The sequence below is a fragment of the Typopeltis vanoorti genome, chromosome 12, assembly GCF_054136105.1.
Source record: "Typopeltis vanoorti isolate ZY-2024b chromosome 12, IOZ_Tvanoo_1.0, whole genome shotgun sequence".
NCBI classification, from domain to species: domain Eukaryota; kingdom Metazoa; phylum Arthropoda; class Arachnida; order Uropygi; family Thelyphonidae; genus Typopeltis; species Typopeltis vanoorti.
The window spans coordinates 53,914,090-55,067,522 of NC_143560.1; the positions used below are offsets into that span (position 1 = coordinate 53,914,090).

At 36.1% G+C, this 1,153,433-nt stretch overlaps 3 protein-coding genes across 3 annotated transcripts; 1 reads left to right on the top strand and 2 right to left on the bottom strand.

Annotated features, from left to right (window-relative positions):
- Positions 1-186,896: 186,896 nt before the first annotated feature.
- On the top strand, positions 186,897-944,340 carry fab1 (1-phosphatidylinositol 3-phosphate 5-kinase fab1). Its single transcript, XM_090401892.1, has 41 exons — positions 186,897-187,031; positions 210,898-211,042; positions 219,598-219,917; positions 255,478-255,667; positions 262,680-262,920; positions 293,219-293,306; positions 296,324-296,481; positions 324,380-324,491; positions 338,523-338,649; positions 363,687-363,902; positions 404,902-405,006; positions 418,390-418,522; positions 432,067-432,247; positions 441,784-441,858; positions 448,945-449,049; positions 460,627-460,767; positions 472,612-472,738; positions 516,106-516,200; positions 530,282-530,398; positions 530,543-531,265; positions 542,195-542,295; positions 556,067-556,138; positions 581,427-581,598; positions 588,249-588,427; positions 594,239-594,352; positions 602,517-602,622; positions 620,185-620,305; positions 628,057-628,144; positions 642,110-642,191; positions 649,809-650,226; positions 673,954-674,040; positions 680,147-680,278; positions 733,368-733,484; positions 771,179-771,327; positions 790,251-790,396; positions 807,185-807,204; positions 886,729-886,998; positions 891,794-891,897; positions 903,424-903,649; positions 922,009-922,170; positions 944,147-944,340. The coding sequence occupies exons 2-41, from the start codon at positions 210,901-210,903 to the stop codon at positions 944,338-944,340; spliced, it is 6,456 nt and encodes a 2,151-aa protein (XP_090258018.1). The 5' UTR covers positions 186,897-187,031; positions 210,898-210,900.
- A 49,803-nt stretch (positions 944,341-994,143) lies between these two features.
- Positions 994,144-1,033,070, bottom strand: LOC150100798 (uncharacterized). Its single transcript, XM_090401565.1, has 2 exons — positions 1,032,831-1,033,070; positions 994,144-994,843 (listed from the first exon to the last, which is right to left on the bottom strand). The coding sequence occupies exons 1-2, from the start codon at positions 1,032,888-1,032,890 to the stop codon at positions 994,154-994,156; spliced, it is 750 nt and encodes a 249-aa protein (XP_090257691.1). The 5' UTR covers positions 1,032,891-1,033,070; the 3' UTR covers positions 994,144-994,153.
- A 10,803-nt stretch (positions 1,033,071-1,043,873) lies between these two features.
- On the bottom strand, positions 1,043,874-1,045,918 carry LOC150100799 (uncharacterized). The gene has a single exon (XM_090401893.1). The coding sequence runs from the start codon at positions 1,045,916-1,045,918 to the stop codon at positions 1,044,302-1,044,304; it is 1,617 nt and encodes a 538-aa protein (XP_090258019.1). The 3' UTR covers positions 1,043,874-1,044,301.
- Between the last annotated feature and the right edge of the window lie 107,515 nt (positions 1,045,919-1,153,433).

Genomic DNA, 1,153,433 nt, shown 5'->3' on the forward strand with positions numbered 1-1,153,433 from the left:
ACAAGATAGTTTACTCTCTCTCTCTCTCTCTCTCTCTCTCTCACACACACACACACACACACACGCACTTTTATAGCTTAAGTCAAGGTAAAATATGGATGAAGAGAAAGATCTAATTTCTTATCAAGTATAATACACTCTTTAATCTCTGCGAAGAAGCTTACTATAACGATGACAACTAAGAACTCGGAAATAAATAAATAAATAAAATAAAACATCTGGAAACACTGGTGCTGTGATATCTTAATACTGTTCAGGAGAGGCATGTCAAGAAGAATAAGTAATGGTGAGCATCTAAATCTTCACTACGCTTCCATTAAGACTGTCATCTTGTCATTAATTTGTTTGTACTGTAGATAGATCAGTGTTTCCTAAAGATTAAAAAAAAGTGAGAGAAAGAAGAAATTCTAAAGGCCGATGGAAATCCAGAGAAATGCACAAATCACGTGAATAGAGGCGCCCTGTCATGTGCAAGACTCTCCGACTAGTAAATCAATTAAAACAGAAGTGTAAGGGGAAAACACTCCCCTGAAATAAAAACATTTAACATAAACATAATTATTTAAAAAAAAATAAAAACTTTAAATCGTATTTTATTACATTATTAAGGTTTAGATTTAAGTGTTTCTTTAGTAATGTGATATTTATAATATTTCTGCTGATTTCATTAAAAAAAAAATTGAAAACTGTCATTCTAATTCGCGGATGTAGGCCAAAATTAACTTACGTTTATATTTTGTCTTAAAATTTACTTCAAAAGAGAAACGTAATTAGAACACGGGCCTTCTTAATTAGCGGGAAGAAGGTCCAGTGTGAAGGAACCAAAAATGTCTCTAGAGGATCCAGCAGGAATGCACAAGGATCCAAAAATTATAGTTTTGCCACTGCTTTAAAAATAACCACCATTTTCTTCATCCATTGAAACTACCATTGGGAACGAAACCATTAACTGTGAAATTCATTGTAAGAAAAATCTCAAGGGAAAATTATGGCGGGGAAAGCGAAAAGTGCGTGATTAGATTTACAGCAATATTAGGGGGTTTGAATCTGTCCCAAGCGAATAACTACGAAAGTTCTTTTGTGGAAATCAAAATCACTGCACTGTTTGAGATGCAACTGTGTTTGCTTCCGGGATAGTTTTGCAATTGTGATATATCGTTTGTGGGTACTGAGGTAGGGGTGAAAGTATTTATTGCCATGGCAGGAGTTGCTTTTAATGCATTCAAAACCGAATGACATCGAAACACCATTATTTGAAAGTTTTTATTGTCACGTACAAGGCGTGTTTGTAACCGCAATAAATTATTTTTCGGAACTACTTATAATATTTCAAATCTCGATCTGCTGAGGTTACTTCAAGATGCCACAAGGAGGTCTAGAAAAGTGGTTAAAACACTATTCGATGAATTATTAAGAGCGACGGAAGAAGGGAGTAGGAACGAAAAAGAAGAACAACTCCAGAGCAACATGAAGAAGGTTCATGCGAGAGTGCAGAGTCTGAACTTCTCGTGCTGAATGTAAACATCGGACTGACAGTGGTGTGTCGTATATGTAGACGGCTGTCGAGAAGAAACGACGTGGATACAGTGATGCAATTCGTACTATCATCAGGCATGTCAAAATCTTTCAAGCAGTTCCCGATGTACGCACTCTATTTTTGAAGAGCACTCTGACATTTCCGTGGAATTTTACGGAGTTTATTGTACTTTCCTATCACGTTTTGACGAGTTGTTTCATATCCATATTTTCAACATGACACCTCAATGCCACGTACATTTTCAGGATTATCAATAAAACTGCATTTAAATAATAAATAGCATAAATCCACTAATGTGTTGTATTTCAAACAGTAACAGGCGGAGTTGGTGGACAGTTAGTCTCCATGTCAGCCACTAAAGGTAGCTTTACTTCCGGCTACCGATGATTCTTATGACATCGGGGAGAGAGCACGATCTCATCTCGTGATCCTATACCCTCTGTCCAAAAAGAAACCGAACTTTTCGAAACTAGAAGAAACTAGTAGCGCCACCTGTTGTATCTTTTTGTTGTAGAAAGCGGCAACCTTCATTAGTGTTGTGTCAACTGTTTATGACATTTGTTTCATTAGAAGCCGAGTTATAGTGTCAAGAGTGACAGGATGTTTTGATGTCATGCCGTACGCGACGAATTCTCGCTATCAATCGCTTCAAAAATTCGAGGTAAAACTCATCATTGACTGTTTGCCCAGGTGGAACGAATTCTTTGTGGATAATGCCCTTGGAATAGTAGAAACAAATCAGCATTTTTACTTTTGACTAGAACTTTTTTTCGACTTTTTTTCGGATGCCCCTCTTCTGGTGGTCTCCACTCAGCACTCTGTTTCGGGATCATACTCAAAACAGCACGTTTCGTCACCAGTAACGATCGTTTCGAGGAAGTCTGAGTCCTTACGAGCGGTTTTAATGAGGTCTTTGCAGTATTCAATTCGATACATTTTTTGGTCGTCGGTCAACTTCTGGGGAACAAATCGTGAATTCAATTTACGAAGGCCCAAACTCTCGGTCAAAATGTTGTGCACAGTTGATTTTGGAATCCCCAATTCATCTTCAATCAATCTCGCGGACGATTCAGGGTTTTCTTTGATGAAATCACGCACTTTTTGGATGCTAACTTTGCTCAGTCCAGTTTTTGGACGGCCCGGCTTTTCGTCGTTCTCAAGCGTCTCACGACCACTTTGAAATCGCTTGAACCATCGTAAACTTGAGTACGGGATAAACATTCATCACCGTATGCTTTTTGAAGCATTTGATGCGTTTCGGTAAAACTTTTACCAAGTTTAGCACAAAAGTCAATCGCAGCTTTCTGTTTGAAACTCATTTTCCGACCGTTTGTCAAAACACACTGTCACTCTTGGCACTAGAACTCGACTTCTAATGAAGCAAACATCACAAACAGTTGACACAACACTAATGAAGATTGCCGCTTTCGACAACAAGAAGATACAACAGGTGAGCCACTCGTTTCTTCTACAGTATTTTCGAAAATTTAGGTTTCTTTTTGGACAGAGGGTGTAAACTCTAACTATGTAAGTTCTAAAGTCACTTTTTCTGAGTTGCTGAATTAAAAGCCCGAGTTTCTGGGAGGAAGGACGTCTGTCCTAAAGGTCGACCAACACGGGAACGTCGTGAAAGCGTAGAAAAAGTTCTAGTCGGTGACTAGAATTAAACCTTTAAAGACCTTTCTTCTGCCAGTCTAATGGAAAAACAATGTTGTTACCACACACACACACACACACACACCGACTGTAATTCATTACAATAAAATTTAAATGTTTATTTTTAGTGATATTTCCTAAAATAAAGTAATCTTGAAATGACATCAGATCCTCTATTCGATCAAGCGGTATATTTTAAAATGAATTTAAAAAAAGAGTCATTTTCTTATTCTTATTATATATATCGTGAAAGAGATGAATGGAACGGCACGGAAACTAATTTTTATTTTATTTTATTTTTGAATTATAGAACAAAACCTCCGGCTGAAGTTGTAAATCGACAAAGAAAGTGTTATAGTCAACTGCGTGTTACTAAACTTTAAAGGTAAGGTAACCAAAGTTAAAATCCAGCGGTTCCCTTAGAATAACGATAGAGAGGTGGAAAGAAATCACTGTGAAGAATATTTGTGATCATGCTGAGGAAAAAACGTAAACAGAAATGCAAAGAAAGTGCAAAAAAAAAAAAAAAAAAAAGACGAAAGAGAAGCCTCACAAAAGTAATCAACAAAGAAAAGATTGAATAAAAGAAATAATTAAAGGAATTACTTTTATTCCTAATAAAAACTGGGTAATTCAGCTTTCTTTAACGTCTTAAGAAGTTTTTGTTCATCTAAAGGATATATTATTAAAAGAATAAGTGACAACGAATAAAAGAATCGGTGAAAAAGAGTAATTGCAGGATAGTGATCTTGTGTGTAGCGGATCACTTTCTTAATTCACAGTTTACGATATACTCCGACGAATACGCTAATCCACCCTTCTAATAACAGACTGAAATCTTCCTTCAGATTGGGAAGCGTCTGATGCAAGAAAAGAAAGGAAGCCAACTGTGCGATTCAACCCTGTGATTTAAATTCCTGTTATGCATTCGTCTAGACGTTTCTTCTTATACGTCTGGAAGGTTTTATTAAGAAGGTAATTTATCATCCAACATTCACTACAAACCACTTTTTTTTTTCAAGTGCCAATGATCGCATGTTTTCGGCCAATAGAAGACTTCTCTATTCATATCAGTTTTCTCTTTTGCTATTGGTTAAACAAATTAACAAAGATCCTACTGACAACTATCGAAGAGGGGGAAAAAATAAAGAAGAATTTAATGACGTCAACCAAATATTAGTCGAGTGCTACGGGAAAAACTCATTTGACGACTTTTGACGACTCATTTGATTACAACTCATGTAACTCAGTTGGTTCGGCGGAGAGTTTGGACTGTAAAGAACTGGGTTCGAATCCCGTATATGATGCGAAGAACCTTTATCAGAGCTTTTCAATCAAAAAGATGAATTCGCTGGTCTCATATGAAGGGAGCAGAGTTTTTCCCCTTCTGGAAACTCGGGATTTTCGTTCCTGAAAACAGACAAACCGGCCCCGTGAACGCACACATCTACAAACATAGAATATTATTGGACAAGGACGACAACCACTTCGTTCTATAATAATTTCCTATTAAAATAGCATTGCTACCCCACCAACTATTAAATTGGGGAGAAACACACACACACACACACACACACACACACACACACACACACACACACACACACACACACACACAATAAGATCATAAAGAAAACTTAGAAATCCTTTATACCTTTATTTCGGATTCTTTCTAATTTCTAATCTGTTTCTTTGATATTTCTTTTCTTCGGTCTCCACAAACAGCAAAACTAAACGCTGAAAAAATATTTTAAATCATACCAACAAGAAAAAATATCATTTATATTTCCATCATGGTTCTAGTTTCGTTAATATTGATTGATATACAAAAAAATATATATTTTATTTATTTGCGAGAAATGTACAGAATGTTCAATATGGTTAGGGGAAGCCTTCCTTTTGTTGCATTATACGCTCCTTCAGATCCACTTTGAGAAATGACGATATGGTCGAGTTGCGAATATCCCTCACGGAAGAATTCAACGCGTTCTCTCTTGTCTCTAAATTAAATTAGTTTGGAAGTTTTCTACGGCTAAATGGAAACCTATTGGTGTTTAGACCAACATGTTTCGAACGGTGGCGTCATTAAGTTTGGGCAGAGTAGTAGCGTGTCCTTCGCTGTGGGGTAATTCGTGCAGTTCCCATGAAATAAAGGAAAATCCTTTGCTTGGAGTGCGGACTTAACGTTAATCACCTTCCCTCCTCTCTCATATCTCATTTAATGTCAAGACGATATTAACTCCGAAGTTCGACGTAGCCACTGTCGCGAAAAGATTAAGGTATTATGACCAATAAACACCAGCGCCTCTCCAGGCAACTTTCGGAACTACTTAAGATTATAATCGGAGGAGACGGTCTAGAATACGGTGTAAGATTTCGATTTAGGTGGTATTAGCAAGCTGTTTGAGATCAATTAGCGAGATTCAATTTATGCATATTATCTTGCTTTCTTTCTGCTCATTAAAATGGAATAAATATTAGAACACAACCTCAGCGTGAATTAGAGAGAAGACTGAAAACAGTGCAACAGATTACGGATGTCTTATATACATCTTAGTTACTATTATTAAGATTTGTAAAATACGTTTTACTCTCGTTTCTCTTCTAAATTAATTTAAATAAGATTAATATTTACTTACATTAGTTTTCAACCAAAGTATACGCTCGGAAAAAAGAATTCCTGCTTCTTAGTTGAAGAGAATCTTTTGAGACATCCTTTACGCGTGGACACATCTTGATTTAGAGCACAACTCCTAACTGCAGGCCATCTATCCACGGCTGATATAGATCGTCCTTCTCACATCCGTTTAATGGAAGCCCAAGTATCATTTACTAGGAAGGATCGTCTCTCATATCAACGCCTTGGAGAGGTAGCACCAAGTACTCTATAGAAGACAGCATTATCGCCTCAGAGTTGGAGGTTAACGAAGCTCTCTTCGGAGCAATAGATCTTATAGAATGGGACGAACTGAGGTAGGAGAGAGACGCTGCTTAAACGACGCGTTTACAGGTCGGCTGTCTCGCAGGCCATTGAAACCATTTGAAGTAAAAACTCTGGCGCATGTATACTGAGTAGCAACATTATCAGGAACGGATCTGATATCGAGGACGCAGTAGTTTGAAAAACGATTTTAATAGTTCATGATAACTAACTCCTCCAAACGTTTTGAAAGCTATCAACGATCCCTCCGCCCCTTTATAAGTTCGAAAACGGGCTCTCCTGACAATTTTAGAACTTAAGTACACGCTTCTCATCTCTATTCGGTCAAAATTTCTTTTGTCTTGAAGCATTCCACAAACTCTCTCTCTCTCTCTCTCTCTGTGTGTCTCAGATTGTTTCAAGTTTTCTTAATTTAAAGAAAGTCATCAATCATTCCTGTCTCCACCGACAACCGAATCTTCTGTGGTTGAGAAAAGACGTTTTACCTGCTAGCACTTTTGCGGAGCAAATTCTTTAAGTTGAAATCCTCTTCCTACTTTTATTTCTTATTTGGTTAAAAAGAGCTTGAGAAGTTCGTGTGCCGTAGTTATTTGGCTACTGTCCAAGTAATTACTTGTGGAAACTTTAGAGAAGTCTGGTCTCGTTGGTGTTGTCTGCTTACAGTAGAGACGAAAGCAAGCAAAACAGAAAAGCAGCAGTAAAAGAAGGGATTCTTACTCTATTTTGGTAGTTGTGTAGAGTTAACTTTGTAGAAGCAAGTTGGAGTAACGTAAATGGCATAACGTAAGGTTTGAGCCGAGATAAATCAACTGACAAACAGATGAATGATTGGAGAGAGAGAGAGAGAGAGAGAGAGAGAGAGAGAGAGAGAGAGAGAGAGAGATGAAATAGCCGTCGGTGTTGTCGGTGTTATCTTTAGAAGATAACGAACAAAGGTGTTATTTTGTTTATCATAGTATATATTATATAATCCCTGAGCTGCAAATGTTAGTCTATTTCATTCTTGACAACGTCAGCAGAACTTCTTTGACAAGAAAACTTGAAATCCCTTCAAACAAAGGAAACGTTTTTATATCAAGAGTGATGCTTTTTGCCGAAATAAACTGATTTTCATTTTCTTTCATAATTCAAATAAACACTAAAGAAATTATGATAATCCGAAGAAGAATTATTTATCGAGGCGAAATGTAATCCGGACAAAGAAACATGAAAACTTCCAAACAATAATTGTTCAGAGTAGAAAAAAACGATGTTTTCCTATCTTATCGGAATACATTGCGATGTCAAAAGTATTGGAACACCCGAGAAATAGACAAATGTCAAACTACTGCCTTTTTTTAATAAGATGTAGATTCGTCTTTGGATTGAATGCCATAACCAAGCCATAATACAATTTGTTCCTTCACTGCATCATTCTGTGAGTGCAGTGCTATCTCGGACTTGGAGAACAAAATTAATATTGTTGAATGTTTACGTAAAGGCATTTAAAGTTCTAGGCAAAAGTATTTATGTCTGTTAATTGAGATTTCCGGTAGACTTTTATATATTTCTCCGGAGGAGGAGGGGCTTGGGAGTAATTCAAATTTCCCGACCTTTTATGGGGGATGATTAAATATCTAGATGAAGTTTGTATGCATTATTGATTATATTAGATGGTCGTCTTTTAGCCAAAAAAAAAACGCTAAAATATTTTACGATGGTCATCATAATATTTAGCCACGAACATAGCTTTCCTTTTATGAGCACGTCCATTAGGATGTGAAAAACAAGTAAAAATGTTGGAAGTCCAGTGTCTACTCTGCATTATATCCAGTTAGCGGACATATTTCACTTTTAATGTGAAGTACACCACATTTATGGGAAACGAACCCATTAATAGTGGAGATGAATTTTATAAAATGCAAGTTCAACGCGACATTAATCTTAACGTCACCAGTATGAAAGAAAAAAAAGTACTTCTGCCATTACGAAATCGAATTTTCACACCACGAGAATCAATGCCTATCTTAAAAACTATTTGCTTTTTATCATCAAATTATTTTAAACACTTTTAAAGGTGTACTCACACTAATTGCTCCCAATGGATCATTCTTGTGGATAATCAGCATTCAGACACTCCAGATGGACTCTAAAATTAATTTCAAAGACGAAGCTGCATTCAAGGGTGACCTTCATCCTTTACAATAAGAGCGTTAATTTACTGACGAAGTGTCGGCATGCTATCAACCGATAACGGAGGTCATGCGCCTTCTCTACAACAGCTCCTGGCCTCCAGTTCATTTCAACACTCTCTGAGATTATCGCTGAATAGAGTAAATGGAACTCGAGTCCATATTGGAGGGTTCAGATATCTGCAGTGTGCGTTGGAGAATTCCTCTCTGGAGAAATCCGAATAAAAGAGAGAATTAAGGGCAGCCAGCTGAAGTTGGTACTTTCGAAGTTTCTCTCGATAGGCTCATAATTCAGCGCAGATTGCGTTCCCTTGTCCGATATGTCTGCAAATTAAAAGTGTCGGATCATAGCGAATCCCTCACATACTCATACTATGAAGATGTCTTAGTTTTTGCCACCTATTCCTCGATAATGGTAATGCAAACAGTTGATCAGCGCGGCTTCGTTTATGAACTTGCTTTTCAATGTGCCCATTTCAAGTAGAGAGTAATAGCAGTAAAAGGACTTTTATTATTTAATAAAAAGTGCGCTGTTTATAATCTTCTTAAAGGGATTTTTATGTTGTGGGAAGATAACGTAAACTATTTAAATTCGATATATTCGTAGCCACACCAATCGGAAGATTATAAAAAAAACAAGAAATCATTAAGATGAGGAGACAGCATCTGGGCATAAAAAACACGATTTCGGATAGCAAAGTTGATATCCAGTAGACATTGTATATTTATGAACCTGCAAAATTGTTTTCTGGTTATTTTCTATTCCAGATGGGAAATATAATCTTGGCTGAGGACCTTGTTAATATCTTAGACACAATCAACGACGAAGACTGGATAAGAGTGAATGCAACGATTTTTTATTTTATTTTTTTATATATAAGATGAAATAAGTGAAGAAATGAGATATAATTTTAATCTTATATAAAATAAGATTGAAATTGAAAGATGGAGAGGAATAGAAGCCGATTACTTTATTTTTGTTATGGATATCAGCTGCTAGTAGATATTCTTGAAATATAATTTCTACGTACAGCGGAATGTTGAACTAGGAGGAGTCCACATTGATGCTTAAAAGCACACACGCAAACCTTCGTATACGTAGTAACATAAACAAGCAGTTTTTTTGAAGTTTGATATCTGTGAACTCCACACTTTAAATCAGTAAATAAGTAAAACGCACCGATAATGTAAAATTGACTTATAATGGATTAACAGTGAAACAAGAACAGTCGAAGATTGTTTGATCGAAGAAGATTTTCTTAGTTCTCTACTCATAAATGTCGACAAGCTTATTTTCGAATGTGTGATGGCCATTCATTTTAATTTAGATACACTTTAATTCATAAAAAAAAAGTTAGATGAAAGAACTTGAGTTCAAATTTCTCAATGTTCAGATGACAGTTTTGTTAAATTGGTTTTTAAAAAGAAGATCAATATAAACTTCCTTCGGATTGGCGAGCTAGTCTGTTATTTAATCCAGAATTAATTTTAATTCTGGATTAAAATTAAATAATTATGATCGTTCTGGATTAACGGCCGAGGAAACTAAGGCTCTGAGGTCAGTCTCATATGCCTGTTAATTGCGCGTGTTCTTCAGGCCAATTTGTCTGTTTTGTTGAATTTAAAAAAAATCAGTTTTTTTTTTCGAAAAATTTACTACTTCGGTACGAAACCGGCTACCTCAACTTCACAACTCAACGGTTTTTCCAATCTTGAAGGGACTCGAACCCCTTGTTTTATTTTATAGCCAGGCAATCGTATGCAGATTGAGGTGCGAAGGATCCTTAAAATTCAGGGCACCGTATTGCAAAAAAATTTAAACACAAACTTCAAATAACTCACTCTCACTTCAACACGTAATGAGATTACACACAGACAGGCCTTGGTAAGAAAGACCGATCATGTGACATTCAGCAGAATAGTTCTTTGTAAAGATTGTGTCCAAAGTATGCGCCGGTTTCTTTTATTGAAGCGTCGTTTATATGCGTTCCCAAGAGACAAAATGCTACAAAATAATAATAAAAGACATTTCTATTCTGGAGAATATTATCCATTTAATCAGCTCCGTTTGTCGAAGATAATCTCAACTCAATCCAGGATTCTAATCCGAAATCATCATTCCGTAAAAACGATTTTTTAGTTTTTACAAAAGGTTACTTTGGACATATTTTGATTGTGACGAATTTCGTTTATAATCGAACGAGTTGCGATTATTGCAAAAGGCGCTTCGTTATTTTCACCATTGGAATCTTTTTATAGACGAGGACAAAATGTGACGCATTAGAATTTATAAAAGGAAGCGGGCGACTTAAGACGTTAAAGAACAGTACTGAAAACGAAGAAGATATGTCGACAGTTCCAAGCAAGTCAGCAGATGACCAGAGGGAATACAGAAAAAAATGCAGCATTATTGTGATGGGAAAATTCTTCCCTCTTGATGTAAATGTTCTTTTATTCTTTATTTACTGTATTGATTTCAAAATGTGTTCTTTGTGATAAAGTTCTCATTTACTAGTTTTGCTATTTCTGAATTTGGAATCGTACGGAGTCCGAATTTCGTTCATTTCTACAAATAATCAACAATTTATTAATATTATTGTTATTATGTGACACCTCCAGGGAGTCCAAAGACTCATCGAGGGAGTGTGCCAACAGCATCAAACGATTGAAACCCCTTTCAACTACTAACCGCGCTCAAACTTGCTTAACTTTTTGCTTGAGCCATTAGTAGCAAAGCCTGTACCAATCTGTCCTCGAAGTAAATTTAAACTGGGCAAAGAATTATCAAGAGGAATTTTGTTCTGGACATGCATATCAAACGTGGACCAGATGGGTCATTTCCGACTTCTTTCTACGGAAAACCAACTGTTACAGGTCGCTATACTCATTACGCATCTCAAAAACACGGCATCGTGAAATCCTCGGTGTCTAGAGCAGTGTTTCTCAAATGGCGTACCGCAAAAGAGTCAACAGATGGGCAGCAAAAGTTTGATAGAAAAAAAATCATTTATATTTCTATAAAAACTTTAGCCAGCCTAATATTTATGTAACATTGATTTATTATGCTGTAAAAGTGCACTCAAAAACCAGTCGACCACCAGAAATACGACAATGATTACATCAAGTATCGCTGTCTTGTTCGAGTTTTCACAGCTCATAAGTATCTGGTTACCAGTGGATCAAACTGCCCAAGAACACTTGACTGAGACAAGTATGTATGATACACAATTGCTGAAGTTCAACGATCTAAATTTGGACAAATTTTACTTACGATTGGCAAGCAATATTTCTGAACGTGAAGAGTATATACAGCTTATCAGATCTAACAAATCTCTCCTATCACTACACTGAATCGATTAACACTAGCTATGAAATCCAATGGGGAAAACATCAAACTTTTGCATAGGTGTATGTGTAAATACGATGCCCAGAAAATATAGTGTTGATAGTATGATAACACTGGCCAACAAAATAAAAAAAAAATTTTTTCCCTGCTGATTATGATCTGACACTTGTTTTTTACTAATTTGAGTGTGCTGATTTCAAATATCAAACCCATTTTTCTCTATCGCGTCAGGTTTTTCCTCTATCGAATTTTCAGTTTGCTAATTTGTAAGTTTTTGATAGTTTTAAGGAGGCAGTACTATTTAGAGGATCAAAAAATCGATTTTTTAATATTATTTTCTGAAAGTATGTACTTTTAAAAATCTGTTCCTAACTTTTTATCAAGACATTCGAAAAATTCCCGAAGATATAGCCTATTATTCAAAGTGGTGCGCAGATCAGAATCGGAGCGCTCACCACTCTCGCTTGTTAGTAAACGAATAAATGCGTAAGAACCTGCAACGGCACGTACTGGCGCTTTGAATGCGAGAGAGGCCGATAACCGACCTAATACATTTAGGTGATGAAAAGTAGGCGATGACAACTGCCTAAAACAAATGAATGCTATATGCGTCATAGCGGACAAAGAACGATCGAAATCAGTCAATCGTTAATCGATCGTGAAAGTATGATGAGCGCTTATAACGTTTCAATAAAGTCTCTGGTTTTTATTGTCTTGTTAATTGCATGTTAGTCGGCAGTGAAGAAAATACATCATGTCTACTACTCGAAATTGTGTCAATAGAGTAGATTCCTTCTGCTACATTTGTGGCAGCTGTTAAGTTTGTTATGTTAAAGCAGTATGTTAAAGCTTTAGATTTACAAGGTGACTGTTTCCAATACATATGTGAAAAATTTCCACGACTTAGTTATGAAAAAATTAAAGCCGGTGTATTTGATGGACCGCAAATTAGAACTTTAATGAGAGACCCAAATTTCATCAACTCTATGAACGAAATTGAGAAAGAGGCCTGGACTTCATTTACGATGGTTGCGAATAATTTTCTTGGAAACAAAAAAGCGTGCAATTACAAAGATCTGGTAGAAACAATGCTTGAAAATTTCCAGCGCCTAGGTTGCAACATGAGCATAAAGCGACATTTCCTATACAGTCATCTTGATAGATTTCCCGAGAATTTAGGTGCTGTAAGCGATGAACAAGGCAAAAGATTTCATCAAGACTTAAAAACTATGGAAGATCGGTACCAAGGAAGATGGGATTCTCACATGATGGCCGACTACTGTTGGAGTATTCAAAAGGATTGCCAAAACAGAACACACAGCAGAAATTGCTACAAACAAAAATTTATTCCCTGAAACTCTCATGTGTAAATAAAATTGTTATTTTTTTATAAATATTCTTGTAATTTTAATTAATATTGTTAAGTAGTTATAATTATCGGCCTCTCTCGCATTCAAAGCGCCAGTACATGCCGTTGCAGGTTCTTACGCATTTATTCGTTTACTAACAAGCGAGAGCGGTGAGCAATTATAATTGCTCTCAATAGTCGAACACCAACTATGCAAAATACATTCAAATCACAATTTCCAAAAAGGGATTAAGTCACAGATATTAAAAGTATGCTAAGGATGTGTGTGTGTGTGTGTGTCACGCAGTCAAGTAGGTGAACTTATTAACTGAGAAAACATTGACATTTGGCAAACAATTCGATAAAATACTGTGCAGTTTCTGTGTAATGCTATAGAACTACATTCACAGGGGACATCAATTCTATCCACAACCACTTATCCTTGGAAATGGACAAAAATCAAAACTGAAACCAAATGGATTTAAAACGTATCAATTAATAGTAGTTTTTCTGCCTTATCTGACAGGCAAAGATGAATAAAATAAATAAAAAGTAAAGACGTAAAGCGTACAATTTTTATTTGCCGTGTTTGGGCTCTAAAGATAATTCCTACTTGTCTGAAATGAAGGCTTTATTAGCGCTTCGTCGATGCGGTGTTTCTAAAATGCATATTTGAATAATTACCACAGAAAAGGAAGTTGTCGTTTATTTGCTCAGCTAGTCCTCGAGACACAGTTTTAATATTCATGGACAAGCAAAGCAGTTTATCAGTCCATATTACACGCCTTGTGCACGGCTTATGAATTTTATTAAATCCGGGAGATTTACACTCGAGTAAAATGCAAAGCAACCAATCACCATAGAAACCTAATGAAATTTGGTGTCTAGGACGTCCCGTAACTCGGAACACTCGCTGTCTCCGAGGATAATAAAAAATTCAAATCGAGATGAAGTTATGAATAAGAAATGGACAAATCTCAAAATTTTATTTAAAATCCCTGTGAGAACAAATATCTTTTATTCATTTTGTCACATAAACAAAGCTGTCCGCTCTCGTTGCATGCACCGAATTTAAGACTTCATTCTAAGTAGACGAAATAGTATTTGGATATGAATAAAATAAAAAATAGGTACCCCACTTTGGGGGAAAAAAATGCAATTCTTGTGGTTTCGTTTCTCCACAATAGGGGGCGTGTTGAGTCTTACGTCAATCAGAGATATGACTTTGATTTCGATGTCTTACTCGTCTCTTAATGCATGCGTTGTCTTCGAGGATAAAACACTCGATTAATAGGATTTAAAAAATAGCGCCACCTCGTGTCATCGATGGAATCCGATAATCATAAGAATATTAATGATCCATATTTAGTCGTCAGGTTTGTTAATGATTACGAACTTTATCGATAGATGGCGTTTTGTCATTTATTATTTTATCTTTATGCCAGAATTTTAAGATGCTTTGTTACGGATAAGAGGAAGCTCAAGAGCTTATTAGATCTCTAAGGATTTTTACATTTTTATTTCAGGTATTTAGTTCTTCTGATCTCTCGCATAGATCTACAGGAAGTCTTCATAACACTTTTGACTTATTAAACTCTTTCTTTCCATTTAATAAACTTCTTTCAACAAGTTCAAAACATCCCTCTCAGATATCGATGGGATTGCTTCAAAAAGTCTTCCAACTGGCAGTGGCAATTCCAGGCAAGTATAATCGATACGAAGCAACGGAAAAGATTGATTGTTGTCTTGTTATCCTAGCAGTCCATTATGTAAAGATCTCCACCATCTTTTTATTATCATTGATGAGATGGGTGTTGAATATGGCGCTATCCTCGTGAAAGACTGATATATCGATTGAACAGGTCGATAGAGTTTCATTCATCATCCTGGCCCACAAATAAATTCTGCCTCTAAAATTCTTTGTGTAGTTGTATGTGCAAGAGCATGTGTGTGTGTATGAGAGAGAGAGAGAGAGAGAGAGAGAGAGGTGCATGCATTTGGTATTGCCCCATATTTTCCTATTCCAGTTTAACTTATTGCCAGATCAGTCATTTTTAACCATTTTCATTAGACCTTCCCGAAAATTTCTTGAATCTGCAGCTTGAAAAGTGAATTATTAGATATCATTCTATTTTTTTAAAGAATATGCCGATTTATAAGTTTGAATTATGCAGATGTCAGAATAAAAGGAAAAAAATATGCATTGCGCTAGATTAATGTTATTCTAGTAGTTTTCCATTTTCGTATCTCCATCAATAACATATCTGCACTTGTTATTAGGAGCGCGCCAGACAGTGGAGCTGATCAGCCCTCCATCATCAGTCAAGTAACAAGAAAAAATAGATAAGAAATCTATTTTTTTGTCTCATTCTACTATCTCCATGAATATCTCCATTAGCAGTATTCTACTTACGCTACGTAATAATTAACTTGAATACCCCCTTATAAAAACTTCACAATAGATATTTTCTTCATTGAACATTGAGGGCCAAAGTCAGTATACAGAATCTAAATTCAAAGTCCTTACTTTATCACTCTATTATAATGTAGCGTAGTCAGTAGTGATGACACCACTTGATTGGAAAATCTCTGGTTTGAATCTCTTCAAGGCTGGAGGAACACTTCTTAGAGATTTCCAGTGGAAGGTGTTAAGAAGGTAAGGGAGGGTTTATCTCCTGGAAATGTGGATGTGGTTCTTTCTAAGAATAAACCATCTAGAGAATTCAAAGAGAGAATGAAGAGAGAGAGAGCGATTACGTACAATACAACGACATTTGCAATAAAACTTTACAAACATCGTTATATAACAGCTTCAGCTGTTGGAGAAGTTGCAGTTGGATTTGCTAAACATGTCCCATCGATCTCCATCTTCACAAGTGATGAAAATATCTCTGGATTTAGCATTTGTCCATTGATGCGGTCCATGCAATCAGTTATTCTGTTTCGGTCTCAGATACCTGTCCCTGTCTTCAACGATAGCTTATTAATTCATTGTCTTCCTCTTGTAGTTATTTTCTCTAGTACCCGTTGTATTTTCCCAGACTATCTTGCGTTATCTAAGTTCTTCAATAATCATCTTTAACTTTAAAAGCCAATCTGGTTTTTTTCATCCTTAACATCCACAGAATAGCATGACGTTCACGGTCCACTACGGTATCATTCCAACAATATATGAACATTTTTTCTACTTCCATATATTCCTTGTCAGAATATCTTGCACGTGTTTAATAGGAGAAATTGTACTAGCCATGAAGTTGACGTTTCAAGTGATTGTATTCGGAATTAGTTGTTATGTTCTCTAAATCGTTTTTTCCAACGATTTTAGCTTCATTGATACTGATATTGACATCCTGAATGATCTATCATCATTATAGTCCGTGTATAACCGAAGTTGGAATTAAACAGCATTCAGAAAAAAGTCTTTGAGGTAAATGTATTATATCTATTAAGTGCGTGTGTTCTCTAGTCGGTTTTACTGTTTACGAATCATGTGTGAGTAGTTTCGATTCCTTAATCCTAAACGATTAACTTTCGTAAACGATTCTGTAAACCACATAATCCATCCTTTGTCATTTGTGATCAATCCGCATTTGTGGCACCAGCAAACTAACATCGATGTATCTTCGTCTTGAAATGAGCACTTGGAATTAAGTTGAAATCCAGCAATAACCTCTGCCGTAGTAATCCAGGGAAGAATAACTGACAAACCTCTCCAGGTGTGCTACCTTTTGGATATCCTAGATGGCGCCCGCTCTTTGTAATGCTTTTCATTTTCATTAAGATATTGCTTCTACAGAGATGCATTTGTATCCTGAATAATGTATGATAGTCAACGTCGGACTCTGTATATGGATCCTACGAGATGACTACCTCTCCAGTTTTGTTGCCTGTGTGCTGAATGTCACTAGATTAACAATTACAATGGCTCTTATGCTTCTCATTAATAGTTTAACCAAACTACCTGGTGATTTTTCGCATGAAATGAGTCCTGTTTATACCTGAGAGTATAAAAGGCAGTCTGGGAGGAAGCGATGAATAAAAACAACATCTTACGTGTCATATGTAATCAGATGAAAACCTCTAAACCAAAGATATATCACTCAAGATCGTTATCTAACTCACGTCCCTTCTTACTAACTCAATTACAAGAGTCTTCGATTTTTCTTTTATCAATACTCCCTCGTCTTTCTCCTCGGCAAGACATGTTAATTACTTCAGTGATCCACTAATAGGAAACAGCAAGATGCGATCCCATAGACTCATAATACGTTCCTGTTCTGCCAACGGTTATTTCCATGGCAACCACGATTTTATTGACAGAATAAATCACCACATGGCTTTATGGGTTTTCCGAGAGTGACTGCTGGACACGTTTACTAAGGAGTCAGCTCGGCATATCAAAGAGCATACTCGTGTCAGTACAATCTCACCTCAGAGACTTGCCATTACAAGAGTCACCGAATAGATTTGCCGTCGATGTTCACGCGCATGTCATACGTCAGCCAACAACTCTGCCAGTCATTACGGCGTGCGGTAAACCCAAAAGGATCATTTATTCCAGAACTATGCCGTGAACTATTTTTGAGAACAGCGACAACAAAATAACAATAAATCATAAGGTGCTCATTGACGATCTTATTCAGAGACGAACAATATCTTCCCGTTGGTGTTTGAAATTACCAAAGCAACTAAGTCTACTGTTTTTTAAATCACTATTTGCAAAGATGAAAAAAAAACATGAGGTCATTGTGTTGTCTGTTTGTCTATGTTCTCTTGTTAGTTTGCAGGATTATAACCTTTCACCTCCGTACTAGACCATCAAATTTCACTTGAAAAGCTCCGCATAGAGGTTCTTCATATCCCAAAAGGGATTTAATCTCAGTTGTTTCAAACCAAAGGGTATCGTCGTTACCGAGTGGGCTACTTAGGCTCGAAAGGATGCCCGCAACTCCGGTAAAAACTGTCAAGAAAGAACACAGCAATGCGAGAATAACAGCGGTTGCCAGGGCGGTAGGTTCAGATAGTGCTTCCATAAATCACATTTTATTTATTTCTTTTTATTATCAGCCCCCTTCTTCCCCTGTTTTTGCGTATCGGGATTATGTACCGCATCTTAATGCACATTTATGCGGTGTACATTACCATTCCATTAGCCTTTTTTCCAACTGCAGAGAATTTCAAATGATTCATACGACTGCCACTCTGAGATTTCTTAGCAAATGCATCTTAAGAGTTAATGTTTTTTTCCCCTAGAAAATACCCGTTAAAAGATAGGAATGTATATTTTCTTTATGATAACTTGGCCACCACTACAAGTCTCGAATAGTCAGTGCTATGGAAACCTGTGGATAGGATTAGGGGTTTCATAAACATGACAAGGAGATCCCAGCTTTAAAGTCCAAACCAGTGCCGGCCTGTACATAAGCACTGCGACACTGCAGCACTCCCAAGGAAAAAATAAAATAATTAAATTTCGTTTGTGTTTATAAATAATAGCAATGCTTACAACATTATATAAATGCAATACAACATGTTAAAGGTTACAGCTTATGTTTCGACATTGGTTGAATACTTAATAATTGGAATTGTTCGATTAACGCTTTAGATTACGAAACAAATGCACTGCAATCTAACTCAGTGTCGGAATTATCACGTTCGGTCAGTTCTGGCTAGACTCGCCAATATTCGTTTGCGCTTGTGATTGCAGTTACAAGTCATCCCGACACTGCTCAAACGAGCAGTGTATCGTACGCTTGCGCGCGTTATTTCTGTGAGATACGAAACTTATTATTGGTGTTTGTTCGGGGTGAGGGTGAAATATTTTTAATAAAGCAATTTTTTAATATGTAAATTCATTTATTGATAAATTGGTTACTGATTAGGAAAAAATCAATTTATTATTTTTTTGTATTTTTTTTTTTTTTTTTTTTTTTTAAATTTTGTATATGCAGTACCCCCACTTAAAATTTTCACCGGCCGCCACTGGTCCAAACATTATCTTTTTCTGTAAATCCAGAGATACTCAATTAGTATAAGCAGTATGAACATCCATTGAAAAGAATGCAGTTTCTTAAAGCTGTTTTATTTATTTATTTATTTATTTATTGGTATCGTGTCTAACAACAATAAATTTATACTAAGGATATTATAACAAATGAAGGAAGGAAAACTAACCAGAATGGTGATGGTTTCTGTGGTTGTGCCACGTACAAGTGATCGATAGTTCGGTTAATAGACCAAAAGAAAACTTATTTAGAATATGTAAGTAAACTGCGGGGTTGGTAGGTAGAGTGGTTAGCATACTGGCTTCGGGTTCAAATCCCGCCCTGAAGATAACATTTTTAAATGTCAGCTGTGTGACCGCTATCCCGCTAAATTGGAGGCATGAATGATTTGAATAAGTTTCTAGTTCTACGTTCTCTCTCTAGAGCGAGGTTTCCTGACTACGTAAAAATAAAAAATATCATAAAAATTGATTAATGTTGAGTGGAGTTATAATGACGTTTCTATTGAACTAAAACTTCTCTCTTGAACTAAATTTCAAGTAAAACTAGTAAGTTAAGACGTGATCAAAAGGCAAGGTAGTTAAGCTCGAGTTCCACTTGCGTCATATGATTCGATGAGCAGCAGTGAGGGAAGTACCTGTCTACACTTTCCAATGCTAACCCACATTCTGACAATACAACGCAGCCACCTGGATAATAATGTTTTGTCATATAAGAGGATTACGCTTGGGAGTCGCATTGTGAAAGAGAATGACTCAAAAGAGCGCAGTGTCGGCAAGCTAAGATTAATGTAAGGTGAAATCTATCTCAAGAAAAGATGCCGTGTTTTCTTGAGACCGTTAAAAGGATTTGCATTATATTCACACCAGCACCAAAACTATAATAATAATAACATGAAAAGTTTTGAAAACATTTTTCATAAGTTGTTAATCATCTTAATTAAAATACTACTTCATGAAAGATTCTCTGTGGAAATCAATAAATACTTTCCTTTATCTTGAGATAAAAGATTATGTCAAGATGCCGTTAATAGCGCTAATACGCATGTAATAAGGGTAAACTCTTTGTGGATGTGTCCAACCCACTGTGCTGAAGCAGGAAGCTGGTATCTCCTCGTCTGAAATGTGTCATGCAGGCTGGCTTCTTTATAGCACGTAGAACTGAACCTAATGGAAAAGCGTCAAACTTCCTACTTGCTCACGTAAATCCCAGTGCCACGTATTCTTTCATAGTCCCTGGAGGGAGTCCGAGTATGAATAAAGAACGCTGTAGATGTACACTCTCTACCAATAATTGTCGGACAGTTTAGCAATTTACAGTTGATACCAGCAGGCAAACCTTAATATCAAGTGTGTCCACCTTTGGCTTTGATCACCTCCTGCACCCGTTGAGGGATGCTTTCCACCAAGGAGCGGCAGACGTCAGGTGGAATTTTTCTCCATTCCTCGATCAAAGCAGCACTAAATTCAGCGAAAGATCAAGGACGTGTTGCTATGGATTCAATCGCAGCTCCGATTCGTCCTACAGGTGTTCGATGGGGTTGAGGTCAAGACTCTGCGCAGGCCAGGGCATTCGTTTAACACCCATCTCTTCCATAAAATCACCCATTCCATAACAGCTGCAGCTTTGTGGCATGGGGAATTGTCGTCTTGGTAGTAACACGGGTCCGTTCCATAGAAACTAGTTAGGCAGCAGCTGATTATCCAGAATATCAAGGTACTGAGCTACCTTCATGGAACCACACACAATGATCAGTCGTTCCGCTCCTGACCAGCTGAATGCACCCCACACATTACTCCTCCACCAAACCTTACTGTGGGTACAACTGTGGAACTTTACTGTGGGTACAACTGTGGAACTTTACTGTGGGTAAGTTCATATAACATGAATGTCCTGACAATTATTGGTAGACAGTGTATGAATGGATAGGAGAATAGACACTCCCGGCATGGAAATTATGTTCATGAGAGTCAAACATTTTATATTAAATTTGGAGAGAGGTTTACGTCATTGCTTTCAAAATTTCCAGTATTAATGACCACGAAAGACACAAACAAATATCTGTAGATGTCATCTCTCCTCTTGAAAAATTTGAATCACAACTTATTCATGTTCCCTTTTATTTAGGATCAACTTTCACTTAGCTAGCTTTAGCTCTGTTTCGTCTGGTACTTCATTATCAACAGATGACCACCCCAAGATTTCTAAATCCCCTTTACCATGATCTGATTACTTTTGCACTTTCGTGATTCAAATAACTGCTCCGATCTGATTGAATAAATGAAATAATATTTGCTGAAATGAGAGCTTTCATCCTTCACTCCACAAAAATCATCGAGGAATTTGGAGATTCCACTATTCAAGTTCTCCAACAAGTATATCACAGAATTCTTAAGATAAAAAATCATCATATTTCAAATGGAACTGGAATGAAAATAAATAATTTAATAACTAAATTAAATATTTCACTCCGACGTTTCTTCGGCAAAAGCTAGAATTATCAAAGGCTCACTTCTATGGTGATCTTCTTTGGGGCAGTGCGCTAAAATTGATCAAGGTTATAGTATTATTTCTGCTGTAGTTCACTGGGTTATGTAGAACACTTGCCGCTTCCAGAAGTAGTCGTCTGTGATTGAAAATGGGAGCGATGTGATAGCTTAGTTTTCCTCGGTTGAAATAGTCTCCCAAGACATGTTGTTCTAGTCTGCTTTGGCATGGGCAATCTTCTGTTGGTGAAAAATAAAGACGAAAAGAAAAATCTAATTTCTTGTCAACTATTTTTTTTTTACTTTTTGGCTTTGGCCATGATAATATGTTTGAATATTTGGCGACTATCCGAAAGGTTCACGATCTCGCAGGAGAGTAGAGGATTGCAAAATCATTCTAGGAAAGTACACCTTTCTCTTTCAGGAAGTGTCAGAAATTCTGAAAAATCATCGACACAGAGATCATTTCTGTGATCCAATGATCTTCTGATAGTTAAAATCATTTGCTTTTTCTTCCTTTCTCCATCCATTTTGAGATCAACACATTTTTGAAATTATTATACAACTAGTAACTCGTTTATTGTACAAAATAAACAACAACAACACACCACAGGTGAGCATCAATTTTCCATTTACCTTTATAAACTAAGTCAACGAATATGCTTTATGTTTTGTCTTGAATAAAAGTTAAACGAATTTTTTCAAGCATCGAGTATTAACTATTAGTAAGCATGGAAAAATCTGTCGTTGGATGAGAAACGGAAGATATTTTTTGTGGTAAAATTTCAGTATCAACTGAGACGACCTCCAACACTTCTAAATCCCATTTTCGTGTTCTGATTAATTTTCCACTCTCAGGATTCAAATAACCGCTCCGATCTTACTGAAAAATGAATTTTATTCAATTTAGTTGCGATCTGAAACAATACAAAACCTAAAATCATATCTTCCACTTCTATAAGCAAAGAAAGGTGACGAACATCTTTTAATATGCAATGAAATTCATAGACATTAAGCTGCAGAATCCCTAATAGTGAAAAGCGAAAGTCCCCATTAAGGATTATACAATTTCCATTAGTCAAGTTCAATGCGTCACTTCAACTACTCTTCGGTCCACACTTCATTAGCCAATGTTTTTTATGCATTTTTATAATGGAAATTAGAAACATTTATTATTCTAGCTTACATATCTATACATATTCATGAGAAGCATCTGATATTTAATCCAGAGGTTTAAGTATACGTTTCTTTTTTGTTTAATTCGTGTAAATTACATCTGGAAAATCCAGTAATCAGTAAAACTCTAGAGCGCATGCAATCTTTATTTCAGTCGTAATGTGTTAAGGCTTTTTATTTCTCGTTAGATCAGTGTAAGGGCCATTAAAAAAGAACAAAAAAAAATACAGGAAACAAGAGGGGCGACGCGAGTAGCGTTTGATAAAACCACTACCAGACTCCAAATGACCACCGTCGTATACCGTCAGATGCGATACGATGTGGCCTTCTTGTGTCCACAGTGCGGATAAGTATGACATCCCGTGGTAAATATTGATCTAAGATAGATCAATAGCTGTCATCGGCAAAGGAACATGTGAGCCGTGAAATCCTCCAGACGTGCCACGAATGATACGCCCCGTCAGTCCGAACTGCACACACACAACGCGCCCAAGATCAACTAAGATGAAAGTAATCCTCATGTATACTAATTCCCTTCGAATTATAAATACTGTGCAATGTTAGACGCATCGGGAAATGCATGCACGCTCAGTTTGAGCTGTACTTGGTAAACCTCCACGGGCTTCTATTTTGACTCTGCAACATGGACGACTTTACTTGTACAGTTGCCTGAAAATTTTCACGACAGATGCACATTAATTGAGGCATTGTGTACGCGTGGGAAAAGAGAAACCTCTAAATATGTACACTCCGTTGTCAAAAATAATGGTTCTGAAGTTTTTCTCGTACAAGGTTAGTTCGAGGCCGCACACGAACACATTCACTTTAATAGCCGTCGGAGAGAGTCCTGTTTGAAGTTGCGGAACAATCCCCCCCCCCCCTACATTCGAACTTGTGGTTCATCCGACTTCTGGTTATTTTCTAAATCAAAGACATATTTCACAGGTATCCGTCTTGATAATGCTGAGCAGATCTAAGCAGACGTTAGAAAATGGCTTCATGAAGAGAAGTGTCTTTCTATGATGGTTTAAAAACTTAGTGGCGAAATGTATTGAAAGGGAGGGAAATTATGTTGTAAAACATTGTTCGAACACACACAGGCTTCAAGGCTGCTTTTTGTTTTATATTTCCGTGGCAAATCTCTTTTGTTTCGGAAACTATCACAATGGAGACATTATATTGTATTCTGTTAATGCTCGCATCAAATAATGGTTACATTTAATAGTTTAAATGATGTCTGTCCAAAGAAAATATCACCCGTGATTCTGTCATTTATTTTAATCATATCTGCCTATAGTACTCCCCCCTTATGATGCGAATATTCTATTAAAACAATCATCCTCCCTTCCTTCTATCCCTCGTAAATCAAGACAGCAATGACATTAAAAGAATTGTTGATGCGGATTAAAGATTCAATGGAAAAGACAGCTAGCCAAAAAAAAAAAAAAAAAAAAAGAATGTTTCCAGTTATACAAGTATTTTTCAAAAATCAGTGTATTTTTATTAATTTTTTATCCTGAAACAGATACTTCTCGGACATCATAAGTTGACTTTAGTAATCATCCCTTTCTACATGATCGCCAAAGTTGATTACGAATGCGTCTCACTTCGCACCAGAGAAATCTACTCTGGACTCCGGTTTAAAACGAGTGCCATCCAAATGCTTCTTCAGTACTTTAAAGAGATGAAAACTATTGAATGTAAGATTCGGACCGTGACACGCGGCCGGTTCGGAACCTCATATTTCCCATAATCCTCAGACCCTCCATCATAATGGTCACCATATCAAACGAATTAAGGATACTGCAAGTGCGGTATCCTTAACATGCAGAAATCAGACCACGCACGATTAAATTTTCACTCATTCTACCACCATTACTTAAAGCTGAGATATCTGACATCCATGTGCTGCCATCTGCTGGATATATGATGAAACAGGCAACGTAAACACTCTTTTCATCTCTCAACTCGAGAACGATGCATTTGAAGTACAGGCGTGCTGTTCTGCTATTTTTAAAAACACCCCGGCATTATACAAAGTGCCATTAACATACCTAACACTGACAAACTTTGTAAGTGTGGTTTTAATGGGAGAAATGCAGATTATTATATTTTCAGAAGATAACAAACACGATTACAACGGACATTTTTCCAAATGTAATCTTATATTTAGAAAAAAAAGTAAAGTCAATGTGACACCACTCCTTTCATAACATTCTTTCTATTTACCTGTCTTTTGAAATGCGATATTCACTAAAGAAGTGAACTATTCCCATCACAGCCTTCGTTAGAACAAGAGAAAAAGACACCTTTAACTTTTGCAAATGTTTCTATTGTCCATTGCATGCATGTTTAATAAAGCGAGGGTTCCGGAAAATCGTGGGAATATACTCTGAGTATCTGTCACGGGTGGCTGGTTGTCTATCGATACATTTCTCATGATGACTTGTTTGATTTCTCGAAAATGAAACATTCATAAAACCTCAAAGACAAATACATTTTGCGGTTACTTTCATCCCACACAAACTGGCATTTTGACCTGCAGGAAATTTGCAGACACAATATAGTTTCAGACTAGCGGTGGAGATCAAGAAAAATACGATAGTATATCTTTACTTTCGTTGGTCTTCTAGATCTCATCTAAGAAAAGCCAATAAAGAAAGAAACCAATTATAGAGTGCTTTTATTTCTGCATATTATAAGTCTAGACATGCAAATGATGTTGTTTTTAAATGTGCAGTTTCTAATAAATAGACAAGTAATCATGTTTCTTCTATAATGAATTTTATTGGTGTCACTATTACCCTTATTCAAGTAATCAAGAATTTTAAGATTATTTGCGACTAATTGCCATAGCAACAACATTTATAAGGAACACCTATAGGGAATTAAAAAAAAATATATATACATAATAATAGGTTATTTTGGAACGGTATTTAATTATTAATTTTTGTTTATAATCGGATTAAAGCATCGTATTGTGTTTATTGTCATAACGCATCGTTCATCACTATGGCAACCAAAGGAAACAGGATACGAAGATAAAGTTTAGAAAGAATGCGCTACCTATGGGAGGTGATGAACGTGTTGCTTAAGAATTGCCATTAATTGGATCTTATGAATAGATCGTTCGCTCACGTGGAAGTAGATTTCACTCCGTTACTTGGAAGGTTTCAAGTGGACTCGACCCCAAACAATGAGGGGGTAGGAAATGAGGTGAGAAAAAGAAGCTAAACAGACTGCGATGCGATAATCTACAGAATGTTTCCATGCATATTTTTATTCATTAATGCACGAAATAGAATTGCTAATGCGATGGAAGGAGTAATGTTCGCCGTAGGAGGGGGTGGGGCGGAAAAAAGTTCGTGGGGCACGTATGAATAGAAATGCAGTATATTTTAATAATTTTATCTTTCTCTTGTAAAAGAATTACTTTACTCAGTAGTTCCAGAAATTATTGTTCAGGTTCATAACGAAATATCTTCTTGTTATGAGAGTGGAATGCATTGTGTGACTGAGTGGGTGGTTTGTTTCGAACTACGGTCGAAGCAACCAGGCGATGAGGTAAGTGTTGAAAAGATGAGAGAAAGCTTTGCATCATCATTTGCCTCTCTGAAATTGTAAACTCTGTTGTTCCCACACACTCGTAACATTTCACTTTTCCAATAATTTATTTTTCATCTACGCTGAATGTTTTTTTTTTTCCAGTTATGTTTTGTGATTATTTCGAATATGCTCTTTAGTTAAGTGACATTTTTATACCTCGTAGTTCTTTTCGATTAGCTTGATAAGAACAACAAACACCTGGTCATATCACTGCGAAAACGACTTATGTAGATAAATAAGCCGTTCGAAGGAGAAATTTATTCATAATAGGATTTTAATGTGTCACCTCATTTTGGTCACCGTCAACATCTGTTAACCGTGCATGTTCTTCGGCTGGTTTTCATGTTTTGTGGGACGAAACACTGGAGGTTTCTGGCAGCCAAAAACCCTGTCGCCGTCTTCATATAAAAGTGGAAAAACTCACTTTCAGATGAAAAGAAAAAAAACTTACAAAACGTTACTTGCGTTCTAGATGGAAGTGAACCATCTAGACCAGCGTCGATACCGATTGAGCTACGACAGCTGGATGTCTTTTTATTTGTTTCATTTTAAGTATATCAGGACCAAGAAAACATTTCGGAAACTTGTGTGAGTTGGTGAAGATGCAAAGCTAAGTCATTTTAGAAATTTTAAGGAACTCCGTTATCCTATGAATTTGAAATAATCCTTGAAGGTTTCCTTGATGGATCTATATACACGCCCCCCCCCCCCTTTCCAGTAATGATATCCTGCGCAATCTACAACTCATGTGTTTTCATTTCACATCGTCCTTTACAAATCTATCTTTCCTTCCTAATGCTGCTCCTGCAGAGGATATGCGATGTAGGTTCCAAAAGTTTCCGGCCCTGACATACAAAATTCACGCCAATTTTAAAGCGCCCTGTGTGACAGATAGCACCATCATCTATGGGGAGGTTAGTGTACCAGTTTCAACTCTCTACCTGCGTCATTCAGTTGGAGGCACTCATTTGACTAACACGTGGTATGCTAAGCGGTTGTAATGTTTAAAATTGAGTACTGCGCTGTGATAAAGTTTTTCACCCCCAAAAAAAAAACAAATGACCTTCTCCGAGTGCTATTAAACAACGATTGGTGCTTATGTGTTTATGGGGAAGAAAGAGGTTTATTCTATGTGGGTTTTGATCAACAGAAAAACGATCGCAGAATGACTAAAACGGTGTTTCTGCGCATATGCATAATTCCATCTTCGTGATTTATTTAACCAGTAAAAGAGTACATCTAGAAGTAAAGCAATATCAGTATAATAACTTTTTTATAATCAGAGTTAGCAATTACCAATTTATCCTAAGATGTGTTATAGCTTGAAAAGAAATGGAAATCTTGACGCATTCTCTGTTCAATGCTTTCTCTTCACTACGTTTTGCAAATTAACTGACGTGAACATAAAATCATTCCCGTTTAGACCATTCCCTGGAAACCATAAACAAGAATACCGAAATATCCTTCACGTTTGCCTTCTGTTAATTGGTTCCACTTTCTAAACGAAGACTTAATTACATTCCTGAAATTTCAGTTCCAGTTTATTGCATGCGTTTGGTGTCGCCAATAGTTAAGTCTTGGGACGGCCTCTTATTGTATCAGTTCCTTGTTCATAACTTTGTAACTGGCTGCTAATTACATCGAGGAATTTATTTGAGTTCATTTCCCTTAACATTAATGGGGTTAATGATGATAAATGACAGCATCGCTGGGGATTGGCTATTTATAATTAGCAGGCAGTAGTAGTCTTATTATAAGTCCTTTCCTAAGCAGTCGGGAATTTAAAATTCCAATCATAATTAGTGTGCAATAAAGCTAAGAGCGTTTGTGTGGACATAAAAACGGTGTCGACTTCCTGCTCGTGGCTGCATTGAGACATTTCGGATAAACCAATCACGTGTATCGCGGCTAGTAAAGAAAAATGAAACGCAAGGTGGTGCAGTTGTGGTGCTTTTACAACGTAATTGTTCTTTTGTTTCTTTATTCTTTGAACAACAAATAAAACTTGTCAACAGCAGTATTGATTGATTGTGTTCCCGCTAGTTAACTAGGACATCATCTATTTGTCCATGAAGACCAAAATTATGGGCATTTTCGCTGTTATGCTGCGTATTTCTTGGGAATGGCCTCAACTAATCGTTAAACTTGTTTATCCCTCTACAACCCAAATTCTTTTGTCGGTATAAAAGATTTTTATTCGTAAATAACTCGAAAATGAATGCATAACGTGAATGAATGTGAGCCTTAATGTAATCTTTCGGTAATATTGAGATCTAAATGGCTTTTCCTGTATGAAAATATACTGTTTGTATACACTCATGAGCCATATGAACCGTGCTTGCACAATGCGAGCCATGTAACATGTGCACTGTCTTGCTGAGTCCAGATCCATCGAACTACATCAGCGCGTAAAGCGGTACATGGTCAGAAACATCTCAGGTAAGAAACAGCTGTCGAGGTGTGTTCAATGGAGATGACCGAATCCAATAATGTCCATGAGAACAATTCTCATTCTAGGATACAGTCATCACCACCGAGTTGTTTCCAACCAACCAATTCGCGAAGATGGAGGTAGTCATGATGTTTTAGCTCATGAGTGTATTCAACTATTTGAAACAGACTACTGTCTGAAAACCCACCCACACAATCAAAAACTAACTTATGATAATTACAGTGAAAATGTATAGAATTTTATTGATAATCTATGCTCATAAAATTCTTCATGATGTATCATTCAGAAGGCTTCGGCACAAACGTGCTCATCACATAATAATGAATCTGCCTAAAAGATTGTCGCTAAGATGTTGTGGCACCGAAGCTTTGAACCATAAGACACTCATTTGTTCCTACTTACTCGTGTTCCAAGATTGGAAGTGTATTCGGTAGACAAGTCAATTACTTAACCAATAGCAAGTCCATCAAGTCTTATGCTGTGCAGTTCTTGGTGTTTTTTTGCTGAAAAACATGGATAAGTTCATAATATCAGTTCATTTGAGTTAAGAATAATATTGAACACCTACATGTGTTTGGTGTATTTTTTTATTTCACTTTAAAAGAATTATGACAGAAAACAAAGTTACAATCTGCTTGATTGTTGGACCAGCTCTCATGTGCTGGTCCAATCGTTTAGGCACGTATAGCTGTCCAATATTTCAGCTATACGTGCCATCTAGTGGTCGAAAACTGATTCTTATAGTCACCAAGCATAGAATTCAGTGCAGCCATACCATTATTTCAAAAAACACAACAGACTGTGTGACATTTTCAATTGGAGAGTGTATTCTCTTTCTATGTTTAATACGTGCTTCCATACGCTCCCACCAAATGTGCATTTCAATTAACGAATCGAGGTTAACCATTTGTGTATGTCACCCCACGAATCCGATCGAAAAGCAGAGTGACAAGATGTTTGCCATTCGAGAAACCAAAGATCATTTGAAAACTGGGATGGAAATCAATCTGTAACCGTGAGGCTTGGACTGCACAGATCGACAGAGACAGCTTTCTATGTCACGTACTGACACATATACACTCAATCAGGTAATGTTGTCGCTTCAGCACGTAACTAAAGAAAGTGCTTGCAATGACGAAGTACGATACTGTTCAGATTTTCTAAACAAACACTTGTTCAGATTTGTCTCTTAGTTCTTCGAAGATGCCCATAATGCTTGACGAATATTGAGCCTGTCATTTTCAGCAGGTTCACAGTCTGAGCACTTAAGTATCATCGCGTGTACATTTTTGATGGCTTACATCAGCAGATTCGTTCTTAAATAGTGATTAAAATAGTTTACGGATCCTCCAGTACATAAAATTCTTATTGTCACTGTCATAGTAATAAAAGATGCTAATAAATTCCTTGATGTGTTCCATTTTGTATAAAAACTTTATGTTAGGAACTTAAAGACGAAAAAAAAAAAAGAACAGTAAGTGATATGTTCATAGATTCAAACAGAAGAGTGTCGAAAATCACCCAGATTTCAATTTGAAATTCCATAGGGTTTCGCCCTTCCCATATTCACATCTACCACACTACTGCGTATATAAAGAAGAGTTTTCAATGGTTAGGAAAATGTTCATTACAACGAATAAACGATATTCTATTCCCAGGAAGTCATTAAAAAAAAATCAACCCACTCGGAAGAATAACCGCCAAACATTCTTTGAATTTTATTCTTTGCATTTGTTCATCCTGCGTTACCGAAATAATTATAATTCGGTATTATTGTGCCATTGTTAGCTGCCAATTTTAAAAGATGGCAGAATTAAAAAAGAATACAATAGATTTTTATTCTATGTCCTTGAGCGATTTTTATTATGATTTCACCCTTGAAATATTGTAAATCTTAATTGACAAAGCGCTAAGGAACTTTTAAGATCTCCTTTAAGTAGAGGAGTAGCAGCATTTAAATAGGGGACGAGAAAATCATGCACCCTCCTGAAGGCTGAAATCATGTTTCGTAACATAGCTCGATATTTTATTATCATTTTAAACTTTACATTGTAAACCGGAATGGACAAACATTTTCCCACTGGAAATGTGTATCTTTTTCCGTTTTGCATTTTAATTAAGATGTTCCATTGTTGCCCAATGGATTTCTTAATTAAAGAAATGATTTATTGCTGGTAGAAGCTCACAAAAGATTTGCCGTATGCTTAGTACGTTATCGCAACATCTGAAATATTCATACTTATCAATGTCTGGGAGCTGATTATAATGAAGCTGATAACGACCAACTATCACTAGGCTGTCGGTGTAGAAAGATAAAGTCACGTGAGTTCTTTCGGTGAGGTCATTTAAAATAACTTTTAATTTCAAATAAATAAAAATTAATTAAACTCATTTTAGAAAGAAAATTATGAGATAAATATTCACTTCACATTTTTTACCTCCGAAAGTAATTCTTACTTCATTTGTTTTATTTTTAGCTTCGACAGACTTAAGTTGATAAAGTTGCTGCTGTGATATCCCGACCATTTCTTCGACACTTCATTTGCAGTACTTCGCAAGGCATTTCGCGTATACATGCAGGTATAATGGAGAACAAAGATTTCTCATCCGAATCGCATCTTTTTCCCCCCCTGATGTTAATTATTTTTCGGTACCATCACTATTTCAGTGCTGACTGCGAACTCCATTATTAGCCAAGAGAGAGCCTCCCCCCCCCCCACAGACTGCACACAATTTATGAATTTTCAGTAATTTCCCATTCTTACACTTTACACACAACTCTTTCCTCTTCAAAATAAGCACATTCTAACAAACATAAAATCCTTGTCTTCAATGTTTACTTTGTATTACCGAAAATCACGATGCCACTCAAATGTTTACAATATGATAGGAAAAAAGTAAGCAATTTTAGCGATAGAGCACACTCTCTTTTAACAACAAAGCTTCAGAGTTCAATTTAACAAAGTTTAAAAGGAAAGAAAGTAAGAAAACTTAACAAAGACTTCATTGGGGCCAAAATGGTATTCAATTTAAAGTAGTGAGTACAAGATAGCGGCACGTGCGTATATAAAAAACTTATCTACAGAGCAAGATAGCAATATACTCCTGTATATAATGTACGTAATGCATATAATAAATTGCATATATAATATGTAATGCTAATAGAATATATAATGTAATACGAGGGTGGCCTGAAACGTTCTCGGCCTCGACCATAGATGGCAACATTATCGGCAACAGTTTTTTTTTAAGTTGGTACATCTGTCATAAGCATCCATGTGAAATTGCAAGTCATTCTATCAAGTAGTTTGTTTTATATAGCTGCCTGAAATAAAAGTGTTGTCTGTATCCCTTGAAATGGATATAATTGAGTATCGTGCAGTTATAAAACTTCTTTGTAAAAGAAGGTTTAATGGCAAAAGAAATTCATTCGAAGTTCATAAAAGTTTATGGGCACTCTTCTCCTTCGTTTTCGCCAATTAAGAAATGGGCTGCCGAGTTTAAATGTGGCTGTATTAGCCTTGAAAATGATCCACGAGAAGGACGTCCAAAAAGTAACAACACCAGAAATCACCGATCGAGCGCACGATATGGTATTGGATGACCATCAAGTCAAAGTGCGTGAAATTGCTAAGACTATAGGCATTTCAAAAAAACGTGTAGGATATATTTTGCATAAAGAATTGCAAATGAAAAAGCTTTGCGCAAGATGGATGCCGAGCTTGCTCACAGCAGATCAAAAACGCACTCGCATGAAAATCTCTGAACAGTGCTTGGAGCATTTTAACAAGAATAAAAACTGATTTTGTGCGTCGATTTATTAGTAAGATGAGACTTGGATTCACCAGTACACACCAGAATCCAAACAGCAGTCAAAACAGTGGACAGAAGCCGGTTGTTCAGCACCAAAGAAGACAAAATCATGGCATCGGTGTTTTTGGGGTGTTAATGGCATTTTGTTTATTAATTATCTTGAAAAGGATAAAACAATAACTGGGGAATATTATTCCAATCTCTTAACCAGATTAGACGAAAAAATTCGTGAGAAAAGACCTGGTTTGCAGAAAAAAAATTATCTTTCATCAGTGACAATGCACCTGCCCACAACGATGTTTTGGCAATGGGAAAATTAAGGGATCTGCACTATGGATTGTTGGAACATCCACCCTATTCCCCAGATTTGGCTCCCTCTGACTTTTATCTCTTCCCAAAACTAAAACTCTTCCTCGCTGGTCAGCATTTTTCTTCTAAAAAAAAAAAAGAGGTGATTGCAGCTGTAGAGGGGTATTTTGCAGATCTTACTGAGAACCACTACAGGGATAATGGTCGTGGAGCATCGCTGGAATAAATGTATTAGTCTTAAGGGAGATTATGTTAAAAAATAAAAATAATTTTGAAATTATAAATTCGTTTTTTCCTTGTTAGGCCGAGAACTTTTCAAACCACCCGCGTATGTAGAATTACAAATATAATACAGCAATGCATGAAAAAGGTTTTTTATTCTCAGTTCTTTCGATATGCGAAGTTTACAAATTCTTCTTTTCGGTTTTAATTTTATCGTCATTGGTTTTAAAATTCCTGTCTATCTTCATGTATTTTCTACACTTGTCGCTATCGCTTTAGATTGTATACCGTCTCGGCTCCAATCAAGTCTCTGCCAAGTTTTCACCATTCTTACCTTCACGATATGTTAATAAATATCCTTCTTTTGAAACCGTGTTAAATTCAACTGTTTTAGCTTAATCGATAAAAAGGGGTGTACTCCACTGCCAAAAAATATCTTACCTTATCCTTGTCTTATAATTTTATTATATTAATAATAATAGCAACAACAAGAATTATCAAAAATATTGTATGGACTCCGAATGGATCATTTCCCTTGGGTCCCCCAGATACTTTTGTACGGCTTGCTCTTACGGCTAATCGAATAAAACACTGTCCCTCCTATGTTTTTTTATCATAGTCTTTCGAAAAAATAATTTAGCTACAATCTTTTTGGATTTATTGATGGAACTGTTAAATAATGTTATGGGGGGGGGGTAGAATGAGCGCGGAAATGGAATATTCTCTGTATAAAGAGAAGTTCAAGAAATTTTGAGCACTTAATGGCTAAAAGTGAGTCCATTCCCTCGAAATTCGTCAGATGATTGAATGTGCTTCTTGTAGTCTGATATTTCAATCACTACGAGGTTTGCTGTTTTTATTTTATGCATTAGTAAATAATATTTTTGCGAAAACGCCAATGCTTCTAACCAATAATAATTGTACAAGAAGTCATCGATGGATGTTTTAAGATCAATAAGATCCAATATTGATCTTAATATTCCAACTTCTTCAAAGAATATTAAAAAAAAAAAACGGCAGAAATTCCATATTTGAACAGATAACACGCGATGTCATGGATCTTATGTAGATATTACTGCAAAATCGTAATACAAAGGGAGGAGGTGCTAGAATTAACTAGTGCATAGATGGCGAACCTATGGCATGCGTGCCAGAGGTGGCACGTTCGAGAATTTTGCTGGCACGTCAACGTCAATTATAAATTATTCAACTTTTGTTTTAATTATTACAATACGTACAAGTTAAATTTTGTTTTACACCAGAGAGCAGCTATGAAGATGTGCATATGATTGGTGGGGTATTAACAAAAGATCGCGGGACTTAAAAGATAAAAGCAAGCAGACAATTTTTTGAATCGAAATGCTAATTCTCTTCAATCGACGGGCTCAACTCATACAAAGTTTCAACCCTTGGTTGATTTTTTTGCGTTTGAGCTGGCAGGGGAACTCACACAAGCATTATATGGCATGTTTCAATTCGTGGTAGAATTTTATTTGAAGTTAGCCTTTGTGACCTGTCATTATGACATCGAGAATTTCAAATGCAATCAAACAAACACTTATTTCATATAATTGAAAAATTGGAGAATAGTTTTTAGTTAGATACTGTGTTTCGGTGTGCAACATATGGTTTTGCTTGAGTCTATACAGCACGATTTCTGTGAGAGGAGACATGTGATTCATTACTTAGCGTCCTTTTTATTCCAGCTGTCTCTAATTGCACTTTTGTTGAGAAATATATTACACAGACTGCAAAAGGCTCTGTATCTTATTCGGGGATACAATAAAACTACTTGTTTTTCTTGCATCTGCAGTATAATGGCTGTTGGGGAGGGCATGTTCTTACCACAGGGAGCGAGTTACTATCGCCTCGATATGAACATGTTTGAACATTTTTCATGTGAGATATATGCAAAACTATTTAATGTCTTTTTTTGTAAAGTAAATCAGGGGTGTGAGTTATATGCAAGGGCAAGTTATATTCGAGTAAATATGGTAAGCATTTCTCCGATAAGTTGACATCCTTCTGCTGCTCCCCATGCTCAGCTGACTTGTATGGTGAGCTACAATGCATAAACATTGTTCTCACTACCGTTTTTTTTTTTCTTTCAAACCATTATAAATTTATATATAAATAAATATTATAAATAAAATAAAAAAAAGAGACCTGCGATGTAAAAGTTGTCTGAGAAGTAATGTTTGATTCCTATATATTTTTAGGTGCTGGGTTCAGAAAAAATAGTAAAAAAAAGTCCATCTCTCACTAATTTTACCCAGTTTCTAATTTTATCGTTTTTAGTAGTAGTATTTGGGTTTAAATTCAGCGCATGTGTACTAATTTTCATTCTCCTTTATTTACAGCTAATTAGTTGTATACGTGCTTTTTTTTAAAGTGCCTTTTTATGGTAAATAAATTCGCCGAGATAACGACGACTTTCCTGTTGTCACAGACACATTTTCATGTGTGATTCTTTAGTTGAACTTTAGTCGTTGACTACTAAAGTTATCATATTTCTGAAAGGTGGCATATTTTCTAAGTTAGTGTGAAGATTTAATTTAACGTGTTTGCGGTTTTTTAATGTTTTTACGTAGTGTCGTATAATATTCGTGTTGATGTTATTCTTTAAAATTCGTTTAACTGTGTTTTAGGTGGTGTTTGTAACGGCTTCAAGAAGTTACAAAAATTCACCTGCCATTTTCTGCTGCATATGCGGGGAGTTAGTGATAGAAAACAACGAAGAAACATTACAGATTTCGTGTAAAAAAGTGTACTCTGCGTATTTTGGGATGAAACGTGATGACTTAGATAAGCCATGGGCGCCGCGTATAGTATGTTCCATTTGTGTAGAACTTAGAAGGTGGTCGAAGGGAGAACAAAAATCTTTACGTTTTAGAATTCTCATGGTATGACGGTGACCTCGCAACCATACCGATGACTGTTGCTTCTGTTCTACGAATGTTCGAGGTTTTAATGTGAAAAATTAAAAAAAAAAAGCCATTTCCCATCCTAAGTTACCATCTGCAATACGCCCAGTGAAACATGGTCCTGAAATACCCGTGCCAACACCTCCACAAATTTTAGAAGAATCACTCAGCAGCGATTCAAACGAAGAAGTTGAAGATTTCAATGATGACCAATACAAAGGCCCACCTGAACTTTTTTCACAGACCGATTTAAACGACTCGGTCAGATATTTGGGTCTTCCTAAGGAATCTGCAGAACTGCTAGGCTCGAGACTAAACGAAAAGAATTTGTTAGCTCCTGGCACTTCTTTCTCATGGTTTAGATACAGAGAAAGAGATTTTCTTCCTTAATTTTCAGAGGAAGGTGATTTAGTTTACTCTACTAATATTCCAGGACTGATAAGCAAATTCAACATAAAATATGAAGTCATCGATTGGAGTTGTTTATCGATTCCTCAAAAAGAAGCCTCAAAGCTGTGCTTCTCCATAATTACAATAAGTATGCTTCAGTATACCAATGTTGATGACATTCTTTAAAATTCGTTTAACTGTGTTTTAAGTTGTGTTTGTAATGGCTTCAAGAGGTTGCAAAAATTCATCTACCATTTGAATAGCACATTACGTGCATTTGAAAGAACGATAGGAAAATTTAGCCTTCATTCTTAGCAAACGTAAGTGCAATAATCAGGGATGGACAGTTTGCAGTGATCTTAAAGTCATCTATGATTTTGAGACAACAAAGGGGATACAACAAATACCCTTGCTTTTTGTGCGAGTGGGACAGCCGAGATCGAGAGCAACATTCGATCAAGAAGGAATGGCCAGAAAGAGTCACATTTGAACCTGGAAATAAAAATATGTCACACGAAACATTGGTTTTTCGGGAAAAAATCATTTTACCCCTGCTTCACATAAAGCTGGGATTGATAAAGCAATTTGTCAAGGCATTGTCGAAAGAAGGATAGTGTGTTAAATACATTTGTGCAAAATTTCCGAGATTATCTACAGCAAAATTGAAAGAAGGTATTTTTATCAGTCCAGACATCAGGAAACTTATGAAGGATAAACTGTTTGAAGAAAGAGGCGTGGAAAGCTTTGAAAAGGTGGTGACCAAATTTTTAGGAAATCACAAGGATCCCAACTATAAAATGATTGTGAAAGACATGCTACAGAAATTCAAGGATTTGGGATGCTCCAAGAGCTTAAAAGTGCACTTTCTCAACTCTCATTTAGACTACTTCCCTGAGAATCTGGGAACTGTCAGCGAACAGCAAGGAGAGCGATTCCACGAAGATATCAAGGAGATGGAAAGAAGGTATCAGGGCAGGTGGAATGCCAACACGATGGAGGACTATTGCTGGATGTTGCACAGAGACGACCCGGGAAAAGATTTTCACAGAAAAAGTACAAAAAGAAGCTTTGAAGGAAAAAGAAAAAGACACCACAACGAAATATAAAGTATGTACTCAATATGAATCTTTAATTACCGTAATTCATGTTTCTTTCAAATACTTTCATTCCAAAAATGTTTACGGAAAATGTTCAACACTGACATTTTACTTAATATAATGCGTTTTAAAGCTATTTTACTGTAATATTGGGATCCATTTTGTGAAAAACTCTTACGTAATAGAGAAAAATAAAATCGATATTTGAAATCAATATATATATATATATATATATATAATAGATTAATTAATTTTCTATTAATTTTTTCCCTATTAAAAACTGCCCGGCACGTCAGCAACTCGATTTGTAAACTTTTTGCACGCGCACATAAGAAAGGTTCGCCACCACTGTTACTAGTGTAATGTCTCAGAGTTCTGAATCCATAGCGAAGTGTTTAAGACAGAATGCCTCGGCATAATTTTCCTTCTGCTTTTCAAGATATTCAAATAAATTAAATATTTAGTTAATTTCAATGATTAGTGGTTTAAATTGCATTTCTTAGCAGATTTGTATCAAGACAGCCTTTGATTCTGCATTAGATTTGTATCATAGAGTAATTACCGAAATCAGTGCAACAACACAACTGAATTTGGTTGAAGCAAATAAAGAAACGATACTCCATTCATCTCCAGAAAATTCCCTCCTAGTCTAATGGTTGCCGCTAATGTTAGCCGCTCTCCTATGCCTTGTTTTTTCCCCGGTGTTATTTTGCCCATACGGTGGCCATTATCTTGGGTGATGATGCACTTAGAATTGTGTAGCACGATCTCTGATTGGCATTAAACGCCAGCTTCTCTTTTATACGTTCTCGTATTATTGTTCTGAATCTATCTTCGAGAAGTTACTTACTTCGCGAAGAAGGTATTGTAACTTGATGCATATACCCTTGAGAAATACTTCCAATATAGTGAAAATATCTGAAAGACTTCACGAATCCTCATTTCCCGGAATCTGTCCTTTGTTACAGGTGGAAGACTTTTATCATCTCACGAGGAGGCGAACTCGGTGACAGCGAAGCGCAATGTAAACTTGCATTGAGGATAAGATTTCTCTAGTCGCAGTGACGGTTTCTTCACTGATCTTAGGGGATATTGTTCAGCTTCAGAAGGAGTTCAATACCCATGTTAAGTTTTTAGGAATAAATACAGTGGTTTGCAAAATTAAAGAAACAAATTTCCGTTTACGATTGATTCGTATAAAACAAAGTTTATAGAAATCTAAAAAAAGCAGTCTTCACCAGGAAAGTGCGATATTCAAATGACTTAGGTGTACAAAAACATCATTATAGAGGGAGATATGCCTTTTCTTACATCAAGAAATCTTAATGGAAGAATATAAGAGTTGCATAAATTCTTTATTTTGTGTTTTAATGTTAACAAATGTAGATATAATTTCATACATAATTTGGTCTGCGCGGTTAGCGGAGTGGCTATGCGCTTCGCAACCATATGCCCCTGGGGAAGGAGTGTGAGGAGCTTAAGGATCTTCCTCAGCCATAGACAAGTTAGCCGGTCTTGGGCGTGGACAGCAGGATTTTTTCCCCAGTTTGTCCTGGGGTTTTCCCTCCCTCAAAGGAGGCAAACTGGCCCCGTGAACACACGCTTCGACATACATGGGATACTGAATGATTCATTCATTCATTTCGTGTGGTGATTCAATGGCCGTGAGCCCCTTTTACGGAGAGGTACGGCACCACCTCATTCTCTCCTATTTTTATCTGGGCTCGGGACCGGCATAGCAAAGCAGGCTTTGCGGGAGGAAAGTATGACTTTCGAGGTATGCATCAGCTATTGTTGAATGGAGTCATTGTGTGTGTGTGTGTGTGTGTGTGTGTGTGTGTGTGTGTGTGTGTGTGTGTGTGTGTGTGTGTGTGTGTGTGTGTGTGTGTGTGTGTGTGTGTGTGTGTGTGTGTGTGTGTGTGTGTGTGTGTGTGTGATTCATTTCGAAGTGTTAAGCAGTTACACAACATTACTATTAACGTTTGGAGCGTCAATGATCTGAAGAGAATTAAAACATCGTGCAATCGATTGTTGACTTCTGCTGTTGAACTATGATATCTGATTTCGCGTGAAAATAAACATTTTCGATGTTGTATAAGACTCAGAATTTGAAAAACAAAAAAAAAAAAAACAGCGCCTTGCACTTTCAGATCTTTCTGTACCCGCTGGAAGATCTTTGATGGAGAAGATATCGAAGTGATGGCGGATCATGGACTTTCCATTTTACTGAGGATAGATAGAAAGTCACTGTTATCAGATGCAAACATAAAGTTGTCAACAGACTTCATATGAATTAACAGAAAGAATTCAGAGATCTCCTTAGACTTCGGAACATCTATTTGAATTACTTGGATTTCGTCTTCACCAGTGGGGCTTATTAGCTCGGGTAAAGAACATTTCTTCTTCCTATTTTGTCATAAAACGGAATTTGATGCTTCCCTTTTTAGTGAAACCAAACAAGGTTAGAGTTTGTTTGAAAACTTTTTCCATAATGAGCTTAAAAGAAGGTTTCGTGAGTATTAGTAACAACAAACTTCTCCTGTCTTTTTGAATACGTAATAAGTATAAAAGAGAAGTAAGTTGATGGAAGCAATAAGGTACACGGACTACCATGGAATATCTGTGGGGATCTTAAAATAACCGCATTACTGTGGGTAGGAGAATTTACACAACCTTGCTCTTCTTTATGCAACAGCAGGGCAAAGACGGGATATTATGTTAGGAAAATGGGGCCTTCCGAAAAGATTTTACAGCAGAGAGAGAGAGAGAGAGAGAGAGAGAACGAAAGACAAAATCCCTATCGTTGATCCTAAGAAAACCCTTTTTGTCACCACTGCATATTAAACTACGTCTCGTAAAACACTTTGTTAAAGCACGGATGAACATGGACCTGCATCCATTACTTATTACCTGAAATTTCCTGTCTTTCATCCTTCTTACTTAAACTTTATTCTAGAAAGCTGTGATGCCATAATGAGCAGAGTGCAAGGTCTTCACTGATATGCGCTATTCTAATGGAGAAAATAAAAACCATATCAAGGAAAATGGTACGCTGCTATGATGAAGAACTATCGTTGATTTCTTCAAATATATGCCTTCCAATCATAAGAGTCAATTAAGTATTCTTATATCCACTTTTTGAATTCTAACCTGATAACTATAGCTTGAGACCTACTAATTCAATGCCACAGATTCAAAAAATAAAAATAAAAAAAAATAGATCAGCTACAGGTGGACTGTCTATGAGCTGTCGTCACTATAATCCTACACAAAGGATATACATAACACGATTAGTGCCTTCACAAAAAAAAAAAGGAAAAATTACCTTAAATAATAAATTGCCCTGCACTTACCCGCATCCACAACTACTCCTTCTCTTCCTGTTAGTCTCATTATTTTTTAATTTGAATTTCTTAAAAAGTGTGATTTTTTTTCATATACGCATGCCGTATTAACATTTTCATGAGTACCAGTCACATATTACGGAAACAAGTGATTTTCAATACTTAAAAAGCTGACGTTTTCTTGTTTGAGGAATTCAACGTGAAATACTTTTTTTTTTTAATCAACTGAGAACAAACGGCCGCTTAAAAGAATCTTTGTGGACATCGTGTTTGGTTTATTCTCTCTGAAATCTGTCAGGTACTAAAATTAGAAAATTTCTCTCCAGTGAAAAACACGAGTAATTTCACTTTTCCTCTTTATAAAAAAAGGATTTTGTCTCAAATAGCGATGCAGTAAGGAGTGAGGATTGACGCATTATAAGATCACTGAGAAGGAGCGTAGCAACAGGTGATGTCGGTTGTCAAGGTGATGCCCTGTGTTATTTAAGAACTATTATCGTTCTTTGTGTAACATGCGATACGGTTCATGCCTACAACATTTCGGCTACAACAATTGGATAAGAATTTACTACAGAATAATGCCCCCCCCCCATACATTTACTTACTCTTCTTACACCTTCTGCATATTTACTTAAACTAAAATTTATGTTCTTATAAGCAGTTAACCTTTCAGACAGAATAAACGAAACAGTGAAGGCGACAGTGAAAATAGGCTGTACGGTTAAGAAAATATGGCGTTCGGTGTTAAAGTAGCTAATCAAGGAATTGATCAAAATCCTTCGATCCAAAGAGGGGAAGGATTACAGGCAATAATAATCTCCCCTTAAATCGGAAGGGATTATTGAAAAACTAACAGTGAGATGATCTTCTTTGTGAAGGTCATCTCATCTCTTGAGTGTGGCTGGACAGTTTTTTTTTTTTTTTTTTCACAAATTTGACTACATCGATGACAATTATTTTGAGATGCTGTATATCTCTTTCTATGCGTAAAAACGAAACTCTCATCGTCACAGCTAACGCCTGAAGAGCGACACCTGGCTCCGATTATTCATTCCAGAGAGTTAACCTTTTAACCCCCGCTTAGTTGTTCATAACATTTTAACTTGCAAACATTTTTGCGGCTTCCCAACGGCTTTCATCGTGCACGATGAAAATATTATTATTACTATGAATGGTGATGCCAGTAGCCACTAATGTTCAGCTATAACGAGTAGTTGAACTGATAACAACATCGCTGTTTTCGTAAAATTCCCTCGGACTTAAAAAAAAAAAAAAAAAAAAAAAAAAAACTTATGAAAATTTAAACAGCTGGTTGGAATTACGGACACAGAGAAAAGCGACTAACGCTACGAAATCATTATTATGCCTGTTAATTCTTGTATTCTCTAACACATATTTTCCCACCACGTATACTATCCCCAGAGTACAAGACCTGCTAATCGCCTTTAAGCCTTAAAAGGTTTTTGGCATCCTAGATGGAATTCTATCTCGGGTGTTTTCACTGCCAGACAAATATGGCGTCGTCGTCCTCTCCACTGTATAACTTGATGGAAAATAAAACAGAAAAACCACTGAGTGCCAAGAAGGTGGACCTTTACCGATTTGAACATCTTTTCTAACAGTTATACGGTTTTGCATTTGAGCTATTGTACTAATGTTCCTTAGTCATGGCTGGAGCCTTTCTTGAAACAATGCCACAAAATGACTTACCACATTTAGAATAAGTGAATGACTCCATTTGGGAAGGGAATGCATTTTATTATCTCTCAACTAACCCTCGTAAATGAATTCCTCTAGAGAATAGTGCATGGAGGTTTCAAATGTCCTATGACGAGGCAACTCAGTGTACAAATAATTTCCATAACTCTCAGAATAATTTCAGAATAAATACCGTGGAGCTTTCCAACTGCAGTGTATTTTATTGGCTTCTGGCCCACACTCCTACCTTGAATAATTCCCAGTTTATTAACCAGCAAGCGATTTACGTGGAGAACCGCATCCAGACTTTAAAGGATGCTAATAAACTCGCAAAATAAAAGTCATCATACATGCAATTTACAGACTCGCGTTTGAGGACTGCTTCTTTTTGAATAATCCTGCCTTATATTAAATCAGTGGCGCACTCAGGATTTAATCTTGGGGCGGAGTGGGGGAGGGACTGAGTTGAGTAGACGATTTGAGAATACACACTACGCATTGCCTACAACCTATGACTGAGCATCTGCAGTGATCGCCCAATACATGATACCCGTGATCTCCTCTGGCCCGGCTCGGGCAAACGAAGTGGCGCTCGATCCGCTCGAGCACTACTTCGTTCGCCTTGCGTTCACAGCGACCGTGATTCCCGAGAGCTGTAGGGTATTCCCACCTTATAAATTGTAAAAAAAAAAAAAAAAATTAATTTTAAATAAAAAAAGATTTTTGGAAAATTTTCTAGTGTTTTTTGGTGGGGGAGAATTCCCCCCCGGTACACCACTGTGCATCGCGTGTTAAAGTGTCATCTATTTTGCTCTATTTTAATTCACTAAAATTTCGCTTAGATTGTTTACAATTCCTAATTTCTTTTCATCTTAAACTAATTGCAATTGAAAGTTTGATCCTCCTCAACTCAATTTTTGTCACATAAACATTAAGTTGTCATGGTTCCATGGCAACCATAAATTCTCCTTGCACATACGTCCACTGCTAGCGGGGATGCGATTCTTCCCATTACATTTCAGTCCACCTATGCATACACAGGTAGAATCTACTATTGACATAGTAACACGAAAGCATTACATCATATGCGGCACCATAAACGAACATATAATAATAACAACAATCATAATAATAATATAAAAAATAATTCAGAATAGTAAAACGATAAAGATATCATTACTAATTTAATACAATAAACGATTATTTATTTAATAGAATGAATATAAAACATTTTATTATCGAGACAGAAACTAGCAGTGTGGGAATTCAAATAAATGTAAAAAAAAAGTTTAAAAAAAAAATAAGCTCTGAAAAAATCCATATCTCAATATAAACAGATAAGATGGAATAGTGCATGCGCTTATAAGGGTGCAATTTTGGTAGTTTGCGCTCCCTTGCCTTCTAAAGCGCATGCGTACAGTTAAAAATAGCTAGCTGTGTAGACTGTGCATGTTTAATGATCTTGTTCAAGAGGAAGCAACGATATTCCTGCATTTTTCTCTCCGGAATCTGCATAGGTAGAGAAGGGCCATGATATATGAATGTATTGATATCTGTTAATATCGTGCGTTCTTAGGCTAGTTTGCCAATATTTCATGGACAAAACATTCTGCCTTTAAGACCAACTACGTGGAGAGATGTGCTAAAGCAACAGAAAAAAAGAAAAAAAAAATCCGAAAGTTTGAAGAAAATTGTGAAGATTTCTTTGAACTTATTTTGAGAATAAGCGAAAATCTTTTTCGTCTTTCTTCCTAAAGATAAGTCATGGAAAAACTGTTCATGCGAGTTTACTTTTCGCTTGTGTGCGCTTATTTCTGCAAGCAAGTTCTGTCAAGGATGGCGTGCTGCAACCAAGTGGACTAAGAGAGCTTTATCGTCAGGTAATGAGGACGCCACTGTGCAACAGAGTGCTTGCTTGTTGTCACGCACGGATTTATCTAATGATGGCCTCAATGGGAAAGTTAAGCGTTCACAAGCAGTCCGAGCGATGCTGATACTTAATAGAATATCTCATTTGTCCTAGTCAGAAAAAGGTCAAAGATCTTCCTTGAAAATTCCCAATTGTGTCGTGTAAATGCTCGCGATCTGATATTTGCTGTTACTGATGACAATCATCCACGTTCCGGTGCCACTCTTTCTGTTTCCTAAGTGACAACTCTATACAGGTTACGTCATTAACAAGGGTTGTTCCTCAGTGGTATCTGCAAGAAATATTTTTTTACCATATCACCTAACACGAAATAACCATTATGTGCAGCATCTACAAGGTCCAAGTGATGTTTTTTTTTTATTTTGCTTATGTTTCTTTTTAACTAATGTTCTGGAATGATTGAAATAAGAAATTTAATTGCTGCATTGTCTGAATCGTCTCGTTAAGGCTACAACCCTATGGAAATGGTTAATTTACACGTGTTCTTGAAGACCACTAAGCATGCATATTACTCGAATAGCTCTTTACAAGATCCACAATCTTATAAAGGTACTCGAGTGTTTTTTCTGATTATTATTTTCTTTCAAATGCTTGGAACAATCCTTTGGTGCATCATCCTGCTGGTTTATACTTTGGTTTTCTTCGATTTTAAATTAGGCCGAAGTAGCTGCGGCTATGAGACCTGTGTATTATGTCCGTTAATGTATGTGTGTGTCCATCTGGCTGATTTGTCTCTTTGTCGAGATGAGAGATACCTGTCCCTGAGCTTTTGGAAAGAAAAATTCTGCTACCTCAGCATGAGTCCGGATAAAGACGCGTGTTTTCAACAGAAGAGCAAATGGCGCAATACTCTTGCAAATGGGGGTACTCAGGGATGGATCAATCTACACAGAGATACCAACCAGACAAGAGAATTGCAGGGTTTTTTTTTTTTTTTTTGAGTGGTTCGTTTGGACATATAAACAGATGAGAAATAAGCGTTGTTATATGAATGGCTAAAATGGGTGTTTATTCGCTGTGTTATCCTCCTTTATCCTATGAATATTGTTTCATTATGTCATTCGAATGGTTTCCAAAAAAAAAAAAACTTTATTTTGCATTACAGCAGCACACATGTCAAGACTTCAAAAATGTTTAAGTTCGCCTAAAAGCATTCACGTAAGTTATGAAATCCTTTTGCAGTTTCAGTTGAACCCACTCGTCGTAAGAAGAGGTGTAATTGGTGTTACTCATTGCTATAATCACACCGACTTTCACGTGTCACGTGATAAAAGTCGGTGTGGAATTGTTGCCATAGCCGTGGAGAAAAGTTACGACACTGCATAAAAATTATCCGCCGCTATTTTTTTCTGTTTGTGTCACTGGCGTCATATTTTCCCATTTCTTTGAGATCCATTTCATACTGCGTGTAAATGTTCGTTTAAAAACTCCATTTTTATTTTAAAATAAGTCAAATGTCTCCCAAGGAAGATCTGTTCGGAAATCTTTTCTCGCATTTTTGCTGTTAAAAAAACGAAACTCGGGTTTTTTTTTTTTTTTTTTTTTTCCTTTTCAAAAAGTGCGCTGCCGAGTAGGTGATAATGCATGGTTCGTGAATCGAACTAGATGAGACTAGCTTCGTGAGAAATGTCGAGCTTGGTGAAAAAGATGCCGCAAGTTCAACTTAAAAAGAAAGAATGTTGAAGGTTTTTTTTTTTATATTTTGCTATTCTGATGCGCTGTTTTTGTGTGGCTAATAGCCAACGATGTCGCTGTTGATGTCCTTAGTAATACATCAATTGTAATCCTGTAAACGATTCAGAAAAATGTTTCGACCTTGTCACGTGATAAAAACGAATAAATTATCTCTATATGGTTTCAACTTTTTGGCAACTGGCCTAATACGCCATAAAAACACAATAAAAATAAAAAAAGCTCCAAATCTTTCCCCATCACCGAATCAGGTACAGCAAAGTATCATATTTTTAGTGCATAAGTGCTGCCATCTGGTTTCAAATAGCTTCATCTGTGAATAAAAAAAAAATAATATAATATTTAAATTAATTTTACAATGATAGAACATGAAAAGAGGGAATGATTAACGAATGTAAATAAGCTTGAGATTTAAAAAAAAACATTATCTGTGATAAAACCAAACATTATTTCGTAGTACCGCATACATTCTTTTGCAATGACACTTTCTCTTCTTCCTCTTTGAAACTATTCGCACGCGCAAAATAACAATTAACAGTAAAAGTAATTCAAGCAAGCATTTTACATACCTATGAGTCACAGCTCATTCCGTGGCAAAGTAACGAAAGAAGAGCGATCTTCTTCGCAATAATTAGGCCAAGAGGCACTTCGCAACACTCACATTCGACTGTGATTTCTACAGTTACTGTGGGTTTGTAAAAAAATAAGCAAATGCCATTACGCTCATTAATTGTATGAAGAAACGCTTGAGCAGTTGCGGTAAAGAAATAAACTCGATTTAATGTCAATAAAATGCGTATAAAAAAGTTCATCGCAGTTATTTTGATGTCAGAAACCGGAGATGCGTTGGAATGATAACGAGTGCATATTATTACATAACTGTTATTTATTATTCTACTAGTTCTGTTAGTACCGCGATCAGTTTCTTCAAGAAAATAAATTATTATTATTATTGTTATTATTGTTATTATTATTATTATTATTATTATTATTATTATTAGAAGTTACTATAAGCAAAATAATGGGTATATACAATCTGAGAAAAATCCACTATCAACTGTTAGTGCTGATCACCTGTCACAGTCACGTGCTATCAACTGCGAGGCTAATTGTTGATTGGTTGAATCAAATTATCATTTATAGAATACAAGAAGCGATCTTGTTTGTTATTTCTATATACCTTGTTTGTTCACATTGCTGTGAACAAACAAGGTTTATAGAAAAACCCAAACTAAAGTAGGAAAGAATCATGTTTTTATTGAAGGATTTGTCAGCATATAATTTGAATATATTATATGAACACTTCAAAAACCTGTCAAAATGCGAGCTGAAGTACTATTCACTCGCAAAGTTCGTCTCAAAAGCCAATAGAATACTTTCCTGTCCTCAAAGGTTGCGTACTATCGATTTACTTTAAAAAATACATCACTCAATTTTGGATGACGCCATCTAGCGGAAAGAAAATAACGATTTTTTTTTTTCACTTCTTTATCATACGCACAACCAGTTTGTAAATTTGTGTAGCTTTACGGGATAATAAGATTTGCTCGCGATCAAATAAACTACCTCCTCCTTCTCCTCCTACAGTTACATCGATCATGCTAGATGTTGAGTTTGGAAGAAAACACTCAATTATGCAAGCGACAAGAAGACCCAAGTACGGTTCTTCAGTCAATCTATTATTCCTGGAGGGAATGTTTTCACTCTTCTGTCTTATTCATGGAGACATGTTGACGGTAAAATATGAAACAACGCAGTAATTTCCGCCTTTGCCATGCTGTTTACCTCCCAGGTGATTATATTATAGTTTAAAACAGGGCGCAGCGCACCAGACACTCTAGGAATTTTATTCGAAAAGAAAAATAAACGACTACTTTCAGAAGCTAAAGATAAGTCGCAACAGTCATTAAAAAAAAAAAAAAAAACATCGCATGGTAATTTTTACTATATTGATTATAAAAGGTAAAATAAATTAATATTAAATAGCCTTTAGATATTAAATTAAATTAATATTAAATAGCATTTTTTATTATTATACAGTATATTAATGCAGCAAATAACACAATTTACTTAACTGCGTCACAAACTTTACACATGCGTGTGATTCTATTGTTACAAGAATTAATACCGACTGCACAATACACGAGCACTGATCACGTGATAACTTCTACTGCGCATTGCGATTTTATAATAAAGAATTACTTCCACTTTTGAGTTAGCCATTTGCAGGTGGCGCTTGTATATTTCTACCATAATTCACTTTGCTTTTCTTAGAAACCAATTACGAACGAGTTGTTTGTGTCGTCTGGTAATGTTACCTTTCATACAATTGACAGGATTTACAGAATGTGATGTCTTTTCTTTTATTTAGTTATTACTACTTCACCTTTTCGTCTCAATTTACATTTTTCTGATGAAACTGTGTTACTCATTTGCCTCTTTCAAATTCGTAAGTTTTAGTTTTTATATATTTTTTCATTTTATCTCAAATGTCGACTTCGTCTGTTATCTGGCAATCTTCCAAAAAAAAAAAAAAAAATTGCCATTAAAGCAGAGATGGCAGTTCATCGGCATATATTTTGGCACTCAGAAAATCTTTATTTACACAGACAAAAGTCGAATCTTATGGAGTAACGACAGCGAGAGTTGTTTTAATGGAAATATGCACGATCTCCAAAGAATTCACTGATGACTTTTCTCTCTGTAAATTCGCAGCATCATTTGCATAATAAAATAGTTCTACATCGTGTAGATATTTCCTGAATAAGATTTTAAAAATTAATTCAACTTTCGACGCTTCAATAGAGGAAAGAAAAGCGATGGAAGTGCATTTAAATGATTGCTTGATTAAATAATGAGCTGGTGTCTCAGGGCTGATATTTAATTCGCCTACGCAGCAGTCATTCTCGTATCTCATTGCAACAGTCAACAGTTAAGACTCTTCGAATCTCTTGAATTCTTTATTGTACACCTTTAACACACGTGCAGTTTTGAAGAAGAAAACTGATTTCTTAGTTTAATTTATTTATTTCTTATATCTCGTAGTCCCTAATCCTAACACTATATATTATTTTCTGAAATAGTGGGAATTAATGTTTTAAAATTCAGAAAAATACTGAATTAATAATTAAGAGTTTATTGTGTAGTAATAAACTTGTTGAATATATTTTCACTATTTGTTGCACAATATTTCCGAAATAATATGGTACAGCCCTCTGTTTTTATGTTCATTTATATGTACAGTAGCAGATAAATAAATTAAATTCCGTGTGATGATACAGCGTTCCCCATTTTTACGGGAGTTCACGGTACCATCTAGTCCCCTTAAATTTTATCCGGGCTCCCGAACCGGCATAGGGTGATGAATCAGACCTATGGCTGGGTCAATATTCCTTACTGTAATCCGTGTGTGTCCTCGGAACGGTTTGCCTGCTTGCGGGATGAAAAACACCAGATAAACTGTCGGAAAAACCCTGCTGTCTACCCCCAAGACCGGCTAACTTGGCTATGTCAGATAAGATAGAAAATAGCAATGTTTTAGCATACTTTTCTTAATATATATATACGAATATTAAGTTTCTGTGTGATGCATTTTTACATGCAGGTTTCCATTATCAATGGACGCACCCAGGTGGAGCACGTCTTGCTGACAATTTTAAGTACTTCATTAAATGTAAGTAATCTCCATCTACACATTGTTCTTAGATATACTTAAGAAATGAAATATTAACTTACTGGTTTGTTGTGCAGAAAAGACTATTACTTGTCCAGTGGTTGTAAATTGGGAGAATCAAGTTTTACCGAGCTTAATTTGGAGCAACTGTCCAGAAGGAAGACGTGTACTCATTGTTTTACAATTGTTAAGCAGCAGATTGCACATATGAGATGTGGTGTAAGCTCGAACCCAGAACGTACAGAACTGCAGTGCGAAAGGGAAGTGCTTAGTTTCACTAGACAACTGTGAAGGTCAAGACAAAATATTCTCGCGATAGTTTAATATAATATAGTACATACCGAATCAAAAACTAAAAAATTGCCAAAGAAAACATCATTCTGTGTGACACCAAGTTAGCGGTATCTTTGACAAGAACTATGCGCACGGCTTTCAACTACGGATTCGCATTAAAAACTAAAAATAAAATTCTGATTGATGATCGGTAGATAGCACTACTGCAGTCAGCACAGTTCGCTTCATTATTGAAGTGAAGTAGAATATAAATGGTTTGAATGGAACATGTGTACTAGACATATTTAAATAACTTTCCCGGCTTACGAATGTAACAAAAATATATAGAAATTTATTCGGAAACTTTAATATATTGCATCCAATGTTACGTGGACATCATCAGGGAGGAGACAGACAGTTAACTACATTTAAAAGATGAATCAAAATCCGAAGTCACGTCTTGGTCACAGATGAAATATATGATATTACACTATCATAGTTCAAAGGAACAATTGTAGAAAGTTGCGGAGATAAAAAATTTTTTTAAATAATTATTAATTAAAATATTTATGAACAGTTAATAGTGATCACTTCCCAAAACTTGGATATCGTTATACAGTCTGATTGGCTCAGATTCGGACGATTTCGTAGAGTTTCACATGTTTCGTAGAAAAGGCGATCGAATTTGAACTTGCTGGATTGAAGAAGTTTTGTTCTGGTTCTAAAGAATCTGTGGCTAACGTCAATAGCGCGAGAAGAAAGGTCGGACTTGGGTTCCAACAATGTAATATACGAGTGGGCTTGATGTTGGTCAATTCTAATCAAAGCAGAATGGCAAGTCTGTCCAAAATAGGAAATATGTCATGAGCAGGGTGTGTGATAGACACCCGGTAAGGGAAGAGGTGGCAATGTATCCTTTGTTGATGCTCGGGAGGAGGAGAACGACAGTTTCCGAGACGGTTTGAAGAAAGCACACAGAATGAATTTATGAAGAATCCTTGCTGTTTATTCCCAGGTTTCTTTAAGGAATTGAAATTCTTTTCACTTTGTAGTCTGGTAGAAGGATGATAATTATCAATATTTTGAATAGTAGTTTTGTTGTATTCATTACATATCAGATTGCTGTTCATTTTATTCAATTCATCTAACAAAAGGGAGTCAGATGAGTAGATGGTATGAGTTCTGTGTGCAAGACTCTTGATAATAGCCATCTTCTACGATGAATGATTACGGAATCCAAAAAGGGTAGTTGGTTATTGGACTCATGTTCAATAGTGAACTTGATACGGGAATACAAAGAGTTTCTCTAGGAACTGAAGTCATTCTGAATCAGTGTGGGACCAGATTGCGAATATACCATCATCAAAACGTAACCATTTTTCCCTAGATGTTCCGTAAAACAATCTGATAAGGCTGGCGAGATAGGACTAGCCATCGCTGTTCTTCCATGTTTGTTTGAACAACTTATTTGAAGAATTCTATATGATTTTTGTTACATGTGTAAGCCTTGAAAGTTATTTAAATATATAAAATATGTTGGATCTTTTGTAGTTTATTTAAAGACTTCGTTATCGACACAAAATGATTGTACAGTGTGATTATGTGTTGTTGATGCCTTTGCGATTTTAACCGCATTTAAAATGGCCAACTTTAAAGAATGGCGCATGCTCAACAAGTTCGGTTTTAAGCTGGGAAAAAAACCGCCTAGCAGCACATATTTCCGAGATGATAAAACTTACATTTTAACTACTTTACTTTGAAGGAACTAAGCATTGAATTGCGGGAAATGTCGTTTCTCAGATAACGGCATTTCGATAACGGATAACGGATGGAAAAATCATACAGTTCATAAATGTTATGTTCATCACATGACATAAATGTTATATAACGTAAATGTTATATTACATAACATAAATATTATGTTCACACCTTATACTGTAATATGCTAAAATTTGCTTGAAGTTTGCTTGTCCTCGATCACAAGCGCATCTCCGGATCTTCAAATCTGCAAACGAGACTGCACAGAGATGCGAAGTCTTGCAGATTCTTCTTCCCTGAACAGTAGGGACTGTAATAACGCCAAATAGTTCCGCGTGAGGAGCAAAGATAATCGAAGAAAACCACACAGTTTATTTTTTAGAAAGTGCTTCTGCATCACCTCGGAAAATATCAATCCCATCATTCCCCTGCGATTAGTTAGAAAACTTAAACTTGTCCCACTCAGACAGAACAGGCGTGACGTTGATTTATTGCTGGAACAACACATTACCAAGGAGATATGACAGATGAGAGAGAGAGAGAGAGAGAGAGAGAGAGAGAGAGAGAGAGAGAGAGATACAGTAAATGCAACACCATACCTTTACACGCCAGAGGGAAAAGAGAGTTGGGAAAAAACTGAGGGACGCAGACGTTTTAATTACCTTTTAATTAAAATGGTCCAAAAACAATTCATCCTCCCTCCTCTCCATCTCTCTCTCTCTTTCTCCGATTACTATGAAAACACGGAGATTAAGAGCGATGTGCTTTTAAAAGCAAAAACTGCTTCATTTTTTTCCATTGAGGGCAATTGGAGGTCGTTCATCGTAATCCTTTTAGAAATTCTAATCTCTCCCAAGAGGCAACGTGTTTAATCAGCTGTAATAAGCTTTTCGTGTGTAGTTAATTAAGCCTTGATTTACTGTCAACTAATCTCTAAGATGACAACGATCAAAGTGTAATTTTTACAAAAAAAAAAGGGGGGGGGTTAGGTCACAACTCCTTTCAAGACTCTATTTCTGATTTATCTACTTTTACCGATTGCCATTAACACTTCGTCAAGTGAACGTCAAAGCAACGAGAATGGAGGTGTTTGTAAGACGATGCCACACACCAATTTTATCTCCGCCTGCGAAGCGTGACATTCGATTGAATTACTGAACCCTGTGTAGCAGAACACTCGTTCGACGATACGGATACTCCGGTCATTTACGACGAACAATTAAGTCTATGTGTGCAGTTACCTACTCGACTTCTCATGCCTGCCTAATCCTCGGGGTCATTAGCGGAGCCATCTGTAATTATATTGTTGTCTCCGCTATCTCGCTCGGGTAATTCTTCAACACAATCGTGTGGATGGATCCGCTACCTTTGGTAGCGGGGGGGGGGGGGGGGAGGGAAACTTCCACGAGACAACATATCTTCCTGCTTTGTTTACCCGTCACTAGCTCGCATTGCGTACTGCTTTAGCAATGATCGCTGAAAACAATTAAGCGGATGGGGAGTGTTCAGACTTTGTTTCAATTCCGACGATATCCCTTTAAATGCGAACTGCCGGTTTCGATTTGCCTCCATACAGGAAAAGTCAATCAACAGGATTTCGTTCGCTTGATACATTTCATTCTCCGAACTGTTAAAAGCATTCCACTCAATAAGCAGCCCCACCTAGCGGAATTTATACTCCACGCTGCTTTCAGGACTGAAAATATTTTCGCAGTGGGTCAAAAATATCACTTACTTCTCTGAAAAAAATTTTTTTTTTTTTTGAAGCACATTTCTTACCGTAATCTTTCAAAATTGTCCGCATCAAGCAGCCCACTATCTTATTTCGACTGTACTTCGACATATCGAAGAATTACCTTTCGTATGTAGAATACCTTCAGGCGGTTGAATAAACTACACACAGAATGGAAAATCTATTTGCAAAAAAGTCAAAAACTCCGAATTCACTGAATATCTAAATTTTAACTTATTGGAATTTAGAAACAGTTCGTCACCAGCAGATCATTAATCGGTGGTTCTCTTTTCGATTCACAGCGAATTTCTTGCACCCAATGTAAGATTAACTGTTACAAAAAAATCGTATTCTCAAATCATTCGAGAGAGAGAGAGAATGTCAGTTCCTTTCCTCTTTCCTCCAACACAATCCCGAGAAGACATTAAACGTTCATTGTAAGAAAACACTTTCCATCCTAAAGCTGAAGCGATTTGCATCCCACTCTTGTTCAGATTACACCTCGGTCAACAGTCGCCCTCCATCTGCGCAATGCATGCCTTGTTGATTACAGACAGCGAGCCCTCTACTTTTCCTCTTTGCCCCTCTTCACTCGGCCATCTAATGGAGAGGAGTAAATGGAAGAAGTCTCGCCTTTGTTCGTCTGTTTAATTTTCTGGGAACATTTCGTAAGGCTTCCTTTTTTTCTTTTCCATCTCTCTCTCGTTTTCAAAGCAGTTTCCTACTTATAGCAAGAAGGGCTGTACTGTGTGCAGAGTGCCTAGTTTAATTCTGTGGTTCAGTATAAAACTTCTGCCAAAACTATTATTCCCGAAGGAATAATAGTTTTGTTTAATCTACATTCTATTAATGAAATTACAGTAGAAATAACACCACAATCGACTTGATTCAGATGATGTAATTGTGTTTAATTCATAGACAAATAGAAGCATCTTATCTCAAAACCTGTCAGGGGCATCTACGAAAGTATAACTGCAAAACTTATATTTCATAGAGTCTCACGAATATTGAAATATCCATCTCCTCTGAAACCAATGAGGGTATTACAGTTCACAAGAACATAACTAATTATGGATGGATCACGTTCAAGCGACCATCACGAGCAAAACAATCATAAATTCATAGCCTAAATTATATTCACACTAAATAAGATCTCTTTTATTTTTTTATGTGTTGAGGTTGCAGCCCATTTCATTTCATTTATGAAGAACAGAACTTAAAAATAAATCATCTGACGCCTTTTTTCTCCTCAAAGAGAGTACACGACGCATCTTTAGCCTGACTCCCTTTTTGAAGATAGACAAGTAGTCGGTCGTCATCTTTCAGCCTTCATCGATAGTGAGCTGAAGCTATTAATTAATCAAGGCTTTTCAAGAGAGAGAGGGGGGGAGTACAGCAGACAACTGCTGCCATCTAGGGAGAGAGAGGGTGAGAGGGAACTTACATGAATGAAAAATCAAAAAGTATCTTCTTCTTATTGTGCTATCTTCTATCGAAGGTCAGCGACCATCTTGGCGAACAAACTGCGCTCTTGTGCTAATCTGAGCAGTTGTGCACTGCTCTTTCCTGTCCACGTCTTGATGTTGTCAAACCATGATATTCTTTTTCTTCCTCTAGTTCCTTTGCCATCAATTCTTCCTACCAAAATAGTTTGTAGAAGTTGGTATTTGCTGTTTCTAATGATGTGGCCAAGATATGATGTTTTTCGTTTCTTAATTATTTGTACAAGATGTTTAGCTTTGCAAATGGATTTTAAGACCTCTTTATTGGTAATTTTGTCTGTCCATGATATCTTTAGCATTCTTCTGTATAGCCACATCTCAAAGGCTTCGATTTTCTTGATGGTTGTCGCCTTCAATGTCCGTGTTTCAACTCCATAGAGCAGAATAGACCACACGTAGCATTTCAGCATTAGGCATCTGACTTCCATGTTTAGGTCTTTATTGCAGAATAGTGTTCTCATTTTCATGAAGGACTGCCGTGCAACTTCAATCCTTGTCTTTATATCTATTTCTGGATCCCACCGTTCATTAAGCTAACAACCAAGATATTTATATCTTGACATTTGATCAATATTTTTCCCATTGAGTGTCAGTTTCATTGATGAGGCTGGATGTTTGCTGATGATCATGTATTTTGTCTTGTTGATGTTTATATTTATTCCCATTCTTTGGCTTTCTATGTATACTCTGTCAATGAGTTTTTGTAGATCCATAATGTTATCTGCAATTAGCACGGTGTCATCTGCATATCGTAGGTTGTTAACAATCATTCCATTTATTGTGATTCCCTCTGGATATTCTTCCAATGTTTTTTTAAAGATTACCTCTGCATATATGTTGAACAGGAGTGGTGAGAGCACACATCCTTGTCTCACTCCTCTTTTGATGTTAATATCACTGGTGGTAATGTTGTCTAATTGAACGGTAGCTGACTGATTCCAATACAGATTTGTTATTAGTCTTATGTCTTGTTCGTCTAGCCTTATTTGTTGAAGGATTTCTATTAAGTTGGTGTGTCTGACTTTGTCGAATGCTTTTTCAAAATCTATGAAACACATAAAGACAGATTTCTATTTTTCTATGCATTTTTGTATCAATATTTGGGTACAGAAAAGGGCTTCTCTAGTACCAAAACCATTCCGAAAGCCGAATTGTGTTTCACTTAGAGTTTCTTCACTTTTTCTATAAATGCGATTCTGAATTACTTTCAAAAATATTTTTAATGTTTGGCTCATTAGACTAATAAGTCGGAAGTCACTACAGGAATTCGCTTTGGGTTTCTTTAGGATAGTGATAAATGTATATTTAAGCCAATCAGATGGAAATTCATCACTTTCATATATTTTATTAAATAGTTTTTCAAGAAGTTTAATGTTATCTGGTTCTATTAATTTTTAAAAATTCTGTTTGCACACCATCTGGTCCACTGGCTTTTCCTGTTTTACTTGTTCGTATAGCATTCTCTATTTCGCATTTCATGATTGCTGGTCCTTGAATGTTATCTTTTATATTTATAGGCTTCTGTCTAGTATCATTGAAAAGTTCTGTTACATATTTTATCCAAATCTGTGCTTTATTCTCTTCTTCTAGAACTATTTTTCCATTTTCGTCTCTTAGAGACACTATTTGCTTTTTCCTCAGTTTTCCGGAAATTTCGTTGATTTTCTTATACAGATTGAAATTATCATGTTTCTTCTGAAGCAGTTCAATTTCAGTACATAAATTTTTCATCCAATTTTCCTTGGCTTCTTTTATTTTTTTCTTGATGATGTTATGTATTTCTGTATACCTGGCAAGGTCTTTGTTTTTGTACATTCTTCTTGTATCAGTAAGAGAAAGAATCTCATCTGTCATCTATTCCTGTTGTTTTATATTATTCACATAACCTACTTCTTCAATACTTGTTGTTACGATGGCATTCTTTAAGCTATTCCAAAGAGATTCCACACTTTTATTTTCTTCTATGTTCATTTGTTGTAATCGCAGGTTAAGCTGTGTCTTGGCACTTTTATTTATGTTCGGGTCTTTCAGTTTTTCTACATCAATTTTCTTTTTCTTCTTTTGTGATTTTTTAGCTGATTTTAATCTAAGACGTATTTCTGCAACTATGGGATTGTGGTCTGATGAGATATCTGCTCCAGGATAAGTCTTTGCACTCTTTATAATACTGTGGAATCTTTTATTTATCAGTATATAATCAATTTGATTTCTGACAATGTTATGTTGGTTATCTTGAGGCGATTTCCAAGTGTACAGTCTTCTGGGTGGAAGTTTAAACCAGGTATTTGCTATTGTTAGATCTTCTTCCTGACAGAATTGGACTAGGCGATCTCCTCTGTCATTTCTGGTACCTAAGCCATGTTCGCCAACAATTTCTCCATCACCCCCTCTTCCTACTTTTGTATTGAAGTCACCCATCACTATGTTTATATCATGTTTCTTTGTTAGCTTTTTAATCTCTTTTAGGTGTTCATAAAACTCTTCAACATCTTCTTCACTTTTGTCAGCTGTGGGTGCATAATCTTGGATGATATTTATGTTAACGGGGTTTCCCTTAAGTTGTAACAGCATTATCCTTTCAGAAAATGGAATCCAATTTAGTACTGATTTATTGATTTCTTCATCTACTATTACAGCTACACCATGTCGATGTTTGTTCTCATCATTCCCAGAGTAATACATTGTTGTATTATCTTGTTGACACTTTCCAGATCCTGGCCATCTTGTCTCGCAAATTCCCAAAATCCGGATGCCCAGCCTCTTCATTTCTCTTGTGGCATTTCTTAATTTGCCAGCTTCATACAGAGTTCTGACATTCCAAGTTGCAATTTTAAAAGTGGACACCATTTTGACCCCGGAGATTCTTCGCACCCCTGTCCCATTTAAGGGACGCCGGGAACTTGGGGCCAATTGTAGGGTTTGCTCGCCATAGTGGTTGTTCTGGAGCTAAGGTAGAGCAGTAGTTTCTCCGTTTGCTTTCTGCTCCGCAGTATTACAGACGTACACAATATAATCATATTGCCATCTGCAAATCTCTGATCACAAGCTTTTCCGTCATCATTTGGCTTCAACCTTGTGTCAGTACTGACAATGCTGCTTCCCAATGTCAGGGGCAGTGACCCCAGCAGGTACTTATTTAATGGCGGCACTACTCGCCATGTCACCGAGTTGTCATTGGGCTTTGTGAGGTTTTATGTGAGACAGAATTGCTACTTCTGCTCCCCCCACGCCCTGATAGCTCAGTCGCTGTTGGTCCACGGCTGCTTATTCGCCAGATTGCTCTGCTTATATCGCAGCTAGCCTCCATATCTGAAGGCTGTTCCCCGATCCGCCACCTGGGGACGCACCCGGTAGTAGTCAGCTCTTCCCCGGGTCAAAAAGTATAAAGACTCTTAAAAACAAGTTTCGAATATAGAAATCAAATATCTTTAAAATTGCTAAGAGATTATTCTTTTTTCTGAAAAAAACTCACTTTACCACTTTGTTTTCCACCTTGGATAGGAGAGAGAGAAATCTAGGTTCGGATCCCATTTATGATGAAGAAACTTAAGGCCTTCTTCAGGCAAAATTATATTTCAACCAACGTAGATGGCCAAGAGGACAACACCTCCGCTCTACAACCAACAGGCTGTAGGTTGGGTTCAAATGACATTGTGCGTGATGAATCTCTCTGAATGTTTTAAACGATAGATAATTGCATCAGCATTAACAAATTTTCACTTAAGTCGACAGACGATTTTATTTGTCCATTGTGAAAACAACCCTGCTTATTGAAATATTTACATCCTCTGAAATCGATGAGGGTATTAGAGTTCACGAGAACATAACTAATTATGAATGGATATGAGGTGGACGGAAACATTTAATGTTGTCTCTTGAGTAGGATTTCCAGATTATCCAACCTTTAGATAATCCTCGGATCACTGAAACGTGCTGAAAATCCATTCAATACTTTTGCACATCTTCTTCTAGCTTTACAATTATAAGAGTTTTAAGCCATTCTGTTCTTTTCTGTGTAATATTCTTCCAATTCTAAACTGTTAGAGTTGTAAGAGTTTTTTATACATCGTCAATCCACCTTCATCTGGGTCTACCTTTCTTACTTTTGTACATCGATTATCATAAAAACGTTAAGATAATAGAGACTATTTACAGATCTACCTTCTCCAAAGAGTACAACCCTTAGCTGATCAAGCAAAATGTGAACAGATTCCTCCTTTCTTCTATTCCTCTTGCCCACACGCAGCACTAACGTGCTGTAGGTCTGGTCTGTGACCTTTCGTGTGTGTATCAGATAAAAACAAATTTCCAGAACTTTGTTTGGGATTTCGGAAATCAAAACTGAGTTTGCAAATCATCTGAAAGCACAGACAGAGAGCATCCTCTCATGTGTCCATCTGATGCCCCATTCAGATGAGAAGAAATATCAGTGAACTTCCCACACACGTGATGTGTATATTACGACAATCTGATAAGAAGAGGAAATATTCCTTCACCGATAGGGAAATTCTGTTATTGGAGAGAAAGTTTTGCGCTTCAAGAAGAAATCCAATTCTTCTTGTTGTTCTGCGTACGAACACCCCTCTATTTGCTACGAAGATTAGTGACCGACTGCGTCGTCATGAAGTAGTGTTTCTTTTTCTTTTTTAGAAGAAGGGATCAGGAATAAACTGTTTATCATTTCTTTCTCGGAATCTGTTTATCCCTTCTTCTCACAAGAAATACCCGAAACTTTCGCTAGTAAAGCCTTTTAACTGGACGCCCAGTCTCCCGCTTTGTCCAAAATATTGATTCCTAGGAAGCGTACTTCAAGAGAGAGAGAAATTCTCGACAATATGAGCTTCCAGAACAAAGATTTGCATCCTTTCTAAGAATGTAGGAATAAATTTATGGTTTTCTTCGGATAAATCACAATTGCTGATTATATTTACACGTACCTTATATATCTGGTTAATTTTCTGCATTGTTAAACCGTAGTGAATCAACAATCACTTTGGTACGCATGCGTACTCTACCGCCCATCTGATTGTATTCAACCTATCATTTCATTAAGGATTGCGCTTTTCCTTCTTCGGTTATTACACAAATGCTGGTTCCCTTAACACAAAATGTGTCTGTCTTTCTTTTCTTCTTCTTCTTCGGTAATACTTTCAGCTTAATGGAGAACCCAACATCTCAAGGATCATTAGCGTCTGATTTTGTTCACTGATTGAGTTATCGATCCCCGCAATGTTTCCTTGCTCGAAGGAACACGATAGCAATCTTATTGTTTTGCTTCGATCTCCGGAGACCCTTTCGTTTCTTGCAATCGCCAATCTCCATGCGATCTAGACCTAATCGTATTTTGTTTCTCTTCTTTGGGTTGCCTTGAGCGCAACTGCCTGACGACGCAGATTCGTGGCGCTAGTGTTTATTATATTACGCACCAGGTGGCTCTGCATGCAACGAGTGGGAAGCACTCGTTCATCCAGACGACTTCAGAGCCATGAATTGTACTGTCGTATAAGCTGTGTATTGAATATCAATTATGTGCACTTCGACAGATATGTTTTTTATTTTTAATTTTTTAGGGGGACAGCAAGAGGTCCTGAATTAAAATCTTGTCATCGCCTTCATGTTCATCCGAAAAATCCTTTACGCAATGTTGTATCATACCCATTCCTAAAGTAAACAATGCAAACAAATGCGAAACCATCAAACAATAAGCTTAATATCACATACTTCGAAAATATTACTAAAAATTATACAAAAATGACTAGCAAAGAAGGTTGAAGAATATGTTGGCAATGACCAGTTTGGATTCAGAAAACAGCAAGGGACAAGAGAAGCAATCCTAGCTCTAAGAGTAGTTATCGAAAGAAGATTTGAGAAGAATCAAAGCACTCTGATAGTCTTTCTTGACTTGGAGAAAGCCTTCGATAGTATTGACTGGAACCAAATGTTTCACCTCCTAAAAACAATAAAGGTAGATTGGAGAGATAGAAGGCTCATATTTAATCTTTACAAGCACCAAGAAGCTCTAATAGAAGCAGCCAGCAATACAACAAAAACCGCAATAGCAAGAATACGTAGAGATGTAAGATAGGGGTGCTCTCTTTCACCAATCTCTACATTAAAGATGCAATAAATAAATTGATAGAACTAATAGAAACAGGAATTAAGATAAATGGAATTGAAATTAACTGGCTACAGTTTGCGGATGACAAAGCAGTTATAGCTGATAACGAAGATAAACTGAAATCCACTCTGACAAAGATGGAGGAAATTTTCACACACTACAGCCTAAGAATTAATTATAAGAAAATAAAACTCTTAATTAGAAGTAAAGCAAATTCAATGAAAATAAAACTGGAAATAAATAATAACCTACTCCAGCAGGTATCCTCTTTTAAATATCTTGGAAGTCTTGTCACAGAAGATGAAAGAAACCAATCAGATATTAAAGCACGAATAATCTTCGCCAAAGAGGCATTCTACAACAGAAGAAACATTTTCACCAGTAAAGGACTTTGCGTCCAGCTCAAAAAAGGCAAGTGAATACGGAGCATTGCATTATATGGTTGTGAGGCTTGGACGCTAACAAAACAAGACATTAAAAAGTTGGAGGTATTTGAACTTTGGTGCTGGAGAAAGATGATGAAAATTAGTTGAACAGAAAAGAAAAGTAATGAAGAAGTTCTGAATATAGTTCATGAAGAGCGGTCATTAATGAAACACATCAGTAAGAGGGGAAAATGCTAATTGGACACCATCTGAGGCATGGGGACTGATTACAGAAATAATGGAGGGGGGAACTGTAGAAAGAAAGAGGCCACGAGACAGACCAAGAATTTCATATGCGAACGACATAATGATGCTGACTGTCGCTAAGAGTTATAAAGAGATAAAAAGGAGGTCACAAGACAGGATGTTATGACGTGCTGCTATAACTAACCAATCTTCGGATTGATGCACCAGAGAAGAGAAGAGGGACAGCAAGAGGTCCTGGATTAAAACCTTTTCATCGCCTTCATGTTCATTTCATCCGAAAAATCCCTATATTTATACGTTTTTGACCAAAGGGCACGTGCTGATATGCAGAATATTTTTACGAGAAAGAGCATTCAACTTATTCTCTCAAAGTCGAGTAATCAAGGAGTCAGTCTTCAGTGAACACCGATATTGCATGCCCAATGAATATGTCGCTTTTTGTAGAACTGTTTCCCTCAAAGACAGTGAGTACAATGCAAGAAATCGGTAATTGGAAAATTATGCTCGAAAATTGATGATTCTCCCTGCAACCAAACAGTAGGATTGAATTCCTTATTCCCTATACAGAGTTGTCTCCTACAAAAGCTCTGAAGCAGTTCCCCCCCCCCCGATGTTATTTCTCTGCTGTTCTTTGTCAACGTCATTCATTTCATTTTGTTTTTTACAAAAGAGGAGTTAGTCGATCTCATACGGAGGAGGAGAAGGAAACTTTTCATCTCACAAAACAGGCAAATCGGCCAAAGAACACATGCAGTCATAGTCATATTATGCTGACTTTGTTCTTGGTCTTTTCCCCTTTCTTATTCTCTCTGAACTTTTCCCCTCCTTTGAAATGTATGAAGTTGCTAGAAGATCTCATAGTCGGAAAACTTTCAGCATGTGGAAGGAATCAATCCATTCTACGACACCAGCGACATCTGGGGATAAATAATTCACTTAACTCAGCACGGTCATTATTTATGGTGAGTTCATTGTAAAAGCAACAGGTGCTTCTGCATGACGCTATCACATTCGCAGAAGATTGGAGCAGTTACTGAGTGAACGGAAAATACTGTACAGGTTACGAAACCGAGGGAGATAAGAGCGCTCGAGACTGACACAAATGCATCGAGTTAGCCAACATCCCTTACGCACTGTGAATGGGATGAAGAGGGAAGATGCGAACTCCCATTCCATTTCATCGTTCATTTTACCGAACAGACCCTTCTATGGCTGGGAGCCACTATTTCCACTGGAAGCTTCTACTGCCTCCGAGAATGCTAATCTAAGCAAGGCGAAGCTGTGTGTGTGTGTGTGTGTGTGAGGGCATTCGACATTGCAACAAACACCGTGCGACTATTAACTCTAACCCCCACCTTTGCAAGAAGCACAACGCATCGATTTTAACCATCCGCGTGTTAGAACTCTCTCTCTCTCTCTCTCTCTCTCTCTCTCTCTCTCTCTCTCTCTGGAATGGTGTCACCTGGGAAATTGTGAGAAATGGGTAGATGTAGTATCTTGTGTTTTCCTTAAGTGATTTTTCTTTCTAGATAACACTGAGCTGTCTATAAAACACCCGGGGTTACCGCGTGATAGGGTCAGATGATGCCGCTGGTTTGACTGCTAACTCCTCTTTCGCTGGAAGACAGGTCTAAGAAGATTATAAGATGAATTTGAAGGAAAAGATGGTAACTTGTGTCAGCCATGTGGTGTTGTTCAGAAAAGTTTCTTAAAGAAACAGTTTGAAAATGAAAAAATTCAATTAATAAAAACAAATAAAGAGAAAAATTCTGTTTTAAATCAGTTTGAATAACCGATTAAATTAAAAATTAAATTGTATGATGAGAATAAAAATTAAATAAGGAAAAAGAAGTATTATTTTCATGCAAATAATGCTCTTGTAGCACCACGTGTTATAAGATCAGTTATAAATATTAAAGTTGTAGTCATGGTGATACATGAGTTAGTAACGCCATCTAGCGAACAGCAAAAACACTTTGTAATGTTAATAATTTTATGCATACAGAAATCAAACAAACACATTTCACGAATATACACCATTTAGACGGTGATGTGATTTTAGTGTTCTGTCACTCTTTATTTAATATTATTTTTAAATTAATCTTCGTTAAAAAAAAAGCTTAAGGACTAACATGTGGACGTTTCTTTAAAGTTTCGCTTAGAGGAATTAATTTGTTAGTACAGATCCTGTAAAACTATCAGTTTCAAAATTAGTTTTTTTTTTTTATATTGAAGGTCATCTGAATTCATAATCCAACCAAAGTTCCCTATACTCTCGATACAATCAAACTCTTCTTAATTCATTGTTTCATAAACCACGCAGTAAGCTCAGATGGTTAGTTCTCTCTTTCCACATCTGACGACGTTTAAATGAAAAGCCAGCACACCGTCATGACTGATTTACCCTGTATATAGCAGTTTTTCCCTTTTCTTTATTTTCAGTTCTTTTAAATTCATTTTTTTTTCGTTTATTGGTTTCATTCACTTTTTGTCGGCTATGTCATAAATATTTCCACGATCAATTAGCGGTTCTTTATGTTCAACATGTTTAATTATATATCGTCTCAGTTCTGATCAAGTCCTGTGCAGGACTTTAGCCACTTTACCTTCAATAATCCTTCCATTATTAAATAAATCTCATTTAATTGGATCTCTTGTTGCCTAATGGATTGTGATAGAGGGTTTGCTCCATTGCTTTTTAGTATATGAATTTATTATTTTTTTTTAAATTATATTCTTCAGTATGATCTAACACAAAAATTGTAAACATGGATATACTCTAAAATGTCCATATTTACAATTATTACGTGTTTTCGACCTTCGGAGTTCAAAAACAAGTAATTACTTGATCTGAAATGTTTGTAGAACATGTTAATGGAAGCGTACTATTCACAAATAGAGTGAAATTACTGACTGAACAGAGGTTTACTAAGTAACTCGACTCGAGTATTAAGAAACACTAAGCACTAATAATGCAGTTAAATCCATTTATTTACATTGGAGTTTAGGTATCGCATAAGAATTGTTACCAGCAAATTCTTTGTCATAAGAGTAACGTAACTGTTGTAATGAAAGTGATGTTCAATTGCTGAAAGAGCAATTTTTACGAGGTCTCTCTCTGACTGCATTTAGCTCAACTCAACTAAACTTCACTAAGTTCAATGCGGACTTAATAATTTGTGAGTTGACAATTGTCTAAAATAATGCGTTTCGTTATTTGTAAAATGAAGCCATTCTTAATGTTCAGCTGATTTCGCTCACAGATTGAACATTACTCATCACCAGTGTCTCTAATAGGCGCTAAAACGCCCACGACCTTTCAAGCATCCTTGGATTTCGTAACCATAATTCGAGGATAAAGTGGTTAGCCCTATCCCCGTTTTGTACGGTTTTGTCTGTGAGTTGCGTGTTCTACTCGCAAGTTTGTCTGGACGAAAAACTCGAGTTTCCTGGAGGGAAAACCCTACCACATGCATACGAGACAGGCTAACTTACCTCCAACTGAAAACCTTTCAATTCTTCGCGTTCTAGACGGGATTCTAACCCAGGTCTTTCCAAATAAAGGACTTGGTCTATACCGAATTAGCTAAGGAGGCTCTGAACAGTAATAGCCTGTTAAAGCAGTTCTGTTTGGCAAACGATAACAACACGATACCTCCATTATCTACAAAATATGGACCTTCCCTTACGGACTTCGGCCGCCAACCCAGTTATATTTCCTAAAGATAGTTATAACATGCTTTTTTTATTATTTTGATTCTTGCAGCATCCAGATTACGTACAAGAGTGTTGTACACTTTAATAAGATTGGTTTGGTGTACACAATAAACACAAGACCATGTGCAATCGGAGAATATATTAGTCAATCAATCATTCACTCAAAAGAATTTATTTTAATTATCACATTTATCAAGTGAAATAATTCTGCACGAATCCTATCTGTATCTCCTCTTGATGTGGAGGTAAACTAATGATGTACGCGAAGCATACCGGAAGTGTATGCTCCAGAAGGGCTACCCTAGGTAGGAAGGCTACCTGAATATATGCGGGCGACACAGGAGGATTTCTCTCGTCGGGTTAGCAGCTCTCCAGAGAATGTTAAGCATTGCTCAAAGAAATGAACGTTTGAAAGACCGGATGTCTATATCGAGGAAGAACGAAATAAGAAAAGCGATATCGAGGGAGGAAACACTGTGAACTGGTGACAGGAATATAAGATAACTGGAGTATAAACTGATAAGAAAATAAAATGTATTAAAGATCTTGAAAATTATTTCCCTTTATGGAAAGAATTAATGAGAATAGAATAAATCAGATCAGGTTTGTACGAACAATGAATTAATGATTCTTTTATCATAAAATAGAGCATCAAATAGCATGAGAGAATGCAAAATCTGTAATTAATTAAATTATAACTAATAGAGAAATCATGCCAGAAAAAATTATCGATATAAACGTGTTCTAACATCAGCAGATATAGAAAGTGACCATAAGTTAGTTCTTAGAAAAATGAAACTAGCAAAGACACCAGAAAGAATAAAACACAACGCAATATAGAGAGACGAACAAAATATAGGATCGAGTTACTCCAGAAAGAAAGTATAAGATACTTTCCTATGCTAGAAACGATCGTTTTGATAAACTAGAACCCATAAGACAAAAACCAACCAACCTTGGAACAAGAATGAACGGCTTTTAAAGATTTTGTATATCAAGTAGCAAAGGAAGCATTAAGAAATACAACAGTTATTATAAAACCTAGTCAAAGAAGAAGATCGCCATAGTAAGAAGAACAGATGAAAAGCTTAGCAAAAGAAAAGTAAGCCACATTTCTTTTGAATATCACGTGGTTCTTTTTGCTAAACCAAATAGCAAAATAGAACTACGCGATATTCTAAATGCAATATTCAAAGAAATTCCAACTATTTGGCGACTGAGCAATGGAGACAGGACAAATCTTGCGAATTGCAGAGGAATAAAATTTGCTTCGCTTAAGATTAAAATTTTGCACAAAAATATTAAATATAATTTGACTGAATTATGATGAACAACATCGATCTATTTTTCTAAATGTAAACGTATGTAAATTAAATACAACACACTTAAAGAGGTTTATTTATTGCGACCTAATGCTTTCTCTATTAAATCAAATATAAAAATGATTAGGTTACAACAAATAAACAATAGAAACAAATAGACAATAAATAATTGGATGCAGATTAAAATGAAGAATGCAGGATAACTGTCGGATAAAGAAGTGGATACCAAAAGGAAAGATACCAGAGACGAAGATGGAGGGATGGTCTTAAAAATAAACACTACAATTAGGCTTAATAGTGAAAGAAGAGGAAGACATTTATCACATTCATTTTATCATACTGAAAATGACAAAATTTGCAACTGCACCTCCAAATACTCTTCAAGGGAGTCCATCTTTTTTATATTTAAAAACTTCAACAACATTTCAACTTTAGTTGTAGGAGAAAAAAACCATTCTATCCTTATGAGAAAAGCTGCGACATCTACTTTGGGAATTATTGGAAAAGAGGGTCGTTATTTTACGTTAAGAAGAAAAGCTGCGTACTTAGAAACCGGTGACAGGAGTTAGGGAGTTGGTGTTCTTCCCATCATGTAGTTCTTCCCATTTATTCGGCGGGACAAATGGATTAGATCCAGAACACAGCAAAACTTGTTGTAAGTAGTTTCTCCTGTTTACTCCTTTAGGGACGTAACTCCCACTGCGAACATTTTGATCTTAGTGCAGAAGTAGTAGAGCACTACGGGAGGTGGTGTTCACGGAAATAAATCTGCGCCAAGAAATAAAAAAAAGGAAAGAAACACTTCCCAAGAGGAACGAAGTTCTCTAGGAAGCCACCCCCCTCATAGAAAGAAAAGAGATTAGCAACATCCGTGTGGGCGTCGAACTGTCAGCTGCCAGTGACGTGAAACCAGAGTCCTTATCGAGGAATGGTAAAGAAACTTGGCGTCATTCGACTGAAGCCATTGTGGCGGTGTCAGAAAGTGGATTACCGAGCACCTGCAGCTACAACTCGAAGAATGACCTCCGTAGATGTTGCTCTTTAACGCTGTTGCACTTCCTCTCTCACGCACTGATATTAGATTTTGGTGATCTGCTCCAATCTTTCCACCGACTCGACTCAATAAATAATTCAACTAGGAAAATATTCTATGGATATTATTTTACTGTTTTAATAGTCATTAATAGTGACAATATTTTCGCCGAGAGATGGCACTAAAAACAAACCGGACTTTTTCTAATATTTCGACCAACCGATGGTGCTGTTAATATTGAATGTTATATTTTAATAAGGGTTCTAATTATATAATTGTATGATGATGATGGGTTCTTTATCCGTCAGCAACTCAATAAATTTTATCAAATGAAACTTAAATTTCATTGAAAATATGGTAATCTAAATTGAATTTTGGATTTTCTATTTTCCCCCTATTTTTTGCGTCGTTTTTTCATATTCACTTTCTAGTCTTCTTCTTTATGGTGCGAAATATATTCTACGCTTAACTGCTATACGACTGTGTTTAACAAACATATAGAAAGGGAAAGAGTTGAGTTTATCGACTAGCTTATCGTTTTAAGCTGAGTGGTATCTGATATCAGCATTGATAAATTTGTAAAAGTGTATTGGCTAACTTTTTTACTGACAACAGTGTTGGTTTACGAAGTGCGTTTCACAAGGGCTGTTTCCTACGCTTTTATTTTTAATGCGCGAATTTGTTGGGTAGAGTGTTTACAACATATTTCTACAGATAAACGATCCTCTTGCACTTCTATCGAGAGATTCAACAATCCCACAAATGCGTGAAACTAATTGGATTAAAGACGAAGTCATCTTTCCAGGTTTGTACTTTATTCTAGTTTATGGTTTACACACGTATGTCAAGTGAAGGTCACTATTCCATAAAATGAAGTTTTCAGAATAAGCAGCTAAGACACCTGTGGTTCTTTTAGATTGAACTTATTTTAATATAATATCGCATACATCATTTTATATTTCAATAACAAGACATTCCTAGCAGTAAAGCTGGTCTCGTGTAGTTCCACGATATTCTCGCGATAGCTCTTTTTTCATGCTAACAGTAACAATAGGAAAGCCGATCTTTATCATTAAATAAATAGGAAAGCCGATCTTTATCATTAAATAAATACCCGCCTTTTAATCTAATGTTTTTCCTCGGGACCAAAGAAAAATTATTTAATTTTTATCGGAATAAAATTTAGATCCATTTATAGAAGTAAAAAGCAATAATAGAATTTAGATTTCTACAGGATTACCTACGAGATAGAAATTCGCAACACTAACAATACGCAATAATGATTTTCTTATTTATTATTTTTATATAATTCAAAAACACTTCTCTAGAAACACCACTTCAAGTAAGGGTAGTAATCTGACCCCCGAATGATGAAATTCTTCTCCCACTTAAACAAGGGTATGTTAATTACTACGCCAACCAGTACCTCGGTATCCGTGCGTACTTTCAATTAGTCTTGGTCACGTGTCGGTAATCAGATGAAAAGTTTTTACTTCTCAGACGATTTAACAACTGTTCCTTTCCCTTTTATCACGTGTTTATCTTCGCCCTCCCTCCCCGCTCATGCATTCGCTATCGTCTTGGCTGCTGTTCTGATAGCGTAGAAACGTGTCACTCGCTGCATGCGCTCACAGTGAATCCCGTGGAACGTTAATCTTTGATAATCATCAAATACTTCGGTTTGGAGATTTCTTTTTATCAGCAGTCCTTTACCTGCGATATTTACGTAGACGGCAAGCGCTTCATCCTCCCAATGAAATCAGTCGAAATAAATTAACTGAATATTTAATCATTGCAACGCGCAGTTTAATTTTTAGAAAAGATAATTAATTTTGGGAATCGGAAGGCTTCAAGGATTTGTTGAATCTTTATATTTAACTTAAGAAAACGAAAAAGATTTTCCTCGAGTCAAAGAAAACTTATTAAAGAGTCGCCCTCCCAAATGTTCAATAGCTGCACATCTTTATGCCCTTCTTGGCGACTGCACGAACTGATTAAAAATTTAATTGCCGATTCATCCTCTTCCTTCACCTTAATTATCACGTTATTAAGACATTCGTCTTCATTTTAAACTTCTAACGAATCTTTTGATTTGCGACTGACCCTTGAAACCCTCCCTCCTGTGGCAATTTATTCTCTTCCCTACCTTGCTCCCGTAAGAATCATTAGGCCTAAAAGGAAATGAGATCGAGTGACCTTATTTCCGAATTAGCTTTTCAATTCTCCTGGCCTAATTTTCCTTATTACATTAAACTGACTGTTCTAGTTAACGTAGATGTTATTTCGAGTCCGTATTCAATACCAATTCCGCTTGAAATACACCGTTTTTATTCTAAGAACCTCGAGTTTCTTTGTTTACATCAGTTGAAAATTTCCTTTGAAGTCCATTTTCTTCTCTTCCAAGTAATTCTTATTCTTGATTAAGGGACACTTTCTCCGATTAATGATGTTTGAAATCACTCCACCCAATATGCTTAACGTACACCATTACTTGTCAGCTGCCTCGGTTCATATTACTGGATTACAGTTCGCTATTTCCCCATTAGAGATTTTAAAAAGATGCTGGTTTGTCCTCCCCAGCTAATTACCTGTAATAATCACCTCCGGTAGACAACATAATACGCCTGCATTTGTCTTGAACCTTTGGCGAGCAATCATTTGTCAAAAACTTAAGCGCGAATATCAACTAAATGCCAAGTTATTTCCGTTTCTTTTGATTCTACGCTGCTCGCGGAAGAACAAGCAGTTGTTTAAGGGGTGGGTTGAACATTATTCATAGGGATTTAAATTGCCAACTAGAATTTATAAAAAAGAAAGCAGGTTGAACAGGAATCTTTCTTCGTAAAGGAAGACGATCGCGAGATAAACAACTACTGTTGCCAGGTTGGGATTAGCGCAATAAGTCATGTTTCTTCTGCGCTTAATGAGCTCCGAACAGGCCTTTAAATTGGTGCACTCACTTTTGGACGTCGCCATTTTCCTTGAATAAACGCAAGTCGATTCTCGTTTGGGAATTTTTTTTTTTTTTTTTTTTTTTTTGTGGTTTACGCGTCAGTATGAAACACGTCATTGTTACATTGCTATGGCAACGTTTCTTTGGTCATTTTCAACTTCTCATTTCATGCATTTTGTACTTTACTAATTACATATTCATTCATACTTGTCATCGGTTATTGTGAACTCGTTTATTAATCAACACTGTTGATTTTTTTTGCTCTTATTCTTTTTTTTTTTTTCGCTTTACCCCCCCCCCCCTCCCTTGTACATCATTGAAATGATAATTGTTTATGACCCCACCATCCATTCCCGCAAGCATTAAAACACGTGCAACTAATGACTTCAATCATTAATTTCATTGCCGATCCTTCGTTTGTCAAAATTTGTTTTACGCATGCGCACGGACAAAAGAAAACGTGAACGACGAAATCTCTCACAAAACTTTCCTCGACTTTCCTCAGTAGGTATGTGCAGAAGACAAGAAAAATATCTGAGATTCTTTCACAACTAGACGCCCCTTTCCTCTCTCCGACATCTCATTCCGGTCATGTCTTCACCTAAGGAATTCGATTTCTATTGTCACCTTATATGACGGAGTTCACAAAAGACGTTGGAGAAGCGTAAGAGGCACTGAAATGGGTTGCGAACTATTAATGGGAGCCTTTTCGAAATTAAAACTATTTTTGCAATTCATTTAGTATTGATGAAGAATCGTATTCTGCCGATGTGTGTGTGTGTGCGCGCGCGTCTCTCTAATAGATGATAGTCCATTGTAGTGCATTTATTTTCAAATTTTCCTCATTTTTTTTTTTTTTTTATATAATCGCGTGTTTTTTTTTTCCTTTAGGTTAAAGTGCATCGATGCTCCTTTAGGAGCACGTGCGTGATAGTTTGAAATCGATATCTCATTTTGCATCCTTGCATGGGAGATGAACATATGCGTACACGCACATACACACGCCTCTATTCTAGTAAGCCCTGTTGTGTGTGTAATATAATTATAAGTTATGTGGGAATATCGTCTTACGTCATTTTCAAAACGACGAATACAGACAGAGTAAGCAGTAAACGCTATTTCGTCTTTTAAGATTGCAATAACAGCAGTACGGTTAGCTTTCAAGGAGGAAGTGATTTGAAACGACAAATGCGAATCAATGAGATGACATAAAATTGATTCATCGAAAGAACTGATGAGGCGAAAAACGAAGTTAGATTTTTAAGACTGTGCTAATTATTCTTAAAATGATAGAGAATTAAGAACAATTCTTTCTGAATCCTATAATCATGTACTATGCCAAGACCTTCACAGTTTTAGATTTTCCGAAGGAACCAAGTTCGATCAATCAAATTTCAATTTGATATTCGTCGTTTAAATTTTGAAACTGTGAAAAATCTCCATAAATTCAGTGATATTTTTGTGTGTCCATTTGATACGTAGATCTGAGCAGTATTTTGATAAATCTTCAAGAAGTAATCCCGTACACACTCACACTCAATTTTGATTATTTTCAAAGAAATGAGCCGTGAAAAACTTCAAGTAGAAGCTGCAAAAACGTCAGCAGCATGGAAAACGAAAAGAAGCATCTCCGATTATATGTGATTACAAAACTTACCCTGTAGTTAACGGGATATTTAATACTGGCAGATCAAACTGCAGACAGAATCTCACGAGGCAGAATCAAATAGCAGTCTTAGAACTTTTCCTCATCCTCTTCCACTGCAAATGAGCTTCATTCTCACCATTTCCATTCTTCGTTCATTCTTTCAACATCGCCGCTGCTGTCACCAAGGGAGAGTCAACTAATAACAACTTTCGAACTGCAAACACAATTAAATTTTCACGAGACTCACTGAAGAGTAGATTGAAGATTTTTTAACATTTTTCTTTATAAGGGCGATCGCATTCCAAATGTTATTTTATAACGTTCTTTGACGTAATCTCTTTCTTATATTTCCATCTAAGAAATCTCATTCTCAGTCTACATTATAGGGAAGAGAATAATGAATATACTTTTCTTTAAACGCACGAGACCGTGCATTATACGCATACTAAGAAGCAGAATGACAGAATTAGCTTATTTTTAAGTCCACCGAATATAACGTAGCTTGAAAGAAGAGTATTTAACAGTAACGTTACTCCAGACCAGGGATCAGCAACCTTTGCGGACCCACATTCAACTTTTATTTTTAATAATCGGGCCGCAAGCGTTTAATTAAGAAAAAATAGAGAGTGAAAAAAAATATTTAAGTTATCAATTTTTATTATATCAATCTTAAAAAACACAAAAATATTTAAAGTACGAGATAAAGTAGGACATTCTTGTAATGACGTCTGATCTTATATTCTTTCATAACAGCAACACTTTTATGACAAGTAAGACAAAGAGGCTTATCCCCATTTCAACATAGAAGTACTTGCTCTTCCATTCATCATTAAACCTTCTTCCTTCATCTGCAATTTTACGTTTCCTTGAACCCATTTTTGAAATTATTTTTAACAAATATACATCCTCTGAAAATAATAGTTGATGTTATTGAATTATATTAAAAGGCAGACCAGGAAACGCGACTGCAAAAGTGCGCCAAAATCTTGGTTGTCGTCGGATGAAGTCGCTTTTGTCATCCCCACTCATGATGACTCACAAGGTTGACTCGCACCAAGTTGCACGGCGATATCAAGAAGTATAGTAACAACAGTCGGCAACCGCGGGTAGCCGGTTGCCAACCCCTGCTCCAGACAATGGATTTACACCTTCATCGTAGTCAGCTCAGAACTGACGATCCTTAATCATTCCGAAACAGTAATCGTCACCCAAGTTTGAAGTGTGCTTGTTAATAAGCAGAGGTTGATACTTGGAGCAAATTTGGTACATCTTTCTTTCAAACCAATGCATGATAGAAACAGCTTTCTAGAGGCACGCACTAATAATTCATGGTTATAAAATAGTCTCTCTCTCTCACTCACTGCCAACTTGTCATATCGGTACAGCTGAAACGCTAAATGATTCTTGTTGTTCATTCATTAACGTAGGCAAATTAGCATTTTTGCACGTCACAACTAACAAGTTAGCAAGCAATGAATGTGATGACAGCATAGCTATCTAATTCATTTCCCATATCATCGGTTCAACAGAATATAAGTTTGTTGCTCGCAATTTACACTGTCAGTTGCACTATGTATGTATTACATGCACGTACCCACGCCCACTCATCCATCAAAACAATGCCGGACTTTAGTTGGCTCTAATAAAGACATTGTATTATAGTAACGTGTCATACATGAGTGTAATGCTATTAAAATTAGTCGAAATTTTAGAAATAATATTGTAAACTTAACTGAGAAGTATTTAAAACCATAATATATAAATGAAGGAATTGGCTCCTCCTTTTTACGATTTATACTTAATTACTCTTTCTTTGAATTACATTTTGCTTTCGTAGATCTGATTACTTGTGATTCTTTTCCGAAGGCGTTACACGGTATACGAAAGTAAGTGTAGGTAACCTACGATTGTGATCAGTGTGACTCGAAATACTTCGAATTTTCACCGAAAGCGCCACTAAAATTTATTCTATCAAAACCTGTTAAGAGGACCACAAGATTAAGCGTGAGTAGAATGACGTGGTCATAGCGTGTATATTATTATTATTATTATTATTATTATTACGTGACGCCTCCAGGGAGTCCAAAGACTCATCGGGAGAGGGCACGTACTCTATAACTCTGTCTCCTCCATTCAATCCGCCAACTACAACTGCAACTACACCAACGCCATCTACCTCCCACCACCACTAGTGTTTCCATAGACCAGGGTTTCCCAAACTGTGTTCCGCGGAAGGTGAATAAGTGTTCAGAATAAGCGAGAAGTTCTCCTGGAATTTGTCATTTTAGTTTTCTAAGCATTTTTCATGAATAAATATTTTATAGTGGAAATATTCTGAGGAGAATAATATTTGTGAATATGTCGAAAAGCTCAGACCCAGAAGATCTAATAACATCTGTGTATGGTTAATTTTCACACATCGAAACCTTTCAACATTTGGGAAAGGGAATAACCTGTTTATGACCGGTCATAAAAATTGCCTGCAAGCCAATTACAACAAGGGACAGCGTATCCTCTGTTCTTAAAACTGAAGGAAATGACATCTGTGTAGCAAATGTCAGTGACCAAGCGGCATATTTTTAAATGCCGTTTGATCACTTGGTCATGAAATATTCATCATTTATCGTTAATTTTCACACATCGAAATCTTTCAACAATCGGGAAAGAGAATACCGCTGTTTATGACCAGTCATAAAAATTGCCTTATAACAATGGAAGGCGTATCCTCTGTTCTAAAAACTGAAAGAAATAACATCTGTGTTGCAAATGTTAGTGACCAATCAGCAAGGAAGTATAAAGAACATTTTCCCACTAAAATTGAACGTCAAGGTAGTCTATATCCGGTTCTCAAATCTAGTAATACTGAATACTTTCTCCGCATTGTAGGATGAAAGTTTCGAAACCGTAGTGCCGTGATTTTTTAAAAGTAATAGGCTTGCAGATTTAAACATTAATATGAATAAGAAACAAGGGACTTTGTTTAATTTTGGTATTAAGAAATCTCTTATTGAAGGTGTTTGAGACGCAACAGATAGTGAGTCGTCCACCACCAGCCTACAAAGCGATCTCCAGGATGTACAAAAGGAGGGAAAACTACCAGCACACAGGAGAAAAAGTCTGCGTTCACTCGTAAATACTTATAATATTATACATTTTTGGTGATCAGAATGGGATATGTCAATGAAAATCAGCACAAATTAATTTAATGATGTTTATAAAGATTCTTTATAAGAAAAAAAAAAAGAAAAAGAAGAATATTCTTCCGTGGAGCTTTATGTTCTTTCTTATTCACTTATCCAAACCGAATTCGAAACAGAATCAAAATTTTAACCCAGACAGCAGTGGCGCACTCAGGATTTAATCTTGAAGGGGGGAGAGTTGAGTAGACGATTTGAGAATAAATACTACGCATCGCATACGACCTATGATTGAGCATCTGCAATGATCGCTAATTCACAAGTAGTATAGAAATGGAAGACAGGACGCAACATAAATTAAAAAAAAATGAATTTAATTAGGAAAAGATTTTGGGAAAATTTTCTAGTGTTTTTTCCTTTTCTTTGTGGGGTGCCCGGGCCCCTTGCTCCCCCCCCCCCTCTGGGTGCGCCACTGCCAGACAGCCTTGTTTAGCTTCCATTTTTATCACCGTGAACAACGTGCATTCGCACTGTACACGATCGGGAAGGGTCGCATTATTCACGAAGCTTGCGCGAGCATCTTCCCGCTGATACTAAACTTTACTGATACCCACAAACAAGGTTAGCATCGCCAGAACTCTTTCTTGAATTAGCGATCTTAAACAGCTCTTCTGGTTATGCACGCGAAAGTTTCGCTGCGCCCTCTAGCGAGCTGGTCGATTCTGGAAATTGTTTGCCGCCACCCCCACCCCCCCAAACGAAACGAACGCTACGACAAGGCGGATGTTTTATGAGCGTGTTTTATGTGCCCTCCAATTACTCTTCCGATTAATAATGCCCCTCTTTATGACGTCACAAGTAATCAGTTTCCCCGAGTCTCATCGTAAACAAATTCGTTAATCTGTGTGATTACGTTTAAACCGAAACTTAATTAACGTTACAAGTTGTCGGAGGACATTCTTATGGTGGCTGACAGAAGCCCGCACGGAGCACGCGGCGGAAAATAATTTTCTTTATAATTAGGGTCAAAACTTCGTTTTAGTGTTCAAGTAGTTTGTTATCTTTTCACTCCCGGGAGGGCAACTAATTATATAACAACGGCCTTACGAAAAGAGAAAAGACAGTCTCACGATGCAGTTGTTGACGGTGTCCGTACGTGGTGTAATTAATTCCCTGGAGCTGCTAGGGAAGTGAAAATGACTCGTTCATCTTGGCCACAGAGAGAGAAATTTAGGAAAACAACAGGTCACGTGTGTAGTCTGGAAAAAAGTGTGTTGGAATATCGAGTCGAGTGATGATCACGTGATCAAGAGATCCAGGTTTGCGCGACGTCAAACTAGATGTGGATTGATTGGAGATAGCTTTAGAAAAATTGCTCAACGTACACTTTACTAAATGATTGTTGCACTGGATGAAAAAGCAAATGAAATACGGACTCTTCAAAGACACGATGTTTAAAATAATACAAACACGTTAATGGGAGATCAACTTTCACTCTAATTGGGCAGCCAAATAGCAATTGACAAGTTGAATATCTTTAGGCGGGGCACACATCTTTCAGTTGATGGGACTCCACTTAAAGAGTGGGTTTGTCTACTTCTCTCTCACACACACACATCTGATCGCACGGTGATTTCGCACAGTCCACCAGAGATGAAATCTGACACGTGACAGCTGGTTTGAACATCATTTCGAAGAAGTGGTCGTCTTTCGACGGCTCTAAGGCGCGAAAAGAAACGTGCTTGAGATGGCAAAAATGCGAGATTCGTTCCATCGAACAAACTTTGGATTTGTGAGACGAAAACTAATACATCGGGCGGGGGATGGGGGAAGAGTGTTTTGTAGATCGTTCTTTCCTTTTTGGAAAAGTTGGATGCGTGAATGCAGTATCGCGTAAGATAAGGAGGTGCAAAGTGTTCAGAACTACTTTGGGTATTTCGGAAGGAAAATGAACTCGTTGCCCAAGAAATCTAAGGCTGAGTATTCTGATACTTTATATCTTGAAGATGTTCGACTTTCTTCAGCCCTTAACTGATGTAAGGACATCTGCAGCTGCACCCAGAACGCAGTGTAGATGTCCGATTATTGTTGATTGTCGAAATCCTTTTTAATCTATCCGGGTCAAGTTTCATCGGATAAGTGTTAACTATTAGTTTTGGATTTTAAAAAAAGTATTTAAAATTAAAACGACTTCAAGCTCTGGAAATTAATATGTTAAAATTCGACGCTTCACTATTTTTGAAGCGAGCGTAATGATGACTGGAATATTCTCTTTCAATATTCAGGGAGCATCTCGCAGCCCAGGAGTCATCACTCACTATCAGGGACATTCCTGTTGCCACTGGTTACAATCTCTATCAAGCATGCGAGTGGTTCTCCACGCAATCCTATGATGTCCTTAGCACAAACTATCTTTAAAATTAGAGATTAGGATTAAAACTTGTAAAGCCATGTCATAAAATAAGAATCTGTTAATTAGTTGGATTCGGTTATTGGTTTTCAAAAGACCTTCAGATAATTTTTTGTCATTTCCTCAAATTGCGGGCAGAACAGTATCAAGTGTCGTTAACTTCCAGAGCCTCCGAAGTTAAGATGATTTTATGAATTCCTTTGGAAATACCTGGATTAGGATCCCGTCTAGAATGCGAAGACCCGTTCTCAGAAGTTTATCAAGTGAAGATGATTTAATTTGTCTCATACGGAGTTAGTATTTTTACTCCCAAACTCGAGTTTTTTTTCGACGAAATTATTATTCTATTATTAATTTTGAAATCTCCCCTCAACGAGTTAATCGCAATCGCCTGTTATGAACTTGACGCCATAGAAACCTAATTACAGTATAAAGCAGTTAACTGCGCCAATACAATAAGCTACGCTTGTATTCTCTGGCTGGTTTGGCTAGATTAAAAACTCCTTCCTTTTAGTATGAAACCAGTTAACTCATCTTCCATTTGAAAAGGGTTATAATAATTATTACTCGCGTCTAGACGGGATAAGATTCGAACCCGGGTTGAACCTTATCGTCACCAGCTGAGCTCTACTTTATGTGACACGCATGATTCATTTTTACCTTTTGACGTTTGTTTTTTTACTTCTTTATCCATCATATCAAAAGACTATTGAAACCATAGCAACAGTCAGCAAGCAAACTAAACAACAATTGAATGAATTTACAATCAAGATTTTATAACAATAATCGCAGTCAACAATTAATTATAATTAATTGTAAAAGCTAGGATTATTTATATGTTACAGAATTATCAATTAATAAAAATCTTTTTAATCCAATTATTTTTTTTACTCATCAAAGCTCAAATTACACACGGGAATAAATTGCACAGATAAGAAAGAATCTGTCGCAGTAATATTTTCCATTTGATTTCAGTAATCCTACAACGCAATGAATTACACAAAAAAAAATATTTAGTTTTTATGACGGTAGATATACATAACGTCACTGTACCCTCGTTTTCAATTCCTTAAGTTAAAAAAAAAGCAATAAAATATCCTTCATTATACTAAGCGCATAAAAAACGCGCAAGCGTTTTCCTTTGGTCTCCGCTTTAACAGCGGCAAAACATTCGGCCATAATTTCCCCTTTTCTACTTTTCGAAACGTGTTTTCTTTGGTTCGCTGGCTCCGAGTATTTGCTGACCCACTTGCAGATGTCGGTCGGCCTTTATTTCTCCCCGTGTCTAAGTGACATGTTTATGACGTCATCAAACCTCGGTTTTCTCCGGTTTAATTTACTCTTCGACCAACAAAACTGAAATTCCTGTGTGGAAGCCATTTCCTATAATGCCGAGCAGACTTATTTTACGACCCATGTTCAACTGTGCTGACCGCCGTTGGTCCATTTTTCATTCCCTCCTCATCTCCTTGCGGGATCTGTGAAGCCAGACCGTTCACTTGCAGTGCGTGTGTGTGTGTGTCATGTCTGTTTTAGTTTTTTATGTTCGCTGCTGGTTTGTCGATACATAAAATAGCGAACGGAATCCATTTTCAAATAAATTCGAGACGTAAAACTGTGGAGATTTCAGATATGTTGAACACTGTTGAGTTTATTCTGAGAAGGAGCTTTATTTATAGAATCATTCCTTCATTATACATCAATTCTTGGTGTTTATGGATGGGTATGCGGTTGGTGTAGGTTTTCAAACAGTGTACCACATTACTTATGCAAATTTTTCTTTATAATTGTTGGTCGAATGTCTCCTTTCTCCAACTAACAGACTGTGGATTCGATTCTCGCCACGGACTTGGATGTTGTGAATGGTTTTCGGTGGGTCTGAATTGGTTTGAAAAAATATTCATGTTTGGTTTTTTCTAAAAGAGGGTTTCTTAATTATGTTTTCTGTAACTCGCAAAGGCACTAATGAACTATGTGATGACAACCTTTTGTGGGTGTAACGTGCATTAAAAATAACATTCAAGTACATAAAAATCTAACTTTCCCAAGCTGAGTATTTTGCTTGCTTGTATAGCCTAAAACTCCCTTTAATCGATGTATATGACGAAAGATTTAATTTTAAATATGCGAATTCACTTGTTAGGGCATTTACTATCAAATTCGGTGAAATGTTATGGCCTTTGCACCCACAAATGGTAGAAAACGTATCAGGAAATTGACACTTTTGGTGGTTCTCGACATCGGTATTATAGCGATACGTCTTAAGCATGCGAACATCAAGGGAATCTTCAAAATCCTGACTTTCTAATCCCAACAACTTCTCCGTTACACAAGTTTTTTTTTTTTTTTTGCTTATGACTTCTAAATTTAAACCAAACCATAGCGTTTCAACATCACTCTGAAATTATTAACCTTACTAATGATTTCACAGTGCTTTAGAGAATTTATTATGAAATTCTGTAACTAAGTGCGTATTTGTTTAGCTCACCTAATGTCTTTAATTGTGTTTTTTGATTAAATAAGCAGAAATAGAAAGGGAATAAAAAGTCTTAGTTCTGTTGTCAGAGAGTATAATGTTTATTTATTTATATAAATCAAATAATTATATTACTAATTTAACCAGCGGATGAAAAACTGATGGTTCGAACCAGCCGTAGCATGGATGTTTGTGACTGCCCTTAGGTGAGAGATGATTTTCATCTCCCGGTGTGCGACCACCACCCTGCTTATTGGAAGTCTGAAATGGACTGAAAAGTTCCAAGTTTAGTCTCGATAGCAGGGTTTCCGGACGAGGTAAAATGAATCTTAAAACTGCAAAATATAAAATTAATAAAACGAGAAAAATCATTAGTTCACCCACGGAACTAATGTACTGTACGTTTACAACTTTTCATAGAGGGAAGTCTCATAAAAAAAAAAACTAAACTGCATGCTTCCCTTCCAAGTTCCCCCCTCTCGTTTCGTCATTTATCGACATGGATGTTGTATAACATTCTCGGTTGAGGTTTTTCGTATTTCAAATCGACGGAACCGTTCCAAGGCTTGTATCTCCGGTGCCAACTATTTTCGGTGTATTTCGGAAAACTTTTCTCCAATTTTAAAGCAACATTTGATACAAAACCCATCGCTCGGTACTTTCACGCATCGTCAAAATCGCCACGAAATAAAACGCATTTAACTTTATTGGTTCGCTGCGGCAGACTAACGCATCATTGGCGAGATCACGAGTGAACTTAACTCGTCTGAACTTGCACTGCTGTGAGTGCACAGCTGATATGAAAATACACGTGAGCGTAATTTTTTTTGAACCGATTTCGTCCGTCACTTGTCCCCAGAGGAGGAGGAAGAGAGAAAGATTTCTCCAAGCGTGTTTTCTAGTACGATAAGCCCGTCCTGTAACTTACAAATAAACTGCGGAGGAAATACTTCGTTGTGCATGGGACATTCCAAAAAAATTCTGTCTTTGTTTCAGTGATGCCGTCATTTATTCATTGTATGATTTAGACGACATCCTCCTAGAAATGATGTAACGTTTAGAAAAGTTTGGACACAACGATGATTGTTTAAATTAGAAATCCATCTGATTCTATACTTCTACGCCATCGGTAAATTCGATTTCTCTTCTGCATGAATAGTTTGGTAGCCTGAAGATCAACCCATCATTACCGAAATGAGATTTATTACAGCGGCTGATTTTTCAGACTTGTCACACTCATGACGCATCTGGTTGTTACCGAAACGGGTTGATTCAGACAGGATTTGGATCTCGACGGAAATTCAGTGCTTTGTCTTCCCCTCGACGACACATTAAGACGTCCTTTCAGTGACAATTACTTAAGGCTTCGTCTAACAGCGTCGATCCATCCGCACTTGACGCAGATTGGTCTTTGTCTTCTCTTTAATGGCCCCATGAACGTACGTTTTCTTCAAGTACCGCTTTAAGTGTCGCACGTCTTCCAAGAAGATAATCAACAGCCTCTTACGATGGGAGATAAGTGAAGAAGTGAAGATTATATAACCTTCGGGTCCACGATGTTTCGCAGAGAAAATGAACAAAGGAATGGATAGTTGGTCGATCCTATTGTACAGAATGTTATTAGGTCTGCCGGCTCTGTTGGTGAAAACAAGGCCTTCCACTAATATTAACGTATTTATTAGTAACCGGGGTACACTACCAGATCGACTTTCTTGTGGGAAATAATTTAAATTTAATCGACTCAATATTCTCAACAATAACGAACTTTTTTTTTTTATCGGAATGGTTTCTGTATGCATTTAAGTTACTCCCATGAGCAAGATTCCTTCAAATTTATGACTGATTATAAACGTTCTTATCTGTACAGCAACCTTAGAGCAGTAACAAATCAAACTTCGCATGGTTCAGGGAAGTATAATACTTTCTGCTAAAGAATCAACTCTCCTCCCAGCTGCAAACGGCGCAACATGAAAGTTAGAGGAGGGAAAAGAACCAACTTCTTAGTCTTCTACTCTCTGCCTACTTTGATTTTATTCGGGTGAAGATATGACATGGAATACTTGTTCATTTCAACGCTCCAGTGAGCACTTAATGAACGGAAAGAAGGCATTGGAGAAGTCAGAGCATCAGTTCAATGCTGGATATGTTACACTGAATACAAGGTGGATATTTGCGAAGTGTTGTTATTGTATCTTTGCGACTCTCAACACTGGAAATCAAAATTTGGCGCTTGTTCCCAATAAATGGTGTGCGATTGAAGAATGAAACACCCTGATATCTCTTTCACGCAGCTCGAGGAAAATGAATGAAATACGACCGGATTTCGTGGAAGAACAGAAAAATACAATACGATGGCGTCTTTGTTTGTGAAATTTAACCTTACGCAAACCAGTTTTCCAATTATTAAATTATCTTACTTTAAGCGCTTTGCATTTATTTATAACCCTTTGTTTTATTTGTGCGTCTGAGGTTTCATTGCAATCGCCTTTCCTACTTTTACGCATCACGAGGCCAGGCGATAACAGTGTCCGATTCAGGTGAAGCGGAAAAGCACAAAGATGCGTGATTTTGTTTTTAGCGATAAAATTTTAACCTTATTCAAAACAACCGTGATTTGCATACCCTGCAGCCACCCCCTTGTGACAGCCTAATTAGTTGATTGATAATTAATTACACATAAATGCGTACGACAACATTTATGTTTTAATAAAAGTGGAGTTTATTGATTCAGTTTAATGTGGCGCAACAGGAAAATGGGTCGAGAGAGGCATACAGAAATAATAATATCCCTGTGGTAGTAGAAGGAAAACGAAGATGCCATCGCTCTCGTTTATGTTAGTGAAGTAAACGCCTTATGTTGTACCTCAATAAGAAGCCAACCGTAAGAAAATAAATGTATTCTATCATCTACAGAATATTTTATACAGTCAGCATTTGTTTCGTATATTTACATTCACAAATGTCAGAAAATAGCATTCTCTGCATCATCGACGTCAGTAGAACGTTAGAGTGGATGAGAAGTTAGCATTTTATGTACGCCATGTTCACACAGATCAAGCTGTTATTGGATATTTAGTTGGGGACCTTCTGATCAACTTTGAGATCAGGGTACCACAAAAATCTCCGCCCGATGTGCTATTATCTCTTCTTCTTCAACACATCATTTCCTTCGGAACGGGGGTGGAGTCTCCTGATTAGGGCACGGCGAAGTAATGCAGCCACATGTCTCTCCACTGTTTCACCCCCCCTAAGAGCAAGTACTTATTCCAGTAGGTATGCGGCTTCATAGGGACAGTTTGCCTGTTTTGTGGGGGAAAAAAACTCGAATTTTCAGGAGAAAAATCTTCCTCCTCTTCTATAGGAGACTGGCTAATTCAGCATTCACTGCAAATGACCCGATAAAGGGTCATTTGTTTTAATCGAGCTCAGTGAAAATATCTGAAATCGAAATAAAAACGCGACTCAAAGCGCAACTTTTCAGAATTAATAAATTTCTGATATTTAGTCTAATACTGTCTGTCTTTGTTGTACGAAGAAATACACTTGAAAAAATCAGCGGTGACAGCAAATATAAATATCTTTGAGGGTACAGGAAGGATATGCCTTTCTGCTGAAGGGGGGGGGTAACCTTAAATGCCGAAAGGGTTTTACAAGCCATTTTAGTGCAAGTTGGAATGGGAGAAATTTTTACCCTCTAAATCTAGTTTGTCCTCCTAAGCTTGTTTACATTTTAATTCATGTTAAACGATTAATTTGTGTATGTGTGTGTGTGTGTGATCAAATACTTCCTGAACTGACCTCCAGATGGCACCACTGTATGTAGTAAAACGTTATTCCGGTGGATGTAAACAAAACAGAATCTTTTGGGTTTCCAAGCTTAAGTTCTGTTTTGAGGAATAATGTCTTGTAAAGTGTGAATATATTTCGCATTATTTTTAGCAATTTCCTCCGATTAAAAACCAGCTTGAAAACAAAGCTCATGTGCATTAATTTCTGGTTCAGACTCGATAAAACTGCTGTGGAGAATTCGAAGTGTTAAAATAGAAAGAAAATATTCAGTTAATCTGAACCAAAACTCTTGATTGGTAAAACTGGACCATCGAAATCGTCTTTTGATGGATTATATTTTGAGAAGTATTTGAGTAGTGCAAAATGGATAAAATTGTGATGCCTATTAATGAACTTATCCATGAAAACAAACACATCGCTATTCGCAAGTCAACTGATTAGTTCGGAAACTCCAGTTGAATTGAACAAAATAGCTTTTATCACAAGATTTGAACATGGAAACACTAATTTCAACAAACGTTGCTCACTTTCAGAAATTTCTGATAAACAAACCAATAAAATATTGGTTTTAAATTGCTGCACCCATAATTTATGCAGAGGAGTGTATTCACTTCGGTCATGTTGCGAAACTAAAGATTACTGCAGTTCTAGTGACAGTTTAGTCTCATCCCACGCTAGTAGTTCGATCCTTCTTACTAATGGCGACTACCACAATGACAGGCTTAGTCAATATAAAGCACGTGAAATAGATTTTTTTTTTTTTTTTTTTTTTTGCTCAGCGGTCCGTGATTTAAAGGTGCTCCCACTGTTTTTATTGGCACTGATAACACGCGTGTTGAATATGTCTGCTATCTCGTGCGGGCTGATATATCGATTGAGCCAATCAATACTCTTCAGTTCAGTTTTTTATTTCTTTACTTCAGTTCTACAAATGCGTTCTTTTAAGTTTCAGGTTTTTATTTCTCCATATATTCTCACTAAATCCTGATTACAACACCAAAAGCAACAGAGAAAGTTGTCGTTGGTTGCTAGGATACCCAGCACACCATTACAGGAAATGTTATTTGAGTGAAAATGTTTTTTTTTTTTTTTCTCACACACACAAAAAAGAGTCGTTTGATCTGATATACAGTGTGGTTGCTATAAAAACACATTCCACGCTGTATGTATTGAGAGTTCCGTGATAGCAGTTTCTGCTTGCTAAATAGGAAGCCTTATAGCAGGTTCAGGTGCAAAAATACGTGAACTGTGATAAAAGATCCACCGAATAGAGACGCTTAACATACAGCTCACGATTCAAGAGACTTATACACTCCCCATTCGGGTTTCTAAACGTTCAAGAAACTTAGTTTGTTATTTGAAAGAAAATGTAAAGTGCATTTCACCGAGTATTACTTGCCGATGTTGCACGCTTACAACTCTTGGAGAAAAGTCCCTCCCTGATCCAAGATAAGGGAAAACAAGTTTGTAGCATGTACGTGCCGATGGAGTAAGTGCATGGTCTTTATAAACGAACACCAATCATTTCTTTTTTCCATGGTTATCAGATATGAATGAAGAGATTAAAATGGGTTGAAGTGTAGTAATAAAGAAATTTTAAACTATATATGAAGGATGCAAAACCTACTTGGTGAGGATTGAATACTGCCATATCAACTATTAACAGATGCATATAATTAATTAGGAAACAGCAAATATCTGTCTTTTTCTCTATTGATACATTCTTACAAGAAATGAAGTTTTTCCATGTATAGAAGTTCGGGCTAAAGTGGATTTCTTGTAGCCGACTAGCATCGCTTCCTACTCAGAACCATTCATTAGAGACAAGTCCTTAAGCTGATATTAAACAACACTTAAAGACGCAGCTTTTTTTTAGAACAAATCATCTCTCCAAAGTAGATTAGCTTCTAATGAAGGCTTCAATGCTTCTAACCCAATTACAAGACCCTGAGAAAGCAGATTGTTTCCAGTCTACCACACTTATAGATCGCATGGGCAACATTTTATACAGAATAAACCAAGACTAGTACTCGTTTTCTTCTGCTGTCATGATCTGTACAAAAACTTTTTTATCCTAAAATCTAAAATTCATCAATATTTTTTACAATCAATTTTTTGTTACCATTTTCACATCTATTTCTAATTAGTGCATTAAAATATTAATAATACACCTTATACATATTATATTATTATATTATAACCATGTCCTTATAGTCCTTATAAGGACTGGCTTAGAGGGGCGAAGCAAGAATGCTTTTCATATTCCCCGTTATCTGTAGAGGACAGTGTGGGGATAAGGTCTTATTGAGCAATTAAAGCTCTGATCATGGCAGGAGGGTAACAGCAATAGCCGAGCCTCAGTTAGAACTTCATTATCTTTGTGCCATCCATTACCCTTGGAGGGTAATGGATGGCACAAAGCCATATATTTATTTAACCATATATTTAACCATATATATCACAAAGCCATATATTTTTATACCATCCATTACCCTCCAAGGGTAATGGATGGTATAAAAGTAATTAGTATATTAAAATATTTAAAATATAAAAATATGGATAAGGTGTATTAATGTTTGAATGAACATTATTTTATTTTTACTTTATTTATATTATTTATTATTTTTGTACTATATTTATTTATAATTGCAATCTGATTTTATAAGAATTAAGAAAAAGTAACAAAAATAAACGAGAGCTGTTGAAGGGTACGTATTCCAACTGAAATTCAACACTAGAACAGCTCTGGTTGTTCGACAATGGACGTTACCTGCGGGAAACAGCTGAACATGTCTGAAGAATTAACGATTTCAGTGCGAATAGCAGATGAATGGCTGCGATTACAACTTCCAGTTAGCAGGCCTAATAGCAATACGGATGATTGATTCTTAGTCGTATTTAATGAACGCAACTCCTCCAGACATGCACCTATCTCTTAGTGCTCACAGCGCAAATTGTCTTCAACAAGGCAAACGGTAATTAATTCCTTCAAGACCGGTAGCTTAGGGGGGTGTGTTTCTGTGATAATGAATGATTGTCTACGCGCACCGCTAATTTCACCTGGTCTCACACCTTGTTAAGTGGCCCTTCGAAGAGATCGCCGTGTTCCTTTGCGTAATGAGGGGCTTCATCGCTCTAAATTTTTATTTTCCACATTCTTTCAATCAGCCATGACAAGGGATAATTATATGGTTCCATAACTGATCACGAGGTGGCGCTGTCGGTAGCATAAAAACAACAAACTTTTTTTTTCTTCCACTCATTTAACATTAATCTAAATACAAGATGAAGCGACGTCATCTCTTGAATATTAATTTCGCTCGTGCTAAGGTCAGCCTATAATAGAGTCAGACAGTAGATGGAATTATTAGCGCCACACTGTATTTAAAAAGCAAATGAATATTTAAATAATTTGCTGATAAAAAGTAATTCATTCAGCTGCTTAAATAAAACATTTATTTATAGAGAAGAATGCTGTTTTGCCGGAGACAACGATAAAGTTGGAGTTTTGAAGAATGTCTTGATTCTTTAAGAACAAGACAGAGAGAGAGAGTAATATTGTATGCTATGACGGTTTCAAACATAAAAAAAATGTTGAATTTATATACATTCTAGTAGTGAGATTGAAATATCTGAGAATATAACTTTTTTTTAAAGTGTCTTTGAGTCTTCTCAGCTAGAATAACCAGAAACGTCTACAAGCGATTTGCAAGACTTAGTATATTATGCGGATAAGGATTAAGTAACTGCGCTATCAGAGTATTAGTTAGGTTACTATGAAGCAAAGTTCTTGCCTGTTGATCCTAAGACGTAAATGCAGGAGATGAAATAAATATATTCTAAAATCGGAACGCTGGATGGAAAAGACGAACAAATTTTAAGGAAATTCTGGAAAATGAGTCAGTAATTAAATCTCAGCGAATTACGAGAGAAATCAAACGATATATATATATATATATATATATATATATATATATATATATATATATATATATATATATAATAGATAATAGATACTGAACGAACAAGGTTGGGGTTGAAATTTGGGATTTAGCCGACCAAATTGTATTCTTATTGGTTAAACCAAAATAAAAAAATGATGGTACGACATGACAAAATTTCATGCCGGCTGGGGCGTCGCCAGTTTAAACAAGGCCCCCTGTTGTTTTCGCCAGGGAACCAGGGCAAACAGCAAAAGTCAGCTGTCGGAACAAATCCGAAAACACGCCCCGACTCAACATCACCAGAGTTAAAGATCGGTACTATAAACACAAGAAGCCTGAATGGCAAAGAAATGAATCTAGAGGAATTAAATAAGTACCAGATCGACATAATAGGGGTGACTGAAACAAAAAAGACCAAAACTGGTGAGATCTGTCTGAGCAATAAATACAAAATGTTATATTCAGGCAATGATAATCAAGAAAAAGAAGGAGTAGCCATAGTATTCAACACAAAATACGAGGCTAATCTTCTTGGCAGGCAGTCTCAAGTAGAGTAATGTGGGCAAATATCAGAATGGGGAACTGCACAATGAGACTTATTTGTGCCTATGGTCCCACAGAAGGTTCTACTAAAGTAGCAGTGGAGGAATTTTATGAGACTTTAGAGAAAGCAACTGACACAATGAAAAAGGAAAAGTTGGTCCTTGTTGGAGATCTAAATAGCACAGTAGGAAATGATTGTCAGACATACAAAAATATTTTCGAAAAATTTGGAGAAAAGAGCAAAGCTAATAATAATGGCAAATACCTGTTGGATTAATGCTCAAGACATGGACTGGTTATTACTAACACCATGTTCCAACATAAAAATGTGCACAAATTCACATGGAGAGAAGAGGCAAGGAATAAGAAGTCTCATTGACTGTTATTGTTGATAGTGATGTTTTCTCCCTGGTGCAGGACACCAGAGTGTACAGAGGATTTGAAATTGGAAGCGATCACTATTTAGTCTTGAGCAGGATAAAATTGAATTTCATATTGAAAAGAATAACATGTCAGAAAGTTTTAAAGCGAATAAAAGTTGAGCAGCTCTCAGATGTGAACTGTAGACTAAAATACACAAAGATTATTGAAGAAAAAATGAAAGAGGTTGAGAACAGGAACCAAACCTTGGAGATTCAGTGGCAAGCCGTGAAGAAAACCCTGATTGATTCAGGCAGAGAGGCATGTGGTGAGGTTGTCTGCAAGGATAGAAAAATCAGAACTCCCTGCTGGACACAGGAAGTTAAAGAGGCAGTGAAGGAAAATCAAAACGTTCGCTCTTAGAGAATATAGAGACAAATGCAAGAATGCTAAACACTGTGTAAAACTAGCTAAACAAAAGTCATGGGAGGACTTTGGCAAAAATATAGAAAATAAATATCAAGAAGGTGGCAAAATATTCTGGAGGTTGTTGAAGAAGCTTAGAAATGGAGGAAATTGCTGTAAAAGTAGTTAGAGATGATAAAGACGACATGAAAATAGGAGAAAAAGATATCCTTGAAGTATGGAGTAATTACTTCGAAAAATTGCTAAATGAAACAAGCAGTGATGACAGCACAGTGATAAAAAAAAACACTGACCAGGCAAGCGGTCAGGAATACATATCCATACTTGAAGTAGAAAAAGCCATCAAAGGCTTGAAATGTGGAAAGGCAGCGGAAGTAGATGATATTCGACCAGAAATACTGAAGTATAATGGTATAAAAGTCTTACAGTGGCTGCACTGCATAGTTCAGAAAGCCTGGACAGAGGAACGAATTCCGAACGATTGGAGTAGAGCTCTCATAGTACCCATATATAAAAAGGGAAATAAAACTGCATGTGAGAATTACAGAGGTATTTCCCTACTGAGTGTTCCTGGCAAGATCTATGCAAGTATACTTGAGAAACGGTTGAGAAGAATTGTGGAAGAAAAGCTGGGTGAAGAACATTTGTCGATTTGGAAAAGGCATATGACAAGGTGCCAAGAGAGAAGCTATTCAATACGCTACAGTTATATGGTGTCAATGGGGCATTATATCAAGCAATACTTAGTCTGTATTTGAGTTGTAACTCGGCAGTTAGAATTGAAGGATGTACAGGAAGATGGCTTAATGTTAAATCTGGTGTGAGACAAGGATGTACATTATCCCCTCTGTTATTCATTATCTATATGGATCACATTATGAAGGAAAGTGTTGTTAAACCTGTTATCAAAATTGGAGATGTTAATGTCACCTCTGCTTTATGCCGATGATGTTATACTTCTAAATAAATCTGCCAACAAGTCTGCAAGATTCCCTGACTAAATTGATTAACTGTTGTAATAGATATGGCATGACGGTCAGCAATAAAAAGAGAAAGACAATGAAAATAGGTAGAATTGGTGAAAATGTCAACTGTGTTGTGAACGGGGAACCTGTGGAACAAGTAAAACATTTCAGCTACTTAGGCACAATTTTTACTGAAGATGGTAAATTAAATATAGAAATAGACAACAGAATCAGCAAAGCTGGTATGGTAGGCAGTCAATTGAATAAATTCATATGGAATAAGAGAGAAATTAGTCGGAACACTAAATTAGCTGTATACAAGACAGTGTTCAAACCAGTTTTAGCTTATGGATCTGAGAGCTGGGTCAGAAGTAAAACACTTGACCAAAGACCAGAGACCACAGATACGAGAGTCCTGAGAAAGATTAGAGGCGTGAACAGATGGCATCAATGGCAATATCGTATTTACAACGAGGATATTAAGAAAGAACTTGACATTGTCAGCATCCAGGAATGCGTCAGCAGAGCTAATCTCAGGTGGTATGGTCATTTAAATAGAATGGGAGAGGAAAGATTAGCAAAACAAGTGTTCTCTGCCAGGTTGCAGGAAAACGATCCGAGGAAGACCAAGATATAGGTGGATTGATACGTCACAAAGTGCCTTAGACGATAGAAATATAAGATCTGATAATGTTGGAGTCTTGACAAGAAACAGACTGATTTGCAGGAAAATTGTAAGTAGGAAGTTAGTAATGAAGTAAATTTTTCATGTAGTACTATCATTTCCTGTACACCACTTGAGGGTACATGGCAGGAATTTGATGATGATGATATATCCGACAAATGCATTAAGGAGGATCAGTGCATGGACATACAGGGGCCCTAAAATAGTACAAAAAATAAAATAGATGCAGTACAATTAACAGAAACATCGCTTCAAAGATCGAAACAGTCTCAAAGTGTTTCAGAATTTTGTTTGTTCCACCGTAACGACTTTTATTTCTTTGTTTATATGTAAAATATGTAATTTGCTTCATAACAGAATAAGAATGAATAAAAATGTTGTGTCCATTATTGAAAAAAATTAAAAAAAGAAGAAAACTGTTGAACATCAAATACTTATCTGCAGCATGTGAACACATCAATTTTTCCTTCATGCTTCCAGAAAACAGTCACAGTCGAGCAGTTTGAATTTATTCCATGTTCACAGTTGAAATAAACTAGCAACTATTTGAAAAGAATCATGCAAAAAATAATTTTATTTTGTTTATTCCATTTTTCTGTTCTTGGATTAAAACATCCAAGCAGAAGACCACACGAACGCAAAGAACTTGACTTATTACAATTTCAAACGGCATAATAAGAGTTACTCGCCGAGATCGTAGCAAGAACTAAGCAATGATTGACTACTGTTTGAAAGGCAAAAAAAAAAAAAATGGACTCTGGAGTACTTATAAAAAATCCAATATTTTGGAGCGATTAATCTCTTTACACTCCGTTTTCATCAGATGGGTAAGCGTGAATTGCACAGCAACTCGGTGAACACGATGAGTAGAAATGAGATCATGCCCCCATCACACAACAGAGTCCATTACGCTGGCTTGGTTTCGGGGACAAGAACTTGCTCCTGATGGCCACCCCAGAGCCTAATGGAACTTTTGTGCAATGAAACAGAACGAAACTTGAGAAATCGTCTTTGAAGAACTTAAGACCTGTGAAGAATTCAGATCAATTTTCCACGTAGCTTGTCGGAACTACGTGAAAAGTTTACCTAAAATAAATACCGTCATAGACGCTAATGAGGTTCGACGCTTTTTTGTTAAAAAAATATTATTTTATCTTTTCTTTAATAAGTGCGTGTTAGATCCATGTTACGGTGAGTCGGTACCAAATATTTAATGATGTACGAAATGTTTTGAAATAATACGCGAGCGGTTCTATACTAAATAATTATGAATAAACTTTGGTACAGCCTTTGAAAAGCACGCGCATCTTATTTCATCTGTTGCTGGACCCTAAGCACGTTAATGTGTCCAGCTTCAGATAAGTGATAATTTGGAATGAAATAAAAAAAAAAAACCACATGATCTCCTAAACGATCCACTGCAAGGAAGACTAAGCCTAACCTCTTTCAGAATTCAGTTCGCGTTCAAATATATTGTGCCATAACACGCAACAGTATTTAGTGGGATATTTTAGTGCTCGTGACTGTCATTGCCATCAGAGAGTGTGTGCTGAGTAATGAAGACGTACGAAGAAATGAGGAGGAAGCGAATAATTAATTGAGAAAAGGATAGAAGAAATACATCGAGTAATAAGATCAAGACTCTTACGAAACATCGTCCTGCTATTTCGTCAAACACTGCAGGTTTGAATTCCCTACGGACTGCTCATAATGAATTTCAGTTATAAAATAATCAATGGAAAGTTTGACTTAAAACTCGATATTACGTCATCTGGAAAGCTCATTATGCATTCATACGTAGTTGACAGAAACTGAACTTGGATTTGGACAGTTACCTTCTTGAGGGCTTCACCCACTCAACTTCTGATTGGGTTATATAAAGGAATGATGCTCGTTCAAAAGAATGAGACGAAAATATCATTATTAAGATCATAACAAAGCTGCAGTTCTGTGTTTAAATTGATAGTAGTAAGATCTCAATGTTCGCATTCCTTCGGAGCTTGAAGTAGTAAACAAAATGACCTGTCAACTTAACCAATGTCAATGAGCGTGTGACTCGGTGCAGAAAAAGGTCATTATTAGAGCCATATGTTAAGAGGCGGCAAAGCATTTCTTCGAAATGACACGTGCTCGAACAAGGACACTGATAAACGTCATTGTTTAAGTACAAACAACGTACTTATTTACTTAATTTATTCACAAATGAGCAAATCCCCAGTAACTGATATAGAAACATCAGGATGCATTCGTCTTAGTTGACAATAAATACGAGAGTGGTCGGAAAGATTTGGGGTCTAACAATGAAAAAACGAATTTATAATTTCAAAATAATTTTTATTTTTCAAAATAATCTCCCTTAAGACTAATAGATTTATTCCAGCGATGCTCCAGCGTCATTATCCCATCCCTGTAGTAGTTGTCAGTAAGATCTGCAAAATACCCCTCTACAGCTGCAATCACCTCTTCTTTCGAAGAAAAACGCTGACCAGCAGGAACAGTTTTAGTTTTAGGAAGAGAAAGAAGTCATAGGGAGCCAGATCTGGGGAATAGGGTGGATGTTCCAACAATTCATAGTGCAGATCCCTTAATTTTCCCATTGCCAAAACACCTTTGTGGGCAGGTGCATTGTTCTGATGAAAGATGATTTTTTTCTTCTGAAAAACGGGTCTTTTCTCATGAATTTTTTGTCTAGTCTGGTTAAAAGATCGGAATAATATTCCCCGGTTATTGTTTTACCCTTTTCAAGATAATTAATAAACAAAATGCCTTTAGCATCGCAAAACACCGATGACATGACCTTTCCTGCTGATGGAACCGACTTTGTCTTCTTTGGCGCTGAACAACCGGCTTCTGTCCACTGTTTTGACTGCTATTTGGATTCTGGTGGGTAATGGTGAATCCAAGTCTCATCCATAGTAAAACATGGACGCACAAAATCAGTTTGTTATTCTTGTTAAAATGCTCCACGCACTGTTCAGAGATTTTCATGCGAGTGCGTTTTTGATCTGCTGTGAGCAAGCGTGGCACCCATCTTGCGCAAAGCTTTTTCATTTGCAATTCTTTATGCAAAATATATCCTACACGTTCTTTTGAAATGCCTATAGTCTCAGCAATTTCACGCACTTTGACTCGCCGGTCATCCAGTACCATATCGTCTACTTGATCAATGATTTCTGGTGTTGTTACACTTTTTGGATGTCCTTCACGATGATCATCTTCAAGGCTGGTACGGCTACGTTTAAACTCGGCAGCCCATTTCTTAATTGTCGAAAACGAAAGAGAAGAGTACTCATAAACTTTATGAATTTCGAATGGATTTCGTTTGGCATTAAGCCTTCTTTTACAAAGAATTTTATAGATGGACGATACTCAATTTTATCCATTTCAAAGGCTGACAACATTTTTGCTTCAGACAGCTGTATAAAACAAACTACTTGATAGAATGACTTGCAGTTCCACATGGGTGCTTATGACAGATGTACCAACTGAGAAAAAAAATCTTGCCTATAGTGTTGGCATCGATGGTCGAGACCTAGAACTTTCCAGACCACCCTCGTAAAACTCACCCATCATAATTAGAAACTGCGTGATCTCGTTAACTTTTGTTTTTAATTGTAGTTATTTATTTATGGTTAAGACGGTTATCATCTGGGCTGTTTGCTGTTGTTCCAAGATACGAATAAGCTGTAAATCTGTGTATATTCATGAAATTGGTTTGTCTGTTCTGAGGGACGAAAAACCTGAGTTTCCTGGCGAAAAAACCTTTTAATTTCGTATGAGACCGGCTAACTCACCTTTAAGCGAAAGCGTCCCAGATCACGCGCAACGTCTTGTTATTTCTTAATCTAAAGTTACGTTCCCAGTGTTTCAAAATGCGTTGGACAAATGTAAACATTAATCTGGTGTGATAATTAAGCTTTCTTAAGATGTTTTGACAAAAATCTTAGGAAAGTATAATTGGATCTTGTGTGCCCAATTTTAGTTCATTTAATTTGAGGTCACGAGAGATCCCCATCTTGTGCAAGCTTATTCAGTAGCAACATAATATATGCAAAGACAGTTCAGTTGTTCTTTCCCCTCAAATTCGTTCCCCCCCAAAAAAGAGACATTATTGTGATGGCGTCAGAGCTTTTACGACAACGACACATGTAGACATTCAGAAGAACAAATCAGGAAACGGTTGGCTTTGCCGTCCTTGCTTTGAAATCACCGACCACAATTTTCCCCCACCCTTATAACCCTCATGACGACTGGGCGAAAGAAATTCACTATTCGACTTCGTGTCTGGACCCGGGTTATTGATTATCGCATACGAAGCAATGGTTAAATGTTTGCATGATGTAAGTACTTTTTTTAGCAAAGCTTGCGTTGATAAAACGCAACTTTTATATTAGTATATTAATATCAGAAATATTGATGTGGAGACATACCCGATCATCTTTGATACGAAATAATTTTGTGCAATGTTCTCAATTACTAAGAAAGGATCTTTTAGTACGGAAACTTAAAATAAAGCAGAAATCAGTGGAAAGTTGAAGAGTTGAAAGCTGGAGAGAGTAAGGGAGATGCAATTATTTAATTGAATTGCCACGTGCGGAAATGATCGAGTGAGGTCTGTGGTATGTTTGTCAGTTTGCATTCTTAGAGTTTCTCAGCATCTCCTTTTCTTTTCAGGCTCTTGAAATTCTCTGCTCGTGACCTTTCCACTTTCCGAAGGTTGTTGAGATTGTATTGCATGCTACGCTCTTCGAGTAAGTAGGTTTTTATTAATATTGCTACAGTATTTATTCTTTTCTTTCTTTTTAAAAATAATTTTTGGTTTGCTGTGAATAGATGCAAACATCGCACTCACCGTAATGTTTATTGTAAGCATAAAAGTGCAATGTTTAGTTATGATTGACCGAGAGGTTAGCGTATCCACCCTCCAACCAACAAGCTGTGGGTTCGAATCCCGAAGTGGGCATGGGTGTTTGTGGATTGTCTTTAGATGGGAGATTCATCGTGAAACGATTGCCCTGATTCTTGGAGGCTTGAAGTGGTTGAAAAAGTTCCATGTTTGGTTTATAGAGCAGGGTTTACAGACTATTAAAAATTTAAAAATTAACAAAAAAAAAATCCTTTCCCCACCCACGGAACCAATGTAAAAACCTTTTGTGGGTGCAATCTACATAAAAAACGCGAAATTCGAAAGAACGGATAGCAGATCCAATGCATCTTGTATTGGATCTGCTATCCGTTATTTTTTATTATCTATGGTTATTTTTTGAAAAAAATCCTTGTTTTCTTAACAACCGAAATCCATCTTGTGTCTAATCATAAATAAATAAATAAAAAATAAAAAATAAACTCTTCAATAAAAATGGCCCATTTGTTGCTGCAATGAATAACTTAATTTTCTACAACAACGATGTGATGAAATTTATCTTTATGAGTTCCCCCTTGGCTGGTTTTCGTACGTGTTTTCTTAGCTTTACTGTTTCTGAGCATTCCTGTACCTCTTCCTGTTTTCTTCGTCTATTTCTGTATAATGCACGGATGTCTCCGTCGAAATCAGCGTAACAAACTGGCGACACTTTTATCAAACACATGATCTACAAGACCAGTGAAATTCTAAAGAAAATCTGCAAGTATTGCATTTGGTAAAAATACTAAGAATATGTTTCTGGAGAAAAACTGAATAAACGAAATGCTTTCACTCAAGCAAATGTGGTTGCCGCATTCCAAATGCGTGCGTGTGTGTGTGTGTGTGTGTGTGTGTGTGGTGTGGTGTGGACGCCACTCACGTATTCTTCTTACTACGATAGCTGACGAGCTGAAATAGATGGCTTAGTGATGTCTACCGGTAAGTGGTTGGCGATACGAAGTCTCCAAGAGACCCCGAAAGGACAAAACAGCACCAATAACAGCGAGCGATACACGACATATCAAGAAGAGGTGGCTGACAACTGCGGTATTGAAAAAATGCGGCGACAGATGTGGAGCCACAAGATGAATGATTCAGTTTCCGAAACAGATGGAATATTTTGTTTTCTGTTGACAAAGCAAAAGAGATATTTTTGCTACGTAAAATCCCTCAAGTTTAGAAAGTACCAAAAGAGATTATAAATAATGTAACAGTGTGAAAAAGGAAAGGTCAGAAGGAAACGCGTGATACGGGTCACAAAACAGATTTAGTTCTTAGAGAAAATGTTAGCATTATCCCAAACATCCGTGTATTCGCTTTCCATTACAGTTTTTAAAAGACATTTTTGCGTCTTTTAAAAAAGACATAAAGACCATTTTCCAGTTTCTATCGAAAGTCTATTGTCAGCTTTTATTCTAATAGTAATTGTTGATTTTACTCTAATTATTCTCGCATTTCATCATCCATTTACTTCTGCGCAAATTCAATTGTTTAAGTGCGTGCGCATCATCACGTAAATCTAGTAATAAACAATCACAATGAAGAAAGGATTCTATTGGCTTAAAAACAAATCATACAAACGTTTCTTGACAATTACATTAACTTCAGAGATTTCAGAAAGATTTTTTGTTGTTTTCTAACGCGTAATCAATATTTGCATTTACAATGAATCCTTTATTAACCTCGGCAAACCTAAAGCATATATTAGCAGTTTAAAACGATTCAAAAATATTCTCAATAATTTTTTTAACCGTTTCTATGGCTCATTGTGATTCAGTATTGGTAAGCAAGCCACCGTCCCCATGGAAACGGAAGTAAGGGAATATCATTAGCGTAGTTGAATAGGGAAAAGCCATTAAGGTAGTAGAGAATGTGTATAAAGAGAAATAAAAGGAATCGTACATGGCATTGTTTGCCTCGTTTCCAAGTATTGTTAGCTCAGCTGCCCGGGCTGCTGCTGCTGTAAAAACAGTGGGCTCGACTAGATCGCGTACTGCTTAGAAAATTGCTTTCATTAACTGGCTTAAAAATACAAATCGGAAATGGGATTTCGCGTAATGAAGCCACCACGACAGGGCACTTAATTATTCGTGAAAGTAATTTCTTCGCGAACTTTTTTTTTTTTTTTCGTAGAGACGTTCCGCTTATAATCGAGCATGCATACAGAAAACGTATAGGGAATAGTTGCTTTTCGAAATAATTTTTCAGTAAAAAAAAGAAAAGAAAAAAAGAATTGGTTTTAGCAGATGAATAAAAATGGGCTCTGTAAGCCAAGGATATATTTTTACTTGAAATTGATAATTAGAGGCAGAAGGAAATAAGAAATAAAAATATTTATTTTTTTTAAACTTATAAGCCCATCTAATAACAAACCATCATGAGACTAAGGAAAGTTAAACGCAATGTACAGATTTGTGTTACATATAAAGCAAATACTAACTCTTCCAATGGATTTTTATTCTAAAAAAGATCAAGCATCACCTATGAAGCGGAAAGTTATTTTGAAAAATGCTTATTGCGACCAGTCTTCATTCTTCACCATCGCAGCAGCTGAGTGCATTTCTACTAACGTGCTAGATGAGAGTCGACGAGATTACCAAACACCTGTTGATAAATAATCGTTCTGCTTTGTTTAATTAGTTATTATTATTTTTCCTGGTCTTCATCTGAAGTTAAAGTATTTAAAAAGTTGTAACGCTCAATATCAAGCCTGCATGTCTAAGGTCGCTGACACGTGGTACCCTTTGCCTGTACATTCGTCACTACATACACCTCTCATTCCTCGTTAAGTTTTCTGATTTCTTTTTTGATTTTATTTAATTTATTTAATTTTCCCTGACATCGTCTTCTCGCACTGCGCCATTTTCGCTGCTATAATTCGGAGGCCTCGAATCAACTCTGTATAAATCATGTGATTTGTGACGTCATCCTGCGTTTAATATTCTCTGACTGTATGTTTCCAAACGAACCCAGACGTTGGTGAAACTGCGTATATATTTGAGACGGGGTGGCTCTCGCCGTATCTGCCGCGACACTCATTCTCATAATCAGTAATTTCTAACAAACCACTGCGGCATTAATTATCTTCCGTCTGTTTGCTAATTATGTCTCTTTGAACTGAAACGAACTTCGCTAATTCATAAAAGGAAGGAAGGAATGAATGAACGCAGCCAAGCAGAGAATAGTGCGATAGGTGCAGAATGGCCTTCCCGGAGACTCCTCCGAAAATTTCTGCATCCGTCAGCCGCTGAGCAAGCGTGTAATAATTAAGCACCAGTCAGCTTCGGTTAGCGGGTTATCACCGTCGGACTATTCAACGGCATTTTTATCTTGGACAGAACATGAAAGGATGCTGTCGCTCGAAGATTAACGTCATTTCCGCTCGCAAAAACCGAGTTTATTAGCAAGAGGGCTGGAAATGACGTTAAATACTTCGAAACAAAGATTTTAAGAACGGTGGAGTTCGTATTGATATGATTCTAATACTCGTAAACCGCTCGCTTAAAGACGGGTTGAGAGACTGCTCCTGGAAACAAACCTTTACGTGTGTATTATCATCAATTTCAGTGTTTAAAACTGGAACTGTTATAATAAAGGGAAATTTTGAAACTTTTAAGATTGTGTCAAAAGATGGCGCCACCATACACCAATGGATATTGTCCAGACTTTGATAATTTTGTACCTCTTTTGTTTCCATCTTTTGTCCGATGTGAATATTCTCGTCATATGAAAAGATTCATTGCTTTTATTCTCGACGCCAGTGCTCACTAGATAAATGACTAAATACATTTACAGCTGTTACGAATGCTTGAATTGCAAGGCTGCTTCCCAACTTCATAATGTTCGCTAAACATTCTGAATTACGTTTGTAATTCAAAAGACAACTTTCGCTGAGGAATCTAATTAAATTTCAGTGTTGTAGCTAATGATGAGTTATTTTAGTTTATGCATTTTATAAGAATAATTACGTAGCCTAACTAGCGTAGTAATTACGGAGAAATAATCCAGAAATGCGAAAGCAGAGAAGGCAACAGCTTACAAGAGTCCATTGCATACGGGATTCGTTCTGAATTAGGCTTCAATTTTATATTTTTTTTTCGCTTTTCTTCATCTCAGCTTTGGCCCTTTCTTCAAGAAAGTCCACATTTTATATTTACATTCAAATTACAGTTTATTTTTCACTATCAGCACCGCACTTCAATAATGCAAAAATGTTATTAATATGTCTCCTCTTTTGTTAAAGATACATTGGTTTGTTTTCCCATTGTTGAGAATGACGTAACAATGAAATATCAAACAAACACGCAGCAATGTTACTATAGAAACGAAAAGGTATAGGAGCTAAAAGATTGTGTGTGTAGTTTTCTTCCAGTGTGGGAAATAAATCTAGTTTTAAAGAGGGCCAGTAGAATAAGGAATTTAAAAAAGAAAGAAAAAAAAAAGAAACTATCCTGTTAAACTGGACTGGATTTCAAAAAAAAAAAACTTTATATTTACCTCTATCGACACACTTCTTCAATGCACACATTTCTGTTCCTTATTTTTCATAGGCACATCCTACGATCGCTGCAGACTATGATAATAAGAAGCCTCCGTTGTTATGGCAACCGAATGTGCTTCTGTGCGTAAACATTGCGATAGTTGGAGTGAAAATAACGGCAACAAGTCAGGTGTGATGAAAGAGGTGTAGAACACTGGAATTAAAATTTATCGCGATTGCTAATTATGCAAATGAATCCAAACAAACTGAGTGCGAGATTATGAATTTCATGGATGAGTCACGCTCGTGTAAGTCGCTACGTGGCTCAACATAAAACGATGTAGTGAGAGAACCCGGTTTCACAATCGGGAGACGTGATAAGATAAGAAGAAGGATGGAGAACAAGCCGCAGAATTTACACCTAAGAGCTTTTGATCTTAGCTTGGAAACTTGTAGGAAGTACGTGAGAGATGAGATGGGTTGCTGAAAGAATATAACAAATATCCTTGCATCATTTCATTACAAATAAAGTAGTTCACTGCTTTCTTCACAACGATAACCTCTTCAGTTGGAGAAAATATCATTCAAACCTGAGCAAATGAGTCACGCTCTTGTGGTTACCACGTGACCTAACATGAAATGGTGTTGTGATTGAACAGATTTCACAGTCGTGATGAAGTGTAAACAACAAGCACGCTCTTATTCTGTACACTTCGTTATCTTTCATCGAAAGATGATTTTCATCACCGGGTGTAACACCAAATCCCAACTTAAACTAATTTAACCTTGAATGGAAACTAGAAATCAAAAAATCGCTGCGAAACAAACGTAACAAAATATAATCAAATAAAATTAAAACTTCTGCTTCCACTCAGCTAACCTTCCTCTTCGTGGTACATAAGGACGATATCCATCTTTTCCATTTAATTCAACTAGTTCTGCTGCTCCCCTAACCAGTAACCATCCTCATTTTTCCCAGCATTCTCTGCGAAGATATTTTAACCTTTACTCTCGGAATCTCTGCTGTCCAGTACACGTCCGGTCCATTTTTTCCGCTGATGATGTTTTTGTGTTTAGTCTGTTTTTATAAATCATCGTTTGTTATGCGTTGGGACCAAAAGGTTTTTAATATTTTAAGTAAAGGCTTGTTTGAAAACTAATTTATCTTCCTGTTTTTTTTTTGTCAGTTTATATCTCTGATCCATGTATTATAGCCTTGACATTACTACTGAAGATCTTTATTTTGATTTTTTTTCTTATGATATTTGGGTGATTTCCATATATTATTCAATTTCTGAAAATATCGGTATTGCATCCTTGTCAGTTCCACGTTCAGTATCTTCATATGCTCCCAAGTATGTAAAATTCTTACCTTCGTCTGCTGTATATTGACGATTTTTAATTTTCATTGCTGTTTAGTTTAAGAAATTTTGTTTCAATCATATTTATTTTAAATCCAACACTTTATAAAGCTCTCTTATACAACGCTTCTTAGTGTATCAGTGAGAGTCCATGATAATAAAACTAATATAACAATGAAAAAGATGTTTAAGCTAATCTGCATAATCCAGATCTTCTAGCTGCAATGTCAGATTCTATTTTATTCCTTTCCTTATATTCTGATCATTTTCATAATCCAATCAATGATGATGTTACATAATCCGGGACATTACGCAACAATCCTGTCTCATACCAGTCCTTATCTCAAACTATTCTGATTTTATTTGCTGGGCAATAAAATAACTTTTATTTCCTCTGTACATTTATTTTATTATTCTCACATATTTGCCAGGTGTTCCGTAGTTTTTAATAAAAGTAATCCATAATGTCCGTCTATCAATGCTGTCAACAGGTTTCGCGAAATCTATAAAATTTTCGTATAAGGAGATTCTAAATTCTCTACTTTGTTCAATGATATTTACTAAATTAAAAATTCTACCTCTAATTAGCAGTACTCAACGAATATTTACAGCGTAATTAGTCGTGCACTACTTAGAAACGATGACACGTGACTTCCTGTTTTAACTTAACCTCGACTGTATACAATAACTCGTGCCTATCCGAAGCATGATTCCTTCAGCCACAACTGTGGTTTGCGAACCTACGAGATCCCATAATATCACGACAGAGAACCAAATTTCTCTCTTTGTGATCTTCTTTGGCTGAAAATTTCAGTAACAGACCGATCTGGTTCTAACAGCAAGACGAACCTTATGATATTCTCTCATCAACTGTCTCTTGAGGTTGATACAACCACAGGTGAAAACATTTCCAGCTGGACTGTGCTAAGAAGTCTCACTTCAAGTGCAGTCTATTCAAGAAAAGTATCTTATAAACCACAGATCACTGAAGAGCTCTTTGAAATTGTCGTGAATAGGTGACTTGGAGGCCTGGCCAGTTAGGTACAGTTCTGTCCTCTGATGATCCCCATTGAACCCACAAACGAATTGTAGATATTGTTTGGCGTAGAGAGAGCAACTGTAGTGCCATCGCTTCAACATTACAGAAAGGGATATTATAACTACACAGGGGTACCGAGAACAGATCCTTGAACCCTCTGTGCTACATTATAAGAGTGCGGTTGGTCGACATTTTTTTCCATGAATGATGTTTCCACTGCTAACAGAGCTCAGGTGGTGGAGGAATATCTTGAAATTGAAGATATCCAACGACTGTGGTAGCCAGTACGATCGCCAGACTTAAATCCGATCAAACAGGTATGGAACGTCCTCGGACTTTGCATTGCACTCTGACAGCCACTACCTCTAATAAAAATGAGATGAAGAGACAGAGAGAAATGTAAGACAGTATAAGGGACAGTAAGGGTGTACAAGAATTACCAAAAAAAGCTCACATTGTAGAAGTGGACACAGTATGGTCACATAGCATCAGTGCTGCGTATGATCCCCCCTCTAACAGCTAAGCAGGACTTGACAGTGTTGGACCAAGCTCGACATACGAAGTTCATAAGATTATGTGGCAGCTAATCCCATTCTTCTACCAAAGCAGATTTTAGCTCACTTTGTTCTAATGCGCATTATTGTGTGCTTCTTGGCAAACAGAGTTACCCACATTTTCTAAGTCTTTGTTAATTTTGTCGAGCAGCGCACCTGTTGTGACCGTGTTGTAGGAATAATTTTTTGATGAAAGATTTCATTCTGAACTGCATTCAAAATTCCGATCCATTATCTAGTTTGAGCCAGGGATTTCTAACCATTTTACCAAAGAAGTTCAGAAGAATACCTTAGTGGCTTCAGCTTCATCTCAAGCCTACGCTTTCGCGAAAGACGTTAGACGCATCTGATGCCTTTACACAGTTTAAAGACAAACGAAAGATGACTAATTGTACTGGCATCTTTCCATTTGCACTCTCCTGAAGCATCCATCCAGATTATCCATATTGTTCTCTTTAGACTTCTCTGTTAATGCAAAACTCTGTTCTTTTCTTTTCTTTCTTTCTTTCTACCTGATCTGTAAATGATATTTTGCTGCTGTCCTCAAATCGTAACCATAGTTTCATTTCTTTTCGCTATTTGATAACTCTTGCAGCGGTCAAATATGATAAATTATAACACTCGTTTTTAAGCACTACCAAATGCTATCAAACCCAGTCAAGTGTTAGCATTTGGTAGAAAAAAAAACAATTCTTCTCGCCTTGCTTTCAAGACGATCATCCCTCCTCAGTTTCATAAACTTGGTGTACTCTTCCACTCGGTCGTCCATGTGTTGATTCTGCGTAAATATTCAATTCATCTCACGTTGTTCTCGCATTTATGATATTCAAAAATCTCTCAAAAAGTTTGAATACAATTTCCGGGTGGAACAACATCCTCGCCTCTTTCATTGGCTAAACTTTATCACCCATCTCGCAGACTGTGTTTCTGTGTTATGGCTTTTCTTCAGGCATTTTTGTAGGTGTTGCTCCATCGCAACGTCCATCTTCCTACTTCAATTCTTATATAAACTATTGTACGCCCACAGTTCATAGAACCGAGCTTGGCAATGTGCCAAGAAGAGTCACTTCATGTTGAAAGGGAGAAAGGAATAAGGCGATATACGAATTTGTCACCAACACGCGAAATCACGTGTTTTATACGTAAAACTTTCCAACTGTTATACAAGCAAAATAGTTAACACTTTAAAAACTACAATGGTCATAAAAAAAAGTTAATTTTCCGACGTGTAATAACAAACAACTCCTCCCATAAGACGGATTGATTATCCTATTATCGGAATGGATTCGCCTTCTTCTTCTGCCATGCGTAGAAGTGTCGAAGGGTCTCGCATCTGTGGGCCTACAGTACGTCGAAGTTATGCACTTTGTATCCGCCGTCTTCACAATGTTTTTCTCAACAACAGTTCTTCAGAAAACACATTAACAGGTTCCTATAAATTTCTGCATCCATTCTTGCTTGATATTCATATTTTTAAAAAAGTAAACTGTATTTTCGTATTGCATTTCGAAGTAAAAAAAAAAATTAGTTTTTTTTTTTTTTTTTTTTGCTATCGTGAAGTCCAACCCATTAAGAATAATCAGTTGCATCCGATGTATTAGTTAAATGCGATGGTTTTGACGTGAAAATGGCTAAATTGTAAGAAAAGATAGTTAGAACAAACCCAAGATTTAAATAAACGAAATTATCTGAAAAATACAATTTAAATACTTTACGAATCTAACCAAGCTGTTCCTAAATGTCACATTATTAGCAATTTCAGGTACTATTGCTTCAGTTCAACATCTTCCATACGTTTTATTTGTTTCCATTAAATGAATGAAATTTCATCTACAAAAACCTCCTTTCAGCTGAAATAAATGAAGGCTTTAAATTTGTTACGAATGAGCCACGTACAAACAAATCCAATATTTTTCAATCGTTTAAAAAATATGCAATAGTAGCATCATGAACTCCGTCAGCGACTGGCGCATCAAAAAGATAAAGAAAAAAATTTATTGATGTAAATTCAGCCAGGGGGAAAAGGTGACTACGAGAAACTCACGACTGAAATGTTTTCTTTTAGAAGTGCAAAATGGTTACCTGACTTCAGCTTGCGCCAGATGCAAAAGATTTTTGTGGGATTTGCCTTCACGTCGGCCAAACATCTGAACATTGGATGATTGGCCTACTTTTAAATTAAGTCACAAATTTTGATAATTTTGTGACTGGCAAATCACAAAGTTATCAAAATTGTCCGCGATTGAACATTTTCCAATCTGATATGGTTTAGATGGAATACGGTTGAAGCAACTAAAGTTAAAAGGCCAGAATATTATATCGGTTAATTGAGTGTGTTTATCTGTTCATTTTATCTGTTTGGTGGGTTGAGAAACCCTGTGATTCTTCGTTCGCCCTCAGATGAAAGAAAAAGAACCTTCGTGTTGTAGACGGGATTGGACGTCTATCCAAATGCATGGGCATCTTGACACCTCTAAGGAACCACTCCGTTAAAGATAATGTAAAGCAAAATATAATATTTTAAATTGAGAGAAGGAAGTTCTCGTTTGTCGTATTGTCATATTCTGTTCTTGCAAGGACTTCGTAATAGAATTTTGCAAACGAAAAACTAAAAAAAAACAACAACATTAAAATGGGAACAATAACCTACAAAATGTTACTAAAACTATTTTGTTGAAAAAGAAATTAAGCTTACAATAACTTCCAAATACAATAACTCTTTCGGCGCTATTATTTTTGACTTCTTCCATTTCTTGAGTAGCCTCTGTTATTGGCGCAAGTGGTACTTACAAGAATGCATCCACTTAAGGGGTAATCAGTATTCTACTTTTGCTGTTTGCGGACAGCAAATCTTACATGTAATCTCACCGCAATTCTCCAGAGAGTGATTGTGCAGTGAAACTCCGAAAAGACAGCAAACACGAGGTGATAAATGCAGTCGTTATTGTCTTTTCGTAGGTCTCTGACATTTCTTGCTTAGCTCATTCCAACATTCCCGGACAGTATGTGGTTTTCTACTGCTGTTGCTTTGAGCAAGGAATAAATTATGGTTTGGATGGTCCCCGGCAGCATATAAATATAACAACGGGGGTACAACCTCCGCGCAGTAAAACAAGTCGCAGAATAAGCTACGAAACCGAATTGTTCGCACGATGGTAAAGGAAGTGAGAAGTTATTTAATATGACAATCAGGAAAATGCACAATTCTGCAAGTGAATAGTTGTTAGGTATTATTTAATAAGGAAATATACCACTGATTGTGTTACGATAATATTTCAATGTCTTGGTATATTCCTGCTTTGATGTATGTTACTGAGATTTATAAAAACCATACGGTATGCAATATAAATATTCCCAACAGTTTTTTTTCTTCTTTAAGATAGCCACCTGTTATTCTATGATGTCCCCTTCGAAGATTGCTTGCTCGAGACTTTATACAGTGAATCGAGGGTAAGCACTGTTGTCGAAAACATCTGTAGGTGATGTGTTATGGACACAAAAAGTACACACTGTGGTTTTTTTCCAGTTTCAAAATGTCAAGAAATCGTTTCTCTTCGATGCTTACGTTAATGGTGGAAAAATGGTTGTTGGATGGCTGAGATATCTTGGAAGAAGGAGAGTGCATAACAATAGTAGTGTGCAGTTTTTGAGGGCAAGACGGAAAGATATTTGTACATAGATAAAGCAATATAATGAGCGGGAGCATTGTCATGTGAAGAAAACACTTTCCGTAGTACCACAGGTCATTTTCGCTGTGCATATATTCGCATAAACGTCGCAGAACATTTGAATAGAAATGTTACAATTTAATGGGAATGAATGAAATGAATTGTACCAACTGTATGGTACAATTAATGTCTCTTCATTTTTTTAACTTGAAAAGAAGTGGGCTGTTCAATTCTTCTCGTTATTTATTTTCTGAAGGCAAGTTTTAACATCTCGAATGTTTCTGATGCAGTTTTGTTTCTATTTCCAAGCAAAAACTGTGAATCCAGTTCTTTTCTAGTCTCAGTTTTATTTAGACAGGGAAGAAATCGTGTCATATCCTGTCCTTACTACAACATAAAACACGGAGTTATATTTCGCACGTTATTATCTTAGTTCTGTTGCTAGTTCCGAATAATGACTAGAAAATAAATAGTCAATTATCCAACAGATTTTATTCCACGTACCTCTAGTGACGGAGTTTTGTAACTGTGACAGTGTTCGTCTGAGTTATTCCCGAAACTTGATCGCACCTCCGACAATTCATAAACAACGTTAGCGTTTTTATTTTTCTAAAATATCAGCATTCATTTCTGTGTGCGTACGTGCAGGCATCTGTGCCTTTTAGATTTATTAGAAATATAATACTTTTCTGGATCATAAAATAAAAGTACTCGTCTCTTTACGAAACATCTACCTTTCTAAAAGTTATTTGATAGTTTTCTATCCGACAATACGTCCTTCAGTCAGATTTAGAGAAATATTTATCGTAAAACTAGAATAGCTACAATTTAAAAAACTCCATTAGTAAAATCTAATGTTGATGGTCTAAATAACACGTACTATACAGTAGCGACATCTACAAGGAAAACATCGAAACCATCAATGGTGTATCAATCCTGTACTCTTCTTATAGAATGCGCAATATGAATCATTACCTAACGAAGCACGTTTTATAACTATCTTGTTTCCTTGGAAACCGAAAAATCTTCAAATGTTGCGCCATATTTTTAAAAGGAAATTTATGCTGGGAAGCCTAAGCATCGGAATGGGAGTGGGAACTCTTCGATTGTGATTCGGCCTAGAAATATTGAACGGAATCGACCTGATCAATCGATATCAGTCTTTCACACACACACTACCGTATTGTAATACTCCAATGAACGTGCCATCGGTGATCAGAATAATAATATAATAAAAAAAGATGGTGGAGCGGCCTTTTACATAACGTACTGTTCGGATAACAAGACACACCGATAAATCTTTCGGTGCTTCTCTTTATTCCTATCGATTATGTATGTCTGGGGTTTTCAGCATCCCCCGATGGAAGGAGAAAGTTTTCAAGGAAAACCTATCTTTATGTCTCAGGCGAGTTTTTTTTTTTTTTTTTTTTTTTTTTTTGTCTTTCGCCGACATGTAGAACGAAGGTTATCGAATTCGGAGGCATTTAAGATAACGTTTTCCAATAACACGTGAGTGCATGTATACAGTAAGTCATAAATAAGGAACTGGCTTTGGCAATTCTTTACAATACGAATAAATGCAATGGAAAGTAGTTTAAAACCTAACACGCGTTTTAACAGATAAATCACGCATGAGTTATCACAGCGTGCAGATTTCGGACTTCTTTTAAGTAATTTTTTCTGCATTTTCAGTTTTTTTTCCACACAAAAAGAATAAAATATCATCCTTGGTACACAAATGATGGCTTTTAATCGGTAAAAATTGCTGTGTAAAGTATTTTTACTGATAACGTGTTAGAAACGTTTTTATTGTTACCCCTGTAGATGTCGTTTCTCTGTAATACACCGAAACATATTGAATCAGATACACTAAATATGATATGCAGCAAGAATGAATGATTCGGAGCAAGTTCAGTTCAACAATGAAATGAATTAAATTCCGAGCAGTAAGGAAGGATTGTTTTGTAGCACTGAAATTTACGCACTGCAAGGTTTATCAACTGAAGAAACATGGACATCAGAAACGTCATGCATAAGATCGGAGATTAGTGAAAGAAGGTAATTAATGTACGGAAGATATGGCGTGGAGCAAAATCCTCAGCTCTGCAGTACCGAATCATGATCAGAGAAATCCAATGAGAAGGAACCACCCACAACGTCATACAATTAATTATATTAATTGTATGACGGGATTCGAACCCGCGGCCAAAAGGCCGCGGGTTCGAATCCCGCAAATCGAAGTGAAGGTCATTTTAATTTGCGCCTATATCATATTAAACACGAGGCTGAGACTAGCTGGGAGTTGCCGATTATGAAGGAATGCTACTTAAAGAAAACTAACACATAATAAAAGTTATAATCTTCATCACTCTTCGAACTCAGTTTCTTATGTCTGGAGAATGATGAGAATTATCAGGAAGTAGAAAGGCGAACAAGATGTGTTAGATCATGACTGATAGCAAGTAATGCGGGCTCCTCCTTCCCAGCTTAGTCTCTTAAGTTAGAAAAGTTGAGCCAGTTTGAATTATTAGCATTAATTCCTCCTAGAAAACAGGTTTTACAATGTTGATTGCATTTTTGAAAATTTTAACTTTTTATTAATTTTGTTGGAGATTCTTTATTAGTCTCAGCGCCAGTATTATTCATTGTGTACCTTTCGTCATTGTGATATCGGAAGCGTACGGAACAGCAGCCCACAGTCGGAGTGAAAGACTTGTGAATGTTGCTCCCGCAAAGGGAGTACCCAGGCTTCAATCCAAGCATGACATCAACAGTATCCCTGCACATTGTTATACATGGACTCCTTCAGGAACGATCTGGAAGAATACGTAGAAGCAGAAGAACTGGTTGGGAAGCCTCTCTCCTGCATTATTCTTAGATTCAGTTCCTTGCGCTTTCTAGAGATCACCCTGGGAAGCCTCCTTAGTGTGGCTTCGAATGAAGGAGGTGTTGGCTCCCTAATTCATTACAGTGGGTTGAGCATATACAACAAGACAGCCACATACGCTGAATATTTGGAGGGAGGGAGAGAGAGAGAGAGAGAGAGAGAGAGCGGAAGCAGGGGGATGCCGAAGACACTTCTCTAGAGATCAAACATGGCAATAGCCAAGTCACCCCTCTGATAAACAGGGCAGTGGTGTTTCACCAAGCGGTGAATGTCATCTACCATCTTTAGGTCCGGTTTTCTTCACCGAGGGAAGATTAAGGCGGTAATACTCGCCTGTCCATAGCTGAGCTTCACTTGTGGAAATAGACGTACCACGGAAGATGTGGATGACTTTGGAGAGACTATACATTGAGCATTTCCAGTCCATTAATAGCACAGTTTGGTTGATAGATTTGTATCTTTTATTTTTTAAAAAAAGTCTTTATTTCACTAAGCTATGCACAAATTTCAAACTATACATGAAATGGAAGCATACGTTCTAGACCTATGCCTTTATCTGCTCCAAATACAGATAAAGGATACGATGAAAACTTAGTCAGGCTCTGACCTAACCCTTCGTTAGTAGTAATCATTGGAGGAAAAACACTTAAAAATTTGACTACATAATTCCACGGGATCCATGAGTTCCTCTCTTCAGAGACATCGTCCCCCTCTGGGAATATTTTCTTGTCGAAAAGCGGACAAAAACCAATACTTGTGCAATATTCTGCATATTACATGATTCATCCAAAGTCAGGGTATAAGAGACAGTCAACTTCGACTGCATTCTTTACATTCTTAAAATTCTTGGTATTTTTCATTATCGTTAGAAGATGAGAATATCACACGAGGAGGTTTCGGTTTCATCTTTTTTTTCAAATAAGGACCATACTTTCTTTTACTACTTCAGCGTCATAAAATGGTTTCATGTTTCGTAGGAATCCAAGAAATAGGTAAGGATGATGCTGAAGCACCTTTTTCTTGTACTTTTATTGAACAGTGACATAATACACTAATAATGTATTGATGTCACTGTCGATATCAAACGTGCTGTTTTGGACTTCCGCTGATCGCATTCATCGTGATACTGCACGGCAGTTTTTGTGCGTTGTATCGAAATATCGTTTGACGTTTCCGCTCGTAATAATGGCCGAGTCTATTGACAAATCAATCAAGGTAATGGAAAACAATAAAAACCAGCTCGCTACGAAGAAACGTGTCTTATTTTCTCAAATCAATCATCTTCGTTTCCGCTTCCATTCTTGCAAATAAGTAAGGTGAATCTAATAATGTCAAGAAAATATGGCATCTATTTGAAAATGTCCTTTCGGGGTGATTAACCTTCAACTTATGTTTATTACGAGGCATCAAATATAAACGTTCCCAGTGGAAATCTGGACAAGAATTTTGAATTGCAGACATAAACAAACCAAATTTGTAAAACCTTTCGCTGGATAAAGAGTTTAACCACTGTGGAATTAAGCATTTGGCAACAGAGTGACAGTGCAGTTTTATTTATTCTTTTTAATTTATAGCAATATGTGGAAAGTAAGAATGAGGACTAAGTTTATCATCTCATCACTATCATTTCTCTGCAATACGTGCAGTAGTTGCACGTGATAACTACAAAACAGGTCTCACTGAGCGTGAATAGATTAACATCAACGAACCAGTAGTTTTTGTTGCACTGGCAATAAGTCGAGGAACTGATTATCGTTCTGTGTTCTGTGTTTACATAATATTTAATGGTAAACACTTATTGATTACTTTATCCCAAGCGTAAACCGATGTTGTGATACCTAATGTTTAGAATTATAAATGCCATGATGACAATTTTGAACTATGAAATTGCTTTAGGAAAATAAAGAACAAAGCAAGAGTAACCTAAAAGAAGTTGTCCTGGAATCTATTATAAAAACTTTGGGTAAAATCATTCTAAAAGAGAGAACATTTTTTTCTGTCTTTTTAATTTTTAAATATATTTTCATGTTGCAAAAAAGTGTATTGCAACATTGATAGAATGTAATTCTATCATTAGTATTATAATTACGGCTATTTTGCCTGCTTCAGTTTAGGAGTGCCCCTGTTTAAATGTCTTTGGCTTTTTACTCACGGATTCTTAGGGCATTGTGAGTGTAAATGTACCAAAAAGTATATGTAGCATAAGGAACAGAAATTTACACATACCTTTTTCTGGGTGTTGTGGCTTTTCTTCTTTCTGCGATGTCCGAAAACTACTGAGTGTGTGGAGGGGGGGTAGGCAATTTGGGAGAATTAAATGAGAAAAACCCGGGTTTTTTTTCAGTAATATATATATATATAAACATATATATTATATTACTATATTATATAGGGCGGGGGAAAGGTGAAAGGGTTGATTATTTATATAGGAGGGGGAAAGGGGAAAGGGGGTTGACGGGGTGCGGTCCGTTTCGACTATTCTCGGTCGTCATCTGAACACATTGGGAAAGTGGATGCTATGTCAGGTCGGGTAGGTGCTTCTTGTTTTTGAAGTGTTTGTGTTATCGCCTATTGGTCGGGGTTGTGACCTCAATTTTATGTTGTGGAGCTTCCAAACCTCGGAGATTATGTAGGGCCTGTGTACGTTGATAGAGTTCGCGTCACATTTTATGGCTATTGTTTCCGATATTGTAAGCATTGTTTCATGTCTTGTCTGTCTACTATGATGGCCTTGTCGATCTGCGGGGTATGTTTTTGTTCAAGGGCGTGAACAGCTATTTCTGTTTTTCCTGTGCTTTGTATTCGATGTTTCTTTTTGATGTTGCATTTTTTTAGTATTTAAATGTTCTGGAATGGGGATGTTACAATCGCAGAAGTGTTCTTGTAGTCTTGCCCATAAAGACCTGATGGTGGAACCTGTGTAGGTGATATCACAGTCTTTTTGGCAGGGAAATTTATAGACTACATTGTGATGTTCAAATATTTCTTTCTGTGTGTGAGGTTTGGTGGATTTTAGGAGATTTGCCAGTTTTTGGTTTGTGGTGAATACCAATTTGTAGTCAGTATGTTTGAAGATGTATTTATAAGCTTTGCATGTGTTTTGGGTGTATGGTAGTTTAATAATTTTTCTGTGTTGGGAAGTTCGTTTTGGTACTTGGGTTGTTTTGGCGGTTTTTTGCCGTCTTGTTTGCGTAGTTAATCAGTTGTGTAGGATAGTTACGATTTATGAAGATCTGTGTTAGTTTTTTTTATTTCTGCGTTTAGATTATTCTGATTGGTTGAAAATTTGTAGGCATTTATGAATTGTGATAAGATGACAGATTTTTTAACAGAATATGGATGGTATGAGTGAAAATGGAGGTAGTTTCCGATATGCGAGGGTTTGTGGTATATTTTCGTGGCTATTTTATTGTGTGTTCTGGTTAATGTCAAGTTTAAGAAATTGATGGATTTGTTCTGTTCGGTTTCTGTGGTGAATTTCAGTCTGTTGCTGTAACCGTTTAGGGATGTTTTTAAGGTGGTGATGTGTGTGTGGGATTACCAATGCACAGAATATCGTCCACGTATCTGCCATAAAAGGTGATGCCTAAAAGGTGATACATAAAAGGTAATTCTATCAGTTATTATTACTGTAATATTGTAAAAGACATCTGCGTAATCGGAATCAAGAGATATATGAACGCACACACAAACAGCCTTCTCAAAGAATCTGTTCACTTTATTTATTTTCTCCAAATAATTACAAAATTAATTGTAAATTACCTGAAAAGAGTTTCATGTGAAATCCATTTGCACTGTGGCAAAAATCATGTGACGCAAACCATCTTGCTTTTTATAAAAAATATAATTACGCCTCATGTATAAAAGGTCACAAGAACGATAACGCATCAGCGCCGTTAATGTGTTTCTTGATGAGCTGAAGTTGTGGTCTTTCGGGAAGACAACAGAGTGATAAAATTGCTCCCGATTGCCGGCCGGGTTGGTCGAGTGGTTAGCATATCCGCTCTCCAGTCAAAAGACCGCGGGTTCGAATCCCGCCGTGGGCATGGATGTTTGTGAAAATACTAGTGGACAGTAGATGGCGTTGGTGTAGATGATGCGGATGGTGGATGAGGTTGAATGGTGGAGACGGAGATTTGTAGAGTAGATACCCTCCCTCGATGAGTCTTTGGACTCCTTGGAGGTGTCAAATAATAATAAAAGCTGCAACAAAGGAGAGAAACAGACGAAATAAAAGGAAGATGACTTAATTCCTTTAGTTTGGAGCTACACTGTAAATGGATGACTGGCGGCTGCTCTTGTTATTGCATCTTGGAAGAAGGACGGAAGAGGAGGAAGAAGAATGATGGTGGTGGCCAGTGTTGCAGAACATTGCAAAGAGCAATGTTCTGCAACACTGCAAGACATTCTTTCTCTAATAAGTATGGTCAGTTCTGCAGAACTGACCATACTTATTAGAGAAAGAATGTTTATGAGACGGGGAGAGAGAGAGAGAGAGAGAGAGAGAGCTTGGGCACTAGAAGGTTTGTCAAATGAAAAAGATGAATGGAATGTATTGTTATCATTGAAGTTATGGATAGAATTTGAAATCATTGAGAGAAAAACATCTCTTATATACAGAAAGGAGAGAATGGATGATAGAACAGCATCCTGTGGCTTCTGCGTTGATGATTAAATCTCAGAAAACGAAAAGGAAAGAAACCATCTACCATGATACGCAGTGGGAGACCGGTGAAGAGCTTGGGACCCAATGCAAAGAGTGGAAGGGGAAGGCAGACCATAGGGTAGCAGTTTACTGAGCAGGCTTTTCCCCTCACCCTAAGAAATGTTCCAAAATTTCAAGCAACTACTGCACGAATTCCTGCCAGTCTTTCCATGGCAATCAAGAAAGACTAGGGGATCGACTGAGGAAAATAGTTCATAATAATGTAGGCGATGGTTTTCTTGGTCATCCATGAAAGAATTGGAAAAGAATGGTGCTAGTAAATCATCTTTGTATTTTGGTGGTGTTACCTTCACTGGAGTGCGTTGTAAGTAGGAAGAGAGAAAAATTGCGCCCAATGTCTTGCCGTAGTGCCAGAAGGATCAATTCCTATTTGAACAACAGGTAAGTCTACGGCATTTGTAATTTTCTTTTTTGTAGATGTGAGCTGCAGTATAAGATGAGTGTGATGCTGGAAACTTGATCTTGATCCACTTGTGATACGCTGAATTTTTTTCTTGGATTGCCTTCGCACACTTGTAAAATCATGGCTTGGAGAAAGATCCAGAATTATGAATGGTATAAGGAATGAAGACCTTCATTTCATTAATGATTTTATCTGTTATTCTTAGCATCAGGAAGGAGGCAGCAAACGAATACCAAAAAGATGTTTAAATGTTGAACTAGAACAAATCAAACAGAGAGATTCAAGTTTTGCATGCTATGACATGGAATGTCAGTACTGATGAATGCGCATTTGTCGCCCTTGTAGCAGAGGGAATTATGTGAGTCATGGTTTGGGCAGCTGAGATGAACAGAAGTTATTGATGTTCCGTTAGGATTAATAAGTCTGGTTTGGATGAGTGTGGGTGATGTGTAGCGCACATTGTTCATGTTGCTAACTGTGAATGTTCATAAAGTGGGTGTAAAGAATTTTTGCAAGAATATTTTATAAAGTTTTAAACTATTTTAATATTTTAAAGAAATGTTTTTGTTTTTTGTTGCTTTTTATTTATTTTTGGGGTATTATTTTTTAATTATCTTCTTGTGGGAAATGTGATTATCAGTGAAGAGCTGTGTTTGGTTACAATATATTTTCCTTCCACTCATCTACTGTAACTGGAAGCTGAAGTTTTCCATTGGCTGGCTGTTTGGGAAGCTTTCCGATCCACTGCCATCAGCTTCGGTCCCGTGAAGTAGTCGGCAAGTGAAACACCGTGTTGACCGCCTAACTTCGAATGGCGATCGGCAGAGTTTTTTACTCTCTTGCTGAGTGTGCTCATTTTCATGTGTGGGGATGCATGAGACACGTGGACTATAAACGAAAGACGAATGAAAGCGATGAACTAATTCAGAGAACTTTCAATATCTTAAGATCCATCGCACTTGCTAAAATACACTTTTGACAGTCGGACGAATTCGGAATGTGCACACGAGCTAACAGCAGCCATTCTCAATGTTTATCATGCTGTGATAAACATTGAGAATGGCTGCTGAATAAAATGGGGACACTGATGAACGAACATCTTAATGCGCTTTTTGTTTGTTTACAGAGAGAGCGAGAGGAAGAGTATATTCTTTCTATTTACAGGGAATATAATTAATTACAGCCTCATCTGATAAATTGTATTACGTTGAATTAAATAACCAGGGTTTGTAATACTCATTAATCTGTGTCAGACCGACAAATAGTGCACTAAATCAGTGCGATGCATCACCTCCCCCACTTCAGAGATAAAGCACTTAAGCGCAAGATAATTATTCCGTTGGCTGCCTTAATACATTCCCCAGAGCACTTTTGTTCATCCGGGTTATTAAATGCAGAAGAGGAGGATGGCGCAGTAATGATGGATGAGCTATTTCTGCATTATTACACTCAATGGAAAAAAGAGTGAGAAAGATAAATAGAAAAAGGGACTACAGATATATTTGGTGGTGAGGGGGAAGCATCTAATGTCTTGGGGCAGGTGAAAGAAGGTATCAAAAACACACAAGTAGACCTGGAAGTTTGCCACCAAAAGAGTCAGAACCACAGAAACTCGTTACAATACGATGCTCCGTGAGATCTGTACAATATGCGGCGTAGTGAGGAGAGTTAATTTCGTCCTGCAAATACGGTGCACTGCCTGTGACTTAAAGTAGACTCGTTAGCTTGAAAGCATACGCAGCATCTTGATGGATGATGAAATTTAGGAAAATCAGCTGCCCAAGGTTGATTCTCTCATTGAGTGTATTATCGATTTTTTCACAGATTACACCACTTTGATGATCGCGAACTTCAAGGTATGACCTAAATGAATCCCTTTTACTGCTTCAACGTTTATATACATACACTCTGCAATTCTACTTACGAAAGTAGCATATAAGAAGTTTCTGTGAGTTACCATTTCATAATCTACCACAGCATGTGTGATATGTTAACACGATGGCTTACAATACTATAATTTTGCTGTTTTAACCAATAAAATGATTTAATTTTGTTCTTTGAAATTCATGTCTATTCGTATATCAGGTTATATATTTCTACTTTGAAGACAGGAGTTGACTCTTTCAGGGTTCTTGGAGGAGGCCGGAAGGCCTGGAAAGGCTAGAAATATGACTTACCATCTGTAGGCATTGTATTACTTCATTATCAATTAGTCTGATGGCGAAGTATCACTCTCAGTAATAACGAAGTTACGTGTTTGCACTTAAGGCGTTGCTTGGTTGTTTATTATTTATTGATTTCGAAACGAGTGTTTTTTTTTAAAAAAAAACATTCTCATAAACGCAACCTCGAAGAAGAGAGAGTAAGAGATGTTTCTAGCAGAGCAACAATGTTATGAACGTTTGAAAGCGATGGGTCCGCATTTTTGAAAGGAAAAACAACTAGAGGGCACTGAAGGATTATACACCAGTTTTTGAGGCTTTTCCTATGCGAATCAAATATGTAAAAAGTTTGCGTTTTGTGTGTGTGTGTGTGTGTGTGTGAGAGAGAGAGAGAGAGAGAGAGAGAGAGAGAGAGAGAGAGAGAGAGAGATCAATTTTGAATTTGTGAGAAACGTTACTTAATTATTGAAAATATTACAATTGATATTAACTAAAAGAAAAAGATGACGTAGTTGGAAGTCAAAGTGGCGCTGCTGTGAAATTAAAGGATCTGGGAAACAGTGTGGTGTCTTTTAATTTTTGCAACCCAGTGTAGGTGTACTTCTCAAACAAAATATCTTGGTCGCCATATAATTTTTAATAAAAGTGTTGGACTACGTCAATGACAATCACTGAGATGATTTTAATGATGGACGCATATAGGGATGGCGTCGCAATGAAAATGCGCCGAGAACTACGGAATTTGATTACTGCCAGGAAATATGAAAAGTTTAGAAAAGCGCACCAGAAGTACTAGAAATGACGTTGAAAATTGACATTTGAAGAGCAGAGATAAGAAGAATGCAATGCAAGGATAATCAAAGACAGCAGCTGAACAGCCATAAACTAACAGTCGAAGATACTTTCGTGCAAAGGAAATTCACTGAAAAGGAATGAAATAGTGCGAAATGCTGTTAGAACCGGACGTATAAAATACAGAAAATATCACGAGTAATGACACTTTCCATTTCTTTCAAGGACATATTGAATTTGAAAGAAAATAAGACTTGATCCTAGAGAAACTCTGATGACCGAAGTTAAAATAGGCTTAAAACAATACAGTTGAAGGAATGAGTAGTCTGAAAACAAAGAAAAAATCTAACAATTAAACCAATTAAACTAGTTAGTATGAATGCAAATGACTAGTTTCTGCTTGCGTTTAGAGACTAGAGGAAAAGCAGGAGAATTTATGGACGAATTCCAGTCTGGTTAGCCGAGTGGTTAGCGTATCCGCTCTGCAGCCAAAAGGCTGCGGGTTCGAATCCCGCCGTGGGCATGGATGTTTGTGATTGTCTGTGGAAATACAAGTGGTGGTCGGCGGTAGATGGCGTTGGTGTAGTTGGGGTCAGTTGGTGATTGAATGGTGGAGACGGAGTTGTAGAGATGGTGCCCTCCCTTGATGAGTCCTTGGACTCCCTGGAGGTGTCAAATAAAAAAAAATTAAATAACTTCATGTTAATGATTTCCACATGTTACAGGAGCAGAATTATTCGTGAAGGCAGTGATGGTTGGGGATCTTGCAAATCATTGAATGCGAGTAGGGAATCCGTTACTGGATTGGCATTTTGTGTTTCCTTACCGAATATCAATTATATATAAAAACTAAATTCTAAAAAGTATTGCTTTTTTATTCGAAACCCGCAGATGAGAGACCTATTTAATCCGTAGGTGGATTAGACAATTCAAAAACGCTCTTCTACAAGCTAACATAGAACTTTTGCAAGTCATTTCAGTTCCCACTAAGCAAGATGGTAGTCTCATACCACCTAATTAAATCATGTACTGCCTAAAGATTTACAAATCTTCAACGTTTAAGTAACGTTTTTCGACGACTACAAATTTAGGAACATTTTTTAAAAGAGGGTAGTACAGTCTTCAAATATCTGTATAAGTTGTTGTTCAGAAATACGCGTGTAGCTGGTTATTTTCTTTCTTTAACATCAGCGATAGTATTATGTTCGGTTGATGTGGATCAAATCTCGGTATCCCCCCCCTTGCGGCGAAATCTTGCAACTTCCATGTTGCTTTGTTTATTACAAGTACATTGTCGGTCTTCATAACCACTGTGGTCACGAAGACATGCCTGATTACAAATGTGCAAACTAAAATCTGAGCGAACCGCTGATACGTTAAATTGCACTGAATGATACACCTCTAAAAATCTATAGAGGATATTGTCAGCCATTTTATATTCTCCATTCTTCCCTAATCGGTATTGATAACGCTCACAGTTCTTCACGCTACTGAAATAAAGCCAAGCTTTCATAAGCTTTCCATCGAAAGTGAAATATTTCGTTCTTTTACATTCTTCTGACTGCTTTTAGAGTGTCGAGAGTGGAGATGTCACATTCAGTTTATCAAAATAACAAAGGATCTCTTTAAAAAATAAGAGCATCTCCAAGAAAGATTGTTACGAAATTCAAGAATAATTTTCACACGCAAGTAAGCAGGAAAAGGAAGTGATCCAAGCAAATAAGAACCAAGACAGACGCAGAATCTTTCGTAAATCTTACGTCTTATTCTTATAAATCAAAGAAGGCTAACAGTCTCTTCTCTTATTCAATACCATCTCAAAGGATGAGATCAGACAGGATAAATGCGAAGACGTAGAAAGCAAAAAGACTGCTTCACAGCTACTTTCAAGGTTATGTGTGAGGAAAATGATGGACACGCACTGAAAAGGTGAAGAAAGAATGTGTTAAGTAATGAGAACACCAAGCGATAAGACAGAATGTAAAAGAACAGTCAAGAATTAGCCACAGTTTGCATCTTGTTATGAGTTAAATCAACAATAACTCTTTGGCCCACTAATGAGTTGAATCTTTCTCCAAATTCATGAACGAACTCTTTATGGGTTTTGAAAAAGAGCGTGAAGGAGCAATAATCACCACTTAAGGTGAAAACAGTTTCCATCAGACTCACGGGAAAAAAAAAAAACATTGACAATTGAAATACACATTAAAAGTTGTGTCGTTATTTCGGTCGGTTGCGATGCATCCATGTTAATCTCCACATATTGAAAAGTCATTCTTCAATCAACAATGCAGATTATATGAAAAGTGGAAGGACATTTTTAGCAATGGTGAAGAGGACGGTGTTTATGATTAGTTGAGATAGATTTCGTCATGCGTGTACAGACCAGCACTCACATTCGACAATTTGGTTTGTTTTAAGTAACTATGGTAACACTGATGGGTCGTCCATGTTGCTATCAATTAAAATTCTGTCACTGAAAAGACTGCGTTCGTTCCAATACCATGTGGAAATGTTATTTTCACATAATTTAGACGATTTATGATATAGAAGGACATTACCACTTTATATATCTATTTATATATACATTTTTATTATAGTATTATAGTATTTTGTAAACATTTGTTTTATTATTTTCAAAGATACGAAACAGATATTTAAAGATTTCTCTCATACCGTTAAAGGGAAAGCACTTGGACTGATCATGTTTGACTCAATAGGCTTGAAGAAGTCATTGGTTGAAAAAGCTGAATCTTACTTCGCAACCGGAACATGGTCAAAAAACACCTTTGTTGAAAGATATCGTCACAAATGATGAGAAAAACGAAAGAAATGGGAATGGTAAAATAATTCTTGGAAATTTTCATGAAGGTTTGTAGCCAGTATAAATTGGAGGAATATGATGTTCCCAAGTCAGTGCAGCTGTGTCCGGGTGAAATGGCTGCGAGAAGGGAATTGATGGAGTTTGAAAAAGACGTTGTGATAGGATGCCGTGATGCAGAGCTATCTGTTCGGAAAATGTTTGTCAAATTGGACGACCAAACACACACACACACACACACACACACACACACACACACACACACACACACACACACACACACACACACACACACACACACACACACACACACACACACACACACACACACACACACACACACACACACACACACACACACACACAAAACATTCACGAGGCTCACAACATGGGTCTCCATGGTAGTACCGCAATGTGCAAGCCCTACATTACGCGAAATAACATGCAGCGTCGTCTTCACTCTGCAAAGAGCGCGTACAATGGGACGTAGAAGCTTGGAAAGCTGTGCTATGGAGCGACGAATCATGCTACACTCTCTACCGAGCAAATGGACGGGTATGGATGTGGCGGATACCCGATGAATATCTCTCACCAGAGCGCGTAATCACAACTATGAAATTCTGAGGGGCTGCAGTGTGAGTATGGTCCTGTTTTTCCTAGTTTGGCTATGCACTTTTGTTTGTGGTGTCACGAACAAACTCCGAAAGGTATCTGAACATTCTGTTATTGTGGGAAATGCAAGCTTCCTAGTTTGTGGCGTTTCTATGGAACCGACCATTGTCTCTTTCAGCAAGAAAATGCCCAGTGCCATAAGACTGCTGCTTTAACTGCGTGGTTTTTTGGACATGAATCTCATCATACGGGAGTGGCCTCCACAGAGCACTGATCTCAGTCCTATTGAACATCTGTGGGATGAATTGAAGAGTCGGGTGAGGTCAAGGGATATCCGCCACATATCAGTCCAGGGCCTCATACATGCCTACAGGAAAAATGGTCCAAAATTCGCATTGATTGTTGTGGTATGATTGTGGAAAGTATGCCCTGTAGGACTGCTGCAATCATCGCAGTGAAAGGAGTTTCTACATATTATTAAGGTGAACGCCATGGCTGTTTCTTCCTCACACTATGGTGTCCATTGACTTCGTTCCAAGCAGTGTATATAAGTACCGAAAGTTTTGGGGGAAAAAATACGCAACAACTAAAATTTTACGCCCTTTCTTGGGGAAGAAAAAAAGAAAATTAAACGCCATGTCACCCGAATCGGATTACATGCAAATTTTAATTTTCGTGTAGTATCATCGAGGCAAGTTTGCGTTCAAACAATGAATATTAAAAAGACAGAAAGAAAGAAAAGTAAAAGAAAAAAACAAGGGGAAATTTTTACATATTTATAACAAGTTCATTGGATCGATTACACACTGGAACGGATTAGATTGGCGGGAATAAAAAAGGAAACTAATCTCCAGATTTCAAAAATTATAATTTTTGGAATAATGTGGCGCCATCAAGAGGCAATCTTGTCAATCACTGGAGTAAAAAAGAAACCGGTTGGTGGTGTTATTAGCGAGTACAGAAAAGGCAATGCTAAGGGCGATTTGCTTGAACAACCGAGTTTTATTATTATTATTATTCTAAGTAATGTCAGTGGAAATTAAAGAACTTGTAAGATCCCCACCACAGGTTATTAGGGCTGTTTTGAATTACTGATAAACGACTATAACGTTAACTTTTTGGAATGATAGCAAACTGGCTGAAGAACACACATTGTATGTTTTACGAGGGGGGGGACTGTTTTGAGAGAGTAAAAAAATAAATAAATATACCTGCAATCTCCGTAACCAGCTTGCTTATCCTCGGTTGAAAAGTATCCTACATCGTCATTACGGACTGAGATTCTTTGCTATTAGAATATCGAACAAAATCATGATTTTGCAAATATGCAGAATTCTATGTAAATACGTCACACCGCCACTCCTTAGCAAGTTGGTCTCAAACTGCACGGTGAATTTCATCTCCCAACTAAAAGCATTCACAAAATACACATGTCCACGAGGGATTCGAGCCCACAGCCTGTTAATTAGAAATCAGAGACGCTAGCTGCTTCACCAACCAAGCCGTCAGTATGATGAAAATACTGCTGCTAACCAGACAGTAAGATACCTTCCATACTCGAATAAAAAGTGTAAATAGTTTTTTTTATTTTATTCTAAACATTATTTGAGTTTCTTTTATTTTGCGTAAAGAATGTACACTTGCAAGAAATAAAGCATTTCCAATATCCAACATCGTAAAAAGCGGAAACAAAAATTGCATCCGAAATGCATATGCTATCTCGCTTGTAGCGAAGTAACGATGACACAATGAAAGAGCGATGGTCTCATAACACGAATGATAAAGAATCTATTGAAATGGATGAAAATAATCGGTTTCGTTCCATTTGTGGTTTATTCGATTGCGACCATAAAAACGTGTTTCAGTATGCCGAGCTTCACTGAATAAAAACACTGGAAAAAAAAAACCTCAGTTCATCACGCAATTGAAGATAAACAGACAATAGTCGTTTACCAAAATCGATTTGTGAGGTTAAATAAATGGAAAGGAAGTAAGAATAGATTGGCGAAAGCAGATTGTAGGGCCTAAATATCTGAAAAGAAGAATATATTTTAATAGAATTGCATGCCCCGCTAATGCCACACATCTTGTGTGATTCACTCTAAAAGTAAGATCAAGGTGGCTGTTTCCGGATATTTGAGGCGGAAATTGATTCGTTCGTAGCACACACCTGCTCTCTCTGTTTCTTGACAAACTGCAACTGATTGACACCATGATGAATGAACTCCGTTTCTGTTTAACTAATTTATATTTTCTTGACTGCCATATCCGAAAGATGATCAATCATTCTTTATTGAATAGTGCGAGGCTCAAAACACGTCAAAATCCTTACGTTATGTTATTACTGTATAGAGTGGCCTCCGTAGCTCAGTCGGTATAGACCAGCGGTCGGCTACCTGCGGCTTTGTAGCAAATACAGCAGGATTTCCAATGTGTTTAATATGCCACGAAAAGCTTTCAAACAATAAAAAATCAAATATGCTAAGTCATTTTTAAATAAACACAATACATTTGACAAAGCATATACACGGGGAGATGAAATAAAAAAGGCAGTAGAAGAGTTGCAACGCAAAGTAAACCTAACTAAATGTTCATTTTCCAAATGGATAAAAGAATCAAGAAATACAACTATTGCTAGTTTTGTGGCCGTTCAAGAAGTTGTTAAACGAGGAAAACCTTTTACAGACGGCGAATGTGAAAGAATGGTTTATTAAAATGTCCGAATTTCTCTTTTGCGATTTTAAAAACAAAGCGGAAATAATTACAAAAATAAAAGACATGCCATTATCTGCTAAGATTGTAAGGACAGAACTATACGAATGACAGAATATATAACAAATCAGCAGGTTACAGATCTAAATTCAACACCAGGATTCTCCATTGCTGTGACGAATCGTGCGATGTGGATGACATTGCACAGATTGTACTTACTTGTAGATACACAAACGCTCAAGGACCTCAGGAAGAATTAACAAAAGTCGCACTAAGAAGATATTTTAAATTTAAAAACAATTAAAGAAATAGGTATGTTACTGGATTTTATGCATATTTTTTATTTAAATTAAGGAGATATTAAATCCCGCATAGTTTTAAAGCCGAATAAGAAACTCAAAGATCGGAATCAAAGAGTTTCATGCCGAATATAGTAACTATAAAAGTATCGGCGACTACTAGCGTAAGCTAAAGCACGTACTCCAAGTACGTAGTACAAACTAGGGCAACTCGTTGCAAAGGTGGAGAAAGTTCTGATCGCTATTCTTAGTATTTTCCATAATGTACAACCCACCTCCTAGGAGATGTATGATGTTATACATTATGGTAGGAGGTCACTACCCAAACCGGTTTCGATCTTTATTGAGATCTCATCACTGAGTAGCTAGACCAAAGTATAATGCCAAAGGGTATAGCGAAAAGAACTTATATACTCTGCTATACGAGTTGTCCAAAAGGTGCACCCATAAATTATTTAAAATACATCGCCGAAATGAAGTCTATTGGCTTTTTATTTTAAGTAACTTAATGGTTGCACCTTTTGGACAACTCGTATAGCAGAGTATATAAGTTCTTTTCGCTATACCCTTTGGCATTATACTTTGGTCTAGCTACTCAGTGATGAGATCTCAATAAAGATCGAAACCGGTTTGGGTAGTGACCTCCTACCATAATGTATAACATCATACATCTCCTAGGAGATGGGTTTTACATTATGGAAAATATGTGCTAAGAATAGCGATCAGAACTTTCTCCACCTTTGCAACGAGTTGCCCTAGTTTGTACTACATACTTTGGCTTACGCTAGTAGTCGCCGATACGTTTATACATTAGTTACTATATTCGGCATGAAACTCTTTGATTCCGATCTTTGAGTTTCTTATTCGGTTTTAAAACAATGTGGGATTTAATATCCCCTTAATTTGAATAATGTTTACATCGCCGAAATGAAGGCTATTTATTTTAAATAATTTTATGCATATGTTTTTGTAAGGAGGAGGATATCTTTGTTTTTTTATTTAATATTTAAAAATATCATATAATTTCGAGTGACATGTCACCCCTGTATTTTACAAGTATGATACCGTGTTACTGGGAAAAAAAAAAAAAAAAAAACTGAATAAATAATTTAATTATAATATTTTTCAATGTAGTTTCTAAATTTAAAGCAGTGATGAGCAATTAAATAGTAAATCAAATACTCGATTTGATCCGCATAAAGAACACACACCGATCTACAAAATATATACCTAATCTCTCATTAGGAGGGCTCAACCTCCTAAGGGGCGGTGGGAGGAGAGGGGGGACCTCATACGAAATAAATACTGTAATAATACGAACTTAAAGTCTGAGATTGCAATGGTGAAGAGGTTTTTCCCTTTCTGAAGTCTCATTTGTGACACTATTGTCACAAGTGAGCCTCCCTTAACTTCAGAAAGGACAAATGAGAAAAGACATAGAAACAGTTTTTTCTTAAAAATCTTCATGATTTGGAAAATCTGAACACTATCTACAAAATGTTGTGTAATTTAAGAAAGCATTAAGAAGTTCCAGGTCGTCATATTCTCCGACACCTCTTTAAAATTATGCTACGCAAGAGATGGTATTTATTCGTTTATAGAAATGTAGCGAAATAGAAAGGATTGAAACCGTTTCCGTTTCTAAGAGAGGGGGACGCCATTTCCTTTCAAATTACAAGAAAAAATTGTGATTTCTGGCCTCTTTTATAGAGGAAATTCTAGCTATTAATGCCCTACAAGAAATTTCTCCAGCTGTTATGACTGTGACATGACTGGATCGTTTACTTAATATCTAGGATAATGTCCAATTTACAAAAGAACCAGATGAGTATTCTGAATAGAATTAAAGACGGGGCGAGAATATTCCAATAAGAAGAAAAGCATTCACTGAAATGAGGAACGAAATAAACAGCCTACTGAGAGCGTTCTTTGGCTTCTGTCACGAAAATGTTCTAGCATTGCTACTGTGTTATCGTGTTGTAAATGATTTAAATGCCTCCACATCCTTGTATTTGTATTAAAGAAACTTGCCCATCAGTTATGAGTTATTAATATGGTTGATTGGGTTAAGTGTAATAACTTCCGAATAGGAAAATATTCATTGACTAAGTGATACTTTTGTGAATCTCTTTAATGAAGATTAAATTTATGTTGTTCGAGTGGGTTATAACAGCTTATTTTTACCGTTGTTGTTCTTTTTATTTTATTTTTATAATTCAAATTGCATTTCCATATATTCTGTTTCTATAAGATATTTTCTGTTTATCTAAATGAGTCTTAAGTAACAGATCGTAGAATATTAATTCTCTTTGGACCTCTTGCAATGTTTTGAGTCTATCGCACATTGCAGTACCATGGATGGACTAAGGGTATGCTATTCGGGAAATCCTGGTCTATAGACCAAACAGGAAACTTTTTCACGCCTCCAATAATCAGGATGGTGATCGTACACATCGGACAATGATCATGAAATCATTAAAAACATTGACAAATATCCCAACCTATGGCGGGATTCGAACCCACAACCTCTTAATCGGAGAATAGATACGCTATCCATTGGACCAAGTAGGATGAAAAATTGTGCGTCTACTCAGCCCCGTTTGCTTGTTTTACGGTACGAAAAGCCCTGCTTTTCGGGAGGGAAAATGTCCCCTGATATCTTCGGTAAGAAAACCGGCTAACTCAGTTGAAATCCCGTATAGTGATTCCTAGCGACTAAGCTGTGGACGCTTTTCCCGACGTACAACTCCTCCATGGTAATAATACTGTTGAATAACTTTGGCGAATGTCAGAATATTTTTCTGACATTTTTTTAAATATTTCTAACACACCTTTCAGAGACTTCCTGGTTATTAACTCTATAGAGATCGATTATGCAATTTTTTTTGTGGATTTAATCAATTTAATCATTGTCATCGCTTGAGACAGTTAGTTTCTGTTACTGAATTTTGTATGTGCCTCCCACCCACGAAATACCCCTATAAACCTATAGTACATTCATACGTGGATGGGCTAAGGGGTTTTCCACTTCTTTTTATTAATGTTTTAATTTTGTGTATTTTTTTATATAATCCGGAAACCTTCGTTATAATCTGATGACTAGTCAATCAACCTGAGAAATGAGAATGTGATCAAGAACTCGTATTATTGTGATATTTAAAAATTTTGAAGAATTAGTAAACTCTACTATACTTTAATATTTTTAATAATCTTCATTCTCGGACATGTTTGACACATTTCAGTCCTTCGATGCATTTCGACAATTCTAACCATTGTGTAGAAAATAAACTTAATCCCTTATCAGCATTCGTTTCTGATATTCATTTCCGCTAGAGGGCTAACAAAATCATCACTGCAGAAATAAATTAAAAACAAAAAAACTAAGAAAAGGTGAGAAAGAAACGACAGGATGAGACTTTTCACTGTGTCCTCAAGTATACAATAAAAAGAGGATAAAAAAAAAGTGATGGGAGGGGCGGAGGAAGAACTGAGGAATCAGCACTATTCTCACACCGAGCATCATCGGCCTGTGCCGGATTCATCGAACGCATCCTTCGAAAGAGAGCAATTTAAATCCCCTCTGTCTCCTGCCCTAATCTGAGCTCTCCAAGTCGAAGTGTGTCAACGTCATTTTTCTCCCACTGAAAGGATTTCCTGGAATCCCACCAGCACAAATCCTATCTGCCCTTCCAGCATATCACGCGTGCCTTCGAGATGCTCAAAAGAAAGTTGGGTTCGTGTTATCAGTTGCGGAGAGTGAGTGATTCTCTGCCGTCCTTTCCTATCACGTTTCCAACATAACTCTTAAGAATAACAAATAGAGCAAAACAGAGCAAATATTGCCGCTGGGCCGACAACTCGGAAATAAATAATGGTGTACGAATACTATCTTCCTTCTCTACATTTCTTAAAACAGAAAGAAAAAAAGAGTTTTGAAGTTTTCTTTGAAACTCTTCTACTTGCGATTTTTCTTTCTTCCACTGTGTTATAGGATTACTCCCTAACCCCACTCTAACTCTCTCTCTCTCTCTCTCTCTCTCTCTCTAACAACGGACTCCGTTTTTCTGTTACGTAACACAATGTTACAGGCAAATAAAAAAATATGGAATTAGTATTACTTTCAAATATCAGTTTTCATCCTTTAAATTGAACATTTCATTATAGGTATCAAGGCTTGTTGACACATTTTCATGACATTTTTTAAAAATTCTCAAAGCAAGTTGTTCAGAAAAAATTATATATGTTTAGAATATAAATAATTTCGTGCCGCCTCTCATTAAAAATGCCTATAAATTTATCAGGAACAGTACTTACGTAATAGTCCTATTTTTTTTTCCTTGTATTCGAGTGCAGTAAAAAGTTTTACACGTCAGCGAGTGGACATTAGTAGTTTTAGTTTTACCACAATGAGTGGCGCTGCAATCGATAACATAAGCGCACTACATACGTAGTTCAAAATCGCGGCTGTTGTAGATACGAAGACGATACTGTGGACGTGAGCAGCACTTTAAGAGTGGTGTTTCACCCATAGACAAGATGTGGCACCATCTGTCTACCTGTTTGATCCTCTGAAGAATGGATTCCGAAGATCACCATTTTACGCGAGTAAAGACTTTTACGGGGACGGCATACACAGCCTCACTCGACGATGGCAAACGTACAGAAAAAGTACATAAATCTATGTCTCTATAATCTCTGAAGATTATAGAGACATAGGCTTTGATGATGCACTTCGGTTGGAAAGATTTGGGTTCGAATCCCGTCTTGGCGCGAGAAACCGAAGGCTTCTCAAGTGGTGAATTAGCCGATCTCAAAGGGAGGCAGAGGGTTTTTTATCCCGCAAACAGGCCAGGAGAATGCTTGCAACTTACATAGAAAATATACTTATAGACGTTTTCTAGTAACCATGGTTACGAAATACAAGAATACATTGGACTGTTATAGGCACTCAAAGACTGCATTAATAAGAGGGAGGAAACGAAATATTCCTTTCCTACCTCCTCTCGTATTAGAACTGTTGAATGGTCACGGTTTGATAATCCAGAAATCCTGCTCTAGAGACCAAACATGGAAAATTTTCAAGCCACTTCAGTCCTCCAATAATCAGGGTCATTTTAGTTGTGATAGCCTCACACAGGGCGATGAAATTCATCTGTTGTCTAAAAGGCATTCCCAAAACATCCATTCCCGCTTAGAACCTACGACCAGTTGGATGGAAGTGGATTCCCTAACCACTCGACAAACTAGATGGACACAAGCTGGACTTGAAGCAGTCTTTTGGTCCTATTTTATGCACATTAATACATCAAATACGCATCATTTGTTAAAAAGATGTACTTCATGTTCTACCAACTTAAGTTAAAAAAAAAAAAAAGGACTTGAATTTATTTTCTCTTCTGTAAACGATTGGTGATTAACATTTTTAGGGAAACTCAGTTTACAGTTTTCTTTCCCCTTCCAGAATAAAGAAAGCAGTTGAAAACTCTTAAACTTCCTGAAGTGTTTTACACTCCGGAATATAATTAGTGACTAATTAGCGAGAAGATGCAATAAAAACATGCAGATGGCGCCTTAGTTAACAAAGAAAGGTCCTTGTATAACCGTTAATTAAATCGTGTCTTTTAATGTCCGCATCGAACCGCTAATCAAAGGAGAAACACCGAAATAAAACAGCTGGAATACGAAACTGGACCCATTCCTAGCTAATCTGTAGTAAAACTGCATTGTTTGTAGAAGGAAGAACAAACCAAATGAACACGATGCATTGTTTGATTCTGTACAGTGCATCGTGTCCATTTGGTTTGCTCTTCCTTTTACAAACAATGCAGTTTTCTAAACAGACCTTCCAGAAAGTAAGTAGGTTAATCTCAGTAGCAAAATACAGCAAGTGATGAAGCTTATTAAGCACGGAATTTAGGACAAAAGCCAAGAATATTCTTCTCTACTTTACATGTCACTGAGTATTCTAAAAGACATTCTGGCTGAAGGCAATTTGAATGTTATTTACTGTCCTTTAAGTATCCCAATTACTGAAATCGCGCGAAGAAGACGATAGCAGAATCAAATGGGAAATTACTGTTCTAGTTAACTGGTGAATATCCAGGAAATGACTTTCGCCTGCAATCTTCATTAGATTATTTTACTGCAGGAGAAAGTAACACGGAAGAACAGATTAATTGCTAAATATCCCCAGAATAAAACCGACTTCGCTGCGTATAGTATACACCCTCTGTACAAAAAGAAACCGAACTTTTCGAAAATAGAAGAAAATAGTGGCGCCACCTGTTGTATCTTTTTTTTTTTTTTTGTCGAAAGCGGCAACCCTCATTAGTGTTATGTCGACTGTTTATGACATTTGTTTCATTAGAAGCCGAGTTATAGTGCCAACAGTGACAGTGTATTTTGATCAACGGTCGGAAAATGAGTTTCAACAAGAGAGCTGCGATTGACTTTTATGTTAAACTTGGCAAATGTTTTACCGAAACGCATCAAATGCTTCAAAAAGCATACGGTGATGAATGCTTATCCCGTACTCAAGTTTACGAGTGGTTGAAGCGATTGGAAAGTGGTCGTGAGACGCTCGAAGACGACGAAAATCCGGGCCCTCCAAAAACTGGACTGAGCGAAGTTCACATCCAAAAAGTGCGTGATTTCATCAAAGAAAACCCGAAATCGTCCGTGAGATTGATTGAAGATGAATTGGGGATTCCACAATCAACTGTGCACAACATTTTGACCGAGAGTTTGGGCCTTCGTAAATTGAATTCGCGATTTGTTCTCCACAAGTTGACCGACGACCAAAAAATGTATCGAATTGCGAAACGTGCTGTTTTGAATATGATCCCGAAACAAAGTGCTGAGTGGAGACCACCAGAAGAGGGGCATTCGAAAAAAAGTCGCTTGGAGAAGTCAAAAGTAACGACAATGCTGATTTGTTTCTACGATTCCAAGGGCATTATCCACAAAGAATTCGTTCCGCCTGGAAGCGATTGATAGCGAGAATTCGTCGTGTACGGCATGAATATCGTGACGACCGACCGTTCGTCAAAACACACTGTCACTCTTGGCACTATAACTCGGCTTCTAATGAAACAAATGTCATAAACAGGTGACACAACTGTAATGAAGGTCGTCGCTTTCGACAACAAAAATATACGACAGGTGGCGCCACTAGTTTCTTCTATTTTCGAAAAAGTTCGGTTTCTTTTTGGACAGAGGGTGTAAGAATATACACTGCATATTAGTATAACAATTTTCATTCACGCACTTCTTCAAACAATAACTTTTATTTAATTTTGGAAATGGTTTATTTTTATTCATAAAACTTTGCCATTTGATATGCATTATACAACATCATATACAATACAGCTTTTCTGTGTAACACTTCATGTTATTTATTTTTCTATATTAACCATTGCAGGTTACCAAATATACATACTTCTCAAAGCAATGACGACTCTCTTATAAATCCTAGTGTTTTACTATTATAACTCCCTAGGAATCCTTTTAGATTTTGTTGGACAACAAGAACCGAAAACCTCTTAAGGCAACTACTACACGGAATCTGTTTTAATTATTACAGTGAGTCCACGTCCAGGTAAAAGAGAGAGGACGGTTTCCAGTGAGACTTACCATCATTCGGACACTAACATGTTGAAAAGATGGAGAATACCAAATAAGTATTGAAAGAATGTGAGTTGCCGTATCTTTGATGAATGTTATTATGGTCTCCAAAACATTTTAGAGAGAAGCAACTATCACAGCAAGAGACAGAGATGGTTCTAATTCCACTGTAGCAATAATGTTTGACTAAGTCTTTAGGAAGTAGATGATTTTTAGCATTTTATACGTCATTACCATGTTTATTGCTCGTCTGAAGTAACACAAAAGATACTTGCTGTCTATGAATGCCCTCATTACTGTGCTGTTCGTTTTCACCTTTCATGTCATTTAAACGATAAATAGAATACACGAGAAGTATTCTAAAAATATTCTCTTTCAATGGATACGAGACTGACTTTGAAAAGCTACCAGACAACAAAAAGATGAACAATTTTTAAAACGGATCAATGTGTCTGTAAAAGGTGCAAATATTTTCCCTGGGAGGCAACGATGACGCACGTGCATTTAATCGGCTGACGGCTCAAACCTGCGAGTACATTGTCGACTGATGCGTATTCCTTGATGGCTGCCGAAAGCCAAATCATCCGATTTATTATTAATTTTCTTGAAACGTTCTGCTGGAAAGATGAAGATGCAGATTACACACCACGACAACACAGAGAGGAAATTAAACCGCCCACCGTTATCCAAACTAATGTCGTGTTAAAGCTTAACTATGCAAAACGATTTTGTATACGCGACTCTTATTTTATGCACGCATCTCTCTCTCTCTCTCTCTCTCACGAGCCATGCTTTACAAAGCACATGTTTTCCCTTCAGTACCGAGAAGATTAGCATTCTTGTGAATATGTCTTTCCACAAGCGCTCACAATGACACCCAGTTAGAAGATATAAATCGCTATAAATGCCGCACCTTCACTACCGTCTGCCGTAATGTGCTCAGTCGAATTCTTTATTCCTTGTTCGAGACACCGAGAGACGTCTGAAGTGTTGCACGCTTTCTGTAACTGATACTCTTAATATCATTAAAGACACGAGCAGAGAAGTGTCGGTGTCACGCTTTAGATAAATGGCGGTCGTTAGATGCTCTTGTGGGCGAATTTTTCTTGATTCTCTTTCTTTTCTTCGAAATAAGATGTCTTAATGTTTTTATTTTCTTTTTTTTTAAGACAAAACCATCCCAATTAATAAGCTACTGATGTCAAGATACGGGAGTTGGTATCAACTAGTTAATGAGAAGTTCTTTGATGGCAATACTTCAATTAATTTGCTGTTTTTTCGATGAAACAGCGCACCTGGTGAAACAAAATGGAACTAGGTGTAATAAACTTGACTTGATGAGTATTCAGAAAATTGATATTAAGGAAATTCTCGTTCATACGTGGATAGTGTGAAGGTCCGAAGTATCAGACCACTAAATCATAGTTCAATTTTTTGAGAAAGTGACAGTGAAATTAAAATAACTAAAAGTAGTTAACTAAAATATTTGTTTTCCTAAAAATTGCAGTTCATATGGAAATAAATACAGCATGCAATAATTTTAAAAAGACTTATATTTCATCTCCAGGTGAATAATCGCACATTTCTCCTATCTGTATATTCCATATTTCCATGAGTCAGCAGTTCTTGAAAAGATCTGCGCACCTACTTTGTAAATATATATTTTTCGACAGAAAATATATTCGTCTAAGTTTTCTAGTACTGCATCCGTTTTATTTTTATTTTTCCTAGATGTCTCAAGTAATATATATCCAAACTCTGTGACTATCCGTTTCTTTTGATTGGAATACTTTTCTTCCATTACACCAACCGTTCCAGACATATTTCTTTATTTCTAATAAATCTTGCAACTTCGAAAATATATCTGAGTTGTAAATCCCTTTATACACGGCATGAACTCGCCGCTATCTATCATTAAAACAGTCCAAGTACTAAAGAAAATTCGATTACTGAAACTATGTGGTTGCCATGGCACTGTGCACTCAATGTATATAGGTTAGGCATACACGCACTGGAGGTGCTATAGAATGGCAACATTCATTCTAAGTATGCATCGAATTATTTGTGTAGATGCTTGTAGATGTTCTTAAGTATTTACGGATGGAAATATAAATATGAGTTCCAGATTATGTACAAAAGGACTCGTGCTTAGCTGATGCAACCAATCAGATTTCAGTAGCAACTTTAATTGCATTTTCTCCTCCTAAAAACGCAATCAAACGTGAGATCTTAAATTTGATGTCATGAACATTGATTTCCAATTCCACGCAACAAAAATAGCTTCAGTTTCGTGTATTCTTTGTTATTCTGAAATCTCCTCCCATTATTAATCCAATCCCATTAATTCACGCTAATTCACTTTATTATTAAATCCTTTCACTCATCTAGTCAATTAACTACTTCATGTCATGCATGCAATACATAGACTTCTTGTCCATTAAAGAAATCCTTTTTTTTTTTCATAATAAAGAGAATTAAAAAAAAAAAGAACCCCTTAACAAGCTTTACTCCCAGGGAATCTTTGACAATCTCTTATTTTAAGTGAAAACAAAATACACTGAAAAAAAAAAGTTTGCAACCATTAATCAAGTTGTCGAAGTCCACTTGTTACCATGGTGACGGATTATTATGAACGGAAAGTGAATAATTAGTCATTTATCATTTTTTATGTCCACTTTTTTTTTCTTTTTTTTTCTTTCCGTAATGTAATAAAAACTAACGACAGTCGCATTTCTTTAGTGGTTTTTTTTTTCTTCTTCAAGATGTAATGGAAGGAAGTAGTTAAAGGACTTTTGAAGGATTAGTCTCAAACTCTATAATGATGTTTATTGAATAACTGCGATGCCAAAGTAGTGGAAGAGTGTCAGATGATAAACATCATTAAATTAAAGCAGTGATTTAATTACTGCGATGCAAGGAAGTAAAATGTCTAGGAGATAATAAAAATGGAGAGAAAAATTAGATGGAGTTTATCCTTTCTTGCGCGTCTAGGAGATTAAATGGTTCGATGTTTAAAAGAAATATTTTGAAGCTCCCGATGATGGATATTTATTGAATAAATTGTAAAGTTCGTTTTAATAATTGTTTTGAAACTTTATCTTCCGTATATTTGTTTACGCACTGCATCACGGATAAATAGAAAGAAAAATCACTACTTTTATTACAATAATCATTCGACCCCTTCCATAACTGCAGTTCAGTAAAACTCGGCCCCTTTCATTCAGCAAAGGGAGGACATTGCCTTTCAAATAAGTCCTTTGTAGCAGAGTCGTCACGAGAAAAATCTAGGTTCGAATTCCCGCTTAGAACACGAAGAACTTTAATTACATACCTTAAAACCGACAAGAACACGCGCATTTAAGAAATAATACACTGTCCCCCTAATAACTTTACTTTCTTCACCCGTACATTAAACCAAACCACCAAAGAAAAAAGCGTTAGATCCAATTAACGAAAAAAAAAAAATCTTAAAAACAGTTGGAAGAATGACACAGATGATAAAATGAAAGATGAAAGTAAAAGAAAAGTATATTTTTATTTTTCCTTCTTTCTTCGTTTTCTCCTCATCTTCAGAGACCTCAATAGGTTACATTGTTCATTCGATTTCTATCATATTTGAAATATCATTGGCGTTTATGGTTGCATCTCACATTTGCAGACTGCTTCCTTCGACCGATTTCGACCAATCTCTAGATTGGTTTACCTATTTCATCTTTAAAAATAAATAGTATATCACAAAGATACTCCTCTTATCAATCTCTGGTGCTGTCCGAGAAGGAGAGAAGGAAGTTGTCATCATAATATGTGTACATGATAAGAAATAGATTTAGGTATGCCTGATCTTTATGAAGGATCCAGATGTTTGGAGTCCACTCTCAGGCATTGCCATAGATTTTTTCTTAATATTGCCAATATTTTGACACCCTCTGTTCAAAAAGAAACCGAAGTTTTCGAAAATAGAAGAAACTAGTGGCGCCACCTGTTTTCGAAAGCGGAAACCTTCATTACTGTTGTGTCAATTGTTTATAACATTTGTTTCATTAAAAGCCGAGTCATAGTGTCAAGAGTGACAGAGTGTTTGGACGAAAGGTCGTTCGTCACGATATTCCTGCCGTACGCGACGAATTCTCGCTATCAATTGCGTCAAAACTTCCAGATAAAACTCACCATTGACCATTTGGCCAGGCGGAACGAATTCTTTGGATAATGCCTTTGGAATCGTAGAAACAAATCAACATTGTCTTTACTTTTGACTTCTCCAAGCAACTTCTTTTCGGATGCTCCTCTTCTGGTGGTCTCCACTCAGCACTCTGGCGCTTTGTTTCGGGCTCATACTCAAAACACCAAGTTTCGTCACCAGTAACGATCAGTTCAAGGAAGTTTAGTCCTTACGAGCGGTTTTAATGAGGTCCTTGCAGTGTTCAATTCGATACATTTTTTTTTTTTTTTGGTCGTCGGTCAATTTGTGGGAAACAAATCGCGAATTCAATTTACGAAGGCCCAAACTCTTGGTCAAAATGTTGTGCACAGTTGATTTGGGAATCCCCAATTCATCTTCAATCAATCTTACGGACGATTTCGGGTTTTCTTCGATGAAATCACGCACTTTTTAAATGTTAACTTCGCTCAGTCCAGTTTTTGGAGGTCCCGGATTTTCGTCGTCCTCGAGGGTCTCACGACCACTTTGAAATCGCTTCAACCACTCGCAAACTTTAGTACGGGATAAGCATTCATCACCGTATGCTTTTTGAAGCATTTGATCACACTGTCATCTCGGCACTATAACTCAGCTTCTAATGAAAGAGATGTCATAAACAGTTGACACAACACTAATGAAGGTTGCCGCTTTCGACAACAAAAAGATACAACAGGTGGCTCCACTAGTTTCTTCTATTTTCGAAAAGTTCGGTTTCTTTTTGGACAGAGGGTGTAGAATGCGCGCTCTCTCTTTTATATAATCAACAACCACAAGATTCCTTCCCCATTACATTTTAGTTAGCTCTGCACATTACAAAATAACACAATTAGTTAATAGAATCATTCAAATCAAATTACCATTGCATGCCACAAACATATCCAGTTAGGCGTGCATAAAGAATGAAATTATTTGTTTCGCTGACACTATCTCAAGCAAGAGGTTAACTTCTCCGTTGCAGTTGCTTTATTTCTAGCAAGCAGCCGTGTTTGTGATTGATAGCGGGTGCCATTACCAAGGAAACCAGAGTGGCATGCTCTCAAACATTAATGGGTTTCGAAGCACCGTAATGAACTCTTTCTCTTAATATGGGTGTGCTGAAATCAAACAAAAAAAGTATGGAAACAAAGTTCGAAACATTCTAATAATAAGACATACTGGTTAACTGTGTATAGAAACTCGGCGTGACTTATCTCAGTAACGTTACACAGTTTATCGAGTATTTTGGGATCTAGTAACGTCTGAATGATTATTGTAACGTCTCTAGTAACATTACAATAATCATCAGAGTTCTAGTAACTTCTGAATGAAAATATTAGGGAAAATTGATAAGAATAATTAATAAAATAATAAAATTAATGGATTACAATTAATAAATAAAATAAAAATTAATATCGCTAATACGTCCGCACAGTTTTATAACAAAACGAAGATCAGCCACGATTTAATATAGTTTTAAAGTGATCTAAAGTGAGTAATAAAAATATGCAGTTTTGTGTGTATAAACGACGCCTTTTTATCCTAAAATAATATTTTTTTCTGACTCTCTCGAAGCGTCCTCTACCGAACAATCACGCAACAATGTAATATACAGTCATTTATGAAAATAATTTTAGCACCGTCCTTCAACAAATAACGTTCTATCTCGTGCAGATTCTATTAGTTTCTTTCACGTGAAATGAAGCAAATGAAGCAAGTCACGTCTAGATTAATTAACCGTGATAAACTAGTAAGGTGAAAATATTAATTTCGTCTCTGAGACAGAGTTAAATGAAACAACAAACCGTGACAGTTTGATTAAATATTTGCTTGTTGTGAAAAATGAAATGAGTGTCTTTTTTGTTGGTATTGCAAAACGTCACGATTTATTAAATGGGTGACATTACCAGCAGAAAATTCTAATTATGGCGACTCTTGTTTCCTATTCATTAATAATGGAAACAAAGGCAAATTAGAAGATATTATTAAAATGGAAGTGGAAAGCTCTGAGGAATAACCATGAATGTGTCCCAAGAAAAAAAAAAAAAAAAAGTAAAGTGAAAGGCAGTCGTTTGGCTACAGTTTTCGTATGTCATGTCACTAGAAACAAACAATTTAAAAAAAAAAAAAAAAAGAAGAAAGGCAAAGAAAACAGAAGCCATAGTAACTGTTTTTAAAGACGAACTCTCGCATCCTTTAAAACAAATAAATAAATCTGTTGATTCTTTTATTCCCTTAAGGAAACAGATGGCACTCATTCCCTATCCATCTTTTTTGAAGACAGAAGGGAAGTCAGTCCTTCATCCTTCAAGCCTTCCCTATAATAATCCCAGGCTATCAATGAGTCAAAGCTTCAAGGAAGTGAGAGAATACGACAGACAACTGTCGCCATCTCGTGGCCATAAATCCTAATACTTAATATTGCCTCCAGGAAACGGATTTCCGAGAGAAGAAATGCGTTTGCCCGTGCTAGAGATCGACTAACTCGGCAACCAGTCGAAGAAAAGATTTGAAAAACTCCTCTGGTTAGCGACTAGAATCTCACCTATGACGATGTAACGTTATGGATGCTAACGTCACTTCCACAGGACTCTCAATCATTAAGAGGACACAGGATCGTTGGTCGTGTCGTATTGTTATTATCGAACACGTGTGGAACCCGTATAATACGCAAGAATTGTCTTAAGGGAAGATTAATTCCGAACATCTCACAGTAGGCTGTCAACTGAGAAATGCATATCATACTCAATCATCTATACAATCATCAGAGTATTGCTTGCGGAGGTATTTGTCACTGATTAACTATACTAATACCACCAACAGTTTAGATAGGTTAACTCTAAGCTTCCTTCTATCAATGCATTATTTTTTCTCTTAAAAACTGGCAAGAAAATTGTATGATACATGGAATAAATTAGAGTGATCCTCTTGTTAAATCGTATTCGAACCATTTCTTAGTAAGTGTAAACTCGTCACTTACAGTTATACAAACGAACATTAATTAAATCTCCGCTAACGCCTTTTATCTCTCAAAAGGAGTACGTGAAGCGTTTAGCCCTAACTAGCTTTTGAAGAATAGTGGGCAGCCAATTACACATAACTGGCACAAGACTATCAGTGATTTTTATTGGAATCCCGGGAGGAGAACAAGGAAGACAACTGCCGCCATTTCGTGGTCCGTAACACTATGTACTATTATCTGACATAGTGTGAATTTTATCATCGGTTTTCTTGAGTTTCTTGAAAAATCCACTTGCCAGAGATCGAAATTATTATCGTAAAGAAATCGCGCATGCTTCATCTCTCTAAATTTTCCTTTTGCCGACAAGAAATTAAAACTACTTTGAACTATTTTTTTTGAACTTAGAACTACTATGCTGCTTCACTTTTCCGTAAATGGCGATAGTGGCGTGGTCTGTCTGTCTTCCAATGAAAAACTAAGCCGATATAAACTTTATCTTCAGTGTCAGTGAGTAGACATTTGCAAGATTTTACAACCCACGACCGGACAATCCCTAATCTTAAGTTCAGCTTAAGAAAAAAAAGTTTTTTTTTGGTGGGGGGGGGGGGACGCCTCAACCTCTGAATGAAATATTTTCAACTGAAAGCGCACTCGCCATCATTTGAAAATGTCCTTATAAAGACCTTCGCATCTTAGACGCCATTCAAACGTAGGGGTTTCCAGCCAGAGTGTCGATACCAAGAGAGCTATTGAGGCTCCTAATACGAACTTGCCTGGTTCAAAAACTGGAATTACAACAGCGTGTTGACTGCGGTGGTTTTTACATAGATGGCGTTTGCTCAAAGTAGTATGCTATAAACATTTCTCGCATTCCAGATCTAAATAACGGCAGTAAAGATCTACCCAAAGGACAGCAGTGTTTCCGTTACATATGGGGACCGCGTGTATGTAGACACACTTCTTCTTGGTCGCCATCTGTGGTAAGTTCAGGCAATTTTCGGCCATTCCAAGTAAGCATTCTGCACTTGGTGTAGGACTGCAAGTGACCATTTTTTCTTTTTTCTTTTTTTTCCCGAATTCAAACAAATTCTTTCAGAAACAGACACAGGCAAGTGGGGGGGGGGTAAGAGAAGAGGCAAACTCGTGGAGGGGTATTTAGTAGCACATCTAAATAGAAAGAGCTGGTGGGATTGCGATATCGGGATACAGATTTCTCTTATCCTAACTTCAATCTCATATGATTCTGGTTAAATTCCATGCAGACAAACATGAAATAATGGGTTACGTGAGCTAAAGTTTTCATTATTATGCCTGTTAGTAGTGTAGCATATTGTTAGTAACAAATCTGAGACTAATAAACAAACCATTGTTGCCTTACTCATCTTTCGTAACTGTAACGCTAAATCATAGGGAACACTTATCGGTAATAACTTGCCGTGGATCACGTGATACTCGCTCTTTTTTTTTTTTTTTTTTAGTTGGGTATGGGATCATGCACACAATTGTTTAAACAGTTAAACAATGAATTGTAAAAACTGGATTGGATTTAGAAAACAACACCGCAGTACAGAAACAGACAAGTACGTATTATGGGTCTGCAGAGCCATCTGGTGTGCAATAGGAGAAATAATTCGACACAGATTTTGATCTTTTAATATTCAATATATGTGATGTTCTTTTAAACTGTTTAAATGCAAACGATCGAGCAACGAAGTCTTAAAGAAATATAAAAATGCGCAGAAGATATTATCGAAATCTTTCTCTCTCCGTGTGTGTGTGTGTGTGTGTGTGTGTGTGTGTGTGTGTGTGTGTGTGTGTGTGTGTGTGTGTGTGTGTGTGTGTGTGTGTGTGTGTGTGTGTGTGTGTGTGTGTGTGAGAGAGAGAGAGAGAGAAAGAGAAAGAGCTCTTTATAACACCGAATTGGATCGGTGAGAAATATAAGCTGAGACAGAATTCAATTTATGTCTTCTGTTTCTCGAAATTTGGCAAGGGCAGCAGAAAATCTTTGTTTTTTTAGCTTCATCAGTCGTGTAACAAGATTAGTCTGACATCCGCTTTTCTGAGATAGCTCAAAGAAACGGAAGAGTTGCGCACTGCTTTTGTTTTCTTCAAATAAACTTTTATGGGGAAAAAATTACGAAGTTAATCGCTATATATAAAAAAAAAACCTTACTTATTAAGAGAAAACAAGAAGGTAAGATTAGCAGCTGAAGAAAGGAAAGAAAAGTTCTTGGAAAAGAAACAAAAGAACGAGGAGGCAAAACTAAAGAACTCACTGGTTGCCATGGAAACGGAAACGGATGCTTAGGAACCTAAAGAGGATTCAAATGAATTTGAATTCGGCCACATAATCTGCACGAAATTATGAAAATAATCGAAATATCAATATTACAAAGACTAAACGAAAACATTTTTCTTAAAACTACAACTTGATATATAATATTTTTTAATACCGCTTCAATTGTAAGGAATCTCACTATCAGCCTTCCTTCTGGTCAGTGTTTGTAAATTAGGGACGGCAAACGGAATTTTAACTTACGAGATTCAATGCTTTACGGGTTTTTTTTTTTTTTTTTTCACCGAGTAGAAATAACATCGAAAATACAAATGCTAAAATGTACACGAATAGATGTTATCTATATGAAGCATGACTTTGCACCGACTTCGAGAGAGGGATTCAAATTGTGAAAGGCTGCTAAAGTCGTCCATATAAACTTTGCATTGTCATTTAAGAAAGTGGCTATATATATTATTAATTAATTATTGTTATAAACTAAAGTAAATATAAATTATTTCATTTGTAGTTAGTTCTGATATTGAAAAGCTCAATAATCTTTCCTGTTGCACAAAATCTGGGGAAACTGCAAAAGTAGATCCACTTTTTTATGCTAATTTATATTGACGTATACTGATTTAGTGTTTAAACTAAAGAAGAGATGGCAGCACTGCGCACACTATGAACACGATGTAGTGGTTGTACTTGGACGAACGACTAAAATATTTTTTCGGTCAACTCGCAAAACTGGTTAAACCATATTTATAACAGTTTTAAAGAAGGTTAAACGTAGAGTTCTTTAAAGCATTATTATTAAATTTATAGTAAATAAAAACTAAAATTAGAAGAACTATCTTAACAACAAAGAGGTTGCAAATATTGAAGTTCATTTGGGTCACGACAATCTTCACCTAAGAAAGCAGTCACGGCTGCTTTAGACCAGCGCTTCCCAAACTGTGGGCCGCGGCCCCCTTGAGGGACGTAGGTTTTGTTGAGGGGGACCGTGAAATAATGAAAACAAATTTAAAATGTTTTAAGACTAAGTAGATTTTTTTTATTTTAAAAGAAACGTATTTAACTTTTATTATTTATTATTTCTTTTTTGTTATTTTTTATATTTTAATGGAAAAATTCACGCATTGGTGTTGGTTCACAAACTTTGCTTCCTGCGTATTTCGGCGCTTAATGAATATTAGTAAATATTGCTTATTCATATGTTTCATTTCAAAGCAGTGGTTAATTGTATTTACTTCGAATGCTCTCTAGGGAAGCTCCAAATCTTCCTGTCCCTTTCATCACGCGTTCGTAATTAGGGACTGTTGACATTGACTTTATATACATATCAAAACTCGTTTTATATTATCAGTCATCCGAGCTAGTTTTCTGTTACCAATAAAAGTTTCGCATATACTTCACACATGAATAAAAGCTTAAACAAGTTCATGTGGGGAGATAGTAACTCGCTTGCAGTGGTAAACAACACGCCCTCCCTAACAGCCACTATACTGCAGAGGCAATAAAAATAAGTACTTTTATTATGCCAGTGAATAAGGTATGAGGAGTCTGTGTAATATATTTCTCAACAAATAGTGCACTTAGAGACAACTGGGATAAAAACACACCAATTAATGAATCACATGTCCCCTCATACAGAAACTATGCTGTATAGACTGAAACAAAACCATATGTTGCATGGGAAAACACAGTATCTAACTAAAAACTATTGTTATTAATTAGATGTGTGTGAGTTCGATTTCCCAAGGCAGCAATAAAATTCAACCGAACGTGTTAAAATTCGTAAAAGTGTTAAAACTAAGTAATATATATATATATATTAAATGTTATGGCAGTTTCACATATGGAATTCGGTTGAAGAGAGTTAGCATTTCAACTCAATTGTCAGCTATGCTTTTATCTTTCGGTTGCGCGATCTTTTGTTAATACCGCACCAATCATATGCACGTTTTAATAAACAGACTGCCTTTGCTGTCTGTTTCGCGTTAGGCTTAATTACCGTAAAAGGAGAAAAGTCACAAAAGTGAAAAATGTTCCTGGTCCGGGGATTCCCTTATTCAGGTAATATTCACTAATTTCATGTTATCAGTCTGTGGTGTGCCAGTATCGGTAAGTGGTGATATTATTTTATCTATTCTACGTTAAAAAATGTAACCCTGAGATGGATAAGTGGTTGATAAAAAATAAAAAAAAAATCCCGCGAACAATCAGAAGAAGCAGAAACAGACTTAAAAAAAAAAGGACAGTATTTCATATTTTACCAGAACAGCCCGCATCGTCTTCAGAACCAAACGGTAAGAGGCAAAAAATGTAATATTTGCATTTGATTTTTGCAATATTCGCGGTCTATGTTTTGTATTGAATATAAATACAATAAATATTATAATAATATATCTCTCTATTACGATTTTTTTTCGAGGGGGGCCGTGAAATATTTTAATTTTTGCAAAGAGGGCCCTGACATCCAGAAGTTTGGGAAGCACTGCTTTAGACGATAGTAATGGATTCAAAATGTACTATAGTTCGCCCACCATTTCTAGATCCCTTCTTGGCTTTGTGCCAAGAATAGTCGATTCATGCTGAAGGGGAGAAAGAAATGAAGGATGTACGAATTGGTCGCCAACATGCGAAATCACGTGCTTTCTTGTCTGTCGCTGTACTAGTACTAGCTTGATTTTTGTTGTTCTCTTTTTGCATTATTTTTTTATTATTAATTTGTATGATGGATCCAGTACAGTCAACAAGTTCTATCGTTACACGTTTCAGTAACTCTTGCAAAAGAATATTGAATAATGTGCTGACATTCTGCGAAAAAGAATCGTCAGAAGGCCGTCTTCTTGTTCCCCTTTCTCAAGTCATAAAACGTGCAAGTGCAATTGCGGGCGTATCGGGATCGACTGTTAAAAGAATTCGTAGGGAATCAAAAGGTGAAGGTAAGCCAAAATTTAAATCTCCTAAAAAAAAAAAAAAGCGCCAGAGAAAGAAAACCACCGCAACCGTAGCTTTGAATGATTTTGATGTAGACGTTATAAGAAGAACTATTCACGAATTTTACGTATTCGAGAAAAGAGTGTCAACTGTTCCGAAATTGATTCCTGTGCTTAAAGAAAAAATTAATTTTCCTTGGAAAAGAGAAACTTTAAGGAAAATACTTAATGAAATCGGATTTTGTTTTAAAAAGTCCCGGAATAAAAGGAAACTTATCATGGAGCGAAGTGACATTGTTTTATGTAGAACGCAGTATTTGCACGTATTAACACTCTACGTACATTTTTCCAACTGTTATACAAGCAAAATAGTTACACTTTAAAAACAGCAATGTTCGTAAAAGAAAAGCTAAATTTTCCGACCTGTAATAATAAACAAACTCAGTTTGTTTATTATTACAGGTTTTTCTGACATGCGCAGTAGTTTCGAGGGACCTCAAATCGGTGGGCGAACTATACCAATCATGATACTTTTTGAAACCATTTCAAGCCTCTTATAAGTAGTAAATTCACTGCTCTTTTTTAAAAAAATCTTCGTATTGTTCGAATATGAAAAATGAAACAATGCTGTCCGATTGTTTCATTAGACACAATCGGACAGCATTCTTTTCGCCAATAATTAGCCAGGACTTTGATGTTTTAATCAGCTTATCACTGGCTATCTCACAGCTGAGGCCAAGATAAGTTAAACAAAAACATTTCGGTAGGGGAAACGGAAATGTCCAGTAGCAAATTCTTTTATGAAATAATAATAATAATAATAATAATAATAATAATAATAATAATAATAATAATAATAATAATATATCTATATATATTGCACTGCAGCTGTATCTTATCATTGTAACAAAAATGGCAGCATTCTAGTGCTAACTTTATAAATTCTTGCATAAAATGTCGTTCTTTTCTTATTAATTCTGAAAAGGTTCAAGAAAATGCGGTATTTGAACAGCCACCCACCAGTTTTTGTAATGCAAATTAGCCCGCCTCATGTCGTCGTGGTTGTTTTTACTCCACAAATTAATTAATTAGTGTTATCTTTCTTTCTCTAAAAAAAAAGGCTGTTTTATTATCGTGAACTAATGAATTCTATCAAATTTCAACACGTTTTTTTCACGAGTTCTTTTGTTTTTATCTTCTCTTTCCAAGGCTTGAAAAAAAAAAAAAAAGTAAAATGTTTATGCTTTTGTCTTTTCAGTGAATTAATAATGGATGATACCAGTAATGCTTTCCGTGTCTAATTAATAGTTTATGTAAGTTATTTAAATAGGCAAACAACCTTTAGGAATGTTTTATAGCCACGGTTCATCAAAGGTAAAATAAACATCCGACGCACACGATTTTCAATAATAGAAAAACTCCAAAGTCGTTTGCAATAATGAAATGTACAACACTCCATCATAATAAAGCCAAGTAAACAATGAAATTCTCAATAATAATATGGACATTTAAAAAACAAATAATGGAATTCTTGCTGATAAATATCACTTAATTCAACAATGGATTTCCGTCGCGTGATTTATTTGTTGATAACAACAGCATTATTGAAATATTATGATTGAAATATGATTGAAATATTATTCCGTAATTGGTTAATCATGTTAATATTGATTGAACAGGGCTGAAAATACATAAATTTACCTTTGACATCGCTGGATAAAGGCCAGAGACAAAAAAGTCAGTTCTTTAGAGAAAACAACAGACTTAAAGATTTTCCTTAGTTTTTTTTTTCTTCTTCAAAGCTAGATCAAACCTTTACTTTGAAAATAAGAGACTCCCAGGCACGTTCCAGAGTTCCCAATAGTAGCACATCACGTAGGTTTCTGTCAGAAACTTTGTCTCGTCTTCAGAGAGTAACAAGTTTATGATAATAAGTTTATATGAAGTACCAAAGCCAAGCACGGACTGCACTTCAACTTCTTTCCCTCATCAGAATACACCGCACCAGAATAAAAACATAATTTCACAAGAACCATGAGACGAAGCGGACTCAGCTTTAAAATCGCGCTAACAAAATCAGAAGGGTAATGCACAGTTTAAATAAATCAAAATTATTTCTAAGAATATCCTTCGACCCCGCTATTCTTCTTCACACACACACAAAGTTCTATTCGGCGGTCGAATATCGGAAAGATGGAAGATAAATGGCTGCTCTGCACACTCCGACAATAATAAATAAAGCCTTGCAGTAGTTCATCTTGAAAGTTCGGACATAATGACAAGTCTTAGGGTGACATAAATTAATGATGTAGAAGATCACTCGATTTGACTTCCTTGTGCATAAGAGTAATGTATTACAGTGATAAATGGCTATTTAAGATCGTGCAAGGCATTAACGTCAGCCTTATATTTCTCTATAGGGTATTCTCTATAGGGTATTCAAAAGGTAGCTCTACATAAAATAGCAAAATATTGTTGGCGTGCTTGAGCATCTGAGTTTTAATTAAAAGTTCCAGTAAGAGGAATTGTGACGTGTTATGAGTTTGGATTAAAATTAAAACAATAATCGTATTTATCATTTTTTTACTTGACCTATTCGCTATAGGAAGAATGCAATCAAACGTTTCATTGTTGGTAACCATAACAACCAGTGCAGGAATGTGACTTAGCAAAATTTGTTAGTTTTCCATTTTGCCACTAAGCGAATGGTTTCCATGCTTATGTTGCATTATCGAACTAAATTTGATTTCAAAATAGGAAAGCCATTAAGACAATCATTAATCACCAAGAGATCGAGCAACAGCAGTTCAAATAATAATAAAATATGAAAATCTAACAGACTGGTAAACCATGATTGTTACATGCGCCTTACGTGATTAACAGTTCAAATTCAAAAATAATTAAATTAATTAAAAAATACTGTTTTTCACTTAGTGGTATCGAGCACTTAAATTTGGGTATTTATTTTAATTTTACTGGCACTTTCATACCATCATTGCTTTTCAATGTTTTGATAACAGAAAAGTGTTGTTTTTTTTATTTCATTCTTGTATATTTAAGAGATTCACAGCATTGTTTCAGTATTAGCTCTATGACGTAATAATATTTTTTTTCAAACAAACAGAACTATGTTATTATGTGCAGAGAAACAAAAAATTATAAATAATTAAACAAAGAGCTAATCGGCTTCATTTCTAAGATGTAAATGATATAGAAATAGTGAATATTAAAGATCGAATTCTTATTTCAAAGCCGAATTTATGTAGAAAGTTCGGACGTTTTTAAACTTTGACCTCAGCGCTTACGAGAATCCTCGGCATCAAAGTTGCCTTGTTTTACACTACTTAAAAGACACGAGCACTGGCAAGACATCTGTCTTGCCAGTGCTCTTTTAAGAAAGTGTCTTTTAAGAAAGTGTCTTTTAAGTAGTGCAAACTAAGACCACAACTCGGATGCTGAGTATTATATTTTTGTAAGCTCTCTGGTCAAAATTTTGAAACTTCCGAACTTCCTACATATATTCGGCTTGAAAATAATATTTTCTCTTCGAAAAACATAAAACTTGACCAGGAACACATGCTTTACAGTAATGCTGCGTTTAAGTCCGTGTACAGTTGGAATTCAGCCTCAATATATATTCTTGTGTGTACACTGCATATGTTCTTGTCTGGTTGAGGGATAAAAAACCCGAGTTTCCAAGGGGAAAACCCATTATACCATCGTACGAGACGGACTAACTCACCTTCAACTGAAAAGTCCTTATAAAAGTTTCTTCGTGGGATTCGAACACAATTTCTTTCAATCTCAAGGGCTTCCTTGAAACAGACTGAGTTACGGCGGCTCTCAAAAAAATTTATTATAATTAATAACAAATAATGGAGGGTTTCCGTAGCTCATTTGGTATAGAGGCCAGCCCTTGGGTTGGAAAGATCCGGATTCGAATCCCATTTCTGACGTGAGTAACCTTTATCAGCTTTTCATTCAAATGGTGATCAAATTCCGTAATCAGGGAACTCTGTTCGTCTCCTAAGGGACAGACGTGTTGCAGTAGAAGAATGGCTCGATGACTACAAATCGATATCAGATAAGTGTTCGCTCGCCTTCATCCTGTCGCATTAAATTCCACTCAATCTTAATTGCAAGATAAATTATCATTTCATCAATGAATATCGCATGGATTAAGTTTTTATTTAAGTCCATCAGAGATAGCGAACGTTTCATTTTCATTTCTTATTCTTCGTGTTTGGTTCCATTGTTCTCTCTTCATCCTCGCATCTTAAGCAAGCACGTTTGTGCTTGTAGAGTCGATGGTTTACATCCCCACTAATGCTTTCCGACAGGTTGATGCGCCTTCCTTTTCTCACGATAAAGGAGAAATAGAAGTCTTACTAAGAGAAAATTTAATTTTCGGCGCGCATCTGCAAATTTATATCAAGACAGATTTAACCGCAGATTTCCCAGACCTTCTAAGAATTTGTCTACGATTCGTTTACAACGGTTCTGAGTTACCGAAGCGTATTGCAATCCATCTTCCTGCCACTTCCTGACGTAACTGGGAGTGATGCCGTATGGAAGAGAAAAGTTTGACGAATTCTAGACGACACTTATGTCCGCTAACGTTCGTTGAACTTGCAAGTGGTTTTTTTTTTTTTTTTTTTTAAAGGGAAAAAAAAGCGAGAAGAAATGACAAAAGAAGTAAAGTTTATCACCAGAGAAAGGCACGTAACATAAAAAAAAAAAAAAAAAAAAAAGAAAAGAAAGAAAAGTTTGGGAGAGTATTTTTTTTTAAATTACCGCTCGTGGAACTAAGAAAAAATTAAGTTAATCCCACGTTAGTGGCTACTTTCTTTAAAATAAGAAAATAAGCCCAGTTAACTGGAAAAATAAGTGTGTATTTTCATCAAAAGTAACGTTTAATTTTCCCGTTCGTTTGGTTGTTCGCCCCACCGTACTTCAAGTAATGAAACGTCATGGAAATCATCAATTTAATCGAGCCTAATGACGATAACGACTTGCTTCTATTAGTAGGCGCACGTCGTTACCATTAATCGCACTATTGAAGCATTTTAAGAAGCAAAGTTGGTTCGCAGCATCCTTCTTTAACGAGCAATACCTGGTAATTAGTTTCTCTCGTTTGTAGACGAAACGATTCTGTCATTGCAACGACAGTAAAAATTGCTTCGGTAACATTAACCGCTTCTTCGTCATGTCTTGTTTCAAGCCGCAACAGCTAAAGCATATATCACAATAAAATTTTTGCTATTTTATTCTCTTAGATGGCGCTCTGTTCTTTTCAAAAAAGAACGTTTCAATTGCCATGACAACTGAAATCCATTGTTATTAAGCTCAGCAACAATGAATGTAAGTTGTTCATTGTCTATTGGGTAAAAGAATGCGAACATACGGGATATCTCATAGCTAATTGAAAACATTAATTTATTTAATTATATAGGAACACATTGGTCAGGGAACTATTTCATGTATATAAATAAAAAAAGCAATTAAAACAACGGCATGCTTTTGTCTGTAACTTCATTTACTATTCGTCATTTGTTTGTTCTAATAAAGCAAGACATTCCGATTATTTTTCTGGGTATTTTGCGCTTTTTTTAAAAACTTTTCTTTTACATTATATATTCAGTGTTCATCTATCGATTATTTCGTGAGTCTGCTTTATTGTTTTCCCTCCTCTGATATCTTATTTTAGGCTTAAATGCACACACTTAGTTGTAAAGATGAATAATCGACCGCCTCACGGTTCACATGATTCTACAGTAGAGTAGGTGCCCTTATTAAAGTGCCCACGCGTTCTTGCACGTGGGCGCCCTTATCATAAATAACTAGTTTATAAAACACAAATAATGCTTTACAAATTCCAAGACATTTTGTTCTTCCGATATCATTTTACTTCGGAAATGCTATCGCATCTTATGCTGACAAGTCGTTTCTTAATGCTAACGTACGGTTTGTTTTGTTCCGACTTTCTTTTCCCTCGCTTGGATAGTTTACTCGATATTGGAGACGTCTGAAAACTCCAAAACAAACTTTCATCTTCTTCAAAAAGAGCTTAAACGATGTAAAGGTAAAAATGTTAGAAGGGTACACTTATTCAGACTTATCGCAATTCTGATATGTGCGATCCTTTGGGCTGTTTAAATATACTTATCAGACTTACGCACCACAAATATTATTTTTAATATTTGTGGTGCGTAATTTATTAATGCGTAACATTAATAAAATTAATGTTAAACTGTAAACATGTTTAACTTCAAAAACTAAATGAACACTATGAAAGCATTGCGATACAGTACTCCTAAAAAAGAAAAAGAAAAAAAAAAGAAATGGGCTAGAGAGAAAGAGAAACAATATGTATTGTCAAAAGTATTCTTGTAAAAATTGTATTGTTAAAAAAAAAATAATTATTTTAAATAAGGCAAGAATAGATGAAATTGGATACAATCATTAAAAAAAATCAAGTATTATGACGTCATTTATTTATCACAACAATAGAACTTATAGCCATTTTTGACTTATGCATATTGCTAATTTATTTCTTATAATTTGAAGCATTATGCCACAAGCATTCTTGCAAAAAATCATATTGTTAAAAAATAATTATCACAAATAAGTCAAATATAAATGTAATTGGATACAATCTTTAAACAAATCGTGTATTATGACGTCATTTATTTATCACAACAATTGAACCTATAGCCATTTTTGACTTATGCATTATTTGTACTTATTTGCAAATACCTTATGCACTAGTTATTTCTTATAATTTGAAGCATAATGCCACAAGCATTCTTGCAAAAATTATATTGTTAAAAAATAATTATCGCAAATAAGGCAAATACAAATGTAATTGGGTACAATCTTTAAAAAAAATCGTGTATTATGACGTCATTTATTTATCACAACAATTGAACTATAGCCGTTTTTGACTTATGCATATTGCTAGTTTATTTCTTATAATTTGAAGCATAATTTCATATCATTTTGTCACGAAAATAGATCCCAATGACACTAAACACGAGATGATTTTGACAGATTTGAACAGAAGTTATTTGAAATATCTAACCTTAGTTCATTTCGAATCGTTCTGCTACTAGAATTATCCACTTTAAGTCGACATTGAAATTACTCGACTACTTCAGTGAAGATCCTTTCAAATATCAAATTTCAATGGAATCCGTCCATAAAGAGGGAAGAAATCAGGCTTGTAATTGAACAAAATTATTCTAATAGGAATTAAGAATTTTGGGAAATGCACCTAAAAACAGCCCTTAGAAATTTTCTTTAAGTAGTTTGCAGTGACTGTTGCGAAGATTCGTTACGTACATTGCATTAGTCCACAGCCTGCCCTATCCCAGCATAAGGAAAAACTACAGATGGAGGATTGTTGAACGTGTCAAAGCATGGTTGGTTAGAAACAAATGGTGGATGGATGGATGGATGGATGGCGATTGCTTCATTATAATCGTTCTTAGATTTTCATCTAGTGGAAACGGTCAGTAGATTTGGTCCAACTAAGCTTATCGTGGATCTTTCTAATTATGTAGCATTCAATATATTTAAGGTGTTCCAACGGCTTTATGATGAATAAAAGCAACGCCTCAGATTTTTGTTTAGTTTTGCATGAAAAAAGATAGGATGAAAGATCTGGATTGACGTTTCTATGCCAATAGGAAGTTAGCATGTAAAGCTATCACATTCCTTCTAATCTTTCATGCCTAGATGCTAATTGAGCTGTAATTGGGTTGGGGTGAATTTATTTTTTATTTTTATTTTTATTTTTTTTATGTCATATGTGCTCTGACATTATAATTTTGCTTTTCCGAAGTTTCACTGCAAATGTCTACTTGAAACGAAAATTAAACCACGTAGACATTTAAATTGTTGGTACGGTCTTATCCATAGTTACTTCTATATCCACCAATCGGCCAAAATATTATGATCACATACCTAGTAGCCCATTGGGCTTCATTTGGTCATGATAACAGCTCTCATCCATCTTCTCATTGACTCCAACTGGGCATTCTAGGCAGAATGACGTCCAGGACGTCAGTAACCGAGAGAGAAAGACACTGGCGTCGACCAGTGGATGGCATGTTCTACATAATTCCAAAAATATTGGATAGGATTGATATCAGGAGAATTAGGTAGCCATGGAAGCATATGGAATTCTTGGGTATGCTCTAGAACCATGCTTGCCCAATGCGAGTCGTGCTGCCATCTGGATTCTTACTGAATGAATTAAGTTGGATTCTTATGGCCAGATCCATTGGGCCACATTATCACTATGCCATGCAATACCTGGTCCGAAACAATCCCCAAATAAGAATTAGTTCCCCAAGGATTGACTCTTGAGGGCATCACCTCTCTTCAAAAAGGCATCTAGAAGGTCCTTTGCTTTTTTCAGTGTCTTTCACGCATGTTACTGATAGTTTTAGTTCTGGGATGAACATTTCAATACTGGTTTTGAGTAACAAAGTAATTTATTATGATAAAACACTGAATTATAACCACCCTCATCCAGAGTGGAACACACTCAACCCAAACGCGTTTTAATCCATGTATGGGATACGTTTTGTAGGTCACATTCAGGATCCCTATCAGTGGTGTAGCTAGAGTTTTGGCCGCCCGGGGCAGTCCCTGAGTTTGCCGCCCCTCTCAATACACACCAAAAATACTACAAAAACTGAAAACGACGTATAGGGAAATAAATTAAAACACTATGTTTATTTTAGAAGTAAAACTTTAATTTCAACATTCTAAAATGTTATTTTTCTTGCTTTTCTGTTAGCAAAATCGTCGATGACATTGGCGAAGTCTATTTCATAGTAATGTAGGTAATTCGTAATCAATTTTATTTAGAAAAACTCCTCTCACACAGCAATTGTGAGGAAAATTCGCAGTAGTGTTACAATATTTGGAACTGAGTTCTCGAGACTGTATTTTAGAATTAACTGGAAAAGTTCAAAAAGGTTCAAAGTGCTACTGGGGCGGACCGTCCCCTCCGCTCCCGCTAGCTACGCCTCTTATTCCTATTGTGTCAGTTCATATCATACCACATACACTCTTCCATGCCACGATGCACCTGTTTTAGGTAGAGATGGAATCTTCAAAGAGGACAGTGCACCATTTCACTGTTTTCACCCCCTCTGCGCCGTCCTTCAATCAGATATTGTGCGATTTCTAGCAGACATCGTGGCTATAGATCTGCTCCGACAATATACCGAGAGCTCATCGCTGACATAGTTATCGATGTGATCTCAGTTTTGAAGAATGGGTTGATTTTATTTAATAGAGATCGATGGACATGATGTTTTTCGTGAAGAAAGTGGGAAAGAAAGCAAGGAGGAGTGCTGTTGATGATAGCAGAGAAGTTATCCTGAACTAAGGCGGAGATGAAAGGAAAATATAGTGGCAGTGATTTTGAAGCAATATGGCATGAGATGAATGTGAATAGAAAGAAATATCGAGTTGGTGTTGTTAGAAACCTGGTAATGCGGAAGGCGATGAAAAAGAATACGCAAATTGGAGTTGAAGGAATGCGGGACATGATGGACATGTATCAGTTGGTGATGGGTTATTGCTGGATTAATGTACATTGCATTTTTCATAGAATGGGTAAACACAGGGGAAGAGCAAGAGGCCATCCCTGGAAGCTGTATAAGAGGGAGTGTGAGTAAGAGGGTGGGGGAGTACGATGTTTCGTGGAGAGCGGTTGCATTGCCTGAAAGTGTTGTGGCTGTGTAGACGGTGACAGTATGATGAGCTGCGCGCATGTGTGTGTGTATTTGTGTGTGTGTGTGTGAGAGAGAGAGAGAGAGAGAGTTGGAACTCCTATATGTCTTGACTCCATGGAGGTCTGATGCTAATAATAATAATAATAAAATTCTTGTTAACTTGTTGTTATGTGCCATCCAGTCGTTTTCGATTCTTGGTGATCTTGGAAAAAAGCTCCTCACTCCACTCGTCCGCTCTTTCAGCAAATGTACGTTCAAATTGGTAAGTTTTTTATGTTGTCCATCCAATTCTTTTGTGGTCTCCCTCTTATTCTCACTCCCTCAATCTTCCCCAACATAACTGCCTTTTCCGATGATTCATCAGCTCGCATAATACATGTATATCCAAAGTACGTTAACTCTGGTTAGCGATCATCGCCTCCAAGGAATATTTTTGTCTTTATATTCTTTAAAATATAAAGAATATTGCATTCTTCGTCTTGCAGTACATGGGATTCTTAATAGTCTCCTCCACACCCATATTTCAAATGAATCAATTCGCATTCGGTCTTTCTTTTTAACGATCCAGCTTTCGCATCCATACATCACTACTGAAAATACCATTTGCTTTGACAATTCTAACTTTCGTGGCCTTACTCACATCTCTATCATTCATCATTTTTGTCAGGTTTAACATCGCTTTTTTTCCCCATGATTTTCCCTCTTTTAATTTCATCTTCAAATTTATCATCATTTCTGATTCTGAACCCCAGTAAATCATGACTTTCTACGATTTCTATTTTATTCCCCCTCTATGATAAATTCATTTAAATTGCCAGAAGCCATCATTTTTGTTTTGCTGATGTTTAAATTAAGCCCGCCTTTGTTACTTTCCCTCTTAACCAATAGAATCAACCGCTCCAGATCTTCCTTCGGTTTTGCTACGAGGGTTGTCTCTCATCTGCATATCTTCAATTATTTATTTTTCGCCCCAACTTTAATTCCAGCTGGATCATTGTCTAAATTAGCCATTCTAATAATATATTCACTATAAATATTAAATAAATAGGGTGACAGTATACAACCATGCCGTAACCCTTTTTACACTCGAACGCTGTCTGTTTCTTCAGACTGTTTTTACTGAAGCTTCTTGGTCGTCACATAGCTCTCTTATCAAGAGAATTAGATGTTCAGGTATTCCCATTGATCTCATTACAATCCACAGTCTGTTGTGATCCATGCAATCAAAAGCTTTCTTATAATCAATAAAACAGATGAATAATACTTCCTTCTGAAATTCTCTTGTTCTTTCCATAATCCATCTCATGTTTGCTATTTGGTCTCTAGTTCCTCTGTCTCTCCTAAAGCCTACCTGTTCTTGTGGCATTTCTCTCTTCACATATGGCTCCAGCCTTTCTCGTATCACTTTCAGCATAACTTTACTTGCATACGAAAGTAAAGCGATGGTTCTATAATTCTCACAATAAATAGCAATTAAAATAAATAGCCAAAAAATACCATTAATAGATGAAGATGACGTTTTTGCTATTTAGCCTTAGGCTGATTCTGAACTGGTGTACTTCTTGGACAGATATATGTTATCCTCGCACGTGAAGCATCCAGTTAAAACTGAGCCTGGAAAATGAGAAAATTCTTGTTTTAACTCGATAAACTACTTAGAAAAAAAAGTGTAAGGCACTTCTAATTTTACAGCCTACTTCAAACCCACCTCTTTTGGAACTTGTGCATTTTTTCCAAAAACAAATCATTATTGAACTTCTTTTTTTTTTTTTTTAATCTAGCTGACTTCTCCTTCAGTAATCTCCTCCCTGCAAGAATTGGTTCGCTTCAAAACTTCTCAGGCATATACAATACAAATAACCATATGCTTGGTTAGCAAATCTTAAGTCAATATATTCTTATGGTTAGACCCGCCAAAGACATTATCGATCAATTAGTTATGAGAGAAAAAAGAAACTAAGAGTAGTAAAAAATATTCAAACATTTTAACTTTATCTACCTACTAACCTGTTAAAAAAAACATCGTTTATTTTTAACTGCTTGAGAGCAAAAAGAATGAAAGATTTTTAAGAAAAGCAATAGCGTTTAAGCACCACAAATACTTCGATTAAAACATGTTTACCTTCGATGTTGACATAAACGCATTTAATGATGCTCGCCATTTTTAAATAATAGTAAAAAAATCAATAGAAAAAATAATATTAAAAAATTGTTCGTACTTGTTATGAAATAAAGCACACATCAAAATAATAAAATATGTATTGTTTTTATTTTAGACATGCAAATATAATTAAAGTTAAGACCACATTTTTCGACCTCATGCCGAGTGTCAAGATTTTCTTCGTGTGTAGGCGGCAACTGTCGTCATCAACAAACTAGCGAGTTAGGACGGAAGAAGTTACATTTTCTGAACGCTAGCAATCGAACGTTTTCTATCAGTTTAAATATTGACTAATAGATGGTAGCACTGTGCAATTGATTTCTACATATGCAAAAAACTACAGCATGGGAGATTTCGTACAGTTCTGATAATAACATTAATTCATGACAGGATAGTTTATTTATTTCGTTTGGATGCGTTTTATGCTATTTCCTAGATTAAATCACATTCAACTCTGATTCTACATAGCACTCATAACGGCCCAAGCTTTAATGACGTCATACCTTACTGGGTTAGAAAGGGCGATGTGTATCGAATATGTTGAAAATTTTCGGTGGCGATTTTGTTTTCGTGAAAATTAATAGGACCATCAATAATTGTTTATTTTATTATAGGACATAGCATTTTATTAATGTTAACACATGTCACGTTCATTAGCAATACTGTTAAACAAATACTACACGCTTACCTAACCCGAACTTAACTAAACTGATGTACATAGCAAACAAAACTGTAGTTTCCCAATATCAATGATTTAATATCTCACAAAATATTTATTTTTTTCTAAATTATGCTTGAATTTATTATTTTTGGGTGGTTGATAATGCTGTAATATTTGACTGCAAGCTTATTTGGTTGTAGCTAACAATTATGCAATAATTGTTTTGACAAGCATAACTCACATATCTCCTGACTTACCTCTGAACAGGTGGCGATTACCCATATCTAATCAATCATTTCAAGTTCAAACTTTGAAGGACAAAAAGACAATGGCCGTCGCTTACAAATCAGAATGTAAGATATAATTTTGGTGTCATGTACATGTCGCTTTTTATTTTATTATTGATTATTATGACTGTTTATATATATTGCAATTATCACAGTACACTGATGCCTTGATGTATCCAGTAAATAAAATCGAAGTCGTCACTTTTGGATACAACCGAAACTATCATTTTCAGGGACGACTCGTGCCCAGGCACTACAGCACCCTCAGTTTTTTTTTCAGTATATAAATATATTTATTAATTTATTTATATTGGCTTGTAATATTTAATTTTATCATCATCAATCCTATACAATTTTCTTATTTTGTATAAAAAATAATAAAAATCCATCTTGTAGCACTTAGGAAGGCGAAGGAAGCTAGCGGCACTGTGTTTTCCACAGTGTCATATTGCTACGCGTGCAAGCACATGGACGTCATAGTGAGATGCCAGCTATTAGCGTAATACGGCACTGTCCGTCACGCAGTTCCACTGTTGTTTATATGCAGTTTACACCAGTAGTAGTGTTCATAGTGCTAATCGTGTTTACTCCCGTCTCTTTAAATATTTGGACATTACAATTAAAGACATAACATTTCTTGTAGTTTTTATTTTAAAAAATTATTGGGGTTATGATAATGGATTTTATTTTTAAGTAATTTTGAATTATACTAAACTGTATAATTTTATGGAATATTTTTTCATGTTTAATTTTTTTTTTTAATTTTTACCATAATTTTGATATTTTATCCAAACACGTATACACTGTACTTACAGTGTGTGTGTATATATTTCTAAAGTTGCAGCACCCCACGTTTTCAAGCCACGAGCTTTCACTGATCATATTGAAATATAATTGTTCTTTTATTTTGAAGCGATAGTATCAGTTAAGTTATGATTTCGTTGCCTGTTATAGCCAGCGTTTAATATGCTTTACATGCAATAGATTAAATAAATAAACTATTTCAGAAACTAAGAATAATGATGACAAGTATATCCCTGCAAAAATAAAATGCGTGTTAAAAGCCAATATGTTTAGAAATATCTCCGCGTTTTAGAAGTGGAACTCTGAGATTGTCGCATACCCATCTGTTGATGAGTAACTTTCTCTCTGATCCTTATTGAATGACATCATAGATATTTATAACCAATAATATGATGGCTAATAAATGTCGCAAAATGTATTTCTTTTGTGGTGCACTGGTGAATATTTTTTCTCCGCTGCATCCAATACAATGTGGTTTTGATGCCATTCCATTACAAATTGTGATAAGGATCACACATTCTCTCTTTTTGAATTACTGTTAAGACTAGGCGAGTTTCCTTCTAATTAATCTCAGTTTATCTTTTTTCAATTCATCATATGTTTTGTATAACCTGACAACTTTTTTTCCCTCCAAAATATCGTTCCATGGGTAGAAATTTGATATAATTCAGATATCAAGAATCATACGCAGTGCAGAATGATAACTCGAAGAAAGACTACAGACTGCGTTTTAAACAGTTGCAAATGCAAAGACCTTAGATGTGTTGTATAAATTCACAAGGAAATTATTTCTTCTTCTTCTTCTTCTTCTTCTTCTTCTTCCTAGCATGGATTTTGTACCAGGTGCCTGTTCAGGTCCCACGCCATCTTTTTGTTGGTCTTCCAATTCCTCTTTTTCCACTTATTTTATATTTGTATAATATTTTTGATAGTCTGCTGTTGTTGTGCATTCGATTTAAATGTTCTATCCAGTTTTGTTTATACTGTCTTATCTAGTAATTAATTGGTTTTATATTTAGGGATTGTAAAATTTCTTCATTTGTTTTATGGTCCCGCTTGGTATATTCAGCTGTTTTCTGAGAAATTTCATTTCTGATGTGTGAATCTGTTTTTTATGATCCATGTTTCACTTGTGTATGGTAGAGTTGCTTTTGACAAGACATTGCATTTTTATACTAGGGCTGGCTTAAATATATTATTTATTATGCCATTTACTTTGACAAAGTTTGATATTTTAGTGTCTATGTCTTTTTCTTCTTCATATGGTAAATCACAACCCAAGTATTTGAAGGTATTTTCATGTTCTAATATTTTATTATCTATCACTATTTTACTTCTTATTTGGTTTGCTCCTTTGAATGCCATTATTTTTGTTTTTTTCTTTAGACATTGTCATATTATATTATTTTGAGATAGCATTTAAGGACTTTAATGATGTTTGTAAATCACTTTCTGATGTAACTAATATTATTTGATCATCTACAAATAGTAGTGTATCTATCTTTATTTGTAAGGTTATTTGTACACGTATACAAATGGGTTATACTGTTTCCAGGTTGTTATAATTTTATTTATATAAGTGGGTGGTCTGAAAAGTTCTCGGCCTCGACCATAGATGGTAACACTATTGGCAAGATTTTTTTTCTAAGTTCGTACATCTGTCATAAGTATCCATGTGAAATTGCAAGTCATTCTATCAAGTAGTTTGTTTTATACAGCTGTCCGAAGCAAAAGTGTTGTGTGTATCCCTTGAAATGGATAAAATTGAGTATAGTGCGGTTATAAAATTCTTTGTAAAAGAAGGCTTAATGCCAAAAGAAATTCATTTGAAGTTCATAAAAGTTTATGGGCACTCTTTTCCTTCGTTTTCGACAATTAAGAAATGGAATGCAGACTTTAAACGTGGCTGTACCAGCCTTGAAGATAATCCACGTCAAGGACGTCCAAAAAGTGTAACAACACCAGAAATCATTGATCAAGTGCACGATATGGTATTGGATGACCGGCGAGTCAAAGTGTAATTGCTGAAATTGCACTTTGACTCGCCGTGAAATTGCTGAGACTAGAGTCATTTCAAAAGAACGTGTAGGATATATTTTGCATGAAGAATTGCAAATGAAAAAGCTTTGCGCATGATAGGTGCCGTACTCGCATGAAAATCGCTGAACAGTGCTTGGAGTGTTTTAACAAGAATAAAACTGATTTTGTGCGTCGATTTATTACTATGGATGAGAGTTGAATTCACCATTACACACCAAAATCCAAACAGCAGTCAAAACAGTGGACAGAAGCTGGTTGTTCAGCGCCAAAGAAGACAAAGTCAGTTCCATCAGCAGGAAAGGTCATGGCATTGGTGTTTTGGGATGCTAAAGGCATTTTGTTTATTAATTATCTTGAAAAGGGTAAAAAAACAACCGGAAAATATTATTCCGATCTTTTAATCAGACTAGACTAAAAAATTCTTGAGAAAATATTCTATTTGCAGAAGAAAAAATCATCTTTCATCAGGACAATGCACCTGCCCACAAAGGCGTTTTGGCAATGGTGAAATTAAGGGATCTGCACTGTGAATTGTTGGAACATCCACCCTATTCCCCAGATTTGGTTCCCTTTGACTTCTATCTCTTCTCAAAACTAAAAATATTCCTCGCTGGTCAGCGTTTTTCTTCGAAAGAAGAGGTGATTGCAGCTGTAGAGGGGTATTTTGCAGATCTTACTGAGAACCACTAAATGGATGGGATAATGGCGCTGGAATAAATGTATTAGTCTTAAGGGCGATTATGTTGAAAAATAAAAATAATTTTGAAATTATAAATTTTTTCGTTGTTAGGCTGAGAAAGTTTCAGACTACCCACGTATATATTGAAAAGCAGAGTGAGAGGGTACATCCTTGTTGTACTCCTCTTGATATATCTTTCGATTCTGAGAAGTGTTCTAATTTAACTGCTATTTTATTTCCTGTATATATTTCTTGAATGGATTGTAAAAGTTGGTTTGATTTATTTAAATCGGTTAATGTTTTAAACAGTTTTTGTCTACTATTTTGTAAAAGGCTTTTTCATAATCAAAAAAAGATCACGTGTGTTTCTTTTTGAAATTCTCTTCTTTTCTCTATTAATAATTTTAGAGTAAAAATTGGATCGATGCAGGATCAGCCTTTTTAGAAACCGTTTTGTTCTTCTAGTAGTTTGTCCTCTACAATACTGCTTACTTTCTCTTTTAATATTCCTGCATATATCTTATATCCTGTATTTAGCAGACTAATTTCCCTATAATTATTTCAATCGTCTTTATTTCCTTTTTTATAGATTGGGATAACCAGTGCTTTTTCCCAAGAGCTAGGAGTTTTTCCAGACATTCAAACCATATTTAAAAAATATATTGAGAAGTCTTTCCTTAAATTTTTCTGCATTTTTGTGTAGTTCTATATTTATATTGTCTTCTCCTGGTGTTTTCCTATTTTTCATCTTCTTTATTGTTTTTTCATTTCTAACACTGTGATATTTTTTGTTAGGTTAATTCTTCGTTTTATAAAATTCTGTTTCATTATTCTCATTTGTCCAGAGATTTTGGAAATAGGTCACTCATTTTTCTAAATCTATTGTTTGTATTTTTATCTTTTCTTTTATTTCTTTATTCTATTTTGTTGCTGAAAATGGCTACCTGAACTTATATAAATTAACGTCTCTAAGATTAACCTAGAGTTTTTTTCTTGCTTGTCCGTAAAATTTCGATAGCTTCGATTTAATTACTTTCATAGTAATTAATTCTAAAAAGAAAGGTAATTTAAGAATTGTACAATCGAAAAAATTTAAAATTTATGGATTTTGATAAATTTTTCTTAATTCAAATTGAGTTAAATAGTTGCAAGGAGTTCCTCATCCCAGTTGTCGTGTTTCATCTCACAGAGCAGGCAAATCATCCTAAAGGTGTGCTTTAGGATTCAGTGCAGGTTGCCATAGAGTCATGAACCGAATCTCTGCATTTCAATTCCTGAGACCGCCTCTCCAATACCCTTTCATTATACCTGTTGACACTCGTCATCTGAGTTGTTCAGAAAGTCAATAATCACAATCTGGACGCTACGATATATTTTTCGATCTATCTACACATACTAGCCGCTGAATTCGAAATTTTTATTTTATGTATAGGCATGCGACTGCCAGTACCGATCGTTTTCAATTCCTTGCGCATAGTTCGGTGAGATGTGGACCGGGAACAACCTTCATTTAAAAAAAAAAAAAAAAAAACATTTCAATTATAAATGTTTTTCCCGTTGTGAGCAACACTATTAGCGATTACTGGCAAGCAACGGTATTCTGAAACAGTTACCTGGAACATGTAGTGACGCACGTGACCAAGTATTTTGCATATACACTAAGAAGTGACGTTTACATATAACTGCCTAACGGTTTCTATTGTGCAACAGTCGTTCCAAATAGTCCGATGAGTTCAAAAAGTAATGTTCTGTCAGAAAGCTCAGTTATGATGTACTCGATGAACTCCTCGTTTCAGCGAATCTACTGAGGTCCAACGGGAAGGACACACAAACGTCTCTGTATTTTTATGTCCTTTTTTGTGAGCAGTGCCGTCGACAGGGTGTAGCATAGAGGCAGCCTGCCTTTCGGAGCGGCTTAATAAGGGCGCTCGTTCAGCCATATTGAGGTAGGAGCGTCGCTATGCTAACAATTCCTGTTAGCGTAGCAAGTGCAGAAAGAAGTTTTTCCAAGCTTAAACTGATTAAAAATTATTTGCGAACAGCAATGACCCGAGAAAGATTGTTTGGTCTAGCAACTCTATCGATAGAGGCAGACATGGCTTAGAATTTAAATTTAGAAGAGCTTGTAAACAGTTTTATTGTGTGATATTCCCGTAGTTATTTCAAACATTTATTTAATATTATTATGTAATCGTTTTATGTGCAGGAGATGTACAGAAATGTGAAGACAAAAGTTTGGACCTGCCTGGGAGAGAGAGAGAGAGAGAAAGAGAGAGAGAGAGAGAGAGAGAGAGAGAGAGAGAGAGAGAGAGAGAGAGTTTTCAAGTGACAGTTGGCTTGAATCGAGGGTTAGCATTAAGTCCGTTCTTGTTTAATATTGTGATGGAGGTGGTAACATACAGGAGGTGAGAGAAGACGCGCCTTGGACTATGTTGTATGCGGATGACATCGTGCTGTGTGCATAATTAAGAGAGGAAGTGGCAGCTAGACTGGAAATTTGGAGGAAAGTACTGTATGAGACTGATCAGAAGTAAGACAGAGTATATGTGTTGCAAAGTGGATGACAGCCAGGAGACAGATCCGGAGCTGGAAGGAAATATCATCAGGAAGGTCAGTGACTTTAGATACTTAGGTTCAACAGTGAAAGAGAATGGAGAGGCTGAGAAGGAAGTGGGATGCAGGGTGGAGGAGAAAGAGAGATGGCGGGAGTGCTATGCGATAAGAGGCTGCAGATCAATCTAAAAGGCAAAATCTACAGGAGACAGTAGTGATACCAGCTATAACGTATGCTGTGGAAACTGTGGCCCTGAGGGAAAATAATATCAGTAGGATGGAGGTAGCCGAGATGAGAATGCTCAGGTCAATATGTGGTGTGACCAGAAAGGATCCTACGAGAAATGACCATGTAAGGGGAATGATGAAAGTTACGAACTTAGCAGCAAAGATACAGGAGCCAAGGTTGCGATGGTTTGGTCATGTGAAGAGGAGGGAGAACGAGTATGTGGAAAGAAAGGTCATGCAGATGGATATGCAAGGGAGGCGGAAGTGCGGGCGGCCAGAACTTGGATGTGGTTACAGCCTCCTGGATGTGGAGGAGACTCACTGCAAACAGCGACCCTACTTAATTGGAACAAGCTACAGAAGAAGAAGAAGAAATCGTTTTGCATTAATGCTTCTCCTGTAATAAAAACAAAGTAGCAATTAGAGATGTTCTTATATTTTTGTCTTAGGGGTGATATTTAATTGTTTGCCTCAGGACGCGATCTACTCTGGCGAGGGCCCAGTTTGTGAGTTTATGTGATGTATTTTACTCTCCCTTTGGCTGCTTTTTATCACTAAACGCCTATATTTTAATGACATTAGCCACAGCTTATCTGGAATCTCTTCGAGAACAGCCGTAGACATCCAAGATTGACACTTCATAAAAAAGTCCATCTTGGATGTTTCATTTTGCTTGAATCACATTAACCGATTGGGCGGTTCATTTGTGTGGGAGAGTTACTGGTTGGTTTGGTGCGTTGTTTACATTGTAGTTGGTAAAGCCAGAAACTAATTAACTGTTAGTAGTGAGGGAACTTAATAGCGGATGTAATAACAGATGAAGTTAATGAGAAGGATTATTATTCTATGATGTACTACTCAATACATCATAAACTTCTTTTAGTTCATTATTATCTTATTTTCCTATCTCAGTTTTAAAGTTAATCGAGAACCATTTTCTTTAGCTTTTTTCCATTTATGCAGTAAAACGCTTGGGCGACGCCTATGTTTTCTAAGCAGTTCGCTTTAAGGAAACTCGTGAATGCCAGAGAATGTATTCCAGAAAGCTCTCTGTTCAACTTACCTTACAAAACTTTCACAGTTTTTACAGTAAGATTTGAAATAATGCTGGAACTAGTATCCACTTTACTTATGTAATTTTGCATCGCTAAAATGAAGTCTTTTGGCTTTTTATTTTAGTAATTAATTCCTCTTTAAAGTTCATTTCATTATGTTCGTCTTTGATCGCCGCAAGGCCTATAGCAATAAGTACTAAGTGTTGGTTGGGGGTCAACAGTTTCAGCTCTAAAAGGATATCGAGCAGCTTTTGTTCGTATTAATGTAGATTAAGCAAAGATCGGAGAGAGCATATTCGGATGTCAGTTCTTCTGAACCTAACTCGTGGAAATGACTCGATGTGGAAACTGGCCATCACTGAGTCAGTGGCTAGAAAGATTATATAACAGAAAGAGAGAAAGGGGAGGGGGTCATCATTCAGCCGAACTCCCTAGCTGAACAGTATGAAAAATCCTAGCGGAGTTTCAAGTGCACTGCTCCGAATGTGGAAGGGTTTATTCCAGGATAGACGGATTTGGGACTCGTACACGTGAGCGATAAGGGATGACAGGTTTTTTAAAAGCCGTGGATGCTATTGAAGTAGGCTGACATATTTCCTTGAGACAAAAACGGGACATTGGGATGGCAAAAACAGGACGGGGTTATGTAAGATTCTGCATTAATGAAAAAGACGATAACGAAGTTTTATTACATAAACCTACTGAGCTTACCATTATTCTTCAGTGGCAGAACCTATACAAAAAATTTAGGTAGACGTAGAGGGGGACTGTATTTCACAACGATCGTACCATGAATATTTCTCCGATGAAGTGATCTTACGCAACAAATTTCGGTCTTTCAACACCTTATCATCAAACTTCTCACACTCCATGACATAATTTTGTCTTACATCTAACATAGCCCTCATTGACTCAACACTTAATCTAGATTTCTCCTTTGACCACATACTGTTCATAACAGAAAACATTCCCTTAACACGTGCTGTACTTCCTGGAAGAGAGAATAAACTCTACAATATTAAAAAAGTCTTGAAAGTCTAGGCGTTTTTCGCTCATTTCAGAAAAAATCTGTACCCATCTATCTTTCAGATTTTTTCAGATACATGAATGTTTTCTTTATTCCATGTATCCATTGAATAACAAAACCACCGGTTAGTATACAGGCAAAACAAAAAACAACACTACAGCAGAACAGTCGCCTCGTCTGAGACACGGAAGTGTTGCCAACATGTATCTTTTGCACTGCAGATATCGATATTTAGTATCTTCGAACAATGCGATTCTCTTTTTATACAAATTACTGGTATCCATGATATTAATATACGATTATAGGTTATGAATAATAATTTATGGTTGATCAATGTTAAAATATATTTATAGTTTTTATTAAAATCGGGACAAAATTGACATTTTTATTAAAACGACGGGAGTCCAGGGGATTATGAAAAAAAAAAAAAAATGGTACGTATGGTGCCTATATAGAAGTGATGTGATTATGCAAAGAATGGTTGGGGTTAACTCTTAAGTTGAGCATTTTGAAACGTAATAATAACTGCGGTCTTGTTTTCTTGCGAAAAAAAAAGGGCAAAACTAGTTTAGACGCATATGAAGGTGATGAGGTTGTTATTGCATTAAAGAACGATACTGATGTCTTTCGATGGCTAGAATGAATGAGCAAAGCAGTGGATGAGGTTTGAAGTCAGAGAGAGCGAGAGAGAGAGAGAGAGAGAGAGTGGATGAAACAACAGGGACAGAGGAACGTCTGCAGTAGTTGGAAAAGCTGCGCTTTTGCTCTGAAACCACTTATGGTAACGTTTCTTTTTATAAAGATTATCCAAGCACACTTCTTGGAAAATCATGGAACAGATATTAGTTGAGAATTTTGAACAAATTGGAGAATAAAGTACCCATTTTAACATGAATAGTCTCTAAAATAATGTCACAAACATCTGGATCTGAAGAATAAAAACAGCAGAAAGGAGGAGTAAAAGTCTCAATCTTCCCACTTGGCTTTTTATAGGACCAAAGTGATCATCTGAACAGTGTATCCGGAAGAAGAACTAGTTAAGGAAATTTCCAGAATTTTAGGTGAGTTGAGAGGATTGTGGGGTATTCTGATGGATGAATGAAAAGTTTGTTTGAAGTCATGGCTAAGAGTCAATGTCTTGACTTCTCTTCTAGATGGTTCAATGGAATGGAAAAGATGGGCCAGCTGGAGTTGTCGACATCAAAGTTATCTAAGAAGATGCCTCACTATTGCGATGGTTTGATTGCAGGAAATCAAGTTTCAAGAATAAGAAGTCAAAGAGGTCAGAATGATTTTCTGAATTGGGAAAATGATAAAGAACAAATGAAGGACACACAAAGGAACAAGGTATCTTTAAGATTTCCTTGTCTCTTTCCATTAAAAGAGGAGATTTTAGATTAAGCATCCTTTTGCAAGGAATGTCGAATCGTACAAACCAAAAGTACCACCGCCCTTCTGGTGGAAGGAAGGAACGATACAAAATGTAGCTTGGACTGTGGTTGTTTTGGCAGTAGTTCTGAGTTTGATCAAAAAGGTGACAAGTTTGGAAATCTGCAGGTGATGGTACACATAATCTATATTGGTGAAATGAATGTGGAAGAATATTACGTAAGATTTTTGTTTTCTTTTTTGGGTTTCTGGTGAGGATTTTGTGATGGATTTTTGCTTTTTATTTTAATCACAGTGACGTAATGTTCCGTTTGGGTTTCCTGTGATGTTAGTATTTCAGAGCGAAGAGAGTGGGACAACATATTGTCTCTCTTCCATAACGTGACATTGAAAGTATCCCATTCCTACCATTACATGGCATCTTCAATTACGATCTAACAGTGTAAATAGAGCAAGATTATGATCCAGCTAATTAGAAGGCTCTTAAATGCGTTGCCTTCAGGTTTTGTTGTATACGTTATCTGGTGGCTAAGTTGGGAACTGCTTTACAGCTGTACTCTTGAATATGGACAAGGTTCTGGATCCCTACAGTCTGTTTCATATACCTCACAGGGCATCATTCATACTACATGTTTGAAGACTGAGAAGGCAGAAATCGAAAATCTCTTCTCCCGGGAGAAATCATCGCTGCAACCCCCTACCCTCAGTAATAAAGGTTGGAGTGTTTCACAGGACAATAAAGGCCATTTACCTTGTAGGTCCAGTTGGCATTTTCTTCAACTAGGAAACTATCTTCTTACGTTCCCCCCAACTTTAGCGGAAAAAGGTCGGATCACGTGAAAGGGGAGTTCAATTGACCCTGAAAGGCTGTATAATATTATATTTAATAAAATAATGGCGGCTCGTCCATAAGGGCTGCAGCCCCTCCAAATGAAAGTGCCTGTTTTATTATCGCCGTTCTTAAATTTTTATATATTTATCTAAAAAAAAACATTATTTTTTTTGTTTGTAATACAATACCCCTCGATAGTATTTTATATAATTCATTTTGTAGCAATAGTTGTATTTTGCAATAGTCAATGTGTTATGCGGGCTAGGGCTAGTATCAGTACTGGCTAGTATGCTCAACGCTGAGCTACATTCAATGTAGACCTCACCAAACCGCTACCTAGTGGGGATAACGTACTGTGGGTAACCGGTGATTTACGTGCAGTTAGGCTGGTTGCATTGCAGCCCAAGATACGTTGCTACTACACGAGCACAAAGACCACAAATTAACGTCGTTGTCGTAGGACATAGGTAAATATTGTGCGGTTTTTCTTTTTTCTATTTAATTCTAGCATTTAATTTATTTCTTTTTAGAAATGAACGAAGAGGAATTCTGTTAATATTGTTAAATTCTGTTATATTTTAGTTTTTATTAATGATATAATTTTTCTCAATCCATATTGATTTTTTTTTTAACTTTTATTGCTACAGACCCTTTGCTGTTTTTTTTTTTTTTTTTTTTTTTTTTTGCTACAGCCCCACCACTACAAATTCTTACGAACCGCCACTGCTGTATATTGTGCATTGCCTGCGCATAGCGGCGCAATGGATTATCTGATATTATATAAAAAAAAAGATCTCTTTTATCAGCACTAGTTTGTTTTTCTTGACCATTATTTCGTTATAACATTATTGTGCAGGGTGGCCATAAAATATATTTCCCTGTTTGGAGGCATCTGTAAGTAAAACAAATAAACGGAATAAGACCAAATTTTATATTGAGACTTTTGAGGGCATGGGGAGGTGATTTCCCCGAAAAAAAAAAATTAGTACCAAAAGTCACCGATAGGGGAAATTTTGGCGCTGGCGGAGACGAAAACAAGCGGATAATTACATTAAAGGCAGATAAAATGGAATAATAACGTTTCGACGATGTCAGCTACAGCCGCGTCACTCATTCCAGCTGAATATGTTGCGCTTTCCAATGATAATAATAATTAAACTAAAACAACGACTTGCGCGAGACACAGAAATTAATGTAGTGATTGAACTCGCAGAAAATGTTTTATTCAACAGAATCAGGGTCCCCTGGACCACATACACGATTTTCAATGTGCTTTCCGTCCTCTACCAGGCAGTGCCGCGCCGTGGGTAGCAGGCGCCCTTGTGCAAAACATTTTTCAGTGCCCCCATAAAATAAGTTTCCATGAAACATTTTTGCGAAGAATTTTACTTTGTTAAAAGTACAAAACAGTTTATACGCATACATAAAAATAAATTTTATTTAACAGTAGTAGAACATTGTAATCACTGAAATTCATTAATAAGGAATTTTTAATAATTAAAATTTTCAAAAATGTTTATTCCTTGATATATAAATACAACAGAATTTGTGTGTGTGTGTGTGTGTGTGTGTGTGTGTGTGTGTGTGTGTGTGTGTGTGTGTGTGTGTGTGTGTGTGTGTGTGTGTGTGTGTGTGTGTGTGTGTGTGTGTGTGTGTCACCTTTCTCTTATCTTTAAACAAAATGGATATTCTGAAAAAAACGATTAAGAAATTTCTTCTGGATCCTCCTAGGCAGTGCACTATGGAAACTAATTTTAAAGGTAACATCTCCATCCCACACATTAGTTCAATCTCCAATAAATTGGCTAAAGTCCTTAAAAAATACAACATCAGGACTTTTTCACTACACTTCCTAAAGTCTGTTCTCTTATAAGCCATCCGAAGCCAGTTCATCACAACCTAAAATATCCAGGTGTATACAAATTATGATGCGATTGTAATATTCCTTATTTTGGACAGACTAACAGATCTATTGAACTACGTATAGAATAACATAAGAGAGACATCTCCTATAAAAGATCACATGCATCTGCGCTATCCAGTCATGTTCTTTTCTCAAACAATCCTCATGATGAGCTATAAAGTCACTCAGTTTGCTGCGATAAATCCGAAAACATTTTTCGCTGCAGTGATGAGTTTGAAAGGAAAATTATGGAATCCAGGGAAATCCTCCTTAATCTTGAACATTTGAACAGCAACTTAAGTTACAACATCCCTGATAGCCATGCTGCAGTTGTTCAATACTGCCGTTCACGAGAACGTACAAGCACGCACGCAATAAACAATGGCGCGTTGGATAGAACGACTTAAAAAATACAACGTTTTTTATGTCAATTATGTATTGCATTTTTGCCTGTAATTCTCAGTTTTTTGTAACTTCAATTTTTATTACTGTGTTCTACCTTTAGTGGATACCTGATGAAGGCTGTAAGGCTGAAACTAGTTGTATCATTCTCATTAAAACTTAATATTTTATCTCGGTTTAAAGTCATTAAATATCTGTTTAATATATATATATATATATATATAAACAAAAATTACCTTTATTTTAATATAAAAAGAAATATTACATAACAAAGATAATTTGGATATATGCTTTTAACTACATTTTACATATTTATCCGTCTTTCTTTAGCCGCCACAAAATTTTTAATAATATCTTTAATGTCTAATGAATCCATAATATTATTTTCAATTGATATAATTGATAAATCCGTTAGACGCTCTCCAGACATTGTTCACCGCAAATAATTTTTTATTCGTTTCAGTTTTGAAAGACTTCTTTCCCCTGATGCTACGGATATTGGTAATGTTAAATAAATACGCATCACAATCGTAGTATTCGGAAACGTGTCGGTCAATTTATTTTCGTATATATAATTTAAAACATCCTCAGGAGCCGACTCTTTTTTAATAAAACATTGCCAAGTTTTTAATTCCTCAAAAAAGTCGTCCCATCAATATCGCGATTGTCGGAATCTTGATTGTCGCTCAGTTTTAAGTGCAAATCTTTACAATGTTTCATTGAATCTTCATCGCTCCAATCTTTTAATTTGCTAATGTCGCTTATAACTTTCAAGTCGTCGCTATGTTGTTTTAAGAGGATGAATCTTTCCCTGATTAAAGTTATTGTCGTGTCTAAAATCTCGAAGAAAAAATTTATTTTAAAATTTTGTTTAGGATCATGCGTTGTCTCATTTTAGAGATTTTAGACACGACAATAACTTCAGTCAGGGAAAGATTCATACTCTTAAAACGATTTCGTACCAAACATGAACAGAGCAAATAAATTTAAACGAATAAATCTTTGAAATTAAGTTTTTCTGCCTGAACTCTAGAATCGATATCTTTAGTTTCATCTTCCGTAATATCGAAAAGAGCCTGGTAAATTTCCTTGATATTATTTTGAAGTGGCTTTATTGCTTCTACTCTACTTTCCTACCTAGTAGCAGAAAGTGGTTTCAAATTTAAAACACGAATATGTTTGTTTGTTTTTTTAATATAGCCCAACGCTTCACAGATGTTGAAAAATAATTATATGCTTCCTGTATTAGCCCCCCCCCCCAAAAAAAATCTAAGATATCCGGTTTCACAGGATATCTTAGCTGCATCATTAACTACCAAATTTAATGAATGAGCAGCACACGGAATAAAAAAAGCCCTTGAATTTATTTCAAGGATTTTTTCCTGCACCCCGTTATGTTTACCTCGCATATTTGAACAGTTAACCATAAGCTTGGCCGCGTAAATTCGAAATGTTAATATTCAATAATTTTAAATAATTTTTTATAAATTGAAATAATCCTTGCCCAGTGGTATTTTCTACAGATTGAAAACCCAAAAAATGTTTTCATTAATTTCTGCTATATTTGTATCTTTATTTTGATTAATAAATCTAATAACAATAGATAATTGTTCTGTGTGGCTTATATCCAGAGTAGTGTCAAGAATCAATGAATAATATTTCGCCTCTTTAACCATTTCTAAAATTTTTTGTTTTATAGCTTCAGAAATTATACGGATGATTTCATTTTGTATTTTATCACCTAAATAATGAGCAATGTTTCTTTTTTGTGATGTTTGAATGCGATGCAAGTGTTCTGCCATCATCGAATCAAATTTAGCGACAGTTTCTACTAACTTTAAAAAATTGCCATTATCATTTTCGAAAAGTTTTTGTGAAGAACCTCTAAAAGCTATACACAGTCCTGATAAATATTGTATTATGTAGATCAACCGTTCTATAACAGATTGGCAATATTTTTTCTCAGTTTCATATAATCTTTGTTGTGTGCAATCAATAATGCATTTCTTAATCAAGGACATTTTAAGTTCGCTGTATTTTGAACAGTTTTTAATGTGCATGGAACTTGTCTCATGTATTTTTAGTATATGACTGAAATGTTGCCAATCGTTACAACCGTATTCGTTAGTAAGTTGGGAATTTTGACTACCAAATATTTTGCAATAATAACAGAAAACCAAATTTCGCGATCCTGAATAAAGTAAATAACTTCGTAAAAGTTATTTACTCCATTTGCTAAAGTTCGATAATAGTATGAATCGGAAAACTTGCGACCAGATTCATCTTTGTGAATTCTTTATTAACTACTTGACGCGGGCAATGCTCAACTAAACAATCTCTAACTTTGGTAGTTATATGATTCGGCCAAGTACTTGGATCATTAACATTAAAATTTAAAGTAAAATTCGAAGTTTCGTGTTTCGCTGAATCGGAATCCAATATTTCTTCTGCTGCAATTTCTGCAGACAGTCCAGTCAGGCCAGTTTCATTTTCGCGTGTAACATTTGTTTCTTCAGAGTTATCTTGTGTCCTCTTTTTTCTGTAGTAGAGCTACACGGAGTGCCTTTGCTTCGTCAGAACTTTCTGTTCTTCGTTTTTTATGTGGTCCTGAAGTTAAAAATTTATTCAGCGATCTAGCCAGTTTATGTTCAAGTTGTACTCGTTGCAATTGTCTTTTCCTGTTTTGTGCACCAGATAACTTCTTTGGCTTTTTTTCCAACATCTGGGGGTTAACATACTTAGACTTTAAAATAAGAAGAGCGTTAAAAGTTGTCCACCAAAATAAATAATAATTGCTGAAAATTTCTCTTAAACTAATTTTTTAACCCCTATTATTTTTAAGGTGAATGGCCCAAAACTGATTTTTTTTTTTTTTTTTTACTACAGAATTTGCTTTTTCAGATGTTTTGAATAATAAATATGCTTACATTTTAGGTATTTTTGAAAATTACCATGTAGAGATATTAGCTACTGATTGATTTCTCAGTGATATTTATTTAATATTTTTTACATTCTGGTAATTGTTTAATAATTAAGAAATTTCTAGACTATTAAAATTATTTATTAAAGAAATTAGTAAAAGGACGCCAACCCCAATGTCTTCAAACCAGAACAAGAAGAAATAAATAAATCTCTTATTGAAAATTATTTATTTTCTAGACGTCTACCCAACATAAGATAAAAATCTTTTGTTTTCAAAATAAGATAATTAACTAAAATGAAATAATGAAACTGATTTTCAAACTTAGGAAAAATATAATAGACGTACATACTTTACGTGAATAAGAATCAAAATTCACAAAAACAAGTCAAAAATTGTCCAAAGTCACTGAAACACAGAATACACAATACACTCAATATGTTTCACATTCAAAATTGAAATAACGCTGAAAAAAATGTAAGTGCATATTTGGATAGACGCTATTCGTCTATCCAAATTCGAAGCTGAATTTAAGAAAACGAACATCGTACTATACACCTATGCTTCAGACTAAATATTTCGATAGATCAGTTTCTGAAACCTCAGATATCCTTGTATCCCTTCTTTAATTTTCATTATTACCAAGTACCTTTTCAAAATAATAATAATAATAAATAAAAATATATTTCATTCTAAATGTCTGTTTTATTTGAATTTAGATGTATACGTTTAAACACAAAAAATATGATTTATTTCTAATAGAACAAAATTTATAAAGATACTCTACATTTTTACTTAATATAAATAATATCATCAATGAGACAAGTGAAATTACCTATTTCTATATCTGCTATATTGTTCCTTTTTGTGCGTTTTATAAATCTAGTCTTTAACTAGTGATCCATACTTAACAATTTGAAAGCTAAAAAAATTACTATATTTATTCGAATATAACTCGCACTTTTTTCCCAAAATTAAAGCTAAAAAATCGTGGTGCGAGATATATATGCTGGGATTTTCGGAAACTAAAGTTTTCAGAAAAAAACAAACAAACTGAAAATGGGTATGACTTACCAAGAATCTTTTATTCTCCATCACATCTGTCCTGGAGAGCGGTTTCCTTGTGTGCAATCAAAGTTATCTACCCAAATAGAGTCATCTTCTTTCCCATTATATCAAGCAAAAATTACCAATAATTTAAGACTTGAGATACGTAATGAACAATCCTTGACAAATTACTAATGGGAAGTGAAAGATGTGCGCGATTGTAGGCCAAATAAGAGAAAAAGCAGTTATTAAGAAGTGCATATGATTGGTGCGGTATTAACAAAAGATCGCACGACCCAAACAAAACAAGCCGACAATTGAACTGAAATGCTAATTCTCTTAAACCGATTTCCATAATATCTGAAATGCATTCACTATATATTTCTTTTTTAACACGTTCATGACGGGGGGGTAGTATCAAACAAAACCATATGTTGCACCTGTACCATGTGGTTTGTTCCAGTCTATACAGCAGAGGAGATGTGATTATTAGTTAGTGTTTATATATTCCCAGTTGTCTGTAATTGCACTATTTGTTGAGAAATATATTACAGTCTGCAAATGTCTGTGAATTTTATTCAGTGACATGATAAAACTACAGTAATTGTTTTTCGTGTTTCTGCAGTATAGCTGCTGTTGTGGAGGGCGTATTGTTTATTGCACGGAGTAAAATGTGAAAGTCGGGGGCGATAGTGATTCGCAATTTGAGTAGGAGAATTCATACATAATTTAATATATATATATATATATATATATATATATTATTATTATAAAAAACTGGTGATGTATTAAGTTAAAAATGTTGTTAGATTATTTAGAATTCATAATAATTTGACTGATTTAAAATTTCATTTTTATTGCATTAACTATAATTTTTAATTGTAATATTTATATGGTACGATATAATTCAAGAATAAGAAAATGTATATATATATATATATATATTTATTTATTTATTTCCCGTCGTGAAATGGCGCCCCTATCTTCAGGCTCCCTTGTGCGGCGTACAATCTGCACAACAGCACGGCTCGGCCCTGTTGCCAGGTCTAACTCCTAGTGATCCATTTATGGGTGGATCACTAGGAGTTTCTTCAAACTTCTTAATCATAGCTCTCAGTGCTACAGCTGACATAGGACCTGTACGTAGGTTATGAAGCCTTCTAAATTCCCGAAGGGCCGCTACGGCATTGACTGTTTAAGGTTAAACAACTTAACAAGTAAAGCACACTGAGGCAAGGTAGGACGCATATTGCGCACAATTTGTCAGTCATTCGAATAACTGCCTGAACGTTCCCAATCCCTTTTTATGTGAAATTGGTGGCGCTGCTGTCACATACGCCCAGTAAAATTTGCATAAACCTTTTTACCTGCGCCTGCGTTTACTGCAAATATCTGGCTGCTTTCGGCTCAACTAGCACCAAAATTTCCCCTATCTGAGACTTTTGATACTAAATCTTTTTTTTTTGCAGAAATCGTCTCCCCCATGCCTTCAAAAGTCTCAATATAAAATTTGGTCTCATTCCGTTTATTGGTTTTAGCGTTTACTGCAAATATCTGGCTGCTTTCGGCTCCACCAGCACCAAAATTTCCCCTATCGGCGACTTTTGGTACTAAATCTTTTTTTCTCGGAAATCATCTCCCCATGCCTTCAAAAGTCTCAATATAAAATTTGGTCTCATTCCGTTTATTGGTTTTAGCTACAGATGCCTCCAAAGAGGGAAAGTTATTTTATGGCCACCCTATACTTATGACCTGTGGATAAATGAAGTATTTGCAAATCATTAAAATAATTATACTGCTGGTTAGAATGAATACACAGCAAATATCCATTTCCTGTGTATTTTATCCAATATTGGGATGAGATTCTCATCACGAGATATAAGTATTTGTATAACATGATTATTTTAAATTATGTTGTTTACGTGCATAATCATATTATAATATAATTACATGTTAGATAAGTTTTTAAAATTAATTTTATCGTTCCTTGCTAGCTCTAATTCAAATTTGATGTCCGGTAATGCCTTTTATTCCCTATAGGGAGTAGGCGAAGCTGTTTTAGCCCTGTCTAACTTTTGGAGACTGAGCGGGAAGTTCCATCTCCACGAGTAGCCAATTAGAGATAGCTACACTAGCTGATACACGCCATCCCGCAAAGAGAGGCAGAAAAGTGCCACCTTCTCATAGTCCTTAACACAGGACATTATTTGTTTGAAACAGTATGTGTTCCACGCTTGATTTTCTCCGGCATGGCAACCAATTCGGGAATCGGTTGAAGAGAGGGTTAGAATAATTTCTAGTAAAAAAAAAAATCAGTTAACGGCTTTTATTCCCGTATAGGGAGTAGGCGGGACAGGTTTAGCCCTATCTAACTTTCGGAGACTGAGGGGACAGTTCCATGTCCACCGGTAACCAATCAGAGAAGTTGGTCCAAGACTATCACTAATTATATATGGTCTCCGTAGAAGAGGCGGCTGAGAAGTGCCGCCATCTCGTAGATCCTAATCCCAACACTATATTTTTACTGTCTGAAAATACTTTGAGTTCTGCGGAGTTTTCAGGACCATGTCCCCACGTTGACTGTTGCTTGTGTCAATCATACTTAACAGTATGTCGTTTGTTAACAGTTAGTTAAATACGACGGACATAAGATTTTTTATGCTGTGTGTCAGGGCTGATTACAAATATCTGAGAAAGTACGTGCATGGTCTGAAAGATTCTTGGCCTAACAATGAAAAAACGATTATGTTGAAAAACAAAAAAAAAAAATTTTATGTTTTTCAACATAATCTCCGTTAAGGCTAATAGGGCCATTATCCCTGTAGTGGTTCTCAGTAAGATCTGCAAAATACTCCTCTACAGCTACAATCACTTCTTTTTTTTTTTTTAGAAGAAAAATGCTGACCAGCAAGGAAGAGTTTTAGATTAGGGAAGAGATAAAAGTGAGAGGGTGCCAAATTTGGAGAATATGGTGGATGACCTAATAATTCATAGTGCAGATCCCTTAATTTTCCCATTGTCAAAACACCTTTGTGGACAGGTGCATTGTCCTGAAGAAAGATGATTTTTTTCTTCTGCAAACCGAGTCTTTTCTCAAGAATTTTTTTCGTCTAGTCTGGTTAAAAGATCGGAGTAATATTTCCCGGTTATTGTTTTACCCTTTTCAAGATAAGTAATAAAAAAATGCCTTTAGTATCCCAAAACCGATGCCATTACCTTTCGTGCTGATGGAACCGATTTTGTCTTCTTTGGCTCTGAGCAACTGGGTTCTGTCCACTGTTTTGACTGCTGTTTGGATTCTGGTATGTACTGGTGAATCCAAGTCTCATCCTTAGTAATAATTCGACGCACAAAATCAGTTTTATTCTTGTTGAAACGCTTTAACCATTGTTCAGAGATTTTTATGCGAGTGCGTTTCTGATCATCATGGCACCCATCTTGCGCAAAGCATTTTCATTTGCAATTCTTCATGTAAAATATATCCTACACGTTCTCTTGAAATGCCTATACCCTTAGCAATTTTACGCACTTCGATTCCCCGGTCATCCAATGTGCACTTGATTTTTAGTGTGTATTCAGAGGGGTGGCAAACTCATAGACTGTTCCGGGCAGCAAAAGCTATAGCAAAGCCGCTGCTGGTACAGCCACGTTTAAACTCGGCAGCCCATTTCTTAATTGTCGAAAACAAAGGAGAAGAGTGCCCATAAACTTTTATGAACTTCGAATGAATTTCTTTTGGCGTTAAACCTTCTTTTACAAGAATTTTATAACCGCATGATACTCAATTTTATCCATTTCAAGGGATACAAACAATACTTTGGCTTTCGACAGCTATATAAAAAAATTACTTAATAGAATGATTTGCAATTTCACACCGATGCTTGTGACAGATGTACCAACTTAGAAAAAAGTATCTTGCCGATAGTGTTGCCATTTATGGTTGAGGCCGAGAACTTTTCAGACCACCCACGTATATTTTTATGGAGCAACTCCTAGCAGTATGGACGTAGCAATCATCTGAGGTTTTTCTGTAATACCTCATTGATCTACCAGAATAAAACAGAAAATCTTGAATTATTCGTGGGTCACTAACCTTAATATTTTTTTACGTTGCACGTTGAAATAATCATGCTGAAAATTTGGCAGGCGTGAATACTTCTTCCCAAGATTATCAACGTGAACAAATGATTTTATCGCAATTGTCTTGAGGCAAAGGGAATGATGCAGGCTCAGCTGTAGAAAGCGAGACAAATACAACAAAATGTCGAAGCAACACTAATCGCTTTATTTTACACTAAGAGTCAAGTACAGCAGAAATTTCTTCTTCAAAGACAGTCCATAAATCTAACTGTCTAAAACCTCGTTCTTCAACGCCTTCAAGATTCGACAATGAATTGCATATTGTATTTTGCCTTTCTGCGTTTTTGTTACACGATAGTTCGACATGACATGCAGGCTAGAGTGGGCAAGAGTTATCATAAGATTCGTTTCACATATCTTGATATAAAATTATTATTATTGTTATAATTGATACATAGTCAAAACAAGATATTAAATAAAAATTTGACTGGTGATTCAGAACAATTCAGAATGTTCTGAATTGTTCTGAATCTAAGAATAGTCTGTCAGGTAGCGTCGTAAAATATGGACTGTTCCAAGTAATGCTGTTTTTTGTAGTTCATATGGGGTCGCTTCATTGATTTTTAATTGCTGTAAATAGTTGGACAGATTCTTTGAAGTTGCAGCAAGTGCACCGATAACTATTGGAATGACTTTGGTGTGTTTAAGCCACAGTCAGCCAACTTCGATTGCCAGATCTCGATATTTAGTAATTTTTTCCAGTTCTTTGTTGTTAATGTTGTTATCACTGGGAACTGCAATATCGATTATCCAAACCTTTTTTTTGCTGTCGATGTTCGATAATTGTGATGTCAGGTCTATTGTGTTCCAAATGCCGATCAGTTTGTATTCTAAATTCCCAGAGAATTTTTGCTGTTTCGTTTTCCAATACAGTCTCTATTTTATGCTACACCAGTTATCAGAAGTAGGAAAGTCATATTTTTTGTATGCATGCCAATGAACTATTTTGGCCACTTGATCATGGCGGTATTTATAGTCAGTTTGAGCTATTTTGCTGCAGGCACTGATTAGATGTTCTACAGTCTCATCTTTCTGATCGCATAATTTGCAGTTGCTGTTATTATTGATGTTGAAAATTTTTGCTTTGATTGCATTAGTTTGTAATGCCTGTTCTTGAGCAGCTAGAATAAATCCTTCTGTTTCTTTTTTAATGTATCCGTGTTGAAGCCATTGCCGTGTCTTGTTCACGCCAATTTTGTCCTCAGTATCTCGAAGAAATTGGCCATGCAAGGGTATATTTTTCCAGCGCATATATCGGATATTTTGTTGTGTTTTTTTTGTAATCGGATTTGTTTCCTGTTGCATTTAGAAGGCCCTCTTGCGTAAATTCTTATTTGCAGCAGACCCCGTCCACCAGGTACAACCGGTCAACATCACTTCGTGGATGTAATGCATGATGCATACTCATTAGTGTTCTAGTTTTGCGGTCTAGTTTGTCTAGGTCTTCTTTTTTCCAATTTATTATGCCAGCTGTGCACCGGATCACTGGTATAGCCCAAGAATTCCTGGTCTAATTGTGTTTAATCCATTTAGTTTTATTTTCAGAATATTTTTAACTCTTTTAATGTATTCTGATGCTGCCTGTTGTTTAACTTTCGAGTGGAGAATTATTATTATTATTATTATTATTATTATTATTATTATTATTATTATTATTATTATTATTATTATAACGTTTTTCCAACGGTTCCTGAGTTACTCGTTCTCTGGTACAGGCAAGCGGTTATTTTCTCCTGCAAACTAGTTTTCCATTATGTAAGCTCAAGAAAATCGATCCTAGAATCCACATTATTTCATACAATAAATATAGTGTTGCGATTAGCGACCACGACATGGACTTGTCAGCCGCCTCTCTTCATCAGATGCCGTGTATAATTAGTAATATTTATAATTGGCTACTGGTAGAGATTAAATTGCCCACTCAGTCTCCAAAAGTTAGACAAGGCTTAAATGTTCTCGCATACGCTCTATATCCTACCCTATCCCTATGGCTTTAACAGGCCTTTTAGGCCCACAACCTTCCAAGCATGCTTGGATTTCGTAACCGAAGTGCGAGGATAGGATGGTCCCCCCCCCCTATGCCTCTAAATATTCCTGGCTGTATCGCTGTGTGTTCACGGGGTCGGTTTGCCTGCTTGTGGGATGAAACCCCTAGATAAACTGGTGGAAAAAAACCTGCTGTCCACACTCAAGACCGGCTAATTTGGCTATGGCTGAGGAAGATCCTTTAGCTCCTCTTCCCCAGGCACCTCTTCCCCAGGCATATGGTTGCAAAGCGCAAAGCCACTAGACTAATCGCGAGGACGCATACTCTCTATAGGGGAAATAAAAGTCATTAGAGTGTTTAATTTTATTATTTATGAAGTCTATGTAGCTCAGTGGAAGTGATGCTTGCATCCTGAGCTCTAGGTCTCCCGAAGAATCATCTACATTCGATTTTAGTCGCCGACGAGGAAGTTTCTCTAAGTCTTTTTTCAACCAATTCCTGAGTTAGTCTATCTGTCGCATTGACAAGCAAGATTTGTCTTCTGGAAATTCTGATTTTTTGTTCAGTAGACTCAAAAATTCGACCATATTGTCTTAGGGTTAAAGACCGAGAGATTGTAACGCTTGCATTCGTTTTCATCGATTGACGCTTATAATTAGTAATAGTCTTTACCCAGCGATCTCCGATTGGCTACCCATTAAGACTGAATTTCCCCCTTTCTCCAAAGGATAGATATAGATAGAATTAAAATGGTCTTACCTACTCCCTATAAGGAAATAAAAGACATCATTATTATTATTATTATACGAGTATCTCCATAGAGTTAAAGGACACATTATTCATACACTAGACTTTCACGGTATCATACCTCATAAGGATTTTTTTCATTTTTATGAAATTTATATTTTTTTATTTATTTTTACATAGTCCAGAAATCCTGCTCTAGAGACTAAACACAGAACTTTTTCATCAAGCCACTTCAGGCGGGTGGTAGTCTCTTCTCCCATCTAAAGACAATAACAAACTCCCATAGCCACGGCTGGATTCCAACCCGCGACTCATTGGTTGGAGAGCAAGTACGCTAACAATTTGGCTAACCAGCCTGGCAACTTGGAAGTAATGAAGATTACAATCTCTATTGAAGATAATTTCAAATATTTTTCGAATCCTTTCTAAGGATGGTCGTTGACTGTCATCCAATTTACAACAGTTTGGGATAAACAGCTGTGTCTACTCCTTTCGCGGAATAAAGCACATTAGTGGATTATTTATGATATATAGTGGTACTTATTGGCTCTTAAGTCTCACAACCTACACAGATTGACTTTTGATTTCATAACCAATCTGAGTATGTCTTAGTTTTCATTTTTTTTTTTTTTGTAAGGAGAGAGTGGTTAATGTATGTTTATAATTGAGTGATTTCAGGTGCCATCTTGTGGCCTTAAACCCAATCACTCCTATTTAGTAGTGTGAGTTCGACAAGTAGGTCCTATAGAAAAGCCTACCTTCCTGTCTCCAGCTATTGACTATGACAGGAACCAATCGAAGAAAGGATTAGAAAAATATGCGAAATTATCTTCAACATAGATTGTGATGCTCATGACTCTCATTGACATTCCTTTTCCAGCTGCACTTGATGTAGGCAGACAACCCAAAGCATTGGATCTCGTTGACTATCTCGCATAAACTGTTAGCACTTTAAATACTAGCCAAAACACTATCGACCACTTGTTACCCAACGATCATGGTAAGAAACTGTTCATGCTCCAAAAGCATTGTTCACATAGGTAATTCAGAACACAACCTGATCTTAATTCTTCTATGAGAAAAACTCACACGACCAAACTTTTTGTTAATAGACAAGCATTATAGGAACCAAGTAGAATGATCGTTATTTAGTTGCAATTCCTCTTCATGGCTTTCTGATCATCCACACTTTTTCATGAAACACATCCTTTAAACAATACATACTATTAAGCGCATCCATATCGCAATTGCAAGAACCCCGGTATGTTGCGCCCTTCTATTAGGAAAAGTCTAAGTTCGATTCTCGTAGTATTGAACGGAATCATTATATGTTTCTTTTTCAACTGGAGATGAGTTAGCTGATCTCATACGGGGTAGCAAGGTTTTTTCCTCCCAAAAACTCGTTTTTTTTATCCGCATGTAGATAAGTCGGCCTTGAGAACACACCCAATTTACAAACAATACTAGTGGTGGTGGCAGTGGATGGCGTTGGTGTAGATGATGATGCTAGTTGGTGATTTAAGTGGTGGAGATGGAGAGTTTTACAGTAGATGCCTTCTCTCAATGAGTTTTTGGACTCCATGGAGGTGTCACATAATAATAATAATAATAATAATAATAATAATAATAATAATAATCAGCTAATGCCTTTTTATTCCCGTATAGAGAGTAGGCAAGGCAGTTTTAGCCTTAACTTTTGGAGACTGAGAGGAAGTTCAATTTCTACCGGTAGCCAATTAGAGATAGCTGGCCCAAGACTGTCACTAATATCATGGCGCCCAGTGAGGAGAGGTTACTGATGGCTGCCGACGTGAGTATCCTAACAACCCAAATTAAAAAAGCTGCAGCAGCAGTCACCAAAACCACAGTCACACACAGGACCAGCTTGCTTCCAGAAAACATTATGGACCTAATCAGAACAAACAAAAAGCCACCAGGAAGAGTTGCCACAACACAAGAGCACCACATGACAAGAAAACCTTGAACAACTTGAACAACAAGTCAGAAAAGCACTTCAAAAACCACAGGAATAAGGAATTGGAAAACAAGCTGTCAACACTCGACCCAGAGGATCATATAATTTGGAAATTCCTGAAGACCTTTCGCTCTGAACGCAAACCGCTCTCCCATTCCATGCAAGCTGCGCACGGACCCGCGCACAATGATATGGAAAAAGACGAAGCGCTAGCAGACAACCTAGAAAAACAATGCAGCCCATCGTACGAAAACACTAACATAAACCACATTTATAAAATCCACCAACAGGTTAAGTGCATATTAAGGCCATCCACAGACAACCCGGAACGCATCACTCACACTACTCCAACAGAAATAACCAACATCATAAAGCATCTCAATAAAACAAAGCACCAGATCCAGATGGCATCACCAACAGAATCATCAAGCTGCTCCCACGAAAGGCTATAATTCACCTAATCAACACAATGAACGCAATACTATGAATACAGCACTTTCCCACAGCATGGTAAAACGCCGACATCATACCAATAATAAAGCCTGGAAACAGTTTTCAACTTCCCCAAAGTTACCGATCCATCAGCTTGCTATCCAACTTAGGAAATATCAACGAAAAAAGCATCATTTGAAGATGCAGGAAACAGCAGACAAACTAGGAATCACACCAGCGAACAATTCGGCTTCCAACAAGGACAAAGCGCAACTCAACAAATACACCGACTAGTGGAAAACACCACACAAGGATATAGCTGGAATCTGTACATTGCTGTGGTATTTTTGGACGTCGCCAAGGCCTTCGACAAGGTTTGGCATCAAAGCCTTCTCTACAAACTAACAAAAGCAAACATACCAATAAATCTCATAAGGTTAACAAAATCATTACCTAAACGAAAGAACCATGCAGGTAAAATATCAATGGCATAGTCTCAACCAGGCGCAAAGTCATGGTAGGTGTTCTGCAGGGCTCCCTGCTGGTCCCCCTACTTTTCATATTCTACGTCGCTGACATCCCACAGAACCCGAGGACAACCATCACAGCCCTGTGCGCGGACGACACCGCAGTACTGACAAGATCTCTCTCTCTGCTCACACCTCATGATCAGTCGACTCCAGGACAGTATCACAACACTGGAGAAACGGTTCTCGGACTGGAGGATCCAAGTAAAGCCACATAAAAGTGCAGCCATACCATCCTCCATATGTAAAGCTCTAATCCAAGATGGCATTCAACTCCGTGGAAAAAAGATACCTTGGCAGACAGAGATATTTCAGATATTTAAGAATAAAATATGTGAAAATAAATAAAATATCTTGGCAGACCAGGTATTTCAGAATAAAAGTAGACAAAAAACTCCACTTCAATAGCCACATCAAACTCATAGGTTCAAAGACATCCAAAGCTATAGCCTAACTCTACCCCTGATCAACCGCAACAGCAAACTGGACGCGCAATAAGCTGCTACTATATCAGATGGTAATACGACTTGTAATTGCTGTACATACACATCCCCAGCATGGAGGCACACTTCCAAATCAAACATCCTAAAGCTGCAGAGACTACAAAATAAGTGCCTGCAGATTATTATGGACGCCCCATGGTTCATCAGAAACACTCAGATCCCTCTAGAAACCAGAAGCGCATATACATCCCCCCCCTCTACGATCTAACGAAGGAGGGGGAAGAGATGTATGGGGTTCTTCAACAAGGCAAGTTCGCATCGCAACGTGATTGATGGCGGCACTCGTGGTCCCTAACCCTAACACAATATATTTAATGTCTGAAATAATGTGGGTTCTACGGTCGATTTTCTTGAGTTTACGGCGAAAAACGCGCTTGCCCGTGCCAGAGATCGACTAATTCGGGAACCGGTCGAAAAAAGGCTTAGGAAAATTTTCTCTAGTCGACGACTAAATTCGAAATAAAGTAGGTATAAAATTATTTTTAATTTATTATTCATATTATAAAATATATTATTTAAATAATTCAACATACAGACCACATGCCATGTAAGTGTATTCAACCTTTTATGGGCCGCCAAAAATGCACGTTTTGGCTGCATGCAGCGGGCCGGTTTCCGACCCCAGGCTTACATGATGCTAAGTGTTAACTGTAAATAACATTTATTATTATTATTATTATTATTATTATTATTATTATGTGACACCTCCATGGAGTCCAAAGACTCATCGACGGAAATTGTGCCAACAGTATCGAACCACTAACCCCTTCCGACTACTAACCGCGCTCAAACTTGCTTAACTTTTTTCGTTAGCCATTAGTAGCGGAGGCTCTACCAATCGACCAACCTTTGCTTTACTGAAATCTTAATTTAAAAAATTAGCATTTTCAAGTGTTTCTCAAAATACCTAATATACCCCTTAGATTAGTATTGCTCTTCAGGTTTTCATAAAATGTGGTGCTTAGAATCGTTACAAAAATATATCCGGCTGTTCCAATCAGACTCTTTGCAGTTGTACAAAAGAGGGAAATGTGGCAAAATTTTGTTGCAATTTTATTTATTTATTTTTTTTTGTTTATCTCGTTCCCACCGACAAAAGGATTTAACAAACTTATGGTATATTTGGTACCGTGGGTGGGCTAAGGATATTTTTTTTCTACTTTAAAAAAAAAAAAAAAAAATCAGCTAACGCCTTTTTATTCCCGTATACGGGAGTAGGCGAGGCCATTTAGCCCTATCTAACTTTTGGAGACTGAATGGGCAGTTCAATCTCCACTGGTACCCAATCAGAGATAAATGGCCCAAGGCTATCACTAATTAAGCGGTACTCAGTGAAGAGAGACGGCTCAAATGTGCCGCCATCTCGTGGTCCCTAACCCTAACACAATATATTTAATGTCTGAAATAATGTGGGTTCTACGGTCGATTTTCTTGAGCTTACAGGACGAAAAACCCGAGTTTCCGGGAGGAAAAACCTGCTTGCCCGTGCCAGAGATCGACTAACTCGGGAACCGGTCGAAAAAAGGCTAAGAAAAATTTCCTCTAGTCGCCGACTAGACTCGAAACCAAGTCGTCCTTCGTGCGGCCAAGCGCGGTGGTGTGCAAACGCCAGATCCACTGAGCTACACAGGCTCGGTTCAATTTTATATACTTTTTTCGTATTTTTAATTTATTTTTTACATAATCCGGAAACACTGCACTACAGATCAAACATGAAACTTTTTCAAGCCACTTCAGCTTTCCAACAATCGGGAAGATGGTCTCACATAGGGTGATGAAAGTCATCTCCCACCTAAAGACAATCGCAAACCTTCATTCCCATGGCGGAATCCGAACCCGCAGCCTGATGATTGTAGAGCAGGTACACTAACAACTCGGTCTACCAGGCCAACTAAGCTCGACAATCAGCATGCTTACCTCAGCAGTGGCTGGATTAAATTTTGTAAAATTTGAGAGTTAAGATAAACATGAGGGTTGTTCATGTGGTTTAATTTTGTTTTCTATTGAATCATTTGTGTTAACAAAATGAAAATAATTTTTTTTGTGAATTTTGCTTTATTGTTTTCATATCTCAACGATATTTACTTTCTTAGTAATAATAAAAATTATGCAATAAAACAGTAACAAGGATACTCACTAGGTTTCGCACGGTATCGGTTCTGTTTATACACTCTGTCATGTTGGTAGAATTTAATAATTAGGGTGGAAATGAAAATAATAAGTAATTGCAGTCCAGAGATCCAAATTATGATAATATAGGAAATATGTAATTCATGACATACATACGAAAACATGCATAACAAATTCGAGAAATTAAAATTATAGTACACAATATTGCTAATTTAGGTAAGTGAAGTTACTATATTCACGATTAGATATGGGTAGTCTATCTTTTTCGCTTTATCATTGATTATGACAAATTAGCAGAATTAATAAGTACATATATTCATTAATGTATCATATTAAACATAGTTATCGTCTTAAATTTATATCTCTTGAAATGGAAATGAGTTGTACGAATTTGTGCCTTCATCGACTACTAGCAGACGAATGTCAGTTGAAGTATTTCAGCTGTTATTCTTAGCAGCTGGAATACCGATTTTAACCATATCGGACTTGCGGGATTTTCCCTGAAGAATGTAGCTTAAGAGGTCTACAACGCTAAGAAACGTTTAATATGACAAAAATTCGAAAAAAAAAAAAGATGGTGTTTATTTTAGTGTTTCCAGACTTCATAATCTGCTTGAATAAGTTGAACTATTTTCCAGAATAATAAATTTTAAAAATATACGGACTTTTGTGTCAGCATGTGAAAATTTATATGAACACTTCGCATGTTTAATATCAGCAGAATTTGCAATGAATTGTCTTAATTTTCAACACTGACATCACTGCTTTCCCACAGAAATAAAATGAATAAATATATACGCACCAGAACTCACTATACAACTACTGATTTCTCCAACTGCAGCGCATCCCATTACAGTTAGCTTTCATTCATATACCTTTGCTAACAAGAAATAGTGCACAGTAGATACAGAAATCAGCTAAATGGGTAACAGGAAGAGATGAAATTCATTTCTAGTTTAGTTTTTTTAAGCTATATCCAAATGTAATTGTATGTACCAGATCCATTCCAGCATCCCTTTCTCTTTCATCTCCTCTACTGTTATTCTTTAGAGCATCCTTTCTTCTTCAGTTTGCTTTAAAGATAATCTATGGATAAAATAAAAATAACCAACCAGAAAGTTTCTTCCTTGTTTTCTCACCTAAACTGCCTAGTTGCAAACCATTCAACATACATACATACATACATATATACACACATATGTGGAATGCCAAGCCTGATTTATGCTTTCTTCTTTTTTATACATGTTTAACATGTTCAGACGTGTGTGGATCTCTCCCGCCTTCCTATCTGACCCACATAACAAATGCCACAAGAGCAATGAATCTCATAAATGCCTGATTTTTTCATGGGGTGGTGTGGAGGTTTTGATGGATGTAAGAATCTTGAGATTTTCTGTAAAGGTAAAAAAAGCCACTTTTACATTGTACTTGAGAGCAATGCAGCTACCTTGTCTATGATATTCTTGATGTAAAGCAGGAGATGTATTTTTGCTGATTGTCTTGGGTTCGTAACAATTAAGTGCGAGGTTCTGTTTCAGGCAGTGCAGTTCTTTATTAATTTTAATTGATGTATGTTAAAGATACCAAGCAATTTTAAACCTGGTTTTACTCCATTTTTCCCAAGTGAGCAAACAGACAAAATGTCAAGTTTGCGCCTGCAATTGATGCAAGACTAGCTGATCCCACAGGTAGTGCAAGACCAAGGCAACTCGTGGTAAAGGTGGAGCAAGAACTGATCACTAATCTTAATATTTACACTTAATGCCAAAACACATCTCCAAGAAGGGGATGTATGATGTTTTGTATTAAAGGCAAGGGGCCACTACCCAGACCGGTTTCGACCTTTATTGAGGTCTCATCAGTGGGAGCCAGGCTAGAAATATCAAAATTTAGTAATGCAGAGCTTATGCTCTGCATTACTAAATCTTGATATTTAGTAATGCAGAGCATAAGCTTTAGTAAGATTTAGTAATGCAGAGATTAAATTAAATCTTGGTATTTCTAGCCTGGCTCCCACTGATGAGACCTCAGTAAAGGTCGAAACCGGTCTAGGTAGTGGCCCCTTGCCTTTAATACAAAACATCATACATCCCCTTCTTGGAGATGTGTTTTGGCATTAAGGGTAAATATTAAGATTAGTGATCAGAGCTTGCTCCACCTTTACCATGAGTTGTCTTGGTCTTGCACTACTTGTGGGATCAGCTAGTCTTGCATCAATTGCAGGCGCAAACTTGACATTTTGTCTGTTTGCTCACTTGGGAAAAATGGAGTAAAACCAGGTTTAAAATTGCTTGGTATCTTTAACATAATTATACCCAAGTTAAAAATACTTTCTACATTTAATTGATGTACTTGATATATTCTATGCCATATCGTGTAAAGTCGTAATTATGCCTATCTTTTGTAATAGATACTCCTGGCCCATAGATAGTGTGGCTTGTAAATGGTGGATTACATAATGTAGTAGGCAGCACATGAATTGGTATAATGTGGATGGGATTAAGTAATGTAGACAGTGAAGCGTATGATGAAAAGTGACTTCTGACAGCACATCCTTGGATTTCATGGAGGTGTCATGTAATAATAATATTATTATTAATATCATTATTTCACTAACCCCAAATCTTGTCAATAGTTTTCTGGTGATACTACTACTACGCTTCATTCCTCTTTCTTCATTTGACACTCTTCATAGTACTCTAATGATTTAAGATTCAAGAACTTACTTAGCCAATTCTTTACCACTGATCACCTTACCATTTTCTGATGGGGTAAGGATGATCTAGTGTACTTCATTACTAAAACACATTCCTTTCTTGTTTCTTGATCTCACCTCAAGATGTCAGATGCCCCTTTACTCTCGACAGTATTCAGATTTCCACTCAAGATCATATTTCTCATTTTGGGCTGATTTATACTGTTAGCATTTCCCTGCCCAGACACATAAAATATAAATTCTTCTGCTCAAGAACACTACTTCTCACCTCTAAAACAATAAATAAAACTATACGAGAGTGGTCTGAAACATTCTCGGCCTCGATCATAGATGGCAACACTATCAGCACGATTTTTTTTTTCTAAGTTGGTTCATCTGTCATAAGCATCCATGTGAAATTGCAAATTATTCTATCAAGTAGTTTGTTTTATACAGCTGTCTGAAGCAAAAGTGTTTCTGTATCCCTTGAAATAAATAAAATTGAGTATCGTACGATTATAAAATTCTATGTAAAAGAAGGTTTAACTGCAAAAGAAATTCTTTCAAAGTTCATAAAAGTTTATTGACACTCTTCTCCTTCATTTTAGACAATTAAAAAATGGGTTGCTGAGTTTAAACATGGCTGTACCAGCCTTGAAATGATCCAAGTGAAGGATATCCAAAAAGTGTAACAACACTAGAAATTATTGATAAAGTGCACAATATGGTATTGGATGACTGGTGTGTCAAAGTGCATGAAATTGCTGAGATTATAGGCATTTCAAAAGTATGTGTAGGATATATTTTGCATGAAGAATTGCAAATGAAAAAGCTTGGCACAAGATTGGTGCCACACTTGCTTACAGCTGATCAAAAATGCACTCACATGAAAATCTCTGGACAGTGCTTGGAGCATTTTAACAAGAATAAAACTGATTTTGTGCATCGATTTATTACTATGGATGAAACTTGGATTCACCATTACACATCAGAACCAAACATCAGTCAAAACAGTGGACAGAAGCTGGTTGTTCAGCACCAAAGAAGACAAAGTCAATTCAATCAGCAGGAAAGAGATCATGGCATTGGTGTTTTGGGATGCTAAAGGCATTTTGTTTATTAATTATCTTGAAAAGGTTAAACTGTAACCAGGGAATATTATGCCGATCTTTTAACCAGAAGAAAAAATTTGTGAGAAAAGACCCGGTTTGCAGAAAAAAAATCATCTTTCATCAGGACAATGTACGTGCCCACAAAGCTGTTTTGACAATGGGAAAATTAAGGGATCTGCACTACGAATTGTTGGAACATCCATCCTATTCCCCAGATTTGGTTCCCTCTGACTTCTATCTCTTTCCAAAAAACTAAAACTCTTCCTTGCTTGTCGGTGTTTTTCTTCGAATCAAGAGGTGATTGCAACTGTAGAGGGATATTTTGCAGATCTTACTGAGAAACACTACAGGGACAGGATAATGGGGCTAGAGCATCACTGGAATAATGTATTAGTCTTAAGGCAGATTATGTTGAAAAATGAAAATAATTTTGAAATTATAAATTAGTTTTTTCATTGTTTGATTGAGAACTTTTCAGACCACCCTTGTAGAAAACTGCTAAATCCAGCAAATCTTGGAATACTGTTATCACATTTGGTGTGGTACAAGAACTCCCTAAGAATGTGTGATGCTATCCAGATGAGGACAGTCTGCTGAATAGATGACTGTCTCTCTCACTCACACACACACACACACACATACACACAGATTACCTGCAGTCAGTTTCTAATAGATGCTGTCATTCATCTAAACAGATAAATACCACAAACATCTACTGGTCACAATTCATCTTCAAACTTATTGAAGATGAATTGTGTGTGTGAACCACCTTTTTCTGCCCATGTTCTTTAGTACTATATTTCCGTACTTCTTCCGTACTATATTTTTACAGAACTAAGACTGCTAGTCTGGTCGAGAAACACATTAGCAAATTCCTTCTTTCCCTCTTTATCACTTACCCTCCTCACAGTATTTATGTGTTATAGGTTTTACATCTGGTTGTGGGGAGGCTGATGTTAAAAAAATAATAAATAAGGATGACGACATCAGCTGATGAAATGCATGCATTTTTGCTAACTACTGTATGATACATATTTGAAATATGTTGCTTTATATTGGCATCACTAAGTAGCTCTTCCAGTGTATTGTTAAAATCACTTGTATTCTAAATTAATAAATTTTCTTTCCTCCAATAATGTAATTCTCTGCTTTATGAGGCCCAATCATGAATAACTTTTTTATTTATTTTTATTTTTTGTCTTAAACAATTATCAGAGTTCCTCATGCATTTATTCACATTTAGATGAATTTATTTAGTTTAAACGTTTTTTTTTCCTCGTAGGTATTTCAAGAATTTGTAAGAACGTTATTAAATTAAACATTAAAAATCACAAAAAATATTATTAAAAAGTCATGTGACTCAAGTTTTTACTACTACTATTAGTTTTATTTGTTTAATAAATAATCTAGTACTTTCAAATGGCAAATAGCTGTGAAATGAAACACATTTTTGCTTTCTATTTCTTTGTTTTTTTAAATTCTTATTAAAACACTGCAGTTAAGTTTATGATTGGATATTATCATGTTATACTTTCCAGCTTTATTTTTTGATAACAGAGCTGATGATACACCTTGTATCATCAGACCTGTTGGTGTTTATTAGCTCAATGGAAATCTGTAAATACATATTATTCTATCCAGAGAGTAAGACAGAGGAAGATACTAAACAAAGTGGAATGGGAAAAGAACAAAGGTAGAATGAACATGAGTGAAGATATTAAAAATATTCGGTAAGGACAGGGAACAAATTGAGGCATATAGGGTAAGATAGGACATTAGAGAGGAGGTTAGTTGTTGGAGGCATAAGAAGGAATGTGCCAGTGGTAGATAAATCAGAGATGAATGATTGCAGTGGTATGATGGAAAGTATTTAGTGTGGTTCTGTATAAGGATGCTATGGTAAAAGATGTGAAAATGGAGTATATGTCAGAAGTATGTCTGTGAAGAGCAATGATACAAAGACTGAGACTATGAAGAGGAGAGGAAATGCAGAGAAATTGACTGTGCTGGTAGAAACAAATGATTTGTGAGGAAGTGTGAACGAGGTAGCAAGGAATTTGCAAGTGTTGCTAGAGACAGTGAAGCAGAAGAATGTATGTTACCAAGATATTATTATTATCATTATCCCAAGACCCTATGGAGTCAAAGACTCATCTAGGAGGTCCTTTTGTCATACACACAGCTCATCATACTGCTCCTTAAACATACTCAAATTCTCTGCAGAACCACAGTTTCAGGCAAGGCATTCCAATCATTCAATTCTGCATGCAAAAAACCTACATCTTAGTCCCTTGCTCATATCCGCCTTATACAGCTTCCAGGGATGACCTCTAGTTCTCCCCTGATCTCCCACCGTTTGCTGCAAAACCTTTCCAACATTGATCCTATAACAATCCCTTACTAACTTGCAGGTATTGTGACCCCTTAGCTTGGTCTGATAGGTCTCTTATCTGTCTAATTGTTATTTTCTGAAGGTAACTGACATTAATTTCTTGGGGAGTCTTGCAAGTTCTCAACTGGTATTTTTACTCTATCCTTAAAGCTATCGTCAAAATAAGTTGCAGTCACTACTTATTCAAGTGGAATAGTTCCTAACAGACATTAGTAGAAAGTACATCATATTATCTGTAATATTCTACAGGTTCTCATTAATCAATTCATTCCCTTATCAACATAGAGAATATTTATTTTTACCCTGCGCCACTCTATGTCTAGATGATATTAAATATAACTTCAAGGAATAATTTATTAATAAGCACAGTAACACTCAAAGAATGTTACTGTGCTTATAAGCAAAGAATCCCCTAAAATTCTTCATAAGTTTCTCTTACACAGAAGTGGCCATGGTTAATTAGTCACTCTCATTACTTTTGGTTTTCTCATTACTGCAAAGATCTGATTAGTTTAATGAATTGTACAGTGAGGTGAAATCAGACAAGCACGTGAGTTTTCACAATATAAAAAAAAAACACATTTATTATTCTTCTAAATTAATACAATACAAAGAATTATCTATACTGAGAATAAGTTAAATCATTCAATTTACTTTCTCCTTAGATTAAGTTATACAGTCACAATATTATTAGAATCAGTGCTATCCCTCATCTCAATTCTAAGTTGCACATATAAGGACAATATGAAACTCCAATTCAATCTCCCAGCACAATTATATGCTTAGAATATAATCTTCTACTTTACTCAGAGGCTATAACGTTCTTTAGGCATTAAGTAAAAAGCCTTGTCATAAGACAAAACTTATTGTATACGCTACATACTTCATATATCTATTGTTCAATTTAAACTCAGCACATTAATTTGAACATTTATACTCTGTATTACAAAAAACTCTTAAGGGCACTTATTTTCTCAGGATATTCACATACATAAACTTCTCAATATAATACATTTAATTCAGAACTAATATCCCGCTGGCATAACACATTTACTAGGAACAATCCTTTCTTAATCTACCCTTTTAAAACGAATTTTCTAGGAACAAATTATATCTCAAGATTAGACACAACATCCTTTATGGAATACATAATCTCTTATTTCTTATTTTCAAGGTAATTAATTTTACATCTAATGTTCTCTGGTTCTAGACACGTTCTTTAGGAACAAATTGATGCCTCGACTTCCTTTCATAATAGAGTCTATACAATAGTCACTGTTCATTCCCACAGTTAATATAATCACAGAATGGAATCAAATTTCTCTTACCGGATTCAGAAGACTTACGGAACATCTCGGTTGTGGATTACTTCAATCTTCTAGGGAGATTCCTCAGAAGAAAAATGAGTGTCCCTCAACAGTCGCTTTAGTTCTGGCATGCTCAGCAATTTCAGGATACGTTGCATGAGTGCTTCCTCGCTGTCAGCATGGCCTTTCATCACTACAGATTTCTGGATTATTAAGCTGCATGTCCTTGAATTTCTCGGAACGCTTCTCGGGCATCACTTACTTGGACCTAGTTTTCGGTCAAGTACAATTTCAGAAGTATCAACTTTGTGTCTTGGAGTACGATGACCGGAGCCTAGGACTCCGAGCTACGAACATCAGTGATTCATCTGGGACAACACATCTCGGACGAACGTCAGGAACAAGAGAGGGCTCCCAGGTCAGGTTTTATATCTTTTATATCTCCCGCCCGTCTCATTCATTCGATATGTTCACATATCAAATCAGCTATCGTACCGTCACTCACAAGTGCCAAATAGTACTGTGATGGCCGAGATCTTAATTTTGCACAAAGTGCAGTGCTGTCAATAAGTCTGACGGACAATCTACACACCACGAGCATGACTTGCAGTATTCGTTACACGTGTATTGCCGTAGGCAGCTTTACTGTTAATAGGATTAAGTTCCAAACTAAGTATCTAGATCCATTGACATTTGCTTAAGGTACAAAATATGTCAAATAATACACATTCTTAACTTTTAAGATGTAAGCGAAATTTATGGATTTAGAGTATAACACATTATTTAATTTAACAGCTTTCCTGATTAACACTTTGTCTTTGGGGAATGGTGAACTTGTTAAATCGAGAATGATAAGCAATCTATTTATGAATTCGTTTATTCATGATTTAACACATGTCTCTGTCATATCACCCTCCTCTTCCTCTTATCCACTAGAGTGTAAATTGGATCTTCTCAACCTTTTCTCATATTCTACATTCCAGAGATCAGAAACTACCTTAGTAAGTCACCTCTGGACCATTTCCAACATCTCTTCATCCTTTTGAAAACCAGGTGACCAAATTTGGGCACAGTAGTCTATGTGTATGGCCTAATCAAAGCCTTATACAATGGAACAAGAATCTTCTTACTTCTATAAGTCAGTGTCCTCCGTATCATTCCCAGAATTCTTTGTGCTGTCCTCACAATTTTGGCAATGTGTCTCATAAATTTCAGATCCTTATCCACTATTACCCCAAGATCTCATATTTCCTCCACCTCCAACAATATATCCCCACCAAGCATAAATTCTACATCCCATCTTTGTTTTCCAAATATTAAAACCTTACATTTTGCAACATTGAACTTGTATCCCATTTCCGTGCCCATTCACTCAATTTATTCAAGTACTCTCTACTCTTCATAGTTCGTCCCAACTTTGCATCATTTACAAACAACTGAATATCCCCATCCAAATCTTCAGCCAATATTATTAACATACAAGTTAAACAGCAATGACCCTAAAACAGACCCATGAGGCACATCACTGGTGATTTTCCACTTCCTGGATATTGTTCCTCCATACACAACTTACTAATATCTATCGAATAGCCAGTCTCCAATCCAATTCACTAATCTAATATCCAACCAGTGCCGGACCTAGGAATTTTGCCGCCCCTTTCCCCTAAAAAATCTTTTAATGATGTCTTTAAAGCCACGATGTTAAGCTAGGCTTCAACATGTCTGATCATAAATTCTAAATAGTAACATTAGCTAATGAAAATTCTTAAGTTAATGAAAAATTATCATAAACTATATTTCTTTACAGAAAGAGAGAGATAATTAACCCTTTAGCAGTGGAATTTTTTTCTGAAAATGTGCATCTGCATGGATAAATAAAATCATTTGCTACTAATATCGACATTACTGGGATGAGAAGTACTTGCCATGAGCTCAGAATTTTTGGTTTCGGTCCTTTCGCTTATTTTCTCTTGTACTACATTAGCTGTTTCAGTTTTGTTTTTAGATATTTATGCAAAGCCCTGCTTTGTTTCTGAATATCACGTTCTTTTTCCGATTTTCGTTTGTGATATTCTGTACCTGATAGTTTTTTTTTTTTAAATCAAAGGATCTCTTAAGTATGAATTAAAAAAATTTATACTGAATTTTATCAGACATATTGGAATGCTAAAATTATTTTCAAAGCCAAAATCCTAATAACTGTATAAAAAGTATTATTAACGATCACTGCACAACTGTATTATCAAAATACATAAATACAGTCTGTATTTATTTGTTTTGATTCTATTTCTTTAACTGGTTTACTCTTAACCAATTAACTCATTATGATCGTTTGGTCTCATTGGTTAAATGAGATTTACCCTCAGTGAAGGTCAACTCACGGCCAACAATGGAATCGGAAATAAATGCAAAATAGGTGTTCTACTATAGTCACATTGTCTGATATTAACACCGACAGTGCGATATTAAACGCAACATAATACTACATTATTATGATTATATTTTAAAAAAAAAATATGAAGTACAATGAAGTTTTATTATTTAAAAATTTAACTAACGACGTCCTGAAGTCTGGTTTCAACAGAGAAGGAATAAATAACTTTTTTTTATGATTTATTTTTTGTATACTGTATGCCGATTTTGCCGCTCCCATAAACTTGTCGCCCTGTGCAAATGCACATGTTGCACCGTCAGTAGAGCCGGCCCTGTATCCAACCCCATCCACTCTAGTTTGACTTCAACTTATCATGTAGTAATCTATCAAAAGCCTTTGTGAAATCTATATACTACTGTGTATCCATCTCCTCTGTTCAAAGAAGCTGTCACCTTATTGGAATAAGTAATTAGATTACTGAAACATGACATCGATTTAGCAAATCCATGCTGTCCATCAAAAATAATACCATTGTTGTCAACCCAATTCTGGATCCTAGTTCTCACCAGCTTCTCCAACTTAACTACAACACCTGACACACAGATAGGCCTATAATTTGATGCCTGAGTTCTGTCACTTCCCTTATGAAGTTGCACAGGCTTGCCCTTCTTTCACTCCTTTGGAACTCGATCCAGTGCAAGGCTCATATTAAAAAATATGCCAAGGCAGATGTCAACTCCCTGGCACATTCCTTCAGAATATGTGTTAATTATTATCAAGTCCGACAGCCTTATTGACATCAAGTTTGCTCAATTCCTCATACACCTCTTGCTCACTTACAGTCAGTCTCTTCTCCCCATCATCAACTGCTTTCACACTCTCCATGGTGTCACATTCATAAGAATGAAAGGCCTTTATGAACTGCTCATTAAGTTTCTCCACTATATCTTCCACAGTAGTTTTCCTTATATCATTTTCTCCAGTTGCTGTCATCTTTTCATAATCGTTTTTTTTTTTGCTAGCTACATATCGAAAGAATATGATAATAGATAACTGAGAGAAGAGCAAGTATTATGAATGCATGATAGCTAATGCACAGGAAGAGGGGACTTGAGTATGTTGAGTATGGGGTAAATCTGAAAGTAGGAGAGAGCTGTTTGCTGCAGATAGTCTGCATTTGAGTGAGTGAGACTGGTAGTGTTGAGCTAGATAGCTTGATCAGAGGAGGAGGAGAACGTAGCCAGTGAAGAAAATAAAAACTAGAAGGTGAAAGAGTCAGCATAAGATACCAGAATTAGTGTGAAATAAAGGTTGAAGGAACATTAGAATGCAGGGATGGCTTCAGTTAGAGCAACAGAGTCAAAGGACTTGAATAATACGGTAAGGAATTGTCAGAAGGGAGGGGGCGGGAGAAAGCTACTGTGCTTATACATCAATGCAAGGAGTATTAGGAATAAAGGTGTAGAGTTTGTGGCCTTGATATAGTCATCAGTCTACTAATAATTATTGGTGTCAGTAAGACGTAGTTAATGGAGGATGGTGACTCATGGGAATAGAATATGATGGTTATAACGTTTTCAAAAAAGATAGAAAAGATTAAAGATGAGGCGGGGTATTACTGATGATTTCAGAAGAGTTGTGTTCCCTTCGTGTGAAAGTAGTAGTGATAATGGCTTAGGCCATTTAGTGTGAGGTTGAGAGAAACATGAATTTTAGATATTTAGTGAGGTGTTGCTACAGGCCAGGAAATGTAGATGAAGATGATTCTGATGTGTTCAGACAGATGAGACTGGTGAGTGATAGGAGGGTGATAATAATGGGTGACTTTAACTACAGAAGCATTGACTGGAAGCAGGAAATAATGTGAATTTGAATTCCTTGCACTTTTTAAGGATAACCATCTTAAGTACATTTTATTATTATGTGGTATCTATATATCCAATTCAACACCTACACAGCACTGGGAAAGAATTAAACCAATGTTTAACGCTTTTAATATACTGCATATATACATATATCAGTGGTGTTGTGTGCCCATTTCAGTTGAGTGTGCTGTTGTGTGGCTTATGCAACCTATGCTACAAAATTCACATTAATTTGACTGTATGACTGCATTTTTATCGATGTATAAAAGTTTTAAGAGTGCATAGTACATCAGCGCTCATCTTAATTTGTCTAATTCAATTAATTGTAGGATAACTTTGAATACTTTAATTTATCAATTAATTGTAACCAAATCTGCATAGAGTGGGGAACAATGTGTTTATTTTAATATATATTAGAAAACAATAATGATGGAGAATGCTATATTTAGTTGGTATATTTGGTTGGTGAGAGAATGTGTAGGCAGGAAAGTAATGGGATAATCAGGGATCAAAAGGAAACAGATGGATTTGCAAAGGGTTCTAAAATGAAGAAGCAGAAAAGGAAATGGCCCCAGTCCAGCATGGAGAGATCACATCGAGTGAGTGGTATCAGTGGAACTAGCTGTAGATCCAGAAATGAGTTGTTGTGTTTGTATACCAATGCTAGAAGTATAAGAAACAAGGCAGATGAAATGGTTGCACTAATTGCGTCTGTGCACCCAGAGATTGTCGGAATAAGTGAGACATGGTTAGATGAGGATGACATCCTGACAGGAATAGAGATGGAAAGGTATGATGTGTTTCGTGAGGATAGAAGGGGTAAAAAGGGAGGGGGAGTGCTATTGATGATAGAGAAAGAGTTATATCCATACAAGGTAGAGATGCAAGAGGGAAATGGGGCCAGTGGTTTTGAGGCAGTATGGTGTGAGATAGAGGTGAATAGAATCAAATACTTGGTGGGATGTTGTTATAGACTTGGTAATGTGGATGGTGGTGATAGTGAAATATATAGTCAAATAAGCCAAGCAAATAAGAAAAGGGTGATTATTATGGGTGATTTTAATTATGGCAATATAGACTGGAATGAAGAGATAGCAACTGGAAGTAAAGAAAATGAGTTTCTTGAGTTTTTGAGGGATAACTACCTCAGACAGTATGTAACAGAGGGCACAAGAGGATTAAGGGTCTTAGATTTGGTCATCTCATCGGAGGATGTAATTATCAATGAGGTATCAAATCATCCACCAATTGGTGAAAGTGACCATGAGGTGATTACTTGGGTGGTTGCCAGCAGTGCAAGGACCCCTGTGAAAAAAGGGTATATGTGGAACTACAAGGGGGGTGACTATGAAGAGCTCAGGAGACAGCTTGCAGGTGTAGCATGGAATGAGGAGTTAGCTGGAAAAGAGATCAATGCAGCTTGGGAGATTTTCAAAAAATATTTAGTGGATGCAATGTCTAAATGTATACCACGGGTGAGAAGGTTAAATAAGTTAGGTGTGAGATGGATGAATAAAGAGATTAAGCATGCAATACAGAGAAAAAGGGCATTGTGGAGGCAGCATAAGAGAAGTGGAAGTAACCAATTTCATGAGTTCTACAAAGACCAGGCAAGGAGAGTGACTTGGTTGGTGAGAGTAGCTAAAGAGAGGTATGAACAGCAGTTAGCTAATGAAGCTAAAAAGAATCCTAGGGAGTTCTTTCGATATGTAGCCAACAAAAGAAAGAATGATTATGGAAGGATGACATTGATTGGAGGAAATGGTATAAAGACAGCTGTTGCAGAATGTGTGGTGGAGATACTTAATGAGCAGTTCATAAAGATCTTTCAATCTTGTGAATGTGACTTCATGGAGAGATTAAGAGCAGTTGATGATGGGGAGGAGAGACTGACTGTAAGTGAGCAAGAGGTGTTTGGGGAGTTGAGTAAACTAGATGTAAATAAGGCTGTGGGACTTGATAATATATCACCGCGTATTCTGAAGGAATGTGCCAGAGAGTTGACACCTGCCTTGACATATTTTTTTAATACGAGTCTTGCACTTGGTCAAGTCCCTAAAGAGTGGAAGGAGGGCAAGATTGTGCCACTTCATAAAGGAGGTGATCGAACTCAAGCATCAAACTATAGGCCTATCTTTGTGTCAGGTGTTGTGGTTAAGTTGTTGGAGAAGCTTGTGAGAACTAGGATCCAGAGGTGGGTTGACAACAATGGTATAATCTTTGATGGACAGCATGGATTTGCTAAAGGGAGGTCGTGTTTTAGTAATCTACTTACTTATTACAATAAAGTGACTGCTTCCTTGGACAGAGGAGAAGGATACACAGTAATATACTTGGATTTTGCAAAAGCTTTTGATAGAGTACCTCATGATAAGTTGACAGTCAAACTAGAGCAGATGGGGTTGGATATTAGATTAGTGCATTGGATTGGAGACTGGCTATCTGATAGGTATCAACAAGTTGTGTATGGGGGTGCAATATCCAGGAAAAGGAAAGTCACTAGTGGAGTGCCTCAGGGATCTGTTTTAGGGCCATTACTATTTAACTTGTATATTAATGATATTGGCGAAGATTTGGATGGAGATATTCAGTTGTTTGCAGATGATGCAAAGTTGGGACGAACCATAAAGAGTAGTGAAGATGTTGTGGCCTTGCAAGAAGACTTGAATAAATTGAGTGCTTGGGCAAGCAAATGGGGATGTGAGTTCAATGTTGCAAAATGTAAGGTTTTAAAATTTGGAAAACAAAGATGGGATGCAGAATTTATGCTTGGTGAGAATATATTGTTGGAAGTAGAGGAAATAAGAGATCTGGGAGTGATAGTGGATAAGGATCTAAAATTTAGGGGACATATCACCAAAATTGTGAAGACAACACAAAGACTTCTGGGAATGATGAGGAGGACACTGACATGTAGAAGTAGGGAGATTCTTGTTCCATTGTATAAGGCTTTGATTAGGCCACACATGGACCATTGTGCCCAGATTTGGTCACCTGGTTTTCAGAAGGATGAAGAGATGTTGGAAAGGGTCCAAAGGCGACTGACTAAGGTAGTCTCTGACCTCTGGAATGTCGAGTATGAGGAAAGATTGAAAAGATGTAACTTGCAGAGTCTAGTGGAGAGAAGGAAGAGGGGAGATATGATAGAGACCTCCAAGTTGGTAAGGGGTTGTTATAGGATCAATGGTGGAGAAGTTCTACAGAGAATAGTGGGAGATCAGGGGAGAACCAGAGGTCATACCTGGAAACTGTATAAAGAGGGTGTGAGTAGGGGAGTGAGAGGCAGGTTTTTTTCGTGCAGAGTTGTGAATGATTGGAATGCCTTGCCTGAGAGTGTGGTGTCTGCAGGGAGTTTGAATGTGTTTAAGACCCGGTATGATGAGATGTGTGTGAGATAAAAGGACCTCCTAGATGAGTCTTTGACTCCATGAGGTCTTGTTTAATAATAATAATAATAATAATAATAATATTTCAATTACTCAAAGGTATAAATATAATAGTAAATTTGAAGGAGGAGGACAAGGCTCACCATCAACTACATACAATCTACAAAAGCTCTGGCAGAAAACAGGACATTCATTAGATTGTCAACACTATATCCCATTGTAAATATGAGCAAAAAAAGTTATAAGAAAATTATATATTAAAAACTATATCAGTGTCCTAAACACGTCAGTTCACACTTCATACATGCAAAACATGAAACACAGAAATCAGAAACAGCAACTTGTGACAAATGACAACATTCAATTGGATTAGTTGACACAAGAACTAATTACAGCCACTGATTTTTGGTACTATTGTCTTCAATGCACCTGTCTCTGGGTTGTTTAAAACCATTGGAATGTTAAGAATTTGACCTGCTGCACCAATTACATCACTTCAAAGGGCCCAAAGGTGTTTGTATTGGTGACCACACACCTGGACTATTAACATGAATGTGATTCAATGTTTACCTGTCTAAAAGTGTCTTCTTCATGATGCATTAGTATATTATGCTTAATTTTAGGAATCATGCAAAGACAGGAAACAATTAGGGGAGCCTTTAACAGAATAAATACAAAAATGTAATATTGATGATATTGCTATTCCATAGATGTGCAGTGCACACCTAGCACACCCTGAATAATACATGCCCCTTATATATATATATATATACATCATATTTATATAGACATATATTGTACAAATATTTTGTTTGTAACCATTTATAGTAGTGGTGTCTGAACATGTATTGTATTGAAGTATTATAAAGCATATGCAAAAAGACTTGTCTTTTTAAACTTTTGTGACCTTATATTGATGTGATAAAATTTCCTAGCTCATCTTTTAAGCTCCCATGCTTCTATGAAGTTTTTTTTTCACAAAAATGAAAAGCCTAACACTTCAGCCTATAGACCTCATTGATTAGCTTTGATATCCAGTCCTTATTTACTAATGTATCTTTGGCTGACACTCTCGAACTGTTATCAGCTGATGTTTCCTCAAGACATAGTTGAACTGTTTGACTTTGTCATGCATTCGGGCTGTTTCATCTGCAGGAACCAATTGCATAAACAGATTGAAGGAATTGCTATGGGAAGCCCCTTGTCACCTGCACTTGCTAATTTCTGCTTAATAGCATCCTGAAGAATCCCTATTCTCTTCAGTATAACCCCCACCTTCCTTTTGGGTTTGATATGTAGAGGATGTGTTTGCCATTTGGCTAGACTCAGAAGAATCTCTACTTGCCTTTTTAACCAAAATCAGCAGCCTACAGACCTCATCAACTTCACTATGGCAAAAGAAAAGAATGGAAAATTAGCCTTCCTGGACATCCTCCTTTCCTGTATCCCTTCTAAAATTTGGTTTACAGTGCTATGTCTATTCACTGTAAACCTACCTTCACAGGCTGCTACATACATCAAGATCCATCATATCATCCATCTCAAAAAAATAGGCATCTTCAAATCTTTGCTCAACAGATCACATGTTATCTGCTTAATTCCCAAGCTCTCCAACAAGAATCGAGCACCATCCAATGCATCTTACTACAAATAGTTTCACCTCAAGGAAGTTGAAATGCATTTTAGACTCTTACAAGCCCATCACCAAAAATCCTGAACCTATACAGAAAGTCCCTGTCCCTTTTATCACAGGCAACTCTGAGATGATTGCTAAGATCTCGAAAAGATACAGTTTGGTTTCTACATTTTTCTCTATCAACCAAATCTCCTCTTGGCTACCATCCAAGATAGATAAACAGCTCCCCCCCTCTCTCTCTCTCCTTCCCAGTGTTTATCAAGTCCAGGATAAGTACCTTTGCTTGTACTTTGGACGTTCTGTTGAAAAAAATGACTACGAGAACACCAATCTTATATTAACTACAATAAACCAAATCTCCTCTTGGCTACCATCCAAGATAGATAAACAGCTCCCCCCCTCTCTCTCTCTCTCTCCTTCCCAGTGTTTATCAAATTCAGGGTAAGTACCTCTGCTTGTACTTTGGACGTTCTGTTGAAAAAAATGACTACAAGAACACCAATCTTATATTAACAACAATAAACCTGAAAAACCTGGGCTTCCTCAGCATGGAGTTGTCACTGACCACAATATCCTATGGTCTAGTACTCGCCTTTTACATCGGTGCATGTTTAAATTTGAGCAGTTATTTAAAGAGAGTGCTGAGGCACTTTACACTGTCCAAATTTAAATCAGAATGACTATTCTCTATTTCCAAGAGTTGGAAGAGTCTCATCTTCATAAATGGAAAGCAGTAGTGCATCCCTCCAATTAATCTTTTAAAACATTTAATTTAATATAATTATTAATATATAATTAATATATAATAATAATAATTTTATTATTATTATATATTCTATATATAATTAATATATAATAATAATAATTTTATTATTATTATATATTCTATATATAATTAATATATAATAATTATATATTATTATATATAGACTTGTGCATTCTCTGCTGCTTTCACCAATTTCACTTATCCATTTTCACTCCTACTTGATTTATTCAACGAGTCTTGGAAACAAAGTACATGATTTTGTCAGATGTGTTCTGTCAACTTCTTTTCCTACAGCTCATCATCCTACAATAATGATGTTTTTTATTTTATTTTATTTATTTATTTTTAATACGTTAACCCCACATGATAGGTAAGAATACCTATAATACAACAGTGGCATGTGTGGACAAATGGTTCGGAAGTAAGATGGAATTTCTTAAGATGTTTCTTAAAGAGCTGGGGCATAGTATTCATTGGGAAAAGGTTGTGCAAACGAACAGAAGTTGAATGAAGGAAGCAGATGAGAAATTGGTTCAGTATGTTATGAACTGAACTTTATGTTGACTGACACTCACTGTCACATTCCTTAAATAATTTAACATTAATAATGTAGGAATAAAAATTGATATTATTCTCTAGAAATATAAATGCAAAGTCTATTCCTTTGTTTTTTTTCTACTTGAGGAATCAAGATTTAATTCATGAATATAATTTGGAATGAATCGTACAGAGATTGCTAGATCTGCAATGTGATATGAAAAAAAATATCATTTAAGAAATTATGCTGTCATTAATTTCTTAGCATAATTTTCTGAGGACTATAGGTGGGGAGGAGCTATACATTTCCGGGAGGACACAGAAGCATATAAAGGTAAGAAGTGTTACTGATGATAGAAAAAGAAAAATTGCAGGCTAGTGAGAGAAGATATTTGTTAAAAATGGTTTATAGAGTCCAGAAGAATGAAATATGTAGTTGGTTGCTTTATAAGCTTGTGGATGCAAAGGAAAAGTAGATGGAATGTATGATAAGTTAAAGTATTGATCATAAGGTTTCATAATCATTATGGGAGACTTTAACTATAGAGATAGTTATCTAAAACAGCACATGATGGAAGAGACCTGGGATTCAAGACTATCATCATCATCATCATATTCCTGATATATACCCTTACGGGGTGTACAGGATATGATAGTACTACATGAAAAATTTACATCATTACTAACTTCCTATCTACAATTTTCCTCCAAATAATTCTGTTACCTGTCAAGACTCCAACATTATCAAATCTTACATTTCTATCTTCTAAGGCACTTTTTACTTTATCAATCCACCTATATCTTGATCTTCCTCTGAGTCTTTTTCCTGCCCGCCTGGCAGAGAACACTTGTTTTGCTAATCTTTCCTCTCCGATTCTGTTTACGTGACCATACCACCTGAGATTAGCTCTGCTAACACATTCTTGGATGCTGACAGGGGCAAGTTCTTTCTTAATATCCTCATTTTTAATATGATATTGCCATTGATGCCATCTGTTCATGCCTCTAATCTTTCTCAGGACTCTCATATCTGTGGTCTCTAGTCTTTGGTCAAGTGCTTTACTTCTGACCCAGCTTTCAGATCTATAAGTTAAAACTGGCTTGAATATTGTCTTGTATACAGCTAATTTAGTGTTTTGGCTAATTTCTCTCTTACTCCATATCAATTTATTCAGTTGACTTCCTACCATACCAGCTTTGTTGATTCTGTTGTCTAATTCCGTATTTAATTTTCCTTCTTCACTAAAAATCATGCCTAAGTAGTTGAAATGTTTTATTTGTTCTATAGGTTCTCCATTCACAATGCAGTTGATATTTTCAATGATTCTGCCTATTTTCATTGTCTTTGTCTTTTAATGCTGATCTTCACACCATATCTACTACAACAGCTATTCAATTTAGTCAGGGAATCTTGCAGACTTATAGCGGATTTATTTAGAAGTATAACATCATCCGTATAAAGCAAAGAGCTGAGATTAACATCTTCAATTTTGATATCATGTTTAATACCACTTTCCTTCATAATGTGATCCATATAGATAATGAATAACAGAGGAGATAATGTACGTTGTTGTCTGACACCAGATTTAACATTAAACCATCTTCCTGTACTTCCTTCAATTCTAACTGCTGACTTACAACTCAAATAAAGACTAAGTATTTCTTGATAAAATGTCCCATTGACACCATATAACTGTAGCGTTTTGAATAGCTTATCTCTTGGCACCTTTTAATATGCCTTTTCCAAATCTACAAAACTTAAATACAGATCTTTTTTATATTCCCATGATTTCTCAACTATCTGTCGTAAACTGAAAATCTGATCCTGACAATCTCTATTTAGCCTGAATCCAGCTTATTCTTCACCAAACTTTTCTTCTACAATTCTTCTCAATCGTTTCTCAAGTATACTTGCATATATCTTACCAGGAACACTCAGTAGGGAAATACCTCTGTAATTCGCACATTCCGTTTTATTTCCCTTTTTATATATGGGTACTATGAGAGCTCTACTCCAATCATCGGGAATTCGTCCCTCTGTCCAGGCCCTCTGAACTATGCAGTGCAGCCACTGTAAGACTTTCGTACCATCATACTTCAGTATTTCTGATCGAATATCATCTACTCCTGCTGCCTTTCCACATTTCAAGCCTTTGATGGCTTTTTCTACTTCAAGTATGGATATGTATTCTTGACTGAATGCCTGGTCAGTGTTTTTTACCACTGTGCTGTCATCACTGCTTATTTCATTTAGCAATTTTTTGAAGTAATTACTACTTACTTCAAGTATATCTTTTTCTTCCGATTTCATGTCACCTTTATCATTTCTAATTCCTTTTACAGCATTCTTTCCTCCATTTCTGAGCTTCTTTAACAATCTCCAGAATATCTTGTCACCTTCTTTATATTTATTTTCTATGTTCTTACCAAAGTCCTCTCATGACTTTTGTTTAGCTAGTTTTGCAGAGTGTTTAGCTTTCTTACATTTGTCTCTGTATTCTCTAAGAGCACAAGCTACTTATTTGCCAGGAACTTTTGATAAGCTTTCTTCTTTTCTTTTACTGCCTCTTTAACTTCCTTTATCATTTCTAATTCCTTTTACAGCACTCTTTCCTCCATTTCTGAGCTTCTTTAACAATCTCCAGAATATCTTGTCACCTTCTTGATATTTGTTTTCTATGTTCTTTCCAAAGTCCTCCCATGACTTTTGTTTAGCTAGTTTTGCAGAGTGTTTAGCTTTCTTAGATTTGTTTCTGTATTCTCTAAGAGCACAAGCTGACTTATTTGCCAGTAACTTTTAATATGCTTTCTTATTTTCCTTCACCACTTTAACTTCTGTCCACCATGGAGTTCTGATTTTTCTATATTTACAGACAACCTCACCACATGCCTCTGGCTGTATCAATCAATCAAGGTTTTCTTCACAGCTTGACACTGAATCTCCAAGGCTTGGTTCTTGTTCTCAAACTCTTTCATTTTTTCTTCAATAATCTTTGTGTATTTTAGTCTACAGTTCACATCTGAGAGCTGCTCAACTTTTATTCCCTTTAAAACTTTCTTACGTGTTATTCTTTTCAATATGAAATTCAATTTTATCCTGCTCAAGACTAAATGGTGATCACTTCCAATTTCAAAACCTCTGTACGTCTGGTGTTCTGCACCAGGGAGAAAACATCACTATCAACAATAACATAGTCAATGAGACTTTTCTTATTCATTGCCTCTTCTCTCCATGTGAATTTGTGCACATTTTTATGTTGGAACATAATGTTAGTAATAACCGGTCCATGTCCTGATCAGAAATCGAACATGTATTTGCCATTATTATTAATTTTTCTATTTTCTCCTAATTTTCCCAAAATATTTTTGTATGTCTGACAATCATTTCCTACTCTGCTATTTAGATCCCCAACAAGGACCAACTTTTCCTTTTTCTTTGTGTCAGTTGTTTTCTCTAAAGCCTCAAAAAATTCCTGCACTTCTACCTTAGTAGAACCTTCTATGGGTCCATAGGCACAAATAAGTCTCATTCTCATATTTGCCCACATCACTCTACTTGAGACTGCCCACCATTTAAGAAGATTAGCCTCGTATTTAGTGTTGAATACTATGACTACTCCTTCTTTTCTGTGAATGTCATTGTCTGAATATAACATTTTGTATTTATTTCTCAGAAAGATCTAACCAGTTTTTGTCTTTTTTTGTTTCAGTCACCTCTATTATGTTGATCTGGTACTCATCTAATTCCTCAGCTAGCTCCATTTCTTTGCCTTTCAGGCTTATTATATTAATGGTACTGATCTTTAACTCTGGTGATGTTGTGTTGCGGTGTGTTTTAAGATTTGTTCCAGTAGCTGACTTTTCTCTGTTTGCACTGGTTCCCTCGCTAGAACAGTGGGACCTTGTTTAACTGGGCAATGCCCCACCTAGCATGAAATTCTGCCATGTTGTACCATCATTTTTTATTTTGGTTTAAGCCAATAAAGAATACAATTTGGTCGGCTAAATCCCAAAATGCTAGCCCATTCTCATTTGTTCAGTATCCAAGTAGATACCTAACAGGGTGCACCACAAGAAGGTGAGGATTGGACGTTAGGTCAGAAGCCTTGATCGGTTCTCTGCATTCCTTTAAAGGCTATGTGGAGGTCTCCTCTCAGTTATATAGCTTTGACCCTTAAGCACCCCGATTCAAGACTATTGGATCTGATAATAGTGTCAGAGGATTTGACCATAACTGGAGTAGTCACCCCCCCCCCATCCCTACCAATTTGTGGTAGAGTGATTATGCAGCCTTGTTGTGGGATTAACCAAGGATGTGGAGTTTTCTGTTAAGACAAGCATATGTGAAACCACAAAGCAAGTGCTTGTAACAAATTTAAAAAATAGCTTGGCGTAGAACCATAGCAGAAACTGCAAAGGAGATGTTAGGAAAACGCTGTCAGACTGTATTGCCAGTGTCAATACATTAGGTCAGTTTCTACTAGGAGGATGAATCAGATGAGAGTTATGTAGATGAATAGCATCATTAAGCTATTGATATGAAGCCCAGAGAAGTCCTAGGATCGAGGTGGCAAATTATAAGCTGATCAGTGTCTCATGAGTGGTGGTTGTGGTTAAGACCTATGTTCAGGAATAAGTGGATCAGAATATGATATTGTGGTGAGAAGGATTGGTGGTCTTGCCATAATAATTTACTCACTGTGTATAATAAAGTGACATTTGAGTTTAAATAAGGAAAATGACTTTTACCACAATATTTCTAGTTTTGTGAAGGCATTCAACAGGATCTTGTGAAATAAATAAATAAATAAAATAAAAAATCATTCGCAAAAAAAAAAAAAATCAGTTATGCAAATCAGAGTAAATGAGGATGGACATGAAGCTGGTGACCTGAGTAAGAGGATGACTGTGATAGATAGCAAGAAAGCAGTAATTGTAGAGCAGAATCTAGGAGAAGGAAAAGGTGATCAGTGGTGTGTCATAAAAGACACATAAGTGTTGTGCTTGGAATATACAAATTACACTCCTTTTAATTTTATAGTAATGATAGCAAACAGGAAGTTGAAGTTCAGGGGATATATTGCAAAAGTGAAATAGCAAATAAAGGTTTGCTGGAATGTGAAAAACACTGATGAATAAGAAAGTTATTGTCCTTATTAAAAGGCCTTGAATCTACTAGATCTGGATCAACTATGATGCTCAGATTTGATTTCCTGGGTTTTGGTAGTGGGAAGAATAAGAAGTGTTGGAGAGGATTCAGAAGTAGGTGACCAAAATGGTAACAGGTCTCTGGGAAATTCTTGCTGTGAAGATTGATTACAAATTTGTGGGTTGTGAAATTTGGTAATTAGATGGAAAAGAGGAGAGATAATGCAAGATATGGTACTAAGTAGATTTTATATGATTGATGCTATGAAATTTTTCAGTACATGATAAAAGAAGAAATAATAAGGGATCAGATATCTCTTGTTGTTTCCACATTAATTATTTATATAAATTGAGTGTGTGATTAGCAAGAATATGAGCACAAAATATTTGTGCTTGGAGAATGAGTGATGAATGAGTGGAATGGGTTTTGGGGGAGTTTTAAGTGCATTGTAGGTGAACAAGTTTAAAGGTTTTCTTTTTTTTACTTGATTTCTCCCTCTTCACAAGAGCTTATAAACCTATTGTACATTAGTACTGGTACCATAGGTGGACTTTGGGATAGATAATCCAGGAACCATTTTGGAGACCAAATAGGGAACTTTTTTTTTTAATAAACCACTTCAAGTCTTCAATAGATGGGGGTGGTGATAGTCTCGCACTGGGAAGTAAACTTCATCTACCACCTAAAGACATCCACGATGCCTGGGGGCAGGGGATTTAAACCTATAGCCCTGTTGTTGGGGAGTGGGTACACAACCACTTGTATTATATATTATGGTACTGTGAACCTCTTGTGGAGATGTCCAGGAAATATTGCTATTATTAATAGTATATTGTTTCACTCTTACATGTCTCTTTAATTAGGAAATGCAGAAAGACGAGAGTCCTAAACTTTTGGCAAAGAATTTGGAGTCACCCACCTCACTGACAGAATTTGCTCCATTAAGTCCTGAAATCAAATCTCAGGGATCATCATTTTCTTTCATCAATTTTTTTAAAAGAAATAAAAGTAAGAAAATTTAATTTGTTTTTTTATTATAAATATTCACAATTATAAGAACACTATTACAAAATTTTAGTTAGTTTAAAATATATCTGTTGATAAACTGTGCATAAAAACAACAACTAGTTTTTCAAAAGTTTGAATAGTTTTAATATTTTCAATGCTAAGAAGTTAACCAGATAACCAGAAGGAGACCTCTATGTAGCTTTAGAATGCAGAGAACCAACTATTATTTCTGACATAAAGTCCAATACTCGTATTCAGATGGTACACTCCATCAGTCAGTATGTACTTTTTCATTTGTCATTTCTGCTGCCTGATTTACTTTGATCTTTTCAAACAGGAATGGGCTATAAATTTGGGACTTAAGCAACCAGATTGTTTTCTGTATTGGTTTAAACCAGATATAATTATGATGGTATCAAATGTCATCTAGCTGGGATGTTGGACTGTTAAACAAGGCTACTGTTTCATCATGAAACCAAGGCAAAAAGTCACAGTGAAAAGTCAACTACTGGACTAACTTCAAACTGAATGAAGGGAAGATAGACACCATTAACATATGGAATATCAGTTTGAAAAAAAGATGGAATTACAGAATATATCATATTAGCATATTGGCATTATTGAGATAAAGACAAAAACAAGTGAGATATTTCTATAAAATAACTATATGATATTATATTCAGGCAGGGACCATATACAGCATTGGGCAGATGAGGGTAATGTTATCTGTGAGAGTCAACATAGATTTGTGAAGGGGTGCTCTTGTTTTAGTAATATGCTAGCCTTTTATAATAAAGTTACAAGAACATTAGATGAGGAAAAGGCATATACTGCCATTTTCTTTGACTTAGCGAAGGCATTTGAGACGGTGCCACATGATAAGCTGATTTAAATTGCACCACACGGGTCTGGATGTCAGATTGGTCAACTGGATTCAGGATTGGCTGCCTGATAGGTATCAGAGAGTTGTGTATGGCGGGGCAGTTTCAAGGAGGAAGAGGATTACAAGTGGCATCCCACAGGGCTCAGTACTGGGACCTATATTGTTTAACCTTTATATCAATGACATTGTCAGTGTATTGCAAGGGGATATTCAGTTGTTTGTGGATGATGCGAAGCTGGGAAGGATTATTAGTAATAATGCAGATGTCGTAGCCCTGCAAGAGGATTTGAATAAGCTAGATAGATGGGCAAATGAATGGGGGGAGGTCGGTTTAATGCGGCAGAATGTAAGGTCAAGGTTTGGGAAACATCGATGGGACGCTGCATATTCTATGGGAGGAGTTATACTGGAGGAAGTAGGGAAGACAAGAGATCTGGGGTTGATGATTGATAGAAACCTGAAATTTAGGGAACATATTGCAAAGGCGGTGAAGGTAACACAGAGGATTGCTGCAATAATGAGAAGGACACTGACCTGCAGAGATAAAAGGGTTATCATTCCGTTGTATACGTCTCTGATCAGACCACACTTAGACTATTGTTCTCAGATTTGGTCCCCAGGATTTGAAGGGGATAAATTAACTGTGGAAAGGGTACAAAGGCAGATAACAAAGATAGTTTCAGGACTGTACAATGTTAGTTATGAGGATCAGCTGAGGGAATGTGGACTGCAGAGTTTGGTGGTTAGAAGGAGAGGTGATATGATTGAGACTTTTAAATTGTTGAGAGGTAGTTACAGGGTTGACACTGGGGAGTTCTTTTGCTTGGTTGAACAGTGGGAAGGAGTGATGACAAGAGGCCATCCCTGGAAGTTATGAAAAGAAACTGTGAGCAAGAGGGTGAAGAATGGTTTCTTTGCATGGAGGGTAGTTGAACCATGGAATGCATTGCCTGATGGAGTGGTGAGAGCGAGAACGGTCAATGAGTTTAAGGAGTGGTATGATAGACTTTGTGTTTTTTAGGGGGGACCTCCCCTCAATGAGTCTTGATAGACTTTGTGTTTCTTAGGAAGGATCTCCCACGATGAGTCTTTTGACTCCATGGAGGCCTGAATAATAAAAATAATAATAGTGATCAGGAATGGAAAGAGGATATTCAATACCAAATATAAAGATAAACTTTAATTGGCAGATGATTTCAAAATGGCAAATTGGACAGACTTATTTTTGCCTGTGACCACACAGAAAATGATAGCAGGGAAGTAGAAGAGGAATTTTCAAGTCAGGACATCTAACAAAGGAAAAGGAGATCAGGAGAGAAAATTAATGCTAGACATCAAGAACAGTAATAATGATAATAAGTATACTCTAGATTTCTGTTCTCATCATGGATTAGTAACTTCTAACACTGTGTTGAAACATAAAGATATCTATAAATTCACATGGAGAGAACACATAAGATACAAATCTTATAGCTACTTTTCCAGCAGAGGTTGATCGATTGGTAGAGCCTCTGCTACTAATGGCTCACGCAAAAAGTTAAGCAAGTTTTAGCGCAGTTAGTATTTGAAAGGGGAACAATCTTCCGATGCTATTGGCACACTCTCCCTCGATGAGTCTTTTGACTCCCTGGAGGTGTCACATAATAATAATAATAGATTGTTATTATTGCGATTCAAAGTAGGAAGTGATCACCATTTAGTTTTGAGCAGGATAAAAATAGTATTTATAGGTATTTGAGGAGGATAAATATATTAATAGTATTAAAAAGAAAATATATATGGTTGTTTTAAAAAGAATGAACATCAAGTTGCTTTCAGAGGTGAACTTGTAGACTCGAATATGCAAACTTATTCTCATCAAAGATTAGGCATTTGCCTATTCTGGCTTCACTAGTCTTCCTCTTTCTTGCTCCTTTCCTTTAGTCTATATTTATTCACATCTTTTAGTAGCTGATATCTTTCCATTTCTCTCTTCTAATGTCTTCTGTTTTATATGTTCTAATTTTGTGCATCGTTTAATTCTTAAAAATCTCATTTCTTCTGCCTGATTTACCTTGATCTTTTTTTAACAGTCCATATTTCTGAACATAATAATTGAAAGCAGGAGCTGCCATATTCATTATCCTTTAATTGTGCTACAGATTTTCAGACATTTTTTTTTTCATGTATATCTTTGTCTTGTAAATTATGCAACCCAAATAATTAAACTCTGTCACTTGTTCTATTATTTTATCTTCATGACTATTTTCATAATATGATCTCAACCTTTTAATACCATGTTTATTTTTCATTTCCAAAATCTTTAAATTGCATCGTTGCCTTATTTTATCTAATATATGAAATGACTTTTGAAGGTCATTTCATGTATTGTAATATAATCTGATTGTCTGCATGCTGCATTGTATTAAGAAGTCTTCCAGTTAACTGGATACCCAATATATTGGTGTTTTATATATTTTTATAATTTAATCAATATGTATCTTGAATAGAGTTGGAGAGCTAATTATATTCCCTTCTTACACCTTGATTAATTCCAGTCTCTTTTGTTAATATATTACCTAATTGTAACTTTATTTTCATGTATTTATATAAACTTTGTATAGCTTGTTCTAAATGTAATCCTTATTTTTTCTTTTTTTTCATTATACCGTATAAATTTTTTTTTTTGTGTGTGTATTTTATCAAAAGCTACCTCATAATCTTTAAAGGTTTTATGCATCTCCAAATTAAATTCTAGTCCTTTCAATAATTTGTTTTAAAACATAGTTGTTATCTATGTTTTAAAATTGTATGCCAGTCTGTGTGTGTGTGTGTCTGAAGTTGTTGTTAATATGTTAGAGAAGTTGGCAAGGATTAGGATTAAGAAATGGGTTGATAATAGCAGTATTCTTTATGATGGTCAGCATGGGGTTTGTTAAGGGAGGTCATGCTTTAGCAGTCTGCTTATATATTACAACAAGGTAACAAATTCACTGGATAACGGAGATGCATATATAGTATCTTTATATATACACTTTATCAAAGGCATTTTTCAAATGCTTTTGATAAAGTGACACATAACAAGCTGGTCGCTAAATTGAAACAGATGGAATTAGATAACAGAATGAGTTGGATAACTGATTGGATTTCAGATAGGTATCAACAGGTAGTGTGTGGAGGAGTGGTATCCCAAAAGAGGGAGGTCATTAGTAGAGTGCCACAGGGATCTGTTTTGAAACCATTATTGTTTAACTTGTATTAACATACAAGTTAAACAATACAAGTTAAACCAGTCCAAATGACATTTGGACTGATTTAATTGGAGATATGCACAGTGGTGTAGCTAGAGCTTTTGCCGCCCAGGGCGGTCCCTGAGTTTGCCACCCCTCTCAATACACACCAGAAATACTACAAAAAGTCAAAACTATGTACTGATATATGGAAATAAATTAAAACACCATGGTTATTTTTGAAGTAAAACTTTAATTTCAACATTCTAAAATGTTATTTTCTTGCTTTTCATTAGCAAAATCGTCGATGACATTGTCGAAGTCTGTTTCATCACTCAGTTTGCTGTTCTATGGATAGTATAGTAAGATTTCTTAAACGCAAAGTGTCACCTGCAGCAGTCCATCCCCTTTTCCCAAGCTACGCCACTGTATATGCAACTGTTTACTGGTGATGAAAAAGTGGGAAGACCTATGAGAAGTGGAGCAGATGTCTCCTTGCAGGAAAATCTCAGTAGATTGTGAGTTGACAAGTGAGTCGAGATATCAATTAAATGCTGCAAAGTGCAAGGTCTTGAAGTGTGGTAAGCAAGGTTGGACTGCAGAATATATAATTAATGGAGAAATTTCGAAGGTAGTGGAAGAGATGAGCAATCTAGGAGTGAATTTGGACGGAGACTTGAAGTGTCACATTGCAAAAATTGTAAGAACATCTAAATGGATTATAGCAGTAATGAGGAAGATATTGATATGCAGAAACAAAGATGTTATGATTCTCTTATATGAAGCTTTGATCAGACCACATATGGATTGCTGTTTGCAGATTTTGTTGCCTTGTTTTCAAGGGGATGTATTGGAGAGGATCCAGAGAAAGTTTACTAAGTTAGTGTCAGGTCTCTGGAATGACAAAGTGAGGAAATTCACCTTGCAGAACATTGTGAAGAGAAGGAATATCATTGAGAAATATAAGTTGGTGAGGGATGTTACCAGAGTAATGTGGAGGAGATTTTTCATAGAGTAGAGGGAGACAAAAGTAGAGCAAGGAACCATCCTCAGAAGTTGCATAAGGAGAGTGAGAAGCAGGTTCTTCATATGGAGAGTGTTTGGTGAGTGGAATGCATTGCCAGAGAATGTGGTGAGTGCAGAATCTGCTAATGGATTTAAAGCACAGTTTGAGGATCTTTTTGCATGAGAGAGTATGGACCTCCTGTGACGAGTCCTTTGACTTCATGAAGGTCAGATGTTAATAATAATAATAGCCATCTTCTATTTTATTAATAAATTTATCTCAAGAATCTTGGGTGGGTCTTCTTTACTATGGTTTTAGCTATGTATCTTTTGTTTTTGTATCCCCCCCCCCCCCCGATTGCTTTATTTTTGAAGGAACAATCCATATGCTATTTTTTTTTCTTTTTCTTTTATTGCATTTTCTATATCTTTGCTCCAGCTTGTCCAAACATTATTAATATGTTTCTTTTAATATTTTATTTTTATTTCCAAGTTCTTCAGAGACCACTTTATGAAATTATATTATTTTCCATTCTTCTTCATCTTCATTAATTTCAACTTCCTTTAAGTAATTTGTTAATTGTGATTGATATTCCTATGCTTTCTTCTTGTAATAGATATATTTTATATACTGTTCTATTTGTTGTTTTTTCATATTTACTTTTATCATTTAGTTAATATTTTTAATTTGAAACTACTAAATAATGATTTCAAAAGATTTCATTTTGTCTGTAAATATTCATCTCTTACACATGGAGATAGTTTATGATTAGTAATGATAGTCAATTATACATCTTTTTCCTGTACCTTGCAAGTATATTTATTTATAATTTTTTTTTTTTTCAAAAAAAGTATTAGTTCTTTTAAAATTATTGAAAATCAGAACTCTAAAAGTTGACCATTATTATTTATGCAAATTTCTCCCTATTGACCTAAAACATTTGGGATTGGATTATTTCTGATTAGCATTAATATATAGTTATTTATATAGTTATTTTTATTTCATTTATTTGACTGCTTTTGCAATTCATCAAAAAATTGTTCAGAATTCTCTTTTCTATTTTATTCAGGCTATATCGACTCCTATAATATTTAGGTAGCTTCTATTTGTTTTTATTTAACTGTTATACAGTAATTTGATCATTTACAAAAGTGTATTTTTTTATTCTATTTTTCTATTTATTATAATTTAAAATGGCCACTCCACTCAAAGCTCAGATATGTTGGTCCACTACAGTATATGACATAATATTGTATAACCATCTGTATCTTTTGTTCCAGAGAATCTTGCAGAGACTTGTATTGGATTTATTTAGAAGTATAACATCATCTGTATAAAGTCAAGAGCATTAACATCTCCAATTTTGATATCAGGTTTAATACCACTTTACTTCATAATGTGATCCATATAGATGATGAATAACAGCGGAGATAACATGCACCCTTATCTCACACCTTATCTGATTTAACATCAAACCATCTTCCTGTATGTCTTCAGTTTTAACTGAAGGATGTACAGGAACTAAGTATTGCTTGATATAATGTCCCATTTACACCGTATAATCAAACAAGTTTGCTTGCTCATGAAGTATCTTCATGACTAGGCTACTTGTATATAGAGGCTAATGACTTCATATTAATTGCCTTGGTATTCCATAATACAAGGCACACACACACACTCTACAGACATGCATAATTTATGCAAAGAGCTATCACCCAGGCCAGTTTCGACCTTTATTGAAATCTCATCAGTAGAGCCTGACCTAGAAGATATAGATACCAAGGGTGAAGTAATGCAGACGTTGTTGGAGGGTTCATGGAGTATTAACAGTACTGGGCAAAGATTAAAAACTATTTTAATTATTCCAATGTTTTGTCTCAATCACAGAGACATTTTCAGGGAGCATGTGCGTGCACACACACACACACACACACACAACAAAACTAAATGAACCACATGAATGTAAGAATCGAGCCCCCCCCCATTTGGTGGATGTCCTCTTTGGGCATCTGTTAAAAACCTAGCTTGTAAAATGGGATCTGGAATGATTAGTGTTTCCCAAATTTTGGAAAGTTTTTTGCATCTGTATGTATTTAAATAGGCTAATTTCCGAGTACACCTGCAAATTCCAAAAAAAGTCTTTCTTTTTTAAATTTACTGCAATGGAGCATGGTGTTTTTTTCCCCAGTTGATCCTATGGGTGGGTGGTATCCGATGCATGGTCTGCAAGACCAGACTGATCATAGTCATGATTGCAGATATTTTTTGTTGTTCTAAGTGGATGATCTACCGGTGGTGGATCTTCCACCACCGGTAGATCATCTTTTTACATATTAGATCATCTTTTTACACATTAGCTAGTGGCTGATCTAGCCACTAGTTAATGGGTTTGTCCATAGTATGCCAACTTGCTGGAACAGGGCGCCTTACATACATCAGGAACTGAGAGAGGAGGGAGCTTATCTTTAGTGGAGCAGATAAGGGTAGCTAGTTTTAAGTGGGGCTTAAAGGCTGTATTTCTTTAAGAACCTGGTTATTTTTTGGATGTACCCCAGACATAGTAGATGGCAATGGCATGCCTAAAAATTTTTTTGAAGATATAGTCATGGATTGGGGGATGGGTTGATTATTTTTTTTACTCTGTAGGAACTGATATGGTTGAGTTCTGTTGAGAGAGAGAATGGCTTCACTGGAACAAATACTGTAAGCTCTATTGGTTGTTTTAATTATTTCATATTCTTGAGAAGGGTGGTGATGAGCAAGTATGTGAATGTATCTGCTTGTGTGTGTGAGTTTCCTGTATACTGTGATGGAAAGATGACCATTAGGAAGATGTATTACTAAAGTTCTAGGAAAGGTAGACTGTTGTTAGTTTCCTTTTCCATCATAAACTGGATTCTTGGATGTAGACTATTGAGGTAACAGTAGAAGGAGTCTAATTCTGGGCCATGAGGCAAAGTGAATTTTTTTTACTTCTTTCCAACCTACAGGTTGTGGATTGATATCCCACCATAGCATGATTATTTTTGAATGTCTTTAGGATATGAAATGACTTTTATCATCCATTTGAAACCACTGCCTTGCTTGCACATTGGAGGCCTGAAGTGGTTTGCAAACATTCCCTATTTGGTTTTCAGAGTAGGATTCCTAGAAATACAAGAAAAAAAAAAGAGAGAGAGAGAGAAATTATTGCTATAAATTCTCTTTAAATGCAATAAATAAATGCAAATGTTTTAAGAACTGATTGCAGTTTATGATACAGAAAATGTGTTAATTTAAAAATAAAATAAAATAACCCTCATATCAACATGAATTTCACTTACAACAACCAAGACATAACTTCTATAATTCTGTCATTTATTAATCATTGAAATCATTCCTGCTATGTTTCTATATATATAAAAAAAGTATTCTTTATGAAGTTTAATTAATTTATATATATTTATTTGTCATGCAGAGGAAAGTTCTGCTTCATTTGATGGACTTGCATCTCCTCCTATTCCTTCTGTCCAGCCATCATTTGAAGAGCATTTAGGATATACGAGTCAAAAACAAGGCATAAAATTCCCTCGAGTTTTTTCACCTCATCATGAACATTATCAAGAGAATCCTTTAGAAAGAAAAGTGGAGTTATCTGATAGTAATTATCAAACACCTCAGTTACATTTGCCTCCTGATATCAGCATACATCAAGATCAAGATATAGATATTTTATATAGAAGAAGTATGACAAATGTATTAAAAAGAATAGCAAATCTTTTAGACAGAAAAGATTCTGTAAGTGTCAGTTGGTGTATCCATTATATTAATGATGTCTCATTTATATGTTCACATCTATTTATAATATGTTAAACTGGAAATTGAAATATTCTTATAATTATATAGGTATCTCTAGCTCCATGAAGTTAGAAGACTCATTGCAGGAGACCCATGTTAATCATTATCCACACAGCACTTATCCTACCTCTCCTTAGTTCATTCACTGTCAGGCATTCACAACTACCTATTCATTCACCAGTTTTCAAGAAAAGTAACTTTATAAGTTTCTATCATGTTGTCCCCCTCTCTTCCACCTGTTAACTCTGCAGCTCACATACATTCAATCTATCCTTCTATCTCTACCCAGTAGTGATAGAAGATGCAGCTGAATCATAACCTTATAAAGAGGGATATAACTTCCCTTTCTTTACTTGTCAATATGTTCTTCAACATCCAAGTAATCCTTTGAGCTATTTTGCCAAGTTTTGTATTCTGCCCTCTGAACTTCAACTCTCTGTCCATCATTACCACCAAGTCCCTAGCTTTATGAATTTCCTGTAATACAGTACCATCAGTATGATATTTTTCTCCTGAAGTGCATATCCTTAAATTTTTGCAATATTAAACTGATAACTATTATCCCTTGCCTACACTGCCAATCTATTTAAATTATAGTGCAGGATATCTATATCACCTTTATCAATTATTGCCTCTCCCTAGTTTTGCATCATCAGCCAGCAACTGAATACCCCCCCCCCTCCACCTACCAATAATTTCCTATATGATTAATATACAAGTTAAAGAGTACTGGTCCTAGACAGAGCCTTGAGGCACTTTACTAGTCATCCTCATTCACTTAGGTTCCAGTCCACTGTATACTACTCTCTGATGTTTGTCTGTCACTCCTCTCCCCTACCACATCACCAGCTTCATGTCCATTCCTGAAGCAAAGCAATGCTACACCACTATACATTATCATATCCTATCCATTCCATTCCTGAATTTTACTGTCAGCCAACTTTTTTTAATACTTACTTATCTACCACTTACCACTAGTTACCACTGGAGTGGTAACTAGTGGTAAGTGGTAGATAAGTAGGTATGAGGTGTTTGAGGTGAAAAAACTTCCAACATCTTTCTCTAATCCAGAGTAATTTAATAATAAGGTGTGATGCCTTTTGGCAACTTTTACATGGAAATATGACTTCTGCATTGCTTCAACCTTGGTATCACCTCTGGGTCTGGCTTCCACTAAAGAGACCTCGATAAAAGTTGAAACCGGTCTGGGTAGTGACCCTTCCCATAATGCATAGCATTATACATGTCCACAAGGATATGTGATTTGCATTATGAGATACTAAGGCAAGTGATGAAAAGTTAGCCCACCTTTGCCACGAGTTGCCCCAGTCCTGAAGATACTTCAGGCACAAACTTTGTTTGTTTACACTTGGATAAAGGAGTAAACTAAATATATAATTTATACTCCAGAGATACTAATTGGTCATATTTACATATTAACTTTAATGCATACATACATATTAAAGTTTGTATTTTCTGTAAATAAAAACACGATGATGTGACCATAAAAATTACACGTTACTTCTCGAACCCTATGTTATTAAACTTTTTGTTTTATACACATAACCATAACTAAAAAAATAAGTAAGAAAAGTATCCTAAATTGCCATTAGAAATGTGTGTCATAATCATGTTTCATATAGTTTAACATTCATTATCATAATGGCTGAATCTAGAGCCATTTTCTGCATATATGGAGTTAATTTTGTGTTTCTTAAAATTGCAATTAAAATACTCCATTTGAAATGACCTACCAAATTTTAATAGTCATCTTGAGTGGCAAATTTCAAAAAATTTAACCAGGCTAAGGAGGAATTATTATGATTTCATGTCATTTTTCCAATTAAAAGCATTTCAGTTATAGCAAAAAGTAATCTATCTATCTATCTATACACACACACATATACAGGGTGTCCCTGAATTCATGGCCCAAACGTGAGGGGGATGGTAGTACACACTGAAACCACCAATATTCGTCATAGAATATGTGGCTGCAAATGCAGTGAGGAGTTGGAAATGAAGGACAGACGCAGGTTTCCAGAGTGGCATTTATTGGAGATCATTACAACAAATGCTCAAATGTCCGCCCACCAACATTGATGCATGCGGCACAATGGCAGAGTAGTGATTAGCGTACCTGCTCGTAAACACCGGGCTTGTCACGCACATCGCCTGCTGCGACAGACAGTCGGGCTACCAGATCCTCCAAGGACTGCACGGGCATCTCATACACAACACTCTTCAAATGTCCCCACAGAAAGAAATCAAGACAAGAAAGATCGGGCGATCTGGGGGGCCACGGGATGGGACCACCACGACCAATCCATCGGTTCCCAAATGTGGCATTAAGATGCTAACACACATCCATGCTGAAATGTGAGGGTGACCCATCGTGCTTAAACCACATATGGGAGGGGATGGCGACTTGAACATCCTGAAGCAATTCCAGCAAAACCTGTTGCAAAATACGGTACGTTTGCCATCGAGGCAGTCCAGCAGTAGGTATGGTCCAATTAAGTAATCATGCACGATCCCCTCCCAGACATTGATGGCGAACCGTTGCTGGTTCAACTGTCAACGTGTACCATGGGGGTTCTGGCCCGCCTACAAATGCGCATTATGGACATTGACTACGCCTTCACGTGAGAAAGGTGACTCATCCGTAAGGAGCACATGAGCAGGGAAATCGGACTGTACAACACTTTGCTGGGCGAAATCCATGTGCAGGGGATAATCAACAGCTGTCAATGCCTGCTCTCGCTGCAAGTGATAGGGGTGTAGCCCTTCTTCATGCAGTACTTGCCAGACACTGTTCTGATGCACACCCAGGCTCCGGGCAGCAGATCACGTGCTTGTACCTGGGTTATCTGTCACCATACACAAGATGTCCTCGCTCATAGCTGGTGTTCTGACCATCCGTGCTCGTCCGGCATCATGTCGACTGACGTGCCTACCTCACACAGCTGACGGTGCAGTCGTGCAAACATTTTATGATCAGGCACATGGTACATAGGATATCGTTCACGGTACAGTCTTTGCACCTCTCTACCATTGCCCTTGACTACATCACACATCAGATGCATATTAGCTTTCTCTGCATTCGTAAACTGCTCCATCTCATTTCCAGTCGATGCTGAGAATGCTGGAGTTTTGCCGATCCAGCTCTTTTAAGTTGTGCCGCCTCGTCTGCGCCCCCTAGCCAGGTGCATTTGCGGCCGCATATTCTATGACAAATATTGGTGGTTTCGGTGTGTACTACCATCCCCTCACGTTTGGACCATGAATTCAGGGACACCCTGTATATATATCCATTAATGCCTTTTATTCCCTGGAGTAGGCAAGGCATCCCTAGTTTTTTTGAAGAATGGTGGGCACCTAATCTTCACCCTTAGCCATTACATATAGTTGGCTGGCTGTGTCATTGATTTTATTATTATTATTATTATTAAACAAGACCTCATGGAGTCAAAGACTCATCTAGGAGGTCCTTTTATCTCACACACATCTCATCATACCGGGTCTTAAACACATTCAAACTCCTTGCAGACACCACACCCTCAGGCAAGGCATTCCAATCATTCACAACTCTGCACGAAAAAAACCTGCCTCTCACTCCCCTACTCACACCCTCTTTATACAGTTTCCAGGGATGACCTCTGGTTCTCCCCTGATCTCCCACTATTCGCTGTAGAACTTCTCCACCATTGATCCTATAGCAACCCCTTACCAACTTGTAGGTCTCTATCATATCTCCTCTCTTCCTCCTGTCCACCAGACTCTGCAAATTACATCTTCTCAATCTTTCCTCATACTCGATATTCCAGAGGTTAGAAACTACCTTAGTCACTCTCCTTTGGACCCTTTCCAACATCTCTTCATCCTTCTGAAAACCCGGTGACCAAATCTGGGCACAATAGTCCATGTGTGGCCTAATCAAAGCCTTATACAATGGAACAAGAATCTCCCTACTTCTACACGTCAGTGTCCTCCTCATCATTCCCAGAAGTCTTTGTGTTGTCTTCACAATTTTGGCGATGTGACATCTAAATTTTAGATCCTTATCCACTATCACTCCCAGATCTCTTATTTCCTCTACTTCCAACAATATATTCTTACCAAGCATAAATTCTGCATCCCATCTTTGTTTTCCAAATTTTAAAACCTTACATTTTGCAACATTGAACTCACATCCCCATTTGCTTGCCCAAGCACTCAATTTATTCAAGTCTTCTTGCAAGGCCACAACATCTTCACTACTCTTTATGGTTCGTCCCAACTTTGCATCATCTGCAAACAACTGAATATCTCCATCCAAATCTTCGCCAATATCATTAATATACAAGTTAAATAGTAATGGCCCTAAAACAGATCCCTGAGGCACTCCACTAGTGACTTTCCTTTTCCTGGATATTGCACCCCCATACACAACTTGTTGATACCTATCAGATAGCCAGTCTCCAATCCAATGCACTAATCTAATATCCAACCCCATCTGCTCTAGTTTGACTGACAACTTATCATGAGGCACTCTATCAAAACCTTTTGCGAAATCCAAGTATATTACTGTGTATCCTTCTCCTCTGTCCAAGGAAGCAGTCACTTTATTGTAATAAGTAAGTAGATTACTAAAACACGACCTCCCTTTAGCAAATCCATGCTGTCCATCAAAGATTATACCATTGTTGTCAACCCAACTCTGGATTCTAGTTCTCACAAGCTTCTCCAACAACTTAACCACAACACCCGACACACAGATAGTCCTATAGTTTGATGCTTGAGTTCGATCACCTCCTTTATGAAGTGGCACAATCTTGCCCTCCTTCCACTCTTTAGGGACTTGACCAAGTGCAAGACTCATATTAAAAAAATATGTCAAGGCAGGTGTCAACTCTCTGGCACATTCCTTCAGAATACGCGGTGATATATTATCAAGTCCCACAGCCTTATTTACATCTAGTTTACTCAACTCCCCAAACACCTCTTGCTCACTTACAGTCAGTCTCTCCTCCCCATCATCAACTGCTCTTAATCTCTCCATGAAGTCACATTCACAAGATTGAAAGATCTTTATGAACTGCTCATTAAGTATTCCACCACACATTCTGCAACAGCTGTCTTTATACCATTTCCTCCAATCAATGTCATCCTTCCATAATCATTCTTTCTTTTGCTGGCTACATATCGAAAGAACTCCCTAGGATTCTTTTTAGCTTCATTAGCTAACTGCTGTTCATACCTCTCTTTAGCTGCTCTCACCAACCAAGTCACTCTCCTTGCCTGGTCTTTGTAGAACTCATGAAATTGGTTACTTCCACTTCTCTTATGCTGCCTCCACAATGCCCTTTTTCTCTGTATTGCATGCTTAATCTCTTTATTCATCCATCTCACACCTAACTTATTTAACCTTCTCACCCGTGGTATACATTTAGACATTGCATCCACTAAATATTTTTTGAAAATCCCCCAAGCTGCATTGATCTCTTTTCCAGCTAACTCCTCATTCCATGCTACACCTGCAAGCTGTCTCCTGAGCTCTTCATAATCACCCCCCTTGTAGTTCCACATATACCCTTTTTTCACAGAGGTCCTTGCACTGCTGGCAACCACCCAAGTAATCACCTCATGGTCACTTTCACCAATTGGTGGATGATTTGATACCTCATTGATAATTACATCCTCCGATGAGATGACCAAATCCAAGACCCTTAAACCTCTTGTGCCCTCTGTTACATACTGTCTGAGGTAGTTATCCCTCAAAAACTCAAGAAACTCATTTTCTTTACTTCCAGTTGCTATCTCTTCATTCCAGTCTATATTGCCATAATTAAAATCACCCATAATGATCACCCTTTTCTTATTTGCTTGGCTTATTTGACTATACATTTCACTATCACCACCATCCACATTACCAGGTCTATAACAACATCCCACCAAGTATTTGATTCTATTCACCTCTATCTCACACCATACTGCCTCAAAACCACTGGCCCCATTTCCCCCTTGCATCTCTACCTTGTATGGACATAACTCTTTCTCTATCATCAATAGCACTCCCCCTCCCTTTTTACACCTTCTATCCTCACGAAACACATCATACCTTTCCATCTCTATTCCTGTCAGGATGTCATCCTCATCTAACCATGTCTCACTTATTCCGACAATCTCTGGGTGCACAGACGCAATTAGTGCAACCATTTCATCCGCCTTGTTTCTTATACTTCTAGCATTGGTATACAAACACAACAACTCATTTCTGGATCTACAGCTAGTTCCGCTGATACCACTCACTCGATGTGATCTCTCCATGCTGGACCGGGCCATTTCCCTTTCTGCTTCTTCATTTTAGAACCCTTTGCAATTCCATCTGTTTCCTTTTGATCCCTGATCATCCCATTACTTTCCTGCCTACACATTCTCTCACCTCCTCTTGGAGCATCCACCTTTCTCACGCTGTGTATCCCTGTCCACCCTGAGCCTCCCCGTTTCCCTGCTCCTCTTGCACACCCATTCTCTCATTATCTATACTCATACCACTCACTTCCACATTCATTTCCACTCCTTCAATCTCTCCTGTCTTACTCTCCTGCTCTTCCACATCACTCCCCTCTTGATCTGATTCATTCTCTCTATTCACTTCTCTACCTTCCAGCAGCAGTCTCTCCAAGCGACTCACACCATAACCACTCAAATGCAGTCCATCTCTCCCATACAGCTCACTTCGTCCCTCAAACTCATTCCACACATTAACAAACTGTACTCCCATCTCCTCACACATTTCAGCCAGAATATCATTCATAATCCTTGCTCTCCGCCTCATTTCACCACAATCATACCTAGGCAACACACTGACCACCCTTCCTGTCACACTATTCTCCTTTATCTTTCCAAGCAGTCTCCTGACATTCATTTTGACATGCTCTTTGTTCTCTCTCAAATCATTTGTTCCAATTAATACAATTAACTCTTTTGCTCATTCCCGCCTCATGTTCAATGCCTCAATCACTCTACTCATTTTACCGCCTGGAAAACATACCTTGTGCATTTTATCCTCTAGCACACCTTTAATAATGGAGTCGCCATACAACGCCACTCGCTCATCTTTTGTTAACTCTTTCATGCCATCATGATTTATTTTAATAGTTTTGACCTGCATTCTCTTAATTTCATTCCGCATCCATTTCATTTCTTGCTTCATCCAATCCAATTCACCTTCTGAACCTCGCGACACATTCACTCTATCATTAAATCTTTCTAACTTTCTAACTCTCGACCCTCTCTTCTCACTTTCCCTCTCATTCATCCTTCTTTGTTTCCGTACTTTCGGTCCAACATACGTCCAACTTTCACTGTCATTCTTCTCACTTTCACTCTCACATATCTTTCTTTGTTTCCGTACTTTCGGACTAACATGCGTCCAACTTTCGCTATCATTCTTCTCACTTTTACTGTCATTCATCTTTCTTTGGTTCAGTACTTTCGTTCCAACATGCGTCCAACTTTCGCCATCAGTCATTCTTTTTTCGCTATCATTCATTCTTTCGATTTTTTTTACTTGCGGTTTCTGCACCACGCCATTTCTACTTTCATTCGTTCTCTCAATTTCGTTTCTTTCTGCCTCACTTTTGTCCCTTTTAACATCCGTTACGGTTGTCAAATCGCTCTTTTTCTTTTTTCCTGATTTTTTAACATTTTTTCACCTGTCTTTCTCGCCATTCTCTTTCAAACGTGCACTCACTACACAATCGGTACTAGCACTTTCTGTCATCAACTTCATATTCGCATTCATCAATTCCTCGTTCAGGTCACATTTCGCACACAACCTTCTTCCATCCGCACTAAACATCCACAAATCATTTATGTAATCGAAGGAATACATATAACAGACCTCACACTTAACGAACCTACTGAAATCCAAATTAAAATCATGGAATGACAATGCAGCCGCCATTTTTTTTCTCTGCAGGTTACTAGGTCTAATATTAACGTTTTCGTATTTAGTTTAAGCAAGAAAAAAAACCCCACACTAATAATATCGGTAGCGTACAACGTTTACAGCCGCTCTTACTTAAACAATTATGCATATATACTTAATTATTCCTAGTAAAACTTATCTGAATCAGGAGCTCTTCAAAGCACGTTCGTAGCGCTTGACCCACTAGCGCCCTCTCCCAATATTAATTTTAATAGATATTTAGAGAAAGAGAGCATGGTGGACATCTGCCACCATTCTCATAATCCCTAATCCTAATGCCGTATAAGTCTAATATTTAGACATATTTGCTGCTTTAAACTCATTATAAGTTTAAAGGAAATAATGCAGCACAGAGAACAATAAAATATAAGTTTATTGATCCTATTTTGGTCTCTTTCACGGAAATTCATCAGAGGGATAAAATCTCAAATATAAGCATGCACAAAAGAACTTAAAGCAGTAAGGAGAAGAAAATTCAGCTAAAAGCCTCAAGTCCTATGAAGGACACCCTTTTTAGGTACTATTGGCTAGTGTTAGCTGTTGGGTGGGAGACCTACGGATTAAAGATTCCAACTCTCGGGAAGTTTAACACATCCATATTAATTAATATTAAATTATTAATTAATATTTTAATTAATAGTTTATTAATTAACATATTAATTAATATTAAACTAGTTTATCTGCTGCTGATTCTAAGAAAAGCCTTTTGAGTTTGTATTTGTTGCAGTGAAGAACAGTATTTTTTTTTTCCGTTTGATTCTGTGCAAAGTATCCAAAGCATGGTCTGCTAGACCAGACTGATCTAGTTATGGTAGCAGATGTATTTCTTGTGTTCCTCTAGGTGGATGTTGGCAGATCTCCCAATTTGACCATAATAAGATAATCTGCAGGAACATGGAACCTTATAAACACCTGGAACAGAGAGGTAGCAGAAGCTGGCTTCCCTTATCCACTTTGCTAATGATCCGGTCCCTTCCTTCTCTGTTCCAGTTGTATACAAAGTTCCTTGTTTTTGCAGATTATCTTGTTATGGTCAAACTGGGAGATCTGCCTAGAAGAACACAAAAAATACATCCATCTTCATAACTGGTCAGTCTGGTCTTTGGATACTTTGCACAGAATCAAATTTAAAAAAAAAAAAAATACTATTCTTCACTGCAACAAATGCAAACTTGAAAGGTTTTTCTTAGAATCAGCAGCAGATTTGTTAAACCAGCCAATCTTAATCAATATGGATGTGTTAAACTTCCTAAGATTTGAGAAACCTTAATCCGTAGGTCTCTTGCTCAACAGTTAAGACTAGTCAGCAGCACCCAAAGAGGATGATTTCAGAACTTTTAAGTTTTAAGTTCTTTTGTGTATGCTTACACAAGTTTGAGGTTGTATCCTTGATGATGGCTCTGTGACAGAGATGAAAAAAGGATCTAATTAACTTATATTTTATTGTTCTTCCGTGCTGTATTCTTTCCATTAACCTTGTAAGGAGCTCTATATTATTGCCTGAAATAGTGTCAGTTCTTGCCCATGCCAGAGAACAATTAACTCAGGAGCTGGTTGAAGAAAGGCTTAGATAAAGTTCCTCTATCTGGTCATTAGAATTGAACTTACAACAGTCTTTCTTCAGGTGGCCTAGCATAATGAATGCACATGGCACTGACACAGGGATATATACAGGACTCCAGAAATACAGCTTAAATCTACTAGCCAGAAATAAAAAAATTTGCTCATCCAAGGTATTGGTTTACTTTATATAAATATGTTATAGGTGATGTAAAAAAAACACAAAAAAATTAAATGTTATGTTAACAAAACAAAGTAATACATTCTTTAATTCTCACTATACGTTATACGTAAATATAATTAAAGGAAAGCCTACAGAAATAGGCTTTCCTTTAATGTGTCCTTGAAATGTACACCACAACACAGCTCCTCACAACTGTTTGTGTTTTCTTTCGTTTATTGTTCATAATGAAGGATGAATTTATATAAATTATCCATGAATAATAATTTAATTGAAAAGACAATAAAATTCAAGAAAACAAGAAAGTAAGTAGCACTCAATGCGGAGCCAGACTTGATGATTATTGGTTTATTTTGTTGATGAAATTATACTGTAAGAAAAGTATATATGTGCATACTGTATATACACTGTCTACCAATGATCCAGACACCCCTGTTATTTGAAGTTATGGAACATTTCTGGTTTATTAATAATATAAAAACTGGTGTACAGGTAGTAAGAAGCAGTATTTCATTGTAGCAGTTGAATACAGGTGGTATTGCAACACAACTTGAATCAGTGACTTTGAGAGATGTGTCATCGTGGGCTGTCACATTGGTGGCATGTCCATATGTGCGATTACCACTCAACTAGAGCATCCATAATCAAATTTGGCGATGTGATCAATAAATAGAGACATTCTGGCATCACTAGTGCAGGAAAACACCCAGGGCAGCTGCCAAAATAACTGACAGGGACTGGAGGGTGTTAAACGGGTGGCATGTAAAAACTGGCTATAATCGGCACATACCATCTGTGATGAATTCCAGAGTGCCAGTAACACCATGACAAGCTCTAATACTATACAAAAAGAACTCCATTTACTTGGTTTCCATGGAAGAGCAGTGACACACAAGCGAAACATCACAACTATGAATAAGGCAGCTTGTCTAACCTGGTGCAAAGAGCATGTGAACTGAACAGTTGACCAGTGGAAAAACGATACTCTAGAGCATAGGTTCCCAAAGTGGGCAGTACCGCTCCCCAGCGGGTGCTGAAGCCTTCTGGGGGGGGGGGTATAGTGGGATCAGAAGCATTTGGGGGCATTCAGGCGGTCTAGGGGTCGGTGACTTTTTATAGAAGAAATTAATAATATATGTTTAAAAATTAATTATTTTCGTGATTTTGCAATTAGATAATCATTTAAAATTTAAATATTGAATTTTAATTCATCTTATTCCCGTCTTACATGATCAATTTTTTTATCAATTTTCTATTTCAATTATTTAATCATTTGAAAATTTACCATGTCAGATAGAAATAGATGTCAATTTTCTATGTCCATGAGAAAATGATCATGTATATATGTGTGTATAATAGGTTATGTTTACAGTAGCAAATATATTCGTTATATTTCATTTCAAAATATATATAAAATATATAAAACCACTTTTCTAATTGATTTGTACAAAAATAAACCCAATTTTATATAATTTAATATTACAAGTAAAAATAATAATGGCAAGAAAGAAATAAAATCGTAAATTTTAGTTAGCCTAGTTAGTACTAACTTATATTGCTAACTAGAGGGAAAAAACAAAGCAAATATTATTCGAAACTTATTATACTGTTTTCTGTGGTTATGTTTTGTAGGTTTATTGTTTATATCTTGTGTAATTATTTTATTTATTAATTATTATTTATAATTATTCAGACAATGTTGTGGTCGTATGAACAAAATGCACTTGTGTGCAAAATAAAAAATTCAACGTGCCATACAGGATATTTTAACTTCTATTTTTTATATACTTAAAAAAATGTATTTATTTTTTGCTATTGTAAAAATTGATCATGCCATACAGGCTTTAGTCTATCCACGCAGCAAACAAGTCTTAACTAGTAGTATATCGGTCAACTATTACGTAGGTAATTCACTCAATTCAGCATGTTTTGGCAACCTATGCTCTAGAGCATAGGTTGCCAAACTTTTTCGGGCCACCGCCAACTTTGCAAGACATCAATTTTGTAATGCCCCCCATTATAACAGTTTGAATAAAACCATATTTCAAATACTCAATACTGCACTGTCGACATTTCTTCTTATATTCAGACATAATGAAGTAATAAAATTTGCAAAAATATTCACAAAATAAAAGATTTAATTTACACTTTGTATTACTCCACTTATCTATCAGACTTTCGACTGATGATTGTTGGCAAAGCACACAAAAAATAATGAAACTTATTCCTAAACCACTGGTATTTATAGATTTGAAATCTAGCCTGAATCGACTTGCATGCATTGACTTGTTTGCGATACCATCGTACTCGTGCTTTGAACAAGTCACTGCAAGCATCCATATTCCTGTCAAAACATGCTGAATTGAGTGAATTACCTATGTAATAGTTGACCGACATACTACTAGTTAAGACTCGTCTGCTGCGTGGATAGACTAAAGCCTGTATGGCATGATCAATTTTTACAATAGCAAAAAATGAATAAATTTTTTAAGTATATAAAAAAATAGAAGTTAAAATATCTTGTATGACACGTTCAATTTTTTATTTTGCACGCAAGCGCATTTAGTTCGTCCGACCATGACATTGTCTGAATAATTATAAATAATAATTAATAAATAAAATAATTACACAAGATATAAACAACAAACCTACAAAACATAACCACAGAAAACAGTATAATAAGTTTCGAATAATATTTGCTTCGTTTTTTCCCTCTAGGCAATATAAGTTAGTACTAACTAGGCTAACTAAAATTTATGATTTTATTTCTTTCTTGCCATTATTATTTTTACTCGTAATATTAAATTATATAAAATTGGGTTTATTTTTGTACAAATCAATTAGAAAAGTGGTTTTATATATTTTATATATATTTTGAAATGAAATATAACGAATATATTTGCTACTGTAAACATAACCTATTATACACATATATATACATGCACTATTTTCTCATTGACAGAAAATTGACAGCTATTTCTATCTGACATGGTAATTTTAAAATGATTAATTAATTGAAATAGAAAATTGATAAAAAATTTGATCGTGTAAGACTGGCATAAGATGAATTAAAATTCAATATTTAAATTTTAAATAATTATCTAATTGCAAAATCACGAAAATAATTAATTTTTAAATATATATTATTAATTTCTTCTATAAAGATCCACTGACCGCCTGAACGCCCCCAAATGCTTCTGATCCCACTATACCCCCCCCCCCCCCCAGAAGGCTTCAGCACCCGCTGGGGGGCGGTACCGCCCACTTTGGGAACCTATGCTCTAGAGTGATGAATCAAGGTTCACTATTTCCAGTCTGATGGCAGAGTGTGGAGGCAGTCTGGTGAACGCTTGTTACCACAATGTGTTGTACCCATAGTAAAGTTTGGTGGTAGAAGAGTAACAGTGTGGGGTGCATTCAGCTGGTTTGGAGTGGGACCACTGGTCATTGTCCATGGTTCCATTAAGGCAGCTCAGTACCTTGATATTCTGGATAATCAGGTGGTGCCTACATTGTGGAATTTTTAGGAACAGAGCAATGTTACAATGTTACAGTGTCCAATGCCATAAAGTTGCAGCTGCTATGGAATTGTATGAAGAGATGAATGTTAAACGACTGCCCTGGCCTGTGCAGAGTTCTGACCTCAACCCCACCAAACACCTGTGGGGTGAATTGGAGCAACGATTGAGGTCTGTAGCATCCTCAATCTGTCACTGAACTCAGTGCTGCTTTGATGGAGGAATGAAGAAAAATTCCACCTGATGTCTGCCTCATTATTATTATTATTATTATTATTATTATGGGCAACTCCAAGGAGTCCTTAGACTCATCGAGGGTGGCCCCAAACTTCATGTAAAGAACAACTATTCAAGATCCACACAGTATCTATCATACTTTGCCTTGAACTCATTCACAGTCATGGCACCCACAACAGACTCAGGTAGCTTATTCCGCTCATTCACCACTCTCCAAGTAAAAAACCTAGTTCTAACACCCTTGCTAACCACACTCTTGCCCAGTTCCATGGATGGCCCCCTGGCCTTCCCACCACCAGTCCTGTTTTGAAAAATATCCTCTGAATTAATCTTATAGAAACCCTTTAGTAATTTGAATGTCTCAATCATATGATCCCTTTTCCACCTATCAACCAATTTCTGCAACCCACAAATCTTCAACCTGTTCTCATAAGGTTCATTCCATAGACCTGCTATCATCTTGGTCGCTGGCCTCTGGATCCTCTCCATCAAGAAGAAACCCAGGCAGCCCAGATCTGGGCACAGTATTCAAGATGGGGGTCTTATCAAGGCTCGATACAGAGGAACAATAACTTGCTTGTCTCTGCTCGTCAAAGTATTCTTCAGTAACTAAGTGATTTGATGAGCTGATTTAGCCCCTTTTGCAATGTGTCCCCTAAACTTCAACTCCCTATCCACCAACACTTCCAAATCTCTTGCTTGATCAATCTCCTGGAGTACATTTCCACCAATGTGGTGTACTGCTGCTAATCTTTTCATCAGCAAACAAATGAACTGTTCCTCTCAGATCCTTTCCTATATCATTAATGAACAAATTAAACAGCAGTGGTCCAAGAACAGATCCTTGTGGCACACCACTAGTTACAGACCATCTTTTTGACTCTAATCCTGAATAAACCACTCTCTGATATCTCTCCATCAACCACCCGCCTATCCATCTCACCAACCCTATATCCATCCCTATATGCTGCAATTTACTGATTAGAATTCCACGTGGTATCCTGTCAAAGGCCTTAGCAAGGTCCAGCAGTATCATTGTAAACCCATTACCCTTATCCAGTTCAGCCGTCACTGTGTTATAAAACGTGGGAAAGTTACTGAGGTATGATCCACTCTCCACAAAACCATGCTGTCCCCCATACAGTATCCCATTTTCATCTATCCATTCCTGTATTTTTCTCTTGACTACTTTCTCCAAAACTTTGATAACGACTCCTGATATGCTGATCGGTCGGTAATTTGCAACAGCAGTCTTGGAACCTCCTTTATGCAGTGGAACTATTTTCCCCTCTTTCCACCTCTCTCAGGACTAACCCAGACCCAAGACTCAAATTAAACAAAATGGTCAGGGGTACTGACAGTTCTTTAGCCGCTTCACGTAAGACCCGAGCTGGTATACCATCCAATCCCACAGATGTATTCACATTAAGGTTTTGTAATATACTATTAACAATGGTGGAAAGCCTCTCTCAAAGGGTGCAGGAGGTGATCAAAGACAAAGGTGGACATACCCAGTATTAATGTTTGCCTGCTGGTATCAGTTGTAAATTGCTAATGTGTCCCGACAACTATTGGTATATAGTGTATGTATAAGTTTATATTGAACTAAATGAATGCATTAATTTGATTAAAATTTATTTATTAGAAATGATAACTGCAGTTTAATTTAAATGCATATATGATATGAAAAATTTTCATGATTTCTCATACACTTCAAGCATGTGAGATTTACTGTTTTCAAGTAAAGCACCATAACTTTAACACACAGTGATGGCTGATTTTCATTATTTCATGACTGAAACAAAATGAGAGAATGCAATGAGAAAAATGAGATTTGTGGAACTTGAAAGCAGATATTTTAAAGTCTTCAGATAGAAAAAAAAAACGTTTAAAAGTGATTGGTTGTTATGTTATGATAATGATGATAGAACAACTTTTTTTGGGGGATGGGGTGGTTATGACAAGTTGAATTTTTAATTACTACAAAAAAAAAAAAAAATGAACAGTCTTTCAAATTAAAATAAAGTTCCGAACCTTAAAGGAGATAAAAGGAAGGAAGAAAGTAAAGATGATTGCTTACTTCATAACTTTTAGAAGAAACTAGCAAATAAAATTGCAACCGTTTCAGCGATTCTTTAAAAGTGGATGCTGTAGTGTTTGAATTAAGGATTTAAGATCCAGAAATTTTATTTCCAACTTTCTGGAAATAAAACTTTTCTAATGAATTTGTTTGCAGTTACCCATAAACACTAGATAACTTGTCAATGAATGTGACATTTTAAGGGGGAGAAGTGTATATTATGCAAAAAAAAAAACCCATTTTGAATGCATTCAGAACAAGGCTGAAAATTCACTTGCTACTTGTCTCTATTTAGTGAATTTCTAAAGCCCTGGATAGGTATATATATATATATATATGCATGTATGTATTCTCATGTTAGATTATTTTGCTAATAAAAAAAGAATGGTAACAAAACAAAAAATCAGTCATAAATGTATAACTTGTTTAAAACAGTAATTAACTGTTTTTTTGTTTTTTTTTATAATTATAGGGTGAATATTTCTTAAAATAAGAATAATCAAGTGGCCTTAAATTGAACTGGTTAAATAGCACAATTACTGTTCAGTGCGCTATTCCAAATAAGCCCTAATACTTATTTGGCATAGCTGTCTATGTGCACTACAGCTTAAAACTGTTCATAGTAGAATTTTTGATAGATGATATTTCTATTATTTTTATGAGGACTAATATGATGTCTACATAGTGACACTATTCAGAATTCAAGTATTGGTACTTTTATTATAAAAATCTAATGGGTGTGTCAGAAGTTATAATACATTTAGAAAAATTAAACTTGACCCATTTTTTACTTATGTACTTTTAGATATATGTATGTACACACTGCTTGGAAAGAAGTCAATGGACACCCCTCCCTTCCCCATGGGCAAGTGCACTGTGTCATGTAACTAGTCATGTATTTATAGCTGGTATAAATTGGAGGAATATGATGCTCCTAAGTCAGTGCAACTGTGTCTGGGTGAAATGGCTGTGGGAATGGAACTGACAGAGTGGTAAAGGAGTATTGTGATAGGATGTTGCAGGCCTATCTGTTCAGCAAATTGTTGACAAATTGGCCATCTTGGGTTAACAGTCAGTGATACCATACTGAAATGGAAGTGCAGGAAGTCAAGTGCTGCCAACAGTGGAAGATCCTCCACACTCACCAAACATAACTGTAGGGTGCTACGAAGGATAATATGTAAAAACTGCCATTTGTCAGAAGACATATTGAACCCAGAATTCCAGGCTGGAACACAAATCTGCACAAAAATGTTCAAAACCAAGGCTCACAGCATGAGTTTCCATAATAGAACTTTAATATGCAATCCTCACATTACCTAAACCAACATGCTGCATCATCTTCAGTGGTGCAAAGAGCATGTACAATGTGACGTGGAAACTTGGAAAGCTGTGTTATCAAGCAACAAATCATGCTCCACCCCCTGATGAGCAGATGGACAGGCATGTGAGTGGAAGATGCCTGGTGAATGTCTCTTACCAGAGTGCATACCTCAACTATTAAATTCAGAGTGGCAGAGTGATGGTATGGTCCTGTTTTTCCTGGTTTGACCTTAGACCTTTTTGGTGCCATGAATGTTGAACTCCGAGAGGTATCTGAACATTCTGGACATTGCAATGCCTCTTACTGTGTGGCTTTTTTATGGAACTGACCATTGTATCTTTCAGCAAGACAGTGCATATGTCATAAGGCTGATGCCATAACTACATGGTTTGTGGACATGAACATCACCACACTTGACTGGTCTCCAAAGAGTCACGATCTCAACTTTTATGCGCATCTGTGAGATGAACTGGAGCATCAGGTGAGGTCAAGGGACGTCTGTTCCACAACAGTCCAGGACCTCATTAAATTCCTACAGGAAGGATGAGCCAAAATTCCCATTGAATTATAAAAAATTTTAAAAAATCTTTTTTAAAAAGTGGTGCAGGCACATTTTTTGTGGAGATTGGTGAGAAGAGAGACATTGTGAAATGAAAAGGATAGTGAGAATCTTGACCATCAGAGTTTGGTACTTTAACAGTAAAGAATAAAAATAATGACAAGTATCGCCATCACAATTATACTACATAAGGGGTCAGCAACCTTTTTTAAGTGAAGAGCCATTTTTGATCTAAAAAAATAATCTGAAAAGCTTCAGCTCAAGCTGGATGGAGAAGGGGAGGGGGAACGATTGTTTAAGAAATGGAATAAGAGTAGAATAGGGAAGGTCGTGACGTTCTATTTTCATGTTATGTTCTAAATCCGCCATCTTGGTTCAAGTCACTCTTATGAATATAACAACTAATTGCAAATTGATCACCGATCCAAAAGTAGGGAAATTTATAATTATACTGCACCACCCTATTTTTAGATTAGTCTATATAAAATAGTAGGATCAATTCTTAATTAAGTTAGCAGTCTCCTCATTTATTTAGGCCGAATTATTTACTATTCCACTTGGGGTTCCTGCAAGATTCGAATATTTATGAACGGTGCAATAAAAGGGATTCAGGCAAACACAATATTCAGATTAACAAAATAAAACATTTAATATATGATATATATAACAAATACAAGAATTCTGCTTTAAAATGAAACAATATAATTAACTTAATACATCTTGCTAAGTCACTCATGCCAATTCAATGTTCTAAACTTTCACATACAATTCACAGCTTCAAAATCATAAGCTTTCTTAACTCAAGTTAATAAAATGAAACTTCCTATTTGATCAGTCTCCACATATCCATCAGCTGTACTTAATGTTTAAATTCACAAGAAGCACTAATCAAGGTAGACAGTATTCCAAGCAATCTTATTTTGGACTTTGAACTTCCAAGATATGTTAATGTTAGAATAAACAGACAAATATGACTACTCTTACCAGATACAATCTTCAATACATCAATTAATTGTGAGCACACTTATGAATTAACTTATTTACGTTAGCGGAACACATTAAAAATTCTCCAACGATTTGACTGAACTACTGTTAGTTGCGCTTCACTACTCAAAAAAAAACACATCAATAAGGCACTGATATCTTTCCTTGTTTACTTTTCTCAAACTAGTTAATTTCAATATGATTCTTCTCAGGGCAACATAGAATTAAGACGTAATCCTAGACTAACTGGAACTAATCAGAATTTTTCATTGAATGTCCAGTTCTTTATTTATCCGGATACGGCATTAATTTTCCTATACAACACAGCTGACTTCACTTGCAGCTAAGTATATGATTCACTATGTTTTGGCTCACTTCTAAGCACTATTCTCATGAATTTCTGCCCTAGAGAACTTATAATTTTCTTCCACTTCCCTTGCTTGTATCCTACCTTTCTTCCCGCTCCGCAAAAACTTCCCTTCTTCTCTCTAATTAAAATTCTTCTATTCTTTTTCTTCTCCTTTCAGACCGAAGGTCACGCTCTCTTCGACTCGTGCTTGTTTATTTCATGCGTCTCCATGACAACAAATGAACGCAAACATTTCGCTACTGTAATACAATGCTCTAATACTACGTGAGTGATTACATAACATTAAATTTTCGCAAATAAGAATAAACAGAATATTTGAGCTACTTAATCAGCTTTTTCATTACATATAAAATTAATTATAATAATACTTTTCGTTACATCTTATATATTTTAGTTATTATAAATTCTGCACATATTATTGCTTAATAAATTAATAGTAGGTTAAGTTTAGAATAAATATTTAAATAGTAATCCTAAATTAAGGAATAATAAATAATTTTTATACAAATCATGATTAATACATAATAAGAAACGTTAAATGTGAATGAAAAAAAATTAAATTACACAACGTAGTTTCATTCACAATCTAACAAAGGTGCTTTATTATATATATATATACACAAGAGGGTACCAAAAAATAACTGGAATTATTATTATTATTTTCTTAAATTTATTAACGTTTATATTACCATATTATAGTTTCCTGCAAAGTACTCACCATGTGAGTCCATGTGCTTGTCCCATCATTTTTTCCCACTGATGGAAACAGTTCTGGAACTGTTCATCAGGAATATTGTTTATGTAATCCAGTGGGACACAGTCAACTGGGCGATGGCCAAGTGGGCGTTGGACATCTGGGTAATAAAATAATAGATCAAATATGCAATGCTATTCTATTGATCTACTACTCGGTAAATTAAAATTTTTTTTTTTTTTTTGAGAAACGAGTTAAAAGAACGGTATAAACATAAAATTTGAAAAAACTCACATGTGATTAAGTTTATTTTTATTGTGTAGAATTACGAAATTGTATAGAAGTTATATTGAATTTCCCATGCAAAATTGAGTCAGCTACTTAATAAATATTTTTGTTTATATCATAATGAGAATATTAATTTTTGGTCATGAAAGTCATGCAGTGTGGAGAGAAAGAATGAATGAATTATTTGTGGGGGGCACATTTTTACTTTCTCTTCCTCTTTTGCTCAAATTTTTGTTATTTTGGCTAGAAAGGATGGAGGTCCTGTTTTCTGTATTTTATATTGTTTACTACCTAATAAGACTCTTGAAACATACACAACATTATTTATATGATACATGAAATGTGGCCATTACTAGATCCCGAAAATATAAGAAAAAATTAAAGCTTGATTATGAAATTGCCATTCATCAAGCTTTAAGTATAATATTTTCGCAAACTAACATAAATGTTTGCTTTTTTCATCTCATACAAAATTTTCATAAGCATTTAGCTTCATGCAAACTTTTAACCAGATACAATTCTGATGCACAATTCTCTTTAAATTCAAAAATGATCACTTCACTTGCTTTCATTCCAGAACAACATATAATTTGTGCTATTTCTGAACTTGAGAATCATTTATCCAATGAATTTGAACCAATTTTAGAATGGTTTATGAACACATACATACATAGGTTGTCTAAGGAACAATAGAACCAGGGCTCCATAATTTTGCGGAAGCCTGTCATCGAAAATTACAATTGAGCTTTGGCAGCAGCACAAGTCATCCAAATTTATGGATTTTTATAAATGGACTACAAAAAATTAAAAAAAAAATGATGTTGATTATGAAAGAGCAGTAGCAAGTTTTCAACAACACCAGCACAAACATAGACGTTACGATGAAGCTGACTTTATGATGAAAAATATATATTTCGAAAAAAGTTACGATAAAGAAAATATAACAGAATATTTACATGGTATTGCACATAACTAGAATCATCATCATCAAATTCCTGGTATATACCTTCAAAGGGTGTACAGGATATGACAGTACTACATGAAAAATTTACATCATTACTAACTTCCTATCTACAATTTTCCTCCAAATCAGTCTGTTAAATGTCAAGAATCCAATATTATCAGATCTTATATTCCTGTCTTTTAAGGCACTTTTTACTGTATCAATCCACCTATATCTTGATCTTCTTCTGGGTCTTTTTCCTGCCCGCCTGGCAGAGAACACTTGTTTTGCTAATCTTTCCTCTCCCATTCTGTTTAAGTGACCATACACCAGAGATTAGCTCTGCTAACACATTCCTGGATGCTGACAATGTTAAGTTCTTTCCTAATATCCTCGTTTTTAATATGATATTGCCATTGACGCCATCTGTTCATGCCCCTAATCCTTCTCAGGACTCTCATATCTGTGGTCTCTAGTTTTTCATCAAGTGTTTTACTTCTCACCCAGCTCTCAGATCCATAAGTTAAAATTGGTTTGACCACTGTCTTGTATACAACTAATTTAGTGTTTGGCTAATTTCTCTCTTATTCCATATAAATTTATTCAGTTGACTTCCTACCATACCAGCTTTATTGATTCTGTTGTCTATTTCCATATTTAATTTTCCATCTTCACTAAAAACCGTGCCTAAGTAGCTCAAATGTTTTATTCGTTCTATAGGTTCTCCCATCACAATGCAGTTGATATTTTCAATGTTTCTGCCTGTTTTCATTGTCTTTGTCTTTTTAATGCAGACCTCTGTACCATATCTATTACAACAGTTATTCAATTTAGTCAGGAAATCTTGCAGACTTGTAGCAGATTTACTTAGAAGCATAACATCATCTGCATAAAGCAAAGGGCAGAGATTAACATCTCCAATATTTTGATATCAAGTTTAATACCACTTTCCTTCATAATATAATCCATATCGATAATGAATAACAGAGGAGATAGTACATCCTTGTCTGACACCAGATTTAACATTAAGCCAACTTCCTGTACTTCCTTCAATTCTAATTGCTGACTTAAATAAAGACTAAGTATTGCTTGATCTAATGTTCCCATTGATGCCATATAACTGTAGCGTATTGAATAGCTTCTCTCTTGGCACCTTTTCATATGCCTTTTCTAGATCTACAAAACTCAAATACAGATCCTTCTCATATTCCCATGATTTCTCAACTATCTGTCGTAAAATGAAAATTTGATCCTGACAGCCTCTCTTTGGCCTGAATCCAGCTTGTTCTTCACCACACTTCTCTTCCACAATCCTTCTTAACCATTTCTAAAGTATACTTGCATATATCCTGCCAAGAACAATCAGTAATGAAATACTTCTGTAATTCTCACATTCAGTTTTATTTCCATTTTTATATATGGGTATTATGAGGTCTCTAATCCAATCATCTAGAATTCGTCCCTCTGTCCAGGCTTTCTGAACTATGCAGTGCAATGCAGCCACTGTAAGACGTTTATACCCCAATTTTCGAGCATTTTTGGTCGAATACTATCTACTCCAGCTGCCTTTTCACATTTCAGGCTTTTGTATGGATATGTATTTCTGACTGCTGCCTATTCAGTGTTTTTTACCAATGTGCTGTCATCTGCTATGATGTAACGTGTGTAAATATGTTTGTTCATTACAAAATAATATTGAATTAAATTAAATGATGATTTAAAAAACTGTATTTTTTCTTTATTTTAATATTGTGTGATTATACCTTTTCATTTCTAAATCATTTTCGGACCACTCTTTTCAACCATCTCTTCGAAAACGAATTCTTCAAAAGTTAGTTTTTCGAATGATCAATTTTTTTTAATTTATCGAAATTGGAATATCGGAGGCAAATTCACGCAAGTAAGCTTAGGTCGTAAGGTCTGGATTATTTTTAGTCTTTTTTTTTTTTCAATTATGTGGAGATAACTAATAATTCTTAACTTATAACTCATACCTCATAAGTCTTAACCATATTTATATTAATATATATTTTACCAATATTTACAAAAAACAACAAAAAAAAATCTGACAAATCATATTTTTTTTTTTCAATTATGTGGAGATAACTAATAATTCTTAACTTATAACTCATACCTCATAAGTCTTAACCATATTTATATTAATATATATTTTACCAATATTTACAAAAAACAACAAAAAAAATCTAACAAATCGTATGCCTGCAAAGCATGCAAAATTTTGAAGTTTCTGTTACCCACATGACAGTTGACCAATTAACCGTCGCTCACCTGGCTATCACCCAGTTGTCGTGTACCTATTCCAGTGACTTTTCTTTCACTTCATTCCACAAATCGTTGCCCTTTCATAGTTTTCTTTGTCCCTGGAAATTAAAAAAAAAGTTGCATCAAGAGAGGCAAACATTCACACAATTTGTTTTTTTTTTTTTGATTCTCTGTGCTCAAATGATGCACAAATTTGGCAGACAAATCTTCTGTTAAAATTTAAAATTATCGCTGGCATGAACTTAATGAAAAATTTGTCTCTTCAGAAACTTGTTCAATGGTCTTTAAATGATCTTCATTGATGGCAAACCATTTCAATTTTCATCATTTCTGCTTGTCAAAGGTTAACCAGATCGTGGTTGGTTGGTTTACAACTGACATGTTCCCATTTTTGAAATGGGAAAACCACTCGTAGATCTGTGTTTTACCTAAAGCTTATCCCTAAAGACTTGTTGAAGCATATCATTAGTTTCAGCTGCAGTTTTATCCAAAAGAAAATTTCATGCACATTCTCTGTTCCTTGTGGCCAACCATCACAAAATCATCAAACTTGCTTGTAAGCACTAACAAAAAAGCATCTAAAACAACAAACCAGTTCACTTAGGATGACACCACTTGCCAGGCTGGCATGGAAAACTGCACACTCACAATGCCTAGCGGCATCATCCATAACTAGAAAATGCACATGCACAAAGTTCAGATTCCGGTTATTTTGGGGTACCCCTCATATATATTTAAATATTATTTATGAATACTAAAAAAACGTAGCAAACATACAATTAGGTATGAATTAATGCGACTTTTGTTGCTGAATTTCTTGATTGAGTGAGTCTCTCAACATCAGGCGAGTAAGGTTCATCTTTAAACATGCTGAGAAACTCACATTATTCAGATAGTTTCTTAATTTCTTTTTAATATAGTTCATGTTCAAAAATATTTGCTCCCAGAAATATGTCAAACCAAAAACTGAAGAAGTCTAAACATAAACATTTTCAAATTTATATACCTGTCTGGTAAGCTACTCTATTCATCGAAGACTTTGTGGATTGCTTTGTTCCTGTTTTAGCTATTTTGTATTCACCACTGCTGCAATGATTAACCTGTAGTACTGTACTCTGCTTGTGATGCACAGCAAACTAAATTGAGAAGTTGTTGCAGTGTGTGTGTGTGTGCTTGTTGTACATGTAGGCTAAAAGTTAAAGAGCTGCAGTTACATGTTCAAAGAGCTACATGTTGTCAATCCCTATACTACATGCAAAAGTTACATCATTAACTTCCTATCATCATTTTGCTTTGTCAGTAAGACTTGATATATCATCAAGTCTTATTGACATTAGCTTACTTAACTGCTCATCAGATGTTACTTAACTCTTCCTCAAAGTTGTTCATCATTCCTCTTTGCAAGCTAAAGTGCATCTCAAAAAAAAAGTTCATTTCTTAAAAATGTGTTTTGATATGTTAGTTCATTGAACATAAATTTTAATGTTACATCAGCAATATACAAATTCACATTTATTCTACAGTAGTTTTTATTGGTTGCAGCGTTAATATTGGATGAGAGAGTAATTCCTGTTTGTTATTTGTAAAATTGATGTCTGATTTCCAATCTGTGAGACTGTTTCTGAAAGAGTTTTAAGCATTGAGAAGTTTTTTCAGCATAACCAGCAAGCTATTTCAGTGAGTTTTGGAATTCAATATTAATGCAAGCTTATTATCAAATCTTCCTTTACATGTTTTTTACATCCCAATCACTGAAATTAATTTTGTCTTTAATGTACAATGTCAAAATTAACACACTATGACTCACATTACTGTGAGTTGCTTGCTTTAATTTGTCAGAGTGGCCTATAATGATTTTTGCAATTTTGATCCTTTACCAGTTATTAGTTCTACAAAATATTCAAAGTAATAATGCAAGCAGTCGACTACTAACATAAGCATATGGGTATGAAGCCACAAGACAGTTATGATCCACATGGTTTATTGAAATGAGGAATTATATTTTACAAATTGGTCAGCAGTAAAAGTGTTACAACATGTGCATTAAAATTTTTTCATTTACTGAAATGCTAATATAAAACACTGAATTACCAGTAATTTTTAAAGGATTCTTGCTTCATTTACTGATAAACTGGTATTGCAAACATGGCGATATTGGTGTAGGATGCAAGATGTGGTTTGCTGAAACCACATCAGTCATCATGGTGCTGAAACTTTCTTAAATACTCTACAGTTAAACACCTGCAGAGTGTTTAACAAAGATCCTATAGTGCAGAAGGGCATTTTTACAAGTTTCATATGCTGTTTTGAGATTGGAAGTCTGTATAGTGGGAGAAAACACCAGGCAAGCCAAAGTGGGTGATAGAACAGTTACATGAGACATTAATTTATTGATAGTCAAAAGAAATCAAGAGAACATACCAGCCATGAGTTACAGTGGTTATAGTTTGCAGTGTATAACCAGAAGTTAGCATGAAAGTCATACAAGCTTCAAATATTAAAACATATTGCCAGTGGTGATATAATTAAATGGCAAATGTTATGCAGTTCATTATACTTTTTTAAGCCATTACTGGATATATGTGTGTGTGTGTGTGTATTTTACTGGATATGTATAGAGTTTTATAGATGAAGATGATACAGTTCTTCATAACTTGCCAAGTGGGTAATCTAAACCTTTGCACATTAGCTTTTTCTGGGACAGAGAGAGAGAGAGTATAAAGAAGGCATCGGTTGATGTGTTTCACAAACAGCTGAACATTGTTCAGCTATTTTGGGAAAGACAGAGTTAGGAAATCTGTTTCAAAGAAAAGCGTGAATTGAAAGAAAGGAGGAGGAAGATGATGATTCAGTAATTTTGAAGCTGGACAGTAAATGGATGTTGACCAGCAGCTGTTTGTATTCTTACATTTTTGGAAGAAAGGACAGGGGTGATTCAGCAGGACATCTGGATGAGAGTGATTAGAGTGAATCTTAGAGAGAGAGAGAGAGTGATCATCAGTTAATCAGATTGCTTCTCACTCCAAATGCAAAAACATTATTCCGAGATTTGGGACTTATAGTATTAGCAGTTGGAGGCTGAAGCAGCTGCAGATGCTATGCAATGTAGTTTTGTCAGGTATGAGTTGGCCCAAGAAGAGAAATCTGATCTGTGAGTATTATCAAATGTAAGGGAAAGTGAAGTTAGATCTTTCTTGTCAGATAGCACTGATAGCACTGAAATTCACCCTTCAACCATTGGAGAATGGTAAGGACATTTACATGTGTAATCTTGCTAATTAAAATAACATACAATGCATAGCAGTGCATAGTAGATGTACTGATTACAACAGGCTATCAAAAATTCCTTATTGCAGCATGTTATTTTGTGGCGCTAGTGTCCTTGGTAAATGTGGCGGTCGAGTTAAGCTAGTCTAGAAAACGTGTTTTTAAAGTTAAATATAGTGTGGCTTTTTGTCACAAATTGTGCTAAAATTGTGCATCGGTTAGAAACAAGTGTCCTTCAGTGGTATTATTGTTTAGAACTGTGTTGTATATATTGTGTTTTCACTGCCGTTTGTTTCACTATATCAACGTGTAAAGATGGCGTCCAACAAGAAACGTACGTCAGCGGCGCGCAGGACTTCTACTATTACACGAAAGGCTGGCTCAGCGTTAGATTTTTCGCAATGGATGCGTTGCGGAAACTGCTACATGTATGCACCGAAAAATGTGAAGGATCTGTGGTCGGTCTGGCAAAATGAAAAGAAAGAAAATGTCGACGTATGTGAGAAGTGTCGGGATAGGCTGGAGCGTTTAGGAATGGAAGCTGACATCGGGACCGTAGCGGAAGAACTTCGGCGGGAGTTTATGAAAATGAAAAATGACCTTCATCTTCTTCATGAGGAAGTGGAAGTGATCGGTAAGGAGATACTGGAAGTTAAAGCTGAGTTTAATGTGTTAAACAGAGAAATTAGGACTATAGAGATTACTTTAGCTGAAGTAACTAGAACAGGATTACATATGGGTGAGTCTTTGGTGAATGATTCAGTAATAAATAGTATGGGAGTGATTGGGAGTCAACATAATAAAACCACAAGTGGCCAAGAAGAAATGAGATGTAGTGAGAGTGGGGGGGTAAGTAATAGAGAGTTGAGTAATGAAGCTGGGAGAGTCATGCTGAATAGTGTAGAGAATGAGTCCATGAGTGTGAACTTGAATGAAGTTAATAGTGGTAAAATATATGGTGATTCTATGATTAAGGGTATGGAGAGTGGTATGCATGAGGAGTGCTTGGCTGATGGTACAATAGAAAGAGTGGCTTTAGCAATAAAGAGAGGGCATGAAACAGACAAGATGATAGTTCTGGTGGGTACGAATGACCTGAGAGGTAGTATAAATCGGGTAGGAAAAGATTTAAGAACATTATTAGATATTGTGAAGAGGAAAAGTGTCAATGGGAGAATAGTGTGTGTGCTGCCTCGTTTTGACAATTACGAGTTAAGTAGACGAGCAATGATAATGAATGATATGATTGCAAGAATGTGCAGAAAAAGAGGTCTGGAGTTTGTTGATGTTTGGAGTGTGTTTGAAGGAAAAAGGCAGTTGTATGCTAGAGATGGACTGCATCTTAACATGGAAGGACATAAGAGATTGAAGAAGTTATTGTTTTCTGAACAGGTTGAAGTTATTGGGCAGGGAAACTAATATTGAAAAGGTTGAGTGTAAGAGAGAGAAACTTTAGCACTGATTGTGTATTTATTGATCCTTACAGGCAGAATAAATTGCAGAAGAGAGGGGGAAAAAATCGGCATAGGACTACGGTAGTTAGTGACTTATATATCAGTTCTAAAGCCGGTACAAGATCTAGAGGGAATCTGCAATTTTTGTATACCAATGCTAGAAGCATTAGAAATAAGAGAGAAGAATTTTTGGCATTAGTCAGTGAAATTTCACCAAAAGTTGTAGGCATTAGTGAAACTTGGCTGTCAGCAGAAGATGTGGTCACTGGAATTGAATGTGATGGGTACAGTATTTTCAGGGAGGATAGAGAAGATAGAACAGGAGGAGGAGTACTGTTGATGATAGCTGATGTGTTGCAGCCAAAGAAAGTAGTATATCATGATGATAGACATGTGAATGAGAGTTCATTTGAGGCAGTCTGGTGCGAAATAGTGACCAACGCAACCAAATATACAGTTGGATGCTGCTATAGGCCAGGGAGTACAGGGGGAGATATTGAATTCATGCATCAGCAACTTAGTGCAATGAGTGAAGGCTTAGTGATTATTATGGGGGATTTTAATTATGGTGATATCAATTGGAAGGAGGAAATATCACGTAGCAAAAAGGAAATGGAGTTCATACATCTGCTACGAGATAATTACTTGAAACAGCACGTAACTGAAGGGACACGTGGTGTGAGAGTGTTGGACCTGGTTATTGGTTCAGAGGTTATGTGCATAAGTAAGGTGACCTCGTTACCTCCAGTTGGTGAAAGCGATCATGTGGTATTGACTTGGAAGGTTGCAAAATCTGTGGATTTTTCTACTAAGAAGGGGTATGTACGAAACTACAGGTTAGGCAATTATAACAAGCTTCGGAGTGAGCTTGCAGCCATCCCATGGCAGAACATATTGCAAGGGAAAGATGTTAGCAGTGCTTGGGATAAAATCAGTGGGTATCTGAGGAAAGCAATATCAGATTGTGTCCCCATGGTCAGGAGGTCAAACAAGGCAGGCATTAGATGGATGAGCAGTAGTATCAAGCTTGAACTACAAAAAAAGAAAATGTTATGGAGAATTTACAAGGAGAAGGGCGATCAGGATACCCATGAGCAGTACAAGGCTCAAGCTAGGAAGGTTACCAGCATAGTAAGAAAAGCTAAATCAGATTATGAGAAGACCTTAGCCAAAGAGATCAAGGGTAATCCCAAAGAGTTCTTCCGCTATGTGGCAAGTAAGAGGAAGAATGACTTCGGAAGGATAACCTTAGTGGGTGCTGATGGTATTGAGGTGACAAAATCAGATGTAATAGTCGAGTTACTGAGTGATCACTTCTCAAAAGTCTATCACCCAAGTGAGGATATCTCTATACCTATAGCAATACCTAATGTGAGAATTGAAGCTAAAGAATCAGAGGTATTAAATATATTGCGAAACTTAAATGCAAACACTGCGGTAGGCTTAGATGGAATATCAGCTCGGGTGTTGCGTGAATGTGCAAATGAATTGTCAACCCCTCTTACCTGGATATTTAATTTAAGTTTGAACTCTGGTATGGTCCCTAGGGAGTGGAAGTTAGGCAAAGTGGTTCCTTTGCATAAGGGTGGCTCTAAAACTGCAGTATTGAATTACAGACCAATCACCATCTCAGGAGTAGTGGTAAAAGTATTGGAAAAGTTGGTTAAAGACAAAATTCAAGAATGGGTGGATCAGGATATGATACTCTATAGAGGCCAACATGGTTTTGTTAAAGGTAGATCCTGCCTTAGCAATCTATTAACTATCCATAATAGAATAACATCAGAGTTGGACAAAGGAACTGGCTACACAGTGGTACTTCTGGATTTTGCTAAGGCTTTTGACAGGATACCCCATAGAACACTGTTACGCAAATTGGAGCAGATGGGAATGGATATTAAATTGGTGATATGGATAGGAGAATGGCTCAGGGAGAGATACCATAAGGTGGTGTATGGAGGAGCCGAGTCCAGAATGAGGCAGGTGACCAGTGGTGTGCCTCAGGGCTCTGTGCTTGGGCCAATGTTGTTTAATTTGTATATAAATGATATAGGAAACGGCTTAAAGGGAGATATTCAGTTGTTTGCTGATGATGCAAAGTTGTGTAGTGCAATAAAAAATCAAGCTGATGTTGAAAGTTTGCAGGAGGATTTAAATAAGCTGGTAAAATGGGCAAAAGAAAATGGATGTCAGTTCAATGTGGAAAAGTGTAAAGTCTTGCATTTTGGGATTAAAAGATTACCAGCTGTGTACTACATAGATGGAAAGGTACTCCAAGAGATTGATGAGGCTAGGGACTTAGGGGTATTGGTAGATAAGGAGATGAAGTTCAGAGGACACATTGCTAAGGTGTCCAAGATTGCACATAGGATTACTTGGTTGTTGAGGAACACACTGACATCCAGAGATAAAGAGGTTATTATTCCCCTTTATAAAGCATTGATACTTCCACATTTGGATTACTGTGCTCAGGTCTGGTCACCTGGATTCCTTGGAGATGAGGAGGCTGTGGAGAGGGTTCAGAGAAGAGTGACCAAGTTGGTGAGTGATATAAATAATGCTCCCTACATTGATAGATTGAGAGCTTGTGGATTGCAGAGATTGGCTGATAGGCGAAGAAGAGGGGATATGATAGAAACATTCAAATTACTAAAAGGTTTTTATAGGATTGATGCAGGGGAAATGTTTCAGCTGTGTGATAGTGATGGAAGAACAAGAGGTCATCTCTGGAAATTAAAGAAGAGTGTGGTTAACAAAGGTGTCAGAACAAGGTTTTTTGCCTGGAGGGTGGTGAATGAGTGGAATTCATTGCCTGACTTTGTTGTGAGCTCTTCATCTGTAAATGAATTCAAGAAGAGATATGACAGATATTGTTTTGCTAGTTTGGGTCTCCCGCGATGAGTCTACTGACTCCATGGAGATACCCGTAATAATAATAATAATAATAATAATAATAATATTTTAAAGGAAATTCTCATTACTTTTCTATTATAAACTATTCCCTGATGGAAGAAGATCTACAACAGATTTCTGAAAAATTAAAGAAAGAATGTATAAATTTGGATTAAAGCTGAATATAGACAAAACAAAAATTATACAAATAGAAAAAAGAAACAGCAATTTGAAAAATTGAAATTGATAGTAAGAATTTAGAGCAGGCAGAAAACTTCACTTACCCTGGAGGAGTAATTGAGTACAATGATGAAATTACAAAAGATATATACAGATGAATCAGTGAAGCATCTCAAACTTTTGGATGACTAAATAAAATATGGAAGTCAAGCAACATCAAACAAGCAATGAAAGTAAGAGTCTATGAGACAATGGTCCTCCCAATACTTCTCTATGGAAGCAAATGCTGGAATCTCAAAAAGCTGAAGAGAAAAATTCATTAACTACTGAATTGGGTTGGCTAAGAAGATTACTTGGAGTATCTCTGCTGGATAAACTAAGAAATAAATACACGAGGAAAACTAAAACAAGAAATAACAATAATAGACAAAATCCAAGAAAGAAGACTGCAATGGTTTGTCCATGTGACTAGAATGGACACAGAAAGGTTACCAACTAAAGCCCTATATACAACGATTGAAGGTAAAAGATCCAAAGGGCAGCCCCAGAATTAGATGGATAGACAAAATAAAAAAGAACCTGAAAACCAAATCACAACAAGTGATACCAAACTGAACAGAATTGTTTGGGCTTCCCAGAGACAAACAGAAGTGGAAAGAGTTCATTTGGCCTCATCATCATCCATATAGATGAGAAAAGAAGAAGAATAAACCATTTCTTTGGTCCTTATGAGTTGCCGTGATGAGTGTTGGCAGTATTATTATCAGAAAAAGAAAATCTTATCGCTAACATTAAAGTAATAAGTTTCATTCATTTACTGAAGTAAATGTTTTTGGTGTACATTGATCTTTTTCGGTTTTAGGAATAAATCTGAAAATAAATGAAATTTGTCATATTTTATATACAGTAATACCTTGCATAGTGGTTTTGAGCAGCATGGATTTCACTGTAGCACAGTTTATAATTTTTAAACAAAAAAAAACAATTAACAGTACTAACCTAGTGATTTGGCTTTTACCCCAATAACAGCTGAATCGATGCATGCTTAGTATTTTCAGCTTTTGTGCAACAAAGTCATGGTTGTCTACAATTTTTTAAAATTACAGATGAGTACTTTTTTATGTGCAGTTATAAACCTTTGCAAAACAATTCTCATTAAATGAGCTTTTGACTTATGTTGTAAAAATAGACAATGCTTCTGATTTTCTTATGGATGTCAATCCTAACGTTGAACAAAGCATTAAAGTAGCTCAGCAAGAAAGCGATGTTACAAATGCATGCAGACAAAATGAAGAAAAAACCTGTGCAAATTACATTGTTTAAATACAATTTTTCCAAATAAAAACTCATGTTCAATTATAAACAATAAAAATCTTTACTACATTTTGTTTTATTTTAATCCTTTTTAATTTTTCTGTACACATTAATTAGCATTTTTGGTGAGTTTGCAGTAAAAAAACAAAGCATAATTATTTAAATTAAGAGGATATTTAATCCCACATTATTAAAAGTTACACACGTATTAACCACAGTAAAAATTATTTAATTGTAAATATTTCATCCTAAGTATCTTAGGACATCATCAGTACAGTAGTTTAAACAATAATAGGAATAACATACAGTTAGGGTGCATGATTACAATAGTGCATAAAACGTGCGTAACGTGTTGCAGAAGTTAAAAAAAAAAAAAATAATAATAATTATTATTTTACACAATTTTGTATGACAATTTCTGTATGACAGTAGTGCTTCAGAACTTTCTTTATATAAACATTGATGTTTATATAAAAATCTATGTAAAAGTTTAGACTTTTTCCAATGGATCCTATGGCTTGGATTTTCAATTCGTTGTTGAGAAAGGCCAGATTTCTGTAGTTTAAAAAGATGAATGTGGTGTTAATGTTCCGAGATGCATTTCTGAACAGACCTACCTGTCTGTCCAAAGTAAGACAATTTGCATGAACATGGAATCTCATAAACGCCAGGCAACATCAAAGGTGAGAGTTTGTCCTTAGGAGATGGAAACAAGTTGTAAATTTAGTTGATAGGTTTGTAAGTAGTGGCAAAATTGTATTCATAATTTTAGAAAGGCGTTCAGAGATGCCTTTGACGTAAGGTATGGGAATCCTATGGACTTCTTCTTGTCTGGTTTGATGTGTGGGAAAGTGACTGATAATTTTTTGAGTTGTTTTAGGATTATATCCATTTAGGATGGCTGTAATTTTGATTACTTCTAATCCTTGGTTTAGAGATTCTTCAGACGAGCAGAATTTGTGTGCTCTGGAAATTAGTGATTTAATAATGCCAGATTTCTGAGATGGATGATGAGCGGAAGAATTCCATCTTGGAACATCAAGACCACATTCGTCTTTTTAAACTGAAGAAATCTGGCCTTTCTCAACATGGAATTGAAAATCCAAGCCATAGGATCCATTGGCAAAAGTCTAAACTTTTACATAAATCTTTATATAAACATGAACATTTATATAAAGAAAGTTCTGAAGAACTACACAGACCAAATTTAAACCACAATGACGTTCTTACTATTCCTAAATTATGGGAAATTGTCATACAAAATTGTGTAAAATAATTATTATTAGTTTTTTTTATTTTTATTTTTATTTATTTTATTTTTTTTTACTTCTGTAACACGTTACATACGTTTAATGAGATTCTATTGTTATCATGCACCCTAACTGTATGTTATTCCTATTATTGTTTAAACTACTGTACTGATTATGTTCTAAGATACTTAGGATGAAATATTTACAATTAAATAATTTTCACTGTGGTTAATAGGTGTGTTTCTTTTAATTATGATCTCACCACAGGTTTTGTTATTTAAAACAGTTAATCCCACATTATTTCAAAGCCGAATAAGAAAAATCTAAGATAGAAATCAAAGAGTTTCATGCCAAATATAGCAAACTATAAAATTTCGATTAGTCCAAGCGTGAGCAAACACCCAGGTGGTACAATACCGGGCAACACGTTGTAAAGGTGGATAAAGATACGATCGCTATTCCTAGTATTTGCCCTAATGTAAAACTCATTCTAGGAGATGTATGTTGTTTTACATTAAGGGAGATAGGTCACTACCCAGACCGGTTTCAACCTTTATTGAGGTCTCATCAGTGAGTAGGCAGACCAAATAATACCAAAATTACAGGGTGTTCGGGATAAATTTGACAGTTTCGTAAGGAAAAAGAAAATCTTCTTTGTATCTATTAAATTTAATGAATTGACAAAAAAACATTACAGGCAGAGTTAATTACAATACTATCAACAAGATTTACTCAAAATAACCACCATTAGCATCGATCACAGCTTCAATTCTGCTTCGGAACCTCGAACAAGCTGATGCTAAAGTCTCCCTGGGAAGGGCCGCAAAAACTGTTTTAATTTTATCCATTAACTGGGCTTTTGTATTACTGGAAGTGCGATTGGTGTCTTTTTCAACTGCGCCCCATACAAAATAATCCATGGGGTTAAGGTCTGGGGAGTTTGGAGGCCAAACATTTGGACTGGTGAAGTCGTAGAAATTTTCAGACAACCATTTTTGACTTTTCCCAGAGGTGTGGCAAGGGGCCGAATCCTGCTGCCATACATACGGCCTACCATTGGCTACCCTTGTTATCCAGGGCTTGACTACAGTTAGCAACTCCACGAACAAAGCCCGAATTCCAATGCCAGGGTTCTTCAACACCTGTTCCTGCAGATTTGCGAGGAATTCTGCTGTACGAACGCAATCAGATCGTCTGCTAGGGATCTTTCTTCTTGCTACATCCTCGTAGTCACCATTGCAAGTCTCTAGTTCATGCCTGATTGTTTTTACTGTATTCAGGGAGCAGTGGGCAGCAGTCGTAATATCCTTATTTTGATGGCGGGCACGAATCATCATGATACAAGTTATTCTCTTCCATGATTCAGGTGGGTTCCAGCTATCCATCCTTTCTGACATCTTGTATATGAATGAAGAAGGGTCCAAACTTTTAAATGAAGAGAAGTGTGTGTTAATACATGTAACTTACGGAAAAATATAATTAATTATAAATATGTCAAATTTATCCCGAACACCCTGTATAGTGATAATAGCTTTAATACTTTACAGTACGAGTTGTCAAAAAGGTGCACAGATAAATTAATGAAAAAAAGAGCCAAAAGGCTTCACTTCAGCGATGTTAAAATTATTTAAATTAAGGGGATATTTAATCCCACATTATTTCAAAGCCAAATAAGAAAACTCTAAGATATCAAAGAGTTTCATGCCGAATATAGCAAACTATAAAAGTTCGGCGAGTCTAAGCGTAAGAAACACCTGGGTGGTACAATACTGGGCAACCGATATTGTATAATTAATTGTTATACAAAGCATAATTATTATTTTTTTTCGCCAATATTGTAACTGTCTTCAAACACATTACTGTATAGTACGTTATAAGTTATTATAATTTAAATGAAATTATTATAATTTATAACATTAGTTTTAAATGCAGTTTTAAAACTAATTTAAAACTAATTTTAAATGTAGTTTAAAACTAATTAAATGCAGTTTAAAACTAAAATTGCAGTTCAAATCTGCACTGTTAGTTTTAAACAGTGCAGGTTTGCATAACACAGACATTTTTTTGGCACCTATTAACTACACAATGAAAGGTATTCTTGTACATGTAAGTCATCCTTTATATATTTTAAATACCATTTTCATTTTTAGCCACTGCAGAATTATAAAGATAGTGATTTTAAACAATATTGGATGCCAGATAGCAACTGCAAAGAATGCTATGACTGTGGTGATAAATTTACTACTTTTAGAAGACGTCATCATTGCAGAATTTGTGGCCAGATTTTCTGTAGAAGATGCTGTAAACAGGGTATTCCAGGAAAGGCAATGGGATACACAGGTAAATGCACTAATAACTTCCAATACAGATTTGCTTATATATATATATATATATATATATATATATTATATGTAAAACTAAAGCGAAAATTATGATGATGTCATCACAGTTTTCTGGATCAGCAAATTTATTAAGTATTGTTTTAAAGGATGCTTAAGCTAAATGCATAAATGTAAAATTATATGCTAGGTTAGTTGTATTTTTCTAATTATATGTGATATACCATACTCGGAATGCATACTCAGGTAGCACGTATGGAAAGGCTATGACCAAAACAGACTTGTTTACGTATAATTTTATTAAGCATTAATTTTTATGCTTATTATATACATTGTGTAGAATTTATGGAGACAAAATCACGTGTTGGAGTAATTACTTTACTTACAATCAATAAAATAACACTTGACAGTTTGACCTCTATACTGAGATCATCATCAGGAAAACATATAATAGGGTGGTCTGAAAAGTTCTCTGCCTCGACCATAGATGGCAACACTATCAGCAAGATTTTTTTTCTAAGTTTGGTACGTCATAAGCATTCACGTGTAATTGCAAGTTGTTCTATCAAGTAGTTTATTTTAAATAGCTATCTGAAGCAAAAGTGTTGTCTGTATCTCTTGAAATGGATAAACTTGAGTATCGTGCGGTTATAAAATTCTTTGTAAAAGAAGGTTTAACGGCAAAAGAAATTCATTTGAGGTTCATAAAAGTTTATGGGCACTCTTCTCCTTCGTTTTCGACAATTAAGAAATGGGCTGCCGAGTTTAAATGTGGCTGTACCAGCCTTGAAGGATGTCCTTCACGTGGCTGTTCCAAGTGAAGGACGTTTTAAAAAGTGTAACAATACCAGAAATCATTGATCAAGTGCACAATGTGGTATTGGATGACCAGCAAGTCAGTGTGTGAAATTGCTGAGACTATAGGCATTTCAAAAGAACGTGTAGGATATATTTTGCACGAAGAATTGAAAATGAAAAAGCTTTGTGCAAGATGGGTGCCGCGCTTGCTCACCACAGATCAAAAACTCACTCATATGAAAATCTCTGAACAGTGCTTGGAGCGTTTTAACAAGAATAAAACTGATTTTGTGCATCAATTTATTACTATGGATGAGAGTTGGATTCACCATTACACACCAGAATCCAAACAGCAGTCAAAACAGTGGACAGACGTCGGTTGTTTAGCACCAAAGAAGACAAAGTCAGTTCCATCAGCAGGAAAGGTCATGGCATCGGTGTTTTGGGATGCTAAAGGCATTTTGTTTATTAATTATCTTGTAAAGGGTAAAACAATAATTGTGGAGTATTATTCCGATCTTTTAACCAGACTAGATGAAAAATTCATGAGAAAAGACCCAGTTTGCAGAAGGAAAAAATCATCTTTCATCAGGACAATGCACTTGCCCAACAAAGCTGTTTTGCCAATGGAAAAATTAAGGGATCTGCACTATGAATTGTTGGAATATCCACCCTATTCCCCAGATTTGATTCCCTCTGACTTCTATCTCTTCCCAAAACTAAAAATATTCCTCTCTGGTCAGCGTTTTTCTTCAAATCAAGAGCTGATTGTAGCTGTAGAGGGGTATTTTGCAGATCTTACTCAGAACCACTAACCACTACAGGGATGTGATAAAGGTGCTGGAGCATCGTTGGAATAAATGTATTAGTCTTAAAAATAAAAATAAAAATAATTTTTAAATTATAAATTCGTTTTTTCATTGTTAGGCCAAGAACTTTTCAGACCACCCTCATATATGCACAGGATGCAAGCTACATGTCACCACACAGAAGTAAGCTAAATCTAAATGCTTTGTTAATCGTTTACACTAGCCTGACCTCTGATGAAAAAATGAAATGAAATTAATATATATACACACACATATATAAATAAATAAATTACTGATGTAATTAATTAATATAAATAAAATAATTTTTTTAGAGATAAGTATAATAATATACAGATGATTATAAAAAAAAAACCACAGTGGAACTAAACTACATCAAATACATCTCTACAATTCTCTTATCTTAAGGTTTTCTTGTGTTGGGATTCTGCCATTATGTTCTGGATATTATATAGGTTGCAGATGGGTTCTCTAGATTCTTGAAACTAATCCATCATTCTTGCTGAGATTAGGATGAGGTTTCAGCATCTCACAAGCTTCCTTGAATTTTCTTTCAAACCAGGTTTTAGTGCAGTGTATGGACTTGGTGCCTTTCCAGTTGATTCTGTGACATGTTTTGAAGTGCATGGTCTGACAGGCTTATTTTACCATAATTTAGGAATTTAATGTGGTGTTTGTGTTTATCTGCCCTTGTTGGAATGATTCACACTGTTTACCCTATATAGGTCAGGTTGCAGGTGCACTGAATTTTGTATACCCCTGGACAGGCAAGGTAGGGAAAGGGGATCTTTGGACGAGCTGAGTATACTTTTTAATTTTGTAGTAGGTTCGAAAGTTACCTTAATTTTTCCTCTTTGTGGTATTATTGTGTAGAATTTTGTGAACTGTTTTGTTGTAGCCTTTTTTTATGAACGTTTGGCTAATAATTTCAAATTCCTTCTTCAGTTCCTGCTCATTGGAGCAAATTGTTAGCACCACACATTAAATTCCTTCACTATGGTAAAACAGGCCTGTTAGACCATACACTTCAAGCATGTCACTTAGTCAATTGGAAAGGCACCAAATCCATACACTGCACCAAAACCTTGTTTAAAAGAAAATTCCAGGAAGCTTGTGAGATGCTAAAATATCATCCTAATCTCAACAAGGATAATGGATTAGTAATTCTTAAAATCTGGAGAACCCCAACACAAGAAAACTTTAAGATCAGAGGACTGTAAAGATATGTCTGATGTAGTTCCACTGTAATTTCTTTTATAGTCATGTGTATATTATTATACTTATTATGTCTAAAAAATTATTTTATTTATGTTAATTAAATCAATAATTTATATATATTATTTTTTTTTATTTTTTCAAAATTTTAATTTTTTTTTTTGTCAGAGGTCAGGCTAATGTAATCAATTAACAGTGTTTAGATTTAGTTTACTTTTGTGTAGTATCATTGACTTGAGTACTGTGCATGTGTATGTTGTCCTGATAATGGCCTTGGTATAGAATTTGAAATGTTGAGTGTTATTTTCTTAATTGTAGGTAAAGTAATTACTCCAACATGTATTTTCGTCTTCTTCATAAAATTCTACCCAATGAATGCTGACCACTGTATAACCTTGAAAGAAAGAATGGTTATTTTCTTGACATCCTGATTTCAATTTAAAAAAAATCAAAAAATCAAAATTAAAAAAAAATCTTTGTAAGGACTTACTGAGTAAATGAGTATTTAATTCACATAGAAGAAAGGAAAAAAAAAAAAAGTGTGATGGGAATTTTGATGATGTAACATTAAAAATTTAAAAAAAGAAAATGGAGTTCAGTACAAAAATGATACTGATTCCAAATAAATTCAAACAAAGAATAATACTATTATGATCAGCATTATAAATTAAAGATGCTAAAAAATTATATTCTTGGTTTAATCCTTTATCCAAGTATAAGCAAACAGAGTTTGCATGTGAAGTTACTTCACAACTCATATTAGAGGCTAATGACATGACTTCACATCAATTGCCTTAGTATATCCTGTAATGCAATGCACATATCCTCACATAACAAAGCTAAGCATTATTAGAAGGGTCACTACCCAGACCCCGACATTTATTGAGGTCTCATCAGTGGGAGCCAGACAGAATTGATACCAAAGTTGGAGTAATGTAAAAGTCATATTTCCATATACAAGTAACACAAAGTAACATCTTATTACTGAAATACTCTGGATTAGAGATAGACGTTGAAAGTTTTCCCACTTGGTTATACTATAAATTAAAGATGCCAAGAAGAAATTATATAGTATAAATTATTTATATTATAGTAAAGTATTAATTTATAGTATAACCAAGTGGAAAAACTTTTCAGCATCTATCTCTAATCCAGAGTATTTTAGTAATAAGGTGTGACTTCTTTTAGCTGCTTGTATATGGAAATATTTCTGCATTGCTTCAACCTTGGTATCACTTCCGGGTCTGTCTCCCACTGATGAGACCTCAAGATGGGCTTGACAGACCCATTACAGTATCTGAAGTTATCTTAGCATATAAACAATGCCAGATAAGAAAGTCCCCAGGACCTGATGGTCTAGGGATAAAACTTTACTGCAAGGCCTGGGATTTTATTCTTCCTATTTTAGTTATACTGTTTAATTCTTTTCTCTCGTCAAGATACATACCAAGTGAATTTGTAGCAAGCCATACCGTCTCATTCCAAAACCTAATAGAGATCATACCTTAATCAGTGGCTGGAGACCTATTTCTCTATCTAATATTGACTACAAGATATTTTTCCACATTATCAATAACAGGCCCAAAGTAGTAATGAGATACATAATTAAAAGCACACAGGTGTATGGAGTTTCAGGCTGAGCAGTAGAATTTAATCTGTTTCTGCTATGTGATCTATTCTGCTTAGTTAATACCAAAAAGCAGCTGATGGGCAGTACTATCAGTAGACCTTACTCAAGCATTTGATAATGTCTGGCATTCCTTTCTGTTCCATATCCTCCAGCAAATTGGTGTAGGCAAAAAGCTGCTATCCATTATCAAAGGAGCCTATGCCAATTCAGCTGCCCGCTTCCTAGTTAATGGAATCCCGTCCAAATTCAAAAAGGAGTCAAGCAAGGTTGTTCTCTTAGTCCATTGCTCTTTGCATTGGTTCTTAACCTTTCTTACAGGAAGTCAACAATACACATGCTGTGCAAAGAATAACAGTTCCTTCAGCTATGAAGGAAAATAAGATATTAGCATATGTGGATGATGTAGTGGGCACTTTGAAAAGGATAATGATTCCATATATATGTGTTTTGGTATTTTGGATAAATTCAGCAAGATCAGTGGATTAACTACTAATGTAGACAAAAAAAAATTAAAAGTTTTTGGAAAGTGGGATCTTGGAATTCCCGTCTCCGCTTACCATATATTACCAGTTCAAGAACTTATATACAAGAACTTTGAAAGCTTAGAAGACTGGAAAATTGGACTACTTTCCTTTTCTTCTAAAGCTATAGCACTCAAAATCCTAATCTTTCCTGCTCAGTTGTATGTAATAAATATTACAGACATCACAGAAGCTAAAGAAAAGCAATTATAAATTAAGCATGTGCAATTTTTTGGGTCCAGCTGATACCAAGAAGTTAAAAAGGAATTTCTTCAACTGTCAAAGGACCATGGAGGATTTGGACTTCCAGTCTTAAAATTCTGCTATTTAAGCAATACAGCTTCAAAAATCCATAAAATATTGCAAACCAATCACACATGTGTAGACCTCCTGTACTACCTGGGTTTTCATCTTCCCCTGTTTGGAGTAAATGATTATAAATGTCCAAAAGCTGAGATTGTTCCTGAATACTACAACACTCTGTGCATAACTCTAAGTCTGCTATAACACTCTGGCATTGACATTCTTTCCATTAAAAAAGAGTAAAATTTGATATAAAGAAATCTTTAATCTCTTTTGCTGCAAACTTCCACAGTTGGGTACTGACAACAACACTTGGAAGTTCCAAGGATACCCTAACAGGAGGAATCTTGCTTGGAGAATTGCATATAGCTGCCTTCCAGTTCAATACCATCAAATGGAGGTACTTCAACAACAGAGATCCAGTCTGTGTCATCTGTTACCAATTGGAAATGCTAGAACATGCATTCTACTGCTGTCCTTTTTGCCCTGCATATTTGGAACAGATTATGTAATGTGTTGGGCATTCCATTACTTACAACAGAACAGGTTATTTTTTTTACAATACCCACCACCTGTCAGCAATGGGAAGAGAATTTTTAATTTTATAATTAATGAATTAAAATACCATTTATGGAAGGTTAGAAAGAAACATGGATTTGAAAACCAGCAATATGACATCCAAATGCTTTATAATATTCTATTGTGGAAATTTTATTGTTCACTCAGATGCTTTTTGTATTTAAAAAATAAGCATTCTAGGAGATATTAAATTTTTGACTAGAAGGTGCAGACCACCCACATTATGCAATATTCACAGGAGGAGGGGAGATAAAATTCTGTCTATTTTTGCTATGAGAGGTTTTTTAAATAGCTCCATCCTCTTAATTCAATGTAGTCTTATAGTCAGTTGCAGGGATGACTGGAGAGCAATCTCAGAGAAGGCCAACTCAAGGCCACCTGGGTATCAGTCATCTTTGCGCTTTAGTTTCAATTGGTCTTTTAGTTGTTCATCTATATGAGATTGGTGAAATAGAAAACTGATAGCCTTTGGCTATATGATGACATAAAAGAGCTGAGGGCTTTTCTCTCTCTCTCTCTCTCTCTGTCTTTTCTTTCTCCTAATACCATCAAGCTCTCTTGCAACCCTATACTAACTACTCTGGGCCTCTGGTGATCACCTCGAAGGTTGAAACCAGTCTGGATAGTGACCCTTTCCATAATGCTTAGCATTATACATGTCTGTAGGATATGTGCTTTACATTATGTGATACTAAAGCAAATGATGTGAAGTCATTAGCCTCTATATACGAGTTGTACAGTCATGAAGTTACTTCACGTTCAAACTTTCTTTGCTTACACTTGGATAAAGGATTAAACTAAAAATATAATTTCTTGGCATCTTTAATATATATATATATATATATATTTTTTTTTTTTTTTTTCCAACCACAAAGGTAGAAAGGCAGATCACACATCTCATGCTAGAAAATATCAAACTTTGGATATAAATGAATGTATTCTCATCTAAATACATTCATTTATATTCATTTGCTGTCTCTATCACTTGTCAAATTCTAATAACTACTCTAATTTTTAATAATTTTAAATTATTTTCTTTTCAAGTTATTCTTGAGTTAAAATAAGTGCATTTCTTATAAATATATTTTTGAAGTTGTAATAAAGTATTGCAATTAGGTGACAATATGTTTTGGATTTCAGAGGACTTAAGAGTGTGCACTTATTGCTGTAAAGTGGTGCTGTCCTATATTCAGACCATTGATCCCAATTCAGAGCTGTCAAGTGATGTGCAGTTTGTACAGGAAGATCTGCAGCAGAAGTTGACTATTTTAACAGAGCAGGCAGAATTTAGTAGACTTACTCCAGAGAGTTGTGCTAGAAACAATGTACGTCGCAAAAGTTCAGTAATAGGATTTAGAGAAGAGGAGCTAGCAAAAGCAAAGTAAGATAAGTATGTGTGTATGTAGCAAAGTAAGATAAACATGTATTTGAACTAAATTACATGTTTTCAGGTCTGGCTTTTAAAAACTGAAAATTTGGATAGATGTATTTTCTTTTAATCAGCCTCATACACAAGAAGTTGCAAAACCTTTAACATAATGTTGTGTGGGTGAGTGATTAGTGAGAAAGAAAAAAATTCTTGATATGTTTCTTGAACACTAGGAGGTTATAGTCCTTGGGTAAGGATTGTTTTAGATAATAGAGGTCCAGGTAACGGAGAAATTGGTTTGATATTTTTCAGGCTGAATCATAGGGACCAACAGCTGCTTGAGTTTTTAAATGTTTAAAGGAAGGTGGAGGAATAGTGGTGAATAGTTCAGTGGAGTAGTATCAATTAAAATATCTATAAAGAAGGACCTTGGACACAATTCACAGAAATATTTCTGCCCAAAGGCTGGTCAAGTTGGCTAAGAAATTTGATGTGGAATGAGAGTGGAGGATTCTAATCACTAATTTAATTGGTGAATCTCCATGTAGTGAAGAAGTTGACTGTAATGATCTTCCCCATTATTTTCGAGAGGATTGAGGTGAGGGTACTGGAAAATAGCCTAATGGCCAACTTTTATCTCTTATTTTTAATAATTACTAAAACTCTATTTTTAGTAATTATTATTTTTTTACTAATTACTAAAACTCTCATAATAACTAACTTCCTACCAGGTTGGATAAAGGCTTGCTTCTGTACTGTTAAGTAGATTCCAGACATATATGTCAGTTTGAATAGATTGTATGGAATGGGTTTTCATTCTGGTGCATACATTTTGAGCACAGTTTGGAAGGAAGATGATATCTTTGGACCAGGAGATGCATTGATATCATCATCATCAAAGTCCTGCCATGTACCCTCAAGGCAGGACTTTGATGATGATGATAGTCCTGCCATGTACCCTCAAGGGGTGTACAGGATATGATAGTACTACATGAAAAATTTACATCATTACTAAACTTCCTATCTACAATTTTACTCCAAATCAGTCTGTTACTTGCCAAGACTAAAACATTATCAGATCTTATATTTCTATCGTCTAAGGCACTTTGTACAGTATCAATCCACCTATATCTTGATCTTCCTCTGGGTCGTTTTGCTGCCAACCTGGCAGAGAACACTTCTTTTGCTAATCTTTTCTTGCCAATTCTGTTTAAATGACCATACTACCTGAGATTAGCTCTGCTAATGCATTCCTGGATGCTGACAATGCCAAGTTCTTTACTAATATCCTTGTTTTTAATATGACATTGCCATCGATGCCATCTGTTCATGCCTCTAATCTTTCTCAAGACTCTCATATCTGCAGTCTCTAGTCTTTGGTCAAGTGTTTTACTTCTGACCCAGCTCTCAGATCCATAAGTTAAAATCGGTTTGAACACTGTCTTGTATACAGCTAATTTAGTGTTCCGACAAATTTCTCTTTTATTCCATATGAATTTATTCAATTGACTTCCTACCATTCCAGTTTGTTAATTCTGTTGTCTATTTCCATATTTAATTTACCATCTTCACTAAAAATCGTGCCTAAGTAGCTGAAATGTTTTACTTGTTCCACAGGTTCTCCGTTCAAAACACAGTTGACATTTTCAACAATTCTGCCTATTTTCATTGTCTTTGTTTTTTTATTGCTGACCTTCATACCATATCTATTACAACAGTTATTCAATTTAGTCAAGAAATTTTGCAGACTTGTAATGGGTTTATTTAGAAGTATAACATCGTCTGCATAAAGCAAAGAGCTGACATTAACATCTCCAATTTTGATATCATGTTTAATACCACTTTCTTTCATAATGTGATCCATATAGATAATGAATAACAGAGGGGATAATATACATCCTTGTCTCACACCAGATTTAACATTAAACCATCTTCCTGTATTTCCTTCAATTCTAACTGCTGACTTACAACTCAAATAAAGACTAAGTATTGCTTGATATAATGCCCCATTGACACCATATAACTGTAGCGTTTTGAATAGCTTCTCTCTTGACACCTTATCATATGCCATTTCCAGATCGACAAAACTTAAATGTAGATCTTTGTTATATTCCCATGTTTTCTCAACTATTTGTAGTAAAGAGTAAAGATCTGATCCTGACAGTCTCTATTTGGCCTGAATCCAGCTTACTCTTCACTGAGCTTTTCTTCCACAATTCTTCTCAACCGTTTCTCAAGTATACTTGCATAGATCATACCAGGAACACTCAGTAATGAAATGCCTCTGTAATTCTCACATTCAGTTTTACTTCCCTTTTTATATATGGGTAATGAGAGCTCTACTCCAATCATCGGGAATTCGTCCCTCTGTCCAGGCTTTCTGAACTGTGTAGTGCAGCCACTGTAGGACTTTTATACACCATACTTCAGCATTTCTGGCCAAATATCATCTACTCCTGTTGCCTTTCCACATTTCAGGCCTTTGATGGTCTTTTCTACTTCAAGTATGGATATGTATTCCTGACTGTATGCCTGTTGAGTGTTTTTTACAACTGTGCTATCACTGCTTGTTTCATTTAGCAATTTTTCAAAGTAATTACTCCATACTTCAAGGATATCTTTTTCTCCCATTTTCATGTCACCTTTATCATCTCTAACTCCTTTTACAACACTCTTTCCTCCATTTCTAAGCTTCTTCAACAACCTCCAGAATATCTTACCACCTTCTTGATATTTATTTTCTCTGTTCTTGCCAAAGTCCTCCCATGACTTTTATTTAGCAAGTTTTCCATAGTGTTTAGCTTTCTTACATTTGTCTCTGTATTCTCTAAGAGCACAAGCTGACTTATTTACCAGGAACTTTTGATATGCTTTCTTCTTTTCCTTCACTGCTTCTTTAACTTCTGTCCACCATGGTGTTCTGATTTTTCTATCCTTGCAGACAACCTCACCACATGCCTCTCTGGCTGAATCAATCAGTGTTTTCTTCAAGGTTTGACACTGAATCTCCAAGGTTTGGTTGCTGTTCTCAAACTCTTTCATTTTTTCTTCAATAGTTTTTGTGTATTTTAGTCTACAGTTCACATATGAGAGCTGCTGAACTTTTATTCGCTTTAAAACTTTCTTACATGTTATTCTTTTCCATATAAAATTCAATTTTATCATGCTCAAGACTAAATAGTGATCACTTCCAATTTCAAATCCTCTGTACACTCTGGTGTTCTGCACCAGGGAGAAAACATCACTATCAACAATAACATAGTCAATGAGACTTTTCTTATTCCTTGCCTCTTCTCTCCATGTGAATTTGTGGACATTTTTATGTTGGAACATGGTGTTAGTAATAACCAGTCCGTGTCCCGAGAAGAAACCCAACAGATATTTGCCATTATTATTAGCTTTGCTCTTTTCTCCAAATTTTCCCAAAATATTTTTGTATGTCTGACAATCATTTCTCATCTGCTATTTAGTTCCCCAACAATAACCAACTTTTCCTTTTTCATTGTATCAGTTGCTTTCTCTAAAGTATGAAAAAATTCCTCCACTTCTACCTTAGTAGAACCTTCTGTGGGACCATAGGCACAAATAAGTCTCATTGTCCAGTTCCCCATTTGCCCACACCACTCTACTTGAGACTGCCTGCCATTCAAGAAGATATGCCTCGTATTTAGTGTTAAATACCATGGCTGCTACTCCTTTTTTTTGATTGTCATTGCCTGAATATAACATTTTGTATTTATTGCTCAGAAAGATCTCACCAGTTTTTGTCTTTTTTGTTTCAGTCACCCTAATTAAGTCGATCTGTTACTTATCTAATTCCTCAGCTAGCTCCATTTCTTTGCCATTCAGGCTTCTTATGTTGATAGTACCGATCTTTAACTCTTGTGATTTTGATTTGGGGTGTGGTTTGAGATTTGCTCCAGTAGCTGACTTTTCGCTGTTCGCCATGGTTCCCTGGCAAAAACAACAGGGGCCTTGTTTAACCAGGCAGTGTCCCAGCTGGCATGAAATTTTGTCATGTACCAACATTTTGTATTTTGGTTGATGCATTGATATTCAGCGTAATTAGAATTTTTCCTGATGTCCTTCTCAAAAGATCAGAGAAAGCAAGAAGTGAGTTGTTTGTTTTATAGCAGAAATTGAGTTTCCTTGATCATGTATACAAGAATTGGAGGAGACTGATACCAAAAGATCAACTTTATATTTGGGTGGTGTTAAACTATGGCAGGAGCATGAAAAATCAGTTATGTCCGATATTCTGTATTCACTACTTTCAAAGTCTTATTTGGATTTCTTGGTAGTGTTTTTGCTAGTTGTGAACTGTAGTGTAGCCTAAGTGTGAAGCTGGGATTTTTGACAAGAGTCATGTGTGATTACTGAACTTTTAGCTTTGATTGCTTTGGTTCACTTGTTGTGGAGCCAGGACTTTGATAGTTAGATCAGGAATTTTTTTGTGGAGTGGGTGACGTAGTCTTATTTCAGAAAATATTATTTTTCTTCATTCAGAATTAGTATTTGGATCAGGAGAGTGGAAGCAATAATCAGAATCTTAAAAATCATGGAAGTCACCACATTTGATACTGTTGTGGCAGAAGCCATGGGACTGAGATATGCTGTATGAAGTTCAATCTATTGAAAAGCATGCATGGACAAAGTTATGGTCAGTATTAAAAAGAAGAGAGATAAAGCTGGTTAAGAAAAGATCCATGATGTAGATTATCATGAGAATTATCCATTATTCTTATCTGAACAATTTGTGTTAAATCATTATTGATCTAATTTTTCATCTTCTCTTCCATCTTGATCTGTGAAGGTAAGCCAGTCTGATTATGAACGCTGAAATCTCCCAGGAAGATGATGTTATTGTTTGGGGTAATGAGATGTAGAAAATCCATCTTCAGATATACATAATCAGAGAGAGAGAGAGAGAGAGATTGATCAATATAGTTATCATATTAGGAAAGTGTAACAAGGACGTTTTGAGCAAGATTAGATTATAAAGAGGGGAATTAAGGTTTAGGATTCTCTAATATATTGTCAGATCTGACAAATGTGTATGTTCCGCTTGTTTTAGAAGGAATCATGTAGAATGTAGGTTGGATAGTTGAGGTGTATCTGTAGTTTTTGTGGATGCATGTTTCATTTTTTTCACTGTATCTTTTTTTGCATTATTTAGCTTTAAATGATTTTTAATGTTTGAGATTTTTTTAAGATAGCATAAAATATTACTCTTCATTCAAGGATAAGGAATCTAAATGTTGTTGATTAGTCTGATCTGTTTTATATATATATATATATTTTTTTTTTTTTCTTTCTAAAATTAATATTTACCATATTAATCTAGGATGTTCAGATGTAGATTTTAGAAGATTGTTTGTACGGTTATAAAGTTCTCTTGTGGGATCACTTTCTAGAATAGAATGGGTATCAGAACTCAATAAGTTGTTAATCTTTGAACGATAGTCAGATTTGTCTAAGATTACAGTTGCATTCCCTTTATCAGCAGGTAAGATAATAATATCATTGTTGTTACGAAGTAGGTGGATTGCTTTTCTTTCTGTCGGAGATAGATTATCTGTAGGAAGGCAACTGTTGTCCTTTTAAGAGCTATTGTGGAAGGTATTGACTCACCTACATACAATCTGTCTAAATATCTTGCAGCTTCTTTAAAACATCTAGTTGGCAGTTCCTCCTCCTTCATCAAAAACTCTGAAGATTTCATCTCAAAAATAAAAAAATTAAATCTCAAAGACACCGACAGAATGGTGAGTTTTGACATTGTGTCTCTTTTCACAAATGTATCTACAGATGAAGTTCTGACTCTTCTCAAGGACAAGGTTTCTAAGAAAATATTTGCTCTACTAACACACTGCATTAATTCCGGTTATTTCTGCTACGAAGGTAAAATGTATAAACAAACAAGCGGGTTAGCTATGGGCAGTCCTCTATCTCCAGTCTTAGCTAACATTTTTTTACAAGATTTTGAAGAGAGAGCTATTTCTTTAGCTACTTTAAAACCTAAACTGTGGTTATGTTACATAGATGATATCTTCCTTATCTGGGAACATGGTTTAGAGGAACTACAAAACTTCCTGAACCATTTAAATAATCAGCATCAGAATATTAAATTCACATCAGAACTTGAGATTAACAGCATTCTCCCCTTCTTGGATCTAAAGATCAGTAGATTACCTGACTGTCTTCAATTCTCAATTTATGGAAAAACCACCCACACTGATAGATATTTGCATGCCTCTTCAAAAACTTGGCATCATCTCCACCCTTGCCCATCGTACAAGATGTCTTACTTCCACAGAAGAAGACCTTCAAACAGAACTTAACTTCCTGAAAAACACCTTCTTAAATAATGGATGTTCATCTCGTAACATCACTAAACGTTTGAGACCATGCCAAGAAGATGAATCCAACCCTATCACTCACATTTATTAGCTCTCTTACCCTAAAACTATCTAGGATTATGAAGAAATTCAACATAAAGACTGACTATACAACTCTGCCAAAACTTTGTTCTTTTCTGAGTTGACCAAAACACAACCAACTGCATTTTCCTGGTGTTTATAAAGTTATGTGCAACTGTGGCCGACCTTATTTTGGCCAGACAGATAAATCTATTTCACTACGTCTTGAGAAACATGACATCTCCTACAGTAGAACACGAGCGAGCACCCTTTCCAGTCATGTTCTTTTCTCTGCCAACTCTAACCTCGAAGAACGTCAACACCAAGTTGATTGGGACCGCACAACCAATTTATATATATGCAAGGATGAATTTGAAAGACAAATTGTAGAATCCAAAGAAATAGTTCTTGACCCTTCACACATGAACAACAATCTGAGCTACAATTTGCCTGATTCCCATAGCACAGTAATCCAGTACTGGTGCTCTAAAATTAGCTGTCACTCACTTTCAACTCATGCTAATAATAGCACACAGCCACCAATTCAAATATGACTGTTACTATTCTTCTTCTTTTTATTAAGCTGGAAAGTCCATGTTTTTTACCTTGTTAGTTTTATAAGTTTTGTGTTATTTCTTACTCACCTGAAGAAGTTGGGACACCGATGAAACTAGTCGTGATTTATTAAAGTTTTTTGTATTATACTTTCTCGGGTTCCAGTCAGTTAAATGTTAATTTTATAAATGTATACATCCCGAGTCAATCCTAATAACAATATATATATATATATATATATATATATTGTAGACAAGGAGTTGACGTTTTGAGAGCATTTTGCAAAGGTAGCCAAAACAAATCTTCAGGTTATGTGATTGTTGAAGAGCACACTGACAAGCAGGCATAGGGAGATATTCCTCTTTATAAAGCCACATTTGGACTACTTGCATACAAATCTGGTCACTCAGAGATTCCATGGGAATGAAGAAGTGGTGGAGAGTATCTAGAGGGTTAGTGACAGAGATTGTGGTAAGTCTATGGAATGCTCTCTATGAGAATAGATTGAAGATCCATAAGCTTCAAAACCTAGCTGATAGGTGAAAAAGCAGAGACATGATAGAAGTATATAAGCTATTAAAGGGGTTTTATAGGATGACACTGAAGAATTTTTTTTTCAGTACATGGCAGAAAGTAAGAAAATGATGGTCATTCATGGAAATTATGTAAGAGTATAGTTAGCAAGGGTGTTAGGACTAGATCGACTAGATCTTTTTTTGTTTGGCAGGTGGTGAATGGGTTGCCAGAAGTGGTTGTGAGTGCTTTGTCAGTGAATAAATTTAAGGTATTGTGTGTATTAATAATGGGTCTTCCACAATAGGTCTTCTGATTCCATGGGGGTCTGTATTCATATTATTATTATTATCATCATCTGAGACCTCCAGGGAGTCAAGGACTTATTGAAGGAGGCTGTAAATCACCCAAGGCAGAAGTCATACCTCTCTTAAATTCATTCACACTAGATGCACTCACTACCCCAAAAGGCAAACTATTCCACTCACTCACTGCTCTGTGAGAGAAAAATCTAGCTCTCACCATTTTCTTAACTGTGAATAAACTTAACTTCCATGAATGCCCCCATGTTCTCTCCCCACCTTCCATATAATGAAAAATTTCATTGATAAAGTTTATAAACCTTTATCATATCATCCCTCTTTCTCCTGTTAACTAGAGTGTATGATATACATACTTGCAGTCTTTCCTCGTAATCTAAACCCCATTATCTAGATATACCCTTTCTATAGCTTCTTTATCCGAATGGAACCCAGGATTGGAATCAAGGCCTTATAAAGAGGCAAAATGACTTCCTTATTCTTACATGTCAAGGTTCATTTCAACATTGCAATTATCCTCTGAGTTGAATTTGCAACTTTTGCTATGTGACCTTTGAACTTCAAATTCCTATCCACTATTATGTCAAGATCCCTAGCCTCATCAGTTTCTGGTAGCATAACCCCACTAATATAATATGCCTTGGGAAATCTCATCATGCCAACGTGCATAAATTTGCACTTAAAACCGACACATTAAACTGACAGCCATTTTCATTTACTCAAATTTCCAGCCTATTCAAATCATTTTGTAAGTGCTGGATATCAGTGGCATCCCTGATTGCCCTGCCTATCTTTGAATCATCATCTCCTGTTAGACTCGCTCTAATGTTATTAATGTATAGATTGAACAACAATGGCCCAAGGACTGAACCCTGAGGTACCACTGGTCACCTTAAATCTGGCAGATTCCCAACCACCGTATACCACTTTTTTGATATCTGTCAGTCAACTATCCCCTGATCCAAGTCAAGAGTTTATATTCCAATCCCATATTCTCCAGTTTATGCAACAGCCTTTTGTGTAGTATCCTATCAAATGCCTTAGAAAAATCCAATATTATCATAGTGTATCTATTCCCATAATCCATTCTGGCTGTAACATTGTTATAAATATGAACCAATTGCTAAAACATGATCTTCCTTTAGTAAACCCATGCTGCTCCTTGCAGAGTATAGTTTGTTTGTCTACCCATTTTTGTATACAAGTTCTTACCAACTTCTATAAAATCTTCACTACTACTACACCAGAAATACTGATAGGTCAGTAGTTAGACACATTAGTTTTTGCACCACCTTTGTACAATGGAACTATCATTCCTGAGCTGAGATTCAAGTTATATAAACATATGAAAGGCCTAGCCAATTTAACTGAACATTCCTTTAGCAAAAGTGCTGATATTCCATCTGTTCCTATAGACAAATTCTTATCCAGGTTATGCAACAGCTCTTCAACCTCATTTTCATGCACCTCTAACTCTTCATTCAATGTAACATATCATTGTGTACCATGTTAAATACATCTGGTTGATATATCTTAGGAAAGTGAGCACTGATTAATTGAACACTCTCATTAGCTTCTGACACTAAAGTATAAGTATCATCTGTATAGTAAATTTATTCTCCCTCATTCATTCTTTCTTTTGCTTGCGGTATAACAATAAAATACTTTTGAATTGCCTTTAACTTGCATAGCCAATTTCTTTTCATACTCCGATTTAGTTTTCTGCACAATTCTTGTTACTTTTCTGGCCTGCACTTTATATATTTCATAAATCATCTCACTTTTATTCTCACAATATTTTTTCCATATCATCATCTTTTTCTTCTTCTTGTGGATCTCCTGCTTAATAAGGTTGCACATCCATTTCACTCTGAACCTATTTATTCTTTGAACACTAAGGATACAATCAGATACTGCTCCATTTAAGAACTTTTTCAAAGATTCCCGTGCATTGCTGACATTTTTCCCATTCAGCAACTGATACTATAGGACCAAAGATATTATTCTCCTAAGAGGATTATAATTTCCAGCTTAGTAGTTCAGCATGTAACCTGTTCTAATGGGACCATCAATACAATTAGATACTTTCCATGACAGCATGATCACTGTCACCAACCAGTGGTAAAATAGTCATATTTTTAACAGAAACCCTTATGATGGTATGAACAAATCCAACACTATTTCACCTCAAGTTCCTTCTTTCACATGCTGCTTGAGAAAGTTGTTGGAAATTTTTCCACTTGGTTATACAATAAATTAAAGATACAAAGAAATTATATACTTGGTTTAATTTAATCCTTTATCCAAGTGTAAGCAAACAAGTTTGTGCCTGAACTATTTTCTGTTTTCTGAACTATTCTGCAAACTTGCAAAATAATTTCTTAATATCTTTAATTTATAATAAAACCAAGTGATAAAACTTCCAACAACTTTTTCTTATCCAGAGTATTTTAATAATAAGGTGTGATACCAGGGCAACTCGTTGCAAAGGTGGGGGAAGTTCAGATCGCTATTCTTAGGTATTTTCCATAATGTAAAAACACGTTTCCTAGGAAATGTGTTTTTACATTATGTTTTTACATTATGTAAAAACACATTAATAATAACATAATGTAAAAATAAATGTGTTTTTACATTATGTTTTAACATTATGGAAAATACCTAAGAATAGCGATCTGAACTTCCCCCACCTTTGCAACGAGTTGCCCTGGTATTGTACTACGTACTAGGATCACTTGCATTGGCTAACGCTAGTGCCGCCGATACTTTATAGTTTACTATATTCGGCAAGAAACTCTCTGATTTTAATCTTTGAGTTTCTTATTCGGTTTTAAAACTATGTGGGATTTAATATCCCCTTAATTTAAGTAGTGTTTTTTTTTTTTTTTTTCAGCTGTGTTGGGGTGTTTAGTTAATATGGCTTCTAAAAAGTGCATCAATGAAAATAAACAGAAAAAGAGAGCACCCAGGCCAACTATTGAACTCAAGAAAGAGCTTATAGCTAAATGGGAAAATGGAACTCGTATTTCTGAACTTTCTAAAGATGATAACATGGCAAAATCGACAATCTGTACTATTATTAAAAATAGAGATGTAATTAAAAAGGCTGATATGGTGAAAGGAGTGAAAACTTTGTATCCTAAAAGATCTCAGACTGTCAAGAAAATGGAGAAACTTTTGTTAGCATGGATTAACGATAAAAAAATGGCAGGTAACAGTATTTCAGAGGCAGTAATTTGTGAAAAAGCTAAGCAGCTACATAGTGATCTTAAGCGCTCAACCCTGGGACCTAGTGGCGACAGTGATGATTTTAAAGCTAGTAGGGGATGGTTTGAGCATTTTAAAATAGAACTGGGATCCATAGTGTAGTAAGGCATGGAGAGGCTGCTAATCAATTTGTGGATGAATTTAAAACTTATGTAGGGATGGAGGAATTTATTCCTCAGCAAGTGTTTAATTGTGATGAGACAGGACTTTTCTGGAAAAAGATGCCTAAGCAAACATATCACACAAGAAGAAAAAGCACTGCCAGGACACAAACCGATGAAGGAATGGTTAATTCTCTTATTTTGTGTGGTAATACTAGTGGTGACTATAAAATTAAACCTTTGTTAGTGTTTTACTCAGAAAATCCCAGAGTGTTTAAATCAAACAATGTAATAAAAAGTAAACTAGATATGTTGGAGATCTAACAGTAAGTCTTGGGTAACAAGGCAGTTTTTTATAGTGTGGATCTGAAAAGTGTTTGCCTCCAGTGTAAAAAACTACCTTGAAAAAGAAGCAGGAAGAAAAAAAAAAGGGGGGGGGGGAAGGAGCATATGATTTGGGCATGTGCAACTTTATAAAAGTCAAATTTCTACCTCCTAATACCACTCTTCTCATCCAATCTATGGATCAGCAGGTCATTTCCAATTTCAAAAAACTTTATACAAAGGCATTTCAAAGGTGCTTCGAAGTGATATCTGACACACAACTGACCTTCAGGGACTTTTGAAAAAAAAGCACTTTAACATCTTGCATTGTTTTAGGCTTATAAATAAAGCATGGAGGGAGGTTCTTTGAAAACTATGAACTCAGCCTGGAAAAAATTGTGGCCTGAGTGTGCGACAGGCACAGATTTTGAAAGTTTTCCTGCAGAGCCAGCAGAATCTGTGGTGGATGAAATTGTGTGTCTGGGCAGATCCATGAGATTAGAAGTGGACAATGCTGATGTAGAGGAGTTGGCGGAAGATCATCAAAGAGAGTTTACTAATGGGGAGCTGAAAGAACTGCAAAAGGAGTGGCATGAGGAAGTTGTTAAGGGACTTTTTTTTTTTCAGAGGAGGAGGGACCCATTAAGGGAGCCATTTCCACTGCTGAAATTAATGAACTGTGCTTCCATTGGGAAAAAATCCAAACCACTGTAGAAAAGTGGTACCCTGATGTATCCAAACCACTGTAGAAAAGTGAAACCCTGATTAATAACAGTGTTAACATGTTTAATGATAATATCATTGCACATTTTAGAAAACTTTTAAGAACAAGACAAACCCAAACAACTCTAGATAAGTTTGTAATCCAAGCTAAAGAATCACCATCTAGTCCACCCACAAAGAGATAGAAAAGAATAGCATAGCAACACCTGAGAGGCAGTTACCTGACATTTTTATGGAGGGTGACTCACCTTCAAAGCAATAATTTCCTCCCTCCTTTCCCCATATATCTTCAATAAAGATAAAGTTCATGTTATATTCTTATTTTGATTTTCTTTTTTTATTTTAATTATGATAACAGGTGGAAATTTTTCATGTGGAACGGATTAATTTATTTTCATTAATTACTATGGTAAAAATAGTTTCGCATTATAACTTTTCCTTATATGAACAGCCTCCTGGAACAAATTAAGTTCGTAAAATGAGGTTTTACTGTATGTATATATAAACACCTAGAACAAAAATTAATTGATTTTATGTCTTCTTATATACCTAAAAGAAAAAGAACAAATTATTACAGTTTGATGAAACATGGGAGTTAAAGAGTTTTAAGATATGTTCTTTCTTGTGGTTATATCAGTTACTTTAATATAATTTTTGTTCTAGGTGTTTATCAAAACTTTCTAGCCCCCCTCCCCATTGTAGAGATTAGTTGTACATAGGATATTATATAAAGAACTGCACAGTCTTGGTTTCTACCAAAGGCAGCTGCATAGTAAGCAAATTTTAGCAATGATAATCATTTACACAACAGAAAGAGTCATTCTGGTGAAAAAGAACATGATGACTGGTTTGTAGTGCACTGGAAGTCTTTAAGGTTGATGAAATGTTGAAATGATGTAGAAATGTTGAATTGGATTTAATCTTAGATTTATTGTAAATATGATAAAATAAACCACATCTTTTGATGGTTACTAATGGCTTCATCAGGAAGATAAACATACTAGATAATATATTTACTCTATGTATATAAAAAGATAAGCCGAAATTTGAAACGTTTTTATGTCACGTTTTTTGTCTTACCGGCTCTTACCAGCCTGGAACTTGGGGGGGGGGGATGGAGCTCCCCCCAAGTATAAAAAACACTTCTAACAACTATTGTTTTGAAACATCTAACATTAATAATAATGTAGATTAGTAACACACATCATTTAACATATCAAGCATGAAACATTCATTGTTATGCAAAGTCTTTAGATAGTTATTGGCAGAATGAGGTCTGATAGGTTATATAAACATGAGTTCCAGTTCCTGTTATAGGTGTCACTTCAGAGGATTCTTTTAAACATTCTTGCAAAAAGAAAGATTGGCCTCCTGGGGCAGAGGACCAATCCATTTCAAGATGTTCTAAGAAAATGTGTTGATCAAGGACATATTTTTCTTTCATATTATATTCAACTTCATCTTGTTGTGGTTTTTTACAGATTTCAAAACTTCTAGTCTGTCCGATGTACACTTTTGCCACAGATGGAATCTTGTTTATCCAAGGATGCTTTTCTTTTGGCATACAGGATTGCTATCTTTTGGCAAACAGAAAATTCTGTAGTGCGAATTTTACAAGTAAATTGTTTTAGAAATAATCTATTTTTATAATCATATGAGTTGATTTCTGAGAGAAGAATAATTTATTTAGTAACTTTTTTGATTAGCCATTTTGAAGGAATTAGTAGAATAGAGGATTAAGTTCATCTTTCTTTTTTGCTTCATCATCTTTAATTATACTTGTAGCATGGCTCTTTTTAAGGTTGCAATAATGATGAACTTTTGTTGAGGATGATAAAAGGAGTTGTCATGGAGATATATTCCCATTCATGATGTTTTGAGAAAACAAGTGTGCCAAGGACACTTTTTTCTTTCATGTTATGTTCAGCTTCATCCTGGTGTGGTTTGTTATGAATTTCAAAACTTCTTCTGTTCTGTCTGATGTACACTTTTGTTGTAGATGGAATCTTGTATACCCAAGGATGCTCTTCAAGAATGCTGTGAATTTCCCCATGCTATTGACTTGTAACAATATTCTTTCACCTGTTTTTATTATAACAACTGAAAAATGGAGGTTTGTTTTCCTTTTCTATTTTCAAAGTAAACTTAATTTTAGGATGTCAGTTGTTAAAGAAACCAACAAATCTTTCAGGTTCTCCTCCTCATCATCATTGCCTGAATAACTGCTGTCGTAGTAACCTGCCAAGTTACTATAACAGCAGTTCATGATTAAATTTACATTATTATTAATCTCCTATCAACAATTTTCCTCCAAATCAATCAATTACTTGTGAGCACTCCAATATTGTCATATCTAACATTTTGTGCTTCTAAGGCACTTCTGACTGAATCAATCTAACTAGACCTTGATCTTCCTCTGGGTCTCTTTCCTACTATCTTGGCATAAGATATCTGTTTTGCTAACCTTTCTTCAACCATTCTATTTAAGTGGCCATATACCCTTAGATTAACTCTACTTACACATTTTTGAATGCTTATAATGTCAAGTTCCTTTCTAATATCTTCATTTTTAATATGATTCTGCCATTGATGCACTTCCCTAATTTTTCTCAGAACCCCTATATCTGTGGTCTCTAGTCTTTGATCAAGTGCTTTATTTCCTAACCCCAACTCTCAGATCAATAACTCAGAACTGGTTTAAACACTGTCTTGTATACGGCTAATGTAGTGGTTTGGCTAATTTCTCTCTTTCCATATAAATTTATTCAGCTGGCTACCCACCATACCAACTTTGCTTATTCTATTGTCTGTTTCTAGATTTAACCTGCCATCTTCACTAAAAACTGTACCTAATAACTATTATCCTATAGAAGAAGTAAATATTTACTTGTTCTATAGGATCTCAATTCTGAATGCAGTTGAGGTTTTCTATGCTCCTATGAGGTGTTCTATAGGATCTCCATTCTGAATGCAGTTGAAGTTTTGTATGCTCCTGCCTATTTTCATAGTTTTGGTCTTTTTTATAGCTGATTTTCATGCCCAATTTGATACAGCTATTATTCAATTTAGTTAGTGAATCCTGGAGACTTCCACTAAATGTGTTTAAGAATTCAACATCATCTGCATAAAGCAAAGAGCTAAGTTTGACATCTCTAATATCAGGCTTGATGCCACTTGCTTGCATGATGTGATCCATATAGAGATGATGAATAAGAGTGGAGATAATGGACATCCTTGTCTTATCCCTGATTTTACATCAAACCATCTTCCTGGATTTCTTTCAATTCTAACTGCTGACTGACAACTTAAATATAGACTGTATTGCTCTGTATTCACTCCACATAATTGTAGTGTTTTGAAAAGCTTTTCTCTGGGCTTTTCAAAACACTACAATTATGTTTCTCAGCTATTTTAAGACAAATAGCTGAGAAATTGTGGATCTACAAAACTTAAGTACAAATCCTTGTCATATTTCCACAATTTTCAGCTATTTGTCTTAAAGTGAAAATCTGATCTTGACAACCTCTCTTTAGCCTGAACCAGGCTTGTTCTTCTCCAAGTTTCTCTTCCACAATCTTTTTCAACCTCTTTTCAAGTATGTTTGCATAAATGTTACCTGGAACACCTAGTGGAGAAATTCTTCTGTAATTTTCACATTCAGTTCTATGAGAGCTCTACTCCAAACATTGGAATTTCGAACTTCTGACCAGGCTCTCTGAATTATGCAGTGTAACCACTGCAAAACTTTTATACTTCTATACTTAAGCATTTCTGGTCAAATATCATCTACTTCAGCTATCTTTCTACATTTCAAGTTTTTGATAGCTTTTTCTACTTCAAGTATTGATATGTACTCTTTGCATTGCTCTTGAAAATGTTCTAGAATAGTTCTGTCACTGCTTGGCTCGTTTAACAGTCTTTCAAAGTAATTACTCCAGACATCTAGGATATCCTTATCTTCAGTTTTTCATGTCACTTTTATCATGATGATTCCTTTTACAGTACTCTTTCCTCCATTTCTAAGCTGCTTCAATAGCCTATAGAACATTTTGCCACCTTCCTGATATTTATTTTCTATATTCTTATATGCTAAACAAAAGTCTTCCCATGACTTTTGTTTCGCTACTGTTACACACAGCTTAGCTCTCTTCATTTTTCTCTGTATTCTTTTAGGGCAACTGCTGACTTATTTGCTAGGAACTTTTGGTATGCTTTCTTCTTTTCCAGGACTGCTTTTGTCCATCATGGTGTTCTTATTTTTCTATCCTTGCAAACAACTTTAGCACCTACCTCCTTAGCTGAATCAATCAGTCTTCTTCAGAGTTTGCCACTGGGACTTCAAGGTTTGGTTCTTGTTTTCTGTATTGTTGCTCTGTATTCGCCCCACATAATTATAGTGTTTTGAAAAGTTTTTCCTTTCAAAGAGGGGAAGAAAAGTTTTTTTTTTGAAAAGTTTTTCTTTTCTTTTGAGGTGGAGAAACTAAGCAAGCAACAGGATATGGGGAATTGAGCAAACTTGATGTTAATAAGGCTGTGGGGACTTGATAATTAATCATCACATATTTTGAAGGAATGTGACATAACATATTTATTTAATATGAGTCTTGTACTGGGTCAAGTTCCAAAGGAGTGGAAGGAAGGCAAGCTTGTGATACTTCATAAGGGAGGTGATAGAACTCAAGCATTAAATTATAGGTCTATCTGCATGTCAGTTGTTATGGTTCAAGTGTTGGAGAGGCTGGTGAGAACCAGAATCCAAAATTGAGTTGACAACAATGTATTATTTTTGAGGGACAGCATGGATTTGCTAAAGGGAGGTCATGTTTTAGTAATCTACTTATTACAATAAGGTGACTGCTTCATTGGACAAAGGAGATGGGGTACATAGTAGTATACTTAGATTTTGCAAAGGCTTTTGATATATTGCTACATAATAAGTTGATAGTGAAACTAGAGAAGATGGCGTTGGATATTAGACTATTGGATCAGAGATTGGCTATCTGATAGGTATCAGCAAGTAGTGTATGGGTGAGCAATATCCCAGAAGAGGAAAGTCACTAGTGGTATGCCTCAGGCATCTGTTTTAGGGCCATTGCTGTTTAGTCTGCATGTTAATGATATTGGGGAAGATTTGGATGGGGATATTCAGTTGTTTGTAGATGATGCAAAGTCGGGAAAAACTATGGAGCAGATTCTATGGCTTTACAAGAAGATTTGATTAGAATGAGTAAATGGGCATGAAATTAAGGATTTTCTTGTCAGAAAAAATTACTATTTTTCACTGATCAAGGGACTATTTGCATGCTCTTTGCACCAGTTACTCAGCCTATCTCATTTCTTTCTTTTTTTTTTTGGTTAACAAGGCTTCTTTTTAGAGTGCCTAGCTATCAGTCCCTATCAAACGAGTCTTCTCCTGACAGTTACAGAGCTTACCACAACTCCCGTTTTCTGTTCCCAGTCCCATTTCAGTTTTCCAAATGACACACTGCAATTTTTGAGGCAGAGCCACTTTAGAACTTGATCTTGACATGATGCAGACAGTGGCTTTCTTCCTGTCTCCTTTTTCTTTTCAGTAGATCCATTTTCCTTCTCTTTTGACAGCAGCTGTACCACAATAGATTGACTACAGGACACCCTTTTAGCTCTTTCATGAGAGGACTAGCCTTCCCTATTCAAAGCTTGAATCACCCTTTTCCTGTAATGTTAACTGCACATAACTAGCCATAGTGATCTCAGCACAAAAATGTGAAAACTAGCTCTTGCTGTCTATTTATAGCATAAAAAAATTTGATGCAATAGCAGCAACTATTACATTTTACAGAAACCTGTGGTGGGAATGATAGATGATGTTAATGATAAACCAATGAAAATGACCATTTAACTACTAAAAACTATATGTAAGGTGATGTAGTTTCTATGAATATGAGCATATATCTTATTCCAAAAAGAAAAAAAAAAGGGGGGGAGATAAAAGTGTGCCATCCAACTTCTGGCAAATCGTAATCACTTAATTCCTCTTCCCAATAACAGAGAAAGTCTCAACAGTCAACTTCTCCACTACCTTAAAGCCTGCCAGTTAATCACTGACTATCAGTGTGAATTCAACCAATCTAGATTCACAGTTTACCTCTTAGCTTACATCATTCACCACAGAACGCATGCCATGGAAATGTTCAGAGAAACATGCAGTGTCACTCTTAACATTTCCAGGATTTGATTATATTTGGTTTTGCTAAGTAAAGTGCCATCCTTGGGTCTGCCTACCACCCTCTATAATTTGGTGTTACGGTAGATGTCTCTCACTCTTCAAACTTTGCCATCAATGCATTAGTACCCCAGTGCTTTTTCCTGTACATAAATTACCTACCCTGCGTTACCACTAATCTGATTCATAGCTCTGCTGATGATAGTACACTCCATTCATCCTGCTCATTCAACAAACCATATAATGCTCAGACATCTCAAGCTTCAATATTATCTGCAACCATTGCCTTAAATGTTAATCTTCATACCATCCTTGAATGGAATAAGGATCACCTGCTCACCTTCAAATACATCCTTCCTAATTAAAATGAAAAGCCAAACGGCTAGTTTTCTGGCAACTTAATAGATATTAAAGGGATAAAAATCCTATGTTGTTATATAGCCAGTAAGTGAAACTCAAGATCGAGAACTACGATCTATGAGTTTCAATGCCGAAAAACTATTGGTGAAGGCAATTCGAAGCAAAGGTGAAGGAAGCTCCCTCACTATTCTTGATATTCTCTCATAATGTAAAACGCAGCTCCTAGGAGATGTAATACTGTCATTACATTATGAAGAGAGGTCACTACCCAGACCGGTTTCAACCTTTTTTGAGGTCTCATCAGTGAGTAGGTAGACCTGGAAGATATCAAAGCTTAGTGAAAAGAACTTACATACCTTCACTATACAAATGACATAAAGGTGTGCTTATATTTTGTAATTAAAATGAAAAACCAAACAGCTAGTTTTCTGGCAACTTAATAGATATTAAAGGTATAAAAATCCTATGTTGTTAAGTTGCCAGAAAACTATCCGTTTGGCTTTTCATTTTAATTACAAAATATAAGCACACCTTTATGGTTCATATAGTGAAGGTATGTAAGTTCTTTTCACTATCCCCCATCCCATATACACAGACTCATTTCAATCTCTATTTCTTTCTTTACTTCCATTGTCACTTGCTCTACTGAACTGGCAATCATCATTCCTTCAATTTCTGCTGGGCCTGTTAAACAAGAGCAGCAACTGTACAGTATCCCTCTTCAGTGTAATTACAAACATACTGAATCTGATTCTTCTCTTGCTCTTTTATTCCATCTACAACTTTCCTCAGGAACAGTCTTTGGGAACACTTCTCATGAAGTGTTCCCAAACAAGTACAATCTCCAACTCTTCAAGAAAAATATTAATAAACTTCCTTTTCAACCTTCACCTGTTGTACTTCACCCACCCATATACACACACACAGAAATGGGATAGTGTAGATTCTTCTATCTCTTGTTTATGGGATCAATATACAAAAAATAAATAAATAATAATAAATTAGGTTTTTATATAAAGCTAATAAATCATTAAACCTAAGGTTAAGAGAAGGTGAAGGTAAGGTAAATGTGTTTCTTATTATTATGTAGTTTTGAATTTAAATTTAGTCTCTATTTATCACTTTGCCATGTATTTTCCATTATTAAGTTATTAGGTGCATTTCACAATATAATAAGCACCTGTTAGATTCATATTCTCTCTCCATTCACTTGCCAGTTGAACATATTTTATTGAAATTTGACATTCAAATCCTTACCAAAATATATATAGTCACCACAATTTTTGCTTCATTTTGGCTCAATGGAATTGAATAAATTTTCGAAACTAGGATGTACACAAGTAATATGTCAGTTTTGTTCCAATTTGATTTCGCTCAGATCTAAATGATTCAAATTGATAACACAAATTACATATTGGCTGGATGGAATTTAATGAAGTCTGGTAGTAATTGTTGAATCATTTATGGATGCTTTTTATGACTAATTCAGTATGTCAAAAATTGAGGCTTTAAGTTTTACTGAAAATTAAGACTGTCAGTGTCAGTATTTTTTATGGGAGATTGGTAGATCTTGAAACAGGAGAGGAAATCTGTGCTAATTAGAATTCTCCCAGCAAAAATTGGAAGAGTTGATGGGTGTAATTTATTTATTTGATCAAACTTCACTTTAGATGACAGCCAAGTTACTATCTATTTCTGGTAGATAGGCTTATATGGTGGTTACTCATAACTATTAATTTCCCATGAAATAACAATGTATACTAAAATATTAATTATAAAAGATTTTACTTAATGCTTTCCTATGTTTTGGCAATGTTACATTGCCATCATCGGGGATCACAAAAAAAACAATGATATGTATATGCAGGCACTAACTCTGGGCAAATGAAGCTGAAGAAAGGCAACTGAAGTTAGACTTCACAGCTAAATTGGACAGTCTTGGCTGTTGGGCTGAAGATCTTAGGATATATCTATCCAAATTTGTTGAGGTTTTCAAAGTTTTTCAGGGCTGAGGCAGATTCAAAGAATAGTCTTTCATATTTGTATTTGCTACTCTGTAATCGAGTGGCCTTTTTTCCAGTGTATACTGTGGTGAGTGTCCAAAGCATAGTCAGCAAGTACTTCATGGTTGTATTGGTGGAATTGGATGTAGTCCTTGTGTTCAGATATTCTGATATTGGCTGTATTGGCTGTCCTGCCTGTTTGGCTGTAGTAGGACAGTTTGCAACTGCAAGGGACCTGGTAGGTGTAGGGATTGTGGCTTGTCTTTGGTGGAGCAGATAAAAGATGTCAATTTCTTATGTGGTCTGTAAGTGGCTGTAAGGTTGTATTTTCTCAGGATTTTTGTCAATTTTTCATATGTGCCCCGGATATATGGAATGGTGATAGATCTCGAGTAATCTCTGCTCTGAAGGGGAAGGGGGGGTTGTAGTTACAGGATTTTAATATTTTTTGAATTTTTTGAGGGTTGTAGCTATTGGCTAAGAAAGTGTTAAGGATATGGTCAAGTTCAGTAGTTAGTCCACTGTTATCAGAACTGATTAATTTTGCCCTGTTATATAGGGTTTTTATAATCCCATATTGTTGGGAGGGTGTGACTGCTAGTGAATGTATCTACTTGTATGTGTAGGTTTTCTGCAAATGGAGAATGCAGGGATCCATCAGGCTGGCGTGTAATCAGAGCGTCTAGGAATTGGATACTGTTGTTGTTTCCCTTTTCTAAGGTAAACTGGATCCTGGGGTGCTGATTGTTTAGATGTGTTAAGAAATTGTGGAGTGTATCCAGACCATGTGGCCAAATGGAGAACACAGTGGTTTTTTATGATCCCTGATGGTGGAATGTAATGTTGCCAAAATATAGTAAAATATTAATTTTTAATTAATAATTTAATTATATTTTAATTATCAATTTTTAATTAAAATATTAATTAAAGTACTTACACAATATATTGGCAACACACCTTCACACATAAAAAACTCAGCCCACTTTAAAGCCAGTATAGAAAACCTCTCACTCCAACACACTGACCTAATGGGTCAGTTTTGATGTCACCCAGGCCAAAGTTCCTCCTGAGGGGACTGCCATGGGTTCTCCACTCTCTCTCTCCACCCCTGGCCAACTTCTTTATGGCAACCTTTGAAGAAAAAGCCTTAATGCTGTCAACATAAACTCACTGTTTGGCTACATGGTCTAGATACACTGCACAACTTCTCAACACACTTAAACAATCAACACCCCAGGATCCAGTTTACCTTGGAAGAGGAAAACAACAACAGTCTTCCTTTCCTAGCCACTCTGATTACCTGCCACCCTGATGGAACCATGGCTTTATCTGTTTACAGAAAATCAAACATACAGGTAGATACATTCACCACAGCAGTCCCCCCCCCCCCAACAACAACAATATGGGATTATAAAAACCCTATAGATAATCAGTTCATATAATAATACTCTTAACTACTGAACTTAACCATATCCTTAACACCTTCTTAGTGAATAGCTACAACTCCCCAAAAAATATTAAAATCAATTAACCACAACCCCCACTCCCTCCCCCTAAATCTATCACCATTCCTTATATCCGGGGTACATCCGAAAAACTAACAAAAATCCCAAGAAAATATGACCTCACAACTTATTAACGAGAGAAAAAACCCTGCTACCTCCGTATGAGATCGGCTAACTCACCTTCGATTGAAATCGTCCAGATAATTTATATATATATATATATATTAAAAAGGAGAGGTGATAGGATATATCCTTGTTGCATTCCTCTTGATGTCTTTCCATTCTGATATTTGTTCTAAATTTACTGCTATTTTATTTCCTGTATGTATTTATTGAATAGACTGTAAGAGCTGGTTTCTTATATTTAGATCATTAATATTATAAATAACTTTTGTCTATTAATTTTATCAAAGGCTTTTTTAAAATCAATGAATTGCACGTTTTTTTTTTTTAATTCTCTTTGCTTTTCAATTAATATTTTTAGATTTAAAATTAAGCATGTGCAAGAGCAGTCTTTTCAGAATCATATATATATATATATATATATATATTGAAATAACCAGTTTTTTCTATGAGTTTGGAGTTTTTCCAGAAATCCAGACCATGTTAAAAAATTTCAAAAGTCTTGCATTAAAGTTTTCACCTGTATTTTTATACATGTTTACATTAGCTTCTCCTGGTGTTTTCCTATTTTTCATCTTCTTTATTGTATTTTTTACTTCTGACATCATAATATTTTCTGTTAGATCATTCTTTGTTGTATAAAATTTTACTTCTATATTATCATCAATCCAGAGATTTTGAAAATAAGTTTGAAAAACTTATTTTCAAAATCTTGTTTCATTTCTCTCTATTTTCCTGTTTCCTTACTTCTCATTTTGAAATTGCACTGTTTCTTTTGTACTCTGTTTTTGCTTCTTCTTCTCTCTTGGTATTGAGCCGTTTCTGGTAACTCTCTCTCTCTCTCTCTTTTTTTTTCTATTTCTTTGTCTCAGTTTTGTAGTCCTCTTTTTCCATTCCATTTACTCATTTATTCCGATACTTTCTGTTGATGCTTTTGTCAGGATTTATTCAGATTTTCATCTTTTATGTCATTTGATTCATGTATGGTTTCTGTTTTTAAATCAGTGCATTTCTGATATTGTTGTCTAGTATGGGGATCTTGCAATGAAAATTTGTAACTCAGTGGATAGTTATTTTCCATTTTGAAAGTTTATTTTCCACTTGGTTAGAGTATAATAAATTTAGTTTAATCCTTTATCCAAGTGTGAGCAAACAAAGTTTGCGCCTGAAAGTATCTTCAGGACTGGGTTAAGGTGGTACACACCAGGGCAACTCGTTGCAAAGGTGGAGCAAGCTACCAACACTCCTATCCTAGTATCTCCTATAATGCAAAACACATCTCCTTGCGGATATGTCTATTGTTTGCTCCACCTTTGCAACGAGTTGCCCTGGTGTGTACCACCTTAACCCAGTCCTGAAGATACTTTCAGGCGCAAACTTTGTTTGCTCACACTTGGATAAAGGATTAAACTAAATTTATTATACTCTAACCAAGTGGAAAATAAACTTTCAACATCTTTCTCTAAATCCAGAGTAATTTATTAAAAAAAGGGTGGCACACCAATTGGCAATTCCTATAGGTGGAGATGACCTGCAAATGCTTCTGCCTGATATCTCGACTTGGGCCTGGCTCCCACTGAAGAGACCTCAATAAAGGTCGAGAAACCGGTCTGGGTAGGTTGAGCCCTTCCCTTAATGCATAACAATAGACATATCCGCAAGGAGATGTGTTTTGCATTATAGGAGATACTAGGATAGGAGTGTTGGTAGCTTGCTCCACCTTTTGCAACGAGTTGCCCTGGTGTGTACCACCTTAACCCAGTCCTGAAGATACTTTCAGGCGCAAACTTTGTATTGCTCACACTTGGATAAAGGATTAAACTAAATTTATTATATTTTCCATTTTATTTATTTTTATTTATTTTGGATTAAATCAAATTTTTGCCAATACCATAAAATGATCAGGGTTTAATTCAAAGCCTCGATATACTCTTACATCTAGAAAATATTGACTAATTTAAAATTTGTGATAATGTAGTCAATAACTGACTTACATACTCTGGCTGACCATGTATATTTATGTATTTCTTTATATTTAAATACCGAGTTTTTCTATTAGTCTTTCAGTCCAGTAGTTATAATATACAATATTATTTTTCATAGATTTGTATATCATTATAATTATATCTTTATACCTTTCAGTATAATGTTGAAAACAAAAATATGTAAAAAAAAAAAATTAAAAAGAATTAAGGTTCAAGTGGCAAGTGGCTTTTAGATGTGAATTGCAGAACAAATATTATTGTATAGTTAAGTCTACAGTTGGTTTTAGATTGTCTTAAAAATAACCCCCCCTTTTTTTTTAAGACAACCTTACACTAGCAGTATTTCTACAATTATATTACTAAATTCACTAATCCACTAAAAAACTACAATCTGAGAAAACAATCAATAAATCAAAAAAAAAAAGATAAAAATATCATAAAGTTAAAAAATATCCAGAAAGGATTGCAATAACTTGCACTGTGATAAAATTTTTGCAATATATTTGCAATTCTGGTAGTAAGACTTATACGTTGGTTAGACATAACTGGTAATTAATTTACGGAATTAACAACGCATATGAAGTATTTAATTAAAGATAACTTTAATGAATCACTTCTATATTTCGGCAATGTCACATTGCCATCTTCAGGAACATAAAGATATGGTACGTGCACTAAGGAACTAACAAAGCAAATGAGGAAGAATGTAAGAAACTAATTTTGTTCCTAAAGTCCTAATGGTGCCCTCTTGTGGGCTAATTTGGTAGGCTTGGCAGTTGGGCTGAAGTTCTCATAATGAAAGTCTCCCCAAATTTGGGGCAGTTTCATGCACCCAAATTTGTTGAGGTTAGGAACGTTTTTTAGAGCTTCTGAAGATTCTTTGAATAATCTTTCGTATTTAAACTTGCTGCGATGGATTATTTTTGTTTTCTTCCAACGAATTTTATGGTGGGTATCTAAGGCATGGTCTGCCAACCCAGAGCGGCTGTACTGGTGAAACCGGATGTAGTCTTGGTGTTCTGAAATCCTGATATTTGTTGTTCTGCCTGTTTGGCCAAAGTAGGACAATTTGCAGCTGCAAGGGACCTGGTATACACCAGGTAGGTCTAGGGGAAGTGGTTGGTCTTTGGTAGAGCGGATAAAGGGATGCCAACTTTTTATATGGTCTGTAACAGGAAGTAAGGTCATATTTTTTGAGGATATTAGTTATTTTTTCAGAGGTGCCCTGGATGTAGGGGATAGTGATAGACTTGGTGTAGTCTTTATTGTGGAGGGGGGGAGGGGGGTTGTGGTTTACAGGTTTTAGTATTTTTTGGATTTTTTTGGGGTTATAGCCATTTGCTAAGAAAGTGTTGAGGATGTGGTTTAGTGCCATAGTCAGGGCCTTGTCATCTGAGCAGATTAATTTTGCCCTGTTATATAGTGTTTTTATCACCCCATATTGTTGTGAGGGGGTAGTGGTGGGATTGCTGGTGAATGTATCTGCCAGTGTGGGTGGGTTTTCTGTAAACAGAGAAAACCAAAGATCCATCAAGCTGGCGGGTGATTAAAGTGTCTAGGAAGGGGAGGGTGTTGTTTTCCTCTTTTTCTAAGGTGAAGTGGATTCTGGGATGTTGGTTGTTTAAGTGTGTTAGGAAGGAGTGGAGTGTGTTTGAGCCATGTGGCCAAATAGCAAACACATCATCCACATAAAGAAGCCAAATAGTGGGTTTTTGTGGGGCGGAGTTTAAGGCTTTCTCTTCAAATGTCTCCATAAAGAAATTGGCCAAGGGTGGGGAAAGTGGTGAACCCATGGCTGTCCCCTCTATCTGTTTGTAGAACTTTCCTTGCCAAATGAAATAGCCTGAGTTCTAACACACTCGGCCTTGATCTATGGTCGATACTTCATGACATCTCATGCACATCGGCAAGAAAGGAATTCGAAAAAATACGTAGTCGGCACGTGAAAAAATACGAAAACCTGACAAAGACTTCTACTTCTATACCCCAGCCACCACTTAACACAGTAATCAACCTCTCGTCGGCAGTTTTAAAGCCTGAAGCACTCGCCGCACTTTCACGTGGTCACAATTTCGCCCTAGCTCCAAAAAGGATACCTGCTGAAGAAATCATGATCCAAATAGAGCGTGGAATTCGCAACCTGCCTAACCATATCGCCAACAACGTGAGACTGGATGTAGTCGGTGTTCTCACTAAAGCCAAACCTCCGAAATCCAACTTATCCAAAAACGAATATACAGCCCTACAAGAATTAAAAAACAACAAAAAAATAGTAATCACCAAAGCTGATAAGGGAAGCGCCACTGTGGTACTCAATCAAAAAGACTACAAAGGTAAGCTAAATTCTTTAATACAAGACCGTACTACTTACCTCCCCATCGAATATAATCCGACCAACTCTCAGATTAGAACTATCCACAGACTCCTTAAGAAGGTCACTTCTTGGCCTGTGGAAGTCACCAACAAACTTAAACCTTATAACTCTAGACACCCCCCCCCCCCCCCCCCCCCCGATTATATGGACTCCCAAAAATACATAAACAAAATGTGCCATTGCGTCCCATAGTGGATGGCATTGATTCCCCCACATATAAATTAGCCAAACATTTAGCCAAAATGCTCACACACTACACTGGCAACACACCATCACACATAAAAAACTCAGCCCACTTTAAAGCCAGTATAGAAAACCTCACACTCCAACACACTGACATAATGGTCAGTTTTGACGTCTCCTCCCTATTCACTAATGTCCCACTCAAAGAAACCCTTGAGCTCATCCAAGCCAAGTTTCCTCCCGATATCTCAGCCCTATTTCAGTTCACAATGAACTCAGGCTATTTCGTTTGGCAAGGAAAGTTCTACAAACAGATAGAGGGGACAGCCATGGGTTCACCACTTTCCCCGCCCTTGGCCAATTTCTTTATGGAGACATTTGAAGAGAAAGCCTTAAACTCCGCCCCACAAAAACCCACTATTTGGCTTCGTTATGTGGATGATGTGTTTGCTATTTGGCCACATGGCTCAAACACACTCCACTCCTTCCTAACACACTTAAACAACCAACATCCCAGAATCCACTTCACCTTAGAAAAAGAGGAAAACAACACCCTCCCCTTCCTAGACACTTTAATCACCCGCCAGCTTGATGGATCTTTGGTTTTCTCTGTTTACAGAAAACCCACCCACACTGGCAGATACATTCACCAGCAATCCCCCCCCCCCTCACAACTATATGGGGTGATAAAAACACTATATAACAGGGCAAAATTAATCTGCTCAGATGACAAGGCCCTGACTATGGAACTAAACCACATCTTCAACACTTTCTTGGCCAATGGCTATAACCCCAAAAAAATCCAAAAAATACTAAAACATGTAAACCACAACCCCCCTCCCCCCCCCCTCCACAATAAAAACTACACCAAGTCTATCACTATCCCCTACATCCAGGGCACTTCTGAAAAAATAACTAATATCCTCAAAAAATATGACCTTACTGACCAAATTGTCCTACTTTGGCCAAACAGGCAGAACAACAAATATCAGGATTTCAGAACACCAGGACTACATCCGGTTTCACCAGTACAGCCGCTCTGGGTTGGCAGACCATGCCTTAGATACCCACCATAAAATTCGTTGGAAGAAAACAAAAATAATCCATCGCAGCAAGTTTAAATACGAAAGATTATTCAAAGAATCTTCAGAAGCTCTAAAAAACGTTCCTAACCTCAACAAATTTGGGTGCATGAAACTGCCCCAAATTTGGGAGACTTTCATTATGAGAACTTCAGCCCAACTGCCAAGCCTACCAAATTAGCCCGCAAGAGGGCACCATTAGGACTTTAGGAACAAAATTAGTTTCTTACATTCTTCCTCATTTGCTTTGTTAGTTCCTTAGTGCACGTACCATATCTTTATGTTCCTGAAAATGCAATGTGACATTGCCGAAATATAGAAGTGATTCATTAAAGTTATCTTTAATTAAATACTTCATATGCGTTGTTAATTCCGTAAATTAATTACCAGTTAATATATTTGCAAATATATATTGATGTACATAATTTATTTAATTCTTCCCCATTTTGAGAAGCACTTACACCTAATCCTTCTCAGTCTGTTACCAGTTTTGTTTGACTGGTAACTTGGTAGAACTAGATTGGTCTCAGTCTAATTCTACCAAGTAGTTAATAGCTAGTTTTGCTTTTAGAAGTTGTGTTCTTATGTATGTTTTCATTTGCTTTCTGTATACAGTAATCCCTCGATTAATGCGTTTTCGATTAGTGCATCATTTTTTTTCGATACCCAAATTCGATTAGTGCGCCTATATACATCTTAAAAATAAATATTACAGATTTTAAAAATTTTCTATTTATACATTTTTATGGCTAACTATTTTAAAAAAATCACACACCAGAATGAAATATTTTAGTTACCGATTTAAAACATTTTACGAAGTTATTTTTAATGGCATGCTACACTACTTCCATGTACATTATGTATACTATGTTTCAAAATTTTACCGCCAAAATTTATGTCATCTGCTATAGTACGCCCACAGATTTGAGACCCTTCGACACTTCTGCGCATGTCACAAAAAAGAGAATCCATTCCGATAATAGCGTAATCAATCTGTCTCCTGGGATGAGTTGTTTATTATTACGTTGAAATATTAACTTCTCTTTTATGATCATTGTAGTTTTTAAAGTGGTAACTATTTTGCTTGTATAACAGTTGGGAAATTTTATCTATAAAGCACGTGATTTCGCGTGTTGGCGATCAATTCGTACATCCTTCATTTCTTTCTCCCCTTCAATGATAATGTCCAAGAGTTAATTAAGAACCGAGTGATTCCAACCTGCTAAATTTAGATGCACAGCGGAAAGATCCCGAAGAATATGAAGAAAATTTAACCACTGATAGTCAGCCAAAAGAGATTTCAGAGAAACAGTTTGAAAATAGTTTTTGTACAATTGAAGTTTTTAAGCAGCAATGCTTAGAGGCTGACCCTGATGAAGAGAGAAGCGGTAAAATTTGCAGAAGAGTAGAAGAGGCAATAGGACCATACCGTCGGCTGTATGAAAAAAAGAAACAAAATGCCCTCCAAACTACGTGAGGTCAATTCTTTGTTAAAAAGTAGAATAATAAATTTATATTCTGAATATGTTTTATTGTCTTTCAGCTTCATGGTTTCCCTTTAACTAGACCCTGAGACATACCCTAATTCTTTTATAAAAAAAATTAAAGGTCAAAAAAGAAATCTGAGGAACAAATTATACATTTTCCCATAGGTTATCATATTTGATTAGTGCATTTTCGATTAATGCACCTGTTTTAAAGAATGCATTAGGCACACTAATCAAGGGATTGCTGTACTTTTGTCTGGAGCCTCCATAGCTCAGTATAGATGAAGAACTTTTCAGTCAGAAAAACCTGGGTGCAATTCCCATGAGGAACCTTTATCTGATCTTTTCAACTAAAGGTGAGTTAGCTGGTCTCATACAGGCCAACTAACCCTGTGAACACACACACACAGACTAACAGTCATGAATACTTACAATGGTATGTGGAAGAGATAGGGTCCTTACCACATGTTGTAATGCCTGTAGTTAATCATGATCACATCATGGTAGTCAACCTCCTAGATAGGAGATGGCACTTGAATGGGGAATATTTTTGTTTAATCTTGAGTAATTTTAATTCATATGGAAATTGTTTACCTTTGCTTGAAAACTTAATATTTTATTCAACTTATGTGTGTTTGAAAAGCCCTTTCTATTAAAAACCATCTGACTTTATGAACTAGATTTTTATGGTATCCAGACAGCCATTACATATAACTATATTAACTGATTTTACATTATTCTGGAATATATAATTGAATTGTATAAACTTATTTCTATATAGATGTAATAGAATTGATGTTGGAGATTATTCCTCGCCTAGTCTTTCTGCTCTTGGAGCAGTATCAACAGACAAAAGAGTTGCTGTTCAGGTATGCCTTGTTTTAATGCTTATAAAGTGGTTCATTTTTTGTTTTACTTGAAATTCAAATATTAGCCATTGTTCACTCTTCAGATTACCTGACCCTCAGCTCATATGACACTACAGTAAATGGGCTGGAAATCTATAGCACATTTACTCTAGTGCCACATGAATCCCACCTTTCATGGTGGGATTCACATTTTGCTAGCCTTGGCTTATTGGCCAGGTGAATGGCATGTCTGCTTTTCAACCAGTATATTGTGGGTTTGAATTCTACTGTGGGCATGAATGCTTGTGAAATAAGAAATATCCCCCAAGTTCAATATTATTATTATTATTATTATCATCGCACAGGCGCCTCCATGGAGTCCTGTGACTCATCTTGGGAAGACCAAACTGTGAACATAATATCTATTGTACCTCTCCTTGAAACCATTAATAAAGCACTCACAGCTGACTTGGACAGCCCATTCCATTCATTCACCACTCTCCATGCAAAAATTCTAGTCCTCATACCCCTGCTAACCACACTCCTGCCCAACATCCAGGGATGACCTCCTGTTCTTCCCCTCCCCTCTCCCAGCTAAGTGCTGAAACATTTCCCATACATCAGCCTTTAAGCAACTTAAATGTTTCTATCATATCCCCTCTTTTCTCACCTATCCACAAACTTTTGCAATCTACAAACCCTCAATCTATCATAAGGAGCATTCCACAGACCACTCGCCATCTTGGACACTTGCCTCTGGATACTCTCCACTTCCTCCTCTTCCCCAAGAAACCCAGGTGACCAGACCTGAGCACAGTAATCCAGATTTGGTCATATCAAGGCTTTATAAAGAGGAATAATAACTCTCTTATCTCTGCTTGTTAATTTGGTCTTCAATAACCAATAATCCTGTGAACTGCCCTGGCTACTTTAGCAGTATGCCCTCTAAACTTCAGCTCTATGTCTATCATTATCCATAAGTCTATTATTACTGATAAAATACTTTTCCAAAAGTATTGGAAAAGTTGCTCAAAAAGAGAATTCAGGAATGGGTGGATAAGAATATGATACTCTATGAGGGGCAGCATGGCTTTGTGAAGGGTCGGTCATGCCTTAGTAATCTACTAACTTTTTATAATACAGTGACAACTGAGTTGGATAAAAGGAATGGTTACATGATGATACTGCTGGATTTTGCAAAGGCATTTGACAGATACCACATGGAACTCTTTTATGCATTATGCAACAAATGAGGATGGATAGGATGCTGGTGATATGAATAAAAAGGTGGCTGATGGATAGATACATACCAAATAGTAGCATCTGGAGGAGTAGAATCCAGGAGAAGATAGGTGACTAGTGGTGTGCTGCAAGACTCTGTGCGTAGACCACTGCTGTTTAATTTGTATATAAATGATATAGGAAATAATGTGAAGCGAGATATTCAGTTGTTTGCTGATGATGCAAAGTTGGGTAGAGTAACAGTTAATCAAAACCAGTAGAGAGCTTACAGGATGATTTACATAGGCTGACAGTATGGGCAAAACATAATCGATCTTAATTTAATGTGAAAAAGCATAAAATAATGCATTTTTGAATACAAACATTACAAGTTGTATACAACATTGAGGAAACTGGCTTCATCAATTTTCTGGAGTACAGTTCCCTCAATGTTGTATACAATTATCCTCTTATAAGATGATCAAATTCAAGATGCTCAATCTTTATGTACCCTCTGTTATATAGGAATGAAGAATGGAATGAAGATATGACATCTTTGTCCCAGATGCCATATCTTCATTCCATTCTGTATTACCATAATTAAAATCATCCATAACGATTGCCCTTATTTTATTTACCAACTGATTGCCTATACATTTCCATCTCACTGCCCTCTACATTACCAGGTCTATAACAACACTCAACTAAATATTTCATCCTGTCCATCTCCATCTCACACTCTTCCTCAAAACCTGACACTCTTTTTTGTCCCTTTTCCTGTCAGGATGCATCCTCATCCAACCACATCTCACTTATTCCAACAATTTTTGGAAGTGAACTCGATCAATACAACAATTTCATTCCCCTTATTTCGAATACTTCTGGCAATTGTTTCTGGTTCTATAAGATGTCCCACCATACCATTTCTTGGATGTAACTCCTATATTCTTCCCCCAATCATTCCTCTCTGTCACTACTGATGCTACAACTTTCCCCAGACCCCTTTTCCCAATCTCAGGCCATCTCAATCATGTCTTATCTATTCAAACATTCATTTCTGCATCCAACATCCACACTTCTCATTCTTCGCCATTTACACCCTTGCTCATTTACTGGTCTGTCTCATGTTCCTCTCTCTCTCTCTTCACTCATGTGTCTTGCCTCTCCATTCACTATCTATCTTGCCCTACTTTTCTGTTTTTCCACGTTATCTCTTACTTCCTTAGTTCTTCTGTTTTCCTTCTGCTCCTCCAGCAAGTCTCTCTGGCTGACTTACAAAACCATATAAATGCAGTTTTCATCTTTCTCTCAAATTCATCCCTTATATTCCCAAAATGCACTCCTTTTTCCTCATGCAGCTATGGTAGCACATCATTTGTGATCTTCACTCATCATCTCAGCTCATTGCTTCCTCAATATACTTGACTACCTTTCCTACCACACTGTTATCTTTTACTCTTCTCAACAATCTCCATTACTACCATCACTACCATTTCCTTTGCTCGCTTACTCCTCATATATCCAGTCTCTATCACCCTGCTCTTTCTACCTACAGGATTGCATATATAGATAATTATAAAATTTCCAAAAGAATATATAGTTATAGGTGAAAAGATTTACAGTAACTGATATAACTTATTGTTTAAATATCAGTATTAAATGTGCTGCGCATCATTAGCCACATTAAACTGATCATGGTTATCTAGATTTTAGAAGTTTAGAAGATAATTCCATTCAGAAATTTGCATAAAATCTTAAATTTGTGAAATTTTGTGTAGTTGTTAATTTCTGTTTGACAAAACATTTTTGTATTCTAGGACAGAATTGCTTTGAGAGAATTATGGGCTCATATTCAGCATCCTACTGCCGGTGCTGATTTTCAAAGTCATAGGCACAGGCTAAGGACATATGCCAGATGTGTTGCAGGAAGTGAACTCGTTGACTGGCTAGTTACACAAAACAAAGCTTCTTCAAGGTAAAAATTCATATCTGAAAATGTGGGTTTAGAATTTAATTTTTATATTATACTATATTATCATTTTATTCTGAAGTTTAATGCTCATACTTTTTTTTGGACCACACACACACACACAGTTTAATATGATATAAAACTGCCCTCTAGCACATTTGGTAGGGGTTATACATAAACTAGTTAGGCAGAAAGGAGCAGTGAGTAATTTGGAACTCCTGTTGCTACTGGTGGTGGACTTGGGTTTCTGTTATTATGTAGCATAGTTATCTACCACTGTTATGTGGCTTTCATGTATTATATGAAGTTAAAAAATAAACAAGAAATTGTGTATAATGGTTTGATTGAAATACAGCAAAGACCATGTGGCCATCATACTACTTCTTCCTCTTTATAGTGCCTCTATCCAACTTAGATGCAGGGTCTGCCATGACCATACGATTGTGGGAAACCCCATCAGGCTTGTCGCATAGTCTGGCATTGAGGGGGGAGGAACAATTTTTTATAACTGTAGAAGTGTGTGTTTACAGGGCTGATTTGCCTGTTCTGGGGGATGAAAAATCCGAGTTTCCAGGTGAAAAAAACCCTACCTTTATATGAGACCAGCTAACTCACCTTTAGTTGAAAAAGACCAGATAAAGGTTCCTCACATCTTGGATGGGAATCAAACCTAGTTCTTTCCGATCGAAGGACTTCACCTATACTGACTGAGCTATGGATTCTCTGTGACCATTGTATTATGTCTAATTGTGTTCTTGTGCAAGCTTTGCCTCTTTTGTAGTGGTGGATGGGCACTAATGTTTCCAAAATGAGAATACTGCCACCGTCATATTCAAGTATTTAACTCATCCTCATTTAAAAAGTCCATATAAGGATTCCTTGCATTCTAGGCAAGATTTATACCCATATCTTTTCAGCTACTGGTCAGATGTCATATTTTAAAGATAAAAAGACTGTCATATGATAAAAAGTCTAAATAGACTGTCAGTGCTTGAGGACTCAGATTACAAAACTGCTTCAAGGGCAGAATAGGATTACAGTACTACAACTCTTCATTAAGTTGGTGCTTTAATTGAAAGTGAATTTTTTACCTCTCCCTCTCCCCCATTCTTTTTCCATCCACCATTGCAACAAGAGTCACTTCTGACACTTTTCTGTTGTCCAATGAGGATCTACTCTCAAGTATAATTCCTAAGTAACTTTATTTTCAGGAAACAGTTGTCCTTATTAAAATGCTCATCATTTTCTTTAAGTTCCTGACAAGAAGCGAGACTTCTTTTATTCTAAACCAAACATACCCAGACATGCATACCCTTTAAATTGGTTTATTGTTTAGCATGGTTAACCATATAAGAAACTGATGCATTGTCTATTGAATGCTTTCATTTTAGTTAACTTTTACATCTACTCTTAATATATTTATAGTACTTTACATTGCAATTTTAGATTTTACTACAGCATTTTTATATTATTATTATTATTATTATTATTATTATATTATTTTTATTATTATATAAAAACACTGCAGAAGTTCTTTTATTTCTAATTTGGCATTTGGTTCATATTTTATATTCCTGAGATGTGATTGAGTTATTTTGAAATGCTTTATACTTGACTGCTAGACAGTTATGATCATTTAAAATTATTTTAACTGAACTAAGTGCACATCTCCAAGATCTTAAAAGGACATGTTTGAGATCAATATTTTGCAGTACTCATAAGTTCCTATTTAAATTTTCCTTACCATTAGAAAATATCTAGAATTTTCACAGAAAAAATTTCTTCATTTCCTTTTACTGTGTATATATATATATATATATATATATACAGGGTGTTCGGGATAAATTTGACAGTTTCGTAAGGAAAAAGAAAATCTTCTTTGTATCTATTAAATTTAATAAATTGACAAAAAAACATTACAGGCAGAGTTAATTACAATACTATCAACAAGATTTACTCAAAATAACCACCATTAGCATCGATCACAGCTTCAATTCTGCTTCGGAACCTCGAACAAGCTGATGCTAAAGTCTCCCTGGGAAGGGCCGCAAAAACTGTTTTAATTTTATCCATTAACTGGGCTTTTGTATTACTGGAAGTGCGATTGGTGTCTTTTTCAACTGCGCCCCATACAAAATAATCCATGGGGTTAAGGTCTGGGGAGTTTGGAGGCCAAACATTTGGACTGGTGAAGTCGTAGAAATTTTCAGACAACCATTTTTGACTTTTCCCAGAGGTGTGGCAAGGGGCCGAATCCTGCTGCCATACATACGGCCTACCATTGGCTACCCTTGTTATCCAGGGCTTGACTACAGTTAGCAACTCCACGAACAAAGCCCGAATTCCAATGCCAGGGTTCTTCAACACCTGTTCCTGCAGATTTGCGAGGAATTCTGCTGTACGAACGCAATCAGATCGTCTGCTAGGGATCTTTCTTCTTGCTACATCCTCGTAGTCACCATTGCAAGTCTCTAGTTCATGCCTGATTGTTTTTACTGTATTCAGGGAGCATTGGGCAGCAGTCGTAATATCCTTATTTTGATGGCGGGCACGAATCATCATGATACAAGTTATTCTCTTCCATGATTCAGGTGGGTTCCAGCTATCCATCCTTTCTGACATCTTGTATATGAATGAAGAAGGGCCCAAACTTTTAAATGAAGAGAAGTGTGTGTTAATACATGTAACTTACGGAAAAATATAATTAATTATAAATATGTCAAATTTATCCCGAACACCCTGTATATAGAATAACAGTTTAACTGAATAAGTACTCATTTGAATCATTCTTCTGTTATACTCTACATATCAAAATTGTGTATTTAAATTACTTTATTTTTCATTAGGCAAGGAGCCTGTTTGGGTATAATTAAAAAATTATAGATAAAATATAGAATTGGACATGCCATACATTTTCATTAAACTTCTAACTAAAGAAATACTGTAAATTATACTATATTTCCTTAATTTATAATTTCAATAGAAAACATCTTAGGCCATCTATTCACCATTAGATCACTCTGTTCTCTGCAGGATTCATTTTAACATTTGGGAAGCCAATTTTTGCACACTAACTTTTAAAAAGTGCTGGCTGTCACTTTTCTCACCTTCTAGTCACTTGTGTCCCCCTCCTCCCCATATGTAGCTAGAAGCACCAGTTATAAAGTTCACTGGCTGCCAGAGTTTTCAAGTTGTTTTGGATTTTAATACAGTGCAGACAACACATTTAGTTCATTGTGAAGATTTCAGGCAAGCAACATTAAACTATCATAACATTTTGAAACTTAATAATAATTCTGGATTTTAGAACTTCTTACTCTTCTATTGTTTTTATTTCTCCCATTATTGTTTGAATTTGTGCTTTTCATGTTGTCTCTTTGTGTACTCTATATACAGTTCCTGCCTAATCGTTTGCTTTCAGCTGCCAATGCATGATTCCCTCCATTTCATTGGTTTACTTTATTATTATTATTATTATTATGTGACACCTCCAGGGAGTCCAAAGACTCATCAAGGGAGAGTGTGCCAACAGCATCAAATGATACCCGTCCAACTACTACCTACACTCAAACTTGCTTAACTTTTTGCGTGAGCCGTTAGTAGCAGGGACTCTACCAATCGACCAACCTTCCGATGGCACTTACCTCAGCTACTGTTTTTTCCTCAAATTTCTTAGTAGACATTCATGTTGTCTTGGCTATGGTACTGGATATTTTGTTGCCAAGGTTAACCTACTTACTATTCCAACCAACAGACTGCAGATTAAAATCAAGCCATGAGCATGGATGTTTTGTGAATGTGTAGGTGGGAAATGAATTTCATAGCCAGCTGTAAGAAGCATATGTCATTTCCCTGCTTACTTGGATGCCTGAAGCTTAAAAAAGTCATGTTTGGTCTCTAGAGCAAGGTTATGGAGTATGTTTTTTTTAATATATATATATATATATATATATATATATATATATAATAAAAATATAATAAATAATATATATTTATATAATAAAAACAGTCCATTCCATGGTACTAATGTATGGTGGGAAAGAATTTATAAGCTGTTTTCAGTATCAATTCAGGTAGCAGTATGCATTGTAAAATTGTAGCAATCAAAATTGTATGCTTTTACATGTTGGGTTACCATGACACCCCACTTTTTTTTTTACTCGCATTTTGCTATAGCTAACAAAATTTTGTGGTTTTCATTATGTTTTTAAAGTTGATTCTTGAATTTTATTTATCAGCAATTCCTGACTTGTACCCTCAGGAGGTATACAGGATATAATGATAGTCTTACATGAAAAAGTTGCATCATTACTAATGTCCTGTCGACAGTTTTCTTCCAAATTAATTTCTTATCTGTCAAGACTCCAATATTATCATATTATTAGAATTTGAGTCACTTCAAAGGCATTTTTTACTGTATCAATCTACAACACTTGTTTTGTTAACCTTTTGTCTCCCATTCTTTAAGTGAACATATCATCTGAGATTAGCTCTGCTAATACATTCCTGAATGCTAACAATGCTAAGTTCTTTCCTAATATCCACTTTTTAATACGATACTGCCATTGATACCATCTGTTAATATTTCTGAGGACTCTCATATATGTGGTTTCCAGTCTTTAATGAAGAGTTTTATTTCTAACCCATCTCTCAGATCTATAAGTTAAAATTGGTTTGAACATTGTCTTTTATACAGCTAGTTAAGTATTTTCACTAATCTCTCTCTCTCTTATTCCATATAAATTTATTCAGTTAACTTCCTGCCATACTAGCTTTGCTAATTCTTTTGTTTATTTCCATATTTAATTTGCTGTTCTTCACTGAAAATTATGCCTAAATAGCTGAATTGTTTTACTTGTTCTATAGGATCTCCATTCAGGATGCAGTCGATGTTTTCAATGTTTTTGCCTGTGTTTATTTGTGTTTGTTTTTTTATTGCTGATTCAGTCAGGGAGTCCTGCAGACTTATACTGGATTTATTCAGAAGTCAGAAGTATAACATCATCAGCATAAATTAAACAGTTCCTTACGATATGATGTAAGAAATCTATGATAAATAGATTTCTTACATATATTGATCTGCATAAATTAAACAGTTCCTTATGATGTAAGAAATCTATGATAAAAAATTCGTATTACATTGTTATTAGTCTTATTCACTAGCCATCCCTTACAAAAAAATGTGTGAGCACTACTCATCGAGGATTTTGATGTCATAAATTTTTCATCATCTTTGTTATTGTCATTTCTTATTATGTACCTTCAAAGGATTTTCAGCATACTGTGATGTTTATACATAATTAAGTACATTATTATTAGTTTCTTTACATTTTTTCTCCCAAATCCACTATTTTTCATGTCTTAGGTATTGTCAGATCTTACATTTCAATGCTTTTGTGGCCCAACTAATTGTATCAATTCACCTAAATTTTTGTCTTCATCTAGATCTTTATCCTGTCATTGTAGCAATGAATGCCCATTTTGCTAATCTTTTAATTTCTGTTTAAGTAACTATACCAACTCAAATAAGCTTTACTTACACAGTTTTCAATGCCAATGAAGAAGTCGAGTTTGTATCCAATATCTTTCTTTTTAATATGATTCTGCAGTTGATGCCATCTACCTCTCTCTTAATTTTCCTTTTATTTCCAAGTTGGAAATAAAACATGAATTACATGTTTTATTTCCAACTCGGCTATCATATCCACAAGTTGAAGTTTGAACACATTCTTGTATACTGCTAGTTTAGTATTTCAGTTAATTTCTTTCTTATTCCACATAGATTTATTCATGTGGCTCCCCACCATACTGGCTTCATTTGTCTGTTATGTAATTTCATATTTAATTGTTATTTTTCAATTAAAAATTGCATAAATAGCTAAAATCCATTAAAATTGCATTTGATCCAAATGCAGTTCTCATTGGGAAACCAGAACTTCTCCATTGAGAATGCAGTGATTTCCACATTGACAGTCTCCTTCTTCCTTTTTTATTTTAACAATAATATGCTAATGATATAAATATGTATAATCAAGGTGATTATGATGAAAGGATAATTCTGTACTTGTCGAGTTTGGAATTATGTTCCAGAATGTCTGCATAAGTGAAGCATTAGATATGAATAGAGAACTGCAAGTTGTCCAATTGGATCATGTAGACTACAGAGGTGTATATCCAAAAAAGCGAATTTATTATGCTCATGCACAAATGCCAGAAGCATCAGAAACAAAAGGGTAGACTTTGTTGCTTTGGTGATATGTTGTGGACTCAGATTATAGGCATGAGTGAGTACTGGCTCTCAGAGGCAGATATATTAACTAGTATCAAGTATTAAGGGTACAGTATTTAAGAAGAATATACAAGCTAGGAGAGGAGGAGTGGCCTGTAATGATGTTTGGTTGATTTTAGTCCAGTTAGGGTGGAAAGCTTTTTCAGTAACAATTTTCCATATTGCACCAAGTTTGAAGTTATCTGGTTTGAGGTGGAGTCAAATAAGATCAGATATATGGTGGTGTGTTGTTTTATAGACGTATTAGATCAAATAGGTCTATTAGATGTTGCTAGTGATGATTTCATCATCACTAAATCAACCTAATGGGTGCTGAATGAGTAATCATCATTTATTGAGCTGTTGCAAGACATCTTCCTTAAGCAGCACATAACAGAAGGAACTTGAGTGTGTTAGACACTGATTATAGTGTCGGAGAAAGTTTTTCTGTTCCATTCATATACTCATGGAACAGAAAAGTCAGGAGCAAGGAAGTCTTCAGTTATTGTTTCCAGGTGCTGAGATTGTTCATTTAATGAGCACTCACTTAGCTAAGATATATCAACCAGGTGTATGTATATAACATGGTGCATGCAACTACTACATTGAATGAAGAGATAGAGGTGCATGGGAATGAGGTTGAAGATCTGTTACATAACCTGGATAAGAATTTGACAATAAGGACAAATGGGATATCAGCGCATATCTAAAGGAATGTTCAGCTGAATTGGTTAGGCCCTTGACATGTTTGTATAACTTGAGTCTCAGCTCAGGATTGATATCACAGGAATGGAATGGAAAGAATGTATGATAGTTTCATTGTACGAGGGTGGTTCAAAAACTGATTTGTCTAATTACCAACCTATCAGCATCTATGGGTATTAGTGAAGATTTTAGAGAAGTTGGTAGGGGTATACAATTGGTATATTATGGGTTTATTATATACAATGGGTTTACCAAAGGAAGGTCATATTTTATACTATGTTGTGGCAGTTGGATAAAGGGATAAGATATACAATGATACTATGAACTTTCATGTGGCATTCTATCAAATGCTTTAGCATTCACATTCACTGTACACCACATGGTATACAGTGAACATGATCTATCAGATTTAAGGTAACCAGTGGTATACTTCAGGGATTGGTCCTTTGACCATTGTTTTTCAAACTATACCATTAATGATATTGAGAGAATCTCACAGGAGATTTTCAGTTGTTTGCTGATGATGCAAAGATAGGCAGGATAATCAAGGATGCCTTCTGATATCCAGTACTTACAGAATGATTTGAATAGACTGGAAATGTGGACAAATGATAATGTTGTCAATTCAATGTTAGTTCAGTTGAACTAACATTGAATTGACAGTGTAAGTATAAAGTTATGCACTTTGGCATGATGAAATTTCAAATGGAATATTATATTAGCAAAGTTATGCTACCAGAAAATGACGAGGCTAGGGATCTTGGAGTTATGGTAGATAAAAATTTGAAGTTCACAGGTCATGTATTCTCTAAATTGTATTTGCAATTTTTGATAATTGCAATGTTGAAATGTACATTGGCATATAAAGATAAGGAAGTCATTTTGACTCTTTGCCAAAGTGTTGATATGACTGCAACTAGACTACAATCTGCAGATTTAGGCTCTTAGGTTTAGAGGGAATAAGCTGTGGGAAGGGTGCAAAGAAGAATTTCAAAGATTATAAACTTCTGAATGGATGTTATAGGATATCGTCTGATGAAATTTTGTATTATATGGAGGGTAGGAAGAGAAGAGAACACATGAGCATCCATAGAAGTTAAGTTTGTGTGTGATTGAGACACAATCATACACAAACTTAAGCGCTGTTGAAGTGATGAGTGCATCTAGTGTGAATGAGTTTAAGAGAAGGCATGACAGCTGGTGAGTAATGTATAGCCTCTCTTAATGAGTCCAATTTTCTATCCTTGCAGATAACTTCACCATCGCCTTCTTTGGTATATTTAGTGTTAATTTCCCTCTTCAGTTTGTATGTTTTTTTTTCAGTAATATTTGCATGTTATTCTTTTGGATCATTCTGAAAATATCATTGCCAAAACAATTGCATAATTCATGAGACTTTTTTTTTTCTAAGTTTTCTACATTTATGCACATTTTTGTGTTGAAACATGGGAATAGTAATGACTAGTCTGTGTTCTGAGCAAAAATTTAGTAGGCAACGTAACCATTGTTATTAGTTTTGCACTTTTCTCCAGTTTCTCAAAACATTTTTGTATGTCCTGATTAATATCCTACTTGAAATTGACTCACATAGAAGTTTGTCTTCATGCTTAGCATTGAATACTATAGCTACTTCCTCCTTTTACCTGATTGCTGATGTGTGAGTCTGTCAGCTCATGTTTATTTAGTAAGATTTCATCTGTTATTTTATTTGACTTTGTAGTCTCAGTAATACTAATTATGTTGCCACGCTTTTTCTGTAATTCTGCTAGCTCCATCTTTATTCTTTTTATGCTACTTAATTTATGGTATGACTGTCTTCAGTTCTTTTATATCTGATATTGTAATGTTGTACAATCATTTGTATGCAATTTTGGCAATTTTAGAATAAAATTTGGTCTGAGTGCAATTTAAGTTCCTATTATTAACTCATCCTCATTTGTTCTGCATCCAGGTGGATACTTAGTGTAGCCATTTCTTGCTAGCAAACTCATGGGATCCATAGGAATAATTTATTATATTGGATAGCTTTCTGTAGCAAATTTTCTTCAGAAAATTAGTAAAAATATGGCACTCTCATCAGGACTTTTGGATAGTTTGTTATAATAAGCAAACTAGCTATAACCATTAAGTTAAGGAGGATAGTAAATCTTGCATTATTTTACAGCCGGGTACGAAACTCAGAGATCGAAATCCATCGAAATCTAAGAGTTTCATTCCGAAGAACTATCGGCGAGTCCAGGCGTAAGTGATCACCTGGGTAGTACACCACTAGGACAACTCGTTGCAAAGGTGGAGCAAGATCCGTCACTATAATTAATATTGTCTCATAATGTAAAGTGGTGTACTACCCAGGTGATCACTTATGCCTGGACTCAGCGATAGTTCTTCGGCACGAAACTCTTAGATTTCGATCTCCGAGTTTCGTACTCGACTGTAAAATAATACGGGATTTACTATCCCTCTTAACTTAATTTATGTCGCCGGAAAAATAGCCTCTTGGCTCTTTATCGTAGTAATAATAATATATGGGTATGCCAGTCTGCCAATTCATTAGTAGGGGTATATGTAAGTTCAGTTCACTTAAACCTTGGTATTCTAGGTCTACCTACTCACTGATGAGACCTCAAGAAAGGTCGAAACCGGTCTGGGTAGTGACCTCTCCTCATAATGTAAAACAGTAATACATCGCCTAGGAGCTGCGTTTTACATTATGAGAAAATATTAATTATAGTGACGAGTTGCCCTAGTGGTGTACTACCCAGGCGATCACTTACGCCTGGACTCACTGATAGTTCTTTGGTATGAAACTCTTAGATTTCGATATCCGAGTTTCGTACCCGGCTATAAAATAATATGGGATTTACTATCCCCCTTAACTTAATTTATGTTCCCAGAAAAATAGCCTCTTGGCTCTTTATCATAGTAGCTATAACACTGTATTTATCATTACAGTTGTCTCTCACTACAGTGAGAAGCAACTGTAATGATAAATAAAATAACTTATTTTCTTAGGTGTCTGTCTTCATGAGGTCACGGACTTATCTTGGGAGGACCACACTAACCATTTTTCATACAATACAATACAAAAGGTTTCCTTGAACTCGCAACCGATTCCAGTAACCCATTCTATTCATTCAGCACTGTCCAAGTAAAAAATCTAGTCATCATCCCACTCTTGCTGACCACTCTTACACAATTTCTATGGGTGTCCTGTTGTTCTCTTTCTCTCTCTCTCTCTCTTCCTTTTGCTGAAAAATTTCTTCTACTATGGGAGCTCTTGGTCACCTGCACTTGCCAGTTTCTACTTAGAGCATCTCGAAGGCTCTCTTTTCTCTTCAGCACAACCTCAATCTTCCTTTTGGGTAGGTTGAGTGTAATGATGATGAACACATCATACACTGTGCGGATGATGTGTTCACCATCTGGCCAGACTCAGAAGCACCTCAACTGACTTTCTTAACCAAAATCAACAGCCTATACCAACACATCAACTTCACCATGGAAAAATAAACACATGGAAAATTAGTTTTCCTAGACATCTTACTTTCCCATATCCTAAATCTAAATCTAAATCTAAAAAAAAATGCATCTTCAAATCTTTACTCAGTACATTTTTACTAAATAGCTTAAGGAAGATTCCCCCACATACAAACTAGCTAAACATTTGGCCAAAGCTCTCACACACTATACTGGCAACACATCTTCACACATTAAAAACTCAGCCTACTTCAAAGTCAGCATAGAAACCTTACACTCAAACACACTGATGTAATGGTCAGTTTTGATGTCTCCTCCTTATTCACAAATGTCCCACTCAAAGAATCCTTAGAGCTAATCCAAGTTAAATTTCCTCCCGATATCACAGCCCTATTTCAGTTCACAATGAACTCAGGCTATTTCGTTTGGCAGGGAAAATTCTACAAACAAATGGAGGGGACAGCCATGGGTTCACCACTCTCCCCACCCTTGTCCAATTTCTTTATGGAGACCTTTGAAGAAAAAGCTTTAGCCTCTGCCCCACAAAAACCAACCATATGGCTTCGCTATGTTGATGATGTGTTTGCTGTTTGGCCACGTGGCTCCGATGCACTCCTCTCCTTTCTAACACACTTAAATAACCAACACCCCAGAATCAAATTCACCCTGGAAGAAGAAAAAAACAACTGCCTTCCTTTCTTAGACACACTAGTCACCCGCCAGCCTGATGGAACCTTGGTTTTCTCAGTCTATAGAAAACCCACCCATACAGGCAGATACATTCACCAACAATCCTCCCCCCCCCCCCCCACACACACAACAATATGGAATCATTAAACACAACAGGGCTAAACTTATCTGTTCAAATGACAATGCCCTAACCACAGAACTAAACTACATTCTCAACACTTTCTCAGCCAATGGCTACCCCCCCCCCCCCAAAAAAAAAAAAAATCCAAAAAATATTGAAACCAATAAACCACAACCCCCCATCACAACAAGGATTACTCTAAATCCATCACCATACCCTATATCTGAGGCACCTCGGAAAAAATTACAAAAATCCTAAAAAAACATGACTTAATTTCTTGTTACAGACCATATAAAAAATTGGCATCCCTTATCTGCTCTACTAAAGACCCCCCCCCCCCAGACCTACCTGGTGTATACCAGGTCCCTTGCAGCTGTAAGCTGTCCTACTTTGGCAAAACAGGCAGGATAGCTAATATCAGAATTTCAGAACACAAGGACTACATCCGGTTTCATCAATACAGCCACTTTGATCATGCAGACCATGCGCTGGATACCCGCCATAGAATACGGTGGAAGAAAGCCATGATAATACACCATAGTAAATTCAAATACGAAAGGCTTTTCATGGAATAGCCTCAGCCCTAAGAAACAATTTAAACCTCAACAAATTTGGTTGCATGAGACTGCCCCAAATTTGGGAAACCTACATCAGAAGACCTTCAGCCCAATCACCCAAGAATACCAACATTGCCCGCTATGGGGTACCAACAGGACTTTTAGGAGAAAGAATAGCTTCCTGCTTTGTTAACTCTTAGGAAAAGATTATACTACCTGATCAACAGACTTGAATCCCAGCAATAGTGTAATAATCCCTAAAGTAAGTAAGGATTACTCCGCCAAACAAAATAAACCAGGACACAATGAGCAACTCAGTAAGCTTTCTCTCACTAAACACTAAAGGATGTGCCACACCACTGCAAAATGGGCTCATCCTGCAGCATATCCTTGCCCACCAGCCAGAAATAGTTATGCTGCAGGAAACTAACCTCCATTCCACCAGCAAAGTTTCAGATCTGCACTGGAAGAACTGGCCTTACACCATGCACCACTGTCCTGCCATACAACTTCATGGCTCAGGAATCAGCATTGGAATCCACAAAAAAAGTATCCTAAAATTAGGGATACCTTTCCTGGGCATTCAGTATATGCACTCATTGGAATGCAGACAGGAAATAAAATACATATAATTAATGTATACATACCACAAAATGAACAGCTTGCAGTGCAGTACTAGAGTTCATCCAAAACCACTTCAGAAAAGTCAATGAGGACTACCTCATACTGGCAGGGGATTTCAACTGCACTCTGGATCCTGCAAAAGACAGCCATTAATGCCAGGAACATTGACTCTCACTAGTTCAGCTTCTCCAGAATGTAATCAATGACTTAAAGCTCTAAAATCTCTTCAGACACCTGCACCCACATGAAAAAGTGTTCTCCCAGAGGGCCAAACATGGTCCTACCAGAGCCCTATACCAGGCACAACTCAATAGATACTGGGCATCCATGCACACAATACTGTTCGTACAGAGTGTCACATCTCATGCATCAGACCATGATTCCATCCTTCTGAGCATCTGCATCCCTGGCACAAAGGAGGAGCATATTGGATATTTAATAACAGTGCACTACAGGACACAATATTTCAAAACTTCCAAAAATTATATCACAACTCTCATCAGAGACATGCCTACTTCCCAACCAATTTCTGACTGGTGGTCATCACTCTTTAAGACTTAAAGTCAGGGTATTTACTCAAAAGTATAGTCACCAGAGGAATTTGAATAAACATTCAATCTTAAATAATCTTCAACAACAACAACCTCAATTACATCATCTGAAATCTGAGGAATACCAATCCCTAGAAGCCACCATGCGGCCACATCTAGAGCACTCTGTAAAAGGGGCAGTAATAAGAGCATGACGCAAGCATATTAACTTCTAATAAGAATGCACCACTATTTCTGCTATAACAACAGATAGTAGAAGCATTATAGAAGATCATGACGAAATCCTCTTATATGCCTTGCAATATTACAAAACCTATACCAAGCAAACCCAGCATCCATGGATGCCACTGGTATAATTCTTTCTGATGTGAAAAAACTCTCAGACTCTCACTAGCCATGCAGCATAAGACAGAACTCCCCATCATGCTACGGGATTTAACAACTGCCTGTACCTCTTTACTGAAAGATAAATCTTCTGGCATAGACGGGCTCACCACTGAATATTACCAGTCCTTCAGGGAACAACTTGGACCCTATCCTCTACAGAATATATGTTGAACCAATAACAATGACTTTCCACCCAATATAATGACATCTGTTATTAAGCTTATCTCAAAGAAAGGAGACGCTACAAAATTAGGAAACTGGAGACCCATCTCCATCATAAACACTGACTGTACAATAATATCAAAAGCCATTGGTAACAAACTTAAACCTGCCCTGAACGAAATAATAGACAGGCACCAGAGCTATTCTATCCCTAGATGATCTATCCATGAAAATCTACATTTCATAAGGGATCTGATAAGTATAGCTAACAACAAGTGAAACAGTAGTCTTGTAACATTAAACCAAGAAAAAGCTTTTAACTGCATTGAACATCACTACCTGAAATAGGGGCAGAAACTGCTTGAAAGCCTTCGGCTTTGGCTCAGGCATCATTCAATCGCTAAAGCACACTTTTGCATGAAAATAAGCAATAAGCTCTCCATATCTGTACCATAGTAGAGGTATTAAACACTATTTCACTAGGACCTACCATATTGCACAAGAGCCACCAAATCCAATGCAACTATTCAGTGGAGAATGTGGCAGAATGCACTACCAACTCCAACCGTATTATGGAAATTCAACCTGGATTTTTCAGATAACTGTCTGTTCTGCTACTAAGCAGTAACAGTCCAGCATATCTACTTAAAATGAAATGCCAACATCCAATTAATCCATTCGTCTCTCGGTGAAATGGTAGCCTTAACCTATGGTTGTTTTCATACAGCAGAGGAATATCTCTATCTTTTCCATGCAGAGTCAAAAAAAAAAAAAAATTAGATCTGCAACTACCTCTTCATTACTGCTAAAGCAGTAATATAGTTTCTGTCTTCGACACATAAGACAAGACAGCACAACAGTTTCACAGAGAAAGAGAGAAAGACAGTGACCGTCTATTTGCAGCCTTCAAACAAAAGGTGAGATGTTGTATCCTACATGAACATCATCACCACAGGCAAAACAACACCCTAGACCTTTTCCACCAAGACTGGAATCCAAGGAATCAACTCTTGGCTGAGGCAGGGCAACTGCATCACAGTCCACTTTCCAACATAGAAGTAACATAATATAATAAATTTAGTTTAATCCTTTATCCAAGTGTGAGCAAACAAAGCTTGTGCCTGAAAATATCTTCAGGACTGGGGTAAGGTAGCACAACACCGGGAAAATTGTAGCAAAGGTGGAGCAAGCTACCATCACTCCTATCCCAATATCTCCCATAATGCAAAACGCATCTTCTTGTGGATATGTATAATGTTATGCATTAAGGGAAGGGCCACTACCCAGACTAGTTTCGAACTTTATTGAGGTCTCTTCGGTGGGAGCTAGGCCCAGGGATGGAGATACCAGGCAGAAGCAATAGCGAGGTCATCTTTACCTATAGGAGTTGCCAAATATAATATCTGTATCTTTTCCATGCAGAGTCAAAAAACAATTCGATCTGCAACTACCTCTTCATTACTGCTGAAGCAGTAATATAGTTTCTGTCTTTGACACATAAGACAAGACAGCACAACAGTTTCAAACAGAGAGAGAGACAGTAACTTTCTACTTTCAGCCTTCAAACAAAAGGTGAGAAGTCGTATCCTATATGAACTTTTACATGAATCGTACATGAATTACTTAAATAGAAGTAACATCATTGCTCCCCCCCCCTCCTCCACTCCCAAAGAAAGGGAGAAGAAATAGATTTTCATGCTTAACAGTGTGAATGATGATCATCTGTTACTTTCATGAAAATATGCAATATTGTCTTATGGCAACTGTTATTTTTGTGTAAGCTGTAGTATCATGTTATAATAAATGTTATTGGTATGTAAAGTGTAATGTAATCCTATAACAACTGCATTATTCTTGTGTAATTTATCTCAACAATCAGATGAGCATGTAACCTGACTGCAGAGAACCAAAACCAATTAATCTTGTACATAAGATTATTATCTTTAAATAAATAAATACGTATATACATATATATATATATATTCATCTTGGTTGCAGCAAAATCGCACAAATTGAGTACTGTACAAGGCATGATAACATAGCTAAGATAATTCTCTAGCATTTATGTAAAAAGTGCGGGTTTAAAGTATCTAAAGACTATCAGAAGCATAAAGTTCACCAGAAGGTGATTGAGAATGAAAAATAAAATACTCTGGGATTTCACAATCCAGACTGACAAAAGCTTGGAATGTAATACACCTGATATAACAATGGTTGAAAAAAGTGAAAACAAGAGTGTTCAGTTTATCGAAATATCAGTACCAGGAGATAGTCAGATTGACGACAAAGAAACTGAAAAAATTATAAAGTATCGCAAATTGCAAGTCGAAGTTGAATGAATCTGGCAAAAGAAAATGAAAATTGTTCCCATAATAATAGGTGCTTTAATAAATTTAGTTTAATCCTTTAATCAAGTGTAAGCAAACAAAGTTTGTACTTGAAAATATCTTCAGGACTCAGGTAAGGTGGTACATCCCTTGGCAACTCGTAGGAAAGGTGGACCAAGCTCTCATCACTCCCTGATTCAGTATCTCCCATAATGCAAAGCACATCTCCTTGCAGACATGTATACTGCTATGCATTAAGGGAAGGGCCACTACCTAGACCGGTTTCGACCTTTATTGAGGTCTCGTCAGTGGAAGGCAGACCCAATGTGGTGATACTAAGGCAGAAGGAATGGAGAGGTCATATTTACCTATACGAGTTGCCAACCAGTGTACTACTACCTTATTATTAAATTACTCTGGATTTAGAGAAAGATGTTGGAAGTTTATTTTGCACTTTTTCAGATATTTTCAGGTGCAAACTTTGTTTGCTTACACTTGCTAAATTTATTAATAGTCTAACCAAGTGCAAAATAAACTTCCAATAGGTGCTTTAGGCACCATCCCTAAAACATTGAAAAAACATTTAGAAGCACTCAAGTTAGATGGATTAAAAATCGGGCAGCTGCAAAAGGGTGCTTTGTATGGTACAGCATTCATATTCAGAAAGTATTTCACAACTCATAGGCCCTTGGGTAGGGCTCAAATTAGTGGAATATAACCAGCCTTTTACTTAAGACTGAGGAAGCAAATCAAGCTTGGATGAATATTACACACACACACACATATATGTAATCAAGGACTTCTACTCGGTTGTTGTGATACATTTTAAAAAAATAGATTTAATGACTTAAACCGAGATAACTAATAAAGTTTTAATGAGAATAATACAACTAGTTTCGGCTTATAACAGCCTTCATCAGGTATTCATTAAAGGAAGAGAATAGTAATAAACATTGAAGTATCTAAAAAACTGGGAATTACAGGTAAAAATTGCAACACATAATTGAAACAAAAAACATATTTTTTAAGTTGTTCTAACTGGCGCGCTATTGTTTGTTATGTGTGTGCGTGTGTGTGTGCAGGCTCTCATGAACGCCAATATTGAATAACTGCAGTATGGCTATCTGGGATGTTATAACTTAAATTGCTGTTTAAGTGTTCAGGATTCAGATCAATTTCCCTGGATTCTACAATTTTTCTTTCGAATTCATCACCACAGCAAAAAATATTTTCTGATTTATCCCATTAAACAGAGTGACTTTGGAGATCATCATTAGGATTGTTTGAAAAAAGAACATGACTGGACAACGTAGTTGCACGTGATCTTTTATAGGAGATGTCTCTCTTATGCTCCTCTATGCATTGTTCAATAGATTTGTTGGTTTGTCCAAAATAAGGGATATTTGCAATCGCACCATAATTTATATACACCTGGATATTTTAGGTTGTAATGAATAGGTTTTGGATGGCTGATAAGAGAACGGATTTTTGGAAGTGTGGTGAAGAACATCCTGATGTATTTTTTAAGGACCTTAGCCAATTTGTTAGAGACTGTGCTAATGTATAGGATGGAGATGCTACCTTTAAAATTATTCTTAGTTTCTGTGGTGCACTGCCTAGGAGGAACCAGAAGAAATTTCTTAATCGTTTTTTCGGAGTATCCATTTTGTTTAAAGATAAGAGAGAGAGGTGATTTATTTCTTTTTGGAGTTCATCTGGTTCATTCAAAAGAGAGCGTGCTCTGTGTCCTAAGGTAGATATAGTTCCAAGCTTTTGTGGTGGGAAATGATGAGAATGACTATGTAGATATCTATTGGCATGAGTAAGTTTCCTGTATATAGAGATTTTTAATCTTTCAGAGCATCGTGTAATCATTACATTCAGGATGACTTCCCTGGATTCTACAATTTTTCCTAGAAGATTTTGAAACGAAAGCTATATCTTCCTTCTCATTTAAACCAAAACTTTGGAAACGTTATGTTAATGATATTTTCATTATATGGAGTCACGGACGCACATCTCTCATAGATTTTCTTCATTATCTTAACAACCAACATCCTAATATAAAATTTACTGCTGATCTAGAACAAAATAACTCCTTACCATTCCTGGATGTAATTCTTACGCGATGCTCTGAAAGATTAAAAATCTCTATATACAGGAAACCTACGCATGCCAATAGATATCTACATAGTCATTCTCATCATTTCCCACCACAAAAGCTTGGAACTATATTTACCTTAGGACACAGAGCACGCTCTCTTTTGAATGAACCAGATGAACTCCAAAAAGAAATAAATCACCTCTCTCTTATCTTTAAACAAAATGGATACTCCGAAAAAACGATTAAGAAATTTCTTCTCGTTCCTCCTAGGCAGTGCACAGAAACTAATAATAATTTTAAAGGTAGCATCTCCATCCCATACATTAGCACAGTCTCTAACAAATTGGCTAAGGTCCTTAAAAAATACAACATCAGAACGTTCTTCACCACACTTCCAAAAATCCGTTCTCTTATCAGCCATCCAAAACCTATTCATCACAACCTAAAATATCCAGGTGTATATAAATGATGGTGTGATTGCAATATCCCTTATTTTGGACAAACCAACAAATCTACTGAACAACGCATAGAGGAGCATAAGAGAGACATCTCCTATAAAAGATCACGTGCAACTGCATTGCCCAGTCATGTTCTTTTTTCAAACGATCCTAATGATGATCTCCAAAGTCACTCCATTTGCTGGAATAAATCAGAAAATATTTTTCGCTGTGGTGATGAATTCGAAAGAAAAATTGTAGAATCCAGTGAAAGTATTGGCATTCATGAGAGCCTGCACGCACACACACAATAAACAATAGCGCGCCAATTAGAACAACTTAAAAAAATACAACATTTTTTGTTTCTATTATGTGTTGCAATTTTTACCTGTAATTCCCAATTTTTTAGATACTTTAATGTTTATTACTATTCTCTTCCTTTAATGAATACCTGATGAAAACTGTTATAAGCCGAAACTAGTTGTATTATTCTCATTAAAACTTTATTAGTTATCTCGGTTTAAGTCATTAAATCTATTTTTTAAAAAAATATATATAGTAAAACCCCTCTTTCACACTTTCCAGGGGACTGATGGAAAACAGTGTAAAAAGTAGCAGGAAATGTAAAAAAACACTAAAAAAAGCTAAATGATGACTTACTGCTAAGTATGTGACTCTACATACTAGATTACAAAATTTAATAACTGAAAATAAATGAATTTGCAATTACTTACATTTATCTATTTAAAAAAATCTTTAATTGTTGATGGTTTTTGCTTTTTCTACACTCTTATAAGTTCCACCTGCCTCTCCACAGTGTATAAGGCATTAAATGCCCCATCGTCCGCTGATGCACTTGCAATATACTGCCTCAAAACAGAGATAGTTTCCATTGCTTCTTTACTAATAGGGATGGTAGGCTCTTGATCACAGTCTTCAACCACTTCTTCCGATTCTTCTTCATCAAGGTAGTTGGAAAGGATGTCTTCTACACTTGATATCATTGATATGATCACACCAGCATCAACATAGTCTTGAAATGAGGAAGACTCATCCATCACATACCAGATCTTGGGCTCTGACATATCTTCTTCCTCCTGTAGTTGTTCCTCCTCTTCCACAAATGTAACTTCTGTCTTCTGGATATAGTTTCATGAGTAACATGCAACCATGCTTTAGCCACAGCATCAAGGATTGATATGGTCATTTGTTTTGGGTCCATACCATTATCATTATCAAACACTGCTTTTTCAACAAGCATCTTTCTATATTTCCATTTAAATGCATGGATGATGCCCAGATCTAATGGCTGAAGCACACTTGTACAATTAGGGAGAAAGAACACTAATCTAATGTTTCTGAGATGCAGATCTTCAGGGTGTGCAGGACTTTTGTCTAGCAGTAGTAGTAATTTGCAGTGATTTGTCCCCATTTTAGCATGGTGGATGTGAAGATGCTGCTGGTCATCCAAATGCTGTGCTGTTGGCATCATACTTAGTAGGCAGATTTTTCACATTCTGAAAACACCTTGACTTTTTAAATTTACCAATTACCAGTGGAGATAATTTTTCTGATCCATCATCATTGGCCATGAGCAAAACAGTTACCCTCTGCTTGCTGAATTTTCCACCATGACACTTCTCTCCTTTAAAACACAATGTTTTACTTGGCAGAATGTTATAAAAGAGCCCAGTTTCATCAACATTGAAAATATTTTTTGGTTCGTAGTCCTGAATAATAGTCTTTAGTTCATGTTTCCCCTGGTTTACAGTTTCCCCTGCAACACTTACTTTCTCCACACACTTGATTGTACACAATATTGTGACAAGTCTTGAAATGATCGATCCATCCATTTGACGCAGTAAAACCATTAATCCCCAACCTCGCAGCAAATTCAAGGGCTTTCGCTCAGAGTATAGTACCATCGACAGGAATATCCGAAGCTCTCGTAGAAACAAACCACTCTGCCACAAGTTTATCCAATTCATCGTATGTCGATGTCCGGATATATTTTCGTTTTTTTGACATAGTGCCAGATTGCTTGCATTGAGTTAAATGCTTGACCTGTTTTTTTACTATCGTGTTCAAAGTGGACATGGAGAGTCCAAGATCTTTTGATGTTTGCACACGTGTTCCAGCATGCCAATCTACATGTCACAGAATTGCCATCTTTTCTTCTACTGAAATACATTTTCTGTCTTTTTTCTTCATGTTACTAACATGGATCATCCACCACTGCAACTTTAAAGCAACTATCACACGCTAAATACGTAGCAGAAATTCTGCAATATATCACGTGCTTCTGAATTGCCACTACGAACACCAACACTGCAAGCTAGTGAAGCGATATTTCATGAACTGTGATTTATTCACTAATATCTAATATTCACGAGTAACAACTGTTACTTGGTAGAAGTGTGAATGTGATTTCACAATTTGTGTATGATCCTTGTTCACGATTTCAGTACAGCACTGAAGGTGAAATCACATCACAACATGTTACGGGTGCCACGAGCTACTGACAGTTTAAAATTACTGATATGAAAACTTCACGGTATCAATTCGTACTGTGACTGAAAAATCATGGTATCACTCATCACTACATCACTGTTGCAAGCACGCAAGTCACCGTGATGGTGGAAATGAAACTATATTCGAAAGCAATGCCATCTGGGAACAGAAATGTGCAGAGGAAATCGATTCGAAAATCAGTGTTGCCACCCAAGAAAAAAACGCAAATCACATGAAATAATGTCCACATCGAGTTGTTAATAGTGGGAAAATAATATATTGTAAAAATAGGCCTTAAGACGGGACCAACAGAAAATGACATAAATGGTAGGAAAATGTAAATTGCGGGATGTAAATATATATATATATATATCATCTAGCCTCATCAGTTATAATCACCTAGTCTCTATAATCCCTGTTCTCATCAGTTTTCTGCAGTCAAGTTCTATAAGCATAGTATATTGGTCGTAATCTTTTTTTGTACCACAGTACATAATTTTGCACTTTACCACATTTTGCTGGCAATGTTCATTTCCCATACTGTCAGTCTGTTTATTATTATTTATGGCATCTCCATAGGGTCTGGAGACTCATTGCAGGAGACCCAAATCAACCATCATGGACACAAATCCATTCATCAGAGAACTCAACTAATTCTGGCAATCCATTCTACTCACTTACCACTGTCCACACAAAAAATTTGGTCCACACACACCCCTACTAACCACACTCTTACACAACTTCCATGGATGGCTCTAGTTCTCTGACTATTTGTCATATATTGAGAAATTTTGCTTGCATCAATTTTATATAAAATCAATTACATCAGTTATATATAAAATCCCTTTAATATCTGAAAAGTTTCTATCATGTCTCCCCTTTTCTACCGATCAACTAAACTGTGTAACCCACATACCTTCAGCCTATCCGTGTAGGGAGTATTTCACAGACCTGTCACCATCTTGGTCATTTGTCTCTGAATCTTTTGGACCACTTCCTGTCCTCAAGAAACCCAGGTGACCAAATCTGTGCGCAGTAGTCAAGATGCGCAGAATCAGAGGGATAATAACTTCCTTATCTTTACTTGTTAGCATGTTTTTCAACATCCAAGTAATTCATTGAACTATTTACCAACTTTTGCAATATGCCTTCTGAATTTTAACTCTTTGTCCACTATTATCCCCAAGTCCCTAGCCTCATCAATTTCCTGCAAACCAATACCATCAATATGATATATCTTATGCAACCTTTTCAACCTGAAATGTATAAACTTATATTTTGCAACATTAAATTGACAGTTATTATCTTTTGCCCATGATGCCAATTTATTTAAATCATCCTGCAGGATATCTACATCACTTTTATCAACTATTGCTCTCTCCAGCTTTGCATTATCAGCAAACAACTGAATATCCCCTCTTAAATCTTTCTCTATGTCATTGATATACAAATTAAAGAGTAGTGACCCTAGTAGCAAACTCTGAGGTACTCCACTAGTTGCCATCATTCTCCTAGACTTCGGTCCACCACATATTCTCTGGTGTCTATCTATTAGCCATCCCCTTATCCATGCTACTAGCCTCATATCCATTCCCATCCTCTCCAGTTTTTGTAATCGTTTTCCATGTGGTATTCTGTTAAATGCCTGGGCAAAGTCCAGCAATATCATGGTGTAGCCATTACCTTTATCCAATTCTGCTGTCACTTTATTATGAAATTATAATCATCTTTAATAGCAATTGCTCTACCATCAGCAAACGCCTGCATATTTCTCCCCCAAAATCATTCCTTTTATCACTAATATACAAATTAAATAGCAGTGGCTGAAGTCCTCCAGTTATACTGCTGGTTACCTGCTTTCTACTAAATTTTACTCCACCTTATATTACTCTCCATCTGTTACCATCTTATCTATATAACCAGTATCTTCATTTTTTTCCAGTTTATATATGCTGCAGTATCCTTTTGAATTTGCAAATTTAAGCAGTATCATTATATAGCAATTTCCTTAATCTGACTTATCTGTCACTTATTGTTAAAAAGTAAGTGAAATTATTAAGACTGGACTTACTCTTCACAAAACTGTCCCCACTTCCATAGAGTATCATATTCCCATCCACCTGTTTCTGAATTCTGCCTTTTACCATCCTTTGCAGTATACCGTCAACAAACAACTACAAGATCGCCTATCTTATATCAGAGGATTTGTCAACATTTAGGTAGACACATTCATCTCTGATTGGTGAAAGAGGGATCATACATTAACTCACCACATAGCAGAACTCTTGGCCATCTCGGCTAATTTCCTCGACTCGTGAACTTGCTGATCACCTCTTTTCATATTCACCACCAATTTTTTTGTAGCTCTTGCTTATGATACCACTCATCCATCCATTTCTGATTTATCCTCCTGACCTTAAGCATACCATCTAATACTTATTGCTTAAAATTTACCTTCCATATTTTTACCATAGTGCTTCTTCAAGCTACATGGGTGGTCTGAAAAGTTCTTGGCCTAACAATGAAAAAACGAATTTATAATTTCAAAATTATTTTTATTTTTCAACATAATCTCCCTTAAGACTAATACATTTATTCCAGCGATTCTCCGGCATTATTATTCCGTCCCTGTAGTTGTTCTCAGTAAGATCTGCAAAATACCCTTCTATAGCTGCAATTACCTCTTGATTCGAAGAAACATGCTGACCAGCAAGGAAGATTTTTAGTTTTGGGAAGAGATAGAAGTCGGAGGGAGCCAAATCTGGGGAATAGGGTAGATGTTCCAGCAATTCATAGTGCAGATCCCTTAATTTTCTCCATTGCCAAAACACCTTTGTGGACAGATGCATTCTAATGATGAAAGATGATTTTTTCTTCTGCAAACCAGGTTTTTTCTTATGAATTTTTTCATCTAGTCTGGTTAAAAGATCAGAATAATATTCCCTGGAATATTATTGAAAAGGGTTATTATTTTACCCTTTTCAAGATAATTAATAAACAAAATGCCTTTTTTAATCCCAAAACGCAGATGCCATGAACGTGTCTTTTTTGGTGCTGAACAACGATTTCTGTCCACTGTTTTGACTGCTTTTTGGATTCTGGTGTGTACTGGTGAATCCAAGTCTCATCCATAATAATAAATCTATGCACAAAATCAGTTTTATTCTTGTTAAAATGCTCCAAGCACTCTTCAGAGAGTTTCATGCGAGTGCGTTTTTGATCTGCGTGGCACCCATCTTGCGCAAAGCTTTTCATTTTCAATTCTTCATGCAAAATATATCCTATACATTCTTTTGAAATGCCTATAACCTTTAGCAATTTCACACACTTTGAAATTTTGATGATTTCTGGTGGTGTTACACTTTTTGGACATCCTTCACGTGAATCATCTTCAAGACTGGTATGGCCGCGTTTAAACTCAGCAGCCCATTTCTTAATCATCGAAAATGAAGGAGAAGAGTGCCTATAAACTTTTATGAACTTTGAATGAATTTCTTTTGGCATTAAACCTTCTTTTACAAAGAATTTTATAACTGCTCAATACTCAATTTTATCCATTTCAAAAGATACAGACAACACTTTGGCTTCTGATAGCTGTATAAAAGAAAACTACTTGATAGAATGACTTGTCAATTTTACATGGATGCTTAGGACAGATGTGCCAACTTAGAAAAAAAAAACCTTGCTGATAGTGTTGCCATTTATGGTTGAGGTCGAGAACTTTTCAGACCACCCACATATATCCTCAGTTTGACATAATTACTTGTTCTTATAATCCACATACACACATTCATAACTGAAAATTCCACATGTTTTTGCAACTTCCCAGGCCAAGACTGCATGATCTCTCTTTTCCCAATCAGAGATGAACATGTCCACTAATTGTTGACAAATCCTCTGATAGCAGACCCAGCCCTGTACCCTGAATTTCTTCCACTACATGCTGTCTCATGTAATTATCTCTTATCAGCTGTATAAATTCCGTTTGTTTCCCTTCCCTCCCTATGACCATTCCTCCTTCCAGTGTATGCCTGCATAGACATCCCCCATAATAATTACCTGTTCTGCACTCACTGTGTTAATTTGTTGTTGCATGCCATTCACATTCTACCAGGCAACCTCTGGCTGTGTCAGCAACTATATTTCATCCTGTTGGCCTCTATGTCTCACATCGCCTAGCCTCAGATGCATTGCCTTCTGTATCTTTACACTTCTGCTGAACTCCTACTCTTTTTTACTTCAATTCTTTTGCAGTCATTTGCATACTTTTCCCATTCCCTATCCTCCCTGAGAATATTATACCCTGTACATTTTGTCCCTATAAATGTGTACTCCTCCATCAGTTGTAGGCATTGGTGCAACTTGGTTGCACCAATGCCTACAACTTCCAGCCAAGTTCAACTAACCAGTGCTAAAAACTCCTTAATCCTGATACTTCTTTCATTAGAATGCATAAATTACAGAATCTTCTTGGGTATGCCACCCTTACATTGTATTGACTATGTCTCTCAGATTTTGGGTTTTTGGATCTGAGGAGCTATGTTCCTCATTTTTTGAACATTCCTTTATACACTTTATTTGAAGGAGAGGCTGCACCCACTTACCTGATTCTCCTCCACCCCCAGTAAAACCTCTAGTTTACCTTCCAAACACTTACTGAACAATTTTTCCAGACACCAAACTCCATATCCATTCAAGTACAATTCATATATAAATCCTTTGTTGATCATATTCGCTCCAGACATTCACAAACTATATTTTTATATACTGTGGGTGGGCCAAGAATTTTTTTTCTCTTTTTATCAGTTTTGTATATTTATTTATTTTTTTAATATTTTTAATTTACTTTTTTACATAGTCTGGAAACTCTGTCTATAGACCAAACATTGAACTTTTTCAAAGTGCTTCTCGCTTCCAATAAGGAGGACAGTGGTCTCACGCTCTGAGATGAAATTCATTCTGCGATGAAATTCCTGAAGACAATCGCAAAGATCTATGCCTACAGCAGGATTTGAACCCATAGTCTGGAAACTCTGTCTATAGACCAAACATTGAACTTTTTCAAAGCGCTTCTCGCTTCCAATAAGGAGGACAGTGGTCTCACGCTCTGAGATGAAATTCATTTGAAATTCATTCTGCGATGAAATTCCTGAAGACAATCACAAAGATCTATTCTATGCCTACAGCAGGATTTGAACCCACAGTCTGTTGATTGGAGAGTGGGTATGCTAACCATTTGATCAACCAGGCTGGCATGCAATTCTATTTGCATAACTTATGCATTGATTCCTTTGTAGTCATCCTTCACTCATTTCTATACTACCATAGCTGCAGAATCACAGTCTTAACTCTCATTCTTCCTTTTCACTTGTTTCAGCTAGCCTTTCAAATCTCCTCATTTACTACACATGTCACCCAAAACAGTCGTCACTTTCACTTTTCCTTTCTTCATCTTAACAGTCTTGCTAAGATCCTTAATCTTCACACCTGGAAATGCAATTTCGTTATACTTTCATCAAGCACTTTTTCTTGTCATGGAATTACATATAAAATTCTCTCCTTTCCTCCCTTTCACATTTTTTATACTCTGCTTTTTCTTCGTGCATCTATTCTCTTTTTTTGCTGTTACCAAGCCACTTTCCAGATGTTTCGCTAGTTATTGTAACTCTCGTTCATGTTCTATCATATGAATGACTCCATATAAGCATGCATATCATCTCTCTCTCATTGTTCTACTTATATTACACGATTTCAATACATTCCATTCAATACATTGTTTGCCTTTGCTAACTTCCACATGTACTTTCACTTACAGTCTTGTTAACACTAGCATTTTCCTGTATTTTGTCATTCACCGCTCCACTGCCTCACTTTCCACTCTCCACACTTCTGATATTCACTTTCAGTATTTGCCCACAATCTTTCTTTTCTTTCTACAAATCTTTTACTCTTCTTGGAAAATACATCCCTCTCTCTCTCTCTCACTCACACACACATGCTAAAATGAACTAAATCCCTTGTGTTAAATTCACTTGCTCTTAACCTGCTATGCATTGCCACTTTCTCAAGCAGTATAATATGATATAGGTAGGCATTCAAAAATCTGGCCATCGATAATCCGGTTCCTTCAGATCTCCGGCACGGATTTCAGAGCGCGCATTTTCAAATTTACTGCGTTGGCACGCCACTGTTTTCTGTTTATGTTTTGATGGCGCTGTAGTCGATAAGCATTGCGATAACCTGCTTATTCCTTCTCATTTTATCATTTATTTGCTACTGTATAGCCCCATTATGGATTCAGCAAAGAAAAGAGGTGAATATATAATATATGAAGCAGCAGACACTGCATGATATATTCAAGAAAATAGCTAGGAAGCAGGAAGAAGCAGCAATGGTGTCCACACTTGATAATCCACTGCCATTAACTTCAAGTCAACCAGATGTGCTGTCACCACCATCAACATTTTGTTAATTAAAATTCTGTAGAACCATTATATTTAGTTGGTGAACATTAAAATTTCATAAGTTTTTCATTTAGTGTTTAATTTTCTTTCTTTTAAGGACTGTACAGGTAGTCATTTTCTGTTAAAAATATACAGCATATATAATCATCCAAAATCCGGCACCCTTCAGGTCCGGAGGTTGCCAGATTTTTGAATACCTACCTGTATAAGTAAATAGCAATATATTAACTAAATTATCTGGATGGTTCCCTCTCCGAAACTTAGGTTTTTCAGACCATAAAACAGACAAACTGTCAGAAGAACATGCACACATTTGACAGCCATAATACACTATACAGATAGGATTAATCATCCCACCAGAGCACTAATTAGTCCAAGAAACAAATTACTTGGCCATGACAGACCATTAAGTCTAACATGGAAAAGAAAATGGGACACGCACACATATACTTAAAATTTTATGCTTAATGCTCTATAAAATAATTTGTTATATTTAATGTACTGACTTATTTTTTCTAGAGCACAAGCAGTTATAATTGGTCAAACTTTATTGGATTCACAGTTGCTAGAATGTGTCGTGTCAAGTGAAAAGTTATTTGTAGATGGATGTGTGTTATATAAACCTGGAAAGGTAAGTGTGGCTATTTTTATGAAATCTTATTTGGAAATGAGCAGCTATTTTATTTCATTAATGTCACATAAAATAAACTCTAAAATGCAATTAATTTATTAATAAATAAATAAACAAACTAATTAATAATACAATGGTAGCTAATCCTATCTGCGTTATTTGCTATGTCTATAAATTGTGTCTGTTCTTCTGTCCAGTTTGCCTTTTGTTTTTTTCCTTTTGATTCTGTTGTAAGGAATCCAAGGCTTGGTAAGCTAAACCTGACTGAGCATAGTTATGGTGGTAGATGTATTTCTTGTGTTTTTCTAGGTGAACATTCCAAGAAGAACAAGGAACCTTGTAAAGACCTGGAACAGAGAAAGGGGGAGTGAATTCTTAGGAGAGCAGATAAGGGTAGCTAGCTTCAGATTTGGTTTGAAAGCAGTGCAGAGATTATATTTTTTTAGAGTTCTGGCTATTTTTTCTGAAGTGCTCCAGCTATAGGGAATAGTAATGGTTGTATGTTGACAGGGATGTGAAGAAAAGGGAGGAACAACTAATTTGTTAATCTTTTTTGGCAGTGTAACCATTGGACAAGGATGGTCTAGTAAATAAATGATAGTTCAACTGTAAAGGGAAGCCTTGGTATAACAGAGGGGTTGGAGGCTCTTTTGACAAGAATTTTGATAATACCATATTCTTGAGAGGCGGGGGGATCTACATGTATGGGTAGGTTTTCTGTAAACTGAGAAAGAAAGGGTACCATTAGGAATATGCATGGTTAGAGTATCAAGAAAAAGCAGATTATTATTATTATTATTTTCTTTTCTAAAGTAAACTGAATTCTAGGGTATAATAAATTTAGTTTAATCCTTTATCCAAGTGTAAGCAAACAAAGTTTACACCTGAAGTATCTTCAGGACTGAGGCAACTCGTGGTAAAGGTGGACCAAGCTCTCTCATCACTACTTGTCTTAGTATCTCCCATAATGCAAAACACATCTCCTTGTGGACATGTATAATGCTATGCATTAAGGGAGGGGCCACTACCCAGACCGGTTTCGACCTTTATTGCGGTCTCGTCAGTGGGAGCCAGACCCAGAGGTGGTGATACTAAAGTCGAAGCAATGGAGAAGTCATCCTTACCTATACGAGTTTGTTTACACTTGGATAAAGGATTAAACTAAATTTATTATAGTCTAACCAAATGGAAAAAAAACTTCCAACATCTTTCTCTAAATCCAGAGTAATTTAATAATAAGGTGAGACACCTTTTGGCAACTCGTATAGGTAAAGTTGACTTCTCCATTACTTCCACCTTAGTATCAGAACCTCTGGGTCTGGCTCCCACCAACGAGACCTCAATAAAGGTTGAAACTGGTCTGGGGTAGTGGCCCTTCCCTTAATGCATAGCATTATACATGTCTGCAAGGAGATGTGCTTTGCATTATAGGAGATACTAAAGCAAGGAGTGATGAGAGCTTGGTCCACCTTTACTAAGAGTTGCCTCAGTCCTGAAGATACTTCAGGCGCAAACTTTGTTTGCTTACACTCGGATAAAGGATTAAACTAAATTTATTATAGTCTAACCAAATGGAAAAAAACTTCCAACATCTTTCTCTAAATCCAGAGTAATTTAATAATAAGGTGAGACACCTTTTGGAAACTCGTATAGGTAAAGTTGACTTCTTCATTACTTCCACCTTGGTATCACCACCTCTGGGTCTGGCTCCCACCAACGAGACCTCAATAAAGGTTGAAACCGGTCTGGGGTAGTGGCCCTTCCCTTAATGCATAGCATTATACATGTCTGCAAGGAGATGTGCTTTGCATTATAGGAGATACTAAAGCAAAGAGTGATGAGAGCTTGGTCCACCTTTACTAAGAGTTGCCTCAGTCCTGAAGATACTTCAGGTGCAAACTTTGTTTGCTTACACTTGGATAAAGGATTAAACTAAATTTATTATAGTCTAACCAAGTGGGAAAAAACTTCCAACATGAATTCTAGGATGCTGGCAGTTGAGATAGAGGAGGAGAGTCTAATGTGTCTGAGCTGTGTGTCTAAATATCACATCGTTGGTATATCTTAACCAGATAGCAGATTTGAGAATGGCAGTGTTTGCACATGTTTTTCAAAATGCCCTGTGTCAAAATTGGCTGGGGAGAGCCCATGCCTGTTTAAAGCCTCTATCTATTTAAATACTCAAATCAATTATATTGCTGGCATTAATCTTTTGCAACCAGTCACAGTACTCTTTTTTTACAGTGTTCTGGACTTTTGCTCTTTGCAGATGCTTTGAATTTCTTCATCTGTATTATACTCAGTTGGAAATGCTTAAAAAGTAGAAGTTCTTGAACTTCGGTCATTTGTTCTAACCAGTTAAATAATCACATAAGCATTAAACAAATAATTCATGTTTTATTTGGCATTTAAAATAATTAATTTAGTATGTAGAATCTATACTCCTTTAACACACATACAAGTGAAAAGGTAAAATAAATTCTTAAAACTTAAGTAACCTTTGTAGTTGTACAGACTAGATAAGTTTATGTGAATCCCACTTGCGAAAGGTTATAAATCCTTTTATATTAGCATTATGAATAATCCAAAAATCCTGCTCTACAGATCAGCAATGGAACTTTTTTTTTTTTCAAGTTACTTTTTAGTTGCTTCACTACTTACAAGTTTAACCATTTATTTTTGGAATTTAACACAAAAATAAATGTATTATGTAAACGTATAAAAAAAATTACTTCTCTAATTATTGATTAGTATCTGTTGCAAATATCACACTTTTTTTTGTTATTTGTTTTTATATACCAATCAAGTTTATATATATCTGGAGAGGGATGAGCCTTACAGTAAAAATGGTTACTTACTGCAAACATTAATTTATTATTATCGTTTTCTGACATGTATTCCCAAGGGATAGAGAAATTATTATCATGATATAATATAAAATACTTATAAGTCACAAACATCCTCACAAGTAACAGATAAATTTATTTTAATATATCTGTTATTTTTCAGATCTGCAGTAATATGTTATCATATATTTTTGTCATTTAAGGCACTACGACGTGGGGTGCTTAAGGCTCAAAGCTGTATAACTGAGAGGAGACCTCCACATAGCCTTTAAAGGAATGCGGAGAACCAACTAGGGATTCTGACCTAATGTCCATTCCTCACCTTCTCGTGGTGCACCATGTTGGGTATCTACCTGGATACTGAACGAATGAGGATGGACTGGCAATTTGGGATTATGACAACCAAATTGTATTCCTATTGGCTTAAACCAAAATACAAAATGATGGTACAACATGACAAAATTTCATGCAAGCTGGGGCGCCATCTGGTTAAACAAGGCCCCCCTTTGTTTTCGCCAGGGAACCAGGGTCAACAGCGAAAAGTCAGTTACTGGAACAAATCTGAAAACACACCCCAACTCAACATCACCAGAGTTAAAGATCAGTACCATTAACATAATAAGCCTGAAAGGCAAAGAAATGGAGCTAGCTGAGGAATTAGATAAGTACCAGATCGACATAATAGGGGTGACTGAAACAAAAAAGACAAAAACTGGTGCGATCCTTCTGAGCAATAAATACGAAATGTTATATTCAGTCAATGACAATCAAGGAAAAGAAGGAGTAGCCATAGTATTCAACACTAAATATGAGGCTAATCTTCTTGGCAGGCAGTCTAAAGTAGAGTAATGTGGGCAAATATCAGAATGGGGAACTGCACAATGAGACTTATTTGTGCCTATGGTCCCACAGAAGGTTCTACTAAGGTTGAAGTGGTGGAATTTTATGAGACTTAAGAGAAAGCAACTGACACAATGAAAAAGGAAAAGTTGGTCCTTGTTGGAGATCTAAATAGCAGAGTAGGAAATGATTGTCAGACATACAAAAATATTTTCGAAAAATTTGGAGAAAAGAGCAAAGCTAATAATAATGGCAAATACCTGTTGAATTAATGCTCAGGACATTGACTGGTTATTACTAACATCATGTTCCAACATAAAAATGTGCACAAATTCACATGGAGAGAAGAGGCAATGAATAAGAAAAGTTTCATTGACTATGTTATTGTTGATAGTGATGTTTTCTCCCTGGTGCAGAACACCAGATTGTACAGAGGATTTGAAATTGGAAGTGATCACTATTTAGTCTTGAGCAGGATAAAATTGAATTTCATATTGAAAAGAATGACATGTAAGAAAGTTTTAAAGAGAATAAAAGTTGAGCAGCTCTCAGATGTGAACTGTAGATTAAAATACACAATGATTATTGAAGAAATAATGAAAGGGTTTGAGAACAGGAACCCTGGAGATTCAGTGCCAAACCTTGAAGAAAACACTGATTGATTCAGCCAGAGAGGCATGTGGTGAGGTTGTCTGCAAGGATAGAAAAATCAGAACTTCATGGTGGACACAGGAAGTTAAAGAGGCAGTGAAAGAAAAGAAGAAAGTATATCAAAAGTTCCTGTCAAATAAGTTAGATTGTGCTCTTAGAGAATACAGAGACAAATGCAAGAATGCTAAACACTGTGTAAAACTAGCTAAACAAAAGTCATGGGAGGACTTGGGCAAGAACATAGAAAATAAATATCAAGAAGGTGGCAAAATATTCTGGAGGTTGTTGAAGAAGCTTAGTAATGGAGGAAAAAGTGCTGTAAAAGGAGTTAGAGATGATAAAGGTGACATGAAAATGGGAGAAAAAGATATCCTTGAAGTATGGAGTAATTAATTGTAAAAATTGCTAAATGAAACAAGCAGTGATAGCACAGTTGTAAGAAACACTCAACAGGCATACAGTTAGGAATACATATCCCTACTTGAAGTAGAAAAAGCCATCAAAGGCTTGCAATGTGGAAAGTTAGCAGGAGTAGATGATATTCGACCAGAAATGCTGAAGTATGGTGGTGGTATAAAAGTCTTACAGTGGCTGCACTGCATAGTTCAGATGGCCTGGACAGAGGGACGATTTTCCGATGATTGGAGTAGAGCTCTCATAGTACCCATATATATAAAAAAAGGAATTAAAACTGAATGTGAGAATTACAGACCTATTTCTCTACTGAATGTTCCTGATAAGATTTATGCAAGTATACTTGAGAAACAGTTGAGAAGGATTGTGGAATCAAAGCTTGGTGAAGAACAAGCTGGATTCAGGCCAAATAGAGGCTGTCAGGATCAGATTTTCACTTTATGACAAATAGTTGAGAAATCATGGGAGTATAACAAAGATCTGTATTTAAGTTTTGTTGATCTGGAAAAGTCATATGACAAGGTGCCAAGAGAGAAGCTATTCAATGCGCTACAGTTATATGGTGTCAATGGGGCATTATATCAAGAAATACTTAGTCTTTATTTCAGTTGTAAGTCAGCAGTTAGAATTGAAGGAAGTTCAGGAAGATGGTTTAATGTTAAATCTGGTGTGAGACAAGGATGTTCATTATCCCCTGTGTTATTCATTATTTATATGGATCACATTATGAAGGAAAGTGACATTAAACCCGATATCAAAACTGGAGATGTTAATGTCAGCTCTTTGCTTTATGCAGATGATGTTATACTTCTAAATAAATCTGCTACAAGTTCTGCAGATTCTCTGACTAAATTGAATAGCTGTTGTAATAGATATGGTACGAAGGTCAGAAATAAAAAGACAAGGACAATGAAAATGGGCAGAATCATTGAAAATGTCAACTGTGTTGTGAATGGAGAACCTGTGGAACAAGTAAAACGTTTCAGCTACTTAGGAACAATTTTTAGTGAAGATGGTAAATTAAATATGGAAATAGACAACAGAATCAACAAAGCTGGTATGTTAGGAAGTTAGTTGAATAAATTCATATGGAATGAGAGAGAAATTAGTCAGAAGAGTCACTAAATTAGCTGTATACAAGATGGTGTTCAAACCAGTTTTAACTTATGGATCTGAGAGTTGGGTCAGAAGTAAAACACTTGACCAAAGACTAGAGACCGCAGATATGAGAGCCCTGAGAAAGATTAGAGGCATGAACAGATGGCATCAATGGCAATGTCATATTAAGAATAAGGATATTAGGAAAGAACTTGACATTGTCAGCATCCAGGAATTCATTTGCAGATCTAATCTCAGGTGGTATGGTCACTTAAACAGAATGGGTGAGGAAAGATTAGCAAAAGTAATGTTCTCTGCCTGGTTGGCAGGAAAACAATCCAGAGGAAGACCAAGATATAGGTGGATTAATTTGGTACAAAGTGCCTTAGACTGTAGAAATATAAGATCTGATAATGTTGGATTCTTGACATTTAACAAACTGATTTGGAGGAAAATTGTAGATGGGAAGTTAGTAATGATGTAAATTTTTCATGTAGTATTATCATTTCCTGTAAACCCCCTCTTGTGGGTACATTGCAGGAATTTGATGATGATGATGGCATTACGACTGCAGTCATAATTCTATTTTACAAATCTTCTCTCCTCTATGCTCTTTAACTGACATGTCACCTTAGATTAGATCTGTTCATGCATACCTGAATGCTAGTAGAAACTACAAAAAAATTAATTAATCAATTTTTTTGTAGTCTGCTATCATATTTCTTAATTAATTTTTTGTAGTTTACTAAAATTAATATATATATATATATATATTTGTATATTCATATTTTAAAATTTTTGTTAATTTTTTCTCAAGTATAAAAAATATATCTGTTAAAGAAGAAGAAAATCATGGCCAACTTTGATATGGTCTTCCTCTTTACTAATGTTACTACAGATGAAGATCTCTTACTACTGAAAGAAAAATTATCAAAAGGGGTCATGTCATTATTAACTCACTGTATTCATTCTGGTTATTTCTAGTTTAAAGATACTATCTCCAAACAAAATTCTAGTCTAGCCATGGGCAACCCATTATCGCCTATTCTAGCAAACAGTTATCTAGAATATTTTGAAAAAAAGGCTATCTCCTCATTTCCTTTAAAACCAAGAATATGTAAAAGATATATGATGACATTTTTCTAATTTGGAGCCACGGCCATGAACCTCTTCAGAACTTCCTTGACCACCTGAATAGTCAACGCCCAAACATCAATTCACTGTTGAATTAGAAGTTAATGGTTTTCTTCCTTTTTTAGATGTTAAACTTATTCGCTTCTCTGAAAAATTAAAAATTTTGATTTACAGGACACCTGCTCACATGAACAGATATCTCCACGCTCAGTTCCACTATTATCCACCTCAAAAAGTTGGAATCATCTTGATGCTAGGAAATCATGCTTGCTCCCTTTGTGAAGAGGAGGAGATTAACAAAGAGCTTAAATTTCTTCATACTACTTTCCAACAGAATGATTATTCCAAGAAAACAATTAATAAATTACTTTTAACTCCTCTTCCATGCCATAGTGAAGACACCAATAGTATAAAAGGTCACATTTCTTTACCATATATATCAGCTCTGTGTCACACAAATTGGCCATAGTTCTTAAGAAATACAACATCAAGACGTTATTCACTCCCCTTCCTAAACTCCGTTCCTTACTGAGCCGATCCAAACCAAGGCATGACAACCTGAAATTCCCAGCGTCTACTAAATCTGGTGTAATTGTAAAAAAAACATATTTTGACCAGACTGAGAAGTCCATTGAGCTACGTATTGAAGAACACAAGAGGCCTGCTACTTATGGGAGAACATGGGCTAGTGCTATGTCTAACCACGTTCTGCTTTCTGCTAACACAAATGAAGAAAGCATCATCCATTCAGTTGTATGGAACAGATCAAATAATATCTTTCGTTGCTCCGACAAACTAGAAAGAAGGATAATGGAATCTAAAGAAGTCATCCTTAATCCTATACATCTTAATAATAACCTTAGTTATAACCTATCAGGCTGTCATTGTGTTGCTATCCAAATTCAGCGTTCACAAGATTCTGAACACATGCGTACGCCCAACAATGAGGTTATCCAGAGAACAGTTTTAAATGTCCAAATGGCAACGCTTTAATACTGAACTGTGTATGCTAACACTTTATTTGTTTAGAGTTTATTCCTTCATGTCTTTTGCTTGGCTGTCTCTTTTTTATGCACCTAAAGAAGTCTTTTAAAAGATGAAACTAGTTTTGATAATAAACTGTATTTTACTTTTATCCCTTGGTATCCAGTCATTTCATTTTTAAAAAACATCTCTCCACTGAGTAAACTCGCTATTCAGTATTTTTCTTTGAATCAAGAGTGATTGCAGCTGTAGAGGAGTATTTTGCAGATCTTATTGAGAACCACTACAGGGACAGGATAATGGTGCTGGAGCATCGCTGGAATAAATGTATTAGTCTTAAGGGAGATTATGTTGAAAAATAAAAGTAATTTTGAAATTATAAATTCGATTTTTCATTTTTAGGCCGAGAACTTTTCAGACCACCCAAATTTTAGTTTTAGTTTATTTATATATATATATATATATATAAACTAAAAGGGAAAAAAAAAATAGAGGAAGACACTTAAAAAGATAATGTGAGACTGGAACAGATTACAAACAAGGCCAATACTCTGAAAGGAAGATGGCCATAATTATCATTTAAATAAATAAAAAAAAAAAAGCTGAGTTTGATATCAGAGATGTTAAGAAGAAATATCAAAAATATTTTTATTTATTTATTTATTTATGTATTTATTTTTAAATTTTTAGTTAGTAGATCATTTTTATTGCCTAGTGTGAGATATTTACCCTGCTTACTAGTTGCTTCAGCCATCTAGTTCCATGGTTGCTCAAGAGCTGAGGTTCTTAGACTCATCCAAAACCCACCCACTGCTTTAATGCACTATAGGTTCACAACCTCTTGTGGGCTTTTATTCATATAAAAATAATATATATACACTATCTGATCAAAAGTTTCTGCTGGACCCCCCCCCCCTCTATAATTCGTAAACTGACATCTAGATATCACTACGACCTCACTTACTGGTATAAAAGGAGGCACGGAGCTGAGTGTTGTTCAGTGATAAGAAGTACGAGCAGAATGGGGGTCAAGGGAGCTCAGTGATTTCGAACGTGGAGGTTGCCACATCAGTAAGAAATCTGTCAGAGACATTTCAACCCTCTTCAAGTTGCCCAAGTCAACAGTTGGTGATGTGAATGTGAGTGGAAATGTGAAGGCACAACCACAACAAAACCATGGTCGGGTAGGGCGCGTTCAGTGACAGACAGAGACGTTCTGACACCTGATAAAAAGTCTCCCCCGGCAGAGTTTTATCTGTCATAGAAGCAAAGGGTGGACCCACCCCATATTAATATCAACTACTGAAAAGTGTGTCACAGGCAAAGTCTGATTACAGTTTCGAGTAGGTGTCCGGATACTTTTGATCAGATAGTGTGCATACACACGCACACACACACACACACACACACACACAATCTATCAATAATTGTCCACTCACTCCTGTTATTCAGAGTTATAGAACATTCAAGGTTTGTTAATAACATAAAAACCAGTGTATAGATAGTAGAAAGTAGTATTTCATCATAGCAGTTATATACAGGTGGTATGGCAACACCACACTGAACTCAGTGACTTCGAGAGGTGTCATCTTAGGCTGTCACATTAATGGCATGTGCCATTGCTGCTTAACTGGAGCATCCAAAATCAACAGTTGGCAATGTGATCAACAAATGGAGACATTCTGGCATCACTAATGCAGGAAAAGATCAAAATTGACTGACAGGAACTTGAGGGTGTTAAAATGGGTTGCATGCAAAACCAACTACAATTGGCACAGGCTATCTGTGATGAGTTTCAGAGCACCAGTAACACCATGTACTGATCATTAATACTGTACAAAAAGAGCTCCATTTCACAGAAGAGTATCACACAAGCTGAACATCACAATGAACAAGGCGTGTCGTCTGGCCTGGTGCAAAGAAGAACATGTGAACTGGACAATTGACCAGTGGAAAATGGTACTCTGGAGCGATGAATCAAGGTTCACATGTCAGATGGATGGGTGTGGAGGCATCCTGGTAAACACTTGTGGTAACAAGCATTCACTAGGCTGCCTCTACAAATAAAGTTTGGTGGTGGAAGAGTAATAGTGTGGGGTGCATTCAGCTGGTTTGGAGTGGGACCACTGGTGGTGGTGGTTGTCCATGGTTCCATGAAGACAGCTCAATACTTTTATATTCTGGATAATCAGGTGCTAACTACACTGTGGAGTTTTTATGGAATTGACCCATGTTACTATCAAGATGACAATGCCCCATGCCACAAAGCTACAACTGTTATGGAATGGTATGAAGAGATGAGGGTGTTAAATGACTGCCATGGCCTGCACAGAGTCTTGATCTCAACCACCCAGCAATTGAGGTCCAGAGCAGCATGTTCTTGATCTGTCCCTAAACTCAGTGATGCTTTGATGGAGGAAAGGAAACAAATTCCACCTGATGATGTCTTCTGAACATTGGTGGAAAGCCTCCCTTGAAGCGTACAGGAGGTAATCAGAGCCAGAGGTTGACATACCCGATATTAGGGTTCGCCTGCTGGTATCAATTGTAAATTGTTAAAGTGTCTGGACAATTATTGGTAGATAGTGTGTTTATATATATATATATATATATATATAGAGAGAGAGAGAGAGAGAGAGAGAGAGAGAGAGAGAGAGAGATGATGATGATGAAATCAACAAAGATTGCATGCCTGCACACACACCATTTGGATGGGTTCCTTGTGAATAAATACCATCAAAATTATGGCATTACTTTTCAAAGTTTTCAAAAAAAAATCTCTCTCTTATTCCACATAAATGTATTCAGATGAATCCATACCATACCAATATGGCTAATTTTGTGGTCTATTTCCATAGACAAAAATTACATCTAAACAAAGGAAATGTTCTATAAGTTCTCCATTCAGAATGAAGTTATTGTTTTTTTGCATTTCTGCTTATTTTCATACTTTTTGTCTTTTTTATTGCTGATTTAAATAGCAAATTTGTTATAGAGTTATTCAGTTTAATTTAGGAATCCTTCAGACTTGTACTGGATTTATTTAAGAATATAACATCATCTGCAGCTGATTTGAAGATCTCTAATTTTGATATCATGCCTGATGGGAAAAGACCAAACCCTAATGAGGGAGGAAAAAACACTGGAGTCCTGTATCCAACACGAATTTCATTCTGCATTTAAGCCTTAATTCAATTATTGATAATACCACTTTCCTTCATAATGTGATTCATATAAATGAAGAATAACAGTGGAGATTATATAATGTACACCCTTGTTTCACACCTGATTTAACATGAAACCATCTATAATAAATTTAGTTTAATCCTTTATCCAAGTGTGAGCAAACAAAGTTTGCGCCTGAAAGTATCTTCAGGACTGGGTTAAGGTGGTACACACCAGGGCAACTCGTTGCAAAGGTGGAGCAAGCTACCAACACTCCTATCCTAGTATCTCCTATAATGCAAAACACATCTCCTTGCGGATATGTCTATTGTTATGCATTAAGGGAAGGGCCACTACCCAGACCGGTTTCGACCTTTATTGAGGTCTCTTCAGTGGGAGCCAGGCCCAAGTCGAGATATCAGGCAGAAGCATTTGCAGGTCATCTCCACCTATAGGAATTGCCAATTGGTGTGCCACCCTTTTTTTTAATAAATTACTCTGGATTTAGAGAAAGATGTTGAAAGTTTATTTTCCACTTGGTTAGAGTATAATAAATTTAGTTTAATCCTTTATCCAAGTGTGAGCAAACAAAGTTTGCACCTGAAAGTATCTTCAGGACTGGGTTAAGGTAGTATCTCCACATCTGGGCCTGGCTCCCACTGAAGAGACCTCAATAAAGGTCGAAACTAGTCTGGGTAGTGGCCCTTCCCTTAATGCATAACAATAGACATATCCGCAAGGAGATGTGTTTTGCATTATAGGAGATACTAGGATAGGAGTGTTGGTAGCTTGCTCCACCTTTGCAACGAGTTGCCCTGGTGTGTACCACCTTAACCCAGTCCTGAAGATACTTTCAGGCGCAAACTTTGTTTGCTCACACTTGGATAAAGGATTAAACTAAATTTATTATACTCTAACCAAGTGGAAAATAAACTTTCAACATCTTTCTCTAAATCCAGAGTAATTTATTAAAAAAAGGGTGGCACACCAATTGGCAATTCCTATAGGTGGAGATGACCTGCAAATGCTTCTGCCTGATATCTCGACTTGGGCCTGGCTCCCACTGAAGAGACCTCAATAAAGGTCGAAACCGGTCTGGGTAGTGGCCCTTCCCTTAATGCATAACAATAGACATATCCGCAAGGAGATGTGTTTTGCATTATAGGAGATACTAGGATAGGAGTGTTGGTAGCTTGCTCCACCTTTGCAACGAGTTGCCCTGGTGTGTACCACCTTAACCCAGTCCTGAAGATACTTTCAGGCGCAAACTTTGTTTGCTCACACTTGGATAAAGGATTAAACTAAATTTATTATACTCTAACCAAGTGGAAAATAAACTTTCAACATGAAACCATCTGTCTATACTTCCTTCAATTCTAATGATTGACACTTCAAATATAGACTACATGTTGCTCAATATACTTACCATTAAAGCATATAATTGTAGAGTTTTGAACAGTTTTTTTCTTTTGGTACCTTGTTATCTGCTCTTTTCAGATCTACTGAAACTTAAGTATAGATCCCTGCTATACTCATATGATTTTTCTCTGCTTCATTTTAAGTGAAAATTTGATCCTGATGACTTCTTTTTAGCCTAAACTCAGCTTGTTCAAGTTTTCCTTCTAAAATTTTTAGCCTCTTCTCAAATATGCTTGATAAATCTTATCCAGAACAAACATTTAGTATGGAAATTCTTATGTAATTCTCACATTTAATTTTAATTCCCTTTTTATAGATGGTACTATAAGAGCTGTACTCCACTTTTGGAATTTCATCCTCTGACCAGGACTTCTGAGTTATTGATTCACTTCCCTAATTTTCCCCAAAATTTTCATATCTGCTGTCTATAATGTATGGTCTTCTCTGGGACTTTTTTCTTGCCATCTTGGCATCAAACTCCTGTTTTGCTAACTTTTCCTTTCTCATTCTGTTTAAGTGGCCATACCACCTAAGATTAGCTCTGGCCACACACACACTTTCCTGAATGCTAGCAAGTCAAGTTCCTTTCTAATATCTTCATTTTTATTATGATTCTGCCATTGCTGCCATCTGTTTACTCTCCTAATTTTTCTCTTGACTCTCATATTTGTTTTCACTAGTCTTTGATCAAGTGCTTTCTTTCTAACCCAACTCTCAAATCCATAACTTAAACTAGTTGGAACACTATCTTGTATACTCCTAGTTTTGTGTATTGGCTAATTTCTGTCTTATTCCATATAAATTTATTAACTTGACTCTCCATTATATCAGGTTTGCTTATTCCGATGTCTATTTCCTAATTTAATTTGCCATCTTCACTCAAAACTGTGCCCAAATAGCTGAAATATTTTACTTGTTCTGTAGATTACATCTGAAGTTTTCTGTGTTCTTGCCTATTTTTATAGTTTTTGTTTTCTCATTGCTGAAAAACCATGCCAGATTTGTTACAACTGTTATGCAATTTAGTTAGGAATCCTGGAGACTTGCACTGGATGTATTTAGGAATACATACACCACCATCATCATCATCATCTGCATAAAGATAAATCAAAGAGCTAAATTTAATATCTCCAATTCTTCTATCATGTTTAATGACGCCATACAAAGCATATGATAAATATATTACAAAACACTCAATGATAGATCAAGTGCCATCTTGATATTTGTTGATTCATATGTGGGATGCCTTTCTGTTTCAACATTTCACTTACAAATTTAGAAACTCTGCATCTGTGAGGGAAAGCTTGTGATTCTGCCTCCTTTAGTATGTGAAATGTATTATTATTATTGTAGTAGTTTGCTGGAAACTGTGCATTATATGTCTGTCTGGTCATGGCTCTAACAGTTATGAGATAATGACCAAATATTAAATATGATTTAGATTTCTCCATTGCAAGTACATTGATACATTGTTTTATAGGTAAGTGCATTAGATCACACAGTTTTACCTCTAACTAACACTACTTCAGGCAGTCAGGATGGACAGGAACCACTGTGGGTGAAAGAAATCCAGCCACTTGAAGATCCACTTGCAGTAACAGGAAATGGTATGGTTATTTATTTATTTATTTTCAAAGTCTTTTGCTATTAAAAAAATCTGTCAATAATAATAAAGAAGTAATAAAAAAATAAAGGCACATAAAAAAAGCAAAGCAAACAGAAATATTAGTCATGCAGCAATATCTTTTGTGTTTCTAATGATATTATTATTATCTGCTTAAACGAATACTGAAATTTCTATCATCTTGGACATTAACATAAGAATGCCATCTTTGTGCAACCCACTGAAATCTACATTTTCCTGCTCAGATAATTGAAGCTCAGTAAATAAATTGTTATTATTATTATTATAAATAGGTTAAATAGAGATTAAATAATTAAACAGATTTATTATTATAAATAGATGTGGGTAATTTTTTTAATCATAAAGAACTGTTATTATATTATATGGCTAGTAATCACTATCAGTTAATTAATTCAGTAAACAGCATGAGTGAGTGGCCAATCAATATCCAAATAAGATCTGCAATTATTGAAATTATCAGTATCTAAAATTATCATGTAGTCCTGGAGTAGGGAATAACTGGAAACCTTGAAATAGCAGTTATGTGGATTGAATGTGTGTCTATATTGAGATTTTTAAACTGTTATTATTGCTAAGATTAAGATGGTTGATCAGAATTTCACAGGCTTCTTTAAGTTTACATTTGTACCAAGTTCATACTAGTACAATGTAAACAACAGGTGCCTTTCTTTCAGGTCAATATAGAGTGTCCAGGGCATGATCAAAAAGGCTTATTTTCCATAATTATTAAATTTGATGCATCACTTGTGTTCCTGTTTCTTTATTAAAATTATGGATCCTGTTTTGCCTAAATATGCAAATTACAGTTGCATTGGATTCATTACATTCTGTTGTGGAGAGGAACCCTTTGAAGAGTTATATAAGTTATTTTATTTTATAAGGTTTTAAAGGTGGAATGGTTGTATTGATATAACATTTGGTTTATTTCTCCGATGTCACTTTAATGTATGGAATGACTATGTTTTTATTATAATCTATCTTTATTCTTAGGTGTAATCTTGAGAAGAAATTTATTGGTAGTAATTTACTATAGCCATTGTTTATAAAAGTAACATAGTAATGTTGATAATTTGTAATTCTGCTTTTAAGAGCTTGTTCATTGGAGCAAATTGTTATTGCTCTGTTTTTGAGGGTGTTAGTGACTCCAAGTTCTTGTTTTGGGTACACATATGCATTGGCCAGGATGCATAGGCTTACAATAGAACAGTGAAGGATAGACAGCCCGAGGGAAGATATATGACAAGTGCATCCAGAAATGGAAGTCTATTCTGGTTTTCAGTTTCAGTGGTAATATGCATTTGTATTATTTGCACACAACTGCCAAATATCATAAATATATCTCATCTTGACTTGGATTTAAAATAGAAGAATCTAGAGATTGTTGTTCAAAGCTTCTATATAAAAGTTAGCAGTTGGAGGAGTAATAGTGAGCCTATGGCTATAAAATTATTTTGCCACATAAAGTAACCAGAAATTAGTATGCAGCCAAAGAGGGATGTTATTACTGTGTGGGAGTATATTTTTGCACTGGCCTGGTTGGCCAGGTGGTTAGCGTATCTGCTCTCCAGCCAAAAGGCTGCTGGTTCGAATCCCGCCGTGGGGATGAATGTTTGTGATTGTCTGTGAAAATCTAGTCGTGTTGGTTGGTGGTAGATGGTGTTGGTGTAGATGATGTAAGTAGTTGTAGTTGGTGGATTGAGTGGTGGAGACGGAGAGTTGTAGAATAGGTGCTCTCCCTCGATGAGTCTTTGGACTCCCTGGAGGTGTCATGTAATAATAATAATAATCCTGACAATGCACAATTAGCAAAATACTTTCTCCTCCCCAAGTGGTTTAACCCTTAATCATAAAGGAAAGAAACATTTAACAACTTAGAAAATAATACTACTAATAAATAATACTTATGAGATATCAGAATTTTAATATATCCTACACTGTGATATCAGTTGGAAATTTATCCCAATATTAATTTGGTCACCACTAATGCTCTTTATTGAATTAACTGATAGTGATCTCTAGCCATATAAATAACGGGACCCAAGCTTTAGTGTAGTGTTTTGCCCCCACCAGAGGTCAGGGTAGTAGTGTTCATGGCTGACTAAATTAGTGATCCTTTGGTGGATCACTGATTTGGACTGTGTGAATAATGTAGCTTGTCTCTTTGTGTGCACAGGTGCTCCAAATGAAGACTTTAATATTAAAATATCCTTTATACATATTTGTAGATCATGAAAGACTACCTTCAGTTTGATTGACAGTGAATATCTGGATTGCACTTGAAAATGAAGAAATGTCATAAACCTCATAAAATAAGGTTATAATAAATTCCATTGCTGAATATTGCAAATGGATATTTGACACTCCTCCAGACTGTTTGGATTCTGAAGGGATATCTGTTATCTCCCTTATTATTTATACTTGTGCTCAGCCATGTTTTATTGATTTAAAAATTGTGACGCAAGTGGAAAACAATATAATAATAAATAACTACAGAAGTTACTTACATAAATGTTTATTGTTTTTACAGAAAATAATAATGTTTTCATTAATAATAATGAAAATAATAAAGAAAGTAATAATGTTTAGATGCTAGAATGACCTCATTCTCCATACTTCTGCTGTTAGGTTGTTAAAAAAAAAAAGGATGGGGGGGAGGAATGTGGGAGAAGTGTTTGACGCAAGGCAGAAAGAATATTTTTTTTTGAAAACTCAAGTCAGTTTTGGTTGTGTTGTTGTTATGACGGGTTTTTGCCATTCTGTTTGCGTAATTTATAAATTTATAAAATCACACAATTTATAAATGCTTACAAATTCTCAACTAACCGTAACTATCTTAACATGGAACTAAAGAATTTAACACAGATTTTTAAAAATCACAACTATCCCATACAACTAATAAATTACACAACCAAAACTGACTTCCCAACACGTTTTTTTAGAATATTTAGAAAGAATATTCAGAAAGAATATTTTTTTTGAAAACTCAAGTCAGTTTTGGTTGTGTTGTTGTTATGACTGGTTTTTGCCATTCTGTTTGCGTACTTTATAAATTTATAAAATCACACAATTTATAAATATCAAACTATCACAATTTATAAATGCTTACAAATTCTCAACTAACCGTAACTATCTTAACATGGAACTAAAGAATTTAACACAGATTTTTAAAAATCGCAACTATCCCATACAACTAATAAATTATACAACCAAAACTGACTTCCCAACACGTTTTTTTGAAAACTTGGGTTTTCAAAAAAAATATTCTTCCCGCCTTGCATCAAACACTCCTCCACATCCCCCCCCCCCTTTTTTTTTTTAACAACCTAACAGCAGAGGTATGGAGAATGAGGTCATCCTAGCATCTAAACAAGGCATGTACAAAATTTTCTTCCTAAATTATTCTGCTATATTTTCCTTTAAAATACACTTATAATGCCCTAAAAATTTCTTGAGGAAAAAAGCCAATATATTTAAAATAAGGGACACTCCTAAACAAAAACAGGTTATAATAGCTGTAAAAATAAGTTTTATTTTAAGCAGAGTAACATGGGAATTTTCCCAGAAAAAAATACCTATATTACATAAATGTATTATTATTTATTTCTGTAGAATTTTTGGATAAGTTTCATAGTCATTTTCAGTACACTGCAGCAGTGGCCTCAAACTTGAGCCACCCAAGGAACCCTTTTCAGTGTAAAAATCAGTTCTAAACTTGGCAAAAGTCATTAATAAATACATTTTTGTGTAATACATTTTATTTGAACAAAATTTTATAATTAATGTTGCAATAATACATTTAATACAGTGTAAACAAATTATTTATAAATGCATTAATGAATCCATCCATTTATTACTTAGTAACAAAATAATGAGAAATTTATGGAATACATACAAATAAATTATATTATAATATGATTAACAAATTATATGAAAAATCAGACTTCAATTTAATGACTTTAATGTGCTTGTTTTCTGCCACAAAGAAAATCAATGTTCAGTCTTATTGATGACAGTTGCAAGTACATTTCTGCTTCTGCATCCATTTTATTCCTGTATATTATTTTTGCTGCTGTATACATGAGAAAAAACTTTTCACATAAATAACTTTTGGCAAAAGCCCTAAGAATCTTTATTGTGCAGTCAGACACTTCAGGATACTTAGATCAAGTTCTTCCTGTTGTTACTTAATTTTTAAGGTCGAATCTGTAGATATATCAATTAATTGTTCCCTCTCTTTCACTGATAAATTTTCACTTTGACAATGATTAAATGGGTTTTTAATCCAGTTATATGATTCTGTTTGTGCTGGAAAATGTTCTCTAATAGTCGTTTGCAGATTCAACAAATACTCTATTATATATTCTTGAACAATTTTATAAAGATTCAGATCATTTTGTATTGAGAAGTCAATTAGCTTTTCAAAACAGTTTACATCATTTTTTCATATGTATGAAATCCATAAATCGAATTTCAGAATCACCACATTTATTTTATCATTTATTTTAAATATATGATCTTTAAATTCCTTGTAGGGATTTATTTACTTCATTTAAAATTGAAAATATATCTGTAAGGTATGCCATAATCTAAATCCATATGTTTTCACATAATTTTGAGCAATAATTTTTGAAATTCAAATTAATCCCATGGAACCCTGGAGTTCCAGAGAACACAGTTTGAATACCACTGCACTACAGTAAGAAGAGATAAACATAAAATGAAACAATTAAATTGAAATTGCATGACATTATATGCACTATCAATTATAGGAGTATAACTTCATCTGCATTTAATAGATATCAAAGAATAAATTAAAATAAAAAAAATTTAAAATTAAATATGTCTGTTTTGGCACTGGCCACTTGTCTCCAGTGCATTAGTTGACGGATGGAGTCGAGTAGCTGACATTGATATAGTACCCTCTTTTTGAAGGTGTGGACAACTAATACATACATGATAATTCCAGGATACGGAATCTGTGTAAGTAGTGTCTTAGTTTTCCACGTCCCATTAGAAGTGCGGTGAAATCTTCTTGTTTACGCCTCAGAGTAGATTTGACTACTTTTCGTAACTGGTTCCTAGCCGCGTCTGTAACCAGCTGATCCGCTCTCTCGTTTCCTGTTAACCGACCGAGTATGCGTGTTCACCAGGGCTGAACTTGCTTTCCCATCCCTCTAGAACAGTGTTTCTGAACGTTCAGATATCCGCGTACCCCTTCTTAAAAATTTTTCCTTATCACCAAGTACCCCCTAAACAATTAATTAATGAAAATAAAGAAATAAATTAATGTAAAACTAAATATCTATTTTATTTGAATTTATATGTTGAGGTAAGCACAAAATATGAACTGTTTTTAAAAGAAGAAAATTTGGAAAAGGTTCCTCTTCATTTCCCGTCCATGAAATGAAAATCCACAATCCTAGTGGGTCAAGCGGTACGGACGTGTTTTGAAGAGCTCCTGATTCAGATAAGTTTTACTAGGAATAATTAAGTATATATGCGTAATTGTTTAAGTAAGAGCGGCTGTAAACGTTGTACGCTACCGATATTATTAGTGTGTTTTTTTTTCTTGCTTAAACTAAATACGAAATCGTTAATATTAGACCTGGTAACCTGCAGAGAAAAAAAAAAAAATGGCGGCGGCATTGTCATTCCATGATTTTAATTTGGATTTCAGTCGTTTCGTTAAGTGTGAGGTCTGTTATATGTATTCCTTCGATTACATAAATGATTTGTGGATGTTTAGTGCGGATGGAAGAAGGGTGTGTACGAAATGTGACCTGCTAGTACCGATTGTGTCGCGAGTGCACGTTTGAAAGAGAAGGATGGTGAGGAAGACAGGTGAAAAAAATGTTAAAAAATCAGGAAAAAAGAAAAAGAGCGATTTGACAACCGTAACGGATGTTAAAAGGGACGAAAGTGAGGCAGAAAGAAACGAAATTGAGAGAACGAATGAAAGTAGAAATGGCGTGATGCAGAAATCGCAAGTAAAAAAAATCGAAAGAATGAATGATAGCAAAAAAAGAATGACTGATGGCAAAAGTTGGACACATGTTGGAACGAAAGTACTGAACCAAAGAAAGATGAATGACAGTAAAAGTGAGAAGAATGATAGCGAAAGTTGGACGCATGTTAGTCCAAAAGTACGGAAACAAAGAAAGATACGTGAGAGTGAAAGTGAGAAGAATGATAGTGAAAGTTGGACGTATGTTGGACCGAAAGTACAGAAACAAAGAAGGATGAATGAGAGGGAAAGTGAGAAGAGGGGGTCGAGAGTTAGAAAGTTAGAAAGATTTAACGATAGAGAGAATGTGTCGCGAGGTTCGGAAGGTGAATTGGATTGGATGAAGCAAGAAATGAAATGGATGCGGAATGAAATTAAGAGAATTCAGGTCAAAGCTATTAAAATAAATCATGATGGCATGAAAGAGTTAATAGAAGATGAGCAAGTGGCATTGTATGGCAACTCCATTATTAAAGGTGTGCTAGAGGATAAAATGCACAAGGTATGTTTTCCAGGCAGTAAAATTAGTAGAGTGATTGAGGCATTGAATATGAGGCGGGAACGAGCAAAAGAGTTAATTGTATTAATTGGTACAAATGATTTGAGAGAGAACAAAGAGCATGTCAAAATGAATGTCAGGAGACTGCTTGGAAAGATAAAGGAGAATAGTGTGACAGGAAGGGTAGTCAGTGTGTTGCCTAGGTATGATTGTGGTGAAATGAGGCAGAGAGCAAGGATTATGAATGATATTCTGGCTGAAATGTGTGAGGAGATGGGAGCACAGTTTGTTAATGTGTGGAATGAGTTTGAGGGATGAAGTGAGCTGTATGGGAGCGATGGACTACATTTGAGTGGTTATGGTGTGAGTCGCTTGGAGAGACTGCTGCTGGAAAGTGGAGAAGTGAATAGAGAGAATGAATCAGATCGAGAGGGGAGTGATGTGGAAGAGCAGGAGAGTAAGACAGGAGAGATTGAAGAAGTGGAAATGAATGGGGAAGTGAGTGGTATGAGTATAGAAAATGAGAGAATGGGTGTGCAAGAGGAGCAGAGGAACGGGGAGGCTCAGGGTGGACAGGGATACACAGCGTGAGAAAGGTGGATGCTTCAAGAGGAGGTGAGAGCATGTGTAGGCAGGAAAGTAATGGGATGATCAGGGATCAAAAGGAAACAGATGGAATTGCAAAGGGTTCTAAAATGAAGAAGCAGAAAGGGAAATGGCCCGGTCCAGCATGGAGAGATCACATCGAGTGAGTGGTATCAGCGGAACTAGCTGTAGATCCAGAAATGAGTTGTTGTGTTTGTATACCAATGCTAGAAGTATAAGAAACAAGGCGGATGAAATGGTTGCACTTATTGTGTCTGTGCACCCAGAGATTGTCGGAATAAGTGAGACATGGTTAGATGAAGATAACATCCTGACAGGAATAGAGATGGAAAGGTATGATGTGTTTCGTGAGGATAGAAGGGGTAAAAAGGGAAGGGGAGTGCTATTGATGATAGAGAAAGAGTTATGTCCATACAAGGTAGAGATGCAAGAGGGAAATGGGGCCAGTGGTTTTGAGGCAGTATAGTGTGAGATAGAGGTGAATAGAATCAAATACTTGGTGGGATGTTGTTATAGACCTGGTAATGTGGATGGTGGTGATAGTGAAATGTATAGTCAAATAAGCCAAGCAAATAAGAAAAGGGTGATCATTATGGGTGATTTTAATTATGGCAATATAGACTGGAATGAAGAGATAGCAACTGGAAGTAAAGAAAATGAGTTTCTTGAGTTTTTGAGGGATAACTACCTCAGACAGTATGTAACAGAGGGCACAAGAGGATTAAGGGTCTTGGATTTGGTCATCTCATCGGAGGATGTAATTATCAATGCGGTATCAAATCATCCACCAATTGGTGAAAGTGACCATGAGGTGATTACTTGGGTGGTTGCCAGCAGTGCAAGGACCCCTGTGAAAAGAGGGTATATGTGGAACTACAAGGGGGGTGATTATGAAGAGCTCAGGAGACAGCTTGCAAGGGTAGCATGGAATGAGGAGTTAGCTGGAAAACAGATCAATGCAGTTTGGGGGATTTTCAAAAAATATTTAGTAGATGCAATGTCTAAATGTATACCATGGGTGAGAAGGTTAAATAAGGTAGGTGTGAGATGGATGAATAAAGAGATTAAGCATGCAATACAGAGAAAAAGGGCATTGTGGAGGCAGCATAAGAGAAGTGGAAGTAACCAATTTCATGAGGTCTACAAAGACCAGGCAAGGAGGGTGACTTGGTTGGTGAGAGTAGCTAAAGAGAGGTATGAACAGCAGTTAGCTAATGAAACTAAAAAGAATCCTAGGGAGTTTTTTCGATATGTAGCCAGCAAAAGAAAGAATGATTATGGAAGGATGACATTGATTGGAGGAAATGGTATAAAGACAGCTGTTGCAGAATGTGTGGTGGAGATACTTAATGAGCAGTTCATAAAGATCTTTCAATCTTGTGAATGTGACTTCATGGAGAGATTAAGAGCAGTTGATGATGGGGAGGAGAGACTGACTGTAAGTGAGCAAGAGGTGTTTGGGGAGTTGAGTAAACTAGATGTAAATAAGGCTGTGGGACTTGATAATATATCACCGCATATTCTGAAGGAATGTGCCAGAGAGTTGACACCTGCCTTGACATATTTTTTTAATATGAGTCTTGCACTCAGTCAAGTCCCTAAAGAGTGGAAGGAGGGCAAGATTGTGCCACTTCATAAAGGAGGTGATCGAACTCAAGCATCAAACTATAGGCCTATCTGTGTGTCAGGTGTTGTGGTTAAGTTGTTGGAGAAGCTTGTGAGAACTAGGATCCAGAGTTGGGTTGACAACAATGGTATAATCTTTGATGGACAGCATGGATTTGCTAAAGGGAGGTCGTGTTTTAGTAATCTACTTACTTATTACAATAAAGTGACTGCTTCCTTGGACAGAGGAGAAGGATACACAGTAATATACTTGGATTTTGCAAAAGCTTTTGATAGAGTAACTCATGATAAGTTGACAGTCAAACTAGAGCAGATGGGGTTGGATATTAGATTAGTGCATTGGATTGGAGACTAGCTATCTGATAGGTATCAACAAGTTGTGTATGGGGGTGCAATATCCAGGAAAAGGAAAGTCACTAGTGGAGTGCCTCAGGGATCTGTTTTAGGGCCATTACTATTTAACTTGTATATTAATGATATTGGCAAAGATTTGGATGGAGATATTCAGTTGTTTGCAGATGATGCAAAGTTGGGACGAACCATAAAGAGTAGTGAAGATGTTGTGGTCTTGCAAGAAGACTTGAATAAATTGAGTGATTGGGCAAGCAAATGGAGATGTGAGTTCAATGTTGCAAAATGTGAGGTTTTAAAATTTGGAAAACAAAGATGGGATGCAGAATTTATGCTTGGTGAGAATATATTGTTGGAATTAGAGGAAATAAGAGATCTGGGAGTGATAGTGGATAAGGATCTAAAATTTAGGGGACACATTGCCAAAATTGTGAAGACAACACAAAGACTTCTGGGAATGATGAGGAGGACACTGACGTGTAGAAGTAGGGAGATTCTTGTTCCATTGTATAAGGCTTTGATTAGGCCACACATGGACTATTGTGCCCAGATTTGGTCACCTGGTTTTCAGAAGGATGAAGAGATGTTGGAAAGGGTCCAAAGGCGACTGACTAAGGTAGTTTCTGACCTCTGGAATGTCGAGTATGAGGAAAGATTGAAAAGATGTAATTTGCAGAGTCTAGCTGAGAGAAGGAAGAGGGGAGATATGATAGAGACCTACAAGTTGGTAAGGGGTTGTTATAGGATCAATGGTGGAGAAGTTCTACAGAGAATAGTGGGAGATCAGGGGAGAACCAGAGGTCATCCCTGGAAACTGTATAAAGAGGGTGTGAGTAGGGGAGTGAGAGGCAGGTTTTTTTCGTGCAGAGTTGTGAGTGATTGGAATGCCTTGCCTGAGAGTGTGGTGTTTGCAAGGAGTTTGAATGTGTTTAAGACGCGGTATGATGAGATGTGTGTGAGATAAAAGGACCTCCTAGATGAGTCTTTGACTCCATGAGGTCTTGTTTAATAATAATAATTAATTTATTAAAATTTTTATGAAGCACATAAATGGTTTATGTATTCTAACTGATGAGTATTAGTTAGAATAACTTCCCAAGATTGAGAAAGTTTAATGGAATCGTTTTTGTTAAGGTTAGGATTGTGAATGTGTGCTTTGCTGCTTTCTTTATACAATCTTTCCAGAAGAAAATAACTTTTGTGTAGAACTTCAATATTATTCCACTGAATTCTGTTTTATAGACAAGGCATGGTTCAATAAACCAGATTTATCAGACTTTTTACGTGAAACATATTCATGATGTTCTCTAAGACGAATTTGTGTGGAATTGACCAGTCTCTTCATAATAACATAGGCCACAAGAACAACAGCTTCTGTAAACTTGGGTCAAAGCTCATCATGTGAGAAGTCAGAATCAAAAACAATCTTGGATCCATTTTACATCGTCATTTAATCAAACAACCACTGCAAACTTTATATGGGATAAAATCTGGAAAATGAAAGGTTGATATCGAATGCACTGTTTGTCTACTTTGGAACATAATGGATGTGTTGTTGCTGATCTGAAAGCTACCCTTTGGGGTGATAATTTTGCTAGAATCTCAACAACAGCTTCCTGTTCTCCTGAATTTTCAATATTGAAAGAGCACACAGAGAAACAGCACCTAAACTTTTCTATCAGTGGACTCAAGCTTGTACAATCAGCCTTTCGTGAAGGAGGAACTGAAAAGAGCTCTTCTACTCTGTTATGCCTGTGCAGTAGATCCTGATGATATCCATTATGAGATGATAAAACATCCTTTATCATCTTCCATGGATTATGCAACAAAATACTTGTAGAGGAAGTTTTCAGATGCTTGGCATAGGTCAATTGTCAACTGCCATCCCAAAACCTGGAAAGGATCCAACACAAGCAAACAATTATCAACCTATTGCTCTTACCAGATGTCATTGTAATATATAGAAAAAATGGTAAATGCAAGGCCTCTCCAGTATTTAAAAAAAGCAACAAACTTCTTTTCTGCACACAATGCAGCTTTCGTTAACATTGATCAACACTGGATCATTTGGTCCACTTAGAAACATATATAAGAGACACTTTCCTGAAATGAGAACATCTGATTTCAGTCTTCTTTGACATGAAAAAAACTTATGACATAGCCTGGAGTTATGGCATATTAAAAGACTTCTTTAATCTTGGTCTGAAGAGACATCTTCCTGTTTTTATTACAAACTTTCTGTCCAGTGAAGTCTTCCAGGTCCAAGTGGGAAGCACGTTCTCTTGACCATATCATCAAGAAGATGTTCCTCAAGGTTCTGTCTTAAGTGTGACACTCTTTGCTATCAGAGTTAATTCAGTCACTGAGTTTAATCCTACAGTAAGCGATACTCTTTATGTTGATGACTTCAAAATTTACTGTCGCTCTTGCAATCTGAAGGTAATTGAAAGACAACTTCTACAGGCAGTTAATCATGTTTCTTTGTTGGCTGTTAGTAATGTTTAAATTTTCAGCAAAAAAAGCTGACACTTCTATCAAAAATGTATTCTTCACTCAGAATCTTGATTTAAGAATGGGACAAAGTATTATTCTAGTAGTACTAGAGGCCAAGTTCTTGGGACTCATCTTTGAGAAAGCTTACATTGTTTACATACACACACATTCATCAACTTGGACAAATGTAAAATAGCATTGAATTTTATCACCTTTGCACTATATCCTCCAGAATAAGGCACTGATCGATGTTGCTTGCTTGCTCCAGCTTTATCCTGCACTTGTATGGTCAAAGCTTGATTATGGGTTCCAGTTTACACTTCTGCAAGGGAAAGCATGCTCCAATGATTGAACCCTATCCATCTTCAAAATATATGAATAGCTACGGGTGCTTTAAACACATCACCCATTCAAAGTCATTGGTAGAAGCAAAAGAAGTTGCTCTATTGCTTAGATGAAAGCAGTTGTCTCTTAACTATGCTCTAAAATAAAGTCTCTTCCAGAGTATCCTTCGTAGACTAGTATCTTTTCTCTGCATTTGGAATCTCAGTATTACACGTGTCTGACTGCCACATGTCTCTTTGGTATGCCTGATAAAGAGATTATGGAAGTTTTTGGCATAAATATTGACAATATTAACTGCATTAAACATAACAGCATTCCTCCATGGCAGGTTTGCACTCCATTTTGTAACTTCACTTTGTCAGCTATAGTAGTCTCATACTCTATCATCTGTTTACCTGCACTTGTTTAATGTGCACAGAGCAGCCCACTTGGATTTCTGCTGATCTATACTGATGGTTCAAGATCTCAGTCCTCTGTTGGTTTTGCTGTTGTGTTTCCTGGCATTACTATATATCCCACTTAATTGCAGTAATTATACAGCAGAGGCACATCAAATTCAGCTTGCTCTTGTGCCTATAAAAGAAAAATGCTACCAAAAGTTTCTAATTTATACAGACTTGTTGAGTTCTTTACAGGCCATCCCATCTTCTGTGTATAATCCACATGTAGTGCTTTGTGGGGATTTTACAACTGTTGCACAAAATGAAATAATCTTAATTTTGATGTTTGGTTGTGCTGGATTTCCAGCCACTTTGGAATTAAAGGAAATGAGATTACAGTTAGATTGGCTCATACTTTTTTCCATATACAGACTTCAGACAACTTATGAGATCAAAGCTAATTACCCAATGGCAATTGTCATGGCAGGAAACATTGACAAACAAATTTCATGAGTAACAGAAGAAAGAACAATTTCCTTTCTTCTGTTACTCGTGCAATTTGTTTGTCGGTGCTTCCTGCCATGACAATTGCCATTGGGTAATTAGCTTTGATCTTATAAGCTGTCTGAAGTCTGTATATGGAACTGTCAAACAGTATATAGAAAAAAGTATGAGCCAATCTAACAGCTGCAATCTCATTTCCTTTAATTCCAATGTGACTGGGAATCCAGTACAACCAAACATCAAAATTAAGGGTATTAAGGGAATGTCTTGTAGATATTCTCTTTCACGGCCTATGCAGAGCATAGGTTGTGATCATCTTACACGACCTATGCATTTACTGAGGGCTGATGAACTCACCTGTGTGGGAGAAATTTGACATGTGTCTCACCATTTATCATATTCTGGTGGATTACCAGCACTTTACAAGAGAAAGGAATGAAATTTTTACTAATCCAACTGAATCATATACACTCAGGCAGATGTTATCAGACTTGGACAAACATTCTTGTAGACATTCTCTTTCTACCTTTTGCCTTTACTGTAAATATCTGTAGATTTTTTGGAGGTACTGTTCTTCTGAACTGACTTCCCATTCATTTTCCCATTTCCTCAAAGCATGTAAAAATATGCATTTGTAGATCAGCATTCTTTTTTTAATTTCATCTATTCAAGAAACCCATCAGCATATTTCTTCTTTCTTCTTAAGTTGTCTATGATGATGATTTATTTTTTTGTTCAAAACAATGTTATCTAGTTTCCAGAAAATATATGGAGGCTAAGTAGGTCTTGAATAATATTCATACTGTAGCAAGTGATTAATGGACAAGTTTCTGCATAAAATTTCTTACTGTGTGCAGTGTAAACATATCTCTCATCAAGGTGAGTAATATATTTTATTCATAGATTGACTTTCATATTTCTAATTCCTCTTCTGAATTTCTCTCCTATGAATAGTTTTGTTCTTTATACTAAATATAAAATAAATTCTAAAATATAGTGCAACCTGATAATATTAATAATTCTGCTAAAAAAACAATATTCTTTCATTAATTTTTAAAAAAAATTAATTATTATATGACTCATATTCAAAAAAAATTTGACATAACCAAAATATCATTATTATTAACACCAGCATACCTTTATGGAGTTACTCCTCTTGGAAGAAACATGCTGTCACACATACAAAGCTCATTAAACCATGCTTTAAACCCTTTTAAAGTTTCCACACTCCTAGGCAGTGTATTTTATTCACGTAGAAAGTATTTTTAACTTGGGTATAGTTATGTTAAAGATACCAAGCAATTTTAAACCTGGTTTTACTCCATTTTTCCCAAGTAAGCAAACAGACAAAAATGTCAAGTTTGCGCCTGCAATATATGCAAGACTAGCTGATCCCACAGGTAGTGCAAGACCAAGGCAACTCGTGTCTCCACTTCTACCACGAGTTGCCTTGGTCTTGCACTACCTGTGGGATCAGCTAGTCTTGCATATATTGCAGGCGCAAACTTGACATTTTTGTCTGTTTGCTTACTTGGGAAAAATGGAGTAAAACCAGGTTTAAAATTGCTTGGTATCTTTAACATAACTATACCCAAGTTAAAAATACTTTCTACATCTATATCTCCTCCTGAGATTTTTATTTAATAAGGTTATAACACCTTATGGTAACTCGTTTTGGTAAAATACTTACAAGCTCTGCATTACTAAATCTTGGTATTTCTAGCCTGGCTCCCACTGATGAGACCTCAATAAAGGTCAAAACCGGTCCGGGTAGTGGCCCCTTGCCTTTAATACAAAACATAATACATCCCCTTCTTGGAGATGTGTTTTGGAATTAAGGGTAAATATTAAGATTAGTGATCAGAGCTTGCTCCACTTCTACCACGAGTTGCCTTGGTCTTGCACTACCTGTGGGATCAGCTAGTCTTGCATATATTGCAGGTGCGAACTTGACATTTTGTCTGTTTGCTTACTTGGGAAAAATGGAGTAAAACCAGGTTTAAAATTGCTTGGTATCTTTAACGTATTTTATTCACGTCACACTCCATGCAAAGAACTGCTCTCTCTCTCTCTTTCTCTCTCTCTCTCTCTCTCTCTCTCTCTCACCCTCCTTATAGTTTCCAGTGATGGCCTCTTCTTCTAGCTGTGCCTCTCATTCTATGAAAAGTTTCTTCCACCACTAATCTGGTAACAATTCATTACAAACTTATGTCTCAATCATATCCCCTCTTGTCATCCTATTCACGAGGCTTTGTAAATTGCATTCCCTCGATATGTCTTCATAGCCCACATTCCAAAAAACCAGATATCTCCTTAGTCAATCTTCTTTGGACCCTTTTTCATATATTTTCATCTCCATGAAAACTAGGTGACCAAATCTATGCACAATAATCCAAATGAAACATGAACATTGCCTTATACAATGGAACCATAGCCTCTTAATTTCAACATGTCAAGTGTGATGACTTCACATGTGCAATGCAAACCCTAAACTTCGGGTTCCTCTCTGCATCTGCTAGATCTTTCATCTCATCTACCTCTTTTAAATTTTTCCCACCAAGCATATACTCTCCATCTCATACTTGCCTACCAAAATTCAGAAGACTTACCCTTTCGAACATTGATCCACTCACTTGCCTACTCATGAAATCTATTCAGATCATCTTCTAAAACCACAACACCTGTTGAACTCCTCATTATCCTCCCCAATTTTGCATCAACTGCAAAATGTTGCATACCTCAGGTGAAATCCATCCCAATATCATTAAACAGCAATGACCCTAAAATACACCCCTGTAGCACATCATCAATGACTTTCCTCGTTTAGGATGTTATGCCCCTATAAACAACTTATTGATGCCTATCTAACAGACAATCACTTATCCAACTTGCTAATATGGTATATCTAATCACATCCATTCCAATTTAGTTACCAACTTTTCCATTAAAAATTATTATTAACATCTAACCTCCATGGAATCAAAAGACTCATTGCACGAGGTCCATATTCTCTCATGAAAAAAAAAATGATGATCTTGAACCATTTCACAGTTTCTACATTCACCACATGCTCAGGCAATGCATTTCTGCTCACCAATCACTCTCCATGCAAAGAACCTGCTTCTCATTTTCCTACTCACACTCTTCTTATACAGCTTCTGGGGAATAGCCTTTTTTGTCTACCCTTTGCTTCTGCTATGAAAAATCTCCTCCACATTAACTGATAACAACCCCTCACCAATTTATATGCTTCAGTCATATCCTCTCTCTTTCTTCTATTTCCAAAGCTCTGCAACTTGCATTCCCTCAGTCTCTCCTCATATATGACATGCCATAAACCTGAAACTAACTTAGTAAATTTTCTCTGCACCTTCTCCAATACATCCTCATCCCCCTGGAAACCAGACAACCAGATCTGTACACAGTAGTCCATAATCAAATCAAGGTCTAATCAAAGCCTTATACAATGGAGCCATAACCTCTTGGCTTCTGTATGTCAGTGCCATCGCTATTGTCTTAATTCATTGGGATGTTCCATTATATCTCAATCTTGTTTGGACATAATTCCCCTTCTATCATCATCAGAACCCCCCCCCCCTCCCATTCCTCCATTTTCTTACCATTTCTGTCCTCACAAAAAAAACATATTCTTCCATTTCTATTTTGTCAAACTATATTTGGACAAATAAACTCAATCAACACAATCTTGGCATTTGTAAATAAGCATAACAATTCATTTCTTAGTCGGTAACTAGTCCCACCCACTTTGCCCTTTACCTGTGACTTCTCCACACTTGCTACTATCTGCTCACTCTTACCCTTTGTCTCATATATCCCCCACCCTGCAGACTTTAGCTTGCTCCCCATGTATCACAGGCCATTCCATTACTTTGCTGACCAACCTCATACATGCATTCATCACAAACTTTCAGGGGGGGGCACGGGAAGGCTGTCTCAATCCCCCCCCCCATTTAAAACATGGAGACCTGATTATGCACACTGCATCAGTTTACATGCTCAATAAATTATAAAATACCTATAAGTCTGATTCTGCAATGGGTTAGTGAGCTACAGTAGCAAACAAATTAATCCCAACACTCACATTTTAAATAAAAATTTTAATTTTGCAAGAAAATAAGTACAAAAATTAAACTCCAACTTTACCTAATAATTTATGTGCTCTTCTGTTCCTAATAAGCTCATTAATTTGTGGCATGGACTCTATCAACGTAAAACACATTTCTCTTATTTTTGCATCTTAAAATGATACTTTTAAAATGGATTGTATTAAGTTATCCTTTGTATCACAATTTAATTTTACAAGTTTCTTTTTCACTGTGGTCCACAAATTTTCTGTTGGATTAATGCCTGGAGAGTTACCTGGATACTGAAGCAATTGGATGTGATTTTTGAGGAACTATTTCACTTTTTTGAAGTGTGGCATGGAGTGAGATCCTGTTGGAAGATGAATTCTTTGCCTTTCTGGATCTGTGGGATGACTCTTTCTCCAATATTTTTTCTATGTATTGGTCACTTTTCATCATACCATCAACAGGTACAAGTGATCCTGGACCGTCATGTATAAAAAACCACAGGACATTTTAAGATGAGTGTTTAGGAGCTTGTTGAAGGTGGGCAGGAGAAGTCTTCTTAGCTGCTGATTTGCAAACATAAGGTACTTACTCTCCTTGGACAAAGAAATGGCTCTCATCTGAGAATATGACCTTCTACTTCTCAATAGTCCAATCTTTATACACTTTTGCCCACTGGGGGGGGGGGGCCTCCTTTTCTGCATAGCCTTCAGCAACAGTTGTTTCTATTTTGGTCTGTGGGCAGTCCTCCCTGCTTCAAGCAATCTTCAATGGACTGTCATCAGAAACATTAATCCCACTAGCTGACTTGGCAGCTAGTGAGATTAATTGCTTTTACTAAATAATAAATGATCTTCAGTAAGTGTGGTTTTCCTTTTTCACCCACACTTTCCTTTTCTGTCAGGAGAAAAGGCACCCATCTCCCTAAACCTCTTTAAAATCACATTAACAGTATCCAAACCAATCCCACACTCATTGTCAATTTGTCTTTGAGTCATTGATATGTGTTGAGAATGAGTACATATTTTTAATGCTTTCTTGGAAATGTATCCATTTTATAGCTATGCAAAATGAATAAAACATTATGAATATCATCTTGCTTATGCCATTAAAAATGCACAACACTATTAATAAAAATTGTAGAGACGGTTAAAACACATAGCGCTCAACCAAAACAGTTAATTAAAACTAAAATTACAGTGAACTGAAACAAAACAAAACCAGAAACTTGATAAAAATTCGGCTTGTTTAGATTAATTTGTTCGCTACTGTACTAGGAAAAAAGAATGCTTTTCAACTGCTCATTTTTTTTTTTTTTCAATGACTTAGTTTACCTTACTTAGACTTACATATATATGGAAGTAAAGTTTTCATATTTATGAATTTAGGGACACAAAACACACATGTTGAAAAGATTATTTACTGATTAATAATAAAATAATAACTTTACGTTTTGATCCCTATATTGAGGTCATCTTCAGAAGGATACACGTGTATAAGAAACAAGCTACATGCTGTTGCACTCTATACAGGTAAGGTACATCTACGTTGTTAACTAATCTTTTTTCTTATCCTGCCCTCTAGTGATTAAAAAAATTTTTTTTTTTTAAAATTTAAAATTTAAAAAATAATAATAATAATAAAAAATAAATAAATAAATAAAATTAAAAAAAAAAAAAACTACAATAAACTCTGATAAAGTCCTGGATTTGTACAGTACAGGTTGCTATGGAATGTTCAGAGGAAAAAAAAAACACTTCACCAAGTTTTCTTGTATTGAGATTTTTTTTCTTTCCTCGTGGTTGCTATGAAGGTTGTAGATGGGTTCTCCACATTCTTGGAATGGTTAGACCATCATTTTTATTCATATTCGGATCATGTTTGAGCATTTCACATGCTTCCTTGAATTTCTGCTTGAACCAGGTTTTGGTGCAGTGTAGGGACATGGTACCTTTCCAATCAATTCTGTAGCATGTTTGGAGTGCATGGTCAGAAAGGCTGGTTTTTCCAAAATGAAGGTATTTTATGTGATGTTTGTGTTCATCCTTTCTGATTGGGATGGTTCGCCCTGTTTCCCCCTATGCATGGTATGTTACATGTGCAATCTAGTTTGTAAACCCCTGGGTGGGCTAGGTGTGACAGGAGGGTCCTTGGTAGAACTGAGAAGGTGTCTTAATTTTGTCAGGGGTTTAAAGGTGGTGTTGATGTTGTATTTGTGTAAAAGAAAGAGTCATCATAATCCATGGAGATGTGACCCACAAGCAGGGCAGCCTCTACGGTAAGCTAAAGATACGTAGTACCATGTTAATTAATCGACTAGCCTTTTTGAAACGATGTAGAGAGAGCAACTTAATACCTAACTGCATTAAACTAAAGAAGAAATTTACATCAGCTAAACTGCTCCGTATCTATGCCAGGCTAGATAAAGCATTGTTAAGAGAACAGATCCACGTGGCACAAAAGAACTTAGCATCTACCCAAGCCAAAGTGTTACAACTAAAATTTGAGCTATCCAGTTACGTTAATTTAGAAATTTGGAATATTCTAGACAAGATCACAGACGGCGCCAAGCACCTATTACTCAAAAACAAAGAACAATTAATAACAAAGTTTCAAGCATTAACACTACAGGAAAGCACAAGACAATTACGATGCCATAACAGAAGGAGCAGCTGATCTTCCACAAACACAGTTAGAAGCAACCAACCACCATCGGACCACTGTCTGGTTATTAACCAATTGAATTACAACCCCACACAAGGTGAACTCTTGCTACTCGAGATAGGTTTAAATTACGCCATTGCTCCGAGGTCAGTAAATAAACTAGATATAATATATCATATCGAGAAAGGTTTAAGATCCCTCCCCACCAATTTAGCAGACAAAATGTGGATGGAAACTGCCTGTTTACTAAATTCAACCAAAAAATGAAGCAGCAACCTAAACAAAGCAGATACACTAACCCTCAAATCCCTAAAAAATAACCGTGACATTATTATCACAAAAGCAGATAAAGGGAATGCCACCATTTGGTATCGGGCCATAACACCTACCAAATGGTAAATTACAACCCCACGCAATGCAACAAAAAGAAAACTACTGAACTACTTAAATCAGTTAACACATGGCTGGAAGAAACAATTCAAAAATTAATACCGCAGTATGCCTGCTCGCCCAGAATTTATGACCTGCCAAAAGTACACAAAACAGACACCGTTACTTCCAGTTGTGGAAGGAATTGACAGTCCGAATTACTACTTAGCCAAAAAATTAGCGGCCACACTCGAGGAATTGGTTGGTCATTCCCCTTCCTACATAAAAAATACACAACAATTCGTAAACAAAATTAAAAACATTACACTCAACGACCAAGATCTATTAGTCAGCTTTGACATAACTTCCCTTTTCACCAATGTCCCAATCAATGATACTATCTTATTCTTACAGAACATATTTCCACACGACATCATGGCTCTCTTTGCCCACGTACTCCGCTCCGGATATTTCCTGTGGCAAAACAATTTTTACATTCAAAAAGAGGGTACAGCCATGGGCTCACAACTCTCCCTCCCCCAATAGCGAACTTTTATATGGAAGACTTTGAGCAACGAGCTCTAGAATCAGCGTGCCTAAAGCCCAAAATTTGGCTCAGATACGTTGACGATATTTTCGCCATTTGGCCCCACGGTCGCCAAGCACTAGATACATTCCTTAGCCACCTGAACAAACAACACAAACGCATCCAATTCACCATTGAAATGGAAAAAAACAAACTCTCTTCTGTTCCTAGACACACTTGTCACACGTCTTCCTTCAGACTGTCTCTCCTTCTCAGTTTACCGCAAACCTACACACACAGGCCAGTACATACACAAAACTTCTTATCACCACCCAACACAAAAACTAGGGATCATAAGCACCCTTAAACACAGAGAGCTCAAACCATTTGTTCAAATGAACAAGCTCTTAACAATGAATATGAGACCATCAAACAGACCTTTATAAAAAATGGATATAGTATAAAAACCATTCACAAAATCCTCCACAAAGACACCACTAACAACAAAAAAGATTTCATGAATGTTATTGACATTCCTTATGTTAGAGGCATTTCTGAGAAATTAGACAGAACACTATGCAAATACAACATTAAAACCACTTTTAAACCCCCAAACAAGTTAAGACACCTACTCAGTTCTTCTAAAGATCCTTTTCCACACCTAGCTCACCCAGGGGTTTACAAAATAGATTGTACAGGTTACATACCATACATAGGGGAAACAGGGCGAACCATCCCAATCAGAAGGGATGAACACAAACGTCGCATAAAATACCTTCATTTTGGAAAACCGGCCTTTCTGACCACACACTCCAAACATACCACAGAATTGATTGGAAAGGTACCAAGTCCCTACACTGCACCAAAACCTGGTTCGAGCAGAAATTCAAGGAAGCATGTGAAATGCTCAAACATGATCCGAATATGAATAAAAATGATGGTCTAACCATTCCAAGAATGTGGAGGATCCATCTACAACCTTTATAGCAACCACGAGGAAAGAAAAAAAATCTCAATACGAGAAAACTTGGTGAAGTGTTTTTTTTTTTTACTCTGAACATTCTATAGCAACCTGTACTGTACTGTACAAATCCAGAAGATAATCGTATTATAACAATATAAACTGTATAATTCAGAAGAATCCTTATTTATTTATTTAATTTTTTTTTATTATTTTTTTTAATTTAATTTTATTTATTTATTTATTTTATTTTATTTTTCAATCACTAGAGGACAGGCTAAAAAAAAAAAAAATTAGTTAACAACGTAGATGTACCTTACCTGTATAGAGTGCAACAGCATGTAGCTTGTTTCTTATACACATGTATCCTTCTGAAGATGACCTCAATACAGGGGTTGAAACGTAAAGTTATTATTTTCTTATTAATCAGTAAAATAATCTTTTCAACACGTGTGTTTTGTGTCCCTAAATTCATAAAGATGAATGCTGATCACCCTTGAAAGAAAGTAAAGTTTGATTTAAAAAGGAAAGGACTAAATCCTGATATCCAATAGAAGTAATATAATAGAAGTATTAGGCCTAAAGATCTATTATGGCAAAGCTGATTGGCCTGAAAAATCTAATTTTGTCATGATAACATGAGTTGCCCTGTTCTTCAAGCTGTTGTTTTAGATATAAAGCCTTCATAGTGCAATTGGAAGAACAGCGGAACATTGCACCCTTTGATTGAAAAGAACCTGTATTTGATTCTTGTTGTGATAAAAAGAATTTTTATATGGGATTTTTAGGAATTAACTAATCTCATGCAGACCGGGAAATGTGAGTTTTTCATCCTGTGTACAGGCAAATCGGCCATGAGAACACATGCAATTTAGACAAAAAATACTGTTATTGGTGGTAATTGACAGTAGTGTCATTGAGTATTGTTAGAGAATTAAGTAGTAGGGGAGATGGTTGAGATGTGTTATGCAGAATAGAATAGAGTGCCCTCCTGCAATGAGTCCTTGGAATCGACTTCATGGAGGTGCACATAATAAGGATATATTTGTTCGTAGACTGGTTTGCTTTTTCTTTGGGGAGGTAAAGTGTCCCCCCCCTCACCCAAAATTGCTGAAAAGATACAAACCTAGCTCACTTTTTGAGTCAAACTGTACACAGTAAAACTACTCCCCCCCATTCCCAAAAAAAAAGGCATTTTAATTACAGTGGTATCTCGGTAATCTGAACTAATAAAGACCATGCTCGTTCAGATTAACAAAAAGTTTGGATTAGCGAATTTTCGCCCAAGAGAGAACAGTAACTAGCATTTAAGACAAAAATAATCAGATTCTAATAGTACATCAATTGAATTCTGTAAATAAATGTAGTATCTGATAGAAAAAAGCTACTATACTGTAATGTCAAACTTAAAAAATAATACAGTACACAAGTTTATTTTAGTAAAAAATTTAGTTTATATGTACCTGTATTGTTGAGGATCCTGATTTAATAAAACTGCAATAAAAAACTATCAGTACATAATAACTTAATTTGTGTAAAAAATATTACTTTCTTGTACATAACCCACAAAAAAAAAGTTTCACAAAATAACACAAAAAAGTTTTTTTTTTTTATTTCTTTGTAAAAAAAAGTCACTGATTTTCTTTTGCTTCTTGGAAGCTAAACTTTTTTCAAATGCTTCTTCTCGGAGCTGCATTAGCAATAAAATTTTGTGGAATGGCGTATCATTCTGCTTATCCCATTCTATACACACATTAAAACTGTCAACTGCCTATGTGTTACTCTTTTTCCATTTCGTAACGTCTATTTGTGAAAATTCAACATCTGGATTTATATTTTTAACCAAATTATGCATGTTTTGAATTTCCTCATTTTGTGTACCATAGTTATCTTGGTAAATTCAAGAAGGCCACGGTTTTTTCCATGATGCTTGAATTGCTTCAGGTTCGACGGCTTCCCAGGCAAACGTGAACACACAATAAATCAAAATAGACCTACAGCATAACCGTACAATCGACAACATGAAAAAATACTCTACTGTAATAATAATAAAATAAACACTATAAGTTAAAATAATAATTATTAAATAAAAATAATAGTACACAATAAAATAATATGTAATAAATAAAACTTTTTTTCTTTCAAACCCCAGTTCGGATTACTGGAGGGTTCGGACTAAAGAGGTTCGGATTAGCAAGATACCACTTTATTTAGGAAAAAATATATGTTTAATATTATAGTTAGCTGTTTGCCAGCCTGGTTGGCCAAGTGTATCCACTCTCCAGCCAAAAGGCTGCTGGTTTGAATCACACCAATGGCATGGATGTCTATGAAAATACTAGTGACTAATTATATATCTGGTTTAATCCTTTATCCAAGTGTAAGCAAACAAAGTTTGCACATAAAGTATTTTCAGAACTAGGGCAACACATGGCAAAGGTGGTATAACTTCTCATCACTTGCCTTAGTATCTCCTAATGCAAAGCACACATCCTTATGGGTATGTATAATGCTGTGCATTATGGGAAGAGCCACAACCCATACCGGTTTCGACCTTTATTGAGGTCTCATCAGTGGGAGCCAGACTCAAAGGTGCTGATACTAAGGTGGAAGCAATGCAGAAGTTATTTCCATATACCAGTTGCCAAAAGGTGTCACACCTTATTATTAAAATTCTCTGGATTAGAGATAGTTGATTCACAAACTTTGTTTGCTTATACTTGGATAAAGGATTAAACCAAATATATAATTGGTAGCATAACCAAGTGAAAAAAACTTCCATCAACTATCCCTAATCCAGAGAATTTTAATAATAAGATGTGACACCTTTTGGCAACTGGTATATGGAAATATGACTTCTGCATTGCTTCTGCCTTAGTATCACCACCTTTGGGTCTGGCTCCCACTGATGAGACCTCAATAAAGGTCAAAACCAGTCTGGGTAGTGGCCCTTCCCATAATGCATAGCATTATACATACCCATAAGGATGTGTGCTTTGCATTAGGAGATACTAAGGCAAGTGATGAGAAGTTATACCACCTTTGCCATGTGTTGCCCTAGTTCTGAAAATACTTTATGTGCAAACTTTGTTTGCTTACACTTGGATAAAGGATTAAACCAGATATATAATATATAATAATTTACCAGAAATACATGCAAATATAAGATTTGCATTTATATAGCTGTATATTGTATTTGTGCTTTTTGCACACAAAAAATTAATATCTCATCTTCAGAGAAAACAAAAATGACTGAACATTTTTCAATATGAAAATTTTCATGTAATTACCACACATTTTGTTTTTATAGATGGGCTCATTAGTATGCCCTCTCTCTCTCACATACTTTCTATGCATATACATATCCAAGCTACCTGTATAGAACCAAAAAGCACAGCAACAATACCAACAACAAGAAAAAAAAAATCATTTTGGTGCATGCAACTGCTTAGCCATCCTTTTTTAAGTTAAAGTTGTATATACTCTAATAATAACACATTCAATTTCTGTCTTCATAAAGAAATCTGAAAGAAATGTATAATATATATATATATATATATAATCTTTCATTTAACTCCAGATGGTTCATCTGATGTAACAGAACATTTAAGCAGTCTTCATGAAGTCATGAAACAACCTCCAGACCTGAAGCGTATGTCATCTTCTAATTCTACATTCTCACTGGATCTAGATTTGAAGGAGTCAAGAGTTAGTGTGTCACGTTCACGACATCACATTACACCTGAAAAATCTCTTCCAGATTCTCCAACTGCTGAAGTTATCCTGAATAGTGGTGGTAATTTCCATATTACAATTTTTCCCCCCTCAGAAACTTGTCTTTGTGCAGTATACAGCAGTATGTAGTAAAATAAAGAAATATAGCTATTTAAACCTCATATTGATCAAAAACAGTAGTAAATATAATAGGGTAAAATGTCTTATCTCCAAATTTTTCAATCATTAAAAAGATAAATTTTTAATAATCAAGCCTAATGATCAGACATCTCTTTTAAATACTTAAGCAGTTACCATCCTCCAAGGACATTGCTATGACTATTCACTTTCTGAGAACATCAGCGCTGAAGATGAAATTATTCAAAATGGTGGCATGATTTTATCAACCAGAACATTTCCTTTTGAAGATGAATAAGTGATTTGTCTCTCTCTCTCTCTCTTTCAAAAGAGACTGCTTGCATAAATTATGCATTCTGGCTAGTTTTGGCTCTTTGGAAAATGAGTAAAGAGAAATCTCATCCTGAAACTTGACAAAATTATGTTAGTAGGCCACATAGGATGAGAAAAGTGCTAAATGAGAATAAAAGCAGATGAAATGGCTAAGAGTTTTACTCCCTTTCGTAGGTGCCATTGAAAATCTTCCATTTCAATTCTAGAAGATAATTACTCAAGCAGTTGTATTTCATTATTGCTGAAAGCTAAAATTGTTTATGCAACCTGGTTTTAACATTTGGAGATATATTAACCATCAGTAAAGAGCTGTAATAAACTTTACTGTTGAAAATAAACTTTCAACAGTAAAGAGCATTGTCTAATTTTTGGAAAAGTTAAATTCTTTTGTGGCAGCCAGATTACATTTTTATGATGCTGATCCCCAGGTCAATCTGCTATCACAAATATTAAACATCATAAAAATAAAATGATAAACAGAGGGGAAAGGAGTGAAAGAGAATATCCGAAGGTACAGGCATAAACAAAAATCTGTTTGCTACCTATCCTTCTCAGATGAAACTCAAGCTTTCATAATGCTAGACAGCCATACATGATAGATTTCAACATCCATTGTCTACCATTATAATTTATTCATGTGTATGTCAAAGAATTTCTTTATTTCATAATCATATGCTCCTATCAAACTGTTTAGCTAACTCTGAATCAAACTAAGTCACTCATTATTTCAGAATACTCAAAAGTTCTTACCAAAGCCTCAAAGCATTAATGTTATTCTAAAGGAAATTCACCCATTCTTTGAGTTTGCTAGTGAAAGTTGACTATCTCAAGTACAGCCATGAAAAATGAAACAGAAAAAAAATCATTAGTAAAAATTACACACTCCTCCCCCCCCTCCCCCCCACATATCAAACCTCACGTACTTTGAAACTCAATGAATTTGATTTCTGTAACACACTTCTCATCTTTCTTTTCCCAAAGATGGAATTTACTCTTTAATTTTTTTTAAAGGTTTACACGTTTCACTCAGGATTTCTCCATGAGTGCAGGTGCCTCCAATGATCTCGATCTTGAGCCTCTCTCTCTTCCATGTTATACCCATAAATTTCACTAGTGGATCTTCCTTGTAGGTGGTCTTCCTGGTTTTCTCTTTATTCTTGGTTGCCAGTTGAGTATTCTATATGTCTATCTGTTATCCCTGAGTCTGGCTATGTGATCTGCCCATCTCATCTTGCTTTCATATACTGCAGTTACCACATCTTTTATGCCTGATCTCTTTCTTAGTTCCGTGTTTCTAACATGTTCCATTTTGCTGATGTTACAAATTCTTGTAACATCAGTATTCATGTAAAAATATTCTATTTCTTGATTATCAGCTACAGATGTTGGAGCATAGCAGGATATTAATTTTATTGTTATATCGTTCTCTATTCTAATTACAAGTACACCTATTCTTTCAGATATGATGTGTCAAGAAGGGATCGATTTGGTGATTTAACAATGAAGCCCACTCTGCCTTGTTTGCCATTGTTTGAGGATGCTCCGAGGAGTATCTGTGAGGCATTGTACCATCTTGCTGTCAGTTCTTTCAATATCATATATTGTAATAAAGAGATTTTGAACTCTTTACTGTGCCTTGCCACTTAAACAGGTTATTTGCAGAATAATATTGCTTGCTATTTTGTTAAGTAGAATGTTTTAAAGTGAAGGAATAGTGTGTACATGTTCTTTAAGAATCGATCAAAATTTTTTACCAAAATCCAAATGAACCTACTTCACATCTTGTCCAACTGAAATTTCTTATTTGTTATTTTTTTTGTATCATCCAAATGCAAAAGTATAATGTGATTTAAATTTTTTGACATGCCACAATACATCTTATCTATAACATTTAGACGCCTACCGGAATTTCAGACACAGGTTCATCCAAAGATTCCATCTCTACATAGTGCATCAAGAAGTGCCTTTAATATAGTATGACTATAATTTATTGTACTATGGCCAGATAGGCCATGGTATTGCCTATCTGGGAACATGACAGTCAGTTTAAATATAAATAATAATAATAATTCAGAGATAGCAGATCATTCCTTCCAGATCAACTGTAGAATTGGTGTGAAAAGTTTATTTATTTAGTTTTATATATTGTTCCACTCATAAAAAACCCATATATATGGATTTAGGTCAACAATTTTTGTCTTTTTTCAAATAAAAAGTTATGCAATATATAGCTTTTACCAGCCAGGTCATCCCCACTTTGGTATGGTTTGTTTCCAGAAATAGGGCTCTGGCAAAGCAAGTATTAAAAGCATACTTTTCCACAGTTGGAGGAAATGCTAAACCTCTAGATTGTAGATATCTTTCATCGCCCAGTGAAATATCACCATATTGCTTATTGGCAGTGTAAAGTTATCTTTGTTATTTTTTTATCTCTAGGGTAGAGTTTCTGTTCATCCCCTTTTCTCCCTACATGCAATATGGATGAAGGCTTTCTTGTTCATGCTCTCTGCACCATAATTATTTGAGGATACAGTAGTAAAGCTGTTCTCACAGTCTGGCCACCAATTAACACATGGGACTGAACCTGTTTGTAACTCATCAGGAGGCTTCCTGATCAACTGGCGAATAATCCTACTGCTGCTTACTTTGCTAGGTTGTGCCTGGAGGATGTCTTAGTATGACAACTTGCAGGAGGCTACTGTCTGAGGCCATGCTTTGATTTGAGTCTGGCATTTCCTGTATGGGAGTGAGTGACCCTAGTCCCTAGACCCTTGCTGCATGTCCCTACACTTTAAACTTTCCCATGATAGCCAGCATAAAAAGTCTAGCGTCACTGCAGTTAAAAAAATTTCCCACAAAACCCACTAAAAACCTTTAAAAACTACCAAAAATGCACCTTAAAATTGCAAACAAACAAACAAAATATACCTCCGAAAAATTCAGCATTAACTTAAGAACCACATGCAATAAAAAAAAAAAAAAAAAAAAAAAAAAAAACCTTTCAGATTGACTTCATCAACATCAATGATATATACCACCATCTGCAAACAGTCAAACCTGATATATTGTTCATTACCAAACTACAACTGACATCTTCTGCAAGAATATCTCACCTCAGCTTTTCTCATTACATCTTCCATGATGCCTTTTGTAAGAAGGGTGAGAGTTGCACATTTGTGAGGTCTGATATTCCATGTCAAAGGTTATTGGGCCTGGAATTCCCTTTATATGATCTGCTTTAGCTCAAGATTTAAGTTGATCACATAAATCCAATAATCTTATAGCAAGATAATCATCCTTGGTGTTTTCAACATTCACAATTCAGAATGTAATGACGTAACATGAATTGTTCACCAAGTCATTAGAATTTCAGATAATCCCAACACCTTTGGCCTACCCATTCTTAACCAGTTCCCTCCAAATGAACCAGTGATGTTAGCTCTCCTCTGGGCAAGTTTGACCATAACACTGTCCATGTCTCCTTTTCTACATCTTGTCCTTCTCCTAGTTATTCTCAGCCTTGCATCCTGTGTGGTGCCAATTGAAATGACTGTAGGAACTTCTATGCTTCATTTCCATGGACTGATTACTGCTTCTACTCCTCTGATCCTTGCACCTGCTCTAATCTAATAATGGGAATTATTCTTGCTGGGATGGGTGTTTTAATTTCCCACTTCACTGAAACCCTTAATCCTTATCTAAACCCTGGTTCTCTAATAATAAGAATTGTATCCATGCAGTGGAAGCCAAAAATTCAGCACATGCTAAATAGCTCCTCCAGTCAAAACTCCAACCCCCTCTTAGCTTACATGATAACATGCAACAATTGCAAAAAAATTAACAGATCCAAAGCAGACTTTGTAAAGGTCAAATGCACTATGCTTATCTTCTATTCAAATGTCAGTTGAGTCATCTGGTCACTTGTCAAAGCCTTAGGATGCAACTTCTGTCCTTCAACATTTCCTCCTCTCATATCCTAATGGTACAATGGTGACATCTCTTAAAGATAAGGCATCAGTTTTTTTTCTTCCAGCTCTCATTTAGATGACTAGGCCTCTGCTCTCTCTACTATTATACAAACTATCCACAATATTCTTCTTCACAAATTTCTCCAGAAGCACATCATAAATGCTCAGTAGCCTTGATACCAGTAAGTCTCTTGACACTAATGGTATTTCTCCAGTCATCTAAAAACTTGTGATCCAGAATTTGCAGATATGTTCCAACTGCTTGGAAACAAGCCTTTATTCAGCTTATTCCCAAAAAGAGAGATAAAAGTTGATCATCAAACTATTGTCGTATTGTTCTGACCTCAGTATTTTGAGAAATAATGGAGACTTACTAATTACTTAGTAGAGCCTCTATAGCTCAGTCAGTATAGGTGAAGCCTTTTGGTCAGGAAGACCTGGGTTTGATTCCTGTCCATGACATGAGGAACCTTTATCAGGTCTCTTTCAATTAATGGTGAGTTAGCCAGTCTCATATGGAGGTAGAGGGTTTTCGTCCCTCAGAACAGACAAACCGGCCCCATGAATCCACACTGATTTACAGTAATAAGATACATATACCTAATCTCTCCTTAGGAGGGCTCAGCCCCTTCCCCCAAAGGAACTGGGGAGAAAGAGAGGAAGGAACTCCATGTGAATAAATGAATTACTTAGTGATCACCAGTATGGATTCTGCCATTCATTCACATTCCACAGTAGACCTCTTTCCAGTTTCATCCTAATTTGGAAAAGTTATGAGAAACTCATGGTTGCTTTCAACATTTCTAAGGCATTTCATCAAGTCAGGCATTATAGGTTTCTTATGAAGCTACCATTTTATAGTATTCCTCCTTCCTTTGTGAATGGATTTCCATCTTCCTCTCCAGTTGTTTATTGTCAGACATGGTGGATGGTTTCTTTTCATCAGAGTTCTTTGCTTTCTATACCCTCTTTCCTATACATTAATGATTTTCTCTCTCTCTGACATGCAATTCTATTCATAGCTTTGCTGATGACAGCACTCTCCACTTTCCTTTTTCTTTTTCAAAACCCTTGTATTACTCAGGTAATTAATGCTTTCAATATCTTCTCTAACCAATGCTGTTAAACACTGATCTCCTTTCCATTATCAGATGGGGTGAGAATAACCTAGTGATTTTTAGTGCTACTAAAATGCAATCCTGTCTTATCTCCATGAAGGAAGATAGACTAGCCTCACTCTCTCTCTCTCTCATTTTTTTTTACCATACTCTGCTTCCCAACCAAGATCAGTTATCTCTTTTTGGGTTAAATTTCATATCTAACCTATCCTGACATAAGCATATCAGGTCCATAGCCTTTGCAGCCTCCCAAAAAGCTTTGTATTCTTTTTCATTCCAAATTCATACTGGTCTCCTATTTAACTCCTGACACTTTATAAAACTCAAATTCACATCTATTAGAATACTGTTCCCCATTTGGTGTGGTGCTAAGAGGTCCCTCAGAATGCTTGATTGTATTCAGAAGCAAGTAGTTCACTTAATTGATGAACCTCCATCACTGGCTCCCTCCAGTGTGTTCATTACAAAAGAGTGAAAGAGTTGTAGAAGGAAGGCAAACTAGAATGAATATGTTGGAAGTATTTTGGGATTGAGTGCTAGTTGTGTGTATTGAGAACATTTGCAAGAAGCAGGAAAATATGTCAGCAAAAATTGTTGATGAACGTGCAGTAGTGAAAAGCCAGGAGAACCCGAGAACCTGATAGATTGCACTTGGATTTGGAGATAAATATTTATTGAAAGTGTTGTGCACTTTTACTAGACAGTGTGGAAGAGAAGTCAGGAAAACCATACCTTTTAGTGATGACGGTGGGGGGGGGAGATGCAGGTGAATGTGTGTAGATATCCTTGAGTTGATTGAATGTGAGAATGATCAAAAAATGTTGAACATAGTCTTTCAGGTAATAAATTCAATTGGATGCTTATTAAAAGATGTAAAAGTAATTACGGTCCCAGAAGAATTCTGCAGTTTATGTATAATAATGCTAGAAGCATCTGAAATAAGAGAGGAGTTTTGGGCATTTGGCATTGGTACAACTATATGGAAGTTGTGTGCAGAAGTTCCTTACCTCTGCTTCATGCCTCTATGAGTTTCCTGCACTAACTTATCCATGAAGATAGCCAAACAAATACTAATTTCGTAGGTTTCTGTGGTTTAGCAGTTCAAAAGAAAGATTCCGGTATTGCGACCACATGTTTATTAAGACAAATAAAAATAAACAAACCTGACAAGTTTTGTATGTCGTTTGACTTGCATCTTCAGGGGTTAAAGGTAACTAAAAGTTTAAACACAAGAAATAAGAAATTACTCAGAATAGTCCATTCTATGATGTTATGGCCGTCTAACTGTTCATTAAATTAAAAAAAAATCCAAATTCAGAATCTGTGTATGCTAAGTTTTGAACAATGCTGGATGTTGTCACATTCTGTTGTTCAGAACGTTAAGTCAGACCTTGGACAGTGTGAACATGAACAGAATGTGACAACATTCAGCATTGTTCAAACTTAGCATGCACAGATTCTGAATTCGGATTTTTTAATTTAATGAATAGATGGCCATAACATCATAGACTATTTTGAGTAATTTCTTATTTCTTGTGTTTAAACTTTTAGTTACCTTTAACACCTGAAGATGTAAGTCAAACGACATATGAAAATTGTTGGGTTTGTTTATTTTTATTTATCTTAATAAACATGTGGTTGCAATACCAGAATCTTTTTTTTTGAAATACTAATTTCACTGCACCAAAAATTGCACAAAAATCAAAAATACAACAAAAAATGCAAAAATAAATAAACAAACAAACAAATATATATATGTGTGCACACAAAAACAGCCAAAATAATACCAGAATTTTATCCAATAAAAGCACTTCCACATCCACTTCACTTCATCAAAATATTAAAATGTGAACTATCACTTAAAGTCATTGAAACCTGATATTCTATTCCTAAACAGACCTCAGTTGGCATTCTCCAAGAGAAGAACATGCATGTTTGTCAAGTCTGTTATTTCTTGTCGAAGGTTATCAAACTTGGAATCTCTGTTTTATCATCTGCTTTGGCTCAAGGTTTCTTTGCCTCACTTCATAGCTGTCATTTACTGTCTTTACTTAATTCAGAAAAACTTGCTTGCTGCTTTCTTTGACAACTTATTTCTAAAAATTAATTTCACATAGTCTAATTACCCAAATCATGAGATTAATTTCCTCAAAGACTTTCACATTCATAACACAAACTGACTCTCCTTCTCAAACTTCATAAATCAAAGAAAAACAGCCAAATCTGTTTCTGTCAGTTGGATCTAACTTAAATCGTTAACCTGCAAACCAGAATACTGAATAATCTACTTCATTCTTCCAACACTCTCAAGACCTTTTTTTAACAGTCCTCCCTCCAAATACACTGTAAATTTCCCTTCTCTTGGCAATTCCAAACATAACCTTATCCTATCTCCTTTTCCACAGATTAATTTCCTTCCAGCCAATCTTAGCCTTGTACCCTATGGCACTACAACAGGTCTAGGATTTCTAGGTCTCCTTTCCATGGTCTGATTACTGTTTCTGCTCTCCCAATCCAGATGCCTGCTTTAACCAAATAAATAACCCTTCTGGAATGCAAGCCTTCATTCCAAACTCTACTGCAAACCTCCCTATCCCCTAGCCTCTATCAAATTCTGGTTCTATCAAAAACATGCCATTACAGTCAATGGTAAAAATATAACATATATAATGGCCCAAGTCAGAAATGTCAGCTTCTCACTGAGTGTAGGCTACAGTCCAAAGCAAGTGTAAAAAATTCATCACCAAATCAAAACAATCAGCCTAGCTTCCAGTTCATCTGGCAGTCATGTCTTCAGTTTCCCCTCACTAAGGTTGTTAGGTGTAACTTCTACCCTTACTTGTTTCCATTTCTTGGCATGCTTTCTGGTATAACTGACAAAGGCAAATCTCCTCCTGCTGTTTCATGTGAACTGCTCACTGCATGCCTCATCTGATCTTTTACCAGAAGGACATTAGAAAAATTCTTATTAATCTTAACACTAATAAGTGTCCTGGTTCCAGATGATATCTCTCCAGTTGTGTTTAAAATTAGTGTTCCAGAATTAATGCCAATCCTCTATCATCTACAGGAGGAAGAGTTAAGTTGTCACAATCATCTGGCATCTACCCAACAGCATAAAAGCAAGCCTTAATCCAGACTGTCCCTAAATAAGGGAGTTAAAAGTCAGTCATCAAACTATCACCTCATTGTTCTCACTTGTACTCTTTAAATTGATGGAGCAGGTTATCAACAACTAGCTTCTTCACTACCTGGAGATCCATCAGTGATCACTAATATCACTGAAGATCCAGCAGTTATCACTAATATGTGAATTCTGCATACATATTCTACTGCAGACCTAAATGATAACCTTACCTATCTTAGGCCATAGAAAGATTTGGAGAAACACATGTGGTCACTTCATATTTCAAGACATTCGATTGTATTTGTCTTCAAAGTCTTTTCAACAAACTACCATCATGTCCATTTTTGACTGGATTGTGAGCTTCCTCTCATCAGTTTATTAGTACTGGAGTATTCTAGAGTTCTCTACTCTCACCTACACTCTTCCTCTTGTATATATCAATGTCATTCTCTCTCTAACTTCAAATTCTATTTATGTTCTGCTGATGACAGTACTTTTCATTCCTAATATTCATTCAAGAAATCCTGTAGCACTTAAATGATTCAAGCATCAAGATCTTCCATAACTTAATGAATTTCAGTGCTATCAAAATACAGTCATCTAATCCACCAATCAACCAACCTCTGCCAGCAAAGGTTGGTGGATTGGTAGAGCCTCTGCTACTAATACATGCAAAAAGTTAAGCAAGTTTGAGCGTGGTTAGTAGTTGGAAGGGATCAATCGTTTGATGCTGTTGGCACACTCTCCCTCGATGAGTCTTTGGACTCCCTGGAGGTGTCACATAATAATAATAATAATTACTCAGAAGAAAGATCCTACTTTCTTCAGTCATACTTTTGATAATATTCCAATTTCCATTCAGAATCTGTTTTCCCTCCTTAGGCTTACTTTCACAAGTAACTTATCCTGGCATAAACATATTACATTCGTAGCCTCTAAATGACTTGGAAAACACTCAAAATACTATTTCTCTCTCTCTCTCTTCCCAATACTTTATAGAGTCTAAAACCAATCAACCTTAGAATATTGTTCTCTCAATCAGTGAGGTAAACCCAAAACCTACCAGAGAATTCTTGATTGTATACCAAAGAGGGTACTCTCCCTAATAGGTGATCATTCTCACAGACACCTTCCGTTCACTTTCTCATGGGCATTGCTGTATGGAACTCTACTGTCAGCTGAAGATGCTGTACAGTCATTTTTAAATAGGTAGCAGAGTTTTTATGTAGAATTCTTTTTTTTTTCCTTCTGTTATTGTCTTTTTTATAAAACTGTTGAGTTTGGCTGATCAAAGTTTTCCATTTCTTTCTATCCTCCCAAATTCTTTCTTCATGAACACCGTTCTGATTCATATTTCGCTTTTCTAGATTTTCTTTTACTTCCATTTTTGCTGTAGCCTTTCTCTTGTCTCTTACTATCAGATTTAATTTCATTGATTCTTTTTTAGTATTCATTCTCATTACATGTCCAAACCACCTCAATCAAGAGTCGACAAACATTTTTTTTAACACTTTTCTAGTTCCAAAGCATTCCTAATGTCCACATTTCTTATTTTTCCTTGTTTTGCCACATTGTCTTTAAAAATTTCATTTTCATCGCCATGTATTCTTCTTATGTTTATTTATTACCAAAATTAAAACAAAAAGCACCACTTCCTAAACTTGATTATATGTACACCATCTCCCTATCTTATTATCAGTTGTTTTAAGGGAATGTTTGTACTAGACATATTTATAGATATTTATACTGCTTCAACATGTAAAAAAAAAAAATTGAATAAAATTCAATTTTTTTTTTACATGTTGAAGTTTTTTTGTTGAAGTTTACATGTTTTTACTCAATATATTTCATCAAATGCAAAATGAACATCATCAGAAAGAAGGACCAGTAACTTCATTCAAAACATGAATCTTTCTAGATGTTCCATAAAATAATCAGCTAACACAGGTGAGATATGACTGCTTATTGCTGTTTCTTCCATTTGTTTGAACAACAAATAGAAGAAATTTAAGAATGAGTCATGTAACATGGACTTACCATCTCATGTCTCGGTCACAGCTGAGTTGATTGGATCATACTATTAGAGTTCAAAGGAACAGTTGTAAAAGCTATATAGATTAAAAAAAAGTTATAAAAAATACTATCAGGAGGTTGCGATGGTAATTTTGCAGCATAGGAAGCGGTATATCTGAGAGATACATTCATTACTAGTATGTGCTAAAACGCAAAAAAAAAAAAAAAAGAACAAACACTGCAAATATAATTCATGATGGTCCAAATTAAGTGAATGTTGAATCTAACATTACTTCATAGCCGAATATAGAAACTACAAGAGTTTCATGCCGAATATATATATATATAGAAACTAAAAGTTTTGGCAGAGCAAGCATAAATAGTGCCATACTGGGCAACTCGTTGCAAAGGTGGAGAAAGCTCAAGAGCACTGTCCTCAGTATTTTCCATAAATGTAAAGCACATCTCCTAAAGGATATGTATGATAAATATTGAATCCAACATTATTTCAAGAGTTTCGTGCCGAAAATATAGAAACTAAGCAAGCATAAATACTGCCATACTGGGCAACTTGTTGCAAAGGTGGGGCATGCTCAAGAGCTCTCTCCTCAGTATTTTTCATAAATGTAAAGCACATCTCCTAGAGGATATGTATGATAAAAATAAGCCTTTGGCTCTCTGTTTCAGTAATACTATACTATACTGACATCGGAGGTCCCGTATCTCTCAGATAACATTTACTGTCAAACATCATAAATCTTTACATAACATGTATTAAACCAAATTGATGGCAAAAAAAGTACGGAATATCATTCGTAAAATATGAATGTGCACAGCTACTCATGATCTTCAACCTATACAATAGGTTAAAGAATATTCATGTTAACAATTAGCACGTATCTATCAGATGTGACCTCCCAAGTGTTAAAAGACATTCTTAGTCAAGAGCATTTTGAATTAATTTCTCGTATGTTGCTATCCTCAGCTAGATTAGCACGTTTAAATCATAAACATAGATTGATTCATCATCATCATGCGTATCAAGGATTTAGGCCTAGCATGGCCTGTTCCGACCTTAGAAGTCATCGTTGAATCATTTAAGAGGACATCCTGGTTTTCTTTTTCCTAATGGCTTGTACTTTAAGGCTTGTTTTGGTAATCTTTCTGTTTTCATTCTTTGAATGTGTTCCATCCATTTATGTTTATATTTTTTAATTTTTTCTGTTACTGGTTCTTGGTTTAATTCTTTCATAATTTTTTCGTTTCTTTTGTGATCAAATAGGGTATACTTTGCAGTTTTTCTCATAAACTTCATTTCTGCTGTTATTCATCTTTGTTTGTCTTTTTGTTTTATTGTCCAGATTTCGCTTCCATACATTAAAACTGGTAAGGCTAATGCATTGTATACTTTTAGTCTGGTTTGTTTTTGAACTAGATTTGATTTAAATATAGAGTTAATTACATCTGTTATTTTTAAATATTTTGCAATTTTTACGTTTATATCTTTTTCATTTTCATATGTGATCATACATCTTAGGTAGTTAAATGAATTTACCTGTTCTAAGATCTTGTTATCTATTACTATTTTAGTTCTTGCTGGATTTTATCCTTTAAAAGCCATAGTTTTTGATTTTTCTGTTGATATTATCATATCATAATTTTTGGCTATCTCATTTAGATCTGAAATAGCTTTCTGTAAGTTATCTTTAGAATTTGTAATTATTATTTGATCGTTGGCAAAAAGGAGAGTGTTTAAGTTCACTGTAGAAGAAGGTTTAATTCCTTGATGTAAATTTTTATTCGATTTTATTATTATTTCATTTAAGTAAATATTAAAAAGAGTTGCTGAGAGGGGCGGGGGGGGACATCCCTGTCGGACCCCTTGGTTTATCTCTCTCGTATATGATAACTCGTGATTTAATCTTATTTGTATTTGATTATTTTCATATATATACTTGTGATAGCTTTTAGGATATTATTTGGTATTTGTCTTTCTTTTAATATGTTAAATAATATGTTTCTTTTAACTTTGTCAAATGCTTTTTCAACGTCAATAAATGCAAAATGCGTTTCTAAATTATATTCTCTTCTTTTCTCTATTATTAATTTTAGGCAAAAGGCCGGGTCTATACATGATCGTTCTTTTCTAAGTCCATTCTGTACTTCTAAAATAAAGTTTTCGGAATATTTCATTAGTTTGCTATTTAAGATTATGCTGTATATTTTGTAACAAGAATTTAGTATATTGATACCTCTATAGTTTTTAGGGTCATCTCTATTACCTTTTTTAAAGATAGGAATCACAATTGCTTTTTTCCATTCTATTGGGGGGATACCAGTTGAATAAATTTTATTTAAAAATAATAACAGTCTTTCTTTGAATCTTGTTCTTGCATATTTATATAGTTCTGAACCTAGCTTATCTTCTCCAGGTGATTTTCCATTTCTTGTTTGAAAATTGGAAGTAAGAAACCACCACAATATTCAACCATTAACTGAGTCCATCCATGAGAGCTGGGTTATAAATTTAGCAAACAGACCACTTGCAAATGCTAAACTAAATGTTCTGTCTAAAGGTCCTGATTTTGCCTTGTCTCCTCAACAAAAAGTTTACTTAGAAATTATGGTAAATGGGGAAAAAGTATCAGAGAATTACACACAGATGAAGTGAATAAATGACATTTAGAGATTGCTCAAACTCTATACAAAGCAAAACCATCTCCTTTAAATATACCCTTCTCATAAGTGCAAGATCTTTGCTCCCTATGTCAGAATACCAATGAATGTTGGTGTTTGGCTGTGGTTTGTGATTGTCTGTGGAAATACTAGTGGTGGTAGCAGATGGTATTGGTGTAGTTGAGGTTAGTTGTAGAGTAGGTACCCTCCCTCAATGAGTCTTTGGACTTCCTGGAGGTGATACTTAATAATTATGTTATCATCACAAAGTTTGACAAAGGTAATGCCACTGTTGTCATGAATACCACCAAGTATAATTGTACAATTAACATCTTATTGAGAGATAGGTCAACCTACAGTGTGATTAGTAGAGATCCAACAAAGAGTCAAATCAATAAATTAAATAAATTGTTGGACAGTGTCAAATCGATAATTTACTGTTGAGAAATTACAAATCATCATGTCCATTCACCTCATCTCTGTGGTTAATCTAAGTCTACAAAGATGGCTACCCACTACACCCAATAATGGACTGTGTTGGCTCTCCCACTTGCCACCTTGCAGAACATCTTTCTTATCATCTTCAGAATCTCACTGTCCACACTAGTTCTTAAATTAAAAATAGCCTTGATTTTAAAGAGAAAATTTAAGATCTGTATGTCTAATAACAAGATCATGGTTTCATTTGATGTAAACTCCCTATTTACCAACATCCCCCTACAAGAGACTTCGATTTTTGCAGTTTGATTTCTGAGAAGATCTTGTTAGCTTATTTAAATTCACCATTAGTGCAGGCTATTTTGCATGCAGAACAAGTTGTTCAAACAAATAGAAGGAACAACAATAGGCAGTCCTATTTCACCAGTGTTAGCTGATTATTTTATGGAGCATCTAGAAAATCTCTTTCATGCTATTTTTCCTTGGATATGACTGTATTTTTTTTATGAGATTTTTCGCAGTCTGGTCCCACTCTGAGTCAGAATTACTTTATTTCCTGGAAAAAATAAACTCTGTACTCCTATATCAATTCACTATTTAACATGAATCAAAGTCATCTAAGTTTTTGGATACCTTAATAATCCAAAATCCTACAGGTCATGTTGAATTTTCAGTTTATCAAAAATCAACCATTACTGGCAGATACATTCACTTATCCTCTCACCATCATTGCTCAATGAACAATGCCGGTGTGATTATCAAGAATCTTGTACATAGAACTCATATGATTCACTTTTGTTAGATGAATTAAATGAAATTAAAAGCAATCTGATGTTTAATGGATACAACTATCATTCAAAAATTTGTTGATAATTATCATCTGTTTACCAAACTACAATCTGATTTGAAAAGAATTTCAATATACTACCTTAAAGGAACCTCTAAACAAATGGCATGGGTGATTCTTTTCAAATTCAGTCTATACAGCTCCTTTAAACTAGCTTGGAAACTGTCTTATTTCTTACCATCTACAAAGGATACAATACTGCTTCTTTACTTGCCAGGTGTTTATAAACTACCCAACTCATGTCACCTTTATAACATAGAATGCCGATAGTTTTTCTGTATGAAACTCATAGATCTTAGTCCTAGTTCTTAGAGTTTCGCTTACTGGCAGATAAACATCAAAGGATATGTATCCCCTTCATGTCACCTTTGTTATTTTGGACAGACAGGCTGCTCTGCTTTGATTAGAATCCAAGAACCTCAAGACTGCTTTGCATTTTTGGGGTCTGGTAAGTCTGGACTTATCATGCTGTTGACACTAGGCACAGATTTCTTTGGAGCCAGACGGTGATTCTTTATTCCAGCAGGTTTAAGTTTGGTCATCTTTTCCTAAAATGCTACAAAATCATCTGAACCTTAACTGCTCTGACTGAATGTCAGTCTCCAAGTTTTGGGAAGTGGTTACTTTTAACTGTTCATAATTTTATTTTTTTAGAACTGTTTTTTAAACTGTTCAGCTTTTACTATTGTTCCTTTGAGTACATACTAGGTGACTCATTCTTATGATTCATGTTTTGAATGTTGTTATCAGTCTTTATTGTTGATGATGTCCATGTTATATTGGATGAAATATATCCAATGAATAAAATCCTATTTGACTTCATGTGTAAGCCATATAAGTATCTATAAATATCCCTACTTTAATATTATGATATGTCACCTCCATAGAGTCTCAATACTCATTGCATAAGGCCAACTCTACACTGCATAAATTCTGGAAACTTACTCAAGTTCTACAAAACTCAATGTCACAACGAAAATGATGGATTAATATCAATTCCTAAATATTGTTGTTTTATTTGTTTGCCTTTTGTGTATTCAGTTTTGTCTTCTTCTTCTTCTTCCTTATACCCTCTTTTATCTTGCGGTGTCGAGGGTCCATTGATCATCGGACCTCACTCTGTTTACAGGATAAGGTGGTCAGCCTTATGCCCTGGTGTATCCTATGGCCTGTAGTGTTGAGTTCTCAAGGCCAGTTTGCCTGCTTTGCGGGATGAAAAACCCTGCTGTCCATGCCCAAGACTGGCTAACTTGGCTATGGCCGAGGAAGATCCTTCAGCTCCTCACGTCACCGACGGGAATCAAACCTAGGACACTCCTTCCCCAGGCATATGGTTGCGTGTCAATGAAAATTAATTAATGCAATCCGTCCTACATAATTTTATTTATTTATATTTTTCCTTTCATAAAAGTTTAGACATGAAATGTAAACAATATTTGCCAAGAAAGAATTCTCTGTTCACGCTATAAGGGCACTTCTTTCTCACAGAATGTCTGAAGAAAAATTAGACTGTACTTACAGATTCTGTATTTTGTATATGAGGACTTTGCAGAAAGCTACTCATGAACACCATCATCACAGTAGCATTTATTTCTTTAAGGACGTAACAGCGGATTTTAGGAAGCTCTTAAAAACTTCAGAGATATGTGGAATATGAAAGCTACTACTTTGTATGACCTCTAGAAAACTGCCAGTGCTGTCATAGGTGTCATTTTCATTTTATTAGGTGTTGGCTTCAAGTCATGCTTTGAAAAATGAAAAATATTCTGAAAAATGAAGTTCCAATCCAAAACTAAATAAATAAATAGATAACCATGGATATTCTAGCTTGCAAACAAGTATCTGCAGGAAAGTATATCAAGCCTAAAATATAATAAATGGTAGAAACTATAATGCCCAAGAAAGTTCATTAGCTTTGTAGTGTATATTTGATAGAGTAGCTAAGAAGAAAATCATTCTATATGAATTCTCAAAAGAAGTAAAGATCTACTATTTGTAGAATGAAAGAGAGACAAGTGAGCAAGCTTCTGTGCAATTCCTCTTGGATACTAATGGATCCATAAGTAACAGTTAGTTGCAATAAATTTAAATTGTTTAAATGATTGTTTCTTGGCCTCAGTGATTAATTTAAGAATTTTCTATTTCCAGTAGTTAAAAACCATTAAAACTTAGTTGAAAAGAGCAGTGCATGGCATATATTCTTAGTATTGAAATGTTAACAGTTCAGATTTAATTAAGACTATTCTCCTATGCAGAAGAGTACTTAAATCAAAAAATCTAAGAGGTTCATTTTACTCATCATGATAAAGTGTTATTTTGATAAATGAATTCTGAGATAGAATGCATTGCTACACAATGTTGAGTTATCCACCATTTTACATCTTCTTCTTCTTTCACTCTGTCTTATCCCATGTTAAACGGGGTCGGCACACCAATCTTTAACCTTCCTCTTCCAAGTTCTCCGGTCCAGGGCATCCTTCAGACTCTATCCTTTCTCCCTAAGATCCTCTGTCATCTTATCCCTCCACCTGAGCTTGGGCCTGCCTCTTTTCCTCCTTCCCTCCAACTCCATACACTCCACTCGTTTACCAACATACTCCTCACCCTTCCTCTCAACATGTCCAAACCACCTCAGCCTACTTTCTTGTATCTTCTTGCCAATTGGTCCCACCTTAACCGTCCCTCTGATGTAGTCATTCTTTATCCTGTCCTTCTTTGTCACACCACTCATCCATCTCAACACCCGCATCTTCGCTACCTCCATCTTCCTCTCCCGTGCCTTGGTTATAGGCCACGTCTCCGCACCACGGAGCATCGCCAGCCTCACCACCATCTTATAGAGCTTTCCTTTCCTCTTACAACTCACTCTCTTGTCGCACAGGACCCCGCTCATCCAACCGCATGTTATTTGGTGCTGTATTTCCTCATCCAAGTCACCATTCCTCTCGACAACCGACCCAAGGTACTTGAATTTCTTCCCTGAAATTAGCCTTTCACCCTGGAGTCGTATGACGATATCCTCGTCACTCCCCGTTGACATATATTCAGTCTTCACCCAGTTAATTCTCATGCCGCTCTCCTCCAATGCCTTTCTCCACTCTTCCAGGGTATTTTCAAGCTTCTCTCGGGATGATTCGCATAGAACAATGTCATCGGCAAACAGCATGCTCCATGGTGCCTCCTTCTTGACATCCTCCACTAGTACATCCATGACCAGGTCAAAGAGGTAGGGGCTCAGAGCTGACCCTTGGTGTAGCCCTAAGACAATAGGGAACCCTTCTGTCATGCTGACACTAGACCTGACATGAGTTTCTGTTCCCTCATACATCTCCTTCACCAACCTCGCGTACTTCTCCGACACCCCCCTTCTTCCTCATACATCTCCATACCTCCTGCCTGGCCACTCTGTCGTATGCCTTTTCCACGTCTATAAACACCATGTGCAGATCAACTTACATCTCTCTATATTTCTCCATCAGTCGCCTTAGCGCAAATATTGCATCCATTGTCCCTCTTCCTGGCATAAATCCAAACTGCTCCTCACCAATTTTCGTTTCCTGCCATAACCTTGCTTCAATTACTCTTTCCCATATTTTTAATGTGTGTGACAACAGCTTGATTCCTCTATAGTTGCCACAGTCTTGAACATCTCCTCTTCCTTTGTAGATTGGGACGAGAATACTTTTCCTCCATTCCTCTGGGTATCTTTTCCTGTTGGGCTATTTTACACATCAGATCCCACCATTTTACATATAGATAAATAATTTTTTTTCCATACCACACAAAAAATATATTTGCCTTTGAAACTTTCAAAAGTGATGGAGTGCTTACAGTAGTGCAGATTTGATTAAGACTCTATTCCCCTATGCAGGAGAGTAGTTAAAAAAATAAATCAAATAAAAAAAAAACAATTATTTCTCCTCTTCCTTTGTAGATTGGGACGAGAATACTTTTCCTCCATTCCTCTGGGTATCTTTTCCTGTTGGGCTATTTTACACATCAGATCCCACCATTTTACATAAATATAGATAAATAATTTTTTTTCCATACCACACAAAAAATATATTTGCCTTTGAAACTTTCAAAAGTGATGGAGTGCTTACAGTAGTGCAGATTTGATTAAGACTCTATTCCCCTATGCAGGAGAGTAGTTAAAAAAAATAAATAAAATAAAAAAAAAACAGATTATTTTACTGCCATAATAAAATGTCATTTTAGTAAACTAATTTTGACAAACAGATTATTTTACCACCATAATAAAATGTCATTTTAGTAAACTAATTTTGACATTAAATGCACTGCTATAAGACATTTCTCTAATAAAATATACATAAATAATTGTTTCTTTTTTTACATCTCATGTAACCAAAACAGATGCGTCTTTGAAACTGTTAAAAGTGATGGAGTGTTTATAAGCATATGAACCTTTGGCACAAATGCCTATATTTGGCACATCTTGTGAGTTACCATAGTTTCACTACTTAAAAAAAAAAAAGGCATTAACTGTATACAGGGATATATATATATATATATATATATATATATATATATATATATAAAAGACTAAAAGTACACATTTTTTGCATATTTGATATCAAAAATAAAACGAGTATACAGCTCTTTAGATAATAGATTTAAATGCAGTCTAGGACTATGAGGATTCTAAGAGATTTTCAGTCGAATTTGAGTTATTCAGTCCCATGTAGGGCTTTTTTCTTTCCTCCCAGAGAACACATTCAACTGATAGACATAGCAGAGTAGATATATGGGTTAACTCTCTTGTTATAACACAAATTAAGTTTATATGAAGCCAGTTTATTTTGATTATGACAGTTTTCTAAGCCTGACATTTGATAATTACTAAGAGATGATTATTATCCTTTCTTAATAATTTTCATCTGGACAGTTAATGGATTTTGACTGACAGTTGCTCATGTATTTACAGGCTTAAGGAAAAGTAGAGAAATGGAAGTAGCTAGTTCAACAGAATTGCATAATTGAAAATACCTATAGAAGAGTTATAAGGGGGGGGGGGTGAACAAAACATATGAGAAAGCAAGTGGAATGGGTCCATCAGAGAGGATTGCCCTCTTTTTGGATAGCATAAATTATTTTTAGGGTAGGAATATTTTTCTACACCACTTCAAACATGAGAGCAGTTTTCTAAGTAGGGCAGATTTGGGATACAGTGTAAGAAGTTGTAAGAAGTGAGAAGTAGTGTCTTCAGTGGAAACAAACATTTAGTATGTTTTTAAGTAGAGGAGAAGACTATGGAAGTGCTTATGCTAAGAAAGGCTATTAAATTGGTGGTTGTCCTTTCTATGTGGGAGTATGTCAAGGAGATCAGTGCTTTTAAGGTATTGATTATGTAAGAGCTTGTAGTTTGGAATATTTGAGTATTGCTAGCTTTGTCAATTGAAAAGAAAAAGAAATGCAGTGTACTCTGATCAGCAAAACTTTGAATAAGATTTGAGGTTAGCGAGAGAAATTCATTTATGAATAGAAGAAAGTGTGGATAAAAGTACAGCATTCTGAGATCTGCTTTGTCATTAGTAGGAGAATCTGAAGAAAGAATGGCCATTAACATATAAGGAATGATGAGAGAGGAAATTGAAAGTCCATTTGCAAAGGATGGACAATAGCCCATAAGAGGATAATTTGGAGTAGGTCTTTCTTCCCAGACCAAATCAAATGTCCCCGAAATGTCTAAAGCAACCATGTTAGTTTCATCAAACCTTTCCATAGCTTATGTCCTTAGATGAATGATGTTGGCATGGAGATCTGTAGATCATGCAAGCAAGGATCAAAGGTGTTGCAGTTAGTCTCCTTCCCTGTGGTTCAGGGACAGGGTCCAAGACTTGCTGTAGTGCTTATGTATTCCTTGATACATGAGTCCTTGTATTCCACTCTTGAGTGCAGTCATTGTTGCTGAGAGTGGGCATCTGTTTGTGATTCTGTGGCCCTTGTATTCTACTCCTGAGTGCATTCATTGCTTGCCAAGAGTGGGCATCTGTTTGTGACTCTGTGGCAGGTGAGGAGCTCTGGCACAGAAAACTAAACTCCTGCTGAGAATGAATACTTCTTCATCCTTTTGTTTAACAGGGCCTTCAACAAGCCCCACTCATCTCATGAAACCATAGAAACACCAACATAAAATCAGAATAAGAAGCAAACAAACATCAGAAGCTGCAATCAGAACACCACTTTTTTGATAATACAGGAACGTCCTCTTGTGAAATGTCACATTTCTTCATCCAGAAAAGTTTAGAAGGATCCCCAGAGTCCATAAAGACTCCATTTGGAGATATACTTCTTGTAGCATCAACTAAGTCACAGTCAGAAAAGTTACTTTGTGTGACATCTATTAGGGGAATAGCATTTCTAGTTATCCCTTCAAAATTTAAACTTTCCAGAGGCATAATATTGGAGTGGAATCTCCTCAGTGTACCAGATAAAGAGATTCTGCTCCAAAATGAAAGATCAGAAAGTGATAGTCATGAGCAGAATACTCATATTTAGGGATGGGCACCTGGTTCTCACCCAAAACATCACCCTTACATTCAACATACTAGAGCTACCATCTTTCAAAGCAGGCTATCCCATCTGACCAGTAAGGATCTACATCTCGAACACACTGTGCTGCTTTAAATGTCAGAAGTATGTTCATTCTCAAACTGCATGTCATGACTCTTCCATCTATGCCCGGTGCAGCATAAAAGACCACCATGAAAACAAAGATTGTAAGCACAAAACACCAAAATGCCCTAATTGTGAAGGAGACCATTCAGCTTACTCCTGAGTATGTCAAAGGTGGAAAGATGAGAAGGAGATCTAAAAAAATAAAAACAAATCAGCGTGTCGCTTAGCAGGAGACCAAGAAGCAATATAACACAAAAAGTGGAAGCAACATCTGGTAAACCCTCATTTGCCAAGAAGGTGGCTGTAAAAAAAAAAGTGTCAAATAGGGAATCCATACCTGTATGTCAATTCTGCCTTCTCACGATTAGAATATCTCTGAACAATATGACTTGCTTCCTTTGAGTGAATGAAGGAGACCAAATGGTATGGACTTGCTCCTGAGGACATGCCAAAGATGGTCCCACTACATGAAAATTTACTGATAAAAAAGATAATGGAATGTGCAACAAAGAAGTGAAAACCATGCCTCGGACCATGATGGACTATTTTCAGATGGCATGGATACCTCTGCTCACACTGAAGAAGATAAAATAATTCATGTACTTTGTGTTCTAGAGGGAGTACAATATGATGCAGCCATGGATATTTTCCTGATGAAAAAAAATTATCATTAGTGGCCATCTTCAATTCTCTAAAAATAAAAGAAAAATCCAAGGCTAATGAAAACAAAATTACTCAATACAGGAAGCCAGATAATACCTCTAAAAATAAATAAAGAAAACATTCCTACAATGGAATTATCCTGGATTCTCTCAAGCCATCAATGACATAAAGCCCCTCTTGTAGAAGTATAAACCAGTATACTTCTGTCTGCAGGAAACATACCTAAAACCAAGAGATTACCTGACATCACAAATCATTACGCATCCTTGTGGGCAACTATACATAGCAGCAGTTGCTATCCAACTTTCATTTGAAACCCTATTAATAGTGTATGCTGCATCTACAGTCTTTTTACCACAGATATTTCTCAGGATGATGTCATGTTGCTATTACTCCCCCTCCCCCCCCTGAATTTTTAACAGGAAATTTAAATGTGCCCAACACTCTTTGGGGTAGTTCTCAGACAAACATCAGAAGGAAGAGTTGTTGAGTTGTTGATTTTATTGTTGTATCAACAACAATAAAATCTCCCTCCTAAACACAGGAAGTGGCACAGTCTTCCATTTGCCTTCCTGAACATTAACTGCCATAGACATCTGTCTGCTCATCTTCCCTCCCTCCCTTTTCCTGCTCTTAAGTGGAACTGAACCTTGTGAGGTCTCCCTCCTCTTGGTTATATGGTTAGGAGAGAGAGCAGTTCCCACTCTGACATTGAAGACTCAGTTAGATAAGAAGTTCTTGATAAAAAAAGAGGAAGATTCCCTCTGAGACTAAAATTGGGGAATTGACGAGAACTCATTTGAGAGTAACTTTCATGTGATATCTGCTTTCCTGCATCAGCAACTATCCACTCCATCACTGATATCGTGATAGAAAATTGAGCAAGCTGACTGCCTCACCATCTCATCATTAGCAGAATTTTATTCTGCAGTGGTCAGCTCTTCTTCTATTAGCAGTGCAGTGAGTCATGTGACAGGGTGTATTACACAACTGCAATTCCTAAAACATCCAGTCGGTTTCTGTGTTTCCCTAAGCCATGGTGGCATGATGATTGCACAGCAGCCAAAGAAGGTTAGAAGAAAGTTTGGGGTTGTTTTACAAAGATACCCTACAACAACATGCCACATTGCTTTCACACATTCCTGAGCTCAAGCAAGACACAGCCAGTATCAGAGTCAAAATGAATCTTGGATCCAATATACATCCTCCATAACAAGAACACTAACACTAAAGAAATCTAGGACAAAATCTAGAAAATGATGGATAGATATACCACTCATCAGCTCTCTATCCTTGAACACAATGGTTTCACAGTTGCTGATCCAAAAGCAATTGCCAACATGTTTGGGAAGATTTTTGTTAAAACATCAGCAACACCTTCTTACTCCCGAATCCTTGCCCCCCCCCCCCCCCAAAAAAAAAGCAAAGCAGGAGAAACGACAAATCCATTTTTTTTCTAGACTGTTCACTAATGAAGAGATGAAATCTGCTTTGCTTAAATGCCATCCTACTGTTGTTGGACCAGCTGTTGAACCAAATGTTACAAGATGGTAAAACATCTGTCACCATCATCCATGGAATCGAATGTTGCACCTTTACAACATAGTTTTCTTTGCGAGTGCATTTCCAAATACCTGACAAAAGGCAATATTATTATTGCCTTTTGTAAGCCTGAGTAGGATCCAAAATCCCCAAAAACAAGTATCAGTATTCCTTGATATGGAAAAAGTATGATACTGCTTGGAGATTTGGAACATTTGAAAGACCTACATAATTTTTGTCTCAGAGGGAATCTTCCTCTTTTTATCAAGAACTTCTTATCTAACTGAATCTTCCATGTCAGAGTGGGAACCGCTCTCTCCTGACCATATAACCAAGAGGAGGGAGTCCCACATGTCACACTTTTTGCAATTGAGGTCAACTCGATAACAGAACTTCTGATAGTAATGTCTTCTGTGTGGATAACTTTGCTATCTTTTGTCATTCATATGAAGGTCACTACAGCAAGCCATTGACCATCTCTTAAAATGAGTGCCTGCAAATGAGTTCAGATTGTCACAGCAAGGCAGTTTGTGGGCATTTTTGCTGCATATGTGGTCTTCATTCTAATCCAGAACTCTGTCTAGGAGAAGCATTAATCCCAGTTGCACTAAAAGTAAAGCTCTTGGGGCTCATATTTGACAGCCAACTCGTTTCCTTCCCTTACATTTCAGTTATGTGACAAGCACCATGAAGCATTGAACATTCTATGCACTCTGTCTTCAACTTTTGGGGTGCTGACAGATGTTCTTTGCTTTGTTTGCACAGGATATATAAGATCAAAACTTGGGTCCCAGTTCTATGCTTCTGTCAGGGAGAGTACTCTGGGCTAGATCCAAGTCACCATCAAGCCATTAGGCTTTCATCTGGAACATTTTGAACATCACCTATTGCTAGCCTGTACGTGAGGGCAAATAAGCTCCCTTTGTCACTTTGATGTCAACAGAATCTGTTGACATCGTTATTCTGCTGTTTGTTGACAACAGAATTTTTCATCCATAGAAGACACCCAAACATACTTCCATTATTCATTTTAAAAATTTTATGGAATTTACAACTGTGTTAAAAAACTTTTTTATTATCCCGACACTTCAGTCTTCACATCAAGATCATCATCTGGAGCATATAAATATACAGGACAAGCTGAGTTACATCATTAACTGTAAGCTAGAGAAACAATGATTTGATCACATGTTATTCTACTGGCGTGACCTCTGGTGAAAAAAAAAAAAATTACATCAAGCTAATTTCTATTTTACGATGACAGGAATAAACATTCTTTCAGATGGTTTTCTTTCAGAAACAATTGGTGTCCTATTTTTAGTATTACAATTCTTATTTTTGATTTACAATACTGGATTTTCTATAGTCCTTTTTATATTTGTTCTTAGTGAGGAAGGTTCCGTGGATCGAATATATACCTTCCATATGTTTGGGATTTTTAGACCATCATTATTGTTCAAATTGGGGTGGTTGATAATAATCTCACAGGCTTCCTTGAATTTCCATTCATACCATGTTTTAGTGTGATGTAGGCAGCTAGTGGTTTTCCAGTCAATTCTGTGTAAGGTATTCAAGGGCATGATCAGAAAGGCCAGCTTCACCATAATTATTATATTTAATGTGTCATTTATGTTCCTTTCGTCTAATAGGAATTGTGTGTCCTGTTTCTCCTGTATATGGTATGTTGCAAGTACAATAAATCCGGTATACTCCAGGGTGGGCTAGTGGAGGGAGTGGGTCTTTGGATGAGTTGAGTAAGCTTTTGAATTTTGCAGGCAGTTTAAAGGTGGCTTTGAGGTTGTACTTTTGTAGTAATCTGTTTATTTTGTCTGATATTCCTTTAATGTAGGGAATGGTTATAGTTTTACTGTAGTCTGGTTTTTCTTTGTTTTTTATTGTAGTTTTGTAGAGAATTTTTTTGATAGTTCTTCAATGCTAATAGAATTGAATACTTTGATTTTGTGTTTGTGTGCACAGACAGTTCAGAATTAGAGGACCTAGTGGAAACTTCTGCCATCTTTCCAGACAGCATTCTATCTGCACAAATCCCACTAGAGTGTAACAGCTTGACAGCTGAGCTGTATGCAATAGGGCTTGCTATAACATTCGTCAGACTGCATCGCTATTAAAAGTGCACATGTTCAGATTCACAAAGTTCTCTTCGGGCAATAAAAAGCCTACAACTAAAAAAAAAACATCCATGCTCTCTCTCAAATTCAGCATTCCTCTTTTAATTATGAAAGCTATACTTAGATGTATACTTCTGTCGGATTCTGAGCCATGTTAGAATCAAAGGAAATGAGGCTGCAGATACTTAGCTGGGTCAGCTCGTTTCTCAAACATCCACCATTTGCCTGTATCATACAAAGATTCCAGCACATAATCAGACAAGAGCGTCTATCCCAGTAATAGTTATCTTGGAATAGAGAAATTAATAATAAGCTCTACCAATTGAAGTCTGAAATTAAATTATATCAGTCCAGTCTGCATAGGATTTGAACACAGGAAGTTGTTCTTTCTTGGTTCTGCAAAATCTTTTTATAGTCTTTTTACACACTCCTTGCTATTGATGGATGATGACATGCCTTTGTCTGAGTTTTGTTCTGCTGGACTATCCATCATGCGTATTTTAATTGATTGCCCTCATTTCACCAACCATTCATGCAGTCATTATTTTAGTCACTGTCATAATTTGTCTGAGCCCTTTATACACTCAGGCAGATTTTATTGGACTCATCAGTTATCATCTTGATTTTTAAATTTTTACAAATGCATTAATATTTGCCGTCTCATATAAATTATATACTTATTAATTTAACTTATTATATATATGCTTTGCCAGCTTGGTTGGCCGAATAGTTAGCGTATCTGCTCTCCAGCCAAGAGGCTGTGAGTTCGAATCCCACATAGGCATGGATGTTTGTGATTGTCTTTTCACCTTCATATATTCATTCATCCTGTCCTGTCAGGTGTCTTCTCCCTCCAGGAGATTGACTACCATGTGTCTCCACCATGTCCTATTCTGCACCTCTCTGCTGCATTCCTCATATGAGAGATAGGTCCAGTCTTCTATATTTTTCATCCACTCCAGTCTTTGTCTTCCTCTCTTTCTCTTTCCCTCAACAGTTCCTTCGAGAAGTGTCCTTTGTAGGCAGTTATGTCTCAATATGTCCAAAATATCTGACTTTTCTCTTTTTAATTTCTTTAATCAAGCTCCTGTTTACATCTGCCATCTCTAGTACCTCTTCATTTGTCTTTTTGTCTTTCCATGATATTCTCATAATTCTTCGCAGCATCCATATTTCAAAGGCCTCCAGTTTTTTCACACTCAGATTAGAGAGTGTCCATGTCTCTACTCCATATAATAATGTAAACCATATGTAGCATTTAGAGATTCTTAGTCTAGTCTTGTTTTCAGATTTAATTCTATTCTCTAGATGTTAGTAGATTTTTCATACTGTTGAAAGTTGACCTTGCAATTTCAATCCTTTTTCTAATTTCATCTTCTGTCCTGCCATTCTCTGTGATCAAGTGTCCGAGGTACATGTATTTTTGCACCTGTTCTAATTTATTTCCTTTTATATTGATGCACATTTTTGGTATTTTCTTTTCTCTTGAAATTATCATGATTTTTGTCTTTTTAAAGTTGAAACTGAGGCCATACTGTTCGCTATACTTGAGTGTTTCATCTATAAGAGTTTTGAGGTCATATTTGTTTTCAGCTAGAAGAACCGTGTCATCTGCATAGCTTAGGTTATTAATATTTCTGTCCCTTACAGTGATTCATTTGATGTTACTAATTTTATTAAATATTTCTTCTGTGTACAGGTTAAAGAGAATCAGAGAAAAGACACAGCCTTGTCTCACACCTTTGTGAACTGGGAATTCTTCTGAGGTCTCTCTATTTATTCTCAAAGATGCAGTCTGTTCCCAGTAAAGATTAGTTAATTAGCCTAATGTCTTTTCCATCCATGCCTATTCTTGAAAGGATTTCAATTAATTGTTCATGTTGGACATTGTCGAATGCCTTTTTGTAATCTATGAAGCAGAGGTACACACATCTTTTTGTTTTTCTAGATATCTTTTTATGATGGTTCAGACGTTGAAAATACCTTCTCTTGTACCTACATTTTCCTTGAAGCCACTTTGTGTATCATTTATTTCTGTGTTTATTTTTCTTTTATTTCTTTCAAGAATAACGTATAAGAGGACTTTTGATACTTGACTGATGAGGCTGATTGTCCTGAACTCTTCACATCTCGTAGCTTTTTTTTTTGGGAATTGGAACGAAAATTGAGTGATTAATATCTTAGGGTAGAAATCCAGTCTCGTATATTTTATTGCATAATTTTGTTAGATTTTTTTATTGCATACTTTGTTGTTCATATAATTTCCTTGTGTATTCAATCCATCTTTCCATGATTTCTTTTTTATCTATTAGAATATGGTCTCTAATGACCCTTGCATGGTTTGCTGTATTTGTCCTGCTTGTCATTTCTCTGATCTTTTCATGCATTTCTCTGCTTCTGTGTTTTCTATCAAGGTTTTCTATATCTATACATTTATATTTAATCCATTCTTATTTGGCTTTCCTGCATTCTTTTTTTGTTTCTTTCTTCATGCTTTTATATTCAGGTTTGTTCTTTAACTTTTTTCTTTGTTCCATCAACATCAGTATTTTTTCATTCATCCAAGGTTTATTCCTTTTCCTTTTTAATTGTGGGAGTGGATTTTTGAATGATATAATCACGTAATCATAAGAAAGATATTTATTTAACCAAATATTTCGGTCTGGAAATAGTGGATTTTTGGCTGCTTCATTGTTGCTGTTCTTGAATGTTTGCCAGTTCATGTTAATTTCATCAATTGGTGTTCTATTTTCAGTGTGAGTTGTGGTGTCAGACTTGTTAAGGGATTTTGTGAATTCTTTTATAAAGCAGTCTTTAACTTCTTGGTTGTTAAGTGAGTCTGAATTATGAGTTTCTCTTATGAATGGTTGGCTTGGTATCTTAAGTTTTATTTTGATTTTTGCAATCACTGGGTTGTGGTCTGATCCTATGTCTGCTCTAGGATATGTTTTTGTTTGTGTTATTGCATTTCGGAATCTTTTGCTTATTATTATATAGTCAATTTGGTTTCTATAGATGTCCCCAGGGCTTTTCCAGGTATATAGTCTTCTGGGAGGATGTTTAAACAGTGTATTGGCAATTATTAGGTCATTGGTTTCACAGAATTGAATTAATCTTTCACCTCTTTCATTTCTGATTCCAGGCCCTTGGTTTCCCATGCAAAATGAGATTTTTTCTGAGCCCACTTTTGCATTTAGGTTGCCCATTATTATAATAACATCATCTGACTTAGCACTGGAGATTGCAGTTTGGATGGCTTCATAAAATTGTTCCAACTCTTCATCTAGGTGATCTTGGGTTGGTGCATATGCTTGGATAATATACAGGTTGAATGGTTGTGCAGTTATTTTGGCTGTTATGATTCTGTCATTTATGGGCCAATATCCCTGTAGAGATTTTGTGATTCTATTATTACAAGCGCTACTCCATTAAGGTGTAGGTCACTGCCAGAGTAGATTATAGTGTGATTTTTTCTTATTATTATGCCTGTATCTGTTCATCTCACTTCACTGATACCTGCAATATCGGCCTTCATCACTTCTAATTCCTGGAGTAGGTTATCTAATTTGCCTGCCTTGTAGAATGTTCTGACGTTCCATGTTACTATTTTCAAGAGATTGCTCCTGGTTTTCAGACAAGGGACATCTGAGAATATCCTCCCTGGAGGGTTTGAGATATTATCTTCATACACTACTTTAGTAGTTTTTTTCTTACAATTCCCAGTTTCAAGCTCTTCTTCCCTGTAGCTATAAGAGCTGATGGTTGCAGGGATCTCAACCACATCTCTAACTTCATATTGTGACATAGTGTGTTTCATGGTTGACAATGGATAAATATGTGGTGAGGCTCCGATCTCTTCCACGACGGCTGGCCACAAGTCCCTTAGATGTCAGGAGCATGTCCTCGATGTGCCGCACATCTTGCTGTTATGCCATTGATCAGTCAGTGTTGATTCTTCTACCATCTTGGCTATTCCAAACTTCGTGCACATAAAGGGTGACATCCCCTATTTACAGCATTCTATATTGCTGATGCCCTCACTTAGTTTAGTCCGCCAGCCGAGGCGGTTTACCAGGGTGTGGCCGCTGGTGTGCACTACCAACTTCTTGGAGACATAAGTGAGAATTGAGTGTATGTGAAGACCAGAGCCCAACATCCTGACCCTGAGATCAGCTGCTGACATCGATACTAAGGTGCTACCTCTCCATACACCCCATATTCATTCATACAAGTGTATAAACACTCTCCCAAGATGGAGTGGATCACCATAGGATAAGCAGACCCCACCCACCCACAATGGGAGAGGCCTTTACTCCAGCATTGGGGAAGTTGCAGGTTAAAATTCATTCATTCATTTATGCTTTTAAACAACACTTTTATTTTATGAATTTTAATAATTTTTTTATACTTGTTTTTACATATGTTGTAAACCCATTTATATTTGTTTTTCCACACTGAATTTTATTTGTTTAGGTTGTTTTTACTTATTTATAACATGTGTTCTGGTATAGTATGACCATAGATGTCCTTGTATCATTAAATCAAAAAATAAATAAATAAAATAAAAATAAACAAAGAAATCCTTATTCAAGCAGTAATTGTGGACAAGGCAAAGTCTGTATTTAATGTAGTAAATGAAAAAGCTGGTGGAAAAGAGTCATTTGTGTTAGCAAGGGTTGTTTTTTCCCATTTCAAAAATTAGACAGAAATTTTAATATATTATACTATGTTGGAGGAGAGGAGGTAAAAGGCCAAACAGACATCCTTGTTGCGGTTCGTAACTAAGAAGGACAATTAGCCTGTCGATCCAGGTTACCATAAACCAGGCCCTTCTGATTAAGGCTTCTCCATTATGCCATTATACAGTATTTTTACTGTAATTTATTGTCTTTGACTTATTGTCTTATGGTATATATTTACTTTAACTTATTGTCTTATGGTATATATAACCTTATTTATGTAAAATAATTATAAAATAACTATAATTCTTTATAAAATTCCAAAATTATTAACCATGTAAAGGTTGCTTTTCATACTGACGGAATCAATCTCATTTAAATATATCATTTTACCTCAGTTTATGAATGATTCACTTTATGAACAGTGGGCTTGGAACTGACCCCCCCCCTTTTGTGTTGAGTCAGAGCAGATCAAATACAGGCAATTCTATGTGTGTTATTCTCTGACATGAGATGTCAGATTATATATATATATATATATAACTTGTATCCCAAACCTGTATATACAGGATGGCCATAATAAAAGAGGAGGTGTTTGTTGGGATTAATTAAATAGTAATGGCTAGAAGAGACACAGCAAATCAATTTTCATGTTCGTATAACTTCCAGATGTGGTTCAATATGTCCTCCTTTCAGATGTTCTAAGAACTGCATTCTGTGAATGACATTTTTTACGTGGAACACAAGAGAGATCTTCATTGATTTGCCTCACATGCTGAGTTATTCTATCTTTTGAGGTTGCTAAATCAGGAACATGTCTTTCATACACCACACGTTTCAGATTGCCCCACAACCAAAAGTCTCAGTGGTTGAGATCAGGTGTGTGGTAGCCATGCTGTGGGAAATGCACAACTAATCACTCTGTGTTCTGTGAAGTATTTTCATAACATTCACTGTACTGGCAATCCAATGTGAGGTGGTGCTGCATCCTGCATGAATATGGTAGAGTCAAGTTATCTTCGCTGCTGCAATTGTGAAACAACAAAGTTGCACAGCATCTCTCTATACTTAATGACAGACAGTAAATGTTACTAGTCCTGTTGGGTGAAGCTCTTCAAAACGTATGGACTGCTAATAAATGATGTAGTGAAACTACACCACACTGTGACTTTTGGTGAGTGTAAAGAGGTCTGATGGAAAACATGAGGATTATTCACAGCCTAAATGAGGCAGTTGTATGAGTTAACACTACCGTTCAGATGAAAATGTGCCTCATCACTCTACAAGATCTTCCACAGCCATGTATCCTACATTTCCATTCAAGCTAAGAACGTGATGGTAAACTGCTATCATTTGACTGCATGGTGATGCAGTCAAATTCCTGCATTGCCATGAAGCAAAGCTTGGGTATGGGAGATCGTGTAGGGGAAAAACCACAGCATTTGATGCAGGATTTTCCACACATTTGAGTATGACATGTCCAGTTGCCTTGATATTGCCCAAGCACTGCTGGACCCTTCTGCATTATTCAGTGTTCCATGACAGCAGTTGCAACTTTATCAACTTGTTGAGGAATTATCTGTTTGTACCCTCATCCTGGCCTCACTGCTAAAGATCTGCTATCTATTTTCAAAATCATAAAATCATTTTTCTAAGATTTGTTATTGTCATTGGACCTTAGCATGACATTAGTGTTACTGCATTGTCAATAATTCTTTTAGATAAACTTATGCATTGATTATACATAGCTTTTAATTTTTCAGGAAATGACAACATATACGCATATCAACTTAGAACACATTTTTCTTATTTCTGCATCTTGAAACCATACTTTTATAATGAATTGTATTAAGTTATCCTTTATATCGCAATTTAATTTTCCAAGTCTCATTTACACTGTGACTCACAAATTTTCTATTGTCAGAAAAGTTTCCTGGCTAAGGAAGCAATTGGATTTTTGTGATTTTTGAGTTCTTTCACTTTTTTTTTTTTTTTTTTTTTTTTTTTGAGGTGTGGCATGGAGCAAGATCCTGTTGTAAGATGAGGTCTTTGTCTTTCTGGATCTGTGGGACCACTCTTTTCTCCAACATTTTTATGTATTGGTCACTTTTCATCTTACCATCAACAGGCACAAGTGAATTCTGGGATTGTGTAAAACAACCGCAGAACATCTTTTTAGGTGGGTGGGAGAAGTCTTCTCAGCCACTGATTTGCAAACATAGGGTACTCACTTTACTTGGGCAAAGAAATGGCTCTTATCTGAGAATATGACTTACTTCCACTTTTCAACAGTCCAATCTTTGTACACTTTTGCCCACTGGAGCCTCATTTCTGCATAGCCTTTGTCATCAGTTGTTTTTTTCTTTCTTGGTCTGTGGGCAGTCCTCCCTGCTTCTTGTATTCTTTGATGATCTGTCATGCCAGAAACATTAATCTCACTAATTAATCTGCTGTAGACTTAAACAGAGAAGACAACAGTCTCTGTTTAAGTCTACAGCAGAGAATCTTGGATTCATTTTGCTTTTCTTAACTAGTAAACAACCTTGAGTAAGTGTAGTTTTCCTTTTTCACCCACATTTTTATTTTCTGCCAGGAGAAAAGGTACCAAACCAACACCACACTCATTGGCAATTTGTCTTTGAGTCAAAGACAAATGTGTGCTGAGTAAGAGTACATATTTTTTCCTGCTTTCTTGGAGATACATCCATTTTATACCTACACAAAATGAATGAAACATTATGAATTTCAGCTTGTTTACACTATTAAAAATGCTCAACACTATTAATAAATGAAACAAAAGTGAACTGAAACCAAACCTAAACCAAAAGCTTGAAAAAAATTTGGCTTGTTTGGATTAATTTGTTTGCTTCTGTGTGTGTGTGTGTGTGTGTGTGTACACACACACACACCACACACACACACGGGCAGTCCCTGGGTTACGGACGAGATACGTTCCTGAGATGTCTTTAGGTTGGATTTGTATGTAACTTGGATCCCTGATGAACAGCGCATATATGGTAATAATAATAATGACAATACTATAATGACTCATATGTGGCAATAAATAATACAGTGTAATACTTTAAATAATAATAATAATAATTTTTTTTTCCCAATAGAATAAGTTTGTCATTTATATATAAATATATAGAATATTTACAAATATATAATTCATATTAAGTACAAATATATAAACATATATAATTATAATAAGAATTCTGCATTTTTTTGCAATTTCACTAATGTATTTACAATGAAATATTTTTAGAGTACGTATGTTGATTTATAAAATGTTTACACAATTACAATAATCATCTTTAGTGACATTCCAACTTGTAAATTTTACAAAATTCAGCATTCAGTGCTGCATATGTGATCCTTTTTCTACATTGCATTTGAATTAAAATTTTGATAATAATACTTTTTTGCATCTATATTTACAACACGTGTTCTTCTAATATTAATGAAGATTGCACAGAATATTTGGATAATGGATAATAATAATAATATGATAATGCCTCAGATAAATTACATACATATATTAATAGTAATAATAATAATAATTTATATATATATATATATATATATATATAATATTTATAATACATTACATGGATACAATTGTTCATAACAGATACGTGCACGTTCATAGTATTTTTTAAATAATAATAATTGTCTACAACGTATGTTATTATAATATTAACATTGGTGATTATTACAGACATTTTTGCATGTTTACACATTATATAAAATAACAATTTTTCTATTTTCATTGTACAGAGTATTTACATATTTACAATTAATGTATATTACACTGATGCGCTGTACAATATTCTGTATGCAGTTTAAGGCACTTTATTTCTTTTCGATATTTATTTTTCTTTGGATACAAATTCATATACTACCTTTTTTTTTATATCAGTATCTTCATTATTATTATACGCTTCTAGTAGCAAGGCTTATACGTTCATACATAACTGGTAATTAGCTTATGGAATTAACAACATATAAAGGATATTAATTAAAGGCAACTTTAATGAATAACTTCAATATTTTAGCAACGTCACGTTGCCAAAATATTGGGAGAGGAGAAGTGATTTCTCTAATAATGGTTCGGTATCATCTATAAGATACTTTGAAGTGTCGCTCTACCAAAGACCAACCACTTTCCCTAGACCTACCTGCAAATTGTCCTACTTTGGCCAAACAGGCAGGACAGCAAATATCAGGATTTTAGAACACAATGACTACATCCGGTTTCACCAGTACGGCCACTCTGGGCTGGCAGACCATGCCTTAGATACCTGCCATAGAATTCGTTGGAAGAAAACTAAAATAATGCACCACAGCAAGTTCAAGTACGAAAGATTATTCAAGGAATCATCAGCAGCTCTAAAAAAAAAAAACATTCCAAACCTCAACAAATTTGGGTGCATGAAACTACCCCAAATTTGGGAGACTTACATTATGAGAACTTCAGCCCAACAGCCAAGACAATCTAATTAGCCTGCCAGTGGGCACCATTAGGACTTTAGGAACAGTATTAGTTTCTGGCCTTCTTCCTCATTTGCTTTTGTTAGTGCCTGCATGCACATACCATATTTTTATGTTCCTGAAGATGGCAACATGATGTTGTCGAAATATCGAAGTTATTCATTAAAGTTGCCTTTAATTAATATCCTTTATATACGTTGTTAATTCTGTAAGCTAATTACCAGTTATTATACACTGTACTGACTGTTTTGTTGCATAATTTGCAGTCTTTGATTATGAGGATTACGTGTAGATGAATGAGGCAGATTAATCCCACCTACTTTGAAGCTCTGATTAGCTTTTATGAAGAGAGTGAGATTAGCCTTCACTATTTATGTTGTTGTTACTGTTTATGGATGGGATGTAGGCATTGGATGCTGGTGATTTGTGATGTGTATATTAGTGTTAATCGTATATTAACTTTGTTGGTATATTTTCCAGAGTTCGTGTTTTAATGTTCTGTAGTTAGTTGTCTATGTGTTTTAAATTTCTTGGTAGGTTGTTGAATAGCTTGGGTATCTGATGTGATCTCACAAAAGAACTGTATGAGTTGTTGAAGGGTGTAGGGATGTAGAGAGTTGTTGTGGGTCGTGTTATACGATATGTGTCTCTGTTGTTTTGATAGGTGATGTTGAAGTAATTCCTTAGTAATATTAAGTAGTGGTTCAGATTTTTAATGCTCAAGATTCTGTGTAGCGCAATGTGCTGGTCGGATATTGGCTGTTGTGTATAGGATGTTCAAATCACTGTTGACACAATTTTTCTATGTAATATTTCTAGTTTTGTTAGGTGGCTGTTTGATGTGTTTTTATAGACTCTTATACTGTATCTGAGTAGGGATTTGCAGATACCGTGATAGGAGTTTTTTGTATATTAGATGGAATAATGTCTTTTACTTGGAAGAGTTTTGCTGCGATGATGCGGAGTCTGGTATGTAGGTATTCTATATGTTTTGTCCATTTGAGGTGGCAATCTATGTAAAGACCAAGGTATATTTTGCATGTGTTACAGGTTTGATTTCGGGACATTGGCAGGTTTTTTTTGTTGTTAATGCAGCAGTATCTGTGACAGTGTATCGATAGTGGTGCGGGGCGTTTCTCAGGTTGTGTATTATTAGCATCTGTGTTTTCGTCCCATTGATTACAATTGCATTTTAGTAGAAGTATGTCGTGATTTCATTTAGGTCTTGTTGTGCTTTGGAGAGAGCCATGTCGATGTCTGTGTGGATTGCTAGTAATGCGGTGTCATCTATTGAAATATTTGACTTCTTATGGCCAGGTTATGAACATCGTTAATGTATATGTTGAATAGAGTGGGTGATAATATGGTGCTTTGAGGGACACCGTGTTTTATTTGTATACCCCCGGCTGTGACGTACCTATTTTTGTTACTTGTGTTCTGTTTGTGAGATAGTCCCTGACCAGTGTTCCTCTTATACCTATTGAGCATAGTTTGGTGAGTAGTACGTCATGTTCAAGTGTATCAAATGATTTGGTTAAGTCAAGCAGTATAAGGACGGCATACTTGTTTTTCTCGAGAGCTTTGTTTATTGCGTCAGCGATGTCTTCTAATAAAGTAATGGTGCTTTTTGTTTTCTGAAAGCCATGTTGGTTTTGTGAGATGATGTTGTACTTCTGTAAATAGTTCTGTAGTCTGGTGTGTGTTATTTTTTCTAGAATTTTTGAAATGACTGGTAGGGTAGTTATTGGTCTGTAGTTCTCAGTGTTGTTTCTTTTACCATGTTTCTTAATTGGGGTAATTATTGCAGTTTTTAGTTGTTGTGAAATGATGCTAGTGTCGAATATTATGTTCACGAGTCTCAAAATGTTAATTATTGATAATGCATATGTGGATGGGAGCCTATACGTTGATATGATCAATGCATGATGTGTTAGTGAATTGTTGAGTATTTCTTCTCTTGTTGGGGAGTTAATGGTAGGGTTTATGTTGTACTGACTTAGTATATCAAGTTATGTGTTAATAATAATACCCCTGTACTGTAATAGTAAGTTACAGAAAATATTGTGCTCTTTCTTTTAATTCAAACAAGCAGAACATATGCTTTCATTGGAGCACTACTTTTCACATATTACGTTATTCTCACTTTATCCTTTATAATTGTTCCGATAGTCGAGCGACTGAAGCCTAATGCTTTCCCAATGAATGATGGTGTCTGGCCTCTCTCTGAATGCTTAGTTATTTCTACTTTTGTTTCCATTGTAATCAGCTTTCTCTTCACTGCAGACTCACCTGGACTTGCAGTGGACTTTTGCTTTGGAGGCATGGTCATAAGGGTAATCACACTCACAAAATCAAATTAAAAAAATTTATGATGAAAGTGATGCTGTGTGTAAACGGCCATATAAACAATGAGACTAGCTGCTAGCATAAAGATCCTGCACCAAAAACTTCTTATGCCATGCAGGTTTTACATGTGCAGAAGAAACTAGTTCCTGAATTATTAATTTAATTATTAAGTATTCTTATGGGGAGCCTTGGGAGTCCATTCATAAGTACAGAATGGCGTAAGTTGGATCATCTGTAACCCGGCGACCACCTATATACAGGGTGTTCGGGATAAATTTGACATATTTATAATTAATTATATTTTTCCGTAAGTTACATGTATTAACACACACTTCTCTTCATTTAAAAGTTTGGACCCTTCTTCATTCATATACAAGATGTCAGAAAGGATGGATAGCTGGAACCCACCTGAATCATGGAAGAGAATAACTTGTATCATGATGATTCGTGCCCGCCATCAAAATAAGGATATTACGACTGCTGCCCAATGCTCCCTGAATACAGTAAAAACAATCAGGCATGAACTAGAGACTTGCAATGGTGACTACGAGGATGTAGCAAGAAGAAAGATCCCTAGCAGACGATCTGATTGCGTTCGTACAGCAGAATTCCTCGCAAATCTGCAGGAACAGGTGTTGAAGAACCCTGGCATTGGAATTCGGGCTTTGTTCGTGGAGTTGCTAACTGTAGTCAAGCCCTGGATAACAAGGGTAGCCAATGGTAGGCCGTATGTATGGCAGCAGGATTCGGCCCCTTGCCACACCTCTGGGAAAAGTCAAAAATGGTTGTCTGAAAATTTCTACGACTTCACCAGTCCAAATGTTTGGCCTCCAAACTCCCCAGACCTTAACCCCATGGATTATTTTGTATGGGGCGCAGTTGAAAAAGACACCAATCGCACTTCCAGTAATACAAAAGCCCAGTTAATGGATAAAATTAAAACAGTTTTTGCGGCCCTTCCCAGGGAGACTGTAGCATCAGCTTGTTCGAGGTTCCGAAGCAGAATTGAAGCTGTGATCGATGCTAATGGTGGTTATTTTGAGTAAATCTTGTTGATAGTATTGTAATTAACTCTGCCTGTAATGTTTTTTTGTCAATTCATTAAATTTAATAGATACAAAGAAGATTTTCTTTTTCCTTATGAAACTGTCAAATTTATCCCGAACACCCTGTATATGTACACTATCTATGTGATGAAAGGAATTGTGTGAAGTGTAATTTTTTGTTGTTGAACTGAACAGTTGTTGGAATCACAGCCAAGGTTGCATTAAAAATAACAGGCCTGGATTTAAATGGCTGTAAATGATACCACACGTTGTCATCATTTGCATTATTGTGAAGGACGTAACTTTTGACAAAGTAGATGTGGAAAGTTCTTTTTTTAAAAAATTCATTATTGATTTTTTTTAAGATGGAGGTGTTATTGCAGATTTGATTTTTTTGGTTGGATATTTGATTTTTATGTTTTTTTATGGGAGATTTTTGAATCTGTAGTGAAACTGTATTTCATTGTGTTCTCCTTCATTGATTTTAAAAAGAGTTGTGTAAAGTAGAAACATGCAGTGGGTGAGTAGTTAACGATTTGTAGACATGCTGCTCACATAGTGGGAACCCATACTCCTGTCTATGCATGACCTTGACAGCATTCCCCTGCATACCACCATATTCAGACTTCCTGTTGTCACATTTGGGCTGAGTAAGTAGCAGCACAGTTATGTCCTAGCTGATTGGAAAGCTGCATGATTTGTTGGTTTGGGCCTGTGTACTATCAAGCAGCAAAATTGTTTTACTGCTCTTTCTCCTTAAATGAGAAAAGGGGAAAATCTAAATTACTACAGTGCATTTGACATGTCTCTGACAGGTAAATTGGGGTGACAGAGAAAACCTTACTGTGGAGACCAAATGCTGACTGATGAAAGTCATTTACTAGGAAAAGTTGGAATTTCCTCCAGCTGCAGAAGATATGCTTTTGCTGCAGCATGCCAGATTCATCAGAATCCCTTTTGTGGAAAAGAGGGTACACCACAAAAAGGTGGAGTTAGGCTGGTTGGAAAGGCTATATAATGTACATCATCATCCCTTTAATAACCTGAGGTTAAGGATTGGGATAAATTTACATTGGGACAAAGTATCTGACTTGTAATTTATTTGAAGACAGTGAAAACCATTTTTCATCCTGGTTTAAAATGTCATAAGTAAGCCAACTTTACTGAGAATTTCAACTATTATTTTTTTTTTAAATATATCATTGAAATGCACTATCTGTTTCAAAAATATCTTGATGCTTACTTGTCTCGACTCTCACTCTAATATGTAAAGCATATGGAATTGGTCCAACCTTTGCCTCTATAACAGCCATCAATCTTCTGGGAAAGTTTCCACTAGATTTTGATATATTAGTGTGGCAATTATCTTCCATTCTTCTAGAATAGCATTAGTGAGGTCAGTCACTGATGTTGGGCAGTTTGGCTGGCTCATGATCAGTGTTCCAATTCATCCCATATGTGTGGGGTTGAGATCAGGTCTCTGTGTAGGCCAGTAAGTTTTTCAATACCCTATCTTATCAAACCATTCTGCACAGATTTCAATTTGTGTCCCTGTCCACAAATCGAGGTCTGCGCAGAAAATATAGGAAAGGGTCTTTACCGAACTGTTGCCATAAAGTTGGAATTTTATTGTCTTCCAGCAGAATTTTCTAGAATGTCATTATAGGCAACAGTGTTAAAATTCCTCATCATTGGAACTAGGGGACCAAACCATGAAAAACAGCCCCAGATCATGATGCCTCCTCTACCAAACTTCACAGTTGGCACTTCACATATGAGCAGGTGTCATTCTGCTGGCATCCACTAAGCACAGACTCATCCATTGGACTTCTAGATGGCAATGTGCGATTCATCACTCGAGAGAACTTATTTCCACTGCTCCGAAGTTCAATACAGCTTGTTTTACACTATTTCATCTAGCACTTGGCATTGTTCCTGTCGATGTTAGACTTGTACATGGCCATGGAAACCCATGTTCTTCAGCTTCCAACAAGCAGTTGCAGTGCTGACATTGCTTGCAGAGGCATTTCAGAACTTGGTAGCAAGTGAGGACAGGCAATTTTTTTTCATGGCACATACTTCAGCATTTGACAGTCCTGCTCTTGTGATTTTTGTAGCCTACGGGGTCATGATTGTGCTGTTGTTGCTACTAGCTATTTTCATTTCACAATAACATCACTTAAGGCAGAAATTTCCTGAACTGAATTGTCACAAAGGGGCATCCTATGATAGTGCTTTGTTGAAAGTCACCAAGTTCTTCTACAGACCATTTTATTGTTAATATTTGTCTACAAAGATTACAAGACCATGTACTTCCTTTTATACCTGTATGAGCATGGTTGCGATGCATGTAGTCATATCCATTACTACTACAAAGGGATGTTTTTGGCTAGATAGTGTAGATTGCAATAAGTTTATGATTTTGATCATTTATTCATTTATACAATAAGATTTGTGATTATAACCATAACTAAGAAAAGTAACCATACTATTAAATTCTCATTCAAGAAAAACAAATGAGATGCAATTTGCAATTTTATGGAATTAGATATCACTCTCTGTAAAGAGAACGGAGACCATTTATCAAGTTATTATTAATGTTCACTCACTTGTTATGCAGTCGAATTTAGACTGGTTGCTTATAGATAAATTTTTGTGGAGAAAGATTGCTCTGCCAAAAAAAAATAAAAATAAATAAATTAATTAATTAATATAACTATTAACACTGGCCCTACTTTGTTAATGTCACCTACATGATTTTTCTTAAAGATTTGAATTATTACTTGATTTTCGCATTTCTTCCTGGACAACTTTTAGAACTTGTAAATTATTATTGTTATTGTTTCTGATATCTAAATTTAGTTGTTTTTATTTTATTTACAAAGCATTAGATTCAGTAAAAGACTTCAAAACAAATTCAACAGATCTGAATGCCATCCAGGACATCAGAGAAAATGCAAACCCATCTACAGCTGGAGACTTTCTAAAAGGTAAAGAGGAAGGAAGGAATCCTTCTACTGTTATCTTGCTGCACATCAAAGTGTGCAGCAAGATAACAGTATTAATTATACAATTAATTATATAATTGTATTAATGATTCTATAGTATATCCTAAGCTTATATTTTTGAGCACTCTCTCAAAACTAAGATATCTAGTGGTACTTTTTTTTTTTTTTTAACTTTAAATAAACATGATCTGGAAGAAGTAACAAATCAGATTTTCTTGAGTGAATATCATAGTTTAATTCACATACATTGTAAAATCCATGTTTATAGCAAATGCTGAAAAAGCTGACATTGAGACCAAAATTCTAATACCATAATTTAAAAATTATTCGATCTGACTCCTAAAAGATTTTGGCAAATCAGCTAAAATGTAAAGAAAGAACATTAAAAAAATAAATAAATAAATATCCTCATTATGCAGATTTAAACTTACATTAAGCTAGCTGTGTAAACATTTTGCAAACATATAAACCCATTCGATAAGCCAATATGTGGCAAATCTAACAACAGTCATCATATGAGTTGCCGTGGGATATGTTAATTGTAGATTTATTGCATGAAGATACTGTGTAATTTTTTAGATTGAGTGTTGTTGTGTGATATTTTTGATTGGAATGCAGTGTTTTATTAAATATTTTAGACAGTATTATTTTAAATTCTTTGTTTCTTGTTTAGTTCTGGAACAAAGTGGTGGCGAAAGGGAGATCTTTGTGTAGTTCGACACGAAAGACAAGTAAAATGAATGGCTTGAATTTTTCAAGAATGGTATGGTGTTCTGAGCATAATATATATATGTGTAGTGAGATGTTGCTGATATTTATTTGTAAAGGTTGAATAAAAGAAAGAAATGAATGTTGGGTATACAGGAAGTGTGATGTGCTGATGGACCATGAGGCTTGTTTGAATCAGAGTAGGGAACTTGGCATTGTAAGGGAAATAGATGTCAAGGAAGATTATGCGAATGTTAAAAAAAAAAGCATTTGAAACTGATGCTGAAAAGAGTGCAATTCAACATAAGAAAGCATGTGAAAATAACTTTTAGAAACAGAGTGCAAGTAATGGTAAGATGATCAGTAGGAGTGATGGCAAAAAAGCATGTGTGAATGACAGTAAAATAGCAAAAGGAATGATGATGGCAAAAAAAAAAAAAAAAAAAAAAGTACAAGATTTGAAAACCAAGTTGGTGAGGATGAGGCAAGAGATGAAGTAGATGTAGAGCAAATTGTAGAATGGAAAAGTGAAGAAGACTGAAATGAATGATGTCAGAAATTTAAATAAAGTAGGTATGAAGTGAATGAATGCAGAGATTAAGCATGCAATGCATAGGAAACAGGCATTATGTAGGCAACATAAGATGAGTAGTAATAATCAGTTCCATGAGGAGTACAAGAACAGACAAGGAGGGAGAGTCAGTAAGGGTAGCAAAGTTGCAGTATGGGCAACAGTTAGCTAATGAAGCAAAAAAAAAAAAAAAAAAAGGGAGTTCTTTTAATATGTAGCCAGCAGAAAAAAGAATGATTGTGGAAGGATGACATGATTGAAGAAAATGGTAAAAGGATAACTGCTGCAGAGGATATAGTTGAGATAGCAGTTCATAAAAGTATTTCATCTTTGTGAATGTGACATCATGTTGAGTTTGAGAACAGTGGAAGGGCAGGAGAAACTGACTGTGAGTGAACTAGAGATGTATAGGGAACTGAGTAAGGCTGAAAAAGGCTGGTTGATTGGCTGATTTGGATGTATAGCTGAAGCAATGGGGCTATTAGGCCAGTGCATACATACATACATCTTCAAGGCCCACTCTTCCTAATTGGGTTGTGAGGGCAAAAGCTGCAAGAGGAACTTCCAATGGTCACGATCCTCTGCCACCAAGTTCAGGTGTTCTGGTGGGATTCCCAAACATGTCCACCCAAGGTTTTGGATATAATCTATCCAGCGAGTCCTTGGCCTTCCACGTGGCCTCCCACCCTCTGGCTTGGCAAAGAGGGCCTGCTGAGGGAGCCTCTCTTGTGGCATTCTGACCAGGTGCCCGTACCAGCGTAACTGTGATCTCTCAACACGGAGAAGCAGCAGTTGAGTATTGAGGGTTTCCTGAATTGCAGAGCTTCTGACTCTGTCGAGTTTTGTCAGCCCCGCAACCCCTCGAAGGAACCTCATTTCAGCCGCTTGGATTCGTGTCCGCATTCTTTCGGTCATTACCCAACTCTCATGACTATAGGTGAGGATGGGGACATAGACTGTATTGACTGTATTGAGGCCAGTGCATTATGTCTGTTAATAGCATGTGTTCTGATGTTATGTGGAGAGCTGGGAGACTTGATGATATATTACCATGTGTTTTGAGAGAATGTGCCAGGAGTTGACATCTGTCTTGTCATGCTTGTTTAATATGCGTCTAAATTGCATTAAGCTCAAAAGTAGTCGAAAAAAAGGCAAGATTTTACCACTTCATAAGAGAGGTGATAAAACTCAGGCTTCAAATTATAGGCTAATCTGTGTGTCAGGTGTTGTGGTTAAAGTGTTTGAGAGGTTAGTGAGTATGAGAATCTGATCCAGAACTGGGTTGACAACAGTGGTATTCTCTTTGTTAGACAACATGGATTTACTAAAGGAAAGTCATGTTTTAGTAATCTGCTTACTTATTACAATAAGGCATTAGACAAGTGAGGTTGATGCACAGTAGTATACTTAGACTTTACAAATGCTTTTAATGGCTTACAACATGATAACTTGATATTGGAGATTACCTGTTTGATAGAAAATGAAGGAATGATGTTTGCAAGATGTGTATGGGTGAGCAATATCCTAGAGAAGAAAGTCATAAGTGGTGTGTCTCAAGAGTCTGCTTTAGGGCCATTGCTGAAGCATCTTCATGACAGGTGTACTTGTATATAGATCCCCCACATGCACTCACAAGAGGTACACAAACCTATAGCACTTAAGGGCACAGGTAAGGATTGAGAAAGAAAAAATCTATTCATATTTTTCTTGAAGAGGTGGAGGTTGCTTGGTAAACACATTTGAGGGAGGCTGTTCTAGAGGACAGTTGTATATGGAATAAATTAGAAGAAGTATGTTGCTGAAAAAGAATGTAGGGCAACTGGCTCTCTGGTGTTAAGTGGCCAAATAGAAAATGAAGGAATGATGTTTGCCATTTCACTGGAGCAGAACCACAGAACGTGAAAGTACATGTAGAAGAGACACAGAGCTGAAACAATGCATCTGTGAGGTCAAAATGAATTTATGAGGGGAGGGTAATCTATGAGCTGAATTCACTCCTCTGGACAGCATCGAGAATTTTTAGGGAGGTGTTAAGTGCACCACCCCTTTCTGATCCTGTTTGTTGATTGGTATATTACTGTGGATAAGTTAAGGTGAGCTGAGATCCCTTTTGCAAGAGAAAAGACAGGAGGACTGCATTTTGGTAGCATTGAAGGTCACTGTTATACTTGCCCCACCGAACAATGGTATGGTCATTGTTTAAGCCATTGGTTGCAGTTGAACTTGAAGCTTGGAGTGTCTGAGTGCTACATGATTTATTTAAAAAGTAGGAAGAATAGAGTGTACTATTGTCAGTAAATAAGATTAGTGGTAATTGAGAGTAGGTCATTTATGTATAGGAGAAAGAGGATAAGTAATATAACTGAGTCCTGAGGTGCTCCTGCATTGGGGCGAAGCTCAAAGAGAGAGTGTGCTGTCCACTATGACATGAAGTGAATGACCAGAGAGAAAGCTTGATATCCAATTACAGAGGGTGGTCGGTAGACTAGAAAAAGGAAGTTTGCTAAACAGGTGTCAATATCACACACAATCAGAAGTCCTGGAAATGTCAAGGGCAACAGCATGTTTCTCTTACTTTTTCATGGCATGTGCCAAGTTTGGCATGATGTTGGTTAAGAGCTCACCTGTAGATCTAGATTGGTGGAATCCATACTGGTGGGGCCTCTAGGTAATAGAGAAGTTGACAGTCGATAAGCTTCATCGTTATTTTACTATACAGTGGTATCTCGCTAATCTGAACCTCTTTAATCCGAACCCTCCAGTAATCCGAACTGGGGGTTTGAAAGAAAAAAGTTTTATTTATTACGTATTATTAATTTTATTTAATAATTATTATTTTAACTATTATTATTTATTTTATTATTATTACAGTAGAATATTTTTTCACGTTGTTGATTGTACGGTTATAGTTAGGTCTATTTTGATTTATTGTGTGTTCACGTTTGCCTGGGAAGCCTTCGAACCTGAAGCAATTCGAGCGTCATGGAAAAAACTGTGACCTTCTAGAATTTACCTTTAATATGTGTATAGAATGGGATAAGCAAAATGATACGCCATTCCACAAAATTTTATTGCTAATGCAGCTCCGAGAAGAAGCATTCGAAAAAAAGTTTAGCTTCCAAGAAGCAAAAGAAAATCAGTGATTTTTTTACAAAGAAATAAACAAAACTTTTATGTGTTATTTTGTGAAACTTTTTTTGTGGGTTATGTACAAGAAAGTAATATTTTTTACACAAATTAAGTTATGTACTGATAGCTTTTTTATTGCAGTTTTATTAAATCAGAATCCTCAACAATACAGGTACATACAAACTAAATTTTTTACTAAAATAAACTTGTGTACTGTATTATTTTTTAAGTTTTACATTGCAGTATAATAGCTTTTTTTCTATCAGATACTACATTTATTTACAGAACTAAATTGATGTACCATTAGAATCCGATTTTTTTTTGTCTTAAACGCTAGTTATTGTTCTCTCTTGGGCGAAAATTCGCTAATCCGAACTTTTCATTAATCCGAACGAGCACGGTTTTTATTAGTTCGGATTAGCGAGATACCACTGTATTTTACTGGAGGAGCTGGAGGAAAGAGAGAGAGAGAGAGAGAAAGAGAGAGAGAGAGACTGGAAGTGCAAGTGAATAGAAGTTGCATCCAATAACCTTTCCAAGGAACTGTACAGGAGGGGAAAGCTTCCTGCTAGTGGTCTTTGAAAAGTTAGATTAGAATTTGCTTATGGCTGTGTTACATTTATTGCATGTATCTGCATAGGCTGAGTATAAAGCTGGAAGCCACTCGTGGTAAGCTGAGTTTTTTCTTCACCTGATTTCATCTTCTGTTGAACCAGCATTTTGGAAATTGGCAAAGAATTTTGGGTGGAATGAGAGATGAAGTCCTTGCCAGTGACTTGTTGTGCAGATGTCTGGGTCAGAACAGCCAATGCAGTAGCAGACTATGGAAAGAAAAAGTAGTAGTTCCTGAGGTTATCCTGCTTGGTACCATTGTACTGCCAAAATAATTGATATGAATATGTGGTTGGAGGGAGGGCATTCTCTCTCTCTCTCTCTGAGTGGCAGCTTGCATAAGATTCTGATCTGAGTTGCTAAGAGGAGAGGTGACCTATACATCAGAACTTTACATACGAATTTTACATCAGAACTTCCAGCAAACTCTATAGTTTGCTGGAAGGAAAACTTTTAAAAAAAAAAAGATGAAAGCTATCGGGAGAGAGTGGAGAGGGTTATCAGGAATTCTAGTAGGTAACTTCCACATCATATCCAGCTTGATCTGTAGTGTTAGTAAAGGGAAGCCATTTGTGTACAGTAAGGTAACTTAGGAAGATGACTTTATTGTTTAAATAGCTGGATTACAGATGGTCAAGCTGCATGGAGAAGAAAGTGAGGATGTCAGAGTGATTTTGGAATTTGAGAAAACACTAAATATAATAGATAAATGCTGTATTTACTACTGAATGAATCAATTCTTTGGCAGGCAGGCAGGCACTGAGGCATAGGTGCTATCCTTGTGTCCTTGTGACAAACTGAATCATGAAGTTGTGATATGGACATTGAAGGCAGACTAGTTCATAGCTGCAGTTTGAATTTCTATCAGGATTAGAAATCTGGTCTTTGGAGTCTGGAAGTGGTGATGTATGTCATTTATAGTGGAGTTTATTCCATAGATGTTTGTTAAGTGGATGAAAGGGATTTTTTTTTTTTTTTTGGTAGGGATTCTAGTATGTTTTGAATATTGTGCATGGTTTGATTTGTTTGACAGAATTAGTTTATGAGAGAGAGATTTATTCTGGTTGTACTGTCACTGTCATTGTTTGTTTGTTTCACTTTTGGTTCATTGTTGAGTGAAAGGAAAGAATTGAGACATGCAGTGAGATGAATCCTTGAACAAATTACCCATACAGAGACCAACCATTTTCCTTGCCATGACTTGGCTTTGATGATGCTATCTCACATAACATTACTCAGACTTCCTCTACAGACATGACCTATCAGAGTATGTGGTATTGGGATTGTGCGTCAGCTAACAGGGAAGCCTCTTGACTCGTCCCAAGAAGTTCTGACCAGTGTACTACCTGGTAGCTGGCATGCAGTAACACAATTTTCACTAATGTATCCTCACATTGGGGGCAGGGGTTGAATCTCTAAGTATGTTTGTCATACCTTTGAAGGTATCACTGATGCTTCAGGGAGAAGAGGAGGCAGAAATCAGAATTTCTGTTCTGAAGGCCAAGCATAGCTTCACCCTTTCAGGCCTCCAGTAAGCAGGGTGGTATTGAAGGTCATCTAGTGGGTTTAATTGGCATTTTCTCCAAAAAAAGAAGGTATCTTTTTGCAGTGGAAGTGCCCATTGGATTGGAAAGAGGGAACAGGCCACACCATGGGAAGATGGGGTACAAATTTTACATCTAAATTGCTTTTTTACAAGTTTTAAATATCAAGAAGTTATTCATGACTCCATTTGGGTCTCAGTGCAATAGACTTTTGTATGAAAGAATGAACAAATCACTAAGTTGATTGTCTCAAGTCCATCTGACTTTAAGGCAAAGGATTGGGACTTGCATCTTCCTGCAGCTTTTTTTCTTTCTATCATTTCTATGAAACAGTATTTGAGAAAATCCATGTTTGCATTTTACAGATATGATTCTATAAATAAATAAATATTTATTTATTTAGCATATGGCATAATAAAAAAATTCACATGACATCAAAATATATAACATATATTTGTGTAGACAAGATAAATGAGACAGGTAATGTATATGTACAAATAACTAGTAAAGATATAAAATTCAGATAAAAAAAAATGTCACTAAAATTTTAAATCTAGTTCAGCTAGCCATGCAAGAGCTGAAGGATCTGCCTCAAAAAAGTCCCTCAGGTTACCAGGGTAGGCTCTTATTCTGCAGTCCTCAACAATGTGCCAGATGGTTTTGTTTGTGACCCCACAGTCACATTGGGGTGTGGTTGATCTTCCCGACTTGTATAAGCTGTCTGTGCAGATACCATGTCCTTTGCTTATCCTATTTCAGCTTTTCCATAGGTGACATGGAAGCTCAATCCCTTTTGGATTTTGGGATATTCTCATTTAAGCCCAGTGGCAATTTTTCCTTTCAAGCCATTTCGAACTATATCATCAGCGTGAGCAAATTTTCTTGACCTAGTTGTTGGTAGATCAGATGTATATAGATTGAATAAAATTGGCGCTAATACTGAGCCCTGTGGGAGACCGTTGTTTAGCTTTCTCTGTTTACTCATTTTGTTTCCCAGTACTTTCTGACAGGTTCTTTCATGTAGATGGATGACTTGTATAGCAACCCCTCTTTCCATTCTGTGTCATACATGGCAGTAAGGTCAACAAACACAACAGAAGTTTCAAACAACTCTGAAAGCCTGTCTTGGGGGTGTACTTGGTCCATACAACTACATTGAGCCCTAAAGCCTGCTTGCTCGATAGGGATAACTTCGGGTATTTTATGCACAATTCTGTTAAGGAGGAGACTTTCGAGGAGCTTATAACAGCAGCTGAGGAGCACAGTTGGGTGATAGTGCTCTACTTGATCTTAAGGCTTGTTGGGTTTTAATATGACTATTATTTTGGTTCTCTTAAAAGCTCTTACAAGGTTTCCCATCCTTGAAATATGAGAAAACAATCTTGTTAGCCGTTTTTTTCACAGTTAACCAAGAATTCAGGATGTATACCATCAAAGCTTGGTGGTTGGCTGGTTTTAACCTCCTTTAAAGCCACAGTTATTTCGTCTGTGGTAAATTATCTTGAAAATTAGGCACTATCAGCTATGCTTTGTCATAAGTTTCTGAATAATCTTTTAATCTCTCTCTCCCATGTGTGTGTGTGTGTTGATGATCTTGAGTGGGTCTAGACAGCAAGGTTATTCAACAGGCAATTTGATCTGGAGTCACCAAAGGATCTTTTCAGGTGACTGGGTTACTTCCACCTAACTTCTTTAATAGGCTCCATGCTTTTCTACTGATTTTTTAAAGTCTAAATTCTCTGTAGTTTTTATCCATTTTTCTCTGTGCTCATTATCAGGTTTCTGGAGTAATTTGTCAGCTGTGTCACATTCACCAGATTCTAAATAGACTTGGTGTAGCTGGAATGGTATAGGTCTTCACATTCTTTACTCCAACCAGATGTATATTCCTTTCAGGAAAACACCCTTGGAATATACTTCTTCAATGTTGATATGACCGCTGCAATGAATCTGTTGTAGTTTTCACACACAGACAGTACCCATTTTACTAATTTATCCAGTTCTTGTGAAAAATCCTGCCAGTTCACTTTCCTAAAATTCCATCTTGGTCGTGGAATGGACCGTATTATTGCTATTTGTATTCTTACTTTCACCAATACAGCAATGTATGTGGACAATCTTCAAGGACTCGTCTTGTTGTGTTTAGTGGCTGATTTTGCAAACTTTTGGTAACAAAAAGAGGTCTGAGTTGTATTCCCTATTCCATTGTTAAAAAGTTCTTTCTTATTATTATATCTATGTTCTATATTTATTTATCTCTTTATACTTAATTTTAATCTTAATTTTATATCTAGGATTGGTTCCTCTTCGGATACTGACAAATTTCTATTTTGCTGCGCCAGCCAGTATCCTATAGCAGAAAAGATCCTTGCTCAGGGAGACAATACTAGAGTCTGAAGATCACTTACACAATATCTTACTTAAACTGCCATATAGATTCAGATTATTGCAGTCATGACCTAAATCTATATTTATATTCACTCACTAAATCCTTCCCACCAAAATCAGGTTCTATTTTTATAAGTGGTAATTCGGAATTGTAATCAGGCATGACTCAGTTCAGGAAAATATGGCATGTTTATTGGAATATCTAAAACACAATACAAAATTCATACACTTAATTATGTTCAATACTAAATAAACTCGAACTAAGAGATTAACACATTCGAACTAATTAAAACTTATAAAGCATGCTAAACGCTGTAATTACACATTGGGATTATGCAAATCAAATGATAATAAATTAAGCTAAATTCCTTCTAGCAGTATTACTCGTAAGAACAAACTATCACCATTCTAATGTTACTGAGACTCTAAATTCCACCTTTCATATCGCATCAAGTTAATTCTATCTCATACAGGTTACAAATTCTCTCCTAAACAATTCTTTTTACTCACAAACGAGGTTAACTTTCTAAATAGTGACTGTCCACAGAGTTCCTTATTATAAAGTTCTTAATTTCATAATTGTAAACAATCTTCTTTCTTCTAATGAACATTCACACAAAATTAGAACAATAGCACCTTACCGACCTTTTTTCTCCGCATCGTTCTGCACCACGTGTTTGTCTGGATATTTCTCATCTATTTTGGCTGTCTATACGTAGGGGTTACGCTATCTTTATTCTTTCTGCCGGAAACGGACTCAAAATCCTTGCATTTCAGGAACAACTCGATGGGGCTTTCCAATGATGGCTTGATTCTGCTAGGACTGGAATTTTCTTGCTTCAGCTTTGCACAGAATCCAGCTTCATTTCTTTGCGAACGCTCGCTGCCTGACATCACAGACTTCATCTCCTCCCCCCCTTTACGCGAAACTGTCCGCTAACTTCCGAACCACCCAACAGTAAAACGATATGACAAGTGATCAAAAAAAGCCCTTTGTTCCAGGCTCAACCCCCTTTTATACTCCTGTCGAGTTCCCTCTTTTTTTAGCCCCTTTTTGCACACAAACCTTACTAATTTCACCCTTTGGCTCATCCTTCATTTCTACGACGCCTTTAGGCCTTCCAGGAATTAATACTTAACAGCTTTATGATGACTTACAATAGATTTTACATAGCTTAAGTAAGGCTTAAATTTAATTCACATTATCCCTCTTTTTAAAGACATACAAAATGAAATCTTAAATTAATCACAATAGCTTAAATATAAGGTGCTTCAATAAAGTATACACATTTTTACATAAAGTGAGGAAGTTTCACTTTTAATTACAACTGATGTGCAGATATTTCTCTATGTTTGCAATTTTTATATGTTAGACCAATGAATGATTTCTTTCCAAGATTCCTTCATTTAGGATCTAACACCATGCTGCAGCCTTAAAGGTTCGTTTGTCCTTTGCATCAAATATCAAGCTCAGACTGTTTTGCTCAGCCCAGTTCGTTAATGCTTCATCATTTCCATCATTATTATTGTAATTCCACTATGTAGATGCTAGGATGCGGAAGTGTGGGAATTACTTCAGATGCCCATTCTACCAGGGGAGACTTATAGATGTTAACCACTGTGAGATCTTCAATTCTTGCTATATAGTGTGTATATTCTGATTAATATATGCTGATATTAAGTGAGCATTCTCTACATTATTACATAAGTATACATTGCCCAGCCATATGAGCTTGATGATATGTAGTTCCTAGGCTTTAATATTCTAGGAACAATTCTTCCTCTAGATTTCAATTGTTGTTTATTATCTGTGTGTCTTGAATGACAGCTATGTTTATATCATTTTCTCAAAGGATTTTTGAGAGATATTGACTTTTAGCAAAGCTGATTCCTTCAATGTTGAGTTGGCAAATCTGGAAATTAGTACCCAGCTTTCTTGTCTTGAAAAGAACTGTTCGGTGATTGTATACCTTGTGATTTCGTGTGTCTATAGCCAGGAGATTGTTAAGATAGGGCTGGCTGCCAGCAATTGCTCTAGCTCATTTAGCATTACCCAGAGTGTATCATGTGGAGGTGAGCTAGAAATGCACGGCCTCAGAAAGGAATAAAACAGGATATCTGGCCTTCATATGAGACTAAGCTTATAAAAGAAAAAGAAACATTTTATGTGTTAAAGCCACAAGGTCGTACAGAGTTGTGGAAAGATTATCAAACACCTAGATAAATTTATTACTACTTATTGAGTTAGAATAAAGAAATATTATTGTGAAAATGATCATTATTATTATTACATAACACCTCCAGGGTGTCCAAAGACTCGTCGAGGGACGGCATCTATTGGACAAATTTCCATTTCCATCACTCTGCTAACTGCAACTACCTTCATCATCTACTGTCTACCGCCACTAGCATTTTCACAAGTAAACATCCATGCACATGGCGGGATTCGAACCTGCAGCCTTTTGGCTGAAGAGCGGATACACTGGCCACTCAGCCAACCAGGCTGCCATAGTAATACCTGGTGAAGAAGATGAAGGAAGTCAAAGACAAAAGTATGTTCTTTGCCTTCCAGTATAATAATATATTAAAAAAATTACTTTAAGAATACTTATATCCCTTAAGAATAAATCTGGTGTGTTGAAATTTTAACTGAAGTTGCTGAATTAGGAGATTCACAGTCATTAATCACATGCAACAGTTGGAGTCAGTTGATATGGATATTTTTCGATCATTCAGAAAGGGAGAACATATTTCAGTCATGATTAATCCTACAGTTAGATGACAAAAATTTTGTAAGTATTAAGGCCAAATAAAACTCATTCTGTGTAAGTGGCAATACCACCTAACACATTTCTGAATGCTAACAATGGAAATTTCTTTCCTGATATCCTCAATTTTAAATACGATACTGACATTGATGCCATCTCTTCATTCTCCTATTCTTTCTCAGAACTCACAATTTCCAGTTTTCAGTCTGTGATCAAGTTCTTTATTTCTAACCCAGCTCTCAGATCCCCAAGTTAAAATTGGTTTGAAAACCATCTTATATGCAGCTACTTAGTTTTTTCAGCAGGTCTGTAAATCTTGGGCGGTTTGAATTCTTCTCTTCCCCACACTGAATTGGTATTAATAATAAGATATTTAGTTTGTAATAATGCATCACATTGGTTGTTGAAGATTTACATGTATCACTTCTTACTGTTATTAGTATCTGCATAATAGTAATCATTACCACACAATTGTAACCCCCCCCCCCACACACACACAACTAACTGGCATTAATAATAAAATATTTAGTTTCTCTTTGTCTGTTATGATTCACCTTGGTTGTTGAACATTTACATGTATCACTTCTTATTGTTTTAATTATCTGAATAATTGCATAGTAATTATTATTACACAAGTGCTTTACAAAATAATCAAAAACCACATGTAAGACAGGGTGGTTAGTGATTTGAGTTTCTAAGTATTTTATAATTCTTGCAACTCACCATTGTGTTCTTCATTATACTGTAGTATTGCTTTTCATAATTACTTTGTAATATTAAGCAAACTGGGTATTACTGTAGGGTTTTTTTATGAATATTGTTCATATGATATTTTTGAGCATGCTTAGCAAAAATGCAAAATAAAAGGGGAAAAGTGAGAGAGAGAGAATATATTTAATTTTATCTTTAATTATAAAGTACTTCTTTTGACAACATCCATATAGCATTCTTTATGCTATCATTTTTTTTGGGACAACTTAAATAGTTTGAAGTATGAAACCCATTTTCTTGCATAAGTAATGGAATTCCTCAATAGAAACAACCGAGAAATTAATTAAAACAAGAATAAAAATCTGTTTCATGAAAAAATTCAGCCTACTTTTAATGGACTTTTTCGTCTAGTTCACACTAAAATCATTAAGGTAGATCACTTTCATTACCAAGTTTGAGACAACCATCCTGCGCATTTGGAAGACTAAAGTGGCTTGTAGAAAGTTTCATTGTTGGTCTTTAGAATAAGGGCTCCCAATTCATGGGTTGGATTCGTGTTTGGTAGGAAAAGGGAAGAAAAAGTGCATACTTGTTTTGTCATTTGAATCAGATATTTTAAATATCTTCATATATAACATTTAAAGTATACAATTGACTTTCACTATAGCAAATTCCTAGGGATTGAAGAAATTGGTTGTTATGAATTTCCTTTAGCATTCTACTAATATTCTGGAACTTTGTCTAGGAATTTATGATAGCTGTAGATTGAATTCTCTGTAACATTGTTCTCTATAGTAAGAGTTAAAAGTATCATATGTAAATCATTGTGAAATTAATTAGTAATATCATTTTAACTTAATAGAATTCAAAACATATTTCAGATATGAGTTATTTGTTTAGTAAGCTTGTAATAAATTTTCAATTTGTGTGATAGTTTTAGCAGCATTGAATGCTGCACCTGTAGATGGACAATTTCCTGAGCAGATTATCACATCTCAAGGAGGATGGCATGACATACAACAGTTAAGAGAAGATAATGGAGAAAAACTTGCTTTTGAACGACTGAAGTAAGTAAATTTATGAACTTTGTGAGCACGATGCAATCAGTAAATATGCTACAGTGTTATTAGTAATTAATAAATATCCACTTTAATAAACACAAAAAAGTTATGTGAGACAGCTTCAGGGCAAATCCGAATAACTTGGAGTAGTCTCTCTCTAGAGCCTACAAAGAATGCAAAGAATTAAGGATTCTGACTCACTGTCCAGTTCTCACTTTCCTGTAGTGTGCCATGTTACTATTGTCTATTTGTATGCTGAATCAGCGAGGATGTGCTAATAGTTTGGGACATGGCCAACCAAATGTATTCTGTATTGACTAAAACCTTGATACACATTGTAGCAATACAAAACACTTATATATCCCATCGGAAACATTTCCTAGTTACATGTTTCACCTGCTCTTTCCACTACCCATCTGTGCTTCCATCTGTAGAAACATAGATGGGCAGAAGCTACATCAAGTAGTCTTCACTTGTGATCAGAATGTACAGTTGCCTAGTTTACAGAAGGGAAGTTTTCTGCATGTAGCATTGTCGAAGTCAGATTTTTGGATTTCTGATGATTGTTTTCCTTTGTTACTGGCTTCAGTGTAAACTGAGAACGAAGCTAGAGCTTTGGTCCACTTTTTGATATGCTGAATATTTTTCTTACACTGAAAAACCAGTACATAAATATGCAAGACTTACTTTTGAATGGAATCAGTGATGTAGGCCTTCATTCTAACAGGAATAAATTCTGCAACTTGATAGACATAATTGTGTGAATCAGGAGAGTGGAAATAGTAATTTGATCATAGAAAAAAAGAAGTCCTGGTGATTATCCTGTTGATACCATTGTCATGCCAAATGATATTAGTTTTAGAGTAACCAAAGGAAAGATGTTCCATAGGAAAGGAAACTTGCACAAGTTTCCTGTCCTATGGCATGAGTTGGCTAGAAGACGCATGACCTTTATAGTATGTTTGAAAGTAGAAAAGAGAAGATAAAGAATATTCATTAGGATAGTAAAGAGGGTTATCAGTTATTCTGGTGGGTAAATAGGAAATTTGGGTTAGATCATTGTTTAAGCAAATACTTCATCATCTCTTCCAGCTGCACAGTGGAATTAGAAAAGAGTTATTTGTAGGTTGTAGACATTAAAGTTATCAATGAAAACAGCTTCACTGGTCTGGAGTATTTAGAATCCAGAAAATCTGACTTCAGGGTAAAATGTCAGAGTCAGCTGATTAGTTGATGAATGGTAGATAACAACATATGAAGGTTATAGAATGTGCCCAAGAAACTTTGAATTAGAAAAGAAACAAAGAACGAAGAGGTTCTAAATTTAGGCTCAGAATATCAATACAGTAGAGAAGAAATGAGAATATAGTTTGGGTAGTCAAGATGCACAGTAGTTGTAGCAACAATTAACTACTTCTTCTTCTTCCACTTAAGTGGGGTCACTGTTGATGATGAGTCTCCTCCACCTCCTCCTGTCTTGGGCTGTCACCACATCCAAGTTCTTCATCCTCAAGTCCTCTTCTACCAGCTCCCTCCATCTCTTCTTTGGCTGCCCACGCTTTCTCCTTCCTTACACATCCATCTTCATGACTCTTCTTCCCACATATTTGTCCTCCCTCCTCATCACATGACCAAACCATCTCAACCTTGCCTCCTGTATCTTTGCTCCTAAGTTCGTAACTTTCACTGTTCCCCTCACATAGTCATTTCTCAGAAGATCCTTTCTGGTCACACCACACATCCACCTAAGCATTCTCATCTCTGCTACTTTCATCCTGCTGATGTTATTTTTCCTCAGGGCCACAGTTTCTATAGCATATGTCATAGCTGACCTCACTACTGTCCTATAGATTTTGCCTTTCAGATTGATCGGCACCCTCTTATCACATAACACTCAAGCCATTTCCCTCCAACCCGCTTGCATCCCACTTCCTTCTCAGCTCCTCCATCTTCTTTCACTGTTGAACCTAAGTATCTAAAGTCCCTCCCCTTCCTGATGGCATTTCCTTCCAGCTCCAGATCTATCTCCTGGCCACCACCCACTGTGCAACACATATACTCTGTCTTACTTCTGTTCAGTCTCATATCTCTTTCTTTCAGTACTTTTCTCAATCTTTCCAGTTTAGTTCCCGCTTCTTCTCTTCAATCTGCACACAGCAAGATATCATCTGCATACAACATTGTCCAAGGCGCATCTTCTCTCACCTCCTCCATCACCACCTTCATCACAATGTGAAACATAAACGGACTTAATTCTGACCCTTGATACAAGCCAACTATTACTTGAAAACTTTCTGTCTGTCCCAGACAGGTCTCCGAACACTTGTCTTCACATTTCTGTACATCTCCCGCACCAACCTGACATATTTCTCCAGAACCTTCTTCTCCCTCAGACACCTCCAGACTTCTCAGCATCATATGCTTTCTCCAGATCAATAAATGCCAGATGTAGCTCCTGTTGTTTCTCTCGAAACTTTTCCATCATCTGCCGTAACCCAAAGATAGCATCTGTTGTTGATCTACCAGGCATGAAGCTAAATTGTTCCTTTGCGATCTCCATCTCCTTCCTCACTCTTCCATCAAGAACTTTTTCTAGAATTTTCATTGTGTGGGACATCAACTTTATTCCTCTGTAATTTTTACAGTCTTGTGCATCCCCTTTACCCTTGTAGATGGGGACAAAGTACTCTCCCTCCATTCCTCGGGTATATTTTCCTGTTGGCAAACTTTCATGGACAGGTCCCACAGCAGGTTAATTCCCTCTTTCCCCCAGTGCCTTCCATGCCTCCACTGGAATCCTGTCGGGGCCCACCGATTTTCCATTCCTCATCCTCTTCATGGCCTCCATTGCTTCCACTCTACTGATGTTCTGCACCATCCCCTCAGAAGGCTGCCCATCTTCTCTGTGAGTCCTTGCATTTTCCTCATTTAAAAGTCCCTCAAAGTATATTCTCCATCTGTTTCTTATGTCAACATCCCTCCATAATACTCTTCCTTCAGCATCTTTGATCTGCCTCACATGTAAGATGTCCTTTTCTGCTTTATTTCTACATTTCGCTAGTTGGTAAATTTTCCTCTGTCCTTCCTTTGTTTCTAATTGATCATACAGATCTTGATATGCCATGGCTTTTGCTCGTGCCACAACTCTCTTGGCTTCTTGTTTTCTCTTTCTGTACACCTCTCTGTCCTCTTCCACTCTTGACTCATCCCAATTCTGCTTTGCCTTCCTCTTAGCTGTCACTGCCACTTGTACATTATTATTCCACCACCAACCCATCTTCTCCTCTCTTATCTTTCCAGATGTCTCACCAAGCACCTCAATTGCACAGCTCAGGATTACTTCTGAATTATGTTTCCACCAATCTTGTACACTTTCCAGTCCATTCTGAAATCCTCTCTAACACTCTCTCCATAAAACGATTCCTCACACTCTCTTCTTTTAAGCAAAACCACTTAATTGTGTTCATCCCATGGCTTCCAGAGGTTCTTATCTTCGATCTTATTTTAAAGTCTGCGCACAGCAGTTGGTGTTGCTGTGCCACTTGATCTGTTGGAATTACTTTACAATTTGTCACAACATTAAGATGTTTTCTTCTAGTCAAAATATAGTCAATTTGTGAACTGTTGTTACCACTCCTAAATGTTATGAAATGTTCTTCCCTCTTGCAGAAAAAAACGAGTTCACAATTGCCAGATCAAACGCTACTGCAAAGTCCACAACCCTCTCTCATTCCTGGTTCATCATTTCCACTCCGTGGCCACCATGCACCCTTTCACAGTCTCTATTCTGTCTCCTTGTATGTCCGTTCAAGTCTCCTCCAACAATCACCATCTCGTTTTTTTCCAGTTCCATCATTTCTTCATCTAACACATTCCAGAACTCATCTTTCTCCTCTGCTGTACAGCCAACTTTCCGGGCATATACACATAATACGACCACCCGCTCTTCTCCAAGACCCAATTTCATTCGCATGATCCTGTTGTTCCTTCTACCCACTTCCAGTACTTCGCCCTTCATTCTGCCACACACCACAATTCCTACACCATTTCTTCCCTCGTTATTCGCTCCAGAGTAGAACAATTTATATCCATCTCCCAGTTCCTTTGCCTTTCCCCCCTTCCACCTTGTCTCCTGCACACATAAAATGTCCAACTTCCTCTTCCTCGTCATGTCTGTCACCTCTCTTCCCTTTCCAGTCATGCTTCCAACATTCAGTGTTCCTACTTGCAACATCCTCTTCACTTGCTGGGCTCGTTTCTTTAACCGCACCCACCCTTGATGCGGTAGCCCTCATCCACTTCTCGCAGCTGTAGGGCAATGTGGCTGTGCGTCGCTTAAGGGGTATGCCCTAGCCCTTATATCATTTTCTCTTTGACTCATATCATAGCTAGAGCTAGCAGTGAAGTTTTACGACCAGATGCCCTTCCTGACATCAACCCTCGCCATTTATTTGGGCTTGGGACCGGCACCTATTAAGGCTAGCTTGCCTCCTTTGTTGGCTGCATAAGACGAAATGACTTAGCAAGATAGGAAAGATTCACCCCTAGCCTTCAAATACTCTAATAGCATCAGGGGGAAGGAGCAAGGAGAGGAGAAAGAAGCAAAGAAAGAAGGGGAGGGACCAGTATACAGAATAATATAACAGATGTATATTACATGAAGTAAGACATGGTCCATAATCTGGTACCTCGGTTTTGCCATGCCCGTACTCACTGAAGTGAGCCCTTGAGGTTGTAGCAACAATTAACATTCACTTAAAATAATCAGTTAGATCTAATGTCTGTAATTGGTAGTATTCATCATTTATGTTTATGCCAAAACATGGTGAATTTGATATGCAAAGTGGCTTTTTGAGATGGGGAATTAGATGCGCTATTTTTTTTTTTTATTATTATTTTATTCTTCTTCTTATTTTCTGGTGCTGTTTTATGAGGCTTGCTTATTTATAACTGCAGTGATATGATGCTATGATTTGTTTTTCTTTTTATACTGGTATTTGAGAAGATTTAAGTGTATGGGGAATAATGCTACGAGAGTGAGAGAGAGACTTGATCATATCACCTATGCAAAGATCACTTGGTCTCTTTGTCATAATGGTGACCTCCCTCCATCTCTCCCTTCAGACATGGTCTGTTTGTTAATGATTGTGTGTTAAATTATCAGGAAGCATCCTAATGAATTTTCAGTTTCATTCTCATGTACTACTAGTGATTGGCCTGCATATTTGCTTACTGTTGTACATTTGAATGGAGAAATTTTTGGATCTCCACAGTATGTTTGGCTTGCTCTTAAAAGATATCACTCACACTGCATGTAATAATCAGCAATGGGGAGATAATAGTGAGAACCTCAGCTCTAGATTAAATATGGCATCACACCCCATTTCCCCATTAAGAAAAATGTTAGATTTTCACCAGGTGATGAAGCTTATCTACCACATATCTAATTGGCATTTCTTCCAGTTGGAGGAAATATCAATTAGACAATTGATAGATAACATTTTGAACTGAGAATACTTTGCCTTTTTTACCGGAGCTGTTTAATGCAAATAGACAGTACCCTGAGAAGGTGAGATTACCATATTGTGTTTTCACTATCCATAAAGGTTAAAGACATTAACAACCTATTTGTTAACAATGTGATGAAGAGTATTAAGAGCATCCCCCCTTCTTTTTGGCTTCAAATATTTGAATTAATTGCACTGGTTTTTCTGGAGGTGTTCTTGGCTATTGTGCTGATTCTAAAGACAAGTGCTTCCAGATTTGAGACGATTGTTATATGAGGTTTAATCATCATACAACCAAGTGTGAAGTGCTTGTCCTTAGTACTTTAGCCCAGCAGTGAAGAACACCAAAGTCATATATTTTTGATGTGCTAGGTGTGTACTGCATACTCAGAAATTAATGAAGAAATCATTTTTGAACAGTTATTTATTTGAAATAAATAATCACAAACTATTACAAATAGCAAGACATTCACAGTGTGACTGTAAATCAGATAAGGTGAGCGTTGCTGTCAAAGCACACCCTGACTAGGCATGTGAAGGGAAAGTAATGTAATCCCTAAACAGAGTCTGCACTGAGGCATCTGCATGCATTTTTAATGACTGAAGTTGAGCAGAGAATAAGTAGCACACTTGCTGGTACATTTGCATTGACTAATTGCATGGGAATTAAAGGAATGTGGCTGTCAATAGCACAATTAGCTTAGTTCTCCTCAGTAGAGTACCTGCAGCCAAGAAGGAAAGTGCAGTTAATTATTCCTTGTGGTTTCCTGTGAGGTAACTGTGTATTTTTTTTTAAAAAAACTGATATTTATTTTTATCCTTCTGGACAACTTGAAATGTTGAAGATGTTTTGTCTCCATCTTTTTTTAAACCAGGAATAATTAGAGTTCAAGTTAAAAATTGTTAAAGATGGAAATGTGTCTCCCTCTTCCAAATTGACATGACATTTACACCTCAGAAATGAAGGATTGAAATGATGTATAAATAGAGTGTTTTTTTTTGAGAAGGTGACTAAAATTTCTCTAAAAATGCTTGATACTATCCAGGACTGTCCAAGTCTACTTAATAGATAACTAACCTTGTCTATAAAGAAAGTTTTTTATCCTAATTTAATGATGTTTAATAATGTTGCCTTACCACAGTACACCCACCATAAACTACTGAAGAACACTCATCCTAACCCATAGACTTGCTTTTATTAGTTCTGTTTCGGTCATACTTACTTTATATAGTGGCTACATGCACGTATCAGTTTGTTCATTGTTCCCTGATGATGGCCATTTGACTTTACTGAAATATTGGAAATATTAATTAAAAGTTTGCTTACACTTGGATAAAGAATTAAACAAGAATATAATTTCTTGGAATTTTTTGTATTATTTTCAACAATAATCAAAAGTTTATTTTTTGAAATTATTATTTTTAGTTTATTATTAGAAATCTTTATTTCTAATAAGTGTAAAATGCATTGTTATTTTTTTAAATAATATTATTTTACTACATAGGTTAGTTTGTCTCAAAATGTTATTGGAGACGTTACATTATCATCATTATGTAACGTCTCCAAAGAGTCCGACTCATTGCAGGAAGGCACTCTACTCTACTCTACTCCACTACACCCATCTCACCATCTTCCCTACTGCTTAATTCTCCAAATACACACAACAAAAAATACTATCAACAGCATCTATTGCCCACCACCACCACAAACAACATTTTTTGTCTGTAAATTGCATGTGTTCTCATGGCCAATTTGTCTGTACACAGGATGAAAAATCTGAGTTTCCAGGATAAAAACTCTGCTGCCTCCATATGTGATTGGCTAACTCACCTTTAATTGAAAAAACCCATATAAAGATTCCACTCGTCATGATGAGAATCAAACCCAGTTTTTTTTTCTAGTCGAAGGGTGCAATGTTCCGCTGTTCTTCCAATTGCACTATGGAGGCACTAAACAAGTAGGATGATGATATGATACAATGTATAACAACTTCCATTCCCTCCATATATATATATATATACATACATACAAAAAATGAGAAATCATATAGTACATCAGTGCTATGCCCAAGTCATTAAGGAAAAAGAAAAAAATTATGCCAGATTGTAAAAAGATTTTTCCACTTAGTTACAAAGTAAATTATACTTGCCAAGAAATTATCTTCTTTTTCAATCCTTTATCCAAGTGTTAGTAAACAAGGTTTGCACATGAAGTAACTTACAGCTAGTCCACTTGCATATAGAGGCTGATGACCTCACATGAATAATTTATTTATATCATAATTGGTGTAATTTATTGTGTCTATGTTTCATGAATTACTGTAGGTATATTTTTAGAGAAAATCCTGAGGAAAAAGACTGCCCCAAAGAACAGGGATAGATGGAATAGAAGAGAATGAGGAATTAGTAGTTTGGCAGGATTCCTCTAATCGTATAGAAACATGCATTACTAAGTTGACCAATAGGTTGATCAAAATGCCTATAGAAAGGTCATAAAGAAGAAAAGCATCCATGAGAAAGTGATTGGACGAAGTCTGGTTATTGTGTGTGTGAGAGAGATAGAGGAGGTTATTTATTAATTAGACTTGACAGTCCTGGATAGTATCAAGCATTTTAAGGAGGTTTTAGTGCACCTGTCCCAAATGTGAGGAATGTGGCTCAAGGTTTGGTGGATTTACAATTTATATAATGTTAATACTTGTATAGATGAGAAGTAGTCTTGAGCAGTGTTTTGGAGTCTGAGGGAGTTGTGCATGTAATGTGTTTGTGAGGCATAATCCCTGTCATTGGTATAGATATGCTGCAGATACTTTCACTGTTCAATTACTCTCCCAACCTGAGGCTTATATATTCCTTGACAAGATAAATAGCAATTGCCAGTGAAATAAAGTTCACTGTAGAAAGAGAACTGAATAACGTGTGGCCATTTCTAAACCGTGATCACTAAACTCTGAGAATTTCTGATCTCTTCATTTTTTTATATGGGCAGGCTCTGGCAGATATATCCATAAGGGATCTTGCTAAGAGCTTGGCTTAATGAAAACTCCAATTTAGCAAGGCACCTTTCTGCCATCAGGCAATTCTGATATAGGAATTGGATTGCATAAAATTACAAACCTCTTCTCCCAGTGTGGTTTAATCTTTCTACTATGATGGAAATCCTTTACAAGTTGCATGACTGTTGACTTATGAAAATGGCCATTGTATTTCTGTACTAATTAATATACATTTTGTTTTTTTCTCCAGTGGCTATTTCTACAACAGATACTCAAGTGTAAACATACTCATTTTTCATTTCTGCTGCAGTTTACTTCATGAATTGAAATCTGATAATTTCTCTCATGTGTGGGATTGATATATATCATCATCAAATTCCTGACATGTTCCCTCAAGGGGTATTCAGGATATTATGATAGTACTACATGAAGAACTTACATCATTACTAACTTCCTATCAACAATTTTCCTCCAAATCAATCTGTTATCTGTCAAGACTCCAACATTATCAGATCTTATATTTATGTCTTCTAAGGCATCTTGGTTTTCCTGTGAGTCTTTATCCTGCCAACCTGGCAGAGAACACTTGTTTTGCTAATCTTTCCTCTCCCATTCTGTTTAAATGACCATACCACCTGAGATTAGCTCTCCTAACACATTCCTGGATGCTAGCAATGTTCGGTTCTTTCTAATATCCTCGTTTTTAATATGATATTGCTATTGAAGCCATCTGTTCATGCCCCTAATCTTTCTCAGGGCTCTCATATCTGTGGTCTCTGGTCAAGTGTTTTATTTCTAACCCAGCTCTCAGATCCATAAGTTAAAATTGGTTTAAACACCATCTTCTATATAGCTAATTTAGTGATTTCACTAATTTCTCTCTTATTCCATATAAATTTGTTCAGTTGACTTCCTACCATACCAGCTTTGTTGATTCTGTTGTCTGTGTCCATATTTAATTTACCATCTTCACTAAAAATTGTGCCTAAGTAGCCGAAATGTTTTACTTGTTCTGTAGGATCTCTAGTCACATTGGAGAACCTATAGAACTTCACTGCATAACGTAAAGAGCTGACATTAACATCTCCAATTTTGATATCAGGTTTAACACTGCTTTCCTTCATAATGTGATCCATATAGATAATGAATAACAGAAGGGATAATGTACATTGTTGTCTGACACTAGATTTAATATCAAGCCATCTTCCTGTACTTCCCTCAATTCTAACTGCTGACTTACAACTCAAATAAAGACAAAGTATGTCTTTATTTGCATGCTGTCTGATCCAATATATATATATATAATGGTGTTTCACAAGGCAATGGCTTAGCTTCCTTGTTGTTTAAAATAGCACTTAAAAAGGTTTTCAGAGATGCTGGCATTAATACAAGGGGAACTATTTTCTATCAGTACAAATCAGTACAAATTATGGTATATGTAGATGATATCGATATTATAGGAAGGAGGCAAGAAAGCAGTGGAAGAAACTGTACGACCTTGCCTCAGTCCTGAAGATATTTTCAGGCGCAACCTTTGTTTTCTTACAATTGGATAAAGGATTAAACTAAATTTATTATAGTCTAACCAAGTGCAAAATAAACTTCCAACATCTTTCTCTAAATCCAGAGTAATTCAATAATAAGGCAGTACACTTGTTGGCAACTCGTATAGGTAAATATGACCTCTCCTATTGCTTCTGCCTTAGTAGCTCAACGTTTGGGTCTGCCTCCCACTGACGAGACCTCAATAAAGGCCGAAACCAGTCTGGGTAGTGGCCCTTCCCTTAATGTATAGCAGTATACATGTCTGCAAGGAGATGTGCTTTGCATTATGGGAGATACTGAGACAAGGAGTGATATGAGTTTGGTTCACCTTTGCTGCGAGTTACACCACCTTACCTAAGTCCTGAAGATATTTTCAGGGGCTAACTTTGTTTGCTTACACTTGGATAAAGGATTAAACTAAATTTATTATAGAAACTTCATCAGTTTAGAACAGGTAGCAAAGAAGATGAATTTGCAGATTAACCAAGAAAAAACAAAGTTTATGCTAGTAACTAGAAAGATTTGTGATAATAATCCTTCTGAAATTGAAATTGGTTCCTATAAATTTGAAGTTTTACATAGTTTATATACTTGGATTAGAAGTTAATTGTAAAAATTATATCAATACTGAGATTCAGAGGCATATCCTTTCCACAAATAAATGCTTCTGTGGACTTAGGAAACACGTGAAGTCACATGTGATCTCAAGATAAACAATGATGTACTATGTACATCATTGTTTTTCTTGAGAATTGAATAAAGTAATGATGTACAAAGTACTTCTAAGACCAGTGTTAACTTATGCCTCTGAAAACTGGGTATTATCAATGGTTGATGAAGGATTGCTAGGTCTGTTTGAAAGAAGAGTTCTCAGATATATTTTTGGAGCAGTACAGGAGAATGGTGTGTGAAGGAAAAGATATAACCATGAACTATATAGATTATTTAATGAGCCACACATTATTAAGTACATGAAAATAAATAGATTAAGTTGGGCTGGACATATTATACGCATGGATAGTAATAGAATAGTTAAGATGTTTAATGCTAAGCCGGAAGGGAAAAGAAAAATTGGAAGACCTAAAATAAATTAAGATGGGAAGGTGGAGTGATGCAATATATTAAGGTTTTAGGAGTCAAAAATTGGAGGAGTTTGGCATTGAATAAGGAAGGCCGGCAGAAGAAGACCAAGGACCCACACAAGGCTGTTGAGCCAATGATGATGAAAGACAAAGTATTACTTGATATAATACGTGCCCTTGACCATTATGTTTAATTTGAGCCTCAGGACTGGGTCAGTCCCAAGGGGGTGGAAAGAGGGGAAAATAGTTCCACTGCACAAAGGTGGTTCCAAGGCTGCTGTTGAAAATTACCGGCCAATCAGCATAACAGGAATCATTATCAAGGTCTTAGAGAAAATAGTCAAGAGGAAAATACAAGATTGGATAGAAGAAAATGGGATACTGTATCGGGGACAGCATGGTTTTGTGAAGGGTAGGTCATGCCTCAGTAACTTGCTCACGTATTATAACACAGTGACGGCTGAACTGGATAAGGGTAATGGGTTTACAGTGATTCTGCTGGACCTTGCTAAGGCCTTTGACAGGATACCACATGGAATTCTAATCAGTAAATTGCAGCATATGGGAATGGACATAGGGTTGGTGAGATGGATAGGAGGGTGGTTGACGGAGAGATATCAGAGAGTGGTTTACTCAGGAGTAGAGTCCACAAGACGGCCTGTGACTAGTGGTGTACCACAAGGATCTGTTCTTGGACCACTGCTGTTTAATTTGTTCATAAATGATATAGGAAAGGATCTGAGAGGAACAGTTCATTTGTTTGCTGATGATGCGAAGTTGGGTAGGGCAATAGTGAATGCAGATGACGTCAAAATTTTGCAGGATGATTTGGATAGATTGGAGGTCTGGGCTAGGGAGAATGGATGTCAATTTAATGTGGCAAAATGTAAGGTTATGCATTTTGGGGTGAAAAGATGGGAGGCAGTTTACTGCATTGGTGGAACCGTGCTCCAGGAAATTGATGAGGCACGAGATTTAGGAGTGTTGGTGGATAAGGAATTGAAATTTAGGGGACACATTGCAAAAGTGGCCAAATCAGCTCATCAAATCACTTGGTTGCTGAAGAATACGTTGACAAGCAGAGACAAGCAGGTTATTGTTCCTCTGTATCGAGCCTTGATAAGACCTCATCTCGACTACTGTGCTCAGATTTGGTCACCTAGGTTTCTTCTTGATGGGGAGGAGGTGGAGAGGATCCAGAGGCGAGTGACCAAGATGATAGCAGGTCTGTGGAATGAACCGTATGAGAACAGGTTGAGGATTTGTGGGTTGCAAAAATTGGTTGATAGGCGGAGGAGGGGGGATATGATTGAGACATTCAAATTACTGAAGGGTTTCTATAAAATTAATTCAGAAGATATTTTTGAGAACAGGGCTGGTTGTGGGAGGACTAGGGGACATCCATGGAAACTGGGCAAAAGTGTGGTTAGTAAAGGTGTTAGAGCTGGGTTCTTTACTTTTAGAGTAGTGAATGAGTGGAATGCGCTCCCTGAGTCTGTGGTGGATGCTGTGACAGTGAATGAGTTTAAGGCGAGGTATGATAGATACTGTATGAATGTCGAATAGTTGTGATGAATATGATTTGGGGCCTCCCTCGATGAGTCTAATGACTCCCTGGAGTTGCCCGTAATAATAATAATAATAATAATAATAATGCCCCATTGACACCATACAACTGTAGCATTTTGAATAGCTTTCCTCTTGGCACCTTGTCATATATGTTAAAATCTACAATAGGATGTCATATTTCAGCTCTCACTTATACTCCTCCCCGCTTTATGATATAGTTGCTTCACAAATGAAATGCACATTTTACAGAAAATTTTTATTAAAATTTACATTAAACTAAGTGAATCAATTCTGTTTATAGCAGCTACAGTATCTTGCATAATTTCAGTTTTCACTAAACCATGACAGCATAATAAATTTTCCTATAAATTATCCTCAACAATTTTTTCATAATCTTTAAACAGTATGACATGTTCAGTGTCAGCTTACAAGATAATAAATATCATAATGTTTGCCTAAATTAAGCAGATGCCAGATTATGTAGCATTTATAATGCAAATTATGTATATATTATTTATATTGTAAAAGACTTATCAACTTCAATTAAAAATCAAATGATTTATTTTTGCATTTTATTTAGTCATTTCCATTATTTTTCCATTATTAATATCATTACTTGCTTTCAGTGCCATAGTTCATGTTCAGTGCAGCCAAAAATGTAAGAGTAAACTATTATATATATGTTAAATATTTTTGGTGTGTGAATTTTGTAAATTCTGATTTTAATAGAACCACACATTACACTTGAATATTTCTGTTTGAATATGCTAATATGTATACATAGCATGTGGTCTGCACTTGATAGCACATCTACACACATATCCATTTCTTTTTTTTCTCTCATAATATAGTGCTGCTTATGAGACACATGAACAATCCTTACTTTGTCAGCTCCTTAGCAATGAAGGTCTTTCTCTTTCTTGGTGTGATGTTATTTTGCCAATAATCCATAGAGTCACAAGCACTGTTCATCCAGATGTAAAAAATGATAATGATGATATGGATATCAGACAGTATGTTCAGTTCAAAAAGGTGAGGTACTGTTATTTATATGTAGATAAAAAAAATTCAATATTTTTTTTATTGTCACTGTTAAAATCATCTTGTAAAACTGTTCTATTCTTTCAGATTTTATGAATGAGATCTCTTCTATATCATTGTTTGTTAAGAGTTTTTTTTCCAAAAGTAAGCATTGTTGAAAAGAGATAAATGAAAATATAAAGAAAATATTAATAAATACAATACTTGGAAATTTGGGAAAGCATTGAAAAAAAGGAAGGAAAGAAAACAAAATGATTGAGATGAAAATATATTAGAAGAGACAGTAAATTTAAAAAAAAGTGTTGAAATGATGGGGAAAAACAAATCCTAAAATGGAAGACAAAATTGAGTACAAAGATTAAAAAAAAAAAAAAAAAAGAAGTATAGCAAAGGGAAAACAAAAATAAGAAAGAGAGAGCATTGTAATTTCAGAATTAGAAAGCATAGCAATAACTTAGATCAATAACCATTTATCTTCTAAAGCCATGCTTATGCTATAACTGTTTTAAACTGGACCGTAAATTAATTTACAGCTTTCATATGTATTAGGAGTTGAAGTATTATAGCTGTAGGACACAAGATTAAGTTAATGTTCTCATTGTATTGTTTTAATGCATTTTTTTTACATCAAGCACTATAATTACTAAAAATTTAGAATATTCTATATATTAGCATTAATTGTATTAATATTGCCTTCTCAGTTATGTACTCTTTATAAACTCCTGAGGAATCTCATTATGGAATTTGTGAAAAATTAAATCTCTTTAATTTTATAAAATGAATCTTTATTTCTTAATTTTTACTGTGAAGATTAGATACTGCTTAACATAAAGGATGGCATGGAAGTAGAAATACATATACAGCAATCCCTCAATTAATGCACCCCCGATTAGTGCATTTTTGATTAGTGCAACTTTTTTTTTCAATAAAATGCACCTATATACATCTTAAAAATAAATGTTACAGATTTTAAAAATTTTCGATCTATACATTTTTTATGGCTAACTATTTAAAAAATCACTCGCCAGGATGAAGTAATTTAGTTACCGATTTGAAACATTTTACCAAGTTATTTTTTAATGGCATACTACACTATTTCCATATACACTATGTTCCAAATTTACTGCCAAAATTTATGTTGTCTGCTTTACATAGCATTTTGCTGATCATATCACATGCAATTGTTTTCCTTACTTTTTTATTTTACATTTTTTTCCTAACTTTAATCAGGAGTAAAAGAATTAGTGAGCAAAAAATAGAACCGTGAAAATGATTCGAAAAGTAATCTCATTGGAAGAAAAACTTGAAATAATAAAGAAAAATGAACAAAGCGAGTCCAGAGTAGAGATAGGACAAGAACACAAAAATGGGTGAATCAACTGCTGAATACAAAGAGAATGGTAAGGCTGCTTCAAGTTCATTATGCATGCACTCGAAATCAAAGTATTATAATGATTGAATTAGAGAGACTTCTTTTTACATGGATCGAAGATTGTAACCAAAAACGGATCCTGCTAAACACTGGCTTTATTAAATCAAAAGTCTCTTTGTAACCTGGAAAAGAAAGGGCTATCAACGATGGAAAAGAAGAAGAATTCCATGTTAGTGCTGGGTGATTTGAGTGTTTCAAAAAGAGAAATAGCCTAAATAATGTTCTAATCACAGGAGAAGCTACAAGTGCAGATAATGAGATATCCAGAGATTTTGAAGAAAATTGTGTAAGAAGGAGACTATTGTGATCAACAAATATTTAATGTCGATGAAACCGGCCTTTTTTTGGAAGTGAATGCCTTCCAAGACTTTTCTAGTCAAATCAGAGAACTCTCAGCCTGGTTATAAAGTCGCAAAGTCGAATGAAATTACTGCTAGCAATATGTGAGCCATTTTGAAGCACATTCCTTCTACATTGTGCAAATGATTTTAGAGGCTTTTCAAATGAATCTAAGTTTATTAAATCTCATTGTGAGAAGTTGAGTGATTCCGACCTGCTAAATTTAGATACACACAGCAGGAAGATCCTGAAAAATATGAAGAAAATTTAATCACTGACAAGTCCGAAGAGGTTTCACAGAAACAATTTGAAAGTAGTTTTCGTACAATCGAAGTTTTTAAGCAGCAATGCTTAGAAACTGTGGTGAAGAGAGAACCAGTAAAATTTGCAGAAGAGCAATAGTGCCATAATGTCAGTTGTATGAAAAAAAGAACAGAATGCCTGCCAAACTACATTAGCTCAATTCTTTGTTAAGAAGCAGAATAATAAATTTATATTCTGAATATATTTTATTGTCTTTCAGCTTCATGGTTTTCCTTTAATTAGGCCCTGAGACATACCCTAATTCTTTTATAAAAAAAATTAAGGGTCAAAAAAGAAATCTGAGGAATGAATTATACATTTTCCCATAGGTTATTATATTCAATTAGTGCATTTTAGATTAATGCACCTGTTTTAAAGAATGCATTAGGCACACCAATCAAGGGATTGCTGTATAACACTCAATAGGTGTTCACTATAACAAACTTGTAAAGAAACTGTTATAGAATAGAGTTTACTACAATAATTTGGAACGAAAAATATCCTCACCCTCCCTTGGGAATTTTTTGGGGGAATAAATATAGGATAAAGTATTGGCATTTGATAAGGATAATAACTGTTTTGTAATCTCCTGCAACAATCTTTCAGTGGGTCTCTTGGAACCTTAACTTCCTCTGATCCCTGAGCACTTAAATTGATCTAAGTTCTTGAGGGATGCATTTGAATTTCATTATGTGGCTTTTAGCATTTGTGCATGTAGTATTTTAAGCCTGGAATATCATAGGGCTAAACTAGAATATCTCATTTACCTTTTAATTTCATATTGCTGGCCTGGTTGGCTGAGTGGTTAGTATATACACTCTCCAGCCAAAAGGCTGTGGGTTTGAATTCCTCCATGGGCATGGATGTTTCTGATTTTCTGTGAAAATGCTAGTGGTGATGATGGTGGTGGTGGTGGGCAGTAGATAGCATTTGTGTAGCTGATGCAGTTCGCTGTAGTTAGTGGATTGAGTGGTGTAGACAGAGGGTTGTAGAGTAGGTACCCTCCCTCGATGAGTCTTTGGACTCCTTGGAGGTGTCATGTCATAATAATAATATTTAGTATTATATCATTAAAAATTAAATATGAACTTGGCAACCTTAGTGATCTTTGTTTTGGACTTTTGTATTTACAGAAGTGTAAATGTAAATTGGAAACTAACTTGAAGACAATTGTCCATTGTTAAAATAATTAAAATTTTGTTAGCTTATAAACTATAGTGATGAAAGAGAAAAAAAATAGGAAGTAAGGGAAGATATCGTATAAATCTCAGTGATCATCATTGTATTAAATTCACTGTGACAGCATTAGTGTGAAGGAATATAATTCTGCATAGTAGAAAAACTCATGCTGGTCGATATGAGTTTGTACAATTCCATTTCATGACTTTGGAATAGATGTTTGTTGAGTGATTCCTCACTTTGAGAAGTGAGACATAAGAACACTGACATTTCCTTCACAAAATATATTATGTAAGAAGCAGTTAAGTTTTATAACATTATAATAGTCAACTCTCTGAATATATATCAAGCCTTGCAATGGTAAATTTGCTCCCTATAACAAACTGCTGAAAAATTCTAGTCAAAGTTCCATATCACTATAGGAAATTCACTATAGTAAAAGCTTCTACTTTAACAAACTATCTCTTTTGGCCAAAGGAATTTGCAATAGTGAAAGGTGACTTGAGGTTCAATGTTACTTATCTGAATTTTTTCTAAGTAATATACCGAATAGCAGTGATTTGTTCCATTAAAAAGGAAAATAAATTAGACTTGAAGCTGTATTTGTATTCTATATTCCCAAATACAACAATGGAAAAGTCCTCATTGCAATGGTGTGTGGTAAGTCAACTTCCTAATGGCAGCCTGATATTTCTCTCCTGAGGATAAGGAATGCAAATGATGAAAATTTCCTAATGTTGATCTATGACATTAGGTGCAAGTGATATTGGAGACTCATATATAAATATATAATGATATTTGGACTTTGTGAAGGCATTTGAAAGATTGTCGCAGAGCAAGTAGGTGTACACATTTAGGGAAATGGGGATGGATAATAGATTAGCCAGATGAATGAGATGATAGTCCAAAAGCTCTCAGCAGTTGTGTATGTATGTTGTTGGGGGGGTGGGATCAAAAATTTAATCCATGCATACATTGGGAGTTATATTCTTGAGTCACTATTTGATGTTTATGTGGCTTGAAAGGGAATGTTTTCACTGATGATGTAAAGTTCAAATCTGATAGCAGAATCAAATTTAATAGTGGTGTGTAGAAAAAATAGTAGCACAGTTTCACTGTTTTTACAAATTCGCCACTATGCTTGCATTTTACGTGAATTAATAATATATGCTGTATGTAAATTTCTTCTTATATACCACCCCGAGATATTTTTGAATCTTCACATCAGTCATAAAGGTTTTTCAATATTTTAAGATTTCTAATATAAACTACAAATACAGACATCAAGTAAAATACCTATAACAAATGCAAGGAGTGTTTGGTATACTGTAACATAAGGTATAAGGGAAAGCTCTTTCCAGTTTCATTGTGTTTGTTATGAATCATGTAACAAGAAATTTTTTGCTTCAGTAGGCTGAATATTAAATCTTTCCACTTATTTCAGACAAAATGGAATATATTTGCAAAACATGCCAAATCATTCAAATACTGAATCAAAATCAAATATTTGGCACATCCTTGCTATGAAGATATAGACTAGAAGGAGGAGAAAGCATGCAGGATGTGGTGGAAAAGAGTTTATAGAGTTACTAAGGGATAAACAGCATGTGATGGGACTCTCAGTACAAGAATATTAAATTTTGTAATAGGATCCAGAAACTTATATATAAATGAGGTATCTATCTACCTCCAGCTGAAGTCAAATGGTTGAGGTGGTCAGGCAATTTTAATATGCCATGTGGCAGATCATATGAATATTGAAGAGTTGTGAATTAAAAAAGGATATGTACACAATTATAAAATAGGTGATTATGACAGAATGAGAAGACATCATGAAAAATTGCATGGTAGAGATATCAGCAGTGCATGGGAAGTGGTCCAAGGATGTCTGATGGAAGATATATGTGACTACATTCCCAAAGTTGAAGAATATCTTGTATAGGATTTAAATGGATGAAATAAGACTTTAAAGCGAGATCTTTTGCTACTTGTCAAATAAAAGGAGAAATGACCATGTAAGGATAATTTTAGTGAATGCACATGGTAGGAAAAAGTGTCAAATATTTTTGAAATAACCGAGTTGTTAGGTGATCACTTAAATCAGATATATATTCCAGGCAGACCCATTAGCTATCTAGATATCAAAGTGAATCTAAATCATAGAGTAGAAGTAGATGTGTTGGAGATAATAAAGCTATTGCAAGAGCTTCAGATTGCATATTGGCAAAGGTGTTGAAGAAATGCTCAAGAGAATACTAGCAATATTCCTCACTTTCATCTTATGGTATGTGTGATAGCCTCATGAGTAATCTGAACACACTGTTGGTACCCCAAACCTCTACCCATTCCTGGGTACATCAGTAAATCAGTTCTGAAGGTTATTACCCACTTGATAGCATAGGGAATCACACTCAGTGATAATGAATCAAGAGGCTTCCTGATCAGCTAGCAAATAAATCTGCTGCTAGGTCATGCCTGAAGGGAGTCTGAACATAATGGTGTGGAAGGAGGGGGGGGGGGGGACAGGTAACTGTCAAAACCATTCATTGGACCAGAGACTGGGTGTTCTTTCTGTGTGAAAGAATGTAGATCCTTTGTCCCTATTCTGAACATTAAACCATGAAAGTCAACATAAAAAGTTTGTTAATAGCACTCTGTATCAAAAAAATCTTTCTCAAAAAAAGTATTTGCTCTAACCCAACTGTTGTTAATAATAATCAGGTATTATTAACAATTGATTTGTTAATAATTTGTTATTATTAGGTAAAATTATTATGAAAAACTGCATGAACCCAAACAGTTCATGCAGTTTTTCATAACAAAAATTAAACAACTGCAGAAATTTTCATAAAATATTTTATTCATTAAAATAAACACCTTCACAATCTACAACTCTTTCCCCATGAAATACAAGTTTGTAAATTCTGCTTTTATAAAACTTTTTGTCTTTAGAAGTAATAAACCTAGCAATTTCTGCTTCAATCTCTGTTTTAATCCGGAACTGTCTGTTTCGCATGTGATTGTCTAGTGCCAAAATAAGGTGATAATTGCTTGGAGAAATGTCATGAGAATATGGAGGATGAAGGCATATCTCTCATCCTAATGCAGAAATCTTCTCACTGGCATGTATGAGGTTTTGTGTTGTCCTGTAAGAATATCACTTTCTTCCGATTAACTAGTCCTGGCTGTTTCTGTGATAACACATTGTGCACACACTCAAGTTGCATCGAGTAGATCTCGGTTGTAATTGTTTGGCCTGCAGCGAGAAACTCATAGTGAACAATACCAGCTCCAGTTCACCACACATGCAAAACATAGTCTTCTGGGGATGAAGTGGTGCCTTTGAAGTGTGCAGTACTGGATCGTTTAATGACAACCAATGATAGATTCACTTTCTGTTAGAGTACAAGATTCTATTTTTCATCACAAGTGAGCAAGTAATCCAAAAAGGCTCGTTTTTATGACATGAAAGAAGTGAAGAACAAATTGATAGACTTTGAAGTTTATTGTCATCTAATAATGCATGTGGGACCCATTTGCTTAGCTTCCATGATTTTTCCAGTAGATGCAAGTGTGAACCAATTGCTTCACCACTCACGTTAAATATTTTTGAAAGTTTTGACATGTTAATCTTGAATTATTTTCAACAGTGGCACGTAATTCTTCATTATCAATAATGGAAGATCTTCCTAAACATGGTGCATCTTCAAGTGATTCATCACTAGAAACAAATTTTTTAAGCCATTTCTGCGCAGTATATTCTGCTACCACATCTTTTCCGAATGCCACACACATCTCTTATGGAATGCTACTGAAGACTTCAAACCAAGTTTAAATTCATAAAGCAAACAAGCCTGAATTACACCTGGTTCAACTGACATTTGAAAAGAGTTCAAAGTCACAAAAAGAGAGTACATGCCAAGTTAGAGCACACCGATTGACTGACAGACACATATCTGTACCTTATGACCCACATAAAAAATTGAGCTCTGCATACTACTACAAAATAAAACAAGTCATTGCAGCGAACTATACCAAAAACCATACTAACTTTTATGGTTACCTGATATTAACAAATAATTGTTAATATTATTTGTTAATTGTTATTATTAATATAATTAGATCAGGATAGATACTAGTTACCTGATCACTGTGCCTTATTAATTCTTCTTGGTACCTAGGTGTTTTTTCTAGTTACTTTATCTGATTCCACACTTTCATGATTAATTCTGAAGGATAAAGCATTACGTGCCAAAATATCCTTTACCACTAGTCATAATATATAGAGATGAGAACAGTGCATACTCTCTCATTAAATGTTCGATATTATCTGAGGTTGTTAAAGGTATGAAGTAATACGTAATGATGTTTATTACTTTCCTTCACAAAAAAGGCCCTTTCAATTCAACAAAAAAAAAAAAAAAAAAAAAATCAACTGTAACAAAAAAATTACTTGCATAAATCTTTCTACATGAAGCTAGATTCAGAATACAAATGAGCACATATTTAAAGAACGGCTGAAGGAACTAAAATGACTTAGGTACGATTTCATTATAAGTGCAGTTTAATGCCTGATATATAACTAATTTCTTAGTATATGTGAGACTGCTGTTTTCAGAGACTGAAGGTGTTACAGGTCCTGTCAAAGTAGAAACTTTTAAAGAACAAAAATTTCTTATCATGAACAAAAATGTGAATAATCTTAATGCATACACATGCACACACACACAAAGATAATCTCCAACTTAAGACATAAGAGTTATGTTCTGCAACCTTTACAAAACTTGAATTTTACATAAGTTGGATTTAATCTCTCACCCATTCATACCCTATTGCCTACATGTTTACAGTAGCATGTCTATGCAGTAGTGTCTCATCTCATCTCATTTTTATGCTTTCATGCAGGCCTACACATTTTACCACGTAAGCTTCCGTAACCGATAATCCCGCGGAATAGGTTGGTTACTTCTTATTCCTGGTGGTATCCCATCTCTGTTGAAGCATGTGTGTGTTCATGGGGGCGGTTTGCCTGCTTTGTGGGAGGGGAAAACCCTAGGATAAACTGGGGAAAAAACCCTGCTGTCTATGCCCAAGACCGGCTAACTTGGCCATGGCTGAGGAAGATCCTTCAGCTCCTCACGTCTCCGACAGGAATCGACCCTAGGACACTCCTTCCCCAGTCATTGGTTGTGAAGCGCACAGCCACTAGACCACATGGACAGTAGTGTATTCACTTGTTTTAAAGATGATTACTGTTAGTTTCATTCACAGGATGTGCCCCCAAATTAGATTTCAGGATGTAATTATTAATGCAAAGTAATATAATACAGGATAAGCAATATGAGAAAATAGAAAAAAATGTCTATTTTGGTTATTCAATCTTCCATATGAAATTATCAAGAGATGACTGCACAATGGCTTCTTTCTTCTCTTCGTAAAACTCTAGATAACAGGCTAAAAGTGTCAACTATTTCTCTTTGGACTTTTAAGACCATAAGACATTAGGAGCCACCTAATGTCTCTGTTCACCTTCATGTTGGCATTAATAACATCTTTACTGGAGTTATCAAAATTTTTCGCCATGAAAAATGTTATGTTACAGAAGCATCACATTCAAGAGTACTGCCTGCATGCATAGTAGGGGAAACATATGGTAAAGACGTTAAAGCCTGCTTACTATGAAACAAAAATCAACTTCAATAACTTTAAATATGTGGCAGGACATTTTATCCTTGCTATTTTATCTGTGACTGATTTTATATATATATATATATATGCGTGGGAGAATCTCTACTCGTCTAAAGTCTTGGTTTTCCTGTTCATGTGATTGTTTTGGAGGGGTTGACATAGGGTTTTTTCTTAATGTTCTATTGTAACCATTCTTTGGTAGGATTTATCAGGCAATGTAACTCTTGGTTCCTTTTATATGTATTAGTGTAAATTATGTTAGTTTTAATAGTAATTTCATTTTATTTTGTAACCACCTGTATTGTGTCATGGCTCAACTCTAAAAAAAGGAGGGGAAATAACATATTGCTTTGTTCTAGCTTTATCTTGCACTTATGCTGATGGCTTGTTAATTTCAAGCTGAAATATTTGTGAATATAAAATTATTATTCTTTATTCTTCTGAATACATGTTTCTAATAATGGTTACTATGTCACAACATATGCATTAAAAAAATGCTCATATAATTGTGCAAGTACTGTAATTATATATAAAAGAAAGCCTTCCCTCACACTTTATATGTTTCAATTAAATTATGTTCTAATAGATTCCAGGAGGCAGTAAATCCGAATGTACTATTATCAATGGAATTGTTTGTACGAAAAATGTAGCCCACAAGAAAGTAAGTTTATATGTATATTTTTCATTAGTATTATACAACTTTAACAGCTGTATCAAAGATTTGAATTAAACAATTTTTTATCCACTAGAATACCCTAAGCCACTAATTTTTATTTGAATATTGATTAGTTACAATCACACTGCATGTGGTATATGCTGAAAAAAAGTAGTAATAAGTTTTCAGTTCTCTTTAACACTTGCTTTTTTTTTCAAGTGCTATAGTTTGTGATAAGAGTTTATGGAAACATGATGATAATATTTTGTGCTTATTAAGATAAATTAACAATCAGATATGTGTATTTGTTAACTGTGCTTTACTAATTAGCTATTCTGGTATAGTTAAGAAATTAATTATCACACATGTTATTTAGAGGAAGAAATACATCATGGATAATAATTGACTAATTTTATTTAATTATTAAATTATTAGACCAGTATTTGCTTTCATAAAAGATCAATGCTAGTATGACAACAAATATGGAGTTTTGGAGACTTGTGCTTGATTTTAACACAGGTTTGTCTTATGCTTTAGCAGTGACAGCATTTGAGGAATGCTAGACAATTCAGAAGTCTCACTAATCTGAGATGACACATGTCAGCCAGATTGTCATATGCTTTGCATGCTGCATCAATATTCTGTGTAAGATCATTAATCTGTTAGGAATCTCAACAACAGTTTCATATTCTCCTGCATTTTAAATATTGAGAGAGCAGCAAGAGAAACAAAGGCTAAAGTTTTCTACCAATGGGCTTGAGCTATGCAATCATTCATTTATTAAGCAGGAACTAAAAAGAACTCTTTTGCTGTCTTACTAGTGTAGTAGGGCCTGATGATATCCGTTATGAAATGATAAAACATTTACCATCATCTTCTATGGATCTTCTTCTCTTAATATCGCTGTAGTGCAATTAGAAGAATAGCAGAATATTCAACCATGTTCAACTTCCCCACCCATATCCTGACTATTCCATTTCTATGCTGATCATCCCCATACATGCATTCACTACTACTCAACTCTCACTATGCCATGTTTCTCTGTCCACCCCAGCTCCCCCCCCCCATTTCCCTGTTCCTCTTCCATTCCTGTTCTCTCTTCATCTCTCACACTACTACTGTTTTCATTGCCAAGCATACCTGTCTCTTCAATACCACTCTCCTGATCTTTCACTTCATCTCTTCCATCTAGTAACATTTTCTCCAGTGCACTCACTCCAAAGCCATTCAGTTGCAGTACATTACATCTGTATAATTCCATTCTTTCCTCAAACACATGCCATGCATCCAAAACTGTACTCACTTTTCCTCACACAACTCTGCTACCTAGTCATTCATGATTCTGGCTCTCTGTCTCAACTCATCATTGTCATACTTCAGCAACACATTCTGACAACATTTCCAACTATACTGTTATCTTTCATTCTTCCCAATAACTTCCTGATATTTGACCTTACATTCTCCTTATGTATACTTAAATCATTTGTCCTCACAACCACTACTAATTCTCTTGCTCGTTTCCTTCTCATATCCAAAGCATCAATTATCTTGCTCATTTAATATTGACGATTTATGTGCTGCTGTGACCTTTGACCTTATGCATTGCTGTAACAATTGACTTTGGGTACTGCTGTGACTTTTGCTATGGTGCAGTATGATCTGTTCTTGTTCCCGTAAGTCATAAAACACATCAAACCAAGCATCTTTTATCAGTGTCACAAACATATGTCACTGATATGGCATCTTATGATAACAACTCTTTCATAGTCGATAAGATCTTCTCCATATGCCATTGACAATATTGGTTTGCATTGATACTAAGAGTATATCTCTTTGCTTCATATAGCAATGTAGAACATGGGTGATGAAAAAATATACATATCAGTCTATTTCATTCTGAAACAGTTGTCCCAATTCAATCTCTATCCCAGTGTGGGGACTGACTTTCCCAATTTTTTATTATTTTTATTTTTTTAATATTTATTCCATATAAGCAAGGTAGAATAACAACCTGTAGCACATCGATGTCTATGTGGAATGCAGGTGTGGATTGAAAAAGAAGAAATCAGTTGACATTTTTCTCAGGGAGTTGGAGGTTGTAGTTGTTTGGAAGCAGTTTATGAGGAAGGCTGTGACAGAGGTAGATGGAATAAATGAGGAGAATTAGAAGCAAGTTCAATGTTTGCAATTGTACTGAAAAGGGATGTTAGGCAGCTGCTCCTCTTGTTTTAACAGAAAATGGAGAAACGATGGTTGCCAATTCAATGTTGCAGTGACCATAGAAGGACCTGTAGAAGAGACACAGAGCTGAAACAGTGCATCTATGAGATAGAGGTTGAGTGAACCTGTAAGGGAGGGATTATATTTGAGCCAAATTGCTCTCATCTGGACAGCATTGAGAATCTTAGGGAAGTTTTTGATTCACCACCCAAAATATATGAGCAGCATTTTAAAGATGTGCAGATTTGGGATTTGAATAGAGTTAGTAACTGGGTGGGTGAAAAATAGCAATGAAAAAGAATGCTTACATTTTTAGAGGATGCGAAGCTGTCAGTGTGATGTGCATATATCACATAGATAAATGTTATTCCAAGGAGAGAGATCCTGTCTGGCAATTTGTCCATTACTGAGGATAAGGCTTGGTTGGCAGAGATCACTTTTGCAAGAGAACAGGAAAGACTGTTTTGGTGGTATTGAAGATGGTCCAGTTATCCTTGTATCATTGAACTGTGGTGTGGTGTGGAAATCAATGTTTAACACAGTGATTACAAATGATCTCAACAGAATCATTTGTGATGTCCAAGCACGACATGGTTTGTTGAAAGAGTAGGATGAATGAAGCTACTAATAATCAGTAAAGCTGACTAGATAGGATTAATGGTGGGTGAGAGTAGGTCTTTTGTGTATAGGGGATGGAACAGAGCTGGTATACTCCTCAGTTGATGGCAGAGCCTGAGTAGAGGAACTATTCATATAATACACAGTGAATGACTAAAGAGAAAAAGCTGGCTATCCAATGACAGAGGATAGCTGGTAGACCAAAGAACGGTAGATTGCTAAGTATAATCTGATGCCAAAACGATCAAAAGCCCTGACAATATCAAGAGTGATTGCATGTTTCTCTGAACCTGTTCGATGCACATTCAGTGGTAGGTGATGAAGAGGTCAGCTGTGAATCTAGATTGGTGGAATTCACTGGTGGTCATTGATTAACTGCTGGCCTCTTGGTAGTTGGAGGAGTTGACTGTTGATGATTTTCTCCATTATTATTTTGGAGAGGATTTGAAGTAATAGCAGTTGTCAATAGTGGAAGTCAGACTTTTATCTCCCTTTTTTTCAGAATAAGTGCTAGCTTGCTTCCATGTGTGTTTGGGATAATTGCCAACTTAGTATAGGTGATTGTAGACATGATGGAATGCTGGTATTAGCTTTGGATCACAATGTTTAAATACATTTGGAGATTTGCTATCAGAAGAGAAGTCTTTTTAATGTTCAAATATTTAGTAGTCTTTTGTTTAAAAATCACAGGTGACAGTGGTGCTGAGATGAAAATTGCCTCTTACAATGGCATTGTAAGAGTCAATTTGCTTTCGTCAACTATGGAGGATTTGGCAGAAAGGAGTGATACCAGGTCAGTTTCATCTTTGGGTGCTTTACTCATAACAGTCTGTCATCTGTATTAGATAGAGGTGGAGGTGCATGTAAACAGAAGTTGTGTCCTTCTAGTCCCTTACAAAGGGACTAGAAGGTAAGCTTTCTGCTATTAGCAGTTATGAAGTTGATTTGGATTTGCCGATGGTTGTTTTGCATTTATTGCATGATTTAGCTTAGGATGAGTACGAAGCTGGGGTTCTTGTTACAAGCCACCTGCAGTAAGCCAAGTTTTTTCCCCTTTGGTACATTGATCCTTGTGGGGAACGTTCCACAAACCACTTACCATCTTCTTCAAGTAACCACTTTCTCCATCCCCAAAGAATCGTGGTGACTAAATCTGTGCATAGTAATTTAGATGTGGCCATATCATAGTCTTATAAACAGGAATGATAACCTTCTTATCTTCATATTAGTGTTTTCTTCAATAACTAGGAAATTCTAATGAACAAGAGGTTAGAAAGTGGATGAGAATTTTGGGTAGAATGGGGAGATGAGGATAATTACTTGCTCTCTGAATAGGTGCTCGAGTCAGAAGAGGAAAAATATCTAAGGAATCCCATTACTAAGATTGCAAAGTTGTAGTTCTTGCAAACAAAACTTCAGTTTCGAAATTGTTATAATTCTTGACCACAGAAATTAATGAATAACTAATTCTTATTTAGAAGTATTGGTCAAGTGGTAATAAACTATTTAATAGCCAACTAGTTTTGCCGGCTATTGCTGTCGGCATCTTCAGGGTAAAAATAAGGTATGCAAAGTAAATTACAAGCTAGATGTTAACTGACAATTCTAATTCAATGACAAAATAGTACTGAGCATGAAACAATACATGTGTCGCGGATACATGATTTACTCGAATCTGGAAATAAATCTGCAAGTAAATCATGTATCTGCGACACGTGTATTGTTTCACGCTCAGTACTATTTTGTTATTGAATTAGAATTGTCAGTTAACATCTAGCTTGTAATTTACTTTGCCTACCTTATTTGTACTCTGAAGATGTTGACAGCAATACAGCAATGGCCGGTGAAAAGTTGGTTATTAAATAGTTTATTACCACTTGACCAATACTTCTAAATAAGAGTTAGTTATTCATTAAAACTTCAGTTTCGTCGTTTTGTATTATTAGTATTGCACGACATCCCCACAGAGTCTGCAATTTATTGCAGCAGGCTGACACTAACTCTATCCACACTATAACTGTCATATTTCTGTTTGAATATTACTGACAAGGCACTAATGATAGATTCTGGCACTACAAAAAATATAATCTTTGATGCCCTTGCTAACCACACTCTTGTTCAGTTTCCAGAGATGTTTCTTGTTCTTCCCCTTCTAGTCCAGAATACCAAAAAAATTTCTCTGCATTGATCCTATAAAACCCTTTTAAAGAACTTATTTGTTTCTGTCATATATCACCTATCAATCAATTTTCCTATATTTCGTCAGATACAGATAGGAGTCTGTAAATGTCTTCCATTACTTCCTTATCCTTGCTTCAATTCAATCTTAATACAGCGAAACTCTTTTTCTTCTCATATTATATTAAAATTGATATCCATCATGTATTTTTAGGACTACTGGATTTCTCTTTCCTCCTGTATTCTGGATTGTATGACAGATTTCATGATGATCTCTCCTAAGTGTATGCCCAATCCACCTGGATTTAGTGCAGCCCACAAACTGTCAATCTGTCATTGTGGGGGAGCATTGCACAGACCACTCACCATCTTCATCAATCTCCTCTGGATCCTTTCTAGCATTTCCTCCATCTCCAAAAACTCTGGTGACTAGTTCTGTGCATAGTAATTTAGATGTGACGATATCATAACCTTATGAAGAGGGATGATAACTTTCTCATCTCTTTGCTTTCTTCAATAACTAAGTAATCCTGTGAGTTGTTTTGGCCACTTTTGCAGTATATCTCTAGAACTTCAACTCCCTGTCTGGCATCATCCTCTAATTTCTAGCTTCATAAGTTTTCATACACTTCTGTCAATGTAGCACATAGCTTGTAATTTTTCATTCCAGAATACATAACTTTTCAACTTTAAACTGGCATCCATTAATCCCATGCTCATACTATCAACATGTTTTTTTGTTCTGTAAGCTGTGTAAATTGTTTTGATTAACTGTTATGCCATCTAATTTTGTATCATCAACAAACAACTGAATATTTCCCTTCATTTCTTATATCATTAATGTATAAATTAAATAGCAGCATGCCAAGTACAATTTGCAACATTTCTACATGGGTCGTACATCTTTGCAAAGTATCAACTCAATGACTCAATTATTTTCCTGATGTTGTCACCTCTGCTTTCTGTCCCATTAGCTTTCAGCAAAGTTATCCTTCCATAGTCATTCTTCCTATTACTCACCATGTAGAAAAATAATTCTTTGGAGTTTCCTTTGGCCTGCTCGGCTAATTTCTTTTCATAATATGATTTTACCTCTTTGCACGTACTTTGCATTATCCATGAGCTTGCTGAACACCTTTCTCTTTATATATCCTTCATAACATTTTTTTTCCCTGCTCCACATTTCCCACTTTATGATACAACAGTGTAGCTAGGCTTTTAGTGCCCTTAGCAAGTTCATAGCTAAGCACTGATAGCATCACCCTTGGCAGCTGACTCAGTACTAAAACTTTAATATGCATCTGCAATGATACTACTCCTCCATCAAACGTCTAACTGATTTATCCTCTGGACTTCGGGTATACCGTTTGATAATGCTTTCTTCAGACACTTCTTGGCCATTTCTGTATATTGCTAGCATTCTTCCTTTGCACATTCTTATCCATTGGCACTGCTTCAAGCTACTTCCTAAGCTTGTCATACTTACCTGCCATGCTGCTCTGCACGTACTCGTTTACTGAAAAATCTGCATGTTTCACAATCTCCCAAGGCAAGACTGCATGCCTCACCCCCCCTACCAGTTGAAGGCAATGTGGTTGCCTTGGTTATGCACCTATCCTCCAATGCTTAGCAGATTCTGCACTCCTAAACCTCGAGTCTTCTCTATCACATACTTTTCAAATGATTATTGTGTAGTAAGTATATAAATTCCATTTCCTTTTCATGCTTGATTTTTCCTGTTTCTAGTCTGTATCCATGTATTTGAAGTCCTCATAATAATTACTCTTCTGCAAAGTAATTAATATGGAGAGGCTATTTCATTAATAAGAGTGGATGTTGGGTGAGAAAACCCAAGGTTTACATTCTTCCAAAATTTTTTTTTTTAAGTTGTATTTGTTCTCAGAGCGAAACTTCAGCTTCACCGTGCAAAGTTTTATTTGTCTTTGGTTTATTAGCAAGACTTACCTATTCTTCTCTGCTAAAGTACTTAATTATTTACAATGCTTTTCAGGATCTTTCTAATTTCCAATTTTTGTCACGTGAAATTTTTATGCAATGTATACTTTTCATTTATAGATGAAGCAGAATATGTCCAAACCTACTATATTATTATTGAGTTCATCCATTGTTTATCAGAGAGTTGAGAGCAAGTTATCCTCTTTGGAGCCCATTATTATGCAGGTAGTATATATTTTTTAACTTGCGGTTTTATTAATTTCAAAATTTAAAAATAAAATAAATTTTTGTTTTCTAATTTAATATTCTATTCTAAAAGGAATGAAAGTGGAAGAATGGTATGCTTGTGTCTGAAGTAAAAGTGAAGTAAAAATTTGGCAATAGACACACACATGAGATATCAGCATGTATGCTAAAGAAATGATCAGCTAGGCCCTTGACCTGATTATGTACTTTCAGTATTAGCTTAGGAAACATCTCACCAAATGGAAAGAATGCACGATAGTCCTGTTGTTACCAGGGTGATGCAAAAACTGATGTTTCTGACTACTTATTCATACAGAAATGGGTTGATAGACAAATTATGCTTGACCAGGAACAGCATGGGTTTACTAAAGGTAGGTCATGTGTGAGCAGTTTGCTCATATTTTATAATAATGTTAATGGCTGACTTGGATAAACAAAATGGATGTATTATGATCCTGTTGAACTTTGCTAAGACATTTAGCAGGATTCCACATGAAAAGTTATTGCATAAATTAGGGGATATAGGATTGGAATATAAACTGTTAACTCGGATAAGAGATTAGTTGACAGATATCAGAAAGCAGTATACGGGACATGCAAATCTGCTTGATTTAAGTGACCAGTGTTGTTTCTCAAGGGATCAGTTCTTGGACCATTGTTGTTCACTCTGTGTATTAATGATATTGGGAAGAACCTGGCATGAGATCTTCAATTGTTTGCTGATAATGAAAGATGGGAAAGGCAGTTATATGCATCACTTACAGAATGACACAAACAGGCCGGAACACCGTGGAGCAAATGATAAGTGTTATCAATTCAATGTTGGTAAGTGTAAAGTTATGCACTTTGGTATGATGATATTTTCAATAGCATATTATATAGATGGGATTGTGCTTTCTAGTCTCATCAGTTTGAAAAAGCTGATGAGACTAGAGAACTTAGAGTTGCAGTAGATAAGGTTGAAGTTCAAAGGTCATATAGCAAAAAAATCAAATACAACTTTGAGGATAATTGTTATGCTGAAATGAACATTGACATGTAAGGAAAAGGAGGTGATTTTGCCTCTTAACCTACGGAGGTCATGGTCGAAAAAATTGCAGCATAGGTCGCATGTATCTGAGAGATACATTCATTACTAGTATGTGCCAAAATGCGATAAAACTTTAAAAAAAAACACTGCAAATATAATATATGATGGATTATTTATTTATAGTTACAATCTAGAAATTATTGAACAAAGAAACAAAGCAAAAAAAACTACAACTAAACCAATACTATACTGACATCGGAGTTTGCGGTAACTCTCAGATACAATTTACTATCAAATATCACTTTCGGCTCTATCATTCGTATCATCAGACTCGAGTAACAAAATCTCTAAATCTCTTCAACATCTGATGGATTATCCAATCGATATATTTTCAATGGTAAATAAAAAAACAACAACTAAACCAATATAAAACTGACATCGGAGGTCACGGTATCTCTCAGATACAATTTACTATGAACTATCACACACCTTTACATAACACGTGTTAAACCAAAACTGACTGCATAAACAGTGTGGAATATCACTCGTAATATATGCATGCACAGCGACTCATGACCTCCAAGCTATACACTGGATATGTGTAAGAATATTTATAATAAACAATTTGTTTGTGTCTGTCAGATCAGTCACAACCTCTGCAGGGTTAATAAGGTCCTGATACAAGTGCACCTTAACTGCTTTATGCAGATTTGGTTTCCTGAGTTCCAAGGGGATGAAGAAGCTGCAAAGAGGGTACAAAGAAAAGTTACAAGGATGATATCAAGATTATGGAATGTAGATTATGAGAACTGATTGAGAGTAAGTGGGCTGCAGACACTATCATTCCTCGTTCTCTACAGGAGAATGAGGAGTGATATGATAGAGAACTATAGACTTCTAATCGAGTGTTATCAATGCCGGTTGATGAGGGAAGAGAGGGAGAGGACAAGGAATATCCTGGATGCTGAATTTGTGTTCCATTAAGAAAGGGATGAAAGCTTGATTTTTTTCTCTTACAGAACAATGAGAAAGTAGAATATACCTTGCTTATTGAAGTGGCAAGTTATCCAACATGAATAAGTTGAAGAGAAAGCATAATAGCTGATGTTCGTGATGTGTGGCCTTCCTCAATGACTAATGAGTAAAGACTCATTAGGCTTTGATTCCCTGAAGGTCTAAATAATATCTGAAAGAAATGCATATATTGCTATTGCATAGTTTTCAAAAAATAAGCACATATTATATACCGTATTTATTAGAATCTACAATGATTTGTTTATGTTCTGTTTACCACAGATTTTTTACTCTGGGAATTTCCAGTTTTTTTTTTTTTTTTGTGTCTGAAAGGCAAATAACCTGAGATTATGTGCTATTCATAGACATAAATTCATGGCCTCCATCTCTATCGAATTTGGGTATTTGACTAGTATGGAGTGGATGGCCAACTATTAGCTGCCATCAAGTCCCTGTATGAATGCCCAGAGCTGTCAGGGTAAACAGCACAATGTCTGAACCTTTCACGGTCTCCATTGGTCTCCTCCAAGGGAGACCGTGAAACTTTCCATGAAAACCTCCCACCCCTCCTTTTCATAATATTTATGGACTGGAGATTGATAGGCACAGCGGAGTCAGTGAATGTGTCAGAATTGGAAGATGTAGCATTGGACGTCTGCTTTTTGCAGATGACCTAGTTCTGCTTAGCTCTTCCGCAGATGACCTCCGGAGGACCCTGGATAGGTTTGTAGCTGTTTGTGCAGAAGCCAGGATGAAGATCAGTGTGACCAAAACTGAAACATTTGTGGTCTCAATACAACCATCCCAGTGCACTCTACATGTGAGTGGAGTCTCATTGAGGCAGGTGGAGAAGTTTAAATACCTTGGGCCCATAATCAGGAGTGATGGAAAGTGGGACGTAGAGCTAGATACTCAAATTGACTCAGCAAGCACAATATTGCAGGAGCTTGGCCATTTGGTAGTATTGAAGTGGGAGTTAAGCCAGAAGGCAAAGGTGGTAATGACTGAAAGAATGCAGACACGAATCCAAGCGGCTGAAATGAGGTTCCTTCGGGGGGGGGGGCTGACAAGACTCGACAGAGTCAGAAGTTCTGCAATTCGGGGGAACCCTCAATACTCAACCGCTGTGTTAAAATAGTTGTTGTTTCTATATGATTTATACTTAATTTGTTGTTTACTTAAATCTATCCTTTCTTACCTAAACCCTTATACAATCAAAATCCTACCGGCTGCTCTATTGTTATATATTCACCTTTCATTATTTATTCTTTCTTCTCTTACTTTAATCTTATTCTTATATCTAGGATTATTTCCTCTTCGGATACTGACAAATTTATATTTTGCTGCGCCAGCCAGTATCCTATAGCAGAAAAGATCCTTACTCAGGGAGACAATACTAGATTCTTAGCTTTCTTACACAATATCTTATTTAAACTGCCGTATAGATTCAGATTATTGCAGTCGTGACCTAAATATATATTTATATTCACTCTCTAAATCCTTCCTGCCAAAATAGGTTCTATTTTTATAAGTGGTAAGTTGGAATCGTAATCAGGCATGACTCAGGTTCAGGTAAATATGACATGTTTATTGGAATATCTAAAACACAATACAAAATTCATACACTCAATTATGCTCAATACAAAATAAAACTCGAATTAAGAGGTTAACACTTTCTAAATTAATTAAATCTTATAAAGCATGCTAAACACAGTAACTGCCTATTGGGATAGATAGCAAATGATATGAAGTTAAGCTAAATACCTTTCAGTAGTATTACTCGCAAGAGAAAACTAACAAACATTCTGATGTTACTGAGATACTAAATTCTACTATTCTTTATCACATCAAGTTAATCCTATCACATACAAAATTACAAAAGATCTCTTCCTAACAATTCTTCTTACTCTCGAAGGAGGTTAACTTTCTAAATAGAGACTGTCCACAGAGTTCTTTTGAATACAGTTCTTAATTTCACATTTGTGAACAATCTTCTCTCTCTTTTAATGAACTTTCACACAAAATTCGAGTAATTGCACCTTACCGAGCTTTTTCCACGTCGTTCTGCACCGTATGTATGTCTGGATACTTCATCTATTGGCTGTCCATATGCCAATGTAGGAGTTACGCTGTCTTCATTCCTTCTGCCGAAAACGGACTCAAATCTTTGTGTTTCAGGAACAACTCGATGGAACTTTTCAGCGACAGCTTGATTCTGCTAGGACTGGAATTTTTACCTTCGGCTTTGCATAGAATCCTACTTCATTTTAAGAACGCTCGCAGTCCGACATCTTATCACAGACTTCACCCCCCCCCCCATGCAAAACTGCCCGCTAACTTCCAAAACAGGAAAATGTTATGACCAGAGAGAGTCTCACGATACGGGCTCAACCCGTTATATTCTTCTATAGAGCACCCTCTTTTCTCAGTCCCCTTTTTTGCACACGGCCCTTATCTTTTCACCCCTTTGGGTTCATACTTCGCTTTTACGATGCTGTTATACTTGGATTCACAGAATACATGGCAATGTAATTTTCCGAGTAAGGTATAGCCGCTAGCGTTACGCTGTACATGTGGCTTTATGCCTTCCAGGAATTATAACTTAGCAACTTTTTAGATGACTCACAGTAAATTTTACATAGCTTAAGTGAGGCTTAAATTTAAATCAGATTATCTCTCTTTTTAGACATACTTAAAAATGAAATCTTAATATAATCACATCTGCTTAAATATAAGGCACTTGAAATAAAGAATACAAATTTTACATAAAGTGAAGAAGTTTCACTTTTAATAACATATGATGTGCAGGTATTTCTCTTTGTCAGCAAGTTTTATATGTTAGATTCCAAATGAATGATTTCTTTCCAAGATTCCTTCATTTGGAATCTAACAGCTGCTTCTCCGTGTTGAGAGATCACAGTTATATTGGTACGGGCACCTGGTGAGAATGCCACAAGAGAGGCTCCCCCAGCAGGCCCTCTTTGCCAAGCCAGAGGGTGGGAGGCCACACGGAAGGTCAATGACTCGCTGGATAGATTATATCCAAAACCTTGGGTGAACACGTTTGGGAGTCCCACCAGAACACCTGAGCTTGGTGGCAGAGGATTGTGATCATTGGAAGATCCTCTTGCAGGTGCTTCCCCCACAACCCAATTAGGAAAGGTGGGCTGTGAAGTTGGTTGGTTAGGTTAGCATTAATTTTGTTTGCATATTCCTTATATATTTTGTTTACATATTAATCACCTTTCCGGTCATTATGGATCAAATACACATCTTCATACGCTTCGTATCCATCATATATTTCAATGTAATATCAATGGTATTACAATTTTAATATGCACTTTGCTTACTATTATAAACTTGACGTCTATAGACATCTTGGCCGGTGGCGTGGTTAATAAACATTGATATGTTATGAAAATATGCTGGTATTTTAAAGAGAATAACAATAGGTTATGTATTGATTCAAATTTGATTTATTTTGATTAATACTTCCAGTATTTTGCTAAAGTCAGATTGGCACCGTCAAGGAAGAAGTGCACAGATAGATACTTGCATGTTCTTTACTCCCTGATGACTTTTTGACTTATAATAAATAATTGGAAGCAGCCATGAACATCAGACTTGTGAAAATGCCATCTCTAAATCTGTACCACACTAAAAACTTAGAATAAATGTTGTGCATGAGATGTTGTTTAAAATTTTCCATGAAATAGTTGCCAAAAGAAAAAGAGGATATCCTATTGCTGACCATTTTATATGTACATATGATCACCGTCATCAAATTTCTAATATGTACCTTCTGAGGCTGTACTATGATAGTACTGCATGATTAAGTTTACATTATTACATTCTATCAAGAATTTTCTTGCCGATTAAGCGGGTCTTTGTCAAGTCTCAAGTATTGTCCCCAGCTATCGAATACTGTTTTCACATTTGGAGTGGGGCTCCTAAAAGTCCCTCAAAATGCCCGACCCAATACAGAGGAGAGCAATTAGACTGATAAATGATCCATCTCTTACCAACTCACTTCCCCTCACTTTCACATAAATGTTTAATCTCTGCAATTTGTATATTCTATAAATATTTCCATGGAAAATGTTCATCTGAAACAGCATCAATAATTCCCCCACTCTGTTCCCATTGGAACACATACAGCTGCCCCCAACATCCTTTCACAGTACACCTTGAAACCCACAGAACAAGTTTCTTTTTCTCTCTTCCTTCATCCCTGTAACTGCTTTACTGTGGAACAGTCTTCCCCCTGAAGTATTTCCCAAGGAATACAATATACAGGTTTTTAAATCGAATGTCAACAAGTTTCTCCTTTCCCAACCCACTACCCATATACTGTACTAAAGTACTATACCTTGATCAGCCAACCTCTCGTATATGACCCCAACATAAAAAAAAAAGATCTTAGTGTTCTAATGCACTAATAAGCTCCCAATTCATTTAATCTTGGTCTCCCACTGAATATTTTATCATGACTTCCCTAAGGATTTTTTTTTGTATTTTTAATTTCATTTTTTACATAGTCCATAAACCCTTCTCTAGAGTCCAAACATGGAACTTTTTTAAGCCACTTCAGGCTTCCAATAATCAAGACTGTGGTCTCACACTGAATTCATCTCCCACCTAAAGACAATCACAAACACTCATTCCCACAGCAGAATCTGTTCATATATTCTTGAATGCCCTGTCAGGTTGTTTTCTAACATCGTCAATTTTAACATGATTCTGCAATTTATGCCATCTGTTCATTCCACTAATTTTTTTAGAACTCTTCTATCTGTGATTTGTAGTCATTCCTACTCAAACTTTTATTATAGTTCATTAACACAAATAATTCTAATTGTCCCATTGGAAGAATTTTCATAAACTCTATTTCCAGAATAAAATCATGTGTTATTTAAACGTTTATTACTTGTTTTGGTCTTCAACCATAATTATGTCAACATGGTATTGTTTGTGATTCCTTTTCTAGCGCTACCTTTTTTCTGCTGATCTTTCATGTATTGATACGTCCTGCCTTTATTTCTGTAAATGTTCTTTCATTTGAATTTTTTGCTGTGTACTTCCTGTTTTCCTAATAAAAATAGGAAGGAGTAGGAGAGGGGTTCTTGTTTAACCAGGTGGTGACTCAGCCAATCTTGATTTCATTATGTTGTACCATGTTCATGTGTAATTTCAGTTAATCTTGAGTATGGTTTGATTAGCTTAGTCCAAAATTTCCAGTCTACTCATGTTCTTTTAGTATCCAAGGGTACCTATTTGATGCATCTTGTAAAGGTAAGAATTTGAATTTTGGGTCAGAAATCTCCACCAGTATCTGAATTCCTTCTAGATTGCATAGAGGTCCCCTACTAGTTGTCTCTTCTCGTAGACAGGCTTATACGTTGGTTATTTATTTCTAAATCACTTAGGGAATTGAAACAACGTAGATCCGAATATAAATTAAATTATACTTTAATAGATATTTCCGATATTTCGGCAATGTCACATTGCCATTTTCTAAAGGAACTTACAAAAAGGCAGGTGCACACAGGCACTAACAATACAGTAACTGAGAATGAAGATATGAAGCTATCGTTCTCCTAGAAGTCCTGATGGTGCCCTCTGGTGGGCTAAGTAGGCGTTCTTGGCCGTTGGGCTGAAGGTCTGCTGATGTATGCCTCCCAAATTTGGGGCGGTCGCATACAACCAAATTTGTTGAGGTTTGGAGAGTTTCTTAGGGCAGAGGCTGATTCCATAAATAATCTTTCGAATTTATATTTGCTCTGGTGTATTATTGTTGCTTTCTTCCACCGTATTCTGTAGCGTGTATCTAGAGCATGGTCTGCAAGACCAGAATGGCTATACTCGTAAAACCGGATGTAGTCCTTGTGTTCAGAAATTCTGATATTCGCTGTCCTGCCTGTTTGGCCAAAGTACGACAGTTTACAACTGCAAGGGACCTGGTATACACCAGGTAGGTCTAGGGGAAGTGGTTGGTCTTTGGTAGAGCGGATAAGGGATGCCAATTTTCTGTAAGGCCTGTAACAGGAGGTGAGGTCATGTTTTTTTAGAATTTTGGTAATTTTTTCTGAGGTGCCTCGGATGTAGGGAATGGTGATGGATTTAGAGTAATCTTTTTTGTGGAGGGGGGGCTGTGGTTTGTAGGTTTTAATATTTTTTGGATTTTTTTTTGAGGGGGGGGTTAGTTCAGTGTTAAGGGCTATGTCGTTAGAACAGATTAGTTTAGCCCTGTTGTATAGTGTTTTTGCCACTCCATATTGTTGTGAGGGGGGGGGGGGGGAATTGTTGGTGGAATAATACACAGGAGCAAATATAAATTCGAAAGATTATTTATGGAATCAGCCTCTGCCCTAAGAAACTCTCCAAACCTCAACAAATTTGGTTGTATGCGACTGCCCCAAATTTGGGAGGCATACATCATCAGACCTTCAGCCCAATGGCCAAGAACGCCTACTTAGCCCACCAGAGGGCACCATCAGGACTTCTAGGAAAACGATAGCTTCATATCTTCATTCTCAGTTACTGTATTGTTAGTGCCTGTGTGCACCTGCCTTTTTGTAAGTTCCTTTAGAAAATGGCAATGTGACATTGCCGAAATATCGGAAATATCTATTAAAGTATAATTTAATTTATATTCGGATCTACGTTGTTTCAATTCCCTAAGTGATTTAGAAATGCATAACCAACGTATAAGCCTGTCTTCGAGAATCAACATCATCCACGGAGATACGATCGCACGGAAGGCTCGCCAATATGGTCAAATGAAGTTGAAGCTGTCTAGACAATTAAATCGTCTGACTTTCCTGAAACGCTGCCGGGATAACAAGGTAATCCCTAACTGTGTAAAATTGAAGCACCATTTTGTTTCGCAAAAAGCGCTCCGTATATACGACCGCGCTAGCTACGCGTTACTTCGCGAACAAATCACCGCCACGCGGTTAGGCTTAGCCGAAATTAATGAAGCTATTCGTACCCTCGAAGATGAACTTTCGTGCACTTTGAATCATGAACTGTGGTCAATTTTACATGACATCTCATGTACCACTGCAGACAAAGAGTTTGAAAAGATACGAGGCCGACAGATGAAGAAATTCGATAAATTAAAAAAGAATTCTACCTTCAATCCAAAACCTGCTACCAACACCGTAATCAACCTTTCTTCAGTCACCCTAAAGCCTGAAGCTCTCAACGTGCTTTCACGTGGCCACAACTTCGCCATTGCTCCCAGAAAAATACCAAGTGAGGATATTATGATCCAGATTGAAAGAGGAATCTGCCACCTTCCACATCAAATCGCCAACATTGTAAGACTGGATGTAGCTTGTGTCCTTTCCATAGCAAAACCAACCAAAACCAATATATCCAACAAGGAATTTAAAGCCCTACAGGAATTGAGAAATAATAAAGAATTAGTTATCACCAAAGTGGATAAAGGAAATGCAACTGTAGTACTTAACCAAAAGGACTACAAAGGTAAGCTGAATGCTCTTCTATTAGATCGGGCTACTTACCTCCCTATCAATTACAATCCCACCAACTCACAAATCAGAAAACTTCACAGGCTCCTTAAGAAAGTCACTTCTTGGCCTGTAGAAGTTACCAACACATTAAAACCGTTTAACTCTATACCCCCCCCCCCCCCCGGATTTACGGACTCCCAAAAATACATAAAGAAAATGTGCCATTACGTCCCATAGTGGATGGCATTAATTCCCTCACATACAAATTAGCTAAACATTTGGCCAAAGAGCTCGCACACTATGCTGGCAACACACCATCACACATAAAAAACTCAGCCCACTTCAAAGCCAGCATAGACTTCTCCTCCTTATTCACAAATGTCCCACTCAAGGAAACTTTAGAGCTAATCCAAGCTAAATTTTCCCCCGATATCTCAGCCCTATTTCAGTTCACAATGAACTCAGGCTATTTCGTTTGGCAGGGAAAATTCTACAAACAAATAGAGGGGACAGCCATGGGCTCACCACTCTCCCCACCCTTGGCCAATTTCCGTATGGAGACCTTTGAGGAAAAAGCCTTAGCCTCTGCCCCACAAAAACCAACCATATGGCTTCGCTACGTTGATGATGTGTTCGCTATTTGGCCACATGGCTCTGAAACACTCCTCTCCTTCCTTACACACTTAAACAACCAACACGCCAGAATCAAGTTCACCCTGGAAAAAGAGGAAAACAACTGCCTCCCTTTCCTAGACACACTAGTCACCCGCCAGCCTGATGGAACTTTGGTTTTCTCAGTTTACAGAAAACCCACCCATACAGGCAGATACATCCACCAACAATCCCCCCCCCCCCCCCTCACAACAATATGGAGTGGTAAAAACACTATACAACAGGGCTAAACTAATCTGTTCTAACGACATAGCCCTTAACACTGAACTAAATCACATCCTCAACACTTTCTCAGCCAATGGCTACCCCCCCCCCCCCAAAAAATCCAAAAAATATTAAAACCTACAAACCACAGCCCCCCTCCTCCTCTTCCCTCCACAAAAAAGATTACTCTAAATCCATCACCATTCCCTATATCCGAGGCACCTCAGAAAAAATTACCAAAATTTTAAAAAAACATGACCTCACCTCCTGTTACAGGCCTTACAGAAAATTGGCATCCCTTATCCGCTCTACCAAAGACCAACCACTTCCCCTAGACCTACCTGGTGTATACCAGGTCCCTTGCAGTTGTAAACTGTCGTACTTTGGCCAAACAGGCAGGACAGCGAATATCAGAATTTCTGGACACAAGGACTACATCCGGTTTTACGAGTATAGCCATTCTGGTCTTGCTGACCATGCTCTGGATACTCGCCACAGAATACGGTGGAAGAAAGCAACAATAATACACCAGAGCAAATATAAATTCGAAAGATTATTTATGGAATCAGCCTCTGCCCTAAGAAACTCTCCAAACCTCAACAAATTTGGTTGTATGCGACTGCCCCAAATTTGGGAGGCATACATCAGCAGACCTTCAGCCCAACGCCAAGAACGCCTACTTAGCCCACCAGAGTGCACCATCAGGACTTCTAGGAGAACGATAGCTTCATATCTTCATTCTCAGTTACTGTATTGTTAGTGCCTGTGTGCACCTGCCTTTTTGTAAGTTCCTTTAGAAAATGGCAATGTGACATTGCCGAAATATCGGAAATATCTATTAAAGTATAATTTAATTTATATTCGGATCTACGTTGTTTCAATTCCCTAAGTGATTTAGAAATACTAGTTGTCTAGTTTCGTTCTCTAGTGTTAATACTTTGATTAACACTTTAATTCCAGTGACAATGTTCTGAGGTGCCTTTTCATTATCTTTTGTTAAAGTAAAATTTCTGCCTACTTAATTTCTAGATATGATCAATAAATGATGAATTATTATTGAAAAATATATCACAAATTTTACTAAATGATTATAATTTGTAAATTCTGGTTTTTAAAGATTACATTCTAAGTTTATAAATGTTTGTCTTTTATTTTCAGGAGTTTGAATACTTAAAGAATGCAGTAGCCAAGCTGACAGTTTACAAACCAGATGTACTTGTGGTAGAAAAGACTGTCTCACGTTTAGCCCAAGAAATGCTATTAGATATGGGAGTTGCTGTTGTTCTCAATGTAAAACCAGTAAGCATAACCTTTTTGTTTTCTTTGGTTTTTTAATCCAAGCCAAACATGTCAGTTTGTTTTAAAATTGTTCTCCACTTCTCCTAAAATAAATAATTTCAACTTGAAGGATGTGGTTTACAGTAAATTATATTATGCACCTGCTAATCTGTATTGTGTCTCATTGTAATATCTTCTGCTTGCTGTCTGCTGGTTGTAAATGTATATTATGTTTTCTGCCTAAATAGGTAATATCTCTTTATCTTTATTCTTTTCTATCTTTTGGTTCTATTCCTAATTCTTTATAGCTTTACTCTAATGCGCTTTTTATCTCTTATCCTTTCTCGTTTACTTTACTGTGTACTATGATTATCCACCTTCTGTATTTACTAGTCGAATGCCTATGAATACTGGAAATTTATTTATCAGACTGTTCCACCAATATATCATTTAATTGGCATAAGACTAATTAAAACTTCTGGTAGATTTCCCTCCCCCCTCCCTCTCTCTCTCATGAGCGAAGTTTCTTTTAGCAATGTTTACTTTAACAGCCGTGGTGCGTAAGTAACTGAACTGTGTTTTTATTGCCTTAAATTATTTTCCCGCTCACAAGTCTGATTTATTTAAGAACAGTGCAGTTGTAAAATAAAAGATCAGGCAGCATTCTTTTAACAAATAATTAAAACACATTTATTTACAAATTATACATGAATTAAACAATCGGGAGATTGCTTTCCCTATCCATTTATAACAATCTTAAGCATAAATTAGAACCTTTTTACTTTAACACTAAATACTTTCTTTAATTCAAAAACTTATTTACTCTCTGTTTACAATTTCCATTTATTAAACTCCTAGTTTACTTGCAAAGAGGTTAGCAAACTCTCTGTTAAGTTACTTTTACAAATTTGATGTCAACTTCCAACATGCCAAATGATTCTCTTAAGGACACTTCTTGTTACTGTTAATCTAAATCTTAATTGTCCAACTAAAACACATTACAAGAGCAATTGTACAAAAGTGTGTAACTTACAAAGGCAAGGCTCCGTATCGCACATGCAGTCAAAAGGTCTTGCGCAAAAAGTTCAAGGCAATTCTTTTATCTCAGATCTCGAGCTTCCTTCAGGAAATCTGGCATCAGCAGTTTCTCGTCAGGAAAATAGCAAGCTGTGGACTCATACAGCTCCGGCAAAAGGTTGCTCTCCCATGGCGAAAAGAAAAACTTCCAAGCGAAGCTGCTTCGGGAATTTACATCGCTTTTCTCCTCTGCATTGGCTCGCCGAAAATGCCTGGATGACTGGCTCTTTTTTTTTTTCTGCCATAGCTCGAACTGCCGCCTCCAAGAAACTGAAACTGCCACCAACTCTCAACCGGGATCCCTCTCTCTAGTGTCTGGAAACCTTCTCTTCTTCGGCATTTAGAACTTCTCCTTTCGGCAACTTGAAGCCCTCTCTCTGGCCTGGAAGCTCTGTCTCTACAACTGCTGGGGATCCATCCTATGGCGGCGACTGGAACCGGGAAGCCCTGTTTCTGGTGAAGCCTGGAAGCGGGGAAGCCTTTCCTTCTTTGGCAATGTCTGGAAGCCCTCTCTCTCTCTCTCTCTCTCTCTCTGGCCTGGAAGCTACTCTTTGGCAGTGACTGGAACCGGGAAGCCCCTTATGCTTGGCTTAGTCCCTTTTATTTTCCGATCTCGCGACCTTGCACTAAGGGTAGTAAACCCCAAAGAATTCAGCACGACCCTTTTATCTTCTTTTAAGCTTAACCCGCTCTTTGTTCTCCTCCGAAACTTGTCTCTAAAACTAGCAGACCTCTTTGATACTTTGCTTCTCCTTTCGGAGCCATGAAAACTTCTCTAAACCTAGCGGCACTCTTACATACTATCTTTAAAGGTGTTAGCGCAGTAAGCAACTCTTATATACAAAACTAGTAAACAACTTTTCCTGTGCTCTTACACATAACTATATACATATACAAAGTTACCCTGGGAAAGCATTGCCTTTGTATATGTTTGACGTTAAAACAGTAAATACATTCACTTCCCACAGGGTTAACTACATTAATATTTTGCAAAATATACATAGAAACAATCAAGGTTTTACAGTTCTTGTGGGACTTGACCTATGTTAAAAAATCGATGTAAAGCGCTTTGATATTTTTAAGCTACATCGAGTTTTTATCAACACATCCTTGACAACACAATACCAAACTGCTCCAAAATATTTTTTAAATTTCATTCGAAAGGAATTCAGAATTTTAACTCCAAAATAGTTCAGAATTATGCTAAACTAAATTTATTTATTTAGTGAATTAGATTTTTAATTGATGTTCCAAAGTTGGATAACTAAATTCTTTATTGTTATATAAAAATATAATACTATGAATTGAGATGGGTATCTCCAACAGTTCTGTAGGTGATATCTGAATTCATATGAACATTAATAATTTTATATAAAAATACCCACTTAAATATAATTATATAAGTGGAGATTTTCATTTCTTATTTTATTTTTGAATATCCCATGCTATTTTTTAATTAATTATGTGATTTCCCATTAATTATCTTTTAAACATCTGAGACTTTTTTACATATCTTATACCATTCCCAAATCCTAGCAGATATTTTTGTGTATTTATTTATTTTTTTACATAGCACATAAACTCTGCTCTAGAGACCAAACATTAAACTTTTCAAGCAACTCCAGGCTACAAATAAGCAAGGGTGAAAGTTTTTTCACTTGGTTATTCTATAAATTAAAGATGCCAAGAAATGATATTCTTGGTTTCATCCTTTATCCAAGTGTAAGCAAACAAAGTTTGAAGTGAAGTAACTTCACAACTGGGCAACTCATATATAGATGTTAATGACTTCACATCACTTTCCTTAGTATCCCATAATGCACTGTACATATCCCTATGGACATGTATAATGCTATGCATTATGGGAAGGGTCACTTAGCCCAGTTGTGAAGTGACTTCATGCACAAACTTTGTTTGCTTGGAGATAACCAAGGATGAAACCAAGAATATAATTTCTTGGCATCTTTAACTTATAGTAAAACCAAGTGAAAAAAAAATTCAACATCTATCTCTAATCCAAAGTATTTTAGTAATAAGATGTGGCACCTTCTGACTACTTGCATATGGGAAATTAGACCTGCATTATTTCAACCTTGGTATCTCTTCTGGGTTTGTCTCCCACTGATGAGACCTCAAAGGAGGACATCCCAGGAGTGGAAGAGGTGGGATATGCACAGTTAAAAACATGTCTTGACAATGCTCAACTAGTAGACATATGGAGAATTTGCAATCCTAATCTTGAGGTTTATACATATATGAATCAAGGTATTGGTACCCCATCTTGATTGAATTTATCTCTTCTTCCCTTATAAATAGGATAATTCAGATTAAAACATCTTGGCATCAACATGTCAGATCATAATCCAGTTTTACTTAAGTTCCACTGCGTGGAACAAGTAGAGATCAGTTCTGGACCATGGAGACTTCCACTAAATTTTCCATTGATCTTTTCAACCAAATTCCAGACCCCTCTGTTCATATTGGCATAATGTACCTAGGACTGCGACATGTGGTTAAAATTCAAACAAGTAGTAAAACAGAATACTATTGAATGTGGAAAGGAACAGGCTTTCCTCAAAAGAAAAAAAAAAAATGAAGGCCTGTATAAAGAGATAAGTTAGTTCATAGCAACTAATGCAATGGTACTGAATGTAGCAACATCATTAGAAACATTAACATAGAGATAGAACTGGAAAGGTAGAAACAAGTAGAAGAAAGAAATTTTAAAATAAGAATACAACAGCAGCACTTAGGAGATAACCCTTCAGCTGCATTCTTCAATAGGCAATTCACTAAATTGTACAGAGAAAGGACTATCACTCAAATCTGTGTTGATGGTAAAGACATGTCCACCACTCATGACATCCTTGACTCCTTTCAAAAACACTACAAAAATCTGTTTGAAGACAATAGTACTGGGAAATTATAACTCTTGGAACATTAATTAATGGCTTTCCTGTTCATATCCAAGATTGGCTTGATAGACCCATTACAGTAGCTAAAGTTATCACAGCCTGTAAATTATTCCAAACAAGAAAATCCCCAGGACTCGATGGTCTAGGGATATAACTTTACCACGAGGCCTGGGATTTTATTCTTCCCAATCTAGTTATATTGTATAATTCTTTTTTCTCATCAAGACACATACCAAGTGAATTTGTAGCAAGCCATACCATCCTCATTTCAAAACCTAATAGAGATCACACTCCAATCATCAGCTGGAAACCTATTTCTCAATCTTATACTGACCACAAGATATTTTTCTGCATTATCAATAACAGGATCAAAGTAGTAATGAGATACATAATTAAAAGCACACAGGTGTATAGAGTTCCAGGCTGAGCAGTAGAATATAATTTGTGTCTGCTATATGATCTACTCCACTTAGTTAATATGAAAAAGCAGCCAATGGTAGTGCTATCAGTAGGCCTTACTCAAGCATTTGATAATGTCCAGCATCCTTTTCTGTTCCACATCCTCCAGCAAATTGGTGTATTGTAGTAATGAGATACATAATTAAAAACAAAGTAGTAATGAGATACATAATTAAAAGCACACAGGTGTATAGAGTTCCAGGCTGAGCAGTAGAATATAATTTGTGTCTGCTATATGATCTACTCCACTTAGTTAATATGAAAAAGCAGCCAATGGTAGTGCTATCAGTAGGCCTTACTCAAGCATTTGATAATGTCCAGCATCCTTTTCTGTTCCACATCCTCCAGCAAATTGGTGTGGGTAAAAAGCTGCTGTTATTACATAGGCTCCTTCAACTACCCTCCTTCTAGTTAATGGGTTCTTATCAGACACCTGGTCAAAATTCAAAAAGGAGTCAAGCAAGGTTGCCCTCTTAGTCAATTGCTCTTTGCATTGGTTCTTGAATCTGTCTTACAGGAAGTCAACAATACACATGCTGTGCAAGGAATGATAGTTCCTTCAACTCTGAAGGAAAATAAGGTATTAGCATATGCCAATGGTGTAGTGGGCACTTTGAAGGATAATGATTCCATATGCATATTTTCTGGTATTTTGGAAAAATTCAATAAAATTAGTGGATTTACTGCTAATGCATACATAAGAAAAAATTAGAAGCTTTTGGAAAGTGGAATCTTGGAGGCATTCCTTTTGGACTAATCCCTAAGAGAAAACCCATCATTATACTTGGAATTCCCTTCTCCACTATCCCAGTATTACCAGTTCAAGAACTTATGTACAAGAACATTGAAACCTTAGAAGACTAGAAAATTGGACCACTTTTGTTTCCTTCTAAAGCCATAGTACTCAAAACCATAATCTTCTTTGCTCAGTTGTATATAATAAATATTACAGACATCACTGAAGCTAGCTCAGTTGAATGTAATAAATATTACAGACATCACAGATGCTGAAGGAAAGCAATTTTATAGTAAGCCTGTGCAAGTTTTTGGTCCAGCTGATCAAGAAGTTAGAAAGGAATTTTTTACTTGTAAAAAAATTGGCCCAAATCCTCCATGCTTCAACTATCAAAGAAACATGGAGGATTTGGACTTCCAGTCTTAAAATTATGTTATTTAAGCAATACAGCTTAATAAATCAATAAAAGTTTGCAGACCAATCACACATGTGCAGGCCTTCTCCGGTACTACCTGGGCATTTCCCCCATTTGGAATAAATTATAATAAAGGTCCAAAAGCTGAGATTGTTCCTGAATACTACAGCATTCTGGCATGGTTTCAGTTCTTTCCATTAAAAAAAAGTAAAATTTGGTATAAAGAAATCTTTAATCTCCTTCACCATGAACTTTTGCAATTGGGTATTGACAACAATACTTCATTTCATAACTTATTCAAGTTCCAAGGATACCCTAACAAGAGGGATCTTGCTTGGAGAATTGCATATGGCTGCCTTTCAGTCATTACCATCAAATGGCAGTACTTTATTGAGATATAATCTGGGACCAATTGGAAACAGTAGAACATGCATTCTACAGCTGCCCTCTTGCCCTGTGTATTTGGAACAGATTATGTAGTGTTGGGCATTCCATTACTTACAACAGAACAGGTGTTTTTTTTTTTGCAGTACCCACGACCTGTCAGCAATGGGAAGAGAATTTTGATTTTTATAATTAATGAATTAAAATACCATTTATGGAAGTTTAGAAAGAAGCATGGATTTGAAAACCAAATGATTTTTGTATTTAGAAAGAAGGATTCTAGGAGATATCAAATATTTAACTAGGTGTTGTAGACCACCCACATTATGCAATATTTACCAGGGGGGGGGGGGATAAAATTCTGTCTGTTTTTCCTATGAGAGGTCTTTTAAATGGTTCTATCCTCTTAGTTCAATGTGGTTATATGGTCAAGTGAGCAATGACTGGAGAGCAATCCCAGGCAGAAGAGGCCAACTCAAGGCAGTTAACTCAGATAAGTCTAACCACCTGGCTATCAGTCATCTTTACACTTTAGTTTCAATTGGTCTTTTGATTGTTCATGGTGAAAAAGGAAAACTAATGGCCTTTGGCTATGTGATGATATAAAAGAGATGAGGCCTTTTTTCTATCTCTCACATTATCTGTCTGTCTTTTCTTTCTCCTAATACTATCAGCTCTCTTGCACCTCTATGCTAATTATTCTTTACCTATGATGAGCACCCTCTTACTTTATCACCTCAATTAAAGTCAAAACCGGTCTGGGTAGTGGCCTTTCCTATAATGCATAACATTATACATGTCCATAAGGATATGTACCTCGCATTATGTGATACTAAGGCAGTTGATGTGAAGTCATTAGCCTCTATATACAAGTAGTCCAGTCGCGAATATACTTCACGCACAAACTTTGTTTGCCTACACTTGGATAAAGGATGAAACCAAGAATATAATTTTTTGGTTTCATCCTTTATTCCCTTATTTAATTTCTTGCAACTACAACCCATAAACACATGGGTTGTAGTTGCAAAAATAAAAAAGATCAGAAAGCAATGGATTGATTGCCTGCATCAGAGTTTTGAGGTGCATCAAGATCACAGATATGAGATTAGGGGGATGAAGAGATGACATCAATGAATCAGTGGCAGTATCATATTTAAAATTGAGGATATTAGGAGAGAACTTGCCATTGTTAGCATTCAAGAATGTGTTAACGGAGCTAATCTCAGGTAATATGGTCACTTAAAAAGAATGGGAGAGGAAACATTAGCAAAACAAGTGTTCTTTGCTTGGCAGTAAAAATACCTAGAAGACGACCAAGATATAGGTGGATTGATACAGTAAAAGTGCCTTAGAAGACAGAAATATAAGAATCTGATAATGTTTTAATCTCGACGGATAACATATTAATTCAGAGGCAAATTGTCAATCAGAGGTTGCTATTGATGTAAATTTTTCATGGGAGTGTACAAGATATCATATCTTGTACACTCCCTGAGTGAGGGTATCGATTAGTCTTATCCATCCCTTTAGGATGAGTAGAGTCCCCTAATGAGGGGTTCACAATGAATTGTAATGTGCCAGTTCATCACTCCTTGCTACATCCCTTAAGGACAATATTCATGACTGTAATCCGTATATGTTCACGGGACCAGTTTGCCTGTTCTGAGGGGACAAAAAACCTGAGTTTCCAGGTGAGAAAAACTGCTTACCTCCTTATGAAACCAACTAACTCACCTTTCAGTGAAAGAGACCAGATAAATGTTCCTCATGTGACTGACGGGAATCAAACCCAGGTCTTTCTAACCAAAGGGCTTCATCTGTACCAAATGAGCTACGGAGGCTCTTGCTGAGTGAGGGTACATATTTGGAATTTGATGATGAGGAGGAACATGAAAAATTTCATACATGTAATGGTTGTTAAGTGATAATAGAAGATGAAAAAACAAAATTAGATTAAAATTCAAATTTTAATCTCTGAAACCCTATTTTACTCAGTTGAAAATGATAGTTAGTTTTGTGTTGAAAGGCCTAAATTTGAATGCTGTCTAGGATGTGAAGAATGTTTATAAGATTTTTTTTTTTTTACCCCAAGGAAAGTTAAGTAGTGTAAGCCATAGGATTTTTCCTCCCTGAAAGTTAGGTTTTTCATCCTGCAAGTGAGACAGACTGGCCAGTGAAAATGAACGATTGACAGACTCTGAAGATAGGATTTTTTGGAAACTAAATTTCATTTTCTCTGCTGTAGTGAGTCTTTTGACTCCATAGAAATCTGGTGTTAGTGTTATTAGGTTCAATGACCTGTCACAGTCAAGTAATCCTATTATAGTTATGAATTATGTATTAAGTAACAACTGCAATAGTGTAGTTGTTAATTAATTAATATGTAATTAATAACTATAATAGGATTACTTGATTGTGGCAGTTTATTGAGCCTAATAACACTAACACCAGATCTCTTTGGAGTCAAAAGACTCACTGCAGCAGAGAAAATGAAATTTCATTTCCAAAACAGATAAATTTAGAAGTAATGTCTTTGAAAGTAGGTTCTCTTAAAATGAATGAAGAATGTTCATGGTGCATAATTGGCAATTAGAAATAAAAAATAAGCTAATGCCTTTTTATTATAGGAAGTAGGCGAGGCCTTTTAACCCTATGTAGCTTTTGGAGACTGGGTGGGCAGTTCAATCTCCACCAGCAGCCAATCAGAGATAGCTGCTTATGACTATCACTAATTATATGCTGCCACCGCTGAAGAGACCGGCAAGCAAGTGCTGCCATCTCTTGGTACCTAACCCTAATAGGATATGTTGCTGTCTGAATTAATGTGAGTTCTACGTTCGATTTTCTTGAGTTTATGGGATGAAAAATCCGAGTTTCCAGGAGGAAAAAATCCACTTGCCCATGCCAGAGATTGACTAACTCAGGAACTGGTCGAAGATAGGCTTAGAAAAAGTTCTTCCAGTCGGCAACTAGACATGAACTTCCAGTCGGCAACTGAAGCTTATCTTCGTGCAGTCTAGCGCAGAAGATGCCACTTCCACTGAGCTACACAAAGGCCTTTTTTAGAAATAATAGAAAAATAAATTTAAAAAAAAAAAAAATAGAAAAATAGCATCAAATTATTTGGTTTATACTTTCACATTGCCAGTGTAGAAGAAATCTTTCTTTTAACTATATGAATGATTGAAATAAAGAGAATTATGTTACTAGAAATAAATTTAGACTTTTGCATATCCAGATCCATTTGCACTGCAAATGAATCTGGATATTCAATTAATGTTCGTTTGCAGAAATATTTTGACTGTTACTTATTCCTATAGAATATTAAGTTATATAATTTCTTTAACTTCTCTTAATATTTTAACATTTCAACTTTTTATATAAAAGTTCTTTTTTTTTATTATATTATATTTTAGCATTCAAAAATTATACTTTGCTTATTGCATCATGAGTGTTTTTTGAGCTTTGTAGTGACTGCTTGGATTCTAGTTTACCGAAGAAAGAATTCTAGATTCAATTGTACTTATCACCCATTTTTTTGGGGTCTTTTCTCAATTGGTTGCTGAATTAGTTAGTCTTTAGTGAAGTACATGGAGTTTTTTCCTTTGCAATTCAGAAAAATTGATCATACAACACATGATTAATGTACACTAATAGCATTGCAATCATGAGAAGTGCAGTTTGTCTACCATGTTCTTGTGTCTTTTTCTACCACTGGATAGAAATGTGGCATTGAGCAAACTGCCTGAAACTGGACATCCATTAATCTGATTTCAGTAAGAAAGGGTTGTAGAAATAATTTCACCTATTCCTGCTACAGAACAACAACAAAAAAGATATTAGAAGATTTATTTTATATTGCATAAAAATTTAAACACTTAAAAAAAATTTCACATTGTGTTTTTCTGTAGTAAATTATATTTTAAAAACATGAGCTTTAAAATATAATTTACTCTAGAAAACATAAAGTGAAATGAATGAAAGTTGATCTCAAACATTATCCTTACAAATAGGATTTCTTACTTTTTCCCTTCTCAAATTGTTTTATTTATTTTTAGTCCATGTACTCTACCTCCATATTTAAAAAGTAATCAGATACATGTAACACAGTGTTTTCCTTCCTTTCACCAACAAAAAGATAGTAAAACTGCTGTAATGTAAAGAACCTAGTATATTTTGATTTCCCCACGGGAGTAGTAGGTGGAACTCCTATAGTCCTGCTTCGAAGTCAATCAGTAGATGGCTTGTCTCCACTCTTCATTATCTTCATGAGTAATAAGTTTATTTCCACTGATAATTTGCAGACATACAGGTGGTGGGAGTAACATACAACTTCTACTGTCCCATATTACTAACCTTTACCAATATTAATATATATAAAAAAAGCAATTCCTGGTTCTTTGAAATCTGAATAACGGAGTAGGAAATAAATTCCAGATATATAGAAATGTTTTGGGTACATTTGGAGAAAAAGAACAAAGCTTAATAATGATAGTAAATACTTGTTGGATTTCTTGTTGAGGACATAGATGAGCCATTGCTAACACTATGCTCCAGCATAAAGATGTGCATGAATATAAAAAACTTATTAGAAAATCGAATTAGAATTAAATTATTCTCTGGAATTAGAAATACTGGAAAATATTTAACGAAACTAGACAGGATAAGGAAAAAAAGATCAGAACAAGAAGAGGCAGAAAAGCACTGAACTTGGTAATCATAATAATAATAATAACAAGATATGGCAATTAAAATCTAAGAAAAAAAGAGGTGATATGTTACAGTGATTCAATCATAAAATTTGCGCTTGCCAGGGGAGTCACTACTACTAGTTTCCCTGGGGCAAAAAGTAAAGATATGACAAATGTAATTGAAAAACAGAAAAGAAAAGTAAAAGAGATGGTAGTTCTTGTAGGAACTAATAATTTAAGTAGTGACAAATATAGTGTGAGAGAGGATATGAAAGGTCTGTTGGAAGAAGCAAGAAAGAAATGTGAGCAAGCAAAAATTATAGGTTTGCTACTTAGGTATGATAGTACTGAAAAAATGAATAAGAGGGATGGCCTGCACTTGAATTCATTTGGCATCAGGAGCCTGACAGAATTACTTATTGAGATGAGACCTAATGCAAAGAGTCAGGAAAACTAGATTATCAAGGGAAAATCTGTGTGAAAGTTCAGCTATGTTATGCAAATATGATAAAGATATAAATGAACATGGTTATTCATCTGGTGAATGAGTGGAAATATACGCTTTGGGTTCAGACTTTTTGAGTATGTCTTGGGAGGGAAAAGAGAAAGTTCTACAACAAGGTCAAACAGATGGAAGATCTAATTATAAGAATAGGCTAGGTGGTAATTTGTTAGGTCTTTACACAAATGCCAGGAGCATCAGAAACAAAGGGATTGAGTTTATTTCTTTATTGAATACGATGTGGCCTAAGATTGTTGGCATTAGTGAAACCTGGTAAACTATTTTTAGGAATGACAGAAGAAAGACAGGAGAGGATGGGGGAGTACTACTAATAATATTAGGCAACTTCCTCCATGGAGGTCTGGAATAATAATAATTTTTAATAATTTCATTAACATATCCTGGTTTATGAGTAATAAATACTTATTACTGCATTGTATATTACACCCACCATTGGATTTTTCTTCAAGAACTGTAAGATCAGATATCGGTGAGTTGCATTTTTCAACTAGACTCAGATTAAGCCTTGTACTACCAAAATGAATTAATGTTTCTGAAATTCATTGTGTGTTTGATTTGAGGATGTTAAAATGTTTGCATTTCTGGAATTTTAGAATAGTATCCTGTGTTTTACTAAACATGAATTGTAAATTTTTAATGTTCATTTTTTATTTGCATATTAAAAGTCTGTAATGGAACGGATATCTCGATGCACCCAAGCAGCAATAGTGTCATCAATTGATGCTCACCTTGGCCGACCACATTTAGGATCATGTCATCACTTCAAAGTTCATACTTTCAATTTACCTGGATGTAAGTATTACATGCAACTATCTATATTAAAAATATGAAGTGATTTTTGCACTGGTAACTATCCAGAGCACAGAATAAATTTGAGCAAATAAAATATTTGAAGTTTTCATTTTCAGTTTTTTTTTATTGTTGTTTTTCTCCATATCAATTAGTTATTTGTTAGGTCTTCAGTATTGTTCAATTCAATTCAAGGTATTGCTAACTAAATTAGTCTATCTTGGTCTTCTTCCTACCAGCCATACATTAAATGCTTCTATTGCTAAACGTTTTTCTCCTATTCTGAATATTTAAGTAATATCCTTTTTTCTTTTCTTTTTTTTTTTATTATCCCATGGTATTATTACACCAGATCATTAGAGGTCAAATTCATGAATTTTATACAGCACCTTTTCTGGGTTGTTATAAAGTTCACATTTAGAAATATTCATACAAGTTAGTAAATGCAGTGGTGGTGCTTCCTCGATGCTACAGATTTTGCAGATGGAGTAGACTTTTATGCCATTGCTAAACTTGATTGATCTTGTGTGGCCAGTCTTGAGGCGAGAGATCATGGTAGTGGCACAGCGATTAAACTTGGAGTTAATGGTAGCTCTTGGTTTTTCTGCTGAATACCAGTAGTGAGTCATGTTCTGGAGAATCATTCCTTTTATGTTTTCTTTTTTTGAGTTGTTTTAAAAAGAAATATGTGGTATCATTTGATATTGCATTCATCTACAGTTTCATTTCCCTTTAATCCCACATGGGATGGAATCCACTGGAAAATTATTTCAGAATCCTTATGTGGTTTATGTTTTTGCTATGTCTCTAAGTATTTCTTAATGGCTAGTATAGCAATTCTTAATAGCTTGAAGGGCTGCTAAGAAATCTGTGAAAAATATAAATTCCTTTGGGTTTTGTTTATCCAAATGTTGCACTGCTGTGTTATTATGGCTATTAATTCTGTATGGTATGAACTGCATCCTATACTGTTGATTATTTTTAGTTCTATATTTTGAGAGCCATAAATGAGTATGGCACTCTCAGAATTGTCATTTGGATTTTTGGAGCCATTGTAGATCTTTATCGAGTCAGGTCCATATTTCATTATTTTTGAAAGAGCTAATGATCTCAAGATTTCAGGGTTTTCTAGGTTTTTTCTTATGTTTCCCTATTTCAAAATGAATAACTATATATTTCCTGTCTTGATTTAGAGGAAATGCTGGGTAGTTGGCTATTTTGTATTTGGACAATCCAAATTTTATTTTCTATGATTTCATGCATTGTTGATTTTTTTCTTTATTCTGTTTGTTGGTTACCACTTTTTAAAAAGTTCACTTTTTCTATGATGTACAAAGGTTGGCTCTTTTTTCTACAAATTTAGTAAGATTTTCCTGCCACCTAATTTTTAAAGGAACAAGGTTGGATTCGAATTCAGCTATTTTTCCAGAAGTTGTATTGCTTAGTCCACATATGATTCTAGCTGCATTTTTCTGAATTTTTATAAGCTTGTCTAAACTGGTTTGTGATGTTTGCATCCAGATGGGCAAAGCATATTCCATTATGGGTCGGATAATAGAGGTATATGTGACTTTTAAGGTTTTAGCATCTGCTCTCGCAATCTTTACCAGAGTTACCTTTATGATATTTAGTCTTCTTTTTGCTCTGACTGCAACATTGTTGATATGTTTATTGAAATTTAGTGATGGAGCCAGAGTAACTCCAAGGTGTTTGGGATTTCCATTAAATGTAATTAGTTTATTGTTTAGCTTGATCTTTGGTCTCCACTTTCTGAAGTGGTTATTAATGGTAAATACACAAATTTCTGATTTAGTAGTGTTATTTTGATTTTTTGGTTTTCACAGTATGTAGGTAAACTTTCAATGGCTTTGTTTAAGTGACCTACTGCTTCTAAGTTGTTATGAGCTGAGAATAGGACCAAATCATCAACAAACATAGCTATCTATGTTTCTTTATTTATATTTTTGTCTAAGTCATTTAAGTAGGTGGAAAAAAGGAGTGGGCTCAAAATTCTGCCTTGAGGGAATTCCTGTCTTATTTTCACTTTCTTGGAAAAGGTATTATTTATTCTAACTCCAATTGTTCTATTTCTTAGAAAGTCATAAATCCAGTTTAGAACTTTTCCTTCTATTCCAATATGACAAAGTTTGAAAAAAAGTTTCTGTCTCCACACCTTGTCAAAGGCATTGCTGTTGTGCCCCATTCTTGTTTATTTATACATTTCCCTTATACTTTACTTTCCTTTATATTTCTTATCCCTTTTCACCGCGTATCATCACCTCCGTACTAGAAATCTAAGTTCTTGCTCCTCTTAGTATCCTAAAACATTTATTTTTTAAAGCTGCGCCATTTAGAATATTTAGTTTAGAAAGAAATTTAAAACAAGAAGCAATTTCCTAAATAAGTTTAGAGGTGAAATAATCATACAGTCGTAACCTTGATCTCGTAACTTAACCCCCCCTTGTGCATAGGTTCATATGTTATAACAAGCGGTGCATTGAATGGCAATTCAATTTCAGACAACTGATTTGATAAGCAAAAGTTTATTAAACTCATAAATACAATACAATACATTAAATACTAAACACTACAATTCAGTACTAAGATGATACAATGTTAATAAGACTAGCAGAATACAAACAATGAAAACTTCACACTAGCATGTGGGATAAGACGAATTGGGGCCAGACGAATGGTTGTGTTTTCAGAGAGCTCCCGAAAGCTAAGTACAATTTTGAGTAAAAATTAGAATATAGGTTAAAATCATAACGTAATATTGTCTAATTTTGGTAGCTTGTTGTGTCTGTGGGATTTTGGTGTGAATTACGTTATTTAATTTAGTATATAACGTTACGTTTTCATAGATTTGAATATGGCAGCAATGCGACGTAAGATAATGGCGTCCAAAAATACGACGCCATTGTACAAAAACTATAATGTGAGAGAGTTTGTACAATGTGATGTGTGTGGAATGTATGCATTCCCGAATGAGGCTGGAATTTGGATTGAAAGTGATAGTGGTGGGAGAATGTGCAGAAAGTGTAAGCAAAGTGAGGAGTTGAAGTATGTGTCAGGTAGTGAGATAGTTATGGTTGAAGAAAGCCAGAATTGCCAGAATGTGAGTGAAAATAGTGGCTTGATAGAGAATTGCGATGTACAAGATGGCAATAAGAGCGGTGATCTAAGAAAGAGTGAAAGCAACCATTCTGAGAGAGAAAATGGTTTAAATGATAAAAATAATGAGGAATTATTTGTAGGAAGTGAGATCGCTAGGTTGCGCACAGTGATACAAAATGCGCAGCGGCAATTAGAACACCTGCAAAACTCTTTCCAGAGTGATTCAGCTAACGTAAAAAAACAGGTCAAGAATGAGAGAGTTTCTGAAATGAAGGAAAGAGTGTTGTATGGTGACTCGTTATTAAGAGGCGTGATAGATGGCAGTGTAACTAAATCGTACTTACCGGGTGCGAAATTTAAGGATGTAAGTGAGAGTATTAGAGTGCAAAAACAGAGGGTGAAAGAATTAATAATTGTGGCGGGTACGAATGAATTGAAAGGTGATAAATTTTTTATGAGAGAGGACTTGAAAGTATTGTTAAAGGTAGCGAAAGAAAAGAGTGACAGAGTTAGAATGGTTAGTCTGTTGCCGCGGTATGACAGAGAGGAGTTTAGGAGGAGGGCCATAATCACAAATGACATTATGCGTAGGTTATGCAGACGGTGTGGTGTGGAATTCGTGGATGTGTGGAATGAGTTTGAAGGGCGAAAGGACTTATACAAGATGGATGGCCTGCATTTGAATGGACTTGGTGTGCGGAGACTGGAAAGAGTGTTGCTGAATGAAGTGAAAATGGATGTGCAAAACCAGGGAAACTAGAACTACCAAGGAGGGGGGGGGAATGGATATGCAGACATCAGTGAGACAGATGAGTGTAAGAATGTATATAATGTACCCAAGCCAGCACTAAGGACAAAAAATGGGAATGGGTCATTTAGAATAACATATCAATATAGGGGTGGGACTAAGGGATTACTGCATTTCATGTATACTAATGCCAGGCGTATTAGGAACAAGAAGGAAGAATTTTTGGCCTTGATTGGCTCTTCCTGGCCACAGGTTATTGGCATTAGTGAAACATGGCTGATGGAAGAAGATATAGTTAGTGGGATAGAATGTGTAGGTTATAGTGTGTTTAGGATGGACAGAGAGAATAAAATGGGGAGAGGGATATTATTGATGATAGCTGATGAACTGCAGCCAAGGAGAATTGAAGTTGTATCGCAGGATAGTGAAAGGAGCTCATTTGAGGCTATTTGGTGTGAGATTGAGACTGGCAGAATAAAATATACAGTTGGGTGCTGCTATAGACCAGGTGATGGAATAGATGGTGGAGATAGTATGCATAGGGAAATTGATGAAATGAGTGGAAGAAGGGTAATTATTATGGGGGATTTCAACTATGGTAACATTGATTGGAAGGAGGAGAGGACACATGTGAGAAAGGAAATGGATTTTATTCAATTATTAAGGGATAACTATCTGAGACAGCATGTAATTGAAAATACTAGGGGTGTGAGAGTGCTTGACCTGGTAATAGCATCTGAGAATTTGACTGTAATGAATATGACCATGTTGCCACCTATTGGTGAGAGTGATCATAAGGTCTTGACCTGGGAGGTGGCTAAAGGTGTGGAATTTTCGATTAAGACAGGGTATATGTGGAATTACCGTGCTGGCAAGTATGACAAGCTTAGGAGATTACTTGGATCAGTGCCATGGCATGTACAACTGCAAGGGCTGGACATCGATGGAGCATGGGACATGGTCAAGGAGCATTTACAGGAGGTAATGGCTGATTGTATACCTAGGGTCCGAATAGTAAAACAAGTAGGGGTTAAATGGATGAATAACACCATTAAGCTTGAGCTGCAAAAAAAGAAACAACTGTGGAGGGAATTTAAAGAAAGGGGTGACCTGCAGGCACACGAACGGTATAAAGTGCAGGCCAGAAAGGTAACGAGTGTGATAAAAAAAGCAAAAGCAGATTATGAAAGGAAACTAGCTTTGCAAGCAAAAGAGAATCCAAAACAGTTCTTTCAATATGCTGCAAGCAAGGAAAAAACTGTACACGGCAAAATGATTTTAAGGAATGACGATGGTAAGGAGGTCACTAAATCAGTCGATATAGTGGAGTTACTGAGCGCGCACTTTGCAAAAGCATATCATCCAGGTGGTGACATTGAAAAAGTGAAGGAACCATTAGTTTATACGGGAATAGTGATGAATGAAGTGGAGGTGACTAGTTTATTACAGAACCTTAATGTGAACACATCTGTGGGATTGGATGGTATACCGGCACGGGTCTTGCATGAAGCGGCTAAAGAATTATCAATGCCCTTGACCATGTTGTTTAATCTGAGTCTCAGGTCTGGCTTAGTCCCAAAGGTGTGGAAAGAGGGGAAAATAGTTTCACTGCACAAAGGAGGATCCAAGACTACGGTTGCAAATTACCGACCGATCAGCATATCAGGAGTCGTTGTCAAGGTTTTAGAGAAAGTAGTCAAGGGAAAAATACAGGAATGGATTGATGAAAACGAGATACTGTACAGGGGACAGCATGGCTTTGTGAAGGGTAGATCATGCTTCAGTAACTTGCTCAAGTTTTATAACAAGGTGACGGCTGAACTGGATAAGGGAAATGGATTTACAGTGATACTGCTGGACCTGGCAAAGGCGTTTGACAGGATACCACATGGAATACTAATCCGTAAACTACAACATATGGGAATGGATATAGGGTTGGTGAGATGGATAGGTGGTTGGTTGATTGAGAGATATCAAAGAGTAGTTTATTCAGGAGTAGAGTCCAAAAGACGGCCTGTAACTAGTGGTGTGCCACAGGGTTCTGTTCTTGGACCACTGCTGTTTAATCTGTTCATTAATGATATAGGGAAAGGTCTAAGTGGAACAATTCATTTGTTCGCTGATGATGCAAAGTTGGGTAGGGCAATAGTGAATGCAGAAGATGTCAAAGTCTTGCAGGATGACTTAGATAGATTGGAGTTCTGGGCTAAGGATAATGGATGTCAATTTAATGTGACAAAATGTAAGGTTATGCATTTTCGGGTGAAAAGATTAGCAGCAGTATACGACATTGGTGGAACTGTACTTCAAGAGATTGATGAGGCCAGGGACTTGGGAGTGTTGGTGGATAAGGAGATGAAGTTTAGGGGGCTCACTGCAAAAGTAGCTAAATCAGCTCATCAACTCAGGTTGTTGAAAAATACCTTGACGAGCAGAGACAAGCAAGTTATTGTACCTCTGTACTGAGCCTTGATAAGACCTCATCTCGATTACTGTGCCCAGATTTGGTCACCTCAGTTCCTTCTTGATGGGGAGGAGGTGGAGAGGATCCAGAGGCGAGTGACTAAGATGATAACAGTTCTATGGAATGAACCATATGAGAACAGGTTGAAGATTTGTGGGTTACAAAACCTAGTTGATAGGCAGAAAAGGGGAGATATGATTGAGACATTCAAATTGCTTAAGGGATTCTATAGGATTAATTCAGAGGATATTTTTGAGATCAGGACTGGTGGTGGAAGAACTAGGGGACACCTATGGAAGCTGGGCAAGAGTGTGGTTAGCAGGGGTGTTAGAGCTGGGTTCTTTACTTTTAGTGTGGTAAATGAGTGGAATAAGCTGCCAGAGTCTGTTGTGGGTGCTATGACGGTGAACGAGTTCAAGACAAGGTATGATAGATACTGTGAGAATGTAATCGCATAGTTGTGTGGACATGATGTTTAGGGCCTCCCTCGATGAGTTTAAGGACTCCTGGAGTCGCCCGAAATAATAATAATAATAATAAACTGTTATGCCTCCACAAAGGACTCTACACACACACAAGATAAAAGGGCTTTCTCGTCAGTGATTAAGTTTGCTTAAATCTTTTAACCGCTTTAGGCACACTAATATGATACAATAATTCAATTAGACACAACTGGATTACACACATTAATTCACAAGCGTTATGTGGGTTTCGTAATTCTGTTGCTACAATGAACACCGCATTCAACCCATTTGACCTTTCTCAGTTAAGGGTAATTTACATATACTAGTATCTATACACACTATTGCTCGTTCAGTAATGCTGATAAATTAGTTCCCACTTTCTCTATACTATTAAGTGAGCTAAAGTCCTAGTTCAACTCTCATTCAAGTCCTTCAGTTGCTTAGTAATACGAATTACAATTACAGCCATAATAGATTAACAGAATTAACATAAAATCTTTCACAATACCGTTTGATGAAGCTCTTCTACTAGATGTTACTTGTCTGCGATTCCTGAAGAAAAACTCCTGTATTGGGACATATTTGGGGTACTTCGGATCATGAGGGCCATCTCAGTTGCAGCATATCAGGCGTCTTCTAAGGAAACACGATCTATCTGCTGTTCTGCAGTCATCATATTCCCCATGAGGATATCCACAATTTCTATTGATAGTCTCCTTCCTTTAGACCAGGGTTGGCTTAGTATACAGCAAATACCTTTCTTTCCGACCATGTGACATCCTTTGTTCTCGATGGTAGGAAAATGGGACCAAATCCCACTTACTAATATTCCATGTCGTGGCGGTTTTGGCGTCACTCAGGAAACCGCATAAGATAACCTCTAAACGAAAAACTGGCAAAAGACCTTTTGTGTGTGTGGGTGGGAGGTTCCTAACCCTTTTATAATACAACCCTACCACTACCTCCTGCAATTAATATCCCCCCCCTCCCGATGTTAGGATATGTTTCTCATAACCTGTTAGGGTGGCATCTTCCTGCTGAACTTTCCATCTTTGGTGGGCCGTGTGCACGCGACTGACCTGTGGCAGTGTCTAAATCAGGAACTGTGACCTTGGACTTTATTTCGGCTCTAGGTAACCCTATTAGTTAGCTTTATCAAACTGTATCAGATCACCTATTTTTTCTAAGAATAAGCATAACTTACAATCTCTTGTTTCAAGTGAATGAAAGCAGAAGTATGAAAGATAAGATTAGGAGAATGGAAGAGATAAATGCAAGGCGAATCAGAGTAGAGGAGAGAGAGAATTCTGGGAGTATGAGTGAGAGGTATAGGGTGCTAGAAGAGGAGAGAATGGAAACAGTAGAAGAGAGGGAATGAGAGAGGTATGAGAATGCTAGCAGACGAGAAGATGGAAACAGTAGGAGAGACGGAATGAGAGAGAGATATGGAAGTACTAGAAGAGGAGAGAATGGAAACAGTAGGAGAGAGGGAATGAGAGAGCTGTATGGGAGTGCTAGAATAGGAGAGAATGGAAACAATAGGAGAGAGAGGTATGGGAATGCTAGAAGAGAGAATAGCACTAGAGGAGACGGAATGAGAGAGACCTATGGGAATGAAAGAAGAGGAGAGAATGGAAACAACAAGTGAGAGGGAATGGTAAGAGGTATAATGTATGGTGACTCAATGATCCGTGGTGTTCAAGATAGGATGTGTGAGGAGTTTGCCAGGAGGAACAATAGAAAGGGTGGCTATGGCAATTAAGAGAGGTGAAAGGGTGGATGAGAAGATTGTGATGGTAGGAACAAATGACTTGAGTGGTAATATAAGTCGGGCAGTGAGAGATATGAGATTTTTGCTTGAGGCTGTACGGAAGAAGACAGAGAGAGGAAAAATAGTGTGCGTGTTGCCTAGGTATGATAATGATGAGCTGAGCAGAAGAACGGTGATATTGAATGGCATAATAGCGAGAATGTGTGATAAGAGAGGACTGGTATATGTGGATGCTTGGAGTGCGTTTGAGGAAAGAGAGGAATTGTATGTGAGAGACCGCTTACATTTGAATGAGGAAGGACGTAGGCATCTGGAGAGATTGCTGTTCTGAACGAGTCAGTGTGTGTCCCAGGGAGGATGATAGCAGGGGTGGCCTCTTGTGGGAATGGATACTTGAGAGAAGGGAGACGATGTCAGGTAACACTGAGCCCAGTGGAGTGTAGAAGGGATAATGCTGGGTATAGAAACAATGGCATTTATATGCTTTATACTAATGCCAGGAGTATCTGGAATAAGGGAGAGGAATTGGTGGCGCAGATAACATCATCCTGGCCAAAAATTATTGGGATCACTGAGATGTGGTTGACAGAAGGGGATATAATAACAGGAATAGAAGTCGCTGGGTATAGCATTTTTTGTCAGGATAGGAGGGGAAAGCGTGGTGGTGGTGGGGTACTGCTTATGATAAGTGATGACCTATGTCCTCTAAGAGTGGAGGCTTTGGAAGGAAGTAAGACAAATGATTTTGAGAGCATATGGTGTGAGGTAAAGGTAGGCAAGACAGGATATTTAGTGGGGTGTTGCTACAGACCCAGGAGCACAGAGGATGGGGATCAGGAGATGTTTAGACAGCTAAGTTTGGCAAGTACAAGAAGAATGATTGTTATGGGAGATTTTAACTACAGTAGTATAAAATGGAGAGAGGAAGATGCATGTAGCAATAGGGGAATGGAATTTCTAGAATTCTTGAGGGACAAATGTCTTAGGCAACATGTAACAGAGGGAACAAGAGGTTCAAGCGTTTTGGATTTGGTTATAGCATCAGAAGAGTTGATAATAACTGAGATGACATCTCTCCCACCAGTTGGAGAGAGTGACCATATGGTTTTGACTTGGAAAATGAATAGACATGCAGGAGTATCAAAGAGACGGGAACTCATGTGGAATTATAATGCAGGTGATTATAATAGTTTTAGACGTCAACTTCGGGAAGTTTCATGGAGAGAGGAATTGGAAGGCCGGGATATCATTTGTGCGTGGGAAATTGTGAAAGAATATTTGTTAGCAGCAATGGCAGGTTGTATACCACGAGTGAAGAAGAGGACACAATTTGGAGTAAAGTGGAGGACGAACAATATTAAACAGGAATTGCATGCAAAAAAGAGGCTATGGAAGAGATATAAGGAGACAGGTGAAGAGAAGATGCATGAAGAATGTAAGACACAGGCCAGAAGAGTAACTAGTGTGATAAGGAAAGCGAAACTGTAATATGAGAGGAGATTGGCCCTAAGATCCAAAGAAAATCCTAGGGAATTTTTTAGCTATGTGGCCAGTAGGAGGAGAAATGACTGTAGAAGAATGATATTGTGGGATAAAAATGGGAATAGAGTGACTGATGCAGAGGACATAGTGGAATTGTTCAATGAACACTTTATTAGAGTATTTCATCCTAGAGGAGTCAGTTTTAATGCTAGAGGGATAGGACTGGTTTGAGGTTTAGAGGTACAAGAAGAGAGTGTGTTTCAGATACTGAATACTCTGGATGTCAGTAAAGCTTTGGGACTGGATGGTATTTTACCATGAGTTTTGAGAGAATGTGCTAGGGAACTGACAGTGCCTTTAACCTGGCTTCGGCAAAGGTGCCCAGGGAATGGAAGGAAGGTAAGATAGCCATTGCATAAGGGTGGTAACAGACTGGAAGTGTCTAATTATAGGCCAGTCTGTGTGTCATCAGTAGTTGTTAAGATCTTAGAGAAAGTAGTGAGGGACCATATACAGCATTGGGCAGATGAGAGTAATGTTATCTGTGAGAGTCAACATGGATTTGTGAAAGGGCGCTCTTGTTTTAGCAATATGCTAGCCTTTTATAATAAAGTTACAAGAACATTAGATTAGAGAAAGGCATATACTGCAATTTTCTTAGACTTAGTGAAGGCATTTGACAGGGTGCCACATGATAAGCTGATATTTAAGTTGCAGCACATGGGTCTGGATGTCAGATTGGTCAACTGGATTCAGAATTGGCTGTCTGATAGGTATCAGAGAGTTGTGTATGGTTGAGCAGTTTCAAGGAGGCAGAGGGTTACAAATGGGGTCCCACAGGGCTCAGTACTAGGACCTATATTGTTTAACCTTTATATCAGTGACATTGCCAGTAGATTGCAAGGGGATATTCAGTTGTTTGCGGATGATGCGAAGCTGGGAAGGATTATTAGTAATAGTGCAGATGTGGTAGCCCTACAAGAGGATTTGAATAAGCTAGATAGATGGGCAAATGAATGGGGGTATCGGTTTAATGCAACAAAATGTAAGGTTCTTGAGTTTTTGGACACATTGATCGGACGGCGTATACTCTATGGGAGGAGTTATACTGGAGGAAGTAGAGGAGACAAGAGATCGGGAGTTGATGATTGATAGAAACCTGAAGTTTAGATGACATATTGCAAAGGTGGTTAAGATAACACATCGAGGGGACCTCCCCTCGATGAGTGTTGACAGACTTTATGTTCTTAAGAAGGACCTCCCATGATGAGTCTTTTGACTCCATGGAGGCCTGAATAATAATAATAATAATAATAATAATAATAACAAGCAAGCCTTTTACATGCAGAATTCTTATAACTAAATACTGTAAATTAATTATCTCATTATTCTAATATTATACAAGCAATGTTCTTATACGAGTTAACAATTATTCCTTTCAATATATTTATTTCATTTTATACTTAGATGCAAGCACGATTTTCTTATTATGGTTTCTACTTGTTAAATTATGATCAAGTAAATTCTCTTATGAAGTTTACAAAGATCACAAATTTAACATTGCCAAAATCTATAAAAGCTGCAATGGTAGATTTGGTAGGTTTGATCTGGAAGTTATCTTGAATTGACTTAGTTAAGTAGAAAAGTTGATAAGTTGTTGAGTGATTTTGTCTAAAGGCAGCTTTAAAATGTGCTAATATACTACTTTTGTTTAGATAGTAATTCAAATGTTGGAGTATCATTTTTTTCCATCAATTTGCCTGGAATTGAAGTTAGTGAAATTGGATTATAACAGTGGTTCTTAACCTTTTCGAAGTCACGGAACACTTTTGATTATAAGAAAAATTTGGGGAACACCAAAAGCATTAGGGTCATAAAGCTAACATTAACAATATGCATGGAGTTGCCTTTTATAAAAATGGAACTTATTTTAAAGCAGTACTTGAACATGTCGACTTTTGCAGATTTCAGCAATATCAGGTCTAATATGTGATATAGCTATCCTCATCTCTTTTGTATATTTGTAAGACTTGCATGCTTTTTAGTTTTTATACTGGTTAATTTGAGAAACCGAGCTCACACAAATATGATGTTAAAAACTGTAACAAAATTTTCAGTGCCCTTATGGAGGAGAGCTGGGTGTTCAGCTTGGACAAAAATCCAAAATTTCTCAAGAGTTATTTCAGAGAATTTTATTTTTAGAGTACGATCCATTGACAAGGTAACTAATTGTTCTTCTTGTAACGAAAATTTACAACTCGATGTATTAACTGTACCAAATGGATTTGGTATGCAGTCATAATTGTGTGTGTATTTAAGGAAGGAAAGTAACTTGAAATCTTTTTTTCCAATATTGTTAAATGTTCTGTTATAACAGAACTAATTCCCTTGACATTTTTATTATGAATCAAAGGAAACATATCTACTGTTTTTTTTGTTTTTTTTTCTGATTTGAGGTTTTTCCAAAGAGATACTATTTTCTGAAAAGTTGACAGTTTGTCAATGGATGTCAAAATATTTTCATTTTTCCCTTGGATACTAGTATTAATACTATTTAAGTAATTAAAAAAATATCGGCAAAATTTGCCATTTTAGCACATCAAATATCATTTTGAAGGCATTTTATAAAAGCATCTGTACCTTCATTTTGAAAAAAAGCCAATAATTCATTATTAAGTTCTGAAATTCGGAATAGCACTTTACCCCTGGTTAACCATCTTATTTCAGTGTGCAAAAGCAAAGATTTGTACTTGGCTTCCATAGATATGCAAAGTTTTTTAAAAAGACATGCTTTTAAAGATCTTGACTTGATGTAATTTACCATATTTACAACTTGGTCTAGTATAGGTTTTAATATTGCTGGTAATGTTTTTGAAACTAGGGATTCTCTGTGCAAAAAACAGTGCATAGATATCAGTGTCCACTCAGGATTTAGTCTTTGGTGGGGAGGGGGGTTGAGTAGACAATTTGAGAAACACTACGCATCACTTATGACCTATGACTGAGCATCTGCAATGATCGCTAATTCATAAATAGTAATAGAAATAGAAGACATGACACAACATAAATAAAAAAAGAATTTTAATTAGGAAAAGATTTTCTAGTGTTTTTTTTTTTTCCTTTTTCTTTGGGGACAAGAGTCCCTTGGCCTCCTCTCGGTGCGCCACTGGTAGATATAATATTTGGGTTCATTTTCTTTGCAAGGGTAACAAATCCTTTAATAGAGCCTACCATTGACTTATAACGATATTCTATTGGTTTAGAAGTCAATGCTCATAGCAGTCGGTTGCCAACTACATTCAGAACTGTGTCATCTGACATCTTTCACCGGTGGAACACAAGTGTGCCGGGGAACACTGGTTAAGAACCACTGTTCTATAACTTCCTGGTTGGTCTTGAGGTTTGTTAGGCTTTAAAATTGGTATGATTGTGACTGTCTTCCAGTATTTTAGAGCTTTTTTTTGTTTTAGCTGTTGTTGTATAGGCGAAGTAGCCAATCTAGGACTAGGGAAGGAAGATGCTTGATCATAATTCCTTGTATGTTATCTGGTTCACATGATTTATTTATATCTTAAATCTTTATATCTAGTCTCTCCAAGGTATCTCTGAATTCAGAAATTGTAAATGGATCCAATCATCATCATCATCAAATTCCTGCCATGTACCCTCAAGGGGTGTACAGGATATGACAGTACTACATGAAAAAATTATCATTACTAACTTCCTATCTACAATTTTCCTCCAAATCAGTCTGTTACTTGTCAAGACTCCAACATTATCAGATCTTATATTTCTATCGTCTAAGGCACTTTGTACCGTATCAATCCACCTATATCTTGGTCTTCCTCTGGGTCGTTTTCCTGCCAAACTGGCAGAGAACACTTGTTTTGCTAATCTTTCCTCGCCCATTCTGTTTAAGTGACCATACCACATGAGATTAGCTCTGCTAACACATTCCTGGATAACACATCTGTTCATGCCTCTAATCTTTCTCAGGACTCTCATATCTGCGGTGTCTAGTCTTCGGTCAAGTGTTTTACTTCTGACCCAGCTCTCAGATCCATAAGTTAAAACTGGTTTGAACACTATCTTGTATACAGCTAATTTAGTGTTCCGATTAATTTCTCTCTTATTCCATATGAATTTATTCAATTGACTTCCCACCATACCAGCTTTGCTGATTCTGTTGTCTATTTCTATATTTAATTTACCATCTTCAGTAAAAATCGTGCCTAAGTAGCTGAAATGTTTTACTTGTTCCACAGGTCATTTAGTCAGAGAATCTTGCAGACTTGTAGCGGATTTATTTAGAAGAATAACATCATCCACATAAAGCAAAGAGCTGACATTAACATCTCCAATTTTGATATCAGGTTTAATACCACTTTCCTTCATAATGTGATCCATATAGATAATGAATAACAGAGGGGATAATGTACATCCTTGTCTCACACCAGATTTAACATTAAACCATCTTCCTGTACTTCCTTCAATTCTAACTGCTGACTTACAACTCAAATAAAGAGTAAATATTGCTTGATATAATGCCCCATTGACACCATATAACTGCAGCGTATTGAATAGTTCTATCTTGGCACCTTGTCATATGCCTTTTCCAAATCGACAAAACTTAAATACAGATCTTTGTTATATTCCCATGCTTTCTCGACTATTTGTCGTAAAGTGACGATCTGATTCTGACAGCCTCTATTTGGCCTGAATCCAGCTTGTTCTTCACCAAGCTTTTCTTCCACAATTCTTCTCAACCGTTTCTCAAGTATACTTGCATAGATCTTGCCAGGAACACTCAGTAGGGAAATACCTCTGTAATTCTCAAATTCTGTTTTATTTCCCTTTTATTTATGTATGGGTACTATGAGAGCTCTACTCCAATCATCGGGAATTCGTCCCCCTGTCCAGGCTTTCTTAACTATGCAGTGCAGCCACTGTAAGACTTTTATACCACCATACTTCAGCATTTCTGGTCGCATATCAACTACTCCTGCTGCCTTTCCACATTTCAAGCCTTTGATGGCTTTTTCTACTTCAAGTATGGATATGTATTCCTGACTGCATGCCTGGTCTGTTTTTTATCACTGTGCTGTCATCACTGCTTGTTTCGTTTAGAAGTTTTTCAAAGTAATTACTCCATACTTCAAGGATATCTTTTTCTCCTGTTTTCATGTCACCTTTATCATCTCTAACTCCTTTTACAGCAATCTTTCCACCATTCCTAAGCTTCTTCAACAACCTCCAGAATATTTTGCCACCGTCTTGATATTTATTTTCTATATTCTTGCCAAAGTCCTCCGATGACTTTTGTTTAGCTAGTTTTACAAACTGTTTAGCTTTCTTACATTTGCATCTGTATTCTGTAAGAGTAAAAGCTGACTTATTTGCCAGGAACTTTTGATATGCTTTCTTCTTTTCCTTCACTGCCTGTTTAACTTCCTGTGTCCACCAGGGAGTTCTGATTTTTTTATCCTTACACACAACCTCACCACATGCCTCTTTGACAGAATCAATCAATGTTTTCTTCAGAGTTTGCCACTGAATCTCCAAGGTTTGATTCCTGTTCTCAAACTCTTTCATTTTCTTTTCAATAATCTTTGTGTATTTTAATCTACAGTTCACATCTGAGAGCTGCTCAACTTTTATTCGCTTTAAAACTTTCTTACATGTTATTCTTTTCAATATGAAATTCAATTTTATCCTGCTCAAGACTAAATAGTGATCACTTCCAATATTAATCCTCTGTACACTCTGGTGTCCTGCACCAGGGAGAAAACATCACTATCAACAATAACATAGTCAATGAGACTTTTCTTATTCCTAGCCTCTTCTCTCCATGTGAATTTGTGCACATTTTTATGTTGGAACATGGTGTTAGTAATAACCAGTCCATGTCCCGAGCAGAAATCCAACAGATATTTGTCATTATTATTAGCTTTGCTCTTTTCTCCAAATTTTCCCAAAATATTTTTGTATGTCTCACAATCATTTCCTACTCTGCTATTTAGAGCCCCAACAAGGACCAACTTTTCCTTTTTCATTGTGTCAGTTGCTTTTTCTAAAGCATCAAAAAGTTCCTCCACTTCTGCCTTAGTAGAACCTTCTGTGGGACCATAGGCACAAATAAGTCTCATTGTCCAGTTCCCCATTCTCATATTTGCCCACATTACTCTACTTGAGACTGACTGCCATTCAAGAAGATTAGCCTCGTATTTTGTGTTGAATACTATGGCTACTCCTTCTTTTCCTTGATTGTCATTGCCTGAATATAACATTTTGTATTTATTGCTCAGAAAGATCTCACCAGTTTTGGTCTTTTTTTGTTTCAGTCACCCCTATTATGGCGATCTGGTACTTATCTAATTCCTCAGCTAGCTCCATTTCTTTGCCATTCAGGCTTCTTACGTTGATAGTACCGATCTTTAACTCTGGTGATGTTGAGTTGGGGTTTGTTTTCAGATTTGTTCCAGTAGCTGACTTTTCGCTGTTTGCCCTGGTTCCCTGGCGAAAACAACGGGGGCCTTGTTTAACCGGGTGATGCCCCAGCCGGCATGAAGTTTTGTCATGTTGTACCATCATTTTTTATTTTGGTTTAAGCCAATAAGAATACAATTTGGTCGGCTAAATCCCAAATTGCCAGCCCATCCTCGTTCGTTCAGTATCCAAGTAGATACCCAACAGGGTACACCACGAGAAGGTGAGGATTGGACATTAGGTCAGAAGCCTTGGTCGGTTCTCCACATTCCTTGAAAGGCTATGTGGAGGTCTCCTCTCAGTTATACAGCTTTGACCCTTAAGCACCCCAAAATGGATCCCAGAATAATTTATTTTTATATTTTGGGGAATTTGCAGCGTTTTTCTGTTGTCGAGCTTGTTTTGATATTCGATGGTCTTTGCTGGTATTCATCTCTAGTTTGCTTATATTTTGAAAACGAAAGGCCAGGTATTTGCAATCTCCCTGTCTCCAAATTCGATATTTTCATCCAGGTCTTTTAGCGTGTTAGTTTCACTTGCCTTTGGTAGGTCTCTTTGCAAATTAACAGTCAGTTTCCAAAGTTTGGTATCTGAAGTGTTTGGATTTAATTTGTGGCAAAATTCTTGTCACCTAGTTCTTTGTAATATATTATGTTTTTATTTAATTTCAGCATTAGTCTTCTAGTCCTTGATCCTGGTTTCTGGAGAGCTTCCAATTTGTAAGGTGTTAAATAATTCATTTCTTTTTAGTTATTTTACTGGCAAGTTCCTGGTGAACCTTTGTGTAGTTTGAAATAACTTTTCTCCTGTAGCCCTTTGGGATACTTTTCTTTGCTGCATTTTGGATAGTGTTTTTCCAAGTTATGTAGTCTTTGTCTAAGTCATCATGGATCTTTCAGCATTTTGTTTACTTCAACTTGTATTTCTCCCAATTTGCCTTTTGGAAGTTCTAATGATATTTTCTTTTTTTGCGTGGATCTGGTCATTTTTGGGTTTCAGGTTAGTTAATATTGGGGTATGGTCACTTCCTACTGGTTCCAAAACAGACCAAATAGTTTTGTCATGAAGATCTGGAGACACTGCATAATATCTAGGGCATCTTTTGTACCATAAGATTAAGAGAGATAAGTGGGTTCTCCATGAGAGTTATTAGTCCTGTTTCATCTAAGAAATCACGCAGGTTTTCTCCTCTTGAGTTTATTTCCTCAGAACCCCATAACAGGTGTTTGCTATTTATGTCTCCTAAGATAATGGAGTTTTCTTCAATGAGATGGGATAGGCTGGAAAGATTTGTTCCAGATTTGTTAGGAAGATGCTAACAATTGAATATGTTTAATGGCCTTTTACCTGGTTCCAGTATTTGGATTTTCCTTGTATTTCAGTTTCTTCTTCTACTATATCTAGTTCAACAATTTTATATGGCAAGTTTCAGATTAGTGTCTGAAGCCCTCCTCCATTTTGGACTGTAGGCCTATTTTGTTGTATGATATAATAGTTTTTAATGTTTAGTCTGCTGATTTGTCGAAGTTTGGTTTCCTGGATACAGATAATAATATCAACATCATGTTTGCTACTAGTAATAGTTCATTTAGTTTTTCTTTGCTTGCTGGAGTAATGATACCATTTAATTACATTGGATGATATCAATATTTCTTGTAGTGGGCAGAATGATAATATATACTAATATATTTAAGTAATATACTACTTTAGATTAGCTGTTATTAAACATTCTCAAATGCAAAATAGTGTCAATTTCCTTTATAAGATCTTATTTTTAATATGATTTTGGCATTTGATAGCATTTGCTCACTTTCCTAATTTTCTTCAGCACTGGCAGTCTGTTCTCCAGTCTTAGATTAAATGTTTTATTTCTAATCTGTATTTCAGATCCATAAGTTAAAATAAACCAATCTTTAATGGTAAAGGTACTTGTGACATAACTATAAACTGCAAAATTACATAATAACCACAGTAATAAACTTTAATGAAAGTACGGATATTTCATACTGTAAAAATAACAGTACATCATAATGTGTAGAAACAACAAATAAATCAAAGAACATGAATACCAGGCATATACAATAATAGGTTTGCCAATTCAAAATTAAATGGCTGCCACATGCTAGAAATTAATATTAATAAATACAGCAATCCCTCGATTAATGCACCCCCAATTAGTGCGTTTTCGATTAGTGCATCATTTTTTTCGACACCCAAATTCAATTAGTGCTCCTCTAAAATTCGATTAGTGTGCCTATATACATCTTAAATATAAATGTTACAGATTTAAAAAATTTTAGGTCTATACATTTTTTATGGCTAACTATTTTAAAAAATCACTCACTAGGATGAAATAATTTAGTTACCAATTTGAAACATTTTACAGAGTTATTTTTTAATGGCATACTACACTATTTCCATGTATGCTATGTTCCAAATTTACTGCCCAAAATTTATGTTGTCTGCTTTACATAGCATTTTACTGATTATATCTCGTGCAATCGTTTTCCTTACTTTTTTTTTAAAATTATTTTCCTAATGTTTAAGCATGAGTAAAAGAATTAGTGAGCAAAAAAAGAGAAGTGTGAAAATGATTCGAAAAGTAACCTGAATGGAAGAAAAATTTGAAATAATAAAGAAAATGAACAAGGCAAGTCCAGAGCAAAGATAGGACAAGAACACAAAAATGGATGACTCAACTGCTGTATACAAAGAGAAAGGTAAGGCTGCTTGAAGTTCATCATGCATGCACTGAAAATCAAAGTATTATAATGATTGAATTAGAGAGACTTCTTTTTACATGGATTGAAGATTGTAACCAAAAACGGATTCCGCTAAACACTGGCCTTATTAAATCAAAAGCATTGTCTCTTTGTAACCTGGAAAGAAAGGGCTATCGATGATGGAAAAGAAGAAGAATTCCACGTTAGTACTGGGTGATTTGAGCGAAGAGAAATAGCCTACATAATGTTCTAATCACAAGAGAAGCTACAAGTGCAGATAAGGAGCTATCGAGAGATTTTGAAGAAAATTGTGTAAGAAGGGGACTATTGTGATCAACAAATATTTAATGTCGATGAAACCTGCCTTTTTTTTTTTTTTTGGAAGACTTTTCTAGTCAAACAGAGAAATCTCAGCCTGGTTATAAAGTCACAAAGTCGAATGAAATTATTATTATTAATATTATTCCTGACACCTCCAAGGAGTCCGAAGACTCATCGTGGGAGGACACCTACAACTGTCTCAACCACTACACCGAACCTCTACTACGAATCAATGCCATCTACCGCCCACCTCCACCACCACTACAACTAGTATTCTATGTCTGTAAATTGCGCATGTTCTGTAGGGCCGATTTGTCTGTATGCGGGATGAAAAACCCGAGTTTCCAGGAGAAAAAACCCTGCTACCTCCGTATGAGGTAGGTTAATTCACCTTCGATTGAAAATCGTCCAGATAAAGATTCCTCCCGTCATGATGAGAATCGAACTTAGGGGCCTATTCCAATCGAAGGGCGCAATGTACTGTCGTTCTCCCAATTGCGCTATGGAGGTGCTTAAATTACTGCTAGCAATCTGCAGGCCGTTTGGAAGCACATTCTTCCACATCGTGCAAATGATTTTAGAGGCTTTTCAAATGAATCTAAGTTAATTAAATCTCATTCTGAGAAGTTGAGTGAATCTGACATGCTAAATTTAGATGCACAGCGGGAAGATCCTGAAGAATATGAAGAAAATTTAATCACTGACAAGTCCAAAGAGGTTTCACAGAAACAATTTGAAAATAGTTTTCATACAATCGAAGTTTTTAAGCAGTAATGCTTAGAGATTGACCCTGTTGAAGAGAGAATCAGTAAAATTTGCAGAAGAGGCAATAGGGCCATACCGTTGTATGAAAAAAGAAACAGAATGCCGCCAAACTACGTTAGCTCAATTCTTTGTTAATAAGCAGAATAATAAATTTATATTCTGAATATGTTTTATTTGTCTTTCAGCTTCATGGTTTCTTTTAACTAGGCCCTGACACATACCCTAATTCTTTTATAAAAAAAAATTAAGAGTCAAAAAAGAAATCTGAGGAACGAATTATACATTTTCCCATATTCGATTAGTGTGTTTTTGATTAATGCGCCTGTTTTAAAGAACACATTAGGTGCATTAATCGAGGGATTACTGTAATATTAAAATTATTTTTGATTTTTACATAAAATGAGAATCTCCCAAACATTTGGAAAAGAAAAACAATTGTTCCAATTCAGGTTATGCCGATGTAAAAAGGGCTTCAAACTTTTTTTGAAAAGGTATTCCTATTTAAAACTGCTTTATGGAGAAGATGGGCTTCATCCAACAAGATACTATGTTTAGTGTCAATACTGTGCTGTGCTAGAACCAACTTGTATATATTGAATGCATGGACCTTTAAAGTTCTGGTCTGGCACAGCATAGCACGGACACTAAACACAGTATCCTGTGGGATTAAAGCTCATCTTCTCCAAAGAAGCAGTTTTAAATATGAATACCTTTTCATATTTAAAATTCAAAGTTGGGAACTCTTTTGCATTGGCCTAACCTGGTTCAGAATGATTGTATCTCTCTCTCTCTCTGTTCCCCAAAAGTTTAGGAGATTCTCATTTTATGTACATATCAGAAATAGTTTTAATATTATTTATTAATATTTAATATTAATTTCTAACATGTTGCAACCATTTTTAATTGGTAAACCTATTGTTTTATATACGTTGTATTCCTGTTCTTTGATTTGCTTGTTGTTTCTACACACTGATGATGTACTGTTATTTTATCTGTATATCTTTCAAAATATCTGTACTTTCATTAAAGTTTATTACTGTGGTTATCATGTAATTTTGTTATTTTTAAAATTAAAAATTGAGTTCAAACCAATTATGCTGCTAGTTTTGACATTTTGACCAGTTTGTCCATACAAAATTATTTGGCTGGCTTCCCAGCCACACTAGCTTTTTCTTCTTCTTTTCCATTTTAACCTCAGGTCATAAATCTGTTGTGACTGTGCTTATTGCAATCCATCATTCCTCTTTTTTCTTGTTCTTCCAACTGGTATTTTAATACTTAGTTTTCATTTTTCTGCTTTATTAATTCCATCCTTTTGCATTCTCTTAATATGCTTTTGTTCTTTGGAAGAAAACCACCATGCTCCACCACAGCAAATTCAAGAAAGAGAAACTTTTCTTAGAAGCAGCAGCAGCAGCTCTCAGAAACCAACCAAATCTTAATAAATATGGTTGCATTAAGCTTTCGAAGATTTGGGAAACACTCATCACCAGAGGTCCCACCCTACATTCCAGGCCACCTACTACCACCCTTAGAGGGTGCTCCACCTAGATAGACTTTAGTGTCACCCACGTGGTTGGGCTTAGTATTGTATGATATTTGTGCGCGTGTTACATTAGTTGTTTTTGTAATCCCTAGATGTCCTAGTGACTAGGACGAAATATAGGAAGTATTAAATTCTATTTTAATCCTTTTTGAGTGTTGTAAAAAATACATTAAGACTCCAACATGAAGCATCCAAAGTCCATTGGGCCAAATGGCAAGCACATCTTCAACAAAGCATAACCACATGACTACATGCCGCTTTGTGCTCTAAAGATGCTGATTTGAAATTCAGTGAAATATAAGCCAGTTAATAAACATCTTTTTTAAAAAATAGTTCATTTGTTATTGTTAATCCATTAAAATGAGTTATGAATAACATTCAACACTTAAGCTTATCTGTTAGATCTTGAGAAGTATAACATAAGGTATGAAATTAATAACTGACTTTTGATATCAGGATTAAAGCAACTTACCTTCATAATGTGATCTATATAAATGATGAATAATAGCTGGGATAGCAAGTACCCTTAGTTTATATGTGATTTAACAATATATGATCTTTCTAACTTATAACTTACATTCATACATGCTTACTATATATATATATATATATATATGTATAATATGCATTCACATTGTATAATTGTAGTATTTTTTTGAGCACCTTATTGTAAGCCTTTTCCCAAATCTACAAAACTTAAATACAAATCTTTGTTATATGATTTCTAGACTGTTTGTCTTAAAGTAAAAATCTGGTCTATGAATGCTAGATTGTAATGATTAGATTTTTATTTTATAGAGCAGTTCTGTTTGGCATGCACCTAGACTGTTCTTCCTCTGTTTCTTTCATAGCTTTACTCAGTCTGCATGCATAAATCTTAACCTAGAATATTTTAACCTGAGGACAACCCTCTGTAAATCTCGCAGTTAACCAACACACATCAAACTAGCATAATGTTTGATTATGTCGTACCAGGACTCCAGAAATACAACTTAAATCCACTAGTCACAAAAAAATTTTACTTGCCCAAAATATTGTTGGTCTGCTTAAATAAATATGTGATGTTTTAAAAATCTAAATATTATGATGGCGAAATGCAGTAATACAATCTTTAATTCTCACTACACATTACACATAATTATACAGAAAAATCCTTTCCTTTAATGTGGATTTAAAATGTAAGCCATAACATAACAGTGTGCCCCTTTTTAGTTGCAAAATACTGCCACTTACCAAGTGATTTATCCGGAATAAAGTCCTTTTTACTTTTTCCTATCATCAAAAAATCATTCAGGCTGGAGGAATTCATGGATGAACTCAACTTCCCTTTTATTAATTCATTTGATTAAATTCTCGTTGATGTGATGATGTACTTGCTGATATAATGGCTATAATTTCAAGCAGTTTTGAGAGAAATGGAACCCATGAATATTACTTAATGTTCTTTCAAAATGGTCTTGTATGTTTAAATGCTTTCCAAAACTTTGAACTCATACCACTCTTTCACCAAATTTATTGTAACTTTCTTCATTATTATCAAAATATTTCCTGAAAAGTTTACCCATCATCTTAATTTTTTGTTTCCTTCCCCAAAGTCTTCCAGGTCTTCAGGATAGGTAAATATATCAATTATTCAGAAAGCTTTGGTAATTTTTCATTGATTTTCATTAAATTTTTTTATCAAATACATTATTCCTTCATTTGTTGGTGTTTTTCCCCCACCCCCCATTCAATAACAGCTCTACATGTATTAGCTGAATACCATTATATACATCTCCACTTTATGTTATCTAAAACTTTCCTCAATTGCCGCTAGAGGGCCGTAAGTTGTGTAGTGTCAGAAAGAGTTTCGGAAAGATAAATGCTATTTTATTATTATTATTATTATTATGGGCAACTTAAGGAGTCCTCAGACTCATTGAGGGGAGGCCCTAAACATCATGTCAAGAACAACTATTCAGTATCCGCACAGTATCAATCACGCTTTGCTTTGCACTTATTTATAGTCATGGCACCCACAACAAACTCAGGCAGCTTATTCCACTCATTCACCACTCTCTGAGTAAAAATCTAGTTCTAACACCCTTGCTAACTACACTCTTGCTCAGTTTCCATGGATGGCCACTAGTTCTCCCACCACCAGACCTGTTCTGAAAAATTTCCTCTGAATTAATCTTGTAAAAACCCTTCAGTAATTTGAATGTCTCAATCATATCACCCCTTTTCTGCCTATCAACCAATTTCTGTAACCCACAGATCTTCAACCTATTCCATATACCTGCTATCATCTTGGTCACTTGCCTCTGGATCCTCTCTACCTCCTCCCTATCAAGAAGAAACCCTGGTGCCTAGATCTGGGCACAGTAGCAAGATGGGGTCTTATCAAGGCTTGATAAAGAGGAACAATAACTTGCTTGTCTCTGCTCGTCAACATATTCTTCAGTAACCAAATGATCTGATGAGCTGATTTAGCCACATTTGCAATGTGCCCCCCTAAACTTCAACTCCCTATCCAGCAACACTCCCAAATCCCTGGCCTCGTCAAGCTCCTGGAGTACAGTTCCACCAATGTGGTATACTGCTGCTAATCTTTTCACCCCAAAATGCATAACCTTACACTTCGCCACATTAAACTGACATCCATTCTCCTTAGCCCAGTCTTCCAATCAATCCAAATCATCCTGCAAAATTTTGACATCATGTGCATTCACTATTGCATCATCAGCAAACAAATGAACAGTCCCTCTCAGATCCTTTCCTATATCGTTAATGAACAAATTAAATAGCAGTGGTCCAAGAACAGAACCCTGTGTGCCGCAGGATTCACATGCCTTCTTTTGGACTCTACTCCTGAATAAACTACTCTCTGATATCTTTCCATCAACCACCCTCCTGTCCATCTCACCAACCCTATATCCATCCCCATATGCTGCAGTTAACTGATTAGAATTCCATGTGGTATCCTGTCAAAGGCCTTAGCAAGGTCCAGCAGTATCACTGTAAACCCATTACCCTTATCCAGTTCAGCCGTTACTGTGTTATAAAATGTGAGCAAGTTACTGAGGCATGATCTACCCTTCACAAAACCATGCTGTCCCCCATACAGTATCCCATTATCATCTACCCATTCCTGTGTTTTGCTCTTGACTACTTTCTCCAAAACCTTGACAATGACTCCTGATATGCTGATTGCTCAGTAATTTGCAACAGCAGTCTTGGAGCCTGCTTTAGCAATGAAACTATTCCACCCCTCTTTCTACCCCCTCAGGACTAATCCAGACCTGAGACTCAATTTAAAAAAATGGTCAAGGGCATTGATAATTCTTTTGTGCTTCACTTAAGACCCAAGCTGGTATACCATCCAGTCCTACAGATGTATTCACATTAAGGTTTGTAATATAACTATTCACCTCCATTTCATTCACCTCAATGGAACCAATAGTTTATACAGGATCCCTCATTCGTGCAGTATCACCACCTGGTTGATATACTTTTGCAAAGTGCTCGCTAGTAATTCTACTATTTCAATTGATTCAGTTACCTTCCTACCATCGGCATTCCTTAAAATCATTCTGCCATATACATTTTTCCTTTTACTTTTATTTAGAATAATAATTGGCAGTGTTTCATGAATTTTAGGGTTTCTTTATTTATTTTTGATAACGAAGTGTCTCTGAGTGATTTTTAGCATGAATTCTATCAGATTTATTAGTCTAAATTGCCATTTTAAATATCACACAATGGCTGTCACAAGTCAACCATGCGGATATTGACCGGTGCTACTAGGCGAGTGTCACGAAAGTCAAGTAGCATTGCCGACATATACTTTTCAAAACTGATTCGATGTCATGAGTGCAATATGTATGCATGGCGGAGTGTAAGAGATGTCTTTGTGGAAAGAGAGAATGAACGAAAGATGAGAGAAAGTTTAAATTTGTCGTAAGTGCGATATATTGTTGGACTACTATATACAGAATGCAAAACTGACTGAAAAGATAGATGGTGTACATGAAAGAAATGGAAATGAAATGAAAGATAGAGAAACTTAAAGAGTGAAAGAATGCAAGGATGTAGAAGTCAAAGTTACGGAAAAAGTTACAAAAAACTGAAATGAAACAAAAGCAGGAGGAACTGAGGGAGAAGGGATGCAAGGATGTAGAAGCGGAAGTTATGGAAAAAGTTGCGAAAAACAAAAGTAAAACGAAAGCAAGAGAAACTGACGGAGTAAAAGAATGCAAGGAAGCAGAAGCAAAAGTTATGGAAAAAAGTTACAAAAAACGGAAATGAAACGAAAGCTGGAGATTTCTTCAGCATTCCTTCACTCCTTCGATGAAGGAAAGCTTTGCATTCCTTCACTGAAGGAGTGAAGGAATGCAAAGATGTACAAGTGAAAGTTAGTGATAAAGGAGGGAAAGAAAGCATGAATGAGGAAAAGGAAGTAAAGTACAGCCGAACGAGAGGTAGCGAGATAGAGAGTGAAATTGTTGGAATGCAATTTAATGAAACAGTTATTGGAAATGAAAAATGAAATGAAGAATATGTTGAGTGATGTTAGACATCTAGTGGAAACTAATGAAAGTGTGCAAGAGAACAGAATGCAAGAAAAAAGAGTAAAAGAGGTGACGAGTGATTCGAAGATAGCAGTGTATGGTGACTCCATAATTAGAGGGCTAGTTACTGATAGAATCCATAAGGTCTGCTATCTGGATGGAGAATGAGTACAATAATTAAGGCGTTGGGCATAAGGAAGAAACGAGCAAGAGAGTTAGTCGTGTTTGTAGGGACGAATGATCTAACTGGAATAAGAAGGATGTGAGGACGAATATCAGGAGACTACTGCGAAGAGTGAAAGATAACAGTGTAGTAGGAAAGGTTGTCAGTGTGTTACCCAGGTATGATGATGAGTTGCGACGGAGAGCCAAAATCATGAATGGTATGCTAGCAGAGCTGTGTGAGGAGAAGGGAGTGGTGTTTGTGGATGTATGGCATGTGTTTGAGGGAAGAATAAAATTATACAGGCATAATGGGTTTCATTTAAATGACTTTGGGATGAGTGTGCTGGAAAAAGTGTTGCGGGATAAAAATATAGTATGTGATGCATGCCAAAGATCAGAAGGAAGAGATGAGGAAACAGTGGTAGTGTAAGAGAGGAAGACAGAACAGGAATACAAGAAGAACAGGGAAACGGGGAGGGCTGGGGTGGACAGGGAGACATGGCATAGAGAGAGTGAATGTTGAAAGTTGCAGTGAATGTGTGTGTATGAAGATGAAGTATATTGCAATGTGGGTGGAGAAATTGAGACTGAGTAATATATATGGTAAGTGGTGATAAAGGTGATTTAGCAGGTGTAGCGGGGAAATCACTACCAACGTATGACTTGGAGAGGACTGGCTATAGACCTAAAAATGAACTGTTGTGTTTGTTTACAAATGCCAAAAGTATCAGAAATAAAGGGAATTTAATAGTTTCAGTGATTGAGTTTATTCGTCCCCAAATCATTGGAATAAGGAAAATATGGTTGAATGAAGATGATATCGTAATGGGAATAGAAATGGAAGGGTACAGTATTTTTTGCGAGGATAGAAAGAGCAGGGATATTAAATCCACATAAGGTAGATATGAAAGAGAGAAATAGTGGCAATGGTTATGAGGCAGTGTGGTGTAACATGAAGGTTGAGAGGAAAGCATATTTAGTTGGATGTTGCTATAGTCCTGGGAATATGGTAGGTGGTGATGAAGAAATGTATAAACAACTTGGATTAGTGAACAAAGGAAGGGTAATTATTATGGGTGATTTTAATTATGGTGGTATAGATTGGAATGAAGAGATAGCATTTGGGAATAAGGAAATTTAATTTCTTGAGTTCTTGAGCAATAACTATCTCAGGCAGCACGTAAAGAAGGGCATGAGAGGATCAAGAGTTCTAGATCTCATCATTTCATTAGAGGATATAATTGTTAGAGGGGGTTTCACATTTTCCTCCAGTTGGTGAAAGTGACCATGAAGTAATCACCTGTGTTGTGGCTAGTCATATGCAGACTTTTGTGAGGAAAGAATATATTTATAAAGCTGGTGATTGTGACAAACTTAGGAGACAGCTTGGCTATAACATGGAATGAGGAGTTGAGCGGTAAGGAAATAAACGCTCCATGGATCTTACAAAGAAATACATAACAGTATCAATGTACGAATATATCCCAAAGGCCAAAAGGCTGAATAAGGTAGTGTAAAATGGATGACTGTGGAGCTTAAGCATGAAATGTGGAAAAAGAAAGTACTTTGGAGGAAGCACAAGATGAATAATGTTAATAATCGGTCACATGAAGAATATAAAAAAACAAGCCAGAAGAGCAACTCAGTTAGTAAGGAAAACAAAAGTAGAGTATGAGCAGAAATTGGCAAATCAGGCAAAGGAAAACTCTAGAGCTTTTTAGATATGTGGCAAGTAGAAGGGAAGGAAGAATGATCATGGTAAGATGAAGTTAAGTAATTTATTTGGGGTGAAAAGATTAGCAGCAGTATACCACATTGGTGGAACTGTACTCCAGGAGATTGATGAGGCCAGGAACTTGGGAGTGTTGGTGGATAGGGAGATGAAGTTTAGGGTAGAGATGATAGTCGAGATGACCTCTGTACTGAGCCTTGATAAGATCTCATCTCGACTACTGTGCCCAGATTTGGTCACCTAAGGTTTTTCTTGATGGGGAGGAGGTGGAGAGGATCCAGAGGCGAGTGACCAAGATGATAGCAGGTCTATGGAATGAACCATATGAGAACAGGTTGAAGATTTGTGGGTTACAAAACCTAGTTGATAGGCAGAAAAGGGGAGATATGATTGAGACATTCAAATTGCTAAAGGGTTTCTATAGGATTAATTCAGAGGATATTTTTGAGATCAGGACTGGTGGTGGGAGAACTAGGGGACACCTATGGAAGCTGGGCAAGAGTGTGGTTAGTAGGGGTGTTAGAGCTGGGTTCTTTACTTTTAGAGTGGTAAATGAGTGGAATAAGCTGCCAGAGTCTGTTGTGGGTGCTATGACGGTGAGCGAGTTCAAGGCAAGGTATGATAGATAATACTGTGAGAATGTCATATAGTTGTGTGGACATGATGTTTAGGGCCTCCCTCGATGAGTCTAAGGACTCCCTGGAGTCGCCCGTAGTATTAATAATAATAATAATTTATTTATTTATTCATATGGAGTTTCCTCCCTTTTTCTCCCCCATCCCTATTGGGGCGAGTTGATCCCCCCCTCATGGGGGGGTTAAGTTTTTATGGCTGTAGATCCATGTGTTCACAGGGCTGGTTTGCCTGCTTGCAGAATGAAAAATGTTCCAGATAAACTGGGTAGAAAAACCCTGTTGTCCATGCCCAAGACCGGCTAATTTGGCTATGGCTGAGGAAGATCCTTAAGCTTCTCACGTCGGTGACAGGAATCGAACCTAGGACACTCCTTCCTCAGGCATATGGTTGCGAAGTGCACAGCCACTAGGCTAACCGTGCAGACAAGTTAAGTAATGAAAGCAGTAGAATGGTAACTGCTGCAGAAGACCTTGCGGTATTCAGTGATCAATTTATAAGAGTATTTCATCCTGATCAGAGTGGAATCGTGAGGAACTTAAGTGTAGAGGACATAGGAGAGGATGGCTTAATTGTGAATGAGTAGGAGATATTTGAGGAAATAAATAAACTTCGTGTCAGTAAGGCAATAGGATTTGATGACATATCACCATGCATCTTAAGGGAATGTTCCAGGGAACTGGCATTAGCATTGACATGCCTTTAATAAGAGTCTTACAACAGCACAGGTTACAAGGGAGTGGAAGGAGGGTAAAATTGCTCCATTGCATAAAGGTGGTGATAAGGCTGTAGCTTCAAATTATAGGCCAGTCTGTATATCTGGAGTTGTGGTGAAGGTCCTGGAGAAATTGGTGAGAAGTAGGAAACAGAAATGGATTGATAACAGCAGTATTCTCTGTTCTTATCAGGATGGGTTTGTTAAAGGGAAAAATCACTAACTTATTTATGTACTATAACAAGGTGACAAATACCTTGGACAGGGGAGATGCATATACAGTGGTGTACTTGGATTTTGCAAAAGTTTTTGACAGACTGCCACACAACAAACTGTTAAATAAATTGAAACATGGGATTGGATAACAGACTTCCGAGTTGGATGAGTGACGGGCTGTTGGATAGGTATCAGAAAGTTGTATATTGGGGTGCAGTATCCCAAAAGAGAAAGGTCACCAGTGGTGTGCTGCAGGGGTTAGTTTTGGGGCCATTGTTGTTCAGTTTATATGTTAACGATATTGGTTTGGATTTAACTAGTGATATCCAGCTGTTTGCAGATGATGCAAAACTGGGGAGAGCAATGCACAGTCAAATGGATGTTAATGCCTTACAAGAGGACTTGAATGGATTGCATGAACGAGCAGGTAAGCGGAACTGTCAGTTCACTGTTGCCAAGTGTAAGGTTTTGAGATTTGGTAAGCAGCGATGGGATGCAAAGTATACACTTGTTGGGGAAACTTTAATGGAAGTACAGGAGATGAGAGATCTAGGAATGATTGTGGACAAGGACCTGAAATTCAGGGTTCACATTTCACAGGTTGTGAAGACATCACATCGGATAATGGCAATGATGCAATTATGATTCCATTGTATAAGGCCTTGATCAGGCCTCATATGGATTATTGTGCTCAGATTTGGTCACTGGGTTTTTCATGGTGACGAGGATATGGTGGAAAGGGTCCAGAGATTCACAAAGGTAGTCAGTGATCTTTGGAATGTGGAGTACGAGGACAGATTGAGAGAATGTAAGTTGCAGAGCCTTGTGAATAGGAGGAAGAGGGGATGAATATGATTGAGATATATAAGCTGGTCAGGGGTTGTTATCGGGTAGACATGGAAGAGATTTTTCATAGAATGGAGAGGGGAGTAGAGCAAGTGGCCATTGCTGGAAACTGTATAAGGAGGGTGTGAACAGAGGAGTGAGGAGCAGGTACTTTGCATGGAGGGTGGTTGGTGAGTGGAATGTGTTGGCTGAGTGTGTGTTAAGGGTGCGGACACATTGAATCAGTTTAAGGCACAGTTGGATGAGCATCATATGCAATAGTGTGTACCTCCCACAATGAGTCTCTGACTCCATGGGGATCAAATGTTAATAATAATAAAAGGTTGTGGAACTTTTCTCATTTCTTTCAGGGCATTCATGTTACAGTCGACATGGTATTTTGTTTGATAATTAGTAGATTTTATCTTTGAAAAATCAGTAACAGTTGCTTGAATAAAGTTGAAAAATCTAAAAGAAAATGGATTCTTCTAGCAAAGCACTATGTCTTCATTTTCTTTATTAAGCTTTTTTGATGTTGTGGCATCATCCCCTTTTTCATTGCCAATTTCTCTGTTCTTCCCGTCTTAATGTCCACTCTTATTATAATTATTTCTGTATTAATTGGTTAGAAACCCTTAACTAACTTGGTGGTCTCTATCATATCTCCTATTTTCCACTTATCCACCAAACTCATTAATCCACATTCCCTAACCCACTCTCCATACTTAGCACTCCAGAGTCCTGATATTGCCTTAGTCATTCATCTTTGGACCATCACTAGTGTTTCCACATCACAATGAAAACTAGGCAACCAAATTTTTGCACTATACTCCATGTGCAATTGGATCAATGACTTATATACTCCTTATCTCTACATGTCAGTGTAATTTATTATCATAACAGCAATATGATATGCAGTCTTTGCAGCACTTTCAATGTGCCCTTGGAACTTTAGTCTACTGTCTACTATCACCCCAAATTCCTGAATCTCATCCACTTCCTGAGGTACAGCTCCAGCAATACAGTATGTAGCCTTATATCTCCGTGCCCCAAAGTGTAACACCTTACATTTATTAATATCAAAACTATAATCCCACTCATCTGTCCAAGCTAAAAGGCTATTCAGATATCTTCCTATAGAGAATTAACATCAGCAATAGTCCTGATAATTCTGTCTAACTTTGCATTATCAACAAACATTTGAAGATCTCCAGTCAATCTGTATAAAATATCATTAAATTAACAAATAAGTTAAGCTGTAGGGATCCAAGAACAGACTCTTCCCTGTGGGGCACCTGTTCATGGATGGGGGGGGGGGACCTCCCAGTGATGGTACTAGCCCTTTTCATTCTCCCTCTTTTTCTTTACTTTTCTTGTATTTTTTGCTCTACTTCTCCTGAGTCTGTTTTACCATTCTTTTCTTTCAGCTGTGTTTGCTATGCAGTGCAGCCCATGGACTGCACTGCATAGCAAACACAGAAATGTGAATCCTAGTAGTCATCCACTGCTTTGGCAAGTTGAGAAGTACTGGATGACCCCATCCAGGATCAGTCGGCTAGTGGGCTTGCCTGCAAGGGTGAATGGTGTTCCAATAAGTCTCTCATCCCCCATGGTCCAGGATTTGGATCCAATGTTTGCTGTGATACTGGTATAGCATCCAGGGTAGCCCTGGCATTCTACTCCTAAACAGAGTCATTGTTTGCCAGACAAAGTGCCGAACCAAAAACCCCTTGAGCATGAATTCTTCATCTTCAAACTTTCAGGTGCCCTAACAAAGTCCCACTCAAGTACTGATACCATAGATACAGCTTTTGGTAACAGAAATAAGAAACAAAAGATATATGATACATATGATACTAGTATAAATGTACCAGTGTTTTTGATCGTCTGCACAACAGGTTAAAAGCCAGTAGAGAAAATGTCACCCTTCTCTATTTAAAAGGGTTTAGAAGGACTGGCAGGATCTCCCAAAACTATTAAGAAATTATATTCTGGTAATATCCTTGTGGAAATATCAGGTGAGAAACTACTGGGGGACTTAATTTATGTACTTCATACATCTGTTTACTAGAATTGTCTTATACCTCCTCCATGGCAACTTCTTTTGCCACATGGCTTGCTTGATTTCACTGTTCATCCATCTCATTCCTACTTTATTTATTTGCTTAACTCTTGGTTATGCAGTTATGCATTGCTTGTGTCAGATACTGCTTTATCGTTTCCCATGTACCGTAAACATCTTTTCTGCACAACTTATCAATCCAACATATTGATGCAAGTTGACCTTCTCATTTATTTATTTATTCATATGATCATATACAACAAAATGGGGCTATTTACATCTATTTCAAACCAAGTTTTAAATTGGACAACCATCACACTGCTCCCTTTGTAGCCTGATGTAATTCTGCTATTTCCTCCCCTGGGAAATGGAAAATTGGACAGAACATCTCTATATGAGACATGGTGTGAAGAGCATTCACAATATGGCTCATTGACAGTTTTCCATTTATGAAGTAGATGTTTACATCCTACATCCTAATCCTGTTTAGGGAGGACCATTATTTGCATGGCAAATCAAATCCAGGAGACTCAGAACAGGGATCTTCAATAAGTGATGAGTAATGCTAGAATTTTCCTTTTAACTTTCTTAACAAATAAAGGTGAGAAGATTAGGACATGTTCAGCGAATGGGGGATGATAGATCCGTAAAAAAGGTCTTCATGTCTGGACCAGGTGGATCTAGGCCCAGAGGACGACCAAAAAGGAGATGGCTTGACGATGTGGAGGATGATTTAAAGAAAATGAGAGTAAAGAACTGGAGGAGCAAGGCACAGAATTGTGAAGAATGGAAGGCTATCCTGAGACAGGCCCAGGTCCTAAATGGACTGTAATGCCAAGGAGTGGTAGTAGTAATGTTAGAATTGTTCCAATGATTCCTCCATTCACCCTCAGGAGTAAAGTTGTGAGTTTCCAATAACTGTCCCTCAGACCAAAAGGGAGTACATAATCTGAGTTTGGTTTCATGGTGGATTGTTTAGTATATTCGACGTTGGGTGTAGAGGATCCAATATGAGTTTTTTATATTTTTTCAAAGTTGAAGTCTATCTTCTAAGATCTGGTAGGGTGACATTTGCTAGGACAGGAAACCATGGTAGAGGAGTACCTGAGAAAATGCACAGGGTTGGGTTCAGTTTTATATCTATTAACCTAGTGTGAGTACATCTACTCCAGACCAGGGCACAGTACTTTGCTGTTGAGAAGACCAAAGCCAAGGCAGACACCCTAAGTGTGGAGGCTCTGCATTCCCAGCCAGTTCCAGTCAGTTTTGAGATAATATTGTTTCTAACTTCGATATTATTTCCCAGTTGTTGTGTATGCTTTTTGCAGGTGTGATTCTGTCTAGGATGATCCCTAGATATATTGGTGTTGACATTTTTTTTTCTCTTGGTTAGACTATAATAAAATTTAGTTTAATCCTTTATCCAAGTGTGAGCAAACGACTGGGGTAAGGTAGTACAACACCGGGCAACTCCTAGCAAAGGTGGACCAAGCTAACATCACTCCTATCTCAGTATCTCCCATAATGCAAAACACATCTCCTTGTGGATATGTATAATGTTATGCATTAAGGGAAGGGCCACTATCCAGACTAGTTTTGACCTTTATTGAGGTCTCTTCAGTGGGAGCCAGGCCCAGAAGTGGAGATACCAGGCAGAAGCAATGGCGAGGTCATCTTTACCTATAGGAGTTGCCAAAAGGTGTGCCACCTTTGTATTAAATTACTCTGGATTTAGACCTCGCCATTGCTTCTGCCTGGTATCTCCACTTCTGAGCCTGGCTCCCACTGAAGAGACCTCAATCACGTTCGAAACTAGTGTGGTAGTGGCCCTTCCCTTAATGCATAACATTATACATATCTACAAGGAGATATGTTTTGCATTATGGGAGATACTGAGATGGGAGTGATGTTAGCTTGGTCCACCTTTGCTACGAGTTGCCCGGTGTTGTTACTACCTTACTCCAGTCCTGAATATATTTTCAGGTGCAAACTTTGTTTGCTCACACTTGGATAAAGGATTAAACTAAATTTATTATAGATATATTGGATACGCTTCGTGGTTTATGACTTTATTATAGAAATTAAGATTTACTGTACAGTTAGCTTCAGAATTGAGCAGGTGGAACAGAAGAGACAGTTTTTGTTGGGTTAGGTCATAAATACCAGGAGTAAAATACTTTTCCAGTTGTACTAGTTCATTATCAAGGGATTTCTCCACTTCGCCATAATTAGGTTTTTGACTAATGATAGCTAGGTCATCAGCACACGTATGAACTTGTGGGTGTCTATGGAAGGAAAGTCTGTATATAAACATTGAGGAGAACTGGGGGCATGACTGATCCCTGTTGGAGGCCATTTTGGAAGACTCTTGTCCTGATTTTTCATGCACCAAGCTGCACCAAGCTGCACATGGAATTTACAATTTAAAAGCATTCAGTTTAAAATATTAATTATTTTTTTTGAATTGGAGGAATTTAAATAACAGTTTTTTTCCATACAGTATCATTCTGTATTTCTGGTTTTCCTGGAATGCTTTTTCAATATGTCTTGTAATTGAGAAGACTTGGTCACAGCAATCTCGTCAAGATCTGAAACCTGCCTGTTCGAGGGGTAAAATACTGTCCAAGATGGGGTAATTCTTCTGAGGATTCCTTCCTTTCTGATGTATGCTCACATGTAGACTCACATTTCACTGTGCAGGCTTTTGAAACCAAAATCCTACAGAATAGGTTGGTTACTCCTTATTCCTGGAGTATCTTATGGCTGTAGATCCATGTGTATTCACGGTGCCGGTTTGCCTCTTCTGAGGGATGAAAAACCTAAGTCTCCAGGTGAAAAAAATTCTGCCTCCATATGAGACTGGCTAACTCATCTTTAGTCAAAAGGGACCAGATAAAGGTTCCTCACTTTCGAATCCAGGTCTTTCCGACCAAAAGGCTTCTATACCAACTGAGCCAACCAATACCAACCAATAGGTTGGAAGGTCTTTGGATCATCAGAGTGTTTCCCAAGTTTTAAAATGGCCAGGATTTTTGATTCTTTCCACTGTTTGGGAAGTTGACCAGATTGAATTATTGTGGAGTGGTAGGAACTCTGGAAGGATATCATCAACACCAAGGTCACAGCTATTTTTAGTTAATTTTAATTGTTCTTTGATTTCTTCTGTTGTGATCTGATCAGCTGGGTAAGATGATTCCTGACATGAGACTAATATACTCCTCAGAGACTTATTTATTTCTCTTTTGGAGTTTTTATTGGACTTTATTTTTGAAGTTATCAGTAAGCACAAAACTATACTATTTGCTGTGACTTGGGATTTTTGAGGTGTAGTCATAGAGGCTGCCCCCAGTTTTTGAAAAAGGTTCCAGCTTTTCCTACTAGATGTTGTAAAATCTAAATTCTGCATAGTTTTCTTCCATCTTTGATTTCTTCTTGCATCAAGTGTTCTACCAACTGTTGCACTATATGAGAGTCTAGGCTTTTTTTCATATTGTTTAAGAAGATCATTACATTCTTTATTCCAACATGGGATGTATTCTCATGTTGGAATAAAGTTTCTTTCTATATTTTTCCCAATCTGCTTGTTCAAATTCCATCCAAGTAGAGGAGTGCTTTTGAAAGTAGAAACAACTCCTATTTCAAGTATAATGGGGCAGTTCTGATTTTTCAGAAACTGCTTCAAAACTGTTATAGTGGCAGGAATTGAAATATCCCGACTGTCCCTTGTTACAAAACACAAATCTGGAATGTAACTCCTATTCCATCTGGCTGAGTTGAAGGTACCTGGCTGTTTTGTATCAAAAACCAGATGCATTCCAGCTTTCTCTCTGCCCAAGTAGCTAATTTCTCTTCCTCATCATCATTTTGAGGGTATCCCCTCATAGTATAGTGTAAGTTGAAGTCACTAACTATGATGCTAGGGTGAGGTGGGATCAAGGAGCAAAGTGTTGTTCAGGTTTTAGAAAAGGGGGGGGGGGAATCGTACACATTATAGATTGTTATGTTTTCTAATTTTATGCCGATGTATAGTTCATTACTGTGATAGAGTTTTTTAGTCAGCGGTGTGCAAGTATAGCTATTTCATGCTTAGGATGATTTAGTGATGCTATTGAGTTGTATCCAGTAGCCCTGAGTCTCTTTGTTGCTGTTTTGGAGACATGCAATTCCTGCAATGCCTGAATGTCTATGGAATTATAATTATCAGTAGCCATTTTTCCACTATCTTGCCCTTAGCTCTCAATATTACCTCAGTATTAAGCTGGAAAATCTGAAGACCCTGCTGGTCAAGAGAAGGTATGCATTTTGTAGTCTGTTTCATCCTGATAGAGGTTAAAGTTTGAATACTGTAGCTTACTTATCGTGGACTGCCCTCTTCCTAAGCAGTCTATGCAACCCTTGTCTTGTGCAATGATTGAGCCAGCATGTAAACTTCTTGTATCCCTGTTCATTCTGAGTAACCAGGTAATGGCATTAGTTTCCCATAGTACGCACAGATGGGGGCCAACCAACATCAAGTCTGCCATTTTCCTCCCCTCCTCCCAAGATTCTCATAATCACCCAGCTTATAGTTCCACATATATACTTACTTGATTACAACCTTTTCCTGCTTGAATACTTTTCAAACCTATACCTTGTGATCACACCAACAGGTGGCATTGTTGATACTTCATTCACAACCACATCCTGTGAGGATATCACCAAATCCAACACCTGACAACATCATGTCGTTTCCATCACATGCTGCTTAAGATAGTTATCTCACAGAAACTCAACAAATTCACTCTCCTTGTTAATATACAATATCTCTTCTTTCCAATTCACATTCCTATAATTAAAATTTCCTATTACAATCACCTTCCTTTTACTTGCTCAACTAATTTGACTGAACATTTCACAGTCTCAACATTCCCTGACCCATGACAATATCCTGTTAGATATACTATTTATTGTATTATTACTATTTTCCACTTCCACTCTTGAAGGACCCAATTCCTCTGCTATCATTAACAGTACTTCCTCCTCTTCTCACCTTCCTATCCTTTCACAAAATTCTGTATTCTACCATTTCTAGTTCTGACAGAATAGCATCCTCAGTCAACTAAGTTTCACTTATACCAATTATCTTTGGATATACTTGCTCGATCAGTGCTACAAACTGTGAGCCCCTTTATTTCTGATTCTCCTTACAATAGTATACAACCATAACAGGTCCTCAGTCTTTGAGGCTATCCTATCAATACCATCACTCCATACTTTCTCTCTCTCTTTGATCTGACCATTCCCATGTCCCTGATCCTGACTCTGATTTTCGTTCATATCTTTATCATTCCCACCTTTTTGCATCACTCTGTCCTGCCATAATCACTTTTTCTTCTTGTTCATCCATAACTTGCTTCTCAGCCTCTCTCTGAACTATTGCTCTAACACCAGCATCAGTCCAACACTAAACCCATTCAAATGCAGTCCATCAACTTTAAACCAATCTGACTTCTCTGCAAATTTACTCCATACATTCACAAATTGAACACTCTTTGCTTGACACAATTCAGCATCTTTTCATTCAATAGCATTGCTCACCCTCTCAGGTCACTACTATTATATCTGGGCAGTGAACTAACCACTTTCCCAATAACATTGTAATCCTTCAACTCCTACAACAACTTCAAATCCCTTTTCACATCCAAGTCATTTATGCCCATTCTCCACCACTAATTCTGACACCCATTCCTTGGCTGTGCTAAGCATCTAATATTCATTTCATTTTACCATCTTTGGAAAACATGCTTTATGTTACTTAAATATAAAGAGCCAATAGCTTCATTTCGGCAATATAAACATTATTTAAATTAAGGGGATATTAAATCCCACATTGTTTTAAAACCAAATAAGAAACTCAAAGATTGGAATCGGAGAGTTTCATGCCTAATATAGTAAACTATAAAAGTATCGGCAATTACTAGCGTGAGCTAATGCAAGTAGTCCTAGTACATAGTACAATCTCGGGCAACTCGCAGCAAAGGTGGTAAAGTTCTGATCGCTATTCTTGGTATTTTCTATAATGTAAAACACATTTCCTAGGTGGTGGGAGGTCACTACCCAGACCGGTTTCATCCTTTATTGAGGCTTAATCAGTGAGCAGCTAGACCAAATTAATACCAAAGGGTATAGCGAAAAGAACTTATATACTCTGCTATACGAGTTGTCAAAAAGGTGCACCCATTAAGTTACTTAAATATAAAGAGCCAATAGGCTTCATTTTGCTGATATAAACATTATTTTAATTAAGGGGGTATTAAATCCCACATTGCTTTAAAACTGAATGAGAAACTCAAAGATTGGAATCACAGAGTTTCATGCCGAATAACTCTCTGATTCCAATCTTTGAGTTTCTGATTCGGTTTTAAAACAATGTGGGATTTAATACTCCCCTTAATTTAAATAATGCTTTATGTTCCTTATTACTTACCACACTTTTAATGATTGAATCACCATATAATGCTACCCTTATTATCTTTAGGTACTTGCTTCTTCCTGTTAACTTCCTTCTCATTTATAACCATTAATCCCTTTAAACATTCAATTTCTTCCTCGGTACATTTAACCTTTATTGTACAATGAAACCTGTGGAAAATTCATGACTAAGCAAACACACGTAATAACCACAGTAATAAGTCTTAATAAGTAAATATTTCATCCTAAGTATCAATGGACATCTTCAGTACATTTAATTCAAACAGTACTAGGAATAACATACAGTTAGGGCACATGATTACAATGGAATCCTAATATGCATGCAGTAGCGTGTTAGAGAATTAAATTAAAATATATATGGAGGGATAAAAAAATAGATTACATTAAATTAAGATAACATATATAAACAATTATTTTACACACTTTTGTAGGACAATTTCTCATACTTTAAGAATAGCAAGAATGTCATTACGGTTTAGATTTGGTCTGTGAAATAGGACTTCATCACTTTTTTTTATATAAACATTCATGTTTATATAAAGATCTATGTAGATCTTTATATAAATCCAAATTTTTGAGATGGATGACGAGCAGAAGAATTGTGAATGTAGCAACCGAAAAATGTCAGCTTGTGATAGACAGAAGTGGAGATGGAACCATCTTCTTTTCTTTGGATGTATAAATCCAGAAAGGAGATAGCCTGTGGAGATTCTTTTTCTAGCGTGAATTTGATGCAAGGATGAAGAAGGTTTATTTTATCTAGAAACAGGTGTAGTTCTTGTTTGGAATGATCCCGGACAGCAAAGACATCATCAACATGTTGTAGTCAAATTTTTGGTTTGGGTTTAAACGTGAAAATTCTTTCTTCAATGCATTCTAGAAACAGGTTGGCTAAGTTTGATGATAAGGGAGACCTCATTGCTGTTCCTTCCTCTTGCTTGTAAATTTTCTCTTTCCAAGTGAAGTAACCGGACATAATAACAAATTTGAATAATTCAACAATATCAGATGGAAATTTTTGAGTTAACAAGTCTATCGTTTCCTTATTGAGAATATTAGTGAAGAGGGAGACAGTGTTGAAGCTAATTAGCATGTCAGTTTCCTAACTGTTGGAAACAGTTAATAAATGCATTTCGGAACATCAAGACTATATCTGTCTTATCCAACCGCATAAATCTGGCCTCGCACAACACAGAGTTGAAAACCCAAACCATAGGATCCATTAGAATAAGCCCAAACTTCTACATAGATCTTTATATAAACATGAACGTTTATATAAAAAAAAGTGATGAAGTCCTATTTCACAGACCAAATCTAAACCGTAATGACATTCTTGCTATTCCTAAAGTATGGGAAATTGTCCAACAAAAGTGTGTAAAATAATTGTTTATATATGTTATCTTATTTTAATGTAATCTATTTTTTTACCCTCCATATATATTTTAATTTAATTCTCTAACACACTACTGCATGCATATTGGGATTCCATTGTAATCATGCGTCCTAGCTGTATGTTATTCCTAGCATTGTTTGAATTAACTGTACTGACAATGTCCTATGATACTTAGGATGAAATATTTACTTATTAAAACTTATTACTGTGGTTATTACTTGTGTTTGTTTAGTCATACATTTAACCTGACTCTTCATTTTTATTAACTCTTACCTTAGCTCTTCCACATCACTTCTATTATTATTGTTGCTAGCACTTCCGTCCATTTTCTGTTTACTCTTGGTGATGCCATGCTCATTTTTGGAACACCGTAACTTTTCATTACACTTCTCATGCATTGTAATACAATCCAACATTCCATAAATCTTTTACATTTTTGGTGCCTACATGTAACAGTTGTTACATGTAGGCACTATATCTACTGCAAAAAGTACAGGGAAAAACTCAATATCTGAGTTGAAACTTTCTGCATTGCTGATTTACGCTTATGCAAAGAAAATGATATATTTTGTATGCATTTAGACAGAGGCTGAAAATTCACTTCACCACTTGTCTTTGATAACTTGCCTATGGCAGGTGGATTTCTGGAACCCTGTCATATCAATACATTGTAATTGGCACAACATAATTAAATGTTATACTGGGTTAAACTGTTTTGCTAATGTTAAATGCAGTTTGGTTTGTGTCTCAAATTGCAGCTCATCTTTATTTGTTCAGCAACCAGATGGATACCTACCAACAGGGTGCATTGCAGAAAGATGGGGATTAGACTTAGGGTTAGAAGTCTCAGTGAGGTATGAGTTTGTCTACCTGATATTAGAATTCAGATAGATGAACTGAAGGTGCTCAGCATATTGAAAAATATCAATGTGAGCAGTGGGACAGGACTGTATATCAGCCCATGTATAAGAGAACTGGTAGCACCTCTGATGAAGTTCTTTAAGTCTCAGTTCTTGCAGGGTTCTAAAGGAGTGGAAAGAGGGTAAGGCAGTTTCATTACATAAAGCTGACTGCAAGATAAAAATAGCAAATTAGTGACCAATTAATATCTCAGGAGTGGTGATTAATATTTGAAAAATTAGTTAAAGGTAAAATCCAGCAGTTGGTATACACCCACTGGAATATGATATAGGAGCATGATATGTGGAATATGAGTATTGGAATATGAAACTCTGTGTGGGGGGGGGGAGGCAGCATGGGATTGTAAAAGGTAGGTCCTGCATTAGTAATTTATTCATATCTTATAATAAAGTGACAGTAGAGGTTGGATAAAAGAAATTGTTATACCATCATACTGCTGCACTTTGCTCACAGATTTGATAGAATATCATGTGTGAAAACTATTACATGAGTTAGAGTAAATGAGAATGGATATGAGGTTGTTGCCAGCATGGATAGAGGAGGACTGCTGACAGACCTCAGGGTGACTCGACTAGTCACTCTGATGTTAAAGAATAGAGACCCTTGCCCTAAGCCCTGGAACTTGATACGAGGGTCACTACTCTTTGATTTGTTTATTAATGATATAGGGAAAGAATTAAGGGGAGAAGATATTCACTTGTTTGCTGACAATGCACAACTGGAGTGGGGGACAATAATTGATAAAGGTGATGTACTATCGTGCAGGATGATTTCAATAAATTAGTAGTGTTGGAAAAGGACAATGGTTCTCCATTTAATGTTGTAAAACGTAAGGTAAATGTATACTTTGGGATGAAAAGATTACATACTATATATCACATTGATGGTTACCAGATTATGAGAAATTGATGAGGCTACAGATCTTGGGGTGATGGTGAATAGAAATTTAAAGTTCAGAGGACATATTGCAAAAGTTGTCAGAATAGCTCAAAGGATTACTTGGATGTTGAATAACACATCAAGTAAAAATAAGGAGACTATTACCCCTCTTTATAAGGCTATGATTTGTCTGCATCTTGACTTTTGTGCACAGATTTGTTCACCTGGGTTTCTTGGGAGGATCAGAAAGTGGTGGAGAGGATTCAGAAACGAGTGGTGAAGCTGGTGACAGGCTTGTGGAATGCTCCCTATGAGGATAAGTTGAAGATGCATGGATTACAGTTTATTTGACTAGTAAAGGAAAAAGGACATAATAGAAACCTGTACGTTACTAGAGGAATTCCATAAGATTGACACAAAAGAAATTTTTCAATACATGACGAGAGAGAGAAAGTACAAAGGGTCACCCCTGAAAGTTGTGCAAGAGTGTGGTTTGTAGGAGTGTGCAGACTAGATTTTATGCTTGGAGAGTAGTAAATGATTTGAATGAATTGCCTCAGATAGGTAGGTATGATAGATATTGCTTGAATAACAGTTAGCATGGGTCTCCCACAATGAGTCTTTTGACTCCATGGAGATACCTGTATAATAATAATTTTGCATTACTAGATATTTATATATTTTTTTGTGTGGTTTATACTGGTGCTATTATTTCATTCATTAATCAACAGCATGAATTTTAGAATGTTAGGAAAATGTTTTCTAGCTGCATAAATGGACTCAAGGGCCCCAGCTGTTGAGTCCATTTATGCATTTTCAGAAATTTGCAATGATGTGCACTTTCACCTTACTATAAAAGTACAAAATATGAAAACTTTGCTTTACATGGTAATATATTAGAATTTGTTTTTGTTTTTTTAGATAAGACCAAGACACTTATGTTCTTTGATGGTTGTCCAACAAACCTTGGGTGCACTATTCTTTTAAGAGGAGGCTCTGCCATTGAGTTGAAAAAGGTAGAGTATTTTATTTCTGTTTGTTTTTTTATAACGAAGTTATTTATCATTTCTGTTAAGTATTGTTACTAAACATAACCTGCATTCCATATTGACAACAGATATTTCATACATAGTCATATAAGAAGGAAAAATTGGAATTGAATTGCTATAATGTATGAAATATTTTAAACACTTAAGATGAATTCATTTTCTGATTTGCTTACATGTTAAGTTTTTGAGATACTGTTTTGTTGATCATAATGGCTGCTTTGACAATTATTCATTGTTACCACAAGATATAAAGTAATCTAGATTGAAATTGAGTATTGTGTAAGTATATATAGTTTTCTCTCTTAAATACACTTCTCAGTGTACACAATTCATGGCATACAAGTGTTTCACAAACAAAAACTTGTCGCAGTAAGTATTTCTAGTCTTCTAAGAGCATCCATTTATTTTAGAAGTAGTATATGATAATACTCAGTCTACACTGAACTAAAAAAAAACAACTATCAAACATTGTGCTTCTGACATCATCAACCACTCTGCTACATAACTGGTAGATGCAGGTAGAATCTATTATTGACATGACAACATAAACACAAAAGTCGCTCGACCACAGTTAATCCGCTAATGGTTCTAAAATCGCCATTAAGGGATTAACAACAGAGGAGGATAAATACTTGATAAAAGATAGAAAGCCGATGAAGTTTTGATCCATGAAAAATTCTGGGGTAGTCTTGCTATTTCATCCACCTTGACCGGTAGGAGGGTTAACTTTTCCTCTAATATCTGAAACTGAGGTGCTTGAAACTTTTATTGCATAATATGTCCAAAGTACATCAACTTTTGTTTAGTGATCATCACCTCCAAGGAACATTCAGTCCTTATACTCTCTACATTGTTATTGGTCATTCCTGTAGTCCATGGATTTCTTAATAATCTCCTCCATGCCCATAATTCAAAGGAATCAATTCGTTTTCTCTTTCTTCTTAATAATCCAGCTTTCACATCCATACATCACTACTGGAAATACACCAGTGCTTTGACAATTCTAACTTTTGTGGCCTTACTCATCTTCCATAATTTTTGTCAAGTTTAGCATACCTTTTTGTTTCTCATGACTATCCTTTTAATTTCATCTTCATAGTTACCACCATTTCTGATTCTGAACCCTAGTAAATCATAACTTTCAACAATTTCACTTTTATCTCCCTCTATTATAAATTCATTTAAATTGCCAGAAGCCATCACTTTTGTTTTGCTGATACTTAAATTAAGCTCAGTTTTATTACTTTCCCTCTTAACCAATAGAATCAACCACTCCAGGTTTCTGCTATGAGGGTTGTATCATCTGCATATTTTAAATTATTTAGCTAATGTATAATGTATTTGCTATAAATATTAAAAAGATAGGGCAACAGTATACAACCCTGCTGCTCCCCTTTTTCCACTCAAACACTGTTTCTCTGAAGACTGTTTTTATTGAAGCTTCTTGGTTGTCATTCAGCTCTCTTATCAAGAGAATTGCCAGCCTGGTTGGCCGGGTGGTTAGCTTATCTACTCTCCAGCCAAGAGACTGTGGGTTTGAATCCCTCCAAGGGCATGGATATTTGTGATTGTCCTACTAACCAATTACTATATGTACTGCTGTGACCTGTGTGCCTGGCTCAGTATGACCTTTGATTTCTTTGTGCCAAATCAAATAAAAATCAAGAGAATTAGATGTGCAGGTATTCCCGTCGATGTCATTAAAATCCATAATCTGTTGTGATCCATACAATAAAAAGCTTTCTCATGTTTGCTATTTGGTCTCTAGTTCCTCTGCCTCTCCTAAAGCCTGCCTGTTCTTGTGGCATTTCTCTATTCACATATGGCTCCAGCCTTTGTTGAATCATTTTCAACAACTTTACTTGCATGTGAAATTAAAGCAATGGTTCTATAATTCTCAAAATCTCTGGGATTTGATTTTTTTTTTTTTTTTGGAATTGGAATGAATACTGGTGTTTCCTGATCTCTAGGCCAGTACATTTTATTCCAAACCTGTCAAGAAATTGCAGTCATTATATTCACTACTTCATCCCTAGCTGCTCTGAATAATTCCACTGACACCAGATCACCTTCTGGAGCTTTATCTTTTGGTAACTGTTCCATTGCTGATATCCCTTCACTTTTCATTATCATGAGTTCCTCAACAAATTCTCTCCTTTTAAATTCTCCTTCAATATTATTATCTTTCTTGTACAAATACTCTACATACCCTTTCCATCTTTTTTTCACTGCTTCATCTTCCATCAGACATTTTTACAATTCATTATCAAGGGATAAACTTCCCTGTAACATCATATATTTTTCTAAACCTCTTATTCTACCCATGTTGGTCGATTTGTAGAGCCTCTGCTACTAATGGCTCATGCAAAAAGTTAAGCAAGTTTGAGCGCTGTTAGTAGTTGGAAGGGGTCAATTGTTCGATGCTATTTGCACACTCTCCCTCGATGAGTCTTTGGACTCCCTGGAGTTGTCACATAATAATAATGATGATAATAATAATATTGCTTTCTTCAATTTCCTTGCACCTTTTGTTTAGATGTTTTTCCTTATTCTTCCTAACCTGTCTCTGAAAATCTGCACTCAGTTGTCTAACCCTGTCTGTTTCTCTGAAGTTCATCATCAAATTCCTGCCATGTACCCTCAAGGGGTGTACAGGATATACAACAGGAAAAAAATTACATCATTACTAACTTCCTATCTACAATTTTCCTCCAAATAAGTCTGTTACTTGTCAAGACTCCAACATTATCAGATCTTATATTTCTATTGTCCAAGGCACTTTGTACTGTATCAATCCACCTATAACTTGATCTTCCTCTGGGTCGTTTTGCTGCCAACCTGGCAGAGAACACTTGTTTTGCTAATCTTTCTTCGCCCATTCTGTTTAAGTGACCATACCACCTAAGATTAGCTCTGCTAACACATTCCTGGATGTTGACAATGTCAAGTTCTTTCAATATCGTTTTTAATATGATATTGCCATTGATGCCATCTCTTCATGCCTCTAATTTTTCTCAGGACTCTCATATCTGCGGTGTCTAGGCTTTGGTCAAGTGTTTTACTTCTGACCCAACTCTCAGATCCATAAGTTAAAACTGGTTTGAAACACTGTCTTGTATACAGCTAATTTAGTGTTGCGACTAATTTCTCTCTTATTCCATATGAATTTATTCAATGAACTTCCTACCATACCAGCTTTGCTGATTCTGTTGTCTATATCTATATTTAATTTACCATCTTCAGTAAAAATCGTGCCTAAGTAGCTGAAATGTTTCACTTGTTCCACAGGTTCTCCATTCACAACACAGTTGACATTTTCAATGATTCTACCTATTTTCGTTGTCTTTGTCTTTTTATTGCTGATCTTCATACCATATCTATTACAACAGCTATTCAATTTAGTCAGAGAATCTTGCAGACTTGTAGCAGATTTATTTAGAAGTATAACATTGTCTGCATAAAGCAAAGAGCTGACATTAACATCTCCAATTTTGATATCATGTTTAATACCACTTTCCTTCATAATGTGATCAATATAGATAATAACAGAGGGGATAACGTACATCCTTGTCTCACACCAGATTTAACATTAAACCATCTTCCTGTACTTCCTTCAATTCTAACTGCTGACTTACAACTCAAATAAAGAGTAAGTATTGCTTGATATAATGCCCCATTCACATCATATAACTGTAGCATATTGAATAGCTTCTCTCTTGGCACCTTGTCATATGCCTTTTCCAAATTGACAAAACTTAAATACAGATCTCTGTTATATTCCCATGCTTTCTTGACTATTTGTCGTAAAGTGAAGATCTGATCCTGACAGCTTCTGTTTGGCCTGAATCCAGCTTGTTCTTCACCAAGCTTTTCTTCCACAATTCTTCTCAACCGTTTCTCAAGTATACTTGCATAAATCTTGCCAGGAACACTCAGTAGGGAAATACCTCTGTAATTCTCACATTCAGTTTTATTTCCATTTTTATATATGGGTACTATGAGAGCTCTACTCCAATCATCTGGAATTCGACCCTCTGTCCAGGCTTTCTGAACTATGCAGTGCAGCCACTGTAAGACTTTTATACCACCATACTTCAGCATTTCTGGTTGAATATCATCTACTCCTGCTGCCTTTCCACATTTCAAGCCTTTGATGGCTTTTTCTACTTCAAGTATGGATATGTATTCCTGACTGCATGCCTTGTCAGTGTTTTTTACCACTCATCACTGCTTGTTTCATTTAGCAGTTTTTCAAAGTAATTACTCCATACTTCAAGGATATCTTTTTCTCCCGTTTTCATGTCACCTTTATCATTTCTAACTCCTTTTACAACACTCTTTACTCCATTCCCAAGTTTCTTCAACAACCTCCAGAATATTTTGCCACCTAATTGATATTTATTTTCTATATTCTTGCCAAAGTCCTCCCATGACTTTTGTTTAGCTAGTTTTACACAGTGTTTAGCATTCTTGCATTTGTCTCTGTATTCTCTAAGAGCACAAGCTAACTTATTTGACAGGAACTTTTGATATACTTTATTCTTTTCCTTCGCTGCCTCTTTAACTTCCTGTGTCCACCAGGGAGTTCTGATTTTTTTATCCTTGCAGACAACCTCACTACATGCCTCTCTGGCAGAATCAATCAATGTTTTCTTCAGAGTTTGCCACTGAATCTCCAAGGTTTGATTCCTGTTCTTTCATTTTTTCTTCAATAATCTTTGTGTATTTTAATCTACAGTTCACATCTGAGAGCTGCTCAACTTTTATTCGCTTTAAAACTTTCTTACATGTTATTCTTTTCAATATGAAATTAAAATTTATCCTGCTCAAGACTAAATAGTGATCACTTCCAATTTCAAATCCTCTGTACACTCTGGTGTCCTGCCCCAGGGAGAAAACATCACTATCAACAATAACATAGTCAATGAGACTTTTCTTATTCCTAGCCTCTTCTCTCCATGTGAATTTGTGCACATTTTTATGTTGGAACATGGTGTTAGTAATAACCAGTCCATGTCCTGAGCAGAAATCCAACAGATATTTGTTATTATTATTACCTTTGCTCTTTTCTCCAAATTTTCCCAAAATATTTTTGTATGTTTCACAATCATTTCCTACTCTGCTATTTAGATCCCCAACAAGGACCAACTTTTCCTTTCTCATTGTGTCAGTTGCTTTTTCTAAAGCCTCAAAGAATTCCTCCACTTCTACCTTAGTAGAATCTTCTGTGGGACCATAAGCACAAATAAGTCTCATTGTCAAGTTCCCCATTCTCATATTTGCCCACATTAATCTACCTGAGACTGCCTGCAATTCAAGAAGATTAGCCTCGTATTTTGTGTTGAATACTATGGCTACTCCTTCTTTTCCTTGATTGTCATTGCTTGAATATAACATTTTGTATTTATTGCTTAGAAAGATCTCACTAGTTATTATCTTTTTTGTTTCAGTCACCCCCTATTATGTCAATCTGGTACTTATCTAATTCCTGAGCTAGCACCATTTCTTTGCAATTCAGGCTTCTTATGTTGATAGTACTGATCTTTAACTGTGGTGATGTTGAGTTGGGGTGTGCTTTCAGATTTGTTCCAGTAGCTGACTTTTTGCTGTTCGCCCTGGTTCCCTGGCGAAAACAACGGGGGCCTTGTTTAACCGGGCGATGCTCCAGCCGGCATGAATTTTTGTCATGTCGTACCATCATTTTTTATTTTGGTTTAACCAATAAGAATACAATTTGGTCGGCTAAATCCCAAATTGCCAGCCCATCCTCGTTCGTTTGGTATCCAAGTAGATACCCAACAGGGTGCACCACGAGAAGGTGAGGATTGGACATTAGGTCAGAAACCCTGGTCGGTTCTCTGCATTCCTTTAAAGGCTATGTGGAGGTCTCCTCTCAGTTATACAGCTTTGACCCTTAAGCACCCCTTCTCTGAAGTTTCATTTTTCTTTCCTCTGCTATTTCAATAGCTTCTTCTGACAACCATTTACAATCTTGCTGTACTTAGTCTCTTTGCTGCTTCTATGACTGTGCATTTTGTTTCTTCCGACAGTTCTTCTAATTCTCTTCCCGTCTTCTCCAAAATTTTTGATTTCTTTTCAACTTCTACTTTAAATGGTTCACTTATGATTTAAATCAAATATCATACTGTCCTTTTGTTTCTTCTTAGCTCTTAATTTCAATTTAACTTCATCTGTCAGTAATTCATGATCTTTCCCATAGTCTGCACCAGGTAGTGTTTTTGCTGCCTGGATAGTACTTCTCTAGAAATAGATACAGATCATTATTTAATGAAGGCAAAATTAATGTTTCCAACAAATTGGATACACTAAATACAAAGTAAGATTACTAAACAATTTAAGGATAAGAAATTTTACCAGCAGTTGATTAATAACTATTTAGAATAAATACAAGAAAAGACAGAGAGAAAGAATGGAATAATATGAAAGAAGTAATAATATGAACATCGGCAGCATATGAAAGTCTAGGGACATATAAAAAATACCATAATAATAATAATAAATTACATCTCTGTGACAATGAAATAATGCCTATATAGAAAGTAGGTGAGGCTTTTTTAAATGCTGTCTAGCTTTTGGTGACTGAGTGGGCAGTTCAATCTCCACCAGTGTCAATCGAAGATAGCTTCCCCAAAACTACCACTAATTATAAAAGTGGACCAGTGAAGAGATCGGCAAGCAAGTGCTGCCATCTCTTGGTACCTAACCCTAACAAGATATGTTCTTGTCTGAAATAGTTTGGGTTCTATGGTTCTTTTCTTGAGTTTAGGGGATGAAAAACTCAAGTTTTCAGGAGAAAAAACTCACTTGCCCATGCCAAAGATCAGTACTCAGGAACAGTAAAAGAAAGGCTGAGAAAAAAATCCATCAGGCAACTAGAAATAAAAGCTAGCCTTTAAATGATAGCTAAGGATTAAAAAACAAGAAGACAAAATTAAATATAAAAAGTTGAGAATAGCCAAACGAGAAATCAGAAACACAGAGAAAGGTGGGAAACATTTGTATCATAAAATAAGATATACAAAATAAGACCAATGAATGTTGGAAGTTTTTTCCCACTTGGTTAGACTATAATACATTTAGTTTAATCCTTTATCCAAGTGTAAGCAAACAAAGTTTGTGGCTGAAGTATCTTCAGGACTGAGGCAACTCATGGTAAAGGTGGACCAAGCTCTCATCACTCCTTGTCTCAGTATCTCCCATAATGCAAAGCACATCTCCTTGCAAGCTTGGTCCACCTTTACCATGAGTTGCCTCAGTCCTGAAGATACTTCAGGTGCAAACTTTGTTTGCTTACACTTGAATAAAGGATTAAGCTAAATTTATTATAGTCTAACCAAGTGGAAAAAACTTCCAACATCTTTCTCTAAATCCAGAGTAATTTAATAATAAGGTGGTACACCTTTTGGCAACTTGTATAGGTAAATATGACTTCTCCATTGCTTCTGCCTTAATATCACCACTTCTGGCTCTGGCTCACACTGACGAGACCTCAGTAAAGGTCAAAAACTGTCTGGGTAGTGGCCCTTCCCTTAATGCATAGCATTATACATGTTCGCAAGGAGATGTGCTTTGCATTGGGAGATACTGAGACAAGGAGTGATGAGAGCTTAGTCCACCTTTACTACAAGTTGCCTCAGTCCTAAAGATACTTAAAGTGCAAACTTTGTTTGCTTACACCTGGATAAAGGATTAAACTAAATTTATTAAAGACAAATGAATACAAAATACTAAAGCAAATGAATGCAGATATAAAAGAAACTACAATTATAAATTACAAAATAGATTTAAAAGAATTCTTTGGCTACTTTACAGATCTTTGGAAAGATAATACTAATATAAAAATAATTACACTAATAACCTACAAAACGATTTAGATATTAACAATGAAAGAATTAAGTGACAATCTAAGTAAAAAAAAAAAAAAAAAAGATAAATCAGTAGGATTAGATGGTATAAACTCGACTATAAATTTTCTGGAAAAAATTTCATCTGAGATCATTAACATTTTTAAGTAAAATATGAGGCATGGCCAGAAAGTAAGTTCCATTTTTAAATATTTTCACTGCAGCACTGTGATCGCAATGGTGCACATGCTTGCTGAGTTTGTTGATTCCTTAGCAAGGTGTTGGTGTCATTTTCAGACATTCTCTCAGCACATATGCTTCTTGGTGTGTGTTTATAATGTCTAAGAAAATCGAATCGCCCGCTACATGTAAAATTAGGTCAGTTATCCATTTCTTGAATGTCAGGAACATTAAAGCAGCTGAAATTCATCGGCAAATTATTGAGCTTTATGGAGAACACACACAATGAGTGATTCATTGGTACGAAGATGGGTAAGACTTTTTAATGAAGGAAGGACAGGTGTGCACGATGATGAATGGAGCGGGCGACTATCTTTAGTGACTGAAGATTTGGTGCGTTCATTTAAAGAAGATTCGGCAGAATAGGGTATTCATTGACATCACTCTCGCTGCAATTTCCAGAAGTTTCATATTCATGTCTTCATGAAATTGTGTCAGAGAAACTGAATTATCAGAAATTGTGTGCACTCTTGGTGCCAAAGTTGCTTACAGAACAACACAAAGTGAATCGACTGGGCAGTGCGTTGGAATTCTTAACACGCTACCATGAGGATGGCGATGCTTTCCTGAGCAGACGTCACCGGGGACAGGACTTGGGTGTCACACACAAACCCTGAATCCAAACAACAGTCCATGGAGTGGAGGCACACCTCATCACCAGTCAAGACGAAATTGAAGACAATGGGTTTTCACTCTGAAAATCATGTGCACTATGTTTTGGGACAGACAAGGAATTTTTCTGGTAGGCTTCTTGGGTCAAGGCTCCAGAATCAACACGAGTATGTACTGCCAGAGCCTTAAGAAACTGCATCATGCAATCTAGAATAAACAACATGGCATGCTTACCAGGGATGTTGTTTTGATTCATGATAACGCCTACCCACACACGGCCGGTGTAACACAACTTCTCTCCACTTTCAGCTGGGAACAATTCCATCATCCCCCATATAGTCCTGACCTCGTGTCAACCAACTTTCACCTGTTCAAACATCTGAAATCTTTCCTTGGTGGCTGGCAGTTTCAAGACGACGAAGAGGTCAAAGAAGCAGTCGATATGTGGTTTGCATGACAGGCGGAGATCTTCTACTATGAAGGTATACAACTCTTGGTGCCCCATTATGATAAGTGCCTGAACATTGGTGGAAATTATGTAGAAAAGTAGTGAAAGATATCTACTTTAATTTCCAATAAAGTTTTTTTTGTAAGTATATTTTTGTTTCTCTGACAGTCCATCGGAACTTACTTTCTGGACGTTCCTTGTATATATACTTGTACTTGTATACATACAGTCAACAGACACCCCATGAACGGTGTGTATGATGCCATGTAACAAGTCGTGTTTATAGCTGGTATAAATTAGAGGAATATGATGGTCCCACGTCAGTGCAACTGTGTTCAGATGAAATGGTTACAAGAAGAAAACTGTTTGGAATTTGAAAATAGCATTGTAATAGGATGCCATGTTGCAGGCCTATCTGTTCGGCAAATTGTTGACAAATTCGGTGATCCCATTTCAACAGTCAGTGATACCATACTGAGATGCAATTGCAGGGAGTCAACTGCAAGTCTAGCTGCAGTGGAGACAACCTACCACACTCACTGAATATGACCATAAGGTGCTGCAAAGGATAATTGAAAAATGGCCATTTCTCAGCCAACATGTTAAAGGTGGAGTTCTGGACATCGACTGGAACATGATTCTGCACAAAAACATTCAGAACAAGGCTAATAACATGGGTTTCCATGGTAGGATCACAATATGCAAACCCCACATTACCTGAAAACATGCATCACCATCTTCAGTGTTCAAAGAACATGTACCGTGGGATGTAGAAGCTTGGAAAGCTGCATTATGGAGCAAAGAATCATGCTAAAACCCTCTAATGAGAAATAGACTGATGTGTGTGTGTGTGGGTGGGTGTAGATGCCTGGTGAATGTCTCTTAGCAGAGTGTGTAACCCCAACTATGAAATTCAGAGGTGTTGGTGTGATAGCATAGTCCTGTTTTTCTTAGTTTGGCCTCAGACCTCTTTTTTGTAGAGCCACAAACATTGAAATCCAAGAGGTATTTGAACATTCTGGACAATGCAGTGCTTCCTACTTTGTGGCATTTCTATGAAACTGACAATTATCTCTTTCAGCAAAAAGACAATGCACTGTGTCATAAGGCTGCTGCATTAATTGTGTGGTTTATGGACATGAACATTTTCACACTTGACTGGCCTCCACAAACCCCCTCCCTGATCTCAACCCTATTGAACATCTGTGGGATGAAGTGGAGCATCAGGTGAGATTAAGGGACATCCACCCCACACATGTCCAGGACCACATTACATGCCTTCAGGAAGAATAGTCCAAAAATTCAAATTGATTGCTATTGTATACTTGTGGAAGGTATGCCCCTTAGGATTGCTGCAGTCATTGCAGTGATAGGATGTACTACATCTTTATTAAGGTATGCACCATATCTGTTTGTTTCTCACACTACTGTGTCTGTTGTCTTCTTTCCAAGCAGTGTTCATATACAAGATGACAAATACCAACAGAATGGAATACAAGTATAGTAATGTTGATATTTAAAAAAAAATCCTCTGTAATCTGCTGATTGCAGAGAATTAGCTTATTCAATACATACTACAAAATATAACTTGGAATAATTAATGAAAAATTCAAAATATATAGTGAAAAATATTATTAGAATGTCAAAATGGATTTCGAAAAGTAATACCTACCTACAATGGATGTGCAGCATTTTGTTTAAAACTACTTATAGAGAAAAGAAGTTTTAATTTAGAAACTTGTCTTTTGTTTATAGACAAAAAAAGCAGTTGAGAAAGTTATAAGATATATATTGTTTGATATATTGCAAAGAATAAATATACCTATGTCCTGTTCCACTTTAAGGTTGCAGTGTGCTCACTGCAAGGAAGGTGCACATTCCTCTGTGCTCAAAGTATCAATGTTGTCAAGCAATTACATCCTCTCATTCTATGAAGGCTGATGCATGTTGCTGTTTTATGTACCTGAAGCAGATCCTCCATTATCCAATAAATCATCATTCTGGATATTTTTGGCACATTGGGATCACTTTTGTCTTCAACAATCAGCTTGTTCAGTGTGGGCTACTCATTCCTTAATGAACAGCCCACACTGAATGCATGAATCTTGACATTGAATGCTTAACACTGGATTGGACGAGTTCAGATCCCCATCATGCCTGCATTTTGGGTGTTTTCTTCAGCAAGTGTGACCTCTTTTTATTGGATTACACACTAAAAATGGTTTTCTTTGAAACACTTGGCAGCTCACTCACCATCATTATACTCTCTTCTTTTGTGTTCCAGGAGATAAAGCTGGAAGCTTTGCATAAACATACATCAAAATTTGCTTTGGCTGACTCATCAATGTTTTCCCATGAAAATTTTGAATAAATAAATATGGAGTTGCAATCTAAGCACCTGCCTCATCTGACATGTTGTTTGTTCTGATTTTGAACGTCCACAGAGCAATGTGATTGGTCAAAACAGTCAGCCGGTTTACTTAGCCATTTATTTTTGTGGTTTTTTAAATTAGCATTAAGTTTTTAATCATTCTGTTTAATTTAAGAAAGACTAAACAAACTCATAATTTTATGTTCAAAAATTATTTTTATTGCATCCTTAAAAGGGACTATTTTTAATATTGAGTATATAGAAAGATAATGAAATAAAAATAAATAAAAAAATCTGAAAAACAATCTGTAAACCAAGATATAAGACAGGGATATCTTTTCCTGTCTTACACTTGGTTTTTTTCTCTCCAATACTTTTTAATATTTATACTAATGAAATATTAATACAGTGGAACACTTTAACTAACCAGTCTAAATAACCCTAGAAAATTCCTGGAATAATAAAATAAATAAATTATGTATATTATTTCTGGGAAAACTCCCATGTTACTCCTCATTATAAACTATTATAATTACAGCTATTTTGCCTGCTTCAGTTTAGGAGTACCCCTGTTTAAATGTCATTGGCTATTTACTCATGGGTTCTTAGGGCATTATGAGTGTAGATGTACTAAAAAGTATATGTAGCTTAAGGAATAGAAAATTGCACATACCTTTGTCTGGGTGTTGTGGCTTTTCCTCTGTCTGCGATGTCGAGAACTGCAGAGTGTGTGTGTGTGTGTGGTGTGTGTGTGGGGGGGTAGGCAGTTTGGTAGAATAAGTTAGAAAAAACCCGGGTTTTTTTCGTAATATATAGAAACATATACTTTTATATAGGGTGGGGAAAAAGGTGAAAGGGTTAATTTTTTAAAATAGGGAGGGGGAAGGGGAAAGGTAGTTGACGGGGTGTGGACCGTTTCGACTATTCGTGGTCATCATCGGAACATATTGGGAAAGTGGAAGCTATGTCAGGTCGGGTGGGTGCTTCAGAGGTGTTTGTGTTGTCTCCTATTGGTCGGGATTGTGACCTCAATTTAATGTTGTGAAGCTTCCAAACCTCGGAGATTATGTAGGGCCTGTGTACGTTGATCGAGTTCGCATCACACTTTATAGCTATTGTTTCCGATATTCTGAGCATTGTTTCATCTACACTCATAATGCCCTAAGAACCCATGAGTAAATAGCCAATGACATTTAAACAGGGGTACTCCTAAACTGAAGCAGGCAAAATAGCTGTAATTATAATAAATAAATTATTATTTGCAGATGAGTAGGTAACAATATCAGATAATAAAGACAATTTACAAACAGCAATATATAATTTAAGTATTATAATACACTGGTGCTCAAAACCCAAGGATAAAAGCGAGTTCAACAGCATGAATGAACATGTGAATTTTAAAAAGTACATTGACAAGCAGTGATAAAAATTTTATCTCTTTTAATATGACTCTGATATAACTGCATGTTGCCTACTGTACCTAGATTTGGTCACGTAAGTTTCTTGAGAGAGAAGAAGTCAGAGCAAGTTCATAGTCAGATAATCAAGATGATGTCATGTCTGTTGAATGCTTTCTATGATAATAGATCAAAGATTTGTAGGTTAGAAAAACTGGTTGAGAGGTGGAAAAGAGGGAACATGATATATATATATATATAAGTTATTAAAGAGATTTTATAGATGCAAAAGAAATTTTTCACTAAGTCACAAAAAGGGAATGAACAAGGAGTCACTCCATTAGATGAGTGTAGTGTCAGTGAATGAGTAAATGTGGAGTAGGAACACTCATCATTAATTATTAATAATAATAATTTTTTTGTAGTAAGAAGTTTCCTGCATTTCCCACCATCACAGTGGGAAATGCAGAAAATGCATTAGCTCTTACCCCACCAGGGTAAGAGCTAATGCATCTTTAAAAACTACAAAAAAAAGGGGGGGGGAGTTCAACAGCATTCATCCCCCTCCCCCATTTTTTATTATGTGGCTTTATTCATCACGAACTAGGCCACATCAAACAGTAGCATGAAACCGATGAGTTAATTCATTAATTCATGTCATTCACAAGCATATTCCATTAAAGCTTCACTACCTTATATATGATGAGATAACACAGATTTCTGTTTTATTCTTGTTATATTTTAAGCATATATATGAAAAAGTGAATATCTGAGCTGATAAATTATAAATTAATTAATTTATAATTTATCATAAATTAATATAGCAAAATTTTGCAAAAAGTTTGCTATATTAATTTCCTGTAATATGGCATCTGTGTAATGTGGGCCCATCCATGGCCAGGCTATGTAGTTTCTTATAATGAGTGAATTCACTCTATTGATATTTGACTAATTCCATTTATAGAGTTACTATAAATGGGCACATAATTTTATAATAATAATTATATATATATATATATAGATAGATAGATATATTTATATATTTATTTATTTAATTTCCAGATTAAATTCATAATGAAATAAATAAATATTTATATATATTTTTTAATTTCTAGATTAAACTCATAATGAAGTATATGGTGTTGACTGCTTATAACTGGCGACTTGAAAGATCCTTTCTTATGGATGAGCTTGCAATGCCTCCTGCTCCTATTCTACCTGAAGAAATATCAGCAGTTGTTGAAACTGAATCTGAGCTTTTTCAGAAAACTAAGTACAATAATATAAATGAAAATGATTCTTTTTCTCATATAAGTTCTCTTGATTCTGTTAATCAAGAGGATAAAATGATTGCCCTGAAAGAATGCAATACACAGTTCAGTACTCTCACAGAAGAATCTAAATTACAAAGTCGACCGAATAATCTTAATCTCAGAAACATGGATCAAGACAAGTTAAAGGATGCTAATGAAGAAATCAGTAAGAAATTAGAAGCTGTATATATTGATGATTTCAGTGACCCTTTACGATCTTATCTACAGTCAGAAGATGATTCGATATTTCACCATGAAAGTAATTTACAGGTGTCATCACTTCCTTTAATTAACCAGTTTAAAAAAGCCTTAGATGATGTCATCCTGTGCTGTTCTCCAAATATTAATATTGTTGTACCTTATTTGGAATCTGAAATTGGCAAATCCTGTGATTTAAGACGTTTTTTCCCAGAAGAAATCTATTGGTCAGAACAGTTTATAAAAGAATTAGGAAAAGATAATAATAAGAAATCTGGTTATGCTGAATTAGAGGATACCTCTGGTCAGTCAAGTACAGCAGTTGGTCAAAGTGCTGTGGAACTTTTGCCTGATCATGTTTTTATCTCCCACAAAATTACAAATGCATGTGAGGATTCTATTTTTGTTCAATCTCTGTTAGCAGATTTTAGAGCAAGAGGTGGGACAATAAAACGGCTTTGTCCACATGAGAGGGCTGCAAAAGAAAAAGAGAAAAAATCAAAGTTAGATAAACTCTCAGATAATGTTTTAGGACATTCAGGAAAGTCTGCTGAAACAGAAACAGCTACTTTCTCTGAGAAGCAACAGGTGAGTTACATTTAAAATGCTTAATTATTTAGAGCACAAAAGTTCCTATATTTTTTACCAAACTGCTTTTCACCAAAAGATGCATGTAAATCAGACTGGCAACTTGTCCAGTAATGCCATCGTGAATAAGTTCTAGCTTTCTGGAAGCGAATAGTTAGTTCTTTACTTCCTTCCTAAAAAGTCATACTTTCAACCAATATTCCCTCTAATTTTTGCTGGCCCCATGTGCACACGAGAAACATTTTGGCCATGAGTTTCCAGTCTTAGACTCAATATGTATGGTGGCCTGCATTCATAATAGCAAGCTTCACTCACACCAGCTTTATATCCATTCCCATTTGTTCCAATTTATGCCACAGTGTTCCAGGTAAAATCCTGTTACATGCCTTTGCAAAGTCCAGCAGCATTACTGAGTAGCCATATCCTTTATCCAAATCAGTTGTCAGTTTATTATAAGAAGTATTCAGATTACTAAGACATGATCAACGCTTTGCAAAGCCATGTTGTCCTATATAAAGTGTCACATTCCTGTCCACCCAGTCCTGAATTCTGTCTTTTACCAACTTTTCCTGTACCTTACCCACCACTCTTCACTCATTGGTCCATAATTTGCAACTTCTGTCTTTGCATTTCCTTAATGCATTAGAAATAGTTTCTCCTCTTTCCACTCCCTTAGTATCTTCCCAGAAAACAACTTGGTCAGAGGAGGTGCCAATTCTCTTGCACCTTCTCATAATACATGGACTGATATGCCATCTGATCCCATGGGCAGGTTCAGTTCTGCAATATTGTAAGCACTTCAAATTCATCTACCTCTGTTCTTCCATTAGTCATTGTCACATCTGACACTGGAATTTCTCCACCTGGATGGCATACACACTTTCAAAATGATCACATAGTAACTCAAGTATTTTATTTGCTTCTGTGACCTTCCAACTACTAGTACTCATTAAAGTTATCCTTCCATAGTCATTCTTCCTTTTACTTGCCATAAGTAATCCCATGCAGTTCTTGAAAGAACTTTTTGGGATTACTTTTGGCCTTATCAGCTAGCTTCCTTACCATGCAGGTCACCCTTTTTTGACTCTGCCTTCTGCTACTTGTGAGCTTGTCAATTATCTTTCTTTTTGTTTATATTCCCTCCACAACTTTTTTCTTTTTCTGCAAGTTCTGATTAATGATGCTATTTATCCATCAAACTCCTACCTGATTTATCCTCCTGACTCTCTGGTTTACAATCTGAATTCTTTTTTTCAAACACACCTCGACCTTCCTCCATGCACTGCTAACATTTCTCCCCTTCCTCAAAATTCTTATGCATGGCACTGCTCTAATGCCTATAACAAAAGTTATAGGCATTAGTGAGAAAAACTGCAATGTGCTCTTCATCCTACAACCTCCCTTACACTTTATGTTGGTTATCCTACTAACATCAAGAACCTTGGAAACTACATTCTGCATCATCTGATCACACTTTCACTTACATCTGAGTTAACTGGTCCTACACTTGCCTGCATCCACCCTAAGCATTCTAGTTTCCCTTGACTCTGCACTTCTGAACTCTCATTGAATGCTACTTTCTCAAGACACTTAACTCTGAATCATTCGAATATAGTTCCTCGTGTTTACAGTTTAGCCTACTTCAAACAGTCTGGCAGGTTGGTTAACATCCGCCTTGAAGAACACAAGAATTACATCTGCAATCATTTAATTGCATGTCAGGACTGGCAGCCCATGCTCTGGATGTTTCATCACACATTTAAATGGAAGAGGACATCATTGTTATGTAGAAGCTCTTATAGAGCTGAGAGACTATTTTTAGAATCAGCACTGATTATGAAACACTCCCAACCTCAACAAGTAAGGCTTCAGAAATAATGCTGTGTTTTGCTATTGAAATTGACAAGGTTAACTGAACCACATTGAAGATTAGCTCACAGATCAGAATTGAGGGCAGTAGAGGTTGATGCTCTGAAAGTTGAGATAATTTGTATAGTGTAGTGTTTGTCAAATGAAAGGGAAGAGTGCAATGTGCTGTCATCTGCCAAATGTGTTGGTTTGGTTGTTATACAGAAGGAAGTGATTTAGTGATAGAACAGAATCTTGTTGAAACCTGGCATTAGAAGGATAATGAGCCATTCACCATAACATGTAGTGCATCCAGTCAAATAGCTGGCAACCCAATTGCAGAAGACTTGGGACAGACCCAGTGATGAGAGCTCACCTAACAGGCCTTTGTGCCAGATGTCAAAAGCTTTGGAGATATCAAGTGCAGCCACTTGAGATTCACCTGATTTCTCCAGAGCTGGTTGACACACATGTGCGCAGATCACCTGTTGATTGGCAGCTGTGAAATACATGCTGATAGTCATTTATTAGTTGTCTTCAAAGTAGTGCAGTATTTGGATATTGAGGATTCTCTCCATTACTTTAGAGAGGATTGAGGTGAGAGAGAGAGAGATTGGCAGATAGCTCAATGGTAGTAATTTGCCACCCTTTTGGGAATTGGTTAAACATAGATCTGTTGAGTAGATACCATTAGTGTAAGAGAGCATAAATAGATGACAGGAATTGTTTCTGGTTCACAAATCTTCAGTACAATTAGAGGAATGCCATCAGAACCACGAGACTTTTTAATGCCTAATTTCACAATATTCTTCTGATATCTTTCTGATGAAAGGATAGAGAAAGTATTGAACAACTACAATGGTTGGGAAAATTCACCATGATCAGTTAGACATGCATTGGAGGAAAGTATGAAGCCAGGAGATTGCCATTTTCTGTAGGTAATGATGCAGTACGAGGGTCTGAAAAGTTCTTGGCCTCGACCAAAGAGGGCCACAGTATCGGCACGATTTTTTTTTGATTTTTCAGACCCTCGTAAAAAAACTACTTGATAGAATGACTTGCAATTTCACATGGTACCTCTGTCTTAAGCATCCATGTGAAATTGCAAGTCATTCTATCAAGTAGTTTTTTCTTTTGCTTTAGACAGCTGTTTTATACAGCTGTCTAAAGCAAAAGTGTTGTCTGTATCCCTTGAAATAGATAATATTGAGTATCGTGCAGTTATAAAATTCTTTGTAAAAGAAGGTTTAACGCCAAAAGAAATTCATTCGAAGTTCATAAAAGTTTATGGGCACTCTTCTCCTTTGTTTTCGATAATTAAGAAATGGGCTGCCGAGTTTAAACGTGGCCATACCAAACTTGAAGATGATCCACATGAAGGACGTCAAAAAAAGTGTAACACCACCAGAAATCATTGATCAAGTGCATGATATGGTATTGGATGACCGGCAAGTCAAAGTGAGTAAAACTGCTGAAACTATAGGCATTTCAAAAGAACGTGTAGGATGTATTTTGCATGAAGAATTGCAAATAAAGAAGCTTTGCGCAAGATGGGTGCCGCGCTTGCTCACAGTAGATAAAAAACGCACTCGCATGAAAATCTCTAATTTTGATCAGATTTCAGATTTCACTAGAAAGGAGAACCAAATTCGTTTTTTCATTGTTAGACATTTTAACAAGAATAAAACTGATTTTGTGCATCAATTTATTACTATGGATGAGACTTGGATTCACCATTACACACCAGAATCCAAACAGCAGTCAAAATAGTGAACAGAAGCCGGTTGTTCAGCACCAAAGAAGACAAAGTCGGTTCCATCAGCAGGAAAGGTCATGGCATCGTTGTTTTGGATGCTGAAGGCATTTTGTTTATTAATTATCTTGAAAAGGGTAAAACAGTAACCGAGGAATATTATTTCTGACCTTTTAACCAGACTAGACAAAAAAATTCATGAGAAAAGACCGGTTTCCAGAAGAAAAAAATCTTTCATCAATGCACATCCCCACAAAGGTGTTTTGGCAATGAGAAAATTAAGGGATCTGCACTATGACTTGTTGGAACATCCACCCTATTCCCCAGATTTAGCTCCCTCTGACTTCTATCTCTTCCCAAAACTAAAACTCTTCCTTGCTAGTCAGCATTTTTCTTTGAATCAAGAGGTGATTGCAGCTGTAGAGGTGTATTCTGCAGATCTTACTGAGAACCACTACAGGGAAGGGGATAATAGCATTGGAGCATTGCTGGAATAAATGTATTAGTCTTAAGGAAGATTATGTTGAAAAATAAAAATAATTTTGAAATTATAAATTCGTTTTTTCATTGTTAGGTCAAGACCTTTTCAGACCACCCTCGTAAAGCTAGCTGGTGTGAAAGGAGTATTTTGGCAAAAATTATGTCCAATTGCTTTAGTGAGAGACCAAAATGGCTTGGCTGTTATTTGGAAAAGGTGCATTTTCCTGCTTTTCACTCTTTCAAAGTGAAAGCACTGATAGTTTTCTTGCAGCTGTTACAAGCCCAAAATAGTGAACAGCTGCAAGAAAACTATCAGTGCTTTCACTTTGAAAGAGTGAAAAGCAGGAAAATGCGCCTTTTCCAAATAACAGCCAAGCTGTTTTGGTCTCTCACTAAAGCAATTGGGAATAATTGCTAAACAAAGATGGAGTTCTTGAAGCCAGTTGTGGTATACTTGATTTTTCACTTGTATAGTGTTGACACACCTTTTGGAGAACCAAAGTTTAGAGTGGTTTGAGGAATGTATGTTTCTCTGTAAGGATTTTCAATATGGATTCTTTCAGTGCATATTGTCCAACCATGGGAATGAGGCAGCATATGTCACGAAAGTCATCACATTGTTATGCATTGTTATGGCAGACTACTCTTGATTGAGAATAGCTGTCTGAGTGTTATTCCATGGGAGAGAAGATAAGCACTAGATTATGGTTTGCTTAATTAGATTTCTAGGGAATCTACAACATTCACAGTATACTTAGAAGGATCAGAAATCTAGGGTGTTTAGTGAGTGGTTATGTTACCCAATATTCTGGTAGGCATGTGAACAAATCACACTGTACTATTGGAGGAAGAGAGCCACATGGTGTTATAAACATTAAAATCTCCTAGAAGGATGATTTTGCTTTTAGGAAAGTAGGACTGGAGAAAATCATCATTCAAGGAAAGGATGTTAAAGAGCTCAGAGGAGTTAGTGGCACTGGAAGAATGATAAGACAGCAAATGAATTTGAGTTGAATAGGAAGATTTTCAACCAAAGGTCAAAATCAGGTGATTCTAGGTTGGATGCTCTCTTGCATGGTATGTCAGAGTAGATATGTGCAAAGAGTCACTCTTGGGTCAAAAGGAGTCAAAGAATGTGTAATTGGGCAAGCTGAGATGAGGTTTACCTGGAAAAGTACTTATGTGTTTTGCAGAAGTATCATCATCATCAAATTCCTAACATGTATCCTCAAGGGGTATACAGTATATTATGATAGTACTACATGAAGAACTTACATCATTACTTATGATAGTACTACATGAAGAACTTACATCATTACTAACTTCCTATCTACAATTTTCCTCCAAATCAATCTGTTACCTGTCAAGACTCCAACATTATCAAATCTCATATTTCTGTCTTCTAAGGCACTTTTTACCATATTAATCCACCTATATCTTGGTCTTCTGGGTCTTTTTCCTGCCAACCTGCAGAGAACACTTTTTTCTGCTAATCTTTCCTCTCCCATTCTGTTTAAGTGATCATACCACCTGAGATTAGCTGTGCTAACAGTGTACCTAGATGCTAACAATGTCAAGTTCTTTCCTAATATCCTCGTTTTTAATATATATTGCCATTGATCCATCTGTTCATACCCTTAATCTTTCTCAGGCCTCTCATAACTCGGTCTCTAGTCTTTGGTTAAGTGTTTTATTTCTGACTCAGCTCTTAGATCCATAAGTTAAAACTGGTTTGAAACACTGTCTTGTATACAGCTAATTTAGTGTTTTGACTAATTTTGACTAATTATCAATCAATTTTGATAAATTTATTCAGTTGACTTCCTGTCATGCCAGTTTTGTTGATTGTTGCCTATTTCCATATTTAATTTACCATCTTCACTAAAAATCATGCCTAAGTAGCTGAAATGTTTTACTTCTCACTGAGCTCATATGCACAACTGAAGCCAAGTTTGAACTTGTTTGGTTTATTGCTGTTTTTAGTTTTGATGTGCTCATCACTGTGTTGCAGGTTACTTTCATGAGGTGCTGGAAGTTTGTTCCCTCCTTTCTTTTATTCATGGATCTGAAATGATGGCACCTGATGATTTGCTGAGATCAAAATTGCTTTCTACCCCTAACTTAATGATATCATCCTTTAGTGAGTCAGTTTCCATTTGAAAATTCAAATTGGCAGCATTGGACTTTTTTTGTTTTTGGCCTTGATTGCATCATGTACCATTGATGCAGAGGTCATGCAGTTTGTTGACATTATCTAGGGAGAGAATAGTTGTGATGCAGCATTGATCATCGAGCAGTTTAAGCTTGATTTCCAATGTTCTAATTTTGCAGGAGAAAATTTCATCCATAGTGTTGAGGTGCTGTTCAAGTTTGTCAGTGCTTTTTTCTCAAGTTCAGGAGTTGCTTTTCTGAAGGGAGGCTCAGTGAACAAAAGAAAGCTGAGTGAGGTCGATGAGCAGTTTTTGAGATGATTCCTTTATCTTAGCAAAGTGCATGTGCAACCAGTGGCAACAGAAATCACACATAAGGGAATTTTTTCATGTTGGTATTATCTAGTTTGCAACAACACTGCTTCCTACTAACATTGATTTTGTTGGTGATCGAGTGCACTGTGCTGGCTAAGGCCTCCATAGTGCAATTCGAAGACAGTATGTTGTGTCCCTTGATTGAAAAGGCATAAATTTGATTCTTGTTGTAATGAGAGGAATCTTTAGATGTTTTTTTTTTCAACTGAAGGTGAGTCATCTGATATCATATGGAGGTAGCAGGGTTTTTTCCACTGGAAGCTCAGGTTTTTCATCCTGCATACAGGCAAATCAGTCTTGAGAAAACATGCAATTTACAGACAAACAATACTAGTTGTGGTGGACAGTAGATGGCATTATGTGTAGATGATGATAGTAGCAGTTCTGTGTAGTTGGTGAATTAAGTGATGGAAAATGGAGGGTTCTAGAGTAGAGTAGAGTGCCTTCCGTCAATGAGTTCTTGGAGATGCCATGTAATAATAATAATAATAATAGACACCCAAAGCACTCTATTTCATGTGATGATAGGTATACTGAGTGCTTGCACATAGATTACATTAAATTGAGGAAACTGAATTGCTGCACTTCAAGTACTTATTTGTTGCATAGAAGTATTCAGCTCTTTTGTAGTTGAATTAAATTTAAAATGCCAATAAATTATATTCTTGTTTACTCCTTTATCCAAGTGGAAGCAAACAAAGCTTGCATGTGAAGTATCTTCACAACTAGCCTACTTGCACATACAGGGCTAACGACTTCACATTAATTGCCTTAGCATCCCGTAATGCAAAATACACATCCTTTCAGGTGTGTATAATGCTATTCATTATGGGAAGGACCACTACTCAGACTAGTTTCAACCTTTATTGAAGTCTCATCAGTGGGAGCCAGACCCAGAAAAGGAGATACCAAGGTTGAAGGAATGCAGAAGTCTTATATTTTTTGTAAGCTGTAACACATTATTATTAAAATTCTCTGGATTGGAGTTAGTTGTAGAAAGTTTTTTCACTTGGTTATAAATTAAATTTAAAATGCCAAGAAATTGTATTCTTGTGTAATTTTTACCCAAGTCTAAGTAAACAAAGTTTGCATATGAAGTATCTTCATAACTAATTACATTATTTCATTACTGAAATATATATATATATATCTTCTTCTTAGTCTAGCTCCCACTTATGAAACCTCAATAAAGGTTTGAAACTTGATTGGACAGTGGCCCTTTCCATAATGCATAGCATTAAACACACTTGAAGTTATGTGTTTGCTGCATTACAGGATACTAAGGACCACTACTCAGACTAGTTTCAACCTTTATTGAAGTCTCATCAGTGGGAGCCAGACCCAGAAAAGGAGATACCAAGGTTGAAGGAATGCAGAAATCTTATATTTTTTGTAAGCTGTAACACATTATTATTAAAATTCTCTGGATTGGAGTTAGTTGTAGAAAGTTTTTTCACTTGGTTATAAATTAAATTTAAAATGCCAAGAAATTGTATTCTTGTGTAATTTTTACCCAAGTCTAAGTAAACAAAGTTTGCATATGAAGTATCTTCATAACTAATTACATTATTTCATTACTGAAATATATATATATATATCTTCTTCTTAGTCTAGCTCCCACTTATGAAACCTCAATAAAGGTTTGAAACTTGATTGGACAGTGGCCCTTTCCATAATGCATAGCATTAAACACACTTGAAGTTATGTGTTTGCTGCATTACAGGATACTAAGGCAATTAATGGGAAATCACTAGCCTGGTGTAGCCTAGTTATAAAGATACTTCACGTGCAAACTTTGTTTGCTTTTTTTTTTGTGTGTGTGTGTGTGTGTGGTTTCCCATCTACGAAAGATTAAGGATCAAACAAGAAACAGTGGGAGCCAGACCAAGAAAAGGAGATACCAAGGTTGAAGGAATGCAGAAATCTTATATTTTTTGTAAGCTGTAACACATTTTTCTGTAAGCTGTAACTTTCAACATCTTTCTCTAAATCCAGAGTAATTTAATAAAAAAAGGTGGCAAACCTTTTGGTAGCTCCTATAGGTAAAGATGACCTTGCTACTGCTTCTGCCTGGTATCCACAACTCTGGGCCTGGCTCCCACTGAAGAGACCTCAATAAAGGTCGAAACTAGTCTAGGTAGTGGCCAATCCCTTAATGCATAACAGTATACATATCCACAAGGAGATGTGTTTTTTGCATTATGGGAGATACTGGGATAGGATTGTTGGTAGCTTGCTCCACCTTTGCTATGAGTTGCCTGGTGTTGTACTACTTACTAAGGTAAGATAGTACAACACTATATTCAGTCCTGAAGATATTTTCAGATGCAAACTTTGCTTGCTCTCACTGGGATAAAGGATTAAACTAAATTTATTAAAGAATATAATTTTTTAACCAAGTGAAAAAACTTCCTTTGCAATTTTTGTTTAATAGATAATTTTTAATAGATAAAATATGGGAGCAGAAATTTAGACCAGCTTATTCCAAGGCATTACATAGTGAATCCTATTTGAGTCTTTAATTTCTGTTTCTGCATTGCTGCAGATTAGGCAGTTGTCTGTTTTCATAGATATATTCTTTTGTTCCTTTTTGAAATTACTTTTGTATGCATTAATATTATTCTAGATTATTTTTTGGATCATATTTTATCTTAGGTTGGTTGGAATGGCACTAAATCTATTATTGTTAAAGATAAAATTATATATTTTCTCTGTCATCCTTTCATCAGGCTTCACCAATCATCTGTTCCTTTCTTTTTTTTTTTTTTCTTTTCCCTCTGTTCTCTGAAGTATTAGGTCTTCTGATGTTCTGAGCATTATTTCCTTTAAATCATTCCAATCCTTCATTATTATACTTTCTTCAATGTCTGTTTTCCATTTCATCATTTTTCACTATGAAGTGCTTTAAGTTGGTTATCTCTTTCTTCTGCATGTTTGTCAGAATCAATTTATCATTCCAACTTATTCTTGAGTTTTTGTTACTAATTTTTTTTTTTTTTTTGGTAACATCTTCAATTTTATTTCTGTTGCAACTAATGGATTGTGGCCTAAATTACAGTCTTCTCTTGGATAAGTTCTAACTAATTTTACTGAAATTTAACTAATTTTACTGAAGCAGATTTAGAAACATGAGTTTCTAAACCTGTTTTTAATGTATAAAATCAATTTAATTCCTTATCAGTACCCAGAATTCTTTCATGTGTGTAATCATCTTGGATAGTATTAGAAACAAGTTGTAGCAGATATTATTAAATATTTTTCTTTAAAAAATTCGATAAGTTTTTCACCTTGTTTATTTCTTTCTCCTAGCTCAAAAATTTCACTGTAATTTTGTTTCACACTGCCTAGTTTGGCATTCATGTCACCCATTAGTCATGAACTCATCTGATTTTTACATTTAATACTTCTTTTGCTATAGCCCCTATCTGGGATCATCATTCAGATGATCCCTAGTAGGGACATGCTATAGTATGTATCAGTTCTTGGTACGGCTTTCTGCTTAATCATAATAATTCTGTCAGAGATGAGCTAGAAGTGTTTGTGAAGATTTTAAAGTATAATTGCTTATTAATATTACTTTCTCAGTAATATTTACCTATTACCTGTCTTTATCTTTATCTCTGTCCATCTGATATCACCCATTTCAAGGATGTTGATTTTCATCTCTACCATTTCTTATTTAATATTTTGTAGGTTAGCTTTCTAAAAAGACTAAGGATATTCCATGTTGCTGTGATAATCTTCCCTCATTAATCAAGACAACCAAAGTTACAGCATTGAATATTAAACTCTCCCAGAGAGAGAGTTTACTTCAGTCTCATCATTCTTGTGACTTCTACTTCTGGAATGATCCTAGTCTCTTCTCTATATTTGAAACAGATAAGGTCAGATCAAACTGAGCCTAACCTGATTTCAATCTCACTTTTCCTTTAAATATGCTGCTATGAGTCCTTCCTTTCTACAAAGAATGTGCTTATATGACTAACATAATTTTATTTCATATAGCCCAGAGGAAATCTTTATTCCTTTGCTACATGGTGTATAGGTATTATATATGCCTACAGTACACAGCTCTGAGTTGAATTGTTATTATAACGAAGCTTTACTGCTCAAAAATGCTATTTAAATAGACTTTTATTATTATTATTATTATTATTATTATTATTATTATTATTATTATTATATTCGTTTTTGATTGTCTGCAACCATTTCCTTACTTGTAATATACAGTGTTATGTATTACGTTTAGGGTTTTTTTATACAGAAATATTTGTCTGTTATAGTAACATGGTATACTTACATTTTTTTTTCTGTTTTTTGCAGATGGATGCCTTAAGTTTTTATAACCATCAGCACCTCGAAGTCCTCTTCTGTAGTTATTCTTGTACTTCCAATAATGCTCCATACTTCTGTGTTAGTCCATGGTATGACTCATTCTTCATATGTTTTAAGCTTGAAGAATTTAATGTTGAGGCATAAATTCATCAAAGTGATTGAATGTCCATACATTTTAGACTGGTGGTATACATAGGATAGGGTCTAATGCAATCTGAATTTTCCCCAGTCTTCCATACAAGAAATTGAGGAAAACTTTTATAAAAGCTTTTCACTAAAGGTGGGGTTAACCAGTCTCATATAAAAGTGATCTAGTTTTTCTTCTTAGAAATGCATGCCTTTCTTCATGCAAAATAGACAAAATGGTTTGAGAACACAGTTTTAGTTGATTTGGCTCTAATTACAATCATTTATAAAAGATATCAGTATGCTGAATAACAATTTATCACTTTTTTTTTTGCTGGTCAATAATAGTAGAAAAAGTTAATAAAAAACAAAAAAATGTATCATTTCCTTAAAAGTATCCCATAGATTCCACCTTTGGAATATCATGCTACTGTTGATTGAAATATATGTATATACTATTACTGATTGAAATATATGTATAAAAGTATACTTTTTTCTCTGTATAAAGAACAAATTTTTATTTTCCAGCTCCATTATTAAATTATATCTTCAAAAAAAATTGTTATGTACACCTGTCAAAGATCAACATTAATGCACTTCACCTTTAAAATAATTTATTAGAAAATAAATACTAACAATTAGATATCATGCCTCTTGTAGCTCTTAAGACTTCTATTACACATTTGGAAGAATAGCATATTTTCTTTTGGTTGATAAAACCTGGGTTCTAGTCTCATTAAGGATGTGAGGAGTGTAGTCTCACGACCCAAGGAATTTAAACTGCAAATCACAAATTGACTAATGTCTTCATTGGTTAGTTTGTTAATTTTATGTACATAATAAACTTAGCTAATGAATTTGCCACCGACACCATATTAATTCCAAACAACAACCTTAAAATATATGGCATAATATTCAAATAGAACTAAGTTCTCATCTCCAGAAATGAGAGAGATATTAGATTCAGTACAGAAAAATAAATATTTAATAATTTTGGGTATTTCTGCACATGCATGGGCAGTACAGAAACTACTGATATTACATGCAAGTTTATTATGGGTGGGGGAAAAACAATATCAGGAGAGGGAGTAATTGTGCAGAAGATAACCAGTAATGAGCATTGTCAGCACATGTTTATAACTTATGGAAGAGCAAACCATCTGATCATACATGAGATTGGAGCATAAATCATTCATGTATTCATAAAGTACATAGCACATAAAACAGTTTGGAATTTAATTTCCAAGAAAACCCTTACTAATCCTTGTATCTTATTTTCAGAAATCACATTCAGTTATTTTCATCTAATTTTACTGCAAATTTAAAATAATTGCATTTTTTATGTGTATTTATAGTCATCTACTCATTAAAACTAATCAATAAATGACTAAATACAATATCATCACATTGTATTACATTGCACTATTAATAGTATGAGGTCACTTAATAGATGTACAATGATACTACTTGCAGTGAACAATAACAAGCAGCAATACCCCACAACAAGCAAATTCATAAACTATTAAATTTGCTGAGCACAAAGTTGCAATTGCCCCAGCTGCAGTCATTTTTGTAAGATCACAATTCTTTTTCAGTTTGTAGTAATTACATTACATTACATGAATTAAAATCTGGTATAAAGGATTCTTTTAAAAATTATGGACTTTACAACCGTGTTATAAATAACTTAATATCTCGATGTTTCGATCTTCATATTAAGATCATCATCTGGAACATATACAAATATACAGGACAAGCTAAGTTACATTACATACAGTAAGCTAGAGAAACAATGAATTGATCACAAGTTATTCTACTGCCATGACCTCTAGTGAAAAAAAAATAATTATTATTATTTATAAACTACATCAAGCTAAATTCCATTTATGATAACATGAATAAACATCCTTTCTTACAGATAGTTTTCTTTCAGTAACAATGATGTCCTATTTTTAGCATTACAATTGTTATTTTTGATTTAGGATCCTGGATTTTCTACAGTCCTGTTTATAGTTGCTCTCTTAGAGATTAATGTTCTGTGGGTCGAATATACGCCTTCCATATGTTTGCGATTTTTAGACCATCATTATTGTTCAGATTGGGGTGGTTGGTAATAATCTCACAGGCTTCCTTGAATTTGCATTCATACCATGTTTTGGTGTGATGTAGACAACTAGTGCTTTTCCAGTCAATTCTGTGTAAGGTGTTCAGTGCATGATCAGAAAGGCCAGCTTCACCATAATTATTATATTTAATGTGTCGTTTATGTTCTTTTTGTCTGATAGGAATTGTGCATCCTGTTTCTCCTATATATGGTATGCTACAGGTGCTATAAATATGGTATACTCCGGGGTGGGTCTTTGGATGAGTTGAGTAAGCTTTTTAATTTTGCAGGAGGTTTAAAGGTGGCTTTGAGGTTGTATTTTTTTAGTATTCTGTTTATTTTATCTGTTGTCCCTTTAATGTAAGGAATGGTTCTAGTTTTATTGTAGTCTGGTTTGTCTTTGTTTTTTTATTGAGGTCTTGTAGAGAATTTTGTTAATAGTGTTTTGGTTGTACCCATTTTTTTTTAAAAAGTATTGCTGATAACTTTAAATCATCTTTCAGTGCCTGTTCACTGGAGCAGATCTTCAGAGCCCTGTTTTTTACAGTATTAATGACACCTAGTTTTTGTGTTGGGTGGTGGTAGGAGTTTATATGTATATATTGGCCAGTATGTGTTGGTTTCCGGTAAACAGTGAAGGAAAGATTGCCAGAAGGAAGACGTGTGACAAGTGTATCTAGAAATGGAAGTGTGTTCTGTTTTTCAATCTCAGTTGTGAACTGTATGCGTTTGTGTTGTTTGTTTAGGTGACTAAGGAATGTGTCTAGTGTCGGCCATGGGACCAGATCGTGAAAACATCGTCAACATATCTAAGCCAGACTTTGGATTTTAAAGGAGAGGAACCTAAAGCAAGTTGCTCAAAATGTTCCATATAAAAGTTAGCAATGGGGGGGGGATAATGGCGATCCCATGGCTGCGCCATCTTTTTGTAGGTAGAAAGCGTTTTGCCATACAATTTATTTGGGCAAATATTTTTTCACTAGAGGTCATGCCAGTAGAATAACTTGCGATCAATTCATTGTTTCTCTAGCTTACTGTATGTAATGTAACTTAGCTTGTCCTGTATAATTGTATATGCTCCAGATGATGATCTTAATGTGAAGATCGAAACATCGTAATATTAAAAGAGTTATTTATAACACAGTTGTAAAGTCCATAATTTCTAAAATGAATGCTGATCACCGTGTAACACTAAAAGAATGGTATAAAGGGTAATATATTAATTGAAATTTTGGAGTTCAAAGTGTTTGTTACAAGGAGTTCACTATACATCACTCTAATTTATAATGTCATGTTTCTCCTGTGTATAAAGGCAAAGAGACACATGGAAAGAAGGTAAATTATAATTAAGTTTTTTGAAAATAACTACCTGAAAGAAATTGGATCATTAGAATAATGGGATACAAGTGCATTAATAAAAATAAATGAATAAATAAATCCTCTAAGGCTTTGTTATTCCCCAAGTAAAGCAGCCAGGGTGCTTTTAGCATTAACTAACTTTTGAAAAATTGGTTGGGTAACAGCTTCTTTCCACTCTTGGCTGTAACCAGAGTATGGCAGAAAACTGCTGCCAAATCATGATCCTAATCCCTAACATTCATATTATAGTCTGAAACAGTTCTGTAATCAGTTTTCTGAGATGTAGGATTAAAACCCTGCATCTCAGAAAAACTTAGTTTCTAAAAGTGGGCAATAAATTCTATTTGCCTGTGTCAAAGATAGAGTAACTTTGATCTGTCTGTAGAAAGGTTTAGAAAAAGTCCCTTTAGTCAGTAGAATCGAACTTATAACTGTATTTTTTAAAGAAATTACAACACAGACTAATATATTAACTAAACTACATTTAATTAATATTTTTAATATTCCCACAAAGTCAAATAGCCATTATCAGGGAAAAAATATAATAAGATATGTACATGCTAGTGCTACACTAAATAATGAAGCTGAGCATGTCAACAGAGTAGGTGTGGTCCAAAGCATAGTCAGCAAGTGTTGAGTAGTTGTAGTTGTGGAAACAGGTATAGTCTTTATGCTATATGTTGAGTGGTTAAATTTCTATGTTAAATTGATATATCCATTTCTATCACTACAGCCACTCAGGACTTGCTGACCATGCTTTGGACATCTGCCACAAAATACACTAGAAGAAGGCTACTCTTCTTCATCACAGCAATTATAAATACAAAAGACTTCCTCGAATCTTCTTCTGCCTTAAGAAACTACCCTAATTTCAACAAATTTGGTTGTATGAAACTGCCCCAAATTTGAGAAATTGTCCTCCATACTTCAGCCAAGCATCCAAGGATGCCCGATTTAGTCCACTAGGAGGTGCTATTTATTATTATTAGATACCTCCAGAGAGTCCAAAGGCTCATCGAGTGAGGGCACCTGCTCTACAGCAGTTCCCTCCACCAACTGACAGCAATTACACCAGCGTCATCTACCACTGACCACCATCACTAGTATTTTCAAAGACAATCACAATCATCCATGCCCACGGCAGGATTTGAACCCGCAGCCTTTTGGCTGGAGAGCGGATATGCTAACCACTCGGCTAGCCAGGCTGGCAAGCTGAGTGGCTAGCGCATCTTTACTTTAGGGCTGCTGCTCAGGTTGACATGCTTCAGCTTCATTACTTAGCATAGTGTCTCCATGCATATATCTTATTATATCGTGTTCTCTGATGATGGCAATTTGATTTTGCTGGAATATTAGAAAGTCTTAATTGAATTTATTTTAGTTAGTATATTAGTTAGTCTTGTAATTTTCTTAAAAAATACAGTTATGAATAGCCAGCATGCTCATATGAGCCTTACCTTCAGATAAATCTGCAACAGTCTTTCTTCTGGCATTCTAGCATTATGTATGAGAAATTATTATTATTAACACCATACCTCCATGGAGTCAAAAGATTCATTGTAGGAAGTATATACTGCTACACACAGTCCATCAATCCATGCTTTAAACTTATTCGATGTATCCGCATTCACCACAATGTCAGGCAATGCATTCCACTCACTAACCACTTGCCATGCAAAGAACTTGCTCCTTTATTTACCTGTTCACATCCTCTTTATATAGCTACAATGTCTCCCTTGTTCTACCCCCCCCCTTCTCCCATTCTCTAAAAATTTTCTTCCACATTAATCAAGTAATTAATGTGGACAAAACTTTTTCCACATTAATTATTAGATGTCTCAATTGTATTCCCTCTCTTCATCCCATTTACAACACTTTGCAAATTGCATTCCTTCAATCTATCTTCATATCTCACATCCCAAAGACCAGTTACTGCCTTAATCAGTCTTCTCCAGACCCTTTCCAATTTATTCCCATCGCCATGAAAGCCAGAAGACCAAATATATGCACAGTAATCCATAGGAGGCCTTGATCAGGCTTTGTATGGATTACTGTGCAATGGAGCCACAACCTGTTATATATGTAATGGAACCTCTTATACAGGGTGATCAAAATTAAAGTATCCTTGTTCAAGGCCAAGGCCTTGTGGAGTGCCACTCAGTGATCCAAATGCTACGAAACTTTGCAGGAATACATTGTGCATCATGCAGAAGTGATATCTGAGGAGGGAAAAAACAGTATTCCTAAATTTGCCACAAGGATGTTGTAAACATCAAATGCATAGAATTTGCATATCATGCAACTTGGCAGGTGGCAGAAGTGTTTAAAAAAATGGATGCCAGATTTTTCCCATCATTCTGTTTAATACAGTCACAGTGATGGTGCTAACGTTGTCCCAACATATTTTGTTCATGAAGCTGTACTACCCAAACAATTGCAATGCTGTTGCTGCACTCTGTGAATTTCATCACCTGAACAAATGTTGCCAAAGTCCACTATCTCCATGTGTTGTGCAACGAGTTATTAGTTGTTTTAAAAAAACGGGATCTTTGGGATATTGTTAGACCCAGTAGAGGGCACAAATCAATCAGTTCATAACAACTGAATGAAGTTGCTACTGCTGTTGTGAAGAATGCCATGAATAACAGTGTTGATTTTTGCAATGAACATGCTGTATCAAGACACATGGATGTGCCTCACACAACTATCTGGAAAATTCTACAGAAGATTCTGCATTTCAACCCATTCAAGATAACCCTATCATAGGAGTTACACCTGCAGGACCTTGAAAATTGACTGACATTCACTTTAACAAAAGAATTGTCAGTGCCCTTGACCATTATGTTTAATTTGAGCCTCAGGACTGGGTCAGTCCCAAGGGGGTGGAAAGAGGGGAAAATAGTTCCACTGCACAAAGGTGGTTCCAAGGCTGCTGTTGAAAATTACCGGCCAATCAGCATAACAGGAATCATTATCAAGGTCTTAGAGAAAATAGTCAAGAGGAAAATACAAGATTGGATAGAAGAAAATGGGATACTGTATCGGGGACAGCATGGTTTTGTGAAGGGTAGGTCATGCCTCAGTAACTTGCTCACGTATTATAACACAGTGACGGCTGAACTGGATAAGGGTAATGGGTTTACAGTGATTCTGCTGGACCTTGCTAAGGCCTTTGACAGGATACCACATGGAATTCTAATCAGTAAATTGCAGCATATGGGAATGGACATAGGGTTGGTGAGATGGATAGGAGGGTGGTTGACGGAGAGATATCAGAGAGTGGTTTACTCAGGAGTAGAGTCCACAAGACGGCCTGTGACTAGTGGTGTACCACAAGGATCTGTTCTTGGACCACTGCTGTTTAATTTGTTCATAAATGATATAGGAAAGGATCTGAGAGGAACAGTTCATTTGTTTGCGGATGATGCAAAGTTGGGTAGGGCAATAGTGAATGCAGATGACGTCAAAATTTTGCAGGATGATTTGGATAGATTGGAGGTCTGGGCTAGGGAGAATGGATGTCAATTTAATGTGGCAAAATGTAAGGTTATGCATTTTGGGGTGAAAAGATGGGAGGCAGTTTACTGCATTGGTGGAACCGTGCTCCAGGAAATTGATGAGGCACGAGATTTAGGAGTGTTGGTGGATAAGGAATTGAAATTTAGGGGACACATTGCAAAAGTGGCCAAATCAGCTCATCAAATCACTTGGTTGCTGAAGAATACGTTGACAAGCAGAGACAAGCAGGTTATTGTTCCTCTGTATCGAGCCTTGATAAGACCTCATCTCGACTACTGTGCTCAGATTTGGTCACCTAGGTTTCTTCTTGATGGGGAGGAGGTGGAGAGGATCCAGAGGCGAGTGACCAAGATGATAGCAGGTCTGTGGAATGAACCGTATGAGAACAGGTTGAGGATTTGTGGGTTGCAAAAATTGGTTGATAGGCAGAGGAGGGGAGATATGATTGAGACATTCAAATTACTGAAGGGTTTCTATAAAATTAATTCAGAAGATATTTTTGAGAACAGGGCTGGTTGTGGGAGGACTAGGGGACATCCATGGAAACTGGGCAAAAGTGTGGTTAGTAAAGGTGTTAGAGCTGGGTTCTTTACTTTTAGAGTAGTGAATGAGTGGAATGCGCTCCCTGAGTCTGTGGTGGATGCTGTGACAGTGAATGAGTTTAAGGCGAGGTATGATAGATACTGTATGAATGTCGAATAGTTGTGATGAAAATGATTTGGGGCCTCCCTCGATGAGTCTAATGACTCCCTGGAGTTGCCCGTAATAATAATAATAATAATAATAACATTCCTTACTCAAGTAGAGTTGGATTCCATGTAGCCATGGATAATTTTGTGGGGAGATGAGGCTCACTTTCCCTAAATGGAGCTGTTAATACCCACAATTGCCAAGTATGGGCTGCACATAACCCACATGCAATCCAAGAAATTCCTTTGCATTCACCCAAAGTTACTGTCTGGTGTGGGTTTACGGCTTCTTTATCATTGGAGCATTCTTCTTTGAGGACATTCACCAGTCAGGTTCTGTTACCTGCTCAGTTACTGCTGAGAGGTATCGTGGTATGATAAACAATTTTGTTGTACAGCAGTTATTCAGTCATTCAAGTTGGAGGGTCCCATCCTATGCAGAATGGGGTCCTCCACACATCAGTCGATCTGTACAGGAAGCTTTTTGAGAACATTTCATGGAAGCCAGAGTGATCAACCATGCATTTCCCACTGCATGGCTGCCTCATTCACCTGATCTGACCCCCCTGTGACTTCTGGCTCTGGGAATTTCTCAAAGACAGGGTTTAATGGGATCATCCTGCTAACTTGCCAGTGCTGAAAGACAGCATAACACAGCATGTGCGCAACATCGGTCCCAACCTGCTGCATTCTGCCATTGAACACACTGTATAAAGGATGTAGTTTGTGGCATACTAGGAACGACAGTACATTGCATAGTACAGCCTGTGAATGCTTAATGGAAGTGAATAAAAAAGTGTCATTTAGGCTTATGTTGCTTTTCTCCTTTTTACACACACAATTTTATTACAACTACATCTACTCTCAGTACTTCATACAGCACCCCTGGTGGTGAATTTTGAACTATGGAACTACTTTTTTTTTTTTCGGATATTGCTTCTGCATGACACACAGTGTATTCCTGCAAGGTTTTTTACACAGCATTTTGATCACTGGATGGTGCTCCACAAGGCCTTTCTGCACATTAAGGTCCTTGAAGTACACTTGAACTTCTGATTTCACACTGAAGATGAATCATCCTGATGAACTTGCTGAATAGCTCAACTGTCTATTCAACAGTTGCCTATCTCCCACTTCCATCCATTAACATCATCTTGCCATAACCATTCTTCTTTCTATTTGCTACATATTAAAAAAAAAAAAAAAAAAACTCTTGAAGGTTCTTCTTGGCCTGATACTAAATTCTGCTTATACTGCACTCTTACTGTCCTTACCAACTCAGTCACTTGTCTGGCTTGTTCTTTGTACCGTTTGTGCAACTGATTATTACCATTATTCTTCTTGCTTTATATTTCATGCTTAATCCCCTCATTCATCCATTTTGACTCCTGTCTTATTCAGCCTTTTGATCTTCTGAATACATTCACACATTCATGTTGTTATGTAATTCCTTGTTAGTTCCCAAGCAGCATTTTTTTATGTTCTGCTATGCTGAACTCCTCATTCTATGGTATAGCTCCAAGCTGTTTCCTTAGCTTGTCATAATCAACATCCTTGTAATTCCACATATATCCTTTCCTCACCAAAGTCTTCATATGGCTAGCCACAATCCATGTGATCACTTCATGATCACTCATGAACAATAGAGAAGTACAAACCCCACTCACAATCACATCCTCTAATGAAATGGTCAGACCTAAAACTCTCGATCCTCACATGCCCGCCTTTACATACTGCCTAAGATAGTTGTCTCTCAAGAAATTCATTTTTTTTTATTCCCAAATGCTGTCTCTTCATTCCAATCTATACTGCCATATTAAAATCACCCATAATAATCACCCTTCTCTTGTTTTGAAGGTTCGATATTCTGGCCTATAGCAACATCCAACTAAATATCTCTTCCTGTCAGCCTGCACCTCTCATCACACTGCTTCAATACCATTGCAACTATTGTCCTCTTTCATGTCTGTCTTATGCATTCATAATTCCCCTGCTACCATCAATAACAGTCTCCCTTCCTCTCTTCTCCTTTCTATCCTCATAAAAACCCTGTATTCTTTCATTTCTATTTCCTTCTGGATATCATTTCTTTGACCATGTTTCACTTATTTCAACAATTTTTGGATTAATAAACTCAATTAGCAAAACAATTTCATCTCCCTTGAGCAATTCACTATTATGTCTGAAACCAGTCCCACTCAGGCTACCTGTTGTTTGTGATTTCCCTATCACACCACTTATCCTTACCCAATCACCTTTATCACTGCTTACCACATGTCTCCTCAGTCTTGACTACCCCCACCTCACATCCTGATCCATTCCTGTGCTGATCATCCCTATGCACACATTCACTACTACTACTTCCTACATGCACTCCCTATGGTCCCTGTCAACTCAACCTCTCCCAGTTTGCTGTTCCTCTTGCATTCCTGTTCTCTCTTCATCTCTCACACCACTACTATTTCTGTTCCCAAGAGCACTTTAGTCTCTCTGTTCCACTCTCCTGATCTTTCACTTCTGATTGCATTACATGCTGCATTTCCTTCTAGCAAAGTTTCCTCACTCAAAAGCCATTTAAGTGCAATCCATCACTTTTATACAGTTCTATTCCTTCCTCAAATACAGGAAAAACCTCACTTAACATGAATTCGATATGCATAATAATCAGCTAGTGCAATTGAGTGAAATGATACTATTTTCTGCTTTAAGTGAGTGATTAATCAGTTAACACACATTTTTTACATTATGCGAAATTTCATTGGTTTTAATAACTAACTGATAACATTGTTTAAGAAATTAGTACAGTTGGAAAATAACTTGGATTTAATCAACTGGATAATGAAGATGTGAGAAACTCACTCAATTTCCATTCAGAACAGTTAAGCAAGAATGATCTCCTTCAACTAGAAGAACAGCATGCTTGTGAAGAAGAAGAAGAAGATAAGGAGTGCGAACAAGAAGAGAATGTTAAACTAAGAAGCTAACTGCAAAAGAACTTGAGCTAGTTTTCAATCATATTGAGAATGCTAAGGAAATTTTGTTTGATGCTGATCCTGATATGGAACAAAGCTTCGAAGTCTACCAAAATCTTGATAAAGCAATCGCCAGCTATCACAAATTGCATGACAAGATGAAAAATTTGAGCACTATTCAAACATCTTTACTTAATTTTTTTGTAAAAAATTAACTCAATCAAATGTTCAGACATTAAATAAAATTTTATGCAATTGATTTTTATTAACAACTTTGATGATTTTATCCTCTAATACAACTTATAATTTTTTTTTTCAAATTTACACTAACTGACAGATGAATTATAATTATTCCTCTTGTTTATTGTATTTGCTTAACGCGATTTCGCTTAGCGCATATTAATTGCACTCACTCCCTTCTCCTCAACCAGCTCTACCAGTATGTCATTCATGATTCTTGCTCTCCATCTCAACTCATCATTGTCATACATTGGCAACACATGACAGCCTTACCCACTATAACTATTATCTTTCATACTCCTCAATAACATACTTATATGCATCCTTGCATTCTCTTTATGTCCAACTAAATCATTTGTTTCCACAACCACCACTAACTCTTGCTTATTTTCTCCTCTTATCCAAAGCATGAATTATCTTGCTTGTTCTTCCTCCTGGAAAGCAGACTTTATGGACTCTCTCTTATTAACCAGTCTTCTAATAATGGAATCAGCATACACTGCTATTCTCAAGTCATTCATCACCTCTTTTTTCTTTCATTCTATCCTTTTGCACTCTGTCATTTGTTTCCACTAAACGTCTAATATCACTCCATATATTCATCATTTCAATTTCACTCTCTATTGCTCCCATAGTCTAACACTCTGTCATTCAACTACACCTTTCTTCCATTTTTCTCATCCCTACTTCCTTTTGCTTCCATATCTCTTACTGTAATTTCTTCATTCCTGTGTTCTTTTGCTCTCTCAGTCTCACTAGCTTTTGATCCATTATTCGCAATCTTTTGCACCTATATTTATTTAACATTCAATCCTCCAGTCTGTTTTGCATTTGCTGATAACATATAGTCTAACAAAATATCATAATTTCCACAAATCCATACCTTCTCTCATCTCCTGTTCAGTTTCTCCACAAACGCATCTTTCATGTTTTGTCATGCATATCTAATGACATCGAGCTATTTTCAAAAAGTCTGCATGGTTAATGGCATTTGATCTTTGCACTGCACAGTGTGCAGATCTTTTTTGTATTGTCATTATGTTTTGTTCAAGGAAAGATTGAAAAATTAAGTAAAAAAAAAAAAGTCAGTAACAAATCTACAATCTGAACAATCATGCAGGTACACTAAGCTATCAAAAATAAACAATATTATACTAAAATAAGCAATATTTCCAATTAATATGCAAAACAGCACTTATCTTTTCTGGAGCTCTTGCTTCAGAGTAGGTGTTACAATGACTCACATGCACAAAATGAATTAACTTTGATGATACATATACACATAAAACACCATGAGGCTAGAGTCTGAAAAACAATCATTGTCATGTCTAGGACATACAGTGAGGGGAATAAAAAGGAGAGAGAGAGTGTGTGTGTGAGATTAAGTTGATAAAATAAGAGAAATTGCAATTCAGGAGCAACAGGATGTCCCAGAAATGCACCTGGCAGAAGCAGAAACTTCTCAGATCAATGGATATGAAAGTCAGATTTCACATCCTCTGTATTGTTGCTAAATTACAGTCAAGTAGCTGAGGCTAATAAGGCCATTGTATTACATCTTCATACATGTACTACATATATTCTAGTTGGTTGGCGGCTGTTTTGCAGAATGAAAAACATCTGTTTCCAGAAAAAAAAAATTCTGCCACATACATATATAAGAGCAGTTGGCTCACCTTCAGTTCTATTTTTGGCAGAATTTGCATATAGAAAGCTTTGTTGCAAAACATAATTTATAGATATAGACTATATCATTAAATGAAATAAGAATTAACAGGCAATACCCAATTTACATAAATTAGACTTCACTGAATTATTGTGAAAGAACTAAAAATGGTGAATTATAAAAATTTTGCTTAACCTGCCTATATTATTTGCATGCCATCTAATGGCAGTCTTTCAGAAGTTAAATAGTTCACTTGGTACACTTTCCTCAGTCTTGCTTTCAAATACTGATGTGCTATATTTTTAGTGTTTTAATGCTCTATATTTTCAGTGTTTGCTTGGATTTAAAAAGCACAAAAATAAATAGGTGATGTGTTAGCCTTTTATCAAATGAAGAGAAGAAACAAACTATTGTTCAGTCATCTCTTACTAAGTTCATAAGAAACCAGCCAAATTAAACATTTTTCTATTTTTTTTATATTTATACTGTATTATGTTCCTTTGCATTCTTCATCTTCTTCTTCTGCAGCTTCTCCCACTTACGTGGGGTCACTGTTGATGATGAGTCTCCTCCACATCCTCCTGTCTTGGGCTTTCACCACATCCAAGTTCTTCATCCTCAAGTCCTCTTCTACCAGCTCCCTCCATCTCTTCTTTGGCCGCCCACATTTCCTCCTTCCTTGCACATCCATCTGCATGACCCTTCTTCCCACATATTCGTCCTCCCCTCCTCATCACATGACCAAACCATCTCAACCTTGCCTCCTGTATCTTCGCTCCTAAGTTCGTAACTTTCACTGTTTGCCTCACATAGTCATTTCTCAGACGTTCCTTTCTGGTCACACTGCATATCCACCTAAGCATTCTCATCTCTGCTACTTCCATCCTACTGATCCTTTGCATTACATATTGAAATCCAATGTATATGTAAATTATGTGAATGCACTACTGCATACACATACTGTAAACTTGTAAGATAGGATGTGATTAATGGACAAAGGGATTAAATCTGACTTATGTAAAATTCAAGGTACATAATTTTGCAGAATATAACTGTTACATAAGTCAGGTACTGCCTGTAATAGTATTTTTTCTTTAATATTGCATCTTCAACACTTCAGTATCATTTTACAAAAATGGATGTATATGTATTTTAGTGATCTCTTTTATTAATTGATTTCCTTAGGGTAATCAGAATGGACTTCTATAGCACTAATGACATTATCCTTGGAGACTTCTTGGAACGCTACTGTTTTAGGTAAGAAGTAAGAAAAGATAAGAAAATCTTTGTTTAAAGTTTATAACTGAGTTTTGTGTTTGGTTAGATAAGGATATTATTTTGTCACAACATATCTGTTAATGCAGTCAGAAAATTTTACTTTTCAATTAAAAAAAAAGTGTGTGTGTAAAGATAAAGGCAGTGCTTTTTGGGGGGGGGGGAATGGTATGCCATATTGGCATTGACACTTGTGACATATGGATGCAGTATAGTTAAAAATTTATAATATTCAGTTTTTATAATATTCATTTTTAATTTTTTACTCTTTTATCTAATATGCAAATAAACTTAATTATTTAATGAAATTTTATAGTCTAACCAAGTGAAAAATAAACTTTCAACATCATTCTCTAAATCCAGAGTAATTTAATTAAAAGGTGGCACTCTGTTTGGCAACTCCTATAGGTAGAGATGACCTTGCTAATGCTTCTGCCTGGTATCTCCACTTGGGCCTGGCTCCCACTGAAGAGACCTCAATAAAAGTCGAAACTAGTCTGGGTAGTGGCCCTTCCCTTAATGCATAACATTATACATATCTGCAAGGTCATGTGTTTTGCATTATGGGAGATACTGAGATAGGAGTGATGTTAGCTTGCTCCACCTTTGCAACGAGTTGCCCTGTGTTGTACCACCTTACCCCAGTCCTGAAGATACTTTCAGGCGCAAACTTTGTTTGCTCACACTTGGATAAAGGATTAAACTAAATTTATTATAATGAAATTTACATTTTTCAACTACATCTACACCTGTTGTTAAGATATTTGCTGTATAAAACCTTTTTTATATTTGCTACATAAAATTTTTATTAAAATTATCACATACATTTTATTTTTTATATATATTTGTACAATAAATTTATCCTTAATAAATTATGTGTTATATATTTAATATGCCATTCTTATTCTAAAAACATTATCACACTATGAAGTAAAAATATCAGTAGATTTTTTTTTTTTTTAGTTTTGTTTTCATATCCATTACATTTTCAATTTTTCCTGCTAGCAAAGAAAGAGCACTGGATAAAGATATCCATTTAATCTTACTAATATGCCAAACAAAGTTACACATAAAATAACAAATAGTAATGCATTAATTATAAAATGTGCTTAAATTTTCTTTTTTTCTTTCTTCACTCAGAGAAAATTTCCTTTATTAAACTCTCCAGGAGCCTACCAAATTTCTTGTTCTTTTGTCTTATCATATTTCAAACAGTGAAAAAGATCTGCATTTTGTTGAGAGAAACATAAAACATACATCAGATTTCATGAATCTGAACAACCTGGTCTTACAGAAGGTGTCATCTACTCTAAACACAGGATCCTTTGGAAGAATGTTTAAAATTTTACACAGAGTACATTTCTTATGGAATTGGTTTATAATGAAAGCTGCAAAGTTTTTTAGCAATTAATTGACCACGGTTATACTAAAATCTAGTGACACATACTTCAATTTGTTTGGTAAAGTGTGTATGTGTTGCTTTTCTTCTCATTGTTTTCATATAATACTGAAGTTGCCTGAAACACGAGTGAAAATTTTAAACAAAAATAAATCAATAATTTTCACATTAATAGTTTTAATGGAACATGTATACTTAGACATATTTAAGAAAAATTTCAAGGCTTACATATGTAACAAAAAGAAATATAGAATTTTATTCCAAAGCTGCAATATATTTCATCCAACATTATGTGGACATGATCAGAGAGACAGACCATCAACTATATTCAAAACATGAATCAAAATAATGAGTCATAAAACGTGTATACCTCTTTGTGTCTCAGCTGCATTTGAAGTATGTGATTACACTATTAGAGATCAAAGGGATAATTGTAAAAAATTTGCAAGGATTAAAAAAGAATTGTAAAAACATTATGAACAATTAATAATGATCACTTCCAAAAACTTACAGATTGGCATGAAGTCTGAGCACTTGAGTTTCGGATGATTTTGTAGCATTTCACGTTTCAAGGAAAAGACATAAACACTTGAATTTTCTTTAATGAAGAAGTTTTGTTTAGTTCCAGACAACTCTGTGCTTAGTGTCAGTAGCATGAGAAGCAAGACCAAACTTGTTAGATTCCAAAAATGTAATTTAGTCTTATTATTGTTATTATTAGTATTAAAACCTTTATGGAGTCAAACGACTCATCACAGGAGGTCCCACTGTTACACACACAGTTTATCATACTGCACTTTAAATATGTTCACTGTCTCCATGCTCATCACACTCTTGAACAAAGCATTCCAATCACTCACCACTCTTTATGCAAAAAATCTGCCCCCCCCCCTTGCTCACACCCTCCTTATACATCTTCCAGAAATGACCTCTTGTTCTCTCCGTATCTTTACCCATTCTATGCAATACTTTTCCAACATTAATCTAGTAATAACCTTTTAACAGCTGATATGTCTCGATCATATCCCCTCTCCTCATATCCACTAATTTCTGCCAATTGCATTTGCTCAACCTGTCTTCATACTCAACATTCCAGAGACCAGAAACTTCCTTAGATTGTCTCTGGACCTTTTCCAATACGTCATCATCTTTTTGAAACCCAGGTGACCAAATCTGCATACAGTAATCTATATGTGGCCTTATCAAAACCTTATACAAGGGAACCATAACACTGCCTCACTTTTACAAGTCAGTGTTCTCTACATTATTCCCATTATCTGCTGTGCTGTCCTCACAATTTTAGCAATATATCCCCCAAATTTTAGGTCCTTATCCACAATCACTCTTAGATCTCTCATCTGCTCTACCTCTTCCAAGATATTTCCACCAATCATGTACTCTACATTCCATCTCTGCTTCCCAAATTTCAAAACCTTACACTTTGCAACATTGAATTATCCCCACTCATTTACCCACTCAGTATATTCAAGTCCTCTTTCAAAGCCACAGCATTTGCTCTATTCCTGAGAGCTCTTTGATTTTAATCAAGGCAGATGGCCAGTCTGTCCAAAATAGCAAAGATGACGTGAGCATGAAATCCAATAGATGCTTGATTAGGAAAGAAGTGATAATGCTAAGAAGGAAGACAGTTTCTTAGCTGGTTTGAAGATTGCTTTTGTGAAGAATCCATGCTATTTATTATTATTATTATTATTATTGTTCCGGGAAACTCCAAGGAGTCGACAGACTCATCGAGGTAGGCACTAACATCATGTCAAGAACAACTATTCAACATTCACACAGTATCTATCATACCTTGCCTTGAACTCATTCACGGTCGTAGCACCCACAACAGACTCTGGAAGCTTATTCCACTCATTTACCACTCTCCAAGTAAAGAACCTAGCTCTAACACCCTTGTCAACCACACTCTTGCCCAGCTTCCATGCATGGCCCCTAGTCCTCCCACCACCAGTCATATTTTCAAAAATATCTTCTGGATCAATCTTATAAAAACCCTTCAGTAATTTGAATGTCTCAATCATATCACCCCTCCTTCGCCTATCGTCCAATTTCTGCAACCCACAAATCTTCAACCTATTCTCATAAGGTTCATTCCACAGACCTGCTATCATCTTGGTCACTCGTCTCTGGACCCTCTCCACTTCCTCCCCATCACGAAGAAACCCTGGTGCCCATAGCTGGGCACAGAAGTCCAGATGGGGTCTTATCAAGGCTCGATACAGAGGAACAACAACTTGTTTGTCTCTGCATGTTAAAGTATTTTTCAGAAGCCAAGTGATTTGGTGAGCTGTTTTAGTTACTTTTGCAATGTGCCCCCTAAACTTCAACTCCCTATCCACCAACACTCCCAAATCCCTGGTCTCATCAATCTCCTGGAGTATGATTCCACCAATGCGATATACTGCTGCTATTCTTTTCACCTCAAAGTGCATAACCTTACACTTTGCCACATTAAATTGACATCCATTTTTCCTAGCCCAGTTCTCCAAACTATCCAAATCATCCTGTAAAATTTTGACATCTTGTGCACTCACAATTGCTCTACCCAACTTTGCATCATCAGCAAACAAGTGAACACTTCCTCTCAGATCCTTTCCAATATCATTGATGAACAAATTGAAAAGCAGTGGTCCAAGAACAGAGCCCTGTGGCACTCCGCTAGTCACAACACGTCTTTTAGACTTCACTCCTGAATAAACCACTCTTTGATATCTCTCCTTCAACCACCCTCTTATCCATCTCACCAACCCTATATCTATACCCATCTGCTCCGGTTTACTGATTAGGGTTCCATGTGGTATCCTATCAAAGGCCTTGGCAAGGTCCAGTAGTATCACTGTAAACCCATTACCCCTATCCAGTTCAGCCGTCACTGTGTTATAAAACGTGAGCAAGTTACTGAGGCATGTAACTTGCTAACCCTTCACAAAACCTTGTTGTCCCCCATACAATATCCCATTTTCATCTATCCAATCCTGTATTCTTTTCTTGACTAATTTCTCTAAGACCTTGACAATGATTCCTGATATGCTAATCGGTCGGTAATTTACAACAGCAGTCTTGGAACCACCTTTATGCAGTGGAACTATTTTTCCCTCTTTCCACCCACTCGGGACTAACCCAGACTCGAGACTCAGATTAAACAAAATGGTCAAGGGTACCGACAATTCTTTAGCTGCTTCTCGTACAACACGTGCTGGTATACCATCCAATCCCACAGATGTATTGACATTGAGGTTATGCAATAGACTACTCACCTCCACTTCATTAACCACAATTCCCGTATAATCTACTGGTACATTCGTTTCTGCAATGTCACCACCTGGATGATATACTTTTCCAAAGCGCTCACTCAGTAACTCAACTATCTCAACTGATTCAGTTACCTCCCTACCATCAGCATTCTTTAAAATCAATCTGCCATGTACATTTTTCCTTTTACTTGCTACATATCTAAAAAACTGTTTTGGATTCTCTTTAGCCTGCATGGCCAATGTTCTTTCGTAATCCTTTTTTGCTTTTCTTACCACATTCGTCACCCTTCTGGCCTGCGCTTTATACCGTTCATGTGCCTGCCGGTCACCCTTCTCCATAAATTCCCTCCATAGTTGTTTCTTTTTTTGCAACTTAAGCTTAATGGTGTTATTCATCCATTTAACCCCTACTTGATTTATTATTCGGACTCTAGGTATACAGTCAGCCATTGCTTCATGCAAGCACTTCTTAACTACCTCCCATGCACTATCAACTTCTAGTCCTTGCAGTTGTACATGCCATGGCACTGAACCAATCAAACTCCTAAGCATGTCATACTTTCCAGCCCGATAATTCCACATGTACCCTGTCTTAATTGAAAATTCTACACCTTTAGCCACCTCCCAAGTTAAGACCCTATGATCACTCTCACCAATTGGTGGCAATGTGGTCATATTTGTTACAGCCAAATCCTCAGATGTAATTACTAGATCAAGCACTCTCTGACCCCTAGTATTTTCCATTACATGCTGTCGCAGATAGTTATCCCTTAATAACCGCATAAAATCCAGTTCCTTCCTCCCGTGTGTCCTCTCCTCACTCCAGTCAATGCGACCATAGTTGAAATCTCCCATAATAATCACCCTCCTTCCACCCATTTCTTCTATTTGCTTGTGCATACTGTCACCACCATCTTTTCCATCACCTGGTCTATAGCAGCACCCAATTGTATATTTAGTTCTGCTAGCCACAATCTCACACCAAATGGCCTCAAATGTGCTCTTTTCTCTATCCTGCAATTCAACTTCTATTCTCCTTGGCTGGAGCTCATCAGCTATCATCAACAATACTCCTCCCCCCATTTTATTCTCTCTGTCATTCCTGAACACACTATACCCATCACATTCAATCCCACTAGTTATATCATCTACAGTCAGCCATGTTTCACTAATACCTATAACCTGTGGTCTGGAAGTGCCAACCATGGCCAAAAACTCTTCCTTCTTGTTCCTAATACTCCTGGTATTAGTGTACATGAATTTAAGACCCCCATTAGCCCCAACCCTACCTTGATGCCTTATATTAACTATCCCACTCAGATTTGTTGTCCTTATTTGCTCTGGCATATTATATTCATTCTTACATTCAACTGCCTCCATAAGGACTGTATCTCTACTCCCCCCCCCCAACAAATCTAGTTTCCCTGAATTTGCACATCCACTACATTCAGCAACACTTTCTCAAGTCTTCTTACACCGTAACCATTCAAATGCAAGCCATCCATCTTATATAGATCCTTTCGCCCATCAAACTCACTCCACATATCCACAAATTCCACACCACTCGTCATACATAACCCACGCATAAAGTCATTCGCAATTATAGCCCTCCTTTTAAACATTTCACTGTCATACCGTGGCAAAAGACTAATCATTCTAACTCTCTCACTCTTTTCTTTTGCTACCTCAAACAATTCATTCAGGTCTTCTATCATTTCCATTTAATCTCCTTTCAAATCATTCGTACCTGCCACAACAATCATTTCTTTCACCCTTTCCTTTTGCTCTCTAATAGATGCAGTTACATCCTTTATGGTCGCACCAGGTTGGTACGATTTTGTCAAATCCTCTACTAACACACCTCGTACTAACGAGTCTCCATACAGCACTCTATCCTTCATTTTGTTCATGTTCACATTCATACGTCTATTTTTCCTGTCATACCTTTTATTATTGGTTGGTTCATGCAGTCTACTTTTGTTCATGCACTCTAGCTGCTGTTTTGCTCTTTCTATCGCACTATTCAACAATGCGATCTCACTCAATGCATCTATCTCATCTTTTTTGTTCTCTGAGAAACCATTTATACTATCATTCACACTTTCTACATTCACACTCTCACAATTTTCATGTACAACCTTGCCGTTTCTTGTCATATCGCTATTTCCTTCATTCTGAAGGTTGACAAAAATATCACACTCACGATCCGAAATACACTTCAATTCCTCATTCTCCCTACATTTTCTACACACATTCAATCCTTTATTATCATCTAACCACACTCCGACCGCACTCCGCAATGCGTACATTTCACAGCTAGTACACTGACTCATTTCTTTTATGCTACTGTTCTTTGATAACGATGGCGAACCTTCATTACTGGCCGCCATTTTCCTTCGCACAGGTGCCATCCTTATTTGCAACATGTTTTGTCAAATTATACGTTATAACACACCAAAAATAGACGCACTAAAATACGCAAGGCAAACAAAACAAAACTACACAATTTTAAGTAATTTGTATCGATAACTGAAAATGATACTTATCTTATCTGGAGCTTGCACGAACACTACACATTACGAATTCATCTAGCGGCGACTTCCCGACATAGATTTTGTTATAAAACACTTTAGTACACTAACCACGCTAATAAAGCTCCAATAATATACCAAAATTACACACTTAAGTCCATTAAATTGAATCCAAAACACCAATAAATCAACAAAAAACACAAATCTCTCAGGAGCTCTCCGATAGCACGTCTGTTCACCAGCTAGCCTCGACACCCCTATTTTATTATTATTTTTTTATTATTATTATTTTATTATTTGCTCCAAAGTTTCTTTAAGATGGGGTATTGAAATTCTTTTCACATCAGATTGTAGTCTGGAAGAAGGATGATGATGATAATTTTTCAAATTGTAGTCATGTTGAATTTTTAGTTTATTAGAAGCTAACCTGTACTCATTCTCACACTATCATTCTTCACAAAAGATGATATTATCAAGAATCTTGTGCATAAAGCTCATATGATCTGATCTGATGTTTAACAGATATAACAAAACTACCATTCAAAAAATTATTGATAATTAATATCCTACCAGACTACAATCTGATGTGAAAATAATTTCAATATCCTACCTTAAAGGAACCTCTGAAAAAATAGCACAGATTCTTTGCAAATTCATTCTCTACCCTTCTTTCAAATCAGCATAAAACTATCCTCCTCTTTGCATCTACAAAGGATACTTTCCCACTTCTTTCCTTACCGGGTGTCTATCCAGTGCCCTGCTCATGTCGTTTGCTATTTTGAACAGACTGGCTTTCTGCCTCGATTAGAATCCAGGAACATCAAGACTATATTACATTTTTGGAATAGACTAGATCTATGAAAATATTGAGAGTCAAATCAGAGAAGTCATATTTTCCATATAGAGTGCAAGTAGCAAAAACGGATATTGCAAATGATTAAAACATGAATTTATTGTCAAGTATAATTTGCTTTCTGACAGCAAAAATCTTTCTAAAACTGTATCTTACCAGAGTATTTTAATAATATGGTGATACACATCTCCATGGGGTCCACTGATGAGACCTCAATGAAAGCCAAATCTGGTCTGGATAAGTGTCCCCTTTCCTGTAAGTCATGGCAATAGGTACACTTCTGAAAGGGGGTTGTGCTATGCATTTTAGGATACTGAGATTAATATGATAATAATAATGATATGAAGTCGACAAGATACTTCATGTGCAAACTTTTGTTAACTCATGCCTAGCTAAAGGATTAAAACAAGATTACAACAATTTCTACATAACATGATGTGCGCTATAGCAAACACCACTATAATGAAATGATATGCTATAATGATCTGTCAAAAAGTCCTCATAAAACAAACCAATTCTGTACGAACGGTAAAAAGTGCAAAACCTTCACAATAGTGAAAAGAATTTTATTTTTCTAGTAGATGACATCACAATCATTAGACAAAGGAAACTGTGTAATGGTGACAGAACAGAATGTTTGCATATGATAGAACCATGCATAAACAAAGAAAATGGCAACATAAACAATTAGCAGTAATCAATGTACGTTAATGTTAAAAAGTCAAAAATTATAAATCAGAATATTATTTTTATAGCTATTTAGCCTATTTTTGTTTAGGAGTACCCCTTTTTTATAAAGTTATTGGCTTTTTACTCAATTTTTAGGGCATCACTGATGTTTTAAAGACAGTTATATGAAGAATATTAGGAAAGAATATGTCGGACATACCTTTGTAAGATGTTGCTGTTGACTTCTTTGAAGAAGACAACCAACAACATCCTACATCAACATCTTGAAAGAAGACAACCAGCAACATCCTATAAAGGTATGTCCAAAATATTCTTTCCTATATATTCTGTCTTTAAAATATCAGTAAAAACTGGTAAACAGCCAATGATATTATAAAAAACAGGTACTCCTAAATAAAAATAGGTTAAATAGCCATAAAAATAATGTTTACTTAGAGGAGTATTATACAAATTTTCCAGAAAGAATATCTATAAATCACAATAGTTTTTACCTTATAGGGATAAAGAGTCTTTTGAACACAAAAATGAGCTTTTACTCACACAAACTTCATAACTTTTTAATTAAACTTCAGATTTTTTTTAAAAAAAAGTGTATATTGTACCATCTATTTTTCAATTTATAGTTCTTAGAGAACAGTATAAATTTCTGCCAGCTGTCCATCATTGATTCACTGTCAAATTGGAAAGCTAACTTATTCACCAGCTGTGTTAATTACTTTACCCTCTCTCTGTTTGTTAACGGCTTGGTTGGCCGAATGGTTAGCATATTCGCTCTCTAGCCAAAAGGCTCTGGGTTCAAATCCTGCTGTGGGCATGAATGTTTGTGATTGTGAAAATACTAGTGGTGGAGGTCAGCGGTAGATGGCGTTGGTATAGATGATGAAGGTAGTTGCCGTTTGCCATAGTTGGTGAAATGAGTGGTCGAGACAGAATTGTAGAGTAGGTGCCCTCCCTTGATGAGTCTTTGGACTCCCTGAAGTGTCATGTAATAATAATAATAACAAAATTTCATGCTGGCTGGGATGTCGCCCGGTTAAACAAGGCCCCTGTTGTTTTCACCAGGGAACCAGGGCGAACAGCCAAAAGTCAGCTACTGGAACAAATCTGAAAGCACACCCCAACTCAACATCACCACAGTTAAAGATCAGTACTATCAACATAAGAAGCCTGAATTGCAAAGAAATGGAGGTAGCTGAAGAATTAGATAAGTACCAGATTGACATAATAGGGGGTGACTGAAATAAAAAAGACAATAATTTCTGAGCAATAAATACAAAATGTTATATTCAGGAAATGACAATCAAGGAAAAGAAGGAGTAGCCATAGTATTCAACACAAAATACGAGGCTAATCTTCTTGAATGGCAGGCAGTCTCAAGTAGAGAGATGTGGGCAAATATCAGAATGGGGAATTGGACAATAAGACTTATTTGTGCCTATGGTCCCACAGAAGATTCTACTAAGGTAGAAGTGGAGGAATTTTTTGATGATTTAGAAAAAGCAACTGACACAATGAAAAAGGAAAAGTTGGTCCTTGTTGGGGATCTAAATAGCAGAGTAGGAAATGATTGTCAGACATACAAAAATATTTTGGGAAAATTTGGAGAAAAGAGCAAATCTACTAATAATGGCAAATACCTGTTGGATTTCTGCTCAGGACGTGGACTGGTTATTACTAACACCATGTTCCAACATAAAAATGTGCACAAATTCACATGGAGAGAAGATGCAAGGAATAAGAAAAGTCTCATTGACTATGTTATTGTTGATGGTGATGTTTTCTCCCTGGGGCAGGACACCAGAGTGTACAGAGGATTTGAAATTGGAAGCAATCACTATTTAGTCTTCAGCAGGCATGGAATCAGATAAAATTTAGTTACATATTGAAAAGAATGACATCTAAGAAAGTTTTAAAGCGAATAAAAGTTGAGCAGCTCTCATGTGTGAACTGTAGACTAAAATACACAAAGATTATTGAAGAGAAAATGAAAGAGTTTGAGAACAGGAACCAAACCTTGGAGATTCAGTGGCAAGCCTTGAAGAAAACCCTGATTGATTCAGCCTGAGAGGCATGTGGTGAGGTTGTCTGCAAGGATAAAAAAATCAGAACTCCATGGTGGACACAGGAAGTTAAAGATGCAGTGAAGGAAAAGAAGAAAGCATATCAAAAGTTCCTGGCAAATAAGTCAGCTTGTACTCTTAGAGAATACAGAGACAAATCAAATCTAAGAAAGTGAAACATTGTGTAAAACAAGCTAAACAAAAGTCATCGGAGGACTTTGGCAAGAATATAGAAAATAAATATCAAGAATGGTAAGATATTCTGGGGGTTGTTGAAGAAGCTTAGAAATGGAGGAAAGAGTGCTGTGAAAGGAGTTAGAGATGATAAAGGTGACATGAAAACAGGAGAAAAAGATATCCTTGAAGTATGGAGTAATTACTTCAAATAATTGCTAAATGAAACAAGCAGTGATAGCACAGTGGTAAAAAACACTCAACATGCATGCAGTTAGGAATACATATCCATACTTGAAATAGAAAAGCCATCAAAGGCTTGAAATGTGGAAAGGCAGCAGAAATAGATGATATTCGACCAGAAATGCTGAAGTATGGTGGTATAAAAGTCTTACAGTGGCTGCACTGCATAGTTCAGAAAGCCTGACAGAGGGACGAATTCCCGATTATTAGACTAGAGCTCTAATAGTACCCATATATAAAAAGGGAAACAAAACTGAATGTGAGAATTACACAGGTATTTCCCTGGCAAGATCTATGCAAGTATACTTGAGAAACGGTTGAGAAGAATTGTGGAAGAAAAGCTTGGTGAAGAACAAGCTGGATTCAAGCCATATAGAGGCTGTCAGGATCAGATCTTCACTTTACAACAAATAGTTGAGTAAACATGGGAATATAACAAAGATCTGTATTTAAGTTTTGTCGATTTGGAAAAGGCATATGACAATGTGCCAAGAGAGAAGCTATTCAATACGCTAGAGTTATATGGTATCAATGGGACATTATATCAAGCAATAGTTAGTCTTTATTTGAATTGTAATTTAAAATTGAAGGAAGTACAGGAAGATGGTTTAATGTTAAATCTGGTGTGAGACAAGGATGTTCATTATACCCTGTGTTATTCATTATCTATATGGATCACATTATGAAGGAAAGCGACATTAAACCCGATATCAAAATTGGAGATGTTAATGTCAGCTCTTTGCTTTATGCAGATGATGTTATACTTCTAAATAAATTCACTACAAGTTTGCAACATTCCCTGACTAAATTGAATAACTGTTGTAATAGATATGGTATGATGGTCAGCATTAAAAAGACAATGAAAATAGGCAGAATCGTTGAAAATGTCAATTGCATTGTGAAAGGAGAACCTGTGGAACAAGTAAAACATTTCAGCTACCTTAGCACAAAGTTTACTGAAGATGGTAAATTAAATATGGAAATAGACAACAGAATCAACAAAACTGGTATGGTAGGCAGTCAACTGAATAAATTCATATGGAATAAGAGAGAAATTAGCCAAAACACTAAATTAGCTGTATACAAGACAGAGTTCAAACCAATTTTAACTTATGGATCTGAGAGATGGATCAGAAGTAAAACACTTGACCAAAGACTAGAGACCGCAGATATGAGAGTCCTGAGAAAGATTAGAGGCATGAACAGATGGCATCAATGGCAATATCATATTAAAAACGAGGATATTAGGAAAGAACTTGGCTTTGTCAGCATCCAGGAATGCATTAGCAGAGCTAATCTCAGGTGGTATGGTCACTTAAACAGAATGGGCGAGGAAAGATTAGCAAAAGAAGTGTTCTCTGCCAAGTTAGCAGGAAAACGACCCAGAGGAAGACCAAGGTATAGGTGGATTGATACAGTCAAAAGTGCCTTAGACGATAGAAATATAAGATCTGATAATGTTGGAGTCTTGACAAGTAACAAACTGATTTGGAGTAAAATTGTAGATAGGAAGTTAGTAATGATGTAAATTTATCATGTAGTACTATCATATCCTGTACACCCTTTGAGGGTGCATGTCAGGAATTTTATGATGATGATTATTGAAGGTGAATTATAATGTTGACTGACAAAAAATAACCTGAAATTTTCAGGTTATTTTTAATGATACAGATTATCCATAAAAGAAAGATTGTGTATGGAAAGCTGATACTAGTTGCGGAAAATGGTATGATCATAATCACTGCAGATGATAGAGTTAAGATATTAAGTGAGCAATTCATATAGATATTTCATCCTCGTGAATGCAACATCATGCAGATCTTGAGTGCAATGGAAGGGAGAGGAGTTGATGGTGAGCGAGCATAAAATATATCGAATTGAGTAACCTCATGTTAAAAGGTTGTGTGACCTGATGAGATATCACTGTTTGAGATAATGACAGATTTTTTCGTGAACTTCAGACATCAGTTTATGTAAGATCTAAGTCCAACGACTTACAAAACTTGTCAGGGACTTTTTATTAGTTTAAAAATCTAGTTCTCATTAATGAACATATGGGCTCTACCAGAAATCAATGAACATAATACTGTTTTGGACATTTTGCTTTTCTTTTTTTTTTCAAGATCTGCAAGATCTTTTATCATACTCTGATGACCACTATTTGACCTGAACCCATCTTAGGTTTGTTTTAATAAAAACACTTTGTGACCTTTTCTCAAGTATGTGCTTGCTCAGATCTTTCCTACTCAAGAACTATAATGGCGACATTCAGTTTTATTTCCTTTTCTGCAGATTGCTACAATAAGAACTCTATTTATTCATCCTCTTTGGGACTCAATCATCTTCTCAGGCTTTCTAAACAATGCAATATAGTGACTTCAAAAATTTTATATTCCATATTTGAGCATATCAATCATCTATTTCAGCTGTCATGTCTATATTTCATGTTTCAAATAACCCTTCTCTTAGTCTGTCTGATTCCCTTCCTTAACACATTCACATCAGGAAGTGTTTTGCACATTTATCATGCCCACAGAACTTCTCATTACCATTTGTTTGCTGCCCCTGCAACAGGCAGGCTCACCGATACAAAGTTTATATGCATATTAGTTTCAACTCTTTCAGTAGAATTTTATTTGAAGTTAGCATTTGTGATCTGTCTTAATGACATCAAAAATTTTAAATGCAATTGAACAAACACTTATTTCATTGAAAATTTGGACAATTGTTTTAGTTAGATACTGTTTGGCTGTACAACAAACGGTTTTGCTTGAGTCTGTATAGTATATATAGCATAACTTTGTGTGAGGGGACATGTGTTTCATTAGGTAGTGCCATTTTTATCCCAGTTGTCTCTAATTCACTTATTGACATATATTACGCAGACTGCAAATGTCTCTTTACCATATTCAGTGATACAATAAAACTAGTTGTTTTATTGTATCACTCGTGGGGAAGGCGTGTTGTTCACTATACAGAGACAACTGCTTTCAGTCTTTGGACAGTATACACGTAGAGAGTAAAAATTTATCTATTCTTAACTGAAAATGAATCCTTCTGTTAGAAAAATATGTGGAAAATCCCCATGTTCTAGTGGTGAGTTTCATGATCCACTGTGAAAGAGAAAAAAAAAACACATCTGATGAAGTTTGAATTTTTGAAGATGTAGTGAATAGTTCAGATGATGATGTCATTCAGGTATTGTATTTACAGAGCAGTTACTCATCTGATGAGGAAGATATTACACAAAGTTTCTCTGAATTTTCAGTTTAAAACAAATGTAATCTAGTAAGTAATGTGGCGGTACCAGTTCAGGAGTATAGTGCAGAAAACGAGCTACTTTTACCATTTGATGCAGAAAATTCATCTACAGTGCATTATGTGTTTCTACCTGATGACCTAATGGAATTTATGGTAAGAGAAACTGACTGATATACAGACCAGTACTTTTCTACAACTCAGGATTGTGAAACTTCAGGTAGACAAGTGAATTCCAAGAGGTAAACTTGTTAAGAACAAATTATTTATGTATATATTATACTACTATGGGGGAAAAAAAAAACACTGATCATTAGTAAATAAAATAATAATTAGAAAATAAAGCAAAATATATAAAAAAAAGAAAGAAATACACATTACAAGCACAATAAATTGTATAAGATGATTTGCTCCTCCGTCACTCCACGGGTATTCCTGCCACACCAAAATCAATCACATGATCAGCATTATCAGATCATAGGATAAGCCCTCCCTATAGTTATTTACTGAGCTAGCAATGCTTACAGTCACTGTTTCTTAATGGTTAGTGATTTATATTTTGCAAATAAATCACTTTCCATCTAGCCCATCATAAATGCAAATATGTAAGTCTAGAATTTATATGATCACATAGTCTTTGCCAAACCCCCCAGATACATATAACACAAACACACATATAATATCACAGATGTGAATTTAAAATTACATTTTATAATAAATAAAATGAATTATGAATAATTCATTTTGTTTACTATAAAATGAATTATTCATAATTCATTTTATAGTACTGTTAAAGTATTTTTATTCATGCCTATTCTTTCTCTTCCTTATATGTGCTATTCTTTATATCTTTTATTAAATTAAGTATAATAATTAATAATCTAGCATATCATTATCTTTAATTGTTTTTTTAATATATTCTGAAAAAACATTCCTATATTCCTATTCAACTTATCCCCCCCTGTCCTCATTATTTGATTATACAATCAAATAAACAGTCACAAAAAGTGGTGCATTCAATGATATGCAGGAAAGAAACTGTCAATAATTTCGCTTGCTTTGCAGATGGTTGGGTTCACAACAAAGGCGTTATGATCGCCCCGACGAAAAGAATTAATAGTTTTTCAAACCTATTTAATTCAAATATCCCAAATATCCTTATCTTCAGTTGTTATAGTATAACCACTGAAGATTGCTACAGTAAGAAAAAGGATGATAAAGATAATACCATCCTTGGTTCCTTTTATTTTCCATTCATTCACAATCTTTTTCTCTAGTTTCTAGAATGTTCTTCTCACTTCGTGATATTTGTCTGTGGGCCTTCCATGATGAGTGTTCAGACTTCATGGAGATATCTGGATAATAATACTTGATATTCTTGGTCTTCCAATTACCATTTTTTAAAATTACATTAATACATAATATAGCTTTCTTACTTTTATTTCTGTATTTTCGACTTCTTACATAGGAAGAAGCAGGATTTTTCCTTCCGCTAAACAGGCAAACCATCCAGAAGTACACATGCAATTTACAGACATAAAACACTCACCTCATAGCCTTAGTTGCTTCAGTCAAAAAAAAAAAAAAATATATATATATATATATTACTAAATATCTGAAGAGCCAATGGCTTCAATTCGGTGACGTGAAATTATTTAAGTTAAGGGCTATTACATCCCATATTGTTTCATAGCCGAATAAGAAACTCAAAGAGTTTCATGCCGAATATAGAAATAAAGTTTGGCGAGTCCAAGCTTAAGCAAATACCTGGATAGTGCAACATATAACCCATTTGGTTGTGCAACACTGAGGCAGCTCATAGCAAGAGTAGAGCAAGCTCCGATCACTGTTCTTGGTATTTACTCATAATGTGAAACCCAGCTCATAGGAGCTTATTCGGCTATGAAACAATATGGGATGTAATATCCCTTAACTTAAATAAAAACTATATATATTCTCTATGGATACATGCTCATTTACAAGATATGGAACTTTCTGCAGAAGGTTTATTCACTTGGTTAGAAAGTTACTTGACAAGAAATTATGGTCTTGTTTAATTCTTTATATTATTATTATTATTATTATATGTTTGGACACTCCATGGAGTCAAAATACTCATTGCAGGAGACCCACTCTACCCATTAACACAATACTTATTGTACATCTCCTTAAACCTATTCACTGTTGGGACATAATCACCTCTGGAAATCCATTTCACTCATTCACCACTCTCCTAGTAAAGACCCTAGTCTGCAACACCCTTGCTACAACATTCTTACACAACTTCCAAGTGTTTTCCCCCTTACACCCCACATATTGAAAAATTTCTTCTGTGTCCATCTTATAGTAAACCTTTGGCAACTTAAAAGTTTCTATCATATTCCCCTCTCCTCTGCCACAGCTAATCTCTGAAACCCACACGCAATCAATCTATCCTCATAGGGAGCATTCCGCAAATCTGTTACCAGCTTAGTCGCTTGTCTCTAAATCCTCTCCACCACCTCCCAGTCCCCAAGAAACACAGGTTACCAAATCTGTGCACAATAGTCAATATGTGGCCAAACCATAGCCTTATAAAGATAATAATCTCTCTATCTTTACTTTTCAATGTGTTCTTCAGCATCCAAATAATACTCTGAGCTGTTTTGCTAACTCTTGCAATATATCCTCTGAATTTCAAATCTGTATACACCATTACCCCCAGATCCCTAGTCTCACCAATTTCCTGTAAACCAGTACCATCAATATAATATGAAATGTGTAATCTTTTCATTCTGAAGTTCATTACCTTACATTTTACAACATTAAATTGACAACCATTGTCCTTTGCCCACACTGCCAATTTATTTAAATCATCCTCTAAGATATCTACATCACCTTTACCAATTATTGTCCTTCCTAGTTTTGCATCGTCGGCAAACAACTGAATCCCTCCCCCCCCAAATCTTCTACTGCATCATTAATGAACATATTAAAGAGTAGTGGTCCTAGTACAGAGACCTGGGCACGCCACTAGATGCCATCATCAATTGCCTTGCTTCTACTTCAATGTCTATCAGCCACCAGCCTCACATCCATTCCCATTTGTTTCAACTTATGTAATAGTTTTCTTGTGGTATTATACAAGTATAAGCAAACAAAGTTTATGCATGAAGTATCTTCACAACTAGGCTACTTGTACATGGAAACTGATGACTTCACATAAGTTGCCCTAGTATCCCATAATTCCAAGCTCACTTTTCAGAAGCACATAATGCTACGAATTAAGGAGGATCACTACCAAGACTAGTTTCAACTTTTATTGAGGTCTCATCAATGAGAACCAGACTCAGAGAAGATATCAAAATTGAATTAATGCAGAAGTCATATTTCTTATATACAAGTAGCAAGGTGTATCATGACTCTCCCTTAATGATTAATATTATGCACCTCTGAAAGGAAATCTGCTTTGCATTATGTGATACTAAAGCAATTGATGTAAAGTCATCAGCCTCTATATACAAGTAGCCTAGTTGTGAAGATACTTCACATGCAAACCTTGTTTGCTTACACTTGGATAAAGGATAATAATAATGATAACTAATAATTAAGGAATTGACAGCGTACACTGGAAATATGAATTAAATAAACTTTAATATATATACTTTCCAATATTTCTGCAAACGTCACGTTGCATCTTCTTGGGAACTTGTTACAAAGACAAGTGCACACAAGTACTACATAACAGCAAATGAAGAACAGAAGCTAGGAAGTTAACGTTTTCCTAAAGTCTTGATGGTGCCCCCTGGTGGGCTATATTGGTAGTTCTTGACCTTTGGGCTGAAGTTCTTCTGATAAATGTTTCCCAAATAGAGGGGACAGCCATGGATTCACCACTTTCCCCACCCTTGGCTAACTTCTTTATGGAGATGTTTGAAGAGAAAGCCTTAAACTCAGCCCCACAAAAACCTACCATATGGCTTCGCTACGTTATGTGTTCGCTATTTGGCCACATGGCCCAGATTCACTCTTCTCCTTCCTAACACACTTAAACAACCAACACCCTAGAATCAAGTTCACCCTGGAAAAAGAGGCAAACAATAACCTCTCCTTCCTAGACACCCTAGTTACCCGCCAACCTGATGGAACCTTGGTTTTCTCAGTTTATAGAAAACCCACCCATACAGGTAGATACATTCACCAACAATCCCATCACCCCCCCCCCTCACAACAATATGGAGTTATTAAGACACTATTCAACAGGGCAAAAATAATCTATTCTAATGATCAAGCCCTAACTACTGAACTAAATCACATTCATGACACTTTCTCAGCCAATGGCTACCCCCCCAAAATAATCCAAAAAATACTTAACCCAGTTATCCACAACCCACCACCCCCTCCCCTTCACAAAAAAGATTACTCTAGATCCATCACCATTCCCTACTTCCGAGGCACCTCGGAAAAAATCAACAAAATCTTAAAAAAACATGACTTGACCACCTGTTACAGACCACATAGAAAATTGACATCCCTTATCCGCTCCACTAAAGACCAACCACTTCCCCTAGACCTACCTGGTGTATACCAGGTCCCTTGCAGCTGTAAACTGTCCTACTTTGGCCAAACAGGCAGGACAGCAAATATCAGAATCTCAGAACACAAGGATTACATCCGATTTCACAAGAAGTACAGCCACTCTGGGCTTGCAGACCATGCTCTGGATACTCGCCACAGAATAAGATGGAAGAAAGCCACAGTAATACACCGCAGCAAGTTCAAATATGAAAGACTATTCATGGAATCAGCCTCAGCCTTAGGAACATGCCAAACCCCAACAAATTTGGATGCATGAGGCTGCTCCAAATATGGGAAACATTTATCAGAAGAACTTCAGCCCAAAGGCAAAGAACTACCAATATAGCCCGCCAGGAGGCACCATCAGGACTTTAGGAAAAACATTAACTTCCTAGCTTCTGTTCTCATTTGCTGTTATGTAGTACTTGTGTGCACTTGTCTTTGTAATAAGTTCCCAAGAAGATGGCAACGTGACGTTTGCCGAAATATCGGAAAGTATATATTAAAGTTTATTTAATTTATATTTCCAGTGTACGCTGTCAATTCCTTAATTATTAGTTATCATGTATAACTAGTGTATAAGCCTCTCAACAAGAATTGGATAAAGGATTAAATAAGAATATAATTTCTTGGCCAGAGTAATTTACTTTAATGGAGCTCTCTGTTTGATTTCTTCTTCAAGACTTTTTTTTTTTAACTTCTTGCATCTACTGTGGAGTTTTTCTATCTTTGCAAATAATTTCACTATATGCTTCAGTGCTGCATCACCATGTCTAAAAATTTTGGCATTGGATATCTAAAGTTTGGTCATTGTTTTCAAGTTCTTTCCTTCTTTTCTAAAGATTTGTATGTTTATTCTGCAGTTTATCTTTAACTATTCAACTTTTTAAAATACAATAAAAAAAATCTTAAGATTTGTACTTTCGTTGTGATATTAATATTGATTCAATAAAGAGCCAAGAGGCTATTTTTTCTGGCAACGTAAATTAAGTTAAGGGGATAATAAATCCCTAATTATTTTAAAGTCGGATAAGAAACTCGGAGATCGAAAGCTAAGCGTTTCATACCAAAGAACTTTCGGCAAGTCCAAGCATAAGTCACCACCTGGTAGTACAACACTAGGGCAACTCGGAGCAAAGGTGAAGCAAGCTCCATCACTATCCTTAATATTTTCTCATAATGTAAAACGCAGCTCCTAGGAGATATATTACTATTTTACATGATGAGGAAGGTCACTACCCAGACTGGTTTCAACCATTCTTGAGGTCTCATCAGTGAGTGGGTAGACCTGGATAATACCAAGGTTTAAGTGAACCGAACTTACATACCTTTACTATACGAATTGCCAGCAAGGTGTACCCATATATTATTACTACAATAAAGAGCCAAGAGACAATTTTTTCCGGCGACATAAATTAAGTTAAGGGGATAATAAATCCCTCATTATTTTAAAGCCGGATAAGAAACTCGGAGATTGAAATCTAAGAGTTTCATGCCAAAGAACTTTTGGCAAGTCCAAGCGTAAGTCAACACCTGGTAGTACAACACTAGAGCAACTCGGAGCAAGCTCCATCACTATCCTTAATATTTTCTCATAATATACCTTCTCATAATGTACCACAATGTATTTTCTCATAATTTCACATAATGTTTATTGTAGTAATAATATATGGGTACACCTTGCTGGCAATTCGTATAGTAAAGGTATGTAAGTTCTGTTCACTTAAACATTGGTATTATCCAGGTCTACCTACTCACTGATGAGACCTCAAGAAAGGTCGAAACCAGTCTGGGTAATGACCTTCCTCATAATGTAAAACAGTAATACATCTCCTAGGAGCTGCGTTTTACATTATGAGAAAATATTAAGGATAGTGATGGAGCTTGCTCCATCTTTGCTCTGAGTTGCCCTACTGTTGTACTAACAGGCGTTGACTTATGCTTGGACTCACCGAAAGTTCTTTGGCATGAAACTCTTAGATTTCGATCTCTGAATTTCTTATCCAGCTTTAAAATAATGAGGGATTTATTATCCCCTTAACTTAATTAATATTGATTCTTAGAGTTCTCAAAACTAGATGGTGATCACTTCGAGTTTGAAACATGACTGGTAATGATTTCTCAATGCCCAATAGAGAACCTTCTCTGAATAATAATAATTTATCATTATTATTATTTTTATTTTCTCCAAATTTTCTCAACATGTTTCTTTGAGTCTGGGATGTATTTTCTAATTTGGTGTTTTATATTTTAAATAACAACTTTTTTTTTGTCTGTTTCTCTTCTTTAAATTTATTCTTTAAGATATTCTCGAAGAATATCGATGTCAATATTGGAACATTCACTGGTAGCATGAGCACAAATAAGGTACATTTTCTTATTTTTCCAATTTTAAATTTTCCCATATCACTACTTGAGAAATCATGCCTCCCATTCAAGAAGTTTTTGTGCTTGTTTTGCATTAAAGACTGTAGCTATATTCCTCCTTCCCTGATTCATATTGCTTCATTAAATCATCTTGTAGTTATTATTATTAACAGGATCTCACCTCTTACGGTCTTCATTTTCATCTCAGTAACTCTCATTACATCATTCTAATTTGTCTTATTGTTCAGTCTCTTTTATTTTGATGTGTTATTCAATTACTGCCATCTTCATAACTGTTCCAATAGGTGACTTCTCTGTTTATCCTAGTTCCTTGAAAAAACAACAGAAGTCTCATTTAAACAGTGATACAACATAATTATTTTTCATTATATTATATCATCACAGTGTATACTCTGGTTTCACTCAATGCAGTAGTCAATTGACCAAGTTCCAAATTGTTACCCATTCTTCTTCATTTAATATAAAAAAGGATAACAGTGTAACAATTTGGAACTTGGCCTGAACTAAAACACATGAAGTTGATGATTGGACATTGTATCAGGAGTCTTAGTTGGTTCTGTAGATCCCTTATAAGTTAATAAAGTTGATCACTGTGGTTGTCATGTAATTTGTTGCTTATAAGCTATGTTGAATAATCCTCTGATTAGCCAACATTGATCTTTAATCAGTCTAATGTAGTTACCATTCCTATATAGCATATCCCATTACTTGCTTGCTATTTTATTAGAACTTGCATCTCCACCTATCTTATTTCCTTATCATTCACATAAGATTATGTAGATGATAAGGAAATTGTGATATGTTAAGAGACAATTGATTGCTATATACTTTCATTTCAAAAAGTGCAATACCAAATAAGATCTGCAGACTAGTCTGTTAATAATAGGTTGCAAATTTTTCTGCATGACTAAGCAGGGAAAAAAATCTCAAGAGATTACAAAAGAGCATTTCTTTTAAAAAACTAAAGAAAGCTTTGAAGCTACTTAATAAAAACTACTGTTCATTCTCAAATTTTGGAAGACTTTCCTTAGAAGTACCAAACTAAAAATGAAAGCCTCATGTTGGAGGCTTAATGGATTTTTTACAACACTCAAAAAGAATTAGAATAGACTTTAATACTTCCTATATTTCGTCCTAGTCACTAGGACATCTACGGGATTACAAAAAAATTAATGTAACATATGCACAAATAACAAACAATACTAAGCCCAACCACGTGGGTGACACTAAAGTCCTATCTAGGTAGACCGCCCTCTAAGGGCAGTAGTAGGTGGCCTGGAATGTAAGGGGGGAACTCTGGTGATGAGTGTTTCCCAAATCTTCGGAAGCTTAATGCAACCATATTTATTGAGATTTGGTTGGTTTTTGAGAGCTGCTGCTGCTTCTAAGAAAAGTCTCTCTTTCTTGAATTTGCTGTGGTGGAGCATGGTGGTTTTCTTCCATGATACTCTGTGGGTGGTGTCCAAAACATGGTCAGTCAAGCCTGAATGGCCATAGTTGTGTTTGAAGATGTAAGACTTGTGTTCCTCTAGACGGATGGATGCTGATCTGCCTGTCTGTCCAAAGTACGCCAGCTTACAGGAACAGGGTACTTTGTAAACTCCAGGCAGAGAGAGAGGAGGGAGCTGATCTTTTGTAGAATGGATAAGGGTAGCCAGTTTGCAGTGGGGCTTATATGCTGTGTGTAGATTGTATTGTTTTAGTATCTTGGCTATTTTTTCAGATGTGCCACGGATCTAGGGTATGGTGATGGCATTTTTAAAATCTTGTTGACGAGAAGGAAGGGGAATGGGGGAGGAGTTGATTATTTTTTTGATACTGTGATCGCTGTAGCCGTTGGAGAGGAAAGTGCTGTGTATGTGGTTAAGCTCAGTAGTGAGGGTGGTTCCACTGGAACAAAGATTGTGGGCTCTCTTGGTAAGAGTTTTAATAATGCCATATTGTTGAGAGGGGGTGGTGGTGGGAGAGTTTGTGAATGTATCTGCCTGTGTGTGTGGGTTTTCTGTATACGGTGAAGGTAAGTGTATCATTAGGCAGGCATGTGACTAAGGTGTCTAGGAAGGGTAAACAATTGTTCTTTTCCTTTTCCATAGTGAACTGGATTCTTGGATGTAGACTATTGAAATGACTGAGGAAGGAGTCTAACGTGTCTGGGCCATGAGGCCAAATAGAGAACACATCATCTACATATCTTAGCCAGATAGAAGGTTTGAGTGGGGCTGAGTCTATGGCTCGTTTTTCGAAATCTTCCATATAGAAATTGGCAAGGGGGTGAGAGGGGGGGAACCCATGGCAGTTCCCTCTATCTGCTTGTAGATTTTGTTGTTCCACGAGAAATATCCAGAGTTAATGGCAAAGGAAAAGAGATCTAAGATGTCAGAGGGAAAAACGTTTTCTAAGAGAGATAAGGTGTCAATTAAGGGAATATTGGTAAACAAAGAGGAGATATCAAAGCTTACCAATATGTCTGTCTTCTTCAAGGTTAAATTTTCTGCGAGGGCTTTAAAGTGGGTCGAGTTTTTTATATAGGAAGGGGACCTTCCGGTGAGGGGGATCAGAGAGTTGGCCAGCTGTTTAGATAGTCTATAGCAAGGTGCATTGGTAGCATCTACTATAGGCCTGAGTGGGGAATTGGGTTTGTGAATTTTGGTAAACCGTATATTCGGGGGGGGGGGGGGGAGCGGAAAGGTTTAAGTTTTTTCGTGACATCTGGGGGCCAGGAAGATACTTTTTTGAGTAAAATTTTAAGTTTCTTAACTTGTGTTTTTGTGGGGTCGTGTTCTAGCGGGATGTAGGTAGCGCGATCGCGGAGGATAATGTTCATTTTACGCTTATATTCACTGGTATTAAGAACGACTGTGGCATTACCCTTATCCGCTCTGGTGATGACGATACTTTTTTCTTTACATAGTTTCAGGAGAGCCGTGCGTTGGGCATATGATAAATTACTTTTTGGCAGAGAAGAATGCGCGAGGATGTTGGCTACGTCAAGTCTGATGTTGTTAGCTATCTCCGAAGGTAAGCGACCGATTCCACGTTCGATGTTCACCATTACGTCAAGCACCGGCACTTCCTTCGGAGCGACGGCAAAATTATGGCCGAGGCAAAGGGCGTTGAGCCTTTTGGAAGAGAGGTTTATTACTGTCTGGAGAAGTTGAATTTGTGGTTGTGGTTTGTTTTTCACAAGGTTGCTAAATTTCTTGATGTGTTTATTTTTTATTTTTTGGAATTCTCTCTGTGCGGAAGTTTCTGAAATGCCAGAAAGAATCGACCAAAGTTCAGGGTTAAGAACGGTGGAGAGCTCTGAATGTAAGGAGCCAATGGCGGCGTTCGTCACTGCGAGGGTAGCACGTGTAGAGGCGATTTGCTCGCGGAGTAATGCCTGGCTGGCACGGTTATATATACGAAGTGCTTTTTTAGAATGGAAATTGATCTTCATTTTAACGCAGTTTGGTATCACTCTTGTGTCCCGACATCGTTTTAAGCCTCTACACACGTATAAAAATGAAAGATTGCTGTAGCCAGTGTCCACTGTTTATGACTACTTAAGAATTGTAGTTTTTATTGAATTTTCTAGTTACCTGTGTGCTCTGTTGTAACTTCAGAGTAACATTTATAGTATTATTACCCATATCATATGCTACCTTCATCTTGCAATTGAAATCTCATAGTAATGTGATAAAACTTGTTCATCTGATAGCTTTTTCTTTTAACTTGAATGAAAAATAAAAAATTAATTGTACTGAGCATTTTAAAATATTGGCCCTGGAAATTACATTAACAAACTGCTGCACTAAATTATGATATAATGAGAAGTTAATTTACTTATCTCTTTCCAGAACTACATATATGTGCCCAAACCGGCAGTGTGATACACCAATGTCAGAACACATAAGAAAATTTGCTCATGATAATGGCTGTATTCATATTTTATTGCATCCATTAGATACCAAAATTCCTGCTGCAGAAAATAATATCCTTATGTGGAATTGGTGTCATATTTGCAAGCAGGTAAGATATGGATATCATTTTTAAATTCCGTAGTTAAAAAGCATGGGTAAAAATCATCTTTAGCTCTAATTTTTATTATATATTAATAAAGTATTCATTTATTTATATATATATAGCAAAATATATAGCAGAATTTTAAATAGCAAACTAATGAAATATTCGAAAACTTTATTTTAGAAGTACAGAATGGATTTAGAAAAGGACGATCATGTATATACCCAATATAATATTGATGTTCCTTAATTCTTTTTTCCACAGAATGGCCAGCTTGTCCAAAATAAGAAACATCGCATTCACATGGTATTTGATAAACGCCACCCAAAGATAGAGATGACAGTTTATCCTTTGTAGAAGGCAATAAATAGGAAATTTTGTTGGAACGTACGTGGGAATCAGTTGGTACTTTTTCAAAATTCTACCTATAGGTTCTGAGATTCCTGGAATGTAAGGAATTAGAACTCTGCGGACTGTTGAAGAAACCTTAAGTATTGGAACATAAGATTCAATTATCTGTTGGATTTGATTGGGGTTGTAATTATTTGATTTCATTAACTTTTTAATGATGGAAAGTTCTTGTTGTAAGATTACTGGAGAAGCGCAAACTTTATGTGCTGTATTAATTAGAGATTTAAGAATGCCAAATTTTTGAGATGTGTGGTGAGCATACTTTTAATGAATGTATCTGGCAGTAAATGTGGGCTTTCGAAAGATGCTTGTAGATAAGGTACCAGAAGAAGTTCAAGTAAGGTATGTCCAAGAATGGTAAATTACCAGAAGTTTCTTTTTCCATGGTGAATCGAATACGTGGGGGAAGGCTATTTATCTGTTGTAGAAATGTGGAAAACTCATCTTCAGTATGTGACCAAATAGCAAAAACATCATTGACATAAGGTCACATACTGAAGATGAGCTTTCCACATTTCTACAACAGATAAATAGCCTTCACCCCCTTTTTTAATTCACCATGGAAAAATAAAATTCTGATACTTGACCATTCTTGGACATCCTCCTTACTCAAACTTCTTCTGGTACCTTATCTACAAGCATCTTTCGAAAGCCCACATTTAATGGCAGATACATTCATTAAAAGTCTGCTCACCACACATCTCAAAAATTTGGCATTCTTAAATCTCTAATTAATAGAGCACATAAAGTTTGCTCTTCTCCAGTAATCTTACAACAAGAACTTTCCATCATTAAAAAGTTAATTGAATCGAATAATTACAACCCCAATCAAATCCAACAGATAATTGAATCTTATGTTCTAATATCTAAGGTTTCTTCAATGGTCCGCAGAGTTCCAATCCCTTACATTCCAGGAATCTCAGAACCTATGGGTAGAATTTTGAAAAAGTACCAATTGATTCCCACTTATATTCCTATCAACAAAATTTCTTCCTTATTGTCGTCTACAAAAGATAAACTGTCATCTCTGTCTTTGGCTGACGTTTACCAAATTCCTTGTGAATGCGATGTTTCTTATTTTGGACAAACTGGTCGTTCTGTGGAAAAAAGAATTAAAGTTTGATTACAACAAACCTCAGAAGTCTGGTCTAGCACAACACAGTATTACCACTACCCGTAATATCCAGTAAGATAAAGCTATTCCCCTTCATAGATGCAGGTTCAAATATGAACACCTCTTTAAAAAAGCCCTGTTCTATATTGCCATAAACTCTCTCTCTACCTTCTCATCCTCATAATCACAAGTAGGTAAATATATCTGGATAAGTAGAATATATCTTGGATATATTCTACTTATCCAGAAGGCTACTGGAAAATCTCAGACAGAGATTTTCCAGTAGCCTTCCACACATCCTGGCACTCATTAATTCAATATTATACCAACACCTGCTTGATGTTGCTCTTACCTCCTGAGTAAATTATTTTCGTTCCATCCTCTGTTCTAAAATCTCCTTTTCCTTTCCATCTCACCTCAGCCATTCCCAGAATATCTATTTTCAATCTTAGCATCTCCATCTTTACAATCTCCAATCTTCCAGTTTGATGTAAGATATTCACATTCCAAGATCCAATGCGGAAATTACTTTTAGCCCCTTTTCCACATGAATACTTTCCATCTTCCACTTCTCCACCTCCTGCAGGCTTTAGTAAAGAAGATTCATATGACTGACATGCAATCTGGCCCATATCCATACTGGAACAAGTAACCTCCCTGGTAGCCAATTGTGCAGTTCCGGACCCAGGGAACCCATCTTGAGCTGTGCATCACTCGTCATTTTGATCTTTACTGGCTCATCCAAACCAGGGAAAAAGTAGAAGCATAGTGGTTTCCCGTTGCCCTCTATGTATGAAGAGATGAAAAAAGTAGAAACATTGAAAGAATCACCCCTAGCCCTCAATTACTCTAATAGCATTGGGGAGGGGGGGGGGAGGACAAGAAAGAAGAAAAGGATAAAAAGAAATAAGAGTAGAGACCATCCTATAGATAATATAACAGATGTATATTCCATGAAATAAGGTATGGTCCAGCATCGGGTACCTTGGGTTTGCCATTCCCATACTCACTAAAGTGAGCCCTTGAGGAAATGGATAATCACCAAATCGACATAATTGGGGTGACTGAAACAAAAAAGACATAAACTGGTGAGATCTTTCTGAGCAATAAATACAAAATGTCATATTCAGGCAATAACAATCAGGAAAAGAAGGAGTACCTATAGTAGTCAACACTAAATACGAGGCTAATCTTCTTGAATGGCAGGTAAATATCAGAATGGTGAACTGGACAATGAGATTTATTTCTGCCTATGGTCCCATAGAAGATTGTACTTAGGTAGAAGTGGAGAAATTTTTTCAGGCTTTAGAGAAAGCAACTGACACAGTGAAAAAGGAAACGTTGGTCCTTGCTGGAGATCTAAATAGCAGAGTAGGAAATGATTGTCAGACATACAGAAATATTTTGGGAAAATTTGGAGAAAAGAGCAAAGCTAATAATAATGGCAAATACCTATTGGATTTCTGCTCAGGACATGGACTGGTTATTATCAACACAATGTTCCAACATAAAAATGTGCACAAATTCACATGGAGAGAAGAGGCAAGGAATAAGAAAGTCTCATTGGGATGGTTATGATTTTACCGTAATCTATATTCTTTTTTGATGAAGTTTTATGAAGAACTTTATTAATAGTATTTTTGTTACAGCCATTATTTATAAACGTGTTGCTAATAATCTTTAATTCTTGTTTAAGGGCTTGTTGATTAGAGCAAATTGATATAGCTCTGTTTTTAAGGGTATTAATGACTCCAAATTTTTGTGAAGGGTGGTGATATAAGTTAGCATGTATATGTTGGTTTGTGGTAAACCATGAAGGATAGACTGCCTGAGGGAAGACATGTGGTATATCTAGGAACGGGAATGAGTTCTGATTTTCAATTTCAATAGTAAATTGTATGTGTTCATGTTGTTTGTTCAGGTAGCTAAGGAATGTGTTTAAAGTTTGTCGACCATGTGGCCAGATAAGAAAAACATCTTCAACGTATCTAAGCCACACTGTAGGTTTTAGAGTAAAGGAATCAAGAGCACTTAGCTGAAACACTTCCATATAAAAGTTAGCAATTGGGGGGGGTGATAGTGATGAGCCCATGGCCGTACCTTCTTTTTGTAGGTAAAATTTATTTTGCCACATGAAGTAACCAGAACGTAGTAAGTGGACAAAGAGGGCTGTAATGTCGGATGGAAATTTGTTCTGTAGGAGAAGAATTGTGTCACTGATTGGGACATTTGTGAAAAGGGCAGAAATGTCAAAACTGACTAATAAATCATCTTTTCTGAGCGTTATGTTTTTAATTTTGTTTATAAAGTGTTGTGTGTTCTTTATATAGGAGGGGGTGAATGACCTACAAACCTCTTGAGTGGTGTCACTAATTTCTTGGCTTGGTGATAATTAGGGCTGTCTATTCCTTCAACTATCAGCAGGAGTGGAACGTTTTGTTTGTGTACTTTAGGAACACCATATATTCTGGGAGAACAGACATAATCGGTTATAAGTTTTTTTCCAGTGTCTGACTGCCAAGAAGTGATGGACTTAAATAATTTCTCAGTTTTTTCTTTATTCTGTTAATTGGATTATAGTTTACAAGCTGATAGGTGCTGTTATCAGAGACAAGTTGATTCATCTGATGGATGTAAGTTGATCTGTCAAGGACGACAGTGGCATTACCTTTGTCCGATTTTGTTATAATTATATCTTGATTAGCTTTTAATGACCTGATTGCTGCTAGTTCTGTTTTTATAAGATTGCTATATAAGGTTTTCTTTTTATTCAGAACATTGCTGGTTTCTAAATGAATTTTATCAGCTGTATTAATAGGAAGAGACTTAATGCCTCTTTCTATGTGGTATATAAAATCCAGTTTAGTAACAGTTCTAGGTGCTACTGCAAAGTTAAGACCTATGGTTGGGTCGCTCCTTGTCTCACTTGTTTGTTGTTCACTGTTGGAGTTGTTTACCGGAGAAGAGATATCCTGATTGGTTGGATTCGTATGATTGACATTCAAATTTTGCAGTTGTTTTAAAATATGAAATTTGGCCTTAAGTTTTTCTCTATTACATATAGATTACAGTAAAACCATAGCTATCCCATACATTAAAAGGTTATCAGAAAAAATCCATAGAATCCTACATCATTATAAACTTAATGCCACTTTTAAACCACTTATAAAATTAAAAAACATATTCAACTCCTCTAAGGATCCTTTCCTCCCATTGACACATCCTGGAGTTTATTGCCTCTACTGGACCTGTAACTTACCTTATTATTATTATTATTACATCACATATGCCGGCCTGGTTGGCCGAGTGGTTAGTGTATCCGCTCTCCAGCCAAAAGGCTGCAGGTTCTAATCCTGCCGTGAGCATGGATGTTTGTGATTGTCTGTGAGAGTATTGGTGGTGGTAGGCAGTGGTAGATGCTGTTGGTGTTAGATGATGAAGGTTGGTGGAGTAGTGAAAGAAAGAGTTGTAGAGTAGATGCCCTCCCTCGATGAGTCTCTGGCCTCCTTGGAAGTGTGATGTAATAAAATTACATCACATCTCCAAATACTCATCAAGGGAGGGCATCTACTCTACAACTCTTTATCTCACTACTCCACCAACCTTCATAATCTAACATTACCGCCTACTACCACCACTAGTACTTTCACAGACAATCACAAACATCCATGCTTACAGCGGGATTCGAACCTGCATCCTTTTGGCTGGAGAGTGGATACACTAACCATTCGGCCAACCAGGCCGAGCGGTTATATTTAAATTGGACGTATAATCCCTATGTAAAAAAGAATACAAAAGACACATTAAATGTAACAATTTTGGTGAAGTAGGCCCCTTCATTTTCAATTTTCAGCTTTTATTGGAAACTATTCCATACCAGTTGGTTGGAATTTATATGTATACTTATATAGTTTTTATATATATATAAACATGTTGCTCTCCAGCCCAATTTAATTTTGTAACCTAATAGATAATAATAATAATAATAGGACTCTAGCTTTGATGTAGTAAAGTTTTTTTTTTTTTAAACTCAGCAGAGGCCAGGCCAATAATTGTTGTAACGGTTGGTCAGTAAGTTTAGCAATCCATGTAGATTGTAGTGCAGCTTGTTTCTTTGTGTATATATATGTGTATGCTCCAGATGATGACCTTGATATGAAGGTCTAAACGTCGAGTGTTCATTTTGGTTTATATTAAACTAAAGTTTTGCTCTAACACGGTAGTTGTCTCCATAATTTTTCATAATGTATTCTGATCACTGTGTAAGCATGATATGAAAGTGACCCTTTCCTTCTTTTTCTTCGAGCAATTTATCCTTATCTTAAAAGCAAATTACTACACAGTAAATTTAATTTTGATGTCTTCTTAGGTTAATAAGAAGACATCAAAAATTTGTTAATTATATCATTATTTTCACTAAAAAATATAACAAATGCTTTCTTTCATTAACACAATTTAAATCAGTTGTAGCAAGAAACTGTTTTTATATGTAATTTTTTCCATTACAAAAAAAAAAAAAAACGTGCTTATTACATTCTCATCTTTAAACCAAAGTAGCTAAATGAACTTAAAGGTTCAATACACTACTATGTAATTAAATATATATTTTTATCATCATTGAAAAGGAAATGTATAAAATTGAACACAAGCATGGACTCTATTTGAAAAAAAAAAGTTTGAGAACCCTTGGGTTAGAACAAGAAGCTAACATCACTGAGAGTTATACATGCATTTCTTGTATTTTTCTGTTTGTATTTGAGAACTAATGCTACCATAAAATTCAGTGCACTAATGTCCTAAAACTTTTTTTAATAAATACCTGGATCTACTGGACACAAGTATTTATTCATATTGTTTATCCACAAGTGATAGTTGAAGTGAGTGGTGCTAAATATTCAAGATTTGTCCTACTTTAATATAATTATGTTAACAAAACCTGTCTCTAGTTTGAAGTGGCAGATTAAATGTTTGACTTTTAATGGATTGTTTCAAACAAATATAATAATGCCATAATTTAAGGGGGAAGGGGGGATTGATTGATTGATTGTTCCTTATATCTAGCTATATTGTCAAAACATACATTTTTAAAAATAGGTAATTGCAGAATTGATCAGTTTTGTTATTATAATAGGAAAGTCCAGTAATGTGTATGTCTCAAGATACATGGTCATTGTCTTTTGCTAAATACCTTGAACTCAGATTCCAAGGTTATCAGTATGGCCGCCGCGGACTAGGTGAACAGTGTCCTCATTCCTTACATCATGACAACTATCAATATTTTGCTTATAAGCAAATGGTAGCAACGTTCAAGTAAGTATTTATGTTCTGACATCCTGCCATATTGTTATATAATAATATTCTCGGAAAGGAATAACAGTAGAGTTTTGCAAAAACTATTAAGTAGAGCATGTTTGTTTTGCATGAGCAGCAAGTATATCAGTGGCATATCATTGTAAAAATATACACAACAAGATTTATGCAAATTTCAATACAGTACACATAGATAACTTGATTTCTTTGTTTTGTACATTGTTGTATTTTACTGGAAGGGCATGCTTATGCTTCCCTTGCACATGCAGTCACCTTGTAGCATTTCTCTCCCATGAATTTCCAAGAAAAAAAAAAAAAAGTAAGCCTTATAAACTCAAGGAGCTATATAAATTCATCCAGAGCTGGCTGTTATAGACATCCATGCTACCAGTGGGATTTGAACCCACAACTTGTTGGTTGAAGAGTGGGTATCCTGCTCACTCAGCCACTCAGTCTTGCTTGGCCACTTGATTATCCCATAAATTTCAAAAAAAAAAAAAAAAGTATAGTTTTATTCTTCTTTTTAAAAATTTTCAAGAAACATTGAACTGTAATACAACATGAAGTTATTGAGCAAATGCAAAATAAAAGTATAAAATCCTATTAATATATAGTAACAGAAATATAATAAAAAAATTTATCCATCAACTTTTTCCATTTAGTTTTCCTCTTTACAAAGTAGTAATAAGAATCACCTAATTAAGAGAAAATATATAACACAGTTCTTTATTGATAAATTGATAAATAAAAATCACTCAGATATTTTGGACAAAACTAACATATGTTCTTTGCCTTAAATTAGTGCTTGCTTGTGCAAGCATTCAAACAAAGCAGAACTTACAGCAATTAGTCATTTGTTCAAGGTAAGTGTCATGTGCTATAAAGATCATGCGTCATGAAAATAAATTAGTTCTGTATTACAAGTAACAAGACTTCAAAGTCTCCTTGAACAAACACTCATGTTCAAACAGCTTCTGTAGCATATCCATCCAGAGGATCTTCTGTGAGCCCAGACTTAAGATTTTGTAATATGTAGTATTGGTGTTCACTCTCTAGAGTGGCTAATTTATCCAAAATGAGAAAAATGACAAGGCATAAATTATGACAAGATGAAACTTCTTAAAAACTCTGTTGACAGACTCGGGAATGTAAGAGAGAAGAATCCTCCCTTCCGCAGTATTCTGAAGAGTAGGGTTTCACAAGTCATTGATCCACTAGATTTTTTTCAGGTTTATACATGACTTCACATCATATTATATACATGAAGTAATGCATGACTTTGCATTATATTGTATATGGAGGCAAATGTTATTGTTTGCCAACCCGGTTTGCAAAGTAGTTAGCTTACCCACTCTCCAACCAACAGGCTGTGGGTTCAAACAGGGAAAAAATTCCATGTTTGGTCTCTAGAGCAGGGTTTCCAGACTAAAAATTGAATTTAAAAAATACAAAAATATATATCGAACTGATAAAAATAGAAAAAAAAAAATCTTTAACATGTGGAAGCAATATTAAAAAAAATTATTTCACATCATTTTGTATATGGAGGCAAATGTTATTGTTTGCCAACCTGGTTTGCAAAGTAGTTAGCTTACCCACTCTCCAACCAACAGGTTGTGGGTTCAAACAGGGAAAAAATTCCATGTTTGGTCTCTAGAGCAGGGTTTCCAGACTGTAAAAAATGAATTTAAAAAATACAAAAATATATATCGAACTGAACTAAGAAAAAAAAATCTTTAACATGTGGAAGCAACATTAAAAAAAATGATTTCACATCATCATATGATGAGAAGTCATTTCCCACTCACGAAAGGTTATTAGAAAACCTATAATACATTTGTACTTGTCAGTAGGCTAAGGATTTTTTTTCCCATTTTTTTGTAATTTTTTTAAAATTTATTTTTATATAGTCCAGAAACCCTGTTCTAGAGACCAAACATTGACCTTTTTCAAGCCACTTCAGGTCCCCAATAAGCACGGGAATGATCTCACACTGGGCAATAAAATTCATCTCCCACCTAAAGACAATCACAAACATCCATGCTCGCAGTGGGATTTGAACCCTGTGACTTGTTGGTTGGAGAACGAGTATGGTACACTAACTAGGCCAGCAAGTTGTGAAGATATTTTACATGCAAATTATGTTTGCTCACACTTGGATAAAGAATTAAATCCCAAATATAATTTCTTATCTGGGATAATTTAATTACCATAGACTTAGGAAAAAGACAAATTTGCATGAAATTTGGTCCCTACTGCTTGATGAGCAGAAAGCCAACTGATTGGATGCTTGCAAAAAATTGTGTTCAAGCAGTAATGAACTTGGTTTGCTAATGAGCATTATTATTAAACAAGAGTCAATGCTCCCAACATGAACCTGAGACCCAAAGTCAAAGTGCAGAATGGCAGTCACCAAACTCACTAAAAACAAAAAAATAAATAAATAAAATTCATTTCCAAATAACAGTCTTTATTTCTGAAATGAATTTCTTATGGATTATCCACTTATTATGAAAAAAATGTCATCAGTGTGATTCTGATAAACAGTTTCTGGAAATGAATTCTTTAATTCATTCACACTATCCACTCACCACCCCCTAATGCAAGCCATTCCAATCACAAACCACTCTATGAGAGAAAAATCTAGCTATCACCCTTTCTTGACTGTATTTATTCTCAACTTTCATGGATGCACCCTTGTCCTTTCTCCACCTTCCACAAATCAGAAAATTCTATTATTAAAAAGTGATCTTTGAGATCATATCAAGGCTTTGTAAAGAAGCAAACCGACTTCCTTATCCTTATATGTCAATGTTCAATTCAATATTGCAGTTACCCTGAGTTGTGTTTGCAATCTTGGCTATATGGCCCATGAACTTCAACCTCCTATCTACTAAAGTTCTTTAACCTGGTTAGTTTCTTCTAGCATAATCCCATCAGTATAATATGCCATTGGATATCTCATCACACCAAGTTGCATAACTTTACATTTACTAACGTTGAACTGACAGCCATTTTCACATGCTCATGGTTCTGACCTATTCAATTCATTTTGCAAGGGCAGTGCAGTATGTCATGATAACTAATATTTAAGGAATTGACAGCGTATACTAGAAATATAGATTAAATAAACTTTAATATATACTTTCTGATATTTCGGCGAACGTCACGTTGCCATCTTCTTGGGAACTTACTACAAAGACACGTGCACACAAGTACTAATAACAGCAAATGAGACTGAAGCTAGGAAGCTAGCGTTTTCCTAAAGTCCTGATGGTGCCCCCTGGCAGGCTATATTGGTAGTTTTTGGCCTTTGGGCTGAGGTTCTTCTGATAAAAGTTTCCCAAATTTGGGGCAGTTTCATGCATCCAAATTTGTTGAGGTTTGGCATGTTCCTAAGGGCCGAGGCTGATTCCATGAATAGTCTTTCATACTTGAACTTGCTGCGGTGTATTACTGTGGCTTTCTTCCATCTTATTCTGTGGCGAGTATCCAGAGCGTGGTCTGTAAGCCCAGAGTGGCTGTACTGGTGAAATCGGATGTAATCCTTGTGTTCTGAGATTCTGATATTTGCTGTCCTGCCTGTTTGGCCAAAGTAGGACAGTTTACAGCTGCAAGGGACCTGGTATACACCAGGTAGGTCTAGGGGAAGTGGTTGGTCTTTGGTGGAGCGGATAAGGGATGCCAGTTTTCTATGTGGTCTGTAACAAGTGGTCAAGTCATGTTTTTTTTAAGATTTTATTGATTTTTTCCGAGGTGCCTCTGATGTAGGGAATAGTGATGGATTTAGAGTAATCTTTTTTGTGAAGGGGAGGGGGTGGTGGGTTGTGGATAACTGGGTTAAGTATTTTTTGGAGGGGGTAGCCATTGGCTGAGAAAGTGTCACGGATGTGATTTAGTTCAGTGGTTAGGGCTTGATCATTAGAACAGATTATTTTTGCCCTGTTGAATAATGTTTTAATAACTCCATATTGTTGTGAGGGGGGGGTGGGATTGTTGGTGAATGTATCTGCCTGTATGGGTGGGTTTTCTATAAACTGAGAAAACCAAGGTTCCATCAGGTTGGTGGGTGTCTAGGAAGGGGAGGTTATTGTTTTCCTCTTTTTCCAGGGTGAATTTGATTCTAGGGTGTTGGTTGTTCAAGTGTGTTAGGAAGGAGAGGAGTGAATCCGGGCCATGTGGCCAAATAGCGAAAACATCATCAACGTAGCAAAGCCATATGGTAGGTTTTTGTGGGGCTGAGTTTAAGGCTTTCTCTTCAAATATCTCCATGAAGAAGTTGGCCAAGGGTGGGGAAAGTGGTGAACCCATGGCTGTCCCCTCTATCTGTTTGTAGAATTTTTCCTGCCAAACGAAATAGCCTGAGTTCATTGTAAACTGAAATAGGGCTGAGATATCGGGAGGAAATTTAGCTTGGATTAGCTCTAAGGTTTCTTTGAGGGGGACATTCGTGAATAGGGAGGAGACATCAAAACTGACCATTATGTCATCATGTTGGAGTGTAAGGTTTTCTATACTGGCTTTGAAGTGGGCTGAGTTTTTTATGTGTGATGGTGTATTGCCAGTATAGTGTGAGAGCACTTTGGCTAAATGCTTGGCTAGTTTGTAAGTGGGGGAATCAATGCCATCCACTATGGGACGTAATGGCACATTTTCTTTGTGTATTTTTGGGAGCCCATATATGCGGGGGGGGTCTAGAGTTATAGGGTTTTAGTCTGTTGGTAATCTCCACAGGCCAAGAAGTGACCTTCTTAAGGAGCCTATGGAGTTTTCTAATTTGTGAGTTGGTGGATTGTAATCAATGGGGAGGTAAGTGGAACGATCTAATAATAAAGCCTTGAGCTTACCTGTGTAGCAGTATGTCATTCACATTCCTGATTAACCTCCTATCTTTGCATCATCAGCAAACTGCTGAATATCTCCTGTTGAATCCTTTCCAGTACCATTGGTCTAAAAATTAGATAACAGTGGACCAATGATTGATCCCTATATTACACCACTGGTCACCTGTAATCTTGCAGACTCATACCTCCATGCACTATTTTTTGATATCTGTCTGTCAACCATCCTCTTATTCAAGATAGTAATTAATAATCTAACTGCATATCTTCCAACTTAGGCAACAATATTCAATGATGTATCCTGTCAAAAGCTTTAGCAAAGTCCAAAGCTGTCATGGTGTATCCATTCCCCCTTGTCTACTTCTGTATGCAAACTCTTACCAACTTTTCCAAAATCTTCACTAGCACTCCAAAGATACTGATAGATTGATAGTAAGATTCATTAGTCTTTTCACCACCTTTGTGTATTGGCATTATCATAACATTCTTTCCACTCTTGTAGAATCTTCTTCCTTGTGCTGAGATTCAGATTATACAGCTAGTACACTTGAACACTCTTTTAGCTTCTGATATTCCATTAGCTCCTATTGTTGGATTGTTATTCTTATCTAATTAGTAATGGGGGGGCTCAATACTACTTCTATATGGATGAATAAACTCAGGTGCATGAGGAGGTGGTACTACATTGGTTTCCATAAATTAAGCAACAAATAAAAAATTACAATAACTTAAAAACTGTGATGAATTTTTATGTGGTAAAATGTTTTTCCTTATCCATATCATTGCTCATTTAAATTCAGTTTCAAACTTTTTTGGCTCATTATGTATATTTAAAGATTTTCATATTAAATATCAAACTATCTTCTAAATATGATTTTAATACTGATTATTAATTAAAAATATACTTATTTCGTTCACTTTTCTATCCTTGTCATGTCTGATATCAAAACTTTTATGTAAATTTACTTAGATATACACCTATCATCATTTGGGAAGTGGCTGTACCTCCTCCTACTATTGTTATTCAGGATCATCCAATACCAGTTCCAACTATTGTTGAAGAAATTAAAACCTTGGCTGTCACGTAAGGATTAATATTTTAATAATCATTCGTAAATTTAAGCATAAAAAACTCTCTGAAAAGTTTTTCTGTATTATTGTAAATTCCAGACTTTATTTTTTAACTACACACACACACACACACCTATATATACAGATTGATTCCCCTGATTAGAGGATTTTAGGCAATTTAATGCAGCTGCTTTGCCATTCCTCTGCTGCATCTCACTAATGTGATCTAATATATCTACAGATATAAAACACTTACTTAGATAGACTTAAATACTTACTTAATTAGATCACATTAGTGAGATGCAGCAGAGGAATGGGACCGGTTTGCCTGTTTGTGGGATGAAATATCTGAGTTTCCAGGAGGGAAAACCCTACTACTTTCACATGAGACCAGCTATCTCACCTTCAGTTGAAAACCCATGATAAAGATGCCTCATATCCTCATGGAATTCAAAAACTGACTGAGCAAGATTTATAGTGTAATAAATTATTGGTAACAATAAGAATTGTTTCAGCTATGCATTCAGTGCAAAATGTTTGAATCAGTAGACTGAAAACAGTAATGCAACTAGTATAGCTTAAAGTTCAGAAATCACAAAAATCAAGGAAATGAAACAGAAATCACAAAATTCACTCCAAACAACATGTGAATAAGAATTAATTGTGTAGATGTTGTTGAATAAGAAAAGAAATCTAAATAAAAACATCCTTAAGAAGTGAGGAAAAGATCTAGTGTTTTGTTTCAAGAGCAATTATGATTATCTTATGTTCTTGTAAGCATTTGTAAACAATTTATGTGAGTTTATTGGTGTTAGCAAATGCATTGGCATCTTTATCTGCTGAATCATTGCTTTTGGAAAAGGAACCCAGTTGGATTTACTTACTTACTTCATTATTAGAAAAGTTGGATCAGAAAATCAACATTTCAAAGGGGAGGGGGAATCAGAATGGTTGGTGGTATATAAGAGGGGTATACCACCAACCATTCCGAACAAAGACATTGATAAGAATAAAACATCTTTTATATTCTTCTCAATGTCTTTGCTCAACTTTTGTGAAGCTACTTTTTAGTCTTATTTGGACCTAGCTTCCTCACATTTACTGTATATCATTTTGGAAAAGGAACTTTTACTGTATTGCTTTTGGAAAAGGAACCCAGTTGGATTTACTTACTTACTTCATTATTAGAAAAGTTGGATCAGAAAATCAACATTTCGAGGGGGGTCAGAATGGTTGGTGGTATACAAGAGTGGTAGAAATGAATCTGATGGAATAGAGCAAAGAGAGTTTTACACAAATAAGATGAAAAAGAGGAGGTTCTAATTAGAAATTCTCTGGCATATATTATCAGACTAAGCATATGTACAATTTGAAAGAGGCATAAGTGCATCATTAGGAAAAGTGAGATGAGTAAGTGTGTGAAGCTAAAATTTGAGTGTCTGTTAAGAGAATTAGGTCTGCAAGCCTTTCAAATTGTTACTATTCAGATTCATCTAGTATACTGTCTAGCATGTGGTCTGTTGAATAACTAAAAGTTATGCCATTGAAAAGAATAAATGTTGAGTCATCTCATGATATCTAACATCCTTCTGAAAACATCACTCACAAGCTGGAAGAAATTAAGCAAAAATAAACTTGGTTTGACTTTGGAGTCCAAACATGGTTTTTAGCCACTTTAAGCTTCCACTAATCAAAGTGATGTAATCACACCAGGTGATGAAAGTTATCTAATAACTAGCAGATAATTTCACCCTAGTGCCTAGTAATTGCCATATAAACTTGGTCTTTCTGTTGAAGGATGTGGATGCCACACTTCAATCTCTACCTATGTTAGCACTCCTGCAGTCTAAATGGTTTTTTTGTCTGTTGGCCCAGAGGGTATATCCAAGGTATATCCTGTTAGTATATACCCAGAGGGTATATACTAACAGGCCCACCAATGCGAAGATGAAGACTTAAGATTTGATTGCTGTAAACCAGCTAGACTTCACCAAAATGTGTCACTCAGCATTATGTTGGGTTACAACATCAGTTCCATCAGTCCTTTGAACTTCTTAAGTTTAGTCCTGCTTATCTCAAGAAGAATATCTTCACCCCCTGCACCTTTAAACATTTTAGATCCCCAGTTTTGGCTCTATTTTTGGAATATGTTATAAGTTTTCCAAAAACAACAGTTGGAATAATTTAGTTGAAAACTGTAACTGTTTATACAGACATTATGTATATACTGTGATATAAAAACCCATGATTAGAAATGAATGTCAAGACAAATATGTATGATGAAGCTTCTTCTTAGGTGGCATCTTCATATTGAAGGTTTGCAATTATCGATTTCCACATTGCTCTATTTTCTGCCATTCTTTTGATGTCGCCATATAATTTAGTTTTTGTCCATTCCAGAACATCATCTATCCATGTTCTCCTTCTCCTTCCCCTTGTTCTTGTTCCCTCTATCTTTCCTTCTAAAATTACTTGACTCAATTCTCCAGCTGACTCTCTCATTATATATATGGCCATTTTCATCTTCCTATTCATGATGTCTCTGACTAGTTGGTTCTTCGTGTTCATCATTCATAGCACCTCTACATTTGTTATTTTATTTCTCCATGAAATTTTGAGGGCTCTTCTATAGCACCACAACTCGAATGCTTGTATTCTTATCTTTGTCCATTTATCTAATATCCTGTTATTTGTAATTTAATATCTGTAATTTAAGACGGACCACATGTATATTTTGATTATTCTTAGTTTTGTTTTGCTGTCAATATCAATACTGCAGATGTATCCATTATTCCAGAAGGCTGCTTTTGCTTTTCAGATTCTGGTTTGTATTTCTTCTTTCCTTTCCCAGTCTCTGTGAATATATATCCGAGGTAATTGCATGTTTCTACTTGTTGTATGTTATGACCTAGTACTCCCAGTTTGCTTTTCATTGTACTTCCTTTATTTATTGTTATGTGTTTGGTCTTTTTAAGGTTTAATTCTGTTCCATACTCCTTTCCATTTTGGATTATCTTGGTTAGCATTTCTTCCAATCCTGTATTTGAATCAGCTATGAACATTATTGTCAGCATATTTACAGTATCATCAGCATATCTTATGACGATATGCTGTATGCTGGTCTTCTCATCTCCTTGCAAGCCAGCTTTCTGTTCCCAGTACAGTTGTGAGATTATTTTCAGGTCGTTTTTGTCAATGTCATACTCTTTAAGGATTTCAAATAATTTATTGTGCTTGACTCTGTCAAATGTCGTATGGAAGTCTATAAAACATAGATGCACCAGTCTTCCTAATTTGTTGTTTCAGTTATACAAGATAGGTTGAGATGACATTTATTGTGCCTTTTCCTTCCACAAAACCATTCTGTTTCACTAATTTGGTTTTTTATTTTTGCATGTATTTGGTTTTTTATTATCTATATTAGATTAGACTTAAAGTTCTATACTCTTCACATCTATATGTGTGTTGTTGCTTTTTGGGATCGAAAGGCAGACCGATTTCTTGAAATCCTCTAGTATCTTCCCTGTGTTGTATATATTCTTTATAATGTCTTTCAAACAATTCCTTCCATCTTTTCGCAATTTTTTAATTATTTCTGTCAGTATGTTATCATCTCCTGGTGTTTTCCCATTTGGCAAACTATCTATTGCATTTTCTATCTTTTCATCAAGTAGTTCCGGTCCTTCATTCTCTTCATCAATTTTAAGGATTTCTGATCTGCTTCTGTGATCGTATAGTTCTGCAATGTATTCTCTCTTAGAATTATAGGAAGAATTATAAGTAGCCCTGCTGATGTTAATTCCCTTCAGGAATATTGAATAGACTTTTTACCCCTGAACAAAGGAGTGGGGTTGTAGTGTTAATATCAGTAAGTGTAAGGTGTTACATTTTGAAGGTGCAGAAATATAAGGCTGTGTACTATATTCGATGGTGTCGCACTGCAGGAAGTGGATGAGATTAGAGATTTGGGAGTGACGGTTGATAGTAGACTGAAGTTTAGAGGGCATGTTGCTAGTGTTGCAAAGGCTGACCATCGTTGTGTTGCTATGATAAGAAATACTCTAACATATAGTGTTAAGCAAGTGGTTGTGGCACTGTATAAAGAACTTGTCAGACCCCACTTGGACTTTTGTGGTCAAATCTGGTCACCTGGTTTTCAGTGTGATGTGGAAACATTGGAGAGGGTCCAGAGGCAAATAACTAAGATAATATCAGGACTTTGGACTACTGACTACAGAGAGAGAGAGAGAGATTGAAAAAATGTGGATTGCAGAGTTTAGTGGATAGGAGGAAAAGAGGTGATATGATAGAGACATTTAAGTTAGTGAAAGGATTTTATCATATTAATCCAGATGAGATTTTAAAACAAGTAGAAGGCAAGAGGGAAAAAAAACCAGAGGTCATCCCTGGAAGTTATATGAGAGTATGGTGAAGAGGGGTGTAAGGAGTAGATTTTTTAATTTTTTACAATGAGAATTGTCAGTGACTGGAATGCATTACCAGAATGTGTTGTTAATGAAAGGAGTGTTAAGAATTTTACAATTCGATATGATAAATATGTTGTCAGTAAAATTAACTTCCCACAATGAGTCTGCTGACTCCATGGAGGGCGTAATAATAAAACTTGAACAACATAACGTTTTAGTTGTGTATTGTGGTGATAACTTTTCTCTTAATGATATTTTTTGTAGTGAAAGCAGACTAGTGTGGCTAGTGTTGCCAAATGAAAATTACTAAAAACAGCTAAATCTAAAAAAAAAAGAGCTAAAAAGGGGTTAAAAATAAAAATTGGAAGCTAAAATTTTAAAAGTAGTATCTGATACTTTTAAGTTACTGTATTCAAGTTGAAGTGATACTTGCATATAAGTGGCTAAATACATCTTCCATGTGGTCTTCTGTGCTTAATTCACCCACATTTTCACTTAGCTTGACCATTGTTCCGATATTACTCGGTGTAGAAGCTGGTAAATGATAGTCTGTACAGCACCTGTTGTTACGCCTGAGGCCATACTTGACTGACAAAATAGCTGTCAGCATTGGCAATTCCATCTTGTTTCTTAATTTAGTTTTAACTACATTCATGGAACTAAAAATTCGTTCAATTTCTGCATTAGAATTTGGAAGTATTAATAAATTTATTGCACACTGAGCAATTTCTTTAAATGGATTCATTCCAGATGCATCTTTATATTCTCGTACTTCAGTCCAGAATAGGTCAGTGTTTTCTATATTTGTCCATTTATTTAAGTGGATAGTATTGTACTGGTATTCAGCAGCAGCAACATCTTTTTCTGTTTTCAGCATTATTTCTAAGACAGGAGTAGCAGGTTCTTTTATATGTTTTAGGATATTGTCAACAGAAAAAGAAGACATCATTCTTAAAATATTCAAGTTTTCAGGTAACCTTTGCTTAAGCTGTTTGAAGAGACCGAGAAGAAACTGTCTTGCTCTACTTCTAAAATTTCGCTCATCATTTTGCGTTATTTTCTTTTGTATCATCAACTCTGGAATTTTTCTTTCAAATCTGTAACCAAGATTTGGACTGGGATCCAAATAGTCATCAATCTCTGACTCTAGAGGGTCGACTGTGGATGATGGTAGCACTAACATATTAGCAATAGAGCGAATCAAACGAGAAAGGTCTTCAAATAATCTCATCTTATCTGCATTGTTAGATGTGAAAATTTTGTTAACTTGCTGAACTTGAAATAGAACAGGATGCAAAAATAAAAGATACAACAAATTCCTTTCATCTTTGTACATCTCCCACAAAATTTGAGCTTTGCAACATTTCTCAGTCACACTTACGACTTCGAAGTGAGTTTTTAATTCCAACCACTGGCTGAAAATTCTGTCTACTGCAGGTTCAATGGAGAGACCTTGTTGCACAATTGCTTACAATTTTCAGAGGAGCATCATTTTTGTTGATAGTTTGATACACTCTTTGTATGCTGCTTGTCTTGAAAAAGAATGTGAAAACTACTTGTACGTTTCGGCAACAAAAAATTCCAATTTTCCCGGGAGAGATTCTACACAAGTGTGAGACATTGCCAGTTGTAATGAATGGCATACACATCTAATTAAAATTAAGGTGGGAATATATGCCTTCAGTTGTTCATAAACGCCATTATTGACACCAACCATAACACTGGCATTGTCTGTGAGATTGTAATGAGATTTTTAATGGTTTCTTGGTCAAGAGCTTTTTTCAGTGTAGCCACAATACCACTAGTGTCACACTTTTCTAGAACCACCATGCTCAGAAATGTATGCATAATTTTGTTGAATTTCCTGCTATAATAAATGATGGCCATTCCTAAAATCTTATTCTCTGTGATATCATTCGATTCATCTATTAGCAAGCTGAAATTTTCATCTCCAGTATCCGCAATTAGATCTTCTTCAAAATGCTCACTTCGAATATTCTTTACAATTGCAGAGCACTTAGTTCGGTGCATTTTTACCTTTGGCATAATTTGACTGTCTGGGATGATATTTTTGCAAAGATCTACTAGATGATCGCAACTATTGAATGATGAATGACAACAAAGAAATAATGTTAATCTACCTTCAAAGTTCGCAGCCTCATCAGACTTTTTCACAAGCATATTTGTAATAGGAACAGCCTTATATGGAACTGCAGCAAGATGTTTCTTAGTTTTGCTATACTTTACAAGCTGACAATATTTAGTAGCTATGTCACATCTGCAAAACTTATAGTGGCCTTTTGTAGCGTCACCAGGAACTTCACAACCATTTACTAAACATTCCCATTTGCAACCACTCCCTCCTAAATTTTTGCTTGTAAGCTTTATTTTTCTCTTTGCTCATTTTTGAAGAATGGTATACAACTCTTTACTGCAACGAATTACGATCAGTCTTTGAAAACTTCCCACTCACTATCGTAACTACCAACCAGAAGTGCAAAGACTAACTTGTAGCGATGCTATCAACTTTAAAATGAAAAAATGGCAGACTGTAGGGCCATGTGACTGACTGACGTCATCATGCATTTGAAACGTATACGATGCTCATACCAACCGTGCAATACAATTCCTTATCAAATGCAAACATCTGGAAAACTTTTAAAACAATTTCTTTAACAGGAAGTTATAAAAACAGCTAAAAAGAGCTGAAACTAGTTCTGAAGGAGCTAGATTTGGAGTTAGGTGCTAGATTAAAAATTTTGGAGCTAGGGAAGGAAAAAAAAGAGTTAGATCTAGCTCCAAAAGAGCTAAATTGGCAACACTAAGTGTGGCCATAGATATTATAAAAATTAGAAGTTTCTCGCTTACATTTTTGATGGGATGCCATATCCCTCTGATTACTAAAAGCATTTCTGAAAGGTGATAACAAATGGTGATAACAAATAAAATTATTATGGTGAAATATCTGCTTGTTACTCAAAACTGCACATGTGAAAACAGAATGCAGGTGCAAATATAAACTATAAGTGTCCCTTTTGTTTTTTACTTCTATGGGTCATTTTGAAAGGGTATGTTAACTGTTTACATGGATAACACAATGAAATATATATATATATATATATATATATATATATATATATATATATATATATATATATATATATATATATATATATATATATATATATATATTTTAATATTTGCTTAATGTGTGTAAGCATTTTAAAAAAAAAGTTACATGCTCTTTTACATAAAGCTTCAAGAAATTTTGTCTTCAAAATTTGTCTTTCATGAAAATTCAAAATAAATAAATAATTGTTATTATTGCAGTATAGAGCTGACAGACTTCAATTTATCATAAGTAAGATTTTATAATAGAGGATATTAAGGGTTCATCAATATAAAATAGGGATAGATCCATAATGTTCTCCATTTTAACAAAAATGAAAAATAAATTTCAATTTGATATGCATGTGATATTACTTATAAATATCAAATACTCTCTATGAAATCAGTTAACCATTATACATTATCTTCAATTTTGTAAATAAATCTTCAGAAAAGAAAGCACTTTATGTGCTTCCACTTACTGTTGGTCAACCAACATGTTTTTGAATTATGGCAAGTAGATTATTAGAGTGAAACTCCTAGATTTCTTGTAGTTTGTTCTAGAAACTAATTGATAAGCATTATGTTTTTTTCAATGCATTAACATTCATTAATGGTTCTTTTGTTTACTGTTTCTTATAGTGGTTATGGTGTGTACAGCTGTGTTCATGAGAAACTGTATACCATTAAGCAAGACTGCCAGGGCTCTAGATGTGAAGACATAAATGCTCTTATTGACTTGCAGAAGGTAAGCTCATCAAAAATATGGTCTGCATCAATACATCATAAACTTTTCTGATAACTTATTGGTGGAAAACAAGTGAATTAACACATCAGTATAATTATAAATTTAAATACATTATAATATCGGAATAAACTCACATAAAATATTATTTTATTGGTATAATTTTCACCTAAGTATCAAAAAGTCATCTTCAATACATATAAAAATTCTAATTGAAGAATAACTGACAATTCCAAAAGGCACCACCTAAATTGCTAATGTAAGATAACTAAAAACTTATATATACACAATTAAATAAATTAAAGTTTGGAATGATTAACTGATTTAAAAAGCTACCTCCTACAAAGGGGATAAACGTAGACCATTGGATCTGTTTAAGTTAGTTATGCATTTTGGGATAAATAGATTACAAGCTGTGTAACACATTGATAGAACTGTTCTCCATGAAATGATAGAGTCCATAAGGTCTACATATGGAGGAGGGAGAATGAGTAGGATAATTCAGGCATTGGACGTTTTGGTACACCAAGCCCAAATATGGGAGCAATAAACCATGGCTTTGTAGACTGGGACTTTGTATAGAGTTAGCAGCTGCGAAGGTGTGAAGTAGTGTCTTGTGCAAAAAAGTACATTAAGTTTTTGGCAGCTGCAGAAGCTATAGTTGAAATATGGTTATGCCAGGAAAGATCAGAGAAGCACGTCAGTCCAAGAAGAGCAATCTGATCATGTTTCGATATCTTTATATTACTGAAGGGGGGGGGGGGAAGAGATGTAAACTTTCTTGTGAGAGACCAGACAGAACTGAGTTTTGGTGGCATTGACGTTTACAAGGTTGTCCTTGCCCTACTGGGATATATCTAGGAGATCTGAGTTTAGATTCCTAGTCATGGTAGATCTTCAGGATTCTAACACTTGCACACTAGAAAGTTTGTTGAATTCAAAGGAGAAATGGAGTGTAATGTCAACAGCCAAGCTATGGATAGGATTGGAAGTCTGTGAGAGCACGTCATTTATATACAAGAGGAAAAGAGTGGATGAAAGAACAGAATCCTGGGGTACTCCTGCATTGGTGGGGAGAGTAAACCATATACCATGACACATAGTGAGTGACCAGTGAAAAAGTTGGCGATCCAGTTGCAGAGTGAGGATGGCAGACCATAGGATGTGAGTTTGGTGAGTAGGCTCCTGTGCCAAACCTGATTAAATGCATTTGAAATGTTGAGGGCAACCATGTTAGTTTCTCCAAATTTCTCCTTAGCCTGAGTCCATAGTTGGGTGGTGAATGCAAGAAGTTCAGCTGTAGATCACAAGTATCAGAATCCATACTACCGGTTGCTGATCAGCTGATATGGCTCTAGGTGGTTCAAGAGTTGGTTGTTGATGACCTCCATAATTTTTGAGAGAACAAAAGTGAGAGCAATTGGACGGTAGTTTGTTGGTTGAATTTTATCACCTTTTTTTGGGATGGCTAGATGTGGACCTGTTTCCATATTTTAGGGTAGATGCCAGTTGAATAGGACAGATTGAAGAGGCGATACAGGATAGTTGTTAGTTATGGAGCACAATTTTTTAACACAATAGGTGGGATACCATCAGGACCACATGCCTTGTTTGTGTTCAGGTTATTATGATTCTTCAGATTACAATTTGTTGGAAGACTAAGGGAGACATGAAGGGAGCCATTCTTTGTGGAGTGGAGGGAATTTTGCACAGGTCATCAATGCAGGAATTGGAAAGAAGAGTGATGCCAGTAAGCTGGCCTTGTCTTTTGGTGAGGTGACAACAGTATCATTAAGGGTGTGAGCGTGACAGAAACCTGGGTGGGCAAAAGTTGTGCCCAATGGACAAGACAAGGGACCAGAAGCATCGACTGCCATTTAGGCAGGAGGCAAGTTTGCAACATTTTGTGCTTTCAAAGTCTGACATTGAAAAGGCACAGGGAGAGGAGATCTTGAAAGTAGCAATGAATGTGTGTATGAAGATGGAGTATATTGCAATATGGGTGGGAAATTTGAGACCAAGCAAATATATGTGGTAAGTGGTGATAAAGGTGATTGGGCAGGTGTGGTGGATAAATCACAACCAACAAGTTGCTTGGAAAGAACTAGTTATAAACACCTAAAAAGGAATTACTGTGTTTGTTTACAAATGCCAAAAGTATCAGAAATAAGGGATATGAAATGGTTTCACTAATTGAATTTATTCACCCCAAAATCATTGGAGTAAGTGAAACATTGTTGAATGAAGATGATATTCTAACAGGAATAGAAATGGAAGGATAGAGTATTTTTTGTGAGGATAGAAAGGACAAGAAGGGAGGGGGGGGGAGTGCTGCTTATGATAGCAGGGGAATTATGTCCACATAAAATAGACATGAAAAAGAAAAGTAGTGGCAGTGGTTATGAGCCAGTGTGGTGTAGTATGGAGGTTGACAGGAAAATATTTAGTCGTATGTTACTATATGCCCAGAAATATGGAGAATGTTGATGAAGAAACATATAGACAACTTAGATTAGTGAACAAGGGAAGGATAATTATCATGGATGATTTTAATTATGGCAGTATAAATTCGAATGAGGAGAGAGCATTTTGGGAATAAGGAAAATGAATTTCTCTAGTTCTTGAGAGATATCATTTCATCTAATCATTTTATCAGTTGCGAGTGAGGTTTCACACTTTCCTCCAGTAGCTAAGAGTGATATGAAGTGATCATCTTGGTTGTGGCTAGCCATATGCAGATTTTTGTGAGGAAAGGATATATGTGGAATTATAAGGCTGGTGATTATGACAAGCTTACGTGGAATTGAGCGGTAAGGAAATAAATGCTGCTTAGAAACTGACAAAAAAATGCATAATAGCATCAATATGTGAATATATTCCAAAGATCAAAAGGCTGAATAAGGTAGGTAGGTGTAAAATAGATGAGCTTAAGCATGAAATATGAAAGAAGATGATACTTTGGAGGCAGTACAAGATGAATAATGATAATAACACTGGCCAACAAAAAAAAAAAAAAATTTCTGCTGATTATGATCAGACACTTGTTTTTTACTAATTTGGGTGTGCTGATTTCAAATATCAAACCCATTTTTCTCTATCACGTCAGGTTTTTCCTCTATGACATTTTCTGTTTGCTAATTTGTAAGTTTTTGATAGTTTTTAGGAGGCAGTACTATTTAGAGGATCAAAAAAATCGATTTTTTAATATTATTTTCTAAAAGTATATACTTTTAAAAATCTGTTCCTAACTTTTTATCAAGACATTCGAAAAATTCCCGAAGATATAGCCTATTATTCAAAGCAGTGTGCAGATCAGAATCGGAGCACTCACTGCTCTCGCTTGTTAGTAAACGAATAAATGCGTAAGAACCTGCAACGGCACGTACTGGTGTGTTGAATGCGAGAGAGGCCGATAACCGACCTAATACATTTAGTAGAAAGTATTTTACCTTGGGTATAGTAAATGTTAAAGTTACCAAGCTATTTTAAACCTGGTTTTACTCCATTTCCCAAGTAAGCAAACAGACAAACAAGTCAATTTTGCGCCTGCAAGTGTTGCAAGTCTAGCTGATCCTACAGGTAGATGGTAACTTGTTCTGGTAAAATACTTATGAGCTCTGTATTACTAAAATCTTGGTATTTTTAGCCTGGCTCCCACTGATGAGACCTCAGTAAAGGTCGAAACCAGTCTGGGTAGTGGCCCCCTTGCCTTTAATACAAAACATCATACATCTCCTCTAGGAGATGTGCTTTGCATTAAGGGTAAATATTAAGATTAGTGATCAGAGCTTATACTAGTTTTACCATGAGTTGCCTTTGTCTTGCAACACTTGCAGGTGCAAACTTGACTTGTTTGTCTGTTTGCTTACTTGGGAAATGGAGTAAAACCAGGTTTAAAATAGCTTGGTAACTTTAACATTTACTAATACATTTAGGTGATGAAAAGTAGGCGATGACGACTGCCTGAAACAAATGAATGCTATATGCATCATAGCGGACAAAGAACGATCGAAATCAGTCAATCGTTAATCGATTGTGAAAGTATGATGAGCGCTTATAACGTTTCAATAAAGTCTCTGTTTTTTTTTTGTCTTGTTAATTGCATGTTAGTCGGCAGTGAAGAAAATACATCATGTCTACTACTCGAAATTGTGTCAATAGTATAGATTCCTTCTGCTACATTTGTGGCAGCTTTACTGTTCCCAGTCAAAGACAAATATCACTGATTTCGTTAAGAAAGTGTACTTTGCATACTTTGATGTAAAAATTGCAGATCAGGACAAGTCATGGACTCCAAATAAAGTGTGTAAGTCATGTGTAGAAAATTTACGACAGTGGAGCAAGGGAAAATGCCAAAAATTAGCTTTTGGCATTCCAATGATTTGGCGTGAACCGAAAAATCACATAGATGATTGCTATTTTTGTTTAGTTCAGACTTCTGGTTATAATAAAAAGAATAAGAAAAAAATTGTGTATCCAAATCTCGACTTAGCAATTCGGCCAGTTGCTCATTCCAATGAAATAGCCATGCCAATTTATAAAGGACTTCCTTTACTTGAGAACAAGCATGATCAGGATATGCCAGATGTTCTTAAGGAGCAAGACCCGGATGTTCATTTAGACAATGAAAATTTAATTTCTAGTTCTGGACCGCAACGTTTTACTCAAGTAGAATTGAATGACTTAGTAAGAGATTTGGGCCTATCAAAGGAATCATCGGAATTGTTAGCTTCAAGATTAAATGAAAAAAACTTACTGGAGCAAGATACGAAGATAACTTTTTATCGTAGCAGGGAAGTAATCTTGTACAATATTTTAAAAACGAGTGTGGGTTTGTTTACTGTAACAGTGTGTCAGGTTTACTAACTGAAATGAGTGTTGTACAATATCATCCAAATGAGTGGCGTTTATTTATCGACAGTTCAAGCAGAAGTCTCAAGTGTGTCTTACTACACAATGGGAATGTATATGTCTCAATTCCTATTGGCTATTCAGTCCACTTAAAGGAAACATATGAGGACATTAAAAAGGTTCTGAAGTTATTAAAATATACAGACCATAACTGGATCATCTGTGTGGATCTTAAAATGGTGAACTTTTTACTTGGCTTTCAAAGAGGATATACAAAGTTTCTGTGTTTTCTATGCTTCTGGGATAGTCGAGCTAGAAACCAACACTGGAGTCAGAAACATTGGCCTCTTAGAATATCCTTAAATGTTGGAGAACAGAATGTTATAAATCAACCTTTAATCGACAGAGAAAAAATCATTTTTCCATCTCTATACATCAGACTAGGTCTTATGAAGCAGTATGTTAAAGCTTTAGATTTACAAGGTGACTATTTCCAATACATATGTGAAAAATTTCCACGACTTAGTTATGAAAAAATTAAAGCTGGTGTATTTGATGGACTGCAAATTAGAACTTCAATTTCATCAACTCTATGAACGAAATTGAGAAAGAGGCCTGGACTTCATTTACAATGGTTGCGAATAATTTTCTTGGAAACAAAAAAAGCATGCACTTACAAAGATCTAGTGGAAACAATGCTTGAAAATTTCCAGCGCCTAGGTTGCAACATGAGCATAAAGCTTCATTTCCTATACAGAATGTATAGGAAATGAATTTTGATAGATTTCCCGAGAATTTAGGTGCTGTAAATGCTGAACAAGGCGAAAGATTTCATCAAGACTTAAAAACTATGGAAGATCAGTACCAAGGAAGATGGGATTCTCACATGATGGCCGACTACTGTTGGAGTATTCAAAGGGATTGCCAAAACAGAACACACAGCAGAAATTGCTACAAACAAAAATTTATTCCCTGAAACTCATGTGCAAGTAAAATTGTTATTTTTTTATAAATATTCTTGTAATTTTTAATGAATATTGTTAAGTAGTTATGTATCTAATTATCGGCCTCTCTCTCGCATTCAAAGCGCCAGTACTTGCCATTGCAAGTTCTTATGCATTTATCCGTTTACTAACAAGCGAGAGCAGTGAGCGATCCGATTCTAATCTGCGCACCGCTTTGAATAATAGGCTATATCTTCGGGAATTTTTCGAATTTCTTGATAAAAAGTTAGGAACATATTTTTAAAAGTACATACTTTCAGAAAATAATATTAAAAAATCGATTTTTTTTTTTGATCCTCTAAATAGTACTGCCTCCTTAAAACTATCAAAAACTTACAAATTAGCAAAAAGAAAATGCCATAGAGGAAAAATCTGACATGATAGAGAAAAATGGGTTTGATATTTGAAATCAACGCACCCAAATTAGTAAAAAACAAGTCTCATATAAAAGTCAGCAAAAATTGTGTTGGACTGTGTAATCAGTTACATGAAGAGTATAAAGAACAAGCCAGGAGAGTGACTCAGTACAGACAACAGGTGTGAAGTACAAGTAGAAATTGACAAATCTGGCTAAGAAAAACCCCAGAGAGCTATCTGGCAAGTAGAAGGAAGAATGATCATGGTAAGATGATGCTAATGGATGAAAATGGCAGAATGGTAACTGCTGCAGAAGACATTGTTGAGGTATTCAGTGATCAATTCAAAAGGGTGTTTCATCCTGATCAGGGTGGAATCATGAATAACTTGAATGTAGAGGACATAGGAGAGGATGGATTAATTGGGAGTAAGCAGGAGGTATATGAGGAAATAAATAACCTGATGTCAATAAGGCGATAGGATTTCATGATGCATCGCCATGCATCTTAACAGAATGTTCCAGGGAATTGGTATACTTGTTGAAAAAAGTCTTACAACATATGCACTGGTTCCAAGGGAGTGGAAGGAGGGCAAAATTGTTCCACTGCATATAGGTGGCGATAAGGCTGTAACTTCAAATTATAGGTCAATCTATATATATGGAGTTCTGGTGAAGTTACTGGAGAGATTGGTGAGAAGTAGGATACAGAAATGGGTTGATAACAGCAGTAGTATTCTCTGTGGTTATCAGCATAGGTTTGTTAAAAGGAGAACATATTTTACTAATTTACTTATGTACTATGACAAGGTAACATAAACCCTTGACAGGGAAGATGCATATACAGTGCTGTACTTGGATTTTGCAAAAGCTTTAGATAGACTGTCACACAACAAACTGTTAAATAAATTGAAACATGGGATTGGATAACAGACTTCCGAGTTGGATCAGTGACTGGCTGTCAGATAGGTATCAGAAAGTTGTTTATGGGGATGCAGTATCTCGAAAGAGGAAAGTCACTAATGGTGTACTGCAGGGGTCAGTGGGACCATTGTTGTTTAATTTGTATGTTAATGATATTGGAATGGATTTAACTAGTGATATGCAAATGATGCAAAATTGGGTAGAGCAATGCAGAGTCAAGTGGATGTTATGGCCTTACAGGAGGACTTGAATAGATTGCATGAAGGGGAAGGTGAGTGGAACTATCAGTTCTATGTTCCAAAGTGTAAGGTTTTGAGATTTGGTAAGCAACGATGGGATGCAAAATATATGCTTGTTGGAGAAACTTTAAAGGAAGTAAAGGAGATGAGAGATCTAGGGGTGATGGTTATCAAGGACATGATATTCAGGGGCCACAATGCACAAGTTGTGAAAAAAACATCATGTCGGATAATGGCAATGATGCGAAATTGACATGCAGAAATAGGTGTGATGCCATTGTATAAGTCCTTGATTAGGCCTTATATGAATTATTGTGCACATATTTGTTTCCTGGGTTTTCATGAAGAGGAGGGGGGGGGGAATATGATTGAGACATGTAAGCTAATCTGGGGTTGTTATCAGGAAGAGATTTTTCATAGAATGGGAGAGTGAATTAGAGCAAGAGGCCATCGCTGGAAACTGTATAAGGAGAGTGTGAGCAGAAGAGTGAGGAGAAGGTTCTTTACATGGAGATCGGTTGGTGAGTGGAATGCATTCCCTGAGTGTGTGGTGAATGTAAACACATTGAATCAGTTTAAGGCACTTGGATGAGCACTGTGTGCAATAGTGTGTACTTCCCACAGATGATAATAATAATATAAAATACATGCTTGTATGTTTATAGCCCAGCTCAGGAAAGACACCACAGGAATGGAAATAATGTATCTTAGTTCTGTTGTACTAGGGTGGTGCAATAAGCAGTGTGTCTAACTATGATCTGTCGGTATCTCTGGAGTATAGGTTTTAAAGAAATTAGTAAGAACTTCTATAAAGATATGTTTTGATAGACAATCTATACTTTGTAAAAAAACAGCATGGTTATTAAAAGGAGGTCATGTCTGAGCAATTTGTTCATATTTTATAATCATGTTATGTCTCACTTGGATAAATGGAATGGGTATGATATGATACTGTTGGGCTTTTCTATGACATTTGATAGGATACCACATGAAAGGCTGTTGCATAAACTGGAATATAAATTATTGACTTGGATAAGTGAAGTTAATTGACAAGCATCAGAAAGTGTTATGTGGTGGTGTGAATCTGCTAGCTTTAAAGTGACCAGTGATGTACCCGGGTATCAGTCCTTGGAACATTGTTGTTCAATCTATATATTAATGATATTGGGATGGAAGTGACAGGTGAAATTTAATTGTTTGCTGATGATCAAAGATAGGCATAGAATGTGGGCAAATGATAATGGCTCTCGATTCAATGTTAGTAAGTGTAAAGTTGTGCATTTTGGCATAATGAGATATCCAATGGCATATTATATTGATGGGATTATGCTACAATAAACTGATGCAGCTAGAGATTACAGCATTATGGTGGATAGGAATTCAAATTTTCAATTTTACATAGCAAAAATTGGAAATACAATGCAGGGGATAATTGCAATTGAAATGAACATTGGCATGCAGGGATAAAGAAGTCATTTTGACCACACCTGGACAGATTTGGTCTCCTGGGTTAGGAGGTGATAAATGAACTATGGAAAGGTTGCAAAGAAGAGTTTCAAAGATTATAACTGGATTATGTAATATAGATTATGATGACACATTGAGAGTATGTGGCCTGCAGACTATGGTAAGCAGCAGAAAGAGGATTCATATGACATAAGTCTATAAACTTCTGAGAGAGGGTGTTATAAGATACTGATTGATGAAATTTTTCATTATATGGAAGGTTAGAAGAAAATATGGGATATCTATGGAAGTTAATATGCACAGTTCGTAAAGGGATAGAACTAGATTTTTCTTTCATAAAAAAGTCGGTGAGTGAAACACTTTGCCTGATGAAGTGAAAAGAAAAGACTAACCTCCTGGCATCAGTTCTTCAACTGTTGTAAAGATGACCAAAACTAATCATTCCCCAATCCATTATACCACATGACTTCACTGATTTTTGCTAGAAAGATCCTTGCCCCCCCCCCAACTTGACTCAAAATTTTCTCTACAGAATTAATGTATATGCTGTATTGTCAATGCAAGCTGATATTTTGTCCATTGCAAAAACAAGAGATAAAAGTCAGCTATTAAACTATTGTTCCACTGCCCTATCCAGTCCTCTTGAAAACAATGGAGAAAGTCATCAACAACCAACTTGGAGGGCTTTAATCTAATCGACAAGCTCAGATGTTGGACATTATTAATAACATATTTTAATGGTATTACAATATGAAACAAACTACATTATAAAATATGTTTGTTAACTGGCTTATATTTTGCTAGTTTTCAAATTAGCACCACCATACTTTCTAAGGTTAGGAAAATGCTGATGCTAAAAATAATCTTTCTGATCTGTAACAATGTCTATATAGCACATTGTTTGTCTTCCATCTAATCCCATATGAAGGGATGTTCAATGTAGTGTCTGTCAGTCCAGACTTGCCATAATAATTATAGTGAATGTATTTCTTTGTTCTTCAAGGCATATGTTAACAGAGCTTCTTTTCTGTTCATTGTGGGCTAAATCACAATAGTCACAGGGACTTTCATATTCCTGGATATGCTAGAGGATGGAGTTTATCCTTAGGAAAGCAGATCAAAGTTGCTAATTTGACATACAGTTTGAATGTGGTATGAAGATTATATTTTATTAATACTTTGGCTATATTTTCAGATGTACCTTGGGTATGTTCACCAACACTAATTTTGGCACCCCTGCTTTAAAACAGTTTCTTAGCCAACCTCTAAACCTTTCCAGGCTTGTCCAAGCTGTAAGGCTTATCAAATAAAGAAAATGGTCTACTGACCAAGCTACTGTCTTATGATCTGTCTTTTGTTCTTTGCCATTGGGGCTCTAGTTTCCTCTTTAGCCATTTAATAATGTATTTCATGATGAATAATTTCCTCACCAATGCCAGATTATCCCAGAGTTCTGTACTTGCATTCATGCTCTTTCTCCTATGCATTAATGATACTGTTTTCCATAATCCATTACATGCCATTACTTTTCTTTATTTGATAAGCCTTACAGCACTAAAAACATTCCAGGTTTCAAGATCTTCCAATGCCTTAAATACTGATCTCTTTGGCATATATAGGACAGACAAGTAAACTCCCATGCAAATAAAACAGTTATCGGAAGATATCTCCTCATGTTGACTTACATCTCAAGCCTTTCCTATCACATCAGTAGTATCCTTGGATTTCAAAATGCATGCCGTTCCTTCCTGAAGAAATGATTATTCATATGTACAACTACTATTATTATATAAATCCCAAATTTATCCATCCTTAGAATACTGTTCTCAAATCAGAGATCTATAAATGCTTGATGCTGTCCAGAAACGAGCAGTCTACTGAAGATTATAAAGAGACCACTCTTCTCTCTCTCTCTCTCTCACACACACACACACACACACACACACATCCCCTTTCCCCAGACATACTCCTATCACTTTCTCATAGATATTCTTGCACTGCTTTAATGAACTGGTCACCATCATTTGTCCATTTCCACTCAGAATATTAAAACACAATCAGCTACTAGTTAAAATCCAAACTTCAAACGTACTGAAACAACGTTTAATCCTACTCCTTCATTCTACCTATCTTTGGTCTTGGGCACAGTATTCCACAGACATTTACTCAGGATTATGACCTCCAGTCTGAGAAACAGGTTTCACTCTTTCTTTCATATGGTAGCATTAGTGTTTTTATAAACTTTGTGATCTTTTGGGTTGGGTTTATGTATATAATGGACTTTCACCATAGAAAATACAGTGAACTCATTCACTGTAACAAACTCTAGTAATTCATTATTAGCAGATTTGCTAATAGTGAATTTCATATACCATTTATCCACTATAACCAAATACTACTTTGGTCCTTATGATTTTGCTGTCATTAGAGTGAACTGTATGTGTGTGTGTGCATGTGTGTATCAGTGACGTCATGTGCCCATTTAGGTTGGGTGTGTTGTCATATGGCTTATGCAGCCTGCTCTACAAAATTCACATCAATTTGAACATATGATTCCATTTTTATTGATGTATGAAAGATTTAAGAGTGCATAGTGCATCAATGCTCATCTTAATTGGTCCAATGTAATTAATTGTAGGATAACTTTGAATACTTTAATTTATCAATTAATATAATTTTAAATATGGAAAGCATAAAGGTCAAATGAACAACAGCTATGCTTGATGTAGAAGGTATTTTACCTTGGGTATAATAAATGTTAAAAATACCAAGCAATTTTAAAAATGGTTTTACTCCATTTCCCAAGTAAGCAAACAGACAATAAGTCAAGTTTGCACCTGCAAATGATGCAAGTCTAGCTGATCCTACAGGCAGTGCAAGACCAAGGCAACTCGTGGTAAAGGTGGCATAAGCTCTGATCACTAATCTTAATATTTACCCTTAATGCCAAAACACTCCAAGAAGGGGATGCATGATGTTTTGTATTAAAGGCAAGGGACCACTACCCAGACTGGTTTCGACCTTTATTGAGGTCTCATCAGTGGGAGCTAGGCTAAACATATATCAAGATTTAGTAATACAGAGCTTATAAGTATTTTACCAGAACAAGTTGCCATAAGGTGTTTTAAACCTTATTAAATAAAAATCTCTGGAGGAGATATAAATGTAGAAGGTATTTTACCTTGGGTATAATAAATGTTAAAAATACTAAGCAATTTTAAACCTGGTTTTACTCCATTTCCCAAGTAAGCAAACAGACAAACAAATCGAGTTTGTACCTGCAAGTGATGCAAGTCTAGCTTGTATAAACCAGGTTTAAAATTGCTTGGTATTTTTAACATTTATTATACCCAAGGTAAAATACCTTCTACATTTATATCTCCTCCAGAGATTTTTATTTAATAAGGTTAAAACACCTTATGGCAACTTGTTCTGGTAAAATACTTATAAGCTCTGTATTACTAAATCTTGATATGTCTAGCCTAGCTCCCACTGACGAGACCTCAATAAAGGTCGAAACCGGTCTGGGTAGTGGTCCCTTGCCTTTAATACAAAACATCATGTATCCCCTTCTTGGAGATGTGTTTTGGCATTAAGGGTAAATATTAAGATTAGTGATTAGAGCTTATGCCACCTTTACCACGAGTTGCCTTGGTCTTGTACTACCTGTAGGATCAGCTAGACTTGCATCACTTGCAGGCGCAAACTTGACTTGTTTGTCTATTGCTTACTTGGGAAATGGAGTAAAACCAGGTTTAAAATTGCTTGGTATTTTTAACAGCTATGCTTGATGCTCGTCATTTATGTGAGATGCACAAAGTATTTACGCTTCGTGGTGAGATTAGATTATCGTTGGCAAATATTAAAGTGAGACATGGATAATGGGAATTTTGATATGATTTTTAAATGCATCCATATTAATATGCACAAAAATCGGAAGAAGTAATCACTTGGGAAATTAATTTTTTTTCTGTAATGAACAAATTAATGCTGAAATAACTCATTTTACTTACTTACTTATACACAGGTTCCGACCTCATTTGACTATAATCATACAACCTGTGAAAGCTAAGACAGAAAATGGGACATTCAGTATATCATCAACACTGTTTCCCATTGTAAATAAGGGCCAAAAAAAAGTCATAAATTATTTATAGAAATGCTGAATATATATTAAAAACTTGTCTATATCTGTGTCATAAACACGTCAGTTCACACTTCACGCACATAAAACAGACGAAACTCTGAAAACAAAAACAGCGTCTCATGACAAATGACAACGTTCAATTGGATTTCTTCACACAATAACCAGTCACAACTGCTAATGATTACTGGGTGCTATTGTCTCCGCACACACTCTGCCTTCCATTAGTTGTTTGGAGATATGTACACTCACACAAAGACACATCCTAGTGAAGCAGCCATTGTCATTGGAATTGTTAAAGAGGGAGGATCTATTTATGTCACTGATTTCAATTAGTATCTATAGATTAAACATTTGAATGAAGTTCTTCACTTTTGGATATGATTTTCTTTTCAAATGCTTTTAATTAAAGGTAAGTTAACTCATCTCATATGGATGTATCATTTTTCATCCTGGAAAACCTGTAGTTTTCCTCCTACAAAACAGACATTTCAGCTGGAATATTAGGATAAATTAAAAAAAAAGGCATAATATGCTATTGTAATAGGCTTAGGTGCTTTCCTCATAATTCTTATCAAATCCAATCTTTTCTTCAAATAAGAATAAAGAGAGCTCTGTGTTAATCTTTCATATAACAGGAAATTGATAATGATAATGAAATGCTTAAAAAGAAAATATTGCAGTTTGTTGTGATATCAGATGTGGTTGGTAGAGAAAAAAATCTGTTTTGTCTCACAAAATACAGATAAATCAAGTATCTACTATCTTGTTTCATTTAACATGAAATTTTTCACTGATTTTTTAAAAATAAAATCAGATCAGATATGTACGTTGTATTTAATTAATAAATAAATAAAATTATTCAAGGCATGGCAAAGAAATGAACTTGTCATGCATGTTGACAGAAGTAGAAGAAAGTGGAATAAGTTATATTGAAGAGAAAATATTTGGAACCTCTGGAAGCCATGGGATGAAGACAATTAAGTGGTTTCACTTAAAAGAAGAGAGTGTGAGGAATTGTTTTAGGGAGAGGGTGTTAGAGAGGATTTCAGATGGACGGGAAAGTGTACAAGATTGGTGGAAACATAATTCAAAAGTAATCCTGAGCTGTGCAATCCTGAAGGGCTCACTTTAGTGAGTACGGGCATGGCAAACCTGAGGTACCTGATGCTGGACCATGCCTTACTTCATGTAATATACATCTGTTATATTATCTGTAGACTGATCCCTCCCCTTCTTTCTCCTCTTCTTGCTCCTTCCTCCCAATACTATTAGATTATTCGATGGCTAGGGGTGAATCTTTCCTATCTTGCTAAGTCATTTCATCTTATGCAGCCACTGAAGGAGGCAAACTGCCCTCAATAGGTGCCAGTCCCAAGCCCGGATAAATGGCGAGGGTTGACATCAGGAAGGGCATCCGGTCATAAAACTTCACTGCCAGCTCTAGCTATGATCTAATGAGTCAAAGATAAAGTGGTATAAGGGCTAGGACGTACCCCTTTAGCGATGCGCAGCCACATCGCCCTACAGCGATGTGGCTGCAGGGCAATGCTACCGCATCAAGGGCAGGTGCAGTTAAAGAAGCGAGCCCAGCAGGTGAAGAAGATGTTGCGAATGAGAATACTGAATGTTGGAAGCATGACTGGAAGGGGAAGAGAAAGTTGGACATTTTATGTGTGCAGGAGACAAGATGGAAAGGGGGGGGGAAGGCGAAGGAACTGGGAGATGGATATAAATTGTTCTACTCTGGAGCGAATAAAGAGGAAGAAATGGTGTTGGAATTGTGGTGTGTGTGGCAGAATGAAGGGCGAAGTACTGGAAGTAGGTAGAAGGAACGACAGGATCATGCGAATGAAATTGGGTCTTGGAGAAGAGCAAGTGGTCATCTTATGTGTATATGCCCCACAAGTTGGCTGTACAGCAGAGGAGAAAGATGAGTTCTGGAACGTGTTAGATGAAGAAATGAGGGAACTGGAAGAAAACGAGATGGTGATTGTTGGAGAAGACTTGAACGGACACAGAGGGAGACAGAATAGAGACTGTGAAAGGGTGCATTATGGCCATGGAGTGGGAATGATGAACCAGGAAAGAGAGAGGATTGTGGACTTTGCAGTAGCATTTGATCTGCCGATTGTGAACTCGTTTTTCTACAAGAGGGAAGAACATTTGATAACATTTAGAAAGTAACAACAGTTCACAAATTGACTACATTTTGACTTAAAAGAAAACATATTAAGGTTGTGATAAATTGTAAGGTAATTCCAACAGATCAAGTGGCACAGCAACACCGACTACTGTGCGCAGACTTTAAAATAAGATCAAAGATAAGAACCCCTTGAAGCCATTGGATGAAGACAATTAAATGGTTTCGCTTAAAAGAAGAGAGTGTGAGGAATCGTTTTAGGGAGAGGGTGTTAGAGAGGATTTCGGAATGGACTGGAAAGTGTACACGATTGGTGGAAACATAATTCAAAAGTAATCCTGAACTGTGAAATTGAGGTGCTTGGTGAGACATCTGGAAAGATTAGAGAGCAGAAGGAGGATTGTTGGTTGAATAATAATGTACAAGAAGAGAGAAAGCAAGAAGCCAAGAGAGTTGTGGTGAAGGCCATGGCATATCAAGATCTGTATGATCAATTAGAAACAAAGGAAGGACAGAGAATAATTTACCAACTAGCAAAATGTAGAAATAAAGCAGCAAAGGACATCTTACATGTGAGGCAGATCAAAGATGCTGAAGGAAGAGTATTATGGAGGAATGTGGACATAAGAAACAGATGGAGAATATACTTTGAGGGACTTCTGAATGAGGAAAATGTTTGGACTCACAGAGAAGATGGGCAGCCTTCTGAGGAGATGGTGAAGAACATCAGTAGAGTGGAAGTGAAGGAGGCCATTAAGAGGATGAAGAATGGAAAATCGGTGAGTACAGACAGGATTCCAGTGGAGGCATGGAAGGCACTGGGGGAAGAGGGAATTGACCTTCTGTGGGACCTGTTTATGAAAGTTTGCCAACAGGAAAATATACCCGAGGAATGGAGGGAAAGTACTCTTGTCCACATCTACAAGGGTAAAGGGGATGCACAAGACTGTAAGAATTACATAGGAATAAAGTTGATGTCCCACACAATGAAAATCCTAGAAAGGGTTCTTGATAGAAGATTGAGGAAGGAGGTGGAGATTGCAAAGGAACAATTTGGCTTCATGCCAGGTAGATCAATGTCAGATGCTATCTTTGGGTTACGACAGATGATGGGAAAGTTTCGAGAGAAACAACGAGAGCTACATCTGGTGTTTATTGATCTGGAGAAAGCAAAGGCAAGAAGTCTGGAGGTGTCTGAGGGAAAAGACGGTACAGAGAAATATGTCAGGTTGGTGCAGGAGATGTACAGAAATGTGAAGACAAGAGTTTGGACCTGTCTGGGATAGACAGAAAGTTTTCAATTAACAGGTGAATTGCATCAAGGGTCAGCATTAAGTCTGTTTAATATTGTGATGGAGGAGGTGAGAGAAGACATGCCTTGGACAATGTTGTATGCAGATGACATCTTGCTGTGTACAGATTCAAGAGAAGAAGTGGCAGCTAAACTGGAAAGATGGAGGAAAGTACTGGAAGAGAGAGGTATGAGACTGAGCAGAAGTAAGACAGAATATACGTGTTGCAAAGTGGATGGCAGCCATGAGACAGATCTGGAGCCGAAAGGAAATGTCATCAAGAAGGTTATGGACTTTAGATACTTAGGTTGAACTGTGGAAGAGGATAGAAAGCCTGAGATGGAAGTGGGATGCAGGATACAAGTGGGATGGAGGAACTGGAGAGAGAGAGCGATGGCTGGAGTGTTATGCGATAAGAGTGACGATCAATCTAAAAGGCAAAATCTATAAGACAGTAGTGAGACCAGCTATAAAATATGCTATGGAAACTGTGACCCTGAGGAAAAATAGCATCAGCAGGATGGAGGTAGTGAAGATGAGAATGCTTAGGTGGATGTGCGGTGTGACCAGAAAGGATCGTCTGAGAAATGACAATGTGAGGGGAACAGTGAAAGTTACGAACTTAGGAGCAAAGATACAGGAGGCAAGGTTGAGATGGTTTGGTCGTGTAATGAGGAGGGAGGACAAATATGTGGGAAGAAAGGTCATGCAGATGGATGTGCATGGAAGGAGGAAGCATGGACGACCAAAGAAGAGATGGAGGGAGGTGGTAGAAGAGGACTTGAGGATGAAGAGCTTGGATGTGGTGACAGCTGAAGACTGGAGGATGTGGAGGAGAAGAAGAAGAAGATTGAAGAGAAAATATTTCATGAAATGATACATTAGGAACCTCTTTTAAAAATTAAGACATTCTTTATAACTTTATGTAATACTTAGTTGTTCTCTAATAAATTAGTATATTATCAGCTGATCATTATTACCATTGTATTATTTAGTTTAGGATAATGTTTCATGCAATGTTGCATATTATATTAAAAATTCCTTCAGATCATAATGTTTTAAATTTTATTTTATTTTGTTATATTGGTTCAATACAATTAATACTGTTATCATGTAAGAATGCATATCACATAATTTTATATTCAGATTGAAACAGGTTGTTTTCGAGAAAGAATTGAAGAGATACAGTTGAAATTAACTTCTCCAACTCTGGAAAGTAAACAGATGGCTGCTGCTCCATGTATCACTGAAAGTAAAGAAAATAAAGGTAAAGAAAACTTCTTAATTATCAGTATTAAAAATCTTTAATGTGAAATAATCATTATCAAATTTCTGATAATACTCTCAAGAGGTGTACAGGATATTCTGATGGTGCTACCTGATTAAGCTTATATTATTTAACTTCCTGTCACTATTTTCCTCCAAATTAGTCTTATTTGTCTGGTCTCTAACATCGTCAGATCTTATATTTAGGTCTTCTAACTGCATTAGTGTACCTCGATCTTAGTCATTATCCGAGCTTTTTTCCCACCCCTGTCATCGAAGATCTGTTTTGCTAACATTTTCTCCCATTCTTTAAGTGACACTAACAGTGTCAACTTCTTTTCTGATATCTTTAGAAAAGATATCAGAAAAGAAGTGGAGAAATGATAAAATGACTGAGGGAGGTTGGGGAAATGGCAATGAACTGTATACTGACTAATCATCACTGTAGATAAACCTATAGCAAACCATTATATACACATACTATCTCCAGCCATAACTATAGTAATTCTTCCTTACAATTAGAAAGGTCATTCCATATTTTTTTAACCTTATGGCAAAAAATGAATTTCATGTATTTGTTCTCACTCTTTTGTTCTCTGTCAAAATGAAGTGAACGTTTGCTGATAATGGAATTTGTTTATACTTATAATTTGTTGCCTTGGTGTTGCACCACCTTTCCCCAGTCCTGAAGATACTTTCAGGTGCAACTTTGTTTGCTCACACTTCAAACTTTGTTTGGATGAAGGATTAAACTAAACTTATTATAGTCTAACCAAGTGAAAAATAAACTCTCAATAATACATGATGCTTTATTTATTTTCAGTTACAATCTAGAAATTATTGAACAAAGAAACAAAGCAAAAAAACAATAACTTCAGTATAGTATTGGTTTAGTTGTTGTTTTTTGCTTTGTTTCTTTGTTTAATAATTTCTAGATTGTAACTGAAAATAAATAAACCATCATGTATTATTGAGAGTTTATTTCGCGGAGAGTTTATTATCGGAGTTCGTGGTAACTCTCAGATACAGTTTACTATCAAATATAATTTTCGCTTTCGCATTCGACTCTTATCATTCTCATCATCGGACTCGAGTAACAAAATTGCTGAATCTCTTCAACATCTGATGAATTATCCAATCGATATATTTTTTCCAGCCATTTTCAACGGTAAATAATAAAAAAAAAACTAAACCATTATAAAACTGACATTGGAGGTCGCAGTATCTCTCAGATGCAATTTACTATTAACCAATCCACACCATTACATAACACGCGTCAAATCAAAACTGACTACATAAACAGTGTGGAATATCACTCCTAATATATGCATGCGCAGCTACTCATGATCTCCAAGCTGTACACTGGATATGTGTAAGAATATTTATATTAAACAATTTGTTTGTATTTGTTAGATCAGCCGTGCCTCCGCTGGGTTAAGCTGCTCTAATAACCATCAATTCCTCACCATTAAATCTGGACATTAATAAAATTAAACTTTTTTAATTCTTGATTTAGCAGTTAATACAAGTGGGAAAAAATCTTCTGTAGTCATTTATCATTATCGTTTAAGTATTTATTCTGCCATGTTTAAATCTCAAACTATTATATAGGATTTAGTGCATTTCAGTATTGTTTATTGCATCCTTATCCATTTTATTTTATACTAGGTATATATTACACCAATTTTATATTCAATTTAAAATCAGCAAAATTGGAAATTGTTCTTACTTTGATTTAATTCTCTTCAACTTGCACTGTTATGATTTCGTAATACCAACTATTTAATTCTAACTGGAACTAAAACAATCAGAGGGACCATCCTCATTTACTATAAACTTTCATGATAGGTTTCTTTCTATGTCATCTTTAGATCAGCGAATCAAATATGATGATAGATGCCCTAAAAGAATACAGAAAAAAATGTATGAGAATTAAGCCATGTGTAAAAGTGGCTAAACAAAAGTTATAGAAAGACTTGGTAAGCATATAGAATAAAAATATCAGAAAGGTGACAAAATGTGCTAGAGGCTACTGAAAACCCTGCCTCTGTTACCATGAATCACCATAGATTTTAATTCTAGCACTAAAAAGCTAAATTTAACTCCTAATCATGCAAGGGTCTTGCTTATTAAAATCCTGCTCTGCATCAGATTCATTCACTATTTCTGCTCATATTATCTTGGTATTATCTATTATTTGTCACTTTCAATACTATAAGATATATCTTCTACTAAATTGCTTCTATTGAATGTACCAGTTCTCTAGATCAAGCTACTCCTGTTCAATCAGTATTCTTCAGTGATATGATTTCCACATTTAAGTGATATTTCATCATATAATTGGATATCCAGATATCTGTTAGTGGTTTTCATTCTAAGTTTGCATTTAGTATGCTGCACTATTTCAGACATTTCATCATTAAGTATGGCAAAAAATGTACCATACTTTCTCTTAGGTAAGAGAAAGTATGGTACATTTTTTACCATACTCTCCCTCTGCTTTCAAGAAAGTTAATTAATAAATAGTAATGATAATAAATAAGGAGATAAAAAGAAAAAAAAAAATAATAAACAAAATGCATTAAAAGAAAAGAAATAAACATGAAAAAAATTAAAAGAAAAGAACTAAAAATAAAACTTTCATCATCATCAAATTCCTGCCATGTACCCTCAAGGGGTGTACAGGATATGATAGTACTACATGAAAAACATTACATTATTACTTACTTCCTATCTACAATTTTCCTCCGAATCAGTCTGTAACTTGTCAAGACTCCAACATTATCAGATCTTATATTTCTATCGTCTAAGGCACTTTGTACCGTATCAATCCACCTATATCTTGGTCTTCCTCTGGGTCATTTTGCTGTAAACCTGGCAGAGAACACATGTTTTGCTAATCTTTCTTTGCCCATTCTGTTTAAGTGACCATTGTTAAACTGTGAATAAAATTCTTTTGTATATATATTTTTTTTTTCATTAACATTTAACATAATATACCATATACCAAGCAAGACTTGTGTTAATATTATTTAATGTAAACAACTTATTTTACAATTTAATATTCATATAACTACCTTAATTTTGTCTAATATTTAATTATTTAATCAAAGATATATGTATTAATAATGAAAAGACTGTATTAAATATTATTAAGCTATTTTAATTATTATTATGTTAATATTATAAGAACTTGTATTTGATAATTTAACTGTGCATTAATTGAAATGTAAATATGCTTTATTTATTCCTATTTTGTAGAAGTTTAGCATTATGCAATACCTCAATTTTATTATATTTTGTTTGGTTGTCATGGAGACGTATGTAAGTGAGCAAGCACGTTTTGGAACACCACATGAGGAGAAAGTTTATTGGAAAGAGTTTTAGTTAAAGAAATCACGAGAACAATTTAGGCGGGAAGAACGCATATATAAAAAGGAAGAATGCTGAAAATATAGAGGAGAGATTAGATGAATTAAGAGAGAGAGAGAAAGGAGAGGATTGGCATTAGGTTGGAATCTAAGCATTCGGGAATCACAGTGCGATAATAGCGAGTCGGCAAGTCACTCAAGCAGCTAATAAAGTCTACTAGTCGAGAAGCAGTTAACTAATAAGTTGAAGAATAACAATTATAGCTACGGAAAACAGCTGAGAGACTATTAATTAGACTAGCAATACTTGAATTGAGATATAATTTCAGGGCCGACCTGTCAAGGACACACAACTTGTCAAGGACACACGAATCTTGAAATAAAGCATCGAGTGACTAGGGAATAGTAGAGGCTGTAAAATTGAAGTCTACTGTTAGCTGTGTTAACTCCTTTTACAACACTCTTTCCTCCATTCTTAAGCTTCTTCAACAACCTCCAGAATATTTTGCCACCTTCTTGATATTTATTTTCTATATTCTTGCCAAAGTCCTCCCATGACTTTTGTTTAGCTAGTTTTACACAGTGTTTAGCTTTCTTACATTTGTCTCTGTATTCTCTAAGAGCACAAGCTAACTTATTTGCCAGGAACTTTTGATATGCTTTCTTCTTTTCCTTCACTGTATCTTTAACTTCCTATGTCCACCATGGAGTTCTAATTTTTCTATCCTTCAACACATGCCTCTCTAGCTGAATCAATCAAGGCTTGCCACTGAATCTCCAAAGTTTGATTCTGTTCTCAAACTCTTTCATTTTTTCTTCAATAATCTTTGTGTATTTTAATCTACAGTTCACATCTGAGAGCTGCTCAACTTTTATTCGCTTTAAAACTTTCTTACATGTTATTCTTTTCAATATGAAATTCAATTTTATCCTGCTCAAGACTAAATAGTGATCACTTCCAAGTTCAAATCCTCTGTACACTCTGGTGTCCTGCACTAGGGAGAAAGCATCACTATCAACAATAACATAGTCAATGAGACTTTTCTTATTCCTTGCCTCTTCTCTCCATGTGAATTTGTGCACATTTTTATGTTGGAACAAGATGTTAGTAATAACCAGTCCATGTCCTGAGTAGAAATCCAACAAGTATTTGCCATTATTATTAGCCTTCCTCTTTTCTGCAAATTTTTCCAAAATATTTTTGTGTCTGACAATCATTTCCTATTCTGCTATTTAGATCCCCAACAAGGGCAACTTTTCCTTTTTCATTGTGTCAGTTGCTTTTTCTAAAGCCTCAAAAAATTCCTCTACTTTTACCTTAGTAGAACCTTCTGTGAGACCATAGGCACAAATAAGTCTCATTGTCCATTTTCCCATTCTGATATTTGCCCACATCACTCTACTTGAGACTGCCTGCCATTCAAGAAGATTAGCCTTGTATTTAGTGTTGAATACCATGGCTATTTCTTCTTTTCCTCAATTATTATTGCCTGAATATAACATTTTGTATTTATGGCTCAGAAAGATCTCACCAGTTTTTGTCTTTTTTGTTTCAGTCACCCCTATTATGTTGATCTGGTACTTATCTAATTCCTCAGCTGGCTCCATTTCTTTGCCAATCAGGCTTCTTATGTTGATAGTACCGATCTTTAACTCTGGTGATGTTGAGTTGGGGGTGTGTTTTCAGATTTGTTCCAGTAGCTGACTTTTCGCTGTTCACCCTGGTTCCCTGGCGAAAACAATGGGGACCTTGTTTAACCGGGCGACGCCCCAGCCGGCATGAAATTTTGTCATGTTTTACCATCAGAATAAAACTTTAATAAATTAAAATGGCATTAGTGTCAATTTTATTGTTCGTGAATTTCCTGGAAGAAAGAATTACCTAACTTTTACATTTACTATTTTGGAATGATGCTACAAGTTCAAAAGGTAAAAAAAAAAAAAAAAAAAGAGGACTACTTTAATTTGAAAGTTTTTGATTAAAGACAAACTCCATGTTGTATTTAGGGAAATATAGAGAAAGAAGATTCTGTATATGTAATATACTGAACTGTGATCTTTTGTTGCAACAAAGAGAAGTTAAATTTCAACTTTCAAAAAAAAAGTGATTGTGAATAATCTTATTGTTTCCTTGAATATAATATATCTTGTCATATTATTCATCTTTAAAAGCATTTGATGGACATTTTCTAATTCGTTGGAAGTGAGTTGAAAGAGGCTTCATTCATCTCAAAATTGTTTGGATGGTTTTATTAAGTTTGATAATGAGAGCACAGGTGATATCTGTTAATTTCATTAATATGTTTGCTATATATTGTAGCATTTAAAACTTTTCAGCAATTCAGAATTTCCAATATGACAATTAATTTTTAAGTAATACAGACCTACATCTGTATTACTTATAAATTATTTAATATTGCTCTTGCAGCTTGAATTATATCGGCCAAACTTCAGGGAGCCTTGAAATTAGGCAAAAAGAACGCATAGGTGACGTCAATAATAACAGAGAAGAAAAATCGGGGTTAGCTTTTCATTTCTCAATAACGAACCATACCATAGAGTGGGAAACAAGCACAAATCCTTACATGGAGGAGGACTTCTGCTCGCAAATTTTTAAGGAGGCCACAACAGTTGCCCGCTGTATACAAAACCTTAACAGGAACCAAGGACTAATCTTGCCCATGATCTGGAAGACCCTTATTAGATCCCTTAACTCGCCAGAACGGAATTATAGTGCCAACTATAGAACGTTCCTAAATAACAACAAGTGATATCATGCACGTTCTATGCATGTATTGTACGCGCTATGTTCTTTGTTTAATATAATTGGAATCAGTTGATTATAGTTTGTAACATTTTTTTACTTTTTAGTGCCTTACGTCAGTTATGTACCCTGAAGATGCCAACAGCCTTAGTTGGTGAAACTAGTTGGTATAACATAGTTGTTTATTATATGCACTTGATCAATATAATCCCATTAAAAGTCATTCCAGAACTATATCTGCTAGCCTGGTTAGCGAAGCTAATAGCTCTTCTACTTTTCAGCATCTATAGGCATTTAAATCTCATTGCAGCATTTATTTATGAGAATTTCTTTAAATGATAGATGAACTCCATTTTCTAATGTAAGATCACTGTTACTTACAATTATAATAACGGAATTAACTCACGTAAAATATTCTTTATTAGTCGAATTTTCGCCTTAGTATCACAGTCATCATCAATACAAAGGCTAATTAAACAGTAACTGACATATTCACAAGGTGCCACCTAAGTAGCTAATGTAAGATAACCATTAAATTTCCTAAACTTATTAAAAACAAAAAATACACTATATGTGCATACAATTACAAAAGTTAGGAAAGATCGGCTGATTTATAGAGTGCTATCTCCCACAAAGGGGAGATAGTACTCTACAAAGAAATTTATAAATTTCTTTGTAAAGCCATTCCATGAGGAACCGACCTTTGTGAATGACTTTTGTTTTGTTCCATAAATTTAGGAAATTTAGTGACCTTTTTTAGTTATCTTACATTAGCTACTTATATGGTGCCTTGTGAATATGTCAGTTATTGTTTAATTAGCCTTTGTACTTGTACTGATGATGTCTGTGATACTGAGGTGAAAATTCTACTAATAAAGAATATTTTACATGAGTTAATTCCATTATTATAATTGTAAATAATATGTCTACTCACGGTATTTCCTTACTGAAAAAGTTCCAAGTTTTTCAGCAGCAGAATTCCCAGGTTATCTAATTATTAATCCATCCATAGTAAAAATGCATTATTTTTGTAAAAGGAATTGTCTTTAAACAAAAAAAAAAAAAAAGTGCTTTTGCCTTTATTATAAATAAAAACATGATATTGATTATAGTATAATGCAGTTTAAAGTAACTTAATAATTCTGAGTGTTTGTAGATTTGTACATAAACTTCATAGCTTCAATGCATTTATCCTTATGATAAATTAATATATAATCACACTAGTCTGGATCAGTTGTTATATCTAAGTTTGCATTCTGTTTATTCATATACAAATGTAAATAATGAAATAATATGTAATAAGTGCTGTATTTTTTATGCCACCTCATTAAGTGTTGTCCATATTCAATTTAAATATTTAAATTGACTTAAAATAAGACATGTTTTGATTATTGTTTGAAAATTAAACTTTTGTTTTAATAAAAAGTTTAATTATGTTAAAACTGTATATTTCATGATATCCTTGTTTGTTTCTTTTTTTTTTTTTTTTTTTTGGTATTATCTTAAAATCTGAAAGTAACTTTCACTTATTTAAAAATTATGTTTATGCTGTATTTTAAATCAAATAAATGTATCCTATCAAAGTTGTTCTCATATAACTGTATTTACCATTCATAGAAGTGTGCAGCTTGATGTGGAAAATAGCAGATAGTGTTGTGTTTCTAAAAAGGCATATTGCAGAAGCAGTTCATCTATGGAATACTAGGTAGGTATTTCAGGAAGGTTTCATCTGCATTCATAAAAGGAATTCTTGAGAAGGCCTCATCATCAGTTTTCTGATATATACCTTAAGGGCTATGCAGGATATTGTTAATACCACACAACTAAGTTTACATTATCCTATTACCAATTTTTCTTCAAATTAGTCTGTCAGCACACTCCAATATTGTCATATCTTATATTTCTGTCTTCTGAGGACCTTCTGATTTCATTAATCTACCTACCTACCCACCTAGATCTTGGTCTTCCTCTGGTTTTTTCCTGCCATCTTGACATCAAATACTTGTTTCTAACCTTTCCTCTCCCATTCTGCTTAAGTGACTATAACATCATACAATTAGCTCACACATTCATAAATGCTAATGACAAGTTCCATCCTAATATCTTCATTTCCTTTAGTATTACACAGTGATCTGCATCCATTTCAGTAAAATTATGGAGACTACAACCATGTTAGGAATAATTACTTTAATTTCCCAACTTTTCAACCTTCATATTAAGGTCATCATCAGGAATATACACATATATACAAAGACAAGCTATATTACATTTCAGACAGTATGCCAAAGTGAAAACGATTTGATCAACCATTATTCTACTGGCCTGACCTCTAGTGAAAAAAAAAAAACTACATCAAAGCTATATTCTGTTTATAACATCATCAGAAGAGAAATTCATATAGCTAGTTTTAATACAACAAAAGTGGTGGTGTAATCCATAATTTAATGCTTAGACCCGGGGTCGGCAACCTTTTGAGTCGGAAGAGTCAAAAATTACAATTTACAAAATTTCAAAGTTTTTAAAGAGCCACAAGATCTTATTGTCTTCAAGGCATTTTTGCACGGCATTCGCTATATCTTCCCCTCTAGTTTGTCCCGAGAGCGGTAGCAATCCTAGAAGTTCTTCTTTTGGACCTTGGGAAGACATATACCTGACAAAAAGGGCAACTTGTGCCGTGTCTTTTATGTCGCAAGACTCATCTATAGCAAGTGATAAGGCAGAAGAAAGTTGAATATCTTCCACCTGCAAATATGTTACATTTGAAGACATTTTAGCTATTCTATCTTGTACTGTTTTAGCGGATACGAGAAGCTGGGCATAATGAAATATAATTTATCAAAAAACATTTTACAACGATATTTCCCAATTAAAAATACCTACCTAAATAAAATAAATAATTCTCTAATAATTTAATTATTAAAATAAATAATTTAGACATGAAACACTGTTTATCTTACTCTCTCACGTACTGATTGAATATAAGTACATAGTTTCGTCGCATCTATGGTCACCTCCCGTGTGCGGTGATCGCCGACTGGCACGAACAGACTTGTCAGAACGTGTTTATCACGGCGCGGTCTGCACATTTTAGTTTTTTTTTTTAATTTTGGCAAATATTAGATACTTAGTTTACGAGTAAAGGTATTATGCCCAGCTATGCCGAAATCAATGAAAATTGCCAAACATATAAACTTCCGAGAGTTTCCGACGGACTGACGACAGTGACGATGCGTGTCACGGGGGAGGGGTGCGGTGAAAAGCAAGTACAAGTGGCTGAGAGATAGAATCGGTGCCTAATCCTTGTTAATCGATTCAGAACGATTTTTAAAATTTTTTTTTTTTTGATAAAATAAATAATATTTGCGTATGGAACTGAAGAGCCGCAGCTTCACATCCAAAGAGCCGCAGGTTGCCGACCCCTGGCTTAGACCAAAAGATTATGTGGTTAAATTTGTGCCATCCTGAGGATATTTTGACTACCATTATTGTTAAGATTAGAGTGGTTGATAAGAATTTCACAGGACTCCTGTGTAATCCTATGTAGAGTAGATAGAATTGACTCTATTTTCTACGTAGAATAGAGTATATGTAGTTCTACATAGAATTGAAGGAAAGGCACCTGTTGGCACAGCTGACTGGAAAGGCACAGTCTATAACTGATTATTTCATTCACTAATATTTCTTCAAAGTAATTAATCCCAATATCCAAAATATCATCACATTCGGTTTCTTTATTATCTTTTATCCCTTTTACGACACTCTTCTCCATTTCGGCTTCTTCAATAGCTTCCAGAATATTTTGCCATCTTCACCAACTTACTTGCTAGGTACTCATATGTTTGTTCTTTTTCAGACCCATGTCTTTAATGTTTTGTGTCTACCATGGAGTTCTGATTTTGCAATCTTGCAAATGACTTCAACTAGATGACTCTATAGTTAAATTATTCAATGTTTTCTTCAGAGTTTGCCATTGAAACTCAAGATTTCTTTCTTGTTTTTAAAAGCTTTCATTTTTGCTTGAATAATATTTGTATGGTAAACTCTACAGTTCACCTCTAAAAGCTGCTCAACTTTAATTCTTTTTATTATTATTATTATTATATGGGCACCTCCATGGAGTCCAAAGACTCATTGTGAGAGACCCAATCTATCCACACAATCTATCATATCTCTCCTTGAACCCATTAACAAAGCACTCACAACCTACTCTGGCAACCCATTCCACTCGTTCACAACACTCCAAGCAAAAATTCTAGTCCTCTCTCCCCTACTAACTACACCTTTATTCAACTTCCAGGGATGATCCCTTGTTCTGACTCCAGCCAAGTGCTGAAACATTTCCTCTGCATTAATCCTATAAATCCCTTTCATCATCATCATCAAATTCCTGCCATGTACCTTCAAGGGGTGTACAGGATATGACAGTACTACATGAAAAAATTACATCATTACTAACTTCCTATCTACAATTTTCCTCCAAATCAGTCTGTTACTTGTCAAGACTCCAACATTATCAGATCTTATATTTCTATCGTCTAAGGCACTTTGTACCGTATCAATCCACCTATATCTTGGTCTTCCTCTGGGTCGTTTTCCTGCCAGCCTGGCAGAGAACACTTGTTTCGCTAATCTTTCCTCTCCCATTCTATTTAAGTGACCATACCACCTGAGATTAGCTCTGCTAATGCATTCCTGGATGCTGACAATGTCAAGTTCTTTCCTAATATCCTCATTTTTAATATGATATTGCCAATCTGTTCACGCCTCTAATCTTTCTCAGGACTCTCATATCTGCGGTCTCTAGTCTTTGGTCAAGTGTTTTACTTCTAACCCAGCTCTCAGATCCATAAGTTAAAACTGGTTTGAACACTGTCTTGTATACAGCTAATTTAGTGTAAAATAAAAAAAAAAAAAATAAAACCCTTTAAGCAACTTAAATGTTTCTATCATACCTCCTCTTTTTCTCTCCTATCAACCAACTTCTGCAGTTCACACACCCTCACTCTATCCTCACAAGGAACATTCCACAGGCCACTCACCATCTTTGTCACTCATCTCTGAATCCTCCCCACTGTTTCCTCATCCCCAAGAAATCCAGGTGACCAGACTTAAGTACAGTAATCCAGATGTGGACGTATCAGGGCCTTATAAAGAAGAATTACAACTTCCTTATCTCTACTTGTTAATGTGTTCTTCACTAGCCAAATAATCTTATTGGCTACCTTAGCAATATGTCCTCTAAACTTTAACTCTCTGTCTACCACCACTCCTAAATCTGTAGCTTCATCAATTTCCTAGCGTACAGTGCCATCAATGTGATATGCAGCTTGTAATCTGTTTATCCCAAAATGCATAACTTTACATTTCGTGACATTAAACTGACACCAATTAACTTTTGTCCATACTGACAGCCTATTTAAATCACCTTGCAAGCTCTCCACATTGCCTATTACATCTGCATGACTTTTCTTCCCACATATTCGTTCTTCCTCCTCATCACATGACCAAACCATCTCGACCTTGCCTCTTATATTTTCGCTCCTAAGTTCGTAACTTTCACTGTTCCCCTTCACATAGTCATTTCTCAGATAATCCTTTCTGGTCATACCGCACATCCACCTAAGCATTCTCATCTTCGCTACCTCCATCCTGCTGATGTTATTTTTCCTCAGGGCCACAGTTTCCATAGCATACATTATAGCTGATCTCACTACTGTCCTATAGATTTTGCCTTTTAGATTGATCGGCACTCTCATCACATAACACTCCAGCCATCTCTCTCTCTCTCTCCAGTTCCTCCATCCCACGTGTATCCTGCATCCCACTTCCTTCTCAGCCTCTCCATCCTCTTCCACTGTTGAACCTAAGTATCTAAAGTCCCTAACCTTCCTGATGATATTTCCTTTCAGCTCCAGATCTGTCTCCTGGCTACCATCCACTTTGCAACACATATATTCTGTCTTACTTCTGCTCAGTCTCATGCTTCTCTCTTCCAGTACTTTCCTCCATCTTTCCAGTTTAGCTGGCACTTTTTTTTTCTACCTCCACTGTTTAAATATGTTATTATCGTCAAGGAATATAATCACATCTTGCACATAAATTCTAAACTGATTATTGGTTGCTTCATTTAATAATTTTCAATCTAATTAGTCCAGATGTATGGATTAGCCCTTGTCTTCAGTTTTTGTGCACATTTTGGAAAATTTATGTATTACATTTGTTTATGTGTGTCTATATGTACACAGTTGTCCCATAACTTGGCTAGATGGATTTTACTAGAATTTGGAAATGTTACAAAAATTTGTTGTAAAAATTGTGTAATTTGTAAATATTGTCCAATATCTTTATTCTTGATAATGAATGCAGGTATTATGCAGGATTTAAATGTGCCTAATGAACAACATTTCTGGTTCGATATGACTATTTTTAGCAGAACAAAATTTGTAAATGCCCCAATGTCTGTGTGTTTCTGTGTGTGTGTATCTCGCCCACAAAAGCCTATAAACCTGCATACTGCATATATTAGTATCTTGGGTAAGATATGAATTAGATAATCTAGAAACCCTACTCTAGAGACCAGACTGAACATGAATTTTTTTAAGCCATTTCCAGTCCCCAGTAAGCAGGTGATGGTCTCACATTAGTGATGAAATTCTTTCCTATTCACATATGATATGAATCCACAGCTTATTGAATGAAGAGAAGTAGTGTCATTCACTCGGCTAACTAGTCTGGGTTAGCTGAGTTGTTATAATGAATAATGTCACTATAAAAATCTTATTACAAAATGTACTTAGTTTTTCATGTTCTCTTCAATCTATATCTTACTTATTATGTCATCTTTATCATTGGGAATCATCATTGAATTCCTGCCATGTACCCTCAAGGGGTGTACAGGATATGATAGTACTACATGAAAAAATTACATCATTACTAACTTCCTATCTACAATTTTCCTCCAAATCAGTCTGTTACTTGTCAAGACTCCAACATTATCAAATCTTATATTTCTATTGTCTAAGGCACTTTGTACCGTATCAATCCACCTATATCTTGGACTTCCTCTGGGTCATTTTCCTGCCAACCTGGCAGAGAACACTTGTTTTGCTAATCTTTCCTCTCCCATTCTATTTCAGTGACCATACTACCTGAGATTAGCTCTGCTAACGCATTCCTGGATGCTGACAATGTCAAGTTCTTGCCTGATATCCTCGATTTTAATATGATATTGGCATTGATGCCATCTGTTCATTCCTCTAATCTTTCTCAGGACTCTCATATCTGTGGTCTCTAATCTTTGGTCAAGTGTTTTGCTTCTGGGCCAGCTCTCAGATCCATAAGTTAAAGGTGGTTTGAACACTGTCTTGTATACAGCTAATTTAGTGTTCCGACTCATTTCTCTCTTATTCTATATGAATTTATTCAATTGACTTCCTACCAAACCAGCTTTGTTGATCTGTTGTCTATTTCTATATTTAATTTACCATCTTCACTAAAAATCGTGCCTAAGTAGCTGCAATGTTATATTTGTTCCGTTGACAACGCAGTTGACATTTTCAACGATTCTGCCTATTTTCATTCTCTTTGTCTTTTTATTGCTGACCTTCATACCATATCTATTACAACAGTTATTCACTTTAGTCAGGGAATCTTGCACACTTGCAGTGGATTTATTTAGAAGTATAACATCATCTGCATAAAGCAAAGAGTTAATGTCAGTTAACATCGGAGATGTTAACTGACATTAACACCTCCAATTTTCTTATCATGTTTAATACCACTTTCCTTCATTATGTGATCCATATTGATAATGAATAACAGAGGGGATAATGTACATCCTTGTCTCACACCAGATTTAACATTAAACCATCTTCCTGTACTTCCTTCAATTCTAACAGCTGACTTACAACTCAAATAAAGACTAAGTATTGCTTGATATAATGTCCCATTGACACCATATAACTGCAGCGTATTGAATAGCTTCTCCATTGGCACCTTGTCATATGCATTTTCCATATCAACAAAACTTAAATACAGATCTTTGTCATATTCCCATGATTTCTCAACTATTTGTTGTAAAGTGAAGATCTGATCGTGACAACCTCTTTTTGGCCAGAATCTAGCTTGTTGTTCACCCAAGCTTTGCTTCCACAATTCTTCTCAACAGTTTCTCAAGTATACTTGCATAAATTTTACCAGGGACACTCAGTAGGGAAATACCTCTGAAATTCTCACAATTAGTTTTATTTCCCTTTTTATATGTGGATACTATGAGAGCTCTATCTGGATTTCGTCCCTCTGTCCAGGCTTTCTGAACTATGCAGTGCAGCCTCTGTAAGACACTTATAACCACCATACTTCAGCATTTCTGGTCGAACATCATCTACTCCTGCTGCTTTTCCACATTTCAAGCATTTCATGACTTTTTTCTACTTCAAGTATGGATATGTATTCCTGACTGCATGCCTGTTGATTGTTTATTACCACTGTGCTATCACTGCTTGTTTCATTTAGCAATTTTTCAAAATAATTACTCCATACTTCAAGGATAGCTTTTTCTCCCATTTTCATGTCACGCTTATCAACTCTAACTCCTTTTACAGTACTCTTTCCTTCATTTCTAAGCTTCTTCAACAACCTCCAGAATATTTTGCCACCTTCTTGATATTTATTTTCTATGTTCCTCCCATGACTTTTGTTCAGTGTTTAGCTTTCTTACATTTGTCTCGGTATTCTCTAAGAGCACAAGCTGACTTATTTGCCAAGAACTTTTGATATGCTTTCTTCTTTTCTTTCACTGCCTCTTTACTTCCTGTGTCCACAATGGAATTCTGATTTTTCTATCCTTGCAGACAACCTCACCTTTTTCTGTTTCCTGTTCTCAAACTCTTTCATTCTTTCTTCAATAATCTTTGTGTATTTTAGTCTACAGTTCACATCTGAGTGCTGCTCAACTTTTATTTGCTTTAAAACTTTCTTACATGTTATTCTTTTCAATATGAAATTCAATTTTATCCTGCTCAAGACTAAATAATGATCGCTTCCAATTTCAAATCCTCTATCCTTCACCAGGGAGAAAACATCACTATCAACAATAACATAGTCAATGAGACTATTCTTATTCCTTGCCTCTTCTCTTCATGTAAATTTGTGCACATTTTTATGTTGGAACATGGTGTTAGCAATAATCAGTCCATGTCCTGAGCAGAAATCCAACAGATATTTGCTGTTATTATTAGCTTTGCTCTTTTCTCCAAATTTTTCCAAAATATTTTTGTATGTCTGACAATCATTTCCTACTCTACTATTTAGATCCCCAACAAGGACCAACTTTTCCTTTTTCATTGTGTCAGTTGCTTTCTCTAAAGCCTCAAAAAATTCATCCACTTCTACCTTAGTCGAACCTTCTGTGGGACCATAAGCACAAATAAGTCTCGTCGTCCAGTTCCCTATTCAGATATTTGCCCACATCACTCTACTTGAGACTGCCTGCCATTCAAGATTAGCCTCATATTTTGTGTTGAATACTATGGCTACTCCTTCTTTTTCTTGATTGTCATTACCTGAATATAACATTTTGTATTTATTGCTTAGAAAGATCTCACCATTTTTTGTCTTTTTTGTTTCAGTCACCCCTATTATGTCGATCTGGTACTTATCTAATTCCTCAGCTAACGTCAGTTCTTTGCTGTTCAGGCTTCTTATTTTGATAGTACTAGATCTTTAATTCTGGTGATGTTGAGTTGGGATGTGTTTTTCAGATTTGTTCCAGTAGCTGACTTTTCGCTGTTCGCCTGGTTCCCTGGTGAAAACAGCAGGGGCTTGTTTAACCGGGCGACGTCCCAGCTGGCATATAATTTTGTCATGCTGTACTATCATTTTGTATTTTGGTTTAAGCCAATAAGAATACAATTTGGTTGGCCCAATCCCAAATTGCCAGCCCATCCTCAGTCGTTCAGTATCCAGGTAGATACTCAACAGAGTGCACCACGAGAAAGTGAGGATTAGATGTTAGGTCAGAAGCCCTGTTCGGTTCTCTGCATTCCTTTGAAGGCTATGTGGAGGTGTCCTCTTAGTTATACAGCTTTGACCCTTAAGCATCCCTCATTGGGAATTCCTTTTTAACTCTTTTCTACATTTATAAGTACTTTATTACTTTTATCCTTTTGTGATATTCGCCTTTTATATTCTTCTCAGTGTCTTTGCTCAACTTTTTGTGTAGCTACTTTTTAGTCTTATTTGGACCTAGCTTCCTCACATTTACTATATATTATTTATGGACACAAAAATTTACTTATTCCGGAAATTTCTACAGATTTCTTCTTTTCCTGACTACTTTATGTTCCTGGATTAACCTTATTCTTGTACACAGCAGCATCGTCTACACTTCCCCTGATTGACTCCAAAATTTTTTTTAGATTTTACCACTTTCTGAGCAACTTCTTTTTTTCTCCTCCAAAATGATATTTATACATGAAATTAGCTGGATTCACATTTATCAATTGATGATTGATAGTTTTAATATTCCATTCCATCCTCGTTTATTTACTATTCAGATGAATATCTGCTAGAAGGTTGCATCATGTGAAGTTAAGAATGGGATGCAGGATCGAAGCAAAATTCAGATTGTCACATTTCATATAAAGTTTGGAAAGTGCCATTTGGCTGTGACCTGTAAGAAGATCCATTCGATTCTGAAGTTCACGATTAAAGCTCCTGAGTTAAAAAAGAAAAGTATAGGGTTTTTTTTTGTTTTGTTTTTTTGTTGTTGTTAAAATTTTCTTTTTTGATATTTTACTTTTGCATGCAAAGTACCAAAGTTTGAAAGGTATGCATAAGTCTCTAGTAGGGAGTTTTTTTCAGTTCGTTATAAATTAAACTCTTGTGTAATCCTTTATCCAAGTGTAAGCAAACAAAGTTTGTGCAAGAAGTATCTTCACAACTAGGCTTATACATAGAGACTGAACTTCACATCAGTTGTAATGTATTCCATAATGAAATATATGGAATACATTACAACTAACCTTTATTGAAATCTCATCAGCTGGAGCCAGACAGATGTACAGAGGTTGAATATCAACCTTGCTTGATATTCAACTTCTGTACAAGGTTGAATTAATTCAGAAGTCACCCTCTATATACAAATAACCTAGTCATGGGGATACTTCACGTGCAAACCTTGAGCTTACACTTGGATAAAGAAATTATTATTATTATTATTATTGTTCTGGGCAACTCCAAGGAGTCAACAGACTCATCGAGGGAGGCCCTAACATCATGTCAAGAACAACTATTCAACATTCACACAGACACAGTATCTATCATACCTTGCCTTGAATTCATTCACGGTCGTAGCACCCACAACAGACTCCAGAAGCTTATTCCACTCATTCGCTACTCTCCAAGTAAAAAACCTAGCTCTAACACCCTTGTCAACCACGCTCTTGCCCATTTCCATTCATGGCCCCCTATTCCTCCCACCACCAGTCATATTTTCAAAAATATCTTCTGGATCAATCTTATAGAAACCCTTCAGTAATTTGAATGTCTCAATCATATCACCCCTCCTTCGCCTATCAACCAATTTCTGTAACCCACAAATCTTCAACCTATTCTCATAAGGTTCATTCCACAGACCTGCTATCATCTTGGTCACTCGTCTCTGGATCCTCTCCACTTCCTCCCCATCACGAAGAAACCCTGGTGTCCATAACTGGGCACAGTAGTCCAGATGGGGTCTTATCAAGGCTCGATACAGAGGAACAACAACAACTTGTTTGTCTCTGCATGTTAAAGTTTTTTTCAGAAGCCAAGTGATTTGGTGAGCTGTTTTAGTCACTTTTGCAGTGTGCCCCCTAAACTTCAATTCCCTATCCACCAACACCCCCAAATCCCTGGTCTCATCAATCTCCTGGAGTACGGTTCCACCAATGCGATATACTGCTGCTATTCTTTTCACCCCAAAGTGCATAACTTTACACTTTGGCACATTAAATTGACATCCATTTTTCCTAGCCCAGTCCTCCAAACTATCCAAATCATCCTGTAAAATTTTGACATCCTGTGCACTCATAATTGCTCTACCCAACTTTACATCATCAGCAAACAAGTGAACACTTCCTCTCAAATCCTTTCCTATATTATTGATGAACAAATTGAAAAGCAGTGGTCCAAGAACAGAGCCCTGTGGTACTCCACTAGTCACAAGCCGTCTTTTAGACTCCACTCCTGAATAAACCACTCTCTGGTATCTCTCCTTCAACCACCCTCCTATCCATCTCACCAACCCTATATCTATCCCCATCTGCTCCAGTTTACTGATTAGGGTTCCATGTGGTATCCTGTCAAAAGCCTTGGCAAGGTCCAGTAGTATTACTGTAAACCCATTACCCTTATGCAGTTCAGCCGTCACTGTGTTATAAAACATGTGCAAGTTACAGAGGCATGATCTACCCTTCACAAAACCATGTTGTCCCCCATACAATATCCCATTTTCATCTATCCAATCCTGTATTCTTTTCTTGACTAATTTCTCTAAGACCTTGACAATGATTCCTGATATGCTAATCGGTCGGTAATTTACAACAGCAGTCTTGGAACCACCTTTATGCAGTGGAACTATTTTCCCCTCTTTCCACCCCCTCGGGACTAACCCAGACTCGAGACTCAGATTAAACAAAATGGTCAAGGGTACCGACAATTCTTTAGCTGCTTCTCGTACAACACGTGCTGGTATACCATCCAATCCCACAGATGTATTGACATTGAGGTTATGCAATAGACTACTCACCTCCACTTCATTCACCACGATTCCCGTATAATCTACTGGTACATTCGTTTCTGCAATGTCACCACCTGGATGATATATTCTTGCAAAGTGCTCACTCAGTAACTCAACTATATCAACTGATTCAGTTATCTCCCTACCATCGGCATTCTTTAAAATCATTCTGCCATGTACATTTTTCCTTTTACTTGCTACATATCTAAAAAACTGTTTAGGATTCTCTTTAGCCTGCATGGCCAATGTTCTTTCGTAATCCTTTTTTGCTTTTCTTACCACACTCGTTACCCTTCTGGCCTGTGCTTTATACCGTTCGTGTGCCTGCCGGTCACCTTTCTCCATAAACAAAGAATCAAAATATAATTTCTTGTTAAGTTTAATTCAATTTATGGCCAAGTGAAAAAACTTTATACATCTATCTCTAATCCATAGTATTTTAATAATATGGTGCTGCACCATTTTACCACTTATATATATGTAAGTATGTGATTTCTGCATTATAATCTTGGTATCTCTTTTGGGTCTGGCTCAACTGATGACATTTAATAATGTTTGTCTTTGTGCTTGTTTGCTTGCATCCTTGCGAGTAGAGCAGTTCTGCTTGTTGGCAGGCTTTTGTTGCCTGTGTGAGGCCATTGCTGAGTTTCCTGTCCTGGAATGATTCACATCAGAGTTATAAGTTTAGTAGTGATCCATTAGGGTCACTCAGTGAGATTATCAAAATCTTGTAGATCACTCAAGAGTTTTTGGTCAAAAGCAGTATAGATAGTGGCCCCTCCTATAATGCATGGCATTATACACGTCTGAAGATATGTGCACTTTGCATTATGGGATACTAAGGCAGATGATGTGATGTCATCAACCTCTGTATGCAAATTGGCTAATCGTGTTGATATTTCATGTGCAAACTTTGTTTTCTTATGCTTGGATAAAGGATTAAACGAGAATATAATTTCTTGACAAGTTTAAATTAAAAAATCTGTAGGACCAAAGTTTTTGCTTTGCTTTGTAGACTAAAATAGTGTAGTATTAGTTTCTTTTAGGAAGTACAAGATGATTATTTGAGGTAAAATCAGACAAGGGTGCATGCTATCTACATTGTTATTCTTCATCTATATGGATCATTTTATGAAGAAATGGAATTAACCCTGATGTCAAAATTGGATATGTTAATCTGAGCTCTTTACTTTTTGCATGTCATTTTATCCTCCAAAATAAAAAAATAATAAAAGAGTGCTGCATTAAATTTACTTAAAAATCAGCAGCAAAAAAAGACAAAGGCTATGAAAATGGGCAGGAACATTGTAAATGTCTCCATCTGAAATGGAAAAATCTGTGGAACAAATAAAAAACTTCAAACATATAGGCATGATTTTTAGTGAAGATGCCAAATTAAATATGGAAATAGGTAACATAATTAGTAAAGGCAGTATTGCAGAATGGCAACTGAATAAATGTATGTGAAATATGAGAAAAATTAGCCAAAACACTAAACTAGCTGTACAGAAGACAGTGTTCAAATCAGTTTTAACTTATGGATGAGAGCAGAAATAAAACACTTGATAAAGACTAGAGACTGTAGACATGAGAGTTCTGAGAAAATTAGGGGGGGAGGGGGTACAGATGAATTCAATGGCATCAATTTTAGGAAGGAATTTGATGTTGTTAGCATTCAGGTGTTTGAGCAGGCCCAATCTCAGGTGGTATGGTCACTTAAACAAAATAGAAGAGGAAAGGTTAGTGAAATAAGTGTTTAATTCTAGAAATGCAGGAAAGAGGTTCAGGGGAAGACTAAGATGTAAGGATTGATTCAGTTGGAAATGCTTAGAAGATCAGAATACAAGATCCAACAACATTGGAGTTCTGATGACTGACTAATTGTTAGGAAATTGTCTGTAGTAAGTTAGTATTGTTGTAACTCTTCATGTAGTACTATCATATTATCCTATCCTGCCCTCTCTTTAGGGTGCATATCAGGAAGTTAATTATAATGATGATAAATCGAATTTTAAATGGTTTTGCTTAATTTTATTTATTTTTGCTGATTTCAGTAATAAGGCCAAACCATTATAACAACTAGCATTGAAACAAATCTATAACCAAGAATAACCCAACTGGATAGCATAGTTCAAAAAAATTAACAAAGTATGGTTATATTTCTGCTATCAGAGCAACAATCCTAGGTTAATTAATGAATATTATTTCACATTATGGTTGAAATATATAACCACTGAAACTTATAGTTGATCCCTTTTATTAAAAATAAAATAAATAAAATGGCAAAACTGCTTTTATGGCAAATATCATTAAGAGACGTTATGTCATTCAGGGGCTGGATAAATTAAGTATTACTGTATTTAACATTTAGTTCACATTTAACACAGTATGTATTAAGACAATACCACATACTTGTAGCAGTTTAGCACCATGGGTGAGCTGGAGGTAATCTAGGAACTTTGCTCTAGGTCAAACATGGATCAGACATCAAATGTATTATAATATTTCTGTATTGCATTGGTATTGGCAGTATATGTATGTTATCAAGACAGTGCCAACCTTAAGATCATATTTAATCATATGAATAATTAGCTACATGTGGAAGTCAACTGAATAACAATGGCTAATTAGGGGAACTCATTAGTTTTGAAAACTATATTATGATATATAGCAAAACTGTTAACTTATATTGTTTGGAAAATTGTCTAAAGCTAAGATTTTATTTTCACATGCAGCCTATTTTTAATATATTAATTTAAAATGAGATAAAAAGTGTTGTTGATGTATTAAATCCTCCTCCTTCTCTGATTTATCAGTATACTTTTAGAAAAATTAATTAGTAGAGTACATCCTTTGATGTTTAGAATTTTTTGTTACTTATATTTTTAGGATACAAGACTTCATAGCAACAAGTAAAAAAGAGGAAAAATCTGCTCCAAAAGCAACATCCCAGCCCTCCAAACCAACTGAAGTAGGTGGTTACATAAATCCTTTGTACATTGGAAGGACTTTCACCTAATATTTCTATCTGGACATTTTAAGATACTTGTATATTTTTGTACACATTTTCTATAACTTTAGCTCTCTTTTCTATAAATTCTATAGATAAAATACCACATGCTTCTCCTCCTGCAAGCAACAACACAAGATCACAGCAAACCCATTTTTCTCCTTATGTTCAATAGATATCAAAAAATATAGCTAAAGCTCTCTGCAAATATGATCTCCATTCCAATTTCAAATCATTCATTCAACTAGCTACTATCATCCATTCTCTTGAATCAACTTCATCCTCTTGCACATCCTGGAGTGCATAAAGTTCCTTGTACTTGCAGTTTATCCTACTTCGAACAGACTGGTAAATCAGTTAACATTTGTCTTGAAGAACACAAAAATTACATCTGCAGTTTTCTGTGGCAAGGCTTGACTTGCAGACTGTTCTCTGGATATTCCTTCATTTAGGATTAAATGGAAGATGACATAGTCTTACATAGTAGTTGCTATAGATCTGAGTGACTATTTTTAGAATCAGCATCACCTATGAATTCTCAACAAATATGGCTGCATTAATTGCCAAAGATCTCAGAATCAGTCATTCTGAAACCAGATAACCTGGCTTCACAAAATTAACTTTATGGTTATCTGACCAAGAGAAGGTGCTGTGTTAAGCAGGCTTGTTTTCAATTACAATGTGAATTGTTTCTACATTTATTTAGTTGAGTGCTTGTCATAGTTGTAATTTGCGATCTGAAGATGGAGAGTAGAAACCAGCAAAATGTTAGTAAGTTCAATAAATCACAAGTGACAAACAGCTAGCCTCCAACACTTAGCCCAAGAAGAGCCAAAAAAAGTGATGGGCACAGCTAATAAGGATAAGTCAACTCCCTAACTGGACAAAAATCTAATGAGGAACAGCTCCCTCGCCCCCCCCCCTTCTCTCCTTCAAGCAATACACAAGATCACACAAAACCATTTTTCTCCTTATGTTAATAGACATCAGAAAATATAGCTAAAGTTCTCTGCAAATATAATTCCATTCTCATCCATTCTCCTGAAGATCAACTTCATCCTCTTGCACATCCTTTTTTGTTGTTCATATTGTTCTCTTAAAACTAAATGAAAGAAATGATCATTATTATTCAGGACCTCCATGGAGTCACAAGACTTGTCATGTAAGGCCCATCTTAGATAACACAAAGTCTATCATACCACTCCTTAAACTCATTCACCATGTGTGCTCACATCACCATGTCAGACAATTCATTCTGTCCTCCATACAAAAAATCCTCTTCTCATCATTTCAATTCATAACTTATGGGGATGCCCTGTTATCTTTGCTCCTTCCCCATGTTCTACCATATGAAATATCTCCCTAGTGTTAATTCTGTAATTACCTCTCAACAGTTGAAATGTCTCATTATATCATTCGACTACCATACATCAAGGTCTGCAATCTCCATGCCCTCAGTCTTGCCTCATAGCTAATACTGTACAGTATTGATATAATTTTTGTTGTTCACTTCGGTATCCTTTCCAAGATTAATTTATTTCCTTCAAATATTGTACTTAAATCATTCCCCAAGATCTAAGTACAATATTCCAGGTATAACCATTCAGGGCTTTATATAATGAAATCATCACTTGTTTATCTTGCTGGTAAGTGTTCTTCTCGGTATTGCCAGCAGAGATAAACAAGTGGTATTTCATTATATAAAGCCCTGAATGGTCATACCTGGAATATTGTACTTCACCATGTTACCTTCACCATTTTACAATATGTCTCCTAAACTTCAAATTTCTATCACTCATCACCCCTATACCCTTTTTCTTATCTACTTCCTGTAGTATAGTTCCACCAACAGAGTACCAGCTTCCTATCATTGGATCCCAAATTTCAAGACTTTGCATTTAGTTGCATTAAACTGACATTCCCCTTTCATTTATTAAGCTTCTTCAAATCCTTCTGAAATCCACCATGTTCAAACTGTTACTAATATCTCTTCCCAGGTTCATGTCTACTGCAAACAACTGAATATCCCCCTACAATCCACTGATTATAGGTGGGGGGGAATATTCAGTTCCTACATTGACTGGCGATTGATTATCAATCAGATAGTCAATCTCTAGCCAGTGTACTAACCTAATATCTAAACTCATGTTGTAACTTAAATATCAGCCTATCATTAGTGTCACCTTGTCAAATTCCTTTGTAAAATACAAAAAAAATGGCAGCATATGCCTTTTATCTCATCAAATCTGCTCTTGTTTATTTATGAAAGGCAGTGAGATTACTGAAACAAGGACATCCCTTATCAAATCCATGCTGACTCTCCCACATAACATTATCCTCATCTGTTTGACCCTACTGTATTCTGCTGGGATTCTACTGGATTCTGTCCTACTGTACACCTAAGTGTACAGTAGGACAGAAGGTGATCAAAACTTCTGCCCAACTATGTTTCCACATTCCCCCCCCCCTCTCTCTCTCTCTCTCTCTCTCTCTCACACATCCTGATGGAATAATGGCAGTGTATCCTAAAGATAAGGAATACCTTGCCATCAATTTTCTCCAAATCTTGCTTAGACGACAAGGTAATTCTCTCTACTATTCCACAAACTATCCTTAGTGTGCCCCTCTGATCTTTCATATGCATGACATCACAAAAATTCTAAATGCCCCCCCTGATAGTATCCCTCCAGTTGTTGAAAGAACTTGTACTCTAGAACTCACATCCATCCTGTATCACTTTTATGAGCGTTCTGCTCATCTGGCATCATCCCGTATCTTGGAAACCCAGCTTTTACCTACATAGCTGCACCTAAAAAAAGAGGTAAAAGTCAGCCAGATAACTATTGTCTCCCTTTGCCCTCACCTCAAAACCATCAAAAGTAATGGAAACGACCATCAACAACTGGCTTCTTCACTACCTAGAGACCCATTGGTTATCACCTACTGATTATTAGTAACCACCAATATGAATTATGTCATAGTACATCAGATCTCAGAAAGATTTGGGGACTCTCAGAGAACCCCCTCCCCTGATATATCGAAAGCATTTGATCAAGTGGCATTGTGACACGTTGAATCAGTTTACGGTATGGTCGGATGAACACTGTGTACAATAGTGTGGACCTCCCATGATGAGTGTCTCACTCCATGGAGGTCAAATGTTAATAATAATATTATTATTTATATATTTAAATGTACAGTTCATCTCTGAGAGCTGTTCAGTTTTGATTCTTTTTAAAACGTTTGTACTTTTTTTTTCTTTTCAGTATCAAATTCATTTTTATCCTGCTTAAAATTAAATGATTATCTTTAAACAAAACAGTTACAGAAGACATGCACCTATCAGATAAACATAGAACACAAACAAACACTTACTTAGTCTGTTAAAATGTGTATATATTTCTTATTGAAAAAAGCAGTGAATGATGTATACCATTCATTGTAAATGATTTATATAGATTATACTACCATCTTAGAGAATAATGTTTGTTAAAAAATAAATTTTATATATATATATATATATATATATATTATATTATATTGTTTATTATAAAATAAAATAAATATTGCCAGCTTAGTTGACAGAGTGGTTGATATATCTCAGCAGCCTACAGGTTCAAGTAGAATTTAGATAGGTGATGAATATCTTTACCCTGTGTGAGACTACTATTCTGCTTATCGGAAGCCTGAAATAACTTATAGCTCTGTATTTGGTCTCTAGAACAGAATTTCTGGAATGTGTAAAAAAAATAAATAAAAAATATTTTAAAAAATAAAGAATTCTTAATCCAATGATGATACTAATATAGTATAGGTTTACAACCCTTTTATAGATAACAGCTTCAAAAATAAAAATAAAAATAAATAAATAAAATTAACAATAAATTGGATTTCTTCTGCCAGTGCAGTACAGTGTATTTAGAATATATTTTGAACTTTTAAGCATTTAAATGGTTCCTGGGTTTAGCATTTCAAGTTATATTTCTAGATAATTATAATTATACTGGCTGCTGCTACTGTAATTCTGACAATAATCAAAATGTCATCGGTAAGATCAGTAATAACTGGTCAAGTCATGAATTCTGACATTTTACCCACAAAAACAAGGGAAAGCCTTACAAAGCATCTTTTAAATATGCTATGATCATGTGATCTGTTTAAGAACTTATAAATGCCACTTATTTAGAGTTTTCACTCTTTATTGAATATAAGAAGTGTTAATGCTCCTATTAGTTACTGTTTTTTTTTTTTTTTTTTTTCTGACTGTCAACCTATTTTGGTTGTTCTCTACCTTTTTTGGATTATAACCACTTTGTGAAAGGATAAGACTGAGGTGTTTATATCCAATCCATCACAGGAGATCTAAAAGATCATTTTGAAAATAAAAAATAAAGTTTGTATTCTCCCTTATAAACAAGATCAGATCTCCTTCATTCTCTAAAACCTTCCCATTCATCACTCAAAAAACTAGGGGTATACAACATAATTTATGTTTATGGAACCAGTCAGGAGAGATAGATGCACAGTGGTATAAAAATACTGTGATATTGGTACAGTTGCCAAGTGTGCCAATATCAGAGATGCCAGTGATATGATATTTTACCAATAATTGAAAATTGAAATATGAATCTTCCAAAGAGTGCTAAAAACCCAGCTACACTTTTGCATACACATCTGAACATATCACAGACATGGAAAAGAAAAGAAAACATAAATCACTACTATTCCCACAACACAGACATATTATCTAGTACTGTAACAGTGTACAGAAATAGCCTCTTGATTATAATTTCTTCATCAGGATAGTCAAGGAATCATCAGAAGTTTTGAGAATCCTGAATCACTGAAGAAACTATAAGAAATTGCATAAAAAAAGAATTATTCTACAAGTTTATAATTATTCTATCAAGTTTGGTCTAATTTCATCAGGAAACTAGCACAAGCAAATCTCAAACATTACACACTGTATGATACGCAGAAGAGAGATTAATCCTGAGGTCCAAGAAAAATCCAAAGGAATTCTTTTGTTATGTGGCCAGTAGGAGGAGAAATGATTATGGAAGAATGACACTGTTAGATAAAAATGGGAGTAAAGCGACTGATGCAGAAGACATAGTGGAGTTGTTTAATGATCACTTCATTAGAGTACTTCATCCTGGAAAAAAAAAGGTTTTATTGCCAGAGGGATGGGAAGGCTTCAAGGCTTAGAAGCGCAAGAGGAGAGTGTGCTACAGATAGTAAGTTCTCTGGATGTCAGTAAGGCAATGAGATTGGATAGAATTTCACAACATGTTTTAAGAGAATGTGCTAAGGAACTAACAGTTTCACTGACTTGGCTTGTCAGTGAGAGTCTGAATATGGATAAAGTGCTTATGCTGGGGAAGGAGGGTAAGATTGTTTCATTGCATAAGGGAGGTGATAAAATGGAAGTGCTAAACTAAGGTTTGGCACTTCATATTTTATATTTCTTCTGTAGTTAAGATTTTGAAGAAATCAGTGAGAGATCATATACAGCATTTGACAGATGAGGGTAATGTTATCTGTGAGGGTCAGCATGAATTTGTTACAGGGCACTCTTGTTCTAATAATCTGATTGCCTTTTATAATGAGGAAAAGGTATACTGCCATTTTTTTTATTTTATTTTAAAAAAGAATTTGACAGGGTACCACATGATAAGTTGATAATTAAGTGACAGCATATGGGTTTGTATATCAGGTTAGTGAATTGGATTGGGAATTAGTTCTCTGATAAATATTCGAGAGTTGTGTATGAGGAAGCAGTATCAAGTAGGCAGAAGGTTGCAAGTGGAGTTCCTCATGGCTCACTACTGGGACCTCATATTGTTTAACCTTTATATCAGTGACATTATCAGTGAATTGCAGGGAGATATTCAGTTGTTTGCATATGAAGCTGGAAAGGGTTATTAGTAATAGTGCTGATATGGCAGCCCTTCAGGAGGATTTGAATAAGCTGGATAGATGAGAAGATGATTGGAGGTTTCAGTTTAATGCAACTAAATGCAAGATCTTGAAGTTTGGGATTCATATATGGGAAGTTGTGTATTCTGTTGGAGGAACTATACTAGAAGAAGCGAAGAAGCAGGTAAAATGACATTGGGATGATAATTGATATAGACTTGAAGTTTATGGGGCATATTGCAGAGGTGATGAAGGTGACCCAGAGGATTACTACAATACTGAGAAAGACACTGACTAGCAGAGATAGAAGAGTTGTGGTTCCATTGTATAAAGCTCTGATCAGACCACACATGGATTATTTTTCTCAGATTTGGTTGCCAGGATTTGAAGGGGATAAATTAACCTTGGAGAGGATGCAAAGGCAGATAACAAAAATTATATAAGGACTGTACAATGTTAACAGTGAGAATTGACTAAGGACATGCAGACTGCAGAGTTTGTTGATAGAAAGAGAGAGAGGTGACATGATTGAGACATTTAAACTGTTGAGAGATAGTTTCAGGGTTCAAATTAGGGAGTTCTTTTGCTTGGTGGAACAGGGGGAAGGAGCGAAGACAAGGGGCCATCCCTGGAAGTTCGGAATGGAAGTGATAAGTAAGAGGGTGAGAGTGTTTTTTTTTTTTTTTTTTTTTTTTTTTTTTTTTTTTTTTTGGTTGGACCTTGGAATGCATTTCCTGATAAGGGTGGTGAGAGAACAAACAATGAATGAGTTTAAGGAATAGTATGATGGACTTTGTGTTATTTAAGATGGGCTTCCCACAGTGAGTCTAATGACTCCATGGAGGTCCCAAATAATAATAATCTTAATACACCTTGCATCTCACACTTATAACGTGGTCTATTTTTAAGTTCCTTACTACTGATACCATTTGCTTGCTTGTGAACCCAGTTACTATAATATATCAAGTAATTTTGCTTCATTCTCCTAAAGAAATGGACTGTAATTCACATGAAACAAGATTTTAAATAATAAATTATGAATTTTTTCAACAAACAGTCTCCACATAGTAAACATAATAAACATTTATTCTGACATGTTCCTCCAGTTCTCACAGAAATCTTGGAAGTAAATGATTTTATTTTTCTTTTTACTAACTTGAAAAACTATCAATATTAATTATAATTTGCATAATCGACACATAGCTATGCTAATGTGTCGATAATTTTGCAATAAAACTTAGCATAGTTTTATTGCAAAAATATGTGGAAAAATTTTAAATTACTGTATTTCATGCTATTAATTGTTAATAGACTTAAATTTCTACCAGGATAATGCATCTTGATTGCTTTTGCTTCTCTGCTAGTGAGAATAATCTGAGTGGTAAAGAGAAATTCTGATGAATTACATCATTACAGAACTCTTCTTGCACCAGAAAACAGATAATTAGTAGTGGAGTAATAAGGTTGCTAAAACAGAAAACTTACAGTTTTCATTCACACATTAATTACTATCAGTATAGGCACTGTCTTTGATTGTAGCCAGCACAGATGAAACAGTTAAAATATGAAGTAATTTTTGTTTCTGCTAAGGTAATTACTTTTATGAAATTATAAAATCGATAACTAAAATGATTTTTTTTTTTAATGATGACTAAATAGGTCCAGCCTACCATTGAACAGATCAATACTACAAATGTCTGGGAAGAACTCTGCACTCGGATTACTGATAACGTATCTGGTCCCCTGTCAAATGAACTTAGTGAGAGTTTTTCAGATGAAAAAAATTATATTGATTCTATGGAAAACAGAAGTTCTGATCTGAAATTTTCAAATGGTTGTAATGATAAAGCAGATAATTTTGATTCAGAACGACAGCTTTGCAGTAGTCTAATTCATTCCATTTCCATAGATAGTCAGCAGTCTGAGAGGTCTACTTGCAATCGATCAGTTTCTCTAGGAGATGTTACTTCAGTAGATAATACTGAAGTAGTTATAGAAAATATCAGAAAACCAATTCAAAGAGTGTATAGTGAACCAGCTGGTGTAGGAAGAATAATGGAAACCTTGACAGATGAAGGTAAGAAGACATAAAGTAATAAATATTGTAAATATTTTTACTCTATGTATTGGTTGCACATTAGCATTATTATTTGTGACTCATACACACAATGGCCACAATATGAAAACCTCTGTTGTGATTGCATATTATAGGAACTGCATGTTTTCACTTTGTTAATGATTTTTCTCATTTTGGCTACTTTGCAGGAGGAAAACTCTCTCATTGGCAGCAGGAGCAGGGGGCAGGGAGTAGGAATTCAACTTAAGACACTTAATTTATCCTGCCTCAAAATGCTCCTAAATTTCTTCATGTCACAGATGGAATTTGACTTGAGAACTTTTTGCCCTATCAAATGATATAGACAAACCTAATTATTTACAGTCATCATTAATTATATGTTAAATTCCTTACAGATAATGAGAAGAAAAGCAGTTACAATCAGAAATGTAATACTTTGTGAAACATGTACCTATTTTCAATTGACTTAAATCACATTTTCACCATTGTAATATCATTATCATCATCATTATCATTGTGAGGTCTCCACATAACTTGACAGATTATGTAGAAATCTCCTTTCAGTTTGCTAGAGTCAACCCATAACCAACCCAGTTGCTTACCTAAATGTATTAAATCTTCTATTCACTCTTGAGAGAAATCCAAACATAGACCAACCATTATTAACATTGTTTCTGTTATATTAACATTGTAACACATGATGTATTCACATGAAAATTATTGATATTATATGGGTATCTCCACGGAGTCAGAAGACTCATCATTGGAGACTCTCGCTAACCTTTATACACACAGTACCTATCATACCTCTTTTTAAACGCATTCACTGTCAGGCGCTCACAACTAATTGTAGCAATCTATCCCACTCATTCACCACTCCAAGCAAAAAATCTAGTATGCACACACCTTTACTAACCACACTCTTAAACAACTTTAAAGAGTGACCCCTAGATTTCTCTTGATTGATCGTGTATTAAAAAAATATCCTTTCTGTCAGTATTTTAGATGCCCTTTAATAACTTATAAAAGTTTCTATTATGTCCCTTCTTTTCTGTCTGTTAACTAAACTTTGCAATCCACACACACACACACACTTTTAACCTATCCTCATAGGGAGCATTCCCCAAACCTGCAACTAGCTTAGTCACACCTCTCTGAATCCTCTCTATTTGGATTGTTTTGGATTATTTGGATGCTGAGAAACATACTAATCAACTAACTAATCCACAAGAAACCAGATGACCAAATCTGTCAACAGTGGTCAAGATGCAGCTGAATCATAGCCTTATAACGAGGTATAATAACCTCCCTATCTTGTTAGTATGTTTTTCAGCATCCAAATAATCCTCTGCACTATTTTAGCAACTTTTGCAATATGTCCTTTGAACCTCAACTCTACTGCAAAGTCCCTAGCCTCATCAATATCCTGCAAAATGTGATACATATTATGCAACCTTTCAACCCAAAGTTCATAACCTTACATTTTACAACATTAAGCTTACAACCATTATCCTTTGCCATAATGCCAATTTATTTAAATTATCACAGAGGATATGTATTTATCAACTACAGGAATACCTCGATTATCGTGGTTATTGTTGCCACGAAAAATACCGCAATAATTCAATTCGTGATAATTGGGATAAATAATGCATGTAAAATGGGTGATCAATGCCAAGGATTTTTCAAATCTATTAATTAAATTTTATATATCAAGTAAAAAAGAAATGTGTTAAACGTGTTAAGTAAAAAATGAAGGTTCATTAAGAAAAACAAGATTATTCTTTAATCTTTATTTATATATAAGAAGTACATACAGTACATACAATTATTCTTTCTTGGATAAAAATTCGTGTAGAGTTGTCCTGTGGAATTTTTTCTTTCTTTTTTCTTCGTATAAAACTCAATAGCAACGGATGGAATTTTCAATTTCCTGATGAACTTTCAGTGATCGTTTGAGATTAGGATCGCCGTTCAAGATTTTTTTCTTTAAAATTTTCAGCAATTCTAAACATTTCATCCATTTTTTTGAGGGTAAATTCCTTTGGTGCCAAGTTAATTTTTTTGTCATTATCATTGATTTGAGCATCGTAAGCACGTTCTCTCTCTCTCGAGGTTAATTAGGTCTTCATCATCCAGCTCCTTATCATGTGACTGAAGCAGGTCCTGAACATCACCTTTTTCAATTTCTTTTAGTCCTAGATTGAAGCCCTAGAGTTTGCAGCATGGTCTAAAATATGGCGAACAGTTGATTCATTTAGACCTTACTCTCTTGCAATTTTGGCTTTGGTTATGCTTGCTTCATACTTATTTATCATATGCAACTTATCTTCTAAGCTGAACACACTATGTTTCTTCTTGATAGCTGTAGACTTGAAATCATCCTTATTTCTTTTAGCATTCATTGTAGGGGTAAATAACAAGAGAAATAAATATCCACATGTACTTCAGGCAAGGGCAGATAGTTACTGGTAAGTGGTGAGAAGGCGGCGTCGGATGAAAACGAAGCGCTACAAGAGAGCGATACCTGGAGAGTGGCGACTCGAACTGGTTGCATATGTAGTGGGCTACATCTCGCAGCCGCGATAATTCGAATTTGGAGTGCAATAATTGGAATTTTGGTATCAAATTATAAACTGCGATAAATCGAGAATCGCAATAATCGAGGTATTCCTGTATTGCCCTCTCCAGTTTGTATCATCAGCAAACAACTTAATATCCTTCCTTAAATCTTTCCTTATGTCATTAATATTCAAATTAAAGAGTAGTGATACTAGTACAGATCACTTAGACATTCCATTAGTCACCCTCATTCTCTTATATTCCATTCCACCACACGAGGAGGAGGGCTGAAAAGTTCTGATAAATGCCTAGAACAAAAATGATATTCAAACATCTGGTATAATCACAAGAACAAACATATCTTAAAACCCTTTAATCCTCATGTTTCATCAAATTGTTCAAATCATAATACTTTTTCTTTTAAGATATATAAGAAATCATGTGAGAGGTTTTGAAGAAATTCAAAGACACAAGCTGCCGGCCCTCATGAAGTTTTTTGTGCTGTAAGAAAAGTCCGCAACTGAGATTCACCAAACTACATGTGAGACCTTAAGGGACTGTGCCCCCCCCCCCCTCCCCAACATATCCAACAGTTGCCAGATGGATGGCCAAGTTTAAAACTGGGCATCCTGAGACAACAGGTGCCCCCAGATCAGGAAGACCTTCTACAGCGATCACACCTGAAAAACATTGATGCAGTGCATGCCATTATCCTTGATGATAGACAAATACCAGCTAAAAACATTGGCTAATATTCATGCAAAGACTCTGGGGATATCTAGTGAGTGAGTTGGGATCATTATCTACCAACATCTGGACGTGCAGCAGCAGCAGCTCTCTCTGAGCAAAGAGGGTCCCCAAATGTTTGAATGTTGCCCAAAAGAGAGAATGTGTGCTGTCATCTCAAGGGATTTTGATTCATTTTGAGAAATTAAGAGAGAAATCAATTTTTGCTCGTATTGTGACTGTTGATGATACATGGCTTTCACTATGATCCAGAGACCAAACAACAGTCAATTGAGTGGAGACACAAAGTTCTCCATGGGCAAAGAAGTACCAAATCCAAAAGTCAGCAGAGAAGGGTTTGCCTTTGTTTTTTGGGATATCAATGGTGTAATCCTTACCAAGTACCTCAAAAAAGGTGAAACTGTTACAGCAGTAGTTTTATTCAATAGCTCTAAAAGAATTGAAGGAAAAATCCTGCAGGAAACCGAGCACAGGCATGTTGCTTTTGCAGGACAATACACATATGTTCATGCTACTCATGAAACCCAATAAACAATTCACAACTTAAGCTTTCAATGTCTGCCTCACCCACCCTATTTTGCCAGACCTGGCCCCATCTGACTATTTCCTATTCCCAGATTTAAAGGAATACTTGAAAGGAACAAAATTTACTACAGATGATGAGGTCATATCTGCAGCTGAGGACTGGTTTGTGCAACAAGGGAAAGACTTTTTTCTCAGAGGATTGCAGATGATCCCGTAGTAGCAGTGTAACAAATGTATAACATTTCGTGGGGAATATGTAGAATAATGTGTAAGTTACATGGTTCTACCTCAATTCCTTTTGGTGATTATCACAACTTTTCAGCACACCCTCATATGTCTGACAGACCCTCCCACCTATGCTACCAGCTTTATATCCAATAATAAGTTTGAGTAATTTCCAATTTCTTAAACGTATTATTATTATCTATGATTTTAAATCTTCTTCTTATTATCTATGGAGTCAAAGACTCATTGTGGGAGGTCCCTTTGTCATACACACAGCTCATCATACCATGCCTTAAATACATTCAGATTCTCTGCAGACACCACACTCTCATGCAAGGCATTCCACTTATTCACAACGCTCTATGCAAAAAGTACTTCTCATGCCCTTGCTTACACCCTCCTTATACAGCTTCCAGGGATGACCTCTTGTTCTCCCCTACTTCCCACTATTTTATGAAAAATCTCCTCAACATTAATCCTATAACAACCCCTTATCAACTTATACATCTCTATCATATCACCCTCCTCTCCACTAAACTCTGTAAATTGCATCTTTTTAACCTTGATTCATACTCAGCATTCCAGAGACCAGAAACTACCTTAGTACATGACTTGCAAATGAGATATAACACTGCTTTATATCTAATTTATACGAAATTAGATATAAAGACGTGTTGTACACTCTTCCACTTATAACCTCTGTGGGCCACTGTATTATGAACCAAATTAAATAATTGCTGTGACAAGATGAGCTTGAAATACGGCTGTAATAGAGTAAAATTATGAAAATAGATGGAAGACAGAGAAAACATCAACTTCACAATTCAGTGAATCTATAAAACAGTTACCACGTTTTAGTTACTGAAGCACAATTTTTAATGAAGATGGCATTGTCTGAATAAGTACCCTTGAAGGGTATATAAGGAAAAATGTAGATAGTATAGAATAAATAAGAGTGATAAGATTAGTAGCTAATTAAACAAATCTGTATCGAACAAGACAGAAATTAGCCAAAACACGAAGTTAATAGTTTGACTCATCATACTAGTTTTAACATATGAATCTAAATGTTATTTGCAATAAAGCAATTGATTTTAAAAGGACAAAATGGATTATGTCAGTGGCAGAATCATGTTAAAATTGAAATCAGAAATAAAAAAAAGGTGCTATAGTCACTCAAAGAGAATGGGAGATGCAATATTATCAAGACACATGCTTGATCAAAAGAAAAAATGGCAAAAGAGCAAGATATTGATGCAGTTAGGAATTTTTTAGAAGACTGAAAAACAATATCTGATCAAATCAGAGATCTAACCAATAACATCGATACGAAAGAACAAAGTTTGATGAAATTGAAGACTTGACAGCAAGAAGATGTCAGCTCCAATTTTATCAACTTTAATAAAATTTATTAAAAAAAAAAAAATTAGACTCTTATTTCTGTTTACTTTATTAAGGTAAAATCCTTTCCCTCATCAGAGCTGAATGAATTTTAAAGAGCTGTACCCTTTTTGTGCCAAACTGCATAAATATATAAATTAATAAATAGGGTAAATAAGTAACAAAATGGTGTTACAAAACTATTTATTACTACATGGAAATATGTCAGAAAATATCAAACATAGTTTTATGAAGGTGGTAAAACATTCTGGAGACTATTAAAAAAAGCTCAGAAATGGAGAAAAGAGTACTGTAAAAGGAATCAGAAATGATAAATTTTTTCTATATACTAATGCCAGAAATATCAGGAACAAGAGAGGGAAGTTTTTAGCATTGGTTAGTGCAACCTCGCCAAAAGTTATAGGCATTAGTGAGACTTGGCTGACAGCAGATGATGTAGTTGCAGGGATAGAATGTGGAGAGTTTAGTATTTTCAGGGAAGACAGAGAACATAGGATGGGGGGGGGGGGAAGAAGGGCACTGCTGATGATAGCGATGAAGCATCCAAAACGAATAGGAGTTAGGCAGGAGGGTGGCTGTTCATTTGAAGCCATCTGGTGTGAGGTCAAGGCCAATTAGACAAAATACACAGGTAGTTACTATAGGCCAGAGGGTTCCACAGGTGACCTGGAGGACTTCAACTATGGAGATGTCCTATCCTTCTCATCCATTCTAGGACGGTTGATCTCCTTCCCCCCCCCCTCAATGGGAGTTTACGATGAATTAATGCAGCCGGTTCGTTACTCCTCTGCTGCAGCCCCTAAGAGCAGTATTCATGACTGTAGTTCGTGTGTGTTTACAGGGCTGGTTTACCTGCTTGCGGGAGGTAAAACCCTGCTGTCCACACTCAATACCAGCTAACTTGGCTATGTCTGAGAAAGATCCTTAAGCTTATGGAGATATAGACTAGAAAAAAGAAAGATCACATGGCAGGAAATGGAATTTATACACCTACTGAGAGATAATTACTTGAGGCAGCATATGATGGAGGGAACTAGGGGGTGTAAGCATAATTGTACCTGGTTATAGGATCAGAAGAGCTACCCATAACTAAGGTGGCCATATTGCCTCTGATTGGTGAAAGTGACCATGCGATCTTGATTTAGGAGATTGTAAAATATGAGGAATTACATTTTACAATCTCCCAAGTCTGGTGTGTGTGACATCAGGCACACAGAATCCTTCATCAAAAACTCACAACACTGTAAAAAAACCAGGAGAAATCTTACCAAAGGACATTCTTGCTAGTTCAGATATTCACAGATGTTCCTGTAGACAAAGTTATGGCATTTGTAGATGATCTGTTTCCTCCTGACATCTCCCAACTATTTAGACATCTCAACTCAAATTATTTCTGATGCAATGGAAAAATCTACAAACAACTATCTGGCCTTGCAATGGAAAGCCCTTTATCTCCTCCATGTGCTAACTTATTCATGGAAAACTTTGATAAAATTTCTTGCTATCTATCAGAGATATATAGATGACATAATCTGGAAATGCAGTGTGGCTGAGTTGTACGATTTTCTTTCATCTATTAACTCCTTTCACCATAAAATTAAATTCACCTTAGAACTTGAAAATGAAAGAAAATTATCCTTCCTAGATGTTTTAATTTAAAAAAAGAAAACAGAAGGAGACCTTGCTCTTAGTGTATAGGTAATGACCTATACAAGTGGGCTTACAGTACTTCACTGCACCATATATTGCAAAAAATAGGTATTATACACACAAAGAAAAAAAAAACAATAATCTCTATTACAGGAAATGAATAAACACTAAAAGAAGAATTACATTCTCTTCTCCAGCTATTGGTGAGCAATGGATATTCTAAGAAAAATGGTACAAAGAATACTATTTTTTCTACTCCTGCTCCACAACAGATTCCTGACAATCACTACTGAGCCTTGGTTTCCGTCCCTTATATTGGCAAACTTTCTCTCGAAATCGCCAATATCATGACATAAGAGAAACCTTCAAGTGCATTGTGGTTATATGAGCTCTGTTACATTCACCTAAGGACTGCAACCCTTTCAACAAACATCCTGGAGTTTACAATAGTCCTTGTTCTTGTGGCCTTGCTTACATAAGCCATACATCTAGAGGTTATCATTTATCACATTCCTTTTTTGGTAAAAAAAAAAATTATTATTGAGAGAGACCTATAGGGACTCATCAAGGGAGGCCACATTCTACACACACCAGCTATCATACTGATTTTTGAATTCATTCACACTGCTTGCACTCACAACATCCAATTGTAATCTGTTCCAATCATGCACCACCCTATGAGAGAAAAATCTAGCCCTTACTCCCTTCTTAGTAGCATTTATTTTTAGCTTCCAAGGATGCCCTTTTGTCCTTTCCCCAACCTCCATAAATTGAAAAATTCCATCAATTGAAATCCTATATGACTCTTTCAGAAGTTTGTAAGTCTCAATCATATCACCCCCTTTCTCCTGTTTGCTAGTGCCTGCAGTCTACAAATTCTCAATCTGTCTTCATAATTAGTATTCCACAATCCTGATGTAATTTTTAACACTCCTTTCCACTCTCTCCACTGTATCAGAATCACGATGGAAACCAGAAGACCAGACCTGCAGACAGTAGTCGAAGAGAGGTCTTATCAAGCCCTTATAAAGAGGCAAAATGATATTCTTATCTTTACATGTGAATGTTTGTTTTTCAGCATTGCAATTATCTTTTGAGTTGTATTTGCAATCTTTGCTACATGGCCCTGAACTTCAACTTCCTATCTACTAACACTCCAAGATCCCTAGCCTCATCAGCTTCTTTTAGCATAATCCCACCAATATAATATGATATTGGATATCTAATCATGCCGAAGTGAATGACTTTACATTTACTGACATCCATTTTCCCATGCCCACAATTCCACCCTATTCAAATCATTCTGCAAGTACTGTATATCAGCAGCATTCCTGATTACCCTAGCTATTTTTGCATCATCAGCAGATAGCTGTATGTTGCTTATCAAATCCTTCCCAATATCATTAATGTACAGATTGAATAACAGTGGACCAAGCACTGATCATTGTGGTACACCATTTGCTACTTTAAATCTTGTAGACTCAGATCCCCCTTATACCACTTTTTGATATCTGTCAGTCAGTCAGTCATCCTCTTATCCATCATCTTATTCAATCCAAACCTATTCTTCAATTTATGCAACAGTCCACCATGCCGTATTCTGTCAAAAGCCTTAGCAAAATCCAAAAGTATTATGGTGTATCCATTCATTCCCCTCATCTAGTTCAATGGTAATATTGTTATAGAATGTGAACGAGTTGCTAAAACATGACCTTCCCTTAGTAAATCCTTGTTGCTCATTGCAAATTAGAGATTCACTGTCAACCCATTTCTGAATGCAAGCGCTAATCAATTTTTCCAAAATCTTCACCACCACTCCTGAGATACAAATTGGTTGATAGTTGGATATATCGGTCTTGCACCGCCTTTGTGCAATTGAATTACCATACATTCTTTCCATTCCTGCAGAATCTTCCCTGTTCTAAGACTTATATTAAACAGCCTGGTCAAAGGAATAGCCAGTTCAGCTGAATGCTCTTTTAGCGTACGTGCTAGATATCCCATCAGTTCCTATTGTTGCTGAATTCTTTTCAGTTTGTGCAACAGCTCTAATACCTCATCCTCATACACCTGAGTTTCTTCATCCAGTGAAGAGGTCTCAGTGAGCTCAATGTCATGTACACTAGGTTGATATCTTTTAACAAAATGGGCACTCAATAGTTGAACAACCTCTTCTGCATCTGTAACCCTCATGCCATCTGCATTTAGAAGAGTTATTCTTTCATATTCATTCCTTCTTTTACTTGCAGCATATCAATAGAATTCTTGTGGGTTGTCTTTAGCATATACAGAGCCAGTTTCTTTTCATACTCGAGCTTTGCTTTCCATACAACAGTTGTGACTATTCTAGCCTGCTGTTTGTAATTTTCATAACGGACATCATCCTTATGCACACGGTATTTCTTCCACATCATCCTTTTTCTTACAAATCCCTTGCTTAATAAGATTACTCATCCATTTGACTCCTACCTATTTATTCTTCAAACTCTCGGGACACATTCTGATATTGCAATATCAGAATATGTCCCGAGTTGTATTTTTCACTGTAGCTTATTAATTATGATCAAAATACCAGGGGGGGGGGGAGTCTGGAAAGTTCTGATAAACACCTAGAGCAAAAATGATATTAAAGTAACTGATATTAACCACAAGAAAGAACATATCTTAAAACCCTTTAATCCCATGTTTCATCAGATTGTAATAATTTGTTCTTTTTCTTTTTGGATATATATATATATAAGAAGACATAAAATTAATTAATTTTTGTTCTAGGTATTTATCACAACTTTCCAGACTCTGCCCACCTCATATATTTGGACATCTTTGAAGAATATATTTTGCAAAAAAAAATAAATATTGGGTATAATCTGTTTTTCAAACCACAAAAACGTTGGATAATTTTCAAATATTCAGTTTTGAAAATAACCAACTATCTTTTAAATGTACATTTAAATAAATAAAAAAAAATCAGTAAAATATATTTATGCTGCATTAAATTATATGAAGGATATTAACACCTCTCAAGCACCTTTGAACTCATTTTCTAACAAACACTCGCACACCTCTGACAACCCATTCACCACCCTACAAGCCAAAAATGTAGTCTTCATACATTATTATTATACTACGTGACACCTCCAGGAAGTCCAAAGACTCATCAAGGGAGAGCACCTGCTCTACAACTCTCTATCTCCACCACTCATATTTTCACTGGCAATCACAAACATCCATGCCCATGGCAGGATTTGAACCCTCAGCCTTTTGACTGGAGAGCGAATACACTAACCTGGCCAACCAGGCCAGCAAAAAGTTCCTCTATTCTTGACTAGAATCGAGCTCACGATGCACTTTCTTCAGTCAGTCTAGCACTAAGGAGTGCAAACACCACTTTCACTGAGCTACACAGACTACCTACCATACATACATACCCTTTGTAACCACATGCTTACTTAATTTACAGGTGTGACCTCCTTTCATTTCCTGTCATGTATTGAAAAAAGTCATCAGTTTCACTCATATAAAATCCCTTTTAATACTTATATCTATAGGCAAATTGCCTCCTACCATACCAGAAACTCAGCACCATATGCCTGCATTAGTTTTTTTTTGGAAAAAAGAAAGAAAAAGAAATTAGAAGAAGAATAACTTAGACATAAAAAAATTATTTGTCCCAGTGGCATATCTTCAATTGTACTCAAATGCAGTGCTCCAAAGCTAAAATCTGTCATCTGTCTGATCTGGAAGCAAGCACATATCCAATCTATTCCAAAAAAGGAAGAAAAAGGTCTGCTATCTAAATACTCCTGTTACCATCACCTCAATCCTCTTCCTAATAAGGGAAATTTATCAACAGTCAACTTTTCCACCTACCTAATGGCCTACCAGGTAATCAGTGACAATCACTATGGATTCTGTCTAGATACATGGTCAACCTCTTAGCCTATATAATCCATAACTAGATACATGCCATGGAAAAGTTCAGAGAAATATGCTGTCACTCTCAACGTTTCCAGGACTTCAGTTGTGCTTGGCATTGAGATCTGCTCAGTAAACTCTCATCCTTTGGTCTATCTACTACTCTGTAATTGGGTAAGCTCTTGTCGTTCACTGCACATCATGGTGAATGACCCCCCCCCTTGAACTTTGTTGTCTATCCTCTTTCTTCTATACATAAATGACCTACTCTCAGTCACTACCATTCCTCTCCAAGCTTTTGCTGATGATAGTGCATTCCATTTGTCCCACTCATTTGACAAACCATGCAGTGCTCCAAGTACAGCATGAGCCCTGCAGTAGACCATTAGTCACCCATCTAATGGATCGATAGGTGACTTGGATTAAAGCCTACATAGCTCAGTTATAGATGAAGCTCTTTGGTTGGAAAGACATGGGTTTAAATCCCATCTCAGAGCTTTTCAACTGAAGGTAGGTTGGCTGGTCTTATACAGAAGTTGAAGAGTTCCCCTTCTGGAAACTTGGATTTTTCTTCCTGTAACCAGGCCAGTAGAACACACAATTTACAGATGAAAGTGCATTACCACTAATAGTAACATATTGGTTCATAAGATGGTGCTGAATGCCTGTTTGGGCATTCCAGCCATGCTATCTTCATATGCTAAATAAATAAATATTCTCCTGGATCTAGTTCACTCATGTACTACTCTTTGATTTCTGTCCATTAGGCACCCTCTTATCCATAACTCCACCTTCATATCCAGTTCTATTTGTTTCAGTTTATGGACCAGAGTTCCATGTGATGTACTGGACTTTCCAAAGACACCGTGCAGCCATTTCCTTTATCCAACTCGGTTGTCACTTTATTATACAGAAAATTACTTAGACAAAACCTGCCTTTCACAACATCATACAGCTCCCTGTCTATCATTTGCTTGTCCACCCAACTGAATTCTATCTTTTACAACTTCTCCAATACTTTCACCAACATGCTCATGATACTGATTGATCTGTAATTTCTTACCTATGTCTTGAAGCCTGTTGGAAGTTTTTTCCCACTTGGTTAGACTATAATAAATTTAGTTTAATCCTTTATCCAAGTGTATGCAAACAAAGTTTACGCCTGAAGTATCTTCAGGACTGAGGCAACTCATGGTAAAGGTGGACCAAGCTCTCATCATTCCTTGTCTCAGTATCTCCCATAATGCAAAGCACATCTCCTTGCAGACATGTATAATGCTATGCATTAAGGGAAAGGCCACTACCCAGACCGGTTTCGACCTGGGTAGAAGTGGGAGCCAGACCCAGAAGTGGTGATACTAAAGCAGAAAACAATGGAGAAGTCATATTTAGCTTACGAGTTGCCAAAAGGTGTACCACCTTATTATTAAATTACTCTGAATTTAGAGAAAGATGTTGGAAGTTTTTCCCCACTTGGTTAGACTATAATAAATTTGGTTTAATCTTTTATCCAAGTGTAAGCAAACAAAGTTTGCGCCTGAAGTATCTTCAGGACTGAGGCAACTCGTGGTAAAGTTGGACCAAGCTCTCATCTCTCCTTGACTCAGTATCTCCCATAATGCAAAGCACATCTCCTTGCAGACATGTATAATGCCATGCATTAAGGGAAGGGCCACTACTCAGACTGGTTTCTGAGTAGTGGCCCTTCCCTGGCGTGGGTGAGTTTTTGACCTTTATTGAATGTTCAAGTACAGGCCAAACTCCAAAAACTCAGCATTGTTCCCCTCAGTAACAGGCTCACCCTGCCACTGAGAAGAACTCTCAGAATCAGTTGGCTCTACACTGTCGCAGGCTCACTCCACCACCAAGCAGAGCCGCTAAGTTGCTCATATCTCATCTGAGGGGTAACAGCAACAGCCATGCCTCAGTTAACTTCACAGGTTACAGCATTGCCATTCATTACCCCCCACCACCACCCAGGACCTGGGTGACAGCAACAAGCGAGCCTTGGTTAAAACTTCATGGGCTACAGCATTGCCATTCATCACCCAAGCTTCCAACCAGTTTCGACCTTTATTGAGGTCTCAGAAGTGGTGATATTAAGGCACTATTATCTCCACCTGGATGGTATTGCCTTTTTGCATGATCATTCAGTAACTGAACTATTTTATCTGCTTCAGTTACTTCCCTACCCTCAGCACTCGTTAAAGTCATCCTTCCACATCCTTTCCTTCATGCTTACACAGTGATATGAATACATTATGGAAATAACTACCACATAAGAGTAAAATTTTAGTTTACATTAAACTAAAGTTTTACTCTAACACAGTAATTGTTTCCATAATTTTCATAATGTCATCCTTTCATAGTTCTTCATCTTATTCACCATGTGGCAAAAACCTTTGGCTTGCTGAGCTAACCTCCTCTCATCAAAAAAAATGAGTACAGTACATCAGGGGGACGCGGATTTAGAGTGCTGTTCATTTGAGGCTGTCTGCCGTGAGATATAGGCTAGGCCAACAGAACTAAATATGTGATTGAGTGTTGCTATAATCCAAGGGGAATATGGGAGAATGTAGATGACATGCACTCCCAAATTAGTATGATGAGCACAGGTCAAGTAATTATTATGAGGGATTTCAATTATGTGGACATAGATTGGAAGGAGAAAGAATGGTCAGTGGCAGGGAAGGAAATGGAATTTATACAGCCACTGAGAGATAATTACCTGAGGCAACATTTAATGGAGTAGACACTAGGTCTAAGAGTGCTAGATCTGATCATGCAGATCCAGCACTCTTGCAAAAACATGCAGAATTTTCTATAAAGAAGAGATATATGTGGAATTCCAAGCAGGTGATTATGACAAGCTGAAGAGTCAGCATTCAACCATGGCATAAGAATTTAGAGGGGGGAGAGATGTTGATAGTGCATGGGAGGTGGTCAAGTGGTGTTTGAAGAAAGCAGTATCTGAATACATATATATATACCTAGAGTCAGAAGGATAAATCAGGTAGGAGTTAGATGGATGAATAGCTTCATTAAGAAGCAAGAGTTGCACACAAAGAAAAAGTTGTGGAGGGATTATAAAGAAAAAGGGGGATCATCATCCCATGTATAAGATACAGGCAAGAAGGATGACCAGTACAGTAAGGAAGGCTAAACCTAATTATGAGAGAAAATTAGCTGTTGAGGCCAGAAGAAACCCTAAAGAGTTCTTTCACCATGTGACAAGTAAAAGGAGGAATGGAAGGATGACTTTAAAAAGCATTAATGGTGGGGTGGTAACGGAACCAAACCAAATAGTTGAATTACTGAGTGAGCATTTTGCAGGGATGTACCATTTAGGTGGTGACACTGACTGACAGGAGAAGAAATGGAGTGCTTAAAATATTGCAGAACTTCAATACAAATACAGCCTTGGAATTGAATGGCATATCAGCCCATGTATTACAAGAATGTGCAAAGGAATTATCAGCTCCTCTTATTAAGCTGCCTAATTTAATCCTCAGTACTGGAGTGAAAAGAGGACAAAATAGTCCCATTGCATAAAGGATGCTCCAAGACAGAAGTAGCAAATTATAGGCCAATCAGCATCTTGGGGTGGTGGTGGTGGTGGTTAAGGTATTGGAGAAATTGCTGAAAGAATTCAGGACTTGATGGATAGGAATGTGATATTCTACAAGGAACAACATGGATTCGTGAAGTGTAGGTCTTGCCTTTGTAATTTGCTTACTTTTTATAATCAAGTGATAATAGAGTTAGACAAAGGAAATGGTTATTCAGATATTGCTAGACTTAACAAAAACATTTGATGATTCCACATAGAATCTATTGCATAAACTGGAGCAAATGGGGATGGACATGAATCTGGTGATTTGAATTAGAGCATGGCTGATGGATAGGTATCAAAGAGTGATTTATGGAGGAGTTGAGTCCAGGAGAAGGCAGGTAACCAGTGGTGTACCCAAGAGCTCAGTACTTGGGCCTCTGTTGTTTAATTTGTATATTATTGATATAGGATATGATTCTTCAGGAAACATTCAGTTGTTTCTGACAATGCTTAACCAGGAATGTTTAAGAAATGGTAAATGAAGATGATACAGAAATCTTGCAGGAAGACTAAAACAGACCAGCCAAGATAAATGGCTGCCAGTTTAATGTAGCCAACTGTAAAGTGATACAGTTTGGGAAGAGATCAAAAGCTGTATACTATATCGATGGGACTGAAATGCAGGAAGCTGATCATAGTCTTGGGTGTGATTGTGGACAGGGAGTTGAAGTTTAGATGGCATATTGTGGAGGTAACCAAAACAGCACATTAGATTACGTGGTTGTTGAAACACTAACGAGCAGGAATGAAGAGGGTTTTATTCCCTTTAATAAGGTCACATCTGGACCACTGCACACTGATCTGGACTCAACTCATGTATTATGTAAGGATGAAGTTGTGGAGAAGATCCTTAAGCTAGTGACAAAGATTGTGGCAGGTCTGTGGAATAAATTGATGGTCTGTATGCTTCAAAAATTAGTTGATAGGCAAAAAAAAAAATGTGACATGATAGAAGCATTTAAGTTATTAAAGGGATTTTATAGGATTGACACTGCAGATGTTTCTGCAATACATGGCAAAAAGGGAGAGAACAAGGGGTCACTAGTGGAAGTTGTGTAAGAGTGTGGTTAGCATGGGTTTAGGATAATGGATCTCCCATGATGAGTCTTTTGACTCCTTGGAGATACTGTATAATAATAATAATAATCTACTTTCCTTACTGTACTGAACATCCTTCTAGCTCATGCTTGCTGATTACTCTTCACTTTATATAACTACAACTTTTTTTTTTTTTATGCAGCTCTCACTTGATGTTTCATCTAACTCCTACCTAGTTTATTCTCCTGAATCTGGATGTACAATTTGATACTGTTTTTCTCAAACACCCCTTGACTATTTTCCATGCAATACTAATAACTTTCCCCTTTAGATTCTTATGCCATTGGACTACTCCAAGCTATCTCCTCATTTTGTCTTAATCAGCTGCTTTGTAATTCTACAATGGAACCCTTTAACTGAAAATTCCAATTGTGTGGCAATCTCCCAGGTCAAGACTATATGATACTCTCCCCCCCCCCCATCAGGGCAACCTTGGGTACTAGCAAGTTGTTCTCTAATGCTTTCACAAGATCCAGCACTCTTGCACTCTAAGTTCCCTCCATAATATGCAGTCTCAACTTTAGTCTACAACTCAAATTAAACATATAACTATAAATTAAAGATACCAAGAAATTATATACTTGATTTAATCCTTTATCCAAGTGTAAGCAAACAAAGTTTGCACCTGAAGTATTTTCTAGACTGGGGCAACTCATATATAGAAGCTAATGACTTCACATTACTTGCCTTACTACCCAATAATGCAAAGCACATATCCTTGCAGACATGTATAATGCTATGCATTATGAGAATTGTTACTATCCAGGCCAGTTTCGACCTTTATCGAGTTCTCATCAGTGGAAGCCAGACCCAGAAGTGATACTAAGGTTGAAGTAATGCAGAAGTCACATTTTCATATACAGGTATCCCTTGCTTAACCCGGGATTTGAATAACGCTGCAAAATTAATTGCAACAATCCCTTGATATATGCGGCAAGAGTTTTGATTAATGCGCCGTTAACCCTGCGGAGCTCACAGCTGATCTGACAGATACATGTAAAATATTTAATATAAATATTCTTACACAATTCAGCGTATAGCTTGGAGGTCATCAGTAGCTGTGCATTCATATGTTATGAGTGATATTCCGCGCTGTCAGTTTTGCTGTCAGTTTGCTTTAACACATATTATGTAAAGGTTTGTGATATTTGATAGTAAATTGTATCTGACAGATACTGCGACCTCATGTCAGTATAGTATGGTTAATTTTTTTTTTATTCTTTGTTCAATAATTTCTAGATTGTATCTGAAAATAAATAAACCATCATGTATTACTGAAATAGAGAGCCAAAGGCTTATTTATCATATATCTCCTCTAGGAGATGTGCTTTACATTATGGAAAATACAAAGGAAAGTGATCTGGAGCTTACCCCACCCTTACTATCAGTTGCCAATAAGGTTGCTTATGCTTGCATCCGCCGAAATGTTTAGTTTCTATATCCTCAGCACGAAACTCTTGTAGTTTCTATATTCAGCTATGAAATAATGTTGGTTCAATATCCACTCAATTTGTACCATCGTGTATTATATTTGCAGTGTTTTTTCTTTATGTTTTATTACTTGTTTGCCGAGGTCTGGAGAGTCATTTTGCTTGTTATCGTAGAATTTATGCCACCTTTACTACGAGTTGTAAATAAGGTTGTTTGTGCTTGCATCCACCGAAACGTTTAGTTTCTACATACTCGGCACGAAACTCTTGTAGTTTCTATATTCAGCTATGAAATAATGTTGGATTCAATGTCCACTTAATTTGTACCATCATGTATTATATTTGCAATGTTTTTTCTTTATATTTTATTACTTGTTTGCCAAGGTCTGGAAAGTCATTTTGCTTGTTATCGTAGAATTTATGCAATAAGAAAAAAACTAAAACTGTTCAAACGACTCTTGATAACTTCTTTTGATAAAAAAAAATTGCAGTAAATAATGTAAGTATAAGTATTTATTAAACATTTACTTTGCATTCATTTTTTATCTTTCCTAAAAGAGTACCATATAAAAATAATTATTAATACAGTAATCGATCATGGACGAATTGTAATTTTTACCATTGATTATTAGATTTGATTAACATGATTTTAATATATGCAGTAACATTGAGGGATTAATTAACCACGTTAATTGAGGGATACCTGTACAAGTAGCCAAACGGTCACACCTTATTATTAAAGTACTTGGTATCTTTAATTTATGGTATCTTCTTCTTCTTCAAGTGTCATCCCCTAGAAGGAGGTTGGCAACCATGTCACTGAACCTTTTTCTTTCTTTTGCTGCTCTGGAACATTTATGGTAATTCAAGCCAGTCCAGTCCTTAATGTCTTCAAACCACGTTCTCCTGGGTCTACCTCTCCGTCTTTTTCCATCCAATTTCCCTTCTAATATTAATTTCTGAATGCCTTCTTGTCTAGTTAGATGTCCAAAATATTTAAGTTTTCGCTCTTTCATTATTTTCATTAATAATGTTCTTTTCATTTTTGCTTTCTTTAAAACATCTTCGTTTTTCATTTTCTCTGTCCATGATATTGTCAACATTCTTCTGATGGTCCACATTTCGAAAGCTTCTAATTTTTTCTCTGCTTCTTTATTTAGAGTCCAAGTTTCACTGTTGTAGAGAAGGCTTGACCAGATATAGCATTTTATTAATCTTTTTCTTGTGTCTATATTAATGTCTCTGGATGTTAGAACAGTTTTCATATCAGCAAAGGCTTTTCTTGCTATCTCTATTCTTATTTTATTTCTTTAAGGGAATTTCCTCTGTCTGTAAACATTTATCCCAAATATATAGAAGACTGAACCTGTTCAATTTTCTTTTTGTTAACAATTATGTTCAGTTTCTTATTTATTTCTTCTTTTGATATAATCATGCACTCTGTTTTCTTTAGGTTAATAATTAATCCCATATCTAAGCTTCTGTTGTAAATTTCTGTGATTAAGTTTTGAAGATCATCTTCAGATTTAGCTATAAGAACTGTGTCATCTGCATACCTGAAGTTCCTACCTCCGACTTTTACACCCTTCAGTTCTGAAATATTTTTAAAAACTTGCTCACTATATATATATTGTACAGTAAGGGTGATAAGACACATCCTTGCCTTACTCTTTTTTTGATTTCAAAGTTGCCAGAATATGTATTTTTATATCTTATTGAGGCCATTTGATTCCAGTATATATTTGTAATTATACGTGGATCCTTTCCTTTTAACCCATTATTCTATAGGATATGTATTCATTTCTTGTGATCTATTGAATCAAATGCTTTGGTGTAATCAATAAAACAAAGATATATGCTTTTCTGGTTGTCAAGGTTTCTTTCACATAATGTTTTCAAATTGAAGATTCCTTCTCTTGTACCTTTGTCTTTTTGAAAACCTGATTGAGTGTCTTCTATTTCTACTGACAAAGTGCCTTTTATTCTTTCTAGGATTATTCTCAGTAGTAATTTTGTAACATGGCTTGTTAAACTTATTAGTCTATATTCTGTACATTCAAAAGTTCTTGGGATTTTGGGAATAGTGACAAAGATGAATTTCCTTAGATCATCAGGGATGTATCCTGAATCATAGATGTTATTAAAAATAACCTTTAGGTCATTAAGTGTGTTTTCATTTACTTTCTTTAACAATTGATAATATAGATTGACTTAGAGCGTATTCTATTTCTTCATATGTAATTGGTTCACCATCCATATTTTGTATATCTGGTGCATCTGTGCAATCAGAGTCAAACAGTTCTTTTCCATATTCTTTCCATCTTTTTATGATATCTGGTGTCTCTAGTAGCTTTTTTCCATTTTGATCTTTTGCACAAGGTTGTGTTCTTTTATTATGGTTGAAATTTTTCTTTTTATTTGTCAGGCTTGGATTGATTTATGCATTTCTTTACTATTGGGTTTCTTGTCCAGTTCCTCTATTTCTTTACATTTTTCATTTAGCCACTTGTCTTTGGCCTTCCTGCATTCATTTTTTATAATTTTACTGAGTATTCTATACTGTTGTGTACTTTTCTTTTTTCATCTTTCATTCATGAGTTCTAGTATTGATTCAGTCATCCAAGGTTTTTTCTTATTGTATTTAATTTTTGGGATAACCTCGTTAGCTGTCTTATATATTGCACTTCTAAAATTTGGCCACCTGTTTTCGATTTCCTCTGTGTTACAAAGTAAATTGTCTTCTGTTTTATATCCTACATGATCTAATTTCTTCCTAATTTCTGAGTTAAACACCATTATGTTTTCAGGTATATTCAGAGCTGTGAGGTCAAGTCTTTCAGTATGATTGTTTTTAGAAATGTTTTTTAGTTTAAATTTTAAAGTGGACACAACAGGGTTATGGTCTGAACCTATATCAGCACCTGGGTATGTTTTTATGTGAGTTATATTATTTTTGTATCTATTATTTATCATTATGAAATCTATTTGGTTTCTTATAGAGTTATCTGGGTTTGTCCAAGTATCTGCACTTTCGATGTTGAAAGAAGGTATTTATTATGCGCAAATTGTTTTGAATGCAGAATTGTATCAATCTCTCACCTCTTTCATTTCTGTCGCCTAGTCCAAATTTTCCAACCACTGGATTTTCTTCCCCTGATCCAACCTTTGCATTCAAGTCACCCATCACTATGAGTATCTCATTTGATTTTACATATTCTTTAGATTTTTTGTAAGTTATTATAAAAATCTTCTATTTCTTCATCATTGTGATGTCATCGTAGGGGCATAAACCTGGATAATTATGATGTTAAAAGGCTTTTCGGCTAATTTAATAAGTATTATTCTTTCATTTATGGGCCACAGCCCCATTACACATTTAAAGATGTCTTTCTTAATCATGAAACCCACTCCATATTCATGCTTCTCTCCACCAGAATATACAAATGTAAATCCATCTTTCTCTAGTTTCCCATGCTAGGCCATCTTTCACTTGTTTCACTCCGGACTTCCCATCACATCAACTTTAAGTCTTTTTATTTCCTGTATAAGATTGTCAAAATTCCCTACTTTATATAATGTTCTCACGTTCCAATTTTCAAGACTGTTTCTTGTTTTCAAATGAGGAATATTACATACCAACCTTCCTTTTGGATTTAAGTTGTCATCATCATGGAGTGCACTTGCAGTGCTCGTTTTAATCACAGTTTCAGTATCTTCTTCCCTGTAACTATTTACAGCTTGGGACGTTGCAGAGGTTCCAACTTCCAAAGCATAGCTTGTAAAATATTTCCGTTTCTGCATGGTCGACTATAGGATAGAGCAGCGCTTCCCAAACTGTGTGCCGCAGCCCCCTTGGGGGCCATAGGTTTTGTTGAGGGGGGCCGTGAAATAATGAAAACAAATTTAAAATGTTTTAAGACTAAGTAGATTTTTTTTATTTTAAAAGAAACATATTTAACTTTTATTATTTCTTTTTTGTTATTTTTTATATTTTAATAGAAAAATTCACACATTGGTGTTGGTTCACAAACTTTGCTTCCTGCGTATTTCGGCGCTTAATGAATATTAGTAAATATTGCTTATTCATATGTTTCATTTCAAAGCAGTGGTTAATTGTATTTACTTCGAATGCTCTCCAGGGAAGCTCCAAATCTTCCTGTCCCTTTCATCACGCATTCGTAATCAGGGACTGTTGATATTGACTTTATATACATATCAAAACGCGTTTTATATTATCACTGTCATCCGAGCTAGTTTTCTGTTACCAATAAAAGTTTCGCATATACTTCACACATGAAGAAAAGCTTAAACAAGTTCATGTGGGGAGATAGTAAATCGCTTGCAGTGGTAAACAACACCCCCTCCCTAACAGCCACTATACTGCAGAGGCAATAAAAACAAGTACTTTTATTATGCCAGTGAATAAGGTATGAGGAGTCTGTGTAATATATTTCTCAACAACTAGTGCAATTAGAGACAACCGGGATAAAAACACACTAATTAATGAATCATCACATGTCCCCTCATACAGAAACTATGCTATGTAGACTGAAACAAAACCATATGTTGCATGGGCAAACACAGTATCTAACTAAAAACTATTGTTATTAATTAGATGTGTGTGAGTTCGATTTCCCAAGGCAGCAATAAAATTCAACCGAACGTGTTAAAATTCGTAAAAGTGTTAAAACTAAGTAATATATATATATATATATATATATATATAATGAATGTTATGGCAGTTTCATGTATGGAATTCGGTTGAAGAGAGTTAGCATTTCAACTCAGTTGTCAGCTATTCTGTTATCTTTCAGTTGCGCGATCTTTTGTTAATACCGCACCAATCATATGTACATTTTAATAACTTGCCTTTGCTGTCTGTTTCGCGTTAGGCTTAATTACCGTAAAGGGAGAAAAGTCACAAAAGAGAAAAATGTTCCTTGTCTGGGGATTCCCTTTTCAGGTAATATTCACTAATTTCATGTTATCAGTCTGTGGTGTGCCAGTATCGGTAAGTGGTGATATTATTTCATCTATTCTACGTTAAAAACTTTAACCCTGAGATGGATAAGTGGCTGATAAAAAATAAAAATAAAATCCCGCGAACAGTCAGAAGAAGCAGAAACAGCCCACATCGTCTTCAGAACCAAACGGTAAGAGGCAAAAATGTATTATATGCATTTGATTTTTGCAATATTTGCTGTGTATGTTTTGTATTGAATATAAATACAATAAATATTATAATAATATATCTCTCTATTATGATTTTTTTTCGAGGGGGGCCGTGAAATATTTTAATTTTGCAAAAGGGGGCCCTGACATCCAGAAGTTTGGGAAGCACTGGGATAGAGGATAGTAACATGGTGAGGCCCCGATCTCTTCCACGTCTACAATAGCCAGCTAAAGCCAGCTAACTCGGCTCACTCTGTCAGCCATTGATCTGTATTCAGAATCTTCCGCCTGCCAGTTGTTTCACATCGCCATTGATATATGAATTCTTCAGCGAATGATGAAACAGCAGATGTCATTGCAGTCCTAACATCTCCCACGCTGGCCACATAACGTCCTGGGAGATGCTTTATAGCTTTCTGTCAGCTCTTTGCTTAGTATCGACTTTGCCATGACTCATTATGACACAATGTTTCCCGGGGGGTCCACGTGGAGGCATGATACTAAGACTTCCTGGTTATGGCCCTCCAGACTTCACAGAAATATTGGCACCTCACATCTATATCAGTTCTATCAGGGTTTTTGACCATGTCGTAGGTTGCCAGCCCACCACGGAAATCCATCCCAGGCTTAACTGTGCTAATCATGCTACAAGCATGACTGATGGCTAGTCAGCCAAGATCCTGGTAGGAGAACACAGCTAATTCTGCCCACTTAATTATATGAATTTATGGCATAATTAAGTGGAAAAACTTCTAACCTATCATTAATCCAGAGTATTTTAATAATAAGGTCTGACACCTTTGGGCTACTCGTACATGAATATTTGACTTCTGCATTACTTTAGTATCATCTCTGGGTCTGGCTTCCACTGATGAGACCTCAATATAGTTTGAAACTGGTCTGGGTAGTGATGACCATTCCCATAATGCATTACATTATACATGTCTGCAAGAGTATGTGTCTTGCATTATGGGATACTAAGGCAAGTGATGTGAAGTCATTAGCTTCTATATGTGAGTTGCCCCAATCCTGAAAATACTTCAGGCGCAAACTTTGTTTGCTTACACTTGGATAAAGTATATAATTTCTTGGTATCTTTAATTTATAGTATAACCAAGTGGAAAAACTTCCAATAAACCTATAACTCTCTTTCTCTGGACAGCCTAGCACCATTGAAGCATACTTCATTTCCACAGAGCTGTATAGGGAAGTATATATTCAATAGATTGTCTTCTTCTCAAATGATATTATATTTATCTTAATAATGAATTTTTTCTAATGAAAGAAGCAATATCTAAATTACTAATATTATATAAATGGAGAAGATCCAAATGACAAGTAAAGTTTTAAATTAACTGTTTTTTTTCTTTTTTTTAATGATTGTTGCAGTAGAATATCCAAAGGTGATTGATCATGTGACAGCATTAAATACTGCTGAAGTTTCTTCTTCAATAAGCATCAAGGATTCATCCTCTGGTAATATATCTATCTGTTTCATACTTAATTTTATTCATAACTTTAAGTTTCTCGAAGGATGAAGATTTTTGTAGATTGCAATATCTACAAAAAAACTTAAAAAAGAATGATACTTTCAAATAATAATAATATCTTATTATTATTATAAAAATGTTACCTTTTTTGTTCCTCAGATAAGAACATTAGGCCATTTGTTATGATTCCATTTAGATAGGTAGATAGATATTACTTCCACACATGAAAGGCAGAAGAGCCTATAGCAAATAAATATCAGGAGCAGGGAAACCTGCTGGTATTCTTGAACTGTCGAGGTTGTAGTCCTTTTGAAATTCTTCATGGGAGAGGCTGTTTCACAAAATTGAGGTGGATGGAATGAAAAATGACTGGAAGCAGCAGATTTGGTGAGTATGCAGCTTGATTGTGAAGAAATGTTACGCATAGACTGGCAGAAATGGGAGGCATGTTGGATGCTAGTTCTGCTAGATGCTAGTTAAGGTCATAAGAGGATTCAGATTTTCCTGTTAATGCTGGTATCTCTCACCAAGAATTTTTAGGGAGGCATTAGATGCCACTCCAAACATGAGAGCAGTAATTCAAGGTGGGTTTGAGGTATGTACAGAATAAGTAACTGTTCAGAAGAGAAGTACTGTCTTGAGCAGAAAAGGATGCCAAGTTGTTTTGGAAGCTGATGATGCTGTAGAAGTAAAATGATTATACCAGCAAAGGTTTGGAATAAGGATCAGTCCAAGAAGAGAGATTTGGATTTGACTATTGAACTGAGTATTATCAAAAGTACAGAAGATTGGAGGTCTTTTTTGCAAGAAAACAAACAAAAGTGTGTTTTAGAATCATTGAAGTTGACTAGATTGTTTTCACCACAATCAAGGATACTGTGAAGATCAGCTTTCAGGGCACTTATTATAATATTATATGAATATACAATTATACAATATTATATGAAGCTTGACATGTTTAAGCACTGCAAGGGTTGCCATATGAGTATTACAAGTGGAGAGTGCTATCAAGCAAAATTATGAATAGGTTTGTACTCGATGAGAGCATTTAATTTATATGAATTAGGAAGAGTGTAAATGAAATGAGAGAACCCTGAGGGACACTAACATTAACAGGAAAATCTGAAGAGAGAACATCATCCACCATTACACATAGAGATTAATCTGATAGATAACTGGTAATCTAATTACACACAGATGAAGGCAGACCATATCAAAAGCCTTGCAGATATCAAGTGCAGCACACTTGTTTCTCCAAATCTTTCTATGAAATTAGTCCATAGATGCATTTAGGCTAGGAGATCACTTGTGGATCTAGATTGACAAAATCCATACTGGTGGTCATTAATTAGATGGCAGTTCTTCGATTGTTAAAGAAGTTGACTATTGATATCCTTCTGCATTACTTTGGACAAAATTAAGGTGAGAGCAATAGGTCGATAGCTTGATGGTAGGCATTTATCACCTTTGTGTGTGTGTGTGTGTGTGTGTGTGGGAACTGGTTGTACATAGACTTGCTTCTATGCTTTAAAGTGGTTGATGATTGGGTACAGTGGAGCTCTTGAGCATAATGGGTGAAATTCCATACCGACTGGCTACCATTGTGGTAGCCAATCCTGATGGAATTGCTTTCAAGTTTATTCAAGATTCTTCTGATGTCTTTTTTGGTAGACGGTCCCTGGAGGCATGAGCTGCAATGTTCTGGGTGAAGAGAGAAATGATTTACTATGGTCATCTATGGAGGAGTTGGAAGAAAAGAATGAAGCCAGGATCTCATCCTTGGCTTTAGGTGATGATACAGTGCTACTGTTAGGGTGAAATAGTGGACATAGTACAGATAACAAAAGTTGCATCCAGTAGCTATGATGAGGAATCTGCTTATGCCACTGGCAGTTGTACCTTATGATGCAACTGCCAGTGGCACAGTATTCTACATTTAACCTTGTTGAATTTAGACTTTGCTCTTTTAATGATGGTTTTACAAGCATTGCAGGCAACTGTTTAGACTATAAAGGAAGCTATGTTTTGATCTCAAGTCACTTGTGATAGGCTGTTTGCTTTTCTTGGACTGGTCTGGCACACTTTGTGGAGAACTGTGATTTAGATATGGCCTACAAGCTATTATCAGCTGCTTTCTTCAAGTTCCACATAGAGGGGACACTATTCTTCTGAAATCATCAATAAAATCCCACCTCATCTTTTATCTTTTCTGTCTTTTCAAAAAATGCTATAGCCATCATATTCTATTCCTGTGTGTACATCATTCTCCGACACCAATGATTTGTGAACTGACTAAACTGTATTAGGGTCACAAACTATGTGCCCTTTATTCCTAATACTCGTTGTGTATAAGCACAGTAGCTTTTCCCCTGTCCTCTTTCCTTCCTCCAATTCCTTGTTTTCAAGTTCTTTAACTCTGTTGCTCCCATTAAGGCCATCCGTGCATTGTTTCCTTCCTTTGTCCTTTATCTCACACCGATCCTGGTAACTTGCTCTCACTGCTATACACTCTCCTCCTCTCATAAACAGTCTACCTAGCTTCACACTGTTGCTTTCACTCAGATGCAAACCATCTGCAACAATCTACCTAGCTTCACATTGCTGCTCTCACTCAGAACATCTGAGTAACAATCTATCTAGCTTCATACTGCTGCTCTCACTCAGATGCAGATCTGCTCAGCAAACAGCTATCTCTCCTATCTTCAGATTTATCCTGTACATGCATGTATGTATGTACTCAAGTCCTCTCTTTCTGCATATTCTAGCTATCGTGGCATTTGAATCATTGCTCTTCGTTCATCTCTCTGCTGTCATACCTTGGCAACACACTCACAATTCTCCCATCATAGATTTTTTCTGCTTCACTGTCTCTAGCAACCCTCACAAATCCCATGCCACTCTTGTGCACACTTCCTTGCTAATCATTTGTTCCTGTCAGAATAGTCAACTCTCTACATTTCCTCTTTTCTTCATAGTCTCAGTCACTCTTCATATTATTACTCCTCTCAGATATACTTTTGATTCTTGCTCTATTTTCACATCTTTCACTAAAGGGTGCCCATACAACACTACACTACTTTCCACCATTCCAGTGCAGTCATTCATCTTTGATTCATCTACCACTGGTACCTTTCTTCTTACACCTCCAACTACCACTCTCTTCTGTGAATGTCCTATTTCACTCTGCACCTACCTCAGTTCACTCCTCAGCCTTGCTAATTCTTCTCTAATATTCTCACTTGTGTTCATACTAGCGTTTTTACTAATCTTCCTTCTTTTACCTTTCCACTGTCTTTTACATCCTCCTCCTCTGTCTTACTACTCACTGCTGTATCATTCACCACATTTGTACTACATTCTTCATTCATGCTACCATCAATATTTCTTTCACCAAATCACTTGCCTGCTTTTCATAAACAGTAATTAAATTATATTCATTTAATATAATTTATGTTAATATAATACAGGGTGTTTCAAAAAGAATGACCTGATTTCAAATAATTATATTAATAATGAAAATGTGGTACAGTTACAAAATAAATTACTAAGTATGAAGTAAGGCCTAAAGTTTCACTCACCACAATTACAAATGCTCAGTGTGCCCTCCACAACATTAAGCCGATAGCTGAATTCATCCCAAACGCATCTGAAAGTGTCTTCTGTCACAGAATTTACTGCAGCCATGATTCTGGTTCTGAGCTCATCCAAGTCAGCGGGTAATGGAGGAACATAAACACAGTCTTTTACATATCTCCATAAAAAGAAGTCACAAGGTATGTTATCTGGAGATCTTGGAGGCCAAGAGTGTAGTGCCAAGTTGTGGGGTCCCGTGTGTCCAATCCAACACTGAGGCAATGTTTCATTTAGAAACCAATGAACTTGGAGGTTCCAATGTGGCGGTGCTCCGTCTTGCTGAAAAATGTAATCTTCAGATTCTTCATTCAGCTGTGGAAGTAGCCAGTCCTGCAGCATTTCAAGATAGGAGTTTCCCATAACAGTGTTTTCCTCAAAAAAGAAAGCCATTAACCTTTCTAACAGAAACAATGCAAAAAACATTAAGTTTTGGTGAATCACGTTCATGTTGTACAATTTCATGTGGATTCTCAAGTCCCCATATGCGAACATTGTGGCGCGAAACTTTACCGCTTAGATGAAAGGTTGCTTCATCACTAAAAATCAACTTTTGTAGGAAGGTGTCGTCCTCCATGTCCTCTAACAGATTAGAACAAAAATCTGTTCTTTTCTTTTTTTTTTTTGTCATCTACACGAAACGCTTGCACCAGTTGCAATCTGTATGGCTTCATATGGCGTCGTCATAACACACGCCAAACAGTTACACGAGGGATGGTAAGTTCTTGGCTAGCACGACGAGTGGATTTGTGCAGGCTTTGCTGGAAAGCCTCTTGAATTCGTTGCACATTCCCCTCTGAGGTGCGTGGTCATCTAGGACTCTTTCCCTTACATAAACACCCTGTTTCTTGAAATTGTCGATACCAACAACGAATGTTTTTGTCCAGATCAATTCCATAATGTCATCTAAACGCATGCTGCACCATAATTACTGACTCTGTCTTGCTAAATTCAAGAACACAAAACGCCTTCTGTTGACTAAATGCCATCTTTTTATTAACTAAGTGTAGCGGCTATTTGGGTGCTAGTAGTGGCATCTAGCGGTCATCATATCAAACTCTAGGCCAAGGCTGTTCACGTGGTTCAAGTTGCATTCATTTGACTTGCATTTGATTTGATTCTGGTTGCAGAGATATACAATTTTCAAATCGGGGCATTCTTTTTGAAACACCCTATATATTAACATAAATTATATTTAGAATTTATGTAAATTATATTAACATAATATATTTATGTTAATATAATTAATATAATTTGTCTCTCTGTCTCTAGCCTGCTCTATTGGCTTGAGGCAGAAAGATCATTTGTGAGATAGCATTTGGAGTGAGCTCATGAGAGAGGGAATTGTCAGTTAATTGAATTGCTCTCTTCTAGACAACATCAGAATTTTTAGATAAGGTCTTTGGTATATTACATAAGTGAGATAGTTTTTTTAATTTAGAATAGAAGGGAATTTGAATGAAATAAGAGATAAGGTGTTCATTTCAGCCATTAGTAATTGAGTAGTAACTGTATCTTACCATGAAAAAAAGAAGAGTAGCAAATGCAGAGATCACTTTAATACTACTTAGGTACCAAAGAGCATGAGAATCAAAATGGCTGAAAGTGGGGGGGGGGGGGTGAAAGAGACAAAACTAGCATGAGTTATCGGTCAAAGTTACTTATAAGAGAATTAACATCTGCAGTATACTTAGAAAGAGAGCCAGTCAGGAAAAGATCATGAGTGTTACAAGTGCAGGAAGAGTTAACTGGTTTTTTGATGGTTTAATGGATGATCTGTGTTGAGCACTGTTTACATCAGTTACTTTGGCATTTTTCCAAGCTTGATCATTTGAAGTGGAAACCAGCTGAGATCATGGACTTAATTTTGTTCTAATCTCACCAAATTGGAGAGCATAGACAGAATAGAGTAATGTTAGAGATGAGGTTAGTAAATTTTGAGTTAGAAAAGATTTAAAAAAAAAAAATACCAGATTTGACATTCTGTTACATTGAAAGTCAGATCATATAAATGTACATGTGTTGCCCTTATGCCAAGAAATTATATTGAATGTAGTTTTGATACTGGTTATTATACTGTAACTTGAGATCAGGTTAGGAATATCAGGTCAGGTCTGAGTGTAGTAAGTGACGGTGGACATTATGTTAATGTAACATACGTTTCTGTGATGTAGATGAAAGTTGTTTTTTTCCCAGAGAGGTTTTTGATAAGTGAAGTGGGATTGTTTATATAATTATTATAATGGGATTGTTTTTCCTGGTGTCAAAAAAGTCTTCTCCTCGTAATGTGTCTTCAGCAATGGTTCATCACATACAACTACCTGATTCCTTCAGGCACAGATTGGCAAAATTGGCAGCAGAACTAGCTGCTTAGAAAGCTTCAATGAATATGACTTGTCACCTAATTAAATATATTTATTATTAATATTTTATTTATTTTATTTTATTCATTTTATTTCCAGATGCAGAACACAAATTCTGTAGTAGCCAGAGTTCTGCTTCCAGCTACACTTATGGTGTTTCTCCAGGCATTTATGCAGGATTAATGGTATCTGAAGACCAAGATAGTAACACATATGTTGTATGTCATAAAGGTGACTATATTTACAATATTAATCTTATAAAAACTATTATAAATACAAAAATGTTTATTTTCAAGAGCTTCTATTGCATAGTTAAAGGGATAATGCATTGGCTAAAATGAACCAGGTCCAAATTCCACCAGGCCTTGAGGACTCATTTAAGGGCTTTTCAAATGAATGTGATGTATCTGTCTTCATTTCACCTCATCTAAAACTGGCTGTAGAACACAAGAAGCTAACAGACAGAACATAATAGCTCCATAACTTTAGTGGCTTCAGCCAAATTCTAACCACACCAAATCAGAAATGTTTGTCTCTCTGTAAATCTAAACACTCAAAATTAGTTCTTTGTCTGAAACTTATAAAATGTTCACTAGACATTATGCAAGTGAATTTCGGCTTATACTACACATTAAAAACAAAAATACTATGTAATTAAAGATTTTACTTACAAGAATTAGACATTTCATCCTCCTTATTCAAAAGACATTTGGAAAATGTTGCACAAGTATCAAGGAACACTGCAAAATAGCATGGAGGTCAGTCACTGTGAACATGTAGCATTCTGAGCAGACTGTGAATATACGTGGAACTACGTACTCTGAACAAAATTATCCAAACATCCCTTTGTGGTAGTTGATATGGCTATATATCTCACAACCTTGGCTCATATGTTAGGGACTATAACAGAAAGCATACAGTCTTGGGATCTTCATAAACAATTATGAACAGTAAAATGGACTGAACTGATAAGCTCGGTGACTTTCGATGTAGTACAATCATTGAATGCCACCTTTGCACCAACTAAGTTTAGGAAATTTCTACCTTGCTGCTGATGTCCAAATCAATTGTAAGTGATGTCATTGGGAAGTGGAAATGGCTGCAAACAACAACAGCACGATCATGATCAGGTAGGCCACATAAAATCTCAGAGCAGGGTCCACCAAGTGCTGAAGTGTATGACATGAAAAAATCAAATGCCTCTGCAAGCATCAGCAGCACTACCTGTGGGAGCTGAAGAACATGGGTTTTCATGGCTGCACAATCACACACACAAGTCTAACATCAGCAAGGAAAACAAGCATTGGGCAGAGTCGTGTAAGGTTCTCTGCCATAGGACTCTGGAGCGAATCACACTTCACCATCTAGCACTCTGATGGACAAGTTTGAGTTTGATGTATGCCAGGAGAATGCTACCTGTCTGAATGTATTCTGTCAGCTGTGAAGTTTTGTGGGGGGAAGTATCATGGTTTGGAAATGGGGATCTTCTTAGTTCCAGTACACTGAATATTGATGCTGTGTCCTATAATGATGTTCTAGACATTTCTCTACTTCCAACTTTATGGCACTAGTTTGGCAAAAGGCCCTTTTGTCTATCAACATAACAATGCCACATCCACAAATCAAGCTCTGTGCAGAATGATTTTATAAGATTACTGTTAAAGAACTTGACTGGCACAGAGTCCTGATCTCAACTGCATCAGACACCTGTGGGATGAATTGGAATGTTGATTGCCTGACATCGGTAATCTCTTCTTAAAGAATGGAAGTGAATTACAGGAGCAGCATACTAAAATCTATTCCCCTTCTTAAAATACTCTAGATCAGAAATAGATGTAGAAATTTTTTTTGCTCGGTTATAATTTAAATTAAACTTGTCAAGTATTCTTGTTTAATCCTTCATCCAAATGTAGGCAAACAAAGTTTGCACATGAAGTATCTTTACAACTGAGCTACTTATATATAGGAGGTTAAGGACTTCTTCTCAGTTGCCTTGTTATTTAACAACACAATACACATTTTCACAGCTTGTGTATGTGAATATGTGGCTTCTGCATTTATTCAGCATTGGTATCTCTTCTAGGTCTGGGTTTGGCTCCCACTTTTGAGACCTCAATAAAAGCTATACACAGTCTGGGTAGTGACCCTTCCAATAATGCATAGTTGTACATATCCAAAAGGGGAGGGGTGCTTTGCATTATAGGATACTAAGGCAATTAATATGAATTCAGTATTCTCTATGTACAAGTAGCTCACTCGTGAAGATACTTTGCATACAAACTTTGTTTTCTTTCATGTGGATAAAGGATTAAACAAGAATGGTATTTCTTAGCAAGTTTAATTTAAATTATAAGCAAGTGAAAAAAAAATTTCTACAGCTGTATGCTATGTGTATTGTGATGTGATGTGGCTTGTCTCCTTGTGTGTGTATATATATGTGTGTTGTGTGATGATGACCTTAATATGAGGGTCGAAAAAAGTAATTGTCTTGGTTTGTATAAAATTGAAGATATTGCTCAAACAAGGTAGCTGCCTCCATAATTTCATTATGACAATATGAGGTTGAGAGAAAATGTGCTGAAGAGTTGACTTTCCAGATATTTGGAAATAGTCGACCAGAGCTAGTGAGATAAAAAAAAAACCATGGCTGTTCCCTTGTGATGGGGGGGGGGGGAGTACAGGATATTGTGAAGTACTACATGAAACATTCCATTACTACTAACTTCCTATAAACAAATTTCCTCCAAATTAATCACTGTTTCATTGTTGTGTAACAGCAAACGAGATCTTTAATTTTGCCTTTGAAGTTAATGCTGTCATCTGTTATCTGTCAAATCTCCAATATTATGAAATCTTATATTTGTTTCTTTGAAGGCACTTCATTCACTTAAATCTTAGTCTCTCTGCCATCTAGTCTCATCTTGTTTTGCTATCCTTTCCTCTCTCATTCTGTTTAAGTGATCATACAACAAAATGCAAACCATAATGCAAAATGATAGCAACTTATTTTGCCATATGAAATAGCACATTAAAAACAGCATTAACCTCAAAGGCAAAATTAAAGATCTGGTTTGCTGTTACACAGTGATTTGTTTTGATGTACTTTCCCTATCCAGCAACATACCACTCCAAGAAACTCCCATTCTTACAGGCCAGTTTCCCTGAAGATATTGTTAACTATTTAAATTCACCAATAAAACATACAGTTGCAGATACTCTCTATGCATCAACATCTTATCCTATATTCCAAGCATAGAAATTTTGTTCTTTTCAATTATTTATTTAACGTATGATGATGATACAACAGCCATGAGACCCTTTTTACAGGGAGTACGGCACCATCTCAATCCTCCCTAATTTTTATCCGGGCTTGGGACCAGCATAGCTGACGAATCAGGCCTACAGCTGGGTCTTAGGTATTCCTGATTGTAATCTGTGTGTGTGTGTGTGTGTGTGTGTGTGTGTGTGTGTGTGTGTGTGTGTGTGTGTGTGTGTGTGTGTGTTCTGGAGGGCAAAAAACCCTAACTCTGCATGAGACTGACTAATTCATCTTCCATCAAAAGAGACCAAATAAAGATTCCTTGCGTCACTGATGGGAATTGAATCCATGTCTTTCTGACTAAAGAACTTTGTCTATACCTATTGAGCTGTGGAGGCTCCATAACTTTATAATAGGCCATTTCAAAAAAGAAGAAGAAGAAGAATTGAAAGCTGCTTTGCTTTCAGGCTTTGAAGAAATGCTGTAGGACTAGACATCCATTATGAGATGTTGAACATCTTTCACCATGAGTATCCTCTATAATAATCTTCGATGAGGATGAATTTCTGGATTTTTTTTTATGTGGCTCCCACCAATGAAAGGTTTATTATTATTAACATCTAACCTCCATGGAGTCAGAGACTCATCATGGGAGATACACACATTGAACTGATTCAATGTGTTTACATTCGCAACACGCTCAGGCAACATTCCATTCACCAACCATTCTCCATGTAAAGAACCTTCTCCTCACTCATCTGCTGACACCCACCTTATAGTTTCCAGGGATACCTAGCCTCTTGTTCTACCCCCTCTCCCATTCTATGAAAAATTTTTTCATTGTCAACCTGATAACAACCCTTGACTAACTTAAATCTCTCAATCATATCCCTCCTCCTATTCGTGAGACTTTGCAATATACATTCTTTCAATCTGTCTTCATACCCCACATTCCAAAGACCAGTTACTACCTTTGTGAATCTTCTCTGGATCTTTTCTAATATATCATCATGAAAACAAGGTGACGAAATCTGTGTACAGTAATCCATATGAGACCTGATCAAGTAGTTGTACAATGGAATTCTAACGTCTATATTTCTTCACGTTGAGGTCCTTTATCCGATGCGACATCTTCACAACTTGTGCAGTGGGACCCCGAATTTCAAGTCTTTGTCCATCACCACTCCCAGATATCTCATCCACTCTACCTATTTTAAAGTCCCCACCAAGTATATACTTTGCATCTCATCGTTGCTTACCAAATTTTAAAACCTTACACTTTGCAATATTGAATTGATAGTTCCACTTACCTGCCCATTCATGCCATCTGTTGAAGTCCTTCCGTAAGACCATAATCTGCTAATATAAACTGAACAACAATAGTCCCAAAACTGACCCCTGTGGCACACCACTAGTGACCTTCCTCTTTCAGAATATTGCACCCCATATACAACTTTCTGATAACTATCTCATAGCCAGTCACTTATCCAACTCAGATGTCTGTTATCCAATCCCATCAAAGGCTTTTGCACAATATAAGTATACCACTGTATATGCATCTCCCCTGTCCAAGACATTTGTCACCTTGTTATAGTACATAAGTAAGTTAGTAAAACATGATCTCCTTTTAACAAACCCATGCTGATTACCACAGAGAACACTGCTGTTATCAATCCATTTCTGTATCCTATTTTTCATCAATCTCTCTCTCTAGTAATTTACCACAACTCCAGATATACATATTAGCCTATAATTGTATCCAGAGCCTTATCACCCACCACCTTTATGCAGTGGAACAATTTTACCTTCTTTCCACTCTCTTAGAACCTGTGCTGCTGCTGTTGTAAGACACTTATTAAACAGGCATGCCAATGCTACTGCCAATTCCCTGGAATTGTATCAACAAGAGAGACATTTCATCAGTCATCACTTCCACAGTATACTACATATCCTCGTATCACCACACATCACTTCCACAGTATACTACATATCCTCGTATCACCACACATCTTCATTAAGAGGAGTGGTGATACGAGGTAGGTTCCAAAAGCTTCCAGTCTGACATACAAAATTTGCACCAATTTTAAAACACCATGCATGACAGATAGCACCATCTATGGGAAGATTAGTGCATCAGTTTCAGCTCTACCTGTATCATTCATTTTTGACTAACACGTGGCACACTAAGTGACTGTAATGTTAAAAATTGAGTACTGCGCTGTGATAAGTTTTTGACTAAAGAAGGGCTTTCTTCAAGTGCTATCAAACAGCGATTTAATGCTGTTTATGGGTAAGCTTCTCCTTCATATTCCACCATGAAGGAATGGACTAAACAGTTTTGCCTGGGAAGAGAGCATTGAAGATGATCCTTGTGATGGTCATCCTGAGGAAGTGATGACTGAGGAAATTGTCTCTCTTGTTGAGGAGGAACTGCTCAATGACAGATGGCTGAAGCTCAAAGAAATCTCAGTAAGGTTGGGGCTTTCTATAACAACCATCTTTCACATCATTCACGAGAAGGTTCACATGACAAAGGTCAGTGCAGGGTGGGTGCCCCTACTTCTCTCTTCAATTCAGAAGGAGCATCATGTGACCTGTTCCTGCAAGTTTTAGAGCTTTTCCAAGGGAATCAGAGAGAAGTGCTGGTTTCATCCCCAGTGACGATTTACCATTGTCAGTGGGGTTGAAACCATGGTTGTTTATCATTATCCTCTTTCCAGAAGGGAATCCACAGAGTGGATTCCAGGTGAAACACCGCTGAGAAAAGCCAAGGTCACTCAGTCCACCAAAGAAGATCATGGAAACAGTCTTTTGGAAAAGACTGCAAAATATTACACAAACTGCACAATGCCATAAAGGAGAAGAAATTAGGAATGCTGAGTCATGGTGTTCGCCTGTTTCATGACAATACTCCAGTCCATGCAGCTATTGTTGTGAAGGCTGCAGTTAAAGGACTGTGGCTTCCAGGAGATATTGAACACCCACCCTATAGCCCAGATCTAGCACCCAGACCTTCAAGGAAGAATTTTCAGATCACAATGTGGTGAAAGATGCAGTTTCAGGCAATTTTGCAGATAAAAGCATAGCCTATAATTTCAAGGGCATAGAAATGTTAATTCAATGATATGAAAAGTTTGTTGAAGTAAAGGGAGATTATTTTGAAAAGTGACACAGTTGTTTTCTTTCTATTACCTCTAAAAGTTAGTCTTGCCAAAAACTTGTGGAACCACTCTAGTATGCCATTAAATCCTATCACTTTATTGACATCAAGGTTATTTATTTCCCCAAATACATCCTACTTACAATTAAACCATCCTCTCCTAAGTGTTCTGCACTTAAGTTTCTCATGATTTCACCCTGATGATGATGATGAGGATGAAATCCCCTTATAAATTAATCACTGAATACCTCAACAGTGTCTTCAGCAGCAGTTACCATTGTACCATTTTCATTCATTAACATCATCTTACCATAATCATTCTTCTTCCTTCTTGCCACATATTCTAAAAACGCTCTAGGGTTTTTCTTTGTCTGATTTACCAATTTCTGCTCATACTGCACTTTTGTTGTACTTGCTAACTGAATCACTTTCCTGGCTTGTTCTTTATACTGTTCATGTAACTGATTATTACCATTATTCATCTTGTGCTGCCTCCAGAATGTCTTCTTCCAGATTTCAATTCATTCATTTTACACCTACCTTATTCAGCCTTTTGACCTTCGGAATACATTCACACATTGATGCTGTTATGTATATCTTTATTAGTTCCCAGGCAGCATTTATTTCCTTACCAAACAACTCCTCATTCCATGCTATAGCCCAAAGCTGTCTCTTAAGTTTATCATAATCACCAACCTTGTATTTCCATGTATATCCTTTCCTTACAGAAGTCTGTATGGGGCCTAGCCACAACCCAGGTGATCAATTTATGATCACTCTCACCAACTGTAGGAAAATGTGAAATCCCACTCACAATTACATCCGCTGATGAAATGATCAGATATAAGACTCTCAATCCTTGCATGCCCTCCTTTACATGCTGTCTGAGATAGTTGTTTCTGAGGAACTCAAGAAATTCATTTTCCTTATTCCTAAATGCTATCTCTTCATTCCAGTCTATACTGCCCTAATTAAATTTGCCCTAATAATGTTTGAGCCTATAATACATTTGTATCTTGGATGGGTTAAAGATTTTTTCTATTTTTTTTTATTGATTTTATATATTTTTTCTTATTTTTATTTATTTATTTTTTTTTTTTTTACCAGATCTGGAAACTCTGCTCTAGAATCCAAACATGGAACTTTTTCAAGCCATTTCAGGCCTCCAATAAGTGAGCAATGAAATCCATCTTCCACCTTAAAGACATTCACAAACATCCATGCCCATAGTTGGATTTGAATCCACAGCCTGTTAGTTGGAAAACAGATAAGCTTGCCACTCAACCAACCACGCCAGATACTTAGCAGAAGGTAATTTTTTTATTCTCTTACTTTGGACAGATCAAATGTTCTGTTGAAAAAAAGATTACAGGAACAAGTCTTGCATCATCTAAAATTCATGACAAATCTGGTCTAGGTCAACATGGAGTGGACACCAACTATAATAATATTATTATTATTGCTGCATTGTAATACTAATTAATGACATACGAGTGAGTTACATAAAATTATTTATTTGTAGAATTTTCAGCTATGTTTTATAGTGATTTTCAATACAGGAAGATAACCATAAAGAAGAGAGAGAGAATAACAATTAAATTGAAAGAGTGTGATATTATATGCACTATTGACTATAGGAGAATAACTCTGTCTGCATTAATAGATATCAGGAAATAAATTAAAATTAAATTATTAATTAATTGCAATTTATGAGACCCATGAATGGTGAGTATTTGTTAGGATAACTTCCCAAAATTGAGAAAGTTTATGGCAGTTGTTTTTGTTAAAGTTTGGATTGTGAATGTATGATTCACAGCTTTCTTTGTACAGTCTTTCCAGAAGAAAATAGCTTTTGTGTAGAACTTTGGTATTGTTCCACTGAATTCTATATTTTGTAGATAAGACATGGTTTGCTAAACCAGATGTATTGGGCTCCTTAAGTGAAATATATTCTTGATGTTCTTCAAGACGAATTTGTGCAGAAAGACCAGTCTGTCCATAATAACATAAACTTGCAAGAACAAGGGATTCTGTAAACTCCAAGATAAGAAAGAACAAGATAATTGTCTTTAGTAGAAATAAGGAATGCATTACATTTATGAACTGGATGGTCAATCTGGTGAAGAAGTCCTGCTATTCTTTCTGAAAATACTTTAATGTATGGAATACAAATTCTGGTAACTTCTTGAATCAGGTCAATAGCCATAATGTTTGATTATTTTATTGATAGTTTTTGTGTTGTAACCATTAGAGATAAAAGTAGCCATAATATGGTAATCACCCAAACAAAATTTCCCCATCCAAAAACAAGACTATGGACTTCATTCCCAAATAGACCACATCCTAATCAATGGAAAGTGGATCAGATCTACAGTTGAACTAAACTCTGATCACAGAATAATCAGTGCCCACATTAAACTTTCACTAAAAGCCTCTAAAAATAACAAGCCTAAAAAGAAACAATACAATTGGAACAAACTAAATAACCCAGAAATTGCAGCTTCTTTCCACAGCACATTAGAAGACAATATGGAAAACATTCTTAAAGATCCAGTTAATGAAAAGTATAAGTGAATCATTGAAGCAATAAACATAACATCCAACAAAATTCTTGAAACCAGCAACAAAAAAGACTCAAAAAAATGGATTACCCCTGAAACTGAAAAATATATAGATGAAAGAAATAAAGCATGGAAACTCTACTGCTTAAACAGGAATGAAATAAATAAAGACAAACTAGACATTTTAAATAACAAAGTCAATGAACTAATGATCAGAGACAAAGAAAATCAAATAAATAAATACTGCGAGGAACTTGAAAATTATAATAAAACTGCGGATACTAGAAACACTTTTCAAATGATAAATTATATCTGTTGCCACAAAACAAAAAAGTGGAAATATTGTCACACATGACAAAAACAGTAGACAGCTATCAGTACATTCGAACTTGATGACAGAATGGAGAAACTACTTTCAAGAATTACTGAATGTTGATAATCCCCAACATTCAAGTCGGCTTGCAGACCTGCATCTAACCACCACTCTACCAATAAATTGTGAAGACTTCACTGAAAAGGAATTAAAAATAGCAATAGATCAAACCAAAGCAGGAAAGTCCCCAGGGATTGATGGAATCAGAGCAGAAGCTTTCAAAAATGCTGGATATAATACATATTCCAGTCTCCTATAAATTAAAGATGCCAAGAAATTATATTTCTTGGCATCTTTAATTTATAGTATAACCAAGTGAAAAAACTTCCAATAACTATTTCTAATCTAGAATAATATAATAATAAAGTGTGACACCTTATAGCTATTTGTATATGGAAATATGACTTCTGCATTACTTCAACCTTGGTATCACTTCTAAGTCTGACTCTCATTAATAAGACCTTGATGAAGGTTGAAACTGGTCTGGGTAGTGACTCTTCCCATAATGCATAGCATTATATACATGTCCATAAGGATGTGTGTTGCATTATGGGATACTAAGGCAATCCATGTGAAGTCATTAGCCTACTATATACAAGTAGCCCAGTCGTGAAGTGACTTCACATGCAAAAATATAATTTCTTGATATCTTTAATTTTATAGTATAACCAAGTGAAAAAACTTTCAGATCTGAGCACAGTAAGACAGATCACACCACATCTTATGAAAATCTTATAAGAGGAACAATAAACTTGCTTATTAATGTGTTCTTCAATAACAAAGTAATCCTGTGAGCTATCAAGGCCACATTTACAATATGCCCCATGAACTTCAACTCCCTCCATGTGAAGCACTGTTCTTGGTGGAGGGGTCCTCCCTGTGGTGGTACTGGCCCTTTTCATCAAGGCAGTGGTGGCCTTCCAGACCACCGTTGCCTTGTCATGTATTGCAACCCATAGCATTCCAGAAAAGGGGGATCCTGGTAGTCTCACACTACTGTAGCCTCTGCTTCAATATGACAGGTTGTCCTTGATAACCTGGGTCAACTATTTAGTGGACTTACCTGCAAGGATCAATGGTGTTGCAGTAAGGCTCCTTCCTGTTGTCCAAGGATGGGGCAAACACTTGCTGAGGTTCCAATATGGCATACAGGGTAACCCCAGAGTTCTATTCTGAGCACATCTTTGCTTGTCAGAGAATGGGCATCCATGTATGACTCCATGTCAACTAGGACTCTGACAGTGAAACAGGCTCCCTATCTATATGAATAATTTTTCCTCCTCTGGTTTATCAAGGGCCCCTCAACAAACTGCAACCATTGCAGTGTCAACTGAAAACAAAATCAAGAAACAAAAAACATCAGAGACAGCAGTTAACATAAAAACAATTTTTTAATATTACACTAAACCAGAGAAAGTCCACTCGAGAAAATGTCACCCTTCTTCATCCAGAAGGGTTCAGAAGAGTTGGCAGACTCTTCAAAATCAGTGAAGAAACTACATTCAGAGGACATTCTTATAGAAACCACAACACAGACACAACTAGAGCAACTGCATGCAACATCCATTGAACGATATCAATCATAGTTATCCTCCACAAAACTTTGAACTATTTTTGAGGAGTAATATTGGAGTGGGATCTTCTCAACATACTAGATTAAGAGATGTGCTCCATATTTAAAGATCAAGAAGTGAGAGCCATGAGGAGAATACTCATTGTTACCTGTTTCCACTAGCAATGTCATCCTTATTTTCAACACACCTAAACTACCAACATCTGTGAAAGTAGGATATTTCAACTGCTCATTTGGGCTCCATATCCACAATTTGCTGTAAATGTCAAAAGTATGGTCATTCTCAAACTCCACTCATGGCTCTGCCATCTGTGCCTAATGCGGCAGTAAAATTATCACCAGAACAAAGACTATAGGAGCAAAACACTGAAATGTCTCAATTGTCAGGAAGGGTATCAGCATACTTCCAAGTATGCCAAAAATGGAAGGATGAAAAGTAGATCTAAAAAATAAAAACCAAGCAGATCATCTCCTGATAAAGTATACCATGAAAGTAGTAACAATCTCTCTCTTGAATACAGAAAGCAACATCTGCTACATACCTTCCCAAACATTCACTGCATTGATTTAACTGTCTGCTTACCCTCCCTATTTCCACTATTTAAGTGAAAAACTGATGACGGTTTATTCAGGAGTGATCATTTCCCTGTGATATCTACTTTCCTGCAAGGGCAACCATATACTACATCATGGATATCAAAATGGAAAATCAAGCAAACTAACTAGTGCCTCTGTAGCTCAAATGGAAGAATGATGGTACGTTGTGCCCTTTGATTAGAAAAGGCCTAAGTTTGATTCTCATCATAACAGGAGGAATCTTTATATGGACTTTTTCAATTGAAGGTGAGTTAGCTGATCTCATATACAGAGGTAGCAGAGTTTTTTTCTCCTGGAAACTCGGGTTTTTCATCCCACATACAGACAAATCAGTCTTTCAGAAGACACGCAATTTACAGATAAAAAATACTAGTTGTGGTGGCAGTGAGCAGTAGATGATTGGTAGTAGAGGTTCGGTGTAGTGGTGGAGACGGAGAGTTGTAGTAGGTGTCCTCCTGCGATGAGTCTTCGAACTCTTTGGAGGTGTCACAAATAATAATAGTAATAACTGGCTTACCTCTCCTTAGTAGAATTTGATTTTGGGACGGTCTGTAGTTCCTAATCTCATCAGTTTCCACTTTCCTAAATTGTGGTGGAATGCTGATTGCGGAATGCTTTTGAGAGAAACTTGTTACACAGAATTAAGAATTATCAACACATTAGCACAAGAAAAATATATTTAATATATTACCAGTCAGTTTGAAAATAACAAACTATCATCAGTGGCTTCACAAGAAACAGTTTTCTTAACAAACTGCATTGCTTTCAAATGTGCCTGAGCAAGAACCATCTGACATCAGAGATAGAAGAAATCTGGAATTGAATTTTCATTGCTGGTTGCTCTTGTTACAGAAGATGAGAATTCAGTTCCAGATTTCTCAGCGAAGAAGTGCCAAACAAAATCCAGAAAATGAACGGTATACTACCTGCCTACCCTCGATCCTTGAACATAATGGGTGTACAGTTGCCTACACAACAGTTGTTGACAATTGCTGATTTTTGATAATACATCAGCAGTATGTCTTATCTTTCCCTCTTCTCCAAGTGACTTGCATAAAAATGTAAAAGCAGAAAAGCAACAAATTCTGTTCCCTTTGAGTGGTATACAACAGGCTGTTGTATACCACTCAACAAAAGAATACAACAGGCTGTTTACAAAACAACAAATGAAAGCTGCTTTGTTTAAATGCCCTACCTGTTGCACCAGATAGCATCCATTATAAGGTGATCAGTCATCTGTGTCCATCTGCTGTATCTATTCAACAGAACTGTGAGAAGGTGTATCTGGATACTTGGCAAAAGACAATTATTATTGTTTTTTCTACACCAGGGAAGGATCCACATCCCCAATAAAGTATCAACTAGTTGCTCTCACCAGCTGTTTGTGTAAGATTCTGTAAAAATTATTATGTTTTCATGTTTATCATGAAAACATTATTATCATGTTTTCTTATGTTTTCTGGAGAGAGAAAATTTTTTGGGAACACAATCTGGCTTTTTTCAACATCGCTCATCAGTTGATCATCTAGTCCAACTTGCAGCATACATTAGAGCTGCCTTACTAAAATGAAATCATTTAATTTCAGTTTTCTTTAATATAGTAAAAGGATACAGAACTGGAGATTCAGAATATTAAAACATCTGTGCAACTTTGGTCTCAGGGGGGGGAGTCACTCTCCCAACTGTATACTGAAAAAGAGGGAGTCCCACAAGGTTCATTTTTAATGTCATGCTTTTTGCAGTCACTGTCAACTTGATAACCAAACAATTTCCCCAACTGTAAATAATGTCCTCTCTGTCATTCATGTAATATAAGTAACATAGTAAGGTAGCTGCAGCAAGCCATTGACTACCTTTCAAAATGGGCACTTACAAATGAGTTCAGATCTTCCCAGCAGAAGATAGTTTATGTGCATTTTTGCTGCAGATGTGGTTTTTATCCTGATCACAACTCAGACTAGGAGAAACTTTAGTCCCACTTACTCCAGATGTGTTTTACTCCAGTTTTTGTCTCATATTTGACAAGAAACTAAGTGTCCTTCCTCATTTATGCCAGTTGCAAGATAAATGCTAAAATAATGACTATCCTTTGTACCCTATCTTCCACTTTTTTAAGTGCTGACAGATGTTCTTTGCTGCAATTGTATCATTTGATCTAAAAATCGAGACAATCATTTTATTTGTAGAATTTTCAGCTCTGCCTCATAGCCATTTTCAATACAAGTATAGGAAAAACAATCACAAACAAAAAAAAGATAACATCAATTTAGTCGAAAGCACGTGATATTATATGCAATATTGGTTGCAGGAGAATAACTCTATCTGCATTAATAGATATCCAACGATAATTACAAGGGCATATTTTGTCATATTATTATTATTGTTATGTGGGTAACTCCATGGAGTCAGAAGACACATTGCACTAGACCCACACTAACCTTTATACACACAATACCTATCATATCTCTCCTTAGACTCATTCATTGTCAGAACACTCACAGCTAATTTTGGCAATCTATTCCACTCATCCTCTACTCTACAAGCAAAAAATCTAGTCTGCACACCCTTATTAACCATACTCTTATGCAACATTCAGGAGTGATCCTCTAGATTTCTCTCTATTGGTCATGTATTGAAAAATTTACTTTATGTAACTCTTTTATAAGCCTTTTAATAACTTATATTTCAAAACAGTTAAAACATTATAGATTATGGAATGAAAGAATAATAGAAGCTAGAATAAAAATAGATAGAGGCTATTTAACAATAATTGGTTTATATGCCCCAGAAGAAGGAAGAAAACAGGATAATATTGATTTTTATAATCAGCAACAAAACATATATAATAAAATAAATAAAAATGATTACATAATTTTAGCAGGAGACTTAAATGCAAGAATTGGAAACACGAAAATTAATAATAATATAGGAATACATGGAGAACACACTCTAAACAGAAATGGTAAAAAATTGATTGACTTTGTAGTTTATAATAACCTAAAAATAATGAATTCCTTCTATAAACATAAAGACATACATAAATATACTTGGGCAGCAAGAGGATGGAAATCAATATTAGACTACTTCATATTAAATGAAAAGACATCAAAATTTTCACTAGATGTTAGAGTTCACAGAGGATATGAAATAAGCAGTGACCACTTCCTTGTTAAAATAAAATTAAGATTACCACCTAAATGGCTACAAGTAACAAGAACAGAAAGAAAAATTGAAACATTTGTTTATAAAACTAGACTATTGAATGACACAAATGTACAATGGCTATATGAACAAAGAATTAACCAATATCTAGATAAAATAAAACAAAATGAAGAAATAGAAATAGAATAGCTTAATATAAAAACGATACTAAATGCAGCAGCAAATGAAAGCTTAGGAAAGACCAAAAAATTCAATAAAAGAAAAAAACTGAAGATCTGGGATGATACAATCAAAGAAATAATTAAAAAGAAAAAAGAAGCCTATCACAAATGGTTAAGCAGTAAAAGATTAGAAGATGAAATAGAATATAAAAGAATAAGAGCCATAGCCAAAAGAGAAGTCAGAAAAAGACATAGAGAATCATGGAATAAATTTCTTTCTAATTTAGAAGATGATTTATATAAAATAAGACCCAATGTATATAAGCTTTTGAAACACTTAAATGCAGATACAAAAGAAAACTTAAAATTAAACACTTGAAATTAGAAGAATTTCTAAATTACTACACAGAACTGTGGACAGACAAATATTTTAAAAAAGACAACTGGCAAACAATTAACGAAAATGAAAAGGAAATAACTGAAGAGGAATTAGAAATCAGCCTGAAACAAACAAGAAACAGAAAATCACCTGGAGAAGATAAGCTAGGTTCAGAACTATATAAATATGCAGGAACAAGATTCAAAGAAAGGCTCTTATCGTTTTTAAATAAAATTTACTCAACTGGTATACCCCCAATAGAATGGAAAAAAGCAATTGTGATTCCTATCTTTAAGAAAGGTAATAGAGATGACCCTAAAAACTATAGAGGTATCAGTATACTGAATTCCTGTTACAAAATATATAGCAGAATCTTAAATAACAAACAATGAAATATTCTGAAAACTTTATTCTAGAGGTACAGAATGGATTTAGAAAAGGACTATCATGTATAGACCCAGCCTTTTGCCTAAAATTAATAATAGAGAAAAGAAGAGAATTTAGAAACACATATTGAATTTAGAAACACAAAAGAAAATTTAGAAACACATATTGCATTTATTGACTTTGAAAAAGCATTTGACAAAGTCAAAAGAAACATATTATTTAACATATTAAAAGAAAGACAAATACCAAATAATATCCTAAAAGCTATCACAAGTATATATGAAAATAATCAAATACAAATAAGATTAAATCACGAGCTATCATATACAAGAGAGATAAACCAAGGGGTCCGACAGGGATGTCCCCTCTCAGCAACTCTTTTTAATATCTACTTAAACGAAATAATAATAAAATGGAGTAAAAATTTACATTAAGGAATTAAACTTTCACCTACAGTTAACTTAAACACTCTCCTCTTTGCAGACGACCAAATAATAATTACAAATTCTGAAGATAAATTACAGAAAGCTATTTTAAATCTAAATGAGATATCCAAAGATTATGATATGATAATATTAACGGAAAAATCAAAAACTATGGCCTTTAAAGGACAAGATCCAGCAAGAACTAAAATAGTAATAGATAACAAGATCTTAGAACAGGTGAATTCATTTAACTACCTAGGATGTATGATCACATATGAAAATAAAAAAGATATAAACATAAAAATTGCAAAATATTTAAAAATAACAGGTGTAATTAACTCTATATTTAAACCAAACCTAGTTCAAAAACAAACCAGGCTAAAAGTATACAATACATTAGCCTTACCAGTCTTAATGTATGGAAGCGAAATCTGGCCAATAAAACAAAAAGACAAACAAAGATTAATAACAACAGAAATGAAGTTTATGAGAAAAACTGCAAAGTATACCCTATTTGATCACAAAAGAAATGAAGATATTATGAAAGAATTAAACCAAGAACCAGTAATAGAAAAAAATTAAAAAATATAAACATAAATGGATGGAACACGTTCAAAGAATGAAAACAGAAAGATTACCAAAACAAGCCTTAAAGTACAAGCCATTAGGAAAAAGAAAACCTGGACATCCTCTTAAACGATTCATCGATGACTTCTAAGGCCGGAACAGGCCATGCTGGGCCTAAATCCTTGATACGTATGATGATGATATTAACTTATATGTTTTTGCATAATTTCCCCTCTTTTCTACCTATCAACTGACCTTTGCAACCTACATACCATCAGCTTATCCTCATAGGTAGCATTCCACAGATCTGTCACTATCTTGGTCACTCATCTCCACCACCTGTTAATCCCAAAAAAACCAAAGTGACCAAATTTGTGTACAACAGATTATTTAAATCCGTAGTCAAGATGTAGCTGGATTATAGCCTTATAAATAGGAATAATAACCTCCCCACCTTTTTAGTATGTTTGTCAACATCAAAGTAATCTTTTGAGCTATTTTACCAACTTGTGCTATATACTCTCTGAACTCCAGCTCTCTTTCCACCATCACTCCTCAAGTCCTTAGCCTCATCAGTTTCCTGCAAACCATCAATGTGATACATAGTATGTAACCTTTTCAACTCGTAGTGCATAATCTTACATTTTGCAACATTAAACTTATAACAATTATCCTTCACCCAAAATTCTAATTTATTTAAATGATCCTGCAGATTATCTGTATCAGTTTTATCAACTGTTGCCCTCCTCATCGTTGCACCATCAGCAAACAACTGATTATCCTCCCTTAAATTTCTCCCTATATCATCGATATATGAATTTAAAGAGTAGTGCCCCTAGTACAGAACCCTGAGGCACTCCACTAGTCACCCTCATCCTATTATATTCTACTCCACCATACACTACTACTACTGTCTGATGTCTGACAGTAGTAGTAGTAGTATATAATAGGATGAGTAGACTGCTCCCCCCCATTCATGCTACCAGCTTCATACCCATTCCCATTTGCTCAAACTTATCTACTAGTTTTACATGCAGAATTCTGTGAAATGTCTGTGCAAAATATCCAGTAATATCATGGTACAGCATTTCCCTTTATCTAATTCTGCTGTTGCTCTATTATAAAGATGGATTTTACCTTTTAACCAACGTTTTCAATACTTTAACCACCACCACTCCTGAGATATTAATTGGTCTGTAATTTGCTACTTCTGTTTCAGAACTACCTTTATGTAATGGAACTATCTTGCTCTCTTCCCGCTCCCTTGGAATCTTGCCAGAGCTAAGGCTTAGATTGAACAACTTTCATCATAAGTACAGCAATCCCTCAATTAATGCACCTAACTCATTCTTTAAAACAGGTGCATTAACTGAATATAATAAACACACTAATTGAATATAATAACCTATGGGAAAAAGTATAATTTGTTCCTCGGATTTTTTTTAGACCCTTAATATTTTTTATAAAAGAATCAGGATATGTTCTCAGGGCCTAGTTAAAGGAAAACCATGAAGCTGAAAGACAATAAAACATATTCAGAATATAAATTTATCATTCTGCTTCTTAACAAAGAATTGAGCTAATGTAGTTTGGCAGGCATTCTGTTTCATTTTTTTCATACAGCTGACGGTATGGCCCTATTGCCTCTTCTTTAAATTTTACTGGTTTTTCTCTCTTCACCAGGGTCAGTCTCTCAGCATTGCTGCTTAAAAACTTTGATTGTACGAAAACTATTTTCATATTGTTTCTGTGAAACCTCTTTGGGCTTGTCAGTGATTAAATTTTCATATTCTCCAGTATCTTCCCACTGTGCATCTAAATTTAGTAGGTCGGAATCACCCAATTTCTCAGAATGAGATTTAATTAATTAGATTAATTTGAAAAGCCTCTAAAATCATTTGCACAATGTGGAAGAATGTGCTTTCAAATGGCTCGCATATTGTTAGCAATAATTTCATTCAACTTTGCAACTTTATAACCAGGTTGAAATTTCTCTGATTTGGCTAGAAAAGTCTTGGAAGGCATTCACTTCCAAAAAAAAGCCGGTTTCATCGATATTAAGTATTTGTTGATCCCAATACTCCTCTTACACAATTTTCTTCAAAGTCTCTGGAAATCTCCTTAACTGCACTTGCAGCTTTGTCTATGATTAGACTTTTTGAAATGCTCAAATCACCCAGCACTAACGTGGACTTCTTCTTCTTTTCCATCATTGATAGCCCTTTCTTTCCAGGTTACAAAGAGACTTTTGATTTAATAAAGCCAGTGTTTAGCGGAATCTGTTTTTGGTTACAATCTTGGATCCATGTAAAAAGAAGTCTCGTTAATTCAATCATTATAATACTTTGATTTCGAGTGCATGCATGATGAACTTGAAGCAGCCTTACCTTTCTCTTTGTATTCAGCAGTTGATTCGCCCATTTTTGTGTTCTCTATCTTTGCTCTGGACTCGCCTTGTTCATTTTTCTTTATTATTTCAAGTTTTTCTTCAAATCAGATTATTTTTTGAATCATTTTCACACTTCTCTTTTTTGCTCACTAATTCTTTTACTAGTAGTAAGACTTATACGTTGGTTAGACATAACTGGTAATTAATTTACGGAATTAACAACGCATATGAAGTATTTAATTAAAGATAACTTTAATGAATCACTTCTATATTTCGGCAATGTCACATTGCCATCTTCAGGAACATAAAGATATGGTATGTGCACTAAGGAACTAACAAAGCAAATGAGGAAGAAAGTAAGAAACTAATTTTGTTCCTAAAGTCCTAATGGTGCCCTCTTGCAGGCTAATTTGGTAGTCTTGGCAGTTGGGCTGAAGTTCTCATAATGAAAGTCTCCCAAATTTGGGGCAGTTTCATGCACCCAAATTTGTTGAGGTTAGGAACGTTTTTTAGAGCTGCTGAAGATTCTTTGAATAATCTTTCGTATTTAAACTTGCTGCGATGGATTATTTTTGTTTTCTTCCAACGAATTTTATGGTGGGTATCTAAGGCATGGTCTGCCAACCCAGAGCGGCTGTACTGGTGAAACCGGATGTAGTCTTGGTGTTCTGAAATCCTGATATTTGTTGTTCTGCCAGTTTGGCCAAAGTAGGACAATTTGCAGCTGCAAGGGACCTGGTATACACCAGGTAGGTCTAGGGGAAGTGGTTGGTCTTTGGTAGAGCGGATAAGGGATGCCAACTTTTTATATGGTCTGTAACAGGAGGTAAGGTCATATTTTTTGAGGATATTAGTTATTTTTTCAGAGGTGCCCTGGATGTAGGGGATAGTGATAGACTTGGTGTAGTGTTTATTGTGGAGGGGGGAGTGGGGTTGTGGTTTACAGGTTTTAGTATTTTTTGGATTTTTTTGGGGTTATATCACCATATTGTCACCCCATATTGTTGTGAGGGGGGGGATGGGATTGCTGGTGAATGTATCTGCCAGTGTGGGTGGGTTTTCTGTAAACAGAGAAAACCAAAGATCCATCAAGCTGGCGGGTGATTAAAGTGTCTAGGAAGGGGAGGGTGTTGTTTTCCTCTTTTTCTAAGGTGAACTGGATTCTGGGATGTTGGTTGTTTAAGTGTGTTAGGAAGGAGTGGAGTGTGTCTGAGCCATGTGGCCAAATAGCAAACACATCATCCACATAACGAAGCCATATAGTGGGTTTTTGTGGGGCGGAGTTTAATGCTTTCTCTTCAAATGTCTCCATAAAGAAATTGGCCAAGGGTGGGGAAAGTGGTGAACCCATGGCTGTCCCCTCTATCTGTTTGTAGAACTTTCCTTGCCAAACGAAATAGCCTGAGTTCATTGTGAACTGAAATAGGGCTGAGATATCAGGAGGAAACTTGGCTTGGATGAGCTCAAGGCTTTCTTTGAGTGGGACATTAGTGAATAGGGAGGAGACGTCAAAACTGACCATTATGTCAGTGTGTTGGAGTGTGAGGTTTTCTATACTGGCTTTAAAGTGGGCTGAGTTTATTATGTGTGATGGTGTGTTGCCAGTGTAGTGTGTGAGCGTTTTGGCTAAATGTTTGGCTAATTTATATGTGGGGGAATCAATGCCATCCACTATGGGACACAATGGCACATTTTGTTTATGAATTTTTGGGAGTCCATATAATCAGGGGGGGTCTAGAGTTATAAGGTTTAAGTTTGTTGGTGACTTCCACAGGCCAAGAAGTGACCTTCTTAAGGAGTCTGTGGATAGTTCTAATCTGAGAGTTGGTCGGATTATATTCAATGGGGAGGTAAGTAGTACGGTCTCGTATTAAAGAATTTAGCTTACCTTTGTAGTCTTTTTGATTGAGTACCACAGTGGCACTTCCCTTATCAGCTTTGGTGATTACTATTTTTTTGTTGTTTTTTAATTCTTGTAGGGCTGTATATTCGTTTTTGAATAAGTTGGATTTCGGAGGTTTGGCTTTAGTGAGAGCACCGACTACATCCAGTCTCACGTTGTTGGCAATATGGTTAGGCAGGTTGCGAATTCCACGCTCTATTTGGATCATGATTTCTTCAGCAGGTATCCTTTTTGGAACTAGGGCGAAATTGTGACCACGTGAAAGTGCGGTGAGTGCTTCAGGCTTTAAAACTGCCGACGAGAGGTTGACTACTGTGTTAAGTGGTGGCTGGGGTACATAAGTAGAAGTCTTTGTCAGGTTTTCGTATTTTTTCACGTGCCGACTACGTATTTTTTCGAATTCCTTTCTTGCCGATGTGCATGAGATGTCATGAAGTATAGACCATAGATCAAGGCCGAGTGTGTTAGAAAGCTCTTCCTCTAGTGCCCGTAAGGTTTTGTTTTCGTCGGCAAGGAGAACGCGTGTCGCAGTAATTTGTTCTCTTAACAGGGCGAAGCTAGTGCAGTTATAAATGCGTAGAGCTTTCTCGGAAGTGAAACGGTGCTTCAATTTGACACAGTTGGGGATCACTTTGTTATCCCGGCAGCGTTTTAGGAACGTCAGATGATTTATTTGCCTCGATATCTTCAACCTCAATTTGCCATATTGACGGGCCTTTCGTGCGATTGCATCTCCGTGGATGATCATGATTCTAGTAGTAAGACTTATACGTTGGTTAGACATAACTGGTAATTAATTTACGGAATTAACAATGCATATGAAGTATTTAATTAAAGATAACTTTAATGAATCACTTCTATATTGTCCTACTTTGGCCAAACAGGCAGAACAACAAATATCAGGATTTCCGAACACCAAGACTACATCCGGTTTCACCAGTACAGCCGCTCTGGGTTGGCAGACCATGCCTTAGATACCCACCATAAAATTCGTTGGAAGAAAACAAAAATAATCCATCGCAGCAAGTTTAAATACGAAAGATTATTCAAAGAGTCTTCAGCAGCTCTAAAAAATGTTCCTATCCTCAACAAATTTGGGTGCATGAAACTGCCCCAAATTTGGGAGACTTTCATTATGAGAACTTCAGCCCAACTGCCAAGACTACCAAATTAGCCTGCAAGAGGGCACCATTAGTACTTTAGGAACAAAATTAGTTTCTTACTTTCTTCCTCATTTGCTTTGTTAGTTCCTTAGTGCACATACCATATCTTTATGTTCCTGAAGATGGCAATGTGACATTGCCGAAATATAGAAGTGATTCATTAAAGTTATCTTTAATTAAATACTTCATATGCGTTGTTAATTCCGTAAATTAATACAGTAATTCTTTTACTCATGATTAAAGGTTAGGAAAATAATTTAAAATAAAAAAGTAAGGAAAACAATTGCACGAGGTATGATCAGCAAAATGCTATTTAAAGCAGACGACATAAATTTTGGAACATTGTGTACAATGAAAAATAACTCTGTAAAATGTTTCAAATCGGTAACTAAATTATTTCATCCTGGTGAGTTTTTTTAAAATAGTTAGCCACAAAAAATGTATAGATCTAAAATTTTTAAAATCTGTAACATTTATTTTTAAGATGTATATAGGCACACTAATCGAATTTGAGTATCGAAAAAAAATTATGCACTAATCAGGGGAACATTAATCAAGGGATGCTGTACTGCAAGATTCTCTTGCACATTCACATGGGACATGGATCAACATGCTATCCTCCAGTTCTGCTGCTATATTCACGTCGATATTTTTCAATATGCTGATCATCACTTGTTTATCTGTCTGCATTCTTACATCAGTCTCTGATCCATCACAACTGCAAAATCTTCACTTGGATGATACATTTTGCCAGAGTGCTCAGCAACATCTATTTCTTTTGTTTCTGTCACTTTCCTGCCATCAGTATTAAATAAAGTTATCCTTCCATATCATTCTTCGACTTCTTTGCTACTATTATTATGATTGAACGGCCAACTTCATGGAGTCAGAAGACTCATCATGAAAGACCAAAACTGTTCACATAATTGCACCTCTCCTTGAATCCATTAATAGACAAAGCACTCACAGCTGGCTCTGGCAACCCACTCCATTCATCACCACTCTCCAAACAAAAAATCTTGCTTAACCATACTCTTACCCAGTTTCCAGGGATGACCTCTTGTCCTGGTCCCACTAGCCAAGTGCTGAAATATTTTCTCTGTATTACCTATAAAATCTTTCAGGTAACTTAAATGTTTTCTATCATATTTCCTCTTTTTTTTGCCTATCACCAATTATTGTAACCCACAGACCCTCAATCTCTCCTCATATAGGTAGCATTCCACATACTGCTCACCATCTTGGTCACTTGACTCTGAATACTCTCACCACTTTCTTATCCCAGAGAAACCCAGGATACTAGATCTGAGCACAATAATCCAGATGTGATCGTGTCAAGGCTTTATAAAGAGGAATGATAACTCCTTTATCTCTGCTTATTAATGTTCTTCAACAACATGCTAATCCAGTGAACTACCTTAGCAATATGTCCTCTAAACTTCAACTCTCTATCTACTGCTACCCTCAAATCCCTGACTTCATCAATTTCCTGGAGTACAGTTCTCTCAGTGTGGCATGCAGCTTGTAATCTTTTTATTTCAAAAAAGCATAAATACTTTATGCTTTTCTAATAAAAAGATTACAGGCTGCATACCATAACTGGAGCGTATGGAAAAATGTGTGCTGAACGTACCGACAAATAACCGGCGAAAGTCTGCGACGGCAAATAATAGAATGTTCGTAAACATCAATAAAATGAAGGAGCGAGTGCTGTATGGGGATTCGCTATTAAGAGGCGTAATAGTTGAGAGTTTAACGAAGTCGTACCAGCCGGGTGCGAACATAAAGGACGTCAGCGAATCTATTCGACTGCAAAAACAGAGGGTGAAAGAGATGATAATTGTGGCAGGAACAAATGATTTGAAAGAGGACAAAATGGAAATGATAGAGGATGTGAGGGAATTATTTGAGGTAGCAAAAGAGAAGAGTGAAAGAGTTAGGATGGTGAGTATCTTACCGCGGTATGACAGCGAAGTGTTTAGAAGAAGGGCCATAATTGCCAATGACTTTATGCATGGGTTATGCATGGAGAGTGGTGTGGAATTTGTGGATGTGTGGAATGAGTTCGATGGGCGAAAGGACTTATATAAAATGGATGAGTTACATTTGAATGGAGTTGGTGTACGGAGACTTGAAAAAGTGTTGATGAATGATGTGGAAGTGGATGTACAGACTCAGGGAAACTAGATTTATTAAGTGGGGGGGGGGGGTAGATATGCAAACTTTAGGGAAGCAGTTGAGTGTATGAATGAGTATATTATGCCCGAGCGAGTACGAAGGACAACAAATCAGAATGGGTAGTTAGTATAAGGCATCAAAGTAGGGATAGGACAAATGGGCTTCTGCAATTCATGTACACTAATGCCAGGGGTATTAGGAACAAGAAGGAAGAGTTTTTGGCCATGGTTGGCACTTCCAGGCCACAGGTTGTTGGTATTAGTGAAACATGGCTGACAGAAGATGATAACGCTAGTGGGATTGAATATGAGGTATAGCGTGTTCAGGAGTGACAGGGTGAATAAAAAGGGAGGAGAAGTGTTATTGATGATAGCTGATGAGCTGCAGCCAAGGAGTATAGAAGTTGAACTGCAGGATAGAGAAAAGAGCACATTTGAGGCTGTTTGGTGTGAGATAGAATCTAGCAGAACAAAATATACAATTGGGTGCTGCTATAGGCCAGGTGATGGAATAGATGGTGGGAACAGTATGCATAGGCAAATAGAAAAAATGAGTGGAAGGAGGGTAATTATTATGGGTGATTTCAATTATGGTAACATTGACTGGAAAGAGGAGAGGGCACATGGGAAGAAGGAATTGGATTTTATGCGGTTATTAAGGGACAACTATCTACGGCAACATGTAGTGGAAAATACAAGGGGGCAGAGAATGCTGGACCTTGTAATTGCAACTGAGAATGTGGCTGTAACGAACATGACCATGTTGCCACCAATTGGTGAGAGTGACCATGAGGTCATGACTTGGGAGGTGGCTAAAGGAGTGGTATTTACAATTAAGACAGGGTACATGTGGAATTACCGAGCTGGTAAGTATGACAAGCTTAGGTGTGTGCTTGGCTCAGTGCCATGGCATGTAAAACTGCAAGGGCTGGATGTTGATAGTGCATGGGAGGTGGTTAAGTACTGTTTGCAGGAGGCAATGGTTGACTGTATACCAAGAGTCCGAATAATAAATCAAGTAGGGGTTAAATGGATGAATAACGCTATTAAGCTTGAGCTGCAAAAAAAGAAACAATTGTGGAGGGAATTTAAGGAGAAAGGTGACCATCAGGCACAGGAACAGTATAAAGCTCAGGCCAGGATGGTAACAAGGGTGGTAAGAAAAGCAAAATCAGATTACGAAAGAAAATTGGCCATGCAGGCTAAAGAGAATCCCAAACAGTTTTCTCAATATGTTGCAAGTAAAAGGAAACATGCTCATGGTAGAATGATCTTAAAAAATGCTGAGGGTAGGGAGGTAACCGAATCAGTCGATATTGTGGAATTACTGAGTGAGCACTTTGCAAGAGTATATCATCCAGGTGGTGACTTTGCAGGAATGGAAGAACCAACAGCTTATACTGGAATTGTGATGAATGAAGTAGAGGTAACTAGTCTATTACAGAACCTCAATGTCAATACATCTGTGGGAGTGGATGGTATACCAGCTCGTGTTGTACGTGAAGCGGCTAAAGAATTGTCAGTGCCCTTGACCATTTTGTTTAACTTGAGCCTCGGGTCTGGGTCAGTCCCAAGGGGGTGGAAAGAGGGGAAAATAGTTCCGCTGCACAAAGGTGGTTCCAGGGCTGCAGTTGAAAATTACCGGCCAATCAACATAACAGGAATCATTATCAAGATCTTAGAGAAAATAGTCAAGAGGAAAATACAAGATTGGATAGAAGAAAATGGGATACTGTATCGGGGACAGCATGGTTTTGTGAAGGGTAGGTCATGCCTCAGTAACTTGCTCACATATTATAACACAGTGACGGCTGAACTGGATAAGGGTAATGGGTTTACAGTGATTCTACTGGACCTCTAAGGCCTTTGACAGGATACCACATGGAATTCTAATCAGTTAATTGCAGCATATGGGGATGGACATAGGGTTGGTGAGATGGATAGGAGGGTGGTTGGCGGAGAAATATCAGAGAGTGGTTTACTCTGGAATAGAGTCCACAAGACGGCCTGTGACTAGTGTGTGCCACAAGGATCTGTTCTTAGACCACTGCTGTTTAATTTGTTCATTAATGATATAGGAAACGATCTGAGAGGAATAGTTCATTTGTTTGCGGATGATGCAAAGTTGGGGAGGGCAATAGTGAATGCAGATGATATCAGAATTTTGCAGGATGATTTGGATAGATTGGAGGTCTGGGCTGAGGAGAATGGATGTCAGTTTAATGTGGCAAAATGTAAGGTTATGCATTTTGGGGTGAAAAGATTGGCGGCAGTTTACTGCATTGGTGGAACCCAGCTCCAGGAAATTGATGAGGCACGAGATTTAGGAGTGTTGGTGGATAAGGAATTGAAATTTAGGGGACACATTGCAAAAGTGGCCAAATCAGCTCATCAAATCACTTGGTTGCTGAAGAATACGTTGACAAGCAGAGACAAGCAGGTTATTGTTCCTCTGTATCGAGCCTTGATAAGACCCCATCTCGACTACTGTGCCCAGATTTGGTCACCTAGGTTTCTTCTTGATGGGGCGGAGGTGGAGAGGATTCAGAGGCGAGTGACCAAGATGATAGCAGGTCTGTGGAATGAACCTTATGAGAACAGGTTGAGGATTTGTGGGTTGCAAAAATTGGTTGATAGGCGGAGGAGGGGGGATATGATTGAGACATTCGAATTACTGAAGGGTTTCTATAAAATTAATTCAGAAGATATTTTTGAGAACAGGGCTGGTTGTGGGAGGACTAGGGGACATCCATGGAAACTGGGCAAAAGTGGGGTTAGTAAAGGTGTTAGAACTGGTTCTTTACTTTTAGAGTAGTGAATGAGTGGAATGCGCTCCCTGAGTCTGTGGTGGATGCTGTGACAGTGAATGAGTTTAAGGCAAGGTATGATAAATACTGTATGAATGTTGAATAGTTGTGATGAATATGATTTGGGGCCTCCCTCAATGTCTAATGACTCCCTGGAGTTGCCCGTAATAATAGTAATAGTAATAATACTACATTGACATCCATTGTGCTTTGCTCATAATGTCAATTTCTATTGCCTTGCAAGCTCTCTACATCACCATCATTAATTATTACCCTTCCCAATTTTCCATCATCAGCAAACAACTGAATAGCTCCCTTCAAATTAATTCCTTCATCATTTATGTACAAATTAAATGGCAGTGGTACAAGCAGTGTGCTGCAGTGCTCTCCAGTGTGCTGGCATCTGTCTATCAGCTACCCTTGTATCCATATCATTAGTTTCATGTATATATCATGCATGCATGTATGTATCAGCATACATACATGCATGCATGATATATATTTGTTCCAGTTTGTGTAACAGTGTTCCATGTGGTATCCTATCAGGTATCCTAATAGAATAAAAGTACCAACAGGACTCTTATTCTATTATAAAAAGTTAGCAAATTACTAAGGCATGACCAACCCTTCATAAAGCCATGCTGCCCTCATAGAATTCTTATCCACCCATTCCTGAATTCTCTTTTTGACCAACTTTTCCAGTACTTTTATTGCCATTCCTGAGATACTAATTGGTGTCTCTAATTTGTCAAAGGCATTCCTTTGTACATAGTCATACCAAAAGTAAAAAAAAAAAATTTAAAGCATGAGACAGATAAAAAGAAAATATGGAACTTACATCTTGTGAAATGTGATGAGCAGTATACAAAGCCAGGCCTGATACAGATGGTAGGAAAGTGCCGAATATGCTGGAAACAGGCAAGAAATTAAGTAATCATTTTGGTAAGATATACATTCCTGACAGATCCATTAGTTTTTCAGAAGCTGGGGTGGAGTGGGATGAAAAGATAGAGATAGAGGTATTAAAAATATTGCAAGTGTTGGATGCTAACAAAGCAGTGGATATGGGTGGGATATCAGCATACATACATGCATGCATGATACAGAAATGTACTACAGAATTAGCTATATCCCAAGCTTGGTTGTATAACTTGAGTCTTAATACAAACACAGTTCCTAATGATTGGATGAAGAGAAGATAATTCCACTATAAGAGTGGAACCAGAATCAATGCAGTCAATTATAGACCAATCTGTATCTCTGGAGTAGTTATTAAGGTATTAATGACTGGTATAAAATCACATCCATAAGGAGTAGATAATATTGATCTTTTATAGAGTACAGCATGGGTTTTTCTATGACGAGCTGTGTGTGATAAAAGGGACCTCCTAGATGAGTCTTTGACTCCATGGGGTCTTAGAATAATAACTTTAAAAAACAAAAACTCTTTTGGATTTACTTTGGCCTGCTTATCTAATTTTCTCTCATAGTCTTATTTGGCCTTTCTTATGATACTAGTAATTCTTCTTGTCTGCACTTTATATCTCTATTCATTTCTTTAATCCAGTTGGTTTATTCTCTTGCCCATGGGTCTGAAGTTTGATACTGCTTATTTTAAACAATCTTTGACCACTTCCCATGCACTACTGACCTTCTCTCCTTGTGTTTTCTCAAGTTATGGGACTTCTCCAAGATGTCTTCTAAGTCTGTCATAATTACAATCTCAATAGTTCAACATAAACCTTTTCCACATGTTTAGCAACTTCTCAGAACAAGACTGCATTGACACTCTCACTTGCAAACAGCATGGCTACCTTAGTCATGGATACATCTTCTGATGCTATTACCAGATCCAGCTCTCTCTCAAACCCCTTGTGCCTTCCATTATATGATATTTTAATGAATTATCTCCTAGTAACTGCATAAATTTCACTTCCATCTTGCCATATGCCCTTTTCTCTCCACAATATATATCCCCATAGTTAAAGTTCTCCCTCCCCATAATAATTGCTTGGCCTGTACTCGTGCTAATCTGCTGATGCATTGCATCCATATCTTCTTGTGTATTCCCTAATCTGTAGCAGCAATTAACAATATCTTTTTCTTATTTGCCTCTACCTTTCCTCAAATTTCTTATTTGCCTCTACCTTCCTCACACCTAAAATCCTTTTTAATGTATTTTTTTTTGTTATTAAAGGTCTTAAGCTATCATTAGCAATATCCCATCTCCTGTCCTATTCCATCTATTCTACCTGAAAATACCCTTCACATTCTATTTCTGATGAACAGTATACACAGAAGAGGCCTTAACTCTATCATTTTCTTTTAACTAGGTCTCAGGAATGCCTATAATTTTTGACCAAGTCAAGCTGATTAATACAAAATCCCCCTTTCCTTTATTTTTGATACTTCTGACATTCATGCACATGCATTTCAGCATCGTCTTGGACCCACAGTTACCTTTACATAATGTATTACCAACACACCATTTGGTTTGGAAACTGCACTCAACATTGCATAATCATTACACACACTCATTTGTCTCAGGAGTGGCTGAACCCATATGTGATTTCATCCCACCCACCCCCTTTCTCCTGCAACACTTAAGCTTCCCTGATTTTGCTTTCTAACCTCATCCTAAATTAACACCCTCTCCAGACATCTAATTCCAAACCTATTCAAATGCACTCCATTAGGCATTTCATCCATTAGATTATCTCCACACATCTATAAACTGCACACCATTCCTCCTCTCCAATCCTTTCATTGACTCATTAGCAACCATGGTCCTTCTTCATGACTTCAGTCCTGCATACCGAGGCAAGAGACTCACAGTCTTTACTTATTATGATGATGATTATTATTATTTACATCTAACCTCTACAGAGTCAAAGGACTGATTGTAGGAGGTCCATACTCTCTCTCATGCAAAAAGATTACAGAACCATGCCTTAAATTCCATTCATAGTTTTTACACTCCCCACACTTTCAGGCAGTGCATTCCACTCATGAATCACTTTCTCACTCCCCTGCGTACACCCTCTTTATACAGCTTCTAAGGATGACCTCTTGTTCTACCCTTGTCTTCCTCCTCTTGAAAATCTCCTCCATTAATCTGGTAACAATTCCTTACACTCTTATATGTTTCAGTCATTTCTCTTCTCTTTTTTCTATTCACAGTGCCCTGCAAGTTGCAATACCTCAGTCTGTCCTTATGTCTAATATTCCATAGATCTGACACTGATTTAGTGAACCATCTCTAGAATTTCTTCCCTCTCTCCCCCCCTTGAAAAACCCAGCAAACAGATTTGTGCACAGAAGTCCATATGTGGCCTAATCAAAGTCTTATAAAAGGAACTATAACCTCTTTGCTTCTGCATGTCAATTCCTTTCTCATTATTGCCATAATCTATTGTAATGTTCTTAAAATTTTAGCACTGTAACTCATAAACTCCAAGTCTCTGTACACCATCATTTCCAGATCTCTCATCTCTTCCACCTTCTTCAAAATTTCCCCATTAACTGTATACTCTGCATCCCAACCTTGACTATCAAAATTGAAGACCTTGCACTTTGCAACATTAAACTGATAGCTGCCCACCCATATAGTCTACTGAGATCCTCCTGCAGGGCCACATCTGCTCTACTTCTGATAATTCTTCTCAACTTTGCATCATTGGCAAACAGCCGTATATCTCCAATTAGGTTAATACCAATGTCATTAACATACAAGTTAAACAATAATAGTCCAAAAAATCCCTGTGGCACTTTTCTCTTTGGGTTACCAGTCCTCCATACACATCTGATGCCAGTCAGCTATTGAACTAACTAGTCTGTTATCTAATTCCATCAGTGTTTCAATTTAGCTACCAACTTGTCATATGGGATTCTTTCAAAGGCCTTTGAAAAATCCAAGTTCAGGGGGTCCTCGACCTATGTCATCCTTGGCATGTGTCATTTCGACTTTACGGCGGTAATCCCATAAATAATTTAAAAAATAAATTTCAACTTGAAGCAGCGTGATGTAAAATTCAAACGTCATGGGCAAACATGTTTGTGAGCACAGGAGAAGAATATGCCGTTACGCGGCATTTGTTTGGGAGAGGTGGCGTCGCTTGGGTCCCAGCATACACTCTTTGGGTGCTACGTGCTTTATTTACATCTGCTCTCTCACTTTTGTGTTTGTGTGTTTTTTGTGACTTTTTACCCTTCAGTATGGCTCCCAAAGTAAGGCAGACTCTTCCAATGGCAGTGTATCGAAGAAAAGGAAAGCCATTACATTAGAAATGAAATGAGACATTATTAAAAGGGCAAAAAAGGGAGAAATGCCAACGAACATCGGCCACGCATTGAACTTAAGTCGTACCACAGTTGGGACTATTATCAAGGATAAAGTTCACATCCTTGAACACGTGAAAGGATTGGCACCCATGAAATCGACTGTGATTACAAAAAAACGTAGTAGGCTCAAGTTTGAGATGGAAAGGCTTCTTGTTCTTAGGCTGGAAGACCAGCATCAATGCCATATTCCAATTAGCCTCATATTAATTCAAGAAAAGGCAAAAAGATTGTTTGAGGCATTGAAAAGTGAAAGGGGGAAACAAGTGCAGGTGAAGAGTTTAATGCTAGTAAAGGTTGGTTTATGCTGTTAACGCTCGGGGCAATTTACATAACCTTAAGGTGCAAGGTGAAGCTACTAGTGGTGATGATAAAGCAGCTGGTGAGTTTCCTGAGGGGTTGGCTGAGATAATAAGGGGGGGATACAGTGCTCAACAAGTGTTTAATGTGGACGAGACAGGCCTATTTTGGAAACGTATGCCTAATCATACCTATATCACCAACGAGGAGAAGGCAGCACCAGGCCATAAAGCTGGTAAGGAGAGACTGACTTTGCTTCTTGGGACTAAAGCTGCTGGTGACTTAAAACTGAAGCCCTTGTTGGTCTATCAGGCTGAAAATCCAATGGCACTAAAGGGCATTTGGAAGGGTCAACTGCCTGTCATCTGGAAGTCCAATAAGAAGGCATGGGTGACACTTGAAATCTTCAAGGACTGGTTTACCAACCATTTTGTGCCAGAAGCTCAGAGGTACTGTACAGACAAGGGCTGCCCCTTAAGGCATTGTTAGTGCTAGACAATGCTCCTGGTCACCCTGCTCACTTGGATGACTTTCACCCTAATGTTAAGGTGGTTGACCTTCCACCAAACACTACAGCCCTTTTGCAGCCTATGGACCAGGGTGTTATTGCTTCCTTTAAGGCCTACTACCTCTGCAGGACATTTGCTATGGATTTCAGGGCAACTGAAAAAGACAGTAACTTAACCCTCAAAGACTTTTGGAAATCGTATAGCATTTATAATGCCATACGAAACATTGAGCATGCTTGGGATGAAGTGAAGCAGACAAATTTGAATGGTGTGTGGAAAAAAACTGTGTCCCCGGTTTGTGAATGATTTCCATGGCTATGAGGAGACAGTTGAGGCTGTCACAGAGAAGGTTGTTGCCCTGGGGAAGCAGATGAATTTGGAAGTGGAGGCCAAAGATGTCACAGAGCTTCTGGCATCTCATGGGGAGGAGTTGTCAGCAGAAGACCTGATTCAGTTAGAGAAGCAGCTGATTGAGGAGGAGGAAACGGTTCCAACCCCTGAACCCAGGAGATTCACCACCAAGGGCTTGGCAGAAGCTTTTGCCCTCATTGAGGATGGGCTGGCCAAGTGTGAGGCTGAGGATCTCAACACTGCTAGGTACACAAAGGTCTTCCGAGGGGTTATGGATTTCCTGCAGTGTTATAGGGAGATATACGAGGAGAAGAGGATGGTATCATTCCAGACTAGCCTGGAACATTTTTTCACGAAGGTAGAGAGGCCTGCAGCAGGTGCTGGTACCTCAACTGTCTCTTCAGTTCCTCTTCCAGTCTCTCCATCTTCTTCAGTTGCACCTGCAGAGTCTCCTGCACCTTTTGCAGCCTGTCCCGCCTCTCCAGCCTCCTCCTCCTCTTTCCATTAAGTCAGTTTCTCCCTCCTTGCAACACCCCTTCCAGTGTGCAAGCCAACCACAGGATAAAAGGTAAAGAATTGTTTTCATTTTTGTTTTTTTGTTTTTTTTTAATCACCCGTACAGTTTCATTTGTCATTTTGGGGATTGTTCTCATTTTTATGTTTTTTTTTTTTATTATAGTTTCATTTTTGTCATTTTTCTGTACTATACAGTAATTATGTTCTCCCTTTCATTTTCCTATGGCCTAGTTCTGTTTCTTGATATATATATGTATGACTTTAGGGTGTTTTAGGTTGGGTAAGTAACTTAGGCTATGGTAATTCCGACTTGCATTGAAAATTGCCTTACGTCGGTCCATAGGAATGGATCTCCAACATAACTCGAGGACCCCCTGTACACCACTGTATATGCATCACCCCTATTCAGTAAATTTGTCACCCTGTTGTTATATGCAAGCAGATTGCTGAAGTATGATCTCCCCTCCCCCTCTCTTACAATACTGCTATTATTAACCCATTTTTAAATCCTAGTCCTTGCCAACCTTTCTAACACCTTAACAGCAACTCAAGATACACAAATCAGCCTATGATTTGTGATCATCCTCAGTCTTATTTATTCCCCCCCTCCCCTTTGTGAAGTCGAACCATTTTCCCACCTTCCATTCCTTTAGGGCTTGCCCTGTTGCAAAACTTGTGTTAAACAGGTGTGGCAAAATTGCTAATTCCATAGAACGTTTCTTCAAGAAATGCTGTCATATGTTGCCAAGTCCTACTGCTTTATTAACATCAAGTTTACTTAATTCCACATATACCTCCTCCACCATCATAATCTTTACACTCAGCTTCTTATGATGTTGTTTTCATGAGGATGAAATATACTGATAGATAAACTGCTCATTGAATACTTCAATCATGTCCTTTACATCAGTTACCAATCTGCCAGTATAATCAGTTATCATCATCCTCCCATAGTTATTCTTTTTTCTACTTGCCACATATCAAAGAGCTCATTATGATTTTTCTTGGCTTGATGGACCAATTTCCGCTCAAACTGCACTTTTGCTGTTTATTAACTGAATCACGTTCTTGGCTTGTTCTTTGTACTCTTCGTGCAACTAATTATTACCAATGTTCATCCTATGTTGCCTTCACAGTGCCTCTGTCTTCCAGATGGTATGCCTAATCTCCTCATTCATCCATTTTATTCCTACTTATTTAGCCTTTTTTTTTTTACCTTTGGAATACACTCAGACATTGCCGTTATTAAACAGCTCTTGATCACTGCCCAAGGTATCTGTCTCCTTTCCACTCAGCTCTTCTCTATATGCTATGGCTCCCAGTTTTCTCCTAATCTTTTCATAACCACCACCCACTTGTGTTTCCACATATATCCCTTCACAGGTTTGTATGTGACTTCTGACAGCCCAGGTGATCACTTCATTATCAATCTCACCAACTGTAGGAAGATTAGACACTCCATTCATAATCACATTCTCCAATGTTATAAACAGATCTATGAATCTTAATGCCCCTTGTGCCCTCTGTTGGATTCTGATTATGTAGAGATTAGAGTAATTATTATTTGCTTCAGAATCCAACATGATCTTCCATCACAAAGGCTAGACCTGTAAATATTATTTAATGTAAACAACTTATTTTACAATTTAATATTCATATAACTACTTTAATTTTGTCTAATATTTAATTATTTAATCAAGATATATGTATTAATAATGAAAAGACTGTATTAAATATTATTAAGCTATTTTAGTTATTACTATGTTAATATTATAAGAAATTGTATTTGATAATTTAACTGCACATTATTTGAAATGTAAATAGTCTCTATTTATTCCTGTTTGTAAAGTTTAATGTTATATAATAGCTCAATTTTGTTATATTTTGTTTTGTTGTCATGAAAACGTATGTAAGTGAGCGAGCATGTTTTGGAACACCACGTGAGGTTTATTGAAAAGAGTTTTAGAAAGAAATCACGTGAACAATTTAGGTGGGAAGAATGGAGATATATAAGCGATGAACGCTGAAATTATTGAGGAATTAAGAGATAGATTATTAAGAAAGAGAAAGGAGAGGATTGGCATTAGGTTGGAATCGGAGCATTCGGGAATCACAGTGTGATGATAACGAGTCGTCAAGTCACTCAAGCAGCTAATAAAGTCTACTAGTCAAGAGGCGGTTAGCTAATAAATTGTAGAATAACAATTATAGCTATGGAAGACAGCTGAGTGACTACTAAAGACTAGCGATATTTGAGTTGAGATTCAATTTCAGGGCCGACCTTTCAAGGACATACAGAACCTTGAAGCAAAGCACGAAGTTCCATAGAATAGTAGAGGCTGTAAAGTTGAAATTTACCGTTAGCTGTGCTTAGAAATATATTGCCTAAAGAATTAAATGAATGCAAGAAGAATGAACAGCTGTGCATATAAAAACCTCAAGTTAAAGAATTATTGTGTATTGCCTTAATTCATAAGTGATCAGTAGTATTTAATTCAAGAACGTTTGTTTATGTGTATAGTGACCGATGATTAATTCAGTTATTGCTTAGAAGATTTATTTAATGGGTGCCATATACTGTTTAAGTGTTTACAGTTATAAAAAGTGTATATGTATAAGTAGATGAAGATAGAAGATTATCGGTAAGATTATTCCAACCATTAATATTCCTATACAGAGATGTGAGTGTGTTTCATCCTAGAATTTCCTTATGTTAATAGTAACTATTGTGAAGATTAACTGAAGTGTAAATTTAAAAGTGTTTGCTTGTAAGGAGGTGTTACTGTGATTTTATTGTATTTGGAACTTAAGGAACTGTGAGAAGACTGTATTAGAGATAACAAATTTACCATTGTCTGAGTTTGTATGACAGTATTATCAGAAAGGCTGAAGTGTTTATAATATCTTAATTAGTGATTTGATCTTAAGTGTAAAATTTGTGATTTTAAAATTAAATGTTTGTTTTTGTTAATCAAAAGTTGTATTTTGCCTGAATCTCTTTTACTGCACCATTCATAAAATATTCGAACCAAAGCGGGTAAATTAAGTAAGTCAAATATACTCGGCCAGTATATATTTTAAGGAGAAATAGTTGAAAGTTGATTTTTCTTCAATTATTGAACTGATTCAGATATAGAGTGGTGCAGTCTTTAAATATAAATTTTCTCTATATTTGAATTAGAAACCAACTAGCAACTTATTATTTTGTTTAAGAACATCATAGTGAATAACATGTCGGATCCAAAGTACAGATTAAGAAGAAGTAGGATCCAACACCTCCATTACATAGTGCCTAAAATTGTTGTTCCTTAAGAACTCAAGAAATTCATTCTCCTTATTCTCTGATGCTATCTTTTTCACTTGTGTACAAAACATCTTTCCCCCCCCCCTCCAGTCTTGCTTTCATACCATAAACCTTTCACTCTTGGCAATGAGTACATTGAACACACACATCATAAAAATTCTTCATGCTAACTCAGTAAACAAGGAAGCCATTTTCTTTGTGTTCATCAGTGTCATGAAAAGTGCTTTCTGAACAATATTGCATGTTAAAAGTCACAAACAAACATAGATGCTCAACTACACAGTCTAAAGCAAGTAAAATACTATCAAAATTAATTAATAAGATTGCTAATATCCATTAAAATAAAACACATATCAATTTATTGTGTTTTTGTTTAATTTTTTGCTTTTTACAAAAATATTGCATATATTACTCTTATTTACATAATATAGTTATTGCATATAGGCTTTTAATAACTGTTTCGTTTTTTGTTGTTGTTTTGTATACCTTTTCACACTTTTTTATACACTTGTTTCTGTACCTGTTTTAAGCTATTTGTTTGTTTATTAAATAATTGTTAGTTCTGCTTCAATCTGTGTTAGCATGGTATGACCTTACCCTTCTTTTGCCACTAAATCCTTGACCAAATCAAATTTCAACTCACTGCCCATCAACACTACCAAATCTCTAGCTTCATCTGTTTCTTGGAGTACAGTTCCATTAATGTGGTGCATGTTCATGATAAGATTACAAGGATGAAATCTTTTATCCTTGTAATCCTTATAATATTTTGCATCATCAAACAACTGAATATTTCCCTTTATATCATTTCCTGTATAATTTATGTATATATTAAATAGCAGTCGTCCAAGCACAGGTCCTTGCAGTTCACATGCTTTCATCTACTTTCTCCTGGATTCTTCTCCTCCATAAACTTCTCTTTGGTTTTCTATCGGTCATCTTCATATCTGTTCTCATTTGTTCTTGTATTCAACTAAGATTTTACTTATCTTTCACATAGCCTTGCCATCTCCTACAGATTGTCATTTCTGAATTCTGTCTTTGGCCAACTTTTCCAGTACCGTTACCACCACTCCTGAGATACTGATTGGTCTATAATTTGCTACCACGGTTTTGGAGCCTTCTTTATACAGAGGAATTCTTTTTCTCCCTTCCACTACCTTGGGACTTTACCATACAAGAGCAGAGGCTTAAGTTAATTAGCAGTTAGAAACATTGCTAATTCCTTTATGCATTCTCATAAGATATGCGCTGATATCTCATATAATCCCTTGGTTGTATTTGCATTGAGATTCTGCAATATCCTAAGTATTTGCAAATCATCAACCTCTGTTCTCACATCACTTCCTGTCGCATCTGTCACAATATCCTCAGTTGTGTTTGTAAAAATTATCAACTCATCATTTGATGTTTCTAAACTTAAAACTCATTTATTAAAATAAACAGTATAACTCAACAAGTTGCATAAGTCATCAGACTTATATCATTGTACAAAAGACTAGAAAAAATTAATTACACATAGCAGATGTTATCAAAACTTCAAAACTAGTACACATAAAGTAACCAGAAAAAAATATACAAAAAAATTTACAAAAGATAGACATAATTAGAACATTATGAGATAGGGCCTACAACATTTCCAGTATGTCAGAAAAAAGGAGTGAAGACCTGCACTATCTGAGGCATACTCTTGCCTCAGTGGGTACAAACCGAAGATGAATAACAAAATTCTTGATACATGTCCACCAGCTACTTTGAATAAACAAGATTTCAAAAACACAATTTACCTTACATTAAGAATGTTACAGACAAAGTTGCAATATTGCTTAATAATCACTACATTAAAGTGGCTTTTTGCAAATTTATATGTTCTCAAGTTTCTTACATCCACCAAAACCTGCACATCTTCCCATGAAAAAGACAAGGAGTTTGCGTTATTCACTGCTCTTGTGGCATTTGCTATGTAGGACAGACACGACAGTTTGGAGAGATACATGTCTGAATATGTAAAATATGTTGAGAAAAGAAGACAACAAATTGTTTTGTATCCCTTATGTTAGTCTCCCACACAACAAACACAGGCCACCAAGTAATTTGGCAAGAAACAAAAAAGCCCAGATTGATCATAATTGTTTTCCAAAAATGTTTTACTGAATTGTTTTCAGAAGCCTCAGAAATGTTCTTTATCCCTGCAGAATGTGCTAAAAACTAAGATAATGTTTTGTTTTTGTCTACTTTTATCAAAAATTTAACAACTGTGAATCTAAGATATGACACGCATCATGCCACAGAACATAATAACAGCAACAACTAGCATTATTCCAGTGCCTACATAGTAGTTAATACAACATTTTTTTATGGTCACTTTGTTATATGTAAAGTTCTGATAACATCTGCTATGGGAAATGGTATTCTTTTCTGATTTTCTTTTCTCTCTCTTTTCCCTGATTGTTATTGCCTGAATATAATATTTTGTATTTGCTACTTAGAAGGATCTTAATAACTTAGAAGGTACAAGTTTTGTACTCCTGATGATGTGAGTCCAATGGCTCACAGGTTTTATAAGTCCAACAACTTACAAAACTTTCAGGTTATATTGTTTATTTTAATAAATCTGTTTGAAGTTTAGAAACATGTGGTCTCAATACCTGAAATCAAATGAAGAATTGCTCAACTTCAGAAATATTCATGTTCAATTGTCAACTGCTTTGTCAGCTTCTGTCACCTCACTATCATCAGCACTTGTTAAATTTCTCCTTCCATAGTTATTTTTCCTTTTACTTACCACATAGTGAAATAACTCTTTTGGATATTCTTTTGGCCTTCTCAACTAATTTCTTCTCATAATTGGATTTTGCCTTCCTTACCATGCTGGTCACTTTCTTGCCTGAACCTTGGGCTGTCATTAGCTTGCTAATCACCTTTCTCCATATATACCATTCACAACATTTTCTTTTTTTGCTCAGCTCCTACTTAATGATACTACTTATACATCTAGCTCCTGCCTGATTTATCCTCCTGACCACATGTATATGATCTGATGTTGCTTCCTTCAGATACCTCTTTCAGACTATCTCTCACACACACACACTGCTAATGTCCTTCCCTTGCAGATTCTTATACCATGGCACTGCTTCAAACTGCTTCATAACCTTATTATAACCACCTGTCTTGTAGTTCCACAAATATTGACTTTCTTAACTATGAACAGATATGCAGATTTCATGTTTTACAGCTACCCTCCCAAGTTATGACCTCATTATCACTACCCCCAATTGGAAGCAATGTTGCCACCTTGGTTATGGATATATCTTCTGATGTTATGACCAGATATCCAATACTCTCATACCCAAAGTCTCCTCCATTACATGCTGTTTTAAGTAATTATCTCTTAATAGGTGTATAAATTCCACTTCCTTCCTGCCATGTGATCTTTACTCATTCCAGAGTAAAGGACAGTGGGACATATTTTGTCCTACTGTCCTCTGTCTCACTCTAGATTGCCTCAAATGAACTGCCATGAAAACTCCTCTCTTCTACTCTTTTTAGTTGCAGATTCATTTACTATAATCATTAGTACCCAACCCCATCCTATCTCTATCCTCCCTAAAAATACTATACTCCTCACATTCTGTCTAGGTCATCTTCTGTCAGCTGCCTAGTCTCCTTAATGCCACTAACTTTTAGTAAGGTTGCACACTAACCAATGCTAAAAACCGTCTCTCTTATTCCAGATGCTTCTAGCATTAGCACATATAAACTGTAGCATCTCCTTAAGCTTCCATCAATCTTTACACCTTGTATTGTTGCTTGAGAGACTAGATTGTGCATTTTTTGGTAATTCTCATAAGTCATTCTCACATTCACATGCCTCATTGGTGTCTACACACACACACACACATATGCCTCTGCATTCACCCAAATAGATTTAGTTTTCCTGACTTTGCATTCCACACTCTTAGTGACTAAAGCTCTCCCTTGACACCTAACTACAAATCTGTATAGGTGCAGTCCATTAATTAGGCGAGATCCTTCCATCAAATTCAGTCTATAAGTCTAAAAACTCCACACCATTCTCTCTGCACAACCTGCGCATTGGTTGATTTGTGATCATTGTCTTCTCATTTCACCTTCATCATAGAGTGGCATCAGACTTACAATCTTCATATCCTATCACTCTTCTTTTTTTGCTTTTTCCTCACTAGGTACAATATCCTTGGATGAATGGTTTTAATGTGGTTTACAAAATTTTAGAGTTCTATTAATGACCTTTGCCATTAGGCAAAAATGTTATCCATAAACCTACTTCACTCTGAAGACTTAGGACGAATGTTGCAGAGATTTTCAAAATTCTCATTAAATACTTAGCAATTGGAGAAATTGGGGTTTCCCATCACTATTCATTCTGCTTGCTTACAGAGGTTATTTTGATAGTTGACATAAATAGGATTGATTACAAAATTAAAGATCCTAATAATGGCTGGCTTGTTGAATAATGAAACATTATATAATTATAATACTGATGGATGCAAGACAAAGTTCAGAAATTTTGTGTTAAACATCTAAGGTATTCAGTATGCGATTAGAGATTTATCTATAAATGTGGATAATAGGGATGCTTAAGGGTTAAAAACTGTATAATCAGGAGGAGACCCCCACTTAACCTTTTAAGGAATGCGGAGAACCAACCAGATATTCTTACCTAATGTCCAGTCCTCAACTTCTCGTTGTGTACCCTGTTAGGTATCTACCTGGATACTGAATGAATGAGGATGGGCTGGCAAGTTGGGATTTAGTTGACCAAACTGTATTATTATTAAACTACAATGTAAAAGGATGGTTCAACATAACAGAATTTCATGTCAGCTGGGGTGTCACCTGGTTAAACAAGGTCCCCATTATTTTCATCAGGGAACCAGGGTGAACAGTGTAAAGTCAGCTACCGAAACAGATTTTGGAACTCATTGCAACTGAACATCAGCAGAGTTAAAGATTAGTACTATCAACATAAGAAGCAGTGGAAAAGAAATGGAACTAGTGGAAGAATTGGAAAAGTACCAGATCAACATAATAGGCATGACTGAAACAAAAAGACAAAAACAGGCAAGATCCTTCTAAGTAGCAAATACAAAATATTATATTCAGGCAATAACAATCAGGGAAAAGAGAGAGAGAGAGGAGCTATAGTATTCAACAATAAATATGAGGATAATCTTCTTGAATGGCAGGCAATATCAAGTAGAGTGATGTGGGCAAATATAATATCAGAATGGGGAATTGGACAATGAGACTTATTTGTGCTTATAGTCACACAGAAGATTTTACCAAGGAAGAAATGGAGGAACTTTTTGAAGTATTAGAGAACACAGCTGGCACAATAAAAATGAAAAGTTGGTCCTTGTTGGAGATCTAAATGGCAGAGTAGGAAATGATTACCTGACATATAGAAAGGTTTGGGGAAAATTCGAAGAAAGAGCAAAGCTAATATTAATGGTAAGTGCCTGCTGGATTTCTGTTCAAGACATGGATAGGAACACCATGCTTGAACATAAAAATGTGCACCAATACACATGGAGAGAAGATCCAAGAAATAAGAAAGTCTCATTGACTATGTTATAGTTGATAGTGATGTTTTCCGATTGGTTTAGGACACAGGAGTATACAGAGGATTTGAAATAAGAAGTGATCACTATCTGGTATTGAGCAGGATAAAATTGAATGTAAAGTCTTCTTTTCATTCAATAAGAAAGTTGTGTGTAAGAAAGTTTTAAAATGAATCAAAGTTGAGCAGCTTTCAGAAGTGAACTGTAGACTCAGATACTTAAACATTATTGAAGAAAAAATACAGGAGTTAAAAACAAGAACCAAAGCTTGGAGATTCAGTGCAAATCCTGAAGGCAGCATTAATTGTTTCAGCCAGAGAGGCATGTGGTGAGGTTGTCTGCAAGGATAGAAAATTCAGAACTCCATAGCAGACACAAGAAGTTAAAGAGGCAGTGAAGGAAAAGAAGAAAGCATATTGAAAGTTCTGGCAAATAAGTCACCTTGTGCTCTTAGAGAATATAGAGACAAATGTAAAAAAGCTAAACACTGTGTAAAACTAGCTAAACAAAAGTCATGGGAGGACTTTGGTAAGAACATAGAAAATAAATATCATGAAGGTGGCAAAATATTCTGGAGCTAGAAATGCAAGAAAAAGTACTGTAGAAGGAATCAGAAATGATAAACATGACATGAAAACTGAAGATAAAGGTATTCTTGATATCTGGAGTAATTACTTTGAAAGGTTGCTAAATGAAACAAACAGTGTCAGCACAGCGGTAGAAAACTTCCAACGGGAATGCTTTCAAGAATGCATATCTATACTTGAAGAAAAAGCCTGAAATGTGGAATGCCAGTGGGAGTAGGTGATATTCGACCAGAAATGCTCAAGTATGGAGGTATAAGTCTTGCAGTGGCTGCACTGCATAGTTCAGAAAGCCTGGACAGTGGGATGAATTCCAAGTGATTGGAGTAGAGCTCTCATGGTACTCATCTATAAAAATGGGAATAAAATCTAATGTGAGAATTACAGAGGTATTTTCCTACTGATTTTTCCTTGTAAGATTTATGCAAGTATATTGAGAAACAACTAAGAACAATTATGGAAGGGAAGCTTGGTGAGAAACATGCTGGATTCAGGCCAAATAGAGATTGTGAGGATCAGATTTTCACTTTAAGACAAATAATTGAGAAATCTTGGGAATATAACAAAGATTTGTATTTAAGTTTTGTTGATCTGGAAAAGGTATATGACAAAGTGTCAAGAGGAAAGCTGTTCAAACTGCTACAGTTATGTGGTGTAAATGGGACATTTTATCGAGCAATACATAGTCTCTTTAAGCTGTGAGTCAGCAGCCAGAATTGAAGAAGGTACAGGAAGATGGTTTGATGTTAAATCAGGTGTGAAACAAGGGGGCACATTAATTCTCAACTGTCATTCATTATCTGTATGGATCACATTATGAAGAAAAGTGGCATTAAATCTGATATCAAAATTGTCAATGTTAATTTTGGCTCTTTACTTTATGCAGGTGATGTTATACTTCTGAATAAATCCAGCACAAGTCTGCAAGATTCCCTGACTGAATTGAATAACTGTTGTAATAAATTTGGTATGAAAATCAGCAATAAAAAGACAATGAAAATAGGTAGAAACACTGAAAACTTCAAGTGTATGAATGATGAACCTATACAAGAAGTAAAACATTTCAGCCATTTAGGCAATTTTTAGTGAAGGTGGCAAGTTAAATATGGACATAGACAACAGAATAAGTAAAGCTGGTATGGTATGGTAGAAAATCATATTATGAATAGGAGAGAAATTAGTCAAAATTCTAAACTAGCTATACAAGACAGTGTTCAATCCAGTTTTAACTTATGGATCTGAGAACTTGGTTAGAAATAAACCATTTGATCAGAGACTGGAGACCTGTGATATGAGAGTTTTGAGAAAGATTAGTGAAGTGAACGGATGGCATCAATGGCAGTATCACATTGAAAATGATTGTGTTAGGAAAGAACTTGCCATTATTAGCATTAGTAGAGCTAATCTTAGGTGGTATGGTCACTTAAATAGAAAGGGAGAGGAAAGATTATCAAAACGAGTGTTCTTTGCCAAGTTGACAGGAAAAGAAACCCGAGGAGGACCAAGATGTTAATGGTAAAAAACAGTAAAAAAGCACCTTAAAAGACAGAAATATAAGATCTGATTATCCATGTGATGAGACTTAAGTGCTGTGAAGAATTCATGTTGGAGGTTTAATGGAATATTATCAGCACTGAGAAATGATTAAAAACAATTTTAATACTTCAAATATTTGTCTCCATCACAGAGACATCTTCAGGGATTACAAAAAAACATTTGTAACAACACTTTCAGATGGGTGTCAAGGGAGAGCTTTAGTCACTGAGAGTGTGGAATGCAAAGTCAGGAAAACTAAATCTATTTGGGTGGATGCAGGTGTGTGTGTAGACACCAATGAGGCATGTGAATGTGAGAATGACTTATGAGAATTACCAAAAAATGCACAATCTAGTCTCTCAAGCAACAATACAAGAATTGATGGAAGCTTAAGGGGGATGCTACAGTTTATATGTGCTAATATTCCTAACTGTGTCAGACTTAAAACCAAATTTAAGTCAAATAAAGCCCTCCAGATATACAAACATGCTAGTCTGGCACTATTATGAGAGCAGATTACCGCAACTCGCGCCAGCCTTGCTACGACAACGCCGCTATTGGCTCGTTATAGTCAGAGCTCTCCTCTATACTCAATCCTGAACTTTGGTCCATTATCTTTGGCATCTCAGAAGCTTCCTCTCAGAAAGAATTCCAAAAAATAAGCACATCCAAAAGTTTAATAACCTGTGTAAATCTAAACCACTACCTCGAGTTCAACCGCTTCATACAGTAGTCAACCTATCGTCCAAAAGACTCATTGAAGATGCCTTCAGTGCCCTAAGCCTCTGACACAATTTTCCGTCGCACCTAAAGAAGTTCCGGTATTGGATATTATGTACAACATCGAATGCGGAATTTGTCACTTAGCTCCAGAAACAGCCAATAACATCAGATTTGACGTAGCTAACATCCTCTCCTGGTTGTCACGTCAAAAATTAATTTATCTTCCAGTCAACTCTCTGCCCTCAGAAAATTATGGAAAGAAAAAAGTATTGTCATCACCAGAGGCTGATAAGGGTAATGCTACAGTCATTCTTAACGCCTCAGAATATAATTGAAAATGAATATTATTCTCCGTGATCATGCTACCTACATACCACTTGAACATGATCTCACAAAAACTCAAGTTAAAAAAATTAAAAAACCTACTTAAAAAAGTGTCCTCTTGACCTCTTGACATTACAAAAAAACTCAAACTATTCTGTTCTCATCCCCCCCCCCCTTATATACAGTTTACTGAAAATCCACAAACCTAATTCTCTCCTAAGACCTATAGTAGATGCCACCAATGCTCCTTGCTACAAATTGTCAAAGCAGCTAGCTAACTCTTTGACCCCCCCCCCCACTGGTCTTACCACATCTGATGTAAAAAACTCTACCCACTTTAAAAACTTAATTAAAAATCTTACTTTAAATAATACAGACATATTGGTCAGCTTTGATATCATCTCATTATTTACCAATATTCCCCTAATTGACACCTTAACACGTTTGCTGCCAACTACAAGTATACTCGTAGTTGGTATATGAGCCTCACAAGCCAACTTTGAATATACTCGTATGACGCTTACCGCCAGCAACGAGATTACTCGTACTGACCTCAAGGAAGTGAAATTGCTTGACATGCGGTAACAAACTATACCCGAGGAGCGTGGCAGCGAACGTGTTAACACTCTTAAAAAAACGTTTTTCCTTCTGATATCTTAGAGATCTTTTCCTTTGCCATCTACTCTGGTTATTTTTCTTGGAAGAACAAAATCTACAAACAGATAGAGGGAACTGCCAAGGGTTCCTCCCTCTCGCCAATTTTTACATGGAAAATTTTGAAAAACAAGCCATAGACTCTTCCCCTCTAAAATCTTCTATCTGGCTAAGATATGTAGATGATGTGTTCTCTATTTGGCCTCATGGTCCAGACACATTAGATTCCTTCCTCAGTCACCTCAATAGTCTACATCCAAGAATCCAGTTTACGATGGAAAAGGAAAATAACAATTGTTTACCCTTTCTAGACACCTTAGTAACATGCCTTCCTAATGGTAACCTTTCTTTCTCTGTATATAGAAAACCTACTCATACAGGCAGATACATTCACAAACTCTCCCACCACCCCTCTCAGCTGGCATTATTAAAACTCTTACCAATAGAGCCTACAATCTTTGTTCCAGTGAAACTGCCCTTTCAACTGAACTCAAACACATACACAACACCTTCCTTTCCAATGGCTACAGTGACTACAGAATTAAAAAAATCAAGTCCTTCCCCATTCCCCAACCATCTCTTCAGAAGGACTTCAGAAATGCTATCACCATACCTTACATCCGTGGTACATCAGAAAAAATAGCCAGATCATTAAAAAAGTACAACCTCCATACAGCTTTTAAGCCCCACCATAAACTTGCTATCCTTATCTGTTCACCAAAGACCAGTTCCCTCCTCTCTCAGTGCCTGGAGTGTATAGAGTACCTTGTGCCTGTAAACTGGCTTACTTCAGACAGACAGGCAGATCAGCAACAATCCAGTTAGAAGAACACAAGTCATACATCTGCAATCACGATTATGGTCAATCTGGTCTTGCAGACCATGTTTTGGATACTACCCACAGGATCTCCTGGAAAAAAACCACCATGCTCCACCATAGTAAATTCAAAAAAGAAAGACTATTCTTTGAATCTACATCTGCACTCAGGAATCAACTGCATTTAAACAAATACGGTTGCATTAAACTTCCCAAAATTTGGGAAACATTAATTATCAGAAATCCTTCTTTACATCCTAGGCCACCTGTAAATGCCCATAGAGGGCCCACCACCTAGATAGGACTTTAGTTTCACTCACTATTGTATTATATTTGTGTGTGTGTTGTTACAAAAGTTTTTTGTAATCCCTGAAGATGTCTCTGTGACGGAGACAAAATATTGGAAGTATTAAAATAGTTTTTAATCCTTTCTCAGTGCCTGATAATATTCCATTAAACCTCCAACATGAAGATTTGATGATGTTGGAATCTTGACAGATAACAGATTAATTTGAAGGAAACTTGTTGATCAGAAGTTAGTAATGGTGTATATTTTTTGTTTAGTACTATCATAATTACCCTTTACACTCCCTGAAGGTACATATCAGGAATTTGATGATGATAATGAGGTGGATAATAATAAAGATAATTACTTGCAAGGCTTATAACTAGATCAGCTAGTACATTCTTTATAAATTTGAAAGTCTTGTTTGTAAACTTGGGAGAGGTTTAAAGGTGTCCATAATATGTTCTCAGTGTTTCATTTTTGAATTCATCCCAACTAGTAACTTTATTTAGAATCTTTAATTTAATCAGTTTGTATGGCCATCAGTGATAGAATGATTAATGGAAAAATTTCTGAGAATTAAGGTAACTGTCCTAATTTCCACTTAAATGTTCTTTGATAAAGTTATACTAAAAGATGGATTACTTATTTAAAAAATATTTTCATTTGTAGCTTTTTGTCCAACCTTTCATGAGTCTTTACAGTGGAAACTCATGATATGTCCCTTTTTACTATTTCTATTCTGTTTAAAGAACCTGGAGCTTTAAGTGTGATATTAAAGTGAATCTAAGCAGCTTTAAACTAAATTTTATTAGCAGTGTCGTGAAGAATATCATGTAAGTCTCTCTCTATTGAATAAAATAAATCCTACTACTCTTCTATAGAATACTGCATAATCATGAACTTTGGCTTGTTCTGAATGAGGTGACAAAAAAAAAATTTATTGCTAATTTATTGGTTATCAGTCATGGTGAAGGATAATATTGATTGCAGATTGTCTAATTAATTAAACCTGCATATTAATTTATCTCTACCTTGGTAAAAGAAATCCTAGATGTAACAGCAAAATAAGTTAGGGTGACTGTATTTTTGAAAGTTCTTTATGTAAACAACATTATGTATACATAATATCTGTAGCAGTGAGTACTAAATATGTGAACTGAATTTTGCAGACTATATTTGCATTTGCTAGTATTAAAAATTTCTTAGTATCATTAAGTTGATCAATTAGCAAAGCTGTATTATCTTATAAATAAATGTGGTAAACCAGACTGAAATGTTCTTTTATTCTACAGTAGGCAGGGATTACCCATGCCACTCTGAAGCACTTTAATCCAATTAATACGCTTAGCCCTTTTCACTATATCTTTATCATAAATATTGCATTGTTTTAAATATAGGCTGTGCATAAAGCATGATGATTTGTCTTTTAACTGTAATTCAATTTGCAAGTTTGCATATTAAATTATGCTACAATGGATTATTTATATAAAATATTTTATTTGTAGAATTTTCACCCAGTGTTTTTTGTGTATCTTCACTATGATTGAAATGATGGAACAGTAGTGCAAGCAAATGACAGAAGGTTTAATATCACCTTTAAGCATTGTTTGATAGTGACTAATTTCATATATTTGAAGAATGGATGTACATTCATTTCCTGTAAAGCTATTTTTAATTAATTTTACTTGTTACAAGTCAAAGATTTTTTTCTACTGGTTATGCCATCATGCATTTCAACAATTTAAGTCTATTATGCCTTGTTCTGACCTCAGAAATCATCAGCAAGTCTTAATTACATGGACCTCTTTTCAAGATGGTTTTGGACAAGACACCAATGGGCTAATTTACTCTTTACAGATGAGAGTTGTTGTAGTCTTTTGTTGTTCAATTCTAGATGACACTTGAACCTGTGTGGTACTGCTTTCATACAGTGGTACATATGAGGGTGGTCTGAAAAGTTCTCGGCCTCGACCATAGATGGCAACACTATTGGCAAGTTGTTGTTTTTTTCTAAGTTGGTATCTGTCATAAGCATCCGTGTGAAATTGTAAGTCATTCTATCAAGTAGTTTGTTTTATACAGCTGTCTGAAGCAAAAGGGTTGTCTGTATCCCTTGAAATGGATAAAATTGAGTATCGTGCGGTTATATTAAATTCTTTGTAAAAGAAGGTTTAACGGCAAAACAAATTCATATCAAAGTTCATAAAAGTTTATGGGCACTCTTCTCCTTCCTTTTCGACAATTAAGAAATGGGCTGCCGAGTTTAAACGTGGCCGTGCCAGCCTTGAAGATGATCCACGTGAAGGATGTCCAAAAAGTGTAACAACACCAGAAATCATTGATCAAGTGCACGATATGGTATTAGATGACCCGGCAAGACAAAGCGTGTGATATTGATGAGACTATAGGTATTTCAAAAGGACGTGTAGGATATATTTTGCATGAAGAATTGAAAATGAAAAAGCTTTATCCAAGATGGGTCCCATGCTTGCTCATAGCAGATCAAAACCGCACTTGCATGAAAATCTCTGAACAGTGCTTGGAGCCTTTTCACAAGAATAAAACTGAGTTTGTGCATCAATTTATTACTATGGATGAGACTTGGATTCACCATTACACACCACAATCCAAACAGCAGTCAAAACAGTGGACAGAAGCCGGTTGTTCAGCACCAAAGAAGACAAAGTTGGTTTCATCAGCAGGAAAGGTCATGGCATCAGTGTTTTGGGATGCTAAAAGCATCTTTCATCAGGACAATGCACCTGCCCACAGAGGTGTTTTGGAAATCTGAAAATTAAGGGATCTGCACTGAATTGTTGGAACATCCACCCTATTCCCCAGATTTGGCAGCCTCTGACTTCTATCTCTTCCCAAAACTAAAAATCTTCCTCCTGGTCAGCATTTTTCTTCGAATCAAGAGGTGATTGCTGCTGTAGAGGGATATTTTGCAGATCTTACTGAGAATCACTACATGGATGGGATAATGGCGCTGGAATAAATGTATTAGTCTTAAGGGAGATTATGTTGAAAAATAAAAATAATTTTGAAATTAGAAATTCATTTTTTCATTGTTAAACTGAGAAATTTTCAGACCACCTTCGTACAGCGATGCTGAGGTCATGGTGTGGGGAGGCATTATGCTTAATGGATGCACTGAGCTATAAGTGCTGGAAAAAGGGACTATGACTTCATTGTCATGTTTGATTGTTCTGTGGTGCTGTAGGCAAAGAATTAATTAATTTTTATGGATGATAATGCCATACCACATCATTCCCAAAGAGTGGAGATACTTCTGGAGACCAAGGATATTAATTGAGTTGAGACCAGCATACTCTCCAGATCTCATCCCCATAGAACTTGTTTGGGATGCAATAGGGAGACTTATTGCTGCTCAAAATTCCCCTCTAGAAAACAAACAAGCCCTTATCTTTGCTCTGAAAGAGGAATGGGCCAGTTTGCCTCAAAAACTCCTGAATTACTTGGTACCAAGCATGGTACGATGCTGTGAGAGAGCTGCATTGCAGTTTGAGGCAGACATATTCCATACTGAAATGTCTCTCTGCATAGTTTTCTGTAAGCACTGTGCATTAATTCCTTAACTATGTCCTTAGGAAATTTGTAACTTTTGCCAAAAATGTATTGCAATTTAATTTGTATGAAATTTATAACACATTTTTTGTGTAATATGATGTATAGTATTCTGGCAATAAATTTATATCCACATTTGGCTGCAGTCATGAAATTTTTTCATATACAGGGTTAAATGTAGTTAGCTTTTAGACACTATGTTCTAAATTAGAAACAAATCTGTTCTGCAGCTGTCTCTCTTTCTCACTCTCAAGAAATGGCTACTATTCTTTTGTATTGTATCTGTTAATCCCTTACGGCTTAACCATTTGCTGTTTTTTTTTTTTTTTAAATTTCATTATCCCATATTTTAATTTTTTTCTTTTTATTAAAATGTTATGGTCTTTCCTAGACTTTCATTTGTTGCAGCTGCATTTAGTATTATTTTTATATTATAATGTTATTTTATTTACTTATTCACTTTTTTTTTCAGTTTTATCTAAACATTTGTTAATTCTTTTTGCTCTTTTTTATACCTTTGTATCATTTAGTATTCTAGTTTTATAAAGATGTTTTCTCATTTTTTATTTCATTTTTTTTTGCTTCTTTGTTACTTTTAGGCATTTAGATCATATTTTATCTTAGTAACAAAGTGAATAGTGTCTATTTTGTAACTTCTAAAGAAAATTTTGATGTTCTTTCATCTAAAATAATCTATAATTAATTTCCATCCTCTTCCTGACCAGTTAAATTTATGTATATTTTTATAAGTGTGGAAGGAATTTATTACATGATGTTTATTATATACCAGAATGTATTAATATTCTTTTTTTTTCCTAATTCTTGCATTTAAATCATCTAATAATATCACATTAACTTTTTTTGTTTATCTTATTATATTGTCTTTTGTAAACTGTTCATAGAATTCACCTTCTCTTCCTTCTTATGCTAGTTATTGTTAAATAGTCTTTGCATACTTTTAATCTAACTTTTCATTATGCTTTCATTCCAGTATTTATAGAATTTAATAAACCAAATCATAACTGCTTCTCTGTGGCATTTGGTCTCTACCGACTCCACTATGTATCATATCAAAGTTCTCACTTTCCATCTTTTTTATTATTACATTGGATAACACAAATTGCCTCTAAAATGAAAATAGTGATTCTTTACTAATTTTGATGTGCTGAACACAAAAATGACAATGAAATCTATTGATTGGCTCTTGTTTATGAGAGTCTCAGTCCACATTGTGTACATAGGTATAATTTGGCAATACTGTATTTCAGTCTCCTGATTGCAACATATTGCATCAGCCAATCATACACAACACCCCCAGGAACTATTGCATCTTGTTAGAAGTTTTTTTTCACTTAGTTAGACTATAATAAATTTAGTTTAATCCTTTATCCAAGTGTAAGCAAACAAAGTTTGCACCTGAAGTATCTTCAGGACTGAGGCAACTCATGGTAAAGGTGGACCAAGCTCCCATCACTTGTCTTACTATCTCCCATAATGCAAAGCACATCTCTTTGCAGACATGTATAATGCTATGCATTAAGGGAAGGACCATTACTTCCACCTTAGTATCACCACCTCTGGGTCTGGCTCCCACTGACGAGACCTCAATAAAGGTCGAAACCGGTCTGGGTAGTGGCCCTTCCCTTAATGCATAGCATTATGGGAGACACTAAAACAAGTGATGAGAGCTTTGTCCACTTTTACCACAAGTTGCCTCAGTCCTGAAGATACTTCTGGTGCAAACTTTGCTTGCTTACACTTAGATAAGGGATTAAACTAAATTTATTATAGAGCTATTGCATCATTAGCTGATGCAGCGCAGTTGAGTCATGACATTGCTGTCATAAGATGATACAACCATTAGTATAAAGTGAAGTGTCGTGGGTTCCGAAATATTTCAATAATTCATAAAAATCAGAAAAAATGGGTATATTGTAGTGTGGTTTGCATGAAAGTGAATCACAAGGAGGGGGATTTTTTCCTGCCGGGGAAAAAGTTCAGGTTTTCTCTGATAGAGGGCGCTGTACCATGTGCATGCAAATGAGAGGTCTATAAAACGCAGGGTGTACTGCTGGCAGTGTGTAATGAATGCCTGCTAATTCCCAGTCATTGTGGCAAATAGAATTGTTTTTGTGAAAACAAAAATTTGTTGCAGCGATGCTTACTTTGGTGGATAAGGCATTGTTAATGAAGTTGTTTTATGTAAGTGGGGAATTGGTAGCAGAAGTTTTGCAAAAGTTTCAGATGCAGAAAAGAATGAAGAAAGGTCCTATCACTCCTGCCAGACTATAGTCTCTAATAAGACATTTCTAGAAAACTGGAAATTTGTCAGATCACCCTCGAACTTGCAGACCAGTGTTATCCAAAGCCCATACCCTAGTGGCACAATCAACAAGCGGTGTAAGCAGTGCACGGGAATCTGCAAGAATCACAGGCATAGCAAAAACATCTGTATTCTGCATCCTTCATGGTATGTAAGCATTACAGCAGCAAATTTTTCTTTTCCCAAAAACAATTCTGTTTGCACGCATTCATTATGAGCTGCCACCTGTACACTCTGCATTTTATAGAACTCTCATTTGCACGTATTTGCAAATGATACATGCAGTATAGTGCCCTCTATCGTGAAAATTTGAACTAATTTTTTTCTCCTGGCCAAAAAAAATTCCCCCCTCCTTGCAATTCACTTTTGTTCAAACCACATTCTAATATACAATTTTTCTGATTTTTATGAATTATTGAAATATTTCAGAACTTATGGGACACCCTGTATTTTATATTGCTTAGTTATACTGTTTAATTTTCAGATATATAGATTCATAGGTTTACTTTTTTTTTTAGATCAAATAGATGGTGATCCTAGATACACATTGAGAGGTCATGAACGATCAAAGTCAGATGGTGCAGAAAGAGTTTTAGAAAATAAACAGTTCCGATCGTTCTGTCAAATTAAAAATGGTTGGTAATGATTTAAAGTTTATTTCTAATTCTTTTTACATTAGATCTCTCTATCTTAATAAGTAAATGATAATAGCATCTATCTTGGAAGATAAATTATGTACGAAAACAGGGGAACACCACACTGTGTAGTATTAGTTACTTAGTTCCTAAGCAATATATTATTTTAATTCATTCTCCCTCTTGTACTCTACACATTACTATATACAGTAATGTCCCACATAGTGTTTGTGAAGTGGAGACCAACAAGGTGAAATACAGGGTGGGATGTTGCTACAATGCTGGAAGTTCATTTGCTGGCAACAAAGAAATGGACCACCAAATTAACCTGATGAGTGTTAAAAATACCAAGCAATTTTAAACCTGGTTTTACTCCATTTCCCAAGTAAGCAAACAGACAATAAGTCAAGTTTGCACCTGCAAATGATGCAAGTCTAGCTGATCCTACAGGTAGTGCAAGACCAAGGCAACTCGTGGTAAAGGTGGCATAAGCTCTGATCACTAATCTTAATATTTATCCTTAATGCCAAAACACATCTCCAAGAAGGGGACGCATGATGTTTTGTATTAAAGGCAAGGGGTAAGGTAAAACACTTTCTACATTTATATCTCCTCCAGAGATTTTTATTTAATAAGGTTAAAACACCTTATGGCAACTTGGTCTGGCAAATACTTATAAGCTCTGTATTACTAAATCTTGGTATTTCTAGCCTAGCTCCCACTGATGAGACCTCAATAAAGGTCGAAACCGGTCTGGGTAGTGGCCCCCTTGCCTTTAATACAAAACATCATGCATCCCCTTCTTGGAGATGTGTTTTGGCATTAAGGGTAAATATTAAGATTAGTGATCAGAGCTTATGCCACCTTTACCACGAGTTGCTTGGTCTTGCACTACCTGTAGGATCAGCTAGACTTGCATCATTTGCAGGTGCAAACTTGACTTATTGTCTGTTTGCTTACTTGGGAGATGGAGTAAAACCAGGTTTAAAATTGCTTGGTATTTTTAACATTTATTATACCCAAGGTAAAACACTTTCTACATACCCTGATGAGTACTAAATAAGTAATTATTGGTGATTAAATTTTCTGAATATCAATTGGGTAGCTAAGAAAACTCATATAAGAACAAAGGAGAATTTATTGAGCTATTGCATGACAACTTTCTCAATTGTGAAAAAAACAATTTGAGGACAAAGAGTATTAGATTTGATCATAGCTTCAGAAGGTGTCTCGGTTAAGGATGTGACTATTTTGCCACTAGTTGGTGACAGTGATCATGCCATACCTAGGGAAGTAGCCAGCTATATGGATGTTCTAATCAGGACAGGTTACATGCTGAACTACAAATACTGACTGCAGAAAGTACCCTACTATCAGAACCAGATGAAGTCGTTCAAATAATGAGTGCTCACTTCATCATGATATATCAACTTGGTGTATATAACATAATGCTCAGTGCTACTACATCATACAATGAAGAAATAGAGGTGCATGAAAAGGAGGTTCTAGAGTTGTTGCATAACCTGGCTAAGAATTTGGTACTGGGACAGATGGGATATCAATGCATCTTCTAAAAGAATGGTCAGCCGAATTGGCTAGGCCCTTGGTACATTTGTATAATTTGAGTCTTAGCTCAGGAAAGATCCCACACAAATGAAAAGAATATATGATAATCCCATTGCTCAAAGGTGGTGCAGAGACTAATGTGTCTGACTATCATGGAGGCCTTGCTCCATCGTCCCAACCTGAATCGTAATGACTGTATATCTATATCAAAAATCTAGGAAAGTCTAATCAAGATTACTCATTAATTTTTTTTTTTTTCAATCATGTCTCTACTTCAAAATATTCCATTTCATACTTAGTGATATAACATCATGCGCCGTGTTCTATTTTTAATGATCTATTGTTAGTATTCTAGCTTGTATTTTTTTTTTTTAAACTGTTCTTGTAATACCACTGAAGATGGTCTGCTATTTCCAGACCAAAATATTTGGTTAAATAAATATCTTTCTTGTGTTTACATGAATATATCATTCTGTCTAACTATCGATCCTATCAGTATCTCTGGAGTAATTGTAAAGATTTAAAGAAGTTGGTAAGAACTCACAAAAAACAAGATATACTTTGCAATGGATTAAAGTATCGATTAAAGGGAGGTCATGTTTAAGCAATTTGCTTATATTTCATAATAAATGTTACAGCAGAGTTGGATAAAGGGAATGGATACACTATGATACTGTTGAACTTTGCTAAGGCATTTGATAGGATACCATATCCTATCAAATGCCTTAGCAAAGTTCAACAGTATCATATATAATCCTGTTGCAAAAAGCAAGTGGCTAACAGGCTGGTATCAGTAATATATGGGCAATGTGAATCTGTCAGATTTAAGGTGACCAGTGGTGTGCCCACACGGATCGGTCCTTGGGCTATTGTTGTTCAACCTATACATTAATGATATTGGAAAGGGGCTGACGAGAGATCTGTTGTTTGCTGATGATGCAAAAATAGGCAGGACATTCAGAGATGCTACTGATATATAGCATTTACAGGGTGATTTCAATAGGCTGGACATGTTGTTAAGTTGTGAATGAAGATATTTTATACGTTTTAATACTTCATTCACATTTAACATAATCCACCATGTCATAAGCAAGACTTGTAAATATTATTTGTTGTTAGTCTCTTACTTGTAAATTATTATTCATATAATTACTTGGAGTCTGTTTATTATTGTTTAAATAATTAATCTAAAATATGTATTGGTACTAACAACAATAGCCCAAGGACTAATCCGTGACTCTGTATCAAAATATCATTTAGTTTATTTTATTAATTCCTGTGTAAATGTTGTAAGACACTATGTGTAAGTAAATTTAAATGTATATTATATGATCTGTGATATATATTTTTTTTTATATTAACATTACTGAAAGAGAAAGTAATTTTATGTAATTCTTCTGAATGCATTTGATTGGCTGTTGTCAAGGAAATGGAGTTTTAATTTTAGATAGCGCGTGCATGGAGCGTGAGCTACAGTATTCGAAGGGAGAAGAAGTTGATATAAGCTGAACTAGCTAGAACCAGATTTTAGTAGAAAGAATGAACGTATTTAATTGGAGAATGAAGGTAAACAGGGGAGAAGCATTCAAGACAGCAAGGAGTAAAGTAAAGGGGTGGCAGCAAAGGGATTTGGATATGCCGTAAATAGATTAGGAAGGAACCAGGAAATTAATAGGCAATTAGGAATATTTATACGGAAATCTAAAATTACGACGAATTCCAATTGTTTTGACGAAGAATAGTGCAAGGCTGAATTTAATGCATAGAAGAAAACAAGGAATAAGTAGATTACCTAAAATGAGTGCATCAAGACTTGTGAAGCTCTATGTTTAATATTTCAGTTATATAGTGAAGATTCCCTTTGAATAGTGTTACCTCAAAGTGATAGTTAACTTCAGTTTTAAGTGTGCCTATAGTGAATCCGATGTGCAAAGGATGTAACCCGGTAAGAACAGTCCATTTTTTTTTATATTTCAGTGTGAAGAAATAAGAGTTAGCTCCACCTGACATATCTTAACATTAACTGTGGCATTCTACTAAAATTAGCCGAAGTATGGAGCTTTAAAGTGTTTCCCACTTGAAGTGATAACTGCCTTATAATTGAATTAAGTGTTTGCTGACTAAGAAAGAATTAGAGAATTCAACTATGAGTATTTACTGTAAGATTCTGTAACATTGAACTGTGTGAACCATTTTAATTATTCGGAAGAATGTAGAATTGACAGCTGGATGTCTGATGCGTAATGTTTTATGTTTGTTATGAATACCTGAACTAAGTTGATTTGCATTATCTTATTTTCAAAGTTATACTTAATGTATAATGTACATGTTATATAACCCTACATTAAATGTTTTGTTTTATTGATTTCAATTTGGTGTTTGCCTGATTCTCTTCATTGCACCGCTCATAAAACATATCGGACCTTGCGGAAGCCTTAAATGATAATATTAACCTCGGCCTGTATAAAGTGAGATTGAAAAAGTTAATTGATGACTGATTCCTTTATATTATATAGACTAGTCTGAATATAGGGTGGCGCATGATAACATAAATTTCGTCCCAACTTTGCATCATCTGCAAACAACTGAATATCTCCATCAAAATCTTCTCCAATATCATTAATATACAAGTTAAATAGTAATGGCCCTAAAACAGACCCTGAGGCACTCCTAGTGACTTTCCTGGAGATCACACCCCCATACACAACTTATTGATACCCATCAGATAGCCAGTCTCCAATCCAATGCACTAATCTAATATCCAACCCCATCTGCTCTAGTTTCACTGTCAACTTATTATGAGGTACTCTATCAAAAGCTTTTGCGAAATCCAAGTATATTACTGTGTATCCTTCTCCTCTATCCAAGGAAGTAGTCACTTTATTGTAATAAGTAAGTAGATTACTAAACAATGACCTCCCTTTAGCAAATCCATGCTATCCATCAAAGATTATACCATTGTTGTCTACCCAACTCTGGATCCTAGTTCTCACAAGCTTCTACAACAACTTAACCCAACACCTGACACAGAGATAGGCCTATAGTTTGATGCTTGAGTTCGATCACTTCCTTTATGAAGTGGCACAATCTTGCCCTCCTTCCACTTCTTAGGAACTTGACCAAGTGCAAGACACGTATTAAAAAAATATGTCAAGACAGGTGTCAACTCTCTGGCACTTTCCTTCAGAATACGCAGTGATATATTATCAAGTCCCACAGCCTTATTTACATCTAGTTTACCCAACTCCCCAAACACCTCTTGCCCACTTACAGTCAATCTCTCCTCCCCATCATCAACTGCTCTCAATCTCTTCATGAAGCCACATTCACAAGATTGAAAGATCTTTATGAACTGCTCATTAAGTATCTCCACCACACATTCTGCAACAGCTGTCTTTATACCATTTTCTCCAATCAATGTTATCCGTCCATAATTATTCTTTTTTTTGCTGGCTACATATCGAAAGAACTCCCTTGGATTCTTTTTGGCTTCATTAGCTAACTGCTGTTCATACCTCTCTTTAGCTACTCTCACCAACCAAGTCACCCTCCTTGCCTGGTCTTTGTAGACCTCATGAAATTGGTTATTTCCACTTCTCTTATGCTGCCTCCACAATGCCCTTTTTCTCTGTATCGCATGCTTGATCTCTTTATTCATCCATCTCACACCTACCTTATTTAACCTTCTCACAGTTGGAATACATTTAGACATTTCATCTGCTAAATAGTTTTTGAAAATCCCCCAAGCTGCATTGATCTCTTTTCCAGCTATAACTCCTCATTTCATGCTACACCTGCAAACTGTCTCCTGAGATCTGCAAACTGTCACCCCCCCCCCCTTGTAGTTCGACATATACCCTTTTCTCACAGGGGTCCTCACACTGCTGGCAACCACCCAGGTAATCACCTCATGGTCACTCTCACCAATTGGTGGATGATTTGACACCTCATTTAATAATTACATCCTCTGATGAGATGACCAAATCCAAGCCCCTTAATCCTCGTGTTTTCCCCCTGTTACATACTGTCTGAGGTAGTTATCCCTCAAAAACTCAAGAAACTCATTTTCTTTACTTCCAGTTGCTATCTCATCATTCCAGTCTATATTGCCATAATTAAAATCACCCATAACGATCACCCTTTTCTTATTTACTTGGTTAATTTGACTATACATTTCACTATCACCACCATCCACATTACCTGGTCTATAACAACATCCCACCAAGTATTTGATTCCATTCACCTCTATCTCACACATTACTGCCTCAAAACCACTGTCACTATTTCCGTCTTGCATCTCTACTTTGTATGGACATAACTCTTTCTCTATCATCAATAGCACTCCGCCTCCCTTTTTACCCCTTCTAACCTCACGAAACACATCATACCTTTCCATCTCTATTCCTGTCAGGATGTCATCCTCTTCCAACCATGTCTCACTTATTCTGACAATCTGTGGGTGAACAGATGCAATTATTGCAACCATTTCATCTGCCTTGTTTCTTATACTTCTAGCATTGGTATACAAACACAACAACTCATTTCTGGATCTACAGCTAGTTCCACTGATACCACTCACTCAATGTGATCTCTCCATGCTGGACTGGGGCCATTTCCCTTTCTGCTTCTTCATTTTAAAACCCTTTTCAATTCCAACTGTTTCTTCTGGATCCCTGGTCATCCCATTCCTTTCCTGCCTACACATGCTCTCACCTCCTCTTGGAGCATCCTCCACCTTTCTCACACTATGTACCCCTGTCCACCTTGAGTCTCCCCGTTTCCCTGCTCCTCTTGCACACCCATTCTCTCATTTTCTATATGCATACCTTCCCCATTCATATCGACTTCGTCAATCTCTCCTGTCTTACTCTCCTGCTCTTCCACATCACTCCCCCTCTCAATCTGATTCATTCTCTCCGTTCACTTCTCTACCTTCCAGCAGCAGTCTCTCCAAGCGACTCACACCATAACCACTCAAATGCAGTCCATCGCTCCCATACAGCTCACTTCATCCCTCAAACTCATTCCACACATTAACAAACTGTACTCCCATCTCCTCACACATTTCAGCCAGCATATCATTCATAATCCTTGCTCTCCGCCTCATTTCACCACAGTCATACCTAGGCAACACACTGACTACCCTTCCTGTCACACTATTCTCTTTTATCCTTCCATATACAAAGAGCCCATATACACATTGGGCTCTTTGTCCTCTCTCAAATCATTTGTACAAATTAATACTATTAACTCTTTTGCTCGCTCCCGCCTCAATCACTCGACTCATTTTAATGCCTGGAAAACATACTTTGTGCATTCTATCCTCTAGCACACCTATAATAATGGAGTCGCCATACAATTGCACTCGCTCATCTTTCGTTAACTCTTTCATGCTTTCATGATTTATTTTAATAGTTTTGACCTGAATTTTCTTAATTTCATTCCTCATCCATTTCATTTCTTGCCTCATCCAATCCAATTCAACTTCCGAATCTCGCGACACATTCTCTCTATCATTAAATCTTTCTAACTTTCTAACTCTTGACCCCCCCTCTTCTCACTTTCACTCTCATTCATCCTTGTTTCTGTACTTTCGAACAACTTTCGCTATTATTCTTCTCACTTTCACTCTCATTTATCTTTCTTTGTTTCCGTACTTTCGGTTTAAAATTTCCTCTAGTCAGCGAGTGCCATAGATTGCAAATGCCACTGCTACTGAGTTACACAGGCTCTCTTATGGTCCGTTTTCAACAATATATTGTTGAAAAAAAATTTGTTCAACGTTTTCCAAAAAAAATTTATTATTATTATTATTTGACACCACCAGGGAGTCCAAGGACTCATCAAGGGAGGGCACCTGCTCTACAACTTCATCTCACCATTCAATCGCCAACTGACTGTACCTACACCAACACCATCTACCGCCAATCATTACTGGTATTTACACAGACAATCACAAATATCCATGCCCATGGCGGGATTCGAACCCACAGCCTTTTGGCTGGAATGTGGATATGCTATCCACTCAGCCAACCAGGCCGACTAAAAACGAATCACCTTTGAAACATGGGCTCATCCAGAATTTTGACTGATTAGCAAGGAAAGCAACAGATTGCTACTTTAACCAAACTTTCACCCAGAAAATTATTAAATGAGTTAACTATTGATAGAACAGCATTAGAAAATATCAAGGAAGATCGCATTCAGCATGTGTTACAGTTATCTAGAAGAATAGAAAATAAGACCTGAATGATGGACATAGGAAATTAAAGAAGAATCCATGATACAAAGTTCCTGGCTTATAAATTAGTATATTGCACTTAGACAGCTGTAAAATCACAGGTTTGCAACGGAAGTTACAGCATCCTGAGGCACTGCCATGCTCATATTTGGATTCCCTAACATCTTTTCTTTTCTAACTATCAAATTTAGATATACCTGAACATTTTGTAAAAAGAATACAGTATAAAAATTAAAATATTGATTTATGCCACTGAATATACTTGTCATTACTCAACTACATGACTATTCCAATGCTTTCCTTGCACCATAGAGTGTTTACACCATTGTGTAAAAACTCTCCTGCTTCCTTCTTTCTGTTTTCTTTCTTTTTTTTTTTTTTTTTTTGCTGCTATTTCCAGTGAAGAGATATTATTTTGATGGCAAACATAGAAAGGAATGTTGTTAAAAAAAGAAGTGCTGCAAAATTAAAACAATAACTAGGATTACAGATGTGTGGACAGACTTATGTGTTCGTCGAACATGTTGTTTATTATTTTAACGGTATAATAGAACACAGAAACTAAGTAAATAATTAATTTATTAACTTGATGCTGATATTTCGCTGGTATTATAACCAGCATCTTCAGAGCAGAAAAACACTTTGTCACAATACGCGAGACTAAAACAACATGGTGTACATTAACAAAATTGTAGCAGCAACACAAAGACTAGAGTCCTGATTTTGGCGCCCTCTATCTGAAAAAAAAAAAAAAACACTATCATATATTGCTAGAGTCCTAGAAAAGTGCTAGTTTTTCCTTAATATGACTGTCTCCCAGATCTTCGGCAAGTTAATACAGCCATATTTGTTGAGATTTGGGGTGTGTTTTAGGGCTTCTGTCGCCTCTAAGAACAATCTCTCTGATTTATATGGGTTTCTGTGTAGTACTTTTGTGTTTTTCCAGTTGATCCTGTGTGCAGGGGTATCCAGAGCATGGTCTGCTAGGCCCGACTTCCCATAATGATATTTCCGGACGTATCGTTTATGTTCGCTGATGCGGATATTCACAGTTCTTCCTGTTTGACCGTAGTAGGCTTGATTGCATGAGCAGGGTACTTGGTAGACTCCTGGATGTGAAAAAGGAGGAATGCTGTCCTTGGGTGAGTGGATGAGGGTGGCTAATTTGCTACATGGTCTGAATGTAGTGCGTAGTTTATGTTTAATGAGAATTCTTGAGATCTTTTCGGATGTGCCTTTAATGTAAGGGATGGTGACTGTTTTGTTGTAGTTCTCTGTGGTGGATGGTCTGTTCAAATGACAAGGCTCTTACTGCTGAACTGACTCACTTACGCCACACCTTCTTGGCCAACGGCTACAATCCACAAAAAATAAACAAAATACTAAACACTCCTAAGAAATCCCTCCCACCATCCACCACAGAGAACTGCAACAAAACAGTCACCATCCCTTACATTAAAGGCACATCCGAAAAGATCTCAAGAATTCTCATTAAACATAAACTACTCACTACATTCAGACCATGTAGCAAATTAGCCACCCTCATCCGCTCACCCAAGGACAGCATTCCTCCTTTATCACATCCAGGAGTCTACCAAGTACCCTGCTCATGCAATCAAGCCTACTACGGTCAAACAGGAAGAACTGTGAATATCCGCATCAGCGAACATAAACGATACGTCCGGAAATATCATTATGGGAAGTCGGGCCTAGCAGACCATGCTCTGGATATCCCTGCACACAGGATCAACTGGAAAAACACAAAAGTACTACACAGAAACCCATATAAATCAGAGAGATTGTTCTTAGAGGCGACAGAAGCCCTAAAACACACCCCAAATCTCAACAAATATGGCTGTATTAACTTGCCGAAGATCTGGGAGACAGTCATATTAAGGAAAAACTAGCACTTTTCTAGGACTCTAGCAATATATGATAGTGTTTTTTTTTTTTTCAGATAGAGGGCGCCAAAATCAGGACTCTAGTCTTTGTGTTGCTGCTACAATTTTGTTAATGTACACCATGTTGTTTTAGTCTCGCGTATTGTGACAAAGTGTTTTTGTGCTCTGAAGATGCTGGTTATAATACCAGCGAAATATCAGCATCAAGTTAATAAATTAATTATTTACTTAGTTTCTGTGTTCTATTATACCGTTAAAATAATAAACAACAATTAGGATGACAGATATCAATTGGAAACCACTGACTTAGATAATATGGAGAGAAATGTTGAAAAGTTTTGTAAAAGTTGCAAAAGACATGGAAGCCTTTTTGTAAAACGTGAAAAAAAAAAAAACTATCGTGATAGGGCAGGTTCGAGGTTTAGAGGTGCAGGAGGAGAGCGTGTTTCAAATACTGAGTACTCTGGATGTCAGTAAAGCTGTGGGACTGGGTAGTATTTCACCACGAGTTTTGAGAGAATGCGCTAAAGAACTGACAACTCCTTTGACCTCTTTTGACAGCTCCATCAATGAAAGTCTGGCTACAGGAATGGTGCCCAAGGAATGGAAGGAAGGTAAGATAGTGCCATTGCATAAGGGCGGTAGCAGACTGGAAGTGTCTAATTATAGGCCAGTTTGTGTGTCATCAGTAGTTGTTAAGAACTTGGAGAAATTAGTTAGGGACCGTATACACATTGGGCAACTGAGGGTAATGTTATCGTGAGAGTCAACATGGATTCGTGAGGGATGCTGGCCTTTTATAATAAAGTTACGAGAGTAGTAACTGAGGGAAAGGTAAGATATACTGCCATTTTCTTGGATTTAGTGAAAGCATTTGACAGGGTTCCATATGATAAACTGATATTTAAGTTGCAGCACATTGGTTTGGATGTCAGGTTGGTCAACTCAATTCAGGATTGGCTGTCCGATAGGTATCAGAGAGTTGTGTATGGTGAGGCAGTTTCAAGGAGGCAGAGGGTTACAAGTGAGGTCCCACAGGGCTTAGTGCTGGGATCTATATTGTTTAACCTTTATATCAATGACATTGTCAGCAGATTGCAGATGATGTGAAGCTGGGAAGGGTTATTAGTAATAGTGCAAATGTCATAGTCTTGCAAGTGGATTTGAATAAGCTAGACACATGAGCAAATGAATGGGGGGTCGGTTTAATGCATCAAAATGTAAGGTCTTGAGGTTTTGGACACATCGATGGGATGCTTCATACTCTGTTGGAGGAGCTATACTGGAGGAAGTAGGGGAGACAAGAGATTTGGGATTAATGATTGATAGAAATCTGAAATTCAGGGAACATATTTTAAAAGTGGTGAAGGTAACATAGAGGATTCCTGTAATAATGAGAAGGACGCTGACCTGCAGAGATAAAAGAGTTATCATTCCGTTGTATAAGACCCTGATCAGACCACACTTAGTTCTCAGATTTGGTCTCCAGGATTTGAAGGGGATAAATTAACTCTGGAAAGGGTAGTACAAAGGTGGATAACAAAGACACTTTCAGGACTGTACAATGTTATGAGGATTGGCTGAGGGAATGTGGACTGCAGAGTTTGGTGGATAGAAGAAGGAGAAGTGATATGATTGAGACTTTTAAACTGTTGAAAGGTGGTTACAGGGTTGACACTGCAGAGTTCTTTCGCTTGGTTAAACAGCAGGAAGGAGTGATGACAAGGGGCCATCCCTGGAAGTTACGAAAGGAAACTGTGAGCAAGAGGGTGAGGAGTGATTTCTTTGCGTGGTGGGTGGGTGAACCTTGAAATGCATTGTCTGATAGAGTGGTATGAGTGAGAACGGTCAATGAGTTTAAGGAGGGGTATGATAGACTGTGTTTCTCGGGGGGGGGACCTCCCCCTCGATGAGTCTTGATAGACTTTGTGTTTCTTAGGAAGGACCTCCCGCGATGAGTCTTTTGACTCCTTGGAGGCCTAAATAATAATAATAATAATGAAGGTGGCAATGTTTTCTAAATTGATTATAAAATATCATAGAAGGAAATGAAGACTGGCAAAAGTAATATAAGAAATTACTTGGAAAAATTATTAAATAAAGTATCTGATTGATTTCTGTAACAAATACAGTCTCATCATAACTAACACTTATTTTGAGCAAAAACCAACAGCATGATACACATGGGAAAGTCCGGATGAAAGATACAAAAAATCAATTAGACTATATTGTGGTCAGTAAATGTTACTTCAGTAGAATACGGAATGATGCCAAGTACTGACTGTGGATCTGATCATAGACTGGTCTTAATGAAGATGAATATTCGCCTGAAAACAATAAAAATTAAAAGAAGTCAACCCCTAAAATGGGATCTGCAAATGGTACAAAATCCAATAGTAAAATCAAAATTTAATGAAAATGTTTCAGAACTGCTCTTTGCACAGTTGCAAAATGAAAATGAATCCTCTCAGTTGGAATAGACTACAAGCAGCTATCATAAAATCAAAAAAACCACATCAATAAACAAAAACCATGGATAACACAAGAATTAATCAACCTTATTGATGAAAGAAGAACATGGAAAAGAGGAGCAAATGAAGAAGAACGATTAAGATATAAAACATTGGATAAAAGAATCAAACAGTTATGCAAGAGATTGAAAGAAAACTGGATAAATAGGCAGTGCATCGAGATAGAAGAATTACAAAATAGGAACAAAACCAGAGAAGCATTCCAGAAAATAAAAGAACTGAATGAAAAAGCAAAACATACACAGTCTAATAACATCAAGGACAAAGATGGAAACATAATCATTGATAAGGAAAAGATAAATGGAAGATGGGTGGAGTACTTATCAGATCTCTATGATAATGATAACATGATAGATGATTCACGACACTTTAAGTTAAATGTAACAACAGATACCACTCTACCAACAAGAAAGGAGATGGAACATGTAATTAAGAATCTTCCTAATAATAAATCCCCTGGGTGCGATAATATCACGCTGAGCTGCTGAAAGCTTTGACTGGTAATAATAATAACTTTTTGGTGGAATCCATTCAGGACATCTATAAAACAATAGAATTACCTGAAGTTTTTACAATCTATCTGCATACCACTTCCAAAGAAAAATAATGCACAAACTTGCGAGGATTACAGAACTGCAAGCCTAATATCCCATGCATCTAAAATTATTTTAACCATTGTTAACAAAGAAATTGAAAGAGCCTTAATTGGTGAATTGAGTGAACAACAGAAAAGCTTCAGAAGAGGAATGGAAACCATTAATGCTATCCTGGAACTAAAAATACTAATAGAACGATCACTTCAAAGAAATGGGAACATTTACATATGCTTCATTATGTTAGAGGTTTTGAAAATTTATTTATCACTAGGTTAGACTATAATAGATTTAGTTTAATCCTTTATCCCAGTGAGAGCAAACAAAGTTTGCGCCTGAAAATATCTTCAGGACTAAATATAGTGTTGTACTATATTTATCACTAGGTTAGACTATAATAGATTTAGTTTAATCCTTTATCCCAGTGAGAGCAAACAAAGTTTGCGCCTGAAAATATCTTCAGGACTAAATATAGTGTTGTACTATCTTATCCAGTAAGTAGTGCAACACCAAGGCAACTCGTGGCAAAGGTGGAGCAAGCTACCAGGCACTTCTAACCCAGTATCTCCCATAATGCAAAACACATTTCCTATGTGGATATGTATACTGTTATGCATTAAAGGGATTGGCCATCTACCCAGACTAGTTTCGACCTTTATTGAGGTCTCTTCAATGGGAGCCAGGCCCAGAGCTGGAGATACCAGGCAGAAGCAGTAGCAAGTCATCTGTGCCTATGGGAGTTGCCAAAAGGTTTATCACCTTTTTTAAAAATTACTCTGGATTTAGAGAAAGATGTTGAAAATTTATTTATCACTAGGTTAGACTATAATAGATTTAGTTTAATCCTTTATCCTTTATGCTTCTGCCTGGTATCTCCAGCTCTGGGCCTGGCTCCCACTGAAGAGACCTCAATAAAGGTCGAAACTAGTCTGGGTAGATGGCCAATCCCTTTAATGCATAACAGTATACATATCCACATAGGAAATGTGTTTTGCATTATGGGAGATACTGGGTTAGAAGTGCCTGGTAGCTTGCTCCACCTTTGCCACGAGTTGCCTTGGTGTTGCACTACTTACTGGATAAGATAGTACAACACTATATTTAGTCCTGAAGATATTTTCAGGCGCAAACTTTGTTTGCTCTCACTGGGATAAAGGATTAAACTAAATCTATTAATGTTAGAGGTTTAATGGATTTTTTACAACACTCAGAAAGAATTAAATTAGAATTTAATACTCCTATATTTCGTCCTAGTCACTAGGACATCTACGGGGATTACAAAAACAATTAATGTAACATGTACACAAGAACTTACAATACTAAGCCCAACTACGTGGGTGACACTAAAGTCCTATCTAGGTGGAGCGCCCCCTAAGGGTGGTAGTAGGTGGCCTGGAATGTAAGGTGGGACCTCTGGTGATGAGTGTTTCCCAAATCTTCGGAAGCTTAATGCAACCGTATTTGTTAAGATTTGGTTGGTTTCTGAGAGCTGCTGCTGCTTCTAAGAAAATTCTCTCTTTCTTGAATTTGCTGTGGTGGAGCATGGTGGTTTTCTTCCATGATATTCTGTGGGTGGTGTTCAAAACAAGGTCAGCCAAGCCTGAATGGCCATAGCTGTGTTTAACGATGTACGACTTGTGTTCCTCCAGGCGGATGGATGGATGCTGATCTGCCTGTCTGTCCAAAGTACGCAAGCTTACAGGAACAGGGTACTTTGTAAACTCCAGGCAGAGAGAGAGGGGGGAGCTGATCTTTCGTAGAACGGATAAGGGTAGTAAGTTTGCGGTAGGGCTTATATGCTGTGTGTAGGTTATACTTTTTTAGTATCTTGGCTATTTTTTCCGAAGTGCCTTGGATGTAGGGTATGGTGATGGCATTTTTAAATTCTTGTTGACGAGAGGGACGGGGAATGGGGGAGGAATTGATTATTTTTTTGATACTGTGTTCACTGTAGCCATTGGAGAGGAAAGTTCTGTGTATGTGGTTAAGCTCAGTAGTGAGGGCGGTTCCACTGGAACAAAGATTGTGGGCTCTCTTGGTAAGGGTTTTAATGATGCCATATTGTTGTGAGGGGTGGTGGTGGGAGAGTTTGTGAATGTATCTGCCTGTGTGTGTGGGTTTTCTGTATACAGTGAAGGCAAGTGTATCATTGGACAGGCACGTGACTAAGGTGTCTATGAAGGGTAAACAATTGTTCTTTTCCTTTTCCATAGTAAACTGGATTCTTGGATGTAGGCTATTGAGATGACCGAGGAAGGAGTCTAACGTGTCTGGGCCATGAAGCCAAATGGAGAACACATCATCTACATATCTTAGCCAGATAGAAGGTTTGAGTGGGGCTGAGTCTATGGCTCGTTTTTCGAAATCTTCCATATAGAAATTGGCAAGGGTGGGATCCATGGCGGTTCCTTCTATCTGCTTGTAGATTTTGTTATTCCAAGAGAAATACCCAGAGTGAGAGGGGGGAACCCGTGGCGGTTCCTTCTATCTGCTTATAGATTTTGTTATTCCAAGAGAAATACCCAGAGTTGATGGCAAAGGAAAAGAGATCTAAGATGTTGACATCTTAGATCTCTTTTTAAATTCTAATTTAATTCTTTCTGAGTGTTGTAAAAAATCCATTAAACCTCCAACATAATGTCCTCACAGCACTTAAGCCTCTACACAAGAATACATATGCTTCATAGACTTTCAGAAGGCCTTTGACCTAGTAAAACATAATAAAATGGTCAATATATTAGATAAATTAGACATAGAAGATTATAAGAATGATTTACACCAAATAGAAAATGCAGCTGATTAACTCTGAGGCTTCTGTAGTGAAAATAAAAAGGAGTTAGAAAAGGTTACATCCTTTCTCCAGATCTATTTAATATCTATAGCAAGACAGTGATGAAAAAGATTGAAAAACAAAAAGGAATTAGTATCAAGGGTATAAAATACAACAATCTTAGATATAGCAGAAAACAGAAACAAATTAATCAAATTACTGCAGCTACTAATTGAAGAAGGTAAAGAGTTTGGATTAGATATAAATGCAGAAATGACCAAATTTATGAAAATCGCAAAAGAAAACCGATCCGAGCCAGAAATATTAATAAGCAATATGAAAATTGAACATACAACAGAATACAAATATTTAGGCACCTACTTTACTGCAGATGCCTTCTGGAAAAATAAAAATCTGCTCATAAGTTCTGTGGGTATCGAGACAAAGAAAAGAATGATAAGAACATTAGTTTGGCCAGTTTTCACATATGGAAGACCTGGATATTCAAGAAGAGAGTAAGACAACAGATAATGGCCCTTGAAATGTGGTGCTGTATGAAAGCTCTGAAAATCTCATGGACAGAACATGTGGCAAATACAGATGTCCTACAGAGAATGAGAACACAGAGATCTTTATTACAGGAAATGATCCAGAGAAAGATGAGAAATGATGAGAAAGATCATGGGACATGTACTGAGAGATTCAGCAGAACAGAGGATACTAACAGTTCTAGAAGGAAAAATTATGCGAAAAGTATCAGGAGGCAATAAATGAAGGACGTGGCTTGAAAATATAAGATCATGGACAGGATCACATAAATTACCAAGGCAGGCCATACCTTTTACAACAGTGTGCTTCTTCCACCCTCCCCCCTTTCCTCCCGTAGAGTGTCATATTCGAGTCCACCCACTCCTAGAATTTATCTTTACCCACCACTCCTGCGATATTAATTGATCTGTAATTTGCTACTTCTGTCTTGGAACCACCTTTATGTAATCTTACTCTTTTTCTTCATTCTTTTTACATTCCCTTAGAATCTTGCCAGGGCTAAGACTCAGATTGAACAACTTCATCATAGGCACTGCCAGTTCTCTTGCACATCCATGTTGGACATGGGCCAATGATACCATCCAGTCCCATTGCAGTATTCACATTGATATATTTCAATATGCTGAGCTACCTCAATTCTGACATTAGTCTTTGCCATGTTAGTAACTATAAAATCTTCACCTCAATAATACACACTGCAAAGTGATTACTTATTGACTCGACTATTTCTTCTGAATCTGTCAACTTCCTGCCATTGACAGTGATTAAATTTATCCTTCCATAATCATTCTTCCTCTTACCACATGGTGACAAAACTCGTTGGATTTACTTTGTTAATTTTCTCTCATAATCTGATTTAGACTTGATTACTATACTAGTTACCCTTCTTGCTGCATTTTGTACTGGTCATGAGTATGCTGATCACCTTTTCTGTTTTTCAGCTCCTGCTTTATATTGCTGCTCATCACTTAACCTTTGCTTGGTTTATCTTCCCTACCTGGGTGTGCAAGTCCAATACTATTTCTCTTAAACAATCTCTGCCTACTTCCCATGCACTACTGACATTCTCTGGCATTCTTTCTTTCTAGATTCTTAAGCCATGGTCCTGCTCCCAGCTTCCTCTTAAGTCTTTCATAATTACTAACTTTATAGTTCCACATAACCCTTTCTTGACAGAGAATTGCACATATTTAGCAACTTCCAAGAACAAAACTGCATTATCACTTTCCCCATTCGGAGGCAGAGTATCTACTTTGATTACTGATACATCTTCTGATGCGATTCCTACATCCAGCACTCAAATCCCTCATCCCCTCCACAACATGTTATTTCAGGTAATTATTCCCTTAATAACTGTATATCTTTCATTTCCATCTTGCCATCTTGCTTTTTCCTCCCTCCAATCTATATTCCAATTTGAAATTCTGCAATTATCATCAATAACACCCCTCCTATCTTATTCTCCCTGATAATACAATACCCTTACATTCAGTCCCTGTAATTATATCATTTTTGTCAGCACTGTTGTTGCTAATTTTTGGCAAAGTCGAGCTGGCTGATGCAAAAAAACTCCTCTCCTTTATTTCTGATACTTTCTGTCATTTATGTACATGCATTCCTACATCCCCTTGGACCCACAACATGTCATTACCAACCTCTGAAACTGCATTCAGCATTGTATAATCATTTCTGTATATACACTTATTTTTCTCAAGAATGGTTAAACTCACGCTTGACTGCATTTGTTCACAAGTGCTTCTAGTTTCCCTGATTTTGCTCTTCCAACCTCTCCCTGAACAAATCTCTCCTAACATCTAACTCCAAACCATTCAAATATACAAGTCATATATACAAGCATATACAAGTCCTCTTGTCCATCAAATTCACTCCATACATCTATAAGCTTCATACCCTCCTGCACAATCTTCTCATTGACTCATTAGCATTCGAAGAATAAATAAGTTAGGAGTGAAATGGATCTGCAGCCTTATTAAGCAATAGATCCACAAGAAGAAAATGATGTGGAAAGGATATTGTGAGAATAAGAGTGAGAGGAGTTATGAAATATATAAAGCTCAGGCCAGAAAAGTAACGAGTGTTGTGAGAAAAGAAATTGGCCATGCAAGCTAAAGGATTTTATCGTTATGCCGCAAACAAAAGAAAGAATGAATGTGGAAGAATAACTTTATTGAATGCAGATGGTACATGAGTGTCAAAAGCTAAGGATATTGTTCAGTTAATCAGTGCTCACTTTGCTAAGATATATCAACCAAGTGTATGTATAGCATGATGCACAGTGCTAATGCTAAGTTGGATGAAGAGTTAGAGGTTCATGAAAATGACTTTGAAGAGCTCTTGCATAACCTGGACAAGAATTTGTCAATAGGGATAGATGGCATATCAGCCCGTTTGCTAAAGGAATGTTCAGCTGGATTGGCTAGGCCTTTCGCACATTTGTATAACTTGAGTCTCAGGTCAGGAATGATACCACAGGAATGGAAGGAATGTATGATAGTTCCATTGCACAAAGGTGGTGCAAAAACTGATGTGTCTAACTACTGACCTATTAGTATTTCTGGTGTGGTAGTGAAGATTATTATTATTATTATTATTATTATTATTATTATTATTAAACAAGACCTCATAGAGTCAAAGACTCATCTAGGAGGTCCTTTTATCTCACACACATTTCATCATACCGGGTCTTAAACACATTCAAACTCCTTGCAGACACCACACTCTCAGGCAAGGCATTCCAATCATTCACAACTCTGCACGAAAAAAACCTGCCTCTCACTCCCCTACTCACACCCTCTTTATACAGTTTCCAGGGATGACCTCTAGTTCTCCCCTGATCTCCCACTATTCTCTGTACAACTTCTCCACTCATTGATCCTATAACAACCCCTTGCCAACTTGTAGGTCTCTATCATATCTTCCCTCTTCCTTCTCTCCACTAGACTCTGCAAATTACATCTTTTCAATCTTTCCTCATACTCGACATTCCAGAGGTCAGAAACTACCTTAGTCAGTCGCCTTTGGACCCTTTCCAACATCTCTTCATCCTTCTGAAAACCAGGTGACCAAATCTGGGCACAATAGTCCATGTGTGGCCTAATCAAAGCCTTATACAATGGAACAAGAATCTCCCTACTTCTACATGTCAGTGTCCTCCTCATCATTCCCAGAAGTCTTTGTGTTGTCTTCACAATTTTGGCGATGTGTCCCCTAAATTTTAGATCCTTATCCACTATCACTCCCAGATCTCTTATTTCCTCTACTTCCAACAATATATTCTCACCAAGCATAAATTCTGCATCCCATCTTTGTTTTCCAAATTTTAAAACCTTACATTTTGCAACATTGAACTCACATCCCCATTTGCTTGCCCAATCACTCAATTTATTCAAGTCTTCTTGCAAGGCCACAACATCTTCACTACTCTTTATGGTTCGTCCCAACTTTGCATCATCTGCAAACAACTGAATACCTCCATCCAAATCTTTGCCAATATCATTAATATACAAGTTAAATAGTAATGGCCCTAAAACAGATCCCTGAGGCACTCCACTAGTGACTTTCCTTTTCCTGGATATTGCACCCCCATACACAACTTGTTGATACCTATCAGATAGCCAGTCTCCAATCCAATGCACTAATCTAATATCCAACCCCATTTGCTCTAGTTTGACTGTCAACTTATCATGAGGTACTCTATCAAACGTTTTTGCGAAATCCAAGTATATTACTGTGTATCCTTCTCCTCTGTCCAAGGAAGCAGTCACTTTATTGTAATAAGTAAGTAGATTACTAAAACACGACCTCCCTTTAGCAAATCCATGCTGTCCATCAAAGATTATACCATTGTTGTCAACCCAACTCTGGATCCTAGGTCTCACAAGCTTCTCCAACAACTTAACCACAACACCTGACACAGAGATAGGCCTATAGTTTGATGCTTGAGTTCGATCACTTCCTTTATGAAGTGGCACAATCTTGCCCTCCTTCCACTCTTTAGGGACTTGACCGAGTGCAAGACTCGTATTAAAAAAATATGTCAAAGCAGGTGTCAAATCTTTGGCACATTCCTTCAGAATACGTGGTGATATATTATCAAGTCTCACAGCCTTATTTACATCTAGTTTACTCAACTCCCCAAACATCTCTTGCTCACTTACAGTCAGTCTCTCCTCCCCATCATCAACTGCTCTTAATCTCTCCATGAAGCCACATTCACAAGATTGAAAGATCTTTATGAACTGCTCATTAAGTATCTCCACCACACATTCTGCAACAGCTGTCTTTATACCATTTCCTCCAATCATTGTCATCCTTCCATAATCATTCTTTCTTTTGCTGGCTACATATCGAAAGAACTCCCTAGGATTCTTTTTAGCTTCATTAGCTAACTACCTCTCTTTAGCTACTCTCACCAACCAAGTCACCCTCCTTGCCTGGTCTTTGTAGACCTCATAAAATTGGTTACTTCCACTTCTCTTATGCTGCCTCCACAATGCCCTTTTTCTCTGTATTGCATGCTTAATCTCTTTATTCATCCATCTCACACCTACCTTATTTAACCTTCTCACCCGTGGTATACATTTACACATTGCATCCACTAAATATTTTTTGAAAATCCCCCAAGCTGCATTGATCTCTTTTCCAGCTAACTCCTCATTCCATGCTACACCTGCAAGCTGTCTCCTGAGCTCTTCATAATCACCCCCCCCCTTGTAGTTCCACATATACCCTTTTTTCACATGGGTCCTTGCACTGCTGGCAACCACCCAAGTAATCACCTCATGGTCATTTTCACCAATTGGTGGATGATTTGATACCTCATTTAATAATTACATCCTCTGATGAGATGACCAAATCCAAGACCCTTAATCCTCTTATGCCCTCTGTTACATACTGTCTGAGGTAGTTATCCCTCAAAAACTCAAGAAACTCATTTTCTTTACTTCCAGTTGCTATCTCTTCATTCCAGTCTATATTGCCATAATTAAAATCACCCATAATGATCACCCTTTTCTTATTTGCTTGGCTTATTTGACTATACATTTCACTATCACCACCATCCACATTACCAGATCTATAACAACATCCCACCAAGTATTTGATTCTATTCACCTCTATCTCACACTATACTGCCTCAAAACCACTGGCCCCATTTCCCTCTTGCATCTCTACCTTGTATGGACATAACTCTTTCTCTATCATCAATAGCACTCCCCTCCCTTTTTACCCCTTCTATCCTCACAAAACACATCATACCTTTCCATCTCTATTCCTGTCAGGATGTCATCCTCATCTAACCATGTCTTACTTATTCCGACAATCTCTGGGTGCACAGTCGCAATTAGTGCAACCATTTCATCTGCCTTGTTTCTTATACTTCTAGCATTGGTATACAAACACAACAACTCATTTCTGGATCTACAGCTAGTTCCACTGATACCACTCACTCAATGTGATCTCTCCATGCTGGACTGGGGCCATTTCCCTTTCTGCTTCTTCATTTTAGAACCCTTTGCAATTCCATCTGTTTCCTTTTGATCCCTGATCATCCCTTTTACTTTCCTGCCTACACATGCTCTCACCTCCTCTTGGAGCATCCACCTTTCTCACGCTGTGTATCACTGTCCACCCTGAGCCTCCCCGTTTCCATGCCCCTCTTGCACATCCATTCTCTCATTTTCTATACTCATACCACTCACTTCCCCATTCATTTCCAATCCTTCAGTCTCTCCTGTCTTACTCTCCTGCTCTTCCACATCACTCCCCTCTCGATCTGATTCATTCTCTCTATTCACTTCTCCACTTTCCAGCAGCAGTCTCTCCAAGCGACTCACACCATAACCACTCAAATGCAGTCCATCTCTCCCATACAGCTCACTTTGTCCCTCAAACTCATTCCACACATTAGCAAACTGTACTCCCATCTCCTCACACAATTCAGCCAGAATATCATTCATAATCCTTGCTCTCCGCCTCATTTCACCACAATCATACCTAGGTAACACACTGACCACCCTTCCTGTCACACTGTTCTCCTTTATCCTTCCAAGCAGTCTCCTGACATTCATTTTGACATGCTCTTTGTTCTCTCTCAAATCATTTGTACCAATTAATACAATAAACTCTTTTGCTCATTCCCACCTCATATTCAATGCCTCAATCACTCTACTTATTTTACCGCCTGGAAAACATACCTTGTGCATTTTATCCTCTAGCACACCTTTAATAATGGAGTCGCCATACAACTCCACTCGCTCATATTTTGTTAACTCTTTCATGCCATTATGATTTATTTTAATAGTTTTGACCTGAATTTTCTTAATTTCATTCTGCATCCATTTCATTTCTTGCTTCATCCAATCCAATTCACCTTCCGAACCTCGCGACACATTCACTCTCTCATTAAATCTTTCTAACTTTCTAACTCTCGACCCCCTCTTCTCACTTTCCCTCTCATTCATCCTTCTTTGTTTCTGTACTTTTGGTCCAACATACGTCCAACTTTCACTATCATTCTTCTCACTTTCACTCTCACATATCTTTCTTTGTTTCCGTACTTTCAGACTAACATGCGTCCAACTTTCGCTATCATTCTTCTTACTTTTACTGTCATTCATCTTTCTTTGGTTCACTATTTTCGTTCCAACATGCGTCCAACTTTCGCCATCAGTCATTCTTTTTTCGCTATCATTCATTCCTTCGATTTTTTTTACTCGCAATTTCTGCATCACGCCATTTCTACTTTCATTCGTTCTCTAAATTTCGTTTCTTTCCGCCTCACTTTCGTCCCTTTTAACATCCGTTACGGTTGTCAAATCGCTCTTTATCTTTTTTCCTGATTTTTTAACATTTTTTTGCCTATCTTCCCCACCATCCTTCTCTTTCAAACGTTCACTCACGACACAATCGGTACTAGCACTTTCTGTCATCAACTTCATATTCACATTCATCAATTCCTCGTTCAGGTCACATTTCGCACACACCCTTCTTCCATCCGCACTAAACATCCACAAATCATTTATGTAATCAAAGGAATACATATAACAGACCTCACACTTAACGAACCAACTGAAATCCAAATTAAAATCATGGAATGACAATGCCGCCGCCATTTTTTTTTTTTTTTTCTCTGCAGGTTACTAGGTCTAATATTAACGTTTTCGTATTTAGTTTAAGCAAGGAAAAAAACTCCACACTAATAATATCGGTAGCGTACAACGTTTACAGCCGCTCTTACATAAACAATTACGCATATATACTTAATTATTCCTAGTAAAACTTATCTGAATCAGGAGCTCTTCAAAACACATCCGTAGCGCTTGACCCACAGATTTTAGAGAAGTTGGTAAGAACTCGCATACAGAAATGGGTAGACAAGCATTCTATACTCTTCAGAGAACAGCATGGGTTTAATAAAGGAAGGTCATGTTTTAGCAATTTGCTCATATTTTATTACAATATTACGGCCAAGTTGGATAAAGGGAATGGATACACTATGATAATGTTGGATTTTTCTAAGGCATTTGATAGGATACCACACGATAGGCTGTTGCGTAAACTGGAGAATATTGGATTGGAATATAATGCTACTGATATTCAGCAATTACAAAATGATTTGAATAGACTGGAAATCTGGGCAAACGAAAATGACTGTCAGTTTAATGTTAGTAAGTGTAAAGTTATGCACTTTGGCATGATTAGAGTTCCAGCGGCATATTATATTAGCAGGGTTATGCTACAAGAAAGTGAAGAGGCAAGGGATCTTGGCATATTGGTGGATAAGAATTTAAAGTTCAAAGGTCACACAGCAAAAGTTGCAAATACCACTCAGAGGATAATTGCTATGTTGAAGGGAACCTTGACATGTAAGGATAAGGAAGTAATTTTTTGCCTCTTTATAAGGCTTTGATAAGACCAGATAAGACCACACCTGGATTACTGTGTGCAGATTTGACTCCCAGGTTCCAAGGGGATAAAGAAGCTGTGGAAAGGGTGCAATGAAGAGTTACAAAGATTATATCCGGATTATGGTATTTAGATTATGAGGACAGATTGCGAGTATGTGGATTGCAGACTCTGGTTAATAGGAGAAAGAGGGGTGATACGATAGAGGTCTATAGACTTTTGAATGGGTGTTATAGCATTTCAAATGATGAAATTTTTCGTTATATGGAAGGCGTGGAGAGAAACGGGGCATCCATTAAAGTTAAGGTTGTTCTCAGTCAAGGAAGTGGTAAGAGCTAGGTTTTTCTCCCAGAGAGCAGTCAGTGAGTGGAATAATTTGCCCTTAGGAGTAGTGAGTGCATCTAGTGTAAATGAATTAAGGGAAGGTATGATAGCTGGATTGGCTCTTTGCTTTATGCAGATAATGGTCTATTTTCTTAGATAAATCAGCTATAAAACAGGATTCTTTAAATATTGAATAACTTCAATTTGGTTAATTAACATTAGTTAAATGTTTAATAAATTTATTATGAAAATCAGCAATGAAAATACAAAAACTGAAAATAGGCAGAAACTTGGAAAACATTGATTGTATTTTCAATGAACTTATAAAACAAGTAAAAAGCATGTCAACTATTTAGGCACAATTTGTAGTGAAGTGAAGGTGACAATTTAAATATGAAAATAGATAATAGAATACAGACCGATACGGTGGGAAGGCAGCTGAATAATCTTATATGAAACAAGAACAGGAATAAATCAAAATACTCACAAGAGTGAAACTTATTTTTAAGTATACTCACCCTATTAGTTGGACAAGACAGTTTTCAAACCACTATTAACATAAGTATTTCAATGTTCAGTTAGAAGTTGATCACAAACTAGAGACTAGCAGGTATGAGTATTTTAAAATTAGGGGAATTCAGTCGAAGTAAGAAATATATTAACGAGTATGGAAGTGATTATAGGATCTTTATAAAATGATTCATTTCATAATAACATTCTTCTCTATTAATTATTACTGAAGCAATTTTTCTTCGGTTTTCTAATTTTGCTATTAAAAGTCTCAGAAACACATAAGAAGGGAGATTATTCCAAAAGAAAGCAATACATAGAATCATTTTTTTATATGAATTACACTCACAAAAAGCAAAGGTGGTAAGCCTGTAAGACATTATTATATTACTGAGAGTATTAGAGTGCAAAAACAGAGGGTGAAAGAATTAATAATTGTGGCGGGTACGAATGAATTGAAAGGTGATAAATTTTTTATGAGAGAGGACTTGAAAGTATTGTTAAAGATAGCGAAAGAAAAGAGTGACAGAGTTAGAATGGTTAGTCTGTTGCTGCGGTATGACAGAGAGGAGTTTAGAAGGAGAGCCATAATCGCAAATGACATTATGCACAGGTTATGCAGATTGTGTGGTGTGGAATTCGTGGATGTGTGGAATGAGTTTGAAGGGCGAAAGGACTTATACAAGATGGATGGCCTGCATTTAAATGTACTTGTGTGCAGAGACTGGAAAGAGGTTGCTGAATGAAGTGAAAATGGATGTGCAAAACCAGGGAAACTAGAACTAACAAGGAGGGGGGGGGGAATGGATATGCAGTGAGACAGATGAGTGTAAGAATGTATATAATGTACCCGAGCCAGCACTAAGGACAAAAAATGGGAATGGCTCATTTAGAATAACGCATTAATATGGGGGTGGGACTAAGGGATCACTGCATTTCATGTATACTAATGCCAGGAGTATTAGGAACAAGAAGGAAGAATTTTTGGCCTTGATTGGCTCTTCCTGGCCACAGGTTATTGGCATTAGTAAAACATGGCTGACGGAAGATGATATAGTTAGTGGAATAGAATGTGTAGGTTATAGTGTGTTTAGGAGGGACAGAGAGAATAAAATGGGGGGAAGGGTATTATTGATGATAGCTGATGAACTGCAGCCAAGGAGAATTGAAGTTGTATCGCAGGATAGTGAAAGGAGCTCATTTGAGGCTATTTGGTGTGAGATTGAGACTGGCAGAATAAAATATACAGTTGTGTGCTGCTATAGACCAGGTGATGGAATAGATGGTGGAGATAGTATGCATAGGGAAATTGATAAAATGAATGGAAGGAGGGTAATTATTATGGGGGATTTCAACTATGGTAACATTGATCGGAAGGAGGAGAGGACACATGTGAGGAAGCAAAAGGATTTTATTCAATTATTAAGGGATAACTATCTGAGACAGCATGTAATTGAAAATACTAGAGGTGTGAGAGTGCTTGACCTGGTAATAGCATCTGAGAATTTGACTGTAATGAATATGACCATGTTGCCACCTATTGGTGAGAGTGATCATAAGGTCTTGACCTGGGAGGTGGCTAAAGGTGTGGAATTTTCGATTAAGACAGGGTATATGTGGAATTACCGTGATGGCAAGTATGATAAGCTAAGGAGATTGCTTGGATCGGTGCCATGGCATGTACAACTGCAAGGGCTGGATGTCGATAGATCATGGGAAGTGGTCAAGGAGCATTTACAAGAGGTTATGGCTGATTGTATACCTAGGGTCTACAATCAGCCATAGTAATATGGCTAGTAAAACAAGTAGGGGTTAAATGGATGAATAACACCATTAAGCTTGAGCTGCAAAAACAGAAACAACTGTGGAGGGAATTTAAAGAAAGGGATTACCTGCAGGCACACGAACGGTATAAAGTGCATGCCAGAAAGGTAACGAGTGTGGTAAAAAAAGCAAAAGTGGATTATGAAAGGAAACTAGCTATGCAAGCAAAAGAGAATCCCAAACATTTCTTTCAATATGCTGCAAGCAAGAAAAAAACTATACATGGCAAAATGATTTTAAGGAATGACAATGGTAAGGAGGTCACTGAATCAGTCGATATAGTGGAGTTACTGAGCATACCCACTTTGCAAAAGCATATCATCCAGGTGGTGACATTGAAAAAATGAAGGAACCATTAGTTTATATGGGAATAGTGATGAATGAAGTGGAGGTGACTAGTCTATTACAGAACCTTAATGTGAACACATCTGTGGGATTGGATGGTATACCGGCACGGGTCTTGCGTGAAGCGGCTAAGGAATTATCAGTGCCCTTGACCATGTTGTTTAATCTGAGTCTCAGGTCTGGTTTAGTCCCGAAGGTGTGGAAAGAAGGAAAAATAGTTTCACTGCATAAAGGAGAATCAAAGACTAGGTTGCAAATTACTGACCGATCAGCATATCAGGAGTCGTTGTCAAGGTCTTGGAGAAAGTAGTCAAGGGAAAAATACAGGAATGGATTGATGAAAATGAGATACTGTACAGGGGACAGCATGGCTTTGTGAAGGGTAGATCATACTTCAGTAACTTGCTCAAGTTTTATAACAAGGTGACGGCTGAACTGGATAAGGGAAATGGGTTTACAGTGATACTGCTGGACCTGGCAAAGGCGTTTGACAGGATACCACATGGAATACTAATCCTTAAACTACAACATATGGGAATGGATATAGGGTTGGTGAGATGGATATATGGTTGGTTGATGGAGAGATATCAAAGAGTAGTTTATTCAGGAGTAGAGTCCAAAAGATGGCCTGTGACTAGTGGTGTGCCGCAGAATTCTGTTCTTGGACCACTGCTGTTTAATCTGTTCATAAACGATATAGGGAAGGATCTAAGTGGAACAATTCATTTGTTCGCTGATGATGCAAAGTTGGGTAGGGCAGTAGTGAATGCAGAAGATGTCAAAGTCTTGCAGGATGACTTAGATAGATTGGAGTTCTGGGCTAAGGAGAATCGATGTCAATTTAATGTGACAAAATGTAAGGTTATGCATTTTGGGGTGAAAAGATTAGCAGCAGTATTCCACATTGGTGGAACTGTACTCCAAGAGATTGATGAGGCCAGGGACTTGGGAGTGTTGGTGGATAGGGAGATGAAGTTTAGGGGGCACATTGCAAAAGTAGCTAAAACAGCTCATCAACTCACTTGGTTGTTGAAAAATACCTTGACGAGCAGAGACAAGCAAGTTATTGTACCTCTGTACCAAGCCTTGATAGGACTGCATCTCGACTACTGTGCCCAGATTTGGTCACCTTGGTTCCTTCTTGATGGGGAGGAGGTGGAGAGGATCCAGAGGCAAGTGACTAAGATGATAACAGGTCTATGGAATGAACCATATGAGAACAGGTTGAAGATTTGTGGGTTGCAGAAACTAGTTGATAGGTGGAAAAGGGGAGATATGATTGAGACATTCAAATTGCTTAAGGGATTCTATAGGATTAATTCAGAGGATATTTTTGAGATCAGGACTGGTGGTGGGAGAACTAGGGGACACCTATGGAAGCTGGGCAAGAGTGTGGTTAGCAGGGGTGTTAGAGCTGGGTTCTTTACTTTTAGAGTGGTAAATGAGTGGAATAAGCTGCCAGAGTCTGTTGTGGGTGCTATGACGGTGAACGAGTTCAAGGCAAGGTATGATAGATACTGTGAGAATGTAATCGCATAGTTGTGTGGACATGATGTTTAGGGCTTCCCTTGATGAGTCTAAGGACTCCTGGAGTCGCCCGAAATAATAATAATGATAATAATAATAATAATTATTATTATTACCATGGTTGACTAAGGATTTAATAACTTAGAAACTCTGCTTTAGAAACCAAACGTATTTTTTTCAAGCTGCTTCAAGCCTCTAATAAGCTAGGTAGATGTCTCACACAATAAAAAATAATCTAAAACCTTAAATGAAGAAGAAAATTTTGTTTTGCGAATTTAGAGTTGAACTATGAAGGAATGTTTTATAGCTGCTGAAAACTTTAAGAGATTTGTAGGAGAGTGGTAGAGATAACCAGTTTCAATTCTAATGAACAACTGTGGAAATATTTGTAGAAAATGTATCAGATACTGAATATTTGAGAGAAATAGAACATGAAATGGATTCATGAAAGTTGTCATTACTCAACTGAATTGCTATGTTATAGAAGAGAACAATTACATTGACTAATGACACTAAGTACAAGCTCAGTCAAGTATTTTTAGGGTACACATAGGGTCACCATCCTCTAAAAAGAGTATTCAATTATTGGATTGATAACCTTAGTGGGTGCTGATGGTATTGAGGTGACAAAATCAGATGTAATAGTCGAGTTACTGAGTGATCACTTCTCAAAAGTCTATCACCCAAGTGAGGATATCTCTATACCTATAGCAATACCTAATGTGAGAATTGAAGCTAAAGAATCAGAGGTATTAAATATATTGCGAAACTTAAATGCAAACACTGCGGTAGGCTTAGATGGAATATCAGCTCGGGTGTTGCGTGAATGTGCAAATGAATTGTCAACCCCTCTTACCTGGATATTTAATTTAAGTTTGAACTCTGGTATGGTCCCTAGGGAGTGGAAGTTAGGCAAAGTGGTTCCTTTGCATAAGGGTGGCTCTAAAACTGCAGTATTGAATTACAGACCAATCACCATCTCAGGAGTAGTGGTAAAAGTATTGGAAAAGTTGGTTAAAGACAAAATTCAAGAATGGGTGGATCAGGATATGATACTCTATAGAGGCCAACATGGTTTTGTTAAAGGTAGATCCTGCCTTAGCAATCTATTAACTATCCATAATAGAATAACATCAGAGTTGGACAAAGGAACTGGCTACACAGTGGTACTTCTGGATTTTGCTAAGGCTTTTGACAGGATACCCCATAGAACACTGTTATGCAAATTGGAGCAGATGGGAATGGATATTAAATTGGTGATATGGATAGGAGAATGGCTCAGGGAGAGATACCATAAGGTGGTGTATGGAGGAGCCGAGTCCAGAATGAGGCAGGTGACCAGTGGTGTGCCTCAGGGCTCTGTGCTTGGGCCAATGTTGTTTAATTTGTATATAAATGATATAGGAAACGGCTTAAAGGGAGATATTCAGTTGTTTGCTGATGATGCAAAGTTGTGTAGTGCAATAAAAAATCAAGCTGATGTTGAAAGTTTGCAGGAGGATTTAAATAAGCTGGTAAAATGGGCAAAAGAAAATGGATGTCAGTTCAATGTGGAAAAGTGGAAAATCTTGCATTTTGGGATTAAAAGATTACCAGCTGTGTACTACATAGATGGAAAGGTACTCCAAGAGATTGATGAGGCTAGGGACTTAGGGGTATTGGTAGATAAGGAGATGAAGTTCAGAGGACACATTGCTAAGGTGTCCAAGATTGCACATAGGATTACTTGGTTGTTGAGGAACACACTGACATCCAGAGATAAAGAGGTTATTATTCCCCTTTATAAAGCATTGATACTTCCACATTTGGATTACTGTGCTCAGGTCTGGTCACCTGGATTCCTTGGAGATGAGGAGGCTGTGGAGAGGGTTCAGAGAAGAGTGACCAAGTTGGTGAGTGATATAAAAAATGCTCCCTACATTGATAGATTGAGAGCTTGTGGATTGCAGAGATTGGTTGATAGGCGAAGAAGAGGGGATATGATAGAAACATTCAAATTACTAAAAGGTTTTTATAGGATTGATGCAGGGGAAATGTTTCAGCTGTGTGATAGTGATGGAAGAACAAGAGGTCATCTCTGGAAATTAAAGAAGAGTGTGGTTAACAAAGGTGTCAGAACAAGGTTTTTTGCCTGGAGGGTGGTGAATGAGTGGAATTCATTGCCTGACTTTGTTGTGAGCTCTTCATCTGTAAATGAATTCAAGAAGAGATATGACAGATATTGTTTTGCTAGCTTGGGTCTCCCGCGATGAGTCTACTGACTCCATGGAGATACCCGTAATAATAATAATAATAATAATAATAATAATATATGATTTGTGTAAAGTGGAAAATAAAGTAATTCCTTGAGTGAAAGAAAAAAAAAATTTTTTTTGGATACTGAGGTGATAATGATATTTGTGTGTGTGTTTATGCCAGCATTAGAATTATTCAAGGTTAGAGTTACTCCAAGAAGAGGAAATTTCATCTTCTCCAGAGTTTTGGGTGTTATCAAAAGTATGACTGAAAAATAAAAATAAATAAAAAATCAAGTGTGTGAGCAAGTGAGTGAAAGTAAGAAGTGAGTTTTACTAGAATTGAAATTAACAGTTATCTGAATCCCATTGAAGAATGGTTTCAAAAGATGGATTTATGGTTGTAGCAGTTGGTATTCTGCAAGCTTTGCTGATTTGGCATTGCAGGGCTTGTCAGCTGGAGAGCATTGTTGAAGTAAGAGTATAGATGAAAGTATTTTTACTTTAGAAAAATTGAAGTGAGAGAAAGATAATAATTATTAGTAAAGACATCATCCATCTTAGGAATGTATTAAATATGGGTAAATTTTCAAGCTGTAGTAGAACAGGAGAGAATAAAAAGCTGCCATAGAACAGAAATTAACCACCTCCATCATGAAGTATTTCCAAAGAGCTGTCTCCAATTGTTTAAGAAAAATATCAAGATATTGTTCTGCTCCTGACCCCAGCACATACACAGCACTTATTTGCTATAGGCTGTTCTGCTCTTATGTGTTGGAAGTAATATTTAAATAAAAAAAAATAAGAATAATAATAATAATAAAAAACTGAGCACAAACTTTAAGGAGTATTGGCAAAGTGCTATTAGGACAAAGGCTGTTTTGTATCTACATTTTTCTCATATTGATATTCAGATATTTTTCCAGTTTGGATTCTAGAACAAATTCCATGAATGGAAAAATTTTTACACTCATAGGTGTGAAAGTGATGATCCTCAATAGAGCTGATAAGGTCTGCCAGTCCAGCCTTTTCATGTTTGGAATGTAGTGTGATGATTGTATTGTTTGGGAACTTTTTTTAATCTTTTCAAGTGCCCTGGGCATTTAGGATGGAAATGAAATTGCATCTACAGCATATAGCTTCATCTGCAACTACAGCCCAAATGCATCATCATGAACTTATCCTCATTTCAGTTAAAAGAGAAAGCTACTGCCAATAATTCAAATCTATGATGTCACCCTTGTTCTCATTACTATGTTAGGTTTTATTGTCAATACTGAATGAGTTACTTTTGTTACTGTTGATATTGTCAATCATCAATTCCTGGTATGTATGTATGTATATATATATATATATATATATATATATAAAGCTGATGATTGACAATTTGATAGAATTGATTATTGGCAATAATATCAACAGTAACAAAAGCAACTCATTCAGTAATGACAATAAAATTTAACACAGTAATGTGAACTAGAGTGAAATCATCATAGATTTGATTTATTGGCAATGACTTTTTCTTTTACTTAAAATGAGAATAAGGCACTAATGTTATTTGTTGGATTTGCTAATATTATCATATTTTATATTTTAGCCTTCAATGAAACTACAAATTGCATCAAAACACCTAGTTGTTGAACTTCCTCTGCACATTTTTGTTGTTGTTGTTATTGTTTTTTTGCTGTCCTAGCATCAAATAGCTGTTTTGATAGCAAGTATTTGATGCTAAGACCATCCTCTCCTATTCTGCATAAATGACTTTACCATATAATTTCAGATTGCTGATTAGCTCTGCACACATTCTTGAATGCTAAAATTGTTGGTTTTCTTTCTAATATCTTCATTTTAAAGATGATTCTGCCATCAATGCCATTTGTTCACTTCTTTAATTTCCTGAGAATTAATGGATGTCCAGTCTAGTCTAGTATTTGATCATACAGTTTGGTTTGCTAAGTCCCAAATTGCTAGCTTGTCCTCATTTGTTCGGTACCCAGATCCTATCCTCTCTCGTAGTCCTTAATGGACCGTTGGGTCACTCATGGCTGAGTCATGAATGTCTAATGGGTGGTGAATTAAGACAGATGGTGCCCATTTCCTCTTCTGTCTTTGTCTATATGTCCTATGGCTGTATCCTGTATGTTCAATGGTCTGGTTTGCCTGTTTGCGGGATGAAAACCTCCAGGATAAACTGGGGGGAAAACCCTGCTGTCCACGCCCAAGACTTCTAGCCTCTCCTGGCATAAACACATCACAGCAATTGCTTCCTCAGTATCTAAAAAACTAGGCATTCTCTTTGCTCAAGACTATTTTTTACCCATCCAGCTACTAACTTTATATAAATCTATCCATTCTTAGAATATTACTCACATGCTTGGGGTAGTGCGCCTAGGCCCTCCCTAAAAATTCTTAGTGTCATCCAGAGGACAGTGACTCAGCTCATACATGATCTCTCTCTTACAGATGCAGTATTTCAACATTGTGTCTATTCTACAGGATGCAGTATTTCAACATTGTGTCTATTCTACAGGATGCAGTATTTCAACATTGTGTCTATTCTACAGGATGCAGTATTTCAACATTGTGTCTATTCTACAGGATGCAGTATTTCAACATTGTGTCTATTGTACAGGAACTTCTATGGTCACTCTTCTGAACTGGTAACCATTATTCCTCCACTTTCTGTTGGGCCTGTTGAAACAAGAGTAGCAGCTGACCAGCTTCCCTTTTTCAGTGCAACTGCAAACACACCAAATTTGCATCTCTTCTTATTTTATTCTATCTACTTCTCTGGAACAGTCTCCTCATAAAGTATTCCCAGACAACTACAACCTGCAGTTCTTCTAGAAAAATGGCAGTATGCTTCTTTATTAATCCTCTCCTGCATCCTACACATGGCACTGATGTGCTTATAGATTATTTGATCTGTCTGTTTTGTATTGGAACATTATAACAAAAAATGTTGGTAACATTTTTAATAACCTTAACAGTCAATCCCCCCCCCCCCCTCACACACACACGTTTTGCTGCATTGGATCAATCTGCCCTTCGTACACACTCTTGAACTTCTGAACAAGTTTATTAGGGTCAATCAACATGCCTCAACCCCCTTCCCCAGTTTATTATTATTATTAATACCCAAGATCCCATGGAGTCAAAGACTAATCTGGGAGGTCCTTTTATCATAACTTTTACCGTGCTTTAAACACACTCAAATTCTCTGCAGGCACCACACTCTTAGGCAAGGCATTCACAACTCTGCATTAAAAAAACCTGCTTCTCACTGTCCTACTCACATCTTCTTTATACAGTTTCCAGGGAAGACCTCTGGTATTTTCCTCCCACTATTTTCTGCAGAACCTCTCCAGCATTGATCCTATAATAACCCCTGACTAAGTTGTAGGTCTCTATCAGATCTCCCCCTCTTCCTCCTGTCCACCAGACTCTGCAAATTGCATCTAACAAACAATTGTTTCAAAACTAACAAATACCTTAGTCAGTCACCTCTGGACACTTTCCAACATCTCTTTGTCTTTCTGAAAACCAGGTAACCAAATCATGTGTGGCCTAATCAAAGCCTTATACAACAAAACAAGAATCTCCCTACTTCTACAAGCCAGTGTCCTCGGCATCATTCCCAGAAGCCTTTGTGTTGTCTTCTCACAAATTTTGGATATGTGTCCCCTAAATTTCAGATCCTTATCTACTATCACCTCCAGATCTTTTATTTCCTCCACCTCTGACAATATATCCTCACCAAGCATAAATTCTGCATCCCATCTTTATTTTCGAAATTTTAAAACTTTACATTTTGCAACATTGAACTCGCATTCCCATGCCCAATCACTCAATTTATTCAAGTCTTTTTGTAAGGCCACATTTTCTCTACTCTTCATGGTTCATCCCAACTTTGCATCATTCTGTAAACAACTGAATATCTCCATCCAAATCTTCACCAATATCATTAATATACAAGTTAAACAGTAATAGCCCTAAAACAGACCCCTGAGGCACACCACTAGTGACTTTCCTTTTCCTGGATATCGCTCCCCCATACACAACTTGTTGATACCTATCAGATAGCTAGTCTCCCATCCAATGCACTAATCTAATATCCAACCCCATCCACTCTAGTTTGACTATCAACTTATCATGCAGTAATCTATCAAAAGCCTTGGTGAAATCTAAGTATATTACTGTGTATCCTTCTGCTCTGTCCAAGGAAGCAGTCACCTTATTGTAATAAGTAAGTAGATTACTTATTAAAACATGACCTCCCTTTTGCAAATCCATGCTGTCCATCAAAGACAATACTATTGTTGTCAACCCAATTCTGGATCCTAGTTCTCACAAACTTCTCCAACAACTTAACCACAATAATTAATGCTTGAGTTCTATCACCTTCTTTATGAAGTGGCACAATCTTGCCCTCCTTCCACTCCTTAGGAACTTGACCCAGTGCAAGACTCATATTAAAAAAATATGTCAAGGCTGGCATCAACTCCCTGGCACATATTATCTATTTCATAATTATTAGCTATATATATTATATGTGTATTATTATTATTATTACGCGACACCTCCAGGGAGTCCAATGACTGATCGAGGGAGGGGCACCTGCTCTACAACTCTGTCTCCACCACTCAATCCACTAACTGGCCGCAACTACACCAACTCCATCTACCACCGACCACTACCACTAGTATTTCCACAGACAATCACAAACATCCATGCCCACGGTAGGATTCGAACCCGCATCCTTTTGGCTGGAGAGTGGATACTCTTATTGATATATTATTATATTATATTTTATTGATTTTATTATATTTGTATTTAATTTTATTTTATTTCTGTTTTTTAGTTAGTTAATTTAATTACCTATCTGTTTTCTCTTTGATTTGGTAAATAGTTAATTTGGCTTTATTCATATCCTATAAATGGTCATATGATTTCTATACAAAATACTAACATGAAGATATTCAATGTATAAACTTGCATACAGTACAACTCTTTTAAGTGCTTAATGGTCATATGTTTTTAATTTTCATGTTGTAACAACTTAATAGATCACAACCTAACTTAAAGTAAACAAGTTCATATCCTAGTGACTGACATCACCACTTTCAGCACTTCAGATATAAATTATACTGTAGTAGGTAGATGTACACATAGAATAGTTCTCAAAGAATTAAGTTCTAACTATGCCTTGCTCAAAGAAGTGCTGTGTTTTTTATACATATCTCACCCACAAAAGGGTATAAATCTATAGTACATTAGTACAGTGATGGGACAAAGGATTTAAACTAGCTAATCCAAAAACCCTGTTCTAGTTACATTACAAACATGCAAGTTTCTTCAAGCCACCTGAGGTTACCAGTATCAGTGCATATATATATATTTTTAGACATTGATGAAAATTGTTCTTTGTTTGCTTCGGAAATCCAATAGTATATCAGTTTATGATGTTACATTTCCATTAAAATATTTCTGATGTGAAATTACGTTATCTTGGTAATATACTGCAAGAAAAAATCTCACTTAATACTAAAGGAATTTTAGTTGTCCTCTTTGCAATCATTTATTTCCAGAGCATATAAAATCCATAATATGAAAAAGCATTTGATTCAGTTAAAACATCTGCACCACTAAAAGCACTTGAAACCCAGGGAACTCAGAAACCATATATTGAAACACTAAAACATATTTATAATAATGCAACTTCTGTAATTAAATTATATAAAAACAGTGAAAAGTTCTCGATACAAAAAAAGGCATCGTGACACCATATCTCCCAAATTATTTACAGCTGCACTAGAGGAAGTCTTTAGAAGCCTTGATTGGGAAACAAAATGAATAAACATAAATGGAGAAATGCTGCATCATCTGAAATTTGCAGGTGATATTGTCCTAATAGCAGATAATCTTGAAGATCTGGAAGAAAGGCCAAATCAGCTAAATGAAGCCTCCAGAGTAATTGGATTAAAAATAAATAGAGAAAAAACAAAAATAATGATGAATAAATATATTAAACATAGAACTGTCAAAGTTGAAAACCATGAAATAGAACAAGTTACTTCATATGTATATTTGGGCCAATTGTTATCCTTTGAGAAGTTCCAAAGAAAAGAGATTGACGAAGAATTCACCTTGGATGGATGGCTTATGGGAAAATGAGAGACATATTCAGAAATGACATTCCTATGAGTCTAAAAAGGAAAGTTTTCAACCAGTGCATACTTCCTGTCCTAACATATGGAGGAGAAACATGGACTTTAATAGAAGCCCTAAACAAAAAGCTGAGAACAACACAATATCGCATGGAAAGAAGTATGCTAAAAATAACATTAAGAGATAGGAAGACAAATACCTGGATAAGATTGCAAACAGGTGTCATGGATATTGTAAAATACATTAAACAGGCTAAGTGGGGATGGGCTGGCCATATTGCCAGATGCAGTGACGCTCCCGTCACTGCATCTGGCAGTTGGAAAAAGAAAAATGAAGTAGAAAAACAACAAAGTGGAGACCAATGGATGGAGCAAGACAAAGAGGAAGACTGAGAAGAAGGTGGAGGGATGAACTGGAACAAATTGCAGGAATGAGATGGATGGGAGAGGCAGAAAACTGAGTGATCTGGAAAATCATGGGGAAGACCTTCGTCCAGCAGTGGACAGAACCAAAAGGTTGAAGAAGAAGAAGACATCTAGTGCATTTCCTTTGTGAGGCATTTCTTCTCGAAATACTGGTAAACTCTTGAAACATGTTAATGCTCTATTTTAGTAATGTTTTGAAAGACTTCTATTACTTTTTTCTGTTTAATTTTTTTTAATATAATCTTGCCTGACTTTTCCAGTTGATGATGATTTAATAACAAGGCCAGAGAAAAAAGAAAAGGCAACTGTAAAGACGCTACTTAGTCAGTTACTTTCCAGCACAGCTGTCACTCCACTTCAAAGTCCATTCTCACCATCTGAGCATTTTCTTTTACCATTTTCTGATAAGGTAAAAATCATACTTTTAAGTCATGTTGGACCATTGTATATGAACTTAATCTTGAGTCAATATTTCTATGTAATAATCTTTACTGCTTAGTAAGATAATATGCATGATTTAAGCCATGTAATTTTGTTGCAGCTATTTTGTTGGTTACCTTGAAGTGAGGTGAGAGACCTAGATTTTTTTGTATTATTATTGTTGATAACTCATAATTAACACGTTTGCTGCCAACTACGAGTATACTCGTAGTTGGTATATGAGCCTCACAAGCCAACTACGAATATACTCGTATGTTAATTACCAATCTCCTATACCAAGCACGAGTTAACCCTTAGTATAAGTACCTTAATTTTGAACCTTTGCTTGTGAATAAAGCAGAGAGCATGTCTGGGGACTTGATAGAAGGGAAATAATTTCAGCTAAAATATAGTATATTATATATGTACCTCAGAAGTCAACTACGAATATACTCATATGTTGATTACCGACCTCCTATGCCAAGCATGAGTTAACCTGTAATTTATAAATCAAATTAAAAATAATAAAATGAAATCAATAAAATAAAAACCAATTTATTCAAATTATGAATGATACACTTTAAAAGAATTTTCCATGCACAATGGTGGTTTTTCCTGGCAAACAGGACAATAATAATAGGACAATAACAGCGACCCGAATCCTGCTGATATTCTGTGGTGCTCATCCATTCCAACAAAAACTGAGATAAATTGATCTCTAAATTTTAACACAGTTGTTGCATTTCCAGTAATTATATTATAAAATTTATGTGCATTTTGAATGTATATATTAAAAATGCATATTGCCAATTTTTGGCCATCTAATTGTCTTTCCTAAGGCGGAATAGTAAGAAAGTATTTGATCAGAAAGATCGATACCTGACATACCCAAATTATAGTCCCTAATGATATTTGGTTTTAATTGAATTTTACCATTCCAATTTTTCGCTTCAACCATTTCAAATGTGTGCATATTTGAAATGGAAAGAACTTCCCTCTTATCTTTTCATTTGCGATGATGAATTCGTTAAATTCATCATCACTCATATTAGTGTAAGCTTCTAATTCTTTATCAGTAAGTTTTCTTTTACTGGTCATGGCGAAACTGAAGGTTTTTAGAGACTAGATGCAATAAACACAGTTGTCAGCGCATGTAATATATAGGTGGGGATGATACGAGATTACTCATAGTTGGCGTATGAAACAAAATTCTGTCTGATGAGCCCGGCTACGAGATTACTCATAGTGACTTTGAAGACGCGAAAGCACTTGGCATGCAGGAACAAAACTATGCATGAGGAGCGTGGCAGCGAATGTGTTAAACCATTGCACTGCATTGAATTACAATCAGAGTTTCCTTCATTTTTATTAGCAATTTCCTTAATACATTAAGACCATTAAAGATACTGTATGAGTGGAGTGTGCCTCTTGTGATGAGTCCTGAGGCTTGATGGAGTCATCCAAATAATATCGCAGTGATACTATTTCTAAATAAAATACTGTATAACAAAATTCAGTATCGATCATTATAATGTCCGAAGGTATACACAAGCCATTAAAGGAATATTGGGATACATTTGCGATTGTATCCTTTTACAATCTTTCTTTGGCAGAAAGCTTTAACTTGATGCTTATTCGTACTATGGTAATTTCCATTTGGCAAGATTACTGTCACATTTAAAAGGTTTTCAGAATTTCTGTACTGAACAATCTGAATAATATAATTAAGCTAGTGTGCCTCTTCATAATCATAAACTCTTTGTAATCAGTAGAATGTTAAAATGCTAGGATTCTTATACAGGTTCTTTCTGGCACCACTTTAAGCAATACAAGAGATCTTTTGAGCCATTGTCTCCCTCACCCAGGGAAGGAGAAAAGCCTGAAAAGTTCATATATTGCTTGTTCTAAAAGAAATCAATATAAAAAGCTAATAAGCTTCATTTCGGCAATGAAAACATTACTTAAATTAAGGGGATATTAAATCCCACATAGTTTTAAAACCGAATAAGAAACCCAAAGATCAGAATCAGAGAGTTTCTTGCCGAATATAGTAAACTATAAAGTATCGGCGACACTAGCGTTAGCCAATGCAAGTGATCCTAGTACATAGTACAATACCGGTCTTTGCCCGGTATTGTACTACGTACTAGGATCACTTGCATTGGCTAACGCTAGTGTCGCCGATACTTTATAGTTTATCCTAGTACATAGTACAATACCGGTCTTTGCCCGGTGTTGTACTACGTACTAGGATCACTTGCATTGGCTAACGCTAGTGTCGCCGATATTTTATAGTTTACTATATAGACTACTGTGCTCAGATTTGGTCACCTAGGTTTCTTCTTGATGGGGAGGAGGTGGAGAGGATCCAGAGGCGAGTGACCAAGATGATAGCAGGTCTGTGGAATGAACCGTATGAGAACAGGTTGAGGATTTGTGGGTTGCAAAAATTGGTTGATAGGCGGAGGAGGGGAGATATGATTGAGACATTCAAATTACTGAAGGGTTTCTATAAAATTAATTCAGAAGATATTTTTGAGTACAGGGCTGGTTGTGGGAGGACTAGGGGACATCCATGGAAACTGGGCAAAAGTGTGGTTAGTAAAAGTGTTAGAGCTGGGTTCTTTACTTTTAGAGTAGTGAATGAGTGGAATGCGCTCCCTGAGTCTGTGGTGGATGCTGTGACAGTGAATGAGTTTAAGGCGAGGTATGATAGATACTGTATGAATGTCAAATAGTTGTGATGAATATGATTTGGGGCCTCCCTCGATGAGTCCAATGACTCCCTGGAGTTGCCCGTAATAATAGTAATAATAATAATAATAGTAATATTCGGCAAGAAACTCTCTGATTCTGATCTTTGAGTTTCTTATTCGGTTTTAAAACTATGTGGGATTTAATATCCCCTTAATTTAAGTAAAAAAAAAGCTTTAAATCTGCTCACATCCTGCAGGATTTGCTATATTCATCAAAAGGGGGGGGGGACAGAGTTCCTTTTGAAAACATCCAGGGTATACAAGATTCCACATACCTCCAGCAAAACTTATATCAGAACGCTAGAAGAAGTTTTGAAATCTGTAAGAAAGAATACATGGACAATGGGGAATATAAAAATAGAAATAAAAGTGGACTCATTGCACATGTTTAATTAGACCACCATGAAAGTGATTGATCTTCAGTTTCAATGTCTTATCTGGAACAAAATCTCTTTTTAAGAAATTTTTGCCTGTTCCGTGTTACATTCATGTTCCTGACAAAGCTGCTAGTAAACAATGAAACATAGAAGTTTATTAGACCTAATACCACCAAATTCAGTATATAGCTTCTGTATAGTAGTGTTTATGACTGAGTGTAGTCAATAGGAAGATGGCCTTAGATACAGATATAGGAGTTAGTTTTGAACCAGATGGAGAAATGAAGGTCTAGTGAAGAACCAGCTGAGAGGAGGGCTAGGTTGTGCTGCTGCATATAGAACTCAAAATGAACATCTGCTGCATTTCTATATGAGGTACATTTCATAAGTTATATCTTGTAAGATGTGATATCTCTCCACCCAAAAGAGACATGTCAGTGAAATAAAGGCAAACTGTTCCACTCACTCATTCACTCACTGCTCTGTGAGAGAAAAATCTAGCTTTTACCTCTTTCTTAACAGAATGCAAACTTAACTTCCATGGATGCCCCTGTGTTCTCTCCTCACCTTCCATACAATGAAAAATTTCATCAGACGATATCCTATAATACCCATTCAGAAGTTTATAGACTTCTTTCATATCACCCCTCTTTCTCCTGTTAACCACATGCTCATAATCTGAATCCCATAATCCAGATATAATCTTTATAACTCTTTGCACCTTTTCCACAGCTTTTTTATACCCTTAGAACCTGGGAGACCAAATATATGCACATTAATCCAGGTGTAATCTTATCAAAGCAGCCTTGTAAAGAGGCAAAATGACTTCCTTATCCTTATGTGTCAAGGTTCGCTTAAATATCACAATTATCATATGAGTTGTCTTTGCAACTTTGATATGTGACCTTTGAGCTTCGAAATCCTATCCACCATTATGCCAAGATCTCTAGCTACATCAGTTTCTTGTAGCATAACCCCACTGAAATAATATTTTGCTGGAAACCTCATCATGCCAAAGTGCATACTTTATGCTTACTAACATTAAACTGAAAGCCATTTTCATTTGCCCAAATTTCCAACCTATTGAAATCATTTTATAAGTGCTGGATATTAGTAGCATCCCTGATTGCTCTGCCTATCTTTGCATCATGAACAAACAATGGAACATCTCCTTTCAGATCCCCAATATCATTAATGTAGATAGAACAACAGTGATCCAAGGACTGATCTCTGGAGTACACCACTGTTCACCTTAAATCTGGAACATCTCCTTTCAGATCCCCAATATCATTAATGTAGATAGAACAACAGTGATCCAAGGACTGATCTCTGGAGTACACCACTGTTCACCTTAAATCTGGCAGATTTAAGGTGATCAAAGAATATCAGATGAAACAGCCCTTCATCTGATATTCTTTCAAATGCCTTAGCAAAGTTGAACAGCATTATAGTGCATCTATTCCCTTTATCCAATGCAGCCATAACATTGTTATAAAATATGAGGAAATTGCTGAAACATAACTCCTCTTTAGTAACCTCATGCTCTTCCTTGCAGAGTATAGTTTTGTCAATCAATCCATTTTTTCATCTGAGTTCTTACCAACTTCTCTAAAATTTTCAGTACCACTCCAGAGATACTGAGAGGTCAGTAATTAAAACATTCGATTTTTGTACCATCCTTGTACAACAGAACTATCATACATTCTTTTCATCCATAATAAAATTTAATAGAACTAATACAGAACAAACGGAAATAATTAAACAGGAGATCTAATTGTTTCAATATTTTGTCTCTGTCACAGAGACATCTTTAGAAATACAACATTAAAGTAACAACACACATAAAACAGACACAACAATAAGTGGAAGAAAATGAACTACTTAAAACCTAAAGTCCTAATAGGGACACCCTCTATATGGATGGATGGCCTAAGAATTAGTTTCCCAAATCTTGGGAAGTTTAACACATCCATATTTATTAAAATTCAGCTGTTTTTAAAAATCTGCTGTCACTTCTAAAAAGTTTGTATTTGCTGTGATAAAGCATAATAGTTTTATTCCATCTGATCCTACACAAGGTATCCACAAAGTATAGTAAGCTAGACCTGACTGGCCATAGTTGTGGAGACAGATATATATTTTTTGTGTTCTTCTGGGCAGATCTCCCAGTTTGACCCTAATATGATAAGTTGTAAGAACAAGAATAAATTCCTGGAACAGAGAGGGGAGGAAGTGGATTCCTAGGAAAGTGGGTTTCAAACGACGCTTTGAAAGCAGTACGGAGATTATATTTCTTTAAAGTCCTGGCTATTTTTTTAAGTGCCCCAGATATAGGGAATAGTAATGGCATTACTGTAGTCTGTATTGTTGAAAAGATGTGAGGAGATGGGAGAGATAGAAAATTTGTAGATCTTTTCATCCATAATAAAATTTTTTGGCATTGTAACCGTTGGACAGGAAGGATGCTTTCCTCCTTCATCTCAACAGCCAGCACTTCCAGAATTCAGTTCACTGTAGAAAAAAAAAATAATAATTTGCCTTGTTTAGACACTCTAATCTTATGTCTGCCCAGTGGTACCCTTTCTTTCTAGGTTTACAGAAATTCACACCGCACAAGTAGATACATACATAAATTTTCCCATCGTCCCCTTTCTCAACAATATGTCATCATCAAAACCCTTGTCAACCGAGTCCTCAATCTGTTCCACCCAGGCTTCTCTTACAGCTGAATTCATATTTATTTGCAAATCCTTCCTGACAGTTCCAAAATGATCTACAAATTTTCTGCTCCTCCAACCTCCTCACATCACCCTCAACATACAGACCACAATAATGCCATTACTCTTCCCTATATCCAGGGCACTTTAGAAAAAATAACCAGAACTTTAAAGAAATATAATCTCTGCTGTCATTTGAAATGTCTTCCCTTCACTGCTCTCCTAAGGCTCCATTTCCTCCCCCCCCCCCCTCTCTGTTCCAGGAGCTTACAAGGATCCTTGTTCATGCAACTTATCATATTATGGACAAAATGGGAGATCTGCTGACATCTCCCCCCCCCCCTACACACACACACACACACAACTATGGTCAGTGACTGTGCCATGTGGATACCTTGCACAGGAATAAAACTTGTGGATACCTTTCAGATAAAATAAAACTATGATGCTTCATCATAGCAGATACAAACTTGAAATACTTTTTAGAAACTGCAGCAGATTTAAAATAAAAAAGCCTAATTTTAATAAATATGGATGTGATAAACTTCCTAAAATTTGGGTTACTTGAATCCTTAGGTTTCCCACTCGGTAGCTAACCAACAGCACCCATATGGAGGGTGCTGTTGGTTGGCTACTTAAAGTTGGTTAGCTACTTAAAACTTTAGATTTTAAGTAGCCTATTTTCTTCCACTTATTGTTGTCTGTTTTTGTGTGTGTTATTACAATTTTAGCATTGCACTCCTGAGACAAAAACATTGAAACAATTAAACCTGTTGTTTAATTATTTCTTTTTGTGCTGTATTAGTTTCATTGCATTTTATTATGAGTATAAACCCAGCACCTAAGCATAAATATCAATTTATTCTTTCCATTCCTGTGATGTCTTTCCTGAACTGAGACTTAAGTTATACAAACATGTCAAGACCTAGACAGTTCAGCTGAATATTCGTTAAGCATATATGCTGATAATCCATGTGTTCCTCTTGATTAATTCTTTTTTTTTTTTAAATGATTTCTTCACAAAAGGTTATGAAGTCTATTGAAAGTTTATTTTTCACTTGGTCAGACTATAATAAATTTAGTTTAATCCTTTATCTAAGTGTGTGCAAACAAAGTTTGCGTCTGAAAGTATCTTCAGGACTGGGGTAAAGTGGTACAACACTGGGCGACTCCTTGCAAAGGTGGAGAAAGCTACCAACTCTCCTATCTCAGTATCTCCCATAATGCAAAACACATCTCCTTGTGGATATGTATAATGTAATGCATTAAGGGAAAGGCCACTACCCAGACTAGTTTCGACCTTTATTGAGGTCTCTTCAGTGGGAGCCAGGCCCAAGTGGAGATGCCAAGGCAGAAGCATTAGCAATGTCATTCCCTCCTATAGGAGCTGCCAAATGGTGTGCCACCTTTTTTATTAAATTACTCTGGATTTAGAGAAAGATGTTGAAAGTTTATTTTTCACTTGGTTAGACTATAATAAATTTAGTTTAATCCTTTATCCAAGTGTGTGCAAACAAAGTTTGCACCTGAAAGTATCTTCAGGACTGGGGTAAGGAATGACATTGCTAATGCTTCTGCCTTGGTATCTCCACTTGGGCCTGGCTCCCACTGAAGAGACCTCAATAAAGGTCGAAACTAGTCTGGGTAGTGGCCCTTGCCTTAATGCATAACATTATACATATCTGCAAGGAGATGTGTTTTGCATTATGGGAGATACTGAGATAGGAGAGTTGGTGGCTTGCTCCACCTTTGCAAGGAATCGCCCGGTGTTGTACCACTTTACCCCAGTCCTGAAGATACTTTCAGGCACAAACTTTGTTTGCACACACTTGGATAAAGGATTAAACTAAATTTGTTATGAAGTCTATATTACATTAGTACTATGAGTAGATTAAGAATTTTCTTTTCCATTTTTAATTAATTTTATATATATATATATATATATACGCAGTGGTGCCTTGTACTTCAAACGCTTCTAACTATGAACATTCCAGAGTTCAAACGCTTGAGAATGCATGAAATTTGATTCGCAGTTTGAATGCATTTCTAAGTTCGAACTATAGTCCAGGAACTCAGAGTCATATAGCATTAGACAGTTTCGGCACGCCATTGGGCATGCTTCTCCCCCCCCCCCCCCCACTAATTTCCTTCGCTCACTTCCCTGTGCCTGCACAGTGTGTGTGTCTGTCTCAGTCTGCTGTGCATTGTCTCCCTTACTTTACACAGCCTAGTCATTGCGCGATACGTTTGTGTAGAGAATTTTTAATTGTTTTTGGCATTTTTTTTATTGCCCATTGCATCCAAGAATGTAGAAAGAACAAAACCTAAAAGAAAAGTTGTAGTATCTACAATTGAGATGAAAAAAGAAATTATCGTGAAAAACGAAAGCAGTACATGTTTAATGGATCTGGCGACGATGTTTAAAATGTCAAAGTCAACGATAAGTAGCATTTTTAAGAATAAGGAAGCAATAAAAGCAGCAAATGTGGCTAAAGGTGTGACAGTGTTGACCTCCACGAGAGCACATGTTATTGAAGAGATGGAAAAACTCCTTTTTCCATCTCTTTATTATAGTGGTGACATTATTACTGAGAGAATTATTTCTGAGAAAGCCAAACATCTGCATAGTGAACTTAAGAAACACACACATCAGACTAGATATGCGTTTAAATGTTAAAAATTAAAATAATTTTTAACATGGTTCAAAATATTACAATAATGTGAAAATAAATGCACAAAAATTACAGTCAAAGGGAAACAACATGATAATTATTACTCACCCCCCTTAGCTTTTATGACCATTTGCAAACAGTTTGGCACATTATTTACTAGCAGTTCACAGTCTTTGTTATCAAACCATGCCCATATGGTCTGCAGACTAAAAACAAGTTAATTTTTATCTCTTGGGGCAACTTCTTGAAGACATTTCTTCATAATTCCCCACAAATTCTCAGTGGGGTTTAAATCTGGTGAGTTTCCAGCCAAGGCATTACATTGATCTGCCTTTCTTTGAACCACCTAGTAGTGGTCTTGGAAGTGTGACAAGAAGCTGAATCATGCTGAAAAAGGAAATCACTATCACATAAATCTTCCAATGCCAGTAACATAAAGTGCTCAGAATTTTTTGGTAAACTTTGGAATTGACTTTTTCATACATAATACACAGCCTACCTGAACCCTCTGCAATCATTCAAGCCCATACCATGCCAGAGGTTGCAAACTTCACCAAACGTTTCATGCATTCTTTATCAAATGCTTCTTGCTTAAGATGCTAAACACATATTCCTTGATGACCATGTTACAAAAAGTACCTTTTACCAGTCCTCTTGACCAAAATAACAGTCTTTGCTTACACCATCGCACACTAGCTGCCTTTTGCTTGGAATTCATAAGCGCTTCGTCTTAGGCACACATGATTTACAACCCAATTTGTAAATTCGTCTCAGTGTCATAGATTTAAACACATTCACACCTAGTTCTTTGCATCTCCTGTGAAAATATCTTACACTTTGGAAGCAGTTATTTTTTTCATGATATTCTTCAATCTCCTCTCATCTCTTGATAGAATTATTACTTTTTTGACTGCTATTGTAGCAATTATTTTGAAAACACCATTTATTAGAATACTGTCTCAAGACTCGACTCATGCTTGCTTGAGAACATTTCAATTCCTTAGCTATAAATTGTTCAGTTTGGCCTTCTTTGTGTAGAGAAACCATACAAAACTTAGTAGCTTCTGATATGTCACTCATTCAACCCATGTTTAGCAAATGATTAACTGAAAGCGACATGCAAACAATTCCTCATACATGAGTCATTCCTGCAGCTACAGAAATATATGCTATTTCTATGCACTCCTCAAAACCAGTCAGAAAAATTTGAAATATTTTAATTTTTTGAACCATGGTAAAAATTATTCTAATTTTGTGAATGTTTTCAAATAACAGTTTTCTTATAATTTATATTACATTTTTATATATTTACATGGTTATATAATCTACAAAGTATGCAGATTTAGATGATGCTATTCATAATAATTTGATAATAATTATTTTCTATACAATAAATTAAAATTTCAAATCATTCAAAGATTTTCTTTGATTATTCTAATTTTTTGATTCGAAGGTGTAGAATCTCTTTCACAAAGATTCCTCTTGAGGATATGCTACATCTACTTTCAGAAACATTTCCACAGAATATAGTGAAACTATTCGACTTTGTTATGCATTCCAGATATTTTATTTTATTGTTGAAATAAAGTTTACAGTCAAGCCGAAGGAACTGCAATGGGAAGTCCACTCTTCCTTGCACTTACTAACTTTTATTTAGAGCATTTAGAAGACATCCTTTTCTAGTCGATACACCTCTGCCCCCATAATGAAGACACATTGCCTACTTTTTTTTATCTCATATAAACAATCTACATCCACAATTTACTATGGAAATGAAAAAACACAGCCAGTTATCCTTTTTAGATATTCTACTCCTCCAATCACCATCGGGTGAATTAATTACTTCCATTTGTAGCATCTAGTGAAAGCCTGCTTTCACTACATGCTACATTCAACAGCAATCAACTCACCATTACTTACTATTATAAAGACGGAATTAACTCACATAAAATATTCTTTATTAGTAGAATTTTCACCTGAGTATCACAGGCATCATCAGTACAAGTACAAAGGCTAATTAAACAATAACTGATATATTCACAAAGCGCCACCTAAGTAGCTAAAGTACGATAACTAAAAATGGTCCTTAAATTTCCTAAATTTATTTTGAAAAAAAAAAATAATAAAAAAATTATATATATATATATATACACAATTACAAAAGTTAGGAAAGATTTGCTGATTTATAGATTACTATCTCCCACAAAGGGGAAAGACATAGACCATCGTATCTGTTTAGGTTAGGGGAGTGAAGAAACGCTTCACATGTTTCTTTGTAAAGTCGTTCCATGAGGAACCAACTTTTGTGAATGGCTTTTGTCTTTTTCCAATGAACTCTATTATTATTATTACGGGCAACTCCAGGGAGGCCCTAAACATCATGTCCACACAACTATACGACATTCTCACAGTATCGATCATACCTTGCCTTGAACTCACTCACCGTCATAGCACCCACAACAAATTCTGGCAGCTTATTCCACTCATTTACCACTCTAAAAGTAAAGAACCCAGCTCTAACACCCTTGCTAACCACACGCTTGCCCAGATTCCATAGGTGTACCCTAGTTCTCCCACCACCAGTCCTGATCTCAAAAATATCCTCTGAATTAATCCTATAGAAACCCTTTAGCAATTTGAATATTTCAATCATATCTCCCCTTTCCCGCCTATCAACTAATTTCTGCAACCCACAAATCTTCAACCTGTTCTAATAAGGTTCATTCCATAGACCTACTATCATCTTGGTCACTTGCCTCTGGATCCTCTCCACCTCCTCCCCATCAAGAAGAAACCTAGGTGACCAAATCTGGTCACAGTAGTCGAGATGAGGTCTTATCAAGCTTGGTACAGAGGTACAATAACTTGCTGGTCTCTGCTTGTCAAAGTATTTTCCAACAACCAAGTATAACACCAATGTGGTATACTGCTGCTAATCTTTTCACCCCGAAATGCATAACCTTGCATTTTGTCATATTAAATTGACATCCATTCTCCAAAAGTTATTTTTCCAGTGCTGGGAATCGATCCCGGGCCTCCTGGGTGAGAGCCAGGTTTCCTAAAAACTAGACCACACCAGAATACAACTCTATGTCTAGTGTTGATAGCATGCTCTGCAATTCCAGACTGTTCAGGTTCAAGGTACTGAATATACGAGTTGTGCTCTTCTAACCAGATAAGAGCAGATCTTCTTGTTTGTCTGAAATATGATAACCCACAAGAGCAGGGAATCTGGTAGACACCTGGAGAACTGAGATGTGGGAGCTTGTCCTTTGGAGATGTGAGGAATGTAGAAATTTTTCTGATTGGTCAAAAGGCAATACAAATATTTAGTGGTTTTAACACTTTAGCTATGCGTTTGCTAACACCTTGCACATAGGTATACACGTTATTTCTTTTGCATTTGAAGAGGATGCTGAAATATGACTACTCAACGCTCTTTTTATGAAGGAATTCTTATAACCATTGGATAAGAAGGACGAATTAATATATTGTAATTCTTTCTATAATAGTTCTTCTGAAAAACAAATGGAGTGGGCTCTATGAACTAATGTTTTTATAATGCTTGCCTTTTGACTGGGATGGTGATGTGATTCAGAATGGATATAATGGCCTGTATGAGTCTCCTTCCTATAGACTGTGAATTGTAGGTTACCATTTGGTTGGCAAAGAATTAAGAAATCTAGAAAGGCTAACTGCTTATTTACTTCTACTTCTAGGGTGAACTGGATCCTTGGATGAAGTGCATTTATTTTTGAGAGAATCTGTTGTAATTCTTCCAAAGTGCCCTTCCATATGGCAAAAATGTCGTCCACATGTCTGAACCAAAGGTTAGGTCTGGGTGAAATGTTGTCAAAAATTCATTGCTCAAAGTGTTCCATAAAGTAGTTAGCAATAGCAGAGATATAGGATTACCCATTGCTGTTCCTTCGATTTGTTGGCATAACTGGTTTTTGAAGGAAAAATAACTGGACTTTATCACAAATTAAAATAATTTGACTATGCCTGGAGGAAATTCTTGGTGCATTAATTCAATGATATCCACTAACAGAACATTCATAAATAAAGAAACAACATCTAGACGAATGTTTCTCAACCTGTGGTCTGCAGGCAGGCTTAAATTAATGAAATAAATATATTTTTTTTAATTATCCAAACAAATTAAAATTGAATAAGTAGAAATTATTGAAATCAAATGAAGACTTAAAAAAAACAACAAATAGCGTCAGACTGTTCAAAGGCAAAAGCAGTAAAACTATATTGTTGTTCACTTCACCCCTCTTTTATTACTCGTCATTCTGGCACTATAATAATTTGTAGCGGCAGAATGACGAATAATAAAAGGGGTGAAGTGAACAACAATATAGTTTTATTGCTTCCGCCTTCCCTTGCTGTTTTGTGAGATTTGAAGTGAGCATGTGTTATCCACATTTCAACCAATTGCTTGTTGTTTTTTGATTTTTATTACTGAAAGTTTTCCTCCTTCAACCAAGGCGCAGTATACCTGCAGAAGTGCTAAATGATACTTGGACAAAGTGTGTCTTGAGTTAACCCCAGTATTTATATATTTATATATTTTTTCGGAAACGTTTTTTAATAATGGAAAAGTGGCTTAGAAGTAGGACTTTGAAAAGAAGAGCAAATCAAATGAAACAGATGATGCTCACCCTAATTGTGATACACGTTTTGTAAAAGTGAGTAAATCTGATACTAAAGTAGAAGAAACAAGCAGTTCAAAGAAAAAGTACAGTAGGAAATATAACAGTTCATATTTGCATTTCGAGTTTAATTGGTGTGGAGATGAAAGTGAACAGAGACCTCAGTGTGTTTTGTGTTATGAAGTGTTGTCGAACGAGTGTATGAAACCTGTAAAACTCCGACATTTAGAAACTAAACATTGTGATATGAAAAATAAGCAAATTGAAAAAATAAAAGCCAATTTCAGCAACGTTTAGTGACATTAAATCATGGGAAAGATGTAGTTTCGGCCATGGGTCTGATTAATAGCAAGGCACTGGATGCAGCTATCTCTTAAATTTGCGCATAGCAAAATAAAGGAAACCTCATTCTATCAGGGAAAATTTACTACTTCCAGCTATAAAAGATGTGGTAAAAACTATGTTTGGCAACAAGTTACTAAAAGATGTTGATTTGACTCTTCTTTCAATGACACTGTAGGTCGCAGAATTAATGATATGGCAGGTAACATAGAATCTCAGCTAATCAAAAGAGTTAAGAAGTGCCCTTATTATGCATTACAAATAGATGAGACTACTGATGTTACAAATGATGTGCAGTTAATATGCACATGATAACAACATTCATGATGATATTCTGTTTTGTAGAACTTTGTCATCCTGAACAACTGGAGAAAAAATATTTCACACTCTCAATAATTACATAATACACAAAGGAATCCAATGGGAAAAATGTAAGGGTTCTGTTCGGATGAATGTTGCGCCCTTACAGGTAGGCATAGGGAAAGGTTTGCCTCCAAAGGAATGCCACCAGAATTTAAAACTGTGCTATACAATGCTGTAAAGCTAGTTAATTTTATTGAGGCTTGACCCTTAAATAACAGGTTATTTTCAGTACTCTGCAATGAAATGGGCAGTGAATATATACGACTTTTGCTTCATTCTGAAATTCGCTGGCTTTCTAGGGACAAAGTACTAACAAGATTATTTCAATTAAGGCACAAAGTTTTATTGTTTGTAATGAACATAATTCTAATTTTCATCACTCCTTGTTGACGAAGCATGGTTATCAACACTGTCCTATCTTTCAGCCATTTTTTTTTCGAAATTAAATGAACTAAATTTCTCCCTTCAGGAAAATTCTTCAACTGTTCTTAATACCTACAAACTTAAAGGCATTCGGTTGGGGGGGGGGGGGATTCGCCTTCTTGACTAATACTTTACCGTATCTAACACATTGTTTGGAAGTAGACTCTCCGTGAAGTCTCGATATAAGTTTCAGTAAAATTGTACTAATAAAGAATATTTTCTACTAAAATTCTACTAATATAGAATATTTTACGTGAGTTAATTCCATCATATAGTAAGTAATATGTCTACTCACGGTATTTCCTTACTGAAACTTATATCGAGACTTCACAGGGTCTACCTCCAAACAATGTGCTAGATACGGTAAAGTATTAGTTAAGAAGGTGAATTGCATTAACAGAATAATATCCTAAAGTGCTGTAAGATGGCTCAGGTTATTCCTATGTGTTGTAAATTAAAAGAAGTTTTTAGGTCTCAAAGAGCCCATTAGATTTATTTAAAGGCTAGTAGGTTACTGTTAAATTATCAGCTACAAGAAGCAAAGAAATCGCTTGCCCTCTTGAATAAAGAAATTGTAGATATCAAGAATGCTCTAGAACCAGTATTAGAGGCTGAAACTTTTAACACCATTTTACGCATATCATCAACATCATACCAAATGGTTTTTAATGTTTCCGTGATAGATTAAAACGCAAGTTTGATTCACTGGTGAGCCACCCCAAATCCAGCAATATTGTCTGTGACACAGATAGAGTAGTTATTAATGTGTCTGGCTGTCTGCTAACAGACAGTGAGTGTTTTGTTTTGTCAAAAGGTCATAATTTTGCCGTTGCTCTGAATAAGGTACTCATAACAGACTTTTTCCGTAGCATACACAGAGGTATTCGATTCTTACCTCAAAAAACATTCAAATCTTGTCTAACAGGACAAGATTTGAATGTACAAAATTCTTTTTAATGCCAAGCCTCCTTGGCCGAATCTATCATACTCTGAATTAAAAGCACTGTAAAATAATACAAACCTAATTATTATGAAAGCTGACAAAGGGAAGGCTGGGCTGTAGTTATTCAAGGCAGAAGAGAATACGAGAGAAAAATGTCACTGTTACTTTGGGACTATTTGACTTATAGGGCACTCACTTCAGATCCTACCGGTAGTCAAATAAAAAGACTTAATGCTCTTATAGATAATGTATCGATATGGGATGAAGATAAAAAGAAAACATTAAAAACCTCCTTTGGGCACCCACCTAGATAATATGGTCTTCCAAAAGTACTTAAGCCAGGAATTCCATTAAGACCTGTTGTAGACTGTATAAGTTGTCCCACTTACAAAATTTCTGTCAAATTTACTCACTTCTTCAACTAGAAGAACTGCTACGTATATAAAAAATTCTTTGGATTTCAGAAATAAAATTTCCAATCTTCATCTAGACGATTTGGATATTATGATTAGTCTAGATGTTATTTCTCTATTTACAAATGTTCCGTTAGCGGACGGCATTGAATTACTGCACCAAGCATTTCCTCCAGGCATAGTCAAATTATTTGAATTTGTAATAAAGTCTGGTTATTTTTCCTTCAAAAACCAGTTATACCAACAAATCGAAGGAACAGCAGTTGGTAATCCTATATCTCTGCTATTGCCAACTACTTCATGGAACACTTTGAGCAACGTATTTTTGACAACATTTCACCAGGCCTAACCTTTGATTCACACATGTGGACGACAATTTGCCATATGAAAGGGCACTTTGGAAGAATTACAACAGATTCTCTCAAAAATAAATGCACTTCATCCAAGGATCCAGTTCACCCTAGAAGTAGAAGTAAATAAGCAGTTAGCCTTTCTAGATCTCTTAATTCTTTGCCAACCAGATGGTAACCTACAATTCACAGTCTATAGGAAGGAGACTCATACAGGCCATTATATCCATTCTGAATCACATCACCATCCCAGTCAAAAGGCAAGTACTATAAAAACACTGGTTCATAGAGCCCACTCCATTTGTTCTTCAGAAGAACTATTACAGAAAGAATTACAATATATTAATTCGTCCATCTTATCCAATGGTTATAAGAATTCCTTTATAAAAAGAGCGTTGAGTAGTCGTATTTCAGCATCCTCTTCAAATGCAGAAGAAATAATGCATATACCTATCCCCTATGTGCAAGGTGTTAGCAAATGCATAGCTTAAGTGTTAAAACCACTAAATGTTTGTATTGCCTTTTGACCCATCAGAAAAATTTCTACATTCCTCACATCTCCAAAGGACAAGCTCCCACATCTCAGTTCTCCAGGTGTCTACCAGATTCCCTGCTCTTGTGGGTTATCATATTTCGGACAAACAAGAAGATCTGCTCTTATCTGGTTAGAAGAGCACAACTCGTATATTCAGTACCTTGAACCTGAACAGTTTGGACACCTGCAGAGAATGCCATCAACACTAGACATAGAGTTCATTGGAAAAAGACAAAAGTCATTCACAAAAGTCGGTTCCTCATGGAACAGCTTTACAAAGAAACGTGAAGCATTACTTTACTCCCCTAACCTAAAACAGATCCTATGGTCTATGTCTTTCCCCCTTAGTGGGAGATAATAATCTGTAAATCAGCAAATCTTTCCTAACTTTTGTAATTGTATACACACACACACACACACATATATATATATATATATATATATATATATATATATATATATAATTTTTTTTTTTTCAAAATAAATTTAGGAAATTTAAGGACCATTTTTAGTTATCTTATTTTGGCTACTTAGGTGGCACTTTGTGAATATATCAGTTATTGTTTCATTAGCCTTTATTGCAACATGCGCATACTATTTTTTCTATATCTCATCTGTTAAGTAGGAACTGTTAAACATCAAATGATATATGAAACTCAATGGCTTCTCAGAAAGAATCATGCAACAGCTTTTTAATTCCTATAAACATAGCTCAAATAACAAGGAAACAGTATGCCACATTCCAATCTCATACATTTCTGGCATCTTAGAAGCCATTTCCAGAATCCTCTTGCATAGATAATCAAGACAGATTGCTGCTTACCATACCAGAAACTCAGCACCATATATATCCTTTTTTTTTTTCCAGCAAAAAAGACATCAGAAGAATGTAAACAACTTTGCCAAAAGTCTTCTTGTCCCAGTTGGGCTCAAACACTGTGCTCCAGAGTCAATACATGTCCTTTATCATATCTACAGTCAAATAAAAATCATCCTTACAACTATCAACCAATCACCATCTCCCCAAAATAATAATGGAGAAAGTCATTAATAGTCAAATTCTCCACCATCTAGAGACCCACCAATTAATCAGCAACCACCAATATGGATTTTACCAGTCTAAATTCATGGCTGACCTGTTAACCTTTATCACCACCACCAGCAAACATGTATGCCATGGAAGGGTTTGGAGAAATGTGCTGTTGCTCTCCATTTCCAGGGCATTTGATCATATTTGGCATTGAAACCTGCTAAATTGCCATCCTTCAGTCTACCTGTGGCCCTGTTGTAATTGGATGGCCAGCTTTCTTTCTGGTCATTCACTCTGTGTGTCATGGTGGACAGCATCCTCCATTTGGGGTTTCCACTAATGCAGGAGTGCCTACAGACTCTGTTCTATTGCCTACCCACCCCTTTCATCATACATAAATGACACTCTCAATCACCACTAATCCTTTCCACAGTTTTGTTGACAATAGTACACTCCATTCATCCTACACATTCAACAAACCATGTATGCTCATACATCTTCAAAATCATATGCAACCAATGCCTTAACCACTGAGATGTGATTCAGTCATCCAGTGGACAAGGATAATCTGGCAACTTTTAGTACCAACCAAGCACAGTTTTGCCTTTTCTCTCACAAAAGAGATTTCAGGCTACCTTCTCTTACTCCAAGTAATACACAAATTACCAGATCACAAATCCTTTTCCTTGCTTTGACAATTACCTCCAGCTTCTCCTGGCATTTTTTTTTTTTTTTTAAAGGAGTGCATGTGTACTGCGAACGTAACTTGACCTGGACATACAGGAAGATCTGGTAACATCCACCTTGGAGAATACAAGAAATACATTCACCATTATCATTACAGCAGGTCAGGAATACAGACCATACTTGGTATGCTCCTCCTCACAGGATTGGGAGGGGGAAATGAATGTACTGTATGGCTACATTAATCTGTCTAAAATTTGGGAGACAGTCATTTTAAGATGAACTCAATTCCAATAATTGTAAAAAATTTTATTATTACAGGTTAGATATCAAGTTAGGACCTTAGATTTCTTGTTCATCGTAATTCAAATTTGGATCCTATGCTCATTTGTATATCATGACAAGTTGTTGTCAAAATATTAGCAAATTGATATATTATTTATTATTTAAAGTTGTATAATACTATTAATGCATAACGAATAGCTTTTTACACCTAAGCTCATCCACAAATCTCCATTCCTAGAGATTTGTGGACAAGTTTGGGTGTTGAAAGTTATTCTTCAAGTGTTGATGATGATGCATTAAAATCTTGATGCTATTATAATCTGGAAGCACTTGGGCATCAAAGTAAATTTTATTTTTGTCGTAGGTACCCATATTAGTATATGATGAAGAGCCTGGATCTATCATTGCCTATACTTTGGCTTCCTCAGACTATGAACAACAGCTACAAGAGTTAAAAGCGGGCCTTACTCCGGGAATTACAACTTCACAAAGAGAAAGTCAAACATCTAGGTAATATTTAATTAAGTATCTGATGATTCCCAATGACTTCTTAATTCTGTAGAAACTAATTACAGTAATAAAACATGAGAGAGGAAGGTTTTGCATATTGGCATGAGTGTATTATGTACCTTTTCCTTGCCAACTAAATATTTTTGAACTCTGTTTCAAAATAAATCTGCTAGTCTGTGAGAATGGACAGTATCTCCACTCTTCAACTGACATGCTTTAGGTTCAGATCCCACTGCCACTTAAATGTTTTTTAGCATCTTTAACAGTATATTAATATCATCATCCTGTGGGAGATTGCCATCTTGCTAATTATAGGCACAAAGTAGTTAGAAAAATCAGGTTTTCCAATACTTTGGATTATCTTACCTTAGTCCATCAAAATTGCCATTGCTCTTGTGCTGGGATCAAGTACTATAGGTTGACAATCTTCCTTGGTGAGATTTTTCAAACTTTTTATATATGTCGTCATGGAATGTACAGGATACCATGAATATGTTTACATTATTACTAACTCCCTTTTAAAAGTTTTTTTTGTTTCCAAATTAATCTGTTATTCATCACCTCTTCAGTATAGTCACATCTAACATTTCAGTCTCCTAAAGCATTACTATCAATCCATCTTGATTTTAGTTGTTCTCTGGGTCTTTTCACACATTCTTCAATGTTAATGATCTTGGGTCTGGGGACTAACCCAGACCCGAGACTCGAATTAAACAAAATGGTCAAGGACACTGACAATTCTTTAGCAGCTTCACGTAAGACCCGTGCCGGTATACCATCCAATCCCACAGATGTGTTCACATTAAGGTTCTGTAATAGACTTCACCTCCACTTCATTCATCACAATTCCCGTATAAACTAATGGTTCCTTCATTCCTGCAATATCACCACCTGGATTATATACTCTTGCAAAGTGCTCGCTCAGTAATTCCACTATATCAACTGATTCGGTTACCTCCCTACCATCAGCATTCATTAAAATCATTCTGCCGTATAAATTTTTTTTTTATTTGCAACATATTGAAAAAACTGTTTGGGATTCTCTTTAGCTTACATGGCTAATTCCCTTTCATAATCCACTTTTGCTTTTCTTAGCACACTCATTATCCTTCTGGCCTGTGCTTTATACTGTTCATGTGCCTGCAGGTCACCTTTCTCCATAAATTCTCTCCACAATTGTTTCTTTTTTTGCAGCTCAAGCGTGATGGTGTTATTCATCCATTTAACCCCTACTTTATTTACTATTCAGACTCTAGGTATACAGTCAGCCATTACCTCCTGCAAACACTCCTTAACCACCTCCCATGCACTATCAACATCCAGCCCTTACAGTTTTACATGCCATAGCACTGAACCAAGCAATCTCCTAAACTTTTCATACTTACCAGCCTGGTAATTCCACATGTACCCTGTCTTAATTGAAAATTCCACACATTTAGCAGGTCAAAACCTATTATCACTCTCACCAGTTGGTGGCAATGTGGTCATATTCATTTCAGTCAAATTCTGAGAATTTGACTGAAATGAAATCAATAACTAGGTCAAGCACTCTCAAACCCCTAGTGTTCCATTACATGCTGTCCCAGATAGTTATCCCTTAATAACTGCATAAAGTCCAATTCCTTCCTCCCATGTGTCTTCTTCTCCTTCCAATCAATGTTACCAGTTTAAATCTCCCATAATAATTACCCTCCTTCCAATCGTTGTGTCTATTTGCTTATGCATACTATCTCCACCATATATTCCATCACCTGGTCTATAGCAGCACCCAAACTGTATATTTTGTTCTGCTAGTCTCAATCTCACACCAAATAGCCTCAAATGTGCTCTTTTCTCTATCCTGCAGTTCAACTTCTATTCTCCTTGGCTGCAGTTCATAAGCTATCATCAATAACACTGCTCCCCCCATTTTATTCTCTCTGTCTGTACTGAAATTAATCACCACTAGAGGGCTACACAGTGTGTAGTGTTTGTAGAGAGCTCCCGAAAAGATAAGTGTTATTTTGAGTAATAATTGGCAATATTGCTTGAATCTTAACGTAGTATTGTTTACTTTTGGTAACTTGGTGTGTCTGTGTGATTTTTGGTGTGTTTTCTACATTATTTAAATTAGTATTTTGATAAGATACGATAGATAGCATAGCACATGGCACCGATGAGAAGACAGACAATGGCGTCCAAATCATCGCTGTCTTTGTTCAAAAATTTTAACTTAAGGGAGTTTGTTCAGTGTTGCTGAGAGCGGTTGGAGTTTGGTTTGATAATGATAGTGGTGGGAATGTGTGCTGAAAGTGTAAGGAAAGTGAGGATTTGAAGTGAATCTCAGGTCGTGAGATTGATGTCATTGATGAAAGTCAGAATGTGATAGAAAATAGCTATATGATAGGAATTTGCGATGTAGTACCATATAGCTTTGAGAGTGGTGTTGTAAGTGAGAGTGAAAGTAAAAATACAGAGTGAGAGAATGGTTTAATGGATAAAAAAATGAAGAGTTAATTGCAATGAGTAAGATCGCAGCAGAGTGATACATAGGGCGAAGCGGCAGCTGGAGTGTTTGCAAAATTGTTTACTGAGCGCATCAGCTAATTAAAAGCAAATGTATGATAAGAAAAATAAGAGTATGATTGGGAGTGTAAGAAAAATGAAGGAGCGGGTGTTGCACGATAATTCATTAGTAATTGATGTAATAGATGAGAGTTTGTTAAAATCGTACTTACCCGGTGCGAAAATTAAGGATGTAAGTGAGTCCATTAGAGCTCAAAAGCAGAGAGTGAAAGAAATGATAGTAGTGGCAGGAATGAATGCTTTAAAAGGAGAAAAAATTGCTATGAGAGAGGACTTGAAGGAATTACAAGAGGTAGCAAAAGAAAAGAGTGAGAGAGTTAAGATAGTGAGTCTGTTGCTGCAGTATGACAGAGAAGAGTTGAGAAGGAGGGCCATAATTGTAAATGACTCTATGCGCAGATTATGCAGGAGGAGTGGTGTGGAGTTTGTGGATATGTGGAGTGAGTTTGATAGGCAAAAGGATTTATATAAGATGGATAGTTTGCATCTGAATGGATTTGGTATGCAGAGACAGGAAAAAGTGTTGTTGAATGAAGTGAATGTGGATGTGCAGAATCAGGGAAACTAGAGTTATTAAGGGGGGGGGGGGGAATCTTGTGGTTTTATGATTTTCCATATCTTACGATATTTGAAATTACTTGAAAATGGTGTGAATATATCATTACCTCTACAAACTGTTGTGTCTCATACTTGAGCTTTTTGTTTATGATGATATAGTCTTAAGAATCATAGATAGTCCTCTGGCACTATGGAAATTAATGAATATTTTGTCAGTGTCTTATGTTGAAGAAAAGAGAATAGCAGTGAGTATAGTAAAAAGAATTGGAGAGACCCAGGTATTAACTGTTACAAACCTAATAACGAGACATACCACAAGAGATAGGATTTGATACTGGTGGTCAGAATTCCTGGTCAGTTCTATGCATCATTTCTTATAAGCTATGTGGAGTTCTCCTCCTAACTATCTAGCTTTGACCTTAAGAAATCATTCTGGGTATATCATGTTTACTATATAACGAAAAATTGTGTTTGAAAAATTCAAACTATGAATTCATAGTTCGAATGTGTTGTATTGACCATCTTTCTTGTGCTTATCTTACAACTTTTCACAATCTGCAAATTCAAATAAAAATCCATTTTCTGTTTCTATCCTTTTAAATATAGTAAGCCATCCAGTAATAATTCCCATTATTAGGTTGATAACATTTGATAACTGGGTAATAAATAAATGACTTTGGAATAGCAGTCAGATAGACGAAATAATCCAGTAGATACATATTGAATTTATCTTCTGCTTTGATACTCTATAATAGGAGAGGGGAAAAAAAATATATATATAGCGCGTGCACGCACACACACACACACACACAAACCACTGTACCAATCCCTACTTTGTTACAATTTACTAAGTCATATACCAGATTGTTTCAGTCTCAAAATGTTCATTTGTGTTTTGTCATCAGTTCATATTGTTTTCTTAACTGCAGATATTATTGTTATTAATGCTCCTCCAAGAAATGGAGGAGCATTAATAATATTTGATAATAATAATTGATGTCTAAAGGCTCATCAAAGAAGAACCCATTTAGATACCCATCCATAAATACTTATCATATTGCTCTTTGAACACATTTACCAAAGACACTCTGACAACATCTAATAGTAGCCTATTCTTTATGCTCACCACTGTGTGAAAAAACTAGGACCTCAAATGCTTCCTAACAACACCCCTAGCAGCATCCAAGAATGACTAAGTAAAATATCACGTATGGCCATGCTGTAAGACCACTCCCCTTTATTAACTTGTATGTCATATCTCTCTTTCATCCATAACTCTGAAGACACATTTCAATTTATCCACATATGCACAATCCATAGGTCAGTTATCATCTTGATAACTTGCCAATGAAGCTTTTCAACTATCTTCCCATTTCTTTAGAACTCAAAGTAAACCTTAAAGTAAGAAAATAACCATCTGTTATTTTCCCACTGTTAATGGGTGCCAGTTTCATGTTTCTAGATGTAGGTTTATTCATTATTAAAAAAGAAATATAGTAAGCAAAGTGTTAGATCTTGAATGAGGAATTTTCATTAAAATTATTTCATTCAAGATTTAACAAGAATAAAATAACAACTAAGAGATACTTGTATTATAGTAAGGAAAAATTGTGAAAGAGAGCATAAATGAATAACTTTAATGTGAAGTACAAATAAAAAATGAATTTTGTTTGTCTGAATAGAAATTCCGTTTTGTAAGTTGTAACATTCAAAATGTATTCTATGTGAAATGTATATCCAGTGTAAACAAAAGTCCAAGGGTCACATGCTAGTCACCCAGTTTGGCATAATGCCTGAGGCGAAGGCTTACGCGGAAGGCAGATTGAGTTTGTGTTCCCCGAAAAGAGCACTCTTAGAGGAGAAGAGTTATGACGAAACAGCTTAAGGGCACAAGGGAAAGTGTCATGTGAAGATTTCTGCAGCGGAAAAGAGGGTGCAATGGAGATAGAATAAATGAGGATTCACGCGAGCTTGAAACTCTCTTGAGTTTTGTTCCTGTTCTCGGTTGCTGACCAATAGAAGAAAGTGGTACGATGTCGGACGGTGAGCTCTCCCCCATGAATGCTTGATGGGTACCAGATGAGCAGTATGCAAGATGTTGGCGTTCCCTGTTTCAGGCCGTCGATAGAAGTCCTACCAGAATGAGGCAGCGGAAAGTTATTTCCCAAAGGCGAGAATGCTGACCATAGTGACCCGCGAAAGATCGAGACGAATGCTAGCATCGCTAAGTGCATAGAAAGGCCTTATCGGGTGAACAACAAGACCACCACGTGGACACAAACTGATGGAAGTGCAGAGTCTTATCCATCAAAGGAAGACGTATGAGGTGGAGATGGTAATCCGACACAGTGATGGTAATGTACAGAACTTTCTTACTTATTTTCCAATAGTATTAGAAGGAAAGGCGAGTCAGTTTCTAATGGAAAGGAAATTATGGACAAATACTTAGGGAACTTTGAGTGACTAATATGCTTAGCAATTGGTTGGTGTTTTCATTAGACTGGTTGTCTGAAAACTATGCTCATGTGTGTGACCAAATTAATGTGAGGAGCTAGAATTGTAGATAGAATCTGATTTGAAGTTTTGTATTGTGAATGTTATGTATATCATTGAGTAACTTAGAAGCTGGAGTTGTTGATTATTTATTAGAATGTTCGCCAGTTTGATTTAGTGTTTAATTGATTAAATTCTTGTGTGTATTTGAATCTAATTGTAAGTACTCTAAGATCCTAATAAGCATGTTTTTTTATGTAAATCTGAATGTTGCCTGAGCATGAGACCAACTTACCACTCATAAAATCTGAACCTATGCGAGGGGATTAAGAAAGAGGAATTTAGAACGTTAGAGTCAGTACTGCAAACTAAGAATTCTATGGACACTGTAGAACTTTAGTAAGATAAGATAGGCGTTAAGATTCTGGGAAGGTCTCTCTGAACAAGGATTCTTCTGTCCTAGGACTCTGACTAGTGCAGCTTTAAAAAACAAATTTGTCAGTGTCTGAAAAGGAGACGACCCCAGAAAGAAGGTCTAGAGAATTCGCTCTTAGTTGGTGGCTAATTTTCACTTTCATAGGGAAATTACAAAAGGGTGATTCGGAGTTTAAGGTTAGAAATCTCTGGAAGGGATAGATCACAGTATAGGGAAGGAAATTATATTAAGAAAAGCATTGAGAATTTTAGAGAAAACAATGTCGTAACAAAAGTATCATATTAATGGAAATTTACTACATGTAGTCAATGAAGTTAGACTTGGTGGTTATAGTGGACAGCAAGTTAAATTTCAGGAATCACTCTGCTAAGGTGATTAAGTCATCTCATATCATATATCAGTGTTTTTAGAGAAACTGCTAATATGCATATCTGTGTTGTTTTCTATTGGTGGGCCAATAGAAAAGGGGGGGTAAAAAAAGTCTTATATTTGACTAATAAACACTGAAGTCATTAGAGCAGTTAGAGACCAGAAGAAAGTTATGCTTTAGTAGGCTGGATGGTTCAAACAAGTCATCTGTTTTCTTCACTAAGAAAAATTACGATAGCAAAAGAGAAAGTCTGGTATTCAAGGTTATTATGTTGATTGTTACTTGTACTGGTCTTTTTTTGGAAGAAAATGACAATGTAGATGATGTAATTGCAAAAAAAATTTACTTTTTATATATTTTGCCAAACTCAAATTGACAACATCAATAAACATTGCATAAGTAAAAATCAGTACATTTAGGCAAATATGTGAATAAGTAAGATCAAAGTGAAGTAAGACCAATCAAAGCCTAAAGTCCAAAATGACCACCTAGTGGATTTAAGTGAATGCTCTTGACTGTTGGGCTGATAACCTGAAGATGGCATTTCCCAGATGTGAAGCAGTTTTATGGATCCAAATTTATTGAGATTAAGTCCGTGCGATTGGCCTAGTGGCTATGCACTTTGCAACCATATGCCTGGGGAAGGAGTGTCCTAGGTTCGATTCCCGTCGACGACGCGAGGAGCTTAAGGATCTTCCTCAGCCATAGCCAAGTTAGCCAGTCTTGGGCATGGACCAGCAGGGTTTTTTCCACCAGTTTATCTGAGGTTTTTCATCCCGCAAGCAGGCAAAGTGATCCAGTCCAGTGAACACAGACGGATTACAGTCAGGAATATTGACCCAACCATAGGTCTGATTCGTTAGCTATGCCAGTTCCGGAGCCCGGATAAAATTTGGGGAAACTGAGATGGTGCCGTACCTCCCCGTAAAAGGGAACTCACGGCCGTGTATCATCATATGATTATTATAATTATTGAGATTAAGATATTTTTTCAAGGCAGATTCATGGAAATTTCTTTCATGCTTATATTGCAGAGGAAGCAGGTGATTTTTTTTTTTCCCCCAACAGATTCTATGGTAGGTATCCAAAGCATAGTTTCTGTAAGTTGACAGCAGCTAGAGTGGTGGTATCAGAGGTAGTTTTAACATTTTGTATTTTATTCATTCTTGGATGATAAAAAAGTTTAAAAATATTTTATATGACAGAAATGCATTCATTTCATTTTATCCATTATAGCCCTCTTGTAAAACGGCGTCATGCAAAAAGTGCAGAAGGAGGTGCAAGCATCTTGGAAACTCAATCCTTAAACAGTGAAGGCTCTCCAAGTAAGAGTTAAAGTATACCTAACTTCAGTTTCATAATTTGCATTTATATGAAGTTATACAGGTTATATATTTAATATTTGATGTAATTCAAAAGTAGTATTACTATAACTAAATGGGGAAAAAATAACAAAACAAAAACATTTTAACTTATATTGTTGGTTTTCTACAGTGTGCTTCATGATTAGTATTGTCAGAAGGATGCTCATTTATTGCGAGAACTTGTCCTGAAACCCACTACCAGAAGCCCAAATTTTAATGGCGGAGAATTACCATTAAAAAAAAAAAAAGGAAAAAGAAACTCACACAGAAGATTCAAACATAAACAAACTACTGATAATCCAAAACAAATGTTTGTGAATAGCATTTAATGCACCATGGCTTGTAAGAAACATACAGCTTCACTGAGAAGCTGATATCCCTGAGATCTAAACATTCCAAAATGAAAATGCTGCAAAATTCTTTGCAAATGCTGCTATCCAGCCTAACCCAGTAATCACTAGACTACAGTGAGCATAACCCTGCAAAACACAAACGTCCCAAACCATACTAAACAGGTAAGTTTTTTAAAACCCACTATATGAAGCCCAAAATAGGCGAACCAAAGGCTTAATAATATTTCAATCCATTATGGTCTGCCACCTAGTGGTAGACTAAAAAAAATATCTCAGGAGAAATATCCCAATCAACCATACCGAACTTGTACCAAATCAAAAGAGCATACTGAACAGTAAGTTTATTTAAAAAAAAAAAACTCGTAGTCAATAGCCCATAATGGGTGAACCAACTGCTCAAAATATTCCTGAATCTAGAAATTTTGTTGCAAACCCAACAAAGGGATAAAGAACCACAGGTTCAGTCAATCCATTCTGCCAGAACAGTTAAGTTAACTGTATCTTTTTGGGTGGTAGCTCTTCCCACCATGCGTAGCATTATATACACCAATATATTATATACATTATATATTTAATGTAAAGTCACTAACCTCAGTATTCAACTAGCTTAGTTGTGAAGATACTTCACATGCAAACTTTGCTTACACTTGGATAAAGGATTAAACAGGAATATAATTTATTCCTGTTATTTGTATAATTTGGAATCTTTAATTTAATTTATAACCAAGTGGAAAAACTTTCAAAAACTAGTCTGATACCTCATGGGAGGAAAAAAAATTTTAATGATCAAGAAAACAATTAACTGAAGATCCACCCAGAGATCAATTGTTTTTTAAATGACAGCCAGCTGTAATTTTGGTTGTTCATGTTGTTTTTGACTTAATTTGGAACAGCCAGCCAGCATTTAAGTTCAAGAAACATGCACCAATGTGGTTACCTACAGTCTGTTGATGTTGGTTCTTAAAATGCATGGTTCATGCCAGGAACTTATTGTAAACAGTCAATTCCATCAATAAAAAAATTTAAATAAAAAATGGGACAAGGGAACTTGCAGCAAGTCTCTAGTGCTGTTTATGGATTTCAGATGGTGGGACACTAGAGGTTTGGATTCTCAGTATACTGTTAAAAGCTGTAGCTGTAGGAATTCTTGACACTTCGTCTTCAAAGCCCTATATGATTTGTGGTTGTTGAGTGGATATGAGGTGTGTGCAGAGCAAGTCATTGAAATTTTGAGTCTATCATTTTTTTGAGTTTAAGCTGGCTGATAATTGTCTCACATGCTGCTTTGAATTTTCTTGCATACGATGTCATGGTTTAAGGTCACAATTTGATGCCCTGTAATCAAAAATAAAATAAATAAATATTCATGAGTTATAGGAAAACTATAGCTTTGCTATATGCTATGAAAATTTATTTATTTTATTTTTTTATTTTTATTTTTATTTTTTACATAATTTAGAAATATTACTAATGTAGACTAATATATTAACTAAAATAAATATAATTAATGCTTCTGGTATTTCATCATCATCATCAAATTCTTGCCATGTATCCTCAAGGGGTGTATGATATGATAGTACTACATGAAAAATTTTCATCATTACTAATTTCCTATCTACAATTTTGCTCCAAATCAGTCTGTTATTTGTCAAGACTCCAACATTATCACATCTTATATTTCTATCTTCTAAGGCACTTTTTACAATATCAATCCACCTATATCTTGGTCTTCCTCTGGGTCTTTTCCCTGCCAACCAGCAGAGAGCACTTATTTTGCTAATCTTTCCTCTCCCATTCTGTTTAATATCCTCTTTCCTAATTCAGTTTAATATCCTCTTTCCTAATATTATTATTATTATTATTATCAAACAAGACCTCATGGAGTCAAAGACTCATCTAGGAGGTCCTTTTATCTCATACACATCTCATCATACCGGGTCTTAAACACATTCAAACTCCCTGCAGACACCACACTCTCAGGCAAGGCATTCCAATCATTCACAACTCTGCACGAAAAAAACCTGCCTCTCACTCCCCTACTCACACCCTCTTTATAGAGTTTCCAGGTATGACCTCTGGTTCTCCCCTGATCTCCCACTATTCTCTGTAGAACTTCTCCACCACTGATCCTATAACAACCCCTTACCAACTTGTAGGTCTCTATCATATCTCCCCTCTTCCTTCTCTCCACTAGACTCTGCAAATTACATCTTTTCAATCTTTCCTCATACTCGACATTCCAGAGGTCAGAGACTACCTTAGTCAGTCGCCTTTGGACCCTTTCCAACATCTCTTCATCCTTCTGAAAACCAGGTGACCAAATCTGGGTACAATAGTCCATGTGTGGCCTAATCAAAGCCTTATACAATGGAACAAGAATCTCCCTACTTCTACATGTCAGTGTCCTCCTCATCATTCCCAGAAGTCTTTGTGTTGTCTTCACAATTTTGGCGATGTGTCCCCTAAATTTTAGATCCTTATCCACTATCACTCCCAGATCTCTTATTTCCTCTACTTCCAACAATATATTCTCACCAAGCATAAATTCTGCATCCCATCTTTGTTTTCCAAATTTTAAAACCTTACATTTTGCAACATTGAACTCACATCCCCATTTGCTTGCCCAAGCACTCAATTTATTCAAGTCTTCTTGCAATGCCACAACATCTTCACTACTCTTTATGGTTCGTCCCAACTTTGCATCATCTGCAAACAACTGAATATCTCCATCCAAATCTTTGCCAATATCATTAATATACAAGTTAAATAGTAATGGCCCTAAAACAGATCCCTGAGGCACTCCACTAGTGACTTTCCTTTTCCTGGATATTGCACCCCCATACACAACTTGTTGATACTTATCAGATAGCCAGTCTCCAATCCAATGCACTAATCTAATATCCAACCCCATCTGCTCTAGTTTGACTGTCAACTTATCATGAGGTACTCTATCAAAAGCTTTTGCAAAATCCAAGTATATTACTGTGTATCCTTCTCCTCTGTCCAAGGAAGCAGTCACTTTATTGTAATAAGTAAGTAGATTACTAAAACATGACCTCCCTTTAGCAAATCCATGCTGTCCATCAAAGATTATACCATTGTTGTCAACCCAACTCTGGATCCTAGTTCTCACAAGCTTCTCCAACAACTTAACCACAACACCTGACACAGAGATAGGCCTATAGTTTGATGCTTGAGTTCGATCACCTCCTTTATGAAGTGGCACAATCTTGCCCTCCTTCCACTCTTTAGGGACTTGACCAAGTGCAAGACTCGTATTAAAAAAATATGTCAAGGCAGGTGTCAACTCTCTGGCACATTCCTTCAGAATACGCGGTGATATATTATCAAGTCCCACAGCCTTATTTACATCTAGTTTACTCAACTCCCCAAACACCTCTTGCTCACTTAAAGTCAGTCTCTCCTCCCCATCATCAACTGCTCTTAATCTCTCCATGAAGTCACATTCACAAGATTGAAAGATCTTTATGAACTGCTCATTAAGTATCTCCACCACACATTCTGCAACAGCTGTCTTTATACCATTTCCTCCAATCAATGTCATCCTTCCATAATCATTCTTTCTTTTGCTGGCTACATATCGAAAGAACTCCCTAGGATTCTTTTTAGCTTCATTAGCTAACTGCTGTTCATACCTCTCTTTAGCTACTCTCACCAACCAAGTCACTCTCCTTGCCTGGTCTTTGTAGAACTCATGAAATTGGTTACTTCCACTTCTCTTATGCTACCTCCACAATGCCCTTTTTCTCTGTATCACATGCTTAATCTCTTTATTCATCCATCTCACACCTAACTTATTTAACCTTCTCACCCATGGTATACATTTAGACATTGCATCCACTAAATATTTTTTGAAAATCCCCCAAGCTGCATTGATCTCTTTTCCAGCTAACTCCTCATTCCATGCTACACCTGCAAGCTGTCTCCTGAGCTCTTCATAATCACCCCCCCCCCTTGTAGTTCCACATATACCCTTTTTTCACATGGGTCCTTGCACTGCTGGCAACCACCCAAGTAATCACCTCATGGTCACTTTCACCAATTGGTGGATGATTTGATACCTCATTGATAATTACATCCTCCGATGAGATGACCAAATCCAAGACCCTTAATCCTCTTATGCCCTCTGTTACATACTGTCTGAGGTAGTTATCCCTCAGAAACTCAAGAAACTCATTTTCTTTACTTCCAGTTGCTATCTCTTCATTCCAGTCTATATTGCCATAATTAAAATCACCCATAATGATCACCCTTTTCTTATTTGCTTGGCTTATTTGACTATACATTTCACTATCACCACCATCCACATTACCAGGTCTATAACAACATCCCACCAAGTATTTGATTCTATTCACCTCTATCTCACACCATACTGCCTCAAAACCACTGGCCCCATTTCCTTCTTGCATCTCTACCTTGTATGGACATAACTCTTTCTCTATCATCAATAGCACTCCCCCTCCCTTTTTACCCCTTCTATCCTCACGAAACACATCATACCTTTCCATCTCTATTCCTGTCAGGATGTCATCCTCATCTAACCATGTCTCACTTATTCCGACAATCTCTGGGTGTACAGACGCAATTAGTGCAACCATTTCATCTGCCTTGTTTCTTATACTTCTAGCATTGGTATACAAACACAACAACTCATTTCTGGATCTACAGCTAGTTCCACTGATACCACTCACTCGATGTGATCTCTCCATGCTGGACTGGGGCCATTTCCTTTTCTGCTTCTTCATTTTAGAACCCTTTGCAATTCCATCTGTTTCCTTTTGATCCCTGATCATCCCATTACTTTCCTGCCTACACATTCTCTCACCTCCTCTTGGAGCATCCACCTTTCTCACGCTGTGTATCCCTGTCCACCCTGAGCCTCGCCGTTTCCCTGCTCCTCTTGCACACCCATTCTCTCATTTTCTATACTCATACCACTCACTTTCACATTCATTTCCACTCCTTCAATCTCTCCTGTCTTACTCTCCTGCTCTTCCACATCACTCCCCTCTCGATCTGATTCATTCTCTCTATTCACTTCTCTACCTTCCAGCAGCAGTCTCTCCAAGCGACTCACACCATAACCACTCAAATGCAGTCCATCACTCCCATACAGCTCACTTCGTCCCTCAAACTCATTCCACACATTAACAAACTGTACTCCCATCTCCTCACACATTTCAGCCAGAATATCATTCATAATCCTTGCTCTCTGCCTCATTTCACCACAATCATACCTAGGCAACACACTGACCACCCTTCCTGTCACACTAATATCCTCGTTTTTAATATGATATTGCCATTGATGCCATCTGTTTGTGCCCCTAATCTATCTCAGGACTCTCATATGTGCTGCCTTTAGTCAAGTGTTTTACTTCTGACCCAGCTCTCAGATCCATTAGTTAAAACTGGTTTGAACACTGTCTTGTATACAGCTAATTTAGTGTTCTGACTAATTTCTCTGTTATTCCATATGAAATTATTCAGTTGACTTCCTACCATGCAGCTTTGTTGATTCTGTTGTCTATTTCCATATTTAATTTACCATCTTCGCTAAAAATTGTGCATAAGTAGCTGAAATATTTTACTTGTTCTACAAGTTCTCCATTCACAATGCAGTTGACATTTTCATTGCTTCTGCCCCTTTTCATTGTCTTTGTCTTGTTATTGCTGATCTTCATACCATATCTATTACAACACTTATTCAATTTAGTCAAGGAATCTTGCAGACTTGTACTGGATTTGTTTAAAAATATAAGATCATGTACATAAAGTAAAGAGCTGAAATTAACATCTCCAATTTTTATATCAGATTTAATATCGCTTTCTTTCATAATATGATCCATATAGATAATGAATAATAGAAGGGATAATGTATATCCTTGTCTGACACCAGATTTAATATCAAACCATCTTCCTGTACTTCCTTCCGTTCTAACTGCTGACTTACAACTCAAATGCCCCATTGATACCATATGACCGTAGCATTTTGAATAGCTTCTCTCTTAGCACCTTGTCATGTGCCTTTTCCAGGTCTAGAAAACTTAAATATAGATCTTTGTTATATTCCCATGATTTCTCAATTATTTGTCGTAAAGTGAAAATCTGATCCTGACAGCCTCTGTTTGGTCTAAATCGCAGTTTGTTCTTCATCAAGCTTCCCTTCCACAATCCTTTTCAACTGTTTCTCAAATATACTTGTATAAATCTTATCAGGAAAATTCAGTAGAGAAATACCTTTGTAATTCTTACATTCAGTTTTATTTCCTTTTTTTATATATATGGATACTATGAGAGCTCTACTCCAATCATCTAAAATTCTGTCCAGGCATTCTGAACTATGCAGTGCAGCCAATGTAAGACATTTATACCTCCATAATTGAGCATTTCTAGTCAAATATCATCTACTCCAGCTACCTTTCTACATTTCAGGCTTTTGATGGTTTTCATACTTCAAGTATGGACATATATTCCTGATTGCCTGTTCAGTGTTTTTTACCACTGTGCTACCACTGCTTGTTTCATTTAATACTTTTTTGAAGTAATTACGCCATACTTCAAGGATATCTTTTTCTCCTGTTTTCATGTCACCTTTATCATCTCTAACTCCTTTTACAGCACTCTTTCCACCATTTCTAAGCTTTTTCAACAACCACCATAATATCTTGCCACCTTCTTGATATTTATTTTCTAAATTCTTACTAAAGTCGCCCATGACTTTTATATAGCTAATTTTACAGTGTTTAGCTTTCTTACATTTGTCTCTGTATTCTCAAAGAACACTAGCTGACTTATTTGCCAGAACTTTTGATATGCTTTCGTCTTTTCCTTCACTGCCTCTTTAACTTCCTGTGTCCACCATGAAGTTCTGATTTTTCTATCCTTGCAGACAACCTCACCACATTCCTCTCTGGCTGATATCAATCAAGGTTTTCTTCAAGGATAAATATCAAGAAGGTGGCAATATCTTGCCACCTTCTTGATATTTATTTTCTAAATTCTTACTAAAGTCGCCCATGACTTTTATATAGCTAATTTTACAGTGTTTAGCTTTCTTACATTTGTCTCTGTATTCTCAAAGAACACTAGCTGACTTATTTGCCAGAACTTTTGATATGCTTTCGTCTTTTCCTTCACTGCCTCTTTAACTTCCTGTGTCCACCATGAAGTTCTGATTTTTCTATCCTTGCAGACAACCTCACCACATTCCTCTCTGGCTGATATCAATCAAGGTTTTCTTCAAGGCTTTACCTAAATCTCCAAGGTGTGATTCCTGTTCTCAAACTATTTCATTTTTTCTTCAATAATTTTTGTGTATTTTAGTCTACAGTTCATATCTGAGAGCTGCTCAACTTTTATTTGCTTTAAAGCTTTCTTTCATGTTCTTCTTTTCAAAATGAAATTCAATTTTATCCGGCTCAAGACTAAATAGTGATCACTTCCAATTTAACATCCTCTGTACACTTGTCCTGCACCAGTGAGAAAACATCACTATCGACAATAACATAGTCAATGAATTTTTCTTTTTTTTTATTCCTTGCCTCTTTTTTCCATGTGAATTTGTGGACATTTTTATGTTAGAACATTATGTTAGTAATAACCAGTCCCTGTCCTGAGCAGAATTCCAACAGGCATTTGCGATTATTATTAGCTCTGTTCTTTTCTCCAAATTTTCTCAAAATATTTTTGTATGTCTGACAATCATTTTGTACTCTGCTATTTAGATCCCCAACAAGGACCAATTTTTCCTTTTACATTGTGTCAGTTGCTTTCTCTAAAGCCTCAAAAAATTCCTCCACTTCTACCTTAGTAGAACCTTCTGTGGGATCATAGGCACAAATAAGTCTCATTGTCCAGTTCCCCATTCTGATATTTGTCCATGTCACTCTACTTGATATTGTCTGCCATTCAGGAAGATTTGTCTCATATTTAGTGTTGTTGAATGCTATAGCTACTCTTCCTTTCCCTGATTGTTATTGCCTGAATATAACATTTTGTATTTATTGCTCAGAAAGTACCTACCAGTTTTTGTCTTTTTTGTTTCAGTCACCCCTATTATGTCGATCTGATACTTATCTAATTCCTCAGCTAGCTCCATTTCTTTGCCCAGACTTCTTATGTTGATAATACCGATCTTGAACTCTGGTGATGTTGAGTTGGGGTGTGTTTTCAGATTTGTTCCAGTAGCTGACTTTTCGCTGTTTGCTCTGGTTCCCTGGCGAAAACAACGGGGGCCTTGTTTTACCAGGCGGAGCCCCAGCCAACATGAAATTCTGTCATGTTGTACCATCATTTTGTATTTTGGCTTAAGCCAATAAGAATACAATTTGTCAGCTAAATCCCAAATCGCCAGCCCATTCTCATTCGTTTAGTATCCAGGTAGATACCTAACAGGGTGCACTACGAGATAGTGAGGATTGGACATTAGGTCAGAAGCCCTGATCGGTACTCTGCATTCCTTTAAAGGCTGTGTGGAGGTTACCTCTCAGTTATACAGCTTTGACCCTTGAGCATCCCTTCTAGTATTCCAGCAAAGTTAAACTGCCATCATCAGGAAACAAAATATAATAAGATATGTGCTTACAGGTGCTACACTAAATAACAAGGCTGAAGCATGTAAACTGAGAGTAGGCCTAAAGTCCTAAATAGTGCTTCCTAGTGGGCTAAATTTGATGTCCTTGGCTGTTGGGCTAAAGTACAGAGAATGAGAACTTCCCAAATTTGTAATATTCTTAAACCAAATTCTAGTCCAAAAATCATCTACAACACATATGGGCAACCCCCAGCCCAGATCTGGCCCTCTACTTCTTTTGATCTAGCCCTGATCTATTTCAGCGAAGTTTGTCTAATTCATGGTGGCAGAAAACATATTGTGTTCTACTAACTCACATTAAGCTGACGTCATATGACTTGTGCAAAACACACTATGTTTTCTCCAACCAAGGTCTCTTTCTCACTTTGACTAGCAGCGTGTGTGAACGTGTTACAACGTGTCAGTTCGGTACTTGTGTTGGTGTTGTGCTTTGTTCAGTGCCTGCATTGATGTTATGTTCTGTTCGGTGCCTGCGTTGATGTTGTGTTCTATTCAGTGCCTGGGGTGGAAGACAGTTTTGTTTGACAGTTCTGAATATCGCTTATAAATTTGGGACAGTGTCAGGGGTTATTGCAAAAAAAAAGAAAAGTAGATGCAGAGAATCTTCAATTTCAAGACAACTGGACAGAGGATTATTATTCTATTCTGAATAAAGGTTTGCCTGTGTGTTTTCTGTGCAACGAATCCGTATTCGTCAACAAAGAATATAACTTGAAGAGACACTTTACTTCGAGACATGCGGATCACCCAAAAATTGATGGACAACTATGAAAAGATGAAATACAGAAATTGAAGAAGAACTTGGATACCCAGCAGCAAATGTTCAACAAGCAAAGAATGCAGCACCACAGCATTGTCAAAGCCAGCTTTGTGGTAAGCGAAAAAATCGCTAAGCATTCTAAGTCATTTGGTGAAGGAGAATTTATCAAAGAATGTCTGCTGGATGTGCAAGTATAATATGTCCTGAAAAGAAAAAAGACTTCAAGCATATTCGTTTGTCGATACGTACTGTTGTCCGATGGATAGAAATTATGGCTGATGATATCAAAAAAAGTTTAAAAGAGAAGATTGCTAGATTGGAAGCATTTTCAATTGCTTTGGATGACAGCACTGATGCTGCCGATACAGCACAACTAGCAATATTTATTAGAGGAGTTGATGTGGATTTCAACATCACAGAAGAATTATTGGCGCTTTGGCCGTTAAAAGGAACAACTACCAGTGAAGATTCAACACAGTCTTCGAGAGATTTGGGCTTAAATGGAGTTCACTATCTGGCATATGCACTGATGGAGCCCCTGCAATGGTTGGTGCACGGAAGGGATTTATTGGAATAGTTCATGAAAGAGCAATAGAACTACAGATCCATCCGAAAAATATAACAAATTTTCACTGCATTATCCACCAACAAAATCTGTGTGCAAAATCGATTAAATTCACAAATGTTATGGAAGTTATGGTAATTGTGGTGAATGATGTGGAGGTGAATAGTCTATTACAGAACCTTAATGTGAATACATCTGTGGGATTGGATGGAATTCTGGCATGGGTCTTACGTGAAGCAGCTAAAGAATTATCAGTGCCCTTGACCATGTTGTTTAATCTGAGTCTCGGGTCTGGTTTAGTCCAGAAGGTGTGGAAAGAGGAGAAAATAGTTCCACTGCATAAAGGAGGATCCAAGACTGCTGTTGCAAATTACCAGCCAATCAGCATATCAGGAGTCATTGTCAAGGTTTTGGAGAAAGTAGTCAAGGGAAAAATACAGGAATGGAGTGATGAAAATGAGATACTGTATGGGGGAAAGCATGGCTTTGTGAAGGGTAGATCATGTCTCAGTAACGTGCTCACGTTTTATAACACACGGCTGAACTGGATAAGAGTAATGGGTTTACAGTGATACTGCTGGACCTGGCTAAGGCCTTTGACAGGATACCACATGGAATTCTAATCCATAAACTGCAACATATGGGAATGGATAAAGGGTTGTGAGATGGATGGGTGGGTAGTTGATGGAGAGATATCAGAGAGTAGTTTATTCAGGACTAGAGTCCAAAAGATAGCCTGTGACTAGTGGTGTACCGCAGGGTTCTGTTCTTGAACCACTGCTGTTTAATTTGTTCATTAACGATATAGGGAAGGATCTAAGAGGAACGGTTCATTTGTTCGCTGATGATGCAAAGTTCGGTATGGTAATAGTGAATGCGAAGATGTTAAAATCTTGCAGGATGATTTCGATAGATTGGAGCTCTGGGCTAAGGAGAATGGATGTCAATTTAATGTGCAAAATGTAAGGTTATGCATTTTGGGGTGAAAAGATTAGCAGCTGTATACCACATTGGTGGAACCGTACTCCAGGAGATTGATGAGGCCTGGGACTTGGGAGTGTTGGTGGATAGAGAGATGAAGTTTAGGGAACACATTGCAAACGTGGCCAAATCAGCTCATCAACTCACTTGGTTGTTGAAAAATACGTTGACAAGCAGGTTATTGTTCCTCTGTATCGAGCCTTGATAAGACCTCATCTCGACTACTGTGCCCAGATTTGGTCACCTCGGTTTCTTCTTGATGGGGAGGAGGTTGAGAGGATCCAGAGGTGAGTGACCAAGATGATAGCAGGTCTATGGAATGAACCATATGAGAACAGGTTGAAGATTTGTGGGTTGCAGAAACTAGTTGATAGGCGGAAAAGGGGAGATATGATTGAGACATTCAAATTGCTAAAAGGATTCTATAGGATTAATTCAGATGATATTTTTGAGATCAGGACTGGTGGTGGGAGAACTAGGGGACACCCATGGAAGCTGGGCAAGAGCGTGGTTAGCAGGGGTGTTAGAGCTGGGTTCTTTACTTTTAGAGTGGTAAATGAGTGGAATAAGCTGCCAGAGTCTGTTGTGTGTGCTATGACAGTGAATGAGTTCAAGGTATGATAGATACTGTGAGAATGTCGGATAGTTTTGTGGACATGATGTTTAGGGCCTTCCTCGATGAGTTTAAGGACTCTCTGGAGTCGCCTGTAATAATAATAATAATAACAATATGTTGTAGTAGCCAGTATTAACTTTATTAAGTCACATGCACTTAATCACTGCCTATTTAAGGAGTATTTGGCAGACTTATTTTCGGATTATGAAGATGTGCCTTATTATTGTGAAGTGAGGTGGCTGAGTAAAGGTAAAATGTTAAAACGATTTTATGATCTGAGACAAGACATTGAAGATTTTATAGACATAAAAAGAAACACAATTAACAAGTAAAAGATGATGAGTGGGTGTGTGATTTAGCATTCCTTGTTGATGTCACCAGATACCTAAACAAACTGAATCTTAAATTGCAAAAACAAGGACAATTGTTTCATGAAGTGCATGGACATGTCAAAGCTTTTTGTAATAAACTAAGATTGTTGGAAAGTCAGAGAGCTAAAAATTGTTATCATTTTCCTATTCTAGCAACTCATAAAAATATCCCTTCTAATTGTTATGGAGGTGAACTGAAGGCACTAATAGAGCAGTTTGAATTTTATAAATTTTATTTGGTTGAAGAAAAATATACAAATTTACACACCTTTTCAAGAAAAATCATTTGTCTCTTTGGCAACACATTTATGTGTGAACAGTTTTTTTTGAGGAAGAAATACAATAAATGAAAAATTCAAAGAAGAATAATGGACGAAAATCTCGAAAATTCTATGCAATTATCCTTAAGTAATATTAACGTCAATATTGATATTCTCGTAGTTGAAGTACACGGCCAATCTTCACATTAAATTGTTATTCGTTCATTATATTATAAAATTTATGTAGAGCTTTATACCAAAGCATTTTATTATAAATAAATGAAATATGAAGTAGCAACTTGTTTTAATTCATTTAATATCAATTTAATTTATTTAATAATTTGGTTCAGCCCTCGACTCTCTGAGTCAAGGGCCAAACAAAGAAAGGTTGACCATGAGAAAGGTTTCCCATGCCTGATCTACAACTAGCGACTTAACCATTGATCTATATACTGTACTTCAATGGGATAAGGACATTTTTCATGTTCACTGCCACCAGATCCCTTTCCCCTTTAGGCCCTTATTTGTTGAAGGGAAACTTAGAGACCAAACTGGGTTCAGTCCAAATAGCAGGCAAACAACTTCCAGGAGTTTGTGTGTTTAATGTTTTGTTGACATCCATGTGATCATTTACGCTATTTTGCCAACTTTAGCAATTTCAATTCTGAACTTCAACTCTCCATCCACCTACCCCTAAATCCTTAGCCTCGTCAATTTCCTTCAATCCAGAACCATCAATATAATACACAGTATGTACCATTGTCATTCCAAAATCATACCCTTACATTTTTTGGCATTAAACTGATAACCATTATCTTTTGCCCACAATGCCAATTTATTAAAATCATCACTTGTGGGGATATCTACATCACCTTTATCAACTATTGCCCTCTCCAGTTTTGCATTATCAGAAAACAACTGAATATCCCCTCTTAAATGATTCCATATATCATTAATATACAAATCAAAGAGTAGTGGTCATAATACAAAGTCTTGAAACACTCCACTAGTCATCCTCATTCTCCCACATTCCACTCCACCATATACTACTCTCTGATATCTGTCTGTTTCTCCCTCATCCATCCATTAGCTTCATATCCATTCCCATTAGCTCCAACTTATATAATAGTTTTCCATGTGGTATTCTATCAAATGCTTTTGATAGAATACCACATGGTGTTATATCAAATGCTTTTTGCAAAGTCCAGCAGTATAATGGTATAGCCATTTCCCTTATCTAAGTCTGCTGTCACTCTGTTATAAAATGTGAGTAAATTGCTAAAGCAAGACATACCTTTTACAAAACCATGCTATTCACCATTCAGTATCATATTCCTATCTACCCATTCTTTTTTACCTACAGCTAACTTCTCCACTACTTTAACCAACACTCCTGAGATATTATTCTCTGCCCACAGTTGAGAGAATTGTAACTCACAGAGTGCCAAGAAGAGTCAATTCATGTTAGGGGGAACAAGGGATGTACAAATTCATCACCAACATGCAAAATCACATTCTTTCTTGTCTGCTGCTATACTAGTTTGATTTTTGTTATCACTTTTTTTTTACTTGATTTTTTTTTTTTTTTTTTTTTGTATTTATTGATATGATGGATCCAGTGCCATCAACAAGTTCTGGTGTTAAACCTTTCAATAGTGCTTGCAAAAAAGAATCGTTAGAAGTCAGTCTCCTTGTTCCAATTTTTCAGGCCACAAAACATGCAAGTGAAATTGCTGGCGTATCAGAGTGGACTGTTAAAAGAATTCATAGGGAATCAAAAGGCGAAGATAAGCCAAAATTTAAATCTCCTAAAAAACGCCAGAGAAAGAAAATAAAACACCAAAAATGTAGCTTTGAATGATTTTGATGTAGATGTCATAAGAACTGTTCACGAATTTTATGCAGTTAAGAAAAAAGTGCCAGCTGTTCCTAAATTGATTCCTATGCTAAAAGAAAAAATTAACTTTCCTTGGAAAAGTGAAACTTTAAGGAAAATACTTCATGAAATAAAATTTTGTTTCAAAAAGTCACAGAATAAAAGGAAACATAAATAATTAATTGGTTTAGGACATTAAAGTATCTGAGTTCTCTCAACTGTAATTTTAGAATTGCTAAGTGAATAATTTAAAAAAAAAATTATATTTTTCTATATATAATCATTTTTTTATTTAACTATATATAAAAAATTCTATATATAATTATTTTTTATACAAAACTTTCTTTAAAATAAATTTTGCTTACAATATTTTTTATTTTATACCTTTTTTTAAAATTTTGTTAATACTATATGTAACATTTTCTAACTGTTATACATGCAAAATAATTACCGCTTTAAAAACTAGAATGTTTATAAAAGAAAAACTAATTTTCCGACATGTAATAATAAGCAAACTCATCCCATGAGATGGATTGATTGCCCTATTATCAGATGGATTCACCTTCTTCTGTCATACATAGAAGTGCCGAGGGTTCTCTCATCTGTGGTCAAACAGTAATTGGTTTGTAATTTGGAGCCACCGTTATGTAATGGTACTACCTTACCCTCTTTCCATACTCCCTTGGAACCTTGCCAGAGCTGACACTTAAACTAAACACTTCATCAGAGGCACTGCCAATTCTCTTGTACATTTTCATAGCCCATGGGATGACATGTTTTCAAATGCCAATGCTGTATTCACATTGATATTTTTCAATTGCTAAGCACCTCCAGTTCATCCCCTTGAATTCTCACATCAACACCTATAAAATCTCCACCTGGATGATATACCCTTGCAAAGAGATCATTTAGTAATTCAACTATTTCTTCTGCTTCTGTCACCTTCTCATCATTGATTAAAGTTATCCTTTCATAATCATTCTCTTACTCACCACATGGCAAAAAAAAAACTCTTTTGGATTTCCTTTGTCCTGCTTGGCTGATTTTCTCTCATAATCTGTTTTAGCCTGTCTTACCATATTGGTTACTCGTCTCACGTGCACTACAATTACTGGTCATGAGTATGCTAATCAACCTTTTCTTTTTTTGCAGTTCCTGCTTTATATCACTACTCATCTTCTAAACTCACACATTGGTTTATTCTCCTGATGTTGGGTATGCAGCCTGTTACCTCTAGTCTCAAACATCCCATCAAACATCTCTGACTACATCCCATTCGCCTTCTGACATTCTTTTCTTATAGCTTCTTGAGGCACTGCACAGCACCAACCAACTACAAAGCTGGTAATTATGACTAAGTCTGTCATAATTACCAGCTTTGTAGTTCAACGTTAACTCTTTCTTGACTGAGAATTCCACATGTTTAGCACTCAGAAAAAAAAAAAAAGACTTAATGGTTGCTATCTCTAGTTGGAGGCAGAGTGTCTGCCATGATTATGATTACACCTTCTGATGCTGTTAAATATCACACTCACAAATCTATTTACCCCCTCCATGACATGCTGTTTCAGGAAAGTATCCCTTGGTAACTGTATAAATTCTATTTTTATCATACCATGTGCCCTTTCTTCCCTCCATTCAGTTCATCTTAGGTTAAAGCCTCCCATAATAACTGGTCCTGCACTCATTGTATTAATTTGCTGATGCATGACATTTACGTCTTCCTCGAGTCTGTAGCTGGAACCAACAATATCTTTTGTGCTATTGGCTTTTGTCTCATACCAAATAGCCTCAAACAAACCAACTCCCTTAGACCCTAAATCTTCCTTAACTTCTATTTTTGTTAATTGAATTCTTTAGCTATCATCAACAATGCCCCTCCCTGAAAATACAAAATCCCTTACATTCTCTCTCTCTCTATAACTATACCATTTTCTGTCAACTAGGTCTTGCTGATACCAATAGGTTTTGATCCAATCAATCATACAATGCCAGAAACTCCTCTTCTTTATTTCTAATACTTCTGGCATTCATTCACATATATTTCAATCATTCTGTTGAGCCCCCAGTCATCCTCGTTTAATGTAACCATCAGCCTCAGATTTTAAATCCTGTGAAACTGCATTTGGAATTGCATAATCGTTTCTGTACACACACTAATTTATCCTAGCAGTGGCTGAATTCACCCTTCCCAAGTACCTTTATATCACTCGTTTTGCATTTTCATCTAGACATCTAACTCAGAACTATTAAATGCAGTTCATCAGACATATACATCTTTTCATTCACCAACTTCACTCCATACATCTATAAACTGCTCACCATTTCTCCTGCATACTCTTCTCATTAACTCATTTGCAATTTTAGCTCTTCTTCTCAGTTCTTATACCAAGGTAGGAGAGACAATTTTTCTTTCTCTTCTTTTTTGCTTCTATCAGCAACTCAATCTATATGTAAGTTTTATAAATCTGGAAAAAGCATATAACAACTGGGTGTAGAGAGAAAAGCTGTTCAAACTGCTAACAGTTATATGGTGTAAATAGTATATATATTAAGTTGGTGATTTTGTATTTGAGTTGCAAGTCAGCTGTTAGAATTGAAGAGGTACAGGAAGATGGTTTGATGTTAAATCAGGTATGAAACAAGGATTCATATTATCTCTACTATTATTCAACATCTACAAGGTGCTACCCAAAAGTTCAGGTAATTAGAATAGAATGCACGAACCAGTTATAGTATGGCCTTCTGCCACTATAAGAGGCAAGCAGTACCCTTTGTGAATCAGTATGCCAATAGATGGCAAGCTGAGAGACTATATTCTTGAAGTATGTGCCTTTCTGTAACATCGTGTTTTAGTGGTTTGACAATTTTCTTCTCCAACTGAAATGGCAGGTTTTAAGGAACACAGAATTTGTATCAAATTTTGTTCCAACTTAAAACAAACTGCTACAGCATCTAAGACCAAGCAGCAGTCATCATAGTGGAAGTCACCAAATTCACCATGGTCAAAAAACACGTTTTGTTCACAGCAACGTCAAGTTAATGGTGATCTTTTTTTTTTTTTTTTTTTACATCCACCAAAGCATTGCCTACAAGGGATTCCCTCCTTCCCTGGTCAAACTGTTAATGGAAAGTTTAACTATGAGGTTTTGAAGCAGCTAATGGATAGCATATTCAGTGCAAGTGCCCAGACAAGTGTAAGGACGATGACTGGGTTCTTTTATTCCAAAAACATGACTGTCATTCCCCATTCCTCCGCACACACATTCACCCTCACCTCTGCAATTTTTTCCTGTTCCTTAAGATAAAATTCTGACTAAACTGGTGTCATTTTGACATGACTGAGGAGATCCAGGCAGAATCGCAGGAAGTGCTCAACACAGATTTGAGGACTTCCAGGAATGCATGGAATTATGGAAAAACTGCTGGAATCATGGTATATATGCTAAAGGAACTACTTCAAAGGAGATATTGGAAACTAGGCATTAGGCATATATACCATGATTCCAGCAGTTTTTCCAAAAAAAGTTTTTTTTTTTTTTTGCTTTTTTTTTTTATTTTTATGGTCATATTCCCTGGTAGCATTTCATAATGATCATATTATGAATGAAAGAGACATTAAACTTGATATCAAAATTGGGGATGTTAATCTCAGTCTTTACATTATATGTATGATGTTATGCTTCTAAATAAATCCAGAACATGTCTTCAGGATTTCCTGACTAATTGAATATATGCTGTAATAAATTTGGTATGAAAACATGCAATAAAAAAGACATGCAATAAAAAAGACAAAGAATATGAAAATTGAAGATGACAATTTAAATATAGAAATAGATAACAGAAGTAGCAAAGCTGTGTGCTAGTAAGTCAGCTGAATAAATTTACAGAATAAGAGAGAAAATAGTCAAAACACTGAACTAGCTATATACAAGGCAGTGTTCAAATCAGTTATCTTATGGATCTGAGAGCTGGGATAAAAATAAAAAACTTGATTAATGACTGGTGAATACAGATATGAGAGTTCTGAGAAAGATTAGGGGAGTGAAATAGATGGCATCATTGGTGGAATCATATTAAAAACAAGAATATTAGGCAGGAACTTGATACTGTTAGCATGCAAGAGTGTGTGTGAGGGGGAGAGAGAGAGAGAGAGCAGTTATATGTGTAAATAGTATATTATATTAAGCTGGTGATTCTGTATTTGAGAAGCTAATCTCAGTGGGGGGGCGACCACTTAAACAGAATGGGAAAAGAAAGATTACAAAACAGGTATTTATTGCCAGGATGGCAGGAAAAACACCCTGAGAATCAGGCATAGCATTAACAGAAGCTGTGGTAATTGTAAAAATGCTTAAAAAATGTATAGACAGTACCTTCATAAATAAGGAATATAATAGGAAGGTTAACTGAAATCTCAGAAATATCATGTATAACTCATCCAGGGATAAACTTATTCAGACTTAGAATGTAGTGGTCATTTCAGTACCCAGCTTAAGACACTTCAGAAAAACTAAAAAATAATGTTGATAAAAACAGTTTTATAATCATTTTGAATCTCCTTACTAAAATTTGTGTCCTAACATTAGAGTTTCATCTGAGTGATATTCCATTTTTTCCAAACAGAACATGCTGCAGTGATCAAACAAAAAAAAAAAAAAGGAGAAAGTTATAGAGACCACCAACATGTTGGAGTTATAATTTTAATTTAAGATAAATAATAATGATGTGTTATTTAGGCTTTACATTAAATATTGGCATCTGGAGAAGTTCAGGTCATCCAATTCTCCATTTACACTGTAGATTGATTCCAGAAAAACCATATAAAAAAGAATACAGTACATATGAAAAAATAGAAGAATGGTTTCAGATGTGAAAACCCATGACGAATAATAAGTTATATTGCCAGCCTGCTTGGCTGAGTGGTTAGTGTATCCACTCTCCAGCCAGAAGGCTGCAGGTTCAAATCCTGCCATGAGCATGGATGTTTACGATTGTTCGGGAGAAATGCTAGTGGTGGTGGTAGGCGGTAGACGGTATTGGTGTAGATGATGAATTGGGTGGTGGAGATAGAGTTGTAGAGTAGGTGCTCTCTCTTGAGTCTGGACTCCCTGGTATCATGTAATAATAATAATTTCAAACAAAACATGAAAATCATTGAATAAAACAATTTAATTTTATTCAAAATTAAATAGTTTGAAATGAATTAAATTAAATAGGAATATTTTTTATTTTAAATACAGTACTTATTTAAAGTATATATATATATATATATATATATATATATATATATATATATATATGTGTGTGTGTCTTTCTTTAAAGAAAATAGTGTGTCACTAATAAAACAGAAATTCGAAAAGGCCCAAATGTACTCACGCATATGGCTATTAATTAAATTTTATTTGCCATCACTTTCTGGTAGTAGCTGCATTCTTTTGTATGAGACTGGAATTAAATCACTTCCATCACTTGAAACGCTTTGGCCATCCTGTTCATACTGCAATGGCACAACATTTTCTTCAGTAAAATGAACTAAATTAGTACTAATTTCCAATAATTCTGAAGGTTGGGTTTTTTTTTTACCACAAACTCTGTAATTAATCGTTGAGATCCTGTTTTGACTAGATCTTTGTATAATTAATTTTTCATATTGCGCCATACATGATCACCATACATGAACACGTTTAAACTGTTCAGCTCATTTGGTATTTGGATCATGTGTAAGAAAATGACTTTGCAATTTACTAGCCATTTGAAGCCCTTCTTTACTTAAACCTGCAGTGAGTGAAATCTCTTCATCATCATCATCATCACTTTTTTCTTTTTCATCGAGATTCTCAAGGACAGCTTCTATTATTTAGTCATCACTAACAGCCTTGTCAGCCATCAATTCGTTAATATCTGCAAACAAGAAATCATCAAATACTTCTCTGTCAACTGCATGTGCTAATCTGATGATATTGGGATATTCAGTTGTATACAAAGGTAAGAGTTTTTCTTTTTCACACATTCTGGCCAAGTAGCTTTCCAGCATGCATTTAAACTTGATGGTTTCAGTTCTAATAACACCAACTTAGCAAGTTTGATGTGTGGAAGAAATAGAAAATTTCTTCCACACATCAATAACTGTCAGTAAATTATTCTTATTTAGTTTACCTAAAATGTATTGGAATGTTCTTCTTATGTAGTAAGTTTTGAAGGTAGCAATCGCACCCTGGTCTAGTGGTTGTATTAAGGATGTTGAATTAGGTGGCAGAAAATAAAATTCCACATTCTAAAACAGGATGGCCAGGTGCATTGTCTATAATCAGTAAAACTTTAAAGTCCAGATTTTTTTCCATCAAATAGTGTTTAACTTCTGGAACAAAACATTGATGGAACCATTCATTAAAAATTTCTTTTGTAACCTAATCTTTTTTGTTTGCCTTCCAGTGCACTAGTAACTTGTTAAAATCCACACTTTTCATTGCCCACAGTCTTAGGGATTGATTAATGAGTAATGGTTTTAATATACAATCTCCTGAAGCTTTGCTGCAAAATAATAGTCACACGATCCTTAGCTTCTTTAAAGCCACCAACACTTTTTTGTGATTTCGCTATATAAGTTCTGCTTGGCATTTTTTTTCCAAAAAAGGCCAGTCTCATCTGCGTTCCAAACTTGATCAGGAGTGTTGCCACCATTTTCAATAATTTTGGACAGTTTTGAAAGAAATTCCCTGGCTGCCAGTTCATCTGCAGATGCAGCTTCTCCTTTTATTTTTACATTATGAAGCACGTATCTTTTGAGAAATCTTGAATTGGCTCCTTTTCCTGAATCTGTTTATACAACCATAATGCTCTGTTTGATGACATTTCCATCTAAGGGTATTCCTTTTCATGAACAAAACACAAGACGTGTAAACAGTTCGAATTGTAAACAAGCAATGATTGTTTAGCAAACAGCTTAACTTCTTCCAATCAGCTTTATATAGGCAGGCCTCCCATAACTGACCAACTTAACTTTGAGAAATCGGCATAACTCTCTTCTGCTTCCAGGAGCCAATGGCAAGTGAATATAACAGATCATCTGTCAGCTTAACTTCAGGGAATCGTAATTACAAAAATTGATTTTTTTTGTTGTTGTCGCCGCAATTGTCTACATTCTATAGCATAGAGTAATCCCCGATATTTAAAACATTAAGGGAATTCCCCAAAATTCAAGTTTAAGTATATATGTGCCATTCTAGGAAATGATAATTATAATGGAAATACCCTTTTTAATACAAATGAATTCAAACAGAAATTTTAAAAAGAAGTGCCATTTGAACCATGTTAAACTAAAACATACCATGTAAAAATAGAGTTGCTTTGGTTTTCTAAACTGCATTCTTTCGAAATCATGTAAAAAGAGAGGTGTGTATGTATGTGTATATATATGTGTATATATATATATATATATATATATATATATATATACACACACACACAAAGAGATACTAGCTAAACTACATCTCACCTAGCAGACTATTACATCCAAACCTCCTAAAAAGTAACTGTCCACCAAAAATAACAGCTTTAAAAAACAAAGTGCAAAACAAACAGGTTGCAAAAAAATTGATTATCTCCTTGCTTTATCATGTTATAGATCAGGATCCAACTATATCTAAAAAGTAAAAAATACAAATCATTAAAACAAAGTTACATCTTGGTCCAAAAAAAATTACTAAAAATCTAAAACCATATAATATTAAACATCCTGATTATATGGAACTTCAAAGATTCAAATAACTCACCTTTTGTGTTCCAGTTAATTGCATGGAAAATCTCACAGACTTGCCGAATACTAAATCACCCCTCCCTTCCCCACATGGCAAGTCCTCTTCCTTCATTAAAAATTATATTTAATTCAAAACTCTGATAAAAGAATCTCATCCTAAAAAAATTCAACCATCATGATCAGCTTTGATATTATCTCTCTGTTCGGCCTTAAGCCACTCTCCCCCTCCTCAAGATATCCAAATTATTCATATTCACCCATATATTTTGGTTATTTTTTCATAAAAGTAGAAATATACAAGTAAGTAGATGAGTCTGCAATGGTTCCCTTCCTGCTTTCTAGCCAGTTTCAATATAGAACGTCTAGAAAACCAAACGCTCAAGATTAAGTGCTATGTAGATGTATTTACTGTACTTTGGCCCCATATTAATAGACATATGAATATGTTTAGTGCATTTAAACAGCCAACATGCAAAAATACACTTCTCAATAGAAAAAGGGGAAAAAACAACTGTCTTGTCTTCTTAGACACACTAGTTGCACATCTCCTAGATGGTTCTTATGTGACTCCTACCCATAAAAGGTTGTAAACCTATCAGTGGTGCACTCAGGATTTAATCTTGGGGGGGGGGGGACGAGTTGAGTAGACGATTTGAGAATACTCACTACACATTGCATATGACTTATGACTGAGCATCTGCAGTGATCGCCAATACATGATACCTGTGATCTCCTCTGGTAAGAAACATTGCATTACTATGTTTGTCTCGCATTCACAGCAGCCGTGATTCCCGAGAGCTAGAGGGTATTCCCACCTTATATGACCACTAATGCATAAGTAGTGTAGAAATAGAAGACATGACACAACATAAATAAAAAAATGAATTTTAATTAGGAAAAAATTTTGGAAAATTTTCTAGTGTTTTTTTTTCCTTTTTCTTTTTTTTTTGGGGGGGGGGAGTTCCCCTTGCCCCTCCCTCGGGTGCGCCACTGAAACCTGTAGTACATTAGTACCATGAGTGGCTAAGTATTTTTTTTTCTGTTTTTATTATTGAGAAGTGTACTTTTGCAAAATCTAGAGATGAAACATGGAACATTTTCAAGCCACTTCAGGCCTCTGGTAAGCAGAGCAGTGGTCTCATACCGAGCAATGAAATTCATCTCCACCAAAGACAATTACATCATACATCCATGCCCATGTTGGGATTCAAACCTGTCCTGAGCATGGATGTATGATATGTTTCAATATATTTCAACACTCACACTTTTTTAACTAATGACTACAACCATTATGAAACGGACAAAATACTGCATGCTTCCCCATACCATACATAAGATTACAACAAAACTTTCCATTCCTCATAAGCTGGGGGATACATCTGAAAGAACAGCTTAAGTTCATAAACATAATGTCAATACCACTTTTAAACTGCAGTCCAAACTGGAAGAAGCTAGTCCTTTGAAGAATGGATCTTCATCCATTCTCTAAAGGACTAGCTTCTTCCAATTACGTGTCTTGGAATGTGAAGTTTCATACTTGCAGATTTCAGCTACTTTGGACTGCCTGATAAATATTTTAACATCATCTTGAAGAACATAAAAATTATTATTATTATTATTATACAGTAATAATAAGAGACTCAAACTAAATAATTTACACACAAAACCTCTCATACCTCTCCTTAAACTCATTCACCATCAACCTTGGTATTACCTAGAAATGATACTATGGTTGAATTAATGTAGGTCACAGATTTCCCTTATACAAGTAGTGAAATGGTGTCACCTTATTAAAATACTCTGGTTCAGACATAGTTGTAGAAAGTTTGTTTCCTTTGATTATAAATTCAATTAAACGACATTAAGAAATTATATTGTTTAATCCTTTATTCAAGTGTAAGCAAACAAATGTTGAAACCTCAATAATGGTTGAAACTGGTCTGGGTAGTGACCCCCTTCCCATAATGCATAGCATTAGACATATCTGTAAGGATATGCACATTGCATTATGGGATAATAAAGCAATTAATATGAAATCATTAGTCTATATACAAGTAGCCCAGTTGTTATGTTACTTCATGTGCAAATTTTTATTTGCTTACACTTGGATAAAGGATTAAACCAAGAATAATTTCTTGATGTCTTTAAATTTATTTTGTAAGCAAACAAAGTTTGAGTGTATATAAAAAAGCATTCCACAACTATTTCTGATCCAGAGAAATAGTTGTGGAATGCCATTTTAATAATAAAGTAATACACCTTTTCATTACTTGTATATGGGAAATAGATGACTTCTGCATTAATTCAACCTCAGTATCTACCCCGTGTGGTGGCTAGGATAAGAATAGCCCCACTGTAGCCCATGCATGTCATATGAAGTGACTAAAATGGGTACCCAGGGAGGGTAATGGATGGCAATGCTGTAGCCAATGAAGTTTTAACTGAGGCTTGGCTATTGCTGTTACCCTCCTGCCATGATCCATAAATTTTCTTCTACAGATAATGAGGAATATGGAAAGCATTTTTGCTTCACCCATCTAGCCAAAAAAAAAAAAAAAAAACCTTGGTATCTCTTCTGGGTGATGGGCCTTCCCATAATGCATAGCATCAGGTATATGCTTTACATTATATGATACCAAGGCAATTGATGTGAAGTCATTAGCTCTATATACAAGTAGCCTGATCATGAAGATAATTCACACAAATTTTGTTTGCTTTCACTTGGATAAAGGATTAAACTATAATATAATTTCTTGGCAAGTTTAATTTATCTTCATTTTTAATATTATTCTGCTGCTAATGACATCTGTGTACACCCAGCTAATTTTAAACACCGAGTGTAAGAAGTTTTATATGTAAGTGTTTGCATATACTTGGATAAATGTTATTATTATTATTATTATGGTATCTCCATGGAGTCAAAAGACTCATCGCAGGAGACCCCACATTGACACACTATCCATTATTTACACAATACTTATCATACTTCTCCTTAAATTCATTCACAGACAAAGCATTCACATCCACCTCTGGCAACGCATTCCACCCCTTCACAACCCTCCAAATAAAAAATCTAGTCCTAACACCCTTGTTAACCACACTCCTAATAATCTCCAGGGATGGCCCCTCGTTCTCTCCCTTCCTGAGCTGGTCTTAAAAATGTCATCAGTGTCAATCCTGTAAAATCCCTTTAATAATTTATATGTCTCTATCATATCTTCTCTTTTATGTCTATCAGCTAGTTTTTGGAGCCCCCAGATCTTCAATCTATCCAGGAGGGAACATTTCACAGACCTGCAACAATCTTTGTAACTTGCCTCTGAAACCTCTCCACCATTTCTTCATCACCAAGAAATCCATGTGACCAGATCTGTGCACAATAGTCCAAATGCGGTCTTATTAATGCCTTATAAAGTGGAACAATAACCTCGTTATCCCTGCTTGTCAGTGTGTTCTTCAATGACCATGTAATTTGATATGATGTTTTGGCAATCTTTGCAATATGCCCTTTAAACTTAAGTTCTCTGTCCACAATGATTCCCAAGTCCCTTGCCTCGTCAACTTCTCGCAGTTCAGTTCCGTTAATAGAGTAGACAGCATGTGATCTCATCCTCCCAAAGTGCATCACCTTACACTTAACCACATTAAACTGACCACCATTTACTTTAGTCCATACCATCAGCCTATTTAAGTCATCCTGCAAGATATCTACATCATCTGAATTGACTATCGCTCATCCTAATTTTGCATCATCAGCAAATAAGTGGATATTTCCTTTCAAAGTATTCCCAATATCATTGATATACAAATTAAACAAAAGAGGACCAAGCACTGAGCCTTGAGGTACACCACTAGTCACTTGCCTTCTCCTGGACTCAGCTCCTCCATATACCACTCTTTGATATCTATCCATCAACCATCACCTAATCCAAATCACCAGCTTCGGATCCATACACATTTGTTCTAATTTATGCAACACAGTTCCGTGTGGAATCTTGTCAAATGCCTTTGCAAAGTCCAGCGGTATCAACGAGTAAGGATTTCCTTTATCCAACTCTACTGTTACTTTATTATAGAAAGTAAGCAAGTTACTGAGGCAAGACCTACCTTTCACAAAACTATGTTGTCCCTTATCAAGTATCATATTGCTCTCCATCCAATCCTGAATTCTAATTTTTACCAATTTATCCAAAACTTTAACCACCACTCCAGATATATTGATCGGTCTATAATTTGCAACCTCAGTCTTGGCGCCTCCCTTGTGCAGTGGAATTATTTTCCTCTCTTTCCACTCTATTGGTACTTTACCAGAACTGAGGTTTAAAATAAGCAGCCTGGTTAGAGGAGGTGCTAATTCTCTTGTACATTCTCGTAACACACAGGCCGATATGCCATCTAACCCAATGGCAGTGTTAGCATTGAAGTTCTGTAATATATTAAGCACCTCTAATTTGTCTATCTCTAGACTCTCATCAGTCAATGACACATTTGGCACTGCACTATCACAACCAAGATGGTACACTTTTGCAAAATGATCACTAAGCAATTCAATTATTTGATTTGCTTCTGTTATTTCTCTACCATCAACACTTTTTAAAGTAATCTTTCCATGGTTATTCTTCCTTTTACTTGCCACATAGCAAAAGAACTCCTTAGGGTTTCTTTTGGATTCATCAGCTAGCTTCCTCTCATAATTAGCTTTGGCTTTCCTTACCATACAGGTTACTCTCTTTGTTTATACCTTGTACTGCTCATCACCATTTTCTTTATACTTCCTCCACAACCTTTTCTTTATCTGCAACTCTTGCTTAATAATATTATTCATCCATCTTACTCCTACTTGATTTCTCCTTCTGACTCTGGGAACACTCTGATACAGCTTTCTTTAAATACTCCTTGACAATCTCCAACTCACCATCAACATCTCTCCCCTTTAAATTCTCATGCCATAGCACTGCTGAAAGCTGCCTTCTCAGCTTCTCATAATCACCAGCCTTGTAATTCCACATATACCCCTTCTTAACAGAATATTCAGCACATCTTACAATCTCCCAGGTCAAGACCACATGATCGCTTTCCCCAAGTGGAGACAGTGTAACTAAATTACTTATTGATATGTTCTCCGATGTTATGACCAGATCTAACACTCTAGAATCTCTTGTCCCTTCCATTACATGCTGTCTCAGGTTCTCTCTTTTAACAACTGTATAAACTCCATTTCCTTTATTCCTTGTGACCATTCCTTCTCCCAATCTATGTCCATCTTACTTTAACCATCTTGCTTTAGCTGAAAAATATGAAATGCAGATAATTAGCAGAATGTTTATACACAATAGTTATAACATAAAAACTACTAACCAAAATTCTTAATTTAAGGAATGCAATATTTCCGTACGTAAAAAGATTTTCAAAAGAATGGTTCACAAATATTATTATTATTATTATTATTATTATTAAACAAGACCTCATGGAGTCAAAGACTCATCTAGGAGGTCCTTTTATCTCACACACATCTCATCATACCGGGTCTTAAACACATTCAAACTCCCTGCAGACACCACACTCTCAGGCAAGGCATTCCAATCATTCACAACTCTGCACGAAAAAAACCTGCCTCTCACTCCCCTACTCACACCCTCTTTATACAGTTTCCAGGTATGACCTCTGGTTCTCCCCTGATCTCCCACTATTCTCTGTAGAACTTCTCCACCATTGATCCTATAACAACCCCTTACCAACTTGTAGGTCTCTATCATATCTCCCCTCTTCCTTCTCTCCACTAGACTCTGCAAATTACATCTTTTCAATCTTTCCTCATACTCGACATTCCAGAGGTCAGAGACTACCTTAGTCAGTCGCCTTTGGACCCTTTCCAACATCTCTTCATCCTTCTGAAAACCAGGTGACCAAATCTGGGCACAATAGTCCATGTGTGGCCTAATCAAAGCCTTATACAATGGAACAAGAATCTCCCTACTTCTACATGTCAGTGTCCTCCTCATCATTCCCAGAAGTCTTTGTGTTGTCTTCACAATTTTGGCGATGTGTAAATATAATCTTAATTTTCTCTTTAATTCCCCTACTGAATTAAAATGCTTATTCAACTCTTTCCTTCTTCTCTTGTTTTACTTAGTGCACCTGTCACTTGCCTATATGCATGAAACAGGACACATAATGCCAATGGATAAAGAAAACATACACACACACATTTGATGTAATAAACATGTGAATTTGGGCTGCTTTTTTTTTTTTTTTCATGCACTAGGTACCTAGAATTGATCTAAATTGTACCTAGTTTTTACATATCAACATTGACCCTGCAATTCTAACTAGAATCCACCTTTAATCCTTGATCCTTAATGGTACAATTTATCCTAACAAAGGTAGCTTAAGAAGAAAAAAAATTAACCAACAGTAATGAAGACTGACTCCAAAACAGCAATTTTCATTCCATGTGATTAATAGATCAAACAATATATAATATTAAACGTAAATCAAGATTGTAGGGTGTTACCCACAATCTTCAACTCCAGTACTCTAGAAACCAATTAGTTCTCAAACTAGTGTGGTGGATAGATGCTAAAATAAGAAGAAAACTATAGACCACCACAAGGATTTCTGCTATCATTAAACCATTACTTTTCAAATCCACAACTTGTTATTAATAAAATTTCAGTACTCTGGTCAGAATATATTCCAGCCACCTAAAAATAACAGAATTCTAGGTAATTAATCCCAGTAGCTCTCATTCAGTTAGCTGTTAATATAATTTAATTTTTTATTGTTATTATTATTTTATATTTTTTTCCATCTGAGGCTGGGCTGGAGTTCAACAGCTCATCAAATTAATATTGTTTATATATATATATATGTATGTATGTATTCCAAATGATGACCCTAAATGTAAAAGTCAAAACATAATTAAATAATTACGTAATAAATTTAATTAAATTTACTTTAAAAAGTTATTAATTAACACAGTAGTAGTCACCATATATTCCCATAATGAATGCTGAACAATGTGTACCAGTGTAAAAGGAATCTAAAAATAAATAAATAAGATTCCCACATTGAAAGAAATCAAGGCTTGTGATCAGAAACCAAACTAGGAAAGGTCATACACAGAAGTAACTATAAATTAGTGAGATTATATAAAGAATCTTTGTTATGTTGAATACTCATATTTAATTCATAATAATTCAATGCATATTCCCAGAACACAATTAACCCACTTACTACATCAGTGGCATGGCCAGTTTTCAGACTTCCAAAATTCACTGCATTTGTTTTGCACATCTTTAACATATTCCTCCATCCATTAGCAGTTAGATGAGATTCTTATTCTCTATTTGCATTATACATTTTTTGATGAAGTCAACTATGTAACCTAAAAAATATCAAATTATAATTTATATCCCTCACATGTTTGTAAAGCATTATAACATATCTAATAGAAAACATGCAGGCTTCACTCAAAACATACTTAATAGCTGCCTTTGTTCATATGTTGTGTGTGTGCGTGCGCGTGCACGCACTCTATTCTGAACTTTTGATATTTGAGTTTGTAAATTGGCATAAGTATAAATATGGTGCATTTCAGCAACCTTTAATGTTTATCAATATGGTATATTATCTACTTGAGAAAGCTGGTCTTAAAATCATTGCACTGCTTGATTGCAGTTATTATGTAGGATGAATGTTTGAAAAATACCTCAGATATTGAATAATGTGAGACTACTCATATTATTCAATGTTGGAGGTATTTTTAACTCTGTTTATTTTTCTGAATGGCATACTGTGCACACTTTATTCACTTTGCAAGTGTATATAATCGACCAATTATATTATGTTTAATTCTTTATCCAAGTGTAAGCAAACAGAGTTTGCTCCTGAAGTATTTTCAGGACCGGGGCAACTCATGGTAAAAGTGGTACAAGTTCTGATCACTTGCCTTAGTATCCCATAATGCAAAGCAGATCTCCTTGTGGACATGTATATTGCTTGCTATGCATTAATGGAAGGGTCACTACCAGACTGGTTTCGACCTTTATTGAGGTCTCGTCAGTGGGAGCCCGACCCAGAGGTGGTGATACTAAGCTGGAAGTAATGCAGAAGTCATATCACCATATACCAGTTGCCAAAAGGTGTCAACACCTTATTATTAAAATTCTCTGGATTAGATATAGTTGATGGAAGCTTTTTGACTTGGCTATGCTACCAATTATCTATTTGGTTTAATCCTTTATCCAAGTATAAGCAAACAAAGTTTGTGCCTGAAATATTTTCAGGACTGGGGGCAACCTAATGCATAGCAATATACATGTCTGCAAGGAGATGTGCTTTGCATTATGGGATACTAAGCTAAGTAATCAAAACTTGTACCACCTTTACCACAAGTTGCCCCAGTCCTGAAAATACTTGAGGTGCAAACTCTGTTTGCTTACTTGGATAAAGGATTAAAAACCAAATATATAATTGGTAGCATAGCCAAGTGAAAAAAATTCCATCAACTATCTCCAATTCAGAGAATTTTAATAATAAGGTGTTGACACCTTTTGGCAACTGGTATATGGTGATATGATTTCTGCATTCTTCCACCTTAGTATCACCACCTCTGGGTCTGGCTCCCGCTGACAAGACCTCAATAAAAGTCGAAACTGGTCTGGGTAGCGACCCCTCCCTTAATGCACAGCAATATACATGTCCACAAGGAGATGTGCTTTGCATTATGGGATACTAAGGCAAGTGATCAGAACTTATACCACCTTTACCACGAGTTGCTCCCTCCAGTCCTAAAAATACTTCAGATGCAAACTGTGTTTGCTAAAATAAAAGATTAAACCAAATATATAATTGGTAGCATAGCCAAGTGAAAAAACTTCCATCATATATATAATCCAGATTTTAGCAGTTTGAAGTTTATAGCCAAAACAACTAAGGCTATGAGGCTAGTGTATTATCTCTCTTAATTGTATGTTCTCTTCTGACTTGTTTGTCTGTTTTGTAGGAGGAAAAAACCTGTCACCTCCATATGTTATCAGTAAACTTACCTTCGACAGAAAAGCCCTTATAAATCCACATCTTAGGCAGGATTCAAATTCAGATCATTCCTGCCCAAGGGCATTTTCAGTAATGACTGAAGTACAGAGCCTCCTCTACCTGGAGATAATGCAATGACCTCTGTTCCTGTCTTGATTCTTGCCACACTGGTTGCTGCATTATGTCCTCTATCTGGAGATAATACAGTGACCAGTCTGGCAAGAATAGAGATAGATGAACTCGAGATGTTTAAGATATTAAGAAATCTCATTGTGAATATGACCATCAAAATGATGACAAATCAAATAGTAGAAAGTGCAAGAGAAATGGCAGTACCACAAATCAGACTGTTTAATTTTAATCACAGCACTGGTAGAGTATCAAAGGAGTGTAAAGAGATGCAAATAGTTCCATTACACAAAGTTTGCTCCAAGACTGAGGTTTTAAATTATAAAACGATTAATTTTTTATGACTGGTTATTAAGTTCTTGTAAAAATTGGTTGAGCAGAATTCAGATTGTTTTAAATTATGCTCAACCAACAGGGTATGTTATTCCTCACAGAAGGTATTCTTATAAGAGTACAATACTCTGTGGTGAACAACACATCTTTGTGAAGTGGGAGTGGCTTCTCTTAGTAATTTACTTTCTAATTAAAGTGACATCTGAGTTAGATCAGATAAATAGCTTCAACCATGATACTACTGGATTTTGTAGAAGCATTTGACACAATACTGCATGTAACCAAATATTTTGTAAGTCAGAACAAATGGAGATAGATATGAAGCTGGGGACATTGATAAGAGAGTGGCGGCTAGTAGATGACAGAATCTAATACATGGCTGAGTTAAATCAAAGCGAAAGCAGGTGTTTAGTGTTTACTACAGGACTGTGGATACTGCTGTTCAGTTTGTACATCAGTTGGGAATGATTTGAGAGGGAATATTCTAGTCATTTGCCAGTCATCTTGAACTGTGGAAAGCAATAGTTAATAAAGGTGATTTAGAAATCTTACAGGGTAGATAAACTAAATAAACTGGTAGTTTTGGAAAAGCATAACAGCTACCAATTCAGTGTCAAAGTGTAAAGTTACGCACTTCAGGATGAAAAGACAGTGGGCTGTGTATTGCATAGATGGGATACATAGCCTGTAGTATAATCATAAGAAATTGATGAGACTGAGATTTGGATGTTAACAAACACTTATAGCAAGGATAAGGATGTTATTATCCCTCTTTATAAAACTGATATATCTACATCTGTACTGCTCTGCGCAGATTTGTTCTCCTTAGTTTCTTGGGAATTTGAAAGTGGTGGAGAGGATTAAGAGGTAAGTGTGGCTGGCTTGTGAAGTATTCCCTCTGACAATAGACTGAAGATTATAAAGTTTAGCTAATAGAAGGAAAGTAAATGAATGGCCACTTTTATGGCCACTAGGTGACAAATGTAAGAAGATAGTCATTGTAATGGCTGTAGCTAGATAAGTTAATTTATATATATTTTGTGTAGTTTTAGATTGAATGTTACTGTGTATTAGCTGTGATTACCATGTAGTGTTTAATTAAAATTTTAGACTGCTTATTATTTTAAATTATCTGTTTCTTGTTCAGTGCTCTGAGACAAAATGGCAGTAAGAGGAAAAATGTTGCTACAAAAGACAAATGAGTGAATGGCATGGATTTTTTTGAGAATGGTATGGTGCTGTAAGTGTAATATGTATGCATAAGGAGTTGTTGCAGATGTTTATGTGAAGAGGTTAAATAAGAGAGAAAGAGATGAGCAAGTGTGGGTAAGCAAGAAGTATGACATGCTGATGGACCATGAGAGAGTGTGAAACCGATGGCAAAGAAAAGTATGTGGGACTGACGGTGAAAAAAAAATGCAATAAATGGAAAGATAAAAAAGGTGTGTGCAACTGATGGTAAGATAGTGAGTTTGAATGATAGCAAAAGAGTAACAAAATTTGAAAGCAGAGTTAGTGAAGATGAGGCAAGAGATGAAGCATATGCAGAGTGAAATGAAGAGAATTATAGATGTATATAGAAGACTGGAATGAATGACCATGTGAAGATGTAATGAATGACTCGTGAGTGGCATTGCATGGGGATTGATTATTAGAAGTTTGGTGAATAAGAGGATGCACAAAGTTGTTTTTCTGGAAGTAAAATGAGCAGAATAACTGATGGGCATTGAATATGAGGAGGTAGTAAGCAAACAAAAGAGTTGGTAGTAGTAGTAATAGTAGCAAGAATGAATTACTTGATTGAAAGCAACGAAAATGCTTTGAAAATGTAAGAATGGATATCAAGAGGTTGTTGAGGAGAATAAAAGATAATAGAGTGGTGGGAAAGGTAGTCAGTATGTTGTTCAAGTATGAAAGTGACGGATTGAGTGAGAGAGCAAAGATCATAAATAGTATGCTAGCAGAAATATGTGAAGAGAGAAGCACAGTTTGTGAATGTGTAGGATGAGTTTGAGGGACAAATGATTCTGTATAAGAGTGATGGACTGCATTTAAATGGTTTTGGTCTGAGGCTTTTGAGACACTGTTGCCGGAAGGGACAATAATGACTGCAGAATGGATCTGAGCAAGTAAGAAGCAATGTGGAAGAGTAAGAATAAGGTAGGATGGACTGAAGGAGTGCTTATGAATAGAGAAGTGAAGAGAATGAGAGAACAGGAGTTCGAGACTGGCAGACAGGGAAACTGGGAGGAGGGGTCAAGTTGAACAGGAGGATGAAGCAGTAGAAAGGTCTAAGCCAGAAGAGGAAATGAATGCATGAACAGACAAGAAAGAAATAGGATGACCTGGAATGTGGAAGGGAGAGGAGACATTTGGGTTACTAGAGAAGGTTCTAGGATGGGTAATGAGAGAGAGAAATGTCTGTGGGAAAGCATGAAGGAGTCACATTCAAAAAATGGTATCAATAGAAGTAGTTATAGAATTTGACAACTGAATCTGATAATCTGAAATGATATACAAACATACTGTATAGACATACAAACATGAGATTCTACTGCTACCCAATCAATATTTGGATAATTAAAGTCTCCCATTATGATTACTCTTTTCGCACTCATCTTTTCTATTTGATGATGCATTTTTTATCACTAGCAACTGATCCACCAGGTCTGTAATAACACCCCACTGTGTAATTGATCTTGTTAGATTCCACCTCAAACCAGATGGCTTCAAACTCACTTCCACGTGAATACCGTTAGTAGTACTACAATCATAGGTCTCAACTCTAACTGGATTCAAGTCATCCGATATCAATAGCAGCATGTCCCCTCCTCTCCTATCCTCTCTATCCTTCCTAAGAATAGTGTGCCCTTTACACTCAATACCAATTAGTATGTCTTATTCTGATAGCCAGGTCTTACTAATGCCTACAATCTGAAGTCCCAACATAGACTAAGGCAACCAACTCTACTCCTTTGTTTCTGATACTCTTAGCATTCGTGTACAGACATAATAATCTACCTGCATGTTCTTTTGTATACTCTTGTGTGCAATCTGCATGACAGTTGGAGAACTTGCAGATCTCTATTCTTCTCTAGTGCCTTATACATGTAGACATCTTTGCACTCGTTTGATGGTTCTGAACCAGATGAACACAAAGTCGAAATCATTCTCTCCTCATCAACATATCCATGACAAAGCCCATTCCCATTATTAACACAGTTATATAACCTTATCACTCTTACATTCTCACCATTCCTCCCTTTATAATTTAGTTTCCCCAACTCTCCGTGTTAGGTCTCATGCCAGTTATTAGTTTTACAAAACTCCTGATACCAAACACATTTAGTTGTAGGCTGTCCCTCTTAAACAAATCCAATTTTCCCTCAAACTCACTCCACACATCCAAAAACTCGCATCCATTTCTTCTACACAGCCTATGTATTGAATCGTTTGCCATCGTAGCCCTTCTTAATTCATTTTTATCATATCGAGGTAAAATACTAACAATTTTCACTTTCTCTCTCTTCACTCTCGCCTCTTCCAACAACCCTTTCATGTCCTCTCTCATACTGAACTTATTGCTAATTAAGTTGTTAGTACCTACTACAATTACACTCTCATTTACTTTTCTTTTCTATTTTTGAATTGCTTCCTTTATATTCTTAATTTTCGCTCCAGGAAAACTCAAAGTTATAACTCGCTCATCAATAGTATGTTTTATTATAGAGTCACCATACCAAATAACATCTGTATTTATAATATCTTTTATTGATGTTTTTTTTTTTTTTGTTGGTGGTGGTGTATAATTCATGACAAAGGCATGCTGTTCCAGAAAAAAGAAGTGGATGGATGATGGTTGCCAATTCACTGGAGCAGTGACCATGAAAGTACCTGTATATTGGACACAGTGCAGGAATGCTTTATTTGTAAGATAGAAGGTGAAGTGAATCTGTAAGAGAGGGATCATCTAGAGAGAACATCAAGGATTGTTAAGGGAAATTTTAGGTGCACCACCCCAAACATACAAGAATGGGAAGATTAGGGATTTCTATATACATGTAGTTAAGAGTTGGTTAGATGTAAAATAGCCCCTTGAACAAAAGAGAATACTTAATTTCTTGGATATTGAGGTGACTATTGATGTGATGTGTTTATGCCAGGAGAGACTAGAGGTAAATGTGACCCCAAGCAGAAAGATCTGATCTTGTCTAGTGCTTTGTGCATTACTGAGGATAAGGGAATGTGAAATGAGATTTTTTTTTTTTTTTTGCCCAAGAAAAGGCAAGACTGTGTTTTGGTGGCATTGAACATGACAAGGTTGTCCTTGCCCCACTGAAGGACAGTATGTAGATCAATGTTTATGATCTGTCACTTTAATACTGCTATTCTGATCACTTCACCGCTATTCACTGCTATTTTGATCACTCTTCCTGACTTCACCTGAAATTCTTTATCCTAAAATGCACAAAATATCATTCCTTGCTAGCAGCAAAAATTGTTTTGTCAAACAGTTATGAAATGCATACACACTATGAAGCTCAACGGCAATTGTACTGTTGACTCATTGTTATTACGTGACACCTCCAAGGACTCGTTGAGGGAGGGCTTTTTACAACTCTCCATCTTCACCATTTAATCCACCAACTACACAGAATCACTACTACCATCATTATCCACACACAAGGCCGATTTGCCTGGACACAGGATAAAAAACTTGAGTTACCAGAAAATAAACCAAAACTTTCCTTAACTGTTTTGCTAACCTTTCCTCACCCATTCTATTTAAGTGGTCATACCACCTTAGATTAGCTCTGCTTACACATTCTTGAATGCTAATAATGTCTAGTTCCTTTCTAATATCTTCATTTTTAATATGATTCTGCCATTGATGCTGCATATGAGATTGGCTAACTCACTTTCAGTTGAAAAAACCCATATAAAGATTCCTCTCGTCACAGTGAGAATCAAACTTAGGCCTTTTCCAACTGATGGCACAACATACTGTTGTTCTTCCAATTGCACTACAGAGGCACTCATGAAATTTCAAGCCTTGTATTGTCACATGCATCTTATTAATTAAAGTTTACAGCTTATCATGTTGTTCATCTTGCTTTTTTTTTTCAAACACCCCTCATTCAAAATTGAGAATATTATGCTTAGTTGCATGTATTAATTTTACAGTTAAAGAAGATGTGCTATGCAAGTTAATTGCAGTAAGTATGTGTATCATTTTGCAGAAAATGTTAACAAAAGTCCTTGTCTGAAACTTACCTTAATAAGTTTTATAAAATAAATAAAAATAATATAATGCAGTCAGGAGAGTTTCTAATACTTACTCTTCTGCTATGACAAGTAAGAAAAAAAAAGTATGAAAGAGAGAAGAAAGCTTCCTAGTCTCTTTTTTGTACAGTTTATTAATACCATAGAGATAATTATGTAATATTAAAAATTTAGTTCTTATTGATATTGTGCTTGTTATCTTTGTAATAAATAGTGTATATTTATATACAGTAAACATTTTACCTGTTCTGCTTTGCAGAGTAAACTCCCTTTGTCACTTCCTTTTTTTCCCCTTCTTTCCCCCTTCTCATTAGACCATAATAAGAAGCCTGGAGTGTTATCATTTTTCCGTAGTTATGACCGTAGCACAGTCCGTCAAAGAATATCCAATGCTACTTCACAAGGTTTTGATGCTGTCCACTACTCTGCCGGCAGAAGTGAGAAAGAGAGTATGGAAGGAGAAGAAGGTGCTGCTTTATGTCTAGAATATTACGTTCACCTTCATTTTCTTTCCGACTTTTTTTTTTCCTATAGTACTGATTGCATGTTGTGAGTAGTGTTGGTAGCTCTACACATAAGGAACTTCTTTATTTTTTCATTAATTTTTTTTTCATTAAATATATCATAATAATATCATAATAATTCTTTTCATTTCTAGCTTTAATAATTATTGAGAATATTATACTTAGTTGCAAGTATTAGTTTTACAGTTAAAGAAGGTGTACTATGTGAGTTAATTTCAGTAATTATGTGTATCATTTTGCAGAAAATGAAAACAAAAGTCCTTGTCTGAAACTTTTTCCTTCCATGTTCTTCAATGAGAATAAATATTGTTCTTCAATGAGAATAAATATTGACCCTGAAAATTACATGAATATGTATACAGACAAAACTATTTTGTTTTTGCTATGCTGTTTTCCCTTGACTACACTTTATTTAGATGTTAAATATGTATGACAGTTTAAAATATAAGATCATTTAAGAATGTTTTTAAATTATATTAAGGAAGATAACATAATTCTAGAATAACAAAAAAAAATGTTATTCTTAACAGTAAATGAAAAATGACCTTACAGTTTAATTTCTAATAATAAAAAAAGATTAAATTTTCATATTCCATTTCTTAAAGGATCAGTATTAAAGTCAAAAATTTTTCATTATTCATCTTTTTTATTTTTATTAAACTGTTTAGATATTCATTCAGACTTTTGGTGTTTACTCTTTGACTTTGACTACAGCAAACTCATAGAGATCATATGAAATACAGTACTTTGTTATAGTACATTTTTTAAGCTCAGTGTGATACCTAGGAACTCTTGTCAGAACTTTTCATCAGTTTATTATTATGATGAGTGTTTTTGTAGTCATCTTTGTGGTAGTGAGATACAGCTGTATCGTCACTTAAAATTTTTATTAAGAATTCAGTACAGTAACATAAAAATTGAAAACAAACAAGTCTATGTTTTGTGACTTAGACGTCTTTTATTTCAATTTTTATATTATTATTATTATGATGATGATGATTTGACACCTCCAGGGAGTCCAAGGACTCATCGAAGGAGGGCATCTGCTCTTTAACTCTGTCTCCACCACTCAATCCAACTGACCACAACTACACCAATGCCACCTACCACCACCCACCACACTAGTATTTCTACAGACATTCACAAACATCCATGCCCACAGCGGGATTCAAACCCTCACCCTTTTGGCTGGAGAGCAGATGCACTAACCACTTGGCCAGCCAATTCAGTACGGCTATTACCGTACTGAATTCTTAATAAAATTTTAAGTGATAATTGATAGATCTGTAGTGCCAGATCAATCAATTATCACTTAATTTTTTTTTCTTTGTATTTTTTTAATAGTGTCATACTAAAGGAGGGTCACTAGCAGAGTGCTGCAGGGATCATTGTCAGGAGTCATTATTGCTTAGTTTGTATGTTAATAATATTGGGACAGACTTAAGTGGGAATATATATGGGCATATATCTTTAATCTATCAGTAAACCATTTACAGCTTTCAGCACATACAAAGTTGGGAAGAACTATGAGGAATACAGCAGATGTTGTGGTCTTGCAGGAGGATCTGAATAGGCTGTGTGACAGGGAAAGTGAGTCAAGCCATCAGTTTAACATTGCAAAGTGCAAAGTATTGAAAATTTGGGAGGCAGATTATACAATTAATGGAGAAAATGATTGAAGAGATGAGAGATTTGGGAGTGATAGTTGACAGAGACTTGAAGTTTAGGAGTCACATTGCTAAAATTATATGAACATCCCAATGGATTATGACAATGATGAGGAGGACCTTGACATGTAGAAGCAAATGTAAGACCTTGATCAAGCTGCATATGGACCACTGTGTACAGATTTGATCACCTGGTTTTCAAGGGGATAAAGTTATATTAGAAAGGGTCCAAAGAAAGTTCACTAAGTTGGTTTCTGATCTATAGGGTGTGGGATATGAGGTTTCTGATCTATAGGGTGTGGGATAATAAAGTTGCATTCCCTCAATCTGAATGCAACTTTATTGAGATTGAGGGAATGCCACTTTCAAGGCCTTATGAATATGAATAGGAGAGGGGATGTGATTAAGACATATAAGTTGATGAGGGGCGTTACCAGATTAATGTAGAGGAGATTTTTCATAGAAGGTAACAAAGGTAGAACAAGAGGCCATTCCTGAAAGCTGTATGTCGAAGGCGTAAGTAAGGAAATGGGAGCTGGTTCTTTGCATGGAGTGGTTGGTAAGTAGAATGCATTACCTGAAAGTGTGGTGAGTGTAGAAATTGTAAACGAATTTAAGGCATGGTTTGATGATCTTTGCTTGAAAGTTTGAACCTCCCACGATGAGTCTTTTGACTCCATGCAGGTCTGATGTCAATAACGCAACTGTTTTTATTATGGCAGCCTAACAACATTACATCCCATAACACTTTTATAAATTTGCATGCATTTCTAACAAATTTTATCTAATAAAATTTAATGGAAATAGACAACAGAATAAGCAAGCTGATATCATATGAAGCCAATTGAATAAAATATATGGAATAAGAGAGAAATTATTCAAAACATTGAATTAGCAGTATACCTGGTCTAGCAATAAATATTCTTACAACTTGGACAGTGCATAAACCTTTAATTTATCAGTAAACCATTTACAGCTTTCAGCACATACAAACCACATGTATAATGTGCATATGGCAGCACTCAATGTTTGAAATGTCCCCCTTTTACTTCAATCATGCCAGAAGTCTGTGAGGCCACATATTGATGGTGGCACACATAACATCCAACGGAAAAACTGCCACTGCTCACATGAGAGAGTAGAAATGGCATCCCAATCCTGGGGTGTTGTTTGATCAGATGGTGATATGTGGGCAGGCACATCCACCTCCAGTCATTGTTGTATGGTCCTTGCCTTGTGTGCAAGGACTGAGTCCTGTTGGAAAGTTCACTGCCACCGTGAAAAGGATGTTGTTCATGATTTCTTGATACACTTTGGCAGACGTTTTGACTCCTTTCTTGCAGAAATGAAACTCGAATACCCCTGATACATCACCCCTACCAAACCATCACCGATGTTGGGTAATGACCTCTCTGAATCCTGGATGCAATAGCATGTGCTGTGCAGCCATCTGGAGCATATACCCAATCATTTTAGCAGTTAAATGACTTTTCAATGGTGAAAATCTTCTCATCTGTGAAGAGGATATTTCTGTGTCTGTTGTTCATGTATTACTGGAGAAGTGCCTTTGATTTATCACCCACTGCTGCATAGGTTGTGGTTACATAGGAAGTATCTGGTAGAACAATGATAGGCTCACTTCCAGGCCATCAGTTAGTATATATCACATCTTTCTCTGTGAAATGTCCATCTCTCACAACATCACTTTCTGCGTTTTCTCACAGGATTTTGGTGGAGGCATGCCTTCACAAACTGTTGTGTCCTAATGCAGCATGGTCAGCTTGTTCTTTGACATCAGATACATCTTCTGTCATTATAATAGTTAATAGTTCGATACACAAACATTCTACTGATCCTGAGTGTTTGTAGCATGTCAAAAATGACAGGTAGCTACATTCCAACCTTGTGAAGTGCTATTATAGCTACATGGTTCTCATAATCTCCCCACTGAATGTTAACCCATACAGCTAGACAACTCTCTGCTGATAAACACATGAATGTTGGCTGCACACAGTGCCATTAACAGAACCAGTCTCTTGCAATTCTGTGGGCAGAATTCTTGATCAAAAGTTTGAGAACCACAGATATGACTAAAATTAGGGGCTTGAACAGATAGCATCAATGGCAGAATCATATTAAAAATGAAGATATTAGGAAGGAACTTGACATTGTTAGCATTCAAGAAAGTGTGAGCAAGGCTAATCTTGAGGTAGTATGGTGACTTAAACAGAATGGGAGAAGAAAGGTTAGAAAAACGCGTGTGATGCCAATATGACAGGAAGAAGACCTAGAGGTAGACCAATATTTAGGTGAATTGATTCAGTCAGAAGTGTCCTAGAAGACCAAAATACAGGGTGTTCGGGATAAATTTGACATATTTATAATTAATTATATTTTTCCGTAAGTTACATGTATTAACACACACTTCTCTTCATTTAAAAGTTTGGACCCTTCTTCATTCATATACAAGATGTCAGAAAGGATGGATAGCTGGAACCCACCTGAATCATGGAAGAGAATAACTTGTATCATGATGATTCGTGCCCGCCATCAAAATAAGGATATTACGACTGCTGCCCAATGCTCCCTGAATACAGTAAAAACAATCAGGCATGAACTAGAGACTTGCAATGGTGACTACGAGGATGTAGCAAGAAGAAAGATCCCTAGCAGACGATCTGATTGCGTTCGTACAGCAGAATTCCTCGCAAATCTGCAGGAACAGGTGTTGAAGAACCCTGGCATTGGAATTCGGGCTTTGTTCGTGGAGTTGCTAACTGTAGTCAAGCCCTGGATAACAAGGGTAGCCAATGGTAGGCCGTATGTATGGCAGCAGGATTCGGCCCCTTGCCACACCTCTGGGAAAAGTCAAAAATGGTTGTCTGAAAATTTCTACGACTTCACCAGTCCAAATGTTTGGCCTCCAAACTCCCCAGACCTTAACCCCATGGATTATTTTGTATGGGGCGCAGTTGAAAAAGACACCAATCGTACTTCCAGTAATACAAAAGCCCAGTTAATGGATAAAATTAAAACAGTTTTTGCGGCCCTTCCCAGGGAGACTGTAGCATCAGCTTGTTCGAGGTTCCGAAGCAGAATTGAAGCTGTGATCGATGCTAATGGTGGTTATTTTGAGTAAATCTTGTTGATAGTATTGTAATTAACTCTGCCTGTAATGTTTTTTTGTCAATTCATTAAATTTAATAGATACAAAGAAGATTTTCTTTTTCCTTACGAAACTGTCAAATTTATCCCGAACACCCTGTATTAGGCATGACAATATTGGAGTGTGGAGATATAATAGAGTGATCTAGAGCTGTTGATAGGAAATTGGTAATAATGGAAACTTAATTATGTGGTTCTGTCATAGTAGTCTCTACATCCCCTTGAAGGTTTGTATTAGGAAATTGCTGGTAAAATTTAATACAAATACGATAAAATGCGCAAGTACTTGAATTTTTGATTATGACTAAGCTTATATTTCCCGACCAGTTCCCGAGTTAGTCGATCTCTGGCACGGGCAAGCGGGTTTTTCCTCCTGGAAACTCGAGTTTTTCGTCCCATAAACTTAAGAAAATCGACCGTAGAACCCACATTATTTCAGACATTAAATATATTGTGTTAGGGACCATGAGATGGCGGCACATTTGAGCCATCTCTCTTCACTGTGTACCGCTTAATTAGTGATAGCCTTGGGCCATCTATCTCTGATTGGTACCAGTGGAGATTGAACTGCCCACTCAGTCTCCAAAAGTTAGATAGGTCTACATGGCCTCGCCTACTCCCCGTATACGGAATAAAAAGGCATTAGCTGATTTTTTTTTTAAAAAATTAATTGCGGCAATCCCTTGATATACGCGGCAAGAGTTTCGATTAACGCGCCTTTAAATTTACCACGCAAAATCATGCTCACATCACATGATTTTGGATGACCACACGTGACCATCTAAATTCTCTTAATGATCTGTATGAGAATGTGAAAGTTTTATTTTTCCCACCAAATACAACATCATTGTTACAACCTATGGATATGGGAGTCATGGCAGCTTTCAAAGCCTATTTTCTTAAAAAGACATTCTCAAAGGCAGTAGAAACAACAACGGGAGAAAATGCGTATTATGCTTCACGAATTTTGGATAAAATTTAACATTAAACACGCAATTGAGAACATTCGTGACTCGTGGGAGCAAGTATCTTCTAGTTGCCCAAAAGCTTTGGAAAAACCTTCTGCCAGAATACACTAATGACTTAGGTTGTTTTCAAAATCCTGTGAACAATGTGGTCAAAGAAATCATTGCAATTGGTGAAGACCTCGGTTTTGATGGTGTTGATGCAGAAGATGTTAAAGAATTATTGGATTCAAATTCAAAAGATTTCAGTGACAACGATCTTCTTGAAATTGAACAACGCACATATGGAGACAACGAACAAATGGAATGTGAAGATGAGTTTCCAAAGGAAATAACAGTCAAAGAACTGGATGGAATATTTCGCAGTTTAGAATCTCTTAAGCAGCAAGTAATGGATATGGATCCAGATGTTAATCGAAGAATGATTGTTTGCTGAGGTCTGGAGAGTCATTTTGCTTGTTATCATAGAATTTATGCCAATAAGAAAAAAACTAAAACTTTATAATTTTGATTAAAAAAATTGCAGTAACTAATGTAGGTACAAGTATTTATTAAACATTTACTTTGCATTCACTTTTTATCTTTCCTAAAAGAGTACCATATAAAACAAACTATTAGTACAGTAATCGATCAGGGACGAATTGTACTTTTTACCATTGATTATTAGATTTGATTAACGCGATTTTGATATATGCGGTAACATCGAGGGATTAATTAACCGCGTTAATCAAGGGATACCTATACTTGCATATTTTACTGTATATTTGTATTAAATTTTATCATTGATTTTCTAATATGTACCTTCAAGGGGTGTAGAGGCTATTATGACATAAATGTTTAGGGCACAGAATTTAAAAATGGAACTTTCTTCCACCTGTTACAAATATGCTAAAAAAAAAAATTTTAAAAAATGCCTAGAAGCCAAAATTCAAAGGCTTACATATTTTATTATATTTACAATAAGTAAAAAAATAAAATCTATTAAAAATTATTATTATTACCCAAGATCCCATGGAGTCAAAGACTCATCTAGAAGGTCCTTTTATCAAACATGCAGCTCATCATACCATGCTTTTGAAAGACCTTTATGAATTGCTCATTAAGTATCTCCACCACACATTCTGCAACAGCTGTCTTTATACCATTTTCTCCAATCAATGTTATCCGTCCATAATTATTCTTTCTTTTGCTGGCTACATATCAAAAGAACTCTATAGGATTCTTTTTGGCTTCATTAGCTAACTGCTTTTCATACCTCTCTTTAGCTACCCTCACCAACCAAGTCACCCACCTTGCCTGGTCTTTGTAGTCCTCATGGAATTGGTTATTTCCACTTCTCTTATGCTGCCTCCATAATGCCCTTTTTCTCTGTATTGCATGCTTAATCTCTTTATTCATCCATCTCACATCTACCTTATTTAACCTTCTCACCCTTGGAATACATTTAGACATTGCATCTACTAGATGGTTTTTGAAAATCTCCCGAGCTGCATTGATTTCTTTTCCAGCTAACTCCTCATTCCATGCTACACCTGCAAGCTGTCTCCTGAGATCTTCATAACCCCCCCCATAGTTTTTTTAATCATCCATTAAAAAAACTGACCACATCCAAGACCCTCAATCCTCGCATGATCTCTGTTACATACTGTCTGAGGTAGTTATCCCTCAAAAACTCAAGAAACTCATTTTCTTTACTTCCAGTTGCTATCTCATCATTCAAGTCTATATTGCCATAATTAAAATCGCCCATAATGATCACTCTTTTCTTATTTGCTTGGCTAATTTGATTATGCATTTCATAGTCACTACCATCCACATTTCCTGGTCTATAACAACATCCCACCAAGTATTTGATTCCATTCACCTTTATCTCACACATTACTGCCTCAAAACCACTGGCACTATTTCCCTCTTGCATTTCTACTTTGTATGGACATAACTCTTTCTCTATCATCAATAGCACTCCCCCCTCCCTTTTTACCCCCCCCCTATCCTCACGAAACACATCATATCCTTCCATCTCTATTCCTGTCAGGATATCGTCCTCATCTAACCATGTCTCACTTATTCCATCAATTTTTGGGTGAACGGACTCAATTAGTGCAACCATTTCATCTGCCTTGTTTCTTACACTTCTAGCATTTGTATATAAACACAACAGCTCATTTCTGGATCTACAGCTAGTTCCACTGATAAGACTCATTTGATGTGATCTCTCCATGCTCGACTGGGACCATTTCCCTTTCTGCTTATTCATTTTAGAACCCTTTTCAATTCCAACTGTTTCCTCTTGATTCCAGGTCATCCCATTCCTTTCCTGTCTACATATGCTCTCACCTCATCTTGGAGCATCCACCTTTCCCACGCTGTGTACCCCTGTCCACCCTGAGCCTCTCTGTTTCCCTGTTCATCTTGCACACCCATTCTCTCATTTTCCAGACTCATTTGCCACTTACTTTCTCATTTATAACCACCTCTTCAATTTCTCCTGTTCTTCCACATCACTTCCCACTTGATCTGATCCATTCTCTATACTCACTTCTCCACCTTCCAGTAACAGTCTCTCCAAATGACTCGCACCATAACCATTCCAATGCAGTCTATCACTTCCATACAGTTCACTTCGTCCTTCAAACTCATTCCACACATTAACAAATTGTACTCCCTTCTCCTCACACATTTCAGCCAACATACCATTCATAATCCTTGATCTCTGCCTCATCTCACTACCTAGGCAACATGCTTACTACCCTTCCTGTCACACTATTCTCTTTTATCCATCTAAGCAGCTTCCTAATATCCATTCTGACGTGCTCTTTGTCCTCTGTCAAGTCATTCGTACCTAACTCATCAACTCCTTCGCTTGCTCCCTCCTCATATCCAATGTCTCAATCACTCTATTCATTTTACCACCTGGAAAACATACCTTGTGCATTCTCTCATCCAGTGCACCTTTAATAATGGAGTCACCATACAATGTCACTCGTTCGTCTTTCGTTAACTCTTTCATATCTATTTGATTTGTTTTAATCGTTTTCACCCGAAATTTCTTAATTTCACTCTGCATCCATTTCATCTCTTACCTCATCCAACCCAATTCATCTTTCGAATCTCGCGTCACATTCTCTCTATCATTCAGTCTTTCTCATTTTCGAACTCTCGACTCCTACTTCACACTTTCACTCATCCTTTTGAGTTTCTGTATTTTCAGTCCATGCGTCCAACTTTTGCTTTCATTCATTCTTTCCATTTTTCCCACTTTCGATTCTGCTATTTCCGGTTTCTTTTGTTCTCTTAATTTTGTTTCCTTCCACCATATTCGCCTCGCTTTCATTCTTTTTACCATCCATTACGGTTTTCAAATGACTCGTTTTATTTTTCAGTTCTTAACAATTTTTCACCTTTCTTTCACACCATGCTTCTCTTTCGAACAAGGACTAATTAAATGCAAATTTGAAAAAAAAAAAAAATCAATAGGTAGTATTTCCTCTTTTAAGCACCTTTGTCTCTCTCTCTCTCTCTCAGGACACCAATAGTAGCCTCCTATCATACTGGCATTTATTTGTTCCTGGTATTGTTGCTCCATTGCCATGATGTCCTGGTGGAACTGTTTACTCTCTTTGTCACTCACTTCACCAAGGTTTTTTGGGAAAAAATATCCAGGTGAGCATGAAGGAAGTTCAACTGATAACAAAGAAAGTTTGTTATGAGTTGGGGAAAGTCATATTTTCTTTACATTACGTAGCCATTTTGTCCTGCTGCCAGATAAGCACAAAAAGAAGCATTGTTCTTTCAATTTTCCTTTCATGTCCAGTGAGTCCAAAAATTCCAGTAATTGTGTATTTTATACTTTAGTTCTGTCATAGACATATATTCAAAGGTCTGTTTTAGACTTATTGTATGTGTGAGATGAATGAATGGCATCTCTTTAACTGCCAAGCAGTAAAACTGCTTTCAATCTTATTTTGAAAGAATCCAAATCCACAGACAGGCACCGGTATTTCAACTCATGAGTTTCATTAATTTCTCTGAAAAGCTCTTCTAGAGCAATAGCAAATTCTATTCTTTGTCTCAAAATATGACTGAAATTTTTATTTTATTTCTAAAACAGAAATTTTTGTTCGTGGAGTTTCTGTTTCCACCATTAAAGAGGAGTTGATTATTGTTTATATAAATTAAAAATTTTAACAGATCATTTAATTTCTTCTTTCTGTATAGTCAGATGGGATTTGTTGACATCTTCATAAATGCTTTTATTTTTTATGACTTCTTGTCCACACCAGAAGCAGAAATTTCTTCATCCATCGCCACTGTAATAGCTTGCGGTGATGGTGAATTAGGTACTGGAAGATTGAAAGAGTCAGGCACTGGTCTAAAGGCAGATTCTGAGTTGGGTATCGAATGTTTTTCATAGAAAATTCTAATACATAGAAGGAACAACTAACTGACATGTTCTTGTGACTCTACAAAAGGCATAGATTGCCTTTTGTTTTCCACCTGAGTCCATTGAATAAAATTAACTTCACAAGATGTTCAGTAATAATTGGGACTACTTTTAATCTTGGTCTCTTATTTTGCACTCAGTCTTTTTTTTTTTTTTTTTCAGATATGTTATGTTGCTGCTTAACACTTCTAAGCAAACCATATGCATAATGCATAACAAAAACAGGCCACAGCTGTTTACAGCTTCTTTTTAATGCAACATCATAATAAATTAAAGGAATGAAAAATTCAAAGACATCTCAGTGCAAGTGACAGTTGTAGTAGACTGAGTTTATGTTATAGTGTTTTTGATGTATCTCACATGATGAATCTTGTGGAGTCACAAGATTCATTGCAGATAACAGTTATTATTATATGGGCAACTAGAGTCCTTAGACTCTTCGAGGAAGGTCCTAAAGTTCATGCCTAGCACTATCCAACATTTGTACATATCATACTTTGCTTTAAATGCATTCACATGGCACTCACAACCTATTAGACTCATTTACCACTCTCCAAACAAAAATCTAGTCCTCACACCTCTGCTATGGGCTCAGTTTCCAAGGACAGCCCATAGTTCTCCCACCACCAGAGCTATTATGAAAAATTTCCTCTGTATTAATCTTGTAAAAACTCTTCAATAATTTTTGTCTCAATTATATAATCCCTTTTCTGCCTGTCAACCAATTTCTGTAAGCCACAAATCTTCAACCTGCCCTCACAAGGTTCATTCCACAGACCTGTTATCATCTTGGTCACTCGCATCTGGATTCTCTTCACCTCCTCCTCATCATCCTCAAGAAACCCAATGACCAGATCTGTGCACAGTGGTCAAGATGGGATCTTACCAAGGCTCTATAAAGAGATATAATAACCTGCTTGGTTCTGCTCATTATGGTATTCTTTAGTAACCAAGTAATCTGATGATCTGCTGTAGCCACTTTTGAAATATGCCCTCTAAACTTTAACTCCCTATCCACTAACATCCCCAAATCCCCGGCTTCAGTTCCCTAGAGTACAGTTCTATCAATGCAGTATACAGCTGGTAATCTTTTCACCCCAAAATGTATAACCTTACAGTTTGCCATATGAAACTGATCCATTCTACTTTGCACATACTGCCAGTCTATCTAAATCATCATGCAAAATTTAAACATCTTGAGCAACTATTGTTCTGCCCGACTTTTCATCTCGGGTGGTATGGTCACTTAAATAGAATGAGAGAGGAAAGATTAGCAAAACAAGTGTTCTCTGCCAGGTTGGCAGGAAAACGACCCAGAGGAAGACCAAGATATAGGTGGATTGATACGGTATGATGTGCCTTAGACAATAGAAATATAAGATCTGATAATGATAATATTGGAGTCTTGACAAATAATAGACTGATTTGGAGGAAAATTGTAGATAGGAAGTTAGTAATGATGTAAATTTTTCATGTAGTACTATCATATCCTGTACACCCCTTGAGGGTACATGTCAGGAATTTGATGATGATATAATCATTAAGCAGGAGCTACAAAAAAAGAAAAACTTGTGGAGGGAATTCAAGAATAAAGGTGATCAGCAGGTGCACGAGCAGTGTGAAGCACAGGCCAAAGATAATCCTAAAGAGTTCTTTTGGTACGTTGCAAGTAAAAGGAAAACTGATTACGGAAGAATAATTTTAATGAATGCTGGGTAGGGAGGTAACTGACTCAGAAGAAATAGTAGAATTAAGAGTATATCATCCAGGTGGAGATATTGCAGTAACAAGACAGGCAGAGGCTTGATAAATGCTTGGTAAATGAACTGGAGGTGCATAGTACACTACAGAACCTTGATGTAAAATAAAGGTGTTGAAGTTGAAGTTTTCGACATCTATCTCCAATACAGAGTATTTTATTAATAAGGTGTAACACCTTTGACTACTTGCATATTGGAAATATATGATTGCTGCATTACTTCAATCTTGGTATCTCTTCTGGGTCTGGTTCCCAATGATAAGACCTCAATGAAGGTCAAAACTGGTCTGGGTAGTGGCCCTTCCCATAATGCATATCATTATACATGTCCATAAGGATATATGCATTACATTATGGGATACTAAGGCAATTGATGTGAACTCATTAGCCCCTTCATACAAGTAGCACAGTCATGAAGATACTTCATGCTCAAACTTTGTTTGCTTATACTTGGATGAAGATTGAAACCAAGAATATAATTTCTTGGCATCTATAATTTATTTCAACAAGAACCTTGATGTGAATACAGATATGGGAATAGATGGTATACCATCTTGAGTTTTACAAGAAGGTGCTAGGGAATTGGCAGTACCTTTGACCACATTGTTGAATTTAAGTCTCGGCTGAGGGGAAAATAGTTCAACTGCATAAAGGAGGCTCCAAGATTGATGCAGCAAGTTACTGACCAATCAGCACACTAGGAGTCATAGTCAAGGCATTAAAGAAACTGGTCAAGAGCAAAATACAGGAATGGATAGTTAGAAATGAGATATGAGGAGCAACATGGTTCTGTGTGGAGTGGGTCATGCCTCAGTAACTTGTTCATGTTTTATAATACAGTGATAGCTGAGATGGGCTAATTAATAAACTATAGCACATAAAGATGGATATAAAGTTGGTGAAGTGGATAAGAGGGTAGTTGATTGAGAGAGATACCAGACCGTAATTTATTAGGGAGTAGACTCCAAAAGAAGACCTGAGAATAATGGTGTGCCAAAGAGTTCTGTTCTTGGACTGCTACTGTTTAATTTGTTCATTAACGATATTGGAAAGGATCTGAGAGGAATTGTTCAGTTATTTGCCAATCTAAGCAGCTAAATCTTATCCATCTAAGCAGCTTCCTAATATCCATTTTGACGTGCTCTTTGTCCTCTGTCAAGTCATTCGTACCTAACTCATCAACTCCTTCGCTTGCTCCCTCCTCATATCCAATGTCTCAATCACTCTATTCATTTTACCACCTGGAAAACATACCTTGTGCATTCTCTCATCCAGTGCACCTTTAATAATGGAGTCACCATACAATGTCACTCGTTCGTCTTTCGTTAACTCTTTCATATCTATTTGATTTGTTTTAATCGTTTTCACCCGAAATTTCTTAATTTCACTCTGCATCCATTTCATCTCTTACCTCATCCAACCCAATTCATCTTTCGAATCTCGCGTCACATTCTCTCTATCATTCAGTCTTTCTCATTTTCGAACTCTCGACTCCTACTTCACACTTTCACTCATCCTTTTGAGTTTCTGTATTTTCAGTCCATGCGTCCAACTTTTGCTTTCATTCATTCTTTCCATTTTTCCCACTTTCGATTCTGCTATTTCCGGTTTCTTTTGTTCTCTTAATTTTGTTTCCTTCCACCATATTCGCCTCGCTTTCATTCTTTTTACCATCCATTACGGTTTTCAAATGACTCGTTTTATTTTTCAGTTCTTAACAATTTTTCACCTTTCTTTCACACCATGCTTCTCTTTCGAACAAGGACTAATTAAATGCAAATTTGAAAAAAAAAAAAAATCAATAGGTAGTATTTCCTCTTTTAAGCACCTTTGTCTCTCTCTCTCTCTCTCAGGACACCAATAGTAGCCTCCTATCATACTGGCATTTATTTGTTCCTGGTATTGTTGCTCCATTGCCATGATGTCCTGGTGGAACTGTTTACTCTCTTTGTCACTCACTTCACCAAGGTTTTTTGGGAAAAAATATCCAGGTGAGCATGAAGGAAGTTCAACTGATAACAAAGAAAGTTTGTTATGAGTTGGGGAAAGTCATATTTTCTTTACATTACGTAGCCATTTTGTCCTGCTGCCAGATAAGCACAAAAAGAAGCATTGTTCTTTCAATTTTCCTTTCATGTCCAGTGAGTCCAAAAATTCCAGTAATTGTGTATTTTATACTTTAGTTCTGTCATAGACATATATTCAAAGGTCTGTTTTAGACTTATTGTATGTGTGAGATGAATGAATGGCATCTCTTTAACTGCCAAGCAGTAAAACTGCTTTCAATCTTATTTTGAAAGAATCCAAATCCACAGACAGGCACCGGTATTTCAACTCATGAGTTTCATTAATTTCTCTGAAAAGCTCTTCTAGAGCAATAGCAAATTCTATTCTTTGTCTCAAAATATGACTGAAATTTTTATTTTATTTCTAAAACAGAAATTTTTGTTCGTGGAGTTTCTGTTTCCACCATTAAAGAGGAGTTGATTATTGTTTATATAAATTAAAAATTTTAACAGATCATTTAATTTCTTCTTTCTGTATAGTCAGATGGGATTTGTTGACATCTTCATAAATGCTTTTATTTTTTATGACTTCTTGTCCACACCAGAAGCAGAAATTTCTTCATCCATCGCCACTGTAATAGCTTGCGGTGATGGTGAATTAGGTACTGGAAGATTGAAAGAGTCAGGCACTGGTCTAAAGGCAGATTCTGAGTTGGGTATCGAATGTTTTTCATAGAAAATTCTAATACATAGAAGGAACAACTAACTGACATGTTCTTGTGACTCTACAAAAGGCATAGATTGCCTTTTGTTTTCCACCTGAGTCCATTGAATAAAATTAACTTCACAAGATGTTCAGTAATAATTGGGACTACTTTTAATCTTGGTCTCTTATTTTGCACTCAGTCTTTTTTTTTTTTTTTTTCAGATATGTTATGTTGCTGCTTAACACTTCTAAGCAAACCATATGCATAATGCATAACAAAAACAGGCCACAGCTGTTTACAGCTTCTTTTTAATGCAACATCATAATAAATTAAAGGAATGAAAAATTCAAAGACATCTCAGTGCAAGTGACAGTTGTAGTAGACTGAGTTTATGTTATAGTGTTTTTGATGTATCTCACATGATGAATCTTGTGGAGTCACAAGATTCATTGCAGATAACAGTTATTATTATATGGGCAACTAGAGTCCTTAGACTCTTCGAGGAAGGTCCTAAAGTTCATGCCTAGCACTATCCAACATTTGTACATATCATACTTTGCTTTAAATGCATTCACATGGCACTCACAACCTATTAGACTCATTTACCACTCTCCAAACAAAAATCTAGTCCTCACACCTCTGCTATGGGCTCAGTTTCCAAGGACAGCCCATAGTTCTCCCACCACCAGAGCTATTATGAAAAATTTCCTCTGTATTAATCTTGTAAAAACTCTTCAATAATTTTTGTCTCAATTATATAATCCCTTTTCTGCCTGTCAACCAATTTCTGTAAGCCACAAATCTTCAACCTGCCCTCACAAGGTTCATTCCACAGACCTGTTATCATCTTGGTCACTCGCATCTGGATTCTCTTCACCTCCTCCTCATCATCCTCAAGAAACCCAATGACCAGATCTGTGCACAGTGGTCAAGATGGGATCTTACCAAGGCTCTATAAAGAGATATAATAACCTGCTTGGTTCTGCTCATTATGGTATTCTTTAGTAACCAAGTAATCTGATGATCTGCTGTAGCCACTTTTGAAATATGCCCTCTAAACTTTAACTCCCTATCCACTAACATCCCCAAATCCCCGGCTTCAGTTCCCTAGAGTACAGTTCTATCAATGCAGTATACAGCTGGTAATCTTTTCACCCCAAAATGTATAACCTTACAGTTTGCCATATGAAACTGATCCATTCTACTTTGCACATACTGCCAGTCTATCTAAATCATCATGCAAAATTTAAACATCTTGAGCAACTATTGTTCTGCCCGACTTTTCATCATTGGCAAATAACTGAACAATTCCTCTCAGATCCTTTCCAATATCGTTAATGAACAAATTAAACAGTAGCAGTCCAAGAACAGAACTCTTTGGCACACCATTATTCTCAGGTCTTCTTTTGGAGTCTACTCCCTAATAAATTACGGTCTGGTATCTCTCTCAATCAACTACCCTCTTATCCACTTCACCAACTTTATATCCATCTTTATGTGCTATAGTTTATTAATTAGCCCATCTCAGCTATCACTGTATTATAAAACATGAACAAGTTACTGAGGCATGACCCACTCCACACAGAACCATGTTGCTCCTCATATCTCATTTCTAACTATCCATTCCTGTATTTTGCTCTTGACCAGTTTCTTTAATGCCTTGACTATGACTCCTAGTGTGCTGATTGGTCAGTAACTTGCTGCATCAATCTTGGAGCCTCCTTTATGCAGTTGAACTATTTTCCCCTCAGCCGAGACTTAAATTCAACAATGTGGTCAAAGGTACTGCCAATTCCCTAGCACCTTCTTGTAAAACTCAAGATGGTATACCATCTATTCCCATATCTGTATTCACATCAAGGTTCTTGTTGAAATAAATTATAGATGCCAAGAAATTATATTCTTGGTTTCAATCTTCATCCAAGTATAAGCAAACAAAGTTTGAGCATGAAGTATCTTCATGACTGTGCTACTTGTATGAAGGGGCTAATGAGTTCACATCAATTGCCTTAGTATCCCATAATGTAATGCATATATCCTTATGGACATGTATAATGATATGCATTATGGGAAGGGCCACTACCCAGACCAGTTTTGACCTTCATTGAGGTCTTATCATTGGGAACCAGACCCAGAAGAGATACCAAGATTGAAGTAATGCAGCAATCATATATTTCCAATATGCAAGTAGTCAAAGGTGTTACACCTTATTAATAAAATACTCTGTATTGGAGATAGATGTCGAAAACTTCAACTTCAACACCTTTATTTTACATCAAGGTTCTGTAGTGTACTATGCACCTCCAGTTCATTTACCAAGCATTTATCAAGCCTCTGCCTGTCTTGTTACTGCAATATCTCCACCTGGATGATATACTCTTAATTCTACTATTTCTTCTGAGTCAGTTACCTCCCTACCCAGCATTCATTAAAATTATTCTTCCGTAATCAGTTTTCCTTTTACTTGCAACGTACCAAAAGAACTCTTTAGGATTATCTTTGGCCTGTGCTTCACACTGCTCGTGCACCTGCTGATCACCTTTATTCTTGAATTCCCTCCACAAGTTTTTCTTTTTTTGTAGCTCCTGCTTAATGATTATATCATCATCAAATTCCTGACATGTACCCTCAAGGGGTGTACAGGATATGATAGTACTACATGAAAAATTTACATCATTACTAACTTCCTATCTACAATTTTCCTCCAAATCAGTCTATTATTTGTCAAGACTCCAATATTATCATTATCAGATCTTATATTTCTATTGTCTAAGGCACATCATACCGTATCAATCCACCTATATCTTGGTCTTCCTCTGGGTCGTTTTCCTGCCAACCTGGCAGAGAACACTTGTTTTGCTAATCTTTCCTCTCCCATTCTATTTAAGTGACCATACCACCCGAGATTAGCTCTGCTAACGCATTCCTGGATGCTGACAATGTCAAGTTCTTTTCTAATATCCTCGTTTTTAATGTGATACTGCCATTGATGGCATCTGTTCACGCCTCTAATCTTTCTCACGACCCTCATATCTGCGGTCTCTAGTCTTTGGTCAAGTGTTTTACTTCTGACCCAACTCTCAGATCCATAAGTTAAAACTGGTTTGAACGCTATCTTGTATACAGCTAATTTAATGTTCCAACTAATTTCTCTCTTATTCCATATGAATTTATTCAATTGACTTCCTACCATACCAGTTTTGTCGATTCTGTTGTCTATTTCCATATTTAATTTACCATCTTCACTAAAAATCGTGCTTAAGTAGCTGAAATGTTTTACTTGTTCCACAGGTTCCCCGTTCACAACACAGTTGACATTTTCAACAATTCTACCTATTTTCATCGTCTTTGTCTTTTTAATGCTGACCTTCATACCATATCTAATACAACAGTTATTCAATTTAGTCAGGGAATCTTGCAAACTTGTAGCGGATTTATTCAGAAGTATAACATCATCTGCATAAAGCAAAGAGCTGACATTAACATCTCCAATTCTGATATCATGTTTAATACCACTTTCCTTCATAATGTGATCCATATAGATAATGAATAACAGAGGGGATAATGTACATCCTTCAAATCTAACTGCCGACTTACAACTCAAATACAGACTAAGTATTGCTTGATATAATGCCCCATTGACACCATATAACTGTAGCGTATTGAATAGCTTCTCTCTTGGTACCTTGTCATATGCCTTTTCCAGATCAACAAAACTTAAATACAGATCTTTGTTATATTCCCATGCTTTCTTGACTATTTGTTGCAAAGTGAAGATCTGATCCTGACAGCCTCTATTTGGCCTGAATCCAGCTTGTTCTTCACCAAGCTTTTCTTCCACAATTCTTCTGAACCGTTTCTCAAGTATACTTGCATAGATCTTGCCAGGAACACTCAGTAGGGAAATACCTCTGTAATTCTCACATTCAGTTTTATTTCCCTTTTTATATATGGGTACTATGAGACCTCTACCCCAATCATCGGGAATTCATCCCTCTGTCCAGGCTTTCTGAACTATGCAGTGCAGCCACTGTAAGACTCTTATGCCACCATACTTCAGCATTTCTGGTCGAATATCATCTACTCCTGCTGCCATTCCACATTTCAAGCCTTTGATGGCTTTTTCTACTTCAAGTATGGATATGTATTCCTGACTGCATGCCTGGTCAGTGTTTTTTACCACTGTGCTGTCATCACTGCTTGTTTCTTTTGGCAGTTTTTCAAAGTAATTACTCCATACTTCAAGGATATCTTTTTCTCCTGTTTTCATGTCAACTTTATCATCTCTAACTCCTTTTATAGCACTCTTTCCGCCATTTCTAAGCTTCTTCAACAACTTCCAGGATATCTTACCACCTTCTTGATATTTATTTTCTATGTTCTTGCCAAAGTCCTCCCATGACTTTTGTTTAGCTAGTTTTACACAGTGTTTCGCTTTCTTACATTTGTCTCTGTATTCTCTAAAAGCAAAAGCTGACTTATTTGCCATGAATGTTTCATATGATTTCTTCTTTTCCTTCACTGCCTCTTTAACTTCCTGTGTCCACCATGGAGTCCTCATTTTTCTATCCTTGCAGACAACCTCACCACATGCCTCTCTGGCTTAATCTGTCAGGGTTTTCTTCAAGGCTTGCCACTGAATCTCCAAGGTTTGGTTCCTGTTCTCAAACTCTTTCATTTTTTCTTCAATAATCTTTGTGTATGTTAGTCTACAGTTCACATCTGAGAGCTGCTCAACTTTTATTCGCCTTAAAACTTTCTTACATGATTATATTCACTAATTAAATCCCACTTGATTTATCCTCCTGACTCTAGGTATGCAGTCTGCTATTATTTCTCTCAAACACTCCTTTACCAGTTCCCACGTACTATCAAAATTCAACCCTTGCAGTTTCACATGCTATGCTACTGATCCAAGAAATAGCCTGAGTTTGTCATGCTTACCAGTCCTGTAATTCCACATATACCACTCTTAACTGAAAATGCCAAACATCTAGCCACCTCCTATGTCAAGACCATATGATCACTCTCACCAATTGGTGGCAATGTGGTCATTTTGGTTATATACAAATTCTCTGATACAATTACTAGATCTAGCATTCTCAAACCCCTAGTACATTCCATCACATTATGCTTCAGATTGTTATCCCTTAGTAACTGCATAAATTCTATTTCCTTTCCCCCATGTGTACTTTTCTCCTTCTAATTTATGTTTCTATATACTTGAATTATAATAATTATTATTATTGTTATAATGAATAATAATCCCCATAATTATTACTTGTCCTTCACTTGTTGAGTGTATTTGCTGATGAAAACTATCATCCTTTACTTCTCCTGGTCGATAGAAGCAAGCAACTGTAATTTTGGTTCTGCTGGCCACTATCTCACACCATATGGCCTCAAATGTGCTATTTTCACTGGCCTGCAGTGGTATACTCCTACCATCTTTGGTTCTCCCCATTTTTTTCTCTCTATCCTCCCTGAAAACACTATGCTTTTCATATTCTGTCCTGCTAACTATATCATCTTCTGTCAGTCTTGCCTCACTAACACCAATAATCGTTCTTTTAATTAACACAAAAACACAAGGAATAAGTAATACCATTTATTTAAAGCCATATCTTTCAGCCTGAATATTATAGGACATCATCATTGGCAACAATACTTAATTACGATGTAGAAGGTGAACAATGGATTGATTTGAAAATGTAAGAGCTGCTTGATGTTATACATAAAACAGTGCAAGGGTATAACTGAGAGAATAATCTAAAATCAATTATTCTTTATTATTTAAAAAAAAATCTTTAGTGATATGTGATTAGAATAAGACTTTCCCATATTTTAAACAGAGAGAGGCAGTCATTACGATTTAAGTTTCAGACAGTGAAGTAAGGTCTTATTGCTTTCTTTAAATAAATGTTAAAATTTATACCAACATCGATGAAGTAAACGTTTTGGACCATAGGATATTGTGATCTGTATTTATTCCATACTGTGCCAAGCCAGATTTCTCAGATTTACTGTTGCTAATATAAGAATGATGTTCCTGTATTCTCTTTTTTACTGAGCATCCAGTTTGTCCAAAGTAAGAACAGTGACAGTCACAATGAACTTTGTAGACATCAGGGAGAGCTAGAGAGACCATTTATTATTATTATTATTATTATTATTATTATTATTTGATACTTCCAGGGAGTCCAAAGACTCTCAAGGGAGGGCATCTACTCTACAACTCTGTCTCCACCACTCAATCCACCAACTGACTGCAACTACATCACCACTAGTATTTCTACAGACAATCACAAACATCCATGCCCACGGCAGGATTCGAACCTGTAGCCTTTTGGCTGGAGAGCGGATAATCCAACCACTCGGCCAGCCAGCCAGGCTGGCCAAGTGGTTATCTTTTGAAGATGGAAACCATGCTAATAATTTGTTGATAGAAAGAAAAAGAGTCATTAAATTGTATTTCTTGAGCATTCTGAAAATTGGTTCTGAGATGTCAGAAATGTAAGAGACTGGAACTCAATGTACTGATTCCTATAATCCTAGCTCAAATAACAAAGGGGGGGGGGGGAACTTTAGTGATGTGTGATTAGAATAAGACTCTCATATATTACAGCAGGAACACTTAAACATCTCTAAGATATGGGAAAGTCTTATTCTAATCACACATCACTAAAGTGTTTTTTTTTATAATAGTAATGAATAATTAATATTGCAATATTCCCTCAGTTATACTATTGCATTGTTTTACATATAACATCATGAGGCTCTTACTTTTCATCCAGTGTTTGCATTCTACCTGATGATGGCCTGTAATATTCAGGCTGAAATATATGGCTTTAAATAAATAGCATTACTTATTCTTTAAATTATATATTTAGTTTAATCCTCTATCCAAGTGCAAGCAAACAAAGTTTGTGCCTGAAGTATCTTCAGGACTGGGACAACTCGTGGCAAAGGTGAACTGAGTTCTCATCACTTTCCTTAGTATCCCATAATGCAAAGTACATCTCCTTATGGACATGTATAATGTTATGCATTATGGGAAGGGTCACTACCCAGACTGGTTTTGACCTTTATTGAGGTCTCTTCAGTGGGACCCAGACCCAGAGGTGATACTAAGGTTGAAGCAATGCAGAAGTCATATTTCCATATGCCAATTGCCAAAAGGTGTCACACCTTATTATTAAATTACTCTGGATTAGAGAAAGATGTTGAAAGTTTTTTTCACTTGGTTACGACTATAAATTATATATTTAGTTTAATCCTTTATCCAAGTGTAAGCAAACAAAGTTTGCGCCTGAAGTATCTTCAGGACTGGGGGAACTCATGGCAAAGGTGGACTGAGTTCTTTGCTTTCCTTAGTATCCCATAATGCAAAGCACATCTCCTTGTGGCCCTATCATAGCCTCATAAATATCCCCAAATCTAAAGCCTCATCAATTTCATGCAATCCAGTACCATCAATATAATACACAGTATGTAATATTTTCATCCCAAAGCATAATTTTACTTTTTGCAACATTAAATTGACAACCATTACTCTTCACCCACACTACCAATTATTTAAATCATCCTGCAGAATGTCTAGTCTCCTTTATCAACTATTGTCCTCCCCAGTTTTGCATCATCAGAAAACAACTGAATATCCCCTCTCTAATCATTCCCTATATTATTAATATACAAATTAAGCAGTATAGAGCACTGAAGCACTCTACTAGTCACCCTCAATCTCCTCTATTCCATCTCACCAATATACTACTCTCTGGTGTTTGTCTGTCTCTCAGCTATCCTTCCCCCTCCATCCATGCCTCCAGCTTCATATCCACTTCCATTTGCACTAATTTACATGATAGTTTCCTATAATATTCTGTCAAATACCCCTTTGCAATGTTCAGCAATAACTATATATTTCTGGTATTTTTCTTTCCATTTCACTGAGGATCCACTAGACTATCCTAATACAGGAGTTTACACTGGAAATGTATCCTATATACTTCAGATACTGATAATGGATGAAGTTCGTCTTTTGGAGAACAAATAATAATAATTATTATTATTGCATAGGCATCTCCATGAAGTTCTAAGACTCATCGTGGGAGGCCTAAACTAATATCTATCATACCTCTCCTTGAAACCATTCACATACAAAGCACTCACAACTGACTCGAGCAACTCATTCCATTGATTCACCACTCTCCAAGTGAAAAATCTAGTCCTCATGCTCTTGCTAACCACACTTACCCAACTTTCAAAAATGACTTCTTGTTCTTCCCCTCTCTAGCCAAGTACTGAAATATTTCTCCTGCATCAGTACTGTAAAATCCTTTAAGCAACTTCAATGTTTCTATCGTATTCCCTTCTTTATTGCCCATCAACCAACTTTTGCAATTCACAAACCCTCAGTCTCTCCTCATAGGAAGCATTCCACAGACCACGTGCTTCTGGATCCTCTCCAGCACTTCCTCATTACCAAGAAATACAGGTGACCAAAACCTGAGCACAGTAATCCAGATGTGGTTTTAACAAGGCTTTATAAAGAGGAATGATAACTTCATTATCTCTGGTTGTTAGTGTATTCTTTGATAACCAAGTAATCCTGGGCTACCCTGGATACTTTAGCAATATGCCCTCTGAATTTAGCTCTCTATCTACTACTACTATTATTACCCTCAAATTCTTTGGCTTCATCAATTTCATGGAGTACAGCAGTTCCCTCAATATGGTATACAGCTTGTAATCTATGTATGTCAAAATGCATAACTTTACACTTTTTCAAATTAAATTGACATCCATTATGTTTTGACCACTGGTATTATATACCCTTTCAAAATGCACACTGTAGTCATTTGCTCCATTACTTTTCTATCATGTGTTAGCCTACTTAAATCATCCTGTAAGCTCTCTACATCTTCCTGATTAACTATTATGCTACCCAACTTTCATCATCAGCAAACAACTGAATATCTCCCTTCAAATTATTTCCTATATCATTTATGTACAAATTAAACAGCAGCAGCAGTCCAAACACAGAGTCCTGCAGCACACCACTCTAGTCACCTGCCTTCTAGATTCTGCTTCCCCATATACTACTTATTGTGTCTGTCCATCGGTCACCCTGACCCTTTTATCCATATCACCAGTTTCCTATCCATCTCCATTTTGTTGCAGTTTGAGAAATACAAAGGTAGTCAGTGGTCTTTGGAATGTGGAGTACGAGGACAGATTGAGAGAATGTAAGTTGCAGAGCCTCGTGAATAGGAGGGGGGGGGATATGATTGAGACATATAAGCTGGTCAGGGGTTGTTATCAGGTAGACATTGAAGAGATTTTTCATAGAATGGGAGAGTAAAACAAGAGGCCATTATTGGAAACTGTATAAGGAGGGTGTGAGCAAAGGAGTGAGAAGCAGGATCTTTGCATGGAGGGTGGTTGGTGAGTGGAATGCATTGCCTGAGTGTGTTGTGGATGTGGACGCATTGAATTAGTTTAAGACGTGGTTGGATGAGCATTGTATGCAATAGTGAGTACCTCCCACAATGAGTCTCTGACTAATTAGAGGTCAAATGTTAATAATAATAATAAAGTTCCATGTGGTATCCTTTCAAACATTTTTGTAAAATCCAGGCAGTATCATTGTGTAGACATTCCCTTTATCCAATTCAGTTGTGACCCCATAAAAAAAGGTAGTAGATTACTAAGGCATGACTAACCCATCAAAGAGCTATGCTGCTTTTCATAACACATCATATATTATTTACCCATTCTCCAGAGTTTAAAATCTGTACTATCAATATAAAAAAACTTGAATGGCAAAGAAATGACTATTGGAAGAATTTAATAAATACCAGATCGACAGAATAGGGGTTACTGAAACAAAAAAGACAAAAACTAGTGATATCTTTCTAAGCAATAAATACAAAATGTTATATTCAGGCAATAACAATCAGGGAAAGGAAGAGTAGCTATAGCATTCAACAACACTAAATATGAGACAAATCTTCCTGAATGGCAGACAATATCAAGTAGAGTGACGTGGACAAATATCAGAATGGGAGATCTGGACAATGAGACTTATTTGTACCTATGGTCACACAGGAGGTTCCACTAAGGCAGAAGTGGAGGAATTTTTTGAGTGTTTAGAGAAAGAAACTGACACAATGAAAAAGGAAAATTTGGTCCTTGTTGGAGATCTAAATAGCAGAGTAGGAAATGATTGTCATACACACAGAAATATTATGGGAAAATTTGAAGAAAAGAGCAAAGCTAATAATAATGGAAAATAACTGTTGGATTTCTGTTCAGGACATGGACTGGTTATTACTAACATAATGTTCCAACATAAAAATGTGCACAAATTCATATGGAGAGAAGAAGCAAGGAATAAGAAAAGTCTCATTGACTATGTTATTGTCGATAGTGATGTTTTCTCCCTGGTGCAGGACACCAGAGCGTACAGAGGATTTGAAATTGGAAGTGATCACCATTTAGTCTTGAGCAAAATAAAATTGAATTTCATATTAAAAAGAAGAACATGTATGAAAGTTTTAAAGCAAATAAAAGCAGCTCTCAGATGTGAACTGTAGACTAAAATACACAAACATTATATAAGAAAAAATGAAAGAGTTTGAGAATAGGAACTAAACCTTGGAGATTCAGTGGAAAGCCCTGAAGAAAACATTGATTGATTCAGCCAGAGAGGCATGTGGTAAGGTTGTCTTCAAGGATAGAAAAATTAGAACTTTTTGGTGACACACGAAGTTAAAGAGGCAGTGAAGGAAAAGAAGAAAGCATATCAAAAGTTCCTGGCAAATAAGTCAGCTAGTGCTCTTAGAGAATACAGAGACAAATGTAAGAAAGCTAAACACTGTGTAAAACTAGCTAAACAAAAGTCATGGGAGACTTTGGTAAGAACATAGAAAATAAATATCAAGAAGGTGGCAAGATATTATGGAGGCTGTTGACGAAGCTCAGAAATGGAGGAAAGAGTGTTGTGAAAGGAATCAAAGATGATAAATGTGACATGAAAAACTGAAGAAAAATATATCCTTGATGTATGGAGTAATTACTTAGAAAAATTACTAAATAAAACAAGCAGTGACAGCACAGTGGGAAAAAAATACTCAACAGGCAATCAAGAATATATGTCCATACTTGAAGTATAAAAAACCATCAAAAGCCTGAAATGTGGAAAGGGAGCTGGAGTAGATGATATCTGACTAGAAATGCTCAACTATGGAGGTATAAAAGTCTTACAGTGGCTGCACTGCATAGTTCTGAATGCCTGGACAGAGGGATTAATTCTAGATGATTGGAGTAGAGCTCTCATAGTACCCATATATATAAAAAAAAGGAAATAAAACTGAATGTGAGAATTACAGAGCTATTTCTCTACTGAATGTTCCTGATAAGATTTATGCAAGTATACTTGAGAAACAGTTCAGAAGGATTGTGGAAGGGAAGCTTGGTGAAGAACAAGCTGGATTTAGACCAGACACAGGCTGTCAGGATCAGATTTTCATTTTACGACAAATAATTGAGAAATCGTGGGAATATAACAAAGATCTGTATTCAAGTTTTTTAGACCTGGAAAAGGCACATGACAAGGTGCTAAGAGAGAAGCTATTCAAAATGTTATAGTTATATGGTGTCAATGGGGCATTATATCAAGCAATACTTAGTCTTTATTTGAGTTGTAAGTTAGCAGTTAGAACTGAAGGAAGTACAGGAAGATGGTTTAATGTTAAATCTGGTGTGAGACAAGGATGTATATTATCCCCTCTGTTATTCATTATCTATATGGATCACATGATGAAGGAAAGTGGTATTAAACATGATATCAGAATTGGAGATGTTAATGTCAGCTCTTTGCTTTATATGGACAATGTTTGCAAGATTCCGTTACTAAATTGAATAGCTGTTGTATTAGATATGGTATGAAGGTCAGCATTAAAAAGACAAAGACGATGAAAATAGGTAGAATTGTTGAAAATGTCAACTGTGTTGTGAACGGGGAACCTGTGGAACAAGTAAAACATTTCAGATACTTAGGCATGATTTTTAGTGAAGATGGTAAATTAAATATGGAAATAGACAACAGAATCAGCAAAGCTGGTATATGGTAGGTAATCAACTAAATAAATTCATATGGAATAAGAGAGAAATTAGTCGGAACACTAAATTAGCTGTATACAAGACAGTGTTCAAACCAGTTTTAACTTATAGATCTGAGAGCTGGTTAGAAATAAAACACTTGACCAAACACTAGAGACCGCAGATATGAGAGTTGTGAGAAAAATTAGGCACATGAATAGATAGAATCAGTGATAATATCATATTAAACATGAGGATATTGGACAGAACATGACATTGTTAGCATCCAGGAATCTGTTAGTAGAGCTAATCTCATGTGGTATAGTCACTTAAACAGAATGGGAGAGGAAAGATTAGTAAAACAAGTGTTCTTGATACAGTAAAAAGTGCCTTAAAAGATAGAAATTTGACAGATAACAAATTGATTTGGAGTGTAAATTGTTGATAGGAAGTTTGTAACGATGTAAGTTTTTCATGTAGTACTATCATAATATCCGGTACACCCTTTAAGGATACATGTCAAGAATTTGATGATGATAATATATATATATATACACACACACACACACACACACACACACACACACACACACACACACACACATATATACACACGTGGCTTTTTTGCAGATAAGAAGCGGAAATAAACATCACTGAGATTGGAACTAAGACTATGTATATTTGTTAAGCAACTCTGAAAGACTTTTGAGGTTTGCTTTTATCTGCATGTAATTTATCTTTGCTTTATTTCTGTGGTTTTGAGTTGTAACATGGAAGAGACAATAGTGGATTCATAACTAAGCCATACACACTGAGAATTTCCTTAACTCCTCTCCAAATTGTGGCTTCAGCAGGATTATTCATTAGCTGACCAAGAAGCTTCTAATGCATTACCATTATGTTCAGCATAGTACACTATCTAGAAACCAGTTTGCAGAATAACCACTTTAAAGCTGTACTCTCCAAAAAGAAGAAAGGCTGTATCTCTCCATGACTTGTCTTACCTCCGAAAACAATGCAAATATTTCATGTTGAAAGAAATGGGAGAAAAGTAAATTGGGACTTTTCTCTGAAACCCAAACATGGTTTGTGGACACTTCAAGCTTCCAGTAAGCAAAGTAGTGGTGGTATTACACGGGCTGATGAAACTTGCCTACCACTCAAGTGATGCCCAGTACTACAGAAGTTTGGCTTTTCCTCTTGGTACCATACCATGACCCTTGTCTGTGTTCATTTTGATATTGTTACCTGCAGTCTGGTGATCTAATGTCTGTTGACTTGGAGATATATCTGGGCTACTAATGGATCTGTCAATATGATGACTGTGGTGGAGGAAGCTGTTGAGTGAGTACTAATGCCAGAAATATTCAAAGTGTGTGTGTGGGAGGGGCAGTGGTTAGTTCATCTTGGCCAAAGGTTATTGGCTATTGGTTAAGAGATACTTCTACCATGAGAGGTTTCTTTTAATTAACATGGCAAACAAAAGGAATAAGTAATGCTGGAAGTCCCTCAGCCGATCCTCATACCTAACATTGTACAGTCCTGAAACCATCTTTGTTATCTGCCTCTGTACCATTTCCACAGTTAATTTATCCCCTTCAAATCCTTGGGACCAAATTTGAGAACAATAGTCTAAGTGTGGTCTGATCAGGGTCTTATATAATGGAATGATAACTCTTTTATCTCTGCAGGTCAGCATCCTTCTCAGTATTGCAGCAATCCTCTGGGCTACCTTCACCACCTTTGCAATATGCTCCCTGAATTTCAGTTTTCTATCAATCATCACCCCCAGATCTCTTGTCTCCCTTACTTCCTCCAGTACAGCTCCTCCAATCGAGTGTGCAGCCTCCCATCGATGGATCCCAAACTTCAAGACTTTTCATTTTGCTCATTAAACCGACACCCCATTCATTTGCCCATCTGTCTAGTTTATTCAAATCCTCTTGCAGGGCTACCACATCTGCACTATTACTGTTAACCTTTCCCAGCTTCACATCATCTGCAAACAACTGAATATCCCCTTGCAATCCATTGACAATGTCATTGATATAAAGGTTGAACAATACAGGTCCCAGCCCTGTTAAACCCCACTTGTTACCTTCTGCTTCCTTGATATTGCCCCACCATACACAACTCTCTGATACTTATCAGATAGCCAATCCTGAATCCAGTTGACTAACCGACATTTAAACCCATGTGCTGCAACTTAAATATCAGCTTATCATGTGGCACCCTGTTAAATCCCTTTGCAAAATCCAAAAAAATGACAATATATGCCTTTCCCTCATCAACTGCTCTTGTCACTTTATTATAAAAGGCAATCATATACTAAGGCAAGAGTGCCCCTTAACAAATCCATGTTGATTCTCACAGATAACATTACCCTCATCTGCCCAATACTATATATAGACCCGCACTAATTTCTCGAAGACCTTAGCAACTACTGATGACACACAAACTGGCCTATAATTAGACACTTCCAGTCTGCTACTACCTTTTGCAATGGCACTATCTTACCTTCCTTCCATTCATTGGGTACCTTTCCTGTAGCCAGACTTTTATTGAAGAGCCAGGTCAATGGAGCTGTCTGTTCTTTAGTACATTCTCTCAAAACCCGTGGTGAAATACCATCCAGTCCCACAGCTTTGCTGACATCCAGAGCACTCAGCATTTGGAACGTACTCTCCTCTAAACCCTGAACCTGCCCTATCCCTCTAGTATTAAAACCTTCTTCTCCAGGTTTTAATACTAGAGGGATAGGATGAAATACTCCAATAAAGTGCTCATTGAACAACTCCACTATGTCCACTGCATCAGCCACTCTATTCCCATTTTTATCATGCAATGTCATTCTTCCACAATCATTTCTCCTTCTACTTGCCACATAGCTAAAAAATTCCCTAAGATTTTCTTTGGATCTTAGTGCCAATCTCTTCTTATATTGCAGTTTTCCTTCCTTGCCATATTAGTCACTCTCTCCTGGCCTGTGTCTTATATTCTTCATGCATCTGCTCTCCATCTCTCTCCTTATATATCTTCCATAATCTCTTTTTCACTTGCAGTTCCTGTTTGATATTGTTTGTCATCCACTTCTAGAAATTCCATTTCCTTATTACTACATGCATTTTCCTCTTCCCAGCTTATACTGCTGTAGCTAAAATCTACCATAACAATCATTCTTCTTGCACTTGCCAAGCTCAACTGCCTAAACATCTCCTGCACCCCCACTAAATATCCTATCTTGGCCACCTCTACCTCACACCATATGCTTTCAAAACCATTAGTGTCACTACCTTCCAAAGCCTCCACTCTTAGAGGACATAAGTCATCACTTATCATAAGCAGTACTCCACCACGACGTTTTCCTTTCCTATCTTGCCAAATATGCTGTACTCTGCTACTTCAATTCCTGTTATTATATCATCTTCCACCAACCACGTCTCAGAGATCCCAATAATCTTTGGCCAGGCTGATGCTATCAGCACCACCAATTCATCTCCTTTATTTCAGATACTCCTGGCATTAGTATAAAGCATAAAAATGTCACTGCTTCTATACTTATCATCATTCCCTCCAGACCCCCCCCCCCCACTGGACTCAGTGTTACCTGATGTCGTCCCCCTTCCCACAAGAGGCAACCTGCTACCATCCACCCTGGGAATTCTAGTTTCCCTGCATTGACACACTGACTTGTTCAGAAAACGGCAATCTCTCCAGATGCCTTCATCCTTCTGCATTCAAATACAAGTGGTCTCTCACATACGGTTCACTTCTGTCCTCAAATGCTCTCCAAGCATCCACATATTCCAGTTCTCTCTTCTGTCATATTCTGGCTATTATGCTATTCAGTATTACTGCTCTTCTGCTCATCTCGTCACTATCATACCTGGGCAACACATACACAAGTCTTTCCTCTCTGTGTTTTCTTTTGTACAACCTCAAGCAAGAATCTCAGATCTCTTGCTACCTGATCTCGTGCCCACCATCACAATCATTTCATCCACCCTTTCACTCCTCTTAATTGCCATAGCCACACTTTCTATCGTCCCTCCAGGCAAACACTCCTCTGGCATCCTATCTTGCACACCACAGATCATCGAGTCTCCATACATCACACCTCTTACCACTCTCTTCCTTGACTGCTCACCTGCATCCCTCACTCTCTCTCCTCCAACCCTTTCTCTCTCTGTGTTCCCCCTACTATATGCTGTCCTGGAATCACTCTATCCCTGGTTCCAGCACTCACTCACATCATTCTTCTCATTTCCTCTCTCTGATTGTTTCCATTCTCCCCTCTCCTACCATTCCCATACCTCTCTCTCATTCCCTCTCTTCTACTGCTCCTATTCTCTACTCTTTTTTCATTCCCATACCTCTCTCTCTCCTACTGTATCTATTCTCTCCACTTCTGTCATTCCCATAACACTCTCTCACTCCTACTCTGATTCGCCTTGCATTCATCTCTTCCATTTGCCTAATCTCATCTTTCCTGAGACAAAAGCAGGAAACTCGCTTTTAACTTGCATCATCTTCCACCTGTAGTCATACTTTTCTATCTCTTGCCATGCTTCTGCCTCTTTTGCACTTAGATGGTTCTGTTGCCAATAGCCATAGAAAAAAAAAGCCAAAAAGCCAGTCTCCTGACTTCTTACTTTTCCTCTATTTTCTTACATAAATGATCTTGATAAATAGCCTCTTGCTATTCCAAACACACATCGTTCAATGTTCTGGTTCAATTTTTCACCAGAATGTATTTCTTAAGTACAATCTCTAGGTCATAAACAATCCATTACACAATAAATAATAAACAATTTAATAAATTTACAGATTAATCTCCAGGTCATTCAATCCATTGTTAACAATTGTCATCTTTCTTCTTTTGTTATATCGCATTCCTATACATTGACCAACCTTGCATGGATGGAATTATCAAAAAAAAAAAAGTAAGTGGCTCTAACTATGATCTACTTACATTCATTTGCTCAAATAAATATTTCATGTAGGACATTTTATAACATTGCCCAGACATTAATTTTTAGACTGTCCATGTTAACTATATGATATGAATTATGAATTTTAAACTTGGAGAGAGGGGGAATATACATAATAAATAGAGCTGTTGACTACACAGCACAAATGGAGGGTATGCAGGCTGCTGCCTGGGACATACCTTTAAGATAGATATATTGTATATACAGTGATACCTCATAGTTCATATTTAATTCATTCCAGAAACCCATTCAAACTATGAATCGTTCGAAGTCCAAAAGATTTTACATAAAATAATGGAAAGCAAAATAATTTGTTCCCATATCCAAATATTTTCAATAATTTTTTTTTTATTTTATCTATTTTAGGTTTTTTAATGTTAATAACTTAGAAAAAATTAAACAAATAATCTTATGTTTATTTTATTAATTTTAATTATTACAACATAAAAATAACAGTGAAGAAGATTTTTTTAATATAAAAATCACAAAGACGAAAATAATGCTCCCGTTATTAAGTGTCTTCTTTCTGCTTCTTAGCTGGAATTGAGAATGCTGATTTACGTTCTCTTTTTTTCTGCAGAGAAAAATCTATCTAATGTTGTTTGGCACTGACGATTTTCTTTGATATTTTTAAAATAACCCATCACGTTGTCATCAAATAAGTTGATATTCCTGGTCACTACTTCTTATTAGGGTGCCATTTTTCCACAATAGCTTGTGTTCTAACCCAAACAGAGAACAATTCTTGAAGGTCGGCATTGGAAATGCATCCTTTGCCATCCTTCTCTTCCATAAAAATTTCTTTTTCCACTTCTTTTTGTTGTTGATTGTGAAGATTTTGAAGTTCTTCTGTGCTGAGTTTGGTTTTATGATCTATTAAGTCCTCTACATCCTCATTGCTCACCTCTAATCCCATAGTTTTACCCAAAGACACAATTTCATTTACAACACTCTTCTTCACAGCTTACTACTTCACTGACTGAAATACAATCTGGCCAGGGTTTTTTCCAAGCAGAAATCATTGTTTTAATAGAAACTTCTTTCCATGCCTTATCGATGATCCTAAGCAATGAAGAATGTTGTAATGCTCTTTCCAAAATTCTTTGAGTCACTTCTGTGGCATTAGTTATTTCAAAGCACTTTTGAAACATAGCCTTAATATACAGATTTTTGAAGTTTGAAATCACTTGCTGGTCCATGGGTTGTATGATAGAAGTGGTATTGGGCGGCAAAAACTTTATCTTGATGAAACTGAATTCACCAACTAAACCCTCCTCTAAATTTGGGGGATGAGCAGGAGCATCGTCCATCACTAGAAGAGCTTTTAATGGTAGATTTTTTTCAGTAAGATAAGCTTTTACAGTAGGAGCAAATTCTTGATAAATCCACTCAGTGAAAAACTCTCTGGTAACTCATGCTTTCACGTTGGCCTTCCACATAACACTGAATTTACTCTTTATGACATTGTTCTTTTTAAAAACGCGTGGATTTTCAGAATGGTAAACAAGCAAAGGCTTTATCTTACAATCTCCACTAGCATTACCACAAAGCAGCAAAGTAATTCTATCTTTCATAGGTTAATATCCTGTGCCGTCTTTTCTTCTTTTGTGATATAGGTCCTTTTGGGCATTTTTTTCCAAAAAAGACCTGTTTCATCGCAATTAAAAACCTGTTGAGATACAAATCCCTCACTATCCAACTACTCCTCAAAGGTTTTTACAAATTTGTCGTTTCTTCTACATCGGCACTCGCAGCCTCTCCGTGCATGACAACACTATGGATCCCAGTTTGTTTTTTGAATTTATCGAACCAGCCTCTACTTCCTTTAAACTCCCCATTTTCAGTACTAGTTCAGGTGTGCATTTCTTAAGTTCACTATGCAGATGTTTGGCTTTCTCACAAATAATTCTCTCAGTAATAATGTCAACACGTAATTGCTTCTCGTTTATCCACACTAAAAGGAGTTTTTCCATCTCTTCAATAACATGTGATCTCCTGGAAGTCAATGTTGTCACACCTTTAGCCACATTTGCTGCTTTTATTGCTTCCTTATTTTTAAGAATGCTACTTATCATTGACTTTAACATTTTAAACATCATCGCCAGATCCATCAAACATGTATCGCTTTCGTGTTTCATGATAATTTCTTTTTTCATCTCAATTTTCGATGCTACAACTTTTCTTTTAGGTTTTGTTCTTCTACATTCTTGGATGCCATGGGCAATAAAAAAAATGCCAAAAACAGTTAAAAATTCTCTACACAAACGTATTGCGCAATGACTAGGCTGTGTGAAGTAAAGGACAACGCACAGCGGACTGAGACAGACACACACTGCGCAGGCATGGGAAATTAGTGGCATGCCGAAACTGTCTTAATGTTATATGACTCTATTCCTGGACTATAGTTCGAACTTAGAAATGGCGTTCGAACTGCGAATCAAATTTCTTGCGTTCTCAAGCATTTGAACTCTGGAACGTTTGAAGTTCGAAGCATCACTGTATACACACACACACACACACACACACACACACACACCTATATGTGAGAGACTTCTAAACATACACCAGTGATATGTGTGTTGGTAAGAAGTTAAGATATGCGGAGCCTATTTTTGTTTTAGGGGCTGCTGAAAGTTCTAGTCCCTGGAAAGCATAATAAGGAAGGCTATTCCACAGGACAGAAGTGAATGGAATGAAATAAAATGAGAAGATAGTTTGAAAATGTATGGTGAATGGATGTTGACCAACAGTTGCTCCACTTGTATGAGCATAGAAGAAAATAGAGGAATGATAAATCAAGGAATTAAACTTTCACCTACAGTTAACTTAAACACTCTCCTCTTTGCAGACAACCAAATAATAATTACAAATTTTGAAGATAACTTACAGAAAGCTATTTTAAATCTAAATGAGATATCCAAAGATTATGGTATGATAATATCAACGGAAAAATCAAAAACTATGGCCTTGAAAGGACAAGATCCAGCAAGAACTAAAATAGTATTAGATAACAAGATCTTAGAACAGGTGAATTCATTTACCTACCTAGGATGTATGATCACTTATGAAAATGAAAAAGATATAAACATAAAAATTGCAAAATATTTAAAAATAACAGGAGTGATTAACTCTATATTTAAACCAAACCTAGTTCAAAAACAAACCAGGCTAAAAGTATACAATACATTAGCCCTACTGGTCTTAATGTATGGAAGCGAAATCTGGACAATAAAACAAAAAGACAAACAAAGATTAACAACAGCAGAAATGAAGTTTATGAGAAAAACTGCAAAGTATACCCTATTTGATCACAAAAGAAACGAAGATATTATGAAAGAATTAAACCACGAACCAGTAATTGAAAAAATTAAAAAATATAAACATAGATGGATGGAACATGTTCAAAAAATGAAAACAGAAAGATTACCAAAACAAGCCTTAAAGTACAAGCCAAAAGAAAAAGAAAACCAGGACGTCCTCTTAAACGATTCAACGATGACTTCTAAGGCCGGAACAGGCCTAAATCCTTGATACGTATGATGATGATGATGATAATGACAAAAGCCAGTTCTATGAAAGTATTTACATAAAAGCCATAGCAGAGAAACATACCATTGAGAATTGGGATACTTAAGTGAAAAAGGACACCGAGAATTTTAAAGGCTATGAAGAGAAATCCAGTCTTGTCTTGACAATTTAGATATTATCAGAAGGGGATAGTGAAAGATGTTTCTTGAGAAAAATAAAATAGCTGTGTTTCATAAATGGCCTTCATTGATCATTTGCACTATTTTGTTTCTTTGCTCATCAAATTATTTCTTCAGCAAGTAAGCTTTTGTGCCTCTGCAAACATTGCCAATGCTTTAGTTAATTTTATCCACCACCTTCTTACAACCAATATTCACCACTAACCTCAGAATGTAATGCCATAAGTGAAGAATCTAAGTTCTGAAATGTTAACTAAGTTCTGAAATGCTGACTATTAATCATAGACCAGTAGCACCTGAGACATATAAATTAAGAGATACCAGGAACACACATACCCGCACACAGGACATTAATTTTTACAAATACAGTTAAAAACAAAACCATAACCTAAATATTAACCCGTGTCATATTTACAAGCTCAGTGTTAATTTATAAAGAAGTTACTGAAATCTCTGCCTGTAAAATGATACCTCCTACTGAAAAAAGCAGTTAATGGATTCTTGAGAGAGTTCTGGTATCAAGTCCACATAACTAATATTTTAAGATAAAATTGTATTCTTTCTATTCTGTACTAGTTTTGTATATATAGTCATACCCTGACTTACGCGAATCCAGAGTTGCGCGGTTTCTTATATGTACGTATTCCCGTCCCACTTCACGCCTCACCACTAGTCGTATCTATCTTTCCGATGCCAGACGCATTCGCCAGTGTCGCACATGCTGTGAACAAGCACTGACATGTTTTGCGCAGTCTCCATTCATACATAATTTTTATAGTCTACAAACCTTGCGATTGTTTAATGTTATGTTCTTGATAAAAATTTTATCACATAAAAAATAATAATGTCGTCCAAAAGAATCAAGTCCGATTCTTCTACAGCTAGCAAGAAAAGAAAAACATTGACTATTGAAACAATACTCAACATTATTAAGGATTTTGAAGGCGGAATGAAAATTTGTGAGCTAGCAAAGAAGTTCGATCTACAGGAATCCACAGTAAGAACAATCATAAAAGAAAGGTTTACAGATTTTGGAGGACATAGATTCTAACGAGGAACAAATTGTAGCCACAAGGCAAGGAATAAAAAAAATCATTAGCTTGCTATGAAGCAGTTTTGCATCATAAGAAAAAGACATTATGCCGTCAGACGAATCTATTAGATTTTATGAAACCATCGACATCGAAATAAATTTCTTTTTTTTATGTACGAAAAAACTACAATTATGATTATATTTCTTAAAAAAAATATATAGGTGTTTTTGTAAATCTTTGGTCCCAATTAACTAATATTTTGTATGTTTGTATATATAAATTACATGCAAAATTATACTCCGAGTTACGCGAATTCGACTTACGCGCTTTTTGTTGGTCTCACCTACCGCGGTCTTCGGGGTATGACTGCATATATATTTTTTTTGTATGCTTCTTGGAGAGAATACATATCAGTAGACGTAGGTATTGGTTGTTATTTATAATAGTGCTTCATGGTATAAACATCACCAGAGTAAAATAAATAAATTATTTATTGAACTTACTAATATTTCACTGGATTTCCAACTAGCATCCTCAATGCACAGAATTATAAATATAGTAGCAATTAATTAGATAGTTAGAAACAAATTGTAACTGTACAGGAACTGATGTCCTAATAAGGCACTCTCTTGGGGCTGGAGCAAAACAAAGTTAATTCAGGAAAGTCACACTGAACGGTGTCTTGGAATGATGATCTCTCAGATCTTTGGTAAATTGGTGCAACTATATTTGATAAAGTTAGTGGAGTGCTTCATAGCTGATGCTGATTCTAAAAATAGTCTCTCGGACATATAGCAACTTCTATACAGCACTGATTTTTAGTGGAACCTGTGGCATAGTAATTAAATAATAAATCAACACGTAAAAACCACAGTAATATCTTTAATTAGTAAAAGGACAGATATTTTGTACTAAAATGAATAGTACATTTTCAGTGTCTGTAACAGTAATAGGAATGGAATACAAGCAAAACGTTCGGTGGATCACTTATTGAAATACAATTTTTACCGCGTGGTGGGAAATAATAGAAAAAACAAATTTAATCTATTAAGATAAATGGTTTTTTACATAAGATAAAAGTCTCCCAGATCTTTGAGAGAAACATACAGTTATTTCTATTTAAATTCGGTCAGTGTAAGATAGTTTCACAACTTTCTTTGAATAAGCGTTCATATTTGAATCTGCATCTATGGAGGAGAACTGCTTTATCCCACTGGACACTATGAGTAGAATCAATACTGTGCTGCACCAAACCAGACTTCAGAGGTTTGTTATAATCAATATGATATTGATGTTCTTTAATTCTTTTTTTTTTCAAAGAACAGCCAGTTTGTCCAAAATAAGAGACATCGCATTCGCAAGGTATTTGGTAAATGCCAGCCAAAGATAGAGAAGACACTTTATCCTTTGTAGAAGGTAATAAAGAAGAAATTTTGTTGATAGGAATATATGTTTGAATCAATTGATACTTTTTCAGAATTCTACCTATAGGTTGTGAGATTCCTGGAATGTACGGAATGGGAACTCTGTGGACTGTTATTCTATACAGCACTGCTGTCTTCTCCCATGAATGTCCAGAGAATGGTCTTCTGGTCCCCACTTTTCATATAGATGATCATGGATGTAGTTGTTTATTTATGTTCTTCAATGGGATGTTAACAGATCTACCAATATATCTGGAGTAGGCAAAATTGCAAGCACAAGGAACTTTATACATTCTGGATGTGCAAGTTTACCAATTTCTCCAATACTTTAACTGACACTCCTGACATTTTTATTGGCCTATAATTTGCTACCTCTGTCTTAGAGTTTCCTTTAAGTATTGGGACTATTTTGCCTCTTTTTGCTCCAGTGACACCTTCCCAGTACCAATGCCTACATTAAACAGCTTGGTAAGAGAAGTTGATAATTCCTTAGTATAGTATATATTCTCATAATACATGGGCCAATATGCCATCTAATCACATGACTGTTCACATTGAAGTCCTATGATAACCTAAGCACTTCAAATTCTTCTCTCATCAGTCAGTGTTACATCCAGCATTGCAAAATCACCACCTAGGTGGTACACCTTTGCAAAATGATCACTCAGTGTTTGGTTTGCTTCTGCTACCTCCCTACCATCAGTACTTTTTAAAGTCATACTTCCAAAGTCATTTCTCCTTTTAATTGCTGTATATAGAAAGAACTCTTTAGGATTTCTTTTGACGTTATCAACTAGCTTCCTCTTATAATTAATCCCTGGCCTTCCTTATCATACAGGTCACCCTTCTTGCCTGTGTCTTATACTGGTCATGGCATGCTGATCGCTGTTTTTCTTTACACTTAACTACCTTCCATGCACCACCACTCAAGCTGAGGAGGTTGTCATAATCACCTGCTTTGTAATTCCACATACAACTCTTCCTGGAGGAAAGGATATATTATTCTATATATTTTTCTGTTGTTTCAAAAGTTATGTTATCCTCTTCATAAGCATCATTATCTTTGATTATATTAGCTTTATTCTTTTCTGTGTATAGATTTTGAAAATCTTTCCATTTATCCAATCCATTATTTGTTAGTTTAATACATTCATTTTCTTTCTTTTAATTTTGTAATTCTTCAGATTCTTCTTTGAGTGCCATAAAAATCATGTTCTAATTCTTTTGGGTAATTATTCTAGTATTCCTGTTTAATTTTTCTTATCTCACTATTTACTTTGCTTCATATGGTTTCACATTCTTCATGCATTGAAGTATTATTTGATTTGTTTTATAGATATCTATAAAATGTGGTTTTCTTTTCTTTTATTAAGCTTTTTTTAACTTTTCTTTATATTATGGTATCCATCTTTGATTAGTTTTTGTACTAATTATTTTTGCTCTTAATAAAAATTAGTATAATGTCTTTAAAGGCTGTACATTGTCTTCTATTGTTTATTTGTCTTTAAATGTTTCCAGTTTTTTAACAATCTTTTCCAGAATATGTATCTTATACCTTCTTCCTGGAGTAAATCAATCCCTTATTTTTTTCTTCTGTCTTTATTGCATTTTGTTTTATTCTTTTTGATGCCTTTGCTAGTTTCATTTTTCCAAGAACTAACTTATGGTCACTTCCTATATCCGCTGATGTTAGAACTCTTACATCAGTATTTTTTTCTGCCATGATTTCTCTATTAGTTATAATATAATCAGTTACAGATTTTTGCCCTCTTACATTCTCCCATGTTATTTTATGTTGTATTTTTATGATTATGCAATGTATTATTTATTCTTAGTAGTTTTTATTCAAAGTAGGATTAATTGTCCTACTTTGGCCAAACAGGCAGGATAGCAGATATCAGGATTTCAGAACACAAAGACTACATCCGGTTTCAGCAGTACAGCCACTCTGGGCTGGCAGACCATGCCTTAGATACCCACCATAGAATTCATCGGAAGAAAACTAAAATAATACACCGCAGCAAGTTTAAGTATGAAAGATTATTCAAGGAATCATCAGCAGCTCTAAAAAATATTCCAAACCTCAGCAATGAAACTATCCCAAAATTGGGAGACTTACATTATGAGAACTTCAACCCAACGGCCAAGACAACCAAATTAGCCCACCAGAGGGCATCATTAGGACTTTAGGAACAATATTAATTTCTTGCCTTCTTCCTCATTTGCTTTTGTTAGTGCCTGCATGCACATACCATATTTTTATGTTCCTGAAGATGGCAACGTAACATTGCTGAAATATTGAAGTTATTCATTAAAGTTGCCTTTAATTAATATCCTTTATATGCGTTGTTAATTCCGTGAGCTAATTACGAGTTATGTATGACCAACATATAAGCCTTGCTCCTAGAATTATTTATTCTTAATTCATTATTTATACAGAGCCATACAAATTTATTCCATTTTCAATAATTATTTCTTCATTAAATCTTTGGCATATACCTGAAATAGCCACTTTGCCACTTCTTGCATTTAAACCTCCAAATATTATTACATATTCTTTTTTTATTTATCTTTTTTTTTGTCTATTACATTTTGAAGATCTTCATAAATTTGTTCTATTTCTATTTTTGGTTTCCCTTCTTTTGGCCTATATCCACTAATAACATTTAATAATTTCTTTAGCTTTAAATGTAGTATTGCTTGATATAATTGTATTCTTACACTTGTTCTCTTATAGCTTTATGTATCCTTATTCCAAATCCTTCAGATTCCCTTTCACTACACCACTATATATTAATATCTAATTTTCAATTTGCTTTATTCCTTTTTTTTTTTTTTTTGATAGTACACAATTTTAATGTTTTATGGCTTTCATGTTCTTCAGTTAATTCTTCCTCTTTTCCTGTTAAGGACTGCACATTCCAGGTACAAATTCTCAATATCTTCTCTTTCAGTCTCATTTTCTTTATTCCATTCCAGGTCAGTTCGAATATAGTCATCCGTTCTTTCATGTTTTGGTTTCGTTGAGCAGTTGGGTTTAACATTCTCTGGTGAGCTGCTAACCCATCAGAAAACATTACCTGTGTTGGCCTTAAAGGAAAATGCTTTGCCTAAATCCTCCATTCACTTCCACACCACGATGAGATATAGATAGGATTAGTGGAGGACTCTTGTAGTATGCTTTCCAAAAAAATGGAAAGTTGTTTTCTTTCTTATAGTCTAGTTCAATCAATGTAATTTATTTATTTATTCGTATGGAGTTTCCTCCCTTTTTCTCCCCCATCCCTATTGGGGCAAGTTGAGCTCCCTCATGGGGTGTTAAGTATTTATGGCTGTATATCTGTGTGTGTTCACAGGGCCGGTTTGCCTGCTTGCGGGATGAAAAATGCCAGATAAACTGCCAGAAAAAAAAACCTACTGCCCGCACCCAAGACTGGCTAACTTGGTTATGGCTGAGGAAGATCCTCAAATTCCTCACATCTTCAACAGGAATCGAACCTGGGACACTCCTTCCCCAGTCATATGGTTGCGAAGCGCATAGCCACTAGGCTAACCACACGGACAATCAGTGTAATATATAGGTTGCAATCTTTTCATTCCAAAGTGTATTACTTTACATTTTCTGTATTAAATTGACAACCATCTTCCTCTGCCCACATGTTCATTCTATTTAAATCATTCTACAGATCTCTACATCATATCTTTATTAACTGTTGAAATACCCAGTTTTGCATCTTGAGCAAACAACTGGATATTCCCTTCAAATCATTACCTATACTAGTAATGTACAAAGTAAATAGTATAGGCTCAAATACAAAATCCTTGCATATTGATTGTCATCCACATTCTCCTAGGTTCCAATTCACCAAGTGATTTTTTTGTATACTGAGAACAGTTAACTTATCACAGATTGTCCTGAGTGTTAAGTATGTTCACATAAGTAACATATTGCTTATAGTAAGTGTTTTGCCAAACACTGCTGGATGAATTTTTCTTAAAAGCATGCATTGGAGACTTTATAAATTAAAATTGCAGTATTATGTTTCAAATGGAGGTGAGGTTATATGTTATCCTTTTTCCATCATTGAAAATTTTGTTTTCAATGATGAAACTATAAGTCATGTTGAAGTTTCTGGGAAAAAACTACATGGAACTGCAATGAAGATAAATAATTTAGCCACTAAAACACACCAATACTTCAATAGCTCAAGCTAGCATTATCAAAGGCACTTTAAAGACACTCAGCGAACACCTGAGTCTTCACTGAGTGTATGTCTTTAAAGGTTTTCTTTAATGGACACTGTTGCTGATATAGTTTACTTTGAACTTCTACAACTTTTGAAGAAGAATATTAATTGTTGTTTGTTATGAAAATATTCACATAATTTCGTATAACTGTTACATTGCTCTTGATTATAAGGGAAAATTAGCTAAGCAAGCACCAAAGTAAATCCAAATGAGTTTTTTTGCTATGTAGCAAGTAAAAGGAAGAATGATTATGGAAGGATGACTTTAATTAGTGCTGGTAGTAGGAAGGTTTCAGAAGCAAAAGAAGTAGTTGAGTTGCTGAGTGGTCACTTTGCAAGGGTGTACATCATCCAGGAGGAGATTTTGCTGATGATGATGTGGCAGAGAGTGATGTGAGATTTGAGATAGATGAACAGGAGACTCTGTAGATTGAAAAATATCAGCATTAATATATCAGTGGGCCTTAATGGCATGTCAGCTCATGTGCAAGAGAATTGGTAGTGCCTGTGATGAAGTAGTGTAATCTAACTGTCTACTCTGTTCCAAGTGAGTGAAAAAAGGGTGATGTAGCTCCATTATATAAAGGTGGCTCCAAGACAGAAGTAGCAAATTACAGACCAGTTAGTATCTCAGGAGTGATGGTGAAAGTATTGGAAAAGTTGGTTAAAGGTAAAATCCAACAGGGGTGGATAGGGATGCAATAATCTATGGCTTTATTAAAAGTAGATCTGCCTTTACTAATTTACTCACATTTTATAATAGAATGACCACAGAATTAGATAACAGAAATAGCTACACCATGACACAGATACATTTTGCAAAGGTATTTGACCAGATAATACATAGAAAACTATTACAAAAGTTGATATGAAGTTGGTGGCACAGATCGGGGAGTGGATAACAGGTAGACACCAAAGTAGTATATGGTGGAGTAGAATCTAGGAGAATGAGGGTGACTAGTGGAGTACCTCAGGGTTCTGTACTAGGGTCACTACTCTTTGATTTGGATAATAATGATATAGGAAACAATTTAAGGGCAAGGAAAGATATTCAGTTCTTTGCTGATGATGCAAAACTAGAGAGCCAGTACTTGATAAAGGCAGTGGTGGTGTGCTGGAGCCAGTTGTTAAATGCAGAAAGTTGTCAAGAAATTATGCTCTTGTTTAATCCTTGATCTGAGTGTAAGCAGACAAAGTTTGCATGTGAAGTATCTTCACGACTAAGCTACTTGTATATAGAGGCTAATGACTTCACATTAATTGCCTTAGTATCTGTTATCTATCTCTGATTCAGAGAATTTTAATAATGAGGTGGTACATCTTTTCACTACTTGTATATGGGAAATATATGACACATCTGCATAATTAAGATGACTGAACCCCAACGATTTGGTTCAGCAAGCTGCAGCATACGATTCAATGGACATAATCAAACATAGAAGACCAAAAGCTATATTAACCTCCTATAGCAATGCATAATCTCCATGCCCATTCAGGGCGAGCAGACTGCTCATAAATTTTACCCTCACTGTAACTGCAACAGATAGCAGGGAATATGAAAAGCATCTTGCTTCACCTCTAAAGTCATAAATGTCAATTGTCAAAGATGACTGAAATTGGGTTTTTATTGGTCTGAATTTGATACAACTAGAAACTGACTAGTTGTATAAAACTCAATTTCAGTTATCTTAATTAAGTATTTAGTGGTCGAAAATAACATTGATCATGACATATCTGCATTTATTTTATCTTGTTATCTCTTCTGGGTCTGGCTCTCACTGATGAGACCTCAATAATGGTTGAATCAGTCTAGGTAGAGTGACCCTTATGTTGGAGGTTTAATGGATTTTTTACAACACTCAAAAAGAATTAAAATAGAATTTAATACTTCCTATATTTCGTCCTAGTCACTAGGACATCTACGGGGATTACAAAGACAATTAATGTAACATGCACACAAAAACTTACAATACTAAGCCCAACCACGTGGGTGACAATACAGTCCTATCTAGGTGGAGCGCCCTCTAAGGGCAGTTGTAGGTGGCCTGGAATGTAAGGTGGGACCTCTGGTGATGACTGTTTCCCAAATCTTCGGAAGCTTAATGCAACCGTATTTGTTAAGATTTGGTTGGTTTTTGAGAGCTGCTGCTGCTTCTAAGAAAAGTCTCTCTTTCTTGAATTTGCTGTGGTGGAGCATGGCGGTTTTCTTCCATGATACTCTGTGGGTGGTGTTCAAAACGTGGTCAGCCAAGCCTGAATGGCCATAGTTGTGTTTAACGATGTACGACTTGTGTTCCTCCAGGCGGATGGATGCTGATCTGCCTGTCTGTCCAAGGTACGCAAGCTTACAGGAACAGGGTACTTTGTAAACTCCAGGCAGAGAGAGAGGAGGGAGCTGATCTTTTGTAGAATGGATAAGGGTAGCCAGTTTGCGGTAGGGCTTATATGCTGTGTGTAGGTTATACTTTTTTAGTATCTTGGCTATTTTTTCCGAAGTGCCACAGATGTAGGGTATGGTGATGGCATTTTTGAATTCTTGTTGAAGAGGGACGGAGAATGGGGGAGGAATTTATTATTTTTTTGATGCTGTGTTCGCTGTAGCCATTGGAGAGGAAAGTTCTGTGTATGTGGTTAAGCTCAGTAGTGAGGGCGGTTCCACTGGAACAAAGATTGTGGGCTCTCTTGGTAAGGGTTTTAATGATGCCATATTGTTGTGAGGGGTGGTGGTGGGAGAGTTTGTGAATGTATCTGCCTGTGTGTGTGGGTTTTCTGTATACAGTGAAGGCAAGTGTATCATTAGGCAGGCGCGTGACTAAGGTGTCTAGGAAGGGTAAACAATTGTTCTTTTCCTTTTCCATAGTAAACTGGATTCTTGGATGTAGGCTATTGAGATGACCAAGGAAGGAATCTAACGTGTCTGGGCCATGAGGCCAAATAGAGAACACATCATCTACATATCTAAGCCAGATAGACGGTTTGAGTGGGGCTGAGTCTATGGCTCGTTTTTCGAAATCTTCCATATAGAAATTGGCAAGGGGGGTGAGAGGGGGGAGCCCATGGCAGTTCCCTCTATCTGCTTGTAGATTTTGTTATTCCAAGCGAAATACCCAGAGTTGATGGCAAAGGAAAAGAGATCTAAGATGTCAGAGGGAAAAACGTTTTCTAAGAGAGATAAAGTGTCAGTTAAGGGAATATTGGTAAACAAGGAGGAGATATCAAAGCTTACTAATATGTCTGTATTATTCAAGGTTAAATTTTCTGTGAGGGCTTTAAAGTGGGTCGAGTTTTTTATATAGGAAGCTGAATTTCCGGTGAGGGGGGACAGAGAGTTGGCCAGCTGTTTAGACAGTCTGTAACAAGGTGCATTGGTTGGCATCTACTATAGGCCTGAGTGGGGAATTAGGTTTGTGGATTTTTGGTAAACCGTATATTCGGGGGAGACGGGAGCGGAAAGGTTTAAGTTTTTTCGTGACGTCGGGGGGCCAGGAGGTTACTTTTTAAGTAAGATTTTTAATTTCTTAACTTGTGTTTTTGTGGGGTCGTGTTCTAGCGGGATGTAGGTAGTGCGATCGCGGAGGATAATGTTCATTTTAACGATTGTATTCGCTGGTATTAAGGACAACTGTGGCATTACCTTTATCCGCTCTGGTGATGACGATACTTTTTTCTTTGCGTAGTTTCTGGAGAGCCATGCGTTGGGAATAAGATAAGTTACTTTTTGGAGGCGAAGAGTGACTAGCCTACAATCAATAGTCAATAGTCAATAGCCTACATCCAAGAATCCAGTTTACTATGGAAAAGGAAAAGAACAATTGTTTACCCTTCCTAGACACCTTAGTCACGCGCCTGCCTAATGATACACTTGCCTTCACTGTATACAGAAAACCCACACACACAGGCAGATACATTCACAAACTCTCCCACCACCACCCCTCACAACAATATGGCATCATTAAAACCCTTACCAAGAGAGCCCACAATCTTTGTTCCAGTGGAACCGCCCTCACTACTGAGCTTAACCACATACACAGAACTTTCCTCTCCAATGGCTACAGCGAACACAGCATCAAAAAAATAATAAATTCCTCCCCCATTCCCCGTCCCTCTCTTCAACAAGAATTCAAAAATGCCATCACCATACCCTACATCCATGGCACTTCGGAAAAAATAGCCAAGATACTAAAAAAGTATAACCTACACACAGCATATAAGCCCTACCGCAAACTGGCTACCCTTATCCATTCTACAAAAGATCAGCTCCCTCCTCTCTCTCTGCCTGGAGTTTACAAAGTACCCTGTTCCTGTAAGCTTGCGTACCTTGGACAGACAGGCAGATCAGCATCCATCCGCCTGGAGGAACACAAGTCGTACATCGTTAAACACAACTATGGCCATTCAGGCTTGGCTGACCACGTTTTGAACACCACCCACAGAGTATCATGGAAGAAAACCGCCATGCTCCACCACAGCAAATTCAAGAAAGAGAGACTTTTCTTAGAAGCAGCAGCAGCTCTCAAAAACCAACCAAATCTTAACAAATACGGTTGCATTAAGCTTCCGAAGATTTGGGAAACAGTCATCACCAGAGGTCCCACCTTACATTCCAGGCCACCTACAACTGCCCTTAGAGGGCGCTCCACCTAGATAGGACTGTATTGTCACCCACGTGGTTGGGCTTAGTATTGTAAGTTTTTGTGTGCATGTTACATTAATTGTCTTTGTAATCCCCGTAGATGTCCTAGTGACTAGGACGAAATATAGGAAGTATTAAATTCTATTTTAATTCTTTTTGAGTGTTGTAAAAAATCCATTAAACCTCCAACATAATGTCCTCACAGCACTTAAGCCTCTACACAAGAAGAGTAGAGTGACCCTTCCCATAATGCATAGCACATCCAAGAGGGGTGTGCTTAGCATTATGGGATACTAATGCAATTGATGTGAAGTCATTAGTTTCTATATACAAGTAACCCAGTTGTGAAGATATATATCATGTACAACCTTTCTTTGCCTACACTTGGATCAAGGATTAAACAAGAATATAATTTCTTGACAACTTTATATGATAACCAAGTAAGTGAAAAAACTTTCTACAAGTTTGGACATGGTGACACGGGAAATCCAGCAGAGATCTATGCTTAATTTGGCAACCTTTTTCCTATGTGACAGCCTGCGTGTTGATAATTTTCTCTAGCAATTCACAGGAATATTATTTTTCAATAAACATGTGCTTAATTTTTCCTGGTTTGTTTCCTAAGGTAACAGCATTCCCATGCTCAATGTCTCTCAAGAATTTCATCTAGAATTGTCATGAACCTTGGTCAGTAACCCTAAAGGGTGAACACAGAACATTTTTTTTTAGCGAGTTGGTTGTTAAAAATATACCAATGCACCTCTGGGTAAAGGTGAATTTAGATATCCTGCAGGATGATTTAAATAAATTGGCATTGTGGACAAAAGATAATGGTTATCAGTTTAACATTGCAAAATGTAAGGTTATGCATTTTGAGTTGAAAAGATTACATTCCATGTATCACATTGAAGATATACTGAATTGCAGGAAATTGATGAGGCTAGGGACTTGGGGATAATGGTGGACAGAGTTGATGTTCAGAGGATATATTGCAAAACACCCTAACAAGTAAAGAAAGGGTTATTGTCCCTCATTATAAGGCTGTGATTCGGTCTTATCTTGACTACTTTATTATTATTTTTAATTGACACCTCCAGGGAGTCCAAAGACTCATCGAGGGAGGGCACCTGCTCTACATCTCTATCTCCACCACTCAATCCTCCAACTGACCACAACTACACCAATGCCATCTACTGCCGACCACCACCACTAATATTTCCACAGACAATCACAAACATCCATGCCCATGTGCTCGGATTTGGTTACCAGGGTTTCTTCGGGTCAGGAGGTGTTAGAACAGGATTCAGAGATAAGTGCCTGAAGCTGGTGATGAGTCTGTGGAATGTTCCCTATAAGGATAGATTGAAAGTGAATTGCAAAATTTAGTTGATAAACAGAAAAGAGGGAACAAGATAGAAACTTAAGTTATTAAGGAGTTTATAAGATTGACACAAAAGAAAATTTTCAATACATGACAAAAAAGAGAGAGCTAGGGGTCACCTTATAAAAGTGTGATTAGTAAGGATGTATGCTGCAGACTAGATTTTTTGCTTGGATTGTGGTGATTGAGCAGAATGGATTGCCATAAGTAGTTGTGAGTGTCCTGACAGTGAACGAGTTTAAGGATAGTATGGGTATTATGTGTATAAAGGATATTATGGGCTCCCGTGATGAGTCATCTGACTCCATGGCGATACCCATATAATAATAATTATTATTATTTTATGTTTCAAGGTTTCATTTTGTGACCACTGCAGTCATGTATATTACATCAAAGCCAGCTACTTTCCTCCACTGTAGTGACAGTGTAGGAAAGTAATTGTCTTTCATACAACATATCAGGAGCAGTGCATCAAGAGTTTCAAAGTGAAACTAGTAAAAGTTTTAAAATAAAACATTTACAAAATATTTATAATTTCTATTGATCCATAATAATAATTCCTCTGGCTATACGTATTTAATAAAAGATGATATCTAGAATCCATATGAAACATTTTTGTGATAGTTCCGTTTTGGTATAAATCGGGTAGAACTGATATTCCACTCTGGCTGGATATAAGTTAATGAAATTTGGTATATAGAATCTCTACTAAATTTGTTATTGTACTATGTCAATTTTCATTTAAATAAACGATTCAAATGGTCTATTTAAATGAAAATAGAAAATTACCAAAACAAAAAAACTCATATTTTTTATGTTAATGAAAGACATCATCATACAAGAATACTATTGTGAAATGCACCTTTCTCTCTCTCTCTCTCTCTCTCTCACACACACACACAGATCATTTCTGTGCTTGCTATTATTTTTATTTTTTATGATGATATGAATGGTCACAGGACCTATAACACTACAGTGCTATGTGTGGGTAAGTAATCAAGGAGAAAGAGATAGCCTATTGATATATTTCTTAAAGAATTGGAGATTGTACTCGATGGGAAAAACAGTATGGGGAGACTGTTCCAAAGAATAGAAGTGTATAGATGAAGAAAGATAACTTTGTTTCATATATGTTTGGCATTAGACAGGATATGGGTGTTGGCCAGTGACTACTCTAGTTCTTACATGGTTAGAAGAAAGTGGAGGAATGACAGTGGCCAATTTGGAAGAGCAGCATCCATGAAAGTACCTATAAAAAAGGCACAGTACAGAAACAGAGTGCCTGCGGGAAAGTGACTGAAGGGAGTCTGTGAGGTGAGGATTATCTATTAAGTGGATTGCCCTCTTCTGAATATCATCAAGACCATCTTAGGGAAGCCTTGAGTGTTTCTATTCACCCTATAAGACTTATAAAGTTTTAGGAATTAAGAGGGAAAAAAGTAATGGTTTGAACAGAAAAGAACACCAAGCTTTTTCGAGACTGAGTAGGCAATGTATGTAATATGTTTATGCCAGGATAAATTGGATGTGACAGTCAATCTAATAAGAGAATGCTGATCTTGAAAGGAAATTAGAACATTATCAAAAGTAAAAGGGTGTGAGATAGGATCTTTTGTGCGGTTACCTGCAGTGAACTTTACTAAGTAATCTTCACCCAGTTTCAAGATGTTGAGGAGATTGGTTTTTAAGTCACTGGTTATGGAAGATCTTGAGGCTTTTGTCATTTGAGCACTACAGGATTTCTCAAATGAGGAAGAGGAAATGAAGAGCACTATTATCAGCAAAGCTGTAAATAGGATTTGAAGTCAGAAGAGAGAGAGAGAGAGAGAGTAGGTTATTCATGTAAAGGAGGAAGAGTGTGGTTGAGAGTACAGAACCCTGGGTACTCTAGCATTGATTGAGAAATCTGATGTGAGGAAGCCATCCACCATGACACGCAATGAATGACCAGTGAGTAAGCTGTCAATCCAATCACAGAGTGCAGAAGGAAGCCATAAGGTGGTAGCTTGTTAAGGAGACCTCGATGCCAGACACTAAGACACTATCAGATGCCCTTGAAATATCAAGAGCAATAACTGGGGTTTCTCCAAATCTTTCTGTGGCCTATATCCAAAAGTGGGTTAGATTAGTTAGGAGATCAGCTGTAGAATGAGAATGGCAGAATCCATATTGGTGATCATTAATTAACTGATGGGTCTCCAAGTAGTGAAGCTGATTAATGATAATCTTCTCTGTCACTTTTGATGAGGTGAGAGCAATGGGACAATAGTTAGATGGCTGACTTTTGTCTTCCTTGGTATTTGGTATTTTTGAACTACTGTTACTTTTTGAAAAGCAACCAATGCATTATAAAAGTTATTTCAAAATTATTATTTTGTGAATGTGCTTTGAACACTTATAATGCATTGCTGAGACTGAGCCATAAAATTATATATGAATTAAATAAAGATATACAACATAGTTTATGTTCTTTTAGAGAAACTTGTGTCATAGTTATATTACTTATGCCTATGACCTATGCCTTGTGTTTTCGTGTAAATAAGCAATATAGTTTCTCATGGCTCTTCAAGCCTTCATTAAGCAATGAAAATATCTACAACTTTTTTAGGACAATTCCAATAAACTTCCAAAGCCAAAAGATTCAGTATGAGTATAAATGTCACAGTAGGATTCAAACTGGTGGCTCACTAGTAATAACATGAAGGCTTTACTTTGTCACCAAACCCAACAGAAAAAAAATTTAACATAATTATGCATGTATAAACATTAGTCTTTATTTTGGATTCTTTGCTCTCAATTATTTCTTTTTAACTATTGAGGGGGAAAAAATTTTACTTTATTTCCTTTGCAGTGAATTTTACAGATTTTGCATTCAGCAGTCAGGAAGCTGATAAAGGATCAAGTAAATCGGGGATAAAAGTACCTAATTTCCACATTGAAGTACAGTTCAGTGATCCAAATGCACGTTTTTACTGTAGAGTGTATTTTGCTGAACAGTTTCGTAAATTACGTTGCTTATTATTTCCTGAAGGAGAAGAGCGTTATATACGCTCTCTTTCACGTTCTGTTATATGGGCTGCTCGAGGAGGAAAATCTGGTTCTACATTTTGCAAAACTCATGGTAAGGAAACATATTTTCCTATATATTAGTTACAGATTTAACTCATGTATATATCCCATTTCCCATTGCATGTTATGCTCAATAGCTTATCACTGTAACATGGCCGCATTGAAACTTGATTCATTGCTCTAATAGAGTCGTTTATTCTGTCTGCATGCAGTTATGATTGTCAGTTGTTCTTTTGATCAGTTTTCTTGTTTTGTGGGTTAAAAATCCTAGGTTTCTGGGAGGAAAATTCCTGCAGGCTTCATAGACCAACTAATTTACCTTCCACTGAAAACAGATGATAAAAATTCTTTATATCTGATATGGGAGAATTCAGGTCTTTTCCAACTGAAGATCATTGTTGGAATCAACTGAGCTACAGAAGCTCATCTTTGTGTGTGTGTGTGTGTGCGTGTGCGTGTGTGTGTGTGTGTGTGTGTGTGTGTGTGTGTGTGTGTGTGTGCGTGCGTGCGTGCGCGCGCGCGTGTGATTCTTTTTTATTAATATGTTTCCTTGAACATATCTACACACATCTAGCCCAGGTTTGTATCATCCTTTAATTTACTTATTAAATGTTATATATACATGTCTAAGGTTATGCTTGCCCTTTCATATCTTGTGTATTGAGTGTATCATTTCCATTAAGGGCTAGTGTTTTCTTCCTTCATCAGATTTTAACCAAATCTCATCTTTCAGTTCTTTATATTTTCCTTCTTTAATCCTAGTTGGTCTTGCAATAAATTCTTTGTATGCTTTATTTATTTTTATTTTTTATTGTCTTGAACATTCTTCGTCAAACCAGTGTCTTTTGTTTTGCTTATTTTTATATTGTAGGGTTTCTTGTGCAGTGTTCTGAATTCATATTTTAATATGTCCAACTTCTCTCTAGTTCTTTATCTATATCTTCAGCCTCTCTGCTTTTTTTTTTTTTTTGTTGTTGCTGATGGAAATTGGTTGTAACTTCATCTTCTTTATGCTTCTGCAGGTTAAACTTTAGTTTAACCTGCAGAAGCATAAAGTGTCTCACTTGTGTCTCTCTTTTTTCTTTACCAAGATTCTACACTTATACTTAATTTTGACCAGTAATCTGAATAATCACAACTCCTCTATATGAGGAGCTTGTTGTATCTTATAGCCATAATACTTAATGTAGATCTTTGATCTACAGGGTGATCAAAATTAAATATCCCTGTTTATCGCCTTGTGGAGCACCATCCGCTGATCCAAATGCTGCGAAACATTCCAAGAATACATTATGCATCATGCAGAAGTGATATCTAATGGGGATCGGGCAACTTGACAGGTGCCAGAAGGGTTTAAAAAAATGGATACAGGATTTTTTCCATCATTCTGGTTGTTAATACCATCCACAGTATTGGCACTAACCTTGCCCCAATGTGCTTTGCTCATAAAGCTATACTACCTCAACAATTGCATTGTTGTTGCTGCACTCTGTGAATTTCGTCACCTGAACAAATGTTGCCGAGATCCACTATCTCCATGTGCTCTACAATGAATGATTAGTCATTTTCAAGAAACATGATCATTGGGAGTTAGACCTGGCAGAGGTTGCAAACCAATCAGTTCACAACAAGTGAATGAAGTTGCTACTGCCATTGTGGAGCAGGCCGTGAATAGCAGCATTGATTCCTGCAGTGCATGTGCTGTATCAAGACACAGTGCCTTGCACAACTCTCTTGAAAATTCTTCATTTCTACCCATTCAAGATAACCCTGACACAGGAGTTGTACCTGCAGGACTTTGAAAGTCGACTGACATTTGCTTTAACATTCCCTGCTCAAGTGGAGTTTGATGCTGCACATCCCTTTCCTGGCCATGGATGATTTTATGGAGAAATGAGGCTCACTTTTATCTGAATGGAGTCATAAATACCCACAATTGCTAGGTAAGAGCTATGCAAAACCCGCACGTAATCCAATAAATCCTTTGCATTCACCCAAAGTTACTGTCTGGTGTGGGTTTGCAACTTTGTTTATCATTGGACCATTCTTCTTCTTCATCTTCTTTGAAGACATTTGCCAGTTGAGTCCTCTGACCTGTTCAGTTACTGCCAACAGGTGTCACAATATGATAAACAATTTTGTTGTGCCACAACTATAGCAGCTGTGCATTTATTCGGTCATTTTCATCATTTTCACACGCAACGATCGATCCATACAGGAGGTTCTTCAAGAACATTTCATAGAAGCCAGAGTGATCAGCCATGCATTTCCCACTGCATGGCCACCTCATTCACCTGATCTGACCCCATGTGACTTCTGGCTCTGGGGATTTCTCAAAGACAGGGTTTATTGGGATCATCCTGATAACTTGCCAGTACTGAAAGACAGCATAACGCAGCATGTGTGCAACATCAGTCCCACCCTGTTGTGTTGCCATTGAACACACCGTGCAAAGAATGCACTTTGTGGCGTGATGGAAAGGGCAACACATTGAATAGTACAGCCCATGAATGCATAATAGAGGTGAATAAAAATGTGTTAGTTTATGCATATGTCACGTTTCTTAGAGCCTGCATAGCTCAGTCAATATAGACGAAGCCCTTTGGTCGGAAAGACCTGGGTTCGATTCCCGTCAGTGACGTGAGGAACCTTTAGCTGTCTCTTTCAACTAAAGGTGAGTTAACCGGTCTTATATGGAGGTAGGGGGGTTTTTTCACCTGGAAACTCGGGTTTTTCATTCCCCAGAACAGGCAAACAGCCCCTTGAACACACACATGGATTACAGTCATGAATATGTACCAGCCATATGCCGGTCCCAAGCCCCAGATAAAATTGGGGGGGGGGGGGGGGAAGCAATGGTGAACTACCTTGTAAAAATCTCATCAGGAATACATTGTGGACAATGCCTACAAAGTCACCTACAGTCAGAAATGACTGAAAGGGAAAATCAGATCAAATCACTTTTCTCCTTGTTACATACCCAGAAAAATTACTACATCTACATTTGGTACATCATACAGTGCCCCTGGTGGTGAATTTTGGAACTGCTTTTTTTTTTCTCTCAGATGTCACCAGTATATTCCTGCAAAGTTTCACAGCATTTGGATCACTGGGTGGCAATCCACAAGGCCTTAAACAGGAATACTTTAATTTTGATCATATTAACACATGATTAGTATGATTGAAACTTGTACAACCTGGAGATATTCATTGTCTTTTTATGGATATCTTTATCGGGATATAACCATATTTTTACTTGCAGCAAAATTTATCATTTTCTCTCCATTATCTTTATGGTGAATATTATTATTATTAAGAGAGACCTTCAGGGAGTCAGGAACTCATTGAGGGAGGCCACATACTATAAACATTAGCTATCATTCTTGTTCTTGAATTTGTTCAATCCTTGCACACAGAACATCCAATGGCAATCCATTCTAATCACACACACTTTATGAGAGAAAAATCTAGATCTCATTCCCTTCTTGGTGGCATTCATTCTCAACTTTCAAGGATACCCTCTTGTCCTTTCCCATCCCTCCATGAACCATCAACTGAAATCCTGTATTACTCTTTTAGAAGTTTGTAAGTCTCAATCATATTACCCCTCTTTCTCCTGTTTGCTAGTGTCTGCAGTCTATAAATTCTCAGTCTGTCTTCATAATCAGTATTCCATAGTCCTGATATCATTTTTAACACTCTCCTTTGCACTCTCTCCACTGTATCAGAATTCACAACGGAAACCAGAGACCAGACTTGGCACAATAGTCCAAGTGAGAACTTATCAAGACCTTGTAAAGAGGCAATATGACATTTTTATCTTTACATGTCAAAGTTTATTTCAGCATTGCAATTATCTTTTTAGTTGTATTTCAATCTTTGCTACATGACCCCTGAACTTCGACTTCCAATCTGCTAACACTCCAAAATCCCTAGCCTGATCCCACCAGTATAATACAACATTGGATATCTAATCATGCAAAGTGAATGACTTTACATTTACTGACAATGAACTGACATCCATTTTCCCATGCCCACAATTCCAGCCTATTCCAATCATTCTGCAAGTACTGCATATTTGCCGCATTCCTAATTACCCTACCTATCTTTGCATCATCAGCAAATCACTGTATGTCACCTGTCAAAACCTTTCCAATGTCATTGATGTCCAGATTAAATAATGGTGGACTAAGGACTGATCCTTTGGTACATACCACTTGGTTATCTTAAATCTTTCAGACTCACATTCCCTATATACCACTTTTTGATATTGTCAGTCAGCCATCCTCTTATCCACGCTAAATCCATTTCCATATTCTCCAATTTATGCAACAGTCTTCCATGCTGTATTCTGTCAAATGGCTTAGCAAAATCCAAAAGTATTATGGCGTATCCATTCCCCTTGTCTAGCTCAATGGTAACTTTATTATAGAATGTAAGCAAGTTGCTAAAACATGACCTTCCCTTAGCAAACCTAAACCCATGCTGTTCATTGCAAAGTAGAGATTCTCTGTCAACCCATTTCTGAATACAAGCCCTAATCAACTTTTCCAAAATCTTCACCACCACTCCTGAGATACAGATTGGTCAATAGTTGGATACATCAGTCTTTGCATCACAGTATTAGTTTGTCTGAGAAGGCTTTGCTTCATCTGCATCTTATGCATGATTTAAATGAACAGCCTTTCATCAAACAGGCATACCATTTATCAACAAAGCTCCTGAGGTTACCCAGTTCAGTTTTTCTTTTGTTTGTTTGTTTCTTTTTATATATATGATGACAATAAGTTCTCGCATGATAATTATTAACAAAATGTAATTTCTTATTTTACATTCTTCTATTCCAGATGACAGATTTATTTTAAAGCAAATGCAGAAGCTAGAAATGCAGTATTTTTTAGAATTGGCACCACATTATTTTCAGTATATTAATAAAGCTTATGTTGAACAGGTAAGGAATATTGCAATATTTGTAATTTGTATTATACTGAGTTTGATTTCTTTATATCTTTAACATTCTTATATTGCAGTTATCATTAAGAATAGAAAACTAAAACAGTAGCATCAGGTAAACTTTTCTTTATATTATTGATAAATTCTAATTCCCTCTATAAACTTCCTCTCATGTTGTTCACATTGCACTAGTGAAGATACCAGAAAGCCTGAATTTTTTTCAGAATGACCTACTCAATAATTAAGTTATAGTTTTATGTATCAAGAAAAATCTGGATTATTTAAGTATCACAGCTAGACAGCAGGGAGGTGACCTTGACAAGCGATGTAGAGAATCAACCTGAACTTTTGACCCAGTGTCCATTCCTTGTAGTGAGCTGCATTATCAGATATCCACAAGCATATCCAGTAAACTGGCTGTACCTGAGTGTCAACGTGAACACTATTATTAACAAGAAGGCAAGTGAGATAATTCCACAATGATAAAACTAGTGCAGGCAATTATACACCACTCTGTATCTCTGGAATAATCAAAAAGGTATTCGAGAGGATGATTAGAACCCACATCAAGAAGTTGGTTGATAGCACTTTAAACTTATATAGAGGATTGTTAAAATTATGTCTTGCTTTAGTAATTTGCTCATGTTTACAATAGTGACAGCAGAGTTCAGTAAACAGAATAAGCATACCACAATACTGCTGGACTTTGCAAAGGCATTTTACAGGATTCTGCATAAGAAGCTATTATATAAACTCAAGATGTGGGGATATGTAGATATGGAGGGATATGTAGTCTTTCATGTAAACTGATAAGGCAAAAAGGAAGGAGTGCTGTTGATGATGGCAGAGGAATTGTGCCCATCTAGGGTGGAGATACAGGGAGCAAATAGTGACAGTAGTTTTGAAGCAGTATGGTGTAAAGTGGAGAAGGACAGGATGAAATGTTTAGTAGAGTGTTGCTATTGACCTGGTAATTGGGAAGCAATGATAAGGAAATGTATAGGCAAATTGGTCTGGCTAATAAGAAAAGAGTGATCATTATGCATGATTTCAATTATGATAATTAGGATGTATGCTTTCCCGAAAGAGACTGGAATTTAGATGGAAATGATAGTGGTCACAGACTGTGCAGAAAGTGTAAGGAAAGTGAGGAATTGAAGTATGTGTCAGGTCGTGAGATTGTTGTGGTTGAAGAAAGCCAGAATGTGAGTAAAAATAGTGGCTTGATAGGGAATTGCGATGTTGTACAAGAGGGCAATGAGAGCAGTGATCAAAGAGAGGGTGAAAGCAATTATACAGAGAGAGAAAATGGTTTAAATGATGAAAATTATGCATGTAAGCATTATTTTCATCACTTACCAGGTGTGAAATTTAAGGATGTAAGTGAGAGTATTAGAGTGCAAAAACAGAGGGTGAAAGATTTGATAGTTTTGGCGGGTACGAATGAAATGAAAGAAGATAAATTTTTTATGAGAGAGGACTTGAAAGTATTATTACTATTACTATTATTACGGGCAACTCCAGGGAGTCATTAGACTCATCAAGGGAGGCCCCAAATCATATTCATCACAACTATCTGACATTCATACAGTATCTATCATACCTCACCTTAAACTCTTCACTGTCACAGCATCCACTACAGACTCAGGGAGCGCATTCCACTCATTCACTACTCTAAAAGTAAAGAACCCAGCTGTAACACCTTTACTAACCACACTTTTGCCCAGTTTCCATGGATGTCCCCTAGTTCTCCCACAACCAGCCCTGTTCTCAAAAATATCTTCTGAATTAATTTTATAGAAACCCTTCAGTAATTTGAATGTCTCAATCATATCTCCCCTCCTCCGCCTATCAACCAATTTTTGCAACCCACAAATCCTCAACCTGTTCTCATACGGTTCATTCCACAGACCTGCTATCATCTTGGTCACTCGCCTCTGGATCCTCTCCACCTCCTCCCCATCAAGAAGAAACCTAGGTGACCAAATCTGAGCACAGTAGTCTAGATGGGGTCTTATCAAGGCTCGATAGAGAGGAACAATAACCTGCTTGTCTCTGCTTGTCAACGTATTCTTCAGCAACCAAGTGATTTGATGAGCTGTTTTGGTCACTTTTGCAATGTGTCCCCTAAATTTCAATTCCTTATCCACCAACACTCCTAAATCTCGTGCCTCATCAATTTCCTGGAGCAGGGTTCCACCAATGCAGTAAACTGCTGCCAATCTTTTCACCCCAAAATGCATAACCTTACATTTTGCCACATTAAACTGACATCCATTCTCCTTAGCCCAGACCTCCAATCTATCCAAATCATCCTGCAAAATTTTGACGTCATCTGCATTCACTATTGCCCTACCCAACTTTGCATCATCCGCAAACAAATGAACTGTTCCTCTCAGATCATTTCCTATATCATTTATGAACAAATTAAACAGCAGTGGTCCAAGAACAGATCCTTGTGGCACACCACTAGTCACAGGCCGTCTTGTGGACTCTACTCCCAAGTAAACCACTCTCTGATATCTCTCCGTCAACCACCCTCCTATCCATCTCACCAACCCTATGTCCATTCCCATATGCTGCAATTTACTGATTAGAATTCCATGTGGAATCCTGTCAAAGGCCTTGGCAAGGTCCAGTAGAATCACCGTAAACCCATTACCCTTATCCAGTTCAGCCGTCACTGTGTTATAATACGTGAGCAAGTTACTGAAGCATGACATACCCTTCACAAAACCATGCTGTCCCCGATACAGTATCCCATTTTCTTCTATCCAATCTTGTATTTTCCTCTTGACTATTGTCTCTAAGACCTTGACAATGATTCCTGATATGCTAATCAGTCGGTAATTTACAACAGCAGTCTTGGAACCACCTTTATGCAGTGGAACTATTTTCCCCTCTTTCCACCCGCTCGGGACTAACCCAGACCCGAGACTCAAATTAAACAAAATGGTCAAGGGTACTGACAATTCTTTAGCTGCTTCTCGTACAACACGAGCTGGTATACCATCCAATCCCACAGATGTATTGACATTGAGGTTATGCAATAGACTACTCACCTCCACTTCATTAACCACAATTCCCGTATAATCTACTGGTTTATTCGTTTCTGCAATGTCACCACCTGGATGATATACTTTTCCAAAGTGCTCACTCAGTAACTCAACTATCTCAACTGATTCAGTTACCTCCCTACCATCGGCATTCTTTAAAATCAATCTGCCATGTACATTTTTCCTTTTACTTGCTACATATCTAAAAAACTGTTTAGGATTCTCTTTAGCCTGCATGGCCAATGTTCTCTCGTAATCCTTTTTTGCTTTTCTTACCACATTCGTCACCCTTCTGGCCTGCGCTTTATACCGGTCATGTGCCTGCCAGTCACCCTTCTCCTTAAATTCCCTCCATAGTTGTTTCTTTTTTTGCAACTCAAGCTTAATGGTGTTATTCATCCATTTAACCCCTACTTGATTTATTATTCGGACTCTAGGTATACAGTCAGCCATTGCTTCATGCAAGCACTTCTTAACTACCTCCCATGCACTATCAACTTCTAGTCCTTGTAGTTGTACATGCCATGGCACTGAACCAATCAAACTCCTAAGCTTGTCATACTTTCCCGCCCGATAATTCCACATGTACCCTGTCTTAATTGAAAATTCTACACCTTTAGCCACCTCCCAAGTTAAGACCCTATGATCACTCTCACCGATTGGTGGCAATGTGGTCATATTTGTTACAGCTAAATCCTCAGATGTAATTACTAGGTCAAGCACTCTCTGACCCCTAGTATTTTCCATTACATGCTGTCGCAGATAGTTATCCCTTAATAACCGCATAAAATCCAGTTCCTTCCTCCCGTGTGTCCTCTCCTCACTTCAATCAATGCGACCATAGTTGAAATCTCCCATAATAATCACCCTCCTTCCACCCATTTCTTCTATTTGCTTGTGCATACTGTCACCACCATCTTTTCCATCACCTGGTCTATAGCAGCACCCAATTGTATATTTAGTTCTGCTAGCCACAATCTCACACCAAATGGCCTCAAATGTGCTCTTTTCTCTATCCTGCAATTCAACTTCTATTCTCCTTGGCTGAAGCTCATCAGCTATCATCAACAATACTCCTCCCCCCATTTTATTCTCTCTGTCATTCCTGAACACACTATACCCATCACATTCAATCCCACTAGTTATATCATCTACAGTCAGCCATGTTTCACTAATACCTATAACCTGTGGTCTGGAAGTGCCAACCATGGCCAAAAACTCTTCCTTCTTGTTCCTAATACTCCTAGTATTAGTGTACATGAATTTAAGACCCCCATTAGCCCCAACCCTACCTTGATGCCTTATATTAACTATCCCACTCTGATTTGTTGTCCTTATTTGCTCTGGCATATTATATTCATTCTTACATTCAACTGCCTCCAAAAGGACTGTATCTCTACCCTCCCCCCTAACAAATCTAGTTTCCCTGAATTTGCACATCCACTACATTCAGCAACACTTTCTCAAGTCTTCTTACACCGTAACCATTCAAATGCAAGCCATCCATCTTACATAGATCCTTTCGCCCATCAAACTCACTCCACACATCCACAAATTCCACACCACTCGTCATACATAACCCACGCATAAAGTCATTTGCAATTATAGCCCTCCTTTTAAACATTTCACTGTCATACCGTGACAAAAGACTAATCATTCTAACTCTCTCACTCTTTTCTTTTGCTACCTCAAACAATTCATTCAGGTCTTCTATCATTGTTAAAGGTAGCGAAAGAAAAGAGTGACAGAGTTAGGATGGTGAGTCTGTTGTCGCGGTACAACAGAGAGGAGTTTAGAAGGAGGGCCATAATTGCAAATGACTTTATGTGCAGGTTATGTAGACGGTGTGGTGTGGAATGAGTTTGATAGGCGAAAGGATTTATACAAGATGGATGGCATGCATTTGAATGGATTTGGTGTGCAGAGAATGGAAAAAGTGTTGCTGAATGAAGTGAAAATGGATGTGCAGAACCAGGGAAACTAAAACTACCAAAGATGGGGGGAAGTGGATATGCGGACATCAGTGAGATAGTTGAGTGTAAGAATGTATATAATGTACCCAAGCCAGTACTAAGGACAAGTAATCAGAATGGGATAGTTAGAATAATGCATCAAGATAGGGATGGGACAAAGGGCCCTTTGCATTTCATGTATACTAATGCCAGGAGCAAGAAGGAAGAATTTTTGGCCTTGGTTGGCTCTTCCTGGCCAACCAGGTTATTGGCATTAGTGAAACATGGCTGACAGAAGATGATATAGTTAGTGGGATAGAATGTGTAGGGTTATAGTGTGTTTAGGAGGGACAGAGAGAATAAAATGGGGGGAGTGTTATTGATGATAGCTGATGAACTGCAGCCAAGGAGAATTGAAGTTGTATTGCAGGATAGTGAAAAGAGCTCATTTGAGGCTATTTGGTGTGAGATTGAGACTGGCAGAACAAAATATACAGTTGGGTGCTGCTATAGACCAGGTGATGGAATAGAAGGTGGAGATAGTATGCATAAACAAATTGATGAAATGAGTGGAAGGAGGGTAATTATTATGGGGGATTTCAACTATGGTAACATTGATTGGAAGGAGGAGAGGACACATGTGAGGAAAAAATTGAATTTTATTCAATTACTAAGGGATAACGATCTGAGACAACATGTAATTGAAAATACTAGGGATTTGAGAGTGCTTGACCTGGTAATAGCATCTGAGAATTTGACTGTAGTGAATATGACCATGTTGCCACCTATTGGTGAGAGTGATCATGAGGTCTTCACCTGGAAGGTGGCTAAAAATGTGGAATTTTCGATTAAGACAGGGTATATGTGGAATTACCGTGCTGGCAAGTATGACAAGCTTAGGAGATTGCTTGGTTCAGTGCCATGGCATATACAACTGCAAGGGCTAGAAGTTGAGAGTGCATGGGAGGCGGTAAAGAAGTGTTTGCATGAAGCAATGGCTGACTGTATACCTAGAGTCCAAATAATAAATCAAGTAGGGGTTAAATGGATGAATAACACCATTAAGCTTGAGCTGCAAAAAAAGAAACAACTATGGAGGGAATTTAAGAAGAAAGGTGACTGGCAGGCACATGAATAGTATAAAGCGCAGGCCAGAAGGGTAACGAGTGTTGTAAGAAAAGCAAACAAAGGATTACGAAAGAACATTGGCCATGCAGGCTAAAGAGAGTCCTAAAAATTTTTTTTGATATGTTGCAAGTAAAAGGAAAAATGTATATGAAAGAATGATTTTAAAGAATGCCGATGGTGGGTAGGTAACTGAATCAGTCGATATAGTTGAGTTACTGAGTGAGCAATTTGCAAGAATATATCATCCAGGTGGTGACATTGCAGAAATGAATGAACCAGTAGATTATACGGGAATTGTGGTTAATGAAGTGGAGGTGAGTAGTCTATTGCATAACCTCAATGTCAATACATCTGTGGGATTGGATGGTATACCAGCTCGTGTTGTACGAGAAGCAGCTAAAGAATTGTCAGTACCCTTGACCATTTTGTTTAATTTGAGTCTCGGGTCTGGGTTAGTCCCAAGGGGGGGGGGGGGGGTGGAAAGAGGGGAAAATTATGCAGTGGAATAAAGGTGGTTCCAAGACTGCTGTTGTAAATTACCGACCAATTAGCATTTCAGGAATCGTTGTCAAGGTCTTACAGAAATTAGTCAAGAAAAGAATACAGGATTGGATAGATGAAAATGGGATATTGTATGGGGGGACAACATGGTTTTGTGAAGGGTAGATCATGCCTCAGTAACTTGCTCGCGTTTTATAACACAGTGACGGCTGAACTGGATGAGGGTAATGGGTTTACAGTGATTCTACTTGACCTTGCCATGGCCTTTGACAGGATACCACATGGAACCCTAATCAGTAAACTGGAGCAGATGGGGATGGATAGGAGGGTGGTTGATGGAGAGATACCAGAGAGTGGTTTATTCAGGAGTTGAATCTAAAAGATGGCTGGTGACTAGTGGTGTGCCACAGGGCTCTGTTCTTGGACCACTACTTTTCAATTTGTTCATCAATGATATAGGAAAGGATCCGAGAGGAAGTGTTCACTTGTTTGCTGATGATGCAAAGTTAGAGCAATTGTGAGTGCACAGGATGTCAAAATTTTACAGGATGATTTGGATAGTTTGGAGGACTGGGCTAGGAAAAATGGATGTCAGTTTAATGTGGCAAAGGTTATGCATTTTGGGGTGAAAAGAATAGCAGCAGTATATCACATTGGTGGAACCATACTCCAGGAGATTGATGAGGCCGGGGATTTGGGAGTGTTAGTGGATAAGGAATTGAAGTTTAGGGGGCACATTGCAAAAGTGGCTAAATCAGCTCATCAACTCACTTGGCTTCTGAAAAATACTTTAACATGCAGAGACAAATAAGTTATTGTTCCTCTGTATCGAGCCTTGATAAGACCCCATTCTGGACTACTGTGCCCAGTTATGGGCACCAGTGTTTCTTCATGATTGGGAGGAAGTGGAGAGGATCCAGAGACGGGTGACCAAGATGATAGCAGGTCTGTGGAATGAACTTTATGAGAATAGGTTGAAGATTTGTGGGTTGCAAAAATTGGTCGATAGGCGGAAAAAGGGTGATATGATTGAGACATTCAAATTACTGAATGGTTACTATAAGATTAATCCAGAAGATATTTTTGAAAATAGGACTGGTGGTGGTGGGAGGACTAGGGGCCATGCATGGAAGCTGGGCAAGAATGTGGTTAACAAGGGTGTTAGAGCTAGGTTTTTTACTTGGAGAGTGGTGAATGAGTGGAATAAGCTGCCTGAGTCTGTGGTGGATGCTATGACCGTGAATGAGTTCAAGGCAAGGTATGATAGATACTGTGTGAATGTCGAATAGTTGTTCTTGGCGTGATGTTAGGGCCTCCCTCAATGAGTCTGTCGACTCCTTGGAGTTGCCTGGAATAATAATAATAATAATAATAATAATAAAAAAGATGCCAAGAAATTATATTCTTGGTTTAATCCTTTATCCAAGTGTAAGCAAACAAATTTTGCCCATGAAGTAATTTCATGCCTGGGCAACTTGTATATACAGGTTAATGACTTCACACCACTTGCTTTAGTATCCCATGATGCAAAGCACATCCTATGCATTATGGGAAGGGCCACTACCCAGACTGGTTTTGAACTTTATTGAGATCTCGTCAGTGGGAGCCAGACCCAGAAGTGATACCAAGGTTGAAGTAATGCAGAAGTCATATTTCCATATACAAGTATCCAAAAGGTGTCACACCTTATTACTAAAATGCTCCGGATTAGAGATAGATGTTGAAAGTTTTTTCCACTTATACTTTAAATTAAAAATGCCCAGAAATTATATTCTTGGCAGATAAAGGTTGCTCAGTTGTCCTTGATAAGAACAGTTACTTTAGAAATATATACACAGTAAACTCTCGATTTAACAGACTGTTAGGGGCTAAGGGTTGTCTGTAAAATCAAAAGTCTGTTAAATCACAAATATTAGAAATAGTATTGAAAATAAAACACTTTCAGTGGTACAGTATTAATATATTTTAATGAGAACATTTTTATGTAAATATCATTTTACTGAGGATTGGGCTTGAAAAAAAACATCAAGTTTCAGTTGCTTTTCACTTTTATACTGTTTCTTAATAATTAATGATCATAATTGCCAAAAATATTTGTAATAAGCAGTTACCTCTGGATTTGTAGATGCGCCTATGAACGAGATGATGTTGTCCATGTGTTCCTAACTGCCAACAGTTTTTGACCAGCTGGAACGATTCATCTTTTTCTTCCTCATTGTCAACCTCCTGATCACCCCATAGAACATTTTCAGCAATTTCTTCCTGGCTAAGAATTTGGTAGCCTCGTCGATGTCTAGCCATTGTTCAATGTCATTCTCACTGACATTATCACCATCTCGCATCAAATTTTCACAGAAATCAGAGGTTTCAAAACCTCTGAAATCGTATTCTGGTTCACTCCCATTCAGTAACTTGGTCCTGCCATTAGCCAATGTTGTAGTCTTTATCTCCTTCCAAGTGGCATCAAAATTAAAGATGGAGGACTTGATGTTGTATGCATGCAAATTATGAAGTGTCCTGGCTCCTCTTGTATCTTTTTTGGAATCGTTTTCATTCTCCATCACAATCATAACCTCTTCAAGAAACTTCTTATACAACCTCTTGCAGGCAACAATCACTCCCTGGCCTATAGGTTATATTATAGAAGTGGTGTTTGGAGAAAGGAAGATACATTTTATTCTTCCATTCCTACTAACCAACTTGTCAGCATTAGGATGGGCTGATGCATTATCAAGAAGTAAAACAGCTTTTACATCTTCAGGAGAGATTTTCAGGAACTCTTCTTGGTAGATTTGCACTTCAAGTATGAAGTGATTGAAAAACTCTTGTAAAAAAATTTCACTTGTAAACCAGGATCTTGAGCTGGAAGAGATGACAGGCAACATAACATTGGCACTAGGCTTTTGTGCTCTTTCAACTACCATCAGCTTGAGGCGATGCATGCCATCGGCATTAGCGCAAAGTAGGGCTGAAATGCACTCCTTGTTTAATTGTGGCCAAGTGTGCTAATCTCATGTTTGTTCGTGAGGGTATTTTTGGGAACAGCATGATAGAACATGCCAGTCTCGTCTGCATTGTAAACTTGAGACAAAATAAGATCCTCAGATTCAATGACTTCATTGATGTATTTTCTGAAGGTCTTAACTTGTTCAATATCGACACTCAGTGCTTCACCACATGTTTACCTGTTTGTAATGCTATGCCATTCACAAAAGCACCAAAGCCACCCATCACTCAGCTAGAACTGTAAGCCCATGTGTTGTGCCAGTTTTTCAGCAGCAGACCTTAGTTCAACACTACGAACAACAACGCCACTAGACCGCTGTTGAATAAACCACTTATAAACTCCTTCTTCTCAATTCTTATGCTTGGCCAACTTCACATGTTTCTTATCTGCCACAGTGAAACCACTTTTGGAGCTCTCAATATTTTAATGAAAACTGAGCAATTTTGTCTTTATTTTCGTGTATGTCTGAAACTGTTTGCTTTTTCACCCCGTAAAGTTCACAAACATGAGCAACAGATGCACCACTTTCCAACTTACTTATTAAGTAAGTTGGAAAGTGATCAATTGATAGAGCCTCTGCCTAATGGCTCAGTTAAGTAAGTTTGAGCACGGTTAGTAGTTGGAAGGGAACCAATCATTTGATGCTGTTGGCACACTCTCCCTCGATGAGTCTTTGGACTCCCTGGAGGTGTCAAATAATAATAACATAATAACGGTTTAACTAAAAATTACTCCAGCAGCAGCCTAAATACCATGTGTTTTGCACTAGCAACACTACTGGTACTATGCTACCGAACCAAAGCACATGCACGTGCGCGAAGTATAATGAGAACATGCGAAATATCATGATTATACACAAATGTATCCAAAGACTCAATTTATAAACACCTCGCTTCCGATAACTATCATATTATTCTTTTTTTTATTAATTATTTCATTATCTGTATTTATTTGTCAAATTATGTCCGTTAAACTGAGAGTTTACTGTATATGTTTTTTAATCCTTTATCCAAGTGTAAGCAAACAAAGTTTGCACGTGAAGTAATTTCACGCCTGGGCAATTTGTATATAGAGGCTAATGACTTCACATCAAGTGGAAAAACTTTCAACATCTATCTCTAATCAGAGATATCTCTAAACAGACCATTATGGGAAGGGTAGTGACCCTTCCCATAATGCATAGCAATTACATTTCTATAAGGATATGTGCTTTGCATTATTGTGATACTAAGGCAAGTGATGTGAAGTCATTAGTCTCTATATACGAGTGGCCCGGTCGTGAAATTGCTTCACATGCAAACTTTGTTTGCGTACAGTTAGATAAAGGATTAAACCAAGATTATAATTTCTTGGCATCTTTAATTTATATTATAACCAAGTGGAAAACTTTCAACATGATGCTCCAGACATTTCATGCAGTATGAGATGTAAGAGAATTATAATCCTGCATGGAAGCATATGTAATACTCATTTTGGAATCTGCATTAACTTAAAACACTAGGCCAAGATTAAGAAGTATGGCTGTATTAAACTACCCAGGATCAAGCTGCTCCTTAGCAACTTCCTAGAGGAAAGTTACTTGAAGACAGTGTGTTTTACAGTTAATTAGTTTCTTTCTTTCTAGACTTATTTCATTCAATGCCCACATCTAGTTAAAGTATAATACTACAATATTTCACTGTTCTGTATTTTTGTTTTCATCTTTAAACCGAGGAAAAATTCAAGTCGCTACCTAAATTTAAAGCATCTAAATAAGTAGCTGTATTTTTTAACCTTTTTCAAATTTTGATTTTTATTTACAGAATTATTAAAACAGGTATTTTTGCTTCAGTTAAGCATAGTCAGTTACACTGTTTTCATATTTCATTTTTTCCCCCCAGAATCCTACTGTATTGGCTAAAATTGTTGGTGTATATAGAATTGTATACAAGAACTCCATCACAAATACAGCATCCAAAATGGATCTCTTAGTCATGGAAAATTTATTCTATGGACGTAATATTACCAAAAAATATGATCTCAAGGGTTCTGTGCGAAACAGAATGGTAAATACAGATGGTCGATTAGAGGATGACACTGTACTGCTGGATGAAAATCTTCTGAAATGTAATTTTTTCTTCTTCTTCCATTTTGATATTTTAAGTGTATTTATTTGTTTAAAAATTACTGTTTTAATGTCATGTTTTAAATGCTGTTTTAATGTCATAGACGAGATACAAATAAAATGGCTGCCACTAAATGCTGTCTGTAAGATGTACACCTCTTAAACTTTGATTCAAATTGCATTCTGAAAATTGTAACAATGGTATTTTTTTTTTTTTTTTTTTTTTGGATCAAAAACAAAGGGAAAAAACTTCCATAAAACAGACAACAAGAACAAAAGCTGTCCTGAAAATATACATTCAACAGCACACTAATGCATGGCTGCCTTAGCTCACATCCAAAAATAACCCAAACCAACTAAATAAAATGAATATAACCAAAAAAGTCATTATTATTAATATTACAAGAGACCTGCAGGAGTGAGGGGCTCATCAAACAAGGTCATATATATCACTCACACTACCTGTCTGTGACAGGTAGTGTGAACTACCAAAGGCAAGCCATTCCAGTCATGCACTATCCTATGAGAGAAAAATCTAGCTCTTACCCCTTTCTTGACTGCATTCATTCTCAACTTCCATGGATACCCTCTCGTCCCCTTCCCATCCTCCATAAAATGAAAAATTTCATCTACTGGTATCCTGTATGACCCTTTCAAAAGTTTCTAAGTCTCTATTATATCATCCTCCTTTCTTCTGTCTGCTATCATCTGTAGTCCACAAATTCTCAGTCTCTCTCTCTCTCTCTCTCCCCTCATTCCATAGTCCTCATATCATCTTTAACTCTCTCTGCTGTATCTGCATTACTTTGAAAAACCAGGAAACCAGATCTACACACAATAGTTAGATGAAGTCATGTCAAAGCCTTGTAAAAGTTTGTTTGTCAATATTCGTTTCAGCATTACAATTATCTTCTGAATTGTATTCGCAATTTTGCTATATGATCCCTGAACTTCAACTTCCATCTATTAAAACTCCAAGAAGCTTGGTCAGCTTCTTCTAGCATAATCCCATCAATATAATACACCCTTGGATAGCTCATCACACCAAAGTGCATATCTTTACATTTATTAATGTTAAAAACTGACAGACATTTATACATGCCCTCAATTCCAGCTTATTCAAATCATTCTGCAAGTATTGCATGTAAGTTGCATTCCTGATTACCCTGCTTATCGTTGCATCATCAACAAACAGCTGTATGTCACCTGTTAAATCCTTCCCAATATCATTAATGTAAAGTATGAATAACAGTGGACCATGGACTGATCCTGGGGGTACACTACTGTACCCCCAGGATCCTTGAACCTTGTAGACTCACATTACCCATACACCATGTTTTGATGCAATCCTCTTTCCAAACCAGTAAGTTATAATCCAATCCCATATCCTCCAACTTATGCAACAGCCTACCATGCTGAATGCTATCAAAAGCTTTAGCAAAGTCCAAAAGTATTATGATATATCTATTTCCCTTGTCTCAACCATGACATTATTATTAAATGTAAGCAAGTTACTCAAACACAACTTTCCCTCAGTAAACCTGTGCTGTTTGTTGCAAATTTTAGATTTGCAATGATTCTCTGTCAATCCATTTCTGAACGTTGCTGAAGCATTTGATAGAGTACCACATGATAAACTACTGTTGAAATTGAGTGGGATAGGGATAGATATTATCAGTTGGTTGCTTACTTGCAGGAATGGTTGACAGAAACAAGTTGTGTATAAGGATGCAGTGTCAGAGTTTGGGAGAGGTGAAGTGATATGACACACATAAGTTGGTAAGAAGAACCTATCAGATAGATTCAGAGGAATTATTGCATAGAATGATGGGAGAATGAGAGATCTTTGGAAACTGTACAAAGGTTGAGTAAGGAAGTGAAAAGGAGATTGTTTGCATTGGTGGAATTTGAATGGATGGAGAATGTGTTGCCAGAGTGGGTGGTGAGTGCTCCAAAAATGAATGTCTTCAAGACAAGGTATGGTAGTTATTGTGGCATGTGAGTGTTTGGCCTTTTACAATGAGTCTTCAGACCCTCATGGAGGCTTGGAAATAATACCAATACTAATATCTTCATGCTAGTTTTTAGGATACAAGGGTATATACAGGATTTGCTATTGGAGGTGATCATCTCTTAGTTTTAAGGAGAATAAAAATGAATATCACCTTGAAAAGAACAATATTAAGAAAGTTTTAAAAATAATTAAAGTTGTGTAGCTTTTACAAGTAAACTATAGACTCAACTGTACAAACATATTCAAGAAAAAATGAAATAATTTGAAAATAAAAACCAAACTTTGGAGTCTCAGTGGCAAACTCTGAAGAAAACTTTGATGGATTTAGCTAGGGAAACATGTGTGAAGTTGTTTTGCAAGGATAGGGAAAAAAAAAAAAAAAAAAAAAAAACACCATGGTAAATATGAGTAGTTAAAGAAGTAGTCCTGAAAAATGAAGAAAGTGTACTGAAAGTTCCTAGCAAATAAGTTGATAGATTTCCTAAAGAGAATACAGTGGAACCTCGGTTGTTGAACTTAATTCATTCCCGGAGGCTGTTCGGAAACCGAATTGTTTGAAAACTGAAACCATTTTCCCATAAGAATTAATGTAAAATGGATTAATCCATTCCTGAACCCCCAGATGATTGTTTATTTAAACCTTTACAACAGTACTTCATGCATAAGATCGTATACAAACATAATGAAAATGCATAAAATCTTACATAAAAAGAATAAACAGAATAAATAGATAAAATATAGACGAAAATTGATCGCCTCCTTATTTTTGATATATTTGATATATGAGTATTGTACAGATCGTTTATTTCGCCATACCGAACTGCATAACAAGATTAGAGACACGAACGCCATTTTCATGTTTGGATATGATTTCTTTTTTCATCTCTATCGTGGTTCTAACAACTTTTCTTTTTGGTTTGCTGCCGTCACTATTCTTCTGTGGCCCCATGGTGGCTTAATTAATAATAATATATTAAAAAAAAAAAAAAAAAAAAAAAAAAAAAGAAAATCAAGAAAACTCACTGCAAATGCAAGCAGGTATCTTCACTGAACGAAGGCTGCCACGTATCTGACACTTTCCCGCCTTACAGCTCAGCACACAGAGCACGTGATTGCCATTTGCCTGTTCGGAAACTGGGGCGTTTTTTGTTCGGAAAATATGTTCAGGAACCGAATTGTTTGAGAACAGAGGCATTCGACGACTGAGGTTCCACTGTACCAGAAAAATTTTGACCTTCATCATGTGTACAGAATATTGCCATAGATCAACACATTTAAGATTTCGTTACCAGTATATATTATCATATTGATATATATGTTCAAATTGGTCAGTTTTTGTTCAGTCTTTAATTTGAATAGCTATGGATATTTAGGATATTCCTGACTGCGTCAATTGAACTATCTTCCTCTGTAAATTTAACCTACCATTTTTGTATCCATTTCCATGCATTCCACTACTCTCCATGCAAACACAATCTACTTGTCACTCTCCACTTAACTTCCTTATTCAGCTTCCAGGATGATCTCTTGCATCTCTTTATCCTGCACAAGCTTCTTTCCTCAAGTTCTGTCTCAGTCACATTACCTCTTCCCCTCTTGTTTGCTAGCTTTGCAAATTCCATTAGTCTCTCCTCATAGTCAATATCTTCATACGATGTTAGTTAGTTACCTCCATAATATTTCCTTATCTTCTAGATATTCATGTGATGTATGATCATATAATCACAGAAGTCCAACCCCTTTCCTGTTCTTCAGATCTGATCATTGCCTTGTGGTCTAGTATAAGCATAATTTTATTCCAACTTTTCAATATCCTTTTCTTTGCTGTGGTAATCCCCTGAGTGATGTTTACATTGTGTTCCATAAACTACACCCATTTATCCACCATCAATCCCATATTCCTTGTACAGATAAAGACTACTCCACTGTAGTCCATTTTCATTTCCTTTGGACAAAGTTCAAAAACTTTTGGCAACAGTGAATCATCTTCTCATGCCTTTACCTACAACACCAGCCTATTTATATCCTCCTGAAAGTAACCTCACATCAGAATTTTTAGTGTTGCTCTCCCCAGCTGTGCATTGTCTTCAGACAACTGAATTATCATATTTCACACATTGAACTATATAGTCCACATAAAAATTAAACAACCCTACTCTAAATCAGAACCCTCTGCCATTGGCATACCACTTGTCCTTCCTTCCTTCCTTTCTTTTAAATACTGATTCCTATACACAATTTGCTGTTCATCAAACATCCATTTCTATCATCAAGCCAGCATGTTATTCATTCTCTTGATTTCACTAATTTATCAAATGCTCTCACAAACTTTTCTACAACTAACTCTAATCTAGAGTATTTTAATAATAAGGTGTTATACCTTTTCACTTACTTTTATATAGAAAATATATGATTACTGCATTACTTCAACCTTGGCAACTGTTTTAATGATGAATAATGAATCTTCTTTATCCAGTAACTTATTGTTGTGCTCTCTGTAGGATTTTGCCCCTCAATCCAGTATGGATCAATGGGTTACCATTACTGAGCTCTTCAAAACTTTATCAGTACAAGGCATCTCCATGCAGGGCCTGTTCATGTTCAGTAGTCCTCCCAGTGATGATTTGGCCATTTTCATTCTTGTTCTTTTTCTTGTCTTTTCTTTCCATATTCTTCACTCTGTGTCTTAGGTCTTTTCTACTTTCCTATTCTCCAGATCACCACCACTAGGATCTAATATCCTATTTGCCATGTTTGTTGTGCATGCATGCTATGGGAAGTCCTGGATGGTTCCAACTAGGATAGGCTTGTCCACAAGGGTCAGTAATATTGTAGTCAGTCTCCTTATGGTCTGGTAGATAAAACTTAAGGCTGGCTAGAGTACTGGTATAACATCTAGGATAAATAACCCTGGTGTTTTGCTTGCCTCTGTGGACATATACTGCCTGCTGGATTGTGGTGTAGGCATTGATGTATGTTTCCATGAAAGAATTTAGATTTTATATTTGACCCCAGTGAGTGGGAATCATTAATGTTAAATCTCAAATGTATTTGTTCAGAAATCCTTTATCTTTATATGAAAGATCCTCACAAGAATCCCAACCATACAAAAGTTTTAGATATATCGTTGTCAACAGAAAACTTCCACCTCACATACAGACATATCATTATTCACACAACAGCTAAACAGCCAATATAGGGAAATGGTTGACCTTCTTTATTTAAACAGCAAAATAACTATATGCGACATTTTCACAGAAATGTTGGTAACATTCAGAACAGCTACTCTGAACAACATCCATTGGGGGGGGGGGGGGGAGAATCACTCAGTTATTCTAGAGGAGTCATCATCAGAACAGGATGCCCTTGATGTTATTTTTTTTTTTACAGTATGGCTTCTGTAGAAACTGAACAATGTTAGACCATTTGATTCATCTACAAACATCCATCAGAGATGCATTCCTGAAATGTGAAAAGCTTTCAGGGCTTTTTTTTAGACAGCCTGGAGGTATAGAATAGTAAAAAAAAAAAGATTTATAACCTTGGTATCAAAAGGGCATTTCAACCCCCCCCCTTTTTTTTTTAATTAAATGAATTCTCTCTAGCTCTGAATCTGTGCTAAGTTCAAGTGGAACAACACTTTCTTGGCTATACTGCCAGGAGGAGGATATTCCCTGAGGATCTATGTTAAGTATAATGTTTTTTTTTGTTTTTTTTCCCTCTGTCAAAGTTAAAGCAGTAACAAAACATCTTTCTCTGACTACAGGCAGTGCTCTTTATATTGGTGACTTTACATTTTTCTGTTGTTCCTGTATCACGAGGATGATCACAACTGAAACAAGCTATCGATTATCTTTCTCCATGGGTTCAAGTTTTTAGTCAAAAAAAAAAAAAAAGTGTCATATACAGTTTTGCCAAGAGCACAATCTTCACCTTTGCACAAACTAATATCCCAGATTTTTGATGAGAAACTAACATTCCTTACACATATTTATCATCTAAGACAAAAGTGCAAGAGGATGCTAAAGATCCTCCATTTTCTATCTTCTATAATGAGTGCAAATTAATGTTCTTTACTGTGTGCTTATTCACTCAAAGCTCATAAATATAAGCTTTGGCAAGGGTGGTTGGATCCCATCCACAATTTAGGGAATATGAATAGCCTCTAGGTGAATTTCAGATGTCATCCATTTTTGGTCTTTATGTCAAAGAAAATAAACCTACACTCTTACTTTGACAGAAGCGGTTGTCACTTAGCTATGCTCTAAAATTATAATCCTTACCTGACAGTCCTATGTGGACCAATGTTTTTTTTGACTGGCTAACTCACCTTCCCTCTACAATGGAAGGTGAGTTAGCCAGTCTCATACAACAGCAGCAATTTATGAAATCGCTGAACAGCAACTGATGAATGTTTGTGAGACATAAAAGATGACAGCTGTGTTGAAGGTTAAAAATTTAAACTATATTGCAGTAAAAATGGAAGAATTATGCTTTTATATGCCATTTACGACTGTATTTCTATCAAATGTACATCCAGTATTAATAAAGTTGCCCTTGTGTTCAGCTCTAACTTTCTTTCTTTATTTATCAGTAATTAACTTTCTTGTGTTTAGGTTTAAGTGCTGATAGAAACTCATATTGTAGTTTAATGTAGTGTTTTCAAACAAGTCGATCAAAATACTACAATAAAAATACGTTTTTTTTACTTTTGTCAGGCTTATCATCATAGCACTAACATCATCTTATTATCATTCCAGTATTTCATTAATCACACTTAAGCATTCGCTTATGTATATCTATGACTAAATTACTATTATCTACAATCTTTTACATGCAGTAGCATATTAAAGAACAAAGTGTACTTAAAGATCCAAGTATTATTGATCCACTTTCTAGTGTGAATACTACATATAGTTCAGTAGTTGGAAAAATCTCAATTATCTTCATTACTATACTTCAGTTCTCAGCAACATGTGGATACATAAATAAATCACATTACCAATTATCTACCTATGATAATGCATATTACAAAATTCTTCTCAATACCAAGTCATATATCACATCAGAATCATTAGAGCTATGCAACTTTCTGCTTCACTATTCCCAACCATGCCAGTTATTTCATTCATCTAAACATAATATTCCTACATAACACCTAACAGGAATTCTCTGCCAAGTACCAATCACTCCTTATTCAACTTCTGCCATATAGTCCTATAAAGATAGTCCCACTATTGTGCTGTAGGTGATTTTACTACCTATGATATGGAAGTAGTTAAATTTTACTGTAAAACTAAAAAATTACTAAATATAACATAAATATGACTATAACAGAAATTATTAGCCTAAAATAAAATTACAATCTACAATAATCATTTTAAAAGAATTACTCTAACAACACAAATAATTCATGTAATTCAAACAGAGAGAGAGAGAAGGTATTGATAAATGCAAAATAACAAGCATGCCCATTATCTTCCTCCGTTGTTATACTCAATGCCATTCCCCTTTCTCTTGCATTAGATATATTAATTAAATATTTATTGAACCTTTTTCAGTATCTTATGTTTCTGTTGCCCTTTGTGGTCAGACTGACCAATCAAAATCCACAGATAACTTTTCATTCCTAATATTTCTAACAGTTGTAATTAAATATAACAACCTATAACTTTTTACCTCCATATTTATATATCAGGCAGCCACTAATTATCTCTCTCTCTTTTTTTTTTTTTCTTTTCCTAATACAGAGATCAGGAACTAGTTATGCAAAAAACTAGAACATAGAACCTTGCCTAATATCTGTGCCTGAAGATTTTTCTTTTTTACTTTTTTGCTGCATAACTGTTTGTCAAATTATATGGAATCTGTTCAGACATTATTCCAAATTTGAATAAGTTGGTCAAGAAGATTCAACACAAACGTTCCACTAATTAATGAGTTTTGTATACATATTTTTTTCACTGTAGATTAATTGTATGCACTTGCATATATCTATTTTTAAATTAATAAAATAATAAAGTTTTCTTTTTCATAAATATAAGAGAAACATTTATGAAATATGAAGTAATTCATGACATATTCTGCTTGGAGATTCTGACCAATCATGCTGACCAAATTTACCCATGTGTTAAATAGTAGATTAAAATTATGGTATATTTAATGAGTGTGATATGCAAGTCATGTAGCATGGTTACATGACTTGGTATATTACTGTTTATATATATTTCATTGTTATTTTTCTTAAAAATCTAGCTGTCTATCTCGTGTGTGTGTGTGTGTGTGTGTTGTCATTATTAGATCTCCAAAAGCCTATTCAATAAATTCAATTCATTCAATAAAGACATTTCCCTTGAGTTGGAAAGACCTGATTCTCAGTTCCATCTGGGACATGAAGAAAATCATTATAAAGACTTTCAGATGAAGGTGAGTTAGTTTGTCTCATGCAGATGTGGCAGGGCTTTTCCTCTCAGAAACTCCAGAGTTTCCTCCCATCCTGCAAGGTAGACAAATTGGCCAAAGAACACATGAAATTTACAAACTTTGCAGATAGCATTAATTTAAATTATGGCCATAAGACGCCATTGAATCTAGCATACATAGGGATGATAAAGTTCTCCATGAGTCGGTAAACTCGCTGTGAAAAGTCCCTCTCAACCACTGATATACTTCATTTTATACCTTAAATTCACTCATACATTCTAAATTAAATTTTCCATGAAATTATGTTCTTGTTTAATCCTCTATCCAAGTGTAAGCAAACAAAATTTGCATGTGAAGTATCTTCACAACTAAACTACTTGTATATAGAGGCCAATGACTTCACATCAATGTGCCATAGTATTCATGCATACATTCCATGTTCACAAACTTTTCAACAAAGCATTCCACTCACCAAGCACTTACTATATAAAAAGTCCTCATTTCCTTGCTAACCATTCTATTATCAAACTTTAAGGATAACCCTTCTTTCGTTCACTCTTTGAGGAATCCCTTCCATGTGAATCTGGTAAAATCTCCTCACACTTGAATATCTATCATATCACCTTTCCTCTGCCTGTCTGCTCAGCTCTACAGTTTATTCTCTCAAGCTCTTCTCATACTCTGTATTCTAGTCATAATATTCCCTTAGTTTCTTGTCTCTGAATCTCATCATGGTCTGATTTACATCTTCTAAAGTAAAATAATAACAACGATCTCCTTATCCCTACTTGCCAGAATCTTCCTTAGAATAACAAAAATGTTCTGTGTAGTTTTTATGACTTTTGTAATGTGTTTCAAACTTCAGGTCTCTCTTGACTTTCATAGATACTGAATCTCGCCCACTTCCTGGAGAACAGGTTCACCAGAAACAGTACACAGCATTACATCTCTGTACTCCAGCATGCAAACATTGCCTTTAGTAATATTAAAAAAACAAACCCACTCACTTCTGAGTTACTAATCTATTTATATCCTCCCAAATAGGCTTGACATGGGTATTACTTATTACTCTCTCTCTCTCCTTAGCTTTGCACCAGGTTGTGATTATCCCCCCCCCTCATTAAACTGTTATCCATCCCAATAACATTCAACTTGTATGCTACATTACTGTGCAGTGCCTATCAAATATCTTAACACGGGTCAAAAATATCACTGTGTGTGTGAGTCTGTCTTATCAGGCATATTCGTCACTGCATCACAAGCATTTCCTATTGCAAAAATCTCAATAAATAACTGGTTAAAGGCACAGACAATTCCTTCACACATTTCCTAAAAATATATTATTATTATTATTGTTGCATGGGCACCTCCATGAAGCCTGAAGACTCATCATGGAAGACTCAAACAATCCCCACCATATCTATTGTACCTGTCCTTGAATCCATTAATAGACAGAGCGCTCATAACTGACTGACATCCCATTTCATTCTTTCACCACTCTCCAGACGAAAAATATAATCCTTACACCCTTGCTAACCACACTCTTATCCAATTTCCAGGGATGACCTCAGCCAAGTGCTGAAATATTTCCTCTGTATTAATCCTATAAAATCCTTGAAATAGCTTAAATGTTTCTGTCGTATACCCTCTTTTTTGCCTATCAACTAACTTCTGCAACCCACAAACTCTCAGTCTATCCCCATAGGGAGAATTCCACAGGCCACTCGCCATCTTAGTCACTGGTCTCTGGATCTTCTCCACCACTTCCTCATTCCCAAAACAAGGGAACCAGATCTGATCACAGTAATCCAGATATGGTCATATCAAGACTTTATAAAGAGGATTGATAACTCTCTCTTATCTCTGCTTGTTAGTGTATTCGTCAATAACCAAGTAACGCTGTGAGCTATCTTAGCAGTATTCCCTCTAAATTTCAATCATCTATATACTTTTATTACCTCCAAATCTTTGACTTTATCAGTTTCCTGGAGTACATCTCTCTTAGTGTGGTACACAGCTTATAATCTTTTTATCTCAAAATGCCTAACTTTATACTTTTCCACATTATATTGATATCCTTTATGTTTTACCCGTACTGTTAGCCGTTTAAATCATCCTACAAGCTCTGTACATCACCTGGATTAACTGTTGCTATTCTCAACTTTGTATCATCAGCAAACAACCGAACATCTCCCTTCAAGTTATTTCTTATATTATTCAGGTACAAATTAAATAACATTATCCAAGTACAGAGCCTTGCAGCACACTACTGATCACCTGGTTTCTCTTGGATTCTACTCCTCCATATACTTCTTTTTTCTTTTCTTTTTTTTTTTATCTATCCATCAAGCCACCCTTGAGAATTAGAGGAATTTTGTACTGCCATTAATGATTTGGTAGTTAACACAGTTATTAATAATTCAGTCAGTAATGATTGAGCTATTTGGTTACTCTTTTCAGCCATTTTTAGCATAATTTTTAGTGAAGATGGTAATTTGAACATGAAAATAGATAATAAAATAAGCAAATCTGGTGTATGGTAATAGCATGGTATGGTATAGCATGTAGGAAACCAGCTGAATAAATTTATGTGAAATAAGAGCAAAATAAGCCAAAACATCAAACTTGTGTTGGATCAAAATTCCTTCTCCTTTGTGTTTACTAGCTGTTGGTTGACTCTCCATCGAAACATAAAAAAAAATGTTTTTTATACTGCGCCACTCTATGTTCAAATTTGCACGAGCAACGTTGAGGAATCAACCATCAACCAATCTATATTATTACTAACTTAATTTTAGGCTGAGGTTCTCTTTATTATATAAGGTTCCCTAAGATCCGAAATATTATAATGAGCGGTGCAGAAAGAAATCAGGCAAACACTAGATTGAACTTAAATAAAAACATTTAATGCAGTGTCACATAAATTTACATCAAAGCAAAGATTTCTAGTAGGGAAAATACAGTTAAACAATAAGTAAGTTTTCATTGAGATACTAGCAAACTGCTCAGCTGAGTATAATAATTACGATTAGAACTTATGCATACAGATTCTATTCTTCTTATTATCAAGGATTCCTATCACCACTTCACTCTGATCAAAGTTATTATTTAATATAGTTTAAATATCAACTCAGTTTAACTATTCAGAACAGTTATAAAATATAAACCATCAGACATTCATTTGAAGATTTCAAAGTTCTATCAACTTAGCAGAATAGTTCGCAGAAATTTCAGTTTCCAATATTACATCAAGTTTTCTTACAACAGGCTTCTCTATATCACACTTTCAGTCTTGAACCATTAATCCAAATGGTACAATATTTGGCACGTCAGGAGGGAAATGTCTCACTACATCACACGTTCGATCTTGAATAGTTAAATACAGCAATAAGGATTAAATTATGTTCGCCGGAAATAAGTTCGCTACTTCACACTAGGTATAGAAATGATAATCTTACCGGCATAAGCAGTATAGCTTCTTCACATCGAGAATCCTATGAACACACCTAAATTCTTGTTGACTTTCACTTTGAGATTACACAAACTTAAAGGAATCTTCTGTTTCCATACCTGATTAATAGACTCGGGAGAATATATCCTTTTGCACTGGTTCAACTTCCAATTTCTTTCTTTTCTTATTCTTATTCTTATTATCCCTTGTCCTGCATTATTCCACTGCAAGGCGATAGGAAATTATAATAGAATTAGAACTCCAAAAAAGGTAAGTCAAAGTGCAAAGTGATTCCCAGTCCTTCCTATTCTGTTCATGCCATGTCAATCGGCCACCTTCCTTCTTGCTTCCTGCTTTTCCACTTCTCTCTATTCCTTCTCCCTTTCTCGTTGTGTCCCTGGCTCTTATTTCTTCTCTCTTACTAGTCAAGCCCTCGTCTCTTTTCCTGCCAAAATCTGGTTCTAACCGTAGCTCATATCGAAATGGCCTTGTGCATAGTATACAGCAACTCACGCTAAGGCAGCACTAGGAGAAATTTGTCACAACAACCAATCAGGTGTTTGATTGGTTGTTGTGACATCAACCATCTTAAGGTTTCCATCTTAAGGAATTTCCTGGATACATTAAAATTGCACATATTACAGTTTTTGATATTATATTAAAGGGATTAAATTCACAAAATAAATGATATTTTAATACACAGCTTTTCATAACTGTAATTTATCCCAAAAATATATAAATAAATAAATGTTAATTAACATAATTAACTTGAAAGAAATTGCATAAATAGCCTATTATGAGCATAAGACTATTAGTTTAAAAAAAAAATTTTGCTCAGGGAATGGTAGATTATGTTAGATTCTAAATGAGGTATTAATAAATTCCAATTCTGTTCATTCAGAATCCAACCCTTGGTTAGAAACTTGGAGCTTGGTTAGAAAGAAATCATTTGAAGGCCTGAGGGAGAATTCACTCTCTAATTTTCTTCTGAACTTTGATATCTCTGTTCTCTGGTCAACTAATTTATTTCTAAACAAACTCTCAAATAATGTCAGGGTCTTTTTTAATATCTTCATTTTAAAAAGAACTTGACATTATTAGCATTCAAGAATGTGAGAGTAGAGATAATCTAAAATAGCATGGCTCTTTCCTTATAATGGTTTGGTATAGTCCTTTTCTTCTCCACAATGGCTAGAGGAAAGGTAAGCAAAACAGGTGTTTTATGCCATGATGGCTGAAAAGAAATCAGAGAAAAACCTGTACAGATTGATGCAGTTAGTAGTAACTTAGAAGACTAATATGTAAGATCATAGTAGCTTGTACCCCCCCCCCCCTCAGGGTACATATCAGGAAAGGATGATGGTGGGCATATTATGCAACCAAACCCAATATCCCTATTATCATCAAGCTTACTTAACATTTAATAGAACTCTGATTCATTCATTTATAAATCCTTTAGTGTTTCGCTTCTCCCTCAGGCCTTGTACAACATTATTCTCATCACATTGAAATACACATAAATGAGTATACAATGTAAGGACATAAGAGCTTGGTTAGAAATAAGTCTAAATTTTCCTCTGAACTTTGATATCGCTGTTCTCTGATCAACTAATTTATTTCTAACCAAACTCTCAAATAATGTCAAGTTCTTTTTTAATATCTTAATTTTTAAAAGAACTAGACATTATTAGCATTCAAGAATATGTGAGTAGAGATAATCTAAAATAGAATGGTCCTTTCTTTCCTTATCATAACGGTTTGGTATAGTCCTTTTCTTTTCCATAATGGCTAGAGGAAAGGTAAGCAAAACAGGTGTTTTATCGCATGATGGCTGAAAAGAAATCAGAAGAAGACCTGTACAGATTGATGCAGTTAGTAGTAACTTAGAAGACTAATATGTAAGATCATAGTATTGTGTACCCCCTCAAGGTACAGTTTTACGAAAAAAGAAATTACCTTGTTAATTTCCAGCTGGCCTGGCTGGCTGAGTGGTTAGCTTATCCACTCTCCAGCCAAAAGGCTGCGGTTCAAATCCTGCTGTGGACATGGATATTTGTGATTGTCTGTGAAAATACTAGTGGTGGTGGTCTGCTGTACATGGTGTTGGTACTCTCCAAATATCCATGAACAAACCAATTAATGTGTATGCCATCTGTTTTAAATTATTCAGGCTTTCCCTGAATATTTGGCTTCATACAACGGGCAATTTGGGATTTAGCCGACCAAATTGTATTCTTATTGGTTAAACCAAAATAAAAAAATTATAGTATAACATGACAGAATTTCATGCCGGCTGGGGCGTCGCCCGGTTAAACAAGGCCCCCGTTGTTTTCGCCAGGGAACCAGGGCGAACAGCGAAAAGTCAGCTACTGGAACAAATCTGAAAACAAACCCCAACTCAACATCACCAGAGTTAAAGATCGGTACTATCAACGTAAGAAGCCTGAATGGAAAAGAAATGAAGCTAGCTAAGGAATTAGATAAGTACCAGATCAACATAATAGGGGTGACTGAAACAAAAAAGACCAAAACTGGTGAGATCTTTCTGAGCAATAAATACAAAATGTTATATTCAGGCAATGACAATCAAGGAAAAGAAGGAGTAGCCATAGTATTCAACACAAAATACGAGACTAATCTTCTTGAATGGCAGTCAGTCTCAAGTAGAGTAATGTGTGCAAATATGAGAATGGGGAACTGGACAATGAGACTTATTTGTGCCTATGGTCCCACAGAAGGTTCTACTAAGGTAGAAGTGGAGGAGTTTTTTGAGGCTTTAGAAAAAGCAACTGACAAAATGAAAAATGAAAAGTTGGTCCTTGTTGGGGATCTAAATAGCAGAGTAGGAAATGATTGTGAGACATACAAAAATATTTTAGGACAATTTGGAGAAAAGAGCAAAGCTAATAATAATGGCAAATATCTGTTGGATTTCTGCTCAGGACATGGACTGGTTATTACTAACACCATGTTCCAACATAAAAATGTGCACAAATTCACATGGAGAGAAGAGGCTAGGAATAAGAAAAGTCTCATTGACTATGTTATTGTTGATAGTGATGTTTTCTCCCTGGTGCAGGACATCAGAGTGTACAGAGGATTTGAAATTGGAAGTGATTACTATTTAGTCTTGAGCAGGATAAAATTGAATTTAATATTGAAAAGAATAACATGTAAGAAAGTTTTAAAGCGAATAAAAGTTGAGCAGCTCTCAGATGTGAACTGTAGATTAAAATACACAAAGATTATTGAAGAAAAAATGAAAGAGTTTGAGAACAGGAATCAAACCTTGGAGATTCAGTGGCAAACTCTGAAGAAAACATTGATTGATTCTGCCAGCGAGGCATGTGGTGAGGTTGTCTGTAAGGATAAAAAAAATCAGAACTCTCTGGTGGACACAGGAAGTTAAAGAGGCAGTGAAGGAAATAAGTCAGCTTTTGCTCTTAGAGAATATAGAGACAAATGCAAGAATGCTAAACACTGTGTAAAACTAGCTAAACAAAAGTCATGGGAGGACTTTGGCAAGAATATAGAAAATAAATATCAAGAAGGTGGCAAAATATTCTGGAGGTTGTTGAAGAAGCTTAAGAATGGAGGAAAGAGTGCTGTAAAAGGAATTAGAGATGATAAAGGTGACATGAAAACGGGAGAAAAAGATATCCTTGAAGTATAGAGTAATTACTTTGAAAAACTGCTAAATGAAACAAGCAGTGATGACAGCACAGTGGTAAAAAACACTGACCAGGCATGCGGTCAGGAATACATATCCATACTTGAAGTAGAAAAAGCCATCAAAGGCTTGAAATGTGGAAAGGCAGCAGGAGTAGATGATATTCAACCAGAAATGCTGAAGTATGGTGGTATAAGTCTTACAGTGGTTGCACTGCATAGTTCAGAAAGCCTGGACAGAGGGACAAATTCCCGATGATTGGAGTAGAGATCTCATAGTACCCATATATAAAAAAGGGAAATAAAACTGCATGTGAGAATTACAGAGGTATTTCCTTACTGAGTGTTCTTGGCAAGATCTATGCAAGTATACTTGAGAAATGGTTGAGAAGAATTTTGGAAGAAAAGCTTGGTGAAGAACAAGCTGGATTCAGGCCAAATAGAGGCTGTCAGGATCAGATCTTCACTTTACGACAAATAGTTGAGAAAGCATGGGAATATAACAAAGATCTGTATTTAAGTTTTGTCGATTTGGAAAAGGCATATGACAAGGTGCCAAGAGAGAAGCTATTCAATACGCTGCAGTTATATGGTGTCAATGGGGCATTATAATCAAGCAATACTTAGTCTTTATTTGAGTTGTAAGTCGGCAGCTAGAATTGAAGGAAGTACAGGAAGATGGTTTAATGTTAAATCTGGTGTGAGACAAGGATGTACGTTATCCCCTCTGTTATTATCTATATGGATCACATTATGAAGGAAAGTGGTATTAAACATGATATCAAAATTGGAGTTAATGTCAGCTCTTTGCTTTATGCAGATGATGTTATACTTCTAAATAAATCTGCTACAAGTCTGCAAGCTTCTCTGACTAAATTGAATAGCTGTTGTAATAGATATGGTATGAAGGTTAGCAATAAAAAGACAAAGACAATGAAAATAGGCAGAATCATTGAAAATGTCAACTGTGTTGTGAATGGAGAACCTGTTGAACAAGTAAAACATTTCAGCTATTTAGGCAAGATTTTTACTGAAGATGGTAAATTAAATATAGAAATAGACAACAGAATCAGCAAAGATGGTATGGTGGGAAGTCAATTGAATAAATTCATATGGAATAAGAGAGAAATTAGTCGGAACACTAAATTAGCTGTATACAAGACAGTGTTCAAACCAGTTTTAACTTATGGATCTGAGAGCTGGGTCAGAAGTCAAGTGACCCAGACTAGAGTCACTTTGGTCAAGTGACTCTAGTCTGGGTCACTTGACCAAAGACTAGAGACCACAGATATGAGAGTCCTGAGAAAGATTATAGGCGTGAACAGATGGCATCAATGGCAATATCATATTAGGAAAGAACTTGACATTGTCAGCATCCAGGAATGTGTTAGCAGAGCTAATCTCAGGTGGCATGGTCACTTAAACAGAATGGGCGAGGAAAGATTAGCAAAATGACCCAGAGGAAGACCAAGATATAGGTGGATTGATACGGTACAAAGTGCTTTAGACGATAGAAATATAAGATCTGATAATGTTGGAGTCTTGACAAGTAACAGACTGATTTGGAGGAAAATTGTAGATAGGAAATTAATAATTATGTAATTTTTTACATGTAGTACTATCATATCCTGTACACCCCTTGAGGGTACATGGCAGGAATTTGATGATGATGATGATGATGATGATGACATTTACAAACTGCACACATTTTGCCTCACATTGCTGCCATAACATAAGAAGCCCATAACTACATTCACATTGAATTACACTGTTAGCTTTCATCTTTCACAACTTCATTAAATTTACAATGGTCTTCCTTACTCCCAACCCCCATTAACTTCCAAGTCATTTGCCCACACAATCACCACCATATCTGACATATGTTCTTTTACATAGAGTTGCAGCTATCCTCTTCATAGCTTACCCCCCCCCACCCCTAACAAAATATTATACATCTGTTTTGTTCCAAAAGTTATGTGAATCAAATCTTTGTGTAATACCATTTGCTTTCAACTTTCATGTAATATCTTCCACATCACATTCATCATCACCACCACCATTCCTATCCCCCCCTCCTCTTTTTTCGCCATGTTCAAATACTTTCTGTTTCTATAATCTGTCCATTTGATTGCCACACTTCTCATAGTAATACTTTCATCTTTATATTTTCTCTCTCTCTCTCTCTCTCTTATGTGCTACATATAGCTACTGTCATATCGTGCAAAATCCATCCAGAAACTTGCTCTCCAATTGAAATTTTAGATCATTAACCAAAGGGCAACACTACATACACATATATTTATATTAAAAATGTTTAGTGAAGTATACGTGTTGGGCATGCTAGAAAAATGAATAACAGTTTAATATTATGTGGAAAAATATTTATTGTCTTTAAATATTGATTTTTAACAGTACTTATTATAGTCTCTCTCTGATGCCCTTATAACAAGTAGCAATATATCAGATGCAGTAATTTTTTTCTTTACATGTGTTAAACCATTATTTATTTTTCTAGTACACATACGTATTATTTTTGTTCCCCATACCATGTACTGAATTTTGTTGTTCATATGTTAAGATACAGTGAATTACATCTAGAAACAAAAAAAGAAGTACATAGTGCAGAATGCACTGCACTGATAAAACTGTTACCTTTGAATCCTTCTTGACTTTCAGTTCAGTGTAAACTGTATTTGATATTATATGCTTCAATTTATAATTTTCCATTTTCATTAGGTTTTATAGAATAAAAAAAAAACTTAAAATATCCAGTTGATAACACATGGATATTATTGAATTTCTAGTAACCTGTGACTGTCCATTATACATTCGCCCACATGCAAAAACTGTTCTTACACAAGCAATAAGTAATGATGCAGATTTCTTAGCAAGTCGAACTGTGATGGATTATTCTTTGCTGGTTGGACTGGATGAAAACAAAAAAGAACTTGTAGTTGGAATTATTGGTAAGAGTAATTTTTTTTCTTTTGACTGTGCAAATGCTTTTGATGCTTCTTAGAAATGGCTTTCTTGATTAATTGCCTACTAACCAATTTTATTACCAAAAAAAAAAAAATCATAAAAATGAAGCAACATTCCTATCCTTTATTTAACAGCCTTTTTTTCTATAAATAAACTTACAGAAACAATTCTTTATTTAAAAAAAAAAAAATCAGGAACATAAATTAGGAAAAATACGAAGATAAAGAAATCATTATTTTTAAAGATAAACATACATTAGCTTTGATTACAACTAAAATTATTCCAAAGCTTATCATAAATTTATTTTTGAAGGCATAAAGCACTAAGGTGGAAGTAATGGAGAAATCATATTTACCTATACAAGTTGCCAAAAGGTGTCTCACCCAAGTGTAAGCAAACAAAAGTTTGCGCCTGAAGTATCTTCAGGACTCATATAGGTAAATCTGGCTCCCACTGACGAGACCTCAATAAAGGTCGAAACCAGTCTGAGTAGTGGCCCTTCCCTTAATGCATAGCATTATACATGTCTGCAAGGAGATGTGCTTTTCATTATGGGAGATACTAAGACAAGTGATGAGAGCTTGGTCCACCTTTACCATGAGTTGCCTCAGTCCTGAAGATACTTCAGGCACAAACTTTGTTTGCTTACACTTGGATAAAGGATTAAACTAAATTTATTATATGTTGATAACTTGTATTGCTGAAAGACAAATTTAAAGTTATCAGCAACACTTTCCTAAAAAATGGTTACAGCCAAAACACTATTAACAAAATTCTCTACAAGACTTCAATAAAAAACAAAGATTATTATTATTATTATTATTACCACGGGCTACTCCAGGAGTCCTTAGACTCATCGAGGGAGGCCCTAAACATCATGTTCACACAGCTGTTCAACATTCTCACAGTATCTATCATACCTTGCCTTGAACTCGCTCACTGTCATAGTACCCACAACAGACTCTGGCAGCTTATTCCACTCATTTACCACTCTAAAAGTAAAGAACCCAGCTCTAACACCCCTGCTAACCACGCTCTTGCCCAGCTTCCATGGGTGTCCCCTAGTTCTCCCACCACCAGTCCTGATCTCAAAAATATCCTCTGAATTAATCCTATAGAATCCCTTTAGCAATTTGAATATCTCAATCATATCTCCCCTTTTCTGCCTATCAACTAGTTTCTGCAACCCACAAATCTTCAACCTGTTCTCATATGGTTCATTCCATAGACCTGCTATCATCTTAGTCACTCGCCTCTGGATCCTCTCAACCTCCTCCCCATCAAGAAGGAACCGAGGTGACCAAATCTGGGCACAGTAGTCGAGATGCGGTCCTATCAAGGCTTGGTACAGAGGTACAATAACTTGCTTGTCTCTGCTCATCAAGGTATTTTTCAACAACCAAGTGAGTTGATGAGCTGATTTAGCTACTTTCGCAATGTGCCCCCTAAACTTCATCTCCCTATCCACCAACACTCCCAAGTCCCTGGCCTCATCAATCTCTTGGAGTACAGTTCCATCAATGTGGTATACTGCTGCTAATCTTTTCACTCCGAAATGCATAACCTTACATTTTGTCACATTAAATTGACATCCATTCTCCTTAGTCCAGAACTCCAATCTATCTAAGTCATCTTGCAAGACTTTGACATCTTCTGCATTCACTATCGCCCTACCCAACTTTGCATCATCAGCGAACAAATGAACTGTCCCACTTAGACCCTTCCCTATATCGTTAATGAACAGATTAAACAGCAGTGGTCCAAGAACAGAACCCTGTGGCACACCACTAGTCACAGGCCGTTCTTTGGACTCTACTCCTGAATAAACTACTCTTTGATATCTCTCCATCAACCACCCAGCTATCCATCTCACCAACCCTATATCCATTCCCATATGTTGTAGTTTACGGATTAGAATTCCATGTGGTATCCTGTCAAACGCCTTTGCCAGGTCCAGCAGTATCACTGTAAACCCATTTCCCTTATCCAGTTCAGCCGTCACCTTGTTATAAAACTTGAGCAAGTTACTGAGGCATGATCTACCCTTCACAAAGCCATGCTGTCCTCTGTACAGTATCTCATTTTCATCAATCCATTCCTGTATTTTTCCCTTGACTACTTTCTCCAAGACCTTGACAACGACTCCTGATATGCTGATCGGTCGGTAATTTGCAACCATAGTCTTGGATCCTCCTTTATGCAGTGAAACTATTTTCCCCTCTTTCCACGCCTTCGGGACTAAGCCAGACCTGAGACTCAGATTAAACAACATGGTCAAGGGCACTGATAATTCATTAGCCGCTTCATGCAAGACCCATGCCGGTATACCATCCAATCCCACAGATGTATTCACATTAAGGTTCTGTAATAGACTATTCACCTCCACTTCATTCATCACAATTTCCATATAAACTAATGGTTCCTTCATTTTTTCAACGTCACCACCTGGATGATATACTTTTGCAAAGTGTGAGCTCAGTAACTCCACTATATCGACTGGTTCAGTGAACTCTTTACCATCGTCATTCCTTAAAATCATTTTGCCATGTACAGTTTTTTTCTTGCTTGCAGCATATTGAAAGAACTGTTTGGGATTCTCTTTTGCTTGCATAGCTAGTTTCCTTTCATAATCGGCTTTTGCTGTTTTTACCACACTCGTTACCCTTCTGGCCTGTACTTTATACCGTTCGTGTGCCTGCAGGTCACCCCTTTCTTTAAATTCCCTCCATAGTTGTTTCTTTTTTTGCAGCTCAAGCTTAATGGTATTATTCATCCATTTAACCCCTCCTTGTTTCACTATTCGGACCTTAGGTATACAATCAGCCATAACCTCCTGTAAATGCTCTTTGATCACTTCCCATGCTCTATCGACGTCCAGCCCTTGCAGTTGTACATGCCATGGCACTGATCCAAGCAATCTCCTAAGCTTGTCATACTTGCCAGCATGGTAATTCCACATATACCCTGTCTTAATCACAAATTTCACACCTTTAGCCACCTCCCAGGTCAAGATAAACCAGACTACAATAAAACTATAACCATTCCTTACATTAAAGGGACATCAGATAGAATAAACAGAATATTACAGAAATACAACCTCAAAGCCACCTTTAAACCTCCTGCAAAATTAAAAAGCTTACTCAACTCATCCAAAGACCCACTCCCTCTCTGGCCCACCCTGGAGTATACCATATTTATTGCACCTGTAATCTACCATATATAGGGGAAACAGGATGCACAATTCCTATCAGGCAAAAAGAACATAAACAACACATTAAATATAATAACCTTTCTGATCATGCCCTGAACACTTTACATAGAATTGACTTTAAAAGCACCAGTTGTTTACATCACACCAAACCATGGTATGAACGTAAATTTAAGGAAGACTGTGAGATTCTTATCAACCACCCTAATCTGAACAATAATTATGAGGTAAAAATCCCAAGCATATGCAAGGAACATATTCTACCCATGGAACCTTTCTCTCTAAGAGTTAACTATAACAGGAATGTAGATAATCCAGAATCATAAATCTAATATAACAACTGTCATGTTAATTTAGGACATCATTGTTACTGTAAGAAATCTATCTATATGAAAGAATGTTTCTCTTATGTTATCTTAAATGGAATTTAGCTTTGATGTAGTTTCTAAATAATTAATTAGTTTTTTATATATATATATATATATATTTTTTTTTTTTTTTTTTCACTAAAGGTCATGCCAGTAGAATAACCGCTGATCAAATCATTGTCTCTTTAGCATACTGTGTGAAATATAACTCAGTTTGTCCTTGTATACTTGTATATACTCCAGATGATCACCTTAATATAAAAGTCGAAACATTGGGAAATTAAAATAGTTATTTATAACACGGTTGTAAAGTCCGTAATTTCTAAAATGAATGCTGATCACCTTGCAACACTAAAAGAAAGGCATAAAGCAAACATTTTCCATTATGCCAAAATTTTTGAGTCATGCTTAAAATATAATCCTTGAATTGTATTCCAATGATTATAATTTAATCTTCGAATAAATACGGTACAATGTTGGAGAAAAGAAGTTTTCCTTATAAACTGGAAGTGTCAAAATATTAAAAAAATAGGAAGCTAATTAAATGGCATAGCTTGGTATATATGCAGCTAATTTACTCAAATATTTTACTCTATTTTTTATTTTATATTATAAAATAAAAAATATATTTATTATGCAAATAATGTTTTGCATAATATTTTACTTATGGAGCTAATTTACTCAAATATTTTACTGACATTTAAAAACATATTCCTATGTTTTTAAATGTCAAAGAATTTGTATTGAAAGATTTCTGAATTAACATTTTGTTATTACAAATTGAGGAAGGGGGAGTTCTTTGACATGTTGCATTTATTTCTAATAACAGTGTTTACTTTCTATCCTTTGTAGTGTTAAAAAATGAATACTCCATGATGATGTGAATTGTAATTTAGTAAATAATGTTTGTTTTTTTTGTAAATATTGTTTGAATTTATCTTTCTCTCTCTCTCTTTCTCTCTCTCTCTCTCTCTCTCTCTCTCTTGCTAAACCATTAAGTTTTAATCCAGTTTTGCATCATCTGTTTCTTAACACATAATTTAACCTTTTTGAATTTTCATAAAGACTATTGACTTTTCCCACTTATATATTTAAATTTTTGCACATATTACATTTTATTTCTTCCTTATATTCATCAAGCTTACATTCTAGAATTAATTACTAAGGCTATCTAGCCATACCAGTTATAATTAGTTTTTCCAAATGGCATTGCCAGGTTACACTAATCAAAATGAATAGTATTTGGTCTACCACAATGATGAAGGAAATATGGTCTCAAAAATATTAAATATTACTGTAACAAAAAAACAACAAAAAATATTATAGTAATGTTTCATCTTTGGATTCATTTGTAAATGTAAAGGCACCAGCTCACTCACCAGGAAATATAAAAGTTCCAATTCTTTATAAAATAATTATAGATATGAATATTGCTAATTACACATGTATGAAAGCAAGTGTTGGCCTGTTGGCCGAGTGTTTAGTGTGCCTGTTCTCTAACCAATAAGTTGCAGGTTCAAAATCCTGCTATGGGGATGTTTGTGATTGTCTTTAGGTGGGAGATGAATTTCATTGCCTCGTGTGAAATCACCTCCTCGCTTATTGGAGGCCTGAAGTGTCTGGAAAAAGTTCCATGTTTGATCTCTAGAGCAGGGTTTCCAGATTATATAAAAAAGTACAAAAAATATATAAAATTTATAAAAATTGGAAGAGAAAAAATCCTTAGCCCACTGACAGTACAAATGAATAACCTTTTGTGGGCAGGAACCACATTAAAAAAAGTGTAATGAACTCCATAATTTTTTGATTGATTGTAAAAATAGTTCTGTTCTGACAAGTTGCTATATAAAAAAAAAAAAGATTGCTGTGGGGCATATTTGGATTGCATACATATACCTTTGGGTCTCCATATTCACAGGGGGTTATATGTCAGTACTTCCCACTAAAACGTGAAATTCCACAAAAATTCATTCTTTCACCCAATTAGTACCAGATTATGTTTTTTACATATACTTAAACACTTATGCAACCATTTATAATTAAAAGAAAAATGTTTAAATGTGTTTAAAAGGATTTAATTGTCTTTAACAGTAATGAGTAACATTTTAGATCCATGTTTCAAAAATACTGTATCAAAATTTTATTACATAGTTAAGAACAAGGCATGCACCAGGGTATTTACTACAGCACTCAGTACGCCTTAGTAGCAGGAGTCCCAGAGGCCGGAGAAGAATCAGATTTGGCTGACATTGAGACCTCGTTTGGGAGTACGAGAAGTTTAAGCATGCATCGATGTGGAAGCTGCTTCATCTTTTGTTTGCATTGAGTATGGTTTGTTTTTGATGTTAAAATATTGTCAAGCCTTTCTTTGAACTTCACTGCATGAATCATCATGTTCATAAAAGTCTGCAAGGCATTTGGTATCATGCATCGCCTGTGCTAGGTTTTCTAAGTCCATCTTATTCTCTTGGCTTGGTTCTTCCTTGTCCTCATCTTCAGATTTGGAACAAACAAGTTCCTCAAGTTCATCATCTGTTGGTGGTGTTGGCTGTTTATCAAATCCTTGATATCCTCCTCCTCCTCCTCCTCCTCTAAGCCCTCAAAACCTCTCTTGGTCAGTTCCTTTATCTCAGTGATGGTTTTCCTGTGTCATTTGTCTGAAATGGTTTGTAAATTGTCTGGATTGAAGTCATGCACGACCTCAGGCCACAAGCTTCTTTCAACAGGTATTTGCACACACTTGTTCTTGATGTCTTCCAGAGCTTATTTTATTAGGAAGAGACTGCAGTTTGGTGAAGTCCTTCCAAAACTGAACAATGCTGAGGGTCCATAGCCTCCACAATTTCGTTCGTACATCTTGTCTTATAAGTGGCCTTAAAGACCCTGATCACCCTCTGGTTGAGCAGCTAAATAAGGGAGATAGTGTTAGTGGGTAGAAATAGGCTCACTTTAGTGAGTATGGGCATGGCAAACCCGAGGTACCTGATGCTGGACCATGCCTTACTTCATGTAATATACATCTGTTATATTATCTGTAGACTGGTCCCTCCCCTTCTTTCTTTGCTTCTTGCTCCTTACCCCCAATGCTATTAGAGTATTCAAGGATGAATCTTTCCTATCTTGCTATGTCATTTTGCTTATTGCAGCCACCAAAGGGGGCAAGCTAGCCCCAATAGGTGCTGGTCCTAAGCCTGGATAAATGGCGAGGGTTGAAGTCAGGAAGGGCATCCGGTCATAAAACTTCACTGCCAGCTCTAGCTATGATCAAATGAGTCAAAAAGAAAGTGATACAAGGGCTAGGGCATACCTCTAAAGCGACGTGCAGCCACATCGTCCTACAGCTGCAAGAAGTGGACGAGGGCTACCACATCAAGGGCGGGTGCGATTAAAGAAGTGAGCCCAGTAAGTGGAGAGAATGTTGCAAGTGGGAATGTTGAATGTTGGAAGCATGGCTGGAAGGGGAAGAGAGGTGGCAGACATGATGAGGAAGAGGAAGTTGGAACATTTTATGCATGCAGGAGACAAGAATGAAGGGGGGGAAAAGGTGAAGGAACTAGGAGACAGGTATAAATTGTTCTACTCTGGTGCAAATAAAGAGGGAAGAAATGGTGTCGGAATTGTGGTGTGTGGCAGAATGAAGGGCGAAGTACTGGAAGTGGGTAGGAGGAACAACAGGATTATGCGATTGAAACTGGGTCTTGGAGAAGAGCAGCTGGTCATCTTATGTGTAAGGTGGCTGTACAGCAGAAGAGAAAGATGAATTCTGGAATGTGCTAGATGAAGAATGAGGGAACTGGAAGAAAACGAGATGGTAATGTCGGAGAAGACTTGAATGGACACATAGAAAGACAGAATAGGGATGAAAGGGTGCATGGTGGCCATTGAGTGGGAATGATGAACCAGGAAGGAGAGAGGATTTTGGACTTTGCAGTAGCATTTGATCTGGCAATTGTGAACTCCTTTTTCTGTAAGAGGGAAGAGCATTTGATAACATTTAGAAGTGGCAACAACAGTTCATACATTGACTACATTTTTACTACAAGAAAACATCTTAAGGCAGTAACACATTGTAAAATAATCCCAACAGATCAAGTGGCACAGCAACACCAGCTGCTGTGCACTGACTTTAAAATAAAGTCAAACATAAGAACCTTTGGAAGCCATTCAAGGAAGACAATCAAGTGGTCTCGCTTAAAAGAAGAGAGTGTGAGGAACAATTTTAGGGAAAAGGTGTTAGAGAGGATGTCGGATGGACTAGAAAGTGTACAAGATTGGTGGAGACATAATTCAAAAGCAATTCTAAGCTGTGCAAATGAGGTGCTTGGTGAAACATCTGGAAAGATTAGAGAGCAGATGGAGGGCTGGTGGTGGAATAATACTGTACAAGAAGCAGTGACGGCTAAAAGGAAGGCAAAGCAGAAGTGGGACGAGTCAAGAGTGGAAGTGGACAGAGGAGTACAGAGAGAAAAAGCGAGAAGCCAAGAGAGTTGTTGCACAGGCGAAGGCCATAGGATATCAAGACCTTTATGATCAATTAGAAACAAAGGAAGGACAGAGAAAGATTTATCGATTGGCAAAATGTAGAAATAAGGCATCAAAGGACATTGTACATGTAAGGCAAATCAAAGACTCTGGAGGAAGGGTATTAAGGAGGGATGTGGATATAAGAAATAGATGGAGAATATACTTTGAAGGGCTTTTGAATGAAGAAAATGCAAGGACTCACAGAGAAAATGGGGAGCCTTATGAGGGGATGGTGCAGAACATTAGTAAGTGGAAGTGAAGGAGGCCATAAAGAGGATGAAGAATGGAAAATCAGTGGGCCCTGACAGGATCCCAGTGGAGGCATGCAAGGCACTGGGGGAAGAGAGAATTGACCTGCTGTGGGACCTGTTAATAAAAGTTGTTCAACAGGAAAGTATACCCAAGGAATGCAGGGAAAGTACTCGTCCCCATCTACAAGACTAAAGGAGATGCACAAGACTGTAGGAATTACAGAGGAATAAATTTGATTTCCCACACAATGAAAATTCTAGAGAGGGTTCTTGATGAAAGACTGAGGAAGGAGGTAGAGATTGCAAAGGAGCAATTTGGCTTCATGCCTGGTCGATCGACAACAGATGCTAACTTTGGGTTATGACAGATGATGGAAACGTTTCGAGAGAAGCAACGGGGTTACATCTGGTATTTATTGATCTGGAGAAAGCATATGATAGAGTGCCGAGGCAAGAAATCTGGAGGTGTCTGAGGGAGAAGAAGGTACCGGAGAAATATGTCAGGCTAGTGCAGGAGATGTGCAGAAATGTGAAGACAAGAGTTTGGACCTGCCTGGGAGAGACAGAAAGTTTTCCAGTGACAGTTGGCTTGAATCAAGGGTCAGCATTAAGTCCATTCCTGTTTAATATTGTGATGGAGGTGGTGACGGAGGAGGTGAGAGAAGATGCGCCTTGGACTATGTTGTATGCAGATGACATCGTGCTGTGTTCAGAATCAAGAGAAGGCGTGGCAGCTAAACTGGAAAGTTGGAGGAAAGTACTGGAAGAGAGTGGTACGAGACCGAGAAGAAGTAAGACAAAGTATATATGTTGCAAAGTGGATGGCAGCCAGGAGACATATCTGCAGCTGGAAGGAAATGTCATCAGGATAGTGAGGCTGAGAAGGAAGTGGGATGCAGGATATAAGCAGGATTGAAGAACAGGAGTGCTGTGCGATAGGGTGCCGATCAATCTAAAAGGCAAAATCTACAGGACAGTAGTGAGACCAGCTATGACGTATGCTATGAAAACTGTGGCCCTGAGGAAGAATAACATCAGCAGGATGGAGGTAGCAGAGATGAGAATGCTTAGGTGGATGTGCTGTGTGACCAGAAAGGATCGTCTGAGAAATGACTATGTAAGGGGAACGGTGAAAGTTATGAACTTAGGAGCAAAGATACAGGAGGCAAGGTTGAGATGGTTAGGTCATGTGACGAGGAGGGAGAAAGAGTATGTGGGAAGAAAGGTCATGCAGATGGATGTGCAAGGTAGGAGGAAGTGCGGGCAGCCAAAGAAGAGATGGAGGAGGACTTGAGGATGAAGAACTTGCATGTGGCTTCCGCACAAGACAGGAGGTTGTGGAGGAGACTCACTACAAGCAGCGACCCTACCTAAGTGGGAAAAGCTGCAGAAGAAGAAGAAGCATTTTAGTGGGTAGAAAGACCATCTCTGCATCTTCATTTGTTTGCATAGTCTTATGCATCACTTGGGTATTCTAGGACATTGTCCAGCATGATGAAGACTTTAAATGGAAGTCCCTTTTCATCCAGGTATTCCTTGACTTTTGAAATTAAGCAGTGGTAAAACCAGTTCAGAAGGAGGTTCATCATCTGGGCATCCATGTTCCACATCCAGTACATAGGCAGTATATTCTTGTCATGTTCTCTAAGAGCTCTTGTGGTTTGCACACAGTAAATTAAGCTGGGCTTTGTCATTTGGTCTGCTGCAAACTAGCAGCAGGCCAAATGATTTCTTGCCACCTTAAATTCTGGGATCTTCTTCCAAAATAATGCTGTCTCATCAACATTGAAAACCTGTGCAGATTTATATCTCTTCTCATCTCTTTGATAAGCTTCTTCAGTTGTACAGGGTAAGTTTTTGCAGCTTCTTGATCAGCTGAAGCAGACTCACCCAGAATCTTTACATTACAGAGTGAATAACACTCCTGAATTTTTGGAACAAGCCTTTTCTGGCAATGAAAGTGGTTTCTGCAATGCTCCTGGTGCAGGAGGTTTGTTGCTTAAACCTGTTGCAAAGAGCAATGGCCTTACCAAAAATAATACCAGTCTTCATAGATAAGTTTTTCTTGTGTTGGTCTTCAATCCAAATGAACAGTGCATTTTCCATTTTTAACATCACTTTATCATGTACATAAGCTGCATATATAGGTAAGAATTCCATCGATTTACACTACCTCCATAATATCAGTTTCCTTATGTATCATACGGTATTTTATTTGATATCAAACATACAGCCTATGGCTATGTATGTGAGCCCTTCTTGACATTTAAGGTAGAACTCTCTTGTTCAAATTCACCACTTTCTTGGCCCTTTTAGGCTTTTGTCTGTCACTAGATACACTTCATTTAGAATCCATAGGTATTCACATTAGTACAGTAATATCAGGGTGAATTCTCCATGCTTGCTGCACAAGCTCATTAACTGAGAAAGAAGTAATATTTATTTATTAATAAATGCATGCATTTATAAGCATTCCATTTAGGCTTTTATTTTTATAGACAGAAGGGGTCTTAAGCTTGCGCAGCAATAATTGAGCTTTGAGTTGTGTATCGAAGGGCGATGCTTGCTCGTCTAGTCAAAGCTACCTTGGCTTGCTTGGTTGTAGGAGCTTCCAGGTCCTCACAGTGCAGCTGTGATTTCATGCACATGCATAGCCATTTCACGTCGTCTCACTCTGTTGCTTAAACACAGGCCATACACAGTCAATGTAGCGCTAGCCAGTGAGCTTCAGCCAGCCTTTACAAGTGTGTGTATGTGTTGCTTGGGAAAATTAAGCTACAACCGACTTTTTATGACGATGTTATTGACCAGTTCATAAAGAAGAACCGTAGGGTAGAATTTGTATTCGAGTAGCTAAATGAAAAAGATAGAATATCATTTGTAAAATAAATGTTGTATTTGTATGATTAAATGTACATAAATTTCTAAATATATAGTTTTAAATGATCAGTAATTCATTATTTCACTAATCAGACTTCAATCGCACCTCTCACTCCCTGAATGATAACAAGAGCAAGCATGAATTTCAAGACCAGCATTCGCCCCTGAGTAATATTTTAAGCACAAGTAGCCTAATGCAAACACACAACACAAGCCATCTTCCTACTCGGATGATGCTTGCTATGAGACTGAAGACGCGCAGTTTCATGACTGCCAACGTGAAAATACAAATCCATGAATACAGATCCCATTAATATAGAGACCCAACTGTATTTATAATTAATGCCCTCCCCCCCTCATGGAGAGAACCAAATTTAAAAGAATTAGAATCTGGTTGTGTACGATTATGCAAACCATATGAGGTATGAAGAAAGTAATGAAGTTAACAGAATGTTAACTTTATGTGTAGTGGGATGGGAAAGGAGAAACTTGTTAACATTCGATTTGAAAGCCTGTATATCGTATTTCTTGGGAAATACCTCGGGTGAAGACAGTTCCACAGTACAGCAGTAGCAGGGATGAAGGAGGAGGGAAAAAAACTTGTTCTGTAGGTTTCAAGGTGTACTGTGAAGAGCAGTTAATAGCAGATCACATAAATGTGGAAATTAATTAACAGAAGAGTCCTTGGGGATAAGAGATACAGTGGCTGAGTTGTCTAGCTGTCTAGTTATATTCAGCAGAAGGTAATTTAATAGAGAATAAGTTTTCTAGGATTGAAAGCAACAAATTGGTGGGTAAATAATGCTAGTCATAATTCAGGCGAAAATAGTCTTCTTTTAGTGGATGAATGAATCCAGTAGTGAAGAGAGAATTTTAATAAGCAGGATCCCTTTCTTGACTGTGTGCTAAGCACAGATTCTGCTCAAAATACTGCAGAAATTCTGCTTGAATCCACAGCAAAATCTTTTGTAGTTCTAAGGGAGGAGAGACAAGGACTACTTTATGTAGATTACATCATAAAAATGTAGCTTGTGTATATTTTTCTTGGACTATATAGTAAGTGTTATCTTAATAATACTGTCTGTAAGAAAACAAGTTTGAAATATTTGCTACTGGGAACAAATGATTTAAAACTGGGTTACTTAAAAGATTTTAACAGGATTTCTTAGTACTCATCAACTCCTAAATCAAAATTTTAAAAAAAAAAGGGCAGGGGTAATTTCATTAATATAATGCCCTGGTTTAACAATGAGAAATCCGTGAAAAAAGTAGTGGCAACTGATTGGATTCTAGTAGGCTATGCACATAACTGGCTTTATTATGTATATTAGTATAGAGCATCGGTTCCCAACCGGTGGTACGCATGCCCCCAGGGGTACGTGTTATTTACTTTTGATGTTATTGACACGTTATTAGTTCAGTTATTAACTGAGTATAAGTGCGTTACATTAAGATAGGCACTGAACAAAAGTGTCAGTATTTAAAAACAACTATTTTGAAAACAAGGGGTACACAAGTGGAAAAAGGTTGGGAACCACTGGTATAGGGCATGAAATCTCTGGACAACAGTTACAAAAAAAATAAATAAATAAAGCATGGTGCTTAATAATGGATTCACTACATTTCAGAGTGGGAGTGTATTATGGTAGTGGAGAAGGCAGTGATGATATTATGAGCTTGTTACTTAAAAATATAAGGAAAAGCAAAGCAGTATTAGTAATAGCAGCATAACTTTCATTATGGGAGATTGAAACATTTCATAATACCGAATCTTATAATTATTTGAAACGTGTGAACCAGGGAATATTTGGATTTGAATTTCATAATAACATTAAAATAATTACTAATGAACTGTATTAATTACTTGCACTTGACTATGGAAGATTAAGACTGCAGTGAGAAGTGATATTAGAAAGTCAAGGTGTAATTTCACAAAAGCTTACCTGGAGGAGTGATAAGAAAAATATCAGTTAATAAAAATCGGAAGTTAATTGAGAAATAAATTTCATAATAAATCTGGAATGAACTGAATGAATAATCCAGTTCTCAAAGGAATACGTTGTAAGATTTCTTCAATTCACATGATAACAAAAGGAAAGGAGCCATATATTTTGAAATCTATAGCTTTTGAATAAATATTATTCATTACTTTCCTTGTGTTATTGTGTGAATTGAAGAAACCTTTTGGCACAAGTATATCTAAAAGAACAAATACATTGTAAGAACAAGTTACAATTATCAATATCAGCTATTAATTATGGTAATCATATACACTGGTGTCCAAAACACCTAAGACGAATACTATTTTTGAAGATTATAACTGCATATTCAAATGAATCAGTTTGTGGCAATTTGTATAACTGACGATTTCGCATGTGGTAGCACTCAACAGGATAAAAGGCTGTGTAAGCAAATTGTGTGTGAAGCTCTTTTGGTGAAGAAATAAAGTTTGCAAACTTTATTTCTTGTAATGTCTCAAAGACATCATCTAGATGATTTCATGCAGGGAAGAATTATTGGGAAGCTTGAAGAAGGCTGCAGAATTACTGATATTGCCAAAGAGTTTAAAATCTCACATAGTGTTGTATCCATGCTCTGGGTGGCATTTCCAACCAATGGAATGTGTTCCAGACATTTGCTAAGAGGTCACCCTCGTTCTACCATGGAACATGAAGACAGATTTTTGGTTATAAGAGAAAAACATAATCAATGTACCACAGCAGATCAGCTTGCAAGTCGGTCCATTCAAGCACAGGTACATGGATATCTTGACAAACTCTGGCAGGATATTTGTGACAAGTGGGCCTATATGCCTGAAGTCCTGTAATCTGTGTCCCTTTATCCACAGCTTATAAAAGAGCATGTTTTCAGTGGTCGTATCCATAAAAATTGGACAAGACCCAATGGGGTAATGTACTCTTTACAGATGAGAGTTGTTTTAGTCTTTCCTCCAATTCTAGATTACACTTGAACTGGCTCGAAAGTGGTACTGCTTACCATTGCAAGAATGTTCTTGAAAGGGATAGCTATGGCAGTGCTGGGGTCATGGAAGGTATTATGCTTAATAGATGCACTGAGCTACAAGTGATGGAAAAAGGGACTATGACTGATGAAGGATATTGCAACAAAGTTCTTGAACATCATGATCAATTGCTCCTTGGTGCTATAGGCGAAGAATTCATTTTTATGGATGACACTGCCATGCCACACATACACGAGCAGTGGAGATACCTCTGGAGACTGAGGATATTAATCAAATCAAGAAGCCAGTATGCTCTCCAGATCTCAACCCCATAGAACATGTTTGGGACTGATGGGAAGATGCGTTGCTACTGGAAATTCCCTTTCAGAAAACAAACAAGGCCTTATCCTTAGTCTGAAGAAGGAGTAGGCAATTTGCTTCAGGAACTCATGAATCACTTGGTGCTAAGCATGGTACAACATTGTGAGAGCTGCATCGTAGTTCAGGGTGAACAAATTCCATACTGAAATCTCTCTCTCTGCATAGTTTTCTGTAAGCACAGTGCATTATTTCCTTAACTACATCCTCAGGAAATTTGTAACCTTTGCCAAAAACATATTGTAACTTAATTTGTACGACATTTATAACACATTTTTTTTGTGTGTAATGTAATTTATTAGTATGCTGGCAATAAATTTATGTCCACATATGGCTGTAGTCATGAAAATTATTTCATATATAATAAAAAAGTAATTCATCCTTAGCTTTTGGATAGCAATGTAAAAGTAATAACCAGAATTTAACTGAATAAAGACTACAAAACAAAATGTAAATTACAATTAAAAAAAAAACATTATGAACAATTTATGAGGATTATTTCCAAACCTTTGAGATAAGTATGCAGTTTGATCAATTAAGTTAGGTGATGGTGCAATGATTCCAGTGAACTCTATGTCTCTAGTATCTATTGTATGAGAAACAAGGCTGGAACCCTCTAATTCTAAAAATCTTATGCAGTCTTAGTGTTCTTGAATTCTAATCTTAGCAGAACAGCCAGTCTGCCCAAAGTAACAAAGTCAGCATGAAAAGGACACTTGATGAACACCAAGAATAGAGGTAGAAATTTATTGCTATCTCCATTCTCTGTGACAGGAATGAGGATAACTTCCATGCTTGCTGGAAAGTAGTGCATAGATTGTATTTGCAAGGAATTCATCCTATTTTGTTCAGAAGTCACTTTAGGGTAGAGAATGAAAATCCTTTTAACATCAGATCAGGTTGTACACATACCGGCCACTGAATTAGAAACCTTTAGCAGATGTATGTAAACATCATTTATGAAGCATATATGCAAAATACTTGGTCATGTGTCAGTAATCGTCAAAAGTATTGATCACAATGGGGAAAAAACAAGGCTCTTTCGGCTGGCTTGAGCAATGATTTCAAGCAGCAGAGCTGACTGGTTTCTCAAAAGGTGAGATATCCTAGTTGTTTAATCAGTGGAAAAATAACCCACATTGCTTGTCTAAGAGGCATAACTGTGGTCCTAAGACAGTCTGCCAGGAACGAGATCACTGTCATCTGAGAAGGCTTGTACAAGCAAACAGCACTTCCTGCAATTGACCAAAGTATTTAATGAACCGTTCTTTACCGTTCCAATTCTCTGTGCATAGTTCCACCAAACTATGCACAGAGAATTGAAGAGGATCAGTATTAGCAGTTGCATGCCTATATGGAAATCACTCATGTCTACAAATAACTGGAAAGTTTGTCTACAGTGGTGTCAGGAATACTGTGACCTGACACTGTAAAAGAGTCATGTGGTCCAGCAAGTCACTGTAAACCATGTTCTGTACCAACCATATGCAGACAGCTTGACGGAAGCAACGAACCCAGCTTGCCTTGTTAAGACAACTCTAAGTCCTCTGATAGTGCTGGAAGGTTGAGTATCCTCCAAAGAATGTCTGAACATGGTTGCCAGTCAAGTCCATCCTGCAATATTGATTTTTTTATTTAGCAGGTGACAGTTGTGTTCATTGCATAAGAATTGTTCGGCAGTGGTTAAGCAAACATGACACACCTTCCACTATCTTCTCTGGCTGCCACAAAACCCAGATCTGAACCCCCATTGAGAATATATGGACATGTTAGAAAACCCAATCTTGGAGCAAAGTCCTCTTTCATCAAATCTGTCAGGACTGTCTGGTGAATGTTTTTCCAACACCATAAGTCGCTGTTGGAAAAACAACTGCATCAAAAATCCTCAACTTTGTTCCCATGGAGATAGATCCATCCTTCCAGATTTTAGACAGGTCTGACTGTTGTTTTAGCCATTCCAAACCTTTTTCTGATATCTTCTGAACAGCAATTCTTCACATTAATAATGGATCCCAGGTACTCAAACTCGCTGACTTCCTCAGTTCTTTCTCCATTAAGGTACACTTGTTTCTCATCGGCTTCTCTGTTTGTATTTCCTTTGAGAACCATAATCTTTGTCTTGCTAGGATTGAGTTGAAGTCCTCTGTTATTACTGATCTTGTTAACTTTGTTGAGAATTAGTTTTAGTTCTTCCATGTCATTACAAAGGAGTACTTGTATCATCAGCCTGTCTCAGATTACCGATCAATCTACTTCCTATCCTAATTCCTGTCCTGAGCTCATCCAATGCTTCACGCATGATGTCCTCCGCATATATACTAAATAAGTGAGGGGAAAGTAAACATCCTTGTCTAACTCCTTTTCCAACTTGAAGCCAGTCAGTCAATCCAACACCTGTTCTTACTGTGGCTTCTTGCTCCTTATACAAGTTGGCTATCAACCTGATAGTGTGTTGAGGAAAATCCATTCTTTTCATTACTTCCCACAGTTTCACATGCTCAACATAGTCAAAAGCTTTAGAGTAGTCTAAGAAACACATTACCAGAGGGAGTCTGAATTCTTTATATTTTTCTATGATCTGTCTAAGGCAAAGGATCTGATCTCTGGTGCCCTTACCTTTCCTAAAACCTGCTTGTTCCTCAGGCATCTCTGCCTCAACTTTGGCCTCAATCCTATTTAGCATGATCTTCAATAAAATTTTGCTTGCATGAGATATTAAACTAATAGTTCTATAATTCTTGCATGCCTTCATATCACCTTTCTTATGTAATGGTATGAAAACCGACTTCTTCCAGTCTCTAGGCCATGATCCTGTCTCCCATATCCTTGTAATCAATCTATGAAACGCTCTTATCCCTTCATCCCCTGGGGCCTTATTGCTGTTAAGCAGCTTAACAGCTCTTTCAACTTCATGCCTAAGTGGAGGAGGTTCCAAATGAAAATTTTCCTGGTGAGAGGACTCCACATTTTCTTTATCCACTCTGCTGTACAGTTCTTCACAGTATTCTTTTCATCTGTTTTTGATTTCCAACTCTTCTGTTAATAATGCTCCATTCCTGTCTTTGATGACATTTAATTTAGGCTTAAACTTGTGCTTTAAGTCACGAACTCAATAAAACATTCTTTTATAATTGTGCCTCCTCATCTGGAACTCTATTTCTTCACATTTATTCAGGCTAAAGGAAATTTAACACAGTATTAAATAAAAGTTTCTAATTCAATGGCCACTATGTGTGGTGTGACTATAGGATGATAATTATTGATTATTTTCTGGATGGCAGTTTTGTTATACCCATTAGATGCCAATGTGATTCTTATTTTATTAAATTCTAATAGTAGAGAGTGTTCACAGAACTCACATGAAAAAGTTGTGTGAGCTCTGTGAACAAGAAGCCAGTGGATGTATCTGCCAGTTAAGAAGAGTTTCTGTAAACGGAAAATTCATTATTGCCTGTAGAGTTATGGATTATTAAGGTATACAGAAGAGAGAAATCCATGAAATGAAACCAAATATGAGATCAAGGAAAAATGATGCTGAAAAGTTGGTTTTTCAGGTGTTTCATAAAGTAATCAGTTGAAGCTAGTGAAATAGGAATGCCCATGATTGTTCCTTCTATTTGCTTGTATAATTTATTCTTCCATGTGAAGTATCCTGGATTGAGTAAATTTAATAATTTATCAGATAAACAGTTTTGCAAAAGTAGTAGTTTCTTGGAGTAGTGTGTTTTTTAATAGAGAAGCCAAAATTTTATATAAAGCTAAACTTCCACTTTTGAGTATTCAATTTTCAGAATTACAGGTTCTTCGTTTCTTATATCATAATACTAATGTTGTCATCACAAAAGCTGATAAAGGCAATCCCACTGCTTTAATGGATACTGCAGAGTAAAATCGCAAACTTAATGTTTTAATAAAGGACAGATTAACATGCAGTATAATCAGCAGAGATTAAACCCAAAGTCAAATTAAATAAATTATTGGATTCAACATTTTTCCTTGGAAAAATACTATGGAAACACTATGGAAAAATTGCAAATTCATCATGCTCATTCTCCCCCCCCCCCCATGTATCTAAGAGATTATCCATTACATTCCCTATTACATTACATTGACTCTCCAGCTTATTATTTAGCTAAATATCTTTCAGTTCTTCAAAACCTCACTGGCCAAATCAGCTCTTATATCAAAAACAGCATCAACTTCAAAGAGAAAATTAAAGATCCTTTGCCAAACAGTGAAAGTTTGGTTTCCTTTAATGTGGTTTCACTATTCATAAACATACTGCTCCAAGAAACTACAATTTTTGCAAGATGGTTCCAGCCTAAGTAGATTTTTAACTTGTTTAAATTTGCCATCAATCCAGATTACTTAACATAGAAGAATAACTTATAAAAGAATTATACATTAAAATAGAAGGAACAACCATGGACAGTCCTGTTTTACCAGCTTTGGCTGATTGCTTTATGGAACATCTGGAAAACCAACTTTTCAGCACCATTTTTCTTTGAACTCACACTTGGTTCCATTTCATGGATAATATCCTTTCAGTGTGGTCTCATGCTAAAACAGAAACCTTAAATTTTTGGAGAGAATAAACTCTTTATACACTCACATCAAGTTGACTGTTGAATGTGAGTCCAAGAAAAACTGTCTTCCCTTTCTGTATGATACTATTGAATTTTCCATATACAGGAAACCTTTCCTTCACTGGCAGGTACATCCACCTCAAGCACATCGCCAATAGATGTGATATGCTTGAGAGAATGAAAAACTTCTTTGGTTTGGGAGCAAGTTGGAATCAACTTGCAACATTTTAAAAAAGTTATTCTGTTCACACATTTAGCTGTTTTCACTAATTCTTTTCCCGAAATAGATGTTTAAAAAAAAATAATAAAAAATGAAAATTCTCTCCGTAAAGTATACTAATAGATCCATTGGCATACAAGTTTTTCCTTGTTAATCAGTCAGCTGTTTTTCATTAATCACACCATGTTCCTTCTGTTACTGCTGAAGAATTAAAGAATACAATATTGTTTATAGAATATCATCGGACTCAGCAGAATAAGTTTTTCACAGCTGATAAATAATGAGTTTTGAGCTGTGCCCAGACTGACACTAATGAAGAAATCTCAGTGTTATTGAAATGATTATTAGGTTGTGCTGTGGTTCCAAAAACCATTCTTATTATGGAGTTTATGTTTAGTATTGATAATGGCCTTCATAACTTACAATATTCCTTGGCTAATAAAATTTGTTTTCAAGCAGCATATATTCTATTTAAATCCATACCTCTTCATGGCAACTTATCAGAAAATAATATTCTAGCTTTATCATCTCTCAAATGTAATGAGAACATAGTGGTCACCAATACAAATAGAGTGCAGTTGTGGTTCAAAATAAAAATAATTACTTTAGGAAGCACCATCTATAGGTGCATTTCCAGAAATCCTACTCAATCACAAATTAACAACCTTAATAATATAGATGAACTTCATTCTTGGGATGAAGAAACCATCAAAAAAGTTAAGAGTTCGTCATGTATGATCTTCCCAAGATACATAAAGAAAATGTTCCATTAACACCAATTGTAAATTGTATAAGTTTGTTTGTGTGTGTGCATGTGTGAATTGTATAAATATTGTATTGTGTAAATTGTATAAACTCTCAAAATATTTGTCAAATCTTCTCTCACATTTACAGGTAATTCTTTCTCTTTTATTAAAAAACTTGGAATATTTTAAGAATAAAACAACAGAATTATCTTTACAACACACAGAGCTTTTAATCAGTTCTGATATAGTTTCACTCTTCCTAAACATTCCACTGGCTGATACAATTGATTGATTTTCCTCCTGATATTGTAAAATTATTCAAATTTATCATAAATTCAGGTTACTTCAGTTGGCAAAATAAATTGTACAAGTGGATAGAAGAAACTGTTATCGGTTCTCATATTTCCACTACTTGAGCAAATTATTTCATGGAATGTTTTAAACAGCATATTCTCAATGTTTGTTCTCCTCAGCCATCTATTTGGTACAGATATGTTGTTAATGATGTTTTTGCTGTATGTAACTCTTTCTAGTCTGAACTTCATGAAATTCTTGGGAAAATTAATTCAGTAAACCAGTAATTAAATTTACACTCCAAGTAGAAGATAACAATTGGCTCCATCCTTTTTGGATGTTATTATATCAACCTAATGGCAGTCTACAGTTCTCAGTATACAGAAAATCACTTATACTGGTAAATATATTAATGCTGCTTCTTATTATCACCTTTGTCAAAAATGTGGCAAAAGAAAGAATTATCATATTGGTGTTTAACGAGCATAAAGAAACTATCATCCAGAAAATAATCAGTAATTATCATCCTATAATCAGACTACAATCTAATGTTAAAAGGATTTCCATACTCTACTTTAAAGTGACTTCTGAACAAAATAGCACAAATGCTTTGCAAATACAATCTATACATAAAGTTCAAACCAGCATCAAAGTTATCTTCTTCTTTGCTACCATCTACCAAGGATCAATTGTCACCTCTATCATTGGTGTTTATGAAATTTTCTGTTCATATTGACTTTTCTGCTTTGGATAGGCTAGCTGTTTTGCTAAGATCAGAATCCAAGAACACCAAGACTACATGAGATTTTTAGAATCAGAGGGATTCAGCCTTGCTTCTCAAATCTAAACATAGAGTTCTCTGGAATCAAACCATGATTTTTCACTAGTAGATTTAAATATCGGTCATTTCCTTAAAACTTATGAAACTGTGCATCATTTCCCTTAATCTTAATTGATCAGACTGCATGCCTAGCTTATCTCAAAGTTTTGGGAAGTGATCCCCATAAACACTGTTTGTAATATATATATATATATATATATATATATTGTAATAATGCTAACCTGGAATTACAGAACTATACATTCCTGGAACATTAACAGTGCTTTTCCTGTTCACTCATGTCTAAGTCAGCTGTGACTTAGACATGAGGAAGTATACTCATACTATAATGAATGTGCTTGTGTTTCGATATTTGAATGTAACCAGTCTTTTGCATTTTCTCTGAATGTTACTCATGTTACAGTGAGCAAAATATATAGAAACTCATATTAAATTCTAACTTATCTTACATGTTTTAACCATTTGATAATATTATGAAAACAAAGATTAATTTACGTGTTACTTTATTATTTAAAGATTAGTTGTTTAAAGTTGTATCCAGATTGAAATATAAGCTGGTTATCTGACAATTATGGGTAATAACATACAGGATAAATAAGAGTTTACTGAAATTGAAACCTGCATTTGTTTAATTTTTTGAATATATTTTATTTAGGAAGACAGATTAAATATTGTGCTTAAATTCTTTTACTTCCCCTTTAGACTACATCCGCACATTTACTTGGGATAAAAAAGTAGAAATGTTAGTCAAGTCCTCAGGAATTCTTGGAGGCCATGGAAAACTACCTACTGTTGTATCCCCGGATATTTATAGTATACGTTTTTGTGAAGCAATGGATGGTTATTTTCTGTGGGTTCCAGATCGCTGGAGTGGTCTAGGTAATGGCATACACTGAAAAGAGGACAGGTAACATGATATTGCAGCCATCATTGTTGTCATATTCTGATATGATTTAGACATCTTAATCTGTTTTAGAAATGGATGTATCATATGTATCATATTTTTGGTAACCATATTGTAATGCAACAAGAGAATATCAAAACATGCCTTCATATTTATATAACCGAACCACATAACTTCTGTATTTGGACTTAGCATAATTTTTTACATTTGTACTGAAGTTTAATGAATGTTCATTAGAAAATCTTAGAAATACTCAGGGGTATAAATTACACACATTTATAATACAGTAGTTGATATTTTTTTTTTTACCTACATTTAAAGTTGTGCTCCTTTTTGGATCACATCTGCCAGAATGTAAGGATGATCAACTGATATGCATGTTTGCCTACAAAATGTAAAATATAATTTTACATTGAAATCCATTTTTATTATTGAATTATACAATAGATGGGAGAATTTTACTTCTTTATTTTTATTTTTATTTCATTTTTCCCCCTTTCAAATGCATTTAAAATTACCAATATATGATCTTGACATAGATGCCAAACAGATTGAAAGTTTTTATAAAAAATTAATGTGTGCAAAAAAAAATTTTTTAATTTAAACCAGTTAATATTCTGAAGCAAGATTTTGGTATCTTGCTTCAGATACCAAAATCTTGGTATCTTGATATCAACAGATCAAGCCATTATTTTCTCTTTTAATGCATGTATTAAAAATAATTGGTTAACTTATAATAATTATTGTGAGAAGACACTGAGAAACAGAAATATGTTTAACATGACAGCAGGTAAGGCTCAAAAATTATACCACTGTATGTAATAATAGTAAATTCTGCTGGCATTTTGTAGTTGTAACAGCTGCATCATACTGTGAACTGTGGTACAAGTAGCGTTACTTTCTAAAAATTGATAATGGCCATTCATTTTTTAAAAACAGTTGTACCAAAAGAAAAAACACATTAGGAAATTCTAATCATGTTCATTCCCAAATAGTATATTTTTAAAAGGTAAAGCATGGCCACTTCTGATACAGTTCTTTAAGTCATATTACAAGAACTGTTCATTATCCTTAATACTGTATGTTCCAGCATGTAAAATTAAAAAAAAATAATAAAATTTAAATACAGATTTTCTAAAAGGCATTAGAAATTACATTTTTAGGTATTTAAAATTTTTAACAGCTTACTTTTTATGGCCTTTTTAATAGCCTAAATTATGTGCATTACTTTATACAGTGCACTCCTAGTGAAATGATGTCACTTCTTTTCTGTTATAATTTATGGTGTGTTTTTTAATAGAGTTCCAGTTGGATATCATCATTCCCTAATACTCTGAGTGTCTCCTTACTAGTTTCCTATCAACAAGTTTCTTTCACATATTATTTGATAGGTCTCTAATTTGATCATCTCTTGCTTTTCTAGTTATGACCACCTTAAAAGACTAAAATGTAGATAAATCAATCCATTTCTACTGTATCTTTCCTCTAAATGTTTTCCCCTTGCTGCTTTTGTTTGATATCATTCTCTTTCATCTTCCACCCCACCACAGTTCAACTCGGCTTGTACCTTCTTGAATATTCATAATGTCAAGTTCACTGCTGATATAAGCATTTTTAACATGGAACCCACCATTGATACTACCTGTGTACTCTCCTACTTTCCCTCAGAATTCTCATATTTATTATCTATAGTCTTTGAGTGATTGTGTTATTTTTAAACTGTCTCTCAAATTTATGTACATGTGTTAAAATTGGATTGAAAACTGTCTTGTATACTGGAAATTTGGCTGAATTCTCTTATTTGATATGACTGTATTGATTTGGCCCTTCATCATATTTATTTTATTTATTTTCGTTTCTTATTTATTTCTGTGTTTGCATGCTATCATCTCATCTTGGCAGTGAATGAACTACAGAATAATTTTAGCACTTCATTCACTGCCAAGACTAAAGTCAATTTTTTCATGTTTTCCTGCCTATTTTGTAGTAGGTGTATTTTATTTATTTATTTATTTTTAAATCCCATTCATGAAAAACTGGGTGAACTGAGGGTTAGATTATCCAGAAACCTAACATGAAACATCTTCAGGCCTCAAAGAAGAATAATGGCACACTGAAAATTCACCTTCCACCTGATGATATTCATAAAGATCCACATCAGTAATGGAATTTGATCTCATGACCTATTGGTTGAAGAGTATAGAAACTATCCACTAGGCTAGCCAAGCCAGAAACATTCAAAGGAGAATATCATCCTGTATAAAGTAGGAAATGAGCTGAACATTCCATGTTTTGACATTACATTAAATATCATTTTCTTTAATTATTTACTTTACTTAATCCTCCTCTTTTACTTTTACAGTGTCAAGGTTTTATTCTTGCAACTGCAACTGTACTCGAGGATAAGGTGGTTAGCCCTGTGCCTCCCGGTGTGTCCTATGTCTGTAGATGTATGTGTTCACGGGGCCAGTTTGCCTGTCCTTGGGAATGAAAAACCCCAAGTTTCCAGGTGAAAAAATCCCCTATCTCAGTATGAGACCAACTAACTCACCTTTCGTTGAAAGAAGCCAGATAAACATCCCTCATGTCACTGACAGGAATTGAACCCAGGTTTTTCCGACTAAAGGGCTTTGTCTATAACAACTGAGCTACGAAGGCTTTTCTTTAATTATACATAACATAAATAGCATATGACCCTGCCTTACACATGATTTGATGCCAAACCATCTTTTAATTCTATCAAAGAAAAATACTAATAATTTATAAACTGGTTTTCAACTGGTATGGAAAACTGGCATGTAGATCTCAGCCAGCACATCTCAAGTAAAGAAGTTTATAGCAGTAGCAGGAGGGTGTTTGTTCCAGATGCTTATGTAGGAAAACTGCATAAGATAACAATTCCAGCTTTTTAGTAAGAGGGCAAATTAAATACTATATATGTGTGTGAAGAAAATTATATGGCATACAGAAAAAAGTTTAATTCAATGATGATATTTCAATCCCTATATTGGAATAATTTTCAAAAATATGTATGCAATAATCATTTTATTTTCATGGCAGTTATGTGCAACTAATTTCTTTGGATAGTGCAACAATGGCTAGAAATAGTAGTCCAGTATATGGTACATGCCTCTATAAAATTAAACTATGCGTATTACCTCAGTTAGTTCTATTTAGCTGTGATTATGGTGAGATAGAGGAAATATAAGTTTCAGTTACAATAAATATTATTATCATCATCTTACCTCTGTGGAGTCAAAAGACTAAGTGTGGGGGATCCCACTGTCATACACATAACTGATCAAACCATGCTTTAAATGATTTATCATATATCAAACAATGATTTTTCACCTCTGCACTCAACACTCTCAGGTAATACATTCTGATAACCTACCATTCTCTAAAAAACCTACTACTCGCTCCCCTCCCCTTCTTCGCATCCTTTTTATATAACTTCAAGGAATGGCTTCTTATTCTTCCCCTGTCTTTCTCCATTCTATGAGAAACTTCTTCCACTTTAATTTGGTAATAATCCCTTACCAACTTATATGTTAGAATCATATCCCCCCAAAGTCTTCTGCCATCCATTAGAACTCTGTGAATTGCATTTTCTCATTCTTTCTTCATACTCAGTGTTCCAAAAATGAGAAACCACCTTAATCAATCATTTCTGAATCCTTTCCAATGCCTCCTCATCCTTCTGAAAATCAGGTGAACAAATTTTGTGAACAGTAATCCATATGCAGTCTGATCAAGGCCTTATACAATCTCATTACTTCTACATATCAGTATTCTCCACATCATTGCCATAATCCCTTGCACGGTCCTCACAATTTCAGAAATACTAAAAGTTCAGGTCCTTATCCACTATCACCCTCAGATTCCTATATTCTCCTCTACTTCTCTAAGATATCTTCACCATTTGTATACTGTGTTTCTTGTTTTCTAAACTTTAAAACCTTACACTCTGTGAATTGAACTATAATCCCACTCACTTTGTCTGTTCATGTCCTCTTGTAAATCTGCAACAGCTGCTCTACTCCCCATGGTTCTTCCTAACTTTGCATCCATTGTCCTTTCACAATGTCATTAATATAAAAGTTAAACAGCAACGACTCCAAAATCAGGCTCCTGGAGCATAATACTAGTGACTTCAGGATATTGCTTCCCCATACCAAACTTGCTAATATCCAGACAGTCTAGTACCAATCTTCTGTTATCCAATCCCATCCATTCCAGTTTAATTAACATCTTGTTATGCCCTTGCAAAACCTAAATATGCCACAGTTCCAAAATCCAAGTATAACAAATAAAGCTAATTTTTTAATGCAAATCCCACACATGAGAAGATGTTCACAGTATAATACACTTGTAGTATAGATTGTTTGTGGACTCTCATTGTTAGAAATCACAATCCATTAGGATATCACACTTCCTACAAATCTACACTTATTCATCTTTTCGATATATACATCCTCAATAGCTCTCCCACATATGCTACACTCCTGATAGTAAACCATTCTCAAACAGCATAAAAGTTAACCTCTATGGTTCTTGTTATATGTTCTTGCTTCTTCTATGTTGGTTACACATGGCTTTTAATTTTTCAGGAACTGAAAAATTAAAAGAGCACTCCTGTGTTGTTTAAATAATCATAAATAAACTACAACTTTTTTTTTGTGCAGACATCAGGGAAAATGTTTCTTCTGTCTCATTATGCACTAACAGCATTTATGTGATATCAAGAATAGAATACCATTATCATTCAAGAATAAGTATAGAAATAAAAAATAAATATAAAATTAATTAAAAAATTACTTAGTAAAACTATATATAGAAAAAGGATAAAATATTATATTATATTATTATTATTATAGCCCTCCAAGGAGTTACAAGACTCATTGTGGGAGGTGCATCTTAGACAACACAAAGTCTATCATACCACTCTTTAAATCTGTTCACCATCTGTACATTCACTACCCATCAAGAAATGAATTCCATGGGCCAACCATCCTCCACACACATGCAAAAGCCACTCCTTACCCTCATGGATGGATGGCCTCTTGTCCTTGTTGCTTCTACTTTATGAAAAATCTCCCCCAGTGAGAACTAGGATCCAGAGTTGGGTTGACAACAATGGTATTATCTTTGATAGACAGCATGGATTTGCTAAAGGGAGGTCATGTTTTAGTAATCTACTTACTTATTACAATTAAGTGACTGCTTCCTTGGACAGAGGAGAAGGATACACAGTAATATACTTGGATTTTGCAAAGGCTTTATAGAGTACCTCATGATAAGTTGACAGTCAAACTAGAGAAGATGGGGTTGGATATTAGATTAGTGCATTGGATTGGAGACTGGCTATCTGATAGGTATCAACAAGTTGTGTATGGGAATGCGATATCCATGAGTCTGTTTTAGGGCCATTACTGTTTAATTTAACTTGTATATTAATGATATTGGCAAAGATTTGGATGGAGATATTCACTTGTTTGCAGATGATGCAAAGTTTGGACGAATCATAAAGAATAGTGAAGATGTTGTGGCCTTGCAAGCAGACTTGAATAAATTGAGTGATTGGGCACGGAAATGGGGATATGAGTTCAATGTTGCAAAATGTAAGGTTTTAAAATTTGGAAAACAAAGATGGGATGCAGAATTTATGCTTGGTGAGAATATATTGTTGGAGGTAGAGGAAATAAGAGATCTGGGGGTGATGGTGGATAAGGATCTAAAATTTAGGGGACACATCGCCAAAATTGTGAAGATAACACAAAGGCTTCTGGGAATGATGCGAAGGACACTGACGTGTAGAAGTAGGGAGATTCCTGTTCCGTTGTATAAGGCTTTGATTAGGCCACACATAGACAAACCAGGTGCCCAGATTTGGTCACCTGGTTTTCAGAAGGATGAAGATATGTTGGAAAGGGTCCAAAGGCGACTGACTAAGGTAGTTTCTGACCTCTGGAATGTTGAGTATGAGGAAAGATTGAGAAGATGTAATTTGCAGGGTCTGGTGGAGAAGAGGAAGAGGGGGAGATATGATAGAGACCTACAAGTTGGTAAGGAGTTGTTATAGGATCAATGGGGGAGAAGTTCTACAGAGAATAGCAGGAGATCAGAGGAGAACCAGAGGTCATCCCTGGAAACTGTATAAAGAGGGTGTGAGTAGGGAGTGAGAGGCAGGTTTTTTTTGTGCAGAGTTGTGAATGATTGGAATGCCTTACCTGAGAGTGTGGTGTCTGCAAGGAGTTTGAATGTGTTTAAGACACGGTATGATGAGATGTGTGTGTGTGTGATAAAAGGACCTCCCAGATAAGTCTTTGACTCCATGAGGTCTTGGGGTAATGATAATAATAATAATCAGTCTTGTAACTGCCTTTAAACAGTTTAAATGTCTTGGTCTTGTCACCCTTTGTCTGCTATTCACTAAACTCTAGTGTGCATGTCTTTAGTCTGTTCTCATAACTAACATTGTGAAGTCCTGATATTATTTTTGGTATCTGCCACTGTACCATCTCCAAGGTTAATTAATTTATCCTCTTCAAATTCTGGTGACTAGATCTGAGTACAGCCAGGTGCAGTGATCAGAGCTTTATATAATGAAATCTAACCAAACCTAACCCACTCTTTTATCTCTACTGATCCTGCTTAATATTGAAGGAATCCTCTTGGTTACCTTTGCAATATGTCTCCTAAACTTCAAAATTTTAATGACTATTCACCCCAAGATTCCTTGCCTCATCCACTTTCTCTATATACTTTTATACATAAATTAGCTTTCTTATATTCCCAATATTGTTTAAGCATGATCTGTACTATGCTGTACTGTGTGCAGTAAAAGGTTAAAGGGGGTGAGAAGGAATTAATTAACAATTAAAATAACTCAAAACTACACAAGTTAAAAAAAAAAGTTATATTTTTACAGCATTGCTTTAAAATTTGCTCAAAATAGTAAAATAATTCAAGGCCAAATACTTTTCGTGAATTTAATCAAATGGCCCATTTCATTATGATTATATCAGACATGAGAATTTACGCAATCGAAGAAACGAAGAAAACAAGGAGGAGGATGGAGACCATCGTTAGATTCTCTGAAATGTCTTCTTAATGTTCCAATAATGGTACTTATTGTTCCAGCATCAATGACTCCTCTCTTCTCTATGATCAAGTTATTCAAATTTATGCACATTAAATACTCTTTCTTTCACTAATCACCTCACAAATGAAAATATTGCACAATACAGAACAGAATTACTTTGAGAATAAGTACTTCTACTGTACATACAATTCAATAAAAATCAAGAACACACACACACTCCAGCTGCTCTAGCCCAGCATATTTCCTAAAAATGGACTTAATGAAATAAGTAAATTCACTGAAAAATAGTAAAGATGGCAAAAGTGGAGTACAAGAAGAAATTAGCAAATCAAGCCAAGAAAAACCCTAGCGAGTTTTTTTTTCAATGTGTGGCAAGTAAAAAAGAAGAATAATTATGGCAAGATGATGTTAATGGATGAATGAAAGTGATAGATTGGTAACTGCTGCAGAGGACTAGTCAAAGTATTCAGTGAGCATTCTTCATGGTGTTTCATCCTCAGTATGAAAAGCTCAAATATAGAGAATAAACTGAGAGAAGACTTACTGGTGAGTGAGCAAAAGATATAAGAGGAGTTAAGTAAGCCAGATGTAAATAAAGCAATAGGACTTGATGTTCCAGGGAGTTAGCATTAGCCTTGATCTACCTGTTTAACAAGAGTCGTGCAACAGCACATTCCGAAAGGAGGGGAAGGAAGACAAAATTGTTCTACTTCACAAAGATAAGGCTACAAATTTAGGCCAATCTGTATATCTGGAGTTGTAGTTAAGGTACTAGAGAAGTTAGTGAGAGCTAGGATACAAAAGTGGGTTGATAACAGTAGTATTTTTTTTATGCTTGTCAGCATGGGTTTGTTAAAGAGAGGTCATGTTTCACCAGCTACTATAACAAGGTGATAAATGTATCGGACAAGAGAGATGCATATACAGTAGTATACTTTTTTTTTCTTTTTTTTTTTTAAAGTAGTCCAGTTGTGAAGATACATTACATGAAACTTTGTTTGCTTACACTTGGATAAAGGATTAAACCAAGAATATTATTTCTTGGCATCTTTAATTTATAGTAGTGTACTTAGATTTTGCAAAAGCTTTTGATAGATTGCCAAACACCACAAGTTGGTAACTAAACTAGAGCAGATGGGATTGGATGATAGATTAGTGAGTTAGATAGGTATCAACAAGTTGTAATGGAGGTGCAGTATCCCAGAAGAGGAAAGTCACGAGTGGTATGCTGTAGGGGTTTATTTTGGAGCCACTGTTATTGAAGTTGTATGTTAATGATATCAGGATGGATTTAACTGAAAATATACAACTGTTTGCAGACGATGCAAAACTGGAGAGAGTGATGAGGGATCAAGCAGATGTTGTAGCCATAAAGGAGGACTTAAACATATTGAGTGAGTGAGCAAATGTTTGGAGCTGTCAGTTCAATGTTGCAAAACATAAAGTTCTGAAATTTGGTAGGCAACAATGAGATGCAAAGTATGCACTTGATGGGGAAATTTTGGAGGAGGTTGCAGAAACGCGATACCTTAAAGTGGTGGTGAACAAGGATCTGAGTTCAGAGGTCACATTGCAAGTTGCAAAGTCATCATGTTAGATTATGGCAATGATGCAGAGGACCTTAATGAGCAGAAATAGAGGTTATGGTTTCAGTGTATAAGACCTTGATCAGGCTTCATATGGATTATTGCACACAGATTTGGCCCTGTAGTTTTCATGGTGATGAGGATATATTAGAGAGGCTCCATAGAAGACTGATTAAAGTGATTTCTTCACTGGTCTTCGGGATATGAAGACAGATTGAAGTAATGCAATTTGCAAAGCCTTGTGAATAGGAGGAAAAGAGGGGATATGTTTGAGGCATTTAAGTTGGTAGAAGGTTGTTACCATGTTAATGTGAAAGAAAATTTATTGTACAATGGGAGAAGGGGGGGGAGGGGACATCCCTGTAAAATGTATAAGGATAGTGTAAGCAAGGGCATAAGAAGCAGGTTCTTTGCATTGAGAGTGGTTGTAAGTGGAATGCACTGCCTGATAGCGTGGTGAATGCATAAAACCTTGAATGGGATTTTTGTGTCTTATAGCCAGACTCCACGGAGTACTGGTGTTAATAATAACTATGATATCAACCCTGTATATATTCAATTCTCAGACTTGCACGTAGTTCTTAAAGGGTTAAAAAGACACTTCACATGAGTCACTTGTTATATTGCATGTTACAATAAAATTTTTTTTAAAAAAAGTAACTAAAAGGAGAGGATGATACCAAAAAGATGCACAGCTTGGAAGAAGGGAGTAATCTTACATGCATGTAACATTTTGTCCTCCTCAAAAAACTGCATCTAAATGGTTTTGGTGTTAGGTGTCTAGGGAAAACTTAAGCAATTAGGGTGGAAGCAGACAAGTGAGTGTGAGAATGACCAACAAGTGTGAAATCTAGTCTCTGAAGCAAAATGATTGAATAGAGTAGTCAATTCAGGAAGTAAAGTGGGTGGGGACTAAAAGAATGCTGCAGTTTCTATATACTAATGGCAGAAGTATCAGGAACAAGAGGGAGGAGTTTTTGGCATTGGTTAGTGCAACCTCGCCAAAAGTTATAGGCATTAGTGAGACTTGGCTAACAGCAGATGATGTAGTTGAGAGATAGAATGTGAAGGGTTTAGTATTTTCAAGGAAGATAGAGAAGACACGATGGGGGTAAGGGTACTGCTAATGACAGTGGATGAATTGCAGCCAAAAAGAATAGGAGATAGGCATGAGAGTGGTTGTTCATTTGAAGCAGCTGGTGTGAGATCAAGGCCATAAGACAAAATATATGGTTGGGTTGCTGCTATAGGCTGAGGGGAGAGGAAGGAAGGATTCTAGGGATGATCTGGAAGACATGTATCAGCAAATTAATACAATAAGTGCAGGTCGAGTGATTATTACGAAGGACCTCAAACTATGGAGATATAGATTGGATTGGAAGAGTCATATAACCAAGGTGGCCACATTGCTTCCTATTGAGGAAAGTGACCATGTAGTTTTGACTATTGAGATTGTAAAACATGAGGAATATTCTGTCAAGAAAGGGGGGGGGGTGTATATGTGGAACTACAAGGCAGATGATTATGACAAGCTTGAAACTGCACCATAGCATAAGAGATAGTTAAGGGGCATCTAGAGGAAGCAATATTAAATTGTATACCTAAGGTAAGGAGGGTTAACCACCCAACCGGCCAGGATATACGCCCAAGTTACCATGGATGTGAAGTGCATATTAAAATTGTAATACCATTGATATTACATTGAAATATGTGATGGATACGAAGTGTAAAGGAGATGTATTTTATCCATACTGATACCAACGTGGTTAATCAGGTAGAAATTAGATGGACGAGTAACATCATTTTCCATAATTTTCATGAAGTAACATCATTAAGCATGAGCTGCAGAAAAAGAAAATGCTGTGGAGGGTATATAAGGAGAAAGGTGACCAGCATGGTAATTAAGGCAAAATCAGATTATTTCATTAAGATGAAGAATGATTGTTTGGAAGAATAACCTCAATGAGTGCTGATGGTGACAGAAGCAGAGTTGAGGTAACTGAGTGACTACTTATTTGCAAGGGTACATTGCAAAGTGTATTTACACTTTGCTTTGCAACTTATTTATACAAAAAAAAACAAGGCATAGATAAAATGCATCTCAAAACGAAGAATATTGTGGTCTGTGTTTACCAGTTGTATATTTTCCACAGGAAAATGTTCCGTGTTGAGCCAAGCCTGATAAATCTGGCTTGGCTCAACACGGAATAGACAAACCACAACATTCTTTAGTTTGAAATATGCCTATTACATCATTATTGGTACAAATCTGAATGTTTAAAGAGAGTGTGCTGAGGCTTTACTTCACTGCACAAACTCGAATCACAATGACTGCCTATCTTTTTCTAAAATCTGGGAAAGTCTTGTAATAAAAAATAACACCTGGTTTATATTTATTTAAACTATAATAATTATTTAATAAAACTATTTGGAAATCATTTATCATATCTTTAAACACATTGAACTTTTAGTTTTCTGCAAACTATCTAGCACACCTGCTTAACAATGACCGATCATGCCAGCTTCCACGTGTTTATGTTTTACTTGTATTTTTGTGCAACCGTTCCTACACATTTGCCATTTAGTTATGTAATGATTCATATTTAACACTTGGTATATATTCATCCTTAACCCAGATGAAGCCATTAGCTTAAGTGGTGAAACTGGTAGATTTTAAATAATTATTACGACCTATAAACACAATGTTAGTTATTTTTATTAGTTTTTTTGGCCGAAAAAAAAATCAACATACTCATCATGGGAAAGTCTTATTAGAATAACACATCATTAATTTTTTTTTTTTACAGCTATGATTAACCAACATTACGTTGTTGTAAGCATAACATCACACAGCTTTGTCTGTTTCAAATCAATTCATTGTTTGCATTCTACCTTGTCATCAATTATCCCTGCCACCAAAAGTGGTCTGTAAGTTTCATACTGAAATATCTAGCCTGCTAAATAAATAAATAATGTAACTAGAGCACGTCTCTAAAAGACTGAATTTGTAAGGGTACATCATCCAAATGAGGTTAATTCTGTGACATGTGGGAACAGAGGTGGATGAATTGCAGATTCTTAAGTTATAGAATTTCGACATAAATACAGCTGTGGGTTAGATGGGATGTTAGCTTGCATTTTGCGAGAATGTGCAAGGGAACTAGCAATGCCTCTGACTAGGCTCTTTAATTTAAGTTTCAAATTAATTTAAGCTGTGGTAGAGTTCCAAGGGAGTGGGAAAAGGGCAAAGTAATTCCCTTGCATAAGGAAGGTTCTAAGACTGCAGTAGCAAATTATAGACCAATCAATATCTCAGGAGTGGTGGTAAAAGTACTGGAAAAATTGGTCAAAAAGAGAATACAAGAATGGATGGATATAATACTCTATGAGGGGCAACATGGCTGTGAAAGGTTCCTAGGGGGATACATCATAGCTTAGTAATTTACTAACTTTTTATGATAGAGTGACGGCTGAGTTGGATAAAGAAAATGGCTACACGATGCTTCTGCTGGATTTTGCAAAGGCATTTAACAGAATACCACATGGAACTCTGTTATGCAAATTGGAACAAATAGGGATGGATATGACACTAGTTATGTGGATAAGGGTAGCTGCTGGACATATATTAAAAAAAAAATGATATACAGAGGAACAGAATCCAGGCAAAAGCAGGTGACTAGTGGTTTTCTGCAAGGTTCATGCTAGTACCACTACTGTTTAATTTTTATGAAAATGATCTGAAAGATAATATTCAGTTGTTTGCTGAAGATGCAAAATTAGAGTAATCCAAGCAATGTCAAAGAGCTTCATGGGTATTTAAATAAATGGTCACTGGGGCAAAATATAAAGAGTATTGGTTTAATGTGGAGATATGTAAAGTTATGCATTTTAGGATAAATCCATTACATTCATGGAACTGTACTCTAGGTAATAGATGAAGTTGGGGTTTTATGGGTGATGATAAATTGAGTTGAAGTTTGGAGAACATATTGCTAAGGTAGCTCATAAGATCACTTGGCTATTGAAGAACACACAAGCAGAAATTAGGAAGTTGTTATTTCTCTTTATAAGACCTTGATACATCTGCATCTGGATTACTATGCTCAGGTCTGGTCTCCTGGGGATGAGGAAGTGGTGGAGAGGATTCAGAGGTGAGCAACCAAGATGGTGAGTGGTCTTTGGAATGTTCTCTATGAGGATAGATTGAGGGTGTGTATATTGCAGAAGTTGATTGATAGACAAAAAAGAGGGAATATGATAGAAGCATTTAAGTTACTTAAAGGGTTTTATAGGATTGATGCAGGGTAATGTTTCAGCACTTGGCCAGAGAGTATAGAACAAGGGGTCATCCCTGGATGTTGAATAAAGGTGTGATTATTAGGGGGTTCGAGGACTAGATTTTTCACTTGGAGAGTTGTGAATAAATGGGTTGTCAGAGTCAGTTGTGAGTGCTTTGTCTGTTAATGGGCTCAAGAAGAAGTGTGATAGATTGTGTAGTTTGGGTCTCCTGCAATGAGTCTGGACTCCATGGAGATGCCTTTATAATAATAATAATATATACACTATTTGAATGGAGTTTTCCAGATATGTTGAGATAAATGATATGTAATTCAGAATTCTTCATGGAAGAATGGAATAACAAAAAAGCTAACTAGAAATGAGTACACATTTTATCCTACCAATCCTTAACAAAATTTACAAGTCAGTTGATGTTGCCTTTTCACAAGCTACTAACAGAAGAGTGGAACAATTTTATTTTTAGTATATCATATCTCAGAAAACAATATGGAAGATTAGTATAGCAGTGATGACAAAAGTTTCATACAATTATGTGCTGTGATACCATATCCTCTACATTGTCCTGTCAATGTGGTGGATTGGGTAGTGATAATGGGTCTTTCTTCTACTTTTTCAAATGATCAGGATGAAATTTCAGTCATTGCCAAGGGAACTTAGGTTTTTGGTGGTTGAACCCATCTTTACAACCTAGATTAGCTAAAGACATATCTGCATACATCCCTCCCTTCCTCTAATCCTTTGTTGCACTTCACTTCCTTCTAGCAACAGTTTTGAGTTGATTCACACCAAAGCCATATAAATATCATCCATCTCTTTTATACAATTCCATCAAACCACACTCTTTTCTCAGCTCTAAGTAGCCTACTATCCATGTTTTGTTAGATATTTATATTGCTATTGTATATTTTGTTATTTAATCTGACTGCTAGTATCTTATTATTGTAATATGACTGGATAGTCTCTGTTAAAAATTAATAATTTCAGCCATTTTTGGTAATGTAGAAACTGAATACTCCATGCTAATTATTTAATTGTGCAGTGGCTAATGGGTTATAGGTCAGAAGAGTTTCCTGACCAGCCATTTATTAAATTATGCATGTTGTCTTTTTTTATTACTTTACCTGTTTGTTTTCACCATAGTTCCATTTCAAAAACAAAGCAGAAGGTGGATCAATACTAGTCATTTGTTATCCTTGAATCAACTCAGGTTTTGCCCCATCTCTGAATTTTCAGCCAGAATTGTAGACACCCCCTTGCCTTTGTAATATGTGATTTTATTTTCAATGTTAGAAGTTTTTTCCCCACTTGGTTAGACTATAATAAATTTAGTTTAATCCTTTATCCAAGTGTAAGCAAAGTTTGCGTCTGAAGTATCTTCAGGACTGAGGCAACTCGTGGTAAAGGTGGACCAAGCTCTCATCACTCCTTGTCTCAGTATCTCCCATAATGCAAAGCACATGTATAATGTGCTTTGCATTATATGCAAACTTTATTTGCTTACACTTGGATAAAGGATTAAACTAAATTAATTATTTTCAATGTCCATTTCATTTGTGATAATTGCATGATTATTTATTCTCAGTGAGTTAGTATTTTTTTTTTTTTTTTATCATTTATAAAGATGGACTGACTTGCTTGAGAAGATTGTAAAGATTCAATTATTTTGAACTTCTTTTCAGTTTGAAAATACATCATTATTTTATAATAGCATGGCAATTTTTTCAAAGTAAAATATGTGCTTATCCATCACATGCAGTTATCAGAATAGGCCTAACAGGTGGAGAGTTGCCATATTGAAATCATGAATATCTACCATATGCATGTATTGATAAATTTTTAGTATAATGAATAAATTTATCATATATTTTTATTTCTTGGAAAAAAAATAAAAATATACAAAAAAAAACCAGAAAAAAAGCAAACCCATTTGCAGCGCTTGCTATTGTCATACTTCGATGTTTTATTTTGTGACAGCTGACTGGCCAAGCTGTTGATAATGGCAACTTTCTGTGACATCACTGAGTAAAAATAAAATGTTTTAACTTATGCATTCTTGATTCAAGAGAGTGCAGCTGTTTTAAAATATGCACGTGCATAATGTTGAGATACACGCACACATTGTACCATATATGGTTTTGAATACAGTATTTCTGTTTATTGAGAAAAATCTTCGACCAGAAAAAGAGAAAACTTTCTGAAGTTGAATTTCTAGAAAACTTCTTAATTAACCATACAAAACATGTTATAAAATGAAAATTTGATTCAGCTTGGGTTTACTAAAAAGCATTACATGTGAATAAGCATATGCAGTTAACCAGAAAAATTTATAATAGAAACATAAGACGATGTGGACTTATGGGAGAATCTGAATAAACTGTGTAAGTGGAACAGCCAGTTTAACAAATGGCAAAGAGTAAGATCTTAAAATTTGGTAGGCATGCATAGGATACAGAATATACAAATTAATGAGGAAATTTTAAAGGGAGTGGTGATAGCAGACAGAGACTTGAAGTTTAGGAGTTGTTAAAATTGTGAGAACATCACAACAGATTATGGCAATGACCTTGACTCCCTTGTATAAGTTCTGGATTAGGTTGCATATTTACTACTGTACACAGATCTGTTCACTCAGTTTTCAAGTGAATGTCCACATCACAGCAAGTTGGTGGCAGGCCTGTGAAATATAATTTGCAGAACCTTTTGAATAGGAGAAGGAAGAGAAATTATTCAGATGTATAAACTGACAAGGTCAGATTAATGTGGGAAGAATTTTCATAGAGTAGAGGGAGACAAGGGCAGAACAAGAGGTCATCCCCAGAAGCTATATAACGAAAGTGTGAGCAAAAGAATTAGGAATAAGTTCTTTGCACGGAGAATGGATTTTGAGTGGAATGGACTACTCTAGAGTATGGCCCTCCTGGCAGTGAGCCTTTAGACTCCATGGAGGTCTGATATTAATAATAATAAACAGTTTGCAATTTTGCTCGTTATGCAGATAAGCATTATAGGTGAATAAGTGTTATGGTCTGTATATCATACATCCAGTGGAACACAAAAACTTGTAACATTGAGAACATCAAATAAATGCTTCCTTGTTTATTTTGCAGTATTTACTTCATTCAGAAATACAAATTGGTTTGCATTATTGAAAACAATCATATTTCTATAAGTATGTGCTTAGGTTATGCATGAGTGTACCAAGAGATTGAGACAAATCTGATGTTTTGCAGTGTGCAACAGCATGTGGAAGGAATTAAAACAAAGATTTAATGAATCCAGTATTTTGTCTCATTAAGATATGTTTGACAATGCCATATGAGAAATGAAATGTGCATATAAGCAACACAAGAAACAAGTGGAAGAAATTAGACTAAAAGACGGAGTCCTAAGAGGGACACCTTATGTGAGTACTTGTAGGTAGCCTTAACTGTTTGGTGTTTGCTTAAATCTTTCACCCAGCAGCCAAGGATAACTACACTTACCTGTACTGCCCTCTTATGACTTGAGGCTTTCAGTCTAATCTCTTCCACTTGTGTTGTTTATGTGCACATTACACTTCTTGTACTGTTATTCCCTGAAGCTGTCTCAGCAACTGAGATGAAATAGATTAATTCATTCCTGGCTATCTTCTTTGTATTAAAGCTTAATGAGTTTCTCTTAACACAATTACATTATTATTATTACCCCAATATCTCATGGAGTCAAAGACTTATCTGGGAGGTCCTTTTATCACACAAACAGCTCATCATACCGTGTCTTAAACACACTCAAACTCGTTGCAGACACCACACTCTCAGGCAAGGCATTCCAATCATTTACAACTCTGCACAAAAAAAAAGCCTGCTTCTCACTCCCCTACTCACACCCTCTTTATATACAGTTTCCAGGGATGACCTTTGGTTTTCTTTCCCCCCCCCCCGATCTCCCATTATTTTCTGTAGAACTTCTCCACCATTGATCCTATAACAACCCCTTATTAACTTAATAATTTAGGTCTCTATCATATATACCCTCTTCCTTCTGTGCACCAGACTGCAAATTACATCTTCTCAATCTTTCCTCATAGTCAACATTCCAGAGGTTAGAAACTACCTTAGTCAGTCGCCTCTGGACCTTTCCAACATCTCTTCATCCTTCTGAAAACCAGGTGACCAAATCTGGGCATCTGGTTTGTCCATGTGTGGCCTAATCAAAGCCTTATACAACAGAACAAGAATCTACATCATTCCCAGAAGCCTTTGTGTTGTCTTCATAATTTTGGATATGTGTTCCCTAAATTTCAGATCCTTATCCACTATCAACCCCCAGATCTCTTGTTTTCTCCACCTCCAACAATATATCCTCACCAAGCATAAATTCTGCATTCCATCTTTGTTTTCCAAATTTTAAAACCTTACATTTTGCAACATTGAACTCGCATCCCCATTTCCGTGCCCACTCACTCAATTTATTTAAGTCTTCTTGTAAGGCCACAACATCTTCTCTACTCTTCATTGTTCATCCCAACATGCACACACTTTTTTTTGCAATGTAGTTTTTTACCTATCTATTGAAATAAACATCACAGTACTGATGTAGTGTTTATTTTCATCAAAAAAACTTCAGGTTGGTGCCCAAATGCATCTTCTTAATTCTCTCTTGCAGACACAGGAATGCTATTGACAGCACACTGGACATGAAGGATATGAATCAAAATTTGCCTCTGTATCAGTTATCTCTTTTTTTTTCTTGCTCATTGTATCATCTCACATAACATAGTATTTTGAAGTTGAAAGTTTACATTCCACTGTGTTAGCATGACTTCTTTGATCTACATTCTCTCAAGACCAAATCCCTTTCTTCACTCCCCCCCCCCCCCAATGAAAAGTTATATGGTAGCTGCCAATCATTATGCAGCAGCTTATATTGCTTCCAATCTTTTTGGAGAACAGCTAACATTCTCTCTTTCAACATCCCTAATTATCACCTTGCCAAGAAACTAGCAGCAGCACTCAAGGAGGTAGTAGGTTATTCTTCCTACATAAAAAAACACACAGCACTTCATAAACAAAATTAAAAATGTTATTTTTTTTTCTCCATACCTAATCTGTTACATCAATTATTCAATTCAGTTAAGGAACTGTACAGACTTGTAGTGAATTTATTTAAGAGTGTAACATCAACTGTATAAAGTAAAGAGCTGAGTTGAATATCTCCAATTCTGATATTATTATTATTACATAACACCTCCAGGGAGACCAATGACTCATCGGGGGAGAGTACCTACTCTACAATTCTCCGTCTCCACCAACCACAACCATCACTACCACCATTATTTTCACAGACAATCACAAACATCCATGCCCACAGCCTTTTGGCTGGAGAGCAGATATGCTAACCACTCGGCCAACCAGACCGGCAATATCAGGTGTAATGCCACATTCCTTCCTAATGTGATCCACATATATAGATGATGAATAACAGTGAAGATAGTGTGAATCCTTGTCTTACAACTGATTTTACATCAAATCATCTTCCTATATCTCTTTCAATTTTAAATGCTGCCGTACAGTATATAGATTATGCATTCACATAATTGAATGTTTTAAACAGCTTTTCTCTTGGAACTTTTGTGATAATATGTCTTTTCTAGATCCACAGAACATAAATACAGATCATAATTTGTCTTAAAGTGAAAATCTGATCCTTACCACCTGAACAAACTTGTTCAAGTTTCTCTTTGCCTCTTCTCAAGTATACTTGCATAAATCTTACCTGGAACATTCAAGTAGGGTTCCATTGTTTTGTTGCAAAGCTTTTTTCAAATAGTGACTATTCAGGACATGCAACTAATAGCCATAATATACCATGCAGATAGGATTAACTGCACTGTCAAATCATTAATTATTTTCAAACAACCCAAGTTACTTGGCTGTCATACAATGTAATAAAATAAAATATTTTATTATATCATATGAGTCCATTGAGCCTAATGTGAAAATGAAAACAGGACTATTCAGCAATAAGACATTTAAAGGAAGAAGAAAAAAAATTCTGTGTCTATCAACTAACACATTTTAGTGTAGTGTGGTGATGTTTTATATTGTATTGTATGAGTTTCATGTTTACAAATAAAATTGATATTATTTGATAAAATCCATAGGAACAGTTTTATGTCTGTAAGGAAAAATGATTGTTCACATTATTATTGAAAATTGATAAATTTGCAAAAACTCAAACTTCACTAAAAGTAATTGTTTCTATATGTATACGACAACATTTCTTTTTATATTTTTAACAGTGATATTTAAAAAATATGTGTGTGTGAAAACATAACATTGGTTGCTGGCCACTTTGAGAACTCCTGTTAACAAATGTTATTTTGTAACTAAAATATTTTATTACATTGTGTTTTGTTCCTCAGCTTGAAAAACAGCACTGTTGCATGCACTTCCTGTAACAGTGCTCAAAGATGACAACTAGAAAGAGGTTTTTTATTACCCTGGAATCAGCTTAATAAAAAAATTCACTTATAAATTAGGTTGTTTCTGGGAAAATTCTCATGCTACTCCTCTTAAACACTATTATTACGGCTATTATAGCCTGTTTTTGTTTAGGAGTGTCTCTTATTTTAAACACATTGGCTAATTTTAGTCAAAAAAATTATATTTTAGGGCATTATGGATAAGTATTACAGGCATTATAGCACAAATTTACAGTTATAGCACAAATTTTTCCTCCTCTTTTATTCTGTTATAATTGCCTTCAATACTCACCCATAATGCCCTAAAATATATAATTTTTTGAGTAAAAATAGCCAATGTGTTTAAAATAAGGGACATTCCTAAACAAAAACAGGCTATAATAGCCGTAATAATAATTCACTTATTTTTTTTTTTTTTAAATCAGAACCCAGCATAACATTTTTATTGGTAGTTAATTTTTTCTTGTTTTGGTGATCTTTGCATTTGGAAATTAGACTAATCTCAACATCTTTGTGAACAAGTAAATATAAACTTAGCTATTTGGCAAACTGAGGAAATTCAACTTTAGAAATCAGAGGGTAGGAAATAGAAGGTTTATATTGTGTATGTGGTCTTATTAAAATTCATTTTGCAAGGTGTGTTAAGTGACATGCTTGTAGATTACTAAAAATGATTGGAAAAAAAAAAAAAAAACATTGTAGTATTCTCTCACTGCCAAAGTACTGATTAGCCACACAAAATTGTAGAAAAATACCTGTAATTATGCCTAGTATGAACTTTTAATAGTGTTACTTTTCTTGTCTGAAAGTAATTTTAAACTATAATTAAAACCTAAGTGGTGATGGAAACTATATTCACAGCACACTCTTAATACTAGTCAAACTATTTTGTGAAATTTAGTTAATGCCTCTTCTCTTTTCTGAGAATTTGATAATGGAACCATTAAGTGTTTAATTTCATTATGCATAATTATAAATTCAAATATCTGACTGTTTAATTTCATCAGTTAAAGAGCAATGTTGTTTTCATGTTATATTAGTTTTGCACTGGTATACAGATAGTGAAATATTCATTTCTCAGTTAAAATTAGTCAGTGTTTGAAGTTGTAACAGAAAATAGTAATAATAGTAATTCAACATTTACTTTTGAAACTTGGTCATGGAACAGAGAAAGAACTAGCTATCGAGACCAAACTTAAAGAACATTCCTTTATATACAACTGTGATATGAAACTTGCCTTGTAATCTTTTTTGCATATAATTTTACACTACAAATGTTGTCAATAATATTGTATAAAATGAAACCAGTATTATGTATGATAATTACTAGTATTATCAAAAATTGAGCATGTATTTTCTTCAGATCTCACCAACTGACTATAGGGCATTAATTGCACCATTCAGTTTCATACAATGTATAAACTCTAACACGTGTATCATACCATGTAATCTGTCCACTTCGACTGTAAATAAAATTTACATTTATGCATGAGTATGTTTTTATATTGTCCTTCCAAAGAGATAAAATATTTTTATCATAATTTTTTACTGGAACAATGTAAAATTTGTGCCACAGACTAATGAACAACAAACATTTTGAGACATAATCATTGGGTTTTTAATCTCTCCTTTATCCTTAAAATAGTCTCTACGCAAAAATACAGAAGTAAGTTATTCCTTTTAAAGTAATCAACAAGTAATTAACAAGCTCATCTGTTAACTATTTCCCAATTTTCAATAGCAATATATCAAAGCAGCATTTTTAGTCCACTCACTTTATGAACTAAAAACTCCCATTTAAAGCTTGATGGTTTATTTAACAGCATTAATTCATAAAATAAATAGTTTATTTAAACTTATTTGCTAAAATTTCACTGGTATTATATCCAGCATCTTCAGAGTACAAACACAGTTTGTCATAGTACACGAAACAGCAACAATATAATAACAGCAGGACCCGTTTAAAAAAAATTTTAACAGACAACACAATGATAAATTGGTACATTCATACTTGTTGAGGTTGGGAGAATGCTTGACAGTTTATTTAATGGTATTAATTCACAACACAGAATATAACAAAATAAAGCTGCTGTTGATTTCAAAAATATTCTCTCTGACTTATGACTTCTGTGTAGCACTTTTTTTTTCCATCTGATCATGTGTGTTGGGACTAGCAGACCAAGGCATGGTCTGCTAGTCCCAACTTGTCATAACAAGTGGCGAATGTATTTTTTTATGTTCTCCAAGACAGATATCAACAGTTCTTCCTGTCTGTCCATATTAAGTCAGTTGACAAGTACAGGGCACTTCATATACTCCTGGATGTGATAAGAGAGAGTTTTTCCTTAGGCGAGCAGATGAGAGTTGCCAATTAAAATATGGTTTAGTGATGCTGAGCTGATATTTATTAATGATAAACTAACAATGGCACGATCTTGTTGTAATTGCAGTTGTTTCATAGCACAACGAAACAGTTTATACAATGAAACTCTAGATATCTTTTTGAACGTGCCCTGAATGTACGGGATGGCAACAGTTTTGCTTTAGTATTGTTTATTAGGTAATGAACTGGATTTCCATGGAACGTTAGTATTTTTTCTATTCTTTGGAGATTATAACCATTGGCTGAAAAACTGTGATGCAAGTGAGTTCAGTAGTAATAGCACTATCATTGGAACAGATAGCTCTATCTCTGAGTTAGCGTTTTTAAGATACCATATTTTTGAACTGGATGATAGTATCATTGTTTGAGCAAATATCTCCCGGTATGTGTAGGTTTTCTATAAAATCAAATTGACAACTCTCATCTGTTAACCTAAGTCAAACTCTCTCCTTTATCATAATCAGGAGTACATGAAGTGCTCTGTACTTCATTCAGAAATACAAATGTCACCTGGCATTTACTATGGTGGAGATATCATATACAAGGCAGTAATTCGGTAAGTGGAAGTTAAAATTGTCACGACAGCTAAATAGGTTAGCCTTCTTAAAGTTGTACTAAGACACTAATACAATACCAATTGTCAAAATTAAAAGCAAGTTTCATTCAGCCACGGCCCAGCATATTTACAAATGGACTAGTTTAGCACTATTGGTTGAGCAGATTACTACTAGTCATGTGGAGCTGTCAAAAATGAATGCAGCTATCAATGCTCTACACAACAAACTGTCATTTTAAAACCCAGAACTGGGGGTTATCCTTGTCAGTATCTGAGGCAATGGCAGATAAAGAATTCAAAAAAGTCGAACACCAGCACAAAAAAAAAAAATTAAATCCTCCAATATCCTTGTGCTATGAAACAACTGCAATTACAACAAGATCGTGCCGTTGTTAGTTTATCATTGGTATAGTAGTCCTAACAGATGAAGCTGTCAGCATGTTAAGTCGAAGACATGACTTTGCCATTACATGTAGGCAAGTTCAAATAATGAAAACAATGGCTTCCATTGAATATACAACCTGCCTACAGTTAAAGATAGGCAACAATTCATTTGGATGTAGCTAACATCCTAATCTAATTCAAACCTCCCAAAAAAAAGAAATCAGTACTTTAAAAAGAGCTATACAGTAATAACAATATTGTAATAACTAAAGCAGACAAACATAATGCAACTGTTGACTATGAATCTAGCTGAATATGAAAACAAAATGCACATACTTTTACAAAATTAGTCTACAAACCAAATCATATGTTGTGATGCTACTAACTCTCAAAAAAAATAAAGTTCACAAATTACTGAAGACAATCACTTCCTGGCTAAAAGAAACGTTAAACTCAAGCCTTTTCATATAAAAACACCCAGAATATATGAAGTACCTAAAATTCGCAAACAAAACACACCCATGCCCAACTGTGGATAGTATAAACAGTCCTACGTACAAACTTGCTAAACATTTAGCTATATTACTAGTTCCCCCCCCCCCTCACAAATAGTTCTTCCTCCTTTGTTAAAAATTCTGTTCACCTAAGTAGTATATGAAAAAAACCATATCTTAAAAAATTCAGACAATGATTAGTTATGATATTATTATTATTACTAAGAGATACCTCCAGGCAGTCAGGGACTCATCAAGGTAGGCCACATACTACACACACCAGCATCAAGCTTGTTCTTGAATTCATTCAACTGTTTGCACACACAACATCCCATGGCAATCCATTTCAATCATGCACCACTATGAGAGAAAAATCTAGCCCTCACTCCCTTATTAGCAGCATTCATTCTCAGCTTCTAAGTATGCCCTCGTCCTTTTCCCACCCTCCATAAAATGAAAAATTCCACCAACTGAAATCTTGTGTGAAATTCAGACAATGATTAGTTATGATATTATTATTATTACTAAGAGATACCTCCAGGCAGTCAGGGACTCATCAAGGTAGGCCACATACTACACACACCAGCATCAAGCTTGTTCTTGAATTCATTCAACTGCTTGCACACACAACATCCCATGGCAATCCATTTCAATCATGCACCACTATGAGAGAAAAATCTAGCCCTCACTCCCTTATTAGCAGCATTCATTCTCAGCTTCTAAGTATGCCCTCGTCCTTTTCCCACCCTCCATAAAATGAAAAATTCCACCAACTGAAATCTTGTGCGACCCTTTCAGAAGTTTGTAAGTGTCAATCATATCACCCCTCTTTCTCCTGTTTGCAGTCTACAAATTCTCAATCTGTCTTCATAATCAGTATTCTACAATCCTGATATCATTTTTAACACTCTCCTTTGCACTGTATCAGAATCACAATAGAAATCAAACCCACGCACAGAATAGTACAAGTGAGGTCTTATCAAGGCCTTGTAGAGAGGCAAAATGGCATCTTTATGTCAAAATCTGTTTTGCAATGGCCCCTGAACTTCAATTTTCTATTGACTAACACTCCAAGATCCCTAGCCTGATCAGTTTCTTCTAGCATAATCCCATTAATATAATGACACTGGATATCTAATCATGCCAAAGTGCATGACTTTACATTTACTGACATTGAACTGATAACCATATTCCCATGCCCACAATTCCAGCCTATTCAAATCATTCTGCAAGTGCTGCATATTCAGCTGCATTCCTGACTACAATACCTATCTTTGCATCACCAGCAAATAGCTGTATGTCGCATGTCAAATCCCTCTCAATATCATTAATGTACAGATTGAATAACAGTGGACCAAGGACTGATCCTTGTGGTACAGCACTGGTTGCCTTAAATTTTGCAGACTCACATCCCCCATATACCACATTTTGTCAGACAGCCATCCTTTTATCCACACTAATAGTTTATAATCCAAACCCATATTCTCCAATTTATGCATGTCTTCTATTCTGTCAAAAGCCTTAGCAAAATTCCTCTCAAAAGAGAGGAATTTTGAGAGGAGTACTCTTTATAACTGATTCTGGTTTGCCAAGTTTCTTCATGTCATGGTGGATCACTTCCTTTCTTCAGATTTTCCCAACATGCCAGAGTAACCCTAAGGCTCTATACTTTACATCCAGTATGGTCTTTCTCCTATTCATAAATGACCTTTCATTGACACCAAATTCTATCCATAGCATTGACAGTAACAGTACACTCAGTTACTGTTAGTAACAGTACACTCAGTTCATTTTCTTAATTTGACAAACTTTTCAGTGCTCATATATCCCAAACTACAAAATCCTCCATAATAGATGCTTTCAACACTGATCTTCACTGCTAACAAAACATATTTCTAAAATCGCATTTCACCTCCTTTCATCCTTGATCATACCTAATATTCACTAATACAGAAATTCAAACAATGCTCTCCTAGGCTTGGCTAACACTAACTGTTTGAATTTCCACATACGATGTCATCATTGCAGATTCTAGTAAGTCCATTTTAGCCACTAAAGTTAAAAACTGAACCTGCATTGGTTGTACAGAATAACAATAATTAATGTCACACATAGAAAATCAAACTGTGCCTTATTTATACTGAAATATTCACAGTGAAAAGAAAATCATTTTAATAGTCTTTATTTAAAAACAAATATTTCAGAATAACTCATTCCATCATTCTCCTCTATGTGAGGTACCTGTTCCTGGGTAGATAGGATCTCCCAGTGATGGTACTGGCCCTTTTTGTTCTTATTCTTTATCTATGCTTTTCTTCCCATATTCTTTATCTATGCTTTTCTTCCCATATTCTTTTACTATCCTGTCTTCCAGACCACCATCACTGGGATCTAATGCCTTGCACCATGTGGTGCAACCTGTGGACATCCAGGAGGGGGGGGGGGGAGATCCTAGTAGTCTTGCATTTTTTGGTCTTTGCTACAGCAAGATGGACAGTCCATCCTGGACAGGATCAGATGGCTAGCAGGCTTGCCTGTAAGGGTGTTGCACTAAGTCTCCTTCCCCATGGTCCAAGCACAGGGCCAAGGCTTGCCTGTGGCGCTCATACAGCACCCAGGCATTCCACTCCCAAGCACGATCTCAAATGCTTGCCGATTCATCCTCTCGTTTATCTGGGGCCCTCAACAAGCCCCAACCAGGTATAGAAACACAGAATCAGAAAAGTAAAGTAAAAAAACAAAAAATATCAGAAGCTGCAACAAATACACCACTGTTTCTAATCATATACTCAACTTGTGAAAAATGTCACCCTTTATCATAAAGGGTTGGCAGGATCCCAAAAAATGTAAAAATAACTGCATTCAGGAGATATACTCATTGAAGCAGCTACAGCAGCAAAACTAGAAAATTTACACTATGCAACATCTATCAGGAGAATATCGATACCCCCCACACTAAACGTTCAACTTTTCTTAGAGGCATGATATCCAAATGGAACCTCCTTGATGTTCCTGAAAAGGAGATATATTCTGAACCCAAGGAGTGACAGCCATAATAAAAAATGTATAAAAAAAGTGATACGTACTGATGAGCATCTGGTGGGAACCAGAGATACAAAAGTTAAAACTGAGCAATGCATCACATATTGGGAGGCAAAGAGGCAGTATATCATAATAGTAGTAACAACATCTGCTAAGACATTGACAAGGATGTCAATCCTGTCTTCTCACAACTACAACATCCCTGAAAGATATGATTTGCTTGCTATTATCTCCTTTGAATGAGTGAAATCATTATGGGCTCATCCCTGAAAGATATGATTTGCTTGCTATTATCTCCTTTGAATGAGTGAAATCATTATTGGCTCACCCCTGAAGATATGCCAAAAAGAGTCCTACTACATGAAAATCCTCTTATTAAAAAAATACTGGAACAGTCACCACAGATGATCAAAGATATGGCCCATCAACAAATAGCATGGATATCTCTGCTCCCACCCAGGAAGATTATCAATATACTGAGTACCCTAGAAGAAGTGGAACTGGATGTCTTGGATATTTTTCCAGAATAGAAGAGAAGAAATTATGAATAATGATCATCCACAGTTCTCAAAAAAAAAATACTAATGAAAACAAAACCACTCATCATAGGAAGCCAGATGATACCACCATAAAGAAATAATGGAAGCATTCCTACAATGGAATTGTCGTGAATTCCGACAAAACATATCCTCTTGCAGAGTACAAAACAATAAACATACTTTAAACTAACAGAGGAGTCTCAGTCCTTGTTAGCAACCATGCCCCCTTCAACAAATCCAAATTAACACTAGCTTAGAAGCAGTTGCTATAAGACTTTGGTCAGATATAACAGCATACTTCATCTACCTCCCTCCCTCTTGCTGCAATTTTTTAATCTAAAGATAACCTTCATAATGTCATATCACAGTTACCATCTCCTTACTTCTAATGGGGGATTAAAGTGGACATAAAATTGTGTGGGGTAATATCCAAACAGCCATAAGAAGAACAGTTGTTGAGCATATACTCGACAACAATCTCTTCCTCTTAAACACAGGGAACAACACTTTCTTTCATATGTCAAACTGAACATTCACTGCCATTGACTTATCTACTCATCCTCCCTTTTCCCACTGTTTAAGTGGGAATTGATAATAACCTATTTGGGAGCAATCACTTTCCCATAATATCCACTTTTCTACATGGGCAACCGTGTATTACATCACAGATATCACTGGAAAATTGAGCACACTGACTGGTCCTACTTTTTCTCATTAGCAGTTTTTGATTCTGCAACAGTCAGTTCATCTTCCTATCAGTGATGCATGTAATAGAGTGTATTATATAGCAGCAGCCACAACTGCAATTCCTAAAACATCTAGTTGGTTTCCATGTTTTTCATAGCCATGATAGAATGATGATTGAACAGCAGCCAAAGAAGCCCAGAAGGAAACTTGGGGCATTTTCTACAGATACCCCACAATGACAAACTTAATTGCTTTCAAACAAGCTCGAGCCCAAGCAAGAAAGATCAGGCATCAGAGCCAAAAGGAATCTTGGATCCAGTTTACTTCTATATATAAAATCCACCAACATCAAAGTATGGGAAAAAATCCAGAAAAATGCAAGGCAGATATATCATCCCACTGGCTCTCTATCCTCGCATACAGTGGTTGCACAGTTATTGATCCAACAGCAATTGCTGACACACACACACACACACACACACACACACACACGGGAAGATTTCTGCAAACACATTGGCAACACATTCTTATCCCTCAGAGTTCCTTGCCCAAAAAAGCAAACCAGAAAAACAACAAATCCATTTTTCTTCAAATGGCACAGGAGAATACAATAGCCATTTACCAAAGGGAAAAAATTAAAGCTACTTTGCTTAATGTCATCCATCATACTGTTGGACGAAAATATGTTGGACCAGATAATATCCATTATAGGATGATAAAAATCACCCATAGATCAACTGTTGCACCTTGACAACAGAATTTTCTGTGAGAGCATATTTTTGTAAATACACTCTCACAGAAAATTCAATCACCTTTTGGATACCTGACAAAAGGCGATTGTAATTGCCTTTCCTAAGTCAGAGAAGGATCCAAAATTCCCAAATAAACTACTATCCAATTGTTCTGACCAGCTGCTTGTGCAAGATTCTGGAAAAATGGTTAGCTCTCATCTTTTGTGATTTCTGAAGAGAAACCTTTTTTCCAGAACACTTTTTTCCTAGCTTCTGAAAATATCATTCTACCACTGATCATCTTCTGACTGGAGACATCCATTAGAGTGCCTTCCTAAAACACGAGCATCTAGTATCAGATGCTCGTGTTTTAGGAAGCACCTATAACCAAGGGAAGGGAGTCCTACAAGGTTCTGTTTTAAGTGTCATGCTTTTTTTTTTTTTTTTGCAATCAAGGTCAACTCAATAACAGAACTTCCTCCAACAGTAAGTAATGCCATATATGTGGATGACTTTACCATCTGTCACTCATGTAATACAAGAGTCACAGAAAGACAGTTTCGGCAAGCCACTGACCATCTCTCAAAATGTATATAAAGCATATAACCATTTAGTTTAAGTTATTGTAAATATGTTTTTAAAAAACCTTGGATTTATCATTTTATAAATTTTAATTTTTTTGTACTTTTTTACATCTGCTTTATAGAGATACTTTACATTTGTTTTTCTACAATGATTTTATGCCATCTTATTTATTGAATAGTATACTTCTAAGAAATGTTCATTATGATTTTATTATTTCGACTTTTATATATCATTTTTATATCTATATAAGCCTCTTATTTATTACACATAATTTTGGCCAGTATAACCATAGCTGTCCTTGTGCTATTAAATCCAAAAAAATGAACAAACAAACCATCATCATTGTATACACTAAAAACGAGGTCTGGATTACAAAAAGAATAACTCTTATAATGAATGGCTAACTATACCAGACAAGTGCTGCATGTAAGAAACAACATCCATTTCTCATCTAAACTAGATAAACATGTTTAAAGTAATAATGACTCAATGCAGTTCAGGATTGCAATCTCCCAACTTTTCAGTGATAAACCAATTTCTGATTCAAGATGAAATGATGTAAAAAGAGCCTCTGATTTGTCCGTAAATAAGGGTTCGTGTCTAAAATTGCTTCTGTGAATCAACTTAGTGGTATTCCAAATTATAGAGTTGCAACACTGTGCTAGGCTAGTCTGGACTTAGCAAATTTAATATGTCAAATGTAGTTTTGGTGTGCATTAATTAATCTTCTTTATTACCGAATGGCTTGTGCAACCAAAATATGAAATGTTTATGTGGTATTACATATAAATTATGCAAAGACAGAGGAGATTGCTCGTCTTTTGCAGTAATGGCAAAAAAAAAAAAAAAACACCTAGATATGTGAATGGTTGAAGGTTAGAGATAATTGGACCATTTTTTCACTATCTTGGCACTTCATTTTGAAATACATGATATGTATGAAATGGAATTCTCAATTATAACAGTAGTTTGAGATATATAGCTACCTGATTCTTTGGATAATTAGTAATAAAATTATTATTTGCACTGTAAATGCATATCAACATAGATAGCATCAGTCACAAGCGTCATTAAATCTTCATCTTTTCATTGTTTACCACAGTCATTCACCAACTACACAAAAATAACTACTGTAATATCAGTGTTAGAGCAGATAGCCTGAATACTGTTTTCCCAAAATTTAATGAAAAGAGTGTTACTTAACCATCCCACCAGTCAAAGCTGATAAAATATAACAATCATCTTAAACTCCATATCCATATTATTTCAATGATACACTTTGCCTACACATTTTGTTATCATCGATGAATACAGATGTTATAGCCAGTAGGGAGATCAAACAAATTAACTTCTGTTTCTGTACTGATGACTTCAATATTCATTTTATTCACAAAATAATCAATATACACTACATACTAAAGAGAAAATATGTATATATATGTAAAATATGGTAAAGTTTTCCCTGTGTTCTTAATAATTCTTAATTTAACGTCTTCAAGAATAGAATTCTATTCCTACATGGGGAAAACTTTACCAAAAAAACTGGTAAAATAGGTAAACTATTAATACAAGGTAAGTTACGAGCGAGGATCATTTTTCTGAAAAAAATGCCGCGATAATCAGATTATTCCTAACTTCGCTAAGATAAAAGAAACCATCAAATCCCCTGGAGCTCAAAAAATCTACAGGAACACCAGATTAGCTTTAATCCGTAATCAACTCAGAGCAGCTATTATCTTACTATTAACATTCATCAAGTTGCTGATCTCCGTACCTTTATCTGCGCAAACTTAGACCCACAACTTTCCGACATAGTTCTTAATGTGGCTAAATGCTCTATACAACGTTCATATAAAAAACAGAATCGACATCTAAACCACAAATTTGATGTCCTTGTTTCTAGACAAATCAAGCCTTTCCATGTCCCAGATAATTGGGTCATGAACGTGTCCAGTCACCCTTTAACGAGTAGTAAAACACTCATCCTCTCAAAAGGACATGATTTTGCTATAGTCCCTAAAAAAAATTCTTTATTTAGATTTTCTGGTTAACATCGAACAGAACCTTAGTCATCTCTCCATGTAGCACTTTCTTTTCCTTCTGAAAAGAAAGCGCTACATTCCTTAAGAAGCAACAATCACCTTGTTATCACTAAAGCAGACAAAGGAAAAGCGACAATAATTATGGATTCTTCAAACCACAGAAGAAAAATTTCTCTTTTACTTCGAGATCGCTCAACATACCAAGAACTTGATCACGAACCCACCAACAGGCAACTGAAGAAATTAAATTCTCTTCTAGATGAGGTGATAAGTTTAGATGCAGACACGATAGATAGGTTAAAAACACATTTTGCAAGACCTCCTAGATTTTATGGTCTACCAAAAATTCACAAGAAAGACATTCCTCTCCATCCTATAGTTGACTGTATTGATTCACCTACCCAAATATTTAGCCTATGCCAAATCACATAGCCAAATATCTTGTGAAATTATTGAAATCATACATAGGCAAATCATGCTCTTTTTTTAAAAAACTCTTCGGATTTCTCAAAATTATTCAATTTCGTGATGCATTCTAGATATTTCTTGTGTCAAAACAAATTCTACAACCAAGTGGAAGGAACGGCCATGGGAAGTCCACTTTCACCTGCTTTAGCCAACTTTTATTTGGAACATCTAGAAGACATCCTGTTTTCATCTATATTCCCTCAACCATCCTTTTGGATTAGATATATAGATGACATCTTTTCAGTGTAGCCTCACAACAGGGATTCCTTACCTTCCTTTTTAGCCAAAATCAATTCCTTACATCCTCGTATTAAGTTAACCATGGAAAAGACAACAAGTTATCCTTTTTAGACATCCTCCTCATCCGCTCAGCTTCAGGTATCCTGAAAACCCACTTTTACTGGACGTTACATTCTCAAACAATCTGCCCATCATCCTTATCAAAAAACAGGAATCATAAAATGTTTAATTCGACGAGCTAGAACTAATTGCTCAACTCCCCATAAATTACAGAAAGAACTTACAACTATCAAACATCACATGAAATTAAATGGCTTCTCTGAAAAAACTACACAATATCTGTTCAATTCCTACAATCCAATCCAGAACAACAAAGAATCAATACGTCGAGTTCCAATTCCATATATTTCCGAGATTTCAGAACCAATTTCAAGAATTCTGAAGAAATATGATTTAACAGCCATTTATATCCCTATTAACAAAATATTCACCTGTTTTCCCTCTTCTAAAGATAAACACTCAATTATGTCTCTGCCTGGTGTATATCAAGTTCCTTGTAACTGCAATCTGTAGTACTTTGGACAAACGGGACGCTCTAGAGAAAAAAGAATACAATAACATAATCATACATTCTTCACACAAATCCGATAAGTCTGGATTGGCACAGCATTCTCTGGTCTAAGACTCTCCTTTTACACAGGTGTCTCTATAAATTCGAACGCCTATTCAAAGAGAGTGCTGAGGCCTTACTTCAACGGCCTAACTTGAATCGAAATAACTATATCCTTGTCAGAAATATGGGAAAGTTTAATCCGGATAACACACTAAAAGTTTTTTTTTTTAATTGAGACCTTTAATTCTTACATTTGTCTAATGTTATCTTTAATTGAATTTATAAATTAACATTGTTATATAAAATGTGAATTAATACTTATAATTTATTCATCACTCTGATGAAATTTACCTCTCTTTAATGCTTAGCAATGTAATAACATCACGTGGCTCATTCTACTTTCGAATGATCGATTGTTTGTATTCCACCTTGTAAAAACTGTTCCTATCAAGCCACTGAGGATAGTCTGTTAGTTTCAGACTGAAATATTTGGCAAACATTAAAATATTCTTGTGTTACGTGTTTATAATTCTTGCAGAAATATAAGATCTGATAATGTTGGAATCTTGACAAGTAACAGACTGATTTGGAAGAAAATTGTAGATAAGAAGTTAGTAATGATGTAAATTTTTCATGTAGTACTATCATATCCTGTACACCCCTTGAGGGTATATACCAGGAATTTGATGATGATGATGATAACATAAATTATCTGCATATTCTACTGTATCTACTGCTGAAAGATTATTTACACAGTCTGCTGTCTGTCAATATATTTATTCTTCAGAGAGGATTAACCACCCTATTACGACAGTAACGAGGTTATGTGAATTCAAGTTTCTTGTGAGACAGAGCATCAAGTTTAACATGTTAATGAGAAAACAAATGTTACATTAAAAATTTCAATTCTTTTATATTTATTATAAAGTGTGTAAATCTATAGTACATAAAGTACCATGTGCAAGTTAAGGTTTTTTTTTTTTCATTTTTAATATTTTTTATTACTGTTGTTTATTTTTTAACAGTATATATTAGAACACAAAAACTAAGTAAATAATTAATTTATTAACTTATTGCTGATATTCTGCTGGTGTTATAACCAGCATCTTCAGAGCACAAAAACACAGTTTGTCACAATACGCGAGACTATAACAACATGGTGTAATCAATGGACTAGTTAAACAAAATTGTAGCAGCAACACAAAGACTAGAGTCCTGATTTTTGGCACCCTCTATCTGGAAAAAATATATATATATTTATATATATACATAGCTATCACATAAGACTAGTCCTTAAAAAAATAAAAAAAAAAAGTGCTAGTTTTTTCTTAAGATGACTGTCTCCCAGATCTTAGGCAAGTTAATACAGCCATATTTGTTGAGATTTGGAGTGTGTTTCAGGGCTTCTGTCACCTCTAAGAACAATCTCTCTGACTTATAAGAGTTTCTGTGTAGTACTTTTGTGTTTTTCCAGTTGATCCTGTGTGCAGGTGTATCCAGAGCATAGTCTGCTAGGCCCGACTTGCCATAATGATAATTGCGGACATATCTTTTGTGTTCACTGATGCGAATGTTCACAGTTCTTCCTGTTTGACCGTAGTATGCTTGATTACATGAGCAGGGTACTTGGTAGACTCCTGGATGTGATAAAGGGGGAATGCTGTCCTTCGGTGAGCAGATAAGGGTAGCTAATTTGCTACCCTTCTGAATGTAGTGCATAGTTTATGTTTATTGAGAATTCTTGAAATCTTTACGGATGTGCCTTTAATGTATGGGATGGTGACTGTTTTGTTGTAGTTCTCTGTGGTGGATGGTGGGCGGGGTTTCTTAGGAGCGTTTAGTATTTTGTTTATCTTAAGTGGATTGTAGCCGTTGGTCAAGAAGGTGTGGCGTAAGTAAGCCAGTTCAGTAGCAAGAGCATTGTCATTGGAACAGATTGCTCTCGCTCTGTGGGTTAGTGTTTTTAAAATGCCATATTGTTGTGAAGGATGATGGTGTGATTGTTTGTGTAAGTGTTTCCCTGTATGTGTGGGTTTTCTAAAAACTGAAAATGATAAGGAACCATCTGGAAGACGTGTTACAAGTATCCAGGAAGGGCAGACAGTTATTAGCTTCCAGTTCCATTGTAAAGTGGATTTTTGGATGTTGGCTATTTAAATGTGCTAAGAATGTTTCCAATGTCTCTGGGCCATGTGGCCAAATAGCAAGCACATCGTCAACATAGCGTAGCCAAAGTGTTGGTTTGAGAGTGGCTGTATTGATTGCCAGTTTTTCCAGGTGTTCTATGTAAAAGTTGGCTGGTGGGGAGAGGGGGGAGCCCATGGCTGTCCCATCTATTTGTTTGTATATTTTCCCTTTCCATTTGAAATATCCTGTGCATGTATTGTGAATTTGAATAGTTCAAATATATCAGGGGGGAAGTGTGACTTCAGTAGAGTGAGGGTTTCTATTAGTGGTACATTTGTGAATAGTGAGGTGATATCAAAGCTTACTATTAAGTCTGAGCTTTTTAGGTGGGCTGAATTTTTGACAAAGGAAGGAGAATTGTTTGTGAGAGTGGCTAGTAGCTTCACTAAATATCTAGCCAGTTTGTATGTGGGACTATTTATGCTGTCCACAATTTGACGTAAGGGTGTACCTTGTTTGTGAATTTTTGGTGCTCCATAGATCCTAGGTGTTTTAACATGGAAGGGCTTGAGTTTGTTAACTGTCTTTGGGCCCAGAAGTGACGTTTTTCAATAATTTTTGTGCCTTATTCTTTTGTGTGTTGGTGGGATTGCGATCTATAATTTTGTATGTTGACTGATCTTGTAATAGTGTGTGCATTTTGTTTTCATATTCTGTTGTGTCCATCACCACAGTTGCATTTCCTTTGTCTGCTTTTGTTATGATAATCTGGCTGTTGTTCTGTAACTCTTTTATAGCAATGAATTCCTTATGTGGGATATTATTTTTGGGAGGCTTGGACTTGATTAAGATGTTGGCCACATCTAAACGTATGTTGTTGGCTATTGCTCGAGGCAGGTCATATATTCCTCGTTCGATGGACGCCATTATTTCGGCTTTTGGAACTTGTTTGGGAGTCACGGTAAAATTGTGCCCTCGACTTAAAGCGCTAGTGGCTTCTTTGCTTAAGGTGAGCGACGATAAATTCACGACGACGAGGTGTTCTAATATATACCGTTAGAAAATAAACAACATGTTCAACGAACACATAAGTCTGTCCACACATTTTTTTTTTATTACTGTTGCAATACAAAAATGAAAATTTTTATCGTATCTTGCTAAAGGTGTGTTAATTTCAAAAATTCAAATTTGTCTCTAATTTCAATATATTTAATTCTTGTAGATAAGCTTATACACTGGTTATACACAGCTTTTAATTTTTTCAGGAAATGACAACATATACCAGAATATTAATTATAAAAAACTTTAATTAATACTTTCCTATATTTCAGCACCGTTACATTGCCATCATTAAGGATCACAAAAAAACAATGATATGTGCATGCAAGCACTAACACTGAGCAAATGAGACGAATAAAGGCAACAGAAGTTGAGCCTAGAGTCCTAAACAGTGTCCCCTAGTTGAGTTGACAGTCTTAGAATGTATGCTTCCCAGATTTGGGGCAGTCTCATTCACCCAAATTTGTTGAGGTCGGGAGTTTTTTTTTAAAGCTGAGGCAGATTCGATGAATAGTCTTTCATACTTGTATTTGCTGCGGTGTAATAGAGTGGGTGTCCAAAGCATGGTTGGCAAGCCCTGAGTAGCTGTATTGGTGGAACAAGATGTAGTCCTTATGTTTGGATATCCTGATATTGGCTGTCCTGCCAGTTTGGTTGTAGTAGGAGAGTTTACAACTGCAAGGGACCTGGTATATTCCTGGTAGGTCTAGGGGATGTGGCTGGTCTTTGGAAGAGTAGATAAGAGATGCCAATTTCTTGTGTGGTCTGCAACTGGTTGTAAGGTCATATTTCCTTAGGATTTTTCAGATGTGCCCTGGGTATGTGGAATGGTGATAGACTTTCCGTAATCTCTGCTTTGAAGGAGGAGGGGGGGGATACTGTTACATGGTTTTATCATTTAATAAGAATTGTTTTGTCAGTTCTTATAATTGCACATAAAAAGGTACTCTTATGTAATAAAAAACACAATTTGTAAAAGAAACAAGACTTTGCTGCACCAAAGCTAAATAATGCTAAAGCATGCATCAATACAGCTATTTCAGAAATGCAATACAGTACTATACTACTGTTAAAATGTTTTTAATTGTTAATCAGTATAAACCATGCTATAGCAAAACCTGCACTGCTCAAAACCATGCTATCGAGATATTTGCTATACAGTAAAATTAAATTTTTAACTGAAAATTCAATGGAGGATCACTACCTGCCTTCCTAGACTGCATAAATTCTCTTTCCAGCACAAGGAAATCATCATCAAATTCCTGATATGTAACCTCAAGAGGTGTACAGGATATGATAGTACTACATGAAAAACACATATCATTACTAACTTTCAATTTACAATTTTCCACCAAATCAATCTGTTACCTATCAAGACTCCAACATTATCAGATCTTACGAGGGTGGTCTGAAAAGTTCTCAGCGTAACAATGAAAAAACGAATTTATAATTTCAAAATTATTTTTATATTTCAACATAATCTCCCTTAACACTAATACGTTTATTCCAGCGATACTCCAGCGTCATTATCCTGTCCCTGTAGTGATTCTCAGTAAGATCTGCAAAATACCCTTCTACAGCTGCAATCACCTCTTGATTCGAAGAAGAAAGTTGATCAGCAAGGAAGAGTTTTAGTTTTGGGAAGAGATAGAAGTCAGAGGGAGTTAAATCTGGGGAATAGGGTGGATGTTCCAACAATTCATAGTGCAGATCACTTAATTTTCCCATGGCCAAAACATCTTTGGGCAGGTGCATTGTCCTGATGAAAGATAATTTTTTTCTTCTGCAAACTGGGTCTTTTCTCACAAATTTTTTTGTCTAGTCTGGTTAAAAGATCGGAATAATATTCCCCAGCTATTGTTTTACCCTTTTCAAGATAATTAATAAACAAAATGCATTTAGCATCCCAAAACACTGACGCCATGACCTTTCTTGCTGATGGAACCGACTTTGTCTTCTTTGGTGCTGAATAACCAACTTCTGTCCACTGTTTTGACTGCTATTTGGATTCTGGTGTGTAATGGTGAATCCGAGTCTCATCCATAGTAATAAATCAACGCACAAAATCAGTTTTATTCTTGTTAAAATGCTCCAAGCACAGTTCAGAGATTTTTCATGCGAGTGCGTTTTTGATCTGCTGTGAGCAAGCGGGACACTCATCTTTGCACAAAGCTTTTTCATTTACAATTCTTCATGCAAAATATATCCTACACGTTCTTTTGAAATGCCTATAGTCTCAGCAATTTGACTCACCAGTCATGTTTAAACATAGCAGCCCATTTCTTAATTGTCAAAAACAAAGCAGAAGAGTGCCCATAAACTTTGCAACACTAGCAATATGCCCTCTAAACTTCAGTCAACCATCACTACCAAATCTCTAATCTCATCCACTTTCTGCAGTACAGCACCTAAACACACACACACAAAAAAAAAAAAAAGTTTCCAGGAGCTCATCTCATATGGAGGTAACAGGAGAACCCTGTTACCTCCATATGAGATAAGCTAATTCACCTTCAATTGAAAACTCTATAAAGATTCATCTTATCAAGACAAGAATCAAACTTCACCTTTTCAAATTGAAGGGTGCAATGCACTGTCATCCTTCCAATTGTGCTATGGAGGCGCTTGTTTCTTTCTTGTTTCATTTTGCAATCTTTCAAAACAATTACTTCAAGCATCTAGGATATCTTTATCTTCAGTTTCATGTCAATAATTGTAGATGCATAATGCTGTGAGAGGCAAGAAGAATACCATGAGAAGGCCTTTTACATTCATGATCAGTTGACTAATATCTGTATGTCAGCAAGGAGGTAGTTCTTGCAATGGAGGTGTGGTTAATATCAAGTATCCTTCTGCTTGCAAAACTTTAAAAATGGCTTTTAAGGATATTGTTATTATTACAGCCTTCATGGAGTTGACAGACTCATCGTGGGAGGTTCATCTGACTGACAACATATTTATCATATAGAATCTTAAAATCCTTAACATTTTTTGCAGTAACAACACATTCTGGTAATGCATTCCATTCACTGACAATTCTCCATGTAAAAAATCTACTCCTCACACACTTTTACATAACTTTCAGGAATGACCTCTGGTTCTTTCCCTCTCACCTTCTGCTCTTTTTATAATCCCCTCTGGATTAATCTGATAAAATCTTCTCACTAACTTAAACATCTCTATCATATCACCTCTATTCCTCCTATCCACTAAACTCTGCAATCCACATTTCTTCAACCTCTCTCCATAACTGGCATTCCAAAGACCTGATATTGTCTTAGTCACTTGCCTGTGGACCCTTTCCAATGTCTCCACATCACATTGAAAACCAGGTGACCAGATCTGAGCATAATAGTCCAAGTGTGGTCTGACCAGTTCCTTATACAGTGGCACAACCACTTCCTTATCCTTGCATGTTAGAGTACTTCTTATCATAGCAGCACTATAATGTGTAGCCTTTGCAACACTAGCTATATGCCCTCTAAACTTCAGTCTACTGTCAACCATCATTCCCAAATCTCTAATCTCTTCTACTTCCTGCAGTACAGCACCATCAATATAGTACACAGCCTTATATTTCTGCACTCCAAAATGCAACACCTTGCACTTATTGATATTAAAACTACCACCTACTCTTTATCCAAGTAAAAAGTCTATTCAAATCTTCCTGAGCAGAATTAACATCAGCAGTGCTACTTATAATTCTTCCCAACTTTACATCATCAGCAAACTACTGAAGATACTCAATCAGTTTACATGATATATTGTCTACAAATGAATAAACAGCAAAGCCTAAGAACAAAATCCTGGGCCAACTTACTGGTTACCCTCATTTTTTGAGACACTACTCCACCATACACAACTTGCTGGTATTGTTCAGAGAGCCAATCTTCAATCCATCTAACAACAGACTATCTATTCCCATCCTCTGCAGCTTATACACCAACTTATCATCTGGTAATCTATCAAACGTTTTTGTAAAGTCCAAGAATATCACTGTATATGATTCTCCTTTATCTAACACACCTGTTACCCTATCAAAAATGCAAGTAAATTGCTAAAATAGGACCTACCCTTTACAAATCTATCCTGACCATCAAAAATAATGCTATGTCCATTAACCCAATCCTGTATTCTATTCCTAACCAATCTCTCCAACACCTTGACCATAACTACAGTTATGCAGACTTGTCTATAGTTGGAGACTTCTGTCCTAGAACCATGTTTGTGGAGTGGTACTATTTTGCTTTCTTTCCAGTCCAGAGGAATCCTACCCACTGCAAGACTTTCATTAAATAACCAGGTCAAGGGCATAGCCAACTGTGGTGCACATTCCTTAAGAATAAGTGGTGATATGTCATCCAATATTTAAGCCATATTAGCATCTAACTCAACACCTGATAACCTGATTCTTTCACTTCCAATTCTCCTAATACTTGCCTCTCTTCTATATATTGCACTGCATCATTTACATCCATATGGTATACACTGACAGAGTGTTTGTTCAATAATTCCACTAGATCCTTTGCAACTGTTATTCTGCTGCCATGACTATCCACTAGTGTTAACCTGCCGTAATTATTCTTTCTCTTGCTCTGACCAGCCAATCTCTTCTCATACTGCACCTTTTCTTTCTTTACTATGCTTGTCACCTTTCTAGCCTGTACTTTATACTCTTCATTGATCCGATCACCACCAACTGTTTTGTACCTACTCCATAACCATAACTTTTTCTTTTAGTGATACACAGTGATTAGCATTCATTTTAGACAAATTATGGATTCTACAACTGTGTTATAAATAATTATTTTAATTCCCCAACGTTTCAACCTTCATATTAAGGTCATCATCTGGAGTACACACACACACACACACACACACACACACACACACACACACACACACACACACACACACACACACACACACAGGGTGTCTCAAAATTCAAGCAAGAAGTAATTTTGATAGAAAACACAGGTTTTTAATTAAAATTTGTAATTTCTTATTGATTCATAAAGTATACAGTATAGGGTTATGCATGGAATAGCATATCGGGTAAATGGCCTCCACGGCTTTGCTGGCACATACGCACTCTTTTGTCGAAATTTTCCATGACCGTTTTGCATAAATGTGGCTGAATTTCGTTGATACAGCACTCAATTTCCTCTTCAAGGCGTGGGTGGTCGTGGGCTTGTTGGCATAAACCTTAGACTTCAAAAAATTCCCAAGAAAAAAGTCCAACGGCGTTAAGTCACATGATCTGGGCGGCCAATTCTGATCACCAAAACGGGAAATTACACGACCAGGAAATGACTCATGCAGTAAATGAATTGTTTCTCGGGCTGTATGGCATGTGGCACCGTCTTGTTGAAATGTCGTCCACATCCATATCTTGCAATTTAGGCACAAAAAACTGGATTATCATGTCGCAATAGTGAGCACCATTAACTGTTATTGCCTTACCAGCTGCATTTTCGAAGAAGAATGGACCGATGATGCCTCCAGCCCAAAATCCACGCCAAACATTGACACGTTGTGGATGCATTTGTTTCTCAACAATCACTCGTGGATTTTCTGAACCCCAAATGCGACAATTTTGTCGATTAATGAAGCCATCAAGATGAAAATGAGCCTCATCGCTGAAGATGATTTTGTTCGAAAAATAAGCATCCACTTGTTGTTGTTCCATAATCCATTCAACGAACTCTCTTCACTGTGTGTGTGTGTGGTCATTTTTAATAACCCTGAACTGTCAGCTGTCACGCTGTCTTTTTTTTTCTCATTGGCAACACTTTACCGCACAAATGGCGCTAAATTTAAATCTTGCGTGAATATTGGGACACCCTCTATCTATATATATATATGCATACGGAGACAAGCCAAATTACATTACACATAAAGTGTGTAGAGGCTTAAGTGCTGTGAGGACATCATGTTAGAGGCTTAATGGATTGTATACAGCACTCAGAAAGGATTAAAACAGATTTTAATACTTCCTATATTTTGTCTCAGTCACTAAGACATCTTCAGGGATTACAAAAAAATAATGTCACATATACACAAATACCACACAATACTAAGTCCAACCACTTGGGTGACTCAAGTCCTATCTAGGTGGAGTGCCCTCTCAGGGTGGTTGTAGGTAGCCTGGAATGTAAGGTGGGATCTCTGATGATAAGTGTTTCTCAAATCTTACGAAGCTTAATGCAACCATATTTATTAAAATTTGGTTGATTTCTGAAAGCTGCTGCTGATTCTAAAAATAGTCTCTTTTTGGAATGTTGAATAGTGGTTTTTTCCCATGAGATCCTGTGGGTTGTATCCAAGACATGGTCATCCAGTCATGACTGACCATAGTCGTGATTACAGATGTATGGCTTGTGTTCCTCCAGGCAGATGGTTGTCCAAAGTATGTCAGCTTACAGGAACAGGGTATTTATTAACTAGAGGCACTGAGAGAGGAGGAAGCTGATCTTTTGTAGAACGGATAAGGTTAGCAAGTTTGCAGTGGGGCTTAAATGCTGTGTGTAGGTTGTACTTTTTTAAAATCTTGGCTATTTTTTCTGATGCGCCACAGATGTAGGATATGATGATGGCATTTCCAAACTCTTTCTGAAGAGAAGACCAGGGAATGGGGGAGGAACTGATTTTTTTTTAATATTGTTATCACTGTAGGCATTGGAGAGGAAAGTGTTGTGTATATGGTCGAGCTCAGTTGTAAGGGTGGTTCCACTGGAACAAAGATTGTGGGTTCTCTTGGTTAGAGTTGTAATAATGCCATATTGTTGAGCAGGGTGGTGGTGGTGGGAGAGTTTGTGAATGTATCTGCCTGTGTGCATAGGGTTTCTATATACAGTGAAGGAAAGTGTACTGTTAGGAGGTCATGTAACTAAGGTGTCTAGGAAAGGTAAACAATTGGTCTTTTCTTTTTCCATCGTAAACCGGATTCTTGGATGTAAGCTGTTGAGGTGACTGAGGAAGGAGTCTAACATGTCTGGCCCATGAGGCCAAACAGAGAACACATCATCTACATATATTAGCCAGATAGAAGGTTTGAGAGGGGCCGAGTCTATGGCTCGTTTTTCAAAATTTTCCATATAAAAATTGGCAAGAGGGGGAAGCCATGGTGGTTCTCTCTATCTGCTTGTAGATTTTTTTCTTCCAATAAAAATAACTAGAATTGATGGCAAAGGAAAAGAGAGCTAAGATGTTAGAAGGAAAAATGTTTTCTAAGAGTGTTAAGGTATCAATTAAGGGAATATTGGTAATCAGTGAGGAGATGTCAAAGCTTACCAATATATCTATGTTATTTAAGGTTAGATTTTCTATTAGGGTTTTAAAATGGGTAGAGTTTTTTTTTATATAGGATGTGAAAAGTCCAGTGGGGGAGGGGGGGGTCAGAGAGTAAGCTGTCGTACTTTGGACAGACAGGCAGATCAGCAACCATCCGCCTGGAGGAACACGAGTCATACATCTGCAACCACGACTATGGTTAGTCAGGCCTGGCTGACCATGTCTTGGATACAACCCACAGGATCTCATGGGAAAAAACCATCATGCTGCACCACAGCAAATTCAAAAAAGAGAGACTAGTTTTAGAATCAGCAGCAGCTCTCAGAAATCAACCAAATCTTAATAAATACGGTTGCATTAAGCTTCTTAAGATTTGGGAAACACTTATTAGCCTGTAAAGGTCGACGTTGGTAGAGCCTCTGTTATTAGTGGCTCAGCAAAAAAAAAAAGTTAAGCAAGTTTGAGCATGGTTACTAGTTATAAGGGATCCAATCATTCGATACTGTTGGCACACTCTCCCTCGATGAGTCTTTGGACTTCCTGAAGGTGTCACATAATAATAATTATCAGAGATCCCACCTTACATTCCAGGCCACCTACAACCGTCCTTAGAGGGCGCTCCACCTAGATTGGGCTTAGTATTGTGGAATTTGCATATATGTTACATTAGATTTTTGTAATCCCTGAAGATTATTATTATGGGCAACTCTAAGGAGTCCTTAGACTCATCAAGTGATTCCCTAAACATCATGTCAAGAACAACTATTCAGCTTCCACACAGTATCTATCTCATACTTTGCCTTGCACTCATTTACAGTCATGGCACACACAGGCAACTTATTCCACTCATTCACCACTCTCCAAGTAAAAAAACTAGTTCTAACATCTTTGCTAACCACACTCTTGCCCAGTTTGCATGGAAGGTCCCTGGTCCTCCCACCACCAGACCTGTTCTGAAAAATATCCTCTGAATTAATCTTATAGAAACCCTTCAGTAATTTGAATGTCTCAATCATATCACCCCTTTTCCGCCTATCAACTAATTTCCACAACCCACAAATCTTCAATCTATAGACCTGCTATCATCTTGGTTACTCGCATCTGGATCCTCTCTACCTCTTCCCCATCAAGAAGAAACCCTGGCGCCAGATCTGGACACAGTAGTGAAGATGGCGTCTTATCAAAGCTCGAGAGGAACAATAACTTGCTTGTCTCTGCTCGTCAAGGTATTCTTCAGTAACTAAGTGATTTGATGAGCTGATTTAGCCACTTTTGCAATGTGCCACCTAAACTTCAACTCCCTATCCACCAACACTCCCAAATCCCTGGCCTCATCAATCTCCTGGAGTACAGTTCCACCAATGTGGTATACTGCTGCTAATCTTTTCACCCCAAAATGCATAACCTTACATTTTGTCACATTAAATTGACATCCATTCTCCTTAGCCCAGAGCTCCAATCTATCCAAATCATCCTGCAAGATTTTGACATCTTCTGCATTCACCATTGCCCTACCCAACTTTGCATCATCAGCGAACAAATGAACTGTTGCTCTTAAATTCTTCCCTATATCGTTAATGAACAAATTAAACAGCAGTGGTCCGAGAACAGAACCCTGCGGCACACCACTTGTCACAGGCCGTCTTCTGGACTCTACTCCTGAATAAACTACTCTCTGATATCTCTCCATCAACCACCTCCGATCCATCTCACCAACTTTATATCCATCCCCATATACTGCAGTTTATTGATTAGAATTCCATGTGGTATCCTGTCAAAGGCCTTAGCAAGGTCCAGCAGTATCACTGTAAACCTATTACCCTTATCCAGTTCAGCCGTCACTGTGTTATAAAACGTGAGCAAGTTACTGAGGCATGATCTACCCTTCACAAAACCATGCTGTCCCCCATACAGTATCCCATTATCATCTATCCATTCCTGTATTTTTTTCTTGACTACTTTCTCCAAAACATTGACAAAGACTCCAGATATGCTGATCGGTCGGCAATTTCAAACAGCAGTCTTGGAACCTCTTTTATGAAGTGGTACTATTTTCCCCTCTTTCTACCCCCTCGGGACTAACCCAGACCGAGACTCAAATTAAACAAAATGGTCAAGGGCACTGACAATTCTTTTGCCGCTTCACATAAGACCCGAGTTGGTATACCATCGAATCCCACAGATGTATTCACATTAAGGTTTTGTAATATAGTATTCACTCCATTTTATTCACCTCAATTCCTGTATAAGCTATTGCTTCCTTCAGTCAAGATGTCTCAGTGACTGAGAAGAAATATAGGAAGTATTAAATTCTATTTTAATCCTTTCTGAGTGCTATATACAATCCATTAAGCCTCCAACATGATGTCCTCACAGCACAGATTCTAATCATTCATGGACAAGAAATAGCACGCAAATCTAGACAATACGGTAAGTCAAAACTACGACTATCTATGCAACTAAATAGGCTAGCCTTTTTAAAAAGATGTCGGGATACAAGAGTGATGCCCAACTACGTTAAGCTAAAGATCAACTTTCATTCCAAAAAAGTCCTCCGCACATATAACCGGGCCAGCTTTGCACTACTGCGGGAACAAATCGCCGCTACTCGTGCCACCCTCTCCAAGTCAAATTCTGCCATTGGCTCCTTACAATCAGAGCTCTCCGCTGTACTTAACCCTGAACTTTGGTCCATTCTCCCTGGCATCTCAGAAATTTCTGCACAAAAAGAATTTCAAAAAATAAAAATAAACGTATCAAAAAGTGTATAACAATCTGTGTAAATCCAAACCGCAACCTCAAATTCAACCGCTCCAGACAGTAGTTAATCTATCTTCCAAAAGGCTCAAAGACGATGCCGCCAGTGCCCTATGCCTTGGCCACAATTTTACGGTTGCACCGAAAGAAATGCCGGTACTTGATGTAATGTATAATAATGAACGTGGGGATCTATCGCTTGGCGCCGAAGATAGCAAATAATATCAGACTTGACATAGCCAACATCCTTGCCCAGTCTTCGTCTCCAAAAAGTAATTTATCATCCAGCCAATGCACTGCTCTCAGGAAATTACGGAAAGAAAAAAGTATCATCATCATCAGCAAAGCAGATAAAGGTAATGCCACAGTCATTCTTAAAGCCGCAGAATACAATCTAAATATGGAGAAATATCCTCCGAGATCTCTCTACCTACATCCCACTAGAAGAACACGACCCCACAAAAACACAAGTAAAAAAATTAAAAAAACTTACTTAAAAAAGTATCTTCCTGGCTGCCAGACATTACGAAAAAGCTCAAACCTTTCTGTTCCCGTACCTCACAAATATACAGTTTACCAAAAATCCACAAACCCAATTCCCCACTAAGACCTATAGTAGATGCCACTAACGCGCCTTGATACAAACTACCCAAACAGCTCGCCAACTCTGACACCCCCCCCCTCCCCCACTGGACTTTTCACATCCTATATAAAAAAAAACTCTACCCATTTTAAAACCCTACCAGAAAATCTAATCTTAAATAACACGGACATATTGATAAGCTTTGACATCTCCTCACTGTTTACCAATATTCCCTTAATTGATACCTTAACATTTTTAGAAAACGTTTTTTCTTCTGCCATCTTAGATCTCTTTTCCTTTGCCATCAATTCTGGTTATTTTTCTTGGAAGAACAAAATCTACAAGCAGATAGAGGGAACCACCATGGCTCCCCCCCCCCTTTCACCAGTTTTTATATCGAAAATTTTGAAAAACAGGTCATAGACTCAGCCCCTCTCAAACCTTCTATCTGGCGCTAAGATATGTGATGATGTGTTCCCTATTTGGCCTCATGGCACAGCACCTCAACAACCTACATCCAAGAATCCAGTTTACGATGGAAAAGGACAATCGTTTACCTTTCCTAGACACCATAGTTACATACCCTCCTAACGGTACACTTTCCTTCACGTATATAGGAAACCTACGCACACAGGCAGATACATTCACAAACTCTCCCAGCACCACCCTACTCAACAATATGGCATTATTAAAACTCTAACCAAGAGAACCCACAATCTTTGTTCCAGTGGAACCACCCTTACAACTGAGCTCGACCATATACACAACACTTTCCTCTCCAATGCCTACAGTGATCACAATATTAAAAAAACAATCAGTTCCTCCCCCATTCCCCGGTCTTCTCTTCAGAAAGAGTTTGGAAATGCCATCACCATACACTACATCCGTGGCACATCAGAAAAAATAGCCAAGATTTTAAAAAAGTACAACCTACACACAGCATTTAAGCCCACCGCAAACTTGCTACCCTTATCCATTCTACAAAAGATCAGCTCCCTCCTCTCTCAGTGCCTGGAGTTTATAAAGTACCGTGTTCCTGTAAGCTGGCATACTTTGGACAGACAGGCAAATCAGCAACCATCCACCTGGAGGAACACAAGTCATACATCTGCAACCACGACTATGGTCAGTCAGGCCTGGCTGACCATGTCTTGGATACAACCTACATGATCTTATGGGGAAAAAACCACCATACTCTACCATAGCAAAAATAAAAAAAGAGAGACTATTTTTAAAATCAATAGCAGCTCTCAGAAATCAACCAAGCTTCCTAAGATTTGGGAAACACTTATCATCAGAGATCTCACTTTACATTCCAGGCCACCTAGATAGGACTTTACGAGTCACCCACGTGGTTGGGCTTAGTATTGTGTGGTATTTGTGCATATGTTACATTAGTTTTTTGTAATCCCTGAAGATGTCTCAGTGACTGAGATAAAATATAGGAAGTATTAAATTCTGTTTTAATCCTTTCTGAGTGCTGTATACAATCCATTAAGTCTCCAACTCATCCATTTCACGTAGTATGCTAAAGAGACAATGATTTGATCAACGGTTATTCTACTGGCCTGACCTCTAGGGAAAATAAAATAAACTTACAACAAATAAATGAAATAAAATAAATTAACTACATGAAAGCTAAATTCTATTTAAGACAACATCAGAGAAACATTCTTTCATATAGATAGTTTTGTTAGAGTAAAAATGTCCTAATTAACATGACAATTGTTATATTAGATTTAGGATCCTAGATTATCTATGGTCCTATTTATAATTAACTCTTAGGGAGAAAGGTTAAGTGGGTAGAATCCATGTCTATGATTTTCCCAACAGTATTCTTCTTTACTTGCTGCAACAGCTTCCTGAAGTCTCTATCAACATTCTTTTTTCCCCAACTAAGTCATTTGTGCCTATGTCTACCACTAATTTTGACATCCGGCCTTTTCCGCAGCACATCAGTTATTTGCTTCATTGTTTCACCAGAAAAGCATGTTTTGTGCACTTGATCAATCATCACACCTCTAATGATCAAGTCCCATACAATGATAATATACAACTATCCTTTGACTCTTTCTTCATAATACTAACTTCCTCCTTCTCATCAGCCAATCTCTTCTTTAGATGTTTAAATCCTCTTCCAGATGTTTCATTTCACTTTTCATTTTCACTAACTCTTGCTTAAGCTCTTCTACTATGGTCCCGACACTTGCTTCCATTTCTAATCGCTCTAATCCATCACGACACTTTTTCACATACGTTAATGCTTTCCTTCTCATTGACCCAAACAGTCCACAAATCTTTCACATTTTTCAGTGCATACATATAGTAATTTCTGCAACACACTGCAAAAAATCCAAGGCAGAGCTAGATCTTTGTACTGAAGCCTTCTGTGCTGCTGATGTATTTTTTTATGGATCCCACTTTCAGAAGCAGAGCAAACAAACAAGTAATAAAAGACAATATAAACAACAAAAAATTCCAACAGCACACTACGAAAGGACACCTGTATCCAAACTGAAAAAAATGCAGTACAATGTGCAATAAAAGTCACACTATACACTAATTAAAAACACTTTTTTGTTTGGCAGAGGAGTTTTATTCCAAAAAAAATTTAGAAGACCAGATTCCAAGAAAATATAGAGATGAAGTTGGCAACCATAGCATGGTTGCCAAATTCTATTTGCAAGCATTAACATTATGTAGTAAAAGCATTTAAAGAATAACTGAAAAAAAAGCCAGAGACTTCCTCATATCTAATTTGTTAAGAATTTTTGATGATAAAAACAAATGCAGTGATTCATGTAAGTGTAGAATTGGGATGTGCATTTACATTATTATACAAAAGCATGAGTAAAGGGAAAAAAGGTTTTTGAGGAGACTTTTTTTCAACTACAAAGTAATTTTCATGAACAGCAGCATTACATAGCTAGCAAAGTGTTTCTCAAACCTTCAGTAACTACATACCTCTTAAAATTTTAGTAACACTAGCATACCCCTCTCTGGCAAAGGCAATTTGGGAAAAGTTATAATATTTCATTCAAACATGAATAATTATAAATGTATTTATTTTTAACATTTGTGTCATAATAAATTAGTGGCTCACACTCATTACTTTCATTACAAATATTTGATCCTGATGCATCAACATCTTCACTTTTTCTATTGTGCATTTCAAGCATTCCATTTTTAACCAGTGATCCATATTAAAGGGTTTAAGAAACACAAAAAGATATTAATATTAATTATGATTATTAGACTGCCCTTCAAGATTTGTTAATAACCAATAACACAACTGCTAAAAGAGTAAGAGTGTTATCTGCATATATATAACCTGTACACTCCTCACAACCTGTGATGCAAAAACAATTACTAAAACTTTTAATACAAACAATTCAAACCACCTGGTTGGAACGTGATCATGTGCCATCAAACCAACAGCAGCAGAGGTCAGTCGATACATGCCAAAGAGACATTTTGTTTAAAACTTTCTTTAGATATCTTAGTTATTGAAAAATTAATTATGGAATAGACCTGCACTTATCTGTAACAATACAGTAACCAAAAGATAAAAGGTAAATATAAAAAGCAGTCAAAATTTAAAAAAAAAAAAAAAGTGCCTTGTATTCCCCTAAAGATCTTGCATACCCCACAGGGGTTATGCATACCACAATTTGGGATGCACCAGCCTCAATACACTATTTTCCCTTGTAAAAATTTCTTTTAAATTTGCATCCATTTCAAATATAAACTGAATAAAAAACATGAAAATTTATTTCTCCAAATCCATTATACAGTGACCAATTATGCACCTGTCTGTAAAACTATTGAACATCTCAGAATCAAGACTTAAGTTTAATTGTGTGTATTTTGAGTCACAATATGGAATAAATGGAATATACTTTTCACATGCTTGGCTGTGTAGACCTAAACTATCTGCTGAGGATGGTTGTTCAGCTGTGAATGAGCAATCCGTATCAACTAAACAAGGTCCTTCATTAATTTGAAAATTATTCTTATCACAAAGGAATGAACCACATAATACTGGATCTTCTACTGTGACTTTATTTTTCATCTTCTGGATTAATGGTGTATAATTCTGTAAGGAAAGTATTTTATTCTGTTTTCTTTTTGAAATTAATAAGGGATCAATTATAACGGCAGTTGTGTTCTCACGGTGGCCAAAGATCACATCAAAAATATTTTCTTTTCCTAGTAAATGATCTCCATCAGTTGATATATAAGAAGATAACTCACTTTCATTTTTGGATTCACACATCTGTACTTGAGAAGCTATTGGAAGCCTGATGTTTTTGGAGGGATCATGTAAAACATCATTCTTTAATTCACAATTACCCAAAGCAAAGCAATCTTCAATAGTTTTTTGTTTGTGCTCCACAGAATGAAGTATCTTTTTTTTGTAAGTTCTCCTTCGTAAAGTGCCTGAGTGGAATTTTCTAGCCTATAAAAAAAATTTAAAAAGATAATTATATCAAAAACTTTGAAGAGTGATAAAAGTGCAATTTACAAAATCTGCATTCTTATGAAAAGAATACACTATCTTAAGTCAAGATTTACATATACATACAGGGCGTTCGGGATAAATTTGACATATTTATAATTAATTATATTTTTCCGTAAGTTACATGTATTAACACACACTTCTCTTCATTTAAAAGTTTGGACCTTTCTTCATTCATATACAAGATGTCAGAAAGGATGGATAGCTGGAACCCACCTGAATCATGGAAGAGAATAACTTGTATCATGATGATTCGTGCCCGCCATCAAAATAAGGATATTACGACTGCTGCCCAATGCTCCCTGAATACAGTAAAAACAATCAGGCATGAACTAGAGACTTGCAATGGTGCCTACGAGGATGTAGCAAGAAGAAAGATCCCTAGCAGACGATCTGATTGCGTTCGTACAGCAGAATTCCTCGCAAATCTGCAGGAACAGGTGTTGAAGAACCCTGGCATTGGAATTCGGGCTTTGTTCGTGGAGTTGCTAACTGTAGTCAAGCCCTGGATAACAAGGGTAGCCAATGGTAGGCCGTATGTATGGCAGCAGGATTCGGCCCCTTGCCACACCTCTGGGAAAAGTCAAAAATGGTTGTCTGAAAATTTCTACGACTTCACCAGTCCAAATGTTTGGCCTCCAAACTCCCCAGACCTTAACCCCATGGATTATTTTGTATGGGGCGCAGTTGAAAAAGACACCAATCGCACTTCCAGTAATACAAAAGCCCAGTTAATGGATAAAATTAAAACAGTTTTTGCGGCCCTTCCCAGGGAGACTGTAGCATCAGCTTGTTCGAGGTTCCAAAGCAGAATTGAAGCTGTGATCGATGCTAATGGTGGTTATTTTGAGTAAATCTTGTTGATAGTATTGTAATTAACTCTGCCTGTAATGTTTTTTTGTCAATTCATTAAATTTAATAGATACAAAGAAGATTTTCTTTTTCCTTACGAAACTGTCAAATTTATCCCGAACACCCTGTATGTATATATATATATATATATATATAATATAGAATCCTGTGAGTGAGTGAGTGAGAGTGTGTGAACACACTCACAGGGATGCAAAAGTAGGTACATAGTTTTTATTATGGAAAAAAACATGCTAATGATTACAAAGTAAAGATTAACTACCTTACCAGCCATTATGGATCAAATACGCATCTTCATATGCTTCGTATCCATCATATATTTCAATGTACTATCAATGGTATTACAATTTTAATATGCACTTCGCATCCATGATAGCGTGGTTAATACAATAGCTTTATTAAGTCACAATAAGGATCACATACAATTGCAATTAAGTACAATCTCTTAAGTACTCAAATTGTGGGCCTTCAGCATTTACACATTCCTGTAGTCTAGTTTCTACACTCAAGAACATTTTAGCCCAGAGTTCTTTATTGTCATCAATTTCTTGGCATGATTCTCTTATGAATCGATCATGTAATCAACAATGCATGCTTTTCTTGAAAATGCACTATCTTTGATAGCACTCCAAAAGAAGAGGCCCATTGGGGGATGAGGTCTGGTGATTGTGTAGCCATTCAACTGGCCTCATCGACCTATTCACCTATGAAATAATTCTTGATCAAGAAAATCATACACACAACCTAGTAGGGGAGGAGCCCCATCTTGCTGAAAAAAGAAGTCCGTATACCTACTTTTGCACCCCTCCCGTGCTTGCGTACACACTTTTTTTCTACACTGAACCCTTGAAAGCACAAAATAAAAACATAGTTAAGATCTAAAGAGCAAGAATGACAGATGACCACCAATATCAAAATTTTATGTATTTTCAAGAAGGGTATAGGATACTATGACAGTAATTAAATTAATAATTAAGGAATAATTACATTATTCCTAATTATCAACAATTTTCATCCAAATCAGTCTGTTATTTGTGAAGCCTCCGATATTTGTTGGATCTTAGATTTCAGTTGTCTAATGCACTTCTAACTGCAGTAAACTAAATCTTGGTATTCATGTAGGTCTTTTTCTTGCTGTCAAAACCAGTGTTTGATGATATTAAACATCTGTTTTGCTAACCTTTCCCATTCTAAGTGACTATACCACCTTAGATTAGCTTTTCTCACACATTCCAGAATGCTAACATGGCCAAGTTCCTTCTTAATATTTTCATTTTTAATATGATTCTGCCATTGATCTCTTCACCCCCCCCCATTTTTCTCAGAATTCTCATCTATAGTTTCCAGTTTTTGATCAACTGTTTTATTATTAACAAGCCTCAGATCCATAAGTTAAAACTGGTTTCAAACTGGCTTATACACATCTGTTTTGCATTTTGACTAATTTGCATTCCATATAAATTTATTCATCTGATGCACTAACATATCAGTTTTGCTTATTCTGCTGTCTATTTCCATATTTAATTTTCAATCATCACTAAAAATTGTAAATAAATAGATAAAATATTTCACTTGTTCTATAGACACTCCAGTTCAGAATGATGGAGTTCATATTTTCTAGGTTCCTGCTATTGTAATTTTTTGTCTTTTTATTGCTGATTTTCACATTAAACTGCTGTCACAAATTTGGAAATTTGTGACAGCAGTTTTCCATGATGTATAGGATTTGATCCTTTGAATTGTAGTTCGTTTTTCAGGGTATTTGTTCTTTCCATTTGGTTCTGTATTTTTCTGTGGTTTCCATTATTAGTATTTGGTTGAGTTCTTTCAGTATGTCTTAATTTCTCTTTTTATCTAGTCTTGTATAACCTGCTGTTCTCATATCTCATTTCTGTTACAATGATTCTTTTCTCATCTCTTGCTGTTCATATTTCACTGCCATATAATTATGTTGATTTTGATGAAATAAACATTCTTACTTAAAATAAAGAGATAATAGGCTTCACTTCAGCGATGTAAACATTATTTAAATGAAGGGGATATTAAATCCCTCATTATTTCAAAGCCGAATAAGAAACTCAAAGATAGGAATCAAAGAGTTTCATGCCGAATATAGCAAACTATAAAAGTTTCGTGCTTTTATAGCACTATGTGCTTTAAAAGCATGAAAAAATTCTAAAGCACTATGTGGTTTAGAAAAAATTAGCATAAGCTAAAGCACATAGTTCAACACTAGGGCAACTCGTTGCAAGGGTGGGGAAAGTTCTGATCACTATTCCTAGTATTTCCCATAATGTAAAACACATCTCCTAGGAGATGTATGATGTTATACATTATGGTGGAAGGTCTCATCAGTGAGTAGGTAAACCTAGGTAATACTGAGGTTATAGCGAAGAGAACTTAATACTTTGCTATACGAGTTGTCAAAAAAGGTGTACTCATAAATTACTTAAAATAAAGAGCCAATAGGCTTCACTCCGGCAATGTAAACATTATTTAAATGAAGGGGATATTAAATCCCTCATTATTTCAAAGCCGAATAACTATGTGAACTACGTGCTTTAGCTTATGCTACAATCCTCTGAAATGTTTATAGTTTGCTATATTCGACATGAAACTCTTTGATTCCTATCTTTGAGTTTCTTATTCGGCTTTGAAATAATGAGGGATTTAATATCCCCTTCATTTAAATAATGTTTACATCGCCGAAGTGAAGCCTATTGGCTCTTTATTTTAAGTAATTTATGGGTGCACCTTTTTGACAATTCGTATAGCAAAGTATTAAGTTCTCTTCACTATAACCTCAGTATTACCTAGGTCTACCTACTCACTGATGAGACCTCAATTCAAAACCGGTCTGGGTAGTGACCTTCCACCAAAATGTATAACATCATACATCCTAGGAGATGCGTTTTACATTATGGGAAATATAGGAATAGTGATCAGAACTTTCCCTGTGCAACGAGTTGCCCTAGTGTTGAACTATGTGCTTGAGCTTACGCTACAATCCGCCAAAACTTTTATTATTATTATTCGTGACACCTCCAAGGAGTCCGAAGACTCATCGTGGGAGGACACCTAGTGTACAACTCTCCATCTTCACCACTACCAGTCTACTACATCAGCACCATCTACCACAAACCACCACAACAAGTATCTTTTGTCTGTAAATTGCACATGTTCTGAAGGGCCGATTTGTCTGTATGCAGGAAGAAAAACCAGAGTTTCTGGGAGAAAAAACCCTGCTACCTCCATATGAGATTGACTAACTCACCTTCAATTGAAAAAGTCTATATAAAGATTCCTCCCGTCACGATGGGAATCGAACTGAGGCCTTTTTCAATCTAAAGGCGCAATTTACCTTCATTCTTCCAGTTGCGCTACGGAGGCGCTTTATAGTTTGCTATATTTGGCATGAAACTCTTCGATTCCTATCTTTGAGTTTCTTATTCGGCTTTGAAATAATGAGGGATTTAATATCCTCTTCATTTTAATAAACATTCTTAGTCTGCTTTTGTTAGTAACCATTGCTGACCTTAATGTTTTGTTTATTATTCCATTTACTTTGGAAAATTTGTTAATTTTGTTAGAAATGTCTAAATCTTCATTGTAACTTAATTTATATAGCCCAAATAACTAAAATTGTCGAGTTGTTTATTTTATTGTCTATTACCATATTAGTTCAGGGCATTATTCCTTTGTATGCCATAGTTGTAGATTTTTCTTGAGAGTGATATATTATATTGTTTTATTATTTATTTTGTAGATTGTCCTCAGTTGTTCCAAATATCACTTGCCATCTGCAAAAAAGTCAAGTATCTAAGATAAAATTATTTTCTATTGGAATTCTTTCCTTGCTAAACCTCCATTCTTTAATTATTTAATTCATATATATTCCAAATAATATTGGAAAAAGGGGACATCCTTGTCTAAGGCCTCCCTCCTGTTACTTCAAATGTTTTGGTTCTGTTGTTGCCTCTTCTCAAAGTGGTTTTAGTAAATGTATAGGCAAGTCGTTTTTTTAGTATATCACAGAATTTATATCTGTCTATCTTGTCAAAAGTTTTTTTATAATCTATAAATGCTAGTGCCTCCATAGTGCAATTGGAAGAATGGCAGAACATTGCACCCTTCGAATGGAAAAAGACCTGTGTTTGATCCTCATTGTGACTGAGGGGAATCCTTAAACGTGCTTTTTCAATTAAAGGCCAGTTACCCAATCTCATATGGGGTAGCAGGGTTTTTTCTCCTGGAAACTCGGGTTTTCCATCCCGTGCACAGACAAATCGGCCTTCAGAACACACACGCAATTTACCGACAAAAAATACTGTTGGTGGTGGTGGGCAGTAGATGGCATTGATGCTAGTAGTGTCATAGTAGGAGAATTAAGCATTAGTGGAGAGGGTGAGATGTATTTAGCGAAGTAGAGTGCCCTCCTGTGATAAGTCCTTAGATTCCCTGGAAGTGTCACATAAAAATAATAATCATAACAATGTGTTACTAAGATTAATTCTCTTTTCTGCAATAGTAGTTTTGAGGTTGAATATAGGATCTATGCAGGATCCTCCTTTCTAAAACCATTCTGTACACTAGAAAAAATCTAGTATAGGGTTGATTGTTCTTCAATATTTTGGCATCTGTCTTATAACCAATGATGAATAAACTATTCCTCTGTAGCTGTCATGGTTATTCTTTTTTAAATAAGGAATCACAATTGCATGACTCCAGTCTTTGGATATTCTTCCTGTGTTATATATATATATATATTGCTTATTAAAGTAAGAGGTCATTGGTGAAATTTATTTCCTGCATATTTTATAAGTTCTATTGGGAGGATTTTATCATTTCCTGGTGATTTTCCATTTCTTTTATTGCTTCATTTAATTTTTCCAATGTAATGTTATTTGGAGACTTATCAGTTACATTTTCACAAAATCTTTAAAATAATAATTCTGACTATATATTTCCCTTCCAGAGTTCACAATAATCTATCCAATTGTTGGTCATCTATCTCTCTGATATGTAATGTTTCTTTTATTTATTTCTGTAAGAACTTTATTGCTTTATAGATTTGAGGCTGCAGTTTATACATTTCTTTTACTAATATATATAATTATTCTGACCTTTTCTGTGAAGTTTTCTCATCTCTCTTTTGCTATTGCTATTTTCCTGTTATATTCTGTCTAGTTTGCATGAGGTTTTAGAGTGAAAATCTGATCATGACCAACCCTAATTGGCATGAATGGAGTTGTTCTCCCCAAATATTTCTTAGCCTCTTCTTAAGCATGCTTGCAGAAATCTTACCTGGAATACTCAGGCCCCACAGTTCTCATGTGAAATATTTTATTTATTTTATTTATTTTTATTATAGATGGGTGCTACAAAATCCCTCAGCTTCAAAGCATTCGAAATTCAACCTTCTGACCTTCTAAATTATCCACTGCAACCACTGAAAAATTTTTATACTTCCATATTTGAGCATTTCGTCTTGTATATCATCTGCTCCAGCTGCCTTTCCACATTTCATGTTTTCTGATGGCTTTTACTACCTGAGGTATTGTTATACACTTCTATATTGGCCAAGTGATTAGCAGTTACCCTTTAGCTAAGTAGCTGCAAATTCAAATCCTGCCATGTGTATGGATGTTTGTGATTATCTTCAGGTGGGAGATCAACTTCACTGCCTTATATAAGACCATTTCCCTGCTTACTGGAAGCTCAAAAAAAAGTTTTGTTTGCTTAGATCAGGGTTTCAGGATTATACAAAAATAAATTAAAAATGCAAAAGATACATAAAAAATAAAAGAAAAAAAAAGACACTCCATAGCCCACATACATGGTACTACTGTATAGGTTTACAATCCTTTGGGGGTTGGTAGTCATAAAAATAACAAATTTGCATTCAATAGTGATATTCAATAGTGGTAATATTCACCTCCTGAATATTACCACTATTCTGTTACTGCTTGTTTCATTTAACAAACTTTGAAACTACTGTAATTGCTCCAGACATCCAGAATATCTTCAGTTTTCTATGGCACCTTTATCATCTCTTATTCCTTTTATAGTATTCTTTCCTCCATTTCTAAACTTTTTCAATAACCTCCAGATATTTCTGAATCCAGCAAAAAATAGGCATATGAAACTGGCATGGAGTGCATTTGGTAAAAACCATAACATCTTTAGGAGCACCCTACTCTATGTCTAAAGAGAAAAAATGTTTAACCAGTGCATCCTACCAATTTCTTACCTATGGATCAGAGATTTGGACCTTTGCCCAGAGAGAGACATGCAAAGGCTTCAGAGAAACATGGAAATATGCATAATGGGAATAACAAGAAGGGATAAGAAACAATACATGAATAAGAGAAATGACAGATGTCATTATTTGTGAGAATCCTAAAATGGAAATAGACAGGCCACACTGCTAGATAATTTGACCAATGATGGACTACAGAAATAATAAACTGGACTCCAAGAAACTGGAAATGACCTAGAGATGATCATTTAGATGATGGAGGTATGAAATCAGAACACACATTGGAGTAGCATGGCAACTAGCAGCCCAGGACAAAAACAAAGTGGAGAAATCTTGAAAAAAGACCTTCATCCAGCAGAACATCTGTAGACTTACTTGCTAAGAACTTTTGATATTTTCTTCTTTTCCATTAATCAATGTTTTCCTCAGAGTGCACCATGGAGTCTTCAGATTTACTTCTTGTTTTCAAACTCTCATTTTTTTTTCTTAAATAATACTAGTATATTTCGGTCTACAACTCACCTCTTAAAGCTGCTTGATTTTCTTTTTTTAAATTGTTTGTACATATTCATCTTTTCAATTCATTTTTATCTTGCTCATAACTAAATGGCAATCACTTCCTATTTCAAAACTCTCCATTCCCCTAACAATAGCGCAGTCGGTGACATTTTCATAATTTTTTGTCTTCTCTCCATGTGAATTTGTGTATATATTTATGTTATGGCATTAACAATGGCTAGTCCCTACAAATATCCAGCAATTACTTACCATTATGATTAGCTTTGCTAAACTAGTGTGCAAAACATTTCTGTGTGATATTCACCTTTCTGCTCTGTCATTTAGATCTCCAACAAGGACCAGCATTTCTTTTTTTCTTCATGTCATCTGCCTTCTATAATGACTTGAAAAACTTCTCCACTTCTATAATAGTAGAATCGTCTAAGATCATAGACACAAATAATTCTCACTGTTTTCAATTTCCAATTTTGATGTTTGCACAGCATCGCTATTTTAAACTGCCTGCCATTCATGATTATCTTCATAACACTATAGCTACTAGTATATTAATTATTCCATGTGCATTCTTCTGCTCTACATATGCATATATAGCTATTCAAATGAAAATGAGCTTCATTAGTGAATGCAAGCTGTACTACAAAAATTTCAAAGCCACAAAAGTCAAATTTTACTTTTATCAATATCACAAAGGAAATTTTGCACAGAATCAATTTCATAGCTTTATAAATTCCTGTACATTGATGATTTCTCCAAGTCCTATTTAAAAGATTTCATAGTTTCTGGAATTCTGAATCATTGCCAATCTCACATAAAAAAGAAATCATCAATGTACAGGAATTTATAAACATTCAAAGCCTGTTTTTCCAAGGCCTGTTTGCCTTAATCCAAGGCAAACAGGCCTTGGATAAAGAATGAAAGCTAACTTTATTTGCCTAGCAAAGTTAGCACATGAAGTCACTTCATGACTGGGCTACTTGTATATAGAGGCTAATGACCACATCAATTGCCTTGATATCCTATAATGCAATGCACATATACTTACGGATATGTATAATGCTATGCATTGTGGGAAAGGCCACTACCCAGTTCTATACTGGACATTATTATTATATTCAGAGAAAGCAAAATTTTATTTTCCCTTTTTATCAAAGATTCTGAAAAGTCTTCATTTTGGCAATATAAAATAAACAGAAACAGAAGATAATAAAGATGCATGCTTATTTTTAGCCAAATATACATACACACACACTTTTTGTATCCTTTTTATCCTATTCCCTCAGCCATATGACTGGTGGGGGGGGGAGGTAGATGTTATGTTACCATACTAAGGAGATGATTATGAGCAAGGTGGTTTCCCATGTAACCGTGTGTGTGTGTGTGTGTGTGTGTGTGTGTGTGTGTGTGTGTGTGTGTGTGTGTGTGTGTGTGTTCACGGGACTGGTTTGCCTGTTTTGATGGATGAAAAACCCCGAGTTACTAGGAAAAAACCTCCATGAGACCGGTTAACTCACCTTTAGTCGAAAGAGACCAGCTAAAAGTCGCTCGTGTCACTGACAGGTATTGAACCCATGTCTTTTCGACCAAACGGCTTTGTCCTTACTGATTGAGCTACAGAGGCTCATATTTTGCATATATTATGTATTATTATATGACACTTCCAAGGAGTCCAATGACTCATCGAGAGAGGGCACTTGCTCTACAAGTCTATCTCCACTACTCAATCCACCAACGCCATCTACTGCCCACCACTACCACCAGTAGCATTTTCACAGAATCCATGCCCACAGCGGGATTCGAACACGTAGCCTTTTGGCTAGAGAGTAGATATCTAACCACTCGGCCAACCAATATGTATATTATGTAGAGAGAGAGAGAGAGGGGGGGGGGCTTTGAATAAAGAAGAGAGCTTATGAGAAAGCAATTCTCAGCATCAGAGTTCAGAGTTCACAGTTGCCTTAGCTTGCACTACTTAAACTTTCCAAGTTTCTTAAGTAATGCATGAAATATGAATTGATCTGTTTATTTTATAATGCTAAAATGAATATTCAGGCTCTTTGATAATTACTCTTAGAAACGAACTGCTATGAACGAACCTATGAAAATAAATTGTCTAAAAAAGTATAGCTTCGGTATTGAATGAGAAGTCTTGTTATTTTAAGGTGTCTGCCTGATCTCTGATGAAAACTAGCTGTTTGAAACAGCTGTCAGACCAGTGAAACCTTAATCAAAAGAACTAATAAAAGGCAAATATACAGGTGCCTCAGCAGCATGGGTATCTTTTTAGTAGTGCAAGCTAAAGCCACTCCAATACTAAAGATTTTATTCTCATAAGCTCTCCAAGTCAGTTTGAGAAACTTTCAAAGCTTTTCAAAATTGTCTATATATATATATATTTTTTTTTTAATCATTTATTTTTGTGTGGACACATGATTAGGTGAAATATTATTACACTTTTTTAATCTTTCTTTATTCTGCAATTTGGCCAAAGTGCTAAATATTCAGCTGAGCCAAAGCATAATTAATAAAATTTTAAACATTGTGAATTAAATTTTATAAACAAATGTCTATTTGTTTATAAAATTAGTGTATATTTTTACTTTATTTTTTTAAATGTGTTTATAAAATTTAATCCAGTATGCTTCAGTCAAATATTTGGTGCTTTGCCCAAATTTCAAACTGAATGTTCAGTACTTCGGTGCATCCCTAATTGTTAGCAATCAAAAATGTGTGAACAGGTCTAAAGTAATATGGTCATTTAAACAGAAAGAAGAGGTTAGCAAAGCAAAAGTCTGGGTTATAGAAAAAAACAGACCCAGACTTTAGATCTGTTCACACATCTTTGAATGATAACAATGTTGATTTGTTTCTAATAATATTGATTCTGCCATTAAAGCTATTAGTTCACTACTCTATCCCTGATTTTTTTTTTCAGAATTCTTTATGGTCTCTAGTTAGATCCATTATCAATTTAATTCTAATCAAATTCTCCGATTCATAAATTAAAATTGGTTTGAACAATGTTAAAATTGGAAATATATAGCCAGGTTAGGGTTTTGGTTAATTTCTTTTTTCCACATAAATTCATCCAATGATACCAGCTTTGATGTTATGATATGCATATCTCTGATCTCTTCCATTTACATATGCCTGATGTTATGATATGCATATCTCTGATCTCTTCCATTTACATATGCCACAACCCATCAACTACAACATCACCATCCACCACTAATAGTACAGTACATTTTGTCTCAAATTGCATAACCTAGCTAAACTAATGCAGTTAATAGTAAGTAATACAAGATCTATCAATATTAGAGACGAGATTATAATTATTATTACAGGCAACTCTAAGGAGTTGACAGACTCATCAAGGGAGGCCCTAACATCATGTCAAGAACAACTATTCGATATTCACACAGTATCTATCATACCTCGCCTTGAACTCATTCACAGTCATGGCACCCACAACAGACTCTGGTAGCTTATTCTACTCATTCACCACTCTCCAAGTAAAAAACCTAGCTCTAACAAACTTGTTAACCACACTCTTGCCCAGCTTCCATGTATAGCCCCTAGTCCTCCCACCACCAGTCCTATTCTCAAAAATATCTTCTAAATTAATCTTATAGAAATCCTTCAGTAATTTGAATGTCTCAATTATATCACCCCTTTTCTGCCTATCAACCAATTTCTGCAACCCACAAATCTTCAACCTGTTCTCATAAGGTTCATTTCATAGACCTGCTATCATCTTCGTCACTCGTCTCTGGATCCTCTCCACCACCTCCTCCCCATCAAGAAGAAACCCTGGCTCCCATATCTGGGCACAGTAGTCTAGATGGGGTCTTATCAAGGCTTGATACAGAGGAACAATAACTTGCTTGTCTCTGCTCGTCAAGGTATTCTTCAGTAACCAAGTGATTTGATGAGCTGATTTAGCCACTTTTGCGATGTGCCCCCCTAGACTTCAACTCCCTATCCACCAACACTCCCAAATCCCTGGCCTCATCAATCTCCTGGAGTACAGTTCCACCAATGTGATATACTGCTGCTAATCTTTTCACCCCAAAATGTATAACCTTAAACTTTGCCATTAAATTGACATCCATTCTCCTTAGCCCAGTCTTCCAAACTATCCAAATCATCCTGCAAAATTTTGACATCCTGTGCACTCACTACTGCTCTACCCAACTTTGCATCATCAGCAAACAAATGAACACTTCCTGTCAGATCCTTTTGAAGAAAATTACTAACAGGAAGCTAGTAATAATGTAAACTTAATTATGTAGTAGTATCCTGTACATCGCTTGAGAGTATTATTATTATGTGACAAGTCCAAGGACTTGTTACAGGAAGGCACTTCACTCCCCACGACCAACTATTTATTTAATCTTCCATCCATGCATGCCACAATCCAACTACAACACATAATCTTCCACCACTAAATAATAAATATTTGTAAATGTCACGTGTAACTAGGGCCTTGCATATATGTGGGATGAAAATCCAGAGCTTCCAAGAGAAACAACTCTGCTATCACCTTTTTCAATCGAAAGTCTAATTGACTTTTGGTTGAAAAAGGCCACAAAGATTCCTTTCATCACAATAAGAATCAAAGTCAACCAATCAGAGGGTGCAGTGTCCCATCATTTTCTTCCAATTACACTATGGAGACAAGAGCATACTACCAAATTTTTATTGAACTTGAATTGTAATAGTAGTCCGATAAAAATATACAGGGTGACCATAAAATAACTTTCCCGCTTTGGAGGCATCTGTAGCTAAAACCAATAAACAGAATGAGACCAAATTTTATATCGAGACTTTTGAAGGCATGGGGAGATGATTTCCGCGAAAAAAGATTTAGTACCAAAAGTTGCCGACAGGGGAAATTTTGGTGCTGGCAGAGCCAAAAACAAACGGATGATTACATTAAAGGCAGATAAAATGGAATAACAACATTTCAACGGGTGCAGTGACAGCCGCATCACTCATTCCAGCTGGATATATGGTGCATTACAATGATAATAATAATAATAATTAAACTAAAACAACAGCTTGCGAGAGAGACAGAAATTAATGTAGTGATTGAACTCACAGGAAATAATGTTTTATTCGTCAGAATCAGGGTCCCCTGGACCACATACACGATTTTCAATGTGCTGATCTTTCTTGTGTACAACAAATTGCATCCGGTGTGCGACATGCTTTACAGCTGAGCATAAGGAGTCGGATTGGATGTTCATAACAGCCCATTTTATGTTCTCTTTCAAGACATACAAGTTGGGAACACCACAAAGATACACAACAGATTTCAAATACCCCCCCCCCACAGCCAAAAGTCACATGGAATGATGTCTGGGGATCGAGACGGCCATGCCGTCGGAAAGAACTGACTGATAATCCTCTCATTACTGAAATGCTGGCGTAAAAGGCACTGTACCGAATGTTCAATGTGTGGTCATGCTCCATTCTGCATAAAAATTATGGAGTTCAAACATTGTCTTTGCTGCAATGCAGGAACGACAAAATTTTCCAGCATTCATTGATAAATCTCTCTAGTAATGGAGCAGTTTAGAGGACCTGTATGGGGTAATATGCTCAAAAAAGTATGGTCCTATTATGAAATCAGCTGTGAAGCCACACCACACAGTTACTTTTGGAGAATACAGTGGTACTTACTGGATCGCTTGGGGATGTTCAGATGTCCAAATTCTGCAGTTGTGAGTGTTGACCGACCCATTCAGATAAAAATCAGCATCATCACCCCACAATATTCTCCAAGGCCAGTCACTGTTGACCTCCATTCTGGTAAGAAACGTTAGCGCAAAAGTCATGCGATTATCATAATCTGCAGTAGTTAGTGCTTGCACACGACTGAACTTATACAAATAGAAGTGAAGCATTTTCCGTAAGATTTTCTAGACTGTACCATATGCCATATCAAGTTTGCGAGCTATTGCACGAGCACTTGGACCAGTACTGGTCCCTGTGTCATCGAACACCGCAGTAGCAACATCTGTTACTCTCTTCTTGCACTGCTTTCCGTCCTCTGCCAGGTCTAACTCTTAGTGATCCAGTTTCTTCAAATTTCTTAATCATAGCTCTCAGTGCTACAGCTGACATAGGACCTATATGCAGGTTATGAAGCCTTCTAAATTCCCAAAGGGCCGGTAAGGCATTGCACTGTTTAAGGTAAAACAATCATTCGAATAACTGCCTGAACGTTCCCAATCCCTTTTTAAGTGGAATTTGTGGCGCTGCTGTAACGTACGCACAGTAAAATTTGCATAATCCTTTTTACCTGCGTTTACTGCAAATATTTGACTGCTTTCGGCTCCACCAGCGCCAAAATTTCCCCTTTTGGCGAGTTTTGGTAATAAATCTTTTTTTCACAGAATTCATCTCCCCATGCCTTCGAAAGTCTCAATATAAAATGTGGTCTCATTCTGTGTATTAGTTTTAGCTACAGATACATCCAAAGAGGGAAAGTTAATTTATGGCCACCCTGTACTTTCATCATAAACATGTGCTTCTCTTGCATATGCCACATGATCCAATTTCATGAGTCCATAAAAATGAATAATGATGTAGCAAATGAAACAGCAAGGAGAAAAAGAGCTGCTTGAATAGCCTTCAACAAAATAAAATCAACAATTACCAACCAAATATAGATATAGACATAAGAGCCCATCTTTTCAATAGTCACATCTTACCAGCATTAACTTATGGCAGTGAAACATGGAACACAACTTTAAAAGAAGAACAAAGCTTAATAACAACTCAACGTGCAATAGAAAGACGAATATGCAATATAAACAAAATAGACCACATATGACACACACAGAAATCAGGAAGACGTCTGGACTCATGGATATGATAAAAACAATCTACAACAGCAAAAGAAGATGGGCAGGACATCTCGCCAGAATGAGAGGCAACAGATGTACAGTTAGAGTTACAAACTGGTATTCGAGCGATACCAAAAGGAAACCTGGAAGACCAGCCTTAAGGTGGAAAGACCCAATGATTAAGAAAGTTGGAAGAAAATGGAGAAGAAAGGCCCAAGACACAGGAATAGCTGAATTCTTTACGAACAGGTCCATCAAGGTAATAATTTTGTGTGTGTGGGGGGGGGTAAACTTCGCTTAACACGATCAATTAATGCAGGCTAAGCGAAATTGTGTTAAGCGAATGCAATAAACAATAGGAATAATATTAATTCATCCATCAGTTAGCGTAAATTTGGGGAAAAAAATTACAGTATAAGCAATATTAGAGGATAAAATCACCCAAGTTAATAAAAATCAATTAATCCTCAATCCAGTGAGAGAAGACGCTCCATCTCGATCAGTAAATGGCTTCTATTTTGGGTGATCTGCATGCTTAAAGAAGCAGTAGCAACTTTTCCTTGTTCTTTGCTCTTATTTAATATAGTCCAAACTGTAGACTCACTGTATCCCAGGTCTTGCACAATCATTATATTATTAGCACTACTTCCATGTCTCTTAATGACTTCCAGCTTTTCGAGCAGATTGGTGACAAAAAATTTCGCATAACGTAAAAAAATTGTATTAACTGATTAATCACTCGCATAAAGCATGAAATGGTATCGTTTCACTCAATCGCGCTAACTGATTATCGAGTATTGAATTCGCGTTAGGCGGGTTTTCCTGTATGTATGTATATATATCACATGACCATATGCCACCTCTTGTGTATAGGATGTACAGTACGTATGTGTATATCACCTACAAGTCACAGTATATCACTCAAGTCAAAACATTATGATCATTCCTGTCACTGCAAATGGATGAACCACAAACAGACCAATCGTAACAGCATGCAAACTGATTGTTCTCGTGGCCATCACCAGGTCCTTTCATCCCCACACCTTGATTCTTAATTCTTACTTGGTGATTGTTTAGGACCAGGTATTGTTCTAGATGGTAACAATGTGGACCAAAGGATCTAGACTGGATTCTTCCAAAAAGGCAATATCCTATGTCACATGACTCATGATGAACAAGCATAGTTCAAAGAGCACATCCATATCTCTGCCAAAGGAGGCCCAACATGCTAATAGGCAGATGAGGTGATTGTAATGTTTTGGCTTTTGTGTGTGTGTGTGTGTGTGTGCATGCGTGTGTAAAGAACATATATACACAGTCTTGCCATAAATACTGTTACAACCATCCTTTACAACTCTGTTCACAAAAAAAGAGGTGGCATATGGTCATGTGATATACATACATACATACAGGAAAACCCCGCTTAACGTGAATTCAATATGCTCGATAATCAGTTAGCACGACTGAAGGAAATGATACCATTTCATGCTTTGCACGAGTGATTAATCAGTGGTGCTGTGCACACCCATAACCTAATTCTTTTGATTTGAATCCCATCAAACATTTGTGGAAGCATATGGAATGCAGCATCTGCCAGTTAATGCCAGTGCATCGCTTGGATGCTGATCTCTGGATGTTATTCTGTATAAATTATACTTGATATTATATTCTTGTTTAATCCTTTATCCAACAAAGTTTGCAAGTGAAGTATCTTCGTGATTAACTACTTGTATATAGGGGCTGTTGACTTCACATTAATTGCCTTAGTGCAAAGTCCCATAATGCAAAGCCCACTTCCTTTTGAATGTGTATATGTATTATGGGAAGAGTCACTACTTGACCAGTTTTGAAACTGACCTTTAATGAGGTTCTCATCTCATCAAACTCCAGAAAATACAAAAAGTTCAATTAATGTAGAAATCATATGTTTTCTATATACAAGTAATAAACAATACTCTGGTTATTCTAAAATACCTCAGAACACCTATTGTAGTCTAGTGGAGTCAATACCAAGATGGGTGCAAGCAGTTATCTCGGCCAAAGGAGGCCCAACATGCTAATAGGCTGATGAGGTGATTGTAATGTTTTGGCTCATGAGCATGTGTGTGTGTGTGTGTGTGTGTGTGTGTGTGTGTGTGTGTGTGTGTGTGTGTGTGTGTGTGTGTGAAGTACATATAAATAGTCTTGCCAGAAATACTGTTACAACTTCTGTTATATGGTTAGTAGTGCTGTGCACAGCACCACTAACAGAATGTTTCGTGTGAAAGATTCATGTGTTTATCAGTAGAGAGATCTAGCTGTATGGATTAACATGCAATAGGGAAATTATGACACCTGTGTAGCTGCAATAGCACTTCAAGATTGGAATCCAGCCACCTGTTATTTTCAAAATGCTAAAAACACTCAGTAGGATGTTTGTACATCAGACTATTAACCATTATAACGATACAGAAGATGTACCTGACTGCCAAAAAAACAGGTCAACCATGCTGCATTAGGACACAACAGCTTGGTAGGACTGTGAAGGCATGCCTCTGCCATAATCCTGTAAAACTCACAAAAAATGATGTCGCGAGAGATGAATGTTTCACAGAGAATGATGTCACGTGTACTAACTGATGACCTGGGGTTGAGAGCCTATTGTCGTTCTACTAGACACTTCATAACACCATAACTTATATGGCAGAGGGTGATAAAATCAAAAGGCACCTCTCCAGCAGTACATAAGCAATAGGCACAGAGATATGCTCTTCACAGGTGAGAAGATTTTCACCACTGAAGTCATATAACCTTCGAAATGACCAGGTATATGCCCCTGATGGTTGCACAAGCATGTGTCGTAGCACCTAAGATTCAGAGATGTTATCACCCCCATATCAATGGCTTGTTGGGGGGGGGTGATGTATTGGGATATTCAAAGTTGCATTTCTGTGAGAAAAGGGTCAAAACCTCTGCCAAAATGAATCAAGACACTGTGCTCGAACCTGTGGTAAGACACCTGAATAACACCTTGTTACATGGTACGCAATGGACCTTCCAACAGGACTCAGCCCTCTGCACACAAGACGTGAACCATACAACAGTGGTTGGAGGCAAATGTGCCTGACCATATATCACCATCCAATTGCTAGACATCCTGATCTGAATCTGTTGGACTTCAAATTGTGGTTGGAGCTTGAGTAGCCTGCAAGAAATTTCAAGAGCAAGCAGTGGCAGCATTTCTGTTGAATGTTGTGCATGCCACAATCGATATGCAACCTCACAGACTTCAGCCGTGCATGTAGGCAAAAAGGGGTAATTTCGAACATTGAGTACTACTATATGCACATTATACATGTGGTTTGTATGTGCTGAAAGCTGTAAATGATTTACTGATAGATTCAGGTTTGTTCAAGATGTAACAGTATTCATAGCTAGACAAGGAATATAAAGCAGAGGGTTGCTACAATACTGAGAAGGATGCTGACCAGCAAAGAAAAAGGGTGATAGTTCCATCATATAAAGTCATGATCAGATCAAATCACATCTAGATCATTGTACTCGGATTTGCTCACCAGGATATGAAAGAGATGAAGCAACTTTTGAGAAGATACAAAAATGGGTAACAAAAACAATATCAACGCATATAAAGTAAATAAATTAAAGATAACTTTAATGAATCACTTCTATATTTCGGCAATGTCACATTGCCATCTTCGGGAACATAAAGATATGGTATGTGCACTAAGGAACTAACAAAGCAAATGAGGAAGAAAATAAGAACTAATTTTGTTCCTAAAGTCCTAATGGTGCCCTCTTGCGGGCTAATTTGGTAGTCTTGGCCGTTGGGCTGAAGTTCTCAAAATAAAAGTCTCCCAAATTTGGGGCAGTTTCATGCACCCAAATTTGTTGAGGTTAGGAAAGTTTTTTAGAGCTGCTGAAGATTCTTTGAATAGTCTTTCGTATTTAAACTTGCTGCGATGGATTATTTTTGTCTTCTTCCAACGAATTTTATGGTGGGTATCTAAGGTGGGTATCACACTATATAACAGGGCAAAATTAATCTGCTCAGATGACAAGGCCCTGACTATGGAACTAAACCACATCCTCAACACTTTCTTAGCCAATGGCTACAACCCCAAAAAAATCCAAAAAATACTAAAACCTGTAAACCACAACCCCCCTCCCTCCTCCACAATAAAGATTACACCAAGTCTATCACTATCCCCTACATCCAGGGCACCTCTGAAAAAATAACTAATATCCTCAAAAAATATGACCTTACTTCCTGTTACAGACCATATAAAAAGTTGGCATCCCTTATCCGCTCTACCAAAGACCAACCACTTCCCCTAGACCTACCTGGTGTATACCAGGTCCCTTGCAGCTGCAAATTGTCCTACTTTGGCCAAACAGGCAGAACAACAAATATCAGGATTTCAGAACACCAAGACTACATCCGGTTTCACCAGTACAGCCGCTCTGGACTGGCAGACCATGCCTTAGATACCCACCATAAAATTCATTGGAAGAAGACAAAAATAATCCATCGCAGCAAGTTTAAATACGAAAGACTATTCAAAGAATCTTCAGCAGCTCTAAAAAACTTTCCTAACCTCAACAAATTTGGGTGCATGAAACTGCCCCAAATTTGGGAGACTTTTATTTTGAGAACTTCAGCCCAACGGCCAAGACTACCAAATTAGCCCGCAAGAGGGCACCATTAGAACTTTAGGAACAAAATTAGTTCTTATTTTCTTCCTCATTTGCTTTGTTAGTTCCTTAGTGCATATACCATATCTTTATGTTCCCGAAGATGGCAATGTGACATTGCCGAAATATAGAAGTGATTCATTAAAGTTATCTTTAATTTATTTACGTTATATGCGTTGTCAATTCCGTAAATTAATTACCAGTTATGTCTAACCAACGTATAAGTCTTACTACTAGAAAAACAATATCAGGACTGCAGAACACTGGTTAGGATAGACTGAGGAGACCTAGAATCCACAGAGTACAGCAGACAGAAGATGAAGGGATGATATCAATGAGATTTTAGCTATTGAAAGGTATTGAACTTGGAGGGGCTTCATATTATTATTATATACAGTTTCCAGCGATGACCTCTTGTTCTCCCCTGATCTCCCACTATTTTCTGTACAACCTCTCCAGCATTTATCCTATAACAACCCCTTACTAACTTGTAGGTCTCTATCATATCTCCCCTCTTCCTCCTGTCCACCAGACTCTGCAAGTTGCATCTTCTCAATCTTTCCTCATACTCGACATTGCAGAGGTTAGAAACTACCTTAGTCAATCACCTCTGGACCCTTTCCAACATCTCTTCGTCCTTCTGAAAACCAGGTGACCAAATCTGGGCACAATTGTCCATGTGTGGCCTAATCAAAGCCTTATACAATGGAACAAGAATCTCCCAACATCTACAAGTCAGTGTCCCTGCATCATTCCCAGAAGCATTTGTGTCGTCTTCACAATTTTGGCTATGTGTCCCCTAAATTTCAGATCCTTATCCACTATCATCCCCAGATCTCTTATTTCCTCCACCTCCAAAAATATATCCTCACCAAGCATAAATTCTGCATCCCATTTTTGTTGTCCAAATTTTAAAACCTTACATTTTGCAACATTGAACTCACATCCCCATTCCCAATCATTCAATTTATTCAAGTATTCTTGCAAGGCCACAACATCTTCTCTACTCTTCATGGTTTGTCCCAACTTTGCATCATCTGCAAACAACTGAATATCTCCATCCAAATCTTCACCAATATCATTAATATACAAGTTAAACAACAATAGCCCTAAAACAGACCCCTGAGGCACACCACTAGTAACTTTCCTTTTCCTAGATATCACTCCCCCATACACAACTTGTTGATACCTAACAGATAGTCAGTCTCTAATCCAACCGCATCCGCTCTAGTTTGACTATCAACTTATCATGCAGTAATCTATCAAAAGTCTTTGCGAAATCAAAGTATATTACTGTGTATCCTTCTCCTCTTCTCATGGAAGAAGTCAGCTTATTGTAATAAGTAAGTAGATTATTAAGACATAACTTCCCTTTAGCAAATCTATGCTGTCCATTAAAGATAATACCATTATTGTCAACCCAATTCTGGATCCTAATTCTTAAGCTTCTCCAACAACTTGACTACAACACCTGACACACATCTAGGTCTACAGTTTGATGATTGAGTTCTATCACCTCCTTTATGAAGTAGCACAATCTTGCCGTCCTTAGGAACTTGACCCGGTGCAAGACTAGTATTAAAAAATTATGGCAAGGCCAGCATCAACTCCCTGGCACATTCCTTCAGCTGTCTTTCTACCATTTTCTCCAATCAATGTCATCCTTCTATAATCATTCCTCTTTTGCTGGCAACATATCAAAAGAACTCCTTAGGATTCTTTTTGGCTTCATTAGCTAAATGCTGTTCATGGCTCTCTTTAGCTACCCTCACCAACCAATTCCATGAGGACTAAAAAGACCTTGCCTGGTCTTTTTAGTCCTCATGGAATTGGTTTTCCCACTTCTCTTATGTTGCCTCCATAATGTCCTTTTTCTCTGTATCGCATGCTTAATCTCTTTATTCATCCATCTCACCTACCTTATTTAACCTTCTCACTCTAGGAATACATTTAGACATTGCATCTACTAGATCATCATCATCATCAAATTCCTGCCATGTACCCTCAAGGGGTGTACAGGATATGATAGCACTACATTAAAAATTTACACCATTACTAACTTCCTATCTACAATTTTCCTCCAAATCAGTCTGTTACTTGTCAAGATTCCAACATTATCAGATCTTATATTTCTATCGTCTAAGGAACTTTGTACCGTATCAATCCACCTATATCTTGATCTTCCTCTGGGTCATTTTCCTGCCATCTTGGCAGAGAACACTTGTTTTGCTAATCTTTCCTCGCACATTCTGTTTAAGTGACCATACCACCTGAGATTAGCTCTGCTAACGCATTCCTAGATGCTGACAATGTCAAGTTCTTTCCTAATATCCTCGTTTTTAATATGATATTGCCATTAATGCCATCTGTTCACGCCTCTAATCTTTCTCAGGACTCTCATATCTGCGGTCTCTAGTCTTTGGTCAAGTGTTTTACTTCTGACCCAGCTCTCAGATCCATAAGTTAAAACTGGTTTGAACAATGTCTTGTATACAGGTAATTTAGTGTTCCGACTAATTTCTCTCTTATTCCATATGAATTTATTCAATTGACTTCCTACCATACCAGCTTTGTTGATTCTGTTGTCTATTTCTATATTTAATTTACCATTTTCACTAAAAATCGTGCCTAAGTAGCTGAAATGTTTTACTTGTTCCACAGGTTCTCCGTTCACAACACAGTTGACATTTTCAATGATTCTGCCTATTTTCATTGTCTTTGTATTTTTATTGCTGACCTTCATACCATATCTATTACAACAGTTATTCAATTTAGTCAGGGAATCTTGCAGACTTGTAGCAGATTTATTTAGAAGTAGAACATCGTCTGCATAAAGCAAAAAGCTTACATTAACATCTCCAATTTTTATATCATGTTCAATACCACTTTCCTTCATAATGTGATCCATATACATAATGAATAACAGAGGGGATAATGTACATCCTTGTCCCACACCACCACCAGACTTAACATTAAACCATCTTCCTGTACTTCCTTCAATTCTAACAGCTGACTTACAACTCAAATAAAGACTAAGTATTGCTTGATATAATGCCCCATTGACACCATATAACTGTAGCGTATTGAATAGCTTCTCTCTTGGCACCTTGTCATATGTCTTCTCCAAATCGACAAAACTTAAATACAGATCTTTGTTATATTCCCATGATTTCTCAACTATTTGTCGTAAAGTGAAGATCTGATCCTGACAGCCTCTATTTGACCTGATTCTAGCATGTTCTTCACCAAGCTTTTCTTCTACAATTCTTCTCAATCGTTTCTCAAGTATGCTTGCATATATCTTACCAGGAACACTCAGTAGGGAAATACCTCAGTAATTCTCACATTGTTTTATTTCCCTTTTTATGTATGGATACTATGAGAGCTCTACTCCAATCATCGGGAATTTGTCCCTCTGTCCAGGCTTTCTGACCTATGCAGTGCAGCCACTGCAAGACTTTCATACCACCATACTTCAGCATTTCTGGTCGAATATCATCTACTCCTGCTGCCTTTCCACATTTCAAGCCTTTGATGGCTTTTTCTACTTCAAGTATTAATATGTATTCTTGACTGCATGCCTGGTCAGTGTTTTTTACCACTGTGCTGTCATCACTGCTTGTTTCATTTAGCAGTTTTTCAAAGTAATTACTCCATACTTCAAGGATATCTTCTTCTGCCATTTTCATGTCACCTTTATCATCTCTAACTCTTTTTACAGCACTCTTTCCTCCATTCCTGAGCTTCTTCAACAACCTCCAGAATATTTTGTCACCTTCTTGATATTTATTTTCTATATTCTTGCCAAAGTCCTCCCATGACTTTTGTTTAGCTAGTTTTACACACTGTTTAGCTTTCTTACATTTGTCTCTGTATTCTGTAAGAGTAAAAGCTGACTTATTTGCCAGGAACCTTTGATATGCTTTCATCTTTTCCTTCACTGCCTCTTTAACTTCCTGTGTCCACCATGGAGTTCTAATTTTTCTATCCTTGCAGACAACTTCACCACATGCCTCTCTAGCTGAATCAATCAGGGTTTTCTTCAAGGCTTGCCACTGAATCTCCAAGGTTTGGATCCTGTTCTCAAACGTTTTCATTTTTTCTTTAATAATCTTTGTGTATTTTAGTCTACAGTTCACATCTGAGAGCTGCTCAACTTTTATTTGCTTTAAAACTTTCTTACATGTTATTCTTTTCAATATGAAATTCAATTTTATCCTGCTCAAGACTAAATAGTGACCACTTTCAATTTCAAATCCTCTGTACACTCTGGTGTCCTGCACCAGGGAGAGAACATCACTGTCAACAATAACATAGTCAATGAGACTTTTTTTATTCCTTGCCTCCATGTGAATTTGTGCACATTTTTATGTTGGAACCTGGTGTTAGTAATAACCAGTCCATGTCCTGAGCAGAAATCCAACAGGTATTTGCCATCATCTACTAGATAATTTTTGAAAATCCCCCAAGCTGCATTGATCTCCTTCCCAGCCAACTCCTCATTCCGTGCTATACCTGCAATTATGGTATTACAAGGAGGGGAAAGGGATAAGGAGCCATCTCGGAAAGCTGCAAAAAGTGTGTTGGGTGGGAGTAAGAGAGTGAGAAACTTTTTTTGCATAAGAGTGGTAGGAGAGTGGAATGCATTCTCAGAGAATGGTGAGAGTGTAGACTGTAAATGAGTTTGAAGGAGTAGTATGACAGATTGTTTGTTTAATTGGACTTTCCACAATGAGTAATGACTGCATGGAGGTCCTGAATAATAATAAATACATTACAATTACATAAAGCAGTGGTGCCCAGAATTAATCCCACATGATATCCTTGCTATACACTCTCTACCTAATACTAAAATGCAAAACAGGGAAGGACTGTTTCAAGGTAGTTTCAAAAATGTCTCTGCTGAATTATAAATACTTTATTCTATAGACATTACTACTAAAGTGAAATGAGTGGGGAGGGAAAAATTAAAACAGCACTTAACTACTTTGATTGTCCCTGATCACACCAACTCTGAGCTAAGACTGGATTTCCTCTTCCCTACTAGTTTCTGGGCACAAATATTGGATAATTGTACTCTACTTCACATAATGCAATACTGCTCTCAGTGCCTTTTATAAAATGTACATATGCATATATTAACATAAGGTGTGTGCCAATAAATGTAACATTACTGCAACAAATTAATCATGTGCTAAATGTAATGCTGATCTTGGTATTTCTAGCCTGGCTCGCACTGATGAGACCTCAATAAAGGTCGAAACCAGTCTGGGTAGTGGCCCCCTTGCCTTTAATACATAGCATCATACATCTCCTCCAGGAGATGTGCTTTGCATTAAGGGTAAATATTAAGAATAGTGATCAGAGCTTATTCACCTTTTACCATGAGTTGCCTTGGTCTTGCACTATGTGTGTGGGATCACCTAGACTTGCAATACTTGCACATGCAAACTTGACTTACTTGTCTGTTTGCTTACTTGGGAAATGGAGTAAAACCAGGTTTAAAATAGCTTGGTATCTTTAACATTTATTATACCCAAGGTAAAATACTTTCTATATATATATATATTTTTTTTTTTTCAAAAATAGATTTAATGACTTAAAAACCGAGATTACTTATAAAGATTTAATAAGAATAATACAACTAGTTTCGGCTTATAATAGCCTTCATCAGGTATTCTTAAAGGAAGAGAATAGTAATAAACATTGAAGTATTATCTAAAAACTGGAAAATACAGGTAAAAAATCGCCACACATAATTGATACATAAAAAACGTATTTTTTCAAGTTGTTCTAACAGGCGTGCCATTGTTTATTTCAAGTGTGCGTGCAGACTCACGTGAACGCCAATATTGAATAACTGCAGCATGGCTATCTGGGATGTTATAACACAGGATTCAGAAGGATTTCCCTTGATTCTATAATTTTTCTCTCAAACTCATCATCACAGCGAAAAATATTTTCTGATCTATCCCAGCAAACGGAGTGGTTTTGTTGATCATCATTAGGATTATTTGAAAAAAGAACATGACTGGATAACGCAGTTGCATGTGATCTTTTGTAAGAGATGTCTCTTTTATGCTCTTCTATACATTGCTCAACAGATTTGTTAGTTTGTGCAAAATAAGGGATATTGCAATCGCACCATAATTCATATACACCTGGATATTTTAGGTTGTGATGAGGAGGCGTTGGATGGCTGATTAGAGAACAGATTTTAGGAAGTGTGGTGAAGAACGGCTTGATGTTATATTTTTTAAGGACTTTTGCTAATTTGTTAGAGACTGTGCTAATGTATGGGATGGAGATGCTGCCTTTAAAATTAATAGTTTATGTGGTGCATTGTCTAGGAGGATCCAGAAGAATTTTCTTAATCATTTTTTCAGAATAACCATTTTGTTTAAAGATAAGAGAGAGTTGATTTATTTCTTTTTGTAGTTCATCTTGTTCATTCAAGAGAGAGCGTGCTCTGTGTCCTAAGGTAGATATAGTTCCAAGTTTTTGTGGTGGAAAATGATGAGAAAGATTATGCAGATATCTATTGGTATGAGTAGGTTTTCTGTATAATAGAGATTTTTAATCTTTCAGAGCAATGTGTAAGCATGACATCCAGGAAAGGCAAGGAGTTATTTTCTAGATCAGCAGTAAATTTTATATTAGGATGTTGGATGTTAAGATGATTAAGAAAATCTATGAGAGATGTGGGGGTACTTAAGGATCAAAGCTGTATAACTGAGAGGAGACCACCACATAGCCTTTCAAGGAATGCAGAGAACCGACCAGGGCTTCTGACCTAATGTCCAGTCCTCACCTTCTCGTAGTGCACTCTGTTGGGTATCTACTTTGATACTGAATGAACGAGGATGGGCTGGCTATTTGGGATTTAGCGGACCAAATTGTATTCTTATTGGTTAAACCAAAATAAAAATTATGGTACAACATGACAAAATTTCATGCCGGCCGGGGCGTCGCCCGGTTAAACAAGGTCCCCATTGTTTTCGCCAGGGAACCAGGGCGAACAACAAAAAGTCAGCTACTGGAACAAATCTGAAAACAAACGGGGGCCTTGTTTAACCGGGCGACACCCCAGCCAGCATGAAATTTTATCGTGTTGTACCATCATTTTTTATTTTGGTTTAACCAATAAGAATACAATTTGGTCAGCTAAATCCCAAATTGCCAACCCATCCTCGTTCATCACCAGAGTTAAAGATCAGTACTATCAATGTAAGAAGCCTGAATGGCAAAGAAATGGAGCTAGCTGAGGAATTAGATAAGTACCAGATCGACATAACAGAGGTGACAAACAAAAAAGACCAAAACTGGTGAGATCTTTCTGAGCAATAAATACAAAATGTTATATTCAGGCAATGACAATCAAGGAAAAGAAGGAGTAGCCATAGTATTCAACACAAAATACGAGGCTAATCTTCTTGAATGGCAGTCAGTCTCAAGTAGAGTAATGTGGGCAAATATGAGAATGGGGAACTGGACAATGAGACTTATTTGTGCCTATGGCCCCACAGAAGGTTCTACTAAGGTAAGAAGTGGAGGAATTTTTTGACGCTTTTCTAAAGCGTCAAAAAGCAACTAACACTATGAAAAAGGAAAAGTTGGTCCTTGTTGGGGATCTAAATAGCAGAGTAGGAAATGATTGTGAGACATACAAAAATATTTTGGGAAAATTTGGAGAAAAGAGCAAAGCTAATAATAATGGCAAATATCTGTTGGATTTCTGCTCAGGACATGGACTGGTTATTACTAACACCATGTTCCAACATAAAAATGTGCACAAATTCACATGGAGAGAAGAGGCTAGGAATAAGAAAGGTCTCATTGACTATGTTATTGTTGATAGTGATGTTTTCTCCCTGGTGCAGGACACCAGATTGTACAGAGGATTTGAAATTGGAAGTGATCACTATTTAGTCTTGAGCAGGATAAAATTGAATTTAATATTGAAAAGAATAACATGTAAGAAAGTTTTAAAGCAAATAAAAGTTGAGCAGCTCTCAGATGTGAACTGTAGACTAAAATACAGAAAGATTATTGAAAAGAAAATGAAAGAGTTTGAGAACAGGAATCAAACCTTGGAGATTCAGTGGCAAACTCTGAAGAAAACATTGATTGATTCTGCCAGAGAGACATGTGGTGAGGTTGTGTGCAAGGATAAAAAAATCAGAACTCCCTGGCGGACACAGGAAGTTAAAGAGGCAGTGAAGGAAAAGAAGAAAGCATATCAAAAGTTCTTGGCAAATAAGTCAGCTTTTACTCTTACAGAATACAGAGACAAATGTAAAAAAGCTAAACAGTGTGTAAAACTAGCTAAACAAAAGTCATGGGAGGACTTTGGCAAGAATATAGAAAATAAGTATCAAGAAGGTGGCAAAATATTCTGGAGGTTGTTGAAGAAGCTTAGGAATGGAGGAAAGAGTGCTGTAAAAGGAGTTAGAGATGATAAAGGCGACATGAAAACGATAGAAAAAGATATCCTTGAAGTATGGAGTAATTACTTTGAAAAACTGCAAAATGAAACAAGCAGTGATGACAGCACAGTGATAAAAAAACACTGACCAGGCATGCAGTCAGGAATACATATCCATACTTGAAGTAGAAAAAGCCATCAAAGGCTTGAAATGAGGAAAGGCAGCAGGAGTAGATGATATTCGACCAGAAATGCTGAAGTATGGTGGTATAAAAGTCTTACAGTAGCTGCACTCCATAGTTCCGGAAGCCTGGACCGAGGGACGAATTCCCGATGATTGGAGTAGAGCTCTCATAGTACCCATATATAAAAAGGGAAATAAAACTGAATGTGAGAATTACAGAGGTATTTCCCTACTGAGTGTTCCTGGCAAGATCTATGCAAGTATACTTGAGAAATGGTTGAGAAGAATTGTGGAAGAAAAGCTTGGTGAAGAACAAGCTGGATTCAGGCCAAATAGAGGCTGTCAGGATCAGATCTTCACTTTACTACAAATAGTCGAGAAAACATGGGAATATAACAAAGATCTCTATTTAAGTTTTGTCGATTTGGAAAAGGCATATGACAAGGTGCCAAGAGAGAAGCTATTCAATACGCTGCAGTTATATGGTGTCAATGGGGCATTATATCAAGCAATACTTAGTCTTTATTTGAGTTGTAAGTCAGCTGTTAGAATTGAAGGAAGTACAGGAAGATGGTTTAATGTTAAATCTGGTGTGAGACAAGGATGTACATTATCCCCTCTGTTATTCATTATCTATATGGATCATATTATGAAGGAAAGTGGTATTAAACCTGATATCAAAATTGGAGATGTTAATGTCAGCTCTTTGCTTTATGCGGATGATGTTATACCTCTAAATAAATCCGCTACAAGTCTGCAAGATTCTCTGACTAAATTCAATTGCTGTTGTAATAGATATGGTATGAAGGTCAGCTATAAAAAGACAAAGAAATAGGCAGAATCATTGAAAATGTCAACTGTGTTGTGAACGGAGAACCTGTGGAACAAGTAAAACATTTTAGCTACTTAGGCACGATTTTTACTGAAGATGGTAAATTAAATATAGAAATAGACAACAGAATCAGCAAAGCTGGTATGGTGGGAAGTCAATTGAATAAATTCATATGGAATAAGAGAGAAATTAGTCGGAACACTAAATTAGCTGTATACAAGATAGTGTTCAAACCAGTTTTAACTTATGGATCTGAGAGCTGGGTCAGAAGTAAAACACTTGATCAAAGACTAGAGACCGCAGATATGAGAGTCCTGAGAAAGATTAGAGGCATGAACAGATGGCATCAATGGCAATATCATATTAAAAATGAGGATATTAGGAAAGAACTTGACATTGTCAGCATCTAGGAATGCGTTAGCAGAGCTAATCTCAGGTGGTATGGTCACTTAAATAGAATGGGAGAGGAAAGATTAGCAAAACAAGTGTTCTCTGCTAGGTTGGCAGGAAAACGACCCAGAGGAAGACGAAGATATAGGTGGATTGATACGGTACAAAGTTCCTTAGACGATAGAAATATAAGATCTGATAATGTTGGAGTCTTATGGGATAATGAACATGACAAGTAACAGACTGATTTGGAGGAAAATTGTAGATAGGAAGTTAGTAATGATGTAATTTTTTCATGTAGTACTGTCATATCCTGTACACCCCTTGAGGGTACATGGCAGGAATTTGATGATGATGAGAGATGTGTGCCTATGATTCCAAACAATGAAAATATCATCAACATATCTTTTCCAAACTTTCGGTTTAAATGAGAAGGAAGATATGGCTTTCGTTTCAAAATCTTCAAGGAAGATGTTAGCTAGAACTGGGGACAAAGGATTGCCCATTGCCAGGCCTTGTTTTTGTTGGTAAATGGAGTCCTGATATTTGAAGTAACCAGAATGAATGCAATGTTTTAATAAAGCAAACATTTTTTTGGATAATTTGTCCTTTAGTAATCTAAGTACATCATCTGTAGGAACGTTAATAAACAAAGATATAATGTCAAAACTTGCTAGAATGTCATTTTCATCGATGGGAATATCTTTAATATGAGAAACAAAATCTGTGGTGTTTTTGATGAAAGATGGAGATTTATTGGAGAAACACTTGAGGTACTTTGCTAGATATTTTGAAAGTTTATATGTAGGTGAATCAATTCCTTCCACAATTGGGTGAAGAGGGATGTTTTCTTTATGAATTTTGGGAACTCCACAGATGTGTGGGATAAGAGGATGTAGAGAGCGTAAAGAGAGGCGAACATTATGAGGAAGTTCACTCGCAGTCTTTAACAAGTTGTTTGTACGGTTTTGCAATTCTCTTGTGGGATCTTCCTGAAGAATTGAATATGTCGAATTATCTTCAAGTAACTGAAACATTTTGTTATGGTAATCTTCAGAGTTGAGGATGACCGTGGAATTGCCTTTATCAGCAGGTAAAATAATAATGTTACTGTTCATTTTAAGATTTTTTTTAAGGCTTGTCTTTCAGCCAGAGAAATATTATCTGTTGGAGGTTTAGCATTATTGATAATGAAAATCGATTCAATACGAAGAGGTTTCGCCAAATGGTTAGGAATGAGTGAACTTGCCTTTTCTATTTTTGTAAGAAGAGATCGCCTAGTCCAGTTCTGTCAGGAAGAAGATCTAACAATAGCAAATACCTGGTTTACACTTCCACCCAGAAGACCGTACACTTGGAAATCGCCTCAAGATAACCAACATAACATCGTCAGAAATCAAATTGATTATATACTGATAAATAAAAGATTCCACAGTAGTATAAAGAGTGCAAAGACTTATCCTGGAGCAGATAGCTCATCAGACCACAATCCCATAGTTGCAGAAGTACGTCTTAGATTAAAATCAGCTAAAAAAATCACAAAAGAAGAAAAAGAAAATTGATGTAGAAAAACTGAAAGACCCGAACATAAATAAAAGTGCCAAGATACAGCTTAACCTGCGATTACAACAGATTAACATAGAAGAAAATAAAAGTGTGGAATCTCTTAAATGTGGAATAGCTTAAAGAATGCCATCATAACAAGTATTGAAGAAGTAGGTTATGTGAATAATATAAAACAACAGGAATGGATGACAGATGAGATTCTTTCTCTTATTGATACAAGAAGAATGTACAAAAACAAAGACCTTGCCAGGTATACAGAAACACATAACATCATCAAGAAAAAAATAAAAGAAGCCAAGGAAATTGGATGAAAAATTTATGTACTGAAATTGAACTGCTTCAGAAGAAACATGATAATTTCAATCTGTATAAGAAAATCAATGAAATTTCTGGAAAACTGAGGAAAAAGCAAATAGTGTCTCTAAGAGACGAAAATGGAAAAATAGTTCTAGAAGAAGAGAATAAAGCACAGATTTGGATAAAATATGTAACAGAACTTTTCAATGATACTAGACAGAAGCCTATAAATATAAAAGATAACATTCAAGGACCAGCAATCATGAAATGCGAAATAGAGAATGCTATATGAACAAGTAAAACAGGAAAAGCCAGTGGACCAGATGGTGTGCAAACAGAATTTTTAAAATTAATAGAACCAGATAACATCAAACTTCTGGAAAAACTATTTAATAAAATATATGAAAGTGATGAATTTCCATCAGATTGGCTCAAATCACATTTATCACTGTCCCAAAGAAACCCAAAGCGAATTCCTGTGGTGACTTCAGACTTATTAGTCTAATGAGCCAAACATTAAAAATATTTTTGAAAGTAATTCAGAATCGTATTTATAGAAAAAGTGAAGAAACTCTAAGTGAAACACAATTCGGCTTTTGGAATGGTTTTGGTACTAGAGAGGCCCTTTTCTGTACCCAAATATTGATACAAAAATGCATAGAAAAACAGAAATCTGTCTTTATGTGTTTCATAGATTTTGAAAAAGCATTCGACAAAGTCAGACACACTAACTTAATAGAAGTCCTTCAACAAATAAGGCTAGACGAATAAGACATAAGACTAATAAGAAATCTTATTGGAATCAGTCAGCTACCGTTCAATTAGACAACATTACCACCAGTGATATTAACATCAAAAGAGGAGTGAGACAAGGATGTGTGCTCTCACCACTCCTGTTCAACATATATGCAGAGGTAATCTTTAAAAAGGCATTGGAAGAAAATGTCCAGAGGGAATCACAATAAATGGAAAGATTGTTAACAACTTACGATATGCAGATGACACCATGCTAATTGCAGATAATATTATGGATCTCCAAAAACTCATTGACAGAGTATACATAGAACGCCAAAGAATGGGAATAAATATAAACATCAACAAGACAAAATGCATGATCATCAGCAAACATCCAGCCTCATCAATGAAACTGACACTCAATGGGAAAAATATTGATCAAGTGTCAAGATATAAATATCTTGGTTGTTTGCTTAATGAACGGTGGGATCCAGAAATAGATATAAAGACAAGGATTGAAGTTGCACGGCAGTCCTTCATGAACATGAGAACACTATTCTGCAATAAAGACCTAAACATGGAAGTCAGATGCCAAATGCTACGTGTGGTCTATTCTGCTCTATGGAGTTGAAACATGGACATTGAAGGCGACAACCATCAAAAAAATCGAAGCCTTTGAGATGTGGCTATACAGAAGAATGCTAAAGATATCATGGACAGAAAAAATTACCAATGAAGATGTCTTAAAATCCATTGGCAAAGCTAAACATCTTGTACAAATAATCAAGAAATGAAAAACATCATATCTTGGCCACATCATGAGAAACAGCAAATACCAGCTTCTACAAACTATTTTGATAGGAAGAATTGATGGCAAAGGAACTAGAGGAAGAAAAAGAATATCATGGTTTGACAACATCAAGACGTGGACAGGAAAGAACAGTGCACAACTGCTCAGATTAGCACGAGAGCGCAGTTTGTTTGCCAAGATGGTCGCTGACCTTCGATAGAAGATAGCACAAGAAGAAGAGATTCTTTAGAGATAAATTTTGGTGAGGGAATGAAATTGAGACCTTTGCTAAGAATATCTGTTTCCGCATCCATTAAAATATGAGAAGATTTGTTCACTACAGCTTTATCAGGATTAATATGGGCTTCACTATGACTAGATCTGTTTTGTATCCTTTGTAGATTATTAAATTTCCAGATAAGAGTATACTTATTATTGTTTTGTATTCGAGTGGCTTGTGCTTCACTGTTAATGATAAAATCATGTAAGTTATCATTATCCATCATTTCTTCAAGTTTTTGAGCTAAAGATCTTTTAGTGGTGAACAAAAAAGCTAAACAACATTTTGTGTCCGAAATTCTTTCGCTGAGGAGATCCATCTTAGCTTTACAATAAATTCTTTTAACACGTTCTGTTGTTATTTTTTCTTGAAAAGAGATGAATTTAGGAAAAACTGAATGGAACTTACAACGTTTGAGAAATACTAACCTGTTTATTTTCAGGCCTGTTTTCTTCAATGTTTTTTTAAAATTCCTTTTTATGTTAATTAGAGATGCCTCGTCATTTAGGCTATAGATGTGATTATATGCTTCAACTCGGTTGTTGTGGTACATTTTCAAAAATAGATTTAATAAGAATAATACAACTAGTTTCAGTTTATAATAGCCTTCATCAGGTATTCTTAAAGAAAGAGAATGGTAATAAACATTGAAGTATCTAAAAAACTGGAAAATACAGGTAAAAAATTGTAGTGTGTGTGTGTGTGTGTGTGTGTGTGTGTGTGTGTGCGCGCGCACACACACACACACACTACTAGTAGAGGGAGAAAGAAGGATACTCACATCATATTAAAATATATTTGATTATGTTGTACCATTATAATATGTAGTTTAAATAAATATATAATATTTGGTCATCAAGTCTCACATTGTTGGCACAACTTAATTTGTTTGAGTATAAAGATGGTCACCCACTGAAAGGATACATTACAAAAGGTGACGATTGTAACTGAAACACTAGTTAAGTGTGCACATTATTTACAATGTTATGCCAGGATCTCCCAGTTATCTAGATTTGCACTTAAGTGATCCTCTCAAGTCCTTTGCAGTTAGTTTACAAATCACCATGTAAAACCATGCTTCTGGATATGATATGGAAGGTGGTACTGTCAGTGTCCATTGCAGTTAATCTACATATCATCACATCAGTAATGGGTAAATTGTGAGCAAAGTAATCAGTGAACCTAATGCATCACTTAGAGCGACGTGTTATTTATATATAATGCTGTGCATTATATATAACCCAAAACTTCTGATATATATAACCCAAGACTATACTGCATTCAGTAAATTCATGTGTTTTTTGGCACGTGTCTGCATTGTTATTATTGTTGTTGGGGTTTCTTTGCTCGGCGTCAATTTTGTTCTTTGTTATTGTTTGTATTGGAACTCTTGATATTGATGGAATTTCTTTATACTAAACTGTCTAACAATTTTAAAAATTTTAACAAATATACTAAACTATTTGTTGTTTCAGTTGTTTCTGCATTTTATAATGCTATTTTCTCCTGTGTTGTTGTTATTATTATATATATATACACACACACAGTTACACCCCGAGTTACATAAGTAATGCGTTCCGTGAACCTTTATGTAACTCGAATTTTACGTAAGTCGAATTTGTAAATTACATACATATATACAATAAAATGTTCAATGGCTACTCATACAGCTGTCTTACATTAATTTTTTTGTCATTAATCAGATATTTTCCTTCTGGGAATGGTACACTATAAGCAGTTTAAGTTTTAAGTCCCCTGAAATGTTGCTGCCAACCATAACAGTGATCCAATATTTTGCGACCTTGAATCCAGGCATAGATTTTTCCTCTTTTTGCAATAAACGTCTGTGTTGGCATCCTCTTCCAAAACAGAGCCATTTCATCAACATTAAATATTTGCTCAGGCAAATTTTTAATGCCAGAAGTTTGCGAAATTGATTTGCCACGTCTATATCTACACTTGCTGCTTCACCCATGATTTTGATGCTGTGCAGATTTGTATGTTTCTTGAATCGTTTGAACCATCCAGCACTAGCTTTAAATGTACTCTCCGCATCCGTGATGCTGGCCTGCTCTTTTAAATCCTTATATAAGGATATAGCTTTCTCCTGGATAATCAGTAAACTTAACAGTATCCACTTCTGTGTCAGATCATCGATCCAGTGAGACAACAATTTCTCCATCTCTGATATCGAGCCCAGCCTCTTCTTGGTAATAATTGTGCCCTTCAACACTACTGCACCTTTCGTGCTTTCAACAATGCAAACTTTATCCTTCACTATTATATTCTCTGTCGAAATAGGTCGATTTATTTCCCGAGCTATTGTTAATAGAATTTTCCCGCCTTCATACATATGAATTATTTTCAACTTTTCTTCTAAAGTAATTGCAGACCTTTGTTTTTTAGATTTATTACCAGCACATTCGTTTTTTGTATTTGTATTCCATTTTAAGGGTAAAATGGAATACAAATACAAAAAAACGGAATACAAATACAAAAATATAAATGCACCTGCGCAAAGCCACAAATGCATCCATGCATGCTAGTAGATTTATTACGTAACTGCGAATTTACAAAACTGCATTTTTTTTTCTTTTTAATGCAACTCCAACAAAATTTTGTAAATGTATAGTATATTAATATTGTAGGTTTTTTTTTTTTTGAATTTTTATATGAAAGGGTATTACAGGGATAGAATGCGAAGGGTTTACTATTTTCAGAGAAGATAGGATAGGGGAGGGGTACTACTGACATTAAATGAAATGCAGCCAAAAAGAACAGGAGATAGGCGGGAGGATAGCTGTTCATTTGGAGCAGTCTGGTGTGAGATTAAGGCCACAGAAATAGATAAAATAGTTAAGTTACTGAGTGGCCGCTGTGCAAGGATATATCATCCAAGTGAGGTTACTGCTATAACATGTGACTGAGACTTATGTGGAAACAGAGGTGGATGAAATGGAGGTTCTTAAGATGTTGCAGAATCTTAATGTAAATACCACTGTGGGATTAGATGGGCTATCAGCTCTGGTTTTGCAAGAATGTGCAAGGGAACTGGCAATGCCTCTGTAATTTAAGTCTCAGCTCTAGAAGAGTTCCAAGGGAGTGAAAAGAGGGCAAATTAATTCCATTGCATAAAAGAGATTCTAAGACTGCAGTAGCAAATTATAAACCAATTAGTATCTCAGGCAAGGTGGTAAAAGTACTGAAAAAATTGGTCAAAAAGAGAATTCAAGAAGGGGTGAATAAAAATATGATACCGTATGAGGGGCAACATGGCTTTGTGAAGGATAGGTCATGCCTTAGTAATTTACTAACTTTTTATAATAGAGTAATAATAGCTAAGTTGAATAAAGGAAATAGCTACATGATGATTCTGCTGGATTTTGCAAAGGCATTTGACAGAATACCACATAGAGCTCTGTTATGTGAATTAGAACAAATGGGGATGGATATGACACTAGTTGTGTGGATAACAGGGTGACTGCTGGACAAATCTCAAAAAATGGTATATGAAAGGATAGAATCAAGGCAAAAAACAGGTGACCAGTGGTGTGCTACAAGGTTCACTGCTGGGACCACTACTGTTTAATTTGTACATAAATGACGTAGGAAATAACTCAAAAGGAAATATTCAGTTGCTTGCTGATTACGCAAAATAAGGTAAAGTAATAGTTAATCAGGGCAGTGTGGAGAGCTTGTAAGACGTTTTAAACAGGCTGTTAGTATGGCAAAAGATAATGGGTGTTGGTTTAATGTGGAAAAATATAATCTATTTATCCCAAAATGCATCACTTTACAAGCTCTGTATTACATTGATGGAACTATACTCCAGAAAATAGATGACGCTAAAGATTTAGGGGTGGTGGTAGACAGAGAGTTGAAGGACAAGAGTTTAGAGGACATATGCCTACGGTTGCTGAAGCTCATAAGATTACTTAGCTATTGAAGAAAACACTAACAGGTAGAGATAAGAAAGTTAGTTCACTATATAAGGCCTTGATGCCCACATCTAGATTACTGTGCTCAGGTCTGGTCTCCTAGGAATGAGGAAGCAGTGGAGAAGATTCAGTGGCAAGCAACCATGATGAATGGTCTGTGGAATATTCCCTATGAGGGAATATGGATTGCAAGAGCTGGTTGATATGAGAAAAAGAAAAAATATGATAGAAACATTTAAGTTTCTTAAAAGGATTTTATAGGACTGATGCAGGGGAAATGTTTCAACATTTGGCTATAGGGAGCAGAACAAGAGGTCATTCCTGGAAGTTGAATAAAAGGTGTGGTTAGTAAGGGCATAAGGACTAGATTTTTTAGTTGGGGAGCTATGAATGAGTGGAATGCAATAGTCAGTTGTGAGCACTTTATCTGTTAATGGGTTTGAGGAGGGGTAAAATGACAGATTGTGTGGATATTTTGGGTCTCCCACAATGAGTTCTTGGATTCCATGGATGTGCCCATACAATAATAATCATTTATACACATTGTATTTTTATTTCTTTTTACATAATCCAGAGATACTGCTTTAGAAACCAAACAAGGAACTTGTTCAAGCTATTTCATGCAGTGGTCTCATGTGGGCATTGAAATTTTTCCCACCTAAAGACAAACGTCCCCCCACTACAGATTAAACTTGTAGCCTTCATTGTCTGACAAATGTGTACCAGGCGTTTATTCTCCATGTTTTAATTTTATATTTCCTGATTTTATTACTGTTGTCTGTTTTATTTGATATGATGTTTTTGTCAGCGTTTTTTTTTTTTTAAGCTTGATATTCTTTTCTTATTTGCATGTAATGACACATAGTTTTGTTACAACTTCGGTTATCGAGTTACTTTCGCTAATTATGGCTAGTACCACAATGCACTATTTCCTGACAACGAAGCTGTGCAAATATGCAGTGGGTACGTTTGAACGCTCGTTTCATATCGTTTCGTTCATGACCACAAAAAAAAAAAAGCCTTACGTTAATGGTGAATTAACATAAGGCCTTTGTTTTGCAAAATTACAGAGTGAAAAATAATTTAAAAGTGTGCGGTGTCAGTACCGCCTTCTTATCACATAAGTTATTTTCAGGTCTCCTATATTATTATTACGTAATAATAATATAGGCGACCTGAAAATAACTTACACCAAATCGAAACTACCACTGAAAAATGGTGCATTGCTTACAGTGGAAATACTTCACGTCTCCTTCAATACAATTACACATTAATGAAATTATCTAAACAGCTTACTTTTTTACCAACAGTCGTCAACCACTCTCCTTCCTCTATGGTATGCAGTTGTTTTGGCATCGTAATCAAGATATTTGTTTTGCAACCCAAGCTGTGATTTGTGGGTTAATTACTTATAATACCGTAAAATTTTCAATAATAATTACTTCTTCGGTGTCTTCTGAAACTCAAACTTTCTTTAAAAAATCACAGACTTTCAGGACAGCAGACCTACCTCACTACGAAAATAACAATATTGACATTTTTACAATTAATAACCATTCAGATATTTAATACAGAAAATGCGTTTCAATCTGACCGCCTAAAACATAGCCACCTAGCATCATCGAAAGGAATAAAGTTAACCGTAACGACCAGCACACGTTATATCGCCCACTTGTCATACATTCTTAGAGGTTTTTCAAATTTTCTACCCTTTATTTTTAAAGAGATATTTTTGTATTCGTTATTCATTGGTTCTATATTTTATGTCATTTTAAGTTTATTAATGTTTTCGGCTCCTATCAAACGCAAACATCAAATGTAAACATCGTTGTCTTCATCTCCAAAAAAATCCAGGTATGTCTAAAACTTCATACTTCGAATATATAGAACATAATTTCATGTCTACCTTGTTTTTTAATTGTATTTGTAATCCTCGCCCGAGGACTGTGAGAAGTAGGCTAGGGCTACTGAACTAAGAACGGGTTCGGCTGAAGAAGCGAGTCCAACAGAAAGAGAGTGTATGTAAAGTAAGAATCGGGTTGCTGAATGTGGGTACGATGAATGAGAAGAGTAGGGAGATAGTGGACATGATGAGAAGAAAGAAGCTGAAGATCTTATGTGTGCAGGAGACAAAGTGGAAGGGCAATAAAGCAAAGGAGCTGGCGGAGGGATATAAACTGTTTTATAGCAGTGACGGAGTTGGAATTATCATCGATAAGGAGCTGAAGGGGAGTCTGTGAGGTGTGCCAGAAGAATGATCGGATTATGAGCGTTAAGCTTGAGATGGGAGGAAGTGTGGCTACTATAGTGTGTGGCTACGCCCCACAAGTAGGTTGTGATGAGGAGGAGAAAGAGACATTCTGGAGAGAACTTGACCAAGTAGTAATGGGAATCCCTGATGGTGAGAGAGTGATCGTCGGAGCAGATCTGAATGGGTATGTAGGAAGGCGACGAAGCGGTTAAGAAAGGGTACATGGGGGTTGGAGTAGTGGTGAAAGAAATGAAGATGGTAAAAGAATCATAGAATATCCTGTGGCCTTCGATCTGGCTATAGCTAACACGTGGTTCAAGAAGAGAGTTGGGCATCTGATAACCTATAAGAGCGGGGATAGAATGAGTCAGATTGACTATATTATGTGCCATAGGAAACATCTGAAGGAGGTGAAAAACTGTAAAGTGATTAATGGAGAAAGTGTAGTGGCACAGCACAGGTTGGTTGTGGTAGACTGTGATATAAAAGGGGAAAAGAAGAATAGACGGAAGTGGCGGATACAGAGGAGAATAAAGTGGCGGAAATTGGAAGAGGAAGGCCCAAGGAATAAGTTTAAAGAAAAGGTATTGAAAGAAATGAAGTTACCAGAGGATGTGGAAGAATGATGGGACGTTAATAGTCGGAATATTAGAAAAATTGGAGAAGAGGTGCATCAGGAAAGGGACCGCCTGGGGATAAGGAGGCATGGTATTGGAATGAGGAGGTGCAGTTGGAGATCAAGGAAAAGAAAGAGGCAAAGAAAAAATGGGACATGACTGGAACTAGAGCCGACAAGGAGGCATATAGGTTAGCGAAGAAAAATGCAAAGAGAGCTGTGGCAAGGGCGAAAGCGAGGGCAGTTGATGAGGTTTATGAAGAAGTGGAGAGAAACAGTGGTGAAGCTCAGTTATTGAGAATAGCGAAAGCCAGAGATAAGGCCTCGAAAGACATAACATCAGTCAAGCAGATAAAGAATGCCTCAGGAGTAGTATTACAAGAGGAGGACAAAATCAGAGGAAGATGGAAAGAATATTTCTGTAAACTACTAAATGAGGAGAATCCGAGAGAGAGGTGCGAGAATGGAGAGGCAAACGAGAGACCGGTGCAAGACATAAGCAGAGAGGAAGTGGATTGGGTACTAAGAAAAATGAAGCATGGAAAAGCTGTGGGGGCAGACCAGATACCTGGGGAAGTGTGGAAAAGTTTGGGCAGTGAGGGAGTGGATATGCTATAGGATCGGATGAGGAAAATAGCCCAAGAGGAAAAGATACCAGAGGAATGGAGGAAAAGTATTCTCGTCCCAATCTACAAAGGAAGAGGAGATGTTCAAGACTGTGGCAACTATAGAGGGATCAAGCTGATGTCACACACATTGAAGATATGGGAAAGAGTAATTGAAGGAAGGATACGGCAGGAAATGAAAATTGGTGAGGAGCAGTTTGGATTTATGCCAGGAAGAGGGACAACAGATGCGATATTTGCGCTAAGGCAATTGATGGAGAAATATAGAGAGATGCAAGTGGAGCTGCACATGGTGTTTATAGACCTGGAAAAGGCATACGACAGAGTGGCCAGGCAGGAGGCATGGAGGTGTATGAGGAAGAAGTGGGTGTCGGAGAAGTACGTGAGGATGGTGAAGGAGATGTATGAGGGAACAAAAACTCAGGTCAGGTCTAGTGTCGGCATGACAGAACGGTTCCCCATTGTCGTAGAGCTACACCAAGGGTCTGCTCTGAGCCCCTACCTCTTTGACCTGGTCATGGATGTACTAGTGGAGGATGTCAAGAAGGAGGCCCAATGGAGCATGCTGTTTGCGGACGACGTTGTTCTATGCGAATCATCCCGAGAGAAGCTTGAAAATACCCTGGAAGAGTGGAGAAAGACATTGTAGGAGAGAGGCATGAGAATTAACCGGGTGAAGACTGAATATATGTCAACGGGGAGTGACGAGGATATGGTCATATGACTCCATGGTAAAAGGCTAACTTCAGGGAAGAAATTCAAGTGCCTTGGGTCGGTTGTCGAGAGGAATGGTGACTTGGATGAGGAAATACAGCACCGAATAACATGCGGCTGGATGAATTGGAGGAAGATGAGCAGAGTCCTATGCGACAAGAGAATGAGTTGTAAGAGGAAAGGAGAGCTGTATAAGATGGTGGTGAGGCTGGCGATGCTCCATGGTGCGGAGACGTGGCCTATAACCAAGGCACAGGAGAGGAAGATGGAGGTAGCGGAGATGTGGATGTTGAGATGGATGAGTGGTGTGACAAAGGACAGGATAAGGAATAACTACATCAGAGGGACCGTTAAGGTGGGACCAATTGGTAAGAAGATACAATTATCATGGATACAGTTATCATGGAAAATTGAACTGGTTTTGCATAAATAGAAGTGAGGGACCATGGGGGAATCTGAAACGAAATATTACTGGACAGACTGGATTACCGAAACCATTTTAGGATTCCATTCTTTAATGAATACGATAATACTATAAGTTTAATGAGGGTAAACAGGATGACCAGGTGCAAAAGGAATTGTTGAATTACTATATGAGTGTGTAAATAAATAATAAAGTAACACGTAAAAACCACAGTGATATCTTTAATTAGTAAAAGGACAGATATTTCGTACTAAAATTAATAGTACATCTTCAGTATTTGTAACAGTAATAGGAATGGAATACCAATAGGTATTCCATTCTTATTACTGAAGTTGTACTATTAATTTTAATACGAAATATCTGTCCTTTTACTAATTAAAGATATCACTGTGGTTTTTATGTGTTACTTTATTATTTAATTACTATGCCACAGGTTCCACTAAAAATTATATGAGTGTGTATCATTGATCACTATATGAGTGTGTATCATTCAACTAGAGAAAATTGAAGTGGTAGGTGCAAACTAATGTGAGAAAAGAAGTAATTAAAATGGAGGTGTCGAGGATATTGCGAAGTGTCGATGTGAATACTTCCACGAGATTGGTTGGGACCTCGGTCTCTATGTTACTTGGAGATGAAAGAGAATTACCAGTGCCTCCCACTAGGCTATTGAATTTGATTGTCAGCTCTGGCAAGGGTCCCAAGTGAGCGGAAAGAGAATAAAATGCTCTCTTTATATGAAAGAGGTTGCAAGACGGAAATCGCAAATTAGACCATTCAGTATCTCAGGTTAATACATAAGGTACTGGATAAGTTGGTTAAACTGAGAATTCAGTAATGAGTGGATAGGAACGTTGAACACTAAGCAATGCTCAATGGCTTTATCAGGTTCTTTCCATAGTAATTTACTCAGTTTTATAATAAAGTGATGATGTCTGAGTTGAATAAAGGAAATGACTATGTCATGACACTGCTAACAAATCTCCACCATTCGCCATCACTGTCAGCTGCCCCATGGCTATCAGTAAGTTTCTTGAACATCCAAGGAGAATACACCCAACTGCCACTATCGCTTTGTCCCAATCACACACACACACACACACACACACACACACACACACACACACACACACACACACACACACACACACACACACACACACACACACACACACACACACACACACACACACACAGGGTGTTCAAATTTCCACGTACAAACATTGAGGGGAGGTAGAGAACATCAAAATCAGCCATATTCTCATAGGAAAATATGACCGGAATAGCCACCGGAAGGTACTAACAGGGACACAAAGATACAGAAATAACACAAGATTCGTAAAACGACGCATGTTCTTCGTACGACGTCGAAAGCCTGAATAAGGAAGCCCCAGTTGCTCACCTGGAGCGCTGGCGAAGAGCGCCACCTATCACTTTCGGGTGGCGTTTCTGGTCATGCTTTCCTATGTTAATATGGTTGATTTTGATGGTCTCTACCTCCCCTCAAAGTTTGTACGTCGAGTTTTGAAAAACACCAAGCAATTTTATAAACTTGGTTTAAATCCTTTTTCCCAAGAAGCAAACAAGCAGGTAAGTCAAGTTTGTGCCTGAAGCTTTTTTTTTCGGGTGCAAACTTTACTTACCTACTTGCTTGCTTACTTGGGAAAAAGGATTTAAACCAAGTTTATAAAATTGCTTGGTATCTTTAACGTATAGTATACCCAAGGTAAAAAACTTTCGACATATTATTATTATTATTATTATTATTATTATTATTATTATTATTATTATTATTATTATTATTATTATTATTATTATTATTGTTGTTGTTGTTGTTGTTGTTGTTGTTGTTATTGTTGTTGTTGTTGTTAAGGGCAACTCCAAGGAGTCCTTATTCTCATCGAGGGGGATTACATATATATATATATATATATATATATATATATATATATTCTTGTCTGGGTTGCAAAGTTTGGTGGGATACGTGGAAATGAATGAATATGAGAGAAGCTACTAGAGGCTTTTTACAGAGAAAATAAAGTAAAAAAATTTCATGACATGGCAGAAATGATAAAAACAATATGCTACCCCCTGAACATTTTGTAAGAACGAAATTATTAATGATGTGTTGGATGGATTTTTTCCATGGAGAGTCATCAATAAACTTGATGGAAAAAGTTGTCATGAGTGCCTTGTTAGTGAATGAGTTTAAAGAAAGATATGTGTGAATAATGGTTAACGCAGTCCCCTGGCGTTAAGTCTTCATAGTCCAAGTAATAATAACGTCTTTTATTTTCTATAGAGAATGGATGAGTTTGTTTTAACCATCTAACTTTTGGAGATTGAGAGACACTTAATTCTTCACTGTTAGCCATTCAGAGATAGCTGTCCCAAGAGTATCCCTAAATATAAACGGCATCTAGCGAAGAGAGAAAGACCAATGCCGCCATCTTGTGGTCCCTATACCTAACGCATGGTGTTATTGTCTGAAATAATGTGTGTTCTACAGTCGATTTTCTTGAGTTTACGGGAGGAAAAACTTCGACCATGCGAGAGATCAACCAACTCGGGAAGTAATCAAAGAAAAGGTTACAAAAAGTTCTCTATATATAGAATTTTTTGTAATCGACTGTATATATATATATATATATATATAGTCGACAACTAGATTGAAATTTAGAACAGCTTTCTTCAGGTGGCCTAGCGCTATCGAAGTAAACGGCACTTCCTCATGTGTGTGTTCGTCGATTCGTAGCTCAGTGCGCATAGACGAAGCGATTTGGAAACTCCTGCGTTCAAATTCCGTCTAGGACGTAAAGAACCTTTAACTGGGCTCGCCAAATTATATCAAAATTATCCATAGATATCATGCCTCAACCAAACTACAAAATGATGCAAAAAGATTTCCATACCCCACCTTACAGGAATATTGAGACAAACAGCATAGTTCTTCACAATTATAATATATACACCACTTTCAAGACAGCTCGGAAACTGTCATATTTTCTACCAAAGATAAATTATTACCTCTTTCATTGCCTGGTGTCAACTAAGTGCCATGCTCATGTCGAATTTATTTTGCGCAGAGATTGTTCTGCTAATATTAGACTCTCGTAACTTCAGGACTATGTCCTATTCTTAGAATCAGAGAAGTCTGGCCTTTCTTACCACACCATTGATATGACACAGAGTTCTTTGGAATCAAAACAAAATGCTTCATTCCAGTACATTTATTTAAGTTTTATCGTTTATTTCTTGAAATTTGTGAAACTTTATGAAAAAAAATCGCTAACTCCTTTTATAGCCTTATAGAGACAGTCTGAAACTTATTCACTCTTCTGATTGCATCTCATTCTCATAATTTTATGAAGTAGTCGCCATTAACTGTTCATAATTTTTTGTAATAATGAGTAAATTATGTAACCTTATTTTTGAATTAAAAAAAGCTATACCATTCTTTCGCTAAGAATTCTAGTGTGTTCTTCTGTTAACTTTACTATGACAGAGACAAGCAAGTGCTTGTATCTCGATCACAAGTAAACACATGCTATATGACTAATGTCTTGTAATTTATGTTTTGAATGTTATTAAATGATCTTCTCTTCTTCTTCCCCTGACAATGTCGTTGTAATATGTAGAATGAAATACGTTCGAGTTCGTGTAACATCGACATATTTCGTCGAAGCCGTTTAACCTTAACTAACGCTGGAAACGGGAGAAAGCCATCTTCATCTATAGTTAATCAGAAATAGATGTCCCAAAACCATCACTCATTCAGAGGGAAGCGGCTAATGAGATTGCAGTAGTTTTCTGCTGCAATCTCATGGTCTGTAACCTTAAACTGATTATTATGGGCTGAAAGAATGTGAGTTCTAGTCTATTTTCTTAAGTTGCCGATTAAAAACCGTTTCCAGGAAAAAAAAACCTTGCTTGTCTGCCACAGATCGACTAACTCAGCAACCAGTAGAAAAAAAGGCGTACAAAAAGCTCTTCTGGTCAACGATTAGCATCAAACTTATAATGACCTTACTTTGAGCAATCTCTGGCACTACAAGCGGTTTTTTCTGCGGAGAAACTCGAGTCCGTCCCTTAACCTTAAAAATTCAATCGAAGAAGCAACACTAAGTTAGTGTGACTTCTACCATTAGTAGCATACCTAGTTGTCCTGCTTATTTTCTGATCTTTGGCAAACAATCGCACAACTCATGGTAGAAAACACTCCCTAATATCATTATTGTATACATTGAAGAAAAATGGCTCAAGGACTGAATTATGAGGTACACCACTGGTCGCCTTAAATCTTGCAGATTCACACCCACTGTATAACACTTTTTGATATCTGTCTATCAGCCGTCCCCTAATCCAAGTCAAGAGTTTTTAATCCAATCCCATATTATCCAGTTGATGCATCAACCTTTCGTAAGGTGGCCCATCAAATACCGTAGCAAAATCAACATTATCATAGTGTATCCATTCCCTTTATCCAACTCAGCCATAACATTGTTATAAAATATGTGCAGATTGCTAAAACATAACCTTTCTTTAATAAACCCGTGTTGATCCTTGCAGAGCATACCTTGTTTCTCTACCCATTTTTGTATACGCGTTCTTACCAACCTCTCTAAAATCTTCACTACCACACCCGAGATACTGACAGGTATCGGTAATAAGACACATCAGTTTTTGCACCACCCTTGTACAATGGAACTATCAATGTATTCCTTCCCCTGTGGTATCATTCTTGAGCTGAGACTCGAGTTATACAAACATGAATGCCTAGCCAATTCGGTTGAACATTCCTTTAGGAAACTTGCTGATATTCCATTTGTCTCTATTGACAAATTCTTATCCAAATTAATCAAATTCATGTTATGCAACAGCTCTTCAACCTAATTTTCATGCTCTTCTAACTCTCCATTCAATGTAGCAGCAGCACTGAGCAGCGTGTTATACACACCTGGTTGATATATCTTTAAAAAATCGGCACTCATTTATGGAACAGTCTCATTAGCGTCTGATACTAGAGTACCATCTGCATTCGGTAAAGCTATTCTTTCTCGTTCATTTTTCTTTTACTTGCGGCATAATGATAAAATTATTTTGGATTGCCTTTAGCTTGAATAGCCAATTCCTTTTCATACTCCAGTTTAGCTTTCATCACAATACTCGTTACTTTTCTGGTCACGCTTTATATATACCATAACTCCTCTCATTCTTATTCTCACGATATTCTTTCCACATTATCTTCTTCTTGTGGATCTCTTGCTTAATAGGGTTGCACATCCATTTCACTCCCAACCTATTTATTCTTCGAACGCTAGGGATACATTCAGATAACAGCTCATTTAAGCACTTTATCAAAGATCCCCATGCTTTGTTGATATTTTCAGTAACTGATACCATGGTACCAAAGATAGTATTATCCAAAGTTGATCATAATTTCCAACTTTGGTTCAGCATGTAGCCTGTTCTAATGGGAACATCGATATAGTTATATACTTCCCAAGAAAGCATAGCATCATCACTCTCACCAACTGGTGGTAAAATAGTCATATTCTTAACAGAGACTCCTTCTGACTATTAACAATTCTGACTCTTTGACCTGGGGTTCCTTCTTTCACATGATGCTTGAAAAAGTTGCCTTGCAACAATTCAATAAATTCCTCTTCATTCTTATCATGAGGTTTCTCTTCTACCCAATCAATGTTTGAATAATTAACGTCACCCATAATAATCGCTCGTTCAATAACCATAAGGCTAAATTGGCGATGCATTTTTTCATTCCCTGCAACTAAGCCGCCAGGTCTGTAGTAACACGCACCCATATATTTCATTCTGATAGCCTCTATTCACACCAGATAGCCTCAAACTCACCGTCATTATCATCATTGTTTTCTTGCGTTTCTACTCTAACTGGACTTAAGTCGTCTGATATCAATAATGGTACAGCATACATGAAATGGTACATCAAATCTGAATAAATGAATAAATAAAAATTGGTCGATGAATTGGTCATTTGGAAATAAAAGCTATTGCTATCTAAGTGGTTGTGGCGTTTGCACACCACGGCACTTGACCGCACGAAAGAAGACTTTGTTTCGAATCTAGTTGTCGACTAGAGGAAATTTTTGTAAGCCTTTTTTCGACCGGTTCCCGAGTTAGTCGATATCTGGCACACCATTTTCTTGAGTTTACGGGTTTTTCGTCCCGTAAATTCAAGAAAATCGACCATAGAACCCACATTAGACATTAGATATTAGATATAGTGTGTTAGGGTTAAGGACCACGAGATGGCGGCACTTGTTGAGCCGTCTCTCTTCACTGCGTGCCGCTCTTAATTCTTAATTTTCATGCCATTTAACCTTTACGTTTTTTTATGAAAATGTGACAAGTCGTAGTGGGTTTATAAACTTCGGCAATATCAAAAACACCCAAGTCAGCGAGTTCAGAAGATGACTAACACTGTATTTGGAATAGAACGCCAAAAAAAAAAACTAGCGAAATGAAAAACATAGCACCGAAAAGTAGTTAAGACGGTCAGCAATAGTTAAAATCACAATTCTTCATTCCCTGAAAAATGAGCTACTGTAATCTCTTTAACAAATAAATGCGAAGTAGAATAGGGTAATCATTGCGTTTCGTGGGATGAGTTTTTTTTTATATTATACGTCGGAAAATTATCTTTTCGTTTATGAAAATTCTAGTTTTTAAAGTGTTAACTATTCTGCTTGTACAACAGTTGGAAAATTTTACGCATAAAGCACGTGATTTCGCGGTTTGGTAATGAATTCGTACATCGCCTTATTCTTTTCTCCCCTCCAACATGAATTGACTCTTCTTGGCATATTGCCAGTTTGGACAGTATGTACTTTTCAATTTAACTAGTTTGAATTGAGTGTAAATTATTACCATTGAGGTAGGCAATTAACAAAAACGGTACATTGCGCCCTTCGATTGGAATAGGCCTAAGTTCGATTCTCGTCGCGACGGGAGGAATCTTTATCTGGACGGTTCTCAATCGAAGGTGAGTTAGCCGATCTCATACGGAGGTAGCAGGGTTTTTTTCTCCCGGAAACTCTGGTTTTTCATCCCGCATACAGACAAATTGGCCCTTCAGAACACAACTAGTATTTTACAGACAAAAAATACTAGTCGTGGTGGAGGTGGGCGGTAGATGGCATTGATGGAAATGATTCGTAGTAGAGGTTCCGTGTAGTGGTTGAGACAGTTGTGGGTGTCCTCCCGCGATGAGTCTTCGGACTTCTTGGAGGTGTCAGGAATAATAATAATTAACACGGCAAATATTTGATTGAACATCAGAAAAAAAAAAAGCCACCTGTGTGGCACAAAAGTGCGCAAGAAAAAAAAAAAAGAAAAAAAAAATATATATATATATATACACACACACACACACACACCTCAACGTCTAAAACTAAACAAACGAAAGATTATGTGCATTTCAGAATGCACATAATCTTTTTAATGAGCGAATCAAAACAAAACTGTTTTATTTTTTATTTGAACATTTATTAAAATAAAATTATTTATCCTCTAAATTTTCTACACTGTGATATTTTCAGTCAAGGCTTAAAATCGAATTATCCGTAAATTATACAATAATTTATATAGTACAGGATTCTGGTATATGTACATTCTTTATATCAGTTACAATCTCTGTTCTTAATTTTCATACCATCATACCCTTTTCTCTTACCATTTATCAACACCTTTACATGTTTTATATGTAAAACATGCATTTCAAAAACATTAAAGCACTTTCAGAACAAGCAGCTACAACAGCATAATAAATCATCACTAATAGTCATATTGGTGGGAGTGTCTGATATACGTCTGACTGAATTTCTGTATAAGAAATTCAACATCAAAAACTTGTTTTTCATCTTCTTCTTTTTTTTTTTTTTTTTGTAGAGAATACATAGTTGGTGTTGTGACTGACAGTTTTTAAATGAACTTTGCTATTTGTTATACAGATCACAAACACTAATATAAATAAATGTGCGATTACATGCTCACTGACCATTGCATCAGCATTTCAATGCCTAAGTTTCTATTTCTATCCAGTTTCATGGACTATATTGTTAATTGAACTGTCTCGACTGAGGAATGACATGCTGTTCACTGAGCTAACGTCGCCACTAATTGAGGTGTGATGTGACTTTCGTATGAAATCACGTGTTCACAAGCTTCTTTATCTTTTCCAGTCATGTGACGCAGTCGTAAAAAGAAAAATATAGCCACGATAGTTGCAATGGTCAACAAGAGGATGAAAAACACGATTCCTGCTGCAAATCCAGGCGTTGACATGCATATACTTGAACTATCCGAAAAGTCTCGAGTAGCTAAAACATCCAAGAATGTATCATTATCATCTGTAGGGAGTCGGAAGGCAACATCACCTGGCGCAACTACCTGAATAACTTTTTGTGTCTGTATATTTGTCATTTGAGTTGCCTGCCTTCTGTGACGAATTAAGGGGGCATTATTTGCACGAGGCATACCTCCTAATTTAGCTATCGCATACCTCCCGGAAACAGTAATATCAGCATCCTTGGAAGGAGAAGGTTCGTTTTTCCTGTTGATGAAGGCGACTGAATGACCCCCAGGAGAAGCCTTATATTTAGTTTGTAGTACTGCCAATGATTGTCGTGAGTGGTCGCTATTAGTTTTATCGGGTTCCCGAACAGCTGTCTTTATTTCCGAATAGGATGCAGATGGATCTCTAGGAGCAGGTAAATATCCACCACCAAGCTCACTTGCACAGTTTGGTTCTGGACATTCATATCTACAGACCTGAATTACACACTGAAAATGTACGTTCATCGAGTCAGGGAATTTAAAAGCTTGGAAATAAGCATACGAAACAACAGAAGCGGAAGCACCAAAATTTTTCACTTTCTTAAAACGAGTGATAATCTTAGGTCTCAGAATACATCCATGGTTATCTACCAAATGAATAGGTTGGTGATGCCCGTCATGGGCGAGACAGTTACGTATCAGCATATCAAATTTATTTTCCTCATCTTTAATCGCCAGGACCATGGTCATAGTCTGCCCAATCTTCACAATGCCATCGACTTCACTCGCCCATGGACCTTTCCCCATCTGGATTTGCATCCAACACTGAATACTGTCTCCCAAGAAGTTGGCCGTAATGGCATCTAACATATCTACATGGAATGGACGGAAAGTCACCACTTTCTCGTAATAATCATACCATGTACAGCGAAGGCGACGGGCCAAATCCCAAATCTCTTGCACTTGTGGATCATACTGAATTATAACTGTATTTTCGATGTACAGGCCCCCATTATGACCATGGTTATTCTGTTGACTGCTGGTCATTCCACAGTTACCGATAAAGATATCGAAGTTAGCCACAAGATGTCCTGTGCCTGGAGGTAAGTGAACACAGCGATGATCTCCGTAATGACCTTTACTGAATATGATTCCATAAAAAGGCTTGTTGAACTCTATGTTCACCTTCATGTGATTCTTCTCACACTTTACATTAACATCCTTTATCTGAGGCATATCTGGACGACCGCTTGGCCAAGACTCTTGCGGAGCATGAACCAGTTCATCGTCATCCGGTACGTATGACCGATGTTCAGCGGGCAACTTTAATGACTCTTCCTGTTGTAAGTCCTGATCACTATCGATTTCAATACAGCTTACCTTGAAAAGAAAAAAAATATATATCTCAAGACAACGTTCTGCTTTCATTGCATTCATTTATTACAGAACTATGTTGTATTAATGTGTTAATAACATATTAATATATTAATGATAATAACACTAGATTTTATTTTTAAAAACTGTTTGCATGAATAAAAATCAAGCCGTAATCTCATATGAATTTGAGTTGTTCGAATGCAAGACTGTTTTAAATTCGTTTATTATTTTTACTGACCACCTGCAACAGACAACGTGTGCACAGAACATTTTTTCTTTAGAAAACTTTCTACATATATAAATTCTTTATTCTAAGAAGCTCAGTTGCAAAATAAGGTCTGTCACAACGACAGTTCACAACAGTTGGAAACCATGTCGCTATATATGATTAAACATCTGAAAAAAAAGTATAAAAATGTCTTACAATCAAATAACAAAAATAGCCATGAAGTTTATGATCACAAGTTACGATCCCCCTCACAGTAATGTCCGTAAGCTCCCATATTCTGGAATTTCTCCTTTATAATTGTTATTATTACTTGACATCTCCAAGGAGTACAAGGCTCCTGGTGGGAGGGCATTCCACTCCACACAACACACCCTCTCCACTACTTAATCCTCCATCTACACAAAACAGCACCATTCGCAATCTACATATAGCGCCAATCCCCCCCCCCCCCGCCGCTGCCGCGAATAGTATTTTTAGTCTATAAATTGTGGGAATTGTGCCGATTTGGCTGTATATCGGATGAAAAACAGAGTTTTCGGGACTAAGAACCTGGGATGAACCAAATGTTACTTTTCAATTTATTATATGCATAGAATGACTATTAAAAGATTTTATGCATAGATCAATAATGTGTAAATAAACTAAAGATATCAAAATAATGACTTACTGTAAATTAGTACAAAAATTTAGTAATCTATTATTTGATATCGAGTATATTATTAAATACTTGAGATTATTATGTGGCCATGACCCATTAATCAACCAAGGCAATGCCTACCAAGTTTTGAAGGTGTGAAAAACAGACAAAATTGTATGTCAGTAATAAGAACACTGGTTTTCTTTTTAACATATTTTCTTGAATTTAGGGATAGCGTATATCCTGGCAACGGCCTTGATTATGTATCATTACAGTCAGGGCCGTCGCCAGATTAGATCGCGCCCTGAGGCAAACAAATAAATATCGCCTCTGATGGATTATAAGACAAAAATATGAGAAAATCTCTAATTGCTATTTGTTTTTATTACAAGAGAAACATTAATGCAAAACGCTTACATAATAATATATATATATCCCCGTAGAGCAAACATTTGCTCTACGGGGATACCGCGCAATAAAACTGTTTATAAGCTCTTCTAAATTTAAATTATAAGCAATGTCCCCCTCGATCGATAATATAGTTGCTAAACCAGCCAATCTTTCTTGGGTCATTGCTGTTCGCAAATAATTTTTAATCAGTTCAAGCTTGGAAAATTGCTACGCTAACAGTTCCTGTTAGCGTAGCGACGGCGCCTACCACAATATGGCTGAATGAGCGCCCTTATTAAGCCGCGCCGTGAGGCAGGCTGCCTCTATGCTACACTCTGTCGACGGTACTGATTACAGTATAATACCGTGCATAAGAAGAGAGAAAGCCCAGAAACGCTGTTCTTAGAACTAAACATGACAAAGGTCATTTCAGCCAGTGGTCATGTTTGGTTGTAATAAACAAGGTGGGGCTTCACTGAGCAATGTAAGTCATTTACCACTGAGATCTAAATGGCATTCCCCCATACTAGGGAAGCTATGCTTTTATGTTTTATGGCGGCAAACAAGTTTACAAAATTATCCTTGCAAAAAAAAAAATAAATAAATAAATAATAATAAATAAACAAAAGCGAGAAACATGTTATATAATAGGTGGACAAACTTCATGTCACTACGAGCCACATACAAGAATCTCAAAGACTCGAGAGCCACAATCAGTTTTTTGGGGGGTAATCACGAGCCGAAATTTGGCCATATGTGATTATACTAATTTTTTTTTTAATATATAGTGAATTAATTATCGAATTTGAATAACAAAGAATTTGAATTATTAACTAAAATAAAATAATACTATTAAAATGATAGGCAAATTAATTAAAAATAGGAAATGAGGTGAGTAAATAATTGGAAGAATTACTTGATTTAGCATTTTCACACAAAATGGAGCGATACGTAATGGCGCCAAGCGCGATAAAAAAAAAAAAAAATGCAGACGACTTCATCAAGTGTACTGCGGTTTCATGTAATTATGGGTTCGTTTTATATTAAAAAGAATATTTAGATTCTTTTAGTTAGTACAGAGCCGCATTGAAGGTATCAATGAGCAGCGGTTTGGTCATGTCTTATATAAGTACTGAAAACAGAAGTATATAAATATTGACAGAATACATTGAAATCTTCTTCCTTTGCGTGTTAGGCCTAGTGGTCTATTACGATTCAAAACCGGAAATCCCACTGAATAGGTCAGTCAATCCTATTCCAGGAGTGTCCGATGTCTGTAAATGCGTGTGTTCACGGGGCCGGTTTGCCTGTTCTGGGAAACAAAAAAACCCGAGTTTTTGGGCGAAATCTCTCTTCCCCCCCCCCCACCTCGTATGAGACCGGCTAACTCACCTTTCGTCGATAAAGGTGAGTCATGTCACTGACGGGAATTGAAACCTAGATCTTTCCAGACCAAAGGGTTTCGTCTATACTGACTGAGCTACGGAGGATAATACATTGAAATATCAACTTTAAGGAAATGACAGACCAAAAAAAAAATCTTCGAGAAAGAAAATCAAATAGTCAAAAGTGTCTAAGAGGCAAACTCACACGAAAAATAGTATGATTCAACCATACTATTCTCCGTGTCCTCAGTTATTTAGAATAATACCAAGGGTATTATTCTAAATCATTGTGTCTAGAAACTATATTCTGTATAGTCTATATAATGTCCGTCTGAGATCGAATTACTCAGTTTCAACTGAAAAAGATTAGATAACATTTCTCGAGTACATCCTTTTGACAGCACGTACTCTTTCGATCAGGTCCCAGAGGCCTAATAAAAAGTTTATAATTTAGGAATGAATCGCTCTGTAAAATGTACTCTAAATAGGTTTAAATTTTGAGTAGGCGAAAGAACAGAATATAATTTTCACACACATTATATGTAGTATGTGCTTCTTCCCTCGGTTGAGCTCTTGCATTCGGCTTATTTCGACTCATTATCACTTCATCATAAGTATATTTTGCACTTATATCACTCATTACCTTCTTCTCGAATGATTTTTTTAGATGTTTTAGAAACATTTGAAATACATTTAAAAAAATATTAAAATTCGTTCTGCCTGTCCATATGCATGTTATTCTACACCCTCTGTCCAAAACGAAACCGAACTTTTCGAAAATAGAAGAAACTAGTGGCGCCACCTGTTGTATCTTTTTGTTGTCGAAAGCGGCACCCTTCATTAGTGTTGTGTCAACTGTTTATGACATTTGTTTCATTAGAAGCCGAGTTATAGTGCCAAGATTGACAGTATGTTTTGACGAACGATCGGGAAATGAGTTTCAAACAGAAAACTGCGATTAACTTTTGTGCTAAACTTGGTAAAAGTTTTACCGAAACGCATTAAATGCTTCAAAAAGCATACGATAAGAATGCTTATCCCGTACTCAAGTTTGCGAGTGGTTTAAGCGATTTCAAAGTGGTCGTGAGACGCTTGAGGACGACGAAAAGCCGGGCCGTCCAAAAACTGGACTGAGCGAAGTTAACATCCAAAAAGTGCGTGATTTCATCAAAGAAAACTCGAAATCGTCCGTGAGATTGATTGAAGATGAATTGAGGATTCCAAAATCAACTGTGCACAACATTTTGACCGAGAGTTTGGACCTTCGTAAATTGAATTCGCGATTTGTTCCCTACAAGTTGACCGACGACCAAAAAATGTATCGAATTGAAAACTGCACAGACCTCATTAAAACCACTCGTAAGGCCTCAGACTTCCTTGAAACGATTGTTACTAGTGACGAAACGTGGTGTTTTCAGTATGAGCCGAAACAAAGCGCCAGAGTGCTGAGTGGAGATCACCAGAAGAGGACATCCGAAAAAAAGTCGCTTGGAGAAGTCAAAAGTAACGACAATGCTTTGTTTCTACGATTCCAAGGGTCTAAGAACTGCTATCAGTTCGAACTGGTTTGTTATATCCACAAAGAATTCGTTCTGCCTGGCCAAATGGCCAATGGTGAGTTTTTATCTCGAAGTTTTGAAGCGATTGATAGCGAGAATTCATCGCCGACGGCATGAATATCGTGACGACCGACCGTTCGTCAAAACACACTTTCACTCTTGGCACTATAACTCGACTTCTAATGGAACAAATGTCATAAACAGTTGACACAACACTAATGAAGGTTGCCGCTTTCTACAACAAAAAGATACAACAGGTGGCGCCACTAGTTTCTTCTATTTTCGAAAAGTTCGACTTCTATTTGGACAGAGGGTGTACAGGTCTGGTTCGATAAATTATCTTGAAATTCGGTATTTTGAATTCTTATGAAAATTAGTCAACTCGTTTCAATTTTCATTTCGTTGTTTAACATTGGATGCGCGTGCAAAAACCTGTCAAAATATCTCAAAATTAGACAAAGAAACTCCGCTCCGGATGAAAGGGATTAAATGAAATCTGCTGTTTATGATATACTCTTGAGCCTCCGTAGCTCAGACGAAGCCCTTTGGTCGGAAAGACCTGGGTTCGATTCCTGTCAGTGACGTGAGGAACTTTTATTTGGTCTCTTTCGACTAAGGATGAGTTAGCTGGTCTCATACGGTGTTAGAATTTTTTTTCACCCGGAAACTTGGGTTTTTCATCCCCCAGAACAGGCAAAGCGGCCCCATGAACACACACGCATCTACAGACATAGGATACGCCGGGAGGCATGAGGCTAGCTAACCACCTCATCCTCGAGTTACGGTAGCGGTTAAATGTAGAAAAATCCTCGACACCGTAAGGTAAAAGAGGAGGGGAGGAATAATAATAAGAAGAAATACTCTCAAATGGGTGTACTCAACACACTCTCTAATTTTAATTAACAAACCAGTTCGAACTGATAGCAGTTCTTAGTTCTTACCTTTTAATAATGATGCTCAGATCTTAACAGTCAAGATCATTTCTCGCTTTTCGGATTTGACACTTACTCCTAGCCTTTCCTGATAAAAAAAAAAACTGACATCCTTTTTTCTCCAAAAATGTTACTTTTCAGCTGGTATTTACTCTGTACAAATCCGAAATCCACTCAACCACAGCATAACTCTCTCTGGTTGTGCACCAGTGACCTCTAAAATTTTTTGATACTGTCCAGAAAAGTCAATTTGGTTAAATGACGACCCTTTTGCGGTTAGTATTCTTGTGTCAGATGCATCCTAATGAAAAAAAGCAGACTCTCCAGCCACTGTCTCACAGATGGTCAATTTTTGCATTATACCTGTTCTACAAATATATCCATGGGCGCTCTTCAGCAAAACTGGCATCCATCATGCACCCCATTTCGGCTAAACCTACAAAACACTAGCAAACATCCATTTGCAGTTTGAACTGTCTACTCACCGAAACCTGCTACTCCCATTCATCTTTCATTTCCTCTACCTCAGTACGGTGGAATAGCCTTTTCCTGTGAGACATTTCCCTCCAACTCTTCGACAAGAATGAATATCAATAGATAACTCTTCTCTTAATCCATGCCCACACGACGCCGATTGGTATAGCTTTTGGCCTCACTTGTGTGAGAGTGATATTAATAAATAAATAAATAATTCATTTGTGACTTACTGCACGGAATTTAGTGAAATTTGTGATCCAGAATGTTGATTTAAATGATCGGGGAATCTTTCTCGTTCTTCCCTGGCAATTTCTTTGAATTTTAGTTTAAGTAATTTATTTTTAAGTATAGAAGAGAAGTTCTGACTGAAGTAGATAGAAAATCCAGTTTATTCTCATCCCAAGTCATCCTACCCTTAACTATTGTCACCATCGCGCGAGTTACGAGCAGGACTTTTCAAAATGCATTCCATTCTAGTTTTAATATTTATGCTCTCACGTAAAGAAACGAGTAATAATTAAATGTAGGTCATTGGCCGTATTTTAATTTCAACATCATTAGGGCCGATATACAAAATATATCAAGGGAGGAAAATTTGGGACGCACAAATACATTTTGACTTTCTTCGCGGCGATATTTTCTAGCTTACGATGCCAATTGAGCTCGATCGATTATCACCTACCTGAATCTCGCAATTTGATTGTTGTAAATAAGTCTTTTTACTTATTTGTGCTAGATTATTTACTAACATTTACTACTAATTAATCTAGCAGATTGCAATGTTTTATTAGGGCTTGCCAAATCTCATACTTTTTTCTCTTCGATATGATTTCAATAACATCTACAGATTATTTGAAGACTCTTTCATAATACTGATCTGTTCCAAAATAATGTAGATGGTTTCCCATTCCATCTATAATGCATACGTTGTATGTATTATAGATGCATGTGCTTGATAAGATATACACACATTGTATATCCTATCAGGCACATGGTGTGACAGCAATAACTTCTTTTATGCGAATTTGCTAGCTTTTCCCCACAAAGGGTTTCCAATGGGTGCAACATATGTTGTATGCCTCTGGATATTTTTCATATGGATACATGTCTTTCAGAAATATCCTTAATGTCTGTAGTTTCGCGATCTTAAAAATGATTTTTATGTTATTTAAGCAATGTCCTTCTTAATTTTATTTATTTATTTATTTTTATTTATAGTCGTCGTCGATGATAAAGTAAAATGAATTCTATCAATAAAATAAAATAAAAATTACTGAAATGATGCTGGATCTAATATCCACTTTGCTTATAAAATGAAAATGCTTTAAGGGGGGGGATAATTATTTTTCGATTGCCTTGTCAAAACTGAGGTCTGAATCCACCACTTTAGTTAGATTCATATACTTTGAAGATATTTTTTGCATACTAAAACTGCATTCTTTATCATCTCTGCAGTCGGCAAAGTCTTTCTTAGATGGACCTCACTCTAAGCAAGTTACCTTAGTTACGATACCACCGATAACTAAGAGTTACAACAACTTTTAGATACAAGTTACGATATTAACACAGTTTGAACATTCCTTCTCTAATTTTGATTTTCGAATTCTTTAACGCAGGGTTCAGTAAATATTTTTAATTATTGCTTTTTGTTAATTGCCATCACGTAAATGGACCAAAGTGTGCGAGTGTCTTTTTATTCTTCAACACAAACACCAAAAACAAAACATTCCGAAATGTTGTGCTTCCACCGAAATGCTTAGAGCTATGCCCTCGATTACAGTCAGATGACTGGGATTGATTACAAGCACGGACAAATCAATTAAGGTTATTATGATGCCAGAGGTTTGTTCTGTAGGGAAAACTCTGCACCCTACCGCATGATAATGGATGACTTCTCCTCTGTTAAAAACTCATGTATCGATTCCAACTTCTAGTAACTAGGATTCGAATCCGTGTCATTCCAACCATAGGAAACAGCAGCATCGTACTTACTGCTGCAGCTGTGCAAGTTTTCTATTATCGCTCATTAGATGGCAGCACTATAGATAGTTTTTAGACGTTAATAACGAACTATTACCATAATTAAATTCGCCTAACATGAATAATATCCAGTGGTGTAGCTAGAGCTTTTGCTGCCCAGGGAGATCCCTGAGTTTGCCGCCCTCTCGATACACATTAAAAATACTACAAAAAGTCAAAACGACGTAAATTAAAACATTTATGTCGTTTATTTTTGAAGTAAAACTTTAATTCCAACATTCTAAAATGTTATTTTTGTTGCTTTTCTGTTAGTAAATCGTCGATGACATTGACGAAGTCTATTTCATAGTAATGTAGGTAATTCTTAATCAATTTTAATTTAGAAAAACTCCTCCCACAACTAGCAACACTTACAGCAATTGTGAGGAAAATTCGCAGTAGTATTACAATAGGAACTGAGTTCTCGAGACTGTATTTTAGAATTAACTGCAAAAGTTCAAAAAGGTTTAAAGTGCCGCCCGGGGCGCCCACCCCCCTAGCTACGCCTCTGATAATATCAATATGTTATAGGTTTCATCAAGTACATCTTGTCATCCGTTGCATCGTTCATTCATTATTATACAAGCAATACTCACAATTAACAAATAAAAATACTATTATTTGACGGTAGGTGGCGTAGGTTGTAGATGAAGGATTAGGGTACACGATAGCGTGTAATGTATGGAGTATCCTCCCTTGATGAGTTCTTGGATTCCTTGAAAGTGTCACATAATAATAATCATAGCAAATACTGTTTTTTTATTCTTATTGTTTATTTATTGTTGTTTCTTATATACTGTACCCACGCACCCACCCACACACACACACACACATATTTGTCAATAGTAAGAACATTTTTGGATCGTTTTCGATTCGTTTGGCCTAATTCGGCCACTAAAAATGGTCCGATTTAAACCAAAACTTAGATTACTCCAAACCTTAGATTACTCCAAACCTTAATAGAGATTCTTCTACATACCAAATTTCAAAAGCACTGTAGTGACTTTGTATCGTTTCGTATAATTTTGCCATTAAAAAAGGTTCGAGGCTGAAATAAAAATTGCAGTCTCGACAAATGTATGTAAAGATTCGAATAGTTCATAAAAAAAAAAAAACATCCAGTCAGAGCGAAGTTATGATAAACAGAAATAGAAAAAACGAGGCCAAAAGTTGCTTATGCATTTTTCGAAATGCACATTAAAATGAGGAGTGCAGAGCTTAATAAAATTATCGATGTTTTTTCTTGTTTATCGTATAGATGAGGCAGGAAGGGTATTAAGCTGACTCACTCATTTTGGCCTATGCGATGAACCAAGGAATTTAATCTGATAACATTTTTGAAGATTGTGATGAACAAAAAGCAATAAAATTTTCTTTAAAATTATTTTTATATTAAAGTATAATCAACAAGTATATTATTTATTTATTTATTTTTAATATTGTTTACTTCATATATTTCCGATGCATAATTATCTAAATTTAGGACCCACTAAAATTATCACAATTGGGCCCCATATTTGCTGCTGCTGGGATTGTTTCGGAGTGTGCAAAGTGTACTTCCCAAGTGGATATGTGTATTTAGGTTATCCAGAGAGAATTTCTACATCCACCCAAAAGGTTCGCCCTAAAAGAGATCTCTTATACTGTTTCGAAACTTGAATATTGCAAATCGATCTAATGAAAGCACCATGTGCAAGTTAATTCAAATGCACAATATTTGGATTCAAAGGCTATTGCTGATTTGATTTCAGAAATAAGAGCACGTTTACAGTGAAATCTGACAGTATCTGATATCCTATTAGTTTTCAGTATTAAAATGAATGCAATTCTTATTAGACCTCTCCTTTAAGGTAACCATTAAGAAATCGGAGGCACAGACATTGAAACTCGTAGGAGGTTTCAATATTTTCAGAATGTTTTCACACATGGACTATAGGTCCTGCATTTGGAGTTTCGATAATTTGAAAATATAAATCATATCGAACAATAATTGTAGTTATAGTGTTCCTTACAATAACAATAAAAGTAATAACGCATTTCTTACAGGACTGACATGAAACATCTCATCTTCCTTTTCTTGTTAGGTCCAGTAGCCTAGCACAGCCACTTGGCTTTTTAGAAACCTGCTTATGATAGGGCGGTTAATCCTATATGCATTGTCTGGTATGTCTGTAAACTGTATGTTTGTTTCGCCTATTTTGAGGCATGAAAAATCCGATTTTCCGAGAGAGAAAGTCTTCCGCCTCCGTGTGATACCGAGTTACTCATCTTCAGTTGAAAAGTGTTCAATAAAGTTTAAATACGGTATACAATTAGATTTCCAATTTTAATACAGTGGATTTTAAACTTGGAAACTAGAACTTAACTTTTGATCAATTCGAATACAGAATTAACGAAAATTCCGGAAAAAAAAAAAAAGAATGAATGATAATAATTTATCAATAATCAATGTGAATTTACATTTTGCATTACCAAAATAGGGGAGTTCATGAATGTAAATGCAGGCATTTTTGCTCTTACCGGTTAGATAGAAGCATATTATTCTGAGAAAAAAAAAAAAAAGAAAGCTCATGCTTGAATGTTCAACTAAGAGACAAGAGCTGAGAAATGGCTAAATGTTCCAGTAATAGAATACGTAAATATGTTCACTTTGGTTCATGCGTCAGAGGTAGAACGGTTTAGCTGCTAGACCCCTCTCCATGCATCTTATTACTGTTACGAAGATTGGATTTTTTTTTTCTTTTCAAGATAGGAAAAGAAGAAATCTTTTCTGCAAAATTATTGAATTTTGCAGAAAATTCAATTCTGCAGAAAAAAAGAATTCTGCAAAAGACAAATCAAGTGAACAGAACTGACAGGCATTAACTAATACAGGATACTAAACATACATATACACTAAGGATTAAATGCCTTGACATTGCATTACAAGCTACTACTCACCCATTACCCAGTACCATATACATTAGTCCACTAATCAGCATCCTGGGCGAGTTAAGAGTTAGGTAATCTAGGAACCAGTCTTTAGAGACCAAACTTTTTTTTTTTTTATTCAACCGCTTCACGTCTCTGATAAACAAGATGGCGGTTATAATGAGCAATGAAAACATCTACCACATTAAGATATTCATAAACTCCCATGCCATAGGGATTCCAACCTACAGTAGGAAATTAAAGTTGGAAAGCAAAGGTTCTATAAATGGCCAGCCCAACCAAGGTGGCTATCGTAAATACCTAATAAGTTATTACGAAAATGTTGCTTGCAATTTAAATTATAGATGAAAGTGGCTGTTTTGTATTTATTTATTTTGGCGGTTGTTGCTTTTCGAATGACAGCTAAAGCAAATACGGCTACGAGATCAGTGGATTATATCTGTTAATTGCATGTGTTCTTCTGCCAAGTTTAACTTGAGAGTGAAGAAAAACCCCCATTTCCGAGAGACACATTCCTAACAGACCAACTAACTTACCTTTAACTGAAAAGTCTTTAAAGATTCTTCGCGTCTGTGTCTATATATATATATATATATATATATATATATATATATATATATATATATATATATATATATATATATATATATATATATATATATATATATGATAAAATGTATTTTATCATATCTCTGTTATTTTTTATTTAATTCTTTGCTTGTGATACCTGAAGAAGTTGAATTTTCAACGAAACTAGTCGTATCTTAACATTAAACTTTTCATTCTCGGTATAGAGTTATTTAAATTCATTTTTATATAATTTTCCACGGAGTAAAATTAAGAACAATATGTTCTTAATTCCTAAAGATGGTGTTGTACCATCTTTAGACTTGAACTATGTTTCAGGAGCAAACTTAACTGTTTGCTTACTTGGGATTAGGAGTTAAATAACCAAGCTTATAAAATTATTTGGTAACCCTAATATATATATGTGTTGTGTGTGTGTGTGTGTGTGTGTGTGTGTGTGTGTGTGTGTGTGTGTGTGTGTGTGTGTGTGTGTGTGTGTGTGTGTGTGTGTGTGTGTGTGTGTGTGTGTGTGTGTGTGTGTGTATTTCTGAGCTTTAAAAATCATTAAATATCCTTAAAATTCATTAAAAGTCATTAAATATCCATTTTAAAAATAGATATTTAATGACTTTAAACCGAGATAAAATATTAAGTTTTAATGAGAATGATACAACTAGTTTCAGCCTTTTACAGCTTTCATCAAGTATCCACTAAAGGTAGAACACAATAATAAAATAATATATATATACACCTGGCTCACGACGGGTACTGAAACAAAACCACGAAACCACCTATTCTATTATCTTCATTCTATTACATTCATCTATTATCTTCCTCAGATAAGCTCTGCAGAAACTTCGAGGAAGAAAGTAGAAAAGTCACCCAAACAAACAAACAAGTATATCAAAAAGAATGTACTCAGTAACTTGCATACTGAATTTTTGTAGAAGAGTTAAATCTATTAAATACAAAATATATTGAGAGAAAAACACAAAAGACAAAATGCAGAAAAATCATGTTTATTAATATAAAATCATTCTATTATTATTATTATTACTACTATTGAACCATTTGTTGTATTACTGCAATGTATAGTGAATTGTATGCACATTCGTGCAAATCCATATGTAAATACGATGGATAAATATTTAGCTAGTTTTTTAAAAAAGTCTAATTATATTTTAAATAATTAAGTAATCTGCATTTTGTACTGAATTCTTGTACTATACAGAAAATATGTCTCATTGTATATATGTGTGTGTGTGTGTGTGTGTGTGTGTGTGTGTGTGTGTGTGTGTGTGTGTGTGTGTGTGTGTGTGTGTGTGTGTGTGTGTGTGTGTGTGTGTAAATACTTTGTATGATAATAAACTTATCATTGTAAAAAAAATCATTATGTAGTATTATGCATGTAATCTATGCTACAATCAATCACGTATGTACTTGCAAACATATATGTGCACGTGTACGCATTGTAAATAGTATGTATGAACAATAAAAAAATTATCATTAAAAAATCATCATCAAACCTCGGGGGAGTCCACTGTCACACACACACACAGTTTATCATCCTACTCCTCCTTTCCCGTATTAGGTCTAGTGGCCCGTTACGTTCCTATTACGATTTGAAAAACCGCGACCGCTTCGAGAATAAGGTGGTTAGCCCTATGCCTCCCGGTGTGTTTATGGGGACGGTTTGCCTGTTCTGGGAGACGAAAAAACCTGAGTTTCCGGGTGAAAAAAAAGCCCTACCTCCGTATGAGAGACCGGCTAACTCACCTTTAGTCGAAAGAGAACAGATAAAAGGGTCTTTCCTCACGTCACTGACGGGAATGGAACGTAGGTCTTTCCGACCAAAGAGCTTCGTATTTCAAAACTGAGCTACTGAGGCTCCCACAGTTTATCATACCGCGCTTTAAATATGTTCACCGTCTCCCCTCACAACACACTCAAGCCATGCATTCCAATTGCTCACCACTCTCCATCTAACCTCTTCATCCCCTTGCTCACACCCTCCTTATACAGCTTCTGGGAAAGACCTCTTGTTCTCTACCTGCCTACACTGATTCTGTGCAAAACCTCCCTCACATTAATCTGGTAATAACACCCTAACAGCTTATAGATCTCATGCATATCCCCTCCTCCTTGTATCCACCAATTTCTGCAAATGGCATTTTCTCAATCTGTCTTCCTACTCAACATTCCAGAGAATAGAAACCATCTTAGTCAATCGTCTCTGGACCTTTTCAAATATATCTTCATCTTTCTGAAAAACATGTGACCAAATCTGTGCAGTAATCCATAAGTGGTCTGATCAAAGCTTTATACAATGGAACCATAACATCCTTACTTCTACAAGTCAGTGCCCTCCGCATTATTCCTGTTATCCGCGGTACTGTCCTCACAATTTCGGCAATATGTTCCCGAAATTTTAGATCCGCGTCCATCATCATTCTCAGATCTCTTATCTCTTCTACAAAAATAATAATATTTCAAAATTTCAAAACCTTACACTTTGAAACATTGAATTGACATCCCCACTCACTTAACCATTCAGCCAGTACATTCAAGTACTCTTGCAAAGCCTCGGTATCCGCTCTACTCCTGATAGTCCCCAACTTTGCATCACCTGCAAACAACTGCATATCATAATTCAGACCTCTTCCAATATCATTTACGTACAAATTAAACAGCAATTATCCCAAAACAGACCCTTGGAGTAAACCACTAGTAACTTTCCTCTTCTGGGATATCGCTCCTCCATAGATAACTCGCTAATACTTATCAGATAGCCAATCTTCAATTCAGAGCACTAATCTACTGTCTAACCCCATCCGTTCCAGTTTAATTACCAGCTTGTCATGTGACAATTTATCAAAGGCCTTTGCAAAATCTAAATATACCACTGTGTATGAATCACCCTTATCCAACGCATTTGTCACCTTATTAAATAAGTAAGTAGATTGCTAAAACACAATCTTTCTTTAATAAACCCATGCTAGCCATCAAAGCTTATTTTTCTGCTATCAACCCAATTATGAATCTTGGTCCTAACTAACCTCTCTAACCCTTTAACCACAACTCCAGATACGCAGACTGGAGACTAAGGATCCACATCTCCAGACACACAGATTCAAATCCTTAGTCTTATCACCTCCCTTACAAATCAGAACAATTTTACCTTCTATCCAATACTCTGGAATTTGGTCCAGTGCAAGACTCATGTTTAAAAGATATCTAAAGGTTATGTGAACTCCTCTGAACATTCCCTGAAAACCCGTGGTGAAATATCAACTCCTACAGCCTTTTTAACATCAAGTTTATTCAATTCCTCATATACCCCCTGTTCACTTTCTAACAGTTCCTTCTCCTCCTCCTTTCCCACATCATACAAGTTCTGCATGATGTCACATTCGCAAGAATGAAATATTTTTATAAATTGCTCATTAAATACCTCAACTATATCCTCTGCAGCGGATATCACTCCCTTTCTCCCCCATTTTTACTAATCAATGCCATCCTTCCATAATCATTCTTTCTTCTACTGGCCACATATCGAAAAATATTCCCTGGGATTTTTTAGCCTCATTAGTAATTGCTGCTAATGAGGTTAAAATCTTTTGCTATCCTTATCAAACAAGTAACCTTCTTCGTGTGTTCTTTGTACTCCTCATGCAAATGGTTTTTATAACCACTCATCTTGCGCTTCTTCCAGATTACATACCTTATTTCTTGATTCATCCATTTCACACCTGCTCTATTTATTCTTTTGACCTTTGGAATGCAGTCTGATACTGCCTCCAAAGGTCAAAAGGTCATCTATGAGATGATCAAATCATCTCATCAAGGACCTTTGATGAGATGACCTCTGATGAGATGACGTGTACCCTCTGTTACGTACTACTTAAGGTAACTGTCCCTCAAAAATTGCCGAATTTCATTCTCTTTGTCCTCAGATGCAGTCTCTTGATTCCACTCTATATTATCATAATTAATAATTAATATTATCATAAAGTCACTCATAATGATTATTCGTTTCTTGCTAACCAGGCAAATTTATTTATTTATTTATTCATATGGAGTTTTCTCCCTTTTCTCCCCCGTCCCTATTGGGGCGAGTTGAGCCCCAATAGGGACGGGGTATTTAAGTATTTATGGCTGTAGATCCGTGTGTGTTCACGGGCCCGGTTTGCCTGTTTGCGGGATGAAACCCTCCCCCAGATAAACTGGGGGAGAAAAACCTGCTGTCCACGCCCAAGGCCGGCTAACTTGGCTATGGCTGAGGAAGATCCTTAATCGAAGGGTCGGGACGGGAATCGAACCCAGGACACTCCTTCCCCAGGCATATGGTTATGAAGCGCAAAGCCACTAGGCTAATGATTCAACTGAAATAAAAATTGAGATAGATAGACGCTCTTTTGTATGAATTCCGAAGACTAAATTCCAGAAGTAACAGCACAGACTGAAACGAGGAGTTTATGGATTTAAAAAGCTAAAAATTAAAAAAAGTTTTTTTTAAAATATTTTTAAAATTGTTTTTTAAAACATTTAAAAATATTTTTAAAATAAACAAACGATTAGATTATTGTTAAAAGTGAGACAAACTTTTTTACATAATTATTTTTACAAAACATTTGTTTTATTTATTTTTTGGGGGGGGGGGGGAGTTAGTGTACATTTTATGAATTTGTTTTATAATATTAGGAGTGAGATCTTCTGTAATTATTTTATATGTATTGAGATAATTTACATCTAAGATAATTATGGTAATCATCTTTATCAATGATGACAGTGATGCTCCCTTTAATATTAGGGAGCATCACTTATTATATTATTAGGTTTTTAAAAAAAAAATAAAAATAAAAATAAACTTTTTATACTTTGTACGAGGCCGGGAGAAAGGTTTGGTTTTGGAATTCATATCTCTGGATAATTTTCGAGTTTAGGTTGGACCTCGAGAATATAATCATTATGAAAAAGAAAAAGAAAGTGAAACTGTGAAATTGAAACCTTTACTTAAAGACACAGTTTATCAGGATAAAGCGCATAGAAATCACAACAGTTCAGATCACTTAGATGTTCAAAAATACGTTGACTAGTAGGGATAAAAATCATTATTCCTCTTTATTAGTCTATGATACGTCCACATCAAGATACTGTGCTTAGATTTGGTCGTCTGATTTTCTTGGGGAGGCGGTTGAGATGATTCAAAGGCGGCTAACCAAGATTGTTTCGGGCCTGTTAAACGTGTTTTATTATTATTATTATTATTATTATTATTATTATTATTATTATTATTATTATTATTATTAATTATTATTATTATTATATGCTAGATAAAACTATTCAATCTGGATAAAACAACAACTAATCCTGGACTGGGGATCCTTTACTATCGGAATTTTTGGTAAAGAACGCTTAACAAAAGAATTTATATTCAACCAGAATCCTGTTGTATTCATTCATACTAATATGGAATAGTTTCCATATTAGTATGAATATGAAAGACAAAAATGACAAAAAACAAAATGACAACTGATTTTATTCGTCTTTCTAGTTTGCTTTACTACTTACACGTATACTTGATATTTTAAATTTTGTTGTATCTCCAAAGCAACAAATGTTTATTTTAATGAGTCTAAAGCAGTGCTTCCCAAACTTATGAATGTAAAGGCCCCCTTGGAAAAATTAAAATATTTCACTGCCGCCATTGAAAAAAAAAAATCGTAAGACAGGCATATATTATCATAATATTTATTGTTTTTATATTCAATACAAAACATACACAGCGAATATTGCAAAAATCAAATGCAAATATTACATTTTTAGCTTCTTATATACACATTTGACATGGCACACACTTAATCTTAAAATATTTTAAATTTGTTTTCATTATTTCACGGCCCCCTTCAACAAAACTAACGACCCCCAATTGAGCCGCGGTCCACAGTTTGGGAAGCGCTGCCCTAGAACACTGAATGTGACTCCGGTTTCTTTATACTTGTACAGTACTTAAAAAAATATAAATAAAAACCGAAGGATAACTTGGTTCATATAAGATATCCAGAAAAACATGATCCTTTTAAATATGGCTTGCCACAGATGATTTCTATGGTTGTGTATGTGTGGGCGCATGTGGTAAGACAAGTGACTTTCATTTAGTCCTCAGGACAGCTCAACTCCTGTTACTCTATGTGTCGAAAGCATTCCACAAAGGGATGCAATTACCTTTTCCTGCAGTTTCTAATGTGTGTGGGGGGGGGGGGGGGGAGAGGACGCCCATGCAGTTACCTTTTCTTGAACTACAGTCGATTCTTGTCTCCAACAGTTCACCCCCCCCCTCCTCATCCTATAGCTAGCACGGGAACCCTCAAAGTTGTCACGTTCATGGCACAAAGTTTCACACAAAGGGACCGATTTGTGACACATTTGTAACAAGAGTTTTTACAAAGAGTAGTATATGTGCCAAAAAAAAAAGTAAAGGAAAGGGGAAAATTGTAATTTTACATTATTAAGCTCAGAAAAGTATGCCATTGTCACGTTGTGGACAATGGCATACTTTTCTGCGCCCGTCTTTCGAGCAGTACACACTCCCCCTTCATGTCACGTGTTGTGCGCATGAGATTGCCATATCAGATTAAAAGTGTATACGCTTACAAATACGCTTACAGATATAAACTGAGCATGAAAGGATGCACCTGGTCGCAATATTTCCAGCAGGCTGCGGCACTCACACATTAGAAATATATTAATTCGTGCTGCTGTTTTATAGCTACATCTCGATCCTTCTGTTTGGCATGGAACAACTGGAACACTGAGATGCATCCGAAAGAATACTTTTTTTTTCAAGTCTGAAATTCATTCATTCTTGTTCCATGGTTAGTTGTTTTTAGCTTTTAAGTGGGGGTAAATATGTACGATCGTTTGCTGCTATATTATTATTATTATTACGTGACACCTGCAAGGAGTTCACAGACTCATCGCTGGTGAGTACTCCACTACACACTCACCGTACCCACTATATAATCCTCCAACTATACACAATCATCAGTGACAAGGTCCATGCAAGCACTTTTGCTGACCACTCTTGAACTGCATTGCCATTTGATTTATCTCTTAGACTGTTTGGGACTTGTAATAAATCGTCTCTCTCTCTCTCTCTCTCTCTCTCTCTCTCTCTCTCTCTCTCTCTCTCTCTCTCTCTCTCTCTCTCTCACACACACACACACATCAAAAAATCTGACAAAATTGATAAATTATAAACATTTATAAATCCTCTCATCCGAACGAAAGGAAGTCCTGTGGGGGATACAAATGATTTATAAATGTTTATAATTTATCAATTTTGTCAGATTTTTTGATGGGATAAATGATACTTAACAAAGCTGAATTGTTTTTAAAACAAAACATTGATTTTGATTAGCAGACATCCATTAGAGCTTCCGTAGCTCATCCGGTTTCGAAGTCCTCGGAATGGGCTCGTATCCCAACCTAGAACACGACGAACCTTCAGGGATTTTCAAGCAAATATTAGTTAACTGGTCTCATGCAGAGGTTAGCAAGGTTTTATCTCCCGAAAACTTGGATTTTAATTCCACACTCAATTTGAACACAAAAGTAGATATTTAGGCATAACACTCATCATCTTATCCTATAATTATGGTTATGAAAGCCAATTTGGGCAGGTTGTGAGCCGAAAGGGCTTATCAGTATATCGCGGATTGTTATACGAAGGAAAAGGATCTGGAAAGTTCTGATAAGCACCTAGAACAAAAATGATATTAAAGCAACTGATATAACCACAAGAAAGAACATACCAGTAGCAGAGTTATGATGATAACTTATATCCTCGTATGTTCTTTCTTGTGGTTATATCAGTTGCTTTAATATCATTTTTGTTCTAGGTATTTATCAGAACTTTCCAGACTCCCCTCGTACGAGTATTATATGATTTCCCCTTCATAACGTGTAGATAAATGAATCGCCGGCTTCAGCAGCTCATTAACTACCTACAGTTTAACCTTATGCGAACGTTAATTAGAAAACTTATCTGAACTAGGTAACACAGGACAAGGCCGCGCTTCGTTATGACTCGGAAATTACACCGTACACTAGTTTTGTCATGCGGTTTTGTTCTGTGAAGTCCGATAATAGCAGGCTATAATAATAGGGTGCAGCGTAATACAGCAGTAGTATTGAAAGACTGCAGCGATAGCTTCAGTTTTTGATTGATTAACAATGTTCGCATCTTTATAAGTGCAGGTCCGAGGATCAAGAAACGCTTCACCATTCCGCATACAGAAGAAGGATTGCCTCCTTTCTGTAAAGCAGTGGTTCTTCTCTGTTTTTATGTGTTTTTACGACTTTTGTTTAGCTACATTTACACGTAGCTTAACTGGCTTACATTTTTTTCTGTATTCTCTTAGAGCATCTGCTGACTTACTTGCTAGGCTGGATATTGCAATTGATATATCGTTTGATATGTTTCGAATTAAAGTATATAAAAGATTCCAAACTCTATATGCTAATATGATCTATTTTACTAAGGCATTCTGGTTAACTCATGCACTTGACATAAAGAAAATTGAAGAAATCCTATGAAAATACAAAACAAAACAAAATAAATGAGGACGAGATTACAGCCCACAAAGACCATTAAGCGAATTGTCTGTAAATTGGGTGTGTTCTTGGAGTAGTCTGTCTATTAACTGGATGTGAGGGAATCCACATTTCCTGAAAATGAAAGACTACCACCATAGTATGAGACCGCCAAATTCACCTTTCAGTTGCACAGCGATGTTCTTCCTATGTCCAAAACTGACTGGAACATCGTTGCAACCAAAGGACACTTGTTCTTTCAACGCTGCGACATTCAGAGAGATTGCAATTTGATAAATTTTGCTTACAAAATTTTTGACGACAAACAGAAAGATGCGCGAAACAAATGTGAAGCAAAATGTGAACAGACTCCTCCTTTCTTTTATTCCTCTTGCCCTACACACAGCACAAATGTGCTATATGTCTTGTGGTCTTTCGTGTGTGGATCAGATATAAAATAAAATAAAAAATAAATATGGGTGGTGAAGCTAGAATAATGTACAATATATTATTAATTCTGATGAGATGAATAAAAGTCCAATATCATATGAAAGCAAAATTTCACCGCCTTAGGTAATGAAATTCTTGATCTCCCAAGGCGGGATTCGAACCCACATCCTGTTTAATGAATCGGATATTCTAGAAACTCAGCCAACCAGGCCGGAATTAAACTTCTTACTAGCTGACAGCATACTGAAAGATAACAGTACACGAATTTAAAATAAAAAAGAGACCCCCTTTTCAGGTAAAGATTTTTCACTAAAAAGACCTGGCGCAGCCGAATTTTTTCAACTTTCACACTGTTCTAATTACTGCATGAACGCTAAGTGACGGAAGATGGCATTCCGTTCCAATCAGAATTCTATCTACCTTAACTGTACTATCATTCAATCAGTGTAGTTTATAACAAATAAGTAGTTTATGACATTACGAAACACGTAAACTAACTTAAGACACGTTTTGTCATCATCGTGATACCTGGAGAGATATACAATATTTTATAGAATTCTAACGTTACTACCCGAGAACATTACAAAAATTAGAATAAAATATGCTTTAATAAATCTGATTCCATACAATTATGGCATTTTTCAGATTCTGCATTTCCGATTCTATAAAGAATAACCTGATGCAATTTTTATATCACTTCATTTTGTATAAAGGTTTTCAGAGTTTGTTATTATCCTACTCGGGAGTGGTAATCGAGTGAATTCCTTAAGATAGTAGAAATTTCTAACAAAACAAATGATCTGTGGAGAATCAAGAAGAAAAGAAAAGAAACGGGGGAAAAAAAAGAAGAATACGCCTGAGGAAAGGCAATTTAGCAGGTTGAGATGTAGCCTTTTGCTATGCACAAAGAAACAGGACGCAAGATCGAACAGAAACACTAACATCCAGTTAAACAGGAATTTTCAGGAAGCCATTAGGAAATGGGATAAATTTCATGGCTATGTGATACCAAACAAACACATTGTAACTGGTAGGGCAAGCACATTTCGGAACAGATCCTTGCCCGAGCCAGCTAATTTATCATATTATGCATTTTATATTAACTGCAATGAATTATTACCATAATGAGGTAAGTGACAGATACTTTGTTTTGTAAGAAAAGACAACAATATTAGAAAAATATCCAACTTGCATAGTTTATGTTGCTTCAGTGAAAAGGAATACAATAATCTAATATTGTCAATATGGAAAACTTGTCTTCAGCAGAAAAGATAAAGATGTTTTTCAAGTATAGCACTGCTCATCCATAAAAGTTGGGAAAAGTTTAAGTGAGGAAATATGTTGTGCTGGAAGTAGATTTTATGTGCAGACATCTGCCAGGCTTTATTTAAAAAATAAATTTCTATTATTAAATAATGAATTTATTATATAAGAATCGTTAATTTAATTTTGTTTAATAAATCCCGATCTGGTTGGCCGAGTGGACAGCGTATCAATTCTCTCTTTCTAACCAAGAGGTTGCACATTCGATTCCCATAGTGTGCATATAAGTTTATAAAATGTCGCTTGGTGTGTGACACCATCATTCCTGCTTATTGGCGGTCTAAAGTGACTTGTAAAAGATTACATGTTTGCTTACTAGGGCATGGTTTCCTGATAATCTTTAATCCATTCATTGTACTAATTCTAAAACATTTAGAACCTTTCGTAGGCGAGATTACATAAAACAGAATAATCCTCTAAGGCTTTTAATTCTCCAAAGATGCGAAAAGCAAACTTTTACTGTAACTTTTTTTTTTTTTTAAATGGATTGGCAGGTGGACTTCAGCATTCATCATCGCGTCAGTTGATTATGTCTGCAGTGTGCTAGATAAGAGAGGATTTTTCCAATCATGACTAGTATTCACGGTTTGTTGGGTTGGAGATGTAAAAAATCTGAGTTTCTTCCCAGAGAAAAATCTCCAAGTGCGGCACCACAGATCATCTAACTCTGGAATTAACTGAAAAAAAAGTGACTTCGAAGAAATTCCTCGAGACTAGTAACTACACTGAGTTAGTTTTGAATTAGGAACATCCCCCTCCCCGATTTACATATTCGGAGCGATAACGAAATGCCACGTGATATCAATGTCACGTGCGGCTACTATAAATGGGCACACCTATCCTCTGTACAGTAAACGCTTGCCGGTAATGGGGAAGCGTGGCGATGTAAGCCAATTTGACCGCCAGCAGATAGTTGGAGCTCACAGGGTAGGTGCCAGTATTTCGGAAACAGCCGCACTTGTTGGTTGCCCCCATGCTACTGTATCAAGGGTATATATCAGGAACTGGATTAAACATGAACAGACATCCAGCAGAAAGTCAGCCACGCATGGTTGATCCTAGCGGTGAGTGTCGAGTGTCACCACTGGTATCTCAGAAACAACGTTCAACAGTCACACAGTACAACAGCGGGGCATTTCGACCCATTTCCACATGCACCGTATCTTGCTTTGCCTGGGATTCCACAGCCAGAAACCAACAAGGGTACCCATGAAGACGGCCAGGCATCGCAAACAACGCCTCGCATGGGGCCAAGAAACGTCGGCAATGGACCCTCAACAGATGGAAGAAGGTCGTCTGGAGTGATGAGTCCCATTTCCTGCTGCGCCAGGCTGGGTTCGCATTTGGCATAAACATCATCAAGGCCTGTTCTCTGGTTGCACAGTTCGGGGTTCAACAGGTCGGTGGAGGTGTTATGGTCTAGAAAACTTTTTCCTGGCACACTCTAGGTGCGTTGGTTATCATCCCACAAACATTGAATGGCGAACGCTACATGGACCAGTTAGCTGACCATCTCCATCGATATCTGCAGAAGGTCTATCTCGGCCACAATGCCATTTTTCAACAGGACAAAACACCTTGTCATCGGGCTCATACAACTACTGTGTGGTTGGAGGTTGCCACATCGCCATGGTCCCCAAATTCTTCCTGACTGTAACCAATTGAACATGCGTGGATATGCTAGAATGGGATGTAAAAACTGCTGACCCTTCTCCACGGAATGAGTGTGAACTGACAGAGTTGCTGCAGTGGACATGGGCCGAGTTACGTATAGAGGATGTCCGACACCTTGTGGAATCTGTTCCTAGGTGTCTGTGAGCCGTGATTGCATAGAAAGGTGGATCAACGCGTTATTAGGTGGGAGTTCCTAATGAAAAGCTAACACAATGTAAAATGGTACGTGTAACTCTTTTTTTTTTTTCCCCCTTTCAGAAGTACGTCTGAAAATATTAATTCTCTAACGTTACTTCTGGTACAATTTGATAGCTTAGATGGGCCAAGTTGTAACTTTTTACGATGAAGAATAACCTAAAGCCACATTCACAGATATAGTTATTTGCTTCTTTTTTTTCGTTTCGCGATATCAATAAAAATTATGCACGAATTTCTCAGTTATCTGCAGTAACGGGCGACCATCCGTCCATTAATATAATGAGCAGATCCTCAAGATTTCAAAATGCCAGCTTGGCCGGCCGAGCTTCTAACATACTCGCTCTTCAACCGGCAGGCTGAGGATTCAAATCTGTCTCTAATCTTTCTTTAGGTTGAACATGAATTCTTCCGGTGTGAAACTGCCACGCTTACTGGAAGCCTGAAATGGCTCGAAAAAGTTCCATGTTTGGATTCTAGAGGAGAGTTTCCAGATTATGTAAGAAATAAAATTAAGAACAGATCTCTTAGCGTACTCACGGTACTACTAATGTATTATAGGTTTACAACCTTTCATGAGTGGGAGTCCCACACCGACACACACACACACACACACACACACACACACACACACACACACACACACACACACACACACACACACACACACACACATGAACTACTTCTACAAGACTCCTTTCAGATGATCGCAAGTGATCACTGGATTTGATAACGGCTTCTGCGATATAAATGAGGTTTACACTATACGCAATATGTAATATTCTATGATGTTTAATAGTTCTTAGTTTTGTTACTTCACATTTTACTAACATTTGTTTCAAATTTTAGTAGGTATTGCACTTTAAAAAATATACAGAAAGATTTAGTTTTTGTTATTTAAAAAAGCATTCATGATTTTTTCTTTCAGGAACGGGCGGGTAGAGTAAGATTAAATTCTTAGCCGAAATCTAAATCTGTCATTAGGTATAAGCACAGCCAGCCTAAATGCATAATATCCATTTACAAATTCACTCTACTCTTCGAAGAAAACATCATAAGTGGATGCATGGGTCACTATGTTCCGGTTGATGATAACATTCTCTCGTGCAGATGCGATGATGTGAGAATGATCCTTTCGTACAAAGCATTTCCCCAAACGACTGTACTAATACCGTTGGGTGGTTGTTTGGAATTACGGCCAAGCACCTAAAGCTGAAAGGCCAGTATATTACGTCTGTAGATTGCATATGTTCTTCAGGCTAATTTGCCTGTTTTGCGAGATGAAAAAATCCGAGTTTCAAGAAAGAAAATCTCTATCACCTCAGTATGAGACCGGTTATCTCACCTTCAGCCGAAAAGTCCTGAAAAAGGTTCTTCGTGTCCTACACAAGATTCAGACCCGTGTCTTTCTAACCAAATGGCATCGCCGACACCGACTGAGATACGGTACTCACTAATATCGTGGCATGGATTGTGCTCCCAAAACATGAATGGTCCATAGCTTCCTGTTAAACTGAACGAGTCTTGTTCCACCATCCTAAAACAGCAATTTTGTTTTTATCGTTTATATTACTACTTCATCCTTCATACGCTTATGCTATTCTTTTACTGTACAACAATTTACATAGTGTGGCACCTACTCCTAAATCTCTCAAATCGGGTTCTACAAAATTGAGGTATCAGATTACTTTATTCTCTACAACTTTTTTTTATGAAAGCGTAAATTTATTCGGTTTTATATGTACAAAATATTGCATGCTATGAGCAGATAATTCGGTTACAAATTAATATTGTTGTTCAAACAAGTGAAATAATTTGCGACTGCATTTTTATCACTACTTTATCGACTTAAATATCTGTAATGGGAAGAAATTTGGTCTGTTCCATAACTTCTGCACCTGGGTTGCCAGCTTTTGGACGAAAGCACACTACGCATGATGCTTAGACAATTAAGGCTATACAACTAATGCTGGGAGTTTCAAGGCTCTAGTCCCTCACGCACCCTCTTCCTATATTTTGTTCATGGGATAGAACACTATGGTTATGGTATTTTCAGAGAGAAAAGAATTGGGAGAGGGATATTGCTGATGATAATTGATGAAGTGCAGCCCAAAAGAGTAGGACTTCAGTAGAATATCAGTGAAAACAGTGCACTGCGTTTGAGGCTATTTTCTTTGAGATAGAGGCTAACATGACAAAATATACCGTTAATTGAAATCCAAGCCAGAGTATGCAAAGGATGATGTGGATAATATGCATCGACAAATAAATTCAATCAATGAAGGACGAGTAATTATTATGGAAGTCTTTAACTATGGAACATAATAATCCTTGATAATAAAATAAGGTAATGTTTGCTAAAAATAAATAAACTTCGCTAGTATTGCCATGTTTCAAAATTGTTTTTCGAGACACAACCGATCATGCTCACATATAGAATCATTTACAATGCCAGGAAAAAAAAAAAAAAAAAAACTTCACGTCAGTGGAGACAATATATAGTTTGTATGTCATGGCAATAACTTCATCTAATATACTTTAGCGAAGTGTGCATTTTCTAAAAAATTACATCTATACATTAAGTAGTTTTAGATGTCGCAATACTCAGTAGTTAACCAGCGAAAACTCGCTTGATAGCACTAACTCGGATTTGTGATTTGTGGATTTTTTCCTCCACGGAATCAGACATTGCGAGAACTAATGTATTTGAAGGAATAACGGCAGAAAAGCTTCTGGTCATATATGGATAGCTCTATTTGTAATACTGTATTTCGGTATATTATAATTTGGAAACAACGGCAAACTTCCAGAACGTTTGGAACAATATTGAACCATAACGTTTCCTTGTCTCTTAATCCTAATAAGCATTAACGTGTTTATCCAGCAGAAATAACGTTAAATCGTACAATAATGATGTCACGAGTGCGAATGTAAACCGATTAACAAATATAATAAAAAAAAACACCAAGGTTTCTCAAGTTAACACATCTCTGCACACGTGGAAAACAATAAAAATAATTTAAAAAAGACAACGAAGTGACTAACACCAAGAAAAGCAAGTGCTTATAGCCATGTGCTTGTTATCCATGAGGGTGATTTCACGCTGCCAGATATTTGGCAAAAAAAAAGAAAAAAGAAAATCTAGGACGGTGTGGTGCGATAATATTTATTGGCTATTGTGTCATCAGTTTCTTATGTTTGAAAGGTCCAGGAGAATTGGGGACTCTTTTTTTTTTTTTTTTCCTGGCATAATCTGACTTGAAGCTTAATGTGTCTGAATTTGGTGTGTTCTTCCTACTTATCGCAGATTCCTTATCTGCCTTACTAGAACATAATATTTACTTCATAAAGGTTGCTGTGATCTGTGGTAAAATAGCCTTTCCAGAGTATTATCTCATTTTATCACGATATACACCACAAACGTATATACTTACCTCGATGAGTCTTTGGACTCCCTGGAGGTGTGATGTAATAATAATAATAATACTTTTTTTTTTGAATCTGAGGTTCTGCAATGAAAGCTTATTAACGGTGGATATTCGACGAAAATTCACAATTAATGGATCTTCTTAGTCATGAATAGATATGCGGAATATCTTGAGTTGAATGAGACTTACCATCTGGGCAGGGGCTGGTAAAGGTGTTTTTATTTTTTATTTTTTCACACAAAAATGAATAACTTTCAGTTGCTTTTTATGAAATACTTTTCGTCTTCTTTACACTGTACAATTTAGTGTTTCACGGAAATATTTAGTATGAATATGTAGTATTTTTGACCTTTAAATGCGCTTTGTGTGAAATAGATTTGAAGAACATTGCCTTAGTCATCATCAATTTCCCTCAAGGAGTGTTCAAGTTACCATGACAGCACCAAATGATTAAGTTTACATTATTAATCTTCAGTCAACAATTTTCCTAGAAATTAGTATATTACTTGTGAGCACTCTAAGATTGTAAAATTTAACATTTCATGCTTCTAAGACACATCTAACTGCATTCATCCACCTAGAACTTGCTCTTCCTCTGGGTCTCTTTCTTCCACCTTAGCATCAAACACCTGTTTTGCTAACCTTTCCTCACCCATTTTATTTAATAAGCAATACTACCTTAGATTAGCTCTTCTGACACATTCTTGAATGCTAACAATGTCAAGTTCTTTTCTAATATTTTCATTTTTAATGACTCTACATTGATGCAATCGGTTCACTCCCCTAATTTTTCTCCGAACCCTCATATCTGTGGTCTGTAGTCTTTGATCAAGTACTTTATTTCTAACCCAACTCTCAGATCCATAACATACAACTGGTTTGAACCAGGGCCGGTCCGAGAGTATCTGGGCAAAAGAAAATTTTAATCAAGGTTTTACTAATTTTTTTCGAAGGTTGTAATTTTCCCCCGAACTATGTAGCAAAATCCGGCGCCCTAAAGTCTTAGCGCCCCTAGGCGATTGCCTAGGTTGATAATCATAAAACCGGCCCTGTTTTGAACACTGTCTTGTAAATTTCTAGTTTGGTGTTTTGGTTAATTTCTCTTTTATTCCATACAAATTTGTTCATCTGGCTACCCACCACACCGCTTTGCTTATTCTGTTGTCCATTTCCAGATTTAAACTGCCATCTTTACTAAAAACTGTGCCTGAATAGCTGAAATATTTTACTTGTAGAACAAGTAAAATATAGGCTCTCCATTCAGAATGCAGTTGATATGTTCAATGTTTCTACCTATTTTCATATTTTGGTCTTTTTATTGCTGATTTTCATATTAAATTTGTTGCAGCTGTTATTCAATTCAGTTAGAGAATCCTGGAAACTTGCATTAGATGTGTTTAGGAGTACAACATCATTTGCATAAAGCAAAGAGCTAAGTTGGCATCTCCAATTCTAATATTAGGACTAACGCTACTTTCTTTCATAATGTGATCCATATAGATGATGAATAAGAATGGAGATAATGCATCCTTGTCTTACTCCTGATTTTACATCAAACCATCTTCCTGTATCTCCTTCAATTCTAACTGCTGACTTGCAACACCTAAATATGGACTATGTATTGATCTGTATAATATTCCATTTACCCCATATAATTGTAGGTTTTGAAAAATTTGCTCTGGGTACCTTGTCGTATGCCTTTTCCAGATCTGCAAAACTTAAGTACAGATCCTTGTCATATTGCCACGATTTCTCAACTATTTTTCATAAAGTGAATATCTGAACCCTGAACCCAGCTTGTTCTTCTCCAAGTTTCTCTTTCACAATCTTTCGCAACCTTTTTTCAAGTATGCTTGCATAAATCTTACCTGAAACACTTAATAGAGAAATTCCTCCGTAATTCTCACATTCGGCTTTATTGCTTTTTATAGATGGGAACTATGAGAGTTCTACTTCATTCCAATGCAAAATGTTTATAGTTCCATACATAAGCATTTCTGGTCGAATATCATCACTTTACCTGCTTTTCCACATTTCAAGTTTTTGATGGCTTTTTCTACTCAAGTATTGATATGTTATCCTCTTTGTATTTCTCTTGAAAATTTTCTAGTATGATTCTGTCAGTGCCTGTTTCGTTTAACAGCCTTTCAAAATAATTACTCCAGACATCTAGCAGATATCCTAATCTTCAGTCACCTTTGTCATCTTTGATTCCTTTTATAGTACTCTTTCTTCCATTTCTGAGGTTTTTCAATAGCCTTCAGAACATTTTACCACCTTCCTTATATTTATTTCTATATTCTTACCAAAATCTTCCCATGAGTTTTGTTTAGCTACTTTTACACACAACTTCGCTCTCTTACATTTTCTCTGTATTCTTAAGTCATCTGCCGACGTATTTGCTAGAAACGTTTAGTGTGCTTTTTTCTGTTCCGGGACTGCTTCTTTAACTTCTTATGTCCACCACAGTGGTCTTGTGTTTCTATCAATCAATGTCTTCTTCAAAGTTTGCCAGCGAGACTCCAAAGTTCAGTTCTTGTTTTCAATCTGTTCTTTTCCTTAATTATACCATAAAACTAAATAAATCCTCTTACACCTTTTGTTTCCCAAAGGGAATAGGCGAAACACCTTTAAGCCATAGCAAACCTTGTAACCGGCAGAAAGCCGATCTTTTTCCTCAGTCGTCACATAGTTGAATTCACGGCTATCGATGATTTTGAACACGTTGGATGAGATTACGGTATGGTATGACTGTGCGAACTAGGTGGATTCTTCTTCTGAGATGCAAAGTTAAAAAAAAAAAATACGCTTCGTGTAGTAAAAAATAAAAGGGGGAGGAAAAACTACTTGCTTGAGTCAAAGATCGGCTAATAAGGAAAGAATATAGGGTGTGGGGGAAAAAAACTAGAAAAAAATTCCTCTAATCAACAGCGAGAACCGAACACACAGCGTTCTTTTTTATTTGTGACAGCATTATGAAAGCCAAAACGTTACCACTAAGCTATCCAAAAAACTGCCTAATTATAACCCCCCCTTAGCATGTATTGCGTCTTGATAGCAAAATATAGCATAAATGTGTATCCGTTAATTGCTGTAAATCAGCATTTTACATAAGTTACTTTTCCCATTCTTTAACTTCTGATAATAAGCGAGACGTGCAAAAACCAACACTCATGAAAGTTGCCTACCGTGACTCTTAGATACGCTGAATTGGAGCTCAGAGCCAAATTCTAGTTCAACTTCCATTCAATGTGTGGTCTGCTGTTATTCAGGCAATAGGATAAAGTGTTATTCAAAATTAATTTTCTTCCGCATGCGCCAACATTTTTGGTATTGTTAAAATTATCTCGACTCTCCATCCAGGCCGTAATTTGAAATCCTAATGTGGAATTGATGTTTGTAAAAGTCCTTATGTGACAATTTTCCTCTCTAAGTTATAAATATGGCACACTTAATGCAGTTGGTTGAGTTGTCGAATTACGACAGAAGCAATTAAGGCTATGAAGATAGTATGTAATGCGCGTCTATTAAATGCATGTATTCTTCTGTCCAGTGTGCCTGTTTGTGGGAGAATAAACCATATCACACACGTATGAGAGCGCCGTAGGTTCAGAAAATCCAGAAAGAGTGCTCATGTCAAGCTAGTTTCAAGTTTCCAAATAAAAACGGTAGTGATCTCACAGCAAGTTTAAAACTTTTCGTGGATGAGATGTATTAAAAAAAAATTATATAATGCTTCCGCTCACGTTTGTTAAATATATTCGAAGACTATGGACAGTCTTCCAAGTTGAGAAATATGAAATGCTCTATACATATATATATCAGAACTTGCTCTTAATACCTCAATAAAGATAATCTTTATTAAATCACACACACACACACACACACACACACACACACACACACACACACACACACACACACACACACACACACACACACACACACACACACACACACACACACACACACACACACACAAAGAGAGAGATAGCTTTGTGAAAAGTGGATATTTCTAATCTGGGTGTTCTGAAGAAAGAAAACTTAAGTCAGTGTTTCAAAATCATTTTTCATTGTAATACTTTTTAGAACTTAAAAACGTAGCAAGTCAAAAGTAGTAATTAAAAATTACGTAAGAAATTAAAAAAAAATAATAAACTTATCATGGGTTAAGCAATAATTATAATAATAATAAAGAATTGAAAGTAATATGTAAAGTAGGATTCAGTAACGTCGGCATTACTCCTAGTTCGTTCCTCAACATCATTTTATATCACAACAGACGCATCTTCAACAAGCACATATAACAAGTGATAATGCATATTCAAATAAAGTGATAATGCATATTCAATGTTCAACCTTTAGTGACGCTTTCAGCGTGACTAAAGGTTGAACACTTCACTTTGGCACCTTTACTATCTGTGATTGGTGAAAGTTAAGCAAAATTTGAAATGACTTGGACAACTATATAGAAAAAAACTAAACTGCGATGAGCTTGAAACTCTGCATTGGCGGTTAAGCATATACTATTAGTGACAATGACAGGCAGTTACTCGGTATTTACAAACTTTAAAGAAAGTAATAACAATACTGTCAGCCTGGTTGGCCGAGTGGTTAGTGTATCCGCTCTCCAGCCAAAAGATTGCGGGTTTGGATCCCGCCTAGGGCATGGATGTTTGTGATTGTCTTTCACCATCATGTGCAAAGTGGAGAGAGAGACCTTCACTCAGCAGTGAGGAAGAAACAGGTTGAATATCAATAACAATATCATAACATGGATACACAGCAAAAAGGAGATATTCAGAGAAAGAATAGCATCTTGTTTGGTATCGTAATCAACGAGTGTCGTGGGTTGCGTAAACAGGAAAAGCTGACACCATTATCCAAAACAACACAAATGAATACGACGGGCATATTAGTTCTTTAGTTTCTACGTCAGTAGACCTATTCGCCATCTGCTCTCAGGATTCTTCCAGGAACAATTAACTCTCTGCCATTGTCACTTTCAGGAAGCCCCCATGTGTGAACACCTATGCGGGTTTTACACAAGACAGCTCTCCCGTAGTGACAATGTAATATATCCTTACATCCCGTCTCAAATTCCTTACCCGGAAGTCACGGCTGCGGCAATTTACAAAACTTGAAGTAATCTTCCTGCTTCGACAGGCAGCTGAATTTAGTACGTCAGATGACCTACTGCACGCCGCACGAGTCTCAAGTTTTGCTGGTGGTACATTTGACACTATTGATTGAGACTTGTTACGCGAAGCCATTTCCTGAAGCGATTGCCATAAACATGGGCATGAAGGTTGGGTTTAAGGAAGCAAACCGTTAGATAGCGTTACGAGAGTTAGCGGATTTAACATAAACAAGGATAACCCAAGTCATGGTGATAATAATAATAATATGTATGAAAAAATCACTATTCTTATTTTGAAATGGACATCGTATATTCATAAAAAAAGCAGCCAAATAAAATAATGAGGAAGCAGTACTCGACTTGCTTATTTTTAAAGAATTGGTAACTTTTGTTGCTATTTTAATTATGCCACTCTTCAAATTTCAGAAGAGAATTTTCGTTCTCAAGAATTAAAACAATAACGTCAGCACAGTGGCACTTTTGTCGTCCGGGGCGATCCCTGAGTTTGCCGCCCATCTCAATACACACCAAAAATACTACAAAAAGTCAAAAAACGACGTATAGGGAAATAAATTAAAACATTATGTTTATTTTTGAAGTAAAACTTTAATTCCGACATTTTAAAATGTTATTTTTCTTGCTTTTCTGTTAGCAAAATCATCGATGACATTGGCGAAGTCTATTTCATAGTAATGTAGGTAATTCGTAATCAATTTTAATTTAGAAAACCTCCTCTCACAACTAGCAACACTTACAGCAGTTGTGAAGAAAATTCGCAGTACTATTACAATATTTGGAAACGAGTTCTCGAGACTGTATTTTAGAATTAACTGCAAAAGTTCAAAAAGGTTCGAAGTGCCGCCCGGGGCGGAATGTCCCCCCCCCCCAAAGCTACGCCACTACACGGTCAGCAAAGTAGTTGCTTTTAATTTTCAGTTGGCAGCCTGATTTCTCGGAACAATACAATAGTCGAAGAATAAGTATTCAAAATGGATTGAATAATGAGACCTAGCCAAGTATGCCGTTTGCTTTTCTTCTCCCTCCTTCACAAACAAGTCCCCTAATTTTTGGTCCAACTTGGTCGAAACAGCCAGAGAAGCTCAAGCGACGTAAAATAACAATTACATTCCAAATATGTTCTCCTCTTTTTTTTTTTTTTGTCAAATTTGGCAGACTGAGCACTCTACCAATAAAAGTGGCAGATCAATATTTTATTTAGAAGTGAAGTTACAGTTGGTCGAATTTAAACTTAATTAATCTTGCAATAACAGCAAAATAAATGACTTACTGTATTACTTCGGTTAGAATCTCTTCTGTGATCAATATGATGCTGATTTGATATCTTTTCATATTTTCTTTAAAAAATCAATGTATGCCACCTTAAATGTTATTGTACTGTCTCTTTGCCAAACTGTGGATTCGCATCTTTGTATCGATGTTTACAAAGCTCTTATTAAACAAGCTTATAGCTAAAAATTTAACTAGGATTTTCCAGGGAGGAAGAAAAATCTAAACAATAGATGATTTTCATCATACTCAGTAATAAGATCACACATTGCTTACTGGAGCCGCATGACTTCCTCATCGTTGCACAAAACAAAAAACAAAGACCAGCTCACAGTACAAAGCTATAGTAATTATAGAGTATTAAACGTGTAGAATTAAAACTAAAATCCAATAGTTAAGCATATTACATTCACAGGAAGTTGCATTGAAGCACCGAGCTATTAAAACTCATCATTCTATTGAATGATGAAAGTCCATGTGTTCAAAATAATTTCCCTATTTGTTTTGAAGTGGAACAGTTGAAGTCGGATCCTGTCAACCAACTCCTTGAAACGACTTTCACATTTACTGTGAGAACTAAAGCATCATTGTGAGTTGAGAAATCGCCTATTTCGTAACATCATTCATTGACATATATCCACAATATATTGCACTGGTTACCTGGTACGCAAGCCTAAATGTCATCATGGAAACATGACCTAACCCATCTTAATCAAACAAAGGAAACTTTTTTGTCATACAGAGAGACTAGAGCTTTAGAGTGGTCAGCGTGCCAATTTCCCAAACATAGTCTATTTCGTTCTTGGCATTATTTATAACTAAATAAAAAATAATGTGCATTAATGACACTTATGCCAACAGCGAAAATATGCACGAAAGCAAGAAGAACAATTAGCAGAACATTTTTTTTTTTTTTTTGCATTCAAAGAAGCACACGTACACACACGTTATTATTATTATTATTATTATTATTATTATTATTATTATTATTATTATTATTATTATTAACCTCCAGGAAGACAGGGACTCATCGAGAGAGGCGCCACACACACACACACACCAGTGGTGTAGCTATTGAAACTCAGAGTGTGGAGTCGAGAAATGAACGGACCAATACTAAGGGAAACCCAACGACTGTCATAGATCGTCACAAGCTCAGCTAAGGAGCCTGATGAAAGTTTGTTCATAGGAGGAAATCTTACACCCATTGTACATGTCTATGTTAGTCACACGTTATTTTATTACGTAAATAAAATGTCGTACCTTTTGTTAAAAAAAATCACTGGTGTGACATAAATAAAAATTCATTTTCAAGTGAATATGAATTAACCAGTCTCATACAGAAATAGAAGAATTCCCCACCCACCCCACACACAAACTAGAGTTTCGTGTCACTATAGTATGCAAACTGAACAGAAAAGACAAGATTTAATAATATATTCGCCTCATAGCAATTGCCATCACATAATAAAACTATTATCTTGAAATATTATTTAAAGAATACGGTTGTTTGTTGTTTTTCTTCGTCCTTCAGCCCTAGGTTGCAGTAAAAGCTGGTTCTTACACATGAGTATTATTATTAGAGAACTCCAGGAAGTCAGGGGCTCATCGAGGGAGGCTCCACATACTACACGCACCGGCTATCATACTTATTCTTGAATTCATTCACACTGCTTGCACACACAACATGATTGGAATGGCAATCCATTCCAATCATGCACCACCCTATGAGAGAAAAATTTAGCCCTCATCCTCCCCCAACTCTTCTTAGTGGCATTCATTCTCAGCTTCCAAGGATGTCTTCTTGTCCTTTCCCCACCCTCCATAAAATGAAAAATTCCATCAACTGAAATCCTGTATGATCCTTTCAGAAGTTTGTGAGCCCCAATCATACTTCCCCTCTTTCTCCTGTTTGGTAGAGTCGGCAGTCTATAAATTTTCAGTCTGTCTTTATAATCAGTATGCCATAATCCTGATATAATTTTAACACTCGCCTTTGCACTCTCTCCACTGTATCAGAATCACAACGGACACCAGGAGACTGGATCTGCTCACAATAGTCCAAGTGAGGTCTTATCAAGGTCTTGTCAAGGCAAAATTACATCCTTTTCTTTACATGTAAAAGTTCATTTCAACATTGTAATTATTATCTTTTGAGCTGTCTTGCAATCTGCTACATGGCCCCTGAACTTCAACTTGCTATCTAATAACACTCCAATATCCCTAGCCAGATCAGTTTCTTTTAGCATAACCCCACTAATATAATACGACATTGGATAATCACGCCAAAGTGCATGACTTTGCATTTACTGACATTGAACTGATATCCATTTTCCCATGCCCTGACTTTGCATCATCAGCAAACAGCTGCATGTAGCCTGTCAAATCCTTCTCGATCATTAATGTACAGAATGAATAACAGTGGACCAAGGACTGATCCTTGTGGTACACCACTAGTTACCTTAAATCGTGTAGATTCACATCCCCCGTATACAACTTTTGATATCTGTCAGTCAGCCATCCTCTTATCCAGAATTAAAATTTTATAATCCAAATCCATATTCTCCCATTTATGCAACAATCTTCCATGCTATATTCTGTCAAAAGCCTTAGCAAAATCCAAAAGTATTATGGTGTATCCATTCCCCTTTTCTAGTTCAATGGTAACATTGTTATAGAATATGAGCAAGTTGCTAAAACATGACCTTCCTTTAGTAAATCTTTACTTTGCTGTTCATTGCAAAGTAGATATTCATTGTCAACCCATTTCTGAATGCGAGCCCTAACTAATTTTTCTGAAATCTTCACCATCACTCCTGAGATACTAATTGCTCGATAGTTGGATACATCGGTCGTCGCACCACCCTTGTGCAATGGAATTACCATACATTCTTTCCATTCTTGCCTGTTCTGAGACTCAAATTATATAGCCTGGTCAAAGGAATAGCCAGTTCAGCTGAACACCCTGTTAGCACACGTGCTGATATCCCATCAGCCAATAACCATTCAGCAATAGGGATTGATGGGAGTCCCTATTGCTGAATGGTTATTAAGTTTGTGTAATAGCTGTAATAAGTCGTCTTCAATACCTGAGTTTCTTTATTCAGTGAAGAGGTAGCAGTGAACCCAATGTTGCATCACCAGGTTGATAGCTTTTAGCAAAATGTTCACTTATTATTTTAACAACCTCTTCTGCATCCGCCATCCTCACACCATCTACATTCAGAAGAGTTATTCTTTCATATTCATTCTTTCTTTTACTTGCAGCATATCGATAGAATTCTTGTGGATTGTCTTGAGTTGAAGAGCCAGTTTCTTTTCATACTCAGACTTAGCTTTCCGCACAACAGTTGTGACTATTCTAGCCAGCTGTTTATAATTTTCATAACAGACATCATCATTATGCACACGGTATTCCTTTCACATCATCCGTTTCTTACAAATCTCTTGCTTAATAAGATCACCCATCTATTTGACTCCTACCCTATTTATTCTTCGAACTCTCCGGGCACATTTTGATATCGCATCATGTAAGTATTATTTAAATGTTTCCCCATGCACTGCCAACATATTGAATTAGAATTCCGTGTAAGAAGAGCTTAACTTTTATTAAAGCTCTTTAAATTAAGGTCTCCTATCAATATTTAAGTCTGTTGGCAAGATTATTCCTCTCGTAAACTTTAAACTTGTGTGTATCATCTCGCAAAACAGAATAAACCGGCGCCAGAAAACACATGCAATAAACATAATCCACTAGCTTCATAGTGTTGGTTGTTTCGTCCTAATATTCAATTAATTTTACTTATTTCTTTAGATTATATTACATTTTACTTTTTTTTCTCAAAATTATGCAACAGAAGACTTGTATAATCTAAGTGCATGAGTTCATCCAAGTTAAAAATGCATTATGAGTGCACCAAAATACTGTGATAATCAAGAACAATATACTGTATATAGGAAATAAAAATATATACGCAAGATAACAGCATGTATATCACTAATTGACTATTACGATGGCGGTTAATTTCTAAATGTGTACACTTATTTGAAACAAATTATCAATATTCTTACAGAATTTTAATATACTCTGACCAGATTTCGTACTAGTTCATGTAGGCTTAGTTTAATAGAGGTAGGCTATGGAAGAATTTTTGAAGCCAAATAGATTTATAATTACCTAAGTGGTAATATATTTAACAGAGTGTATTTAAGCTCAGTCGTAGTGTATTTGCATTTATTGATCCAGATCTTCTCTGGATACATCTTCGTTGCTGATGACGTCGGGCGTAATTAAGCAGGCTACTATAAGGATTAGAACAAGAATTCCAAGATGATATCGTTAGGGCCTAGGAAAGAGAATTTTTACTATGCAGTGGGTGTATAAAGAAGTCTTAAACTAGAATTTTTGCGCTGGAGTTATTGTTGATGACTCCTATAACTTAATTTAAAGGGGACAATCACTGTTTTCCATTCGAAAGAGTTCATTTTGATAGTCTTCACTTATAACAGACACTATATACTACTATAAGCCAACTGAAATGGTATGATCGTCTCCTACAAAACAAGTTTTAAAGCCATGAGTAACAAACTATTTCAGCACAGCCTCGAAATTCACACTTGAAGAGCGCATGTCCCGTTTTACTTCTGCAGTTGGAAGAACGATGGGAGATGTGCTCTTCTATTGGAAAAGATCCGGATTCACTTCCCGCCATAACGAGAATCTTTATATAAGTTTATTTCAAATGAAGGCGAGCTAGCCGATCTCATACGGAGGTAGCAGTTTTTTCTACCCGAAAATAGGAATTATCCCACAAAGCAGTAAAAAAGAACAGGGAACACGCAATTAATAAATAAAAGTAGTCTGTTGAGTGGCGTAGTGCTGACGGTGTATTGTAACCTGTAGTATAGCGTAGAGTGACCTCTTGTGATAAGTCCTGGGTCTCCATGGAGGTGTCATATAATAATAATACCAATAATAAACATTTAATGGAAATGAAAAGGAATCCAAATATCCCCACAAAATAGTCGACTCACAGTGCTTCAGTGCAGACTTGCTATTTAAAGTATAGAATTGGATTCATTATTAGACGTGTGAAGTTTAGTGAAGTCGGTGTGCTACAGCACTTCAACAGTCATCGAAAACAGTTCAAGTGTTATAAAGAAAAAAAATGGCCTTGGCTAACAATACCTAGTATACCTATATAATGTTAACAAATCTGAAGTTCAAAGAATGAGCTTCCGTAGCTCAGTCAGAATAGACAGTGAAGTCAGTGAAGCCCTTTGGTCGGAAAAACCTGGGTTTGATTCCCATCAGTGACGTGAGGAACCTTTATCTGGTCTCTTTCGACGAAAGTTGAGCTAGCAGGTCTCATACTGAGGTGCGGGATTTTTTACCCAAAAATTAGGGTTTTTCGTCGCCCAGGTAAACCGGCCTGTGAACACACGCATATGACACAACGGAAGGCATAGGGCTAACCACCTTATCCTCGATACGGTAGCGGTTAAATGTAGAAAAATCTTCGACACCGCAAGGTAAAAGAAGAGGGAAGAAATAAGAAGAAGATGAAGTTCAGAGAAACAAATACACCAAACCGAAGTAATTTTGTGTGTGTGTGTGTGTGTGTGTGTGTGTGTGTGTGTGTGTGTGTGTGTGTGTGTGTGTGTGTGTGTGTGTGTGTGTGTGTGTGTAGCAATTGATCGAAGCATTTAATGAAGGCTGTTCCCGAACCATATATCACCAAACTATGCGCAAGGAATTGAAGACGATCGGTATTGGCAGTCGCATGTCTATATGGAAACCACTGATTTCTACGAAGAACAGGAAAGTTAGTCTACAATGGTGTCAGGAACATCATGACCGGACACTGGAAGACTGGAAAAAAGTCATGTGGTCACGGTACACCTTGTGTATCGACGGTAGAAGAACATTTGGCGAGAGCACTATGACACAATGAACCCAGCTTGCATTGTAAACACAACTCAAGGCTCTGGAGATAGTGTGATGGTGTGGGGGAACGTTCTATCGGTGTGGAAGTCTGTTGATACTGCTGGAAGATCGGGTGTCCTCCAAGGAATATCTGAACATTGTTGCCGATCAGGTCCATCCTGCAATGTTGACATTTTATCCAGCAGGTGATGGTTGTTTCATGGAGACAATTCTACTGTACAGCTCGCAAGAATTGTTCAGCAGTGGTTCAGCGAGAATGACAGAGACTTCCACCATCATAACCAGCAAAGGTTGGTCGATTGGTAGAGCCTCTGCTACTAATGGCTCATGCAAAACGTTCAGCAAATTTGAGCGCGGTTAGTAGTTGGAAGGGTATCAATCGTTCGATGCTGTTGGCACACTCTCCCTCGATGAGTCTTTGGATTTCCTCGCGGTGTCACATAATAATAATAATAATAATAATAATAATAATAATAATAATAATCTTCCCTGGCCACCACAAAATATGGGAGATGTTAGGAAAAACAGATCCGGGAGCAAAGACTTCTTCCGTCAAATCTGAGTCAGTTAAAGGACTGTCTGGTGAACGCCTCGTATGTTGCAGACGTAGATGCAATCCAATATCTTGAGGAAACTATGCTAATCTGCATATGTGCTGTAATTCGAACTAATCGAGGCATAACCCAGTATCAAATAAAAGTTTCTGATTCAGTGGTCGGTACGTGTAGAAGACTTCTTTGAGTGCAAAACATGGAAGTGAAAAAAATAAATAAGAGAGAGAGAGAGAGAGAGAGAAATATTATGCACGGGTTGCTGACATTTGAAGGCGTTCTGGATTCCACAATTCAATAATTTCTTTGTGCTCATCATAGCATCTAAAAATGTTTTCTGCTTTATCCCAGACTCAGTGATCTGGGAAAGAAAGTTTGAAAGAAAAATTATTGAATTAATACACATTGTCCTAAATCCAGTCCAGCTGAATACTAACCTAAGCTATAACCTCTCTGACTGTTACTCCTCAGACATTCAACAGTGGCGCACACGAAATCATACTCACGTGAACATGCTCAACTATACTGTGGGATCTAGAACACCTTCAAATGTCCGCAATCCGTGTGTGTAACTTAATTTATAGTTGTTGTTTTCTAGTAATGTACAAATTTTGTATTTTTGTATATTATTTCTGGGAAAACTCCTAATTATAATAGTTTTGTATTTTTACTTTTTTCACTTCCATGTTTTGCACATGATGAAGTCTTCTAGAGTCTATCGTGCTCAACATAATAAATTTGTTATCCCTCGGATATATATATATATATATATATATATATATATATATACCGCTACTATCATCATCATCTACATATAACGCCATATACTGCCCACAACCACTACTAGTATTTTTTGTCTGTAAATTGCGTGTGTTCTCAAGGCCGTTAAGCTATATATTCAGTTTCAACATAGAGTGGAACTGAATGCATTTTTCTTCACACTGTGAGCGGTATTTGCAATACAAATATATAGAATATCGGAATAAAAAAAAGATATACATGTATACGTGCAGGCGTCCGAAATGAATTTAATAAGTGCTTATGCATTTTTGCGAAAACTGAAAACAAGAATTAGGAGCGATCCTTTATAGATAATTTAAAATAAACAGTTACAATTGACAACGATCTGATAAAAAAATATACAGTATACATTTATCTACAGTATTGCTATGTACCATACTGCCACGGCAAACCTTTCTAGAAATATCGAGTTAATGTGCGCTCCTATCTGACTGGTTACCAATTGCGATATTATTGCATATTGTAACACATAGAAAACGAGTGTTTGTTATAACATCTCAGAAACATCTAAAATTCTCAATATTAGACATTATTTGCTGCAAATTCAACTGCAACATTCTTTAAGTGGTTTAAAACTGTTTAGGACATTTAGATAAAGCGGGTAATACGTTCTGGATTAATGGCGCGGCGTTTGCGCGTTCACTTTTATTTAAGCAACTTTTATTATGATGCCTAGTTCAATGAAACAAATGCAACTGAACAACTGGCTATGCTTTTATAACTGAAAAGGGGAGGGTGAAAAAAATTGTAATACAGTGTTAAAGGTGTTTACTTCATTTTAGGTATAACTAAGGTTGACTGAGTTGGTCAAAAAGAAGACGGTAGCAGGAATGTTTTTCATAATACAGTGAAGTAGCAGGGCTCATCTTTCAACTATTCACCTTATCCTTTTAACAAAGATATTCTCTTGCCACATGTACTTTCTACAGAGCTGGCAACGATTATTCCGTCTCCTCTAAATCTGTTAAAACACATCACAGTTCAAGATCAAATCTAAACCAACAGAGCAAATGTTCCTACCTCTTCGTTCATCACTCTACCGCTGTCCTTTAGAACAGCCTTCCCGGTTGTGTATTTGGTGAAGAGTAATAACCTGTAGGTCTTCAAGTTCAATGTTAACAAAAGTTTCTTCTTTCTCTTCTCGTTTCTTCCCATTCACGCTGCTAATGCACTGTAGGAGGAATAACTTTTCGCGTTTGTCGTTACAATAAAAAAGAAAGAAAAACAAGAAAATGGGGGTTGAGGGGACTGTTCCTTTTCGAAGTCAACTTGTTTGTTTGTATGAAAGCAACGACATGAAATTTTAATTTCTGTGCAAACTGCTTCTTTCCGTAGCTTAGTGACAAGATGTGTATTCCGTTCTGCTTAAATGTGTTACTGGGTCAAGTTTTATTTATTTATCGTGTGTGTGTGTGATATCTCCAGAAGAAGACACATGTTTATTTCGAAAGGAAACTAACTAGCTGATATTCAGGTGATGAGGTTTAGAGAAATTGTATTCCTCGTATTTTATACATCAAAGAACTAGTCTGTTTCTTTAATTAAAAAATTTTCAAACAAATAAAAAATATATAAACTTTTAAACATAATATAAAGCAGCATCCCTTTCGGAGCACAAAGTTAAGAATATTAGAGCAATGCCTTTTAATAAAATCAGTATCACTCCATTCACTATTATATAAGATCTAATTAACTGCTGTATATATCACGAAAACTGATTAGTTAAGTATGCGAAACAGGAAAATCAAACTCTGAGAGCTATCAAACTATATAAGCTTTCAAAAATTACGGAATTACTGAACGTTTTTTGGAAATCTACGCCACTGTTGCTTTCATTCAATGCAAAGATGAAAAACATATGAGTGATATCTGGGAATAAATGCACAAAGCTGCTTAAGCACCTATTACATACAGTAGAGTATTTAGATAGCGAGCACAGCCATTGCGTTGATCAAGGTAAGTTGCATACAGCTTGGACCATGGTGCGTTACTTTGATGATTGGTTAACATAATCAAATTCATTCCGCAAACGGTTGGAGAAATCTGAAGCAGTACTCATGAGCATATTTGTTAGGCAATTAATGCGAAAATCACATTTCATGGAAGAGTCAATGTGGAAATATCCTGTCAAATAGGATTTTTGAGAGAATGCTAGCAGTTGCCATTTACATACACACAATTGACCAAATTCAGATAATAATTATAATCAGAATTAGTGCTCATAGAGAAATAACCAAGAAAGAAGAATATCACATCGTTTCTCGCTGTTCATCAAATAACTTAATGAGCTATTTCAAACAATGAAATCTAAGGGAGCAGTATTGATGATTAAGCAGGATTAATACAGGCCCTTTGGTCGGAAAGACCTGAATTCGATTTCCTTCCAAGACGGAAAGAACCCTTATTAAATCTTTTCGACAAGGTGCGTTATCTGGTCTCATACGGAGGGAGAAGGCTTGTTCTTCCGGAAACTTCGGTTTTTCATCCCTCAAAACAGGCAAACCAGCCCCGTGACCACACATATCCACAGACAAAGAACACTTCGAGGAATGATGGTAGCCTGCACTGACCACAATCTAGGAAGTGGAAGCTTCTGACCATTACCTTATCTTGGATCCAAATGCCAATACTGGTATTCTGGATATCCCCATATACTAACAGCATGCAGGCCATAGCCAAAATAAATAACTAAAATTTGAAGGAATGAACCTTTACAAGATTTTAGCATGGAAATGGCGCTATTAATGGAAGGGGGAGGGGGGGAACATATGCTGTAGCGAAGCAAGTCAAACTAAGATTACAGCTAAAAATGTTGGATTCCTGTGCATATGTGAATACATACTATATTTATTGATATTATTATAACAACGGGTGTCTCCATGAAGTCACAAGACTCATCGAGTGAGACCCTATATTGACACACTAGCTATTATTCAAATAATACGTATCAACCTGTCCTTAAACTAGACGAAGCACTCACAACAACCTCTGGCAATGCATTCCACCAATTCACCACCATGCAAGCAAAAAAATCTAGTCTTAACACCTTTGTTAACCACACTCATACATAATTTCCAGGGTTCACCTCTCTCGTTCTCTGGAAGAGAATCTCTTTGAAGAAGAAGCGTTCTCATGTCAATATTACTATTCATGAAGAAAAATAATGAAAATCCACGCAAAGTATTTAGCTAACTTACACACTGCTAATCAATACAGCTTATTTTTTTCCCCTATTTATTTCAATTTTCATATGCAAGTTTCGACGCAACTAACGTCTAAATCAAGTTAAGACTAGACTATAAGAACGAGAGAAGAACGTCATCAGTGTTAATCCTATAAAACCCTTTTAATAACTTATATGCTTCTATCCTCCTCGCTTACGCCTATTAGCAAGTTTTTGGAACCTACAGACCGTCTATCTATTCTCATAGGAAGCATTCCATAGATCTACCACGATCTTTATCACTCGTCTCTGGATCCTTTCCACAATTTCTTCATCATCAAGGAATCCAGGTGACTACTGTAGATTTGTGTGCAATAGTCCAGATGTGACTTTATTGATGCATTATAAAGTAGAATAATAACTTCTCTATGTCTGCTTGTCAGTGTGTTCTTCAACAACAATGTAATTTCATATGTTGTTTTGGTCACCTTTGCAATATGCCCTCTAAACTTAAATTCTTCAATAAACTTTAATATATATATACACACACACACACGCGCGAAGAATTTGCCGAATGATCTTTTTCACTGCACTATTTATAATATAGACCTAATATTATACTACTTAAGAGATACGATATATCCTAAGAATCCGGTTTTTTGTTTGTTTATTTGTTTGTTTTTAAGTTTACTGACGACAGCGAGTAGAAGTCAAAGGCAGGGTCAAAACTCAGAATATCTGAGTTAGTTGCGTCGAAACTTGCATATGAAAATTGAAATAAATAGGGGAAAAAAATAAGCTGTATTGATTAGCAGTGTGTAAGTTAGCTAAATACTTTGCGTGGATTTTCATTATTTTTCTTCATGAATAGTAATATTGACATGAGAACGCTTCTTCTTGAAAGAGATTCTCTTCCAGCTGTGAAAATACAGTAATGAAGCCTAAATTATTTACCAAAGTAAGACTACATTTTAAATAACCATGTCCTGTCTTTAACGATATATTAAAGACAGGACGAATTTTAGACTGATATATTAAAGATTAGGGACGAATCTTAGACTTACAGCAAGTGGCATTAAGAAAAAAATAATATTCTAAGAGTATTCTCAAATATTTCAAAATCGCAACCAACATCTCGAGTCCACCGTTATAATCAAGGGGAGAAAAATTAGTACAAGTTATTTTTATGTCCCAATATCTCCTGTTCGTCTACCTCTTGGACAGTAGCGGATTACCCATTAAGGCAATGAGGCACGTGCCTAGGGGGCCCCAAGCCAAGACATTTTCCTAAAATAGATTAATGTTTTCAGTAAACATCATAAAAATCTTGATTATTTTAAGGGAAATTTTTTTCAAAACAATTATTATTTTAATACGTATTTTGAACAGAGCGCACTATATACGCTTTAAATAATGCCGCAATACCAATGTCGGCGCTAGTTGACAAGCTTCGTATTTTGTATTTTGAACAGCGCGCGCTATCTACGCTTTAAATTAAACCCATTACCAATGCCGGCGCACGGCGCTGTTGACAGCTTCGAGGTCACGAAAATTTTTATTTTTTTATTTTTATTTAATTTAAAATTTTAATTAAAATTATATAATCAGTAAATTCGCGAATTCTAAAATTCGCAAAGGAAATTTGTAAAAACGACATAAAAAATTATTCATTAAACTAAAAGGTTTTATTTATCATCCTTTAACCCTTTAAAAGGCAGAAAAATCCAGAAGTTCAAAAAATTCAAAAGTACAAAATTTCACTTATTTGCCACCTAACTTTTATTTTTTTTTAAATTCTTTTTATTATTATTATTATTATTTGGGGCCCCCAAATATAATTTGCCTAGGGACCCCAACTATCCTTAATCCGCCACTACTCTTGGACCATTTTTTTTTTTTTTTGTAATACATTCACGATATGAATGTATTACAAAATTTTCCAACTTTTCTTAGATGGGATTCCTATAAAATTTATTTCAAAAGGATTTTGATAACTTTTGATGACTTTCAAGCTCTTAACAACACGCAAATTATTTTTCTTAACAAAATAAAAATGATTTTTTACATACTGGGGATATTGCTGAGAATAACTTAAATATAGAAAATAACTAGAACTAAAAAAAAAAAACTTTAAAAAGCTACTTCTGCTGTACAATTCGCTTTTATCACTGAAGTGAATTAGGTTATATGTATAAAAAACGCAACAAACTTTTATTTATTTTATTTTATTTATTTTATAAATGTTACATTTACTTTGTATATCTAACATTTATTTTCGAGATGAACTAATTTCTAATAGATACTTAATCAAAGCACGTATTCATTGAAATGTGATAGTCTAGTTCCCTTTGCGAGATGTGTAAATAAAGAATTTATAACAGACATGCAAATACCTTTTTTAACTTACTTTTTTTTTCAGAAAATATAGCGAATGTTTATTATCATTATTCTTGTTTCAATAGCCCAATCCTACTCTAAAAAACACTTCTGAAATGACTAAGTAGATCACTCGAATATCAAATAAATAAATGAAATTTGATAAGGGACTTCGCTTTACCTTGCTACTGCTAAAATCAGGTAATGCACAAAGCGGAACACCCATACAGTTTTGTAGGAAAATTAGTAAGTGCAGTGAAATATATAGAAATATAATAAATAGAGATATATAAATATGTTACATTTGTTTTTATTCTAACCCAGCAATCGCTTACTGATCATTGGCATATAACTTTCTATATCAGTTGCGGATGTAGAAAATAGATATATTTCTACATATTTGCTAAATAATATGCAGCAGAATATTTTCTGTTTGAAGTTTATTACCCGTTCTGCTGAAATTATGCAGCCATGGCACTGATAATTATGTCCTTGTCTACAGTTTCCAGTGTAATTAACGTCTATAAATGCAAATGAAAACTTTCCACAGACTTACCTGGTAAGAGATTATCACTGTGAATAAAGATGAAAAGAATGCTCTTCTGTAAAGCATGTTCTGTTCTTTCACACGTGTTCACAGCACACAACACGACTGAGCGGAAACATAACAAACATCAAACATGCCAATGAACCGAGAGGCGTAACAAACAGCTTCCCGCAGAACGGGCTTTCGGTCACTGTGTCCGACGGAGAAGTGTCCTCTATTCTCGCACGTGCTGTGATGTTTTGCCGTGTTCCGACAAGGAGTTCCTAACACGGCGCACGCGACGATACGAAATGGTGACCGTATCACAAATTCCCGTTCTTGTTGCCACGAGCAAGCCAGGTGACGTCACGCTCGAACATCGACACTAAAGATAGTTGCATATTGGCCATGAAAAAATGTTGAGACAGAGCCCCCTAGCGGTGCCTTATATTATGTATATCACATATACGTAGATTAAAAAAAAAAAAAAGCGCTACCGGCAAGGCAGGATTACCAAGGTTAGAACTGAGACAGTGGGAGGACTACACCTAATATGAATCCGTAAACAAGTTGACCAGGTACCCTGGCCTGAGAGGCCCACGTCGTCCCGACGACCTAGTCCCGTACGCTGTCAGGCATGAAACAAGTCCTACAAAACGATTGCTAAGATATGCAGATCAGTTCGCCCTTCTACGTTGACAATTTAGGTTGTTAATAACACTGGAGTCATATCAACTCCGGAAAACTGTCCTCGGCATTCCACTGAGATTCAATACCCGATTTTCAATGCAACGAGGGCGTTTTTTGTAACCATAAAAAATGCAAGCGTTTGTCTGTTTTTCTAACGGTCCAGTACAATTTAGATTGTTTTAGGATAAAGATACTGCGTTCACGACATCACTAAAGCAGAAAATTGAAGCTGCGAGGACAGGAATGAGAAGATTTGTGCTAGTGGGTAATGAGGTGAGAAAGGATCACGCATTCAGACCCTAAAATAACAATAGAAACGGTCCAATTATGCCTTTTCTCAGGATTAGTGAATTGAGGTTTTCCTATTTTTTAACGAGGTCTTGTTTTCTATGATGGCCTTGAAAAAGATTACAAAAAAATAAGGATTTAGGAGAATTAGCTTACTAAATATAACATTTCCGGTGATTCACAAAAGGAGATCAAATAGGTCTCGTACGTTGATGAGCTATTGTGATGATAAGAAGTGAATTTTCCTCAACATCCCTGTTACGTTTATTGTAACAACCATTTCAGAGTTAAGATATTACAGACTCGTATTATTCTAGACCTGTTTCACAGAGACAAATGATCACAGTATATGTTTCAGGCGAATTTTTATGTAGACAAAATTTCAAATCGTGAAAAAATCAGTGGTGCATTCTAAACATCTTTTGGAGTTCTGAATAAGAAAGAGGTCTCAGATAACTACTAGTTCAGCTAACATAGGTTGCTGGACTACTTATCTATTTGAATTTATTTATTTTATTTTATTTAATTTCTAAATCTGATTAATTGTGGTTAAGTATTAAATTCCTTAAAGTTGAAAATATCAAGCTAGCCGATCACATGTTATTCCATTACAACTGCAACTTGGCTCCATCCCTTTCCTTGCAATGACATGCATACTTTGTTGTGGTTATGCTTGATGGAATGGGGGGGAAGTATTCTGATTTAATTTTTACGTAAATATATTTTTAACTAAAACTGAAAATTATGTATATATTTTTGTAACAATTAACTGGTCTTTCAGTGCTCATTATGAGAAATGTGGTCAAGAGCAAAGGCAAAAGAATGTTGTGAAAATAACGTCACACTCATGTTTTCTTTCATTGATGTAATTTAATTCACTTATATTCATGAAAATATGATGTGCCGTATCGACAATAAACAAACGAAATCATAGCATTTATGGTGAGCTCGACAAGCAAGAAAATTATTTAATTAATCGAAATATATAATATAATATAATAAAAATCAATATCACAACATTAAAATGTAAAACTTTTACGGATGTAAGTTTAATTTTAATTAAATGCCTCTTTATGGTTATGAAATATTGCTATTTCCAAATAATACAGCATAAAGTAGCAGAATTGATCTCCTAATATAGTCAACGATTCTGTAGCTAGCAGAAGCGAAGTTGTCAGACGTCAGCAGAGGATCTAGGGTTCAAAACTGAATCAGAACGATACAAATTTCCCATTATATATATCAAAATTTCTATTATGTTGGGTGCCACGAATTTTATTTATTTTTTTTTTACATATGCATACAGTTTAATTATACATACAATTTATATTATACATGTAATACACATATTTATATAATACATACAATTTAATATAATTACATATAATTTAAAAGATAATACTAAAATTTTTCACTTGTGGTTCAATTCAGATTCCAATTTGTCGCATACTTTGTACACTGCGCAAGTCATATAGTTCATGAATTCGTGTGTTATTAGTAGTAATAACGGTTTTATTAATAGTTTATAATCAGTTATAGTTCAGTTACACAAGGATAGATTACACAATTATCTATCTGTAATTATCTATCTAATTATTTATCTATCTATATTCTTTTCTTTTTTTCCGGTACAGAATGCTAGGAAATATATTATTTAAATTGCATAAATAATGATATTGACAATGTGTTTTACATCGTTTTTCACATTCATATTTACAGCGATTCATTTAAATTTACAATGATTCATTTTTTATTAAATCGTATTTGCGATTTAATATATTGCGAGCACCCACGATAATCTGTACACTGAGGTTAATAATGATATATTAATAATAACTATTCTTCTTCGTCGTCGTCTATTATTAACATAATCATTAATCATAATTATTTTTAACATATAAAATCTCTTTATCAGTGCATCCCATCCAATATGTTTTTAAAAATTAAAAAATCTCATTATATCTTCCCTAAATGATTTTCTGTGGGTAGAGAACAAATCCAGCGACTTATATAATTGTGTCACCAACTGAGAAAGGGTATCAGTAGCATACATATTATGAATGCAAATATCTGTCATGGTGGGGATCTTGAGGGATTGAAAACCATGCTTTGGGTATTTCGGTACTAATCCATTGGAGTAGTAATCATTTTGATACTGATAGTTTTGGTTTGCAAAACTTTGTCTAGATAAATGGAAAGTGAGTCCGAACGTTATGAATCCCCATGTACGTCGTTCCGTAAATATATATGTAAATTATTTTTGAATAATATATAATTAATAAATAAACATATTATTTTTCTAAATAAAAACAGTTAATTGTTATAATTTTACTATAATAATGAATATGAGAGAAGGATCAATGTTATTGTCCTATAACAACTTTATATGAATAAAAAAATACTTCATATAAAAAAAGAACATTCAGTTTAACAAATATTCCTATACATTTCAATGCCATACGTGATTGCAGGCTTCAGAAAAAATGTGAAATTAGTATGCCGAGTAGAGTTATACATTACAACTTGAAAGCAATAATTCTTTCCAAAGCTCTCACTTGGGGATAAGTTATTGCTGCTAAGTCAATTCATCCCGACAAAGGGATGAAAATTTAACTTGGCTTTATTTGTTTTTTTATGCCAAGCATTTCTTTCATTAATGCCAGCGTTTCTACGTGATATTGACTTTTTATATTATTCATTATACTGTTTATTTATTTTTCAATGTTTGATAGCAACAATTTTTTAAAAATTTATCCTACGTTGTCCATCTCCATCCCTTATCCTTCCTATAATGATTGTAGGCCATGTGCATATTCCGGGATAGGAAGGGATCTCACGTTATCCCTTTCTTGGTCTTCTAATTTTTATTTTTCCATTCACGTCTGCACAGAAATGTTAGTAATTTGCCATTGTCCATTCAATCGATTTAGATGTATCCTGGGGAAGGAGTGTCCTAGGTTCGCTTCCAGTCGACGACGTCGGTCCAGTCCAGTGAACATACCAGTAGCGCACTCAGGATTTAATCTTCGAGGAGGCCGAGCACTCAAGATATTTAATCTTGGGATGGGGGGGGGGGGGCACTCATGATTTAATCTTGGGGGGGAGAGTTGAGTAGACGATTTGAGAATGCACACTACATTGCATACGACCTATGACTGAGCATCTGGAGTGATCGCCCAATATACGATACCCGTGACCCGTCTGGCCCGGCTCGGGTAAACGAAGTAGCGCTCGGTCCTCAAGAGCACCACCTCGTTTGCCTTGCGTTCACAGCGGCCGTGATTCCCGAGATCTACAGGGTATTCCCACCTTATGTGACCGCTAATTCATAAGTAGTATAGAAGTAGAAGACACAACATAAATTGTAAAATAATAATAATAATAATAATTTTAATTAGGAAAAGATTTTTGGAAAATTTTCTAGTGTTTTTTCCTGTTTCTTTTGGGGGACCAGGGTCCCTTGGCCCCCTCCCTGAGTGCGCCACTGGAAAATCGAGTGCAGAATGTTGTTATCCTGTTTTCAATGGAGGTCAAGTTTTGTCCTCCATCTTTGAGAGAAATACATAGCTTGGAGTAGGAAAGCCAGTTTGTTTTGTTCCGTATGAATCGATAGATGGTTGACTTTATTTGTTTGATGAATTGCACTGGTGGCGTGAGAATCTTTAGTGTATGCCAAAGAACACCGGTGACTAATTGGTTAACAATTATTGTTCAACTCTTGTAGAGGCAGAGGCTCGTATTGCCGCCCACTTTCCCAGTACTTGCTTGAAACGTTTATTTAGCATTTCCCAGTTCTTATCCACATAAGAGGGTGTGTTTCCTAGGTAAATCCCCAGGTATTTGTTTCCCTCTGCGGACCAGTGACCAGACATTGGGGAATTGGTTCGGTTTTTCCATTTGCCACATCACAGTCCTGTGGTTTTATGTGCATGTCACTGCTTGGAAAGAACACGGACATCCCCATGGGCAAGGTGCATCATGCCATGTAACGAGTCACGTGTTTGTAGCCGGTATAAATTGGAGGAATCGTCATCGCAGCGAAAGGTCCTACATCTTATCAAAGTGGGCGCCATGGCTCACACTTCCTCACACTGTGGTGTCCGTTAACTTCTTTCCAATCGGTGTGGGTGGGTGTGTATATATATATATATATATATAATTTCCACACTAGCTCATCGGGCGAGATCCTTGTTGTCAGAAGAAGAGGAACTTCAATGAACTTAATTACAATTACCTCAAAAGAACTTTCCTAAATAACGGTTACTCTCCTAAAAGTATCTATAATCATCTTAGTGTACTTAATCAACAAAGTAATGAAGACAACTCAAACCCCACAGCCTACATCTCCTTACTGTATATACGTTCTCTTTCTCCTAAATTGGCAAAAATCCTGAAGAAATTTTATGTTAAAACATATTTCTCCACCTTACCAAAACTCCGATCTTGCCTCAGTCAACCACAACCTTCTTCAGTTCCCAGGAGTGTACAAAATCATTTGCTGTTGCGGTAAACCATATTATGGCCAGACAGAAAAGTCTATGTCTCTCCGCCTAGAAGAATATCAACATGACATTTCTTACAAGAACCCGTGTTAGTGCCCTATCCAGCGATGTTTTATTCTCTGCTAATACCAATGTTGAAGGACGACAACATCGAATAGACTGGAACTTAACTTCAAACATCCATAAATGCTCCGATGAATTAGAGAGACGTATCTCGGAATCCAAAGAAATAGCTCTCGACCCTGCCCATCTAAACAGCAATCTCAGTTACAGCCTATCCGATTCCCATAGCGCTGTAATCCAGTCTTTGCTCGGACTCCATTTCAAACACAACCAGAGGGTGTAGTCCTAAAAGCAATAGTGCCAGGACTCTACCGTGGAAACAAAAATCCAGAGCACGAAGTGCGGCATTATTATTATTATTATTATTATTATTATTATTATTATTATTATTATTATTATTATTATTATTATTATTATTATTATTATTATTATTATTATTATTATTATTATTATTATTATTATTATTATTATTATTATTATTATTATTATTATTATTATTATTATTATTATTATTATTATTATTATTATTATTATTATTATTATTATTATTATTATTATTATTATTATTATTATTATTATTATTATTATTATTATTATTATTATTATTATTATTATTATTATTATTATTATTATTATTATTATTATTATTATTATTATTATTATTATTATTATTATTATTATTATTATTATTATTATTATTATTATTATTATTATTATTATTATTATTATTATTATTATTATTATTATTATTATTATTATTATTATTATTATTATTATTATTATTATTATTATTATTATTATTATTATTATTATTATTATTATTATTATTATTATTATTATTATTATTATTATTATTACCAACAGAAATCTGAGAGACTCCATTCTTACAGCAAGCAAGAAAACAAGGCCGACAACAACGATCCTAACTGATAAGAAACTCCCACCACCAATCTATATAACGGAACACTGGACTCCATACTTCAAAAATCTTCAAGCAAGGAAGACAAAAAACAGAGAAAAACTACAAGTTCCTGTGGACAAAGAATTCCCAGATATTTTTGAGAAAGAATGAAAACACTCGAGTATACATAATTACAAGTGAATCCGACTTAAACAGCCTACCAATATAAAACACTAACTTTTCACATCCTTAAGAATAAGATTAGAACTCATTTAAAAACTATATAATGGAGATCTCAAACATAGGCGAACATATCCAGTCAGACAACATAAACTTCAAGGTCTTTGACTCTTTGAAGAAATAATCAGACAACATTTCCACCAACACCAACTTTACTATCATACACACAAACATAAGAAGTATAGAAAAACACTGGCTTACATTGATAACACAGCTCAATTATACCATGATAAACATAGATGCGCTAATACTGACCGAAGTTGCAATAAACGACACAGAAATTTACGCATACAACATAAATAATTATCAAACCTCCAACTTATGTAGACCAAACAAAAAGAGGAGGTGGCATTGTGGCATTTATCAAAGAAAAATACAATGTGACTGAAAAACAAACTCATTTCGAACATACGGAAACACTAATTTTGGAAATTACAAATAGCCACAAACACAGTATCAAATACACAATAAACACAATATACAGACCCCCAGATAATAATCCACTCAGTTTTCTTCACGAGTTAGAAACATGGCTAAGCGGCATCGAACCGCGTACAACACACAGGCTCATCCTAATAGGAGACATTAACATAAATGCTCTTGACCACGCTTCTTCAACCACTAACACATATCTTGATATACTAAGTCAGTACAACATAAACTCTACCATTAACTCCCCAACAAGAGAAGAAATACTCAATAACTCACTAACACAATCATGCATTGATCATATCAACATACGGGCTCCCATCCATACATATACATCATCAGTAATTAACGTAAAAATTGCCGATCACTACTTTGTCTCAACTTTGTTTTATTACGTTTCTTACCCACCCCTCCCACCACCACAAAAAGTCGACAAAGCTCGATCATACTAAAGAGCATTGTCGATAACCAAGTAAAAAATACAGACTGGAATTCCCTACTTAAAATAAACGATCCTGTAACATTATACGAGAATTTTCAACTAAAGTTCACAGAAATATACAAAAAAGCAACAAAACCTACACAAACGATGCGACAAACAGACAACAATCCATGGATAAATTACGACATACTAAATACTATTACTGTAAAAGAAAATCTATGGAAAAAACTTAAAAAGTCACACAGTAATACACATTTACAACCTTATACAAAAACACAAGAAATAAACTAACAACAAAAATTCGTAGAAGCAAAAAAACGCTACTAACAAAAATTCATGGAATATAACGACAACATTAAGCAAACATGGGCTACACTCAACGAATCAGTAACCCGAAAAAAGAAAACTTTAGCACAAGATTTTATTGCAAAAAGCTTCGGTCAGGACACAAACCAAGAGGAACTAGCAGACTCATTCAACCATGCTTTCACAAAAACATCACACTACTCAAAAAAGACAAACTACCAACGATCAACAAAAAACTACCGACACACAGTCAACAACAAACGATGTATTTTCCATCCATAACAAAACAGGAACTGAAAGAAGCAATCCTACAACTAAAAACAAAGACCACTCCAGGAATAGACAAAATAAGACTCACAGACCTTATAACACACTTTGAACAAATAAATCCAATACTTTTGAAACTCGTGAACATAATATTCGACACAGGCATTATTCCACAACAACTAAAAACTGCAGCAATTACGCCAATATACAAACACGGCAAAAGAAACGATACTCAGAACTACAGACCAATAGCTACACTACCGGTCATCTCAAAAATTCTAGAAAAAATAACACACGCCAGACTACAGAACTATTTACAGAAGTACAACATCATCTCACAAAACCAATAAGGCTTTCAGAAAACAAAAAGCACCGTTACTTTATTAGAAGACATCGCCGACACAATAAACAAAACTCTCGACAAAAACAAGTACGCCGTCCTTATACTGCTGGACCTAACCAAAGCATTTGACACACCTGAACATGACATACTATTCACCAAACTATACTCAATAGGTATAAGAGGAACACTGCATACATGGTTCAAGAACTACCTTTCAAAAAGAACACAAGTAACAAAAATAGGTACATGTCACAGTCGGAGTATACAAGTAAAACACGGTGTATCTCAAGGTGCCATATTATCACCCGCTCTATTCAACATATTCATTAACGATGTTCATAACATATCCATAAGAAGTCAAATATTCAATACGCAGATGACACTGCACTACTAGCAATCCACACAAACATTAACACAGCTCTCTGCAAAGCACAACAAGACCTAAACGAAATCACAACATACTTCCACCAAAACGCAATTCTAATCAACGGCACCAAAACACAGATGTTGATAATACACAACCAAAGTATCATACGCCACGCATCACTATCGATACATTGTCACACATACGGCTGAATTAACAACAAAAATACCTGCCAATGTTCCGAAATCAAACCTGCAACACACGCAAAGTACCTCGGTCTTTATATAGATTCCCACCTTAAATGGACAAAATATATAGAATACCTACATACCAAACTCCGGATCATCACAGCAAAACTCTTCCAAGTTAAAGACATTATTCCACCCAACATAAAAAAACTCCTATATCACGGCATCTGCGAATCCCTACTCAGATATGGAATAAGAGTCTATGCAAATACATCAAACAGCCACCTAACAAAATTAGAAACACTACACAGGAAAATCGTGTCAACAGTGATCTGGACACCTTACATGCAACAACCAATATCCGAACAAGCACATGGCGATACACAGAATTCTTAGCATTAAAAACCTGAAACACTACATGACATTAACAAGGAATTACTTCAACATCACCTATCGAAACAACAGAGACACATATCGTATAACACGACCTACAACAACAACTCTCTACATCCCTACACCATTCAGCAACTCATACGGTTCTTTTGTGAGATCACATCAGATACCCACGCAATTCAACAACCTACCAAGAAAGTTAAAACACGTAGACAACTACAAAACATTAAAAAATGAACTCTGGAAAATATACCAACAAAGTTAAGAAACCATTAACACTAATATACACATCACAAATCACTAGCATCCAATGCCTACATCCCATACATAAACAGTAGCAACAGCACAAATAGTGAAGGCTAAATCCCACTCTCTTCATAAAAGCTAACCTAAGCTTCGAAGTAGGTGGGATTAATTTGCCTCACTCATCTACAAGTAATCCTTATAAGCAAATACAGAAATTTGTATGTATAATCACTCTTTCTCAAGCAAAACATTTTATTATTATTATTATTATTATTATTATTATTATTATTATTATTATTATTATTATTATTATTATTATTATTATTATTATTATTATTATTATTGCGACGGCCATATGGCAGAGAGATTGCCTTGTTTTCTGAAACGAAAATGACAAGAGCGGCAGCTGCTATTTTTTGACTGAAAGCTGGAAAAGCATTATAAGTCTCATTATTATAATTATTATAATTTATTATAATGAATTTAAAAATTTTGATAGTTTTAAAAAAGTACCAGGGATCGCCCTTGCGCGCCCTGGGCGGACTACACCCCTGAACACAACTATTACTTGTTCTAAACTCTGTGCCTGTTAAAGTACAATATATTTTTAAGATGTCGTTTACTCCCTGGTATTATATTCATTGATGAAGTCGGCATTTCCGATGAAACTAGTAGTGAAACCTTATTAAATCTCTTATATTTTTTCTCGGTGTTCAAGTCAGTTAATAACTATAAACAATCACTCTGTAAATAAATAAATAAATTATAATTTTTTTTTCGGGCATTTTAATACTTCATTTTTTAAGCAACTGTAACAAAATGAATAGGTGCAAGGTGCCGGTCTTCTACTAAATATAAAATGTTTTTCTTCCAATTCCAACTAGTTTGTTTCTTTCTTCATATTAGTTCTATATTTCCTAATTCAGATGGTCTTCCAATTTCAGGACTCGTCAGTAGTCCTTAAATCTGCAATGACATGATTCGCTTTGGTTTTCATTCATATATGTGATATTTGTCTATTAGGAATCTCTACTTAGTTTTACGTTCTCGTAAAATTCTTTTATTTTTTTTTATTTAATGGTTTTATTTTAATTGGATAACGTCACCATCCCTAATTCCAAAGAAAACTCATAAATGCAGCACATACGATGTTTGGAAGTTTCTGACCTATGCCCAAAAGCGGTACAGAGCTGAAAATGCAGTTCCTGAAGCATTAGCCAATCAACTATAAGTTGATTGCAGCGGTTACTAATAATGATATAACCGCACTTGCCTATTCCTGCTGCAAAGGTCTGGAGCACCACATCAGAATCATTCTTCATAAGTCTGCTTAAGTTTGTCATCTGCAAACAACTAAATTCCTCCTTTAAAACCATGAATTATGTCATCAGTATAAGTTAATATAACAATATCCAAGAATAGAAGGATGTAGCACTACTTTCTTTGAAACACCGCTTCACCATCATGGCTGGGCCTGGACAACAGTAAAGTAAGTGCATGATTGAAGCTGCATTATATCAATATACAAAAAATCAACAAAAGGTTAGCGGATAAAAAATTGTGGGAAAGCAAATAACAGAGCGGGCTCTGCTCTTCATACACCATTAAATTATATTTGCCATCAAGCAGTCTATTACATTATACATTCCAGTCCCCCCCCCTCCACTTTAAATACTAACCTATCGTATACTGTATACTTGTTAAACTTTTGCAAACTCTTTATAAATATCACAGGATAAAACTTCTTTCTGTACTTTTGACACCTAATTTTTCCCAGGGGAATCCCTTTTCTCATCAATGCAATCCTGCATTGTAGTGGACAGCTTTTCCAATACCTCGACTACTCCGAAGACACGAAATGGTTGATTATTAAATTGTTTTGGGACTACTACATAAAAGACAATAGAACTGAAGAATATATCACTAGGTGATGATTCATTTAGTCGTTGTAACTTTTTAACATTGACTTCACTTAAATTATCTCTTCTGCCTGCCTCTACCATTGTATTCGTTGCTAATACATGAAATGCTCTCACAAAATATTCCTTGAATATTTACTTTAAATCTCTGCCTTGTTTATTTAACCAACTAACGTCTAGTTCACACCGAAAGCCAAGTCGAAAATCACATGATTCTGGATTTCACTACGGATTTCCACAGTGAAACCCAGAATCATGTGGTTTCACTGTGGAAATATGGACTCCTTAAAAATCGTGATTTTATAAGCTCTGAGAGTACCAACCCACGGTGAAGCTCATAAAAACTCCATAAGCTATAGGTCATTCTTTTTTCGAAATTTCCTTAGAGATTTTGTGTCATAAACACTAGTTTATCTTCTTGGTAAAAAATATATAGTTTTATCCTTCTACTTCAATAACCGGATGAAGATTTCAGTCCATTTCTTCAATAATGAAGAGTATTATGTAACAAGTATTTTCAGTTCTGTTTTATGGCTGAGTTTCTTACAGCGTACCATGCAGACTATCCAAACCAGATCTGACTGAATAAGGTGGTCCATTGTTAATCCATTCAGTTTGTTATGTGTGTATATTGTTTGTGTTCTTCTAGACAGTTTGCAGGATGAAAAATTCTGCCACCTCCGTAATATAGACGTTCAGATGAAAAGCCTTGGTAAAGGTTCTTCGCGTCTTAGACGAGATCCGAAACCAGATCTTTCCAGCCAAAGGGCATAATCGAAACCGTTCTGTAAATGTTCCTAACTTCCGACGGTAAACGTTTTGTTTATGAATAATTTTTTATATATGAATAACTGTCTTTATTGTTGCAATAAACAAAAACACTAATGGATACAACCAACAAGTTTCGCTAGTGTAATATCTGACAACTGTGACAAGGGTATTACTGGTTAAGAAAATAAGACTCTAAAGAGGAGAGCTATAAAATGATAAGTTCACGAAAGAGCAAGCTGTTTATTATATTCATTAATTTTTTTTCGTGCAACTAATTTTAGTCTTCGTTATAACTTAGTGTTCGCACGAGGAAATAAATAAGCGTAAATAGTCTGAATTTTCAATGTGCATGACCCTCACGAAAGAGCTGCCTCTGCTAAACTGTAATTTTTAGTAAGTGAAAAGCTGTTTGTAAGAAGCTTATTTGTAGCTATTCAAGCCTATGTTTATATCACAATAGCCTCGTTATCCAGTTTCTAGCATGCTGATTAACTTGCTGTCTAAATAGCAATATTTCAGTCATATGCATCAAGTGCTATTCATGGATGTCCCACTCCCGTTACTCAGTGATCCATTCTTTCTTTCTTCTTCTTCTTTTTTTTTTTTTTGTCAGTACGTGTTCTTCAAATTCATTCTTCACTACTTTTATGAAAGGAGAACAGAAGTTTTCTTTTCTTCGTTGAATACAAGTTGCAAATAAAGCGATGTTCTGTCTTTTTCTGCAGGCAATGAGCAGGATTTTTTGTGATGGAATTTCATTAGCGGCGTTCCGCATATCGCTTTGCGGAACGCCACTAAATAACAACTGATGCTCCGCAGTCCGGAACCTATTGAGTTGCTCTGGGCGAAGTTTAAGGGTGATGACGTGTCCCGTTAGGCGATTTCTGTTAGCCGTTTTCCTTCAAGTGCCTCGTCGCTGGGTATCTAATTTAGAGAAGGCTCGCAGCTGACTTATTGAAGCTTGACTCATTAGGGGCAGTTAGCAACTGTTTCACTGTGTGTGTGTGTGAGAGAGAGAGAGAGAGAGAGAGACAAAAGGTTCAACCTTCTGAGCTGATCCTTTAGACTAGTGCTTCCCAAACTGTGGGCCGCGTTCTCCTTGGGGGCCATTAGTTTTGTTGAGGGGGGGTGTAATAATGAAAACAAATTTAAAATGTTTTAAGACCATGTCAAATGTGTAAATAAAATGCTAAAAATGTAATATTTGCATTTGATTTTTGCAATATTCGCTCTGTATGTTTTGTATTGAATATAAAAATAATAAATACAGTATTATAATAATATATGTCTGCATTACGATTTTCTTTTCGATGGGGCCGTGAAATATTTTAATTTTTCCAAGGGGGCCTTTACATTCATAAGTTTGGGAAGCACTGCTTTAGACTCATTAAAATAAACATTTGTTGCTTTGGAGATATAACAGAATTTAAAATTGTCTTCTTTAATTGTTGTCTTTAATATATGCAATAAAAATGCTATTCACTTCGATTATTCATAGAGGATTGCTCTTCGTGACTTGGGTCTTTAATTCAATTATGTTTGTATTTAATCATTTCGTTAATTTAGAAATTTCATAATTCAAACAATATAAATTCATTTTGAATATGAATAATTTCGAAATTTAAATGGCAAAGACAGGATGCTAGATATACAGTTAGTGGGGATGCATTCTGGAGGAGATAAGAGAACGAAGGGCATGAAATTTAAACCCACCATTGAGTGGGGCAAACGTCCCAACAGATTATGACAGTCATGAGGAGGAAACTGACAGGTGAAAGAAAATAGGTTATAGTTCCACAAGGTCTTGTTTAGATAATGTATGGATTTTTATACAAGATTTAATCACTGGTTTTCGATGAAATGAAGCGATTTTGAGAGTCCAGAGAAGTGCGATTAATGAGGAAGGGGAGGGAGATAGGAATATGGAGATGAAATCGGGAATGTGCAGAATAAAAACAGATTGAACAAATGCCACGTTTAGAACCTAGTGGATAATGATTTCACTAAATAATAATAATAATTTGAAAAATAATAACACCTAAGTAGTAGGGTAGGCACTAGTGACAAGATCAAGATAAAATAAGGAATCGTGACGTGATTGGTTGTTCATTTGACGACGTCACTCTGGGCGCGACGTCATGAGATTGGAATGGTAGGAATTTCCCTGTGGGCATATCTGGACGTCAGTTCTTGTGTTTTGGTTCGCATATGGAATTATGGGTGATGGTAGAGATAAGGATTCGTGTTGTGATTGGTGGTGCACTGGTGACCAGATCAAGATCAAGATAAGATAAGGAATCGTGTCGTGGGTGTGCATTGTTTTCAGATGTAGATAAGTGACGTCATTTGTTAGTTGTAAATAAGTGACGTTATTGTTTTGAATGGAAAAGGGAGATATATTAGTGGATAAGGAATCGTGTCGTTATTGGTGGGACACTTCTGACCAGATCAAGATCAAGATAAGATAAGGAATCGTGACGTGAATGTTTGTTGTTATAGAGTTTGGAATTTCGCTGGGGCCCTCGTCTGTCAGGGACATCACGTGGTGTTTTTGGTTCGCTTAAGGCATTGTGGGTGATATTTAGAGATAAGAATCGTGACGTTATGTGTTTGGAAATTTCTGGGGAACATATGTCTCTCTATGATATCACACGGTGTTTTGGTTTGGCTATGGAATTGTGGGCGATGTTTTTGAGATACAATATCTTGTAATTTTCCTAGGGTGACACACATCCGTCATTGTCGTCATGATTGGTTGTCTATAGATGGGTGTACTAATTTCCAATACATTTTAGGGTATTTCTTTCCTGTTAAAGGGTGGGAATTCTTAGAGTAGAGTAGAGTCGTGATGGCGGCTGTGGTTAGGGTTTTCTGAATAATATAATAATATGCTAATGTCACTCAAACATACAGTTTTTTTCCCTCCTATAGATAGCTGTACTAATTTTCCAATACATTTTGGGGTATTTCTTTCCTGTTAAAGGATGGGAATTCTTAGAGTAAGTCGTGATGGCGGCAGTGTTTCGAGCTTTTCTGAATAATTTAATTATATGCTGGTCTCCCTCAAACACACACACTTTAAGCATGAAAAGTCGCTAATATATCCATGTTGATACTCTAATATGTAACCTATGATTATTCTTATGGAAAAAAAAACTATTCAGTATTAGAATTACGTTTACCAAAATATACGACCAGTGATTATTGAAATTACAATTATCAGTTGTTATGTTTAAGTTAAAAAAAATAAAATAAACTTACATTTCTTTCCAGAATGGGAACATCTTGGTACTATCTGGGTTGTCTGAATATTCCAAATTGTTGATTTTTAACATATATCCACAGCACAGAACACAAACACAAGTCTGAAAATGCAGTTGACTTTTCATTATAATTTATTTACTAGGGCTAACATATATTCACTGCACATGTCTTTTGCTGACTAATATATCCGCCAGCCGATCAGTAATTTCCCATCTCTCAATGCGATTTTTTTGCAAATGATTGGTTATTTTGTATTTTACTTTTAAAATTCAGTTAACTACATATTATAACCAGAATAACTGATTAAAATAAATAAATTGTGTGTGAATTATTTTCCCACACTGTTAATTTTCATTAGACTTGTTTGTAGATAACTGAGTGACTCATATCCGGTCAGTCAGTCATCATTCAGAGATTGGGAACATTAGGTAGACATTTGTAAAATAAATTATCATTGCAGTTTGTATCCTAGAAATTCTAATGATAATTTAAATTACTTACTATCTTTCCAGAATGGCTCTTCTAAGTGCGAATATTCCAAAAGAGTTGAATTTTATATCCACACCACAACACAAACACAAAAACCAGAAAGAACGAAATTTCTGTAAATACTGTAACCTGAAATAGTAGAGTACTTCTATTTCAGCCCTTAGGATCATGCTATGGTATCGTCATGAGCAATATCCCCCCAGCGAGCGGTTACTACAAATCGCAGTTTTCTTCAAATGGGTCTTTCATGAAGATGACATGAGTCATATCCGTAAATTGCGGTATTGTTCAAAAGGTATAATTTTCCCAAGTTTGGATGTTTCTCAAATACTTACATATGACTAAGTGATTAGGATTCACATGATTGTGATGACACATATCCTAAAATTATTCATTCTTCGTTCCCATGGGAAATTATTGCTGTAGTAAATTAATGCTTACATTTATTGTTTAAAACCAATATTGACTATTAATTTTACCTGCAATTCCTTGTGCTCTTGACCTATTTCTGTAACTGAAATTTATTTATTTTTTCTTTAGAATTAGTAATTTTAAGTAACAGATATGCGACAAACACGGTTTTGAACTCACCGTAGCGTTTTCTTTTAGAAATTTCTTATGCCAGCACAACAAATAAATAGTAATTTCTTATTATTTCAAATGAATATTATCTCTGTAATATATACTTTGTTAATTTCTATGTTACCTTTTATTTGACTGTAATATTATTAACAAATTGTATTTACTGAATCTAACATACAGAAATTAAATAAAGTGAAAAAGACAGGTAATCTACATATATAATAAATAAAATGTCACTTTTCAGATGAAATATTCTCCACTAAAATTCTGCCTATTAATTTAATACCCATTTCCTTTTGCTTCCAAGAGTTGACACAGTTTCATTGAGTCGATTAAAAAAAAACAGTCTCTGGTTAGTTTGTGGCATGAAATTTTACAAGGAGAAAAAAAAAATGTTATGGTCTTACTTAAATTGTATAACACATCAACGACACCCAATTTGTTCATTTAAATTTACACATTTTATTTGAATGAAAAAGTATTTACAAATTGTATTTACTGAATCTAACATACAGAAATAAATAAAGTGAAAAATATAATATATATATATATATATATATATATATATTGTTCCTTAATCTTCTTATTGTTAAATTTGCACTGTTGAACTCTTTGGAAAATGTTAAGAGTCTAAACTAAATATTGTGAAATATTTTTAGGAAATTACATGTTTCGAATTTTTCTCAGTGAATATACTTATAAATAGTATTTCAGCAAAATAAAATATGCATTTATAAACTTAAATGAATAAAGATGTGTGCTTTTGCTGTTGTGTTTTTCCACAGTGAATTTTTTACTCAGTTATTCAGATTAAAACTTGATATTCGAATCCACAACTATTATACCTTAATGGAATTCTGTTTAATTACTTTTTTTAAAAAAATCACAACTGTAAAATTAACGCCATGAACAGGGAAAAAAAGTGTTGAAAACTGATATCCATGTATTGATTATTTTAGAAATTGTCTAATGCTAGCTATTGACATTGTTTGAGTTATCTGAAAACAATTCGTTCACATAATCGAAAAATCCGAACTGTTAGGATTTGGTTGTTTTACAGGGACATACCAGATAATTAACCCAAAACGTGACTTTAACTCTTAAAGTTTGGCATACAAAAAATGTTTGTACTCTCCAGATAACACATATACAAATTTTACCTTTGCCCACACAAAGTAAGATCAAAACACACCAACAGTATATCCAGCAGCATGTGAAAACATGTCGTTGAGTCATCTGTGCAAAAAGGTTCATTTTTGAAGGAATGGTCAGGGTAGGGCATGGTAAGTGTAAACAGTACTATAAGAAAATACCATATGTCGAATGACTTTAGACTTAAAGTAATCGTGCATTCACTGCAGCTGCTGTTTTGTGTTGTGGTGTTTTGTGTTTGGTAATGAAAAAATAATGGGTGAGCCACAAAATTCTTTGAAAGTTTCTTTGTGAAAATTTCTAATTGTTTAGAATTTTGTAACAGAAAGTTAACATAAAATACAAGATCAGAGCTAATAATCAGTGAAATAATAATAATAATAAATAACTATTTATTTGTGGTGCCACATGAAGTAATCTAAGAAGAAGAAGAATGAAGGAAAACGATTATGAAAAATCGACAGCAGGTGAAAATGTGAATTTTCAGTTATCATTAGGATAATTGATTTTCAATTTCTTTTGAATAAGACTTCAAATATATTTCCTAAAGAAATTTGTATTTCTGATCGAATTATTGTAAGATATGCATTGACAAAATCACCTTGTAGTTGGAAAGAATTACCTAAAAGAGTTAAAAAACGGAATTCTTGGTTAATAAAATATAACCATCAGCTGAAGTGGGAAATTGGTTCTCAATCTCTGGACAAACTAAGAAATTGGATGATAGAATCAACAAGCAAATATCAAATATTACTCGCCAAAGGAAGAGAAATATCAAAAACATTAACTAGGCTAATAGGGAGGCCTGTTCTTGATTTAAATGAAATTGGATGCCCAAAACATGAAAACATAATGTGTAATTTTAAATGCTTTTGGAAACATAACAAAAGATTCTGTGCTTTTAATAATTCTTAGAAGAATATGTATTGGTTTCAAAAAAATAAATATGCAACCCTTAATTTAACTACAGTAGTAAATTCCCAACGTTCAGCAGATGAAAATTAACTTTCAGATGAGAGTCACATTGTCAAAAACCACATGATGGTAATTCCAGAAGCATGGGAAGAAGCTTTGAACAACAATGCAAATTTACCAATAAGGAGATTAAGGAATAAAAAAAAAATATATATATATATTGTATTTTTCACTTTATTTATTTCTGTATGTTAGATTCAGTAAATACAATTTGTAAATACTTTTTCATTCAAAGAAAATGTGTAAATTTAAATGAACAAATTGGGTGTCGTTGATGTGTTATACAATTTAAGTAAGACCATAACATTTTTTTTTCCTCCTTGTAAAATTTCATGCCACAAACTAACCAGAGACTGTTTTTTTTTAATCGACTCAATGAAACTGTGTCAACTCTTGGAAGCAAAAGGAAATGGGTATTAAATTAATAGGCAGAATTTTAGTGGAGAATATTTCATCTGAAAAGTGACATTTTATTTATTATATATGTAGATTACCTGTCTTTTTCACTTTATTTAATTTCTGTATGTTAGATTCAGTAAATACAATTTGTTAATAATATTACAGTCAAATAAAAGGTAACATAGAAATTAACAAAGTATATATTACAGAGATAATATTCATTTGAAATAATAAGAAATTACTATTTATTTGTTGTGCTGGCATAAGAAATTTCTAAAAGAAAACGCTACGGTGAGTTCAAAACCGTGTTTGTCGCATATCTGTTACTTAAAATTACTAATTCTAAAGAAAAAATAAATAAATTTCAGTTACAGAAATAGGTCAAGAGCACAAGGAATTGCAGGTAAAATTAATAGTCAATATTGGTTTTAAACAATAAATGTAAGCATTAATTTACTACAGCAATAATTTCCCATGGGAACGAAGAATGAATAATTTTAGGATATGTGTCATCACAATCATGTGAATCCTAATCACTTAGTCATATGTAAGTATTTGAGAAACATCCAAACTTGGGAAAATTATACCTTTTGAACAATACCGCAATTTACGGATATGACTCATGTCATCTTCATGAAAGACCCATTTGAAGAAAACTGCGATTTGTAGTAACCGCTCGCTGGGGGGATATTGCTCATGACGATACCATAGCATGATCCTAAGGGCTGAAATAGAAGTACTCTACTATTTCAGGTTACAGTATTTACAGAAATTTCGTTCTTTCTGGTTTTTGTGTTTGTGTTGTGGTGTGGATATAAAATTCAACTCTTTTGGAATATTCGCACTTAGAAGAGCCATTCTGGAAAGATAGTAAGTAATTTAAATTATCATTAGAATTTCTAGGATACAAACTGCAATGATAATTTATTTTACAAATGTCTACCTAATGTTCCCAATCTCTGAATGATGACTGACTGACCGGATATGAGTCACTCAGTTATCTACAAACAAGTCTAATGAAAATTAACAGTGTGGGAAAATAATTCACACACAATTTATTTATTTTAATCAGTTATTCTGGTTATAATATGTAGTTAACTGAATTTTAAAAGTAAAATACAAAATAACCAATCATTTGCAAAAAAATCGCATTGAGAGATGGGAAATTACTGATCGGCTGGCGGATATATTAGTCAGCAAAAGACATGTGCAGTGAATATATGTTAGCCCTAGTAAATAAATTATAATGAAAAGTCAACTGCATTTTCAGACTTGTGTTTGTGTTCTGTGCTGTGGATATATGTTAAAAATCAACAATTTGGAATATTCAGACAACCCAGATAGTACCAAGATGTTCCCATTCTGGAAAGAAATGTAAGTTTATTTTATTTTTTTTAACTTAAACATAACAACTGATAATTGTAATTTCAATAATCACTGGTCGTATATTTTGGTAAACGTAATTCTAATACTGAATAGTTTTTTTTTCCATAAGAATAATCATAGGTTACATATTAGAGTATCAACATGGATACATTAGCGACTTTTCATGCTTAAAGTGTGTGTGTTTGAGGGAGACCAGCATATAATTAAATTATTCAGAAAAGCTCGAAACACTGCCGCCATCACGACTTACTCTAAGAATTCCCATCCTTTAACAGGAAAGAAATACCCCAAAATGTATTGGAAAATTAGTACAGCTATCTATAGGAGGGAAAAAAACTGTATGTTTGAGTGACATTAGCATATTATTATATTATTCAGAAAACCCTAACCACAGCCGCCATCACGACTCTACTCTACTCTAAGAATTCCCACCCTTTAACAGGAAAGAAATACCCTAAAATGTATTGGAAATTAGTACACCCATCTATAGACAACCAATCATGACGACAATGACGGATGTGTGTCACCCTGGGAAAATTCCAAGATATCTTATCTCAAAAACATCGCCCACAATTCCATAGCCAAACCAAAACACCGTGTGATATCATAGAGAGACATATGTTCCCCAGAAATTTCCAAACACATAACGTCACGATTCTTATCTCTAAATATCACCCACAATGCCTTAAGCGAACCAAAAACACCACGTGATGTCCCTGACAGACGAGGGCTCCAGCGAAATTCCAAACTCTATAAGAACAAACATTCACGTCACGATTCCTTATCTTATCTTGATCTTGATCTGGTCAGAAGTGTCCCACCAATCACGACACGATTCCTTATCCACTAATATATCTCCCTTTTCCATTCAAAACAATAACGTGACTTATTTACAACTAAAAAATGATGCCACTTATCTATATCTGAAAATAACGCACACCCACAACACGATTCCTTATCTTCTCTTGATCTGGTCGCTAGTGCACCATCTATCTATCCCAATGGCTTTAACAGGCCTCTAAGGCCTACAACCTTCCAAGCATGCTTGGATTTTGAAACCGAAATACGAGGATAGAATGGTCACTCCTATGCCTCAAGGTATTCTTGGCTGTATCCCTGTGTGTTCACGGGGTCGGTTTGCCTGCTTGCGGGATGAAAAACACCAGATAAACTGGCGGAAAAATCCCTACTGCCCGCGCCCAAGACCGGCTAACTTGGCTATGACTGAGGAAGATCCTTCAGCTCCTCACGTCTGCGACGGGAATCGAACCTAGGACACTCCTTCCCCAGGCATATGGTTGCGAAGCGCAAAACCACTAGGCTAACCGCACGGACGCTAGTGCACCATCACCAGAATGAAAAAAGATGGCGGCTCGTGTATTAGTGTTTAGTGTCGTGTATTTTTGATGATGATTTATGAATCGGTTTGCTATGTTTTTAGCGATTTATAGTTATGCTTATTCATTAGTGATAGTAGTTAATTGCTCGCTACCATAAACAGTTACTTTATTTTCCATTGTGCTTTATCCAGGTAAGTCATTTGTAATTACTAGCGCGATTCGCTAGGCCTACATTGCTAGTAGACTAACTCAGTCTACAGGATATTTGCTGGCAGGCTTCAAGCCCTGCGGGATCATATATTGCTAGTAGTCCATTTATTCTACAGGACACTTTGCTGGCATGCCCCCGGCTCTGCGGGATTATTATACTGCTTTTAACCCATCTCTGCTGGCAGGAAATAGCCACTTTGAGATGGACAACATCAAAGATCATATCCAGTTCCTTAACAAGGAGCAGTCTCTAGAAGTGCTCAAACTTATAATAAGCAAATTAGAAACTGACTGGCCAGGATTCATAAAAGAGTACATTCACTCTAATGATGGAGAGGAGGAGGAGAATGAGATATCTCAAGAGGAACTCATTGCTGCTCTGTCACCAAAACCTCCCTGTCAAAACATCTCTCAAGGGGAGCACACTTACAAAAGAAGAAGAATCACAGAAGACCAGATGGATGAAGACTCAAGTATATTAGAAGTCCCAAAGAACACCGAAAAGGTACCACCAGTAATACTTAGGGACAAGGACAAATGGACCACTGTCACCACAGCCCTTAGAGAACACAAAATTGCATATTCCTGGGCCAAAAATCAAGATGAAGGTGTCAAAATCCAACCAGTCTCAGTCACTGACTACAGACAGCTAACAAGACTAATGGATAACAAAAGTCTCCCATATCATACTTTTGCTTTACCCAGCGAGAAAAATCTCAAGGTTGTGCTTTGCGGAGTGACTGAGGGGGTCACCTGTGAAGACGTCACCACTGATCTCATGAGTCGGAACCTAACACCAGTGAAAGTGAGCAGGATGCTCAGGGCAGATAAAAGACCAATGCCACTAATACTCGTAGAAATTGATAAGACACAGAAAGAGATATATGAATTAACAACGATATGTGGCCTCAGAATTTCTACTGAACCACTGAGGAGGAAGTCGATGGCTGGGCAGTGCCATAGGTGTCAAAGATTTGGCCATGCTCAAAAACTCTGCAAAGCAAATTACAGATGTTTAAAATGTGGCGAGGGCCACCAGACAGTCATGTGCACAAAACCAAGATCCGCTCCAGCTAAATGCGCAAATTGTGGAGGACCTCACCCTGCAAACTACAAGGGATGCATTACACATCCAAATAACCGAGGGTTACAAAAAACTACCCCTCCAACACAATTCAGCGATGCTCAAGCCAGCCGTGCTAGTTATACCCCAGCTGAAACTATCAGTAACCCAACAACTCAAGAGAGGAAACAAATGCCTAAAACTTATGCAGAGGCAGCACGAACAAAGACTACTCCAACTCATGACCATGTAGGCTCAAATCTTACTTCAGTACTAACTGCCTCACTAGCTACCATGTTACAAGAATTCAGTTTGACGAATCCTTCACCTTCCTCCACGAAAAGATTCCTACAAGGTACCCATTCAATTCTGACAGCCCTCAGCAATGAATAGAAGAAAATTCCATCCCAACTCTCTCATGATCACGGCATGGAATGCCAACGGACTCAGCAATAAAATCCTAGAACTACAAGAGTTCTCTCATAGGCATAATCCTGACATAATACTGGTAAACGAAACACATCTCAGGCCAGCTAACGATCCCAAATTACGGAACTATACCATGTATAAAACAGATAGACTAACTGGAAGTGGAGGAGGAACTGCTATACACATTAAAAACTATCTAAGCCACAATGTTCTGACCAATCCCCCAAACCAAGAACCTAGAGATAACTGGCATAGAAGTTAATACCAACAACGCTGGAAATATCAAAATCTACGCTGTATATAATCCACCCAGCATTCCATTGCTGGTATCCGATTTGGACCCCATTCTCGGCTTCTCCGATTCCATCATCATGGCTGGTGACTTTAATGCCAAACATACAGCCTGGCATAGCTCCATAATTAATGATAAAGGTCTAAACCATTATGCAACACAAAATTCTATTGTTGTAACCGGACCTACAGAGCCCACCCATCATAGCCCAACTGGAAGTTCAGATGTACTTGACATAGTTGTCTTCAAAAACATCAGATACCAATAAATGAACTTTCATCAGATCACAACCCTATTCTGCTTAAACTTGGCACACAAGAACAATTCTCCCCTCCCCACTCTTTCATATCTTGGGACAAACTCACCAGAATCTTACCTGATCACATTGGCCCAGTTCCTACTATTCACACTAAAGAGGAGATAGAAATGGCTGTAAACAACTTTACCATCCAAATCAAAAATGCAATAAAGGCAGTTACCCAAACCACAATTTCTCACCCTAGTGGACGGATCCCCGAAGAAATTATGGATTTAATTAGACTGAAAAACAAAGCCAGAAAGCGGTATCATAACACAAGAGCCCCTCAAGATAAAGCAAACTTGAACAAATTAAACAGACAAGTACGGGAAGCCCTCCAGACACATCGAAACCAACAGTGGGAATCTAAGCTAACAAATTTAAACCCTGAGGACAACTCCATATGGAAGTTTATGAGAACCTTCCGCACCAAAAGGCAACTTTTACCCCCAATTCAAACCTCAAAAGGAATAGTTCACAATGATGGGGAAAAAGCAGAGGCTCTAGCCGACAGCTTGGAAAGTCAATGCAACCCCTCATATGAAAATTTGAACATCAATCGCAAGATTCACCGCCGAGTCAGGCAGGCCATAACAGAACAAAAAGATGATCTAGAATCTCTCACACCCACTTCTCCAACAGAAGTTATAAATATTATAACCCACCTGAACAACAATAAAGCTCCAGGCCCAGATGGAATTACGAACAGAATAATCAAACTACTCCCCAGAAAAGCCATTGTACATCTAGTCAACATAATTAATGCCATCCTCAGACTCTGGTATTTCCCTTTAACATGGAAAATAGCAGATGTCACACCAATTAAAAAGAGTGGAAAAAACACTCAACTCCCTGAAAACTACAGACCTATCAGTCTTTTGTCTAACCTTGGAAAGATAGCAGAAAAAATAGTCCTTACTAGACTTCAATCACAAACGGACCAACTACATATAATCCCAAATGAGCAATTTGGATTCAGAAAAAACCATTCCACCGTTCAGCAGATCCACAGGTTGATTGAGTACATTTCCGAAGGCTTCAATCGGAAACTTCATACAGCTGCAGTCTTTTTAGATGCTGCAAAGGCTTTTGATAAGGTGTGGCACCAAGGTCTTCTCTACAAGCTTATCGCATTCAATATACCTATTCAGCTAGTTAAAATAATTCACTCTTACCTCAGAGACAGATACATGCAAGTCAAAATAAATGAAACTGTATCAACCAGATGCAAGGTTCTGGCAGGAGTACCGCAGGGCTCACTCTTGGCCCCCTTGCTGTTTTCTATCTATATTGCTGATATCCCTCAAAACCCAAGCTCAACAATCACTGCATTATATGCTGATGACACTGCATTATTAGCCAGATCTCTCAGCCCAAAACTGGCTATTAAGAGACTCCAAAGCAGCATTCACACACTGGAAAGATGGCTAATGGACTGGAGAATTCAAGCCAATCCACAGAAGAGCTCAGCCATACTGTTCACCAGAAAAAAGCCTCAAATCAAGGAAGATATACATTTACTAGGTGTTAAAGTCCCATGGCAGAATACAGTCAAACATCTTGGAGTAATTCTGGATAAAAAACTACAATTCACCAACCATATAGAACACATAAGTTCAAAGACGTCTAAAGTAATAGCGCAGCTCTACCCTATGATCAACAGAAAAAGTAAATTTGATACTCAGAACAAACTGCTCATATACAAGATGGTAATACGCCCAGTCATAACTTATGCATCTCCTGGTGGAGTCACACTTCGAAGGCAAATATTCAGAAGCTGCAGAGATTGCAAAACAAATGTCTGAGAATGAGTTTAGATGCTCCATGGTTTATCAGAAACTCCCAAATTCACAGAGACGGTCAACATTCCCTACATCACAACTCTTCTTCATGACCTAGCTGAAAAGTTCTTCAATAAGACGATTAATCATCCGAACCCACTGATCAAACAAGCATCAGACTACAACGAAGCAGATTTCTACAAATACAAGAGACCCAAGTCAATTCTATGCTCGGCTGAAAACAGTTAATCTCGCTGCCCTTTCAGGGTGAGCTTAAAGCTCAATAATTCTCCACCCCAAAGAACTTTCTTTTTCAGATGAAGGGGAATATGAAAAGCATTTATGCTTCACCCGTCAAGTCAGTACCGTTATGCGTTATGCACCACCACCAGTCACAACACGAATCCTTATCGCTACCATCACCCATAATTCCCTATGCGAACCAAAACACAAGAACTGACGTCACACACACATGTCCACAGGGAAATTCCTAACATTCCAATCTCATGGCGTCACGCCCACAATGACGTCATCAAATGAACAACCAATCACGTCAAGATTCCTTATCTTGATCTTCATCTGGTCACTAGTGCCTACTCTGCTACTTACCTATGCAGTTTATTTAAGCTGCACTTCTCGATGTATTAATTCTTTTTTTTTTACTTCATTTCTTAAATGACATACAACTCAATCCAATTAATCTCCATGAGAAATATTTCACCCAAGACCACAAATCACAGGTTCGAAATTTTAAGGAATATATGTTTTCCCGCGATGAGTCTTCGGACTCCTTGGAGGTATCAGGAATAATAATAATAATAATAATAATAATAATAATAATAATAATAATAATAATAATAATAATAATAATATTACTACATGCCTAAGTGAATAATACATCTCTTGAAAGCAATATGGCTAATATATGGCTGAAAATTTATTTAATTTTTTGAGAAATTTCAACAAATTTAAGTTAGATATTATAAACATTGTATAGAAATATAAAATAAAACATAACCAGAATTATTATCTATTTTCCGTACTCAGAAAAAAAAGAATATGTATAATTTAAAAAACTGCGAAGAAATATATACCAAATCAGGAACAAAAACATTGCTAACGTGATTTATTAAAATATAAATAATTGATATTATTAAATTTACGGTAAGAAAAAGCGAAATGATATTTCATTTCTTAAAACAGTTTAACACAGAATATTAATTTTAGACATTAATAACAGATTATTTATTATATTTCTTCCTCTAGAAACAGATTACCATTTCTAATGGATTATCATTGCATCTATTCTTATAAAAGTGCCCATTGTTTGTAAGCTATATACTTCCGCAGTGAACTTGAAAGACCGACAAATGTCGTTTGGGTGGAAAAACTTCAGTTCGTATGCACAGTAAGGATTATTAAGGTATAGCTCATTAAGTGGAAGATGAATTTCATCGCTCGGTGTCAGACCATCGCCCAGCTTATTGGAGGCTTGAAATGGCTTGAAAAGAGTTCCATGTTTGGTTTCTAGAGTACGGTTTCTGGGCTATGTAAAAATATACAAAATACAAAAAAAAAAAAAAAAAAAAACATATAATTATGTCGTGACGTTCTATTTTCATGTTATGTTCTAAATCCGCCATCTTGGTTCAAGTCACTTTTATGAATAATACAACTAATTTACGAAATGATCACCGATCCAAAAGTAGAGAAATTTATAATTATACTGCGCCACCCTATTTTTAGATTAGTCTATATAAAATAGTAGGATCAATTCTTAATTAAGTTAGCAGTCTTCTCATTAGTTTAGGCCGAATTATTTACTATTCCACTTGGGGTTCCCGCAAGATTCGAATATTTATGAACGGTGCAATAATAAGGAATTCAGGCAAACACAATATTTAGATTAACAAAATAAAACATTTAATATATGATATATAACAAGTACAATAATTCTACTCTTAAATGAAACAATACAAATAACTCAATACAACTTGCTAAGTCTCTCATTCCAGTTCGATGTTCTAAATTCTCAAAAACAATTTGCAACTTCAAAAACATATTTTCTTAACTCAGATTAAAATAACAAACTTCACATTTAATCTGTCTCTACAAATCTGTCAATACAATGTTCAAATTCACAGCAAGCACTAATCCAGGTAGACAATATTCCAAGCAAGTTTATTCCGGACTTTGAGCATCGGAGATATATTACAGTTAATGCTAGAATAGACGAACATATACAATTACTCTTACCGGATAAAATCTTCAATACGTCAAGTTATTGCGAGGACACTTATGAATTAACTTAATTACATCAGCGGAACATACATAATAAAATCCTTCTACGATTACGGCATTAACTTTACTTCATAACAACAGCTGTTTTCACTTGTAACATTAAACTTTTTGATTCACTACTTTTTGGTTCATTTCCGAACACTATTTTCATGAATTCCTGCCCTAAAGAATTTATAACCTTCTTTTACTTCTTTGCTTGTATGTATATATGTACCTTCCTTCTGGTTCCGCAAAGCTCTTTCCTCTCTCCCCTTACTAATCCTCTCCTATTTCTTCATATATGACCTTCACTCCCACCTTACGTTCGAACGCCACGCTCTCTTCATTCGTGGTTGTTTACGCGTGCGTCTCCATGACAACAGACTAAACGTAAACATTTCGCTAATGTAATGTATGCTCTGTTACTACTCTTACATGAATGATTACATAACATTAAATATTTGACAAATAAGAACAACAGAATATTTAAGCTACTTCTTTAACTTTTTGATTACGTATACAGTTAAATATAAATTAACACTTTACGTTACAACACATATATTTAGTTATACAAAATTCTATACATATTATTATTTTATAAATTAATAGCAGGTCAGGTTTTCAGTAAATATTTAATTAGTAATTCTTAATTAAGGAATAATAAACAATTTTATATAAACCATGATTAATATTTAAATAGGCAATGTTAAATGTGAATGAAAATAATAAATTACATAACATAGCTTCATTCACAATTTAACATAGGCTCACCCTTTCTTTGAAAAATTTTTATTATAAGAAAAATTTTTCTTCTGACACTAGGCTCCTTTAAACAAAAAAAAAAAACTGGATTACATATTTCCTTTTCTATTTCTCAAGTAATACCTAGTTTGAATGAAATTTGGTTCCTTATCATGATTTGTGCATTTATTCATAATCTGTTGCTCATTAAGTTTCTTATTACTGTCATTAACAATTTCCGCGTGTCTTTTATGTCTGTAGTATGGGATCGTCTCTTCCAAATTCAATTCATGCTCTGTATTAGCATCACTGTGTTTTGGCTGTTTTGTAATATTTGTGTTCCGTCTGTGATTAGTTCTTCTATGGTAATTCCTTTCCCTTCCCAATATTGCTTCTAGAGAATCTCCTAGGCAGACTAATTTGTCAGGTCTCTTCTTGTACAATTTCAGTCGGTCTGAGTGGACAACTAAAGTTCTTTTCATTCCTGTAGATTCTCTTATTCGAAAGTTAACAGGAGATGTCTTTTCAACAACTTCATAAGGTCCTATTGCACATTTTCCAAACTTTCCTGTTCTCTTGTTACTATGATCTTGTCGCAAAAGTACTAAGCTTCCAGGTTTTAATTCCTTATAGGTTCTTAGTCTATTAACATACGCTCTAGCCTTTTGTGAGCTGTTTTGACTGGCTTCTGCTACTAGATCATATGCAATTTTGTTTTCAGAGATCATATTGTTAAGATACTGATCAATGTCTGGGAATCCTGAGTTTGCATGCGTGTTCTTGAAGTCACTGGGAAACAGTGGTTCAAAACCATATAAAACTACAGCAGGGGTTTCTTTTATGGCAGCATGCAGGGCTGTCCTACAGGCAAAAAGGGTGTGTGGAAGGAACTTATCCCAATTATACAAGTGATTATTAGCAAGTTTGGATAGGGTTTGTTTCAGCGTACGATTCATCCTTTCACACATTCCATTTCCTTGGGGGTGATAAGGAGTAGTGAAAAGCTTTTTTATCTTCAGTAACTTGCATAATTGAAGCATAACTTCAGCTGTAAAGTTTGAACCTTGATCAGTGAGAAGTGTTTGGGGGGTTCCATATCTTGAAATGATCATCTTAAACAACTTGTCAGCTACGGTTTGCGCAGTTTGATTCTTCATTGCTGTGGCTTCAGGAAACCTAGAGAACATATCTATTACAACAAGTATATACTTGTTTCCTTTAGAGGTAGTAGGGAGTGGACCTATAATGTCCATGGCCAAAGCTTGAAAAGGGCGAGTAGGAATAGGGAAAGGTTGAAGAGGAGCCTTTCCTCCATAATTTGATTTCCTTTGACATAGATGACATGAAAACACATAACTTTCAACATCTCGTCTCATTCCCTTCCACACATATCTATTTCTAATTCTCCCCCATGTCCGGAAAAACCCTTGGTGTCCTGCTAGATCAGCATCATGAAAGGTATATAACACCCACGGTACCATGACAGTAGGAACTACTATTTTGTTTTTCCAATTTCCGGTGACATCATGTTTTGCCATCAGGAGGCCATCTTCATCCAAATATAAGGACTGCAAAAACGTGTGTTCCTCCAAGACTCCTTCCCCATTTTTGATTCGTCGATATATTTCTCCCCATGTAGGATCCAACTTTTGTGCTTCTATAATGGAGAATTTGGTCCAATTCTGAAGGTGTGGGGGTTTCCTTATGTTTTCTTGTCCCTCATTTTCTTCAGCTATCAAGTTCACTATCTTTTCTTCTGCACTGATATCCTCATCTACTTTATCATCTAGGGCTCTGGATAAGTAGTCAGCAACTACATTGAGTTTTCCAGGAATATAACATATCTGTATTTGGAATTCTTGTAATTCTAATGCCCATCGAATAATCCTTTGGTTTTTATCTTTCATCGTGGATAAAAAGGTTAGGGGTTTATGGTCTGATCTTAGAAAAATTTCTTGTCCTAGTAACATGTATCTGAATTTCCTTAAGGCATGTACAATAGCTAGTGCTTCCTTTTCAATAACTGAGTAATTTTTTTCTGATGCAGATAGTTTTCTACTTAGAAAAGCAATGGGTCTAATTTCTTCTCTCTTTTTCTGTTCTATCACAGCTGCAATAGTATCATTCGAGGCATCTGCTGCAAGATAGAAGGGTTCTCCAAGAGTGGGATGAGTGAGAACAGGAGATCTAGTTAATGCTAAATTTAAAGATTTATGGGCAGACTCTTGTTCCTTTCCCCATACGAACTTTTCTCCCTTTTTAGTCAACTTAATTATGGGCTCCATTATTTGAGAACAATTTGGAATAAATTTTCTATAGAAGTTTACCATTCCTAAGTACCTTCGTACTTGTCTCACGGAGGTGGGTATTTTAGCTCTTAGAATGGCAGAGATGTTTTCTTGAGTAGGGATTATTCCAGCCTCACTGACAATATGTCCTAGGTATTCAACCTTTCTCATGAAGAATTTACATTTTGAGCACTTCAATGATAGACGTGACAAATTTAATCTATTTAACACATTATCTAAAATTTCTTCATGTGATGTTAAATCTGGGGTGTAAATTAATAGGTCATCTTGGAAACATATGACTCCCTTTCCTAACATGTCTGAGAGTACAGTGTTCATCAGACATTGGAAACTCATAGCTGAATTTCTGGCCCCCTGAGGAAGTCGACAGAGTTGGTATTTTTGCCATCGAGTGGTAAAGGCAAAAAACTGTCTGTCCTGTTTTCTAAGAGGTATCTGGAAATAGCCAGAGTTTAAGTCTAGTTTTGAGAAATATTTTGCTCCTTCTAGACTAGCCAGGAGCTCTTCTATGTTACATAGAGGAAAGTCAATGGGCTTAGTGACCTTATTAATCTCACGCAGATCTAATATAAATCTGAGACTTCCATCAGGCTTTTCTACTAATAAAAAGGGACTATTCCATCTGGAATTAGATTTTTCTATGATCCCAGCCTTCTCATAATCATTCAGAAGGATCTGAAGTCTATCTAGATATTTAAGAGGGGTTTTGTACTGCTTAGTATAGATAGGCGTGTCTGAAGTGATCTCAATGGAATGCTCTACCTTGTTTGTATAAGTCAATGAGCTAATATCTTCAGTGAACGTTTGAGGGTATTTTTGAAAGATTAATAAAATGAAATTCTTTATTTCTGCTCTATCAGTTTTTGATTCTGTTAAATTAAGAGCTTCGTGCAATAATTTTCTTTTCTTATCACTCAATCCGTCTTCAAGGTTTAAGGTCTCAATCTCCATCTTGTCACATAGTTTCCTTTCATTGTCTTCATTGTATATTGACTTATGACTCACGCCACACAAGGAGATGGTTTCAGAGGCAAAGTCACACATGAATTTATTTTTCTCTAGGAAATCTAGTCCTAGTATGATTTGGTCATTTGTGTCAGCAACTTCAGGAAGGATAATGAGATCATGTGAAAACTTTACTGGAAAACAAGGTATGGAAATTTCAGCATTTAATTTTCTTGTAGCAATCAGTTCAATTTTAGCAACTCCTGTGATTTTTACTGGTCTCTGAATCAGGATGATGTTATCAGAAAAGTCATCAAGTTTATTCACCATAGAGTTAGAAATAACTGATATATGGGCTCCAGTATCTAACAGAATATTGCACGGAATTTTTCCAATCAGACCTTGTACAAGGGTTAAAGGCAATTTGCCATTCTCCTTGGCCATCGTTACACTTTGCATTCTATGGAAATCGTAGTCTAGTGAATCTGGTTTGTTAGTTAAGGTGATAGAGTTATCTTCATTGACTTCCTCATTCTTAATTTCTTTCCCTTTTTTACAGTTTGAAAGACATTCAAGAATTGGTGAAGGTGTAACTTGATCATTACAATCTTGAGTGAGTGATTGTCTTATGGAGCATATTTGTTGCATTTCTTCCAATATTTTCTCTCTTTGCTTGGCCAGACTGTAACATGCTTCTAAATTGACAGCCCTTTTTTTGTAAATAACCTCTCTTAAATTTTTATGCAGTCCCAGTCGAAATTGTTGAAAGACAATCCAATTTAAGTGAGGCCTTTCTGTAGGGGACACCCTCGTAGATCTAGCAATGTTCATCAATCTGTTATAATAATTAGTCACATCTTCCTTGTCATCTTGCATGCACTTGTGGAGTTCTGTAAGGGTTTTAACGTAGCACCTAGTATGGGAAAACTTAGTAATTAGTTCATCCTTAAACTTCTTGTATTCTAAGGTTTCTCGAAGTATTGGAGATGAATGCAAAAATGTCTTTGCTTTACCTACCAATTTACTTCTAATCAGAACTAGCAGTTGAAAATCAGTCCAACCTGCAATTTCTCTAAGCTTTTCAACATAGGTAAAGAAAAATAGTACATCATCTGATTCTTCACCTGAATATTGGGGAAAAACCTGTTGCGGGTTTACCGTACGAAAGAATTCACTGTCATTCATTTCAGAGCTTGATGTGACAGCCATAGTGATTAATAAATTACTAATTCTATTAATACAATCTTTCTACTTTAAAATAAACTTTTATCTTTGCCTGACTCCAGATTATAACCAGTTCACTGTGATTTATTTATTTCACTTTCTAAAATTTCAGGGAGCATTTCTATGATTGTTATCACTAAAACTAAACTCAATTTCTTAACTTATAGTTGTTAAATTCAATTCTTATCGATTAAATCACATCCTGCCGACTGCGCCATTTGTCGTGACGTTCTATTTTCATGTTATGTTCTAAATCCGCCATCTTGGTTCAAGTCACTTTTATGAATAATACAACTAATTTACGAAATGATCACCGATCCAAAAGTAGAGAAATTTATAATTATACTGCGCCACCCTATTTTTAGATTAGTCTATATAAAATAGTAGGATCAATTCTTAATTAAGTTAGCAGTCTTCTCATTAGTTTAGGCCGAATTATTTACTATTCCACTTGGGGTTCCCGCAAGATTCGAATATTTATGAACGGTGCAATAATAAGGAATTCAGGCAAACACAATATTTAGATTAACAAAATAAAACATTTAATATATGATATATAACAAGTACAATAATTCTACTCTTAAATGAAACAATACAAATAACTCAATACAACTTGCTAAGTCTCTCATTCCAGTTCGATGTTCTAAATTCTCAAAAACAATTTGCAACTTCAAAAACATATTTTCTTAACTCAAGTTAATATAACAACTTCACATTTAATCAGTCTTCACAAATCTATCAGCTCAATGTTTATATTCACAGCAGGCAATACTCTATGTAAGCAATATTCCAAACAAGTAAATTCCGGTCCTTGAGCATCGGGGATATATCACAGTTAAAGCTAAAATAGACAAACTTATACAACTACTCTTACCAGACAAATTCTTCAACACATCAAATTATTGAGAGAGCACTTATGAATTAACTTAATCAACGTTAGCGGAACACACATAACAAAAATCTCCACAGTTTTAACTGTACTACTGTTAGTCGCACTTCACTATTCCAAACAACAGTAGTTAGGTACTGATATCTTCTCTTGTTCACTTTTCTCCAAGTAATCAATATAATCTTTTCCTTGGTTCCCACGCCGGGAAGAAGAGTGTCTCAAAAGTGTTAAGGAAAAAGAACAAATACTAGGTGACCTTTATCCCTCAACCAATGCAAGTCTTGTGAATGTCGTGAATAAAACTGATAGTTCATTCAACAAATCAGAAATAGAAAAGAGAAGTAAAGTTGAAGAAGGAAAAGCAAAGAATATTGGAAAAAATTCAAGTAGTGTAAACTGCATGACAGAGAGTAAAGAGCAAATGGACAAGAAACTGATGACAGAAGTGAAATCCTTAATTCACCAGGAGGTCAATAAATTAAATCAGCCAATAATGGATAGTCTTAATGAAGTTGTGAGACAGTTATCAGCTATTACTTTGAGTTCTCAAGAAAATCAAAACCCCACTACAAATAAAATTGATGAGATGATCAAGCATGAGGTTGAAAAACAAAGTCAACCTATTTTAAGTAGCCTAGATGAGGTAATCCGAGGATTAAATGATGTTAGACAACAAATGTCTGCTATCCCTCAATCCAAGACAGAGACAAAGCAAAGAAATCCTCTTAGGTGTTACAATTGCAACAAAGTTGGACATTATGCCAGGAACTGTTTCCATAACAAGGAAGACTACTGTAACAACAGATGGAACTCAAAGTTTGGATACAAACCCCACAGGAGAAATAAAAGAATTCAGAATTATCAAACATCTAATGAGAGAATGATGAGAATTAGAGGTGATATCCTGGGCTCTAAATGTGACATCTTATTAGATACAGGATGCAATGCCTCTACCATCAGGATGGATTATTTCCTAACATTAAAGAACAAACTGTGGAAGAGCACTGCCAAGCTGAGACAACCTGTGAGGATTACTTCTCTTTCAGACTCAAACTTTATGGCATATGAAAAGGTTCGAGCTAGAATATACCTGCCAGAATTTGGACTGTACGTGTGGCAAGACCTACTTGTTGTCCCCACTACCTCCAATCTAAGTTCTCACATTATCTTGGGAACAAACTTCCTAGCAAGATATCAATTTTCTTGTGACTTTTCTAAGAAAGAAATAACCCTGATGAACAAAAGGAGATATATCAGAAGAAATGAAATTCATGATTGTGATAAGACTAGGTATCAAACAAAACAATTTAGATTGCCACTTGAATCAGGACCATCTACTGAAGAAAAATCAGCTGTGAATCAATCATCTAATAGAGATAGTGGTGATAACTCTCATGTACACATTCAATCTGATACTCCTCTTCTTACTGATGAACCAAAAGTAGTAGTGACAAAGCCCAAATCAGAAGTTACCACTTATAGCAAACTAAAGGTTGAAGTCAATTTTGGTAAAATGTCTAATCTATATCATAGAACAAACCACCAAGTTCTGAGACAACAAAAACTTAATTCTAATAATGGAAAACGTGAATTTAATTCAAAAGAGAGAATCCTATACTACAAACTTAGAAGACATGCAGAAATTGATAATAATAGTAATAAGAGAATTGATGATAAAGTGAAAGAGAATAAAAGCACAAAACATAATAAAGAACCAAGTTTCAGTAAAACTGGCTATTACTTGAAAAATCGAAAAGGAATATGTAATCCAGTTTTTTCTTAAAGGAGCCTAGTGTCAGAAGAAAAATTTTTCTTATAATAAAAATTTTTCAAAGAAAGGGTGAGCCTATGTTAAATTGTGAATGAAGCTATGTTATGTAATTTATTATTTTTCATTCACATTTAACATTGCTTATTAAATATTAATCATGACTTATATAAAATTATTTATTATTCCCTAATTGAGAATTACTAATTGAATATTTATTCAAAACCTGACCTACTATTATTTTATAAAATATTAAAATGTATAGAATTTGGTATAACCAAATATATATGATGTAACGTAAAGTGTTATTTTATATTTAACTGTATACGTAATCAAAAAGTTGAAGAAGTAGCTTAAATATTATGTTGTTCTTATTTGTAAAATATTTAATGTTATGTAATCACAAATGTAGTAGTAAAAGAGCATACATTACATTAGCGAAATATTTACTTTTAGTCTATTGTCATGGAGACGCACGCGTAAACAACCACGAGTGGAGAAGAACGTGGCGTTCGAACGTAAGGTGGGAGTGAAGGTCATATAGGATATAGAGAAAAAGGGTAAAAGAGAAGGAAGGTGATAGTTAAGACAGAGAGAGGGAGAGAAGAATTATTATTAAGCGAGGGAGGAGAGAGTTTTGCGGAACCAAGATTATAGAATCCATAGGGCAGAAATTTATGAAAATAGTGTTCGGAAGTGAACCAATAAGTAGTGAATCATAAAGTTTAATATTATAAGTGAAATCGGCTGTTGTAATGAAGAAAGGTTAATGCCGTAATCAGATAAAAGGAAACTGGACAGTCAATGCGAGAATTCTGATTAGTTCCAGTCAATCTGGATTACGAATAAATTCTATGTTGCCCTAGGAAAAGATTATATTGATTACTTGGAGAAAAGTGAACAAGAGAAGATATCAGTACCTAACTACTGTTGTTTGGAATAGTGAAGTGCGACTAACAGTAGTACAGTTAAAACTGTGGAGATTTTTGTTATGTGTGTTCCGCTAACGTTGATTAAGTTAATTCATAAGTGCTCTCTCAATAATTTGATGTGTTGAAGAATTTGTCTGGTAAGAGTAGTTGTATAAGTTTGTCTATTTTAGCTTTAACTGTGATATATCCCCGATGCTCAAGGACCGGAATTTACTTGTTTGGAATATTGCTTACATAGAGTATTGCCTGCTGTGAATATAAACATTGAGCTGATAGATTTGTGAAGACTGATTAAATGTGAAGTTGTTATATTAACTTGAAATAAGAAGAATTGTGTTTTTGAGACTGTGAATTGTATATGAAAGTTAGAACGTTGAATTGGAATGAGTGACCTAAGAAGTTGTATTAAGTTAATTGTATAGTTCCAATTTTAAATAGAGTTTTGTATTCGTTAACCATATCATATATTAAATGTTTTATTTTGTTGATCTAAATATTGTGTTTGCCTGAATTCCTTTTTATTGCACCGTTCATAAACATTCGAATCTAGCGGGAACCCCAAGTAAAAATGATAATAAATAATTCGGCCTAATGAGATGACTGCTAAACTAATTTAGAATTGATCCTACTATTTATATAGGCTAATCTAAGAATAGGGTGGCGCAGTATAAATATAAATTTCCCTACTTTTGGATCGGTGATCATTTCGTAATTAGTTATTTTATTTATAAAAGTGAGTTGAATCTAGATGGTAAATTAGAACACACGACGAAAAAGGTCGTCACGACAATTATATGTATAATTATATAATACCGCCTGCCTGATTGGCAGAGTGGTTAGAGCATTCGCTCTCCAGCCAAAAGGTTGCGGGCTCGAATTCCGCCTTGGACATGGATTTTTTGTGATTGTCTGTGGAAATACTAGTGGTAGTGGCGGGCGGTAGACGGTGTTGGTGTAGTTGTAGTTGGTGGATTAAGTGGTGGAGAGAGCTGTAGAGTAGATGTCCCCCCTCGATGAGCATTTGGACTCCCTGGAGGTGTCGCGTAATAATAATAATAATTAATAAAAACAGAAAAAAAAATCCCTAGCTTATCCAAGTACAAATGTACTACAGCTTTACAAAAGTCTTTCCTGAGTGAAAGCCAAATAAAAAAAAAAAAAAGTCTGTGTCAAAATGGAGAAGCATCCTCCACAAACCAGCTGGAGTGCAATCGTAAAACACCGACGTAGCATCCTATCCTATCCTCTTTCCTCATCCATATGACTGGTGGGGATAGTTATATGCTACTATACTAGGGAAATGATTATGAGCAAGGTGGTTTCCCGTTGTCTTCTGTGCCGCAGTATATTTTATGACTACAGCGGTGTGTGTTCACGGGAGCTGTTTGCCTGTTCTGAGGGATGAAAAACACCGAGTTACCGGGAGGGAAAAACCTCCCTCTCCGTATGAGACCGGTTAACTCACCTTTAATCGAAAGAGATCAAATAAAGATTTCTCACGTCACTAACAGAAATCGAACCCAGCAGTGGCGCACTCAGGATTTAATCTTGGAGGGAGCCCAGCGCTCAGGATTTAACCTTTGGGGAGGGCCGAGTTGAGTAGACGTTTTACGAATACACACTACACATCGCATACGACCTATAACTGAGCATCTGCAGTGATCGCTAATTCATAAGTAGTACACAACATAAATTTAAAAAAAATGAATTTTAATTAGGAAAAGATTTTTGGAAATTTTTCTAGTGTTTTTTCCTTTTCTTTGGGGGGGGTGCCCGGGCCCCTTTCCCCCCTCTGGGTGCGCCACTGGAACCCAGGTCTTTCCGACCAAAGAGCTTTATCTATACTGAGTGAGTTACGGAGGCTCCCGACGTAGCATATAAGCATATATTATAGAGCCCAGAAAGACTTCATTTGAATATTAGCTTCATATAAATATGGATAAAATAACCATTGAAATGAACGTACCAGTAAAGTTTGCTTTATAAACTCGTAAAAATTAAAAAAATATTTCTGCAGTGTACGTAAGATCATAACCTTCTGCATAAGCTGCTGTAAATCTTTCCATTATTTCTATTTTATATTTTGACAGTTTCTAAAAGAAATTTTCAAAACAAAACACTAGTAAACCGATCACTGAGTGTTCTACATTTAGAGAACTCGCAATTTAATTTCCAATAATAATAATAATAATAATAATCACATTCAAAAAAAAAAAAAAAGAGAGGAGAGGGGAAAAGGAAGAAAAAAGGAAATTTCCAAAAGAAATTTCCCTGTGTTAAATATCTATGTTAAACACAAAATTTCACGAAGAATATTTTGTGTCCCTAAATATTTATTTGTAGACCACATGAAAACCAAAAATAAATAAACAAACAGCGTGATAGAAAGTTATGCCTTTCATAACCAAACGATTAGCAAGTTCGGTGTACTGAAAATCACCTAGGAAAGTTATCGAAATCTTTCTTTCCAAACCCTTATTTAAAGCAAAACGAAATACTGATAAATCATTTAAATGAAAATTTTATCCACATTTATATAAGAGAATAACAGTTACATGCAGTTACGACAGTTAGTGCGTTTGTACACACTCTAGTTAACATCACTGTAATTTCTTAATCTCTTTAAACAGTCAACCACACAAGGATTTGAATATACACATCATCTCTGAAGTAGGTAATACTATTTGCGATTGTGGTTGAACATGGTTCATCGCTGCTCTCTCATGCGTCCTAAACAACGAAATGCTCCAGGGATGATTTAGATTTAACAACCATCAAAGTTATAAAGAAGACTATAGGAACGAATATACCCCTATGTTAAATATCTTAAGAAAATATAATCATCATTAGACAGAAAAAAAAGTATTATTCATTTTTATTAAGGTAGCGGTTTAATACGGACTGACAGAGGTTAAGCACACCGAATGAAAATAAAAGCCAGGTATTTTCTCTTCTGCAGACACTATAACATATGCAGAAGACCATAGTTAACCAGAAGTGATAAAATCGCGGGCAGAGTGTAAGCGAAGAGACAAGTTCCAACCAAACTCACCAACAGAGAGAGAGAGAGAGGAAAAAAAAAAAAAAACAAGGTCAACCATGACTACTCCTGTTCTCCTGGCGCATGGTTGACAAGAACCTGCTGAGATTTTTTTTTTTTTTTTTTTACTAAGGGTGAACTTGCTCGAATATTAAAGGAATGAAATTTAACTAGTGCATTTTTAAGCGCAAACTTAGAGTGTTCAAATAACATAATCTAAGCTGTGTATATTTTAGCTTCCGTTTGTAAACATCGATTCCGAGGTACAACCTCCGATGTAATGCCAGAATCCATTTACTCAAAGCACAAAACAGTGATATGCAACATACTAAATTGTTTCGAACAGTTTTGCCTTATACTTTTGTTTATTTTCTACTTTTCCATGAGTGTGATTACGTTGAATTTAAAAAACAAAAAAAAGAAAGAAAAAGAAAAAAGAAACTAAAATAATTTACATTTTTAAATTTGAATTTTTCGTCTGAAGATTTCTGCCAATGTGTTCAATATTCAGCTATATGGTCTGAAGAGCCCTGGATATATCATTTTGACTTTCAGATAATCAATTTAGCATATTTGATAGATTTACTAGATTTCTAATTAAGATATGGATTCGTACAGAGTAAGTTATTCAGTATGTTATGATAATACTGAGATAGGGATAAGTTCATTTAGTGGATTCCGTTTAGCAAGATGCGTGACTAATACAATGCGTTAGCATGCGGAAAAATATCGAAATTCCAAACTTTTAATGTAAGAAGCAATGAGTATTAAATAACAAGGCCAAAGAAATTCTGAAAAATCGGTCTAAATTTTGTGTGCGCTCTAGTACCTTTTCAGTACAGGAAAGAATTCTCCCCTCTCCCTCCTCAGTCACCAATGTTTACCACCTGCTAGAGAAATGGGTAGTTACACATCGGTAGTCAACGACTACGAATGCACTCTTATTCAAGTAAACATCCAAAATCGAAGGTTTTCTTACCCATAAATAAAGTTCCTATTTGATAACCGAAGGCTATTTATCTATTCGTACTAGATTCCACATAATTGTACCAAACCTTGAATAAGCATAGTGATGGTCTCACACTGGATAATAAAAATAATCTCTCATCTAAAGTTCACAAACTTCCATATCACAGTAGAATTCCTATTGACAGCATTTAAGTTAAACTGGAAACAGTATCTATTCACTCAGCTGGGGTAGCAAAGATCTCCTTAGTTATAGTGAGATGACAATTATATACGCAAGAGAATCACGATGTAATCAGAATCACCACCTTTCGAATTCTTTTCATCCGGAAACTTTCGGCAAAAGCATTATAATAAACCATAACGATTTTACATTTTTTATAATAGAAAACACCAAAAATAAATAAGCAAACAGCGTGATAGAAAGTTAATAATTTCAAAAATAATAAATTCAAAGAAAGAAAGATAATAATTTCAAAATAATCTAATATATATTTTATGTAAATTCCCATTTTTAGATAATTTATATATATATATACTCGCCGCATAGTAAATTACTGCGAATACAAATTTTTTAATCTTACGCTTATTTTCGCTGACATCTTGGTTAACGAGTTCCACAGCACTGTAGATTTATATTTTGACAGCGAAATGATTAAATTTAAATACGACTAGAAGTGAATAAGAGATACCAAATAAATCTTTCGCACGTACACACACAAACGTATTTTATATGCAATTATAATAGAACGTAAGAGCTAACAAATGTCGTCTGCGTTTTAAGTCTCGTGTCATGCCTATCGATAGAGGGCAGTTAATTGCATTCCAATGTAAAATCATTAATTTGAAGGGCAAAAAAAGAAATTAAACACATTAACATAAAAATGTGATAAAAATTAAAAAATAATTTAGAAATGTAATTTTCTTATAATTAGATTATAATTATAATTCGCTCATAATTAGCAAATAAAATACAGTATTTGATTAACATTGAATAAAATTAGAAATTGTTAATTCTTGACCACAAAGATTAATGAAAATTAACTATTATTTAGATATTGGTCAAGTGTAGGTGAATAACTAATTTAATTATCAACTAGTTTCGCCGGCTTGTGCTGTCGGCTTCATCCGGGTACAATCAGAAACACAAGAGGGTGAGAGGGGGCTGCCTATGGCCAATCCGGTTAATTGTTTGTAGATTGTTTTCTTCCTGATTGTACCCTGATGAAGCCGACAGTACAAGCCGCGAAACTAGTTGGTAATTAAATAGTTATTCACCTACACTTGACTAATATCTGAATAATAGTTAATTTTCATTAAATTAGAGTATTTTGAAATTCAAAAATAACAAAGTAATTCTTTAGTGTAGAATGACTTGCGTTTTGGAAATATCAACAGCATTCAGTCAACGGTGACAAATTTACTTCCTTGTCGAATTATTCTGTGTTTGCATATTTAGTTCGTTGGATTGATTCCAAACCGAAATTAGGATTTTATCTTGAAAAGAAATTAAAAAAAAAAAAAAAAGAAACATGAATCGAAGTTTCAATGCAATTATATGAATTATCCCAGCGTTTCCCAAACTTTTCCTAAGACGGAACACTTCACAAATCCTGAAATTTTCACGGAACACCTTGGTTATTTTGTAATGTATTAATAAATAATTAATTGTTAATTTAACTAATTTATTATTATTAATTAATAATTTATCATTAATTATAAATTAATAATTTATCATTACTTATTAATTATAATTTATCGTTAATTATTAATTAAAATTTATTATTAATTAATAATTTATTTATTAATTATTGAATACTAATTTATTATTTAATAATTAATTAATAATTAATTAAACATCAATTTAAAATAAACATCATTAAATTAATTACTAAAAACACACGCATAACCACAGTGATTAGTTTTAGTATATAAATATTTCATCCCAAGTATCTTGGGACATCCTCAGTACAGTAATACAAACAATACTAGGAATAACATACATTTAGGGCGCATGATTACAATGGAATCTCAATACGCGTGCAGTAACGTGTTATAGAAGAAAATTAAAATATAACTGGAAAAAATAAATAAATAAAAAATAATAACGTATACAAAGAGACTATTTTACACAATTTTGTATGACAATTTCCCATCCTTTAGGAATAGTAAGAACGTTCGTTGCGGGTCCAGTTCGCTACATTCACAATTCTTCCGCTCATCATCCATCTCAGAAATCTGGCATCATTAAATCACTAGTTTCCAGAGCACACAAATTCTGTTCCTCTGAAGAATCTCTAAACTAAGAACTAGAAATAATCAAAAATACAGCCATACTAAATGGATATAATCCTAAAACAACTCAAAAAATCATCAGTCACCTTCCCCACACATCAACCTAGACAAGAAGAAGGTGATGAAAATCATCCATCATCTCAGTAAAATGGTTGATACGTCTTAAAGAAACAGGAGGTATGTAAAGCCGAAGTTGCAGAGTAGATCCAGATTTAAAACAGATTATCACAATAGTTAATATTTGTTAAACATTTTTGCAACCTTCTGCAGTTGTTACTCAATTCCCTAATATAAGCATAAGAAACTAAATCTTTCTATACAGTTATTTTCTAATGCTTAAGAGCTTCTTTATTTAAGAAGTTGAATAAACGTTACCTCATTCTTATAACCTCGGAGAGAACAGGTACGAGTGACACAGCTATGTATTGTTCATGTCGTCTTTATTTCCTTTTCTATAGCCACTTTTTAAACCAAAGTTTACGCCTTCATTACACTACTACTATCAATTATATCATAAATCATTCAATTAATCAAGGGTTACTTGAATCTTCAGTATCGCAAATTATGCAGCGATTTTTTTTTTTTAATTTTTATTTTTGAAAATTACTCATAGCAAATGTTTGTTCTGCAAGGCTCCACGATGATTGGAAACTGTCATTATTATTTCATTTGTGTATTTTTTAGTGTTAAAGGAAACTGGCTAGTTAATATAGTGTCACCTAAGGCTACCAAGGATATTTTAGGTAATAATACATATCGTAAACCTATTATATATACAACATACTGTAATACCAGACTGTAAAATTTATGACGGAATTTATAATAGATGTTGTAGGAACAGCTGATGACACATTATAGAAACTAGTTTGCTTTTAAAATCTTTTCAAAAATTAATGTGTGTGTGTGTGTGTGTGTGTGTGTGTAGCACAAAGAATGGAACGAACTTGCAAAGAAATAAGCTGGAAGTCAGCAGTAAAACTGAATATAAAGAATATTATAGTAGCATATATCAGTTATGACAGAAATGCTATTTGACTAACCAACCCGGACTTGCTCCACTTCTCTCATTTAATGTTATTGCTATTTATCTTTCCGTTTCTTCTGAGTACATCAGGTTTTCCCAAACTGGTGTTCCGCGAGAAGTTCTCCTGGAATTTGTCATTTTAGTTTTCTAAGCATTTTTCATGAATAAATATTTTATAGTGGAAATATTCTGAGGAGAATAATATTCGTGAAGATGTCGAAAAGCTCAGACCCAGAACGCCTAATGACATCTGTGTAGCAAATGTTAGTGACCAAGCCGCGTATTTTTAAATACGCTGCCCATTGGTGTGTTCCGCGGAACACAACAATGGGCTGCGTATCCTCTGTTCTCAAAACTGAAAGAAATAACATCTGTGCTGCAAATGTTAATGATCAATCAGCAAGGAAGTATAAAAAAAATTTTCCACTAAAATTGAAGATCAAAGTAACCTGTATCCGGTTGTCAAATCTAGTAATACTGAATACTTTCTCCGCATTGTAGGATGAAAGTTTCGAAACCGTAGTGCCGTGATTTTTTGAAAGTAATAGGCCTGTAGATTTAAATTTAACATAACCCTGCTTATTGGAGACAAGCTACTCTAGTTTCCGGATAATCTAGACATTAGTTCACTGATGATGGTAAATGGATGATAGGTTTAATTAAAAAACCTTTCTCAGATGAGGTTATATTAAAAAACCTTTCTCTGTAATTACTTGACCTATATTATGGAATAAAGAGAAAAAAACGGAATGACAATTTTAAATTATAATTGTGTTATAATATATAATATTAAATGCAGGCAAAGAACTCGATCTGTAAGAATTCAAAGAATACAATTCCGCAAAAAAAAAAGACATTAAAATGATTATTAAATAAAAAAGTATTTAGCACAGTCATGAGAGATATTGAATAGGACAATTTCCTAAAACTGGAAAAGCTTTAGACAATCATTTCTGTATATAGATTGCTTGAAAAGAAGTCAACGGACACCATAGTGTAAGGAACGAATAGCCAGGCCCCTCCTCCCTTAATAAGATGTAGGACCTCCTTTTCGCTTCTATTACTGCAGTAATCCTGCCCGGCATACTTTCCAAAAGGGTACGATAGCGACCAATGGGAAATTTGAACCATTCTTCCTGTAGGCATGTAATGAGTTCCTGGATTGTTGTGGGGCGGATGTCCCTTGACCTAAACGCTCCAGTTGATCCCACAGATATTCAATATGGTTGAGATCAGGGCTGCTCTATCGAGGCCAGACAAATGTTGTGACCTTCAGGTCCACAAACCACGCAGTTACAGTAGCAGCAGCAGCAGCTTATGACACAGCTTATTTTGCGAACTTATGACACGGTGCATTGTCTTACTGATAGAGACAATGGTCAGTTCTCAGAAACGCCACAAAGTAGGAAACATTGAATTGTCCAGAATATTCAGATACTTCTCGGAGTTCAGTGTTCATGGCATCATACACAGCGGTCCGAGGCCAAATCAGGAACAAAAGGACCATACCATCACAACGCCACCTCCGAATTTTATAGTTGGGGGTACGCACTCTGGTAAGAGACGTTCCATAACACAGCTTTTCCAAGCTACTGCATCCCACTGTATATGCTTTTTGCATCACTGAAGACGACGCTGTGTCTTGGTTCGGGTAATGTGGGGTTTGCATATTGTGATCCTACCATGGAAACCCGTTGTGAGGAAACTGGTTCTGAATGTTTTTGTACAGATTCGTGTTCCAGTCGATGCCCAGAACTCTGCATTCAACGTGTCCGCCGACCAATGGCTGTTTTTATATATTATCCTTCATAGCACACTATGGTCACGTTCGGTGAATGTGGTGGGTCATCCACTGCGGGTTGTAGTTGACTCCCTGCGCTTGGTATCTCTAACTGTTGACCTGGGTTGACCCAATTTGCCGAACATATAGGCCTGCAACATGGCATCCTATCACAACGCCTCTTTCAAACTTCTTTTAATTTATACCGGCTACAAACACGTGACTTGTTACAGTGTCCGCTGACTTTTTCCAAGCAGTGTACATTCGGATGATGAATGAGAGCTTCACTGATTTATTTGTAGTCTTTCTATTAAAAATTGACTTTTGTGTGAAACTTCAGTCTTATTCCAATGAATCTCCTATGGCTGATATGACTGACAAGCCTTATCTTATCAGAATAATGGAACAGAATGTCATCCGAGTATTCTCCCAGACATATTCCAGCAGATCAATCTGTCTGGTCATAACATGAGAGACCGCATGAGCACGACTTCTGTAAACTGCTGGATAGGAACATGAGGATATTTATCCATTGAAGAGTATAAGAATAAATTTCATTTGTGAACTGGACAGATGAAGGGAGTCTTGAAGGTTAATCTAGTTTAGAAATTTTGCGAGCTTCTGCAATAAACCTTTTAGTTATGGAAAGGAGACCCTAGAACTTTTGAAGAAGAAAGACAAAGATGAAGGCGAAAGTCGTTATTTTGCTGATAATGTTGGGAATGTACTCATCTTTTATTATAGCTCTAATAAAAAACAGTTTTGTTTTTAGAGGAGAATCAGTAGAGCATAAGGTGTTTTTTTATGTTTCTACCACTCACAAAAGGTTATAAACACTATGGTACCAATACATTAGTATATTGTTGGAGATTAAAGATTTTTCTTATTTTTTTAAAAATAACAAAAATAACAAATAAAAACTTTATTTATTATTTTTTAAACCCAACATTAGGTCTCCAATAAAGGGGATGGTGGTATCACACCGGCCGATGAAATTCATCTCTCCCTTAAAGACAATCACAAACGTCAATACATTTGTGAATTGACGTTTCTCCTCGTCAAATTTGAATCCACAATTTCTTGGTTTTAATTTTAATCATGCTGACTTCTGAGATGGATGATGATGATGAGAAGCATCAAATGTATCTTCCTGTACTTGTTTTAATCCTTATGCTAAAAATCGAAGAATACCATTACGTTGCCTTTGTATGAAAACGCCCTGGAATGCAAGACGCTAGTGCCATTCTTTCTTATTGTTTTCTTCATAAAATTAAATCATTCCAAGACAAACGCTTTCTATTCCTAGGTATTCTCATACAAAGGCAACTTAATGGTATTCTTCAGTTTTCAGCATCTACAGAAAAAAAATCAAATACTGGAGGCATTGATGTTTCTTGTAATCATTATCATCTATCTTAGAATTGTGGCACATCGTGCGCAGATCTTATACTACACTAATTATCTTCCTATAAACAGAAATGTCTTTTATTAGAGTTACTTTCATCTCCAACGACAATGTATAAAACCCCAATATAATCACCATAATAACTGATAACTTTAGCATCCTTCTTCAGAAGTTTCTAGAGTTTCCATTCCATTTGTCAAAGGTTTATTGAACAAGCTCGCCAGATTTCTATACCAGTCTAACGATTTAGTTCTCCTTCCGTCAGTTCACAATGTGGCCTCCATGTTATGGCCAGGCAAGTTGGTCTGCTCAGATATGTCTGGAAGAACACCAGGATTGAATCTAGTTCCGTGATTATTCTGATAAGTTAGGTCTTACCACATCATATCCACTAGACACAGAATTCATTGGAACTAGGCCAACGTTTTACACACCAATTTCTATTAGAAATGCTGTATCAAGAAAGCTGTGAAGCTCACATTCATCAACCGACCATATCTACAGAAATGATTGTGTAAAACTTTCCTAATTTTGAAAAGTTGCCTGACTCAATGTCTCTCATGACGCTGGTAAATACTTCATTATTTGATAATAATTTCAATGTCTTTTCCTTGAATTTTAGTAAGCTAGAGTTTTTCGCTGGCATTGTAATGTTCTGCATTATGTATGAAGGTTAACCGAGTGGCTAGCATATCCACTCTTTGCCCAAAAAGCTTTGGGTTTAGAATCCCGGCATGTTTGTGATGCTGGGATATTTGTGAATAAACGGAGGACATGTTTTTGATGTCCTCCATTTATTCACACATGCAACAATATATGCACTCTCCCCCAAATGGACTGAGTCACTATTTGTAATTAATATAAAAAGTAATTATTTTTATGACATTTATTGTACTGATATCAACTCATAACTAACTTTCGCAGTGTAACCTTGTGCTGTATTAGATATAAAGACTTATACAATTTTAGACCGGGGTGATCAGTTTTACCATTCACTGTAATTCTCCTAACAAACGCTCCATTGTTAAAGTGAATTCTGTAGATGAAACACTGATCCATATATTATCCATGAACTCGGAGTTTTTGCTGATAGGAAGGCTGGCTTCCATATAAAGACGTGGGACAAAGAGTTGGTACTGAAACTGGAAAGAGAGCAGGATGATTTTTCATTCTTCAGGATTACATTCTACACTTCTGTTTATGAATGTGTGTGTGTGAGCGCATGTCCTTCACTTACCTCAGTGTCTTGCTAATGATTATTCAAGGTTCTGTCAATAGTGTTAAAAGCAACAAGCAACACTTCCGTAGTTCAGTTTTTACCTCTGATTGCGTAAGGCTCACCTCTAACTCCGTGCCCTACTTTTCTCTTCGACTTCTGCTGGTCACTCGACCTTACTGATAAGATGCCAATGTCATTTCGCACGCGAAACATCGGCATGCCTCGCGTGCGAAGGGACATTGGTACTATTTTATAGTCTTGTTTTCGTAATATTTACTTGGAAAGGGGTTGAATTAAATACCGGAAGCGAAGGAGTACTTCGTTTGTCACATGTGATTCATAAATTTTGCTCTAATACACTGAACGCCACCTATCGTTTGGAGCATCCTTTTCTGAGCAGGTGATTTTCTGTTGATAAACTAGTATAATGCAGAATGATTATAGTAAATAAAGTGAGAAATGTTGTGAGACTGTCATAACACTATAGAAAGGTATACGTGAAAATATTAGAAAAAAAACCCTGAAATATGAAGTCTGAAATTTCAGATCATATATATATATATATATATATATATATATATACAGATAACCCTCGTATAACGCGGTACTTATACAACGCGGTCTACAAATTGTAGTAACCCTTGCTCAACGCGGTTTCGATATAACGCGATCTACAATTTCTAGTAACCCTTTATTATTTTTTTTTTCATATATTTTTCACCGCGGGACTTAAAAATTAAATTTTTATCTTCGTTAAATTTGTGTCTGCCAGTATCGAGCAAGTAGTTATAAGTATGGAATTTAGTTTTATTGTATCCCTGAATAAGGTAGTGTACAGAGGCTTTTGCACTCTGTGTAATTCTCAATTACAGACAGCTGGAATAAATACGACGCTAACTAATGAATCACATGTCCCCTCTCACAGAAACTATGCTGTATAGACTCAAGCAAAACCATATGTTGTACTGAAACACGGTATCTAACTAAAAACTATTGTCCAATTTTTCAATTATGAGATAAGTGTTTGTTTTATTACATTTGAAATTCTCGATGTCATTATAACAGATCATAAAGGCTAACTTCAAATAAAATTCTACCAAGAATTGAAACATGCCATATAATGGGTGTGTGAGTTCGCCTGCGACCTCAAACGCAAACAAGCAGCCATAAAATTCAACCAAGGGTTGAAACTGTGTGAGTTAAGCCAGTCGGTAATGAGAAGTTCCGTAGGAACGATAAATGACACCCTGTCATGCATATGGTAAAACTAATAGTGAATGTTGTTATGACAGTTTCAGATGTTATGGAATTCAGTTGAAGAGAATTAGCATTTCAACTCAACACTTGTTATTCTGAGAATAACAACTGTTATTCTCAAGCTGAGCAGTTTATTTTCTGGTGAGTTACATACATATGTAATGCTTTTTTTTTTATGTAAAAGTTTATTTGCACGTCTTTTTTGCTGCTCTCTGGTGTAAAACAAAATTCAACTTGTACGTATTGTAATAATTAAAAAAATGTTGAATAATTTATAAGCGTATAAAAGGATATCACCTGTAAATTGTTGACGTGCCAGCAAAATTCTCAGACGTGCTTCCTCTGGCACAAGTGCCATAGGTTCGCTATCTAGGGTTTGCTGTATAAAAAGTTTATTATTGAAAATTGTCTTCGTTTTCTGCCAGGAAAGCGCATTAAAAATCATAAGCGTGTTATTCTCAAGCTGAGCAGTTTATTTTCTGATGAGTTATATACATATGTAATGTTTTTATGTATGTAAAAGTTTATTTTTATTGTAATGACCACTAAAACTGTAACGAAAGGGAAAAAACCAACATTGAAGAGGAAATTCATTTCTCTCGAAGGAAAAATTAAAATCTTGGATCGGTTGAAAATTGGAAAAAACCAGGAGTTGTTGCAAGGACTCTGAATTTAAATAAATCAACAATTCGAGCAATCAAACAAAATGAACATAAAATCCGTGAAAGTGTTATTGCTGGGTCAATTGTAATTGCAAAGCGCGTTGCTCGTGTACGCGATATTCTAATGGTAAAAATGGAGAAATGTCTAATGATTTGGATAGAAGATTGCACGCAAAAGAAAATTCCTTTGGATGGAAACCTTATTAAGCAAAAAACTCAAACTTTATAAACATTTAAAATAACTTGATCAAGATTCTTCAGAAGAAATCTCTCAGCATGGATTTTGTACCAGTAAGGGTTGTTTCGAAAACTTTAAAAAGTGGTTTTCTTTGTATAATCTTAAAATCTAGAGAGAATCAGCATCAGCAGACGTTGATGCTGCCCGGAAATACCCAGTAGAACTTTTAAAAATCATTGAAGAAGGTGATTATAGTGCAGACCAGGTGTTCAAAGCGGATGAATCTGGGTTATATTGGAAAAAAATGCCAAAACGCACCTATATTTCGAAAAATGAAAGATCAGCTCCTGGATTCAAAGTTTCCAAAGATAGAATTACTCTACTGTTTTGTAGTAATGCATCAGGTGATTACATGACAAAACCAATGTTTATTAACCGATTCGCAAATCCTCGTGCGATGAAAGGGCTCGACAAGTCCACCCTACCTGTTTATCGGCGGGCCAACAAAAAGGCATGGGTTACAGCTAGCATGTTTGAAAATTGGTTTTTCAAGTGTTTTGTACTCCATGTTGAAAGCTACTCAAAGAAAAAGAATATGGACTTCAAAATTCAACTAATTTTAGATATCGCACCAGGCCACCCAACAAATTGAAGACATCCGAATATTAAAATAACTTTTTTGCCGCCTAATACTACTTCACTTATTCAACCACTCGACCAAGGAATAATATCAACATATAAGTCATATTATATTCGGCGAACATTCCAATTAATTTTGGAAAAAATGGAATCTAATCCAAACATGACACTGCCTCAAGCGTGGAAAAAGTTTTCAGTATGAATTGTGTGAAACTTATTTCTCTGTCCATTAAGGAATTACAACCCTCTATGCTGAATGCTTGCTGGAAAAAAAATATGGCCTGAAGTCGTTCTGGAACAAAATTTCGTACCTCCAGTGGATGCCGAGCCACGTCGTATAATAAACATCGCACACATTTTTTGTGGAGGGGTCTTTTGCGATATGGTTGAAAACGAAATTAGTGAATTAATTGATGGAGAAACAGATTTAATGAGGAGGAACTGGTACAATTAATAGATGGCGTCGAACCAAATGGCGGGGAAAGTTCTGCCGAAGATTCTGATTGTGATGAATCCGTTAAAGAATTCAGTTTAAAGAAATTAGCAGAAGGATTGGACTTGGCAAGAAAGTTAGGAAGTTATTTTACGGATAATGATCCCTCAATGGAGCTCTCGGGAAAATTCACGAGACGATTGGATATTTGTTTATCGCCATATTATGAACTTAATAAAAAAAACTGCAGCATAGTGGTAAGCAAAGTCTTATTACTGACTTCTTGATAACTAAACCAGCCGAAGTAGGCAATGAGAATTATAACAAATGACGTCCAAGAGATTTCAAGTGATGACGACCTCTGGCCACTTAAAGAACATCTACGAAATGTTATTTCTGAACACAGTGATGACCATTAAATTATGCGCTTTATTTTATTGTGTCTGAAACATTTATGCATTATGTGCAATGAAATTGATGTACAATTTGTAATTTTTATAATTTTATACTATGTATTTGTCTCTTAGTTTATGTTTTCTTAACTTACATAAATTACCTGAATTAAATAAAAATATTGTTTTTGTTGGATATGTCATTGTTGTTTATATAATTTAAAAAAAAAAACGATATCAGAACCTAACCCTACTTTTTCTATGTGATCTAAGTCGCGCATAACGAGATTTATGTAACACGGCATTTCTATGGAACTTAACATCCACGTTATACGAGGGTTACCTGTGTGTGTGTGTGTGTGTGTGTGTGTGTATATATATATATATATATATATATATATATGTACACAGTCTCGGTGTGGTCTTTCATAAAGAGTATCGAATGCTAATGTAAATGTGAAACGTTTTTCATGTTAAAATGAAAAGTTTTATTGTTTGAAAGACCTCGTTTTCTGAGACTACTGGTGTAAAAAAAAGCTGTAGGCCCAGCGACTTACAACCCGAACCTCAACAAATGAATTTCTAAATAATAAAATGCATCCTGCCTATTGGTTTTATTAATTAAAAAAGATATTGTTTCTGCTTTACAGATGAATCCTTACATGCTACTTGCTATGTTAGTATTTCGACATCTGGTTTAAATGATGATATATACTCAAAATTATTAAAAGGGTTTTATAGGATTGATACTGATAACTTTGCAAGAAAGGAGAGAACGAGGGGGCCATCCCTGGAGATTGTGTAAGAGTATGGTTAACAAGGGTGTTAGACTAGATTCTTTGCTTGGAGGGTTGTAAATGGGGTGGAATGCGTTGCCAGAGGTGGTTGTGAATGCTTCATCTGTGAATGAGTTTAAGGGGAAGTATGACAGGTATTGTGTGAATAACGGTTAGTATGTCAATGTTGGGTCTCCCGCGATGAGTCTTTTGACTCCATGGAGGCACCTTATATATAATAATAAAATAATAATATATAATAATAATAATAATAAAAATCAGATAGGACCCTCAAATGATACCTTGAAAATTCAACTAAAGTTAATAATTCTGTTAATTTTAATGTATAATATCAGCCTTTTTCGAAACCCTATATCTGTCTCGATGCTGTTTCACTAGTTTATCACAAAAATAAAATTATAAAACAGTAATTACTTCCTAATTTGAAGAGTTTCTTATAAATATACGTACTTCACATTTGTCCACGCGGTTAGCCTAGTGGCTATGCACTTCGCAACTATATGCCTGGGGAAAGAGTGATCTAGGTTCGATTCCCATTGGAGACATGAAGAGCTGAAGGATCTGCCATAGTAAGTCAGCCAGTTCTTGGGCGTGGACAGCAGGGTTTTTTCCCCAGTTTATCCTGGGTTTTTCATCCCGCAAACCGTACCCGTGAACATACAGGATATATATATATATACATATATATATATATATATTCTTCACACATATATAGAATATAGTACAGTACTTTAGACAAACAATGAATCTGGGAATGCATTTGCAAGCTGATTTTATGATTTAAAAAAAAAAGTAAATATTGTTTTGGTCTACAGATGTATCCTCTTACATGCTAAGTTTGCTATGTTAGTATTTCTACATCTGGTTTAAACGATGATATATACTAAAAATTAGATAGAACCTTAAACAGACCTTAGAAATTTAATCTATAATAGCAGCCTCTTTCAAAACCCCACATCTGTCTCGATGCCGTTTCATCGATTTAACACAAAAACATAAATGTTCCAAGTATACAAACGTTTTCTTAGAATACTGTTTAAGGTTTCTCTTTATCTATCTGTTCTTATCCGGTGTAATTTCTGATAGTTTGTGATCCGAGTGTAATTACCCGAGGTAAATGTATACTGAAAATGATACCTTTATACTTCCAATAAATACTTGTTTTTCGTTCATTTGACAAAAGTAGCGCAGCGCTGATTCATGCAGAGTTCACCACATTCCGCATGGTTATCACATATTTTACTAGTTCGCAATCTTTTTTATTTTTATTTTTTTTCTGTCATCACGCCGTGTAGTTGCCATCTCGCCAATTATATCATTTTATTAGTTTGTAACCGTGTGCCATCCTAAAGTACCTCTCCTACGGCCTGAAATCCACTGCAATCAAAAGCACAACTTGTTTGCAGACCAGTTTTTGTGCTATATCTCCATGTTTGCCTTTTACTCAGAAATGCATCAAAATAAATGAAAGAATGAAAAAAAAAATACTTACCTTAATAGCAGTTAGAGGATATGATGTTGTAAGAAAATGCAAAGTATGTGACACAGTCACTTCTATAAAAAGAACTGAAGATCGTCAATGTTCTTTCTTTCTTTTTTCTTTTTTTTTTCCCCCGTCACCAAGGTAAATATTTTGTGTACATTGTCATGCAAGTAGATTACAAAGAGGACGAAGTTCACAAAATATAAACTGAAATATAAATATGGCTCTTCAGTATTTATATTAAAGCGATTTCGGTCTTACACTCAAGCTATTCCCAACGAATAGCTTGAGTTTAATTCTCAAGCCAATTAAAGCTGTAAACAAGTGTTGGGCTATCGCATTACGAAGTTTTTTAAACTGAATTCATTGTCAGAAGATAAAAAAACCACAACAACAACAACAACTGAGAATTGCTTGATTTATGGCCCATACATATTATTAAGCTACGACCTACAACTAATGAACTTCCGTAATAGGCACCAATTTATTATTATAATTATTTAACCTATATGAAGTTCTTTTGCGAACAATGAAGATTATGATTTAATGAACGGACGTGCATGCTACACGAGGTGAATTTTAATTCTTAACAAAAGAAATTGGAAATTAACTTACGCGCGTGTATAATAGCTTGGCTAGCAAGGTTTGGATTGGGTTAAGCTAAATAAAAATGATCTTTGATCTCATTACTGCTCGAACAATTAAACACGGAAGTTAGTCTCAGCGTATGGTATCAATATTCGTCAGGATGGTTTGGAGAAGATCGTCTTGCTTACCAAGTCGTTTAAGTTCTAAGTTGATGATAAAAGCAGTTATGTTGAATTCAAATTAGAATGGATAGTAAAAAAATAAAACTGCATTGCTGTTTAAAAAGCCAATCAAAAGACTACATTCATACATTCATATACGAAATATTGAAAATGTTTCTCCTTGATGATTTAAATGTTTACATCATTTGGTTGAGAACATAGGTTATTAGTCTGGGGGGGGGGGGAGTTCGGGTTTCCAATGCCAGTTCTGGCAGTAATATTTTACCTAAAATTTCCTAAAACACAGAAATATTATTAATTGATTATCCAAATTGACTGAATGATAGATTTCTCCAAATCTGGACGATACCAAAATTCTACTGATCAAAACTGATCCATCCAATGCAACGGTGTTTTCAGAGATAACCATAATATGGAAATGAAAATTAACAGCAAAATATTACTGGAGAAACAGATAGGACAAAAAGATCATTGTATTATCTGGTTGCACCAAGAATCTGTCACATAATTTCGATAATGTGTGTGCATTTAAAGTAATCAACTACCAAATGAAGTTCTGCCATCGAAGCAAGAGACAAAAATATGGTTGTTGTTGTGCAGATTGCAGAATCTGAAGTATAGCACTCTTCCAATGAAATACCATTATGTGTGTTTAAACCATAAGCTTTAACTAGGTTTATCAGATTTTGTTACTGAAAAATATTTCACAATATGACTAGTTATTCACTTGGAACATGTTTCAAAGTTATGACTGTTCATATACAGATTGATCAATATATAACCACTTATTAAACTAAGCTTCTAAACGATCAGTGTCTAAACCTTTCAGAAGATGTGAATTGGTTTGCAGTTGATGGCGGCAAACACGGGGATCCTAACAATAATAGGTATCAGATCCTCTATTATTCTACATCAGTCATCGTTAAGCAGAAGAAAAACCGAAGAACTGTTATTTTGCTAAGAAAATCGTGATCTTACAAAAAGCAATCACTACATTGCCAAAGGCAGGTTCCTTGTAATTTACGTAGAGTTGATGTGAATATTTTTGCCAGCTGGACGTCCGCATTCCTGAATTCTCCCTCTCCCATGTTACATCTTGTCGATTCCCCCCCCCCAAAAAAAAAGAACTGATGGCTACTTCTTAAATCTAAACAGATACATGTCTTGAGGCAGCTGTGCTGTCATTGCTCGATGTCTAAAATATAGTCAAATTCAAAACTCTCAAAAATTTGAGCAACGTAAGTTAATGAAGAACTGTCACATGACAGATAAATAAATGGCAGAAATAACAAATAGAAAAATAAGTTATATAAAGAATGATATCGCTGTGATATCACTAAATAATAAATGATTCATATAAAGCCTGCTAACACCGGTTATATGGAATTAAAACCAGTGGTTAACATGACGAGAAGACAAGACTTTCAAGGGAACATAAACTAAAGGATGATGCATGACGTTTGCTAAAAGAATATTGATTTATTTCAGCATTACCCACCTCTGGGGAGGTCAGTGGCGTCAAGGTCGTAGTAACACAGAACAGGAATCACGCCCACAAAAAGAAAGAACAAAAAAGAAAGAATGGAAGGGGGGACGGCACGTCAGGTATTCACTGTGATCCTTTTTTTTTTTTTTGCCTTGTAGAGGTTCTGAAGTCAGTCAGTCTGTCCGTGCAAGTTCCTTTTTCCTGGTTCGACGACGATCGTTTTATGGGTGATCACGTGGTTAAGGTTGCATCGTAGTAAAAACTTTCCGAAATGAATATGCGAGCTGAAGGTTCTTGAACTTAGAATGCCAGTAACTTTTAGCTTTTTTATGGCTCCGTTTGGAGATGTATCAAGACGAGCTTTAGTGTAAACCAATTCATATGAAATAATGAAAATAATTTATTTTGTTAAACATATCTTCCTGGAAAAAGAATAAAAAAAACGGGAAAAAAATTAGTCCAAGGCAAGGAAGGGCAGGCGTAGACTCGTAGTTAACATCGATAAAAAAAATGCCAGAAAGACCATTAGGGTTTATTTTCAATTACTGACTACAGAAACATTCTGTAGTTTTATTTTATTTTATTTTATTTTATAGTTCATTCTAGAGTTAGTCTATCTTTGGTTAGTCAGTCAAGTAGTCTCCCTCAGAGACGAATATCGGGTTTTTAATCCGGCAACACAGCAAAATCTATTATAGTACACACACACACACACACACACATACTAGTACATGAGCCTCCATACCTCAGCCAGTATAGACGAAACTCTTTGGTCGTAAAGACCTGGGTTGGATTCCCGTCTGTGAAGTAAGGAATCTTTGTCTGGTCTCATTCGATGAAAGGTGAGTTAGCCGGTCTCGTACGGTGGAAGGGGATTTTTTCCCAGCCGAAAACTCGGATTTTTCGTTCCCCAGAACAGGCAAACCTGCCCCGTGAACACACGCATGTACAGACATCGGACACTCCTGGAATAGGATTGACCGACCTATTCAGTGGGATTTCCGGTTTCAAATCGTAAGAGGCCATGAAGCTTAATACGTAAAGGAAGAAGAAGACATACTAGTACATACATATAAATGCTGGTTAGGAACAGATAAAAACATCGTCTGTTATTTAGCGAGCCTTGAAAATGCACTCAATCTTGTCGATGTTGAATGATGAAATCCAAACGCTAGTTAGGGCTAAAAAAAAAAAGTGATGTTTGCTCCGTTTGTAGAATGAAAAGGCGTTAGAGGAGTTATTCAAATTATTTTTATCAGAGAAAATCTATCGCAAGATATGATCCCCCCTCCTTTTATCATCAGTCTAATGTTGATAGGACAGCAATGCTACTTTATCAGGGAATTATTAGAGAATAAGTGGTGGTTGGCTTTTTAGTACGTCTTTTATGTCTGTAAGTATGTTTGTGTTCACGGGACCGGTTTGCTTGTTTTGAGGGACGAAACCCTCCATCTTCGTATTAGAAAGGCTAATTCACTTTTGAGTGAAGACTATGATAAAGGTTCGAATTGTCATAAACTGGATTCGAATCTACGTGTTTCCAACTTTCGATACCAACGAAACTACGGATTCCTCATCTCTTAGGCAAAATATAAGCACATATTTAGATTCGATCGCTAAGTTTTATGTGAAGAAAGTGGTCATTAATGTTTTTCCTTATCCAAAAAAAAAAAAAAAAAAAAACACCTACTACTCTCGCTTATGTTAGTCAGCCAAAGGAATCCATAGGATTGGATGAAATTGAAATAACTTCCGAAAAAAACAACCTGGGATTTTATTGTAATCCTTTCATGATTTCTGCTGTCCTTTTTCTCATCATTAGCTGTTCTCATATTGAGTAACATGATTTAAATGATCAGACCTCCAACAGTCATCCCATATGAAAATTTCACTGTCCAATCCAGTATCCCGAACAAGTTTCAAAGAATGAGTGATGACGTGTTTACGTGCCAACGAGTCGATCGTATGTGGATCACTAGTAGCGATCAATCTTCATTAACACAGGGGTGACTGAGATACAGCACAGATTATCAATCGCTGGTGACTGTGCAAGATAGAAAGAAGCGGAACATACATTTTAAAGGAAATTCTTCGGTGATGTCAGAGAAAAGACATGCATGGAATTTTTGATTAGCGAATTGGGTGAAGAAGATTATTAACACTTCAATAAACAGTGAAAGAAAACGAAGATAGATAGTATTGTGATTTGAAAACGTGTTGTATTACCTATCATAATGGATATACAGTTTAAATGTATTACTATCACCATTATCATTTTATTGGATGTATCAGATATTACCACAGTCGAAATCTTGAATCGTGCTAGATTGAATGCACTGCATGAGAGTACTAGAAAATAGTTATGATGATAGTTGTATTGCTCATATGGAACTTTTTCGAAACTGAATAGCCGATCTCATAAGAAGGTAGCAGACTGGTAGTCAAATAATTTGATACATCGAAACCTAATTATGATGTTGAACAGAGAAATAGAAAGAGAGAGAGAGGGAAAAGGAGGAAGCGATTATCTGACATTCCTAGTTCAAGACTGTTCGCCATTAGCCTGTTAAACAGATAAAAAACAGAGCATTTCATATACACTCAATTTTAAGAATTCCGTCAGTATGCTTATCTGAACAGAAGGCCAAACTACACTCTATAACATAGAATATGGGAGTGATCCAAGATAATCACATCCGAGAAGAATGCTATTGAGTATCAGTGACATTCTTGTATAATGACGTCTTTAACTATCATTGTATTTAAACACTTACAGTGCACAAAGCCCGAAATAGAGACCTTCAAGTTACCACGTTCTTTGCAGTCTCAATTGGAATTCTGGAAACTTGTGCATTGTCATTTCTTACATAACTTTGTACAGATTTACCTAATTCTGCCCTTAAAAATGATCCCGATCAAACAAAACTGATATTACTCAAACAATTTTAATAAAATTTGAAAATACTAAATTTTATTAAAAATTCGTCCAGCTCTGCAGAGGGGATTTTTTTTTTTTATTACGCAGTCTCTAATACGTGCTTATACATTTTGCAAAACACATAAAAAATGCTTTTATTAACGATACTATTAGCCAGTTTATTGATCTATTTACATTGACTCCTCGTCATCCGAAAATGACATTTTATTCTCGCGATTCTCAAATTTTATGAGGAAATGAAAAACAGTTTGAATGGTTTGCAGTTTTACAAGTCTGGTGCTACTTTTTTCAGAGAAAGGTATGCCATTAGTCTTTTATCTAGTCACCACATACTCCAAACATAATTTTCTTGTTTCGGGACAGCTATCAATGAGTTATGTCCCCCCCCCCCCCACACACACACAGTTTACAAAAGTCAGAGCTAAGCGGCCTAGCCTACTTCCTTTGGGAAACAAAATGCATTAGCGGATTTATTATTATTATTTTTTTTTTAAAGGAACATTTGATCTGAATAAAAATAGCAGACTACAAATATACCCGCGTACCGCATCAGATATTATTAATATTGAACTGATTCTGTCTTGATGTATTATACACATGAAATGCAATGTAGTGACTGATTCAGAGGAAGCAACACAGGTGATTGCCTTCCCTCAAGTCAGAAGGGGAAAAAAAATTCTGTTAAATAAAAATAACCAAAATCTAGCTAGCTATATCGATGCATTCATTCTGAAATTAGCAAAAGGACTTTGCTAATTTCAGAATGAATAAAAATCTGAATTCTTGATAGTTTTTTTTTTTTATAATAGTAGACACAACACTGGATGCTACGTCATTTCAAACATGGCGTCTGTTCTATACGCGTATACTTCAGAGAATCAACGATGAGAACCCAGACTACAAAAGATGATGACATGCTTTTGAGAGAGATAGCAAAGGAATCGTTTCGATCGATTTCCTACGTGTGGGCAGTGCCAAATTATGCTATAATATGCAGGAACCTTTGATTGTTTCCATTGAAAACAAAAAAAAAGTCTATATTTGCTGCCGTCTAAATGTTTCCACATCATGATATCCCATTGACAACACAAGCATCTGATCTGATTCAGCAATATCTGTGGTCTTAAAA

Bases quoted from the DNA above. Each gene is read 5' to 3' on its own strand.
- fab1 (XM_090401892.1), top strand. From the start codon at position 210,901: ATGCAGAAAGACGAGAGTCCTAAACTTTTGGCAAAGAATTTGGAGTCA. The intron at 262,921-293,218 runs GTAAGATAAGTA...ATTTCTATATAG, and splicing joins GAGGAGCTAGCAAAAGCAAA to ATGTAATAGAATTGATGTTG. The intron at 642,192-649,808 runs GTAGGTGGTTAC...ATGACTAAATAG, and splicing joins AGCCCTCCAAACCAACTGAA to GTCCAGCCTACCATTGAACA.
- LOC150100798 (XM_090401565.1), bottom strand. From the start codon at position 1,032,890: ATGCCAAAACAACTGCATACCATAGAGGAAGGAGAGTGGTTGACGACT. The intron at 994,844-1,032,830 runs GTAAGCTGTTTA...TTTTTTTTATAG, and splicing joins TGACGACTGTTGGTAAAAAA to GCTAGAAAATTCCACTCAGG.
- LOC150100799 (XM_090401893.1), bottom strand. From the start codon at position 1,045,918: ATGAATGCAATGAAAGCAGAACGTTGTCTTGAGATATATATTTTTTTT.